Genomic DNA, 1,153,433 nt, shown 5'->3' with positions numbered 1-1,153,433 from the left:
AGAAATGCGCATAAACCACCTCACTAAAGACGAAAAAATGCGCACCTGGATGGGTAAACCTCTGCACGGGCGACATCCCAATGAGGTCAGCCAAGACTATGTCGACAATACAGCGTCGAACTATTGGTTGACATCAGGAAAGATGTTCCCCGAAACGGAGGGTTCATTACTGGCCATTCAGGATCAGGTTATACCAACCAGAAATTACCTGAAATATATCGTCAAAGACCCTCAGGTTCAAAACGACAGATGCCGATATGGATGTCAAGCCCAAGAAACCATCCAACATATTACAGGGGGCTGCCAGGCATTTGCTGCAACTGAATACAAGGAACGGCATGACGCAGTGGGAAAAATCCTTCATCAGGAGATAGCTCTCAAGCTGGGACTTCTCCAAACGGACCATCTCCCGTATTATCAATACGTCCCTGAGAGTATGCTTGAGGATGGCAACTACAAGCTATACTGGGACCGCACTGTGCTCACAGACCAAACAGTGGCACATAATAGACCAGATCTTGTACTAGTTAATAAATTAACTAAACAAACAACACTAATTGATGTGGCGATACCTAACAACAATAATCTACGTAGTAAATTTACTGAAAAGATCGCCAAGTACAGAGATCTGGAAATTCAAATACGAAGGCAATGGAGAATGCAAAGTACCCAGACGATACCGATTATCATGTCTACTACTGGAGTCATTCCGAAGACCCTCCTCGAAAGCATCAAAAAGCTGGGTCTGAATGAACATCTTTATAAGACCATGCAGAAAGCTGTACTACTCGCGACGGCCAGAAGTGTACGAAAATTTTTGGGAGATACGTCTGCATTCCAAGTCACCTAGGGCTCGATAACACGGAAAGAGTCCCACCAGAGCTCAATTCTTTTGATACCGTAGGTATCTGGGATGAGTCAATTTTCCCCTTAGAGGGAGTGTGAGCCGTATGGCTAAATCTGGATATTCCTCAAGTGTAGTGTGCCTCACCATCTTGTATTATCACGAGCCGCCCCTGGCTGCTGTTGGTTGTTGGTGTCATTGTGTACCTCGCCAACCTCTGTAATTTTAAGGAAAGCATTTTAAGGAGACCATTTGCGAACATGTTGAACAGATAATTAATGTCAATAGGTAAAATTCATTTCGCATTTAAAAAGCGTTTCACACCATGAATTTCACATTGACGGTAACAGCGACCGGGACCTCCATCTTCGAAGGCTGCTAGGTCGACACTGGGCAATGCAGCGGGGCGAAACTGGTGTAAGAGAGTAAGAGAGAGAGAGAGAGGGTGGAGAGAGAGAGAGAGACGGGGAGAGAGAGAGAGAGAGAGATAGAGAGAGGGGGGAGAGAGAGAGAGAGAGAGAGAGAGAGAGAGAGAGAGAGAGAGAGAGAGAGAGAGAGAGAGAGAGAGAGAGAGAGAGAGAGAGAGAGAGAGAGAGAGAGAGAGAGAGAGAGAGAGAGAGAGAGAGAGAGAGAGAGAGAGAGAGACGGAGTTTATGTGTGTAAGGCAGTGTTAACACTGAATGGCCCGCGTATATAGTTCGCATACTTAAATTTTATCGGGAGTACTGAGTATCGTCCAACCACAATATATCGTGAAGAGGATCGATTACTCTTACAAACGAATCTGACACCGTGAACTGCTGAATTTCACAATTTCAGCGACGTCTTTATTTCATTATTTTTGAAGTTACACTTCTTTACGATAGAGAGTGAAATTTTATAATGCTGGACGCATGCGCACACAGACAGTATGTATTTCGTTGCTAATCTTTCAAGATATGTATGTATCAGCGCTGTCAGCGCAAATAAGTCATATTATATCATATAAAAGGATATATTAGTGTTCTTAGTAAATGTATTATTTATTATAATTTTTGTGTCTTTGGATTTGTCTTCCTCGGGAATAAGATATTTTATAATAATAGTAATTAGTAAGTATATTTAAAGTATTTTTGTATACTTCACTTTTGGTCTATTAAATTTGTCAGTATGTATGAGAAATCTTGTAACCTGTCAAAGCAAAGGGAATATAGCTCAGTGGTAGAGCGTGTCACCGGAGATCAAGAGGTCCCGGGTTCAAATCCTGGACGATTCATATTATTTTTTTTATATTTTTGGTATCGTTTTAATAAAAAATTTTAAAAGTGGTAGGTAAAGAAAGGTAGTTTAATATTTAAATAAAATACAAATAACCTGTTAAGTATATTAATTTCGTTGAAATCATAATAATAGAAGTATAACTTCTTACGTGCGTACAAAGTACACACACATTTTTTTTATATAGTAGGTATGTCTACTAAGTCTAATTAATCTAATTATAGTATGATTGTTAACACTGAGGAAGACCTAGGTTCAAAAATATAAAAAATAACACACAGTACCTACATAATATTTAGTATTCACCAAATAATTATTATTTAATGAGTTGCTTAATAGAGCAAAACAAGTATATTATTATTAAGTGCTTTGTCACGATGTTAAATAATACTTAAATGAATAAAATAAGTACATAAAATAACATATTTTATAATAATAAATTAAATAGTACCTATTGTATTAATATATTAAAATAAGTAATATTTTATGTACCTATATCTACGTTCTATATCCTTGGATTTTGTTGGACTGTAAAAGATTCTCACTTTGTGGGATATATACCGCAGTTAATAGGGAAAAAAACATGAAAAAATGTTAAGCAGGGTTTTGAAGGTGCTAAACGGTAGATAAGAGATAAATGATGATAATTCCGTGAAGACGTACAGCTAATTTTTCTTCTTCTTTTTTTTAAACAGGTACAAAGAATAACAAACTCAGTTTTTTGACTATAAAACGTTTCTTGTAAATTTTAGAGAAAAATGTTTTAAATAAGTATTGTAGATCTTAAAAAGTTCTTGAATTTGATAGTACTCATATTAATATACATAAACAATTGACCTAGATAATTGCAAACAACTCTCATTTTTGCACTAATTTTTAAATATTAATAACTTTACTTTTTACATAATGATATATCATTTAACTACTTTAAATTATGCCATTTAATGGTTTCTTTAAGTGCACTAAATTTCAACCAGATTAACCAAATAGTTTATAAGTTATTCAATTTGTTTATCCCAGAGAGCAATTGTTTATACAACTGTTCTTGCCCTAACGGTGAATCTAGAGATATTTAGCAAATCGCAATCAATTATCCGAGAGTCTACTTTTAAGATGCATTAAGAAAAAAATAACATTTTATTAAAATTGTTATTAAAAAACTCGTTTGAAAAAGACCCTACTTTCTAGGTTATAAACAATTTGAATAACTTTGACAGTTTTTATGTCACACGCTTGCATGTAGGCTCACTGAAAAGCTGGTGAAAAAATACATATTAAAAAAGAAAAAATAATTTTATATGACAAATAGGAATCAAGTTAGTATTTTTTTTATAAATCAAATTTTGCATTGTTTATAAACATCTATATTTTACGATCCAGTTTATAGATTGCATATGCAGTGAAATAATAAAAACTTATGACCTGTTAAACTGATGGTACTCGTGAAACACCTCCAACGAAAGTGAAGGTGGGAATTGTTCAAGCTTCGCTTCCTTTTTTGGGAAAAAACTGCAATATATTATCACCTTCCATAGCATGCACAACCTTCTTTTTTAACTGGAGTAGCTCAAGAAAATACTAAAAATTGTGTAAATTTCACCTTGCACAATTGGAAAATCCCGTGAAAATCAATTAATTGAATTTTATTATAAAAGTTATTGAACTCTACATTCTACAAGTATTCCTTAAAAATTATTTAAATTATTAATTAAAGTATATTTTTTATATAAATATAAAATAATTATAAATTAGTACAATACATTATTTATTTTTTTTTTATTTGAAATAATTAAAAAGTATTTAAAAGTCCTTAATAGTTTTTAAAAAACTAATTTTTGTTTTATTTTGTTTTTGAATTGTTATGAAATGTTATTTAATTTAATGAAGCTATTAATATTTGTTTAGATAGGCATCTAATAAGTATAAATATGTAATATGTTTGCACTATTATTTAATGATGTATGTTAAGTTCAATAATTAGAATAAAATTCATATATTTGTTTTGATAGTAATATATATATTTTAATAAATTCATATAATTAATTATAAAAATAAAAAAGTAAAACATCGTTTATGAATTTTAATTTGATTATTCTAGTGAACGTCTATAACTTCTAAATCGCTTCTCGGCAAGATACAGTTTATCCTCTACAAAGTCTGACTCGACATCGTCAAGAACCACTGCAGCGCGATTACAACATTTTTTCTCCTCTTCTTCCACTGCACAGTTTGTAAAAAGATCCGTACAGTTTATACCATATTTTTTACAGCCACATCTTGTACTTTTGCAACCCGTTGAACATTTACATGTAATTTGTTTTAATATCTCTTTAGGTATAAACAATCTAAGGTGTAAATAGGTTCAAAACCCGTATCAGTTTTTTTCCATCCATACTGGGTAGCATCCAGTTTTTTACCTAACCAGTGTTAAACGCGAAGTACATGCTGATAACCTGCACCTTCTGTTGGGGGCAAATTTTCCAATTTAAAAGATTTTTTCCCTGTATTTCTTATAAATTGTAAAAAACGTAACTAATTTAATGCCAATATGTTATTATTTTTTTTATATGTAACATCAATTGCAGCAGAATACAAAGCAACAATGATATCACATCCGTTTTTCATGATGTCCTCCTTGTTAGCATTCTCGTCATAAAAAATATTTATCAGATCTACAATTTCTGACGATGCAGTTAATAATTTGAATTTTCCTTGATTAAAAAAGAGGAAGTTGTATCACACTCAGTAAAAATATATAAGAACCCAACGTATTTTCTTAGATGAGAATGTTTAAAACTATTACAACTATAATAGATAGATTTTCCTTTTGCGACTTTTTTTTCAAAATATATGTTATTGTCCGGAGCAGAGAGTTGCGTCAATATTATGAGTATATCAGTATCATTACCAATTATTACAATGGTCTTGTTAGTTTCATATGTATGTTCGTGAAGAGCTGTCTGCACTATTAATACGTCTGCATCTTCATCTGCTACTTTAGTTCTATTCGGTACCCAGATTTGTTGAGCTCTGCACATAAAAGTTGAATCAATTGCTTTTTATTTTTACTAACTGCTAAAAATATTTTTTGTTTTATGGATAAGATCGTGTTTTCAACCAATTTATTTTCTGGGCCTGAGCTAATTATTATTGTATATTTATATAAATAATATTCTTTAATTAGTAAAATATAAGTAATTCTTACGAGAAATTACTGTAAAATTAAAGCAAGTAATAGCAATTAAACTGCAAAATTTTTCAACATGTTTCAAATTGGGATTCCATTCTAAAAAATAAAACGAAGCTATTCTCACCTTCACATTTGTTGGCGGTGTTTCACGAGTACCATCAGTTTAATGAGTCATGACTTTTTATTTTTTTTACTGCATATGAAATCTATAAACTGGATCGTAAAATATAGACTTTCTTAAACAACTTATTCAATTTTCAGCTCTTAATGTTTATAAAAAATGGAAATATGATTTATTGAAAAAAAAATTCTAACTCGATTTCTATTAGTCATATAAAATCCACTTTATTATTTTAATGTGTATATTTTCACCAGCTTTTCAGTGAGCCTACATACGAGCGTGTAACGTAAAAACTGTCAAAGTTATTCTAATTGTTTATACCCTAAAAAGTAGGGTCTTTTTCAGGCGGTTTTTTTAACAACAATTTTGATAAAATCTTAAAACATTTTCAATACATCTTAAAACTAAAGTCTCAAATAATCGATTGCGATTTGTAAAATATCTCTAGAGTCACTGTTAGGGCAAGAACAGTTGTTTAAACAATTGCTGTCTGGGATAAACAAATTGAATAACTTATAAACTATTTGGTCGATCTGGTTGAAATTTAGCTCACTAAAATAACCCATTAATTGGCATAATTTAAAGTAGTTAAATTAAATATCGTTGTGCATAAAATACAGTTATTAATATTTAAAAATTAGTGCAAAAATGAGAGTTTTTTACAATTATCTCGGTCAATTGTTTATATATTGCAATATGTGTCACATCAAATTGAAGAACTTTTTAAGGTCTACAATATTTATTTGAAACATTTTTCTCTAAAATGGATAAGAACCGTTTTATAGTAAAAAAACTTAGTTTTTCATTTTTTATAACTGTTTTAAAAAAAGAAGAAGAAAAATTAGCTGTACGTCTTCACGGAATTATCATCATTTATACCTCATCTATCGCTTAAAACCTTCAAAACCCTGCTTAACATTTTTACGTGAAATCGATGATTTTTTTCCCTATTAACTGGTGTATATAGCTGAAAAGTAAGTTTTGTTAACCATCAAAATTTTAGTTCGATATGCTATTTTTTATGAGGATAGGCATATATTAATTATATAAAATGGGGAGAAGAGTAGATGAGATCAACAAATTATAAATTATTAAAACACAAAAAATTAAGTTAAATAAATATGATAGGTAGTCTTTTAAAAATAAAAAATTAAGTAATTTGAAGCATGTGAGAGTTTCAAAACTAATAATACGGTAAAATAAGTCAGAAAAAACTATAAAAAACAAATCGTGATACTGACATCTAAAATAAGACAAAAATTACAAATAGAAGAATTCACCGTAAAATGAAATCAAGCGACGTATTAGCTTTAAGTTGGTTCAGAGAGCGCCATAAACACCCTTACTAGTTTCACTCTCATTCGAGATCATCAGAGAGTGTATATGTTACCGGCCAAACCCGATTTTAGGACAAACTAGTTTGGCCTAGACCAAACTAGTTTGTCGTTTGTCCTATCGCGCTTAGGCCAAACTAGTTTATCCTGATACAAATACACACACTTCAGGCCAAACTGGTTTATCCTGATATAATAAAGAGGGTCTCGGTAAATTCGTAACTATTTTAATCCCCCATCCTAATTACAGGCCAACTCGTAACTCTGGCGCGCAGGTAATTCTTCGATAACCCACTAACTACCGGTGAATTAGTAACTTCCATTTTTAAGTTATGTTGATAATTTAATACCGGTATTCCAGGTATGTACCTGTAAAAATTACTCTCTTTGAAGGTGGTGTAAAAGGTATTCATCAGTATTTATGTATTGTCTCTTGGAAGAGTTACTAGAGAAAATCCAAATAAATTTTGTGAAAATGACTGAAATTCTTGTAACAGATAACAGATTTCGTAATGAGTGCACATGGGTGTAAGTTATTGGTGGTAAATAATTTTAAATTTCAATTAAAGAAAGTGCTAAAAAGTGGAAAACATTTATGGTACTATTCTGCATCTGGTTGCAAGGCAACCTGTTATACCGACGGAATCATACGGCCTGCTATCATACGGCCCGTATTCTCATTTAAAAAAATCATCGATTGCGTCATCACGCCCAGATGGATGACGTCACTAGTATGATATGTATACCAAAAAATTAGAATTTAAAAATAAAAATCGACCTATTTCGGGATTTATCTCCAGAGACGCCCATTCTCGAAAAAATGAATTTATTCCAACTCAAACGTCCTCACGGTATTTGTTTATAAGCCAAAAAATTGTTTATAACTTTAAAACAATGCTGAAGCCGCTTTGATAATCTGATTTTAATTCTGTAAAGTGTATTAGATAGGTAGAGAGCCTCTTTATATGTGAAAAAATTAGCAAACTTCTATATGGTCTACTTTCTGTTCAGAAAGTTTTTAAAAAATTTGAACTTTTTTAAAAAAATTTAGATTGCAAAATTATTATGCAAAATTTATCAGGTCGATTTTAATAAAATTTGGTGGACGATTTAAGTATGCTATAAGGATTTTCTATGCGAATTACGAAGGTTCTAAGTGCAACTAAAGTTGTTGAAAAACACTGAATAAAAAGAGGCTTATTTTGCCCCCTTATTTTGTATTTATTGCTATTTTGCAGAAAGGGTAATAATTTAATCCATTTTTAACTAGTCGTATATCATAAAAAATTCAATTATCTTTATTTTAATTCCATGCGACTTTGCTCCAAAATGAATCGTTTTAAAGTTATAAGCAAAGAATGTAGAAAAAAATTAATGTTTTTCGAAATTTTTAAATATTTTAATTTTTTTATTAATGTTCCGGGCATATTCGAGAAGGAGCATAAGTCAATTATTATTATTGAAGTTGTCACCTAACTTTATCTGCAAAAATCCGAATGCCACCTCGCACATACACAAATAGACGTTTTTTTACAGATCCGCCCTGGTCTATACATATAATATTGTTTCAATTAAAAGAGACTTCAATTTTTGTTATTTTTTTATAGGTACATATAATACACAACATGTTTTTAAGCAAACCAAGAACCATTCGCTTACATAATAATATGCTATATGCCCCGTGTTGGCTTAAACCGTTACTGTTCAAATTTATTTCTTACCTTTTAACCTAACAACTACCTGGGGTATTAGAATTAAATAATGGTTTCGAATTCACCTGTATAAATTTGCGAGTTGGTCAGGTAGTAGAAAAGTTACGAATTGGCCGGTGTACATTTTGATTTAAAAAAGTTTTGTCATTAAGAGTTACGAGTTGGCGCGTGTCCAATAAAGACTCACACTTCAGGATAAACTAGTGCGGCGTAGTAAGTCTAAACCAATTTAGCCGAGTCGAAAGTAATTTAGCGAACATGTAAGGACTTTTACATGCGGGGATTCCCAAATCACGTCCCAACAGGGATGGCAAAAAAATTTTACATCGATATATTGTATTATAATATGATACATCGAATGAAGATATTGATACATGTTATAATTCAATATATTCTTGTATAATTAAATAATATAAAAAATAATAAATAAAAGGACGAGGTTTACTCCAAAAATTAAAAGAAAAGATACACTTACGAATAAAATCGAGTATAGTACGAATTAATATTGTTTTCACCAATTTTGAAAAAATATGAAAACATTGAATTATCCACGTCCGTCTGTCCGTTTTTCCGTTTGTCTGTCTGTCTGTCCGTGAACTCAACTCATCCGTTATTACACCAGGTAGAATGACAAATGAGGGGTCAAATGAAAGCTTACAATCCAAGGTTGGTATTAAAGGTGAGAAATTTGACCTAGGCTGTCTGTCCGTCCGGCCACGAATATAACTCATCCGTCACTATACCAGGTAGAATGAGAAACTAGGTGTCAAATGAAAGCTTATAATCCAAGGATGGCACTAAAGGTGAGAGATTTGACCTAGGCCGTCCGTCCGTCCGACCGCGAATATAATTCCTCCGTCACTATACCAGATAGAATGAGGTGTCAAATGAAAGCTTATAATCCAAGGATGGTACTAAAGATGAGAGATTTGATCTAGGACTTCCAGTTTAAGGAATGCGACCGGAAGTACTGTTTTAAAGTCACCGGAATATTACAAGTGATATATTATTCGAAGCGACTTGGCAAGACGAGAACAAATATATACTTCAAGTTTCACGACTGTCTGTCCGTCCGTCCGCGAATACAACTCCTCCGTTATTAATACAGATATAATGACAAATTAGGTGTCGAATGAAAGCTTATAACCCAAGGATAGTATTAAATATGAGAAATTTGACATCGGACTTCAGTTTTAGACTCAAGTTTTCAATATATCGTCAGTTTTTTTCGGCTGTTCCAATGACACGATTAAGGTATAAGTCCAAGATACAAATTCATCTGAGATAAAGTTGGGATTAGAGAGGCTCTCTTCACACATCAGTGAAATATATAATCAAATGTGTAATCTTTCCAACAAACTACCTACTATACCAACGAAGAAAGAGATATCGAAGAAAAATATAGTGTATGCTACTTCAAGTACCCAAACTGAAGACACCCAGCATTTCGAAACCAGTACAATTAAAAGAACAAAAATTGCAGAAGATAATTGTCACTTTGTCGTCATTAGCAACTTAACCCCAATATACACACCTATACAAGTAGTTCATTACATTAAAGAGAAGCTAGGTATCAAGGAATATATAAGATGTTACGCCCTCCTTAAAGATGCCAACTTAGAAACTGGCTCCTCATTCAAAATAGATATTGGGTCTAAAACATCTATTGACTTATTATTTTATAAAGAAATTTGGCCACCGGGTGTAAACGTTAAGTGGTCTACAGAATCCTTATACGCCGAACCAACGACTTCATCTGAGACAAATATAAATCCGAAGAACATCAGAAGCACGGTTAATTTGGAAAATCCAATTACCATTCCAAGTAACAAGAATGAAGTTGATAACACAAATATACTGACAGACAAGCAGGCCATTGCAATCTGCAAATCTAAAGATCCTTTCCGTTCTCATATTAATTTCATTAAGAAGGATACTTTAGAACCATCGATAAATCTGGATCCTTTGACCCCACCAAGAGTTAGATTAACCAATTACTCGAATAGTCGATATCTTTTAGCCAGATTAAGGGAACCAGATATCTTGAAGGCCATTAAAATTCATCTTGCTTTTCTACACGACCAACACAAGTGTTAAACTGTTTCTGGCTTCCGAAGGACTTCCGACTAAGAGTGAAGATCTAGGAAAAATTCTTCTAGAATTCAACGATGCTTATGGAATTGGTGCAGATGAGGTAGACGCTAATCATGCTGCTTTTAGGTCTTTTCTCACTTCGGAAAGAATTATTCACCTGCACTAGCTCTCCAAGACGAAATTTTTAAATAATACGACGTGTTCAGAGGAACTAGAAACCTCGAATAATTTTAGTGATGACAACTTTAGTATGGTTCTGATTAATATTCGTTCTATAAGAAATAAAACTGACGAATTATTTTTGTTTCTAGAGGAATTAGGATTTCCCCATATAGTTGCGGTTACATAACACTGGCTTGAAGTCAACGAGCCTTTTTTTTGTAGAGAAATATACCACAATTGCTAGGTATGATCGTCCAAACTCAGCTCATGGAGGCACCCTAATTCTTTCTGCAAACAATTATTTTTCTCTGATAACAAAATATGACTTTCTGTTGAATGAAGCCTTCTTTGAGTTTTCCTTAGTTTTTAATAAAAATGTTAATCTTTACATTATTTGAAATCACATAATATATGTACATCTATAGATTACCTGACTCTTCCGTGGAACTATTTTTTCAGAACCTGCTAAATTTGTTAGATGACTTGCCTCACAAAAGCAGAAAAATTCTATGCGGAGACTTCAACATAAATTATGCTGCTGCTTGTGCTACCCAAATGTTCTTGGTCAACATATTTGAATCATATGGTCTCTTAATGCACGTTAATTCTCCTACAAGGATTACAAAAACTACATCTACCATAATCGATTATATTGTCTCCGATTTCTCACCCCTTGATGTCTGCTTTACAGTTATTAATGCGGAACTATCGGATCATGAAGCAGTATATACGAAATTTAACATCCTCCTCGAAAATCCGACGTTTAGGTAGGATTTTTTACGATCGTAATTTTCATAAATTCCAAAATTTATGTTTAACTTCTGACTGGAATTTTCCTTCTGCGGACGTGGACTATAATTTCAGAGATTTTTAAAAGAAGCTTGTCTGTATCTTCAATAAGGCATTTCCTTTAATTACGATTAAGCCAAAACATCGCAAACCCTGGGCTACCAAAGGTATCCGTATATCAGCCAAAAATATGCGTTTACTACTGTATATCAAGAAATTTACTACCAACGTCTCTGTCACTCAATATATCACCAATTACAGAGTCACCTACCTAAAACTCATCAAATCAGCTAAAAAAGCCTACTATCAAAATCGTTTGGGAACCTCCAAAAGTGTTGCAAAAGAAACTTGGTCCATAATAAACGATCTTCGGAATAAAACCCACGCAGCTCAAACATTTGCCCTTCCAAACCCTGAAAATCTAAACGAATACTTCATCAACGTCAGTGCCGGTTTAACCTAACTTCGGGCCCTGGGCGCTGAATATTTAGGGGCGCCCTTAATTGCTATTCGTTGTCAGTTTTTTAACAAGAAAACCCATGTATTTATTGTAAAATCCATACTTTTTTAAACCAAACAAGTAGAATAGCAAACGTAAAAAATATTCCAAAAAATACATTTAAAAATAAAAAAAAAACAGAAATTTACACAAAACAACACATGACGAACAAAAAAATATATTATAAAAAATACATACTTATGTTGCTCCAGTTGTATTACAATGCAGTTGCTCCAGGGCTTCATTTTCTATACCTAATACAATAGTGACATGCGTCTAGATTTTCTTGACCTTAATTTGGCGTTAAATAAATTTTTATTCTTTTTAAAGCCGAAAAAGACCGCTTGCCTTACGCATTAGAAGCTGGCATCGTGAAATAAACTTGCAGTAAAGGTAAAATATTGGGAATTGTTGCCTTTACAATCTTTACATCCTGGATGACACTAAATTTTATAAATGTTTATTTAACATTTGGCATAATGTTATAGAATGAGTAATTTCATTATGCAAGTTCTCTTTGGTTTCATCAACATCTTCTTTATATTTCACACATAAGTATTAATTGACGTCTTGGCTGCTTCTTTATCTAGCGTAAAAGAACATCTAAAAGCTTATGTTACATCCTTGTAAAATTCAATTCACTTTAAAAGATCTTGAGTAATATTGTGGCCTATAACATTAAATACTTCAGTTCCGAATCTTTCTTGCCCCTTTAATTGTTTCACTTTCACCTGCTTCATCGAAATATGTTTTTCCCTTCTTTGTTCTTTGAAGGTCAGTTGTATAGAATATGTTTAAGATATCGTCGTCTTCGTAAAACATATTTTTGGCTTCTATTAAATTTCGCTTAACATATTTCTTACGTCTCCAACAAATCTCAAAATTGGTGTCATTAATTCTACTCCAATTGACACAAGTCCATAGCTTCATCACGTTCACGTTTTGCTTGTTGCATTAACTCGTTCCAAAGTTTTTGTCCAAATCACTGTCAATGGAGCTGTCTCAAAGGTATCCATTTTATTCTGCAATGTCTTGGCTTCATTTTTAATTGCTAATTTTTCGTCTCTGTTATTGATTAACTGGAAAAATAGGTTTGATGGATCCCTAGAACTCATTGCAAATTTGGTGAGACAAATAGAATCCTTTCATTTATTCGCATTCTGCTGTAAATGCTCAGCTAAGAAGTAGTCAAATTTAGCCTAGTATACAATTGGATCATCGGAAAGCTAGTCCTTGAGAAGCAAGTAATTTAGCAGTGACAACAACTCTTCTTAGGACGTTTATCCAATAGTCAGCTTCGCGTTCTACTTGCTCTTTCAAGGCAGCAGCGTCTATAACTCCAATTATTGATGATCTTGTTATTAATGTAACCATAGAGTTGTAACAAATTTCAAATGAAATTTACTTTCTTCGTGAGATTTGAACAAACTATTTAAATGTTTTCAGTGGGTCAATCCAAAATCACTTAAACTATTTTTTCAATTGAAAATAATTTGCACTGATAACAATAAACAGCTTTAGCACTTGCGTAGTATATTAGCCAATCTCTCTTTTCTTTGCTTCCATTGAGTTTTCCTCTATAAATTTGCTTTCATTTAATCTTCTATAATAAGCTTTGTCTTCTTCTATATACATTTTTTTACAATTTTTTAAGGAATCACTCTTTTAATTTAAAATTTCATGGTTTTTATAAAGTCATCACTCTTAAAATCAGACCATTTCGAAATCGCAGGTATTTCATCGTCGTTTTTTCTATTTTGGAAAATATTCAGATTACTTAGGGGACTTTACTTTTTTATTAATAAAAGAAACGGACCACTCTGGGGCCCGGGCCCCTGGGCGCCCGCCCCAAGCGCCCAGTGCATAAACCGGCACTGATCAACGTGAGTAAAAATATAACATCAACTATTTAGTCTCAACAAGATCCCATTTCCTATCTCCCTAATTCAGGAATTGTCTCGAATTTATTCTTTATAAGACCAATCTATAAATCTGAATTGATCCAAACGATCAATAGTATCAAAAGCAAATCATCTTGTAGTACTGATGGACTATCCATAAAAATCTTCTCAAATCTCACAGATAATGTGTTAGAACTCCTCGTCTCACTAATTTATGATTCCTTTGAAAATGGTAAATTTCCAGAGTGCCTAAAGACAGCCATTATTATTCCTCTTCATAAAGATGGCGAAAAATCTAATGCCTGCAACTATAGACCTATTGCCCTACTACCGGTACTCTCCAAAATTATTGAGACGCTCATAAAAACCCGACTTATGTCCTTTCTTTTTGATAACAATATTTTATCACAAAATCAGTTCGGCTTCTTAACTAATAAATGTACAACTGATGCCATGTTTTCTGTACTTCACGAGGTTTACCAAGCACTAAACAATAATCTTTATACTGCCACTGTTTTCTGTGACTATGCCAAAGCTTTTAATTGTGCAAATCACGACATTTTGATTAAGAAACTAAATTTCTATGGAATTCGAGGTATTTCTTTGAATTGGTTCAAATCCTACTTAGATAATAGGAAACAACTGGTTAGAGCAAATGATACTGACTCTAGTCTCAAAAACATTGTATGTGGAGTACCACAAGGTTCAGTATTGGGTCCTCTACTTTTCCTTATCTTTATAAATGACATCAATAATTTAAAAATCGATGGAAAAATTTTTCTTTTTGCTGATGATACCAGTATCACTTGGAGCAACTCAACTATTGCAACTCTTCATGCCACTATAACTTCTGATCTTCTTACGATAAAAACCTTGTCTGACTCTAATTTATCTCCTTTAACGTGGATAAAACGGTAGCATTATCATATAAAGGAGCTCTTCAACCCCTGCTTATGAATTACAGCCAGATCTCTACCGTTGATTCTGTAAAATTTCATGGTATTCTTTTAGACAGCAACTTCAAATGGTCCCTTCATATCGATTTGTTAAGTAAGAAACTCGCCTAAGCCTGCTATGCCATAAGATCTGTTTCGAAGGAACTCAATTTAGCATCTTCTAAAATAACATATTTTTCTTTGTTCGAATCTCATCTTCGATATGGTCTTCCTTTTTGGGGGTCTAGTACAGCTGCCCAATTTGATTTTATTTTCAAATTTACAAAAAAGATCAATAAGATATCTGTTTGGCCTCAGAAGGACAACCCATTGCAGAAGTTACTTTAAAGATCACGAAATTTTAACCCTTCCGTCTTTGTATATTTTAGAAACTGTTTGCTTAATTCGTAAACACGTGCACGTCTTTCCAGCAAGGCCTCATCATGACTACTCCACCAGAAATTCAACTTTTGATGTCTATTTACCGATCCCGTCTTCTGAGTTAGTAAAGAAATATAATTATATTCCGCAAAAAAACTATACAACCATCTCCCTTTACAACTTAAATCTCCAACATCCTTCCTCAAGTTCCGTAAAATGACAAAAGCTCATTTATCTAAAAGACCATATTATTCAGTAGAAGAGTTTCTTAATGACTAACTAAGAAATTACAGTAATGTACAAGTAACTAAAGTGTATTTATCTATATTTGGGTGTCACATACAGCAGCTTAAACTTATTAGTTCTTTTGTTTGTGTTTTATTATATGTTGTATGTTCAATTTTGCAATTTATAATAATTTTGCAATATATTGGTTTTGTTTTTTTACTTCACTTGTTTAACCTGTTTATATTTTTTTTTATTGACGATTTATCTAATTTCATAAAATTATATTTGTTATTGTTATGTATATCTTTTTTGTGACTCTATGTTAAGCTTTGTCCATAAAATTGTATAATTTTTCAGTGACAATAAAGCATATTTCTATCTATCTATCTATGACTGTAAGTACTGTTTTAAAGTCACTCAAAATATGATATAAATGTAAAAGTAAATAAAGATGACTCAAAACTATTAAAATCGTATATCAATCGTCGCAAAGTTACACGAAGAGTTCAAATTTTTCGATTATTTTGGGTGAAAACCTAGGACTTACGAAGTCAAATTACTTGTTTTTATTTATAAAAACTATCCCTGGATATATTGCATGATGTTTTTGAGACTTTGGAACAAAAATTGTAGTGAGATTATCCTTTTTTGTGCAAACATTTTATTTTACAAAAGATTATTCATACTATGCTGAGATATCGAATAAAAAACAAAATAAAAATAGGAAAGGAAACTCAACACTAGTTTGGCCTAGGCCAAACTAGTTTGTCTATGTATGGTTATCTCTGAACAAACCGAAACAAACCAAGCCTCCTAACACCGAATCACGACAAAATAAGTTGATATGGATGCCGTTGCCACCAGTAGCGTACTGATAGCTGATAGATCAGCGGGCCCTGGTTCCAGTTAGAATTCGGGCCCCTCCCAATAAAAATACACATTGTATATCAAAAGTTTTTAATAAACATTAAATATAAATCAACATATAAAAATTCAAGCTAATTTAAAACAGTAAAATAATATTAATCCTATCGTTTTTCATACTGACATGACTGATCACTTTACTCCAGCCGTTTTTATACCTAAATAATGAAACTCAAAAATTTTTTACATCTAAGGTCTGGATCCCGCGTACCAAAAAAAAGTTTATTAACAGCAAGCTGAAAATTTGTTAATAGCTTAACGGTGTCTATTCGGACAAACTTTGATATATGGGAACACTGGAACAGGATCTCATGTTCCCACAATTAAAACATCCCCTGTTTCAGTGTTCGCGTACATCAAAATTTGTCCGACTAGACACCGTTAGGCTATTAACAAATTTTCAGTTTGCTATTAAAACTTTTTCTAGTTCGCGGGATCCAGACCTGTCCAGTCATAATTAAAAACCTGAATATCGGAAAACAGCTTTTAAAAATGAACATTAGATGCAATTTATATCAACAAAATAGATTCTTAAGTTGCACATATAGTGGAGTCAATGAAGGTTTTCACCTCCGATTTCGTTGAACCTCCATCGATTTACATCAAAATTGGTAAGTATGTAGAGGATACCTCAAGAAACAAAGGTGACATGGTGCCAACTTGCGCTTTTACCCTGGGGGGGGATGCCACCCCTTCTCGGGGGTGGAAATTATTTTATTAAAAATAATACCACTAATCGATAGAGGGACAAATTATAAGTAAAATTTGTTATATAAAGTTATTTCAATACATCAATAGTTTTTGAGTTATTAAAGATCAAATGTTTTGATTTTTCCTGAAAAAAATCCATGTTTTAAAGCAGTTTTTCATAAATAACTCAAAAACCATAAGTTTTTTCAAAAAAGTTGTTATTACCAAAATTGAAGATAATATAAAAATAAATAAGCTCCTTATTCGAAAAATCCTTTATTACATATACAAAGTGAGTTATATGCAATTGCATGTATTTTTTTTTTCCGCGAGTACTCAAATCTTAGTATTCAAGCTTAAATAATAGGAAAACGATGCACTTTGTGAAATATAGATATTAAACATTTTAATAAAGTACTTAAAGGTAACTATCAAAAAGCTATATAAGAAGTCGATAGCATCAAAATTAAGCAAGTTATGATGGAAATAAGAGGACCCTTTCAGATTTTTTAGGGAAGAATGAAAAATGACATATCCATAAAAATTAAAATTTATAGTAACCCATTTAAAACTTTATTTATTTTAACATGAGTAATAACTTCAAAACAATTTTGACCGATTTAGAATGCATATTTTTGAAAAAAAAAATACGATTAAAAAATTAGAACTTTTCAAATTTTCGTGAATTTCATTTTCTTTTGATAATAACTCCAAAAATACTCGATATACTTAAAAATGGTACAGAACAAAATTTTAGTTTTAACTTTATTTAATCTTTTTCTTTTTTTAATATTTTTTACGACAAAAAATAACCGAGATAGAAACATTTAAAACCTAAATTTTACTGCGAGAACCATGTAACCGGGGCCCTTTCACCTTGTATTAAAAAAAAATAAAGGATTTAGAAAATTGTGTTTAATACATTGTTATAGAACTTTTGCTTAGCTTTGTAATGGTTTTTGGATTATTTCAAAAATTTAACGGAGTTATTTTAAAAAAAAAACCAATAACATTTTCTTTGAAAAAATTTTATAGCGGAGATTTTGTATGTATACAGGTTGTGGGAAGTCCAATTAGTCGTTTGTTGTAGGAGATACGAAAAAAGTTTATTTAGGTGAGATTTGGGCATAGATAATATGAGAATTTAAATACATTTCCAAATATACAGGGCCACCCATATTGACAGGGTGAAACAAAATTATCTTTTGTTTAATGGAACACCCTGTATATTTTTACATTTTTGGATTCTCCTCTATGTTTTATTTCTTAAAATATCAGGTTTTGTGATGTTATACGAAGTAGTTTAAAAGATAATTACGTTTTTATTTTTAAATTTCATAGCAATATTCACCCCCTGTATAATTGTGAAAAAAATGGAGAGAAAAATGGTCAAACGTGATCGCGAACATCCATTAGTGGATTGCATAAGAAGAAGAAGAATAATTGTAGTGATTTGACATCAGAAAATCAATTTATGTTTAAGTGATTTTTAATATAATCTATTATTGTTAAAAATTATTAATCTAGCAAAACGTTTAATTTTAGCTAATACAGGGTTGGTCGAAACTGAATGAGTGTTTTCTCAAAGTTTGAGAGTATGAGTTTTCTCAAACGGAGCAGCCTGTAATGCCTGTAATGAGCATTGTAATGAAATGCTATTGTATGGCACTTTATTATTTCCCACCCTGCCAGTGAGAACTGAATTTATTTTTGAAATCCCTAACTTTATGTCTTTAATTATTTTAAATATTGTAAACGATTAAAAAACAATCAAATTAAATTGAAATGAATAACCAGTGTATATCTTAAACATTTACTTCATATTTAACGTAGCCTGTACCATAACATTGCACAGATTATTATCCCTGTATAGCAACGATATACCATGAATGTGAATTCATACTTGAGAAATGTCCTATATCCAGTCTCACAAAAAAAGGGATTCCTCAAACATAATATATATGCAGACAAAATCAGCCAAAGTGATTTGCGATATCTAATTAAAGGCCCTACCAAGTTGGTTTTGTTGAATATAGCATGGAAGCACGACGATACTTTAGTGATAAGCGTATTTTTCGTAGTAGCTATAGTACGTTGTTTTATATTATGTATTACCTATATTAAATTAGTTTTAGTATGTTTCGTTTATCTAAAAAAATGTAAAACAAACAAAAATTCTGTTTTTCTTGTAGTTGTTTTTTCGTATAGATATTGTTTTATATTGTAGTAAATTGAATTTAGTTTTAGTATGTTCCGTTTGTTTGTAGAATTATATTTAATTAGATTTGCTTTAATTACTAAAATAAATAAATTTTCAATTATATTTTATGTATTTGTGGAAAAGGAAACCTAGCATTAGCGGCCACATTTCTATAACGGCCAATTGTTTTCTATTTTTAGTGGCCGTTATTGTCAGGTTTTACTGTACCAATAATATTTTATTAAATTATGAAATATTATTTAAATAAAAAATTTATAAACTTGATAAAAGAAAGTTTGCTTAGAATTTACTCCTCTGTCTAATTATGGGGTTATTTTTAATAAAATAGTGTTCACCCATGAGAAGGGGTAACATCCACCCCCAGGATAAAAGCGCAAGTTGGTACCACATCAATTTTATTTCTTGAGGTATCCTCTAACTACTTACCAATTTTTATGAAAATTGATGGAGGTTCAACGAAATCAGGGGTGAAAACCTTCAGTGACTGCCTTTTTGGAAATATAAAAGATTATTTTTTTTCGTGATTGTCGATTTGCTAATTTTCTGATTTTTGGTTGCTAGAAGGTTTAAAAAATTAATAAAAATTATAAATCATGCATATAAATGTAAAAAAATATTTATTTTACTTAATTAAACGAGATTGCTTGAGCCAGAATGCTGAAATCTGCATTTTTATCATTAAAAAAAAAAGGTGGATTTCACCTCTAAAATGCAGAAAGCGCAACTTGGTGCCATATCACTTTTGTTTTTTGAAGTATCCTCTAACTAATCAACAATTTTCATGAAAATCGATGAAGGTTCAAAGAAATCGTGGGTGAAAACATTCAGTGACTACACTTTCAGAAATATAGAAGAATAAGGTTTTCGTGATTTTCGACTTGTTAATTTTCGGATTTTTGGTTGCTATAAGGTTTGAAAAATTAAAAAAAAATGTAATTCAGGCACATAAATATAAAAAAAATATTTATTTTTCTTAATTAAACGAGATTACTTGCGCCATAATGCGGAAATCTGCATTTTTTACAATTTAAAAAGTAGGGGTGTATTACACCCCTAAAATGCAAAAGCGCAAGTTGATGCTATATATCTTTTATTGCTTGAGGTATACTCTAACTACTTACCGATTTTCATGAAAATCGATGAAGGTTCAACAAAATAGGAAGTGAAAACTTACAGTGACTGCACTTTCAGAAATCTAAAAAATAATTTTTAAAAAAGGGGTGTATTTCACCCCTAAAATGCAAAAAACGCAAGTTGGCACTATGTCACCTTTGTTCCTTGAGGTATTCTTTAACCACTCACCAATTTTTATGAAAATCGATGGAGGTTCAACGAAATCTGAGGTAATAACTCATATCCACCTTCATTGACTCCACTAATAATAATATATCATATTATAATACATTTATAAATAAGTTAAATAATTACAAACAAACCTCTAGGAGTAGGGAGATAAAAGGCTTAAATAAAAAATAGCAAAAATAAAACCTTGGATAACGGTGGGGTCGATATATTTAATCAAACGACGAGATTTTCTTAAAAAAAAATTAATAAAGCAATTTTCGCCAACACTTAGGGATAGGCGCAAATTTCGGCTGCAATGGATTTTAAATGCATTCATTTTTTTCGAATCCTGAGGAAACCAATAGGTATTTTTTTAAATTTAAACGCAGAATGAAAGATTACGTTATTACCGAGGACCGAAAGTCCCTGAAAACTTCTATAGGTAATGTTTATATTAATAAGTTACAGGAGTGAAAATAAAACAGAAAATTTAGTGTGATTTTTAATTGCAAATATTTCGTTTAAAGAAGCTTTTTATATAGGGTAAAGGATCCGAATATGAGACCCTTTTTTTAAACTCTTGGTAATCGTACAGTTTATGGATTCAAGAAGTCTTAAATTAAATACATGTCAGATAATTATGCTATTATATTGCAACAGGTTCAAAATTAATTTTAAACTAACATTTTTTTAACAATAAATTAATTTATTCAAAATGTCAAAACTTCCAATTTAAAAAAAGGTGTCTTAATATGAGACCATGTGGTATCCTAATATGAGACACCACGTTATACATGTTTAAAAAGGTGATACAAATTATTTTAACACATTGTTCTGGATATAAACTGTATTACATGCTGTAGACATGATTCTATTGTTCTGAAGCTGTTTGTTTTTGGTATATTATGCAATTTACTATTTTATTGGAAAATAAGCCACAATTTAAGTTAAAAATAGAAATTGGAAGTATAAACGTCAATAATTTGCTTTTTAACTTAAATTGTGGCTTATTTCCCAATAAAAAAGTAAAAATACATGATGCTATACTCAAAACATTACAGTACCCTATCTCATATTAGGCACACTTGAAGGTCTCATATTAGGAGCAACCACGTGTGAAATTTTAGGCCATATTTTAAGTTTAGGATTAATTTTTACGCCACTATAATTGCGTGTTTCTGTAACCAATTTAAGTAGCTATCAACTAATTACTAAGGTGATTTTTTTCTCTCTCACCTTAAAAATAAAAATTCAGTTTGAGCTACACCGATTAAAAAACTTTTGACTCGCAAAAAACTTAAAAACTTCACTGATTGGTAATACTAAATCACAGACCCTCGATTTGTTCACAGCCTACTAGAAACACTACCATAGCTAAGTTTTTACCCCAGTCACCAGGCTGCAGCACTTACAAGACTCTAGAGACAGGGGTCTCATATTAGGAACGGGTCTCATAATAGGATCCTTAACCCTATTCTAAGGGACTTTCGGCCCTCGGTAATAAGCTGGCGGTAATAAGATAGCCGGTGGTATCCAATAGACGCCGTACAGCGTGTATTGGAGACCACAGCCCTAGATCACGGTCTTACATATTTGAAACTGTAACTGTCCTGATTTAACTTACTAACTACAGTGACTGCTTCCACACATGAAGGGCGAAAGTTCTGATACGTACCTGTAAGTTCGGCTGTCCTCATTTTTGTCTATATTTAGAATTTAATTTCAGTTATTTTATAAGAATTACCTAAAAGTAGGTAAAAGCTGCAGAATGAAGGTGCTATAAATACGAACAAAAGGAGCATCGAGCGTCTAATTTATTGACTTGGGATTATTTTTATAACCCCTCGGATAAAACTTACATTGAATATCTCAATTTCCAAATTTCTACAACTTTGTAGTTTACAACAACTATTCATGAATCGTGCTGATATAAACACAAGTGTTGAAACCAGGGCTTCGGCTTAAGCAGGTAAAAAGAGTACAGATCCTGACAAAAGCGTTCCCTATGTTTATTAATAAATTGTATTTTCAAATTCTTTGATAAATAGGTATTATTCGTTTTTATTTATAATTACCTACACAAAAATAAAAAATTATTAAGCAATTACATTTCCTATTGTGAACTTGTGTAGTTCAAAATGTCCCCATCAAATTATAAAAAAAAGAAACAAAACGCGTATTAGAGCGGGCCCCTGCGGGGTCCGGTCCCTGGTTTCGCGGAACCCTAGGAACCATGTTCAGTACGCCACTGGTTGCCACATCTACCTAAAACAATTCGAAGTTTTATTTCCGGAAAAATAAAAATTCTAATGAGACAAAGTTTCTGGTTTCGCCCTCGTGGTTAATATTTCTTGAAAACCAAACGAATGCTGAATTAAAGAAGACTCGGGGAGGTCTATAATTTGCACCTCGCTTCCTGTCTATTCAGGGTGGAAAAAATTCCAACTAAAGTTCCAACGAAAATTCCAACGAAAAATTAAAACATTAAAATACCAGATGTGTTACTGATTGGTTATTTTTGTAACATATAGAGAAGGTTTATTTGTCATTAATGGTATTAAATTCATAATAGTTAAGCAAGGTTAGGTTACTTTGGATTAAGAAAATACTTAAACAGAAACCAAAAAACAAAAAACTAAACTAATGGCATATAAGACCAAAAAAAAAATAAACTAATGATAGATAAGACATTTATTATTTATTGAACTATATTTAGAATTGATACAAATGATATCTTAATCTGCAAATGAAATACGAGTATAAGAGAAATAATTTATAATAATAATAATAATAATGGAGTTTATTCGTAGCAAATAAATTATACATATAATAAACTCAGTTCCTCACTGAAGTTGTACATACAACTTGTACATGAGGGTTCAATTTTGATTGTCTTAAACAACACTAATTAATTTTAAAATTTACAAAAAGGAATCAAATAAAGTTTTTTTCGTTCATCTGTCTCGAAATTTGGGCTCCTCTTCTCACTAATTCAGTTACTATTACATGTTGTTTTTCGGACCTACGAAAATTTCTCATAAAATTCAAGAAATGATTGCAAAACGTGTCCTATGGGACTCCTCTGGTGAGACTTCGTTTTCTATGATAATTATCATTATTTTTAATGTGTTTTATCTATTTTTACAATAATTTTTACAAATTTAACACTTATAAGTGACATTTCAAAAAATTAAGTTTTGACAATAATAAAATATTTGGTGTAATTTGTGAAAGGGGCCTCTGGAGAAGATGATATAATTTTGAGCTAATAAGTAAATGGAGCATCTAGTGCCAAATCCCACACCTCGAAAAAGGTCAGTCTCACGGAGTCTGGGGGAGACAAGAACAGGCTTATGAAAACTCAACGAAACAAAACCCTAAAACTAAACGTCTGCACATACAATGCAATCATCGAAATAAATCACAAATACAACTATCGAAAATAAAATGGGATATACTGGGCCTTGCAGAAGTAAGAAAAAAAGGTGAAGAGAGAATACAGCTGAAATCAGGAAACATACTCTATTACAAAGGTAACGAAGACAACAACAACAACGGAGTTGGCTTCATGGTGAACAAAAGGATTGGCAAATATGTAAGCACATTTAGAGGAATTTCAGATTTCGTAACATACATGATAATGAAAATGAAAAGAACGTCACTAAAGATAGTACAGATATATGCACCTACCTCAACCTATCGAGAAGAAGATATTGAAGCATTTTACGAAGACGTGACAATTTCCATGGAAGAACGTAAAACGAGAATAACACTAATTATCGGAGATTTTCAATCAAAATTAGGAATCAAGCAGGGTGAAGAAGAAACAAGGATAGGAAATTTCGGATATGGGTCGAGAAATAATAGAGGAGATACCTTAATGAACTACCTGGAAGAGAGGAAACTATATGCTATGAACTCGTTCTTCAATAAGAAACCGCAACGAAAATGGACATGGATCAGTCCTAATGGTCAAGTAAAAAATGAAATGGACTTCATACTTTCATCGGAAAAGTCTGTTGTACAAGACGTAACCGTTCTTAACCATTTTACAACTGGTAGTGACCATAGATTAGTTCGAGCGAACCTAAGCATTAATGGGCAATTTGAAATGAAAAAGAAAACACAAAATTTACAAAATTTAGATATGGAAAAGTTAAGGGAAAATAAACAAGAGTATAAAGAGAAAATAAAAAACATCATGCCCGATAAAAATCAACTCGTAAATAAAGGAGTCGACGAAATCAATAACATTCTAACACAAACATTACTGAAAGCCGGGAAAGAAGTGGCACCCATGAGAAAGAAAAGACAAGAATGGATCTCACATGAAATAAAAACATTCATGAAAAAACGGAGAACACTAGTTCAACAAATCAAGAGATCAACAGCAGAGTATTCGAAGATAAACAAAAGCACCAAGAAAAAGATAAAAGAAGAGAAAAAAAAGAAACAGAAGAACAAGTTGAAAAAGTTATTCAAAAAAACAAGAATATGAAGTGCTTACGACAAAAACTGGGAAAAACAGAAATAAATGCCATCAAAAATACTCAGGGAGAAGAGACCAACGATATACATGAAATATTAGCAATAACACAACAGTATTACTAGACTTATATCAAGAAAAGCTACCACCGACACAAGAAACTCTTCAAAAATTGAAAACTAAAATAAAAGATGCTAACTCTGACCTACAACCAGAGATTAGCAAATCAGAAATAAAGAAAGCCCTGTCAGAAATGAAAAATAATAAATAACCAGGAAGAGACGGCATTACAGTGGAGATGATTAAAAATGGCGGAAAAATTACAAGGGAAGACTTATATATATATATATTATTGAACAAAATACTAAGTACACGAAACATACCCAGTAATTGGAATGAAGCAATCACCCTATTATTGTTTAAAAAAGGAGATAAAAATGATCTGAAAAATTATAGATCGATTACCTTGCTTAATGTTATGTATAAATTGTTAACTAAAATATTAACCAACAGACAAACTCCTAAATTCGACAATTATCAGACCAAAGAACAGGCAGGATTCAGAAAAGGCTACAGTACATGTGACCACCTACTGACAATGAAGTTACTTAGTGAGAAAATAAATGAATACCAAATACCCATATATATGGCATTTATAGATTTTGAAAAGGCATTCGACTCCATAGAACACTGGGCAGTGAAACAATCACTACACAATAGCAGAGTAGATTACAGGTATACAGAACTAATCTCTAATATATACAGTAAGGCCACAACTACGATCCAACTTGAACAGAATACACACCCCATACCTATCAAAAGGGGCGTTAGGGAGATACGATTTTTTCTAGACTAGAAGATATTTTCAAGAGATTACAATGGGAAGAATATGGAATTATCATTAACGGCCAATACTTAAATCACCTAAGATACGCTGACGATATCGTCATTATTGCTACAGACAAGGAACAACTACAAATAATGATACAACAACTAGACCACGAAGCCAGTAAAGTTGGATTAAATATGAATTACAGCAAAACAAAAGTAATAACAAATCAAGAGGATGAGTTAAGAATCGTAGTTAAACAAAACCAAATAGAGGAAGTGAATGAATACATATACTTGGGACAAATAATAAAATTGAATAGAGACAACCAAACAGCAGAAATAAAGAGACGAACGAAGTTAGCGTGGGCCTCGTTTGGTAAGCTCAGCTTCATATTGAAGAATAAAAAATACCCTAAATATCTAAAAACGAAAATCTACGACCAATGTATTCTTCCGGTCCTTACATATGGATGTCAAACATGGACGTTCACAAAAGCGAATATGGACAGAATTGCGAAAACACAAAGAGCAATGGAAAGACAAGTGATCAACGTAAAACTGTCAGATAGAAAAAGGAATTCCTGGTTAAGAAATATCACAAAATTTAAAGATGCTACTCGTCAAACAGCTAAACTAAAATGGAAATTCGCCAGTCATACGATTAGACAAAAAGACGAAAGATGGAATAAAATTATTACAGAGTGGAGACCATGGACATATAAACGAAAGAGAGGAAGACCACAGATGAGATGGGTAGATGACCTAAAACACCAAGCAGGCTCAAAATGTATGCACATGGCTCAGGATAGAGAAAGATGGAGGAGCGAAGGGGAGGCCTATGTCCAATATTGGATTTCGCAAGGCTAATAGAAGTAAATGGATATGATCTGATTATCGTCATCATTAGCTCGATGACAATTTGTGGGTCAGCTTTTTCCATGATTTTCTACCATTTTGATCTGCTCCTTGCTTTGTTTTTCCAGTTTGTAGTCTTTGAAGTTTCCAAATTATGTATATTCTGCGTATTCCATATATCTAAGTTTGGGTCTTCTTTTTGACCTTGTCCGTACCTACTGGCGTCTTCTTAATATTATTTTCTTTGGTATTTCGTTCTCATGCCAATTTCTATTCATGTTACGTAGGCAGTCTCAAAATCAAAGAAAAAATTATGTGTGTATATTAAATTCACTAGTTTCTTCTAGATGAGTTTCTTCTTTCCTCAAGATGGAGATTTGGTTTATTGTGGATTTCTGTCCTTTGACACCTCATTGATATCCTGTCACTTCTCTTAGTTAGTGGCGGGCAGTCCCGTCAGATTTTGTGGTGACTGGAATGGACGTTGGATATTTTATGAGTACATGTGTATAAAATATCTAGCTAGAGGTATTTTGCCACGTTCGGAATAAAATGTCATCTAAAACGAAAAAAAAAAAAGAAAGATGTGGCACTCTCGGGTTGTGTATAGTGGAATTACTAAATAAAAAGCCAAGTAAATCGATCAAAAATAGATTAAAAATTGGATGAAGGAAAGAGAAAATACTCCGAGAAAATACTACACATACTTTTACTCCGTGAATTAATTGGGTAGGCGCAAAATTTGATTGCAATGCTTTTTTAATTCATTTATTTTTTCATATCCTGAGAAAACTAATTAGTATTTTTGAAAAATTTAAACGCAGAATGAAAGATTACATTACTACCGAGAACCGAAAGTCCCTGAAAATCTTTATAATGTTTCTTTGAATAAGTTACAGGAGTGAAAAAAAATTGAGTGTATTTTTTAATTTCAAATATCTTATAAAGAAACCTTTTGTTTATTCCAATGCCTTTTGGCCCTCGGTAATAATGTAATCTTTTTAATCTGCGTTTAAATTTTTCAAAAATGTTTATTAGTTTTTAGGATTCGAAAAAAATGCATAATTTAAAAAGCATTGCAAGCAAATTTTGCGCCTACGCTCTTAAGACAAAAGGAGCCCGATCTTGATTATTTTAAAAATTATTTGAGAATGTCTGCTTTAAATTTTGCTGTAATGCAAAAACTAATCGTCAAAAATACACCGAGTATTTTAACGAGAAGAATTAAAATTATGTATGAGACCGTACCGGTCTTAATTATGTATGTACCGGCTATGAGATAGAACACGTACCGGGTGTCCCAATAAGAATGGCTCTCGGCCATATCTCAGGAACCGTTTGTAGTACAGTTTTGAGAAAAAAAAATATTTATAACAAAAGTTGCCTCGGGAGAAGCCTGGAAATTATTTTCATAATTGTAGGTCCACCGCTAGAGGGCGTAATTGAATATCAAAAATTAAAAAATCAAAATTTTCCTAATGAAAGGGCACTCGAAATGCAATCATCATTTTCTTCATAAAATCCTGCGCATATTTGATTTTACAAGTTTAAGTCTACCTTTGCAAATAAGAGGTGGGGTGAGTGGGAAACTTCCTATAAAAAAATGGCTGTAAGTCCGGTTCTGCTAAATCGAATTTTGCATACTTGGTCTTGTTGAAAACAATTTTTTTTTCGTCAATGTGTCTTATTTTCGAAGTAGCCTAAAAAGTAATATGCAAGCTAGGAGGCGTTATTTAATTATTTTCAGAAATCTAGTTTTCTTTGGAAAATATTAAATACAAGTATGCATTTTTAATCCTGTATTACAAAATTAGACCAAATTAGCAACATAATACCGAAAACCGCATGTCGATATCTTTTTTCTATCTCGAAATATCTTAAGAAATGTGTAAATTTTAAACATAACTGTTACTGTCATCGGTAAACGAGGTTAAGGAAAAGTAGTGTGCAATGGAAAAAACAAATAAACATTTTCCAGATATAAACGTATACAATTAATTAAAACAACAATAAGACAAACAACACTATAAAATAAACCAAAGAAATAAAAGCAACTACTTACTTAGTCTTAGTGACTGCCTAAATGTTCAAATTGTTGCCCATCATTTTCGATGCAAGCATTTATTCTTTCAAGAGTAGATTGGGGGATTTATTTATGGGAACGGATTAAAGACCTTGTTTTTACCGCTGGGCCCACTACTAGAGAAAACATGATCTAGAATCTAGAGAATACGAAACGCCATTCAAAGCATTACGAAAGCAGAAATTGAGACTGCTGTTCAATCTACTCTTGAAGGAGTAAATCATCGAAAATGATGGGCAACAATTTTAACATTTCGGTCGTCACTAAGTAAGTACCTAGTTGTTTTTATTTCTTTGTTATATCAGCCGTTACATAATTTCCAATACCTACGTTTTTTGTTATTATAATGATTTGATTTTCAATAATTTATGGAATATTTAAAAGTTAAAATTATTATATTATATTGTTCCGTTAATTTTCTGTTTAAATTAAAATTGATGATTAGTTAGTTCTAGTTCGTTAATTTTTGGCGTTATCGCCGATTGCATAATAAAAGGAGCTTGAAAGTATATAATATGTACCTACTGTCCAAGAAACCAAACTGCAGACTAAACTTTGAAAAACAGAATGAAGCTACAATATTTGTCGTTACTAGTATTAGTGACTCTTACTGGAACGAAATGTGGTAAGAACTAGACTTATATTTACCTATAGGTATATTTTTTTCATAAAAGTCTCTTATTTGGTTCCTAAAGGCAGTTTCCTTAAGTAGATGGTCTCTAATACACGCTGTACGCAGCCTACGGCGTCTATTGGAGACAACCGGCTAAGTCTGTGGTCACTTCAATTCACTCCGTAACTTGAATTTTTTTTAGAATCACTCTTTTTAACTATTTTCGGTTGTAAGATAGTTTTTGTCCTTCAAAGTTTATTAAATGTAACGAAAATGAACAATTTTATTACGGCGTGATGCTGTACGCATAGCGACTATTGGAGACCACAAACCACCATCTTTAAACCAGGGCGGATCTGTGAAAAAACGTCTATTTCTGGATGTGCGAGGTGGCATTCGGATTTTTTCAGATAAAGTAAGGTAACAACTTCAATAATAATAATTGACTTATGCTCCTTCTCAAATATGCCCGGAACATTAATAAAAAATAAAAAGGAAAAGATTCCTCTCATTGGCTGTATACCATAATAAAAAACTTACTAAGGAAGTAAAACTTCACTTGTAGGTAAATGGTATATAAATTTTTATTAAAATTTTATCTAAAATGATCCAAATTGGATAAAAGTGGGTATATCTATAGTCTAAAAATCACACAAACGTTTTCGGACCAATCAGTCCATCATCAGGTGGTAGAAACCTAAAATAAGCAAACCACTGCATTAAAAAAGGCCAAGATGAAATTTTGACTCTTTGAAAGTTAGGAAAATTAGAACATGTGGTTACTTACTTTAGATCCAAAGTAGTTGGAACTAGCTACATAGATAGGTCAAAAGACCTTAATTTTACAAATAATTATGCCATTTCGGCTACAACAATGTCGATGTTTAAAGGATTTAAAAATGCAGCGTTATTATAATGTGGTCTTCATCTTGGCTTCAAATTGACAGAGTGAAATATGACATTAAACGAAAATTGACAAGACCTTCTAAGTAAGGAATTTGATGTGTATGCAGTTATTTTGTATTTTAGAAACGCAAAAATATTATTACCTAAATAAATGATTTTAATTAGCTATTAAATAAATGAGCGAGAATAAACAATTTGAATTAATAGTAACATAAAATTATTTATGATAATTTAATGACGATTGAAAGCGAAAATTTTGCCAACAAGGTAATGACGTCACTTGTTCGAAAAGAAGAGCAGAATAAAGAAAAATAAAATAAGAAATGTTACGAAATGTAGTTTAAGTTAATAATCAAAGTGTAAAGTTAAGTTAACACTTTGATTATTAACCTAAACTACATTTCTTAACAGCCAAACTCCATATTTATTCACTAATTATTTTACCTAATATTCATCACATAACAAATTTCCTTCTATTTTGTTTATTTTATTTTTCTTTATTCTGCTCTTCTTTTCGAACAAGTGACGTCATTACCTTGTTGGCAAAATTTTCGCTTTCAATCGTCATTAAAATATCATAAATAATTGTATGTTACTATTAATTCAAATTGTTTATTCTCACTCATTTATTTAATAGCTAATTAAATCCACTTATTTAAGTAATAATATTTTTGCGTTTCTAAAATACAAAATAACTGCATACACTTAAAATTCCCTACCTAGAAGGTATTGTCAATTTTCGTTTAATGTCATATTTCAGTCTGTCAGTTTGAAGCCAAGATGAAGACCACATTATAATAACGCTGCATTTTTAAATCCTTTAAACATCGACTTATTGTCGACATTGTTGTAGCCGAAATGGCATAATTATTGTAAAATTACGGTCTTTTGACCTATCTATGTAGTTAGTTCCAACTATTTTGGATCTAAAGTAAGTAACCACATGTTCTAATTTTCCTAACTTTCAGACAGTCAAAATTACATCTTGGCCTTTTTTAATGCAGTGGTTTGCTTATTTTAGGTTTCTACCACCTGATGATGGACTGATTGATCCGAAAACGTTTGTGTGATTTTTGTACTATAGATGTACCCACTTTTATCCAATTTGGATCATTTTAGATAAAATTTTAATAAAAATTTATATACCATTTACCTACAAGTGAAGTTTTACTTCCTTAGTAAGTTGATTTAGTCCTGTCGCCAGGGGGGTACAACGGCCTCGTTAATTCAGATGGACTTACTCAAGTTTTTTTTATGTATTTTGACCCGTAGAACACGAATTTTTTGGGTAACAGTTGATCCGGATGTCGATAAGATTGTTATAGACCAAGAACTTGAGGAATCAAATAACAGCGATTTTTGGCAAAACAAAACAATATTTTGTATTTTTTGGGCCATTTTAAGTAAAAAATATTTCTACAAGTTTTTTCGTAGGATGCACAGTTTTCGAGATAAACGCGGTTGAACTTTAAAAAAATCGAAAAATTGCAATTTTTGAACCCGAATAACTTTTGATTAAAAAATAAAATAGCAAGTCTGCTTACCGCATTTGAAAGTTTAAGTCAAATTATATCGGTTTTGATTATTTGCGTTGGTAAAAATTTATTTTTTTATTGTTTAACAAAGCTATAAACACGTAGGGTTTCCCGTGCTTTTACATGCGTTTTAACGCATGTAACGTAGAAATAGTCTTGATTGCACTAGTACCTATTCTACACCTACTCGTTCGATTTTAAATGAGAAATCATAGAAACATCACTCACGCACTAGTTGTTTGTAGCTTTGTTTAACAATAACACAATAAATTTTTAGCAATGCAAATAATCAAAACCGACATAATTTGACTTGAACTTTCAAAGGCGCTAAGCAGAATTGCTATTTTATTTTTTAATCAAAAGTTATTCGGGTTTAAAAATTGCAGTTTTTCGATTTTTTGAAAGTTCAACCGCGTTTATCTCGAAAACTGTGCATCCTACTAAAAAACTTGTAGAAATATTTTTTGCTTAAAATGACCCAAAAAATACAAAATATTGTTTTGTTTTGCCAAAAATCGCTGTTATTTGATTCCTCAAGTTCTTGGTCTATAACAATCTTATCGACATCCGGATCAACTGTTACCCAAAAAATTCGGGTTCTACGGGTCAAAATACATAAAAAAAACTTGGGTAAGTCCATCTGAATTAACGAGGCCGTTGTACCCCCCCTGGCGACAGGACTAATTAATAAAAAGATTAAAATATTTAAAAATTTCAATAAACATCGATTTTTTTCTACTTTCTTTGCGCATAACTTTAAAACGATTCATTTTGGAACAAAGTCGTAGGGAAATAAAATAAAGATAATTGAATTTTGTATGATAAACGACTGGCTAAAAATGTCTTAAATTATTACCCTTTCTGCAAAATAGCAATAAATACAAAATAGGGGGGCAAAATAAGCCTGTTTTTATTCAACGTTTTTCAACCACCACTTGGTTGCACTTAGAACTTTTGTAATTCGTTTAGAAAATTCCTACAACATACTTAAATCGTTCACCAAATTTCATTAAAATCTACCTGATAGATTTTGCAGAATAATTTTGCAATCTAATTTTTTTCAAGGTTCAAATTTTTTAAAAACTTTCTGAAGAAAAATTAGACCATTGGGAAGTTTGCTAATTTTTTTACATATAAAGAGGTTCTCTGACAACCTCATACCAAAAGAAAGGTTTTAATATTTACTACAAAATGAAATACTAATATTCAGGGTGTTCCATTTAAAAAAAATGAAAAAATTTTGTATTTGCATATAGTGATCACAGTGTATATTTTATGGTTATATGTAAAAGATATTAAATTATGTATTTAAAAATAACACTATACTAGAAAAACTTTGACATGTCATTTAAATTTGGGAACATATTGTTGGTAAGTAAAAAAATTCTTCTAATAATTTATTTAATCTGACTCATTTATATTGGCAATTCAGACGTATATTATACTACTTATTCTACTTTTAAAGTAGAAGACTTTAAAATGATATCGTCAATATTTATGAGTTGCATTCCTGGGACGACTTTACTAAAAGATAGTTCATTCCATTACATGAAATCAATCCCAACTCAAGAATATCCGTCACAAAAAAATCATAGCATGTTCTGTCTTTAAAAAGACAACGAAATGCAACGATGACAGTAAAATTCTCGCGTTAGAGATTCCATAGTAAATCGCGAGGGAAAACCAGGAAAAAATAAATATTGACGATATCATTTTAAAGTCTTCTACTTTAAAATGTATAATATACGTCTGAATTGCCAATATAAATGAGTCAGATTAAATAAATTATTAGAAGAATTTTTTTACTTAGCAACAACATTTTGTTTATTTTAGTAGTATTTTGTATCTTGAGTACATAATCCACAGCTCTATAAATATTACCATTTTTCTCAATAAAAGTGTAAATATTTCGGAAATTATTAACTTTAGACCTATAAGACCTTATAGAAAATCTTCATATTTTAAAAAAATATATTCAAAAAGCATTTAATATATAGGGGGTTCCATTAAAAAAACAAAACTTTGGTTCATACCGTCGTTCTGACCCACCCTGTATAATCGAAAATAATTTTAAATTGTAGACGTCTTCGATACATATTAGTTTTGTTATAAACATTTTTTGTATATCTCATAGTTTAGTCGTAATCAAAGAAAACCAGAGGTTTGGCGCACCCTATATATTAAATTAGAAAACTCGTACACTGGGTTCGATTTCCTTTGTCAGTTGTTCCTTAGAAAGTCCATGTAGTAGTTATGTCATCTTTAATTACTTTAAAAAAACTCTGATTTCTTTCTGCCAGGAGATTTTGGGAAATATTTTCTGGCACCTCTTCTGCTAGTTCATTCAGATTACCCAGTGTGTATACTTGGCATCAAATTATTTTAGAAAATCTTAATCTTAATCCTATTACAAAGTCATTTGTATTTGAATGGCTTCCTCCAGTTTTGAGATTTAACATACTGAATAGCAGGTATAATAATTAAAGGGACAATAGATTAGAATTTATGAATTGCTACCTGTGCCGGAAATTTAATCATACCATTCAAATACAAATGACTTTGTAATAGGATTAAGATTAAGATTTTCTAAAATACTTGATGCCAAGTATACGTGCAGTATTACCCTGCGGACGCGAACTAGATTTACACCCCCTTTAAAAGTATAAAACTATGTATATGAATTAGATATAAGTAAATACAATATACATTTTTAACGATTTTTTATGTCTACTGCTACTAGAGACGGATATAAATTTATTCGACATATTGGAAATATTTTTAAAAAATTTGAAATTAATTTTAAACACAAATTAAACATGTTACATTAATTATTATTATTATTATTCTTCTTCTTCTACGGCACTACAGCCCAAATTGAGCCTTGGCCTCCTTTATTTTTTGCCTTCACCCTTGCCTGTCTGTGGCTGCTCTTCTCCATACACTGGCTCCTAAAAGGGCTTGTGCGTCGCTGTTTACTGTGTCTTCCCAGCGCTTTCGTGGCTTCCCAACCGGTCTCTTTCCTTGCATTCTAGCATTCAGTGCTCGTTTTGGTGGTCTATCCTCTCCCATTCTTATCACATGTCCGGCCCACTGCAATCTTTGTATTCTAATGAAGTCTGACAGGGGCGTTTCCTTATAAAGTTGATAAAGCTCGTTGTTGTATCGACTTCTGAAGATTCCGTTTTCCCTCACAGGTCCTAGTATTCTCCTAAGTACTTTCCTTTCGAATTTGTCGAGTTTGTTTTTGGATATTTCTTTCAGGACCCAGAATTCACTGCCATAGCATGTTATTGGTCGAATTAACGTTTTATAGATTCTCATCTTTGTATTTCGGTGGATACTTTTAGACCGAAATATATGGGAGAGGGCAAAATAAGCTCTGTTTGCCTGCGTTATTCTCTTCCGTATTTTTCCATCTTCTGATCCGTCGGCATATATTTCTACTCCCAGGTATGTAAACTTTTCAACCGTTTCAATGTCATCTTCATGTATAATGTTTTCTGGGACTATATTTCTTCTCGTCTGAGTCATTATCTTTGTTTTTTCTGTGTTAATTTAAGCATTTTTGTTTGCGTTTTTAACTCTGCATATGTTTCCTGTGCTCCTGTTGATGTTCTACTCATAATATTAATATCATCAGCATAAGCGGCCAGTTGAACCGTTCGGTTGGTCAGTAGATTTCCTCGTCCAGTTTGCATTTGCCTAACCGCATACTCCAGTGCCAGGTTAAACAATGTTGGGGCCAGCCCATCTCCCTGCTTTAGTCCCTGCGAAATGTTGAAAAAGTCTGTCCGGTGGTTTTGTATTCGTACAGATGCCTGAGTTTCATCCATTGTGGCTTTAATGAGTCTTATTAGCTTGTGTGTTATTGCCAATTCAGCCAATATATAGTACAGTTTGTTCCTTTTGACTGAGTCGTATGCCTGTTTGAAGTCTACAAACACGTTGTGAACATCAACATCGTGTTCCCATGCTTTGCTCAATATCTGTTTGACGGTAAATATTTGATCCAGTGTCGATCTTCCCCGTCGGAAACCCGTCTGATACTCTCCAATATTATTTTCTGCTAGTGGTTGGAGCCGCTGGTGTATAATATACGTGAGGACTTTATATGCTGTACATAGTAGAGATATTCCACGGTAGTTTTTGCATTGGAGTTTGTCTCCTTTATTATAAATCGGGCATACTATACTTTTCTTCCAGTCGTCGGGTATTTTCTCTTCTTGCCATACGTCTTTGATGAGCGCGTGGATGTGACTTGCTAGGTGGTCGCCACCTACCTTATATAGTTCTGCTGGAATTTCGTCAACTCCCGGAGCTTTACTGTTTTGCTGGGCCTTAATGGCTTCGAGAACTTCCTCTATGGTTGGAGCTTTTACTCCATTCTCTTCTACGTAGATCATACCCATTTCATCTTCCATGTCTACTTGAGTTCCAAGTAGTGTCTGAAAATAATGCTTCCAGGTCTCTGTGACTTTCTGTTGGTCACTGATTATTTGCCCACTTTCATCTTTACATAGACTTGTTTGAGGTTTATACCCACTTTTTATCTTTTTTAGGTATTCGTAAGCCCCTTTAATTCCGTTGTTTTTGAAATTTTCTTCCATTTTTTCTGTTTGTGCATTTTCATAGGCTCTCTTTTTATTCCTACATGTCTTGTCTGCTTTCCGTTTTGTGACTTCAAATAATGTTCGTCTTTCCCGTGTTCTTTTTGTTACATTAATTATTGTATCAAAGTTTTTAATTTTTTGTATGTTTTTGTTTATCACGATTTATTTTTTTAACCAATATAATTTTCAGATTCGGGAGATGATCTCACAACACCAGTAAATTTCAATGATGCCAATTTAAACACAAGTGAAGTTGTGTTCGAGACATACAAAGTATTAGACCGCGGAATGAAGAGTACCGACCGAAAGGGCTCCCATTTTGACTTATACCCCACTAGAATCCTCATACACGGGCACGGCGAAAACGGTCAAAGTTCTTGGGTACTAACGGCAAGGAATGCTTACTTAGGTCTCAGAGAACCTCACAATGTTGTTATTGTAGATTGGGCAACAGGAGCTGCCCCATACGAGACAGCTGCGGCGAATACAAAACCTCTTGGAGAACTTATTGGAAAGTATATTCTCGATAATGAACTTGAGCTAGAAAAGTTGCAACTTATTGGTAAGTGTTTAGTGTGTTTTAATAAGTACCTACCTACTGACTTTTACTCCGTGGCGTTACAACCCTTCGTGGATTTTAGCCGACTCGACAACACGACCCTCCACTCCACTCAACGAAAAACTTACGTAATATCAATAAAAATGCTAATTCAGACAACAAATGCAATACTTAAAATTTGTCCAATTCTTGGTTTTATTGGAACAACAAAGCGATGTTCATCAATTCATTCATTATGTTTATTGAATGGATGAACATTCATTATGTATACCATAATATCACTTTATTGATATTACGAACCGTGTTCACTGAGTCAACGAACACTATACATTGAAACAACAACGTCGTTAATTGACCGACGAAGACTATTCGGTGTGCCAATAACAGTGTTATTTCTCCTAACGTATTTCGTTAATTTCTACAATTATTTCCGTTTATTCTTACAATTAATTCCTTTCATTCCCACAATAAATACGGTTAATCTTACAAGAAATTCTATTCATTCTTACAATCAGTTTCGTTTATTCCTACTATGAACGTATTTTATATTAATAATTACTGAATTCTAGCCCAAGGTATGATATTGATTAATAATAATTTTTTAAATCCCTTTTTTTCTCCTAAACCTAATGGACTTTACACTGTGTGATTTCTCATATGATTTCACTTATACAGTGCGCTGGACTAAGTGTTACACTCCCCCCTTAATAACTTATTTATTTTTAGCACACAAACAAAACGCTCGGACAGGTCGATTTTTAAAATAATCAAAGTATATTAGAACATCAATGTTTCGAACTTTACACGATCCCTCTTCAGGCGACAGGCATAACTTTGATTTTTTTAAATAGGAAAGTACATCATATGACAGCTCATTTAAAAGCGTTTGAAATAGTGACTCCAAAAATGTATAACACTTTAATCCTTTTTAGAGCGCAGGTGCAAAATTTCGATCGAATTCTTTTTAAACGCATTCATTTTTTTTAACCCTGAGAAAACTAATACGTATTTTTCAAAAATTTGAACGCAGAATAAAAGATTACATTATTACCGAGGGCTGAATGTCCCTTAGAATAAACATAAAGTTTCTTTTGAATGGTATATTTGAAATTAAAAATCATATTAAATTTTTTCTTTTTCACCCCTGTGACTTATTAAAATAATCATTATAGAAGTTCTCAGGGACTTCGGACCCTCGATAATACTGTAATATTTTATTCTGCGTTTAAATTTTCAAAAATACTAATTAGTTTTCTCATGATTCGAAAAAATAATTACATTTAAAAAGAATTCGACCGAAATTTCACGATAATAGACACACGAAAACTTCCTTCTACTACGGACTACACTTGGAAACGAAATGAAATTATTATTCGGCACTTCGGCAGAGGTAACAGCATTGTTTAACAAAGAATTCTTTTTTAAACAATGGTAACACAGAGAAGCTAGGGGTATCACTATAAGGAAAAGCCGTTACATTTCAAATGGTCAAGCAAAATATTTATTGTCTCAACAACTACGTTTATTGTCACCATGAACGCATTGATTGTGGTTATTAAACGCAGTAGTAGATTGATTAATGCATTCGTTGTCACAACAATCAGTTTACATCTATACAATAATCATGTATTACTCTATATTAACACCATTTGTACATTGTTTTAATGAAATCTGTACGTTGTCACGATAAACCAAGGTAATTGCTTGTCATCTACGAAATCAAGAAAGTGAGTTGCTGCCAGAATTAACATTATTTATTAAATATACGAAACTAAGTTATTGGCTGAATAAATTGAGTGTTATTGATTAATGTACTCTAGTTATTTTCACAATTATTATTCAATCATTGTGACAATAACCAAATACATTCGTCAACGTCTAAAAGTTCGTTGAAACAAAAAATTAAATTGTTGTTACAACGAAATACTATTTAATAATCACTGTTAATCAATATTACGAACTAAATTTTTTTGAGTGTCTTTTCTGTCTTAAGCAATCTCCATCCAGTTCTCCACGCCCAGAGCTTTCAGGTCTCCTGCTATATTATCTCGCCACCGGAGTCGAGGGTGTCCACGTGGCCATCTTCCAGTTGGGAGTTTTTCCCTTGCCAGCCTTACTGTTCCTTCGTCAGAATGTCTTCTGAGGTGTCCTGCCCATTGAAGTCTTCTGGACTTTATTTTTTTCATTATGTTGGGGTCTGGGTAATTGTATTAGATAATTACCAACCGATGGAACAGGCTGGCTTTCGCAAAGGATATAGTACTATCCGTTGCAAGATAATTCGGATGGAATTCCCTAGATTAAGCGACTGGGCCGATATCAAGCACAAAATGACTGTACTCCCTTAATGCTCTAACGAATAGTAACCCTTATAGACAAGTAAGGATCTGTTTTTAGGTGGATGTGAGAGGTGGCATTCAGATTTTTGCGGATAAAGTTAGGTGATAACTTCGTTAATAATAATTTATTTATGCTCCTTCTCAAATATGCCCGGAACATTAATAAAAAAAATAAAATATTTAAAAATTTCAAAAAATTTCGTTTTTTTTTCTAATTTTTTTGCTTATTACTTAAAAACTATTCATTTTATAACAAAGTCCTATAGGAATAAAACAAAGACAATTAAATTTTCTATCAGAAGGGATTGGTTAAAAATGTCTTAATTTATCACCCTTGCTTCAAAATAGCAATAAATATAAAATAAGGGGGCAAAACAAGCCTGTCTTTATTCAATAATTTTCCATCACTTAGGTTACACTAGGAACCTTCCTAATTCGCTTAGAAAATTTTTGTAATATGCTAAAACCGTACACCAATTTCATTAAAATTGACTTACTAGATTTTGCATAATAATTTTGCAATCTAAACTTTTTTTAAGAAATTAAATTTTTTTAAAAATCTTGCACAACAAAAACTAGAACATACAAAGATTTGTCAATTTTTTTACCTATAAAGAAGCACTCCACCTATCTAATGCTTTTTACAGAATTAAAATCGGATTATTTAAGCAGCCTCAGCAATATTTTAAAGTTATAAACAATTTTTTGGCTTATAAACAAATTAGTGCTGTGGCCAGGAGGGGGTGCTACGGGCTCCTTTATTTAGATGGACTTACCCAAGTTTTTTTTTAAGTATTTTGACCGGTAGAACACGAATTTTTTGGGTAACAGTTGATCCGGATGTCAATAAAATTGTTATAAACAAACAACTTGAGGAATTACATAAAATCGATTTTTTGCAAAATAAAACATTTTTTGTATTTGTTGGGTAATTCTAAGCAAAAAATGATCTTACAAGTTTTTTCGTAGCATGCATAGTTTTCGAGACGCGGTGGAACTTTCAAAAAATCGAGAAATTGCAATTTTTTAACGCGAATAACGTTTGATTAAAAAATAAAATAGCAATTCTGCTGACAGCATTTGAAAGTTTAAGTCAAATTATACCGGTTTAATTATTGGCATTGCTAAAAATTAATTTTTTTATTATTAAACAAAGCTATTTGTTTATAAGCCAAAAAATTATTTATAAATTTAAAACATTGCTGGGGGCCCCTTAAATAATCAGATTTTAATTCTGTAAAGTGTATTAGATAGATAGAGCACCTCTTTATATGTAAAAAAATTATCCAACTTCTAAATGGTCTACTTTTTGTTCAGAAAGATTTTAAAAAATTTAAACTTTTTTAAAAACATTTAGATTGCAAATTTATTATGCAAAATTTATTAGGTCGATTTTAATGAAATTTGGTACACGATTTAGATACGTTACAAAGAATTTCCTAAGTGAATTACTAAGGTTCTAAGTGCCACCAAAGTAGTTAAAAAATCGTGAATTACAACAGACTTATTTGGCCCCCTTATTTTGTATTTATTGCTATATTGCAGAAAATGTAACACCTTAAGACATTTTTTACCAGTCGTATATCACACAAAATTCAATTATCTTTATTTTATTTCTGTATGGCTTTGTTCCAAAACGAATCGTTTTAAAGTTATAAGCAAAGAAATCAGAAAAAAATCGATGTTTTTCGAAATTTTTAAATATTTTAATTTTTTTATTAATGTTCCGGGCATATTTGAGAAGGAGCATAAGTCAATTATTATTATTGAAGGTGTCACCTAACTTTATCTGCAAAAATCCAAATGCCACCTCTTACATCCAAAAATAGACGTTTTTTCGCAGATCCTTACTGGTCTATTAGTCTTTCGTTACATTAGGTCCAATTTTAAATTCTATCCAAAGATTAAAGGTACTTTAATAAATGATAAATCTGATTAAATCGGAAATATCTTGCAACGAATAGTACATCAGACCATCTGCTGACAAAGAGAACATTGATAGAGAAGGCAAATGAATACCAACTACCCGTATTTCTTGCCTTCGTAGACTATGAAAAGGCGTTTGATAGTATCGAGATGTGGGTCACCATAGAACAAGCTATTAATAATTGTTGAATAGATTCGAGATATAGACAATAGACCTGGATCCCGCGTACCCAAAAAAAGTTGATTAATAGCAAGCTGAAAATTTGTTAATAAGCATTTTTGACTCTAGATTATTAAATTATGAGGTATTACTCTTGCTTCAAGTTGGTAAAATACACCGTTTTTTTTTAATTTTTAAAATTTTTTTTTATAAATTCAAAAACGAAAAATTTTCAAATCGGTTTTTCTAGAAAACGGTGCGTCCTACCGACTTAAATCAAGAGTACCTTTTAGTACTAGAATATCACATAATTTAACAATCCAGTATCAAAAATGCTTAAAAGTTAAAGAAAAAAAGTTACGCTATAAAATAACTGTTGCCCTACCCTAAAAGGATGCCTATGACCAGTACTAGAAATTCGCAATGGATGGGATCTATTTATATCTGGAAAATAAATATGCGTACCAATTTTCGTTTTTCAAAAAGAAGCTTTCTGGAGGTATTTAAGAAAAACTAATTACAAGACGCCATCTTCAAAGAGCTCTAGCTCTCTTAGCAAGCATTTTCGGACTAGATGAATTGAGTTAAAATGTCTTAAAATTATCTGAGAAATCTTCTGTCTTCGTTTGTAAGTAGAGTTTCTGGACACCTTGTACTTATCATTTTTCCTTAAAATACATTAGTCATCAATTTTTTTTTGCACTATATCCCGCTTAGTTTGAATGTAATCGACATTTAGCAGTGCTTGTTTTAAAGGTCTTTTTAAGCACTACAAAACGCATTTGCGGCATTATACCCCTAAAATCGACCATTTCTCTGATATGACAACATTTCTCTGACAACGTTTCTTTTTGAGAGCCATCGTACTTGTGTATGAAAATTTCACTTGTGTATGAAAACTGCTATTTAATATGCTTCTTTTCATGAGCATTTTTCAGTGCGTCACAAATGATAGAAAAAAAGGTAAGTCCGTGATAATGTACATTTTAGTGACATGACATTTTAGTTAAATCTGACAGTTGTCACATTTTATTTGCAATTTGGCATAAAATCAAATCAATTGAGTTTATTGCATTTATAAAATGGTATTTTCTTTGATTTGTATAGTCTTATAAATTGTACAGATTATATTTGTAGATATATTATATAATTAGTAAATAATTTTTTTTCGATTATAGCGCCATCTATTGACAACTAGAATGAATGTTATAAATGTCACCGACGAAATGTAATCACCGACGTGCGTTTTTTCTGTCCCATACAATTTAATGCGTTAGAAAGAAATCGAAAAACTGTGACGCACTGAAAGATCCTCATGAGAAAAAGCATAGCAATGTTTTGTGATCACTTTCTAAATCGTCACAAAGCGTTTTAAACAGTCGAATATTCAACGCACTGTTTTAGGTAATTCACTAATTTAATACACAAATTTAAGACAACATTGAGTTTATTTGGAAGGGTTTTTGCTGCCAAGGCTTGTCAATGTATAAAACAATGTATCCCAGTCACATCAGCATTTGTCTCTCTTACTAATTGCACAAAGCCTGAGCGAGAACCAAGCATAGGGCTTTTCATTCACAGTCATTTGTTTCGAGCTTCTGTCATGTGTCACATAATATTAATATATCTACGTCATACGTTATTGGTATTTTACAATGATACAAACCAAAGACGTATGACGTAGATATATTAATATTATGTGACACATGACAGAAGCTCGAAACAAATGACAATCGATGAAAATCCCTATTGAAGGCGCGCCATCTGTACATACACCGATCAGTTTTTGCCAAGAGGGATCATGTTTGTCAAAAAACTTTGACACTGCTTTCATAACAATAGCTTTTGTCGTGGTCTCCAACTCTATAGGAAAGAGGAGCTCGTCTTTCGTTTTCAATATACCGAGCATAAACAATTAACTGAGAACATATCGCTATGTCTGTAAGTCTCGTCTAGCTCAATAGCAAAAAATGGCGATTGTTTGATTGCATCAATTATTTGGTTTTATGTATATGTTTTCGGCCATATCATCAATTCGACGTTTCACAGTGTTGTCAGAAAGAGGTATTTGAGATAACTTTTGATTACTCTGCGTTCCCAGAATAATATCAGCTGCCTTTAACCTTCCGCGACGACCCACGGTTCTTAGACATTACTACGGTTGCCTAAATCGACTAACCAATGAACATTACGGGTGAGATTACGTCACGAGAGTTTACTGTCATTTGAATCGTAATATGATTTTTTTCGAATCCTGAGAAAACCAAGTATTTTAGAAAAATTTAAACGCGGGATGCAAGATTACATTATTACCGAGGGCGGAAAGCCCCTTAGAATAAACAAGCAGATTCTATTGAATGAAATATTTGAAATTAAATATCACACTTCGCTTTTATTTTCAGCCCTGCAACTTATTAAAATAAACATTATAGAAGTTTTCAGGGACTTTCAGCCCTCGGTAATAATGTAGTCTTTCATTCTGAGTTTAAATTTTTCAAAAATATTTATTAGTTTTCTCAGGATTAGAAAAAAATGAATACAATTAAAATACATTGAGAATTTTGACATGCGTCAAAATTTTGCATTAACTCAATGTAAAATTCTGAACTGTTGAATTCCAGCTTCCCTAATAATTATTGTACATCAAAAGACATTAGAAACTATTTGTAGAGGATTGAAATCTGTATTGGAAATAACTGTTAAAATTGGTCTACGTAATTAAACATATTCCAAAATTTTGTAAAAATGTAATACATTTTAGTTTTCAGCCCAAACTTAGGCCACACACAATACAATAATGTTCACATTTTTGAACTGTCAATATTTTTATTTTATCATCTATTGTTTAAAAACAATACAGTTGATAAGATACCCTCAGTTGCGGAGAAAGGATTAATAATAAAGATTTTTTTATTCAGTCAATGGTGTGAGCACTGTCAGTTAAATAATGTGTGGCCTTACTTTTACACGCATACCTATTGTGGCAAATGTATCATATTTTTCAAAATTTTGGAATGCATTTAAATCGTAGAACAATTTTAACTTTTGATTTTAATACAGATTTTAATTCTCTACAAGTATTCTCTCATGACTTTTGATGTAAAATAATTAGGGAAGCAGGAATTCAACAATTCAGAATTTTGCATTGAGTTTCCTATGGCCCTTTTTACGATTCACCACCCGGTATAAGATAAAATGTGTACTATTTGTCTAATTATTTCATAATAACACAAATAATACACATATATACACAATAACACACATTAAATGATCGAAAATCATTTAAAAATATGGGAATGTAAACTCTTGTGACGTAAAGTCAAAAATAAAAGTCTCCCCACCACCGTCGGACAAGACAACCGTAATAAAGTCTAATAACCGTGCCGACGACCAACCTTTTTTTGTTACACGGATGACCAACGGGGGTAAAAAATGTCAAAAATGACAATTGACAAAAAAATGAAGTTGTTTTAAGAAATGTAATAATGTATTCGTAATTTTAATGTTACTATTGTATCAATAAATTATAAATAAACACAGCCTATTTTACTTCAAATCAGGCCCGAGGCACTACACAATTTTCGGGCCCCTAAATATAATTTAATAATAATAATAACTTTTTTAAATGTATTAATTATTTAATAGAAATATAGTTGCACAAGAATATAATATTTTTTATTAACAATAAATAAAATTTATGTTTAAACAATTAAACATTGTTTAAGGGGATATGAGCAAACTTTCGGCTTCAATGCTATTTAAATGCATACGTTTTTTTCGAAGCCTGAGAAAACTAATAAGTATTTTTGAAAAATTTAAACGCAGAATGAAATAAACTGCTCGTCAAAAGTTAGGGATATAGAAAATTTTGCTGATTTTCATAGTTTATTTTTTCTCGAACAGACGGATTCCGCTATTTTTTTTATTTTAGCCTTTTCTTTAGTATTTACACAGTTGTGCAAAGGTTTACTCAAACTTATTTTTTGTACTTATACCGGGTGGAAGAAAAAAATATGTTTTTCTTGTGTTAAGTTTGAGATACCCTGTAGGGAGAACGAGGTACAAATGTGAGTATATCAGAATAATATTGCAGTCTTATATTTTGTGAACATGCTGTTGTTTGAATGTCGCTGATATCTTTAGAAACAAAAATATAGACGGTTTTGTAATTTAACATGTGTTTTAACCGAAACAAAAGTTTGCGACACCTTCTAGGGAGAAAAAGGCATAAAAGTGAGTAAACCCCGATATTATGTTGTAGTCTCATATTTTTTGAATATTTTATTTTTTTAATTTCTCTGATATCTTTAATAACAAATAAACTAGACGGTATTACCCTTTAATATGTTTTTATATGTTTCACATGTGTGATGTGATGCATGTCGTCAGTTAAAACACATTGAAGAGTAATATCGTCTAGTTTCTTTGTTATTAAAGATCTCAGAGAAATTAAAATATAAAATATTCACAAAATATGAGACTACAACAAAATATCGAGGTATACTCACCTTTGTGCCTTTTTCTCCCTACAAGTTGTCTTAAACTTTTGTTTCGGTTAAAACACATGTTAAATTACAAAAACGTCTACTTTTTTTATTTCTAAATATATCAGGGACATTCAAAAAACAAAATGTTCACAAAACATAAGACTACAATACGATTTTGATATATACTCGCATTTGTACCTCGTCCTCCCTACAGGGCGTCTGAAACTTAACATAAGAAAAACATTTCTTTTCTTCCACCCCGTATTAGTACAAAAAAAAAGTTTGAGTAAACTTTTGTATAACTGTGTAAATACTAAAAAAAAAACTAAAATAATACAAAAAAATTAGCGGAATCCGTTAATCTCTTCACGAAAAAATCTACTATAAAAATTCAGCAGAATTTTCTATATCCCTAACTTTTGACGAGCAGTTTATTACGTTACTACCGAGGGCCGAAAGTCCCTGAAATCTTCGATAATGTTTATTTTAATAAGTTACAAAGGTGAAAAAAAGAGAAAATTGAGTGTGATTTTTAATTTTAAATACATATCTTATTCAAAAGAAACTTTTTATTTATTCTAAGGGACATTCGGCCCTCGGTAACAATGTAACTTTCTAATTTTTTAAAAATATTTATTAGTTTTTTGAGGATTCGAAAAAATGAATGCATTTAAAGAGCATTGAAGCCGAAAGTTTGCCCCTATCCACTTAATTATAACTCTTATGGTTATAATTTATCATTGCGTGTTCGTATAATGAAAGAATTTTGAAAATTTATTTTGTTATTGTAATAAACATGTTTTGTTTGGTGATCTTTCCGAGCCCAATTCAAATACGGGCCCGAGGCAGGTGCCTCACGGGCCTAGTGGTAAAATAGGCCCTGTAAATAAACATTAGTAAAATATATTTTTTCGTACTTCCGGGCCTAAAGTGACAACTTCACTCCCTTGTGACAGGTACTAAAGTGTCACATTTAATCCCTCCGGGATTAAATATTGACGAAACTCCCGGAACGATTAAATCACAAACAAACGAATTTAAGGGATATTTTATTGAAAAATATAATTAATTAGAATGGTAATTAACGTTAATATTCAAATTAATATTGTGACAGTTCGTCATATTGACCAGTCTTTCCTGGGTTAATGCAGCAGGTAATTTCCAAATTTACCTTAAGCATTAAATATTTATCATCCGGAGCCTCCCGTAAGAACTGATCTACCTGCTCAGACGTGAGAATTCTTGACTTCTTTGGCTTAAATCCCTCATTTCTTCTCTTCAAAAAAGCTAATAATTTTGGAAATTTACTTATATCAATATCTTCTCTAATGTTAATAACCGATTTCAGCATTGAGTAATGTGCCCAGAGAGTTGAGGCACAAACCGCTTTTGATTTATCATCGAAGTAGACTAACAGCGCATTTTCAGTAGGTTGTCTCACATTTTTTAAGCGGCACCACTTTTTAAAAGCATCGTACTGCTGCTCGTATAGTTTTCTAGATTTCGGTGGTAACAATTCTTCACCTACTTCGGCTGCTCTTTTATCAATATCAGATACACCTTCTTCACTCATGATACCAATAATTATCAATAACAATGTTTCTTTACAATGACACTAGTAATGACAATGTTTCTAAATTATAACTGTCACAACGCAATGTTACTATGGTAACTTATTTTAAAGACAGTTTATTAAATGAGTTGAAGAGAGAAAAAACTGATTGAAATTATTGAAATAATTAATAAAATCATACCGGAAGTACGAAAAGTATCGTATATACCTTGCGACTGAAGTACATTTAATCCTTCAGGTAAATTATGGCCCTCCCTGCGGTCGGGCCATAAACTTTACCTTCAGGATTAAATGTACTACTTCAGTCCCGCGGTATATAATGTACTATTAATTACAACTGAACAAAAACAGGAAGCATCATTCTGAACTTAGAACTAAAGAAATTTTAAAATATACACTAATTACGTCGCCACAGGTTTAACAAATAATTTTTTTTTCATTATTGAAATTTTTCTTACACAAAATTCCACATAATAGACGGTATTTACTTAATATAAATTGGAATATGGAAGGCCAAGGGAGTTCGTCTTTGACCCCAAATTCAGAAATTTTTTTTTCGTAAAATATAGGGAATTTTTTTACTACAAAATATGAGGGTATCTAGAATGATATTAAAGTCAAATAAAAAGGAATGAGTTTAAAATTGAAAATATTTCTGAATTTATTAAATAAAAACCTGAATTGGGGTCCAAATTTACCCCCCTTGGTCATCCGAAGGTTAACAGACACGGTTTAACAAGCGATTAATTACGAATTTTAGAAAGACTACCTAAACTTAATTTAATGTTCAACTTGTCTCGCCCCCCCCTGGCATGTCCTTACCCCCCCCCCCCAGGGTGGGCCCGCCCTCCAGTTTGGGAACCGCTGCCCTAGACTAATAAAAATTTGATCTAAGCATTTTAAATTATTTTTCAGGTGTTGGTATGGGCGCCCACGCTGCCGGACAGGCAGGAAAATATATTACTAGAGTAAGTCTTCACCATATAGGTAGAATAACTGGTCTTGACGTAGCTGGTCCTAAATTTGAATTGGATTCTGTGCCAGCAGAAGGCAAATTACAGAAAACTGATGCTTTTTTCGTAGATACTGTTCATACGAACGTTCAAAAGTTTGGATATAAATGTCCTATTGGGCACGTAGATTGGTACGTTAATGGTGGAAATGTTCAACCGGGATGTCCTGTTTTAGATTCTCCAGATTTGGGTAAGAGACAAAAAAAAAATTAAAAATTTCAGCAAGCAGTTATACACTAAGAGCCGGGATAGGTGAAATTTGCTAATCATTTAGCCACCATAAGTGTCTATAACCTAAATATATATATATATACAATAGCACTAAAGGCCTTAAAGGCCCATGGCTTGAAAAGTTTGTTTTTTCTTCATTTTCACGTTTCTTTATGTGCTGAGCTCTTCTCTGGCTTGATATGTGATTTTCCTCCATTCCTTCCTGTTATTTATTTTTCTTTTTTGGCCCTCTAGTCCCATTCTTTCCAAATTTTTTCGACGTCTTGCTTCCATCTATTTTTCGGCCTTCCTCTTCTCTTTCTTGAAGTTATATTGTAGTTTAGTACCCTTTTAGGAGTCCTCGTGTTTGGCATCCTTTCAATGTGACCTCGCCATCTAAGTCTCTGAGCCTTTATCACTCCTATTTTATTAGGTTGGTTGTAAGTATAATTGCTTTAACTCATCATTTGATCTTTTTATCCATAAACCGTCCCTTATTTTTCCTCCATATATCTTCCTTAGGATTTTCCTTTCCCAGATCTCCAGTAAATTTTGTTCATTTTTTGTCATTGTCCATGTCTCACTGCAGTATGTTACTATTGGCTGTATAATTGTTTTGTATAGCTGTACTTTTGCCCTTCTTGATAGAAACTTGCTTTCAACATTACATTAAGCGCATGTACACTTCTATTGCCTGCCATTATTCTAGCTTGTATTTCTTCTTTAATGATAGGTTTACGTGATATTATTGCTCGTAGGTATGTAAATCTTTCTACCATTTCGAATTCGTATGATGTTCCTTCTTCTGCTTCTACTTTAAACTTTTGTCTATTCCTAATCTGACCATCTGTCCACTCCATACATTTTGTTTTAGTTGCATTTATATACAGTCCCATTTTCTTCGCTGCTTTTACTATTCTCTGTACCATCTCCTGTAGCTCTTTTTTTCCTCTTGCCAGTAACACCACATCATCCGCAAACGCCAAAACTTGGTGTCTTCTTTGATATACGAGTCCTTCTCTATTGATTTTCGCTTCTCGAATTATTTTTTCTAGGCATAAGTTGAAGAGTAAAGATGACAGAGGATCGCCCTGTTTTAATCCTTCGTTTACTATAAATTTTTCTGATGATTGATTGTTTATTTTGACTCTGCTTTCTGTATTCTCCAGAGTAAGATGTATCATGTTACGTAGTTTTCTGCTAACTCCCAATTCCTCAAGCGATTCTTTTAATTTCTTCCTCTTTATTCTATCATATGCTTGTTGGAATTCGATGAATAGTGCTATCGTTGGTAGGTTGTGTTCATAGCTTTCTGCTTGTAATTTTCTGATTACGAATACTTGGTCCGTTGTGCTTCTCCCTCTTCTAAATCCGCACTGATATTCGCCTATTATATTTTCAGCTTCTTTTTCAAGTTTGTCTTTTATGGATTTTTCTAGGATTTTGTATATGGTATTTAGTAATGCTATTCCTCTGTAATTACTACATTCTGTTTTGTCGCCTTTTTTATGTAATGGGCAGATAATTGCTTCCTTCCAGTCCTCTGGTATTCGTTCTTTTAACCATATATCTTTTATGATTTTGTGTATCCAATCATTCAGCAATTTTCCACCATATTTCATCATATCTGCTGTTATGTTATCGCTTCCAGGGCATTTGTTGTTTTTAATATTTTTAATTATTTCCTCGATTTGTTCTTTGCTGGGTGGATTATCTTCTATGTCTTCTAACTGTTCATCTTTTGTCTCTGCTTCTATGGATTCACTTTCGTTTAACTTATTCTTGCCATTTAGTAATTCGTCAAAATACTCTTTTTATCTCTCTACTATTTCTGCTTCACCGCTTATATTATTTCCAGCTTTGTTTTTAACGAATATGGGTTTTTGCTGGTATCCTCTTTTCTCGTTTCTGGCACCTTGATACAGGTTTTTTTATTTCTTTATTTCTGTAGTTCTCTTCTATTTCTTTTAGCTTATTATCTAAGTGTTTTCTCTTCTTTTCTCTCAACAACCTTTTTACTTTTTTTCTTTGTTCTATATATCTATTATGCGTCTCTGTTGTTTCTTTCTTGATCATTTCCATCCTTATTGATTGTCTTAGTTCTATTTCTTTTTGGCACTCTATGTCTAACCACTCCTTCCTCTTTTTAATCTCTTGTTTATTACATTCTTTTGCTGCTTTGTTCATTACTTGCTTTATGATTTCCCAGTTGTTCTCCGTTTGTTCTTCTATTTGTGTCTTTTTGAGTTCTCTTTCCATTGTTTCTCCGTATGTTTCTTGCTCTTTTTTTGTTGCAATCCGAATTGGTTTATTTATACATTTCTTTTCTTTTATTTTGTTTTGGTTTTCTGGTATCAGTTGCTTCATTTTGATACCCACCATGTAATGGTCGGAGTCGACATCTGGTCCTCTGTATGTTCTAATCTTCTTTATACATTGCTGCTCTTCTTTTTCGATCAGCACGTGATCTATTTGGTTTATAACCTAAATAGTAGAACCTAAAAGAAAACGTATGAACGCTATGCCGTCACTTTTTAGTGGCATATACGTGGACAGTGACATCAAACTTTGCTACACAACCTCAAAAAAAGTTTATTTTTTTTTGGAAAAAATTGTACAACTTTTTTTGATAGCTGCAGGTATAATTTTGTTTATTTTGTGTATTTTATCAAACACTATATTTCTAATTTTATTCAATATTTTTCCGTAAGCTTCGCCACCTTCAAAAATCCGACAAACTGGTTTTTAAGGGATAAGGATGGAATAAGCTGTCAAAAGCACGCTTGAAATTAATAGAAACCATGTATAAGGGTATGTTCAATTTAACCGACTGTTACATTATTAGATACTCTCCCAGTATTAATGTGGTCGATCCAGGAGGATTCTGGACTAAAGTCTGTTGGATCAGCTCGAAATTTAACTTTGTTTGTTAATCTTTTCAGCATGATGATCGACAAAAATTTTTATATCGCGATAAGCAATGTCCAATTAACTGAACTTACACTCACAGGATCAGAGAGAATGGAAAAAATCCAAAACTATTTTTCTCAAAACCCTTCCATTGCAAAAATGGACTAAAACAGGATGATGGACTATCGTGTCTCTTATTTAACCTGACATTAGAAAAAATGATTTGAGAGTCCCAAATTAATACGAATGGTACTATCTTTAACAAATCAGTACAAATTGTCGTGACATAGATATCATAGGTAGATCCACAGAAAGTCTGAAGACTGAAGAATTTCGGTCGTTAAGAGCATCTGCACAGAGAATGGGACTAAATATAAATGTTCAAAAGACCAAATATATGTGTTGCACTAGGTCAAGCAACCCGACACCTGCAAGAATAATAATTGACGACCTAGAACTGGAAGGTGTAAGGTAGCGTTACCAGGCGTCCCGATTTGCGCGGGACGTCCCGATTTTCAGGGGTCTGGGGACGCGTACCGATTTGTAACTGATCGGGACACTAAATGTCCCGATTTTCACCCACGAAAACCAATTTCAGGAGGACTTGCAGTGAATTTTATAACTATGTTATAAAAACAAGGCACTCCAAAAAGCGGCAAAATCGAATAAAAAATAAATGATTTACTTAATCTACGATTTTTTTTTGTAATTTCGTCCGATTATTATTATTATGTATAGTAGGATTACATACAGATTATAGAAACACCTTGTAGTCCAGTAAATGAACTGGAAATACGGCGATACCGTGTAATTTTCAGGATCAACTCCGAATTGCATAAAAATTTGGACGGCTTGTGCCGTTGGTTGCTTTTACTCGGGAGGTGACAGTTAACACTTCTTGGCGGTGAAAAACCGCTCGTTTAAAATAAGTCCGGAGATGGATAAATTGACTAATTCTAAGCAATTTTAGTTCTATAGAATTTTAACTTAGTTAATACTTTTCGAGTTATTTACGATTGAAAATGTTTATTTTTCGACAAAAAAATCACGTTTTCAGGCGATTTTCACAAATAATTCAAAAAGTAAGTATTTGATCGAAAAAAATATTCTTAGAAAAAATGTAGCATAATATAAAAATATGAAAAAAATGGTGAACTCATAAAGTCTATAGACCCAGTAAACGCAAACTTGTAGCTCATGAAAAATACGTTCTTATTCATCAAATTCCAAATCAAATATTTCAACGTGAAATAACCAAGAAATGAAGCACTTTTCGGAAAACACCAATTAAAACTTTTTTACTTAATAAAGCTTTATTTTTATGATTTAAAAAAGTTTCTAGCATCAAAACTAAGAGGGTTATGCTCAAAATCAAGTTGCCTTTTTTTTGGTAATAAAATCGTGAAAATCTCCCCCTACTTAGCACTCCAAATGAAATTAATCGTTACCGCTTTACAAAAAATTTACTTTACTTATTTATTTTTTACATGATTGAAAGGGCCTGACCGAGTCACCAATCACGAGTGTATGCAAAATATGAACAGCCATATTTGAACCAATTTTTGTCTAACAGAAAAACAAAATGAATCTATCATATTTATAAAAGCAAAACCTACCTACTTTTTACTCTTTGAGATTTTTAGTATCGCTAATACTTTTTAAGTTATTTTGAGAAAAGGGCATTTTACAATATTTTAGGAAAATTTTTTTACTTAAAACCAATTTTTTTCAAAACTAAGCACTCGCAACCGGTAAACCTTACAGATCGTATAAACAATACACATATAAAGTAAATGGTAAAGCGATAACGATTAATTTTATTTGCGGTGCTAAATAGGGGGAGATTTTCACGATTTTTGTTTTACCAAAAAAAAGGAGTCAACTTTATTTTGAGCGTAACTCGCTTAGTTTTAATGCTGGAGACTTTTATATAAAACAACATTAAAAATTTTTTTAAAAACTAAAAATTTTTCCTCGAAAATTGCTTAATTATTTAGTTATTTTAAGTTGAAAAATTCGATTTGGAATTTGACGAATAAGAACGTATTTTTGATGAGCTACAACTTTGCTTTTACTGGTTTTGTAGACTTTCTGAACATACATTTTTTAAAAGCTACATTTTTGCTAAGAATATTTTTTTCGATAAAATTACTCGAAAAGTATTGACTTCGTTTAAAAATTATATAGAACAAAAGTTTTTTTAGAGTTAGTCAGTTGATCCATTTTTGGGACTTACTTTAAACGCGCGTTTTTTTTTGCCCCCGAGAAGGGGTAACTATAACTGTCATTTCCAAGTAAAAACAACCAACGGTACAAGTTCAACTTTGAAGTAGACAGTAAGTAGAACCTAAAACCAGATTATCATGCAATTCGGACTTGACTTTAAAAATTACACTTCAAAACGGTCATTTACTGGGCTATTGTTATTTATGTCCCGATCTACAACCCTAAATCCCGATTTGTTTTTGCTTATGTACCGATTAAAAACCAATCGGACCTGGCAACTAGTGTAAGGTGTCGACACCTTTATATACTTAGGCTCGCTGCTAACTAAAGATAACAATGTCAGTGAAGAAATTAAAAGAAGAATAGTGCTCGCCAATAAGTGCTACTATGGCTTAAGAAGACAGATGGCCTCAATAATACCTAGAACAATTAAATTGACTGTCTACAAAACACCAATATGACATAAACATAAAGTGGCGTAACGCCACTGATAATAATGATGATGATGATGATGATGATGATAATGATGGTAAGCAAAGTTATTCCTCCCCAATTTTTGAACATTGGGAGTTTGCCCTTTTTTGGAAGCTTTATAATGTTATCTTTTTCCAGCTTGCTGGAATGCGGTTTGTTTCCCACACCTCTAGTATTATGCGGAACAAAAGTTCGGCAGTTAGATGCGAAGTTTTTAGCATTTCGGCAGCAATGTTGTCGATCGATTCCAGGTGACTTGCTGTTTCTTAGATATTTGATAGCTATTATTATCTCCGTTTTGGAAGGGTCTTCACCAGATATATGCAAATCTATATTCTACGGGTTTTCGACAATTTCGTCTGCGTTATCCCTGGGCGTACCTAGAATCTCCTGAAAATGCTCTTTGCATGTCTCTACTTGGTCATCTGTTGTAATAAGTAATTTACTTGTCTTGGATCTTACAATGTTCGAACTGTTGGGCCCATTTTTTGTTGGTCGTTCAGTAATTTGGTAGAGCTCTCTAATTCTGTTATGCTGTACAGCTGTTTCTGCTTTTTTTTCAGTGCTTTAGCCCACATTATTGGGCTAGTTGTATTTAATATAATGTAATAAAAACTTATCAGTAGTAATTGCACAAGAGCTCTGAAATTATTGAATTTTTCCCGAGTGACACTTTGACAGTTTTAAATTATGTCGAAGTGTCACGAGAGCAAAAATTCTATATTAATTTCAGAGGTCGAGTGCAATTTGTTGCGACTATTTCATGAATAAAACTGTTCAAAACCAAAATTTTATTGTAATTTATTTATGTAAATACCATTAAACACTCAGTTTTTATAAATATTTGACGATTGAAAGTCATCACTTTTATAATTTTTAAAACATTAATTGTCACTAATGTCACTGAATGTATTTTTTCGTAGCAACGAAGGGCATCTGACGTAATATACTTAACGACGGGAGATTATCAAAAATTATCGATTTATTTCAGATTTCTGTAGCTTTCTATTGGTCAGAATCTCCTATGAATGACATAATCATTTCTATTTACAGATGTGTGCAGTGAGTTACGCGCCCCCGACCTGTATGTTGAATCAATCACTTATCAGGCACCTTCCTATGAATGTACGGTAACCATCCAGAATGGATCATCTGTAGTGACCAAAGTTCCGTTTGGAAGACAAGTGGTATTTGGAGAAAACGTCAATTTATCCGCTAGAGGAAATTACTCCATAGATACCAATAGCGTTCCTAAATATTTGCCACATTATAATCTAATGGGAGCAGATAAACATAATGGTTGGTCTTTTTAACCCTTTACTTGTGTATTAGAACTTGCTCTAATTTAGCCTGTTAGTGACAAGAGATTTCTAATAATATTATTGTAATGTGTAAATATTTTATTCAATTTAATTAAATTATTTAAATACAGAATTTTGCGCCCACTTTGTTTTCTTTCCCTAATACCAGTTTCTAATTTACTATTTAATTTGGGAATAGGTAAGCCACAATTTAACTTTGAGATTATCAAAAGCAGAAAACATTAAAAAATTAAACAAATTTTGTTTTCTTTTCTTGGTAAAAAAATTCTTCTAATAATTTAATTTTATCTGACTCCCACATATTGACAATTCAGACATAATACACCACTCCAAAAAATTAGCGCAATACCTTAAAACAAGGTCATTTTTGATATCTCGAATTTCCTAAACCTGTTGTCCGATTTAGGTGATTTTTTCAATATGATATAGCCATATTATTTAACAATATCGCTGTAGTAATATTGATGCTAGATAGGTAAATTGTCATTGTATAGTGGGATAGGTATATCGCCAAAAGTGAGGCGATAAACTACCCCAGATAATTGAAACAATATTCGAGAATAATATTTCAATCAACTATGATACCCTAGACTAGCTCAATCTCCCAAGTTGTGAGTCCACCTTGTCCTAATCAAAAACATGAACAATGAAAATCCAGAATGGAGCAAATAAAACAATAATATTTAACTAATCATGTTTATTTTTCATAAAAATATAATAAAAATGTGACTTAGTAAATTGCATTAACAAATATATTCAAATTCTTGCCAAAAACTAACAATTCTGGATTATACTTATGGCTTTTGGTAGCTGATGGCAACTTCTTGATGTCGTATGGTACTGCTGTAGACTTCTTGTAGGCTTGGGCGGATCTTCGGCCCTAGGCCCCTGCTTTGTAGGTGTACCATCACACTGTGTTTTTCTCAAAGTCCGCAACACCCTGTGGAATATTCTAGCATTTATAAAACTAAAATTAAAACCCAACTTTATCAGGTTTTCTTAACATTTTGTTTTTTGATGCATTCACTTATGTTTCATAATAAAAAAGTTAGGTACTTTAACAACTAGCCATGTTTTTCATCAATATATCCTCATTTTCTGCTTAGTTTAACAAACAAGTCAAACATCGGCTATAAGAAAGTAACAATTTGAAAGATGTCAAATTGTTAAGTCAAAAAGTTTTGTGGTTTCTTGTGAAAATTAGTAGATTTATTATTCAAAGTTTCAATTACACCTGTAAATTTTTTTGTTGTTTCGTGAAAATGATGAGTGTGACGATGAGTGTGTTCAAGCAGTGACCTTACATAGCAAAATATTTAGCTACAAATATTTACAAAAGGTAAATCTTTGGACTTTGAATCGGCCACCGCATAGTCCAGATTTTAACCCGATCGAAAATTTGTGGCACATAACTGGCAGAAGACTACGACACCGTTTGCCACCTCCTAGAATCTTACAAGAGGTAGAAACAGTAGTTCTCGGGATTTGGAATGACATTGATCAAGACCAAATATCCTACCTCATTTGTAATAAAAGTACATATATCTCTGTTATTATAAAACATAAGCGAATAAATCTAAAACCAAAATGTTAAGAAAGCCTAAGGCTAAAATTGAGTTTTAAACTAAATATTTTATAAACGCTAAAATATTCCACAGGGTGTTCCTAATTTTGAGAAAAAAACTCAGTATGATTGTCAAACCCGGTATGCAATGATATTTACCTGTCTAGCAACAATATTATTATAGCAATATTCTTAAAGAATAGGGCTATAACATACTAAAAAATCACTCAAATCGGACAACAGGTTTAGGAAATTCGAGACAACAAAAATGCCCCAATTTTCAGATGGCTCGTTTATTTTTTTGGAGAAGTGTATATTATTGTATGTATATTTTAAAGAAAATGACTTTAAAATGATATTACCAATTTATAAGTTTCGTTCCTAGGACGACTTTATGAGATGATAGTTCACTCAATTACATGAAATTAACTTTAACTGAAGAATATCCGTGAGAAAAATCATAGCACGTAATTTGTATTTAAAAAGACGACCACATGCAATGATGACAGTAAAATTCTGGTGTTAGTGATCCTATAGTAAATTATGAAGAAGACACCAGGAAAAAAATTCCGCGATACTACCTTGACATGGTACTCCCAAAATTAACATCAAACTCTGATTTTTATATTATTTTAAAATATGAATGATGTGTCCTCGAGGGGAGCACGAAAGAAGCCTCCACGCACGTGATATTATAAGAACAAAATGTCACTGGCGCTCACTGGAAACACCCCTCGGGCGGCTAATCCTTCCACCACTGGATCGGAACAAACAAACGAGAACCAACGGCTCTTCTCAGAGCCTACATTGACAATGATGACCATAAACATTGAGGGTATTACTTGTAATAAACAGGAAGTTTTGTCTGAACTGTGTAAAATCCACAAATGTGATATATTATGTATACAAGAGACTCACTGTGACATATCAGCACATAGACCTAGCGTTGAGGGAATGCATAATTGAAAATCCAAGTGCAAAACACGGAAGCGCCATCTTCGTGAGGAGGGATATTGATGTAACATCAGCTGAAGAAACATGCTTCAACCACATTGAAATTCTGACCGTCGAAATAGGAGCCTGCAGAGTGGCATCTGTGTATAAACCACCCTGGAGAGACTTTGTTTTCTTCCCTCCAAAAAATTTCGCTTCTCAAAAAACCAGATTTATTTTAGGGCATTTTTTTTGGCATAGACTTTTAGTCATTCAGCAAGACTCAACATGATAGAAATGGTTGTCTGAGTTTATATTAAAATAAATATACAAAACAATAAACAGATAAACAGGGCCACTCCTTTTTCGCCTAGGGGCCTATCAAGGCATTTTTTAGACATACAACACTAGGCCACGGTAAGAAAGGAATTTAACAATTGGGTTAAAAACAAAGGTTACGTTATTAACTAATGCATAATTATTTACATGGTTATTTTACTATCTTTTAAAAACATAACTAAGTAATCATACACTGTCCACGAGTTTAGTGATATATAAGTACTGAAGGTTCCAAGGGGCTAATATATTGTGTTTATGTAAGTTATTTATTATTCTGGATAACTTTACAGTATTTCTGGGGCAACTGAAAAATATATGATCTAGGTTTCCTTCTTCTATACAATATTCACATCGATAATTATCTAAAACCATAAGTTTAAATAAATGTTTGGGATAACAAGCATGTCCAACTCTCAGTCTAATGATCGTGGTAATATATTTTCTAGGTACATTAAAAAACTTATACCAAGGAGTTTTAGGAATATCTGTTTGAAGAAAAGTGTATCTATTTGGGCTAACAATGCAATATTCCTTCCATATATTATCCCACCTTTGGTATAATCTTAATTTTAAGGAAGCCAGGAAATTGCAAGCCGTGATTTTATGCGAAGTTTCTCTACCAGATAAAATACTTTCTTTTGCTGATTGGTCTACATGTTCATTATTTTCCAAACCTATATGTGCTTTAATGCAAACAAACAGTACCTACATGTTTGCCGCTTGTTACTAACTTTTGTTTGATATCCTTAATTTTGTAAATTAATATAAGGGCAACTGTACGTATTTTGGCAATCCCGGTTTCCCAATAGAGCTCAAAACTGATAAAGAATCTGATAATATCACTATATGGTCCGAGTTACTTTGTGTTGCATAAAGTAAGGCCTCATCTCGGGGATTTTAATAGTCATAATGTTCAATGGGCTGAAGAATGTGGAATCTTGGGCTGAACAAAAAGACCTGACACTGCTGCAAGACCCAAAACTACCATTTTCGTTCCAAAGCAAAATATGGAAGAAAGGTTACAACCCGGATCTCACCTTCATCAGCATGTCTTTAGAGGACCGTTGCGTTAGAAAGTTATATAAGCCTATACCAAAGACACAACATAGGCCCTTGGGAATAACCGTATTCAGCGCTATAAAAACTCCCAAAATACCTTTCAAACGAAGGTTTAATTTCAAAAAAAGCGAACTGGGAAAAATATACTGATGAATTGGAAACACAAGTGAAAAACATAGTCCCGATCCCCAAAAACTATGATGCGTTTATCAAACTTGTGAAACGAACCTCATGCAAACACATACAAAGAGGATGTCAGCAACATTATATATCTGGTCTGAACGAGGAAGCAAAATATGTTATGACAAAATACTCAGGAAAATATAGTAAAGACCCATTTAGCGAAGTTATGATACAGATAGGGGAGAGATTGCAGTAAATACTAAGCGCGTCCAGACAAGAACGGTGGAGCGAGACATTACGTAAAATGGATATGACGCACAGGAGTAAGCAGGCTTTGAATATGATTAAAAAACTTAACGGTAATCCCACAGAAATGAAAGAGCCATGTGCAATAATTCCAAATCAGATAGCCCACCAACTGCTTCTGAATGGCAAAGCAAACCATCGTTGCAAAACGCCAAAGATTATAAGAACTCAAGAACAGGAAAGAACTCTCTTGCGAAACCCATTTACCATCGAAGAGTTCAAAAATGGTATGGACTATATGAAAAATGGAAAATCACCTGGGGTGGACGAAATCCTAAAAGAGCAGATAAAACACTTCGGACAAAAAGCGAGACAATGGGTGGTCGATCTATTTAACATCTGTCACTCTACCTACCAGATTCCAAAATTTTGGCGTAAATCAAAAGTAATAGCCCTTCTGACACCTGGGAAAGAACCTGAACTACCGAGTAGCTACCGTCCAATATCTCTCCTATGCCATTTGTATAAATTGTATGAACGCCTCATTTTGAACCGCATCCAGGAAAAGTTAGATGCAAAACTAATCCCACAACAAGCAGGTTTCAGGCCAGGTAAATCATATACAGGCCAAGTTCTGAACCTAACAGAGTACATAGAGGAGGGAATTGAGCAGAAAGAGATAGTGGGAGTGGCCTTGATAGACCTCACAGCGGTCTATGATACGATAAACCACATAACCTTGCTAAGATCTATAACACTGTGCTTGACTATGACGTGGTAAAAATCATTAGATCACTGTTATGTAATAGACGCTTCTACGTTGTGCTAAATGGAAAAAAGAGCAGATGGAGAACCCAAAAAAATGGCCTACCTCAAGGAAGCATTCTAGCGCCGTCCTTATTTAACATCTACACCAACGACCAACCAATGCAGCCCCAGACTGAAAGTTTTGTTTACGCTTACGATCTTGGTATCGCCGTAAAGGGGAAACACTTACACAAGTAGAGTCGACAATGGAAGAGGCTTTAAACATGATGTCAAATTACTACAAACAAAACTCGTTAAAGCCAAACCCTAATAAAACCCAAGTATGTGCATTTTATCTCAACAACCCTCTGGCGAATGTAAAACTGAATGATTTTTGGGTGGGACAACGCTTGGAACATATTGATAGGCCCAAATATCTTGGACTGATACTAGACCGGTCATTCACGTATAAATTCCACTGTCGGAGCACAAGACAAAAGGTTTCTACGAGAAACAACCTTCTCCGAAAACTTGTAGGGAGCAAGTGGGGTGCAAACGCCCAGATCTTAAAGTTAACAGCTGAGGCCTTATGTTTCTCAACAGGCGAATATGCTTTTCTCGTCTGGTGTACTTAGATCTAAATACGCCCAGCAAGTCCCCACGGAGTTAAATGGAACATGTACAATAATTAGCGATTGTATGAAGCCTACCCCTCTGCCCCTACTGTATCGGGCAGCTGGATTCGCATCACTAGACGACTGTAGGAGAATATGTGGAGAAGTTCAGGCAAACTTTCGATGAAAGGCACCAATTATACGGGTTTCACGAACCGCCAGGAACCAATCGACTTAAGGGGCTATCCTAGTGTAAAAGTACAAAATTCATATACAGTCAAACCCGCTTATTAGAATACCTCTTAAAGGAATATCCCGGTTTAAGGAATAGAAATGTGAGGTCCCGAAACGTTTCTACTAGCGACCAATGACCGTTTATTAGAATATCCCGGTTATAGGAATACCTTTGATTGGAACGAAGGCTATTCCAATAAGCGGGTTCGACTGTTTTGGTAATTTCTAAAATAAAAAGTACTGTACCAATTGTTTTGAAAATTTGCAAGAGCATTTATTATGACAAGAAGTACAAGTGAAACAATTTTTATAAAAAAATATTGAAAATTAACCGATTTATGCGCCATCTACTGGCACCGTGAAAATAAAAACATAGCTCCACTGCTGCAGTGATTGGGACTAACAGAGATCTTGAAACACAAAATTTCAAAGTGATTGTTGAAACATAAGTTATTTCCTATACCGTCAATTAGGATTTTTGAAAAATATTAAAATTTGGAGAAATGAGGAAGTGTTGAAAATTTTTTTTAAAATTAGCTAAAATATTTTCAGTTTCAAAAATCGCCAAATTGACATTTTTTATCCAATCAACAAACCCCTAGTTGATGGTATCGAAAATAACTTATATTTCAATAATAATTTTGAAATTTTATGTTTCAGGATCTCTATTAGTCCCAATCACTGCAGCAGTGGAAATATATTTTTTTTATTTTATAGATAGTTTAGTTATAGATAGTTTAATTTTCAATATTTTTTTATGAAAATTGTTTTACATGTACTACTTTTCATAATAGGTGCGTTCGCGGGTGCCTGTCGACGACTAGTCGGCGACAAATTAGCAGCAAAACGCATGCGCACTTTAAAATGATGTAAATAATATCGTTAATAGATAAATATACAAGGTATATTTACCTAGTATAATTTAATAATTAGGTATTAATATAAGTATTAATATAAGTAAATATACCTTGTATATTTATCTATTAACGGTATTGGTATTATTTATATTAAGTGAGGTTAGAAATTGTCGGCGACAATTTGTCAACTGTACCCGCGAACGCACTTAATAAATGCTCATGCAAATTTTCAAAATAATTGGTACAGTACTTTCTATTTTAGAAATTCCCACAATAGTATATGAATTTCGTACTTTTATCAAGGAAAAGGTTTATGAGAAATGTCAGCGTCGAATTACCCGAACTATTCCCCCTTCATCCAGAACGACCTAATGGAATGAACCTGGACTGGAGAACCTGGAGGACACTCAACCGCATACGTACAGGTGTTACCCCTGTAAAACAGCCCCTGATTAAATGGGACATCAAGACAGATAACGACGCACTTTTCGAATGTGGGGAGCAGAACCTGGAGCACCTGAGAGTATGCAGACTTTGCCCATCACAGTGCACCCTCGATGATTTATGGCCCGCAAATACAAAGGGTGTAGACGTAGCCCGATACTGGGCAGAAAAAAACTATAGTCGGATCCAGACACGAAAAAGTAAAGTAAGTCCTCGATATGCTATTAACTTACTAATCGTGGTAATTTCTTCCTATTGATTTCCGTTAATATGGATAACCTCATCTTACTCGAGGAAATTGCGACAAAATTAGTTTCATTTTTTAACCTAACTACGGTCGCTCAACCGTCAGACATAACTATGTATGTGGCGACTATTTTTAATGGTATTTTCCGAATATTTTTTGTTGATTTTGTGTAGTTTTTAGTTGTAGAAGTACTTGAACGACTTTATTTAGTTTTAAGCAGTGAATAAATAAACATGAGTGAATATTTTCGAAAGCTGTTGGTAGACAATACAGATGATGCTATTTAGTAGGTAAAAGCATTTTAATTTCTTCATTAGAGAATAAATTCATTTTCCCTCAAGGAGTCTGAGTTAACCTACAGTAAAGACAGTTTTCCAAGCGTAAGTAACATGGACATAGTTAGTTATTTATCATTTTTATAGGACATTCTATAGAATTTAACCATTGTCTTTGTGTCTCAGATGATAACCTATTTAGTTCAGTTTTATGCTTAAAATGTAGCACTGATGGTAATCGATAAAACTGAACATCACGGTTACTTTGCATTCCACACTTCAATACAGAACAGAAATGAGGTATCTTTCGAATATTATCTTTCTAAAATAATTCTTCCAGTGAAAATGTTAAATTACTCCTTGTACAAAACAAAATTACAAAGAAACGTAACTAAAATGATCTAAAACACATCAAGAACTAACCGAATAACATTTGTGTTTGCCTCCCAGCGTCCATATTGATTTAAATTTGACATCATGTTGGAATGCCCTATTAAAAGCTGTTCACAAGAGCTGGATACCCTAGGTGCAAATTGACTTTATGATGGCTTTGTAGAACAGTCGTTTGTTTTCTAGAGACAACTTGGAGTATCTGCCGATGATCAAGTTTTTTTACTGTGAGAATCATCGTGCCTACTATTTACAAATTCGCCTGACCAACTCTATAGGATTTTACTGACAGTAATATGGAGGTAATCGTAAAACCTCATTCTCATGTTCTTGCATTATTTCGTCTATAACATACTTGACTTTTTGTGGCTTCCTCAGACGACAACAACTTACCTAATAGCCACGTATTGCAAGAATATATGTCAAAATTTACATTTCTTACTTGTTACCATTCTTTTGGTGTGCAGAGTTTGGTTAACTTAGAAAAGGAAGTTTCAGAGAAAAAATCCATAACATCTTGTTTTGGCTGGGTCTCCTGAAAAGTTTTCGATTTTCGGATTATGGCAGTAATGAAGTAAGGGTGCGACAAGTTTTAAAGTATAGGTATAATAGTCGAGAAAATTAAACTGAAAAAATGGCAAAACCTCGCAATTTTTTCGTCCAGCATCGATTTATACAAAAATTTGGGATTAGGTTCATTTCACCCTCTCGTTCATTTTCTATATTGAGCCATTGTACGCTTTTGGTTTGTTAAGGGTGAAAACTACCCCCAATTGTTAAAGTTATAAAATAACATTTTAAACTTTAATATTGTCAACATTTGGTTCCTATTAGTTACATAATGATTGTTTTATGCTTTGAGATATAATATCATAATATTTCAACCCTTACAACCACTATTGTTGGAGCTATATATAAAAAAAGAATGTGTGTGTACTTTGTACGCACGTAAGAAGTTATACTTCTATTATATGATTTCTTAAAAATAAATATACTTTAAACAGTTTGTTTTAATTTTTTTTAAACACCAAACTAATTTTGTGCTTACCGCTTTCAAAAAAAGTATAGGATTGCACTGGATTCGAACTCACGACCTCTCGATCTCTGGCCGAATTAGTCGAGGCATTGAAGCACAAAAATGGCCTTACTCTCGATTTTTGGCGCAGTAGGACGGATTTTAATGCAGTTTGGTGCGATGGATTCGTGAGAATGTCAGGAAATTTTGTGAACTATTGTAATGAATAAGAAATCTGAAATTGCATTTGTGCATAAGAAAAATTCATTTCAAAAGTGCATTTTGAAATAGGCAATTATTATAAATTTGCAACCCGGTTAATAGTTGGGCAACATCCCGATTAATTATTTCAATTATTTTTAATCATTTATAAGTCCATATAATAATAGTCTAAGATGTCAATAACCATTAATAATAAACAAAAACAATTTCCTTATGTGGGAATCGAACCAAGTACTAACGGGTCCGTAGCTAAATACACATACCGCTAATCTACGCAGACACTTGCTAGACAACGGCGATATTAGGTATAAACAAAACAAATTGGTAAGTAAAAATTGTAAAGAAAATTACTACATACTTAAATGTATTATAAAATTAATATATTCCTAAATTTTAGAAGAAACATTTGTAAATAGGTATTATGAATATCTATTAATGTTACTAAATGAAATATAAATATTTTGACGTTTCACAATTTGACAATTCACTTTTAACTGCAGTGCCTTAAAATTTTTAAAGCACCGGTGCTTTAAAGTAGCATTTTTAACGCTCCTATGGAGTGCTATAAATTGCATTTTTAACACGTTTGTAGAAAAATATATTTAAAAACACTAATATATTTTTTCCACGCCTTTTCTGGACTGATAAATACATAAATTAAAACATTTAGTAACGAACTCCATACTGCCTGTGTGCGCAGATTACTAAAATTTCACCCTCAATGAAATCGCGCCTAAAGAAGTATAACTTCAAAAAGGCAGTATAACTATTAACTAACCTTTGTTGTTTCTCTTCCCACAAATTTTAACACGCAACAACCATACATTACATAACCAAATCGTCAACCGTCCACACCACAGCTGTGCTACAGCTGCCATATTGGATAATTTTTGACATGTCATTTGAACATCCAATCAGAACAAAGTTATAATGCGCATGCGCCCGGATCATAGGCTTTAACGTATAAAATCCACCCTCATATCGCGCGTAAAGAAGTATAACTTCAAAAATTGACTTATCCTAATAGAATAATTTCGGCTTGCATCGATTTACATTTTGAGATTAGGATCATCTCACCCTGTACTTCATATTCTATATCATGCTCAAGGGCGTTGATTATTTTAAGGGTGTAAACTACCCCTTATTGTCAAATACTGTAGGTATAAAAACATTGTAAACTTAATTTTTGACATGTCATTTGAACATCCAATCAGAACAAAGTTATAATGCGCATGCGCCCGGATCATAGGCTTTAACATATAAAATCCACCCTCATATCGCGCGTAAAGAAGTATAACTTCAAAAATTGATTTATCCTAATAGAATAATTTCGGCTTGCATCGATTTACATTTTGAGATTAGGATCATCTCACCCTGTACTTCATATTCTATATCATACTCAAGGGCGTTGATTATTTTAAGGGTGTAAACTACCCCTTATTGTCAAATACTGTAGGTACAAAAACATTGTAAACTTTAATATGGGTAAAATTTGGTTTTGATTGGTTAAATAATGATTGTTTTATGCTAAAGGATATACTATCATATTTCAACCCTTAAAAACCACCCTTAAGAACATTGCAATTTTTATAAGTAGATAATTTAATAGATCTATACAGAAAAAAAAGTAGAATTAAAGAATTACAAAAACATCTATTTACAGAAAAATACGAATTTACAAATTTGTACAAATACAAATAGTTTTTTAGTCATCTTCCAGTATACGAACTAGTTCTGTGGTATTACATGGTACATTGAAAATGCTCTATAAGCGGACTATTCGAATTTTTCGAAAAAAAAAAATCGTTTTATAAACATAGCTCCTTTATTTTTAACGATAAAAAGTTTTTTCAAAAATGGTTTTGTAGGATTTTTGAAGAGCTATAAGACTGTAAATTAAAATCCGTAAGATCCCTTAGTTTTTAATTGGGGTGGATTTAAAGAGCTAGATAAGGGGGTGTTTGCTCGTAAATAGAGGTTTTTAATAGCTATATCTCGCTAAGTATTCGCTGTAATGAAAATCTATGCACAGGGAAATTTTAGTTATGAAAAAATTTAGTAGTGTATAATTTTATTCGTATCTCTAGTATTTTTGGAGATATTTTGAGGAAAATGGTGAAAAATACAAAATTGCAAAAAATTAATTTTTCTTTAAACTTCAATTTTTCTAAAATGAGGCCTTTTAAATGGGTGACACTTCTTGGGTGTATTGGTGAAGCACAATTTTTAATTAGGAAGGTAGTTAGGGGGTTGTTTTTTGATCATAAGTCACTTAATTGTTATGCTAGAAACTTCTTGTTTTTTCTGTTGGAAGGTATAATTAAATCCTTGAAAAAAGATTATTTAAGTTTTCCTCTAAAAATGCAAAGTTTCCCGTTATTTAGCTTTGAATATTTCAAATTATGCATTTGACGAAAAAAGCTAACTTTTCACATGCCGTATCTCGGTTTGTATTGGCAGTAAAAATACTACAGAAAAAGAATTTGGTTTGTGTTACTGAAAGACACAATTTCGATTCCTACACTTTTTTTGATCAAATGCATATTTTTCGAGTTATTCTCAAAAAACTCTCTAAAAAAGTGGATTTTTTTCGTCGAAAAACTGTTACTTTCAACCACGAATAACTCGAAAATTAGTTTTACGAAAAAAATGTAAAATATATTTTTTCTTAGAATTACGTTTTACTTCGATTTACATGGTTAAAATTTAATAAAAAGTTCCCACCCCGAGATGGGGTGGCAACCATCCCTTAGGTTTTAGCGTGCGGCGGCATGATATAGAAAATGGTCCTTGGACTATTCCCTACCTTCTGTGAAAATTTCAAGTAAATCCAAGCTGGACGAAAAAATTGCGAGCCAAAATGCTTCATTTCCTCGACTATAAGTGACTTTTCTTAATTTTATCTAGTACTCGTATATCCGTTATTTATTTATTTTTTATTTATCGTATGGCATAGATACAACAAGAACACATAATTTTAAAAAAAAGTATATAAAACACTACATGAAGTATCACAAACGAACATCTAATGTATTAATATACTGTAAAACATTTTCGGTCGCATTCAGGAACTCATCGAAAACTCCAGGGTATCGCCTTCGGGGGCATTCCTCAATAATGTGGCGGATGGTCTGCCGTTGCGCACCACAATCACACTCAGCAGTAAGGGCCTTTCCCCATCTATGCAAGCTGTCAGCACATCTACCGGTCCCTGTCCTTATTCTGTTCAGCGCCGTCCATGTATTGCGGGGCAGTTCAAAGCCTGGCGGTTTCTGATCGATACAGGCCATTTGGTGTGATTCCTGTGGTGAGTCGCTCTCCCATTGTCTTCTCCAAGCGTTGGTGAGGTCGAAATGTTCCTGATGTAGGGAGGTGGCCCTTAACAATGGGGGATATCTGGAGCGCAGTCTTTTCATTTCGATATCAAGCTTATCATGGTGGATGGGTAGTTGATGGTTAGCCTCGATTTTTCGATATTCTCTGAGAAGAGAATGACTTCTTCTTAGTTTAGGCGGTGGAATGTGACTCAGAATGGGAAGCCAATAGTTCGGTGTTGGTCGAATTGTACCTGAGATCATTCGCATTGTCTGGTTTAATTGGGTGTCAATGATCTTCGTGTGTTTGCTATTGAGCCATACCGGCGAAGCATATTCAGCCGCCGAGTATACGAGTCCGAGAGCGGATGATCTGAGTACGGAGGCTGAGGACCCCCATGTGGTGCCAGATAGCTTTTGGATTATATTATTTCGCGTCTTCAGTTTTTCTGCCGTTCTTTGTAGGTGTTCCTTAAAACTTAAGGTTCTGTCAAGAGTCACTCCAAGATATTTTGGTGTTGAGTTATGAGCGAGTAGTCTGTTTTCAAAGTGAACGGAGAGTTTTTTGTTGGCTTGGGCATTATTAAGATGGAAACAGCACACTTCAGTTTTCGTTGCATTGGGCCGTAGCCTCCATTTGCGGAAATATTCACCCATAACAGCAAGTTCATCCGTCAGTATTGTCTCTGTAACATTCATGTTATTATGTCTTGCTGCAATGGCCCAATCGTCAGCGTACCCAAATTTCTGCGAAGTTGTCCTAGGTAGGTCCGCGATGTATAAATTAAAGAGTAAGGGTGCCAAAACAGATCCCTGTGGCAGTCCATTGCTGAGCTTCATTTGGACACTTCTTAAGTTGCCCATTGTGACGTGAAAAGGTCTGTCGGTGAGCATGCTATCAATGAGTTTGGTTACCTTTTGGCACGGGATGGCACGGATCAGTTTGCAGATTAGTCCTTGTCTCCAGACGGTGTCGTATGCAGCTGATAGGTCAATGAAAGCAACGGATGTTTTTTGCTTTCTTTGAAAACCTGCTTCGATATGTGTTGTTAGGGATAGGATCTGATCTGTGCAGCTGCGGTTAGGTCTGAACCCTGCTTGCTCAATAGGTATCACCCCCAATATGGTGTTACTAATTCTGTTGTGGATTAAGCGTTCCAACAGTTTATAGACACAGCTCAGCAGTGCAATCGGTCGGTAGTTTTGGGGTTGATCATTTGCTTTTCCTGGTTTCAATATGGCTATAATGGAGGCCTTTTTAAGGAAATGGGGGATTTCTCCTGATTTTAATATATCTGTGTAGAAATCAGCCAGCCATTTCCTAGCATATTTGCCACAATGGAGTAAAAATTCTGGATGTATTTTATCGGAGCCGGGTGCCTTTCCAGATTTAATTTCTGATATTGCTGAGGTAATTTCTTCTGGAGTAAACTCGTCAGAGTATTCAGATGTAGGCGGGCATGCAGACTTTAATATTTTTAGGTCTTGTTTTACTTTGGTGGTGTGGTCACGATCTCTAGGTGCCCTTGAGTTTGCTACAATGTGGGAGGCCACTCTGTTGGGAACTATTGGTACTTTGTCTCTAGTTGAGTGTCTGCTACTACCAAGTTTTCTAAGTAAGGACCACGCTTTTCTGCTTGATTTACTAAAGTCTAGTTTTTCCACAGTTTCCATCCATTTTTGCCGTCTGGCTGCATCCAAACTGTGCAGCAGTTCGTCCGCAATTTCTCGGTCTTGGCTTTCGTTGTATTCTTGATAAAATTTTTCGCATTTTTCATCCCATCCTGGGACATAATCTCTACGATATCCTCTGGGTATAGTTTTCTTCGCTGTAGATATAACTGCGCCAACAAACCTCATATAGTTTGTACGTGTTGGGGTTATCCATCCGAGACATTTGTCCAATCTCGCAGTAAAAGTCGCCCAGTCTGCTTTTTTAAAGTTCCACCTAGGTCGAGGGAAAGATGTTATTATTGGTATTTTGATGCCAACTTCTATTACAACTGGTCTATGTTGGCTATGTGGAAAATCTGGGAGCACTGTACGTGAAGCTGCCAGGGGTTGATTGTTTTCGTTTGTGGAGACAAAGGATAGGTCTGGGTTGTATTCTCGCCTCCAGGCTGCAGATCGAAAAGTTCCCCTATCTTTAGCGTCAAAGACTAAATACGTGCCAGCCCCTTCGCTACAATTTATCAAAGCCTCGCCGTTTTGATCACTTTGTCTATACTTCCAGAGTTCGTGATGGCTGTTAAAATCTCCAACATACACTGAGGGGTGTGGGTGGGCGTGAATAACATGCGGAGGCCACAGGACTGCCGGTGGTTTATAAATATTGCTGACAGTAATTTCGCCAATTTGTATGGTAACCGTATGAATGTTATTTATGTCTGATGTAGAACATATGTGTGCATTTTCTATTTTGTTTCGTACATAGGTTGCTACTCCATAAGCTGGATGGTAAGTTGCACCCAGTAAATCGTAACCATGAATTTTTCCTCTAGCGAGAATTTGTTCCTCGTTTTCTACATGGGTTTCCTGAATTGCGACTACGTCGATATTATTTTCAATGAGTACCTTTTGAAGGTACTCACATTTACTTCTACTAATACCTTCTATATTTAAATGGCATATTCGGACGCTTGGTCCGAGTCGTTTTGTTGCTTGGTCCTGAGAAGGTCCCTTTAAGTTGTTGGTTGGAGGCATATCTTATTATTTTAATTATTTTAATGTGTTCCTTGCCAGGAGATCTAGAGATTCTAGATTGTCTGGCTGCCTATTGTGCTAGTTCATTTAGCATTACCCAGGGTGCACGTGTAGTATTCTACTACGGACGCGAACTAGCTTTACACCCCCGTATATCCGTTGTTCTCCATTCTCGATAAGTTTTTTCTTCTTGACATAAATGAAGAAGACATTATAAACTGGTATTTGGGAAAGAAAACAAAGACAGTCGCAAAATTCTAAATGCATAATAATTTAATAAAATATTATTTGTACATTATAAGAATTTTTATAAAATAATCTTAAAAAATACGTATTAGATATGACGCACGTGACAGCTAAATGGTAAACAAAAAGGTTGAAGGGTTAAAACCTTAGAGCATGGAAAATTTTTTCTTGGAAAAAGGGTAAAAAATTTTCCATACTCTAAGGTTAAAACTAACCTTCATGTTTATTTACTTCTACTTCCATAAAAGGTTAAAAAGACCAAGTTTTATGATATTCAGCTCTCATAACAGTATAACGTGGCAAATACTTAGGAACGCTATTGGTATCTATTGTGTAACTTCCTCTTTCAGATAATTTCACTTTTTCTCCAAATACTATGTGTCTTCCAGACGGCACTTTGGTTACTGTAGATGTCCCATTCTCGATGGTTACCGTACATTCGTAGGAAGTTGCCTGGTAATTGATTGATTCAACATATAGGTCGCAGACACGTAAGTGACTGCACACATCTGTAAATAGAAATGATTAAATAAAAATGAAAAGTCTTAGATACAGAATCTACCATTATAATAAAATAAATATTCCATGTTGGAAATTCTTTCTGGTACATTCTTAATCTGTGACTTTTACAATTTATAACTTATAAGACAACAGACGACGAATATAGAAACTGAAAATGACTATACCATATGCAGTCACATTCCGTGTTCATTCGTCTAGGAAAAGGTCAGAAAGAAAGGGTACCCCCCGTTAAGATAGGTAAAATGCCCTCACTCTCAGAATTCAATTTTTTTAATTTTTTTACGTTCTCTGCAATTAAAAAATGAGATAACGCGGATTTTTAGCTCGCACCCCCCTTACCTCTCCCCCCACAGCCAAAAACGTAGATTTTTAGATTTAATTTTTTTTAGTTGGGTTGCAATTGATTTAAAAATTTCAAAAAATTCACACGTGTAGTTGAGGCTTTTACAAAACACGTCTATTTTTTATGGATCCTTAGGTCGAGTGTACATAACCTCAAATTTTTTTTTAACTTTTTTAAAACCTATAACTTTTTTTTGGAGGGGGCTGCAGGTCCAACTTTTTTTGCATTTTTTGTATTTTATCAAAAGCTATCTCTCTGATTTTTCTCAGATTTTTCCGTCAGGTGCGCCATCTTGAAAAATCCGGAAAACTGTTTTTTTAGGGGGTTTTTAGGGATTTTCTCCATTTTATAGACTGCAACATAGATCAACTCAAGGTTTTGTTAATAGATTATGTATAACTTGAAATAAATGAGTATTTTAGGATTATGAAAAATTGAGCAAAACACCTTTAAACCCCCCAAAAACCATATTTTTTAAGTTATGTAAGGGTTTTTGCGGGCTCAGTGATTTTTTTGAGATCGATACAGCCTGAATATTTTTTTTTCATTTTTTTACGCGATATGTGATTAAAAAATAAGACTAATCGCATTTTTAGCCCACCACCCCCTCCCCCTGCCCCCACCAAAACGTCAATTTTTTTATTTTTTTTTTGTTTAAAGTTGCAATTAATTTAAAATTTTTATGAGGCTTCTACAAAACATATCTATTTTTTATAGACCCGTGTAGGTCGAGTGTACAATACATATAACCTCAAAATTCCTTTTTTGTTTTTTTAAAACGTATTTTTGACTTCTAATTGATGTTTTTTTAAAACGTCCAATGAATATTGTACATGTACATCTCTCTCTCGCGGACGGCCGCTTCAATACATGCTTAGCGCTCATATTTAATTATTAAAAATAATAGTTAGTAATAAAATAATGACAAAAATTTCTTTAGGCTATTGTATGGGGGGCTTTAAACTCTGAGTTGGTTACTTTATGACTTTAATAATAATAATTTTTAATGAAGTTATTAAGCCTTGAAAATGGCCATTTTCGCGTTTTTCAAATTTGAAATTGCATGTAACTCGACAACAGTCAATTTTATAGAAAAATCACAAGACACCTTTTTTGCTCAGCTTGGTCCAGAGAATCTAAAACAAATTTGTACGAAGTGAAAAAATTGATTTTTTGAATTCGTTTAAAAAAATGTTTAAACAATTTTCCGACCGCGGTACTGCCTGGCACCTTGTGGATTTGTTATAAGGACCTGTTTTTGAGTAAGTTTGTGCAAAAAAATTAATCGGAATAATTTACCTAACTGGACAAGCATACAGCGTGGACTATTTGCATTATGAGCCAAACGTAGATGGTTTGTAAAGTACACAAAACACAAAAAAAAATTAGCAGCCATCGCCAAAAAAAGTTATACGTACCTATTAAAAAACAAAAAAAATGAGGTTTTAATATGTACACTCGACCTTCGGGTCCATAAAAATAGATGTTCTGTAAAAGCTTCAGCTGTGCGTGTGAATTTTTTGTAATTTATAATTTAATAATTACTATTTTAATGCGAAATAAGCCACAATTTAACTAAAAAATGATTTTATTAACGTTTCGACGTCCACTACAGACGTCGTTGTCAAAATACAAAATATTAATAAAACAAAAATGTTGCTTGGTAAAAAAATCTTCTAATAATTTAATTTAATCTGACTTATTTATATAGATTGTCTCAAACTATTTTTTCAGTGCGTCACAGATTATCGAATTCTCTCTATCGCATTACAGATGGGAAATAAAATCATTTTTTAGTTAAATTGTGGCTTATTTCCCATTTAGAATAGTTAATTACAAAAATGCCACAAAGAAATAGCTTCAGAACAACATTTATAATTTAATTGCAAACCAACAAAAAAATAAAATCGAAAAATTGACGTTTTTGTTGGGTCAGGGGGAGGGGGTGGTGGGCTAAAAATGCGATTAGTCTTATTTTTAATCACATATAACGTAAAAAAATGAAAAAAAAAATATTCAGGCTGTATCGATCTCAAAAAAATCATTAAGCCCACAAAAACCCTTACATAACTTAAAAAAATATGGTTTTTGGGGGGTTTAAAGGTGTTTTGCCCAATTTTTCATAATCCTAAAATACTCATTTATTTCAAGTTATACATAATCTATTAACAAAACCTTGAGTTGATTTATGTTGCAGTCTATAAAATGGAGAAAATGCCTAAAAAACCCCCTAAAAAAACAGTTTTCCGGATTTTTCAAGATGGCGCACCTGACGGAAAAATCTGAGAAAAATCAGAGAGATAGCTTTTGATAAAATACACAAAATGCAAAAAAAGTTGGACCTGCAGCCCCCTCCAAAAAAAAGTTATAGGTTTTAAAAAAGTTAAAAAAAATTTGAGGTTATGTACACACGACCTAAGGGTCCATAAAAAATGGACATGTTTTGTAAAAGCCTCAGCTATACGTGTGAATTTTTTGAAATTTTTAAATCAATTGAAACCCAACTAAAAAAAATTAAATCAAAAAATCTACGTTTTTGGCTGTGGGGGGAGGGGTCAGGGAGGTGGCGAGCTAAAAATCCGCGTTATCTCATTTTTTAATTGCACAGAACGTGAAAAAATTAAAAAAAATGAATTCTGAGAGTGAGGGCATTTTGCCTATCTTAACGGGGGGTACCCTTTCCTAATGCTCAAATCTGAGTAAAGATAGAAAAGAAAAAGACGGTTTACGCTTCCTTTCGATTCAGAGAGATGCACAATCCCTAGACAGCTGTTTCTGTCTTACAGACTTCTTCAGTAGAGCTATAGCGTGCACACCTCTGAAGCAAAACAAAGCTAAATCATCTATTTATGTGGAATTTCAAAGATCATTTAAAATCCACTTTGGGACGCAATTAGCGACATCTCTTAAATAAAAATGAAAAGTCTCAGATACAGAATCCACCATTATAATAAAATTAAAATGGTAAATAATGATTTCAATCTGAACACTTTTCTTGTTGTAAATTCTTTCTCGTACATCCTTAAAATGTGACTTTTACAATTTATAAGACAACAAATGACGAATATAGAAAACAAAAAGTCATCTATCATATAGATACCGGGCACCAGGTATCTCTTACCAAAACTCAAAAACCAAGCGAGTATGAAAATTGTGAATTTTTATTTTTTAAAAACTTTGAGATGCACTTTAGAAAATGCATTTTCCATTTCCAACAATGCAATTTTTATTTGTCCCTCATGCCAATTGGTTAAGAATTTTCCTGATGCTCTCTTGAATCGAATGTAAGGTTAGAGGTTTAGGTAATTTTAGTGCTTTATATCCTCGCCTATATGTATAGTCCATCCACTATCATGATCTTTGCCTTTGATATGTTTAATTGCAGACCAAATATTTGACTTTCGTTTTCGACCAGTCGTATAAGATCAATCAGCTCTGTTTGACTATTTGCAAGAAGGGCTGTGTCATCTGCGAAACGGAGGAAACGTCAGGAAAAAAGTCTACTATTCAAAAATGGGTGGAAATGCATAATACCACTGTAAAGTGCATAAAATGCATCCAAAATTGCAAAAATATAAAAATAAAGTCAAAATCAGTATACTAAGGAACAAAATTTATTATTTGGGGGTTTTTGGGGTCACTGAATACGACTACGTCATCAGAACTGATCCCCGGATCACCTGGTGCCCAAGGTCACGGCAAGAGACGTCATCTTCTGGAGTTTCGATGGTTTTCGTCATTAAATCAATGCAAACGTATTACTCACGGGTTTTAGGAGTCGCTAAATACGAATATAATATCAGAATTAACTTCCGGAGTACCTGTTGCCAAGGGTCGCTACTAAGGCACATCATCTTCTGGAGTTTCGAGGGATTTCGGCACTAAATTGATGTAACTGGACTACTCGGAGGGTTTTTAAGGTGGTTAAACACGAAGATGCCATCAGGACAGACCTTAGGACCAGCTGGTGCCCAAAGCCACTGTAAGGGACGTCATCTTCTGGAGTTTAGACGGATTTTGGTATCCCATTGATGTAAACAGATTACTTACGGGTTTTTGAAGTCGCTAAACACGAATATGCCATCAGCACCGACTCCCTGTGCACTTGGAGCCCAAGCTCACTGCAAGGGGCGTCCTCTTCCGGAGTTTGAGAGATTTCTGCATTAAATTATTGATTAAAATGGATTACTCGGGGGGTTTTGAGTCGTTAAACACGTATATGCCATCAGAACAGACCTCTCGATCACTTGGTGCACAAGGTCACTGCAAGGGACGTCATCTTCTGGAGTTTCGAGGGCTTTCGGTATTAAATTGATGCAAACGGATTACTTACGTGTTTTTGGAGTTGCTAAATATGAATATGATATCAGAATTGAACTCCGGAGTATCTGGTAACCAGGATCGCTACTAGCGCACGTCATCTATAGTTTCGAGGGTTTTCGGCATAAAATGGATGCAACTGGATTACTCGGGGGTTTTTGAGATCGCTAGACACGAATATGCCATTAGAACAGACCCACGGAGCACCTGGTGCCCAGGGTCACTGCAAGGTACTTCATCTTCTGGAGTTTCGAGAAATTTCGGCATTAAATTAATGCAAATGGATTACTGAGGGATTCTTGAGGTCGCTAAATACGAATATGCCATCAGAACCGAATCCCGGAGAACCTGGTGCCCAAGGTTATTGCTAGGGTCGTCATCTTCTGGAGCTTCGAGAGTCTTCGGTACTAAATTGATGCAAACGGATTACTCATAGGTTTTTGGGGTCGCTGAACGCGAATACGCCATAAGATCTCACCCTCGGAGCACCTGGTACCTAAGGCAGGTCATCTTCTGAAGTTACGAGGGTTTTCGGTATTCAGTTGATGGAAACGGATTACTTACTAATCGGATTTTGGAGTTGTTAAACACGATTGCGTCATCAGAAAAGACACCCGATCACCTGGTACCTAGGGAACGTCATCTTGTGGAGTTTTGAGGGTTTTCGTTACTTAATTGATGCAAATGGATAACTCATGGGTTTTTGAGGTTTCTGAACATAAATACGCCATCAGAACAGACACCGAAGCACCTGGTGCCTAAGGCACGTTTTCTGTAGTTTGGATACTTTTCGGTATTAAATTAGTGCAATCGGATTACTCTTGAGTTTTTGGGGTTGCTGAACATGAATATGCCATCAGAACTAACCCACGCAGCATCTGGTGCCTAAGGCAGGTCATCTGCTGGAGTTTCGAGTGTTTTCGATGGCGAAAACGCCATCAGAATAGAAACCGAAGCACCTAGCACCTGGTGCCTAAAGCACACGTTATCTTTGGAAGTTTCGAGAGTTTTCGGAACTAAATTAATTAAAAATGAATTACTTTTTGGTTTTGGGGTTGTTGAACACGAATATGGCTTACATGATTAATTCTGGAGTATCTTGTGATTACGATAATCACTAATACCGTCAACGTATAATAACACTCATATAAAATAATAAATAGATCAACATATTAGAGTTCGTATTCCGCAAACCCATGAGCAATTCGTTTGCATCAATTTAGTACCAAAATTTTTCTAAACTCCATAAGATTATATACCTTAGGCACCAGGTAATCCGGTGTTTTTTCTGACGGCGTATTTGTCTTCAGCAATCCTAAAGTAATTTGTCTTCAGCAAACCCATGAGTAATCCGTTTGAATCTATTTAATGCCAAAAACCCTCAAAACTCCAGAGGATAACGAGCCTTAGGTCTAGGTGTTCCGGTGTCTCTTTTGATGGCGAATTTGTGTTTAGCAATCCCAAAAACCCGTGAGTAATCTGTTTGCATCAATTGAGTACCTAAAATTTTCGAAACCCCAGGAGATGACGTGCCTTATGCACCAGGTCCTCCGGGGTTTGTTCTGATGGGGTATTCGTGTTCAGTATCCCCAAAAACCTATAAGTAATATATTTGCATCAATATAGTACCGAAAACCTCGCCTAGCGGATGATGACCTTTGCAGTGACCCTGGGCACCAGGTTCTACGATGGTCTGTTTTGATGGCATGTTAGTGTTTACCGACCTCAAAAACCCCGAGTAATTTATTTTCATCAATTTAATGCCGAAATTCCTTAAAACTTCAGAAGATGACGTCCCTTGTAGTGACCTTGGGCACCAGGTGCACAGGGGGTCGGTTGTGATGGCATATTCGTGTTTAGCGACCTTAAAAAGCCCTCCAGTAATTCATTTGCATCAACTAAATGCCGAAAGCCCTCGAAACCCCAGAAGATGACGTGCCGTAGTAGCGAACCTGGGCACCAGGTATTCCGAAATTCAATTATGATGGCATATTCGTGTTTAGCGACCCCAAACTAGCGACCTCGTGTTTACCCGTAAGTAATCCGTTTGCATTAATTTAATACCGAAATCCCTCGAAACTCCAAAAGATGACGTCCCTTGCAGTGACATTGGGCACCAGGTGATCCGGTGGTCTGTTCTGATGGCATATTCGTGTTTAAATACCTTAAAAACCCCCTAAATAGTCCAGTTGCATCAATTTAGTGCCGAAATCCCACAAAACTCCAGAAGCTGACGTGCCTTAGTAGCGATCGTGGGCACCAGGTACTCCGGAGGTCAATTTTGATGGCATATTAGTACTTAGTGACCCCTAAAACCCGTGAGTAATCCGTTTACATCGATTTAATGCCGAAAACCATCGAAACTCTAGAAGATGACGTCTCTTGCCGTGATCTTGGGCTCCAGGTGATCCGAGGATCAGTTCTGATGGCGTAATCGTATTTAGTGCCCCCAAAACCCCCCAAATAATATTGTTTTTCCTTAGTATACTGATTTTGACTTTATTTTTATATTTATGTAATTTTGGATGCATTTTATGCACTTTACAGTGCAATTATGCATTTCCACCCATTTTTGAATAGTAGACTTTTTTCCTGACGTCATCCTGAACATAATGCAAAACACTGCAAGTCTCTAGGTGCTGTATTTAAAAATTTATTTATTTTGTGCTAAATGCCCTCGTCTATTTTAGTCTCTCATTGATTATGTATAGCACTATCTTCCTAGCATAATATGATATAATAGAAATATTTCTATAATTGTCGCATTTATGGAAGCTGCCTTTTTTTATTCGCTCATCCGGAAGAAAAGTGACATAACTCAAAAAATGCATAAATCGAGTTATCTTGTTAAATTGACTCCAAATATCCTATACTTTTATCAGTAAAAATGTCACATATATGTTTACTTCCAACTTAGAAAGAAGTAAGCAACTTAGAAAAGTTACTTAAAATTAGTCAGTTTACCCATTTCCGGACTTATTTTAGACATATATTTTTTCACGCCCGAGAGGGGGTGAAAGTCATTCCCAGGGCAAAAGCACACATCGGCACAATATCACTTTTTTTCTTTGACATGTAAGCTATACGTATGCCAAATTTCATGTCAATCCAAGCGGTTCTTTAAAATTTAGAGCAAAAACCGTGAAAGAATGGACTATTAAAAAAGTTGAGTGACAAACTTTTTAGTTTATAATTTTAACCAACACAACAATAAAATATAATTCATGAAGAGGTTTTTTGGAAAATTTTAAGTCAAAATATACAATTGGAAAAAAGTTGTGTTACTTCATAAACAAGCGACACACCCCAAAAAACGCTTATATCTCGAGATCCTCACCACGGTTTGGTGAATGGCTAATTTTGATCATACTTTATGATTTTGATAACAAAAATTCGTTTTTTGTTCTTCTTAAGAATTTTGCATTTTTCGGTTGCGTCATTCTTCTTCTGGACCGGCGAATTTGTCCTCAAACAACTTCTTGGGCCTTTTCTATATATGCTTAGGGTTATAAGTTTTATAGTTGGGAGAAAGGTCAAAAACAGATTAATAATAGCATAGAAATGTTAAAATCATAATAAATTGTATGAATAAAAAATATATATAGATAGAAAAGTAAGCCTAACTTTTGTTTTTATTATATCCCTATGAGCATTCGAGAATCTGGTCAAGTTTGGAGCGCTGTAACACCTATATAAATAAATAGAATTAAACAAATTTATAGTGGAAATTGTTCACTGAAGAACCCTCTACAAAATTGCTATAATGTTATTTTCTTTTAAAATGAACTGAAAAAAAAGTTATAACCTCCAAAAGGAATCTTGTTAAAATTTTTTTACATATTTTTGTTTAATCTTTTTTTGTTCGTCACTTGACGATAAAAAGTAATAAAAATAAAATTGTAGAAAATTTAATTTTTCTACAACCACTATTCAAAGTGCACTTTTCTGCACTGTTTTATGTTAGCAAACTTGATATTTTCTCACAGTATAAGATATTTGACATTAGTGTGCAGAAAAGTGACGTTTCTGTGCCGCAAAGTGACGTTTCTGTGCCGCAAAGTTCTTTTCTGCACAGTTGACTACCTCATTCTGAGTAACGTTATTTTCTGTGTACATCCGTGGACTACCGCATTCTGAGTAACGTTATATTCTGTTTACATCCGTGGTTAAACTTTAGGCAAATATATAACATATAAGACAATTATTATATTTAACTATAGCATAGAAACTAAATTATGGATGTTACAACTGTTTTATTTTACAATTTTATTCTTATTAAACATTTTATAATTATCAAATAACCAATAAGGATTTAGCAACCTGTGCAAGAGACGTCGAATGAAGTAGGTTTTGTGTAAATCCGTGACTGCATAAATATAATGTCAATAATGTGTAATAATTGTTTAAATTTAAACAAATTAAGGCAGTGCATTAATTTTTTAACTGATTTCTGTGCAATTTATTTAGGTATAAGGAATTTAAATTGATTAGTAGGTATTAATTAAATACAGTTTAAAATTTATCACATAGGTACCTATTATAATTAATCGTCGTTTGGAAACTGTGATTTTTATTTTTAGGAAAAACTGTGCTTGTAGAAAAAGTATAGTGTGAAACACGTGCAGAAAGGTAATTTCTCACTCGTTTGAATTGCGGCACTCGCTTGCGCTCGTACCGCAACTTTTCAAACTCGTGAGAAATTAGTACCTTTCTGCACTTGTTGCACAATATACTATTGCTGCATTTTATGTTTAATTAGATTTTCCGTAGGGTTGGTAGTATACGAGATATAGCGCAAAACCCCTTTGCACACCATTTCCAAGATGGCGGCCGGAGGACAAAAAAACTTGAACTTAAGCTTCTACTGATCCCCCCTACACATTAAAAAAATAAAATTGACTCCTCTAGCAAATGCAAGGTACGGCTTAAAAAATGTAACATTTTAATGGAGTATTAGAGTAGTGGTTTTTTACTAATTGACATTAGCTCGGATGATGACGTTTATGTCGAAAGCGCTCAGCTAAAGAAATAAATTAGTGACACACTTTGATATACTATTTTTTCACTTCCTTCATTCCTTCAAGTGTGCTTACAAACTTATCATCTTTCAACTTTTTTCTTTTCTTACCTGTTTCTGGCATCATTAAGGTAGGACATCCCGGTTGTTCATTTCCACCGTTAACGTACCAATCTACGTGCCCAATCGGAACCTTATATCCCAACTTTTGAACGTTTGTATGTATAACATCTACGAAAATAGCATCAGTTTTTTGTAATTTGTTTTCTGGTGGCACAGAATCCAATTCAAATTTAGGAGCAGCTGGGTCAAGACCAGTTATTCTACTTACATAATGACCAGTTAAATTAGCAATATATTTTCCTGCCTGCCCTGCAGCGTGGGCGCCTATATCAAATCCTGAAAAATAATTTAAAATAAATCAAATTGTTTTTTGCATACCTTTTTAATCTGGATTTTTTCCAATTAAAGGGATAGACGCAAACTTTCGGCACCAATGCTAGTTATAAGCATTCATTTTATTTAGAATCTTGAGAAAATACGAATAAGTCAGTATTTTTGAAAATTTTAAAAGCAGAATGAAACATTACGTTATTAGAGAGATTTTAGACCAACGAACTGTCAATACGGATGAAATATTCATGAAGAAAATTAATGCCGCCAACATACAAGAGAGAGGTCCTGAGAGAGACAGAAAAAGATCAGGTAAAATTTGACAGGCCGTGTAATTTGAGTTGCCTATTGGCTCCGTGCGTCTCCCCTCTACGTACAGTCACGTGATACGCTGTCAGATTTTGTAAGGACGTTTTAACATTGAGTCTTATGGGATTATTTTGTTAAACTTGAATATTTTATTTTGTAGTGATAATAACCGAATACAATTGTTAGAATTCATTAGTTATTAATTTATACTGTAATTTATAGTGCAACAAAATATTTTCTTTTTCGTTAATAAATATTTATTGACATAAACTGCGATAGTGAGGTTATGCATACAAAATCAAACTGATAATCAATATTGAAAAGTGAAGAATTTATAGTGCGTTTTTATTTTCTGTTTATATTAATACATAATATCACTAGCGTGACACGACATTTTTTTAAATGTCTCATTTAAACATACACAAAGCGTCCTTATAAAATTTCAAAAAACCGCCACCATGAGCAGGTCGGTCGATTTTGCTTTGACACTTTGTTAACGCTCGGAGCGAATAGCAACTTAAATCGGGGAAATGGACCTCATATTTTTTTTAACTTTCAATCAACTTAACTTAATTTTTAAATACTGCCTATCAGCTCTGATACCAACCTAAAAAAATATGAGGTTCATTTCCCCGATTTAAGTTGATACAGGCAACTCAAATTACACGGCCTGTCAAATTTTACCTGATCCTTTTCTGTCTCTCTCAGGACCTCTCTCTTGTATGGTGGGGTCAATCTCGCTTCACTATTTGAATGGGACGGGGCCATTCCATCCGTACATGACAGTTCATTATTTTAGACCAGTGGTGCTCAGACTTACACTGCATGGGATCTACCACATAAACTGCAAGCGTCCAGCGATCGACTGCTAGTAAAAAAAATTAGAAAATATAAAGCTTTATTTCACATTTCTATTTGATAGAACGTTGTAACTACAGATAGTTGTAATTAGAGATGTTTTCATCTTAATTTTACTTGGATGTTAATGCACTTCATGAAGTTCATCGCACTTCATGTCATCCACAAGTTAGCGCAGTCTCCACCTTTTCCATGTGTATTTTTTCCGTGAATCGCGATCGACTTCAAAAACTTTGGCGATCGACCGGTCGATCGCGATCGACCGTTTGAGCACCGCTGTTTTAGACCCTCTACATTTGACGTACGTTAAACGTAAAACGTTATACATGTCATGCGCATTAAGTAGTAAATAAGGGAATCCTTTCAGAAACTACGTACCAAGTCAAGTGTCAGATTTCTCAAATTCTAACAGGGTTGCCAAGCAGGTTATGTTATGTAGTGATAGTTTTAAAGAAAAACAAATTTTGATTACAATTTTATACATCGTTACTGCATCATTACTATATTTTTTATTCTAGTTGGCCTTGGTTCAGCTCATATGACTTTTTTTTAAACTCTCTATTACCGAGGGCCAAAAGTCCCTAAAAACTTCTATAATGTTTATTTTAACAAGTTACAGAGGTGAAAAAAAAAGAGAAAAGTGTGATTTTTAATTTCAAATATCTCATTCAAAAGAAACTTTTTATTTAAGAGGATCGGAACGTATTTTCGGCTGCAATGCTATTCAAATGGGGATTCATTTTTTTCAAATCCTGAGAAAACTAATAAGTATTTTGGAAAAATTTAAACGCAGAATGAAAGATTACGTTATTAGCGAGGGCCGAAAGTCCCTGAGAACTTCTACAATGTTTATTTTAATAAGTTACAGGGGTGAAAAAACTAAGAGAAAATTTAGTGTGATTTTTAAATTCAAATATCTCATTCAAAATAAACTTTTTATTTATTTTAAGGGACTTTCGGCCCTCGGTAATAATTTAGTCTTTCATTCTGCGTTTAAATTTTTCAAAAATATTTATTGGTTTTTTCAGGATTTGAAAAAAATGAACACAATGCCGTGGTAATATTTTCCAAATCTGTCTTTGTCTTACAACGCACTCAACCGAATATAATATTGTCAGCATATATTGTCAGTCAGACACTGACAATCAGTGACAATTTTAAATATTTGACATTGCATCGGGAATATTTTGAGAAATTGATTAAATATTATTGATATATAGTGTATTTGATAAATAATTGATTTAAGACGTGAACTTAATAAAAAGTTATTTATTGTGTATTATTTGTGAAAGATCCAAGCAGAGAATACATCAGATATATCCTGTGATCCAAGTATTTTGTTGTTAGAGATGTTCAAAATTGTAAGCGTTCCAAAATAACAACATATTATTAAAAAATCACTTTAACACTTTTCCTCTTTTCTCGATTGATTATTAGTTTTTGTTGTACAAATAAATTATTACAATCACTGAAAACATAGTTAGTGAAAAAATTATCACATTTATTCACTGAATTAATAATTTGCAATTATAAAAATAACAGTTATCCAAGAACATTCAAAAGCCATCTCTTTAAATTAATTATGACATTTTCAAGTAGAATGACATTCTAGTAATGTTTACATATCCACACCAGTGTGAATTTTACTACACGTAATTTGCCGTGTAAAGACAGAAAAAGTAGGGATACACGTAAAATATTTGCGAATTATGTACCCATAGCCTTAATGTAAATATTCATTTTTTAACTTAATCCAACATTGGACCAAGATTGTACCCCCTTAAGGCACGTATCCACTATGTACGCGCTTATGCAACTGCTCCACATAGTCGATACGTTCACGCTCTAGGATTGGGCAACGGTGCGCGTTCAGTCTTAGCGCTGCAATCGGTGGCGGTTTATTAGAGAAGCGCATGCCGTATCCATTGGAACAGTTGCAGGAAGCGCGGAGAGCAAGAGGTTCGCGAACATAGTGGATACGTGCCTTTGTATGGTTTGGATTCAACATTTTGTGAATTATGTATTATTATTTTAACAACGATGTCAGAAACAAATTCAGAAACAAAAAGATTTTTCTCTATTTTGAAATTGATCAAGTTCAAGAAATACAATTTCAGATGAAAGACTGACTGGTCGTGCTATGTTGTCTATATCGAAAGAACTTTAGCTGGAGAAATTTCTGACTAACGAAAAGTGATGGGAAGGTTCATCTTCGATAAAAGGATTGAGATTCGTTTTAAAAAGATGGTTTTTGATAATTATCTATTGTGCTGACGATCGCAGACGACGAAGATAACTTCAGTTTTATAATCTGAAAACTCTAACAGAAATATAAAAAGAATGGTATAGAAATAGACCTAAAGAAAACTGAATACCTAACAACGGAAAATACAGAAATAAAAGAGCTGGTAAACAAATCAAAAGAACAGACAAGTGCAAGTGTTTATGTTTCATAATATCAAACTAAGAAACAACTGAAGAAGATATACAAAAAGAGACTGCATGTGAAAATTAAACCCCGTACTCTGTATACCCGGTATAAAAACACAAAGGAAAATATATAACACCATGACAAGAAGTATCCTGACTTCTCTCTCCCCCCGGAACCTTTCCAGAAACAATTAATCTCTCCAAACTGTCGTCACCTCTGCGAACCACGTGACCAAAGAATTGCAGAATTCGTTGGAGACATATTGTGGACAGCCTTTTTTTAATATTGAGTTGGTTTAGAATGGAAACGTTGTTTGTCCTATGAACTGTCCAAGGTATGCGCAGCATCCTTCTCCAGCACCACATCTCAAAGGCATCAATTTTTTGGCGCTCGCGTGCGCGAAGAGTCCAAGTCTCTGCTCTGTATAGAAATATTGAGAATGCAAGGGCATTCGTCAGTCTCATCTTGATATTTTGAGAGATAGATCTGTCTTTCCAAACTTTAGTTAGGCAACTCGTCGCATTTTTTGCCATACCAATACGTCTCCGAACTTCTGCTTCACAGTTACCGTCGTTAGTTATACTAGACCCGAGATAGATAAAGGTGTTTACTATCTGGTATTACTGTAACAAGTTAGTCAGTTGAATAGTGTCGAATCTCTCGACCACCATTATTTTTGTCTTAGCTTTATTGATTTTCAGACCAACTTTATTGCTTTCGTACTCAACTCTTCGCAGAAGATCAAACATTTCTTGCTCATTTGCTGCTATAAGTGTAGTGTCATCAGCAAATCTTAAATTAGAGATTTTCCTACCAGCTACTGTTACTCCACCGCCCATCCTTCTAAAACCATCCTCATGACATGTTCACCATAAATGTTAAATAAGCCAGGTGACAACACGCATCCTTGTCTAACACCTCTCTCGGTCTTGAATTGGTTTGAGAACTTCTAATCTAGTCGTACTATCGCTATATTAGACTGGTACAGATTTTTAATAAGTGTCACCAGGTGCATTGGTGCACCCATTTCTATTAAAATTGACCACATAATTATCCAGCTTACACAATCAAATGCCTTTTGCTAGTCAACGAAGCATATAATCATAGGTACTTGAAATTCTCTAGACTTTTCAATGAGTTGTCTCAAGTTCAGGATTTGTTCCCTTGTACCTTTATCCTTTACACACTCCGCTTGTTCCTGAGGTATTTGGTAATGTAGATAGGTTTTTAATCTGTTTTTGATGATATGCAACAAGATTTTACTAGCATGTGTTATTAGTGACAGTGTGCGGTAGTTTTCACATCTGGTAGTAGTTCCTTTTTTGTGTAGTGGGACATAAATTGAGGTACACCAATCAGATGGCCATTTTCCTGAATTCCAAACAGCAACACAGATAGAATGGATGATATGTAATCCTTTGTCACCTAGTAACTGTAGTATTTCACATGGTATTGAATCAATGCCTGGGGATTTATTTCTCTTCAGTGATTTAATTGTATCTTTGACTTCAGCGAGTAAGACAGTAGGTTCTCTAGGGTAGTCAGAAGGCCACTTATTTTCTGCTGATACCTCGTTATTTTTATATAGCTCGCCACAGTAGTTTCGCCATGTTTCCAATATTACATCAGTATCGAGCTTTAAATTACCTTCCTTATCTATTACAGACCACGTTTGAGGTTTAAATTCTCTGGTAAGGAGTTTGATCTTCTGGGATACGTCCCTCGGTTCATTTAGACAGCCATGTTCCTCTGTCTCTCTGCATATTTGAGAGATGTAATCAGCTTTATCTTTGCGGCACTGTTTTCTGATTTCTCTCGATAACGCTCTGTATTTATCGTTTGTTCCGTATCTAGTTTTATGTTCTTTTCTGCGTTGAATCACAATCAACGTATTATCGGATATCCATGGCTTACGCCCAGTGGAAACCGCTGCCGCACAGTCTTTTGCAGCCTCGATTACCTTATCTTTGAGATAGATCCAAGTGCTCTCAGGGTCACTATATACTTGGTCTAAAGTCTAAAGAAAGAGCTTCTTCTAGGTTTTGTTGGAAGTCATTGATTTTTAATGGTATCCTGACTTATGGGTGTGAAAATTGGATAATAAATAAGAAAACCAAAAATATAAGAGCAACAGATATAATTCCTAAGGAGAAGATGCAGAGTAACAAGAAGAAATTGAATAAATAACAACGATCAAGAAATGAATTGGAATGAAATCAGATATAATAGACCACATAGAACAGAAGAGATTAACCTGATACGAACATGTCAGAATAGCAGACAAAAAATAGGTTGGATAAACAGAATAACATAGTGAAGCCCGATAGGAAGAAGAAAGAAAGGCAGATTCTCTTTCAGATTCTCAATGGAAAGAAGAAATCTACAGGAAGGGAACTGGCAAAACAGGGAGTGATTCAAATTTTTCTTTCAATGCTTATTAAAACACAATAGTCTAGTCGCAACATACCCACATAACAATGATATTCGTATCATGTTCTAAGCATATACTACCAACATTCGTCGGAGTATATTCTGTTTAGTATATGCGTAGTACAAGCATAGCATATACCTTAAAAAACATTCTAAATTTCATGTTCTTTACATATACTTTAAAGTATATTCTCGTACCGAATATACTGAGTACATTCGTGTACGTAGTATCTCGGAATATTCGTAAAAGTTTATTCTTAGAATATACCTTTATCGAATATTCTTAGCACATACTTATAAGTACATTCTTAACACATACTTATAAGTAGATACTTTTAAAATATCTTAAAAATAATATGTATGTATGTATAGTATAGGAAGTATGAATAATATTAGCCTTATCAACTTCGTTATATTTTAGAATAATTAATAAAATTTATGTATGTAGGTAGTATTAGACGAATTTCATTTCAAAATTGTTGTATGGTAAAAAAGTTTAAACATTAATTGTATTAACGTTTACATAGATACTATTAAAAATTCGTTTTCATAATTGAAATGACTTTACCATTTCGAGTTTATCATGAATCATGAGTATTTTTATATCCTTGGAATTTGAATTTAGGTACATTCAATTCAAAATGGGCCATTTCGCAGAACCAAAACGTGCCAAACTGCACAACCAAAGCAACCATGAACCAAAGGCTTTGGCGTTGCCAACCGTCGAGTAAGCCTTTTCCGTCAACTTACCTTAAAAATTCCCACTTTTATAAAAAAACTTCCCTCCTGTTTACAAAATCTGAGAAGATATGTTTAATTATTTTCAAATATTTTGATTTTTTCTTAATATTTTACAATTTGGAATGGATAAGTTACCTTTTGAGTTAACTTTTTCCCTTTATCACCTTTTATGTTGAAAATTCCCGCAAAAAGGGAAATTTCTCTCCGTTTCGCAACACTGACCACCGATGTTATTCCACAATATTCATACATTCATATCCCCCATCTGACCATTTCCCATTTCTTACCTGAATGGATCAGGGATAGGAAAAAACCGTAAAATATGAAAAAGAAAACAGGCATTATTTCATTATTTGTATCATCTATGGATCTATGTAGTGTTGAGGATGAAGACGAATGATGTAGTACTAGGACTAAAGAACATACATACAATAGCTTTATTGTAATATCTTTATTTTGTTTGCGGTGCTTCAAAATACATAAAATATAATCTATTTTGGTAACTCATTAAATAGGTAAGTACATATAAGTATTATATAAATTTTAGTTACTTATGCATAGTTTAGTTTAGCTAAATATATAATGATTTATATAAATAACTAAAATTTATAAATATGTACTTACTTTTTAAGTAATATTGTAGAATGTAGGTACTAACTACATTCTCATTTGCAATTAAAATATGTAAATATAATAAGTATTTGGTAGAACCAGTAGAACCTAAGATGAGATTAGGTGATGCTGAAAACATCTAAGCAAAACATGCTAAGCAATATAACACTTTCTTAGAATATTCTTAAAAATATATATTCTTCCCATTCAAAGATGTGCGGTAGTAGGTACGTTCTAAGTATATAAATAGAAGGTTTATAGCACTTCCTTGGAATATTCTAAAAAGTACCTTCTTGGTATAAACTAAAAAGATGTGCGGTAGTATGTTCTAAGTATACACATAGAAGGTTTATAGCACGTCCTTGGAATGTTCTAAAAAGAACATTCTTGGTATATACTGAAAAGAAGTGCGGTAGTACATTCTAAGTATATATGTTACAGTTCAAGTTGATTCTCAGTTAGAGTTGACTCCAACTAGTTGGAGTCAACTCCAACTGAAACGAGCAGTAAATGTTGATTTTAAAAATTTAAATCAACTTTTACTAGTTGGAGTTGACTCTTCCTGGATCGATTCAGTAAATGTTGATTATACGAGAATCTCAAGTGCATTTTTGATGAGTGTGCGTTTCTTTGTTTTGACCGTTTCAACTACTTATTAGTATAGTCTGTAACGTCGCCCCCGTTAGGTAAATTATTCTGATTCGATTTTTTGCACAAACTTACTCAAAGAAATACATCCGTATAACAATCCTTATAACAAATACACAGGGTGTCACGCGGTACCGCGGTCGAAAAATTGTTTAACCAATTTTTGTTAACCAAATTCACAAAAATAATTTTTATCTACTCTATCTCATATTATGTAAAATGTAAAGGTTTTATTGTGTGAAAATTGTAAATATAGATAGCAGTACATAAAGAGTTTAAAGTGTGTCTGAAGTAACAATGTATTTTAAATGGGTTTTACTTTTTCGCACTGTGTTTTAGCACACTTCCATATAATTAAACATCCTTAACTTTCGCCTTCGGGAGGAAATCAGACACGCCCTTGCTTTGCAACTGAAATGCTCACAAAACAGCGACCACGGAAGCAAAGACGGATGACAGAGGAAATATTGGATTTAATGGATAAAAGAAGAAAATGCAAACAGCACAAAGCAATGTACAAAGCATTAAATAGAACCATTAAACAAAAAATAAAAATTGCAAAAGAAAAATGGATAACAGAACAATGTGAAGAAATCGAAAACTTATATAAAAAACATGATGACTTCCATCTGTATAAGAAACTCAAAGAATTCACAGGCACGACATACTCACAAGGACCAAATAATCTAATCAACGCAGAAGGCAAACTGATTTCAAGCCATGAAGAACAAATAAACATGTGGGAAGACTATATAAAGGAACTCTTCTATGACATCAGAGAACCTCCTACATTAAATACCAAAAACGACGAAGGTCTTCCAATACTGAAGTCCGAACTGGAATATGCTCTACGTCAACTAAAAAACAACAAATCTGCAGAAAAAGATGAAATACCAGCTGAGCTATTGAAGTTAATCAACGAGGAAAACTTAGACTTTCTTCTTGGACTATTTAATAATGTTTACAATACAGGGACTATCCCTAAAATATGGCTTGGATCAGTCTTCATACCACTGCCTAAAAAGAAGAACGCCAAATTATGCCAGGACTTTCGCCTTATAAGTATATTAAATAACATTCTGAAGCTTTTCTTGCGTATCATACAGAACAGAATATATTATAAAAAAATGTGATGAAGTCACCGGTCAAGAACAATTTGGCTTCAGGAAAGGTATGGGGACACGAGAAGCAATATTCTGTTTCAAACTCTGGCACAAAGATACAAAGATCAGCAAGCAGACCTTTTTATCTGTTTCATAGATTTTGAGAAAGCGTTCGATAGGGTGAAGCACAAGACCTTGATAGAAAGATTGAACGAATCGGAGTCGACAAAAGAGATCTTAAAATTATAGAGGCTATTTATTGGAATCAGACAGCAATCATAAAGACCAATGGTAATACGTCAAGGCCAATTGAAATACAACGAGGTGTTAGACAGGGTTGTGTGCTATCACCCATACTTTTAACGTCTACTCTGAGGTAATATTTGCGGACTCTTCATTGCACCATTCAGAAGGAATCAGGATAAACGGTCAGAAAGTAAATAACATCCGCTATGCAGATGACACAGTATTAATGACTGATTCGGACCATAGTCTGCAGATACTGTTGGATAGGGTTACTGAGAGTTGTGAAAAATGGGAATGAAGATCAATACTGCGAAAACCAAAGTTATAAGAATATCAAGGAACAAAAATTTACCTCTTCCAATAAATACGTGAAACACCAACAGCTTGAATACGTAAGCCAGTACAAATATTTTGGTTGCTGGTTCAACAATCAACTTGATTATAAACAAGAAGTCAAGAGCGAGAATAGAGGTAGCCCGACAGGGGTTTATCAAAATGAAAAGCTTATTTTGTAATAGTAGCATTAATATCAGCCTTAGATGTCGTTTTCTGCATTGCTATGTGTGGTCAATACTTTTGTATGGAACGGAGGCCTGGACACAACACAACACTGATGAACAAGTTAGACGCCTTTGAACTCTGGCTTTATAGAAGAGACTTGAAAATACCTTGGGTAACCCACACCACCAACGAAATGTTCTGAGGAGAATAGGTACAGATAGGGAACTGCTAAAAATCATTAAAGTCAGAAAAGTTAGCTACCTGGGACACATAATGAGAAACAAAAAGTACCGCCTCGCGCAACTGATCATCCAGGGTGAGATTGAAGGAAAACGGGGTCCCGGTAGGCGCCAGATTTCATGGATTAGAAATATCAGAGACTGGACCGGCCTTGATTCAACATCTTTGTTTAGAGCCGCATTGGACAGAGACAGATTTGCCAGTGTAGTCGCTAACCTCCACTAAAGGAGAAAGCACCACAAGAAGAAGAACTTTCGCCTTGTCATGGTGATGACATGTGAGCAATAAATTACAAAAAAAGTTTTGACACTTTTGTGGTTTGACAGAAGTTTGAATTTTTAAATGTCAAAATGGTGCAATGATGCATCTCACTCGCACTCACATTTATAGCTGCGTCAATACGCTCCTAGCGCTCATTGTTAATAATTAAAAATATGTAACCGCTTAGTAATAAAATAATAACAAAAATTTCTTCAGTATCTTGTAAGGGGGTCGTTAAAATTTTATTTGGTGACTTTCGGACTTTCATAATAATAATTTTTAACTGAGTTATTAAGCCTTGAAAATGGTCATTTTCGTATTTTGCAAATTTTAAATCGCGTATAACTCGAGAACAATACATTTTATAGAAAAATCACAAACCTTTTGCTCCGAATGACCCAAATGATGTAAAGAAAATTTTCGTAAATGAATTTTTTTTGTGAGTCTGTTTAAAAAAATGGTTTAAACAATTTTTCGACCACAGTACCATCTGACACCCTGTGGATATTTTATAAGGACCTCTTTTTGAGTAAGTTTGTGCAAAAAAATCGAACTGGAATAATTTACCAAACGGGGGCGACGATACAGGCTAGACTAATTTGAACATATTCAGTAACATTTAATTTCTAGAATCGGCTGTTTGTGTGAATCAGAATCAACTTTTACTAAATGACATTGGGAAGAGTATACTTTTCCTAGTTGGAGTCTACTTTTACTAGTAAATGTTGAATATAAATCTTCATTTTATATTTATAATCAACTTTTACTGAAACCAGCCGTTAGAGTTGACTCCAACTAGTTGGAGTCAACTCCAACTGGATAATCAACTTGAACTGTAACATATACATAGAACGTTTAAGTGCTGTAATGTAGTATATACTCAGTATGTGTTCTGGACATTCGCAATGGTAATTACGCATATTCTCAGTATATACTTTTTCTGAAAAGTATGTTCTATGAATCTACTAAGAACATGAAATTGTTATGTGGGTAGTGGGTCCGGTGTACACTTTTAGGTCGCCGAAATTTGATGGTGGTATTATAGGTTTTTTGGGTCGCTGAATCCAATGGAAGTGGCCTGGAAGCCCAAATGTGGTGCGTTTAATTGTTATTAACAAATTATGGTAAACTTAGGTATTTTTCAGGAATTATTAGAAGCCCTGTAAATAAATTGATAGTGTTAAGGTCTTTTTTTAAGGTGTATTTTTGGTCGCTGAATCGAATGCGACTAGTTGCGATTACTCAAAATGTGTTCTTATTTTGTTAATAACAAAATAATTGTTTATTCGCCGAAAAGCTCGAAATGCGTTATCTACAGCAAGTTTGTAGTCTTTTTCATAGTATTTTTATGAGCTAAATCGATTGTCCCTAGTCGTGATAGCTTAAACCACGTTCCGACTTTGTTATTAATAAATTATTGCAAAAATATCGGTTTATAGTACGTTTACTCACGGTTTTTGTTCTAATTTTTAAAAAAACCACTTGGAATGACATGAAATTTGACATGTACGTAGCTAACATGTCAAACAAAATAAGTGATATTGTGCCAATGTGTGCTTTTACCCTGGGGTGACTTTCACCCCGTTTCGTGGGTGAAAAAATAAACTTTAAAATAAGTCCGGAATTGGATAAACTGATTAATTCTAAGCAACTTTTGTTCTATACAGTTTTTTCACTGAGTCAATACTTTTTGAGTTATTTACGAGTGAATATGTTCATTTTTCAATAAAAAAAAAAACAAATAACTCGAAAAATATTGACTTAGTGAAAAAACTGTGTAGAACAAGAGTTGCTTAGAATTAATCAATTTATCCACTTCCGGACCTATTTTAAAGGTTTCTTTTTTAACCCCCGAAAAGGGGCGAGACTCACCCCCAGGGAAAAAGCACACATCGGCACAATATCACTTGTTTTGTTTGACATGTTAACTACGTGTACCTATGCCAAATTTCATGTCAATCCAAGTGATTTTTTAAATTTAGGGAAAAAACCGTGAGTGAACGTACTATAAACCGTTATTTTTACAATAATTTATTAATAACAAAGTCGGAACGTTGTTTAAGCTATCACGACTAGTGACAATCAATTTAGCGTATAAAAATACTATGAAAAAGACTACAAACTTGCTGTAGATAGAGCATTTCGAGCTTTTCGGCGAATAAAAAATTATTTTGTTATTAACGAAATAAGAACATATTTTGAGTAATCATGACTAGTCGCATTCGATTCAGCGACCAAAAATACACCAGAGAAGACCTTAACGCTATCAAGTTATTTACAGGGATTTTAATAATTCCTGAAAAATACCTAATTTTACCATAATTTGTTAATAACAATTAAACGCACCACATTTGGGCTTCCAGACCACTTCCATTGGATTCAGCGACCCAAAAAACCTATAATACCACCATCAAAACGCGGCGACCTAAAAGTGTACTCCCTATGTTGCGACTAGACTACAATAAACACTTACCAACAAGTTGTAAATCTTCTAGCTCAATTTCATTGTCGATAATATACTTTCCAATCAGTTCTCCAAGTTTTTTTGTATTCGCCGCAGCTTTCTCGAAGTTGGCAGCACCTTTTGCCCAATCTACAATAACAACATTGTGAGGAACTTTTTTTTCTAAGTAAGCATTTCTTGCCGTTAGTACCCAATAGCTTTGACCGTTTTGGCTGTACCCGTGTATGAAGAATCTAGTGGGGTATATGTCGAAATGCGAGCCCTTTATGCCGTTTTTGTTCGTTCCGCGGTCTAATACTTTGTATGCATCGAACACTACTTCAGTTTCGTTTAAATTGGCATCATCGAAGTTTACTGGTGATGTGATATCTCCCAAAACTGAAAATTATATTAAAAAAAATTGAAGAGAAATCTTCTGCATAAAAGGTATATTTATTTTAAAAAATCTAAAAAGGGCTACAAATACAACAGAACGTTTTCGCTCTAAAGACAGCATCATCAGTGTTCTCCTAAAATAAATATAACCATAATTAGTGAAGACAAAGTTAAAATTTTAAATGTTGACTAACATAAAAAACAAAGTTAGGTTATACTTACAAGCTTTACATACTAAGCCACCAAAAATACATCGGTTAAAATGGTTTAAATGTCGACTAAATGTCTTACATTAGAATGTTAAATGTTAAATCCAAAAATGATGGATGAAATCCCTAAGGATCTACCCTAAGGCATTATATTATAATGCTTAATTAATTGCTTAATAAAAAATTTTTGTAACGCCATCCATTTTCAAGATACAGGGCGTTGAAGAAAACAAAATTTTACACATTTTTTACGATTTTGCCGAAACTACTGGCAACATTGTAATAAAACTTGGCGGGTTTTAAGATGTAGTTATTGTGCATGTTTTGACATACAATTAAGGATTGGATATTCATCCTTGGCGTGCATAGGGGTAATGGTCTGAACTTTTCAAAGAAAAAGAGATAGTACGCCACTGACATATTTCAAATTAGCAATCATTTTTGAATTCCTTGTTCAATTTGCGATAAAAAAACTATCTTCTCATTTTTTCATACGACGCGCCGTTTTGCTGCAAAAAATAAAATATCTTAACGCTTCCAAAGTATTCGAATTTATTATAATGGATGTATGAGTTTATGTAGATGTAGAAACTAATAGAAGTTCGAATACTTTGTAAGGGTTAAGATGTTTTATTTTTTGAATAAAAATGGCGCGCCGTATGAAAAAATAGGAAGATAGATTGATTATCACAAATTGAATGAGGAATTCAAAAACGATTGTTAATTTGAAATATGTCAATGGCGTACTATCTTCTTTCTTTAAAAATTCAGACCATTACCCCTATGCGCTCCAATGATAAATATAAAATATTTAATTGTATGTCAAAAAATGCACAACAACTACCTCTTAAAACTCGGCAAATTTTAATACAATGTTGCCAGTAGTTTCGGCAAAATCGTAAAAAATGTGTAAAATTTTGTTTTCTTCAACGCCCTGTATCTTGAAAATGGATGGCATTACAAAAAATTTTTATTAAACAAACCCCAATTATTTTTTACTTTTTTACATATTCGAGTGACGGTGTTACCTTTTTTGAAAAATATGTATAAAATTGTATCAAAAAACGAAAAAATAACCGAAAAAATGCGGTTTTTTATTTTTAAAGGTGCGTTTCACCGATTGTAAAAATTTGAAAAAATTCAGGGTGAAATATTATGCAAAAATACACGTTACATATTTTTTTCGTGAAAACGAATGTCTTAGTTATTTTTTTATACTTATTTAAAATTTTAAAATGTTCTAAAATTTAAATTTCCCGCAAAAAATTTAAAAAAAAATTTTTCGGACAGAACTTTTTGAAGCTTACAACTTTTTTATTTAAAGTTTTTCGCTAGTTCTCGATGCAGCTGAGATAAAAAATAAAAACCTAAAAACCCTAATTAGGCTCTAGATGGGTCACATGACCACATAGGGGGCTAAAAATTTCAGGCTGTCTGTTTTTTCAATGTGCCTCTAGTAAGTTGTCGTTCCATCGTTTTCGTGGTCTTACCACTGATCGTCTGCCTATTGGGAAACCGTCTCTCGCTGTCCTGACTACTCTGTTGTCATTCGGCTTATGTGGTCATTCCATTCTATTGTTCTGTTTCTTACCCTGTCTTCTGTCGTATATCTGCACTTTTAGCTCTGTCCCATAGAGTCTCACCATCGATTTTTCGAAGGGTTTTCATCTCCGCTGTTTCGAGCAATCTTTTTGTCCTCTCTGTGTCGGGTCGTGTTTCTGCCGCGTATGTCATTATTGTTCTGATGACTGTTTTGTAAATTCTGCCTTTCATATCTTTTCCAATATTTTTATTTCTCCATATTGTGTCATCCAGGCAACCTGAATTCAGGCAAATCTTTCATTATGCGTTTAAATTTCTCAAAAATACTATTAGTTTTCTCAGGATTCCAAAGTTCTACATTCTACAGTGTGGCAAAACCAAATGGAATAGATTCACTATTTCGTAAACCGACGACTAAAAAATCCGGAAACAGGTCGATTTTTATATTTAAATTATGATTTTTTGGCATTTACATACTAGTGACGTTATCCACCTCGAAGCTGAAATAAAAAATATACATGCAGACCAATGTAAAAAAGATCATTTCATTGTTGTCTTCTTACCGGCGTGAGAAATACAAAATAAGATTTACTATTTTATTTGAACATAAGCCACAATTCGAGTTTGAAATCAAGTTTACTTGACGTTTCAACTTTCACTTCGGAAATCGTTATCAATATAAAAAAAAACATTCATAAATTAAAAATTAAACTTTGTTTCTGGTGAAGCAACGAAGTTGGAACCAGCAGAATATTATAATTGTCACCGGAAAGCGAAAAAGGTAACGCACAACTTGAAAGAATTTATATATTTCTAACTTCGTTTCTGGTGAAGCAACGCAGTTGGAACAAGCAGATATATTATAATTGTGTCACCGGAAAGCGAATATGGTAACGCACAACTTGGAAGAACCTATAGTTTTCTAACTTCGTTTCTGGTGAAGCAACGCAGTTGGAACTAGCAGATAATATTATAGCGGAGTCAGCGGAAGGCGAAAAAGGTAGTCCCTGAAAACTATAGGTTCTTCCAAGTTGTGAGTTACCTTTTTCGCTTACCGGTGACACAATTATAATATATCTGCTTGTTCCAACTGCGTTGCTTCAACCGACGCGAAGTTAGAAAACTATAGATTCTTCCAAGTTGTGCGTTACCTTTTTCGCTTTCTGGTGACACAATTATAATATATCTGCTTGTTTCAACTCCGTTGCTTCACCAGAAGCGAAGTTAGAAAACTATAGGCTCTTCCAAGTTGTGAGGTACCTTTTTCGCTTTCCGGTGACACAATTATAATATATCTGTTTGTTCCAACTGCGTTGCTTCACCAGAAACGAAGCTAGAAATCTATAGGTTCTTTCAAGTTGTGCGTTACCTTTTTCGCTTTCCGGTGACAATTATAATATTATATCTGCTTTTTTCAACTGTATTGCTTCACCAGAAACAAAGTTTAATTTTTAATTTATGAATGTTTTTTTTTGATATTTTCAACTCGGGCGCGCCAAAACCAACAAACCACTCGGAAACCCGTCCAAATACGTATTGCGAACCATCAAAGCTTTTGTTGAAAAACCGACAGAAGTTAGATTGTGGTGCGCCGTGTGCGTGCCGTTTGTGCGCCACTTGAAAACACGTACTAATCTGACGAATATGCTGCGCGCGAGCGGCTCGCACACCGAGCAGAGCGCATATGTATACCTGCCTTTACGATGAATTCTCTAACATTTTCTGCGAGTTAGGAAGTACCACGTTTTCAATGAGGAGTTTTCTAAAAAAAAAAAGGAAAATAACTATCTATGCCTGCCAAGTGGGAAAGAACTAAACTCTCGTCTCGCGTAACTACCAGCTTCCACTCTGGTTTAGCACTTCTTTGCTCTTTGCTCGTACTCTTTCTTCGCTCCATTTTGTGCACTTCTTTGCTCTTTTCTCGTGCTCTTTGCTCTTTGCTCGCACTCTTTCTTCGCTCCACTCTGAACGTACGCATAGGGAATGTTGTATACAAATTAAAGTATGGTAATGGTACTTTTTAATAGTGATATAAAATACAGGGTATCCCATTTAAATTTTACTGAAAAAATAATGTACTTGAGTTTTAACTCACCCTTTATTAGATATAAAGTAAATTAGCAATATCAATCATTGTTAAAAATTTTGACAATAAATAAAAAAATATGGCATCAATAAACCATTGCCGTTGTGCTTATTTTTATTTATACAGTGAGTTGAACTTGTTACGATTTTCATATAAAATTGGTTATAACTTTGTAAATACCCTGTATAACATACCCAACCTTTATATTTTGAAAGTAACAGGATCTATTTGTTTAGGATGAAAACTAGTTATAATTCATTGAAGGGTCTAAAAGGGTCTAATGTACACAATGGTCCCCTCTTCAACTTGTTGTGGTCAACTTATCGCAGCGTCTAAACAGCGTTTCAATCTCAACAAATCACAGCAACTTGTCATCACAACTAGTTGCTGTGACTTATCGCTGTGTTTAAACGCTGTGTTTTTAAGGTTCCGAAGAACGGAATAGGAATAGCCGAACTGAACCGACCACAGGACTTGTGCGTAGTCGGTTCAGTTCGGCTATACCTATTCCGTTCCGCGGAACCTTAAGTTCGTTTTACGGCTACTGCTAGTGTAAATTTTTCGCCCGTGGAGCCTTAGCCTAAAGATTCCCGGACTCAACGTACATAATCTCTTTATTTTGTTTACGGTGCTTCAAAATATGATTCATTGTGTAACTCAATATTACTTAAATAGTAGGTAAGTACATATACTTAAGTATATAAATTATAGTTACTTATAGGTTAGTTTAGATAAATAATATATAATATTTATATAAATAATCAAAATTTATATATACTTACTTTTTAAGTAATATTGTAGAAATATTGAATGGGTTGCATATGTGAGTCCATATTAAATATAGTAATGAAACACAGACTTACTCACAATCATTTAATTATACTTTGACGACCGGTTTCGATCTCTACAATATACAGATCATCTTCAGGTCGGCGTTACAAGTAGTTAAATGCTACAATAAGAGAAAACTTGTGTTAGACCAGTGTCTGATTGAAGAGATGTTAATAGAAAGCCAAATTTAAAAATTTTTTATAAAATTTTTTGAAATAAAGGTTTGCAACTGTTGACATTTCAGAATATTGGTATATACAAAGTCAAACCTATGAGTAAAAATGCTCATAGGCATGTATGTGCAAATGGGTGCATACAGTTTGAATTTGTTGAGATTAAAATTTTTAACCATTAAAAAACAAAAACAAAATAAACATAAACTGACTTAAATATGCTTCAAAATTCAAAGTAGTAATAATAAAAGAGATAGTAATATTGTTCTAATCTACTTACATGCCGTTACAAGGATTGCGTTGCAACTTAGTTGTTGTCATATTAGTACGTCCAAATTATGCTAATTGGTTTGTTGGGATAGTGATAGGGTAAACAGACATGTTACGTAGGTTAAAACACAGTAAGATTTCAAATTTGGAATTGATCCTGAAGGAAGATGCGTATGTGAAACGGGTGATGTTTTGTTCGAATGGAGAAAGACAATGCTCCAGGAGTTGCGTATTAATTGTAGCAAAGTATGAAATGTTATTCTAGGATCTTGTACGAATGTGATGGTCTAAGCTCGTAGATGTTATACGATGCGGGCAGAGGTCAAAGTATAGGACATGACAAATAGGAAATTGTTGTCATAAATTAATACAATTTAAGATATGTTGTTCTCAGTAAATTAACTGAGGGATGTCATAAGTATAATAATATCATAATATTATGAAGTAGTAAGTGCCATACACTATGAAACTATGAAGTGTATAGAAATAAAGGGAAACTAGTTAGTTAAATGAAAAAATTATTATCAAAACATCGGTTAAGAAACTGTAAATTAAAAAATTTCAAAAAGGTAAGAAATTGATAAAATTAAAGAATATTTTGTTTGAGCTATTGTATAATGGGATATGTACAAAGAAAAAGAAAGAAACGAAATATTAATGGAAGGGTGTAGGCACTTACTTGAGAATAGTTTTTAACTAAATAAATAAATTAACACATAACACATAGGGTTTAAAAGCACAAAGACATAACAATTATTGGTAAAAGGTTTTTTTAAGGGAGGTAGCACTACATTTCCCCAATTACTATTTAACTTAGTTTTTACTTCCTAAATTGAAGTCTAGTTTTTGTGTTTTCAAGAGGGAATATTGACAGTGTAGACAGATGTAGGTTATCTGAAATGTCAAAACACTTCTTCTCAAATGTTGTACAGTAATTGCCTATTTTACTTAAATCTCTTAGTAACATAAAGTATACAGCATTTTCAAATTTTACAAAAAAGATAGTTGTTAATTTATAGCATTAATAACAAAATCTAAACTATATGTGTAACCACTATTGTGAAAAAATGTTGTAACAATAATAAAAGTACATGATTAAAAGATGACAGATGTATTATTCTACATTAGTATTCAAGTAGAGAAGAATTAAAGTAGAGAAGAAGTGTTGAGTTTAAGTGTAAGTAGGCAGTGCATAATCTAACGTACAAGCATATCACCTGTTGCATAATTGTAGATGAGTAAGATAAATTGATTAGCCTAGTCTATTTAAATTTAGTAAATGAAAACAGATATAAAACGTGAAAGTTATAACAAAGACAAAGAAAAAGAAAAATAAAAGAAAGTTGGTTGGTAGTATTGTTAATATTGCAGTCGTGGCAATGCCACGTCAACGAGGTCAAAGGAAGCGGAATGTTTAATGACAGGTGTGTAGAGGGAGGTAGGGGGGGGGTGTTAATTTAAAAGAGAACCTAAAGTTTGTTTAAATCCTATTTGTATTTAAGTATTGGTGCCAACCAACTTCCTCATGCGCCATAAATGGTAAGTTATAAATTTAAAGTATTTAATAGATTAAAAGGTTTTGATAACTTGTACAAAATGATCATGCACCTCCATATCGGAACTTATTAAATTTATAAAGCTATAATATAAAATGTGTAGTCTTAGTGAATTACAAATAATTTAGGGTGACATTTTTATATTGAGAAACACGTGTTTAATGTTTAAGAATATTGCACTGATCAGACTCCGTATTAAATGTTCAAACGGTCAGGCAACTATGAGATATTAAATGCTGTATACTTTATGTTACTAAGAGATTTAAGTAAAATAGGCAATTACTGTACAACATTTGAGAAGAAGTGTTTTGACATTTCAGATAACCTACATCTGTCTACACTGTCAATATTCCCTCTTGAAAACACAAAAACTAGACTTCAATTTAGGAAGTAAAAACTAAGTTAAATAGTAATTGGGGAAATGTAGTGCTACCTCCCTTAAAAAAACCTTTTACCAATAATTGTTATGTCTTTGTGCTTTTAAACCCTATGTGTTATGTGTTAATTTATTTATTTAGTTAAAAACTATTCTCAAGTAAGTGCCTACACCCTTCCATTAATATTTCGTTTCTTTCTTTTTCTTTGTACATATCCCATTATACAATAGCTCAAACAAAATATTCTTTAATTTTATCAATTTCTTACCTTTTTGAAATTTTTTAATTTACAGTTTCTTAACCGATGTTTTGATAATAATTTTTTCATTTAACTAACTAGTTTCCCTTTATTTCTATACACTTCATAGTTTCATAGTGTATGGCACTTACTACTTCATAATATTATGATATTATTATACTTATGACATCCCTCAGTTAATTTACTGAGAACAACATATCTTAAATTGTATTAATTTATGACAACAATTTCCTATTTGTCATGTCCTATACTTTGACCTCTGCCCGCATCGTATAACATCTACGAGCTTAGACCATCACATTCGTACAAGATCCTAGAATAACATTTCATACTTTGCTACAATTAATACGCAACTCCTGGAGCATTGTCTTTCTCCATTCGAACAAAACATCACCCGTTTCACATACGCATCTTCCTTCAGGATCAATTCCAAATTTGAAATCTTACTGTGTTTTAACCTACGTAACATGTCTGTTTACCCTATCACTATCCCAACAAACCAATTAGCATAATTTGGACGTACTAATATGACAACAACTAAGTTGCAACGCAATCCTTGTAACGGCATGTAAGTAGATTAGAACAATATTACTATCTCTTTTATTATTACTACTTTGAATTTTGAAGCATATTTAAGTCAGTTTATGTTTATTTTGTTTTTGTTTTTTAATGGTTAAAAATTTTAATCTCAACAAATTCAAACTGTATGCACCCATTTGCACATACATGCCTATGAGCATTTTTACTCATAGGTTTGACTTTGTATATACCAATATTCTGAAATGTCAACAGTTGCAAACCTTTATTTCAAAAAATTTTATAAAAAATTTTTAAATTTGGCTTTCTATTAACATCTCTTCAATCAGACACTGGTCTAACACAAGTTTTCTCTTATTGTAGCATTTAACTACTTGTAACGCCGACCTGAAGATGATCTGTATATTGTAGAGATCGAAACCGGTCGTCAAAGTATAATTAAATGATTGTGAGTAAGTCTGTGTTTCATTACTATATTTAATATTGTAGAATGTACTAACTACATTCTCATATGCAATTAGAATATCTAACAACTAGGTACTTGGTAGAACCTAAGATGAGATTAGGTGATGCTGAAAACGTACTTTTGAGTAATATAGCACTTCCTTGAAATATTCTTAAAAGTATATTCTTCTCAGATACTAAAAAGATGTGCGGTAGTACACTTCGCGTCAAAAAAAACTGGTACACTTTTTTTTCCCAATGTAAACCTGTTTTCAGACTGGACACAATGGCTCGTGAATAACGACGTTGTTGCCAACACAGATAATGGAATTGCACTAAATCTAAATACAAAAAATAACGTTCAAAAATCATGGTGGTGAATTGTCAAACGGGCTATAGGTAACTCAATGTAAAATTCTAAACTGTTAAAGTCCTGTTTCCCTAATCATTTTACAACAAAAGTCATGAGAAGCTATTTGTAGAGGATTAAAATCTGTATTAAAAACAAAAGCTAAAATTGTTCTAGGATTTAAACACATTCCAACGTTTTGAAAAATACCTACATTTGCCACAGTAGGTATGTGTGTAAAAGTTAGGCCCACGTTATTATTTACCTGATTGTTCGCACACTATTGACTGAATAAAACATCTATATTATTATTACTTTCTCCTCAACTGAGGCTATTTTATCAATTTTATAATTTTTTAAACAAGAAATGATAAAATAAAAATTTTGACAGTTCAAATTGTCAATATTTATAACTTCACTGTGACCGAATGCAACCGATACACATTGTGGTAATGTGTGTGGCCTAACTTTGGTGTATTTCTGTGAAAAATTATTATATTTTTACAAAATTTTGGAATATGTTTAATTATATTTTGAATATAATTACAATGTAACATTTCAATGGACTAAAATGTCTTCATTTTTTTCGAATACTTAAAAAACTAATACCTAAGTATTTTTGAAAAATTTAAACGCAAAATGAAATATATTATATTACCGAGGGCCGAAAGTCCATTAGAATAAATAAAAAAAATTTTTTGAATGAAATATTTGCAATTAAACATCACTAAATTTTCTCTTTATTTTCCCCCTGTAACTTATTAAAATAAACATAGAAGTTTTCAGGGACTTTCGGCCCTCAGTAATAATGTAGTCTTTCATTCTGCGTTTAAATTTTTCAAAAATATTCGTTATATTTCTCATGAATCGAAAAAAATGAATACATTTAATAAAACACAACTATGTCCCTAATATTTCAGCAGTTTCGAATTTTATTGTAATACAGTGAAACTTGGATAATTCGAATCTCAGGGGACCGTTAAAAAAATTCGAATTATCCGAAAATTCGAATTAAAAAATAAATCTACAAAAACAAGGATTACCTACAAAAACATCTGCAAATCATAAATATCAGTAGTTGATTAGCAAAAAAACAGTAGTTAATCATTTTTATCGCTTGGAGAGGTTTTTGTTCCTATTCTTGCCCGAGTTTTGTCAACCTAAAAAAATTGGCTAACAAAATTCGGCCAAAAATACCAATTAAAACATTTGCAAGCTATAAAAAGGACTGACTTTATTTTTTCCAAAGAGATCCGAAATTTTTAGCTACTTTTTAGAATTTAGCTTCTCAGTAATGACAAAAGATTCTAAGATATTCAGAAAAGGTAGCAGAAAAGTTCGAACTATCCAAAATATAATTCGAATTACTCACGACGTTTTACCATTACTTATATAGGAAATGCTAGGGACCAGAATAAAAATTCGAATTAAAGAAGATTTCGAATTATGGAAGTTCGAATTAAGCAGGTTCCACTGTACATAATATTTAAGTTCCACACTTGTTCACTGTAAAAGTTATTCATTTTGTATTAATTTCAAATTTTAATTTTTCCAGTGTGCTTTATTTATTAGTATCCCACAACTCTAAAAGAGTTTTGTACTACACTTTACGAGAAACCCTTCACACTTCTCGATTTTAAATTAAACACAATAATTTAATGTCAAGTCTAGAGTTGTTATCTGTCATTCATGTCATATCTGTCATAAATTATAATAGAACACGAATTAATTTATGGGTACTTAATTGAGATGATGGAACATTACAAAATTACTAAAATAATTTTTTAGGATGCATGTTTAAATAAATGTGACTGACTAATCGAGAATGCTCGATGTTGTTTTAATTTTTAGTAAACTACTAAAAACTTGCGGTCTGCCGCCCAGTCCTGCTTTTAGCTGGTTTGATATAATATTTTAGTTGAACTGGCAACGTTGCCTAGAAATATGAATAACATATGTTATAAGACCAGTTTACACAACTAGAAAAACACGATTTTCGGTTATAAGACTTGTACCAGTTTTTTTTGACGCCAAGTGTACGTTCTAAGTATATAAATAGAAGGTTTATAGCACCTCCTTGGAATATTGTAAAAAGTATATTCTTGGTATATACTGAAAAGAAGTGCGGTAGTACATTCTAAGTATATACATAGAACGTTTAAATACTTTAACGTACTATATACTCAGTATCTGCTCTGCACATTCGCAATGGTAATTGCGCATATTCTCAGCATATACTTTTTCTGAAAAGTATGTTCTATGAATCTACTAAGAACATGAAATTGTTTTGTGGGAAGTATAACCTAACTTTGTTTTTTATGTTGGTCAACATTTAAAATTTTATTAACTTTGTCTTCACTGATTATGGTTATACTTTTAGGCAAGAACACTGATGATGCTCTCTTTAGAGCGAAAACGTTCTGTTGTATTTGTAGCCCTTTTTAGGATTTTTTAAAATAAATATACCTTTTATGCAGAATATTTTTCTTCAAATTTTTGTAATTAATGGTATACAGCCAGATACAGGAAATTCTTTCTTGTGGATTCTGAAAATTATATTGATTAAAAATATAAATATACTCAACCAAACTTATATGGAATCAATATGTATTTGAAACCTGCAGCTTTTAGAAGCTATAGGTGTAAATATTTTAGTTGAAGCGATAAGAAGAAGAGTTGCCGTACCCAAGGACTATATAGCAGGAGGAAGTTACGGGAACCCGAGTTAACCAGACAGTAAAAGGTTGATCACGTAAATTGGTGTCTTCAACACCAAAACTGGAACTTTGTTGAGCATGTATGTACAAATAATACTGCAGCACTAAAGGTATTGATAGAAAAAACTTTCGAATATAACCGACCACTAGTACTGATATTTGTTAATTTCCAGAAGACCTTCGACATAATAAAAATTGATAAAATAGCGACAGCACTTGCCCATTGTCGAATAGATTACAGGTACACTCGTTTGATTCATCATAATAAATTCAAAATAAATGATTCACTAATAAAGTCAAAATCGAGAGAGGTGTTAGACCAACAAATTTCCGGTTAGCTGATGATATTGTCATAATCGTTGACGGCATCAACGAAGCAAACGAAATGCTCACAAAGCTTGCGAAAGCAGCTGAAGAGGTTGGTTTGCAAATAAATAAAGACAAAACCAAAATAATGACTAACTTAGTGTTGGGAGATAATAACACTCGAAGATAAATCATACAAGAGATAAGTCAATATCGATATCTCAGACACGACATCAAAATTTCTAGAGACAATCAGACCCAAGAGATAGATAGAAGAATTACTACATTAGATTGCTATATATTAGAATTAAATAATTAAAGAATTACCAGATTAAAATGGAGTTTCGCCGGACATATAGCGAGACTGCAGGATGACAGGTGGACAAAAAGACTGTTATAGCGGCTTCCCACGATCGACAATATCACGGACGGACACGGACCAGCTCGCACCACGCACCGTGGGAAGTGGTCATTCGTGGTAGCACAAACACGTCTGGGGTGATCCGTCGAAAATCGGTAAAGATTAAAGTGCGATATGGGGCCGTGCTGTCATGATTTTTTAATACGTTAAACGCCAGTTGTATCATTTACATCTACAGATACAAATAACTTTGATCATTTAGGCCACCTGTATCCAAACGGACACAAAGGAATACTTTCACTTTGGGCTAGCTGAATTCAAAAGAATTCAGCGTTTGTATTTAATTGAATGGGGGACTTATAGCCCGGGAGGTAGTGTCGAATTTGAACGGAGCATTTTAGCTCATCTAAAGTTGGTCCAAAATTTGTTTTTGGCCAACGATTTTTTTACAAGTTGATAAATTTAACAAATTTTGTTAAAAATATAACACATATGTGTATAATTGTTGATTTGCATGGAATGCGCATACTACACATTTCACACCGTATGCTATTAACGAAAACATTGAAAGAGATAAGAAACATGAAAAACGCAATGTAATCAATACCCAAATTAAATTACAAATTAAAAGAGTCACATGAGTGACACCGTCAGCCGTTTCGCTAGCGAGGAATAAAGCTAAATAGTTCAATCTCAATCAAAAACACAGACTGTCGCGGACCATGGGAAGACCTCTGTCCGCGGTGCGTTCTTGTCCGTAGTCGTCGGCTGTGCGTGATGATACGTAGAATCGCAGACCGTGGGAAGGAGCTTTTAGAAGTGAGACCTCGCATAGACAAGAGAAGCAAAGGCAGACCACCAACACGCTGGACAGACGACATAAAAAGAATATAGGGTAGATGGATGCAACAAGAGAAGAAGCTGGATGATGATGATGATGATGATGATGATGATGATGATGATGATGATGATGATGATGATGATGATGATGATGATGATGATGATGACGATGATGATGATGATGGCATGTTGTTGCACTTACAAATATCTGGGACACGAGATCAGAATAAGCACAGACAATGAAACTCATGAAATATAGAGGCGACTATACCTTTCATAGGCAGCATTTGGCAAACTAAGCCATATTCTAAAAAGTTTAATTCCCATAATGTGTCTCAAGTGAAAGGTTAATAACCAATTTGTTTTGCCTGTACAAACTTATGGAGCAGATACTTTAACACTGGCACAAAATCCGGAAATAAACTCAGAGTTACACAACGAGCCATAGAACGTGGAATGCTGAATGTGGGCCTTCGAGACTATATAACAAACCGACAAATCAGTCAAAGATCAGGAGTTCAAGACGTTATCGAAAGAGCTACGACGCTTAAGTGGAACTGGGCAGGGCACTTAGCTAGAACACAAGATGCACGGTGGACACGACGAATCATGGAATAGAGGTCCAGAAACTACAAAAGAAGCCGAGGACGACCACCGACTAAATGGACTGACGACATAAAAAGAGTAGCGGGAAACTGGCTACAAGTGGCCCAGTGTAAAGAACACTGAAAAAACTGAGGGAGGCCTATGTCCAGCAGTGGACGCGATTGATTGATGAAGTAAACGAATAAGAGAATTTTATAAAAAAAATAATGTGTGTGTACTTTGTACGCACGTAAAAAGTTATACTTCTATTATATACTTTCAACTAAATAAATATACTAAACGGTTTATTTGTATTTTATTTAAATATTATATTAATTTTAATACTTACCTACCACTTTCAAATTTTTTTTATTAAAACAATACCAAAAATTAAACAAAAAGAGAATATATCGTCCGGATTCGAACCCGGGACTTTTCGATCAGTGGTCGAATGCTTTACCAACGAAGCCATCATCGCTCTGTGTACGTGACATCTCGGACATAATTAGAAATCACGGTGATAAATAGATCAAGTGAAGTATAAAGATATTATAATAGATACTTATTATCTTACTACCGAGGAAGACAAATCCAAAGACACAAAAATTATAATAAATAATATATTTACTAAAAACACTAATATATTCTTTTAATAACTTATTTGCGCTGATACATACATAACTTGGAAGATTAGCAACGAACTCCATACTGTCTGTGTGCGCATGCGCCCAGAATGATAAACATTCACTCTCAATCGCGCCTAAAGAAGTATAACTTCAAAAATATTACTTACGTCTTTCTGGTAAGTAAGTGGAACAATTTGTTGCCGTAAAAACAGCCACTAATACTAGTAATGACAAATATTGTAGCTTCATTCTGTTTCAAAGTTTAGTCGAAGCTTGGTTGCCGCGACAGTACATATGTATATATACTTTCAAATTTTGTTTATTATGCAATCAGTGATAACGCGAAAACTTAACAGAGTAGAACTAATTATCTTAAATTTTAATTTAAATAGAAAAGCAAATGAACTTCTACTTTTAAATATTCAATAAATTATTATTGAAATACAAATCATTATACCTTACAAGAAAACAATAACAACAAACATCTTCTTCTTTTAGTGCCTATTCGTTTCGAATATTGGCGATCATTCTGGCTATAATTATTTTATTAACTGATGCTTTAAATAGATTAGTTGTTGTTGTTGTTGTGGCGAACCATTTCCTCAGGTTCTTTAACCATGATATTCTTCTTCTCCCAATTCCTCGCTTTCCGAATACTTTACCTTGAAGGATTACCTTCAGTAATCTGTATTTAGAGCCGTTTCACATTATGTGTCCGAGCTATTTTAACTTCCTCCTTTTAATGGTATACACCACCCCTTTTTCTTTGCCCACTCTTCGTAATATGGTCTCGTTGGTTATCTTGTCCGTCCATGATCAACGTCCATGAACAACAAACATACGTATTTAGTCCAGAGAAATAAGATTTTTCTCGTGACACATCCCCCTCCAGGCCGAAACCAAATTTTTTGAGTAGTATGGACATCTATAATAATAACCTATATGTTTCCTGCAGCCGATTTTGATGATATACATAGTTATAAACAAATGAAGTTAGCTGAATATGTCTATCCTTATTGGTTGCTTAGAAAATTGCAAAATAAATCATAAATCAGTTTATGGAAGGAAAACATTAAATACTATTGACTTAATTAAAAAAAATTACAAAAAGTAATTTTAAACAGTGTAAACTTATTTTGCAAAACACGTCGATTTTTTGCTTACTTATAAACAATTAAACTTTTTAACCATTACCCGTAGAAAAATTATTTTTCCATATTTGAAATGATTGAATTTTTATACACATTTAGAAAGAAAAACAATTGTCCTAGGACAATTAGGGACGAAGTTAGCCCCCCATTTTTTTAATTCACGTGATTTTGCAAAATAATTTTGCAGTATTTAGAATTATTTTTTGTCATTTTTTTTTTAATTAAATTAATAGTATAAATCTTCTTCTTCTATAAACTATCCAAAGTATTAGTGTAACTTTATCATTTTCTGACTTATAGTGTTGCAAAAAAATTAATTTGGGAGAAACAAATTAAATGCCTTTAAAACTATTTGACCAATTACTTTGAAATTTGGGGTATGATTTAAGCACTAGAAGTCTCAGCATTCCGTGTAATAGGAACGTTTTAAGTTAATTTTTACATAAGTTATGAATATTTACATAAACTCAAAATTTATGATTTATTTTGCAATTTTCTAAGCAACCAATAAGGATAGACATATTGAAGTTATTTATACGATTTATGAGTTTTTTTCTCTCAAATTTGTTTAAAATGCTTAACTTTTTGGTTATAGACGAAAAAAGCGAAAATTTACCGTTTTTTGATCTTCATTTGTTTATAACTATGTATATCATCAAAATCGGCTGCAGGAAACATATAGGTTATTATTATAGATGTCCATACTACTAAAAAAATTTGGTTTCGGCCTGGAGGGGGTTGTGTCACCAACAGGATATTTTTTTCCTTAGTTCTCTTAGCTAATTGGAAATTATGTAACTGCTGATCTTATGCATATAAATTTTGATAGATTTTGATTATTTAATTCATAGGAGATTCTGACCAATAGAAAGCTACAGAAATAAAAATGAAACTGATTATTTTTTTTTATTTTAACTTCCAATCGTATAGTAAGATATTTGATCACGTGTTTAATTCTGTCCAATCAGATTAAAATTATACTGAGAATTATTTACTGTAGAAAATTACCGATAGAATTTTTTTAAGTAGATTGTTTCTGTTTAATGTCAACCAGTTTCCTAGTTTTGACAACTGTCATATTTAAGAAAATATCTATAATATACGTATTAAAAAATAATTTTACGAATATCACACGACAGTAAGAATAAATAAGAAAATAATGCTTCATTTTTACTCAAATTTGTTGTCATTGGACAATAGCCACTCGAGCCCTGCGGGCTCTCCTGGCTATTTACAGACAACAAATTTTCGAAAAACTGTCGCATTATTTTCAATTTATTCTCACTCTCTTGTGATATTATACCCGATAATTTTTGATAATTTCCTGTCGTCAAGTATATTACGTCAGATGCCCTTCGTTGCTATGAAAAAATACATTCAGTGACATTAATGACAATTAATGTTTTAAAAATTATAAAAGTGATGACTTTCAACCATCAAATATTTATAACAACTCTGTGTTTAATTGTACTAATTTGTACTTACATAAATAAATTAAAATAAAATTTTGGTTTTGAACGGTTTCATTCATGAAATAATCGCAACAGATTCCACTCGATCTCTAAAATTAATATAGAATTTTTGCCCTCGTGACACTTTGACATAATTTCACTCGCCTTCTCCTCGTGAAATTAAAACTGTCAAAGTGTCACTCGGGAAAAAATTAATAATTTTAGAGCGCTTGTGCAATTACTACTGATTATTTCATTCATAGGAGATTCTGACCAATAGAAAGCTACAGACATGCAAATTAAGGTGATAATTTTTGATAATCTCCCGTCGTTAAGTATATTACGTCAGATGCCCTTGGTTGCTACGAAAAAATACATTCAGTGACATTAATGACAAATGTTTTAAAAATTATAAAAGTGATGACTTTCAACCGTCAAATACATATTTATAACAACTGTGTGTTTAATTTCACTAATTGGTACTTACATATATAAATTACAATAAAATTTTGGTTTTGAACAGTTTTATTCATGAAATAATCGCAACAAATTGCACTCGAACTCTAACATTAATATAGAATTTTTGCACTCGTGAAACTTTGACATAATTTCACTCGCCTTCGGCTCGTGAAATTAAAACTGCCAAAGTGACACTCGGGAAAAATTCAATAATTTTAGAGCTCTTGTGCAATTACTACTAATAATTTATTGATGATGAAATATAGTTGGGATTTAATTTTGTTTCAGAGGCCACCATCATCCGCTTACGTACGTTTCCTCCTCTTTTACTCCAAGAAATGAAGCTTAAAATAGGATAAGATTTGTGAAATGTCGAAGACTGTCATGGCTGGGACATGTACAGAGACAGGGCGATGTAAAAACGACAAAGAAAATATTACAATGGAAGCGGATAGGAAGACGAAAAAAAGCAAGGCCCAGAACGAGATGGCTGTATGACATGGAAGACGACCTTGAAACCATGAACATAAGATAATGGAGAAGAAGAGCACACCAGAGAAGGACATAGCGAGCGAGGCAAAGATCCATCCAGGGTTATGATGCCAAAAGAAGAAGAATAATTATATATCTAAGAATACTAAGTTTTCACTCTAATGGCATATAAAACAACATAATGCTATTCTACACCACACCAGAATGAAAACAATGGGAACCTTCTCTGGTTAAAATTGAAAACATGGGAAATTGAAAATGGTTATTCATTTTTAATTATATATCTACTTTGCGTTATTTCATAAATTTTTTAACATAGGTCTTCCTATATTTTTTTGAGTCTTCCTATAGAGTAGGATTTCCTATGGAAATGACACTGCGTTATCTCGAACAGAGGGCGGATTACGTACTGAAAAACAAAGAGGTCATATTAAGTATATTTCTTGATATATTTTATTATTCTGTCGCGATATAGAGGTAACATATAGAGGTACCTTCTACCAAGCCATCACAAGAAAGATTTGTCTAAAAGAAATTGATGAAACAAGCTACAGATGGATAGACTGCATTCTGAGGAGATGTGTGATGTACGCAGCATTACTGGGAGATACAGTGCAAGCAAAGGTAGCAAGGCTGTCAGCAGAGAAGTCATATCTCCTCTCTTATGGAATATGTACAGGAATGGGCTGATAGGTAGCCTCAGCAACGACACATCATGTCCTTAGCTATGAGGATATTTCCTGAGAAGTATCCTCAGATCGACAAAAACTGGATGCAAACAGCACAAAACAGAAATGCATGGAAAAGACTGAGGGAGACCTATATCCAGCAGTGGATAGATCCGAGTGAAATGATGATGATGATGATGATCCCCGGATCCTATCGCGACCCGAATAGTAACAATAATACATACATGAGAAGAAATGCCAGAGTCAAACAGATATAATATAAAAAGTCGTCTAAAAAGTCAGGAAATAAAATTCGAAATTATTTATCCTCTGAGCTTTTTAAGTTGGAAAAATAAAGCATAACAGAGTGGCGAAATACTCGACAAAGGAAATCTAAATTGCATTTCACGTCCTGTCATTCACCGTGATAATAATTTTAGCGAACTATTTCCTTTAATATCCACCAAAGGTGAATAAAGTATAAACTAACAGAAAAGAAAATATGGTTCAGATTTGATTACAGTACAGAACCTCTATTATGTGCTTATACGTATTTCGGAATAACCGTTTCCTTATCGGAGCATATGGGTAGAGGCACTGAACTGAAATGAAATCCTTTCATCCTTTCCGGGTAATTATCAACATAATTACCAAAGATGCTACTAGCACCATCTATGAATCAAAAGTCTAGTTGACTTTTGATTCATAGATTTATTGAATTCCATAGAATTCCAATGGAATTCCAGTGTTAAACAGTCTTTAGCAATTCTCTCAAAAGTCTAGTTGACTTTTGATTCATAGATTTGTCAACTTTTGAAACTCGTGAAAAATTAGTACCTTTCTGCACTTGTTGCACAATATACTATTGTTTTCATTTCTATGCCGAAAAGATGCTAATTTTTACGCACCAATTCAATTAATATCTCGTCATTCATTTTGAAGAATACAGCCGTGGTCTGACAGTGAAAATACAAATGAGGCTATCAGCGCAAAAGTGGTGTAACCCCAGACTACTTACTTAGGAGATAATAAGGAATTAAAATTTGGGTAAACTGATTTTTAATTTAATTTTTTTTGTAAACATTATTTTATTTGTTTTGTTTTTGATTTATAAAAAATACTTTAGAATCTACACTAACTGTATAGTTTTGTGTTAATTAAGCTAATAATTAGAAAAAAAATGTGGGTTACACCACTTCTGCACGTATCATATTTTGGTTGTATGTGAAATAATAAACAGGTTACACCACATGAGCACAAGTTTTATTAGGAAACAATGCAAATAGTACATAGTTATGGTAATTCTTCGTCTGACTCATAATGAAGCACTTAATCCTGGACTCTGTTGGAACTATTAAGGCTATTATAGAAAGTATGATGTACTGGCGGGATGAACTGTAACAATTCAAAAAGGTCTTTTTTATTTTTTTTCAGCAATAGTTGGTTTTTCCAAAGCATCTAGTAGTACTACAGTTTATGACTGCCTTTTCTTCACACTGCCTTCTTCAAAGAGAACTTCTTCATTATTTGAGTATTTGTAGAAGATTGAAAATGGATGAAGTTTATGGAATTTTAACCACTGAATTTTCAACCACTCCACTTTGGTTTTACCAACTGAAATTCTTCGATTAGTTATATTTTTTTCTAGTGATTTGGAAGAGAAAAAATCACTTGCAGTCAGTTGTATAACTTTGAATGTTTTTTTTTCAAGCCGTTTTAATTACTTCAATCTAGTTATATGGTACACATATTTCCTTAAAGAATTTTTTATTTTTTTGTATTAGGCCAAAATCTTGGTCACAGGGTAGGTATGAGTGTCCACTGACCAAAAATTTATGATCTATTTCTTCAATAGTGAACTCCGGATTAGAAACCACATACTGGCAAATTAATGACAACTTAATATTTCTATTTTGCCCCCCACACTGATCGGAGTACATGATTACTTTAACGAGGTTACACCACTCTTGCTCTATAGTTTTGCTTAATATGACTCGTGCAAAAACAGATTTTTTAGCGCCATCCATTGATGGGTATTAAAAGGTGGCTTACACTACTGTTGTATTGAAGATTATAATGTAACGAATGTATTTTACACCAAAACAGCATTTTGCAAAAATGTGGGTTACACCACTTTTGCGCTGATAGCCTCAAATATCGTCGGCGAGAAATCTGTCTATACGGTACGCTCCCGTTGACAACACTGACAATTCTGTCTGACCACTGTGAGTGCCGGGCGTGTGCGAATTGGGCCGTTTATTTTCCCAGAAAAATATTTTTACGTCACCGGTGAAATCACTTCCCATTCACGTCCACGGTACGGTCACGGACGTGTGGGATCGACCTTTAGAGTTTTTGTAGAGCTAAGTGGTTCTGTTGTAAGTAGAATGTTTTGTAATATTTTTTATTTACAGGAAAATAATATTTGATTTATTGCGTATAAACTTTCAGTTAATTTACTTAGCTCGACAGTAAGGTTGAAACTGAGAGCAGAGCAAGGGTGGAGTTAGAACCTAAGTTTCACAGACTACTCTAATGAATATTTTCTGTATAGATCAATTAAATACACATACCAATCGAATATGACAGTTGTAACTTACCCAACGAATTAATTCCAGTAACACTCACTATAAATAGTACTGTAATAGAAACGGTTTCGTTTTAACTTTTAGCGATAACTATGGATTTATTCTTTAATTATGGCGTGTACTTACGTTATTTTGGTACGTTTCGTTAGGTAAAATTGAATAGATAACAATAATAAATGCACATAATTATACACAAGAACTAATAAACTCAATATTGGAAGGGATTTTTCATTGCATTAGTTCAATTTCACATTTTTAATTATATTCTATATCGATTTTCCCTCACTACATATCCCAAACAATATAAATTCCAGTGTTAAACAGTCTTTAGCAATTCTCTCTTTTTGTTGACCATCCATAGTAATTCCTCATTAGTTTTTCTTGCTGTCCTAGGTATCTTTGGCATTCGTCTATAAATCCACATTTTGAAGGATTCAATTCTGTTCATACTTGATACTTTCAGTGTCCACACCTATGCATCATACAAAAGTTCATATCAAATATAGCGCTTATTCCCTCATAACAAACAAAAAAGATATAGATGGGCAGACACAAATATTTATTTACTAATCTCATTGATTTATCAACGTTCTCATCTTGAATTCTCATCTTCTAGCTCTTGTGACGCTGATGTTCTTTGCTATGTTATTTACTAAGGGTAAGTATTAAAGTCTCTGAAACGGGGGTAACTAAAACCAGTAAATAACTAAAGCGGAATACAATTATCCTTCACTATACCATTTTGCACCACAACACAGTTTATAGTAAAAATGGGTGTATCAATTTAGTTATACAACTCTAATATAATAGGAAACTGTAATTAGAAACTATTGATATAGAAACACCACATATAGATATAAGAACCTCAGAAATCACCACCATTAAGAGAAGAAGCAATCTATGCTATCAAAAACATAAAAGATGGTAAAGCTCTGGACCAGATTATGTACCTATCGAATTATTAAAACTCATTGACGAAAATGTTATTATTGATATAGGTAATGTCCTTTATCTAATATTTCAGACTGCATAAATCAAGTGTGTGTGAGACATACTTTCTTTTGCTCAGAATTTTCCCAAAGAACCAGTGATCCTCGGTCTCTCGCAAAATAAAAAATCAAAATAATATTTAAACATTTCTATTTTTTATTTTCGTTTCAAGGTTTTATTAAAAATGGTTTCACAGCATTCGTTTTAATATAATAAACACCCCTTGCAGATTTATCAACATGTTGTCCGAAAACAATTTCTTTTCCATCTAGCTTAGGAGTAACTGTAACAGAAAAGTGTGCATCTTCCATAAATATTGCTTCCCTAGCAATTGCTTTTGTAGCTACAGATTCTATAAAGTAAAGTGTGGATCTGGCATGGCTACAGTTACCTAAAACAAAGAGGTTTTATTATAATATTTTGGATAATATTAGTAACATTTAAAAATAACAGTTATTTTGACTTGCTTCCATAAAGTCATGATGTGAACAAGTCAAATCCCAGGCAACCAAACGACGTTTTTTTAACGTAGATAACACGCCATAAACATGACCAATTGACGTGTTTTTATGACGTAGTACCGACGTTGAAAATCACGTGTATTTGTCTCATCGATTTGACATCAAAAAGGTGACGACTTTTATACGTCGGTAAAATCACGTCTTTAATACTTTCAAAAAGTGACCTCTTTCAGATGTTTCAAAATAGGTAGTATAAAAAATAGGTAACATGAAACCCGTTCTACGTCCCATGTGTCGAAGCTATTATACTAAAATTTGTTTAAGATCATTTGTGCATTAGAAGCAACCTAACATTGATTGTACCAGCCCTTGCATTATAGAATTTTCACTATTTGTATAAGTATACCTACCTACTTACTGTGTCAAAACTGAAACAATATATATAAACTAATAAATAATTTATTAACAAATTATCCAGCATAATTAATGCCTAAATTAAACGCTATCCATTAAATCAAAAAGAATCATGAACAACTCATTTTGGAATACATGTATACCTACAGTAGTATCTGTAGTATCTATTTAATTAAACTCGATAACACATAATTAGTTCATTTACAGAAAATAAACATAACCTCAAACAGTTGTCAAGAATCATATTGCATTCAACTAACTCACTGAGCAAAAACGAATACAAATCTCTTAATTAACACGTTTCTTCAACTAAATATCTAAATGAAAAGTCTTATTTTATTACACAAGACACAAACCACGTACAGAAATTTCTTATGAACATTATTTAACGAAATTGTTTGGAGTAGATAATACAAACAAGCTCCTCCCAATCTTGTGACGTCAGACTTAAACTGTCTGAAATAAAAACGTTTTTTAAACGTATTTTAAACGTCATTAAACTTACGTATTAAAAATCACTTACAAAAGACGTCTATATGACGTAATTTTTAAACACGTGTATATATTCAACCAAAACTGACGTTACCTCGACGTTATATGACGTCACTTGGTTGCCTGGGATACGAGCTCAATGGTACCTAGAGCATATGAAACATTGGATATTTTAAACATCCATGTTTAAATTCACATCTTATTTCTATGTTCCTATGAAGGATTAATTGTACAGGGTTTTTACCCTAATATCTTTTACTTTGGTGGTTAGCATGTTAGATTCAAGCAAACACTGATGATGATCGGTCAACCGATTGAAAACTAGTTCTGTTCTGCGATGTAGCCCTGTATAGGGATTTTAATAAATATACCTTTTATAAAGGATTTTATGGTTTTTGTAATAAATGGTATACAGCCAACTACAGGAAAAATTTTTCCCCGTGGAGTTATTTTGACAGTTTCCACTGATTGTATTTAACCCATATACAGTGAGGAGTGCGATAAGAACCGGTAAAATAACGCAAAAGATGAAAAACATAATACGTTGTGAAATAAAAAGAGATGAAACTAGTAGATCTGTGAAATTATCGATATAAACCTATATATCGATAACCTATCGGAGGAGTTTGGCTACTTCCCCTCTGACAGGAGAATTTTATAAAATTCTCTTGTGACAGTTTGACTCCGATACGTCTAAAGGTGGAAAATTATCGGTATACTGAATTCGCTCTACCGAGATTCACTTTGACACATTCGGAATAGGAAACATACAACACAAAAATTCCTACCTCACATTATTAACTGCTAAAATCAACTTAATCTTTCATTAAAAAAAGAAGAATTATTAGAAATAGTGGGAGTGTCTACTAATCTCATAAAATTTTGTGGAGTTTATTTCTACAAAATATTTTTATTTTGTACAATAAATAATTTTCTCATTTGTTATCAATACATTATAATGGTTTAAATCATGATAATTATTGATTGGCGTAAGGTTTATGTTATTTTTATGTCTGTTTGCTATAGGGCTTTTCATTCACAGTCATTTGTTTCGAGCTTCTGTCATGTGTCACATAATATTAATATATCTACGTCTTACGTTATTGGTATATAACAATTATACAAACCAAAGACGTATGGCGTAGATATGTTAATATTATGTGACACATGACAGAAGCTCGAAACAAATGACAATCGATGAAAAGCCCTATTAATAATATTGGCTATGAGCAGATGCGTTGGTTGTGCAGTAATTTCCAGTCACTTCTGACAACTGAACTTTTAGACTAAGAGCCGCTATACGCTCTGAGCTTCGCTGGTGTCGCTCCTAGCGGTTACTAATTCAACTTTTACCGGTAATTTTTAAATTTACTATTTAATTGTTATCGCTTAATATTTACAACGCAAAAAAGTAATTAAATTGTAATCGATTTTTTTAAGATTTTTCTAATCATTTTGACGTTCTATTGATCTTCTTCTTCTTCTTCTTCTTTTATATAGGCAGTACTGCCTGTTTTTCTTCAACGGTGCCTTTCATTCTGCCCCTAAGTTGTCATTCCATCTTTTCCTTGGGCATCCTATACTTCTCCTGCCTAAAGGTGACTTGTCCCTGGCTATTCTTACTATCCTTGATTCAGACATCCTGCTTGTGTGCTCATTCCACTCTTCTTTTCTGTTCTTTACCCAGGTATTTATATTGTCTACTCCACATATGCGTCTGATTTCCTCACTTCTTACCCTATCCTGTAGTCCTTTTCCAGCAATCCTTCTTAAGATCTTCATTTCGTTGGTTTCCAGATGTCTTCGTGTTTTGCTTGTATCTGGTCTTGTTTCGGCCGTGTAAGTCATAACTGGCCTAATAACTGACTTATATATTCGGGCCTTTGTTTCCAATCTTAGGTGTTTGTTTTTCCAAATTGTGTCGTTTAGGCATCCGGCCGTTCTACTGGCTTTAATTATTTGGTCTTTTACCTCTTCTTCGATATTGTTGTCGGCTGATAGATTAATTCCCAGATATTTCAAAGTCATTACTTGTTGTATAATTTGATTGTCTAACTCCAATTTGCATCTTATTGGTTCTTTGGCAATTACTAAGCTTTTTGTTTTTTGGACTGATATTTTCATATTCATTTCTTTTGCGTTAATGTTGAACTCATGCAATAATCTTTGTAGGTCGTCTTCGCACTCTGCTACTAACACGGTGTCATCAGCGTAACAGAGTATTTTTATCTCTCTATTGCCCATTTTGTACCCTCTTTTTTTCTTCACTTGTTTTATTATTGCATCCAATATTATGTTAAACAGTAGAGGGCTTAGTGAATCTCCTTGCCGGATTCCTGTGTTTGTTTCTATGGGTTCTGTTATTATTCCATTGACTTTCATCTCTATTTTATTTCTTACATATATGTTTTCTATCAGTTTTATGATATCTAGTGGTAAGAAGGTGTATCACATCTTTTAATTCTATTGATAAAATTGATATGTTCTATTGATAAAATATCAATTTCTTACTTCGGATACTTTGACAATAATCGTGTAGATGGCGTAAGATTATAATAGATTATTTATAATTAGATATTACGAAACATTAAAAAAACTTAAATTCAGTATTTAAAACGTAAGTATATTTAAGGTAAAAATATATACCACAGCTTTGACCAACTAATATTGTTTATAATTAATGTTTTTAATTTTAATTTTAAATTAATCACTTTGACATTTATGTCAAATTTCCGGTAAACGTTTACAAACCTTACAAACTTGTCACTACTGGCGTTCGCGAATTTGTAAATATCCCCTCTACGTACGAGCTCACAGCGTATAGGTGAAATTTCTTAATCATTTTAGGCACGATGGGACCCTATATAGGACCCTTTTATAAAACATGCATATTTTTTTATAGACCCATAGGTAGAGTGTACATAACCTCAAAAAATTAAAAAATTTTTTTTTTCAAAAAAGGGTATAACTTTTTTTGAGGAATAGATGCAGGTCTAATTTTTTCTTAATCGTGTGTGTTTTATCAAACACTATATTTTTAATTTTTTCAGATTTTTCCGTAAGTCTCCCCACCTTCAAAAATCCGAAAAACTGTTTTTTGGGGGGTTTTGGGGGGTTTTCCCTATTTTATAGACTTCATAATATATCAAATCAATTTTGTTTTTATAGGTTATATGTAACTTGAAATAACTGAGTTCTTTAGAATATTTAAAAATCAGAAAAACACGTTCAAACCCCCCAAAACCCCATTAAAAAACAGTTTTTTGGATTTTTGAAGGTGACTAACGTTACAGAAAAATCTGAAAAAAATTAGAAATAGGTATAGTGTTTGATAAAATACACAAGACTAAGAAAAAATTAGATCTGCAGCTATCCCCAAAAAAAAAGTTATATACTTTTTTTCAAAAAAAAAATTTAAAATTTTTTTGAGGTTATGTACATTCAACCTACAGGTCTATAAAAAATAGACGTGTTTTATAAAAGCCTTAACTATGCGCGTGAATTTTTTGAAATTTTAAAATTGATTGCATCCCACCAAAAAAAAATAAAATCGAAAAATAAAGTTTTTGATGGTGGGGGCAGGGAGAAGGGGGTGGTGGGTTAAAATTACGATGAATCTTATGTCTTAATCGCATAAAACTTAAAAAAATGAAAAAAATTAAATTATGGTAATGAGGGAGGGTATTTTTTAATTTATGTATCCCGTCCATAAGTGGAAAGTTTGATGCGCCACTGTAGACGCATGTGCCACTGAAAAGTGACGGCACAGTGCTCAAACGTTTTCTTTTAGGTTCTACTATTTAAGTTAGAGGGTCCCGTCGTGCCTAAAATGATTAAGAATTTTCGGCTCTTAGTCTATTTCCCAAAAAGAAATTACTAACGTCAGTGTCAAAGTGAATCTCGATAGAGCGAATTCAGTATAGTAATTACACGAGAGCTCTAAAATTATCGACTTGTATCCCGAGTGACACTTTGACAGTTTTAATTTCACAACCCCAAGGGGAGTGAAATTATGCCAAGGTGTCACGAGGGTAGAACAATCGGTAATTTTTAAGAGTTCGAGTGTAATTCGGTAAGATTATTTCATGAGTAAAACTGCCTTTTAAATTATTTTAACTAATATTTTATAGATATCTTCGCCTGAGTATTTGCTAAACCTGTCCATGGTGTTTTATTGACAAGTTGTTAAACATTAATTATTATTAATGTCGCTGATTATTCATTTTTGCGTAGCAACGAAGTGCATTTGACGTAATACTTGACGGCGCCGGCGGGAAATTATCAAAAACAAGCTGAAACTGCGAGCATTATCATAACGAATACTTTGTTTTTTTAAGAATTTTAATTCATAATATGGAAAATTGCTGTTATGAAAAGTAGTTTAGAATTAATAATTATGTTTTAATGTGCAATTATATAATTCTAATTTAAATGTTATGAACTATAAAGGTAGTTTACTCTTGATCGAAATTCATATTTTTTATATACCTCGTATAAAATTAATAAAATTTTATATATGATGGTTGCATCATAAATCTTAGAACATAAAGAGCTTTTTATGAAAAATAACGTTTCTTGGTCAAATTAAAAATAAAAGAGTTATAAATGAAAATATTGTTGGTATCCATAATTTGAGAAAAATCTTAAAATCTTTTTTTCCATTAGAAGGATGTAATTGCACATATCAGACCATAATTTTTTATATCAAACAATATTATTTTATATACTGTCGGTTCGATAAAACTCAGACACAACTGGCTAGTGATTTTAGTCAATAATTTTGCCAATTGGGCAAAAAAATTATTGATTACTAATTAGTTAATAATTATTAATAATTAGTAATTTTGCCAAAAAATTCGTAGAAAACAAAAAAATTACCTACTAAAATCACTAGCCAGTGTTGTGTCGAGTTTAGCGAACCGACTATATTTTAATTTCATAGCAAATGGAATAGTACATTTATCATAATAGACTAAGAGCCGCTATAGGTGAAATTTCTTAATCATTAAATAGTAGAACCTAAAATAAAACGTTTGAACACTGTGCCGTCACTTTTCAGTGGCACATGCGTCGACAGTGGCGCATCAAACTTTCCACTTATGGACGGGATAAATAAATTAAAAGTTACCCTCCCTTACTAACAGAATTAAATTGTTTTTATTTTTTTAAGTTCTATGTGATTAACACGTAGGATTCAGCGTAATTTTAAACCACCACCCCCTTCCCCCTGCCCCCACCATCAAAAACTTCATTTTTCGTTTTTATTTTTTTTTTGGTGGGATGCAATCAATTTTAAAATTTCAAAAAATTCACACGCATAGCTGAGGCTTTTATAAAACATGCCTATTTTTTATAGATCCATAGGTAGAGTGTACATAACCTCAAAAAATTAAAAGGAATTTTATTTTTCAAAAAAGCGTATAACTTTTTTTGAGGAATAGCTGCAGGTCTAATTTTTTCTTAATCTTGTGTGTTTTATCAAAAACTATATTTTAAATTTTTTTCAGATTTTTCCGTAAGGCTCCCCTTCAAAAATCTGAAAAACTGTTTTTTGGGGGGTTTTGGGGGATTTTTCCTATTTTATAGACTTCATAATAGATCAAATCAATTTTGTTTTTATAGGTTATATGTAACTTGAAGTAACTGAGTCCTTTAGAATATTTTAAAATCAGAAAAACACGTTCAAACCCCCCAAAACCCCCTCAAAAACAGTTTTTTTTTGATTTGTGAAGGTGACCAGCGTTACAGAAAAATCTGAAAAAATTAGAAATATAGTGTTTGATAAAATACACAAGACTAAGAAAAAATTAGATCTGCAGCTATCCCCAAAAAAAAAGTTATATAGGTACTTTTTTCCAAAAAGAAAATTTAAAAATTTTTTTGAGGTTATGTACCTCAACCTACAGGTCTATAAAAAATAGACGTGTTTTATAAAAGTCTTAACTATGCTTGTGAATTTTTTGAAATTTTAAAATTGATTGCATCCCACCAAAAAAAAATAAAATCGAAAAATAAAGTTTTTGATGGTGGGGGCAGGGAGAAGGGGGTGGTAGGTTAAAATTACGATGAATCTTATGTCTTAATCACATTGAACTTAAAAAAATGAAAAAAATTAAATTCTGATAATGCGGGAGGGTATTTTTTAATTTATGTATCCCGTCCATAAGTGGAAAGTTTGATGCGCCACTGTAGACGCATGTGCCACTGAAAAGTGACGGCACAGTGTTCAAACGTTTTCTTTTAGGTTCTACTATTTAAGTTATAGGGTCTCGTCGTGCCTAAAATGATTAAGAAATTTCACCTATAGCGGCTCTTAGTCTATAAAGGGGAGGACGTATAAACTTTTTTTAAAGCTGTTAATAAATTTTTGCTTTTAAAATATACTCAAATTGTATTTTTGAACATCTTATTTATTTTCTATAATAATTAAATTCACTATCAAATGTCATTGATGTTTTATTAATACTTAATTTAAAATTTAGTTTGACATTCACGAAGTGTCAAACTCAAATGTAAATAACCTATGCTTTGCTTAACAAATCGAGATTAAAAAACTAGCCTACGATTTCAGCTGGACGTGTATAGGTCTGGATCCCGCGTATGAAAAAAAGTTGATTAATAGCAAGCTGAAAATTTGTTACTAGCTTAAGGGTGTCTAGTCGGATAATCTTTGATATATGGGAACACTGGAACAGGGGCAGTTTTAATTGAGGAACAGGTTAAAAATTTGGAACGGTCACACCACGAAAACGGCACATTTATTTTGTCCGAAAGAACAGACTTAAACTCTCCGAACAGAGATTAAACTCTCATGCAAAAATCAGACTGCTATTTTGAACCTGTCTTAATTCCTGTCATTTGACATATTCTACGTGTCCCATTTCATTAAAACGCCCATTTGGTGATAAATAGCAGTCTGATTTTTGCATGAGAGTTTAACCTCTGTTCGAAGAGCTTAAGAGCCGGTTGTTCGAACGCTAATCAAGAAGTTGATTATTATCAATCATTTATTGTAATCAATTTTCTTGATGGGAATCAAATCGCGACATGAAAAATACATGTAAAACACTAATCAGTTATTGATTGTAGGTAAAACAGTAATTAAAATATAGCCACAGCTCTTAAATTATTAAAAATTGCTTATTATTATTATTGATTTGTAAGTAAAAACAAGAAATTAACATCAGAAAGAGTTTAGTTATGTTTTATTTTAAATTAAAACCAAAATAATAAAATAAATCAGTCAACATAACCTCAAAATGCGACATCTGTCAGAAGTATGCTTAATCAAATATAATTGTAATTAAATATTTGATAATGATCAGTTTTGATTAGCGTTCGAACAACCGGCCCTAAGTCTGTTCTGTCGGACAAAATACACGTGCCGTTTTCGTGGTCTGGCCGTTCCAAATTTTTAACCTGTTCCACAATTAAAACTTCCCCTGTTCCTGTTTTCGCATATATCACAGTTTGTCCGACTAGACACCATTAAGCTATTAACAAATTTTCAGCTTGCTGTTAATCAACTTTTTTTTTCATACGCGGGATCCAGACCTAGTAGTGTGTCGGCACAAAATAATACGATTGTGACGTCACATTTTAGACTTTGAGGTCGATTATCTCGAAGACGGTTAGAAATATCGAAATGCCGTTTTCAGATTTGGATTCAGAAGAAAAAACTACATAAGAATACATCGATAAATCTGATCTGAGTATTGCAGGAACGGCAACGCAATAACACACACACTTTTGCAAATTTATAAACGAAATGTTTTCGTTGAAAATTCCCGCTGTAATTTTTATTCTTGTAGGTTTCTATTGGTCAGAATCTCTATGAATGAAATAATCAATATAATGTAAATTTATAGGATTCTATTAATAATTTCCCACCTCTACCTCTCCCATAAACTAATTACTATTCTCTCTAAAAAATTTATTGATACCTTGTATGGCGATTGTTTTATCCCTGAATGGCAGGTGTGGTTTTTCATGATACGTACTTTTCAACGCTTCTCATTTGTTTCGAGCTTCTGTCATATGTCCTATATTAATATTATACACGGATTATATGGCATATAACAGAAGCTCGAAACAAATGAGAAGCGTTGAAAAGTACACCATTATCAGATTAAAGAATGTTCGGCTTTTACAGAAATTACTTACTATCTTCTTCTCTAGAAGGACAACCTGGCTGGTGTTTACCTTCATTAGGATAGAAATCTACATGCCCTATAGGTGTGGTCACCCCAGAAAATTGAATATCTGTGTGTATAACATCAACAAAGTCAGCATCGTGATAGCTAAGTCTTTCTCTTTCAGACATATCCTGACGCATCCACATTGGACCTGCTGGATCTAAGGCTGTGATTCTTCCTACCTTTCTACCGCTTAGCTCTTCTACAAATTGACCTATATAACATGATAATTGTGATCCAAGTGAATGACCTAAAAAAGTTGATATTAGAACTATGTACCGGATGTCCCAATAAGAATGGCTCTCGGCCATATCTCAGGAACCGTTTATAGTAGAGCTTTGAGAAAAAAATATTTATAACAAAAGTTGCCTCAGGAAAAGCCTGGAAATTATTTTCATAATTGTGGGTGCACCGCTAGAGGGCGTAATTGAATATCAAAAATAAAAAAATCTAAATTTTACAAAGTTTTCCTAATGAAGGGGCACTGGAAATCCGATTATTGTATTCTTCATCAAATTCTGCGCATATTTGATTTAACAAGTTTAACTCTACCTTTGCAAATAAGAGGTGGGGGTGAGTGGGAACCTTGTTATGAAAAAATGGCTGTAAGTCCGGTTCTGCTAAATGAAATTTTGAAAACTGGGTCTTGTTGAAGACAGATCTTTTTCTTCAATGTAAGCGTGATAATTTTGAACCATCCTAATAAGTAATACGCCAGCTGGGAGGCGTTATTTAATTTTTTTCAGAAATCTAGTTTTCTTTGGAAAATATTAAATACAAGTATGCATTTTAATCATACTTTATAAAATTAGATTAAATTAGCAATAGAATAGCGAAAACCGCATGTCGATACCTTTTTTCTATCTCAAGATATCTCGAGAAACGTGTAAATTTTATACATAACTGTTACTATCACCGGTAAACTAAGTTAATGAAAAGTAGTGTGCTGTGGAAAAAAACAAAATAACATTTTCTAGATGTCAACGTATAAAAATATAATTAATTAAAACAACAATATAAAGAGAAACAATACTATTAAAATTAAATATAACACAGAACAAAAAGAACTACTTAGTGGACGACCTAAATATTCAAATTGTTGCTTATCATACACTACTCTAGAATACATTATCCAGAGAATACTAAACGCCATTCAAAGCATATCGAGAGCAGCAATTGAGACTGCTGTTCAATCTACTCTTGAAAGAGTAAATGTTTGCAACGAAAATGATGGGCAAAAATTTACATTTGTGTCACCACTAAATAGTTGTTTTTATTTCTTTGTAATAGGGCTTTTCAACGCTTCTCATTTGTTTCGAGCCTCTGTCATATGCCGTATAATCCGTGTATAATATTAATATACGAGATATGAACGAGGCTCGAAACAAATGAGAAGCGTTGAAAAGACCTAATATACGTTGACAGCTGGAAAATATTTCTTTGTTGTTTCCATAGCACACTACTTTTAATGAATTATTTCGTTTACCGGTGACAGTAACAGTTATGTTTTTAAATTTACACGTTTTGTAAGATATCTCGAGATAGAAAAAAGGTATTAACATGCGGTTTTCGCTATCCTGTTGCTAATTTTGCCTAATTTTGTAATATGGCATTAAAAATGAATGTTTGTATTTAATATTTTCCAAGGAACACTAGATTTCTGAAAAAAATTAAATAACGCCTTCTAGCTGGCATATTACTCAGTAAGTTGGTTCGAAATCATAACTTTTACATTGACGAAAAAGATCTGTCTTCAACAAGACCAAGTTTTCAAAATTTGATTAAGCAGAACCGGACTCACAGCCAGTTTTTCATAACAAGGTTCCCACTCACCCCCACCTCTTATTTCCAAAGGTAGACCTAAACTTGTCAAATCAAATATGCGTAGAATTTTATGAAGAATACGACGATCGGATTTCCAGTGCCCCTTTATTAGGAAAATTTTGTAAAATTTAGATTTTTTAATTTTTGATATTCAATTACGCCCTCTAGCGGTGGTTCCACAATTATGAAAATAATTTCCAGGCTTTTCCTGAGGCAACTTTTGTTATAAAATTTTTTATTTCAAAGCTCTACTATAAACGGTTCCTGAGATATGGCCGAGAGCCATTCTTATTGGGACACCCGGTACACTTGTACATAAATATCTGAATCGGTGAAGGTCATTTAAGTAGCAAAACAAGAAGAAGGGATTTCAGTTGAATGCGTTGGTTAAAAGAATGAAAAAAATATCCATTTAAAATGCATTTTGCACGAAATCAGTGATTTTGTGACATTGCCAGATAAGTAAAATCGTCAAAAGTTGACACCTGAAAGAGAAGTCGATATAATATAACAAACCCGCACACATTTGCTTCGTAGACCTAACAAAAGAATTAGACAGAGTCAAACTTAGCGATATATTACAGAAAATGAAACAAAAAAGGATACCGGCAAAAATTGTGGAAATCATAAAACAGATGAACAATAATAACACGAGAAAAATTAAAACAAACGACACCACTACGGCCAACATACTAACACCAGGAGAATCAGGCAGGGAGATAGCTTTAGCCCATTTCTATTCAATATGCCGATGGATAAAATGATAGAAGATGTGGAATCGCTACAACTAAAAAAGTTGATAATAAAACTATGTACACTTGTACATAAATATCTGAATCGGCGAAGGTCATTTAAGTAGCAAAACAAGAAGAAGGGATTTCAGTTGAACGCGTTGGTTAAAAGAATGAAAAAATATCCATTTAAAATGAATTTTGCACGAAGTCAGTGATTTTGTGACATTGCTAGATATGTAAAATCGCCAAAAGTTGTGAACCTGAAAGAGAAGTCGATAGAATATAACAAACCCGCATACATTTGCTTCGTAAACCTAACCAAAGAATTTTACACAGCCAGACTTAGCGATATATTACAGAAAATGAAACAAAAAAGGATACTGCCAAACATTGGGAAATCATAAAACAGATGAACAATAATAACACGAGAAAAATTAAAACAAACGACACCACTACGGCCAACATACTAACACCAGGAGAATCAGGCAGCGAGACAGCTTTAGCCCATTTCTATTCAATATGCTGATGGATGAAATGACAGGAGATGTGGAATCGCTACAAGCGATTAGCCCATAGCCGCATACAAGCTCCATAGCCGCATCTAGGCTATGGAACAGATGAACTGCGGCAAATATGCGAGAGAATGGATAGCCCACTTTTTCACGGACATTATGAAGACCGGTATCATACCACAGGAACTCAAACGCTCGAAGGTCATTGCCATATTAAAACCAGGGAAACCAAATGATAACAACCCTAAGAATTACAGACCAATAGCCCTACTATCGGTTACGTTTAAGCTTCTAGAGCGCCTTATCTACAATATAATTAGCACAAAGCTGCTTGACACAATACCGGTTGATCAGGCAGGTTTCCGACCCAAAAGAAGCTGCGCAGATCAGGTTCTTTCACTTACCACATATATTGAGGCAGGGTTCCAGCGAAAACTTAAAACTGCAGCCGCATTCATAGACCTAACAGCGGCCTACGATACAGTCTGGAGAGAAGGCATGATATACAAGCTCCTCCGTACAATCCCCTGTAAATCCACCGCTCGAATAATCAACAGCATGTTAGCCGACCGAACGATTCAAGTGGTCATGGGATCTGACATCAGCACCCCAAGGAAACTGAAGAATGGACTGCCTCAGGGATCTGTCCTGGCTCCTCTTCTCTTTAGCCTGTACATCTCTGATATACCAGAAACCAGATCAAAAAAGTTTGGTTACGCCGATGACTGGGTCCTTGCAACAAGGTGTAAGTCATTTGAAGAAACAGAAGAAATCCTCACGGCGGACTTACACATAGTGGGAAAATATTTCCGTAAATGGAGGCTCCAACCAAACGCTACGAAAACAGAGGTTTCCAGTGTTTCCACCTAAATAACAAGCTTGCAGGAAGAATACTCAATATTCAGTTCGAAAACACCACACTCGCCTACAATAAAACACCAAAGTACCTTGGGGTGACTCTTGACAGAACCCTATCATTCAAGGAACATCTGAAAAAAACAGCCGAAAAACTTAAATCCAGAAACAACATCATCCAGAACCTGTGCGGCACAATTTGGGGAGCATCGGCTTCCACCTTGCGATCATCTGCCTTGGGCCTAGTCTTTTCAACTGCGGAATACTGCTATTCAGCATGGCTTAACACCCCACATATACACAAAGTAGATGCCCAATTGAATAATACAATGAGAATGATTGCTCGAGTTATCAAATCCACCCCTACGCAACGGCTCCCAGTACTGAGCCACATTCCACCACCCAAACTACGACGCGTACACGCACTCACTAGTGAGTACAGAAAGATAGTAGATAACGAGAACCTGCCAATCCATCAAGATATAGATGCCGCCAACGGTAACCGTCTACGCTCCAGACGACCACCAATAAAAACAGCAAAGGTTGCTGTGGAGGGTGAGTTCAATTTAACGACAACATGGACTCGAGAATGGATGGAACAACAAAATAGTAACTTACCCTGCATCACACAAAAACCACCAGGCTTTGACTTACCACGCAACACATGGTCTATGCTGAACCGAATCAGAACCCAACACGGCAGATGTGGTTACATGATGCACAAATGGGGTAAACGACCATCCCCACTCTGTGACTGGACAACCACAAACCATCTATCACATTACAGAACAGTGTCCCACAAGATTATATCATGGAAGGTCAGAGGATTTCCTGATGGCGACTCCAGAGTCGATAGACTGTGTAAATAAGTTAGATGTACGTTTGTGAACCTATGTATTGTCTTATACAAAATATATGTAAATGTAAATGTGTCAGGTGCCATACGCTAAATAAATAAATCGCTACAACTAAAAAAGTTAATAATAAAACTATGTACACTTGTACATAAATATCTGAATCGGCGAAGGTCATTTAAGTAGCAAATCAAGGAGATGGGATTTCAGTTGAATGCGTTGGTTAAAAGAATAAAAAAATATCCATTTAAAATGCATTTTGCACGAAATCAGTGATTTTGTGACATTGCCAGCTATGTAAAATCGTCAAAAGTTGTGACACCTGAAAGAGAAGTCGGTAGAATATAACAAACCCGCATACATTTGCTTCGTAGACCTAACAAAAGAATTTGACAGAGTCAGACTTAGCGATATATTACAGAAAATGAAACGAAAAATGATAACGGCAAACATTGTGGAAATCATAAAACAGATGAACAATAATAACACGAGAAAAATTAAAACAAATGACACCCCTACGGCCAACATACTAACACCAAGAGAATCAGGCAGGGAGACAGCTTTAGCCTATTTCTATTCAATATGCTGATGGATGAAATGATAGAAGATGTGGAATCGCTACAACTAGGTTACAGACTCGGTCACAGTAGAGTCAGTATAGTGTGCTATGCGGGGGATGCAGCCCTGATTGAAGAGGATGAGGATAACCTACAAAGACATCATTATCGATTCTACCAAGCATGTCGACGACACAACATGAACATATTCACGCAGGAAACAACATGCATTACCATTGAGAAATATCCAATTAGATGCAAGCTCGTGATAGAGGGGAAATCCATAGAACAGCTAAACCAGTTCAAATAATAATACACACACCGGCAAAATTAGCCGTACACCTTAAAAATGGGACATGTTTGATGGCTCGAATTTCCTAAACCTGTTGTCCGATTTGAGTGATTATTTTAGTATGTTATAGCCTTATTATTTAAGAATATCGGTGTAATAATATTTTTGCTAGACAGGTAAATGTAATTTTATACCGGGTGTAACAATCATACTGTGTTTTTTTCTTAAAGTTCGGAACACCCTGTGGAATATTATAGCATATATAAAATATTGAAATTAAAACTCAATTATAGCCTTAGGCTTTCTTAACATTTTCTTTTTCGATTCATTTGCTTATGTTGGAAAATAAAAAAGTTATGGGCTTTAACAACTAGCCATGTTTTTCATCAATAAATCCTCATAGTAAGGGAGGAAAGTATGCTAAATTTGCAGTTACTCGAGCGTTATGGGGACCTATAAGATTGTGAAGAGTGGGTGCTAAAACCAAAAAAAGTTAAGATAAGTTTTCCATAAAGTGTGGGACTCTCCATTTTTTAATTTAATTTTCCATTTCCACCAATCGTTTATTCCGATTATAGCGCCATCTATCCATAATTGGAAAAAATGTTGCGAATCAAAGTTGCTTATTTTTACGTCAAGAATCCAAATCTGCAATAAAAATTGGGGGCTCCTATTTAAGATTTTAAAGTAACCCCCACCCCACCTACGTGGGGGGTCGTGTTTGGTGCCATTAGATAGATTTTTGAAAAATATTAAATACGTGTATTTTGCAGTTTTACGATCTGGCGTTCATTTCGCGAAATATCGTATTTAAAATTTTTAATTTACCCCCACCCCTCTCTGTGGGGTAACGTGTTTAGTATTATTCGATAGATTTTTGAAAAATATTGAACACGTATTTTTTAGTTTTTCAATCTGACGTTTATTTCGCGAAATACTCGCTTTATTTGTGAAACTTTGTGACTCACCCATTTACATCGACGAAAAATGAACATCAGATCGAAAAACTGCAAAATAAACATATTCAATATTTTTGAAAAATCTATCGAATGGCACCAAACACGAGCCTCCACGGAGGAGGGGGTGGGGGATTTAATTTAAAATCTTAAATAGGAGCTCCAATTTTTATTGCAGATTTGGATTCTTTACGTAAAAATAAGCAACTTTTATTCGACACATTTTTTCGAATTATGGATAGATCGCGCTATAATCGGAAAAAACCGATTGTTTCAAATGGAAAATTAAATTAAAAAATGAAAAGTCCCCCACTATATGGAAAACTTAACTTAACCTTTTTCTGGTTTTAGCACATACTTTTCACAATCCAATAGGTCCCCATAACGCTCGAGTAACTGCAAATTTAGCATATTTTCCTCCCCTACTATGATGAGGATTTATTGATAAAAAACAAGGATAGTTGTTAACGCACATAACTTTTTTATTATCCCACATAATTAAATGAATCGAAAATTAAAATATTAAGAAGCCTAATTCTACAACAGAGTTTTAATTTTAATATTATACATATGCTAGAATATTCCACAGGGTGTTCCAAACTTTAAGATAAAATCACAGTATGATTGGTACACCCGGTATAAAATGATGTTTACCTGTGTAGCAACAGTATTATCACAACGATATTCTTAAATAATAAGGCTATTACATACTAAAAGAATCACTCAAATCGGACCACTGGTTTAGAAAATTCGAGACATCAAACATGTCCCATTTTTAAGATGTTCGGCTAATTTTGCCGGTGTGTGTATATAGATGTAGATTTATCAAGTTATCATGATCCAGCCAGAGACCTAAGAGGACAAATAAACAAGGCTGCAGTCATATCCGGATGTTTGAGAGATGTGGTCTGGAATAAGCCATTTATGAGAATGGACGGCAAAGTTAGAATTTATAAAACTTACATCAGACCTGTCGTGACCTATGGTATTGAATCAAGAGAAGACACCAATAAAACCAAATGCATGCTACGAACAGCCGAAATGAAGACACTAAGAGCAATTGCAGGGAAGACAAGAAAGGATAGAATACGAAACAACATCATCAGGGAATAGTGTGACTGTGTGACGTGCAAGATGTAGTAAGATGGGGTAGGCAAAGACGAAGAGAATGGTTCAGTCATGTAAAAAGAATGGAGGAGCACATACTACCAAGAATTGCGCTAAAAGGAAAAACAGCCGGCAAGCAACTACCGGGTAGACCACCAAAAAGATGGAGAGATATGGCAGTCTACCTTTCAATAAATACTTCAACGTCGGAATTAACTGTTCGACAGATTTACAACAAATAAAAGAAGAAAAATAAGTCAAAAGTTGTTTATTTAATATACATTTAATGTTTTTAAATAAACATTACTATTACAAGGGCCGTGAAAAATAGGACATACCGTACACAGTCCCGTGAAATTAAACACAGTTTTGTGAAATTTAAGCAGAGCAGAAGAAACTTTTACTGTGAAACAGGTGACAAATAAAAAACCAAAAACCTTTGAAGCTGGATTGATCTGGCAACATCGCGTAACCAAAGTTTTCGACTACTCTGACCTTCGCGGTTTCAGATGTTGCTGTCGACTTGTACCGATACCAAATTCTTTTCTGTACCTATTAGATGCACTTTGCTCAAATTAACTTTTGAAGCAATCAAAAACTGAGCGATGAATTTTCCTACAGGTTTGCAATTGGCACTTGACACTTGGTAAGTGTTATTTCCAGCTTTACTCCAATTTAAAAAAATTATATTATGGGAGCCTTGTTTAAAATATTCATCTCTTAGTGGTCTGTACCATGGTGACGTATCATCTGTAGTCCATCCGTGCATTATTAGTACAGTTGGTATGTCTTTTTCCTTGATTATGGAGTTAGATGTGTCTTTATTTACAATCTGTCCTTCTGTAGGGGAGGAGTTTTTAAATAGGGTGTATATTACATCACTATCTTTAGCATCGGCTTTGAAAAAATTTACTCTTGGTAGAGATCTGTAATAGGCCTTCTTTTTGTCATCTGTAATAAACAAAAATAATATGATATGTAATTTACAAATTGGATAAAATAATAAATAATGAAATAACATTGCAAGGAAATCGTTAAAACGCCCTCGTAGGGCAGCGTCCTATTGATAGGACACTAAAATTTTTATTTTTTTCAACCAGCAGCGGCTTAAATTTAAAAAATATTTACCCTGTATATTTTAGGCTGTAGTAAATTGAATTATACATTTTGTTTGATTATACACCAATTCAATAAAAAATTATAAACCTTAGACAAATTTGTCGACCTTGTCTAGATTTACACATTTGATAATAAAAGTTTCGGCACTTTTTTTATCTTTCAGTGGGTTATTATTGTTACAGTTGAGTCCGCGAGTCTTTACCCGTGCGTCATTAATATCTGGTGAGATAAAACACATACTTTTTATTTAGCATCCTTCTCTTGCACGCATGAAATTAATGACAAACCAGCTGCCGCCTGTTATTTAAGTAAAAACACAAGTTACATGGTACGAAAGTCCGGACCTGGCAGAATCCCAACCAACACCTGCAGCTTACTCTGCAGTTTCCACCAGAAGTTTGTTAGATTGTTTCATTATATTTGCATTGTAAAATTCATTATTATTCTTGGTCTTGTCGAGTTCAGTCATATTTAAAATTGTAGTTTAGAAATAAAAATATTTTTTAAAAACCGATTTCATTTTTCGAAATCCAAAATTGGCGCAGTCAGTAGGATTTGTGCGAGTCGCGAAACTGTGAATTTCGTATTTATCGGAAAACAGAACTTTTCGGGACTTTGGCGTTTTAACACCTTAAGTGCAAATCCAAACGAACATTCCGTTTTGTGGAAAGCAGCCCCAGTGGAAAGCAGCCCTTCAGTGACAGCAGACCTTCATTTGGGTAGACGAATTTGGAGAAGTAGTTGGCAAAGACTATCGAGGTGAGTGCCAAGTTTCCTTCTTGCCTTTCTTATTTATTTTTCATAAATTCGGAAGATAGTTTTGTTAAGACATTGTTTATGAAACGATATTTTAATTTTTATGATTGATGAAGATTCCTTGGTAGAATCTCTTAAGAATTTAAAAGTAAGCTTTAAAAGTAAAAAGAGTAAAGATAAGAAAAATATTAAAATGGCAACTAGTCAAGCTGAACGTCGTCCTATTAATTGGGAATTATTTAAATCAAAAATTTCAAATATTAGACCTTATGATGGCGATACTAATACCTTAAACAAATTTATTTCTCTTTGCGATAATTTAGTTATTACATATAGAGCATATAATGACCAAGAATTAAATAATCACATTTTTGAATGTATTCAAAATAAACTTGTAGGAAAGGCTGAGCTTATGGTAGGAAATAGGGTAGAATTAAATGATTGGACACTTTTAAAAGCCGCGCTTATACAATGTTTTTCTGATAAACGTAACTTAGAATGTTTAACACAAGAACTGACTAGAACTAGGCCACAAAGAAATGAAAATTTAATAGAATTTGGAAATAGATTACAATTATTGAGAAGTAGTATAGTACAAAGAATTAGCAATGATACTAATCTTGATGCAAATCAAAAAGTTGTTTTCATACAATTTTGCGAAAATACAGCACTAAATACTTTTATTGCGGGTTGTACCGGCACATTAAGAAATAATATGCATTTAAAAGCACCAGCTTCTTTAGAACACGCCATAGCTTATGTAAATGAATTCGAGAACTTCGAAAAACTCTATTCCGATATTAATGACAATAAATCACACCAAAATAGAAACAATTTCAGAAAGCAGAATTTCCCTAATCGAAACAGGCAATTTTATAATCCTATGAGCAATCAATATTTTCAACCAAACTCTTCTATTCCCCCAAATCCAAACTTTAATACAAATAATAATTATTTTCAAAATCCCCCATGGCCTCGCCAACCTATTAACGTACAGCCTCAACAGTTACCCCCTAAAAATCTCCCAACGAACTCAGAAGTCTTCGGACCTTCCCGAAATACGAATATTTTCAGACCAAATCAAATTCCCCAGCATCGCCTTCCGAAGCCGGAACCGATGAATATGTCTACAAATTCTAGATTCCCGTCAACGTTCAATAGAAGAACAAATAATTTTAGGAGAAACTATTTTCAAAATAATGGGCAAAAGCCAAATATAATAGCTGAAGAATTATATAATAATGATTACGATGGACAGGAATGCGAACAGACGCATAGCGACGTCGACGCAGATATCCATTCCAGTGAGCAAGTAGATTTAGATTATTTTTCTCAGAATTTTCAGGAAGCCGCCTCAGAAAACCAAATAACTTAATCGAATTGAATTTAACCTCTAATAACCCTTTACCTTATATTACTATTTCTAATCCTCCATTAAAATTATTGGTAGATACCGGTAGTACTAAGTCAATCTTAAAACCAAGTATTGCTGAACAATTTTATTCAGATTGTATATTTCATTCCAACGTTTCAATTTCCACGTCTCTCGGTACGAAAAATATCAAATACCAAGCTGCGATACCAGCGTTTCAAGAATTTAACCGCGACAATATCTTAAATTTCATATTATACGACTTCCACGAATTTTTCGACGGCGTGGTCGGTATAAATGACCTATTATCAATGAGGTTTAATATTGACCTTAATAATAAATGTCTTGTTAGCACTAACGCAATAATCCCTATTAAATTTAGAAAACCATCAGACATAAAGTTTGAAATATCTGTTGGCCCTTATGAAAAGATTTTAAAGGAAGTGCCTGTGACCGTACCAAACGGTGAAATATTAATTGATAAGATAATTTTAGGTGATATGTATGTACCAGAAATGCTAACTGTAGCAAATAATGGTTTAGCTTTAGTAGAATTTGTCAATGAAACAAATAAAAATTTATCTATAACTTTATTAAAACCCCTATACGCTTATCCATATAATTCTAATGTTTATCAATGTTATAAATTTGAATTTTCTAATAGACAAAATAAACATAAAATAGATAAAATGCAAAAATGAAAAAATATTTGATAATAATAGATTTTATGTTACTTTACCCCAAAGAAATATTGAAGAAAGTATTTTTAAATTTGTAAAAGAATATATAGACCCCAAAAAGATTTATGCATTGTATTTTAGAGAAAATATTTTACCAGAAACATTTGTAGTAATAGTTCAGAATTATTTTAAAAATTCTGCTTTTAAATTTGTACATTCCACAAAATTTTTAACTGACATAATAAATACGCAAGAACAAAAAGAAAAATTAGAATATTATCATGTACACAAAAAAGGACATCGTGGTATAAACGAAGTAAAAATGTCTTTAGGATCACGTTACTATTGGCCAAAAATGGCAGAAGATATCGAACAATTTATAAATAATTGCGAAACCTGTCTTAAAAATAAATACGATAGAAATCCTCCAATTATAAAATTTAGTTTAACTCCCACTGCATCAAAACCCTTTGAACATATTCATGTAGATGTCTTTAAAATTTCTAATCAATCATATTTAACGATCATAGATTCATTTTCGAGATATGCCCAAGCATACCCTTTACCTAGTGTCAATGGCACCTCTGTAGTGGAAAATTTACTTCTCTTTGTAAGCCACCATGGTTTACCATATAAAATTACCGCCGATTGTGGCACAGAATTCAAAAATAATGACCTTAAAGATTTTTGTAAACTTCACCATATAGAACTACATTTCACAACTTCTAAAAATAGTAATTCCAACTCTCCCGTAGAAAGGTTTCATTCTACATTAATAGAATGCTTTCGCTGTCTTAGAGAGGAAAATAAAGAATTAACCCCTAATCAATTAATAAAACATGCTATTCTAAGTTATAATAATTCAATTCATTCCATCACTAAATTTACCCCATTTGAAATCATAAAAGGACATATTAATAGTCCAGATCCTTTTGACTTGGACGATAACCTTATATTATCTTACTATGTACAAAATCATAAAAAAGCAAGTAAACAGTTATATGAAATAATAAAAACTAGAAACGAAGAAACAAAAGAAAAAATAATTAATAAATTAAATGAAAATCGAAATGACCCTCCAGATTTTTCTAACCAAGACGTTGCATACGTCAAAACAAAATTGCGCGATAAAAAGGCACCCAAATTTAAAAAGACTGAAATTGTTCAAGATTCAGGTCTTATATTACAAACTAATAAAGGAAATTACCATAAAAATATAATCAGAAAACCCAAAATAAAACCAAAAATATCTTTTCAGGAAAATGAAAATCCGGACAACGTGTTTGCTCCTGATATTCCTGGCACTTCAACATAGATGTGAAGGAGAAGATGTAAAAATTACTCCTATATCGAACCCTTTGTTACCCATATTGTTAGGACCCTGTAAAATTATTTACACTAAGCATACTTTTATACACTATCTAGATTTAAGAGAAGTAACTAAACAGATAACTAGTTTAACTAAACATTTTTATAGCCTTAAGAATAGTCTAATAGTAAGTAATGCTTCTAACCCTATATCTTTTCATAACTTAGCTGAACAAATGACAAAAAGAACCGAATTCTTAATAAAAATTCTTGAAAGAAAATTTGAAAATTTAAATCCACATATTCGCTCTAAAAGAGGTTTAATAGATGGAATAGGCAAAATTAATAAATGGGCTTTTGGAACTTTAGATGCCGACGATGGAGAACGATACGATAAAGCAATCAATATTTTACAACTAAATCAGAAAAATGTAATTCATGAACTTAACCTTCAGTCAACTTTGTACAAAAAGCTTGTTAATCATTATAATCAGTCTTTATCAACCTTGTGGCAAAATCAACAAAAATTGCAAGACAATATTGAAAAATTTAAATATTCATTAGAAACCAAAATAATTACTTTGGGTAACTACATAACTTATCAAAGTATCCTTTACCAAATTAATCTCGATTGCCAAAATTTAATAACATTTATTGACAATATTGAAAATTCGATCGTTTTCTCTAAATTAAATACTCTTCACAATTCAATAATATCTACCCAAGAAATCTCAGAAATGATGTCATATTTATCACATATATACAAAGAAGAACAGATCGCAAAATTTAACAATGTGCTAACATACTATCTCTTTCTCAGTACCCAAGTAACCTTTTATGAATCCAAGCTTATATTCGCTATCCATGTTCCTATATTCAAATCAGAAAATTACGACTTCTTCCATGTTTACCCCGTAATACAAAATCATCAAACATATATTCCTTTATATCCCTACTTGGCAAAAGGAGAAAAATCACTATCGATAAAAGAAGAATGTCCCATCCTCGAAACCAGATACTACTGTCAACAGGACTACACCCAAATAGATACCTGCACCTATAAATTGATTGATGGACGTAATCCAGAGAAATGCTACGCCACTGAAATAAATCTACAAGAACCCATTATTGAACACGTTATGGATAACCAAATCTTGATAATTCCGTCCAGTACTGTCAAATTCATCTCAAAATGTGTGTCCAATTCGTTTTTGGAAATAAAAGAACCTTCGTTAATAGAAATCCCACCAAAATGTGAAATAGAGGTTGGAACCTTAAAATTTTCAAACAACCCACGTATCCAATCTGGAAAAATCATTATATTACCAAAATTAGAACATTTTTCGACTGAAAAGGTAAATTATCAAGTAACCAATTTAAGCAAAATCGATGTGGAAGGACTATACGAAATTAACAGAATCACCAGAAATCTTTCACCTGTAGAAGAAATTGGCTTTCCAACTACACCCATTATCAGCACTGGTTCAGTCATCCTAACTATATTAATACTAATCGTTACAATTTATGTCATTACTAGATGCCGAAAATATTACAAAAATAAGAAGGTTCCTGACGAAATCCCATTGGAAGAAAGATGTCCCCAAAATTTGGAATCCAAAAATACCTCCGTTATTTTTTCCTCTTAAGGACGGAGGAGTTACATGGTACGAAAGTCCGGACCTGGCAGAATCCCAACCAACACCTGCAGCTTACTCTGCAGTTTCCACCAGAAGTTTGTTAGATTGTTTCATTATATTTGCATTGTAAAATTCATTATTATTCTTGGTCTTGTCGAGTTCAGTCATATTTAAAATTGTAGTTTAGAAATAAAAATATTTTTTAAAAACCGATTTCATTTTTCGAAATCCAAAATTCACATGTTATTTTTATGAACGATTAAGACTCAGTGTATTGAAAAGAGATAGGTACAAAGAAAGACGATTGGGGATGTCTTCACATATTTTAAGTATAATTTCTGACGTTTTGGTTTGTTTACTTTTGTGGCTGTCAGTTTGTTGAATTTTTTGCTGTTATTCTGTCGAGTTTTTGCATTTTGAAGTATTTTATAGTATACAAACAGTTGTTTTCACAACTAATTTTATATTGGAGTTAGAAATTTTGTGATAAATTTATGTTATTTTAAGATAAATTTTGACGACGTACAAAGCTAACCTCATTGTTGACACAGTTGAATGCTTGTGTTTTAAGGTTCCGCCAAAGTGAATAAAATATCAAAAAGAAAATATGTTATTGAAATTTTTTATAAATTGTTTATTTATTTATTAATCAATGATAATAAAATAATCTATTAAGCTAGTTAAAATGTAGCTGTAATGATGCACCAAAATTTTAAAGGAAAACTTAAATTTGACATTATATTTATTTGATAACGTCAAATTTTATAATAACCCGTGATCGGAATAATATACATTTGCCGTTGCGTTCAGTAAATTTCCGACTTATTTCGTATGCTTTAAATGATGACGCACGGGTAAAGACTCGCGGACTCAACTGTAAGTAAGGTTCATTATATAATCAATATTCAATCAATATTCATAAATAAATCTCGGAAATGTTCAATGGTTAATCAAAACCGACTCCCGGAGTATAGCCCGATCAAGGAACACAAAATTTTACGAAAACCTCCAAAAAAATAAAGGAAGGATGAAAATTTGCGAATAGGTAGGTAGTTGAAATTGTATATTAATGTATAAGAAAAAGTTAACAATTCTACATCTCCTCCATTTTACAAAAATTGGAAAATACGGGGTGAAAAATTTTTTCTCGGGGGTGAAAAAAACTACGTTCAAAATAAGTCCGGAATTGGATATAATGACTAATTCTAAGCCACTTTTGTTCCATAGAGTTTTTTTGAAAATATTCTGCTTTAGGCGCGATTCGATTGAGGGTAAAATTGTACATAAATCTGCGCGCCTGCGCACACAGACAGTATGTAGTTCCTTGCTAATCTTTCAAGATTGGTATTTATGTATCTGTATCCGTGCAAATAAGTCATTAAAAAATATATTAGTGTTTTTAGTAAATGTGTTATTTATTATAATTCTTGTGTTTTTTGATTTGCGTTTCTCTGTAGTAAAATAATAAAATATTATATAGACATAACATTTTTACACTATTTGTCGCTGTGTTGTGTAATTATATCCGAAACTTACATGCCAATTAGAAGTACATCGCTGGTGTAGTTGCTAGGGCGTTAGCTCCGAGATTGGAATGACGCGGGTTCGAATCCTGGTAGATTCATATTTTTTTTTTATTTTTGGTTATTTTAATATAATTTTTTTGAAAGTGGTAGATAAGAAAGTTACTTTAATTTTTAAATAAAATACAAATAACCTGTTAAGTATATTTACTTCGTTGAAATTACCTATATAATAGAAGAATATCTTCTTACGTGCGTACAAAGTACACACATATTTTTTTTTACAAAGTCAATACTTTTCGAGTTATTTGCTAGTGAATATGTTAATTTTTAACAAAAAAAAAACATGTTTTTGGACTGTTTTTCGGAGATAACTCAAAAAGTAAGTATTGTAGCAAAAAAAAATATTGTATAAATATATAGTAAAAATATAGCTTATAAAAAATTTAAAAAAATTGTGTATGCGTGAGGTCTGCAGACACAGTAGAAGCAGAGTTGCAGCTAATGAAAAGTAGGTTCTTCTTCGTCAAATTCCAAATCGGATATTTCAATGTGAAATAACCAAAAATCGGAGCACTTTTCTTGGAAAATTCATTAAAACTTTGTTTAAAAAAAGGTTTATTTTGTTTTTTTTTAACTTCTAATATTATAAGTAAGTGAGTTCCGCTCAAAATATTGTTGGTCCCTTTTATTTTTTGGTAAAAAAATGGCGAAAATCACCCCCTAATTAGCTTCTCAAATAAAATTAATCGTTTCCACTTCACAAGTTACTTTATTTATGTATTATTTATCTTATCTATAAGTTTCATTGGTTTAAAGTGCTCAGTTTTGAAAAAAAAATGAGGTTTAAAATAAAACATTTTCTTTTACTTTGAAAAAATCGGAATTATTTATGGAATTAACTTAAAAATTATTAGTAATATCAAAAATCTTAAAGAGTAATAAAATGTAGGTACCTTTTGCTTTTCTGAATATTCTTGATTTTTTGTTTTCTTGTTAGACAAAAATTGGTTAGGTTAGGGCTGTTCGAAATTTGCCTAAACTCGTGATTAGTTACTCGCTCAAGCCATTTTAACTACATCTTTTTCAAAAAGAAGCACTTTGAACCGATGAAACTTAGTTACAGATCATAATATAAACAATACATAGACAAAGTAACTTGCGAAGTGGTAATGATAAATTTTATTTGTGATGCTAATTAGGGGGTGATTTTCGTGATTTTTTTACCAAAAAATAAAAGGGACCAACAGTATTTTGAGCCTAACTCACTTACTTTTAATGTTACAAGTTTTTTTTTTAAAACAAAAATAAACCTTTTTTTAAACACTTTAAAAAATTAAAATCAATTTTCTCCGAAAAGTGCTTCGTATTTGGGTTACTTCACATTGAAATATTCGATTTGGAATTTGACGAAGAAGAACCTCCTTTCCATTAGCTGCAACTCTGCTTCTGCTTTGACTACAGACCTCATGTATACACCATTTTTTTCAGTTGTTTATGAGCTATATTTTCGCTAAGAATAATTTTTCGCTAAAATATTTACTTTTTGAGTTATCTCCGAAAAACCGTTAAAAACACGTTTTATTTTGTTAAACATGAACATATTCACTCGCAAATAACTCGAAAAGTATTGACTTGGTGAAAAAACTCTATAGAACAAAAGTTGTTTAGAAATAGTCATTTTATCCAAATTCCGGTCTTATTTTGAATGTATTTTTTTACCTTCAAGAGGGGGGCATTCCCCTCCATTTTTGTAAAATGGAGATGATGTAGAATTGTAAACTGTTTCTTACATAATAATAGACAATTTCAACTACCTATTCCCAAATTTTAATCCTTTCTTTTTTTTGGGTCAGATTGTTCTTTGATCGGGCTAGTACCCAGACTCACTACTAAGGCACGTTATCTTCTGGAGTTGCTAGGGTTTTTGGGCACTAAATTAATGCAAAATTTGGGCACTAAATGTGGTTTCAGGCCTGGTCGATCGACTATTGATCAAATATTTACAATAAGACAAATGCTTGAAAAGTATTGGGAATATAATCAAGACGTTCATCAGATCTTTATAGACTTCAAACAGGCTTATGATTCAATTAATCGTGCAACATTATGGCAGGAAATGATCGAGCTCGGCGTACCAAAGAAACTAGCTGCGGTAACACAAATGTGTGTATGTAACTCCTTTGCACAAGTTAGAATAGGGGGAAAAATATCAAATGCTTTCTGCGTAAATTCTGGACTGAGTCAGGGAGATCCGTTGTCCCCATTGTTGTTTAACCTGGCCTTAGAATATGTCATGCGAAGAATTTATTCAAAAATCAAACCAGACATAACTGCTCGGGGAGCAAAAATCATACTCGTCTTTGCCGATGACGTAGACGTAGTAGCACAATCTACATTAGAAATTAAGGATATTTTCTCGAGCTTTGAAGAAGCTGCATTAAACATCGGTCTCAAAATAAATGAAGACAAAACAAAATACATGGTCGTCTCAAAACATGAACGACGGCGAATAAGGCAAAATATTACTATAAACGATTATAACTTCGAAGTGGTTAAAGAATTTAAATATCTAGGAGCAACAATCACAAATGACAACAAATTAGAGCGAGAAGTTGAAACGCTAAAAATCTCAGGAAACAGATCTTTCTTTGCAATGAAAGATCTAATGAAGTCAAAACTCCTTTCACGAGGTGCAAAAATTCAGATATATAAGACCATAATACGACCAGCAGCCGCGTATGGAAGTGAAACATGGACGCTAACAAAAAGAGAAGTAAATAAATTGCTGGTGTGGGAACGTAAAATCCTTCGAATGATATATGGCCCTTGCAGAGACAACGTGACAAATGAATGGAGGCGCAGATACAATAACGAGCTAGAGTCTGTATTCGTAAAAGAAAATCTAGTCAGAAAATATACAGAGTTGGGATAAAGCATGGAACCAAGCAAATATCTTTGAAACGAAAAGAACAATATTTATGAAACTTTTCATGCAAGTACAGTGACGCAAAAGGCATTTGATGACATATTTTTTGTTACTACTCCACTTCCGGTTGCACTGGAAATATTCTTAACTTATTTAATTTAAATGGGACTCAGGCCCGGACTGGGCCGCCGGCCCACCGGCCCGCGGGCCGGTGCGCCTTTTGCTTTCGTTCATATTCCATTAAAAATTTAAACTCTGAATTTTTTTTTAAAACTTTACACAAAGATTCGTTGAAGCAAAGATCAATTGAGCATAGTGTGGTTGCAAAATACAACTCGTATCAGGTATCAAATAATCAAAGTCTAGCACACATAGCTCGAAAATGGCATCCAGTGTTTTGTGTTAATAGCTTAGATGCGACGCGCGGCGCCCTCGAAGACCTTCGGGCGCCTTTCGCCTTACTACATTATACATACAGGGTTGTTGCGCTCCAGAATCATACATAACGAAGCCAGTGGATACAAAAAAATACAACTCGTATCAGTTATCAGATAATCAAAGGCCAGCACACAGCTTGAAAATGGCATCCTGGTTAATAGTTAATAGCTTAGATACGACGCGGGGCGCCCTCGAAGACCTTCGGGCACCTTTTGTGGGTATCAATACCCGCCGTTTCTGTTATAATAATATAGTACAGTTTTTAGCAAACATAGCTCGAAAATGGCATCCAGGGTTTTGTGTTAATAGCTTAGATGTGACACGCGGCGTCCTTGAAGACCTTCGGGCGCCTTTCGCCTGACTACATTATACATATAGGATTGTTGCGCCCCAGAATCATACATAACGAAGCCAGTGAGTACAACAAAATATAACTCGTATCAGATAATCAAAGAACAGCATACATAGACCGAAAATGAGAGTTTTATGTTAATAGTTTAGAAACGACGCGCGGCGCCCTCGAAGATCTTCGGGCGCCTTTTGTAGGTATCAATATCCGCTATTTATATTATAATATTATGAGACCATGAGAGCCAGAGTGGCCTAACAACTCTGGAACAAGCACTCAAGCTGTGGAAAAATGGCATGGGAATTCATCTCAATGACGAGACCACATTATACACTTTATGTTTCGCTGATGACCAAATTCTGATTGCTCAGGATCATGACGACTTGCGTTACATGACGTAGAAGCTAATAGAAGAATATAACAAATGGGGCCTCGCAATCAACATTAATAAAACTGAAGCCATGTGTATTGGAGGGACAAAGCAGTCCATTACATTAGATGATGGGGTAGAAATTAAACACTGTGATGAATACAAGTATCTGGGCATGAAGATAATTCAAGATGAGATACTCGATGCTGCTATAAATGACAGAAACATATAGGGTAGAAAAGGTATGAACGGTATTCTGTGGGACCAAACAATATCTAAAGCGAACAAACAGATCATATACAATACCATACTTACTTAAAAGTGTAAACAAAAGTCTCCACAAGATGGAGACCTTACGAAAATGGTACTGCCATATACAGAAAATGCCAGATGACAGGATCCATAAACAGATTTTGGCGTGGACACCACAAGGGAGAAGGGATAGAGAAAGGCCGAGAAGAAGCTGGAGGGAGAGAATTGAAAAGAACTACAGGAAAGTCCAGGTATGTGATTAAACAGAGAAGAATGGCGGTTAGGAGTCGGAAGGCGTCGGAGGGCTCTGTACACCGATAGTAGTAGTAGTAGTAGTTTTCAAACTTTTCAACTTTCAAACACACTTTTCAAAAATTTGTTTCGAGTCTCCAGAGAGTACCAAAGAGTGTAACGGATTAAAAGGGATAGGTACCTACTGGGAAACTGAAGCTATATTTTTGTGGCATCTTAATAAGTTTATTCCAAAGTAAACTTAATATAATGAGCAAAATGAACTAAAGCACAGGATATCAAAAGGTAACCGAAAGGTCGACAGTTTAAAAAAAATATTAAAGTCACATATCGAGAAACACGAAAACCAGAATATACAAAACCGTTATAAGAGCAACAGTTACCTACACGGATATGAGACATGGGTGCTAAACAAAACAAGAAGAAATGATAGAGATGTGGGAACGGAAGGTACGAAGAGCTATTTTCGGGGGAAAATACAGAAGACGGTTGGCAAAGAAAAACCAATCAAGAATTAAGGATGCTTTACAATGAACCAAGTATAACAAGATACACAAAGGCACAAAGAATCAGGTGGGCAGGTCATGTCGATAGAATATATTGAGCAAGAATGCCAAAGAAGGTACTGCTAAGTAGACCATTTGGGACAAAGAGACGAGTTAGCCCAAGAAAAAGATGACAAGAAAAGTTTTAGGACGATATATGATCGATGGAAATTATAGACTGGAAAGAGATGGCGAAAAATAGGATACAGTGGAGAACCATAGTGCAGCAATTTTTACATAGAAATTAAATAAAATTAAATATAAGACATTATTTTATACTATCATGTGTCTTATGTAAAATTGTAAAGTTTTAATTGTAAAATTGTAACGCTCTAGGCCTACAAGGCCTGTAGTGCAAATTAAATAAATAAATGAAACTTAATATAACTTAAAAAATTTCCAAGTAATATTGAATGTATTAGGATTTCAAAAAAGTTTAGGAGGCGGGGAGTGGTTGGGCGCCTTAGTTCAGAAATTAGGTTGGCGCCTTTTTTAGAATTTGGGTTGGCGCCTTTTTGATGAGCCAGTCCGGCCCTGGACACCCTGTATATTTTTGCAGATTTTAAAACGACTTGTTATTTTTAATTCATACATACCAAGTTTGGAAGAAAAAACTATTAAAACAAGAAATAAATCTCTTTACAGTTAAAAAATAGGTTAATTTATTTACGTTAGACCAATGATATTAAAAATAAAAAAAATAATTTCAAATGTTGAAAATGCTTGCTGTTCACCTCCTGACAACGTGCAAGCCTATAAATAAATTCGTGAGTCACTTTTTGCAAGATTTCTCCACGTATTAGTTGAGATTCATCAATTATTCTTTGTCTCAAATCCTGCAAGCATGTTGGTCGCCTAACGTAAACACGTGATTTTAAATAACCCCAAAGAGAAAAACCTAACGAGTTGAGGTCCGGAGAACGAGCGGGCCACTCTATGAATCCTCTACGTCCAATCCATCGATTTGGAAAATTCACTTTCAAAAAATGAAAATTCACCATAACCGATTACCATTAATATTTCAATCATTTTTAATACAACTTATTTCTCTCAATTAGTTCAGTAACAGTTTTACCTACTATACTAAATTCAAATAAGTCATGCAGTGCATGTAAACAACAATTTTAGTCTAAAGTCTAAAGTATAGATGGTACTCGTTTATTTCCTACTACGTTGTATTAATACAAAAAATTATCTACAGACACTTTTTAACAAATTTTTTCTACCAAATTTGGTATGTGTGAATTAAAAACAACAAGTTCTTTTAAAATCCGCAAAAATTTACAGCGTGTCCCATTTAAATTAAATAAGTTAAGGGTATTTCCGGTGAAACCGGAAGTGGTGTAGTAACAAAAAATATGGCATCAAATGCCTTTTGCGTCACTGTACTTGCATGCAAAATTTCATAAATATTGTTCTTTTCGTTTCAAAGATATTTGCTTGGATCCATACTTTATCCCAACCCAGTATAAAGGCTAATAGACTCAGATGGGCAGGGCATGTGATACGCAGTAACTACAATCGCCTTATAAACAATGTGTTCTGGAAAAGGCCAGATGGAAAAAGGTCTGTAGGGCAGCCTAGAAAAAGGTGGAAAGATGCAGTCAAAGAAGATCTAGAGAAAATGGGAGTGCGACAATGGGAATTAGTGGCCCAGAACCGACAAACATGGAAGGCAATAGTAAACGCGGCAAAGACTCACGAAGAGTTGTAGCGCCATTGATGATGATGGAATTAATGCAAACATATTACCAGGTGGTTTTGGGGTTGATGAACACTAACACGAATATCACATCAGAACCGACCCTTGGATGGTGTCCGGTGTGATTGCTATGCCCGAGTACTCTGTTTGCATCAGTTTAGTGTAGGAAAGCCTCGTAATTCCATAAGATGATGCGCCTTAACAGTAAGTCTCGACACCAGGTGCTTCGAGCGTCGGTTCTAATGACCTGGTGGTGATTTCGTATTAAGCCATCCCAAATACTCCCGAGTTGTAGTGCCAAAACCTCTCGAAGCCCCAAATGTGCCTTAGCAGCGACTCTGGTCACCAGGGGCTTCTGGGGTCAGTTCTGATAGCTTATTCATGTTCAGCGACCCCGAAAATACCCAGAGTAATAGAGTCTGTCCCTTAATATACTGATTTTGATATGTTTATGTTCTTCTGGATGCATTTTATGCACTGTAAATGCAATTGTGCATTTTCATTTGAGCAACGAAGACCTTTGCTCCGACAATTCGTTGGTTTGCAAATTTTAGAAACCAGAAAGGGGTTACCAGAAGATTGGGCACAATAAGTTTTTATGTTTGATATTATTTTTAATTTTATTAAAATTAAAACTTTCACCGAAAATGGTGCCGAATTACCAAAAGAATGGAAATTATCTATCATGTCAACAATCCACAAAAAGGGCAGCAAGGATCAATGTGAAAATTACAGAGGAATTGCGGTAAACAGCACAATAAGTAGGATGTATGGGAAACTTATTAAAAACAAAATAGAAAATGACTATAGAGATTACGAAGCAGAGGAGCAAGCTGGCTTTAGAGCTGGGAGGTCCACAGTAGACCACCTGTACTCTATTACGCAAGTTATTGAGAAAAAAACAGCTGTCAATAAAGAAGTTCACCTGGTATACGTAGACTTACAAAAAGCATATGACAGTGTGCCCCTCAGCAAACTATGGTCAAGCCTACATCAAACCAACATTAAACATGGTCTTATCAAAGCAGTCCAAAGTCTGTATAATGGAACGACTGCAAAAATTAAAACTGGATCAAGGATGTCTGAGGGATTTAAGGTCACGAAAGGATTGAAGCAGGGTTGTTGTATTTCGCCTACCCTTTTTAAAATTTATCTGGAACAATGACCCATATCCCTCTCAATGACGACACAACACTATACACTTTATGTTTCGCTGATGACCAAATTCTGATTGCTCAAGATCATGACGACTTAAGTTACATGACGCGGAAGCTAATAGAAGAATATAACAAATGGGGCCTCGAAGTCAACATTAAGAAAACTGAAGCCATGTGTATTGGAGGAACAAAGCAGTCCATTACATTAGACGATGGGGTAGAAATTAAACACTGCGATGAATACAAGTACCTGGGCATGAAGATAGCTCAAGATGGAACACTCGATGCTGCTATAAAAGACAGAAACATACAGGGTAGAAAAGCCATATCCATGATGAACGGCATTCTGTGGGACCAGACAATATCTAAAGCGAACAAACAGCTCATATACAATAGCATACTTAAAAGTGTAATCACATATTGCAGTGAAGTTTGGCCACTGAAACAAAGAGCGCAGAAAATGTTACTAGTAACAGAAATGGACTTCTGGAGAAGAGCAGCAGGCAAATCAAGAAGAGATCGGATACCGAACGAGAGAATACGAGAAATGATGGGAGTAACACATACAATAATTGATGACATAAAAACAAAACAACTGGTATGGTACGGCCATTTACAGAGAATGCCAGATGACAGGATCCCTAAACAGATTTTGGCATGGACACCACAAGGGAGAAGAAAAAGAGGAAGGCCGAGAAGAAGCTGGAGGGAGGGAATTGAAAAAGAACTAGAGGAAAGAGAAATCCCTCCAGGTCTATGGTTAAACAGAGAAGAATGGCGGTTAGGAGTCGGAAGGCGTCGGAGAACGCTGTAAACCGATAGTAGTAGTAGTAAAACTTTCACTTGTCTTTAGCAGTTGTCGCTACGACATCCACACCATCAGCAGGTTATTTTGTTGTGAATCAATAGTGGCAGCCCGAATTTTGGCTGTTCAGAGAGAATCAAATATGCACTATATGATGATATCCTAACAAGGACTGAAACCAGTCAGGGTGCTTTTTGCGCTCTCTGAACTAACTGAAATAAGACGGCTCTTGTTTCGTTTTACAAAGAAATTTTTTATATTAGTTTTACTCCTGTTCTGAGTATGGGGGACCAATATTCGTTGAAATTTTACCACGCTGGACATGCGGGAAATGATATGCAACTGTTAGATCTCCCTTGGCCTTCTTTGCTTCGGCAATTCGTTGGTTTGCAAATTTTAGAAACCACGAAAGTGTTATTACCCGACGATTGGTCCCAATAAAACTTTATTTTTGATTTTATTTTTAATTTTATGAAACTTTCACTTGTTTTAAATGAAAATAATTAAAAAAAAAACACAAAGTGATATACTGAAATTGACTTAATCATTTCAGAAATGAGATTATCTTGAAACAAAAAAATTAGAATAAAACCATGACTACCTTTGTTATCACCCAATACACTTGACATTATGCACAAACTGTCTTATCACTTAAACTTAAATTATATTATCAGATATGTCGAACTAACTTAACCCGATCCGTAAGTCGTAAGTACTATCTTAAAATAATCAAATCAACGAATAAATTCCTTAACAATTAAAACAATCAAATAGCTGGAAGAAATATCTACATTGTACATTCATATCTATTAAACAAACACACTAGAATCTAACCGTAGCATTGACAAAAAGTTTTGTTGAGAATCAGATAACAATATAGCTGTTGTAGTTTTAAATTTACTGCATTCTTTAAATGATGATGGAGTTTAATAAATTTTGTTTAATCAATTTTTTATCGATAGGTAAAATTGATAGTATGGGAGATACTGCTGTTTTTTTATAAGAATTTTACATCGTAATGCGGGATAATGCCTGGTTGCACCAACAAATCTTAAGCTCTAGTTTAGCCCAGCTCAGCTTATAGATAGGGCCTCTATAAGTCTCACGTTGCACCATAATTTTTAATTCTTATCATCTCAATCCACGTGTCAGTCCATTGTGACAAACTGAAAATTGATCTAAGACTCAATGGTGCAACTCGTATGTTTCGTAAGCTGAGCTTAAGCCACGTCTTAAACTTAAGATATGTTGGTGCAAGCAGGCATAAACCTTCTCTAAGATGAGTAAATGAAAGTAGGTGAAAAAACTAAAATAAAAAATGGGTACATTAGAACCATTAATTTTCGAAAAATGTAATTGAAGTATTTGAATAATTGTCGCATTATTGTCAATTTCTTCTCACTCTCTCGTGATATTAATGTTGATTATTTCATTCATAGGAGATTCTGACCAATAGAAAGCTACAGAAATCTGAACTAAATCGATAATTTTTGATAATCTCCCGTCGTTAAGTATATTAGGTCAGATGCCCTTCGTTGCTACGAAAAAATACATTCAGTGACATTAATGACAATTAATGTTTTAAAAATTATAAAAGTGATGACTTTCAATCGTCAAATATTTATAAAAACTGTGTGTTTAATGGTACTTACATAAATAAATTACAATAAAATTTTGGTTTTGAACAGTTTTATTCATGAAATAATCGCAACAAATTGCACTCGACCTTTGAAATTAATATAGAATTTTTGCTCTCGTGAAACTTTGACATAATTTCACTCGCCTTCGGCTCGTGAAATTAAAACTGTCAAAGTGTCACTCGGGAAAAATTCAATAATTTCAGAGCTCTTGTGCAATTACTACTGATTATTTCATTCATAGGAGATTCTGACCAATAGAAAGCTACAGAAATCTGAATTAAATCGATAATTTTTGATAATCTCCCGTCGTTAAGTATATTACGTCAGATGCCCTTCGTTGCTACGAAAAAATACATTCAGTGACATTAATGACAATTAATGTTTTAAAAATTATAAAAGTGATGATTATAAAATAAATTTAATTAGCATATTTACCTGTGGGTAAGCTCCAATTAATATTAATTCTTCCTAACACTATAACACACACAATAAGTAGAATCTTCATTTTATGCGGTCAGTCTTGAATACGATCACCACTACAATTAAATAGGTACAACTTAATTTAGTTCCTGTAGTTTTTTTAATTTCTTTTTTATCTTGGACTATTGTCATTCAGCCAGTCTAAATCAACAGTAAATACTTATATTAATGAACTTGTAAATTAGTAAAGCATGGTTATTATAATAATATTACAATTTGCCTGTCACTTAATATGTATTAAATGTTTATCAAGTCGATGACATTACTACATGACCGTAATTATTTGTTAAATTGATATATTCGTGATAGTCTCTTACGAAATTTGTGATAACCAACCACATTATCGGGTTGAATATTATTTATTTCTATCTAAAATAAAATATCGAAATTCTTTCCAATGGCTATATTCGATTCTACACTTGACTACTGTAGTCCAAGGTAATAAGGTTTTTTGCATGGCACTTCAACAGCCAGGGTAGGGGAGAGTTGGATAAAACGGGATAGTTGGATAAAACGGGATACCTAGCCCAGAGACCCAACTAGTGCTGCTATAAATCGGACAACGACGAAAACTTGTTCTCAGTCGTCATCTTAACATTCTCAGTTCGTTTTACCTCGATGCCACTATTTGATGAAAAGTTGTTGTGTTTAGAATGGTTTGGCTCTATTTTTTTGGTACTTTGTACTTTTAAGTGCGTTGTTTTCTACATTATATTGCATACAGATCTAAACATATAATTCCGGTTACTATTACATTTAAGTAAGCACTCATTAACGAATATTCTCATGTGTAGTTTATCTAATTTTACTTTCACGTTTAGGCAGGAGCCATTTTTGTTTTGAAAAATGTCTGAGTTGGACAAAACGGGACACTTATAAGTTGGATAAAATGGGATACAGTTTTTTATGTCCCGTTTTATCCATCTATTTATTTGTTAGCCTATTAATTTTTTAAATAGCGATAAAGCGTGTTTTCATATTGCAGAAAAGAACAACATATTTTTATGTGACTTTTGTTCTGATATACGTACCTAGTCCTAAATAAAATGTCTTATTTCCCATTTTGCAATAAAACATAAAAAAGGCCTATTTTTAAGTTTCTGACTACTGAAGATATTGTTTTTTCAAAAGTAAAGTTTGCTTTGCAGTTTTATATCTACTTAAATAGACTTTTTAGATAATTTTATGCAAAAATTAAATGTTGTGAACCTACCCCGTTTTATCCAACCGTGGTATGCTAAAACGTGATGTGCAGGACTTTAATAAATATTTTTTTTACTATTTTCCAGTCATTAAAAATAGCGAAAATTATGTTTTTTGTGTGCTTCAATAAATATTATACCTATAAAAAATAATTATATGATAATTTCTTTAACATTTTCTCCGTACCTAATAAAAATAAACAAGAATGGTATCCCGTTTTGTCCAACTCTCCCCTACTGAAACGTTTGTTCGACAGGCAAATATAAGAACAAATTGTAACTATTTCCTGCGTAGGATCTGGCGGGCATTTTTATTTATAAACAATTTAGTTTCAGAAAACGGCCTTCTTTCCTTTTTATTCAAATAAATGGAAAACAGTGAAACTTCGTCAATTGAGGGTTCTTTGGTACTTAATATGTGACAAAAATTTTAAAGCGATTTATTTAATTGTTTAAAATTTATTCGATATATTATATACTCGAGGTTCTGACATCTTTATACCTAAATAATTATTGTTAAAGCTAAAAAAATCCGATTTATTTTTATTTATTCACGCTCTGAAGTAAAATAACTTACTGTTACTGTTTTCCACTGTCGAATTTTATAACGAATTTCTATAAAACTCCAGGGGACGACGTAGATACCGAGCATCAGGTCGTGACCAGACACCTCGTAACGCGACAGTTCGTAACCGGACAGTTGGTAACGGACAATTCGTAACAGCGACAGTTCGTAACGGCGACACTTGGTAACGGCGACAATTCGTAACTATACAAATTCGTAACGGACAATTCGTAACGTCCAAATTGAATTATTCTGTTTATTTTTGTTAACATGTTGTTAACAAATAAATTTTGTTAACAAACAAATATTTAAATACATACAAACTTTTAACAATAGGTATTCTTAAAAGTGTATTCCTCTTATAGTTTAAGAGCTGGGAGCGGATTTTGTGCGTGATAAGTAATAAGAAAAAACTATACGGGGATATGTTGAATTAGTTGTGTACATGACTTTCACCATCGGCCGGAAACCAGAGTTGGGGCCGAGGGTAGTTATAAGGGGTCAAAGTCGCGGATTTTATTATTTTTTTTATGACGCTCATGATCGAGATAGTGCACCAAAATTTGGGAATAAGTAGGTCATGACGTACCTAAGTAAAATCTCTAGGGGCTCAACGCTGCGTGACCGACAAAGGGGTAGGGGTAGGGGTGAATATCAAAAATCTAACGGGTTTTTTGCGACGTTCGTAATTGAGATAGTGCACCAAAATTTAAGTATAAGTAGACCATGACATAAATAGTTAAAATCACCAGAGCCGGAAACCAGAGTGGGGAAGGAAGGTAGTTATAAGGGGTCAAAGTTCCGTTTTTTATTATTTTTTTTGTGACGCTCATGATCGAGATAGCTCGCCAAAATTTGGGAATAAGTAGGTCATGACGTAACTAAGTAAAATCTCCAGGAGTGGAACGCTGCGTGGTCGACAAAGGGGTGGGGCAGGGGTGAATATAAAAAATGTAAGGGGTTTTTTGCGACGTTCGTGATTGAAATAGTGCACCAAAATTTGGAAATAAGTAGACCATGTCATAACTAAGTAATATCCCCAGAGACGGAAACCAGAGTGGCGGACGAGGGTAGTTATAAGGGGTAAAAGTCGCGGTTTTTATTATTTTTTTTGTGGCGCTCATGATGGAGATATTGCACCAAAATTTGGAAGTAAGTAGGTTATGACGTAACTAAGTAAAATCTTCAGGGGCGGAACGCTGCTTGGGGTACAAAGGGGTGGTAGGCAGGGGTGAGTATAAAAATATATGGGGGTTTTTTTGCCATTCGTGATCGAGATAGTGCACCAAAATTTGGGAATAAGTAGATCATGACATTACTAAGTAAAATCTCCAGGGGCGGAACGCTGCGTGGGGGACAAATATTGTGCCGGGTCTCAAAAAAAAATATACACTGTGACTTTGACCACTTATAACTACCCTCATCCCCAACTCTGGTTTCCGGCTCTGGGGATTTTACTTACCTAAGTCATGGTCTACTTATTCCCAAATTTTGGTGCACTATCTCAATCTAGCACGTCGTAAAAAATCCCTTACATTTTTTATATTCACACCTACCCCCACCCCTTTATCGGCCACGCAGCGTTCCACCCCTGGAGGTTGTACTTAGTTACCTCATGACCTAGTTATTCCCAAATTTTGGTGCACTATCTCGATCATGAGCGTCACAAAAAAAATAATAAAAACGGCGATTTGGACCCCTTATAACTACCCTCATGCCCAACTCTGATTTCCGGCTCTGAGGATTTTACTTAGTTATGTCTTGGTCTACTTATTCCCAAATTTTGGTGCACTCTGTCAATCACGAACGTCGCAAAAAAACCCCTTATATTTTTTGTATTCACCCCTGCCCCACCCCTTTGTCGGCCAGGCAGAGTGCCACCCCTGGAGATTTTACTTTGATGCACTCTCTCGATCATGAGCGTCACAAAAAAAATAATAAAAACGGCGACTTTGAGCCCTTATAACTACCCTCATCCCCAACTCTGGTTTCCGGCTCTGGGGATTTTACTTAGTAATGTCATGATCTACTTATTCCCAAATTTTGGTCTACTATCTCAATCAAGAACGTCGCAAAAAACCCTTTATATTTTTTATATTCACCCCTACCCCCACCCCTAGAGATTTTACTTAGTTGCGTTCCGCCCCTAGAGATTTTACTTAGTTGCGTCATGACCTACTTATTCCCAAATTTTGGTGCACTATCTCGATCACAAGCGTCATAAAAAAATAATAAAATCCGCGACTTTGTCCCCTTATAACTACCCTCGGCCCCAACTCTGGTTTCCGGCCGTTGGTGAAAGTCATGTACACAACTAATTCAACATATCCCCGTATAGTTTTTCCATATTACTTATCACGCACAAAATCCGCTTCTATCTCTCCGACTATTATTGTTCCTTAAATTTGCATCCATAGACAAAGGTATAATGAAGTACTTAATTCCTGAAATCTTTAATCTGACAACCGTCTTTAGACATTCCAAACTTTTTAAATAAACATTTTGTAAGGAAAAGACAAAAGATTATAATTACCTGTTATTATAATAAATCTTGTGATTGGTAATAGCTTTGGGGCATTCAATCAACGGTTATAGTTGATAAGAGGGATGCCTTGTAATACTTTAATACTTGGTTTAAATACTTTTATTATATTCATATAACACGAAATATGAAATGCCTTAAAAATGTTTATCCTGATACTGATTCGTTAAATTGATAAACATAATTCCATTTATAACTGTAATAACAGTTAGTTTCCACGTTAACAACAATAAACAGAATATTTCAATTTGGACTTTACGAATTGTCCGTTATGAATTTGTATAGTTACGAACTGTCGCCGTTACGAAGTGTCGCCGTTACTAACTGTCGCTGTTACGAATTGTCCGTTACCAACTGTCCAGTTACGAACTGTCGCGTTACGAGATGTCATGGAACCCATCAGGTACCTCATATAACATCCTCGATGCAATATTCGTGTTCAGCGATCTCAAAAATCTCAGGATAACAAGTTTCAACGATTTTTATGATTAATTTCCATAGCACTCCAGGACACGACGTGCATTCCGGGATAAAGGGCACCAGGTACCTCTTACAGCTTCGCCGACCCAATATTACGATTCAGCGACCTTAAAAAACCTCGAGTATGAAAATTGAAATCACTTCCTTAATTATTTTCCCAGTTGTGAATTTTTATTTTTTGAACACTTTGAGATGCACTTTAGAAAATGCATTTTCCGCCTACAAGACTGCAATGTTCATTAATTTGTAACTTACGACAATTGGTCCAAAATTTTCCTGATGCTCTCCCGAATCGAATGCAGAAGGTTTTATAACGATCCGTCTTACTTTAAAGCCAAGCGTCCACAGACCCGGATCGTACGCATCGTACACAACGGATTTTAGTTTGCCTTACAATTATTGTCGATAATGCGATCCGCACGATGCGGATCAGTGGACGCGGTTACATAAGTTTCTGTACTAGGCCAGGAACCGAAGCTTTTCACCTCGCAATTTTTACAGAATGGATCGATTTGCTTGAAAATTTGAGAATAAGTAGTGAATAGTCCAAGGATCAAAATCTATATGATTCCGATGGGCGCTTTTACCATGGGGGTGGTTGCCACCCCATCTCAGGGGTGAAAGCTTTTTATTATATTTTGACCGCAAAAGTTGATAAAATCATTCATTCTAAGCAAAAAATGTTCCATACATTTTTTTGATAAAATTAATAGTTTTCGATTTATTCGCTATCGAAAGTGTTAGTTTTGTATAGAAAAAATCAATGTTTTCCGATATACCTACTCATTTACGATTCACTCAATTTTTGCCGTAGAACAAATTTTTTCAACCATGCGCTCGGGAATTAAATAACCTACAATTTTATATTGAAACATTTCTTCGTATCTCTGATGCTAATCTTTCTATGCTGAAGAAAATGGCATTTTTTACCAAACTACAAAAATTCGTTATTCGCTTTTAACTCCAGTTTTTTAAAAACTAATCATTCTAAGCCAGTCAAACTTCTAGAATCTATTAATAATACATAAATAAATAAGAATGAATAAGGCCAACGACTAAAAACACCGCTAACTTACATTATCATGCTTCCAATTGGATTTCTCCTTTCTTTTTCAAAAAAATATATTGATTTTTTAACCCTAACTTTTTTATTTTTTATCTTTGGAAGTTTGGTAAATAATAAGTTTGTAGGTTTTTACAAGATCTATAAGACTATTAATATTAAATCTTTTTAAAATCCTCAGTCGCAAAAATAGGTGATTTTGAAAGGGTTGGCAAAGGTGGTTTTTGCATGTTATTACAAGTTTTAATTGTCCATAGCTCACTCAATTTTTGCCGTAGAAAAAATTTTTGAAAACCGTTTTCTTGGGAATGAAATGAGCTACAATTTCATATTTAAACATTTTTTCGTATCTCCGACGCTAATCTTGCTATCCTGAAGAAAATGCCATTTTTTTCCAAACTACAAAAATTCGTTATTCGTTTTGAACTCTATTTTTCTTTAAACTAATCGTTCTAAGCCGGTCAAACTTCTAGAACCTATTATTAATACATAAATAAAAAAGTCCAAATAAGGTTAATGACTAATTTTAATTAGGGTGGTTATTATGGGGTTGCTTGCGATCACTTTTTCGCTGAGAAAAATGGGGACTGACATTCTTTTCATTAGAAGTCACTTAATTGTTGAGCTAGTAACTTTTTTTTATTTCTGGAGATAAATATTTTTAAGTACTTTAAATTAGTTTGAACAAGTTGTCCTCGAAAAATGCATAGTTTTCCCGTCTTTTGACTTTGAAACTACAATATTTAGTATTTGACGAAGAAGGGCCAACATATAATAAAGTATAGCTCGATTACTATTGGTCTTAAAGAAAATTTAAAAAAATGGTTTTGTTGATTTTTTTTAAAGGTTCATTTTTCTTAAGGAAAGTTGTTTTGATAAAACGAAAACTTTTGGAGTTATTAGCAGAAAACTTATTAAAAACATGGATTTTTTCGATATAAAACTAACACTTTCGATAGCGAATAAATCGAAAACTGTCAATTTTATCAAAAAATGTTTAGAACGTTTTTTGTTTAGAATGAACGTTTTTATCAACTTTTGTGATTAAAATATAATAAAAATTTCCACCCCAGAGATGGGGTGGCAACCACCCCCATGGTAGAAGCGCCTTTCGGCATGATATAGATTTTGATCCTTGGACTATCCACTACTTATTCTCAAATTTTTAAGCAAATCGATCGATTCTGTAAAAATTGCGAGGTTTTATTTTAATTTAAGCTTCATTACTTAGACTATACAAGGCAAACTAAAATCCGTTGCGTACGATGCGTCCGATGCGTACGATGCGGGTCTGTGGACGCTTGCCTTAAAGGTGTAATGCTTTATTTCCTCGCCAAATAAGGTACGTAAGTTGTGCAATAAATACCAAATGTTTACAATAAATAGGTATTTATTAAAATTAAATTTGGTACAAGTTTATAAATATAAAAGTAGGCACAAAGTCTTATTACAAAAAAGTTATTAAAGTCTCTATATGCCACACCCATTAATATACCCTTCATTGTTTCCCCCACAAAATGCGTCGTATGTCGTCCAAGCTTTAAAACCATTCCCTCTAATCCTCTGCCATTCGTCGAATATTTTTCTTACGCATTGAACATCGTTGTGGATGTCATCGTCTCTTAAACTGTCACAAGATACGTGACAGCCTTGAGGATGGTTTGGCGGATCGCACCTATTAAAAGAAAATATTACTATTATCAAACTAAAAGACAAGAACAATTCTAGAAATATTGATATATTTTTATCTAATATCTGTTATAGTAAGTATATACAGTAACCGCAATGCTACTAGACACACATCTACATTGAGCTAATACAGTCCTGGACCCTTCACGTGTTGCACTGTTTACTTTTATGCCGAGAAGTAAATAGTTAATCCTACATAGAAAAATCCATTGACGTAAAAGAAGTATTAAGTTGGGAGGATATTCGAGATGTCATTGAATAACTTAGAAATTTCTAGTGACGTCTAGAACTCCACAAAAAAGTATATAAACATAGAGAGTTGACAGTTTATGGAACAGTAGTTATAGCCAGGGAGGTAGTGTCAAATTTGACCGGAGCATTTTAGCATGGCTGGTTTCTTATTATTTAGGTAGGTGCTCCAAAGCTTATTAACAAATGATGTGTCAGCTGGCCCAAAACCGGGGATTTTAGTCAAGAAAAGGTAAAACATGAAAGTTGATGGACCAACGCTACAGCTTAAATGTCAAATATTTATATACATTACTCAGAACATTTAATGGACTTGCTTACTTGGCGCCTACCTTTCACTCAGGAAATCGGGGTTCAAATCCTGGCGCGGAAAATTGTTTTTGTTTTTTAAATTGACATTTTATTTTAAAAAATATTTATTTTTCTAATACCACGTTTTTATTATTTATACGAGACAATATAAACAAATCTGTATGTCTTTTATAGAATTATGCATAGAACTTATGAAATAGCATAATATATACATTTGATCATAAATATTATGATTCACCTTAATAAGCAAAATTACTGTACATGAACCCCTGAAGCTTCCTGAGTTAGTACGACCAATCTAAGTGAAAAAGGGGTTGGCCTCCCCACCCCACCCCCCTCCTGACATTTTTTTATCTTTTTAGACAAACTGTTTTTTGCATAATTTTCTGTGATGTAAAACCAAAAAATACATACAACCCTAATTTTTCACTTTTCTATCACCAACCCCTATTTTTAATAGCAATCTAATTATTTCCCTGTTCTCTATAATATATATATAAATGAATGTTTGTCTGTATGTCCCTTATAGAATCGTAAACTATGCATTTAATCATATAATGACCTCAAGCAAAGTTTTTGTACTTACATGAACCCAGGAAGGAGTTAATACGACCAACCTAAGTAATCATTATTTTGTGATGTCTGCGTAAATAAATTATTTACGCAGACACCACAAAACAATAAGTAGTATTGTTTATTAGAAAAAAGTGGACGAAATATTTTTGAGTATTTTTTGGTTTTCTGGTAATTTTTAGGTATTTAACTTTTAAACATTATTTGGTTCTAAGGCGGTACGAAGTTTGCCTGGTCAGCTAGGTAATACTAAAAAAATATTCTTGGACTAGTTTGGCAAAGACTAAAAAGTATAAATCATTAATTTATGAATTTTAGATTGTAAGAAAAAAGCGTCCACATGGAACAAGTGGAAGAAGGTCTGAAAACACTTGAGATTACCAATTGGAGGAACAAAGCAAGGAACAGAACAGAATGGCGGAAAATCTTAGAACAAGTCAGGAGCCAAAAAGGGTTGTCGAGCTACTGATGATGATGATGAAGAAAAAATCGTCAGCTGCATTATGTAGGTACATGGCAAAAAATGTTAGCTGCCCAAGTGAACGTGACAGAAAAATACGGAAATCCCGTATCATTTTTTCTTCATCATCATCATCAGTAGCTCGACAACCCTTTTTGGCTCCTGGCTTGTTCTAAGATTTTCCGCCATTCTGTTCTGTTCCTTGCTTTGTTCCTCCAATTGGTAATCTCAAGTGTTTTCAGACCTTCTTCCACTTGTTCCATGTGAACGCTTTTTTCTTACAATCTAAAATTCATAAATTAATGATTTATACTTTTTAGTCTTTGCCAAAATAGTCCAAGAATATTTTTTTAGTATTACCTAGCTGACCAGGCAAACTTCGTACCGCCTTAGAACCAAATAATGTTTAAAAATTAAATACCTAAAAATTACCAGAAAGCCAAAAAATACTCAAAAATATTGCGTCTACTTTTTTCTAATAAACAATACATACTTATTGTTTTGTGGTGTCTGCGTAAATAATTTATTTACGCAGACATCACAAAATAATGATTACTTAGGTTGGTCGTATTAACTCCTTCCTGGGTTCATGTAAGTACAAAAACTTTGCTTGAGGTCATTATATGATTAAATGCATAGTTTACGATTCTATAAGGGACATACAGACAAAAATTCATTTTTATATATATATAGAGAACAGGGAAATAATTAGATTGCTATTAAAAATGGGGGTTGGTGATAGAAAAGTGAAAAATTAGGGTTGTATGTATTTTTTGGTTTTACATCACATAAAATTATGCAAAAAACAGTTTGTCTAAAAAGATAAAAAAATGTCAGGAGGGGGTGGGGTGAGGAGGCCAACCCCCTTTTTCACTTAGATTGGTCGTACATAGGAACTCAGGAAGCTTCAGGGGTTCATGTACAGTAATTTTGCTTATTAAGGTGAATCATAATATTTATGATCAAATGTATATATTATGCTATTTCATAAGTTCTATGCATAATTCTATAAAAGACATACGGAATTTTTGATATTGTTTCGTATAAATAATAAAAACGGGGTATGATAAAAATAAATATTTTTCAAAATAAAATGTCAATTTAAAAAACAAAAAGAATATTCCGCGCCAGGATTTGAACCCCGATCTCCTGAGTGAAAGGTAGGCGCCATGTAAGCAAGTCCATTAAATGTTCTGAGTAACGTATATAAATATTTGACATTTAAGCTGTAGCGTTGGTCCATCAACTTTCATGTTTTACCTTTTCTTGACTAAAATCCCCGGTTTTGGGCCAGCTGACACATCATTTGTTAATAAGCTTTGGAGCACCTATAGGTCTGGATCCCGCGTATGAAAAAAAAGTTGATTAATAGCAAGCTGAAAATTTGTTAATAGCTTAACGGTGTCTAGTCGGATAAACTTTGATATATGGGAACACTGGAACAGGGGCAGTTTTAATTGTGGAACAGGTTAAAAATTTGGAACGGTCAGACCACGAAAACGGCACATTTATTTTGTCCGACAGAACAGACTTAAACTCTCCGAACAGAGATTAAACTCTCATGCAAAACTCAGACTGCTATTTATCACCTGTCATAGATCCTGTCATTTGACATATTCTACATGTTCCACTCAATAAAACTCCCATTTGGTGATAAATAGCAGTCTGATTTTTGCATGAGAGTTTAATCTCTGTTCGGAGAGTTTAAGTCTGTTCTGTCGGACAAAATAAATGTGCCGTTTTCGTGGTCTGACCGTTCCAAATTTTTAACCTGTTCCACAATTAAAACTGCTCCTGTTCCAGTGTTCCCATATATCAAAGTTTGTCCGACTAGACACCCTTAAGCTATTAACAAATTTTCAGCTTGCTATTAATCAACTTTTTTTCATACGCGGGATCCAGACCTACTACCTAAATAATAAGAAACCAGCCATGCTAAAATGCTCCGGTCAAATTTGACACTACCTCCCTGGCTATTATATTTGAAGTTTATAGTTGTCACTGTTAATCAGATTGTTTATCTGAAGTTTATAATTGTCACTGTAGTTAATCAGATTAGATGTATCCGAGATGAAAATAATAAAATACTAGTTCACGAAAAGGATGTAAAAAAGAGATGGAAAAAGTACTTTGACAGCTTAATTAAATGAAGAATTCGACAGACAGCCTGTAGAGTCAACGGAGACAGTAGCACCAATGGTCACCAAAATAACAAACGAGGAAGTGGTTCAAGCGCTTCAAAAAATAAAGAACTGAAAAGCGGTAGGACCAGATGTTATTCCTGGGGAAGTATGGAGAGCATTGGGAGAGACAGGAACAAGGTGGCTAGCAGGTTTATTTAATAGAATTATGGAAGTTGGACAAATTCCAGACGAATGGAGAAGCAGTATACTAGTACCTGTCTACTAAACAAGGGAGATATACGACAATGTACAAACTACAGGGCTATAAAACTGCTTAGCCACACCATGAAAATATGGGAAAGAGTAATTATTGATAGACGGATACGTGAAGAGACCGAAATATCCGAGAATCAATTTGGCTTTATGCAGGGCAGATCAACAACAGATGCAATTTTCATTATAAGACAGTTGATGGAAAAATACAGGCGTAAAGAAACAAACGCTCATATGGTATTCATTGATCTTGAGAAAGCATATGATAGAGTTCCTCGAGAGATTCTGTGGTGGGCACTTAATAAGAATATGTAAAGATTGTGAGGGATATGTATGAGGGAGTAACGACTATTGTTAGGACAGGTGTGGGAGAGACTGATAAATTTCATGTGAAAGTAGGATTGCACCAAGGCTCGGTGCTTAGTCCGTATTAATTCTCATTAGTTTTGGACCAGATAACAGCGAAACTACAGGGTAACTTTCCATGGTGCTTAATGTATGCTGATGATGTATTAGTAGGAAATAGTGAAAGAGACTTAAAACAAAAACTGTAACAGTGGAGGCAAGCTCTGGAGGAAAAAGGTTTAAAACTTAGTAGGACAAAGACAGAGTATTTGCAATGTTTATCTAAAGATGGAGTTACTACAAATAAAATGGTATCTTTGGATGGTGCACTGATTGTAAAAAGCAATAGTTTTAAGTACCTGGGATCGGTATTACAGAGTAATGAAGAAATAGATGGAGATGCATGCAGTAGAATTAGGGCTGGATGGACAAAGTGGAAGGAAGCGTGTAGTGTGCTGTGTGCTGTGTGACAGGAAAATTCCAATAAAGTTAAAGGGAAAATTCTATAAAACAGCCATAAGACCGGCTATGATGTACGGAACTGAATGATGGACAGTGAAAAAGAAAGAGAAACAACGAATGCATATGGCGGAAATGAGAATGCTTAGATGGATGAGTGGAGTGACAAAAAAGAATAAAATTAAAAATGAGTATATTAGGGGAAGTCTAGGTGTGGCACCAATTGATGCCAAAATGAGAGAGCAGAGGTTGAGATGGTTTGGTCATGTTCAACGTCGAGACGCTATTCACCCAATACGAAGAATAGCTGAAGTGCAGATTCCTGGAAGGAGTCGGAGAGGAAGCCCAAAGAAGACGTGGGGGGAGACGATTAGGCAGGACATGTTGGTAAAGGGGGTTGACATTGATATTACCCAAGATAGAATTGTATGGAGAAATGCAATTAGGGAAGCCGACCACGTATAGGGATAAGGCAAAGAGAATGATGATGAGTTGTCATTGTTATTGTTGTCATGTGCTAAAGTTATCAAAGTTATAAAATACATCACATACATGACATGGCGGTCACATGACATAGTGGTCACATCACATGACAGACATGAAAGATCGGATTAGCTCTTAGCTCATAAGCTTAGCAATTACATAGGTACCCATGTGTCATCTAGCGTGGTGCTTACTGTATATAATAATTCTATAGTACTACAAAATCTGAGTTGTCTGTGTGAGTTTTGTTTTATGGCGCTGGAACTAAGTCAATTAGCCAGAAAATGTGAGAAAAATTCGTTCCATTGCCGATTTCTTTGTTCATAGTTTCCTCTTCCGTTGTCTCTATTTTCGTTTTCCCTCCTCGTTTTCAAAACTCGTTTTTCGCTTTCGTTTTACCTTCAAAATGTCTGGCTATCAGTTCTACTATCTGTTCGGACGAATAATTGTAGTGTAGGTGTTTTGCATTGTTGTATAATAATTCTAGCGCGTATGTTTGTTCTGAAATACCCATTCTATCATGGTATCTCCCATTTTGCAACTCCTTGTTTATTTCTAGCTGTTGTATTTTTCCCCAGAAATAACTCAGGAACTTTTGTTCGAATTTATGCCAATTGTCCAATTCTTCTTCTTTGCTATCAAACCATAAACTCGCCTCATCTTTAAGATGGTTCCTTATCGTTTCTTTGTACGTAAATTTTGACGTTCTATTTTTTTTATTGTGTTGTACGTAATAAATAATAAACCAAGTTTTAGAATAAAGGGACCTGGCGGTGTTCAAACGAAGGTAAAAAAGAAGAAAAGAGAAAATTATTGGCAGAAAAATAGGTCGGATACACATTTTCAAAACTATACGGTCACTAAAACTGGACCCAAAGTAGCAGTAGCTAAATAAGAAGCACATTCAAATCTCTCCGATCAACTTTATATCACAGGGAAGAAGAAACAAACATATGTTAAACAGCCAAACATAGAGCAAATAAAGCAAAAGATTTTTATCCGGTTACGAAAAGGTTGTCAAAAGCAGTATATTAGTACATGTGTAAAAAAACAAGGGAGATATACAATCATGTACAAACCATAGGACCATAAAACTACTTAGTCGCTCCAAGATTATATGGTATAGAGTAATTGATAATTCACGAATCCGTCAAGAAACCGAAATATCCGATGAATCAGTTTGGATATATTCAAGGAACATCAACAACAGATTCAACAAATTTCATTGTAATCCAGTTGATGAAAAAATACAGGAATAAAGAACCAAACGCTCGTATGGTATTCATTGACCTTGAGAATGCATATGATGGAGCTCCTCAAGATTCTGTGGTGCGCACTCAGTAAGAATAAGAAAGGAGCCCCCGGTCAATATGTAAGGAAAGAGAGATGTATGAGGGAGTAACAACTAGTATTAGATCAAGTGTGGGAAAGACTGATAAATTTCATGTGAAAATAGGATTGCACCAAGGCTTGGCACTTAGCTTTTATTTATTCTCATTCGTTTTTGATCAGATAAGAGTGGTACAGGGTAACGTTCCTTGGAACTGAATGTATGCTGACTATGAAGTGTTAGTAGGAAATAGGGAAAGCGACTTAGAACAAAAACTGGAACAGAGGAGACAAGATCTTGGAGAAAAAGATTTTAAATAGATGGAGATGCATGGAGTAGACTAGGGATGAATGAATTGGAAGGAAGGGAGTGATGTATCGTATGACAGAAAAATTCCAATGAAGCTGAAGGGAAAATTCTATAAAACCAGCTATGGGGTACGGAAGAGAATGTTGGGCAGTTGAGAAGAAAAAGAAACAACGAATGAATGGCAGAAATGAAAATGCTTAGGTGAATGACACCTAGAAGACATGAAAGCATAAACTTTTATTTTACAAAACAAGTTTTGAATGTTTTCCTACTTTAAATTAACTTACCAGTATATTTGGGAAATCTGGAACAGGCCATGATCATGAGTTTGGGTATTTATGGCAGCAGTATTGAAATGTGATTCATGTTCGACAATACAAATCCAAGTTGGGATTTGCCAACGAGGGAATTTGTATTGGTGTAGTAATTCACGCGCCAAAGTACATTTGTCGTAGATTCTGCAATATGCAAAAGGAAGAACAACTAATAATAGTAATACTGCTTTGGAGACCATTTTGAAGTACCTAAAAATAAATGCAATATTATTTGAAAGGAAGATTGTATTGAAAAAACTATTTGCAAATAATGATATTGTTAACATATTGTTAATAATATCTCTTATGCCGGATGTGCCAAAAGAAGGTGGATAGCCAAATATTTCGCGAAATTTATATCGAATCAAAAAATTAAAAAACACGTGTTCAATAGTTTTCATAAATCTATCTAATGACACCAAATACGGTATCCAAACCAACGCTCTATGGGTGGGGTAGAGGGCAACTTTGAACTATTAAATAGGAACCCTAATTTATATTACAGATTTGGATTCTGCAAAAAATTCGTAAAAAACTGTAATGACTACCCTGAAAATTAGTTTGCAAACTTCTGCTCTCTATTTGTTTTCTTTGACTAGAGCCCCATCTAGCGAGACTCAAATAAAATATTAAAATAAAAGTTGTTTACTTTTTCACGTAAAATCCCAATATGCAATACAAAAAATGCAATTTGCCATTTAAGATTTCAAAGTTGGTCTCCGCACCAATCCAGATTTTCTTCATGCATACTTGCTTGTTGTATATGAATTCGTGGTCAAAAATAGATGCATCCCAAAAAAAAACCTCCGAAAAGTCCTCAGAAAACTAAAGAAGTGCGATATAAAATGTGCTTCTAGGATATAAGAATTATCATGTTTTCATGAATGCTTTACTTATGCAAAACCAGCAAAGCTCCAGTTCCGCCTTATCTTTAGAATACTACTGAACAGTGGCGGATCTAAGGGAGAATGGGGTAATTCCACTCGTAACATGCTCCAGAATAAAAGAAAAAATTTTTCTTCGTTTAACGAGATGGAGCCGTCAAAACACATTTATAACCAAAGACCTGATGGTGTGAATAAAAGACGTAGGCCCAGAGTAAGATTTAAGGACCAGGTGGAAGACAAGTAACGGATGTTAAGAGTACGAAATTGGAAAACCAAAGCGAAGGATAGGAAGGAATGGAAGTTGATTATTGAACAGTCCGAGGTCCACCAGGGGTTCTAGAGCGAGTGATGATGAACGTTTTATTACAAACTATTGTACAATGGAAGGTGCTACAGCTGAAGTTGCTCAACAATTATTACAGAGGTTATTAATTCCCAGTGTTGTCAAACTAGGGTTGAGACTGATAATCTGATTAGAAGAAATGGTCAACGGGGAAGCCTTCATGATCATCAAAGCCAACTTTCCTGTTTTTGACTTAGAATACCTAAAAGACCTTACGATTGAGATATAGTAAAATAAACTGGCACCGTCTTACGTAGAAGATAAAATAATTAGAGACAATGACGAAGAGTTTCAAATTAATGGGAATATGCATGAACCAGGATTTATAAGAGTCATTTCCTACACAGTTGATGAAGATGAGCCTGCAGAAGAACCGATTAGCGGGTACTACTGTACCTGTCAATCTGGTGCGAGAACTATGGGTACTTGTGCTCATATAACCAGTGTGTTATGGTTTTTAGGCTTTGCAAGATATCAACCCAATATTAAGTATCCTGATAGGTCGTTAGTTAATACGACATAATGATGCATCTAACTGAAGATAGTCCATAGAGCACTCCATAGAGCACTCGACTCCAATAACTTCAGAAGGCTGTAGCTCGAGAACAGTAGTTATTCAGCCTCAGGTTCCATTTACTTTTTTAATCTACACATCGAGAAGTATGATTGACCAAACTTTTGTTAAATTTGACCGGGACCACTTTTCCATAACAAGTGTTGCGGGGTCCTTTCATCAGATACAAAACAGTGCCAGAAAATAACATAATAGGCAGATCAGATGAAAACCCTGAGAAAACAGAATTAGAAGCAGAATTAGAGGAAGCAATAAAAAGGATAAAGACTGGGAAAGTTCGTGAGAGCGATGAAGTTAGTACATAAATGTTGAAATATATATGTAGAGGAAAGCAAAAAAAAATTATTATACATTCTAAGTCTAAAATGGTAGAAAAAAAATTACCTACAGAATAGTCAAAGGCAATAATTGTACCACTGCACAAGAAGGGAAAGCTAAAGACTGTCAGAATTGTAGAGGCATGTCCCTATTAGGTGTATATATTTTATATTATGAAATAATAACAAACACAATAATCAGAATAAAAATAGAACATAAACTAGATACCAACTAGATACTAGATAGAAATTAATAAATAATTTCTATAAAAATATTAAAATAATAAAATAATAAAAAGTAATATATTAAAAATTCTATAAAATTAAAATATTTAATTTTATAATTCCAATAGTGTGAATAATTAATATATTATTTTAAATTAAAATTAAAGTTAATATAAATAATAACATTTTACGTATAAAGAGTATTTAGACAATGGCATGCAAAAGTTCATAGAGAAATCCTTAACAGAACCATAAAACTTACAACCTCGCGGGGAGGGAAATTATAGACTTAAATTAAGAAGTAATGTAGGGGGCTTTTGAGAAGACGGCGCGAATTTTGAATTTAGAACAGGTAATAAATGTTTAATTCTTGGAATGGAAAAAAGAAGACAATTAAAGACATAACAGTAGATGTAAAACCTGAAAGAATTAAATTTGAGTGTTAAAAAAACACATAAATAAAATATTAAAACATATCTGACTATGATCAATTTTTAATGAGGAAGAACCAGAAACCATAAAATAACTGATTTTATTAGAAATATCCTGTGTTATAAACAAATAGACAAAAGTTTTAAAAATTTTTAAAAAATAAAAAAAATTAAATTACAAAAAGTATGAATTGCAGCAACGCAACAATATACCTATATTATTTTATTAAATTATATAAATTTGAATTGAAATAATAATTATATTAAACAAAGAGTTTATGCGCAATTATAATATGTATATACACATACCTTGTTTTGCACTGAAAAAATATTACTGACTATGTGACACAAAGAAACTTTCCTCTTTTTATACTATGGATATCTAAAGATTAGAATCCAAAAAGTTAGAATCCACAACAAAACTGTGGTCTTGAATAAAATATATTGTGCAGTTTACCTTTCGCAGATTACAGAGACGGACGAGCCGTATCAGACCTAAAAGTTTTATAACTGTGTTATAAATGTAAGCGAAGTGTGTTTCACTTTCACTACTCTTTGTAAATATAATTTACCATCCAGAACAAAGTAAAAGTACCTACTGTAGGTCGTACCCTTGTAAATGGCTTATTGTACACCTTGTAGTTATTCCTGTATGGAATCCTGTATCAGTTTGTACAGGTCTAGTAGATGGGTACCATATAGTTTCTTGGAACCACATGTTAATCTCTAAGAAGTGTTTGATGCCTGCAATCTAATGCTCCGCAGTGTTGCACGATATGGTTGATTGTTTTAGGTAGTCTGCCAGAGTCTACACCTTGAGTCTAATCGTATATAAGTACCTCTCGACTGGTGCATGTCCAATAAGGGAGTTGTTATGATTCCAATAATATTCCTGATTGTTTTTCACAGCAAACATCAGTCATCAGTCCTGTTAGCACATATCCGTTCAGTAAATATTTAGCCATATGCTGGACCAGATATACTTTTCCATCATGAGTTTGCATCCAGGTTTTGTCCGATTGCGGACGTAGCTTTTTGGCACTCCTAATATTGAAGTGTTTTTTAATTCATCCTCCTTTGACGAGTTCATCAGCTCTTTCATTACTGTGTGTTTCTTAATAATGTTGTACCCATAGCATTGTGACATTGTTATGTTTCGCCAGTCTGTCAAATTCTTCTCGGCATTCCCATACTAACCTAGAGAACACTTTCGAGCTCTTAAGAGCTCACATAGTCACTTGACTATGTGTGTACATATTGATTCACATAAGTTTAAAAGTGCTCCTGTTATTGCACATTGCAAAAGTATAATATTTTACATTCTTGAAACCATTCTTTCTGCAGCTTTAAACCCGTTTGAATACTTTGCATATATGTGTAACCATGGATATTGGGTTGTATGTTCCCCTTCATCATCTCTCTCGTGGTAGATATTCAACTCTAAGACATATTCTGGTACGATATAGTCAAAATTGATAGTCCATACTATATCTCTAATTTTATTTATGTTTTATATTATCCCTACCATTTGCGCCTACCTCCTTATAACGATGTGCAGAGGGATGGGGTCCATTAGTGCTTCTTTAGCTGCTGCTACTTGCAAAAGATTAGCTATCTTCTAAGCTAAAATTTAAGTTAAATGCTTAAAACAGTGCAACTTGTATTGTGTTTCCCTTTCCCATCCCACTCGTTGACAGATAATACCTTAAAAGGTACTTTAGGTGTGTATATGGGTACGATATTCTCAAAACTCTTAGGCGCATTTATGCTATCCCAAATTTTATTTATTTTTATACTAAGTATATCTTGATCTAACCTCACTCACGTTTTTTACACATAATTCGCTTACCTACTTGTAACAATAATGCAGAGAAAGAAGGTCATTTATTTATTCTTAGGAAATTTTGTATTATTCAATATAGACAAAAATTAATTTTGCATACTTTGTATACTTTCCTACAATAAAAATAGTGGTACTTTTTTCCGGACCACCTCTTTTTAAAATATTTCACACAAATTTTTGCATATATTTTGTTAATATGACACTAAAGAATATTTATGTTTTTTGTTAATATTGTTATCCTGAATTATCACTTTTAAATGGTAAAATTAAGTTTGAATAATAAAGAAACCAATAAAAACCAATTCAATAATAATGTATTTATTATAATAATTAATACAATTTATATTTCTAATATTGATAAAGTATAACCAGGTATGCAATTTTAAAAGTATGCATATTTATTTATTTATTCATTATTTAGAATATTAGGCTCACTTCATCTATATTTATATGTATATTTTTAAGATTTCCTGAGTAGTAAACGTAGTTATGTCACGTCTGATTACGCAGTGTCCTAATACAGAGAGAGTCTGTAAAGTGGAATAAATTCAATATCTCAAATACTAATTGTTTTTTTGGAAAATGCTCAGACCCGTCGATTAGTATTTCAAATTGTCCTTTTTGACATTCAATAATAATGTATACAGGGTGTCCCAATTTAGAGATATGACGTCATCGTCGATTTTCTTAAATGGCAACACTGTCATTTTGATAGCTAATTTGATAGGGTTTGTAAAGTTATACATAACTGCAAAATATCAAATTTTTATTCTCTACCATTTACAAGATAATAGAAAATAACAAAGTTATATCTGTAATTTGGAATATATTCAATAATTAAAATACTAACTGTTTTTTTGAAAAATGCTCAGACCCGTCGATTAGTATATCAAATTGTCCTTTTTGACATATAATAATAATGTATACAGGGTGTCCCAATTTAGAGATATGACGTCATCGTTGATTTTCTTAAATGGCAACACTGTCATTTTGATAGCTGTTTTGATAGGGTGTAAAGTTATACACAACTGCAAAATTTCAAATTTGTATTCTCTACCATTTAGATGATAATAAAAAATAACAAAGTTATGAAAAAGAAGTAATCAACTAATAATTGAATTTAATTATTTCAATAAATTAAGCAAAAACTCATAATGTTGCCCTCAATTATTGTCAAATTGTCAATGGGCAACGTTATGAGCATTTGCTTAATTGAAATAAATAAATTCAATTATTATTTGATTACTTCTTGTTCTTCATAACTTTGTTATTTTTTATTATCTTGTAAATGGTAGGGAATAAAATTTTGAAATTTTTCAGATGTGTATTTACACACGCTATCAAAATAGCTATCAAAATGATAGTGTTGCCATTTAAGAAAATCAACGATGACGTCATATCTCTAAATTGGGACACCCTGTATACATTATTATTATATGTCAAAAATGACAATTTGATATACTAATCGACGGGTCTGAGCATTTTTCAAAAAAACAGTTAGTATTTTAATTATTGAATATATTCCAAATTACAGATATAACTTTGTTATTTTCTATTATCTTGTAAATGGTAGAGAATAAAAATTTGATATTTTGCAGTTATGTATAACTTTACAAACCCTATCAAATTAGCTATCAAAATGACAGTGTTGCCATTTAAGAAAATCGACGATGACGTCATATCTCTAAATTGGGACACCCTGTATACATTTTTATTGAATGTCAAAAAGGACAATTTGAAATACTAATCGACGGGTCTGAGCATTTTCCAAAAAAACAATTAGTATTTGAGATATTGAATTTATTCCACTTTACAGACTCTCTCTGTATATCTGTCCAGCGTATTTCTGTTATTTCTAGAATGCTAATCGATAGTCTTTCCATTTCTTGCAAAGTATTACAGATTTTTACTTTATTTTCCGTTTCTATCTTTATCGTTCTTTGTAAAACTCTTATAGGGATAAACTATTATTTGAAGTGTAATCTGCTTCAGAAGGTTCTGAGGGTGTCTCTTGCTAATGATCTAGAAAGTATCATTGTGTAATGTGAATTTAATATCCTTGTTGGATCTTAACTGATTTTAGCTGAAATAGCTTTTACTAGAAATATTTATAATAAATGCTGAGAAGCATTTTAAGTCTGCAAAATTCTTTAATGGAGTGGTTTTACCTTGCCTTCTGCATTATTATGCTTTAAGATCTGCTTAAGGATTTGAAATTGTACATTTTAAAACTTCTACCTTAGATTATCAAGCAATTTGAAAGTTAGTAATAGCTTGGGACTGTCTTAAGCTACTGCAACTTTGTGCTGTAATGCAGTTACTTATTTTAAAGGTGTGAGATTTTTTATTTTGCTGTATATCCAGAAATTATAAAGTCGATTACTTGTGAAAATAGCGTATTTAAACCTATACGATCAACTTGATACCAGGGCAGTCGAAACGAAGATATATAAAATAGCCAAACAGAGAGCAAAGAAAGCAAAAGATTTTAATCAGATTAGATGTATCCGAGATGAAGATCATAAAATAATTGTTCATGAAGGGGATGTCAAAAAGAGATGAAGAAAATACTTTGACAGCTTATTAAATGAAGAATTTGACAGCCTGTAAAGTCAACGGAGACAGTAGCAGCAATGGTCACCAAAATAACAAACGATGAAGTGGCTCAAGCGCTTCAAAAAATAAAGAAAGGAAAAGCGATAGGACCAGATGATATTCCTGGGGAAGTATGGAGAGCATTGGGAGAGACAGGAACAAGGTGGCTAACAGGTCTATTTAATAGAATTATGGAAGTTGGACAAATGCCAGACGAATGGAAAAGCAGTATACTGGTACCTGTTTACAAAAACAAGGGAGATATACAACAATGTACAAACTACAGGGCTATAAAACTGCTTAGCCACACCATGAAAATATGGGAAAGAGTAATTGATAGACGGATACGTGAAGAGATCGAACTATCCGAGAATCAATTTGGTTTTATGCAGGGCAGATCAACAACAGATGCAATTTTCATTATAAGGCAGTTGATGGAAAAATACAGGAGTAAAGAAACAAACGCTCATATGGTATTCATTGATCTTGAGAAAGCATATGATAGAGTTCCTCGAGAGATTCTGTGGTGGGCACTCAATAAGAAAGGAGTCCCTGGTGAATATGTAAAGATTGTGAGGGATATTTATGAGGGAGTAACGACTAGTGTTAGGACAGGTGTGGGAGAGACTGATAAATTTCATGTGAAAGTAGGATTGCACCAAGGCTCTGTGCTTAGTCCATATTTATTCTCATTAGTTTTGGAACAGATAACAGCGAAACTACAGGGTAACATTCCATGGTACTTAATGTATGCTGATGATGTCGTGTTAGTAGGAAATAGTGAAAGAGACTTAGAACCAAAACTGGAACAATGGAGGCAAGCTCTGGAGGAAAAAGGTTTAAAACTTAGTAGGACAAAGACAGAGGAATGTTCATTTAAAGATGGAGTTACTACAAATAAAATGGTATCTTTGGATGGTGAACTGATTGTAAAAAGCAATAGTTTTAAGTACCCGGGATCGTTATTACAGAGTAATGGAGAAATAGATGGAGATGCATGCAGTATAATTAGGGCTGGATGGATGAAGTGGAAAGAAGCAAGTGGTGTGTTGTGTGACAGAAAAATTCCAATGAAGCTGAAGAGAAAATTCTATAAAACAGCCATAAGACCGGCTATAATGTACCGAACTGAATGTTGGGCAGTGAAGAAGAAAGAGGAACTACGAATGCATGTGGCGAAAATGAGAATGCTTAGATGGATGAGTGGAGTGACAAGGAAGGATAAAATTAGAAATGAGTATATTAGGGGAAGTCCAGGTGTGGGACCAATTGATGCCAAAATGAGAGAGCATAGGTTAAGATGGTTTGGTCATGTTCAACGTCGAGACGTTAATCACCCAATACGAAGAATAAAGTGAAGATTCCTGGAAGGAGTAGGAGAGGAAGACCAAAGAAGACCTGGGGGGAGACGATAAGGTAGGACATGTTCGTAAAGGGGATTAACATTGATATGACCCAAGATAGAATTGTGTGGAGAAAGGGAAGCCGACCCGGCATAGGGATAAGGCAAAGAGAATGATGAATAACGTGTGAAAATAGAAAGAAAAGAAGCTTAGTGGAGTCTACTAGGAAAATGATTTATTCGAAATGTAAAAAATTTAGTTCAAATGTCTACAAGGCCAAAAGACCTCTTTAAAATCTACAGTGTAGAAATTAAAACAAGAGCTATATGTCTTAGGAATCTTAAACAACTATATATTTCAAACGGTCCAGCGTTATTGGTCCACATTCATATTGCAAATAATATATAAATATGTTGTAATGTAACTTGTAATTGTATTAGAGGCATTCGAAATGTGGCGATCTAGGCGTATTCTGAAAATTCCTTGGACTGCAAAAGTCTCAAACTAAGAAGTATTAAGACGAATTGGATATGGCAGAAAGCTTATGAACCAGTGGCGGCTCGTGGCCTTAGAGACAGGGTCGGCAAGGTCTTTTTGTCTCCTCATATAGGTATACCATCTAATTAAAAGGCTTAAATCATCATAGGAGATTTTTTTGTTTGGTTTACTTGGCATTCTCTCTTGTTTCATGGTGTTTCGACAATATGTTTTGATTCTTTTGAGACAAGAGAAATCCCGTTCATTTAAAGCAGAAGTTGGTGGTAATAAGATGATCAGTTTGTTGTAATGAATTGCAGTACTTACTATATAAAATAACACATATTTTCTAACTTATCCAACTTTCTGAAAATATTTGGATTAGCGTAATTTTTAAAAAATTTGTAATAATAAATATCTTAACAATTCTTTGGCGAATTTAACTTTTAAATTTTGAATCGTCAAAGAGGTAAAAAATTTGCAAATCTTCAAAATTCGAAAAACGAGTATCTATTTGCATAATACATAGTAGGTATCCAAAATTTCAAAATATAAGTACTCGTTTTTCGAGATATGTATCATGCCTGTGTCTTTTTGGGTGGTTCGGAAATATCAGGCGAACCCAAAACGTCACTGCGTATATATTGAAAACTACTATCATTACGAAAATCTCTGAGATTTTGCACCAGTTTTCTTATTCTATCTTTGGAATAAATAATGCCAGTTGACTGATTTCGAACAATAATGTATATCAAATCGGTTTGGGCAAACACTTTCTTAAAAATATTTAAAAGAATATTAAAAGAGTAATACATATTTAAGATAGTTCTCAAACCGATTGCTTCACGTATCGAGATATTACATCACAACTTTCAAAATCGTCGCCTTCGATAATAAATTAAAGAAACTTCCAAAAGCTGCTCATGAAAATCTACTACAGTGAAAACTAACCGAGGTTTAAAACTTGATCGCGTCTGACAAACTGTTTGCATTTTTTTTTTTTTTTTCGAAACAAATTGTCCTAAAACAGTAGTCCGAGGGAACTAAACTGGCAAGAAAAGACGATATTCTTTAATTTTTGTACACGCATCCTGCAAAACTAAAGTCATTCTATTCCCATGACAGTGAGTAAATAGAGCTTGTGGTGCAATAGCTTTAACTTTTGCCGAGAGGCCGTTCAATTCACCAGACATCACGGCAGCGCCGTCATAAGTTTGCCCTACCAATTTATTTTTGATATCAAAAAATTTTAATCTGTTATTTAAAATACCAAAAGAATATTCTGCTTTATTGCTTTTACTCACGTCTGTAAAACCTAAAAACCTCTCATTATCACGTAACGCGTATCGGACAACAATTGATAATTATTGTGAATGACATGATAATCAGAAGTTTCATCTACTTCTAGCGAAAAGCAAATTGTTTTCTGAATCTCAGATCCAATAACGTTATTCAAAATGTAACTAATTGATTATATTTTTTATTAGTTCATTCTGTACTGTTTTAGACGTGCCGTAAATATCTTAGAATCAGAAAGTAGCAAATTAGAAAATTCCAAATCGTATTTCATAAACAATTTTATTAGTTATCTATAATTATATCATATATAACTATTATACGATATTATATATTATATATCTATAAATAAATGATATTTCCTGACAACTTAAAAAAATTACAATATCAATTCAACGACGTAAAACGGAGTCGATCGAACATGGATCGAATTATTCAGAAACGCCGCAAACAAATTTAAAATTGCAATGATGATAGCCAACGTCCGCAACAAACAAGGCACATAAAGAAGAAGAAGAAAGACAGAGAAGCGTTTAAAGAAGTGATCGCCAACCTTCGTTAGAAGACGGCACAAGAAGAAGAAGAAGAAGAGAATTTAACTTCTGTAAAAAGTCCATAAATATTTTCCATATTGTGGCAATAGGCACATAAGATTTAAACAGTGGCGGCTTGTACCACTTTAAGAAGGTAGTGCCACAACTCGGGCAGCCGCCAAAATTTTTAGTGACGGATTCACGATATTGTCAAAAAAAGGTATACTGACAACAAAAACTAAAAAAAATATGCGCGGATACTTTTATCTTATGTACATATCTTAAGTTTATTGATCTGAGGTGCCAAGCAATTGCCCAACATTGATCAAAACAGTTCCGTAAATTAATTAATAATAAAAACCTCTTAACCTACCACCAGCATTTACTGCTGATAGTGCTTGAAAATTGTTATTACGATTTAGTCTCTATTTACCAACTTATAAAAATAATACTATTTCATTATTCACACACATGCACAAATTTTTGTAATGTCACTTTTAAAGTTTACGATATATGAAGTTCTCATTCTTCTATTTTTTGGTTGCAAAGTTTTCAATGACTTTATAATTAAAATTATCAATACAATTTACAAAATGCTTTTCTGCAGATAGCATACCTAAAGCACTAGGTTTCGATGTAAACATCGAAAAACAGCGTTCTGCTTCAGATGTTGATATAGGAATGATAACTAAAATACTTAAAAGTTTAATAGTTTCTTCAAATGTGCTTTTTAAACCTTCCCTCTACAATAAAACCGATAGCGAAACAGCCCCAGAGGTAGTACTTAATTCGTCTCGCTTATACAGTACCTACTTCTAATTCAGTTTTAAACCGAGTTTTGCTTAAAAATTAAAATTGTCTCCATGGTTCATTAAGAAATGATTCGGAGAACTGATGCTTATAAGCAGAAAACTTCTCCGACATAAATAAATTAGAAGCAACTAAATGTCCAGAGAAGGTAGACATTTGAAAGATCTGGTACTTTGAATAATATGATCCTTTAACCCTCCGTTACTCGCACACGGTGTGGGAGACCGGGCCTGTAAATAAATTCCTGTAACTCTGCTTGTAGTGGGGATTTTGAATGACTACTTCGTATACTTCTTCAGTGGTCAATCAACTGTGGGTAAAGTCAGTTCGCAGTGTAAAAAATAGTACTGTCCTTTTGTTATTACGCACCACGGTCCCGTACACCGTGTGCGAGTATTTGTGCACCAATTTTTGTGTTTGGATCACACATCGATATTTTTAATTAGTAAGGTAATTTAAGATCTTTTCCTTATTTTCAATGTTTATAGATTAATTTATTTATATTTATATATATAAATATAAATATATAACTTACCCAGAACCATCAGAATGAGGTTTAGGGAGATATGTGGTTTACCAACAGAACAAGTACCAGTCGTAACACCAGGAACTTCAGATCGCTGTGCTGTTTGTGATTGGAAGAAAAATAGAAAAACAAAGTTTTACTGCCAAATATGCTCAAAATATCTGTGTTTGGAACACCATTGTTCCAATGAATGTGACACAATTGTGTATTTCATGTTTTAAAAACGTTAATTAATTTTTATAACTTTTTTTGTTACTACAATTACTCTTTATTTTTAATTTTTTTGTGTATTGAATTAAGATCTAAAGTTCTTAGTAAACAAATTTAACCATATTCAATTTTTCTTTCACTTCCAAAGTTTTTGTATATACATATAAATGGATAACAATGAAAATTATTAAATTTTTGATTAAAATAATATAATGTGAACACAAACGCATATCTACAAAATTATATGATCATATATTCATTAAATAATTTAATCGTACACAATTTTGCAAAAAAAATAATTTTAAAACACTGCTGACCCATATTTTTGGACCCGGTCTCCTGCACCGTGCGCGAGTATCCGATCACAAAAAGTTGGCGCGAGTAACGAAAGGTTAAGTTGTTGTCTAATTCGGCGCTAAAATTGACCAGCTCCTTAAATATGCCTCTATTTTCTGAATTTTCTTTTTCGTCGTGACCTCTTAATCTTCCGTTACTCGCGCCAACTTTTTGTGATCGAATACTCGCGCACGGTGCAGAAGACCGGGTCCAAAAATATGGGTCAGCAATATTTGAAAAAAATTTTTTTTTGCAAAATTGTGTACAATTATATTATTTAATGAATATATGATCATATAATTGTGTAAATATGCGTTTGTGTCAACATTATATTACTTTAACAAAAAGTAATTTTGTTAATCATCATCTTCATACGTTTCCTCGTCAGTCGATACTTCCCCAAATAATTTTAATAAACTTTGCTTCTCCTTCTCGTAATCCATATCTAAATATAAATAAACAAATATATAAACATTAAAAATAAGAAAAAGACCTTAAATTACCTGACTAATTAAAACTTACTACTTTTAATTACCTGACTAATTAATAGGTCTTGCCTAATAATAAAAGTACAATACTCTTTTTTACACTGCACTTGGACTTCACACACAGTTGACTGATGACTGAAGAGGTATATGCAGCAGCAATTGAAAATATGCACTACAATCAGAGTTACAGGCAAGGCCCGGTCTCATACACCGTATGCGAGTAACGGAGGGTTAAAGCTAACTCGAAAGCTCCACAACACCTTATAACATTTGTAGTTTTTTTTTCTAGCGAAAAACCACCAAAAAATTTTTAAAATACTAATCTTTATTGTCAATTAATAAATTAAACTTAAGAAATAATCAAAATACCCACTATCATGATGCACTAAAAGTTTAATTATAAATACAAAAACTTTTTAACAGAAAATATACATAATAAAAGCGACAAACCAGCACGTAAAGAAACTCAAAATAAATAGACCTGGCTTCATACCCTCGTGCCTGGCACAGAGATTCTAATGTTAGGGTATACTAATAGTCCAATATAGCTCTTTCTCTGTCACTTACATATAATGCTCGTAAAATCTTTCTCTCTTTACTCGTGCCAGTACTGACTTCGGCGCGAAGTAGATTCTCCTGTCGAATACTCTCCGCTCTCGGCAGGGATTGTATTGCGCCCATAGTTGCCATATTTTATATAACTTATGAAGATCAAAAGAAATGCACACAAAAAAATTAATGAGAAATAAAAAGTTTTGAATATAAAAAATATGTTTATGGATAGTTAGCAAGGTAGTGCCATGGCTCTATGGCACTACCTCACGGGCCGCCACTGGATTTAAATAAAATAATGAAAGGCTTCTACGCTATTGGTAGTCCTTGTCAAACCATCTGTTGCATTTTGACCATAAATAAAAAAACTCTTCAATAGGTTCACACTGTATAAGTATAGTGTACTAAAAATCGTGATTCTGCTTTCTCCTGTTGTATTTCTCTACAAATTCCAACTCTAGGATTTATTGTTTAGCGAATTCTAATTCCTATTATTCTTTACATAAATCAAATAAATTACTAAAAATCCATCTCTGTATTAAACTGTGGTTGACGTTTTTCCGTATATTTTATTGGTATTGATATGTTTACCTAAACATAATATTTTTTAATAGCGCTATCTACCAATGACCGGGGAAATTTTGGTGACTGTCAACGTGGGAAACCAATATGAGTTAATTACTATTATTTATATACACATGTACATAGTTGCAAATTATATGCAAGCTATAAAATTACACACCTATAAACTTTAAGTATGAATACTTTTGCATCTACTCAGTATTATACAGTTACGATGAATAGGATAATATTATTTATCGCCAACCGATAAAGTAATTCATTATTGTACTCATTTGCCCACATTTGCGGCAGTAAAGTACCACTTTATTGTAGGGGGAGTTGGACAAAACGGGATACCATTCTTGTTTATTTTTACTGCGGAAAATGGGTTAAAGATATTATCATACTATTATTTTTTATAGGGATAACAGTTATTTAAGCACACAAAAAACATATTTTTAGCTATTTTTAGTGACTGGAAAATAGTAAAAAAAATTTATTAAAGTCATACACATCTCGTTTTAGCATACCACCATTGGATAAAAAGGGATAGGTTCACAATATTTAATTTTTTGTCAGAAGGATTTTTTGAAGGGTGTCCTTCTACTTCTTTTTTTGTCAAATAATTTAATTTAATAAAAATTTATTGGACACCCTGTATAAATATTTATGTAAATGTTTATATTACTTGATAGAGAATTGAATAACCTTTCAAATGAGCTAGCAAACAACCCCTATTCTTATTTAAAAAAATTATCGATTACATCATCACGCCCAGATGGATGACGTCACTAGTATACCATATATGCCACAATATCATAACTTAAAAATGAAAATCGACCTGTTTCGCTATTTTTCCTTAAAGTCGCCGGTTTACGAAATAACGAATTTATTCCTTTCATTTGCACCATACTGTCGGTGGAAAATAGTGTCGCGCACGCTTGATTAGCAATTAAAAAACCAAGGAGTTTTGAATACTGTGTTGCAAAAAACTCTTCGGGATTTCATCAATCGGTGTTTAAATAATATCTACCTACCTTGGCAACATTCAAATTTTCAGTTTTTCACATAGTTTTTGGGGGTTAAAAATGGCCGATTTCGAAATTTTTCAATTTGTAATCGCTTATATGTCAAAAACTATCAACTTTAGAGAAAAGTCAGCAAAGACCTTTTCTGTTTGAAATGATCCAAAAAACCTAAAAAAACTTTGTTCCATGCAAAAAAAATAATTTTAGGAAAAAAACAAAAAAAAACGTTTAAAAAATTTTTGACCATCTTTTGGTCCTGGCAACATGCAAATTTGTTAAAAGGAGTCCTTTTTGAGTAAGATTTTGCAAAAAATCCGAATTAGAATATTTTTCCTAGCGGATGCGCAGTGGCTTTCTGGACTAAATCACCTTTAAGTTTAATAATCCCTGAATAAAAAACTGGAAAATGAAGTACTGAAATCTTGACAGCTTGGATTGGATAATGCTAAAATATATTTTATCTACAATTTCACTTTCTACAATAATTTGATGTTGGTTTTAACATTTACTTGCAATTTAAAATTTAAGAACTAAAAATATAAAGGATTTCATGTTTTTTTTTTAATTTAAAAACTATTTAAATTTTAGACGTCATAATAATTTCATGACAGTGCTGACAGATAAATTTTGCAAGATGGCCGCTTTCGATTTTTAATCGATAGTTATCAATATTGAATAATTACCAAATCCGTAAATTTTTAATTTAATTTATATGCATTAATTTACAAAATACTACAGAATTTCACTTTTTTACATAAATTTAATTGATAATAACGCAAATTGTGTACAATATTTTTGATTATTTCATTCATAGGAGATTCTGACCAATAGAAAGCTACAGAAATCTAAATTAGACTGATAATTTTTGATAATTTCCCGTCGTTAAGTATATAACGTCAGATGCCCTTCGTTGCTATGAAAAAATACATTCAGTGACATTAATGACAATTAATGTTTTAAAAATTATAAAAGTGATGACTTTCAACCGTAAAATATTTATAACAACTGTGTGTTTAATTGTACTAATTTGTACTTACATAAATAAATTACAATAAAATTTTGGTTTTGAACAGTTTTATTCATGAAATAATCGCAACAAATTGCACTCGATATCTAAAATTAATATATAATTTTAGAGCTCTTGTGCAATTACTACTGATAATTAAAGTAAATAAATTTTAAGTTCACTCAAATTCTCATTATCTATCTATCTCACTATCTTACATTCAATCTGGGTTAGTTTGATTAATCACGGCAGGTAAAGTAAAATTCTTCTTTCAGTAGGGGAGAGTAGGTAGGATAAAACGGGATAGTCGGATAAAACGGAATACCTAGTCTAGAGACCCAACTATTGCTGTTATCAATCGGAAAACGACAGAAACTTGTTATAAGTCCTCATTTTAACATTCTCAGTTTGTTTTACCTCGATATCACTATTTGATGAAAAGTTGTTAAGTTTAGAATTGTTTGACTATATTTTTTTACTACTTTGTACTTCTAAGAGCGTTGTTTACTTCATTATACTGGCTACATATATACAAATATAATTCCGGTGACTATTACATTTAATTAAGCACTCATTAACGAATATTCTCATGTGTAGTCTATCTAATTTTACTTTCACATTTAGGCACCAGCCATTTTTATTTTGAAAAATGTCTGAGTTGGACAAAACGGGACACTTATAAGTTGGATTAAACGGGATACAGTTTCTTATGTCCTGTTTTACTCACCTATTTATTTGTTTGCCTATTAGTTTTTTAAATAGCGATATGAAGCGTGTTCTCATACCGCAGAAAATAACAATATATTTTTATATGACTTTTGTTGTGATGTACGTACCTAGTCCTAAATAAAAGGTCTTATTTCCCATTTTGCAATAAAACATAAAAAATGCCAACAGTTTTTAAGTTTCTGACTGCTGAAGATATTGTTCTTTCAAGAGTAAATTTTGCGGTCCTATCGCTTTTTATATTCATATTAACTCTAATAATATTAAAAATTAGATGCAAAAATATTCATAATAAAAAATGGAAACTGCAATATTTTTTCATTTGTCATCAAATAACATCATTGGTTTGCACGTTGATAATCATTCAAATTTCCCAGGTCATTGGTAGATAAACATTTTAAATATGTTATATTTAGGTAAAAATACCAGAATTTGATACAAATAAAAGCATGATATCAACCACAACAACAGAGATGGATTGTAGGAAATTAAAATTTATAGTATTTTTTATCATATTAAACCACAATTGATTTTAATGAGGATTAAATTTTACATTTGTTTTGATAAGGTTCTAAAACTGCTTACTTTACTCCAGGGAAATAAGGTTTTTTCGGGACACTTGAGCAAGCCCGTCACAGTTCGGACGAGAATTTTAGTTATTAACAAATAAGGGTCAAAAGTGGCAGTTTTTTTCGTTTAAATCGCTACAGGTAAAAATAGGATAATTAAATATCTTATTTATAGTATTCTTCTTTTTAATAGATGAGCCAATGTTTAAAATGGCAGTTTTTTAATTTTGGTCCAATCATTTGTTGCTTCGAAAATTGCAAAATAAAACTAAAATTTGGAAAATAAAAAATTTGCTATAAATTTCGCGAAAGTGACCTTACGACTTTTATATTTCACAAAAAGTTGAGTCAAAGAGTCCATATACTGCACAAAAAATTTTAAGACCATTCGTCAATTAGTTTAAATTTTATTCAATTTGCTTATCCCAAAGAGCTTTTTTTTGTAATGTTATTGTTCAGAAAATAATAATTATATAGAAATTCTGTGAAAACCACATAAAAGAACAATAGTCTTGTTTTCAAATTATTGAAGAAAATCATTAAAAAGTAATTTTTGTCACTACGAAAACATTTTACTAAGGTCTAGTCATTTTTGGCTTGAAAACAATTGGAATAGCTTTGTTAATATTGACTGTAGAGTAAATTTACCTTGGAATTTCAAAAGCTGGTATTTTTACACAAATTTTTAAAAATAACTTTTAGCCTATGTTAATTACGGTCAAAGTTAGCCACTTTTATTATTTAATTCACAGTTACTTCAATATACATAAAATTCTCCTGTAACAGTTAGTTACCATACTCCTCCGAAACAGCTTGGCCGATTTTTATGAAATTTTACAAGTATATCCTATGGGACTGAGAATAGGTTTTAATCTATTTTTATACCCATAAGATATAAGGGGGGTTGCCCCCCTGACATTATTTTTTATTTTTTTGGACAAAATTGTCTATCTTAATTTTATACGATGTAGGATTAAAAAATACATACAACCCTTAATTTACACTTTTCCATCACCAACCCCTATTTGTTGATACCCATCTATATATTTACATCTATAAAATTCTCCTGTTACAGTGTTAGTTGGCATACTCCTCCGAGACCGCTTGACCGATTTTTATGAAATTATATATGTATATTCGGTAGGTCTTAGATTCGGTTGTAATCTATTTTTCATATCCCTGAGTGATAAGGGGACCAGCCCCTAACATTTTGAAATGTTAGGTGGGGATTTACGTACATAACGTACTCTACAAGATTACGAGTACATACAATTTAAAAAAATTATGATCAAAATCCATCCACAAGCTCTGGAGATATTAATTGCAGCATATGTTTGAAGAATCAGTTTCATTTTTTGAGTGCACGGATTTTAATAATTCATTTCCACCGACCACAAATCGATTTCGTTAGAACGTTACTTTTAAAACTTGATTAACAACTCTGTTGAAGTTTAAAGTTTGCTCAAACTTTTACACATAAATTATATACCTTCAACTTCGAAATGGCGCTAGTTGGGTTGCTTAGTTATTATAAACAAAGTAGCTGTCAATTAAATAAAAAAAAATGGCCAACTTTGACTGTAATTAACCTAGACAAAAAGTGTTTTTTTTTTGGAAATTCGTATAAAAATACCAGCTTTTCAAATCCCAAAGTAGTTTTAATCTACAGATAATATTAACAAAGTTATTCAAATTGTTTATGAACTAAAAATGACCCTACTTTAGTAAAATGATGTAGGAATGATAAAAATGTCTTTTTAATGATTTTTTTAAAACACTTTGAAAACATGACTTTTCTTCTTTCATGTGGCTTTCACAGAATTGCTATTACATTACTATTTTCTGAACAACAATATTGCGAAGAAAAAGCTCATTGGAATAAACAAATTGAATAAAATTTAAACTAATTGACGAATCGTCTTAAAAATTTTTGTTCATTATACGGACTGTTTGTCTCAACTTTTTGTGCAATGTGAAAGTCTTAAGGTCATTTTCACAAAAGTTATAGCAATTTTTTTATTTTCGAAATTTTAGTCTTATTTTGCAATTTCTGAAGCAAAAAATGATCGAACTGGAATTCAAAAACTGCCATTTTAAACCTTGCCTCATCTACTAAAAGAATTACAGTATAAATAAGATATTTAATTACCCTATTTTTACCCGTAGCGATTTAAACGAAAAAACTGCTATTTTTGACACTTATTTGTTAATAACTAAATTTCTCGTACGAACTGTGACGGGCATTTTTGTATTTATAATGTATTAAGTATACAGTACCCAAAAAAATCATTTGCAACCTGGCTGCTCAAGTGTCCCGAACATGGTATATTTTTGCCTTATTTCCCTGGAGTACTTGTGGCATGCCTAATTAAGTACATATTACGTTTATATGGGAGTAGGCCACAATTATTATTGTATTCACTTATTCAATAATTCATTTTGTGATGTATGTGTATGTGTTTTACATACAGTTAATCTATACTAATCCATTATTTTCGATGTGTATCCGCATAGGCGTAACCAAGGGGGTTTGGGGGTTGTAACCACCCTCCATTTGGTTGTACTTCGAGCTCTATTACGCTCAACACTCTTTTTTCTCTCTTTGATCTCTTATAAATTTTGATTCTCCTTACAACTGCATGTGCTTCATTTCTTATTTTATTACGGAATTAATAACACTGCAACCCGGGGTGGGTCTTGGCTGACTGCACATTGCACAACTCGCTTCCATCTCGAACGGTCGTCCATGAGGCCCGGCGCAAATTGAACCTAAAGCCACGGTCTGTTAGAACAGTGAGCGACGCACAACTCACAGTCAGTCGAACGCCGCGCACGTCAGTCCAAATCAAAGGAATGGTTTCTGTATGTTAACGGATTGTTAGGTTCTGCTTAGTTGCGCGCTCTGAAGACCGACAGCAGCGTACGTCGACGGTGTGCGCTGGAATCAACTCAAATTTGATTTGGACGCAAACGTTCAGCTGAACTCACAGTGTACAACATGGTGGTAAACTAATTTTATTCAAATAAAAATAAGTTTAGATGATTTAACATATTTTTAATTGCACAATGTAAATGAAAAAGTCACTTGTATTAAATTGATATTATTAGTATTTAATTGGTATTTAGATTAATTGGTATTATTATTATGATTAAAATTTATTAAACTGAGGCATGCATTATAATAAAACAACGTTGGTACAAAATAAAGTGTATCGTTATTATTCTACACGTGGCACAATTTTGTCTTGCCATATCCTACAGATCACTGATCACTATTAAAGTATGCATTGATTGAATATCTCATTTTTTAATATTATATTTTCGTATTTTTAAATATGTACATAGTTCTCTTAGGTCTGGATCCCGCGTATGAAAGAAAAGTTGATTAATAGCAAGCTGAAAATTTGTTAATAGTTTAAGGGTGTCTAGTCGGAAAAACGTTGATATATGGGAACACTGGAACAGAGGCGGTTTTTATTGTGGAACAGGTTAAAAATTTGGAACGGTCACACCGTGAAAACGGCACATTTATTTTGTCCGACAGAACAGATTTAAAGTCTTCGAACAGAGATTAAACTCTCATGCAAAAATCAGACTGCTATTTATCACCAATTGGGCGTTTTAATGAGTGGAACATGTAGAATATGTCAAATGACAGGAATTGTGACAGGTGATAAATAGCAGTCTGATTTTTGCATGAGTGTTTAATCTCTGTTCGGAGAGTTTAAGTCTGTTCTGTCGGACAAAATAAATGTGCCGTTTTCGTGGTGTGACCGTTCCAAATTTTTAACCTGTTCCACAATTAAAACTTCCCCTGTTCCAGTGTTCCCATATATCAAAGTCTATCACACTAGACACCCTTAAGCTATTAAAAAATTTTCAGCTTGCTATTATTCAACTTTTTTTCATACGGGGGATCCAGACCTATCTGTTAATTGACCTTTTTTCAGGTCAATACTGTGGGTAAATATTCAAAGAGAAAAGCAGGTTGCCTTTAACAAAAGATACTATAAACCTTTCAGTAGTGCCCTTCAAAGACACCATATGCTTCACGGGAACCGAACATCTAATTTCTATTACTATTGTATTAGACGATTTATTACTCCTGGCTCCTGCTGCCAGGAACTAGAAATATACACTTGCTAGTATCTTTACTTCGAAACCATTTTGGTCAATGTAATGGTAATATAAAATATAAATGGTCAATAACTTCCACATAAGAGAAATTTCCAAGAAATTTCTAGCATTTCAGTCTGACAAGGAGTGTCTTAACCGAAAAAAGTCAATGTCTAAAAACAGAAATTTCTCATTAATGAGCGAATTAAAAATGGGACGAGAGGAACGAACCGCTTTGATTGAAAAACTTGTTAAAAAGTCGGAAACATCATCGACATTGGCTCAAAAATCAGGTGATCCTTCTATAGGGCTTTTCATCGATTGTCATTTGTTTCGAGCTTCTGTCAAATGTTGTATAATCTGTATATAATATTAATATACACGGATTATACGACATATGACAGAAGTTCGAAGCAAATGACTGTGAATGAAAAGCCCTATACACATGTTTTTTGAAAGTGTGGCTTCCACAGTATCGAAATTTGTACGATTGAAAAGGCAAGAATAAAAGCTGAACTCATGAATATTGTTTCGCGATATGAAACTAAGTTGGCTGCAAATGAATTAGGTACATGAATTGGTTCCTATTACAACAAATACCTAATTCTTGTGACGAAAATTCTTTGGAACCCAACATAGGATCTCAGAGCGTGCATTCGTTTGTATTTTCGCCAGAATCAATTAATAGCAATGCAGAAATGTAAGATACATTTATGATATACATTTTTGAGAAGTTTTATTTTTTGTTCTTATACACTGTATTTTTATTTTTTCTCTAAATAAAAAAACTTAGGTACTTCAAAGTTATGCTTAATTTTTCTTCTGCAGAAATCGGATGTTGTCTTCTGTTATAGGGTTTTTTAGTAATTTCATCCCTTATAAAATGTAATACAGTTTCACATAAATCCCTGGACAGTCTAAAATATTCTCGAAATTTTTCCTCGTTCTGAAACAATCTTCTTTCGACTGTTAATTTAAATGCACCTTCTGTATTACGACATGAAAACATTTCGTTTACATTTTTATTTCTTTTATTTAAATGTCATTAACTCAATGTCAATGTTATTAACTCTTCTTCCTCCTCCTTTTCTAGGAGTAACAAAATTATTGCTTTCATTTTGTCAGACTTCATTTTTCTACGTATACCCTCCGTGAGAACAAACGTCAAACTGAAACTATTTTGAGAGCGACAGAATAAATATGCTAACAAACCGACCCAGTCAAATCTGCCGTGCGTCGAGTACAACAGATTCTGCTGTACGCGTGCGTCGCTCACTGTTCTAACAAACCATGGCTAAGCGAGACACAACCTGCGCCGGCGGGACGGGTGACCCGTGCATTTATTTTTCTAGCGTGCCGCATATTGAAAACAACCCAACCCAACCGTTGGCTATCGACGTAGCGAATATAGAGACGGGAAAAATCAGTGCGGACATGTAACGGTTACTTTTGATACCGGTTCTCAGTGGTACTGAGTACAAATACTGATTACAAAATACTGATGTATCTGATCCTTGATCCTTGTAGTGAATTGAGTAGGCAACTTAAAATCGGTATTTCCGTACTTGTAACTAGTAACGTTTTAAAAATATCTTACACGTCCCTAGTAGTCGTAGCGGTATGACTTTCGAAAACATCGAATTTGATCATAAGCGGGTGCATAAAAAGATATCTTACATTGAGTATTTTATTTCTGCACATAATAACTACATATTTAAAATAATCTCTCCCCTACTGCTCGGTCATGTCATAACTCATTTTCCTCAATTTACTGCTCGGATCACAATCATTTACAATTACTGCAGGATCGCAATCATTTACAATTACTGCAGGTCATAATTCATAATCCCTCCGCTACTGTTCGGTCATAAAAAATAACACTATCTGCATATTCCGTTTTTAATTTTTAAGCATAACAAATGCAATATGTAATAAACAAAAATGTAATATGCTGACAAGTTGAATTTGAGGGTAATACGATATTTTTATCGATCACGGTTTTAAGTAACATGAATAATTGTTCACCTTATTTTTCGAATAATGTGTTTTTGTAAAGGCATAACTTTGATTATTAATTTCGTATCGCCGCTTATTTAGTCTACCAAAAGTTATCAGAATTTAATGACAAAGACAACGCAGTTTTCACTCGGGGTGTTGACTATGCTAATATTTTTATTTATCATAATAAATTGTACTTAGGTACCATCCGTGTTCATTTCAAATAAGTCCATCTCGCAAACAAAAACAAGTAAAAATAAACATCTGGCGGTAAGTCACGCGTCCCACGGCCCAAGACAACTGTACGCCGATGACAAACGTTTCCAAGCGAGACCTGCGAACGAATGCACTGATAGTAGGATGCGCAAAACTGTCTACGCAGTTAGCCGGTGCAGGTTGTGTCTCGCGTAGGTTGAATCTGCGCCAGGCCTGATAGTTGGATCAGTAGGTATAGTAGCCCCATTGTTCTTAAATCATACCATATATTATGTCTCCATCGCATTCGTGGACGTCCTAAGGCTTCCTGTAGGGGCTTCTTCCCAGATTAACTTGACAAGGCGGTTATTTGGGAGTCTATGGACATGGCCAGCCCAGCTTAGACGTTGAGATTTAATTTCTTGGACTACGTCGCTCGCCCTATACATCTGCTTGACCTCAGCCTTTGTTCTCATTCGGTATTTAGTCCAAGTAATGAAGCTTAAAATAGGACAAAACCTCGCAATTTTTACAGAATGAATCGATTTGCTTGAAAATTTGAGAGTAAGTAGTGGATTGCACAAGGATTAAAATCTATATGATGCGGAAAGGCGCTTTGACCGTGGGGTGGTTGCCACCCCATCACGGGGGTGGAAATTTTTTATTATATTTTGACCACAAAAGTTGGTAAAAACATTCATTCTAAGCAAAAAACGTTCTATACATTTTTTTCATAAAATTAATAGTTTTTTTTTTATTTATTCGCTATCGAAAGTGAAAGTGAAAGTTTTATATCGAAGAAATTAATGTTTTCGGCTAATAACTCAGAGGCGGCTCTAGCCCACGTAGCGCCCGTGTGCAGTCGATACTCTGGCGCCCTTTGGTAGACGCGCAGTCAAAATGGAATAGTCGAATAGGTACCTACTTATTCCTAGTACTAGTACATAGGGTATTAGAGGGTATTAGCTACACTTATATTGTAAACAAAAATCCAGATGTAAATAGTCCAATATTAAATGATGTCGGGAGCCACTAGACATTCACGGCGTCAGAACAACCTGCCCAAAAGAGCTCCCGCAGACTGCAGACTTCTTATCGGCAGAGAGTTTGCCTTCAAACTAATTTGTCGGCCAAATATCGGCCGATAGTTTAATCAGTGTGAGCTATCTAGGACTTGCGCACACACGACGATTGTTTATCGGTCGGTAGTTCAATCCTCTCCTAGTTTTGGTATGTAATACTTGTGCCGTGCGAATATTTCTTTAACATTTTGCGAGAAAATGGCATCGTCTAATTCACAATCGTTAATTGTAGAAACCTGCATGGCCCAATTAGCATGACTAGTTCATTAAAGGTGACTAAGATCATCCGATAAAAGGCGAAAAACTGTTTTGGGTAATCAAGTAATTTAGAATACATTGTGTAGAATTTTCCACCAAATTATCTGTCACTGAGAATTCATCATCAGCATTATCAACAGCTATTCCATCCATCGCCAAAACAAAGCCTTTCTTAGGAGTATACATTCATTTTAGTTTGTTGTTTCTTGCATCCATTCGTGACCAGCCATTCACTTGGTGTCATCAGTCCATCTTCTTTGAAGTCTGCCTCTACTTATTTTGCTAGTCGTTGATCGCCATTTAAGAATTTGCTTCGTCCAACGGTTGTTTTACATTCTTCCTATGTGTCCTGCCAGTTTCATTTTAACATGACAATCTTCTGGATCACGTCTGTTAGGTTTAACCGTCTTATTTCTTTCACTGTAAATTGGATGCACTCAATACTCTCGGAATCTCTTCTTGGATTTCCTGCTCCGTTACATGAGAGCGATAATAACATTTCTGGATAATTTTTTCATTGTGCGACTACTAACTTCAACATTCAAATAAGAACTTTAGTACTAAATCGTTCGAAAATAGTCGGTCGGCTGTTGATAGTGTGCGCCCTCTTCACCAACCCGACTGTTTAGTTGGCTCGGTATGCGCACTAACAGCCCATCCCGAATAAACTATCGGCCGATAAAGAGTCGCAGTATGCGGGGCTCCGCTTATTGCAGTGTTTTATCCTTCCAGCGTTTTAATTTTTGAAGGAACCAAAAAGGTGTCATTATTTTGCTTTACAATTCGAAGCGTTCGTCAAATTTAGTAATTGCGGTATCTAATAGGTAATAGTAAAAGTTTACTTTAAAATGTATTTTCTCGGTCAGTTATTGATTCATCTTCCGCCTCCTATTTAAAAAATGTTCATATTTTATGTTGAAACAAAGTAAAGGACCCGCTCTTTGGTGCTCGGCGCCCCTAACATCCCGGCGCCCGTGTGCACCGCACACCCTGCACAATAGGTAAAGCCGCCTCTGAACTAAAAAAGTTTTCGTTTTATCAAAACAACTTTGCTTAACAAAAATGTACCTTTTGAAAAAATAAACAAAACCGTTTTTCTTTATTTCTTTAGGACCAATAGTAGTCGAGCTATACTTTATTATATGTTATCTCTTCTTCCTCAAATGCTAAGTATTGTAGTTTCAAAGTCAAAAGACGGGAAAACTATGCATTTTTCGAGGATAATTTGTTGAAAATAATTTAAAGTATTTAAATATATCTATCCACAGAAATAAAAAAGTCTTTAGCTCAAAAATTAGGGGACTTAGAGTGGAACCCCGATAAGTCGGCCCCGATAACCCGGAAGTCCGGCTAACCCGGACCGATTTTTATCAGATAAACATTTTGATTTTCAATATTTTGTATTTTTCAATTTATTTGTGGCTTATTTCCCATCAAAATAGTTAATTATCAGACAAACCTTTCAACAATAAAAATGTATGTAATATAATATTTGAGAGATAATGTGTATGTGTGTAATTTGAACTATACGGTATTAAAAATGACTCATAGCACACGCCGCAGAAACAACAGCCACCTGTCTGTAGTATCTATTCCTATTTATTTCAAACTGTCAGCATTGTTTAGGAAAGACTATTTAAAAAATTCTTTTATAAACAATGGTCTTTAGGTTTGACTGTTCTTAAATAATAACATTACATCATTGTGACTGTATTGTGTGTCTTGTATTGTTCGCTTCCATTTGCTTACGTTTGTGTTTGGTGTTTTTTTTTTTGGTAATTTTAATGAGTAGGTACTGTGCATATTTATAAATATATTTCATGTTATTTCAATTCTAACGGAGTTTATCTGTAAGTATACCGTATTTTATTAATTTTTACCATATTCTCCGGCTATTTCGGATTTTCGATAACCCGGATCGGTCGCGGTCCCGATTAATCCGAGTTATCGAGGTTCCACTGTATATTGAAAAGAATGCCAGTCCCTTTTTTTTTCAGCGAAAGTGATCGGAATCAACCCCATAATCACCACTCTAATCAAAATTAGTCATTTACCTTACTTTGTCTTCTTTATTTATGTATTATTAATAGATTCTAGAAGTATGACCGGCTTAGAATTATTAGTTTTAAAAAGAATGGAGTTCAAAGCGAATAACGAATTTTATAGTTTGGTAAAAAATTCATTTTTCTTCCGAATAGAAAGATTAGCATCACCGACACAAAAAATGTTTTAATATCAAATTGTAGCTTATTTATTTCCCAATAACTTGGTTTGCAAAAATTTTTTCTACGACAAAAATTGAGTAAGCTATTGATAATTATAACTTGTAATAATATGCAAAAACTACCTTTACCAACCCTTTCAAAGTCACCTCTTTTTGCGACTGAGGATATTAAATGGATTTAATATCAATAGCCTTATAGATATTGTAAAAACCTACAAAATTCTGTTTTACCAAACATTCAACCCCAACAACAAAATCAACAACCCCAAAACAACCCCAACAACCCCAAAATCCCATGAGTAAATAAATTGTTTGCATCAATTTAATGCCGAAAACCCCGAAACTTAAGAAGATGACCTGCCTTAGGCACCAGGTGCTCCGTGGGTCAGATCTGATGGCGTATTCGCGTTCAGCAACGCATTGAGTAATCCGATTGCATCAATTTACTACCAAAGACTCTCGAAACGCCAGAAGATGACGCCTCTTGCAATATTCCTGAGCACCAGGTTCTCCGTGGGTCTGTTCTAATGGCATATTCGTGTTTAGCGACCTCAAACCCCCGTCCTCCAGTAATCCATTTGTATCGTAATCCATTTGTATCCATTTTATGCCGAAAACCCTCAAAACTCCAGAAGATGACGTACCTTTGTAGCGATCCTGGGCATCAGGTACTCCAGAGTTCAATTTTCATGGCATATTTGTGTTTAGCCACCCCAAAAACCAGTAAGTAACCCATTTACATCAATTTAATACCGAAAGCCCTCGAAACTCCAGAAGATGACGTCCCTTGCAGTGACCTTGAGCACCAGGTTATCCAGAGGTCTGTTCTGATGGCATATTCGAGCTTAACGACCTCAAAAACCCCCCGATTAGTTTAGTTGCATCAATTTAGTGCCGAAATCCTTCGAAACTCCAGAAGATGACGTGCCTTAGTAGCGACCCTGGGCACCAGGTACTTCGGAAGTCAATTCTGATGGCATATTCTTGTTTATCGATCCCAAAAACCCGTGAGTAATCCGTTTGCATCAGTTTAATGCCGAAAACCATCGAAACTCCAGAAGATGACGTCTCTTGCAATGACCTTGGGCACCAGGTAATCCGGAGGTCAGTTCTGATGGCGTAATCGGATTCAGTGTCCCCAAAAGCCACCCGAATAATAAATTTTTGGATGCATTTTATGCACTTTAAAGTGCAATTATACATTTCCACCCATTTTTCAATAGTAGACTTTTTTCCAGACGACATCCTGAAGATAATGCAAAAAACTGCAAGTCTCTAGGTGCTGTATTTAAAAATCGATTTATTCGGGTGCTTTTAGTGCTAAATGCCCTGGTCTATTATTCATTATTCTTTATTTATGTGTTATTAATAGATCCTAGAAGTTTGACTGGCTTAGAATGATTAGTTTTAAAAAAACTGGAGTTTAAAGCGAATAACGAATTATTGTAGTTTGGTAAAAAATGCTATTTTCTTCAGAATAGAAAGATTAGCATTAGGGATACAAAAAATGTTTAAATACTAAATTGTAGGTTATTTAATTCCTAAGAACTTGGTTTGAAAAATTTTTTTCTTTGGTAAAAATTGAGTGAATCGTAAATGAGTAAGTAATCGAAAAACATTGAATTTTTCTATATAAAACTAACACTTTCGATAGCGAATAAATCGAAAACTATTAATTTTAGCAAAAAAATGTATAGAACATTTTTTGCTTAGAATGAATATTTTTATCAACTTTTGCGGTCAAAATATAATAAAAAATTTCCACCCCCGAGATGGGGTGGCAACCACCCCCATGGTAAAAGCGCCTTTCGGCAGCATATAAATTTTGATCCTTGGACTATCCACTACTTATTCTCAAATTTTCAAGCAAATTGATCCATTCAGTAAAAATTTCGAGGTGAAAAGCTTCGGTTCCTGGACTAATTGGTTGCTATTAGGGTCGTGATAAGGTCCAAAGATTCTTCTGAGGATGTTTCTCTCAAAACATCTAAGTTTTCTTTCAACTGCTTTGGTCGGAGTCCACGTCTCGCACCCATACATGAACACTGGTCTAATCACAGTTTTTATATATTCTGATCTTGGATACCCGTGGTAAGATCTTATATATAGTATTGTGGAGCAAACAGATGTATGTATACATCTGTTTGCTGCCTGAATTCTCCCTTTAATCTCTTATGTGATATCGTTATCTGCAGTGATTGTTGCTGTGAGATATTTAAAACTCTCCACTGTTTCAAATTTATATGGGTCTATCGTAACATTTTGAACTATTCTATCTCGTCCCTTTTGTCTGTTGATGCACACGTATTTGGTTTTCTCTTCATTTACCCTTCAACCACTTTCCTTTGCCTCTACCTTCAACTTATTGAAAGTCTCCTTCACATTGGTAACTGTGTTTCCCACAATGTCAATGTCATCAGCGTATGCTAGTAGTAATTTTGGTCCATAATAAGTGTTGGAGAACTGTATTCTCCACCCAAAATAAATTCTATTTCACCAACAACAAATTTCCGCGCCGCCTCTGTAACAACCATAAATAATTTCATTACGCAGTGCCTGAAGAAAACTTCCAAGAATGTTAATCTCCGCCCTCTCTTTTACCCAAAGCACCCAACGGAAATATTTGTTAACGGGATGAAAGAGCGGGGTGCAACAGTCAGTCAACTATCAACACTCATTAAGAACGTACGCAAAACCTCTTTTCATTTATGCTTTTTCGAAGAGAATTCTTCACGCCGCAATTAGCAAAAAGCCGGTACAAAGTGTAAATATATGTGTAGTGGCGTCTTTCACGGATAAGTTGTTAACTCAATTGTTCACATGTAAAATTCTATTTCTTGCCCTTTTCAACTTCATTACAGTCATAGCAAAATAGAAAGTGTTTTATTTACATTAACAATTCAACAGGCCAGAATTACAGCATCTTACGGTTCATTAAAAGTTCTCCTCTTAGCTATCGAAGGCTTAGCGACACATTGAACTTACTGCAAGTTCAAAACGCTGGAAAGAGACATTGGAACTACTCCAAACTCTCCATGGAGGAATGTTGAACATCGGCGTCCCTCCATTTTGTTCCTCCGAGACCGGATTTTATTTCTAAGAGCCGAATTTGGCCCTTAGAGCCACATTTGATCCATCGACCGAACTTTTCTGGCCAAAAAACACTCAATTCAAGTTTCTATCTAATTCTATTATTTTGTTAAAAAACATTTCTGGCTAATGCCAACTCTTTCTAAAAGACATTATAAGTGTAGCGTTTTTCGGATATTCTCGTCGAATAGACAATAATTCCAAGAGACAAAGTGATTGCGTTATTTATTCTACGGACAAATAAACATTCTGTGAACAAAAACAGTGATAATAGTTTACTTCAAGAAGTGGTGTTCAAGGACTAGCTGGTTCCAGGAAAAGCAGCCCACATTCAAGTACCAAGAGCCCAGGGGTGACGTACAAAATAAACTTTTCTATATATGTAAATTCAAAAAGTTAATTTTCAAAGATCTCTTGCGAAATGTTACTCTAATAAAGTTAAACACTATTTAAAGAACTATTCAGGGTTGAATTTTTGGTTTAATATTGCATGCTTGTTAAAATTCAAAAATAAATAATAATTTTATTCAAAAATAAACAAATTAAAGTTATTACAATGAGCAAAAAAGGTTTAAGTAAATTAGTAAACAAAAAGCATTCAATTCTAGATTCTGTTAATAGAATTCAAACGTGGCTAGAAGCAAACCATGACTCGGAAAAAGATGTTTTCTCATTCAAAACAAGAGAAGGTCGCTTACAAGACCTGTTCTCTGATTACAATAACGTACAGGATGAAATTGAATTCCTGGACGATTCTCAAAAATGTGATCGTGCCATATTTGAAGAAAATTATTTTGCGGTTCTGTCAAAAATACAAAGTTCGATTAGAGCATTGGATATTACCAATACAGGGAGCGTCGCTGCCGCTAAGCAAGTGGCCGTAAAGCTCCCGGCAATAAGCATATGCAAATATTCCGGGCAAATAGGGGACTTCGAAAGTTTTTTTGAGCTCTTTGACACACTGATAATACAAAATCAGTCCCTTTCTGACATCCAAAGGTTTCTTTACTTGAAAACTTACCTACAGGGTGATTCTCTTAAGTTGGTGAATTCTTTGAAAGTCACAAATGAAAATTTTTCGATTGCTTTAGATATTCTAAAGAACCGCTATCAGAATAAGGTCACAATCATAAATTCTTACTTAACAGAAATTATAGACATTCCTACACTGAGAAACAGCTCACCGCAAGCCCTCAGAAATTTTCTAACTACCGTAACAAAAAATATGCAATTGCTAAAAAATTTGCAATTTTCAAGTACAGAGCTCATTGATATAATTTTAGTTTTCCTGCTAGAAAGCAAATTAGATTTTTCAACAAGGAGACTTTTTGAAACTGAGCGAAATCATTCAGATGTACCAAAATTGGATGTTCTTCTTAAATTTCTTGAAAAAAGGTGCATTGTTCTGGAAAGCCTGGAAAATACAAATCCTAGGCAAGCCAAAAACGTAAAAGTTTCACATCATGCATCCAGTAATAACACATCAGAGGATTCAGATAAAAATAATATGTCAAATAATTTAGTTTCTGACTTTTATTGCATTTTCTGCAAAAAGCAAGGTCATAAAATTTACAAATGTCACTTTTTCAAAAACATTCAGCATGATGACAAAATAAAATTCGTGAATTCAAAAGGTCTCTGCGTAAATTGCCTAGGTAGGCATAATTCTAAAGATTGTTCATCAAAACATGTATGTACCGTTTGTAAAAGGCGCCATAATACAAATTTGCACATTCTGGCACCAAATAATAATTCGGGTAAACATAATACTTTTTCTACGACCCATAAAAATGAAAGTCCGTCCACTTCTACAAATTCAAACAATTACGAACGCGAACATTCGTCAAATTCAAACTTTCAAGGTCCTTCGTTTCAAGGGCAAGAACCTTTTACAAATTCCTTTTCTGCCTTGTCCGTAAAAAATTTAAACATACTTCTAGCTACGGCCAAAGTAACCATTTTCGACAAAAACGGGAAACCTTTAACGGCCCGATTGTTACTCGATACGGGAAGTCAAAATAGCTTTTGTACCCAGTGTCTCGCTGATAGGCTGGGCTACAAGCCATATGACATATCTCTAAACATTTCTGGCATAGGCCAAAGTAATTCGGTTTCAAAAAAGATGGTCAACATAAAAATGCATTCTAACTATAATAAAAAGTCTTTCAAAATGTCATGTGCCATCTTAGAAAATATTACTTGCAATCTTCCACAGTTCCGCATTCTTACAAAAAAATTACCAATTCCAAGGGACGTTTTTCTCGCCGACGATTCATATCACAAACCTAGTCAGGTAGACATCTTGGTTGGGGCTGATTTGTACTACGACTTAATTCTTCCTGACATAATTCCTCTGGGCCCTAGGCTTCCAGTTTTGCAGGCTTCTCATCTGGGGTACCTAATAGCCGGCGTGATTGCTCCTCACTTGACGGCACCTACAGTAGCAAACAATGCTTCTGGAGATGTTGCTCTACTTTCTACGTGTAGCACGGACGAGCTGCTCACGAAATTCTGGAACATGGAAGAACTTTCTCAAAAACCTATTCTGTCGGAAGCTGACGAGCTGGCCGAACAAATATTTCAAACTACAACAAAGATCCTTGAAAATGGACGCTTTGAAGTAGATATTCCATTAAAAAGTGCACAAGAACACCAATTACTGGGTGATTCATTTTCTATAGCCAAACGGCGTTTTCTTTCACTCGAAAATAAATTCCAAAAAGATAAAAAATTATTTTTCGAGTACAAAAATTTCATTGACACATATATTTCTTTAGGGCATGCTGAATATGTACCTCTTTCGTTCGTAAATGAAAATTCGGACAAAAAATATTTTATTCCACATTTATGTGTCATCAACGAACAAAATAAAAGTACAACTTTGCGTGTCGTCATGGACGCTAGTTGTAAAAGCTCTACAGGAAAAAGTCTGAACGACATTTCATTAAAAGGGTATCAGGTTCAACCCGATTTATTCGACATTCTGGTTCGTTTCAGGCAATACAAATTCATATTTTCCTGTGACATTCAAAAAATGTTTCGACAGACGTGGATCAACAAAGATCAACGCTTTCTACAAAATATTCTATGGAGGGACGATACCCACGATTCTATAAAATGTATTCAATTAAATACTATCACATACGGGACGAATAGCGCCCCGTTTCTTGCGACGAGAGTCTTGCAAGGAATTTCAAATAAAAATAAAGTTCAATTCCCATTGGCCTCGCATTTTCTCGAAAACCAATTCTACGTAGATGATGGTTTATGTGGGTCAAATAATATTCAAGAATTGCTCGAAATACTTCAGCAATTAAATTCTGTTCTAAACCGCCATGGGTTTACTTTACATAAATTCCATTCAAATTCATCCATATTCCTACAACAAATCAACCCAGAACATTCAAAAAATACTACTCAGGAATATGACCTAAATTTCGATTCCACTTCCAGTAAGGTTCTAGGCCTAAAATGGGACCCTGCGGAAGACCAAATAACAATTTCCGTCCCCGAAAATAATTTCTGCCCACCAATAACAAAAAGAAAAATCCTATCTGCGTTAGCGCAATGTTTCGACCCTCTGGGACTCATCAATCCGTTTATTGTTAAAGGCAAAATGCTTATGCAGAAACTCTATCTGCAAAAAATTCACTGGGACACAGAAATTTCGGACAAAACTATTCTAAACGATTGGAACAACTTTCTACAGGACTTGTCACAATTAAAACAATTAAAAATTCCTCGTTTCTATTTTTCTGAAAAAATAATTCTGAAGGTTGAGCTTCATGGATTTGCAGACAGCAGCATGGCAGCTTATGGCGCATGCGTATACCTAAGAACTTTCTATTCGGATGAGACCATCTCTTGTGCATTAGTTTCTTCCAAATCAAGGATAACTCCGTTAAAGACGGTAACACTTCCTAGGCTTGAGCTGTGCGCAATGGTTCTTCTTTCAAAACTTGTTGCAAAAATAATTTCTATCTTTGAAAATCAATCTATAAAATTTCATTCAGTCAGCCTCTGGTCAGACTCCCAAGTAGCTCTGTCGTGGTGTAAAAGTCATCCAAGTCGGTGGTCGGTTTTCGTGGCTCACCGGGTAGCTCTTGTCCAAGAGTTGACTCAAAACTTTACATGGCTTCACATAAAGTCTGCGCAAAATGCCGCAGACCTTCTTTCTCGAGGAATGTCTGGTTCTGAAATTCTCAATAGCGACTTCTGGTGGCAAGGTCCCAAATGCTTGCGAGATAAAAATTTCAATGTTTCCAATCTAGTAAATGACAAAGTTCTCGAAAACCTACCCGAGGAAAGAAAAATAAGCCTCGTGGTAAATTCTAATGTGGAAAATTTCTGGATAAAAATTTTCTCACGTTTCTCAAATATTTCACGCTTAAAACGTACAGTAGCGTACGTATTTCGTTTTATTTCTAATTGTAAAAAACAAAAAATTTCTGAACCTCTTTCTGTTGCGGAGTTAAATTATGCAATGGATTTCATCATCAAGAAAATACAGGGTGATGCATTTTCAAAAGAAATTTCGGCGCTTAAAAATAACAAATTTATTTCGAATAAAAACTTCATGTCACTAAAACCATTTTTAGATTCTTCTAATTTTCTCAGAGTTGGAGGCAGACTTACGAACTGTCCCGACATAGACTATTTGCAAAAACATCCGATACTGCTCCCCTCCAATAATCCTATCGTCAATCTTATCATCAAAAATGAACATCTCAGATTGGGACATGCTGGTGCGCAAACAGTTCTCTCAAATCTTCCTTTGAAATTCTGGGCTCTCAATGGTCTAAAGGAAGCAAAACGAATCATTCGCAACTGCACCATATGTTTCCGATTTTCGTGTGCTCCTGCACAACAGCTTATGGGTAATTTACCTGAAGATAGGTTGTCCATTACAACAAGACCCTTTCAAAAAGTGGGTGTAGATTATGGTGGACCCTTTCTGTTAAAATCTTCTTCACTCCGAAAAGCGCCAAAAATCAAGGCATACATAGCCATTTTCGTGTGCATGGTGACCAAAGCTGTGCACATTGAGGTTGTTTCTGATCTAACAACTTCTTCCTTTCTATTAACACTTAAGAGATTCATTTCCCGACGTGGTAACCCAACCGTCATTTACAGTGACAATGCCACATGTTTTTCTGGTGCAAAAAACCAACTCTATGACTTATACAAATTTTTTCAAAATAAGTCTAATTCTCAAACCATTATGGAATACCTTTCTGAAAATCAAACCTCATGGAAGTTTATCCCCTCTAGATCTCCTCATTGGGCTGGGCTCTGGGAAGCTTCAGTAAAAAGCGCAAAATATCATATGCGTAGGCTAATAGGCTGTTCTTCTTTCACTTTCGAACAGTTTTACACTGTCATGGTTCAAATTGAAGCTGTGATGAATTCAAGGCCTATCTGTTCCATGTCCAGCGACCCTTCAGATTACACCTTTCTCAGTCCTGGGCATTTTATAATTGGCTCCAGCCTGTCAGCGCATCCTGAGCAAAACTTACAAAAAATTCCGGAAAATAAACTATCCATGTTTCAGCAAATTGCAAAAATACAACAAAGTTTCTGGAAAAAGTGGTCTGTTGATTACTTGAACCGGTTACAAAATTCTCCAAAATGGTCCCGACCAAGGGAAAACGTAAAAGTCAATGACTTAGTTCTTCTGAGAGAGGATAATGTACCTCCTCTAAAATGGCCTTTAGCACGGGTAGTTGATACAATGCCCGGGCAAGATGGCAAAGTCAGAGTGGTCAAGTTGAAGACCATCGATGGTCAATTCACAAGGGCAATCTCTAAAATTTCGGTTCTCCCTAATCAAGGTAAAGAAGAGTAGGTTAGACCACAAGGCTCCAACGCCGGGGGGAATGTTGGAGAACTGTATTCTCCACCCAAAATAAATTCTATTTCACCAACAACAAATTTCCGCGCCGCCTCTGTAACAACCATAAATAATTTCATTACGCAGTGCCTGAAGAAAACTTCCAAGAATGTTAATCTCCGCCCTCTCTTTTACCCAAAGCACCCAACGGAAATATTTGTTAACGGGATGAAAGAGCGGGGTGCAACAGTCAGTCAACTATCAACACTCATTAAGAACGTACGCAAAACCTCTGTAGTGGCGTCTTTCACGGATAAGTTGTTAACTCAATTGTTCACATGTAAAATTCTATTTCTTGCCCTTTTCAACTTCATTACAGTCATAGCAAAATAGAAAGTGTTTTATTTACATTAACAATTCAACAGGCCAGAATTACAGCATCTTACGGTTCACTAAAAGTTCTCCTCTTAGCTATCGAAGGCTTAGCGACACATTGAACTTACTGCAAGTGCAAAACGCTGGAAAGAGACATTGGAACTACTCCAAACTCTCCATGGAGGAATGTTGAACATCGGCGTCCCTCCAATAAGTAAATGCATTGTGCGATATATCGATAAATGAGAGTTTATCTAAGTATAACGATTGTGTTCTCAAGAAATGTTATAAATGTATGAAATTCTTAATCCTAATTTGCACTAACGAAAAAGAAGCATTTCCAGGAATATTATTTTATTTTTTCTCGTTGATTATGATATATTAGATTTGTTGCTTGTCTTTATCAAATGCTTAAATTTCATACTTTTAAATAAAACTAAAATTATATCTAAACAATTTTATTCAAAAAAGGTTTAGTTGGATTTGTTGTTAAATAATAGACACCTCTCGAATTTTTATCAACATGTTGTCCAAATAAAACCATTTTTCCATTGATCTTTGGCGTTATTGTCACTATGCCATTCTCATCTTCGTAAAAGAGCCCTTCTTTAGCTAGAACTTTTGTTCCTACTGATTCTATAAAGAATAGGGTCGATCTAGCATGGTTGCAGTTATCTAAAAATAAAGGTTTTTCTTGAAAGATTTTCATAAATTGTTTGTCTATAAAAGAGGAAATAAATTATAATATCCGCCAAAATAAAAAGTTCCTAAATATACAATGCTTAAAAATTGCTTACACAAAGGACCCCGCAGCAACACACCTTATGGAAAAGTGGTCCCGGTCAAAGGCTATAGCGGGATAAGATGGTCAAAAATGCCCCCGCACCAATCAGCCCCGCTACTTATGTTTTCGATAAAGGATATAAAATTATGCCCTCATGCAAATTTTTAGCTTCCCAGAGGTGCTAAATCCTCTTAAATCGAGAAAAGAAAAATTTTTAGGTTTTATTTTTTTCTGAGCGCAATTTTAATTTAAAAAATCTGAAAAAATTCAAGCGGATGTATATTTTTAATACAAAATAGCCTGATTTTTTTCAGATTTTTGTAATAAAAAATAAGCCCAGGAAAATTTTTAGGTTATTTAAGTATGATTTGGCCAACTTTAAAATAGTATTTTTTTGTGTATTTTTGTCGTTCTTTTAAATGGCAGAAGCAGATTTTTTAATATCTGAGCGGAAAGAACGAGAAAATTGAAAAAACCGTTTTTTGCTGTCTTGAGATGCATCTCGGGACAGCCAATTTTAGGATTTAGGATCCTGACTACAACAACTGAAAAAACACTAAAAGTGTGATTTTGTCATAAAATTTGGTATGTGTGCTTATAATAATATTTGGAACAGCTTTTCCAAATAATTTTTTTCGATATCTCTAACGCGAAGCAAATCGAATCGCATATCGAAAATTCACCCTGTTTGTGGATTCACAGTTAGTAGACCGCGTTTAAAATTTAAATTTCAGTTGACTATTTTAAAAATTGTGAACCATCAACCTGTATGACTGTGCCAAATTTCAAATCTGTATATATTTTGATAGCCGAAATATAGGGGTGTCTTCATCTTAAATGCGAAACACTGTATATTATCAATTTGATAATTTATTGCAACTGATATAGTCGTAGTATTTATATTTAGATTCAAAATATACATTCAAAATACTGACTAATTCACTAATTTTATCATACAAAGTTCTAATTGATTGCATTGATATAATATTCTAATATACAGAGTGAGTTTTATGTATACAAACCTTCAATTATCTCGGAAACATCTTGCACGATTTCTATAGGTTTTGGTGGGTAGGGGTTTTCTAATGCAGCCGATATTATAGTGATTATTTCATTCATAGGAGATTCTGACCAATAGAAAGCTACAGAAATCTGAATTAAGCTGATAATTTTTGATAATTTCCCGTCGTCAAAAAATACATTCAGTGACATTAATGACAATTAATGTTTTAAAAATTATAAAAGTGATGACTTTCAACCATCAAATACTTATAACAACTGTGTGTTTAATTGTACTAATTGTTACTCACATAAATAAATTACAATAAAATTTTCGTTTTGAACAGTTTTATTCATGAAATAATCGCAAAAAATTGCACTCGATCTCTAAAATTAATATAGAATTTTGGCCCTCGTGATACTTTGACATAATTTCACTCGCCTTCGGCTCGTGAAATTAAAACTGTCAAAGTGTCACTCGGGAAAATTCAATAATTTTAGAGCTCTTGTGCAATTACTACTGATAATTACATTGTAGTCAGATCTTCCGTTTTTCTGGAAATCTAATGAACTTTTTTATTTCTTTTGCGTTTTGAAGTCCTTAAGAAATACTGATTATTTTTCATGTTATATTCCCTATACCTAAATGCCATAGTTTCGGAGTTATTGCTACATGTATTTAAAAAAAAATTAAGCAAATTATAAAAATAAATTTTTTCGGCCCGTGTAGACATTATATTATTATTTTACATTCTTTGGATCATTGGGAAGAAAAAAGGTCTTTTGTAGTTTTTCTCTAAAGTTAATGGTTTTCGAGCTCTAAACAATTTAAAACTGAAAAAAATCGAATAATGACGATTTTCAAGGTTCAAAAACACAAATACCCAAATTCAAGCTAAGCCCATCTTAAGGGGCTCACTATAAAATTTTTTGGCCCGTTTTATTCTAAAACATTGCTTTTTAATAATTGTTAGTGAAGCGCATATGAGAGGACGGGCGATCGGGCATTAACAACTAAAAAACAATATTTTAGAATGAAACAAGCTTAAATTACTTATTGGTAACTGATAAAATAAAGCATGAACTTGAATTTGTGTACTGGGCAGTTTCAAAAATAATATTTTTGATTTGTTTTTTTGAACCTTGAAAATCGTCACTATTCGATTTCTTTTCAGTTTTAAATTGTTTAAAACTCGAAAACGATTCACTTTAGAGAAAAATTACAAAAGCACTTTTTTGTTCCCAATGGTCAAAAGAACGTAAAATAATGTCTACCTGGGCCGAAAAAATTGATTTTTATTATTTGTTAAAACTTTTTTTATTTTTTATTTTATGTAGCACTAACTCCGAAATTATGACCTTTAGGTACAGGGAATATAACATGAAAAATAATTAGTATTTCTTAAGGACTTCAAAACCCAAAAAATATACAGGGTATACCAATTGAAGGAAAAAAATAATTAGATTTAAAAAAAAAAACGGAATATCTGACAACAATGTAATTATCAGTATAATATCGGCCGCATTAGAAAACCCATACCCACCAAAATTTATAAAAATTGTGCTAACCGTTTCCGAGATAATTGAGGGTAATTGAGATAATATTATTAATATTAATTGGTTCATTATTTCAATGCAATCAATTTGAACTTTTTATGATAAAATTAGTGAATTAAGAATTAGTCAGTATTTTGAATGTATATTTTGAATCTAGGTATAAAAAATACGACTATATCATTTGCACTAAATTATCAAATTGATAATATACAGTGTGTCGCGTTTAAGATGAAGACGCCCATATATTTCGGCCCATATCAAAATATATACCTACCGATTTAAAATTTGGCAGAGTCATACAGGTTGATGGTTCACAGTTTTTAAAATAGTCAACTGAAATTTAAATTTTAAACGCGGTTTACTGCGAATCCACAAACAGGGTGAATTTTCGATATGCGATTCGATTTACTTCGCGTTAGAGATATCGAAAAAAGTTATTTGGAAAAGCTGTTCCAAATATTATTATAAGCCCACATTCCAAATTTTATGACTAAATTCACACTTTAAGTGTTTTTTCAGTTGTTGTAGTCAGGATCCTAAATCCTAAAATTGGCTGTCTCGAGATGCAGCTCGAGACAGCCAAAAACGGTTTTTTCAATTTTTTCGTTCTTTCCGCTTAGATATTAAAAATTCTGCCCTGCCATTCAATAGAACGACAAAAAACACAAAAAATACTATTTAAAAGTTGGCCAAATCATATTTACATAACCTAAAAAAATTTTGAAAATTTCAAAAAAATTTTCTTGGGCTCATTTTTTATTACAAAATCTAAAAAAAAATCAGGCTGTTTTGTACTCAAAATATACATCCTCTTGAATTTTTTCAGATTTTTTGAGTTAAAATTGCGCTCACAAAAAAATAAAACCTAAAAAATCTTCTTTTTTAAGAGGTTTTAGGACCTCTGGGAAGCTAAAAATTTGCATGAGGGCATAATTTTATATCCTTTATCGAAAACATAAGTAACTGGGCTGATCGGTGCGGGGGCATTTTTGACCATTTTATCCCGCTATAGCCTTTAACGAAAGTTTGGTCAATAATACTTCTTGATGTGCTGATTAAAAAAGTCCATGGCACCTGGGTCTGAATAACTATTATTCTCGAGCTACAGCCTTCTGAAGTTATTGGATTCGAGGGCTCGGTTTACGTTAAGTGCACTAATTAACAATCAAGTGAACGAAAATATTTATTGTTGGAAGAAGAAAGACTCATTTTCTTCATGTATACTTGCGTGTTGTATATGAATTCGTGGTCAAAAATAGATTCATCGTATTTTAGTCTTCAGAAAACCTCCGAAATCCGAAAAGTCCTTCTCAGAAAACTAAAGAAGTGCGATATAAAATGTACTGCTGGAGCGATACATAAGAATTATCATGTTGTAATGAATGCTTCACAGTAGTTATGCAATACCTGCAGTTCCGCCTTATCTTTAGAAAACTAGTGAACAGTGGCATATCTAGGGGGGATGGGGGAATTTTCCTCCTAATACGGTCCAGAACTAAAGAAACAATTGTTGAAACATAAAAAAAATAGCTGACATGAAACTTGTCCCGCATATCAGATATAAGTTAAGATAGAAGTTTAACATCTTCAGCAAACCCTCCTCAAAAACCCGACGTTTAGGTAGGATTTTTTCCGCCCAGAATTTTCGTAAATTCCAAAATTTATGCTTAACTTCTGAGTGGCAATTTCCTTCTGTGGACGTGGAATATAATTTCAGTGTTTTTCTGGATAAGCTTCTCCACATCTTCAATAAGGCATTTCCTTTAATTCCTATTAAGCCAAAACATCGGAAACCCTGGGTTACGAAAGGTATTCGCAGATCAGCTAAGAATATGCGTTCACTACTATACATCAAGAAATTTACTACCAATGTTGCTGTCACTGAATATATCTTGAAGTACAGGACAACATATCTAAAACATGTCAGGTCAGCTAAAAAAGCCTATTATCAAAATCGTCTGGGAAGCTCTAAAAGTGTTGCAAAAGAAACTTAGTCTATAATAAACGATCTTCGAAATAAAACTCACACAGCTCAATCATTTTCCCTTCAAAATCCTGAAAGTCTAAACGAGTACTTCGTTAATGTGAGTAAAAATATAACATCAACAATTTTGCCGCAACAAGATCCCATTTTCTATCTTCCTAATTCAAGAAAGGTGTCGAATTCATTCTTTTTACGACCAGTCGATAACTCTGAACTGATCCAAACAATCAATAGTATCAAAAGCAAATCATCCTGTAGTACTGATGGACTATCTATAAAAATTTTCTCTAATCTCACAGAAAATGTGTTGGAAATCCTCCTCTCACTAATTAATGATTCCTTCGAAAAAGGTAAATTTCCAGAGTGCCTAAAGACAGCCATTATTATTCCTCTTCATAAGGGTGGCGAAAAATCTGATGCCTGCAACTATAGACCTATTGCCTTACTACCGGTGCTCTCCAAAATTATTGAGAGACTCATTAAAACTCGACTTATGTCCTTTATCGTTGATAACAACATTTTATCACAAAATAAGTTCGGCTTTTTAACAAATAAATGTACCGCTGATGCCATGTTTTCTGTACTACATGAGGTTTACCAAGCACTAAACAATAATCTTTATACTGCCACTGTTTTCTGCGACTATGCCAAAGCTTTTGATTGTGTAAATCACGACATCTTGATTACAAAACTAAATTTCTATGGAATTCGTGGTATTTCTTTGAATTGGTTCCAATCCTACTTGAATAATAGGAAACAACTAGTTAGAGCAAATGATACTGACTCTAGTCTCAAAAACATTGTATGTGGAGTACCACAAGGTTCAGTATTGGGTCCTCTACTGTTCCTTATCTTTATAAATGACATCACTAATTTAAAAATCAATGTCACTCAATCAGTATCACTTGGAGCAACTCAACTATTGCATCTCTTCATGAAACTATAACTTCGGATCTACTGACGATAAAGACCTGGTCTGAATCTAATTTACTCTCTTTTAACGTAAATAAAACAGTAGCATTATCCTATAAAGGAGCTCTTCAACCTTTGCCTCTTAATAACAGCCAGATCAGTACCGTTGATTCTGTAAAATTTCTTGGTATTTTTTAGACAGCAACCTCAAATGGTCCCTTCATATCGATTCGTTAAGTAATAAACTCGCCTCAGCTTGCAATGCAATAAGATCTGTCTTAAGGGAACTCAATTTAGCATCTTCTAAAATAACATATTTTTCGTTGTTCGAGTCTCATCTTCGATATGGTCTTCCTTTTTGGGGTTCTAGTACAGCTGCTCAATTTGATGTCATTTTTAGATTGCAAAAAAGGGCAATAAGATATCTGTTTGGCCTCAGAAGATCTACACATTGCAGAAGTTACTTCAGAGGTCACGAAATTTTAACACTTCCATCTTTATATATTCTAGAAACGGTTTGTTTAATTCGTAAACACCTTCATGTCTTTCCATCAAGACCCAATCATCTTTTCTTCCCCAGAAATTCAATGTTTGATATTTATTTACCGATTCCATCCACTGAGTTAGTAAAGAAATCTATATTATATTCCGCAAAGAAACTGTACAAGCATCTTCCGTTACAACTTAAATCTGAAACATCTTTCCCTAAGTTCCGTAAAATGACAAAAGCCTATTTATCCGAAAGACCATATTATTCAATAGAAGAATTTCTCAATGATTAACTAAGAAAATTGGGTTTCACACGCAGTAGCATAAGTTTGTCTGTTCCTTATGTTGTACCTATTTTATTTTATTTGTTGTATGTTCAATTTGCAATTTATATAAATTTTGCAATAAATTGTTTTTGTCTTGGCTTTTATATATATATATATATATATATATATATATATATATATATATAATCAAACAGATGAAATAGAGAATGTGGAAAAATCCCCTTACGAACAATTCACACATCCACCACTTCGGGTTGGGAAAAATTTTTTGAATAGAATCAAAGATCCAAACACCAGTTCGTAGAAATGTGTTTCGCCCTCTTCAACCTCTCTGGGCTTATCAATAAAGATGAGAGGTTGAATATCTTTAGACACATTCCAATCAAAAAACAACATTCGAGACCTAGACATAGAAGGTGCGTAAATCTACGGCAAGTCCGACAATGACAGTCTCAAGTTTTAATTCCCTAATTACTTAAAGTAAGTAAAATATATGTTTAAAAAACATGAGATGTAGATCCTTGAAACACACTCAGTGATCAAAAGATCCAAGGTTAATGGTTTGACGACCACTCGTACGAAATCAAACAGATGAAATAGAGAATGTGGAAAAATCCCCTTACGAACAATTCACACATCCACCACTTCGGGTTGGGAAAAATTTTTTGAATAGAATCAAAGATCCAAACACCAGTTCGTAGAAATGTGTTTCGCCCTCTTCAACCTCTCTGGGCTTATCAATAAAGATGAGAGGTTGAATATCTTTAGACACATTCCAATCAAAAAACAACATTCGAGACCTAGACATAGAAGGTGCGTAAATCTACGGCAAGTCCGACAATGACAGTCTCAAGTTTTAATTCCCTAATTACTTAAAGTAAGTAAAATATATGTTTAAAAAACATGAGATGTAGATCCTTGAAACACAAGATGTAGATCCCGAAGTGGTGGATGTGTGAATTGTTCGTAAGGGGATTTTTCCACATTCTCTATTTCATCTGTTTGATTTCGTACGAGTGGTCGTCAAACCATTAACCTTGGATCTTTTGATCACTGAGTGTGTTTCAAGGATCTACATCTCATGTTTTTTAAACATATATTTTACTTACTTTAAGTAATTAGGGAATTAAAACTTGAGACTGTCATTGTCGGACTTGCCGTAGATTTACGCACCTTCTATGTCTAGGTCTCGAATGTTGTTTTTTGATTGGAATGTGTCTAAAGATATTCAACCTCTCATCTTTATTGATAAGCCCAGAGAGGTTGAAGAGGGCGAAACACATTTCTACGAACTGGTGTTTGGATCTTTGATTCTATTCAAAAAAATTTTCCCAACCCGAAGTGGTGGATGTGTGAATTGTTCGTAAGGGGATTTTTCCACATTCTCTATTTCATCTGTTTGATTTCGTACGAGTGGTCGTCAAACCATTAACCTTGGATCTTTTGATCACTGAGTGTGTTTCAAGGATCTACATCTCATGTTTTTTAAACATATATTTTACTTACTTTAAGTAATTAGGGAATTAAAACTTGAGACTGTCATTGTCGGACTTGCCGTAGAGTTACGCACCTTCTATGTCTAGGTCTCGAATGTTGTTTTTTGATTGGAATGTGTCTAAAGATATTCAACCTCTCATCTTTATTGATAAGCCCAGAGAGGTTGAAGAGGGCGAAACACATTTCTACGAACTGGTGTTTGGATCTTTGATTCTATTCAAAAAATTTTTCCCAACCCGAAGTGGTGGATGTGTGAATTGTTCGTAAGGGGATTTTTCCACATTCTCTATTTCATCTGTTTGATTTCGTACGAGTGGTCGTCAAACCATTAACCTTGGATCTTTTGATCACTGAGTGTGTTTCAAGGATCTACATCTCATGTTTTTTAAATATATATATATATATATATATATATATATATATATATATATATATATATTTTTATTTAGCTAATGCCTCGACAACTAATGGCCATTGGCATGGTAGGTACGGTAATTTTGAACAGTTAGGTACCTAGTGTAATATGTAGTGTGTGTGTTGAGTTAGTGTCTTGTTACTTTGCAAAGTCGACGTCATTGTCTTTGCAAAGAGACGCTAATTGTATCTGAACGTCTGCGGTCCCTCCGGTGAGTACCGATCCCACAAGGACAGAAACTATATTCATTCATTAATTTATAATAAATGAAAAATTTCTGACCCTGGTGAGATTCGAACCCACAACCTTTCGGATTTTTTCGATCCAATGGCAGGCGCTCTTACCACTGAGCCACGGAGGGGGGGGGGGGGCTTTTATATTTTATACTGTACATTATTGACGATTTATCTAATTTTAGTAAATTGTAGTTGTTATTTGTTATTTATATTATGTTTTTCTTTTTACTGTATGTAAGCTTTGTCCATAAAATTGTAAAAATTTTCAGTGGCAATAAAGCATATTTCTATTCTATTTTATTCTATAAGAAGTATAGAACATGGACTTGATCTCAATACGAAAAAAAAGCAAAGTACCTGGTAGTCAGCAAACGTTAAATATTAATTACAATAATTGTCTATGGAAAAATCGGGTTTATGTCATCTTCGACTATCTGTACGTTAAGATTTTGCTGATTTCGGCTAGATACATCATATATTTCGTGTTAACTTCCGCCTATCAGGATACTTAACATGGGGTTGATGTCTTGCAAAGCCTAAAAATCATAACACACTGGTTATATGAGCACAAGTACTCACAGATCTCGCACCAGATTAACAGGTACAGTAGTACCCACTTGTCGGTTCTTCTGCAGGCTCATCTTCATCATTCTCTTCATCAACCGTGTAGGAAATGAATATTTGGTGTTTTGTAGCTTGCCAAAACCTAGAAAATATTCTAACTCTTATGAATCCCGGTTCATCCATGTTCTCATCAATTTAAAAGTTTTCGTCATTGTTTCTAATTATTTTATCTTGTATGTAAGACGGTGCCAGTTTAATTTGATATATCCCAATCGTAAGGTCTTTTAGGTATTCTAAGTGGAAAACAGGAAAGTAGTTGGCAAAATCATGATTATGAAGCCTTCTCCATTGACCATTTCTTCTAATCAGATTACACTGGTAAACACACAGTTTGCTGCAGGAAATTTTTTTACTGTTTTTAGGTCATTTTGGTCTGCTGAATCCAAAAATGCCACCAGATTTGTTCCATCAAATCGTTTTCAGAAAATACGACAACAGATCACATTTCTAACATATAGGGTAATTTAACGCAGCACCACCTACATATGTAGTGCTGCTACCCATCAAATAAACTAAATACGAATAAAAAGTAAGATATTTATTGTACAATAATGTACTTACAAAAAGCATCACACATATCTGCCAAAAAACTTAACTTTTCATCTAACCTAACCGGCAGCGTCGCATCAAAAATATGTTATTCGGCGTCACCTAAAAACTTTCTTTTATATTATTTTCTTGCAAAGGCTTTAAAAGGACGGTCCCTTTGAAGACTCCAGCAGTATTCCGCCATCATGTGATAGCCCCATCTTCCTGATACCCCTATTCCATCGTTTTGATATCTTGGTGAAGGTTTTCTGGGAAACGGTTTAAGTGGCTGTGGAGGTAATGAATTTTAATACTCATATGACAACCGTGTTTGTTAAAATTGTTTAGCATTTATTCCACTCTAATGCCCAATTGGTGGTATACTTCCACATTTGTTGCCATTATGTAGAAAGACACACTTTAAACTTTGTTTGGAACTGTCTACAAAAAGACGCCAGTGATCTGGTGTAGACTCCGATACACCCATTTTTTCTAACAGTCCTTTAAAAAACCATATCATCTTGCTGAGAAAAAAAGGAAAAAGATCTTTTATCTCTATTACGGTAGTATATAATTTTGGTGTCTGCGTGAAGAACATTCTATTCTTTTAGTCTGGAGGTAAGCAACTCGGAAGAATCCTTTGGAAGGTTCAAATTTCTGATAAGATCGCTCAGATCTTCCTGAGTAAAGCGCTCAGGACGTGTTGAATCCCCTTCATAATCACTGTCGTCTTCCTTAAATCTATTAGTTTGCAGTTCGTCAAATAACGTTTCGGCATTATCCTCTGGTAACATAGGTAGACTGCTGAATATTGAAATGGGTATCTGCTCAAGCTGATGTGGAATTGGGCTTATTGCTGAATCCAGGTTAGGATATGTTCACGTATGTCGAATGTTATGATTAATGCCCTTTATATTCACAAGACAGAAATAGCAATCGTCAAAATGATTTTTTGGTTCCCTCCATACCATTGGAACACCAAACTTTAAACATTTTCGTTGTCCTTTCGTCCACTGTCGCAAGTTTTTAAGACAAGTTTTGCACACTACATGTGGAGCTCAGGATTTATCTTGATCTAAATGAACACCAAAATAGGCCCTTTTGTTCATTTGCCCATTTGTCTTAGAATTTGTTAAGTTTGTTTTTAAACATATTGCAATTATAGTGGTGGAATATTAGTATGATAGAATTGATTCAAAAAATGACATAACCCAGACATCCAAAGTGAAAGTTATCCTCCAACACCAAATTGTTCTATATGGTCCATATAATGTTCAGAAAAAAGTCACAACTGTTTGAGCGTCGGGTTTGGGGGGGGGGGGGAGATGGGGGAGAAGTCGGTAAAATTCGTAGTTTTTTAGGTTTTTCGTCATTATTTCTAAAACTATGAGGTATAGCATGAACAACCTTCTATACAAAAATGTTCTACATTAAATTTGAAATAAAAAAGGTTCTATACATAATCCTTCTAAAATAAACGGTTCCAAAGTTACGGAGGTAGTATTGTATAATTGGTCCAAAAAAGGCCTAACCCAGACATCCAAAGTAAAAGTTTTCTCCTCCAACACCAAATTGTTCTATATGGTCCACATATTGTTCAGTAAAAAAAAAGTTTTCTTCCCCCCCTCCTCCTCAAACCTAACGCTCAAAATGGTGTGAATTTTTTCTGAACATTAAATGGACCATATAGAACAATTTGGTGTTGGAGGATAACTTTCACTTTGGATGTCTGGGTTTGGATCTAGTTATACCATACTAGATACAGAAATGTAAGAATATTTAAGTATTTGATAAGTATGTTATATCTCGGAAACTAGAGCTGATACAAAGAAAAGGTCTGTATTTTTGTTGTTCGTTATTGTTGTTTGTAAAATCAGTTGACTTTTTTTCGGCAGCAAGACAAATTTTTTTTTGTTGGGCTGTGTTATCAGTCTCAACTCTAGCTTGTAAGACACGAAATGACAAATCATATTTCATTTTTATTTGCTTAAAAAATACAGTGAGTAAAGTTTATTATGATTATAAGTATGAATATTATAGTTATAAAATTAACCCCACAGCATTATTCTCCACAATATTTTGGATTAAAAAGTTCATCATCATTAGCTCTAGAACGCCTGGTGGACCTCAGCCTGTTCGAGAATCAGCTTCCATTCCTTCCTATTCTTCGCCTTAGTTTTCTAATTTCGTACTCTTAACACCTGTAACTCGTCTTCCGTCTGGTCCTTAAATCATATTCTGGGCCTACGTCTCTTCCTCAGACCAACCGGTCTTTGGTTATAAATGTGTTTTGACGGCTCCATCTCGTTCATTCTCGTTAAATGAAAAACAATTTTTTTTCTGGAGCATGTTACGGGTGGAATTACCCCATTCCCCCCTAGATCCGCCAGTGTTCAGTAGTTTTCTAAATATAAGGCGGAATTGCAGCTTTGGTGGTGTTGGATAACTGTGAATCATTCATGAAAACTCTTATATCGCTCTAGTAGCACATTTTATTTCGCAATTCTTTAGTTTTCTGAGGACTTTTCGGAGGTTTTTTATGAAGACTAAAATACGATGCATCTATCTTTTGACCACGAATTCATATACAACACGCAAGTACACATAAAGTAAATAAGTCAGTCTTCTTCCAACAATAAACATTTTCGTTCACTTGATTGTGAATTAGTGCACTTAACGTAAACCAAGCACTCGAATCCAAAAACTTCAGAAGGCTGTAGTTCGAGAATAGTAGTTATTCAGACCCAGGTCCCATGGATTTTTTAATCTACACATGGAGAAGTATTATTAACCAAACTTTCGTTTTTGACCGGGACCACTTTTCCATAAGGAGTGTTGCGGGGTCCTTTCTTTTACTATTTTTTGCATTTTTTGAAGAGACACCGCCTGTATATTAAATAGAACGCTTGGAGGAAAACTACGACGAGTAGGAGAATTAACATGTCTCAGCTCCTAAATGCGGAAAATGGGACACTGGATCGAGAAATTGCCCATATGATATAGGTTGCTTAGTTTAACTGGAAGGGAATGAGCGGAGTACTCTGTAATCGAAAAATCTAGGAAGGGCTGAAAGAAAAGATGTACAAGAATGTGGTGAGACCTGCGTTAGTGTACGGCGGTAAAGTGTGGCCTATAAAGAATATTCAAGAAAAGAAGATGGAAATAGCTGAAGTAAAAATGTTATGGTGGATGCTGGGTAAGACAAGAGTTGATTAGGGAAAGGGTCGGGGTGACTGCAGTCTCAAAAAAATTCAAGAACAAAGTCTGCAATCTTCACGTGGTTTGGCCACGTGAGATATATAAATGAGGACTATGTGGGACAAAGGATAGTAGACCAGGGCGCATCTGTAAAAATATTAGTACATTTGGATGTTGACAGGTGACTAATATTTTTTTGCAGAAATTGCTTGAAAATAATTCATATAATAATATTTGAGTTATCCTCCCACTCAAAAAGGTCCGGAACATTGTTTAAATAATCAAAATGTCAAAAAATGGAGGAAAAATTCGATTTTTCTCTTGGTTTTTTGATTATAACTTTAAAAGTATTCATTTTCGAGAAAAGTTGCACCAACATAAAAGTTACGTAATTCAATTTTCTACAATATAGGATTAACCGAAAATTTTAAAAATTGTCACCCTTGTTGCAAAATAGCAATAATTTCGAAAAAGCCGTAAAAAAACAAGTATTCGCATTTTACGTTTTTCAACCATTTATAATTTATACTACATATTTCAACCAGATAAACTTTATAATACGATAAAACCATACTGTAAATTCCATTAAGATCGGTTTAATATATTTTGCAAAATAAATTTTGCAATCCAGCTTTCGCAAAAAATTCATTTTTTCAAAATATTGCAGCACTGAAAATAATGCAGACAGCAAGTTTAATTTTTTTTACATGTAAAAGAATACTGTACCTTTCATTTTCAATCCGCAAAATAAAAATCGGTTAACTACCACAGCGTCAGGAATTTTTTTAAATAAACATTAATTTTTGGTGCTACGCGCAGAACAGCGGATACGTTCGCTCTGATTGGGCATTCCAATGACCTTTGATAATGATTGATAAATTTTAATTTTTAGTACATTTCGAAATAAATAAATGAATTTGTTTATTGCAAAATAAAAACACATACTCTGTCCTTTGAAATAACACTTTTTTTTAGCAAAAGCTTTCTTTGTTCATAAATTTTAACATTTTGTTACATTTTGTTTAAACAATTTTTCACAAACAATAATCAAATTAGTTTGATTTTTGTGGAATTAAAATATGAATATACAACAAAATATAGAGTAAGAAAATAATATATTAGATAAAGATTGGAAGAAATTTTGGTGGAAATCAACTTGTGTGAATCGAACACCGCTGTTCTGCGCGTAGCACCAAAAATTTATGTTTATTTAAAAAAATTCCTGACGCCGTGGTAGTTAACCGATTTTAATTTTGCAACTTGCAAATGAAAGGTACAGTATTATTCTATTTGTAAAAAATTTTTAACTTGCTATCTGCTTTATTTTCAGTCCTGCAACATTTTGAAAAAATGATTTTTTTTGCGAAAGCTGGATTGCAAAATTTATTTTGCAAAATCTGTTGAACGGATCGTATATAAATTTACAGAATTGTTTTATCATATCACAAAGTTTTTTTGAGTGAAATTTGAAGCTCCTAGGTGTAGCAGAAATGGTTTAAAAACGTAAAATGCGAATACTTGTTTTCTTATGTTTTTTTTTCGCAATTATTGCTATTTTGTAACAAGGGTAACAATTTTAAAAACTTTTAACCAATCTTGTATTGCAGGAAATTTCATTATGCAACTTTTATTTTTGTGCAACTTTTCTCGGTAGTGAATACTTTTAAAGTTATAATCAAAAAACCAAGAAAAAAAATCGAATTTTTCCTTCATTTTTTGACATTTTGATTATTTAAACAATATTCCGGACCTTTTTGAGTGGGAGGATAACTTAATTATTATTATATGAGTTAATTCCAAGCAATTTCTTCAAAAAAATATGTGTCACCTCTCTACGTCCATCTCAAAACAGATCCGCCCTGGACTATAGAGCTGTTCGAAGTTGATGGAAAGAAAGATTGAGGAAAACTGAGGAGAATATTGAAGAATCTGTGGCGGAAGACTTAGGAGATAAAGGTTTAGGTGAAAAAGATACGAGGGATAGAAATGAGTGGTGAAGAAGAGTAAGGAACAGTGACCCCTGAAAAGGAAAAGCCGAGGAGTAGAAAGAAGAAAATAAATTAAAAAATATAAAAAAAAATTTAAGAAACGCTTTCTTTTAGTTACGAGTGACTAAAATTAAAAATATAAAAAATCAACTAAAAAGCAATATATAAAAAAAATTTAAAAAATCCAACACATTCGTCAAAGAACAGCGTCTTCATCGAATAAACGGTTTTCGCCCCACGCTTTTCTTTAACGAATGTGTTAGATTTTTTCAATTATTTTATTTTTCGCCTTTTAGTTGATTTTTTTTATAATATTTTTAATTTTAGTCACTCGTAACTAGAGAAAAGCGTTTCTTAAAAAAAATTTTTTCATATTTTTTTATTTTTTACTTTTTAGTCTTACACTTTTCAAACATTAAAATATATCGTCATGTTTATTAAAATATGTATAAAACATAATATGATGTACTAACATGAAAAGTAGTCGGAATAGGCAAACAATTTGAAACTTTATTGTTTATTTATGAAGCAAAACGTAAACAATTAACGTAAAAAGTGAAATTGTGTATAGTATATATATAGTCTTTTGAGTCCCTTTTACTTTTCAGTGTCGGGACTGGCACATCCTTTCACGTGTGTACAAATGTTGACCATTGTTTCTTATTGTATGCTAATCGGCTTGCTTCTGCTGTTGTTTTCCCCTTCCTTTGGATGATTTTAGCGACTACTGTATCCCAGTCTTCTCTAGGTCTTCCTCTACTTCTTTTCTTTTGTATCCTGGCTTCCCATATTTTCTTCACCGGTATGTTGTCTTTCATTCTTTCCATGTGTCCCCACCAACTTAGTTGTTTTTCTTCAATATACTCAAGTACAGATTTCGTCTTAAGATCTGTGCGTATATCTGTGTTTCTTATTCTGTCTCTCATTCTCACTCCTCTAACTCTTCGTAAATACTTCATTTCTAGGGCTTGTATCTTGCTTTTTAGTTTTCTAGTTAGTATCCATGATTCACAGCCGTATGTAAGCACTGGTCTATATATGGTGTTGAATACAGTTAGTTTGGTTTTTCTTGTGATTTCCTTTTTGTTTAAGAAGCTATTTTGTATTGCATGAAATAGTTTTGATGTTTTACTTATCCTCTCTTTAACATCTTTGTCCTGCCTTCCATTATTTTCGATTGTAACGCCCAAGTATTGGAAATGGTTTACTTGTACTATTGCCTCCTCATTAATTTGCATATTTATTACGACTGGTTCTTGCGATATTACCATGGTCTTCGTCTTATGTGTATTTATCTTCATACCCTGTTTACATAATGCGTGATTCCATGCTTGCAGGTTATTTTGCAGGTCTTCTTCTTTTTCTGAGATAACTACTACATCATCTGCGAATGCACATTCCGAAATGATTACGCTATGGAGATTCCTGTACCCTACATGCAATTTCTTTGCGTTAGTCCTTCAGTTGTTTCGAATTCTGTTGATTTTATGTTTTTATGTATTATCTAGTTCCTAATTATCTTATAAAGACTTTTGATAATTTCAACTAGTTTATCGTCAACCCCTCTTCTTATCAAGCTGTCCCACACAGTTTGTCGTTTCACCCTGTCGATTATGTATAGTTCATATTATAATTAGCTACAATCTGTAAAGTTTCAAGTTTCTTCATTGTAAAAACAAGAGAATTTAAGCATTTTCCGTTAAAATAGTTTTTTATTTAAACAATTATTATTAATAAACATACAAATTATTTTTATTGACTATTCGTGTATTGTAGTCCTGTCGCCAGGGGGGGTACAACGGCCTCGTTAATTCAGATGGACTTACCCAAATTTTTTTTATGTATTTTGACCCGTAGAACACGAATTTTTTGGGTAACAGTTGATCCGGATGTCGATAAGATTGTTATAGACCAAGAACTTGAGGAATCAAATAACAGCGTTTTTTGGCAAAACAAAACAATATTTTGTATTTTTTGGGTCATTTTAAGCAAAAAATATTTCTACAAGTTTTTTAGTAGGATGCACAGTTTTCGAGATAAACGCGGTTGAACTTTCAAAAAATCGAAAAACTGCAATTTTTAAACCCGAATAACTTTTGATTAAAAAATAAAATAGCAATTCTGCTTAGCGCCTTTGAAAGTTCAAGTCAAATTATGTCGGTTTTGATTATTTGCATTGCTAAAAATTTATTGTGTTATTGCTAAACAAAGCTACAAACAACTAGTGCGTGAGTGATGTTTCTATGATTTCTCATTTAAAATCGAACGAGTAGGTAGAATAGGTACTAGTGCAATCAAGACTATTTCTACGTTACATGCGTTAAAACGCATGTAAAAGCACGGGAAACCCTACGTGTTTATAGCTTTGTTAAACAATAAAAAAATAAATTTTTACCAATGCAAATAATCAAAACCGATATAATTTGACTTAAACTTTCAAATGCGGTAAGCAGACTTGCTATTTTATTTTTTAATCAAAAGTTATTCGGGTTCAAAAATTGCAATTTTTCGATTTTTTTAAAGTTCAACCGCGTTTATCTCGAAAACTGTGCATCCTACGAAAAAACTTGTAGAAATATTTTTTACTTAAAATGGCCCAAAAAATACAAAATATTGTTTTGTTTTGCCAAAAATCGCTGTTATTTGATTCCTCAAGTTCTTGGTCTATAACAATCTTATCGACATCCGGATCAACTGTTACCCAAAAAATTCGTGTTCTACGGGTCAAAATACATAAAAAAAACTTGAGTAAGTCCATCTGAATTAACGAGGCCGTTGTACCCCCCCTGGCGACAGGACTATTGTTCCCGCGAATGTATATCTCTGCAAATTTTCAGTCATTTGCATTGAAGAAAAGGCAGACAAATTAACGTCTAAAGATTTGACCCAAACGATTGAGCTAAAAAAAGCGTTTATTAATTAATACGCCAAAACGAATTCTAATGTTAATTGTAGCACAAAACGTCTCTACCGGTGATTTTTATAAGACTGCGATAAAAACACGAATTTTTTGAATTCGAGTTTTGGTTGAAGTTTTATTTCGTATCGTATTGAAATTTGACACGAATAAGCGCCGATTTTTATATAAACAAATATATAAGCGTTTAAAATTTGAAAATTTATTGTTTATTTATGAAGCATAACGTAAACAATTAACGTAAAAAGTGAAATTATGTATAGTTCATATCATTAGCTACAATCCGTAAAAGTTTCAAGTTTTTACATTGTAAAAAAAAAGAGAATGTAAGCATTTTCCATTAAGATCGTTTTTTTTTTATTTAAACAATTAATAAACATAAACATTTATTTTTATTGATTATTCGTGTATTGTTCCCGCGAATGCATATGTCTGCAAATTTTCATTCATTTGCATTAGAGAAAAGGCAGTCAAATTAACGTCTAAAGATTTGGCGCAAACTATTGAACTAAACAAAAGCGTTTAATAAAATATTATATTTTTAAAGCACCAGAAAGTACCCGGAGATAGAAGATACTAGAAGGAAAGTAAATCATAAGATATACATTAGAATAATTCACTTGAAATACTTACAACGTCCTTCTTCGTACAAAGGACACCCCGGTTGATGTTTTGCTTGATTTGGATAAAAGTCAACATGTCCAATAGGTTTCCTAAAACCAAGTAGTTTCATATCCGTGTGTATAACATCGACAAAATCTGCATCGCTCCAAGTAAGTCTTTCAGAGTCGAGCATATCAGTCTCATTCCACTTGGGACTAGCTGGATCTAGTGCTGTGATTCTTCCAATCTTTCCGCCTGTTAGTGCTACTATGGATTTACCAATGAATCCTGTTAGCTGAGCACCAAGAGAGTGACCTAAAAATGTATGTATTTACTACATATACAAGCTTATAAAAAGTCACACTGAAGTAAAAACTTCTTTTGTATATTGGTATAAAAAGTTTTATTAAAAAACATAAAAGTCCTCCAAAAGGATTTGCAAAACGTTTTCAATCTGAATCAGATCATCCTCAGTGCGTTCTGCTTCACAAAAGAAACTAGCAACTTATTTAGAAAGGTTACATCGATATAAATGGTTTACATAACAATTAAGTGATATTTGTAGCGACTCCAAGTCGATGTTACAAGATGAAATGTGCTAGGAGTGCTCAAAGGGCAACATGGTTCCCTGCTCGTTAAGAACTCGTGGTTCTTGCCAGTTCAATGGACACAGACCAACTCACAGGTCAATGGACACAGTCCATTGAACTGGCAAGAACCACGAGTTCTTAACGAGCAGGGAACCATGTTGCCCTTTGAGCACTCCTAGCACATTTCATCTTGTAACATCGACTTGGAGTCGCTACAAATATCACTTAATTGTTATGTAAACCATTTATATCGATGTAACCTTTCTAAATAAGTTGCTAGTTTCTTTTGTGAAGCAGAACGCACTGAGGATGATCTGATTCAGATTGAAAACGTTTTGCAAATCCTTTTGGAGGACTTTTATGTTTTTTAATAAAACTTTTTATACCAATATACAAAAGAAGTTTTTACTTCAGTATGGTTTTTTAACTATGGTATACAGCCAGCTACGGGGACTTTCCCATTGATTTTCTTATAAAAAGTCTTACCAATATGACTCTTAGTCCAGAAAGCCACTGCGCATCTGCTAGAAAAAATATTCCGATTCGAATTTTTTGCACAATCTTACTCAAGACGGACCCCTTTTAACAAATTTGCATGTTGCCAGGACCAAAAATGGGTCAAAAATTATTTAAACCTTTTTTTTTTTGTTTTTTCCTAAAATTATTTTTTTTGCATGGAACATTTTTTTAGATTTTTTGGATCATTTCAAACAGAAAAGGTATTTAGTGATATTTCAGTTGATAGTTTTTGACATATAAGCGATTAAAAATTGAAAAATTGCGAAATCAGCCATTTTTAACCCTCAAAAACTATGTGAAAAACTGAAAATTTAAATGTTGCCAAGATAGGTAGATATTCTTTAAACATCGATTGATGAAATCCCGAAGATTTTTTGCAATACAATATTCAAAACTCCTTTGTTTTTTAATTGCTAATTAAGCGTGCGCGACACTATTTTATACCGACATCGACAGTATGGTGCAAATGAAAGGAATAAATTCGCTATTTCGTAAACCGGCGACTTTATGGAAAAATCCCGAAATAGGTCGATTTTTATTTTTAAGTTGTGACATTGTGGCATATATGGTATACTAGTGACGTCATGCATCTGGGCGTGATGACGTAATCGACGATTTTTTTTAATGAGAATAGGGGTGGTGTGCTAGCTTATTTGAAAGGTTCTTCAATTCTCTATTCAGTAATATAAACATTTACATAATTATTTATACAGTGTGTCCTTCTACTTCTTTTTTTTTCAAATAATTTAATTTAATAAAAATTTTTGGACACCCTGTATAAATAATTATGTAAATGTTTATATTACTGAATAGAGAATTGAAGAAATTTTCAAATGAGCTAGCACACGACCCCTATTTTCATTTAAAAAAATCATCGATTACGTCATCACTCCCAGATGGATAACGTCACTAGTATACAATATATCCCACAATATCGTAACTTAAAAATAAAAATCGACCTGTTTCGGACTTTTTCCTTAAAGTCGCCGGTTTACGAAATTACGAATTTATTCCTTTCATTTGCACCATACTGTATACACATGCAATGGTGGAAAATAGTGTCGCGCACGCTTGAATAGCAATTAAAAATCAGAGGAATTTTGGATATTGTATTGCAAAAAACTCTTCGGGATTTCATCAATTGATTTTTAAAGAATATCTACCTACCTTGGCAACATTCAAATTTTCAGTTTTTCACATAGTTTTTGTGTTTTTGAAGGTTAAAAATGACCGATTTCGCAATTTTTCAATTTTTAATCGCTTATATGTCAAAAACTGTCAACTTTAGAGAAAAGTCACTAAAAACCTTTTCTGTTTGGAATGATCCAAAAAATCAAAGAAATCTTTGTTCCATGCAAGAAAAATAATTTTAAGAAAAAAACAAAAAAAAAAACGTTTAAAAAATTTTTGACCCACTTTTGGTCCTGGCAACATGCAAATTTGTTAAAAGGGGTCCTTTTTGAGTAAGATTGTGCAAAAAATCCGAATCGGAATATTTTTCCTAGCGGATGCGCAGTGGCTTTCTGGACTATAATATTTTACTCGCGCATCGATAATAATAGTTACACAGGGTGTCCAGAAACTCTACCGACAAACGAAGACAGGAGAATCCTCAGATAATTTTAAGACAATTTAATTAAATTCACCTAGTCCGAAAATGCTTCGTAAGGGAGCTAGAGCTGTTTGAAAATGGCGTCTTGTAATTAGTTTTTGTTAAATACCTCCAGAACGCTTCTAGTGATAAAAAACGAAAATCGGTACACATGTTATCTTCCAGAAATAAATCGATTCCATCCATTGCGAATTTCTAGTACCTGTCATAGACGTCCGTTTTGGGTAGGTCAATGGTTATTTTATCGCATAACTTTTTTGTCTTTAATTTTTAAGCATTTTTGACTCTGGATTATTAAATTGTGAGGTATTATAGTACTGAATGGTACTCTTGCTTTAAGTCGGTAGGACACACTGTTTCCTAGAAAAATCGATTTAAAAATTTTTCGTGTCTTGAATTAAAAAAAAATTTTCAAAAAAAAAGGTGTATTTTACCAACTTAATGCAAGAGTAAATTTAAGTACTAGAATACCTCATATTTTAATAATCTAGTGTTTAAAATGCTTAAAAATTAAAGACAAAAAAGTTATGCGATAAAATATCCGTTGACCTACCTAAAACGGACGCATATGACCGGTACTAGAAATTCAAACCGGTTGAAATCAATATTTCAAGTACATCATTTTTTAAGTATGGTAGAATTATTTTATTTTCAAATTAAATAGGCATATTCAGTACAATTATTCATAGATTATTCAAGGAAAAATATTGAAAAATAAGCCAACGGTAGCAAATTTTTAAAGACATCAGACATCAGAACTCATCATTGGCTCCTGGTAAACGAAAAATTCAAAAAGATTTTATTAGCTTATGAGTTTCTCGAGGTAACACTGTCGATTTTTTTAGTTTTATCGACTTTTGACTTTTTGATATCACTCAGAAGCCAAAACAACGAATTTTTTTGCAAAAAAGGGGTAAAAATCAACATATTTATTATTGTTAAACAAAAAATAAGCATATATCTCGACAGTGTTACCCAGGGCCGCCGAGAGGGCGGTACAGCCGGTACATTTTACCGGGGCCCGGAGATGTAAGGGGCCCGGAGATGTAAGCGGCCCGGCGTCGTAAGGGGCCCGGCGCACAGTGGTCCTTTCTGACGATCTATGGTTGCAAAAGTATTACACCACAATTAGTCGGAGAGATAGAAGCGGATTTTGTGCGAGATAAGTAATATGGAAAAACTATACGGCAATATGTTGAATTAGTTGTGTACATGACTTCCCCAACGGCCGGAAACCAGAGTGGGGGACGAGGGTAGTTATAAGGGGTCAAAGTCGCGGTTTTTATTTTTTTTTGTGATGCTCATGATAGAGATAGTGCACCAAAATTTGGGAATAAGTAGGTCATGACGTAACTAAGTAAAATCTCCAGGGGTGAAACGCTGCGTGGCCGACAAAGGGATGGGGGTAGGGGTGAATATAAAAAATATAAAGGGTTTTTTTGCGACGTTCGTGACTGAGATAGTGCACCAAAATTTGGTAATAAGTAGACCATGACATATTTAAGTAAAATCCCCAGAGCCCGAAACTGGAGTGGGGGACGAGGGTAGTTATAAGGGGTCAAAGTCGCGGTTTTTATTATTTTTTTTGTGACGCTCATGATCGAGAAAGTGCACCAAAATATGGTAATAAGTATGTCATGACGTAAGTAAGTACAATCTCCAGGGGCGGAACGTTGCGGGCCGACAAAGGGGTGGGGGCAGGGTTAAATATAAAAATTATAAGGGATTTTTGTGACGTTCGTGATTGAGATAGTAAACCAAAATTTGGGAGTAAGTAGATCATGACGTAACTAAGCAAAATCTCCAGGGGCGGAAACCAGAGTTGGGGATGAGGGTTGTTTGGGGTCAAAGTCACAGTTTGTATTATTTTTTTTGTGACGCATCACAACATTTGCCCGCCACGCAGCGTTCCGCCCCTGGAGATTTTACTTAGTAATGTCATGATCTACTTATTCCCAAATTTTGGTGCACTCATCATGAGCATCACAAAAAAAATAATAAAAACCGCGACGTTGACCCCTTATAACTACCCTCGTCCCCCACTCTGGTTTCCCGCCCTTGGGGAAAGTCATGTACACAACTAATTCAATATACCCCCGTATAGTTTTTCCATATTACTTATCACGCACAAAATCCGCTCCCAGCTCTTAGACTAAATATAAGGGACTGAAAATTCGTATACAGGTAAAACATTGTTGTATATGTAAAATACAAGAACCTACAAAAATTAAAAAAATATATAGAAAGAGCACGTTCGAGCACACAAGAGTAACTTTTTCTGAGAGAAAAATAAATAAAGTAACAATAAAAAACTAGTTTAGCAACAATCCCGAACAATCCCACAAGTTCTACTCTATTAAATTCTTTACAAATTCTTATTTTAGTGCTAATCTATCATCATCTTTACAATCAAATATTTTTTTTATCAACAAAGGTACAACTATTGTTTTATAATATTGTAAATATACCTCTTCGCTCGACTTCCATTTCAAAAAAATATTAAAATAACAGTTTTAGGTACACTTAAATTCACTTTGAAAGGGTGCGAGCGCTGGTAAATTGCCTGAAACTACTGAGCGTAACTAGCGTAAGTTCGGTAAAGAAGTAAATACAAGTTTCGGTTTCAATTGTTCACTTCGAGGTGGGAGTTGAGTTCTAAGAATGATTTATTTTGTTTACCTGATTATCTAGGTATCCAATGAGTGTCATCACAACCGATTATTTGAAGACGAATTTTATACCTTTTGCAACCATAGATTATGAAAAAGGACCACCGTGCGGCGTCGACCAGACCAAAGACGTAATTTTTCCCGTTTTTATTTGCTCTTCACTTTATGCCCATAATACGTTTAATTAATACTCAGCTATATTTAATATTATGACCTTTAATCGATTTTGTTTAAAGTTTTAACAGCAAAAAATCACAGGAGTCAAATACAGTGCAGTCAGATAAAACTATGGTATGGATATGAAGATTAAAAATATATCAGGGCTTCTAGAAGATTTACAAAACATCAGAAGAATCTATGTTGAAGAATCTATATTAGTTACCAGCAATTATGGAATAAATCCAGAATTTACATGACTGTGACTCTATGTTAAGCTTGGTACATAAAATTGTATAATTTTCAGTGACAATAAAGCATATTTCTATTCTATTCTACATCAAATAAACAAAAACGGCGCAAAAAGCTTGTGAGATGTTTTGATGATTTGCCTGGGCCTAGTAGTGATGCGACTGATAATTTTGAGCCCGACGCAATATTTCACTAGGAAATATTTAATATTGTCATAATAAGCAATTTAACCAGAAGATTTAACGACGACTGATTGAATATGTCGACAATATTAAGAAAAAAAAAATGATATAGGTGTGTATTGCGCAAGTTTTATACAGAAGACATCAGTGAAGAATTGATAGATGAAATTTTTCATTTGAGCTATATACAAGGATAATATTGGTGAATCTTAACTTTCTCCAATGTATTTGCTTAATAAAATTAAACATCTCAAATTTGAATCGTTATTGCGTTAGACTATTTTGCACATTACCGGTGACAGTCACAGAAACAGAAAGATACTTTAGTTTTCTTTTTCTCATAAAAAATTCTATGATGTAATGATAGTTACAATGAAACAGGATCGGTTAGCTGCCTATGCTTTTTCTCATGAGGATCTTTCAGTGCGTCACAGTTTTTCGATTTCTTTTTAACGCATTAAATTGTATGTGACAGAAAAAAACGCACGTCGGTGATTACATTTCATCGGTGACATTTATAACATTTATTCTAGTTGTCAATAAACACAATTAATTTGTTTTTATGCCAAATTGCAAATAAAATTTGACAACTGTCAGACTTAACTAAAATGTCATGTCACTAAAATGTATATTATCACGGACTTACCTTTTTTTCTATCATTTGTGACGCACTGAAAAATGCTCATGAAAAGAAGCATATCAACTTTGTGAATTGAGAATGATTTGGCAAAAATATGCGATTTTTCAAAAATTAGAGACATTTTTGCCAATTAGAAAATTTGAAAAGCACCGGTAATATAAATATTTTCACTATTATAAATAAATTTTAAATAAATTTAGTATAATCAAAATTTAATAAAATTTATATTTGAAATGTTTCATATTATTTATTATTAATAATTTGATTTCTATAACAATTAAACAATTTTTTTCGCTCTTCACTTTTTGCCAGGGGCCCGCCCTTCACTTTTTACCGGGGTGCGCTCATCCCTCTCGGCGGCCCTGGTGTCACCTCAAGGAATGTCTAAAGAAAATATATACAAAATTCCAGGTGGGTCGGTCAAGTAGTTTTTGAGTTATAATATCTACAGCCTCTAAAAAAGCAGTTTTGAGGAAAAAGCGTTTAAAGTATTGTCAACTTTTATTTTCAATTTCTTTTTTGTTTGTCAAATGGTAAAATGATGCACACTGGAATATTTTTGAATCGCGGAGTAATTTACAAAAGAGCATGAGATAAGCTGTTGACCGTTGTTCATTACGTTCAAACGTGCTAGTGCGAACTTGCCTTCGACTCGCTTTGCAGCAAGTTCGCTCCAGCGCGCTTGAGCGTAGTGAGAAACGGTCAACAGGTGTTCTCATTTTTTAAATTACCCCGCGATTCAAAAACATATTCCGGTGTGCATCACGTAAACGATTTGACAGACAAAAAAGAAATTTAAAATAAAAGTTGACAATACTTTAAACGCGTTTTTCTCAAAACTGCCTTTTTCAAAGACTCTAGACATTGTAACTCATAAACTACTTGACCAACCTACCTGGAATTTTGGATATATTTTCTTTAGACATTCCTTGAGGTAACGCTGTCGAGATATTTTTTGTGTGATATCAAAAAATTCCATAAAACTAAGAAAACTCCACAGCGTTACCTCGAGAAACTCATAAGCTAATAAAATTTTTTGAATTTTTTTATTATCATGATCCAGTGATGAGTTCTGATGTCCACCGCAAAATTCATTCTTTTTTGAGGTGTCTTTAAAAATTTGCCACCGTTGGCTTATTTTTCAATATTTCTCCTCTTGAGTTTTTTCTTGAATAATTTATGAATTTTGCTGAATATGCCTATTTAATTTAAAAATAAAATAATTTTACCATACTTTAAAAAAATGTGCTTGAAATATTGATTTCAATCCCTATGCCCCCCTTAAGGATAGCTATGACACGATTTTGATAGGCAACCCATGCTAGAAATATGTGTCTATGTATGAAATTTAATACAAAAAATGTTTCATCCGGCAAGCAGATGGGTACAGATCGACCTATATTCGGATCCCGTACTATTAATAATGGTTGGATAAGTGCCAATTTAGGATAAGATACAATGAAAAATATAATAGTATTTTTCGCATGTTAAAAAGTGAACAGTCTTTGCATTAAAAGTGGTGGTTTTAAATTGTATCCAATTCTACTGAAAAATAATATATGTACCGAAAAGATTGGTCATACATTATACCACATATTCTGGGGTCAAAAATATTTCGATTGAACGTAACTTACCTTAGTACAAATGTGCTCATTAAAAAAGTTATAGCCCTTTGAAGTTACAAAATGAAAATCGATTTTTTTTAATATATCGAAAACTATTAGAGATTTTTTATTGAAAATGGACATGTATCACTAATATGGCAGGAACATCTTAAAACAAAATTATAGTGAAGTTTGTTCACCCTATAAAAATTTTATGGGGGTTTTGTTCCCTTAAACCCCCCAAACTTTTGTGTACGTTCCAATTAATTTATTATTGTGGTACCATTAGTTGAACACAACGTTTTAAAACTTTTTTGTCTTCTAGTATTTTTTCGATAAACAAGTTTTTATCGAGATGCGGCTTCTTTTTTTAATATATTTACATAAAACTTTTATGGGGGTTTTGCTCCTTTAAACCCCCCAAATGTTTATCTACGTTCCAATTAAACTATTATTGTGGTACCATTAGTTAAACTCAGTATTTTTAAAACTTTTTTGCCTCTTAGTCTTTTTTTGACAAGGTACTTTTTATCGAGATGTGGCTTCTTTTTCAAAATATACCTAAAAATGTAAATTATCAATAAATTTTCAGATTATTAACAGGTCTCTACTTGGTGGATTCGACAAATATTCAAAATCTTTCGATAAACACTGGCTTATCGAAAAAGTACTAAGAGGCAAAAAAGTTTTAAAACTATTGTGTTTAACTAATGGTACCACAATAATAATTTAATTGGAACGTACAGAAAAATTTGGGGGGGGGGGGGGGGGGGTTTAAAGGAACAAAACCCCCATAAAATTTATATGGGGTGCACAAAATGCACTTTTTTTTTAAATGCTGCCATTTTCAATAAATGTCCATTTTCAATAAAAAATCTCTAAGAGTTTTCCATATATGAAAAAAAAATCGATTTGCATTTTGTAACTTCAAAGGGCTGTAACTTTTTTTGTGTGCACTATTGTATATAGGTAAGTCAGGTCCAATCAACCTATTTTTGACCCCAGAATCTGTGGTATAACTTATGATCAATCTTTTCGGCACACCCTTTATAATGATATATTTAATATATAGGGTGTCCCAAAAGTAGAGGAACGGTCGAATATTTCGCGAACTAAACATCGGATCAAAAAACTGAAAAATACGTGTTCAATAATTTTCAAAAATCTATCCAATGACACCAAACACCAATCCCCACTACACCCCCTGGAGGTGGGGTGGTGGGTAACTTTAAAATCTCAAATGGAAACCTCCAGTTTTTCTTGCAAATTTGGATTCGTTACGTAAAACTTTTATTCAAGACATTTTTTCGAACTGTGGGTAGATGGCGCTATAATTGGGAAAAACGATTTATCCTGATACCATAGGTAAATTATAGAAACGGTCTAATATCTCATGAAATGCACTTTCAAATAAGAAACCAAAAAACAGATTTTTAATGTTTTTCGAAAACCTATCGAATAACACCAAACATGTAACCCACCCCCTGGAGGTGGGGTGGGGGGTAACTTATAAATCTTAAATAGCAACCCCCACTTTTTATTGCAGATTCGGATTCGCCATAAAAAATTAAGCAACATTTATTTTAAACATTTTTTAAAATTTCTGATAGATGGCGCTTATAAATCGTATTTTTCCAATTAAAGCGCCATCTATTAACAATTCTAAAAAATGTTTCAAATAAATGTTGCTTAATTTTTCGTGATGGATCCGAATCTGTAATAAAAAGTGGGGGTTGCTATTTAAGATTTTAAAGTTACCCAAACCCCACCCCCAGGGGGTGGGTTGGAGGGTCACGTTTGGTGTTATTCGAAAGGTTTTCGAAAAAGATTAAAAATCTGTTTTTATTTTCTCATTGGGACATGTATTTCGTGAGATACTAGACCGTTTCTATAATTTACCTATGGTACATATCAGGATAAATCGTTTTTCCCAATTATAGCGCCATCTATCCATAGTTCGAAAAAATGTCTTGAATAAAAGTTGCTTACTTTTACGTAACGAATTAAAATCTGTAAGAAAAACTGGGGATTTCCATTTAAGATTTTAAAGTTACCCCCCACCCCACCTCCAGGGGGTGTAGTGGGGGTTTTTGTTTGGTGTAATTGGATCGATTTTTGAAAATTATTGAACACGTATTTTTCAGTTTTTCGATCCGATGTTTAGTTCGCGAAATATTCGACCGTTCCACTACTTTCGGGACACCTTGTATATTTAAACAGTGGAAACATATTATGTTGACTTACCTACTAAATGGACTTTACATAAGTCTACTTTCGAAGCAATTAAAAACTGAGCGATGAATTTTCCTACAGGCTTGCAATTGGCACATGCAATGTCATAGGTTTGATTTCCAGCCTTGCTCCAGTTTAAATAAATTATATTAATATGAAGTCCTCGTTTAAAGTACTCATCCCTGAGTGGTCTATACCATACCGACGTATCATCTGTAGTCCAACCGTGACATATTAGTATAGTTGGTATATTCTTATCTATAATTAAAGCATCGCTGGTTTCTTCAGTAACTTTGGTTCCTATATCGGGTGAGGAATTGGTGAGAAGGGTATAAATTACATCAGGCTTTTGGGCGTTAGCTAAAGAAAAGTCTACGCTGGGCAAATATCTCCAATAGGCTTCAGTATTTGCTAAAAAAAAAATAAAGTATATTGTTATGCTCTGTATTTTCTCTCTGTTATGAGATTGATCAGCATTTTATTAATTCAATTAATTAATTAATTATTTTAATTGCTCCTCATGGAAACAAAACCAAAATTTAATAAAACTTTCCAATAAAAAATATTCTCAGGGCTAATTGATTTTAATGTATCACCTTTAGTTTGTGGCTTCTAGTATTTCTCGTTGCTTAGTTTATCCAGGACAATACAGCGAAAATAAATATACTCAAATTTATATAAATTTTATAAATATTATTTCTTTTTTTTTTATTTATTTAAATTAACGTGCTTGTGACATCTCTGGTCATTAGCACGAGTTACAGTTTACATGGTAATATTATAAATTACAGATAGTATAGTTAACATTATTTAACATAAGTAAAAGAAAAATCAGTTAACAGTTATATTTTGCTTAACAGTTGATTCTTCTCGAGGAATTTGATAACCTTGTTGATTTGGTCTGTGCTGTTGAGGGCCTCTTTGAAGTTAGGACTGATACCAAGCTGTTGGCGTTCTTTGGCATAAAAAGGACAGTCGATAAGTATGTGTCTGATTCGGAGAGTAGTATTGCAAGTGGAGATGATGTCATCAAATAGCCATGTGTTAGACGGGTATGTCCTATACGCAGTCTCCGTATGATTGCCATATTTTTCCGAGATAAACTAGAGCAGCTAAATAGGTTCACTGAGGGCTTAATTTCATGCAGCGCTGAAGTACTTTTATTCCAGTGAATTTGCCAGGTGGATAGATTGAGCTTCTTCAGTCTGGCTTTTAGATCATTACAGATTTGTATATTCAGCATGGTATCCATCGATGATGCAGCTTTTTTGGCAAGGCAATCGGCTTTTTCGTTACCACTAATTCCAACATGGGATGGTACCCATAATAAAGTGACTTTTGTATTTTGATTTATAAGAAGCTGATAAATGTCGTGAATATCTTGGACAAGAGGATGGTTGGTGATTATAGTATTGATGGAGTGTATAGAAGAAAGTGAATCAGTACATATGGCTATGTGTGTGTTTGGGTATTTTTGAGCATGTTTGAAAGCACACAAGATAGCTAGCAGTTCGCCAGTGTAAATACTACACCAAGGAGAAATTTTACACAGTTCGATAGGCTGTTGAAGAGTAGTTAGAGAATATCCAACTCCACTTTCAGATTTTGACGCGTCGGTGTAAAGAACTATGTTATATTTATTTTTGTTTATAAGTTCTAGGAAGAGATTTCTTAATGTGTTAACACTGACATTTCCCTTGTTAAATTTGGTGAGGGACATATCATGATGAGGGAGTAGGTTGGTCCAGTAGGGATTATTGGAGAATGGTAGGGTTCTGGTTTCAGACAAATTTATATCTTTTAATAACGGCTGTAGAAGATGAGTAAAAGGATGTATAATTAAGTTACAAGGAGCATTGTTATGAGGTTGGTGTGATGATGTAATTAAAGGATACACTGGATTGGAGGGATTGGAAGAAATTGCAGCAGCATAGGAGGAAAGAAGGTATTCCCGTCTAAGCCACAGGGGAGGTTCATTAGCTTCACAAGAAAGACTCTCTGCCGGACTAGAACGAAATGCTCCAAGACATAGGCGGATAGCCGTATTGTGCACTGTATTTAGTGAATTTAGGTTTGACTTAGATGCAGACATATAGATAAAACATCCATAGTCAAGCTTGGAACGGATTAGTGATCTGTAAACTTTCAGTAACGTAGTTTCTTCCGCTCCCCAAAAATATTATTAATTTATATACTATACCATAAATATAAGATTCAAAATGTATGCTAAAACTTTATTCTGTTGTCAAAATTTTCTTGTCTAATAAAATTCTACTATCTCCTTTTTCTTTTAACAAATTTTCATTTAAATGATTCGGTAGACTGTTCTTATTTAAAAAAAAAAACAATATTTAATTTACCTTTTAAATGGATTATTTATCTCTTCTATGAATTTATGAATGAATAAATGAAGCTGTAAAAACTTTTAAATTTACAAAAAACAAATATGGTATGTAATATACAACAACTCTCTCCTTTTCACAAATAATCTGACTAACCTTTTTTTATCTTCTTTACTTCTTCTCATGGATTGTGTTGTCCTCGGCTCTCCCACACGTGCTCCTCGGGTGCTGCTACGGTCTTTCTCTTCCAAACTGTTTCACAAAATAAAAACAGCACTCGCTCGAAATCTCTCCTCTATTTAGTGTCCGACTCGATACAAACAATATCAATCAATATTTTTTCTCTCAGCTCGATATCTTGTGCAAAATTGATACAAACTGGCTACTCGTTCCAGACAGAAACTGGAATCTATTCGGATACGAGGAGATTGTACTTCTCGACTCGATCACGATTTGTCTCAACAGGAATCTGCTTACACGGCCACCAAATTCACCACTTTACACAAAATTACTATTTTTCAAACTGGACTGCTCCTTTCCGATCTTAATTACACAATAAATATTTTTCCTTCATCAATCTGAGACTCAACCACTCTGTTCTCCCTCCATCAATATCTTCGCCAATCACAAGCATTCACTCTACACATTACATCTTTACTTTCATTTCTTAAGAACAAATAGTGTTGTATACAAATTTTCTGTCTTGTTAATTTCCAGGAGATATTAAAATTATTTTTTTTACAGTTTAGAAAAACCCTGTATTCTAAAACTAAACAAAATTGTTTATCGTCGTTTCTTTCTAGGAAACCATTTAGAAACATTCTATTGTCTACTCCAACCGCTAGTACATTCATTTTCTAATCCGACCGTATTTTAGTTCATTGTTTAATTTGTATAAGTCCGTTCGTAGAATCTTTACCACTAAACATTTCCCCTTTCCACGAAACACTGCTTACGGCTAAATCATATTATTTACAAATTTTGGCTATATACAGGGCGATGAAAATTTACGATCTCGTGGTCTTTGTCATAAAATTAATTCTCTAAATTTTCCCCACAAAAATTATTTAACAATATATATAACATCGGTTTATATCGTCCTTGGTCTTCCGGTTCCTATTTTCCAGCCGCGTCGATCTGTCCAATCTCCTGGTCGTAGATCTCTCTTAAACATTGTTTTCTGGATTCTACTTATCCAGGTAGTTTTCGGTCTGCCCCTTTTCCTTTTTTCCAGGGGTTGCCATTCCAGTATCAGCTTTGGGAGTCGATGTTACTTCATTCTTTGTACATGGCCATACCAACAAATCCACAATGCAATACAGGAGATGAAGAGAATGCATATTGAAATCATGAGAATAGCAGAAATGAGATGGCCAGATTCTGGGGAAATACAAGTGGAAAATCACAAGTTATACTACTCGGGAAAAAGTGATGGATCACATTAAGAGGATCGGTACGTATTTTCGGCTGCAATGCTATTCAAATGGGGATTCATTTTTTTCGAATCCTGAAAAAACTAATAAGTATTTTTTAAAAATTTAAACGCAGAATGAAAGATTACGTTATTAGCGAGGGCCGAAAGTCCCTGAGAACTTCTATAATGTTTATTTTAATAAGTTACAGGGGTGAAAAACTAAGAGAAAATGTAGTGTGATTTTTAATTTCAAATATCTCATTCGAAAGAAACTTCTTATATATTCTAAGGGACTTTCGGCCCTCGATAATAATTTAGTCTTTCATTTTGTGTTTAAATTTTTTAAAAATATTTATTAGTTTTTTCAGGATTCGAAAAAAATAGACACCATGTCCGTGGAAATCGAACATTCGCTATATTTGTCATACAACGCACTCATTCGAATATAATGTTATGACAATACTCAAGACAGTGACAAGTAGAGATGTGTCTGACCCGCTATTCTGATATAGCAGTTCATTCTGCTACTGCTTTTTAAAGCTTTTACGATGATAATAAAATCAATCAAAGACTTGTTTATTAAATAGTATTGATAGTGTATTTGAAAAATAATAATTGATTTAAGGCGTACAATTAATAAAAAGTTATTTATTGTTTATATATTATTTATGGAAAATCCAAGTATTTCAAATCATTAAAGTTTAAATAAAACTATTATTTTATAAGAGTTTGTTCCGATAACCGTAAATAGGTACAAGTTTAGCTATAAAGTAAAGTGCCCATGGTGGCATAAAATGGAGTAAATGCTAATGCTTCAAGTACGTACTACATTTTTGAAGATTTCACTACACTTAAAAAGCATTTGCTTTTCTCCGTAGTATTTGCTACTATTTACCAGCCTACATAGAAGAATTTACTACGCTTTTGAAGTATGTGTTTGTTTAGTAGTATTTTGCTTCAGTTTAAGTGAAGTTGGTGGGTGGACGTCTTCGGCGTAGGTATTTTTTTGTTAGAATATGGCAGCATTTATGAATGTGTGTCATAGAAAAATTTACAAACTTAGAAGAATATTCTTAGTTTTTGGGGTCATTCTTTTATCAAATAAAATTTAATAATTGTGAAGAAGATTAACAAATAACAATTGTTCATTTTTATCCTCGCGTAACTCTTTTGTCGCTTCGGATCTGAGTCACTCATTTTTACTCATGTACAATTCTAATAATTTGGTACGTAAAAATGTGAATTTACAAATCACAAGCACATGGAAAACTAATTCCATCACGATTGGTGTAATGCTGACACGGCTGGCGTAAGGCTTTGTAGTAGATGCTTCTGGTCAGTAGTAGGTACTTCTTTTGTGTAGTAATAAATAGTTTAGTCCTTTAAACGAGAATAAAATTTAATGCGAAAATTATTGGTTTACCGATAGATTTTATAGATCAAATTTTTACTATAAATTTAAAATTAATTTGAAAAATACAAAAGTAATTAATTTGATTTATGTTAAAAAAGTACTTACTTCAATTGAGCTAACCGTCTATTTCTTCGCTTTTCAGTAACACATTTCTTATAACAACGTCCCATATTTTAATTTGCGCAAATAAAGAAATAAATAAAGTCTTTATAAATTAAATGAGTAATACTACATTTATACAACCCAGTTCTTCACATGTTCAAACCTTATACAAGCTTTCCATGGTAACAGGACATTATTAAAATAACTTTACAACTTTTTTTCTTTTTCGACTATTTGTATAGTATATAAATAATGGTAACCACTGAATACATAATTAGTGAAAAAATAATCCTATCATTTATACAAGTAAAGGTTATCCAAGAACATTCAAAAACTGAACGAAACCGAAATAGCCATCTCTACCTTTCTAATGACAATGTCACTGTCAACCTAATGTTTACATCTGCAGTTTCCATACCAGTGAGAATTTTACTACACGTAATTTGCCGTGTAAAGGCAGAAAAAGTAGGGATAGCCGTAAAATATTTGCGAATTATGTACCCATAGCCTTAATATGGAGTCCGATTTATCGTATCACCCAAAGTTGCCAAATGCGTTACTAACTTTACGCCAATATCAGAAAGAGTGATGTTACTACAAGTACAAGCCAACCCCGTCAATATAAATATTATCCAAGTTTATGCTCCCACTGCAGACAAAGAAGAGGAAAAAGCTATTGAGTTTTATGAGAATATCAACAGAATTATACAGACTATTTCACTCATCTTAAAATTTTCACATAATCTGACCAATCACAAACCAAAGACAGCTTGTGTTATCGCGAAAACACCAACTGTCTTTCAATTCTGATTGGTCTATCAGCTTCGTGTTTTCAACGACGTAACCATGGATACCGATCGCAAAGCAAAGTTTGACGTTTGCCAAAAAAATTATTGTAGCTGTATACGTCAAAATGAGTCGTTTCGGTGGTACTTCAAACGAAGTTATAAACCAAAACATTGAAGAAAATATACCGAGTAACACAAGAAAATCTAAATCTTATATATGGAGACAATTTATGATGTTCTGTGTGGATCGCAACTACAAATTAGATGCAGAAAATAACAACGAAAGACTAGCATTCATTCTAAAAGACTGGGCCTTCAACTATTTATTGTTATAGTTAAAAAATAATTATAACAAATTATTTATAGTTATAATAAATATTTCGTGATTATGACTACTTGTGAATTATTCAAAAAATGGGTAGATTTGGGTTACCTAGATCAAATGTATTATTATTAAATTCCTTCCTCTCATTCTACTGAATTTTTGACCTATCACTTTGTTCGTGAAATATTCTAATAAAATACCACTCGTGATTTAATTTATCTTATAAGTCTGTCTTTTATTTCTAAACTCAACTGAGTTGCTTAAAGAAAACACCACTCGTCCTACGGACTCGTGGTGTTTTCAAGCAACTCAGTTTCGTTTAGAAGTAAATCGACAGACTTATCGCGAAAATTGAATCACTAGTGGTATTACTATTGAAAATTCTTTAATGGCAAGATTGGAGCTGGAGATAAGACGCAGTACATCGGCGCACATGGACTTGGAGTCAGAAACGACAGAGAAGACCTCCTAGAAAAATTCGCAGAAGACTCAGAACTCGTTGTCACTAACACATTTTTCCAATTACCACCTCGAAAGCTGTACACATGGAAATCCCCTCAAGACAAACCCGGGAGAATTATTAGAAATCAAATAGATTATATTTTAGTAAACAAAAGATTCCGAAACAGCTTTACATCTGTCAAGACTTATTCTGGAGCAGACTTAGAGACGGACCACGTTCCACTGGTGGGAGTATTTCACGTCAAACTCAAAATAGTGCAGAAAAAGAAATCACAATCATACCACCTACGTATGCTAAAAGACCCTGACACGAAAATGAGGGTCCAAGCCACGTTAAACGAGCAAGTGACTGCAATTAGAGACGCGTCGAACGAAGAACAAATGATCAAACAGATGACCGAAATAGTTCAAAATGTAAAGGATAGACACTTAAAGGCAGATAAATTAACCAAAAAGAAATCATGGATGACAGATGAGATCCTGAAACTAATGGACGAAAGAAGAAATGCAAAATATGACCCCGACACATACAAAACAATTAATATATCAATAAGAAGGAAAATTAGAGAAGCGAAAGAAAAAGAAGCAATGGAGAGATGCCAAGAAATTGAGATTCTACAATCAAAGTACCATAGTCACAATGTACATAGGAAAATAAAAGAACTCACAGGTGGACTAAGACGGAGACAGAGAGGAAATCTAACTGATTCTGACGGAAACATCATCTTAGATAAACAGAGTAAAATTAGAACGTGGAAAGAATATCTAGAAAAACTATTTGAAGACCAAAGAGATAACACATTTGAGCTAGAAAAAGAGGTAAATGATGGACCAAGAATATTACAGCAGGAAGTTTATTCTGCCATAACACAGCTAAAGGATGGCAAAGCAGCAGGTCCCGATAATATACAAGCAGAACTACTCAAACTGATGGACAACGAATCAATAGAAATAATCACAAATTAATATATTCAACAACATATACAACTCTGGACAAATACCAACAGAATGGTTGAAGTCTGAGTTTATTGCACTTCCAAAAAAACCAGGAGCCAAACAGTGCGAAGAATACCGTACGATAAGCCTGATGAGTCATCTCCTAAAATTGTCCCTAAAGGTAATCCATACGAGAATTTACAAGCTATGTGAAAGTCAAATTTCGCCCAACCAGTTCGGGTTCATAAATGCTGTTGGTACGAGAGAGGCTTTGTTTTCAATACAAGTCTTATTCCAGAGATGCAGAGACGTAAATCACGACGTATACGCATGTCTGGTTGATTACGAGGAGGCGTTTGATCGAGTACAACACGCCAAGATGATGCAAATACTAAAAGAAGCAGGAATTAACAACCAAGATCTGAAGATAATTAGAAACTTTTACTGGAATCAGACTGCAAACCTCAGAGTTGACGGTGAGCTCTGAGGTTCTTCTGAACAATCTTTCTTGAGGTTCTTCTTCTGAGAACAATCTTTACTCTGAAAAAATATTTATCGAAGCTTTGCACGAAACTGAAAAAAGTATTCTACTAAACGGGTACCGGCTAAATAATATCAGATAGGCAGATGACACCATAGTATTTGCGGACAACCTACAAGACCTACAAGTCCTCATGGACAAAATCACGTATTACAGTCAACAATATGGACTCAATATAAACGTAAAGAAAACAAAGCTTATGATCGGCAGCAAGAAAAAGATAACAGAAGGTCAACTCTATATCAACCAAACCCCTGTGGAAAGAGTGAGGCACTACAACTACCTCGGCACCATAATAAATGAAGAGTGGACCAATAACCAAGAAATAAGAGCTCGCATCGGAAAAGCTAGATCAATCTACAACCGTATGGGGGCGTTTTTCAAGAGCCACAACCTTTCTCTTGGTATAAAAGTAAGAATGCTGAGATGTTACGTCTTCTCTGGCCTTTTTTATGGTGTTGAATCATGGACCTTGAACGAGGATATGTGCCGAAAATTGGAAGCATTTGAGATGTGGCTATATCGGAGAATTCTTAAAATCCCATGGACTGATCGGGTCACAAATGAGGAGGTGCTTAGAAGAATGGGGAAGAACCGAGAAGTACTAACCACCATCAAATCTCGAAAGTTGGAATACTTTGGACACATTATGCGAAATGAATCCAGATATGCCCTCCTACAAGCCATCCTGCAAGGAAAAATATTTGGAAAGCGAGGTCCAGGAAGAAGAAGAACATCCTGGTTAAAGAACCTCAGAACCTGGTTCAACACAAAATCTGTGCAGCTTTTCCGCGTTGCTGCAGATAAAGTGAAGATTGCCATGATGATCGCCAACATTCGTCACGGATAGGCACATCAAGGAAAAGATACCAACAAAGTTGTTTTTCTTGGATTTCTTCTATTAAGTTTGTTTTTCTATTTATAATATCTCGTACTCGTTCATTTATGATGTGTGAGACTCTAGAGACGCAGGCCCATCTTTGCCAGAAGTCCATTTCTAGTGCGAGCAACTTCTGTTCTGTTCACGCTCCTATTACTTTCATTCCTTTCATAATTCTGTCCTCTATTTCGAATTCTGTCCTTCCACTTTGTTGGATTCTCATTCCAAGGTATACATAACTAGAGCTTGGCTCAGTAACCATATCATCCTCTATTTGTAACTCATTTTTCGGACAGCTTAGCTTCAGTGCACCCTATGTAACCCACAGCTGAATCTTATGTTTGTGCGTCACAGTGTTACCATAATGTTTTCTTTATTTCTTTCATAATTTCAATCACAAGAATAATAGAATAATTTTATAAGAATGTTTACTTCTCCGTCATTATACCAGGTAGTGTATTCTTTTATTTATCTTAATTTATTATAATCATTCATCTGTTTGATTTATCTATTTATCTACTTTTTTATTACAATTTAAACTATCTTTGATTTAAAAAGATTTTTACAGTTTATCTTCATTAATCTTTCTTTTAAGTTTTACCAGTTGATTTTTTCTTATAACAATTTTAAGGTAACTTTGATTTAAAATGCATCTTTTGAGCTTTTTGTATTAAAAAACTAAAATAATGGTTTTGCTTGTTTTCGATTCAGAGGGTTGCACACCAGCTAGACAGGCTCTGTTTCTACCATTTCAGGCGTCCTCAGTAGCTTTTATTAGTGTGCCTACCTCTGGACCGAAAAACAGCTCTACCATCATTTTAAAGGGAATCTGAAAAATAATTCAAATTTCCCATCAGACGCGATAAAGCGACATCTACTAACAAATTGAAGAATCTCAGATGAAGAATCCACCAATTTAATAAGAATTAAAATGGTAAATAGTATTTTAAAACTGAGATTTTTCGTGTGGAAAGTTCTTACTGGTACATCCTTAATCTGCGACTTTTTCAATTAATAAGACAGCAGACGACGAATATAGAAAACGAAAGGGAAACGATCACATTCCGCTTTCATTCGTCTAGGAAAAACGGACAGCAGAGGAACTTTCAGTACTCAAATCCGAATAAAGGAAATAAAAATAATGGTTGTGTTTGTTTTCGATTCAGAGGGTTGCACACCAGCTAGACAGGCTCTGTTTCTACCATTTCAGGCGTCCTCAGTAGCTTTCGTTAGTGTGCCTACCTCTGGACCGAAAAACAGCTCCACCATCATTTTAAAGGGAATCTGAAAAATAATTCAAATTTCCCATCAGACGCGATACAGCGACATCTACTAACAAATTGAAGAATCTCAGATGCAGAATCCACCAATTTAATAAGAATTAAAATGGTAAATAGTATTTTAAAACTGAGATTTTTCGTGTTGAAAGTTCTTACTGGTACATCCTTAATCTGCGACTTTTTCAATTAATAAGACAGCAGACGACGAATATAGAAAACGAAAGGGAAACGATCACATTCCGCTTTCATTCGTCTAGGAAAAACGGACAGCAGAGGAACTTTCAGTACTCAAATCCGAGTAAAGGAAATAAAAATAATGGTTTTGCTTGTTTTCGATTCAGAGGGTTGCACACCAGCTAGACAGGCTCTGTTTCTACCATTTCAGGCGTCCTCAGTAGCTTTCGTTTTCTATATTCGTCGTCTGCTGTCTTATTAATTGAAAAAGTCGCAGATTAAGGATGTACCAGTAAGAACTTTCAACACGAAAAATCTCAGTTTTAAAATACTATTTACCATTTTAATTCTTATTAAATTGGTGGATTCTGCATCTGAGATTCTTCAATTTGTTAGTAGATGTCGCTGTATCGCGTCTGATGGGAAATTTGAATTATTTTTCAGATTCCCTTTAAAATGATGGTAGAGCTGGTTTTCGGTCCAGAGGTAGGCACACTAACGAAAGCTACTGAGGACGCCTGAAATGGTCGAAACAGAGCCTGTCTAGCTGGTGTGCAACCCTATGAATCGAAAACAAGCAAAACCATTATTTTTATTTCCTTTACTCGGATTTGAGTACTGAAAGTTCCTCTGCTGTCCGTTTTTCCTAGACGAATGAAAGCGAAATGTGATCGTTTCCCTTTCGTTTGCTATATTCGTCGTCTGCTGTTTTATTAATTGAAAAAGTCGCAGATTGAGGATGTACCAGTAAGAACTTTCAACACGAAAAATCTCAGTTTTAAAATACTATTTACCATTTTAATTCTTATTAAATTGGTGGATTCTGCATCTGAGATTCTTCAATTTGTTAGTAGATGTCGCTGTATCGCGTCTGATGGGAAATTTGAATTATTTTTCAGATTCCCTTTAAAATGATGGTAGAGCTGTTTTTCGGTCCAGAGGTAGGCACACTAACGAAAGCTACTGAGGACGCCTGAAATGGTAGAAACAGAGCCTGTCTAGCTGGTGTGCAACCCTCTGAATCGAAAACAAGCAAAACCATTATTTTTATTTCCTTTACTCGGATTTGAGTACTGAAAGCTCCTCTGCTGTCCGTTTTTCCTAGACGAATGAAAGCGGAATGTGATCGTTTCCCTTTCGTTTTCTATATTCGTCGTCTGCTGTCTTATTAATTGAAAAAGTCGCAGATTAAGGATGTACCAGTAAGAACTTTCAACACGAAAAATCTCAGTTTTAAAATACTATTTACCATTTTCATTCTTATTAAATTGGTGGATTCTGCATCTGAGATTCTTCAATTTGTTAAAAAACTTTACTTTATTGGTGTTTCCAAACTCTTTATTCATTTATTATAATCATTCATCTGTTTGATTTATCTATTTACCTACTTTTTTATATCGATTTAAATTAACTTCGATTTAAAAACATTTTTACAGTTTATCTTCATTGACCTCTTTTATTTATCAGTTAATCTTCTTTTTTCTAACAATTTTAAGGTAACTTTGATTTAAAATGCCTCTTTTGAGATTTTTGTATTAAAAAAACTTTAATTTATTGGTGTTTCAAAACTATTTATTAATTTATTATAATTATTTATCTGCTTTTTATAATTAACATGCCTCTTAAATTAACATTTGTTGACATACAAATAAAAATTTAATATTCACCATTGGCGCGCAAACGGGTATTATGACCGATAATATTACCCGTACCCACGCCAATGGTGAATATACAATTTTTAATTGTATGTTAAAAAACGTGCAATAGATACGTCTTAAAACCCACAACATTTCATTTGCATATCTTTACTGGTTTTAAAACAATAAATAAATCGTCAGTTGGTAAAAAAAATTGAACATCCCGGTATCTCGGAAACGAAGCGACTGCGGACATATGATTATAAAGCAAATTGTCATTATTTTCTCATGTAAAATTACCCCTTACAGTTTGTCGCACTTATTTAGAAAATACCCTGTACTGGTGATGAACATGGCCAGTTGTTAAAGTACCTAACTTTTTTATTATCTAACATAAGCGAATGAATCGAAAGACAAAATGTTAAGAAAACCTGAGGCTATAGATGGGTTTTAATTTCAGTATTTTATAAATGATAGAATAATCCATAGGGTGATGCGAACTTTGAGAAAAAAGCACAGTTTGATTAGTACACCCGGTATACAGTGACAGTTTGACTGTCTAGCAACAATATTATTACAGCGATATTGTCAATGAATAAGGCTATGACATGGTAAAAACTCGCTTAAATCGGACAACAGGTTTAGGAAATTCGAAACATCAAAAATGACCAAATTTTTAGTGGATCGATTTTTTGCACCGCTGTGTATTTGTTAATGCAATTAATAAGTCACATGTTTATTATATTTTTTTTGAACAATAAACATGATTGGTTAAAAATACTGTTTTGTTTGCTTCATTGCGAATTTTCATAGTTCATTTCTAAGGTTAGGACAAGACGAACACACACCTTTAGAGACTGAGCTAAGCTAAGGGTATAGCGATGGCTACTAGCTGGGGGTAGTCCATCGCCTTTTTCGTTTCATTGAAATAAACTCAATCAAATATTCCTGGTTTTCTAGAACAACATAGGAGCGTTAATGGAAAATCAGAGAACTGGGACTAATAGCAAAAAATACATTACTTGGAATGTACAGAATAGAAACAGAATGAAAATAAAAAATAGTAAGCAGGTATACGAAAGCTATAAACAACAATGGATATCTATTGGCAGAACTTTTTGACACACATAACATAAATATTTGAAGTAGCTACATCTTTTATACAGAAATCCAAAAATACACTTGGACACCTAACAGAAAGATAATATATAGGTGAAGCTGGCAACAGTTGTATGTTTTCAAAAAACTTAATTAGACCAGGGCGCATCTGTAAAAATATTAGTACATTTGGACGTTGAGAGGTGACTCAAATTTTTCTGCATAAATTGTTTGAAAATAACTCAAATAATAATATTTGAGTTATCCTCCCTCTCAAAAAGGTCCGGAACATTGTTTAAATAATCAAAATGTCAAAAAATTAGGGAAAAATTCGATTTTTTTTGTTTTTGGATTATAACTTTAAAAGTATTCATTTCCGAAAAAAGTTGTACTGACATAAAAGTTGTATAATTAAATTTTCTACCATATAGAGTTAGTTAAAAATTTAAAAAATAGTCACTTTTGTTGCAAAATAGCAATAATTGCGAAAAAACCATACAAAAACAAGTATTCGCATTTTACGTTTTTTAACCATTTATGCTACACTTAGGACCCTCATATTTCACCCAGAAAAATTTTATGATACAGTTAAACAATACTGTAAATTTCATTAAGATCGGTTCAATAAATTTTGCAAAATAAATTTTGCAATCCAGCTTTCGTAAAAAAAATTCATTTTTTCAAAATGTTACAGGATTGAAAATAAAGCAGATATCAAGTTGAAATTTTTTTGCGCATATAAGTCTACTGTACCTTTCATTTGCAACTTTGCAAAATTAAAATCGATTAACACCACGGCGTCAGGAATTTTTTTAAATAAACATTAATTATTGGTGCTACGCGCAGGACAGCGGATAGTTTGCACTGATTAGGCATTCCAATGACCTTTGATAATGATTGATACATTCTAATTTTTATCAAATTTCGATATAAATAAATAAATTTGTTTATTGCAAAATAAAAACACATACTCTATCGTTTGAAATAGCAAACTCTATACTTTTATTAGCAAAAACTTTCTTTGTTCATATATTTTAACTTAAAAAATAAAAGTTTATTATTTTTAAACATATGCAATTGTTTAAACAATATTTCACAAACAATAATAAAATTAGTTCAATTTTTGTGGAATTAAAATATTAAAATACAATAAAATATATTGTGCGAATCGAACACCGCTGTCCTGCGCGTAGCACCAAAAATTATTGTTTATTTAAAAAATTTCCTGACGCCGTGGTAATTAATCGATTTTAATTTTGCAAATTGCAAATGAAAAGTACAGTACACTTCTATAAGCAAAAAAATTTAAACTTACGATCTGCTTTATTTTCAGTCCTGTAACATTTTGAAAAAATGAATTTGTTTTTGCGAAAGCGGGATTGCAAAATTTATTTTGCAAAATCTATTAAACAGTTCTTAATGAAATTTACAGTATTGTTTTACTGTATCATAAAGTTTTTCTAAATGAAATATGAAGGTCCTATGTGTAGCATAAATGGTTGAAAAACGTAAAATTCGAATACTTGTTTTTGTATGGTTTTTTCGCAATTATTGCTATTTTGCAACTAGGGTGACTATTTTTTAAATTTTTAACTCTAATTTTTATTTCTATATTGTAGGAAATTTAATTACGCAACTTTTATGTTAGTATAACTTTTCTCGAAAATGAATAGTTTTAAAGTTATAATCAAAAAACCAAGAAAAAAATCTAATTTTTCCTTAATTTTTTGACATTTTGATTATTTAAACAATGTTCCGGACCTTTTTGAGAGGGAGGATAACTCAAATATTATTATTTGATTTATTTTCAAGCAATTTCTGCAAAAAAATTTGAGTCACCTCTCAACGTCCATCTCAAAACAAATGCGCCCTGGACTAAATAGTGTGTGAAATTATTTATTAAAATCAACTTGTTATTTTCAGTATTGCACATGCTATCTTCAGAGCTTTGTCTTATAGGAGGATATAAATGCCTCATGGAAGAGCAATTGTCGACACAAAATAATATTCCTGGCTTCACTAGGCCGCCATTGGTATACCAAATTCATTTAAATGTGAATTTTACTACTTTAAAAGAGTTTTCACCCTTATAACAGAGACTTTTTGGTTTTCTAATGTTTTTTTTTACTAAGTTTTGTGTCGACAATTACTCTTCAATCAGTGCCAAATTTACCACTAGGCCGACTAGGTCTCGGCCTAGGGCCGCAAGCAAAAAAGGGCCAGAGCGTTTTGTAAAAAAAACTTTTTTGGTAAAAAAATTTTTACTAATTGAATTGAAATCACTAAACAATGTTTCCAATTAGAGAATGGTATTCTACTAAACACGTGGTACAATATTTTATAACGTTTTGACAAGAGTAGCAAAATATTTGAAAAATCTGCTACAGACTTGAATGTGACTTTCAACATACAAATCTCTAAAGGAGTACGCATTGAGTCTGAGAGACAACTTTGATTCCTATGAAAAAAGACGAAAAGAGTTGTCTAAAAATGAAACCTATATTCTTGAAATAAAAAGACGACCGAAAAGAAAAGCTCTCCCTGGCGAAGACAAAGAAGATGAACCCACTGAACCCCACTTAAATTGCAAAGAAGACCTAAAGATTAATACATTCAATGTTGTAATTGACAGGCTTTATTCAGAATTAAATGAAGGTTCCGAAGTTTATTTCAGTCCTAATGAAGAATTTGGATTTTTAAACAACTTATCGTCAATTTCCAATGAAGAAATTAGGAGAAAAGTTTCTATTTTTGCTAAAAAGTATCGAATCGACATAGATGGTGACTTTGGAGAAGAGTGTGTACAGTTCAAATGCTTGTTGAAGGTATATTTGATGAATAAAGAGAACCTCATGATAACAAGATTACCAAGCCTCTGAGAAATACACTTTTGGAGTATCTGAAACTCGTTCATGAAAAACAGTTAACAACATTATTTCCGAATATGGACACGGCTTTGCGCATTCTACTATGCATGATGACATCTAATGCATCTGGAGAAAGATCATTCAGCATGTTAAAGAAAATCAAAAACTACTTGAGGAACTCGACTTCTGACGAAGATTCTAGATTGTCTAGTTCGGCTAGTTTTGTTTCAAATGCTGAGCTTTTTCAAGCCTTAGACTTTAACGGTTTGATCAAAGATTTTACAGCCAAAAAAGCTAGAAAAGTGAATGTTTGAGTTTAGATATGAGATTTATTATGAGTATGGAGTGGAGTGAATGTTAATATTAATGGCCGCCAGATCCTACGCAGGAAACAGTTAAAATTTGTTACTATAGGTATTACCTGTCGAAAAAACGTTTCAGTACCCTGGCTGCTGAAGTGTCACGAACAGGATATATTTTTGTCTTATTACCCTGGCCTAAATATCATATTAACTTAAACATACCGGTTCACATATAAAGAAACGAGTTTTTTAAACACAACTCAATAATTTCTTACAGATAATTTCTTCAATACGAAGAAATGCATTAATGGTTACATTAAATTTTCTTATCCTAAAGTTTTTGTTTCAAATTTTCAAATTTTGTATTGAAAACTACAAATACGAAGAAATAATTCTTCAGAAATACCCTCTGAAGTAACTGTGGTTATAAAATAAAAACTTTATCATTCATGCCGAAATGTTACTTGCAAAGAAATTTTCTTCCACAAAAGAATTGCGCAGATTACTTAACTATTTATGATTTAATCGTCAGTGTTTGTCAAGATGGCGTGATATTAGTTCATGTTCATATATATGGATTTTGGATTTGTGGGTGTTCTTTAAAAATTAACGGATATTTTGAAGGTACGTACATATATAGGTATTAAATAAAAGTAAATTGAGTAATTTAAGATGTAGTATTAATATTGTTGCGTATCCGAATGGTTATAAAAGAAACATAATAGTATCTTTATTATGTTTTTTAGGTATAATGATGGACAACTCTGAAAGAAAGGAGCTTATTATTCTAACTGGAAAATAGGCCACAATTTAAAGCTGGGACCGAATGATATAATATATAGCTTCAGAACAATATTAAGAAAGAAGCTATTAACCAACTGCGGGGCCTTCCAGAAATGGTAGAATTTTATATACATGTAAGTACCTTTTTAAAAATGTATATATGTACTATGTACTTATGAATCAACTATAATAGGTTTCTTGAATGTATCGTCTTCTATAAAAATATACAATACAACGCTATATCAAACATGGCGGGTGCAACGCTGAGGATGTTTTTGTTCATTTATTTTTGATAAAGAAATCAGTTAGCATAAAAGAAATATTTTAATGGTTAAGACATTTTATTGCCGAAAACTGTGAATTAGTGAATATGTATTAAAAGATTTAAGATGTAAACTAATAATACTTTCCCGTAATAAAGTTTCTTAATGATTAGGTATGCTGTCTCTTTTAGATTATAAAAATAAAGAAAATTACATATTCTGTCTGCTTCAATGTTTTACATTGGTTGTATTTTCCCTCTTGTTATAGCTAAACAATGTTTATTGTGTGACTTAATATTATACAGATAAATAATTAATATTTCATTAACAAAAAGAAAAAAAATAAACAAAGATGTGTAGGTTAAATAATGCCATGTTTGAACTAAATATGATTGCTTATTATTAGTAATAATAGTTCTTATGTAGGGCCGTGTATTTGTTTTTTTTGTATTTCCTAAATTTGTCAAAATAAATATCTATATCTTTATAAAAAAAAATTATTAAAATAAGTTTATTCTTTCTACATAACGATTTTGTTTTAGTGAATTGCTGATATACAAAGTGCTATTAACAAAAGAAGGAAACATTGAGGAAGTTGGATTTGCCTCTCCATCCTTTTATTGTTGTGTAGAAGCCAGTGGTTTAAGAGTGGAAAAAATATTTGTATGTAATAATAACGTTTCATATCTTGTTTTTATTAATAAATAAGTATTTTACCTTAACACAATGATTTATTTCGCCATATGTAATATCACTTTATTTTCAAGAAATATTAACTTAAGTCTAAATATACGATTATATCTGCGAAATATATTTCTTAACATTAAATGCATTAATTATTATTAATAAGATAATTATATTCCTTACTAAGAAATATTATTGCTCAGAAAGAATAGTTTTGTAATGTCCAGAGAATATATTCTTATGACTAATAAAATCAATTAACATCAAGTGTAATTTCTTTCTGATAAATGGGTTTGAAGTTTGCCAGAAAGTGACATTTCAATCATGTTTAAAATATATTCCTTTGGCTATAGTAAAATTTATTTGAAATATTTTAAAAAATTATATATTACGTACAAAGACTTTCTTAAATATAAATAAAGTTTCTTTATGTCAAGAATATTTTTCCCTTGGTGTATGATGAGGTTAAGAGAAAGAAATGTGGATAAACAAATGGTGGTAGTCCCTGAAACTGTTTTTCGTTACAAAATCCATAATTTTATTAAAATAACAAAAACAAACAAAAAAATAGATTAAGATTCATAATTCAGATAATATTTACCTATAGATAAACCGCAGCTATTTCTTACTGCACCTAACACTATCAAATACAAAATTAGTTGAATGTTCATTTTTCTAGCAATTTACTCTTAAATACTATTACACGCACGAGAATAATATGAATTTACTTAGTTTTAAGGAGTTAAAAGCCGACGATATTATGTGTCCGTGACTTTTTAGATGTGTGTTAAATGGATATACATAATTATATTATGTTATATTATTATCTGAGATATCGACTCGTGTTATGAAAATATTTATAGCGATACGCTTTAATTACTATTTTTGCTAATTTTAATTTTAATATTTTTTCTCAAAAACGAAACAAAGTTAGTCATTCGAAATGCACATTCAAATACAAAATGTTAAGAGAGACATGGCTTTACCCTGTCACCATCTGTTTTCCCACCCATTAGTTACCATATCAGACCATTATGTCAACAACTCACTTAATGCATTCGAAATTGTTTTCTTAAAACTGCAAAAGTATATGCCAGACCTAGTGATTTATTGACATCTGGTCAGAGGAAAAGGAACACAAACATATTATCGTTTGTGGCTTTTTTCTTTAGTAACAACTCAGCAGGCAAACGCATCGGACCACACCCAAAACAATCGACCCTTCTTCCGAGCGTCTTAAGCGAAACACATTTTTGTTACAACAATAAAATAAATATTTACCGTTCGTTTGATTACATTCATTTAAATTAATTCCAGCAACACACCTACCGGAATATTGGTGACCCCCGCGAATATTTAAACCGCCGCGAAAATTTAAAAAAGTTATTGTTAATAATATTATACTTTTTCCGGTTTTAACCTTTACCTACACGCGCTGGCGTACTTTGTACGTCAGATATAAGAATTCTACTGGAAATATATTTAAAAATTTAATTTTTGACCTTGCTTATTTTTCTAACCAATCACTGGAATGTGCTTTACAATTTGGTTTTAGTTTCGTTATAATCGGCGTTCTGGAAAGATCGTAATTTACATTTTATTATTTGTTGTTTCGGGTGGTGGACAATATACCCCAGGATTATATTACTATAAGTCGTAATATAAGTACATATTTTAATTGTTTTTTAGTCATTATGGCAAAAAATATATTTTTCCTTATAAACAATACTTTTTCTCCTGTAAAAATCACATTTAAAAAAATTTTTTATTAGTCATTTTATTTATCATGGAATCCAGTTATTCCATGATTCCAGTTATAAATCCCAATTGGCTTACTGAAAAGGAACTCCAAGTATTCATTGATGCCGAATAAGGTTTATAACAAAAAACTGTGTATTTAAAAGAAAATTAAACAAATCCGCTGTTTTTAAGTGTATTTTCTTGTGGCGTACAAAGTACGTCACGCGTGTAGTTATGTTATAACTTGATGCGCGGGTAGTTAAAGGTTAAATACAGTGAACAGAAACAATGACGACCAGTGCCAACAATATTGTTTCAGATCGGATTGCAGTGGCCATCGGGAAATTGACAGCCGAATTGGCTGAAATGAAAATCCAGCTATCTAGCTTGTCAAATGCTCAAGCACAAGCTAACACATACCGTCGAAACCGCAGCAACTCAAGAGGCAGACCTTATCCTAGAGACAGTAGCTACAGTAGAGAACATAATAGTGACATATTATGTTGGTATCACTACCGTTTTGGTGACCAGGCTCAAAAGTGCTCTCCTCCGTGCAAGCACCAGGGAAACGTCGCGGGCAGTCGGTAAATGCGGCATCCGATCGAAGCCCAAAGTCTCGCCGCCTTTTCGTAACAGACTATGATACAAAAAACAGTTTTTAATCGACACCGGAGCCGATCTGTGTGTTTTCCCGCGGAAATATGTACGGGGTGCACGCGAAAAGACTTCATACGAACTATACGCGGCCAATGACACTAAAATCGCGACGTACGGCTATGTGAACTTGACATTAAACATCGGAGCACGGCGTGATTTTACGTGGCGATTCGTAGTGGCGGACATTTCAAAGCCCATTATCGGGGCCGATTTTCTTTCTCATTTCGCTCTCCTAGTGGACATTGCTAACCAGTGCTTAGTAGACAGTACGACAACCCTTCGAACAAAGGGACTCGTTAAAGAGTGTTTCGACGGCAGCGTAAAGACTATCGCGGAAGCGTCGCGTTACCACGAACTGCTGCTACGATTTCCAAAAAATAACGCGACCCGCCGGTATCGTGAAAGACATTCAACATCAAACCAAGCACCACATCGATACAACACCAGGTCCACCCGTTTTTTCGAAGCCTCGACGATTAGCACGTGACAAACTGCAATGGGCTTAAAAAGAGTTCGAAAATCTTCTACGACAAGGCATCATAAGACCATCGAAAAGTAACTGGTCTACTCCACTGCACATCTTCTTCTTCTTCTTCTACGGCACTACAGCCCAAATTGAGCCTTGGCCTCCTTTATTTTTTGCCTCCACCCTTGCCTGTCTGTGGCTGCTCTTCTCCATACACGGACTGCTAAAAGGGCTTGTGCGTCGCTGTTTACTTTGTCTTCCCAGCGCTTTCGTGGCTTCCCAACCGGTCTCTTTCCTTGCATTCTAGCATTCAGTGCTCGTTTTGGTAGCCTATCCTCTCCCATTCTTATCACATGTCCGGCCCATTGCAATCTTTGTAATCTAATGAAGTCTGACAGGGGCGTTTCCTTATAAAGTTGATAAAGCTCGTTGTTGTATCGACTTCTGAAGATTCCGTTTTCCCTCACAGGTCCTAGTATTCTCCTAAGTACTTTCCTTTCGAATGTGTCGAGTTTGTTTTTGGATGTTTCTTTCAGCACCCAGACTTCACTGCCATAGCATGTTATTGGTCGAATTAAGGTTTTATAGATTCTCATCTTTGTATTTCGGTGGACACTTTTTGACCGAAATATATGGGAGAGGGCAAAATAAGCTCTGTTTGCCTGCGTTATTCTCTTCCTTATTTCTCCATCTTCTGATCCGTCGGCATATATTTCTACTCCCAGGTATGTAAACTTTTCAACCGTTTCAATGTCATCGTCATGTATAATGTTTTCTGGGACTATATTTCTTCTCGTCTGAGTCATTATTTTTGTTTTTTCTGTGTTAATTTCCAGACCTAGCATTTTTGTTTGTGTTTTTAACTCTGCATATGTTTCCTGTGCTCCTGTTGATGTTCTACTCATAATATTAATATCATCAGCATAAGCGGCCAGTTAAACCGTTCGGTTGGTCAGTAGATTTCCTCGTCCAGTTTGCATTTGCCTAACCGCATACTCCAGTGCCAGGTTAAAGAATGCTGGGGGCAGCCCATCTCCCTGTTTTAGTCCCTGCGAAATGTTAAAAAAGTCTGTCCGGTGGTTTTGTATTCGTACACATGCCTGAGTTTCATCCATTGTGGCTTTAATGAGTCTTATTAACTTGTGTGGTATTGCCAATTCAGCCAATATATAGTATAGTTTGTTCTATTTGACTGAGTCGTATGCCTGTTTGAACTCCACTGCACATGGTCCCGAAGAAAGGTGAGGAATGGAGACCCTGCGGAGATTATCGACGTATAAACCAAAAAACAGTTCCAGATCGATATCCAATTCCGCACATCGAAGATTTCGGTCAGGCGCTAGCTGGTAAGACAATTTTCTCTACAATAGATTTAGTGAGAGCATACAACCAGATACCAGTAGCCACCGAAGACATACCAAAAACCGCCGTTACCACACCATTTGGGCTGTACGAATACTTATATATGCCTTTTGGTTTACGAAACGCAGGACAGATATTCCAGCGTTTCATAGACGAGATTTTACGTGGTCTAGACTTCGCCTACGCCTACATCGATGACATTCTCATTGCATCAGAATCCGAAGAGCAGCATATATCGCATTTGGAAGAAATTTTCGAAATTCTATTTAAACTTTTCTACTTGGGTTGAGACATCTCTCACTCTTGTTTTGTTACGGATCCATTCATGAAGCAGGCAATGGGATAAGACAGGGGACAGGGGATTCCCTGAGTTCTTTATTGTTTAACCTTATCATGAATGAAATAATAAAAAAGTAAGAACTAGCAAAGGATACCAAATGGGAGAAAACCACTTAAAATAATCTGGTATGCAAACGATGCAATACTAATATTTCAAAGTGAAGATGATTTACAACGTATGCTGCACCAATTTAATACATACCTATAACCGCCAGCAAATTTAACATATTAATTTCCTCAAAAAAGATTAAAGGCGTGATTATAACAGCGCATCCATTAATTTAAACTATTTATTAACATTAGAAAACAATGAATTGGTATACCGACTATTGTATAAACATATTTTAGATATTAAACTTAAATTGTAATTGTAAAATATAGAATAAGTATTTCTTGTAAATTGTTATATATAAAAAAAGAAAAAAAAAATAAAAAGTAAGAAAAAATATATACAAAAAAAATATATAAAAAAAATAATAGAAAAAAAATATAATAAATAAAAAATATGTGGATAAAAATGAGTGACAAACTTGGACAGTAGGGTGTATCGAAAGAGGCGAAAAAAATATTTTTTTTGCGATGGAAAAGTAATACCTCAGAAAAGTTGCCCAATCAACTGTTAAGTATTTTGGTAAAATTTTTTCGAAATTGGAAAATATCTTCTCCCCCCCCCCCAAGACAATTAAAAATTTTGAAAAAATGTTAACAGAGAAAAAAATTTTTATTTCGAAAGGAAAATGTTCACAAAAATTGCCTAACACATTAATTAGTATTTTAGTAAAATTGCGTTGAAATAAAAAAATATTTTCTGCCCCCCGACGGCCACTAAAAATTAGAAAAAATACATTAATATGCGAATTTCTTTTGTAAGGGAAATTTAATACCTTATAGAACGTGAATAAATAAATTCGAATTAAATTGGAAAATATTTTCTGGTTTCACAAGGCAATTAAAAAGTTTACTTAAGAAAAGTATACTAAACATTCTTTTTATAAAAAAATAGCCTAACTTATCCGTCTGCCTGACGTAACTCAAGATTTTTAATACTAAAATAAATATAAAGCAAAGTACAAAATTAGGTACATAAATATTACACAAAAATATGGTAAAAGCATTATATTCGAAGATGTCTTCCGATTTAGCATTAAAGTGAGGCATAGTTTCTCTGGAATCAATTCGAGTTTTTATAAATCTATCCCTCGAATACGCTCCACAAACTGCTAGAGAAGCTTGTGTCACAAGCTTGACACATCGTTCTACACATTGTTTGTGGCAGTGATATTTCTCAATCTCAATGTTAAACGGGTCTAAGTTAGGATTCTTAATAAAATCTCGCAGATTTTCACTCGAAAATCTAGAGAATACAGGTGGTTCTGTAAGGTGATATTCTTGTTAGTTAATTAACTCAAAGTAGTCGTTTGAGTCAAAATTTTTATAGGAGAGAGTTTGAAGACCCTCACGTTTTTTGATTTGGTCACTGGCAAACTTCTTTTGATGTCCAAGGAGTAGATCATTTGAATGTCGCAGACATACAAACCACTGAAGCGGTTTTTTAAGATGTTCTTCTAACAGCCGTATTACATCACCCTTAACGCCAGTATTTACGACTGTTTCGTCACATGCAATAGCTGGATTTGATACTTTCTGATATACCAGACAGCGGATACCCATATCCGAAATATTTGCACCCTGGCTCATGCACAAGTGTTATGTGTTCTTCCACGATCGGTTAACCATAAAACCTCGTACAACGCTCGTACTGTTTTTTACTTGCTAAAGTTTTGTCTTTGCGTCGGTAACTTTCTTCTTTTACCGTTGTTCTCTCTGATTATATTTGTTTGTGTTTTCCCTATCAATCGAGCTTATCACCATTTTTCTGGGACCTCTTTGATTTAATAGAAATTCGCGATCATCCAGAGGCACTTTTTGAGATTTGCTACAAAGACAATTAATCAGTGTGTCACATTTGCATGCTTCAAGATCGAAACGTGTAGTTTTACTTTTGTTCTTAAAGCATTGAACTTTATTTTTGTAAAATTCACTGTTTTGGCTGTTCTTAAATGGTTTCATAAGTTTCATATATTTGTCATGATAGGCTTTTAAAAGCTGAATAATTCTTGTATGTTAAATTATTGGAATTAAAGCCTTTTTCCATATTTCCTCCAATTTAATTGCAACCTGTTCGGCAATACCAGTATTCTGGCTCTTTCTTGCTGAGTTTTTTATCCTCTTGCAACCACAAAACTTCATCGCTTGTTTGTATTTCGGTAAAACATTTTCAGGTATATTTGGTGGTTGCCCAAAAATGGGGGGGGGGGTCCACAGCACATCTTGATTTTATTCCCCATAGTCCTGGTTTATCTATTTTAAAAATCTTTAATTTACAAACAATAATAATAACAAAGTAAGGCATCTCACCAAACATAAGTGAAAATTACACGCACTGACTCACGAAGCGGGACATTTCAAAGGGGTTGGGGAGACTGAAAAAACAAGTAAAATTTTAAATATCGTTTAAACGTGTAATTGACAACATTTTAAGTTTTCTTTAATTGATCTTAGATCGAGTTAGCACATATTTTATTCCAAATAATATAAATTGAAATTTCCATAAAAATCAGATATTTAATAAAATTCAAGGTCGTTGGGGGAGCAGAAAATTTGCTTAGAAAAAAAATTAAAAATACTAATATGCTGAAAAATAACACTAGCAACTTTTTCACACTATTAGATATAACATTTCGAACTTTTATTTTTTCGATGCACCCTATTGGACAGTTCATAGTAAAAAGCTTTCGAATTAAGTAGAGGGCTAAAAAGAATGTTGCCGTTTTTGCTGTGGAACTCTGAGAACATCATTTGAAAAAAAAATAAAAAAAATATATTATAAAAAATTTAAAAAAATACAAAAATAATTATTTATTAGTAGAGTTGTTTATTAGAGATTAATATTAGTATTAGTTTTAGGATTGGCAAATGGATTTAGTGTCCGCAGTCATATAAACCCAAATAAACAACAACAGCGCATCCATTAAGATGTAAATTAGAGCAGAAGGGTGAGGGTACTAGAACAAATGATGAAGTTTAAATATCTAGGCATCGCAATATCGAGCTACGGAAAGCTAGAAACAGAAATGGAAGATCAAGAGAATAAAGCAAACAGAGCCACAGGTTGCCTGGATGACAAAATATGAAGAAATAAATATATCGGAAAAGAAATTAAAGGTAGAATTATTTACAAAACAGTCATTAGACCAATAATGACATACCTACGCGGCAGAAACACGACCTGACACAGCGAGGTCAAAAAGATTGTTCGAAATATCCGAAATGGCAATCCTTCGAAAAATCGATGGTAAAACACTATGGGACAGAGCTGGAAGTTTTTTTTATACGATGGAGATGCAAGGTGGAGAACATTATTAACTGGGTAAGAAACAAAGAATAGAATAGAATTACCACATAAGCCGGATTGCCGGATGACAAGAAATAGACTAGATATAGCCCAATAAATGACCATTTTGGAGTGTAAATTCCAGGGGCAACTCCGAATTGCATGAAAATTTGGATTTAGGTTCTACTTACCCTCCACTTCAAAGTTGAATTTGTGCAGTTGGTTGCTTTTACTTGTGGGGTGACATTTACCCCTTCTCGGAGGGTGAAAAACGCGTGTTTAAAATAAGGCCGGAAATGGATAAATTGACTTATTTTAAGCACCTTTTGTTCTATAAAGTTTTTTACGTAAGTCTGTTCTCTAAAAAACTACGTTTTCAGACTGTTTTTCCCAAATAACTGAAAAAGTAAATATTTTATCGAAAAAAATATTTTTAGCAAAAGTGTAGCCTATAAAAAAACGAAAAAATGGTGTACCAGTTAAGTCTACAAATTGAGTAGAAGCAAAGTTGTAACTCATGAAAAATACGTTCTTATTCGTCTAATTCCAAATCGAATAATTCAACGCGAAATCATCGAAGAAAGAAGCGGTTTTCGGGAAAACCTTATTAACATTTTTAAAGTATCGAAAAAAAGCTTATTATTTGTTTTTCACAAAAGTTTACAGCATCAAAAATAAACGAGTTACACTGAAAAAAAAAAGTTGGCTCCTTTTTTTTGTTAAAAAAATCGTGAAAACCTCCCTCTATTTAGCACCCTAAATGAAATTAATCGTTTGACTTTACCATCTATTTTAACTGTATGTGTATTGTTTATATGATCTGTAAGTTTGATTGGTTTGAAGTGCTTATTTTTGAAAACATTTGGTTTTATAGTAAAAAAAATTTTCTAAAATTTTTTGAAAAATTTCATTTTTTCAAAATAACTTAAAAAGTATTAGTGATAAGAAAAGTCACAAAGAGTAAAAAAATGTAGGTTTTGTTATTATCAATATGCTAGTTTCATTTTCTTTCTCCGTAAGGCAAAAATTTTTTAAGATATGGCTGTTCAAAATTTGCATACACTCTTGATTAGTGACCCATTCAAGCTTTCTCAATTATAACGCTTTCAAAAATAGACACTTTAAACCAGTGAGACTGACAGATCATATAAAAAATAGATAGTTAAGTAAATTGTTTGTAAAGCGGTAGCGATTAATTTCATTTGAGGAGCTGAACACGGCGAGACTTTCATGATTTTTTACAAAAAAAAGAGTGCCAACTTTATTTTGAGCGTAACTCGCTTATTTTTAATGCTAAAACTTTTGTTAACAATTAAAACAAAGCATTTTATAAACACTTTAAAATAGTTTAAATGGGTTTTTCCCGAAAAGTGCTTAATTTTTCGGTGATTTCACCTTGAAATGTTCGATTTGGATTTAGACGAATAAGAACGTATTTTTCATGAGCTACAACTTTGTTTTTATTTGATTGATATACTTTACTGATACACCATTTTTTTGGGTTTATTATAGGCTACACTTTTACTAGGGATATTTTTTTTCGATAAAATATTTATTTTTTGAGTTATTTGCGAAAAACCGTCTGAAAACGTAGTTTTTTTTGTCGAAAAATCAACATTTTCAATGGCAAATAACTCGAAAAGTATTGACTTACGTAAAAAACTATATAGAACAAAAGTTGCTTAAAATCAGTCAATTTATCCATTTCCAGTCTTATCTTGAACGTATGTTTTTTCACCCCCGAGAAGGGGTGACTGTAACCCCGCAAATAAAAGCAACCAACGGCACAATTTCAACTTTGAAGTGGAGGGTAAGTAGAACCTTAACCCAAATTTTCATGCCATTCGGAGTTGCCCCTGAAAATTACACGGTATCGCCGAATTTCCCGTTCATTTACTGGGCTAATAATAATAAAATAGTAAATTACATAAGATGCCTCCAAGAAATAGCTTCAGAACAATATTAAGACTAGTAAGGATGGCGAGAGACGGTTCCCCAATAGGAAAATGAGCAGTAAAGGGCCGGTTCCAGGGTTTTGAGCGCCCCGGGCAAAAGAAAATTTGGCGCCATTTCATAAGAAATATACATAGTGCAAATATAAAAAAAATAGTAAAAAAAGGCAAAAAATCAAAATTTCGTTATAAAGAACTATGTAACAATATATTTAATCAAAAAATAGTACAATAGTCAGTTATTATTTATAGCTAATGCAACATACGGTGTAGCATAACAAGCGCATTTGAAATTCAAGCAACGAAGGAGCGAGACAAAAGATAAAGATAAATGCACATTGCCAACAAACAGAAAACATGTATAAAGTTGTACTTTTACAATACCAAAAAAAGATGTTGATTGTACACTGCAAGCGCACAATCTGCATCCCCAATGACTAAATTGAGGGAGTGGGATCCACATAGCATAAAAAATAAGGAGGATAATCTTTGCAGACACGAGCTTGTACACCTTTATTTCTTCCCTTCATGTTAGAGCCGTTGTCATATCCTTTGCCTCTACAATCATCTAAATTCAATTGAAAATCATGCATTGTTCTATTATACAGGGTGTAACAAAAATACAGGTCATAAATTAAATCACATATTCTGGGACCAAAAACAGTTCGAATGAACCTAACTTACCTTAGTACAAATATGCACATAAAAAAGTTACAGCCCTTTGAAGTTACAAAATGAAAATCTATTTTTGAAGTTATACTTCTTTACCGGCGATATGAGGGTGAATTTTTATATGTTTAAACCTATGATCCCGGCGCATGCGCATTATAACTTTGTTCTGATTGGATGTTCAAATGACATGTCAAAAATTATTCAATATGGCGGCTGTGGCACAGCTGTAGTTAGATTATTTATGGTTGTTGCGTTTTAAAATTTGTGTGAAAAGAAACAACAAACAAAAGTTAGTTAATAGTTATACTGCCTTTTTAAATAGTTTTGATATACCTATATTTTTGGACTTTTGGACTATTTTGGACAAGGAAAACTGATTCTAATTTGGTAAGTAGTTTTTATTATAATCATATTGTAATTATACATTTGGATTAGGTTGAAATACAGTAGAGCGTCGGTTATCCGAACTAATTGGGGGACATAGGTGTTCAATATTGGGGGACAATATATTGATACATATTTATAGTCATAAGTACATATTTATCCACAAGTGAATAAAAGCCATATTTATATACCTACATATTTATTTATATCTTGATAATGACAACTAGCAACTAAACAAAAAAGTGCAGTCTTTGCAACAACATAATTATTTTTGGATACAATATTGAAGAAAATTGAAGATATTTTAAGCGTCAATTACTAACGTTTGCTCGGTATTCGAGTGCGGGACGCGGGAGTCGATAGTTCGAATAAGTGGTCGTTCGGTTGATCGACGTTCGGATAATCGACGCTCTACTGTACATTTATTTTCTCAAGAATGGGGATTTTAGAGAGAAATCCCAAATTAGGTCCGATTTTTATTTTTAAATTATGATTTTTTGGCGTAGATTTATTTATCTAGTAGGTATGTAATGCTTTGATTTACATACTTAATTTGATTACCAACAAAAGTTCTACCAATCTTCATCTAATATATTGTTTTCTTACTGTTTTGTTATATTTTAATATTTTCTTCCACAAAATTTAAACTACATAATTTACTAGTTGACAATTGACCCTATTTTTCCACATGACAAATAATGTGGAATTGGACGAGTGAGTCTAGGCTTCGATTACGAATCAAAGCGCCCCGAAATTTACGGGTTCGATTCCCGATGCAAGTTTTTATTTTTTTATGCATTTTATGATTGTAAGTATATTTGTTATATATCTTTTTTTTCAGAAAATGCGTATTTAAATTTTTTGCCAACAATTATTATCGTTCAGAAATCATTTTTTCTTTGTGGCATTTTTCAATGTGTTTGTGTGCGTTTTATTCTTTTATTTTTTTAAATTTTTGGTATTGTCTTAAAAATCACATAATATGTAGTAGAAGTATAACTTCTTACGTGCGTACAAAGTACACACACATTCTTTTTTTCGAATATATCGAAAACTATCAGAGATTTTTTATCGAGAATTTACATGTGGCATTCTTATGTCAGGAAAATCTGAAAGAAAAATTTTAGTGAAATTTGTGCACCCCATAAAAATTTTATGGGGGTTTTGTTCCCTTAAAGCCCCCCAAACTTTTGTGTACGTCTCAATTAAATTATTATTGTAGTACCATTAGTTAAACTCGATATTTTTAAAACTTTTTTGCCTCTTAGTATTTTTTCGATAAGGCGGTTTTTATCGAGTTGAGGCTTATTTTTTAGTATGTTTACATAAAAATTTTATGGGGCTTTTGTTCCTTTAATCCCCCAAATGTTTGTGTACGTTCCAATTAAAATACTACTGCGGTACCATTAGTTAAACACAGTGTTTTTAAAACTTTTTTGCCTCTTTGTATTTTTTTCGAGAAGGCACATTTTATCGAGATGTGGCTTATTTTTTAATATAGTTCAAAATATACCTAAATACATACATTTTCATATTATTACAAAGTCTCCATAATCGTACTTAACCATAAACAAATATGTGGTGGATTTGACAAATATTCAAAATATCTCGATAAAAACTGACTTTTCCAAAAAGAACTAAGAGGCAAAAAAGTTTTACAAACATTGTGTTTAACTAATGGTACTACAATAATAATTTAATTGGAACGTACACAAAAGTTTGGGGAGGTTTAAAGGAACAAAACCCCCATAAAATTTTTATGGAGTGTCCAAATTTCACTATAATTTTTTCTTAAGATGCTACTGTCATAAGAATGCCACATGTCCATTTTCAATAAAAAATCTCTAATAGTTTTCGATATATTGGAAAAAATCAATTTTTAGTTTATAATTTCAAAGGGTTGTAACTTTTTTTATGTGCACATTTGTACAAAGGTAAGTTAGGTTCAATCAAACTATTTTTGGTCCCAGAATATGTGATTTTTATGACCTGTATTTTTGTTACACCCTGTATAATGAGTAGGCCTATGCCTCGATACCTAGAACTAAGGCTATGGGAAACAATGGAAGACCTCGAAGTTCCACGAATATTAATAAAAACAGTATAAGCACTATACAAGAAGAACAAAGTAGCTATCAAAACGGTCAATAGAATATGCAGTCCATTTAAGACAAAAATGGACTGCTACAGGGCTGTTCCATTTCCGTTTCCTATTTTAAATATTTCTGGAAAAAACCCTGAAACCATGGAGAAGAAAGTGCGAAGGAATGGGTATACCAATAACAAAAGAATAGGCTGGAAATAGACGAAGGTAAGCAAATCAAAGGAACAGACAAGTACTTAGGTTTCATAATATAAAACAAAGGAACAACTGAAGAAGATAATATAAAACAGACTAGGACAAACAAGAGACTGTATATGAAAATTTTGAAAATTAACCCGGTATTGTTGGATAAGAACATCAGTATAAAAACAAGAAGAATATATCACACCATGACAAGAAGTATCCTGACTTATGGGTGTGAAAATTGTATAATAAATAAGAAAACCAAAAACAAAATAAGAGCAACAGAGATGGAATTTCTAAGGAAAAGCTGTGAGTACCAGCTAAAGCTAAGAGCAACGAAAAGAGATCGAATAAATAACAAAGAGATTAAGAAAAGAATGGAAATGAACTCAGATATAATAGACCGCATAGAACAGAAGGAATTAACCTGGTACGAACAAGAAGAAAAGCAGACAAGGAACGTTAGATCAACAGAATAATAGAGCAGCCCGATAGGAAGAAGAAAGAAAGGCAGGCCCGAAGATCTTTCAGAGGTGAAGTGGACGAAGCAATGGAAAGAAGAAATCTGCAGGAAGGGGGCTTGCAAAACAGAAAGAAATGGAGAGAACGGTTGAGTGAAGGAATACACTGAAAACTATGGAAATTAGAAAGGATACAGGGTGTTTCTAAATAAGTGTGACAAACTGAGGAATAATTCTACATGAAAAAATGATGACAGTTTGCTCTATAAACGTATGTTCGCAAATGGTTTGTTTCCGAGAAATGAGGTGTTGTAATTTTTCTAACAAACTGACGATTTAATGATATTTCAAATAAAAAATCATTTTGAAATTCCTCGTTAAATTTGTGGCAAAAAATTTACAGTTTTTTTCGTACCACCCGCCGTTTTTTATGCAAAAAATAAAACATCTTAACGCTTACAAAGTATTCGAAATAGGTTTCTATACATTCATATGATGAAGAACTTGTCATTCCTAATTCATACATACCCAGATTGGTGGAAAAAATTTTTAAAAGAAGAAATAAATCGTTTTACAATGAAAGAATAGGTAAATTTAATTACTAATACCGATGAGAATAATAATTTTAAAAAATCGCTTTAAATGTTCAAAATTCTCGTCCTTTACCTCATGACCTCATGTGCAATAAGTTAATATTATGATTTCCTACCATAAATTTAATTATTCATTTATTTTTTTATTACGTGAATAGCTACTTACCGAAATTTATGTAACGAAAAATAATAAAAATTTATTAACCCCACAACCAATATTTTACAAAACTTTTTTATTCCACTTTAAAGCACAGCGCCAGTGTTAATGCAAATTTAAAGAAAGACAAAATTATTTAACCAAAGAGTTTTACGACATAAACGCCAGTGCCAGTAGGTATATAGTATCACTGACTGACTATTCATAATTTTGTTGATAATTTAAATTTGATCTTCGTCCATTTTTAAAGTAGATTGTTGACATATGTGATACCTACGTGACAAATGACCCAAAGAAAATGAACAACCTTTGTTAGTCCAGAAAGCCACTGCGCATCCGCTAGGAAAAATATTCTAATTCGGATTTTTTGCACAATCTTACTCAAAAAGGACTCCTTTTAATAAATTTGCATGTTGCCAGGACCAAAAGGTGGTCAAAAATTTTTTAAACGTTTTTTTTTTGTTTTTTTCCTAAAATTATTTTTTTTTTGCATGGAAAAAAGTTTTTTTAGGTTTTTTGGATCATTACAAACAGAAAAGGTCTTTAGTGACTTTTCTCTAAAAATGATAGTTTTTGACATATAAGCGATTAAAAATTGAAAAATTGCGAAATCGGCCATTTTTAACCCTCAAAAACTATGTGAAAATCTGAAAATTTTAATGTTGCCAAGGTAGGTAGATATTCTTTAAACATCGATTGATGAAATCCCGAAGAGTTTTTTGCAATACAATGTTCAAAACTCCTTTGTTTTTTAATTGCTAATCAAGCGAGCGCGACACTATTTTCCACCGACAGTATGGTGCAAATGAAAGGAATAAATTCGATATTTCCTAAACCGTAAACCGGCAACTTTAAGGAAAAATCCCGAAACTGGTCGATTTTTATTTTTAAGTTATGATATTGTGGCATATATGGTATACTAGTGACGTCATCCATCTGAACGTGATGAAGTAATCGATGATTTTTTTAAACGAGAATAGGGGTCGTGTGCTAGCTCATTTGAAAGGTTCTTCAATTCTCTATTCTGTAATATAAACATTTACATAATTATTTATACAGGGTGTCCAACAATTTTTTATTAAATTAAATTATTTGACAAAAATAGAAGTAGAAGGACACCCTGTACAAATAATTATGTAAATGTTTACATTACTGAATAGAGAATTGAAGAACCTTTTAAATGAGCTACCACACGACCCCTATTCTCATTTAAAAAAATCATCGATTACGTCATCACGCCCAGACGTATGACGTCACTAGTATACCATATATGCCGCAATATCATAACTTAAAAATAAATAAGTCGCCGGTTTACGAAATAACGAATTTATTCCTTTCATTTGCACCATACTGTCGGTGGAAAATAGTGTCGCGCACGCTTGATTAGCAATTAAAAAACAAAGGAGTTTTAAATATTGTATTGCAAAAAACTCTTCGGGATTTTATCAATCGATATTTAAAGAATATCTACCTGCCTTGGCAACTTTAAAATTTTCAGTTTTTCACATAGTTTTTGAGGGTTAAAAATGGCCGATTTCGCTATTTTTCAATTTTTAATCGCTTATATGTCAAAAACTATCATTTTTAGAGAAAAGTCACTAAAGACCTTTTTTGTTTGTAATGATCCAAAAAACATAAAAAAACTTTTTTCCATGCAAAAAAAATAATTTTAGGAAAAAAACAAAAAAAAACGTTTAAAAAATTTTTGACCACATTTTGGTCCTGGCAACATGCAAATTTATTAAAAGGAGTCCTTTTTGAGTAAGATTGTGCAAAAAATCCGAATTAGAATATTTTTCCTAGCGGATGCGCAGTGGCTTTCTGGACTATGTAGATCGTAAAAAGAATTTGCCTGCATTAATTTTGTATGAGTGATAAAAACCATAACAATTCTTAGGTTGCATTATATTTATTAGTGAGCTTTGGTTTTAGTCTATTAATCTTTTTTTTGAGTTATGGATCCTGATTATAGATAGAAATATTTTTCTTATAAATAATATTAGTATTCAAACTATGTCATAGGAAAAAGGTTCAAAGTTAATATATAAAATAAAAAAAAAATAATGAATGAAAAAATATATTTTTATATCGGCGTCTTTCAAAACTCGGCGCCCCTCAAAATTTGGCGCCCCGGGCGGTTGTCCGGCTCGCCCGCCCCTTTATCCGGAGTAGGAAGACCACGAAAACGATGGAACGGCAACTTACTGCGGGCACATTTAAAACCAGACAGTCATTCCTACACAAAAAGAAGAAGAAGAAGTATAGATTTTTATATGCTTCTGTTTTTACCTACATTTCTTTTCCGCTCCTTATAGAATATGTTCCATCTATTTGTTGGATTGTGTCGAATAGTCTCTTTTTGTTCCTCTTACCATATGCATTGTTGGTAGGTTTTTCTATTGTTTTGTTTCTACAGTATTTCGTTTAAAAAGTTGTAAATATATAAAGATGAAGAGCGTAGGCGCAAAATTTTGCGCCAATAATTTTTAAATGCATTCATTTTTTTTCGAATTCTGATAAAACTAATAATTATTATTGAAAAATGTAAACGCATAATGAAAGAATACATCATTACCAAGGGCCAAAAGTCCCTCAGAATAAACAAAAAGTTTCTTTTGAATGAGATATTTGAAATTAAAAATCACAATTAATTTTCTCTTCGGTTTTACCTCTGTAACTTATTCAAATAAACACTATAGAAGTTTCCAGGGACTTTCGGCCCTCGGTAATAATGTAATCTTTCATTCTGCGTTTAAATTTTTTTAAAATACCTATTAGTTTTCTCAGGATTCGAAAAAATGAATGCATTTAAAAAGCATTTGCTCGAAATTTTGCGCATACGCTCTGAACGGAGTAAAAGAGGAAAGCTATTGACATAAAAGCTGGTTCGTAAAACTTCTTGTATATTTATATTCCAAACGTTTACAATTACAATAATTATAAAATATATTCAGTAAAATTAATTAAAATGTGGCAAAAGCCTACAGTCATAAAATCAGGTAGAATTAAAAGTATCTATATGCCACACCCATTAATATACCCTTCATTGTTTCCCCCACAATATGCGTCGTAGGTTGTCCAAGCTTTAAAACCATTCCCTTTCATTCTCTGCCATTCGTCGAATATTTTTTTTACACATTTAACATCGTCGTGGATGTCATCGTCCCTTAAACTGTCACAAGTCACGCCACAGCCTTGAGGATGTGCTGGGGGATCACACCTAGGAAAAAAACATTTCTATTAAACTGTTACTAAAATATTAATTTATGGCATACTAGATGATCATTAGAGCTCGGTACTCGGGAAATATGCAAAATGCATATTAAGTGCATATTGGCATATTTTGGATAAATTTTATAATAGCCCAGTAAATGAACGGGAAATTCGGCGATACCGTGTAATTTTCAGGGGCAACTCTGAATTGCATGAAAATTTGGAATTAGGTTCTACTTACCCTCCACTTCAAAGTTGAAATTGTGCCTTTGGTTGCTTTTACTTGGGGGGTGACAGTCACCCCTTCTCGGGGGTGAAGAAACACACGTTCAAGATAAGACCGGAAATGGATAAATTGACTGATTTTAAGCAACTTTTGTTCTATAGAGTTTTTTACTTAAGTCAATACTTTTCGAGTTATTTTCCATTGAAAATGTTGATTTTTCGACAAAAAACTACGTTTTCAGACGGTTTTTCGCAAATAACTCAAAAAGTAAATATTTTATCGAAAAACATATCTTTAGCAAAAGTGTAGCTGATAAAAAACCCAAAAAAATGGTGTATCAGCAAAGTCTATCAATCAAACAAAAACAAAGTTGTAGCTCATGAAAAATACGTTCCTATTCGTCTAATTCCAAATCGAATATTTCAAAGTGAAATCACCGAAAGATTAAGCACTTTTTGGGAAAAACCCATATAACTTTTTTAAAGTATTTATAAAAAGTTTTGTTGTAATTGTTAATAAAAGTTTTAGCATTAAAAATAAGCGAGTTACGCTCAAAATAAAGTTGGCCCTCTTTTTTTTTGTAAAAAATCATGAAAATCTCGCCGTGTTTAGCTCCCCAAATGAAATTAATCGCTACCGCTTTACAAACAATTTACTTACCTATCTATTTTTTTATATGATATGTCAGTCTCACCGGTTTAAAGTGTTTATTTTTGAAAGGGTTATAATTGAGAAAGCTTGAATGGGTCCCTAATCACGAGTGTATGCAAATTTTGAACAGCCATATCTTAACCTATTTTTGTCTTTCGGAGAAACAAAATGAAATTAGCATATTTATAAAAGCAAAACCTACATTTTTTTACTCTTTAAGATTTTTCTTATCACTAATACTTTTTAAGTTATTTTGAAAAAATGAAACTTTTCAAAAATTTTTAGAAATTTTTTTTTTTAATTTAAAACCAAATGTTTTCAAAAATAAGCACTTCAAACCAATCAAACTTACAGATTATATAAACAATACACATACAGTTAAAATGGATGGTAAAGCCAAACGATTAATTTCATTTAGGGTGCTAAATAGAGGAAGGTTTTCACGATGTTTTTTGTCAAAAAAAGGAGCCAATTTTTTTTTCAGTGTAACTCGTTTATTTTTAATGCTGTAAACTTTTCTAAAAAACAAATAATAAATTTTTTTCGATACTTTAAAAATGTTAATAAGGTTTTCCCGAAATACGCTTCTTCCTTCGGTGATTTCGCGTTGAATTATTCGATTTGGAATTAGAGGAATAAGAACGTATTTTTCATGAGCTACAACTTTGCTTCTACTCAATTTGTAGACTTTTTTTCGTTTTTTTATAGGCTACACTTTTGCTAAAAATATTTTTTTCTATAAAATATTTACTTTTTGAGTTATTTGGGAAAAACGGTCTGAAAACATAGTTTTTTTGTCGAAAAATCAACATTTCAAAACGCGAATAACTCGAAAAGTATTGACTTACGTAAAAAACTTTATATAACAAAAGGTGCTTAAAATAAGTCAATTTATCTATTTCCGGCCTTATTTTAAACACGCGTTTTTCACCCCCCGAGAAGGGGTAAATGTCACCCCCAAGTTAAAGCAATCAACGGTACAAATTCAACTTTGAAGTGGAGGGTAAGTAGAATCTAAATCCAAATTTTCATGAAATTCGGAGTTGCCCCTGGAAATTACACTCCAGAACGGTCATTTATTGGGCTATAAGTGCAAATGCATTTATTAAAAGTGCATATTTTGAGTTATTTAGGAAAAATCGCTTTAAAACATGCATTTTATCACCAAAAATCAAAATCTTTCATAACTTAAAAAGCATTGATTTATTCTAATAACTTTATATAACAAATTTTCCTTAGAATTTGTCCCTCTATCGATTTATGGGGTTATTTTTAATAAATTAATATTCACCCACGCAAAGGGGGTGCCATTTACCCCCAGGGTAAAAGCGCAAGTTTTCACCAGTTTTCGTAAAAATCGATGGAGGTTTACCGAAATCAAAGATAATAGTTGATTTTTACCTTCAGTGACTGCACTATAGAAAAGAAATTGCAATTTAATAATCGAAATGCTACGCGCATTTTGCAAGCTCATAAATTAGTAAACGCTAAATATGTAGCCGCAAAATAATTAATTTTATTAGTATTAATTACAATTCTCTCTTAAGCCGGGAAGATGGGGAGGTTTCCTTGCGAAGGGGTAGTAGCTCAATAATTGAAATGCGCGTATTTTAAAACTTTATTTGAGGGTTAAGGGAATAAGCTAAAAATCTAAACTATATACCTATATCCCTTCGAAAGCTCATAAATAGCTCGTAATTCCGCGGCAAAAATCGACTAAATATCTCTATTTTTAAGTATAGGACAAAAATATTAAATTCCTGCCCAGTGTAACGAGCCCAAAATTTTTAATCTACGGTATATGAAATATGAAAGCTCATAAATATCTCGTAGTTTTATTTATTTAGCGCTATTTGTATTTTAGTTTCTACAAGATGGGAGGCTAGCTCAACAGGGGTGAAATAGAAAGAAGTTTTTCCGTGTATAAACAATTATTATCAGATAGACGGCACAGTTTTTCTCTAGAAAATTTTGAAAAGCATTTAATAATATATAGTTTTAACTTTAATAATAATAATATAATAAAGAATGATGATGATGAATACATATAAAGAATACATGAATATAATGATGTAGGTGATAGAAATTTAAAGAAATATTTTTGGGAATTTGGCATAAAATAAATTAAATACCTTCAATACAAAGATTGCTGCGTTTTATATTTATATGCATGACATTTATAAGAGCATATTTTAGTGCATAGTTCAACTGTTTTTTGTGCATATTTGCATGCATATTTTAGGGTTTTTTAAGTGCATATTTCCCGAGCTCTAATGATCATTGTAAAGGATTTATTGTAACCAAAAGACTGTAAACAGCCATTATCGCATTTACACCAATATCAGATAGAATTTACACCATATGACTCAAAGGTAAACTGCATAACAGTAACAACGTGACAATGGTTAAAGTATATGCACCGACGAAAGATTCAGATGAAGAAGAGGTTGAAACATTCTGTGGAGAACTACAGGAAGTATGTGATAAAATCCAATTCACCAGGCTGGGGAAAGAAGAAACTTTTCTAAATATATTTGGGAAGCATAGTTTGCATACTAAAACCAGTCAAAATGCACTTAGGGATGCACAATTCTCAGCAGTAAATAATTATGCAGATTTTAGTACTAACTTCCAGAGAAAAGATATCCATAAAGGAACGTGGAAAATACCTCTAACCAACGAAAGTAATCAAATCCGAATGGAACCAGAGAGAGAGGAATGAAGGCAATTAAAAGCAATAAGAACGGAATCTACAGTGGAAACTATCAGAACAGCCAAAATGTGAAGAAATTCGGAATGGTATGATGATGAATGGACATATAAACGAAAGAGAGGAAGACCACAGATGAGATGGGTAGATGACCTAAAACACCAAGCAGGCTCAAAATGGATGCACATGGCTCAGGATAGAGAAATATGGAGGAGCGAAGGGGATGCCTATGTCCAATATTGGATGTCGCAAGGCTAATAGATAGATGATGATGAATGCAGAGCTGCAGTAGAGGAAAAAAGGCAAGCTAAGCTTAACCAACTTCAGAGAAACACAAGAACTAACAGGGAAATTTATAACGAAAAGAGAATACAAACGACTAGAATATGCAGAAGAAAAAAAGAGAGGCTTTAAAAAAACAAGTAAGAGAGAACACAGTGTGATTTAGAACACAGAGAACACAGTGTGATTTAGATTGACGATGTGCAAAGACAAGAATGGAGAACTGCTAACAGAGAAGCAAAAAATGATATTGAGATAATACTAAGAATAATAGGCAAGAAGGAGCCTACTCGGAACTAAAATAAATCAATGCAGGTGTACCACAAGGTAGTGTCATAGGACCAGTCCTGCACATATTATGCACTTTCGATATTTCTAAGTTAGATAATAACACAACAGCTACCTTTACTGGTTATACTGCTGTCTTGGCCGTAGATGAAGATCATGAAAAAGCAGACTAAATGCTGGCGAATTAAATTACAAAATAAAGTCAGATAATACTCAGATAAACCCTAAATATGCCGATACCGAATATATTTGGGTACGCTGGGAGACGCTAGTCTACGCTCGTGGACCCATGTTAAAAAGAAGCTTGACATCAAATATAAAAAAAATGTATTGACTATTGGGAAGATAATCTACTCTGTCAGTCTACAACACAAAACTTTTGTATAAGGTACATTCCATGTCAAATCACTCAGGCAAAAAATTTTGGATCTCCGATTTGTCTGAAAATTGGTATATAGCTTGTAGTGTAGGAAACAAAGGTTGAACCTTGCAAAATGGACACAAGTCCGGTTTTATTTTTTTTCTGGTATATCAAGGGGTGCTTATTATAAGACTAACTTTTTCTGAAAAAATTTCGCCCCGGAACCTCCCTTTTCACCCCTTTAAAGGGGGTAATTTGTGGTTTTTGCGGAACGTAGCCCTTCCTGTAACTTTTACAAAAAATTTCTTTTATAGAAATATGAAGAGGACTATATTTTCTACGATTTATTTCCACACCATCTCTCTATCATCCACCGTTTAGCGGGGGTGGCGCCCTAAAATTGACAAGTTTTTAAAAAAGATGTTTTTAAAAAATATATATTTTTCCCTAACTGTAACGGAAATTAAGAAGAAATCCTGCGGCAATTATTCACAAATAATTGACTGATTTTTTGGTATAGGTTTCACTTAAGGATAATTTCCCTTTTTTTAATTACCGGGTGTTACATTTTAAAAAACCTCTTTTTATACCATCCGAACCGTTTATGCTAGAGTAAAAAGACTTTCAGCGATTACCCATGTACTGGTGCTATTTACAAATTTGTATAATGCACCCCCATTTTTTCCCCGGAACCACCCCAAAAAAGAGAAGAATTAATAAATAAATTGATTTTCTTGGAATCCTTCACACACAATGCCCTTTATTAATATGCTTCATATATAATTTTGTGCAAGTTATTATTACCCATGCATGGACACTAAAAGCGATTTCCTAGTACAACCCCTGTAGCCAAAAACAATAAATAAAATGGGGGGTTGAAATTTTTTTTTGTTTTTTGCTTTTTGATCCATGTGGGCATATGCTTCATCAATAGTGCTTTTCAAAAATATATATGGTTATTGCAACATCCCTGCGCAAACCACCCCTATCCTTGAAAATATACTGCAGAAACTACCCCTATACCTTATCCAGCATGTTTTTACGATTTTCTCATTACCTATTCATTTTTTTTAAACAAAACTTATACAAAGTGAAAGACCACTATTTACTCTAAAAATTAGGTCCTATTCATTTTTTTTCGTTTAAGCAACCGTTACGGCACAGTGGCGCCGTAAACCTCATATATGCTTTGACGGGCTCCAGTTTTTGTTTTCTTTTTTCGTCATCTGTTCGTTTTATTGTTAAAGTACTTATGCAAAATAAAACAACACAGTGTAACCTACAAATTATGACTTATGCACATTTTACATTCTTTGCTCCCCAAAGCCACAGTGGTGGCCCAAAATAAATTTTTGCATATTTTCGCCACCTACACGCATTTTATTGCATTAATGCTACCTTAACAGCACAATATTTACCCTTAGGTGGTCGCTACGCAGTGGCGGATCCAGGGAGGGGTGATGGGGGTGATCACCTCCCCCCCTCTCAAACCAAGTGATATTATATTCAAAAATTATAAAAATATTCATTTATTTTTATAGAAATTTAACCAATTGGCACCCCCTCTTAACGATTCTGGATCCGCCACTGTCGCTAAAGCATAAAAAGTCATTCTTATAAAAATAATATTAATATAAGTATTTCTATAAAAATAAATGAATATTTTTATAATCTTCAAATATAATATCACTTGGTTTGAGAGGGGTGGGGGTGCCATCACCCCCATCACCCCTCCCTGGATCCGCCACTGCTTAGCGACCACTTAGGGGTGAATATTGTGCTATTAAGGTAGCATTAACGCAATAAAATGCGTGTAGGTGGCAAAATATGAAAAAATTTATTTTGGGCCACCACTGTAGCTTTGGGGAGCAAAGAATGTAAAATGTGCATAGATCATGATTTGTAGGTTACACTGTGTTGTTTTATTTTACATAAGACTTTATCAATAAAACAAACAGATGACGAAAAAATAAACAAAAACTGGAGCACGTCAAAGCATATATGAGGTTTACGGCGCCACTGTGCCGTAACGGTTGCTTAAACGAAAAAAATGAATAGGTCCTAATTTTTAGAGTAAATAGTGGTCTTTAACCTTGTATAAGTTTTGTTTAAAAAAAAATGAATAGGTAATGAGAAAATCGTAAAAACATGCTGGATAAGGTATAGGGGTAGTTTCTGCAGTATATTTTCAAGGATAGGGGTGGTTTGCGCAGGGATGTTGCAATAACCATATATATTTTTGAAAAGCACTATTGATGAAGCATATGCCCACATGGATCAAAAAGCAAAAAACAAAAAAAAATTTCAACCCCCCATTTTATTTATTGTTTTTGGCTACAGGGGTTGTACTAGGAAATCGCTTTTAATGTCCATGCATGGGTAATAATAACTTGCACAAAATGATATATGAAGCATAATAATGAAGGGCATTGTCTGTGAAGGATTCCAAGAAAATCACTTTATTTATTAATTCTTCTTTTTTTCTGGGTGGTTCTGGGGAAAAAATGGGGGTGCATTATACAAATTTGTAAATAACACCAGTACATGGGTAATCGCTGAAAGTCTTTTTACTCTAGCATAAACGGTTCAGATGGTATAAAAAGGGGTTTTTTAAAATGTAACACCCTGTAATTAAAAAAAGGGCAATTACCCTTAAGTAAAACCTATACCAAAAAATCAATCATCTATTTGTGAATAATTTCCGCAGCATTTCTTTTTAATTTCCGTTACAGTTAGGGAAAAATATATTTTTTTTTAAAAACATTTTTTTTTAAAACTTGTCAACTTTGGGGCGCCACCCTTGCTAAACGGTGGATGATATAGAGATGCTGTCGGAAATAAATCGTAGAAAATATAGTCCTCTTCAAATTTCTATAAAAGAAATTTTTTGTAAAAGGTACAGGAAGGGCTACGTTCTGCAAAAACCATAAATTACCCCCTTTAAAGGGGTGAAAAGGGGGGTTCCGGGGCGAAATTTTTTCAGAAAAAGTTAGTCTTATAATAAGCACCCCTTGATATGCCAGAAAAAAAATAAAACCGGACTTGTGTCCATTTTGCAAGGTTCAACCTCTGTTTCCTACACTATTGTGCGGGACGTAAAAATAAGATATTTAAGGTCAAAAAATCTTCTTCTTTTTTTCTCAAAATGTCATTTTATGCGATTTTACAGTGATTTGGTGTTTATTTAAACAAATTTGCATTTTCTGTCGTAAAGTATCAATGAAAAACATAATATTTTAATAGAAAGGACTCAAAAATATCATTATATGGCATTATAACAAGTTATTTTTAATCAAAACAAGTTTTTGATCAAATTTTATAGTGTAAAAAACGTTAAAATACCGTTTTTACATTTTCTTCCATTCCCAAAATATATCATCATCGATTTGGCTGAAAATTTGCCCACAGATAGCCAAAAGATAGGACTTTAAGTGGTTAGAAGGATTTGAATTATATTACAATACCAAAAAAGTTACATGCAGTAATATCAGACTCAAAAGTATATATGAGTCCAGTCGGGATATCATTTGACCTTGAATGCCGAGCTACCCAAAATTTTATTTTTCTGATCTTTAGGGGAGTCAATAGTAGCCTAAATTTAAAATCACGAATGAACTCCTCCGTTACGTTAGCCGCCATCTTGATTTTAAAGGTTAATTGGTTATATATAAGGATATAAGGATAAGGATTTTGCTTAATATCTCCGCATTTTTAACTTTTCGACAAAAATGGTAGGAACTGAAATTGTTCCAAATAAACCGTATTTACAATTATTACAATTTATTTTTAACAATTTTTGTCGTGAGGTCGATATTGTCGAGTTAATTTTACTTACAGTAGACGCCTATATTTTTGACTATAATATTGCATGTAACTTTTTTGGTATTGTAATATATTTCAAATCCTTCTCACCACTTAAAGTGCTATGTTTTGTCTATCTGTGAGCAAATTTTCAGACAAATCGATTATGATGTATTTTGGGAATGGGGAAAAATGTAAAAAACGGTATTTTAACGTTTTCTACACTATAAAATTTGATCAAAAGCTTGTTCTGAATCAAAGTAACTGGTTATAATGCCATATAATGACATTTTTGAGTCCCTTCTATTAAAATATTATGTTTTTCATTGATACTTTACGATAGAAAATGCAAATTTGTATAAATAAACACCAAATCACTGTAAAATCGCATAAAATAACATTTTGAGAAAAAAAGAAGAAGAAGATTTTTTGACCTTAAATATCTTATTTTTACGTCCCGCAGAAGCTATATACCAATTTTCAGACAAATCGGAGGTCCAAAGTTTTTTTTGCTCCAAAATTGAGTGATTTGAAATGGAATGACCCATAAACATACTCTAAAACCTATTTGGACATATGACATCCAGCTGTGGGGTTGTACTAGTAAGAGTAATTTAAACATCATAGGAACAGTGACCTACATAAGAACCTCGAACTGGATACTGTTAACAAGACCATTAAAAAATTTACCAAGAGTCACAAACAACGACCTCTTCAATACGTCAAAATTGAGGCTATCCAGCTCCTCGGCAATATGTATCTAGCTAGAAGACTAAAGAGAAAAAAGCCTTCGAGTTAGTTAAATGAATATCAGGGTATAGTGCAAGTGATGGTACAGATTAACATTTGTGCAACAAATTAACAGAACCTAAGGGATACTAGTGAGTTTGTCCTTAGTCTTAAGTTTTTAGTAGAAATTTAGGCTAGAAAAAAGTTGCTTATTGATTATATTGGTGTTTATTACAGTAGCGCGTCATCAATACGGAAAACGCGTTCCAAGATTGCGGCTTTAATTCTGAATATTTTGTAGAGATATTTGGCACACATATTCGTAATATAGTAAAGAATGGCGGTACAGAGCCCAATTTGAGAAATATATTAGTATGTGGAAATTACTCTATAATTAAATAAAATATTAAAAAAACGAGCCTGTACCGCTATTAAGAAGAACAAAAAAATACACTTTCTTCAAATAAACTTTTTTATCCCATGCCTAGATTTTGTGTCATATTGGAACTACTAAAAATGTTTATCTCTAACAAGAAATCAAACATATTGTAACTAAATAACTAATTAGGCAACATAGAGAAATAGTCACTGTCATTTTGACAAACCTGTGTCAGATTTCTAAGTGTAATAGCACGATTCTCTTATCTGAGGTTATCTGTTCTGTTATCATCTGTTATCTGTATCGATATTATGTTCAGTGCAGTAGTGTATTATTTTAAGAATTCGTTAGTGTTGGTCCTTAGGGGGAGTAGTGTTTATTTTATAATTAATTTGTTATATTTTTGTGTAATAGAACTAAGTTTTTGGACTATTTGAAAAAATAGATTATTGTTAATAATTAACAATTATTATGAGTTTTACTTATACATTTGAGTCCACGAGTCTTTACCCGTGCGTCATCATTTAAAGCATACGAAGTAAGTCGATGATAAGTCGGAAATTGAAATTTATTAAACGCAACAGCAAGTGAGAGTAAGTAGCTACTGCTCCTATTACGGGTTAAAATTTGAGTTATCAAATATGTGTTTTATCTCGCCAGGTATTAATGACGCACGGATAAAGACTCGTGTACTCAACTTGTAGGTAAGTGTATTTACGTGAAAATATTTCGAATTCTAATGCGAGGATAGAAAGTATTAGGAGGATTTTTTATTCTAAAAATATTATCAATAGTTTAAAAAAATGGAAAAAGTTCGTTTAAACACTTTAGAATGTACCAGGAAAATAAAAGATGAAAATGTGACATGTGTAAATTGTGGAGAACAGCATCCCGTAAATTACAGAGGGTGTATTATACATAAGCAACTTCAAGAGAAAATGCATCCAAAACTTAGAGAACGAAATGGACAAACATCTAAAGGAAACAGGGCTACAACACAAGGAATGACATATGCACAGGTAACCAATCAAAATAATCAACAAGAAGGTAACACTATATACCAACAAAATAGTATAAGTCAACCCAATGATATCTCTGAACTGAAAGCAATCAAGATCTCATCACGCAAATGGGAACAATAATGAATCTTATCACCGCTCTTGTCTCAAATAGGTCATAATGGTCCAAACACTAAAAATAGCATTATAGAATGCAAACGGCTTAAACCAGCATACTCATGAACTCAAAAGTTTCATAACCAACAATGAAATAGATGTCATGCTAGTTACTGAAACTCACTTCACAAATAAATGTCACCTAGCCCTAGTTAACTACAAAATTTACTTTACCAACCATCCAGATGGGACTGCACATGGAGGCACAGCAATACTAATAGGAAACTCAATAAAACATCACGAACTGGAAAGATATACAGAAAATCACCTACAAGCCACTACCATTGCAATAGAAGGAGTTACTAAAATCACCAACATATCTGCTGTATACTGCCGTCCCAAGCACAACAATAAAAGAGACAACTATGAGATTTTCTTCAAAACACTTGGAAACAAATTTATAGCGGGTGGAGATTACAACGCTAAAAACACAGTATGGGGTGCGAGAGTTACAACTACTAAGGGTCGTGAACTACTAACTGCAATGCATTGCAATAATCTAAACTACCTGTCAACAGGAGAACCCACATATTGGCTTTCGGACCCTTATAAAATACCAGACCTTCTTGATTTCTATATCACAAAAGGAATTGACAGCAAACTAGTCACAGCAACATCCAGCTTAGACATGTCTTCGGATCACACTCCCGTCCTTATGAACATGTACTCCGATATAACTCAGAATCCAAATCCACCCGCTCTGTGCAATAAAAAGACCAATTGAGATACTTTTCAAGAAGTATTAGATGAAGCAATAGATTTAAAAATACCATTAAAAACACCTGCAGATGTTGAATGGGCGATAACTAACCTCATAAAAAACATACAGAAAGCTTCATGGGCAGCAACTCCAAACTACAAACAGTCAACAAGAAAAGAATCCTGCTCTCCAACTATAAAAGAAAAAAATTCAGAGAAAAGAAGGCTAATAATAAATTGGCAACAAAACAGAACAATGAGCAATAAAAATAAATTTAATAAAGCAGCAAGGGAACTAAATAAAATAATACTTGAAGTAAAAAATGATCCTATACAAAGATACTTAGAAGAGCTTACACCAACAGAAGCCACCGACTACTCACTATGGAAAGCCACAAGGAAACTAAAAAGTCCTCAGACACCAGTAACACCAATAAGAAAAAACAATGGCAAATGGGCAAGAAATAACATGGAGAAGGCAGATGCCTTTGGTGGCTATCTCTCACAAGTTTTTCAACCAAACAGCTTGGAATCAACACCTGAAGAATTGGAGGAAATAAATAGAGTACTAAATGAACCTTACCAAATGGAGCTGCCCATACCGAAATTTAAGTACAACGAAGTTAAGGATCTAATAATGAAAGAAATTAATCCTAAAAAAGCTCCTGGTTATGATCTGATAACGGGTAGGATACTACAAAAATTAACAAAGAAAGGAATAACGGCAGTTTTACAAATTTTTAATGCAATAATAAGATTAAATTATTTTCGGCAACAACTGAAAATGGCAGTTATAATTATGATCCCAAAACCAGGACAAAAACTAGAGGAATTAACATCATATAGGCCAATAAGTTTACTGCCTGTGCTTTCCAAAGTGCTGGAAAAATTAATAATGAAAAGCATCAAGCCAATACTAGATAGCAAAAATCTCATACCAGAACATCAGTTTGGGTTTAGACAAGAACATGGAACCATAGAGCAAGTCCATAGATTAGTAAAACATATCAGCAACGACTTTGAAAATAAGCGATATTGCTCAGCAGCGTTTCTTGACATAAGCCAAGCGTTCGATAAAGTCTGGCACAAAGGTCTACTCTATAAACTAAAAAACCTATTGCCTCATCCATATTATGAACTTCTAAAGTCTTACTTATCTGACAGATTCTATTCAGTTAAATACCATTCAGAATATTCAGAATTATACCAAATAAAATCAGGAGTACCGCAAGGCAGCGTGTTAGGACCAATGTTGTACCAGCTTTTTACTGCAGATCTACCAACTTCAAGAACTACAATAACAGCAACCTTCGCAGATGACACTGCAGTACTCGCCTCACATCATGATCCAGTAACTGCCTCAAGAAACTTACAAGCCAGCCTTAATAATATCCAAGCATGGTTAAAAAAATGGAAAATTCGAGTTAATGAGACCAAATCAATCCATGTTACCTTTACACTAAGAAGAGGTATATGTCCAGCAGTGTTATTAAATAACCAAATGATTACTCAGAGAAATGAAGTCAAATATTTAGGTTTACATCTTGACAGAAGATTAACATGGAGAACACATATACTCGTATTTACAAAACGAAAACAATTGGGTCTCAAACTAAAACAACTTTACTGGCTTATTGGCAGGAAATCACAATTAAATCTCGCAAATAAGATCTTAATATATAAAGCCGTACTGAAGCCAATATGGAAGTATGGAATTCAATTATGGGGTTCTGCTAGAAATTCAAACCTAGAAATCCTACAAAGATTCCAGAACAAAGTTCTTCGAATTATAACCAATGTTCGGGTGGTATGTTTCTAACAAAATTATAGAAAAAGCCCTCAATGTTCCATCCATAAAAACTGAAGTCACAAAGTACAGTGAAAAGTACAAAAGCAAAACTAGTGCTCACTCTAATTACTTAGTGCGCGAACTGTTTAATGTCAACGATGAAGTGCGTCGACTACAGCGTTTTAAGCCTACAGACTTAATAAACAGATTTAAATAAAATTATTTAACAGTTACCGCTACATTATTAACTGTGTTTGTTAATTATATGTTAAAGTAAGCCTCTCACTGGAGAGAATTCCTACAAGTCATTTTTTCTTCTAATTATTGTCATAAAATTTACTTATTGTTACGAGTGATTACAGATTGTAAATTAAGTGGAGCTAAATAAAATAAAAAAAAATATGTTTGTGTAATAGAACTAAGTTTTTGGACTATTTGAAAAAATAGATTATTGTTAATAATTAACAATTAAATTTAATTTGAGTTATCAAATGTGTTTTATCTCGCCAGGTATTAATGACGCACGGATAAAGACTCGTGTACTGAACTTTTAGGTAATTATATTTACGTGAAAATATTTCGAATTCTAATGCGAGTATATAAAGTATTAGGAGGATTTTTTATTCTAAAAATATTATCAATAGTTTAAAAAAATGGGAAAAGTTCATTTAAAGTTCTAAAATTGTTTTATTATTATTTCGTGCAAATACCTATGTTAACATAAAATGTTCACCCGTTTTGGTTTATTTTTATAAATATTTATTTACTAATAATAAAAATTGTTTTCTATTACTTCCATTTAGCGCGCCTATGAGTATATTGTCAAAATATTGATCTTAGATAATCTCAATTGCCACTGTTCGAAAAAGATATGATACTATCTTCCGAAGATATATTGATGATGCGCTACTGTAGGCTCTTAAAACAAAAGAAAACTTTATTAATAGACTTACCAAAATAACTGAGAAATTTGAAACAGGCCGTGATCATTAGTTTGAGTATTCCTAGCAGCAGTATTATATCTTGATTCATGCTCGACAATACAAATCCAGGTTGGAATTTGCCAGCGAGGCAAGTGGTATTCGTTAAGTAGTTCACGCGCCAAAGTACATTTGTCGTAGACTCTGCAATATGCAAAAGGAAGAACAACCAATAATAGTAATGTTGCTTTGGAAACCATTTTATAGTAGGTATCTGAAAAATAATGAAAAGTAAAATTCGGAAATAATCATAAATCCTAATATGCCGGACCGTGGAAGTATTTGAGTATGCAAAACCTGAGGACCGGCAACTATGTTCGAATTCTTTTACCTGTGACCTTGAACAATGAAAACTTAATGCTGGAAGGTGCGATGGTGCCTTGTTACCCCCTCCCACCCCCTATGTTACTGGCAGATAAAAAGCGATTTTTTTGTATTTTTTGGATGATTGTAAGCAAAAAACGTTCTTACAAGTTTTTTCGTAAAATACATAGTTTTCTAGATAAACACGGTTAAATTTAAAAAAAATCGAAGAATTGCAATTTTTGAACCCGAATACAGTTAAGTCCGGGAATCTTTGCCCGTGCGTCATCATTTAAAGCAGGGATGGGCTAAAAGCCGGCCCGCGGGCCGGATCCGGCCCTTTCGCTTACTTTATCCGGCCCGTTTGAAAAATCCCACAAGCAATTTTTTTTAAACTCGTAAATGCAATTTTGTTGAAATCGACAGTGTTAGTGCGATAGTGTGCTGTTCATATAAATAATAAAGAATATTATAATTCCGAAGAGCTGTAACCCTACTTTAAAGTATACAACATAGTTTCACAAAGCAAGATTCTACTGACTACATAGAATTGAATGTGCACTTCTCACACTCTTTGAGACAGTGATGTTTTGGTTTCCGCCAGGATATTTGTTGTCTCCAAGGAACACTTTTTCCTTCGATTTTATACTTCACATTCAGCTGTAACAACTCATACTTATTATTTTTAAGTATGTGCCCCAAATATGCTGTCTTTTTCCTTTTAATAGTGGTCAAAAGTAATCTGTCTCTTCCCATTCTGTGCATCACCATTTCGTCCGTAATTCTGTCCATGATATTCTCAAAATTCTCCTAAAAACACTTCTCAAAAGCTTCCAGCTTTCACATTAAGTCAACATTAACAGTCCACGCTTCGGCACCATAAAGAAGAATATATAGTTAACATTTAACATAACAGAGAAGGATAACATTTTACTATCCTATATGTGATTTGCAGATTGAGTGTTTGGTTATACTCAGAAATTTTCTCACCTTCAAAGAAGCTGCTCTTGATTGTCCTATTCTTGATACAATTTCCGATTTCGGATTTAGATCTTCCGTAATCCAGACCTCTACCCTAAGTAAAGTATTTCATTTTGTCCACTTGTTTATATCTTCATTTTTTATCTGGACCATATTTCTTTAAAAATTACGTGACATATTTTACTGGCCACAAATTGTTCGCATGTACACCCAAGTAATACAAATGTTTTCACCCATTTTGAAAAAATGTGAAAACGTTGAATTGTCCACGTCCGTCTGTCTGCCCGTAAACACAACTACTCCGTTATTAGAACAGATAGAACGACAAATGAGGTGTCGAATGAAAGCTTCTAATCCAAGGATGCTATTAAAGGTGAGAAATTTTACCTTGGACTTCCAGTTTTAGAGTTGCAACCGGAAGTACGGTTTTAAAGTCACCTAAATAGTATAAGCGATATATCATTCGACGTGCCTTAGCAAGATGAAAACAAGTGTAAAATTTTGGTTTTTATATCATTTCCGGTTAAAAAGTTCTAACCGGAAATGCCATATTATAGTCACAGAAATAGTACATGTGATACATCAATATACAGGTATTGGACAGTCGACCACTAGACCCGTAAAAGTCTAGAAAAGTCGAGCTTGAATCTTTAGTTCCGGTTTTGACGTCATTTCCTCTAAGCTCCGATAAGTTATGACCGAAAGTTTGTCAAAAATTACTGGAAATTAGTGAAATCGTTTATCAATCGACGCAAAATTATACGAAGAGTTCAAATATCGACTTTTGGTTCTACTTCCGGTCACGTTGGGTAAAAAATTAGGACTTACGAAGTCTAATTACTTGTTTATGATTACTGTTATCTATTACTCACAGTAAAATTTCTTTATCCAAATGCTTTAAAATGATACTTATAGTAGTTTTCTCAAAATAATTTCTTGGATAGGGAAAAACTTTACCAATAACATTCGCGTGTGCACAAGCTTACGTACGCGATATACTATTCCGGCCCGGGAGACATTTTGAAAATTTCATTTTGGCCCGCGCTTAAAAGTATTTGCCCACCCCTGATTTAAAGCATACGAAATAAGTCGATGATAAGTCGGAAATTGAAATTTACTTAACGCAACAGTAAGTCACTTACTTTCACTTGCTGTTGCGTTTAGTAAATTTCAATTTTCGAGTTATCATCAACTTATTTCGTATGCTTTAAATGATGACGCACGGGTAAAAATTCCCGGACTCAACTGTAACTATTGATTAAAAAATAAAATAGCAATTCTAGGCCCAGAGCACGAAAAATAAAATTCTATTTTGCTGACGTCACAAAATAGAATTGCATAATGGGAGAATCGACGGTTGATAGGCAACGTGACGTCACTAAAATAGAATTCTATTTGGCGTCCTCCCGCACCAGCTTGCAGCATTTGAAAATTCATGTCAAGTTTTACCGGTTTTGATTATTTGCATTGCTAAAAATTAATTTTTTATTGGTAAACAAAGCTATAAACAAACAGTGTTTGAGCGTTTTGTCGCATGTCCGCACCGCGCCAAGGAAGTCCTACCTGGTCGGTTTCATGGTCGGTTCCGTTCGGTTTTAATCCTTAATGCAAGGACTGCAAGGTAATAGTTAGGCCGATGCCACATTATGCGTTTTGACCGGATGCGGTGAAAACGCATCCGTTTCCAACGCAACCGGACCGGCCTGTCACACTATGCGTTTAGTCTGGTGAATTTTGTAAGCGCGTACCGATGACTCAAAACGCATCCGTTTCCAACGCAACCGGATCGATCTGTCACACTATGCGTTTTCACCGGATGCGGCGGAAACGCATCCGGTCAAAACGCATAATGTGGCATCGGCCTTAGTGAGACAGTAAGCCAACAACATAAGCTGCTTGTTTTGGACATTGAAATAAAAAGGGAAGCTAAACCAAAATATCGGCGAGGACCATAAAATATCAAGTGGTGGATGCTAAAAGATGAGAAGGAAGGCCTATTCGGGGAAAGAAGAGTAGACAAAATATGTTGGGACATGAAAGGAAGCCTTAATACAATTTGGATAAAAATGGCCAGTAGTATTAGAGAGACTGCTATTGAAATACTTGGGAAAACGTCAGTAAAAAAGTTTGAGGATAAAGAGACTTGGTGGTGGTCAAACGAAGTACAAGGAAAAATAAAAGAGAAGGGAAAATTATATAAAAAGTGGTAAGAAACCAGATCCGACACAGATCTTCAAGACTATATGGTGGCGAAAAAGGAAGCGAAAGTAATAGTAGCAAAAGCCAAAGCAGAAGCGAATTCAAACCTATACGATCAACCAGGGAAGGCGAAACGAAGATATATAAAATAGCCAAACAGATAGCAAAGAAAGCAAAAGATTTTAATCAGATTAGATGTATCCGAGATGAAAATAATAAAATACTAGTTCACAAAAAGGATGTCAAAAAGAGATGGAGAAAATACTTTGACAGCTTATTAAATGAAGAATTTGACAGACAGCCTGTAGAGTCAACGGAGACAGTAGCAGCAATGGTCACCAAAATAACAAACGAGGAAGTGGCTCAAGTCAAAAAATAAAGAAAGAAAAAGCGGTAGGACCAGATGATATTTCTGGGGAAGTATGGAGAGCATTGGGAGAGACAGGAACAAGGCGGCTAGCAGGTTTATTTAATATAATTATGGAAGTTCGACAAATGCCAGACGAATGGAGAAGCAGTATACTAGTACCTGTCTACAAAAACAAGGGAGATTTACAACAATGTACAAACTACAGGGCTTTAAAACTGCTTAGCCACACCATGAAAATATGGGAAAGAGTAATTGATAGACGGATATGTAAAGAGACGGCAGATCAACAACAGATGCGAATTTCATTATAAGGCAGATGATGGAAAAATACAGGAGTAAAGAAAAAAATGCTCATATGGTATTCATTGATCTTGAGAACGCATATGATAATGTTCCTCGAGAGATTATGTGGTGGGTACTCAATAAAAAAGGAGTCCCTGGTGAATATGTAAAGGTTGTGAGGTATATTTATGAGGGAGTAACGACTAGTGTTAGGACAGGTGTGGGAGAGACTTATAAATTTCATTTGAAAGTAAGATTGCACCAAGGCTCGGTACTTAGTCCGTATTTATTCTCATTAGTTTTGGACCAGATAACAGCGAAACTACAGGGTAACATTTCACGGTGCTTAATGTATGCTGATGATGTAGTATTAGTAGGAAATAGTGAAAGAGACTTAAAACAAAACTGGAATAGTGGAGATAAGCTCTGGCGGAAAAAGGTTTAAAACTTAGTAGGACAAAGACAGAGTATTTGAATTGTTCATTTAAAGATGGAGTTACTACAAATAAAATGGTATCTTTGGATGGTGAACTGATTGTAAAAAGCAATAAGTACCTGGGATCGGTATTGCAGAGTAATGGAGAAATAGATGGAGATGCATGCAGTAGAATTAGTGCTGGATGTATGAAGTGGAGGGAAGCGAGTGGTGTGCTGTGTGACAGGAAAATTCCAATAAAGTTGAAGGGAAAATTCTATAAAACAGCCATAAGACCGGCTATGATGTACGAAACTGTATGTTAGGCAGGGAAAAAGAAAGAGAAACAACGAATGCATGTGGCAGAAATGAGAATGCTTAGATGGATGGGTGGAGTGACAAAAATAGATAAAATTAAAAATGAGTATATTAGGGGAAGTCTAGGTGTGGCACCAATTGATGCCAAAATGAGAGAGCATAGGTTGAGACGATTTGGTTATGTTCAACATCGAGACGCTAATCCCCCAATACGAAGAATTGCTGAAGTGCAGATTCATTTAAGGAGTAGGAGAGGAAGACCAAAGAAGACGTGGAGGAGACGATTAGACAGGACATGTGGGTAAAGGGAATTAATATTCATATGACCCAAGATAGAATTGTATGGAGAAATGCAATTAGATAAGCCGAACCCGCATGTACATAAGGCAAAGAAAATGGTGATGATATATGGTACAGTATGGATAAATATAATCGAAGATTACAAACATACAGAAACAGAAGAGCAAAAAGGTTTTAGAACCGAAAGGTCGATGTGGGCCACTCATTATACGTTATGCATCTGATATCGCAAGAAAACCGCTAGGAAACAAGAGGTACATTTACTATACATACATCCACCTTAAAAAAGCATACGATAGTGTCTCCCTTAAGGAACTCTAGGAAGCCTTATAATTAAGCAAGATTAAAGAATATAACATAACATAAAGGAAACTAAACAACCATATAATAATACACCATGTTTGGTCTGCACTTTTGTATGGTGCAGAATTGTGGATACTAAAAGTATGAACCTGAACAGAATTGAAGCATTGGAATTGTGGATTTACATACGGATGCTAAATATATCAAGAAAACCTAATGAGGAAGAAGTACCAAGGGGAGTCAAAAAGATAGAGAACTGTTAAAGTCTGTTAAATACCAGAAAATGTTTTATCTGGGACATATCGTGAGGGGAAATCGATATAGAATAGTATAGGTCTGGATCCCGCATACCAAAAAGAAGTTGATTAATAGCAAGCTGAAAATTTGTTAATAGCTTAAAGGTGTCTAGTCGGACAAACTTTGATATATTGGAACACTGGAACAGAGGAAGTTTTAATTGTGGAACAGGTTAAAAATTTGGGACGTCAGACTACGAAAACGTCAGATGTATTGTGTTCGACAGAACTTCCGATTGATTTGTTAGCCTTTCATTAAACTCTCATGCAAAAATCAGACTGCTATTACTAACCAACAAGATTCCTGTCATTTGACATGTTCTTCGTGTTCCACTCATTAAAATGCCCAGTTGGTGATAAACACCAGTCTGATTTTTGCATGAGAGTTTAATGAAAAAGCAACAAATCATTTGAAATTTCTGTCCGACAAAATACATCTGACGTTTTCGTAATCTGACGCTCCAAATTTTTAACCTGTTCCACCATTAAAACTTCCCCTATCCCAGTGTTCCCATCTATCAAAGTTTGTCCGACTAGACACCGTTAAGCTATTAACAAATTTTCAGCTTGCTATTAATCAACTTTTTTTTCTTATGCGGGATCCAGACCTAGTAGAGTTGATCCTTAAAATCAAAATAAAGAGGCCGTAGAAGTGTAGGAAGAAAACAAGGTTCTTGGTTAAAAAACATTCGTGAATGGACTCAGATATCAAATGCAGGACAATTTTAGTATTCCATGTTGCAAAATATCGAAAAGCCTTCGCAAGGATGATCGCCAACGTCGGATAGTTCTGTTGTGTCAAGTGAAGAAAAAGAATAATAATACATATGCTGAAGGAAAAAAATTGACAATAAACTTTCAAAAGCATCAAGGGAGCCAAAGGCCTAAAACAGCTTTTTACCAACGCTTTTTACGATATACATATCTTTAACAGGTACTAATCATAAAAGTGACAATGGCGAAGATGCTATCAGCAGTAAAAATCAAAACGACTCCTCAACCCCATTTGAAACACATAGGGGGTTAAGGCAGGGAAATGCGCTGGCGTGTCAGCTTTTTAATGTAGCCTTACAAAAAGTCGTACGAGACGCTAATTTAGATACCAGGGGAACAATTTTAATAGATCAGTCCAAATCGTCTGCATATAGCATATGCAAACGATGTGGACATTATAACAAGAACCAGTGCGAGAATTGCGGAAATCCTAACCGAGCTAGCAACAGCAGCAAAATGAATGTAGTCCAGAGAAATAAGATTTTTCTCGTGACACATCCCCCTCCAGGCCGAAACCAAATTTTTTGAGTAGTATGGACATCTATATTAATAACCTTTATGTTTCCTGCAGCCGATTTTGATGATATACATAGTTATAAATAAATGAAAATCAAAAAACGATAAATTTTCGCTTTTTTCGTCTATAACCAAAAAGTTAAGCATTTTAAACAAAATTGAGAGTAAGAAACTCATAAATCGTCTAAAAAATTTCAATATGGAGTTCGCTGAATATGTCTATTCTTATTGGTTGCTTAGAAAATTGCAAAATAAATCATAAATTTTGAGTTTTTATAAATATTCATAACTTATGTAAAAATTAACTTAGAACCTTCTTATTAAACGAATTGCTGAGACTTCTGGTGGTTAAATTATATTTTAAATTTCAAAGCAAGTGGTCAAATAGTTTAAAATTTGTTTATCACAAATTAATTTTTTTGCAACACTATAAGGCAGATAATTATGAGGTTACAGTAAGACTTCTGACAGTTCATGGAAGAAGAACATTTATACTATTGACTTAATTAAAAAGAAAATGACAAAAAGTAATTTTAAACAGTGTAAAATTATTTTGCAAAAACACGTCGATTTTTTGCTTACTTATAAACAATTAGAATAACTTTTTAACCGTTACGGCTAGAAAAATTATTTTTTCGTATTTGGAAAGACTGAATTTTTATTCACATTTACATTTAGAAAGAAAAACAATTGTCCTAGGAAAATTAGGGACGAAGTTAGCCCCCCTTTGTTTAATTCACATGTTTTTGCAAAATAATTTTGCAGTATTTAGAATTATTTTTTGTTTTTTCTTTTATTAAATTAATAGTATAAATTTTCTTCTTTCATAAACTATCCAACGTATTAGTGTAACTTCATCATTTTCTGACATATAGCGTTACAAAGAAAATTAATTTGGGAAAAAGAAATTAAATACCTGTTAAACTATTTGACCAATTGCTTTGAAATTTGGGGTATGATTTAAGCACCAGAAGTCTCAGCATTTCGTGTAATAAGAACGTTCTAAGTTAATTTTTACATAAGTGATGAATATTTATAAAAACTCAAAATTTATTATTTATTTTTCAATTTTCTAAGCAACCAATAAGGACAGACGTATTCAGCGAAAGCCATATTGAAGTTTTTTATACGATTTATGAGTTTCTCGCTCTCAAATTTGTTTAAAATACTTAACTTTTTGGTTATAGACGAAAAAAGCGAAAATTTGCTGTTTTTTGATCTTCATTTGTTTATAACTATGTATATCATGAAAATCGGCTGCAGGAAACATATAGGTTATTAATATAGATTTCCATACTACTCAAAAATTTTGGTTTCGGCCTGGAGGGGGTTGTGTCATTAACAGGATATTTTTTTTCCTTATTTCTCTGAACTAATGGGGTTACATATATCAAAATAAAACCAAATTCATGGCGACTAACATAAACACAAGAGCTGGAAATGTTGATGCAGATCGAATCATCAATGATCAAAACTTCGAAGCGGTCAAAGAGTTGATATATCTCAAGGGCGGATCCAGGGAGGGGGCCATGGGGGCTATGGCCCCCTCCGAGTATTAAAAAAAATAGAAGTTTTTAGTTTCAAACACAATAATGTATTATGTACAAAACAAAACAAATAAATATGTCTTCTTGACTAGAATTGAACAAAACCAGTAACAGAAGCTTCAAGAATGACATAATAATCTTTTGTAATTCAAAATGTTGATAATTTTACAAAGTACCAATTGTTAGAACGACCTTGGCAACCATCAAAATCGTATCAATTTCCATATTCTGTACTCTGTACGCACAAATAATAAAAAATAAATGAAGCGTTACTTGGGTCATCAGTACTTAGAAACTTAGAACAAAGGAGTTGATTAGTACTTTTGTACATTCAAAAGGGATTGTTTTGCAAGTATTGCATTTTATTTTTCTAATAAAAAATATGGTCGCAACAAAGGGATGACAATGACAGCCCAAAGCCTTGTCACGAAACGCTTAACATTTTTCGTCAAACTCATGGACAAAGACGGAGTCATACAAACCCATGAAAAAACATCATACATCAACATATAATAGTAGAGTCTATATAGTTTTCTTAGGTCGATAAAATATTTCTCTAAGAGGCCATCGGGATGATGGCCTTCTGCTTCTGGACGAAGATGCTGGAGCTGGGGAATTGTTGATGTTTAAAATCGCATAAGGAGATAAGGCTCTTAAACAACACCTATCCACAGCATCTTCCCGAGTAACATACATTAGCAGCCTAGTCAAAATCAATTGATAACATGTTGTGGTGAAGAAATAATTGAACAAATAATGAATTAGGTTCAAAGTGCAAATTAATACTCTGTCCTATTTGACGAAACGACCGACGTATCCCACGTGCAACAGCTTTCTCTAAATTTGAGATACATATACATACAATAACAACATTCGTGAAAACTTTGTTAAGTTCATTGACGCTTATGGGAACATAAAAATAAATGAAAATCAAGAAAGAGGGAAAGAACAAGGTCTAACAGGAGAAGCATTGGGAAAAGTAGTATTAAACTTGTTGAAAAAACTGCACTTGGATCCGAAGAAATGTGTAGAAATTGGTACTGGCTTTAATAATACTTTAATAAGGATAAGTTTTGAATGTCTTTATGGCACTCAAAAGTGTATGAAAAGTGCCTGAAAACTCACCATTAACCGTAATTTTTAAAAATTACCCCCAGACCCCTTGATACCCCTCCTCAAGAAAAGTTCATGGTCCCTCCCGAAAATCGGTCCTGGATCCGCCCTTGATATATCTAGGGACATCGGTTTACCCCAATAATAACACATCAGGGGAAATAAAAAGACGAATAATAATTGCAAACAGGTGTTATCATGGTCTATCAAAGTACTTAGCTAACAAACGTCTGTCTCGAAAAACTCATAAAAGGCTGCATAGAACATTGACAGTCCCCGTTCTTCAATAATATGGATCAGAGGCATGGACGCTAACTAAAACAGATGAATCACTCTATCGATTTTTCAAAGAAAGGTGCTAAGATATTCGGAGCGGTCCGTAAGAGCGGAATATCGAGGCGTAGATATAACTTTGAACTGCAGAATATCTACAAGAATACGTTTGGTGGAAAAGATACTACCACTATAATTAAGCGAAACCGCCTGCAGTAGGCAGGACATGTAGCCTGGGCCCCTGCATCGAATACGATAAAAAAGATTCTAAGAACACAACCCGTGGGAATGAGAAGACGGGGTAGACCGAAGTTGAGGTGGATGGACGGGGTAACACAAGATGCCGACAAGCTCTGAGTCGGCAACTGGAAAATCCAAGCAAGGGACAGAATAGAATGGCGTAGAAAGCTTGAGAAGGTCGAGGCCCTCTAAGGGCTGCAGCACTAAGATGATGATGATTTAAAAGGTATTGCAGATATAGAAAAGGAAATGTGGAGGAGTGGGCATTCCACTTAATAACAATAACAATATATATTGTGCTTCGCAAATGAACCGATAGTCATGGCACAAGACCACGAAGATACATGAGAAGGAAGAATAGTATAAATGCACACTAGAAATAAAACGTAAATTAACAGAACCTATGTGCATATGATTGATAAAACGGGGTCTAATATTACAAAGTGTTGAATACATCAGTTCTTGTAAAAACTATAAATATCTAGGTTTACATATTACAAATAATGGCACAATGGACAACGCAATATGATACGGAAACATATAGGATAGGAGAGCAATATCGATACTAAATGAGATCCTCAGAGATCAGACAAACCTGGGATCTGGGATCTGGATCTGGATCTGACATCTGGAATCTGGGATAAAAATATATATAATACTACAATCTGGAGCATTATAAATCATGGAAGTGAAGTCTTAACAAATGAAAACTAGAACAGAGCAAGTAAACTTTTGGCGAATATGTGCTGGAAAGACCAGGAGAAAACGAATAATAAATGACCGTATCAGAAAAATAATGAAAATAGGTCACACAATTTAAATGTAGAAGGTATAAGGACAAACCAGCTTAATATGGTAAGGCCATGTGCATAGGATAGCAGAAGAGATAGCCAAAGCAACTGTTAAATTGGGTACCGGCTGGACCCAGAATACGTGGACGACAAAGAAGCAGGAGAGAATGCTTAGACAGGGAAATTAGAGACAACAACTTGGATGAAGACGTGGAGAGATAGAGATGATAGCGACTGGATATCGAAAGATTAATACCATCAAGAATTTTTCATTAAATGAAACAAAAAAAAATACAAAATTTTACAGTTAATTCACGCTTTACAGTTTTACAGGTACCTATTATTAAGTAAAAAAGTAAAAAAATAAATTTATATAGTTTATAATAATCTTCCGTTAAAATGAGTAGCTTTAAGATAAATGGTTCAAGCAAAAAAAAATTAAAATACAAATTTGATTAAAATTAAGAGTGTATGTTAATTTATAATTTATAATTATGTATAGGTATTACTTACCTCGTATCGTCGTTTAACTTTAACACGGAATATGTGGAAGGCATCAATTTTTGCCTTTTTATACTAATATAATATCAATTAGAATCCAAAAAATTATGAACTGATAGTGGGTCTTGATACAGGTTAACGTTGAAATACAGGGACGGTCAAGCTGTATTAAATAAATGATTTTGAACTTTCTATTAGATACAAATGGTTAAAAATGTTTTAATTTATTACCCTGCAAAATAGCAATAAATAGAGAAAAGGAGGGAAACAAACTTTTTTTTATTCAATGTTTTTCAGCCACTTAGATTTTAGGAGCTTCATAATTCGCCTAGACAAACCTTGTAATTATCGAACAGTCCACCAAAAATTGGCAAATTAAGTTTGCCAACTCTTTTACAAATAAAAAAGTTCTCCAAACAATGTTTTGGCTTATAAACAAATAGAATATTAGTGCACTCACTGAAGGTAAACTATTACAAAACCCCCAACTTTTAAAGAACCTCTTGGATTGACATAAAATTTGGCATACACATAGCTAACGTATCAAGGAAAAAAAAAGAATGTGTGTGTACTTTGTACGCACGTAAGAAGTTATACTTCTATTATATGATTTAAACGAAATTAATATACTTTTTATTTATATTTTATTTAAATATTAAACTAATTTATACTTACTACTTCTCAAACATTTTTATTAAAACAGTGCCAAAAATTAAAATAATAAAAGAATAAAACACACACAAACACATTAAAAATGCCACAAATGATTTCTGACCATTAATTGTCGGAAATTTTTTTAACTAAATACGTATTTTCTGAAAATAAAATTATATAATAAATATACTTACAATCATAAAATGTATAAAAAAATAAAAAAATAAAAGCTTTTATTGGGATTCGAACCAGCTATCAGCGCGGTTGGTATATTGGGGTTCATTCGCCTTAAACGCTTCGCCACGGAGGCAATGTGTCATTATGTGCAAAGATCGACTAACTAAACGTATTAAGCTTTTGACATTTTTGAATTAAATTAAATTAATTTGATTTTGAATTGAAATGATTTAGAATTGAAAAAATACAACAAAACATAGAGTAAGAAAACAATATATTAAGTGAACATTGATAGAAATTTTGATGGTAATCAAATTATGTAAATAAAAGTATTACATACTACGTATTTTGGTAGGATCAAATAGGTAGGTACCTATGATACATTTACAATTATTACGTACCTGTTGCTTTTAAAAACTATTTAAATGTCACTACAATTATAAACTTTTTTGTTTCTGTCCTCACAACAATAAAACTAATATATTATACATTTGTTTACGTTCATATTGAACAATTATTTATTATTGACAGATCATTTCAACACCCAATCAGATCCCGTATAACGACTAATACCATACTGTCGGTGTGCGCATGCGCGCAGATCAATAAAAATTCACCCTTAATCTTAATCGCGCCTAAAGAAGTATAACTTCAAAAATTGATATTGTACCAATATGTGATTTTGCCTGGGGAGTGAGTTTCACCCATAGGCGTAACTAGGATGATCCTAAGGGGGGGTTACAACTACCCGAAAGGGCTACTGGAAGGTCTCTAAGGGCTATTGTGTTAAGCGTATAGAGCTCAAAGTACATTCCAATGGGGGGGGGGTATAACCCCCAAACTCCCTTGGTTACGCCTATGGTTTTACCCCTTCTTGGGAATGGGGTAAAATGACTAATTCTAAGCGCAAATTTGGTCTATACAGCTTTTTCACCATTTCAATACTGTTCGAGTTATTTGTTCGAGTGAATATGTACATCTTTCAACAAAAAAGACACACTTTTAGACGGTTTTCCTCAAATTACTCAAAAAGTAAGTATTTTATCCAAAAAAGTAGCAAAAATCAAGCATATAAAAAAAACAAAAAAAATGGTGTATATTTGAAGTCTGTAGACAAAATATTGTAGAGTTGTAGCTAACAAAAGGTAGGTTCTTATTCATCAAATTCCAAATAAAATATTTCAACGTGAAATATCCAAAACGTCAGGCACTTTTTGGGGAAAACTTATCACAACTTTAAAGTGTTTAAAAAAAGCTTTATTTTTTTTTAAGTTTCTAATAGCAACAGTAAGTAAGTTACGCTCAAAATAATGTTGGTCCCTCTTTTTTTCGGAAAAAAAAATCGTGAAAATCACTCCTAATTAGCATCCCAAATGAAATTAATCGTTACCGATTTACAAGTTACTTTACTTATATTGTATTGTTCATATGATCTGTAAGTTTCATTGGTACAAATTGTTTATTTTTGAAAAGGCTGTAATTAAAAGGGCTTCAACGAGTTACTAATCCCGAGTGTATGCAAATTTTGAACAGCCATATCGTAACTCACAATCTTACAATCACACCTTTAAAGTGTTTAAAAAAAGCTTTATTTTTTTTTAAGTTTCTAATAGCAAAAGTGAGTAAGTTACGCTCAAAATAATGTTGGTCCCTCTTTTTTTCGGAAAAAAAATCGTGAAAATCACTCTTAATTATCATCCCAAATGAAATTAATCGTTACCGATTTACAAGTTACTTTACTTATATTGCATTGTTTATATGATCTGTAAGTTTCATTGGTACAAATTGTTTATTTTTGAAAAGGCTGTAATTAAAGGGCTTCAACAAGTTACTAATCACGAGTGTATGCAAATTTTGAACAGTCATATCGTAACTCACAATCTTACAATCACAACTTTAAAGTGTTTAAAAAAAGCTTTATTTTTTTTAAGTTTCTAATAGCAAAAGTGAGTAAGTTACGCTCAAAATAATGTTGGTCCCCCTTTTTTTCGAAACAAAAAATCGTGAAAATCACTCCTAATTAGCATCCCAAATGAAATTAATCGTTACCGATTTACAAGTTACTTTACTTATATTGTATTGTTTATATGATCTGTAAGTTTCATTGGTACAAATTGTTTATTTTTGAAAAGGCTGTAATTAAAGGGCTTCAACGAGTTACTAATCACGAGTGTATGCAAATTTTGAACAGCCATATCGTAACCAATTTTTGTCTTAGAGTAAAACAAAAAATCCAACATATTCAGAGAACAAAGCCTACATTTTTTTTACTCCTTGAGGTTTTTGGTATCACTAATAAATTTTAAGTTATTTTAAAGAAAGAAACTTTTTCAATCAGCCAAATACGAATATTTTCGGGGGATATCAGGTGTATAATAAAAGTTTTGGTGAAAATATCACGATGGTTGGTTCCAGATCTCACTTCTAGTGGTATTCAAATAACTACTGCTCAAAATTGCACATTTAATATTAATATAAATAATTGCTCAACAATAAATCAAACATAATTTTTAGGATGCAATTATAAAAATACAGTACTAGATCGGTCCGATAATAGGTCTGGATCCCGCGTATGAAAAAAAGTTGATTAATAGCAAGCTGGAAATTTGTTAATAGCTTAAGGGTGTCTAGTCGGACAAACTTTGATATATGGGAACACTGGAACAAAGGAAGTTTTAATTGTGGAACAGGCTAAAAGTTTGGAACGGTAAGACCACGAAAACGGCACATGTATTTTGTCCGACAGAACAGACTGAAACTCTCCGAACAGAGATTAAACTCTCATGCAAAAATCAGACTGCTATTTATCACCAAATGGGCGTTTTAATGAGTGGAACATGAAGAATATGTCAAATGACAGGACTTACGACAGGTGATAAATAGCAGTCTGATTTTTGCATGAGAGTTTAATCTCTGTTCGGAGAGTTTAAGTCTGTTCTGTCGGACAAAATAAATGTGCCGTTTTCGTGGTCTGAACGTTCCAAAATTTTAACCTGTTCCCCAATTAAAACTACCCCTGTTCCAGTGTTCCCATATATCAAAGTTTATCCGACTAGACACCCTTAAGCTATTAACAAATTTTCAGCTTGCTATTAATCAACTTTTTTGAAGTTATACTTCTTTACGCGCGATATGAGGGTGAATTTTTATATGTTAAAACCTATGATCCGGGCGCATGCGCATTATAACTTCGTTCTGATTGGATGTTCAAATGACATGTCAAAAATTATCCAATATGGCAGCTGTAGCACAGCTGTGGTGTGGATGGTTGACGGTTTGGTTATGTAATGTATGGTTGTTGCATGTTAAAATTTGTGGGAAGAGAAACAACAAAGGTTAGTTAATAGTTATACTGCCTTTTTGAAGGTATACTTCTTTAGACGCGATTTCATTGAGGGTGAAATTTTAGTAATCTGCGCACACAGGCAGTATGGAGTTCGTTACTAAATGTTTTAATTTATGTATTTATCAGTCCAGAAAAGGTGTGGAAAGAATATATTAGTGTTTTTAAATATATTTTTCTACAAAAGTGTTAAAATAGTACATTATATACCGCGGGACTGAAGTAGTACATTTAATCCTGAAGGAAAAGTTTATGGCCCGACCGCAGGGAGGGCCATAATTTACCTGAAGGATTAAATGTACTTCAGTCGCAAGGTATATACGATACTTTTCGTACTTCCGGTATGATTTTATTAATTATTTCAATAATTTCAATCAGTTTTTTCTCTCTTCAACTCATTTAATAAACTGTCTTTAAAATAAGTTACCATAGTAACATTGCGTTGTGACAGTTATAATTTAGAAACATTGTCATTACTAGTGTCATTGTAAAGAAACATTGTTATTGATAATTATTGGTATCATGAGTGAAGAAGGTGTATCTGATATTGATAAAAGAGCAGCCGAAGTAGGTGAAGAATTGTTACCACCGAAATCTAGAAAACTATACGAGCAGCAGTACGATGCTTTTAAAAAGTGGTGCCGCTTAAAAAATGTGAGACAACCTACTGAAAATGCGCTGTTAGTCTACTTCGATGATAAATCAAAAGCGGTTTGTGCCTCAACTCTCTGGGCACATTACTCAATGCTGAAATCGGTTATTAACATTAGAGAAGATATTGATATAAGTAAATTTCCAAAATTATTAGCTTTTTTGAAGAGAAGAAATGAGGGATTTAAGCCAAAGAAGTCAAGAATTCTCACGTCTGAGCAGGTAGATCAGTTCTTACGGGAGGCTCCGGATGATAAATATTTAATGCTTAAGGTAAATTTGGAAATTTGTTTATATTCAGAAATTTTAAGAAATCAATTTTTTTGTAGGTTGCACTTATTTTGGGCGTTGCGGGAGCTTGTCGTGGAAAAGAGTTGGTTGATTTAGAAATCGACGATGTGAGAGATTTGGGCGATTCCTTCCTAATTGCGATTAGAAACACCAAAAATAAAATTGACCGAAATTTTGTGATCAAAAATTCAGAAAACAGTGCCATCAGTTTTGTGGCGATATTTCGGAAATATGTGGCATTGCGAAAGACAGGGACAACTCATTCAAAATTTTTTGTTCAATACATCAACAAAGAATGTACTACGCGAGTAGTAGGAAAAAACATGTTTGGTACAATTCCACGGCAAATAGCAGCTTTCTTGAAATTAGAAAATGCGACGTCTTATACGGGACATTGTTTTAGACGCACATCTGCGTCTTTGTTAGCTGATTCGGGAGCAACAATAGACGTGCTGAAGAGACATGGAGGATGGAAATCCTCCAACGTGGCCGAGGGATATATTGAATCGTCTATTAAAAATAAACAAAAAATTTCAGATAAAATATTTGGTCAAGTCGCCGATTCGTCCACTATAGTTATGCCACAGTCCTCATTCTCGCTTCCTGTTTCCGCAGGATCTTCGAAACAAACACCAGTTCAATATGAAAAGGACCTATCTGTTACTCGTCAGTTACCTGCTGCATTAACCCAGGAAAGACTGGTCAATATGACGAACTGTCACAATATTAATTTGAATATTAACGTTAATTACCATTCTAATTAATTATATTTTTCAATAAAATATCCCTTAAATTCGTTTGTTTGTGATTTAATCGTTCCGGGAGTTTCGTCAATATTTAATCCCGGAGGGATTAAATGTGACACTTTAGTACCTGTCACAAGGGAGTGAAGTTGTCACTTTAGGCCCAGAAGTACGAAAATGCAATTTATAGCACTCCATAGGATCGTTAAAAATGCTACTTTAAAGCACCGGTGCTTTAAAAATTTTAAGGCACTGCAGTTAAAAGTGAATTGTCAAATTGTGAAACGTCAAAATATTTATATTTCATTTAGTAACATTAATAGATATTAATAATACCTTTTTACGAATGTTTCTTCTAAAATTTAGGAATATATTAATTTTATAATACATTTAAGTATGTAGTAATTTTCTTTACAATTTTTACTTACCAATTTGTTTTGTTTATACCTAATATCGCCGTTGTATAGCAAGTGTCTGCGTAGATTAGCGGTATGTGTATTTAGCTACGAACCCGTTAGTACTTGGTTCGATTCCCACATAAGGAAATTTTTTTTGTTTATTATTAGTGGTTTTTGACATCTTAGACTATTATTATATGGACTTATAAATGATTAAAAATAATTAAAAATAATTAAAATAATTAATCGGGATGTTGCCCAACTATTTACCGGGTTGCAAATTTATAATAATTGCCTATTTCAAAATGCACTTTTGAAATGAATTTTTCTTATGCACAACTGCAATTTCAGATTTCTTATTCATTACAATAGTTCACAAAATTTCCTGACATTCTCACGAATCCAACGCACCAAACTGCATTAAAATCCGTCTTACGGCGCCAAAAATCGAGAGTAAGGCCTTTTTTTGTGCTTCAATGCCTCGACTAATTCGGCCAGAGATCGAGAAGTCGTGAGTTCGAATCCAGTGCAATCCTATACTTTTTTGATTTTTTTGAAAGCGTGCACAAAATTAGTTTAGTGTTTAAAAAAAAAATAAAACAAACTGTTTAAAGTATATTTATTTTTAAGAAATCATATAATAGAAGTATAACTTCTTACGTGCGTACAAAGTACACACACATTCTTTTTTTTTTTTTTTCATACGCGGAATCCAGACTTATAAGTACTTACCCTTCAAAAGGAAAACGAAATTTTTGGAAAAGTGGCAATTTATTTCTGAACATAGTCTCCTTTTAGCTCGATTCACTTGACCTAGCGATGCTCCACATTCTTAAACCCCTTCTGAAAAATACTTTTTCTCGAGATCTGCAAAGTAGGCTTCCGTGGGGATGATAAACTCTTTATTCGACTTACATTTCTTCCCGGCAAGTGACTTTTTCAAGTTTGAAAACAAAAAGAAGTCGTACAGGCCCAAATGTGAAGAATACGTTAAATATAACATAGTCCAGAGAAATAAGATTTTTCTCGTGACACATCCCCCTCCAGGCCAAAACCAAATTTTTTGAGTAATATGGACATCTATATTAATAACCTATATGTTTCCTGCAGCCGATTTTGATAATATACATATTTATAAACAAATGAAGATCAAAAACGGTAAATTTTCGCTTTTTTCGTCTATTACTAAAAAGTAAAGCATTCCAGTGGCGGCTCGTACCACTTTAAGAAGGTAGTGCCAGAATTCGGACAGCCGCCAAAATTTTTAGTGACGGGTTCAGGATATTGTCAAAAAAGTTATAAAACAGAAATTAAAAAAAAATGGGCGCTGATACTTTTACCTTATGTAGTTTATGTATATTTATGTTAGATGACTTGCCTCATAGAAGCAGAAAAATTCTATGCGGGGACTTCAACATTAATTATGATGCTGCTTGTGCTACCCAAATGTCCTTGGTCAACATATTTGAATCATATGGTCTCTCAATGCACGTTAATTCTCCTACAAGGATTACAAAAACTTCATCTACCATAATTGACTATATTGTCTCAGATTTCTCACCCCTTGATGTCTGCTCTACAATTATTAATGCGGGATTATCAGATCATGAAGCAGTATTTACGAAGTTTAACATCTTCAGCAAACCCTCCTCGAAAACCCGACGTTTAGGTAGGATTTTTTCCGCTGGGAATTTTCATAAATTTCAAAATTTATGCTTAACTTCTGAGTGGCATTTTCCTTCTGCGGACGTGGACTATAATTTCAACGATTTTATAGAAAAGCTTGTCTCTATCTTCAATAAGGCATTTCCTTTAATTTCAATTAAGCCAAAACATCACAAACCCTGGGCTACAAAAGGTATTCGCATATCAGCCAAAAATATGCGCTCACTATTGTATATCAAGAAATTTGCTACCAACGTCTCTGTCACTCAATATATCACCAAGTACACGGTAACCTATCTGAAACTCATCAAATCAGCTAAAAAAGCCTACTATCAAAATCGTATGGAAAGCTCTAAAAGTGTTGCAAAAGAAACTTGGTCCATAATAAACGATCTTCGAAATAGAACTCACGCAGTTCAAACATTTGCCCTTCCAGACCCGGAAAAATTAAACGAATATTTCGTTAATGTGAGTAAAAATATAACTTCTACTATTTTGCCACAAAAAGATCCCATTTCCTATCTCCCCAATTCAGGAGGGTTCTCGAATTCATTCTTTTTAAGACCAATCGATATAACTGAACTGATCCAAACTATCAATAGTATCAAAAGCAAATCATCCTGTAGTACTGATGGACTATCCATAAAAATCTTCTCAAATCTCACAGAAAATGTGTTGGAAAACCTCGTCTCACTAATTAATGATTCCTTTGAAAGAGGCAAATTCCCAGAGTGCCTAAAGATAGCCATTATTATTCCCCTTCATAAGGGTGGTGAGAAATCTAATGCTTGCAACTATAGACCTATTGCCTTACTACCGGTACTTTCAAAAATTATTGAGAGACTCATAAAAACCCGTCTCATGTCCTTTCTCATTGATAACATCTTATCCCAAAATCAGTTCGGCTTTTTAACTAATAAATGTACCACTGATGCCTTGTTTTCTGTGTTTCATGAGGTTTACCAATCACTAAACAATAATCTTTATACTGCCACTGTTTTCTGTGACTATGCCAAAGCTTTTGATTGTGTAAATCACGACATTTTGATTAAAAAACTAAATTTCTATGGGATTCGAGGTATTTCTTTGAATTGGTTCCAATCTTACTTGAATAATAGGAAACAAATAGTTAGAGCAAATGATACTGACTCTAGTCTCAAAAACATTGTATGTGGAGTACCACAAGGTTCAGTATTGGGTCCTCTACTGTTCCTTATCTTTATAGATGACATCACTAACTTAAAAATCGATGGAAAAATTTTTCTTTTTGCTGATGATACCAGTATCACTTGGAGCAACTCAACTATTGCATCTCTTCATGCAACTATAACTTCTGATTTGCTTACGATAAAAACCTGGTCTGACTCTAATTTACTGTCTTTTAACGTGGATAAGACAGTAGCATTATCCTATAAAAGTGCTCTTCAACCCCTGCTTGTTAATAACAGCCAGATCTCTACCGTTGATTCTGTAAAATTTCTTGGTATTTTTTTAGACAGCAACCTCAAATGGTCCCTTCATATCGATGTGTTAAGTAAGAAACTCGCCTCAGCCTGCTATGCTATAAGATCTGTTTCGAAAGAACTCAATTTAGCATCTTCTAAACTAACATATTTTTCTTTGTTCGAGTCTCATCTTCGATATGGTCTTCCTTTTTGGGGTTCTAGTACAGCTGCCCAGTTAGATGTTATTTTCAAATTACAAAAAAGAGCAATAAGGTACCTGTTTGGCCTCAGAAGAACAACACATTGCAGAAGTTACTTCAAAGATCACGGCATTTTAACCCTTACATCTTTATATATTTTAGAAACTGTTTGCTTAATTCGTAAACACATGCATGTCTTTCCAGCAAGGCCTCGTCATGACTACTCCACCAGAAATTCAAATTTTGATGTCTATTTACCGATCCCGTCCTCTGAGTTAGTAAAGAAATCTATATTATATTCCGCAAAAAAACTATACAACCATCTTCCTTTACAACTCAAATCTGCAACATCTTTCCCCAAGTTCCGTAAAATGACAAAAGCTCATCTATCTAAAAGACCATATTATTCAGTAGAAGAGTTTCTGAATGACTAACTAAGAAATTACAGTAATGTACAAGTAACCAAACTTATCTATATTTGGGTGTTACATGCAGCAGCTTAAACTTATTAGTTCCTATGTCTATAAATAGTTTACTTTGTTGTATATTCACTTTGCAATTTCTATAAATTGTTGCAAATATATCGATTTTGTTTTCTTTTCTTTACTTTATTAACTTATATTTTGTATTTATGTATATTTTTTTTATATTGACGATTTATCAAATTTCAGAAAATTGTATTTGTTATTGTTATTGTTAGATATTATTTATTTATTTTTTCTGACTTTAATTAAGCTTTGTCCATAAAATTTGTATTTTCAGTGACAATAAAGCATACTTCTATTCTATTATCTGAGGTGCCAAGAAATTGTTCAAAATTTATCAAAACAGTTCCGTAAATTCATTAACAATAAAAAACTCTCAACTTACAACCATTATTTACTGCTAATATTACTTAGCTTGTATTACGATTTAGTCTCTATTTACAAAATTATAAAAATAATACTATTTCTATTTCATTATTTACACACATGCACAAAGTTGTGTTAATACCACTTTTAAAGTTTACGATACATCCTTCTTGTTTTTTTTGGTTGCAAAGTTTTCAACGACTTTATTATTAAAATTATCAATACCATGTACAAAATGCTTTTCTGCAGATAACATACCTAAGTCGTTCTTCTTTCATTGTATATTTAACTAATGTTTTAATTCGTTTTAACATCGAAAAACAGCGTTCTGCTTCAGATATTGATATAGGAATGGTAATTAAATTGCTTAAAAGTTTAATAGTTTCTTCCAATGTGCTTTTTAAACCTTCCTTATTTAATAAAACTCATAGCGGAATAGCCCCAGAGGTAGTACTTAATTCGTCTCACTAATACAGTAGGTACTTCTAATTCAGTTTTAAAAAGAGTTTTGTTTAAAAATTAAAATTGTTTTCATGTTTGATTAAAAAATGATTCGGGGTACCTACACTTGTAAGCAGAAAACTTCTCCGACATAAATAAATTAGAAGTAACTACATGTCAGGAGACGGTAGGCCTTTAAAAGATCTGGAACTTTAAATATTATGAACCTTTAAGTCGTTGTCTAATTCGGCGCTAAAATTGGCCTGTTCCTTAAATACGCCTCTAATTTTTTTCGTCGTGACCTCTTTAAGCTAACTCGAAAGCTCCACAAAACCTTATAAAATTTGTAAAGAAAAACCACCAAAAGAGTTTTTTAAGATACTATTCTCATTCATTGTCAATTAATAAATTAAACTTCAGAAATAACCAAAATATTATTTATACTACACCCACGATCATGATGAACTAAAAGTTTAATAACAATATTATAAATACAAAAACTTTAACAGAAAATGGACATAACAAAAGCGACACGCCAGCACTTAAAGAAACTCAAAATCTTGTGCCCGGCACGAGATTCCCATTTAAGGTATACTAAATAGTCCAATATAGCTCTTTCTCTGTCACTTATATAGGATGCTCGTAAAATCTTTCTCTTTTCGGCCGTGGCAGTACCAATTTTGGCTCAAGATTCTGCAGCCGAATAATCTCCGCTGTAAGTGGGAGCGATTGTACTACGCGCACAGTTGCCAGATTTTATATAATTTATGAAGATAAAAAGAAATACACACAAAAAATTAACAGGCATTAAAAGATTTTAAAAATAAAAAATATGCTTCTGCATAGTTAGGAAGGTAGTGCCATGGCTCTATGACACTACCTCACGGGCCGCCACTGAAGCATTCTAAACAAATTTTAGAATAAGAAACTCATAAATCATATAAAAAGCTTCAATGTGGCGTTCGCTGAATATGTCTATCCTTATTTGTTGCTTAGAACATTGCAAAATAAGTAATACATTTTGAGATTTTATAAATGTTCATAACTTATATACAAATTAAGTTAGAACCTTTTTATTACACGTAATGCTGAGACTTCTTGTGTTTAAATTATATTTTAAATTTTAAAGTAATTGGTCAAATAGTTTAAAAGTTATTTAATTTGTTTATCCCAAATTCATTTTTTTTGCAGCACTATAAGTCAGAAAAGTATGAGGTTACAGTAACACTTCTGATAGTTTATGAAAGAAGAACATTTATACTATGAACTTAATTAAAAAAAAATGACAAAAAATAATTCTAAATAGTGTAAAATTATTTTACAAAAACATGTCGATTTTTTGCTTACTTATAAACAATTAGAATAACTTTTTAACAGTTATATTACCGTTACCTTAGAGACTAAGTACTTATCGGACCACCGCACCGTAGTGTGGTTATACTTTATACTCTACCTACTTACCTGTTAGTTTAAGGGCCGGTTGTTCGAATGCTAATCAAAAAGTTGATTATAATTAAGTCCCCTTAACAACCATCAATTAACAACACCCCTCATTCATACGCCAATCAGTTGATTGTAATCAATTATGTTAATTATCATTATGATAATTAACATAATTGATTGATTAATTAATTATTAATTAACATAACAATTATTAACATAATTGATTAATATATCTCATAATTGTATCAATTATGTTCAATTGTATCAATTATGTTTTCAGCAACTCAAACAAAGTTGACATTGAGAGTTGTTGATGACAGTAATTAAATATTTGATAATGATCAGTCGATTTCATTTTTGATTAGCGTTCGAGCAACCGGCCCTTAGTTCTCTATTAAATGTTTTTAGTTAGTTACATAAATAAATTATTTAAAAATGCAAAAATTACTTGCTATTTGAGAGAGGTGGAAAAATCATGTACTTATAACATGGGAGTAAAGTGCATTTTCCCTTCTTGAATGATTACTGCCCTTTGCTACGCGTACTAATGTGCAAATTCAAGAAGTGCTTTTTCAACTTCGTTACCTGGAATACAGGTCTTCGTTATTTATTAAAAATTCATCTCTGTTTTAAACTGTAGTTTATATTTCTTCTTATTTCTTATTAAGTGTTGGTAATTTTATGTAATCATAATGTCTTTAAAAGTACATTTTTGAACGACCTGGGAAATTTTTGTGGCTATTATTGCGGAAAATTTATCGCTTAACTTAATATTTCTCACTACCTATTAGTCCAATGAATTATTATTATTATAAATATTATCCAATTACAAGTAATGAAGCTTAAAATAGTACAAAACCTCGCAATTTTTACAGAATGGATCGATTTGCCTGAAAATTTGAGAATGAGTGGTGAATAGTCCAAGGATCAAAATCTATATGATGTCAAAAGGCGCTTTTACCATGGGGGTGGTTGCCACCCCATCTCGGGGGTGTAAATTTTTTATTATATTTTGACCGCAAAAGTTGGTAAAAACATTCATTATAAGCAAAAAACGTTCTATACATTTTTTTGATAAAATTAATAGTTTTCGATTTATTCGTTAGCGAAAGTGTTAGTTTTATATCGAAAAAATCAATGTTTTTAATTAGTTTTCTGCTAATAACTTCAAAAGTTTTTGTTTAATCAAAACAACTTTACTTAACAAAAATGTACCCCTTGAAAAAATAAACAAAACCTTTTTTTTAATTTTCTTTAAGACCAATAGTAATCGAGCTTTACTTATTTATATGTTAGCTCTTCTTCGTCAAATGCTAAATATTGTAGTTTCAAAGTCAAAAGACGGGAAAACTATGCATTGTTCGAGGATAACTTGTTTAATAATTTAAAGTATTTAAAAATATCTATCTCCAGAAATAAAAAAAAGTCTCTAGCTCAAAAATTAAAAGTGACTTATAATGAAAAGAATGTCAGTCCCTATTTTTTTCAGCGAAAAAATTATCGAAAGCAACCTCCTTATCACCATCCTAATTAAAATTAGTCATTGACCTTAGACCCGTTTGCCATTATACTAATTTCAGTACTGATTTCAGTACTAAAAATATTGGTTAGTTGCGCGAGTCGATTTAGTATGAAAAAGTCAGTTTGTGCCAAGTTTGTGTTTGCAACTATCCGAATTGTAATCAGCATATAGGCATGCGCTCTACCTACTAAATTTACATGAGCTTTACTCAAGGTTCATAGATAGGAGCTTTACTAATTGAGATTGCAAGTTGCAAGCCATTAACTTATTAAAGACCGCTTTACAGCTTGCAAGAAAACTTGCTGCAATTTCTTGCATGCAAGACTTTCATGCAAGTCTATTGCATGGTCTTTTACAGCTTGCAACCCGGCTTGCATGCAATTAATGTTTTACCCTTAACCTAACTTATAAACTTTTGTTTTTTTCTAATTACTTTATTGCTGTTTATTTAACTTGGTAAATTTCGAAATGCCAAGACTATCAGAAATAGCCAAATATAAAAGGAAAAAGCCGGTAGCAGCAACTTTAAGTATTATTATTGCTGCAGCCAGCCTTTTAGTCACTAATTTAGAACGCCGAGATCGGAGATGGTGGGTAAGACCTTAGTTGAACAAGAAGAGGGGTAATAATGTATCTCTAACAGAAAAATTTATCCAAGTAGATGATGAAAATGACTCTAACTTTCTAGGAATGAATGTACATTTTATTAAACTCTTGGGAAAAATTGAACAAGTAATCACAAAGAAATCTATATTTCGAGATACTATTTCTGCGAAACACACATTAATTATTATCCTAAGGTACTTAGCTAGAGGAGAGAGCTTCCGTAGCTTAATATACAATTTACAATAATTATAGAATCTTAGAAAGTGCCATTTCATTATTCATTTATTTCCATCGTTGATATATTTCACAGAAAGAAAACAGCTGATCGGTATGTATTCGTGAATCCGCATCAATGACATTTGATATTGTGGAAAAATCAAATTCCCCTAGACTTGCATGAAAACTTGCAGAGAAAATGGCACCAAACCGATTATCGCGCAATTGCAAGAAGTTGCATGCAATAATCAACTGACGACATACTGCGCATACTTTTAGGCAACTTTCTTGCGTCTTGCAGGTAGAATTGCAAGCTGTAAAGCGCCCTTAACAATAAAAGATGGGAAGAAGTATTTTTGCAAAACTGGCAAACTTGGCTTTTATTTCTGCTATTAGAGATATATCCACACCTAGTTTGGCTAATTCTGCCTTTATTTCTTCCAAAACTTTAATTCGTGCGTTCCTATTCTATAGAGAGGGTGCTTTGGCACATACAAACATTGATCATTGATTCGATTTGTAAAACTCTATTAATGTTTCAATCTGCCTTTTTCTCCACATGTTGAAAGTTGAAATCACTATTATTATTATGTACCTATAAAAAAAACAAAAGTACCTAATATACAATACAACCTCACTTTTTAATATTGTGTCAATTTCAGTACAAGAAATTAGAACATGTTTTAATTTTTAGTACTAAATCGGCGCGCGCATCTAATTTGTAGATACAATATTTTTAGTACTAATTTCAGTACTAAATTTAGCATAGTGGCAAGCGGACCTTATTTGGTCGTCTTTATGTATTATTAATAGGTTCTAGAAGTTTGACCGGCTAGAGTGATTAGTTTAAAAAAAATGGAGTTACAAGCGAATAACGAATTTTTGTAGTTTGGAAAAAATGGCCTTTCCTTCAGAATAGAAAGATTAGTGTCAGCGATACGAAAAAATGTTTAAATATGAAATTGTAGCTTATTTAATTTCCAAGAACCTGATTTGCAAAAGTTTTTTTACGGCATAAATTGAGTGAGCTATTGACAATTAAATCTTGTATTAACATGCAAAAACCACCTTTACCAACCTTTTCAAAGTCACCTCTTTTTGTGACTGAGGATTTTAAAAATATTTAATATTAATAGGCTTATAATAGATCTTATAAAAACCTACAAAATTCTTTTTTACCAAACTTTCTAACATAAAAAATAAAAAAGTTACGGTTAAAAAATCAATATATATATATATATATATATATATATATATATATATATATATATATATATATATATATATATATATATATATATATATATATATATATATAAATCCTTTAAATAACAGCTGACTTTTTAGATGAAAATGGGGTTGAAGTTTATTGGGTATCCAGCTGAATAAAAGGAAGATTAGTTCATAATAAAATATTAGCTCCGGAAGATATATCAACTATTGGTCATATCATAAACATATCACAAAAATTAATCTTATAACACAAATGAAAAATAGAATCTTACAAATTGCAGATCAATCATTCCATAACAAAAACTTAAAAATTCTTCATCAGCTTTTTCTAGAAAATTCATACCCAAACACATTACTTACTAAACTACTATTCAATACAACAAATGATACATTATCTGTTACACAAACTAACCCTAATCACACACCACAAAACATTAACCCTATAGTACACACCACTACCAACACCACATTACCCACAATTAAATACTTTAAATTACCATTCATACAAGACTTAACACCTAAACTTACACGAATTTTTAAATCAATTGATGATAATATTAAAATCGCTAATTACACAGTTTTAACAATCGGTTCCATTTTCACCAAAATTAAAGATAAAACACCTAAAGACCAATTATCTAACATAATCTACTGTATTCCTTGTGGAAGTTGTAATAAACAATACATCGGCCAATCGTCTAGACACCTAAAAAGCCGTATAACTTCACACAAAAGTGACAGTAGATTATACCCTGATAGATGTTCCCTTGCAAAGCACGTACATGATGAACAACATATAATGAACTACAACGAAACAAAAATACTTGCAATAGAAAATAATCTTAACAAAAGACTATTCCTCGAGATGGCATTTATCAGTCAAACAAATAATTTAATAAATAAGAAATCAGACGTCGAACATCTAAGTGAAATTTATGCTTATTTATTACAATTAGAAAAATAACATCAAATTTATAACACATTTTTAATATATAATTAACATAATAAAAAATAATATTAAATTTTTTAAACTAAAAGACAACCGATATGTTAAATTTCAATTAAATAAACTTTATGATATTAGCGATATATAACTAAACTATTTTCCTACATAAAACACTTAATACATTCAATATTTAATATGTCTAGTACTTCATCTGATTGACATTAATCAACTTCAAATAAAATTTTCATTCTTGTCAATATAAAACAAATTTCATTTATTCCTATTACATAATTAACTAAATTTAACCCACATTTTATCAAAATTGCAGTATCTCGATGTCATCTAAATATCATCTAAATACCATCAACCTCAATTAGGTAAGATAAAAATTGTAAAAAAACCATACTATAAAATTGTACCATTTTTAAATATTGTAGCTTGCGTCTGATGATGCTGATGAAAATCAGCGAAATATAACGTTTTGTTAAACAGAGTACCACTTGGTTTTATTCAGCTGGATACCAATAAACTCAACCCATTTTTATATATATATATATATATATATATATATATATATATATATATATATATATATATATTTAAGGAGAAACCCAACTGGACGCATAATAATGTAAGTTAGCGGTGTTTTTAGTCATTGGCGTTATTCATTCTTCTTTATTTATGTATTAGTAATAGATTCTAGAAGTTTGACTGGCTTAAAATGATTAGTTTTAAAAAAACGGGTTAAAAACGAATCAGGAATTTTTGTAGTTTAATAAATAATGCCATTTTCTTCAGAATAGAAAGATTAGCATCAGAGATACAAAAAAAAATGTTTAAATATGAAATTTTAGATTATTTAATTCTCAAGAATTTGGTTTGAAAAATTTTTTTCTACGGCAAAAAATTAGTGAATCGTAAATGAGTATATCGAAAAACATTGATTTTTTTTATATAAAACTAACACTTTCGATAGCGAATAAATCGAAAGCTATTAATTTTATCAAAAAAAGTAAAGAACATTTTTTGTTTAGAATGAACGTTTTTATCAACTTTTATGGTCAAAATATATTAAAAATTTCCACCCCCGAGATGGGGCGGCAACCACCCCCATGGTAAAACCGTCTTTCAACATCATATAAATTTTGATCCTTGGTCTATCCACTACTTATTCTCAAATTTTCAATCAAATCGATAACTAATTACAACTAATATACAGGGTGAGGCAAATAAAGGGCCTATTAAAAATATCTCGAGAACTAAAGGCAACAGAATTATGAAAATTTGAATAAAGGGGTTTTGAAGGATGATCTATTAAATGAAAATATTTTCATCTCTTTGCAACTTCCGGTTATACCGGAAGTTGCTTATAACTTCGTTTTTTTTAATGGAATACCCTGTATATTTTCACATTTTTGGATTATCTTCGATGTCTTCCTTCTTAAAATATGAGATTTTGTAATATTATACAGGGTATTTTAAAAGATAATTAAGTTTTTTTATTAATTTCGTAGCAAAATTAACACCCTGTAGAATTGTAGTAGTTTGACATCTAATCCCTCTACTTACGTTCAAATAATTTTTAATATACTCTACTATTGTTAAGAATCATTAGTATACCTAAATTTTTAATTTTAGTATACAGGGTTGGTCGAAACTCGGAATGAGTATTTTCTGAGTTTTCTTAAATGGAACACCCTGTATTTTGGTATTGTAATGAAATGATATTTTATGGTACTTTTTTATTTCTTAAGGATTCCCTATACCTAACTGCTTTAATTTGTGCTTAATTGTTAATCGCACCAACAATCTTAACTACGTAGGTATTTTGATAGCTAAACCATTATTGGTAATTTTAAGGACCAGTCTGGATTAATATGTATTTATTTCTGAAAAATTATTTGGGATTGAGTATTTTCACGGCCAACCTAATAAAATTTTACGTATTTTCTGTTGCAATTAATGTTTAGCTTGAATCACCAATAACTCACAAATTAAAGCAGTTAGGTATAGGGAATGCTTAAGAAATAAAAAAGTACGATAAAATATCAATTCATTACAATACAAAAATACAGGGTGTTCTATTTAAGAAAACTCAGAAAATACTCATTCCGAGTTTCGACCAACCCTGTATACTAAAATTAAAAATTTAGCTAAACTAATGATTCTTAACAATAGTAAAGTATATTAAAAATCATTTGAACGTAAGTAGAGTTTTAGATGTCAAACTACTACAATTCTACAGGGTGTGAATATTGCTACGAAATTAATTAAAAAACGTAATTATCTTTTAAAATACCCTGTATAATATTACAAAGCCTCATATTTTAAGAAAGAAGTCATCGAAAAGAATCCAAAAATGTAAAAATATACAGGGTATCCCATTTAAAAAAACGAAGTTATAAGCAACTTCCGGTATAACCGGAAGATACAAAGAGATGAAAATATTTTCATTTAATAGATCATCCTTTAAAACCCCTTTATTCCAATTTTCATGATTCTGTTGCCTTTAGTTCTCGAGATATTTCTAATAGGCCAGTTATCTGCCTCACCCTATAATATATAGTACAACTAATTATTACAACAACTATTAAACACTTTAAAGTTACTCTCGTGAATTCAACATTAGAAAAATCTACTTATGAATATTAATAACACAATTACTTATAACAATTGTTTACATTGATATTGTTAGGAATATTAACAGAAGTGGTAGTATTGAAATTAGTGTTAGACGTGTCATTACTTTTACTATTTTTTAAGATATTAATTTGGTTGCGGCCATTTTCACACTAATCTTAAATGACAAGCATTGTCATAATAAAATACAAAGTTGATGTTATTGTCAAAGCCGTTACCTAGCTACCCAAAATCGCCCTGAAAGTAAAAAAAGCGTACTAGTCCAGAAAGCCACTGCGCATCCGCTAGGAAAAATATTCTAATTCGGATTTCTTGCGCAATCTTACTCGAAAAGGACTCCTTTTAACAAATTTGCATGTTGCCAGGACCAAAAGGTGGTCAAAAATTTTTTAAACGTTTTTTTTTTGTTTTTTTCCTAAAATTCTTTTTTTTGCATGGAAAAAAGTTTTTTTAGGTTTTTTGGATCATTCCAAACAGAAAAGGTCTTTAGTAACTTTTCTCTAAAAATGATAGTTTTTGACATATAAGCGATTAAAAACTGGAAAATTGCGAAATCGGCCATTTTTAACCCTCAAAAACTATGTGAAAAACTAAAAATTTTAATATTGCCGAGGTAGGTAGATATTCTTTAAACATCGATTGATGAAATCCCGAAGAGTTTTTTGCAATACAATATTCAAAACTTCTTTGTTTTTTAATTGCTAATCAAGCATGCGAGACACTATTTTCCACCGACAGTATGGTGCAAATGAAAGGAATAAATTCGATATTTCGTAAACCGGCGACTTTAAGGAAAAATCCCGAAACAGGTCGATTTTTATTTTTAAATTATGATATTGTGGCATATATGGTATACTAGTGACGTCATCCATCTGGACGTGATGACGTAATCGATGATTTTCTTAAACGAGAATAGGGGTCGTGTGCTAGCTTATTTGAAAGGTTCTTCATTTCTCTATTCAGTAATATAAACATTTACATACTTATTTATACAGGGTGTCCAAAAAACTTTTATTAAATTAAATTATTTTACAAAAAAAGAAGTAGAACGACACCCTGTATAAATAATTATGTAAATGTTTACATTACTGAATAGAGAATTAAAGAACCTTTCAAATGAGTTACAACACGACCCCTATTCTCATTTAAAAAAATCATCGATTACGTCATCACGCCCAAACGGATGACGTCACTAGTATACCATATATGCCACAATATCATAACTTAAAAATAAAAATCGACCTGTTTCGGGATCTTTCCTTAAAGTCGCCGGTTTACGAAATTCGAATTTATTCCTTTCATTTGCACCATACTGTCGGTGGAAAATAGTGTCGCGCACGCTTGATTAACAATTAAAAAACAAAGGAGTTTTGAATATTGTATTGCAAAAAACTCTTCGAGATTTCATCAATCGATGTTTAAAGAATATCTACTTACCTTGGCAACATTAAAATTTTCAGTTTCTCACATAGTTTTTCAGAGTTAAAAATGGCCGATTTCGCAATTTTTCAATTTTTAATCGCTTATATGTCAAAAACTATCATTTTTAGAGAAAAGTCACTAAATACCTTTTCTGTTTGGAATGATCCAAAAAACCTAAAAAAACTTTTTTCCATGCAAAAAAAATATTTTTAGGAAAAAAACAAAAAAAAACGTTTAAAAAATTTTTGACCACCTTTTGGTCCTGGCAACATGCAAATTTGTTAAAAGGAGTCCTTTTTGAATAATATTGTGCAAAAAATCCGAATTAGAATATTTTTCCTAGCGGATGCGCAGTGGCTTTCTGGACTATACCGAAAGTGAAAAAATTAGTCTCGAAAGTAACTACTTTCGGTACGAAATGTGTTTGTGTAAAATGGTACTTTCGATTTAATAAATCATACCGAAAGTTTTATGTTCAGGACGGCTGCAGAAAAAACTATAAAACTAGTAATTAATAATTAAATTGTTTCTGTGAAAAAAACGTCCATTTTTGGATGTGCGAGGTGGCATTCGGATTTTTGCAGATAAAGTTAGGTGACAACTTCAACAATAATAATTGACATATGCTCCTTCTCAAATATGCCCGGAACATTAACAAAAAAATTAAAATATTTAAAAATTTCGAAAAATATCGATTTATTTTGGAACAAAGTCGTAGCGAAATAAAATAAAGATAATTGAATTTTGTATGATAAACGACTGGTTAAAAATGTCTTAAATTATTACCCTTTCTGCAAAATAGCAATAAATACAAAATAAGGGGGCAAAATAAACCTGTTTTTATTCAATGTTTTTCAACCACTTTGGTTGCACTTAGAACTTTCGCAATTCGCTTACAAAATTCTGACAACATACTTAAATCGTTCACCAAATTTCATTAAAATCGTCCTGATAGATTTTGCAGAATAATTTTGCAATCTAAATTTTTTTTAAAAAAGTTCAAATTTTTTAAAACTTTCTGAAGAAAAAGTAGACAATTTAGAAGTTTCTTAATTTTTTTACATATAAAGAGGTGCTCCAACTATCTAATACACTTTAGAGAATTAAAATCGAATTATTTAAGCGGTCTCAGCACTGTTTTAGAGTTATAAACAATGTTTGGCTTATAGACAAATAAGTACAATGAGGACGTTTGAGTTGGCATAAATTCATCTCGAGAATAGGCGTCTCTGGAGATAAATCCCGAAACAGGTCGATTTTTATTTTTGAATTCTAATTTTTTGGTACATTTCAGTACTGTTTATTTTGCCACATACTGTACATAGCATTTGATGATAGAGATTTTGGTACCAAATGGTAAATCGTGACTTCTGAACAGAGACTCTAATTTATTTGGTTTCTTTCTCATTGGTTATGTTTCGTTAGTTTTGTTGCTTGCCTTTATTATACGTTTAACTTTCATACAAAATTTAAATAAAACTAAAATAGATTTAAAAATTTTATTTTATTTTAAAAAAGGTTTATTTGGATTTGTTGTTAAATAGTACACACCTCTCGCATGTTTACTAACATGTTGTCCAAATACTATTATTTTGCCATTTTCCTTTGGCTTTATTGTCACGACTGCATTCTCATCTTCGTAAAAGAGCCCTTCCACAGCTCGAGCTTTTGTTCCTACTGATTCTATAAAGAATAGGGTCGATCTAGCATGGTTGCAGAGGTCTAAAAATTAAAGTTTTAGGTTTAAAGATACCTACCTACGTTGTTAAAAACTATAAAACCTATTACTAAACCTATTAAATAGAAGCAATTTTACTGGTACGGACATATTAATGGAATGAAAACAGAAATAATTACAAGGCAAATATTATAATTGGGAAGTAAAAGGAAAAGGACAAGGTACAGACCCAGAAAGGAGGTGTAAGGAGAATATGAAGGAATAAAGGTAAAAATATTGAAGTAAAAAAGCTAAAAATAGAAATGTACGGAAAAATGGGTGAACGAAGAACCGGAATCTCAATCCGACGCTTGAGGGAGCAAAAGGATATGGGAAAAACAAGAAGGAAGCACTAGAACCTACTAAGCTACTAGTATTAAATAAATTAAAATATTACTAATAGGCCAATCAAGTTAGGTTTTTACTAGACATAACGGAAAAGACGAGGTTTGACAGTTGAAATGTGTAGTATGAGATATTACAAAAAGACTACCATCTTGGGATTCATCATCTTTTTAGTGGAATATTTTTTAAATAAACAATCAAAACGTCAACCATAGTTTTGTGCTCATAACTTACAAACTTGTTTATTTAGAAATTTGACGTCCACAGGTAACTTTTTCAAGAAAAAAAGATACATCGAATGAGATACGCTAAATGAAAATCGGTTAATAAACACAAAAGTTATTGCAAAACGGAAGACAAAATCACTGTTTTTGAATATTGTTAATAACAATTTTATTGTTTATTAGAATATGTTTTAATATAACTAAAATTCAGGGCATTATGGTGTTTGAATGGTGTGCAAAAAATGGTCCAGATCTGTTAAATAGTTTTCGCAAAATTGAATTTGTTTATAAAATTTTTTGAAAAACGAGCTAATTTCTGAGGCTGCTCCAGTTAATATGGCTGAATGTATCTCAATAATGGGGGGTTCATTTCCTTCGTTAAGATGTATGCTAACAGCCTATGAAAAAAAAGTAAAAAAAATTACATATACGTACACAAAATTATTTGTTAATAAATAGCAGTTTTTAAGCTTAAAAACAATTACAATAATTTCGTAGAAATTAGATCAAATTAAATGGCAATAAAAAATACGGAAAGCTGGTTAAAATACACAACTTCCAAAAAGAAATTTTAGGTCCTACGACCCTTGGGGTCTGAGATAGCCCCTTTTTTTTTAAAAATCACTGTTACATTAATTAACAACACTAAGATCTGAAATTAACCAATATTTTATAAGAAAAGTCAAAGTTTTTAACAAAGTTTTTAGCAAGAAAAAATGTTAAAAATTGTTTAAACAGTAGTTTTATAAACTAAAAGTATTTTCCGTTCCGACTAAAGTAAAAAAATAGCGGGCGTAGTCGACTGACTGAATAGTGGGCGCGGTTGGCGACCGGCAGCAACTCTTAAAATTCAACAAAATTCAACAAAAATCAACTTTAAAGTGAATAACAAATTTTCGTCATTCCTTATGTTTTCGAGGTCTCCGAATCCGAATATTAAGTTTATTTTTTTCTAGAATTAGTGGAACATGTTCAAAAATAAAATTTTATGCAAAAATGCGATAAATCAATTTTGATGATTTTTCAATTTTAACTCACTGTATTTTTAGTCGCTGTAAATATTTCCTTTTGAAAATTTTACTGTGTTATCTTTGAAGCATTTAGATAAGAATGAGATTTGTCCAAAATGATTAAACACATTAAAAGAGAAGTTGTTAATTTTTAAACATTTTGTAGTCAGATTTCGTTAGTTTCATGTTTACTTAAAAAAGTTGAGTGACAAACTTTTTAGTTTATAATTTTAACTAACACAGAAATAAAATATAATTCATGAAGAAGTTTTCCAATAAAATTTAATTTAAAATATGCAATAGGAAAAATGTTATGTGACTTTATAGACGAGCGGCACACTGGCACACCCCAAAAAAAGCTTATTTCTCGAGATACTGATACTAATTTTGGTAATACTTTATATTTTTGATGGTGCTGAAAACGAAAATTAGGGTTGTTTTGAATTTTACGTGGGGGAACATTATGAAAATCGCAACTTTACCCTAAAAATAAAAATCACGTTTTTTCCGTTTAACTTGCTACAACTCAGTTCCATTGTAATAATTTTTTCTGAAATTTTTATAGTATATATTTCTCACCATTCTGAAGACAATGGGACCTGCTTCAATATTTCTGTCTTGCTATAAAGAAAGTTATAAATTGTTTGAAATGAAAGGTGCATATTCTTGAATTGCAAAGTTTAATCGCAAAAGTTGAGTGACAAAATTTGAAATTTAGCTGTTTAATTAATTTTATGTTAAAATCTAGAGTACAGAGAACAAAATGTTTTATAGAAAAAAAGTGGTGTAAATTTTAATTTCAAGAAAAACGTGATTTCATTTTTTTTATTTTTAGGGTAAAATTTCGATTTTGACAATGTTTCCCCATCTAAAATTCAAAATAAAACTCATTTTCGTTTTCAGTACCATCAAAAACATAAAGTAAGACCAAAATTAGCCATTCACCACAGTGTGGTTGATATCTCGAGAAATTAGCGTTTTTTTTTTGGGGAGTACCACTCGTCTATAAGGTCGCGTAACTTTTTTTCTATTGCATATTTTGACTTGAAATTTTCCAGAAAACTTCTTCAGGACCTATGTTTTAATTCTGCGTTGATTAAAATTATAAACTAAACAGTTTGTCACCCAGCTTTTATAAGTTAACAGAAAACTAATGAAAAAATTGTTTAAACAATTTTCCGGCCGCGGTAGCTCTTGGTACCCTCTGGATTTGTTAAAAGGAACTTTTTTTGAGTAAGTTTGTGCAAAAAATACGAATCGGAATAATTTACCTAACGGCGTCTACGATACAGCCTGGACTACACACGGTTTCAAAATAGAGAAGAAAAAATGGCCTATACCTACCAATCGGGTTCTACTGTACCAAGTTTACTATTTTTTTTATCTATGGTACCACATTAAAATAATAATGTTTATCTTATTTTCATTGCAAAATTATCCAAAGCAAAGCAGCTAGTGGGATGTACAAACCTTTTTTGAAGTGGTCTTTTTATTGTCATTTTTTAAATTTATTTATTTAAAATATAATTTTACTAAATAAATATGCAACATAATAATATTTTTACCAAAATATATAAGTAATTATTCAAATCCGGTATACTGTCAATGTTAAAAATGGGCTGCAACGGTCTAGCGCTAGCGAATGGTAGTCCGCGAATTTATTCTCATTCGGCTACGCCCATTATTTTTTTTACTTTAGTCGCAACGCAAAATACCTTTTGTTTATAACACTACCGTTTAAACAATTTTTAACATTTTTTCTTGCTAAAAACTTTGTTAAAAACTTTGACTTTTCTTATAAAATATTGGTTAATTTCAGATCTTAGTTTTGTTAATTAACGTAACAGTGATTTTTTCAAAAAAAAAGGGCCATCTCAGACCCCAAGGGTCGTAGGACAGGACCTAAAATTTTTTTTGGAAGTTGTGTATTTTAACCAGCTTTCCGTATTTTTTATTGCCATTTAATTTGATCTAATTTCTACAAAATTATTGTAATTGTTTATAAGCTTAAAAACTGCAATTTATTAACAAATAATTTTGTGTACGTATATGTAATTTTTTTTACTTTTTTTTTTCATAGGCTGTTAGTATACATCTTAACGAAGGAAATGAGCCCCGGATTATTGAGATACATTCAGCCATATTAACTGGACCAGCCTCAGAAATTAGCTCGTTTTTCAAAAAATTTTATAAACAAATTCAATTTTGCGAAAACTATTTAACAGATCTGGCACATTTTTTGCACACCATTCAATCACCATAATGCCCTCAAGTTTAGGTATATTTAAACATATTCTAATAAACAATAAAATTGTTATTAACAATATTCAAAAACAATGATTTGGTCGTCTGTTTTGTAATAACTTTTTTGTTTATTAACCGATTTTCATTTAGCGTATCTCATTCGATGTATCTTTTTGTTCTAAAAAAGTTACCTGTGGACGTAAAATCTCTAAATAAACAAGTTTGTAAGTTATGAGCACAAAACTAAGTTTGACGTTTTGATTGTTTATTTAAAAATTGTTCCACTAAAAAATTGATGAATCCCAAGATGGTAGCCCTTTTGTAATATCTCATACTACACATTTCAACTGTCAAACCTCGTCTTTTCAATTATGTCGAAAAACGGCTTATTTTTTACTAACTTGATTGATCTATAATAGTATTAATACTAGTCCAAATACTTACCTGAAGTATATCCTTCAGAAGGACACCCTGGTTGATGTTTTGAGCGATTGGGATAAAAGTCAACATGCCCAATAGGTTTTTTCAAGCCAAACGTTTGAATAATGTCGACAAAATCTGCGTCTCGCCAAGTAAGTTTTTCAGTGTCGAGCATATCAGGTTTATTCCACATAGGACCTGCTGGATCTAGTGCTGTGATCCTTCCAATCATTGTGCCTGTGAGTTCTACTGTCGATTTACCAATGAAGGCTGTTAGTTGGGAGCCAAGAGAATGACCTAAAACTTACTTATTAGAGTAGTCTGTACAAGAGAAATAACGTGGTTTGAGTTTCTAGCAAATTCTACGGAATAATAATATTGTTATGAGTCACAACGCTGTAATTGCGTTCCTGGAGTAGGAGTAATTCTAGAAGCGCTATTTCATTTTTGTAAATTCTTCCTCGACATCCATGATCTTCGTTGTACGTTTTGTCTAAGTATTTCTTATCTAAACTAAACGAATACTAATCAGCAAGGAATCTACCACATGTAAACTAAAAATTGATGGCATCAGTATTAATAAGTACACAAGTAATGGAAATAAAATACATTGTAAGTACCTATATTGTCTAGTCATAAAGACTTGAAGAGAGAAGTGAAAGATCAAGTAAGTACAAAAAGTAAATAGACTGGCAGAATAACTTAATAATACTACATGGCAAAACCGACAAATTAATATTGAGAAAAGAAACAGAACAGTGAGAAACATGACCCTACATAGTCATAATACAAAGGCTATTGAAATTTTTTTTTGGTACGCGGGATCCAGGACTATTATTGAACAACGAATATTGCGTTTGTGTTGGAGCTGGTTAATGTATACATGATGTATCATTAAGAATATCCAATCTCTGATTTGTAGATTCTAGACCTTAAAATGTTAAGATTTAACCCAAATTACTTTAATAAAATATGGCTAGAGATAGGGTGTTTTATTTAAAAATTTAAAAACTATTTTTACCCAGTACTTAAAAACTATTTGACGTATCCTTGTCATACTTGGCAGAAAGTGTGGCTACTATACATCCTATTAAATTGTCATAAATTAACGTTTCTAGCTACTACTAGAGTCGTACGACAGGGGATAGTGAATGGTTGACCCTTCCCAAATTCTGCGCAATTGGGGGACATTACTATTTTAGCACAATTTTTCGATTTTCCAAAACTTTCTATGTGAATACTATACATATACGTCACCAGTAAAGAATTGGTAAGGGTAAGGCCGTTAGTTTTCGAGATATTTAAGTTAAACATGAAACGGCACATTTTGATTAATTTATGATATGATGCAAATGATTAATATTTACAAACTATTTGTACCCAGTACTTTAAAATTATTTGACGTATCCTTATCATACTTGGTAGAAAGTGTAGGTACCGTACACACTACTAAATTATGTTAAATAATCCTTTCTAACTACTACCAGAGGAGTACGACAGGGGAAATTGACTGGTTGACCCTTCCCATATTCTACGCCACTGACGGAATAGCTATTTTAGTGTATCTTTTAGATTTTACAATACTTTTATGTAAATAATTTATTCCTTATTCGTAACGATAAAATCATTATTTTTCGAGATATTTTAAGTTAAAAATGAAGCCACAAAATACATTAATCAAAATAACTGTGACGTTTCATATTTAACTTCAAATATCTCGAAAACTAATGACTTTATCGTTACCAATCAAGCGTATACTATTTACATAGAAAGTATTGGAGAATCGAAAAATTGCGCTAAATTAGAAATGTAGCCCAGTAGCGTAGAATTTGAAAAGGGTCAACCAATCAGTATCCTCTGTGGTACGCCTCTGGTAGTAGCTAGAAACGTTTATTTATCACAATTTAATAGGGTATGTATATAGTAACCACAGTTTCTTCGAAGTCTGATAAGGATACGTCAAATAGTTTTAAAGTACTGGGTAAAAATAATTTTTTAATTTTTAAATAAATCACCCTGTAACTCAGTAAGGAGCCATATTTTATAATTTGGGTTAAATCTTAATATTTTGGGGTCTAGAACCTACAACTCAAAGATTGGACATTCTTAATGATACAACCTGTATTTAAAAACGGAAAACATATGAGGAGGTTTCAAGCAAAACCGAAAAAAATCCACTTTGTACGAAAATTTTAGTGGCCAATATCGGTTCATTTTGTTAAATTACACCATATATAAAAATATCTAAATATGTGCAAAAACGAATAAATAATACTGAATTTTATTGATGATATTAATGTTTTCATGCAAAACCGAATAAATCCATTTTTTGTTCAAAACCAAATAAATCCAAAAATACGCATTTTTTACTTTATCTTCTTATGCAAATATTTCATTCGACCAATAGATGGTACTAGTGAGTTATTAGAGATGCGACGATGTAATATGGGTGATCAGATATTTTGTCGTTGATTGATTCGCCTCTGCAAAATTACCTTAACAAGATTGTTGGAACCTCAGACTTAAAAAGAATCTGTTTGGAAAAGACACAGATTAAAAAAACTAAAGAAATTAAAATTTTAATTTCATGCTTTTAGCATTATCGATTTGAAGCCCAATCTGAACTTAGGCGCGCAATTTACAAAAAGGGAAAGTCTTTCAAAACATTTTTGCTATGAGAAGTCAACCTGCGAATTGCCATTCCACCAAAAAGTGTTCAAAAACATATGGAAAAACAATTTGGAAAGGAGTGAAAAAGTGATGAAACTTTTTTGTGGTACACGAATCTTTTATGTGAAAAGAATAAAGTTGAACATACTAAGTAAATACCTCAGGAAGAAGAAGGGCTAAGAAATGAGTGTGACTGTCTAGAAGAAGAGTTTGTACTGCATTTTTAAATGCACTATTGGATGTGCTGTTAGTGTACTAAACGCCATATAGGCTTTTGATTAATGTATTAGTAATAAAAATAGTTCTTTTGTTGTTGTTCTGAAGCTATTTCCTTGTGGCATTTTTATAATTAAGTATTTTCTATTGGAAATAAGCCACAATTTTACTAAAAACTGAATGTATTAACGTTTCGAAGCCCAAATCGGGTTTCGTTGTCAAAATACAAAATACTATTAAAATAAACAAAAATGTTGTTGCCAAGTAAAAAAATTCTTCTAATAATTTATTTAATCTGACTCATTTATATTGGCAATTCAGACGTATATTATACATTTTAAAGTAGAAGACTTTAAAATGATATCGCCAATATTTATGAGTTGCGTTCCTGGGACGACTATACTAAAATATAGTTCATTCGATTACATGAAATCACATGCTGTGATTTTTTTGCGACGGATATTCTTGAGTTGGGATTGATTTCATGTAATCGAATGAACTATCTTTTAGTAAAGTCGTCCCAGGAACGCAACTCATAAATATTGGCGATATCATTTTAAAGTTTTCTACTTTAAAATGTATAATATACGTCTGAATTGTCAATATAAATGAGTCAGTTTAAATACATTATTAGAAAATTTTTTTACTTAGCAACAACATTTTTGTTTATTTTAATAGTATTTTGTATTTTGACAACGAAACCCGATTTGGGTTTCGAAACGTTAATACATTCATTTTTTAGTAAAATTGTGGCTTATTTCCCATAGAAAATACTTAAGTATTTTGTTAATTCTTGCTAATAAAGTTGTGAGCAAAATGAAATGAATCCAGTAATTTCATGTAAAACCAAATAAATCCACTTTTGTTTAAATTTTATTTTGTACTAAATATCACTTTTTTAAATTTATATTTTAGGAAAAGTTTTATTATGACTTCTCTAATAGTATTTGCGACCAAGATAAACAAAAACATAATTGATAGATACAAGGCATTATATTTCATTTCGACTCAGAGATCATTACCATCTTTCTATGGACCATTTCGAACTCTCTTTTGTTCTCATCAGGAAAGCACTGTAATGATTAGACTTAGGCAAATATGCAAATAAAAAAGTATGAAATATGCGCATAAATATGCAGTATTTTATCCAAGAATATGCAATATTTTATGCAAAATATGCATATTTATCTAGAAAATATGCATGCATTTTCTATTTACAAAAATACTTACAATAAATATTATAAATACATAACATATACAATTATTTTAACATATAAATATTATTTTGAATTGTGGTAACAATAGATTATCAAATGGTGTTAAAAATTTTCAAATAAATAGAACAACTTCTTTCGACATCAACTGATGTAACTGGGGCATTTTTCAAATTTACTATAATAGTTGGTTCTAAATTAAGTGGTTAGGAAAATGTCCCAGCTAGTACTTGAACCACTTCAGAAAGAACCTGGTAACCACTATTTTTTCCATGGTTACTTTAAATTTTTGAAAAATTTCCTTTGCAATAGTACCTTTAACGTTTTGACATAATAACTCAAATTCTTTTATTAAAACTGTACTCTCTGACAATGATAATTTGGAGGATTCTATTGAGTTATAGTTTTCTGAACAAAATTATAATTTGATTTTATGAATGACAGTTGCTGTTGGTGGATGTTATTTTGGAAGGCTTGCTTAGCTTCCAATAAAGATTGGCAACTATCATCCGTTAAAAGGTTAATTTTTTTTAATCAACAAAATGATCAGCATAGAAATTAGCTGCTTCCAACCATGTTCCCCAACGTGTTAAAATGGGTTGTGCTGGCAGTGGAACAGCAGGAAGCATATCTCTGTAACATTGTATTCTTACAGGTGATTTCAGGAATACCTTTTTGACGCTCTCTATTAAACTGTTAACTAGTGGAAATTTTTTTCTTACTTCCTCCGCAACTCTGTTTATTCCATGCCCTAAACAAGTGACATGTATTAAGTTTGGATAAAATATTTTTAAATTTTGTCCTGCTTTCACCATATATGGTGCGGCATCAGATAAAATAAGCAATAATTTATCATTAGGCACAGCAGCAGGAAGAAAAAAGTTTGCTAATGCTTCTTGTAGAAACCGTGATATTGTTAGAGTATTGGTTTTTTCCACTTGCTTACAGGAAATTAAATACGATTTTGGAAAGGTTTCATCGCTAAGTACACCAATCAATAAGTGCACAATGTATCTTCCTGACAAATCAGTGGTCTCGTCCACACATATATGTAAAAGTAATTATTACCTATTTCGGCTTTTATGTTATGGATAACTGAGGAGTATAACAAATTGACATTATTTCTCTTTAGAGTTCGTTTACTGGGAATGTTTTGTTTGCAATATTTTTTTAAAAAGAACTAAAGTTTTCATTAGATAATTTTGAAAGAAGTATATTAGAAGATACTAATGCACGACACAAGTCTTCGTTAAAAGTTTCTTGTTCGGTTTGTTTTTTGGAACTTGACTGAAAGCACTTGGACACTGAAGGCTGATATTTTTCACCGGATGTAGTTTTTACTTTTTTAGCTAAATGTTTCGCGGTTCTGACATTCTGATTTATTTGAAATTTTTTTTCAGATGAAATCTAAAAAAGAATATAAATATTCTATAGTTGTACCCATTTTTAAAATCTATGATTGTAGAAATAAACAAAAATGAACCGTTTTTGCATAACAACTAAAATATTTAAATTAAATCAAATAAAAATCGGTGTAGTAATCTTGAAAATGTCAAGAAATGACTGTGCAAGAAGGAAGAACCCCCAAATATTTACAAGGGGCTCTTGGTATTTTCTGTTTACATTTAAAGAAAAAATACTGTGAGCATAAATTAAAAGCACTTAATTAATTAATTCCAATATATGATATGTTTTTGTTTTTGGCAAAATTAAAGCAAACTACGCTATTGTTAGAAAAAAAAATGTTAGCGACCTTTCAGTAGACTATTGAATGATTTGAATTTTAAATAGGTATCCTATTTTTTACCGCAAGGAGTTTAAAAAATGCTTGAAAAAAGAAAAAATACATCGATCTATTGCGAACTAGCCTTGTGTCGGTACTTTTCTTAAACATAATTTCCAATTTTAAAATCTTTGTTTGTACCACCGTGTAAAATTTTAAAATAAAATAAAAAATAATACGTATGTACTTACGGTTTTGCCACAACATGAGCAATAAACTTTATCCATATCCATAGATAGCTCTTTGTAAGGTTTTATCTAAGTTGGAACATTGCTTATTTTCGGCATTTTCAAAGCACAATAATTATTTACAATTAGAAATACACGTTGTTTACGCCTCCAATTTTACAACAAAAGTGAAACCAAGTGAAACTGACCGTCAAAATAAAAATTTTTACCTAGAGACATAAACTGGCAAACACAAACCCTTAATTCCAGGACAAAGTGAGGACAAAACGTGACAAAACTATAAGCCGTTGTCTTTTTTTAGTTACTATACCAAGAATTTGAATACCAAGTGATTATAAAACAAAATTAAGTATTTGCATTTTCATGCTATCTGTAACTTTGAATATAACAAATTTTCAAATTATATGCACTTTATGCTCACTTTTATAAAAATATGCAAAATTTAACATTTTTGCATTTTTTATGCATTATATGCAAAATATGCAATTTGCATTTTTGCCTAAGTCTAGTAATGATGCTCTGAATCGAAAAATAAACACCCTTGCCATTCATGCCAATTACAAAATATAATTAACATTAAGACGCGATAGCGCCCTCTTTTAACAAAATGTCGAAACCCAAAAGACTCCATTTTCAAACAAATAAATGTTTAAAAATATTAAAATCTTTGGATTTTTAATTCGGAAACAGATTCTCTCTTATAAACCGGGAGATATTAACAGAAGTTCAACCACGATTTTCTAAGTCCTGTCCTTTGCAATACTGGAAGATTAGAGAAGGTACTTACAATTTGTGGAAAAATCCACTGGTTTCCTGTGACATTTTTCTGTGAAAATTAGATTTTCCATGAAAAAAAATTGGGAGTTGCGATGAATTTATAAGTCCTGCCATATCCATAGAATAACAGGATACTATCTATTTTATGAAGAAAATTTTTTGGGCAGGACGGTTGCAAAAGTACTAAGGGAGTATACAGATATACAAACACGTAATGAAAATAATGAAATTTTCATAATTTTTCCATAAACTTAATAAATTAATCATATTTATTTCAAAATGACCAAAAAAATGTTGGCATGACGTCACCTAATGTTTAACTGCACTTGTTTCTTGGAAAATTCTGTATAAAATTTTCACTCTGGTTCCGTGATTTTCTAAGTCATAAAATAACTTTTGTTATAAAATAAATAATTTTAGTAGACATTATTCAAAATGGCTGGAAGTTTAGTTACACCTTTTTTACTATATATAGTTAAAAAATGTGTAAGAAAATTCGTGGAAAATTACACGATTTTCTAAGTCATGCCATTTCGCACATATCTCAAGAAGTTTAATATAAATCTATTTTCAAAGAGGCAGGATGGTTGTATAGTTATTTCGTATAAAAAAATTAAACTGTGTCTCTGTAAAATTATTTCAGGGTGTTATAAAAACATATTCATATCACCACAAATTTCTGAGTCATGCCATGTCGAGTATGCTTAAAAAACACTAATCCAAAACCGTTTAAAACTTATCAGGATAACCGTAAAGAGGAATAATACAAAAAATTAATTTATATATCATTGAAACAATCGTATCCTATTAAATATTATTTTCCTGAATAATGTCTCGGAATTTTTACACACTTTTCAAATCTAATAGCAAACTGTCACATCTTTATTTTAAGTGATTAGATCATATTTTTATCTAAGTAAACGCAGTAAAATTAAATATAAACAATTTTTACAATTTATTGGTTATAGTAGGGAATTTACCTACCCATTATATTATACAGGGTGTCCAGAAACTCTCATAACAAACGAAAACCGGAGATTCCTCAGATAATTTTAAGAAAATTTAACTCAATTCACCTAGTTCAAAAATGCTTCCGTGGAAAGCTAGAGCTTTTTAAAGATGGCGCCTTGTAATTTATCATCGTCATAATTCAACCCTGATCTATCCACTGCTGGATATAGGTCTCCCTCAGTCTTCTCCATGCATTTCTGTCCTGTGCTGTCTGCATCAAGTTTCTGTCAATCCGTTTGATGTCATCAGACCATCTGGTTGGCGGACGACCTCTACTTCGATATGCTTCGTCTAGAAGAAGCATATCGAAGTCTTGTAATTAGTTTCTTAAAAATAGCTCCAGAACACTTTTATTTTGAAAAACGAAAACTGGTACACTTATTGATCTTCCAGAGGTCAATTGTCAAATGTCAATTATCAATTGTCAATTTTTAGTACCGGTCATAGGGGTTCATTTTGGGCACGGAAACGGATATTTTATCGAATAACTTTTCTGTCTAACTTTTAAGCATTTCTGACACTGGATTATTAAATTCTGGGATAGTTTTGTACTAAAAGATACTTTTGCTTTAACTCAGAAGAATACGCAGTTTTCTAGAAAAATCGATTTGAAAAATTTTTCGTTTTTTGGTTTTTTGATTTTAAAAGAATTTAGAAATATTCTATTTAGGAAAACGAAAACTGCTACGTTTATTTCTCTTCCAGAGATGAATCGATTTTATCAATTGTGAATTTCTAGTACTGGTCATAGGCATCCGTCTTGGATAGATCAACGAATATTTTTTGAGTTGCCTGTCAGCTCTTGTAACATAATGACCTAATTTGTTACCTTTGACCCACTTACAACGTGTGGGAGTCATATGTTTTCCTAGGGCCATATCCTTAGGGATTATATCCATCCTTTGGAATTTGCTATGTTAGCATTTTGATGTGACTTTTAGTCCATTTTTGAAAGGCTTTGACCTTCGTATTTTTTGGTTGGCTCACCATGTTCTTGCAACACTGATGATGCTCTTTTTAGAGCGAAAACGTTCTGTTCGATGTTTGTAGCCCTATAGGGCTTTTTAAAATAATATACCTTTTACCAAGACCAAAATTTTTTATTAAATTTTACGAATATTTTTTATCTCTTAACTTACTGGTCTTTAAATTTTTAGACATTTTCGAGAGTAGAGTATTAAATTATGAGGTATTCTAGTACTAAAGGTTACTCTTGCTTTAAGTCGGTAAATACACTGTTTTTTTTTTTTTAATTTTTTTAAAAAATTTTCAAATTCAACAAACGAAAAATTTTAAAATGGATTTTTCCAGAAAACCTTGCATCCTACTGACTTAAAGCAGGAGTACCTTTTAGTACTAGAATACCTCACAATTTAATAATCTAGTGTCAAAAATACCTAAAAGGGAAAGACAAAAAAGATTCCTATGACCGGTACTAGAGATTCGCAATTGATGGAATACGCGCCATCTGTAAAGAGCTTTAGCTCCCTTATTAGGCAGGCCGCACATCAAATTAACAAAATGTAAATTACGTTTCATGGAAATAAACCACTGCTAAACAAATATACGTCCGGCCATTTATGAGACTCTCCGAAAATAAAAATGTGTTATGAGCATGAATCACACTCGTTTCATTGGTAGGCGGACTTTGAGATTTGTTTAGCAGTGTTTTAGTTTCATGAAACATGTTTTTCGTCTCATGTTTCATGTTTTTCGTTTCATGTTTCTTTGGTGTGCGGCTTGGCTTAGGCAGGCCGCACATCAAAGAAACATGAAACGTAAATCACGTTTCATGGAAACAAAACACTGCTAAACAAATAGACGTCCGGCTATTTATGCGACTCTCCGAAAATAAAAATGTTTTATGATCATGAATCACACTCGTTTCATTGGTAGGCGGACTTTAAGATTTGTTTAGCCGTGTTTTATTTTCATCAAACGTTGTTTTTTGTTATCAATATATTTTTGTTGCATAGCAATTTTATCCCGCCTTCTTGCTTGTTCGAACACAAAATACACACGCATGTAACAGGCGCTAAGTTTTTTTCTCTGATTCTGGCATTGGTTTAGAACTAGAACCTTTAGCCAGGCGCTAAGTTGCCGCACTCAACTGGTTTTCCTGATATTGTAGGATTGTAGATATTGTCCTGATATTGTTTCCTATATTTGATAGCAGAATGTCCTAACACTAACAACACCAGAATAAATCGATTTTTAAATACAGCACCTATCTACTTGCAACTTTTTGCATTGTGTTCAGGATAACATCAGGAAAAGGTGTACAATATAAAAATGGGTGGAAATTGCATTTTAGTGCATAACATGTATCCAAAAGTGCATAAACCTGTCAAAATCAGTGTATTGAGGGCAAAATTTTGTTATTTGGGAGGTTTATGGAGTTACGAATACGCAAGCAGAACCGACCTCCGAATCACCTAGTGCCCAGAGTTGCTGCTAAGGCATGTCATCTGGAGTTTCGTGGGATATCGGCAATAAATTAAAGCAAATAGATTATTCGAGGGTTTTTGGGATGGCCAAACACGAATATGACATTGCAACCGACCCTCGGAGCACCTGGTGCCCAGGGTGACTGATCTCGAATTTAAAGGGGTTTTTGGAGGTCGATTCTGATGGCGTATTCATGTTCAGCAACCACAAAACTCCTCGAGTAATCTACTTGCATCACTTTAGTGTCTGAAAGCCTCGAAATTTAAGAATATACCGTGTATATCAGTCACCCCGAGCACTAGGTAAAGATCTGTTCTAATGTGACATTCTTGTTCAGAAATCCCAAAAACCACCTGAGTAATCTGTCTGTATCAATTTACTGCCGAAATAAGTATATAAATATGGTATAGAAAATGCTTAACAAATAAAAAGGTACCATAAAATATCATTTTATTATAATACTAAAATACAGGGTATCCCATTTAAGAAAACTCAGAAAATACTCATTCCGAGTTTCAACCAACCCCGTATACTAAAATTAAACATTCTGGTATACTACTAATAACTGATAATAGTAGTCTATATTAAAAATCGTTTAAACAAAAATGAATAGAAGTTTGGATATCAAATCACTAACAATATGTATAGGGTGTGAATGTTCCTACAAAATTAACAAAAAAACGTATTATATTTCAAACTACCTCGTATAATATTTCAAAACACTATATTTTATTAAAGAGAACATCGAGTAGAATCCAAAAATGTAAAAATATACAGGGTATTCCATTTAAAAAAACATAAATTTGTGTCACCCTGTCAAAACGGGTAGCCCTGTTTATTAGAAAATACTGTTTAATCATAGTCCTATCTGTGGCCCATGTTTTACCTAAATAACTTTTTTCGTATATCTTACTACAAACGAGTAATTGGACTTTGGCATACTAATGCCTCACCCTGTATACAAAATAACCATAAAACCATCCTGCCTCTTTGTAAATAGACTTATATTAAGATTCTTGAAACATGTGCAAAATGGCATGACTCAGAAAATCGTTGACTTTTTCACGAATTTTCTTACAAATCTAGGTCCTGCCGTCTTACAAGAACCGTTTAACCTTCCTGCCGAGTACCGAAAAGGTATTGATTGTATTTAAGTATTATAACTTTTTAAAGGCGGGACTAAGAAAATCACGGAATCAGGGTGAAACTTTTCCGCAGAATTTTCCAAGGGACAAGTATACCTAAACATTAGGAGACGTCATGCCAATATTTTTTTTGAGCATTTTGAAATAAATATGTTTAGTTTATTTAGTTGGCAGGACCTAGAAAATCATGAAAATTTCATTATTTTCCTTACATGTTTGTATACATATATACTCCGTTACCCCGTTTGCAACCATCCTGCCCAAAAAATTTTCTTCATAAAATCGATAGTATCCTGTCTATCTACGGATATGGCAGGACTTAGAAATTCATCGCAAAACCCTATTTTTATTTTTTGGGAAAATCTAATTTTTACAGGAAAATGTCACAGGAAATTTGTGGATGTTTCCACAGATTGTAAGTACATCGTCTACCTTTCCAGTATTGCAAAAGGCAGGACTTAGAAAATCGTGGCTGAACTTCTGTATATTATCTCCCGGTCTATTATACCTATTCCCATCCTTCTAAAAATTGCAAGGAATAAAGGGTGATGAATGTAGAGACATGGGGAGTCTACATAGTTACACTCCACAACATCTCAATTCACCGAAGTAAAGATCAACAAATCTGTTTCCTAGTACTCAATACGTGAGTAAAAATGCAGGAGATCATTACCATCTTTCTATGGACCATTTCGGACTCTTTTGTTCTCATCAGGAAAGCACTACAATGATGCTCTGAATCGAAAAATAAACACCCTTGCCATTCATGCCAATTACAAACATAATTACTTTTTGCGTCCCAGAAAAATCCTATTTTTCCAAAAATCGTTTTAAGTGGATTTATTCGGTTTTGCTTTAAACCTCCTCATATGTTGACTTACCTACTAAATGGACTTTAGATAAGTCTACTTTCGAAGTAATTAAAAACTCAGCGACGAATCTTCCTACAGGTTTGCAATTTGCGCTTGCAACCTCATAGCTTTTATTTCCAGCTTTGCTCCAGTTTACAAATATTATATTATAAAGTCCTTGTTTGAAGTACTCGTCTCTGAGTGGTCTATACCATGGCGACGTATCATCTGTAGCCCAACCGTGGATTATTAGTATAGTTGGTATATTCTTGTTTTTAATTGAAGCATTGCTAGTTCCTTCAGTAACTGTGGTTCCTATAGTAGGTGAGGAATTCGTGAAGAGGGTGTAACTTACATCAGTCTTTTGAGCGTCAGCTAGAGAAAAGTCTACTCGGGGCAAAGATCTCCAATAGGTTTCAGTATTGGCTAAAAAAAAAATAAAGTCGTTCACATATATCATTAGTATTACGTATAAAATACAGGGTTGCGAAAAAGTCTGGCAACGCGTTATTTTTTCAGAAACCGCTAGAACGATTTTTATAGATTTTGGTGAGTCTTTAAGAAAGTTAGAGACTTATCAACCAAGAGAACAGGCAGGATTCCGAAAAAATTACGGAACAAATGACCATCTACAAAGTATAAAAACCCTGATAGAGAAAGTAGTGGAATACAATAAACCCCTAGTTCTAGTTTTTATCGATTTTCATAACGCCTTTGACACAGTTGAACTTAGCAAAATATTACAGGCGCTTAAAGAATGCAGGCTAGATTATAGGTATACAAAATTATTACACAAAATATACTTACAGGCAACAACCACTGTCAAATTACATACTAACAGTAATCGCATGAAAATAGAACGGGGGGTTAGACAAGGAGACCCAATGTCACCTAAACTTTTTAATACGGTCTTAGAACATGCTTTCAAGAGTTTGGATTGGATGACAAAGGGAATAAAAATAGATGGAGAATACCTAAACAACTTACGTTTCGCCGATGATATAGTCATGGTAGCTGAGGATCTAGGTATGGCAAGAGAGATGGTACAAGAACTCGTTGTAGCTACAGAAAATGTAGGTTTAAATATAAACATCTCAAAAACAAAAATAATGACAAATTTAGTACCCAACCAGAACATCAGTATTGGTGGGAAGGAAATAGAACTCGTAGACAGATATAAATACCTGGGACATGAAATTACGATTGGCAGGGATAATCAGACTCATGAGCTGAAGAGAAGAATCGGTCTTGGGTGGGCAGCATTTGGAAAACTGAGAGAAACTTTTAAAAGTGAGTTACCCACATGTCTAAAGAGAAAGGTCGTCCTCCCAGTCTTGACGTACGGATCAGAAACACTTACCTTAACTAAAGCCTCGGCTACCAAACTAAGAGTCACGCAGAGAAGAATGGAGCGGTCAATGTTAGGAATAACTCTGCGAGACAAAATCAGAAACGAAGAAATCAGGAGAAGAACAAAGGTGACTGACGTCATCGAGAGGATAGCCAGGTTGAAGTGGAGATGGGCAGGACACGTAGCCAGAATGACAGATGGGCGATGGACGAAGAGGTGGTTATTGGAATGGAGGCCAAGAGAAGACAAGAGAAGCGTCGGTCGACCGCCTACAAGATGGACTGACGACTTAAGAAAGGTAAATAAAAACTGGATGAGGGCGGCGTAGGATAGATGGGGTTGGAAACGAGGAGAGGAGGCCTATGTTCAGCAGTGGACTTTTGAGGCTGGATGATGAAGGGTCTTTTAATACGGCCGATATATTACTGGTAATTACATTGTTGTCAAATCTTTCATTTTTCTGGAAATCTAATGAACTTTCTTATTTCAAATGAAACACTCTGTATGTTTTTGGAATCCTTAACCCTCGCAGGACCAACCTTTTAGTAGAATCAGCAAGGACCAAAGAGAGTCAATAAATATCCACACATAAATTAATCAAAAACATGCTTCTTTATTTAAACTAATTTAAAAATATCACTTTTATATTATTCCTAGACGTTAATGGAACAGTTAAAAGATACGAATTTATAATTTACCCGGAGTCTTCGGCTTCAGTGTAATTGGCATCATCGTAGGATACAGAAACATTTTTTACTTCTTGCTGCGCTTACCGCATACATACTTGCATTTTGAACAAACTATGGTTGTTTTTGTCCACTTATTGACCATTTTCCTTTTAGATTTTGCTAATTTGACACATGGATGATATCGTCCCTTTCCATTTTGGGATGGTGTTGAAGGTATTCAAGTGGATTATTTATAGTCCACTGTCAATTTTTTATAAAAGTATGAGGAAACGAATTAAATTATAGACATGCTAATTATGCCTTCTAATAGGACAGTAGTACGCCGACAACTACTGATTAATTATTTGAGATTTTTAGGAATAAAGGTATTTAGAAAATCGGATGTAATGCAATGTTGTGGATACTATTTAACCCTCCTTGCTCCTTCTAGGGTTAAGGGATACTGATTATTTTTCATATGATATTTTCTATACCTAAATGCCATAGTTTCGGAGTTATTGATACATTTATTAAAAAAAAAAGAAATTTAAACAATTTATAAAAATCAATTTTTTCGGTCCGGTTAGACATTATTTTAGGTTATTTGGATCATTGGGAACAAAGAAGGTCTTTTGTCATTTTGCTCTAAAGTTAATAGTTTTCAAGTTATAAACAATTTAGAACAAAAAAAAAGAAAAATGACGATTTTCAAGGTTCAAAAACACAAGTAAAAAAAATAATTTTTGAAATTACAAAGTACCTAAATTCAAGACCAAACCTTCTTCTATCAGATACCTATAAGAATTCTTGACAAGTTTTGTAAAGTATTGTTTTTTTAATTATTAATGAAGCGCATATGAGAGAACGGGCGATCGGGCTGCATTAACAACTAAAAAATAATATTTTAAAATGAAACCAGGCCAAATTGCTTATCGGTAGGTGATAAAATAAAGCTTGAACTTGAATTTATGCACTTCGTAGTTTCAAAAATATTCTTTTTTACTTGGGTTTTTGAACCTAAAAAATCGTCATTTTTCGATTTCTTTTTTCATTTTTAAATTGTTTATAACTCGGAAACTATTAACTTGAGAAGAAAATCACAAAAGACCTTTTTTGTTCACAATGATCCAAGGAACCTAGAATAATATATATCCAGGCCAAAAATAATTGATTTTTATAAACTGTTTAATTTTTTTTAATAAATGTAGTAAATAAAATAACTCAGAAATTATGGCATTTAGGTATATAGGGAATATCATATGAAAAATAATTAGTATCCTTTAGAAATTCGAAAACGCAAAAAACATATAGGGTGTTCCATTTGAAATAAGAAAGTTCATTAGATTTTCAGAAAAAGGGAAGATTTGACAACAATGTAATTACCACTATAATATCGGCCGTATCAAAAGTCCCTTACCCACCAAATTCCATAAAAATCATTTCAACGGTTTCCGAGAAATTACCGTGTTGTCAGACTGTCTCGCAACCCTGTATATTACGTAAAATACGTACAGTGGAAACCCGATAAGTAGGCCCCCGATAACCCGAAAGTCCGGCTGACCCGGACCGATTTTCATCAGACAAACATTTCAACAATTCTAAATAAAAATGTATGCAATATAATATTTGAGAGATAATGTGTATTTGTGTAATTTGAACTATACGATAATAAAAATGACTCATGGCACACGGCGACATGGCAGAGCGACGTGCATTGTCTTGAACTATCGGAAACAACAGGCACCTGTAGTAGTATTCCTTTATTTATTTCAATAAAACTCTCTTAGCATTCAAATATTGAATGGGTTGCATATGTGAGTCCATATTAAATGAAGTAAAGAAACATAGACTTACTCACAATCATGATTGTGAGTAAGTCTGTGTTTCTTTACTTCATTTCATGTCTTAGCATTGTTTAAAAAAGACTAAAAGACTATTTAAAAAAAATTATTTTTTAAACAATGGTCTTAGTCTTCACTGTTCTAAAATAACATAACATCATTCTGATTGGGACTGTATTGTGTGTAGTACAGTTATGTATTTTGTGTGTAGTACAGTCTTGTATTGTTCGCCTCCGTTTGCTTAGCCAAGCCGCACACCAAAGAAACATGAAACGAAAAACATGAAACATGAAACGAAAAACATGTTTCATGAAAAGAAAACACTGCTAAAAACATCTCAAAGTCCGCCTACTAATGAAACGAGTGTGATTCATGCTCATGACACATTTTTATTTTCGGAGAGTCTCATAAATGGCCGGATATATATTTGTTTAGCAGTGGTTTATTTCCATGAAACGTAATTTACGTTTCATGTTTCTTTGATGTGCGGCCGGGCTTAGGTTTGTGTTTACGTGTTTTTAGTAATTTAGATGTGTACTGTGAATATATATTTCATGTTATTTCAATTATAACGGAGTTTATCTGTAAGTATACCGTATTTTATTAATTTTTACCATATTCTCCGGCTAACCCGGATTTTCGATAACCTGGATCGGCCGCGGTCCCGATTAATCCGAGTTATCGAGGTTCTTCTTTATTACGTATTCACATATCATTACTTCTTCTACGCGCTAGTTCTCCATCAAACGCGTCTTTAGGTGGCTGGCAGGAAAATGCTAAGAAAATAAAGTCAATTATGTATTCCTAGCCTTCTAGAAGAGCGGAGGACTAAAACCTTAGAATTTGGATGGATTAGGGCAAAATGGGATGTAAGGGACAGTGACGTGCAACGTATAGCCTCTCGTATCCATATTGTACACCTCACCTATCCGTGAGATGATCTCGATCCTGATCATCTGGTACATCCTACTAGATAACAAACGTTGCTCTGACGTCAGAGTTATTGCCGGTATAAGCAATTCTCCACTGACTAACTAACAGCTTCGGGTGGAAGAGTCAGTAAGTGAAAGAGCATCTTCTTGTTCTAAAAATGGAAAATCATTTTTAAAGACGGATGCAAAATGATCAACAGCATGGAGATGCATAAGGCAACGGGAAACCAATACAGTAAAGGCTCAAAGAGCATCTCTAGTACTCTAGTTAATCATCATGACCAAAAACGTGACCATACATTCTACTTATCGTGAAACTCGGAAAATAAGATCCGACAGGGTGTCTAGTGACGTCCAATGGCTCGAGTCAGGAAAGATTAAAATTAACAATAAAACAATATTACCAGAGAACGGCAGTTTTCGCCAGTGGCGCACAATACCCCTATACACTATATATACACAAAATTTTCGATTTTCTAAATCTGACTGAATTAAAAATTGGGACAAATCCCATCTTAAAGTTTAGGAAAAGACTCGCCCATCCATATGTCAAGTCTCCATTTTGGTTCAAGGGTGTGGATTTTATGGCCCTGTAGGAATTTATATACGAAATATTCATAATATACTTACCTATAGATAAACTCCAGCTGATATTTACTACACCTAACAGTATCAAATACAAAATTAGTTGAATGTTCATTTTGTTAGCTATTCAGTCCCAGTACCTATCACCTGTATCTACCACAATAATATGACTTAACTTCTGACTTGACTTTATGATACTACGACAATAATCGACTCTTGTTATGCAGAATATATTTTTATAAATTTAATTTTTAATTGAATTGTACAGAGAAAGATAAAATTGCAAAATATTTATTCGTAGTTTATATTTACATTTGATTGATATAATTTTTAAGATAGTACATTAAAACAAATAGCTTGGTATCCATAAAAGAAAAAAAGAAAGTGTTTGTCTTTGGATAAACAAGGAAAACAGCCAAAATCGAATACATTGGTCACTAAGAATGGAAAAAACCTACCGGTTATAATATAATCTAAAACCGGTTTTTTTTACTCAGCAAACAATCGGTTTTTCCGGGCAAATAGGCAATAACCGGTGAAAAACCGGAGAAGTTACCTTTGGAAAAAATAATAAATTTAGAGAAAAACTTGGAAGTTTCTTTTATATAATGGGGTCAATATATTAATCCACCCTCAGAAAAACGTCTATAGGCTGATATAAAAGCATCTATAAGCTGTAGACAGTTAGTACATATATGTAAATATGTATATTATATATTGGCTAGATGATATACATGGATTTGACTAATATAGATCGACTGTCAATACACACGCCCCTGTATATTTGAAAATATTTTTAAATTATGGTACTATGTGTGCCACAACTTTTACCTAAATAACTTTTTTTCGTATCTCTTACGACAAACAATAATGGACTTTGTCACACTAATGCCCCACCCATAAGATAAATTAAAAAATGTCGGTCAGATAGCCTGTGACGTTGGGGGTTGCAACGAAGACACTACTCTTACTTTGCGTTTCACTCAATGCTAACGTCGTAGTATACAATTCTAAATAACCTAAGGCTTGGTCTGGAATAAGCTGGTGTCTGATCGGCCTGTGGGGGACCGGTACGGCAAGGGATAAGGACTTGCGGCTCGATGATACTCCTCCATAGATCCCTACCGGAAGGGCGTTAACATCTAAAAATGGTGTATACAGAGTGTTCCAACGAAAATTTGACCCCCACCCAAGTAACTTAGAAACAAAGAGTTTTTTCAGAATTAAAACAAAAAGATGTCAATTTGTATTGAGGGGGGGGGACGAATTTCCATTAAAATTCGTCCCCCTTTCCTTGCCCCGCATCAGCCCCCCAGTTTTATTAAATAGCAAGTGTAGTCGAGTGGCACACCATTTGAAAGGTATTTGATTTCTTTACAGGGCCCTCTATTTTTTTTTTAATTTGCGGAACAATCTTAAAGATAATTTTGGATTTAATCAATTTATAATAAATTTGTTTAAGTCCAAAATTATCTTCAAACTTATTACGTAAATTAAAAAAAAATAGAGCGTCGTTTAGAGAAAAAAAAAATACCTTTCAAATGATGTGCCACTTGACCACACTTGCTATTTTAAAAAAAAGTGGGGGTCGATGCGGGGCAGTAGGGGGTTACATTTAAGGACATGAATTTTGCATGAAAATTCGTCCCCCTTTCATTAAAAATTTACGTGTTTTTTTTTTAATTTTGAAGAAGCTCTTGGTTTCTGAGTTTCTGAGGGGGTCAAATTTTCGTTGGAACAGACTGTATATAATTAAAAAAAATATGTGTATTAATAGTATATTGTACAACAAGAGAGAAAAAAGACATATTTCTCACGAGCGCAGAAGTTTGTTGGCTCGAGCCGAGGTACGAGGCGAGTGCCGGAAATCAAGCGAGGGAGAAATATGTCGTTTTCTCACGTGTTGTACACTGTACTTTTTCTATGGATGCGTTTTTGTCAAGAGTTCAATCTTCAAAATTAAATAATTTAGGTGCTTTTATGTAGATTACATATGCCAAAATTGAAATTAAAATTCATATTATACACATAATACGTAGGTTTTTAATATTCTTAATCTTTATATACTTTTATTTATTTAAAACTAGCTGACCCGGCGAACTTCGTATCGCCTTAGAAATAAGTCAATAATGTGTCAAAGTTGAATAAATAAAAATTAACAGAAAATCAAAAAATACTTAAAAATATACAGGGTTTTTGTTAAAGAATGGGCCATAGTTTAACCTTAGATTCCTGAGCTTAAAATAGGTCGATTCAGGCTAACTTACCTTAGTATGAAAGTTGATAATAAGAGAAATACAGGGTGTCAAGTTAAACTTTTATTTTTATTTATTGTTGAATATTTTCTGACAGGCATGAGATAGCAACACGAAATATGGTAGGCGAGGGTTTTTTGGGATGAGAAATCCAAATTCGCCACCAAAAATAAGGTACCTATTGCCAAGAGGGCGCCACATACGCCTTTCAGCGCTCATTTAATAAGTTTAATTTTTTTTTATCCCTCACTCTATATACTTTTTGAATAAAAACTTTTGTTCTCTTAATATTTTTACTTAAAATAGGTATACTACATTCATCTCGCTAAACTCAAATGTTTTCGAGATAAACTCATTTTAAATCTGCGATACCACATAATTTCTTGCATAATATCATTGTAATTACACCCAAAAAATCAACTTGAAACCATAACAATTATGCCAGTTCTCATATTTATGCCATTGCATCGCAAATTCCATTTTAAGAAATTTGCGAGATATTTTTGGAGATTTTTATGGTTTTAAGTTATTTTTCGGGTGTAACTACATGATATTATACAAAAAATAATGTTGCCCGCAGACTTAAAATGCGTTTATCTCGAAAACGGTTGAGTTTACCGAGATTAATGTAGTATACCTTTTTTAAGTAAAAATATTAAGAAAATAAAAGTTTTGATTCAAAAAGTATGTAGAGTGGGTAATAAAAGAATTGAACCTATTAAATGAGCGCTGAAAGGCACATGTGTCTATAAGGTGCTTACATACATACAAACATTCATTTTTATTTATATAGAAGAGGAAATATTTAGATGACTATTTAAAAATAACGGTTGGTGATAGAAAAGTGAAAATTTAGGGTTGAATGTATATTTTGATTTTACATCACATAAAATTCAAAAAGAATAGTTTGTCCAAAAACTATAAAATAATTATGGGGGGGCAAGCCCCCTTTTTACTTAGGATGGTGGTACCAACTCAGAAACCATCCCGGGCTCATGTATAACAACTTTGATTAAGGTTTGCGAGCCTATAAGGTACATACATACATACAAACATTCATTTTTATTTATATAGATTATAGTTACCAGTTATATTTGAACAGTTTTAAAAGGTAATTCCTGGTAAGTTTTGATTTGACACATTTTATTTGACAAAAATATTTGTGTTCGTATTGTGCATGTTAGCATGGAAATCGCGATTCTACGTATGGAACCCGTGAGAAAAAAATATTTCTCACTGCAATGGCCGACTTTTCTCACATTCTGAGAAATTGTTCGTTTTGAATGTATATAAGTGAAAGAAGTTGCACATTGTATAGCTTCCATAGAAAAAAAATAGTTCTTTATTTAAAAAAAAAACAAAATCAACGACTTTTATTTGTGTGAATCTATTATATTAATGATATAAAAAACTCATTGGTTTTACGGTTCTATATAAGGTTCTACGGAAGAAGTTTTTACGTAGAAGATCCCTCTAGCTGTAGGTGGAGTAGGATATCCCATGGGAAAAAGTTCGCCCTTACAATTTGAAAGAAATGCATCGTCTAACGTCTCACACTTATGGGCTATGAATTGTTGGTCCAGCTTAATACTAAATGCAAATAGTTGCCAACTTCTTGAGTGACTGCAAGAATTCAAAACCTAAAAATATATCGTAATATAGGTACATATATTTCTCCAAATATAGTATAGGATGTTGAGTAAACGAGTAGGTATAGGGAGAATATATATGAAAAATAATAGTATTTCTTAAGGGCTTCAAATTTGTATGGTCAATGCTTTTGTATGGAATGGAGGCCTGGACACTCGATATAACGTTGATGAATAAGTTAAAAACGTTTGAACTCTGGCTTTATAGAAGAATCTCGAAAATGCCTTGGACAACCCACATCACCAACGAAAATGTTCTGTGGAGAATACGTACACATAGGGAGCTACTAAAGATCATCAGATTTAGAAAAGTTAGCTATCTGGTACATATAATCTTCTTCTTCTTCTTCTTTTTATGTAGACATGACTCTGCCTGTTTTTCAATGTGCCTACAGTAAGTTGTCATTCCATATTTTTCGTGGTCTTCCCACTGATCGTCTTCCTATAGGTGAACCGTCTCCCGCCGTCCTTACTACTCTATTTGTTGTCATTCGGCTTATGTGTTCGTTCCATTCTACTCTTCTGTTTTTCACCCAGTTATTAATGTTGTCCACCTTGCACCTCCGTCGTATATCTGCACTTCTAGCTATATCCCACAGTGTCTTGCCATCGATTTTTCTCAGTTTTTTTCATCTCTGCTGTTTCTAGCATTCTTTTTGTCCTTTCTGTATCAGGTCGTGTTTCTGCCGAGTATGTCATTATTAGTCTGATGACTGTTTTGTAAATTCTGCCTTTCACTTTTTTTCCGATGTTTTTATTTATTAAGCGCAACAGGCCTTGTAGGCCTAGGGCTAAAATGTTTACATTTCTGATTACAAAAATAATAGCATAAATAACTTAATATAACTTACATAACTTATAAAACCTATAAATTTTATTTAATTACACTTCAGTCTTTTTATAAACTCCTTCACCACCTCCCTCCATCTCTTTCTGTCCAATGCTAGTTCTTTCCATCTCTCAATGTTACTTTTCTTCAAGTCTTCATACACACTGTTCTTCCATCTTTTCCTTGGCCTGCCTTTACTCCTCTTGTATTGGTCTTCGTGAGAGTACCATTTTTGGCATTCGTTTACTTCCCATTCTCTCGATGTGCCCAAGTATCGTATTCTCGGTGCTTTGATCGTCGTCGTGATCGTTGACTCTTCATATAGTTCTTCCAATTCTTTATTGGTTCTTCTTCTCCACTGACCTTCTATTTTCGCACCTCCATATATTGCTCTTTGCATTTTTCTCTCCCATCTTTCTAAAAGGTCTGTTTCTGACTTGCATGTTTCGCATGTTTCGCATGCGAATGTTACTGTAGGTCTGATAACAGTCTTATAAATTCTTATTTTTGTTTTTCTTGATACGTATTTGGATTTCAATAATGTGCGTAATGCTCCATATTTTTTATTTCCTTTAGCTATTCTTGCCTTTATCTCCCCTTCTTCATGACCATTTTCATCTATTTTGGCTGACAGGTAAATAATTTCTTTGGCTCTTTTGAACGAGTATGTTTTTTCTCCATCTATTTGTACTATGATGTTATTCTCTTTTTTTTTGGATCTCTCCCATTATCATATACTTTGTCTTTTTTCATTTATTTTAAGTCCGAATTTTTTGGCTTCTGTTATTATGCTTTTCATTAACTTTTGTAGTTCTTTTTTGCTTGTTGTTAATAGCGTCAGATCATCTGCAAATGCTATGCAACTATGCATTTGTGGCCGTTTTTAAATATCGTTTCTTGCATGTTTATTCTGCTTTCCCTGATTATTTCTTCCAATGTTAGATTAAATGCCGTCGTTGATAGTGGGTCTCCTTGTCGTAATCCTTCCTTGGTTTCAAAATTTTTGGATGTATACCCTTTCCAAGCTATTTCGTTTGTTGTGTTTTCCATCGTCATCTTTATCATCCTGACAATTTTACTTGATATCCCCAATACTTTCATTAGTTCGTACATCTGCTGTCTGTTTACTGTGTCGTAAGCCTGCTTAAAGTCTATGAACAAAGCATATAGTACGGTTTTATGTTAGTAACATGTAGTCTGTATTTCTTTTAAGGCAAAATATTTGGTCAGTCTTTGATCTGTTGTTTCTAAAACCTGCCTGGTATTCTCCCAGTATTTTTTCCGAATATAGACTTAGCCTTTTTCTTATACTTTGTGCCAAGATTTTGTAAACTATTTCTAATAGTGCGATGCCTCTGTAGTTTTCGCATAGCGTTCTATCACCTTTTTTATGTAGGTATAGGGCATATCCTTGCTATGGTCCACTATTCTGGCATTTTCTTCTACTTCCCATATTCTTTCTATCAGGTCATATATCTCTTTCTGTAGTCTTTTTCCTCCTAATTTTATAATTTCGGTCGATATTTCTGTTATTCCTAAACCTAAACTTTCTGTTATACTATTCAAAACCTAAAAATATATCGTAATATACATATATTTCTGCAAATATAGTATTCGCGGTGTGCAAGTACTTGGAAGGGAAACGAGAAACGACCGTGCGCGAGTCGCGGAGAAATATTGCAACTATCTTAAATAATTCATATTGTCAATTGAAATTGTCAAATTGACGTATATTTCATACCTTTTGTCATTGACGCAGAAAAATTATATATTGCTCCACAATATTGATATGATATGCAATTATTATATAAAGGTAAATTTAATTAATTGTATTTTGCTTGCAGTACTGCATTTTAATAACTAATTTTATTTACTACATACAATTGTTTACGTTTGCTAAACATAACCTGCATCTTATTTTTTCTTCTTATTATTTTTTTGGACTATGGACTTGACAATTATCCAGCAACCAGGACTAATATAATTGGCCAATATAATTAAAAGTGCGAATAAAAGTACAGAGCGTAGAAATAGAGGTCGCTTTGCCGAACTTGCACGGTCCCAATAGGATGTTGAGTAAACGAGTAGGTATAGGAAAAATATATATATGAAAAATAATAGTATGTCTTAAGGACTTCAAATTTGTATGGTCAATGATTTGTATGGAATGGAGGCCTGGACACTCAACATAACGCTGATGAATAAGTTAGAAACGTTTGAACCCTGGCTTTATAGAAGAATCTCGAAAATGCCTTGGACAACCCACACCACCAACGAGAATGTTCTATGGATAATTCGTACAGATAGGGAGCTGCTGAAGGTCATCAAGGTTAGGAAAGTTAGCTATGTGGTACATATAGTCTTCTTCTTCTTTTTATGTAAACTCTGCCTGGTTTTCAATGTGCCTCCAGTAAGTTATCATTCCATCTTTTTCGTGGTCTTCCCACTGATCGTCTTCCTATAGGGGAACCGTCTCCCGCCGTCCTTACTACTCTATTTGTTGTCATTCGACTTATGGGGTCGTTCTATTCTACTCTTCTGTTTTTCACCCAGTTATTAATGTTGTCCACCTTGCATCTCCGTCGTATATCAGCACTTCTAGCTCTATCCCACAGTGTCTTGCCATCGATTTTTCGCAGTTTTTCATCTCTGCTGTTTCTAACATTCTTTTTGTCCTTTCTGTATCAGGTCGTGTTTCTGCCGAGTATGTCATTATTAGTCTGATGACTGTTTTGTAAATTCTGCCTTTCACTTTTTTCCGATGTTTTTATTTCTTCATATTGTTTCATCTAGGCAGCCTGCGGCTCTGTTTGCTCTATTCACCTGATCTTCCACTACTGTTTCGAGCTTTCCGTAGCTAGATACTGGGATGCCTAGATATTTAAACTGCATGACTTGTTCTATTATTTGACCCTCCAGCTCTAATTTACACCTTATTAGATCTGGTACACATAATAAGAAACGAAAAGTACCGCTTCACGCAACTGATCATACAGGGTAAGATTGAAGGAAAACGGGATCACGGTAGGCGCCAGATTTCGTGGCTTAGAAATATCAGAGACTGGACCGGCCTTGATTTAATATAATTATCTTCGTCCGGTCCTACAGCTTTCCCAGTTTTCAGTTTTTTAATGGTGTGTTTTACTTCACTTTCTGTTATTTCTGGTCCAGTATCTTCAACGAAATATTCGTTATCGATTGTGTTTCGGTTGTCGTTAAACAGCTGTTCTATATAGTTTGTCCATACCATCAATTTGTTTTCTGTATCCATTACTATATCTCCCTATTCATCAACTAGTATAGTTTGTTTGTATTCTGGTTTTCTAGTTATTTCTTTTATTTTCCTGTGTACATTAAAGCTGTCATGTTTATGTTGTAGCTTTTCTATTTCATCACATTTTTCTTTTAACCAATTTTCTTTTGCTATTCGAATTTGTCGCCGTATTTCGTTTTGTGTTTGCTTATATAACGATTTATTTTTGTCCTTATATACTCTTCTTTTGTTTATTAAGTTTAGTATTTCTTCTGTCATCCAATATTTTTTTCTTTTCTTTCTTCTTTTGCTGTTTTCTGTATTCTTTTCATTTTAATTTTCATGTGAGCTACTAAGAGATTATAATTAGATGATATATCTGCTCCAGATTGTGTTTTGACTGCTGTAATACTATTCCGATATCTTTCTTTGATCATTATGTAATTTATTTGATTTCTCATTATCTGATGTTCATTATCTCTTGGCGATTTCCACGTGTACAAACGTCTATTAGGTAATTTAAAGAACGTGTTTGTAACAATCATATTACTATGTTGTCAGAATTGTATCAACCTATCTCCTCTTTGATTTCTATCACCCAATCCAAAATTTCCCACTACGTTACTTGTGCTACCCTTTCCAATTTTGACTTTTAGGTCACCCATTATTACTATTACTATAGATTCTAATAAAGAGAGCTTAAGGCCTTTATTATTTTGAATATTTAGAATTTGAAACTCTTCATTAAGAGAATGATTATGATCTAGAAGGTGAAGTGGGTATATAGAAGTGTCTGTTTTTCTATTGTTGAAAGCCCTTTTGTGTTCTGCTATCTGTTTGTCAAAGATTCTGACAGTTTGACCGATGTAAGTTTTCGGACAGTCACCACAAGTTAGTTAACCTCTTCAGTTAAAGACTTTAAAAAGGAAAACCCATAGTAAACTAAATCACTTAAGAAAGGCACTCTGCCGAAACAGCTGTAGTCACATAGTTATAATAGATTTTGTGGAAGTATAGAAAACAAACGTTTTCAGATTTCAGTGTTTTATTGTTAGAATTGATTTAATATGTTTATTTAGAGCTGCATTGGACACAAACATATTTGCCAGTGTATATTCGCTAACCTCCACTAAAGCAGACAGCATCACAAGAAGAAGAGGAAGGACTTTAAAAGGCAAAAAATATACAAGGTGTTCCGTTTAAAATAAGAAAGTTCATAAGATTTGCATAAAAATAGAAGATCTGACAAGAATGTAAATAAAACTACAATACCGGCCACATCACAGGCCCAAAATCTATATAAATCGTATAAGCATAATGGTATGTATGTGTATATTGTTACTTACACTCAAAATACCACATCCAGGTTGTGGGATTGTACCACCGTTGGGATAAAAATCAGCATGTCCTATAGGCTCTAAGACAGCTACAAGTCCTGCAGCTGTGTGAATAATATCTACAAAGTCAGCATCATTCTTATTAATATGCATAATCTGAAAGCCTACCGCAGCTGGGTCTAAACCTAAAAATTGCATCATGTTTAGATATCCAGAAACATTGAATTGAAAATTTACTTCAGCAAATATTGCGTCACCATCAGATTTGTGAAGATTTGAGAACTCAAAAATTTAAAATGAGGGATTCAAATTGTCAAGGCAGGTAGATATTATTTAAACATCGATTGATGAAATCCGGAAGAGTTTTTTGCAATGCAATATCGAAAATCCCTTTGTTTTTTTTTTATTGCTAATCAAGTGGGCGCAACACTATTTTCAACCGTTGCATGTACCGAAAAATATTCTGATTCAATTTTTTTTCACCATCTTGCTTGAAAAGGTTCCCTATTAACAAATTTGCATGTTGCCCGAGTCAAAAATAGGTGAAAAAATTATTTAAACCATTTTTTTTTTAATTTCAAATGTTTTCCGATTACATCTACTTACATGCAACGGTTGAAAATAGTGTCGCGCCAGCTTGATTAACAATTAAAGGGGTTTTCGATATTGTATTGCAAAAAGCTCTTCGGGATTTCATCAACATTTAGAGAAAAGTCACTTAAAATCTTTTCTATTTGGAATGATCCAATAAACCAGCTGTGTGAATAATATCTACAAAGTCAGCATCATTCTTATTAATATGCATAATCTGAAAGCCTACCGCAGCTGGGTCTAAACCTAAAAATTGCATCATGTTTAGATATCCAGAAACATTGAATTGAAAATTTACTTCAGCAAATATTGCGTCACCATCAGATTTGTGAAGATTTGAGAACTCAAAAATTTAAAATGAGGGATTCAAATTGTCAAGGCAGGTAGATATTATTTAAACATCGATTGATGAAATCCGGAAGAGTTTTTTGCAATGCAATATCGAAAATCCCTTTGTTTTTTTTTTATTGCTAATCAAGTGGGCGCAACACTATTTTCAACCGTTGCATGTACCGAAAAATATTCTGATTCAATTTTTTTTCACCATCTTGCTTGAAAAGGTTCCCTATTAACAAATTTGCATGTTGCCCGAGTCAAAAATAGGTGAAAAAATTATTTAAACCATTTTTTTTTTTAATTTCAAATGTTTTCCGATTACATCTACTTACATGCAACGGTTGAAAATAGTGTCGCGCCAGCTTGATTAACAATTAAAGGGGTTTTCGATATTGTATTGCAAAAAGCTCTTCGGGATTTCATCAACATTTAGAGAAAAGTCACTTAAAATCTTTTCTATTTGGAATGATCCAATAAACCTAAAAAAATTGTTCGATGCAAGAAAAGTAGTTTTAGGAAAAAACAAAAAAAAAGTTTAAAAAAATTTTTGACTTCCTTTTGATCCTGACAACATGAAAATTTGTTAAAAGGAGACATTTTCAAGCAAGATGGTGAAAAAAAATTGACTCAGAACATTTTCCGCACATAAATATTGATGTGATCTTGATTTTTGATATGATATAATATTCTTATATGTCACTTAATTTAATCAATGCTTTAATACTAATCTAATTAATTTACCAGATCACATATCAATGTGTTTTCAATCTCAGGGCTTTTTATAAAATTAAGTACTTACATACGTGGCTTCTAAGTATTTCTTAATGGTTCCTAATCGGGATAGGAAAGAAAAGAGTAAAATAATAACACATATGGGTTACAATTGTAATCAAAATATTGTTTATTTTATTTAAATGGCAATCACTGCTTAATATTTGCTATATCTTATTATTCTTAAACATAACATTTACACATGGGAATCTTATTTCCTTTTTGTTTCCAATTGAAAGTTTTTATTAACATTTAACTATTATGATTTATTAGCAACAATTCTATTTAAGTTTGATGAAGCTTTTCTGATATTATTGATTATGTTTCTTCAATTTTAAATGTGGTATTTACTACGAAAAACCCATACATTCATGTCCAAAAATATGAGACTGACCTTTTTCTGGTGCACTGTGAATGTCTTCACACAAGACCCGTTTCCTGCTATCCTTGGCTGCAATCAAAACCTCGTCCTGGCTTCCAGTAATGTTCTCCTCTGAAACTAGCTCGTATAGCTCTCGTTTCCTGCTTCTGTCGTGATGCTGTCTTCTACCTTTTTCGAAACTGCAATCAGCTACCGGGAACTCTTGGCTCAAGGAGGTTCTTTTACTCTCAACCTGGCCTACCTCTCGTTCTACGATAGATACTCCACACTCACGGAACTACACAGGCTTTCTCACTCTCCGTACACTACCGTCTACTCCTCGACTTCACTTCTCGACAGCTCAAAACATTCTGATCTCTATTTGTCATTCATTCCCCTACTTTCTAAATATCCCTTCCAGATTCACAAATCCTACTTCCACCACCAACTCTCATTCGCAGTATTCCTCAAAACCAATTTTTAAACTTTCTAAATATGCTTAATGGATTTCAAAGAAAATAGTTAATTCCCATTCTAAAATTACTTTCTACTATATACAAATTTTAATGACCTATTCTCTATTTCCACTTAGTCTTATTTAGCATCGGCTAATGATCGATCCTTCCGCGAACAACGATAATGACCTATTAACGATTTCACTTGAGTCTTATTTAATCACTTCTTAAAATTAAATATAACAATTTGTTGTATACAGGTTGTTCTAAATTTATATGCCCGTGGTTGAGAAAATTGAAAATATTTTATATTAAATTGAATTTTGTCTATAATTATCAAATTTTTAATTTTCATATCAAATAGAAATATAACAAATCCCCGCCTTGTATTCGATAAAATTTATCTGCATTTTTAAATAAATTTTCTCGAGGCAAAACCAACTCCCTGTATATTTCCTTACTTTAATCTACGTCTTATACCTCTTCTTCTTGTATTACTCTAATTAGTCCCACCTGTAGAGTAATTGTTTCCTTATTTTCAGTGTCCTCATCCTGTGTTAGAGTGTCGGCTATTATGTTGTCTTTCCCTTTTTCCCATATCAATCTTCTGTATTTTTCCTCAGATTTTTCACATACTTTTACCGTGCATTCTGCATCCTCGTTTTCATATGCCTCCTCTTCAAATGCCACTGTTTCGATTATATCTTTTTCGCTTTCATTTGTTAGCCTTATTTCTTCTTCTCCTGAGCTCATCTCTTCTTTTGAGGAATCCCAGTTTTCTTTTGCTTTTGATACTCTCAATTTTTCTTCTTCTGGGCTCAACTCTTCTTTTGAGGAGCCACAGGTTTCATTTTCTTTTGTCTTTTTCTGACTTTTTCTCCCTTTTCTTCTTTGTCCTTGCTTCGTTGCCAAATTCATTTCCACTGTTTGTTCTTTACCTGATTCGTCCGTATTTTGTTTCTCCTGTTCTTTGTCCTGTTCTTCTTCTTTTTCTTCTGTTAGATACATCGTATTATTTTTAAAATCTATCACTACATGTTTTTCTGCCAATTCGTCAACTCCTACTATCATGTCATGTGACATGTTTGGCATTATTACACATTGTAGTGCATACATCTTCTTACCCAGTCGTATTATTACTCGTATGCCTTCATTTATAGTTGCCAATGTCCGTTTGTTTGCGCCCACTAAATTTACCCTAGGTATTTTGTAAATTAAATTTGTTAAGTTAACTTCTTCTATTAGTTTTCTGTTGACCAATGTTATTTCAGATCCAGTGTCTATCATAATTTTAATTGGTTTCTCGTTGATAAATCCATCCACAAATTTTAAATCAACTCCATTTTTCTTTTCGTTGTTTCTTGCCAATTTAATAAACTCCTTGGGGTTACAAAAGATTCCTGTTTGATTTTTGGTTATTAGTGAGCGCCGTCGTGAAAAGACGCCGGTTGCTTATCGTTGTTTATATTTTCGTCATAATGTCTCTCTCCGTCATATTCATCTGTCTGGGTATTATTTACTTCTCTTCTATTTTCTCTTGGTCTGTCGGATCTGTTTCGGTTTTCTCGATATCCCTGTTCATTTTGTCTACCATTATTTCTGTTTTCTTGATTTGCGAGTGTGGTGTTTCTATTCTGGTATTCTCGATTTCTGTCCTCATTCCATTGCCTATTTCTTTTTTCATAATTTCCTCTTCCGTTGTCTCTATTTTCGTTTTCCCTTCTGGGATTAATATCTCGTCTTGTATAGTCCCTCCTATTTTGATTTCTATCTCTGTAATCCTGTGTTTCTCGGGGCCTGTAATCTTCTCGCGACCTTCTTGATTTTCTTTCTCTTAAACGTGATTCTCTTATTTGTAGGAATTGGCATAAACTATCTATGTCTTTGTAGTTTTGCAATGTGATATGGTCTTCCAGCGTTTCTTCGAAATGTCTTGCAATCAGTTCGACTAATTGTTCCGATGAGTAATTATATTGTAAATGTTTTGCGTTATAGTAAATTTGTAATGCATATGTCCTTTCTGATATACCCATCCTATCATTGTATTTCCCATTTTGCAATTCCTTGTTAATTTCCAATTGTTGGACTTTTCCCCAGAAATAATTCAAAAATTTTTGTTCAAATTGTTGCCAACTGTCAAATTCTTCTTCTTTGCAATCGAACCATAGGCTTGCTTCATATTTTAGATGATTTCTGATAGTTTCTTTTGCTGTTTCGAAATTTCCGATGTGCTGTATTTTCTTTTTCAGGCTATTTATGAACGGCACTGGGTGTAATCTTCTTATATCCCCGCCAAACCTTATCTTCACGTCATCTGTGCTATGTATAACCATTTCTCTTCTTTCTCCTACATTTTGTTGAATATTGATTTCCGCAATCTTTCTTTCCATTTCTTCTCTGATTGCTTGAATAGCGTTTTCAAACTTGTTTTCCAAATTTTCTATTTCCTTTTTCTTGCAATTCGTTATTTCCTTTATTTTGATTTTGATTTCTTTAATCTCTAACTCCTGTTTCTCGCTCTTTTCTGCAATCTCTTCTATTTTTTTAACCATTTCCTTCTTAATACTCTCTATATTTCTGTTGTTTTCTTCTATGGCTTGTTTTGTTTCCTGTTGATTGTCATCCATTTTTTTCTCCACTTTATCCATTTTCTTTGATGTTTCTTCCTGATTTTTATCCATTTTTTGTTGTGTTTCATCCATTTTTTGATCCAATTTTTGTTGTGTTTCATCCATTTTTCGTTGTGTTTCCTCCATTTTTTTATCCATTTTTTGTTGGGATTCATCCATTTTCTTTGATGTTTCTTCCTGATTTTTATCCATTTTTTGTTCCATTCTTTGGGACTGGAGTTGCATCATTTGTAATATTTTATCTATTCCTGATAATTCTTGCTGTTCTGATGCCATGATTGTCGTGTCTAAAATGTCTTCTTGGTCTGAATTATTCTCTTGATTTGAATGTTCTTTTTGTTTTTTGTTGTCTTTGCTTTGGCTTCTTGTCACAGACATTTGTTTTCAAGAAGTACTGTCCCCGCCAAATATGAAATTTTACTAGTATGTTACCAAGACGACTTTTTCTCACCCAAATATTATAAATTGTCAATAAATATATCAAATGTAATATCGTAAAAATAAAATATTAAATCAGTTATGTAAAATTTGTACCTAAAGAGATCTAAAATTTTATGTTATCAAATGTAAGTATCTCACTTTTTACCACAGGCATATAAATTTTCAAATACCGGCTTTACTCTTTCTATCCTTCAAATTTGCCACTAGAAATACTTTACAATGCCCCACGTTGGGCGCCAGTTGATGTGATCTTGATTTTTGATATGATATAATATTCTTATATGTCACTTAATTTAATCAATGCTTTAATACTAATCTAATTAATTTACCAGATCACATATCAATGTGTTTTCAATCTCAGGGCTTTTTATAAAATTAAGTACTTACATACGTGGCTTCTAAGTATTTCTTAATGGTTCCTAATCGGGATAGGAAAGAAAAGAGTAAAATAATAACACATATGGGTTACAATTGTAATCAAAATATTGTTTATTTTATTTAAATGGCAATCACTGCTTAATATTTGCTATATCTTATTATTCTTAAACATAACATTTACACATGGGAATCTTATTTCCTTTTTGTTTCCAATTGAAAGTTTTTATTAACATTTAACTATTATGATTTATTAGCAACAATTCTATTTAAGTTTGATGAAGCTTTTCTGATATTATTGATTATGTTTCTTCAATTTTAAATGTGGTATTTACTACGAAAAACCCATACATTCATGTCCAAAAATATGAGACTGACCTTTTTCTGGTGCACTGAGAATGTCTTCACACAAGACCCGTTTCCTGCTATCCTTGGCTGCAATCAAAACCTCGTCCTGGCTTCCAGTAATGTTCTCCTCTGAAACTAGCTCGTATAGCTCTCGTTTCCTGCTTCTGTCGTGATGCTGTCTTCTACCTTTTTCGAAACTGCAATCAGCTACCGGGAACTCTTGGCTCAAGGAGGTTCTTTTACTCTCAACCTGGCCTACCTCTCGTTCTACGATAGATACTCCACACTCACGGAACTACACAGGCTTTCTCACTCTCCGTACACTACCGTCTACTCCTCGACTTCACTTCTCGACAGCTCAAAACATTCTGATCTCTATTTGTCATTCATTCCCCTACTTTCTAAATATCCCTTCCAGATTCACAAATCCTACTTCCACCACCAACTCTCATTCGCAGTATTCCTCAAAACCAATTTTTAAACTTTCTAAATATGCTTAATGGATTTCAAAGAAAATAGTTAATTCCCATTCTAAAATTACTTTCTACTATATACAAATTTTAATGACCTATTCTCTATTTCCACTTAGTCTTATTTAGCATCGGCTAATGATCGATCCTTCCGCGAACAACGATAATGACCTATTAACGATTTCACTTGAGTCTTATTTAATCACTTCTTAAAATTAAATATAACAATTTGTTGTATACAGGTTGTTCTAAATTTATATGCCCGTGGTTGAGAAAATTGAAAATATTTTATATTAAATTGAATTTTGTCTATAATTATCAAATTTTTAATTTTCATATCAAATAGAAATATAACAATATATATACGCATATTACATACATCACATGCAACAACAACGGTTGAAAATAGTGTCGGGCCCGCTTTATTAGCAATTAAAAAACAAAGAGGTTTTCAATATTGTATTGCGAAAAACTCTTCGGGATTTCATCAATCGATGTTTAAAGAATGTCGACCTACCTTGGCAACATTGAAATTTTCAGTTTTGAATATAGTTTTTGAAGGTTAAAAATGGCCGATTTCGAAATATTTACAGTTCATGACCAGTTTTGATATCGTGAATGAGTTCTTTACTACTAGAATAGTTGGTTGGCTATGTGTATAAATGTTGTAATATGTTTTTTTATTTAAGCTGAAAAAGTAGTGGATTTGTATCTGCTGACCAGTAAGCCTTTCTCTTATCCGATTCTGAAAACATCCCAAGAAATATCTTGAGCGTCTGTCCAAATATGCTCCACTGTCAACATTCTAGAATAGACTATTGGGCCTCCATTTCTACGTAACTTTAATGCAGCAACAAGCCTTGACCAGGATCAAAAATTTTAACAGGGACAAATACATTTTACTCCACCCTAAAAAAATCCACCCTAAAAAAATGACTGACTGACTAGAAGCAACTGTAATAATGCAGTGAATAGTGTATAATGCTGGGGCCACAGTAACGTTAACGTCTAACGTCCATTATCGTATTAATGGACCGTGATAGTCGTGACGTCAAATCAATGTTGGCTACTCTGAAATGGTTTCCAAACAAAGCAGAAATTCAAACATGGTAATTGTTTTAGTTTTTATAATTGGAATATATTGCTTGTAGGATGTTTATTTTTACAAAATGGTAATGTGTTGGGTATAATACCCGTAATATTATAATCAATGCTCATAGTATATTTCTCACCACATTTCCAAATAGGACTGGTTAAAAACCTGAAGAAACACAGTAAGTACTATGTAGTGTGTAAATCCTTGATTTTGTCTAAGTACATTTATAAAATTAAAAGCATTATGACTTATATGACTAGCAAACATTGTGTCTTTAAAAAAAATGTGCAGATTATTGTTAAAACAAAATAAAATTAAAAATTATTACACAAATCACGTGTATAATCAATTGACAGTTGCTTTGTTTGGTATTTTTATATCAATATTTGGAAACCATTTTGACGTTTTGACGTCACACTCTCACGGTCCATTAACACAGCAAAAATGATGGAATAAACTGCGCATTAAAGCGACTGGCCACACTTACATATTTTAGCGCGTAGTCAGCAAAAAACGCTCTTTTTAATCCAATAATTTCAAGCTAATTCGAAGTCGAAGGCGAATATGCTACGCTGAACCAAGACTTAAAGAAAATGGTGGATGATGAAAATGCACAGAAAACGAACACGGTAATAACATCAAATGCAAACCAGATTGTTTTATATACCTCATTCGTTCCCATGCCAGATTTTAACGATATTTTATATTTATTTAAATGGGTCCTATAGTATCCCATAAGTGTGTCTTTTTTTCTTTTCAAGTCTTCTACCATCGCTGGAAAAGATAATGATTTCACAATTCGACACCAAGCGTCACCATGAACACCACGATTTTTATATGATTTTTGTCGTGGATCCCATAAATAAGAATAAGTTTCTGTTTCAAATACTGTTAAAAATTAAATTATTTTCTCATTACTCCACTCCATTTTCGTAGAATAATATGTACCTACCTATTTCACAAAAAAATTACTCTGATGGGCTGCAAGCTAGAATTTTATGAAACAGTGCAAGTGTAATCACAACAACGCGGTAAGTAAAAGAGTACCTCCTTTGAAGTGTCGAAAGAAACCGCCTCCCGATCTATCGCCTAACGTTGACCGGCATTAATAATAGTCTGGGCTGATTATCGGAGAATAGGCCATTTTTGGGAAAAGTTATTTACCAGCAATTTTATTGCTGGAATCGAATTATAAGATCCTATATATTAATATTATAGGTATGCAAAGTCCTCAGATAGTGTGCTACTTTTTTTATAAACAAAATGGCGCACGAAAATCGTGTTTTTTTCAATTATTGCTCTATAACTCCGAAGATTTTTACTTTACAACAAAAACACCCGAATAAAAATTCACCGTGATTAAATTTTGCATAGAGACGCGTTTTTTCCGATCTGCTTCGACGAAAATTTTCCTCGGAAAATGCGGGTTTTCCCAACAAAATCTTTAATTTTCAAATAAAGTTTTAGATAAGTAATTATCTAGGTACCAATAATTAAATAATTTGGTGACTTAAAAGCCTTCTTGGTTTAGATTATAGTTCCAGAAGCTGGTGAAAATTAAACGAATATTTTAGCAACAATTCAATTGTAAATTGATAATTTACGGTCGCAATATTAACCAAAATAATTATGATACACTGATCAAGCTTTGAAATCTTATAAAGATGAGATGCCTATTTAATGTTTTGTCGACAAAATATGAATTTTTTATTTTTTTGCATAATCTTTAAATGTTTAAAAAAAATAGTTATAAACAAATTAACGTTTCTCAGAAAGTTTTTATTACATTATATTTAAAAAAATAGCTAAAATGGGCATTTTAAATATCTTTAAAATGAATGCTTTAAAACTTTTTTGCAACCATTTGTAAAAAAGTTATGAAACAGCAAAATAATCATATGATTACTACTGCGTTTATACTTTTTTTTAATTCTTTCAAAGCGTAGAAGTGAGTTTAAAGTACAAGCTAATTATTTACAAAAAAATATCGATTATCAGTTTAATAGTTATATTTTAATTAAAGATTATAAATATATTTTTTTGTAATTTACACGCGCGAAAGTGGAGTAACACAGTACTGTAGATAACATTTTCACTCGGAGCGACGACCGGCCGCGTGATGTACACTTTTAATAAATAATGCATGCTGCGTGTCAGTCGCTTCGAGTGAACATTTTAGCTCCGACTCTGTATCAGGCCTACGTTTGCGCTAAAAATTACAAAAAAAAGTGTTTTAATCTTTGATTAAAATATAACCATTGCAGTAATTTTTGACATTCTTTGTGAGTAATTAGGTTGTACCATAGACTCATTTTTAAGCTTTGAAACAATTAAAACTAATTATAAACAACGGAGATTTCGTATATTTACTTTGCTGTTTCATAACTTTTTTGCAAATGGTTGAAAATTTTTTTTAAAGCATTCATTTTCAAGACCTATGAAATACGCATTTTAAGTATTTTTTTAAATTATAATATAATGAACAATTTCTGAGAAATGTTAATTTGTTTATAACAATTTTTTTTAAACATTTAAAGATTATGCAAAAAAATGAAAAATTTATATTTTGTCGACAAAATATTAAATAGGCATCACACCTTTATAATCTTTCTAAGTTTGATCAATGTCTCATGATTATTTTGGTTGTTATTGCGACTGTAAATTGTTAATTAACAATTGAATTGTTGCTAAAATATTCGTTTCATTTTCACCGGCTTCTGAATTTATAATCTATAACAAGAAAGCTTTTATTTTACCAAGCTATATAATTATTGATAAATAATTACGGGCCCACAAAATTTATTTAAAAATGCGAGATTTTGTTGGGAAAACCAACATTATCCGAGAAAAATTTTCGTCGGAGCAAATCGGGAAAAACATGTCTCTATGTAGAATTAAATTGGGGTGAATTTTTATTTGAGTGTTTTTGGTGTAAAGTTAAAATCTTCGGAGTTATAGAGCAATAATTGAAAAAAATAAGATTTGTCGGCGCCATTTTGTTTATAAAAAAAGTAGCACACTATATGCGGACTTTACATACCTATATTAATAATATATAGGATCTTATAATTCGATTTCAGCAATAAAATTGCTGGTAAATAACCTTTCTTTGTACTTTACTAATTAGACCAGCGTATTATAGCTATTTTTTTTTCAAAATTTAAAGATTATGCAAAAAAAAAAGAAAAATTTATATTTTGTCGATAAAATATTAAATAAGCATCTCATCTTTATAATCTTTATAAGTTTGATCAATGTATCATAATTATTTTGTTTATTATTGCGATCGTAATTTGTTAATTAACAATTGAATTGTTGCTAAAATATTAGTTTAATTTTCACCGGCTTCTGGAATTACAATCTATACCAAGAAAGCTTTGATGTCACTAAGTTATTTAATTATTGATTAATAATTACTTACCTAAAACTTTATTTGAAAATTAGAGTTTTTGTTAGGAAAACCCGCATTTTCCGAGGAAAATTTTCGTCGGAGCAAATCGTGAAAAACATATCTCTATGCAGAATTTATTTGTGGTGAATTTTTATTAAGCTGTTTTGGTTGTAAAGTTAAAATCTTCGGAGTTATAGAGCAATTATTGAAAAAAATACGATTTTTCGGCGCCATTTTGTTTATAAAAAAAGTAGCACACTATCTGCGGACTTTGCATACCTATATTATTAATATATAGGAACTTATAATTCGATTCCAGCAATAAAATTGCTGGTAAATAACTTTTCCATGAATTTTGCTAATTAGCCCAGAGTATAATGGCATTAACAAATTAGCGCGCTAAGTCGTGGCTACACCTAACGCGTTAGTCAAATAACGCGTTAATTAACGGCATTAAATCTTACTGTGGCCCCAGCATAAGAGTAGAAATATAGTGAAGCATCGCACCTAGCCTCGATGCTCGATGTAATGCTCACCACGCACCGCGTCAGGCACATCGCCGCGATACTCAATGCGGTGCGATATGTTCTACCATGGCGAGTATGCAATGTGTGCCGATGCGCATGGCGAGTATCGGGCGGGTGCCTGGCGAGACAAGAATCTACAAGTCGAGCAAGTCTCGTAAATTTCACGATTGCGCGCCACGCTTCACGCAACCGTGTTTGCGTACTTGTGTTTCGAGTTGCGTGGTCGTGCGGAGTTATATTTACCAATTCGCGCAATCGTACTTGAGACGCTGTGTCAGGTGAGGTGTTTGAAAATTACGTAACTTGATTGCTTGATTCTGTGGTGTGAAGGTTAAACTTTTGTTTTATTTTTTTTTTGTTTTGTGTTTTTTGAAGATAACACAGAAAATACAAGAGGGCAGCATACTTTGCAAAACAACTGTTACAATTTGAAATCAACAATTTGTTAAGTTGTTGTCTTGCAGGTAAAAAAAGTGACTTTTTAAAAAAATTATATCTTGGAAACTAAAAATTATTTTTATTTATAATTGAAACATGTAAAAGTATAGTACTCTCAAAAAAATTTTAGCCAAAAATATTCATTTTTGTAGAGTTGACTGCAATTTTTCGACAACAGCCCTTTTTTGCGGTGAGCAGCATAACAAGTCCAGTCTCATCTGAAATCAAATTTTCTTGTAGTTTATACCTCTGGCTAGTGAATGAACAAAGGATTTTTTATTAGATGAGGTCATTTTTGTTTTATAAAAAAAAACTACTTTAAAAATGAGAAAAATTGGGGTCAAAAATGTGTTTAAACTTATGTAAAATCTTCAAATTTCATTTTTTTTTTTAATTCCTTCGTTCATATTCTAGCCAGAGGTATAAACTACAAGAAACTTTTTGATTTCAGATGAGACTGGACTTAGTTATGCTGCCAACGCAAAAAAACTTAAACTCTACAAAAATGAATATTTTTGGCTGAAACTTTTTTTGAGACTACCTTAAGTACTATACTTTTACATGTTCCAATTATAAATAAAAATAAATTTTAGTTTTCGAGATATAATTTTTTTAAAAAGTCACTTTTTTTACCCACAAGACCTATGTAACCCCTTAAAAAAATGTTTGGAAGAATATGTTTGATGGCCAAGATGCATACATATATTTAGAAGGAAAGTTCCTGATTTCTGTAGTATAATACATAATACCGAAGAGGAAGTAGCCCTAAGCGCCGGACTCCACTTGCGATTTGTAGTTGTGAAGATTGAACACATTCTTTCAAATAGAAGTCAATCCATGATTATTTAGTCACAAATGGATTGACTTGTATTTGAAACAATGTGTTCAATCTTCCTGATTACAAATCGCAAGTGGAGTGCGGCGGTAATAACACCAAAATATTCCATAGAAGGTACACAGACATTGAAAAATTCCTGGAATATCCCCGAAAACATGTTCCCTGAACATCCCAGGAAAATCCTGTGTCAGTATTTTAAACATTACCTGAATGTCTTATTGGAACATTCCATGAATGTCCACGAATGTTCTCTGGACATTCAAAATATATTTTGTAGACATTCCCTGGATATACCAGAAATACAGTGATGAGCGCTCTAATAACCGGCAAAATAGCACAAAAGATGTATTAAGTAGTGAGATAAAAAGACATGAAACTAGTCGAGCTCGGAAATTTAGCGATACTAACTTATACATTTAGATTGTATTGATTTTGTACCACCTTCAGATGTATCAGACGAGTTTGGAAACTACCACTGTCACAGTGACAGTTTTAGTTGACATACTCCTCCGATATGTGTAAAGGTGGGATCAATATAACGTAAATTTAAAGGTTAATTTCGCTAAATTTCCCAGCTCGACTAGTTTCATTTCTTTTTATCTCTCAACTAAATATGTTGCCCATATTTTGCCGGTTATTAGGGCACTCATCACTGTACATCCTTGCTGATGTGACAATACCTCCTATCTGTTTTTTCATGAGTTTTGTATGAGAGATGGAAAAACATGTTTTAAGGTCACCTCCTGTATTTATATGTAAGTTTTGACTTGTTTTGTAGTTCATAGATAGTTTAATTTACTACAAAACAAGTCAAAAAATATCATATGAAAACAGGAGGTGACCCTAAGACAAGTTTTTAGTCTCTCTTACAAAACTCATGAAAAAACAGATAGGATGTATTATTACATCACTGACGATATGTGGCCATACCAAATAATACATCCTTGATAAATATAAACATTTTTATTGAACAAAATCTTTCCATACATTTTTTTAATGCAATTTACTGATATTCCTAAATATTTCAAAAAAATGTGTCACATTTGCTTTGTAAACCTTTCTTTTGCCTTTCGTAGCCACATATTCCGTTTCCTTCCTGGTTTTTTTGTAGACCACTTCTCTCAGCTGATTCTAAAAAAAAATAAAATAAATGGTAATTTTTCTATCCTTTACAATTAACAATCAGAAGAAATATTATTTACAGATAATGATATGCATAATAATAATAGGTTTGTTCTAGCATCAGTTTGAAACCATCAGCGAATAGTGGACCAGCACGAGTAGAGGGGATCGCACTGGTGACTGTATTATGTTCTTTTACTGACCAACTGTTTGCTGATGGTTTTTGACAAGTTTGACTGTTTGCTAGAACAAACCTAATAATAATGAATATTTTGTATTTTGACAATGACATCTGATGTGGAAGTCAAAACATTAATAAAATTATTTTTTTAAGTTAACTTTCACATGCGCGTCTTAAAATTGTACTTTTAATACTTATATCATAAATAACTATTAAAACTATCTTAAGAGGAAACAGTATCGATCAACAGGTAGCGAACATGTGTTCCAAGATTGCGGCTGTAATTTTGAATATTTTTTTGAGATATTTGGCACACATATTCGTAATATAATAAAGAATGGCGGTACAGAGCCCAATTTGAAAAATATATTAATATGTGGAAATTACTCTGTAATTAAATACAATATAAAAAAAAAACGAGCTTGTACCGCCATTAAGAAGAACAAAAAAATACACTTTCTTCAAATACATTTTTTATCCGATTTTGTGTTATTTTGGAACTACTAAAATTTTTTATTTCATTAGTAGTTCCAAAATTACACAAAATCTAGGCATCGGATAAAAAAGTTTATTTGAAGAAAGTGTATTTTTTTGTTCTTCTTAATGGCGGTACAGGCTCGCTTTTTAAATATTGTATAATTACAGAGTAATTTCCACATATTAATATATTTTTCAAATTGGGCTCTGTACCGCCATTCTCTATTATTTTACGAATACGTGTGCCAAATGCCTCGAAAAAATATTCAAAATTACAGTGACAATCTTGGAACACGTTTTGGCTACCTGTTTATCGCTACTGTATTACCTTAAAACATTGTAATTTGCTAAACCAGTATATTTTACTCTACTACTACTCTACTAGCTACCTCATTTTCCACTGTTTCTAAAGACTTGTTTACATGGGTAGAGTTTTGAGGAGAGTAGAGTAGCAGTAGTACTGATGCTAGTATAGTGAAACCGATTTTTGTATTTTTAAACACTCTCGATTATAAGTGCACCTTAAATTCTTAATTTTTTGCTTAAGCTCGTTTACTCCAAAGCCCCCTTTGCCATTCTTTCGACGATTTCATCCTCCGCAGCTTGCTGCAAACTTTTATTTCAGTAGTATACACTACCTAAATTCCATAAACACTGGTATTCGCCGTATTATAGCTCTACAAGTTTTAAAGTTTCATCTTCGGTGAACTTCATTTTCACTATTTACACAAAACACAATTCCAGCCAGAATGACAGCGCCCCCATGTACTCTCCTACCTACTCTATTCTGCCATAATTGAGCTTGTTCCATGGGTAGAGTGTGCAGCCGAGTAGACATTTTGGCAGTAGTGGTGGTCATAGAGTAGTTACTTTGCCATAGGTTGCTAGTCACTCTACTTTAACTCCAACTATACACTCTACCAGCTATTCTACTGTGCTGAGCATTTTTACAGGTAGAGTTACTCTACTCTATCAAGTACTTGCATCATTACTCTACCCGTGTAAACAAGTTTTAAATCTACTGAATGAAAATCTATTTAATCTTAATCTACTCTTAATGAAAAATGTCTAAAATCATTTACCCACCTAGTATTATTGTAGAATTTAAGACAGTCCAGTGCCTTATAAATAATTTCAATATGAATATTTTTTCCTTTAATTCTCCTTTGATACCACTCCATTTTAGATATTCTGGAACTTATTTCATTGTGTTAATAGCCCATATTTATTGAAGGAACCCAATCTGGAGATTGTTATTATCGATTAAGTCGGCTGGTTTTCCTATAAGATTAAAATGTTAACATTTTCAAAAATCGTTACTGTTGTAATTGTAACTTACCAGATATAAAATGATTACAGCAGACAGGACAGGAAAATTTTCATTTCGCTAGTAAAACCTGTACATTGTATTGCATTTAACCATTGTTGTCTCTCAGATACCTTATTTAGTTCAGTTTAAAAGTGAACTTTATCTTGACTTTATCACAATTACTTTGCATTTCACACTTCAAAACACAACACCAATGAAGCATATTATCTTTCTAAATTAATACTTCCAGAGAAAATGTTAAATTAATCTTTGTACAACCGTTGATTGAAATATTGATATGGGTCCAATACCCAATATTGATATGGATCCAATATCTCAATCAACGGTACAACACAAACTTACAAAGAAATACAACTAAAATTATCTAAAACTCATTAAGAACAGATAGAATAAGATTTATCTTTTACACCCAGTAGCCATATTGACATATTGATTTAATAGGGCTTTTCATTCACAGTCATTTGTTTCGAGCTTCTGTCATGTGTCATATAATATTAATATATCTACGTCATACGTTATTGGCATATACCAATGATACAGACGAAAGACGTATGACGTAGATATATTAATATTATGTGACACATGACAGAAGCTCGAAACAAATGACAATCGATGAAAAGCCCTATTTTGACATGATGATATATGTATATGATCAGTAGAAACGATTATTAAGGTAAATATAACTCCGCACGACCACGCAACTCGAAACACAAGTACGCAAACACGGTTGCGTGAAGCGTGGCTCGCAATCGTGAAATTTACGAGACTTGCTCGACCTGTAGATTCTTGTCCTGGCGAGGTGCACTTAGTGAATTGATGTAAATATAGTATTTTTACTACAAAAACGTTATTACGTAGGTCAAAATTTTTGACGTAAGAGAACTGTCAAAACATTAGAATGTGACTTTTCATTATTGCTATGTTTATTATAAACACGGCAATAATGAAAAGTCACATTCTAATGTTTTGGCAGTTCTCTTACGTCAAAAATTTTGACCTACGTAATAACGTTTTTGTAGTAAAAATACTATATACGAAAATACGTACCCGTTATTCTGGAAATTTTTTTGTTGACTTTTCGGCCAGCAAATCCTGACACGTGTGCTCCGAGGCTATGCCCTATTAAATGAATATCTTTTGGGTTGACGTTAAATTTTTCTATAAGATCGTTGATAAATTTTGCATATTCTTCTCCAATACAAGGTGCGCCCTGAGCAGGAACAGAATAAAGTATATTGTCTAAAAAAGTTAAATTTTACAGACACCGGCAAACATTGAATTAAATTGAAAAGCCAAATATTCGGTTTTATTTCCTGTATCCAAATGACTATCTAAATAAAGATCCACCACAGATGGGGTCTAAAAAGTGACCTCTTTAGTCACACAGGAAGGGAGGAAATGGGTAGGGTAGCTCTTATTCTGTTGGCAAGAGAACGCCTTCAACACGGCATCATGAGGAAAAACTATCTCCAAACTGAGAGAATTGGGCGTTAGTGAGTATATGGTCTACGTGGTTGATAGGTAATTAACTGATAGATAAATAAGATCAAAAATGAATAACCATGTTCAATTTCGTTACAAAACGAAAATACAGCCGCACCACATTCTAGTCCAATCAGAGAGTGCAGCAAGCATCCCTACCGGTTTCGAAACCGTTTGGTTTCGCTGCCGCAGGTTTGCTGCTCTCTCTGATCCAACCAAAACAAACCCCGGCGTGCAGTCCCGGATTGCAACGAACGAAATGGCATAGATGCCCTAGCGGCAACTGCTAGCAAAAGACTAAGTTTTCACTCTGATGACTCATAAAACAACATAATGTTACTTCTACATCTAGCCCAGTCGGGATAGCATTTGACCTTGCATTTGGAGCTGCCCCAAATTTTATTTTTCTAATCTTTAGGGAGGGTCAATATTAGTGTAAATTTAAAATCTCGACTGAATTCCACCGTTGCGTTAGCCGCCATCTTGATTTTAAACGAGAACCGTTTTTGCTCAATATCTCCGCCATTTTCAATTTTTTGACAAAAAGTGTAGAAACTGAAATTGTTGAAAAAGCGATTTTCTATAATTTAATTTATTATAATTTTTTTCGTGCGGTCGATATTTTCCGAGTTATGAGGGGAAAATAGTGACAGTTGTAACATAATTATTGAATTATTAAATTATCTCGTTTATTATTAGTTTTACAACAAATATATACCTATACAAAAATGAAGAGAAATAAATTTTGTACAATTTTGACGCCGTTCATTTTTTTTGATAAAATCAATATTTAAGGTAGTACGTATGTGGTAAATGTGCGAGCGTAAGACCTGATTGATTTTGTAGCAATTGTTTTTGTTCAATATCTCCGCCATTTTCAACTTTTCGACAAAAAGTGTAAGAACTGAAATTGTTGCAATTACGATTTGCTACAATTTTTCGAGAGAACCAGTGGCGGGTCTGCAAGGGGGGGAAATGGGAAAATTCCCCCCTAACAGGGTCCAAAATTAAAAAAAAAATGTTGAAACATCACGATATTTTAGCTGACATAAAACTTAAAATATCGACAGACAAATTCAACCAATAAAACCCGCTAGTTAATAAAATTAAGTGAACTTAATACATATAATGTCTTTTTATGTCTTTTATATACTTAGTTTGATTGATGTTTCATTGGAAGTTTCAGAAATTGTATAAAATATAATTCTCCTGATTTTTGTTTATGTACAATTATGTCGTAAAGTTAATAATAAATAAGACAATTCAATAATTATGCTTCCCCTCCGCTTCCATTATTGTCCCCCTTAACTCGGAGAATATTGATCGTATAAAAAAATTATGCCAAAGAAATTGTAGGAAATTGCATTTCCAACAATTTTCTCTCCCACTATTTATGTCGAAAAGTTGAAAATGGCGGAGATATTAAGCAACAACAGTTCTCATTTAAAATCAATATGGCGGCTAATGCAACCGCGGAATTCAGTCGAGATTTTAAATTTACACTACCATTTATCTCTCCTAAAGGATATAATTATAAAATTTGGGGCAGCTCGCAAACAAAATTCAATTTAATAATTACGCTCCCCCCACCACTTTTTACTATTTTCCCGTGTAACTCGGAAAATATCAACCGCATGAAAAAAATTGTTAAAAAGAAATTGTAGGAAATTATATTTTGAACAATTTTAGTTGAAAATGGCGTAGATATTGAACAACAACATCTGCTATAAAATCAATCCGGTCTTATGATCGCGCCATTAACGCATACGTACTACCTTAAATATTAATTTTAACAAAAAAATGGAAGAAATCAAAATTGTGTAGAATTTAATTCTCTTAATTTTTGTATAGGTACATAATTGTTGTAAAACTAACAATAAACGAGATAATTCAATAATACAATAATTAATAATAAATGAAATTATAGAAAATCTCATTTCCAATAATTCTCGTTTCTACACTTTTTGTCAAAAAATTGAAAATGGCGGAGATATTGAGCAAAAACGGTTCTAGTTTAAAATCAAGATGGCGGCTAACGCAACGGTGGAATTCAGTCGAGATTTTAAATTTGGACTAATATTGACCCTCCCTAAATATTAGAAAAATAAAATTTGGGGCAGCTCCTAATGCAAGGTTAGGCCTGTTATTCGTCTAATCCGACTGGACTAATCCCACCAGACTGAAAACAATGGGAACCTTCTCTGGTTACACCTCCGAGGCTTCTACAATTTGCAAGCCATACGGATGCTGAGACTAAGGAAGATGAGGGAATTTTACAATTTATAATTCACGTCCCATCTGGTCAGCGCAATAAAGTTCTAACGAGAATGGTTCCCTTCGTACTCCAATCAGAGTAAACATGTAAATCAAAAATGAATAACCATTTTCAATTTCTTTGCAAAACGACAATACAGATGCACCACATTCTAGTCCAATCAGAGAGTGCAGCAAGCACCTCTACCGGTTTCGAAACTTATTAGTCTCTCATCAGGAGGCACAGGAGATAAATAAGAGTCAAAGATATCAATATCAGACTATCGCAGGGTGTACCGCATCTGCTTAGCGCCAGCCTGTGTCTGAATATTCTATATGACGGGATGCTGAGGCTACAGTTGCCGAGGGGTTGCACTCTCAAAGGTAAGTCAGAAAACGGAAATGACTAATAGAGCTAACACAGCCCTGCGTCTCATTAGCAGATGGATCAGTTAAACCGAAAAAATCTGTGAAGTCATAGTCTAGCTCTAGCTGGTATGCATGTGTAAAAAATGGTAGAAAGAGGAACCGAAGTATGGAGGCGATAGTACGCCTAATTTCGAATATTAAAGGTCCAGGTAGTACCAAAACAAGGGTACTAAATGGTGTTTTCCAGTCGGTGGTGTCTTATGGACACCAGTGGCCCTGAGTGGAGTAGCCTGCTGAACATAGTGAAATACTCCCAGCTGCTGAAAACTTCGCAAAAGTGAAAACTTAGAAGAGGAATGGAGAGAGACGGCAGAGAACGATAGAGAACAGAATCAAACGGCAGTAGAATCAAATGACTTTGGCATCAGTAGGAACACTCAGGGATGTGTTGAAAAACAAAAGCGTACCAATAAATCTAAGGGAATTCAACAGTTGTATTCTATTCATTCTACTCACCTATGGAATCGAGACGATGACACTTATAGAGGTATCAGCCAATAGATTGAGAACAACATAGAGTGCGATCGAACGAGCTATGTTACTAGTATCTGAGGGAACATATACGAAATGTGGATGGGCGAAGCAGGACGAAGGTGAAAGATGTAATTGGAAGAATTGCTGAAATGAAATGGCACTGCATAGAACAAGCGGCACCAAAAACCATCGAAAGGTGGACGAGAGGCATTGTGCATTGGAGACCACGCAAACGCAGTCGTAGAAGAGGTAGTCCAGAGTAATAAGGATTTTCTCGAAACACTCAAAGATCCAGGTAGCTGACTACTTTTTTAGTTATTGTAGACCTATAGGAAGAAAACCTACCTGTTTCCTGCCTAGAATTCGCGTCCGTTTTTTAATTATTAACAATTTAGTGCAAAAATGGCGATTTTTTCGATTTTTTGTACCCATTCAAAAGCTAAATAGTTAACATAAAATTACAAAATTTAATTTTTTAGAACATTATAAAACCTTCAAAATGCAGATTTTTGAAAGTTAAAAAGTTAATTTGTTGCTACGCAAACTGCAAAATAAGTGAAAATCGTTATTTGTTAATAACTTTTACTAAAACTACATTAGAACTTTAGTGTTTCACCCAAAGTTGGGTATTGGCGTACTTAACACACCTTTAAAATTTGAGACCGATCCATTAATTAGTTTAAGAGTTATTCTATTTGTTTATATCAGAGACTTCTATTTTGCAATAAGATAAGACAGATAATAATGAAGATAGGGCAATTCTGAGTATCAGTGCCGGATTTAGCATTAGGCCGACTAGGCCGTGGCCTAGGGCCGCAAGCAAAAGGGGGCCGCAGCGTTTTGTAAAAAAAACTTTTTTAGGAGGACACATTTAGTCTGAGAGACAACTTTATTCCTATGAAAAAGGAGGAAAAGAGTTGTCTAAAAATGAAACCTATATTCTTGAAATAAAAAGACGCCCGAAAAGAAAAGCTCTCCCTGGCGAAGACAAAAAAGATGAACCCACTGAATCCCACTTTAATGGCAAAGAAGACTTAAAGATTAATACATTCAATGTTGTAATTGACAGGCTTTATTCAGAAATGGAATGAAAGGTCCGAAGTTTATTTTAGTCTTAATGAAGAATTTGGATTTTTAAACAACTTATCGTCAATTTCCAATGAAGAAATCAGGGGAAAAGTTTCTATTTCGTCTAAAAAGTATCGAATCGTGACTTTGGAGAAGAGTGCGTACAGTTCCAAGGCTTTGTTAAAGGTATATTTGATGAAGAAAGAGAACCTCATGATAACAAGATTACCAAGTCTCCGATGAATACACTTTTGGAGTATCTGAAACTAATTCATGAAAAACAGTTCACAACATTATGTCCGAATATGGACACGGTTTTGCTGATTCTACTATGCATGATGACATCTAATCTAACTACTTGCGGAACTCGATTCTAGATTGTCTAGTTTGGCTAGTTTTGTTTGAAATGCTGAGCTTTTTCAATACTTACACTTTAACGATTTGATTAAAGATTTTGCAGCCAAAAAAGCTAGAAAGGTGAGTGTTTAGAGTTTAGATATGAGATTTATTATGAGTATGGAGTGGAGTGAGTGTTAATGTTAATCACTAATCCAACTTTATCCAAATTAAGAACATGACATTGACCTTTTTCAATATAAGAGAATAATGTGAAAATTGAATGATCTAGAAGTTTATTTGCTGGATTCTTAATATTTTTATTTTTCAGTACCGTAGCCTATTACTAGTACAGTTCGCATTATTGTGCTTGTTCTCTTACTTATAATGTCTGTTCAACTCGGCTTTTTTTAGACTTTTGTTGTCATCTGTACTTTTCCCTCCGAATGAAACCAATTATATTTAATTTTAACAATTAACTGCAACACTAATTTAAAATATAATAATTTTAGCAATATTAATAATTTTACAAATAACTGCTGTGTGCTAACATTTTGAATTATATAATATTTTCTATCTTCTTCTTAAGGTGCCTTCTCCATTACTGAAGGTTGGCTATAACTACAGCAAATTGCTCTCTATCTTGAGCGGTTCTTAGTATCGAATGTGTGTCCATGCCTGTCCAATCTCTTACGATCTTCAGCCAGGAGCATTTTTGTCTTCCTGGACCTCTTCTTCCTTCCGCTTTCCCTTCCATTATTAGTCGTAAAAAGTTATATCTTTCTCATCTGTAAATATGTCCTAAATAACTCGTTTCCCTATTCTTCTCAGCACCTCGACCTCATTGTTGGTCACAGGCTCTGTCCAAGAGATCTTCAACATCCTTCGAAAAACCCACATCTCAAAGTCTTCTATAAATATATAAATCTTTCTATACATTTTCTTTTTAGAAATTTCTATAAATATAGAAATTGTTGTTAGATCTGTTTTGGGGTTTTAGTTAGTCAAATTTGCAAACCAATATTATTTAATTAGTGAATACATTTCAACCTATTTATGAACCGTATTCAAATAGAACATTAGTACCCAAGGCTGTGGGTGAAAAAACGTGATATAATTCAGGAATTTTTGAAACCTATCAGGTGTTGTAAAGGACGATGCCAGGAATAACTTCTACTAAAATGTGACCAAAAATATTGTGAGCTTTTTTTTTAATTGCGATTTTCATTTGTTAAATTTGCGATTTTTAAAGATTTTTAGTTTTGCAAATTAGGATATTGATTATAGAGAAAAACTATTTAATAGAAAGTTGTAGTAAATTAAAAAACCTACAATTTGAGCTATGGTAAGTTTAATTTCGTTTATTGGTTATTGTAAAACAGCATGCGAATGGTCCAAAATGTTTTTTACATTGCGTTATTTATTGCACAAATAAATTTTTTTAAGCTTTAAAATGAAGATCTTTCAATTCCAAACATAAAAAAAATTGCAAGGCCGGATTAACGAATTTGTTGCTTAGATATTATAAATTGTTTATCCCAAGAGGTCAAATGTCGAAGGCTATAACTTTTTGAAGAAAAATCGTAGAGAGTTGTTGTAACATCCAATGTCCTTCTAAAGAGTTATATTTTCATATTCTGATGTAAATAAATGCGTAAAACATTTTTAAACCTCTAATTTTTGGGTTTGAAAATAAGGGGGCAAATTTCGTTATAAACATTTAGATCTGAAGCGGCCCAGTACATCCTATGAGTTTTTAACTTACAGATTATTGTTGCTGAATAGGAAACGAAGATTTATAAAAAAATAAAAAATTACTACGACCAGCTGAAGCCGAGCTAAATGTTGGGTTTGAAAATAAGGGGGCAAATTTCGTTATAAACATTTAGAGCTGAAGCGGCCCTGTACATCCTATGAGTTTCTAACTTAGAGATTATTGTTGCTAAAGACGAAACGAATATTTATAAAAAAATAAAAAAAAATTACAACCAACTGAAGCCGAGATAATTGTTTATTTTTTCTTAAATCGTAGTGCCTTTATAACAATTAAGAAATTATTTTACAGTCATTGACTAAAGAAAGACTTATATTATCTTAAAATAAAAATTATTATTAACTATAATTACATTTAATTATTAAAAATTATTTTTAAAATCGGTGATTTTGCGAGCGGCCGAATTTTGCAAATCGCCCGGCTCGCTTCAAATCAGCGCGCTCGGAAAATTTTTACTTAACTTGTATTAAATTTTGACCAAAAACAATTTAATAATATTACCATTATAATATGCAGTGTATTTACCACTGTATTTGTTTTTCTTGATAAACTTTTATATGTGAAATCTCATTTCTGAAGAAATAATATTACAAAAATGATACATATAACTATATTTTTAATTTTTGCAGTGTTATATAAATATAATAATAATAATGTTACTTTTTATTATACAATATAAAACTTTTTCTTCTTGTAGTGACTATCCGTTTTGGATGTTGGCGACCATCATGGCAATTTGGCAAACCCCATTTGGAAACTGAGAACCAGGAAGGCGAAGGATTCCCTTGCTTCAAAATTTACGTACGTCGTTCAACACAACAACTACAAATCTTTTTAGAGCAGCAGTACCGATTTAGTGTGCAAGTACAGATTGCCATGATGGTCGCCAACATCCAAAACGGATAGTCACTAGAAGAAGAAAAAGTTTTATATTGTATAATAAGAAGTAACATTATTATTATTATATTTATGTAACAATGAACAAATTAAAAATATAGTTATATATTTCATATATATGTATCATTTTTGTAATATTATTTCTTCAGAAATGAGATTTCACATATAAAAGTTTATCAAGAAAAACAAATACAGTGGTAAATAGACTGGTATTATAATGGTAATATTATTAAATTGTTTTCGGTCAAAATTTAATACAAGTTACGTAAAAATTTTCCGAGCGCGCGGATTTGAAGCGAGCCGGGCGATTTGCAAAATTCGGACGCTCGCAAAAGCACCGATTTTAAAAATAATTTTTAATAATTAAATGTAACTATATTTTATAATTATTTTTAATTTAAGATAATATAAGTCTTTCTTTAGTCAATGACTGTAAAATAATTTTTTAATTGTTGTAAATAAAGGCACTACGATTTAAGAAAAAATAAACAATTATCTCGGCTTCAGTTGGTTGTACAAAATTTTTATTTTTTTATAAATCTTCGTTTCGTCTTCAGCAACAATAATCTGTAAGTTAGAAACTCATAGGATGTACAGGGCCTCTTCAGCTCTAAATGTTTTTAACGAAAATTGCCCTCTTATTTTCAAGCCCAACATTTAGCTCGGCTTCAGTTGGTTGTAGAAATTTTTTATTTTTTTATAAATCTTCGTTTCGTCTTTAGCAACAATAATCTGTAAGTTAAAAACTCATAGGATGTACTGGGCTTCAGCTCTAAATGTTTATAACGAAAATTGCCCCCTTATTTTCAAACCCAAAAATTAGAAGTTTAAAAATGTTTTACGCATTTATCTACATCAGAATATGAAAATATAACTCCTTATAAGAAGATTGGATGTTTCACCAACTCTCTACGATTTTTTTTTCAAAAAGTTATAGCCTTCGACATTTGACATCTTGGGATAAACAATTTATAATATCTAAGCAACAAATTCGTTAATCCGGCCTTACAATTTTTTTTATGTTTGGAATTGAAAGATCTTCATTTTAAAGCTTTAAAAAATAAAAAAAATTATTTGTACAATAAATAACGCAATTGTAAAAAACGGCCATTTTGGACCTTTCGCAGGCTGTGTTGCAATAACCAATAAACGGAATTAAACTTACCATAGCTCAAATTGTAAGTTGTTTTTTAATTTACTACAACTTTCTATTAAAAAGTTTTTCCCTAGAATCAATATCCTAAGCTGCAAAATTAAAAATCTTTAAAAATTGCAAATTTAACAAATGAAAATCGCAATAACAAAAAGAGCTCACAATATTTTTGGTCACATTTTAGTAGAAGTTTTTCCTGGCATCGTCCTTTACAACACCTGATAGGTTTCAAAAATTCCTGAATTATATCCTGAAATCGACCTATTTTTCACCCACAGCCTGGAGTATAGTGGCATTCTTATTCATTTATGTTATGCCTTGTATGTTGCACCAGTTTTAAAAAGTAAAATTAAAATAAACGTTATGTATTAATATGAAATGTGCTTTATGCTTTAATTACATAATCGGGGTTCTCGGGGGCCGCTTGGGGTAATTTGGCCTAGGGCCGCAAGTACCCTAAAACCTGCACTGCTGAGTATGCCAAATGAAAGTAGAAGAGCGATAGTATCAAAATGTATTAAAAAAAGATAAAAAAATAATTAATATAGTCAATAATTATAATGTAAAATTTTTGAAATTTTGTAGTTGATAAACATTTAGAATAACTTTAAAAATGTTGTCCGTAGAAACAATATTTTTATATATTCGACAAGATAGTATTTTAACACGAATTTTCAAATACAAAAATTAGAAAGTAAGTTATCAATCGAAGTAGCACAGAAAACGACATTAAATATCGTCTCTTAGGTGAAATACTTTCTTTGGTTACACCTCCTGAGATTTTCAAAATTTATAAATCACACAGGATGCGGAGGAAATTAAGATGAGAGAATTTTAAATAATTCACAACTCATCTGCTCAGCGTGGTAAAAGCTCCAAAAAGAAAGATTCTTTAATACTCAAACAAAAGAGTAAATGAATTAAAAATGTATAAACATTCTCAATTTCTTTGCAACACGAAAATGCAGCAGCTGCATAATCCTATGGTCAAATCTGAGAGTGCAGGAAGAGTATATACCGGTTTCGGGGGTTGTTCTTCTTCTTCTTGTTTTAATAGGACTATGTCTTGTTTCTTCTGTTACCGTCTTTGCTGCGATCAGGAGCTCCAGCTCTCGTACCATCGTTTTATGGGTCTCCCTAAGGGTCGCTTGGTGTTGGGCTTCTGTATCTTCACCCATTTCGCCATACGTTCAGGGTCCATCCGATCTACATGGTCTCTCCACATGCGTCGTCGTACTCTTGTACATCTCACTACGTCTTGAACGCCTAGCTCTCTAAATGTGTCTTCGTTTCGTACTCTATCTCAGAGTGTGATACCTCTTAGGGATCTTAGGGTTTCATCTCTGTTTTTCTCATTATTTGTTTGGTCTTTGTTGTCTCGGCCCTTGTCTCAATTACGTATGTCATCTTTGCTGTGTGTCAACTTTGCTTTCGGTGCTCATATATTTATTCCGCCAGATAATATCCCTCAGGAAACCAGATATTCTCGCTGCTTTCGTTGCCTTCTGTTTTGTTTCTTGCCACAGATGCCTGTCACTAGATATTTCCACACCCAATTATCTACAATCCATTACCTGTTCGATTATATGGTCGTCCACTACTAATTTACATCTAATTGGATTCTTGGATATTACCATCGATTGGGTTTTCTCTGTTGATAGTGTTAGGTTGTGCTTTTCGGCGGTTATTTTAAATTTTTGTGGTAGGCGTTGTAAGTCATCTTCGTTTTCGGCTATTAAAATTGCATCATCTGCGTTGCAGAGTATTCTCATGGTTCGGTTACCCATTTTGTGTCCCTGATTAATTTTGTTAACACTAGCTATGAGTTCATCTTTTTAATATTTAATATTCTAAATGTCAAAAATCATGTTTTTACCGACATAATAACAAACAATTATTTAATAACAACCAGTTAACGAACCTTTCTGTTTACTTTTATTTTCAGACATTTCACTATTATAGGCGTTCTACTAACGTAACTCATTGTTTGATTGCGGTATGAGGAAACGGCGCAGATGGGACCTATTATTAAAAGCATGGTATATAATTTATTACAAATTAAAACCGATTAGTCCAGAAGGCCACTGCGCATCCGCTAGGAAACATATTCTAATTCAAATTTTTTGCACAATCTTACTCAAAAAGGACTTCTTTTAACAAATTTGCATGTTGCCAGGATCAAAAGGTGGTCAAAAAGTTTTTTTTTGTTTTTTTCCTAAAATTATTTTTTTTGCATGGAAAAAGTTTTTTTAGGTTTTTTGGATCATTCCAAACAGAAAAGGTCTTTAGTGACTTTTCTCTAAAAATGATAGTTTTTGACATATAAGCGATTAAAAATTGAAAAATTGCGAAATCGGCCATATTTAACCCTCAAAAACTATGTGAAAAACAGAAAATTTGAATGTTGCCAAGGTAGGTAGATATTCTTTAAACATCGATTGAGGTAATCCCGAAGAGTTTTTTGCAATACAATATTCAAAACTCCTATTTTTTTTAATTGCTAATCAAGCGTGCTCGACACTATTTTCCACCGACAGTATGGTGCAAATAAAAGGAATAAATTCGTTATTTCGTAAACCGGCAACTTTAAGTAAAAAAACCGAAACAGGTCGATTTTATTTTTAAGTTATGATATTGTGGCATTAATGGTATACTAGTGACGTCATCCGTCTGGGCGTGATGACGTAATCGATGATTTTTATAAATGAGAATAGGGATCGTGTGGTACCTCATTTGAAAGGTTTTTCAATTCTCTATTCAGTAATGTAAACATTTACATAATTATTTATACAGGGTGTCCTTCTACTTCTTTTTTTGTCAAATAATTTAATTTAATAAAATTTTTTTGGACACCCTGTATAAATAATTATATAAATGTTTATATTACTGAATAGAGAATTGAAGAACCTTTCAAATGAGCTAGCACACGACCCCTATTCTCATTTAAAAAAATCATCGATTACGTCATCACGTCCAGATGGATGACGTCACTAGTATATCATATATGCCACAATATCATAACTTAAAAATAAAAATCGACCTATTTCGGGATTTTTCCTTAAAGCCGCCGGTTTACGAAATAACGAATTTATTCCTTTCATTTGCACCATACTGTCGCATGTCGGTGGAAAATAGTGTCGCGCACGCTTGATTAGCAATTAAAAAACAAAGAAGTTTTGAATATTGTATTGCAAAAAACTCTTAGGGATTTCATCAATCGATGTTTAGAGAATTTCTACTTACCTTGGCAACATTCAAATTTTCAGTTTTTCACATAGTTTTTGAGGACTAAAAATGGCCGATTTCGCAATTTTTCAATTTTTATTCGCTTATTTGTCAAAAACTATCATTTTTAGAGAAAAGTCACTAAAGACCTTTTCTATTTGGAATGATCCAAAAAACCTAAAAAAACTTTTTTCCATGCAAAAAAAATAATTTTAGGAAAAAAACAAAAAAAAAACGTTTAAAAAATTTTTGACCACCTTTTGGTCCTGGCAACATGCACATTTGTTAAAAGGAGTTCTTTTTGAGTAAGATTGTGCAAAAAATACGAATTAGAATATTTTCCCTAGCGGATGCGCAGTGACTTTCTGGACTAGATGGTGTTACTACAATACGGATTTTGTAAGTCGAAGTAAGTAAACTAGTTAAAATTAGAGCTTAAGTGTTATGTACCTTGCAGAGTAATTACTAAAAAAAGGGATTAAGCAAGTGAGATATTGCAGTACAAAACGTTGTTCCTGGGTAAATACTTCGGTTATCGATTGGGAGCTTTAACTATGAATACACAGCCCAACAATAGAAAATTGCAGGAAGAGTCTATACCGGTTTCGGGGGTTGTTTCCCCCTCATCAGTAGTCCCATATCCTCCTCTCTCAGATTCTTCCACGTACCACACTTTGGGTCTTTCCGAATTGCAAAGAAATGAATGTCACGGATGAATAGGGCCATCTACCGAAAAACAAACTAAGTTATCAATTGAAGTAGCAAAGAAAACGACCATAAATATCGTCTCCATACCACCAGATTGACAACAGGTGGAATAATTTCTTTGGTTACACCTCCTGAGATTTTCAAAATTTATAAATCATACAGGATGCCGAGGAAATTAAGATGAGAGAATTTTAAATAATTCACAACTCATCTGCTCAGCGTGGTAAAAGCGCCAACAAGAAAGATTCCTTAATACTCAAACAAAAGAGTAAATGAATTAAAAATGTATAAACATTCTCAATTTCTTTGCAACACGAAAATGCAGCAGCTGCATAATACTATGGTCAAATCTTAGAGTGCAGGAAGAGTCTATATTAAGGAATCTTTCTTGTTGGAGCTTTTACCACGCTGAGCAGATGAGTTGTGAATTATTTAAAATTCTCTCTTCTTAATTTCCTCGGCATCCTGTATAATTATTAAATTTTGAAAATCTCAGGAGGTGTAACCAAAGAAAGTATTCCACCTGTTGTCAATCTGGTGGTATCGAGACGATATTTATTGTCGTTTTCTGTGCTACTTCGATTGATAACTTACTTTGATTTTCGGTAGATGGCCCTATTCATCCGTGACATTTCTTTCTTTGCAATTCGGAAAGGCCCAAAATGTGGTACGTGGAAGAATCTGAGAGAGGAGGATATGGGACTACTGATGAGGCGGAAACAACCCAATAAACCGGTATAGACTCTTCCTGCACTCTCAGATTTGACCATAGTATTATGCAGCTGCTGCATTTTCGTGTTGCAAAGAAATTGAGAATGTTTATACATTTTTAATTCATTTACTCTTTTGTTTGAGTATTAAGGAATCTTTCTTGTTGGCGCTTTTACCACGCTGAGCAGATGAGTTGTGAATTATTTAAAATTCTCTCATCTTAATTTCCTCGGCATCCTGTATGATTTATAAATTTTGAAAATCTCGGGAGGTTGTAACCAAAGAAAGTATTCCCCCTGTTGTCAATCTGGTGGTATCGAGACGATATTTATTGTCGTTTTCTGTGCTACTTCGATTGATAACTTACTTTGGTTTTCGGTAGATAACTATTTATTTTTTTATCTATTTATTTATTTTTTAGTTTTTACTATTCATCCGTGACATCTCTTTCTTTGCAATTCGGAAAGGCCCAAAGTTTGGTACGTGGAAGAATCTGAGAGAGGAGGATATGGGACTACTGATGAGGGGGAAGCAACCCCCGAAACCGGTATAGACTCTTCCTGCACTCTCAGATTTGACCATAGCATTATGCAGCAGCTGCATTTTCGTGTTGCAGAGAAATTGAGAATGTTTATACATTTTAAAAAAAAAATTAGCCTCATTAGGTTCATTTGGAACAAAGTTAGCCATATGTTTTTTTTAATTCACAGCTAATTTGTTGCCATTGTTAAAATGTCATTTTAAAGAATGGATTTGTATTTTTTTTTAATTTGCACAAACATTGTACCTTCACTGCACCCTCTACGATTTTTCAAAAATGTCGTTCAAACGATTACTAGGGGGAACCTATAAATCCACCGAGTTAAAATACCGAAAAAGCAATTTCAAACGAATATAATTTTCTGTGTCTCCGGATCAACTCAATGGATTTTGATCTTTATCTTTTTAATTTGTATGTAATTTCTACGTGCATTACAAATATGCAATTTGTTTATAAATTTATTAATTAATAAAAAGTCTGATTTGCTGAAGCAATTCTTGAAACAATGTTTTTTTACAAAAATCTATATTTTTAATCATAGTATTATTAATGATCATAGGAAAAGTTAAAGTACAGTTTAATAAATAAATGATTTTTATTAGATAATTATTAATTAAAGATAATTTATTTATTAAAGTATACCTTAACTTTTTCTATGATTAATAACGATAGTATGATTAAAATCATGGATTTTTGGGAAAAAATTATTTTTTCAAAAATTGTTTAAACAAATTAGACTGTTTGTTAATTAATAAATGTCTAGACAAATTGCATATTTGTAATGTACTGAAAAATTATGGTAGGGGAGTAAAGTATGCTAAATGTGCAGTCACTCGAGCGTTATGGGGACCTATTGGGTTGGGAAGAGTAGGTCCTAAAACTAAAAAAAAGTTAAGTAAAGTTTTCCATTTTAGTGGGCGCTTGCCATTTTTTAATTTAATTTTCCATTTTCAACAATCGATTTTTCCGATTATAACGCCACCTATCCATAATTCGAAAAAATGTTTCGAATAAAAGTTACTTATTTTTACGTAAGGAATAAAAATCTGCAATAAAAAATGGGGGCTCCTATTTAAGATTTTAAAGTAACCCCCCACCCCATCCCCGTGGGGGGTCGTGTTTGGTGCCATTCGATAGATTTTTCAAAAATATTGAATACGTGTATTTTACAGTTTTTCGATCTGATGTTCATTTCGCAAAATATCGCGGGATTCGTATTTAAAATATTAAATTTACCCCCCACCCCTCTCCCTGGGAAGTCGTGTTTGGTATCATTCGATAGATTTTTAAAAAATATTGAGCACGTATTTTTTATTTTTTCGATCTGTCATTCATTTCGCGAAATATTCGCTTTTTTCTTGTGAAATTTTGGGACTCACCCATTTCCTTACGCCCGGCTCAAATCGTCAGATTTTTTAAATTTAAACTCTCTTGCATCTACTTAACTTACCTTATCTTAATCTGACAATTTCGAGTTATTTTATGGATAGATTTTTTTTTCGGGCCCCCCTTAACAAACTCCCCTGTGTTAAGAGCCAATATATGGTAGGGGTACATCTGCAGGGTACCAGGTTTCTCCCCATATCCTAATCTGACGCGCTCGAGTAACTGCAAAAATCCCCGCTTGGGCTCCCCTACCATTACATACAAATTAAAAAAAGAATGATGAAATTATATTCAGTAGATCCCGAGATATAGAAAATGATAGTAGTTTTAATTTGCCTTTTTTAGTTTTTGAACTCGTGCATTTGTCGGCTTCCAGCTCCCCCTTCACTTACCACGACTAGTCACCAATTGAACTACATTTTTAAAAATTCGTGTAAAATACCAGCTTTTCTAATATGTAAAATTATTTTTTCTACGGACAATATTTTGAAAGTTATTCTAAATATTTTTAAACTACAAAATTTCACAAATTTGGCATTAGGATTTTTGACTACATTAGATAATTTTTTTATCTTATTTTAGTAAATTTTGAGAGCGTCAGTTTTCTACTTTCATCTGGCATACGCAGAATTGCCCTATCTTCATTATTTTCTGTCTTATGCTATTGCAAATAAAGGTCTCTAGGAAAAACAATTCGAATAGCTCTTTTAAGTGCCACAATACCCAACTTTGGGTAAAACACTAAAGTTCTAAGGTAGTTTTAGTAAAAGTTATTAACAAATAACCATTATCACTTATTTTGCAGTTTACGTAGCAAAAAATTAGCTTTTTAACTTTCAAAAATCGGCATTTTGAAGGTTTTTTGTTGTTCTAAAAAATTAAATTTTGTAATTTTATGTCAACTATTTAGCTTTTGAATGGGGTGCAAAAAACCGAAAAAATCGCGTTTTTGCACTAAATTGTTAATGTGTAATTAAAAAACGGACGCCAACTCTAGGCAGGAAACCGGTAGGTTTTCTTTCTATAGGTCTACAATAACTAAAAAAGTAGTCAGCTACCTGGATCTTTGAGTGTCATGAACATGGTCTATTTCTAGCTAATTACCGTGGAGTAAGGAGGACCATAAAAACGATGGCTAGACGACATCAAGGCAAAAATGGGGAGAAACTGACACCAAATATCATAAAACAGAGAAGATGGGAGAGCTCATGGGGAGGCCTTTGTCTAGGAGTGGACGCAAACAGGCTGAAGAAGAAGAAGAAGAAGATATAGAGAGACCTTTCAACCGAATAAAAAATGTCGATGATATCTCACCCATACTTTAAAACGTTAAAACTAGGTATTAAAATCAAAATAGTGACATATATTACCAGTTATAGAACTCCAATCCACAACAAAAACATTAATGTCATATTTTTCGAGAAAAGCGTTTTTTATTTCGACACATGTTTCTGCTGTTCCTCTAGAGAGCCAACCATGAGTTACAAACTTAATTTCTGTCTTTTTTAAATAATTTGGTAGTTTGTCTGGATCATCAACTAACCAGCCCCCTGGAGAATCTCTAAAATTTAAAAGAGAAATGTATCTTTGATAAAAGCAGTGGAAAAATTCTATACCATCATTCAAGCAAACATAATAATCAACAACAGATTATCCGATAGCTTCATGGTGAATAAGGGACTACGACAGAGATGCAGCTTATGGTCTACACTGTTTAAAATCTATACAGTGCTAGTCAAAAGTCCGTACCCCCCCCCCTCGAAACTTTTGAACGGTTATACCTATAATAGTAAAATTTGGAGGGAGGAAATAAACGGACGTAAGCTTCTTAACTAGTCATGACAGGTGACGTAAAATTGACAGATGACTTTACAGCGCCACTGTGACGGATAATTTTAAATGAGACCTTATGGCAAGTGATACCTCATTTCAAAGGTATTGAAAATGCCTATTCAGTCATACTTGTTTTGTTTGAGTTTAAACTAATTTTGATAAATAAATGAAATAAATATTAAATTGTAGTTTCGCATTTAATTAATAAAAATTAAAAATTCCGCCTATGATTACTTGTCAAAAAGGTTGACGTTGACAAAAACTACTAGAAAATTGAAAAACATCAACTTTTTGACAAAAAAAACCATAGGAGGACATTTAAATTTTTATTAGTTAAATGCGAAACTACAATATTATATTTATTTAATTTATTCACCAAAATCAAAATCAACTTAAACCCAAAAAATTAGTATGACTGAATAGGTATTTTGAATACCTTTCAAACGAGGTATCACTTGCCATAAGGTCCCATTTAAAATTATCGGTCACACTGGCTCTGTAACGTCATCTGTCACTATTACGTCACCTGTCATGACAAGTTAAGAAGCTTACGTCCGTTTATTTCCTCCCTCCAAATTTCACTATTATAGGTATAACCGTTCAAAAGATAAGAGGGGGGGTACGGAGTTTTGACTAGCACTGAATAAGTGAGGTCTTGAATAAATGGCTGAAATCATGTTCTGGCATGAGAATACAGCTAAATGACTTTTCAACACTATACACACAACATTTTGCTGAAGACCAGGTGGTGATTACCCAGGATAAAAATCATCTAATATTTATGACAAATCGGCTGCTTCGAACAGATCAAAATGGGGCCATTACGTCATATGCGTCAATTTAGAGAAAGCCAAATACACACACCCAAACTTATATGGAATCATCTGACATTTCTTACTATTCCGTGCGAATTTAAAAAAACGAACACACGAAGTCAAACAATATTTATTTTAAAGCAATTTAATAACAAATACATAACAATTAAATAAAACAATAAAGTATTTAACAAACAAATTGAAAGTAGTTGTCTTAAAGTAAATAGCATACAAAATTTCAATGTAAAACGAATAATGTTTAAATTGTTTTTATTTTTTTTTGTATTTTGTGGTAGTCTGTGTTATCACCTCTTGTCCTTATGCAAGCTTCAGTTTGCGTGGGCACGCTCCTAATCAAATTATCAACATTTTGTTGTGGTAGGTTGCTCCATCCTTTAAGAGCAGCTTTTATTAGCCGTATGGTGTTTTGTGTATTTTCCTGGCGAGCTCTAATTTTTCATTTAAGCATACCCCACAAATAGTCTATAGGATTAAGCTCGGGTGAGCAAAGGGATACCTTCTGCTGCAATGATGTCTGTAGTCACTCTAATGGTATGTAGAGGTCCATTATCATGCAATAAAATTAAATTTTCTCCTGTTGCATCTCTCCACAGCCTGACTACAGGTTATCAAGATACCTGTGAGCAGTTAAAGTTGATTGGACGAAAATTAAAGGAGTTTTTTTACGGATCACAATTCCTCTCCAGAACATTACACTTCCCCTTGTATATTTGTGAACAGATCTGACAGTTCTCATTCTTGCTTGTCTTCCTAGATCTCTAAGAACACGATTTCGTATGTCATCTGATTTTACACAAATCCTGACTTTTTTGAAAATAGCACATTTTGTCAATTCCCAATGTTCCAGTTTTGGTGGTGAAGACACCAATTTAGGCGATCAATCTTGTGCTGCCTAAATACCTCGGGAACCTATAACTGTCTCTTGCTGTATACTTCTTGGTACGAACTCTTCTTCTTATCGTTTCAACTGAAACAGTTATACCTGTAGCTTCCAAAAGCTGCCTTTGGAGCTGCAGGAGAGAAATGGGTGTCTTCCAGTTGATTGAACAAGTAAACGATCGAGGAGAGCCGTTATTACTTTTGGCTACTTTCCCTTGTTTTATTTTTGAGCTTTCCTAGTTCCTGTTACCTAGCATTGGTTTTGGACAGAACGCCCTATATTACGCAGAGCTCTACAGCTATGTCCCTCTGAGAACATTACTTTCTCCACAAGACCAATAATCTTTCCTCGTTGTAAGTTCTATAACCCCACATGAGGCATATTTTCGTTTTTGGACGCAAAAGTTAGTTTATTTATTTTCGTTCAATTTGCAACTCAAGCAAATAACCTATACCGTACCGAGCTGTACTATCCGATTGTCTTATATATTTGTTTATTTTCAATACAAACCTTTATTCTTCGGAACAATGAAAAGTTTTTTCAAAATAAATAAATATTACTTTGAAATACATAGTGATTCCATATAAGTTTGGGTGTGTGTATATGTGTATAGGAGGACAGAAAATGAGTTACAACTAGAGGATGATATGGTTGTTAAGCCAAATCTGATTATGTATACCTTAGAACGAGAATTCAACAAAGTGGAAGGATAGAATTCGAAATAGAGGAAAGAATTATGAAAGGAAAGAAATTAATAGGAGCTTTGAACTCACTACTTTGGTCAAAAACCATATCAAAAGAAAAGAAAACACAGCTATATAATAGCATCTTTAAAAGAGTAGTAGTGTATGTATGTAAAACCTGGCAACTGAATAAGCGAACAGAACAGATGTTGCTTGCACTGGAAATGGACTTCTGGTGAAGATCGGCCTGCATATCTAAATTCTCACACATAACTAATGAATGAGTTCGAGATATTATGAATAGGATAACAAACATAATAGAAGAAATCCAAGAAAAACAATTTGTTGGTATGGCTACGTACAGAGAATGGAAGAGCATCGAATCCCAAAGCTGTTAATGGAATGGTAACCCCCCGAAAAGAAGGAATAGGGGCAGACCTAAAACTACATGGATAAGAGAAATTCAGAAAGCAATGTCTGAGAGAGATCTACTACCAGGAGATTTGACGGATCGACGCAACTGGAAAATAGGAACCGAAAGGCGCAGGACGCCATAAACCAGTGTTATGGGTGGTGAACTGGAAAACGGGTCATAGGAAACTCAATGTAAAATTCTAAACTGTTGAATTACTGCTTCCCTAATTATTCTACATCAAAAGACATGAGAAACTATTTGTTGAGGATATAAATCTTTATTGAAAACAATTGTTAAAATTGTTAAAATTTAGTAAAATATAATAAATTTTATCAAAGTATTTGCCAAATTTAGGCCACACACAGTGCAAGAATGTATATAGGGTTGCGTTCGATCACAATGAAATTATTATTAGGTTTCACAAGGAAGAATTTCTTGTAGCTGGCTGTATACCATTAATTACAAGTAAAATTTAATAAAAAATTCTGGTCTTGGTAAAAGGTATATTATTTTAAAAAGCCCTATAGGGCTACAAACATCGAACAAAACGATTTCGCTCTAAAAAGAGCATCATCAGTGTTGCAAGAACATGGTGAGCCAACCAAAAAATATGAAGGTCAAAGCCTTTCAAAAATGGACTAAAAGTCACATCAAAATGCTAACATAGCAAATTCCAAAGGATGGATATAATTCCTAAGGATACGGCCCTAGGATATCATATGACTCCCACACGTTGTAAGTGGGTCAAAGGTAACAAATTAGGTCTGAATTAGGTTGCCTGTCACCTCTTGTAACATAATAACCTAATTTGTTACCTTTGACCCACTTACAACGTGTGGGAGTCATATGTTATCCTAGGGCCGTATCCTTAGGAATTATATCCATCCTTTGGAATTTGCTATGTTAGCATTTTGATGTGACTTTTAGTCCATTTTTGAAAGGAATTGACCTTCGTATTTTTTGGTTGGCTCACCATGTTCTTGCAACACTGATGATGCTCTTTTTAGAGCGAAAACGTTTTGTTCGATGTTTGTAGCCCTATAGGGCTTTTTAAAATAATATACCTTTTACCAAGACCAAAATTTTTTATTAAATTTTACTTAATTATTAGGTTTGTTCTAGCATCAGTTTCAAACGGTTGGAAACCATCAGCGAATAGTGGACCAGCGCGAGTAGAGGGGATAGCACTGGTGACTGTATTATGTTCTCTCACTGACCAAGTGTTTGCTGACGGTTTCTGACTAGTTTGACTGTTTGCTAGAACAAACCTATTATTAACAATATTTTGAACTGTCAGTATTTTTATTTTATCATTTATTGTTTAAAAAACAATAAAGTTGAAAATATGTCCTCGAAAGTAGTAATAATAAAGATGTTTTATTCAGTCAATAGTTTACGTTCTCTCAGAAATAGTAACGTGGCCCTACTTTTACGCACTTGTGTACTTACTATGGCAAATATATTATATTTTTCAAAATTTTGGAATGTGTTTAAATCGTAGAACAATTTTAACTTTTGTTTTTAATACAGATTTTAATCCTCTACAAATAGTTTCTCCTGACTTTTGATGTAAAATAATTAGGGAAGCAGGAATTCAACAATTTAGAATTTTACATTGAATTTCCTATGGTCCGTTTTCCAATTCACCACCCGGTATATAAATTTATCTTTGAATGGGTTTCAAACGGGTTATATTAAATGTATAAATTAGTTTAAATTCAATTTGATATTGAGATTTAGATTGAGCAATAAGAGCTAATGGAGAAAAATATAACACTATAATTTATGGTTGCTAATGAAAACATTACCTACCTAGTAAATAGTGTAAAAGTCATCAAACCACTGCAATCAAGTAATGGTCCTATTTCTGCTTCATCTATAATGGATGTGTTACGTTCTTCAGGTTTTTGATCAGTATAATATCCAAAGGCACTATTTGCAAGGTAAAGAAGAAACTCATTATCAAATTCTGAATATATTTCTTGAAGATGATGTCTATTGTACTTGGCGGTCCAAACCATACCTGTAACACACACATTTGGATTTTATAGTCCATTTACTCACGGTTTTTGATCAATATTTTAAAGAACCGCTTGGATTGACATAAACTGTGGTATACTCGTAGCTAATTTATGTGAAAGAAAAAAGTGATAGGTATTAACTATTAACAATATTTTACCGTGATTGAATGGACTAGGTATTAATACAAATATTACTACATACTAATTCTATAAATACTATAAGCTTATTTAGTACATTCTTTCGCGGTTTTTGCTCTAAATTTTAAAGAACCCCTTGGATTGACATGAAATTTGGCATACGTATAGCTTACATGTCAAAGAAAAAAAGTGATATTGTGCCGATGTGTACTTTTGCCCTGGGGGTGACTTTCACCCCCTCTTGTGGGAGAAAAAATATATCTCCAAAATAAGTCCAGAAATGGGTAAACTGACTAATTCTAAGTAACTTTTGTTCTATAGAGCTTTTTCGCCAAGTCAACACTTTTCGAGTTATTTGCGAGTGAATATGTTCATTTTTCAACAAAATAACCACATTTTTAGACGGTTTTTCCCAAATAACTCAAAAAGTAAGTATTTTGTCGAAAAAAACGTTCTTAGCAAAAATATAGCCTACAAAAAAATAAAAAAAAAGTGTGTACGTTAGGTCTCGTGATTTCGTAGAACCAGAGTTATAGCCAATGAAATATAGATTCATATTCACCAAATTTTAAATAGAATATTTTGACCTGAAATATCCTAAAAATTAAGCACTTTTTGGGGAAAACCCATTATAAATTTTATAAGGTTTTTTAAGAAAAGGTTTATTTCTGTTTTTACAAAAAGTTTCTAGCATTAAATTTAAGCAAGTTACGCTCAAAATAAAGTTGGTCCCTTTTGTTTTGGCAAAAAAAAAATCGGAAAGACCACCCCCTAATTAGTAACTTAAATGAAATTAATCGTTACCGCTTCACAAGTTATTTTACTTATGTTGTGTTTATATGAGCTGTAAGTTTCATCGATTAAAAGTGCTTACTTTTGAAAAAATTTGGTCTCAAAATAAAATTTTTAAAAATTTTAATTTTGAAAAATAAGCTTTTTTTTCAAAATAAATTTAAAAATTGTTAGGGATACCAAAAATCTCAGAAAACAAAAAAAATTAGCATTGCTTTTCTGAATATCATGTATTTTTTTGTTTTCCTGTTAGACAAAAATTGATTAAGATTTGGTGTTTCTAAATTTGCATACATTCGTGATCAGTGACTCGTTTAACCCATTTTAACTACAGCCCTTTCAATAATAAGGACTTTGAACCGATGAAACTTACAGATCATATAAACAATACATACACGAGTCAAGAAACTTGTGAAGTCGTAACGATTAAATTCATTTAAGATACTAATTAGGGAGTGATTTTCTCGATTTTTTTACCAAAACAAAAAGGGACTAACTTTATTTTGAGCGTAGCTTGTTTACTTTTAATGCTAGAAATTTTTTTTATAAAACAAAAATGAAGCTTTTTTTAAACACTTTAAATAAGTTAAAATGAGTTTTCCCTGAAATGTGCTTCATTTTTGGTTATTTCACGTTAAAATATTACATTTGGAATTTGATGAATATGAACCTATTTTTCCTTAGCTATAACTCTGCTTCTACTATGTATAGAGACGTGATATATACATAATTCTTTTAAATTTTTTACAGGCTATATTTTTGCTAAGAATGTTTTTTCGACAAAATACTTACTATTTGAGTTATTTGCGAAAAACCGTCGAAAAACGTTATTTTGTTGAAAAAATGAACATATTGTTCACTGCCAAATAACTCGAAAAGTATTGACTTAGTGAAAAAATTGTATAGAACAAAAGTTACTTAAAATTAGCCAGTTTATCCGTTTCCGGACTTACTTTGGACGAATATTTTTTCACCCCCAAAAGGGGGTGAAAACCTTCCCCAGGGCAAAAGCACATATCGGCACAATATCACTTTTTTTCTTTGACTTGTTAGCTATGTGTATGCCAAATTTCATGTCAATCCAAGCGGTTCTTTAAAATTAAAAGGTTTTGCAATATTTTACCGTTAAAGAACGGACTAATTGACAGTAACGGGCAGATAGTAACAGACAACGAAATAAAAATACCAACATGGAAAAAATATATAGAAGGTATCTCTATAGGTATAAGACTCAGTGCTGCAGTATCAGAAGAACCGTAGAGCGGACCAATAATAATAAATGAAGAGGTACGTTATGCTCTCAAGTAAATAAAGAACGTAAAGGCTTCTGGTCTGGACTACGCCGTCAGAACCAACCTTCGAACCACCTGGTGTCCAGGGTCACTGCTAAGTCACGTCATCTAGAGGTTCAAGGGTTATCGGCACTAAATTTATGCTAACGGATTACTTGTATTTCGAGTCGCTGAACACGAATACGCCATCAGAACTCATCAGAACCCCCCGGAGCACCTGGTGACCAATGTTTCTGCTAGGGCCCGCCATTTTCTGGAGTTTCGAAGGCTTTCGACATTAACTTGATGCAAATAGATTACTGCAAATAAATGAAAATAGATGAAAATGGATAACTTGATACATCAGAAGCAACACCCGAGCACCTGGTGTCTAGGGTCACGTCATCTTCTGGAGTTTCGTCGGATTTCGACACCAGATTGATGCAAAGAGATTACACGAAGGGTTTTGGGGTAACTGAATACGAATATGCCATCAGAACTGACTCTAGAGTACCTAGTACCCACGGTCACTCCTAAAGCACTTCATGTCCTGGAGGTTTGAAGGTTTTCGGCCTTGAATACGTGAAAACATATTACAAGGAGGTTTTTGGGGTCTCTGAATACAAATACGAAAATCAGAACCGAGCCCCGGACCATATGGTGCCAACGTCACTGCTAATGCATATTATCTTCTGGAGTTTGAAGGGTTTTTGGACACCAGGAGCACAGGGGGTCGGTTCTGATAGTGTATTCTTGTTCAAGGACCCCAAAAACAGTTCCCAAAAACAGATTAGTGTCTGCATTCATTTAGTGCTGAAAATCTTCAAATGTTCAGATATCTGGGACACATAATTGGGGGAACAGCGATATGAATTGCTAAGACTGTTAATACAGGGAAAGATAAGAAGAGGAATGAGTATTGGAAGAACAAGAGTGTCCTGGTTGAAGAATTTAAGGCAGTTTAAAATGTAATCCTGTTTAAATGCAGTTCTATATAACTCTTTAGAGCAGCGCTAGATAGAGTAAAGATAGTGATGATAATATCCAACCTCCGATTAGGAGACGGCACTTAAAGAAGGAGAAATATCTTATTAACATTAAACTATTATTTTTTTTATAAATATGTGATATCTGTGCTTTTGAAAATTAGGTGCCTACTTAACTAAAATGGACACAATATTAAGAGGACTTACGAATGTTAAGAGTACGAAATTGGAAAACCAAGGCGAGGCAAAGGATGGAAAGAATGGAAGCTGCTAGAACAGATCAAGACTCGCCAAAGGTTGTAGAGCTAATGATGATGATGACGATGGGCACAATATTACTGTTAAATAACTATCTCAGTGATTTATTAAAACTAAATTACAATGTTTATCAAAAAGGTTTATCAAAATGAAAAGTTTATTTTGTAACAGTAGCATTAATATCAGCATTATACGTCGTATTCTTAGTCACAAATTGCTATGTGTGGTCAATACTTTTGTATGGAACGGATTCCTGGACACTCAACATAACACTGATGAATAGTTTGAAGCCTTTGAACTCTGGTTTTACAGAAGAACCTTATAAATAGCCTTGGACAACCCACACCACCAACGAAAATGTTCTGATGAGAATAGGTACAGATAGAGCTAGTACAGATAGCTAAAAATCATCAAAGTCAGAAAAGTTACCTACCTAGGACACATAATGAGAAACAAAAAGTATCGCCTTGCGCAACTGAGCATCCAGGGAGAGATTTAAGGAAAACGGAGTCCCTGTAGGAGTCAGACTTCATGGCTTAGAAATATCAGAAACTGGACCGGCGTTGATTCAACATCCTTGTTTAGAGCCGCATTGAACAAAGACATATTTTCCAGTGTAGTCGCTAACCTCAACTAAAAGAGAAAGTAATTGATGGGCCTACATACACCTAGCCATACCTAGTCATAAACCTACCCATACGGAGACACCACTATACACAATTCATCATCCCATCCTCCACAACACAAATTGACTGATAGAAATTCCCATGTCAAAAAATAACTTCGAAATAGAACTGAACATCATTAAACAAATAGCAGTAAACAATGGCTATAACGAACAAACAATTAATAAAATTTTAAACCACAAACTCCATAAGATAGCCCTGAAATTAGTATATCCACCACCACAGAAAGAACCCAGTACCTTCTGCTCTATCACATATACTGGCAAGATAACAACAAAAATAGCCAGATACATAAAAAAGAAAGGAATAACACCAGCTTTCAGAACTAACCACAACTTAAGCAAATATATTAAGAACAATAAGAGCCGAAAGAGAAAACAACTACAGAGTGGTGTCTACAAACTAACTTGTGGTGACTGTCTGAAAACTTACGTCGGTCAAACTGTCAGAACCTTTGACAAACGGATAGCAGAACAAAAAAGGGCTTTCAACAATAGAAAAACAGACACTTCTACATACGCACTTCACCTTCTAGATCATAATCATTCTTTTAATAAAGAGTTTCAAATTCTGTATATTCAAAATATAGGCCTTAAGCTATCTTTATTAGAATCCATATAAATTAAAAAATACAGATATAATTCTGAATGACCAACTCGAGACAAACAGCTCCCCACTCCTCAACGTCCTCAGTTAAAGACTTTAAAAAGGCAAACAAATAGTAAACTAAATCACTTGAAAAAGGCACTCTGCCGAAACAACTGTAGTCACATAGTTATAATAAATTTTGTGGAAGTTACATACGTTAAATAGAAAACAAACGTTTTCAATGTTTTATTGTTAGATAAAGGAGAAAGCACCACAAGAAGAAGAAGAAGAAATTACAATGTGAAAATTTTTCTTGGGGATCTAATGAATTGGTACGCCCCTCAGATGGTATGGTTCTTCTTCTTCTTCAGGTGCCATCTCCGCTACGGAGGTTAGCAATCATCATAGCTAGTCTAATTTTTGAGGCAGTAGCTCTACTTAGTTGTTTTGAGCTGCATCCAAATAATTCTCTCAGGTTCTTCAGCCATGAAATTCGTTTTCTTCCAATGCTTCTTCTGCCATCTATCTTTCCTTGCATTATGAGTCGCAGGATGCCATACTTCTCGCCCCGCATCACATGTCCGAGATACTGTAGCTTTCTTTCTTTAATTGTATGTTCAACTTCCTTCTCTTTACCTATTCTTCTCAGTACTTCATTGTTCGTAACTCTATCTACCCAGGAAACCCTCATAAATCGTCTATAGGTCCACATTTCAAAGGCGTTACGTCGCCTACGTTGCGTCGTCTCATTGTCTCTACATTTAACGTCCATGATTCTACTCCATAGTATAGTACACTGTATACGTAACATTTTGTTAGGCGTACTTTAAGAGCTAATGTTAAATCTTTGCTACATAGGACCTTTTTCATTTTTATAAAATTAGAACGTGCTTTTTCGATTCAGACTTTGATTTCTGCAGTAGCTCTCAACAGTTGTTTTGAGCTGCATCCAATCCATTTTCTCAGGTTCTTCAGCCGTGAAATTCGTCTTCTTCCGATGCCACTTCTGCCATCTATCTTTCCTTGTATTATGAGTTGCAGGATGCCATACTTCACATGTCCGAGGTACTGTGGCTTTCCTTCTCTTTAATTGTAAGTTCAACTTCCTTCTTTTTACCTATTCTTCTCAGTACTTCATGTTTCGTAACTCTATATACCCAGGAAACCCTCATAATTCTTCTATAGGTCCACATTTCAAAGGCGTTAAGTCGTCTTATTGTCGGTATGGTTACGCCACTGATTTATGAAGAAATTTTATTCATGTTTATTTCCGAGTGTCGAACTTTTTAGACTATTTTTACTGAATTAAAAGAAATAATATACCTAGGTAGGTACCTACTTACCTATTACTAAAATAACAGTCACTGAAATCTGAAACTCTCCTATAATATTCATAATGTTTAAAATATTAATTAATTTTTAATGAAAATTTAACAAACTTTCTTGATTTCACGTGTAATAAAATCGCGTTTTTATTTTTTTACTATTTTAATTTAATCGTAATAAAAACTGTTACAGAAAAAATTTTTATTACTATTCCACCAACACAATTAACAGATTTGTACAAATTCTTACCTGCCTAAATCTTTACCTATTACCCGTCTACCGAACAGACGGAGTAATCAAGTGAATAAATCATAATATTTCTTCAAAATACCTTAACTCACGGCCTTGTACACAATGCCGATAACACCAATTACCGAATACCTTGTTATCGGTATTGTGTAGAAAACCGTGCGTTAAGGTATTTATTGGAAATATTGTGATTTATTCACGTGATTACTCCGTCTGTTGGGTAGACGGAGATAGTTCAATGAAAGGTGATCATTTTTTGTGCATAAATTCTTTATTATCTTATCCTAAAAGTAAAGTAAATGGAAGCAAAAACACGTTTTATTCTAAAATACCTACTTAAAAGTGTTTAAAATAAATCAGTTTTAATTTACTAGTTCGGGTATTATTAGCTAGGAAAAATGATATTCTCATTCCATATTTTTGCAAATACAGTAGAGCGTCGATTATCCGAACGTCGATCAACCGAACGACCGGTTATCCGAACTCCCGACTCCCGCGCCCCACACTCGAGTACTGAGCAAGCGTTAGTAATTAACGCTTAAAATATCTTCAATTTTCTTCAATTGTGTATCCAAAAATATGTTGTTGCAAAGAATGCACTTTTTTGTTTAATTGCTATTTGTCATTATCAAGGTATAAACAAATATACAGTTATATAAATATGGTTTTTATTCACTTGTGGATAAATAGGTATGACAATCTCGATATAGTTCGATTATCCGAACAAATCGGTTTTCCGAACACCCATGTCCCCCAATTAGTTCGGATAATCGACGCTCTACTGTAGTCTTATAACAAAAGTGCATGTTATGTACCTGTTACAAAAAAAAATGATGGTCAACAATAAAAATGTAAACAACTTTTCTAAACAAAATAAAATTTAAAACTAAATTCTTTTGTCGGGTAAGTTTTTAAGGTTAACTGGCTTCATCATCATCATTGGCTCTATATCTACAACCTATGGTGGGTCTTGGTCTATTCCAGAATCAGCTTCCATGCCACCCTACCCTTTGCCTTGGTTTTTCAATTTCGTACTCTTAACACTCATAAGTCGTCTTCCGTCTAGTCCCTAACTCAGTGATACTCAACCGGCGGCCCGCGGGCCGCATGCGGCCCTCTAGCGTTTTTTATGCGGCCCGAAGGCTAACTAAAGGGCCCTGTGATCAAATTATCTGTCAAATTTCACGTGTTTTTCAAATTATTTGATAGTGTGCCGATGTGTTTGATGCGTGTTTGGGCGTGTGGCAGACAATTTAATGACTTTAATTTTAAATTATATTGAAATTTGTAAGAACTCTGATTAAAAAGCAGGGTATTATTAACTGTTAATAATAAATTATTAAAGTTAATGAACAAATACTCATTTTAAAAATAATCAATATCTATTTACTACATTGCAACGACCCATTTATTAATCACAAGAAAAATTTAGATCCGGATTAACAAAAAAAATTAAAATAATGGTGACCATGAAACAACACCTTGTATATTAAAATTTTCAAAATTCGTCTGCACATTTGAAAATAGCACAAAAAATAAGTTTAATTGCTCGCTTCAATTTTTTGCGCAGATAATTTAATGACATTAATTTTGAAATTATATCGAAATTTTTGTTTTGAAAGTTCGAGTTCTTAAGTCATTGAATTGTCTGCGCAAAAATGGAAGCTCCATTAAAGCTCTTTTCAAATATGCAAACGGGTTTTGAAAATTTCAATATACAGGATGTTGTTTCAAGGTCACAATGGATTTATAATTTTATTTAATCCGGACCTGGATTTTTCTTGTAATTAGTAGTTGGGTGGTTTGGGTTCTAAATGTGACATATGTGTACCAAATATCAAAAAAATATACAAGGTGGTTCTACGTTCCAGAAATAAATGGGCAAAATTGATAAATCACCTTGTAACTCGGTTATAAACTCGGTGGAGCAATAAATTTAGTATGTCTAGAACCGCATCATTTACCTCTATTCACCATTCAAGTATTTCCGTTTCTCAATGAAACACCCTGTATACTACTTCATCTTGATTGCGGCCCGCAAGCTGTGGCTATAGCTACTATGTGGCCCAGGAAAGAAAAAGGTTGAGTATCGCTGCCCTAACTCGTGCTCTGGGCCTGCCTCTTCTCCTAACTTCATCCGGTCTTTGGTTATAACCGTGACCTCTCATAAGGAATGATATGGTTCGATGGCTCCATCTTATTCATTCTCCATGAGGAAAATAAACTTCCTGTAGCTGGCTGTATACCATAAATCACAAAAATACTAGATTTGTTGTCAAAGGTATATTAAAAATACCCTAAATAAGGGTCACAATAAGACAAAACGTTTTCGGATTAATAAATCTATCATCAGTGTTCTAAAAGTCCTAAAATTAAGTATAACCTAATTAATTGAGAAAAAGTTAAAAAATTGACAGAGGTTTTAAAAAACAAGAGGCGATACTTACAAAAAATAGCATGACTGAGCCACCAAAATGTATTGGGTAAAAACCCTTTAAATGTAAACGATTAAGTTATGTTACATATTTATATAAAATTTAAATGATGTTCTAGATATGCCTGGATGTTACCCAGATCAACACAGGACTCTTCCTACGTGGTGAGAATTTTTTTTTTTGAGAAAACCTCACATATTGGATTTCAATGGCCAAATGACAACTGAATTCAAGAGCAACCCAGAATGACGTTAAGAACTGTCAATATAACCTAGTTGTATTATTATTTCAGCCACAATGTTGAAAGATTATTTTAATATTTGAGATAAAAAACAGTATCAAATTTACATATGTTGGTACTAAAGTTATTCGAAAATAGATGAAAAAATTCTTAAAATAATCCATTAATTAAGTAATCAAATAGGAAAATAAAATGTTTACGTTACCAGAAGTTATGCAGTCAACAATACCAATAGTTGTTGTATTAGGGGAGCATTCAAGTATTACGTAACGCACTTTTTGAAGATTTTTGACCCCCCTCCCCCCATGTAACGCACCGTAACGTTTTTCTGTACCCCCCTCCCCCTACCTAAACGTAACATTCAAGTGACCATTTTTGAACCTAAATGGAAAACTAGGTTGCGAAAAGTACCGGAAACTCGGTAAAAGAACTTTGTTATTTTGGTTTTAATTTTCATATATAAAAATGTGTGCTTTTTAAACAGGGCTTAAAATGTACTTAAAATTTAAATGTACAGGGTGATTCATGCAAGCTTACCGTAGTCCATAAGTTTTATTTTTAATAGAACACCCTCTATATTTTTATATTTTTAAAAGCTGCTTAACAATCTGAGTTCATGGTCTTTATGAATAATACAGATCATTTAAAATTATAATGTATCGAAACCACTTATGGAATAAAATTGTTGTGTCATGAGTCATTATTTTAGAAAATTATAAAAACGCTAGAATACGTCAACTTTTAAATTCAACTATGGACTATTTATACATAAATTTGAATATACAGGGTGATTCACTCAAGTCTAGCATAGTCCATTATCTTTAATTTTAATTAAACACCCTGTATATTTTTGTTTTTAGAAGCTGCTTAACAACCTCATCTCAAAAATGTGTATTATGTAGGGTATTATGAATAATGCAAGGTGAAATTTTAAAGTTATGTATAATTTTTGTCAAGATATTAATCACATAAAACTTTGAAATTAATAATTCAGGAATCACGCTTTAAATAAGGGTATTATTTTTTACAATATCTATCAATTTTCTAAACTAAGTATCAATATAGTGGATTTTGTATTTAATGCTTTTTATTTAAAGATATTTTTAAATAATTTGAAAATTTGCGTATTTATAACATTAATGAATACCTACTGCAGAAAACGATACTGCATGTTATTGACTTCAGAAAACATACATGATTTATGAACATGTAGTACCAGGCCCGGCCCTAGGGATTTTGCCGCCCTGGGCAAGATTGGCGACCGCCGCCCCCTCCCCCTTGGTAGATCCATGACTCACCACCTTCCTTCAGCGTTCGCCAACTTAAACCGCGATTGTATTTTTATTGATGTGTGCTTTGTGCTAAATTATTTAATACGCCATTTCCACTTTATTTGAACGATACACGCATAAAAACACATCTATTTGCAATATTTTCATGAAATGTTACATTACTATAAATTAACATCTTTTAATATCCAAAAATTCACTATCCATATCCAGAATTACACACTTACTTTTTTAAGTAAGTATAACTCTTCATTCCTTGGCACGGGAAGAAAATTATTTAATAATTCTCCAAGATCCAAGGACTCAGCTATTTCGTGTCGTTAGATATTGTCTCTAGAACACTTAAACGTTCCTGGGACAAAGTTGATCTTAAGTAATTTTTTTATTAGTTTTATTTTTGAAAAGCTTTTCTCTCCAGAGGCTACTGTCACTGGTAGGGCTAATAAAATTCTCAAAGCAACACTAACGTTAAGTGCGAAATCAAAATCAAAATCTCTAATCATTTTCAGAGTCTCTAGAGGTGTACTCTTGGGCTTCACAATCGTGGAAAGTACTTTAAGTTCATCTTTTAGATCAGCATAATTTAGATCATTCGACTCATCAAAAGTTAAAGCCTCACATATTCATCACATCAATAATAACATTGTTACCTGTGACAGTAGTCGTGTCATCAGTAGCTGACCTAGATGCTGATCATTGTCTCAAATGACTCTCGTTGGACTGAGAGGGAGTGGAAGCAGACGTGTATGCTGATGATTGTCCTAGCTAGATGACTGTCGTTAGACTGAGAGCGGGCGGCATCAGACGTTGATGCTGATGATGTCCTAGGTGACTGTCGTTGGACTGGGAGCGGCGGCAGCAGACGTGGATGCAGATGATAGGACTAGGTCTGGGTGAATATTGACAGACTCAAAAGGAGCGGCAACTGCTGCATGTTCTCTAGGTTGAGCAATATTGTCAGAATCAGTGTGTAACGGCTTTAAAAATTTACCTATAAAAATTTTAAGCCTTTTTGTTTCAATCTCCTTCTCTGGTTCTCTGCCCTCTTTTTCCTGTACTGACTACCAAAAAGACGTTTTCTATCATCCATTACTGCACGTACACAATTATTTTTAATAACACTAAACACTTAATAATATCCTGAGAGGGGTAGTTCTGAACCCACAATTCTTATGCGAGGAAGAAGAAGGCGGTGTTGTCGATTTCCCGTCGAATGAACCTTGCAATTGTTATTTTTTGACTTATTTAATTCTCGTTTTTACAGTTGCATTTTTGCCGCTCATGTTCATAATATTGATTTTTTATACTATTAAAAACATAATTTATTATTTCTTAATTCAAAAAATTAAAATGTGCCGCCCCTAAATTTGCCGCCTTCGCCCACCCCTGAGGCCGGGCCTGTGTAGTACCCTCTGCAACCTCTTAATCCCATCTGTATCTTTTCATCTTTTGTTGTGCAGAAAGGTCCAGCTAATCATTGCAAACACATGTTACTACTGTGCACATAATACAATTCAGGGGCGATGTAAAACATAAAAGAAATTCTGTAGTTTTTTTTATTTAAGTTAAAAAATAATGTTACGTAACGCGCTGTTCGAACCCCCTCCCCCATGTAACGCGCCGTAACGTTTTACAAGACCCCCCTCCCCCCAAGCTGCGTTACATAATACTTGAACGCTCCCTAGTATGATATCAATACAATTAGACAAATAATGGGAAAAGGCCTTATATGTATAGACGTCTAGGAACACAAAATTGTATGTAATGTGTACATATGTGTACAAATCTAAGAGTATTAATTAAAGGATAAATGTTTGATGACTGATAACTTGCTTAGAAGTGTAAAATGTAACTGGACATAACATAAATTGGATAAAGATGGAATATGTAATATGAAAATTAAAGAAATACTGTTTTTTGAAAAATATTACTTACTTACAAAAAATAAGATACTCATTTAAGTTTGACAATCTATAACTTTATTATTTGTACTCCGATTTTCAAGATAATTACATCAGTTTGTAGGTATGTATTGATGTCGTTTGATATTATTCCTGTAACAATTTTTTTCCTTAGATGGCATAATACGGGGGTGAATCGAAGCGTTGTATTTTCTCCTAACTTTAAAAAATTCTGTGGAATAATTGGAGGGCTGATTTTGTTTCATACTCCTTTCGTATTATCCGGGAGGTATCACTAAGGTTTTGTTTTTTGAATTATCCGATTCTCTCTTTCCTTGTAAGAGCTGTAAATAAAAACACTGCTTTAATGATTTTTTAATTAAAAATATCAAACGCACTAAAATTAACAAAACAAAATAAAATTAACAACAAAAGAAAACAATTCAATAGTGGGTATGTCCACCTCTTGCAGCAACGACTGCTCGCAATGTGTTTGGCATCGAATAAAGATGTGTTATCCTTGGCTCGGGAATAGTCCGATATCCCTCTAACAGGGCCATAACTGTACCAAATTTTCTGGAGGCCTAGGATGACAACGAATAGCTTTTTTTAATTCATCCCATAAATGCTCAATAGGATTGAGATCTGGGCTGCAGGCGGGCCATTCTAATCTTATTAATCCAACCTCTATTTTATGAGTCCATCAGTGTTTTTATTTACAAAAAATGGTACAGCTCTTACAAGAAAATAGATATTCGGATAATACAAAACACAAAATTTCAGCGATGCCTCCGGGATAATATGACAGGACTATGAAACAAAATCAGCTCTTCCATTTTTCCACAGAATTTTTTAAATTTAGGAGGAAATACAACGTTTCCATTCACCCCTGTATAATGCCATGCAAGCAAAATTTTTGTTTTACCGTAATAATACCAAACGATGTCAATACATGTACCTACAAACTGGTGCAAGAATCTTAAAAATCGGAGCACAAATAATAAAGTTATAAATTGTCAAACTTAATCAAAAATTTTGGGTGGCGGAATTTTGTGTCGGTGAGTGTATAAGTAACATAGATTATTTGCTTTTACATTATAGTAATAAAGGGGGCGCCAGTGGACCATTTGCCCAGGGCGCCAGTCACCTAAGCCCGGAGCCTGATATAATATATATTATCATGTCACATGAATAGTGTTTCAATATTGTATTATTAACTTGATGAATAACATCAGAAAACATATTGGTTAATTTATTAAAAGAGAGAACTATAAAATTAACTACAGTTTCATTTTTTCCCATATTTCTAGGGTTGGCATGGCGGTTTTTGACAAAAGTTTTTTTCGGTTATAGCGGTTTTTTTACTTACGGCTTAACATGGCGGTCATAACCGGTCCAAAAATCCGGTTATTCCAAAAACCGGTGTTCAGTTTTTTTAATCAATAGCCAATACTCAATAAGGTACAATGTTACATTTGCATTGCATTTTAGTTTGCGATACTCCACTCTAATCGATATCAATATTTTCGATATCGACACTATCAACCGAATATATCGATACCTACCAAGATAATCAATGTCAATCGATATATAAACAGTGTCAGCGTGTATTGGATACTGTGTAGTGAATAGGGAAGGGGGAACTGGAAGTTAGAACTAACCAATTAGTCATTAGTGTCGGAAAATCGGTTTCTTCTTCTTTTTTTTTTAAGTACCGTGGCCAAATTTTATGCGTGGGTAGCTTCCATAACAGTTGGCCGATATAGTTCTCGATCTTGTGCGGCATGTAATAGTTGATCTGCTGGTAAGCCAGTCCATTGACGAAGGTTTCGAAGCCATGAATATTTCTTCCCACCAATTCCTCTTTTTCCCTCGATTTTTCCGTTGAGTATTAACTGCAGCATCCTGTATCTGCTACCTCTCATTATATGCCCGAGATTTTAAAGTTTTCTCTTTTTTATCATCTTGATTAAGTCAACTTCGCCTTTACCTACTCTGTTAAAGACTTCTCTGTTTGAAATGCGTTGAACCCAAGATATTCCGAGCATTCTACGATATGACCACATCTCAAAGGCTTCTAATTTGTTCATCATGTTAACCTTCATGATCCAGGTTTCACATCCATACAGTAATACAAGATACACATAACGTTTTAGGAACTTGATTCTTAGTTGTAAATTCAGCTGAGAGTTGCTCAGAACAGATTTAAATTTCATAAATGCTCCTCTTGCAATTTCTATACGAATTTTAATTTCTTCATCCGGATTTAGTGTCTCGTTTATCCAACATCCTAGGTATTTAAAATTGTTAACTTTTGCCAAAGGTTCATTATTGACAATTAGTTGCATAGGGCCGACGTTCGGTCAGCTTAAAATATCTCCGCACGCAGAGGCGAAAAATTTCTCCATTTTTTCTCTGAATTCATTATTTTTTCCAGATGAAACTTATCCGATTGTTCGCCGTTTATTACTCTAAAAAAGAAAAAACGTTTCTATCCATGACAAAAAAACAACCGGAAAAACCGATAATTGCGGAGTAAAAAAAACTTATTTTAGGTTGCAACTGGTAAGTTTTTGCCACCCCTACATACCTACTTCTTTATTTTTCTTAAAAATCTCAAAAATAAAAAAACATTTTCTTTATTCTACTTTATTTTTATCTACAAAATCAAACGGTTTTATATAAGGCTCCTCAGATGTGGTTTCTATGTAGAAAATACCTCTAGCTGTAGGTGGAGTGGGATATCCCATGGGAATGTTCTTACCCACACATTTTAAGTTAGCTAAACTGGCAAGATTTGGACACCTACTGGCTGCGTATTCTTGGTCTAGTTTAATACTATTCGCAAACAGTTTCCAACTTCTACCATGACTGCAAGCTTCTACAAACTAAAAATTTATTTATTATTTAAAGCCAACATTTGGAAATTATATTCTTAACATATTATGTCTAAAACTACGTAAACAGAGACATCGAGTTTTGTTACTTTTGCAAGGCCGATTTGCTTTCTAGACTGCCCTCGGAAATTTTATGAAAATCTTTAAAAATCGCCTAGAAGACGAATGAAAAAAAAAACAGAAGTATATCTGGAAATAGAAGGAAATGGACCGCCTGGCGCCCTCGTGATGTGAGAAAGGCATCCAACCTAGCCAACTAAGGTGACATCATCATAGTCCTTAAAAAAGCAGATGTGTCAGAATATTTGACTCAATATAATTAAGGACGACCCCAATAAGAGGTAAGTGGCAAAACTAAAAGGCATAAAAACATCAGCAGGTATATCAAGGAATCCATACTAGTACCAATGCTCTGGAATGTTTTAAATAATAAAATACTAGAAATCGACTATGGAGCAGAGACCAAAGCTATTTCATAGGCAGAAAATTTAGTTACTTATTTAGCATACTCATTTAATGTAACAACAACTTGGAGTTAGAGATGCTACTCAGCAGAAGCTAAATAAAAGTCAACAGATGGATGGTAAAACAAGATATAGAGTTGGTAACAGAAACATTTGATCTTGAAAGGTCCTACAACCCGTCCATATCAGACTTTTGTAATTGATAGTAGCCTGTGCTAAATATCTATCCAACTAAACATAGTTCTTAGATTTATAAAGCGCCTGATGAAAGTAGTCCAGAAAAGAAAGAATCTCAGCATTAATAAAAATTCAAAATTCCATGCCAAATGCCAAGATGCCAAACATCGGTGGTATAAGTCCCCCCAAAAGAAAAATGTTCCTTCAGATTGTATAGTCTACCATTTATGGATTACGAAGCCTTGAGACTGGCTAACTATAAAAAATTCTGAATCAGAAAAAAACTGCGATAGATGCTTCGACTACATTCTACAAATGGGATAAAGTTCCATCGGATTTCTATGATTGTGGCGCTGCGAAGCAGACGATCAAGTACATACAAACAAGACTGCCTCGCAGAATATACACATAGGACCCTAAAGACTTCTTAATGGCAACTGAAGAGTCAATAGGATATATAAAAAACTAGATATGTAAAATACTGAATATCATAAACCATACGCTAAATACATTAAGTGCGATGAAAAGGTACAATAGGTTTTCACACAAAGAGGGTATCCCCAAAATAAAATTGATTGAATAATAGAGGAATAAAAACTATCAACTAAATCCATATTTCCCTATTTTTTAAAATGTACTCTAATCCAAACGAATACGGTATAACGTATTATTAATATAGTTACTTACTTTTAATATAGTGCATCCAGGCTGTGGGGGAGCCCCACCATTGGGATAAAAGTCAACGTGTCCTATAGGATCTCTTATACCTAAAAATCCAGCACATGTGTGGATAATGTCTACAAAATCCGCGTCTTTTCTATTCAGGCGGTCACCTTTGACAAGATTAATATCAAAACCTGGTAAAGCTGGATCTAAACCTACAAAGTATATTACAAGTTAGAAATACATCTGTTATTATTATTAGGTCTAACATTTCGCCTTAGGTGTTACTTTTCCATAAAAGGATGAAAAATCTTACAAGGGGACAAGATAAGCAATACTGAATATAATATGTACATATAACGAATATGGCATAAAGCACAAAAAGATTCTGGGGGCCAATTTAGAGGAACAGATACCTGGAAAAATATTAATATTACCAATAAGAAGTTTAAGGGTATTATTTTATTAGAAGAAAATATACAGGGTGAGTTTTTAGTGCGGGATCGGTCGATAATTCCATTACGGTATAGAATATCGAAAAAAGTTATTTAGAAAAAATGTAGGCAATGATATTCTCCACGCTTGGAAAATATGTCCATTTCTACAGGGTGATCAATAGCAGCGTGGTATATCAAACATATAATTTTTTAAATGGGACACCCTATATATTTTTTCATATTTATATTCCCCTCATAATTCTTGTTCATATAATATAGGGTTTTGCATTATTATACAGAGTATTTAAAAAGTTATGACCATTTTTATTTCGAAATCCCTATGAGATTAACACCCTGTATATAAAGAAGTAATTCATAGACAATAATTTGTTTTATGTAGTAAGATAAACAATATTCTGTAGTTTTTAAATTAAGTCCAATTGAAATCATTGACCAATGTTTGTATACAGGGTGAACTACAAAACCAAATTACGATTTTCTCTATTTTTTTAAATGGATCACCCTATATTTTATTTTTCAAAAATATTGTATTTATTATACTCTTTCATTTTTATATGCATTCCCTATATCTAAACTTATTACTTTCGGAGATATTTTTAGTTTTCTTCAACTTTCGGGAATACATTCAATTTTTCTAGTAGAAATAAGTTGGTATTGAAATTAAACAAAATTATTTTTATTCAATAAATAACTAACACAAAATATAAACCATAGCAATAGGCAATGAATGTATCAATAGATGCGATATTAAGGAATTATCATATTTCCCTAATATTCAAGAATCATACAATTCCTACAAAAAAATATACCTAGGTATCTTGTGTATAATAAAATTACAAGATTATTTTTATTTAATAAACAACTCACACAAATATAAATCAAAACAATATACAACTAATTTAATAGTTTTTAGATTATTATATCAACAGCATTCTAAGCCAAGAAGTTTTTAGTAACACATTCCTAATTGCAGATTGTGACCCGCAGTTATTAATAATATAATTTTCATATTAAATTTCATTAATATGCATCAAGAAATCCCTACTAACACTCAAATTAGGTGATCTATAAATGTTTAAGGTGATATTGTTAGAGATTATGTGATTGGTCCACATATTTTGACGGTTCAGGTTTTTATACGACGGTGCTCCAGTTCTTCCAAAATTGATTTTTTTCAAGTGGGGCTATATAAAAAACCTGGTATACCAGAAGCATCCAACAACGCTTGATTATATGAAAAATAGAATAAAAGAAGCTTTTAATAATATTGACTTACAAAAATGTTAGAAATGTGGCTCGGTCATTTGAATATCGGTTACAAAATTGCATAGACGTTGAAAGTGGTTATTTTCAACATTTACTTTAGACTTATATCCTTAACATCACATTAATTGGTACATTCATTAAATTTTGTTATGGTTTATTATTTTTTGTTAGTTATTTATTGAATGAAAATATTTGTTATATTATTGCATAATACTTATTTGTTAAGTTATTATTATATTTATAAGAATTGAATGTATTCCCGGCAAATGAAGAAAACTAAAAATATCTCAGAAACTAATAAGTTTAGGTATAGGAGATGCTATATAAAAATGAAAGAGTATCATAAATACAATATTTCAAAAAAAATATAGGGTGATCTATTAAAAAAAATTGAGAAAATCGTAATTTGGTTTTGTAGTTTAAAAGTGCTTATAAAAATGAATGTTCTACTAAAAAATTCTTGGCTTAGAATGCTGTTGATATACCAATCTAAAAACTCTTACATCAGTGCTATATTGTTTTGATTTATGTTTCATGTAAGTTATTTATTTAATAAAAATTATCTTGTTATATTATTATATACAATAGAAAGTTTTTTTTGTAGGAATTTTACGATTCTTTTATATTACGGAAATATGATAATTTCTTAATATCACATTTATTAGTATATTCACTGCATATTGCTATGGTTTATATTTTGTGTTAGTTATTTATCTAATAAAAATAAGTTTGTTTAATTATCACTCAATACTAACTTATTTCTACTAGAAAAAATTGAATGTATTCCCGAAATTTGAAGAAAACTAAAAATATCTCGGAAAGTAATAAGTTTAGATATAGGGAATGCTATATAAAAATGAAAGAGTATATTAAATACAATAATGTTTAAAAATAAAATATAGGGTGATCCATTTAAAAAAATAGAGAAAATCGTAATTTGGTTTTGTATTTCACCCTGTATACAAATATTCGTCAATGATGTGAATTGGACTTAATTTAAAAACTACAGTATATTTTTTATCTTATTACATAAAACAAATTATTGTGTACGAATTACTTCTTTATATACAGGGTGCTAATCTCATAGTGATTTCGAAATAAAAATGGTCATAACTTGTTAAATACTCTGTATAGTAATGCAAAACCACATATTATATGAACAAGAATTATGAGGGGAATATAAATATGAAAAAATATATAGGGTGTCCATTTAAAAAAATATATGTTTGATATACCACGCAGTTACTGATCACCCTGTAGAAATGGACATATTTTCCAAGCGTGGAGAATATCATTGCCTACATTTTTTTTAAATAACTTTTCTCGATATTTTATACTATAATAGAGTTATCGACCGATCCCGCACTAAAAACTCACCCTGTATGATAAATATCCTCAAAAGATCCTTTGGTGGGCGTCCAATTAGAAAGAAGTACCCGGTGGGTATGTGCGTAAGTCCATTTCCTAGTTACTATTTTACCTACAGAACATTTCCCCTCCCATTATTCGTGCCGAGGTTGAGTACGCTACAAAAGTAGCAAAGCTGAGCAAGGCTTCTGGACCGGATGGCACTACTAAGGAAGCCATAAAACTGTCGAAAGATGAAAACATCGACAAGTTGGCAACAGTTGTCAATACCATATATTATGTAGGTATAACGTATAACCCCTGCCATATTTCAACGGATTTGCTTTATTGAACATTTATAATGATCCCTATATTACAAAGGTCAACAAAATACAAAGATCAAGGAACTAATACATTGGATACCTGGGCCGTGTCCTGAAAGGGAAAAGATATGCAATCCTTTAACTAATTTATTCAAGGAGAGATTGAGATCAAGAGGGAAGTAGATCGCAAACGAATGTCATGGCTACATAATATAAAAAACTGGAAAGACATGAGACACTGGCGAGCTCTATCATGCTAAGAAGGATAGAAATCTGGTCGTAAGATAACTCATCAACCGACTGTAGGTGCTCTTCTTCTTCTTCAGATGCAAATCCATTAATGGATATTAGCGATCACATTTTCCATTAACTCTCTGTTTCTTGCAATGTGTATCAGAGATTGTATGTCGTTAATCCCTGTCCATTTCCTTATGTTTCAGAGCCAAGACATTTTCTTGCGTCCTATTCCTCTCTTGCCTTAAATTTTACCCTGGATTATAAGTTGAAGGAACTGGTATTTTTTGTTTCACATGATGTGACCTAAATACGCGTTTTTCTTTTCTTGATATTTTCGAAAAGCTGGCGTTCTTGGTTGATTTTTTTAATGACATCTACATTTGTGACTTTCGCCGTCCATGGTATCTTTCGGATACGGCGATAAAGCCTCATTTTGAAAGCTTCTAATCTGTTTATATCCCCTAGTTTTGAGTATCCAGCCCTCTATACCATATAGCAGCACCGACCACACGTAGCATTTAGTAAACCTTAGTCTCAGTGTAAGATCGAACTCTGAACAGATCAGTACCTTCCTTAATTTTACGAGAGCTTCTCGAGCTTGCTCAATGCCACATTTTACTTCCATGTCCGATGCCCAGTCCTCAAAAAGCCACGTTCCCAGGTATTTAAATTTGCTCACTCCTTCAATGGACTTAGCATTCAGTGTTATGGTGGAGTTTTCAAATGCAAGTTTCTGGAGATGATCATGAATTTGGTCTTTTTGGTATTAATCTCTAATTCCATTCGCTTACTGTATTCTCCGATTATAGTGACAAGTTTTTGAAGGTCTGCTGTGTTGCCACAAATTAAGACAGCATCATCAGCATATCGTATGTTGTTGATCAAAACCCCATTCACTTTGATTCCCATCTCTGCATCTTCCAAAGACTCTAGGTGCAATGCACTTTAAAACCAGAGGAACCATAATAAAATTTAATTGTTGTTTTCAGTATTCCAAAAGTCTTAATGGAGGATGAACATTGATTTTTCCGATCAGATTGAAGTATTATAAGACGAATATTAGTAGACTATTTTATTTTTATAAAAATCTGTAGTCACATACCAGTTATTCTGGAAACTCTTCCCTTGGTGCGTCTACCAGCAAATCCAGAAATATGTGCCCCAAGACTGTGACCTATTAAGTGAATATCTTTCGGATTCACGTTCATTTTTCCTATCAGAATGTTGATAAATTTTGCATATTCCTGTCCAATATGTGGCGTGGCTTCCATAGGAACAGGATAGAATGGGTTTCCTGAAATATGAGAATATAAAATATACATTGTATACGGAATAGTGTTAAAATATCAGGAATGTGGTTTGCAGCTTTAATTAAAACTAGATTTATTTCATAAAGTATTAATTTTCGCTGAGTATTAATTTTTTCAATTTCACTAGATGGCGCTTGATGTTTTTCATAAAATATCTAAGAACGCTCGACCTGTGGAAATAATTGGCAACTTCTACTTTGAAGGAAGTATAAAATAATCTGCAGATAATACATATACGAATACGAATTTTCACATCATGTATTGTGTATATTTCACTCTTATAAGATCATCGGATAGCATTATTAATTTGTAGTTTACACAAAATGATAAACATTCGTATATTGTTGGTCTCCTTTTGTTCTGTTCCAGAAAAATGAAATGTTTAAAAACAAATTATATAAAACATTCAATGTATGTGTATATTACTCACTTATGAGACATAAATCCAGTACCTTGTCTCTCTTCGTTTTTATTCTTCTTCATCACGTGCCTTGCCCGTTCCGAACGTTGGCGATTAACATGGCTATTGAATATATGCAAATATTGAATGGCTATATATCTAAATAGTTCGGCAGATGACAATCCAAACCATTGCCGCAAGGCAATCTCCACCTCTCTGGACCACTTCTGCTGTCTATTTTCCCTTGGATAATTAGCTGAAGTGCTATATATTTATTTAGTAGCTTTAGTATTCCAACTTTCTTTTCTTTACAGTTATTGGTACCTACCTCTTTCTCCTTACCTATCCGGCGTTGTAGTACCTCCTCGTTGGTTACGTGCTTGGTCCAGGATATACGTAATATATGTCGGTAGGCCTACATTTAAGTAGGCCTACCGAGTTATGGACGCTAGAACAGCACTCCATAGAGGGCAACTGGAGTAAATTCCAAACAGCAGTAATGACAGCAGCAGTGTCCACCCTGGGAAACAAGAAAAATGAGAGAAGAGGAGCATGGTTTGATGACGAGTGCAGACAAGCAATAGAGGAAAGAAATGAAGCACACAAAATGTACATAACAAGAAGAACACGAGAAAGACGAACATTATTTGAAGTCGCAAGACCGAAAGCAGACAAGATATGTAAAAATTAAAAGAGAGCCTATGAGAATGGACAAATAGAAAAAATGGAAGAGAATTTAAAAAAACAACGAAATTAGAAGGGCTTGCGAATACCTAAAAAAGATAAAAAGTGGGTATAAACCTCAAACAAGCCTATGTAAAGATGAAAGTGGGCAAATAATCAGTGAGCAACAGAAAGTCACAGAAACCTGGAAGCATTATTTTCACAGAACCTACTTGGAAAATAAGTAGATATGGAAGATGAAATGGGTACGAATTACGTAGATGAGAATGAAGTAGAGAGTGGAGTAGAAGCTCCAACCATAGAAGAAGTTCTCGAAGCTATTAAGGCCCAGAAAAACAATAAAAGCTCCAGGAGTCGACGAAATACCAGCAGAACTCTATAAGGTAGGTGGCGACCACCTAGTAAGTCACATCCACGCGCTCATCAAAGACATATGCCAAGAAGAAAAAATACCCCACGACTGGAAGAAAAGTATAGTATGCCCGATCTATAAAAAAGGAGACAAACTCCAGTGCAAAAACTACCGTAGAATCTCTCTACTATGTACAGCATATAAAGTCCTCACGTAATATTGTAAACCAGCGGCTAGCAGAAAATATTATTGGAGAATATCAGACGGGTTTCCGACAGGAAAGATCGACACTGGATCAAATATTTACAGTCAAACAGATCTTGTGCAAATCATGGGAATACGATATTGATGCTCACAACGTGTTTTTAGACTTCAAACAGGCATACGACTCAGTCAAAAGGAACAAATTATATTATATGTATATTGGCTGAATTGGCAATACCACACAAGCTAATAAGACTCATTAAGGCCACAATGGACGAAACTCAGGCATGTGTACGAATACAAAACCACCGGACAGACTTTTTCAAAATTTCGCAGGAGCTAAAGCAGGGAGATGGGCTGGCCCCAACATTGTTTAACCTGGCACTGGAGTATGCGGTTAGGCAAATGCAAACTGGACGAGGAAACCTACTGACGAACCGAACGGTTCAATTGGCCGCTTATGCCGATGATATTAATATTATGAGTAGAACATCAACAGGAGCACAGGAAACATACGCAGAGTTAAAAACACAAACAAAAATGCTAGGTCGGGAAATTAACACAGAAAAAACAAAAATAATGACTCAGACGAGAAGAAAAATATAGCCTCACAAAACATTATACATGAATATGACATTGAAACGGTTGGAAAGTTTACATACCTGGGAGTAGAAATATATACCGACGGATCAGAAGATGGGGAAATACGGAAGAGAATAACGTAGGCACACAGAGCTTATTTTGCTTTCTCCCATATATTTCGGTCTAAAAGTGTCCACCGAAATACAAAGATGAGAATCTATAAAACCTTAACTCGACCAATAACATGCTATGGCAGTGAAGCCTGGGTCCTGAAAGAAACATCCAAAAGTAAACTCGACACATTCGAAAGGAGGGTACTGAGGAGAATACTAGGACCTGAGAGGGAAACGGAATCTTCAGAAGTCGATACAACAACGAGCTTTATCAACTCTATAAGGAAACACCCCGGTCAGACTTCATTAGAATACAAAGATTGCAATGGGCCGGGCATGTGTTAAGAATGGAAAGGATAGGCTACCAAAAAGAGCACTGAATGCTAGAATGCAGGGAAAGAGACTGGTTGGAAAGCCAAGAAAGCGCTGGGAAGACATAGTAAACAGCGACGCACAAGCCCTTTTAGGAGTCCGTATGGAGAAGAGCAGCCACAGACAAGCAAGGGTGGAGGCAAAAAATAAAGGAGGCCAAGGCTCACTTTGGGCTCTAGTGCCGTAGAAGAAGAAGAAGAAGAAGAAGAAGGCCTACATTTCGCAGGCCTCTACTTTCTTCATTAATGTTGCGGTCATTGTCCATGCCACAATTCCATATAACAAAACCGAAAATACATAACATTTGGAAAGTCAGATTTTGGAAGGTAGACTGAGGCTGTTAGAAGTAAAAATTTGTTTCATGCTATTGAACGACGCTCTTGCTTGTCCTATTCTTATACCTATCGCCTTCGCTTGATCCCAACTTGAATTATCTGTCGTTCCTAAGCAAGTGTTTTTGCGTGATCCTCAGCATCCTAAGCATTTGGTTTTGTGATGTTCAGTTTAAGCCCGTATTGTTGTCTTGTTCTTTGTATCTTACACGTACTAGTCACGAGAATGCTCCCTCCATGTTACTTGCGAGAATCACAGTGTCATCAGCATACCTCATGTTATTAATTATTTCTCCGCTAATCCTTATGCCCTCTGTGCTTTTCTCTAGCGCTGAATAAATATCTACTTAAACACTTATACTTCGTTTTTCCTAAATAAAAAATTTGAAAAAGAAAATTGTCTGGTACAAAATTTATTTCATTATAGAAATAGTATTGGTATAATTTACATTTTACCAACATATAAAAATTGTACCGTTCTCTTTTTTTTATATTTTAGTGGTTGAGCATCTTTTTAATGTTGGACCTGATGATGGGCTGCATTTTTAGAGCAAAAAACTGGTCGTCTCAGTTAAAATAAAACTAATTTTAAGTAAGATTTTGTCCTTTCTTCTATTTATCTTTTTAGTAAATAAACTATCGGTTAAACTAAAGGGTGATTCAGTGAAATGGTACGATTTGACAACGCTGCTGACAATAAAATAGAGGAGCCTCGGGCTTGCGACGTAAACGCTGTTGAATCTAATGAGTGGGAAGTTTAGTTATCATGGAGGCATGGTCTTGTGAACAACGCGGATTTGCTGTGAGAGCTTATTACAAAAATGGTGAAAGTTTTGTGCGTGTACAACGAGCATTTCGTTTAAACCACACTACCATTTGCCGCCTTGTTCACAAGATCAAGTTACAAGACTTGGGTTAGGAAATTTGAAAGTAGTGGTTCAACATCACAAAAAAGAGCTGGAAGTGTCAGAAATGCTCGCACACCACAGAATATTGAAGCGGTGCCAAATTCATTATACGCGAGTGCTCGAAGATCCCTGTGACGACTCACATGTAATGAAATTGGCACCGCTTCAATATTCTGTGATGTGCGAGCAGTTATGACACTGCCACTCTTTTCTGTGATATTGAACCACTACTTTCAAAGTTCCTAAACCAAGTCTTAATAGCCATGTTAGACGGAACTGCAGCTCGGGGCGGCAAATGGTAGTGTAAACGAAATGCTCGTTGTACACTCACAAAACAGCAAATGCGCGTTGTTCACAAGACCACTCCTCCATGATAACTAAACTTCCCAATTTCTAGATTCACAACGTTTACGTCGCAAGCCCGCGGCTCCTCTATTTTATCGTCAGCAGCGTTGTCAAATCGTACTATTTCACTGAATCACCTTGTACATACTATATGTATAACTCACCGGAAACAGAGCTCCAGTCCATAATGAAAACATTAAAATCGTGCTTTTCGAGAAAAGCGTCCTTAATTTTGACACAGTTATCTGCTGTGCCTTTCGACATCCAGCCATGAGTTATAAACTTAACTTGTGTGTTATTTATTAAATAATTTGGTAGTTTGTCCGGATCGTCGACCAACCAGCCATAAGGGGCATCTCTAAAATTTTAAGAAAAAATGTAGTTTTTTAATATATCAGGAAGTATATAAATAAGCTTGTAAACAATCCCTTAAGAAGCTGGCGGAATGCAACAAAGTAACTTGATGTGGGTGCCAGGTCACAAGGGAATTGCAGGAAATGAGTAAGCTGATAGTCTCCCAAAATAAGGGGCCAATACCCCATTTCAAGGTCCAGAACCCTTCTGTGGACTACCGAAAAGCCACATCAGAGAGAAACTCCGGACCTGGGAACTCAATCAACTACAACTATACTGGTCCAACACACCAGGAAAAAGGCAAGCTAAAAGGTTCATAAGAGTGTCGCCTACTGCAACAAACCGCCTTCTCGAAATGAGTAAAAAAGATATAAAATTGGTAACTGGCCTTCTCACTGGTCACTGCCCTCTGAGATATCATCTCAAAAAACTGGGCAAATCAGATAGTGAGAACTCTCGTTTCTGTGACAACAAAAAAGAAACGGCAGAACACATTGCGTAACAATTGCGTAACACTGTTCTGCAAACGACTAAAATTCCTAGAAGATGTCACCCTAACGCCCTCTGACATAGGAAGCAAGTCACCTAGGATGCTACTCAATTTCATTAGAAGTATTGGCGTCCTAAAGTTTAACTAGATTAAGGTATGCACAAAAGATCTTTAGAGGTCGAAGTGCTGAGAGGCTCCATAGCTTTAACGACCTCACATAATCTAATCTAATATAAATAAGCTCTGGGGGAACTGTAACCTCTACAGAGCGTGTCCCCAAGTGACAGATAAGGGAGTTCCTGATCAGATTTACCGAGGGTAGAAGGGAAATAATACACCCCTAATGAAATGTCGAACATCGAGATTGGACCGGGTTAGAAATGAGGAAGTAAAGCAAAGAATGAATTTACAGGAAACGGTTGTAGAATGCATTGAGGAGAAACAATTAACTGCAATGATAGAAGATATTGGCAACAAGGCATCGGACAACGTCGGAGGACGTTTTGAACCCGAATTTATATATATATATATATATATATATATATATATATATATATATATATATATATATATAGATAGTAAACACCTTTGTCTATCTCGGGTCTAGTATAACTAACGATGGTAACTGTGAAGCAGAAGTTCGGAGACGTATTGGTATGGCAAAAAATGCGATGAGTCGCCTAACTAAAGTTTGGAAAGACAGATATATCTCTCAAAATATCAAGATGAGACTGGTGAATGCCCTTGTATTCTCAATATTTCTATACGGAGCAGAGACTTGGACTCTTCGCGCATGCGAGCGCCAAAAAATTGATGCCTTTGAGATGTGGTGCTGGAGAAGAATGCTGCGCATACCTTGGATAGCTCATAGGACAAACGTTTCCATTCTAAACCAACTCAATATTAAAAAAAGGCTGTCCACAATATGTCTGCAACGAATTCTGCAATTCTTTGGTCACGTAGTTCGCAGAGGTGACGACAGTTTGGAGAGATTAATTGTTTCTGGAAACCAGAAATTGGTCTGACCAAATAAAGCATTCAGCTGGAAACTCATTCTGCGCAGCTCTTAGAGCAGCTGAAGATAGAGACCAATGGAGAAACATTGTTAGGAATATTGGAAGAAATCACGATCCTCAGTAATGGGGAAACGACAGGAGAGAGATATATATATATATATATATATATATATATATATATATATATATGTCTTCATATCAAGGCGAGATCCGTTTGTATCATAAGCTATACAAGATGAGATCCGTTTTGCAAGGCGAGATCCGATTTTGGATCTCACCTTGTATTCACGTGTATATAGTGACATCTCGATGTAACAATGGTTAGGGTACAAGGAAATCGATTTTTGTCTGGACCTCATTTTGCATCCCTTTTGGTGAATTTTATATTGCAGTGGTTCCACTAAATCCGCTGTAGAGGGCAGCGCGCGCGATCCGTTGTGTATATGGTAAATATATATTTTGCAGACAATCCGAGATCCGGTAAATTTGGAAACATCGCAAATGAATTTCACGGTCAGCTCTCTCACTCGGCTTATGTCTAGCTTGAATAAGAATGTTTACATTATTTAAGGGCTCTGTCCAGAAAGGCGATTGTCAAATATCTCGAGAACTAGACGGCATATCGAAAAAACTTTGGAATGCTTTTTGAATGGTTTTTCAAAATCTATATACTTATGCAATAGCAGGGTTCTTATTCTGCCTGCGAAAGCGGTGGGTGTAGCAACTTTTAATTTTCAACTGAAACACTTTATTTTTAATTAAATAGTTGAAATTTAGAATTAAAAATACACAACTTTTGTTTGAATCGATAATAGCTTCTTTAATCCAGTCGGAAGAGCTTCAAAATCGTCGTTTTGATGACATTTTTAGGGTTTAGGGGTACCTCAGGTAGTTAGCTTAAAACGTAAGAAATAAATTTGAATAGTTAATGTTTATTGATAAACAAAGCTCCAATTCTATTTTACTTCAACTCATTTTAAGGCTATTTCAATAAACTAATCGGTTCTTTTTTCAGTTTTTTGGTAAAACATTGTAACTTATAGACGAAAATTCTTAAAATCGGCTATTTTTCATTTAAATTGTCAATAAATAATTAAATTGAGAAAAAATTGGTCAGATTTACATAAATTTTGTTATTCCGTCCATATAGAAACTAAAACAATTGTTACGTAGTTACACTGAGTGTCATAAAAACCGTGTATTTTTACTCATTTCTTTGAGCTATTTCACGTAATATCGAGATATAAGTTGTATTTTTTACATAAGTTATATTAACGTTAAACTGACTTAATTTATAGTTTTATAAGCAATAATTAAGTATAGCGAAATTTATAAAACCTTGTTTAAATTGTTTTACATGCTCTATAATGCGGTTATCTTAAATTTTGTTTTGAATGTTTTTCTTCTTACTGGTAGACAAAAAATGGCAAAATGTGCATTTTTTACATAAAATTGTTGATAACCAACATAGTTACTACTCAAAATATTAAAAAAACTAACCGTCGGTATAACAAGTTGCCTGGAAACCAGATGGAGAACAGTACCATAAATGTTTTAGACTTTTTAGCACTTTCTTTAAGCGAAATTTAAAATCATTTACCACCCATGTACACTCATTACGGAATCTGTTACAAGAATTTCAGCGATTTCAGCCATTTTTTCAAAATTTATTTGGATTTTCTCTAGTAATCCTTCCAAAAGACAATACATAAATGGTGAATACCTTTTACACCAACTTCAAGGAGGGTAATTTATACAGGTACATACCTGGAATTATTATATGGACCGTTCACTCTTGTTAGAGTATAGTTTGCTCAAATATGAGCTCTTTTAATCCATTTCACGCGGTAAATTAGTCCGCTTTTCCTTTAGGTCTTAGGTCATAGGTTGTGATGTTTTTTTGCCCTATCTACTATCTTCTTCCACTCTCTCCGGTCCTAAATATTTTCTCTCCAGTTTGCAATTTCCATCTTTGATATATCGTCTAGCAGTTGATCTTCCCATCTAATTTTTGGTCTTCCTCTTGGTCTATTTTTTACTGGTTTCCAGTTCATTATCTTCCTGATCAGTTCTTCTACCCCTCTTCTTTGTGTGTGCCCAAACCATCTGAGGCTTTGTGCTTTAATGAATTTTACTATATCTTCTCCTTTATTTATATTTATTATTTCATGGTTCATCAGCTTTCAATATTCCCCTGTTTCTGTCTTTACTGGGCCATGTATCCTTATAATTTTTCTCTCAATTATTTTTAACTTTTCTTCGTCTTTTTTCGTAAGGCACATTACTTCTGCTCCATAGGCTATCACTGATCTGATTGCTGCTGTGTATATTTTTGATTTTGTTTTTTTTGCTCAGGTTTTTGTCCTTGAGTAGTTGGTGATATTTCCAATATACTCTATTACCTGCTTTAATTCTGTCGTTTATCTCTATACTCCTTCCGTTTTTGCCGTCCACCATCACCCCCAGGTATTTGAAGCAATCTACTCTCTGGAATGTATTTTCACCTATCTTTATTTCTGCTATTCTGTTTACATTGTCTCGTGTGCTTATAAGATATTTTGTTTTATTCTGATTGATTATTAGTCCTCTCGTCTTTGCTTCTCTTACCAGGGTTAAAAGTGCCTCTTCTAGTCTTTTTTTATCTCGTGCTACCAGTCCCAGTTCATCTGCATATCCTATGATCTGTGTTGAGCTTTGAATAATTGTCTTTTTCAGCCCTGTGTCCCTAATTACTCCTTCTAGAGCGATATTAAATAGTGTCGTTTGTCGTTGACAGACTGTCTCCTTGTCTTACTTCAAGTTCTATTTTGATGTCATTTGTATCGCCCTCATTTGTTTTAACTTTTGCTGTTGAGTATTTTATTGTCATTCTAGTTAGTCTTATTAATTTTGCCGGTATCTCCATCTTTTTCATTTCTTTTAATAATTGTTGTCTGTATATGCTGTTGAAGACCTGTTGGAAGTCGATGAATAGTATGTGTAATTCTATGTCATGTTCATAGCTTTTTTCAATTGTTTGTGTCAGTACGTGTATTGCATCTATTGTTGATCTTCCTTTGATCTATTGTTCTAAAACCCTATTGTGTATTGATTTAGTCGGTTTCTTATAATTGTGGTCAATATCTTATACGTTGTATTTAGTAGCATAATTGGTCTGTAGTTGCAGCACTTAGTTGGATCTCCTTTCTTAAAGATTGGTGCGATGTGCCCGTTTTTCCATTCTATGGGCATGCTTTCGTCCTTCCAAATTGTAACCATTATCTTGTGCATTCACTTCGTGAGCTCCTCTCCGCCGTTGATGATCAGTTCGTTGTTGATTTCATCTGGCCCTGGCGTTTTGTTTACTTTTAGTTGTTTTAATACCTCCATGAATTCCTAATAAGTAGGTGCGACTTCCTCTTCATCTCTGTTATTTCTTATATCCTCATCCTCTGAATATGCCTTATTGTCGTTTTTGTATAGGTCCGTGAAATGTTTTTCCCAATCTTTTTTGTTTATTTTTGTGACAGATTTTTTGGTAATGTGTTGTTGTTTTATCTATTCGAACAATTTCTTGTTGTCTTTATTATTCGTTTCTAATTCTTGCATTTGTTCAGAGATCCATGTGTTCTTCTTTCTTCTATAGAGTTTCAATGCTTCTTGTTTTTCTTTTCTATATTGGTCCATTTGTTCCTGTTCGGCACTTTGTAGCCATTTGTTTCTTGCGAGGTGCTTCAGTTGACTTTTTTGGTGACATTCCTCATCAAACCATTCTTTCGATTCTTTGTTTTTTTGGAATCCTATTATTTGTTCTGCTGTCTCTATTATGCTGTTCTTTATGTTTTTCCATTCTCCTTCTATTTCTATGTGCTCGTACTGACCCAATTTCTGTTCCAGTTGTTCTGTATATTGTTGCTTTGTTTCTTGCGTTTTCAGATTGGCTATATTCCATTTCCTCCTTTTTCCTTCCTTATGATTATTTGCTTTGATTATTTTCATCTTAAGTTTTGCTATCAACAATATGTAGTCAGTGCCTCCATTTGCCCCTCTATATGACCTTACGTCTTGTACTATTTGTGTCCACTTTTTCGAAATTAGAGTATGATTTATTTGGTTTCCATCCATTCTTCCTGGTATCATCCATGTTATTTTGTTTTCTTTTTTATGTTTATGCCCAGTACTAACTATATATGTATTTGTTGCTGCTGCTAGGTTGCAGATTTCTCCTCCATTATCATTCGTAGTTTCATGAATGATTTCTTTGCCAGCTACATTACGATTATAGTCCTCCTTTCCGATCTTTGCATTGAAATCACCCAATATTATTAATATGTCATTCCTCGGAATATTTTTACAGGTTTCTTCCAGGATGTCTTAGAATTCTGTTTTATCTTCTTGGTTTGCTTCTTCGGTGGGTGCATAGCAATTGACTATCGAGATGTGGGCTTGTTTATTTTCTTATGTAAGATATCCTTTCATTAACTGCTTTGAATTGTATCAGTTTTTCCCTCATTTTTTTGTTCACCATAAATGCCGTACCATTCGTTCCCTGTTTGTTTTTTCCCGAATAATACATGCTAAAGTTTTTCTTCTCAATTTTTCCTTCTTTCTGCCATCGTATTTCCTGTACGGCTAGGATTTATAGTTGGTATTTTTTCATTTCAAGAGCTATTTCTTGGATCTTACCTGCTGCCAGCATGGTTCTAATATTCCAAGAGCCCATTCTAATGGGTTTTGTTCTTTTCTTCTTATTGAGATTCTTTCTTTATTTTGTGTGCGTTATTTTGTTTTCGTTAACCGTTTCCATTTCCGAGTCTTTTTTTGCCATGTCAATATCATATTTCAGCCGCTGTTCTTCGTTTATTAGTTTTTTGAATTTTCTATCAGCTGTTCTTTCTCTTCGTCCCATATCTAGATTTTGCCATTCACTATTAATTTCTTGTAGCCGATTTTCGTTTGCTTACCTTTGCTTATTTCGTCCTTTGCTATTTTAGTTATTTCCTTTTGTATTTCTTTTTCTTTCGATGTCCAATCGTTGTTTATATAGATACGATGTTTATGCTGTTTTAGTTTACGTTTCTTGTTTGGGATTTCCATTTTATCCGTGAGGGCTTCTGTTTCTATTGCGCATACTCTTTCTCCTATTTTTTTTTGCACTTCTTAGTTTTATTTGTATTTGCAACTCTTGGGCTCTGAAATTTTCCATTTCTTCTTTTAATTTCTTATAATCATTTGTTTCTACTTTCAACCCAGTTACGATCAAGCTTTTCTTTTTGCTAAATTTCTCCAGTTGCTCCATTCATTCATGTAGCTGTTTTACTTCTTTTTTTAGTTTTTGTTTCTCTGCTTTTACACCCATTAACTCTTTATTGGTTTGTTGTTATTCTTTCCTTATTGGTTTTATTTCCTGAAGCATTTCATCGTTTTTATTCATTAGCTCTTTCATTATTGTAATCATAACATTTTCCATGTCTTCCTTGTTTTCGTTGCCTGCTTTGCTTGGTGACCGTTTTTTAATTTTACTTCTATTAAAACAATCATCCAAGTTTTCTCTTTTGCGTTTCGTTTCATCATCGGTTTCACTTCCTGTGATATTTTTTCCATTTTCTAGGAGTGCAGCGCTAAATACCTGGAATACCGATATTAGATTATCAACAATACTTAAAAAATGAAAGTTACCAATTCACCGGTAGTTAATGCGTTATTTAAAAATTACCTGCGCACCAGAGTTGCCAGTTGGTCTGTAATTAGGATGGGGATTAAAATAGATACGAATTCACCGGGACCCGGAAATATGCACACCCTGATATTCTAGTTACGTAAGCTCGTCCGATTGGCGCATGACGTTAACAACAGAGTAAAGCATAGTCCCGTCTATGCGTTCGTAATACGAACGCGAATGAAATTTGAGAATAGTACAAATGAATGAATTATGACTAAAAGAAACTAAGTGATTTTTATAGTTTAGAGGAAAATTATTAAACTAAGGTAAGTGTACCTAATTTGGGCACTGCACCTATAATGGGCACCCCGTGAATATATTGATAAAATAACGTTACTGTGCTTTTAGTCACAAAAAAAAGTAGTGCGGGAAGTAACCTTGAATCTTGGCTTGCCATTCATCTAAATACCGCCCTCAGTTTGACTGTGAATTTTGCCGTGTGTGGTTTGTTGTAAGCGGTTGTGAATTTACGCGCCAAAATAACCTCAAATTATTCGATTTACTAAGAGGTAAGTTTTTTTAATACTTATTTTTCATCAAACTTTATTTAGTTTTGCATTGCGGTATTGGCTTTGTTTGTATACTTAATGTATAAAATTATTAAACACGTCTCCAAGAATATAAAAAACATTATCTTATTGGTTTTGAACATGGGTGCCCAAATTAGGAACACAAATTTTATCAATGTACCAATAATGGGCAGTGTGCCCAACTTGAGAAATGTGGTATAAGGTGGGATTGTGCTTGTATGTAAAAGTCCACTGGATATAAAATACATAGATACGGTCGTCAGTATCACATAAAAACTGGTTCCAATAATGGGCACCCATGCCCAATATAGGGACATTGCCAGTGCCCATCATAGGAACTCCAAATCATATTTTTATTTGTCTTGCAACTTGTCTTATTTTGTTTCAGGATCACTATGTCGTACAAGAAGTACTCTGAAGATGTAATCAAATTAGCCATACAAGAAGTAAGGGAAGGAAATTCGATAAAATCAACGGCCAAGAAACATAATATATCACGTCCCATACTTCAACGGAGGTTAAGGACAGATGTTTTTGTGGCAACACGCATGGGTCCCCCCACTGTTTTTTCTCTCGATCAGGAGCTAGTTTTTGTTCGCTGGATCAAGGAGATGGCTAACAAAGGTTTCCCAGTGACAAAAGACACATTTATGTTTAGCGTTGCTAAAACTGCAAAAGAATTAAATATCATTTTTGGAGATGGAAGCAGTGACCCTGGAAGGAAGTGGTATGAAGGGTTTATGAAGCGCCACCCTGACGTTTCCACTCGTACCAGTCAAAACTTAACAGTTCAGAGACGAGCAGCAACTCAGGCAGAAATAGAAAAATGGTTTCAGGAGGTTCAACAATATGTAAGTGACAATAATTTGAGAGAAGCATTGGAAGATCCAAAAAGAGTTTTCAATTGTGACGAAACTGCATTTTATCTCAATCCGAAGCCTGGAAAGGTTCTGGCCGCAAAGGGCTCTAAATCTGTATACACGGCATCCGGTGGCGATGAAAAATTAAATTTAACTGTGCTCCTTACAGCCAACGCAGCTGGAGAACTTGCTCCACCGATGATTGTGTATAGGTATGTAAGATTACCGCAATTAATCGTTTCAGCCATGCCCCCCGAATGACCCATTGGTAGGTCAGAAAATGGATGGATGACCCATGAGACATTCTATGAATACATAGTAAATTTTTTTCATCCTTGGCTGACAAATAACAACATCGCACGGCCCGTTTTACTTTTTATGGATGGTCACAAGTCCCACATCTCGATGCCATTGGCTACCTTTTGTGCAGCCAACGAAATTGAACTTATATCACTTTTACCAAATGCGACCCATGTACTACAACCTATGGACGTTGCTGTTTTCCATTCAATTAAGTTGGAGACTTTTGGAGACAGGAAGTTGCTGATTGGCGCATGGCAAATGAAGGTCGGCAAGTAGAAAAGCATAATTTTCCGATTATTTTAAATAACATATTACAAAAACTTGCACCCACAATCATTCAAAATGGTTTTAAGACATGCGGTTTAGTACCTTGGGATCTAACGGTAGTTAAAATACCAGAAGTGTCAAAACATAAGGCCCAGCATCCATTTCAACAGTTGCAGTCTGTTGGTGTCCCTCATGATACTTTCCTTAAAACACTTGAGAAAAAAATAGGACTAGCTAAAATGCAAGAATTTGAAAAAAATGTAGGAGACTGGCGAGGTGATATAAGGGATTTTTCTTTATACCACTTGTGGCTTAATGAAAAACAATCTAACATTCAGAAATCTAGAGAATGTATGATGGTTCAAAATCCAGAACAGCAGGAGGAACTAAGGGGTCTTAGTGTTTCCCCAACTCAAGATGATCAGTTAGCGGGCCCTTCTACAGCACCAGATTATGCACCAGATGCTTTGATTGATGCTGGTATGACTCCGTCAACTCCTCCACCCATTGGTCATTCATCTGGATCCAAAGTAGACCCAATGGTACCTTCTCCATTTAAAAGAACTCTGTTTTGGCCTGGTGAGACTTCAGAAGATAAAAAAAAACGAGCAAAAAAAGAAAAGCTGCCAGCGGTAGTTACTTCTCCTCAAATGCTTGCCTATTTTGCAAAAAAGGATGAAGCTAAAAAAAGGTTAGAGGACGAGAAGCAAAGAAGAAAATTAATACGTGAAACCAAAAAGAAAGAAGCAGAAGAAAAGCGCAAATTAAAACAAAAGGTTGTAGTACATTCATCTCCATCTAGTTCTTCTTCTGAATCAATCATTTATGAAGAGTCGGGGATGTCTTCTTTTGATTCAGAAAGTAGTGAGGACGAAAATACTGAATTAGTCAGCCAGAGTACAATTAAGGAAGGAGACTTTATAATTGGCCAGTTTTTAATGGGTAAGAGGGGAACAACTGTATACCAGTACTTATGCATAGTACAACAAAAAGGGCCTGAACCAGGAGAGTTTGTTGTCCAAGGCTTAAGGTCTGTGGACGAAACAAAAAAACTTTTTAAGGTTGTGGACAAAGACATTTCCTCGATTAATATTAATCAAATTATTAGAGTAATCTCTGCTCCTGCTATTATTCATAAAGATAGTCATTTAATTTATAGTTTTAAGAAAAAAATAAGTGTATTGGAAAAATAACAAAATACTTAAATACCTTAAAATAAGTTTTGTTTTTATTATGTATTGTTTTTATTGTTATTTAACAATATTAAGTATGTAATTACTTAAATACTTACGAAGAAGTTAAAAATAAATCATTGTTCGACTATTAGGTTATTCATATTTGTGTTTTAATACTTTATTTTCCTTGGTATTGATAAAATATAAAATCATTTCCACCTTAAATTACATTTTATAGGTGCCCAATATAGGGGTGCCCAACATAGGGTGGTGTGAAAAATTGTGTGCCCATTACTGGGGCAATGAGGGCACCATATATACTTTTTTTTCTAAAATATATCAGACAATATTTTACCACCATAGTCACATAATACTTTAAAGTAAACATAATATAATAAATAAATAAAACAATCGAGACCTCAATATTACCTAGAGGCGAGAAAAACAAGTTTGTTTGCTTAAGGTGCCCATTATTGGTACACTTACCTTATTTACTTTTATTTAAATTGATTTTCAGTTATTTGTAAAGTTCCCAGTTTCTTGATTATATTGGTATCCGGAAAATAAAAATATTCATATAATCGATATCTACTAAAACTATTATATTTCGTTAGTTGGAAAAAATTGATTAGTGTCCTACACATTAGTAAATATAATTTTTACCAAGGGGAAGAAAAGCCCCAAAATAAAACCATAAATTTAATGGATTGATAAAAAACAAAATTTTTTACTTTTTAAATAATGTATTTCATCAGATTTAAGTAAGAGGCTTGGAAAAGACAAAAATAAGTTTTACAGTTTTCATGCCATGCACTTTATTTAAATTTTGTGCATGTGAAATAGACGTACATACAGCAACTATGTAGCAGTTTTTATAATTTTTCTTTTACGCAATGTCAGGTTGTTAAGAGACTTGTTTAATTCTTTAATTCGGAAGTACATCCGAGACCTAAAAAATAACTTGTTCGCTTTGTTAGAACAGTCTACAGTTACACTTTTGGACATAAGGTTTTCTAAATAATTTTTAGTTACCAAAATGGAATCACCATTCATGTGGAAGGAAAAATTGTCTCCAGGTACTTAATATATGACAAGAGAGTGTCTGATGGTTTACATAAACCACACTTACTCAAATGATCAACCCACGTGTACGTTGAAACATCTTCGGATTGAATACTGGAGTCCTTCAATTTATGGCAGATATAACCAGCCAAATTCTCCAAACCATCATACTCGAGGTCACTAATGTTTTTTCATTCTAACTCTCATTGAAAACTTGAAAATCCACAACTGTTTCGTTGTTAGAATCCAGCCTTTGGATCAATTGTCCAGAAATTGGTAAATCTGGGATGTCGTCTGTTTAAACGTTCGAAAATTCGTTCCGTTGTCTCTCCTACCCGTATATAACTTTTATAAAATAAAATAAAGCTTTTTGTTAACACTAAAAAAATTTTAATGGGTTTTCCCCGAAAAGAGCTTCATTTTTTGGTACTATGTATCACGTTAAAATATTTGATTTGGAATTTGAAGGATAAGATCGTCTTTTTTATGAGCTACAAATTTACTTTTACTGGTTCTATAGACTAAGAATATACCATTTTTTCGTTTTTTTTATATGCTACATTTTTTCCAAGAATATTTTTTCGATATAATACTTACTTTTTGAGTATTTGCGAAAAACCGCCGAAAAACGTGTTTTTTTTTGTTGAAAAGTAAATATTTTTAGTCGCAAGTGACTCTAGTACCTACTACTAAATTAACCTAGTACCTAAGTTAAAAAAACTCTATAGAACAAAAGTTGCTTAAACTTAGTCAGATCTGTTTCCGGACTTATTTTAAACGTATATTTTTTCACCCTCCAAGTAAAAGCAATCAACGGCACAAATTCAACTTTGAAGTGGGGGATGGGTAGAATCTAAATCCAAATTTTCATGCAATTAGGAGTTGACCCTGAAAATTATGTGTGTTTCTTTTTATCTTTTAAATCATTTTACTTAAAATCATTTTTTAACTATTAAATAATAATTACATATTGAGTTATTTTATTTTTTAAACTTTAATAATATTTATAAAAAATTTTACTTTCTTGTAATGTATTTTTAAAACAAGCAATCATTTAAATAATTATTTTGTAACAATTTGTATTATTTAAGAATATAATAATTACATTTTGGTTTCGTAGTAAGTGTTTTTTAAGAATATTAATGTATAGTTTTAAAATATTGTATTGCAAATAATTATCATTATTAAATGGTTATTATTTGTCAAGTATTCTTTTTCTTTTTTCACACCCTTATGTATGTAATAAAACTAAGGGACTTTCTGAAAGGTCAATCGTAGACTTTAAAGACACAAAAGAAGCGATACTTAAAAGTTACGCCCATTATATATCTTTATATCGTGGGAAATATACAATACAACACGAGCTCCAACCGCTCGACTAATACTCTTTAGAGCTGGCATCAGTGTGTGATCTCGCGTTGAACGGTAAATATCTAAAATTTCGTATATAAGTCCCCCCCTTTACTTTTCAGCCACGGATCTCGTTTCGCTGTAAATTTATCAGAAAAATTTAAGTACAGAAATCTTTTCCCCTCTAAGTGTGCCATGATTAATATGTTAATTATAAAGATACTTATGAACAATATACTCCAATAATTAATTTCCTATTGGTGGATCTCGGGTTGTCCTCGATTTAGTCGGATCTCGCCTTGATATGAAGACGTATATATATATATATATATATATATATATATATATATATATATATATATATATATGAAATGTCGAATATCCGAAACTAATTACCTCAGGCGAGTAGAGATAGTGCCTCAGAATCTTGCTCTGAAACTTCAGGCAGTCTCATGGATTCTGAGGGGGTGGGAGCGGAAATTTGATAAGAAATAAGAGAAGCAGACACATAAAACATTTACAAAAATATCACAAAATTGAGAGGTTTATAGATACATTCAATTTATGCACACTAGGTGTGGAAGAAAGCTGTTATAATTAGAAGAAGAAATTAAGAAAATAAAGTAAACAGTGATAGGACTGACAAAAGTACGACGAAACGAAGAGCAATCTATCGAGCTAAAAAGTGGCTACCATCTATTCTACAATGGAAATGAAAATCAAGAAGTAGACCGAGTAAACTAACTTATGACTAAGAAAGTGACATCCAAGATGACAAACAAAGCAAAGTATGTAATATTAAGGGGCGATTTCAACGCAGAAAATAGGGAAAGAAGAAAACCAAAATGAAATTTTAAGAGGACCCCATGGATCAGTGGGAAAAAATAATAGAGAATAAATATTAGTAAATTATGCAAAAAATAACCTATATGTATAATTATAACCAATATGGTCCTTAAAAATTTAGAAAAGAGAAATTGGGCATGCTAATATTAGATACATTAGTGTTAAATATATCCCTGAAGTGATATCCCTGAAGATTGGTTAAAGTCCGAATTCATAACCCTACCAAAAAAACAACGTCCGAAAAACTGTAGCGACTATAGAATGATAAGCCTTATGAGCCACACCTTGAAAATCTTTCTACGTATCATCCACAGTAGAATCAGAGATAAATGTGAAGAAGACCAGGATGAAACACAATTTGGCTTCAGAAATGGACTGGGAACCCGGGACGCACTCTTTGCACTAAATGTGTTATTGCAGAAATGCCGAGATCAAAGGAAAGACGTCTTTGCTGTATTTATTGACTATGAGAAGGCCTTTGATCGAGTACAACATCACAAATTAATTAAAATACTAAAGGATAAAGGAGTTGATAGTCAAGATGTACGAATCATAGAAAAATTATACTGGCGTCAAACAGCGACAGCTTGCATAAATGGAAAATCAACAGAAATATGCAAAATACAAAGAGGCGTCAGACAGGGTTGTATACTGTCCCCACTGTTGTTCAATTTGTATTCAGATAGAATATTTAAGGAAGCGCTGCATAGTTTGGAATGGGGTGTGAAGGTTAATGGAATTCTGATAAATACAATCAGATATGCAGACGATACAGTTATTTTAAGTGATGATATGAATGGATTACAACACCTTTTAAATGCCATTGACAGAGTGGGAAGAGAGTTTGGCCTAAATATAAACTGTTCAAAAACAAAGTACATGGTATTTAGCCGTTTGGCCCATCAAGATTCACGGTTATATGTTGATGGTCATATGATTCAAAGAGTACCCAGTTTTAAATATCTTGGTTGCCATATTACTGAACAACTAGATCCAGATAAAGAGATAAAATGTAGAATCGAGATAGCCCGCACGACATTTTTAAAAATGAGGTCATTCTTCTGTAATGATACCTTGCAACTTCAACTTCGAAAGCGCATGATTAAATGCTACATTTGGTCAGTCCTCTTGTATGGTGTCGAAGCATGGACATTAAAAATATCCACCATTAACCGTTTGGAGGCCTTTGAAATGTGGCTGCACAGACGTATTCTAAAAATACCATGGACGGCTATGCTGACAAATGTGGCAGTCCTTAAGAGAGCAAATGCTACCCGCGAGCTGCTTGATAACATCAAATATAGAAAGATGGCCTATTTTGGACACGTAGTAAGGGGAGACCGGTATAATATTCTTCAACTTATTATGATGGGTAAAATCGAAGGACGCAGAGGAGTTGGTAGAAAGCAGGCCTCTTGGTTGAAGTATATCCGGGAGTGGACAGGAATAAAGAAAGCAGAACACCTATTTAGAATAGCTCGAGACAGAGACAGTTTCGCCATGTTAATCGCCAACGTCAAGGGGACTTGATAGGGCACGTTAAGAAGAAGAAGTGTTAAATACGATAAGCACAGGTAGCGATCACAGAATGTTAAGAACACGAATAAGAATTAACACCAAGGCAGAAAGAGGAAAACTTAAAAAGGACAGGCAAAAACAATAAATATAGACTAGCTTAAATACAGAAAAATCGAATACGAACAAAAACTGACAGAACGTACCAAAGATTCAAACCTTGAAATCCTTAATCAACATTGAACCTATAATATAATATCCAGACGACACTGCAATTGCTGCAAAACACATGAACCTAGATATAGCTGTAAGAAATCTACAGACGGCATTGGATACAATAGAAGAATGGAGTATCCAATGGAAAATAGCAATAAATCCAGATAAGACCCAAGCGGTTACCTTCAAAAAGAGAAGAGATAACCCAGAACAACAGCTAACATTGCAAGACAGACCCATCGAATGGCAAAACAAAGCTAAATATTTAGGAGTCACAATGGACCAAGGTCTAACATTCACATCACATGTCAACGCAACAGTCCAGAAAACAGCAGCGGCCAGAGCGGCAATAAGAGGACTCACAGGAAGAAGAAGCAAATTAGCTATGAAAACAAAATTAAGACTTATAAATAGCATTATACTGCCAATAATTACATACGCATCTTTTGCATGGGGTCACACGAGTCAAAGTAACAAAAAGAAGATACAAGCGGCACACAACAACTGCCTCAGAGAAGCTGCAAACGTGCCCAGATATGTCGCCGAACGGTTCTTATTTAGAGACCTAAAACAAATAAGAGTACTGGATATTATGGAGGAAAAAGCCAGAACAAAATTTGCTGAGCTAGAAGACCACCCAAACCGGATCCTGCAAGAGATATTAAGGTATGATGTGTACCATAGATGGAAACACAGGAGACCCAAACAGCAAATATTAGTTAATATATAATAAAGGCTAGATAATCGTAGCTCTATCAAAAGAAAACAACTTGCTCACCTTTGGCATCTCATTATATTTATTAATGTTGATTTTTATACGTTTCAGACATCCCTCAAAAAAAATATACAAAAACTTCGAAACGGCTTCAGCCACTAAACAAATCAATAAAATATTAACAATAGGCGAAAGCCACAAAAAAATATTAGTAACAAAACCCAAAAAACGGGCATGAGGGGCCCACATCTTCGAGCGCCGAGTCACCGAACTGGACATAGCCCAGAGTGGGGACTCGGCGCCCGAGCAAGCAAAACAGATCGAAGACAGAGAACAAGGACCCACTGTGGTCCTTGTTCTCTGTCGAAGATAAGTCACTAGAGATAGCGGGAATAGAGCGCCTCACGCTGGCCTGCATTGATCGGGGTAGGATTTCATATGGGAGTCCGTGTACCCAAGACTCCCATATGATAAGCACTTTGCTGATTGAGAGCCCCTATAGCGCATCAGAGTGCTATCGGGGGGTAAGTGGATGGTCTGGAGCATTGAAGCGGGGTGGAGTGATTCCTGCTAACGGGAGTTAATCCTCCTCGCCCCAATGAATTGTATCACCCGAATGTCATTCTCTAGGGGTGAGCAAGTCTCTCAGGCTGGGTTAAATCACTATGCTTGCTTGCTTGCTTATAATATAATATCAAATCAACATCAAAATAATTTTCCCATAATAAATTAGATAAAAATCCACAAGGAAAAAGTTTTCTAAATTAGATAAAGTTCAAAAACTCACCAAGGAAACATAAGCTCTAATAAAAAAGAGAAAACAACTTGTGCAAGGCGCAAGAACACCATAGGCGTAACCAGGGAGGGTTTTGGGGGTTATCACCCTCCCATTGGGATGTATTTTGAGTTCTATACGCTTAAGACCATACCCCCAGAGACTTTCCAGTAGTTGTAACCCCCCCCCCCCTTAGGATCATCCTAGTTACGTCGTTGAAGAACACTTAATAAAATAGAAATCAACAAAATAGCTGAAACAATGTATAGGGAAGATATAAGGAAATACAAAATATAACACAGCTGAACGAAATACTACAAGAAAAGAAAGGCATACGAGATTGGAAGATTAAAACCAGCGAAGGTAGAAATATAATTACAAAACTAATTAACGATAAAAGCGAGGAAATTATACAAATGATTTATAGAAATACAGTAAACTAACGCTCTCTTCCAATACAATACGATACAAGTTAAAACAATACAATATAATAAAATTCAATACAATACAATACTTCTTTCAAAAATGAATAACCATTTTCAATTTCGTTGCAACACGAAACTACAGCCACATCATTATTCCAGTTCAATCAGAAAGTGCAGCAAGCACCTCTACCGGTTTCGAAACTTATTAGTCTCTCATCAGGAGGCACATATGCTGCTCTCTCTGACCCAACTAGGACAAACCCCGGCGTGCAGTCACGGATTGCAACAAACGAAATGGCAGGGATGCCCTAGCGGCAACTGCTAGCAAAAAACTAAGTTTTCAATATAATAGCACATAAAACAACATCCAAAAATGTTACTCTACATCATACCAGATTGAAGACAATGGGAACCTTCTCTTGTAACACCTCCAAGGCTTCTACAATTTGCAAGCCATAACTGATGCTAAGACTAAGGAATATGAAGGAATTTTACAATTTATAATTCACGTCCAATATGCTCAGCGCGGTAAAGTTCCAACGAGAATGGTTCCCTTCGTACTCCAATCAGAGTAAACATGTAAATCAAAAATGAATAACCATTTTCCATTTCGTTGCAACACGAAACTACAGCCGCATCATTATTCCAGTTCAATCAGAGAGTGTAGCAAGCACCTCTACCGGTTTCGAAACTTATTAGTCTCTCATCAGGAGGCACATATGCTGCTCTCTCTGACCCAACTAGGACAAACCCCGGCGTGCAGTCACGGATTACAACGAACGAAATGGCAGGGATGCCCTAGCGGCAACTGCTAGCAAAAAAATCTAAGTTTTCAATCTAATAGCACAAAAACAACATCCAAAAATGTTACTCTACATCCTATCAGATTAAAAACAATGGGAACCTTTTCTGGTAACACCCCCGAGGCTTCTTTAATTTGCAAGCCATAACGGATGCTGAGACTGGATGGTGTTTTTTTAATACTTCTTTCGTTAACTATCCTATTTGCTAGAAATACTTTTAACATCTTTAACAATTTAAAAATGGTGACGATTTAGCAAGTCACTATAGAAGAAAGTGGTATCCAAAATTCTATTAGGTAGAAACTGAAAAGGTTTAAAAGCTAAAATTTCTAATAGCACATTGCAAATTATGAATTTAAACTTTACCTAGTAAATAATGTAAAATTAATGGAATTACTGAAATCATAGTCTAAAAACGGCAGATCAAATATGTCTATTCCAAATCTTGTCTGTCTTTTATCGTTGTAATATCCATAGACATCTTCTCCATTTTCCCCAGGAAAAATAATATAATCCGTACCAAATCCCGGATATTTTTTCTGTAATAATTTTCTGCTGTAATTATTACCACAAGCCATACCTGAAAATATACAGTTCTAAAATAGACCAGAACCAAACCTCTAAAATGATAAAAATTTAAAAAAAATAGTAACATGTGGAATCAGAAAAAAATATAATAAAAATTAATAGGGGATTAGATTTTTACTTAGGAAAAAATCAAACAAGATAGAACTTTTTGTAATTTCATTAAGAAATGTTTAATAAACAACATATCAAAAAGTTCTACTCGAGAAGAGGGTGCTTCATTTTTCATTAAACAAATGAACTACGAAAATAGATTTTTTTTAAATAACTCCGAAAATATAAATTTTAGAAAAAAATTGACTTGACCATTGAAAAATTCAGAAAATTTTACAAAAAAAAACTTTATATAAAGAATTCTCTAAAATTAAATCTGTATCTTCTATAATTTGTTATTTATAACGCTAAAGTCACCCTTCTCACAAACATTGGCGCACTGTAAATTAGCGTACGGCGAAGTGCAAGGTTGAGTTATTTTAATGTAATTCTTTAACTAACATATCAAATGAAATTTTACAAATTGAACATGAAAGTAAAATAATTAAGCTATCTTATGGTTATAATAAAAAGAAATAAAATGTATGGGCATAAGTACGGTGGGGGCGGAAAGTGAGTCTTACATGAATTTTGTTTAAAAATGATATAAAAATGTGTAACCAATACAAATTTTCTTATAAAACCCTCAATTTTGCACAACTTACCTTTCAAGCATCTTACTAAATGATGTTTCATTCAAAAAAATCTCAAAAATTTAATTCAAATGATGTGACGTCTCAAGGAATGTAATTTTTGAAATCTTCGTAGTTTTATAGAATTACCACCAATTTAAAAAGTAATTACCACCACGTAAAAGTGATAATAAAATAGTTATCATAATTGAAATAAAATAATGATGAGTATCCGTAATTTGAGAAAAAATTGAATTTTTTTTTCGATTAGAATGATGTACCTAATTGTATATTTAAACATAGTTTTTAATTTTAAACAACTTTTTATAATAGCATTTTTTGATATTCTGGAATATAAAGGTACTTTACTCTTTAACGAAATTCATATTTTTGACATAACTCGTATAAAATTGATAAAATTTAATATCTGATGGTTTAGTTTTAGATTTTTGACTATTTTGACTTTATGAAGAATAATTTGTTTTCGTAAAATTGATAATAAAAAAGTTTTCCATGTGGTTCCTAGCTACGGAGACATATTGTATAAGAGCTTCTGTATAAGAATTTTCAAATTGCAATGCCATATTCGGATTCAGCATAATCAAAAACAAAATAGAAACATATGTGGTCAAAGTAAAATGATGAATTTAACGATGTTTTTAAAATTAGTTATACAAAACAATTGTTATTGTTTAAAGAATTAATAAACAATTAGCGGCCAAATCTGCGAGTAGAACTTTTTACTTTAACATGTATATAAACTAACAAAAAAAGTTTTAGGAAAATATAAGCTTGTTTGAATTTTTCCGAAACAATGCATGTTTTCTTTCTAATTGCACTCGCCTATAAAGGGAATAGTAATTTTTCTACAACCACTATTCAAAGTGCACTTTTCTGCACGGTTTTATGTTAGCAAACTTGATATTTTCTCACAGTATAAGATATTTGACATTAGTGTGCAGAAAAGTGACGTTTCTGTGCCGCAAAGTGACGTTTCTGTGCCGCAAAGTTCTTTTCTGCACAGTTGACTACCTCATTCTGAGTAACGTTATATTCTGTTTACATCCGTGGACTACCGCATTCTGAGTAACGTCGTTATATTCTGTTTACATCCGTGGTTAAACTTTAGACAAATATATAACCTATAAGACAATTATTATATTTAACTATAGCATAGAAACTAAATTATGGATGTTACAACTGATTTATTTTACAATTTTATTCTTATTAAACATTTTATAATTACGTGTGCAAGAGACGTCGAATGAAGTAGGTTTTGTGTAAATCCGTGACTGCATAAATATAATGTCTATAATGTGTAATAATTGTTTAAATTTAAACAAATTAAGGCAGTGCATTAATTTTTTAACTGATTTCTGTGCAATTTATTTAGGTATAAGGAATTTAAATTGATTAGTAGGTATTAATTAAATACAGTTTAAAATTTATCACATAGGTACCTATTATAATTAATCGTCGTTTGGAAATTGTGATTTTTATTTTTAGGAAAAACTGTGCTTGTAGAAAATGTATAGTGTGAAACACGTGCAGAAAGGTAATTTCTCACTCGTTTGAATTGCGGCACTCGCTTGCGCTCGTACCGCAACTTTTCAAACTCGTGAGAAATTAGTACCTTTCTGCACTTGTTGCACAATATACTATTGCCTAACAAGTGCAGAAAGTCATACTTTTCCGCACGCGACTGCAGTTTGCCGAACGACGCGAAGCGGGAGTTCGGCAAGCAGTCGAGTGCGGAAAAGAGACTTTCTGCAAGAGTTAGAAACAATATTTTTTCTACGGGTCTTTAAAAAATGACCAAATCTTAATCAATTAATTTAATTAATATGAAAATACATACACAAATTAATTCTTTGACAAGGTTGTCAAAACCAAACTTTCAATATAATTAGTTAGCATGACGACGATCTTGGTTTCCATGTCGATGATTCAAAACGACTGTTATTGTCTACCTATTTGACTTTCGAATATTATGTCAAAATAATTTTATTTCATCGAATTGTCGCGTTAATTTCATTAAAATAGGAACACAATAAGATACATTTAAAATAAAATAGTAAATAATCTAAATATTAGTTTATTGCATGTATTATAATTATTTTAAGGCCATATTAAAATATCTACACACGTGCGGAAAAGTAAAACGCGTGCGGAAAAGTAAAACTTTCTAAACTAAAACGCGTGCGCGAAAGTAGACATTTTTGCACGCTCGTAGAAAAAATACTTTACGGCGATCTGTGGTCGGGATAAAGGGGGTAAGTTGTTAAGGGTAAAAATCAACCGTTTATCACAATTTTCCCCAAAACCAAAAAACCGTGAAAAATTTAAAAAAGTTAAACGGCAAAGTTGTAAGTAATAAAGACACAAAACACATCTTTACATAACTTCAAAATGTATGCCAAAAGTTCAAACAACTTAGATTCGGTTTTTTGTTTATTCTCCACAACAAAAATTCACGAAATTTGGTCCAAACTTACCTTTCTATGTCCCAAATACACTGTTATTCTTTGGTTTTAAAATATTTATGTTCTCCATATTTTTATACTAGTCTAAATATGTAGTAACTAACATTACTATTTAGAATTTTTTAAGAAAGTGCAAAAAAAAAAGAAAAAAAAACTAGATTTCAAACATTTTTTATTTAATCGTTATGTAAAATTTTGAGCTGTTTATTAAAATTTACAATATAATTACTTAAGAAACAATAAACGAAAACATTGCAAACCTATGAAATAGAAAATTGCAAAAAACATGGACACTAAGTATAGTTGATTTTCTAAAAATATTAAATTAATAGAACAAACAGAGCCCCAGATTTCTTGAATGAAATATGTACTAAGGAAACATCCATAAACTACGTCGTAAAAATTTTGGAGTTTTTAATACCCTCCCCCTCTTCCGTCGTAAAGCGTCGTTTACAGTTGACTACCCCCTCATACCGACGTCGCAATTGCAACTCATGACCCCCCTTTCTAGTGATTTTTTTTAAATTTCATGTTATTCCTAGATTTTTAAAAGTTAGCTCTCAAAGTTTATTTACGAATGTATCCAAATCAGTATTACTATGTAGCTCATTAATATCCACGTACTCTCTCAATTCACTGTACAACTAATAATCGTCTAATAGTCGCCTAGTTTCAAAACCCGACAAATCCACTTTTTATGAATATTGAGTTATTCATGTCAACATATTTGTAATCTTACCCTCTACAAGTTTATACCGATGCAAATCCCTCCAAATCTAATCTTAATTTGCATTTGAACTATTGGGTTGGTTTCAAAATCCAGCAAATCCAATGAATACCCATAAGCTTAACTTTCATACCAAAACACTTTTTTTGAATTTCCCAACAATTGACCTCAGAGGATTTGTCATCATATAAATCTTGATATTTATTTTGTTTCGATTTCAATGCCATTTCTTTTGTTAAGTATAAATATTTACAATGTACTAACTAAATAGAATAGTATATTTTATTTCTATTCATTCTTTTAGAATTTTTTCACACAGAATATTCAGTAAATAAGTGAACAGTTTAATATTTATTGCTTCCAGATATTGTTCTGAAAAGAAACGTTTGTTTAAAGACATAGGATAATGTTTTACTGTTTGTTATTCTGTATAAAACTGCCAGCAATATTATTAAGGCGATAAAAAGGAAATGAAAAGTATACGACAAAAGTAATATACAAATTCTTTTTCATTATAAAATAGGGTATATTTTTTATACTCGTGAACTTCAAACGACGTCGGATGTGCACTTGTGGCCCCCACCCCCTGTCGTATACCGTAGTAATAAGCAAAGCCCCCCTCCCCCTATTCATCGACGTAATTTATGGATGCTCCCTAGGAGAAATAAAAATAACGGGAAAGAAATGATAAGAAAAATTTACAAAACAGTCATCAGACCAATAATAACACAAGCGGAGGAAATATGACCTGAGACAGAGATGAGGAAAAGAATGCTATAAATAGCAGGAATGAGAGCTCTTTGAAAAATCACTCCTAAGAGACTACAGGATATAGTAAGAAGTGAAGATATATAACAGAGATGTAGGGTGAAGGGCATTCTTGGTAAGGAACGGAAGAGTAGAATGGATCGATTACCATAAGCCGAATGACCACAAATATAGTAAGTGGTAAAGACCGAAGGTCTTTGAGAGAAAAATCCTCAGAAGAAACTTTGTATCTTATCACGACCCTAATAGCAACCAATAGCGAATGAGAACAAATGCTGAGGTCAGGCAGATGTATAGAGCGAGTGAAGTAGTCCAAGAAATTAAATCTCAGCGTCTAAGATGGGCTGGCAATGTCCATAGACTCCCTAATAACCGCCTTGCTAAGCTGCACAGAAAGAAGGCCCTTAGGACACCCACGAATGCGATGGAGAGACAATATATGGTCAGATTTAAAAACAATGGGGCTACCCTTTGACCCAACTAACGTTCGAGATGGACGACCGTTCGAGATGGAAGCGAGTTGTGCAATCAGCCAAGACCCAAGGTTCATAGATAGGGGGTAGGTTGTCTCGTAACTATGTGGGCGGAAGCGTGGGGGAGGGGAATATCTACGGCACTCGTACGACAAAGTCTAATTTGTGGTTGTATTTCCGGATATGTGGTTGTATTTCCGTATATTTTTGTGGAATTTTCGTTTATTTGTTTAATATTTGTTAAGTTTTTAACTATATAAGGACAATATTACCTATTACTATAAATACTAATTCAGGTCCTATACAAAGGCAGTAATGACATGTGAAGTGTGTTTTCGTAGCCGTGATATAAAGGTTAGTTTAACAATAATTAGGTATGTAACATATTATGTAGTTTTGTACAATAATGAAATGTTTTTAGATGAGTGGCGGTAACTCCAAAATTCCTGAACCAGATGGAAACAAAATAATGGTTTTTTACATTTCCCAAATACCTTAACATTATCAAACAATGGATAATAAAATGTTGCCATAAAGATGAATGGGCCTCTAAACATAAGAAAATATGTAGCAAACACTTCCTCGTGTCTGAATTTGTTAATATTATGTTGTGTTTTTTGTATTTTAATCTAATAATAAATAATTATTTATATTATTAGTTCTTTTGTTGTTGCATACCACTAAAAATGATAAAAATGCTGCACATTCCACGAAAAACGTAATAAATAAGTAACCTACATATTAGTATTTTTGCTTTTAAACTTTTTCTTTTATTTTTTTTTTTGGGGTTTTGTGCGAATTATACTCTTTTGTCCATTTGAAACACACATAATAAGTGTTAAATCAATTCTAGTCTTTTGTCAGCAGACTATTGATTTTTAAGGGGAAAATGGATATAATTACCAATATAAGAACCACTTATACCCAAGAAAATCCCAAAATATATTGCAAAACTTAAGAGGAAACAGTAGCGATCAACAGGTAGCGAAAACGCGTTCCAAGATTGCGGCTGCAATTTTGAATATTTTCTCGAGATATTTGGCACACGTATTCGTAATATAATAAAGAATGGCGGTACAGAGCCCAATTTGAAAAATATATTAATATGTGGAAATTACTCTGTAATTAAATACAATATTAAAAAAACGAGCCTGTACCGCCATTAAGAAGAACAAAAAAAATACACTTTCGTCAAATAAACTTTCTTATCCGATGCCTAGATTTTGTGTCATTTTGGAACTACTAAATTTTTTTATTTCATTAGTAGTCCCAAAATGACACAAAATCTAGGCATCGGATAAAAAAGTTTATTTGAAGAAAGTGTATTTTTTTTGTTCTTCTTAATGGCGGTGCAGGCTCGTTTTTTTAATATTGTATTTAATTACAGAGTAATTTCCACATATTAATATATTTTTCAAATTGGGCTCTGTACCGCCATTCTTTATTATATTACGAATACGTGTGCCAAATATCTCGAAAAAATATTAAAAATTACAGCCGCAATCTTGGAACGCGTTTTGGCTACCTGTTGATCGCTACTGTATCACCTTAAGTTTTTGAACTATTTATATTAGCATGGAAACGTATGACAGTTTTAAAATTGTCGTACGGGTGACGTATTCCCGCCTTTAGAAAGCGAACATTTGATTGGTCTAAAGTTACGAGACAACCTACGCAATAATCTATTAACCTTGGCCAATACCTACCCCGGGTTGTAGTGCTACCAGAAGAAGAAGAAGAAGAAGAAGAAGAAGAAGAAAAGAAGAAGAAGAAGAAGAAGAAGAAAGACGGCGAGAGACGGTTCTCCAATCTCCCAGGAAGACGGTCAGTGGGAAGACTACGAAAACGATGGAACGACAACTTACTTATTGCAGGCACATTGAAAAAACAGACATAGTCATATCAACAGAAAAAGAATAAGAAGAAAAGGTTATCTTCTTCACCTCCCTTTATTTTCCAACATATATTTTTATATTTTCTGTATTGTTTATCATTATGTTGTCTGCATTATATCGGTCATCAACTCCTCTTCATAATGCCAGTTTGTTTATCTGTATCCGCCCATCAGACTGAAATGGTTAGGAATAATAACAAAAAAATTAAATTAAACAAAAGAGAGTGTGCAAATTAAAATTACCCTTAAGAGAAAACAGTAGCGATCAACAGGTAGCAACAAACGCGTTCCAAGATTGCGGCTCTAATTTTGAATATTTTGTCGAGATATTTGGCACACATATTCGTAATATAATAAAGAATGGCGGTACAGAGCCCAATTTCAGAAATATGTTAGTATGTGGATATTACTCTATAACTAAATAAAATATTGAAAAAAGGAGCCTGTACCACCATTAAAAAGACAAAAAAATACACTTTCTTCAAATAAACTTTCTTATCCCGTGCCTAGATTTTGTGTCACATTGGAACTACTAAAAATCGATTTTTTTATAACAAGAAATCGAACGTCACTGACTTGGCAACATTTCGCGCCTATGTGTATAAAAATTATTTTATCTACTCTATGTCATATATTACGTGTAAGTTTTTAGTTTTAGTATGGTATAACTAGATCCAAACCCAGACATCCAAAGTGAACGTTATCCTCCAACACCAAATTGTTCTATATGGTCCACATAATGTTCAAAAAAAAGTCACACCATTTTGAGCGTCGGGTTTGGTGGGGAGAGGGGGGAGAAATCGGTAAATACGTAGTTTTTTAAGTTTTTCGTCAATATTTCCAAAACTATGCGGTTTAGCATAAACAACCTTCTATAGAAAAATGTTGTACATTAAATTTGAAATAAAAAAGACCCTATACATAATCCTTCTAAAATGAACGGTTCCAAAGTTACGGAGGTAGTATAATATATAATTGGTCCAAAAAAGGCCTAACCCAGACATCCAAAGTAAAAGTTTTCCTCCAGCACCAAATTGTTCTATATGGTCCAGATATAGTTCAGTAAAAAGTTACACCATTTTGACCGTCCGGTTTGGGGGGGAGATGGGGGAGAAATCGGTAAATTAATAGTTTTTTTATGTTTTTCATCAATATTTCTAAAAATATGCTTTAGCGTAAACAATGTTCTATACAAAAATGTTCTACGTCAAATTTAAAACAAAAAAGATCCGATACATAATTGTTATAAAATCAACGATTCCCGAGATACGGAGGATGAAAGGTGGAGGTTTTCGATACTTTTTATATTTTTTGAGCAATTTATAATATTTTTACTGATTGAAAGAAATTTTCTTTAACAGGATTTGCTATTTCAGTGGCCGATGGCATGTTAGTGATAAGCCTATGAAGAAAGGTCAACCTCACCACCCAAATCATCACCAATTATCCAAAAAATTTAAAAAGTATTGAAAACCTCCACATTTCACCCTCCGTAACTCTGGAACTGTTGATTTTATAACAATTATGGATAGAACCATTTTTGTTTTAAATTTTATGTAGAACGTTTTTGTGTAGAACATTGTTTACGCTTAAACATAGTTTTAGAAATATTGACGAAAAACGTAAAGAAAGTAATAATTTACCGACTTTTCCCCATCTCCCCCCCAAACCGGACGCTCAAAATGGTGTAACTTTTTACTGAACAATGTGTGTACCATATAGAACAATTTGGTGTTGGAGGAAAACTTTTACTTTGGATGTCTGGGTTAGGCCTTTTTTTGGACCAATTATATACTATACTAAAATACCTCCGTAACTTTGGAACCGTTCATTTTAGAAGGATTATGTGTAGAGCCTTTTTTATTTCAAATTTAATGTAGAGCATTTTTTGCATAAAGGCTTGTTCATGCTAAACCTCATAGTTTTAGAAATATTGACGAAAAACCTAAAAACTACGAATTTACCGACTTCTTCCCCCTCTCCCCCCAAACCCGACGCTCAAAAAGGTGTGACTTTTTTCTGAATTTCTGAACATTATATGTAGAACAATTTGGTGGTGGAGGATAACTTTCACTTTGGATGTCTGGGATATGTCATTTTTTGAATCAATTCTATCATACTATTTGTGAAAACTGTCATTATAGATAGCAGTGCGTGAAGTATTTAAAGTGTGCGTGAAGAAACAATGTATTTTAAATGGGACTTACTTTTTCGCACTGTTTTTGACACACTTTCATATAATCAAATATCCTTAACTTTCGCGTTGTCATGGTGATGACATAATGAGCAATAAATTACGACAAAAGTTTTGACAGTTTTGTGGTTTGAAAGAAGCTAGAATTTTTAAATGTCAAAGTTCTAAATTTGTAGAATAGAAATAAATTCCAGTGACGACGAAGAGTTACAGTTTTTTTATTTGTTCATCATAGATAAAATATTGTATGAGACTGTGCGTGAAGTACTTTTTGCGAACTTACGCGATGTATAGCACTCGCTCCGTCGTCGCTCGTGCTCGAATAATCGCGTGTGTTCGCAAAAAGCTTACTTCACGAACTGTTTCATAAATAACTATTTTCTACAAGCGTGATAAAAATGCAATTTTTAGCACTCCATAGGAGCGTTAAAAATGATAGTTTATAGCACTATAGTTCTTTAAAAATTTTAAGGCACTGCAGTTAAAAGTGAATTGTCAAATTGTGAAACTTCAAAATATTTATATTTCATTTATTACCATTAATATTAATAGTAGGTACAACTTGCGCAATTTGAAAAAGCTGGTTTAAAAGGTTTTTTAAAATTTAAATTAAACTGTATTATTGCATTTTTAACACGTTTGTAGAAAAAAAAAACTATTAAAATTTGTTAGAATATACAACAATAAAAGTAAGATGTTATTCTATAGTTATATAGACAGTTTTGGTATAATGTCAAGAAAAATATAAAAATGGAATATCAGTCAAGTTCAAGTAAAAGTTTTTGTAGATATTGTCCTGTAATTGAGAATGAATAAATTATAATTGTTTATATATAAGACGTTTGTAGAAAAATATTGTGATATGATATACGTGTTAAAAAGTACATTTTTAATGCACTCATGTGAATTGCAGGATTCGCTTCGCTCATTCTGCAACCTTTCACATGCGTGCCTCAAGCGTGTACTTTTAACACTTATATCATGAATAACTAGTATGATAATATACGTGTTAAAAAGTACATTTTTAAGGCACTAATGTGAATTCCAGAATTCGCTTTTTGCTGCAAACTTTCACATGCGTGTCTTAAAATTGTACTTTTAACACATATCATAAATAATTAGTATTTGATAGTATAAACGTTACTGTCAGTGTCGAATTACCGACGCACTGTTGCCTCACTTTTGAAAGTTCGCAGAACTTCCGCAATCTTGGACCGCATTTGTCGCTACCTGTTGATCGCTACTGTGTGCTCTTAAATAAGTATAGTCCAGTCGGGTTAGACGAATAACAGGCCTAACCGTGCATTAGGAGCTGCCCCAAATTTTATTTTTCTAATCTTTAGGGAGGGTCAATATTAGTATAAATTTAAAATCTCGACTGAATTCCACCGTTGCGTTAGCCGCCATCTTGATTTTAAACGAGAACCGTTTTTGCTGAATATCTCCGCCATTTTCATTTTTTTGACAATAAGTGTACAAAATGAAATTGTTTAGAATGCGATTTTCTATAATTTCATCAATTATAATTTTTTTCGTGCGGTCGATATTTTCCGAGTTATGAGGGGAAAATAGTGAGAGTTGGAGCATAATTATTGAATTATTGAATTATCTCGTTTACTATTAGTTTTACAACAAATATGTACCTATACAAAAATAAAGAGAATTAAATTCTACACAATTTTAATCTCTTTCATTTTTTTGCTAAAATTAATATTTAAGGTAGTACGTATGCGGTAATGGCGCGAGCGTAAGACCGGATTGCTTTTATAGCAATTGTGTTTGTTCAATGTCTACGCCATTTTCAACTAATATTGTTCAAAATAAAATTTCCTACAATTTCTTTTTAACATTTTTTTTTCATGCGGTTGATATTTTCCGAGTTACATGGGAAAATATTAAAAAGTGGTGGGGGAAGCATAATTATTGAATTGAATTTTGTTTCGAGCTGCCCCAAATTTTATAATTCTATCCTTTAGCAGAGATCAATAGTAGTGTAAATTTAAAATCTCGACTGAATTCGGCGGTTGCATTAGCCGCCATATTGATTTTAAATGAGAACTGTTGTTGCTTAATATCTCCGCCATTTTCAACTTTTCAACCTAAATGGTGGGAAAGAAAATTGTTGGAAATGCAATTTCCTACAATTTCTTTGGCACAATTTTTTTATACGATCAATATTCTCCGAGTTAAGGGGGAAAATAATGGAAGCGGAGGGGAAGCATAATTATTGAATTGTCTCATTTATTATTAACTTTACGACATAATTGTACATAAACAAAAATAAAGAGAATTATATTTTATACAATTTTTGAAACTTCCAATGAAACATCAACCAAACTAAGTATATAAAAGACATAAAAAGACATTATATGCATTAAGTTCACTTAATTTTATTAACTAGCGGGTTTAATTGGTAGAATTTTTCTATCGATATTTTAAGTTTTATGTCAGCTAATATATCGTGATGTTTCAACAATTTTTTTTTTTAATTTTGGACCCTGTTGGGGGAAATTTTCCCATTTCCCCCCTTGTAGACCCGCCTCTGGTTCTCTCGAAAAATTGTAGTAAATCGTAATTGCAACAATTTCAGTTCATACACTTTTTGTCGAAAAGTTGAAAATGGCGGAGATAGTGAACAAAAACAATGCTACAAAATCAATCAGGTCTTACGCTCGCACTTTTACCACATACGTACTACCTTAAATATTGATTTTATCTAAAAAATGTACGGCATCAAAATTGTACAAAATTTAATTCTCTTCATTTTTGTATAGATATATATTTGTTGTAAAACTAATAATAAACGAGATAATTCAATAATTCAATAATTATGCTACCACTGTCACTATTTTCCCCTCAGAACTCGGAAAATATCGACCGCACAAAAAAATTATATAAACGAAACTATAGAAAATCGTATTTTCAACAATTTCAGTTCCTACACTTTTTGTCAAAAAATTGAAAATGGCGGAGATATTGAGCAAAAACGGTTCTCGTTTAAAATCAAGATGGCGGCTAACGCAACGGCGGAATGCTGTCGAAATTTTAAATTTGTACTAATATTGACCCTTCCTAAAGATTAGAAAAATAAAATTTGGGGCAGCTTCTAATGCAAGGTCAAATGCTATCCCGACTGGGCTAGTACAGTTAAATGAATAATGTTCTTACCTGCTAAAATAAAAATCACTGATATCTGAAATTGTAGAGTAATTACATGCATTGTACCTAAATAAATTCGATTCTTCAAATTCTAATGAAAATTTAGCAAACTTTCCCTTTCGTTTGCAACAAACAGTCTTGTTCGAACCTTCGAACTGTTCACATGTAATTCAGAATCAATTTGTCTATTTATCATCTTATCATAGTCTAATTAGTAAAATCCATCGCTATCAAGAAACCAAAAAAGAATATCCGAAAAAAGTTTGTGTTTAATGTTAAATTAATTATCCAGTAAGTCATTTTTACAAACCCAATTATACTTCGTCCAATTTACTTACCGTTGCACGTCATCCGCGTCATAGCTTGTAACATGATACCAACACGAAATATTTAGGCGGTAGGTGTGTTATTTTTTAGAATCATCATTATTCTAAAAAAGAACACACCTACCGCCTAAATATTTCGTGTTGGTATCATGTTACAAGCTATGACGCGGATGACGTGCAACGGTAAGTAAATTAGATGGAGTATACTAAGTTTATCAACATAAATATACCTAAATATAAAAAAATAGGCCAGTATATTATCAAAATATGTCGGAATGTTTTAAAAATTCCTAGCTATAACTAGAGGAAAACTATGAGTTATCAATATGACAACCAGGAACAATCTACTAGTTATCCATGCACAGGTCTGCTTTATCCATTAGGCAATGTAGGCAGTTGCCTAGGGCGGCAAATTATGAGAGGGCGGCAAAAATACTGTACAAAAGATATTTGTACAGTGAAACCTCGATAACTCGGATTAATCGGGACCGCGGCCATTCCGGGTTATCGAAAATCCGAGTTAGCCGGAGAATATGGTAAAAATTAATAAAATACGGTATACTTACAGATAAACTCCGTTATAATTGAAATAACGTGAAATATAATGCACAGTACCTACACATCTAAATTATTAAAAACACGCAACCACAAACCTAAGCAAACAGAAACAAACAATACAAGACTGTACTACACACAATACAGTCCCAATCGGAACGATGTTATGAACAGTGAAAACTAAGACCATTGTTTAAAAAAGAATTTTTTAATTAGTCTTTTAGTCTTTTGTAAACAATCCTAAGACAGTTTGAAATAAATAAAGGAATAACAGGTGCCTGTTGTTTCCGATAAATCCGAGACAATGACCGTCGCTCTGCCGCCGTCGCCGTGTGCCATGAGTCATTTTTACTATCGTATACATAGTTCAAATTACACAAATACACATTATTTCTCAAATATTATATTACATACTATCTCTTGCAAGATAATTCGGATGGAATTCCCTAGGTTAAGTGACTGGGCCGATATCAAGCACAAAATAATCTGGGGAATTCCATCCGAATTATCTTGCAAGGTATAGTACATTTGTATTGTTGAAATGTTTGTCTGATGAAAATCGGTCCGGGTTAGCCGGACTTCCGGGTTATCGGGGGCCGACTTATCGGGGTTCCACTGTATATAAAAATTAAAATCGAATCGAAATTTAAGTACATCCGTCAATGAAATAGAAGTGGGCAGTAATTTCTAGAAAACATCCCTAACAACAAATGTACAAATAAACAGATCTCTAACAAGTAATCATTTTTCAAGCGCAACCGACTTCTTTCACTTCTTCTTAAAGTGCCTATACGTTCCGGATGTCGGCGATCATCATGGCTATCTTGACTTTGTTTACCGCAGCGCGGAACAGTTCAGGGAGTCAATTCTCGAGAACGATCGTTCGCTGAACGTATACGTTCGTGACGTAATGAGCGAACGTTTCTAAAAAATACAATTCTGGAGGAATGAATCTTGAACGATTCGTTCGAAATCATCGCTTAAAGTGATCGTTCGACAACGAGTGGTCTTCATCATACGTTCGATAATAGTAACGGCGTTCTTCTTAACCTCAACTCTGTTTTTTGTTGTAAATAAGATTTTGGGAAAATGAATGTGGAAGATTTGATATTAGAAAATATGATGAGTGTTGTGAGGAAAGCTGAAATTTTAGTGGAAGAAAGTTTTAGTGGCCGCGAAAGACATTTTTATGATAGATTTAGGTTAGATTCTTGGTAATTTTACATTCTTTCAAAAATTGATTGGTACAGTAAATAAGTTATTTTTAGATATATGTAGTAATTATAAGATAATGAATGTAAATACACGTTATCCAGGCGCTACACATGATGAACTTATTTGGAATCAATACAACTACCAAAATGTGCCACAAGATCAAGGTCATTTTACCTATTAGGTCAGAATTTATTTATAATATACCACAAGGTATGACCTGAGAATTGACCCTGAATTAGTAGAATTAGATTTAATTAGTACTGTTATATTATTATTATGAATTATTTTCACTATTATAGAAATAAATTGAAAATTTACTGACTTTTCCTAATTATTAAACTGAAATCATTTTCCATTTTCATAAATGTAGATAATATATTTCAATATTGGTGAATGAATGTGACAAATCAGGTTTTAAATAAACACCGAAACAGTTTTATCACATGGAACACAAACTTTTCAATAATATTTACCACGATGCCAAATCTGTAGATCTGTTAAAATGAGCGAATACGTTCATCGGAGCGTGTAGTTAAAAATATCCTCGAGAATTAACATTGCGGGAACTGTACGTTCAATTTCATTCGTTCGTGAGCGTGTACGCTCAGGGAACGATCATTCTCGAGAATTGACTCCCAGTGGTAGTGGTGTTGTACCACTTTCGTAAATTTTGAAGCCAGGAAGTGCGTCTTCTTCCCGGTCCTCTTTTACCATTTACCTTCCCTTGGAGAATCAGTTGGAGAAGGCCGTAACGTTCTTGATTTCTCATTACATGTCCTAGATATTCTAGTTTTTTTGTTTTGATGGTTATGAGAATTTCACACTCTTTCCCCATTCTACGCAGGACTTCCACATTAGTAATTCGGTCAGCCCAGGATATACGTAAGATGCGCCTATAACACCACATTTCGAAAGCTTCGAGCCGATTCATAGATGCAACAGTTAGTGTCCACGCTTCCATTCCGTAGAGCAGAACTGTGAATATGTAGCATTTCAACAGACGGTATTTTGTTTTTAATGATATGTCTCGACTGTTGAAAATGGGTCTCATTCTAACGTATGCTGCTTTCGCTTTTATTATTCGCTGTTTAATTTCTGTCGAGTGGTCCCGTTGGCTATTTAAATTCGTACCCAGATATGTATATTGCTCAACTCTTTCGATATTCTGTTGGTTGACTGTAAGTTGAGCGTGGACTACAGGTTTCAATGGAAGAATGCTGGCGTCAGATTAAAACAATATGAAGATTCAAATAAGGACCATACGGCAAATGTCTTGAGTTTATTCAATCGAGATATATTAAAAAACAGAATAGACTGTTCCATAACAAGTACATTCAGAAGCGAAATACAATACTGGCGCAACGTTTTACAACGTGTTGTTGCAACAGTAATTACACTGGCACACTGGCCACAAGGGCACTTGCCATTAGAGGAGATGATTCAGTTATAGGATCAGTTCAAAACGGTAACTTTTTAGGTTGCTTAGTACTCACAGCAGAATTTGATACTTTTTTACGCGAGCACCTTACTAAATTTGGAAATATTGGTCAAGGGAACTGTAATTGTCTGTTAAACACTATATGCGAGAAACTAATAGTTTTGATGGGAAGAAAAGTAAGAAGAACGATTGTTGGCGAATTAAAGCAAGAAAAATAAGTTGATTCGACACCAGACGTGTCTCATGGTGATCAGCTAGCATTTTTAGTTCGCTATGTTTCTGTTGTGGTGATGGTATACCGACTGAAATTTTTTTTAAATATATTCCAAATATATTCCATCTGAATGAATACTTCCATCATACTTTCCATACATATATATCATCTATATATATACCAATAATGACACAAGCGGTGAAAACATGACCTGAGATAGAGAGGAGAAAAATAATGCTATAAATAGCAGGAATGAAAACACTTCGAAAAATCGCTCCTAAGCGACTACAGGATATAGTTAAAAGTGAAGATATATAACAGAGATGCAGGGTGAAGGACATTCTTGGTAAGGAACGGAAAAGTAGAATGGATCGATTACCATAAGCCGAATGACCACAAATATAGTAAGTAGTAAAGACCGAAGATTTTTGAGAGAAAAATCCTCAGAAAAATATTTGTACCTTATCACGACCCTAATAGCAACCAATACCGAAGGAGAACAAATGCTGATGTCAAGCAGATGTATAGAGCGAGCGACGTAATCCAAGAAATTAAATCTCAGCGTCTAAGATGGTCTGGCTATCTCTATAGACTCCCTAATAACCGTTTTGCCAAGTCTCACAGGAAGAAGGCCCTTACGACACCAACGAATGCGACGGAGAGACAATATATGGTCAGATTTAAGAACAATGGGGCTACCCACTGACCCAACTAACATGGACGACCGTTCGAGATGGAAACGAGTCGTGCAATTAGCCAAGACCCACCTCGGGTTGTAGTGCTACCAGAAGAAGAAGAAGAAGAAGAAGACGAAGAAGAAGAAGAAGAAGAAGAAGAAAGAAGAAGAAAGCCGGCGAGAGACGGTTCTTCAATCTCCCAGGAAGACAATCAGTGGGAAGACTACGAAAACGATGGAACGACAACTTACCTACTACAGGCACATTGAAAAAACAGACATAGTCATGTCTACAGAAAAAGAAAATAAGAAGAAAAGGATATCTTCTTCGCCTCCCTTCAATTTTTCAACATATTATTATATATTTCTATATTTTCTATATTGTTTAACACTATTTTATTTTAGCAATATTTTGGTCAACTCCTTTTCTAATACCAGTCTGTTTATTTTTATCCATTCATCAGACTTAAATGAATATTAATAATAATACAAAAATTAAATTAAACAAAATAGAGTGTGTTACTGAAAAATTTCCTTAAGTGAGTAGGTGCAAAATTTGCTTGCAATACTTTTTAAATGGATTAATTTTTTTCGAATCCTGAGAAAACTAATTAAGTATTTTTGAAAAACTGTTAAAGCATAATGAAATATTACATTATTATTGAAAGCAGAAAGTTCCTAAAAACCTCTATAACGTTTATTTGAGTAAGTTACAGGGGAGAAAGAAAAAGAGAAAATTTAGTGTGATTTTTAATTTCAAATATCGCATTAAAAAGAAATCTTATTGCTTATTATAAGGGACTTTCAGCCCTCGCTAATAATGTAACCTTATATTTTACGTTTAAATTTTTCAAAAATGATTATTATTTTGTTCAGGTTTCGAAAAAAATTAATGCATTTAAAATGCATTGCAAACAAATTTTGCGCCTATGCTCTTAATAATGGACCAATTTCAATGTTTTTATTTTTTAATTTGGGGTAGTATAAAATTAGCATCTGCATGACCCTATTTGCAATAAATATTCCTTATGTTAACAAAAAACTTTTTCTCTAATATTGTGATAATTAAAAATATAACCAACAACCCGTATTATAAAACAAATTTTTATATTAAAAAATACACAAAATATTACTGAATTAATATTTAATAATTATTTATGATATAAGTGTTAAAAGTAAAATTTTAAGGCAAGCATGCGAAAGTTTCACATGAGTGCCTTAAAAATGTACTTTTTAACACGTATATCATACAATATTTTTTCTACAAACGTCTTATATATCAACAATTATAATTTATCTACAAAAACTTTTATTTGAACTTGACTGATATTCCATTTTTATATTTTTCTTGACATTACATCAAAACTGCCTATACTGTCAATACGTAAATCATAACAACTATAGAATAACATCTTACTTTTATTGTTGTATATTCTAACAAATTTTAATAGTTTTTTTCTACAAACGTGTTAAAAATTCAATAATAGGTACAGTTAAAATTAAATTTTTAAAAACCTTTTAAACCACCTTCTTCAAATTGCGAAAGTTGTACTATTAATATTAATGTTAATAAATGAAATATAAATATTTTGACGTTTCACAATTCGATAATTCACTTTTAACTGCAGTGCCTTAAAAATTTTAAAGCACTAGTGCTTTAAAGTAGCATTTTTAACGCTCCTATGGAGTGCTAAAAATTGCATTTTTAACGCGGTTGTAGTAAACATTTGTTAAAGAAACATAAAAACTTTTTTCTTCGTACAATAATAGGTATAATATATTTTTTCTACAAACGTGTTAAAAATGCAATTTTAAGCACTCCATAGGAGCCTTAAAAATGTCACTTTAAAGCACTGGGTGCCTTAAAATTTTTAAGGCACTGCACATGTCACTCTAAGGCACTGGGTGCTTTAAAAATTTTAAGGCACTGCAGTTAAAAGAAAAAGGTCAAATTTTGAAAGTAAACGTCAAAATATTTATATTTCATGTATTAACATTAATATTAATAGTACAATTTGCGCAATTTGAAAAATAATTTTCTTGCATTGCAGTTTTACCATTTGTAGAAAAAATATTGTATGATATACGTGTTAAAAGTGCATTTTTAAGGCACTCATGTGAAAAACCTTCATGTGTAAACCTTCATGAGTAAACCTTCACATGCGTGACTTAAAATTGTACTTTTAACACTTATATCATAAACAACTATTACATGAAATTTTATAAGCTTTATAAGCGGTAGGTTCAGTAATAATTGTGTATACATAAAATAATATTTTATTTTGTTTTCACATAAACTTTGATATTAAATTTGTTTCAACCTGTATTGATTTTTTGTTTTGATTTTATTTATACATTTTGATTTTTTTTATCAGGCTATTATTTCAGCATTATTTTTGATCATTAACAACTCTTTTATAATTTTGATCATGACAATCTATTTTTCTTTATGCATCGATCATATTTAGATCGATAAATAATAATAAAATATTTAAATCTACCAAAATATAGAAAATAATTAAAAATTCCTTTAAATAAATATTGTATTAATGAACACTGTTCTTACCTGCTAAAATAAAAATCACTGATATCTGAATCTGCAGAGTGATTACATGCATTGTGCATAAATCCGTTTCCTTCGAATTCTAATGAAAATTTAGCAAGCTTTCCCTTTCGTTCGCAACAAATACCTTTTCCTGGAAATTTTTTACACCGTCTAATCTAAATAATATTTTAATGAACGTGTCAAAAGTTTCAATAATTCCCTAGTGGCTTTAATTGTCTAAATACCTAGTATGTAAATTTTAACCCTATTCCAATTTTTATACAATCTTTTCGTGTCATGTCCTATCAATCGCAGATATCCAAAGAATTATAACGACGAATGTAGACACGAGCATATCATGTTTATTTAATTTGTACTATTTATTTGTACTGTCGAAACATTTTTTAATAATTAATAGTCATTTGAAAATTTTGTCAGTGTTAATTTGACTTATCAATCCCTTTCTCACATATAAATATTCATGGCATGTATTTGCAAAAGTTTATTATGCAAAATTATACTTCATTCAGAGAAAAGTGCATTGCAAAAAACAACGGTTCGTTGTTTATTGCTGTTTAATTTTTTATGTCTTTAAGGTGTCCAATTCCGAAGTGGTTTAGGTATGTTTTATAAATGATTATTGCATGATTCATTCTTATTTAATTAGTTCAGAGAGGAAAAAAATCCTGTTGGTAACACAACCCCCTCCAGGCCAAAAACAAATTCTTTGGGTATTATGGACTATGTACATCTATAATAATAACCTATATGTTTATTATTAATAACTTATTATATAATATTAATATTAATATAACTTATTAATAATCGGTGCAGCCGATTTTGATAATATATAGTTATAAACAAATGAAGATCGACAAACGGTAAATTTTCACTTTTTTCGTCTATTACCAAAAAAGCATTTTAAACAAATTTGAGAGTAAGAAACTCATAAATCGTATAATAAACTTCAATATGGCGTTCACTGAATATGTCTATCCTTATTGGTTGCTTACAAAATTGCAAAATAAATCATAAATTTTTGAGTTTATATAAATATTCATAACTTATGTAAAAATTAACTTAGAACCTTATTATTAAACGGAATGCTGAGACTTCTGGTGCTTAAATCATACCCTAAATTTTAAAGCAATTGGTCAAATAGTTTAAAAGTTACTTAATTTGTTTATCCCAAATTAATTTTTTTTGCAACACTATAAGTCAGAAAATGATGAAGTTACAGTAATACTTTGGATAGTTTATAAAAGAAGAAGATTTACACTATTAATTTAATTTAAAAAAATGTCAAAAAATAATTCTACCTATTGCAAAATTATTTTGCAAGAACATGTGAATTGAAAAGGGAGGAGGGGGCTAATTTCGTCCTTAATTGTCCTAGGACATTTGTTTTTCTTTCTAAATGTGTATAAAAATTCAGTCTTTCTAAATATGAAAAAATAATTTTTCTACGGGTAACGGTTAAAAAGTTATTCTAATTGTTTATAAGTAAGCTAGAAATCGACATGTTTTTGTAAAATAATTTTACACTATTTAAAATTACTTTTTGTCATTTTTTGTTAAATTAAGTATAAATGTTCTTCTTTCATAAAATGTCCGAAGTGTTACTGTAACCTCATAATTTTTTGACTTATAGTGTTGCAAAAAGCACAAGAAGAAAGCATTTAAGCACAAGAAGTTCAGCATTCCGTGTAATAAGAAGGTTCTAACTTAATTTTTACATAAGTTATGAACATTTATAAAATCTCAAAATTTATGACTTATTTTGCATTGTTCTAAGACAAATAAGGATAGACATATTCATCGAACGCCATATTGAAGCTCTTTAAAGGATTTATGAGTTTCTTATTCTCAAATTTGTTTATAATGCTTTACTTTTTAGTAATAGACAAAAAAAGCGAAAATTTACCGTTTTTTGATTTTCATTTGTTTATAACTCCGTATATCATCAAAATCGGCTGCAGGAAACATATAGGTTATAATATAGATGTCCATACTACTCAAAAAGTTTGGTTTCGGCCTGGAGGGGGATGTGTCACGAGAAAAATCTTATTTCTCTGGACTACATATAAAGATTTCATCATCATCATCATTGGCTCTACAACCCCTGGTGGGTCTTGGTCTGCTCTAGAATCAGCTTCCATTTATTCCTATTTCTCCCCTTGGTTTTCCCATTTCGCACTCTTAACACTCGCAAGTCGTCTTCCACCTGGTCCTATCGTGCTATGGCCTGCTTCTTCTTCTTCTCTTCTCCTAAGTGGCCTAGCCTCCACGTCCGCAGCCCAGTGTATACTTCCTGTTTTTACATATGGCTTCCAAGTTTGGACACTTACAAAGGAGACTATCGATAAAGTGGTAAAAGCGCAAAGATCGATGGAAAGACAGATGCTGCAAATAAAACTTAAAGATCGCAAAATAAACGTCTGGATTAGAGGAGTAACCAAAGTGAAGGACGTTAAGGAACAGGCGGCAAAACTCAAATGGAAATTTGCAGGTCACACCATCCCACAAGCAGATTAAAGATGGAACAAGCAAATAATCTACTGGCGACCAAGGGAACATAAGAGAGGAAGAGGAAGGCCTCAGATGAGATGGAACAAACATGCCGGACCTCAAAAACATGCCGGATCCAGATGGATGACCACAGCGCTGTACAAAAACCAGTGGAAAGCAGAAGGGGAGGCCTATGTCCAAAGATGGATAGATTAGGGCTCGAAGATAAAAGATAGATAGATAATAATAATAATAATAATTTATTCAACAACAATAATAGGTACAATCTTTTTAGATATTTACATATAAATTGAATAAATTAACCCGAAGGTCTCCGAGAGGAGACCTGTTTCGGTAAATAGGATATAAAATAATAAATAATAACACATTAACATAAATAACATAAATAACATAAATAGCAACATAATACAATATAATATAATACAATAAATAGATAGGTACGTTTTTTTAGTTGTAAATACACAGTTATGTTTTAGTAAATACGATACGTAGAATAAATAATATAATGAAAACAATAAAATAAATACTTAGTTTAACAATAAAGCACGAATAATTAATTTTTTTTTAAACAATTATGTATGGCTCAATTAGTTAGTAATATTTTTGAAGAATGGTGTATATACGCATGTTTTATTAAATATGATAAAAATAATAAGCAAAATAAATCAGTTTAAAACAATATAAAATTTGAAATATAGGTATAAAAATTGGTAGTGACTCTAGAGTTTCATTTATTTTTTTTTGTTTTTTAATATATGTAAATTTAACCTACTATAATGATGTCACAAAAATTTCTTGTTTGTTCCATCAGAAATGATTTTAATTTCTTTTTAAATAGAAGAACATTCTTAGTATTTTTGGTATCACTGGGGATATGATTATATATTTTTCTTTTTTTTCAGAAATCTTCTTTGTATGATTTCCAGTGGGAGAATGTGTGTTTTCAGGGCGCTTCCCCAAGCCAGTATACCATAACGGAGATGACTTTCTACTAATCCGTAATATAGTGTGCGAAGGTATATATTAAGTATGTGTTTTTTAAGATGTTTTTATACAGGATAAACTGTAGCTTCTTAATGATATATTTAATGTAAAAGTCCCATTTTAGATGTGTATCTATAAAAACTCCTAGATATTTAACATTTGTTACGGGTTTAATATAAAAATTTTGTTTATTATGTGATATTTGAAGGGGTTTGAAAAGATCAGTGGTCAAGTTAGAGTTAAATATTGGTAGATAAACAGTTTTCTTAAAATTGATTGTTAGTATTTTGTAGGCAAACCATTGTTTTATTAGTTGTAGATCACATTCTGCTTTTGTTTTTAATTCATACCAATTCTCAGCATCATAAATAATAGCAGTATCATCAGCAAACCCAATTATATGCCCTGTACTCTGTAATGAAAATAATCCATTTACATATAGATTAAACAGGACAGGACCTAATACTGTTCCCTGTGGCACTCCATATGTTATGGTTCTTTGTCTGCTTATTACTTCGGAGACCCTTACTACCTGTTGTCTCTCAGAGAGGTAACTTCTAAATAATTGTAAACAGTTGTCTCTTATACCAATTTTCTCTAAGGTTTGTAAGAGGTTATTGTGACTAACAGTGTCAAAAGCTTTGGCCAAATCAAGAAATACGCAAATAAGCAAACTTTATTTTTGTTAAGTGTTTCATATGCTTTAGATGTTAAATTCAAAAAAAGATAGATAGATATTGATGATAAATACATATGTATCGTAAATTATAACCCTATTCCAATTTTGATACAACTGTTCCGTGGTGGTTCACGGAAACAATTAAATGAAATTAGAATAAAACTCTAACAACTGTCAATAATATATTTATTTATTTTTGGTAAAAAAACGTGTTTTGCTTATATCTCGTAAGGGTTTGTTGTTGTTTTGTCCAGCGAAGGTTTTATGACCGACCGACGCCTGCTGGGATGTGTGAACCGACTGGAGGCTGTGAATCGACTGGACAAGACCACAAAAACTAATCTGTCATTATGTATGTGGTTCTACCATATGGCCAGAAAGGCGATAAATTATTAGATCTGGCGTTTTAAAAGCTGAGAAGACATTTTGTCTTAATAGGGATATATTTCGTTTCTTAAAACTTAACAGGCCCTTCTATGCGTATGGTTTGTATATTAAATGTGAATTTAAAATGGGACGTATTATTTCATTTTGAAAAAGTTATTAAAAATTAAAATGAAAATTAAAATTAGCATTTAAAAAAAAGTAAAATAGTAATTGAAAAGTGTCGCCACACAACCTTTTCGTGTCATGTAATATCAATCGGCGATATCGAAATAATAATAGCAAAGCATATCATGTTTATTTGATTTCTACTACTTGAAACATTTTTAATAATTATTAGTCATTTGAAAATTTTGTTAGTGTTAATTTGACTTATCCATCTATTTCACACATATAAATATTCATAGCATTTATTTCCAAATGTTTTTATTGCAAAATTATACTTCAATCAGAGAAAAGTTTACTTGTGTATTGTTAATTGCTATTTTACTATTTTTTCTGTATTCTAGGTCAGGGGTCACCAATTAGCGGACCGCGGTCCGCATCCGGGCCGTGAGCTAGTTTTGTGCGGACCGTCAATAAATTCAGAATATACCTAGTGTTTGGCAATTTTGAAAATGTTTGGCCATGAAACTGTGTACTATGTTTGGCTCAACTTATGTGTGCGAAGCCGCTTTATCAAGAATGAACTTTATTAAAAATCGGTAGAGATCTCACTTAACAGATGAATATCTCAACTCCCTAATGAGACTCAGTTGCACTAAACTCACTCCAAATCTGAGACAGGTTGTACATAAAAAAATGTCGTTTTTCACTCTGATAATTTAATTTTGTAAAGAGTTTTCCCCCTTATTGTTATACTTACTAATCATTCATTTTGAAATTAAGTAAGCTGTAATATAAAATTGTCATGTGCATTTTTATATTCATTTCCTCTCTACTATATTTGTTAAGTAGGAGTACTTTTCAGATGTGCATTTAATGAAAATAATTTTCAGATTTAATAAGTTTGCAACAAATACCTTGCATTGAAACTAATGTAGAAAAGATAACATGTTAATAATTAGCATTTGGTATTATGATTATTTATTTTAAATTCCTCAGTTTCCTTTCTACAGAACTGAAGATGTATAAAAACTTCATTAGCATTCAAAATGTAAATTCCTAATTTTTAAAATATTCTTAGTAACAATTTGCAATACTGGTGTTTCCAAAATATACTGATAATAACATCAAAACAATACAAAATGAATTTATATTTCATTTATTGTACCAGGAAAACTTACAGAAAAGTATACAGTAACCAAAAAACAATCAGATATTATTAGTTTTCCTTTCCATATTAGTCCATGTGTGAGGCCACTTTCGTATGGAATATGTTTCTGACTCGATTTCTTTGCGGAATCCTGTTCAAAAATGTCCCCTTTAAACAAATCAGAAGGGTGCAGGGTGAAACAATTTTTTAAATTCAAAATTACTTGTTTGCCTCGAAAAATGCATTTTTAGGTTTCTTGGGTAATTATAAACAATCAAGTTCTCTTGTCATATTTCTGAAAAGTTGATAGTTTTCGAGTTATAAGCGATTTAAAATCTGAAAAATGCGAAAATATGCATTTGCGATGCTTGAAAACCCTTAAGTTTTAATAAAATGACAGATCTTTTTTATTATATAACAGGGGTGGTCAAACTGTGGCTCGCGAGCCACATGTGGCTCTTTAAGGATCATTTGTGGCTCTCAATAAATGTACCTGAATTACTTTTAATTTTTGTATTTCAAAATGACTTAAATTACTGACAACAAATTTAATAACAAAGACAAATTGCAACATCAGGACTCAGACAAAGAGACCCCTTATTACCTATTCAAGTTAGCCTTAGAATATGTAATAAGTAAAATATCATCTGAGAATACCGGGGATTTGTGAGTAGAGGATCAAAACTATGGTTGGCTTTTGGTGATGATCTAGGTGCAGTCATTCATTCTAAAAAAGACGTGAGAGAGGTGTTTTCACAAATCGAGGAAGAAACAGGTAGTTTGGGCCTTCAAATAAATGAATAGAAGACGAAATACATGCTAGTAACCAAAAAGTCAAGACCAGGAGTTAGCAGAGCATAACTATTAATGGCCACAACTTTGAAGTAGTAAAAAAATTTAAATATTTGTGGTAATCACAGATGACAAATGACAACCACATATAAAAAGAGGTCTCAGCATGGATAGCTGCTTAGAATAGAGCATTATACTCCCTATTATCATTATTAAGATATAAGAAAGATGCTAAAAAGACAATCTAAATTAAGACTGTAGGTATATGCCAATTATTCGGTCAATAATTAAATGGAAGTAAAACATGGACTCTTCATCGGCGGGAAATAAATATGCTGCTGGTTTTTGAAAGGAAAGTGCTCTTATTTGGGCCTCAAAGAGATAATTGACAGGAGAGTGAAGAAGGCGCCGAACAGCTGAGTTGGTGACTGTATGGCACTGAAAATATCGTCAGACATAATATATAAAAACTAAGATAAGATGGGAAGGTTATGTGGTAAGATCAGAGGAAGACAGAGGACAGAGTGTTAAATACAGTGTTTTTTGGGAGACGGTAGATCAGTAGGCCGTCCCAGAAATAAATGGAAGGATGATAAATATGTAGAATCGAAGAATCCTGAATTAGTAAAAACTGCTTGTAGAATTATTTACATATTTGAAACAACGATGTGAACCATTTTATTTCAAAATTCGTGAATCCAAACAGTGAGATAAAAATTGAATACCTTTTTTTACACTTTTTAAATAATTGTTATTGCGGCTCGCGAAAAATTTCAAATTTTTTAAAATGGCTCGGACTATCAAGGAGCTTGGCCACCCCTGTTATATAAGATGACCCAAAAATGCTAAAAAAATATTTTCGCGGGCAAAAAAGGTGATGTTTTGAATTTGTTAAAAAATATATTAAACAATTTCTGCCCAAAAATTTCGCCTGGCACCCTTCTCATTTGTTTAGAGGGGATATTTTTTAACAAGAATCCACAAAGAAACCGAATCAGAACAGTCAGACAGGCAGCATAAATCCGGACCCCGGAAGTGTCATAGGTTTTCGAAACGGACCCTCAGGGAAACTAATTGCTGACCCCTGTTCTAGATGACCAATTCAGAACAGATTTAGACCGATCCCTCGGACAGATATTCACCATCATATTCATCAGATAACCTGGACGTTCTCTCTCTTCCATTGCTGTAAACAGCTAATTCGACTACAGCGAATTGAATGCATTCCTAACATCAAATAGCATCAAATAGCAGCAAAGCCGTCCAGCGATATTCATCTCCACTGCTGCGTTTTTCATCGAATACACTCACGATTGCATTAATTGTGCTCCTTCCTTTATAAAATCCCCATTGCCCCGGGGATAAGCCTCTCGATCTCTCCATCATGCCATCGATGCAACCTTGCAACATCATCTTGTACAGTTTTCACTACACTACAATATGCAGATACACCGTAGATATGTCGATACTTCATCCTGGTTTTGGAGAGCAGCACCAGCGTTAATGTCCTGGAAGGCCAGCACATTTGTGCACCCCATCTTCTTCTTCTTCAGCCTTCAGTAATCCAACTTTGGACATAGGCCTTCTCCAATTCAATCCAGTGTTGTCTATTTTGCGCCACCTGTTTCCAGTTGTGTCCTCCAAACTTCTTTATGTCATCGGCCCATCTCATTTGTGGCCTTCCTCTACTTTTTCTTCCTAACCACGGTCTCCATTGCTGTATTTCGTGATTCCATATTTTATCCTTCAGTCGGGCATTGTGTCCTGCGAGGCTCCATTTTAATTTGGCAGCATGTTCTCCTGCGTCTTTTACTTTGGTTTTGCTTCTAATCCATGTATTTGTTTTTTGTCTATGAGCCTTACTCCGAGCATTGATCTTTCCATCGCTCTCTGTGCCTTTTCTATTTTATCCATATTGGCCTTGGTGAGTGTCCACGTCTGTGAACCATACGTAAGTATAGGGAGGATACACTGATCGTAAACTCTGGTTCTCAAATATTGTTCTACTTTAGTGTTAGTTGTGCACCCCATACCGCATTTATATACTCCAAAAGCGATGCAGGGTCTGCACATCATGACTTTTCACCGCTTTAGACGGTATCTGATTCAGTGCGGGGATTCTATGCATCTTGATTGCATCCAATGCCTCGACTAGTCTATCCATGGTAAAGGAAATAGCTGGCTTAGCTCCCTTGTTCCTCAATATATCATGCAATCTGCCGAACTGAAAGACCTCTTGTGTTACCTCGAAATGCTGCAGTGGCATTTCGTATTGGGAGTACGCATGAAACTGATTCATAGCGATCATGTATTCCTGATTTTAGATATCCTCATCTAGCATTTTCCACATTCTATTTTCTGCGTTTATCTGTCTGTGTATATCTCAGCGGCTTACCCACCCTTCATCGCTTCATTCATTACTGGCTGCAGGTTTTCCACGATAAGTTCGAATGGTGAAATGTTTGTGAAAGATAATGGTTTTAAGTACCAAGGATCGGTATTACAGGGGAATGGGCAAATAGATGAAGACGCATGCAGTAAATTAGGGTTGGATGGATGAAAAGGAAGGAAGCAAGTGATCTGTTGTGTGACAGAAAGATGTCAATGAAACTGAAGGGAAAATTCTATAAAACTACCATAATACTAGCTGTGATGTTCGGAACTGAATGTTGGACAGTTAAAAAAAAAGGAACAGCGAATTTATGTGGCAGGGATAAAATTTATGAAGAAAAGTCTAGGGCGTACCTACACCATTTGATACCAAAATAAAGTTAAGTTGGTAAGGAGTGGCAAAAAAAGACCAAAGAAGATCTGGGAGCAGACGCTTGAAAATGAGAAAGAACATGAAGAAAATATTTTCTATCCATAATTGCTGAATATTCTTAACAGATGAGCACAACATTTCAGCGAACATCTAAATATAAACGATATTGAAGGAGGTTACAACATAGGAAATCAACAAAATCTACATCATCAACTAGACAGTGAAGACCCAACAAGAGAAGAAGTGTCAAATGCCATCCTAAAACTCAGAGACAATAAAGCCCCAGGAATCGACGAAATCTGGTCGGAAATGTTTAAAAAAGGTGGTGATCAACTTTTTGCAGCAATCCATAAACTGATAGTTCTTATATGGCAGAATGAGTTGGTACCAGAAGAGTGGCTAAAGGGAGTAATACGTCCGTTGCATAAAAAAGGTGATCAACTGGATTGTAAGAACTATAGAGGCAGAGGAATTACTTTGTTAGCATCTGCATATAAAATCTTCGGCAATGTATTTTTACAAAGGATATTGTAGGTCAATACCAATGCTGATTTACTGCTTGAAAGTCAACTATACATCAAATTCAAGCACATAGGCAGATTCTAGAAAAGTCACTAGAATATAACATAGATACCCACCATGTCTTCGTCGACTTCAAATCACCCTATGACAGTGTTAAAAGAAGCGCATTATATAATGCAATGATAGACTTTGGGATCCCACCTAAGTTAGTTAAGTTGACCCAACTAACAATGCAAAACGTAAGCTCGTGCGTTAGAATTCAAGGAGAAAACTCTATGTTCTTTGACGTTAATAATGGTCTAAGACAGGAAGATGCGCTGGCGTGTCTCCTCTTTAATATTGCCTTGGAAAAGGCAGTCAGAAAATGAAATATTAGAATGAATGGAACTATTTTTAATAGATCGACGCAAATTCTCGCATTCGCTGACGATATAGTTATAGTGAGCAGAAGTTTGGGAGACATGGTGCAGTGTTTTACAAGGCTTGCGGACGCGGCAAGTGAATTAGGACTTGTGGTAAACGAGGAAAAAACCAAATATATGTTGGTTTCTAAAAATTCCCGAAATATCCAACAGAGAATTCAAATTAACAATCACACTGTTGATCAAGTCAAGGAATTTACATATCTTGGATCGCTAGTAAACTCAATAAATACAACAAACGATGAAATGAAAAGACGCATAGCATTAGCAAACAGAACTCTTCACGGTCTCCATAAACATTTAAAAAATAAAAATATAAAACGTGCAGTAAAGCTCAATATATACAAGACCTTAATAAGACCGGTTTTGATATATGGAGCTGAAACGTGGACCCTATCTCAAAGTAATGAAAGACTTCTTGGTATTTTTGAGAGAAAAATTCTTAGAAAGATTTTTGGGGCAGTAAATGAAAATGGGCTATGGCGTCGAAGATACAACTTTGAACCGTATCAGTTATCCACCGATCCCGATATTGTGAAATTCGTTAAAGTGCAGAGACTTAGATGGGCTGGACACATTGCTAGGATGTCAGAACACGAATACACTAAGAGATTAACATTTTCAAAACCAGAGGGCACAAGAAGTAGAGGACGACCACGAAGAAGATGGATTGATGATGTGAAAGAAGACCTAAAGATTGTAGGGGTCAGAAGATGGAGGGAAGTTGCCAGGAATCGACAGGAGTGGCGACTTCTTTGTAAGCAGGCCAAGATACACAACGGATTGTCGAGCCACTTATGATGAATTGCCGAATAGGTCATAAAACTGGAACCGCTGTTTTCATTAAAAAAAATTATCAAAATATAAGTAAAAAAATAATTTATTTATCATTTACACTTATTAAGGTATTACACTTATTAAGTCGGCATTATGATCATTTAGTACTACTTCGTAAAGATCGTTATCCAGTTGTGTCTTAATATTTTCCGGATAATACAGTTGCTCCAACAACTCATCCTCATACACATATCCCACCACATAATTCTTGTATTTGTTCAGAATTTGTAACCTTTGAGTTTCATAATTTTTCAGGATTTCCACGCTGGGTCCATCGTATTTTCCGACTGCAAATGGAGAGACCGATTCTGTGATAACCAGATGAACACCAAATGCTGATATTTTGACGTACTCGCCCATTAGAATTTGCGGGTCAACTGGAGGACATCGACCCAACAGGTAGTCGAAATATGATGGGCAAGGCCAACCGAAGAAACCCTTTTTGGTGTTGATGGATTCTGCGTAGTACAAAGGAGCTCGGTGGTGGTTACAAGCAAAAAATCCTAAAAAAAGAAAAACTATGTTTTGATGCATTCTTTATAGACTACTGGTCAGAAAAATCCAGACCCTTGCATTTTGTAAGTTTTGTAAATTTTGTCAGTTTAGGTATAGTGGCTTTAATGGGGAGGAAGTAAACATTAATAATAAAAAAAGAATGTGTGTGTGTACTTTGTACGCACGTAAGAAGTTATACTTCTATTATAATATAATTTCAACGAAATAAATATACCTACTTAACAGTTACAATACAAAAAATTAACAATAATTGCCAAAAATGAACCAAAACTTAACAATGCCAAGTATTAAAAAAAAAAGAAAAAAGTATGAATCGTCCGGGATTTGAACCCGCAATCTCGCGATTTTTTGATCTCTGGTCCAATGCTCTACCAACAAGGCCATCAAGCCGCATGCAACTTACCTTTCAGATATACATAATTATACATCACGGTGACAAGTGAAATATAAAAATACACTCACCGGCAGAAAAAACGGGCACCCCAAAAAATGGGTCATTTTTAATGTCTTGTATTTCCTAAACCTGATGTCCGATTTAAGTAATTTTTTTAATATGTTATAGCCTTATTTTTTATCAATATCGCTGTAATAATATTGTTGCTAGACAGGTACATTGTCATTGTATACAGGGTGTACGAATCAAACTGTGTTTTTTTCTCAAACTTTGGAACACCCTGTGGAATGTTCTAGCTTTTATAAAATACTAAAATTAAAACCCAACTATAGCCACAGATTTTCTTAACATTCTGTTTTTTTATTCATTCGCTTATGTTGGATAATAAAAAAGTTAGGCAATTTAACAACTACCCCTGTTTTTCGTCAATACAGGGTGTTTTTCAATAAGTACGGCAAGCTTTAAGGGGTAATTCTGCATGGTAAAATAATGACAGTTTGCTTTATAAACTTATGCCCGCAAATACTTCGTTTCTGAGATAGGGGTGTTGAAATTGTTCTTACAAACTGACGATTTATTTATTGCTCTAAAACGGTTTGTGATATGCAAATGAAATTTGGTAGATTTTAAGAGCTAGTTATTGCGCATTTTTTTGGCATACAATTGAGAATTTTATATTCACCATTGGCGTGCATACGGGATATATCTAAAATATTTATATCCGTTTTAACATATTAAAAAAATTACTTAAATCGGACATCAGGTTTAGGAAATACAAGACATTAAAAATGGCCCATTTTTTGGGGTGCCCGTTTGCTCTGCCGGTGAGTGTAGATGAGATGTTTTATTATTTTACGCCCAAGGAAGACAAATCCAAAGACACACAATTATAATAAAAACCTTTTAAGCCACCTTTTTCAAATTGAGCAAGTTGTATTATTAATATTAATGTTAATAAATGAAATATAAATATTTTGACGTTTCGCAATTTGACAATTAACTTTTAACTGCAGTGCCTTAAAAATTTTAAAGCACTAGGCCTTAAAGTAGCATTTTTAACGCTCCTATGGGGTCCTAAAAATTGCATTTTTAACACGTTTGTAGAAAAATATATTTAAAAACACTAATATAGTCTTTCCACGCCTTTTCTGGACTGATACATACATAAATTAAAACATTTTGAAGTATAACTTCAAAAATATAATATGAAAACTATTTAAAAAGGCAGTATAACTATTAACTAACCGTTGTTGTTTCTCTTCCCACAAATTTCAAAATGCAACAACCATACATAACCAAACCGTCAACCGTCCAAACCACAGCTGCGCTACAGCTGCCATATTGGATAATTTTTGACATGTCATTTGAACATCCAATCAGAACAAAGTTATAATGCGCATGCGCCGGGATCATAGGTTTTAACATATAAAAATTCACCCTCATATCGCGCGTAAAGAAATATAACTTCAAAAACGTTCATTTATAACAATAATAGTACATTGTTTACCGGGTAGGAAAAGCTTAACATTCCTGGACGACTGTGAAGATTGCTAAGTCGAGGCGCAAGCCGAGACTTAGCAACACGGAGTCCAGGAATGTGGCTTTTCCTACGAGGTAAACATACTATTTTTCCGCAAATCGTTTAAAATTCGACAGATATTGATTGATTTAAAAAAAAACGCGATAATTTTATTCCCAAATAAATGGTGCTTTGAAATTCCTAATAAAATTACTTGGGTTACTATGGAAACGTATTGAGGTTGAATTGTCAAACTTGACGCTTATAAATAGAACACTAACAACTGTACGGAAATATCATTTCCTTACAGTAAGGAAATGACATTTCTTTACAGTAAGGAAGTCCTGACTTTTTCTTCAAGAAATTTTGACAGGAATGTCAAAATTTCCTGGCGATTTGCGGAAAAAACGGTTCTTTTCATGTTTTTAAATGATCGCGTCATGACAGGAACAACATTTTGACATTTGGCAAGAAATATTACTTTATCTTGTTTACTAGCAACAGATTTTTTGCATTTTTTTATTGTATATGTTACGGACAATGACGTAAATCCGACCAGTAACGTTATTGGCCGGCCAATATCGACAATGGCTGGTTGAATTGGTCATTGTCGACAATGGCCGGATAATAACGTTATTGTCCATAGAAACTGGATATTGATGATAATTTTAAATTCTTGATAACATTTCTATCATTGCCCGGCCAATGTTGACAATGCCCGTTGTTAATCAGTCAATGTTGAAATTTTGACTAAAAGATAGGTTATGTGTAGGTTTACTATTGTTTAATCCATGTGTGTATATTGTGTATTGTTTTCGTTCTGAAATAAGAAGTGTGCATGTCGTGCAAACAATAAAATTTGTATAAACATTCTCAATTTCTTTGCAACACGAAAATGCAGCAGCTGCATAATACTATGGTCAAATCTGGGAGTACAGGAAGAGTCTATACCGGTTTCGGGGATTGTCTGCCCCTCATCAGTAGTCCCATATCCTCCTCTCTCAGATTCTTCCACGTACCACACTTTGGGCCTTTCCGAATTGCAAAGAAAGAAATGTCACGGATGAACTAGGGCCATCTACCGAAAAACAAAGTAAGTTATCAATCGAAGTAGCACAGAAAACGACAATAAATATCGTCTCCATACCACCAGATTGACAAAAGGTGGAATCATTTCTTTGGTTACACCTCCTCAGATTTTCAAAATTTATAAATCATACAGGATGCCGAGGAAATTAAGATGAGAGAATTTTAAATAATTCACAACTCATCTGCTCAGCTTGGTAAAAGCTCCAACAAGAAAGATTCCTTAATACTCAAACAAAAGAGTAAATGAATTAAAAATGTATAAACATTCTCAATTTCTTTGCAACACGAAAATTCAGCAGCTGCATAATACTATTGTCAAATCTGAGAGTGCAGGAAGAGTCTATACCGGTTGCGGGGGTTGTTTCCCCCTCATCAGTAGTCCCATATCCTCCTCTAAAATTATCCTCCTCAATAAAATTTGTAATTCAAAACGCAATGGTTCACTATCTTGTCAAAATAAAAATTATTAGTCTTTAAAAGTTGTTTTAAATAAAAAATAATACATCATGGATAATTTTATTTATTTATCAACATTGCCCGTTTGCTTCTGGCCACTGTCGTTATTGACGGGTTATTGATGAAAAATCTAATTTTACTATTTTACGTTAAGTTTTTAAAACATTAACTAAGGTTATTGTCGTTAAAGGCCGGGCATCGTCGTTAATAAACAAGGAAAATGGACATTCACGACAATGCCCGGCCATTAACGTCAATGTCCAATTTACATCATTGACCGTAACATATAAATATACGACAAGTTTCACATTTATTTTGATAAATTCAGATCACTGTTCATTCGTGTTTTCAAATCATGTTACTATGACTCTGAAAATAATGCAAAAGTGCCATTATATGAAGATGGTCTCAGTATACGTTATATTTCAAATCATTTGAATAATACCAAAAGTACCGTCCATGAGGTTCTTACGAAGTATCGTCCAGTGGCGGATCCAGAAGTTTTGTTTGGGGGGGGGGGGGGTCATGGGTCTTGAGGGTGCATCTCTGATGCAAGGTGACTTAGTCTTACCAACCTTAGGATACGTGGGTTTACAATTATGGGGGGGAGTCATGACCCCCATGACACCCCCCTGTATCCGCCAGTGGTATCGTCAGATTGAAGTATACACTGGAAGACCAGGATCAGGCACGAAAAGGTGCAGAGATCAGCGTTATGAATATGAACGTTTTTTAAAGATTTTTAAAGAGAGTCCCGTTTTTGCTTTCGATCTCCAGACAGAGCGAACGTGTATTGAGGAGACCCGGAGAACGATTTGTACCTTGCTGTATTTCACGCAGAACGCCGTTTGGTAGCAGAGGTGTTATGGTATGGGCGGGTATTTCTTTCAATGGACGCATCGAATTAATTTTTATCGAACATGGAACTCTAACAGCAGACAGATACATACGACAGTGTCTGGAGGACAACGTTGTCCCCTACGAACTTTTTTTTGGGGAGAATTTCTTATTTATACAAGATAATGCGCGTCCACGTACTGCGCGAATCGTCATGGACTACTTAAATACTACCGGAATTCCTCTTTTAGATCGACCTGCTTGTAGTCCTGACATTAATCCATTAGAACATTATTTATGTTTAGGGTACAAGACTAGAAAAAGAGACAACCATTTCCAGAAACGATCCAAAAGCTGGAAATAGCGTTGGATGAAGAATAGAAACATATACTGCAAGAACAGATTCATCAACTTATTGCAAGTTGAGTTGCAATACTACTAGGCATATTGAAATCCTCTTCAGATGTAGGGGAGACAATACCCTAAAGCTAAAGAACAGCCAACTATGGACAATTAATTAAATTTTATTTTTCTTTTGTTTAATTGTTTAATTTTTCAAGCAATATTAATTTTTAGCGTTACTTATTACTTTATTTTGGGATACTTATTTTTCATATTATTATTTTATTAGTGTTTTAAATAAACGATATCTATTATTAATATTTGCTTCCTCCGTATTTAAATCATTTAACACCGACAGAACTAAAAAAAACTGCAAAATGCAAGTTTTCGGATTTTTTTGACCATGAGAGTGTATTTAAAAGGCAATAGTTTAGCAAAAATAAGGAGATTATTATTAGTGATGTTGAAAAAGTGGCCGCATATGAAATGCCTCCCGAAATAGGATTTCTTACCTGTCGCTAAAATGGTCACATACGAATTGCCTCCCAAGCTTTAAATAAATTACATGCTTCTAATCTTCATGTGAAGGTGAGACGTTGCCGCTTCGTCCCTTGGTAAATTTTTGGCAAAATTGGTATATTGTTATTTAATTTATTTTATGTTCAACCTTTATGTATTAAACATTATTGACAATAGGCGGTATTTATAAATTTTAACTAACTTATACATATATAATTAGTTTTATAACCATTATAATATATATTTTATAATAACCATTATTTGTTATTATTAATAATTTAACAAAACATACAAAAATATATTAAGTATTTATAAGATTTATTAACAATAACATCACAAAAAAACTTATTTGGAAAATATTACAAAATGTGTATAGAAATATAAAATTACAAAATATTTTTCCTAAATTTATATGATACTACTTTGACAAATTCTAATCTATTTCTTTTACAGTTTCTTAATTCTAAAATTTTTTCATTTAGAAAATTTATTTTTGCTGTACTTTTCGCAACAATTTTTTTTTTTTGGTGTTGATCGGTATCAACAAGATGTTGGTGGTATCAACAAGATAATCACAAAACTGGGTGACTCTTTCATCGACTGGTTTAATTTCTGCCAAATCTGTAGCAAAAAAATCGCTAACATCTTTAGGATGTAAGAATGAAAGACCAAAAATATAAATAAGAAAATGCGTAATTTCGGTTGAGTCAACACCTTTTTTTCTGGTATTCTGGAGCTAATCCCAGTGTTTGAACCTTTCTATACCATGCCTGACCCAAATGAAAAGGACATTCATGAAGATCTGCTTCAGGAAATGCCATACGAATACCATTATGAATGGAAATTTCAAAGTCTGAAGTTATTACTTTGGGGGATACAGATTAATTTTAAACCATTCTTCTATGATATATTTAAAAGCGAGATAATATGAAGATGACTTTTTATCTTGAAGTAAACAAAAGACAAGGGAAATATAATGTCCATTTTTCAAGCCATATATAGCCATGTTTTCAAGCCATGTATTTTTCAAGCCTAAACAATTGAGTGAAAAAACGAGGACAGTATTCAAAAGTTCCGTCAACATACCAATTGTAAACAGTCGAAGAAAACGAAGTTTTGAAAAACATGTTAATATAACAATATGATTATCTTTGTTATTTTTAATTATAAAATTTTCATTTCTATTTGTAATAATAGCTTTATGAAATTCAGATATTATTATATTTTTGGGAAGTTTAATTAAAGAATTTATGTTTCTAGCATAATATAAATTTTGTCTCACCCTATTGATATCATTGATAGTAAATGTCTCTATATTTGTCTTCTTAAGTTCTTTACAGATCAGCTTCATTGGTTTTTCGCTGAAATCTTCCACGGCTGCTCTTTTTATTGAATTGGTTACGGCTTTTCTATTGTAAACTTCGGCAGACAACTTCTCGTAGTTATGATCTAATATTGATTCAATTATCGTATTTTCACATCCCTGTGTTTTAACAAATGCTTTGCAGGTTTTTTTAGTACATGTCCACCGTTTTACTGTATCTTTGGCCAACATTTTTTGAAAACCGAATGTAAAACCATCAATTATTAATAGTAAAGGTTTATCCTTTTGACTGACACTTATTGTTGATTCCATTATTTCGGATGTTGTGACTTAAACACAATTTGATCTTGAAATCGACGAACTGACAAGCTTGAAATAGACAAACTAACTGATGCAGGAACTAATAAACTTTCAAGTATTTATACATTTAGCCCATTAGCACAATTTACAAAAGACAATATAAACAAACAAAAAGATTATGGTAAAAGTACCTATTCATGGAATCGTTAAGAAGAGATTAGAATCGGAATTGGAATTACTCAGAAAATACCCAGAGAATATAAACAAACAAAAAGATTAAGGTAAAAGTACCTATTTATGGAATTATAAATATGGAAGAGATTAGAATCGGAATTTGAATTACCCAGAAAAGTTGGATATTAGATTCACTTTGACACATTCGGAATAGGAAACATACAACATAAAAATTTCTACCTCACACTATTAAATGCTAAAATAAGCTAAAATCAACTTAATATTTCATTAAAAAAAGAAGAATTATTAGAAATAGTGGGAGTGTCTACTAATCTCATAAAATTTTGTGGAGTTTATGTCTAGAAAATATTTTTATTTTGTACAATAAATAATTTTCTCATTTGTTATCAATACATTATAATGGTGTAAATAAATAATTATTGATTGGCGTAAGGTTTATGTTATTTTTATGTCTGTTTACTATTAATAATATTGGATATAAGCAGGTGCGTTGGTTGTGTAGTAATTTCCAGTCACTTCTGACAACTGAACTTTTCAAAAAAGAAATTACTAACGTCAGTGTCAAAGTGAATCTCGATAGAGCGAATTCAGTATAACAACTTTCTTTTCTAAAAAGAAATATGTATGTCGTATTGTGAAATATTTATGTGAAACAAATTTTATGTACACTGCATTAAGAATTAGAAAATTCAAAATAAATAGATACTACCTATTTAAATTATGATTTGGCAACATTGTGTCATTATACACAGATTAAACAGACAAAATATCAGCCTAAATTATTAACGAAACGGAGGCATTTCGATTGTACCTGGGAGGCATTGCGTGTATGAAAATATTTACCTGAAAAAGTGGGAGGCATTTCGATAACGCCGGAAAAAGTAACTATTCGTTACAAAGTACTCGTTACTTACGGATACCGAAAGTAACGATTACGATACAGAGAGGTAAATCGTTACTTTGATTACTTTGGTTACTTTGATTACTCTGATTACTTCGTACCAATCGTATTAGAGCGAGTACCTATTTTGATTTTGAGTATTGTATCTACTCGGTTGATATCGGAGTCGGACCGGTATTTCACGAGTGTTCGGTATCAGCACAGTTAACTTAAATTTTATCTATGAAGGGCGAAGGCTATGAAGAGTTTTACAGGATTACATGGCGCTGACAAGTAGCTAAAACAGAGGGAGGTATATCATTGAACAAAGCATGCACCCAGAAACAGATGTCTATACGATTGGTCCAGGTAGATAATTCACAGAATTTCACAGATGTTAGTTCTTTTGAAAATAAAAATGCAACACATGAGATTTTGATAATAAATACACATTATTCTTATCAGGGCTAGAAAAAAATAGCTTAGATTGACCGGAAAATATGTAGAAACGATAATATTTCTAGACAATGATTATCAACTTTAATTTTACATGTAGGTATGGCATTGTTTTTATTAGACCAGGGCATTTAACACTAAAATCACACGAATAAATATATTTTTCAAGATAATAGGTATAGCTGGTTCCTAAAAAAACTGATACGACTCTTAGTAAGATTTGATTATTTTGAGCAGTGTATTTGATTGGTCTGACATTATATTATATTTATTATGACAGACTGCCAAAGTCAGTTAAAATAAACAAACAACTGATTACATAAATATGTTATTTTAATAAATTTTTGTAATAATTATTAAGGTCTAAATTTTTATATTATTTTGAATTTCTGCATTTTATAAAGAGTATATTATAAATGATAGTTTTTACATAAAATAGGGTTGTTGTTATCATTTTTATTATTATTAACACGTTGACGGACACAACGTCTATAGACGTCTAATTTCCATTGATGTAATGTGACACAACGTCTATAGACGTTTCATTCTTCCCTATTCTACTTTGCAAAATACAAATAGTGTCACAACACTTGCTTATACATTTGACGCACTGTCCGTCAACGTGTTAAGGAACAAAACAAACGACTTAACTCAACAATATGTATATTAAAGCAAGAATTGCAACCAAATTAAAAGATAACTGGGCACTATCAGAGGCAGCAAAACATTTTAACATAAGCAGAACCACAGTTTTTCTATTATAAAAAATGGAGGGAACAAGAAACTCTCGAATGAAAGCGAAGGTCTGGAAGACCAAAACTATACTAAATTTAGGTATGTAAAAATAAAATTAATATTTTGTAATATCTCCATTAGCAGTGATAACAGCTTGTAGTCTTCGGTCCATCTGCGTGAAAGGAACTATGGAATTGTCTTCTTCAGAGAGCTCTTCCCAAACCTTGCTTTCTTTCGAGAGTTTCTTGTTCTCTTCATCTTTTATTAATATTAAAAACGGTTGTTCTGCTTACGTTAAAATGGTTCACTACGGCAGATAGTGACCAACCATCTTCTAATTTCGTTACAATTCTTGATTTTACTTCTTTGCCAGCATGTGGAGCCATTTTTTGAGGTTGAATAGAATAAGTTATCTGACAAATTTTAAGATTTGACAGTGGCAGTGACAGTATGTAAATAATAAGTATTTATCCTTTAAAATGCACTGCTTTATTTTCTACAAAATACGCTTTAAGAGTCGTATCAGTTTTTTTTTGGAACCAGCTGTACATAGAGACTTGCAGCGTTTTGCATTGTATTTAGGATTAGGATGATGTCTGGAAAAAAGTCTACAATACAATAAAAAAATATGAAAAATAGTTATTTAGGATATAAGTGGTTAAAGTACACGTTTAAGGCACGCATGTGAAAGTTTGCAGAATGAGCGATAGCGAGTTCTGCAATTCACATGAGTGCCTTAAAAATGTACTTTTTAACACGTATATCATACAATATTTTTTCTACAAACGTAATTACAGGACAATATCTACAAAAACTTTTACTTGGACGCGACTGACATTCCATTTTTATATTTTTTTGACATTACATCAAAATTGTCTATACGGTCAATACGAACTGCAGTGCCTTAAAAATATTTTTTCTACAACCACTATTCAAAGTGCACTTTTCTGCACGGTTTTATGTTAGCAAACTTGATATTTTCTCACAGTATAAGATATTTGACATTAGTGTGCAGAAAAGTGACGTTTCTGTGCCGCAAAGTGACGTTTCTGTGCCGCAAAGTTCTTTTCTGCACAGTTGACTACCTCATTCTGAGTAACGTTATATTCTGTTTACATCCGTGGACTACCGCATTCTGAGTAACGTTATATTCTGTTTACATCCGTGGTTAAACTTTAGACAAATATATAACCTATAAGACAATTATTATATTTAACTAATAGAAATTAAATTATGGATGTTACAACTGTTTTATTTTACAATTTTATTCTTATTAAACATTTTATAATTATCAAATAACCAATAAGGATTTAGCAACCTGTGCAAGAGACGTCGAATGAAGTAGGTTTTGTGTAAATCTGTGACTGCATAAATATAATGTCAATAATGTGTAATAATTGTTTAAATTTAAACAAATTAAGGCAGTGCATTAATTTTTTAACTGATTTCTGTGTAATTTATTTAGGTATAAGGAATTTAAATTGATTAGTAGGTATTAATTAAATACAGTTTAAAATTTATCACATAGGTACCTATTATAATTAATCGTCGTTTGGAAATTGTGATTTTTATTTTTAGGAAAAACTGTGCTTGTAGAAAAAGTATAGTGTGAAACACGTGCAGAAAGATAATTTCTCACTCGTTTGAATTGCGGCAGTCGCTTGCGCTCGTACCGCCACTTTTCAAACTCGTGAGAAATTAGTATCTTTCTGCACTTGTTGCACAATATACTATTAAAGCACTAGTGCCTTAAAGTAGCATTTTTAATGCTCGTATGGAGTGCTAAAAATTTCATTTTTAACACGGTTGTAGAAAAATATTTTTAAGAAACGCTTTTCTTTAGTTACGAGTGACTAAAATTAAACATCTTATGAAAAAATCAACTAAAAAGCAAAAAATTAAAAAAAAAATGAAAAAAATCTAACACATTCGCCAAAGAAAAGCGTAGCGCGTCTTCATCGAATAAACGGGTTTCGCACCACGCTTTTCTTTAACAAATGTGTTGGATTTTTCAATTTTTTTTTATTTTTTGCTTTTTAGTTGATTTTTTCATAATATGTTTAATTTTAGTCACTCGTAACTAAAGAAAAGCGTTTCTTAAAAATATTTTTTTCATATTTTTTTATTTTTTATTTTTTAGTCTTACACTTTTCAAAAATTAAAATATATCGTCATGTTTATTAAAATATGTATAAAACATATGATGTACAAACATAAATAGTAGTCTGAATCGGCAAAAAATTTGAAACTTTATTGTTTATTTATGAAGCATAACGTAAACAATTAACGTAAAAAGTGAAATTTAGTATAGTTCATATAATTAGCTACAATCTGTAAAAGTTTCAAGTTTCTTCATTGTAAAAATCAAGAGAATTTAAGCATTTTCCGTTAAAGTCGTTTTTTATTTAAAGAATTAATAAAGAAAAAAAAATTTTATTGACTATTCGTGTATTGTTCCCGCGAATGCATATGTCTGCAAATTTTTAGTCATTTGCATTGAAGAAAAGGCAGTCGAATTAACGTCCAAAGATTTGACCCAAACGATTGAACTAATGAAAAGAACGTTTAATTAATTAATACGACAAAACGAATTCTAATGTTAATTGTAGCACAAAACATCTCTACCGGTGGTTTTTCTAAGACTACGATAAAAACACGAATTTTTTTAATTCGAGTTTTGGTTGAAGTTTTGTTTCGTATCGTATTGAAATTTGACACGAATAAACGCCGATTTATATATAAACAAATATATGAGCGTTCAAAATTTGAAACTTTATTGTTTATTTGTGAAGCATAACGTAAACAATTAACGTAAAAAGTGAAATTATGTATAGTTCATATCATTAGCTACAATCCGTAAAAGTTTCAAGTTTCTACATTGTAAAAAACAAGAGAATTTAAGCATTTTCCATTAAAATGGTTTTTTTTATTTAAACAATTAATAAACATAAAAAAAAATTAATGACTATTCGTGTATTGTTCCCGCGAATGCATATGTCTGCAAATTTTCATTCATTTGCATTGAATAAAAGTCAGTCAAATTAACGTCTAAATATTTGATGCAAACTATTGAAGTAAAGAAAACCATTTAAAAATAGGTGTAAATGCATTATTACATTTTAAAGTGTATAAAACGCATCGAAAAATGCATAAACATGTTAAAATCAGTATATTATGGGTCAGATTTTCTTATTTCGGGGTATTTGGGGTCACTGAACACGAATTTGCAATCATAACCGACCTCCGAAACACCTGGGTGCCCAGGGTTACTGCTAAGGTACGTCATTGAGAGTTTCGAGGGTTTGTTTTTGGCACTTACTTGATGCAAACAGATTACTCGAGATTACTGATTTTGTGGATCAATGACAGAACAATTACATATCATTTAATTTCTATCCATTAAATAGATCGGTGAAGGTCGTTATATCGGATCTTATACTTATACGAAATACTGAGAAATGCGATTCTCGATATGATTACCGGTACTCAAATACAGGAGTAATCATAGTAATCAAAGTATCCTACTGATACTAATACAAAATATGTACTGAGAAATGCGATTCTCGATATGATTACCGATACTCAAATACAAAAGTAACAAAAGTAATCAAAGTAATCAAAGTACCGAATAATTTAAATGATTTACTTTATACAAAAGTAACGATTTGTAACAAATACTCGAAAGTACCTATAATCAACATCACTAATTATTATAGATCTTACTTGTTTGTGCCCAACATCCAGGCTGGATTACTCCACCATTAATGTAAAAGTCGACATGTCCACTCTCTTCTACTTTTCCCTGAATGAAAGCATTTGTGTGATATACATCGACGAAGTCTGCATCTGTTTTGTCGAGTTTTGAATCTAAATCCCATGTAATGAATCCGGGCATGGCAGGATCTAGCCCAGTTATTCGCGGCAGCCGATAAGGTCGAAGGGCTACAGCCATATAATTAGTTATGTGAGCTCCTGCAATACCGAAAAGAAATATAAGTATTACTTTATAGATATTAAAAGGTAGATATATACACAATCAACTCTATATGGAATCACCATGTAAACTGCTCGACAAAAGTTAAGGATATTGGTATTTTTCAAATAAAATTTTGCTATCGAAAACACGTGGTTATTTTTAAAACAATAGGAAGTAAAGTAAAGGGGTGTAAGGGATGGTGACGCGCAACACACAGCCTCTCCTATCCAAAGGTCAACCTCACCCACAGATCACCTACCTCCTCTAGATGTTTCACGATAACGCTTTGGTTAAATATGAAAAACAGCGCTCCATGCCGCTTGTATCGGAACTAATGCAAGCGGGAATTTCAAAATGTAATTTTGGTGAGAAGAAAATGTTAGGTTAAAATATTCGCTGTGAGTAGGTACACGCTAACGTGTACGCAAATAAAAAAGTTAGGTACACGCTTAAACGTCATCAAGTCAGTGACGTCACTATTTAGCGTGCACTTTGACTGGGTCTTGTGGTATACGCTAATTTGAGCCGAGTGTATGCTATGGTAAGTATCTGTAACTATCGTAAGTGTCAGGGTGTGGTTAGAATTTTTCTAATCGCGTTATGTTTACACTTTAATATTGATTAGTAAAGAGTTTTCTTATTTTTTATTTGTTAAGTATTTTCTTTTTAAATTAACTATGGAGTGTGGACAATTGTTTAGTTCTTTTTAATGAGTTTAACAAAATTCTAAAACAGTATGAAAAAGATAAGAGACAAAAATTCGTAATTAAGGGTAGCCGAAGTATTAAGATAAAATATACAGGCGATTGATTAATGTGATAAAGCTCTATAGTAATAGATAGCAATAAAAGTTAGTAACAAAAATTGTAGCAAACTTTGAGCTTCATATTACAAAATTAGTTAGAATGTTACAGGGCGTTCCATAACATAGTAGCAGACCAAACTTGTTTTTTAAACGGAACACCCTATATTTTATTTTATGTTCGAAATCTTCTTAACTTCCCTATCACAAAAATATAAAGGTTTATTATGTTATACAGGGTATTTAAAAGTTATAATCAATTTTCTATTAAAATCGTAACAAATTAAGTTTGAAACATCTGAATAGTTCTGCTTCCCTTCCCCTAATAACAAATTTAATATTTTTCTATCAAACACTAAACATATCAAAATAGCGTGTACCAAAATAGACAGTCACTGCGCACGCTAAATAATGACGCCACTGGCTTGATGAAGTTCTATTCGCGTGTACCTAACTTTTTTATTTGCGTACACGTTAGCGTGTACCTAGACACAGCGTAAAATATTTGTATAGTTGAAAAAAAAATAATTTGGTTTTAAAATATGCAAATTATTTTTAATTTCAAATATACAAAATACCATTTGGGAAAAAATAAGACATGACAACGTATTTTTATTTATTTATTTAATACCAGCAAAACCACTTTGTATATACTTTTTTACAAATCGAATCTTTACAAATGAAATTATTAATAGTTATCTTCCAAATTGAGTTCCAAATACTTCTACAAAAGGGTATCTCAAATGATTGAAACATGTGTGCATCTCTACTTGTTGAAAGACTTTCAACTAAAACAAAAAATTAATATAATTGATTTGATAATGACCATATTTATTTCACGTAAAATAATTTTTATTAATTATATATTTTCAGTAGGGGTTACTTACTTGGTGTTACAGTCGTTTGCTTCCCTACACCACTAACTGTGTTACTTGTTCTCTAATAACAAATACTTGTTGAACTCACCATGCAAATGTAAGCTAGGAATTGGAAGCTGATCTTCCTAGGGATCTTCAAATCACATTCGTTTTGTTTAAAAAACTGTATTTGAATCCATTTTATCTAAATCAGGATTTTTTATTATTGCTAACAATCAGATAAACATTTACTGACATAAAGATAAAGGCATACTGACAATGATGACAATTGACAAATTATAATGACACTCAGACTCAGTGATATAGAAGAAATCTTCACTCCAGGTGCATGGCGACATCTCAAAAAACGTATCATTACTAAAAATGACATTAGTTTAGGATGACCTTGAGATACCTGCGTGAAACATCTAAAGAGAGTTAAGTGATTTGTGACCTCACCTGCCCGTGTGATGATTTTGATCTTGATCATCCGGTGCACCCTGCTAGATAACTGACGAGGCTCTGGCGACCGAGTGACTGCCGGAATAAGCAGTCCCCACTTGTTGACCAACTTCGGTTGGTATGCAAGTGAAAGGGCACTCTTTTGTCCTGGGGTCAAGAAATTGGCACTAAAGGCGGAAGAACTATTTACTAGTCAACGGCATAAGGATATAGAAGGCAAGGAGAAACCACTACATTAAAGATCCATCATGGATAAATCTAGTACGATCATCATGACTGTACAACAAAAAGCCAACTCAACCACTGATCATGGGAATCGGAGACCAGGATCCGGCATGTGAGGTATATCACAAGAAGAACACAGGGCCTCCCGGGTCGTCAACCAGCAAAATCCCAGTAAAGTAATAAATACCACTCTTAAAGAAAATAGAAAAACATCCAAGAGAGTATTAAAAATTGGTACATGAAATGTTAGGAGTATGTATGATCCAGGTAAAATGCATAATATAATACAAGAAATGCAAAGATTAAATGTCGACATTCTAGGCATTAGTGAGGCAAGGTGGCCAAATTCTGGCAGTTTTTCGACAACAAATGGCATAGCATATTACTCCGGAAACAGTAGTACTCAACACAGACACGGCGTAGCAGTTTTCGTATCTAAGTCTATGATGCAGTCGGTCATTAATTTTACTCCAGTATCAGATCGGCTCTTATTTCTCCAACTACAAACAAACACAAGTAAACTAAATATCATACAAATTTATGCACCTACTGCAGATAAATCCGAGGACGAAATTGAACAATTCTACGAAGAAATCAATCAAGTATTAAAATCGACGAAACCACGAGACATTAGCGTAATTCTAGGTGATTTTAACTCAAAAATTGGTAAAGGAAAAAGCTTCAATCCTGTCAGGAGAATAACATGATTGTATCTAATACATTCTTCAACTTACCAAAGAAAAGACTTTATACGTGGAAATCACCCCAGGACAATGGCCAAAGAATAATTCAAAACCAGATTGATTTTTACTGATAAACGAACGATACAGAAACTCCTTAAAATCCGTTAAGGCTTATGTCTATTCAGACCATAACCCTCCAATAGTGCAAATGAGTATTAAACTAAAAAGATTGGAGCAGAAAAGAAGAGCAAACCAGATAGACGTCAGTCATTTATGTAACCTGGAGGTAAAGGAGGAACTGCAAAGATGTATTAATAATAATTTGAAAATACTTCATGAAAAAGAAACATCTCAGCCAACGAACATAATATATAAAAAAATGGCAAAACGTAAAAATGGCGATAACAAGTCATGCGAAGAAAATTCTGACTAAAGAAAAACCAAAAATAAAGCAAAGATGGATGACTGATAAAAGCATTCTTTCATGGACAATCGGAGAATAATGAAAGGAAAAACGAACAAAAGTATAAAGAAATACAGAAAGAAATCAAAAAAGAAATCAGAATTGCAAAGGAAGATTTTTATAAAAGAAAATGTAAAGAAATATAGCAATTGCAGGCAAAACATGATATTTTTAATGTACATAAAAAAGTGAAAGAACTTGCAGGTACACAAAAACGTAAGCAGCTAAATATCCTCTATAATGACAACGGAAACATAATAACAGAACTAGAAGAACAGTTGAAGACATGGAAAAACTATGTTGAAGAACTCTTTGCAGATGATAGACAATAATCTGAAGTAAGTAACATACAAGGAGACGAAGGTCCAGAAATAACGGAAGAGGAAGTAATGTACGCACTAAAAAGAATGAAAAACGGTAAAGCCCCAGGTCTAGATGAAGTACCAACGGAAATCCTTAAACTGATAGAAGAAGACTCGATCAACATTTTAGTTGAACTTATCAATAGCATTTACACATCAGGAAAAATACCATAAGAATGGCTTTTATCCACCTTTGTTATTATACCAAAAAAAGATGAATGCCAAACAATGTAATGATTACCGTACAATCAGTTTGATGAGCCATATACTGAAAATATTCCTGAAAATTATACACACTAGAGTACACAGAAAACTGGAAATGGACATCAATGATACCCAGTTTGGATTCCGAAATGGACTCGGAACAAGAGAGGCGTTGTTTGCACTGAACGTTATGTCTCAAAGATGTCTTGACATAAATCAAGATGTATTCATGTGTTTCATAGATTATAACAAGGCATTTGATAAAGTGCGGCATGGCATCTAATCAGACTTCTGGCAGAAAAGAATTTAGATAAAAGAGACATCCGACTAATAGCAAATATGTAATACAATCAGAAAGCAGTAGTGAGAGTAGAGAATAATACCACTGAAGAAATCGAAATAAAGCGAGGTGTGAGACAAGGGTGTATACTGTCACCAACCCTGTTTAATCTCTATTCCGAAGACGTAATGAATAGAACACTCTCTGAGCAATCCATAGGTATTAAAATAAATGGTGTTAGATTAAACAATCTGAGATTTGCCGACGACACCGTTCTGATCGCAGAACCCTTGAAGTGCTACAGGCATTGGTGAATAAGATAGCAAACTGCAGCGAAGAATATGGACTATCTTTGAACATAAAGAAAACTAATTTATGGTAATATCGAAATCAACACGAGATGTCCAAAATTTATATTTACACAATGAAATTATCGATCGAGTTAGCAAATACAAATATTTAGGCACTTTATTAAATGAAGACAACGATAGCTCAGCAGAAATTAAAATAAGAATAGAAAAAGCCAGATCCATATTCACTAAAATGAAGAGAGTGTTATGTAGAAGAGATTTGTGACTTGATATGAAACTTCGCCTGATGAGATGTTACGTACTTTCTGTGCTGTTCTACGGAATGGAGTCATGGACGCTGAAAAAGATTGATACCAAAAAATTAGAGGCATTTGAACTGTGGATGTATCGCAGAATCTTGAGAATATCATGGACGGAGAAAGTCACAAACGTCGAGGTCTTGAGAAGAATGAATAAAAAAAAGGAAGTCATATTTACGATCAAAAAACGAAAACTGCAATGCTAGGGACACATTACAAGAGGCGAAAGATATGAACTGCTTCGAATAATTATGCAGGGGAAGATAGCAGGAAAAAGGTCCATAGGAAGAAGACGAAAGTCCTGGCTAAAGAATCTACGGGAATGGTATAGCTGTAGCAACAACGAATTGTTTCGGTCAGCAGTTTCGAAAATACGTATAGCCCTGATGATCGCCAACTTTCGGAACGAAGATGGCACTTGAAGAAGAAGAAGGAAGTAAACAGTTCCATTAAATCCCTTTTTATTCACAAAAAATTATCAGTACATTGTTATAACAATAATTTAGAAGGCATGAATTACCATGTGTTCAGTCTGTTTCTGATCTGTATAGAATTCTAAATAATCCTTAGCATTTCGAAGTGCTTCAGTGTCGCTCTTCAATCCTGACCCCCAGAGGGACTGTAGTAGTCGACGTGATGTCGTGTATTGTCAGTCTTCAAAGATCTCTGTCTCTGGTCATTTCTTATAACTCATGCATAGGTCTTTTGCATATTTCTGTAATTTGATCGATCCATCTTGTTGGGATCTTCCTCGTGATCTTCGTCCTTCCACCTTTCCTTGTATAATGAGTCTTTCCATGTTTTCTGTGTTTGTGACTTTACTGGAGAGTCGTTGGCTAATTTTTAGCTCTCTTAAAATTGAATTATTTGTTCTATGGTCGGTCCAAGGAATTCGTAGCATTCGTCTCCAACAAAACATTTCAGTGGCGTCTATCTTTCTTCTTTCCGAATTTCTCAGGGTCCAAGATTCACATCCGTAGGTCAGTATTGGGAATATTAAACAGTTGATCAACCTCATCTTTAACGCTCTTAAAATTTGACAGTCCTTCGATGTTTTGGTCAATTTTGGTCGATTTGATCCCTGTGTTTGTGATCATTGATCCCAGATATAAGTAGGAGCTCACAAACCGATCAATTGTGGTTATGTGTGGATGATTGTTATGTAGCCTATCCACTATCATCATCTTTGTCTTTGATATATTTCATTGCCGACCAAATATTTGACTTTTTTATGGACCAGTCGTATAAGATCAGTCAGCTCTGCTTGACTAGTTGCAAGAAGGGCTTGGCTGTATCATCTGCGAAACGTAGGTTGTTTATTTTATGACCATTTATTGAGATGCCCTTTACCAATCCTTTAAGTGCTTTTCTCATAATATGCTCCCCATATATATGGAATAGTTGTGGAGATACATCCTTGTCTGACACCTGGTTGTAGATGAAATTCATTTGAAAGTGTATTAAGTACTTTAACTGATCCAGTAGTGTGTTCGTATAGTTCAGTTAAAAGAGAAATTAGGTATTGTGGTACGCCTATTTTTTTAGTATTTCGCCATAAGTGTCTCCACTTGACCCTGTCGAAAGTTTTACGATAATCTGTAAAACATGTATGTATGTATGTATAGTGGTGTATTGAATTCCTAGATTTTTCGATTATCTATCTTGTAATAGACAAACTTTTAACACTTACCTAAACTGAAACCAATGACATGAATATCGGTATTTCCTAAATCTAGAAGTCTTTGAACTAACTGAGCTGAACAGGTTCCAACATGGCGGATGTTCATAAGAGCCCCCAAGTAACAAGGTGCTTGATTTAGTGGACTCCAGTCCACGGCAAAAATATTGTAGTCTTTTGTACTCAAGTATTCTAAAAGTAAATAAATATATCAATTTGAAATGGATTAATATAATTATTGCTGTTAATACGTAAAACCTTCATACCGTAGACTACTAAGGCTTTACTTTCGAAGTAGTAGTATTGATAGGCAAAAGTTCATTTCAAAATTTCAAAACCAGTATTTGTTGATTACGAGAAAGTTTTTGATTCTGTAGAATTTGAAACAGTACTGGAAGTAGTAAAGCAAAGTACAATAGATTACATGTATACATCACTAATCAAAAACATGTATGAGAATGCTACATCATGTATTCGACTAAACGAAGACACCGAATATTCAGCTTAGGTAGAGGAGTAGAAGAAGTTCACCAAAATTATTCACGGCAGCTCTAGAGACAGAATTTAAGAACACTCAGCCCCAACATATGGGCAATGGGCACCTATACAGGGTGTTTCATTAATAATTGTCCATATAGTAACTGGAGAAACCTTAGCACAAAATACGAAGATTTAACATAAAACAGTTAAATAAAATGTGGTTCCTTACTGAGTTACAGGGTGTTTTATCTAAAAATTTAAAAACTATTTTTGCTCAGCATTTTAAAATTGTTCGACGTATCTTGTTCATACTTGGCAGAAAGTGCGTCTTTTATACACCCTACTAAATTATGATAAACAAACGTTTCTAGCTACTACCAGAGGCGTACGACAGGGTATAGTGAATGGTTGACCCTTCTCAAATTCTACTCCACTGGAGAAATTACTATTTTAGTGTTATTTTTAGATTCTCTAATACCTTCTACGTAAATAATACACCCTTCATTGGTAACGATAAAGTCATTAGTTTTCGAGATATTTGAAGTTAAATATTAAACGGCACAGCTATTTTGATTAATTTACGATATGATTCATATGATTAAAATTTAAAAATTATTTGTACCCAATACTTTGGCGTATCCTTATTATACTTGGAAAGTGTAGGTACTTTACCCCTACTAAGTTAAGATAAATAAACGTTTCTAGCTAGTACCAGAGGCGTACGACGGGGGATAGTGGCTGGTTGACCCTTCCCAAATTCTACGCCACTGACGAAATTGCTATTTTAATGTAATTTTTTGATTTTCCAATACTTTTTATGTAAATAATATACTCTTCATTCGTAACGATAAAATGATTAGTTTTCGAGATAGTTGAAATTAAAAATGAAGCGACACAATACATTAATCAAAATACCCGTGTAGTGCAGTCACTGAAGGTTTTCACCTCCGATTTCGTTGAACCTCCATCGATTTTCATGAAAATTGGTAAGTAATTAGAGGATATATCAAGGAACAAAGGTGACATGATGCCAACTTGCGCTTTTACCGTGGGGGTGGGTGCCACCCCTTCTGGGGGGAGAAAATTATTTTATTAAAAATAATATTATAAGTCGATAGAGGGACAAATTATAAGCAAAATTTGTTATATAAAGTTATTAAAATAAATCAACACTTTTTGAGTTATTAAAGACCAAAGATTTTATTTTTTCTTAAAAAAATGCATGTTTTAAATCGGTTTTTCACGTATAAATCAAAAACTATAAGCTTTTACAAAAAAGGTGTTATTACTGAAATTGAAGATAAAAAATTGAATACATTCCTTATATAAAGAACTAAACTAATGTTAGTTCAAAGTGAGTTATTGTCAATTAAATGTGTATTTTTTTCGACGAGTACTCAAATATAAGTATTCAAGCTTAAATAACGGGAAAACGATGCAATGTATAAAATATTCCTTCTAAACATTTGTCAAAGTACTTCGGAATACCTATCAAATGAGCTTCAGAACAAGGTACTAGCGTCAAAATTAAGTAAGTTATAATGAAAATAAAAGAACCGTTTCGAATTTTTTAGGAAAAAGTTAAAAATGAAACATACACCATTTCCACAAAAATTAAAATTTATAGTAATCCTTACAAGAACTTCTTTATATTAGCATAAGTAATGTTTTCGATAATTTTGACCGGTTTAGAATGCATATTTTTGAAAAAAGATATAAATTAAAAAATCCTAATTTTTAAAATTATTGTAATTCTCATATTCTTTTGATAATACTCCAAAAATACTCAATATACGTAAAAAAATATATAGGTATATAACCAAATTTTAGTTTTTTCTGTGCCAAATATTTCACCTGTTTTACTATTTCTATAGGGTAAAAAATAACCGAGATAGAAACGTTTAAATCTTAAATTTTTCTGTGGAAACCATGCAACCGGGGCCATTTAAGCTTTTATTTTTAAAAAAGTAAGGGATTTAAAAGATTAGGTTCAACGTGCTTAAATGGAACTTGGAATTAACTTTCAAACAGTTTTTAGATGAATCTGACATCGTAAACACGAACGGAGTTATTAAAAAAAAATAACATTTTTTGGAAAAAATTTTAAAAGATAAATTTTGAAAAAATTTTGGAGCATAAATTTTAATGCTATCAACATGTTTGGGTGCTCATTTGATAGATATTTTTAAGTACTTTGACAAATCTTTAACAAGTGTATGTTACAAAATGCATCAATGTCCCGTTATTTCAGCTTAATACTTAGAGTTTGTTACTCGCCGAAAAAAATATACATTCAATTACCTATAACTCACTTTTAGTTAACATTAAAAAGTTTTTCTTGTAAGAGGTTTATTCCATCTTTCATTAGCTTCAATTTTGATAATAATAACTTTTTTGTAAAAACTTACACTTTTTGAGTTATTGATTAAAAATTGGATAAAAACATGCATTTTCCTCAAGAAAAATTAAAATTTTTGATCTTTAATAACTTAAAAAGTTTTGATTTATTTTAATAACTTTATATAACAAATTTAGCTTGAAATTTGTCCCTCTATCGAATTATGGGGTTATTTTTAAGAAAATAATTTTCACCACCGAGAAGGGGTGGCATCCACCCCCAGGGTAAAAGCGCAAGTTGGCACCATGTCACCTTTATTCCTTGAGATATCCTCTAACCACTCACCAATTTTCATGCAAATCGATGGAGGTTCAACGAAATCGGAGGTAATAACTCATATCCACCTTCAGTGACTCCACTAGTGTCGTTTCCTTTTTAACTTCAAAGATCTCGAAAAATAATTACTTTATCGTTACGAATGAAGAGTATATTATTTTCATAGAAAGTATTGTAGAATCCAAAAATTGAACTAAAATGGCAATTCCGCTAGTGGCCTAGGATTTGGAAAGGGTCAACCATTCACTATCCCCCGTCATACGCCTCTGGTAATAGGCAGAAACGTTAGTTTAACATAATTAAGTAGTTTGTATAGTACCTATACTTCTTGCCAAGTATGAAAAGAATACGTCGAATAATTTTAAAATGCTGAGCAAAAATAGTTTTTAAATTTTTACATAAAACAACCTGTCACTCAGTAAGGAACCACATTCTATTTAAGTGTTTTAGGTTAAATTTTCATATTTTGTGCTAAGGTTTGCACCCTGTATAGATTGAGAAAGATTAAATCATATGAGCTTTGTAAATGACGTTTTGTTAATTGCAGACAACTTACAAGACAGGTACAGATACAAGAGATATGCAGATGATACTGTGTTGCTTGTGAGTTCTGCGGAAGAAGTTATTAATGCGAATAATACGGCTTAAAACCTAATACTTTGAAAACTAAATATATGGTAGTCAGGAAAACACTGGAGAACGACTACATATTTACAGCAAATGGTATTGAAATAGAAAAAAACCTAGAACATCGCTTATATTGGTTTAAATATAAATATATTGGTAAAGAGATAAAAATCCGCATTGAAAAGACCAGAATAACCTGAAAATCAGACTCCTAAAAAGGTTACTCGTCAGATCTTCTTGACAGTATTGTATGGAGTTGAAAGTTGGACGCTCATTAAATGTCTATTAAATAAATTTCAAGCTTTCGAAATATGAAGTTAACAAAAGCTGCTACGCTTGGTTGACAACTGAACAGTTGACTTGGTTGACAATGTCTAAAAAAAACAACCGGAAGCAAGTAGAAAGCAAATTTAGGATAGCCATTGTGATCACCAACATCCGTAAATAATGGGCACCATAAAAGGGAGAAGTTAATATACACACGTTTATTATACTGGTACTTTACCTTTTCTGATTTCTACCAATGCACTAATGTTCATGTTGGAGTTGTATCCATGTATAATAATTTTTGTGGGTTTCTTGGGATCAAAATACGTAGTATTTAAATTGGTATTTAGCCTCTGTGAGCCAACTAATATCGGAACTGGATACTCAGGTTTTTCTTTCGTAAACAGGAAAAATGTTACATCGGGATCTGGACACACGCTAAAAATAAACAAAGATGCTTTAAATTGTTGTGTATATGGTACTAGGCGAGGCAATGAAGCAATGGACCAACCATTTTCTTGCAGTTGGATTGTTCTCAATAAAACTTATTGAATTCGATTCGTAAGAGCGTTAGGAAATTTTGTGAACTAAAGTGATGATATCAAAATAAAAATTACATAAACCTCTGACCTCTGACCTTACATAATATTTCCGAATTACAAATTTATATTTTTCACCACTTTGAAATACACTTTGGAAAATGCATTTTGACATATGACATCACATAAGTTCACTGCAACGGCAAAAAACTGAAAGATTTGAGCTTTTTAGAACGTTTTAGAGTATCTGAAATATCAAAATGGGTTGATGAAGGTATACATGCATATCGCACCCCGACTTCGTTACTGCCATAACCTTGAAATCGCAAACTTTTCAAGAAAGCAAAAACAAGGTTTTATGTGGACTCTTCATTTTTTCTAGTTAACCAAAGACTTCAAGTTAAAAAAATTCTGCACTCATGCTGATTACGTGTGTATCTATCTAATCCTAGTATTTATTTTTTATTATATATTTTATTTTATTTATTTAAGTACGACGAAGATCTAATAGAAAATTGTATGTCTAAACAGCAAAATAACAATAGATATAATAGATGTTAGAGTATTTTCCAAATCTTTGCTCTCAGTACCTATTAGTCTGTATTAAAACATTTAGGAGAACGTATAGTTTGTTATACCTACGGATTGTAAACTATTCTGCAGCTGCCAATGTTGAATGCCTGGCGGATTTGGGAGTTGCCCATCTGATTTATTATAAAAGTAGGAATTGGAAAAGTCTCATATTCATTCTGGTCAGGAATAATCTGCGGAAATGTACCTAAAAATTAATGAATTGGTATTAAATGCGGTACAGGTAAATGCATAATTTCATTAGTATAATTTCATTATAGTTAGTACCAACGGAGAAAACAGTAAAATATGTATTTGTACAAACTTTTCAGGCAAAAATATGAAATGGTATGATAATAATCCACTTGCGTACAAATATTTTTTGTGTTCTCTTTTCCTTTTCTTCGTAAAGCTTCCCATGTATGTAACTTTGTATTTAATATATGTAAAGTGCTGTATTAGATGTAATACTCAGAGTGAATTGTAACTATACAATGCCTCAAATATCTCGGAAACTTCTTGCAGAATTTTTATAGAAGCCTTGGCAAAAAGTTGGTAAAAGATATAAATTGTGGTATGTAGGTAAAATTAACACTAGGAAAGAAGTCGCTACAAACACTGATAGAAACATGAAAGATAATGAGGTAATAGTTGTAAGGAGTTATATAATAATGATAGTGAAATTTTTACTTGGTAGAAAAGTGTTGAATGTTGTTGTGTATAGTCCGTCAGCTATAACTTTTCCCATGCGGTACGATTCATTTTCAATCAAATTAAGTCAAAACATAAATTGAAACGAACGTCGATGTGTATATACATTTTGTATACTGTATGCTATATACTACACACATCGGCGTACGTTTCACTTTCTGTTTTGACTTAATTTGATTGAAAATGAATCGTACCGCATGGGAAAAGTTATATCGGACGGACTATATGTGTGCTCCTCAAATCAGTCTTGTTCTGAAGCACAATTTAACTTGAAAAATGATTTTATTAGCGTTTCGATTTCCACATCGGACGTCGTTGTGAAAATACAAAATATTAATAAATTAAACAAAAATGTTGCTGCTTAGTAAAAAAATTCTTCTAATAATTTAATTTAATCTGACTCATTCATATCGGCAATTCAGGCATATATTATACATTTTAAAGTAGAAGACTTTAAAATGATATTGCCAATATTTATGAGTTGCGTTCCTGGGACGACTTTATTGAAAGATAGTTCATTCGTTTACACGAAATCAACTTTAACTCAAGAATATCCGTCACAAAAAAGTCATAAGTATGTAATCTGTCTTTAAAAAGACAACCACATGCAACGATTAACAGTAAAACTGATCACATAGTAAATCACCAGGAAAAACCAGTAAGTACTTGGTCTTACATTCAGTTTACTCTCAAAGTATATGTATATGAGTTTAAATTATAAATAATATTAATAATACAAAGATATATAAATACTAAAATATAAATTATAAATAAAAGTCAAATAAGTCTGGGTTAGAGTGAAAGAAAAGCTTTATATGCTCAATGAGGGGACGTACTGAGTGTTATTCTATCGCAAGAATCATAATAGGAGCTATTTCAATACACACGTGTACCAGTCCAAGGGAGAATACATAGGAATTCATGGAGGAATAGGCTTTAGAACTAAAAATGACGCTGGAGATAATATGATTGAATTAGATACAGTATTATGGTGATTGAGTCTTTCAAAAGAAAGAAAGTCGAATTGTTACATAAAAAAGTGAACAAAATGACTTCCAAATAGATTCTTTTATGACAAGAGGAGAAGTTATACGTGAATATAATGATTGCAAAGTAATAGTTAGTTAGATTGTGAGACAATAACATACATTACTAATTTGAAAAAAAGCGAAACGAAGCCAAAATATTAGAGCGAACTACAAAAGATCAAGTGATGTATGTTAAAAGGTGAGAAAATTGTTGTATTCAGTTTGAAAATGGTAGAAAAAAATGTATTGGAACATAAAAGAATGTAAGTACTAATACAATTTGTTGCAAAATGGTCAGTACTATTAGAGATTCTGCTATTGAAATTGAAATACTTGGAAAAGTTAAAGAAAATATATTAATATATAAATTTAAGGAGATATATTTTACTTTGATAGGTATTTAGTAATATATTTGAAGTCAAAACATATTTTAAACTGTTTAATAACTTTCGTATTTACTAGAAACTAATAAACAGAATAAATGACCCAGAAATAATGACTGTATAAGAAAAGTGCCACCTTGTTGAACAATATGACATGCTGCATTACGTTAAAACTTTTTTATGCATATTGTGCAAATTTAACAATTAATTACCTTGATTTTTGGAAATAATAATACATTTTGGAGTTATGTTTTAGATAATCTAGTAGGTACAAGGAGTAAAATAAGATAATGTTACTGAAGATATTAAAGATAAAATAAGATACTGAAGAAAGAAACTAGTAGGTACTAAGAAACATACCATTCAAGAAACAAAAATCATAATAAAAGTATAATTATTATGTCTAAATTACTTAAAATGAATCAGTAATCGACTTTATAGAACACTGTAAAGAAAACTAGATGACAAATACATGGTTGAGATGTCCATCTGCAGATAAATTTTAAAAAATTACACACGGATTACCCTTTTTACTTGATTAAGTGTAAACACCGATCGGCCGATCATATTGGGAAGAGATACAGAACTTTGACTTTTTTATCTATGACAAAACATACACGATTTCGAGTTTGAAGTTAGTGGCTAAAGGTGTTATGTAAACAAAAGTCTAGTTCACAAAATCTTTCTGTTGTTTTACATTATAATTAATAAAAGATAATAGAAAAAGTATCTATTTTTTAAAGTCTCACTCATTGGAATCAAAAACAAAATAAAAATGTTTCAATACAAAACGCGATTTGTTAATTTGCTCAAAACTTTAAAAATGCGACGTAACACCTTTATCCACCTATGTTTTTAATTACAAAAGAAAATATATTTAGAAAAGCCATCCACTTAATATTTATTGACTTACAGAAACCATTGAATTATCTAAAGAAAACTGAGAAGGCATTTTAAAACTAAATTCAATTATAAAAGGCAAAATAGTTAACTAATCTGTGGATTATAAGACTTGCAGAGCCTTTTGATGACTTTAAGTAAGTAGAAATTTTTTAAAAACAGTTTGCGATCTGGGAGCCCAAATGTCTAAGCAAGGAATGAGGCGCTCAGAGCAACAGTATTTTACTAAAACGCTTTTATTACGTTAAAGTTATCCCTTATTTAAGTAATCTCAGATGCAGAGTAGCTCAAGCAACCATTATTTGAGCCACTCTGCATCAAATACTTAAATAAGGAATAACTTTATTTTAATAAAAGCTTTTTGGTAAAATTCTGGATTGTGGGTAAGGCCACTGTTGCTCTGAGCACCTCAAATATGCTCACGATAGGTAAAATACATTAATTTAATCTCTTTTCATGTTTAAAAGTTTGACTAGTCTGTATTATGTATATTATGATCTACTTACGCACAAACAAGCCAGCAAATAAGATGGTCCACCCCCACATCATCACGATATACGCAATTTACATAATTTAAACATAAAATTCTCTTAAAGGAAACCCTCACAAATTAAACTGAACGAAAAAAAATTTCAGTCGGAAGAACGGTTCATCTTCGTTTAGGTTCCAAGTCGCGTATACATTAATTTATTATTCCCTGAATGTCGTCTTGTCGGCACTGTGGTACTGTTAAATTCTTTGCACTTGGCAAGAACTGGCTTTCTGGAGGACAAACGCAAGAATCAAGTCCACGGAAAATAAACAATTAAAGCTGTTGCGATTTGGGTGAAAAAATCGCTATGGCAATCTGAGAAGTGTGTAATTTGCGTAACTATCTTTGAGTAATCAAAGAGATTTCAGACACAAGCCAAAGCATTGAAGCATGTCTATTGGTTATATTTCGCTCTTATACACTTAGAAAAATGAACTATCCATAGTGTGTTCAATACGTAAATGTGCATATCATACATATCTACTAATATTCATGTGTACTATTCAATACAATTTGAAAAAAGGAAAAAATTAAAAAAATATGAAGAAAATATTTTTAAGAAACGCTTTTCTTTAGTTACGAGTGACTAAAATTAAACATATTATAAAAAAATCAACTAAAAAGCAAAAAATAAAAAAAATTGAAAAAATCTAACATATTCGTCAAAGAACAGCGTGGCGCGTCTTCATAGAATAAACCGTTTTCGCACCACGCTTTTCTTTAACGAATGTGTTAGATTTTTTCATTTTTTTTTATTTTTTGCTTTTTGGTTGATTTTTTTATAACATGTTTAATTTTAGTCACTTGTAACTAAAGAAAAGCGTTTCTTAAAAATATTTTTTTCATATTTTTTTTATTTTTTACTTTTTGGTCTTACACTTTTCAAACATTAAAATATATCGTCATGTTTATTATAATATGTATAAAACATAATATGATGTACAAACATGAAAAGTAGTCGGAATCGCCAAAAAATTTGGAACTTTATTGTTTATTTATAAAGCATAACGTAAACAATTAACGTAAACAGTAAAATTATGTATAGTTCATATAATTAGCTACAATCTGTAAAAGTTTCAAGTTTCTTCATTGTAAAAAACAAGAGAATTTCAGCATTTTCCGTTAAGATCGTTTTTTTTTATTTAAACAATTAATAAACAAAAATTTTTTTATTGATTATTTATGTATTGTTCCCGCGAATTCATATGTCTGCAAATGTTTTGTCATTTGCATTGAAGAAAAGGCATAAAGATTTGACCCAAACGATTGAACTAAAAAAAGCGTTTAATTAATTAATACGACAAAACGAATTCTAATGTTAATTGTAGCACAAAACGTCTCTACCGGTGGTTTTTCTAAGACTACGATAAAAACACGAATTTTTTTAATTCGAGTTTTTGTTGAAGTTTTGTTTCGTATCGTATTGAAATTTGACACGAATAAACGCCGATTTTTATATAAACAAATATATGAGAGTGCAAAATTTTAAACTATTTTTTATTTATGAATCATAACGTAAACAATTAACGTAAAAAGTGAAATTATGTATGGTTCATATCATTACCTACAATCCGTAAAAGTTTCAAGTAATAATAATAATAATATCGTATGGCATTTTTGCCGGGGAGATCCTTTCGGATAGTTCCGGCGCCATTTACATCTTTAACCCTGTTTTAAGTAACTAGTGCCGATGTACACTAGCCCAGGGGGACCGACGGCTTTACGTGCTCTCCGAGGCACGGTGAGACGGCTCGTGTCATTATTGGAAATGAAAATGGTTTGTCTTTGGCAGGGCTTGAACCCACGTCTACTGGCGTATGAGGCCAGCGTTTATGCCGTTACTCCACGGCCGCTCACAAAGTTTCAAGTTTCTACATTGTAAAAAACAAGATAATTTAAGCATTTTCCATTAAAATCGTTTTTTTATTTAAACAATTAATAAACAAAAAAAAATTTTATTGACTATTCGTGTATTTTTCTCGCGAATGCATATGTCTGCAAATTTTCATTCACTTTAGGTCTGGATCCCGCGTATGAAAAAAAGTTGATTAATAGCAAGCTGAAAATTTGTTAATAGCTTAAGGGTGTCTAGTCGGATAAACTTTGATATATGGGAACACTGTAACAGGCGCAGTTTTAATTGTGAAACAGGTTAAAAATTTGAAACGGTCAGAACACGAAAACGGCACATTTATTTTGTCCGACAGAACATACTTAAACTCTTCGAACAGAGATTAAACTCTCATGCAAAAATCAGACTGCTATTTATCACCTGTCATAATTCCTGTCATTTGACATATTCTAATGTTCCACTCATTAAAACGCCCATTTGGTGATAAATAGCAGTCTGATTTTTGCATGAGAATTTAATCTCTGTTCGGAGAGTTTAAGTCTGTTCTGTCGGACAAAATACATGTGCCGTTTTCGTGTTCTGACCGTTCCAAATTTTTAACCTGTTTCACAATTAAAACTGCCCCTGTTCCAGTGTTCCCATATATCCAAGTTTGTCCGACTAGACACCCTTAAGCTATTAACAAATTTTGAGCTTGCTATTAAACAACTTTTTTTTCATACGCGGGATCCAGACCTATTTGCATTGAAGAAAAGTTAGTCAAATTAACGTCTAAAGATTTGATGCAAACTATTGACGTAAATAAAGCGTTTAAAAAATAGAACTTAAATAGGATAAAAGGCTACAATTTTCGTGCGCATCGACCAATACGCATATCTTGGAACAATGATCAACTCCACATGTGATTACTTCCAGCAAATCAAAATCAGAATAGAAAAGGCTAGAGCAAATTTTAACAATAAAATCAGAAAAGTGCTCTGCCCAAGAGATTTGAAGTTGGAGCTAGGTTGGCTACGTGCTACGTTTTTTCGACGTTGTTTTATGGAATGGAAGCTTGGACCTTGAATGCCACATCAATTAAAAAACTAGAATCATTCGAGCTGTATAGGTGTACAGAAGAATTCTGAGAACATCGTGGACAGAACACGTCACAAACAAAGAGGTTCTGAGAAAGATGAATAAAGAAATGGAAATCTTAAATACCATCAAAACAAGAAAATTAGAATATCTCGGACATATTACACGTGGAGAGAGATACAGCTTGCTTCAGTTGATTATGCAGGGAAAGATTCAAGGAAAAAGAAGCAAAGGGAGACGCAGAATATGGTGGCTGCTGAACCTGTATGGATGCACATCAAATGAACTTTTCAGAGCAGCCGTCTCTAAAGTCCAAATAGCTATAATGATTGCCAACCTCCGTCGAGGAGATGGCACTTAAAGAAGAAGATAGTCTTATAAAGATGTTCACTAAGAACCAACTCTTTTATGTTTTATAGGAGGTTCTCCGGAATGACTCAAGTAGTAGAGAGAATAATAAGTAGCGCACCTGGGTACTTTCTATTCTCCATTTTCTCTTTATTTTTATCTTAAGATCTCTGTACTTGGTTATCTTCCCTTTATATTTAGCATGCAGGTTATTGTTTTTCGGTATCATCACATCCATTAGTGTGGTTTTATTTAGTTAGATAATTAACTACATAAAATCTCATCTGTTATATTATGCTACTGGTTGGTCAATGTGTCCCCACTAAAACTAGTATTAGTTGTAGTTTTCAAGAAATCTGTAAGGAACATATTTATATTGATAATAAGGAAGATGATCAGTTTAAAAAAGCCCCAGTTTGTTTTAGTTCTTGGTGAAAATCTTTCCTGCTAATTCATGGTGTTCTTTATATTCGGTTTCAACAAACGGCTGACAGTCACTGATAAGATATTGGTTAGTTTCTTGGGCTTAATATCCATCTCTGCATTTATCGTTTTGGACTTTAGGATCTTTGACAATAAATTTGAGGTAATTTTTGGTTAGAAAAACCTGATCCTAAATGACAAGTACGAAACCCTCTGTCTCAGGAAATATCATCTCTGATGTAAGGCAATAGTTATAGTCCATGTGGTGAGACCGCTCCCGTCTGAAAAAATTTCTGATTCGGTTTCTTTGTGAATTCCTATTCAAAAATGTCCCCTTTAAACAAATCTGAAGGGTGCCGGGCGGAATTTTTGGGCAGAAATTGTTTAAAACAATTTTTTTAAACAAATACAAAAGGTATCTTGTAATTTTTCTCAGAAATTGGTAGTTTTGGAGTTATAGGCGTTTTAAAATCTGAAAAATGCGAAAATACGCATTTTCGAGGCTTAAAAACTCATATTTAAATTAGTATTTTTGAAGTTGTCAGATACTTAATTAAAACTATTAACTTTTGAGAAAAATGTCAGGATACTTATTTTATTTAGAATGTCCCAAAGAATCTAGAAAACATATTTGTCGGAGGAAAATAGGAGATTTTTGAAACAGAGCCCTCACCGGCAAAAAAATTGGATAAACACGCATATTTAATCATTCATTAAAAAACAACGGTATAAATTAAAGTTAGACACGATCACTCTTCAGAATCTTGAAGCTGAATATTTAGTCTTCAATTTAAGTATCTGGCAACCTCAAAAATACTAATTTTAATATGAGTTTTTAAGCCTCGAAAATGCGTATTTTCGCATTTTTCAGATTTTAAATTGCCTATAACTCGAAAACTATCAATTTCTGAGAAAATTTACAAGATAGCTTTCTTGTTCAGAATGACCCACAAAACTTAAAAATATATGTTCCGGAGTAAAAAAAAACGTGATCTTTTATATATGTGTAAAAAAATTGTTTAAACAATTTCTGCCCAAAAATTCCGGCCGGCACCCTTCAGATTTGTTTAACGGGGACATTTTTGAATAGGAATCCACAAATAAACCGAATCAGAAATTTTTCCAGACGGGAGCGGTCTCACCACATGGAGTATTAGACCGTTGTTCTCGACATAGGCTGAATTTATTGATATGTGGCTCATCCAAAAGATTTACCCATCTAGTTGCGCAGTTTTTCTTGCTTAGGAAGATAGTATAAACGCATTTCTGGTTCCCTCAGCTTAAGCGGTGTTGTGTCATCTACTACGCAAATTGCGCGATTCAAAGTAGAGCTTACATTTAAAAATAAGTTTGCGTTAATAAGTTAAAAATAAGTACCTGTTTTTCCAATGGCTCGCCAATATCCATAAGTTCTCTTCCTCTTAGATACCACGGTAATGTAGTTCTCGTTACTAAATTTAGTTGCTGATGTTTTTTGCCCTTTGATGCCTTTAATGTTTTACAATTAAGGCTGCACCAACATTGGATCCGTATTAGAGATTGCAATTGCTGGATCTAGCATCCAGCAATCTAGCTGGATCCAGCTCTTTTTTTTACATGCTGGATCCAGCAAACCATGCTGCATCCAGCAGCGCAGATCCCCAAACGTGTCAAATTCGAAATAGGTCACTTAATGTCTTCACTAGCCTCTTTATTCAAAGCCGTGAGTCGGCAACTTGCCATTCTATCGCGCTAGCAGTAGCTCAGTATGCTGGAAAGTTTCTACAGCCTAAAAGTTTGTATCGATAAAGCGTTGATAAACATTGATTCTGCGATAATATTCTCTGCTGGCGAGTGGTCAATGAATCAATGAGTTGATCGCCACTCTTTAACTGGTGAAACTGTCTGTAGAAGCTCTTTGCAGAAGAGAGTCCACTTTGATAACGGCCGACACAACCATGAAATTTGTCTTAGAGAAACTAAATAGCCAGGCCTCTAGCTTTAGTGCCAATCCGTCGGAAGCATTACGCAACAGAATCGCGGAACGGCGCCTCTCTGAAATTACAGGTACATTAGAGAACTTACAAAATCAAAAAAGTGTGACGAAGGACTAAACAATCCTGTTTTTCCCCATGCCGAAAAAGAATGCAATGCGTCAAGAGATGAAAAATTTGTTGAGTAGTATAAATAAACAAGTGATTGTGGAAACAGTGCAAGAGGACGTAATGGAAGAAGATGGGTCAACTAATCTAGAGCTTTAACTTGGGATTGAATTGAATCGAGAATGAGAAAACTTTTATAACCAAAGAAAAACTGGTTTTCTAAAAGATTACGAAAAGATTTTGGAAAAGGAAATGGCCGTTTATGAGACAGATGGAGTGAAAGGCGATCATTTGTCCATGGTCTATGACTATTTGATAACCTTAAAACCGACCAGCATACAGGCCGAACGGCTTTCTCCGCAACCGGTTACATGTACAGTTCTGTGCGAATTAGTTTAGACCAGGGCTTCCCAAACTTATTCGTATTGCGACGCCCTTGGTACTTTGCTATTTTTTGCGACGCCCCTCAACCCAACCTCCACTAATACTTACAAATTTTAGTATATACTAGCACTAGCCTAGTAAAATAACAGGTTATATTTAAGTATAACAAAAACACTATTTGAACATTTATAATTTTTCTTAGAAATTAAGAACGAAATCAAAACATAGGCACAAAAATAAAAAGGGATATTTATTTATATAACTGGCTGGTTAATGTGAGGGATGTGATTGCTTTTTTGAGCACAGCTTATGAAACCAGGGCTTCAGTTTGGAAATTGCTACTCATTTCTTTTTCTACGTTTATGTTTGACCTGTACTTGTTTTTAATTACTACTGCAACTGCAGAAAAGCCCGTTTCGCACAGGTACGAAGTCGCAAATGATAATAAAACCTTTAATGCAGAAGCACTGATGGCATCATATTCATGAGAAACTGAGCTCCAAAAGCTTTAGGCTAGAATCACAGGACAATTCTGTCAGTTGTTCTTCTTCCTCTGTTGAAAGTGTCGATTGTGTGGATGACTGGAAAGGGTTTCTAACCCAGTCATATTGTTCCAGATATTCGGGAAAATGTTTCTCAAAGTATTCGCTCAATGATGACATGATGATGATGTGTTGCGTAAACATATTTTTTAAACAGGGATCGAGGATTTCTATCGATTTTTCTTGTAGAATACCTTGTAAGCAGGGAAACAGTCAATTTCTTGATATTCTAATTTTCTCTTCCATTAGAGCAACTTCTTCTAAAACCCAGTAATTTTATCTGCCAATTACAGGATATGAGTATTGTTTCCCTGCAAAGACTTATTAAGATCATTTAATTTATATATAAACTCTGAATTAATAAATTTCGCGCAATATTATGCGATTCTGTATGTAGATACATACGTGTAAAATTCATTTCTTAATTCGTATACATGTGCGAGTACGTTGCCTTTGGACAGCCAACGAGAGTTGTATTAATAAATTAAAGGCATTTCTTCACAAAGTTCTTGAAAAGTCTTGATTTCACGGATAGTGTGTAGTTTACCACTTTAATAATGGTATCCATCACAACACTTAATTCAGGTGTAATTTCTTTGCTGCTAAGGCCCCTCTATGTGTGACAAATGTGTCCATTTTAGTCTTGGAGCCTTGGTTTTGATGAGAGCCTGTAGTCCTCCATGCTGTGCAGGCATCCCTGTGCAGTTATCCCAGTTAATATTATTTTAAGTCACATATCAGTTTAAAATATTGAATAAAAGTCAGCGCTGACACGCGACGCCCCTGGAACAAAGCCGCGACGCCCCAGGGCGTCACGACGCACAGTTTGGGAAGCCCTGGTTTAGACGATAGATAAAATATGTTGTTTAGAAATTTAGAATACAGACAAAAAAAACATTAAAATCGTGTTTTTATTTTGATTCCATAATTTGCTGGATCCGCGCTGGATCCAGCTGGATTTAGGCCAATCTTGCAAAAATCCAGCTGGATTGAAAATGCTGCTTGCCCTAATCCGTATTTCTCCGATCCGATATCGGGCGATTGATAGGAGAAGCTACAGCAGAGAAGAGAGAAGCAGTTCGACGTCGGTCGATATCGGATCGGATCAGATCGGACCGGATCGGAGAAATACGGATCCAATGTAGGTGCGCAGACATTTAGCTCTTCGCACTAATTCGGGGCGTAAGGGTTCGGAAACACGAAGCGTTAATAACCGCTATGAATTCCAAGATTTTATTGGTTAGAACTACCCACGTGATATCTGTGTTCGTATTGGTCAAATGATTAAGAATGACAGAGCGGGATATTTAAATACATACCAATATTGTATGCAAAGTGTCGTTTCAAGAAAACAAGTCTGCTGACCGAGGATAACGGATAAATATTTCTTGTTTATCTTACAATTGACAATTTTTGTGATAGAAATAAAAGTGTGGTAGAAAATCAATATTGAAAAACAGTATTGATTAAAAAAACACTATTTATTCGTTTCTACTAGTCTGCTTTCTAGACTGTACCTAGTCTCATAAAATATTTCTTTTATCTCATAAAAAATATAAACAATTATTATTGTATAGTAATAATATTATTTTAATTTATTTCAGTTGTTCAATACAAACACAGCAGCACTAGAATAGATCTTATAAATTAAATTATAAATGCATGAAAATTAAAAACAGATAATTTACATAAAAGTAAATATACTGGATATGGGGAAAAGTAATTTAGGGGAAATTATGTTATATTATATAATTATGATTTTCTTCGGCATTTTGTGAAATATAGGGCATGTTGTGTCTTGTGTCCTTTTAAAATGTCTGAAATTTCATATTTCATTTACATTTGGATTTTTAAACGTATGTATCACTTATTAATATGTTGCTACGATTTTTGTTTTTTTGTGGAGAAAATCCGTTTCTGCGGTTCAATGTTTTTACATATTGAAACTTTTAAAACACTTCAATTTTTTTTATGCAAATTTTGATTCAATTTTTTGTTGCATGTAGGTATATTTGACAAGACAATCTAAAAATTTCTGTCACTTAAATTATCTAAATCGGGTGTATGTATAGGGTTTTTCATTCACAGTCATTTGTTTCGAGCTTCGGTCATATGTCGTATAATCCGTATATATTAATATTATACACAGATTATACAACATATGACAGAAGCTCGAAACAAATGATAATCGATGAAAAGCCCTATTTACAAGCATCGTCAAATCTTCATGATCTTTTTTATTGCAAATTAAATTGATGTTACTTAAATCCTTAAAGTCGTGGTTTCACTATCAAATAATTTGATCACAGTTTGAGCAAACTCAGGAAGTGACGCCACAACTGCAGTTTGTTCAAATTATAAAAATCTAGTGGTCACACTATCAGTTTAGTTTGATCAAATTTTGTATTGAGAGTTGTTGTAGTATGTACATATATCAAAACCCACAAGCATTCCAACACTTTAACGAATAATAAGCCCCAAACTCTCTCTCTATTGGAGAAGGGAGACAGTAACTAACCAAAAAGAAATCAAGTCCTGATTAGGAAAAATCTAGAAAACAAACAAGAGTAACTATTGGCTACAAAAGCTGCTGTACAAAAATCAGTGTGAACGCTGAAGAAAGCAAAGCAGGGAATGATCAACGAAACAATTTTAATGTGTAGCTAGGCCACGATTGATAAACATATACAGGGGCTTACAGCTTAAATAATGCAGTCGCTACTCAATAAAGCTAGCTTGTGTCAGTGGCTCAATATTTATTAGAAAAAACTTACATACTGAAAGTAGGTAAATTAGTATGAGTCTTCTAAAATAGCATAAGCTATGTTTTGGGTTTCAAATATGCAATAATTAACACTCCCAGCGCCAGTGTATTCTTTTAGATACACACTATATATCCTCAACACTGTGTACCGAAAAAGATACACATGGCTTGTTGTGTTCGATCTGTTGTGTCACCTAAAAGGACAAACTTTCTTAAGTTTTTATATGTAGAGAATAATGCTATGGCCTGAGACAATTTCCTGGTATAACTGGGTTTGGCCTTACGACATGAAAAGATAGGTTGTATGTAACTAGAAATTCGTATGAAAAATGTTGCCATGTATGGGCCAACACAATTTGCTCCAACTCATTATGCAGGGAAATATTCAAGGAAAATGAAGCATAGGGAGATGCTATACGCTGTACGGATGTACATCAAACGAACTTTTCAGAGCAGCCGTCTCCAAAGTCCTAATAGCTATAGTTCGTCTGCTACAACTTTTCCCATGTGTCACGATTCATTTTCAAACAAATTAAGCCAAAACATAAAGTGAAACGTACGCCGATGTGTGTAGTATATAGTATACAGTATACAAAATGTATAAATATACACATCAACATTCGTTTCACCTTAATGTTTTGACTTATTTTGCTTGAAAATGAATCGTGACGCATGGGAAAAGTTATAACGGACGAACAATAAGATGTATTGTCAGAGAAATAGCAAATAATCCCAAAAAAGTGCACCAAAATTGAGAGATGAGGTGGAAAGACAGTTTGAAAAAAGATGTAACCCTGAAACAATTAGACAGATATTACAAAATAATAATCGACAGAGCTGAACTTCAAGAAATAAATCTATCAGCCAAAGAAATAAGCAACAAGGAGTTTTGTTTTCTTTATTAATTTTAGCTGATATCAAAATCATACACAAAATAATTAAAGGATTATTGTTATTTAAGTATGGTATATCTGAAACCCAAAACATAGCTTATGCTATTTTAGAGGACTTATAGTTAGTAACTTACTTTCAGTATGTAATTTTTTTCTAATATTGAGTCACTGACACAAGCTACAGTTTTATTGAGTAGCGACTGTATCATTTCAGAATTGAGGCTGTGAGTTACTGTAGGTGCAGTGCAATACAATAATTTTGCTTATACAAATTATCAGTAATAAATATTTATTTACATCAAAATAAAAATTCCATCACATTATAATGATGTCTAACAGCTGATTGTCACCAATTGTCACTCTGACCAATACGAACACAGATATCACGTGGGTAGTTCTAACCAATAAAATCGTGGAATTCATAGCGGTATTTAACGGCTCGTTTCGGAAACAATTTCATTTGTTTATAGTCAATTTTTCGCGCTTGCTTTACTCCGAGATATTTATACATCGCTTATAGTCTCGATGTTTTGGCTATTATCCCAGCTAACAGTGTTCGTATATATAACGTCAAACAAACGTCAACATTTTGGGAGAAGTTACGACAAAAGTTACATCAAATTTTACCTAAAATATACGTATAAAAGTCACAGCGATGTTACGTAACAATTTTACGTTATTTCTACGTAACCTTTTTAACGTCACAAAAACGTCACTTTTTAGGAGAATTTTCGATATAAATGATATTTATAAATAGGACTTAAAATTATTGTGTAAATAAAACCACATACATGATGCTGACACATTTATTAAATATTTGAAATAAACATTTATTATACATTTGACTTTTATGTGAGAGAAAGAGACAAAATTATTAATAGCTACTTTATATTACAATACTAGTCTAAGAGCTAGTGAACCCTCCGACTAACGGTCGTCCTGTAAGGCTAGAAATTTTTCTAGTGATAATTCATAGCACACCAAGGCTAAAAGCCATGACCTGGCAGGCCTCAGCGGTGCACGTGTATCTACCAGGTGAATCGAAAAGTGCAAATTTAGGGGGTAAAATAAACTTTCTCCTGTAAGGTTTAAATTTAAGCATGTGTTTGAGTAAGTCATTTAGAAAAAATGTGTACAATGACAGGCGATTCTGAAGAGCATAAGACCTTGCCAGGCGAGGGGAAAGATTAGGGGTTTTTCCTAAATTTATTTTTTTGCATCGAACAAATTTTTAAGTTTTTTGAATCATTCTAAACAGAAAAGGTCTTTAGTGATTTTGCTCTTAAGTTAATAGTTTTTGTTATATAAGCGATTGAAAATTTTGAAAATTGCGAAATCGACCATTTTTAACCCTAAATAGGACATTTATCTAAAAATTTCAAAGTTGCCAAGGTAGGTAGATATTCTTTAAACATTGATTGATGAAATCCCAAAGAGTTTTTTGCAATACAATATCGAAAACCCCTTTGTTTTTTAATTGCTAATCAAGCGGGCGCGACACTGTAGTATAAGTGAGGACGTTTGAGTTGGCATAAATTCATTATCTCAAGAATGGGCAAATTTCAAGAGAAATCCTCAGACAGGTCGATTTTTATTTTTAAATTAGGACTTTTTGGCATATATATAATACTAGTGACGTCATCCATCTGAGCGTGATGACGTAATCGATGATTTTTTTAAATGAGAGTAGTGGTTGTGTGATAGCTCATTTGAAAGGTTATTTAATTCTCTATTCACTAATATAAACATTAACATAATTATTTATACAGGGTGTACAAAAAAAATTTTTTTATTAAATTAACTTTGATTAAATTTGACAAATAGAAGAAAATTTTTTTGTACACCCTGTATAAATAATTATGTTATTGTTTATATTACTGAATATAGAATTAAATAACCTTTCAAATGAGCTATCACACAACCCCTACTATTATTTAAAAAAATCATCGATTACGTCATCAAGCCCAGATGGATGACGTCATTATTATTATATATATACCAAAAAGTCCTAATTCAAAAAAAAAATCGACTTGTCTAAGGATTTCTCTTGAAATTTGCCCATTCTCGGGATAATGAATTTATGCAAACTCAAACGTCCTCACTTATAGTAAAGTGTCGCGCCCGCTTGATTAGCAATTAAAAAAACAAAGGGGTTTTCGATATTTTATTGCAAGAAACTCTTCGGAATTTCATCAATTAATGTTTAAAGAATATCTACGTATCTTGGCAACATTGAAATTTTTAGATAAATGTCCGATTTAATGTTAAAAATGGCAAATTTCGCAATTTTCAAAATTTTCAATCGCTTATATATAACAAAAACTATTAACTTAAGAGAAAAATCACTAAAGATCTTTTCTGTTTGGAATGATTCAAAAAACCTAAAAAAAATTTGTTCGATGCAAAAAGAATAATTTTAGGAAAAACCCCTAATCTTTCCCCTCGCCTGGCAAGGTCTTATGCTCTTCAGAATCGCCTGTCATTGTACACATTTCTTCTAAATGACTTACTCAAACACATACTTAAATTTAAATCTTACAGGAGAAAGTTTATTTTACCCCCTAAATTTGCACTTTTCGGTTCAGCTGGTAGATACACGTGCACCGCTGAGGCCTGCCAGGTCATGGTTTTTAGCCTTGGTGTGCTATGAATTATCACTAGACAAATTTCTAGCCTTACAGGACGACCGTTAGTCGGAGGGTTCACTAGCTCTTAGACTATACATAAACACACCCTTGAAGTAATCTTCATTCGTAAACTGCACACTCTCATATAAGGACTAGGCTGCTTCCTCATTTTTAGAAGATATTTCCATACATTTCGATTTTCAACTAAACTGTCATTGAATAGAATTCTATTTGGTTTATCCTATTTAGGGAAAGAATGAAACGATAAATTACTATTAGGTACGCTTTATCCAAGAATCACATTGAGGCACGGCACACAACAATAATAATTCGATTTTTTTGACATAACTCCATACTCCATAAAAACAAACACGATTTTAATCACGGAAATGTAAGGTTAAATTTCGTATCAGTAACGTCATTTTTTGATAGATGTTACGTAACAATACAAAAAACCTAAATTTAACGTTAATGTAACGTTATCTTGCTAGCTGGGATGCTTATTAAAACCTCCGTGCTCCGTGCTGAAACTATCCACTGACTATTGGCTCCGTGCGTCTCCCCTCTACTTACAGTCACATGACACGCTGTCAGATTTTGTAAGGACGTTTTAACATTGAGTCTTATGGGATTATTTTGTTAAACTTGAATATTTTATTTTGTAGTGATAATAACCGAATACAATTGTTAGAATTCATTAGTTATGTATACAAAATCAAACTGATAATCAATATTGGAAAGTGAAGAATTTATATCAGATTAAGTGCGTTTTTATTTTCTGTTTATATTAATACATAGTATCACTAGCGTGACACGGCATTTTTTTAAATATCTCATTTAAACATACACAAAGCGTCCTTATAAAATTTCAAAAAACCGCCACCATGAGCAGGTCGGTCGATTATGCTTTGACACTTTGTTAACGCTCGGAGCGAATACTTAGAACACGGCACACGGTCAAATGCAAAGTACATACTGATATTATTCGAGGAAGTTTCGACAATTTTTAGCCTCTAACCTAGGTGGATTCGGGTGGATGCCATTAATTTCAAATCATCCATATACAACAGATGATTAAGTTTCTCCACGACAATATTTTTATTTTTGGTGCTATAACTTGAGTCAGTAGAGTTCAGTAGCTGAGATGGTGTGTTCATAGCTACACAGAACCACAGTGGACTCAAGGAGTCCCCTTAGAAAATGTCCCTGTTAATTGCGATATTTTCAGTTTCGATATTGTTTCTCACCAGATATTTAAAGGTGAATTTTAGTCCTCCCCATCCGTCATTGTATGCTTTAAAAAGGTCACTATTATCCTAGATTTCATATATTTTCAGTATATCTATTAGCCATTCATGCGGCATGGAAACAAAGGCCTTGTTACAATCAATTAAATCAGTAAGAATGTTAGATTTTTCAGTGTTTCTTCTTAGTTTTATCTCCTATTGGAAGTTGGATATCATATTGGCTATTGACACTTTGTTGGCTGCTGCTCTGAATAGTTGTCATGAACTATAGTTAAACTAATCTCTAAGGTTTCTCAGCCAGGAGATGCGTGTTCTTCTTACGCTTCTTTTTCCTTGGATACTTCCTTGCATAATAATTCTCAGCAACTCATATTTTTCTACTTTGGTTATGTGACCCAAATATTTCAGTGTATGGCTAGTTGGAAATGACTGAATTGACTATAAGTTGTTCTTTGCAGTCCTTGGCGCATTCTTTCTGTTGTGCCTATATGATATTATTACAAGCAAAATTTGTAGAAAGTTGGAAGGCAAATAATTGGGAGATACTTTGCTGGATCTTGGGAGTTATTTTGATCATTTGCTAATAAATAAGTGGTTCCCTTTGTAAGGAATGGGTACTTCATGGAAATTATAAATAACATGATTAATAACTAATATTGATAAATTCCCACGAACATAATAGTAATGATTTTTTTTCATTTATCACTAATATATAAATACTACTAAGAACGAGATCGAAAATACCTTTTTATGTAATCACATTGTGCTTTAATAGTTTAGTTAAATTTAAGTTAATTTGTAAAAATTTAAGTTGATTTGTAAAAATGGCAAGTCCGTAAATAAACATTACATTACATTACATTACATTACATTACATTACATTACATTACATTACATTACATTACATTACATTACATTACATTACATTACATTACATTACATTACATTACATTACATTACATTACATTACATTACATTACATTACATTACATTACATTACATTACATTACATTACAACTACAACGCTCTTTAAACAGCAAGTTTAGACAAAACTCCGTCTGTTTCAGAAGATTTCCAGTTATGAACCACGTTGATATTGTTAGAGACTTCCGCAGTGGTGATGTGTTCGTAAGGAAAATTCTTGTAGTGTTGAGAGTTGTTCGTCGTATTTTCAATCCATTCAGCAGTGGTGTAAGAGTAGCTTGCGTTGAAAATTGATTTCACCAAAACTCACGAATTTTTTGTTGGCTTGGATACGGTTTATTTTCATTTTCTACAGTGGAACTAAGTTTCCTATAGATCGCCTTCTCTGAATGCCCAAAAAATTCATTGTGGCATTTCCACTTGTTACTAACTTTTTATCTCTGTAAGAGGCCTGAATGAACGGAGAGTTTTTGTTTTAATGTGTGCAGATATTGTTAAACTGTGCTATTTTCAGGGTCATGTTGTGAGTGTCTTGTAGTGTTCAGCATTATTTTTTCAACTCTTTTGATTAGTAAAAGATGGTTTTGCTTGCTCGGTTTGTTTCAGTTTGTCTTTTGATTACTTTTTTACTTACCACTCCTCGAATGTATTCCGTATGGTCTATGTCCATAACATTAGCAATTGCTGTTGCTTCATAGTAAGACAGCATATATGAAAATATTCCTATGTATCATCTTCTACCTACGACATAATTAGGTAGTACTGTGTTTTGGTTTCCAATTTAATTTTTTTTACTTCTTCTATTAGGTTTCTGATCTCTTTGTTTACAAAATCTTCGGTTATTTGCTAACAGTTCGCATAAACATTGTCTATGAAGACACTTTTATGAGTGTATCTCTAACTGTTTAATCGGTTTCTGGTGTTTCGTTTAAATTTAATACATTATTATTTATTGCACTAAGATCCATTAATTGTTTACAGATGTTCGAAATTTATCGGTTTATAACCGAATAAATTTTGCCTTACATGTATATTAAGTATTCATTAAAGGATATAAAATTAATATATTACCAATTTTAATCGTATTTGTAAATGACCAAACGACCGTTTAGATCTGAAATTAATTGGAAAATTCCCTCCCATCCAATAAATAAGTATAACAACCTGTTTTCGGTTGGGTAGAATAAAACGAGTTGACACTAACGAACAAAAGTACCTATAAATAGTCGATTAAAAAAAATGTAAGTTAATAATAAGCAATTATTCAACAATTTGTCTTCTAAAAATAAATTTAAAAATGCTGAAAAATAAGGCACTATAAAAAAACCCAGCAACATGGGTTTTTGATAAAAGGGAATACATTTTTCGGTACTTTCAATTATTTTACTTTAATCCCTAAGCCAGTGTAAGAGTCACCCCAACATTTTTAAAAATTAATAAAAGTCAATATACATACCTATCGTTTTAAAGCTCTTGCAATTCCCTATAGATTAGTATTTAAATTTTTAAATTCAGTCTAGTACTTTATTTTACTTATATATTTTAAGTTTTAAATTGTCTTTTCTCGGTTAATAGTTTTTTAAGTACACCAATGGTTTAGATTTTAATTTGTTTCCGTGTATTTCTTTTAGTTTTTTGTCACATTTGTCACATTAAGTAGGTAAATGATATGATACGAGCTTAAAAATAACGTAAAATTGTGTAATTCCCTTGTTAATGTAGATATCCTGAATGATTTTAAGATAAATGTCAGTAGGAATATGTTAGTAATAAAAGTTGAGTATATTGTATCTGGAATCTACCAAACTAGAGTCCAAGCCATTTTGAAAAAGAACAAATTCCACCCATAGAAAATACTACACTTAGTGTACGAACCTAATCTGGATTTTATGACCGCCCGGCGCCATCTACAGTCCTTTGAAATAATAGGTGGACCATCAGTGACCGATCAACAGTTTATCTTAATACTTGTTTCTCCGATGAATGCATTTTTTTAATAAATAGAACTATAAATCGTCACAATTAACAATATTGGTCTGATCCAATATTGTTAGTTGGTCTGATCCAAACGGGAAACTGATAAATAATCTCCGATATGCAGACGACACTGTACTGATTGCCAGTAGTGATACCGAATTACAATATCTATTGGATTCTGTGGTAGCACAGTGCAGTAATTATGGTCTCCACCTTAATATCAAAAAAAAAACAAAATATATGGTCGTCAGTAAGGATAATGTCATCGATGCTGGAATTCACGTGAATGATGTACAACTTAAGAGAGTTGAAGCTATAACATACTTGGGAAGCAGAATCTCTGATAATTGGGATCCATCCACCGAAATACGTTGCAGAATTGCTCAAGCCAAATCAGCATTTTTCTGTTACAAGAAAATTCTATACGGTCGTGACATAAATTTGAATCTTAGGACAAAAATTTTAAAGTGTTACGTGTTTTCCGTTCTTCTCTACGGAGTTGAGTCATGGACCATAACAGGAAGAATGCTTAAGATGGTTGAATCCTTTGAATTATGGTGCTATCGAAGAATGCTGAGAGTAAGCTGGATGGACAGGGTGCGTAATGATATTATTCTGAGCAGGATGAAGAAAGGCAGAGAACTGGTAAAAATGATAAAGTCTAGAAAACTCTAGTATTTTGCGCATGTTTGTAGACATCCGGAAAAATATAGAATTCTACATCTAATTATGCAGGGTAAAATATTAGGCAGAAGAAGTCAAGGAAGAAGAAGAACATCTTGGTTAAGAAATTTGAGGCAATGGTTTGGTCACACCTCGAAATCGCTCTTCAGATCTGCTGCGAATAAAGTTATGATAGCCAACATGATCGCCAACGTTCGATAAACGGACATAGCACCCGAAGAAGAAGGTCTGATCCAAACTCCAGGATTTTCTACGCGGGGCATAAACAGTCACCGGAAAAATTAAAGATCTGGGATAGTATTTTTGATAATCCTGGAGTCCTCCGATTTGTATCCTCAGAATGTAATTTTGTGGGAACACCTAAAATGTAAAATATATAGAACATCACAAGCATTTTTAAAAAAGATTTTTCTCAACGAATTTTCAACGAAAATTTTGGACGGAGGCGATGATCTTCTCATTCGACTTAAATTTGCCTATCATTGATGCATTATCATGGTAGATGTAGATGGCAGAAGAGCACTTTTACTTCGCCAAATGAGGCCGGTTTTCTGCAATTTTCCAGTTCCCTGTGATCGTTTTGCCCTTCTCCATGTGGTGGATGTTGATCACACCTTGTGAATCCCAGAAAACGGTGGCCATCATCTTTTCGGCCCCTAGGACAGTCTTTACTCTCCTTTCATTCATCATCAAACTATGCCACGTTCCTGATTCCTGTCCTTTATTTTTTACTAATATCACCTTTTATCAGTTACCTCCATATATCGTCTCTTGTATCTCACTACGCATTCTAGTTCTTCTAGTTTATAGATTCCCTTATTTTTCCTTTATCACTGTTTACCATTTTTCCTTACGGAAAAGCACTGGCACCATATATTGATACTAATTATGGTAGTTTTCACGTTCGTTAGGTATGTACTGTTATGCTCTACTTTTGCTATTTATTTAGATTGATTAGCAAATTCTTAATTTAATTATATATATAATGGATTTCTACGGCTGTCGCCGCCTCTCCATACCCAGCTTCCAATTTTTTCTATCGTAACACATATCTTCATCTAATTGCCTCGAATCCATTGCCTCCTGAATATTGTCCCTCCAGCTTCTCCGTGGTCGTCCTCTTCTTCTTCTCTCCGGTGGGACCCACTCTAATATTTTTCTCGGCCAGCGAGTCTCATTCATTCTTTTAACGTAACCGAACCATGTCAGCTGTCTCTTTTCAATATCGTCTATTATAGTTTTTTCCACCTTCATACGATCTCTAATTGTTTCATTTCTTACATGTTCTAATCTCGAAACCTGACAACTTCTCCTCAAAAAGTCCATTATTTCTATACTAAGTAGCTTCTTTTTATTTCTTGCACTTATGTCCCAAACTTCTTCACCGTAGATTGTAGCGCTCTTCATTATACTTTCATATATTCTTCTTTTTGTTTCCTTCCTGATATCTTTGTCCCATAAAACTGAATTGAGGGATCTAGTGATGCTTCTACCTTTATTGATTCTGTGTTGTATTTCATCTGCACTATTTCCTCGTTTGTTAAATATAGCTCCCAAATATTTGCATTGTTTCACACCAACAATGTGTCCTTGTTCCAATGGTAGGTTTTCAATGTCTTCGTTTCCCACTATGAAGTATTCTGACTTATCCATATTTATTACTAATCCTGCCTGTTGGTAATGCTCATTTAGCTTCTGTATCATATAGCTTAAGTCATCTTGATCTTGGGCTATAACAACTTGGTCGGCCGCAAAGTATAATGTAAATAGGGAGTCGTCTCCCACTTTCAGTCCCATCGGGTTTACTGCTTTTGTTTACCTCTGTAAGAATTGGTCAAAGTATATTTTAAAGAGAGTGGGAGATAGACAACATCCTTGTCGGAGGCCTTTTGAAGTATTAAATGCCTCAGTGAAATTTTTGCCGTTTTTGATTCTGGTGTTAGTGGTCTCATACAACATTCTAGTTGCTTGTATGAGTTTTCCATCGATACCGATGTCTTTCATTGAATTCCATAGTTCTATTATGGGGACACTATCATATGCTTTTTCTATGTCAATAAGAGCGATGTGGGTTTCCTGATTTCTTTGTATTCTTTTTTCTAGTGCTATTTTTAAAGTGAAGAGATTGTCTACCGTTGAACGGCCCCCACGAAAACCAGCTTGTTCTTCAGCTTGCTTTCCTTGAATTTCTTGTTCTATTTCATTTCTTAATAGCCTGGAGTATAATCTTCCAATGGTGCTGATGACGGAGATTCCCCTATAGTTTTTGGGGTTATTTTTAGGTCCCTTCTTATGTATGGGAGTAATATGCGATGTTAGCCATTCATCTGGTACTTTTTCTCCATTCAGGCATCTTTCGAAAAGATTTTTAAGCATATCCCATAGTTTGGATGGTGCATATTTTATTAATTCAGGATTAATTCCTCCAGCTCCGGGTGCTTTCCGGGATTTCATAGTTTTAATAGCTTCTTTCACTTGGGTTTTATCTAGTTCTATTTCGTGTTCACTCATTTCGTGTATATCATTTTCTTTTTCTTGTATTCTTGTTATGTATTGTGGTCGTTGTTCTACCAATAATTCCTTAAAGTGTTGTTCCCACTCGGCATCAGATATACTCTTAATTGTGTGCCCACCTTTATGTGATGTTCTGACATTCCTTATCATCTTCCACGCTTCTGAACTCCTAGTTCCTCCTAATTGTTGATCTATGTATTCACATTTTTTGATTCAGGTTGCGTTTTTTCTTTTAATCACTTCTCTTTTTACTTCTCTATTTAGGTCCCTGTATTGTTGTTGAATCTCAACGTTTTCCTGATTTTGTAGACGTTGTAGGTGAAGTTGTTTTTTCTTCTCTATTTTCTTCTCGATATCTTTATCCCGCCATTCTTTCCGTTTCTTTCCATTTTCTAAGTTTCCTAGTGCTTCTTGTGCTGCTTGTTTTATGCATGTTTTATGTGATTATATTCTTCTTCGGTTGTGCTTTGTTCTTGACTTAGTTTCTGTTCAAGTCTGTTACGGTACAGATATTGTGTACTTTCATGTTGTAAGCTGTTAATATTATATTTTTCTATTTCTGGATCATGTGAATTCCTTTTGTGTTCTTTTTCTTCGGAGTTATTTTGTTTTGGTATAAATGGAACATAAATTTTACCGATTACTAAGCAGTACTAACATCCTGGATGCTAAATTTTGCATTTTGTCTCGAGATTAGATAGTCAATGATTGACTTAAGTCCACGTGTATGTTGGTACAAAGTAAATTTATGGATATCCTTATGTTCAAAGAATGTGTTGTATATTTTAAGTTCATACTCCTCGCATAGATTGATCAACCTTATCCCATTGTCGTTAATTCTTTCTTCTCCATATTTTCCCACTACATTACTGTGGTCTTGTTTGCCTACTCTGGCATTTACATCTCCTGCTATAATCAATTCGTGCGTATTCGGAACCTGTTATATTTGATCTTTTGATATTTCTTCAAAATTGTCATTTACTGCTATCTGGGCATCGTCATTGGGAGCATATATGCCTAGGATTGTAATCGTTCTTCCTCTAATTGAGAGGGTAAGTTTTATTATTCTTTCGTTTATAGCTTCCCATGATTGTATTTGGTTTTTCCATCGTTTGTTAACCATTACTGATATCCCTGCTTTCGCTCTTTCACTTTTTAATACTCCCGTGTAGCAGTGTATATAATTCTTAAGATCTTCACCTTCTTCTTTGTTTCCGAGTGGATAATCAGGTCCAAGTTTCTTTTTTCTACTTCCATAAGAATTTCTCTTTGTTTATTTCTAATTCCTTGTATATTCCAAAAACCAATATTCAATGTCTATTTTCGTTGCCATGTTCGTCTTTGATTAAAACTGTCCCGTTTCCGAGGCCAATTTCTGGGTGTTCTAGCTTTTGTTTATTTTTTACGGGTGTAGGGTTGCTGGCCCTACGACCTAACCCTCCTCCTTTTTCCGGGCTTGGGACCGGCAAGAAAGACCGTCAAGCTACTCGATCCACCCAACAGTCATTACAGGCGGAGTTTCTTAATTTAATTGATTATTCAATTATTTTATTTACTGCCTATGTAAAAACAAAACTAAATTGAAATTAACTTTTCCAATCAATTTTATTCTCACGGCTAATTTTGTATTTGATACAATACCTGTGATCTGTTGCTTCTAGTATTTCTAGTTGCTTACTTCTTCCAGGGTGGAAACAGGGAAATTGAAAACACTCAAAATCATATAAAAGTAATCTATTGTTTTTATCAAATAAGCCGTGTACTGTTATATTTCTATTTGATATGAAAATTAAATTTTGATAATTATAAACAAAATTCAATTTAATATAAAATATTTTCAATTTTCTCAACCACGGGCATATAAATTTAGAACAACCTGTATACAACAAATTGTTATGTTTAATTTTAAGAAGTGATTAGAAGAAGCTTACGAAACTCGGGACAATGCGCCGAGAATAAACAAAGTGAATGGCGCGTACCATTATCATTGTTCGCGGAAGGTTCGATCATTAGCCTATGCTAAATAAGACTCAGTTGAAATAGATAATAGGCCATTATCGTTGTTCGCGGAAGGTTCGATCATTAGCCTATGCTAAATAAGACTCAGTTGAAGTAGATAATAGGTCATTAAATTTTGTAAATAGTAGAAAGTAATTTTAGAATGGGAATTAACTATTTTTTTTGACATCCATTAAGCATATTTAGAAAGATTAAAAATTGGTTTTGAGGAATACTGCGAATGAGAGTTGGTGGTGGAAGGTTGATTTGTGAATCTGGAAGAGATATTTAGAAAGTAGGTGAATGACTGAAAATAGAGATCAGAATGTTTTGAGCTGTCGAGAAGTGAAGTCCAGTAGTAGACGGTAGTGTACGGAGAGTGAGAAAGCCGGTGTAGTTCCGTGAGTGTGGAGTATCTATCGTGGAACGAGAGGTAGGCCAGGTTGAGAGTAAAAGAACCTCCTTGAGCCAAGAGTGTCCCGGTAGCTGATTGCAGTTTCGAAAAAGGTAGAATACAGCATCACGACAGAAGCAGGAACGAGAGCTATACGAGCTAGTTTTCAAAGGAGAACATTACTGAAAGCCAGGACGAGGTTTTGATCGCAGCCAAGGATAGCAGGAAACGGGTCTTGTGTGAAGACATTCTCAGTTCACCAGAAAAAGGTCAGTCTCATTTGTTTGGACATGAATGTATGGGTTTTTCGTATTAAATACCACATTATAAATTGAATAACATAATCAATAATATCAGAAAAGCTTCATCAAACTTAAATAGAATTGTTGCTAATAAATCCTAATAGTTAAATGTTAATAAAAACTTTCAATTGGAAACCAAAAGGAAATAAGATTCCCATTTGTAAATGTTATGTTTAAGAAAAATAAGATCTAGCAAATATTAAGCAGTGATTGCCATTTAAATAAAATAAACAATATTTTGATTATAATTGTAACCCATATGTGTGTATTATTTTACTCTTTTCTTTCCTATCCCGATTAGGAACCATTGAGAAATACTTAGAAGCCACGAGAGTAAGTAATTAATTTTATAATTCGCCCTGAGATTGAGAACATATTGATATGTGATCTGGTAAATTAATTAGATTATGATTAATGCATTGATTAAATTAAATGACATATAAGAATATTATCTCATATCAATAATCAAGATCACATCAACTGTCGTCCAACGTGGAAAGCATTGAAAAGTATTTCTAGTGGCAAATTTGAAGGATAGAAAGAGTAAAGCCGGTATTTGAAAATTTATATGCCTGTGGTAAAAAGTGAGATACTTACATTTGATAACATAAAATTTTAGATCTCTTTAGGTACAAATTTTACATAACTGATTTAATATTTTATTTTTACGATATTTACATTTGATATATTTATTGACAATTTATAATATTTGGGTGAGAAAAAGTCGTCTTGGTAACATACTAGTAAAATTTCATATTTGGCGGGGACAGTACTTCTTGAAAACAAATGTCTGTGACAAGAAGCCAAAGCAAAGACAACAAAAAACAAAAAGAACATTCAAATCAAGAGGATAATTCAGACCAAGAAGATATTTTAGACACAACAATCATGGAAACAGGAAAAAAAGAATTGTCAGAATTAGAAAAGATATTACAACTTATGCAACTCCAGTCACAAAAAATGGATGAAGCAAAACGAACAATGGATAAAAATCAGGAAGAAACATCAAAGAAAATGGATGAATCAAATCAAAAAATGGATGAAACATCAAAGAAAATGGATAAAGTGGATCAAAAAATGGATGAAACACAACAAAAAATGGATGAAACACAACAAAAACTGGATGACAATCAAAGAGAAACAAAACAAGCAATGGATGAAGCATCAAAGAAAATGGATAAAGTGGATCAAAAACTGGATAAAACACAACAAAAATTGGATCAAAAAATGAATGAAACACAACAAAAAATGAAACAAGCAATAGAAGAGAACAACAAGAAAATGGAGGAACGCATAGGAAAGTATGAAAAGGAAGTAAAAGGATGTTTGACAATAATCAAGAACGATATGGGACAACAAGAGACAGAGATTAAAGAAATCAAAAGCAAAATAAAGGAAATAACGAATTGCCAGAAAAAGGAAATAGAAAGTTTGGAAAACAAGTTGCAAAACGCTATTCAAGCAGACATAGAAGAAGTGGAAAGAAAGATTGCGGAAATCAATACCCAACAGAATGTCGGAGAAAGAAGAGAAATGGTTATACATAGCACAGATGACGTGAAGATAAGGTTTGGCGGGGATATAAGAAGATTACACCCAGTGCCGTTCATAAATAGCCTAAAAAAGAAAATACAGCACATCGGAAATTTCGAAACAGCAAAAGAAACTATCAGAAACCATCTCAAATATGAAGCAAGCCTATGGTTCGATTGCAAAGAAGAAGAATTTGACAGTTGGCAACAATTTGAACAAAAATTTTTGAATTATTTCTGGGGAAAAGTCCAACAATTGGAAATTAACAAGGAATTGCAAAATGGGAAATACAATGATAGGATGGGTATATCAGAAAGGACATATGCATTACAAATTTACTATAACGCAAAACATTTACAATATAATTACTCATCGGAACAATTAGTCGAACTGATTGCAAGACATTTCGAAGAAACGCTGGAAGACCATATCACATTGCAAAACTACAAAGACATAGATAGTTTATGCCAATTCCTACAAATAAGAGAATCACGTTTAAGAGAAAGAAAATCAAGAAGGTCGCGAGAAGATTACAGGCCCCGAGAAACACAGGATTACAGAGATAGAAATCAAAATAGGAGGGACTATACAAGACGAGATTTTAATCCCAGAAGGGAAAACGAAAATAGAGACAACGGAAGAGGAAATTATAAACAAAGAAATAGGCAATGGAATGAGGACAGAAATCGAGAATACCAGAGTAGAAACATCACACGCTCAAATCAAGAAAACAGAAATAATGGTAGACAAAATGAACAGGGATATCGAGAAAACCGAAACAGATCCGACAGACCAAGAGAAAATAGAAGAGAAGTAAATAATACCCAGACAGATGAATATGACGGAGAGAGACATTATGACGAAAATATAAACAACGAGGAGCAACCGGCGTCTTTTCACGACGGCGCTCACTAAAAACCAAAAATCAAACAGGAATCTTTTGTCACCCCAAGGAGTTTAGTAAATTGGCAGGAAACAACGAAAAGAAAAATGGAGTTAATTTAAAATTTGTGGATGGATTTATCAACGAGAAACCAATTAAAATTATAATAGACACTGGATCTGAAATAACATTGGTCAACAGAAAACTAATAGAAGAAGTTAACTTAACAAATTTAATTTACAAAATACCTAGGGTAAATTTAGTGGGCGCAAACAAACGGACATTGGCAACGATAAATGAAGGCATACGAGTAATGGTACGACTGGGTAAGAAGATGTATGCACTACAATGTGTAATAATGCCAAACATGTCACATGACATGATAGTAGGAGTTGACGAATTGGCAGAAAAACATGGGTCTAGGACATTTCGGCGTCGCCGTTTCGGCGTGGCCATTTCGGCGTGGCCGTTTGGGCGTAGAGCCGTTTCGGCGTAGGCCGTTTCGGCGTCGGCCATTTCGGCGTCAGAGATTTTATTTTAGTTGACTAAATACCTACATTGGAGTCTATTAGTAAGACATTATTTTGAAAAAAATCTTTTAATATAGTTATTTAAATAGATACATTGGAGTCCATTGATCACAAAATTTTAATATTAATGGTAGATTTGTATATGTCAATTTTATACTTATGTGTGTGTGCTTGTTATTTAGCTCATAGTTAATGTAATATCTGTAATTGGCTTCTAGCTGTAGATATTATATATAAATAAATGAATAAACAAGATTTTGGAAAAATGAATATTTTATTTTAGTTATTATTTACATGTTATAATTAGATATGTGCTAGTCCAATTAAAAATCCTGAAACATTTATATTTACATACAAAACATTTATATTTAACCTACAAAACTTATTCACGAAATATTAATTAAAATAAAGTATTTACATCTAATTAGCTCTGGGACAATTAAGAGAACAGCAATTATTATTAATATGCATTAATAAAAAATCCAATATAGGTATTTGCAGAATAAAATATAACAAAATGTTTATAAAAGAAATATATTTAGTTTATTTTTCTACTTGACCATTAATGTTAAAATTGTGTGACCAATGAACTCCAATGTATTTAAATAACTATATTAAAAGATTTTTTTCCAAAAAATTGCCTGACCAATAAACCTCAATGTAGGTATTTAGTCAACTAAAATAAAATTTCTGACGCCGAAATGGCCGACGCCGAAACGGCCTACGCCGAAACGGCCTACGCCGAAACGGCTCTACGCCCAAACGGCCACGCCGAAATGGCCACGCCGAAACGGCGACGCCGAAACGTCCCATTCCGGAAAAACATGTAGTGATAAATTTGAAAAATAATACGATGACTCTAACAGAAGAAAAAGAAGAAGAACAGGACAAGGAACAGAAGAAACAAAATACGGACGAATCAGGTAAAGAACAAACAGTGGAAATGAATTTGGCAACGAAGCAAGGACAAAGAAGAAAAGGGAGAAAAAGTCAGAAAAAACAAAAGAAAATGAAACCTGTGGCTCCTCAAAAGAAGAGTTGAGCCCAGAAGAAGAAAAATTGAGAGTATCAAAAGCAAAAGACAACTGGGATTCCTCAAAAGAAGAGATGAGCTCAGGAGAAGAAGAAATAAAGCTAACAAATGAAAGCGAAAAAGATATGATCGAAACAGTGGCATTTGAAGAGGAGGCATATGAAAACGAGGATGCAGAATGCACGGTAAAAGTATGTGAAAAATCTGAGGAAAAAGACAGAAGATTGATATGGGAAAAAGGGAAAGACAACATAATAGCCGACACTCTAACACAGGATGAGGACACTGAAAATAAGGAAACAATTACTCTACAGGTGGGACTAATTAGAGTAATACAAGAAGAAGGGGTATAAGACGTAGATTAAAGTAAGGAAATATACAGGGAGTTGGTTTTGCCTCGAGAAAATTTATTTAAAAATGCAGATAAATTTTATCGAATACAAGGCGGGGATTTGTTATATTTCTATTTGATATGAAAATTAAATTTTGATAATTATAAACAAAATTCAATTTAATATAAAATATTTTCAATTTTCTCAACCACGGGCATATAAATTTAGAACAACCTGTATACAACAAATTGTTATGTTTAATTTTAAGAAGTGATTAGAAGAAGCTTACGAAACTCGGGACAATGCGCCGAGAATAAACAAAGTGAATGGCGCGTACCATTATCGTTGTTCGCGAAAGGTTCGATCATTAGCCTATGCTAAATAAGACTCAGTTGAAATAGATAATAGGTCATTATCGTTGTTCGCGGAAGGTTCGATCATTAGCCTATGCTAAATAAGACTCAGTTGAAGTAGATAATAGGTCATTAAATTTTGTAAATAGTAGAAAGTAATTTTAGAATGGGAATTAACTATTTTTTTTGAAATCCATTAAGCATATTTAGAAAGATTAAAAATTGGTTTTGAGGAATACTGCGAATGAGAGTTGGTGGTGGAAGGTTGATTTGTGAATCTGGAAGGGATATTTAGAAAGTAGGTGAATGACTGAAAATAGAGATCAGAATGTTTTGAGCTGTCGAGAAGTGAAGTCCAGTAGTAGACGGTAGTGTACGGAGAGTGAGAAAGCCGGTGTAGTTCCGTGAGTGTGGAGTATCTATCGTGGAACGAGAGGTAGGCCAGGTTGAGAGTAAAAGAACCTCCTTGAACCAAGAGTGTCCCGGTAGCTGATTGCAGTTTCGAAAAAGGTAGAATACAGCATCACGACAGAAGCAGGAACGAGAGCTATACGAGCTAGTTTTCAAAGGAGAACATTACTGAAAGCCAGGACGAGGTTTTGATCGCAGCCAAGGATAGCAGGAAACGGGTCTTGTGTGAAGACATTCTCAGTTCACCAGAAAAAGGTCAGTCTCATTTGTTTGGACATGAATGTATGGGTTTTTCGTATTAAATACCACATTATAAATTGAAGAACATAATCAATAATATCAGAAAAGCTTCATCAAACTTAAATAGAATTGTTGCTAATAAATCCTAATAGTTAAATGTTAATAAAAACTTTCAATTGGAAACCAAAAGGAAATAAGATTCCCATTTGTAAATGTTATGTTTAAGAAAAATAAGATCTAGCAAATATTAAGCAGTGATTGCCATTTAAATAAAATAAACAATATTTTGATTATAATTGTAACCCATATGTGTGTATTATTTTACTCTTTTCTTTCCTATCCCGATTAGGAACCATTGAGAAATACTTAAAAGCCACGAGAGTAAGTAATTAATTTTATAATTCGCCCTGAGATTGAAAACATATTGATATGTGATCTGGTAAATTAATTAGATTATGATTAATGCATTGATTAAATTAAATGACATATAAGAATATTATCTCATATCAATAATCAAGATCACATCAGTACATATGATTCAAAAAATACTAAAATTTAACTTTGTTGCAACAATTTTTAACTTAATAAATTAAACTCTAACTATAATATCTCCTTGTTTTGACAAAAAAAATTATTTAATTAATTTATTATTTACTCATACTAAATTTAATGAATTTTACTTTTCTTCTTTTGCACTGATTTCTCAAATTTGAAATGACTAACTGCATTCAATAAAAAATGTTCAATAAACAAATAAACAAATATGGTTTTGATATAAACAAATTTTCTCCATTCCGACAAATGTTTTGACTAACCTTTTTGTTTCTTCACTCCCTCGATTTCTGGATTGCGCCGTCCTTGATTCTCCCAACACGTACTCTCTGGATGTTGCGAAAACGTCCCTCACGTCCAAACTGCTTCCAAGATAAACACACAGGACTTGCTCGAATTCTACTACTCAGTTTTCGTTGCTCGATATCTTGTGCACAAAAGGATAATAATCAGCTACTTGTTCTAGACAAAACAAAGGAATCTTCCTCGGACCAGGAAAATTAACTCTTCAACCGGTGGACAATTTGGTTTCAACTTTATTCGGCTCGCAAAGGCTGATCACACCACTCTACACTGATTACACACGTTTGAAAACTCTACTGCCTTCTATCGATGTTCATTGCACAGTGGCGCTTATTTCTCTTTCCAATCCAGACTCCAAAATTCATTATCCCTTCTCCCGATATTTTCCATCAAATCAACAACAACCTCTCTTAAACCATTTATTTCTTAAGAAACCGAATATTCTTCCACATAACTTTTCCAATTTGTCAAATTTCAAGAAATATCATAATTAGTTCTTTTCTACTTTCTACTTTTACATCTAAAAACTAATACAATTTGTTTACCAAATTAAAAACCTTCCCGGAAAGATCTTAAAACGTCATTGTTCCCGTCAACGCTCTGTCCACTTTCTAATCACCGAATTGTTTGTTAATGTCCCGTCCATTTAGTCGAATCATTATCACTAATCGTTTTCATTTTTCCGAAACACTTGTTTAATAGCAAAATTAAATTCTATACAATTTTGGTCACATACAGGGTGATGAAAAACTATGGTCTTATGGTCTATTGATGTAAATTTAATTTTTTTTAATTTTTTTAAAAAAACAATTCTACAACAGTACATTATGAAAAATGCTTTCTTGACACTAAGTTGTAATCAAACTAATGCACTACACTAGTTCCGGGCCCTTTCTAGGTTACTGTAAATATTTTTATTCTCAAAAATGTAAGTTTTATCTTTTATCACCAGTCTATAACCTCTCTGTAAGTAGTTGTTCAAGAAGACAATAATAATTATAGAGTAGAGAAAGACATAATTCATAACATTTTTCATCCATTACATTTAGGCTTTGTTAAGTATTGACCTGCAACTGGTCATCAAAGAATAAATGGTTCCATAGAAAGCCTAATAACTGATTTACAAGAAAAGAATTATCGTATTTTTAAACCGGTTGAAAACGTTGAATGAGATCGATTTAACATGGTAGCTGCTGATGATAAAGGGAATTCCTTTTAGTTAAAATTATGATCAAAACATCGAACCATTGTGTAACAAACTCAGTGATAGTGTCTGATAGTTTAGTGATTTACGGTGATACTAAGGAATTTTTGTAATGTTATTGAACTGTTTTATGTTAATTTTATTATTTGAAATGTTTAATATTTTTCTTTCATGGGCTCTTTGTTAACAATATTCGATATAGTTACATGTTTCACGAGTATACTCCGTTATTTCTATCGATATATCTTTGGTATTTGGTACCACTGTTGGATAGTTGTGTCCGAGCGTTGTTTTAAATACACCCCCATTTTTTACCGAATTTATTCCGTTTTGCTGCCCTTATAAAGAAGCGTATCCTAGGGATGTGCAAATTTTCAACAATTTCTTCTTTTTTCTTATCTTTTTTCTTTTACTTTTAAGCTCCATCGTAATAATTTGGTGATGAATTTTTAATTATTATAAAAAGCGCCTGCTTTGAAGTTCTTAGAACAGATTAAATTGTCTTGATTGATTTACTTGCTTTAGTGCAGTAACTGAAGGCTTTCACCTCCGATTTCGTTGAACCTTCATCGATTTTTATGAAAATTGGTGAGTAGTTAGAAAATACCTCAACTTGCGCTTTTACCCTGGGGGTGGATGCCACCCCTTCTCGGGGGTGAAAATTATTTTATTAACAATAATATCATGAATCGATAGAAGGACAAATTATAAGCAAAATTTGTTATATAAAGTTGTTAATTTAAATTAATACTTTTTGAGTTATTAAAGATCAAAGATTTTATTTTTTCGTAAGAAAACGCATGTTTTAAAGCTGTTTTTCACGTATAACTCAAAAACTATCAGCTTTTACAAAAAAGTTCTTATTACCAAAATTGAAGATAATGAAAAACTGAATACACTGCTCACTTAATGAACTAAACTATTGTTAATTCAAAGTGAGTTATGGGTAATTGAATGTATATTTTTTTCGACGAATACTCAAATGTAAAACAATGCATTTTATAAAATATGTCTGCTAAACTCTGCCAAAGTACTTCAGAGTACCTATCAAATGAGCTCCAGTCTTTATCAAAGGTTTTGATAAAAATAAGGAGACCCTTTCAAATTTTTTAGGAAAAAGTAAAAAATAAAACATAGGCCATTTCCTCAAAAATTAACATTTATTGTAATTCTTACAAGGGTTTCTTTATATTAGCATAAGTAATTATTTCAATAATTTTGACCAGTTTAGAAGGCATATTTTTTTTAAAAAAGATATAATTAAAAAAATCAGAATTTTTAAAATTATTGCAGTTTTCATTTTCTTTTGATAATAACTCCAAAAATATTCAACATACCTAAAAATGACATATTATAAACAAATTTTAGTTTTTTCTGTATCAAATAGTTTACCTTTTTTACTATTTATGTAGGGTAAAAAATAACCGAGATAGAAACGTTAAAAGCTAAAATTTTGCTGCGATAACCATGTAACCGGGGTCGTTTAACATTTTAGTTTTAAAAAAGTAGGCGGTTTAAAAGACTAAGTTCAACGTGGCTTAATAGCCTTTGGAATTAACTTTCAAATGGTTTTTACGTGAATCTGATATCGTAAAAATTAACGGAATTATTTAAGAGAAAATAATAACATTTTTTGGAAAAATTTTTAAAAGATGAATTTTGAAAAAAATTTAAAGCATAAATTTGAATGCTTCGAGAAATGTTTAATAAGTTTACGTTCTAAAATGCATCATTTTCCCGTTATGTAAGCTTGAATAATTAGATTGGGTAGTGGCCGAAAAATATATACATTTAATCACCTATAACTCACTTAAAGTTAACATTGAAAGGTTTTTCTAGTAAGCAGTTTATTTCGTTTTTTATAAGCTTCAATTTTGGTAATTATATATTTTTTGTAAAAACTTATAGTTTTTGAGTTATTTATGAAACATCGGTTAAAAACATGCATTTTTCTCACGAAAAATTAAAATGTTTGATCTTTAATAACTCAAAAAGTATTCATTTAAATTAAAAACTTTGTATGACAAATTTTGCTTAGAATTTGTCCCTCTATCAAATTGGGGGGTTATTTTTAATAAAATAATTTTTACCCCCGAGAGGTGGTGGCATCCACGAGTGTGTGGTATCCACGAGGGGGTGGCATCCACCCCCAGGGTAAAAGCGCAAGTTGGCACCGTGTCACCTTTGTTCTTTGAGATATCCTCTAACCACTCACCAATTTTTATGCAAATCGATGGAGGTTCAACGAAATTTTTTCCAGCATAATCCATTGGAGTAAGTTGTATCTCTGTAAAAAGTGTAATATGTCTGAGATATTCCATTTTTCTTGTTTGGATGGTATCCATTTAAGATTTCCATTTCTTTATTCATCTTTCTCAAAACCTCTTTGTTTGTGACGTGTTCTGTCCACGATATTTTCATAATTTTTCCGTATACTCTTAGATCTCCACTTCTTCACATTAGATATACATACCCTCAGTGCAGACAATATCTATGTCAAGGTTATTATCAATTTAATAGCTTGTCAGAACACTCCTAGGTTAGTTATCCCAATTTTAGCCAACATATTATATGCGTGATACAAATATCAATCACTAAACGTAATTTTATAAAAATTTATTAAACCACCTTAGTTGAGTAATTGTATTGCCCAAAATTGTATGTAGAATGTAGAATATACAATGCGTCTATCTTGATATTTTGGTTTGTATTCAGAAACAATTCGCCGAAAGATTTAAACTATAACATGGACTGAATACACTTAAAATGTCAGACATGGATCCAGCCCAGCTACGAAAGGATTTCATTAATAGTCTGGGCTCTTTATCGGAGAATAGGCCATTTTTGGGAAAAGTTATTTACCAGCAATTTTATTGCTGGAATGGAATTATAAGATCCTATATATTAATAATATAGGTATGCATAGTCCTCAGATAGTGTGCTACTTTTTTTATAAACAAAAGGGCGCCGACAAATCGTATTTTTTTCAATTATTGCTCTATAACTCCGAAGATTTTAACTTTACAACAAAAACACCCAAATAAAAATTCACCGTGATTAAATTCTGTACAGAGACGTGTTTTTTCCGATCTGCTTTGACGAAAATTTTCCTCGGAAAATGCGGGTTTTCACAACAAAATCTTTAATTTTCAAAGAAAATTTTAGGTAAGTAATTATCTACCAATAATTAAATAATTTGGTGACTTAAAAGCCTTTTTGGTTTAGATTATAGTTCCAGAAGCTGGTGAAAATTAAACTAATATTTTAGCAACAATTCAATTGTTAATTAATAATTTACGGTCGCAATAATAACCAAAATAATTATGATACACTGATCAAACTTTGAAATCTTATAAAGATGATATGCCTGTTTAACATTTTGTCGACAAAAAATAAATTTTTTTATTTTTTTGCAAAATATTTAAATGTAAAAAAAATAGTTATAAACAAATTAACGTTTCTCAGAAAGTTTTTATTATATTATAATTTTAAAAAATAGCTAAAATGCGCATTTCAAATATTTTGATAATGAATGCTTTAAAACTTTTTTGCAACCATTTGCAAAAAAGTTATGAAACAGCAAAATAAACATACGATTACTACGGTGTTTATATATTTTTTTTAATTCTTTCAAAGCGTAGAAGTTAGTTTAAAGTACAAGCTAATTATTTACAAGAAAATATCGATTATCAGTATAATGGTTATATTTTAATTAAAGATTAAAAATATATTTTTTTGTAATTTACACGCGTGAAAGTAGACTAATACAGTACTGTAGCTAAAATTTTCACTCGGAGCGACGACCGGCCGCGCAACGTACACTTTTAATAAATAACGTATGCTGCGTGTCAGTCGCTTCGAGTGAACATTTCAGCTCCGACTCTGTATCAGGCCTACTTTTGGGCTAAAAATTTATTTGAAAATTAGAGATTTTGTTGGGAAAACCCACATTTTCCGAGAAAAATTTTCGTCGGAGCAAATAGGGAAAAACTTGCCTCTATGTAGAATTAAATTGGGGTGAATTTTTATTTGAGTGTTTTTGGTGTAAAGCTAAAATCTTCGGAGTTATAGAGCAATAATTGAAAAAAATACGATTTGTCGGCGCCATTTTTTTATAAAAAAAGTAGCACACTATCTGCGGACTTTGCTTACCTATATTAATAATATATAGGATCTTATAATTCGATTCCAGCAATGAAATTGCTGGTAAATAACCTTTCTTTGTACTTTACTAATTAGACCAGCGTATTATAACTATTTTTTTTTTCAAAATTTAAAGATTATGCAAAAAAAAAGAAAAATTTATAATTTGTCGATAAAATATTAAATAAGCATCTCATCTTTATAATCTTTATAAGTTTGATCAATGTATCATTATTATTTTGGTTATTACTGCGATCGTAAATTGTTAATTAACAATTGAATTGTTGCTAAAATATTCGTTTAATTTTCACCGGCTTCTGGAATTACAATCTATACCAAGAAAGCTTTGATGTCACTAAATTATTTAATTATTCATTAATAATTACTTACCTAAAACTTTATTTGAAAATTAGAGTTTTTGTTAGGAAAACCCGCATTTTTCGAGGAAAATTTTCGTCGGAGCAAATCGTGAAAAACAGATCTCGATGCAAAATTTAATTGCGGTGAATTTGTATGTGAGTGTTTTTTTGTAAAGTTAAAATCTTCGGAGTTATAGAGCAATAATTGAAAAAAGTACGATTTGTCGGCGCCATTTTGTTTATAAAAAAAGTAGCACACTATCTGCGGACTTTGCATACCTATATTATTAATATATAGGATCTTATAATTCGATTCCAGCAATAAAATTGCTGGTAAATAACTTTTCCATGAATTTTGCTAATTAGCCCAGAGTATAATGAATTTCTATATTTTGTCTAATACAATTTAATATTTAACCCCCTCTGTGGCTCAGTGGTAAGAGCGCCTACATTTGGATCGAAAGGTCCGAATGGTCGTGAGTTCGAATCTCACCAGGGTCAGGGATTTTTCGTTTATTATAAATTCATAAATGAAAATAGTTTCTGTCCTTGTGGGATCGGTACTCACCGGAGGGACCGCAGACGTTCGGATACAATAGGGCTTTTCATCGATTGTCATTTGTTTCGAGTTTCTGTCAAATGTTGTATAATCTGTGTATAATATTTATATACACGGATTATAAGACATATGACAGAAGCTCGAAACAAATGACTGTGAATGAAAAGCCCTATTAGCGTCTCCTTGCAAAGACAATGACGTCGATCTTGCTAAGTAATAAGACACTTACTCAACACACATGACACTAGGTACCAAACTGCAAAAATTTACCGTACCTACCATGCCAATGGCCATTAGTTATCGAGGTATTAGCTAAATAAAAAAAAAATTAACTCTACGTGATTATATATTGTAAAATCCGGAGATATGGGATGCAGCCAGAAAGCAGTTTATTAACGAAAAGTCTTAGATTTAAAATATTGTTTATTATATTTTTATTTCAATTATTCTAATTGTTTAAAAAGTAGTAAACTTTGTATCTGGGGCTTTTCGTTGTTTTCCTCGTAATACGAGAGATGTCGCTGTATTGCGTCTCAAAAGGTGGGTTCATTGCATCGCGATGGTTTGCCTTAAAAGAGGCAGAATGTTTGTATTCCCTTCAGAGTTGTGACTGCATAAACTTCATTGATGATGCATAAGGATGCTGAAATAGTTGCTATATGGAGATGGTACTCCAACTCTGAATCGAATATAAACAGAACCTGCCTTGAACCCTTTTTAAAAAAATTAATATTTATATTGGAAATAACCACAATTTTACTTTAAAATAACTTTATTTTCAATTTCCACTCAAATCTTCTTCTAAAGTTGCTTATCTTCTAGAGAAGTTTGCGACCACATTAACTCATCTTATTCTATTCACAGCAGCTCGTAAAGATTAAAAATGGATCATTCAGACAGGTATCCAGTCCAGCCAAGAATTGATTTCGTTAATCAATTTCTGTATTAGGTTCAATAATAAGAAATCAATATACGACGCTTGTTCAATTGAAACACATATTTGGCCCAGAAACAATTTATTGGTAAATATACCTACCAATACAATATCTACCAGTACAATGAAGATCCCATTGTTTCACTAACCGCTGTATACCCTGCTTAGAATTCTTGTGGCTGTTGCTTTCAGAATTCTTTTACGACATCTTTTACTTTTTTGTCCGACTGAAACTTTTTAAAGCTGAAACCGATTACCTTTTAGAGTCTTTTTCAGTGGCCCAAGATCTGAAAATTAAAATAAATCGGGCGATAAATCTGGACTACAGGGTGGATGCTCTAATATCCTCTATCTCTTTCGTTGTAGATTTCTTTCCTCAATTTGGCAACATGAAGCCGGGCATTGTCGTGCAGAAGAATGACACCATGTGAGAGCTTACCTGGACGTTTTCGTCTTATTGTTTGGCGACAAGATCCTCCTCCTCTATCTGTTCTCCTTCGTAAGGATGTAGTGGCGTCACGTAAGTCGTTTGACTATTTTTGTCCAGTTCTCTCTCTCCTGTGCGTGTTGTTTTGCTTCAGAGAATGAGTAACCCGTCATGTCCTTTATTTGGTCCGACCATCGTAATGGAGATCTTCCTCTGGATCTTCTGCCCTGTACGTTGCCTTCAACTATCATTCGTTCCATGCCTTCTCTTCTTCTAGTTATATGTCCAAAATATCTCAGTATATTTTGGTTGATAGTTGTGCTGAGTCTAGTTTTTATGTTAAGTTCAGCTAATATTGAATTATTTGTGCGATGTGCGGTCCATGGTATGCGCAACATTCTCCGGTAGACCCACATTTCAAATGCCATTATACGTTTTCAATCTGCTTTTTTGATGGTCCAAGTCTCTGAAGCGTAGGTGGCGATAGGAAATATTAACGCTCGGACAAGGCGTAATTTTGTGTTTTTTGTAATGTCAGTATTCTTCCATATTTTTGTGAGTTTGGCTGTTGCCGATCTGGCCATTATGATGCGCCTACGAATTTCGTCTTCGCATCCTTCACTGTTAGTAATAACGGAGCCTAAGTAATTAAATTGTCTGACCACTTCGTAACCTGCCAAGTCTCTTATCTCTGGTTGGTTGTTTCTGATTATATCGATGATCATTACTTTGGTTTTCTGTATATTTATTTTCAAACCATATTCCGTACTCACCGTTCCTAGCCTATTCATAATTTCTTCCAGTTCTTCTGGTGAAGACGCCAATATAACAGTGTCATCAGCATAACGTAGGTTTTTATTTTTCTTCCTCCTATCGTTGCTCCACCTTGCCATTCCTCAAAAACTTGACTCATAATGTGTTCACTATATATATTGAATAGAATGGGGGATATTATACATCCCCCATATCTACATGGCATATGGGGCATATTATACATGGGCGACAAGATATAAGATAATAATGGCCCCTAGATTCGTCGCCAGAAATTATTGACGAAAGAAAGTCATTACCGATTTGAAAATATATATTTTCAGCTTAATTACATAAAAAAAATTTGGTCTAGCAATGGTCTCTAATTTATTAATCATTAGCGATTATATTTATGTGTGTGTTTTTTGTTTTATTGGCACTGGTTTTCACAACCAACTGGCCAGTCAATTTCATAATGATATTTTAGACTATAACTTATCACTAACTCAGGGGATTAATGTGTAGTGTGTGTTGAGTGAGTAAGTGTCTTGTTACTTTGCAAAGTCGACGTCATTGTCTTTGCAAAGAGACGCTAATTGTATCCGAACGTCTGCGGTCCCTTCCCACAAGGACAGAAACTATTTTTCGTTTATTAATTTATAATAAGTGAAAAATTTATAACCCTGGTGAGATTTAAACTCACGACCATACGGACCTTTCGATCCAAAGGTAGGCGCTCCTACCACTGAGCCACAGAGGGGGTAATTATATTTATGAAAGGCTTCGAAACAAATGTTATTTCTGGTTTTTTTATTTATCTGGATTTATAGATTTATCTCGAGCGATTCTCACTATTCTTCTTTCTTGCATTCTAGTAATATGTTCATTCCACTCTTTTTCCTGTTTAGCACTCAACGGTTAATATCGTCTACTCCACATATATTTCTTATATTGTTTTTACTTGTTTCTCTTTCTCTTGTTAGCCTTTCCAGCTAAGCTACGTAGTACCCTCATTTCTGTTGTTTTCAGTTTATGGATAGGTTGAACGGTCGAGGAATTGTGTCATATATCTGCCGACCGAGAAACATTTCATCAGCTTGTTAATATAACGATAGCCACCTCTTGAAAACGAGCGCGGCACACAAAGAAGAAGAAGTACCAAAATTAAATGTACACAATTACTGGAAGATGAATCCTGCCTTGACTGATATTATTGAAAACGGCCAACATTAAAACGACAATCATTTGACTTTTCAGTAAGAAGGTGCTCCTCCCCACTATGCTTTAATTGTTCGTCAATATTTTTAAAGATTTCCACGGCATCAGCTTGGGGGAAGAGGCAGCATCGAATGGCCTTCTTGGTGACCAGATTTATCTCCACTGGATTTTTTTGCACATTCTGAAGAGAACGGTCTGGCCAAAGAGATACTGAGGGTGGACAACGGGAGGAGAGCAGCCAGAGACAGAGATACTGGAGGCGGATGCTGGAGAAGGCCAGGACCCGACTTATGCTGTAGCGCTATAGGAAATAGAGGGATTTCTTTTTGTGGATCACCTAAAAAGTAAAATCTATAGAACACCACCCGCACTTTTAGAATATTTACGTCAACTAATAATATTAAACGAAGTCCGACTAATCACTCAGTAAATGTTTCTGAATTCGGAAAAGAGAACTATTCGAAAACAACCTGTATTATTGTATGGACATCGGAGATCATCAGTTTCAACATTTGGTCAACTACAAAATAAGTAACCAGCTAAAAATAGTTACTTTAACCCATTAGCGCCCACGATATCTGATTTTAAGAATTAGTATATTTTACATTAGTTATTTATTGGTAATATTATTTGTAACAAAACTTCAAATGTAACTATATCTGAAAAATTAGAATTACTTAGATATATATGTACCCAAATGAGTACACTGGGCACTACAGCGCCTTAACAAATAATTTAACAGAAAAAATTAATTTAAATAAAAAGTTTTAAAACAGTCTCTATTAATTCAGAGAGTTACATTACAATTTTGACAACTCCATCTGGCTCTTTGATGATACTGAGCACACCTTAATTATTGTCTAATAAGTTTTTTTGGAAAGTGTAATTCTTCAAGTTTCCTAACGGTAGGCAAAATATTTCCGGAAGATCTTGATTTCGTAAATATTGATTTGGCATTATAGTCTAAATAAACTTTATTTAAGTCTTGTCATTCATGTTTAATGATTTCAAACTTCTCATTCCACCCTGATGTTCCTACCATACTATTATTTGTACAAGTTTTTGTCCATTGCGGCCTAAACAATTTTGTTCTTTAGGTATACTTATTTTGTTTGTTAAGCGCAGTGTCAAAGGTACGTCGTCGTTAGTCTACGTCTTCATCTGGGCCCTGATTCTAAATCAAATTTCGACACTAAACAAGTCGCTTTCAATATGGCGACGGTTGAAATGCGATTGTGCGAGCCTTGTGGATTTTAGTTGAACTAACGAAGTGACGTCATGAAATAGCGACTATCGAAATTAATAGCGACTTTAAAAAGGGTGTTGATATTATAATTTCGACTGTCGAAATTATTTGACACGGAGATGAATGATTGGCCAAAAGCGAGGTTAGGTTTAGTTTAGATGTGTTTTGTTTATTTCTTGCAAGGAAAACTAAAGCAAAAGGTATTATAATATAGCTGGGTTTAATTGAAATTTGCTTGTTTTGAGGAATTAGATAGAATAGTATTAAATTAGAAATATAATAATTGAGAATGTCCACAACATGAATCATCAACTCAATGAAAGATGTAAGGTAATAATCTGGGAAAATTAGTAAAAAACAAGAAAAATTAATTACCAGCTATTTTATTGCTGGACATGCTGAAATCAAATCTTAAGACTTCCTATATTAGTAATATAGCTGTGCAAGGTCCACAGAAAGTGTGCTATTTTGTTTATAAACAAATTAGCGCTCCGAAATCTTTTTTTATTATTGCTCTATAACTCCGAAAATTTTAACTTTAAACCAAAACACTCACATAAAAATTGACAGTAATTCTGCACATTGATAATTTATTCCAGTTTCCTTCGACGGAAATTTTCCTCGGAAAATTCGGGTTTTCCAAACAAAATCTTTAATTTTCAACTAAAATTTGAGGGAAGTAATTATTTATCAATAATTAAATAATTTGGTGACAGTGACATAAATCTTTTTTGTTATAAGTGTCTTGAAGATATGAAAATTTGTATGTACAAAGAGGACCGGAATTAAAAGGTATCTAATGGTTCAAAGATTAAAATCCTGTTGTTTATAACTCTGTCACAAATGCCGGTCAGATTTGACCGGTTATACCTGGAATCACTCCTCGCAATTCAATTTGTTTTTCTTCGAAAAGGACACAGAAGCCGTGCCCTTTTCAACAGCGTTAACTTAATTTAATTAAATCTAATATTTTCTGAGGGGTTCTATTTGTTTATAAGCCAAAAAATTGTTTCTTTATAACATTCCTGAGACCGCTCAAATGGTCCAATTTCAATCCTGTAAGGAACGTTGAATAGGTATAGTGCTTTTTTATACGAAAATCATAGTTATTCTGGTGTATCATAATCTTTCTGGTTATTATTTCGACCGAAATTTTTTAATTAACATTTTAATTATTGCTAAACTATTGGTTAGATTGTCGCCGGTCTCCTGATATACAGAGGGGGGCTAAATTATGGAATAAATTCATTTTCTCTAAAATTTTTTACGATTTTAGAGAAAAATCCCGAAACAGGTCGATTTTTATTTTTAAATTAAATTTCTTGGCATATATTTCAAACTAGTGACGTCATCCATCTGAGCGTGATGACGTAATCGATTATTTTTTTAAATAGGAATAGGGGTTCGTGTTGTAGCTCATTTACAAAGGCGTTCAATTCTCTATTCAGTATTATAAACATTAATATCATTATTTATACAGGGAGGCCAAAAAAATTTTTGAATTAAATTAATTGACGCAAGAAGAAGAATGCATGTAATTTATTTAACTCAAAATACATTCTATTGCTGTCAGAAAATAGAAAAAAATGTTTGTTTTGCAAATAAACATTGCTTTTAGCTTAAATTAAATGTTCAAACTGCCAATAGGTAGGAGGGAGGCTGTTTGTGATTTAATTTAAGCGAAAAGAAATGCTTATTTGTGAAATAAACCTTTTCTTCTATTTTCTGACAGCAGTACAATGTATTTTGAGTTAAATAAATTAAAATTCAAAAATTTTTTTTGGCAACCCTGTATAAATACCTAATGATAATAATGTTTATATTACTGAATAGAGAATTGAACGCCCTTTCAAATGACCTACCACACGACCCCTATTCCCATTAACAAAATTATCGATTACGTCATCACGCTCAGATGGATGACGTCACTAGTAAGAAATATATGCCAAAAAATTGTAATTTAAAAATAAAAATCGACCTCTTTCGGGATTTTGCTCCAAAATCCTCCGTTTTAAAGAAATGAATTTATTCCATAATTTAGCCCCTCTGTATAATCTACTATAATAAATCTTTCATGTCATTAATTATTTAATTATTGATAAATAATTAGGTACTTCCCTAAAATTTTAATTGAAAATTGCAGATTTTTTGGGAAAACTCGGATTTTCTGAGTAAAATTTTTGTTGAAGGAAATCGGAAAAAAATAACTTTGTGCAGAACTAAATTACGGTGAATTTTTATTTGAGTGTTTTTGGCTCAAAGGAAAAATTTTAGGAGTTACAGACCACTAATTGAAAAATAAAGAAGATTTAGAAGTGCTAATTTGTTTATAAATAAAATAACACACTTTCTGCGGACTTGTCATACCCCATATTACTAATAAAGTAACGCATAAATTCGTTATTTCGTAAACTGGTTACTTTAAGGAAAATTCCCGAAACACGTCGATTTTTATTTTTAAATTACGGTTTTTTGGCATATATATCATACTAGTGAAGTCATCCATCTGGGCGTGATGACGTAATCGATGATTTTTTTAAATGAGAATAGGGGTCATATGATAGCGCATTTAAAAGGGTATTCAATTCTCTATCCAAGAATATAAACATTAACATAATTATTTATACAGTGTGTTCAAAAAACATTTTTTAATTAAAATAAGTGAGACAAAAAGAAGAATATAATGTAATTATTTAATTCAAAATACATTTTACTACTGTTAGTAAACAGAAAAAAATTTTATTTGACAAATAAACATTGATTTTCGCTTAAACGAAATGTTCAAACTGCCAAGCGACAGGTGGGTGGCAGCTTTAACATTGAATTTAAGCAAAAAACAATATTTATTTCTCAAATAAACATTTTTTCCTGTTTTCTGACAACAGTAAAACGTATTTTGAATTAAATAAATTACGTACATTCTTCTTTTTGTTTCAATTATTTTAATTAAAAAAATGTTTTTTGAACACCTTGTATAAATAATTAGGTAAATGTTTATATTAGTGAATAGAGAATTGAATACCCTTTCAAATGAGCCATCACATGACCATTCTCATTTAAAAAAATCATCGATTACGTCATCGCGCCCAGATGGATGACGTCACTAGTATGATATATATGCCAAAAAATCTGAATCTAAAAATAAAAATCGACCCGTTTCAGGATTTTTCATTAATGTCGCTGGTTTACGAAATAATGAATTTATGCGTTACTTTATGGACGCACTGTATATGCAATCTTAAGATTCGATTTTAGCAATAAAATAGCTGGTAAATAATTTTTCCCAAAAATGGCATTTTTTCGATAATTTTCCCAGACTATCAACAAGTTCCAATAAACGGGAGCGCCAACCCAAATTCTGAGCAGTCTCAACATGATAAGATTAATATCCCCAGTTGTAACTAATATCGAAATGAATAAGAATCGCTATATTCTGCGGCTGTCATGGCGGTGTCGAAATGAAATTGCGACTGTCGAAATGAATTAGAATCAGGGCCCTGAAGAGCAATGGAATTCAATTTCTTCTTTAGGTAGTGTCAAGTTCCCTTCTATAAGGTTACCATCCTCAATGCCTTCCTTATCAGTTAGCTTATTTGAGTATGAAGAAATAATAATAATATCCACCTCAAACTGCGAATTAGAAGCAAAAAAATATATTCCAAAGCTGAAGTTAAACCTTCGTATTTATTTTCATAAAAATTTCGAACACTAATATTCTCAAAATCATGTTCAGATGCCATATGCAAAAATATCAAAAATACTCCCATATGCCCATTTTACTCACGATACACTCAACCAGCATTGTACTCGTATGAATACACCTCAATTTAACAACAAATAAATCACGTTATAATTAAAATTCTGAAATATTAATCACTTAAGCCCTTTACTAAACTTATTATAAATTAACGTAAATCATTTGATGGCGAAAAGGAGTAAATGAGAGAAATTTACAAAGTCGATGTCAAGGAAATAAAAAACGCACGTGTTGACATCATAAACAATAAATCAAAACTATCAAACCAGCTGAATCATTCAACGAAATCTGTTAAGGTTGTCTTCTTAAGGGTATTTAGTTTCCTGTACTTAATTACTAGAATTGCAACTATTTTTTTGTATGTGGCACTAGTATGTCAAAATAGCAGCTGTACTTAAATGAGTGCAGTGGGCGCTAATGGGTTCAAATGTATTTCTTTTTAAATAAATAAAATAAAGTAAGTATAAGATCCAATTTAAAAGTTTAAAGAATAATGTAATAGGCAATTTCAAGGGCTTCTGTTTCATTATCCGACCACTCTCATTGTCGACTTGTTCAATCAATCAATCAATAATCTAATAATTATTGATTCAAATATTGGCCATTAATGTTCTTGAATTTAGTTTCTTTTATATTCTGTATAATACGTCCCTGAAGAAGTCACCTCCTACCAATTTTTAACCCGAAAAAAATTGCATAACGAATATATTATGACCACCACATGTAGGTACATACAATAAAATAATCATTATTATTATAATGTCAATTGAATTAATTTCACAATAGCCCCGATTTAAAACACACAAGAGGCGGCTAACCCTTTTGGAATGTTTAACACGTCGTGACAGTGACAAAACGTAGTTTGATCAAACTTATTCCAAATACAAAGATTTCTTTCGTGTTAACATTGTGTTAAAATCAAAACAAACTTGGGTTTCGATGAAGAATTCCTAAAAGTATGCGTGAAGATTAAAAATTTGAGTTTCAAATTAGTGACTGTTAAAAAATAACCGTTAATCGAAATAAAGTGTTTTGGTGACTTTTGCGCGCAACGGTGTATTTGTGATGCTTAGTACGGAATCATGAGGAAAAAATTGGATACAGTTTTTTTATGGATATTAACTTTTACTATAAGTAAGTTAATTAGACACTTAGCTATATGTTTCGTTATTAAATAACTTATATATTGTATAGTAGGCCGGGCCGAAAAAGGGCAAAAAAAATTTTTGGGAAATTTTAAACGGGCTAGTAAAAAAAAGTTGTGTATGGTAGTCCTAATACTGTGTACCAAACATAGGCCGAATTAAAATATTTTTGACCGGGCCCCCGGGGGCCTAAAAAAATTATTTTTTTTGCCTTATTTTTGGGGCGGGCTAGTGTCCAAAATATTAATATCGATGCTACTATCTCATTAAAAAATTTTCATCATGATTTAAAAAAATTTAACCAGCCCCCAGGACTAAAAATATAAAAGAGGGGTAAACAATTCATATTTATTTACTATTTTTCCGCTGTAAACTGTGCTGCTCTTTGATTTAGGGATTGAAATTGATTTAGGGATTTGGGATACTATGAAAACGCAATTTTTATACCAGCCTTCCTATATTTTAAAATTTTTTTGACAGCAACCTCTCTAATACGTTAACGTGAATCTGTTAACATACAAATTTGAATGACTTCCGGGTGTGCAAATTAAGCATTGTCTTGAATAACTTTATTGATAATTGATGAGACATTACTCGGAAAATCTCTCGAGGTCTGTATTAATTTCCATAGATGCCTGGGACCATATTTTAATCTTGGCTAAGTTCTTATCTCAAACCTCATACGAGAATATACTTGTCTTGTAATACAAACTCAGCTAAAATCTTTAAGCTTTCACAAAGGATCAGTTGTAGCTACATAAACTCTAATGCGGTTCGCTGTCATGAACCAACGTGTTTGTGCCATCCTGGACTTCTCTCTGCCAAACTTTGAGAACATATTCCATCTCAAATTATTATTATTATAATAATTGGAGAAAACTATATAATTATATAGTTTGAATAAATACTGTTGATCTGGACTTAGATCATTTTCGTTTACAAGAGGCAGGATAGCTTCTATGGGTTTAAATTTAATAAAAGGCATTTTTTCGCAATTGGAAAGAGGGGATATAATCAGCTCAGAATATGAATAGGGACCTTTTGTGTGCGCATCTAGTTTTTGCAGAAAATATCGCAAGGCAAGTTCAGTAGCGTGCAACGGGCATACATTCCGCTGTAATGGTTTATGCACTCGCCTTTCTATAATTCCAATGAATCCACCTTCCAGCCGTATTGACATTTGTACCATCACATCCCATAACACTTAAACTGCTTAGATCTACATATATTATGGCTTTGTAAATAATAATAGATATTCCTTCGACAATATCTATGACACGAGAATGGCTAAGAGCTAAGTACCCAAAATATAAATTACCGGGTCCTTCGATTAAAGCTATTGGTCTTCAGTTTTCATAATTCGTCTCGCGTTTCCGAAGACCATGGTTTGATATTTTCTTTCATGACAGTATAGCCCTTTACTTGACTTGTTTAAATTTTTATTCTCGCGCTGGAGTTGCCGTCTGTTTTCCTTAGCTCCTCTCCAAATTTTATTTTTGTCGATGACCAGTGTTGTATTATCTTTGAAAATTTAGTTTAGATCTTCTAAAACGGCATTTAAAAGCTTAAGTATTTTTTCCTGTCGACTGTATTATCTTTATTTCGCTTAACAATATACTTAATATGACAACAGAAGATTTTTTAATAGCCCCTAGCATTTTGTTTAACAAAATAAAAATTCTTTAAGGGCCGGGGGGCCCGGTTATTTACTTTTTAAACCGGCCCAAATTTGATATAGGATTATATAAATATTAGTTCCAACTTTTAGCCACTAGCCTTGTACAAGAATTTGAAAAAAAAAATTTTGACCCAAAAAAAAATTTTAAGGGCCAGACGGCCCGGCTAATTACTTTTTAAACCGGCCCAAATTTGGTATAGGATTATATAAATACTAGTCACAACTTTTGGCAACTAGCCGTATAGAAAAAGCAGAAAAAAATTTTTTCGGCCCGCCCTATTGTATAGTATTCAAAACCTCTCTTTCTTCATCTAGACTTTGTAAAACTGCTTGACTCTTCACTCTATCCACCCACGACATCCTTAACGTTCTGCGAAAAATGCACATCGTGAAAGCCTCAATTCTTTTACACAATATTTCAGTAAGATACTTCCTCTTGCTCCATTGTGAGTCAGATGCTTACAAAAAAGGCTTCCTTGGTTGAGTGTCACACGGAGGCCCTAAGAACCACCCCTAAGATTCGTTAGAAGTGTTGCTAAACTTACTACTATTGCAAATATTTATACAAGGTAAGGTCAGGTCAACTTCACACAGACTAATATAGGGTCAAGCTCCTAGTAAAAATTGGGAAACCTATCCGCCAGTAATGGCAAAATTAAGTTGGTATAAAGACACTTTAAATCCAATGAAGGTACAAGGGCAGGTATATATAACACAAAACCAAAGACAGCAATCCGGTTAAGCCTGGGCATAAGGCATATGACGATGACCATATAATATTGTATATGGAGCTAATATATGGGCATGTGTAGAATGGCCTTAATCGTGATCTACCTCGATAGTCAAGCCACTACTTCTATGCAGGTGATTTTAAAATTTGTGTGGGATTGTCTGGGTGATCTCTCTCAGATTGGAAGTCCGAATAGAATGACACTAGTCTGGGATTCAGGGCACAAATGCTACGTAGGTAATGAGAAGATTGATCAACTGACCAAGAAGGCGTTTGTGCGCCATTAATTGGCTTGGGATTGAGAACACACACAAAACAACAGACATTGATAAATGGCTGCAAGAAAAATCTTTGGAATGGTGGAAAAATGCACCAGAAGAAAGACTTACTGACTCAAAATCAAAAGACTGTCAGGGTAATCATGGGGCTGTTAATTGAACACTGTAGGCTCCATAAATATTTGAGTCGTATGAGCTTGACGGATGAGGATACTTGTCGGTTCTGTCTAGAAGATTAGGTAACCGCTCTTCATATCTTATGTCGGTGTGAGGGCCCCACAAGGCTGCTGTCTAGAACTCCGAGAGGAAAAACCAAAGGCATGAGTCTGATGTTATTGGTGTTGGTCCTCTGTATGAAAGGACGCCTCGCTCAATGCAACGGAAGCTCATTACGGAAATAGGGCTGAATGAGGAGCTTTAAGTGACAAAGATAAGCACAATGGACCTGTAAATACCGCATTTTGTCAGGCCAAGGGCCGCCCTAATTGTAATTTGTAACATGTAATCTGTAAATATACTTCCATTTCATAGAATAGAATTTTGAAATGATAACAGCGAAGTGAACCTATTCTTAATGCTGGGGCCACACTAACGTCTAATGTCGTTAATTATTGCATTATTTGCATTACACAGATAGCAAATAATGCGTTCATTAACGGCATTAGACGTTAATGTGGCCCCAGCATAAGGAACTTTTTAACGTTATATTGGTTAGCATGTTTTGCATCTTCTTAAATTGTGTGCTGACTTGCTCTATTCTGCTTTTGATTTCTTGAAGTAAGTTCCATCTCTTGTTTACCTACTTCTTCCTAAAGTCCGTCTCCTATCGGAGGTTGGAAATCATAATAGCTGTTTACTGGCGGCCGCCCTAAATAGGTCGATGGAACTGCAGCCGAATTATTCCCTCAGATTTCTTAACCAAGATATTCTGCGCCTACTGATACTTCTCTTACCCCTGATTTTACCTTGGATGATCAGTCTCAGCAGCGAGTATTTGTCACCTCTCATAACATGGCCAAAGTATTCAAGCTTTCTTCTTTTAACAGTAAGTACAACTTCATATCCTTTTCCGATCCGACATAAAATTTCGGCATTCGTCAGATGATCCACCCAAGATACACGTAGCATTCTACGGTAAGACCACATCTCAAAAGCTTCAATATTTTTAATGCTGCCCAGCTTCATGGTCCATGACTCAACTCCATATAATAAAGTGGAGAAGATATAACACCGCAGCATACGCACTCTCAGATCAAGATTTATGTCACGACTACAGAGAAATATTTTCATCTTGTTAAATGCTGATCTAGCTATTTCTATTCTTGCTCTTATTTCTTTGGTTTGATCGCATGTATGATCCAGGCAAGATCCAAGGTATTTATAGGAGGATACCCTTTCTATAACGGTGTTGTTGACAACCAAATCCTTCCTGGCGTATGGATCTTTTGTTATTACCATCCATTTAGTTTTTCTGAGGTTTAATGTAAGTCCGTAGCTGTTGCAGTAGTGGTTAATGCGTTCCATCAGTCGTTGCAGATCTGCAAGATTGTCTGCTAATATCACTGTGTCGTCAGCGTATCTCACATTATTGATTGTATTTCCGTTGATCATTACACCACAACTAACCTCCGACAGAGCTTCTTTAAATATGACTTCGCTATAAAAATTAAATAAAAGAGGAGACAGAATACACCCCTGTCTTACTCCTCTACATATTTTGATCTCCTCAGTCATTTCATCATCGATCTTGACTTGTGCTGTTTGATTCCAATACAAATTAGTTATTATTCTAATATATTTTTCATCAATGTTCATTTCGATTAGAAGTTGTCTCAGTCGGTCGTGTCGGACTCTATGAAGGCCTTCTCAAAGTCTATAAAGCAGGCGTATACATCCTGATTGATATCCAAACACCGCTGAAATAGTACGCCCACGCCAAAGAGCTGTTCCCTCGTACCAAGGCCGTTCCTGAAGCCCATTTGTGTTTCACTTATATCTTCTTCAAGTTTGAGGAAAATTCTATTATGAATGATTTTTAGAAAAACTTTAAGCATATGACTCATCAAGGCATCGTTCTGTAATCCGAGCACTCTTTTCATTTGATTTTTTAGGTATTAAAATGAATGTGGACCTTAACCAGTCTTGTTATTCCAGTATCATATATGTTGTTAAATAACTCGAGTATCATGTTCATCACTTCTTCATCAATAAGTTTTAATACTTCAACCGGTATTTCATCAGGCCCTGGTGTCTTACGATCCTTGGTGTTTTTTAAAGCATATTCCAGTTCTTGTTTAAGTATCCTTAAACCCTTGATTCCTTCTCGTTTCACTGTTATTAATTCTCTTTCGTCGTCAAAAAGTTCTTTTACGTATTCTTTCCATCTTGTGAGTTTTTGTTTGAAATCTATTATAATCTTGCCTTCTGAATCATTCACTATTCCACTATGAGGCTTCTTCTTTGTACCAGTCATTTCTCTGATCTTCTTATGCATGCCGAAACTATCGTACCTTCTCTCACATTCCTCAATATCCTTGCATTGTTCTGACAGCCATTTTTCTTTTTCCTCTTTAATCATTCTCTTTATGGTTCGTTTTATTGCATCATATTGTTGTTTGTTTTTGTTCTTATAGTTTACCTACCCAACATCCCAAATATTTGTGTGATTATTTTCAATGCTATTTTCCTATCTCTCCTAATGTCAATTAATTTGATGGTATGTTTAAAACCTAGATGTTTAAAACCTAGATGTTTAAAACCTAAAAATTAAGAATTCTAACAAAATTGTGTCATCAGCATATCTTTAGTTGTTGATGATTATTCTGTTGACTATTATAGTTTCTGTTCTGTATTCTACAGTTTCTTCGAAAATCTTTGCTGCACATAAATTAGATAACAGCGGAGAGGTCACAAAATTTTATCGAACTGCCTTTATTATAGGAATTTCCTCCTATCTAACATTTCTTTCTATTTCTTCTAACCTTTAATTCTAATGTCAGCTCTCCAGTCAGGTTCCAGTACAAATCGGCTATAATCCGAATGTCTATCTAGAACCCAGTCTACCCAGTCCTAGCAATCAACATGACAAATAATTTCTCGTTTAAACAGTGTCAGTGGCTTCCTCGTAATTAGCAAAGCAGGCATATACATCAACATTTATATCTCGACATATAAGACCCATATAAGACTGAGAAAAGAGGACATAGAACCAATTCTAGCCCTACACTGAGAAACAATCAAGGTCATATGATAATCGACGATAAAGAACTAACTGAAGAATGGAAAGGTTATTTCAGGGACCTTCTAAACATCATACAGGAAAAACAACACAAAGAAGAGATCTATATCACAGCGGACATACCCGTCAAAAATCCCTCTTTTGAATAAACTCAAAAGGCCTTAAATAACCTGAAAAATCACAAAGCGCCGGGTACGGACGAGATATCAGCAGAATTTCTGAAATATGGTGGAGACGCTCTACATGGCCAAATCAACCAACTAATAATACAAATATGGTTAGAAGAAAGGATACTAACAAGTTGGAAGGAAAACATCATAGTGCCCAGTGCCCATCCACAAAAAAGGCGTCAAAACAAAATGCGTGAATTATAGAGGAATTTCACTCCTAAACACGCGATATATTTAATCCTCTTATTATTAGTAGACTATCAAGACAGTTTTAGGACAAACAGATCAACAATAGATCCACTATTCATGCTGAGACAGCTTCTATAAAAGGGATTGGAGTATAATAGACCCATACACAATCTCATTATAGTAGACTTTCGACAGGCATATGAGAGCCTAGAAAGAAGCCAAGTATGCAATGGCATGGCGGAGTTGTCAATACCAAAGAAACTCATTCGGATGACCAAAGTCTGTATGGAGGGTGGAATATTCAAAGTACGTGTAAATAATAAATTGTCTGGAAGCTTTGAAATAAACAGTGGACTCAAACAGGGTGATGCGTTATCTCCACTACTTTTTAACCTTGTATTAGATAAAGCCATGAGGTGGGCCGAAATAAAAGCAGAACTGATATCGGTTCAAGGTACCTAGCTATAACTAGCATACGCAGATGACATTGATCTCCTTAGAGACTCCATCCTATCCATAAAAGACATTTTCAACAAGGTGGAAGGAGCAACAAGTGAAGTAGGGCTGAAGATTATTGAAGAGAAGACGAAATATATGTGTATAAATAGAAGGACACGAAGAGACAGGATAGGACGAAATGTGATGGTCAACACCTTCAATTTCGAAAAAGTACAACGTTTTACGTATCGGGGCCGTAATCACAACTGACAACGATGTTACTGAAGAAATAAAAGATAGAATCCAATTGGCAAATGGCTCTTTATTCGCACTGGATAAGCTTATAAAATCAAAAAATCTTGCAAGAAGTTCCATGATCAAAATCTATAAATCCATCATCAGACCTGTACTAATATATGAATACGAAACGTGGACCATGACCAACGCAAACGAATAAAAGCTCAGACGTTTTGAGCGAAAAATACTTAGAAATATTTTGGGACCAGTATCGAATTAATAGCACTCGACAATGACATCGATATTGTCCAAGACATTAAATCACAGCAACTAAGATGGGCAGGCCACGTGCACAGACTTCATAACGAGAGACTTGTAAGACTGGTATGGGAGGAGATTCCTACAGGCAAAAGACTACTCGGACGTCCCAGAATGCGATGGAGAGATAACATCCAAGCAGACCTCCGGAAATTGAACATTCCATTTGATTCTAGGTTGATGGAAGACTGAACAAATTGGAAAGAAGTTCTACAGTCAGCCACGACCCACCCAAGGTTGTAGCGCTACGTGATGATAATGATATAAGACCCTGGATATTAAAATAAAGCCTCTTCTGTACCAAAATCACTTTCTAACCTAAACTGAGGTTTTCCAATATTTTCAGACATATCTTTACTATATGGCTTATTAAACTAATTATTATGTACTATTTGCAATGCTCTTTTATTTTCGTTCTATTCCTGTCAGTATATACATAGATGTTAGGTCTTCCCCTTCTTCTTATACTTGTTGTAAATCTGTCGATCTGTTAATTCCGACGTTGAAGTATTTCTTAAGAGGTAGACTGCCAGCTATCTCTCCATCTTTTTGGTGGTCTCCCCGGTGGACGCTTGTCTGCTGGTTTTCCTTCTAGGTAGTCCTTCTTGGACTACCTTCTTGGTAGTCTGCGCTCCTCCATTCTTTTTACATGACTGAACCATTCTCTTCGTCTTTCCCTGCCCCATCTGACTACATCTTGTACGCCACATTGTTCCCTGATGGTGTTGTTTCGTATTCTATATCTTCTTGTCTTCCCTTCTATTGCTCTTAGTGTCTTCATTTCGGCTGTTCGTAGCATGCTTTTCGTTTTATTGGTATCTTCTCTTGATTCAATGCCCTAGGTCATGACAGGTCTGATGCAAGTTTTATAAATTCTAACTTTGCTATTCATTTTCATATATGGGTTATTCCAGACCACATCTCTCAAACACCCGGACAAGACAGAGGCCTTGCTAATTTGTCCTCTTAGGTCTCTGGCTGGGTCATGATAACTTGATAACGCTACACCTAGATATTTGAACTGATTTAGCTGTTCTACGGGTTTCCCCTCTACCACGAGCTTGCATCTAATTAGGTCTTTCGCAATGGTGATGCATTTTGTTTTCTGCGTAGATATGTTCATGTTGAGTCGTCGACGTCGACATGCTTGATTGAATCGATAAAGTTGTCTTTGTAGGTCATCCTCGTCCTTTGAAATCAGGGCTGCACCATCCGCATAGCACACTATACTGATTCTGCTGTGGCCGAGTCTGTATCCTAGTTGAAGCGATTCCACATCTATTATTTCATCCATTAGCATATTGAATAGAAATGGACTGAGGCTGTCTCCCTGTCTGATTGCTCCTGGTGTTGGTATGTTGGCAAGATGTTAGGTAATTATTCTAAATTCTTTGGTGATCTCTGCAGTTTTTATACTTTAACTATTTGTAATACAGTACCTATACAAATAACTTATCCTAATAGTGTCCATTATTACATTACTACGTACATTTTCATTTTTGGTAAAAAAATTAAATACCTTGAGTAGCGACTGTAATATAGCAGTAATAATTCGATTTGCATATTTGGATTAGACTTGACATAGAAATGAATACATATTGATATTCAATGTCATGTGCTACGTGTGTGTGCATCCTTTTTACTATTTTCTGCACGTATTTTCTCACCTTAAGATTTCCATTTGAAACAGGGCCATTAGACGTTTATAAATTTCTAGAGCAAGTCTATTAAATTGTGTTATAAGTTATTTTTATTTTCTGTTATTATATTATTTAATATTATGTAATCTTTAAATGGAACGAAATTATTTAAAACAAAACTCGTTGGAACTTTACTACGCTAAGCAGATGGGACGTGAATTATAAATTGTAAAATTCCCTCATCCTTAGTCTCAGCATCCGTTATGGCTTGCAAATTGTAGAAGCCTCGGAGCTGTTACCTGAGAAGGTTTCCATTGTTTTAAGTTTGATAGGATGTAGAATAACATTTTTGGATGTTGTTTTATGTGCTATTAGAATGAAAACTTAGCTTTTTGCTAGCAGTTGCCACTAGGGCATCCCTGCCATTTCGTTCGTTGCAATCCGTGACTGCACGCCGGGGTTTGTCCTAGTTGGGTCAGAGAGAGCAGCATATGTGCCTCATGATGAGAGACTAATAAGTTTCGAAACCGGTAGAGGTGCTTGCTGCACTCTCTGATTGAACTGGAATAATGATGCGGCTGTAGTTTCGTGTTGCAACGAAATTCAAATGGTTATTCATTTTTGATTTACATGTTTACTCTGATTGGAGTACGAAGGGAACCATTCTAGTTGGAACTTTTTACCACGCTGAGCAGATGGGACGTGAATTATAAATTGTAAAATTCCCATTGTTTTCAGTCTGGTAGGATATATAATAACCTTTTTGGATGTCGTTTCATGTGCTATTAGATTTAAAACTTAGTTATTTGCTAGCAGTTACCTCTAGGGCATCACTACCATTATCGTTCGTTGCAATCCGTGACTGCACGCCGGGGTTTGCCCTAGTTGGGTCAGAGAGAGCAGCATATGTGCCTCCTGATGAGAGACTAATAAGTTTCGAAACCGGTAGAGGTGCTTGCTGCACTCTCTGATTGAACTAAAATAATGATACGGTTGTAGTTTCGTGTTGCAACGAAATTGAAAATGGTTATTCATTTTTGAAATTATTTTACTTTATAAATGAAAGAAACAATTTCTTTTTGAAAAAATTAAGAAAAATAACAAAAATATAATACAAAAACTGAAAATTACCAGCTAAATAATGTTTATACAAAGTGATCAAAACTTTTTTCTGTAAAACTTACCTAAACTACATTTAATAATAAGTTTCAACAATGTAGTTCAGAGAAATAAGGAAAAAAATATCTTGTTGGTGACACAACCCCCACCAGGACGAAACCAACTTTTTTGAGTAGTATGGACATCTGTATTAATAACCTATATGTTTCCTGCAGCCGATTTTGATGATATACATAGTTATAAACAAATGAAAATCAAAAAATGGTAAATTTTCGCTTTTTTCGTCTATAACCAAAAAGTTAATCATTCTAAACAAATTTGAGAGTGAGAAACTCATAAATCGTATAAAAAATTTCAATATGGCGTTCGCTGAATATGTCTATCCTTATTGGTTGCTTAGAAAATTGCAAAATTAATCATAAATTTTGAGTTTTTATAAATATTCATAACTTATGTAAAAATTAACTTAGAACGTTCTTATTACACGGAATGCTGAGAGTTCTGGTGCTTAAATCATACCGTAAATTTTAAAGTAATTGGTCAAATAGTTTGAAAAGTATTTAATTTGTTTTTCCCAAATTAATTTTTTTTGCTACTCTATGTTTATGAAAGAAGAAGTTTATACTATTAATTTAATAAAAAAAAATGACAAAAAATAATTCTAAATACTGCAAAATTATTTTGCAAAAACATGTGAATTAAGAAAAGGGGAGGCTAACTTCGTCCCTAATTGTCCTAGGACAATTGTTTTTCTTTCTAAATATGTATAAAAATTCAGTCTTTCCAAATATGAAAAAATAATTTTTCTACGGGCAACGATTAAAAAGTTATTCTAATTGTTTTTAAGTAAGCAAAAAATCGACGTGTTTTTTCAAAATAATTTTACTGTTTAAAATTACTTTTTGTCATTTTTTTTAATTAAGTCAATAGTATAAATGTTCTTCTTCCATCAACTGTCAGAAGTCTTACTGAAACCTCATAATTTTCTGACTTATAGTGTTGCAAAAAAAATGAATTTGGGATAAACAAATTAAATAACTTTTAAACTATTTGACCAATTGCTTTGAAATTTAAAATATAATTTAAGCACCAGAAGTCTCCGCAATTCGTGTAATAAGAAGGTTCTAAGTTAACTTTTACATAAGTTATGAATATTTATAAAAACTCAAAATTTGTGATTTATTTTGCGATTTTCTAAGCAACCAATAAGGATATACATATTCAGCGAACGCCATATTGAAATTTTTTAGACGGTTTATGAGTTTCGTACTCTCAAATTTGATTAAAAGGCTCAACTTTTTGGTTATAAACGAAAAAAAAAACGAAAATTTACCGTTTTTTATCTTCATTTGTTTATAACTATGTATATCATCAAAATCGGCTGCAGGAAACATAAAGGTTATTAATATAGATGTCCATACTACACAAAAAATTTAGTTTCGGCCTGGAGGGAGATGTGTCACGAGAAAAATCTTATTTCTCTGGACTAATAATAAATGTTCAACAAAAAAACTTTTTTTAGCTCATACAGTATGTCTACGTAACTTGGAACCTATTGATAACTTTTATATTATCAGTTTTACGAAAAAAAGGTATTCTTTATAAAATACTCTGCATCGTATAGAATTAAGATGCAATCATCAGATATCAAATTTTATTAATTTTATACGAGGTATGTCAACAAATATGAATTTCACTCAAGAGTAAAGCACCTTTATATTTCACAATATCGAAAATTGTTATCTAGAAAAGTTGTTGGAATTAAAAACTATTTTTCAATATTTAATAATATCCTTCTAATTGAAATATTGTGAAATATAAAAGAAGTTAACTGTTAAGTGAAATTAATATTTTTACATACCTCGTATAAAATTGAAAAAGTTTGATATCTGATGGTTGTATCTTAGATTTTAGACCAGCTAGAGCATTTTATGAGGAACAACTTTTTTTCGTAAAATTGATAATAAAATAGTTATCAAAATATACATATTATAGTAATTTATGAAAAAATTCAAAAAAAAATTTCAATTAGAAGGATGTAATTATATATTAAAACATAGTTTTTAATTCCAAACAACTTTTCATAATAACAATTTTTGATATTTGGAATATACATAAAGGTACTTTAGTCTTTAACGAAATTCATATTTTTGACATATCTTTTATAAAATTAGGACCCCGCAGAAACCTTATGGGAAATGGCCCTTTGTGAAATGCTCTGAAATTTTGGATTCTGGTAGTCCTTGATGTGTAGAACAAAAGACTCCATGGACGCGTAGCTCCAAAAAAAAATAGTTCTAGGATATAAGCCTCTGAAGTTATAGGTACAGTGAGGACGTTTGAGTTGGAATAAATTCATTTTCTCGAGAATGGGAGACTCTGGAGATAAATTACAAATCAGCTCGATTTGTATTTTTAAATTATAATTTTTTGGCATATATATCACACTAGTGACGTAATCCATCTGGGCGTGATGACGCAATCGATGATTTTTTTAAATAGGAATAGGGATCGTGTGATAGTTCATTTGAAAGGTAATTTAATTCTCTATTCACTAATATAAACATTAATAAAATTATTTATACAGGGTGGCCAAAATTTTTTAAATTAAATTAATTGAGACAAGGTGAAGAATGTATATAATTTATTTAATTCAAAATACATTTTACTGCTGTCAGAAAACAGAAAGAAATGTTAATTTGTCAACCCCCTCCCTTCCACTTCCCCCACCCCTTATTTTTAAATAAGGAATAGGGGTCGCGTGATAGCTCATTTGAAAGGTAATTTATTCACTAATATATACATTAACATAATTATTTATACAGGGTGGCCAAAAGTTCTTTTAAATTAAATTAATTGAGACAAAAAGAAGAATTTATATAATTTATTTAATTCGAAATACATTTTACTGCTGTCAGAAAACAGAAAAAAATATTAATTTGAAAAATAAACATTGCTTTTCGCTTAAATTAAATGTTCAAACTGCTAAGAGGCACGTGGGTGGCAGCTTTAATATTGAATTTAAGCGAAAAACAATATTTATTTATCAAATAAACATTTTTTTCTGTTTTATGACAGCAGTTAAATGTATTTCGAATTAAATAAATTATATACATTCTTCTTTTTGTCTCAATTAATTTATTTAAAAAAAATTTTGGGCACCCTGTATAAATGATTATGTTAATGTTTATATTAGTGAAGAGATAATTAAATAACCTTTCAAATGAGCTATCACACGACCCCTATTCCTATTTAAAAAAAATCATTGATTGCGTCATCACGCCCAGATGGATGACGTCCAGTGACAATGTTAGAGGCAACCACTCAGCAATGAATTAGCAAAATTGGGTATATAATGGAAGAAGAAAAAGTAGTATTTGAAAACAGTAGTATCATAGGTTTTTGGCTATCTCTCCAGTAATGTTCTCCAGGTAAACTACAGTAGTATGTTCACTTTTAATTTATCTACGATTAGGTTCTTATTCTATTATATCTTTTACAGATGGTTTTGATGCATTGAAGCTAGACTTTGGCAACTGTCCCATATATTTCGAAGAACCATGCAGTCCATACGCTACAAAATTTATTCTATCCATAGGCAAAGGTGAGAATGTAACTTACCATGATCTGGATCCTTACGAACCCGTGATTCCAAAAGAATTTAACCATCTTTTGCCGTTTAAAGTTGTTATTCACGGTTATGGAGGACTCAAAGTAGACACTGCCATTACGAATGTCACAGTAGCTTACCAAAGCGTTGGATACAATGTTGTTATAGGTAGGTTTTACTTTAATTTTTCAAAAATCTAACTTTATAGGGCTATGGTGTTTTATTTATTTACATTAGTATTTTTTTGAGATTTTCGAGAATAACAAACGAGATGATCAAAATAGGTGGAGAAATAGGATCAAAAAAATGGAATAATCAGGGTCGTAAAATAGTAAATAACCAATAACTGCCTGGTAGAAGAAGTGTCGGCCAAGTATGCAAGAGATGTTGTGACAATCTTCCATACAGGCAACAACCCGTCAATGAACAAGCAAATTAATAAAAGAACAAGTTATAGTCCAATAAAGCAAAAAGAAGAATAAATAGGCAAGACATGTGGCAAGAGACAGAGAAGAGAAGTGAACAAGGAGACTAATACATAATAAAGCAACCAAGAGCATACAAACGAGGTATCAGAGGACCACAAAAAAGGTGGATCCACGGGATTAAAGAAAATGCAGGGAGAATCTGGCTTCTTCTTCTTGCAGTACCGTCTTCCTATCGGAGGTTGGCTACCATCACAGCAATCTTAACTTTGTTGGCTGCAACTCTGAACAACTGTATTGAACTGCACCCATACCACTCCCTTAAATTTCGCAACCAGGAAATACTCCTACGTCCCGCATTTCTCTTTCCCGAGATTTTTCCTTGGATTATGAGTCTTAGTATAGAGTACTTTTCTTCTCTCATTATGTGGCCTAGATATTCCAGCTTTTTCGTTTGTGTGGTTTTTATGACTTCGCATTTCTTCCCCATCTTCAGCAAAACATCTTGATTTGTTACTCTTTCTGTCCATGGTATTTTCCACATTATCCTGTAACACCACATCTCGAATGCCTCAATATTTTTGATGTTTATCTTTTTCAGTGTCCAAGTTTCCATGCCGTACAGCAGAATGGAGAAAACATAGCACCTTAACATTCTCGTTCTTAAGTTTATATTTATGTCCCGGCTGCAAAGGAACTTTTTCATTTTGACAAACGATTGTCTATTCGCCTCTTGATTTCTCTTGTCTGGTCATTAGTATCATTGAAGCAAACCCCTAAATATTTGTAGGACGTAACTCTTTCAGCTGGCTGATTATTTATGGTTAAATTCACATTGGTATATAGCTTCTTTGTTAGTCATGAATTTAGTCTTTTTGATGTTCAGTTTTAGACCATACTTACTGGTATGAGTGTTTATGTTTTCCATCAAATACTGTAAATTTGCCAGGTTATCTGTTACTATTAGCGTGTCATCAGCGTATCGTATTGGGACCGTGCAAGTTCGGCAAAGCGACACCTATTTCTACGCTCTGCAATTTTATTCGCACTTTTAATTATATTGGCCAATTATATTAGTCCTGGTTACAGGATAATTGTCAAGGCCATAGTCCAAAAAAATAATAAGAAGAAAAAATAAGATTCGGGTTATGTTATTAAAACGTAAACAATTGTATGTAGTAAATAAAATTAGTTATTAAATTGCAGTACTGCAAGCAAAATACAATTAATTAAATTTACCTTTATATAAAAATTGCATATCATATCAATATTGTGGAGCAACATATAATTTTTCTTCTTCAATGACAGTAGATATGAAATGTACGTCAATTTGACAATTTCAATTGACAATATGAATTATTTAAGGAAGTTGCAATATTTCTTCGCTATTCGTGCACGATCGTTTCTCAATTGCCTTCTAAGTACTTGCACATAGCGAATATTGTTAATTAACTCTCCGTTAATGTTCATACCAATGTTTTGTAGAGGAGAGCCATTTCTTTGGTATGATGCCTGTTCTATAAATTGTGAAAGGTAGTAGAAACTTTAGAAGACCAAAAATAAGCATTTCTTCAAGATTTTTTTTCTCAGAACCTTTATTAGAAATGGAGATAAAACTTTTTACATATTAATATCTAACTCTTAGAGAATATAAAAACTAGATCTTTTTTAATTTATGCACGTACACTAATATTGTAGAGGGCGCCAAAGTCGAGGCCTCAAAAAAAGTAGCTCCGATGGCGGACAGTTAATCTCAGGATTGGGATATCTGAAACAAAAAAATCGTACAGCATTTAAAAAAGGAAGGTTTCTTATGTGACAATTTACCACCGTTAGTGAAAAATTCGGCAAAAAAAAAGATTTCACTGAAATTTGAAAAAATTTAGTGAAAAAATTAGTTTTTCTTCAGTTTTTCATGGTTAAAAAATATTTATTTTTTATTTTTTGGTCAAATTCTGGTAAATTGTCACATAAGAAACCTTCCTTTTTCAAATGCAGTACGATTTTTTTTTCAGATATCCCAATCCTGAGATTAACTGTCCGCCATCATTTTTCGAGGCCTCGACTTTTGCGCCTTCTACACTATTAGTGTACGTGCATAAATGAAAAAAGATATATTTTTTGTACTCTCTAAGAGTTAGATATTAATATGTAAAAAGTTTTATGGTCATTTCTAATAAAGATTCTGAGAAAAAAATTCTTGAAAAAAAATGATTGTTTTTGGTCTTCTAAAGTGTACTAGTACCTTAGAGGTTCACCATTATTTCAAGTGTGTCGTCGTCTATAAGTTTCAACAATTCTACAGGAATTTTATCTGGTCCTGCAGCTTTACCCTATTTTGTGTTTTTTTATAGCATATTCTATCTCGCTTTTTAGGATTTCAGGCCCTGTTGTGTCGTCTGTAGGTTCTGCCACTGCTATTTCTGGTCTTTCGTCTGCAAAAAGTTCTTCAATGTATTCTGTCCATCTTGCCAGTTTTTCATTTAAATCTGTAATTATTTTATCTTTTTTGTCCGTTACGATGGATGCTTGTTTCACTTTTTACCTGTTATTTCCTTGATCTTTTTATGCATGTTATAGCTATCGTACTTTCTTTCATATTCTTCTATTTCCTTGCAGTTTTCCAGAACCCACTTCTCTTTGGCTTCTCTAATTTTTCTCTTAATCTCACGGTTCACCTCTTTGTATTTTGTCTTGTTGGTTTTATTTCTTCGCCTTTCCTCCATAAGGTACAAAATTTCGTTTGTCATTCATTCCTTTTTCTTAATTTTGCTTGGAGCTGTCATAAGGGCCTTTTGTATCTCCATCCATTTGTCCTCTACATTGCCTGTGTTTTTTTTGCAGCGAGGTTTCTAAGATTATTGTTTACCTGTTCTCTTGTCCTTTCCAGTATAGGTGGGTCTTTCAGTTGCTTAACGTCTATCTTTATTATTATTACAGCCACCACGGGATTGTGATCCGATTCTATATCAGTGCCTGGATAGGTTTTTGTAGACGTGATGGAGTTTTTAACCCGCTTCTGATTAGTATATAAATCGATTTGATTCCTGAGGATGTTGTCTGCATTATCCCTTGGTGATGTCCACGTGTACAATCTACGGTTTGGTAATCCGAACAGTGTTCATTACTACAAATTCTTTTTCTTGGCAGAATTGTACGAGACGTTCACCTCGGTCGTTTCGTTGTCCAAGTCCAAATTCACCAGTGCATCCATCAGTTTTCACCTTACCAACTTTAGCGTTGAAATCGCCCATGATTACGGTGACCTCTTCTTTTTTGGTCGATTCCAGAATATATTTTAGTTGCTTGTAGAATTCTTCTATTTCCTCATCCTCTTTCTCTGCTGTCGGTGCATAGACTTGAATAATGTTAATTTTTCCTTTGTTCGGCTTTAGTTGGATTGCTATGATTCGTTCTGAATATGGGGTAAAACTTAGTACCGATTTGTTGACTTCCCTTTCGACTATTATTCCGAGAATCTGGCACTCGACAGCTAAAGACAGGTGAAAATTGATAACACACGGGGACGTTTATGTTCAGATGTGGACAAAAGGAGGCTGCTAAAGAAGAAAAGAACGCTGTGGAAGAGACAGAGACTCGTTGAGTAAGTCTTGGTTGTTAGTAAGTAGGTTAGTAAGTAGGTTAAGTAGGATGTGTTGCTGGAATTTAGTCAGAGAACAGGATTTGGTAGATATGTCTCATGACTAAGTACCTGGAAAATATGAAGATCGAATGGAAAAAGTACTAGAAGAACATCTGTCTGTGATAAATTATATCGTTGTCCTGATTTTTGTCTTGCTCATTATTTTATTGCATGGTAAATCTTCATATCATTTCCCATAATTAAATAATCTTCACGTAGGTGGTATTTTTTCAGTGGATTGGGAACCTATTTCCTCCATCCCGTGTTACATCACATCATATTTAAACACATGGCATGTGGGGCAGTGCTTGGCAATTCTTGCCATGAACCTTTTTCCATACGGCATCAGTCCTCTCTTGACGCACATTGTGGGATTCAGTTTGGGAGCTCACATAGCTGGTTTTGCTGGAAGCAATATTAGAAACACCATGGGGCTTTCATTTATGAGAATTACAGGTGAGTTTTTTCTTCAGTTCGATGATTATATTAGCTGTTTTTGAGTAGTTAGTGCTGAATTTTTACTGATGACTTGAAGTTCTGGAAGGTTATTGGTGATTTTAGAGATCAATTTTCTTTAGAAACTGATTTTGATCGTTTATAAAATTGGAGTAGTAGCAACAGTCTTCATTTAAATGTTAATAAGTGTATCAGTTTTAGCCGAAAGTTGAACAGGATTTGTTTAACTTATTTCATTGACAGACAGCCTCTTAGGTATGCTTCTTCCATAAAAGACTTAGAAGTTACTTTAGATGAAAGGCTTTCCTTGATGGAGCATATCAACTTAATCTCCATAAAAGCTTCGGATTTACTTGGGTTTGTCACAAGAAATTGCACCTAAGTATTTTTCTATTAATGAAACTAGATTAATTAATTGTTGCCTTGTAAAATTCATCTTGGAATATTGTTGTGTAGTTTGGTCACCCTATTATCAATGTATTTATATTAGTAATATAGAATGTACTTACCTATGAAATAAATGAAATGTCTTCTAATACTGGTCTTCTTTCGCCATCGTTTAACTTTAGGTATTATAAATTATTCCTGTTCTTTTTCTTATTTCTTCATTTGGGATGTGATAAAGTCTTGATATCCGATACGCCCTTCTTAGGTAGTCCATTTCAACTACTATCAGTTTTTCTTTTCTTTCATTTCATTTGCCAACATTCAGATTCGTAGGTAGTAGGTACGTCAGTACCTACCAGGTAGATAGTCCTTTTTGTTGGTAAACTAATTTTAGGAGACCAAAGTAACGAGTTTAGTGTTTTACCATATTTCGGTCCTGTTGTATTTTCTGTTGAATGCCCCGTTTCGATGTTCCTTCCTTCGCTATTATTGTCCGTAGGTATTTATACTCTTCGAATTTTTTTATATCTCTAATCGAGAGCCCTGGGTCACTTTCTTTGTCCTTTGTAACATATTTGTAGGTTTACGTTATATTACGATATAGATATAAATACGTTAAATTCCTGTCCTGAATACAAAAGGAACAGGTTTTTTTATCAATAATGGAGACCGTCATTTTTTTTAAATCTTTTATTCAGTAATATAAAAGCTAAAACTTAATCATTGATGTAAAAATACATTTTAATAGAGACAATAATATACAATACACTATACAAAGTAGGTATAATGAGATAATAAACATTTGAGGTAGAAAAAATATTACATTTACACCTTTATACAAAATAAATAGGTACATATTCTCATTTAAATGCGTATTAAAATATTTCAAAATTCTGGAAGAGCAAAAAGATCTTTATAAGAACAAACGTATCTAGTACATATATAGGTAACATAGTCAACAGTTTTTTTTTTTAATTTTAAACGTTTTCTTTCGTTAACTAGTAAGAAACATACGATAATGAAAAAATTTAGTTACACAATAAATATAAAGATATAAAAAATTATATAAGGCAAATATGAAATTTGGCAACATATAAGTACGAAATGGCAAATAGAAAGTAGAGTTAAACAAAGATGTATTCTGTCACCATAACTGTTTAATTTATATTATGATAAAATATTTAAGGAAGCCCTAGAAGGAGACCAAGCATGTACAATAAAAGTAAACAGGGAACTGGTGTATGAAAATATTAAAATAAATATTTTTAACTTTTGATTAATATATCCCCACAAAAAGATCCAGTGGAGTAAAGTCTGGCGACCTAGCTGGCCATTTAATAAAACTCCTACAATTGATTGATTTGGAATTATTTTGTTCAAATAATTACGAACGATCACATCATAATCAGTGGCGTAGCGTAGTGGGGGCGGCAGGTGCGGCCCGCCCCGGGCGGCACTTGTTAGGGAGCGGCAAAATTTACCAATAAATAATAAAAATATTTTGTAAATATTTGAACCATTTTATATTTTTATCGCAACTACAAATTCGGACCGATTGAAAGGAGCACGGAATTTTTCATTCCTAATTTGTGACGAATTCGGGGAATTCCTTTGCTTTGAATGATATTTTGTAGCGACTGGCAACGTCTATATGACTTGTGGGAATTCCTCGTTTGTGACTAACAATCATCACAACTTTTTTCGGCACTTTAGAACGTTGCTATTCTTTTTTTTTCCCTCATCGACACATCGTTGGGAAGTTCTGATAGCAGCTACAGGCAAAAGAAGGATTCCAGACACGCGGTGGAGTGCAAGAGGCGATGCCGTAAATGTGACATGGCATCATTACAAAGACATTCTCGCCACTTTGGAAAAACTGACAGAGGCAAGTGAAAACTTAAATACTAGGACAGATGCAGGTGCTTTACTAGTTTCGATGCAGTCATTTTCCTTTCTTTGTTTTTTGGGTCTGTGGCAACTGGTGCTACATGAAGTGAATGATGCACAAAAATATTTACAAACGAGGGGACTTGACATATAAGATTGTGCGCTCATAAGATATTGACAGAGAAAAGAGAGGAATGGGCAAATGGCGCTGTAGGTTATGCAAAAATATGTGTAAATAACTTGAAATTTCCATAAATCCTCGAAGGCGCATAACAAGAAAGCATATTTTTGATGTCGGAACTAAAGGTGCTAACTTTTCTTATGAAAATGAGTTGAGACGAAAGCTGTTTTTTTCGTTAGATAGAGTTGTTGTAGAAATTCGTGAGCGGTTTCAACAGCTACAGAATTTAACGGATAAGTTTGTTTATCTAACGTCGGCTATATTATTAGATCCAGACAACACTGAATGTAGAAATGTAGAATGTAGACTACGCATCTGACGAAATTGACGAGCAGGGTTTCAAGCTATAAAAACTAACGACTGCGGATTTTCGTTGCTGCTACAGGCAACGAAATTGATTAATGCAGACTCATTTGATTTATTTAAATTTATTGTTAAATCCAAGCTGGAAGATACTCTGCCCAATATTTTAATAATATTCCGAATATTGTTCACAGTTGCTATAAGCAATGCCAGCTGTAAGAGGAGTTTTTCAAAATTGAAATTGATTAAAAAATATTTAACATCGACAATGAGTACTCTAAGACTAACTAATTTGGTTATTTTGTCTATTGAGAAAGAGGTGTGTGATGCGATAGACATTGACGGTGCAATAAAAGACTTTGCTCTTAAAAAAAGTAGACGTATAAATTTTTAATTGAAGACGGAAGTTTTGTTTTTAATTCTAACAAATACTCATATTACTTTTCAATAAAGTTAAAAATATAACATTATATAGTATCGTTTCTAGTTCTAATTAAAAATTGATTTTATTTAATTTTGTCGATCGTCAAGGTGTACCTAATCTTAAGTGATAGGTACTAAGCTATATCAATGTATCTAATTGGTTAAAGTAAAAGAATTTTTGTAAATAAACGTGATTGTAAAACTTAGATAAACTTTTCTCACCGAAAAGTTCTCTACAATTAATGTATGTAATGTATAGTATACAATAAATTAAAATACCTAAATAAGAGGGCGGCAAAATTGTCTTCCGCCCTGGGCGGCCGACACTCACGCTACGCCACTGATCATAATTGGGAGTACTTATTGATGCCACAAAGGGAACTGGCTTGTTAATACCAAAAAGCGTCATTTGACATGTTCGGGTTGTTATCACTAGTAAATAGCGCAAGTAATTCTGATACTATTTGCTGTGTATTTTAAGATTTTAAGACTTTTCCTTGCAATATAAACTGCAATAAATTATAGCGCTGTTGATTTCTCACTATGTGATTCAGGTATTCTAACTTATCTTCTCATAATTTCGCTGTTTATACAAACTTTGTTTACACACAGATTTTAAACAATTTTGTAGAAAAATAGTAGTCAAAGATGTCTAACATCTTCATAGTTTAAGCGTTGTTTAAGCTACTGCTTAAGCGGTCAGTTCTGCTTATCTCCCCACGGTCACCTGCGATGCGAATACAATAGCAGTTTACCCAGTTAAATTAAAATTAGAAGAAACAAGAATTTATTTTGTTTTCTATTAGATATATGCAACATAGCACATCCTGTTCAAAAATGTCATATTTGTATTTATTTCACCAACAAAATGCGTTATGCATAATCTGTTTTCTCAGAAAACTGTAATATCGCAACCTTAAAAATATTTCAATAGATGGAGCGAAACGATATGTCACAATTAAAAATCAAAGCTCATGGTCCGGTAAAAGTAGTAATATCATTCGAATTTGTGACAAGAGTTTCTTGTCTCTAGTTTCCTGTGAAAAAAATATTAAAGAAGTATTAATTTAAAAAACGACCATATTATTATAACACCAATGTGTTTTCGGCTCTTTCGAGAAAAAGTGTCGTAAATCAAATGTAACAAGGTTGTATGTGCAAAGAAGATATTTTTTGAATTTTTTAGTAGATGGCAGCACATATAGTAATGTCACAAAAGTCAATTAAACATAATTGTATGTCAACAAAAGTTTATAATTCAGTATCATAGGTAATACATGTATTCACATACAACCTTCTTTTAAATATAATATAAAATGTACACTGTAACAAAGTTGTATGTTTGAAACATAGAACTTTGTTGCACTTTGAACTTAAATATAAAATCGCACATGTAGCAAAGCCACAGGCAACTACTTTCACTGGTAACTTAAAAAACAATAAAACCACAAAATCTAAGGAGACCGAAAATAAGATAGCACATCCCAGCATCTCCAAAACCAGTTACAAAAATAACAAAGATAGAAGCGATTCAATCTATGTATCGATGGATACGATAATCTACCAAGGCAGACAAAAACTACTATACCTACCTATGACAATTTTGTAGAAACTAGGATCTCTTTTCGATTATGTTTGAATATCTTATAGCCATACTAGTAATAAGAGAATTATTTTTTTTTTGTTTCAAGCAATTAAGAAATTTATATTTCAAATATAAATTCTATGAATAAGCTCATTTTATTTATATATGTACCTATCCAAGTGATAATAGTCTGTTTTTTGTATCACTTGGATTACTTTTCTTGCAGTGATGCAAAAAATATATAAATGCATAGTTGCATGTGTTATTGAAAAAAATCAATAAAGCATCTTTGACGTATCAAAGTTGTATGTTATTTTTGTATCCCTATTTTTATACCAAAAACTAGAACCTTCAATCATTTTAAAAAAATTTTGTTAGATATTAATGTGTACTGAACCGTTTGGTTAAAAAAAAACGTTAATATTGAGTATCCAAATACCAGAAAAATTATCAAATATTTTAGTTATTTTTCTCCGTACATACAAAATGTTACATAGAACCTTGTAATAATGAGCCAGCGAAATATTTTTCCTATGTTACTCTAGTCCAGTTGTAACTAATACCCCAGGCTGTGGGTGAAAAAACGTGATATAATTCAGGAATTTTTGAAACCTATCAGGTGTTGTAAAGGACGATGCCAGGAATAACTTCTACTAAAATGTAACCAAAAATATTGTGCGCTTTTTTTTTAATTGCGATTTTCATTTGTTAAATTTGCAATTTTTATTGATTTTTAATTTTGTAGCTTAGGATATTGATTTTAGACAAAAACTTTTTAATATAAAGTTGTAGTAAATTAAAAAACCTACAATTTGAGGTACGGTAAGTTTAATTTGGTTAATTGGTTATTGCAAAACAGCCTGCGAAAAGTCCAAAATGGCCGTTTTTTACAATTGCATTATTTATTGTACAAATAATTTTTTTTATTTTTTAAAGCTTTACAATGAAGATCTTTGGATTCCAAACATAAAAAAAAATTTTAAAGCCAGATTAACGAATTTGTTGCTAAGATATTATAAATTGTTTATCCCAGGAGGTCAAATGTCGAAGGCTATAACTTTTTGAAAAAAAAATCGTAGAAAGTTGGTGAAACATCCAATCTCCTTCGAAAGAGTTATATTTTCATATTCTGATGTAAATAAATGCGTAAAACATTTTTAAACGTCTAATTTTTGGATTTGAAAATAAGGGGGCAAATTTCGTTATAAACATTTAGAGCTGAAGCGGCCCTGTACATCCTGAGTTTTTAACTTACATATTATTGTTGCTGAAGATGAAACGAAGATTTATAAAACAATTAAAAATTTCTATGACCAACTGAAGCCGAGATAACTTTTGGGATTGAAAATAAGGGTGCAAATTTCGTTATAAACATTTAGAGCTGAGGCGGCCCTGTATATCCTACGAGTTTCTAACTTACAGATTATTGTTGCTAAAGACGAAACGAAGATTTATAAAAAAAGTAAAATTTTCTACAACCAACTGAAGCCGAGATAATTGTTTTTTTTTTTTCTTAAATCATAGTGCCTTTATTTATAACAATTAAGAATTTATTATACCGTCATTGACTAAAGAAAGACTTATATTATCTTAAAATGAAAATTATTATAAAATAGAATTACATTTAATTATTAAAATTTTTTTTTTTAAATCGGTGCTTTTGCAAGCGGCCGAATTTTGCAAATCGCCCGGCTTGCTTTAAATCCGCGCGCTCGGAAATTTTTTACGTAACTTGTATTAAATTTTGACAGAAAACAACTTAATAATATTACTATTATAATATACAGTCTATTTACCACTGTATTTGTTTTTCTTGATAATCTTTTATATGTGAAATCCAAAAAGAATAGTCACTACAAGAAGAAAAAGTTTTATATTGTATATTATAGTAAGAAGGAACATTATTATTATTATTATATTTATATAACAATGAAAAAATTAAAATATAGTTATATATTTCATATATATGTATCATTTTTGTAATATTATTTCTTCAGAAATCATATTTCACATATAAAAGTTTATCAAGAAAAACAAATACAGTGGTAAATAGACTGTATATTATAATGGTAATATTATTAAATTGTTTTCTCTCAAAATTTAATAAAAGTTACGTAAAAATTTTTCGACAGCGCGGATTTGAAGCGAGCCGGGCGATTTGCAAAATACGGCCGCCCGCAAAAGCACTGATTTTAAAAATAATTTTTAATAATTAAATGTAATTATATTTTATAATAATTTTTATTTTAAGATAATATAAGTCTTTCTTTAGTCAATGACTGTAAAATAATTTCTTAATTGTTATAAATAAAGGCACTACGACTTAAGAAAAAAAAAACAATTATCTTGGCTTCAGTTGGTTGTAAAAAATTTTTATTTTTTTATAAATCTTCGTTTTGTCTTCAGAAACAATAATCAGTAAGTTAGAAACTCATAGGATGTACAGGGCCGCTTCAGCTCTAAATGTTTATAACGAAATATGCCCCCCTATTTTCAAACCCAAAAATTATCTCGGCTTCAGTTGGTCGTAGAAATTTTTCATGTTTTTATAAATCTTTGTTTCATCTTTAGCAACAATAATCTGTTAGTTAAAAACTCATAGGATGTACAGGGCCGCTTCAGCTCTAAATGTTTATAACGAAATTTGCCCCCTTATTTTCAAACCCAAAAATTAGAGGTTTAAAAATGTTTTACGCATTTATTTACATCAGAATATGAAAATATAACTCTTTAGAAGCAGATTAGATGTTTCACCAACTCTCTACGATTTTTTTTCAAAAAGTTATATCCTTCGACATTTGACCTCTTGGGATAAACAATTTATAATATCTAAGCAACAAATTCGTTAATCTGGCTTTACAATTTTTTTTTGATGTTTGGAATTGAAAGATCTTCATTTTAAAGCTTTAAAAAATAATAAAAATTATTTGTACAATAAATAATGCAATTGTAAAAAACGGGCATTTTGGACCTTTCGCAGGCTGTTTTGCAATAACCAATTAACCAAATTAAACTTACCGTACCTCAAATTGTAGGTTTTTTAATTTACTACAACTTTCTATTAAAAAGTTTTTCTCTAAAATCAATATCCTAAGCTGCAAAATTAAAAATCTTTAAAAATTGCAAATTTAACAAATGAAAATCGCAATAGAAAAAAAAGCGCACAATATTTTTGGCTACATTTTAGTAGAAGTTATTCCCGGCATCGTCCTTTACAACACCTGATAGGTTTCAAAAATTCCTGAATTATATCCTGAAATCGACCTATTTTTCACCCACAGCCTGGGGTATAACAGATAAAATTATAATGATAAAAAATTAAATGTATACTACGTAAGATAAGAAATATAGGTACTAGGAAATAATCAAAGCAAATATTTTCTTTCCGTATTCTGTAAAATTTTAATATTTTGAGTTGTTACGGTTTAGGACGGGATGTGAGATATTTACATACGACAAACGATTGTGTGGTTTATAATGATAGCATCGAAGGGAAGAGTAAAAAATCACATACCCCAGTGATAAAAAAGTCAAATACTTCTGCGCTATAAAAATATCGAACACAAATACATCAGGTACAAGTCAAAAAAGGTCGGAAACTATAGTCCGCCTAGAAAGTATCCTGAATTTTATATTTTTCCTAATTTTAATAGATCTTCTTTTTGTAACATTTTAAGACAAAAGTAATGCATCAAGTAGATTGTGCCGATAGTAGATTATGGACAAAATCGTATGACAACACCATCTGTCAAATATTGTTGTTTGTAAACAGACTTAAGATTTGTGAAATAATGTCGCAAGTAGAAAAAAGAAAAGTGGTGGAATATTTGTATAGAAAGGGTGTCCGAAACGTTAAAAAATTAGTGCAATTGACTGAACTCGGAAAAAGTGCAGTGTATGAGACAGTAAAGAGGATAAAAATGACATAGATATGAGACATAGACTAGTTTCGAGTAGACCGCGTAAGATTCGCGGAAACAATTTAAATGCTTTAGTCTTTCGTGGCTTTAGGACGACAAAATCCGCGGCTAGGGTTTCGAAAATTAGCGAACAAATTTGGAAATCAACGAAGAATAAAAGTGTGCCCAGAAACTGTCCGCATGTCGCTGAAGAAGCAAGGCTACAGATCAAGGAATCCAAAAAAAATCCCTACAATGACACCTGTGCAACGAAGAATAGATTTTTGTCAACGTTTTCGAGAAGATAATTTTAATAACGTCTTTATATCTGATGAAAGTTGTTTCCAGCTTGGTGCAAATCATCTAAAAGTCCTATCAAGAGAAAATGTTACCGTTCAAATTTCAAAATTTCCCACTAAAATAATGGTTTGGGGAGCAATATCTCAGCGTGGTGTTACACCTCTCTGTATAGTTAATGGTACTGTTGATAGTGGGAAATATTGTGACATCCTAAATGGTTTTCTTCTTGAAACGGCTCATGTTTTATATTCAGAGGGGTGGCGTTTTCAGCAAGATAATGCAAGATGCCATACTTCTGCTTATACTCAATCTTGGATGCAAGAACACGAATTGGCAACAATTCCGTGGCCAGCAGTATCTCCAGATCTTAGCCCCATTGAAAACATATGGGGACTGATAAAGATTGAAGTGGAACCAGCAGCGCCACGAGAGAGAGAAGGTTTTATTCGGTCAGTTTTACAGGCCTGGAACACCATTACCGAAAATTATGGCCTTGACCTAGTTTCGGGTGTACCTGGACGTTTAGTTAAGTGTTTAGATTTAAATGGAGGTTGTATAAGTAAATGAGATAAATTATTTGTTGAAATTTTATATTTCAAGTGATAGAAATAAATACCGTAAAATTATAATTCTGCTTTCTTTTTTCCGGATACTTTCTAGACGGACTATAACATTCGGATTATTATCCTTTGCGCTTTTTAAGATATAAATATGAAGCAGAACATAGTGATGATGTGATGAATTAATCAATAAGGGAATCTCTAATTATTGCATTCACGACTTGTCGTTCACCGTGATAATAATCTTTGGCGAACTAGTTCCTTTTTTGACTTATGGTTCATAGATGGTACTAGTAGCATCTTTTGTAATTATTTTAATAATTACACCAAAAGATGAGAAAGATTTGATTCCAGTTCATTGCTTCCACGAAGGTGCTCTGAGGAGATTTATGAAATCGAAATGCGCATAAGCACATAGTGGAAGCCCTATTCTGAAATCAAATTTCAGTTATCTTTTATTTTACATCAGGTAAAGTTTCTTTATTCAAGCCTTCGACCACATCGCCAAATAAAAAAATTATTCACAAAATTGTAATAGACGAACGGGTGGGTTGTGATTGCGCGCAGCGGTCAAATACCTCCTGGGGTACTGAAATTTACCTTTAAGAGGGTTGCTGTGATTGCGCGCAACGGAAGGATTAAGGCAGGTAAACAAAACGGTATATTGTGATTGCGCGCTCTACACTCTAATACCCGAAAGTTAGGTTTGGACCGAAGGGTTAGGTCTTCCTCCTTTGAAATTGTACTGTATAATATACAGGGTGTGCCGAAAAGAATGGTCATAAATTATACCACACATTCTGGGGTCAAAAATAGTTCGATTGAACCTAACTTACCTTAGTACAAATGTGCTCACAAAAAAAGTTACAGCCCTTTGAAGTTACAAAATGAAAATCGATTTTTTTCAATATATCGAAAACTATTAGAGATTTTTTATTGAAAATGGACATGTATAATTCTTATGTCAGGAACATCTTAAAACAAAATTATAGTGAAATTTGTCCACCCCATAAAAAATTTATGGGGATTTTGTTCCCTTAAACCCCCCCAAACTTTTGTGTACGTTCCAATTAATTCATTATTGTGGTACCATTAGTTAAACACAACGTATTTAAAACTTTTTTGCCTCTTAGTATTTTTTCGATAAGCCAGTTTTTATTGAGATGCGGCTTCTTTTTCAATATATTTACGTAAAAATTTTATGGGGGTTTTGTTCCTTTAAACCCCCCTAATGTTTGTGTACGTTCCAATTAAACTATTATTGTGGTACCATTAGTTAAACACAGTGTTTTTAAAACTTTTGTCTCTTAGTCTTTTGTTCATAAGTCACCTTTTATCGAGATGTAGCTTCTTTTTCAAAATATACCTAAAAATGTAAATTATAAATAAATTTTCAGATTATTAACAGGTCTCTATAACCGTACTTAACCATATACAAATATGTGGTGGATTCGACAAATATTCAAAATATCTCGATAAACACTGGCTTATCTAAAAAGTACTAAGAGGCAAAAAAGTTTTAAAAATAATGTGTTTAACTAATAGTGCCACAATAATAATTTAATTGGAACGTACACAAAAGTTTGGGGGGGTTTTACGCCACGTGTCAATTTTAAATAAAAAATATCTGAGAGTTTTCGATATATGAAAAAAAATCGATTTTCATTTTGTAAATTCAAAGGGCTGTAACTTTTTTTGTGTGCACTATTGTATATAGGTAAGTGAGGTTCAATCAACCTATTTTTGACCCCAGAATCTGTGGTATAATTTACGACCAATCTTTTCGGGACACCCTGTATAATATATATATAATATATTAATTTTTTAATTAATTAATCAATATTATAATAGGGTATCCTCGTCTAATAAAGATTTCATAGATATACCTATGTTATTTTATTCATTCATTCAAGTACCTACACCTAATACATTTACATTACATTGGTTATTTTTGTATCACAAATAAAATAAATATTTAACTTTAAAGAGACACACAGTATTTAATAATGTATACATATGTACATTATTTAATACAATAAATATTAATTATAAAAGAAACACTATTTAGTTTTTTTATCACAACTATTTCAATGTAGTATTCACTTGTTATTATCTTAATTTTTTAAAATTAGCAAAATTTCCGTTCAAAACGAATAAGAAGTAAATAAAACTTCCGTTTACTATAATTTACGACTTTGCGCGCAATCACAGCATACCTTTTTAAAGACGTGCGCGCAATTGCACCATTGGCTTAGACACCCTGTTGAGAACCCTGACCGCTGCCTGCGCGCAATTGCAGTCTGCCCAGACGAACCATTGAAGATTGCAGATGCAGGGTAAATCATCAACAAATTCGTTGGATAGACCAGTCATGTAACCCAGTCTAGTGATCTAAATGACACATAAATAGAGGGAAATAAAATATGAGTTTAACGTGTGACTAATACTCTCTCAATATTCTTGTCTCTCAATACTCTTGTTGGGATCAACAGTCGAAATACATGGTGTGATGGAAACATATATGTTGTGCTATTGTAATAATTATAATACTACATCAAACATATAAACTTTAAAAAATTGTAGTACCAAGCATTTATAAAATACTTAGTACCAGTTTCCACCAATGAGGTACATTTTTATAATCTCAAAATTCATCCTTTAATGCACTAATTACTCTTGGACAATGCTTTTTGGCATAATATAAATACGGTGCCTTGGAATCTAACCGAAGCTTCGTCTTTTTGCTTAAGTTGTTCCACATGTGAATGGCATAAGCCTTGTTGGTATGTGAAATGATGTAGTTCAATTTGGATTCATCGAAATAAAAATCCCAGTCTTCATATCGCACTGGGTAGAAGACTTCCGGCTCGAAAACAGTGAATCCTCCACAGTGCTTGTTTAACATTTTTGAAGCTATGTCCATTTTTTTTCTATGATTTTTTATGTTGCACAAATCGATCAGCAATCTGAAATACAAAAAAAAATTAAAACTTTTTTGACATCTTATAACAGACAAATAGAAGGAACAGTACATTACATATTACAAGGAGAGTATATGTAGATAGTGGTAGTGAAGCAGTAAATAATTGTACTATATCCCTCGTTTTACACGCTAAGAATTTGAACGTGCAATAGTGGCTTGAGTATCCTATGGAACCTTTCTCATTACACAACGGTTGAAACGTTCGATGGTGAAGTCGCCGTGTACTGAGAAAGGTACCATAGGATAGTCAAGCCACTATTGGAATGTCATCGTGCGTTCCAATCATGGCACGTTCAAATTATTAGTGTGTGAAACGAGAGTAACAATGTTATTCAGTTTAAGGATATTAAATACACTGACCCGCAAAAATAACCGGACACTAATGTACATTTCTTCAAGAAATTAACGCAAAAATTTTCTATATCTGTTGTCCCATTTGAGTGACTTTTTTAATATGTTATAGCCTCAATGATACAATAACTCTGAAGGAGCAACAACAATGAGCACTAAGCGTGTATTGAGGCGGCCGTCAATGTGAGTGCGAGTGAGATTCACCATTGGACGACCGGAATGGTGCATCTCTTTAGCACTCACCATTGACGGCCGCCTAATACGCACTTAGCGCTCATTGTTAATAATGAAAGATAAAGCTTAGTAATAAAATACAGTTCTCTCTCTCTATAACGATATGCAAGGGACCGGGAATTTTCATCGTTATAAGGAGAGATCGTTATACAGAGAGATAGAGAAAAAAATCGTTATTGTAATAGTAATCATACTGTACTAAACTTGTGTTAATTTTCTCTATTGCCCGAGTTATCGATAACTTTTCTTTAACCGAGAGTACTCTACGCTTTTTCGAAAACATCTTGACTGTTCACAGACCGAGATACAACCGAAATTGAAACTTAGAAGTCGTCAATAGTCAATAGAGGACAACATCTGTGTGAAAACAGTTAAGGCACACCGCCCGAACGATAAAAGCGTGTACTCAACTTTCTGCATATCGGATTGAAATTTGAACCACCAAATTTTTGCTAAATTAGAGCCACAAAATGAATCACTCACTAATCACTTTTTATCAAGTTACACATACGCAAGAGCTTTTTCAGTTATTCCCTGTGTTTCAATTAAGTGTTATCTTTAATTGGTAAAATTCTCACGGTTTGTGACTGCATAAACTTCACTGATGATGCATCAGGATGCTGAAATAGCTATATGGAGATGGTGGTCCAACTCTGAATCAAATATAAACAAAACCTGCCTTGACCTTTTTTATCTTTCTCACGGTTTAGTTATCTTAGTTATTGCCAAACGCAAATGGTTATCAGTTGTTTCTTGAAAAGTGAGGTCGTCGAATATTGAAAAGTTATCGTTATAAAGAGAGAACGATATCGGTATAGAGAAAAAAATTTATACATTGTCCTTATGACGAACCAAACAATGTTTAGTATTTTGATCGTCATAGAGGAATTATCGTTATATAGGGAATCGTTATAAACAGAGACTACTGTAGTGACAAAAATTTCTGCTGGATCTTGTAGAGGGGGCTATAAACTTTGATTTGGTCACTTTCTGACTTTCATAATAATGGATTTTAACAGAGTTATTAAGCCTTGAACATGGCTATTTTCGCATTTTTCAAATTTTAAATCGCGTATAACTCGACAACAATCAATTTTAGAGAAAAATCACAAAATACCTTTTTCTGCTCAGACTAACCCAAATGATCTAAAAAAAAATTGTTCGAAGTGAAAAAATTATTTTTGTCAATTTGTCTAAAAAAATTGTTAAAACAATTTTTTCTACAAGCGTGCAAAAATGTCTACTTTCGCGCACGCATTTTAGTTTAGAAAGTTTCACTTTTCCGCACGCGTGTTACTTTTCCGCACGCGTGTTACTTTTCCGCACGCGGTTTTTACTTTTCCGCACGCGTGTTAATTTAGATATGTTAATATGGCCTTAAAGTAATTATAATACATGCAGTTAACTAATATTTAGATATTATTTACTAATTTATTTCAAATATATCTTATTGTGTTCCTGTTTTAATGAAATTAACGCGACAATTCGATTAAATAAAATTATTTTGACATAATATTCGAAAGTCAAATGTAGACAATAACAGTCGTTTTGAATCATCTTCATGGAAACCAAGATCGTCGGCATGCTAAGTAATTATATTGAAAATTTGGTTTTGACAACCTTGTCAAAGAATTAATTTGTGTATGTATTTTCATATTAATTGAATTAATTGATTAAGATTTGGTAATTTTTTAAAGACTCTTAGAAAAAATATTGTTCCTAACTCTTGCAGAAAGTCTCTTTTCCGCACTCGACTGCTTGCCGAACTCCCGCTTCTCGTCGTTCGGCAAACTGCAGTCGCGTGCGGAAAAGAATGACTTTCTGCACTTGTTAGGAAAATAACTATATCGATCAAGGTACTGCCTGGCACCCAGTAGATTTGTTATAAGGACCTCTTTTTGAGTAAGTTTGTGTAAAAAGTTCGAATCGGAGTAATTTACCTAACGGGGGCGACGATACAGCCTAGACTAATTTGAACATATTCAGTAACATTTAATTTCTAGAATCGGCTGTTTGTGTGAATCAGAATCAACTTTTACTAAATGGCATTGGGAAGAGTATACTTTTCCTAGTTGGAGTATACTTTTACTAGTAAATGTTGAATATAAATCTTCATTTTATATTTATAATCAACTTTTACTGAAACCAGCCGTTAGAGTCGACTCCAACTGGATAATCAACTTGAACTGTAACATATACACCAATGATACAAACCAAATACGTATGACGTAGATATATTAATATTATGTGACACATGACACAAGCTCGAAACAAATGACAATCGACGAAAAGATACGTGATACATCTTGTGGCAAATTCTCGTTATTGTAGCTTTATTAGGAGCGCGGGAAATATGCTGTTTAAACCATCGAATATGAACATTTTTCCATTTGGTTGACTGCAAACTGACGAAAATGGTATATTCGATACTTTTGTTTTGTATAAATATAACTAAAGGTATATTTTTGTACAACGCTAAATGTCGAATGTGTCACATTCGTTAGTTTGTGTTGTAATTTATAACAGTTATTCAATAATTATAATCTGTAAACTGTCGAAAATGCTAAACTGCCGAGAAGAACAAAATGCACGTGTTTATAATTTGTACGAATTTTGTTTCAGTATTGCTTCCAAGAAAATCTTGTGAGGCAGTTTATGATTTCATTTTAACGAATTTTCATTATTTTTATATAACGCTGATTTAGGAGTCTCTAAAAAAGAGTTATTTTGCTCTCCTGAAAAGTACCACTTTTCACATTCGATAGTTGGATATGGCAGGGACGACATTTTAACAGCGACGATTATGAAACGTAATCTAAAACATGAGCTGCTTCGATATTCTCCTAAATATTTTCGATGCCTTAAAAAATAAGCTATTCCATCCCAAAATTTAGCCAAAGCAGGAAAAGGCAAAGTGGCAAAAAATTTAAAAAATAGTGAAATGAATTATTTATAAGTAAATCTGTGTTTTAATTAAAATACCTTTTCGTCCCAAATTTTTATTGAATAAATTAAATGCCTCGGTGTTTCCTTAATATTAAGCTAAATGTATATGTAGATAGAAATATTATATTCATCATTAGATTTGAATAGTCATTATATCCATTAGATATATTTGAATATCCTTTAGGAGTTGTGATCATAAATAATATAATTAATGAATAAGAGATCTTAAAGTGATAAAATATAACTGATAGGCTTCATAACTTTTTATCATTTAACATGGGCTTTAACTTTTTTATCATTTAACACATTACAATTTTATTGTTACCTTTATTTCATTTAAGTATATTATGTATTATACAGTATAATGAGACGTATCTTGCCTTATAATCAAAAAATCATGTTTGTAATTGATTTCTATTATTAGATTAGGTTCTCAATAATTATATTTAATCATACTAAACAAAACAGCACTTCTAGAAAATTTCACAACTGATATTAAATGCTAAAATCCCCAAATCATACAGATCTACTCACAACGTGACGTCATGCGCGACCTGAACGAAATGAGGAACGCTGCGTGTCGTATCTTGGGTTATTGTATCATGTTATAGTCTTATCCTCTAAAAATGTCGCTGTAATAATGTTGTTACCAGAAAGGTAAATTGTCTTTTTATACCGAGTTTGCCGAGTCATTTTATACCAACTATAGCCTTAAGTTTCCCTAACATTTTGTTTTTTGATTCATTCGCTTATGTTGGATAATAAAATAATTAGGTATTAGGTACTTTAACCATTAGATGTTTTTAATAATATCTTCATTTTCTACTTAGTTTATTAAACAAGCCTAAAGTAGACTATGAGAAATTAACAATTTGATAAATGTCAAATTGTTAACAGTCAAAAAGTGTCTGGTTTGTTATTAAAATTAGTAGATTTATTATTTAAAGTTTCAATTAAGTCCCTAATTTTTTTTCGTTGTTTGGTGGAAATGGAACGCGCTACAAGGAATTTGACCCGCGCCGCGATGAGTGTGTTCAAGCTGTGGACGCGAAGTGTGTGCGAAGGACTTAGCTATCATGCTATCGGTCGGAGGTTGGGAGTTTCACATATATCAATTTCCCGTATTGTTTACCGCTTTAGAGAAATTAACGACTACAACAGACGTCCCGGACAAGGTATACCTCGAGTTACTATGGCGGTCCAAGACCATAGGCGTAACATAGTCCGTGATAATACACATTTATGATATTTATTCTAACATGACATTTTAGTTAAATCTGACAGTTGTCACATTTTATTTTCAATTTGGAATAAAAACAAATCAAATGTGTTTCTTGCATTTATAAAATGGTATTTTCTTTTATTTGTATAGTCTTATAAATTATACAGATTATATTTGCAATATTATTATCTAATTAAAAAAAAATATTTTTTTTATTATGGAGCCATCTATCGACAACTAGAATAACTAGAATAAATGTTGTAAATGTCTGTAATCACGGACGTGCCTTTTTTCTGTCACATACAATTTAATGAGTTAGAAAGAAATCGAAAAACTGTGACGCACTGAAAGATGATCATGAGAAAAAGAATAGCTACTACCTATATTGTCATATTTTGACGTTTATTTGTGTCAGTCGAAATGAGTTATCAATTTTGAGGTTAATGTCCCTTAATGCTAACAACCATATTCTCATCGAGAGAGCTCAGTTGCCACAATTATCTCAATATAATAAAATGTGTGTATTTATGTATCTAAATATACAGGGTGAGGTAGATAAAGGGCCTATTAGAAATATCTCGAGAACTAAAGATAAGAAAACCATGAAAATTGGAATAGAGGGGTTTTGAACTGTGAACTATTTAATAAAAATATTTTGGTCTTTGCTACTTCCGGTTATACCGGAAGTTGATTGTAACTTCGTTTTTTTAAATGGTACACCCTATATATTTTTACATTTTTGGATTTTCCTTGATTTCTTCTTTCTTTAAATATAAGGTTTTGTAATATTATACAGGGTAAGTTAAAAGATAATTGCGTTTTCTTATTAATTTCGTAGCAACTTTCACACCCTGTAGGATTGTAGTAGTTTGACATAATAAACTCTATTTATGTTCAAATGATTTTTAATATAGTCTACTATTGTTAGAAATTATTGGTATAGTTAAATTTTTCATTTTTAGTGTACAGGGTTGGTTGAAACTCGGAATGAGTATTTTCTGAGTTGTCTTAAATGGAACACCCTGTATTTTAGTATTGTAATGAAATGTTATTTTATGGTACTTTTTAATTTCTTAAGCATTCCCTATACCTAACTGCTTTAATTTGTAAGTTATTGGTGATTCAAGCCAAACCTTAATTGCACCACAAAATATGTGAAATTGTATTAGGTTGGCCGTGAAAATATTCAATCACAAAAAATTTTTTGGAAATAAATACATATTAATCTAGACTGATACTTAAAGTTGCCAATAATGGTTGAGATATCAAAATACCATCGAAGATAAGAATGTTGGTGCGATTGACAATTAAGCACAAATTAAAGCAGTTAGGTATAGGGAATGCTTAAGAAATAAAAAAGTACCGTGAAATATCATTTCATTTCAATACTAAAATATAGGGTATTCCATTTAAGAAAACTCAGAAAATACTCATTCCGAGTTTCGACCCACCCTGTATACTAAAATTAAAGTTTAGCTATACCAATAATTGTTAACAATAGTAGACTATATTAAAAATCATTTAAACATAAATAGAGTTTATTATGTCAAACTACTACAATCCTACAGGGTGTGAATATTGCTACGAAATTAATAAGAAAACGTAATTATCTTTTAACCTACCCTGTATAATGTTACAAAATCTTATATTTTAAGAAAAAATAAATCGAGGAGAATCAAAAAATGTAAAAATAAATAGGGTGTACCATTTAAAAAAACGAAGTTATAAGCAACTTCCGGTATAATCGGAAGTACCCAGTAGATGAAAATATTTTCATTAAATAGATCAGTCTTCAAAACCCCCTTGTTCCAATTTTCATAATTCAGTTGCCTTTAGTTCTGGAGATATTTCTAATAGGCCCTTTATCTGCCTCACCCTATATACAATGTATGTTCCCTATGTCCAGCTGAACGATTTACGTACTGTATAATGGTTTGGACAGAAATTTTATTTAATAGCACGGACAGATCTTGTTCCTTTACGTGACAGTTCTTTAAGCAGTGAAAGGTACATAATCGATATTTGAGAATTTAATAAAGTGACTTAGTCCAGCATGGGTGGATAGCTACTGAACGGAGGAACGCCACGATGCTAAGATTGCCGCGCTACCCCGCCCCTAGCGTCTACTGATCAAAGCGTAAGGAAAAATCTGGATAACCTGCGTATAAATTGATATATAAAGAATTACTACCTTGTAATAACTCCTGGTCCGTTGTTTCCCCAATTATTTCCATTAAAATTTCTTTTGAGATCATTTAGACATTTTCCTGCCATTAGGTGGCCTATGCTGTCGGCATCAAAACTTACTACACCTGCGGCAACGTCAAAACGAGATTGCAGTCCAGCATAATTGGGTTTCAGATCTTCTAAAGATTTTATAACAATTACATCTAAATCTAAGTAAATGCCACCGTATTTCCACAGTGTGAGGTATCTAAAACAAAAAAAGCACTAAATTAAATGGGGCAAATTATTGTTATTCAAATGTTTACAAATTAAGGATGACTGCCACACTTCATGTAGTCTGTGAGGATGCAGATGAGCAATTTTGTTACGTTGATTTTGAAAAAGCATTTGATAAAGTCAGACATGAAAAATTAGTCCAAATTCTAAAGACAAAAAACATAGACAACAGGGACTCACGAATAATAACAAACTTTTACTGGAATCAAAGAGCACAAATTGTACTAGATAACGAACCCAGGCAAGAAATTGAAATCAGGAGCGGAGTTAGGAAGGGATGTAGTATGTCTCCATTACTCTTTAATGCATATAGTGAAGCCATTTTTGAAAAAGCGTTACTAGCTCAAAGGAAAGGAATAAGAATTAACGGAAAATCTATTAATAACATAAGATATGCATATGACGCCGTGATTATGGCCTCTGCCGAATAACTCCAATTACTACTAAACAAATCAAATAGTTTCTGTGAAGAATAAGAATATGGACTAAAAATGAATATAAAAAAGACCAAATACATGATAATAACTAAGAAAACAAACATATAAACAAGCATACATTTGGGAAATGTACCGATAGAAAGAATTCATAAATACAAATGCATACCAAGGAACCTGCATTTCAGAGAAAAATGATCAAACAACAGAAATAAGGACCAGGAAAGAAATAGCAAGAAATGTGTTTGTAAAACTGAAAGCAATTCTCTGCAACAAAGACTTTAGATTAGAACTGAGAATAAGAGAGCTTTCAGATGCTACGTGTTCTCGATACTGCAGTATGGACTTGAAAGCTGGACATTGAAGCAAGAACACATAAATAAGCTACAGTCATTTGAAATGTGGTGTTACAGAAGGATGCTTAGAATAGCATATACACAGAAGAAAACGAACACGGAAGTATTGGGAGAAATGGGAAAATAATGCGAAATAATAAACACAATAAAAATAAGAACGTTACAATATCTGTGACACGTAATGAGGGGACAGCGATATGAAATGCTAAGACTGATAATACAGGGAAAGATAAGAGGCGGGAGAAGTATAGGAAAAAGTAGAGTGTCATGGTTGAAGGATTTAAGGGACTGGTTTAAATGCAGTTCTACAGAACTCTTCAGAGCAGCGGTAGATAGAGTAATGATAGTGATGATGATATCCAATATCCGATTAGGATACAGCACTTAAAGAAGACGCCATACTTCAAACCGTACAAAGAAAAAAAATGTTAGTACTATCGGTTTACAGCGTTCTCCGAAGCATTTCGGCTCCTAACCGTCATTCTTTTCTGTTTAACCATAGAACTGAAGGAATTTCTCTTTCCTCTAGTTCTTCTTCAATTCCCTCCCTTCAGCTTCTTCTCGGCTTTCGTCTTTTCTTTCTCCCTTGTGGTGTCCACGTCAAAATCTGTTTAGTGATCCTGTCATCTGGAATTCTCTGTACATGGCCGTACCATATTAGTTGTTTTTGTCCTCAATAAAGTTTCTCTTCTTGGTTGTCGTCTAACAGGGAATTGCTGATGATAAATTCTTATTACTAATAGTACATTTTTGTTATAATCTCCTAGAACGAACAAAAACTACTACTTTAGATATACTACAACATTCATACTCTTACTCACCTATGTATATCGCTATCGTGACTAACCACAAATTTGGATCCGTCTATCCGGCCAGATGTATACAATTCTTCTACGGGTGTACCGTTCGTATACTTAAAATGCATAATTTTAACATTTTTATAACTCATTAAAGGTTTGAGAATCTCATCTGCTTCGTCTGCTTCGAGTTACACAAAGTCTCATGGAAAAATATCGATTTTCTTTTTCTGGGTGTTACCGTTGAAATATCAGGGAGGCAGTCCATATCCTGCAGTCCACACTGCAGCCACTTGGCTTATTGTACATCTTCCTTTCCTTTATGAAACTCATTCTAGAATTCTGGAACCCTGTACCAGGTTATACAGGTCTAATGGGTGGGTGCCATATGTATTTTGAGTCACTTCGATGTCTCCGAAAAAAGTTTGCCGTCTTCGATCCAATGCCTCGCAGTCATGCAAGTTATGGTTGACTCTTTCAGGTTCTCTGTTACAGAGTTTGCAGATCAAGTCTCCATGAAACAGCCCCATTGTATACAGGTGACCCTTAACTGGCGCATGCCCGGTGAGGAAATCTGTTATGACTCTGAGCTGATTCCTGCTTGTTTTCAGCAGTAATTCAGTCCTACTAGCACACGTCCGTCCGATACATCTTGCCACATGTTTGACCGGGTATACTCTCCCAGTGTGAGTTGTGTTGGCTTCGGCTCCAGGCTTTTTTACGTTCGCGGACGGTGCTTTTTGGCCCTCCCACGGCCGGCTCTGGACCCTGGTATCTTGTAGCTGATGCTCTCCTGGCAAGTGCATCACTTCTTTCGTTGCCGTATATGCCCCGATGACCTGGAACCCATACCAGTATAACACTGTTATGTTGCTCCAGCCTGTCAAGTTCTTATCGATATTCCCACACTAGCCTAGCGTTCACCTTAGGGGATATTTAAAACATTGTTTTTACACAAAGACAGAGTACTTAGGTACCGCTTATATAATATAATAGTACTAGTTTGGTCAGGGTTTTTTTTGCCGATTATGACGATATGAATTTCATGCTTTTATGTTTATTTAATGTTTTTACGTTTTTACATAGTGCGTTAAATTGTTTAAATTTGTTAGTACCTGTTTGTATATCTTTTCATTATAATTTATAATATTTATCTTTTAAATTTTGTCCAAGATTTATAATGTACGTACTCTTTTGACTTGTCAAAAACAAAAGAAATTTTGTATATTTGATTCAATAAATTCTATTCTATTCTATTCTATAAGAGCCCCAATGGCTGCTTGGCTATCTGTGCATATGTTAACCGCTGCAGTTCGAAGGCCCTTAAGTTGGTTTCTCTTGCACACTGCAAGATTGCAAAAATCTCTGCCTGAAATACATAGGTATAATCTCCCAGTGAAATATAAATATTAAAATTTCCACCACTACAGATTATTCCTGCGCCCGAACCTTCTGCAGTTTTAGACCCGTCCGTAAACCAGGTGTAATCCTACAGTCTGGGTCGAGAATTTCCTCTGTCCCATTCCTCTCGTGAGCAAATGTCCACTTGAAAAGGTAGGTACTAAGGTACTACAGGCTTGTATCTGTATGTCATACGGTCAGAAATCATTTGAGCCACATACTTCGAAAAGATACATACGATACATGCTACACGTCAGCGTGGAAGCAAGAGTAGAAGGAAGAATGTGTTTGGGAAGAAAGAAGGAATCTGAGAACAATTATGTATAAGTAAAATTTTAAAATTTGAAAAAAAGTTGAGGAGTGTTAGTGGGTTAATATAGTATAACAAGCTAGGCTGCTCTCTACAACATGTCTTATTTACACATTATTATTATCTATTACTCACCTAAGTACATCGCTAGCGTGACTAACCACAAATTTGGATCCTTCTAGCCTACCAGATTTATACAATTCCTCTACGGGCGTACCATTCGTATACTTCTCATAGTCTAAATGCATAATTTTAACATTTTTATAACTCATTAAAGCTTTAAGAATCTCATCTGATTCGTCTCCTTCAAATCTGAACACACCTGGTGAGGTATAAAGTAAGTAAACATCAAAATTCGGATTTGCCTTCGCTGCACTCTCAACAGCACATCCCTCACGTGCCGTGATAAGGATTTTCTCTTTGGCTGCTGAGTTACACGAAGTCTCGTGGAAAAATATCGATTTTCCTTTTCTGGGTTCTACCGTCGAAATATCAGGGAGGGACTCCATATCTTTGCGACGGTAGCAGCTGATGTTATCTCTTGGTTGGGACATAAGTTTTAATAGTATTACAATCAGGGCTGCTACAGCAAAATATCTCCAATACTTCGTCCATCTTTTAATAAACATTTAGATAGTAACTCTTTCTTCTAAGTAATTTTGGCCAAATGGAAGATCAATCTGAAAACAAAGATAAAAAATTCTCACTTAATTATACATTTTACTATTCTAACTTTGTTAATATCGAGTGATTTACTTATAACGATACGCTTCATTTATATTATTTTTTTAATTGCTAATTTTAAATATTAACTTTCTTTTCTAAACGAAAATAATATGGGTCATTTAAAATTCACATGTGTTTCGCTCCTAAAATATAAAACCAGAGTGTATAAAATTATTGTTTCTTTTTTCTGGGAAACATATTCCCCATTAAATAGTTATCTTATCAGACCTTAATAAAACACTTTTGAAATGTATTCGAAGACGCTTCTAAAGAGGAAAACTGACAGAGCGTGTTGCGACATTATGAGTGAAATAAAAAAATGTAACAGAAAAAGATAAAAACTGAAGACGGGATTCAACCCAACGTAAAAAAGATTAAACTCAAGACGAGATAGAGAAATTTCTGTCAAAATTTGGTATTTATGACCCTTAAAATAACACCAAATGCTAAAATTTATTAGCCTGTGGATAGTGTGGATGTCTCGTCAGCCGAGGGTACGATCAGTGGCGTGGTAATTTTATGGTCAAACTACGTTTTGTTCTAATTTTTATCATTGTGAGAATTAAAAAAACCAACTAATATTTTTATCTCCACCACTGAGGGCGGTCAACTTTTTGGTTGCCTGTATTCTTCGGGACATATTCGGGACATTTTATCACAAAGTAAATATTACTAATTTTACCGTCTTGTAGGGTATCTGCGTTCTCTTTCTTTTCCACTATTATACAGGGTGAGTCATAACTATAGGGACATAGACTAAGGACAAGTTATTTGGACCAAAATATGGCTATTGGGCTAAATATGCCTTAATAAAATGTTGCTGAGAAAAAAGATACAGGGTGTTAAAATTAATTTTTGTTTTTCGTTTTTTGCTAATAGTTTCCCTGTATATTTATAAATTGCTATCAAAATTGGCACAGAGGCATAATCTTAGACAAGAAATAGTATTTTATCTACAATTTTACGTTTTGTCATAGAGGGCGCCACGTGGATCATTCCTGATGATCAAATTGAGTCTAAACTTTTTCTGATGAAACTGTTTAGTAATTTTTATTAGAAAATATGACGTAAACATCATTTTTACGTAAAATTGGTACTCTTGTTTAAACATGATAATTTCAACCGTTTTCGGTAAAAACGCAGTCGAACTGCTTAGAGTCTTAAAAAAGGATTTCAAATATTATTTCATTTATGAAAAGTATGCTTTGGACTGTCAGATAATTGTTGGTAAATGTCATTTGTTCAGAGTAAATTATTTTTGATGTGACAGTGTAGTGTAGTGTTGCATTTTTTAAAAGTAATCATTACTTTTTTGATTGAAATGCTTCGTCACAATCATTTCAGTTGCAACTTTGTTTATTAGTTTGGTATTTGATATCCCCTTCTGAGTTCCTGAAATCTTCAATTGCGTTTTTATCGAAAACGGTTGAAATTATCATGTTTAAACAAGAGTACCAATTTTACGTAAAAATGATGTATACGTCATATTTTCTAATAAAAATTACTAAAAAGTTTCATCAGAAAAAGTTTAGACTCAATTTGATCATCAGGAAAGATCCACGTGGCGCCCTCTATGACAAAACGTAAAATTGTAGATAAAATACTATTTCTTGTCTAAGATTATGCCTCTGTGCTAATTTTGATAGCAATTTATAAATATACAGGGAAACTATTAGCAAAAAACGAAAAACAAAAATTAACTTTAACACCCTGTATCTTTTTTCTCAGCAAAATTTTATTAAGGCATATTTGGCCCAATAGCCATATTTTGGTCCAAATAACCTGTCCTTAGTCTATGTCCCTATAGTTATGACTCACCCTGTATATATTATATCTCTCTTTGCCGACGTTTAAATTAGGACCCACTTGAAGCTCGCTTCAACACGCGCCTCGACCTCGTTGTGAGAATTCCTCATAAAGGGCCAGCGTCTTTATGTCAATAAATTAGTCTTTAACTTAAAAACCACAGACATGTGTTTTCAGTTCAGTCGATTCACAACCTCCCTTCGGTAGTCACACCCCAGCGGGCGTAGGGATAGGTCAACAACACACCCTTACGAGATAAACGAAGCACGCTTGTTTACCCAAAATAAATAAATATATTACTTTTCGTTGTTTTACACTTATTTTAAATGAAGTTAATTGTTTCCGTTAACCACCAACGGAACATACTCATACGAGTACAACTCAGAGTACAATATCATACAAAAACAGAGAAATAAGGTAAAAAAGTAAAATTTTGACCAGGTTTTGTTTTGAGTTTATGGACCTCCATAGGTTTGGTGGACCTGCAGTAGGTTTAGTGAACTTTTTAAATTGTTAACAATTTAAAGTAAAAATGCACTAAGCAGTTTTGTCTACCAGTAAAGAATTTTTAACGAATTTGAGGTAATGATTTGATAAAACACGTTTAAAGCTTTAAAATGACGATTGTTGAATGTTGATTTACTAAATTTGTTGCTTAAAAAATTGTAAGAAAACCTTCAAATTCTGAATTTTTAATAAATTTTAATAACTATTGTAAAAAATGAACTTACAACCTTGATATTCCGAGAATTGGGTCTTATACTAAAAATAAGGATACAGTTTCAGATATACTCATCTATTAGCTTTAAAAGTCATTCAATTTGTTTATCCCAAATAACTTTTTGAATCACTTTTTTCCTTTTTTGCTATACCCGGGGAAAAATATGTTTTATATTTTTAAAAAACTGACAAGTTTAAAAAAATTGTGATTACTCTGACACAGTTAGTCTTTTGTGGGAATCGGCGGTATCAAAAAATGAAACATGAACTTCAAACTCGAGCTATAAAATATCTCCGGTTCTTGGTGAAGGATTTTGACGTTTCTTTTTATAATTTATATATACTCTTTACGTAGGTACATTACAAATATGCCATTTGTTAATATATTTAATGATAAATCAACTTTGTAAATTCTTTAAACAATGTTTGGACAAAAATTTACAATATTTTTACGACAATTTTTGTTGACAAAACATAGGAACATATCCTTAACTGTTAAATTTTCAATAACGTGGCAAACGTAATTTGATAAATATTTACAGTTGTAGGTAATTAATTAAATTTAATAAAATAAAAAATTAGTCCAAATTCTAAAGACAAAAAACATAGACAAAAGGGACTTACGAATAATAACAAACCTTTACTGGAAACAAAAAGCACAAATTGTAATGGATAAAGGACCAGTCCAGAAATTGTGTCTCCATTACTATTTAATATATAGTGAAGCCACTTTTGACGAAGCATTACTATCTCAAAAGTGAAGGAATAATAATTAATGGAAGATCTATTAACAACATAAGATATGCAGATGACACCGTGATTATTTCAAGCTCTGTTGAACAACTCCAATTTTCTACTAAACAAAACAAACAGTTTCTGTGAAAAATATGGACTAAAGATTAATATAAAAAAGTCCAAATACATGATAATAACTAAGAAAACAAATATACAAACAAACATACATTTGGGAAATCTACTGATAGAAAGGGTTGATAAATACAAATAGCTAGGAACATTGATTTTAGAAAATAATGATCAAACATAAATAAGGGCGAGGATAGAAATAAAAAGAAATGTCTGAAATAAAACAATAAACAATATTTTAAATCCAAGACTTTTTTTTCGTCGAAAGAAACTGCTTTCTGGTTACATCCTGAATCTCCGGCTTTATAAGCACGGAGATGACGAATATAGAAGAAAGTAGAAAGGACAACGGTCACGTATCTACTCCCTTTTCGTCTAGGAAAAAGTGCCGAAAGACGGTTTCGAGTACTCAAAAATCTGAGTAAAGAAGAACAAGGGGGAAAGGCAGTTTTGTTTTAATTTGATTCAGAGCTAGACCACCATCTACAGATAGCTATTTCTGCATCTTATGCTTCATCAGTGTAGCTATGCAGTCCCAACTCTGAAACAAAAATCAACAATCCTGCCTTTTAAGGGAAATCACCGCGATGCAGTAATTCCACCTTTGAGACGTAAAACAGCGACATCTCTAGTAAAACTAGTAAGACGACGAAAAGACCCAGATGCAAAGTTTACTGTAATAAAACAATTAAAATAATTGAAATAAAACAATAAACAATCCAATTTTAAATCCAAGACTTTTCGTCGACAGAAACTGCTTTCTGGTTACATCCTGAATCTCCTGCTTTATAAGCACGGAGACGACGAATATAGAAGAAAGTAGAAAGGACAGCGGTCACGCATCTACTCCCCTTTCGTCTAGGAAAAAGTGCCGAAAGACAGTTTCGAGTATTCAAAAATCTGAGTAAAGAAGAACAAGGGGGAAAGGCAGTTTTGTTTTAATTTGATTCAGAGCTGGACCACCATTTACAGATAGCTATTTCTGCATCTTATACTTCATCAGTGTAGCTATGCAGTCCCAACTCAGAAACAAAAACAAATAAAAGGCAGGATTGTTGATTAGAAAGCCGGAGATTCAGGATGTAACCAGAAAGCAGTTTCTTTCGACGAAAAGTCTTGGATTTAAAATATTGTTTATTGTTTTATTTCAATTGTTTTAATTGTTTTATTACAGTAAACTTTGCATCTGGATCTTTTCGTCGTCTTACTAGTTTTACTAGAGATGTCACTGTTTTGCGTCTCAGAGGTGGAATTACTGCATCGCGGTGATTTCCCTTAAAAGGCAGAATTATTGATTTTTGTTTCAGAGTTGGAACTGCATAGCTACACTGATGAAGCATAAGATGCAGAAATCTGTCTGTAGAAAGCTATCTGTAGATGGTGGTCCAGCTCTGAATCAAATTAAAACAAAACTTGTTCTTGCGTTTTCGCAAGACCAAGACCAAGACCGCCTAATTTTAGCAATACCAAGACCAAGACTTACCGTGCAAGACTTGAGCAAGAACAAGACTAAGCCTGCGAGCCTCTTGCGTCTTGCAGTTAGAACTGAGGGTCGTTTTAGGGGGTATATAAGTTCGGCTATATTCTTAGATACCTACTCTATGAGAAACAAAAAAAATTGTAAAAAAAATTTGAAAATTGGATTTATGCGCATTACGAGCAATACCATAAACATACATAGCGAATCAAAATATCCATTAAAAAAACACTTGACACATTTGACATGTACTCAGAGGTCATTATTATAATGTAAAAATAAAATATTTTGTACATTCTTTTCCAGCAGCCGACTTCTTCGCTCTGAAATTAATTGTCCAGGTTTTGAGAATATTCGTCTTTTAATCATAACATAACAGTCATGCGTTGCGACGCCTACAGTAATATCGAATATCGTATAGAAACTTTTTAAAAATGTGTCACCTTAGCTAATAGAAAATATACTTAATAAGTATATGAGTAATTAATTTTTTTCATTATTAATTTTCAAGGAATTTAAACACCAGAAATCTTATCGGTATACATAGTTATTATAGTAAGACTATTATGTATTGTTTATGCTAACTGTGCTATGTCACTCAGCTAAACAAAATTTGCTGAAACAGCGCGGTTATTTTTAAAAGTATCATAATATAATGATATGAGACAAAAGTACAGATAATGCCGGATATCATGTAAACAAAATACCGAAATATTATTTTAACCATATACACTTCTCCAAGAAATTAACGCACCATCTTAAAAACGGGTCATTTTTAATGTCTCAAATTTCCTAAGCCTGTTGTCCGATTTAAGTGATTTTTTTAATATGTTGTCTTATTCATTATAAATATTGCTGTAATAGTATCCGGGTCATTGTATACCGGGTATACCAATCAAACTGTGTTTTATCACTCTGTGGAATATTCTATTAGCATTATGCTAACTTATTATTCAAGCATGCAATAGCATACTGAAATTAAAACCCAACTATACTAACTATAGCCTCATATTTTCTTAGCATTATGTTTGTTTATTCATTCATATATTGGATAATAAAAAAGTTCGGTACTCTTTTAACTAGCCATGTTTTTCATCAATACAGGGTGTTTTAAATAAGTATGGCAAACTTTAATGGGTAATTCTGCACGAAAAAGTAATGACAGTTTGCTTCATAAACGTTTACTTTATAAATGCTTCGTTTCTCAAATAGGGGGTGTTGAAATTTTTCTTACAAACTAAGGATTTATTTATTGATCTAAAACCAGTTGAGATATGCAAATGAAATTTTGTGGGTTTTAAGACGTAGTTTTAACTTTAGTTAGTTAGAACATAGGCAGGTATCACTTAGATCGTGGGTTCAAACCCAACCGGTGTCAGTTGTTTACATGTTTATTAATTTGACTAGTCTTTACTATGGCTATGATATTCAAGCTTAAAATATACCTCTCTGTTACGTTGTTCTAAGATATGCAATAGGCTAGGCTAATGGGCAACTGCGAGACTTGCAAGACTCTTGCTGCAAGACCAAGACCGGGAGCGCAATACCAAGACCAAGACCAGGTGTACTGACGCAAGACCAAGACCAAGACTGTCTAAGTCTCGTCTTCGTTTTGCATTTGGGCAACACTACGAGAAAGGGGTAAAGAATTCGAAATAATAAACACAATAAATATAAGAACGTTACAGTTTCTGCGACACGCAATGAGGGGACAGCGATATGAAATGCTAAGACTGATAATACAGGGAAAGATAAGAGGAGGAAGGAGTATAGGAAGAAGGCGAGTGTTATGGTTGAAGAATAAGGGACTGGTTTAAATGCAGTTCTACAGAACTCTTCAGAGCAGCGGTAGATAGAGTAAAGATAGTGATGATGGTATCCAACCTCCGATTGGGAGAAGGAACTTAAAGAAAAAGGTAAATAATACTGTGACACAATTATGTAACCTTACTGTTTTCAGCTCCCGGACTAACAGGCACCGAAAGTGTTTACCAAGAACCTTTTTTTATACAATGATTTATGTGGTTGATTGATTTATGAGGGATTCTAATTTAAAGAAAGATTTCGGCAGTTGTTTACATACATTTTTCTAATAATTGTATTTTTGTTATTATACTAGAAAATTCGATTTTACGTGCTTTGAGTTATTATGTAAATACTCGTTTATTCTGGATCATTCTTTTACATTCGAGATTATTAAGCATTGTATAAATAAGAGGAATTTGGAAATTAGCAGTTGTGAATTTGAATACGTCGGTGTATTTTGATATGTATCGGGCGCGGATAAATTTGTAATTATGTAGATATCGTAGTTTGTAAAATAAAAGATATAAATTCAGTGTCTTTCATTTGTTTAGAAGTAAGTTATTAAAAATAAATAAAGTCGACTAAAATTAAGCTTAGTGCCTAAAAACATAAATAATGAAATAGTAAAGTCAACCGCGTAAAGTCAGTTTTGTAACAATGCCATGTGGGGAAAAATTTATAATTTTATCAATCATTTACAACAATTTACATATAGTAAATTAATTGTAAGTGATCTATTCTTATATTTTCCAATAAAAATAGTTTTAACAACAATACTGTTTTTTGTCGAAATTTCTTAAAACAATTTTCACGGTTAATTTAATAAATTTATGAGCAAAAGGCAAATTTTGTTATAAACAAACAAGCTATGAGTTAAAAAAAGTGACTAACTTCGTCCTTAATAATTTTCGTAGGAGAACTTTTTTTAATAGTAAAGAAATGCCAGCTTTTCGAATATGAACAACTAGATGTTTCCTGGGCAATCGTGAAAAAGTTATTCTAAATGTTTATAAGCAAAAAATTGCAATGGTTTTGCACAAAGTCTTGCAATGTTGGAAACTTTTTTTAGATTATTTTGATATAATAATTCTTCCTCCTGCTAATGCTAACCATAGAATTATTGTAAGTTTATTATCCTCAGACTTGAAAATTGTATTGCAAAAAAAGTTGTTTGGTATAAACAGATTCCATATATAACTTTAAAACTAATCTAAAGTATTAAAATAAAGTAAATACAGAATAAATAGTGTATATAAATAGAATCATGCTCAGTAAATAAGTGCCGGTACTGATTGATTGATTTATAAGCAGGCAATAAGAAAAAAAAATTAAAAAAAGCGATAACAAAATAATAGGTGATAATGGAAGGAGTAAACAGATAAAAACGCAAATATATCAGGTAGAAAAAAAAATTAATGTAACATTGTATGTATTCACGTGTTAAGTTCAGCAAACAGAAAACCACATATTTCAATGAAAATTATGCAATAAAATGATAAGATTTATTTTCATTTCGCTTTTGACCTCTGTCAAAAAACCTATTGTTTCATAAATACTGCTTTTTTCACACTGAATTTCTGTGAGTACTGTGAGCGGTTTAAAAACAAAGAGACATATCTAGAGTCTAGGCGCTAAATAGACCGTGGCCTTTTCAATTCTGATGGGCAAAAAAATCACATGGGGAGACACCTTGTACCCTGTAAATGTACCCTTACCATACGGACGCTTAATACAGGAGCGTGCGTTGGAGGCAATCCGTAAAAATAATCTATCCTTAGAAAAACTCGAAAACGTCAGATTAAGACAAGGTAAGTACATCACGAACAGTGTATATTTCAAAAATCTGATGATTTGAGCAGGGCGTAAGGAAATGGGCGAATCTCAAAGTTTTACAAAAAAAGAATGTGTGTGTACTTTGTACGCACGTAAGAAGTTATACTTCTATTATATGATTTCTTAAAAATAAATATACTTTAAACAGTTTGTTTTAATTTTTTTAAACACCAAACTAATTTTGTGCTTACCGCTTTCAAAAAAATAAAAAAAAAAGTATAGGATTGCTCCGGATTCGAACTCAAGACCTTTCGATCTCTGGCCGAATGGTATACCAAATACGCTACGAGGACTGTGTCTGTATCGGTTAGGACGTATGTACCTAATGACAATTCACGGTAACAAACAGACAAGGTAAAGTATAATAAATATACAATAAAATGTTTTAATAATACTCATCTTACTCCTGAGGAAGACAAATCCAAAGACACAAAAATTATAATAAATATATTTACTAAAAACACTAATATATTCTTTTCACGCCTTTTCTTGCACTGATATATTTATATACTTCGTCTAATTTACTAACCGTTTCACGTCATCCGCGTCATGGCCTGTGACGTCGCATGATACCAACACGAAATATTTGGAGGTAGGTGTGTTCTTTTTTAGAATCATTTTGCCGAGTGCACTGGAATTACAGCCACTAGACATATTTTATTACATACGAGTAGAAATAATATTTGAAGATTTCTATTAATGTTAATCTAAAGAAATACACAATAATATGTTTCATTTAATTTGTATAAATGGATTATAAAGCGTTTTTATGAAGCACATTTGTTCGGAACACACTGTAACTGTAATCGAATGAAGATGACATTTTAGAATAAATTGGTAACATTTATTTGACAGTTGCGGTGATGACACTTTATATTTGTTTATATTCTTTACTATAAGTATCTGTTCTATTATATTCTTAGATCCTTAATAGATCTTAAAAAAGAAAAGATCCTTATAATTTTATCACGACTTGGAATAATTGAGGTATCTGACAACTTTTTTAGTTGTTATTGTAGACATATACAAAGAAACCTATCGGCTTCTCCCAAGAGTTCGGAGCCGTTTTTTAATAATTAAACAATGCAGTGCAAAAACGCTTGCACTGCAAATCTTAAATGATTATAACTTAATTCTTGTTCTCTATTTCTTAAGTTTTTATTTATTTACATTGAATATTAATTTGCTTTGTTGTATAATCCACGTTTACAATAATTATGTGACCTATTTGATTTAAAATGGATTCAGGATTTTTTTATACTTTGGCAACTATGTCAACTTAGATCTCTGGCACTCTGGCGTAGATAATGACGTGCAACGGTAAGTAAATTAGACGGACTGTACATAACTTGGAAGATTTAGCAACTAAACGCCATACTGTCTGTGTGCGCATGCGCGCAGAATTATGAAATTTTACTCTCAATCGCGCCTAAAGAAGTATAACTTCAAAAAGCGAATATTTCGCGAAATTAACATGAAATCGGAAAAATGAAAAATGCATGTTCAATATTTTAAAAAAATATATCGAATGACATAAAACACGACCACCCTAGGAGGTGGGGTGGGGGTTACTTCAAAATCTTGAATAGGAGCCCCATTTTTTATTGCAGATTTGGATTCCTTACGTAAAAATAAATCACTTTTATTCGAGATATTTTTTCGAATTATGGATAGATGGCGCTATAATCGGAAAAAACGATTGTTGGAAATGGAAAATTAAGTTAAAAATTTATAAGTCCCCACTAAAATTGAAAACTTTACTTAACTTTTTTTGGTTTTAGGACCTAATCTTCACAACCCAATAGATCCCCATAATGCTCGAGTAACTGCAAATTTAGGAAACTTGCCTTCTCTACTATTAGGCCTGGATCCCGCGTATCAAAAAAAGTTTATTAATAGGAAGCTGAAAATTTGTTAATAGCTTAACGGTGTCTAGTCGGACAAACTTTGATGTATGGGAACACTGGAATATGGGAAGTTTTAATTGTGGAACGTGATTTTAATTGTGGAACGTGTCATCCTGACAAGTTTATGATTGTGAAAACTGCAGATTGTTTTTAAGTTTATTCAATAGCAAACTTGATATAATGTATGAAAAAATGTTTGTCCGACAAATGTTGGGCATATTAATAAGTCCGACACGTACCTAGAACATGTCAAATGACAGAAATTATGTTGGAGGTAAAAAACAGTCTAATTTTTGCACGAGAGTTTAATGGAAGGGTAACAAATCAATTGGAAGTTCTGTCCGACAAAATACATGGGCAGTTTTCGTAGCCTGACTTTAGAAACCTGCAACCTGTTCCACAATTAAAACTTCCTCTGTTCCAGTGTTCCCGTACATCAAAGTTTGTCTTACTAGACACCGTTAAGCTATTAACAAATTTTAAGCTTGCTATTAATAAACTTTCTTTTGGTACGCGGGATCCAGGCCTATATTAATATGGGATGACTATGAACAGCAAAATTTTACTTTAATCATTTTATGTGGTTCTCTTTTTAGAGCCAAATCAAATGCTATGATTTTTCGGACATCTTGGGTATTCGTGCACCCTATGTAAGGCACAGCTGAATCTTATGTTTGTGCGTCACAGTGTTGCCGTGCCATTTCTTTCATAATTTCAATCAATGTTAAATGTACCTACAAGAATAAGAACGTTTAATTCTCCGTCATTATACTAGGTAGAATGACAAATGAGGTGTCAAATAAAAGCTTATAATCCAAGGATAGTACTAAGGGTGAGAAATTAGACCTAGATTGTCTGTCCCTCAAAAAATAAGCGTTATATTGGGGATTTCTAATGTTGACATTAAAAGTTGCACTATTTTTTTTTATAAAACATTTTGATCTAAAACTTACCAGAAAACTTCTTTGTACTCTCTACTTTCAAATAAACGTTATTAAGAAGCTCAATTTTAAACTTCGTCACACAACTTTTGCGATTAAACTTTGCAATGCACAAATCCGCACCTTTTTCTTTGAAAAATTCATAACCTTTATCATGATAAGAATAAAAACTTGAAGCAGGTACCTTTGTCTTCAGAATTGTTAGAGCTATATACTGTAAAAATTTTAGAAAAAAATATTAAAATGCAACAGAGTTGTAGCAAGGTAAACGCAAAAAACGTGATTTCATTTTTTTTATTTTTAGATTAAAATTGCGATTTTGACAATGTTCCCCCACATAAAATTCAAAATAAACCTTATTTTCGTTTTCAGCACCCTCGAAAATATAAAGTATGAATAAAATTAGCCATTCACCCCTCTGTGGTTAGTATCTCGAAAACTAAGCACTTTTTTGAGGGTGTCCCGCTCGTGTATAATATCACAAAAGATTGTAACGTGATAGTATGAAAAAATAAAGGATACGGCAACGGTGTTACAAGTGATGGTCGGATCCAATGCCAAAATCTACACAGAGATATTAGGGTGCACTAATAACCAAGATGTCCGATTTTTCTGATGGGTATTCCTAAGTTAACTTAAAGTTGATTGCAAGTAATCGAATGAACTATCTTCCAATTAAATCGTCCCAGAGAACGTGTACAATATGAACACAAATACATACGTTTTACCTATCCACTTTATAAAATATTTTATTTATTAGGATTTTCTCTATAGTATACAGTAAGGACGTTTAGGTTGGAATAAATTCATTTTCTCGAGAATGGAAAATTTTGGAGAAAAATTCCGAAACAGGTCGATTTGTAATTTTTAAATTACGATTTTTTGGCATATATATCATACTTCATTTGAACGTGATGACGTAATTGATGATTTTTTTAAATGAGAATAGGGGTCGTGTGATAGCTCATTTGAAAGGTTATTCAATTCTCTGTTCAGTAATATAAACAATTACATAATTTTTGTATATAGGGTGTCCAAAAAGAATTTTTTTTAATTAATTTAATTGATACAAAAAGAAGAATGTATGTAATTTATTTAATTCAAAATACATTTTACTGCTGTCATAAAACAGAAAAAGAAATGTTTATTTGAAAAAGAAACATTGCTTTTCACTTGAATTAAATTTTAAAACTGCCAGAGGCAGGTGGGTGGCAGCTTTAACTTGAGTTTAAGCGAAAAACAATAAAACTTTTTTTTTGTTTTCTGACAATTCTTTTTTTTGTATAAATTAATTTAATTAAAAAAATGTTTGGACATCCTGTATGTATACATAATTATGTTAATGTTTACATTACTGTATAGAGTTATAGATAATTAATTAAATAACCTTTCAAATGAGCTACCACATGACCCTTATTCTCATTTAAAAAAAATCATCGACTACGTCATCACGCTCAGATGGATGACGTCACTAGTATGATATACATGTTAAAAAATCGTAATTTAAAAATAAAAATCATTTTATGAAGAAAATTTCATTCTCAAAAAAATGAAATTATTCCAACCTAAACGTCCTCACTGCATATTGCAGTATTTCTATATAATCCAGTAATGCAAATAATCAAATAATCCTGCAAACTCTGGTTTGTTGAATTATTTGATTAATGGGTGCCTAGTGCCGGATTAATGAGATTCTACTATCTTTTAAAAATGTTTCTGCTTGATTAGTTTTGAAAGATCGTTGTAATCTTGTGCAATGAAAACTGTGCTATCATACATTATCGTAATATATCACTACGACGAATCTTTGAGTGTGAAATTCCTGGAATAGGAGTGGCCGGATAAGACGTAATAGGAGAGAGTTAAATAGACCAGACATGTCTGTACTGTAAAGGGAATTAATATAAATTGCACATATTCTGGGAACAAAAATAGTTCAATTAAACCTAACTTAGTACAAATGTGCACATAAAAGAAATTACAGCCCTTTGAAGCTGAAAAATGAAAATCGATTTTTTTCAACATATCGAAAACTATTAAAATTTTTTTATTGAAAATGGACATGTAATTATTGTTATATTCTTTTCCTCATGATCATTTTTCAGTGCGTCACAGTTTTTCGATTTCTTTCTAACGCATTAAATTGTATGTGATAGAAAAAAAGGCACGTCCGTGATTACAGACATTTACAACATTTATTCTAGTTGTCGATAGATGGCGCCATAATAAAAAAAAATTTCTTTAATTAGATAATAATATTACAAATATCATCTGTATAATTTATAAGACTATACAAATCAAAGAAAATACCATTTTTTGACACAAAATTGACCAACACATTTGATTTGTTTTTACTCCAAATTAAAAATAAAATGTGACAACTGTCAGATTTAACTAAAATGTCATGTTAGAATAAATGTCATAAATGTGTATTATCACGGACTTACCCTTTTTCCTACCATTTGTTACGCACTGAAAAATGCTCATGAAAAGGATAATAGTAGGAACATCTTAAAAAAAATAACAGTGAAACTTGTGCACCTTATAAACATTGTATGAGGGTTTTGTTCCTTTAAACCTCCCCAAATATTTGTCTACGGTCCAATTAAATTATTATTGTGGTGCCATTAGTTAAAAACAATATTCTTAAAACTATTTTGCCTCTTAGTACTTTTTCGAGATATTCTGTATATTATAAACCAGTTTTTATCGAGATATTTTGAACATTTGTAAAATCTACCATATATTTTTAAACGGTTAAGTAAGATTATACAGACCTGGCCCTTATTATGATAGATTGGGTAATGAGAAAAGTAATTGACGATCGAACAGGTATCAGGTGTAACCTATTCAAACAGTTAGAAGATCTCGAATTTGCAGATGACATCTGCCTGTTAAGTGAACACCGAAATCATATGCAAGCAAAAATTGACAAATTGGCACAGTACTCCGACACGATCGGCCTCCAGATTAACACTCAGCGAAAACCAATACTTTTAAAAAACAACAACCATCCAAATAATAAAATAATGATAAACGGTAAAGAAGTAGAAGAGGTAGACAAATTCACATATCTGGGATCAGTTATGGAAAGGAACGGAGAGTGGGTGTAATAAGAATATACAGACCAAAATAATAAAGGCTCAACACGCATTCAACGCTTTAAATAGAATTTGGCAAACAAACGAAATATCGGAAACAACAAAAATTAAAATCTTTAATAGTTGCATTAAAAGTATACTATTCTACGGAGCAGAAACATGGAAACAGGACGAAAATACAATTAAAAAACTGCAAACTTTTGTAAACAAATCTCTAAGAAAAATCCTGTAAGTATACTGGCAAAACAGAATAACTAATAAAGAACTATGGGAAAGAACAAGGCAAACTAACGTACCTACTACAGTCAAGGAAAAAAATGGAAATTGATTGGCCACACTTTGAGGAAAGACCAAAGAAACATAGCAAGACAAACACTTGAATACCAACCAGAGGGGAAAAGAAAGAGAGGAAGACCAGACAACAGCTGGAAAAGAACAACGACGAGAGAACACGAAAAAATTGGACCAAGATGGGGTGAAGTCAAAAAGAAAGCAAAAAATAGAAGAGAATAGAGGGAACTAGTACACAGTTTATCCACAGAATAAAAACAAAAGAAGATGCGCTGTCCCGACCAGACAGCAATCTTACACTTTTGGCCAAGAAACGCATAAGGGCCCAATACTCCACAAGAAGGGATAAAAGTAGGGAGATAGAGACCTGGTAATAATATTGTGAAAATATATTCTGTTTGCTCATAAAATTCTATTCTTATATTCTTATTCTCATAAAATTATTTATTAAAACCAGCTGATGCCGTTGTGTCGCCATTATTTAACAATCACATTAAATATGAATTTTACTATTTTAAAGGGTCTTCACCCCAATAACAGAGGCTTTCTCCCTGTAATTTAATTTTAATATGTTGTATGCCGACAATAATTATTCTTCTATAAGGCATTATCATATCAAGATCAACATGCCAAACTATCTGGAAAACAAGACCTTCGACAAATGTGTGCTTCCAGTCATGACTTACGGCACCGAAACACTATCGTTAACCCAGGCCACAGCAAGCAAACTTAAGAGTTGCCCAGAGAAGAATGGAATGGTCACTACTTGGACCTTAGACAAGGAAAAAAGAGAGGACGGGTAACACTCATTTAACACACACGTTCCAAAAGTGAAGCCAGTTTTTGGTTTGTTTGTCACCAAAAACATGGCGGTCACGTCAAAAATAACAATGGGTTGCCAGTGGTGGGTGTTCGTTGAAGGTTAAAATTTCATAAAAAATAAAGTAAATCATCATCTAAAATTCGTAATAAAAACATATGTATGTATTGAAACATATGTACGTAATATGAGCAACTTAATAAAACATTTACCGTACACAAATTCTTCATTTTAAATAAATTTCATGTTTTCATTTTAAATATTCAATGCATAACATTACCCCAAAGATACGTCGATGATCAAAATCTCTGGTGTCGGTTTGGCTTCACTTTTGGTCATAGGATTACTCATCCTCTCTCTTTCCTTGTCTAAGACTTGGACTGACTCTCAGACACAGGGTTAGAAACGAGTAAGTAAATTAGAAGAAGAACAGGTGTCACGGATGCCATAGAGCGAATAGCATGGCTAAAGTCGAATTGGGCGGGCCACGTAGCCAGAATGAAGGACGAGAAGGTGGACCCAAAAAATTACAATGTGGATCTCGAGCAGATAGAAGAAGTAGAAGTAGACCACTTGACGGACGACGTCAAAATGGTTGCTGTGAATTGGTTGCAGGAAGCCCAACATCGACAGAACTGGAATAAATTAGGGGAGGCCTATGTTCAACTTTAGATGCAGAAGGCTGGGTGATGAAGATGAGGCATTTAAAACCTATACGACGAAGCTGTGAAGATGGCATCTGGCATGCCACAAGCACTTTTAAAGCTGATTTTAATAAATAATTTTACACACTATTAAAGTTATTTGAGAAAATACACATGCTGTCAGTTTGACTTTTTTTGAAACGATTTTGCCAAATTTTAGAAATATGTACAAGTCATACAGTCTTTTTCAACATATCTATAAATTTTTTATATAAATGACAATGTTTGTTTGTTTCAAAAAGTCAATCAGTATCTACTAATTATTAAATATAAATATATACTTAGTTCAGAGAAATAAGGGAAAAAAATATCGTGTTGATGACACAACCCCCTCCAGGCCGAAACCAAATTTTTCGAGTAATATGGTCATCTACAATAATAACCTATATGTTTCCTGCAGCCGATTTTGATGATATACATAGTTATAAACAAATGAAGATCAAAAAACGGTAAATTTTCGCTTTTTTCGTCTATTACTGAAAAATTGGGCATTTTAAACAAACTTGAGAGTAATAAACTCATAAATCGTATAAAAAGCTTCAATATGGCGTTCGCTGAATATGTCTATCCTTATTGGTTGCTTAGAAAATTGCCAAATAAATCATAAATTTTGAGTTTTTATAAATATTCATAACTTATGTAAAAATTAACTTAGAACCTTCTTATTACACGAAATGCTGAGACTTATGGTGCTTAAATCGTAACCTAAATTTCAAAGCAATTGGTCAAATAGTTTAAAAGTTATTTAATTTGTTTATCCAAAATTAATTTTTTTTTTGCAACACTGTAAGTCAGAAAACGATGAAGTTACAGTAATATTTTGGATAGTTTATGAAAGAAGAAAATTTACAGTATTTATTTGATTTAAAAAAAAATGACAAAAAATAATTATAAATATTGCAAAATAATTTTGCAACAACATGTGAATTAAAAAATGGGGGGGGCTAACTTTGTCCCTAAATGTCCTAGAACAGTTGTTTTTCTTTCTAAATGTGTATAAAACTTCAGTCTTTCTAAATGTGAAAAAAAAATTTTTTCTACGGGTAACGGTTAAAAAGTTATTCTAATTGTTTATAAGTAAGCAAAAAATCGACATGTTTTTGCAAAATAATTTTACACTGTTTAAAATTATTTTTTGTCATTTATTTTTAATTAAGGTAATAGTATAAATGTTCTTCTTTCATAAACTGTCTGAAGTATTATTGTAACCTCGTAATTTTCTGACTTATAGTGTTGCAAAAAAAATGAATTTGGGATAAACAAATTAAATAACTTTTAAACTATTTGACCAATTGCTTTGAAATTTAAAATATAATTTAAGTACAAGAAGTCTCGGCATTCCTTGTAATAAGAAGATTCTAAGTTAATTTTTACCTAAGTTATGAATATTTATAAAAACTCAAAATTTATGATTTATTTTGCAATTTTCTAAGCAACCAATAAGGATGGACATATTCAGCGAATGCCATATTGAAATTTTTTATACGATTTATGAGTTTCTTACTCTCAAATTTGTTTAAAGTGCTTAACTTTTTGGCAATAGACGAAAAAAGCGATAATTTACCGTTTTTCGATCTTCATTTGTTTATAACTATGTATATCATCAAAATCGGCTGCAGGAAACATATAGGTTAATAATATAGATGTCCATACTACTCAAAAAATTTGGTTTCGGCCTGGAGGGGGATGTGTCACGAGAAAAATCTTATTTCTCTGGACTAATACTAATTTCGAAACACACTTATAGGCGTAAAAAGCCAAAAACCTAGGAATTTTGTGCAGTAAGATGAATCGTCATGCAACTTTTTTGCATTCGATTCGAGAGAGTGTCAGGCAGCTTTGTGAACTAAATTGATCTCCCACAAAAAATTGTGTGCATAAGAAAATGCATTTCCAAAGTGCATCTCGAAGAGATGGAAAATGAAAAATTTAGAGCTCAGGAAATATTGGCGGAAATAAGTTCAATTTTTATACTTAGGGGTTTTGCAGGTCACTGAACACGAATTTCATGACGGCGATAGTCTTCGAGGTATCTGGTGTCTAGGGTGGAACTCGTCGTCCAGGACGATCGAATAAATCGCAAGACAATCGAATAATTCACAAAATGAAGTTTGGAAAGAAAAACTGAAAAACATACGTGTTTAATATTTTTCAAAAATCTATCAAATAACCCTAAATACGACCCTCCCACTCCACTCCCTGGAGGTAAGGTGGGGGCAACTTTAAAGACTTAAATGGAAACCCCCATTCGTTATTGCAGATTTAGATTGACTACTTAAAAATAAGCAACTTATATTCAAGACATTTTTTTAAATTGTAAATAGATAGCGCTATAATCGAAAAAAAAAAACGATTTATCGTGATACCATAGGTAAATTATAGAAACGGTCTAATATCTCGAGAAATAAACTTCCAAATAAAAAACCAAAAAATACGTGTTTAATATTTTTCAAAAACCTATCGAATAACAACAAACACGACCCTAAGCTCCACCCCCTGGAGGTGAAGTGGGGGGTAACATTAAAATCAAATAGGAATCCCCATGTTTTATTGCAGATTTGGATTCCTCATGAAAAAATAAGTAACATTTTTTAGAATTGTTGATAGATGGCGCTAATAAATACTGTTTTCCGATTAAAGCGCCATCTATCCATAATTCGAAAAAAATGTCTCGAATAAAGGTTACTTATTTTTACGTAGGGAATACAAATCTGTAATAAAAATGCACCTATTTAAGATATTAAAGTTACCCCCACCTCACCTCCTAGGGGGTGGAGTGAAGAGTAGTGTTTGATTTTATTCGATATTTTCTTAAAAAATATTAAACACGTATTTTTTGGTTTTTTATTTGGAAGTGTGTTTCTCGAGATATTGACCGTTTCTATAATTTACCCATGTATGGTATCACGATAAAGCGTTTTTTCTGATTATAGCGCTAATTATTCACAATTTGAAAAAATGTCTTGAATATAAGTTGCTTATTTTTACGTAAGCCATCCAAATCTGCAATAACGAATGGGGGTTTCCATTTAAGATTTTAAAGTTACCCCCACCCTACCTCCAGGTGGTGGAGTGGGAGGGTCGTGTTTAGTGTCATTCGATAGATTTTTGAAAAATATTAAACACTTATTTTTCAGTTTTTCTTTCCCATTTTCATTTTGTGAATTATTCGATTGTCCCGCGATTTAGTAGATCGTCCCAGGCGACGAGTTCCACCTTGGGCACCAGGTACCTAGAAGACTATCACCGTCATGAAATTCGTGTTCAGTGACCTACAAAACCCCGAAGTATAAAAATTGAACTCATCTCCGTCAATATTTCCTGAGTTCTAAATTTTTCATTTTCCATCTCTTCGAGATGCACTTTGAAAATGCATTTTCTTATGCACAAAATTTTTTGCCGGAGATCAATGTAGTTCACAAAATTGCCTGACACTCTCTCGAATCGAATGCAAAAAGTTGCATGACGGTTCATCTTACTGCACAAAATTCCTAGGTTTAATGCTTCATTGCCTCGCCTATTATTCTTCTTGTTGTAGGTTGTAATTTATTTGTTCTATATGTTATAGTCAAAGTCCGAATTCCAGGCACTCCTAGGTTTGACTAGGCAAGCCTCAGGTCTGACTGACGTTCTTAGTCAATGCTCGAAATAAATTGCAGTTTCGGCCTTTGACTAGTCAAACCTAGGAGACACTAAGTTGGTCAGGCACAGGTCGAAATTTAATTTTATTAAATCGGGGTTTGACTAGTCAAATCTTGAAATCAATGAATCAATTTCTTGAAAAAAGTGTGTTTATTGTTCCGTATTTTATACCAGTCTTACGCCAATAAATAATTATAATTTATTTACACCATAACTAATGAGAAAATTATTTAACATTAAATATTTATATTATTAAATTTTTTACACAGAATAAAAATATTTTGAGGAAATAAATTTCACAGAATTGTATGAGTCATTTCCAATAATTCTTCTTTTTTTAATGAAACTTTATTTGAGCTGTTAATATTGTGAGGTAGGAAATTTTGTGTTTTACGTTTCACGTTTCCTACTCTGAATCTGTCAAAATGCGTCTGAGTTGAGCGAACGGAGTTTGATTATTATTTACACGTAATTTGGTTTGACTAAGTAGGTACTTATATAAATTTGATTTTACCACAAACAAAAGGGGAAGATAATTGTCAAAAAATTTAGATTACTTCTTCAGATGTAGTTTGTTGTATTTGCCAAAAAGAGAGCTCTGACGCACATACGTGCATAATTTGTAATCAGGTGGTACATGTTGTGTGTGCTGACAGCACCCTTGGTTGGTGCATACTATGAAGGTTTTGCAAGAAAAGTTACATGCATGCGTTGTGCACAGACAGAAAAGATTAAAATAAATAAAGGAAAGGCGATTGAAGGTCTTCAGGCTTAGGCTAATGCTATGAAACAATTAAGTGAAAAAAAATGTCTTCCAATTTCGATCGGAAAAACTGTAACAATACCTATCCCAGCTTTGATAGAGAAAAAGGAGATACTTAAAATATTTTGGGTATCATACAAGATAAAACAATTGACAGTTTTTATAGGGTTGGTACGAAAAGCAGAACAATAAACACACTTTTTTCAAGAAATCAAATAACAGAATGCAAAGAGAATTTTCTTAATTTCGAAGATGTTCCAGACGTTAAGCTGTCTCAAGAGAAATTAGTACAAAAGATTCTAAATTTGTATGGCAAGACTTTATAAAATGCTACTACAATAAGAAATGCTCTTCAAAATTATTTAAGTGTAAAAGGTCTAACGTATTGTGCAACTCTAAATGCCATACTCTTTTTTTTATTTTAATTACGCCAATATAAAAATAATAAACATTAAAATTAAAAAATGACGTTTTATTCAACATAATCTAACAAATTACATTTTATTATACTCTGGGCTAATTAGCAAAATTCATGGAAAAGTTATTTACCAGCAATTTTATTGCTGGAATCGAATTGTAAGACCCTATATATTAATAATATAGGTATGCAAAGTCCGCAGATAGTGTGCTACTTTTTTTATAAACAAAATGACGCCAACAAATCGTATTTTTTCAATTATTGCTCTATAACTCCGAAGATTTTAACTTTACAACACAAACACCCAAATAAAAATTCACCGCAATTAAATTCTGCATAGAGATATGTTTTTCACGATTTGCTCTGACGAAAATTTTCCTCGGAAAATGCGGGTTTTCCTAACAAAAACTCTAATTTTCAAATAAAGTTTTAGGTAACTAATAATCAATAATTAAATAACTTAGTGACATAAAAGCTTTCTTGGTATAGATTGTAATTCCAGAAGCCGGTGAAAATTAAACGAATATTTTAGCAACAATTAAATTGTTAATTAACAATTTATGATCGCAATAATAGCCAGAATAATCATGATACATTGATCAAACTTATAAAGATTATACAGATGAGATGCTTATTTAATATTTTATCGACAAAATATAAATTTTTCTTTTTTTTGCATAATCTTTAAATTTTACAAAAAAAATTGTTATAATACGCTGGTCTAATTAGTAAAGTACAAAGAGAGGTTATTTACCAGCAATTTTATTGCTGGAATTAAATTATAAGATCATATATATTATTAATATAGGTATGCAAAGTTCGCAGATAGTGTGCTACTTTTTTTATAAACAAAATGGCGCCGACAAATCGTATTTTTTTCAATTATTGCTCTATAACTCAGAAGATTTTAACTTTTCACCAAAAACACTCAAATAAAAATTCACCCCAATTTAATTCTACATAGAGGCATGTTTTTCCCGATTTGCTCCGACGTATAATTTTCCTCGGAAAATGTGGGTTTTCCCAACAAAATCTCGAATTTTCAAATAATTTTTTTGGGCCAGTAATTATTTATCAATAATTACATAGCTTGGTGAAATAAAAGCTTTCTTGGTAGAGATTATAAATTTAGAAGCCGGTGAAAATGAAACGAATACTTTAGCAACAATTCAATTGTTAATTAACAATTTACAGTCGCAGTAACAACCAAAATAATCATGAGACATTGATCAAACTTAAAAAGATTATAAAGGTGTGATGCCTATTTAATATTTTGTCGACAAAATATAAATTTTTCATTTTTTTGCATAATCTTTAAATGTTTAAAAAAAATTGTTATAAACAAATTAACATTAATTATTTATATGGGAAATAAGCCACAATTAAAATTAAAAAAATAATTTTATTAACGTTTCGACGCCCAAATCGGGTGCCGTTGTCAAAATACAAAATGCCACAAGGAAATAGCTTCAGAACAAATTAACATTTCTCAGAAATTGTTTATTATATTCTAATTTTAAAAATACTTAAAATGCGTATTTAATAGGTCTTGAAAATGAATGCTTTAAAAAAATTTTCAAACCATTTGCAAAAAAGTTATGAAACAGCAAAGTAAATATACGATTGCTCCGTTGTTTATAATTTGTTTTAATTGTTTCAAAGCTTAAAAGTGAGTCTATGGTACAATCTAATTACTCACAAAGAATGTCAAAAAATTTTATAAAAAAAGTATTTTTAATCAAAGATTAAAAATACTTTTTTTGTAATTTTTAGCGCAAAAGTAGGCCTGATACAGAGTCGGAGCTAAAATGTTCACTCGAAGCGACTGACACGCAGCATACATTATTTATTAAAAGTTTACGTCGCGCGGCCGCCGGTCGTCGCTCCGAGTGAAAATTTTAGCTACAGTACTGTATTATTCTACTTTCGCGCGTGTAAATTACAAAAAAATATATTTATAATCTTTAATTAAAATATAACCATTAAACTTATAATCGATATTTTTTTGTAAATAATTAACTTGTACTTTAAACTCACTTCTACGCTTTGAAAGAATTAAAAAAAAATTATAAACACCGTAGTAATCTATGTTTATTTTGCTGTTTCATAACTTTTTTGCAAATGGTTGCAAAAAAGTTTTAAAGCATTCATTTTCAAGATATTTGAAATGCGCATTTTAGCTATTTTTTAAAATTATAATATAATAAAAACTTTCTGATAAACGTTAATTTGTTTATAACTATTTTTTTTAAACATTTAAAGATTATGCAAAAAAAAATTATATTTTGTCGACAAAATGTTAAATAGGCATCTCATCTTTATAAGATTTCAAAGTTTAATCAGTGTATCATAATTATTTTGGTTATTATTGCGACCATAAAATATTAATTAACAATTGAATTGTGGCTAGAATATTCGTTTAATTTTCACCAGCTTCTGGAACTATAATCTAAACCAAGAAGGCTTTTAAGTCACCAAATTATTTAATTATTGGTAGATAATTACTTATCTAAAACTTTATTTGAAAATTAAAGATTTTGTTGGGAAAATCCGCATTTTCCGACGAAAATTTTCGTCGGAGCAGATCTGGAAAAACACGTCTCTATGCAAAATTTAATCACGGTGAATTTTTATTCAAGTGTTTTTGTTGTAAAGTTAAAATCTTCGGAGTTATAGAGCAATAATTGAAAAAAACGATTTTCGTGCGCCATTTTGTTTATAAAAAAAGTAGCACACTATCTGAGGACTTTGTATACCTATATTATTAATATATAGGATCTTATAATTCGATTCCAGCAATAAAATTGCTGGTAAATAACTTTTCCCAAAAATGGCCTTTTCTCCGATAATCAGCCCAGACTATTAGCAGATCGGGGTTGACTAGCCAAACCCCGATTTCATAAAATTAAATTTCGACCTTCGCCTGCCCAACTTAGTCTCTCCTAGGTTTGACTAGTCAAAGGCCGAATTTGTTTCGGGCTTTGACTAAGACCGTCAGTCAGACCTGAGGATTGCCTAGTCAAATCTAGGAGTGCCTGAAATTCGGGCTTTGACTATAATATATATATCTCTCGTTATTTTTGCTTTCCAAGAAAATATGATTCAAATCTCGACTATAAAAACATTATATTCGCATATACAGGGTGTCCAGAAACTCTAACGACAAACGAAGATAGGAGATTCTTCAGATAATTTTAAGATAATTTAACCCAATTCACTTAGTCCGAAAATGGAGCTAGAGCTCTTTGGAGATGGCGTCTTGTAATTAGTTTTTCTTAAATACCTCCAGAATGCTTCTATTCAGAACAACAAAAATTGGTACGCGTATTTATCTTCCAGAGATAAATCTAATCCATCCATTGCAAATTTCTAGTACCGATCATATGCGTGCCGATCATAGGATAAAAAAAAACTGTTTAGAAAGACGAAAACTGGTACATTTATTTATCTTCCAGAGATAAATCGATTTCATTAATTGCGAATTTCTAGTACTGGTCATAGGCGTCCGTTTTGGGTAGGTCAACAGTTATTTTATAGCATAACTTTTTTGTCTTGAGTTTTCGAGCATTTTTGACACTAGATTATTAAATTATGAGGTATTCGAGTACTAAAAGTTACTCTTACTTTATGTTGGTAAAATACTTCGTTTTTTGTTGAAAAGTTCTTTCAATTTTTTTTTCAAATTCCAAAAATTAAAAACTTTCAAATCGATTTTTCTAGAAAACGGTGTGTTCTACCGACTTAAAGCAAGAGTACCTTTTAGTACTAGAATACCTCACAATTTAATAATCCGGTGTCAAAAATGCATAAAAGTTAAGGACAAAAAGTTATGCGATAAAATACCCGTTGCTCTACCCAAAACGGACGCCTATGACCGCTACTAGAAATTTGCAATGGATGGAATCGATTTATCTCTGAAAAGTAAATATGCATACCAATTTTCGTTTTTCTAAATAGAAGCCTTCTGGAGGTATTTAAGAAAAACTAATTTCATGACGCCATCTTCAAAGAGCTCTAGCTCCCTTAAGAAGCATTTTCGAACTAGGTGAATTGGGTTAAATTGTCTTAAAATTATCTGAGGAATCTCCTGTCTTCGTTTGTCGGTAGAGTTTCTGGACACCCTGTATAAACACATACATTTTTATTTAAGAAGATTGCAAGTACTTACAAAGGTAACGTTAGGTATAGCACGTGTGTTCACTAAAGAAGTAAATACGTTACTGCTTTGACACTTGAATATCTGTGTAAACGGGGTAGATAACAACCAGGAATTGTGATAAGATAAAAATCTCATTAACTTGGACCGTACAATAGGATATTTTATTACCGCATCAAACAAACAAATAGGGTTATTATGGTACTAATTTACTATTTTTTCGGTTTAACGTTGTAAATTAAAAAAACTTTAGTTTATTGTAAAACATTAGAAGTATTCGAAAAACATAAAAGTTATTTATGTATCAAGTGCGTAAAATAGGAGTTTATGGACCGCGACGTGTAAGTAAAGGAAGATTCATATTTATCCGTTGGGGCACGTAGCAGGGCCGTAACTACGATGTTGGCGGCCCCGGAGCAAACGTGATCTGGGGCCCCCTACCGGGAGGTCTGGGGAATGTACCCCCCAGCGGCAGGGGGGGTTCGGAAAAATGTTTTATATTTAACCTATTAAAAACGCATTTTTCCTCCTGTGTGAACACCACACTCTCTTCTTTCTTTTGTTTTCAGCATGTCCTGCAATAACTATAAAATTAACAGCGCTAATGATTACATCTTCATCTGTATCTGACATTGCGGACGGATCATCAACGAATGCGTTCGTTCGCTACAATGTAAATGGTCTTACTTTGTAGCGAACGAATAACCAAGCGAACGTAAATACACCTTAAGGTGCATTAAGCAACTGCAGTGTGAGCCAAACACACTCTGTGAAGCTGGTCAGTGTACTGGTGGGTCTGATCCTAATGTGCTGATTCTATCTTACCCTTTTCTTTCTTTTCAAGTAGTACCATGTGGTTCCTTTCACGTACCAAAATGGGGTCTGGAGTAAATTGGTTAAGACAGAGTAGCTGGGACCTGATGCCCCTATTCCGGTTGCATTTTAGTTTTTATTTCGCCAAAATAACTAATTTCCTCAGTAACAATTTATATCTTTATGAAAGGTCTCGGAGGCCCCAGCTCAGCGCCCCCTCTTCCAATGGCATTTTAGGTTTTCTTACGCCGAAATAACTAATTTCCTAAGTAATAATTTAAATTTTTATGTTAGGGTATCGGGGCCCCAGCTTAGCTCAGGCCTCAGGGGCCCCTGTTCTATTCCAATTGCATTTTAGTCGAAAAGACTAATTTCCCCAGTGAAAAATTAAAATCTTATGTTGCGTTATTTTTAAAAGGCCTTTTTAAAATTGTGTCATTTGACAATATTTTGTTGGGATCGGCTTTCAAAATACATATTTTTATTTTCCTCGTTAAAATCTATGTCAATCTCTGTCAATCAATGTAATATCTCGGCCAATCAAAGGGGACTCCTGCAGTGTCCCCCTTGGCACTGCCCCGGTTGCCCCAGTGGTAATTACGGCCCTGGCACGTAGCGTTTCGTTCCCGAAAAATATTGATTTTATGGTTTTAAATATGAACAATTCATACTGTCCGGAGCGTTTAGTGACTATTTTTTAATTCTTGTTTTTCTTTCCACCTTTTGCGAGCAATTTATTATAAATACCGTTTCAAAAGTTGCATGAATTTTATAGCTCAATTTATTAAAACTCATCCTGTATAACAATTCAGCGAATCATTTGTGTTGGTTAGTTAATAAAAAATGTCATATTGAAAGAAATATGTGTAAGAAAAAATAATATGATACTTAGAACAGTAATCTCTATAGCAGGGGTGGGAAAAGTGGCCGCATGCGGCCCTTTAGACATTTTTTGCGGCCCTCGGAAAAAAGTGAATTATTTTCATTTCAAGATTTTTTTTGTTTAATTATCGCTAATATTAATAATTATATAGATAATGCAGCTATTAATTAACACTTTCGCAGCGGGTGATTTTTCCGCGAAGTTTCCCGTAATTAACCCATAACTACCTAGTAAGTGTAACAATTGACGGAGCACCAAATTTGAGAGGAGCAAATATTGTAATGTTGAGAAAACTACTTAAAGATTACGTTTATGAACAATTTCCAGAACATTTATTACCTACTTTTTCAGTGCATAATCCATCAGCAGGAGCAGGTATTGTTCAAAAATGTTTTGCAAGTAGACAACGTCATTTCAATTTCAACTAATGTTGTTAATTTTATTCGTTCAGGAGGATTAAATCATCGTGCATTCATAGCATATTTGGAAGAGTTAGAAACAAAACATACTGATTTCTTATAGATACCACAGTCATATTAAGTATAGAAAAGGTTCTTAAAAGGTGCTGTGAGTTAGGGGAGGAAATTGCTATATTTTTCGATATGAAAAATGCGACACATTTGCTAAATTTGTAAGTTTTGAACGCAAAATTATACTTTTAAAATGAAACTCAAACTATTCAAAACTATTCATTGATCATATAAAAAAGAAAGAATTAGTTCAATAATTTCTCTAATTAAAATCATTAAATAATGTACCAGAAAATAAGTTTAAAATTTATAAAGAAAAGCTTTGTAATTTGTTGACAGAATTTGAAAACCGTTTCAAAGATTTTGAAGATATATAATTTTCCTTATCACTTCTAAGAAATAATTTTTTAGTTCAAATTGATTCCGTACCAGTCTACAATGAACTAGAAATTATAGATTAATTTGTATATTTTTGCAATACAAGCCATTAAGCCAAATTTCGGACCAATGCTGCACGATACGGCTACCGCCACGGCACACGTTTCGTGTTATTTTGTTGTGAATCGGTACTAGCAGTCGGATTTGTTTTAGTTCATTCAGATACTAGTTATTTATGTACCAAGTCAGTAAAGTTACTCTTTATCGAACGAGTCTGATATTATGAGCAGAGCCAGGCGAATAACAGACGAGTTCGATAAAGAGTCTTTACTGACATGGTGCATACAAAATTTTATCGCCAGCAATTTGATATTGGTTTTAATACTAACTTACAATTTACAATTTAAGAATTTTTTAAAATTTTAGACGTAATAAAAATTTCATGACAGTGATGACAGGTGCCTTCTGCATGATGGCCGCTTTCGATTTTTAATCGAATAAGTAAATAAATTGTAAGTTAACTCAAATAAATAATCGATTACTGCCATTACCACTTACATTCAATTCTGATTAATCGCGGCAGGTAAAGTAAAATTCTTCTTTCAGTACAATAAAGTGTTACTTTACTGCCGCAAATGAGGGCAAATGAGTACAATAATGAATGACTTTAGTGACGGTTGGCGATAAAGTCATTTATATGCTCTCTGATAATAGCTTAGGAGCTTGAAACCGGGTAGGGTGTTTATGACACTATCTGATTAAATTGAAATATAAGACGTTTCTAGTTTTCGTTTTAGAACAAAACTATTATTTTTGAAAGTACATAACTTCAAGACTACTGTCTAAAAATTTCAGTATGACCGGAGTAAAATTACCGGAAATATTGCATTCTTAATATCCCCACCTTCGACTCGCTTTGCAGCAGCTTGAGCGTAGTGAGAAACATTCAACAGTTGCTCCCTTCTCATTTGTAAATTATTCCGCGGTTCAAAAACATTTTCCGGTGTGCATCACTTTACGATTTGATAGACAAAAAAGTTCTAGTTTGTCTCAAAACTGCTTTTCACACTAAAACCAATTCAACTAAAAATCTAACTGAAAAGCTACTTGACAGATCCACCTGAAATTTATCATATATTTTCTTTAGACATTTCATGAGGTAAAGCTTTGTTTTCTGCTTATTTTTGGTTTAACAATACTAAATATGTTGATTTGCACACTTTTTTACAAAAAAATTTAAATTAAAATACAATAAAACATATAGTAAGAAAATAATATATTAGATGAATATTGGTAGAAATTTTGTTGGTAATCAAATTATGTAAATCAAAGCATTACCTACTAGGTAGGTACATTTAAACATTTTACATTTTCGAAATAGGTAGGTACCTATGTAATTTTTTATTACAATACTGAGACATTTACAATTACGTACCTGTTGCTTTTAAAAACTATTTAAAAAGTCACTACAATTATAAACTTGCTTTTATCTGTGTCCTCACAACAATAAAAACTAATATACCTACACATTTGTTTACCTCTAACCATTGACGTATTAATAAAATAACCGACATATTGAACAATTGTTGACAGGTCATTGTAATTACCCAATCAGAGCACGTATAACGTTTCAGCTGCGCCCAGGACCAAGACATTTGATGAATTCGCGCACATATAAATTTACTCCCAAACGCGCCCAAAGAAGTATAACTTCAAAAAGACGATTTTCCATTTTAATCGGTAATTTTAAAGTTATGTTCAAAATGTTATGTAACAAATACATCTTTTTGTATTTGAAATTTATTGGTACATTGTCAAGTATTTCGCGAGAAATTAAAACAAATCTTTTTACAACCCCTTTAAACCCCACACCCGTCCCAGCATCATTGTTTGCAGTGGCGTGCTGGCTATATAAATGAATCGGTCCGAGAGGCCGCGGCCTCTTGAGGCCGGTCAAATAGGTTTTTTTCACAAAAATTTTTAGATGTAACCAAAAAAATATTTTTAATTTTTAATCGAATGTTAATTTTGTTAATGTTAATTTTTTAATTGTAAAATATAGTTAAGTAAATGAATAAGACTATACAGGGTGTCCCGAAAATAATGGTCATAAATTATACCACACATTCTGGGGTCAAAAATAGTTCGATTGAACCTAACTTACCTTAGTACAAATGTGCTCACAAAAAAAAAGTTACAGCCCTTTGAAGTTACAAAATGAAAATCGATTTTTTTCAATATATCGAAAACTATTAGAGATTTTTTATTGACGATGGACATGTATAATTCTTATGTCAGGAACATCTTAAAACAAAATTATAGTGAAATTTGTCCACCCCATAAAAAATTTATGGGGATTTTGTTCCCTTAAACCCCCCCAAACTTTTGTGTACGTTCCAATTAATTCATTATTGTGGTACCATTAGTTAAACACAACGTTTTTAAAACTTTTTTGCCTCTTAGTATTTTTTCGATAAGCCATTTTTTATTGAGATGCGGCTTCTTTTTCAATATATTTACGTAAAAATTTTATGGGGGTTTTGTTCCTTTAAACCCCCCTAATGTTTGTGTCCGTTCCAATTAAACTATTATTGTGGTACCATTAGTTAAACACAGTGTTTTTAAAACTTTTGTCTCTTAGTCTTTTGTTCATAAGTCACCTTTTATCGAGATGTAGCTTCTTTTTCAAAATATACCTAAAAATGTAAATTATAAATAAATTTTCAGATTATTAACAGGTCTCTATAACCGTACTTAACCATATACAAATATGTGGTGGATTCGACAAGTATTCAAAATATCTCGATAAACACTGGCTTATCGAAAAAGTACTAAGAGGCAAAAAAAATTAAAAATAATGTGTTTAACTAATAGTGCCACAATAATAATTTAATTGGAACGTACACAAAAGTTTGGGGGGGTTTAAGGGAACAAAGCCCCCATAAAATTTGTATGGGGTGCACAAATTTTACTTAATTTTTTTTTAAGATATTGCTGTCGTAAAAATACCACATGTCAATTTTCAATAATAAATCTCTGAGAGTTTTCGATATATGAAAAAAAATCGATTTTCATTTTGTAACTTCAAAGGGCTGTAACTTTTTTTGTGTGCACTATTGTATATAGGTAAGTGAGGTTCAATCAACCTATTTTTTACCCCAGAATCTGTGGTATAATTTATGACCAATCTTTTCGGGACACCCTGTATAATACATAAATAATATATTGCGACATATAATATTTATTTTAATACATACAAGTATATTTATGGTTTTCCAATTTCCTTCAAACATGTATGTACTCTGCAGAATAAAAAATGGAAAAACGTCTTGCACAATTTTGACCGAATTATTGGAAGTATCGAAAAACGATTTGATCAATAGAAATTGTTTTATGATGATTTAAGCACTCTACATCCTAGAAATTTTGATACAATAAAAAATGGTATACCTTTACTTACTTACTTACTTAGTCCTAAGCCTTTCTACCTTTAGGTGTAAGGCTGGTATACCTTTAACGGCATTTAAATCATTTACTGAAAAATTAAGAAACTTTTATCCGACCATATCTGCGATTGCCATAACCGATACCATTATCGATACCCTAAAGTAACGTTTACACGTATCCAGTAACTGGCGCCAGTCTCACTGGAATGCCAGTGGCATGAAAAATAGACCACCTTTCTATTCTAGACAGCGCTGGCAGACAGCGCTGGACTGGCACAAAAAAGTGTTTACATGATGCCATTTCCATGCCAGCGCTGTCGTGTCAGTGCGACTGGCGCCAGTTACTGGATACGTATAAACGCGCCTTAACTGCAGTTAGAGAAGAACTAGTGGATTTTGCTGATAAATGTGTGTTAAAAAGTAGGATTTTGCAAAATACTGCAATTATAGAAGATCGAGTTAATGATGAGTATGTTCAGTCTACAGAAAGTATGAAGGATGATATTATTAATCTAAGTGAATGAACATGATGTAACAAATGACAATGTTGTTGATATCGTGAAAACTTCACTTCCATGTGGTACTAAAAAATGTAAAGATTGTATAGCTTGCTGTGATGCTTTTTTGCATAAGTACAACTTATATCTGTGTGCTTATCCAAATAGTATACAAGCATTTATTAACTCTTTCAGTCACACAAGTTTCTTGCGATAGAAGCTTTTCAACGTTGAAATACATAAAAAATCGGTTAATAAGTACTTTAACACAAGATCACTTGGAAACATTTATGCTAATGGCTATAGAAAAGGAAGTTTTGTATGAGCTTAAAAATGATGAAATAATTGACGAATTTGCTCAAAAAGTTAGTTTAATGCGGAATTTATTGATCGAGAGTTAAATAATTATTTTATAAAATAATTGCAAAAGAATGTTTAGATTATTGCGTTGTATTAACATTTTAAATATTGTTAAATTAAAGTATTTGCATTGTACTGGTATTTCTACTCTCTTGTATAATTGATTTACTAAAATTTAACTTAATACATAATTGAAAAATTCTCAAAATTTTATTTTACTTTTATCTTAATTACATCAAATTCATATTATATTTATTCAGGAAGTTATGGTTTCTGCCTTACTACATACAATATTGTCATACATGTCATACTACATACAATATTGTCATACATTATTTTGTGACACTGCTTAATTCTTAAATAAAAAAATAGAGCAAATTAAAAAAATCATTGAATTCAAAGTTTTATGTTTGATTTAAAAATAATATATATTTTTGTTTTTTTTTTTATTTTATAAATAACGAATAAAACATCCTGATTATAGAAGGTAAAATGAGGATGGGGGGCCGCTTTTCTATAAAATCACCGGGCCGCTTGAAAAGTTCCAGCACGCCACTGATTGTTTGTAGCTTTTTTGATGTTATTCATGAATCAACCCTTAAAATTTGTTTAAATTGAAAGATTTTCGATATTTTTTGCTTTAGTTAACTAAATTATAATATTATATTATAATACTTGTAGATACTATAATTTCATTTCAATAAAAAATAAATAATATCGGAAAATTTGCCGACTGCGTTTAAATTTACACATTTATTTACAAAAAAGTTTAAGATTAAGATTAATCTTGCTGAGTAATGTTTATTTTAAACTATATTCATAAATAAATCTCGGAAATATAAATTGTTGAATCGTCACTATCAAGTATGAATTGTCACTATCAAGTCGTATTTTACTGATACTGATCTATAAATAGAATACTGGTACTTAGGGTTATGAAAATGTGCAGCATTTTAGATTTTACTATTTAGTTGAATGTGAATATGTGCACAATCACAAGTCGTTGTATTTTTTTTTTCATTTGTTTATTGCAATTTGCATAAAAAGTTTTATATTTTACCATATTTGGGAGAATTTTTTCCGTAACTAATATTTTACCGATTATTTCATTCATATGAGATTCTGACCAATGGAAAGGTACAGAAATAAAAATTAAAGTGATTATTTTTTGATGATTTTAACTTCCAATCCTATAGTAAGATATTTGATCACGTGTTTAATTCTGTCCAATCAGATTAAAATTATACTGAGAATTATCTACTGTAGAAAATTACCGATAGAATGTTTTTAAGTGGATTGTTTCTGTTTAATGGCAACCAGTTTCCTAGTTTTGACAACTGTCACATTTAAGAAAATATCCATAATATACGTATTAAAAAATAATCTTACGAATATCACACGACAGTAAGAATAAATAAGAAAATAGTGCTTCATTTTTACTCAAATTTGTTGTCATTGGGCAATAGCCACTCGAGCCCTGCTATAATATCACAACAGAGTGAGAATATATTGAAAATAATGCGACAGTTTTGCAGGGCTCAAGTGGCTATTGCCAGACAACAAATTTTCGAAAAACTGCCGCATTATTTTCAATTTATTCTCACTCTCGTGATATTATACCCGATAATTTTTGATAATATCCCGTCGTCATGTATATTACGTCAGATACCCTTCGTTGCTACGAAAAAATACATTCAGTGACATTAATGACAATTAATGTTTTAAAAATTATAAAAGTGACGACTTTCAACCGTCAAATATTTATAACAACTGTGTGTTTAATTGTACTAATTTGTACTTACATAAATAAATTACAATAAAATTTTGGTCTTGAACATTTTTATTCATGAAATAATCGCAGCAAATTGCACTCGGTCTCCAAAATTATTATCGAATTTTTCCCTCGTGACACTTTGACATTGACAAAACTATCAAAGTGTCACTCGGAAAAAATTCGATAATTTTAGAGCTCTTGTGCAATTACTACTGAATATTATTTTGGATACTAAGTATAAAAATAAAGTAAATCATTGCGAAATAATAGAGTCATAACTCATTAAAACTATTTATGCGTAGCTTTGAGATTTTTTTTTAAATAACAGTTACATAATAGACAGGGTAACGATAAAGTATGGAAACACGGTAATTTGTCGAAAACCGCTAAAACGATTGTTATAGATTTTGGTGGGTAAGGATCTTCTAATGCGGCCGATATTATAGCGGTAATTACATTGTTGTCAAATCTTCCGTTTTTCTGGAAATCTAATGAACTTTCTTATTTCAAATGGAACACCCTGTATATTTTTTGCGTTTTAAAGTTCTTAAAAAATACTGATTATTTATTATGTTATATTCCCTATATCTACATGCCATAATTTCGTAGTTATTGCTACATTTATTAAAAAAAAATTAAGCAAATTATAATAAAAATCAATTTTTTCTGCCCGAGTAAACATTATTTTAGATTGTTTGGATTATTGGGAACAAAATAGGTCTTTTGTAATTTTCCAATAAAGTTAATCTTTTCCGAGTTATACACAATTTAAAACTGAAAAAAAAATCGAAAAATGGCAATTTTTAAGATTCAAACACAAAGTCAAAAGAATAATTTTTGAAATTACGAAGTACATACCTAAATTCAAGCTCAACCTTCTTCTATCAGTTCCCTATAAGAATTTTTGGCACGTTTTATTATAAAATATTGTGATCTTTAATTGATAATGAAGCGCATATGAGAGTAGGATTGGTCGGGCTACAGTAACAACTAAAAAACAATGTTTCAAAATAAAATGAGACCAAATTACTTAACTCTATCTGATGAAATGGGGTTTGAACTTGAATTTAAGTACTTCGTAGTTTCAAAAATATTTTTTTTAATAACTTTAGAGGAAAATTATAAAAGACCTTTTTTGTTCCCAATGATCCAAAAAACCTAAAATAATTTTTACCCGGGCCGAATAAATTTATTTTTATAATTTGTTTAAAAACTTTTTTCTTAATAAATTTAGCAATAACTTCGAAATTAAAGCATTTAAGTATAGGGAATAAAACATGAAAAATAATCAGTATTTCTTAAGGACTTTAAAACGTAAAAAAATATATACAGGGTATTCAATTTTAAATAGAAAAGTTTATTAGATTTCCAGAAAAATGGAAGATTTGATGTAATTAATAATAATAATAATATAATAATACATTTATTATCCACAATAACATAGTACATGCTTACAATACATTACATACATTGAGTTAGTGGATAAAAGGCTACAACTGGTTCAGTCATGGACCAGTTACCCAGTCCACTTCTGTTCTTCCACCAGTTCCTACCATATTAAAACACGTATTTAGTGAAACGAGAGCATAGCTTACAATAAATATAATAATTATTAAAACGATAATCAAAAAGATATTAGGAATTGTGGAAAGGTAGCAGGAAGAAAGGAACAAAGAACGAAGGGACAAAGGAAAGGAGAGTAGTTCGTTTAAAACTTTACGCAAAAGTTGTTCATATATTTTGTAAATTTAACAGATGCTTCTTATATCGATTTTTAAATGATGATGCTGATAGAAATATGCTTTATTGTCATGAAAAATTTAACAATTTTATAGACAAAGCTTACAAGAATCATAAATAAAAACAATAACAAATACAATTTACTAAAATTATACAAATCGTCAATATAAATAAAACATAATAAAGTCAAATAAAAATCAGTAACAATCTATTGCAAAATTAAAAAAAATTGCAAATTGCGTAATCTACCTTAAGAAATTTAATAAGTAATTTATTAAGTTATGCTGCTGCATATGACACTCAAATATAGATTAAGATTCTACTTATACATAACAATACTGTAATTTCTTAGTTATTGGTTAAGAAACTCTGCTATTGAATAATATGGTCTTTCAGATAAATAGGCTTTAGTCATTTTACGGAACTTGGGGAAAGATGTTGCAGATTTAAGTTGTAGAGGGAGATGGTTGTATAATTTTTTTGCAGAATATAATATAGATTTCTTTACTAACTCACTGGACGGGATCGGTAAATAGATGTCAAAAGTAGAATTTCTGGTGGAATAGTCATGTCTAGGTCTTTCTGGAAAAACATGTAGATGTTTACGAATTAAGCAAACAGTTTCTAAAATATATAAAGAAGGTAATGTTAGAATTCTGTGATCTTTGAAGTAGCTTCTGCAATGTGTTGTTCTTCTGAGGCCAAACAGATATCTGATTGCTCTTTTTTGCAATTTAAAAATAACATCGGATTGGGCAGCTGTACCAAAACCCCAAAAAGGCAGACCATATCGAAGATGGGACTCGAACAATGAAAAGTATGTTATTTTGGAAGAGGCTAAATCCATTTCCTTAGAGACAGATCTTATTGCAAAGCAAGCTGAGGATAGTTTCTTGCTTAACACATCGATATGAAGGGACCATTTAAGGTTGCTATCTAAAAAAATACCAAGAAACTTTACAGAATCAACGATACTGATCTGGCTGTTATGAAGAGGTAAGGGTTGAACAGTTCCTTTATAGGGTAATGCTACTGTTTTATCTACGTTAAAAGAGAGTAAATTAGAATCTGACCACGATTTTATTGTGAGTAGATCAGAAGTTATAGTAGCATGAAGAGTTGCGATATTTGAGTTGCTCCAAGTGATACTGGTATCGTCAGCAAAAAGAAAAACTTTTCCATCGATTTTTAAACTAGAGTGATGTCATTAATAAAGATAAGGAAAAGTAGAGGACCCAATACTGAACCTTGCGGTACCCCACATACAATATTTTTGAGACTAGAGTCTGTATCATTTGCTCTAACCAGTTGTTTCCTATTTTCCAAGTAAGATTGAAACCAGTTCAAAGAAATACCTCGAATTCCATAGAAATCTAGTTTTTTTTATCAAAATGTCGTGATCTACACAATCAAAAGCTTTGGCATAATCACAAAAAACAGTGGCAGTGTGGAGATTATTGTTTAATGCTTGATAAACCTCATGTAGTACAGAAAACATGGCATCGGTGGTACATTTATTATTTAAAGATCCAAACTGATTTTGTGATAAAATCTTGTTATCAACGAGAAAGGACATAAGTCGGGCTTTTAGGAGTCTTTCAATAATTTTGGAGAGTACCGGTAGTAATGCAATAGGTCTATAATTGCAGGCAATAGATTTTTCACCACCCTTATGAAGAGGAATAATGATGGCCGTCTTTAAGCACTCTGGAAATTTACCTTTCTCAAAAGAATAATTTATTAGAGAGATGAGGACTCCCAACACATTGTCTGGGAGATTTGAGAAAATTTTTATGGATAGTCCATCGGTACTACAGGAAGATTTGCTTTTGATACTATTGATTGTTTGGATCAGTTCAGATTTACCAACCGGTCTTATAAAGAATGAATTCGAAACCTTTCCTGAATTAGGGAGATAGGAAATGGGATCTTGTTGTGACACAATAGTTGATGTTATATTTTTAGTCACATTAACAAAATATTCATTTAGATTTTCTGGGTCTGGAAGGGAAAATGTTTGAGCTGTGTGAGTTTTATTTCGAAGATCGTTTATTATGGACCAAGTTTCTTTTGCAACACTTTTGGAGCTTCTGAGACGATTTTGATAATACAATTTTTTAGCCGATTTTATAAGTTTTAAATAGATTGCCCTGTACTTGGTGATATATTCAGTAACAGAGACGTTGGTAGTAAATTTCTTGATATACAGTAGTGAACGCATGTTTTTGGCTGATATGCGGACACCTTTGGTAATCCAGGGTTTGCGATGTTTTTGCTTAATTGTGATTAAAGGAAATGCTTTATTGAAGATACAGACCAGTTTATTCAAAAAATCACTGAAATTATAATCGACGTCCATGGAAGGAAAGTGCCACTCAGAGGTTAAGCATAAATTTTGGAATTTACGAAAGTTCCGACCGGAAAAAATCCTGCCTAAACGTCGAGTTTTCGAGGAGGACTTGCTAAAGATGTTAAACTTCGTATAAACCGCTTCATGATCAGATAGTCCCGCATTAACAGTTGTAGCGCAGACATCAAGGGGTGAGAAATCTGAGACAATATAATCAATTATGGTAGATGAAGTTTTTGTAATCCTTGTAGGAGAATCAATGTGCACTGATAGACCATATGATTCAAATATGTTGACCAGGGATATTTGTGTAGCACAAGCAGAAGCATAATTAATGTTGAAGTCCCCGCATAAAATTTTTCTGCTTTTATGGGGCAGGTCATCTAACAAATTAAGCAGGTTCTGAAAAAATAGTTCCACGGAAGAGTCAGGTGATCTATAAATGCAAATAATATAAAGATTAAGGTTCTTACTGTAAACTAAGGAAAACTCAAAGAATGCTTCACTTAACAAAAAGTCATATTTTGTTACCAGAGAAAAATCATTATTTGTAGAAAGAATTAGGGTGCCTCCATGAGCTGAACTTGGACGGTCATACCTAGCAATACTGGAATATTTTTCTACAAAAAAAGGCTCGTTGACTTCAAGCCAGTGCTCAGTAACCGCAACTATCGGTGGAAACCCTAATTCCTCTAGAAACAGAAATAATTCATCAGTTTTATATCTTATAGAACGAATATTAATCAGAATCATGCTAAAGTTGTTATCACTAAAATAATTTGAGGATTCTAGTCCCTCAGAACACGTCGTGATGTTTAAAAATTTCGTCTTGGAGAGGCAGCGGAATAGTAGTTTCGGTGGCATTCCCTTGATTTTTGCAGGTGAATAATTCTTTCCGAAGTTAGAAAAGACCTAAAAGCAGCAAGATCAGCGTGTATCTCATCTGCACCAATTCCATAAGCATCATTAAAATCTAGAAGAATTTTTCGTAGATCTTCACTCTTTGTAGGAAATCCTTCGGAAGCCAGAAACAATTTAACACTTGTGTTGGTATACCCATCATAAAATACTGATGCAGGTTGGTCGTGTAAATAAGCAAGATGAAGTTTAATGGCCTTTAAGATATCCGGTTCCCTTAATTTGGCTAAAAGATATCGATTATTAGAGTTATTGGTTAATCTAACTCTTGGTGGGGTCAATGGATCGAGATTAGTCGATGGTTCTATAGTATCTTTCTTAATGAAATTAATATGGGTATGGAACGGATTCTTAGTTTTGCAAATTTCGATGGCCTGTTTGTCTGTTTGTATGTTTGTGCTCTGAACTTCATTTTTGTTGTTGCATAAACTGCTATTTGAATTTTCCAGGCTAATAGGACTTCTGATATTCTTCAGATTCTTATGTGACTCAGATGAAAGCGTTGGTTCGGAATATGAAGATTCGATAGACCATTTAATGTTTACACCAGGTGGCCAAATGCCCTTATTAAATAATAGGTTAATAGATGTTCTAGATTTTATACCTATTTTGAATGAAGAACCAGTTGTTGTGTCGGCATCTTTAAGGAGGGCATAACATCTTATATATTCCTTGATACCTAGCTTCTCTTTAATATAGTGAACCACTTGTATAGGGGTGTATATTGGGCTCAAGTTACTAATAACTACAAAGTGACACTTATCTTCTGTAATTTTTGACTTTTGCTCTGCATTTGCTTCGAAATGTTGAGGCTCTTCAGTCTGGGTACTTGAGGTGCTGGTACTCTTTTTTCGTTGGTATGGTAGATAGACTTTTGGTAAGATTGCTCATTTGATTCGATATTTCATTGATGTTTGAAGAGAGCCTATCTAATCCCAACTTAATATCAGTTGAATTTGATTCTTGGATTTGAACCTTAACAGTCTCATCTGAACCCCCGAAAAAAACTGACGATATATTAAAAATATCATGTTCCATCTGCCTAACAGATTTTAAAACCTTTTCAGGATTCAGCAGGTTATTTAGTTTATGGATCTCATCAATTTTTTTCGTAAGATAGTCCAGTTTGTCGTCATTTTTGGTCAACAAATCGTAAGTCTCAATGAAAACAGGCAAATTATCAGTAAGTTTCTTAGTAACTTGAGTTAAAGCTTCAAAGTTCTCTAGTGGTATTTGATTTTTTGATAAGTTGGTTATTTTCTCGTTTAAATATCTTGAGCTAGGCGAGTCACATACCGTACAAAAGAATCTTAGATGGGGAAATTTTTGTTCCAATAGGGCCTTAGTGGTGGACTTATTTAATTTTGTGCATCGCATACAGAAATTTCTGCGGCAATCTCCATCGCAGCGCAATCGATAATAAACCTGAATCTAATTTAAATAAGTTGTTAATGAAAACTGCGACATTGTAGGAAAAACCTCTCTGAAATAATACCTTGTTATGTCTAGGAAAACGAAGAATAGTATTGCGTCTGATATTTAAATTGTGTATATCCGTTCTGGAGGTTAACCTGTTGTGTAAATAGGGTGGGATTTTTTAAATATACCTTATGACATAAACAACTAAAATGTAATTGCCGTCTGTTGTACATATTTAACCAGTTTAATTGTTTGAATTTACTCGAGATCCTGCCAAATTTTCTAATACCGCAAATCAGACGCGCACACGAGTTTTGCAGTTTTTGAACCCTTCGTGAATCAGTATTGTCTTAACACGGTCCATATACAACGTCGCAGTGATTAAAGTGTGATAAAACTAATGAATCACATAAAAGCTTTTTGACGTCCTGTGATAAACAATGTCTTTGTGCATAAATCATTTTTAAAGTTGCATAAGCTGCCTTCAATTTAAGAGATATATGTTCTTTAAACCTTAGTCTCGAATCCAATAAAAGGCCTAAGTTTTTAGAATTTAATTTTATAGGAATATTTGTACCATTCATTTCAAGTGAAACGTTAGCCAAAATGGATTCACGTATATTCTCATTGCAAAACAATAATGCTACAGATTTTGATGGGTTAATTTTAAGTGCATGGTCAGTAGCCGTTTTGTAAATATTGAACAAATCAGTTTTTAGGCGTTCAACAGCTTCTAATACATTAGAATGTTCAAATGACAAATAAATTTGCGTATCATCCGCGTATAAGTGATAGTTGCAGTAGTTAAGACATTTAGGAAATGTTGAAGTATACAAACTAAATAATAATGGACCGAAAATACTTCCCTGAGGTACACCTGATTTTATTTCACTAGACGAGGAAGTCATTTCATCAATCTGAACAATTTGTTTACGCTTATGTAAGTAAGAGGTAAGAAGATTCCTGGAACTGACACTAAATTTATAAAACTGTAATATTGCTAATAAATAATATATCATGATTAATTAAGTCAAAGGCTTTAGTAAAGTCTAAAAGAACAAGAAGAGTAACCTTGTTCAAATCTAAAGATATAATAACATCATCAACAACATCAACAAGTGCAGTTGCACACCCATGATTACGTCTAAAACCCGATTGGTTTTCTGGCAAAATTTTATTAGTGCTTAAAAACTCTCTAATCTGGCTTTCCATAATTCATTCAAAAATTTTTGAAAATGTAGGTAAAATACTAATTGATCTAAGATCATTGTACTCTTTAGGTGAGGTGATTTTCGGCAAAGGTATAACTTTTGCAAATTTCCAGTCTAAAGGAAACTTTTTTCAATGCAAACATTTATTATGTGAGTTAGAATAGGAATAATCACAGGACAGCACAACTGAACAATTGTAATATTTAAGTGGTCATTGCCAAAAGCTTTAGATTTTAACGAAAAAATGATATCCTTAATAAGCTCTTCAGAAACATACGAAAAACTGAAGTTATCATTAATACCCTCTTTTACGTTATGAATATAATAGTTAAGTAATTCTTTACTACCTGGCATTATATTTATATTATTAGTAAAAAAATTATTTATATCCTCTACTGATTTTAAATGCCTAGGTAATTCATTTTTTTTTTCTGTTTGGATATATTAAGTTTTTTTAATTCGGCCCATTTTTCCTTTGAGTTCGAGGTAAGCCCTTTTTTCCGCTTTAATAGCAGTAGTTGTATAATTTCGAAATTGTTTGTAGTACAACCAATGTTCCGGTAATTGTGTTCTTCTAAATCTATTTAATGCATTGTCACGTAACTTTTGCAAATGTTTAATATTACCAGTAATCCACGGAGAGTATGGCTTTATATTACTGACTAAAATTGATTTTAAAGGCGCTTGTACATCAAGAACTGACAGAATATAAATTTGTAAATGCGATACTTTAACATCAATATCATCTGTTCGAAATATAGTATGCCACGCTATTAACTGAAGATCATTCAAAAAATTATTATAATTCATATTTTTAATATCTCGATAGTTAACCCTTTTTTTAATACGAGATTCGGTACCTTCGACATTAAATTTACAAAAAACTGTCGCATGATCCGCAATCATGTCTATATCGACATATTCATTACATTTTTTAATATCAATATTTGTGATGATAAGATCTAATAAGGAGATGCCTCTTGTTGGTTCTTTAATGAGTTGCTTTAAATCAAAAGTATCCAAAATATCATAAAATTTCACAGTATGATTATCTTCTAGGTCAAGAACATTATTGTTAAAATCACCAACACATCACCGCACCAGCTCTTGCTGGTCTGTCTTGTCGAGCAAAAGAATAGCCATCAATACTTACCATTATATCATTAATTCCATCGTGTAACCATGTCTCAGTGACGCCCACAATATCACAATCAGCATTAACAACCAAATTTTTAAATTCATGAAAATGAGGTACAAGTGAACGAACATTAACGTGTCCTACGTTAAATATCATCTGTAATGTAGTAAATTATAACTAATTTGAAACAAAACAAGCAAAAAGAAAGAGGAAGTGATGGAGGCTAGAAAAATTAGGGATAAAATAAGAGGAAGAAAGGATATTAACTATAATTAGTTTTATAATCGAAAAAGATACAAACATAAGTCATGTTAGCAATCAATCCGTCATTAAATAGAAAATAAAAATTTTGAATGTATTTTATAAGGCAATTTCTGATGGGAAAAAAATACATGTTTTAATGCAGTGGCGAAATAAGCAAATATACATAAAAAAAACCCTAAGTTAAGAAACGGCAATTTTATAACAATTTGGTGATTATAATTATGTACCTATATTAAATCATGGACTACAATGTACATTTATCACAATGAATGCTGTAAACACTGAAAAGAAAAAAAATCTAAGGAAATAATATATACAACCAATGATATCATACAGTAAATAGTAGTTGTTTGTATGTACACTATAACATATCAGGATTGCAAAAGCACATTACTTCATTTATGTAATAAAAACTGAAAAATATTGCTATGGAATTATAGTTAAATACATATAAACCAAATTATCGTTCTCAAGGTTCAATATAATTATTAGGAATATGCAACCTAATTTCGAGCCAGTGTAATTTTATCCCAAAGATTTATTTTATTTAATATATTTTGGTCACACATTCCTTTAAGGTGAAAATAAAACATTATAAACTACAGTACAACCTGCCATATCCGGACCTGTCATATCCGGACCTCCCCATATCCGGACGGTTCTGCGCCGTTCGGATCTACCGAAATCTGCCGAGAAAGGCAGTCCTGCTGTTGGATAACGCACTAAAAGAAGAACTAAAAGATGGCGAAATAATGTATTATAGAATATATAAAACGTGTCTATCGACGAAAGTTATTGACGGCGTTGATTACTGGAATGTATGAAGGAGAAAACGTTTCAGAGACTGTAAAAGAAGTAGTGGTCTTGATATCCGGATTTTTTCATATCCGGATCGGTCTGTCGCCACATTGATCCGGATATGACAGGTTTGACTGTACTTACCTAGGTAATTGCGCTATCTACTAATTGCAACAAAAAAGAAATATATGCCTTGATCCGTACGTCTATAATCTATAAAATTGAACTTTTGCAAATAAATACTAGTATTTAATTTAAAACGAAATAAAAATGAAACTTGACTGTAGTATGCATCAAAATTAATTTCTCACATCTGTCTATTGAGAACGTGACACTAGTATGTAAACATAATAATTGATGTTAAATATGAAAAATTAACCCCGATGAAAAGTGAAATTGAAAACTGAAAAAGAATATTCTTTGTCGAAAAACAAATGATTCGCATGTAAATGTAAAATGACTCTTATTCAGACTGGGTATATAAGACGAGTAATATTATTATACTTGTTTATATGGGAATTTAACAAAAATCAACCGCATTGTTCAATTTTTATTTTTTAAAAATTTGCGAACTAAATCCCAGCAAGTAATTATTGTATATCTGAGAGACTCTTAATGCGGTGAATGGAATTATCATATCTAACATAAATATTACCGTATTTCGACCACACATCTTTTTTTGAAAATGTTTCAATACACTTTTTAAAAAGACATAACCTTGTTTTAGTAAGGTCTTCCTGAATGTAAATACCTGTTGACCTCAGCAGTTTTCTGTTCATTAAAATTTTTTCTCTAACAGCAGTTGTAGTTCTCACCAAAACAGCTGGGGGTAGGGTTTTCTCGATCATTGTTTTTATTTAACACACGATAACATTTTTTCCAATCACCAACACCAATGTTTTTTAATTTCATATCATTATTAAGCACGTGTAAAATAACTTCATTGATATTTTCGTTTGAATTTAGGGTGCGTCCAAAGAATCTTAAGTTTTTGTTTCTACCTTGTTGCTCCAAGTTGTCCATATTTAATTGGAGGTCAGCATTTTCCATTTTCAAACTAGCTACTTGATTTTCTAGTGCTGAAATAGTTTCAGCATAATTTGTTTTTAATATTTTTGTAACTTTATCTGAAAAATTATTTATATATTCTTCACTCAGTAATTGTTTCATTTTATTTTCCACAATTGAAGAAATTTCCTCCAGGTCACGCTTTGTAAGCCCCATGATGAAAAAAAAAACACAAAAAACAGAATAACACACTACTTTTTTCGTTTTTCAAACCACACAATATCGAATGTCTATCAAGTTAGCCCCCGAAAATTAAAAAACATTGTTTTGCTTATGTTTTTAAATTGTGCTAATGTTGTGCTAATTTGTGCCGATATTATTTTAATTTGTGCTGATACGAAAACTCAATTACACTATGATTAAAATTCGGGGGCCAACTTGACTCTCAGCCCCCGGTTTTTTTTTAAGAATATGAATTTATTTTCATGTTACGCAATTGTGCTCGATGTATCTTAAATTGTGCCGTTGGAATTTTTGAAAATGCTTCAATGTTACGCATTTTATTTAACATTTAAAGCTCGGGGGCCAACTTGACTCTCAGCCCCCGGGTTTTTTTAAGAATATGAATTTATTTTCATGATACGCAATTGTGCTCGATGTATCTTAAATTGTGTCGTTGGAATTTTTGAAAATGCTTCAACGTTAAGCATTTTATTTAACATTTAAAGCTCGGGGGCCAACTTGACTCTCAGCCCTCGGTTTTTTTTTAATATGAATTTATTTTCATGATAAGCAATTGTGCTCGATGTGTGTTAAATTGTGCCATTGGAATTTTTGAAAATGCTTCAATGTTACGTATTTTATTTAACATTTAAAGCTCGGGGGCTAACTTGACTCTCAGCCCCCGGGTTTTTTTAAGAATGTGAATCCACTTTTGTGTTACACAATTGTGCTCGATGTATGTTGAATTCTGCCGTGGGAGGTTTTGAAAATGCTTCAACGTTACGCATTTTATTTAACATTTAAAGCTCGGGGGCCAACTTGACTCTCAGCCCCCGGGTTTTTTTTTAAATATGAATTTATTTTCATGTTACACAATTGTGCTCGATGTATGTTAAATTGTGCCATTGGAATTTTTGAAAATGCTTCAATGTTACGTATTTTATTTAACATTTAAAGCACGGGGGCTAACTTGACTCTCAGCCCCCGGGTTTTTTTAAGAATGTGAATCCACTTTTGTGTTACACAATTGTGCTCGATGTATGTTGAACTGTACCGTTGGAGGTTTTGAAAATGCTTCAACGTTACGCAATTTATTTTACAATAAAAATTGCCGTAACAGCTATAATTAGCGTTACCAGGTGTCCCGATTTGCGCGGGACGTCCCGATTTTCAGGAGTCTGGGGACGCGTACCGATTTGTACCTGATCGGGACACTAAATGTCCCGATTTTCACCCACGAAAACCAATTTCAGGAGGACTTGCAGTGAATTTTATAACTATGTTATAAAAACAAGGCACTCCTAAAAGCGGTAAAATCGAATGAAAAATATAATTTTAATAAAAAATAAATAATTTACTTAATCTACGATTTTTTTTTGTAATTTCGTCTGATTATTATTATTATTATGTAGGATTAAATACAGATTATAGAAACACCTTGTAGTCCAGTAAATAAACGGGAAATACGGCGATACCGTGTAATTTTCAGGATCAACTCCGAATTGTATTATATGAAAATTTGGACGGCTTGTGCCGTTAGTTGCTTTTACTCGGGGGGTGACAGTCACCCCTAGCTTGGGGTGAAAAACCGCGCGTTTAAAATAAGTCCGGAGATGCATAAATTGACTAAATTCTAAGCAATTTTAGTTCTATAGAATTTTAACTTAGTTAATACTTTTCGAGTTATTTACGATTGAAAATGTTTATTTTTCGACAAAAAAAAATCACGTTTTCAGTCGATTTTCACAAATAACTCAAAAAGTAAATATTTTATCGAAAAAACTATTTTTTAGCAAAAATGTAGCTTAGAAAAAACAAAGAGAGCTGTGTATTCGTACAGTCTATAGACCCAGCAAAAGCAAATTTGTAGCTAATGAGAAATACGTTCCCATTCATCAAATTCCAAATCAAATATTTCAACGTGAAATAACCAAGAAATGAAGCACTTTTTCGGGAAAAACCCATTAAAACTTTTTTAATCAAGCTTTATTTTATTGTTTTAAAAAAGTTTCTAGCATCAAAACTAAGTGAGTTATGCTCAAAATCAAGTTGACTCTTTTTTGGTAAAAAAATTGTGAAAATCTCCCTCTACTTAGCACCCCAAATGAAATTAATCGTTACCGCTTTACAAACAATTTACTTTTCCTATGTATTTTTGACATGATTAAAAGGGCCTGAACGAGTCACTAATCACGAGTGTGTGCAAAATATGAACAGCCATATTTGAACCAATTTTTGAAAACCTACCTACTTTTTACTCCTTGAGATTTTTAGTATCCCTAATACTTTTTAAGTAATTTTTGAAAAAAGGGCATTTCAAATATTTTAGAATTTCTTTTTTTACTATAAAACCAATTTTTTTCAAAACTAAGCACTCCCAAGAGGCAAACCTTACAGATCGTATAAATTATAATCATATAAAATAAATAGTAAAGCGGTAACGATTAATTTTATTTACGGTGCTAAATAGGGGGGGATTTTCACCATTTTTTTTTACTAAAAAAAGGAGCCAACTTTATTTTGAGCGTAACTCGCTTAGTTTTAATGTTAGAGACTTTTATATAAAACAAAATTAAAGATTTTTTTAAACACTTTAAAAACTTTTAATATGTTTTGCCCGAAAATTGCTTAATTTTTTGGTTATTTCAAGTTCAAAAATTAGATTTGGAATTTGACGAATAAGAACGTATTTTTGATGAGCTACAACTTTGCTTATACTGGTTTTATAGACTTTCTGAAGATACAATTTTTTTGCTTTTTTAAAAGCTACATTTTTGTTAAGAATATTTTTCGATAAAATTATTCGAAAGTATTGACTTAGTTTAAAAATTATATAGAACAAAAGTTTTTTAGAGTTAGTCAGTTGATCCATTTTGGGACTTACCTTAAACGCCCTTTTTTTCACCCCCGAGAAGGGGTAACTGTAACTGTCACCCCCCAAGTAAAAGCAACCAACGGTACAAGTTCATCTTTGAAGTAGACAGTAAGTAGAACCTAAAACCCGAGTTAGGGTTGTCCCGATCTACAACCCGATTTGTTTTTGCTTATGTATCGATTAAAAACAAATCGGACCTGGCAACACTAGCTACAATTCAAAATTCCAACGGCATAATTCAAGATACATCGAGCACAATTGCGTAACATGAAAATAAATTCATATTCTTAAAAAAAACCCGGAGGCTGAGGGTCAAGTTGGCCCCCGAGTTTTAAATGTTAAATAAAATGCGTAACGTTGAAGCATTTTCAAAAATTCCAATGGCACAATTTAACATACATCGAGCACAATTGGGTAACACAAAAATAAATTCACATTTAAAAAAAAAACCCAGTGACTGAGAGTCAAGTTGTCCCCCGAGCTTTAAATGTTAAATAAAATGCGTAACGTTGAAGCATTTTCAAAAATTCCAACGGCACAATTCAAGATACATCGAGCACAATTGCGTACCATTAAAATAAATTTATATTCTTAAAAAAAACCGGGGGCTGAGGGTCAAGTTGGCCCCCGAGCTTTAAATGTTAAATAAAATGCGTAACGTTGAAGCATTTTCAAAAATTCCAATGGCACAATTTAACATACATCGAGCACAATGGGGTAACACAAAAATAAATTCACATTTAAAAAAAACCGGGGGCTGAGAGTCAAGTTGGCCCCCGAGATTTAAATGTTAAATAAAATGCGTAACGTTGAAGCATTTTCAAAAATTCCAACGGCACAATTCAAGATACATCGAGCACAATTGCGTACCATTAAAATAAATTTATATTCTTAAAAAAACCCGGGGGCTGAGGGTCAAGTTGGCCCCCGAGCTTTAAATGTTAAATAAAATGCGTAACGTTGAAGCATTTTCAAAAATTCCAACGGCACAATTCAAGATACATCGAGCACAATTGCGTACCATTAAAATAAATTTATATTCTTAAAAAAACCCGGGGGCTGAGAGTCAAGTTGGCCCCCGAATGTTAATCATAGTGTAATTGAGTTTTCGTATCAGCACAAATTAAAATAATATCTGCACAAATTAGCACAACATTAGCACAATTTAAAAACATAAGCAAAACAATGTTTTTTTATTTTCGGGGGCTAACTTGATAGACATCAATATCGACGTTTGGTATAGTTAAAAGTTTAATGGAATATTAATTGCCGTTAAACAATATCATTGTCCCTCGAAATTTATATGAGCGGAGGGACTGCGTACACACAACCTACCTGCTCGACATCTCAACTACAAAGTCACATATCGGCCGCATTAGAAGACCCTTTTTCCCACCAAAATCTACAAAAATCGTTTTAGCGGTTTCCGAGAAATTTTCGTGTTTCCATACTTTCTCGCTACCCTGTATAGAAAATAAAAACACAGTTAAAAAATAAGTCGGTAAAAACTAAAAACCATGACATGACCAACTAAAACAATGTCATTTATTTGAACATGTTATGTGCAATGTGCACAACTTCATTCAAAATACTCGTAACATTCGCTTCCCGCCAAAACTTTAAACTCGGACGCATTTCTTGGTATAAAAAATAAAACATACTCACACCCACACCAACATGTAAGACAACGTACGAATACCAGAGAAACAGGCCATTTTAAAACACACAATTTTAACAATGATATTCGCTTTCGGTAGTACATTTTTATTTATATTTAAATTTTTTTAACCACTGATCACTGATACCGACTTCGGTAAACGATTTCGTATTTTACCTGAACAGTGAACAGTGCCCGTACTGCCGTACTGCCCATCAAGCCAGCAGGCAGCAGGCACAACTCGTGGACCGTGGTTGCCGTGGTAGCGTGGTACTCGAAGCACTTGACCTTGCCCATTTCCTGAGGTACGGGTACGGAGTACGAGTCAATGACAGGCGCGTGCCCTGGTGCGTGCGGTGACACAAAATTCGTTGTTAGCGAAAAAAGCAGATAAAAAAAGCAGTTTCGAATTTGTGTTTGTAGCGCCAAAAAATAAGTGGATTGTTTTGGATAGTGAATAATACTCCCCAAGGGAGCATCCATAAACTACGTCGTAAAAAATTTGAACTTTTTAATACCCTCCCCCCTCCGTCGTAATTCGTCGTTTAGAGACGACCCCCCATGTCGACGTCGTCGTTGCAACTCATGACCCCCCTTTTATTGATTTAAAAAAAAATCAATATTATTTCTGTTTTTTTTTAATCAAATATGACGCTTGGTCCAATGCTATTTAAATGCATTAATTTTTTTCGAATCCTGAGAAAACTAATAAATATATTTGAAAAATTTAAACGCAGAATAAAAGATTACATTATTACCGAGGGTTGAAAGTCCCTTAGAATAAACAAAAGGTTTCTTCTGAATGAAATATTTGAAATTGAAAATCAAACAAAATTTTCTTTTTTTTTTCACCCCTGTAACTTATTAAAATAAACATAGATGTTTTCAGGAACTTTTGGCCCTCGGCAATAATGCAGTCTTTCAATCTGCGTTTAAATTTTTCAAAAATCTTTAATAGTTTTCTTAGTATTCGAAAAAAAAATGAATGCATTTAAGTAGCATTGGACCAAGATTTTGCGGGATATGCTTTCTTAACTGCATCATATAAATCTTTATATTTATTTTGTTTTGATTTCGATGCCATTTCTTCTAAAGTATAAATATGACTTACTAACTAAATAGAAAACAATATTTTATTTCTATTCGTTCTTTCAGAACTGTTGTTTCACACACAGTAGGCAGCACATAAATGAACTAACAATTTAATATGTTTTGGCTTCCAGACGTTGTTCTGTATATCGCACACCTAGTTCAATTGTGCCACAATATTGTTTTGGATAAGTATAAAGTAAATTACTTCGGTATTTCACTGTAGGGTTTTTGGAGGTTTTGAAAATGCAATACGGAAGTAACTGGGAGATGTGGCGATAATCTACACTGCCACAATACAACCGGTATAATTCAATACGGCCACAACTGCAAAAATCAATTGATTTTTTCATTATATTGCCGCCGTATCTCCTAAGTATTGTTTTATAAATGACTTTCTTCACAATGCAATATCGCCATAACTATCAAAACAATAATAACGTTTTATTTTTAATAAATTGTAATAAGATCCAGCCAATAAGTGTATAATTTACTACCTAAATTGTAATTGTGAAGCCAGTCACTCTCAAAATAAATTATTTACAGGGCATAACGCATTTACTACAGAACGTTTTGCTCATTTCTCGAGAATATTGTGTTTTGCACTTGTGGCACTATTGAACTACGTGTGCGATATAGAAGCGATTGTTTAAACCCAAAGAATAATGTCTTATTGTTTGTTGTCCTGTACAAAAGTGCTACCTAATATTATTTTAACGCCGTGACTGATAAAAACGAAATGAAAAGTATGCGATAAAAGTATCTATAATAGAATTATTTTAATTTTAACAAAGATATATTTATTCGTAAATGTTTTGTTTTATTTTCAATTTTATATCAAAAACTATAAGTTTTTATATGAATATCTGATACTTTAATGCTGGTAGAAGCTAGTAAAAAATTATTTTTATAGACACAATAGCGACAAATTTAAATATACCAATATATTAAACGACGTCGAATGGGCACTCATACCCCCTCCCCCTGTCGTACTCCGTCGTAATAAGCAAGCCCCCCCTCCCTCTTCTCAACGACGTAGTTTATGGATGACCCCCAACAGGCTTACAGAATGTAGTAGGAAAAATACCGGCAATATTGTGCAGTGGTATCATGGTGCGGGAGCGCCGTTTCGGCACTGGTTAAGAAAAGAAAAAAAAATAAAGAATTTAGGTTTTGTAAATAAATCATGGATTATAGAAAACGCTCTCTATATTTCGATACAGTACAACGATTCACTCCACCCTCCGTGAGTCGTTGTACTAGGCCTACTACTGCCTAGTGTACGAAAACCAGAGTGTACGGCCACGGCGCGAAAACTAGACTTTACTTCTACGAAACTCTCTCACCCCATCCAAGTAGCAATTTTACGACCTGCAACCAATTTTGTCCTAATGGGACGTTAAATTTAAGGACAAAATTGGTTCACAATAAGCCTTAACCAAGGACAACGTCTGTTTTTCCTATGGACCAACGTTGCTGCTAATAAGTAATATAATCTGATGACCAACCGACATCGGGAATAACGACGTCAATTATTAGGATAAGGTTTGACGTTAAGCTGACGTCGGTCTTAACCTATCTGTAGTATAAATGCAATTAAGTGGCATACATCAACGACTACTCAACGTCGGGAATTACAACGTATTTTTTAGGATAGATGCCAACCTTCAGAGGACGTTGGTGTTTTATCGAGTATGGTAGACGTATTTTTCGGGAAGACGACAACGACAATCCACCGTTGAGAATACCAACGTTAATTATTAGGTTAAGGTTTAACGTTAAGCTTGCGTCGGGTATAATCTCTATACTACAATGTAATTTACTGGAAGACATTTAACGACTGCTCAACGCCGGGGATTACAGAGTATTTATTAGTATCGAACCCAACGTTCAGGAGACTTCGGGTGTTTTCTCAGTAGGTATATGGTAGATTGCTGCGTGTACTTGCGGGAAGGTGAGAACGACAATACAACGTAGGTAATAACAACGTAGTACCATTGTAGTACTTAAGTAAAGTTCACGACGACGACCGCCACGACCGGTCGTCGAGAGTCTGTCGTCAAGACCAGGTTGTTTGCGCTTACTTTAGGACGTATTAGGTATACCAATAGGTAAATTCGAGGTGTGCAAGGTAAAAATAGGTTATACTAAAGGTCGGCAGGGGGTGTCCTTGTCCAAATCAGTTAAAATGTAGTGCAATTTAGGTCGCGAGTCAAATCCGCCATTAATGAAAGATCGCCATGGTTCAGCCATTTTTTGAAACATAATGTTTGGAAATTTTTTTGCTAGATTTTAATGAATATTTGATTTTAATTAACGAATTTTGTTTATATGTAAATCAAGGATAATTTTGTATGGGTCTAGACATAATAATATGTTTTTTTAATTACGATGGTTATTTCTATTTTTATTGTTTTATTCGATTTAACCTGTAAATTTCTGAGGCGCTTTCAGTTTTTAGCAATTTTTATACCTAGTTTAACAGTACACTTCCTTGCGTTTGTAAATTTTCGACCGCATTATGCAATGAGGCAGATGATTAGTAAAATAATTATACAAGTCACTTAGGTTATATTCTGAATAGAGTAGGAAACTACTTAAATAAGTATCAACAGGCCGTCATGCATCTTAGTTTCTGAGGATTTAATATCCTCCAAGATTATTAACCTATTTGGTAAAAATGAAGTGTGTCGGCCGTACTTCTGTGGTAGAGAATTTTATACTATTACTTTACAAGACCAAAGTCCTAAAAACTAACGTAATTTGACGATAAAATATCTCGAGCTGAGAAGTCGAGAAGGGGACGTCGAGGCAACCCGTATTTCTATTCCCCACTTAGGTGTAAATAGCGGTTTTCTGACCGTCGTCGCAACGTCGCGTATTAACGTTGGGACATTTAATCCAACGTTAAGACGTCGTAATATTACGTCCAATTGCTTCTTGGGCACTTTGTCCGAACACGGCCGTTCTCCTCTGTGGTGTTCGGTTCACCTGGTATTGTGATGAAGTTGGGGCCGTAAATCATTTTCAAATATTTATGGATAAAATATACTCCACTTACAGTAAGTCACCGAAAAACCAGCGTGAACTCTCCGAGTGTGCCTCAAAGCTGGAACAACAACTCCAAAAAATAGGAAAAGTTTTAGGGACTCGATGGGTTGCAAGTTCTTATCGTGCAGTTTCGGCTGTGTGGTATGGTTACTCTGCCATTTACAACCACTTTGAAAAGGCGAAGACAGACAAGAACAGAAGTTCTACTGAAAGATCTATGTACTGTGGCCTATCAAGGCAATTATCATCATTACAGTTTCTGTTAATTAGCCATTATGTATGACATTTTGGCGGAACTTTCGATGCTTTCAGAGGCTTTGCAAAACAGAGAAACTACTGTTGTTTATGCTGATAAATTGATCAGAAGAAGCATTGGATTTTTTTAAACTCTGAAAGAAAAGCCTGGAACCAAGAGCCTTGAGGCTTACATTGCTGAGAAGGACGGTAATTTCAACAATGTCCCCATTACAAACAATCCAAAAATTGCGACCATCAACCACAAACAAGTGTAATAAACAATTTAACTAGAAGAATTTTTACTACTAAATTCATGAGTTGTCATGAGTCAACATCAAGCGCCTCTTCAAACTGTAAGCAAATAAAACTCTTCTATCTGATTTAAAAGTACTGGAAACTGATCAGTACCCAACTGGCAAATCAGTAGGAAGAATAAATTCAAAACCTCTTCAAAAGGTTTAAGCTTAACAAAACCAAAATAACAAACTGCTTTCGAGATTATATCGAGGCCAATTCACCTTCTAGAACAGTGATTCCCAACCGGGGGGCGATTTAAGATTTTCAGGGGGCGACAGAGCGAAAGGGGCGATATGGGGGGCGATAGAGAGAAGGGGGCGATAAGGGGGCGTTTAGAATCCGGGAAACGAGAAATGGGTAGTTGAGAAAAAAATACCATTCTTCCGATCGGATATCCATAGGATAATAAAAAATGAATATGTATACCCGTGCAGGTAATATGGTAATAATAACACAAGCATCTCGTCTAGTAACAGAGGGCTATGAATCATGACACAATTTAATTCGATAGGTATAGTCGCCTCGCAAATGGACTAGAAAATTTAAACCGATTATAACAAAATTCAGTTTGGCGACATTGTGTAAATACTAAGTCTTCTCAGATATCGACAGAACCATAATTGAATCCAGACAAATTAAAATATATATTTACCAAAAAACTGAGATGTTTTAACCAAATAATGTTTCAAATGGTAGGGGAGCTCAAGCGGGGATTTTTCAGTTACTCGAGCGCGTCAGAAAATCACAGGGGGAAAACCCTGTACCCTGTAAATGTACCTCTACCATAAATATATTGGCTCTTCATACAGGGGAGTTCGTTCAGGAAAAAGGTTCGAAAAAGGTCCGGGTCGAAGGGTCTGAAAAAAAAAATCTATCCTAAGCGCCGGACTCCACTTGCGATTTGTAGTCGCGCGATTTTTTTGTCGCGAATATTGAACACATTGTTTCAAATACAAGTCAATCCATTTGCGACTAAATAATCGTGGATTGACTTGTATTTGAAACAATGTATTCAATCTTTGCGACAAAACAATCGCGTGACTAGAAAATCGCAAGTGGAGTCCGACGCTTAGAAAAACTCGAAATCTTCAGATTAAGATAAGGTAAGTTAAGTACATGCAAAACAGTGTTTATTTCAAAAATCTAACGATTTGAGCGGGGTGTAACGAAATGGGCGAGTCACAAAGTTTCACAAGAAAAAAGCGAATATTTCGATAAATTAACATCACATCGAAAAACTAAAAAATACGTGTTCAATATTTTTCAATAATCTATCGAATCATACCAAACACGACACCCTACGGAGAGGCATGGGTTCAAATTTAAGATTTTAAATACGAACCTCGCAATATTTCGCGAAATGAACATCAGATCGAAAAGCTGAAAAATGCAGGTATTCAATATTTTTGAAAAATCTATCGAATGACACCAAACACGACTCCCCATGGAGGTGGGGTGGGAAGTTACGTTAAAATATTAAATTGGAGCCCTCATATTTTTACTGCAGATTTGGATTTCTTACGTAAAAATAAGTAACTTTTTTTCGATAATTTTTTTCGAATTATGGAGAGATGGAGCTAGAATCGGAAAAACGATTGTTGGAAATGAAAAATTAAATTAAAAAATGGAAAGTCCCCCACTTATGAAAAACTTAACTCAACTTTTTTTGGTTTTAGGATCTACTCTTCACAACCCAATAGTTTTCCATAACGCTCGAGTAACTGCAAATTTAGCACACTTTCCTCCCCTACTAAAATTTGATGTGAAAAATAATTTTTAATTCGATTCGCTAATTAATTTGCTTTTTTGTCCTTAAAAGTAGAAAAAACGTTCAATTTCTCTTGCGTACTAGTTATAGTGTAATTATTTTAACTGTACTATGCGAATAATTAACTGTCCTGCAACTACAAGGGAAGAACATAAATATGTATGGCCAAAGCGAAGGGAGTAGTCGGAGTATTCAGTGACAAATTATCTATTTTTAAACAAAATATGAAGAGAAGTGATCTGACCAAATTCCCCAACAAGAAATCCTCTTGTGGTTGGGTGATTCTGAGGATCTTCAAACATATTGCCTCCACCTTCAAATATTGAAAGAAATCTGCAGCCCCGATTCCAAGATTTGACTAGTCTGAAAGTGCCAACTTGGTTTATCAATCCTTTTAGCGTGGAAGTTTCAACGGCATGTCCTTATCTTCAAGAAAGCTTGATTGATTTGAAACATGATGTTGAAATTGAAAGTCTGTTTCAGGAGTGTTGCTATGAAAGATTTTGACCGCAGATAAAAGAAGTGTATCCAATCTTGTGGAATGCAATCAAGTTACGATTATCAGCATTCCCCACAATATATTTAGTGGAGAAAGGTTTTAGTTCTGTATGCATATTGAAAAACAAACAAAGAAATAGGCTGGACATAATTTAAAGAGGGGATTTGAGGTTGCTATTAACCAACATTAAGCCAGACATAAAGAAATTATGTTAGAGACACCAGGCCCAAGGAAGCCATTACATATAATCATTTATCATTTTACGAAATATAATAATAAATAAATACGGATACGTACCTTTTTAGACAAGACGAAAACGGCGGGTTCGTTGGAAAAAATATTCCCATAAGATTTTTTTCCATAATCACATTCGTGAGACATCCCAGAATAAGGTTCAAGAAGTCGCCCACGTAAAAAGTGGTCCAAATTTTTTTTAACAATTTTTTTAATCAAATTGTAAAAAACAATATTTTTGGACCAGAGAAATTTTTTTTAGTTTTTTTGGACTATTCGGGACAAAAAAGTTCTGTATAATTTTTCTCTAAAGTTGATTGTTTTCGAGTTATAAGTAATTTAAAATGGAAAAAAAAACGAAAAATGGCGATTTTTAAGGCTTAACAACTAGGTTAAAAGTTATTATTCTGAAAGTCAAAAAATGACTAAATCAAAGTTTAAAGCCCTCCCTACAGGATCCTGAAGAAATTTTTGTCATTATTTTATTACTAAGTTATTATTATTTAATAATAATAATGAGCGCCATGCACGTGTTAGGCGGCCGTCAATGCTGAGTGCGAGAGAGATGTCATTCCGGCAGTCCAATTGTGCATCTTACTCGCACTCACATTTACAGCCGCGTCAATACGATCTAACCGCTCATTGTTATTAATTAGAAATAATAGCATAGTAATAAATTAATGACACAGATTTCTTCAGGATCATATGTAGTGGGGGCTTTAAACTTTGTTTTAGTCACTTTCTGACTTTCATAATAATAATTTTTAACCGACTTATTAAGTCTTAAAAATGGCAATTTTCGCGTTTTTCAAATTTTAAATTGCTTATAACTCGAAAAAGATCAACTTTAAAGAAGAATTATAAGAGCCCTTTTTAGTCTAGAATGGTCCAAAAAACCTAAAAAAAAATTGTCCGGGCCAAAAATACTGATTTTTGCAATTTGATTAAAAAAAAATTGTTAAAAAAAATTTGGACCACTTTTCACGTGGGCGACTTCTTGAACCTTATTCTGGGATGTCTCACGAATATGATTATGCAAAAAAATCTCATGGGAATATTTTTCCCAACGAACCCGCCATTTTCGCCCTGTCTATTTGTACTGATTATTATTTGTTTCAATTTAATTTGAGGGGGGGGGCGATTGTAGTATTCATAACTGACGAAACATGTCTAAGGGGGCGATCATCGGAAAAAGGTTGGGAACCACTGTTCTAGAATACCAAAAGATCTCATCCAGTTGTTGAACTGCACTAAACTGATTCCATGTATTTCGTCAGAATGTGAACGAGGTTTTAGTCTCATGCTCATGAACCAGATAATGACTGATTTGCGAACTAGACTCTTAACCAAACATGTTTCAAGCCTTATGTTTTTAAAACAACATGGACCAAGTATAAACGAGTGGAATGTGGAGCCCTATGTGAACACCTGGTTGAGGAGACACCGCACAGCAGACGACACTAGGACACGCACGGCAAAACCTTCTCCGGAAGAAGAAAATCCATTTGTTCAGTTTTTTGTAATTTTGATTGAATGTGAAACACTTTCCTTTGTATATGTTAAACACACACCACCTTTCGTTCCTATGTTACCTTGTCATGTAAATAATAAAACTGGTTTATAATAATTGTGTGGTTTAATTTTACAAATAAATGGTTACATTTATGTCTCCAAAACATTTAAATTAGGCTATGTTGTCTTCTTTTCTCACAATTAAAATAAAATAAAAAAAACAACAATTCCAGAATTTAAATATTTTTGAAGCAAATGCATACACATTTTAAAATATGCAGACGTAACTTGTATTAAAAAAAAACATAGAGTAATATTTTACTCCTAAAAAAGTTAAGGAAAGTGAGTTCCTGCACTGGTAATTTTGCCATGACACCACTGATATTGTGCGAATTAATATAAACATAAGCGAAGATTTGACATGACATAATAGTCCAGAAAGCCACTGCGCATCCGCTAGGAAAAATATTCTAATTCGGATTCTTTGCACAATCTTACTCAAAATCACAATCCTTTTAACAAATTTGCATGTTGCCAGGACCAAAAAGTGGTCAAAAATTTTTTAAACGTTTTTTTTTTTGTTTTTTTCCTAAAATTATTTTTTTTGCACGGAAAAAAGTTTTTTTAGGTTTTTTGGATCATTCCAAAGAGAAAAGGTCTTTAGTGACTTTTCTCTAAAAATGATAGTTTTTGACATATAAGCGATTAAAAATTGAAAAAATGCGAAATCGGCCATTTTTAACCCTAAAAAACTATGTGAAAAGCTGAAAATTTGAATATTGCCAAGGTAGGTAGATATTCTTTAAACATCGATTGATGAAATCCCGAAGAGTTTTTTGCAATACAATATTTAAAACTCCTTTGTTTTTTAATTGCTAATCAAGCGTGCACGACACTATTTTCCACCGACAGTATGGTGCAAATGAAAGGAATAAATTCGTTATTTCGTAAACCGGCGACTTTAAGGAAAAATCCCGAAACAGGTCGATTTTTATTTTTTTATGATATTGTGGCATATATGGTATGCTAGTGACGTCATCCATCTGGACGTGATGACGTAATCGATGATTTTTTTAATGAGAATAGGGGTGGTGTGCTAGCTCATTTGAAAGGTTCTTCAATTCTCTATTCAGTAATATAAACATTTACATAATTATTTATACAGGGTGTCCAAAAAAATTTTATTAAATTAAATTATTTGACAAAAAAAGAAGTAGAAGGACACCCTGTATAAAAAATTATGTAAATGTACATTACTTGATGGAGAATTGAAGAACCTTTCAAATGAGCTACCACACGACCCCTATTCTCATTTAAAAAAATCATCGATTACGTCATCACGCCCAGACGGATGACGTCACTAGTATACCATATATGCCACAATATCATAACTTAAAAATAAAAATCGACCTGTTTCGGGATTTTTCCTTAAAGTCGCCGATTTTCGAAATAACGAATTTATTCCTTTCATTTGCACCATACTGTCGGTGGAAAATAGTGTCGCGCACGCTTGATTCGCAATTAAAAAACAAAGGAGTTTTGAATATTGTATTGCAAAAAACTCTTCGGGATTTCATCAATCGATGTTTAAAGAATATCTACCTACCTTGGCAACATTCAAATTTTCAGTTTTTCACATAGTCTTTGAGGGTTAAAAATGGCCGATTTCGCAATTTTTCAATTTTTAATCGCTTATATGTCAAAAACTATCATTTTTAGAAAAAAGTCACTAAAGACCTTTTCTGTTTGGAATGATCCAAAAAACCTAAAAAAACTTTTTTCCATGCAATAAAAATAATTTTAGGAAAAAACAAAAAAAAAACGTTTAAAAAATTTTTGACCACCTTTTGGTGCTGGCAACATGGAAATTTGTTAAAAGGAGTCCTTTTTGAGTAAGATTGTGCAAAAAATCCGAATTAGAATATTTTTCCTAGCGGATGCGCAGTGGCTTTCTGGACTATAAATAATAAACATTAGTTATAAACGAATAGACACAGAACAGTGCCTGTCATACGTGAGAGATGAGAAAAACCAAATTTGGACAACAATGTCAAGACAAGTTTCTCAGTTTCATGTGAACACTTAAAGATGCAGACTATTAATTTTTCCATTGATGACAGTGGCGGATAATAGGGAGAATAGGGGAAATTCCCTCTTCCCCCAATAAAAATATATTAAAGCTGACGTGAAATTTAACCAAATACATTAGACTATAATACATACAACTCTTGACATTCCCCATGAATTTTGTGGAAGCAAACAAAATAGCTATATCTAGTGGTATGAGTTCAAACCACAAACAATGCATTTAAAAGAAAGGTATTTTTATAGGATTAAATCAATATACAAATTTAGTTGTGAGATATTTTCTTTAATTTTATATTCTTACTTTTTAATTTACATAACTTTTCTTTTTTACTATCGTTAATTTTATTTACATACGCTTTTATTAAAAGATCAAAATATTTATCTATAAAAGTTTTGTGACAATTTGTAGGTAGGTACATACATTTTGGAGAGAATTATATTTAACATTTTCAACACTCTCTTGTCTATAATTATGATTATTTCATTCATAGAAGATTCTGACCAATAGAAAGCTACAGAAATCTGAATTAAATCGATAATTTTTGATAATCTCCCGTCGTTAAGTATATTACGTCAGATGCCCTTCGTTGCTACGAAAAAATACATTCAGTGACATTAATGACAATTAATGTTTTAAAAATTATAAAAGTGATGACTTTCAATCGTCAAATATTTATAAAAACTGTGTGCTTAATGGTACTTACATAAATAAATTACAATAAAATTTTGGTTTTGAACAGTTTTATTCATGAAATAATCGCAACAAATTGCACTCGACCTCTGAAATTAATATAGAATTTTTGCTCTCGTGACACTTTGACACTTCGGCTCGTGAAATTAAAACTGTCAAAGTGTCACTCGGGAAAAATTCAATAATTTCGGAGCTCTTGTGCAATTACTACTGATTATTTCATTCTTAGGAGATTCTGACCAATAGAAAGCTACTGAAATAAAAATTAAACTGATAATTTTTGATAATGTCCCGTCGTCAAGCATATTAGGTCAGATGCCCTTCGTTGCTACGAAAAAATACATTCAGTGACATTAATAACAATTAATGCTTTAAAAATTATAAAAGTGATGACTTTCAACCGTCAAATATTTATAACAACTGTGTATTTAATTGTACTAATTTGTACTTACATAAATAAATTACAATAAAATTTTGGTTTTGAACAGTTTTATTCATAAAATAATCGCAACAAATTGCACTCGATCTCTAAAATTAATATCGAATTTTTGCCCTCGTGACACTTTGACATAATTTCACTCCCCTTCGGGTCGTGAAATTAAAACTGTCAAAGTGTCACTCAGGAAAAATTCAATAATTTTAGAGCTCTTGTGCAATTACTACTGAAAATACCTTTTAAATATATCATTAATTTTATGTGAAGTTCCCTTCAAATTTCACACTATCAGGTGTATTATTATTAAAACCCTTAGCCCTAATAATAGAAAATAAATTTTCTATACAGTCTGGGGTTAGCCTTCTTGTAAAAAGAAATTGCAGCTAAATACCCTCTCATCGGGGTGAATGGAGGCAAAGTAATACACTTTTTAGTTAATTTTGTTGCCATCCTAGGTATTTGCTGATAATCCATTTTACCGAACCTATTTTATAAGACATTTTGTGTAAAAATACAAACACAATTTACCAAGATTAGCTAATTAATTATCCAAAAATTAACAAAATTAAATTTGTATTGTCTACGTTGAAAAAACGTAGTTCAACTCAAGCCGGCAGAGGCGCTAGTGGCAACGTAGTCCAGAGTAATAAGGATTTTTTTTGGGACACTCAAAGATCCAGGTAGCTGACTACTATTTTAGTTATTGTAGACCTATAGGAAGAAAACCTACCTGTTTCCTGCCTAGAGTTCGCGTCCGTTTTTTAATTATTAACAATTTAGTGCAATAATCGCGATTTTTTCGATTTTTTGCACTTCATTCAAAAACTAAATAGTTGACATAAAATTACAAAATTCAGTTTTTTAGAACATTGAAAAACCTTCAAAATGCCGATTTTTGAAAGTTAAAAAGTTAATTTGTTGCTAAGCAAATTGCAAAATAAGTGAAAATCGTTATTTGTTAATAACTTACTACTTAATAACTACTATTAATTTGTTAATAACTGTTAACTACCTTAGAACTTTAGTGTTTCACCCAAAGTTGGATATTGGGGTACTTAAAAAATCCTCAAAATTTGAGACTGCTCCATTAATTAGTTTAAGAGGATCGGTACGTATTTTCGCCTGCAATGCTATTCAAATGGGGATTCATTTTTTTCGAATCCTGAGAAAACTAATAAGTATTTTTGAAAAATTTAAACGCAGAATGAAAGATCACGTTATTAACGAGGGCCGAAAGTCCCTGAGAACTTCTATAATGTTTATTTTAATAAGTTACAGGGGTGAAAAACTAAGAGAAAATTTAGTGTGATTTTTAATTTCAAATATATCATTCAAAATAAACTTTTTATTTATTCTAAGGGACTTTCGGCCCTCGGTAATAATTTAGTCTTTCATTCTGCGTTTAAATTTTTCAAAAATATTTATTGGTTTTTTCAGGATTCGAAAAAAATAAACACAATGCCGTGGTAATATTTTCCAAATCTATCTTTGTCTTACAACGCACTCAGCCGAATATAATATTGTCAGCATAATATTGTCAGTCAGACACTGACAATCAGTGACAATTTTAAATATTTGACATTGCATCGGGAATATGTTGAGTTATTGATTAAATATTATTGAAATTTAGTGTATTTGATAAATAATTGATTTAAGACGTGAACTTAATAAATAGTTATTTATTGTGTATTATTTGTGGAAGATCCAAGCAGAGAATACATCAGGATAATATTATATTCTGTGATCCAAGTATTTTGTTGTTAAATCAGTATTTTGTTGTTAAAGATGTTCAAAATTGTAAGCGTTCCATAACAATATATTGTTAAAAAATCACTTTATCACTTTTCCTCTTTTCTAGATTGAGTATTAGTCTTTGTTGTACAAATAAATTATTACAATCAGTGAATACATAGTTAGCAGTGGTGTCATGGTGTGGGAACGCGTGGGAACGCCGTTCCCGCACTGGTTAAGAAAAGAAAAAAAAATAATAGAGAATTTAGGTTTTGTAAACAAAAATTAGCAGTGCGTTCCGGCACTGCGTTCCCACACTGCTAATTTTGCCATGACACCACTGATAGTTAGTGAAAAAATTATCACATTTATGAACTGAATTAATAATTTCCAATTATAAAAATAACAGTTATCCAAGAACATTCAAAACCCATCTCTTTAAATTAATGATGACATTTTCAAGTAGAATGACATTCTAGTAATGTTTACAAATCCATACCAGTGTGAATTTTACTACACGTAATTTGCCGTGTAATGACAGAAAAAGTAGGGATACACGTAAAATATTTGCGAATTATGTACCCATAGCCTTAAGAGTTATTCTATTTGTTTATCCCAGAGACCAAAATAATGAAGATAGAGCAATTCTGAGTATGCCAAATGAAAGTAGAAGAGCGAGTAGTATCAAAATGTATTAAAAAAAGATAAAAAAATAATTAACATAGTTAAAAATCCTAATGCAAAATTTTTAAAATTTTGTAGTTTATAAACATTAAGAATAACTTTAAAAATGTTGTCCGTAGCAACAAACTTTTTATATATGCGAAAAGATAGTATTTTAACACGAATTTTCAAATAAAAAAAAATAGCCTGGGCTCATTTGGGACAAAGTTAGCCATATGTGTTTTTGTTTTAATTCACAGCTAATTTGTTTATCATAATTAAGGAATCTCATTAATGCCATTTTAAAGAATGGGATTTGTATTTTTTCTTAAAAAATTTGCACAAACATTATACCTTCACAGCATCCTCTACGATTTTTTAAAAATGTAGTGCAAACGATTACTAGGGGAGAACCTACAAACCCAGCGAGTTAAAATACCGAAATAGTTATTTTCCTAACTAGTGCGGAAAGTGATACTTTCATGCACGAGACTGCCGTTGACCCGAGCAAGCAGTCGAGTGCGGAGAAGACACTTTCCGCATGAGTTAGGAACAATATTTTTCTAGTGCCGTACGTTTGGAAAAAAGCCTCAAAATATTAAATTAATTATTTGATGAGTTTGTCAAAACGAAACTTTCAATATAATTGGTTACCATTACGACGATATTGGTTTCCATGACGGCGACTTAAAAGCATTGTTATTGTCTACCGATTTGACTTTTGAATATTATGTCAAAATAGTTATATTTCTAAAACATGAACAAAATAAGATAAATTTGAAATACATTAGTAAATAATATCTAAATATTAGTTTATTTTATGTAGTATAATATATTATAATGCCATATTACAAGGTATTCTACTTTCCCGCACGCCGTGCGGGAAAGTGCAACTTTCGGAAACAAAATGCATGCGGGAAAGTGCCTGTTTTAGCACGGCCGTAGAAAAAAGCAATTTCAAACGAATATAATTTCAACTCAATGGATTTTGATCTTTCTTGTTTTAATTTGTATGTAATTTCTATGTAGGTACATTGCAATTTGTATTCTATGCAATTTGTTTATAAATTTATTAATAAATAATAAACAGTCTAATTTGTTTAAACCATTCTTGAAAAAATATTTTTTTACAAAAATCTATTTTTTAAATCATAGTATCATTAATGATCACAGAAAAAGTTAAAGTACACTTTAATAAATAAATAATTTTTATTAGATAATTATTTATTGAAGATAATTTATTTATTAAAGTATACCTTAACTTTTTCTATGATTAATAGGGATAGTATAATTAAAATCATGGATTTTTGGGGAAAAATAATTTTTTCAAAAATTGTTTAAACAAATTAGACTGTTTATTAATTAATAAATGTCTAGATAAATTACATATTTGTAATGTACAGAAAAATTACATACAAATTAAAAAAAGAACGATCAAAATATATTCAGTAGATCACGAGATATAGAAAATGATGAGTTTTAAGTTGCTTTTTTTAGTTTTGGAACTCGTGCATTTGTCGGCTCCCAGCTCCCCCTTCACTTACCACGACTAGGCACCAATTGAACTACATTTTTAAAAATTCGTGTAAAATACCAACTTTTCTAATATGTAACATTACTTTTTCTACGGACAATATTTTTAAAGTTATTCTAAATGTTTTTAAACTACAAAATTTCAGAAATTTGGCATTAGGATTTTTGACTATATTAGATAATTTTTTTTATCGTTTTTTAGTACATTATGATAGTATCAGTTTTCTACTTTCATTTGGCATACGCAGAATTGCCCTACCTTCATTATTTTCTGTCTTATGTTATTGCAAAATAAAGGTCTCTGGGATAAACAATTAGAATAACTCTTAAACTAATTAATGGATCGGTCTCAAATTTTGAGAGTTTGTTAAGTACCCCAATACCCAACTTTGGGTGAAACCAGGCCCGGACTGGCCCGCCGGCCCACCGGCCCTCGGGCCGGTGCGCCTTTTGCCTTCGTTAGTATCTATCCATAAAAAAAAGCTGAAAATTTTTTTTTAACCTTTACACAAAGATGATGCAGCTACCATTCCTCCAAAAAAATATTTTTACTTGCCTCTGATTTCGCCGTTTAGCACCGAGGGCGCACCAGAAACCTACATAATGAAGCTAGTCGGTACAACAAAATACAACTTTTATCAGGCATCAGATAACCAAATAGCTTAGATATGACGGACGGCGCCCTCGAAGACTATTTTTACGATTCAGGCGCCTTTCGTAGGTATCAATATCCGCGGTTTCTTTTATAATAAATAGCTTGGATGCAATGAGCGGCGCCCTCGATGACAATTTTTATGATTGGGCGCCTTTCGTAAGTATCAATGTCCGCTGTGTCTATTATAATAAATAGCTTAGACGCGGCGCCCTCGAAGACAATTTTTTCGATTCATGCACCTTTCGTAGGTATCAATTTCCACTGATTCTATTATAATAAATAGCTTAGATACGACGCACGGCGCCCTCGAAGACCATCATTTTTACGATTTGGGCGCCTTTCGTAGGTATTAATTTCCGCTGTTTCTAATATAATACAAATAGCGGATATTTATATTAACGAAAGGCGCCCAAATTGTAAAAATGGTCCTCGAGGACACTGCGCCTCTCATCTAAGCTATTTTATTATCTATCTAATATCTGATATAAAGAGTGTTAGGTATATCTCACAATTGGCCTAAATTATACAGGTGTATTTTTCTGCGCTCCATAACTACATTATACATACTGGATTGTTGCGATCCAGAATCCTAAATAATGAAGCCAGACAATGAAAAAGATACAACTTGTCAACTTGTATCAGGTATTAGATAATAAAATAGCTTAGATGCGATGCGTGCCGCCCTCGAAGACCATTTTTGCGTATCAGGAGCCTTTCGTAGGTATCAATACCCGCTGTTTCTATTATAATAAAAACCTTAGACGCAGGGCTCTCAAAGAAAATTTTTTCGATTCAGGCGCCTTTCGTAGGTATCAATTTCCGCTGATTCTATTATAATAGCTTAGATACGACGCACGGCGCCCTCGAAGACCATAATTTTTACGATTCGAGCGCCTTTCGTAGGTATTAATTTCCGCTGTTTCTAATATAATACAAATAGCGGATATTTATACATACGAAAGGCGCCCAAATTGTAAAAATTATGGTCTTCGAGGGCAATGCACCTCGCACCTAAGCTATTTGAGTATCTGTTATCTGATATAAAGAGTGTTACATCCAACAATTGGCCTAAATTATACAGGTGTATTTCTCTGCGCTCCATAACTACATTATACATACTAGATTGTTGCGCCCCAGAATCCTAAATAATGAAGCCAGACAATGAACAAAATATAACTTGTCAACTTGTTATCAGGTATCAGATAATCAAATAGCGTAGATGCCATGCGCGCCGCCCTCGAAGACGATTTTTGCGATTCAGGCGCCTTTCGTAGGTATCAATATCCGCTGTTTCTATTATAATATAAGAGTGTTACCTCTCACAACTGGCCTAAAATAAAATATATGAATGCAGTTTTCTGCGCTCCATAACTACATTTTACATATAGGATTATTGCGACCAAAAGTCCTACGTAATGAAGCCAGTGAGTATAACAAAATTCAACTCGCAGGTATCAGATAATCAAAGGCTTTCTTTGATTATATGATACCTGATACGAGTTATGTTTTGTTGTACCCTTCTTACTCTTATACAATTTGTCCTCATATTATATTCATGCCGCTCATTCCACCAGTATGGTTGTTTCTTTCATACCTCCCATTTTACTTCAAACAAGCCAACTGCGATGCCGCACTCAGACCCTCGATCAACTCACTTACATCCTCGCATCTCGGACCAATCAAACCAAAAGCATCCATAAAAACCTCCTCATTTAAAAGTCTCGTTAGATTGATATCTCTATCTTTCTGTTTCTTCCTTTTGCTCGTTATTTCAAAACTCACATAGTTATGTAAGCTGAGCGATTCTTCTTCCAAAACAGTCTAGCTTATGACCCAGGACTGACGTTGAAACCAGTGAGATGTCCAGAAAGGATTCACTTTTACCTCTCACGAACGTAGGTGCCTCCCGTCATTTAGCAAAGTAAGCCCTATAGCGTGGATATATGCTGATAGGGTTTTTCCTGTCCCATCAGATCTCCTATCTTTAATGATTCTTTGTCGAGAGACCAACTTTACATTGGGCTCCTGAAAGAGGATCACGTCATAACTTTCCCTTCGTGCAAGTGTTTCTGCAACGTCGTGAGCGGCCCTCGCCCTTTCCACATTTATTTGAAGGAACTTAGTATTAGATGGTTTTTATCTCTCTAACTTAGCCGTACGATGTCTGATTCCTGGTCCTAGGTGCTTTCATCCACTCTGGTAAGTTTCTCCATTGCTCTTACCATAGCCATATGTCGGAGCTCTCCACCTTCTGTCTACATCTTTTTTCCTCAAGTGAGGACCTCCTTTGCAATGTTGCCTCACCTGGAAGATTCGTCTTGCTCAGGTCACTACCCATGACCGGAGATTGTCCAATCAAAGACCCTCTTCTTCCGAAGATTACAGTCTCCTCTTTCCTCTTTTCCTCTGCGCTGAGTACTTGCCCATTGTTCTCGTCACTACTGATGTAGATGTAGTTGCTGATGTTCCATATCATCTCATTCATAGTTTGTTCCAGCTGCACCACCATTGGTGACTCGTTCCAATGTCTCCGGACTAAACGGGATACTGGGAAACTGAAGTTATATTTTTGTAGCATCTTAATATAATTTACTATTCCCAATAAAAATAGTAAATTAGGTACTTCATGGATTTAAATTAAAATTAAACTTAAAAAAATTCACAAGTAATATTGATTTACTTTTGCATAAAAAGTATGATGTTAAAGCTTAGGAGGGGGGTCTGGCGCCTTTGTTTAGAGATTAGGTAGGCGCCTTTTTTAGAATTTGGGTTGGCGCCTTTTTCATGAGCCAGTCCGGCCCTGGGTGAAACACTAAAGTTCTAAGGTAGTTTTGGTAAAAGTTAGCAATAAACATGCTTTGGTAAGGTAGCAATAAACATGCTAGTTAGGAAAACTAGGAGAGCTTAATGCATAATTTATTATTTACAATGTATGTCTTTTATGTAGTTTATAAGTTTATCTTTTTATGTTCCTTAATTATTGGTGCTTCATTATATAAAATCACATCCAAAACGAGTAATCAAAGTAAAATCTGTCTTACAGGTCGAAAGCCTTTTGCGTTTTTGTATTTTCTCCAAATTACAGAATTGTCGGTATTTGTATCTATTTTTGTAGAACACATAACGGATTAAAAATCGATTCAATTATAAACCAAACCACACCAAACTCCCACTATAGCACTTACTTTCTATTTTAAGCTCCCATGGCAAATGGCAATAAACACTAAAAAGTAACACTTTGAAACACATAAACGACAATTTTATCATCATATAGTCACAGCAGACCGACTACTATCACATTAAATATTAAAAATTACGCAAAGCTACTAAAATTTACTCATCACGAAACTGTTAACTGTTGCGGGTATTTTTGTATTTCGAACCGTGAACTCTGGAGTGGTAGAACAAAAGGTGGATAATTGACGATAACATTGTTCGTAAACAGTAGTTATTTCTAACAAGCAAAATTTTACTATAATAGTGGAATCTGCTGAATATGTACGATATCAGTTAAATTATGTAATGTAATGTATTATTTATTTTCGGTTTCGGTCTTGCCATATTTTTTACATTTTCACCTTAAGGGCGTAGGCGCAAAATTTTGCGGCAATGTGTTTTAAATAGATTGTTTTTTTTCGAATCCTGAGAAAACTAATAAGTATTTTTGAAAAATTTAAACGCAGAATGAAATAATACATTATTATCGAGGGCCGAAAGTCCCTTAGAATAACCAAAAAGTTTCTTATGAATGAGATATTTGAAATTAAAAATCACACTAAATTTTCTCTTTTTTTTCACCCCTGTAACTTGTTAAAAGAAACATTAAATAAGTTTTCAGGGACTTTCGGCCCTCGGTAATAATATAATATTTCACTTGGCGTTTAAATTTTTCAAAAATACTTATTTTTCTCAGAATTAAAAAAAAATCAATGCATTGGTGCGAAATTTTACGCCTACGCCCTTAAATTTAACTTAAAAGTATGGCAACATATAGTTTCAATCTTATTCTTAATAGTACTTATTTATCTCACAGTGGTAGGGTGGAAGTCTAAGGACTGTGATGTTTCGCCTTTCCGCCATTTTGTCAACTACATATTTCTTGTGCTTAGATTTGTGTTGCCGGGCAATTTTTAAAAGTTCTGCTTTAACCATTCCATCTTCGTAAGGCAGAGACTTATTCCGCAGGCAGTCAAGGACATCTTGTTTCTTCCACGCAGTCGTTGGAAGTCTTTCTACTAGTCTTGAATGATAAGGTGCATTGTCTAATACTATAATTGAATTTGGTGGTATATGTTCAATCACCTGCTCAAAATACTCTTCGAAAACATCAGCTGTCATCTCCTCGTGATAGTCTTTTGTGCTTTTGGATTGAAATTCCAACAAACCATCCCTAAGAAATCTTTTTTCACTGCCAATGTGAGAAATTATTAATCTACTACCTTTACCAGAGGGTGGGGAAATACCAGTAGACCAACCTTCTATAAACGCTTGCCTGGAGCTTAATATATTTTTATCTGACCAAATTTTTGTTAGAGTATGACCTGCATTTGCCCAAGTTTCGTCCTGATAGTAGATTGGCCTTCCTTCAGCCCGGAATGTTCGTATGGATCTTAGATAATGTCTTCTCCAACATATTATCTCTTCGCGGTCAAGCAAAACTGATTTTCGGTCTGATTTCTCCCACCGGAAATTTAATTCTTTTAAAACTTCTCACAATTTGGTTCGTCCAATATTAGGCAAATCCGGATCGTCTTTAACTTCTTGTAAAATTTTGTTAAGGTCGGGTATTTTTTTTTTGAAAAAAAAATCCGTGAATTTTCCTTCGAATAATATTTTTGGCAAATTCATTAATTTCAACAGGCTTTTTTCCCGTCTTCAATGTTCATTTGTGTTTAGGTTAGCTATACCTTGTTTTTTTCTTTCTGATAGGAACCTATACAGGGTGTTTCATTAATAATTGTCCATATAGTAACTGGAGAAACCTTAGCACAAAATACGAAGATTTAACCTAAATAACTTAAATAAAATGTGGTTCCTTACCGAGTTACAGGGTGTTTTATCTAAAAATTTAAACACTATTTTTGCTCAGCATTTTAAAACTATTCGACGTATCACTACCATACTTGGCATAAAGTGCGACTACTAGACACCCTACTAAATTATGATAAACAAACTTTTCTAGCTACTACCAGAGGCGTACGACAGGGGATGGTGAATGGTTGACCCTTCTCAAATTGTACGCCACTGGAGGAATTACTATTTTAATGCCATTTTTAGATTCTCCAATATTTTCTACGTAAATAATATACTCTTCAGTGGTAACGATAAAGTCATTAGTTTTCGAGATATTTGAAGTTAAATATGAAACAACACAGTTATTTTGATTATTTTATGATATGATTCATACGATTAAAATATAAAAATTATTTGTACCCAGTACTTTAAAACTATTTGGCGTATCCTTATCATACTTGGCAGAAAGTACAGGTACTGTGAATCGTACTAAATTAAGATAAATTACCGTTTCTAGCTACTACCAGAGGCGTACGACAAGGGATAGTGGCTGGTTGACCCTTCCCAAATTCTACGCCACTGACGAAATTGCTATTTTAGTGTAATTTTACTTTTTATGAAAATAATGTACTCTTCATTCGTAACGATAAAATGATTAGTTTTCGACATATTTGAAATTAAAAATGAAGCGACAAAATACATTAATCAAAATAACCGTGTCGTTTCATTTTTAACTTCAAAAATCTCGAAAACTAATGACTTAATCATTAGGAATGAAGAGTATATTATTTGCATAGAAAGTATTGGAGAATACAAAAATTGAACTAAAATAGCAATTTTGCCAGTGGCGTAGAATTTGGAAAGGGTCAACCATTCACTTTCCCCCGTCGTACGCCTCTGGTAATAGCCAGAAACGTTTGTTTAACATAATTTAGTAGTTTGTACAGTATCTATACTACCTGCCAAGTATGAAAAGTATACGTCGAATAGTTTTAAAATGCTGAACAAAAATAATTTTTAAATTTTTAGATAAAACACCCTGTAACTCAGTAAGGAACCACATTTTATTTAAGTGTTTTAGGTTAAATCTTCGTATTTTGTGCTAAAGTTTCTCCAGTTATTATATGGACAATTGTTAATGAAACACCATGTATATTGTTGACTCTGCTTCGAGCGTCGTGTTGACACAACTCTCGATTATGTTCCGAACAGTGTTTGTGGGATTCTGAAAAACCAGATCATCGTGAACGTTCAGGACAATAGTCTTCTCTCTTGGTGAATAGACAGACTTACTGACTGTACGCAATAGCACCGGTGTAAAACTTGATGACGTTGATGATGATGAAGCCATCGCAAGCAATAACAAAAACAAGCACGAACGAAAGGTAAGTATATGTTTGTAGGAATATGGAAAAAAAGAATGTGTGTGTACTTTGTACGTACGTATTATATAATTTCAACGAAATAAATAATATACTTAACAGGTTAGTTGTATTTTATTTAAGTATTAAACTAACTTTCTTACCTACCACTTTCAAAAATTATTTATTAAAACAACCAAAAATTAAAAAAAAATATGAATCATCCGGGACCTCTCGATCTCTGGTCCAACGCTCTACGAACCAAGCTATCGAGCCCCTTGTAAGTAACGAGTAACGTCTCGGATATAATTACACAACACGGTGACAAATAGATCAAGTGAAGTATAAAAATGTTATACCTAGATATTTTATTATCTTACTACCGACGAAGACAAATCCAAAGACACAAAAATTATAATAAATAATACATTTACTAAAAACACTAATATATTCTTTTAATGACTTATTTGCGCTGATATATACATACCTATCTTGAAAGATTAGCAACGAACTACATACTGAATTAAAAAATTAAACTCACGATCGTAAAGAAGTATAACTTCAAAAACACTACTCACGCACTGCACAAAATTCGCAAAAGAAATTAATATTCGATTAAATGCGGTCAAAAACGTACTAAACAAAAAAATTGTTTTCGTTCCTAATAACACCCTTTCAATTCAAGTTTCGAAACTAGAGGCCAAAGCGCCAAAGACGGTATCTCTATACCTACCTTCAGCTTCAGGTATGAATTCCAGGTATTGCATATTAAGGTTGCATATTCCAGGTACTTGTACAGAAGTCAAAATTTTAAGTTTCTTCATAAGTCACGTCTTAACATTAAATAATGTAATATGCAAAGAGATCTCTAAAGATAATCTTATTTACAAAATTTTTAACGGTTAAATTATCAAACATTAGCCGTGAACGTTTTAATTCTTTTTTGCTAAGTAAATAATTATTAAAAACGTTATTTTATTCAAAATAGAATATTGATAAACATTTTGGAAAGGAAACTAAATGTAAATCCACATTAATCTTAATGAATAAATACCTCAGGAACCTCTGCCTATGATTTTACGACACTTACCGCCGTTTTATGACTTTGACCCTCATTTGGTGCTCTATTAAAAAAGAAGCATTAGGTACTGTACAAACCTAATGAATAATAGAAAGAAAAAACTTGGTTTTAGAAATAAACACTCCACTATAGATATACAGTCGAAAAAATTAAAGAATACCCATGAACGATCGCATCAATCACTTATTTTGTATTTGCTATCTTTTTCTATAACAAACGTTTGTTATTTATAGAAAAAGACAGCAAATACAAAATAAGTGATTGATGTGATCGTTCATGGATATTCTTTCATTTTTCCAACTGTAGATCAATTTCACAGAATAACGAATATGAATAGAAAACTCATACGAATACGAATTTAAAACAAATTTTAATTTTATAATATTTTTATATACTTGTTATGTTAAAAAAATCTATTTCTCACAATTTTAAAGCTAATTGATTCTCACCAAAGCCATAAATTCCATAAAAAAAATTAAAAAATTAAAAAAAATAAACCGTGGCACTTACGAGTGGAAAGTTATGTTGCAAAATTTGTCATCAAGTTATTACGGAAAAAGATAAAATGTTAGATTTTTTCTAACGGTGCGACTGCTCCCGGGTTAAGGGAGATCAAAGCTGACGTGCCACAAGGGAGCGTAGGGAGCGTATTAGGTCTGATCCTGTACCTATTTTATACGTGTTACATTCCAGAGCTAAAATAGAACACTATTGCCACCTTTACGGATGATATATTATTACCAAAATTAAAGCTAATAAAAAATGAAATAAACTCCTTACTAGAAAAAAACCTTTTATTGGTAACTAAAAGTGAGTTAGATATAGGTAATTAAATGTATATTTTTTTCGGCGAGCATCCAAATCTAAGTATTCAAGCTTAAATAATGGGAAAATGATGCATTTTATAACATAAACTTAGTAAACATTTCTCAAAGTACTTAAAAATATCTATCAAATGAGCTCCCGAGCAAGTTGATAGCATTAAAATTTATGTTCCAAAAATTTTTCAAAATTTATCTTTTAAAAATTTTTCCAAAAAATGTTATTGTTTTTTTAATAACTTCGTTAATTTTTACGATATCAGGTTCACCTAAAAACCGTTTGAAAGTTAATTCCGAGAGCTATTAGACCACGTTGAATTTAATCTTTTAAACCTCATACTTTTTTAAAAATAGAAGGGTAAATGGCGCTAGTCACATAGTTTTCGCAGCAAAATTTAAGCTTTACACGTTTCTATCTCGGTTATTTTTTACCCTACGTAAATAGTAAAACAGATAAAATAGTTAATACAGAAAAAACTAAAATTTTGTCATATATCATTTTTTACGTATATCGAGTATTTTTGGAGTTATTATGAACAGAATACGAAAATTTCGATAATTTTAAAAATTCTGATTTTTTTATTAAATTATATCTTTTTTTTTTCAGAAATATGTATTCTAAACCGGTCAAAATTGTTGAAATCAAAACATATGCTAATATAAAGAAATTTTTGTAAGGATTACCATAAATTTTAATTTTTGTGGAAATGGCGTATGTTTTATTTTTCACTTTTTCGTAAAAAAATCGAAACGGTACTCTTATTTTCATCATAAATTGCTTAATTTTGATGCTATTAAATTCTTCTGGAGCTCATTTGATAGGTTTTCGAAGTTTTTTGACAAGTGTTTAGCAGGTATATTTTATAAAATGCACCGTTTCCTCGTTATTTAAGCTTGACTATTTAGTTTTGAGTACTCGTCGGAAAAAATATACATTCAATTACCCATAACTCACTTTGAATTAACATTAGTTTAGTCCTTTAAGCGAGGTGTGTATTCAATTTTTTTATTATCTTCAATTTTGGTAATAATAACTTTTTTGTAAAAACTTATAGTTATTGAGTTATACGTGAAAAACAGCTTTAAAACATGCATTTTTTTACGAAAAAATAAAATCTTTGATCTTTAATAACTCAAAAAGTATTGATTTATATTAATAACTTTATATAACAAATTTTGCTTAGAATTTGTCCCGCCATCGAGTTATGGTATTATTTTTAATAAAATAATTTTCACCTCCAAAAAGGGGTGGCATTCACCCCCAGGTTAAAAGCGGAAGTTTGCATCATGTCTACTTTGTTTCTTGAGTTATCCTCTAACTACTCACCAATTTTCATGAAAATCCATGGAGGTTCAACGAAAGCGGAGGTGAAAACCTTCAGTGTCTGCACTATAATCACAACATATTTGCGAGTACATATTTTTATATTACATATTTTAGAACCGTAAACTCGGGAGTTAAGTAGTAGAACAAAAAGTAAATAATTGACGATAACATTGTTCGTTAAACAGTTATTTCTAACAAGGAAAATTTTACTATAGTGGAATGTGTTGAATATGTAAGTTTTCAGTTGAATTATATTATGTAAATACATAGGAAACTATGTATTTTTATCAGTATCGTTACGTATAATTTTATTTAAGATTCTGTTATTTTTGTAAACTTATTATTCATTGTTTGTTTTGTAAACACTTTAGAAATAAGAACATGTATAGTGTATAGTACATTCCACGAATTTACGACTATTTTGGATTAGGGATGAAAGCGTTGACTTAAACGGTTCGCTGTGTTGAGAAAGTTAATAGCAAATTTTCCTAATATTTAAAGAACTGTCGAAGGCAAGCAAAAATACGGTTTTAACTGATAATGCATTTTACATTCATTAAGACCATCGGTACATAATTCGCAAATATTTTACGGCTATCCCTACTTTTTCTGTCTTAACACGGCAAATTACGTGTAGTAAAATTCACACTGGTATGTATATGTACAGGGTAGCGAGAAAGTATGGAAACACGGTGATTTCTCGGAAACCGCTCGAACGATTTTTATCAATTTTGGTGAGTAGGAATGTCCTAATGCGGCCGATATTATAGTGATAATTACATTGTTGTCAAATCTTCCGTTTTTCTGGAAATCTCATGAACTTTCTTATTTTAAATAGAACAACCTGTATATTTTTTGCGTTTTAAAGTTCTTAAGAAATACTGATTATTTTTCATGTTATGTTCCCTATACCTAAATGCCATAATTTCGGAGTTATTGCTACATTTATTAAAAAAAAAAAAAATTTAACAAATTATATAAATTTATTTTTTTGGGCCGGGTAGATATTATTTCAAGTTCTTTGGGAACAAAAAAGGTCTTTTGTAATTTTCCTCAAAAGTTAATTTTTTCCGAGTTATAAACAATTTAAAACTGAAAAAAATCGAAAAATTACGATTTTCACGGTTCAAAAACACAAGTGAAAATTTTTAATATTACGAAGTACCTAAATTCAAGCTCAAACCTTTTTGTATCAGATCTCTATAAGAATTTTTTGGCATATTTTATAGGGAATATTTCAAATCCAAATCACTTATCAGCATCTGATAAAATAAGGCTTGAGTTTAGGCACTTCATAGTTTCAAAAATAATATTTTTTACTTTTGTTTTGGAACCCAGAAAATCGTCATTTTTCGATTTTTTTCAGTTTTAAATTGTTTATAACTCGGAAACGATTAACTTTTGAGGAAAATTACAAAAGACCTTTTTTGTTCCCAATGACACAAATAAACTAAAATAATATCTACCTGGTCCAAAAAAATAAATTTGTATAATTTGTTAAAACATTTTTTTTAATAAATGGTTTAATAATCAGTATTTCTTAAGGACTTCAAAACGCAAAAAATATACAGGGTGTTCTATTTAAAATAAGAAAGTTCATTAGATTTCCAGAAAAACAGAAGATTTGACAACACTGTAATTATCACTATAATATCGGCCGTATTAGAATGCCCTTACCCACCAAAATTTATAACAATCGTTCAAGCGGTTTCCGAGAAATTACCGTGTTTCCATACTTTCTCGCTACCCTGAATGTGAACATTACTAGAATGTCATTCTACTTGAAATGTTATTAACTTAAAGATATGGCTTTTGAATCTTATTGGATAATTGTTATTTGTATAATTGCAAATTATTAATTCAGTTAATAAATGTGATAATTTTTTCACTAACCATGTGTTCAGTGATTGTAATAATTTATATGTACAACAAAAACTAATACTCAATCGAGAAAAGAGGAAAAGTGTTAAAGTGATCTTTTAATAATATATTGTTACTATGGAACGCTTACAATTTTGAACATCTTTAACAACAAAATACTTGGATCACAGAATATATTATCCTGATGTATTCTCTGCTTGGATCTTCCGCAAATAATTCACAATAAATAAATGTTTATTAAGTTCACGTCCTAAATCAATTATTTATCAAATACACTATAATATATCAATATTATTTAATCAACAACTTAAAATATTCCTGATGCCATGTCAAATATCTAAAATTGTCACCGATTGTCAGTGTCTGACGTGGTCTGACTGACAATATTCTATTCGACTGAGTGCGTTGCAAGACAAAGATAGATTTGGAAAATATTACCACGGACATTACGTTCATTTTTTTCGAATCCTGAAAAAACCAATAAATATTTTTGAAAAATTTAAACGCAGAATGAAAGACTAAATTATTACCGAGGACCGAAAGTCTTTTAGAATAAGTAAAAAGTTTATTTTGAATGAGATATTTGAAATTAAAAATCACACTAAATTTTCTTTCAGTTTTTCACCCCTGTAACTTATTAAAATAAACATTATAGAAGTTCTCAGGGACTTTCGGCCCTCGCTAATAACGTAATCTTTCATTCTGCGTTTAAATTTTTCAAAAATATTTATTAGTTTTCTCAGGATTCGAAAAAAATGAATCCCCATTTGAATAGCATTGCAGCCGAAAATATGTACCCATCCCTTTAACTTAAATTCACAATTTAAACATAAATATTTTTGGTATTTCATTCCTTTTGGCTAACTGGAGGAATTCTAGCTTGAAAGAATCCTGAGGCCTGATGAAATGAAATATTTGCATTTGTTAACCGTTCTTTTTATTTCATATACTTATAACTATAATAAGCTATTATAAGCTTATAACCATTTCGACAGAAGCGGTCGTAGAAGATAGAGATTTGAGAATCATGTTATGTACTACTACTACTACTATCGGTTTACAGCGCACATACATTGATTTTCAATAATTAGCCGGCCAAAAGTCAAATTTCAAAACTGACGTTAAAAATTCAAGACACATCCCAGAGACACTTTTTGTCTAAAAAAAACTTACCATCCCCACTCCAGAACTATTCACTACGCACGTGTGAACGTGCGAATGCACGCGCATGTAATTGTTGTGAATTTTTGTTCTATTAGCTTAGTATTCAACTTTTTAAAAATTGTGATATTTTTTAATATTCTCCTTATGTTTCAAAGTGATTGTGATCGAATCGAATAATTCAGGTAAGAATCAATATTTCTGGAAATATTAATAGAAAGTTTACTGTTATAAGACATTTAGTGTCAATTTTAAAACAATTAGCGTCTCTTTGCAAAGACAATGACGTCGACTTTGCAAAGTAACAAGACACTTACTCAACACACACACTACACATCACTCCCCTGACTTAGTGATAAGTTATACAATTACGTGGCTAAAGGTTCTAGTTCTAAACCAAAGCCAGAATCAGAGAAAAAAAAAAGACATTTAGTAGTATTATCGCTTCCGATCGAGCAATACTATTTATTTTATAGCATATATTTGGCTAATTAATGGTGTAAAATTTAGCTGCGGATGCCCGAAATACAGGGGTTTTAATTTTGCTAGAAAGGATGACGTCACAAAAATAAAAGTACCTACTTATGTGTTTTCTTTTCTTTTTGAAAAAGGTATTATCAGTAGTAATTGCACAAGAGCTATGAAATTATTGAATTTTTCCCGAGTGACACTTTGACAGTTTTAATTTCACGAGCCGAAGGCGAGTGAAATTATGTCAAAGTGTCACGAGAGCAAAAATTCTATATTAATTTCAGAGGTCGAGTGCAATTTGTTGCGATTATTTCATGAATAAAACTGTTCAAAACCAAAATTTTATTGTAATTTATTTATGTAAGTACCATTAAACACACAGTTTTTATAAATATTTGACGATTGAAAGTCATCACTTTTATAATTTTTAAAACATTAATTGTCATTAATGTCACTGAATGTATTTTTTCGTAGCAACGAAGGGCATCTGACGTAATATACTTAACGACGGGAGATTATCAAAAATTATCGATTTAATTCAGATTTCTGTAGCCTTCTATTGGTCAGAATCTCCTATGAATGAAATAATCACTATAATTAAGCGAAACCGCCTGCAGTGGGGGGACATGTAGCCCGGGCCCCTGAATCAAACATGATAAACAAGATTCTAACAGCGCAACCCGTGGGAATGAGAAGACGAGGTAGACCAAAGCTGAGGTGGATGGACTGGTAACACAAGATGTCGAGAAGGTGGGAGTCGGCAACTGGAAAATGGAAGCAAGGGACAGAACAGAATGGCGTAGAAAGCTTGAGAAGGTCGAGGCCCTCTAAGGGCTGTAGCACCAAGATGATGATGATGACATCTGGTGCCTTTGATCTGGCGTAAAAATAGTGATCCATAAATATCTGCGACCAAATGGAGCTATAAGATTTTCCTAATCTAGAGGACAAATTAGAATATTTAGTAATTAACTTATTGACCGCTTATATCTGATAATTTGATCACACACATTACAGATTTGTGGAAAAAGGAATGCTTCAAAAATACTAAAAGAGATCTCAGAAATTCCAGCTAGTACAGCAGGGAAATACAGAGTTGCATAGAGAAAATTAAACTTCTTTTAACTGACCCACTATTAACAATTTTAAGCAGTAAGAAACGTGTACAGAAAAATGTCAAACCAGGGTAATTTTTCTCTCTGAAACAATTCACATGCTGTTACCTACCGGGTGACCCAAATACTGAGTCCGAATATGTCAGATACCGACTGAGGTATAAGTAAAAACCCGCATGTTTTGTATTCATTTTAAATTTTGATTGTTTTCTATGAAAAATACAAGTAAATTTTTAAAAAACAGTATTTTTCTTTGATTTGTACCAATTTTAGTAGAAATATGCCGTACAATAATTTTGGCCGCGTAAATCCATTAAACGACGTATTTGCAGCGTTCTCCAACGCCTTCCGACTCCTAACCGCCATTCTCTGTTTCACCATAGACCTGGAGGGACTTCTCTTTAGTTCTTTTTCAATTCCCTCCCTCCAGCTTCTTATTGGCCTTCCTTTTTTTCTTCGCCCTTGTGGTGTCCATGCCAAAATCTGCTTAGAGATCCTCTCATCTGGCATTCTCTGTACATGGCCGTACCATAATACTAGTTGTTTTGTTTTTATGTCATCAATTATTGTATGTGTGACTCCCATTATTTCTCGCATTCTCTCATTTGGTATCCGATCTTTTCTTGATTTGCCTGCTTATCTTCTCCAGAAGTCCATTTCAGTTACTAGTAACATTTTCTCCGTTCTTTGTTTCAGTGGCCAAACTTCACTGCCATATGTGATTATACTTTAAGTATGCTATTGTATATGAGCTGTTTGTTCGCTTTAAATATTGTCTGGTCTCACAGAATGCCGTTCATCATGGATATGGCTTTTCTACCCTGTATCTTCTTCTTCATGTACCATGTCCTTTCAGAAGGTTATTTACCATCATAGCTATCTTAATTTTATTCACTGCCACCCTAAATAGCATGCTTGTATCAACACCGTACCAATATCGCAAGTTCTTCAACCATGAGGTTCTTCTTCGTCCTATTCGCCTGCTATTTTTCCTTGCATGATATTTTGTAGCAACCTATATTTGGGACCTCTCATTACATGTCCCAAGTACTGCAGCTTTCTCTGCTTGATGCTTTTTATGATCTCAGTAAGTAGTCTTGCTGAGACGTTCTAGTATTGTGGAGTTTCGAATCTTCTCCACCCAGGAAACTTTTACAATTCTTCTATAGCACCACATTTCGAAGACCTCAAAGCGATTTTGAACGATTTTATTCACAGTCCAGGACTCGACACCATAAAGTGACACCGAGACCTGTATGTTTCTGTCTTTTATAGCAGCATCCAGTGTTCCATCTTGAGTTATACACTTTTAAGTATGCTATTGTGTATGAGCTGTTTGTTCGCTTTAGATATTGTCTGGTCCCACAGAATGCCGTTCATCATGGATATGGCTTTTCTACCCTGTATGTTTCTGTCTTTTATAGCAGCATCGAGTGTTCCATCTTGAGCTATCTTCATGCCCAGGTACTTGTATTCATCGCAGTGTTTAATTTCTACCCCATCGTCTAATGTAATGGACTGCTTTGTTCCTTCAATACACATTGCTTCAGTTTTCTTAATGTTGACTTCGAGACCCCATTTGTTATATTCTTCTATTTCTGAATCTAAACTGAGAATCATGTGTAACTTATTTTAAAAGCAAACTGACAACATTAAAGAGGATGACCAGTTGACATAAGCAATTGATCTTCCTAGATAAAGGATTAAGACAAGGATGCATTCTGTTCCGGGTATTATTTAACATTTACTCTGAACATATCTTTGTGCAAGTACTGGTACAACTACAGGAAGGCCTGTTGGAGCCCGTTCACATGAGAGGAGCTTAAGGCGCGTTTTGATAACGAGCGTTTGCAACTACATACATTTTACTTGAAACCGTTCACATGCTAACATGAGTTTTAGGTCATTAAAACGCGCGTTAGCATGTGAACCGTCTCAAGTAAAATGTATGTAGTTGTAATCGCGCGTTATTAAAACGCGCGTCAAGCACCTCTCGTGAGAACAGGCCTTAGTCAACGGAGAGCGACTAAACATTAGATATGCCAACGACGCAGTAGTTTTGCAGATATCTTGAATGTTTTACAAACAATAATATCGCGCATATCAGATATATGTAATTAGAGCATATGGACTTAATCTCTATACGAAAAAAAAAAGAACATGGTAGTCAGTAAGCGCGAACTATTACATACACGGCTTTTGGTTAACCCTCTTTCATTGTCGACGAAATATGCCTACCCCCACCTGGGTGCTAACTCGATTTTTAGCTGCATTTCAATTGTAGTGTTTTGGTCGTGATGGCCCTGAAATTGCTTCATCCATAATATGAATCTAAACTGATCTTATAAAAACACTTTTATCTACGTACTCAATAGAAAGACAACTCGTTTCAGTCAAAGTAAAACAAATACTAACCTCTAAACCTAAACGATTGTTATGCATATCTGCACATGACGCCTGACAGTAGAACGGTATGATGTCTTTAGGCGTCATCAGCATTCAACGGGTTAACCAGCAGCCAATTGATAGGGTAAACAACTATCTGTTGTATCGGTAACTACTGTTTGTATCTTTTTTATTTTGTATGATGATGCTCTTATATTTTTTACTAATTCTGCTATAACTGCATCTTATTCCGTAGATTATTGTGATTACAAAATCTATTTTGTTTAGTATTAGAACCAACCACATATTGAACTAGATAAGCAATCAATATCTAGGTCTTCCTATCTCCTTTTTTCATTCTTTCAGATTCTTCAATTCTTTCAGATACGCTAAGCAGATAGCGTATCTGAAATGTACAAAAGCGATACCTACATGATTATTTCTCAAAGAAAATCAACAGATCGTTTTTCATTCACCCAGAAGCCGTCCCAGGAGCGGCCCTAGGGATTTTGCCGCACTGGGCAAGATCGGTGACCGCCGACCTCTCCTTACTTGGTAGACTCTTGGTACACAAAAATTGGGAGTCATCTATAATTTGCCGCCCCAAAAAATTAACCGCCCTGGGCAGGCGCCCAGTTCCTAACCAATCGAATCCTACGAACTAACATCTGCAGGGCGATCCCAGGATCATTTTTTATGGCATCTAACGCTAATATTTTGTGCTTTTGTCTTGTGAACAGAAGCTGGAGACACATTACGAATAGACGTTGAGCCAAAGTGCGTTTAAAATTTATTGTAGATGAGGGAGGTACTTTATTTATAGACCATATGTTTTAATGCTCTGAAGGCTTAGGTGTGTCACCGCTGACTTTGAGAATATCTAATATCGAATAATATCTAATATCATCTAATATGTTGTTCTGAAGCTATTTCCTTGTGGCATTTTTATAATTAACTATTTAGATGGGAAATAAGCCACAATTAAATTGAAAAAATAATTTTATTAACCTTTCGACGCCCAAATCGGGTGTCGTTGTCAAAATACAAAATACTACTAAATTAAACAAAAATGTTGTTGCTAAGTAAAAAATTCTTCTAATAATTTATTTATTCTGACTCATTAATATCTGCAATTCAGACATATATTATAAAGTAGAAGACTTTAAAATGGTATTGCCAATATTTATGAGTTGCGTTCCTGGGATGACTTTACTGAAAGATAGTTCATTCGATTACATGAAATCAACCCCAACTCAAGAATATCCGCCACAAAAAAAATCATAGCATGTGATCTGTCTTTAAAAATTTGGTATTAGTTTTGAGAATAAACTAAATGTACGACCAAATACTTACGATGTCGGGATAGTATCACGAGGCTTTCTTCCTGGTTTTCCCTCGTGATTTACTATGGAATCTCTAACGCGAGAATTTTACTGTCACCGTTGCATTTGGTTGTCTTTTTAAAGACAGATCACATGCTATGATTTTTTTGTGGCGGATATTCTTGAGTTGGGGTTGATTCATGTAGTCGAATGAACTATTTTTCAGTAAAGTCGTCCCAGGAACGCAACTCATAAATATTGGCAATATGATTTTAAAGTGTTCTCCTTTAAAATGTATAATATATGTCTGAATTGCCGATATAAATGAGTCAGATTAAATAAATTATTAGAAGAATTTTTTACTAAGCAACAAGATTTTTGTTTAATTTAGTAGTATTTTGTATTTTGACAACGACACCCGATTTGGGCGTCGAAACGTTAATAAAATTGTTTTTTCAATTTAATTGTGGCTTATTTCCCATCTAATCTAATATTTCTATACAGTCTGTTCCAACGAAAATTTGACCACCCCCCTCCCCCCAGAAACACAGAAACCAACAGCTTCTTCAAAATTAAAAAAAGCACGTCAATTTTTAATGGGAGGGGGACTAATTTTCATGTAAAATTCATGCCCTCAAATGTAACCCCCTACTGCCCCGCATCGACCAACACTTTTTTTAAATAGCAAGTGCGGTCTTGTGGCACAACATTTTTGACAGATTATTTTTTTCTCTAAAGGGCGCTCTATTTTTTTTTAATTTACGTAATAAGTTTGAAGGTAATTTTGGACTTAACAAATCTATTATAAATTAGTTAAATCCAAAATTATCTTTAAAGTTATTCCGCAAATTAAACAAAAAAATTAGAGGGTTCTGTAGACACAAAAAATACCTTTCAAATGATGTGCCACTCGACCACACTTGCTATTTAAAAAAACCCGGGTTGATGCGGGGCAGAGAAACGGGGACGAATTTTACATGAAAATTCGTCCCCCTTTCAATATAAATTGACATGTTTTTTTTTCAATTCTGAAGAAACTCTTGGTTTCCGAGTTACTGGGGGTGGGGTCAAATTTTCGTTGGAACACTATGTATAAAATTATTACTATTTATGTACTAAAAATTTTTGCCGAATACCGAGTACCAATTTGCAAAATTTTGGAATGTGTTTAATTCGTAGAACAATTAAGATTTTAGTCTTCTATAAATTATTCTTGCAAAACAAGGTAAACAATATGCCCTAGTTTTCAAATTACGTTTAAAAGAAATGATTGACAAATATTCGTATGCAGGGTGAACTACAAACTAAAGTTACGATTTTCTCATATTTTTTAAATGTACAAACCTGTATTTTATTTTATTTTTTTCAGAAGCCTAAGAGTCTTGTTATTTAAAATGAATATTTATTTATTTATTCCTTGTTCTTTATGTATAGCGTCTTTGAGTTTTATATCTAGTCCGTTCTTTAACGGTAAAATATTGCAAAACCTCTAAATTTTAAAGAAGCGCTTGGATTCACATGAAATTTGGCAAACTCATAGCTAACAAGTCAAAGAAAAAAAGTGATATTGTACCGATTGTGCTTTTGCCCTAGGGGTGAGTTTCACCCCCTTTTGGGGGTGAAAAATAGATGTTCAAAATTAGTCTGAAAATTGATAAAATGACTAATTCTAGCAACTTTTGTTCTATAATATTTTTTCACAAAGTTAATACTTTTCGAGTTATTTGCGAGTGAAAATGTTAATTTTTTACAAAATAACCACGCTTTCAGACGGTTTTTCGCAAATAACTCAAAAAGTAAGTATTCGGTCGAAAAAAAATTCTTAACAAAAACATAGCACGTAAAAAAGTGAAAAACATGGTGTATATATTAGGTCACTATACCTAGTAGAAGCAGAGTTACAGCTAATGAAAAATAGGTTCATATTCGTCAAATTCCAAAACGAATATTTTAACGTGCCATAACAAAAAAACGAAGCACTTATTTGGGGAAAACTCATTTTAACTTTTTTAAAGTGTTTAAAAAAATGTTAATTTTTGTTTTTTAAAAAAGTTTTTTAGCATCAAAAGTAAACAAGTTACGCTCAAAATAAAGTTGGTCCTTTTTTTTGGTAAGAAATCACCCTCTAATTAGCATTTCAAATTAACTTAATTGTTACCACTTCACAAGTTTTTTACTCGCGTATGTATTGATCATATGATCTGTAAGTTTCATCGGTTCAAAGTCCTTATTTTTGAAAGAGCTGTAATTAAAAGGGCTTGAACGAGTCACTTATCACGAGTGTATGCAAATTTAGAAACACCGAATCTTAACCAACTTTTGTTTTACAGAAAAACAAAAAAATACAAAATATTCAGAAAAGTAAAGCCGACTTATTTTATTTTATAAGATTTTTGGTATCTCTAACAATTTTTAAGTTATTTTGAAAAAAAAAAGCATTTTTTTCAAAATTAAAATTTTTAAAAATTTTGCTTTAAAACCAATTTTTTTCAAAAATAAGCACTTTGAATCGATGAAACTTACAGATCATATAAACACAACATAAGTAAAGTAACTTGTGAAGCGGTAACGATTAATTTCATTTAAGTTGCTAATTTGGGGGTGATCTTCCTGATTTTTTTTTGTCAAAACAAAAGGGACCAACTTTATTTTGAGCGTAACTTGCTTACATTTGATGCTAGAAATTTTTTTATAAAAACAGAAATAAAGCTTTTTTTAAACACTTTGAAAAAGTTATAACGTGTTTTCCCCAAGAATGCTTCGTTATTTGGATATTTCACATTGAATTATTCTATTTGGAATTTTTCGAATATGAACCTATTTTTCATTAGCTATAACTCTGCTTTTGCTAGGTATATAGACCTAATGTATTCATCGTTTTTTTCACTTTTTTTGCTAAGAATATTTTTTTCGACAAAATGCTTACGTTTTGAGTTATTTGCGAAAAACCGTCTAAGAACGTGGTTATTTTGTTGAAAAATGTACAAATTCACTTGCAAATAACTCGAAAAGTATTGATTTGGTGAAAAAACTCTATAGAACAAAAGTTGCTTAAAATTAGTCAGTTTATCCATTTCGGTACTTATCTTCGACATATATTTTTTCACCCCCGAGACGGGGTGAAAGTCACCCCAGAGCAAAAGCACACATCGGCACCATATCACTTTTTTTCTTTGACATGTTAGCTATGCGTATGTGTAATTTTATGTCAATCCAAGCGGTTCTTTAAAATTTACAGCAAAAACCGTGAAAGAATGTACTAATCGACTAAAAACAAGAAATGATAAAAAATGTGGAGCTTTCTTTTGTAGCGATGTATTCGACTGACATTCTATTTTTAAAATTTAACGCGAAAAAATAAAGCGATCAAGTACATTTTGCCACTGGCTCCTTTAATGTATGTATGTAGTAGTATGTAGTAGTTCCATAACTCTGATCCAGTATAAATATAATAAATGTTTAATAAAAATTGATTCGTTGTCTAAAGTACAAGTTTGCAGAAATTACTTAATACAAGATATTTCGGCAGATAGTCGGCAAGTTGGCGTGAATGTAGCTTTAGCAAGGGCTCACTCTGAATTTTGCAACAGGGAGTTGTATCAACATTTGCGTTAGCGAAAAGAGTTCGATTTTAGAATTGCACTTAAAAATAGAAGAAAATTTGTTAATATATTTTGAAACCCGATTGAAACACCCTCTGAAACACACCCTCTTGAAAAAATAATTCAGATCGGTATAACTTTTACACACACATACCCACATACATACATACAAACCTTTTCTCCTTTTTAAATAGAAATTGAGTCACATTTATGAGCTCGGTAACTTTTGAATGGAATACCGATTTTCACAAAATTAGACATGCATTGGAAAGGTAACGATCAATGTTATCAGAAGCCGTAGAGATCGCACTTACTTTTCGAAATTTTTGGGAGTTTTCGGGACGAGAACGAAAAACAGACCCCAAATGGGGAGGGCCGCAAAATCCACACCCTTGGACCAAAATGGATGGTTGACATATGAATGGGCGAGTCTTTTCCTAAACGTTAAGATGGGATTTGGTCCATTTTTCAATTCAGTCAGATTTAGAAAATCGAAAATTTCGTGTACATAGTGTCACATGTAGGGGGTTGTGCGCCACTGGCAAGAACTGCCGTTCTCTGGGATAATAAAACTACTTCAACTTATATAAAATCTGTTTTCAAAATAAATAGTTTCCACATATATAACAGCCTTAAAATACTTCATCACAAGCATCAACAACTTTAGGACAAAACTTTTTAGCAAAATATAAATAAGGTACATTTGCCGTTAGAGGTATTTTGGTTTCTTCACTGAGTTTGTTCCACGCGTGAATAGCGAAGCTATTTTGCGTCATGTTCATTACAGCTTCAAAGGATTCTTCTTCGAAGTACATCTTCCATTTTTGCCAAGGCACTGGGTAAAAAGTGTGCGAAGGGTAGGGGGTAAATCCCTCGCAATCGTTATTTAGCATATCTTCTGTTTTATTTGCCTTGCATAGAGATTCCAGTAACCTAAAAATAAAGTTTATTTATCAGTGGAAATAATATTTTTGGCTTAACGAGTACGAGATTTTCTATTAGGGTTATCCTAACACCATAAACACGATATGTAAATATTAATTACGATTATCTATATATAAGATAATAGGTCTGTATCCCGCGTACCAAAAAAAAGTTGATTAATAGCAAGCTTAAAATTTGTTAATAGCTTAACGGTGTCTAGTCGGACAAACTTCGATGTACGGGGACACTGGAACAGCGGAAGTTTTAATTGTGGAACAGTTTAAAAATTTGAAAGATTACGAAAACGTCCCATGTATTTTGTCGGACGAAACATCCAATTGATTTGTTACCCTTTTATTAAACTCTCATGCAAAAATCAGACTGCTATTACTAACCAACATGATTACTGTCATTTGACATGTTCTTCGTGTTCCACTCATTAAAATGCCCAGTTGGTGATACACACCAGTCCGATTTTTGCATGAGAGTTTAATGAAATGGTAACAAATCAATTGGAAGTTCTGTCCGACAAAATACATGGAACGTTTTAGTAGTCTGGCGTTCCAAATTTTTAACCTGTTCCAGTGTTCAAATACATCAAAGTTTGTCCGACTAGACACCGATAAGCTATTAACAAATTTTCAGCTTGCTATTAATCAACTTTTTTTGATACGCGGGATCCAGGTCTATAAAGTAATGTACATGAATTGTAGCAGGTCATTAGAATATCATAATATATTAAAAATAAAACAACAATTTCAATGTTCTTCATGACTATACGAAAAATAAATTCAAAGTATACTTTGAACAGAAAAAGTTAAAATACACAGCCATGTGTATTCGTAATAAATAATAAATAATACCTTATTCTTAAGTTGTAAAAAAAAATATTTTTATTAATTCGAAAATAAGCGTCATATTTTCATATGTCGCCAATTATTCAAAAAAAAAAACACTTAGGTCCAATCTCTTCTCTATAATCGTTTTAATATTTTCATACTGTATCGTGTCAAAAAAAGCCTTTTATATATTAAATAAAACATATCTGTAGTAAAACCAAATTATATGGTTTCTAGTATCTCCGTAGCATCATAATTCTCTTTGTCCTTATATCGGAAGAATTCCTTCTAACTAAAGAATTGCAGCATGGATATTCTTTTTCTCTGGTTCTGTTTAATATAGATTATATAAACTAAGCCCTAAGAAGATAGAGAAGATGCTGCTCTGGAATAGGCGTACAATTGACTAAGGATAATACTTTGTACGCCCTTCATTTCGTTGATGATGGATGGCTATAGCCCAGGACAAAAATGAGCTAGAATTTATGGTTGAAAGGTTATTAAAGGATGGGGTCTGTCTATACGAGAATCTGTCAAAACACTATGCCTGTGCATTGGGAATCCAACAGGAAACCTTATCATAGATGGGGTACACTGATTAATGCTTTTAGGGAGTACATATATTAAGGTACAGCAAATAAACCATAGTGGAAGGACTGAAAAGTATATAGAAAAAAAGGATAGTAAAAAGGGAAAAGGTTAGAGAACCTCCAAATTCAATAATGTAGTCCAAAGATATATCTCGAGAAACAAAACATCTCAGCACAAAACACAAAGAAATATTCCAGCTCGCTTCTCTTTATGATATTGACCAGTTGTGTTTTATTGACTATAATATAAAGCATTCGACAATGTATGACATGAACAATTATTAATGCATGTCCTGGAACCAAAGAAGCTGGACTACAATGACCTCAGGATTATATCGAATTTATACTATAAGCAACGAGCTAAAGTACGTGTTAACGACCAACTATCAGAGGAAATTGAAATCAGACGTGGAGTGAGACAGGAATGCGTGTTGTCGCCAATTCTTTTTAATGTCTACTCGGAAGAGATCTTGAAAAAAGCTCTTGAGGGTGAAAGAGCTGGAATAAAGGTAAAAGACAAAGTTTATGAGAATATCGAAAACTCAAAGAAATAACGAAAATCTCTTCATAAACGGATCCAATATCGAACGAGTCGACCAATATGCATACCTTGGAACAATGATCAACTCCACAGGAGATTACTTACAGGAAATCAAAATCAGAATAGAAAAGGCTATACCAAATTTTAATAAAATGAGAAAAGTGCTCTGCACAAGAGATTTGAAGTTGGAGCTAAGAGTTAGGTTGGCTAGGTGCTACGTTTTCTCGACTTTGTTTTATAGAACGGAAGCTTGGACCTTGAATGCTGCATCAATGAAAAAACTAGAATCATTCGAGCTGTGGGTGTACAGAAGAATTCTGAAAATATCGTGGACAGAACACGTCACAAACAAAGAGGTTCTGAGAAAGATGAATAAAGAAATGGAAATCCTAAATACCATCAAAACAAGAAAATTGTAATATCCCAGACATATTACACGTGGAGAGAGATACAGCTTGCTCCATGGAAAGATTCAAGGAAAGAGAAGCATAGGGAGACGCAGAATATCGTGGCTGCACAACCTGAGAGAGTGGTACGGATGTACATCACATGAACTTTTCAGAGCAGCCATCTCTAAAATACGAATAGCTATGATGATTCCCGACCTCCGCCGCAGAGATGGCACTTAAAGAAGAAGAAGTTGTGTTATTCGGTTCAGCCGTCTAAGGATTTCTTCACTTCTCATTCTGTCGGTCCAACTTATACTTAAAAGTCATCTATATACCCACATCTCAAAAGCTTCCAAGCCTTTAGGCATAGCCTCACTTAAGAATTCACGCTTCCACTTCATAGAATAGCACTGGAAAGATATACGCTCTAAGCTTCGCTGGTGGCGCTCCTAGCGGATTACTAATTCAACTTTCACCGGTAATTTTTAAATTTATTATTTAATTGTTATCGCTTAATATTTACAACGCAAAAAAGTAATTAAATTGTAATCGATTTTTTTAAGATTTTGCTAATCATTTTGACGTTCTACTGATAGTATTTAAAACGTAAGTATATTAAAGGAAAAATATATACCACAGCTTTGACCAACTAATATTTTTTATAATTAATGTTTTTAATTTTAATTTTAAATTAATCACTTTGACATTTATGTCAAATTTCCGGTAAAAGTTTACAGACTTGCCACTACTGGCGCTCGCGAATTTGTAAATATCCCCTCTACGTAGGAGCTCACAGCGTATAGCAATATGGCTTTTGAACGCGAAGGTGAATACTAAGATAGTGGCTGAAATAAGTAGTATGGGCTAGTTCTATTCGGCTTTTAATTTCTACCGTTAAATCTCAGCTCTCATTGATATTAGAGATATTTTGCACCTCTTAAAATAACCGCTGATTTTGGCTCCGCTATGGTGAACTTTATTAAGCATAACGATTACGGCAACGTTAAAAAGCAGAGTTTTTGCAGCCTCTCAAGTAGGTTTTTCGTGTCATCGTTATCGTTTAAACATAACCTCACTTCACAACGTTATTGTAATTTTAAGCATATACTTGAACAGTTTTTGATATTTTAATTTATAGGTAATCAAAATTAGAATCTATGTAAATGTAATTTTACTGATTTTTTTACATTCTGGCAACAAAGCAATTTAACCATTACTATAACGATAACGATAAGCACTACTTTAAACCTCCGTAAATTACGGAATCCCTTATGTTTAATAACGATAACGGATCATATATTCGCTACTGCGCAGACGTAGTATAACGATAACCATAACGGAATTGCAAAATAAGAGGTGCAAAATCTCTCTATTACTACCGAGATACACGAGTTTCTCTACCCTGTCCCGTACGGCATTTCCGACTTTTATACCACCATTCTGTATATAATTTTGCTTGCTAGTTCCATCATATATTTAGTTTTCTTCTTAAGAGGAAACAGTAGCGATCAACAGGTAGCAAAAACGCGTTCCAAGATTGCGGCTGTAATTTTGAATATTTTTTCGAGATATTTGGCACACGTATTCGTAATAGAATAAAGAATGGCGGTACAGAGCCCAATTTGAAAAATATATTAATATGTGGAAATTACTCTGTAATTAAATACAATATTAAAAAATGAGCCTGTACCGCCAATGGATAAGAAGAACAAAAAATACACTTTCTTCAAATAAACTTTTTTATCCGATGACTAGATTTTGTGTCATTTCGTAACTACTAAAATTTTTTATTTCATCAGTAGTATGGTTTAAATATGTTATTTTTAGAAAACATGGTGACTACAAGTCCATGTTATTAGATATATTAGAACACATGCCCTAAGGGCAACATGGTTCCCTGCTCGAAAATGCTAGGTACTTGCCAGTATAATGGGCACAGACCAACTGAGAAATTAGGAAATGGAAATGACAAGAGTGACATGACATAACAAGATAAAGCCAATTTTTGGTTAAAGCTTACAAAGTGTCGTTTGGTTTTGAATTTGTAGTAAAATGTAAAAGTTGTTGTTAAATATCTGAAAATGCGATTTAAATTATTTAAATATTATAATCTATTGTAAAGTCTCAATTAGCAACTCTCTATGCCAGAAAAACTTATGGATTTTATAGATTTAATGTGGGTATAATTTCATGTTACAAAATGTGACGTCATCGAATGTGAAATGACAAGATGAAAGTTAAATTTAGTTAAATGAAATGAAATAGACTACAAACTAAACAATTAATGTACTGACGTGAAAGAATAGGAAGCTAAACGAACCAAAAATCGTAGTTTTAAGAGATTTTAATTAAAGTACTGTTGGTTGCCTAACAAGATGGTAGTGATTGGAGTATTTAAAGATAGCAGTAGGTATATGCATAAAACAACTATTTTAGATTTTAGTGTGTTAAATTTATTAGCATACTATTGTAAGATAATTGCCGGCAACTGAGTTGCCGTAAAGACATCGAAATGTAAACAACTCAATTTTTTGTATCCCACATGTTGGGAAGTTAAATACCTTACCTTAGGGCATTATTCCTGTTGCCATTTGCCCATCACAAGGCATTTTATGTAAATATGCATCTATAAAGCATAAATTTTATATTTGAAGGGTTATTACCCCGATATTTCTTTGGTGGCTCAGCTAGCATCCAGACTGTCTTACACTGATGATGTTTGTAATAAAATCGAAAACGTTTTGTTCTGATGTAGCCCTTTAGGGATTTTAATAAAATTGTATACCTTTTACAAAGGATTTATTCCAATTTTTGCGACTATAATAACTTGTACAAGTACATGAAAAATATTTTATTTATACATTTGAAAGAGACACTCAAATACTATTCTTCTACATAATCTCCCAGGCACTTATCATAGCGGTGAACTAGCTTTGAAATACCAGCATCATAACATTCTGCTTCCTGAGACTTCAACCAGGTGACGCTGTTCCGTAGCTTCGCATCATCATCAAAGCTCTGCGTTACAAGCCAGGTCTTTATTGCTCGAAACAGGTTGTAGTTGCTAGGTGCAAGATCCGAAGTATACGACGGTTGAGGAAATACCTCACACTTGAATTCTTAATGATTTTTCCAGTACGATTGCCGTGTGTGATCGGGTCATGCAAAAACAAAATTTTTGAGCTCAGCTTTCCTCTGCGTTTGTTTTGTATCGCTCTTCGTAGCTTTTCCAATGTTTCACAATATCTCGCCGAGTTAATTGTTGGGCCACGTTCCAGGAAGTCGACAGCAAGAAGTCCTTCCCTGCCTTTTCCAAGAAACAGTTGCCATAATCTTCCTTTCAGACAGTTTTTGCGTGTATTTTCCTGGTTATTTAGGGGAATGTATGTGTACCCAATCAATAGACTGCAATTTGGTTTCACAATAACTGACATGTTTTACCCATATTTCATCTCCAGTAACAATTCGATCAAGTAGTGAATTACCATTTTTTTCCTAAGAATCCAAAAACGTTACTGAAGCAGCCATACGCAGATTTTTATGGATTTCTGCCGAGAGTTTTGGTAACCACCTTGCACAAAATTTGTGATGACCTAACTTTTGTGAAACAATGTCATGCAACAAACTCCTTAAAATTTGTGAAAAAATTACTGAGAACTGAGTTATTGTTAATCGCCGGTTTTCTTCAATTTCCTCCTCGATTTTAGAGACAAGTTCATCAGTCACAATGCTTGGCCGTCCACTTCGTTCTTCATCGTGCACATTGGTTCGACTATTTTTGAATTTAATGCACCACTGACTCACTCTATTTTCAATTATCACATTGTTCCCATAAACAGCACGAATTTCGAGATAAATTTCAATTAGTTTGTTGTTTTTAGCCAACAAGAACCATAAAGGCGGGTTGACATTACTAGTGAACAACGAACGTGGCTCACGTTTACGTATTTTGCCCGTGCTATTGTTATATATTTTATTATCTATTTTCAAACTCGAGTAGTACATTTGTATTTATACAATGCATAGATACAAATGTACTGCTCGAGTTTGAAAATAGATAATAAAATATCTAACAATAGCACGGGCAAAATCCGTAAGCGTGAGCCACCTTCGTTATTCACTAGTAATGTCAACCCGCCTTAATACCGATCGCGCCTCACAACTAGCCCGGCTCCTAGCGAGTACAGATCAAAACGTAACCAAATTTCTGGATAGCCTGCGTACATATGAAACAAAACATTCAAAAATTTCACCGAAGTTTAATTTACTAAAGTAACTAATGGTGGTTTAAGGTTGGTAAGGGGTATTGGAGGCAAAGGAGGTTGTCGATAATCCTTTTGCAATAAAACTCTGAGAAATGCCCACTGATTCCCGACTTTAGTTGCGGGTTCTAGGAATAGAACTCAGCTCTGCCAACAAATCCTACTCTCACGTCCACGAAGACATTTATGTCGCGTAACCACTGGGTGCATAGCGTACAATGGGTGTACGGTATGTAGCAGAGGAGAGAGGGTGATAGGCGAGTTTCTGGCGCCATAAAACTGGAACATATCGGCTAAGGGTAGAAGGCCCCTACAGAAATCTTCCGGGTCCTCCTAGAATGGGGGTTGGAGCGATGGGTTTGCTCCTCATTCTCCGGAAAAATTATAGTTGCAAAAAATTCGAACAAGCCTCGGATATGGACTGAAACAAACTTACAACGAACACGGCAAAGAAAAAGGTACATGAATTTAGGTTGTTGGAACGTACAAGGAATTCGAACAAAAGATACTGAAGTTTTCAAAGAACTATCAACATACAACATGAATATCGTAGTCCTCAGTGAAATAAAGAAGAAAGGAGAAGGTAACGAAATAAAAGGAGATTATGTACATTTCTACAGAGGAGTCAAAAAAGAAAAACGAGCAAAAGCGGGCGTTTCCATAGCAATCAAGAAACGATAATTAAAAAATATTAAGAACTGGTCTGCCATCAACGAAAGAATAATCACAATGGAACTAAAACTACGAGGACAAGACCTAATAATAGTAGGTATACACGCCCAAACGATGACGCAACTGCTGACGCGAAAGAAAATTTCTTTGAAGAACTAAGTGAATTAATAAGCAGTTTTGGAAATCGGAAAGATATATTCCTACTAGGGGACTTTAATGGACGAGTTGGAAGGAAAAAACATAGTGCAGTGATAGGAGACTACGGAGAAGATATGCTAAATGACAATGGCACACGTCTTATAGAACTGTGTCAACAACATTCATTAAAAATACAAAATGGATATTTTAGACATAAGGACATCCACAAATTCACGTGGGAACAAAGAACAAGGGGGTTAAAATCTATCATTGACTACTGTATAACCAGGCAACAATCACAAACAAAAATCATTGAAGTCATTGTGAAACAAGGTGCAGTCTGTGGATCAGACCACTACTTACTCAAAACAGTAACCTTCATAAAATACAAACATATAACGCAAAAAAAAAGAAAAATCAAGACCTGAGTTTCCATCTAGACAACCTATATACAACCTAGATAGTTTTTACAACGACTCCACAGTCTTCTTGTATAGAATAAGACTAGCCGAAAAGATGAAAAACGAACCTAAAGCATCGCCTGAAGAAATGTATAACACTCTTAAAACGTATCTAAACGAAGTGGCAAATGAGGCAGTAGGAGAAAAATCATTAGTAGAAATACGGAAAAACTACTGGTGGAACGAGGAACTAGAGGATCTTATAAAACAAAAGAAAGAACTTTGTAATAAATGGCTAGCCTCACAAGACCTAGAAGATAGACAAATGTACAAAAGGTACTGCTATATTATGGTCAAGAAGCAAGTAGCGAAAACAAAAAACGAATTCTGGGACAGAAAATGCCATAAGATCGACAGATTATTAGGGAGCTCAAAATCTAGAGAACCTTGGAAAACTGTAAGAACCCTCAAAACTAATAGAAACAAAAAAGTAACGATAGACCCAATTGGACAAGAAACGTGGAAAAACTATTATGTAGACTTATTAACTGAGAAAAGAGAGAAATTTAAGAATGTTAATTACGACTTCCAAATAACTCAGAATAACTGTGATCCATTTACACTGAAGGAAATAAAACAAGCATTATCGAAAATGAAAAACAATAAAGCTCCCGGGCCCGGAGGTATACCTGTGGAACTCTTTAAATTTTCCCCGGATGTAGTATTGGAAAACTTGACGATAATATTTAATAAATGCTTGAATGGAGGAAAGATACCATCAGAATGGAAAACTGCAAGCATAAGCTCCATACACAAGAAAGGGAGTAAACATGACTGCACAAACTACAGAGCACTCAGTGTTACTGCTTCCGCAGGTAGACTGTTTGTACGGCAGAATACTATGAGATAGAATAGAAAGTCAATATGAGGACTGGGAGGAGCAGAGTGGTTTTAGAGCAGGAATATCGTGTATTGATAAACTGTTTTGCATAAAACAATTAATTGAAAAATCACTAGCATATGGGAGTCAGCTACATCTAGTATTTACAGATTTGAGGAAAGCCTATGACAGTGTACCGGTAAATAGAATTTGGGAATCTCTAATAGAGAACAATGTACACCCACAGTACATTAATGCGGTGAAAAGTTTTTACCAAGGAAACAGTAGTTATATAAAAACGAGAGATGGACACTCAGAATACTTTCAGGTTAACAAGGGTCTAAGACAGGGATGCTGCCTGTTCCCTACCCTCTTCAAAATTTATATAAACACGGCTCTGAAGAAATGGTTCAGAAAATGTAAGAAAATGGGAGTACACATAGAAGAGGGTAATCTGACTACTTTGTTATTTGCTGACGATCATGTGGTTCTAGCGGAGGATACAGAGGACGCTGCTTATATGTTTCGAAAACTGATAGAGAAGTATGGAGATTGGGGTCTGGAAATAAATACAAACAAAACAGAATATATGACAATAGGCTGCACAGGCGAAGACCTAGACTTAGAAGGAAAAATAATAAAAAAACACTAAAGAATATAGATACCTGGGAGTTACATTGACGGAAGATGGAAACGACGAAACAGATATACAACAAAAATTAGGTAGAGGAAGAGCCATCACAAGTCAGATAAACTCATTACTATGGAGTAAAGATATACGAGAAAGTACAAAAAAACAACTACCTATATAAAACATTTATTGAAAGTACAGTTACATATGGCTCAGAAATCTGGACAATAAATAAGAAAATGCAGAACCGAATAAACGCAGTAGAGAACAATTTTTGGCGACGATGCTGTAGATTAGCATTACACGATCATGTAAGAACAGATAGAATAAAAGAAATGATGAAGGTGGAAACAACATTAACGGATAAGATAGAGAGAAAACAAATATTCTGGTACGGACACATGAGAAGAATGAATGATGAGAGATTACCGATTAAATCCTGGCGGTGGATCCCAAAAAGAAGAAGGAAAAAAGGAAGAGCAAAAAAGTCTTGGGAAAAAGGGATCAATATAGCCATGAACAGAAGAAATATAGAAATAGATTCATGGCAAAACAGAAAACAATGGCGTTCAAATTGCGATAAACGGCCTATGATGCTGTAAAACAGTCGCTATATATACAGGGTGTAACAAAAATACAGGTCATAAATTAAATCACATATTCTGGGACCAAAAATAGTTCGATTAAACCTAACTTACCTTAGTAGAAATATGCACACAAAAAAAGTTACAGCCCTTTGAAGTTACAAAATGAAAATCGATTTTTTCCGATAAATCGAAAACTAGGTTTTTTAATGAAAATGGATAATGTGGCATTCTTATGGCATGAACATCCTAAAAAGAAATTATATTGAAATTTGTACAGCCCAAAAAAATTTTATGGAGGTTTTGTTCCCTTAAACCCCCCCAAACTTTTATGTGCATCCCAATTAAATTATTTTTATAGTACCATTAGTTAAACACAATGTTTTTAAAACTTTTTTGTCTCCTAGTACTTTTTCGATAAACCAGTTTTAATCGAGATGCGGCTTCTTTTTTAATATGTTTACATAAAAATTTTATGGGGGTTTTGTGCCTTTAAACCCTCCAAATGTTTGTGTACGTTCCAATTAAACTATTATTGCTGTACCATTAGGTAAACACAGTGTTTTTAAAACTTTTTTGCCTCTTAGTATTTTTCAGATAAGGCACCTTTTATCGAGATGTGGCTTCTTTTTTAATATGGTTCAAAGTATACCTTAAACTGTAATTTATAAATAAATTTTCATATTATTACCAAGTCTCTAAAATCGTACTTAACATTACACAAATATGTGGTGGATTTGACAAAATATTCAAAATATCTCAAAAAAAACTAACTTTTCGAAAAAGTACTAAGAGGCAAAAAAAGTTTTAAAAATATTGTGTTTAACTAATTGTGCCACAATGATAATTTAATTGGAGCGTACACAAAAGTTTGGGGGGGATTAAGGGAACAAAACCCCCATAAAATTTTTATGGGGTACACAAATTTCACTATAATATTTTTTCAGATGTTCCTATTATAAGAATGTCACATGTCCGTTTTCAATAAGAAACCTCAAACAGTGTTCGATCTATTGAAAAAAAATCGATTTTTATTTTGTAACTTCAAAGGGCTGTAACTTGTTTTAGGTGCACATTTGTACTAAGGTAAGTTAGGTTCAATCGAACTATTTTTGGTCCCAGAATATGTGATTTAATTTATGACCTGTATTTTTGTTACACCCTGTATAACTAATGTTGCACTATTTTTTAAAATAATTGCACTAAGTTTACAGCACACCAAGAAAAAAATCAAATTGACATACCTGGTTATAACTCCAGGTCCATTCTTCGACCACACATGGCCATCAAAATTTTCTTTGAGGTCCATCAAACATCGCTCTACGAGTTTGTGTCCCTCTCCAGCCGCGTCGAAATTTAAAACTCCTGATGCTACAACAGAGCTAGATTCTATGCCAGCATAGTTATCTTCTAGATCGTCCACCGGTTTAAGAGCAATGACATCCAAATCCATGTATAATCCCCCATATTTCCAGAGAGTTAGGTATCTAAAACAATATAACTGATTATGATCTAATTTTCACGAGTAAAACTGTTGGCGTTGATTTAGTTGAGGTAAGATATATTAAATAGTTTTTTAATGCCTGGTCGCACCAACAAATCTTAAGTCAGCTTAGCCCAACTAAGCTTATAGATAAGTCTTTAAGTCTGACTTACGTTGCACCATAATTTTCAATTGCTATCAAAGCACGTCTTAACTGAGACGAAATTTAAGATACAATCCACGTGGCAAACCATTGTGGCAAGATGAAAATTGATCTAAGACCTATGCCTGGTTGCACCAATAAATCTTAAGCTCCAGCTTAGCCCAGCTCAATTTATAGATAGGGTCGCTTTAAGTCTCACTTTCGTTGCACCATAATATTCGATTCTTATCTCACGTTGGCACGTGACAGTGACAATCCATTGTGGCGAGCTGAAAATTGATGTAAGACTCAATGGTGGAACGCGTACGTTTTATAAGCTGAGCTTAAGGCACGTCTTAAGTTTAAGATATGTTTGTGCAACGCATAATATGTTTCGTAAGCTGAGCTTAAGGCACGTCTTAAGGTTAAAATATGTTGTTGCAACTAGGCATAAGAATCTTTGGAACTAGGGAAACTTCGTATTTCTACATCTTCTGGTATACTTACAGGATTTGCATTTTGTTGACCAAATCTATCTATTATCTGTTTTGTATAACTTGCTTGACTTAACATTGCATCAGTCTCTAAGTTTATTGTAATTTCTAGTCCGACGAAATAGTTCCTAACCGTCACGGTCACTTCAAAAGAGTCTTTGAACGTGCACAAAACTGTCTCTATTGCTAACTTTTTCTCAGAAAATAACAAACCGTCATCAACGTAAATGATTAAGATCACTTTAATATTGTCTACATATCCAGTATAAACACACTGATCAGCTGTTAATTTTTGAAAACCGTTGTTAGCCAAGAACGAGTGGAATTTTCGATTCCAACACCGTGGTGATTGTTTTATACTGTACAACGACTTAGCTAACTTGCACACTAGTCCGGGTTCACACTTTAACCCCTGAGGTGGTGACATAAAAATGTCTTCTTTAAGATGTCCATATAAAAATGCAGTTTTTATATCGAACTGCATGTCTGACTTCTTAACCATAGTCCATATTTCATTTTTCACTAACGCATCAAACTCTTCATTTATGGCAGTTTTCCATTTTTCTTTGTCACTACTTGACACTGCTTCTTCATATCTCTGTGGTATATCAATTTCAGTAAAATTTACCTCAAAATCATTTAATCTAGCTGGTAAACGTCTCTTTAGTTATGGTCTCAAGTTGGGTATATTGTCAACAACTTGTAAAACTTCTATTTCATTATTAACGTTTATTTGTTCTTCTTGTCTCTCTTATTAACGTTTATTAGTTCTTCTTGTCTCTCTTCAAGTTCATTTTCTTGTATTTCAAAAATTGTCACATCATCTTCTGCTGCTATCTTGATCACATTGTCTTTCTTTGCACTGTACATTTTCTCATTGAAAAACACATTTCTAGATATCACTATTTTCTGTGTTGTTGGGTTGAATAATTTATAATTTGTAGAGTTTTTGTCATATCCAACAAATATAACCTTCCCACTCTTTGCATCTAGTTTCCTTCTTTTCTGGTCAGGAATATGTACATATGCATCACACCCAAACACTTTCATGTGCTCAAATACAGGTTTCTGCCCTGTCCACTGTTCATAAGCTGTAAAACCTGGTGTCTGTTTGCTTGTAATTCTGATGTACGATAGTACATGATTCCATCCTCTCCCTTAACCAATCCCAAACCACACACTCACACTCTTCACACCAGTTATACAACGACACGTCTGAATTACATACATTTATCAAAATTAAAGTCATCATCGAGATCTCAACAGTGTTGAGACTGCCACAGAACAGCGCTGTAAGAACGCCGCCGCCCACTCCAGTACGAAACGCCAGGACAATATGGAAACAACACCAGGAAACGATACAGACGTTAGTGCTAGTGCATTAAAGGTTATTCGTGAGTTTAATTTTCAGAAAGACGTTTTTTTTTTCTCTTTTGTTATAGTTATAAGTCGTAGTTAAGTAGCTAAAATTTTGTTCCAAATTTTTTTTTAGGAGAGGGGGTTGTGAGAATAATATAATTTTATCGTCTAGAGTACGCCAATGAATTAAGTAAAACACGTTTTTGTACTGATTCAAACGATATAGAAATCGGATCGAAAAACCTAGTTGATTATTATTCTTGGAGCGTTGATCGAAGAATAATAGACAACAGCGAGGTACAAGAGGTGAGTTTATGTAAATAGTATTTCCTGATTATTTTCCGCTGTCGTTTTGGCGTGCTGAGCGAATCAGACAGTTTTCTTCTTACCTATCCTTTTACCTATCCTTATATGAGCGGTGATCATATATAATTTATATGTCTTTCCAATTAGGCGAGGTGAGCGGGATCTCCTTTCTCCCCTATCCTTATACATTCATGTCGTATTAATAAAAGCAATTCCTATTTCGCGCGATCGTCAGAATCATTCATTCATGTACAAAAATATCGTCACATCGGCCCGAACAATAAGCATCTATGCGTAGAAATTATAAATATATTTTATTAACGAACTTAATGAGTAATTAAGGCTAATTATCGTATCTTCTGTTTATTTTGATTCCGAATAAAAATGTTTTAAAAAGCGAACTCTTTTTCTTCGACTGGTAGTTACCTGGAGCAACGAAACTCAACGACCGCGTTACAAAATGTAGATGACAGTATTAACTGCCTCTGCCCATAGTCTCTTATCTACTCCAGATTAGTATAACATACATCGAACCATTTCTACAATTAATCTGTTATCTCGCTCAGACCTGCCATTTTGCTTTTTTAGTGTATGGTGGTGTGGTTTCTGACTCTATACCTTCTTGTTCTAAATACTCTTTGAAAACATTATTTGTATACTCAGTACCATTATCTGTATGCAGTTTTTCAACAGAGTAGCCATACTTTGCCTTTAGTTTGCTATTATATACTTTGAAGCAATCTAGTACATCTGCTTTATGTCGAATAAAATATGCTACGCTATACCCTGTGTACTCATCTTTGAATGTTACAAAGTAACGTGCTCCTTGCATAGATTCAGTTCGTACAGGTCCACAAACATCACTGAATATTCTTTTTTCAGGAGGTAACTTAGTGTGTGGTCTCTCTTTAAAAGTCTTCTTATGTTGTTTTCCCACCAAACAACCTTCACACACAAAATTTTGTTACTTTTCTGTAACACCTTTGATTAAGTTTATTTTTACCATTTCTTCTAAATATTTCTCATTAACATGTCCCAATCTTTCATGCCATATCTTGAAATCATCTAGTGTAGTCACACATGCATTATATATTATTGTGCGAAACATCATTTTATAATTATGTGTTGTTTCTATCCTTTATAGCAACTGCTATTAGATTCTCATTTTCATATACTTTGGCTTCATTGTTAATCTTAATTACACTCATACCTTTGTTTGTCAAAACACCTTCTGAAAATAAATTCTTTTTTAACTGTGGGATATATAGCACATCATTTATAGTGGATTTAAACCATTGTCCATTGATCAACTTCTTTATTTTAATAGTTCCCTTACCTTGCACTGGTAGTGTTTGATTATTGCCAAGTGATATCTGTGATGTAAAAGTTCTGTCAATATTGAAAAAATTTTCTTCCCTGTAACTCATATGTGCTGATGCACCACTGTCCATAATCCAATCATCACTTGTATCCACTTTTTCTAGCTGTTTTTCTTCTACGTTGAATGCACTCTCATTATTAACATTATAATATGTGCTACTCGAAGAACCCTCATGCTGATTTTCTGTAGAGTTGCCAGCTTGTGCTCTGTCATTCTTTTTGTAACCTTTTCTGTAGTTACTAAAGCCACCTCTGCCTCGACTATGACTTCTATATGACCTGCTACCACTATTTTCTTGTTCATTTTTTTTTCTCTTTGCAAAATTTGGCAATAGGCCCTCGCTTTCTACATGAAAAACACATTACACCCCTTTCTTGACCTTTCTGATCATATTTGCCTTTGAATGACATTGTTGCCAGTGCTTGTTCTGTCTCTTCATATGCAGTTAAGTTCATTTCTTCATCTAAGAGTCTTGCAGTGAGGTAACCTATAGTTTGTTTAGCACTGTCTACGGACAACTATGCCTGTCTAACATTTCTGTACTGTTGGGGCAATGTACTCAGTATTTTTGTCATAATAGCAATATCACTCACATCGTCACCTGCTTCTTTAATTTGCTTGGCAAGATTCTGCACTTTTGCTATGTGTTGAGCGATAGTATCTAGACTACTCATCTTATATTGATGAAACCGTTCATGGAACATCATTTTATTTGATTCTGATGTCTGCTCATAAATAGACTCAAGGGTCTCCATAATCTCTTTAGCAGTAGTACAACTTTCAATCAAAGTAATCTGATTTAAACTCACTGCAGATGTTAAAGTGAACATAGTCTGTGCAACTGTGCATCCTTTTTAAACCATGCCTGTAATTCGTCTCCTGCTGCTTATGGTTTCATTAACGAGCCATCAATAACTCCATAAATATTACTACTACTGCTAACTGGATATATCTATTTTGTCATCCATTTTTTAGTTTCAAATTTCACGGCGACACACGCCACTCTAGTTCTTTCTTTCACTGGGACAAACCCTTATACTTCGGACACACCGGAAAAGTCTATAAATATACTTTCTTGTTTTTCGGACACACCAATACATTTAAACTAAATATACGCAGTAGTTAAGTATGATCTGGGCTCATAACCTATTAGATTTTATATGTTTAATTTAAGAAAGAACTAGAGATTTGACTTTTCATAAAAACTACTTTTTATTTATTTAACTACTACTTTCATATTTTATGAACAACAACCTACTTAATTTTTTTATGTAAACATTCTAAAGCTTGGTTTATATGAACAACATTACAAAAATATATATTCCAATACATACTCTAAGGCAAGATCAAAATAATATCACCAGAGAGGCACTCGAATACCAACCAGACGGAAGAAGAGGAAGACCCGATAATAGCTGGAGAAGAACTGTAACAAGAGACCACGAAAGAATTGGCCTGAGATGGAGAGAGGTCAAACAGAGAGCGAGAAATAGACAAGAATGGAACACACTTGTAGATAAAATTTCGAAAGAATAAAACAGAAGGGGATGCGCTGATCCAGCCAATCTTTAACTTTTGGCTAAGAACGCAAGATCGCCCAATATTCCACAAGGAGGGATGGAAATAGAGAGAAGATTCGTACCCTTTATTGAGCAATTGTGATTTTGTTCAAATCATCGGTAAACAATTAATAAAACATAAAGCTAGTCTTTAACTTACCGTAATACATCACTAGCATGCGCCACCACATGCCGAGAACTTTCAATTTTTCCAGATCTGTAAAGGTCTTCCACTGGAGATCCTCTGGTATAATTCTCATAATCTAAATGCAAAATTTTCACATTGGGGTAACTCAAAATCACCTTCAAAAACCTATCAGATTCATCTCCTTCAAACTTAAAATCCATAGGTGACGTATAGAGCAGATAAACCTCTTTATTGGGATTTAACTTTGCCACACTCTCCACAGCGCAAGCTTGCCTCGAGCTTATCCAGATCTTTCCTCTGTAAAACGATCGACAAGAAGTCTCATGAAAAAATATCGATTTCCCCGGTTGCGGGTTGAAATTTGCTATGCTAGGAAGAGATTTTTCAGTCTTTATGCGGTAACATTGTATGGTGTTTTTTTCGGTTATGAGGCTATGAATTAGGACGATTGTAATCACCGCTAAGGTAAAATATATCAGGAATGTCATCCATCTTCGTCTGTACTTGAAGTAAAATTTCATCATTCTGGGAGGAGATCCGTCTTGTCCGTTTTACAACCATTCGAGATGTCTGGAAAAGAGAACATTAGTAATAAGTTAAATAACAAATAATATGTTGGCATAAAGCATAGAGATTTGTTATACTACAGTTCTAGTAACAAACATAGTCGTCACTCAAGGTTAAGGTATGTGTCAAACGAAAGTCCTCAAATTAAATGTAAGTCAAAAAACCGTAAAAAAATTGACCGGGCCGAAAAAATTAATTTGACGGGAAGAACCCGAGCTTTTTGCCTCATCTAGCGAAGCTAATTGAGTTGACTAATTTTCTCCATCTACTCGTAAAAACAACTACGCATAACTACTGACCAACACAAAACAAGCGAAAAAAATTCTGAAACTTAGATGTATTGCGCGGTATTCGTTAATACGTCTCAAATTCAAAAATCCTTTATGGATGGTACGTTAGTCAACTTTTTTTCTCAGTTTTTTGTTAAATTCTCAAAGTAAATATAATAAAGCATAACATATAAAAAAACGTGATAGAGGTATTTTCCAAAACAAGAGAAAAAAATTCTGAAACTTAGATGTATTGCGGGCTATTCGGTAATACGTCTCAAATTCAAAAATCCTTTATGGATGGATCGTTAGTCAACTTTTTTTCTCAGTTTTTTGTTAAATTCTCAAAGTAAATATAATAAAGCATAACATATAAAAAAATCGTGATGGAGGTATTTTTCAAAACAAGCGAAAAAAATTCTGAAACTTAGATGTATTGCGCGCTATTCGTTAATACGTCTCAAATTCAAAAATCCTTTATGGATGTTACGTTAGTCAACTTTTTTTCTCAGTTTTTTGTTAAATTCTCAAAGTAAATATAATAAAGCATAACATATAAAAAAATCGTGATGGAGGTATTTTCCAAAACAAGCGAAAAAAATTCTGAAACTTAGATGTATTGCGCGGTATTCGTTAATACGTCTCAAATTCAAAGATCCTTTATGGATGGTACGTTAGTCAACTTTTTTTCTCAGTTTTTTGTTAAATTCTCAAAGGAAATATAATAAAGCATAACATATAAAAAAACGTGATGGAGGTATTTTCCAAAACAAGAGAAAATAATTCTGAAACCTAGATGTATTGCGGGCTATTCGGTAATACGTCTCAAATTCAAAAATCCTTTATGGATGGTACGTTAGTCAACTTTTTTTCTCAGTTTTTTGTTAAATTCTCAAAGTAAATATAATAAAGCATAACATCTGAGAAATAAAGTTGACTAACGTACCATCCATAAAGGATTTTTGAATTTGAGACGTATTACCGAATAGCCCGCAATACATTTAAGTTTCAGAATTTTTTTCTCTTGTTTTGGAAAATACCTCCATCACGTTTTTTTTATATGTTATGCTTTGTTATATTTACTTTGAGAATTTAACAAAAAACTGAGAAAAAAAGTTGACTAACGTACCATCCATAAAGGATTTTTGAATGTGAGACGTATTAACGAATAGCGCGCAATACATCCAAGTTTCAGAATTTTTTTCGCTTGTTTTGGAAAATACCTCCATCACGATTTTTTTATATGTTATGCTTAATTATATTTACTTTGAGAATTTAACAAAAAACTGAGAAAAAAAGTTGACTAACGATCCATCCATAAAGGATTTTTGAATTTGAGACGTATTACCGAATAGCCCGCAATACATCTAAGTTTCAGAATTTTTTTCTCTTGTTTTGGAAAATACCTCCATCACGTTTTTTTTATATGTTATGCTTTATTATATTTACTTTGAGAATTTAACAAAAAACTGAGAAAAAAAGTTGACTAACGATCCATCCATAAAGGATTTTTGAATTTGAGACGTATTAACGAGTACCGCGCAATACATCTAAGTTTCAGAATTTTTTTCGCTTGTTTTGAAAAATACCTCCATCACGATTTTTTTATATGTTATGCTTTATTATATTTACTTTGAGAATTTAACAAAAAACTGAGAAAAAAAGTTGACTAACGTACCATCCATAAAGGATTTTTGAATTTGAGACGTATTAACGAATAGCGCGCAATACATCTAAGTTTCAGAATTTTTTTCGCTTGTTTTGGAAAATACCTCCATCACGATTTTCTTTATATGTTATGCTTTATTATATTTACTTTGAGAATTTAACAAGAAATTGAGAAAAAAAGTTGACTAACGTACCATCCATAAAGGATTTTTGAATTTGAGACGTATTACCGAATAGCCCGCAATACATCTAAGTTTCAGAATTTTTTTCTCTTGTTTTGGAAAATACCTCCATCACGTTTTTTTTATATGTTATGCTTTATTATATTTACTTTGAGAATTTAACAAAAAACTGAGAAAAAAAGTTGACTAACGTATCATCCTTAAAGGATTTTTGAATTTGAGACGTATTAACGAATACCGCGCAATACATCTAAGTTTCAGAATTTTTTTCTCTTGTTTTGGAAAATACCTCCATCACGTTATTTTTATATGTTATGCTTTATTATATTTACTTTGAGAATTTAACAAAAAACTGAAAAAAAAAGTTGACTAACGTACCATCCATAAAGGATTTTTGAATTTGAGACGTATTAACGAATAGCGCGCAATACATTTAAGTTTCAGAATTTTTTTCGCTTGTTTTGGAAAATACCTCCATCACGATTTTTGTATATGTTATGCTTTATTATATTTACTTTGAGAATTTAACAAAAAACTGAGAAAAAAAGTTGACTAACGTACCATCCATAAAGGATTTTTGAATTTGAGTGGCATTATCTACTCACCGTCAATACATCGCCCGTTTAAATTTTTTTTTCCAAACATATATAACATTTTTCTTGTCAATATTATCTGTTTTATTCATTTTTGATAAATTTATACCAAATTTTTGTGACAATATAAAAAAAAAATTTATGGATGAAATTTATGGCTAAGGTAACACCGGTACATTTTTTTACTCTTTAAGATTTTTCTTATCACTAATACTTTTTAAGTTATTTTGAAAAAATGAAATTTTTCAAAAATTATTTGAAAATTTTTTTTTACTATAAAACCAAATGTTTTCGAAACTAAGCACTTCAAACAAATCAAACTTACAGATAATATAAACAATGCACATACAGTTAAAATAGATGGTAAAGCCAAACGATTAATTTCATTTATGTTGCTAAATAGATTTCACTATTTTTTTTACCAAAAAAAAGGGGCCCACTTTTTTTTTCAGTGTAACTCGTTTATTTTTGATGCTGTAAACTTTTGTAAAAAACAAATAATAAACTTTTTTTCGATACTTTAAAAATGTTAATAAGATTTTCCCGAAAAACGCTTCTTTCTTCGGTGATTTCGCGTTGAATTATTCGATTTGGAATTAGACGAATAAGAACGTATTTTTCATGAGCTACAACTTTGCTTCCACTCAATTTGTAGACTTTACTGGTACACCAGTTTTTTTTGTTTTTTTATAAGCTACACTTTTGCTAAAATATTTTTTTCGATAAAATACCTATTTACTTTTTGAGTTATTTGGAAAAAACTGTCTGAAAACGTAGCTTTTTTGTCGAAAAATCAACATTTTAAATCGCGAATAACTCGAAAAGTATTGACTTACGTAGAAAACTTTATAGAGCAAAAGGTGCTTAAAATAAGTCAATTTATCCATTTTCGGCCTTATTTTAAACACGCGTTTTTCACCCCCCGAGAAGGGGTAAATGTCACCCCCCAAGTAAAAGCAACCAACGGCACAAATTCAACTTTGAAGTGGAGGGTAAGTAGAACCTAAATCCAAATTTTCATGCAATTCGGAGTTGCCCCTGGAAATTACACTCCAAAACGGTCATTTATTGGGCTAAAAACCCGCCTGTTCTATGTGCTGATACATTTGCAACTTATTTTCTAATCGTCTCGTAATTATTTTTGTAAATTTGTATTTTATCAATATGGGAAAGTACATTTATGTACCTGTAGTTTCTGAAGTCGGAAGCATCGCCTTTTTATAAAACTTAATAAAAACGGATAATTATATTTACCTTGAATGAACTCGACGTAATAGAACTTATATTAACAAAGAAAACAAACACACAATCTTCCGAAACTAAACTCGAACTTGAGTACTTACTAACTGTTCTCAAACATCAAACATGAAACGATTAATGAATAGTTTGTGGGCACTAATTGCCGCTTGAAATACTTGAAAATTAAGAGCATTTATGATTCGTACTACTCATAAATTAAACAAATAATTTTCTGTTAAGAAGAATCAACAAACCATAAAAGCTAAATCTTCGAGATTCGAGATAAAGAACAACTAACAGTGGTAACATACTTATTCCTAACCTTTTGGTAATTTAAATATAATAAAAAATGTTTTTTTTAGGTATATTAAATTAATGTTCTGGTCTGAACAAGACCTTGGCGTCCTGGTATTGCTATCAATAATTCGTTTCTATTTTGACATCCCCAATTTAATTAAAATTATTGCTTTCAAATCGATACTAAATAGTCTATGTGGTGAGACCGCTCGCGTCTGGAAAAATTTTAGTCCAGGGCCCATCTGTTTTGAGATGGACGTTGAGAGGTGACTCAAATTTTTTTGCAGAAATTGCTTAAAAATAATTCAAATAATAATATTTGAGTTATCCTCCCTCTCAAAAAGGTCCGGAACATTGTTTAAATAATTAAAATGTCAAAAAATGAAGGAAAAATTCGAATTTGTTCTTCGTTTTTTGATTATAACTTTAAAAATATTCATTTCCGAGAAAAGATGTACTAACATAAAAGTTGCGTAATTAAATTTGCCACAATATAGAAGTATTTAAAAATTTAAAAAATAATCACCCTTGTTGCAAAATAGCAATAATTGCGAAAAAAACATACAAAAACAAGTATTTGCATTTTACGTTTTTCAACCATTTATGCTACACTTAGGAAATTCATATTTCACCCAGAAAAAGTTTATGATACAGTAAAATAATACGGTAAATTTCATTAAGATCGGTTCAATATATTTTGCAAAATAAATTTTGCAATCCAGCTTTCTCAAAAAAAATTCATTGTTTCAAAATGTTACAGGACTGAAAATAAAGTAGAGAGCAAGTTGAATTTTTTTTGCATATAGAAGTGTACTGTACCTTTCATTTGCAATTTGTAAAATTTAAATTGATTAACTACCACGGCGTCAGGAATTTTTTTAAATAAACATTAATTATTGGTGCTACGCGCAGGACAGCGGTGTTGGATTCACACAAGTTGATTTCCACCAAAATTTTTTCCAAACTTTATCTAATATATTATTTTCTTACTCTATATTTTGTTGTATTTTAATATTTTAATTCCACAAAAATCAAACTAATTTTATTATTGTTTGTGAAATATTGTTTGTAACAATTGCATATATATAAAAATAATAAACTTTTATTCTCTAAGTTAAAATATATGAACAAAGAAAGTTTTTGCTAAAAAAAGTGTTATTTCAAAGGATAGAGAATGTTTTTTTATTTTGCAATAAACAAATTTATTTATTTATATCGAAATGTAATGAAAATTAAAATGTATCAATTATTATCAAAGGTCATTGGAATGCCCAATCAGAGCAAACTATCCGCTGTCCTGCGCGCAGCACCAATAATTAATGTTTATTTAAAAAAAATCCTGACGCCGTGGTAGTTAACTGATTTTAATTTTACAAATTGCAAATGAAAGGTACAGTACAGTTCTATACGCAAAAAAAAATTTCAACTTGCTATCTGCTTTATTTTCAGTCCTGTAACATTTTGAAAATATGAATCTTTTTTGCGAAAGCTGGATTGCAAAATTTATTATGCAGAATCTATTGAACCTATCTTAATGAAATTTACAATATTGTTTTACTGTATTATATAGTTTTTCTGTCTGAAACATGAAGGTCCTAAATGTAGCATAAATGGTTGAAAAACGTAAAATACGAATACTTGTTTTTGTATGGTTTTTTGGTAATTATTGCTATTTTGCAACAAGGGTGACTATTTTTTAAATATTTTACCAATTCTATGTTATAGGAAATTTAATTACGCAACTTTTATGTAAATACAACTTTTCTCGGAAATTAATACTTTTAAAGTTATAATCAAAAAACCAAGAAAAAATCGAATTTTTCCTTCATTTTTTGATATTTTGATTATTTAAACAATGTTCCGGACCTTTTTGAGAGGGAGGATAAGTCAAATATTATTATTTGAATTATTTTCAAGCAATTTCTGCAAAAAAAATTGAGTCACCTCTCAACGTCCAAATGTACTAATATTTTTACAGATGCGCCCTGGTCTATTTCTGATTCTAGTCCGTTCTTTAACGGTAAAATATTGCAAAACCTCTAAATTTTAAAGAACCGCTTGAATTGACATGAAATTTGGCATACACATAGCTAATAAGTCAAAGAAAAAAAAGTGATATGGTGCCGATATGTGCTTTTGTCCTGGGGGTGGTTTTCACCCCATCTTGGGGGTGAAAAAATATTCGTCCCAAGAAAGTCAGGAAATTGATAAACTGGCTAATTTTAAGTAACTTTTGTTCTATAGAGTTTTTTCACTAAGTCAATACTTTTCGAGTTATTTGGCAGTGAATATGTTCATTTTTTCAACATAATAACCACGCTTTTAGACGGTTTTTGGCAAATAACTCAAATAGTAAGTATTTTGTCGAAAAAAGATTCTTAGCAAAAATATAGCCTGTAAAAAATTTAAAAAAATGGTGTATATATTACGTCTCTACACCTAGTAGAAGCAGAGTTATAGCTATTGAAAAATAGTTTCATATTCGTCAAATTCCAAATGGAATATTTTAACGTGAAATAACCCAAAAATGAAGCACATTTCGGGGAAAACTCATTACAACTTATTTAAAGTGTTTAAAAAAAGCTTCATTTTTGTCTTATAAAAAAAATTCTAGCATCAAAATTAAACAAGTTACGCTCAAAATAAAGTTAGTCCCTTTTGGTTTTGGTAAAAAAATCGAGAAAATCACCCCCTAATTATTATCTTAAATGAACTTAATCGTTACGACTTCACAAATTTATTGACTCGTGTATATATTGTTTATATGATATGATCTGTAAGTTTCATCGGTTCAAAGTCTTTATTATTGAAAGGGCTGTAGTTAAAAGAGGTTAAACGAGTCACTGATCACGAATGTATGCAAATTTAGAAACACCAAATCTCAATCAATTTTTGTCTAACAGAAAAAAAAAAAGATACGTAATATTCAGAAAAGCAAATCTGACTTTTTTTGTTTTTCGAGATTTTTGGTATCTCTAACAATTTTCAAGTTATTTTGAAAAAAAGCATATTTTTCAAAATTTAAATTTTTAAAAATTTTACTTTGAAACCAAATTTTTTCAAAATTAAGCACTTTGAATCAATGAAACTTATAAATCATATAAACACAACATAAGTAAAATAATTTGTGGAGCGACGATTAATTTCATTTAAGTTGCTAATTAGGGGGTGGTCTTCCCGATTTTTTTTGCAAAAACAAAATGGACCAACTTTATTTTGAGCGTAACATGCTTAAATTTAATGCTAGAAACTTTTTGTAAAAACAGAAATAAAGCTATTTTTAAATACTTTAAAAAAGTTATATTGGGTTTTTCCCAAAAAGTGCTTAATTTTTTGGATATTTCACGTCGAAATATTCTATTTGAAATTTGGTGAATATGAATCTATTTTTCATTGGCTATAACTGTGGTTCTACGAGATCCAGAGACCTAAAGTGTACACCATTTTTTTTTTACTTTTTTATAGGCTATATTTTTGCTAAGAACGTTTTTTTCGACAAAATACTTACTTTTTGAGTTATTTGCGAAAAACCGTCAAATAATGTGGTTATTTTGTTGAAAAATGAACATATTCACTCGCAAATAACTCGAAAAGTGTTGACTTAGCGAAAAAGCTCTATAGAACAAAAGGTACTTAAAATTAGTCAGTTTACCCATTTCCGGACTTATTTTGGACATATATTTTTTCACCCCCAGGGCAAAAGCACACATCGCCACAATATCACTTTTTTTCTTTGACATGTAAGCTGTACGTATGCCCAATTTCATGTCAATCCAAGCGGTTCTTTAAAATTCAGAGCAAAAACCGTGACAGAATGGACTATTCGATTTCTTTGTGGATTCCTATTCAAAAATGTCCCCTTTAAACAAATATGAAGGGTGCCGGGCGGAATTTTTGGGCAGAAATTGTTTAAACAATTTTATCTACTCTGTCATATTATGTATAAGTTTTTAGTTTGTGAAAACTGTCATTATAGATAGCAGTGCGTGAAGGGTTTAAAGTGTGCGTGAAGTAACAATGTATTTTAAATGGGATTTACTTTTTCGCACACTTTCAATGGGTTTTTTGGCACACTTTCATATAATCAAATATCCTTAACTTTCGCGTTGTCATGGTGATGACAATATGAGCAATGACTTACGACAAAATGTTTGACAGTTTTGTGGTTTGAAAGGATTTTTAAATGTCAAAGTTCTAAAAATTGTAGAATAGAAATGAATTCCAGTGACGAAGGGTTACAGTTTTTTTATTTGTATATCGTAAATAAAATATTGTATGAAACTGTACGTGAAGTACTTTTTGCGAACTTACGCGATGTATAGCACTCGCTCCGTTGTCGCTCGTGCTCTAAAAATCGCGTGCGTTCGCAAAAAGCATACTTCACGAACTGTTTCATAAATAACTATTTTTAAACAAATACAAAAGATCACGTTTTTTTGCTCCATAACATATATTTTTAAGTTTCGTGTGTCATTCTAAACAAGAAAGGTAACTTGTAAATGTTCTCAAAAATGGATAGTTTTCGAGTTATAAGCGATTTAAAATCTGAAAAATGCGAAAATACTCATTTTCGAGGCTTAAAAACTCATATTTAAATTAGTATTTTTGAGGTTGCCATATACTGAAATTGAAGTTTAAACATTCAGCTTCAAGGTTCTGAAGAGTGATCACGTCTAACCTTAATTTAAATCGTTGTTTTTTAATTGTTAAATATGCATGTCCATCCGATCTTTATGCCGGTGCGGCGCGCTCTATTCCAAAAATCTCCTGTTTTCCTCCGAAAATTTTTTTAAGATTCTTTGGGACATTCTAAATAAAAAAAAGTTTCTTAACATTTTTCTCAAAAGTTAATAGTTTTAAAGTTATAAGCGATTTAAAAACCGAAAATACGTTTTTTTGTCATTTTTCGGATTTTAAATCGCTTATAACTTTAAAAATATTAACTTTTGAGAAGAATGTCAATAAACTTATTTTATTTAGAATATCCCAAAGAATCTAGAAAAAATATTTTTCAGAGGAAAATATGAGATTTTTGAAATAGAGCGCGCCGCACCGGCAAAAAAAATCGGATAAACATGCATTATTTAACAATTAAAAAACAACGCTATAAATTAAAGTTAGACGCGATCACTCTTCAGAATCTTGAAGCTGAATGTGTATCCTTTAAATTAAGTATCTGTCAATCTCAAAAATATTAATTTAAATATGAGTTTTTAAGCCACGAAAATGCACATTTTCGCATTTTTCAGATTTTAAATCGCTTATAACCTTTCTTTTATTATTTGGTATTAAATCTGGCTTATACCTTTCTTGTTTAGAATAACCCAAAAAGCCTAAAAATATACAGGGTGTAACAAAAATACAGGTCATAAATTAAATCACATATTCTGTGACCAAAAATAGTTCGATTGAACCTAACTTACCTTAGTACAAATGTGCACCTAAAAAAAGTTACAGCCCTTTGAAGTTACAAAATAAAAATCGATTTTTTTCAATAGATCGAGCACTGTTTGAGGTTTCTTATTGAGAACGGACATGTGACATTCTTATGACAGGAATATCTGAAAACAAAATTATAGTGAAATTTGTGTACCCCATAAAAATTTTATGGGGGTTTTGTTCCCTTAAACCCCCCCCCCCCCAAACTTTTGTGTACGTTCCAATTAAATTATCATTGTGGCAAAATTAGTTAAACACAATATTTTTAAAACTTTTTTGCCTCTTAGTACTTTTTCGAAAAGTTAGTTTTTTTGAGATATTTTGAGTATTTTGTCAAATCCACCACATATTTTATTTGTGTACTGTTTATTTATTTATTTTATACTGTTTATTTGTGTACTATTTATTTATTTGTGTACTGTTAAGTACGATTTTAGAGACTTGGTAATAATATGAAAATTTATTTATAAATTACAGTTTGAGGTATACTTTGAACCATATTAAAAAAGAAGCCGCATCTCGATAAAAGGTGCCTTATCGGAAAAATACTAAGAGGCAAAAAAGTTTTAAAAACACTGTGTTTAACTAATGGTACAGCAATAATAGTTTAATTGGAACGTACACTCCATTTAAAGGCACAAAACCCCCATAAAATTTTTATGTAAAATATTAAAAACAAGCCGCATCTTGATTAAAACTGGTTTATAGAAAAAGTACTAAGAGGCAAAAAAGTTTTAAAAACATTGTGTTTAATTAATGGTACTACAAAAATAATTTAATTGGGACGCACATAAAAGTTTGGGGGGGTTTAAGGGAACAAAACCCCCATAAAATTTTTATGGGCTGCACACATTTCAATATAACTTCTTTTTAGGATGTTCATGCCATAAGAATACCACATGTCCTTTTTCATTAAAAAACCTCTAATAGTTTTCGATATATCGGAAAAAATCGATTTTCATTTTGTAACTTCAAAGGGCTGTAACTTTTTTTGTGTGCATATTTGTACTAAGGTAAGTTAGGTTCAATCGAACTATTTTTGGTCCCAGAATCTGTAATTTAATTTATGACCTGTATTTTTGTTACACCCTGTATATTTCAGAGCAAAAAACGTGATCTTTTGTATTTGTTTAAAAAAAATTTTTAAACAATATCTGCCCAAAAATTCCCCCGGCACCCTTCAGATTTGTTTAAAGGGGACATTTTTGAATAGGAATCCACAAAGAAACCGAATCAGAAATTTTTTCAGATGGGAGCGGTCTCACCACATGGACTAAAATAAATTTGGGAAAATCTAACAATTGATATTCATAGGTGGGCGAAAAACTGACGGGAGTACTAGTTTTTTTTATTTTTTACCACCGAAGAAATGATAAAATTTATCATTGTATTATTTAATAATACCCTAATTTTGTTTCATTTTTATCACCAAGGCAGTCAGTCTTCTTCTTCAGGCGTCGTGTCCGTATTCAGACGTTGGCCGTCATCAGGTTTACAATTTCCTGAAATCTTTCTCTATTGGCTGATGCGCGAAATAATTCTTCTACTGTGGAACCACACCATTATCTAATACGAAGCCATAAAAATTTCTTGCAACCAATCGATCTCTTTCCTTCCACTTTCATTCAAAATTTCAAAATTAAATAATTGTCGCTTATTTCTGAGTAAAATAGTAAATTGTAGTATTAAAGCGGATAAAACTACTCAGAACAGTTTAAAGTCGATAAAGGACTTCACTGGCGAAGCGTCCATGTAACCACTGTTACCATTGGTAACAGTTAAAAATCTTGCAAATAAATATTTTATGTCTAATGTGAAATAATTCCATTTACCTATATTTTTACCAATAGAAATATATTATTATATTATGTGTTAATAGTACCTAATTCAGTAAATAGCCAACTACTCGTAGACACACGAAAATATTGGCGAGTTTATGTGAATTATACTTTATTACCAGTTTAATTTGTGGTTACAATGGTTATATCCTCGCTGTCGCTCGGGACCGGCTAGTGTCTGAACATTTTGAAGGAGCGACGGCGTGAGCGCGCTGTGTATATCAGTAGCCCTGTTACCAGATTTGTATTTGGTTACAGTACCTATACAAAGTGTGCGTGCAGTACCTATAAAAACCATGGATGAGTGTCGCTGAGAAATCGATCAACTACTTGAAAAGTAATTCTCCCTGTAACAATTTAAAAAAGGAATCAAAAAAAGTAGTTCGATATTTTAAATTTAGTTGGTACAGTGAAAATCCTTGGTTATGTGGTTGCAAGAACAAGAACAATATACTGTATTGTTGGCCATGTCTTCTGGTTTCTACAGAAAAAATGGGTGGACCAGGTTCACGATTTAAATAGTTTTAGAGTTTTAAAAAGGAGACATGAAATTTCTCCGTTACCTACATGTAAAGAGGAAAACTGACAGAGCGTGTTGCGACATTATGAGTGAAATAAAAAAATGTAACAGAAAAAGATAAAAACTGAAGACGGGATTCAACCCAACGTGAAAAAGATTAAACGCAAGAAGAGATAGAGAAATTTCTGTCAAAATTTGGTATTTATGACCCTTAAAATAACACCAAAATGCTAAAATTTATTAGCCTGTGGATAGTGTGGATGTCTCGTCAGCCGAGGGTACGATCAGTGGCGTGGTAATTTTATGGTCAAACTACGTTTTGTTCTAATTTTTATCATTGTGAGAATTAAAAAAACCAACTAATATTTTTATCTCCACTACTGAGGACGGTCAACTTTTTGGTTGCCTGTATTCTTCGGGACATATTCGGGACATTTTATCACAAAGTAAATATTACTAATTTTACCGTCTTGTAGGGTATCTGCGTTCTCTTTCTTTTCCACTATTATATATATTACATCTCTCTTTGCCGACGTTTAAATTAGGACCCACTTGAAGCTCGCTTCAACACGCGCCTCAACCTCGTCGTGAGAATTCCCCATAAGATGTATACCCAATTTTATTCAAAAAAGAATCGGAAGTTCTGTTAACCAAGCTTTTAAAGCAAATGTTGCTAAGCATAATGAGTTTGTTAAAAAATAGATAGGTATATCCTTAGCACACTTATAATAGATACCGTATGTTTTTGGCCAAACAAGAATTAGCGTTTCGTGGTCATTTTGAGGGCGACGACTCTTGACAATCTAGGCAATTATTGGGAATTGTTAACATTAATTGCCAAAAAAGATCAAAAAGTTTGCCAAAGTCTAGAAACATCTGTTTTTCGAGAGTTTCAAGTGATATACAAAATGATATTATTGAAGCTATGTATACATTTAGCCATATCTTCATTTTTTTCAATAAGATTTTTTGCATCTGGTTTTGGTAACACTTTAGAAAAAGTCATGTGTCGCCACTGAAGGACTTCCATAAGGATGCTGCCTGTCACCGATCTCATTTAAACTTCATATAGATAAATCACAGTGGATTTCGTGCAGGAATATCGTACACTGATAATTATAATATATTCGTACTGCAGCAGGTAATAGAAAAACGGAAGGCAAGGAATCTATCTACCCACCTATTGTTTGTAGATTTAGAGAAGGCGTACGATACGGTACCTTTGAAAAAACTGTTTCAAACATTGACGAAAGTAGGTCTCAGTAGAGAGTATGTGGGTGCTATCGCAAATATATACAAAAATGCAAGAAGTTTCGTTAAAAAACGATTTATATCTAAATCATTGCCAATAACAAAGGGGCTTAAACAAGGATGTTGTCTGTCTCCGACTTTATTTAAAATATAATATATTCAATCATCGCTAGAGCAGTGGAGGAAACAAGTATCCGGAATGGGAATAGACATAGGCTCTGGTAAATATCTAACAACTTTGTTTTTAGCAGATGATCAGGTAGTCGTAGCGAATGATGAGGAAGACATGGACTACATGTTTAGAAAACTAAAGAAAGAATATGAAAAATAGGGCCTCAATATCAATATGTCAAAGACAGATTATCTGAAAATAGGGAATAATGAAGATCCAGATTTAGAAGTTAGAACCGCGAAAACATATAAAAAATATAAGTATCTCGGATCTATAATATCTAAAGAAGGCACTACCAAAAGAGACATCGAAAACAGAACGCAGCAGGGCAAAAAAGCGGTAAACATTCTAAGCTCTCTACTATGGTCTAAAGATATAAGACAAAAAACAAAATTGGCAATCTATCGTACCTTGGTTGAGCCTATGACTTATGGGGCAGAAGTTTGGCAGATCGCGAAAAAAGATAGAAAAAGAATAGAAGTAGTAGACATGGATTATCTAAGGAGAGCGTGTGGTATATCCAAAAAAGATCACATCAGAAATGAAGATATTAGAAGGACAAATACTGTATATTCCAGTGTAGATAGAATTGAAACGAGACAACTAGTGTGGTATGGTCACGTGAAACGAATGAATGAAGATGGAAATGCTTTAAATAGAAAAACGAAAGCTTTAAATTACATACCACAACAAAGAAGAAGAAGGGGAAGGCCTTCCGTTGCCTGGGAAGAAAATGTACGGCAAATCGTGAGAGATAGAGCCATCAAAGAAGACGAATGAATGGACAGAAAAAGATGGTGGTCAAAATACGAGAAGCGTCAGAGGCTGTAGGTAGGAACCGCGTCTATAGATAGATAAATCACTAATGCCCGATTGCACCAACAGATCTTAAGCTTAAGTCGAGAATATCATAAGAATTAATATAATATAATTATAATATACATATTATTACAATAAGAATACCATAACATAATAATAGATATAATTGATAATAAGGTAAGAATCTAAAATTATGGTTCAACGTAAGTGATACTCAAGGAGGCCTTATCTATAAGTAGAGCTTAGCTAAACTGGTGCTTAAGATCTGTTGGTGCAACCAGGCATAAAAAACTGAAACAAAAAGTTTGGACAAATGGGAGTAAAAATTGACAACTATGTATACTCTTAGCCTTTTGTTTGTCGATGATAAAATTTTAGCAGAAGACGAAGACAACAATTGACAAGTAAATTAATGACCTACGAAAATACAGTTTACGTTATACGGCATGACAAGAATTTGCTATAATTACATTCAATTGGTCGTTCAGTAATGTGGAAAAAACTTAGAAAAAAAGCAAAAAATTAAATGATAACAGTGCGTTTACGATTTAATTTATTATGTCAATTAGTACCATAAAAAATAATCTTTTATTTACTAAAGACGTAACTGATGTGCAAATGTTTGTTATAGGTAAGACTTGTCCTTGTCCTATTAAACATAATTTTAGATAATATTGTGTGGATAAATCGTTGATCTTTTTAATAAATTAACAGACCGTCGAAGTTCTAGCAAAGCTCCTCCATTTTATACAATATTTAGTTAAATGCAACCAACAATGCTTTTTAAATATTGTGTTCTATTATTTTTTGTCGTAAGTGGTAAGTCTACACTTAGTGTATAACTGGTTGCATATGAGTGAATAGTCGGGAAGTCACAACTTGGTCACAGTCACAACCAACGCTTAACAAATCAATCAAAAATCAGACTTGCTGTAATCAGCAACAAGTTTTAGTCCAGTTAGTCCAGGGTAATAAGATTTTTTCCATGACACTTGAACAGCCAGGGTACTGAAGCGTTTTTTCGATAGGTAATACCTATAAGAACAAATTTTATTGTAACAATTTCCTGCGTAGGATCTGGCGGCCATTTTTATTTATAAACAATTTAGTGTCAAAAAACCGCCTTTTTCCTTATTTTTCAAATTAATGGAAAACAGGAAAACTTATGGTTTTTTTAGTACAAATATCTTCGAGATTATGGAAAAGCTTTAAAATGACGTTTTACAAAGTTTGATATACTCATTTATTGTTAATGTAATTGCGAAAAAAGGTCGGAATTGGAAAAAAAATTATTTTCGCAATAACTGTTGTAAAAATTAGTGTACAGCTTTGAAATTTTTGTCAAATAAGGGTTCTTTGGTGCTTAATATGTGATAAAACTTTCAAAGCGATTCATTCAATTGTTTCAATTTTATTCAAATTGTTTATCCCAGAGAGCATTTTTTGTGTCAAATGAAAGAGCATGAGCTATATTTTTAACTTGGTTTAAAAAAGTGAATAATAAATGCATTTATTAGTAATAAATAATTATGCAAAAGTATCGTAAATCTTTCCTTATAAACTTTTTATTTTGTTATATAAGAAATTATACATATTTATTACAATTTTTTATCAATTATGATATAGATAACATTACTTGGTAGTTGTGCACTTAAATCAGGGTAAAAAAGTTAATTTTTTTGGAAAAAGTTATCCAAAAATTTTATAAAGAAAAATTGACGATACTTTTGTATAATTATTTATTACTAATAAATGCATTTTTTATTCACTTTTTTAAACCGTGTTGAAAACGTAGCTCATGCTCTTTCATTCGACACCTGTGGAATGGTTCTAAGGTCATTTTTTTCTGACATGTTATTGCAAAAAAATGCTCTCTGGGATAAACAATTTAAATAAAATTTAAACAATTGAATGAATCGCTTTGAAATTTTTATCACATATTAAGCACCAAAAAACCCTCATTTGACAAAAATTTCAAAGCTGTACACTAATTTTTACAACAGTTATTGAGAAAATATTTTTTTTTGCAATTCTGACCTTTTTTCGCAATTATATTAACAATAAATGCGTATATCAAACGTTGTAATACGTCATTTTAAAGATTTTTCCATAATCTCGAAGATATTTGTACTAAAAAAATCATAAGCTTCACTGTTTTCAGTTGATTTGAAAAAAAAAGGGGAAAATGCCATTTTTTGACAGTTAATTGTTTATAAATAAAAATGGCCGCCAGATCCTACGCAGGAAATAGTTATAATTTGTTCCTATAGGTATTACCTGTCGAAAAAACGCTTCAGTACCCTGGCTGCTGAAGTGTCACGAACAGGGTATATTTTTGTCTTATTACCCTGGCCTAAGTCAGGTTAGACGAATAACAGGCCTAACCTTGCATTAGGAGCTGCCCCAAATTTTATTTTTTTAATCTTTAGGGGGAGTCAATAGTAGTGCAAATTTAAAATCTCGACTGAATTCCGCCATTGCGTTAGCCGCAATCTTGATTTTAAACGAGAACCGTTTTTGCTCAATATCTCCGCCATTTTCAACTTTTCGACAAAAAGTATAACAACCAAAATTGTTGAAAATGTAATTTTCTATCATTTCTATTTTTACAATTTTTTGGTGCCGTCGATATTTTCCGAGTTATAGCGGAAAATAGTGACAGTTATATATTAATAGAGCATAATTATTGAATTTTCTCGTTTATTGTAGTTTTACGACCAAAATATTCCCATACAAAAATAGAGAGAATTGAATTCTACACAATTTTAGTTTCTTTCATTTTTTTGCCAAAGTTAATATTTAAGGTAGTATGTATGCGATAATGGCGCGAGCGTAAGACCCGATTGATTTTGTAGCAATTGTTTTTGTTCAATATCTACGCCATTTTCAACTTAAATTGTTTCAAATATGATTTCCTACAATTTCTTTTTACAATTTCTTTTAACAATTTTTTTCATGCGGTTGATATTTTCCGAGTTAAGTGGGAAAGTAGTAAAAAGTGGTGGGGGGAGCATAATTACTGAATTGAATCTTTTTCCGAGCTGCCCCAAATTTTATAATTCTATCCCTTGGGGGAGATCAATAGTAGTGTAAATTTAAAATCTAGACTGAATTCCGCGGTTGCATTAGCCGCCATATTGATTTTAAAGGAGAACCGTTGTTGCCTAATATCTCCGCCATTTTCAACTTTTCGACAAAAACGGTAGGAACTAAAATTGTTGGAAACGCAATTTCCTACAATTTTCTTTCAACAATTTTTTTATGCGATCAATATTCTCCGAGTTAAAAAGGAAAATAGTGGAAGCGGAGGGGAAGCATAATTATTGAATTGTCTCATTTATTATTAACTTTACCGGCATAATTATACATAAACAAAAATAAATATGTTATACAATTTTTGAAACTTCCAATGAAACATCAACCAAACTAAGTACATAAAAGACATAAATAATAACTTATATGCATTAAGTTCATTTAATTTTATTAACTAGCGGGTTTTATTGGTTGAATTTGTCTGTCGATAATTAAGTTTCATGTCAGCTAACATATTTTAATATTTCAACAATTTTTTTTAAATTTTGGACCCCGTTGGGTGAATTTTCCCATCCCCCCCTCTTAGACCTGCCACTAAAAATTATAGTATATCGTAATTGCAACAATTTCAGTCCTTACACTTTTTGTCGAAAAGTTGAAAATGGGGAAGATATTGAACAAAAACAATTGCTTTAAAATCAATCGGGTCTTACGCTCGCGCCTTTACCGCATACGTACTACCTTAAATATTGATTTTATCAAAAAAAATGAAAGAGATCAAAATTGTACGAAATTTAATTCTCCTCATTTTTGTATAGGTTAAAATTTGTTGTAGAAGTAATAATAAACGAGATAATTCAATAAATCAATAATTATGCTTTAACTGTCACTGTTTTTCCCCATAACTTGGAAAATATGGACCGCGCGAAAAAAATTATAATAAAAGAAATTATAGAAAATCGCATTTTCAACAATTTCAGTTTGTATATTTTTGTCGAAAAGTTGAAAATGGCGGAGATATTGAGCAAAAACGGTTCTCGTTTAAAATCAAGATGGCGGCTAACGCAACGGTCAAATTCAGTCGAGATTTTAAATTTATACTACTATTGACCCCCACTAAAGATTAGAAAAATAAAATTTGGGGCAGCCCCTAATGCAAGGTCAAATGGTATCCCGACTGGGCTATTTTAAAATAACGCCAATTGGACTTTATTCGTTGGTTTGACAATATGAGATTAAATTTCGATTTACAGATTAGGTACGTTGAATTATTTTGATATTAGTTTGTCCTGCAAGTTTAGAATAATTGTATCTAGGTAACATATCCATAAAAGCGAAACTGCAGGAGATTACAATGAAAAGCCTTATGGAACTGATTAGAAATTTTAGTAAGAATCCTATAGTTATCTATAGTTAGAAAGTTAGAAGCCTATAGAAAATTGAGGCTTTCGAAATCGAAATGTGCCTCTATCGTCGAATCCTGAAGATATCTTATACCGACCACGTTACTAATCAGGGTGTTTGGGTGAGAATCCAAAAAGAAAAAGAGCTGTTGACCACAATAGAAACAGCCAAAATCGAATACCTCGGTCATATCATGATGTACAGCGAGAGATATGGACTGCTGCAACTAATCTGGCAGGGAAAAGTAGAAGGAAAACGTGTACCAAGAAGACGAAGGATTTCCTGGCTGAAAAATCTTTTTAGAGCAGCAGTGTGCAAAGTACAGATTGCCATGATAGTCGCCAACATCCGAAAAGGATAGGCACTACAAGAAGAACTTATAGTTCATTAGTAGTAACTTTAAATACCTAATAGCAGCGATAGATACTAATAATATGCTGTGGAATGTTCCACACGAACTCTTTGTAAAGGTAAAATATCTGTTCGCCCTGAAGTAATCCTCTATCTACCTGAACCGGGGTAGATAGCATGCTTACAACATGCTTTTTGAAGATATTCTTCTTTAGCGGCGAATCGATTGAGGGTAAAATTTGATTGATCCCCGCGCATGCGCACAGCGACAGTATGGTATTAGTGGTTATAGGGGCTCTGATTGAATGTTGAAATTTTGAAATGATCTGTCAATAATTGTTCAATATGGAGATTATCGGTAAACAAAAATATTGTATAATATTAGTTTTTATTGTTGTGTGGACAGAAATAAAATCAAATTTATAATTATAGTGACTTTTTAAATAGTTTTGAAAAGCCGCAGGTACGTAATTCTAAATGTTTCGGTTGGAAATACCTAATAGTTTCAATACCTATCTATTTGGAAAATGTAAACAAAATAATGTAGTTACCTATTAGTAGGCAATGCTTTAATTTACATAATCTGATTACGAACAAACTTTCTACAAATCTTCATCTCATATATTGTTTTCTAACTCTATATTTTGTTTGTATTTTATTTCGACAAAAATCAAACTAATAATTTTATTAAATTCATATAAATTTATGGTGTAAACGTTTAGTTTGTGTATATTCCCACATGACGTACACGCGAATGTGGTCTAGTTTAAAATGCCGTCAGCTTTCGTACGTCGCGGTAGACGTGAAGTGGGTTCGAGCCCCAAGCAAGTTATTATTTTTTTTTTTATAGATTTTATGATTGTAAGTATATTAATATATAATTTTTGAAGATATTCTTCTTTTTTGAAAGTGGTAGATAAGAAAGTTAGTTTGATTTTTAAACAAAATAAGTACAAATAACCTTTTAAGTATATTTACTTCGTTTAAATTACCTATTATATAATAGAAGAATATCTTCTTACGTGCGTACAAAGTACACACACATTCTTTTTTTATCTATGTTTTCATCTTTATGATGAAATGAATTAATTAACCTTTATCCCTATCCATATAGTCCAAGTAATGAAGCTTAAAATAGGACAAAACCTCGCAATTTTTACAGAATGGATCGATTTGCTTGAAAATTTGAGAATAAATAGTGGATAGTCCAAGGATCAAAATCTATATGATGCCGAAAAGGGCTTTTACCATGGGGGTGGTTGCGATTTCATCTCAGGGATGGAAATTTTTTATTATATTTTGACAGAAAAGTTGGTAAAAACATTCATTTTAAGTAAAAAACGTTCTATACATTTTTTTGATAAAATTAATAGTTTTCGATTTATTCGCTATCGAAAGTGTTAGTTTTATATCGAAAAAATCAATGTTTTTATTCAGTTTTCTGCTACTAACTCCAAAAGTTTTCGTTTTATCAAAACAACTTTACTTAACGAAAATGTACCTTTTAAAAAAATAAACAAAAACGTTTTTTTTTTTATTTTCTTTAAGACCAATAGTAATCGAGCTATACTTTATTATATGTTAGCTCTTCTTCGTCAAATGCTAAATATTGTAGTTTCAAAGTCAAAAGAAGGGAAAACTAATTTAAAGTATGTATTTAAAAATATCTATTTCGAGAATTAAAAATGTCTCTAGCTTAAAAATTAAGTGACATAATGAAAAGAATGTCAGTCCTTATTTTTTTCAGCGAAAAAGTGATCGGAAGCAACCTACTAATTACCACCCTAATTAAAATTAGGGTTAATTAATAATTTATTTATCTATTATTAATAGGTTCTAGAAGTTTGACCGGCTTAGAATGATTAGTTTTAAAAAAATGGATTTAAAAGCGAATAACGAACTTTTGTAGTTTGGAAAAAATGGCCTTTTCTTCAGAATAGAAAGATTATCATAAGAGATACGAAAAAACGTTTAAATAATATGTAATTGTAGCTTATTTAATTCCCAAGAACCTGGTTTGCAAAAAATTTTTCTACGGCAAAAATTAAGTGAGCTATTGACAATTAAAACTTATAACAACATGCAGAAACCACCTTTACCAACCCTTTCAAAGTCACCCCTTTTTGCGACTGAGGATTTTAAAAAGATTAATATTAATAAAAATTAAAAAAGTTACAATTAAAAAATCAATAGTTAAAAGCGAATAACGAATTTTTGTACTTTGATAAAAAAATGCCATTTTCTTCAAATTGAAAGATATATCAGAGATACGAAAAAATGTTTAAATATGAAATTGTAGGATATTTAATTTCCAAGAACTACAAAAGAATTCTACACGACTCCAGGGCAGAACAGATAACCAGCTGAATAAGAACCTCTATAAGAGCTGAATATAAAAGACAAGCTATGAAAAAAAAAATGAACTGAGCATATTTCAATTACTTCGGCCACATAGCCAGAAGACCTAGGACCCTGAAACTATTGGTAGTAGAAGGAAGGAAAAGTAGACCGAAAGACCGAAGACCAAGGACCAAGAAGAAGATCTCCAGCACGATCGACAGACCAAATAAAGTCCCTGGTAGAAAAATCCCTACATGAAGTCCATCATCTAGCAGAGGATCACAACCAATGGTTAGCAGCAACCTAATAATACTTACAGTGCCAGCACGACCTGACAAGGGCTCGAGAAATGAGGAGGGTCTGCTTTATTCTGACATCATTAGTCTGACTTCAATCTATGTTTCGACGATTCCCTGTATCCCTACGAACACTAACTTCCTATTTTCCCGTAATGTCTCTAGATTTTGAGGTGTAATGTCTTCTCGGTTCAGTCTAAAAGTTGTCTTCAATTTAATTTTCTTTAGAAAGAAGAAAATATAAAGATTCTTCGCTTCAGCATCCATCTGGCTTGCAAATTTTAGAAGCCTTGGAGGTGTTACCAAGAAAATGGACCAATAAGTTTTCAATTTAAAAATATTTTAGTAATATTTTAATATTTTTAAATATTATTAATATTGCTATTAGGATTGAAAACTACTTCATCATTATAAAGATTTCTTTAATCATTTTTTCCTCCTTATCAGAAGTTGGTGCACAAATCTGTATTAACCTTTAACTACGGGCTACGGTGTACACAGTACACCATGCGTCATGCGTGTTAAGTTGATCGCCGTTTCTTAAAACTATTTTCTGCGTATACGGCGCTCGACGTAACCTATCACCCTATCAGTATAGTATCAACCATTGTCTGTTACAGTCGATACGTGATTTTTGATCGAATAGTTGAGTTGTGATAAAAAATATCAAAGTGAGTTCCCGAACGGTGCCTTCAGTACACCACGCACATAGTAAGTAAATTTAACGAATGTTAAACTTTAAATTACCTGCAAACGAGTTATTTTCTGTGTAGTAAATGTTACATTGTACTTTTTATACAAAAATGTGAAATGGAAACTTAGGAGAAATATTTTTTATAGGGATCGAGTGCGTGTTAGAAACCCTAAAAGTCTCACACAAGATGAGCTTAGAGCTATGGCTGAAGCATTGTTCGAAGAAGAACCTGAGCAAGAAGTTAGAGGAGAAGAGGATGCTAGTTCGTCAGAAGAAGAGGAAGAAATTACGGAAGACAACGATTATAACACTGAGTCGGAGATAGAACTAAATGATAAAGAGTTTTCTGATTCAGATAACGAGAGCGATGGTGAGAGTTTAGAAAGCGATGAAGATGAGTATTTTATAGCGAAAGATAAACAAACAAAGTGGTATAAAAATTCAGTGGTGAGCAAATTTAACAAAACTTCCAGCAAAAATATTGTAAAAATACTTCCTGGGCCAAAGCTGAGTGCTAGAGATATTACCAATGAGAGAAGTGCTTTCGAAAAAATTTTTAGTGACGACATTATTGAAAATATAGTTGAGTGTACAAACTTGAAAATTGCAAATATGCGAATAAAGTATAACCGGCCGAGACGGGCTAAAGACACAACAAAAACATAAATTATGGCATTTATCTGACTACTACTTCTTGCTGGAACTAAAAAAGCAAAACCATACACATTTTCTTGAATTGTGGACTAAAGACGGAACCGGCTCAGAAATATTTAGAGCGTGCATGAGTGCTGATCGATTTTTATTTTTGCTTGCTGCTCTAAGATTTGATGACAAAAATAGTAGAGGGATACGCAAAGAAACTGATAAGCTTGCTGCTATTCGAGTTACACTGGATCGTTTTGTGGAGAACGGCAACAATAACTACTGTTTAGGAGAAGAAGTAACAATTGACGAAATGTTAATAAATTTCAGAGGTAGATGCAGTTTTATTCAATATATCCCGTCCAAGCCTGCAAAGTATGGGTTAAAAGTATTTGTATTGTGTGATGCCCAGACATTTTATGTTACAAATTTAGAGGTGTATTGTGGTAATCAGACACAAGGACCTTACAACAAATCAAATAAACCTGCTGATATTGTACATCGTTTACTTCAAGACTGGAAAGGGAAAAACCGGAACTTGACATGTGATAATTGGTACACAAGTTACTCATTGGCCAATGATCTTTTGAAAGATAAAGTAAAAATGGTTGGCACACTAAAGAAAAATAAACGGGAGCTGCCGTTGGAGTTCCTACCACATAAAGAAAGAGAAGTTGTATCGTCCCTTTTCGGATTTCAAAAAGAGGTAACTATAGTGTGCATAGTGCGCATAGTGTATATATGTCCCTGCAAAAAATAAAGCTGTGCCTTTGATATCAACCATGCATAAAGATTCTGCAGTAGATCCGGAGAAAAAAAAGCCAAATATAATTTTAGATTATAATTCTCACAAAGGAGGTGTCGACACAGTAGATAAAATGTGCAGTACATACTCGGTATCAAGGAGAACGCAAAGGTGGCCGATGGTTATATTTTTTCAGCTCCTAAACATCGCAGGAATTAACAGCCAAATCCTGTATAATGCTGCAAATATAAACAATCCTCAAAAATATAGAAGAATATTTTTAAAGGAATGATCTTTATCTTTGTTGAGACCACACCTTTCAGAACGAGCTGAAATACAGAGTTTGCCCTTAGATTTAAAACTATTCCTAAAGAAATATAAAGCTACTGTAGTGGAACAAGAAGAAGAAGAACCACCAGCAAAAATACGAGGAAGGTGCTATTGCTGCGGAAGGCGTAAAAATAGAGTGACAACCATTTCGTGTCAGACATGCAGGAGAATGGTTTGCAAAGAACATTCCACCATTATTTGTCCTAAGTGTATTAACTCAAATAACCAGGAAGAAGACGAAAGTGAATAAAGACTCGTATGTGTTTATTTTTCTACCTAGTTAAAAATTTAAAAATTTTCGCATATTTTTTTAGGTTGGTGTTTCAATATTTAATAAATTACTGTTTTCGTTTTTTCTCACTGGTTTACCATTTTGAATTATTTTTTAGTTTTATTTTTTATTATATAATAACTAATTATTGATTAAACACAAGTTGTGCAATTTAATATAGTTCTAATTATTAAAGAAATTTTGTTTCTGTAGCTATTTGTAACTGGTGTATAGAGTACACCGCGCCCGTATTTGAGATTCATGGTTGGGCGCCCGTAGTTAAATGTTAAATTTAATTTACCATGCGTTGTTGTCAATTGCAGCAATATAATTCTTTCCGATATCGCAATGAAGAACGATAGTCTTAATATTACTTATTTTGTTATCTTTTCACTAACTACTGTAATGACGACTGCATAATATTATTTTTATTACGCAATTGATTATGAAAAGAAAGTTTATAATATGCATTCCATGCTGATAGCGTATGGTAACGGAATATAATATTAGACCAGTAAGGATCTGTTTTTAGGTGGATGTGAGAGGTGGCATTCAAATCGGATAAAGTTAGGTGATAACTTCGTTAATGATAATTGATTTATGCTCCTTCTCAAATATGCCCGGAACATTAATAAAAAAAAATATTTAAAAATTTCGTTTTTTTTTCTACTTTTTTTGCTTATAACTTAAAAACTATTCATTTTAGAACAAACTCCTATAGGAATAAAACAAAGATAATTAAATTTTCTCAGATGCGATTGGTTAAAAATGTCTTAATTTATCACCCTTGCTTCAAAATAGCAATAAATATAAAATAAGGGGGCAAAACAAGCCTGTCCTTATTCAATGACTTTCTATCACTTAGGTTACACTTGAAACCTTCCTAATTCACTTAGAAAATTTTTGTAATGTGCTAAAACCATCCACCAAATTTCATTAAAATTGACTTACTAGATTTTGCATAACAATCTTGCAATCTAAACTTTTTTAAAAAATTAAATTTTTTTAAAATCTTGCACAACAAAAACTAGAACATACAAAGATTTATCAATTTTTTTACATATAAAGAAGTACTCCACCTATCTAATGCACTTTACAGAATTAAAAGCGGATTATTTAAGCAGCCTCAGCAATGTTTTAAAGTTATAAACAATTTTTTGGCTTATAAACAAATTAGTGCTGTGGTCAGGAGGGGGTGTTACGGGCTCCTTTATTTAGATGGACTTACTTAAGTTTTTTATGTATTTTGACCCGTAGAACACGAATTTTTGGGTAACAGTTGATCCGGATGTCGATAAGGTTGTTATAAACAAAGAACTTGAGGAATTATATAAAATCAATTTTTCGCAAAATAAAACATTTTTTTTGTATTTCTTGGGTAATTCTAAGCAAAAAATGTTCTTACAAGTTTTTTTCGTAGGATGCATAGTTTTCGAGATAAACGCGGTGGAACTTTCAAAAAATCGAGAAATTGCAATTTTTGAACGCGAATAACGTTTGATTAAAAAATAAAATAGCAATTCTGCTGACAGTATTTGAAAGTTTAAGTCAAATTATACCGGTTTTAATTATTCATTGCTAACAATTAAGTTTTTTATTATTAAACAAAGCTATTTGTTTATAAGCCAAAAAATTGTTTATAAATTTAAAACATTGCTGGGGCCCCTTAAATAATCCGATTTTAATTCTGTAAAGTGTATTAGATAGGTAGAGCACCTCTTTATATGTAAAAAAATTAGCCAACTTCTAAATGGTCTACTTTTTGTTCAGAAAGATTTTAAAAAATTTGAACTTTTTTAAAAACATTTAGATTGCAAATTTATTATGCAAAATTTATTAGGTCGATTTTAATGAAATTTGGTACACGATTTAAGTATGTTACAAAGAATTTCCTAAGCGAATTACTAAGGTTCTAAGTGCCACCAAAGTGGTTAAAAAATATTGAATAACAACAGACTTATTTTGCCCCCTTATTTTGTATTTATTGCTATATTGCAGAAAAGGTAATACCTTAAGACATTTTTTACCAGTCGTATACCATACAAAATTCAATTATCTTTATTTATTTCTGTACGACTTTGTTCCAAAACGAATCGTTTTAAAGTTATAAGCAAAGAAAGCAGAAAAAATCGATATTTTTCGAAATTTTTAAATATTTTAATTTTTTTATTAATGTTCCGGGCATATTTGAGAAGGAGCATAAGTCAATTATTATGACTGAAGGTGTCACCTAACTTTATCTGCAAAAATCCGAATGCCACCTCTCACATCCAAAAATAGACGTTTTTTCGCAGATACTTACTGGTCTATAAATATGTAGTGAGGCTGTCGTTAGTTTTAGGTTTTTTCATTGATGATCAATCCTGATCAAATTGTTATTTTAATAAACATTATAGTTGTTGCTATAATAAAAACAGCTGTATTTGATTATTTTAGTTTTTGTTTAATTATTCGAAAATGTGTGTTATTAGTTATAGACTGGGAGATATTTATACAGAAGTTCAGCCACGATTTTCTGAGTCCTGCCTTTTGCAATAGTGGAAGGATAGACGAGCTACTTACAATTTGTGGAAATATCCACAAATTTCCTGTGACATTTTCCTGTCAAAATTAGATTTTCCCAAAAAATAAAAATAGGGTTTTGCGTATAATTTCTGAGTCCTGCCATATCCGTAGAATAACAGGATACTATGGATTTTATGAACAAAATTTTTTGGGCAGGAGGGTTGCAAACGGGCTAACGGAGTATAATATATCTCTACAAACATGTAAGGGAAATAATGAAATTTTCATGATTTTCTGGATCCTGCCAACTAAATAAATTAAACATATTTATTTCAAAATGATCAAAAAAAATGTTAACATGACGTCTCCTACTGTTTAAATATAGGAAAATGATCTCCTACCTCTCCCTTGGAAAATTCTGCGGAAAATTTTCTGCCTCTAAAAGAGGAGTCCTTCCTCTAAAAAGTTATACTTAATACTCAAATGCAGTCAATACTTTTTCGGTACTCGGCAGGAAGGTTAAACGGTTCTTGTAAGACGGCAGGAGTCCTAGATTTGTAAGAAAATTCGTGAAATATTCCACGATGTTCTGAGTCATGCCATTTTGCATATGTTTCAAGAATCTTAATATAAGTCTATTTACAAAGAGGCAAGATGGTTTTATAGTTATTTTGTATACAGGGTGGGGCATTAGTGTGACAAAGTCCAATTACTCGTTTGTCGTAAGAGATACGAAAAAAAGTTATTTAGGTAAAACGTGGGGCAAAGATGGGATCATAATTTAAAAATATTTTCTAATATACAGGGCTACCCGTATTGACAGGGTGACACAAACTTATGTTTTTTTAATGGAACACCCTGTATACAGCTAGAGCTCTTTGAAGATGGCGCCTTGTAATTAGTTTTTTATATCTCTAGAACGCTTCCATTTCGATAGACAAAAACTGGTCCGCCCTTTTATCTTCCAGAGATAAATCGATTCCATCAATTGCGAATCTCTAGTACCGGTCATAGGGAGTCCGTTTTGGGTAGGGCAACGGTTATTATATCGCATAACTTTTTTGTCTTTAAGTATTTTTTATAATATATTATTAAATTGTGAGGTATTCTAGTACTAAAAGGTACTTTTGCTTTAAGTCGGTAGCATGTACCGTTTTCTAGAAAAATCAATTTTAAAATTTTTCGTACGAAATCAAACAGATGAAATAGAGAATGTGGAAAAATCCCCTTACGAACAATTCACACATCCACCATTTCGGGCTGGGAAAATTTTTTGGAATAGAATCAAAGATCCAAACACCAGTTCTTAGAAATGTGTTTCGCCCTCTTCAACCAATTTTGATCACTGAGTGTGTTTCAAAGATCTACATCTTATGTTTTTAAAAAATTTTCGTATTTTGAATTTAAGAAAAATTTGAAAAAAACAATAAAAAAAACGGTGTATTTACCGACTTAAAGCAAAAGTAAATTTTAGTATGTACTAGAATACCTCATAATTTAATACTCTACTGTCTAAAATGCTTAAAAATTAAAGCAAGTTATGAGATTTCGTTGATCTACCCAAGACGGACGCCTATGACCGATACTATAAATTCACAATTGATAAAATCGATTCATCTCTGGAAGAGAAATAAACGTACCAGTTTTCGTTTTTCTAAATAGTTTTTTTTTATTTTTTTTTTTTAATTCAAAAACCTAAAAATTTTTCAAATCGAAAGATTTTTCTAGAACACGGCGTATCCTACCGACTTAAAGCCAGAGTACCTTTTAGGACAAGAATACCCCATAGTAGTTTAATAATCCAGTGTCAAAAATGCTTAAAAGTTAAACACAGAAAAGTTATGCGATAAAATATCCGTTTCCCTACCCTAAACGGACGCCTATGACCGGTACTTAAAATTGATAATTGATGGAATCGATTTATCTCTGGAAGACAAATAGGTGTACCAGTTTTCGTTTTTCTAAATAGAAGTGTTCTGGAGCTATTTTAAAAAAACTAATTACAATACGCCATCTTTAAAGAGCTCTAGCCTCTTTAAGAAGCATTTTCGGACTAGGTGAATTGAGTTAAATTTTCTTAAAAGTATCTGAGGAATCTCCGTGCTTCGTTTGTTAGAAGAGTTTCTGGACACACTGTATAATAGGTACAATCCCTACTATAACCAATTACTTGTAAAATTATTGATTTTCTTCCTATTACTTTTATTACGTTTACCTACTTAGATACAAATATAATCTAATCGCTTAAAATAAAGATGTTAGAAAAATATATTAGAAAAGAAAACTTCTCTACCTAAACCACAGATACTCCAATCTCAGAGAAGAATATGCCACTAAATCTTTTAAAAATTATACAAAAGCGCTGAATTTTGCTGAGAATATCAATTTCGGTTCATCAAAAAGAAGCAAAACTAAACCAAAACCAAAAAGAAGCTGAGAGATCGAAAGAGGAGCGAGAATAGGAGAAAATTTAACGTACAGTGTAGAAACGAATGGACACTACCCCCAGACATCCCACCAAAACCTTCGGAAGGGGGGAGGGGGTAGTTGCCGAGCGATATTAATTGAAGTTATACTACTTTAGGCGCGATTGAGATTGAGGGTGAATTTATATTGATCTGCGCGCATGCGCACACCGACAGTTTGGTATTAGTCTTTATACGGGCTCTGATTGGGTGTTGAAATGATCTGTCAATAATTGTTCAATATGGAGGTTATCGGTAAACAAAAATGTTGTATAATATATTAGTTTTTATTGTTGTGAGGACAGAAATAAAATCAAATTTATAATTATAGTGACTTTTTAAATGGTTTTGAAAAGCCACAGGTACGTAATTCTAAATGTTTCAGTTGTATTCCAATAAAAAATTATCTTCATACCTATTTGGAAAATGTAAAAAAAATAATGTACTTACCTAGTACTTGCTATGCTATACCCCTAGTAGGCAATGCTTTAATTTACATAATCTGATTACGAACAAACTTTCTACAAATTTTCATCTAATGTATCGTTTTCTTACTCTATATATTGTTGTATTTTAATTCGACAAAAATCAAACTAATAAAAATTCATATAAACAAAATGTCAAAAAGTTGTTCAGTTTGTGTATATTCCCACATGACGTATACGCGAAGGTGGTGCAGTTTGAAATCGCTTCGACTCTCGTACGGCGGGATACACGGGAAGTAGGTTCAAGCCCAATGCAAGTTATATCATTTTTTTATTTTTTTTTATAGATTTTATGATTGTAAGTATATTATTATATAATTTTTTTCAGAAAATACGTATTTAATTAAAATTTTTGGCAACAATTATTGTTCAGAAAACATTTCTGGCATGTTTGTGTGTGTTTGTGTGTGTTTTATTCTTTTATTTTTTTAATTTTTGGTATTGTTTTAATAAAAATTTTTGGAAAGTAGTAGAGAAACTGTTTAAAGTATATTGATTTCGTTGAAATCATATAATAGAAGTATAACTTCTTACGTGCGTACAAAGTACACACATTCTTTTTTTTAAATAAAATAATATGTATCAACCCGACGGTAAAAATTTGAAGATATTCGAATTCGTAAATATCGAAGGTCGACCTTCGATAATTTTTTAGCGACAAGTGTGTATGCGACGCGCAGTCGTTCCAAATGCTGAAAATGTGGTCATGAGGCGAAGAAAAAAGTCCCTATCTAGGAATTTTCATGTTTACAGTTGTTTTCCCATACTCTTGTGGAGTTGTAATACGCAGCTAATGGGAAAGATGAAGTAACAATCTACCGTGCAGATATCAATCCGCCAATGAACAAGCAGAATTGCTTATAAAGAGGAAGAAGAAAGTAACAATAAGGTTTGTCACTCCTACCCCCAGACATCCCACCAAAACCCTCGGAAGGGAGGGAGGGGTAGTTGCCGCGCGAGCGATATTAATTTTTTAAATAAAATAATATGTATCAACCCCACGGTAAAAATTTGAAGATATTCGAATTCGTAAATATCGAAGGTCGACCTTTGATAATTCTTTAGCGACAAGAGTGTATCTTCTAATCTTCTTCTTTACGTGCCATCTCCGCGACGAAGGTTGGCAATCATCATTGCTATTCTCACTTTTGATATTACAGCCCGAAAGAGTTCAGTTGAGCTGCATCCAAACCATTCTCTGAGATTTCTCAGCCAGGACATTTTTCTCCTACCTATGCTGCGCCTTCCTTGAATCTTTCCCTGCATAATTAATTTTAGGAGTTCATATCTGTCATCACGTGTTATATGACCCAAATATTGAAGTTTTCTTATTTTGATGGAATCCAGTATCTTCCTGCTGTTCTGTATTCTCCTTAGTACTTCCTCATTGGTTATTCTATCTGTCCAGGAGATTCTCAGCATTCTTCGATACGTCCACATTTTAAATGCTTCCAATCTATTGAGGATTTGTTTATTGAGAGTCCATGTCTCCAAACCATACATAACATTTTAGTGCTCGCTTTCTAAGATATAGGCTGAGGTCTCTACTACATAATATTTGTTTCATATTAGTGAATACACTTCTAGCCTTTTCTATTCTAATTCGGATTTCTTTGGTATAATCGTTTGTTTCGCTAATGTTTGTCCCTAAATAGTTATAATTCTTAACTCGTTCTATCGTCGTATTATTTACGTGTAGATTTATGTTTCCAATATTTTTCTTTGATATAACCATGAATTTCGTTTTCTTTATCTTTAGTAACAGACCAAATTCTTCACTCGTTGCAACAACCTTATCTAAAATTCTTTGTAGATCTGTAATAGTTTCTGCTATTAGTATTGTGTCATCGGCGTATCTAATTTCACATATGTGTAGGCCATTTATTTTTATGCCTGCTACTTCATCTTCTAATGCTTTTTTGAATATTTCTTCTGAGTATGCATTAAACAGTGATGGCGACAAGACACAGCCCTGTCTAACGCCTCTTTTGATTTTTATTTTATTGGTGTTTAAATTATGTATTCTTATGATAGCTTCTTGTTCATAATACAGATTATTTATTATTCTTATATCCCGTGTGTCGATGTTCTCTGTTCTCAGTAGTTTTATTAACGGATTGTGTTTTACCGTATCAAATGCCTTGTTATAATTTAGGAAGCAGACATAGATGTTCTGGTTTATATGTAAACATCTCTGTATTAGCACATTTACTGCAAATAATGCTTCTGTTGTTCCTTGAGCATTTCTAAATTCGAATTGAGTTTGTCCAATGTCTTGTTCTAACTTTTTGTATATTCTACGATGAATAATCTTTAGAAATACTTTGTGTATGTGGCACGTTAGACTGATGGTACGGTGTTCGTAAGAGTATATGCGACGTTTCAAATCATAGTAGAAATTATTTTTGATCAATAATTTCATTTTCTTCCTCTACTTCTTCCTCTTTATAAACAATTCTGCTTCTTCATTGGCGGATTGATACCTCTATGAAAGGTTGTCTTTTGTCACTCCATCTTTTGCGCGGTCGGCCGATACTTCTTCTACCGATTGGTGATTTATCTCTTGCTATTTTGACCACACGTGTCTCACCCATTCTGATTATTTGGTTATTCCATTCTTTTTTCTATTTAGTGTCCATTCGTTTATACACTGCACATTATATTGTCTTCTAATGTCTTCACTCTTCTTTCGATGTCTCAAGCCTTGGTTTCCTCGAAAGCGGCACCGACAAACTGCGACCGTAACACTGCGATGAATGACGTCATAAAAAACTGTACCACGCAAAATAATAGCAGTGGTTTCCAAGGATGCGTTGGAAGCCACCGCTTGCTAAGTTTACACATTTCATTGCCGCAGTGAAGAACCTTGAATTTTTCACCATAATCTGACGTCATTCATCGCAGTGTTGCGGTCGCAGTTTGTCGATGCCGCTTTCGGGGAAACCCAGGCTTCAGCGTATTTCCTGTAATTCTTCTCAGTACTCTCATTTCTGCCTTCTATAGTAGTGTTTCTACTAAATCGACCTTGATTCTCAAAATTCCACGAGAAAATGGCTGTTGATTGAACTATATTATATTTACGGTGACCATAATATGTACTTATTAAAGTAGGACAGTACTTATTTTTAAATATTGTCCTAATGTACTTTAAAACCTTTCTAAGGACACGCAAATGTACTTATTTTTTTTTAAATAAATATTTTTTATCTTTTACTACTTTTAAACAAATTTCTTTGTATACTGCTCCAGGTATTGCAGATTTTGTGTTTTGATGGTTTCCAATATTTCCATACTTTTGTTGACTCTTCTCATGACTTCGTTGTTTGTTATAGGCTCGGTCCATGCTATCTTCAGGTACCTTCACCCACAGTTTAAATGCTTCCAAATTTTTAGTAGTCGACGCGTTAATTGACCATGCTTCTATCCCGTAAAGCAGAGTCGAGAAAATATAACACCTTGCCAACCTAACTCTCAAGTCTTAATTATTTCAGTTCTCTTGCACAAACTACCTTTCTCATTTTATTGAAGTTTGTTCTTGTCTTCTCTATTCGAACTTTGATTTCTTTGGAGTAATCGTTTGTGTGATTAATTATTGTGCCAAGATAGTTGTAGTTTTCAACTTGTTCTAAAGTTTTACCTTTAATTGTCAGGCTTTTATCATTACTTTGGGTTTTTGATATCCTCATAAATTTAGTTTTCTTGATGTTTACTGATAATCCATATTCTTCTCCATACTCAACTATCTTGTTCATTAGCTTTTGGAGGTCTTGGAGGTTGTCCGCTATTATGATGATCCGCTAGTATGTGTGCCTGGTGTTTATACGTATTATAGATTTGTTATAATTCAAAGGTCATTGTATTGTAATTGTTTTGCTTTGAGGACGTCCATTAGCTCTTTGTGGCGGACTTTATCGAAAGCCTTGTTGTAATCTATGAAACAGACGTACATATCCTGGTTCACATCCAAGCATCTCTGGATTAGTAGGTTGAATGCAAACAGAGCTTCACGGGTACCTACGCCTCTACGGAATCCAAAGTGGGTTTCTTCAATATCCATATCAAGTGTTTGGTAAATGTGTTTATGAATGATCTTTAAAAATATTTTAAGTGTGTGAGACATCAGGCTTATGGTACAGTGGTCGTGCACAAAACTTCACTGCACAAGTTAAACATTTTTACACAAAATGTGTAACCTACCTATAAAACTGGAGTACAAATGTTCATGAATTTAAACTATTCAAAAGGATAGATCTAAGAAGTGAAATAACATGAAACGATGTTTGTTATTCTCTCGAAGCTTTTAAATTGTATATCAAGGCAACCATGTTAAATGAAGATTAACTCTTTGACGAACTGGGAATTTTGAAAGACGTGGCTACAAGTGAAAAAATTGCTGAGTCGAACAGAGAAGAAAAAAATAGTCAGGATCGATGGCTTGAAGTTTTTAAGTGTGTAGATCATGGACGTATAAATAAAGATCTTTATAATTAAAAATCTTTATTTATACGTCCATGGTGTAGATCAATTCAAACTGAAAAAAAATATTATGCGAATTTATTTTTTGTCTTCCGGGTACTGGTGCGGCTATCGTGCGTTTATTTTCTGTAATAAATAATTATTGGACGTCGTAAAAGTCACAAATGTCCATATCCACTCTCAAGGCAGCGATGCTGGCGTACGCAAATTTTGATGAGACTTGTATGAAATGTTTCATTTACTTCAGTCGAAGCCGGACCTTCTTAAATTATAAGTTCAGAAAAATATGAATGATGCAGAAAACCAGAAGATGATGCTATTCCAGGTCACTCATCTAAAAACTCTTAATTACAGGCTTGTAACTTTTTCAAAGTTAATATAATGTGTTATGTTTAGTTTAATTAATATAATTTTTTATGGTTAGCTACATAGTTTATTTATTTTTAATGCCAAAAAGTTATATTTGTCCAATAACAAGATACATTTTGCGTTTTTAATACATTTTTGTTTTTTGTACTTATTTTTCTTTAAAAAGATATGGCCACCGTAATTATATTTCGATTTCGAAGGACATCCTATAGCTCTCTTTCTAAAGACTTTCTAAAGAGAATAATTTATTCTTTTCGGATAGCTTGCGTGTATGTTGTGGCCAAAAGCTAGTTGCGAATGTGTGTTTGTCTGTGCTATCGATTGAACTTTTTATTAATAGAACGTGGGCAAACGTGGGTGTGAGACCGAGACGTAATTTACTAAATTACATATCAAAGGGGTTCAAATTACGATTTATAGGGTGGATAAACGTCTGGATAATGATGAATAAAATTCGTGAGCAACAACTTGTGGATGTTATTATTTATTTATAGACTTTTGTTGGGCGTTGGTAAAACCACAATTACCAGTAGATTATGGTTTACTATTTATAAATCAAAACAAAGAACTACACAAAATGATTAAAGGCTTGAATATTAAATCCAGAAAGTAGGATTCAAGTTAATCTGCCATAAAAATAACTACTACTGGCATATCCTTTAATCTATTGAATTCTTCATTTGTATCGTTTTTTTAGATAGTCTGTAATTCTCGATTTAGCCTGTGTCGTTTCAGTCTTTTGTATGTACATATATATTATGAATGTTGGGATTTTTCGGGATTTTTTATTTTAGAAAAACTGATTTGACTACTTATGTCATTTTCATTAATATCACCTCTATCATTACTATTATGAGTATTACAGAAAAAAATATATTATTTAAATATTGGAATCTAAACATATTTTGATCCTACTTCTACTACTTGGTTGGTTACTACCATATTTTTGGTCATAAAAAGTTTTAGCATTTAAAAGCTGTCCGAATTCTTAAATGAGTATCATGAATAAAAGGAAGATGTACAGTCAGCCATTATGGTACGACTGGTTTTGACAGGCGACCGAAAAAAAATTTTAAATGCTAAAACTTTTTTTTAACCCTGTACAGAATTGTACAGCTCTAGTGGATTGATACAAAAAGTGAAACAGTTCCACTAGAGGAAGGTGTCCCTTGACTTTTACCTTATAATTGTCAAAAATCGCACTAAATTTTAGCACAAGGATTAAAAGAAAGGTAATCGAATACATTAGAAGTCTATATCAACAAGGACAACTATCTAGAAAACTATTTGGTCTATCCGAGATTTATAGACCAAATATCCAAGTACAGTGAAACCCCGATAAGTCGGCCCCGATAACCCGGAAGTCCGGCTAACCCGGACCGATTTTCATCAGACATTTTAACAATAAAAATGTATGTAATATAATATTTGAGAGATAATGGGTATTTGTGTAATTTGAACTATACGATAGTAAAAATGACTCATGGCACAGGGCGGCAGAGCGACGTTCATTGTCTCGGATTATCGGAAACAACAGGGACGTGTTATTCCTTTATTTATTTCAAACTGTTTTAGCATTGTTTATAAAAGAATAAAAGATTATTTAAAAAATTAAAAAAAAATAAAAAGGAAAAGATTCCTCTCATTGGCTGTATACCATAATAAAAAACTTACTAATGAAGTAAAAACCTCACGTGTAGGTAGATGGTATATAATTTATTAAAAAATTTTTTCTAAAATGATCCAAAATGGATAAAATCATACAAACGTTTTCGGACCAATCAGTCTATCATCAGGTGGTAGAAACCTAAAATAAGCAAACCACTGCATTAAAAAAGGCCAAGATGAAATTTTGACTGTCTGAAAGTTACGAAAATTACAACATGTGGTTACTTATTTTAGATCCAAAGTAGTTGGAACTAGCTACATATTTAGGTCAAAAGACCTTAATATTATAATAATTATGCCATTTCGGCTACAAAAATGTCGACAATAAGTCGATGTCACAAAAAATTAAAATGCAGCGGTATTATAGAGTGGTCTTCATCTTGGCTTCAAACTGACAGACTGAAATATGACATTAAACGGATATTGACAAGACCTTCTAGGTAGGGAATTTTATGTGTCTGTAGTTATATTGTATTTTAGAAATGCAAAAAATATTTTTACTTAACTGAATGAATTTAATTAGATATTAAATGAATGAGTGAGAATAAACAATTTAAATTAATAGTCACATAAAATTATTTATGATAATTTCATGACGGTGAAAGCGAAAATTTTGCCAACAAGGTAATGACGTCACTTGGTAAAAAAGAAGAACAAAATGAAAAAAATAAACTGAAGAAAATTAAAAATAAAAAGAAATTTATTAGATGATAAGTATGAGGTAAAAGAATTAGTGAATAAATCTGGAGTTTGGCTATTATGAAATGTAATTTAGTTAAAAATCATAGTGTAACAGTATAACTGGTTGTCTAAATTCAAGTAGATATAATAGGGTGAATAAAACAAAACTAAGTAAAATACTATGGTTTAACGGAATTGAGATTAAAGTACTAAATGGATGTATTATTTAAGTGAAAGTACTGTGAACTGTAAATAAAACAACGATAAGAGAAAGTTAATATGGTGTGAAGTAAATAATAATAAGATGCCAAAATTATTGTATGAAATTATGTGAAAATAAAATTAAAATTAAAAATTAAATAAAAATATAGAGGGAATAAAGCGAGGGTGAAAATAAAGGTAGAAATGTTGCATTATAAAATAAAACAAAAATTGTAGGCCTTGAATTAATGGTTGTCTAACTTGAAGAGAGATTGAAAATAAAAATTAGGAAAAGAAAATAAATTAAAGTTAAAAAGAAAATGAACATTTTATGTGGTCACTGGACCAACAGAGACATGAAAACCTAAGCCTACCTCCACAAAGGATAGGAGGCACGCAAAGGTACACACAGGTAAGTAACCACATGTTGTAATTTTCCTAACTTTCAGACAGTCAAAATTTCATCTTGGCCTTTTTTAATGCAGTGGTTTGCTTATTTTAGGTTTCTACCACCTGATGATGGACTGATTGGTCCGAAAACGTTTGTGTGATTTTATCCATTTTTGATCATTTTAGAAAAAATTTTTTAATAAATTATATACCATCTACCTACACGTGAGGTTTTTACTTCATTAGTAAGTTATTTAAAAAATTCTTTTTTTAACAATGGTCTTAGTCTCCACTGTTCTTAAATAACATAACATCGTTCCGATTGTGACCGTATTGTGTGTATACTAAATTTACAATCAAGATGCAGTAGAAATAAACAAACAGTGTCTAGCTTGTAATCCATATTGTGGTATCGAAAACACGTAACATCTGGGAGCTCTTTCTCTCAGTTCTAATTCAAGATCTTTATTGCAGAGAACTGTTTTCATTTTTACAAACGCATTCCTTGCCATTTCTATCCTGACCCTTATTTCTGTTATTTGATCATTATTTTTTCAAATCCAGGTCCCCAGGTATTTGTATTTTTCAACCCTTTCTATCAGTACATATTCCAAATGTATGTTTGTTTGTATATTTGTTTTCTTCGTTGATATCATATACATATTCAGATTTTTTTTATACTAATTTTTGGTCCATATTTTTCACAGAAACTGCTTGTCGTGTTTACTATGAGTTGGAGTTGTTCAGCAGAGCTTGCCATAATCAGGGTGTCATCTGCATATTTTTATGTTGTTAATAGTTCTTCCGTTAATTATTATTTCTTCACTTTTATATATGTAGTAATGCTTCTTCAAGTTCGTTATCTGTTACAATTTATACTCTTTGATTCTAATAACGGGTTGTTATTATTGTTAAGTCCTATTTGTCTATGATTTTGTCTTTAGAATTTGAATTAATTTTTTATATCTTACTTTGTCACAAGGTTTTTCAAAAAAAAAACGTAACAAACATGCACATGCACATTTATATCCATGAATCTTTGAACTATCACATTAAAAGCAAATAACGCTTCTCTGGTTACTAGGACGTTTCTCTGAATCCAAATTGACTAAATATCCCTTCTTCCAGTTTTTATTTATACGACCATGTATTATTTCCAAGAATAAATTGAGAGCATGAGTTATTAATGATATTGTTCTGTATTCACTGCAGCCTTTAGCTGTTGTGTATTTAGGGATAGCACATAGCACCTGTTTTTAGGAATGTGTCCTGTTTTCTACAATGTGTTAAACAAGTGTACTATAATGAGTAAGGTTTCATCATTTATGCATTTTAAGCTTCCTCCGGGGATTTGGTCTGGACCTACTCCTTTTTGCTGTTTTTAAGGCCGTTTTAATTCCCTCTTTTAATATCACTAAAACCACACGCAGAGTAATGGGAAAAAGGAGACGTGCATGTTGAAAGGTAGTTATAGACCAGGGCGCATCTGTAAAAATATTAGTACATTTGGACGTTGAGAGGTGACTCAAATTTTTTTGCAGAAATTGCTTGAAAATAACTCAAATAATAATACATATTTGAGTTATCCTCCCTCTCAAAAAGGTCCGGAACGTTGTTTAAATAATCAAAATGTCAAAAAATGAAGGCAAAATTCGATTTTTTTCTTCGTTTTTTGATTATAACTTTAAAAGTATTCATTTCCGCGAAAAGTTGTACTGACATAAAAGTTGCATAATTAAATTTCCTACAATATAGAATTGGTTAGAAATTTAAAAAATAGTCACACTTGTTGCAAAATAGCAATAATTGCGAAAAAACATACAAAAACAAGTATTCGCATTTTACGTTTTTCAACAATTTATGCTACACTTAGGACCTTCATATTTCACCCAGAAACACTTTATGATACAGTAAAACAATACTGTAAATTTCATTAAGATCGGTTCAATAGATTTTGCAAAATAAATTTTGCAATCCAGCTTTCGCAAAAAAATTCATTTTTTCAAAATGTTACAGGACTGAAAATAAAGCAGACAGATAGCAAGTTGAATTTTTTTTGCGTATAGAAGTGTACTGTACCTTTCATTTGCAATTTGAAAAATTAAAATCGATTAACTACTAAGGTGTCAGGAATTTTTTAAATAAACATTAATTATTGGTGCTACGCGCAGGACAGCGGATAGTTTGCTCTGATTGGGCATTCCAATGACCTTTGATAATGATTGATACATTTTAATTTTTATTACATTTCGATATAAATAAATAAATTTTTTTATTGCAAAATAAAAACACATACTCTATCCTTTGAAATAACACTTTTTTTAGCAAAAACTTTCTTTGTTCATATATTTTAACTTAGAGAATAAAAGTTTATTATTTTTAAACATATGCAATTGTTTAAACAATATTTCACAAACAATAATGAAATTAGTTTGATTTTTGTGGAATTTAAAATATTAAAATACAACAAAATATAGAGTAAGAAAATAATATATTAGATAAAGATTGGAAGAAATTTTGGTGGAAATCAACTTGTGTGATCGAACACCGCTGTCCTGAGCGTAGCTCCAAAAATTAATGTTTATTTAAAAAATTACTGACGCCGTGGTAATTAATCGATTGTAATTTTGCAAATTGCAAATGAAAGGTACAGTACACTTCTATAAGCAAAAAAAAATCAACTTGCTATCTGCTTTATTTTCAGTCCTGCAACATTTAAAAAAAAATGAATTTTTTGTGCGAAAGCTAGATTGCAAAATTTATTTTGCAAAATCTATTAAACCTGTTTTAATGAAATTTACAGTGTTGTTTTACTATATCATAAAGTTTTTCTGGGTAAAATATGAAGGTCCTAAGTGTAGCATAAATGATTGAAAAACGTAAAATGCGAATACTTGTTTTTGTATGGTTTTTTTCGCAATTATTGCTATTTTGCAACAAGGGTGACTATTTTTTTAAATTTCTTACTAATTCTATATTGTAGGAAATTTATTTACGCAACTTTTATGTTAGTACAACTTTTCTCAGAAATGAATAGTTTTAAAGCTATAATCAAAAAACCAATAAAAAAAATCGAATTTTTCCTTCATATTTTGACATTTTGATTATTTAAACAATGTTCCGGACCATTTTGAGTGGGAGGATAACTCATATTATTATTTGAGTTATTTTTAAGCAATTTCTGCAAAAAAAATTGAGTCACCTCTCAACGTCCATCTCAAAACAGATGCGCCCTTAGACCGGGAGATATTATACAGAAGTTCAGCCACGATTTTCTAAGTCCTGCCTTTTGCAATACTGAAAGGGTAGACGATGTACTTACAATCTGTGGAAACATCCACAAATTTCCTGTTACATTTTCCTGTAAAAATTAGATTTTCCCAAAAAATAAAAACAGGGTTTTGCGATGAATTTCTAAGTCCTGCCATATCCGTAGATAGACAGGATACTATCGATTTTATGAAGAAAATTTTTTGGGCAGGAGGGTTGCAAACGGGGTAACGGAGTATATATGTATACAAACATCTAAGGAAAATAATAAAATTTTCATGATTTTCTAGGCCCTGCCAACTAAATAAACTAAACATATTTATTTCAAAATGATCAAAAAAATATTGGTATGACGTCTCCTAATGTTTAAGTATACTTGTCCCTTGGAAAATTCTGCGGAAAATTTTCACCCTGATTCCGTGATTTTTTTAGTCCTGCCTTTAAAAAGTTATAATACTCAAATACAATCAATACCTTTTCGGTACTCGACAGGAAGGTTAAACGGTTCTTGTAAGATGGCAGGAGTCCTAGATTTGTAAGAAAATTCGTGAAAAAGTCAACGATTTTCTGAGTCATGCCATTTTGCACATGTTTCAAGAATCTTAATATAAGTCTATTTACAAAGAGGCAGGATGGTTTTATGGTTATTTTGTATACAGGGTGGGGCATTAGTGTGACAAAGTCCAATTACTCGTTTGTCGTAAGATATACGAAAAAAGTTATTTAGGTAAAACATGGGACACAGATAGGACTATGATTTAACAGTATTTTCTAATATACAGGGCTACCCGTTTTCACAGGGTGACACAAATTTATGTTTTTTTAAATGGAATACCCTGTATATTTTTACATTTTTGGATTCTACTCGATGTTCTCTTTAATAAAATATAGTGTTTTGAAATATTATACGAGGTAGTTTAAAATATAATTACGTTTTTTTGTTAATTTTGTAGGAACATTCACACCCTATACATATTGTTAGTGATTTGATATCCAAACTTCTATTAATTTATGTTTAAAAGATTTTTAATATAGTCTACTATTGTCAGTTATTAATAGTATACCAAAATGTTTAATTTTAGTATACGGGGTTGGTTGAAACTCGGAATGAATATTTTCTGAGTTTTCTTAAATGGGACACCCTGTATTTTAGTATTATAATAAAATGATATTTTATGGTACCTTTTTATTTGTTAAGCATTTTCTATACCATATTTATATATTAATTTCGGCAGTAAATTGATACAGACAGATTACTCAGGTGGTTTTTGGGGTTTCTGAACAAGAATGTCACATTAGAACAGATCTCTTTACCTAGTGCTCGGGGTGACTAATATACACGCCATATTCTTAAATTTCGAGGCTTTCAGACACTAAAGTGATGCAATTAGATTACTCGAGGAGTTTTGTGGTTGATGAACATGAATATGCCATCAGAATCGACCTCCAAAAACTCTGTAAATTCGAGATCCGTCACCCTCGGCACCAGGTGCTCCGAGGGTCGGTTGTAATGTCATATTCGTGTTCGGCCATCCCAAAAACCCTCGAATAATCTGTTTTCTTTAATTTATTGCCGATATCCCACGAAACTCCAGATGACGTGCCTTAGCAGCAACGATGGGCACTAGGTGATTCGGAGGTCGGTTCTGCTTGCGTATTCGTAAACCTCCCAAATAACAAAATTTTGCCCTTAGTATACTGATTTTGACAGGTTTATGCACTTTTGGATGCATGTTATGCACTAAAATGCAATTTCCACCCATTTTTATATTGTACACCTTTTCCTGATGTTATCCTGAACACACTTGCAACGTGAGTTGCAAGTAGATAGATGCTGTATTTAAAAATCGATTTATTCTGGTGTTGTTAGTGTTAGCACATTTTGCTATTAAATATAGGAAACAATATCAGGACAATATCTACAATCCTACAATATCAGGAAAACCAGTTGAGTGCGGCAACTTAGCGCCTGTTACATGCGTGTGTATTTTGTGTTCGAACAAGCAAGAAGGCGGGATAAAATTGCCCGACACGTCTATTTGTTTAACAGTGCTTTATTTCCATGAAACGTGATTTACGTTTCATGTTTCTTTGATGTGCGGCCTGCCTAAGGGAGCTAAAGCTCTTTACAGATGGCGCGTTGTAATTAGTTTTTATATCTCCAGAACGCTTCCAATTCGAAAGACAAAAACTGGTCCGTCTTTTTTCTTCCAGAGATAAATCGATTCCATAAATTGCGAATCTCTAGTACCGGTCATAGGAATCGTTTTTGTCTTTCCCTTTTAGGTATTTTTGACACTAGATTATTAATTGTGAGGTATTCTAGTATTCTAGTACTAAAAGGTACTCCTGGTTTAAGTCAGTAGGATGCACGGTTTTCTGGAAAAATCCATTTTAAAATTTTTCGTGTGTTGAATTTGAAAAAAATTAAAAAAAAATTTAAAAAAAACGGTGTATTTGCCGACTTAAAGCAAGAGTAACTTTTAGTACTAGAATACCTCATAATTTAATACTCTACTCTCAAAAATGTCTAAAAATTTAAAGACCAATAAGTTCTGAGATAAAATATCCGTTGATCTACCCAAGACGGATGCCTATGACCAGTACTAGAAATTCACAATTGATAAAATAGATTCATCTCTGGTAGAGAAATAAACGTAGCAGTTTTCGTTTTCCTAAATAGAATTTTTCTAAATTATTTTAAACTCAAAAAACCAAAAAAAAGAAAAATTTTTCAAATCGATTTTTCTAGAACATTGCGTATTCTTCTGAGTTAAAGCAAAAGTACCTTTTTGGTACAAAACTATCCCAGAATTTAATAATCCAGTGTCAGAAATGCTTAAAAGTTAGTCAACTATTTTTAATGAGAATAAGCCACAATTTTACCAAAAAAATGATTTTATTAACGTTTAGAAGCCCAAATCATTTCGTTGTCAAAATACAAAATTTGTACTTTGACAACGAAACCCGATTTGGGCTTCGAAACGTTAATAAAATCATTTTTTTGGTAAAATTGTGGCTTATTCCCATTAAAAATAGTTGACTATAAAAATGCCACAAGGAAATAGCTCCAGAACAACAGCTTAAAAGTTAGACAGAAAAGTTATTCGATAAAATATCCGTTTCCGTACCCAAAACGGACCCCTATGACCGGTACTAAAAATTGACAATTGATAATTGACCTCTGGAAGATAAATAAGTGTACCAGTTTTCGTTTTTCCAAATAAATGCGTTCTGGAGCTATTTTAAAGAAACTAATTACAAGACTTCGATATGTTTCTTCTAACGAATCATATCGAAGTAGAGGTCGTCCGCCAACCAGATGGTCTGATGACATCAAACGGATCGACAGAAACTTGATGCAGACAGCACAGGACAGAAATGCATGGAGAAGACTGAGGGAGACCTATATCCAGAAGTGGATAGATCCGGGTTGAATTATGACGATGATGAATTACAAGACGCCATCTTTAATGAGCTCTAGCTTTCCACGGAAGCATTTTTGAACTAGGTGAATTGAGTTAAATTTTCTTAAAATTATCTAAGGAATCTCCGGTTTTCGTTTGTTATGAGAGCTTCTGGACACCCTGTATAATATAATAGGTAGGTACATTCCCTACTATAACCAATAAATTGTAAAAAAATTTTATTTACTTTTTTGCACGATTGATCATTTTTGACTGTTTACCGTGACAGATTTTACGTCAGTAGGTGACATTTACTAGCAACTCGCTTACCGTCGAGTTAAAAAATATCTTAATTTTAATTTATTTTTTGAAAGAATAAAGAAAACTAACGAATTATTTATTAATATTGAAACTTATGGTACAATTTGTTAAATTATTTAATGAACTCCCACTTGTTTGGGCTGTGGTTTCACTTCTAACAGAAACTCCTGCAGAATCGCATACATTAGTAGTATTACTAGTATTGCACAATATTTTTTCGGCAAAATCTATTTTATTTTGAAGAGAATCTTCTACATAGCTTTCTGCCACTATCGATGAACGCCAACCTCCATGACGCTTTAATCCGAGGACATCAACACCTTTATTAGCCAAAAGCGTTGCTGATGTCCTCCTGAACGAATGGCCAGTATAGTTCTCGGGATTAGGCAAATTTAAGAATTTGGCAATTTGAGAAGGCCAGCCCCCGATTGTCCCTTTCCCTATTACTTGAGCACAACATTTTCCTTTGGCGTATCTTAAGAACAAATGATTTGATTTTACTTGTAATGGACGAAGTTTTATATACTTTTTATAATCTATAATGGTATCAATCGTGCAAAAAACGTTATAAGCATGTCGAACGTTAAGGGTAACCGATCTCAGACAATAATTGGAGTCGTCGCTCCGCTCCTCCTCCAAACAATTGTCTTCGATCGGTATAAAACCCTTACCGTTCTACATACTTAATATACTATTATTGCGTTTACTTAGATAAAAATATTATCTAATCACTTAAAATAAAGATGTTACAGTTTGCTATTAAATTTGAAAAGTGTGTAAAAATTCCGAGACATTATTCAGGCAAATAATATTTAATAGGATACGATTGTTTTAATGACATACAAATAAATTTTTTGTATTATTCATCTTTGTGGTTATCCTGCCAAATTGTAAACGGTTTTAGATTAGTGTTTTTTAAGCATACTCGACATGGTATGACTCAGAAAATTGTGGTGATATGAATATGTTTGTATAACACCCTGAAATAATTTTACAGACATACAATTTAATTTTTTTATGCGAAATAACTATACAACCATCCTGCCTCTTTGAAAATAGATTTATATTAACCTTCTTGAGATATGTGTGAAATGGCATGACTCAGAAAATCGTTGACTTTTTCACGAATTTTCTTACAAATTTTTTAACTATATATAGTAAAAAAGGTGTAACTAAACATCCTGCCATTTTGAATAATGTCTACTGAAATTATTTATTTTATAACAAAATTTATTTTATGACTTAGAAAATCACGGAACCAGAGTGAAAATTCTATACAGAATTTTCCAAGAAACAAGTGCAGTTAAACATTAGGTGACGTCATGCCAACATTTTTTTTGGTCATTTTGAAATGAATATGATTAATTTATTAAGTTGGCAGGACTTACAAAATTATGAAAATTTCATTATTTTCATTACATGTTTGTATATCTGTCTACTCCCTTAGTCCTTTTGCAACCGTCCTGCCCAAAAAATTTTCTTCATAAAATAGATAGTATCCTGTTATTCTATGGATATGGCAGGACTTAAAAATTCATCGCAACTCCCAATTTTTTTTTCATGGAAAATCTAATTTTTACAGGAAAATGTCACAGGAAACCCGTGGATTTTTCCACAAATTGTAAGTACCTTCTCTAACCTTCCAGTATTGCAAAGGGCAGGACTTAGAAAATCGTGGTTGAACTTCTGTTAGTATCTCCCGGTTTACCTGGACTATTAATGGACAATGTAATGTAGTACTGAAAAATTTGTAGCAAATAATATTCGTAATACACATAATAATTAATATTATATCATATATTTCAAATCTGATAGAATTGTAAAAAAAAATAAATTGAAAAAAGAAAATATCAAAGAACAGAGGAAAAGAAAAATATAGTGAGAAATGAGAATAATATTATAACGGAAGGTAAATATACTCCAAAATAACATACTCGAAGACGTTATAGTTACTTCTTAAACGAGGCTTAAAAATATTAATGATAAACATTCAAGTAGTTTGTGGCTATATGCTATATGCGTGGCTACTTCATATTTATCAATTTATGACCTACGATATCTGGCAACTTCCGGTATGTACGGCGGAGTAGTGAAACCGCGATCTGCAACGCAACCACGCAATGTCACGGTATTTACAACATCCGGTTCCGTTGATTTATCATTATCAAACTCTTGTCTTCGTATTGAAAATTACATAAACTTTAAAAGGCGTAAAAATATTTTGTATCTGCTTAGTCCAGAAAGCCACTGCGCATCCGCTAGGAAAAATATTCTAATTCGGATTTTTTGCACAATCTTACTCAAAAAGGACTCCTTTTAACAAATTTTCATGTTGCCAGGACCAACAGGTGGTCAATTTAAACGTTTTTTTTTGTTTTTATCCTAAAATTATTTTTTTTACATGGAAAAAAGTTTTTTTGGGTTTTTTGGATCATTCCAAACAGAAAAGGTCTTTAGTGACTTTTCTCTAAAAATGATAGTTTTTGACATATAAGCGATTAAAAATTGAAAAAATGCGAAATCGGCCATTTTTAACCCTCAAAAACTATGTGAAAAACTGAAAATTTGAATGTTGCCAAGGTAGGTAGATATTCTTTAAACATCGATTGATGAAATCCCGAAGAGTTTTTTGCAATACAATATTCAAAACTCCTTTGTTTTTTAATTGCTAATCAAGTGTGCGCGACACTATTTTCCACCGACAGTATGGTGCAAATGAAAGGAATAAATCCGTTATTTCGTAAACCGGCGACTTTAAGAAAAAATCCCGAAACAGGTCGATTTTTATTTTTAAGTTATGATATTGCGGCATATATGGTATACTAGTGACGTCATCCATCTCGACGTGATGACGTAATCGATGATTTTTTTAAATGAGAATAGGGGTCATGTGCAGTTCATTTGAAAGGTTCTTCAATTCTCTATTCCGTAATATAAACATTTACATAATTATTTATACAGGGTGTCCAAAAAATTTTTATTAAATTAAATTATTTGACAAAAAAGAAGTAGAAGGACACCCTGTATAAATAATTATGTAAATGTTTACATTACTGAATAGAGAATTGAAGAACCTTTCAAATGAGCTACCACACGACCCCTATTCTCATTTAAAAAAATCATCGATTACGTCATCACGCCCAGACGGATGACGTCACTAGTATACCATATATGCCACAATATCATAACTTAAAAATAAAAATCGACCTGTTTCGGGATTTTTCCTTAAAGTCGCCAGTTTACGAAATAACGAATTTATTCCGTTCACTTGCACCATACTGTCGGTGGAAAATAGTGTTGCGCACGCTTGATTAGCAATTAAAAAACAAAGGAGTTTTGAATATTGTATTGCAAAAAACTCTTCGAGATTTCATCAATCGATGTTTAAAGAATCTCTACCTACCTTGGCAACATTCAAATTTTCAGTTTTTCACATAGTTTTTGAGGGTTAAAAATGGCCGATTTCGCAATTTTTCAATTTTTAATCGCTTATATGTCAAAAACTATCAACTTTAGAGAAAAGTCACTAAAGACCTTTTCTGTTTGGAATGATCCAAAAAACCTAAAAAAATTTTGTTCCATGCAAAAAAAATAATTTTAGGAAAAAAACAAAAAAAAACGTTTAAAACATTTTTGACCAACTTTTGGTCCTGGCAACATGCAAATTTGTTAAAAGGGGTCCTTTTTGAGGAAGATTGTGCAACAATTCCGAATTAGAATATTTTTCCTAGCGGATGCGCAGTGGCTTTCTGGACTAGCTAGAAATTTCAGAAATTCAATAGTATTCATACAATGGAATACAGAGTACATACACACACTCAATAGTGCGGCAGATTCGTGCAAATATTATAAGAATTGTGCATTTAATGATAAAAGCATATAATTTGGACCACATATACTACACATATAAAGGTTCAAAATTAGATAAAAGGCCATCTCAGATTTTGCCTTTTACAAAAATCGCGGGGATTCAAAATGGCGACTATACATATGTGACTAATAGCACGATAACTTTTGAACGAGACTTCAGATTTCAACCAAATTTGGTATATAGATTATTTTTTTGATGTATAAGATCGAGGTCTTGAACCGGAAGAATCGGTTTACCAGAAGTTGTGTTTTTCCTGGTTTTTATGTAAAAATATGTTGTTGTTTTTTTCAATTATTTCACCCTGTATGTATTAATTTTTCAAATAGTCAATACGGCCATTAAAAAGAGCGTAAAAATATTTTTTAGAGAATATTTATGTTAATTACCATTTATTAAGTGCAAAACGTATCTTCACATGTACCTATATGCGGCAGATTCGTGCAAATATAAGAATTATCGTGCATTTAAAGGTAGAAGCATATAATTTGGACCACATATACTACACATATAAAGGTTCAAATTTAGATACGAGGCCATCTCAGTTTTTGTTCCTTTTACAAAAATGGCGGGCATTCAAAGTGGCGACTGTACATATGTGACTAATAGCACGATAACTTTTGAACGAGATGTCAGATTTTAACTACATTTGGTATATAGGTTCCTTTTTGATGAATAATATCGAGGTCTTGAACCGGAAGAATCGGTTTCCCAGAATGTGTGTTTTTACTTTTTTTTTATGTAAAAATATGTTGTTCCTTTTTCAATTCTTTCAACCTGTATATATTAATTTTTCAAAAAGGTGATACCGGCGTTGAAAAGAGCGTAAAAATATTTTTTAGGAAATATTTTGAACTCTTTAGTTATATTAATTACCATTTAATACATGCATAACGTATCTTCACATGTAGGTCCCTATGTGCGGTAGATTCGTGCAAATAATAATAAAAGAATTATTGTGCATTTAATGGTAGAAGCATATAATTTGGACCACACATACTACACATACAAAGATTCAAATTTAGATATGAGGCCATCTCAGATTTAGTCTTTTACACAAATGGCGGGCAATCAAATTGAATCTGCCGCCCATAGGTACATGTGAACATACGTTATGCATTTATTAAATCGTAATTAACACGACTGAAAAGTTCAAAATATTTCCTAAAAAATATATTTACACTCTTTTCAACGGCGTTATTACCTTTTTGAAAAATTTATATATACAGGGTGAAAGAATTGAAAAAGAAGCAGCATGTAAGGAAAGTTGAAGGGTTGGTATACAATTAACCCTTATAGTCCTTATTTAAATAATTACTGCTTCATCTGCTACAACATACTTTATTTACAAGTCTTTGAAGTGTATTATAAACAATATCATTATATCAGCCAAACCATTTCGCAATTCTACGTACAATAATATAATTCATTCTCTCGTGTTTTGTCGTCTATTTTATATTTTATTCTTAACTCAAAACAACACGTCTTATGGGTTCACCTGAGTTCAATGTCACTTCACTAATACATATCTTATAAGGTTATTTAAAATTAACTTAAAACATATTATTCTATATAGATTGTCCTAATGATATTACAAGCATATTATTACATAAAAAACAGTAAAAACACAAATTTTGGTAAGCCGATTCTTCCGGTTCAATACCTCGATATTATTCATAAAAAAAGTACCTATATACCAAATTTGGTTGAAATCTGACGTTTCGTGCAAAAGTTATCGTGCTATTAGTCACAAATGTATAGTCGCTATTTTGAATGCCCGCCATTTTTGTAAAAGGAACAAAAACTGAGATGGCCTCGTATCTAAATTTGAACCTTTATATGTGTAGTATATGTGATCCAAATTATATGCTTCTACCATTAAATGCACAATAATTCTTATAATATTTGCACGAATCTGCCGCATATAGGTACATGTGAAGATACGTTTTGCATTTATTAAAAAATGGTAATTAACATAACTAAAAAGTTAGAAATATTTCCTAAAAAATATTTTTACGCTCTTTTCAATGGCGGTGTTAACTTTTTAAAAAAATAATACATACAGGGTGAAAAAATTGAAAAAAAAAACAGCATATTTTTACATAAAAACCAGGAAAAACACAACTTCTGGTAAACCGATTCTTCCAGTTCAAGACCTCGATCTTATACATCAAAAAAAGAACCTATATACCAAATTTGGTTGAATTCTGAAGTCTTGTTCAAAAGTTATCGTGCTATTAGTCACAATGTATAGTCGCCATTTTGAATCCTCGCCATTTTTGTAAAAGGCAAAATCTGAGATGGCCTCATATCTAAATTTGAACCTTTATATGTGCAGTGTATGTGGTCCAAATTATATACTTCTATCATTAAATGCACAATTGTTTCACATATCGGCTGCACTACAAACTTATATGGAATCACCATGTTTTTCAAAGTACTTAATATTTGAAAAAACTTGTTATTGTTGCGAAGAATAAAAGTTTTTATTGAAAATAAACAAATATATAAGACAATCGGATAGTACAGGTACGGTATAGGTTATTTGCTTGGGTTGCAAATTGAACGAAAATAAATAAACTAACTTTTGCGTCCAAAAACGAAAATATGCCTCATGTGGGGTTATAGAACTTACAACGAGGAAAGATTAATAGTCTTGTGGAGAAAGTAATGTTCTCAGGGGGACATAGCTGTAGAGCTAGGCGTAATACAGGGCATTCTGTCCAAAACCTATGCTAGGTAACAGGGACTAGGAAATCTCAAAAATAAAGCAAGGGAAAGTCGCCAAAAGTAATAACGGCTCTCCACTATCGTTTAATTGTCCAATCAGCTGGAAGACACACAACTATTTCTCACCTACAGCTCCAAAGGCAGCTTTTGGAAGCTACAGATGTAACTGTTTCAGTTGAAGCGATAAGAAGAAGAGTTTGTACCAAGAAGTATACAGCAGGAAACAGTTATGGGTTCCCGATTTATCCAGTCAGCACAAGATTGATCGCCTAAATTGGTGTCTTCACCACCAAAACTGGAACATTGGGAATTGACAAAATGTGCTATTTTCAAAAAATGTCAGGATTTGTGTAAAATCAGATGACTCACGAAATCGTATACTTAGAGGTCGAGGAAGACAAGCAAGAACGAAAACTGACAGATCTGTTCACAAATATACAAGGGGAAGTGTAATGTTCTGGAGAGGAGTTGTGATCAGTAAAAAAAACTCCTTTAATTTTCATCCAATCAACTGTAACTGCTCACAGGTATGTTAGTAACCTGTAGTCAGGCTCTGGAGAGGTGCAACAGGAGAAAATTTAATTTTATTGCATGATAATGGACCTCTACATACCATTAGAGTGACTACAGACATCATTGAAGCAGAAGGTATCCCTTGTTTGGAGTGGCTTGCTTGTTCACCCGAGCTTAATCCTATAGAGTATTTGTTGGATATGCTTATAAGAAAAATTAGAGCTCGCCGAGATAATCCACAAAACACCGCACGGCTAGTACAAACTGCTCTTAAAGGATGGAGCAACCTACCACAACAAAATGTTGATAATTTGATTAGGAGCGTGCCCACGCAAACTGAAGCTTACATACGGACTAGAGGTGATAACACTGACTAGCAAAAAATACAAAAAAAAATAAATAAAAACAATTTAAACATTATTCGTTTTCCATTGAAATTTTGTATGCTACTGACTTTAAAATAACTACTTTCAATTTGTTTGTTAAATACTTTATTATTTTATTTAATTGTTATGTATTTGTTACTAAATTGCTTTAAAATAAATATTGTTTGACTTCGTGTGTTCTTTTTTTTTAAACTCGCACGAAATAATAAGAAATATCAGGTGATTCCATATAAGTTTGGGGGTGTGTATGTATGCCCGGCTGAAATAAATTCACGAAGATATTTTGAAATGGATGATCGTTTGACTAATGAAAATGAGAAAATGTAAAGGAGGAAATTCTGAGAATATATGCCTAATAAAAAATAAAAATGTGTAGTTCATTTTAATCGTGGTGTGACGCCATATTTAAATGGAGAAAAAGGTAGATAAGACAGAAACATCACTGGAAAAATTTGGTTTAGAATAAGAATTTATATAACCAAAAAATGTCTGTAAATACAAGCATTAATGGAAGAGAGGAGGAAGATGACAAGTAATAGAAGCAAAGAACATCATGAACTTGAGATAAGCAAAAAAATACAATAATCTATTAGTACAGAGAACCGAAAACATAAAAGTGAAGAAATTCAACAAACGATTGAAGATCACAAGAGCCTCATCTGAGCAAAATCTGAGGAAAAAATTAAAAAATAGCAAAAAATAAACATAAATTTAAGGAAGACCAAGATAATAAACGACCAAATTAAATATAAATATGGAAATATCATCACCAACAGAGATGAATTACTAAGGGTAGTAGAAGATTTCTATACAAATAAGGCCTTTCGCACACACAGCTACTAAAAAGAAACTAAACTAGTTGGTAATCAGAGTTATCAACGGGTTATCAACTATGGCTCGCACATTACGCTATCGAAAATTAATAAAACGATTCACTTCTTGACTGTACTTTGTACTGAGTAGCTTTGTTAGGCGGTGTTTAAGTTTATATATTATGTTGTCCTGAATCTATTTTCTTGTGAAATTTTTGTAATTAACTAGTTTTTGATGGGAAAGAAGCCACAATTTTACTAAAAAATAATTTTATTAATATTTCGACGTCCAAATCGGATGCCGTGGTCAAAGTACAAAAAATATTAATGAATTAAACAAAAATGTTGTTGCTTAGTAAAAAATTCTTCAAATAATTTATTTAATCTGACTCATTTATATCGGAAATTTAGACATATATTATACATTTTAACGTAGAAGATTTTAAAATCATATTGTTGTTATTATTTATTGTCACCGTTGCATGTAGTTGTATTTTTAAAAACAGATCACATGCCATGATTTTTTGTGACGGATATTCTTGAGTTGGGGTTGATTTCATGTAATCGAATAAACTATCTTTCAGTAGAGTCGTCCCAGAAACGCAATTCATAAATATTAGCAATATCACTTTAAAGTCTTCTACTTTAAAATGTATAATATATGTCTGAATTGTCGATATAAATGAGCCAGATTAAAAAAAAATACATAGAAGAATTTTTTACTAAGCAACAACATTTTTGTTTAATTCATTAATATTTTTTGTATTTTGACAACGGCATCCGATTTGGACTACGAAACGTTAATAAAATCATTTTTTTTTTAGTAAAATTGTGGATTATTTCCCATCAATAGGTACTAGTTAATTAAGTTTATATAGGCACGGATGTTTTCCACTTCTTGCACTAATTTTATATTAAACGATTCCGCTGATTTTGCGTGTTAAACTTTAACAAAATATGACACTTTTTTCTCTGAGATAGGTAATAAGTTTTACTGCAAATAAGAAATTATATCGTTAAGAGCCTTTATAATTTTACTGTATAAGAGCAATAATTCACACAAAATAATTTGGCTTAGCTTAATTTACTGCAAAATACTAGCTTTGAAATATCTACTAATAAAAAATTTTACACGCATAATCCAAACAAACCATGTTCATATCTTAAGCTTATTTAATATATCAAAAATAACCATCTTTTATTTTTAATGTAAACAACAATAGAACATGTAAACCAATTCCCACTATTTCTTTACCTATATCCGTAATAAATACCTACCTCTCGCTGAGCACCAAAGTTCGACCCATTCAATCCTTTATTCATTTTCCAAATGTTTACGAACTAGTCCCCCAGCGACCTGCATGTCCAGTCCGCTGTCGACTGATCATTCTCGCATTATAGACCGGCTGCTAACTAGTAGTGCTGTGTGAGGACGCTCATTAAAATATATGGACAGTGACTACTAAGTAACTGATTGGTAACTAAAATTACCAACTGGTTTCTTTTTAGCAGCTGTGTGTGCGAATGGCCTAAGTCAACAAAACCATGTTGAGCAACTAACATGAAATTTGTAAAACTAAAAAAAATATTATTTAACCAAAGATCGGAATTTAAGCCTAATAATTATAACCACAGATTAAAAAATAAGGAACGCACTGAAGAAAATGAAAAGAAATAATTACACTTTTATAAAAAAAACTTTTTTATAATAAAACGTTTTTATTATTTATAAGAGGGAATATAAAATAATTTGACGATATAAAATGCTTAAAATTCCAAAAATTACACTACATATAATACAAAAGTAGTTTTTATAATAACATGGTTTTGTTATATACAGTACACAACATGTTTAGAAAGAATAAAATAGGAATTTTTAGTAGGTGTATTAACTGTTAAAATTATGATTATAAAAATTACACTAGTATAAAATAGTTATTTATGAAACAGTTCATGAAGTATGCTTTTTGCGAATGCACGCGATGTTTAGAGCACGAGCAACAACTGAGCGAGTGCTATACATCGCGTAAGTTCGCAAAAAGTACTTCACGCACAGTTTCATACAATATTTTATCTACGATAAACAAATAAAAAAAACTGTAACTCTTCGTCACTGGAATTCATTTCTATTCTACAATTTTTAGAACCTTGACATTTAAAAATTTCAACTTCCTTCAAACCACAAAACTGTCAAAACTTTTGTTGTGATTATTGCTCACATGTCATCACCATGACAACGCGAAAGTTAAGGATATTTGGTTATATGACAGTGTGTCAAACAACAGTGCGAAAAAGTAAATCCCATTTAAAATACATTGCTACTTCACGCACACTTTAAATCCTTCACGCACTGCTATCTATAATGACAATTTTCACAAATTAAAAACTTATACATAATACGAGATAATGTAGATAAAAGTACTTTTTATAATACCACGATTGTTTAAAATGGTATATATAATATTTATATACAGGGTGATTGATTAGTAGGGTAAAGCTCAATAGCTCCGCTATAGTAATAGATAGCAATAAAAGTTAATAACAAAAATTTTGAGCTTCATATTACAAAATTAGTTAGAATGTTACAGGGTGTTCGATAACACAGTGGCAGACCTAACTTATGTTTTTTTAAATGGAACACCCTATATTTTATTTTATATTCAAAATCCTGTTAACTTCTCCATCACAAAAATATAAAGGTTTGTAATGTTATACAGGGTATTTACAAAGTTATAACCAATTTTGTATGAAAATCGTAACAAGTTCAACTCCCTGTATAAATAAAAATAAGCACAACAGCAATGGTTTATTAATGCCATATTTTTTATTTATTGTCAAAATTTTTTAAGAATTATTGATATTGCTAATTTTCTTTATATCAAATACAGGGTGAGTCAAAACGCAAGTACATTATTTTCTCAGTAATGTTAAATGGAACACCCTGTATTTTATATCATTATTGAAAAGTAACATTAACGTACTTTAATTTTTATATAATATTCCCTATGCCCAAATTTATTAGTTTTCGAGATATTTTCATTTTTCAAAGCAAATTATTTTAGGTGTTTAAATTTATCTAAATTTTAAGTAAGCCATGACTGAACTGACAATTGAAGATTACCGATTATCAATTCGGTAATCAATGTAACACTGTAGCCAATAAATAAATAAAAATAATTTATTAGTAATACATTTTACAAACAAAAACACAACCACTACATGCAACATTTTTGAAATAATTAAAAACTGTCTTTTTATGTGAATGCAACAAATAAACAAAGAAAATTAGTAATAAATTTTACAAAAAACACACAAACACAAAATATAATATTTTGTGAAGACAATTAAACACTACTTTTGTATGTAAATGTAACAATGTAACAAATAATGAACGAAACATAATTTATCAGTAAAACATTTTGCAAAAAAACATGTTTGAAAAAATTAGAAGCTACTTTTAATAAAATATTTTTGATATTTAATTACATTAGGTGTTCAAAATTATCTCCTAACACATTTATGTACGCCTAAAAACGATCATTGAATGAGCTACTTACTCTACGGATCATTTGTAAATTAACACATCGAAATACACTTTGTATTCTGTTTTATCTCATCCCTTGTTGTTGGAGGTATTTTATAAACTTCATTATTAACGTAACCCCAAAAAAATCAGTCCAGTTTATTAAATTCTGGTGATTTGGATGGACACGCTACTGAAAAATGAAAATATCTCGAAAACTAATAAATTTAGACATAGGGAATGTTATCTAAAAATTAAAGTACGGTAATGGTACTTTTCAATAGTGATATAAAATACAGGGTGTTCCATTTAAAATTACTGAGAAAATAATGTACTTGCGTTTTGACTCACCCTGTATTTGATATAAAGAAAATTAGCAATTAGACCATTCTTGAAAATTTTGACAATACGTTAAAAAATATGGCATTAATAAACCATTGTTGTTTTGCTTTTTTTTATTTATACAGGGAGTTGAACTTGTTACGATTTTCATATAAAATTGGTTATAACTTTGTACATACCCTGTATAACATAACAAACCTTTATATTTTTGTGATGGAGAAGTTAACAGGATTTCGAATTTAAAATAAAATATAGGGTGTTCCATTTAAAAAAACATAAGTTTGGTCTGCCACTCTGTTATCGAACACCCTGTAACATTCTAACTAATTTTGTAATGTGAAGCTCAAAGGTGGCTAAAATTTTTGATATTAACTTTTATTGCTATCTATTACTATAGCGGAGCTATAGAGCTTTACCCTACTAATCAATCACCCTGTATATGTAATGATTAACATAAAATATGAATTTTAAGTATATCAACTTTTAATTATTTATTTAAAAAAATAAAAAAAAGATACGCAACAGCCGTGTTCGAACTAGGGAACTCTCGATCTGCAGTCTAATGCCACTGACCCACCATTAATTTGTAGATATCGATTTATTAACGTAAATATCATTGCATTAGTCACATTTATAAAATATGTAGTTTGAAATAAAAAAAATCGATTTATCCATACAGGGTGATTGATTAGTGAAGTAAAGCTCCGTAGATCCGTTATAGTAATAGATAGCAATAAAAGAATTGTAGCCAACTTTGATTACAGATTGATAATCAGTAATCGTAAATTGTCAGTTTTAGACAATTCAGTCATGGATTACCTAAAATTTTGATTAGATTTTATTTAGACTCATAATTAATAATTTGCTCTGAAAAATGAAAATATCTCGAAAACTAATAAATTTAGCCATAGGGAATGTCATATAAAAATTAAAGTACGGTAATGGTACTTTTCGATAGTGATATAAAATACAAGGTGTTTCATTTAAAATTACTGAGAAAATAATGTACTTGCGTTTTGACTCAATCTGTATTCAATATATAGAAAATTAGCTATATCGACAATTCATGAAAATTTTGACAATAATTAAAAAAATATGGTATCAATAAACCATTGCCGTTGTGCTTATTTTTATTTATACAGGGAGTTAAACTTGTTACGATTTTCATATAAAATTGGTTTTAACTTTGTAAATACCCTATATAACATACTAAACCTTTATATTTTTGTAATCGAGAAGTTAAGAAGATTTCGAATATAAAATAAAATACAGGGTGTTCCATTTAAAAAAAAAACAACTTTGATCTGACACTATGTTATCAAACACCCTGTAACATTCTAACTAATTTTGTAATGTGAAGCTCAAAGTTGGCTATAATTTTTGTTATTAACTTTTATCGCTATCCATTACTATAACGGATCTACGGAGCTTTACCCCACTAATCCATCACCCTGTATAATAGCAGTTAAATATTGCATTGTTGGCTAGTTCTAAGCTATTCTAAAAATTCCAGGTGCCTAGGTAGCCTAGAACTATTTTTAAAATGGATTACAAAATTTGCGGAGACCGTGACAACAACCAAGCCAAGTATATAAAAACGTTTTAACCCGGCACCTGCCACGTGGCTTTGCAAGGCGCCAACTGCCACGTGGGGTGCTCACAGCACCCCTTAAAAATTTTCTGTGTTCTACTTGTTTAAAAAACAAAATAATGTGTTGAGTAACACAAGAATATAAAAAAAACATGTTTTATTAACTTATTAGGCACTAATATGTTATAAAAGTTAAAAAATAAAATGAAAAAGATGTTATAAGCAAATTAGCAAGTACCAAGCCATAATAAATGAAGTCAAGTAAAATATCTAAAAAAATTAAGATTTAGTGAGTATATAGTCTATATTAATAATTTAAATAAGTTATTTCAATAAAAAATGTAAATTTGAGCTGTTTCTCAAAAATACAAAAAAAAATTAAAACTTAAAGTACCAGATGATGACACCCCAATTCGACTTTAGAGCTACAAGTTCAGAATGACACTAAATAACCACTTCAAACACTAACACATCTGTGCTATATAATATTATAGAAAGCTACTATGACGCACAGCTTGGTTACCAAACTTGAAATACTAAATATTTAATAAAAATGTGTTATGGGGTGCTGCTAGCACCCCACGTGGCAGGTGCCGGGTTAATAAAGCTCGGGGAGAATATATAATAGCATTATAAAAGCCGCAAATATTGAAGGATACAGACTTTTAGTGAATATAAAAGAACGTCAGAACGACGTCATCAGAAAGAACGACAACTTCAAAAGAATTGCTGGGAATTGGCTGCAGGAACCTCTTAGGAAAGGCCCCTGTCCAGCTTTGGACGCAAAAGCCTGGATAATGATGATAATGATACGAACTGCTCCATACAAATTAATGTTGCAAGAAGTTTGTTACGAAGAGGAATCTCGAAAAAGAAACTTTAAAATCTAACTAGACTTGTTCAACGTCATAAATATATTACCAGAGAATGAACATAATGATCGCCATGTTTTGAATTAAAATGTACGACAAAAGAACAAAGATTTTAAACAGACTTACCTATACATGTTTACACTCTGCTACGATTTGTTCCTTATTAAACACCTTTGTATCTTTTTATGCCGCAAACACATAGCAATACGATGTTATTTTGAATCTAATCAATTTCCACTTTTTATAATACGCCCCTTTATGTTATAAAAGCTTTATATTCGCTTTGAATACCAAATTGGTAAGCTCTATTATATTTTCATACAATAAGAAATACTAATCAATATGATGAAAATTAACACCAGGTCTTTTTTTGATATCACATGCGTAGATACATTAACATAAACAATTAGGCTAAAAGGGACATTATTAATGATCCTTTACACTAGACCAGAATATTTAGGAAAAAATTAATCGATTTTTAAACGCCGCACCTATTGGAACTATATGCATTTCATTCGGGATGACATGACGTCAGGAAAAAAGTCTACAATAGAAAAATGGGTGGAAATGCATTAATTGCATTTACAGTGCATAAAATGCATCCAAAAGTGCATAAACATGTCAAAATCAGTATAGTAAGGGTCAGATTTTGTTACTCGGAGGATTTTGGTGTCGTGGAACTATATGCATAACCCATATGGAACCTATTGGAACTATATGCATTATATTCGGGATGACATGCCGTCAGGAAAAAAGTCTACAATAGAAAAATGGGTGGAAATGCATTAATTGCATTTACAGTGCACAAAATACATCCAAAAGTGCATAAATATGTCAAAATCAGTATATTAAGGGTCAGATTTTGTTACTCGGGGGATTTTGGTGTCGTTGAACATCAATACGTCATCAGAACCGTCTCCCAGAGCACGTAGTTTCCAGAATTACTGCTAAGGCGCATCAGCTGGTCTTTCGAGGGTTTTTGGCACTACATCAATACAAACAGATCACTTGAGGATTTTTGGGGTTGCTGAACTAATTGTAAGTTATGAGAACTGGCCCCCATAGCACCTGATGTCCAGGGTCACTACTGAGGCACGTTATCTTCTAGAGTTTCTAGGGTTTCGGGCACTAAATTGATGCACACAGATTACTCGGTGATTTTTGGGGTTGCTGTAACGAAAATGACGTCAGAACCGACCATCGGAGCAACTAGTACCCGGGGGTCGGTTCTGATAGTGTATTAGTATTCAGCGACCACAAAAAACCCCGAGTAATTTGTTTGAATTAATTTAGTACCGAAAACCATCGAACCCTCAGAAGATGACATGCCTGATATGTTGGTTGTACATAATGTTATATAATAATATTATACAAATTTATTTTTATACAGGGTGTCCAGAAACTCTACCGACAAACGAAGACAGGAGATTCTTCAGATAATTTTAAGATATTTTAACCCAATTCACCTAGTCCGAAAATGCTTCCTAAGGAAGCTAGAGCTCTTTGAAGATGGCGTCTTGTAATTACATAGTTTTTCTTAAATAACTCCAGAACGTTTCTATTGAGAAAAACGAAAATTTGTACACATATTTATCTTCCAGAGATAAATCGATTCCATGCATTGAAAATTTCTAATACCGGTCATAGGCGTCCGTTTTGAATACCTTTTACAACAGTTATTTTATCGCATAACTTTTTTATCTTCAATTTTGAAGCATTTTTTACTCTGGATTATTAAATTGTGAGGTATTCTACAACTAAAAGGTACTCTTGTTTTAAGTCCATAGAATACACCGCTTTCTAGAAAAATCGATTTGAAAATGTTTCTTTTTTTGAATTTCCAAAAAAAAAAAAATTTAAAAAAAAACTATTGAGAAATCCGAAAACTGGTACGTTTATTTATAGTTCAGAGATGAATCGATTTCATTAATTGCGAATTTCTAGTAAGGGTCATATGCGTCCGTTTTGGGTAGGTCAACGGTTACTTTATCGCGTAACATTTTTGTCTTTAATATATAAGCATTTTGACTAGATTTTTAAATTATAAGGTATTACAGTACTAAGGTATTTCAGTAAAATTGTGGCTTATTTCCCATAGAAAATACTTAGTTTATATGATGTATTATGATAATAATATGTATATTCAGGTTGATCAGGAAGATCAATTTAGCACAAATTTACACGTGTTTAAATTGTTTAAACGTCAACTGTTGAAGATAAATTAAAGAGACACAAAAAAAAGATAAACAACATACATTAAATGTAAATACATACAAAAAACACTACAATATAAATAATACACATGCAACATCTAAAAGATCTATAGAAAGAAGTGTAATAATCTGTTATCGACTCACCTTCCCGGGCCATATCCACCAACTATTTCTTTTGATTTTTTAACTCACATTAAAACTCACAGTCCAATGAAAACTCATATCACGCTAGTAGGAAAACTTTTTGTGTTAAACAAAAGCCTCACCTTGGGACCCCACCTATGGACTGTGTTCATCCTAATGAACTGTGGGTTCGCCGCAAAAATAAAAGAAAACTCATTTTTACAGGGATGACCGCTTATGTAGGTCTGCATTATAATGAAGTTTCCAATACTTGTCACAATATTATTTACATAACAATTCCATTACATCCGGCCACGCATTTAATTTATCAGATATCAAAATTTTAGATACAGAAAATAATTATCAGAAACGATTATTTCCCGAAATGTACCACATAAATAAAACTAAGAATTAGTGCAGCCGATATGTGAAACAATTGTGCATTTAATGATAGAAGTATATTTATAATTTGGACCACATATACCACACATATAATGGTTCAAATTTAGATATGAGGCCATCCCAGATTTTGCCTTTTACAAAAATGGCGAGCATTCAAAATGGCGACTATACATAATATGTGACTAATAGCACGATAACTTTTAAACGAGACGTCAGATTTCAACCAAATCTGGTATATAGGTTCTCTTTTTGATGTATAAGATCGAGGTCTTAAACCGGAAGAATCGGCTTACCAAAAGTTGTGCTTTTTCTGGTTTTTATGTAAAATGTTGTTTTTAAAGTTATACTTTTTTAGGCACGAGGGTAAATTTTTACATTCCCTGGCGAATGCGCACACCGACAGTATGGTATTAGTCGCTACATCTTTTAAGTTATGTAGCGCAAATAAGGTGTGCGTGAAAAGAATAGATGTATATTATTAGTGTTTTTAGTAAATATATTTATTATAATTTTTATGTCTGTGGATTTGTCTTCCTCCTTATAAAGTATTATTGAAAATGTTTATTTTCAATTAATGTATCTGTCACCGTGATTGTAATTATGTCCGAGAAATGATCGACTGAATACAAAAGCGGTGGTAGCTGATCGGTAGAGCATTCGCTTAGGGATCGAGAGGTCCCCTGTTCGAATCCTGACAAAGTCATATCTTTTTTTTATCTCATATCTTCAAATATACCCCTCATAGTCTCTTAAGGTAAGCGTCCACAGGCCCGTATCGCACGCATCGGACGGATCGCATCAAACGGAGATCAATTTTTCATGTTGCGTCCACTGTAATCGGCAGCGATCGGATTTGCCGACGCGAGTATTAGCAATCAGATTAATGATGCCACTTCATTCGGATTTTTTAGTGATTGTACCTGAAAAAGTGTGTTGCAAGATTACTTATAGCAGCCTTGTCCAGGTAGAAAAGGTTCTAGAACAAGAAGTCGTGGTAAAATGGCATAATATATTTCTGGAGAGCCTTTTGAACGACTATCAGTGAATATTTTTGGCCCACTTCCGATAACAAAAAGAGGAAATAAGTACTTACCTAATGGCCTAAAATGACCTAAAATTGCACCTCTTCCTAATCAAGAAGCGACTACAGTAATAGAAGCATTCATAGCACAAGTCGTATCAAGAGATGGAGTTTATAATAATAATAATAATAATAATAATAACAATACCGGGTAATTATAAGAAACAACCTTATCCCAGAGACTAGACGCAATACCATCAGAAGCGAAGTCGAACGGGAGATTCATAACGATGTAGTAATTGAAGATCAAGTCCCTGTTGAAGGTCATGAGCAGATTCCTGAGCTTGCCATACAAGAAACTCAACCTGACAATGCAGAGCAGGAAAACAACGAGTTACGTGATAACCTAGTAAGCGAAATGGCACGTGCAGTACAGGAGTTTAATGGAACAAACCCACTTAGCAGACCACCGCTACCACGAATAAACTCTTGTAAGAAACTAGGGACGCTGTTACAAATTGTGAACACTGAAGTCCTACCCAATTATGTCGTAGAAGCCCACACATTAGAATATTTGCACATGCTTATCTACTGTGCAGCAACATCAATTGCTAATGTAATGGGCGTTAAGATCAAAACAAGACGGGGTACTAACAACGGAAGGACTGGTAACAGAATTGCACCCTGGGAAAAAAGACTGCTCGGAAAGATTGAATTACTGCGCAGGGATATTGGTCAAATCACAGAATATATACGAGGTGTAAGAAGTAGAAAAGTTATCAGGAGAGCTGAAGAAATAATACTGAGTACTGCAAGACACTCAAGATATGATCCAGAAAACAACACAGCCCAACAGTGTCTGGATACATTAAAACAAAAACTCTCCGTTTATTCAGGACGACTAAGAAGGTACAAAGTGAGTAACAACCGAAAATCCGACAATGCCCTTTTTGAGACTGCTGAGAAGGCCTTCTATCGAAAACTCAACTCCACCGTAGAAAATCTTGATAAGTCTTATCCAAGCCAAGAAGAAATTCATGAGTTTTGGGGAAATCAACTTTCCACACCAGCTGCTCTTAACAACAACGCTGGATGGATAGAAGATACGTCACAGAAGTGCCAACACTACACTACTACTCTCTACGAGCCCTTCACCACTGAAGAAGTCTCAAATATCATCAAAGAGCTTCATAACTGGAAATCTCCTGGACCAGACGGAGTTCAAAACTTCTGGCTTAAGAAGTTTTGGAGTGTTCATGATTGCTTATCAACACTAATTAATAATGTTATTTCTAATCCGCAGGAAACACCATTATTTCTAACTCAGGGAACCACTTATTTAATACCGAAGGATCAAAATAACACCCAAGATCCAGCCAAATACCGCCCAATTACTTGTCTTCCAACTTTGTATAAATTGGTCACATCCTGTGTAGCCCGGCGTATCTACCAACACTGTGCACTGAACAATATCATAGAGCCTCAACAGAAAGGATGCGCTAAGGGTTCCATGGGTTGCAAAGAACAACTTATCATCGACTCAGTCATTTCTAATCAAGCATATTCCAAAAAGAGGAACCTATTTACTGCCTTCATTGATTACAAGAAGGCCTTTGATTCAGTGCCGCATGAATGGCTTATAGATATATTGAGAATATATAAAGTCGATGATAATATAGTGACCTTTTTACAGCATATAATGACAGAGTGGAAGACTAGAATTCACCTTCAAATACCTGGTGAAAATAACATCGAAACTGAAAATATCGCAATCAGCCGGGGCCTTTTCCAAGGAGATTCGTTAAGTCCACTATGGTTCTGTCTAGCTATGAACCCACTGTCCCAGCTATTGAACTCCACTGACGCAGGTTTTAGCATCAAAAATAACAACAATGTGGTGGCGAAGCTTAATCATCTGTTGTATATGGATGATTTGAAATTAATGGCTTCCACTCGAAACCAACTAGATGAGATGCTAAGAACTGTAGAATCCTTTTCAAATGACATTAGTATGCACTTCGGACTAGACAAGTGCCGTGTTTTAAATATAGTCAAAGGAAAAGTACAGCCCGGAGGATTCGATATGCAAAATGGCCAGAACATCGAGGCCATGGGCGAAAACGATATGTACAAATATCTTGGAGTAAAGCAGGCGCGGAAAATTGACCATAAGCAAGTGAAAACTGAGATAACTACTGAGTTTATACGAAGGGTAAAACAGCTGCTTCGTTCACACCTTAACAGTAGAAATTTCTTTAAGGCACTAAACACCTACGCATGTTCCGCGCTTAGCTATTCGTTTGGCATTGTTAAGTGGACAAAAACGGACATAGAGAATCTTCAGCGGAAAGTAAGAACACACCTCACAAAGGCACAAAAACACCATCCTAAAAGTGCAGTAGAAAGAACAACATTACCACGGAATCTAGGAGGAAGAGGACTTATGGATATAGGTGAGCAATTAGATAAACAAATTGCTAATTTAAGAAATTATTTTCAGTTGCAAGCTGAGACATCTACTCTACATCGCGCTATTTGCGCAGTAGATGACACAACACCGATCAAACTGAGGGAACCAGAAATGCGCATAAACCACCTCACTAAAAACGAAAAAATGCGCACCTGGATGGGTAAACCTCTGCATGGGCGACATCCCAATGAGGTCAGCCAAGAATATGTCGACAATACAGCGTCGAACTATTGGTTGACATCAGGAAAGATGTTCCCTGAAACGGAGGGTTCATTACTGGCCATTCAGGATCAGGTTATACCAACCAGAAATTACCTGAAATATATCATCAAAGACCCTCAGGTTCAAAACGACAGATGCCGATATGGATGTCAAGCCCAAGAAACCATCCAACATCTTACAGGGGGCTGCCAGGCATTTGCTGCAACTGAATACAAGGAACGGCATGACGCAGTGGGAAAAATCCTTCATCAAGAGATAGCTATCAAGCTGGGACTTCTCCAAACGGTCCATCTCCCGTATTATCAATACGTCCCTGAGAGTATGCTTGAGGATGGCAACTACAAGCTATACTGGGACCGCACTGTGCTCACAGACCAAACAGTGGCACATAATAGACCAGATCTCGTACTAGTTAATAAATTAACAAGACAAACAACACTAATTGATGTGGCGATACCCAACAACAATAATCTACGTAGTAAATTTACTGAAAAGATCGCCAAGTACAGAGATCTGGAAATTCAAATACGAAGGCAATGGAGAATGCAAAGTACCCAGACGATACCGATTATTATGTCTACTACTGGAGTCATTCCGAAGACCCTCCTCGAAAGCATCAAAAAGCTGGGTCTGAATGAAAATATTTATAAGACCATGCAGAAAGCGGTACTACTCGCGACGACCAGAAGTGTACGAAAATTTTTGGGAGATACACCTGCATACCAAGTCACCTAGGGCTCGATAACACGGAAAGAGTCCCACCAGAGCTCAATCCTTTTGATACCGTAGGTATCTGGGATGAGTCAATTTTCCCCTTAGAGGGAGTATGAGCCGTATGGCTGAATCTGGTATAATAATAATAATAATAGCGTTTATTGTCCAACAGAATCCATTTACAGGACAAAATATTACACAAATAAAAAATTAAATAAAATATTAGTAATTCATAGGTATTGATAATATAACAAAAATTTTACAAAACTAAATTTGAACCTAAAGAAATAAATTATTAATCACCTAGGTAGATCTTGGCCATAGAAATCAGTTGCTTTAAACTGCAGTTAAATATATCGCAGTAAATACTTACGGCATTATAATAGCTGCACATGACGAATAGAGGAGAATTTAACATAAGGTTAGTTCTAGCTTGTGTATTTCTGAACGTAATCGAATTTCTTACTGGATAAGACGGAACGTTAAAATTTATTTGTCGAAGGATATCAGGGCTGTCAATGAGATTATGTAGTAGCTTGTACAGGAATACCAGGGAGGCATTAATTCGTCTAGATTCTAATGAAATTACGTCCAAACCGCTACATAACTCATTATTGCTGATACCCCTCGTAGGATATATACCATTAATTTTATAAGACAAAAATTTTAAAAATTTACGCTGAACCCGTTCTATAATTTGGATGTGTACATCATAAAACGGTGACCAAATGATAGAGGCATATTCCAGTTTACAGCGTACAAAAGTGTAAAACAGTAATTTAATGGCCTTAGTATTAGTGAGATTTCGACTATTTCTAATTATAAATCCATAAGATTTAAGTGCTTCTCTAACCTTTATATTAACATGTTCAACAAAAGTGAGTTTGTGATCAAATATAACTCCAAGGTCTTTAATTTTAGTCAAACGTTCCAGTTCATTGCCATCAATAAGGTTTATGAAGAATTATGGAGAATTATGGCAATAGTTAATGAAAATCTTGGGTAAGAAAACTCGCACTACGCCTTTCCATCCTCAATAAATGACATAATATAACTGTTTGTCAATACCTTTCAATATTCGTCCCAAAAAAATATTGGGATACCGTAATTCCCTATTCTTGCTAGCTTATAGAAGTTCCGATGATTGCCTCCCTACGAAGCAGAATTTTTATTTCCGACGTAGATACCTACACAGAAAATTTGAAAAAAAAAATTGAAAAAGTCTACCAATTTACTCGTAAAAGTTTGAAGCTTCAAAGTGATAGAGCCAAGGCCAGGCTCGATATGCATGCTACCGGAACAACTTTCGAAAGAGGTCCTGCAGAAAGTACTCTATCTAATCTATCGCATCTAGTTTTCGGCTATAAGGTAGCTCATAAACTTTCACTCAATAACAACAAATAGTTGATGATGAAAAACAACTTGAAAAGGTATCATTATCTCCGAATATTTAAATATTTAAGTTTCATGTTCATTTTGTGTTAATTAAATTGATGTACTTAGGAATACATATCTAACCGTTTTTGATACATGCATATATAATATAATTATAATAATTTGTATACCATTCTCAACTGTTAATAATGATCGAAACTTGATAAGGAGAGTACAACATGATGTAAAAAATAATGTGGGTAATTACTCTTAAAATAAATATGGCATTCACAATTAACACGGTAGGTACAATATTATTAATAAACATCTTTAAAGTAACTAACCATATAAGGATTCGAAATGTGACTGTCAATAATTATTATGGTCCGGTATATTTTTGTTGTGACTTTTAATTAATTGCAATTCATGTATCATGTTATCATGTATATAACTTTATTGGAACTAAGAAGAAGATGCCAGGATTGAATGCTTAGTAGTAAATAGTAAAGTGAGATAACGATATTATCTACTGTAATAGTCTATTTCATCCTTCTTGGAACGTATATGAAGAGTACAGGGGAAAAACAAGGAATCTCACATTTTATACAACATATTGAGATAAACACCAATAAAGTTTTAATTATTATGATATCTAAAAACTATTAGGAGATTCTTGCCAGAATTCTAGCAATTATTAGTCTATAATCTTAATATAATATTAATCTATGTTAACTTATTAATTTAATAATGCACCAAAAAACTGCTAACATTCCTTATTTTTGTCCAGTGGCGTGCGGACAATCCTGGTCCTTCGTCTAGATACAAATTCTTAAAAAAATTATATAGACTGAACTTTCTGGTTATTGTTCTGAATCGATAGTCTAGTCGATAGTACTCAGTTTTTGCTACCACATGGCGAGAAAAGCCAAAATTAATGAAAAAGTGACATTCCTTGTTTTTCCCCTGTACCTACTCATCATATCATTTATACAGAAAATAGCATAGCGGTACGCTTTAATTACTATTTTTGCTAATTTTATTTTCTTAATTTTTAATAACTTTTCTCAAAACGAAATAATATGGGTCATATAAATTCACATGTAAAATACAAACCAGATGCTAAGAGGGACACAGTTTTACAAAACGGAATGTATCCTTAACCATATAGTCCAAGTAATGAAGCTTAAAATACGACAAAACCTCGCAATTTTTACAGAATGGATCGATTTGCTTGAAAATTTGAGAATAAGTAGTGGATACTCCAAGGATCAAAATCTATATGAGACCGAAAGGCGCTTTTACCATGGAGGTGGTTGCCACCCCATCTCGGGGGTGGAAATTTTTTATTTTAATTTGACGGCAAAAGTTGGTAAACACATTCATTCTAAGCAAAAAACGTTTTTTTTTTATAAAGGTAATAGTTTTCGATTTATTCGCTATCGAAACTGTTGGTTTAAATCGAAAAAATCATTGTTTTTATTCAGTTTTCTGCTAATAACTCAAAAAGTTTTCGTTCTATCAAAACAAGTTTGCTTAACAAAGATGTACCTTTAGAAAAAATAAACAAAACCGTTTTTTATAATTTGCTTTAACATCAATAGTAATCGAGCTATACTTTATTATATGTTAGCTCTTATTCGTAAAATGCTAAATATTGTTGTTTCAAAGTCAAAAGACGGGAAAACTGTGCATTTTTCGAGGATAACTTGTTCAAGCTAATTTAAAGTATTTAAAAATATCTATCTCCAGAAATAAAAAAATAGTCCCTAGCTCAAAAATTAAGTGAGTTATAGTAAAAAGAATGTCAGTCCCTATTTTTTTCAGCGAAAAAGTGATTGGAAACTTCCCCCTACTCTCCACCCTAATTAAAATTGGTTATTTACCTTATTTGGTCTTCTTAATTTATGTCTTATAAATAGGTTCTAGAGGTTTAACCTGCTTAGAATGATTAGTTTTTAAAAAGAATTGAGTTAAAAGCGAATAACGAATTTTTGTAGTTTGGTAAAAAATACCTTTTCTTCAGAATAGAAAGATTAGCATCAGAGTTACGAAAAAATATTTAAATATAAAATTGTAGCTTATTTAATTCCCAAGAACTTGGATTGCAAAAACTTTTTTCTACGGCAAAAATTGAGTGAGATATTGAAAATTAAAACTTGTAATAACATGCAAAAACCACCTTTACCAAGCCTTTCAAAGTCACCTCTTTTTGCGAATGAGGATTTTAAAAGGATTTAAATATTGATAGCATTATAGGTCCTGTAAAAACCTACAAAATTCTTTTTTAACAAACTTTCTAGGATAAAAAATAAAAAAGTTAGTGTTAAAAAATTAATATATTTTTTTGAAAAAAAAGGAGTTATTTAATTGGAAGCATAATAATGTAAGTTAGCGGTGTTCTTAGTCATCGGCCTTATTCATTCTTCTTTATTTATGTATTAATAAGATATTCCAGAAGTTTGACTGACTTAGAATGATTATTTAAAAAAAATGGAGTTAAAAACGAATAACGAATTTTTGTAGTTTGGTAAAAAATGCCCTTTTCTTCAGAATAGAAAAATTAGCATCAGAGATACAAAAAAATATTTAAATATAAAATCGTAGCTTATTTAATTCCCAAGAATTTGGATTGGAAAACTTTTTTCTACGGCAAAAATTGAGTGAAGAGTAAATGAGTATAATACCGAAAACCATTGATTTTTCGATATAAAACTAACACTTTCGATAGCGAATAAATCGAAAACTATTATTTTCATCAAAAAAATGTATAGAACATTTTTTGCTTAGTATGAATGTTTTTATTAACTTTTGCAGTCAAAATACACTCGCGATCATAAAAAGCGGGTCACTCGATGAGTTATTCAAGTTAGATTTCTGGAATTTTCTAGACCTGTTGTTCGATTTGAGTGATTTTTTTAGTATGTTATAGCCTTATTCTTTAGCAATATCTTTATAATAATATTGTTGCTAGACCGGTATATTGTCATTGTATACCGGGTATAACCATCATACTGTGTTTATTCCTAAAAGTTCGGAACACCCTGTGGCATGTTTTAGCATAGATAAAATATTGAAATTAAAACTAAATTGTAGCCTTAGGCTCTCTTAACATTTTCTTTTGTGATTTGTTTGTTTATGTTGGATAATAAAAAAGTTAAGCACGTTAATAACTAGCCATGTTCTTCATCAATACAGGGTGTTTCTAAATAATAAGTGTGACAAACTTTAAGGGGTAATTCTGTATGAAAAAATAATGACAGTTTGCTTTATAAACATATGTCCGCAAATGCTTCGTTTCCGAGATACGGGATGTTGAAATTTTTCTTACAAACTGACGATTTATTTATTGTTCTAAAACCAATAGAGATATGCAAATGAAATTTGGTAGGTTTGAAGATACAGTTATTGTGGATTTATTGACAATCAATTAATAATTCTATATTCACCATTGGCGTGCATACGGGTATAAACATTTTAGATACATCCCGTATGCACGCCAATGGTGAATATAAAATTCTTAATTGTATGTCAGAAATGCGCCATAACTACTTCTTAACATCTACCAAATTTTATTTGCATATCTCGACCGGTTTTCGAGCAATAAATAAATCGTCAGTTTGTAAGAAAAAATTCAACATCCCGTATCTCGAAACCCAAGAATTTGCGGTCATACGTTTATAAAGCAAACGGTCATTATTTTTTCATGCAGAATTGCCACTTAAAGTTTGTCGCACTTATTTATAAACACCCTGTATTGATGAAGAACATGGTTAGTTGTTAAGGTGCCTAACGTTTTTATTATCCAACATAAACACATAAATCAAAAAAGAAAATGTTAAGAAAGCCTAAGGCTACAATCGAGTTTTAATTTCAATATTTTATCTATGCTAAAACATTCCACGGGGTGTTTCGAACTTTGAGGATAAAACACCAGTATGATTGTTACACCCGGTATACAATGACAATTTACCTGTCTAGCAACAATATTGTTATGGCGATATTGTTAAAGAATAAGGCTATAACACATTAAAAAATCACTCAAATCGGACAACAGGTTTAGAAAATTCGAGAAATCTAACTTGAATAACTCATCGAGTGACCCGCTTTTTATGATCGCGAGTGTATAATAAAAAATTTCCAGCCCCGAGATGGGGTGGAAACCACCCCCATGGTAAAAGCGCCTTTTCGCATCATATAGATTTTGATCCTTGGACCATCCACTACTTATTCTCAAATTTTCAAGCAAATCGATCCATTCTGTAAAAATTGCGAGGTGAAAAGCTTCGGTTCCTAGACTAATATGTTTTTGGTGTGTTCAGTTTAACAAACTGAATTCCCCATAAATTAATTACCTTATCAGCCCTTATGTCAATAACTCACAATTGGACATGCATTCGAAAACGTAAAACTGCAGCAATGTTTCGACCTTTAAACGCCAGATCTAAATAATTTATTGCCCATCTGGTTAGATGGTAAAACACAAACAGATTAGCGTCTGTGGTTTCTTTTCAGCCACTCAGTCAGTCGGTCACAACACCCCAGAGACATCGGCCGCTCGCTGGGCCGAAAACAATAGCAAACCCTCTTACGAGATGTATAGGCAAAACACTTTTTGTTACCCAAATAAATAAATATATTACTAGATGAAGTTTTCGATCCTAATAGCATTATTAATAATATTTAGAAAATATTAAAATATTACTAAAAGATTTTTAAATCGAAAACTTATTGGTCCATTTCCTTGGTAACACCTCCAAGGCTTCTAAAATTTGCAAGCCAAATGGATGCTGAAGCAAAGAAGACAAGAGAGAATTCAAAAAACTTACAATTCAATTGACGACCCCGTCTGTTCAGCCGGTAAATTCCAACAGAAAATGGACCCAGTTACTCGAAGGAGTAAAGACCAATATAAAAATAAAATTTTTATTTTTAATTCAGTTGCAATGCGAAGGCAAAACAATCTTACTTTTCAATAAGAATACGGAGCGCAGTCCAGTCCCTTGAATCGCGATTTTCGGCTATTATTGGAGCCTCATCGGAAAGAACGTAGGCTTGTTCTCCATGTCTCCTTCAGTGGCGTAGCGAGCCCCACAGGGGCCCCATATCAAAGTTTGTCGCGAGGCCCTTTTTCACCCATTATATAGCATAGTGCTAAAAAAAATTTCAACAAAAAAAGCAAAAACGCTTGAATAGAATAGAATAGAATAGAATAGAAATATGCTTTATAGTCACTGAAAGTTTTACAATTTTATGGACAAAGCTTACAAAGATTAGGAAAAAAACAATAACAAATACAGTTTACTGAAATTACAAAAGTCTTCAATATTATTACAAAATAAAAGATAATGAAATAAAACAAAACAATGTAGGGTGTTTCATTAATAATTGGAAATATTTTAACTGTAGATTCCTGGGCTGAAAATATTTAGGATTAACCCAAATCATCTACTTCGAAAATGCTTCCTAGCTTGAGTTCTTTGAAGATGGTGACTTTTAATCAGATTTTTTAAATACATACCTCTAGAACACCTCTATTTAGAAAAACGAAAACTGGTGCGTCTATTTATCTTCTAGATATAAATCGATTTCATAAATTGTGAATTTCTACTACCGGTCATATGCGTCCTCTTTGGGTAGGGCAACGGTTATTTTATCGCATAACTTTTTGTCTTTGACTTTTAAGCATTTTTGACACTGGATTGTTAAATCGTGAGGTATTCTAGTACTAAAAGTTACTCTTACTTTAAGTCGGTAGAATACGCCGTCTTCTAGAAAAATTGATTTAAAAATGAAAATTTAAAAAAAAAAAAGGTGTATTTTACCGACCTAAAACAAGAGTAACTGTTCGTACTAGAATACCTCATAATTTAATAATCTAGTGTCAAAAATGTTTCAAAATTAAACACACAAAAAATAATGCGATAAAATATCCGTTGACCTTTCCAAAACGAACATGATCATGATGATGATCATATGATCATGATGATGATCATGTCCGTATATGATCATGATCGGTACCAGAAATTTGCAATTGATGAAATCGATTCATCCCTGGAATAAACCTACCAGTTTTTGTTTTTTGTTTTTGGGTTAAATTTTAATATTTTGAGCCCAGGAATCTACAGTTAAATTATTTCCAATTATTAATGAAACAAACATATTGCAAAAGTTAAATAAATTGCAAATTGCATAATACAACCTTAGAAACTAATAAGTTCTGCGTATAATACCCAAATATAGATAATAATAATAAACCTAATAATAAACCTAATGAGGGAGTGTGAGCCGTATGGCTAAATCTGAACCTAATAATCTCTAATAAACTAAAGTCGAAAAATAAATTTGAATTATTGAGACTCATTGTTTTAAAACAGATTCAGTTTTTTTAAGCCAAGGATAAATGTACATGAAATGTACAGAAAATGAACGTAAACAAAGAAGTTCTGTACTTTAACGGCGAGCGACCGGCAAATACATAGATATACTTAAATACAATTTATAGATAAAGAACAGATTACACGAAACAATACGCAAACAATACACAGTGTTTCAATGTTTCAAATATTCAAAGGTAAAGCGATTACAAATATTACAATTTGGCATTATAAACATTATATAATGTCTCACATACAACCAACGGTGAATAGACAATAAAAAGTAGCTTGAAAACAAAAAAGCTCTGTAGTTATAGAAAGGAGAGAGGCAGAAAATAGATAGGTACCTGTACTGTACATAAATATAGTTTATGTAAGTATAGATATCTAAAGTATCCATTTCACGAAAATGTCGATATCCAAACAATATACACTGTTCAAAGCGTTTTAATAGTAAAATAATTGTAGAATATTTTGTTTAATTTTTTTAATGGAATTTTGTGTCGACATGCGGCGCTGGGGCCCCTGAATGTCGGGGGCCCCGTATAATTGATACGGCTGATACGGCGGTAGCTACGCCTCTGGTCTCCTTGTTCTCCATGGAGAACAAACCTACGTTCTTTCCGATGAGGCTCCAATAAGAGCCGAAAATCGCGATTCAAGGGACTGGACTGCGCTCCGTATTCTAATTGAAAAGTAAGATTGTTTTGCATTGCAACTGAATTAAAAATAAAAATTTTATTTTATATTTAAATATATTACTGTTCGTTGTTACACATATTTTTTATTAATTCCGTCAACCACACCACCGGAATAATAGTAACAGCGTCAAAGTATAAGGGTGGATGTGATGTAGTCAATGTTTTTTATTATTTATCAATGAATATTCAAGGGTCATCGCCTGGTAAGCAGGCTAGATTCACATAATTATATACGTCACAAAGCTCGTCGATATAGCTCTCTCATGCCACAGTATGACTTATAATTTTTGAAAGTCGCGGAGGTAGTAACCAGAGAGGTTCCATCTGGTGGTATGAGAACGATATTTATTGTCGTTTTCTGTACTACTGGATTGAGAACTTGAACTGAGTTTGTTTCTTAGCAGATATCGCTACGATATCCGTGACATTTCTTTCTTTGCAATCTGGGAAGGCACAGATCGAGGTACCTGGTTGAATTAGAGAGAAGAGGATATGGGACTACTGATGAGGGAAAAAATTCCCGAAACCGGTATAGGCTCTTCCTGCACTCTCCGATTTAACTAGAGTATAATGATGCTGCATTTTCAGGTTGCAAAGAAATTGAACATGTTTATACATTTTTAATCAATTTACTCTTTTGGGGAGTATTTAGGAAACCTTCCCGTTGGAACTTTACCACGCTGAGCAGATGGGACGTGAATTATTTAAAATTCCCTCATCTTAAGTGGGTATTACATTATCCTAAAGTCAGGACCGATATTCATGATACGATTTAGGACACTAAATTCAGTCACCGAAGCTCGCGATTACACTCATCCTAAATTTAGGATCGTAAATTATAAACAAGTGTTGAAACGACAGGGCTTGGGTTTAAGTAGGTAAAACTTTAAAAAGCAGGTAAAAATAGAGCGCGCTGTATCGTCGCCCCCGTTAGCGAAATTATTCCGATTCGATTTTTTTGCACAAACTTACTCAAAAAGAGGTCCTTATAAAAAATCCGCAGGGTGCCAGGCGGTGCCGTGGTCGAAAAATTGTTTAAACAATTTTTTTTAACAAATTCACAAAAATAATTTTTTCATTTCGAACAATTTTTTAGATAATTTGGGTCATTCTAAGCAAAAAGGTGATTTTTCTCTAAAATTGATTGTTGTCGAGTTATACGCGATTTAAAATTTGAAAAATGCGAAAATGGCTATTTTCAAGGCTTAATAACAACTAAGCGTATCGCGTATAACTCGGCAACAATGAATTTTAAAGAAAAATCAACAGACCTTTTTTGCTCATAATGACCCAAATTATCTGAAAAAAATTTGTTCGAAGTGAAAATTTTTTGTGAATTTGTAAGAAAAATTGTTTAAATAATTTTTCGACCACGGCACCGCCTGGCACCCTGTGAATTTGTTATAAGGACCTCTTTTGAGTAACTTTGAGCAAAAAAATCTAATCGAAATAATTTCGCTAAGGGGGGCGACGATGCAGTCTGGACTACAGCGCTAATTGTTAATAAAAATAACAGCTTTGTATTAAAATAAAGACAAAAATTCAGGATCTTAAAGGAGGAATTTTAAACTTTGATTTGATTGCTCTCTGACTTTCATAATATAATTTTTAATCGAGTTATTAAGCCTTGAAAATAGCCATTTTCGCATTTTTCAAATTTTAAATCGCGTATAACTCGACAATGATTAATTTTAGAGAAAAATCACAAGAGACCTTTTTTGCTCAAAATGACTCACGTTATCTAACAAAAATTGTTAGAAATGAAAAAAAAATTGTGAATTTGTTTAAAAAAATTGTTCAAACAATTCGACAACGGCACCCTGTGAATTTGTTATAAGGGCATCTTTTTGAGTAAGTTTGTGCAAAAAAATCGAATCGGAATATGTAATTTCGCTAACGGGGGCGACGATACAGAGCGGTCTAAACCTTAAAAACAATAGATGGCATATGTGTGCCATTAATTATGAATGACACCTAGTTATCAGCATCCAGTGACATTTTTATTGTTTTGGGTACATAGAAAATGGTACAGAATTGTACACATGTATACCCATCCGATTTAGCCATTTAGGATGGCGGAAACCGTCCTGCTAACCATCCTAAATGCGATTACACTATTATCCTAAATTCAGGACATCCTAAATATCGGATGCTAAATTTAGGAAGATGTAATAGCCTCTTTAATGTTCGTCTCGGCACCCATACTTATGACTTATAATTTTTGAAAGTCGCGGAGGTAGTAACCAGGGTGTTTCCATCTGTTGTCAATCTGGTGGTATGAGAACAATATTTATTGTCGTTTTCTATACTACTGGATTGAGAACTTAGTTAATTTTTTTTTATTTTTGGTAAACTGTAACTTCTTCTAAGTTTAAAAACTAATACTATTTTTAGTATTTGGACACAATAATGACTAGAGTCCGGATTTCTAAGCATAATGCTTATGGTAAATAATACAAGCAGGACTATTTTCTTTTTAAATACGAACGAAATAGGTAAAAATAAGTCATTTTGACAGCACTTTTTTATGCTTTTTTCCTTTTTTTCAATTTGTATGCCTTTTTGAATTTTTGTGCTTATTTGGTGCTTTTTTATATATTATTATCATTTTTATACAAATCTAATTCACTGTACATGTTTAGCACACGGCCTGAATCGCGTTGCTGAGATTATATGCTTTTATCAAAATCAACTTTTGTTTTGTGAGTGAAACAATAAAATATTTGGAGAAACAGCAAATGTCAGTTGAGTCGATCCAAAAAATAAACAGTTTTGAAAAAAGATGGAAGGTATCACTGGAAAAATTGGTCAGATAGTATTAACAACAAAGTAAAAGATGTATTAACAAAAAAAGGAAGGATTTAAAAAGATAAAGAAAATATTTTCAGTTTTAAATGGAGAACACGTTGAAGATATAAATGTGGATACGGCAGTAGTGGTAAAGTATAATATTATGCACCGATAAACATGTGGACGTTGAAAGAAGCTTTTCGATATACAAAAATGTTTTGAGGGACAGGTGCCGAAATTTTGCGATGGAACATTTAAATAAGTATTTAGTTATTTCATGCTTTAAACAAAAATGACATATTTTCAATCATGTAAAGCGTGTCGATAAAAATTAGGTTAAAGCATTTTTGTTTCAGTTATCTATTTTTTTTTTTTTTTTTTTGTTTATTCTATCTTATTAATTTTTAAATTCATAATAGGTACTTCCTAGTTCTTAAGCTAAGCTTAGGAATAATTATAAATATTTTATTTTTATTTTCGTAAAAAAATGGTTTGTCCAATTTTATATGCTTATTTTCATGCTTTTTTTCATAAAATCGTTATGCTTTTTAAGCGCTTTTTTGCGTTTCTTTATGCTTTTAAATCCGAACTCTAACAATGACATTGTTATTGTTAGTAGGTACATGTCTAGTATATAGTAGAAACAATTTCTTGTATAATCTCGATTATATAAATTTTAAATATTGCAGTCTGACTGTACTTTACCGATTGTATATAGTTATTGTCCTAACAAGTGCAGAAAGTCATTCTTTTCCGCACGCAACTGCAGTTTGCCGAACGACGCGAAGCGGGAGTTCGGCAAGCAGTCGAGTGCGGAAAAGAGACTTTCTGCAAGAGTTAGGAACAATATTTTTTCTAAGAGTCTTACCAAATCTTAATCAATTAATTTAATTAATATGAAAATACAGACACAAATTAATTCTTTGACAAGGTTGTCAAAACCAAACTTTCAATATAATTAGTTAGCATGACGACGATCTTGGTTTCCATGACGATGATTCCAAACGACTGTTATTGTCTACCGATTTGACTTTCGAATAGTATGTCAAAATAATTTTACTTCATCGAATTGTCAGTAGTAATTGCACAAGAGCCCTAAAATTATTGAATTTTTCCCGAGCGACACTTTGACAGTTTTAATTTCACGAGCCGAAGGCGAGTGAAATTATCTCAAAGTGTCACGAGGGCAAAAATTCTATATTAATTTTAGAGATCGAGTGCAATTTGTTGCGATTATTTCATGAATAAAGTTCAACACCAAAATTTTATTGTAATTTATTTATGTAAGTACAAATTAGTACAATTAAACACACAGTTGTTATAAATATTAATTTGACGGTTGAAAGTCATCACTTTTATAATTTTTAAAACATTAATTGTCATTAATGTCACTGAATGTAATTTTTCGTAGCAACGAAGGGCATCTGACGTACTATACTTGACGACGAGAAATTATCAAAAATTATCGATTTAATTTAGATTTATGTAGCTTTCTATTGGTCAGAATCTCCTATGAATGAAATAATCGCGTTCAATTTCATTAAAACAGGAACACAATAAGATATATTTGAAATAAATTAGTAAATAATATCTAAATATTAGTTTATTGCATGTATTATAATTACTTTAAGGCCATATTAATATTAACATATCTAAATTAACACGCGTGCGGAAAAGTAAAAACCGCGTGCGGAAAAGTAACACGCGTGCGGAAAAGTGAAACTTTCTAAACTAAAATGCGTGGGCGAAAGCAGACATTTTTGCACGCTCGTAGAAAAAAAAATTTTCACTTTGCGTATTAATAGTTAATTCAAATTGTTATGATGTATATTAAAAAATCTTATGTAACACAGAAATCATTAATAACTCTAGGTTTTTTATACCTACCATTTGTTTGTATCCGGATGCAAGTTGAACACCTAATATAAACAAATCCTTGAACACTAACAGTCTGTACTAATCAAACAGTTCCTGAGACTGGAAACTACTACGACGTCTTTCTCTATAGAAAGATCATTTTAACTATTAGAGCACAGAGCACAGCATCACTGCAGAAATATCTTAGTATTACCCCACTAGCACACCAGACCTTTTAAAATATACAAAACTGACGCAATAACGAAAAAAAGTATTTTCCATAATAATATGTTACTTGATAAAAACGTTAATTGATAAAAACAATTAGGTCAAGTTAGGTTACTCCTACAAGAGATAGTATGAATAGTTGTTGCGGAACTAACAACCTTGATTTGACTTAACATTGCGGTATAAACCATCTTAACAATATAGTGTGCTTCTGGAGGAAAATGTGTTTATTATCGTGTAACGCGTTTTTAAGTGGGCGTAGTATAAACATTATACCAACAAAATCTTAATAAGCACTAAAAGTTATCACATGTTGCACATTTGTATCAAGTTCCCCATAAACTTTTTTGAAAGACTGAACTGAAATAAAAATAGTCTGAAGTCGGAGAGATACGATTTTGTATATAGGAATAGAAATACACAGGATCGTACTTAACGACGTTCTACACCTTCGGCAAAGAATTAGGATTTGCATGAAATTTTGGTATGTTATAGTTTACTTCAAAAAACTAAGACTTGATTTTTTTAAAAATTGTTTTACCGTGCCGTTTAATTACTATTAAGGTTCAAAATTAAGTTTTAACATGGGCGCTTATGGGAATTCTTAAAAATTTAATAACTTTTGACTCAAATTTACGATTTTTAATTATTTGTGCTTAAATTAAAGGTTTTTTTGTAAGGAATAACATATTAAAAAATGAGGATTGGTTACCGTACCATTTATTTTTATTTTGTTTATTATAATTAATTCCGCAATTTATTCCGCAATTTCCGTAATTTATTATAATTTATTTTTATAAAGTATCCAATACTGAAACATATGATTTGAGTATTCTGCTTTAAATGCATTGTTACCAACTTTCGCTTGCAGATAAATTCCCCCCCCCCCCCCTTCCTCTGAGAGGCATACCCCGCAACGAAGGTGTAGAACGTCGTTAAACATGTGGCAATAATTAAAATCTGGCATTAGGAGAAAATATGTTACTTCTACTAACTCTAAGCGCTTCTGTAATTCAAGTTATTAATAGGGAAATATAAATATTAATATTAGGAGCTGACAAAATGCAATTGCCCTTGTAGTAGGGTGACCAAACGTCAAGTAAAAATGGGATTGTCCCGTTTTTTAACAATCGTAGCAAGGGTCCCGAAAAATTCTCCCGGGACGTCTAAATGTCCCGATTTACGTTGGGTTGATGATACACTTTGATTATGCACAAAAGCTCCAAACATTTTGTTAACATTTTTTAATAATCCTTTAGCTTTAGCCGTAGCATACCTATGGTTTGTTCATAGCCTTTTTAATTCCTTGCTGAAAAATATTGAAGAAAGTACAGAAAGTGTTATGGAAGTTGCCGTTTCTCTATCTACTTTCTCAAAGTTTAAATGGATGCTTTTGAAGAAGATCCCCAGTTGGGAACAAATTGAAGAAACTATTTGTTACATCAGTGAAAAAAGCATTGACATAAATGATACTTTTCTATTTGATCATGCACCATTAGTGGATTTTGTTAAGTGAGAAAATTAAAGAATAGACTGATGAAGATACAAAACCACCTCAGCGTCACGACAAATGGGTTAACAAGATTACGTCTAGATGGAGACCCCTCTTTAACTGGAGAGTATCACCCCCAAACCCTCCTTGGATGTGTCCCGCTTTTTTCTAGTTTATGATTTGGTCACCCTACCTTATAGAAAAAGCTGAAAATTCCTATCTTCAATAAATAATTTTGAAAGTAAACACTTATAGTGTTAGTGATAGTGACTCTCACACTTATAAGTACCTACATCTGTATCATAATTTTGTAAATAAACAATAATTATTTAATAAATCTTTCATAATATGCTTCTATTTCTTCAATTTTGTATGTTTTGTACCTAACTTTGTTTTATAAAATTTTCTAATTATTTTTTAACTCTTATTTTCTATGTAAAGCGGGATATCTCATATTTTAATTTGTACGGTCCTTGTGCTTAATAGCACGACCTTTTTAAAATTCAAAGCTAGAGCTTTTTACCTCTTGCCAAAATTTATCAATAAGCAAGGTACGGTATTCGTAAATGTACCTGACAAATCAGCATCTTTATTATCATAATTATGAAAACATCGAAAAACAAAATACTGTTACGTGGCCTGTTTTTTTTAGTTTTGCACATAGCCGCTTAGAGGGCGCCACCAATAAAACCTTCCGACACAAACGCAACCTCAATATTTTGTTGACATAAATCGAGATCTTCATTGCGATACAACAAGTCACAGTGAATTTTTGAAACTAGCAAGTCAGTCGAAAAATGGATATAAGTCGAGAACATTTTCGAGTAACAATTTTTTATGTAAATTTTCGAGTAACAATTTTTTACATCTAGCAAGAATTAAAGTTTTTGATTCAAATCTTTGTACAGAATGTCAGAAGGTTGGTGACTTAAATCATACTTTCTTTGAGTGCGCAAAATATATTCCATGCACATATAATTTAATCCAAGATTTAATAAAATGTAATGTTTTTCCACCTTTCAATGTATCCTATCTATTGTCTCTGAACAGCAAGAACATATATGACTGTTTAATGAAATTTATCTGTGAAACTAAAATTAACGTCTAAACTTATTAATCTTGATAATTTGGTATATTATGTACATATGAAAAAAGAAGAAGATACATAATGGAAAATGTGGTGAGCAACTTGGACAGTCCATAGCGGCCAGCTTTTGAACTGAGTAGAGAGCTGTAGAAGAGTTTGCTATGGAACTCTAAGGACCTCATTGCCTTCCTTATGTATGAACAGAAAACAAAAAAAGTTGTGACTGGCTAAATGACACCCAAGTCTATGCCATAAAAAAAATTTTTTTTTTAATTTTCAGAGGGGATTATCCCAACACCAATGTCACGCTGAAATGGTTTCTGTGTTTGGGAATGAAGCATCACACCAGTCAACTATTTCCCGTTGGTATTACGAATTTCAACGTGGTGGCTCTAGTGTCAGCGACGAATCCAGGCCAGTCCACCAAAAAAGCAAAAACCAACAAAAGTGATCCATTCTCGAAGTGTGTCAAAGAAAATGGTCGCAACTTTTGTGTCAAAATCTGGTCATGTGGCAACAATTGGTTTAGAAGATCGAAGAACGGTTACTTCTGATTGGTATATAACTGATTATCAGAAGTTATCGGGAAAATCTGACAAAGCAATACACAACGGCGAATCATCCTACATCATGACAATTCAAGTGCTCACATTGCCCAAAAGACAATGGAGTTTTTGGAGATTCAAAACATGGAATTGGTAAACGATCCACCGTATAGCCCCGACCTAAGTCCCAACGACTTCTTCACGTTTCCAAAGATCAAGAATTCAATGCGTAGGCGGCGATTCCAGTCGCCAGAAGAAACCATCGATACCTTTACAACAGCGATTTAGCAGGTGACAACTGAAGACTGGAATAACTGTTTTACCAACTGGTTTGAACGTATGCAAAAGTGTATCGATCTTGATGGGACATATTTTGAAAAGCAATAAAGTACTTGTCTACATATTTTTTGTGTTTATGACTGTATGCAAAATTAAAAAGACAATCTATCGTAGCAATAAATACAAAAAAGAACCTACTGAAACATTTAAAAAATGGACAATTACTAAAAACAATAAATACGTAGTGATAAAGAAACTAGAACTAGAAATAGCATTGGAAAAATCCTAATTTAATGTTGGGATGTAGTTAAGAAATAACATGGTTTACTAGATATTCATATTTTTGGGGGCTAAAAAGTAAGCACCTATAGTAAGAAACAAAATAAAGTAAAACTTACAGGTAAGATCGATTTAACGCACTCGATATGAAAAGATCAAAAGATGATTATAACTAGTATTTGAAAGCAGAATAGATAAATAAGTCCAGACATGCAACATACAAATAAAAACAATTATTGTTCATCACTTACCTAAACGGTTTTCACACAGCGCCATAATATGTCTTTAACGTATCCGCGGTTTTCCCCACAATCACTTCCTATTAACACAAGCATGCTCCACAAATCTACACCACACTTCGTGCGCAACACTTCTTTATTAAAAGTTATTGGTTTCGATTATTCAATCAATTGCTCTGATGTAGGGCCTGAATATTTGAGATGATTAAGAATTAAAAATGAGTCAAGCAATAATAATTGTTTTAAAAAGATGTCTCTGAAGTTTATTTCAACACGTAACGCATACAAATACATGCATAAGCAGAAAAATATTGCTTATTCCTAGCAGTACTGTAATGGTCAAATGAAAATGATCTAAAAATTAGCGCGAAGTCTTATTAAAATAAAGTATGGACATATATAAAATGACATGGTAAAAAAGTATGCCACGTTTTTTACCATGGTCAAAACATGCTAAGTTTTGGCATGGACACCACAAGGGAGAAAAAAAAGAGGAAGGTCGAGAAGATGCTGGAAGGAGGGAATTGAAAAAGAACTAGAGGAAAGAAAAATCCCTCCAGGTCTATGGTTAAACAGAGAAGAATGGCGGTTAGGAGTCGGAGGGCGTCGGAGAACGCTATAAACCGATAGTAGTAGTAGTAAAAAAAGTATGCCTTGAGATACTGTCCAACAATCGAAATAACTGGGAACAATAATTGGACACACACCAGATTGGCAGATGACGCAGAAATTGACTTAAATACCACTGCAAAAAAGAATTGACGTTAAAACTGCATACTTCTTTAGGAGCCGTCTCTAATTGAGGTTGGCGATGACTTCTGAAAATTCGCCTCTATCCTGTGTCTTTATTAAGGGGGGCGGTATGGTGGTTTGAAATATTTTTTTTTATTATTTTAAATAAAAGTGAATACTTTCAAGAATACTCTCTGAAAATTTCAAAATAATCGGAATAAAATTACCAGAGATACAGCGTGTTGAATATCTTTACCTTCGACTCACTTTGCCGCGACTTCGCGCCAGCACGCTTGAGCGTAATGAGAAACGATAAACAATTGTTCGCCTTCTCTTTTGTAGATTACTCCTCGATTCAAAAAACATTCCAATGTGCATCACTTTACGATTTGGCAGACAAATAAGAAGATGAAGATGCAGTTGTCAAAACTTTAAACGCATTGTTCTCAAAACTGCTTTTTCAAATGCGGTGGACATTGTAACTGAAAAACTACTAGGCCGATCTACTTGATATTTTGCACAGATTTTCTTGAGACATTTCATGAGGTAACAACGTCGAGATATTTTTCTTTTTTTGTTCATTTTTTGTTTAACAGTAATAAATCTGTTGATTTTTACAAAATTTTTACCAAACATTTTATTTTTTTTTATTTATGAGTGATACCAAAAATTCAAAAATTATTAAAAATAAAAAAACTCGACGTTGTGACCTCGTGAAACTCATAAGCTAATTAAATCTTTTTGAAGTTTTTGTTTCGTATGATCTAGTGACGAGTTCTGATGTCCACCGAAAATCCATTTGTTTGTGAGCTGCCTGTCAAAATTTGTCACCAATGGCTTACTTTTCAATATTTTGGATTGAATTTTTTTCTAAATATTCTTTTAATTGTACTTAATATGCTTATTTAATTTAAAAATAAAATAATTGTACCATAGCTTCGAAAAAAATTCACAAAAATGTGCTTGATATGTTGATTTTAAACCATACCTCCCCTTAAAGATTTGGTTTAGGCAGGTTTAGGTTTAACGTTTCGAATTGCATTTTGCTTCGTTAAAAAAATTCCTTAATACTATTAACAGAGTTGATTATTCTATTCAGCTATGTTCTCGACAATGAGCTTTTTGTCGTAGTCGAAACTATTTTTTTGGTGCCATTTTTATGGTAATTGCTATATTTTTTAAAAATTTTCATGTGTTTTACGTATGTAGAAGTTATAATAGAGAGTTTTTTTAAGATACCTTTGGTTGTTTCTCAGGAACTAGAATCGGTCTACATAACCATATCATCGTATCTATAATATTTAAAATAAATAGTTTTTGTCAAGTTTTCTTTTTTTTAACTGTTTTACTTTAATGGCTATTAATTCTCAAGGGGATGTGCAAGCAAATCTAATATTGCTATCATCCCAAGGAGCCAGTCAAAAATACTACGCATGATCACAAATGCACCTTGGTTCCTGGTTCGTGTCGAATTTCACACTGTTTATGAAGATCTGAAGGTCCCATTCATCACAGATGTCATTAAAGATAGGTACAACAAACGCCACGAAAAAATGGAAACACACCCTAACGCAGTCTTACAGCCGCTAGTACAACTACCAATTGCCAAAAGGTTAAAGAGACTACGAACAGCTGACATAAAGACAACCTAGGCTTCCTTCACTGGAAAGAATCCCTTCCAGTGTGAAGCTCAGCTCCCAAGTAAACACTTTAACTCATAGATTGTATATATAATATTCTGATTGTTAAATAAAGTATGATTAAAAAAATAATTCTCATTAACCCAAACATGATCTACTGTTTTCTCCTAGCTTCATTTTCCGAATTATTTTTTTCATATAAACTTAACCTTATAACATTATACCCGGTGGCGCCCAAAATCCCGACAGCCAAAATCCCGACGGCGAAAACACCGACACGCCAGAATCCCGACACGCCAGAATCCCGACAGGCCAAAATCCCGACATGCAACAATCCTCGCATAAGCAAAAATCCTGACCACTACATTTTGAATATTTATTGTTTCCTTTTCAAATGCAATACCAAATCATATTATACAGTATTGAAATTGAAAAATTAATTACTTACTAATAAGCACGGGTACTAATTATTATGTTTTTTAAAAGAAAAAATCATTAAACACTTCATTATTTATAATATACTTAAATGCTATACTTACTGAAATGGAAGGTTGTAAGTAGTGTTGCCAGGTCCGATTTATTTTTAATCGGTACATAAGCAAAAACAAATCTAGTTTTAGGGTTGTAGATCGGGACAAATAAACAACAATAGCCCAGTAAATGACCGTTTTGGAGAGTAATTTTCAGAGTCAACTCCGAATTGCATGAAAATCTAGTTTTAGGTTCTACTTACTGTCTACTTCAAAGTTGAACTTGTACCGTTGGTTGCTTTTACTTGGGGGGTAACAGTTACAGTTACCCCTTCTCGGGGGTAAAAAAAACGCGCTTTTAAAGTAAGTCCCAAAATGGATCAACTGACTAACTCTATAAAATTTTTGTTCTATATAATTTTTAAACTAAGTCAATACTTTTCAAGTAATTTTACCGAAAAAAATATTCTTAGCAAAAATGTAGCTCTTAAAAAAGCAAAAAAAAATTGTTTGTTCAGAAAGTCTATAAAACCAGTAAACGCAAAGTTGTAGCTCATCAAAAATACCTTCTTGTTCGTCAAATTCCAAATCGAATTTTTCAACTTGAAATATCCAAAAAATTAAGCAAAAACTTTTTAAAGTGTTTAAAAAAATCTTTAATTTTGTTTTATATAAAAGTCTCTAGCATTAAAACTAAGCGAGTACGCTCAAAATAAAATTGGCTCCTTTTTTGGTAAAAAGAAAATCGTGAAAATCTCCCCCTATTAAGCACCGTAAATAAAATTAAACGTTACCGCTTTACCATTTACTTTATATGTGTATTGTTTATACGATCTGTAAGGTTTACCGGTTATGAGTGCTTGGTTTTGAAAAAAAATTGGTTTTATAATAAAAAAAAAATTTCCTAAAATATTGGAAAATGCCCTTTTTTCAAAATAACTTAAAAAGTATTAGGGATACTGAAAATCTCAAGGAGTAAAAAGTAGGTAGGTTTTACTTTTATAAATATGATATGATTCATTTTGTTTTCCTGTTAGACCAAAATTGGTTCAAATATGGCTGTTCATATTTTGCATACACTCGTGATTAGTGACTCGTTCAGGCCCTTTCAATCATGAAAAAATACATAAGTAAATTAAATTGTTTGTAAAGTGGTAACGATTAATTTCATTTGGGTGCTAAGTAGGGTGAGATTTTCACGATTTTTTTACCAAAAAAAAGGAGTCAACTTGGTTTTGAGCATAACCCTCTTAGTTTTGATGCAAGATACTTTTTTAAAACATAAAAATAAAGCTTTAATAAAAAAGTTTTAATTGGGTTTTCCCGAAAAGTGCTTCATTTCTTGGTTATTTCACGTTGAAATATTTGATTTGGAATTTGACGAATAAGAATGTATTTTTCATGAGCTACAACTTTGCATTTGCTGGGTCTATAGACTTTACGAGTTCACAATTTTTTTAATTTTTTTATATTATGCTACATTTTTGCTAAGAATATTTTTTTCAATCAAATATTTACTTTTTGAGTTATTTGTGAAAATCGCCTGAAAACGTGATTTTTTGTCGAAAAATAAACATTTTCAATCGTAAATAACTCGAAAAGTATTAACTAAGTTAAAATTCTATAGAACTAAAATTGCTTAGAATTAGTCAATTTATCCGTTTTCCGTTTTTCACCCCCCAAGTAGGGGGTGACTGTCACCTCCCGAGTAAAAGCAGGCAACGGCATAAGCCGTCCAAATTTTTATGCAATTCGGAATTGATCCTGAAAATTACACGGTATCGCCGTATTTCCAGTTCATTTACTGGACTACAAGGTGTTTCTATAATCTGTATTTAATCCTACATAATAATAATAATTAGACAAAATTACAAAAAAAAAATCGTAGATTAAGTAAATTATTTATTTTTTATTAAAATTATATTTTTCATTCGATTTTGCCGCTTTTTTGAGTGAATTGTTTTTATAACATAGTTATAAAATTCATTGTAAGTCCTCCTGAAATTGGTTTTCGTGGGTGAAAATCGGGACATTTAGTGTCCCGATCAGGTACAAATCGGTACGCGTCTCCAGACCTCTTAAAATCGGGACGTCCCGCGCAAATCGGGACACCTGGTAACACTAGTTGTAAGTGACATGATAATATCTATTAAGTATATTATGAAAGTAAACTTGAATTCAGGATTTGATTATACATATATTATTGGACTATATTGGCAAAAAAAATAATTTAATTCATATACCCATGTTAGAAATTTTATTTAGAAAATTAGTTAATTTTAAATGGTAAATACTATTGTTTAGTAACAAAAAATAAAACACAGATAGCCATAAACAAAAAACCAAAAATAAATGTAACTATATGTTAAAAAGAAATTTATCAAAGGTGTCGGGATTCTGGCCTGTCGGGATTTTGGCCTGTCGGGATTCTGGCGTGTCGGGATTTTGGCCGTCGGGATTGTGGTTGTCGGGATTTTGGCAGTCGGGACTTTGGGGTAGACCCCATTATACCACTTAAGATTTTTGTGGTTTAAGTAGTTAAAAATTTTTTAATACATTTTTTAAATAATAATATATTTTTATCAACTATAACCGTTGCAATTGACTTGCTTTACATATGTTACTTCACAATCGTTAGAAGTGAAGAAGTACAAAAATACTGCAAAAAGCGTTTTGTATTAAAATATTGAAATAGTATTTTCATTTTTTTATTTGTCCTTGGTACACAGTAACGACAATCGCCTTATAAACAATGTGTTTTCTGAAAGGTCAGATGGCAGAAGGTCTGTTGGACGCCCTAGAAAAATGTGGAAAGGTGCAGTCAGAAAAGATCTGGAGAAAATGAGAGTGAGACAATGGGAAATAGTGGCACAGCATAGGACCGACAAACATGGGAGATAATAGTGAACGCGGCAAAGACTCACGAAACATTACAACGAACGACATTGATGATGATGATAATATATTTGGTATATTTTCTATAAAAGGTCGACTATTATTGTATACAGGTTATCAGTGTTATTGGTCAAAGTTTAAAGATTCGCCTATTACATGTAATACCTTGACGCTTGACGGTACATCAATCGTAACTATTAAGTAAATACATACATCCAAATTAAACACAAACAGGGTTCATACCAATAACAGAGTATTTAAACACAGAAGTTTGTTCAGCTAAAAGATTAATCTTGTTATATTAGTAGTAGTAGTCATTACAATTAAAAATATTCCCATCTCGGACATCATTCGATGATGTAATATTTACTTAAAACAGACAAAAATACATAAACAATAATTGTAACTAATTATTCAATGATATTAATTATTGTTTAGTAGGGGATATGTAGCCCAACTAATTAATCCTTAATTATACCATGTGTTATTAGCACGCTATAAATTTCACAAGAAACAACGAGTCCCTAAATTATATTAATCAGGACATTACTCAATGAACAATTTACTTAGTGGTCACATATAATGGTCACATTTTAAATGGTCATATTTTACTCTGATCCGTAAACAAGAGTTTTAATGTTTTCATGTTTTAATGGCAATAGGGGTCAATCTTTAACCGAAGAAATTGAGATTCGTCGAGGTGTGCGTCAGGGTTGTGTGCTTTCTCCACTACTATTCAATATATATAGCGAAACAATATGGCAGGAAGCACTCCTAGAGCAAAATATTGGTATGAACATTAACGGAGAGTTAATTAACAATATACGATACGCTGATGACACGCTAATAGTAACAGATAATCTAGCAAATTTACAGTATTTGATGGAAAACATAAATACTCATACCAATAAATGTGGTCTAAAACTGAACATCAAAAAGACTAAATTCATGATTGTAACGAAGAAACTATACACCAATGTGAATTTAACAATAAATAATCAGCCAGTTGAAAGAGCTACGTCCTACAAATATTTAGGGGTTTGCTTCACTGATACTAATGACCAGACAAGAGAAATCAAGAGGCGAATAGAGATAGCGAGACAATCGTTTGTCAAAATGAAAAAGTTCCTATGCAGCCGGGACATAAATATAAACTTAAGAACAAGAATATTGAGGTGCTATGTTTTCTCCGTTCTGCTGTACGTAATGGAAGCTTGGACGCTGAAAAAGATAGACATCGAAAACATTGAGGCATTCGAGATGTGGTGTTACAGGAGAATGTGGAAAATACCATGGACAGAAAGAGTAACAAATCAAGATGTTCTGCTGAAGATGGGGAAGGAATGCGAAGTCATAAAAATCATACAAACGAAAAAACTGGAATATCTAGGCCACATAATGAGAGGAGAAAAGTACTCTCTGCTAAGACTCATCATCCAAGGAAAAATCTCGGGAAAGAGAAATGTGGGACGTAGGAGGATTTCCTGGTTGCGAAATTTAAGAGAGTGGTATGGGTGCAGTTCAATACAGTTGTTCAGAGCTGCAGCCAACAAAGTTAAAATTGCTGTGATGGTAGCCAACCTCCGATAGGAGACGGTACTGCAAGAAGAAGAAGAAGATATATTTTTTTCCCTTCCAGTTTTCTGTACATTAGTCTTTAAATTTTTAAATTCAGTCCAACACCTTATTTATATAATATGTATAATGTATATGTATAATTTCGGTTTATAACGTCCTGCGACGTTGTCAGATGCCTAAGCGCCAGTTCCCTCGGTTGTTCCAGTTCTTATCGGATAATCCCCTTTCGCTTATAGATATCCGTATACCAAAAATCCAAGATTTTTTCAGTCTTCCTCTTTTTCGTTTTTTTCTTGGTACCGATCTCATTGTTATTTTAGGGAGTCGTTCCTCGCTCATCCTTTGAACGTGCCCGTACCAGGTTAATTGTTTCTCCGCTATGCAGTCAGTAATTGTTTTTGTTACACCCATTCTTTCTTTTATTATTTCATTTCGAATCCTCTCCAACTTTGATGTTCTGTTTGATCGTCTTATTGCGTGCATCTCCGTAGCCTCTAGTTTTCTCTTTTGATGTTCTTTAATCCTCCTCGTTTCAGAACCGTACATCAACGTGCTTTTTATCAACGTATTATAAATTGTTACTTTGCGTTGTTCTCCTATGTCTTTACTCCACAATATTCCATTTAACGATTTAATCATTCTTCTGGCTTTATTTATTCTGTTTGTAATGCCATCATCATATGTTCTTTCTTTGTTGAATAGTACTCCCAAGTAGTTATAACTTCCGCATGTTATTATTGTTTTATTGTTCCCCATAATCAAATCGGTTGTTTCTTCACCAATACTTAAAGATTGGGTTTTGTCCATATTCATGTGTAGACCCCATTTTTCATATTCCTCCTTTAGTTTGCGCTCCATATATTCCAAGTCCTTGTTATCATTTGCACAAATTACTTGGTCGTATTATAAATTGTTACTTTTTGTTGTTCTCCAATGTCTTTACTCCACAATATTCCATTTAACGATTTAATTATTCTTCTGGCTTTATTTATTCTGTTTGTAATGTCATCATCATCTGTTCCTTCTTTGTTGAACAGTACTCCTAATAAGTAGTTATAACTTCCTCATGTTTTTATTGTTTTATTATTCTCCATAATCAAATCGGTTGTTTCTTCGCCAATACTTAAAGATTGTGTTTTGTCCATATTCATGTGTAGACCCCATTTTTCATATTCCTCCTTTAGTTTGCGCTCCATATATTCCAAGTCCTTCTTATCATTTGCACAAATTACTTGGTCGTATTATAAATTGTTACTTTTCGTTGTTCTCCTATGTCTTTACTCCACAATATTCTATTTAACGATTTAATTATATTATTCTTCTGGCTTTATTTATTCTGTTTGTAATGTCATCATCATCTGATCCTTCTTTGTTGAACAGTACTCCTAATAAGTAGTTATAACTTCATCATGTTTTTATTGTTTTATTATTCTCCATAATCAAATCGATTGTTTCTTCACCAATACTTAAAGATTGTGTTTTGTCCATATTCATGTGTAGACCCCATTTTTCATATTCCTCCTTTAGTTTGCGCTCCATATATTCCAAGTCCTTCTTATCATTTGCAAAAATTACTTGGTCGTCTGCGAACTGAAGGGTATAATATGAACAAGTATCTCCATCAATTACACCTTATTTTATTTATTTAAAAAGGCATTTAAACTTTCGAGTTCCATTTACCTACTTAATTAGTTGATTTAGGGGTGTATTCCGTAACACTTCCGCTAAATTTTAGAGCCCTCTAAAATTTTAGCCCCCGCTAAAAATATTTTGGTATTCTGTAAATCATACATCCGTTAAAATCATAACCTAAACCGTTAAAACTCCCTCTAAATAAAAATATTTTAGAGGATGTCAAAACGTACCCGCTAAATTTTTAGCAGTCCGTTAAATGTGGTTTAATTATTTTTGTTGGGTTATGTTTGTATGAATAGTAGTTTATTCTTGTATTATACTGGAGATAAATATTTAAAAATGGCAAATGGCTTTCTATAATGTATTTGGTGAAGAAGTACTTAATAAATAATAATGAAAGGTAAGTCTCATTTTACTTTACAATCGACACAGTACACCTATAAGCAACAAAATTCAAATTTTTGTTTCTTTTTGTAGAGCTGATTTTAGATTACAACAAAAACAAAAAGTAATTGACCTGAAAGTAACTACAATTACCATTTCAAAGGAAGTACATAGGTACCTATCTACCTAGAAATGTGATTGAAAAAGTGCTGGAAGTCAAAGATGTTTGTCAAAGCAATTAAATCCTATTAATGCAGGTAAAATTATTTAAAGTTAATTGTGGAACATTACAAAACGTACCAAATGTTTATAAAGGTGAAGTTTCAGAATGTTTATATAACCAGGTAGAGATTAATAAGATGACCTTACTGTTATTGCAAATAGACCATTTGACCAAAATTAGTGTCGAAGGGGAGAAGAAATAAGATATGCAATTTTTCAGCAATATTTTAATGTAGGTATAACTTTATAAATAAAAATGTTTAATTGGAAAATATGAGTTTTACTAAAAAATAATTAAATCAAAAATCCAATAAATATTATTTTCTAGGAAACTGTCAATTTCTTCTTCTTCTTAAGGTTTTTGGCCTCTGACAGTCAGTTTTCGGTCAATTTCTAGGTTGAAAGTAGTTCAAAAACGATCAACGTGCAACGTTGCCGTATTTGTTCCAAAACCTTTTAGAGGATTCCTCTAAAAAAATATTATTTTAGCGGTCCTCTATAATATGTGTTTACAGAATGTCAATCTAACCCAAAAGTTTTAGAGGACCGTTAAAAGTTAAATTTTAGAGGCCTCTTAAATTTAATGGAAATGTTACAGAATACACCCCTTAGTACGCCAATGGTTTACATTTAATCTCTTTCTTCGCCCAGCTTTTTTTTGTCATATTTGCCAAACTAAATAAATTATATGACAGAAACACACAAAAGAATATGAAAGTGAATATCATATGTAAGCATTAATTTGTAGTCATTGAAAACTTATTACCACGGTTTATTCCATTCCGGAAAGGTCGTAGATAGCGTTTCGTTGTATTTTATGAACAATAAATGGGTCAATATGATAGCTCACCAAGTTAATGAACGTCATCAGGATAAACGCGACAGTAGGAAGTATGTAATTGGAACTGGGATGTAGATAATAAAAGACGAGAAACTGAAGGGCCTGTAGTTAATCAACTTTCTGAAATTGCAGTATTAGGACATGTTTACCTAAATTCTGTTATGTACGAGCCAAGTAGCAGCTGTGTCTGGAGTCAACCGAACTAGCATCCAAGCCATTTTGAAGAAGAAAAACCGAATTTGGAACTCCAGTGATTACCGAGGAGGAGAAGCTTAGCTTTCTTCTATCTACGTACGGAGCGATAGTTTTTAATTTAATTGAATTTATTTTATGTTATTTAAGGGACTGCGTTTACCACTCTTAAATTTCTTGTAGTAAGTCAGAAAAATCAGCCTATTTCTAGTTGTTTGCTTGTACTTATATACAAATAGTTTTAATATTATATTACGGTTATGGACTAGGACTAGGACGATTTGCGATAGATCCTCGCGGTGTTGCTTCTGCAAGCAAGCAAGCAATTTGATTCAACCCGACCTGTGGGAGATGTCCACCCTATCGAAAAAGTACATTCGGGTGTAACAATTCATTGGGGCGAGGTGTTTTGACCCGAGTTCAAACATGGATCACCCCACCTCGCTCCAATGCCCCAGGCCATCCCTTCCCCCCCCCCCCGATAGCACGCTGATGCGCGATGAGGGCACAACTATCGAAGCCAAATGCTCTTCACAATGGAATCCTGGGTAATAAGATTCCATGTGGTACCCTAATCGAATGCAAAATTATTAGGCTCAGCGTGATGCGCTCTATGCCTTTATCCTCTTACTTACTTAACCGCGGAACTAAAAATTGCTTGCTTGGGCCCCCAGCCATTGTACCAAGCCCAACTGAGCTCGGTCCAATGGCTCGGAACTCAAGATTTTTTGTTTTTGTGTGATTTTTTTGTTGGCTTACGCCTTTTTTTTTTGTTTTTTCGGTGTTGCTTCTATCCATGTTCTTTGAAGAGTCGATACCAAATACCAATCACCCTGAGTTGTGAATGCGCGAAAATACCCTCGGGCCCCCAATACCAGTGGATACAGTCACGACACTGTTTGTTTACATTGATCGTTTTTGTCACGTACATTGCAAAATAAAGTCGGAAGTGGCAATGAATAGTGTCAATAATAATATATTAAAAATGTATTTATGCGTCTGCGTCTTGATTAATTAGGAATTAAACAATGGGTTAGGTCTCTAATGGATCGGTTATAGTCCAGAGATATAAGATTTTTCTCGTGACATATCCTCCTCCAGGCCGAAATAAAATTGTTTGAGTAGTATGGACATCTATAGGTTTGTTCGTAGTACGATCCAAACGATCAGAAACCGTTGCCAACCATCAGACGCATGCGCAGTTAACAGTTGGCGTTGCGCAGTTAACGGTTAGAGTTCGTAGACTACGAACGCGCATGCGTCTGATGGTTGGCAACGGTTGCTGATCGTTCTACGAACAAACCGTATATTAATAATCTTTATGGTTCCTGCAGCCGATTTTGATGATATACATAGTTATAAACAAATGAAGATCAAAAAACGGTAAATTTTCGCTTTTTTCGTCTATAATAAAAAAGATAAGCATTTTAAACAAATTTGAGAGTAAGAAACTCATAAATCGTCTAAAAAATTTCAATATGGCGATCGCTGAATATGTCTATTCTTATTGGTTGCTTAGAAAATTGCAAAATAAATCATAAATTTTGAGTTTTTATAAATATTCATATATTTTCAAAAAACCTTTTTACCACATAGTGGTGTAAGGCTATAAATATTCATAACTTATGTAAAAACGAACTTAGAACCTTCTTATTACAAGAATTGCTGAGACTTCTGGTACTTAAATTATATGTTAAATTTCAAAGCAATTGGTCAAATAGTTTAAAAGGTATTTAATTTGTTTATCCCAAATTATTTTTTTTTGCAACACTATAAGTCAGAAAATTATGAGGTTGTAACACTTTGGACAGTTTATGAAAGAAGAACATTTATTCTATTACCTTAATTAAAAAAATGACAAAAAGTAATTGTAAACAGTCACGGTTCCCGGGAAGGGGGGTTATCGTGGGAGGTCTTGTCACTGGGAATTTTCCGGCGTCAACTTATTTATTAATGATTCTTTAGTAAAAATTCACTGAGAGCGAAATCGCAGAACGTTCTTTTTTTAACTAAGCGCGAATTGCATTTTTTCTGCACAAAGCTCTACTATTCCGTAAGCATTTTACACCGTTTGAAATTCATATTGTATTACCAATATTTTTTTTCTATCAAAAACTCTCAGAAGTAGTTTTGGTGACATTAATACATTAGCCTGAATTTTTTCAGATTTTTCTGACTACTCTAAGACCACTTTTTGAGGCTTTGAAAATGATTTTTTCACTTTTTTAACAGTTTTAAACGCTTTTGAGATAGTGCTCTTTTTCCGGGTGTGAATATATAAATATACTTTATTCAATTTAATGATATTATTATTAGTATATATTATATAAAGACAAAATACAAGCTTATATTATGCGCCAATTTAAAAAATTAACAATAAGAGAGGTGTGTATTTTTGCACTACAAGTGTTACAGGTAGAAATTCAATAACCATGCCGAATTCGACAAAAAATTAGTGCCGTACAAAGGTATAATGGAACGCATATTTAAAATGGCATTATAATGTCATAATAATATTATTATTTAAAAAAAAATGTTTTCTTTTTCAGTACAAAAAATGTAACACTTTGCCAATTTATTATACATCTAAATATCTCTAATAATTGTTAATATTTTGCGGTCAACATATATCTGCATATTTATTTATAAAATAAGTAAATAATATATTATAATTATGTATGTTGGAGTTCGGTCCTGGCAGGTATACTAGTTGGTGCGTATTTGTCAGCTCCAAACAAAATAGTTATTTAGATAGTAGCTAATGAGTAAAAAAATTTTATTTTCGCATATATAAGTGTATTATAGTGCGTTCAATTATTGTACGTAAGTACTCTTTAAAATTATATAAAGCCAAGTTATTTCACTGGAATTTATTATTTATCAGAAGTCGGTTTGATACAAAAAACCCTAAACACGTTTATTCGTTATCTATAACGACATGATAAAATCACCTGTTGTAAGACAGGTCCGTATTTCAGGATTTACTTAGTTTTGAATAATAAATAAAATATGTCAAATCCGACTGCCGGGACTTCTGACTACAGGAGCGCCCAAATGGAAAACACTACTAAAACTTATTCTACTGCTTTGATTGAACAACAATTTCCAACAAAAGAACAAGCCATTGTATTCCCATCCATTGAAAACCTTAAACTTCAAGATTATCTGATTTCACTAGGAAAGTTGATCGAGCCCAAAAATATCCTATTTTCCTCAAGGCTTTCTAACAACAGAGTGTGTATGTACCTTGCAAACAAAAATGTCGTTGAAAATTTCATGAATAACTATGGAGGATCCATAGAAATTAATAACCAAAAAGTCCAAGCACGCAAACTAATCACTCCATCACAAAGGCTAATTCTGTCAAACGCTTGTCCCTCCATACCGCATGCTGTATTAATTCAAGAAATTGAAAAATTGGGCCTTCAACCCATGTCTCCCATGTCATTTCTCAAGATAAGCGCCGGTTTGCCGGAATTCAACCACATTTATAGTTTTAGACGACAAATCTTTATCACACCACCGCTTGCCCCAATACCTGAATCCATATTAATGAATTATGATAACACCAACTATAGAATTTATTTTGCACAAGATTCCTTGATCTGTTTTTCATGTAAAAGGCCAGGCCACACTGCAGCAAATTGCAAAACAATCCAAGAATCAGTTTCTGAAAATTATAACCAAAACCCCCACTCCCAATCATCTTCGCAACCCATACCTTCCGAAATACTTTCAACCAACCCCTCAAAAACTCCAACCTCACAACCAATTATCAATATAGATACAACCCAGTCCACACAAAATAGCTCAAAACGCAGTTTGGATGACATTGTTACACCTCCTCTAGCGCAAGATGCTAATTCAGAAAACCAAAGTCTTGAACCATTTGTTAAACCTAATGTTGCTCCAGCTAAAAAACCAAAGAAAAGTAAGGGAAAGACTCCAACTCACGTACTCATGGAACCGACCAAGGCATTCATCTCAGAGCAAAACCCTTCATTTGTTCTTGATTTTGATCAAATATCCGATCTATTTGAAAATGTTTATGGTGCACAGGACCCAGTCAGCATCATAAAAAACTACACTAGCGAATTTGAAGCTTTAGTGAAAATGCTAACAGCAATATACCCGTATTTCAAACAAAGATCGATTAAAGCTAGATGTACAAAAATTAGAAAGAAACTATTGAAGCATTTACAGATGGCTTACTCGGATACTGAGGCATCAGAGACTGAAAGTGAGTTTTCTCAAGAATAGAGTCATGAACTTCTGTGACAATCCCAAATTTCAGTTTTATTTATTATAAATGGGCTTCTCATCAATTTTGCAGTGGAACATTAACGGTTTCTATAATAACCTTCCAATGCTCCAAATAATTCTGTCCAGACACAATCCAGATATAATTTGTCTTCAGGAGACTAATTTCAAAAATGAAAACATACAAGCTTTAAAAAAATTTAAAAATTACTGCAAAAACAGAACTAACCAAGATAAAGCCAGTGGTGGAGTAGCTATCTTTGTAAAAAAGTCAATTGAAACTACAGTAGTTCCTCTCCAAACTAATCTAGAAGCAATTTGCATTAAAGTTAACTCGAGTCCAAATATCTACGTTTGTAACTTATACTTACCTTCATCAACGCAAGTAGACTCAGAAGCATTAACTGAACTCTTACAACAAATTCCCCAACCCAGGCTTATTTTGGGCGATTTTAATGCTCACAACTTTTCATGGGGCTCTTCTACTATAAATACCAGAGGAAGATTGCTGGAAGAGATATTTGAACAGTCCAACCTTTCAGTCTTAAACGACGGCAGACCCACTAGATTTAATATACAGAACGGTGAATCTTCATGTATAGACCTTACGATATGCGAACCAGGTCTGACCCCACAGCTCACCTGGGATAGGCTGGATTTCTTGTATAACAGTGATCACTACCCAATTTTTATTCATAACAACAAAAACCAACGTGGACGGACATTTACCCCAAAATGGAATTTAAAAAATCCTAACTGGAATCTTTTTTCAAATTTAGTCGAAAGCAGTATGACCACATTTAAAAGCACCTCAAACATAGACGAGACCCTTAAGAACATTGTTACCATTATCACAGAAGCAGCAGAAAGAGCAATAGGAAAAACTTCATACATAAAACAACGCAACCCCGTCCCATGGTGGAACCATGAATGCAAAACAGCAGTTGAATCTAGCAAAAGAGCTTTTAACAAATACAAGCGCTACAAGACTCTCGAGAATAAAATTGAATATACAAAACAACGTGCAATAGCCAAGAAGACAACTAGAAATGCCAAACGCCAGTCATGGACTCAATATGTATCAACGTTAAATGCAAACACTCCCATGACTGAAGTATGGAACAAAGTCAGAAGAATATCTGGATTAAACAGCAATCAGAATATCAAAAGCCTCGAGAGAAATGGAAAGGCAGTTACTAGTAATACTGAGATTGCTAAAATCCTTGCTAACACATACAAAAACCGATCCAGTAATATTAATTATAAAAAATCTTTCATTAATTACAAACAACATGAAGAAAATAAGAAAATTAGCATTACTCCTAACACAGATGAACCGTTAAATTTACCCATTTCTCAATTAGAGTATACGGAAGCATTATCAAATATTAAAGAAACTAGCGCTGGCCCGGACGATATTCCTAGTATTTTTATTAAACACCTTCCAGCGAGCGCTCACAAACAACTTCTAGATCTGTTTAACATTATTTGGCTTCAACACAAATTTCCTGAAAAATGGCATGAATCCATAGTAATACCTATACAAAAACCTAATAGTATTAAGACAAGTCCCGAGTCATACAGACCGATATCTTTAACATGCGCCATGTGTAAGTTACTAGAAAAGATTATTAACAATAGACTAAGATGGCACTTGGAGAGACAAGATTTGATTATTCCAGAACAAAGTGGTTTTAGAGACCAAAGGTCAACTATAGATAATATCATAGATTTGGAGAGTGACATTTCTGAAGCATTCGCACTAGGGGGTAAATGTCTAGCGGTTTTCTTTGACATATCAAGAGCTTTCGATACAGCCTGGCACGACTATATAATAAAAAAATTACATAGTTGGAACATTCAAGGTCACAGCCTATTCTTTATTAAAAATTTCCTTCAAAATAGAACTTTCAGAGTTAGGACAAATAACATAACATCAGATATAATGTATCCAGAAAATGGTATCCCTCAAGGCTCGGTTATAAGTCCTACTCTCTTCATAGTGGCAATCAATGATATCCTCAAAAACCTAAAATCGCCTGTAAAGGCACGAGTCTACGCAGATGATCTTGTAGTTTTCTGCAAAGGTAAAAATATACAAAATATATTTCGTCATACACAGAACTTTATACAAGACTTAGAAATCTGGTCACAAAAAACAGGTTTCTGTTTTTCCGCTGAAAAAACTCGCTTCATCTTGTTTTCAAAGAGAAACGTCACAAATATCCCCAACCTAAGACTATGTGATGAAAACCTAAAGCGTGCAACGTCAATTAAGTTCTTGGGCATGACATTCGAAGAAACCTTAAGCTGGAAACTTCATATAACAAATCTGATGTTATCTTGTCACAAGCGACTAAATCTTCTAAAAACTCTGGCCAATAAAGAATGGGGTGCGGATCGCCAAACACTTTTAATGTTATACAGAACATTAATCAGATCAAAATTAGATTATGGGTCTACTGTGTATTCTACAGCGGCTAAGACGCTGCTGAAAAAACTTGACAGTCTTCACAATCTCGCTTTACGTATAATATCTGGAGCTTTTCGCACAACACCAATCGAAAGTCTGTATTGTGAAGTTGGAGAACCCTCCTTAGAAGACAGAAGAGTTTATTTAAGTGTAGCATACGCCGCAAAAATCAGGTGTAACTCAAAAAACCCTACTATACAAAATTGTTTTACAGAAAAGTTCCCAAATCTCTTCATAAATAAACCAAGAACGGCCAAACCCTTCTACGCAAGAATTAGAAGCTACTTAAATCAAATAAACTATGCGTTCCCAGAATGCTTTCCTTCCAAACTGTCCTCAATTCCTCCGTGGCAAATAAAGAACCCTCAGTGCCTAACAGACCTCATTTCTTTCGATAAACATTCAACAAACCCACAGTTAATCAAATCCGCCTTCAATGATATACTCCGCAATTACAAGGAGTATACACAAGTATACACCGATGCATCTAAATCAAATGAAGGCACTGGTGCTGCAGTCATAACCCCAACATCAACAAATAAATACAAACTCCCTTCAGAGTACTCTATTTACTCTGCTGAATTATACGCTCTATACCAGGCCACCCTTGCTGTCAATGCGTCCAGTAATACCAAATATATCATACTCACAGACTCTCTAAGTTCGGTACAGTCAATCCAATATGTCTACCCATCTAATCCTTTGGTTATCAAAATAAAACAAGAAGTTCATACCGCTCAACTGAATGGAAAAATTATCATATTCCTCTGGATACCATCCCATATTGGAATTCAAGGAAATGAAGAGGCAGACAACGCTGCAAAAGAAGCTGCAACTAGTGATAGTGCGGAGTGTACGGAAACATTTACGAGTGCGGATGTGAAAGCGGCGGTCAAACGTAAAGTGCGGTATATGTGGGAAGAAAAGTGGAAAGTGTCATCGGCCAAGCTACGCGAAATTAAAAAATCGATAAAACCCTGGCCAACATTACCAACAAGCCGGAGAGACCAGGTAATATTAACGCGACTCCGATTGGGTCATACGCGATTAACTAATAGTCATGTTTTTTCCTACAAACAAGAACCAAGATGTGACAACTGTGAAGAAAAGTTAACAATCAAACATTTATTGGAGAATTGCGCAGCATTAACGCCAAAGCGCATATTGTACAATATACCAAACAAACTGAGTGACATTTTAGGCCTACAGTGCAATATGTCAAATTTAAAGAGGTTCCTAAGTGCAATTAACATTTTATACAATATATAAAAACACAAATGTATTAAAAATTATTGTTCACCACTATTGTTTCGCTAATAGCCAATTTGGCTGATGCGATTTTTGTTAATAAAAAAAAAAAAAAAAAAAAAATTATGTATGTTATCGAATTTCTACCTGTAACATCTACATATAGTGCAAAAATACGTATCTCACTTATATACTCTCGGACAAAAATATTGCATATGCATGTAGAATGAAATTTTTTGTGCTGCTATCCTTAGCCCTCCTGTATCATAGGAATAGGATTTATTTTCCGAATGCCATTTTTTAAAGTATCACATAAATACTATAATCGGATTTAAATCTGATCTGGGCTATATACTGGCCAATATAATTTTTAAATTGAATCTCATCAAGATAAGTATTCACCATGCTACCGACAAGAAGAAGTGCATTAGCACCAATATGTCATATCCAATATGGCTTTCAAATAGCAAAACATGATATTCTAAAATGTTTTCAATGTACATATCAGTTGGCATTCGCCTAATCACCTTCACGTGTTCGGTATGTCCTTTCAAAGCAATACCGTTCCATAGCACTATGTCGCCAGCACCAAAACTAACGTTCTGTATGAGGTTACAACTAACAGACTGTTCGCCAACTCTTCTGTAGACGAAGTCTTGTAAATCTTGCTTCCATATGGTGAACGGTATGCCAGATGTAACCACATGCAGAGGGTTAATTTTGATGGTGGCAGCATAGTGCTATGGAGTGGTATTTCTTGGTAAGGAGATACTGAATTTGTGGAGGAGATTGGGTGAATGACAGCTGATATGTACATTAAAAACATTTTAGAAGATCAAGTTTTGCCATTTACCAGCCATATTGGATAACAAATTCGTGTACCATGACGCAGGTCTTAATGTCGGTAGAATAGTGAATACTTACCTTGATGAGATTCAATTTAAAAATTATATTGGCCACTATATAGCCCACATTAAATTTAAATCCGATTATAAAATTTATATGAAACATTAAAACATCGGATTCTGAAAAGAAATCCTATTTCTATGACACTGGGGGCAGCACAATTTTTTTTTGTTTCACACGTTAATTTCAAATTATGCAAAATTTTTGTCCGTGAGTGTATATTAGTTTATTTTTCAAATTGGCGCCTAATTTAAGCTTGTATTTTGTGTTTTTATATGTATACTAATAATATCATTTAATGGAATAAAGTAAATTTATATACTCACCCTGAAAAAGAGAACTATCTCAAAAGCGTTTAAAAGTGTCAAAAAAGTGAAAAAAATCATTTTCCAAGCCTCAAAAAGTGGTCTTAGAGCAGTCAGAAAAATCTGAAAAAAATTCAGGCTAATGTATTAATATTAATGTCCCCAAAACTACTTCTGATAGTTTGCGAAAGAAAAAAATATTGGAAATACAATATGAATTTCAAACGATGTAAAATACTTACGGAATAGTCGAGCTTTGTGCAGAAAAAATGCATTTCGCGCTTAGTTAAAAAAAGAACGTGCTGCGATTTCGCTCTCAGTAAATTTTGACTAAAGAATCATTAAGAAATAAGTTGACGTCGGAAAATTCCCAGTGACAAGACCTCCCACGATAACCCCCCTTCCCGGGAACCGTGCAGTGTAAAATTATTTTGCAAAAACACGTCGATTTTTTGCTTATTTATAAACAATTAGAATAACTTTTTAACCGTTACCCGTAGAAAAATTATTTTTTCATATTTGGAAAGACTAAATTTTTATACACATTTAGAAAGAAAACAATTGTCCTAGGACAATTGCCCCCCTTTTTTTTATTCACATGTTTTTGCAAAATAATTTTGCAGTATTTAGAATTATTTTTTGTCATTTTTTTTTAATTAAATTAATAGTATAAATCTTCTTCTTTCATAAACTATCCAAAGTATTACTGTAACTTCATCATTTTCTGACTTATAGCGTTGCAAAAAAATTAAACCTTTTAAACTATTTGACCAATTGCTTTGAAATTTAGGGTATGATTTAAGTACGAGAAGTCTCAGCATTCCGTGTAATAAGAACGTTCTAAGTTAATTTTTACATAAGTTATGAATATTTATAAAAACTCAAAATTTATTATTTATTTTGCAATTCTCTAAGCAACTAATAAGGAGAGACATATTCAGCGAACGCCATATTGAAGTTTTTTATACGATTTATGAGTTTCTCACTCTCAAATTTGTTTAAAATACTTAACTTTTTGTAGACGAAAAAAGCAAAAATGTACCGTTTTTTGATCTTCATTTGTTTATAAATATGTATATCATCAAAATCGGCTGCAGGAAACTTACAGGTTATTATTATAGATATCCATACTACTCAAAAAATTTAGTTTCGGCCTAAAGGGGGTTGTGTCACCGGTACCCCGTCAAAATAGCCCCGTCAAAAAAGCTCCAACAAAATAGCCCCGACGTAATATCCCGCACACAAAATAGCTCCGACAAAATAGCCTGCAGACAAAATAGCCGCGGAATAATAGCCCGCCGACAAAATAGCCCCGACCAAATAGCCCCGACAAAAAAGCTCCCTTTAGAATTCATCATTAAATAATCCCTTAAAAATAATTTTTTTCGGAAATGGTATTTATCCTCTATTCACATCTTAACTAAATTTTAACCACATTAAATAAAAATGGTCTTTTCAGAGAACTCGAGTCCTGTCTTCTCTGCCTCTTGGCAGTTTGAACATTTAATTTAAGCGAAAATCAATGTTTATTTGTGATATAAACATTTTTTTCTGTTTTAGGGCAACAGTAAAATGCATTTTAAATTAAATAAATTACATACATTCTTCTTTTTTTGTCAAATAATTTAAATTAAAAAAAAATTTTGGACACCTTGTAAAAATAATTATGTAATTGTTTATATGTATTACTAAATAGAGAATTAAATAACCTTTCAAATGAGCTAGCACACGACCTCTATTCTCATTTAAAAAAATCATCGATTACATCATCACTCCCAGATGGATGACGTCACTAGTATGACATATATAACAGAATATCGTAATTTAAAAATAAAAATCGATCTATTTCAGGATTTTTCCTTAACGTCACGGGTTTACGAAATAACGAATTTATTCCTTCCATTTGCACCATACTGTACGTCTGAATGGCCGATATGAATGAGTCAGATTAAATTAAATTATTAGAAGAATTTTTTACTGAGCAACAACATTTTTGTTTAATTTATTAATATATTGTATTTTGACAACGACGTCCGAAGTGGAAGTCGAAACGTAAATAAAATAATTTTTATAAGTAAATTGTGGCATATTTCCCAATTAGAATATTAATTTAAAATAAATGGTAAGTACTCCGTTAAAAGGTAAAACTTTTTATTGGGGTGTTTTCTAAGAGGCTGTTTTAGCCGGGGCTATTTAAGCCGGGGCTGTTTTGACCGGGGCTATTTTGTGTCCGATCTATTTTGTCGGGGCTATTTTGTTTGCGGGCTATTTTGTCGAGGCTATTTTGTGTCCGGCCTATTTTGACGGAGCTGTTTTGAATGGGCTATTTTGACGGGTCACGTGTGCCACCAACATGATATTTTTTTCTTATTTGTCTGAACTATTAGTCTTTTAATGTCCTTATGTTCGTTAATTGGTTAGTTCTTTAACGGCAACGATTAAAGTGACTGAACGGAAAGCATAAAAACAATTTTTGCTATAGTCTTTTAATATGTAGTTAAAAGTAAGTTCATGTAATTAAAGAATTAATTCAATTATAATTAAAACTTTCAATCCCATGAAAATTTATAACTAGTTTAATATAATAGTAGTAGAGTAACTAGTTTTATACATTAATTTTAAAAAGTTTTAAAATTAGAGACGTGTACAATTGGAGAGTGCAGGAAGAGTCTATACCGGTTTCGGGGCTTTCTTGCCCCATCATCAGTAGTCCCATATCCTCTTCTCTCCGATTCAACCAGATATCTCGATGTGTTCCTTCCCAGATTGCATAGAAAGAAATGCCACGGATGTCGTAGCGACATCTGCTAAGAAACAAACTAAGTTCTCAATCCAGTAGCATAGAAACCGACAATAAATACTATCGTTCTCCATACCACTAGACTGAAAACAGATGGAAACTCACTGGTTACTACCTCCGCGGCTTTCAAAAATTATAAGCCATACGGGTGCCGAGACGAACATTAATAGCCAGAGAGGTAGTGTCAAATTTAACCGGAGCATTTTAGCATGGCTGTTTTCTTTTTATTTAGTTAGGTGTTCCAAAGCTTATTAACAAATTGCTGATTGAGGTCATCATATTATGATCAAATGCATAGTTTACGATTCGATAAGGGGCATACAGACAAACATTCATTTTTATATATTATAGAGAGCAAGGAAATATTTAGATTAATAAGGGGTTGGTGATAGAAAAGTGAAAAATTAGGGTCCAAAAAAGAACGTATACGGGGGAGGGGGCAACCCCCTTTTTCACTTAGATTGGTCGTACTAACTCAGGAAGCTTCAGGGGATTATGTACAATAACTTTGTTTATTAAGGAGGTCAATCATAATGATATTATGATAAATATTATCATATTATGATCAAAAATTCATAGTTTACGATTCTATAAAAGACATAGATACTTTTTTAAATTGGGTCGTATAAATAATAAAAACTTGGTATTATCAAAAAATAATTATTTTTCAAATCAAAATGTCAATTTTAAAAACAAAAAAGATTTTCAGGGCCAGGAATTGAGCCCGAGTTGTCTGGGTGAAAGCCAGTAGCTAGGTATTCTTGGCTATTATACACGTAAGTCGCGGAGATAAATATCTGACATATAAGTTGTAGCGTTTTTTCATCAAGTTTCACATTTTACCTTTTCTTGCCTAAAATCCACGGTTTTGGGCCAGCTGACACATCATTTGTTAATAAGCTTTGGAACACCTAACTAGATAAAAAGAAAACAGCCATGCTAAAATGCTCCGGTTAAATTTGACCTACCTCCCGGGCGGAATATTAAATAATTCACGTCCCATCTGCTCAGCGTGGTAAAGTTCCAACGAGAAGATGTCCTAAGTACTCCACAAAAGAGTAAATAAATTAAAAATGTATAAACATTTTCAATTCCGTTGCAACCTGAAAATGCAGCAGCACTATATCCTAGTCCAATCGGAGAGTGCAGTAAGAGTCTATACGGGTTTCGGGGCTTTTTTGCCCCATCATCAGTAGTCCCATATCCTCTTCTCTCAGATTCAACCATATATCTCGATGTGTGCCTTCCTGTGTGTGTGATATTTATTGTCGGTTTCTATGCTACTGGATTGAGAACTTAGTTTGAAAAATGAAAAAGTATGGATGGCCAATGAATTCCTACAGCTGATGAAAGATAGAAAACTACAAAAAGATAACATAGATGGATATAACATTACACACTACTCCAAGAAATTAACGCACCACCTTAAAAATGGGTTATTTTGGGTGTCTCGAATTTCGAAACCTGTTGTCTTTTTTGTTGATGTTAAGAAATGATGTTAAGAAAACCTGAGGGTATAGTTGGGTTTTCATTTCAGTATTTTATACATGCTAGAATATTCCACAGGGTGTGGTGAACTTTCGGAAAAAAACACAGTTTAATTGGTACACCCGGTATAAAATGACAATATACCTGTCTAACAACAAAAGATGGAGAAAAAACATACTGGTTCAAAAGAGCCAAAGAAATGATTTACCTGGGAGCCAAAATAGATAAAAATGGTCATGAAGCAGGGGAGATAAAGGCAAGGATAGCTAAACGAAATAAAAAATATGGAGCATTACGCACACTATTGAAATCCAAATACGTATCAAGAAAAACAAAAATAAGAATTTATAAGACTGTTATCAGACCTACAGTAACATACGCATGCGAAACATGAGTGCTCAAAAAGTCAGAAACAGACCTTTTAGAAAGATGGGAAAGAAAAATGCAAAGAGCAATATATGGAGGTGTGAAAATAGAAGGTCAGTGGAGAAGAAGAACCAAAAAAGAATTGGAAGAACTATATCAAGAGCCAACGATCACGACGATGATCAAAGCACACAGAATACGATATTTGGGGCACACCGAGAGAATGGGAAGTAAACGAATGCCAAAAATGGTACTCTCACGAAGACCAATACAAAAGAGGAGGAAAGGCAGGCCAAATAAAAGATCGAAGGACAGTGTGTACGAAGACTTAAAGAAACGTAACATTGAGAGATGGAAAGAATTAGCATTGGACAGAAGGAGATGGAGGGAGGTAGTGAAGGAGTGTATAAAAAGACTGAAGTGTAATTAAATAAAATTTATAAGTTATGTAAGTTATATTAAGTTATTTATTATTTATGCAATCAGAAATGTAAACATTTTAGCCCTAGGCCTACAGGCCTGTTGCGCTTAATAAATAAATAACAACAATATTTTTACAGCGATATTGTTAAAGAATAGGCTATAACATATTAAAAAATCACTGAAATCACCAACAGGTTTAGGAAATTCGAAACGTCAAAAATTACCCATTTTTAAGGTGATGCGTTAATTTCTTGGGTTGGAGTAGTGTATAATAAACAACAAATTCATTAAAAGACAAGTAAAAGAAGTCATAGAAAAATGGGTAAATAAACAGTGCAGACATAGAAACACGTGAAAGAATTCACAATAGTGTTATTCTACCTCAGAAGAGATAACACATATTATGTACTTATAATATTATAAGACACATAATATAAAACATCCTCAAAATTTATCGACAAGAACAACCGATTTATACTAGATAAACAGAAAGAAGCAGAAATATGGAAAATCTACATATCCGAATCTTTTGCTGATGATCGAGACTCAATAGAACAATCAGATGGTGAGTTAGACAGGCCTGGCATACTTAAAGAAGAATTATGTAAAGCTTTAACCTTCGGATAACCAAGGGGGTAAATTTGGACCCCAGCGTATGTTTTTCATTAATAAATTCAAAAGTATTTTCAATTTTTAACTCATTATTTTTTTATTTGACTTTAATATCATTCTAGATATCCTCATATTTTGAAATAAAAAAAATTCACTATATTTTACGAATAAAAAATATAATATTCTGAAGTTGATGTTTAGTAAAATACCGTCTATTATGTGGAATTCCAAGTAGTTTTACACTGCGCGTTATCAAAATCTATTTTTAGACTGTGGTGCCTGTTATGTACGAATCATGACATTCCTGTCTGCTACAGTTAGTCATTATTATTATTTCCTGGCGTATATTATTATAGTTTCTTAGTATTTTGTGTACATAAAAGATATGGCCCGCAAATATCTTACTGAGACTGGGTTACAGGAAATTGTTACTGCCAGCGATTTTTATGATGATATAGAAGATGAAATGTAGCAGAAAACGAGGATGTATTGTTAGATGAAGATTTAAATGCTGAAAACATTCATTCCAGGTCATTTTGACCTGGGGTCATTTTTTACCTCCGTTGGTCATCCGTGTAACAAAAAAGGTTGGTCATCGGAAGGTTAAACAGCAAATTCAGAGGGTCAGATTTAATAGAACAAGGGATGCGAGTTCAAATATGTCTGTCTAGCTACGGAAAGGCCGAAACAGAAGTGGAAGATCAAGTGAATATCAAATATCAAGTGCAAGATCAAACAGAGACGCAGGTTGCCTGAATGAAACAATATGGAGAAATAAAAATATCGGGAAAAAATAATGACATACGCGGCAGAAACACGATCTGACAGACAGAACAAAAATAATGCTAGAAACAGTAGACATGAAAATCCTTCGAAAAATCGATGATAAGACACTATGGGAAAGAGCTACAAGTCAGATGTGCAATGAAGATGCAAGGTGGAGAACGTGAATAACTGGGTTAGAAGCAGAAGAGTAGAATGGAACGACCACGTAAGCAGAATGACAACAAATAGGGTAGTAAGGTCGGAGAGAGACGGTTTAGGACGACGATCAGTGGGAAGACCACGAAAACGATGAAACGAAAACTTTTTGGAGGCACATTCAAAAAACAGACAGTCATCTACATAGAAAGAAGGAGAAGAAGAAGCAAAATTTGCAGAACACTGGGCATAATAAAAGATTTGTTACCTGCGTAATATTTATTATTTTTACTTTTTGTCATAGTTAGTTAACACTAACTAAATAAAAATACTAATTCTTCCATACAGCATAATAATGTATCATTGTTTATTTTGAATTTTTGGCCTCTTGCTGGTATTATATCGCTCTTTTTTGTTAAATAGTATATTAAAAATTATGATCTTTCATGTATCTTTACGTTCATAAATATTACCATTTGGTTAGTGTTTCATGACCATCCTCTACATTCTACATTTATTCAACAATTCAACAAACTTTATAGAAATATGATAGGATTGTTTTATGATATTCGAAAAAGCATTAACATCTAAATACGGCCCTGAAAACTACACGTGAGAATTTGGAGGTTAGATTTTTGAACCTCAAAAATTCCTATTTACACTATTAACAGCAAACAAAAAGGGTCTTGAGAGGTAGAAAACAATAACATAGTCTACAGTTCATTCACTTGCATTAAAGAAAATAAAACTAAGGAATAGAGAGAAAATTCGACTCACCTATTTCACATTTCCAATGGAAAAACTGAAAAATAAACAGTCAAAGCGCGCACTGAACTATCATTTTAGTAACTGACCGTTGACTTGACCGTTTTGTATCGCAACATTATCAAAATGGTAATAGCCCGGAAATGGCTACAAATCCTTGGGAATTTTAAACATGTATCTACTGACTGATTGCGGTGGCCGGCCGACTGGATGTATGAAATAATAAGAAAAGGAGGGTTGGTGTTAGTGCTGTTGGTGGCGATGAAAGACAGCGAGGACAGATTGTTAGGCCAGGGAGCAGGTTTTCTGGCGCCGCGCCACCGGGATGAAAGTGGTGATTTGATTTGAATAGATAGCAAGCAAAGGAAGGGGTTGATCTATTTCGTGATAATTGTGAATAAATTTGTTTTATAATAAATTATTATCGACGGTTGAAATAGGCTATTGATATTCAAAATAAGATAGCTAAAAGAAACTACAACGTTAACGGGGTTTTATTATTTCATATGGTCAACGGACATCTATATATGAAAAAACCGCGGCGTGCTACCATTTAAAGGGGTGCGTTTTTGAGAAATGGGTGAATTAGTCCCTGGGCACAGATTACATTAGTGTGAGTTCTATGCACTTTTGGTACAAACATATCTACATAAAAATTGTTCCTGGTTAAATTTTCTATCTAAATATCACTTTTTATAGTCAATGATACTCTTTTTTACAAAAATATAGGTATTCAAAAGAAAAAGCACAAAGAAACCCAAAAGAAAGAAATTTTGTTTTTTGTCCCATAACTTTTGTCCACGAGGATATAGGTATAGACATTGCTTTACAGAAAAAAAACCTACATATTTCTTCTTTAAAATGTTGTTTAGTAAAGGTAATTAGGATTTATACTTTTCGAAATATGATTTTTCAAAGTTCGCCACTCACAGCAATTTTGGGCAATTTTATTCCTTGTTATTTCGCAAATATTGTTCTATATCTATAACTTTTTTCTACGTAACATACACGTAATAGGAATAGAAATCAATTACCTTTAAAATAATCTACTGTATAACGTTGTACGATTTTTTTTTAAAGTTTATGGTTTTTCAAGGTTTTATACTTTTAACGATTTTTTATAATATAATATAAAAATAAAATAATATTATGATATAATATATTATATAATATTATACTATATATAGTATAGGGTAGGTGGGGGCAAAGGTACGCACGGGGCAAAGGTACGCACTTACATTTTTCAGTAACTTCTTATATGTTGGCGACAGCATCTTGTTGCATATGTGTGTACTACTCAGTAGCATTGGATGAGAAACTTTGGCGCAATCAGGGCGAATATAACAACAAAAATGAGGTAAAAATGATTTTTGTACCTTTTGATCTAATTTTTCTTAAAAATTGATTGAGTCCAATTCTTAATCTTTCAAACTCAGATTATTATTGGTTAGGCATGTTGAAAGTTTATTGTTAGAAGACTTCTTCCACATGACAGTTTGAAGTTCACATGTGCATAGTTTGATATTGAGGTTAGATATATTATTGGTTGCCGGATGGGGCAAAAGTACTCCCACAAAATGCACACAAACGGGGCAAACGTCCGCAGTGCGTACCTTTGCCCCCAGTGAGGTAGACTTGGCAAATGCATGTTTCAAGTCAATCTTCAAAATGAATATCAAGTTGAGCTTGATAATCTATCAGCTACTTTTATCTTAATTGCAAAATGTCCCAAATCCGCAAAAGTACGCACATGCGTACTTTTGCCCCATTGAGTGGGGCAAAGGTACGCATTTACATTTTTTTTTCAAAAAGTTATCAACACTACAAAAATGATATTGAAGAATTTCCACTTGCCTAATATGATTACAAAATGTATCAATTTCACTTTCATCTATACTCCGTGCCAATTCAAGCATTAGGAGATTCACTAGAGATGAAAATTTAGAAAATGCGTACCTTTGCCCCCACCTACCCTATATAATATAATATTACATAATACCTTATATAAAAAAATATTATTTTATATATTTTTTACGATTATTTTTGAAATTTCTCATTATAACTTTTTTTTTCTTGTACATGAATGGGTGTAACGAAAATACAGGTCATAAATTTAATCACATATTCTGGGACCAAAAATAGTTTGATTGAACCTAACTTACCTTAGTACAAATATGCACATAAAAAAAGTTATAGCCTTTTGAAGTTACAAAATGAAAATCGATTTTTTCGAATATATCGAAAACTGTTAGAGATTTTTCATTGAAAATGGATATGTGGCATTCATATTTCAGTAGCCTCTTAACCCTTAAACGCCCAACCTTTTATAGGTTCCATGTACGCCCAAGGGTGGGTAAAAAATGTCCACCTCGAAAATAGCTACTATATTTATTGAGAGTTGTTGGAAATGGATTAGACTTAAGAATCTTATACTTAATAAACACAGCATCTTTTAAAATATTAATATAAACAGTTTGCAAACCTTACAACAAAATTACAATGTACATCCAAATTAACATACCAGTAAAAGCCATTATTTCAGATTTGTCGATTTTCTCCACATTCTTCCTTTCAGCCTCCTCATTGGCAGATAATTATGTTGATAATGTAATTATACGTCGATAATTATATGGATTATGTTCCTACCAACGAGAAATTATAGAGAAACCTTTAGTATCAAGTTTTACCAAGGGTGTACTTTTCATGCCCATCCATATTTAACTCAAGATATTACTTTTATTTTCAAAAATATCGGTGAAACCAAATTAACATTCGATAAAGGGCTGTATTTTTAACAATAAATAATTTTTGAAAAAATTTTAAACACGTAATAAATATGTTACAAGGGAATACGCATTAGGTGGACATTTTTTACCCACCCTTGGGCGTTTAAGGGTTAAAGAAAAACTATTGTGAAATTTGTGCACCCCATTAAAATTTTATGGGGGTTTTGTTCCCTTAAACCCCCCCAAACTTTTGTGTACGTCTCAATTAAATTATTGTTGCTCTGAAGCTATTTTCTTGTGGCATTTTTTGGTTATTTATGGCTTATTTCCCATTATAAATAGTTAAAATTAAATTATTATTGTGGTACCATTAGTTAAATTTAATATTCTTAAAACTTTTTTGCCTCTTAGTATTTTTTCTATAAGGCAGTTTTTATCGAGTTAAGGGTTAAGACTTATTTTTTAATATGTTTACATAAAAATTTTATGGGGGTTTTGTTCTTTTAAACCCCCCAAATGTTTGTGTCCGTTCCAATTAATATATTGCTGCGGTACCATTAGTTAAACACAGTGTTTTTAAAACTTTTTTGCCTCTTTGTATTTTTTCGAGAAAGCACCTTTTATCGAGATATGGCTTCTTTTTTAATACGGTTCAAAATATACCTAAAAATGTAAATCATACATAAATTTTCATATTATTACGAGTCTCCATAATCGTACTTAACCATATACAAATATGTGGTGGATTTGACAAATATTCAAAATATCTCGATAAAAACTGACTTTTAGAAAAAGTACAAAGAGCCAAAAAAGTTTTAAAAATAATGTGTTTAAGTAATGGTACTACAATAATAATTTAATTGGAACGTACACAAAAGTTTGGGGGGTTTAAAGGAACTAAACCCCCATAAAATTTTTATAGGGTGTCCAAATTTCACTATAATTTTTTTTAATATGCTACTGTCATAAGAGTGACACATATTCATTTTCAATAAAAAATCTTTAATAGTTTTCGATATATTGGAAAAAATCGGTTTTCATTTTGTAATTTCAAAGGGTTGTTACTTTTTTTATATGCACATTTGTACTAAGGTAAGTTAGGTTCAATCAAACTATTTTTGGTCCCAGAATATGTGATTAAATTTATGACCTGTATTTTCGTTACACCCTCTACTATATGTTGCTTAATAAAGAGGGCTTACTTTCTGTTCTTTAAAATAGTCTCCCGTTTTATACCACTGTGGCTTTGGGAGTATAGCAGGGTAGTCTGCTATATCTAGGGCCTACGGTATACAAGGAAGGTAACAGGGCCAGTGCTACGCTTCAACGGCCTATTATTACCCCTGGTTTTACCCATGGTACTCATTTTATTCAGGCTGAGTCGACCTGGGGCCTATAAACATTTTTAAAAATGTCTAGTTGTTCTTGCCAGCGCGGCGGTAGGATTTGAACTCCGGACCACCGGCACGCGAGCCAAGCACACTACCACTTCGCTACGCCGGCCCTACAGTTTATTTATATTTTATTTAAATATTAAACTAATTTATACTTACTATTTCTCAAAAATTTTTATTAAAGCAGTGCCAAAAATGAAAATAATGAAAGAATAAAACACACACAAACACATTGAAAAATGCCACAAATGATTTCTGAACAATAATTGTCGGAGAAAATTTTAACTAAATACGTATTTTCTGAAAATAAAATTATATAATAAATATACTTACAATCATAAAATGTATAAAAAAAAATGTAAATAAAAGTTTCTATTGGGGTTCGAACCCGCTTATCAGCGCAGTTAGTATTGAAATTCATTCACCTTAAACGTTTACCCACGGAGACCATGCGTCATCATGTGCGAAGATCAACTAACTAAACGGATTAAACTTTTGACAGTTCTGAATTAAATCAAATTATTTAGAATTGAAATATTAAAATATGTACAATAAAACATAGAGTAAGAAAACAATATATTAGGTGAATATTGATCGAAATTTTGATGGTAATCAAATTATGTAAATCAAAGCATTACATACTATGTATTTTGGTAGGTTCTTTTTAAATTTTCCAATGGAAGGTACCTATGAAATTTTTTATTAGGATACTGAAACATTTACAATTATTACTTACCTGTCGCTTTTAAAAACTTTTTAAAAAGTCACTACAATTATAAACTTTTTTTTCTGCCATCACAACAATAAAAACTAATATGAATATACACAACATTAATTTATTTATCCAAAATCTCCATATTGATCAATTATTGACCAGTGCCGGATTAACCATTAGGCGGACTAGGCGGCCGCCTAGGGCCCGGGCACTTGATGGGGCCCGCATCCCACACAAATGCATTAATTAATATTGAATTATTTAAGCAGTAATTAAAAAAAAATTAAAATGTTAAAAAAATCAAATAGGGAGACAAAAAAAAAAGAGAATGGTTAATTTATGATTTCCAATCAAACTCAGTTTTTTGTTTTGTCTTCTGTCAAACATCAGGAAAATACAACCGACTTCAAGACAAATTAAGCAGTTATCTTCAAATGCATTTTTATATTCCATGTTCTAATCATTCCCTCAATTTGGTAATCAATTTTGCAAGAAAATTTGGCTTAGAAGCTGGTAATTATTTTGGTATGGTACGTTTTTTTTTTAATTTCTACCCACCGATGGGCCTTATAGTCCATTCACTCACGGTAAAATATTGCAAAACCTCCGGATTTTAAAGAACCTTTGGATTTGAAACAAGAGCCGTTTGACATGAAATTTGGTATAAGCACATGTGAAAGAAAAAAGTGATATTGTGCCAATGTGTGTTTTTACTCTACGGTACCAAAAAGTAATTTATCGAAAAAATATTCTTAGCAAAAATATAGCTTTTATAAAATTGAAAAAATTGTGTGTAACATGTAGACCCAGTAGAAGCAGAGTTGTAGCTAATAAAAAGTAGGTTCTTATTCGTCAAATTCCAAATCGAATATTTCAACGTGAAATAATAAAAAAATGAAGCACTTTTCTTGAAAAACTTATCATATGGTCGGTTTGCTAAACTCTGACACAATTGGCTATTTATTTTAATAAGTAATTTTGCCAATTTGATAAAATTGACAAAAAAAATTACTAATTAGTTAATAATTACTAAATAGTTAGAAATTTTGGCAAAATTGGTCAAAAACAAAAAAATTACCTACTTAAATCACTAGCCAGTTGTGTCTGAGTTTAGCGAACCGACTTATAACTTGTTTTAATGTTTAAAAAAGCATTATTCTTGTTTTTAAAGAAATTTTTAGCATAAAAAGTAAGCAAGATACGCTCAGAATAAAGTTGATCGCATTTTTTGGGTAAAAGAAACTGGTGAAAATAACTCCCTAATTAGCATCCCAAATAAAATTAATCCTTACCGCTTCACAAGCTACTTTACTTATGTATTGTTTATATGCTCTGTGAGTTTTATCGGTATAAAGTGCTTACATATTTATAAAAGGGCTGTAGTAGAAAGGGCTTGAACAAGTCACTAATCACGAGTGTATGCAATTTTTTTTATTTGGCTTAATGCCTCGACAACAACTAATGGTCATTGGCATGGTTCAGTGGATTTTTCCAATCAGGTACCTAGTGTAATGGGTAGTGTGTGTGTTGAGTAAATGTCTTGTTACTTAGCTAAGTCGTACTCCGTTGTGTCGGTGAGTACCGATCCCACAAGGATAGAAACTATTTTCATTTATTAATTTTTAATAAATGAAAAATTCTCCACCCAGGGTATGCAAATTTTGAACAGTCATATCTTAAACCAATTTTTATCTCCCAAAAAAGCCAAAATCTGAAATATTCAGAAAAACAAAACCTACATTTTTTTACTGTTTAAGATTTTTGTTACCACTAATAATTTTTAAGTTATTATGAAAAAAAAAAGACATTTTTTTTCAAAATTTCAAAAAAATTGTTTTACTTTAAATCCAGTTTTGAAATATAAGCACTGTGGACCGGTGAAACTTACAGATCATATAAATAATATAGGTACTTATGTTTATTCAAGATTTTCATAAACTTTCAAGATTTTTTTACCAAAAAAAGAAATCAACATTATTTTAAGCTTTACTTGCTTAATTTTGATACTTGAAACTTGTTAAAAAAACAAAAATAAAACTTTTTTTAACACTTTAAAAAAGTTGTGATAATTTTTCACCGAAAAGTGCTTTATTTTTTGGTTATTTACATTGAAATATTTGATTTGGAATTTGTCGAATAAGAATTTACTTTTCATTGGCTCCAGTTCTGCTTATACTGGGTCTACAAACTTCATACATACACCATTTTTTTAAATTTTGTATACGCTATATATTTTCTAAGAATATTTTTTCGATAAAATACTTAATTTTGGAGTTATTTGCGAAAAACTGTCTAAAAATGTGTTTTTTTTTTGTTAAAAAATGAACATATTCACTCGCAAATAAGTCAAAAATTATTGATTTAGTGAAAAAACTCGATAGAACAAAAGTTACTTAGAATTAATCAGTTTATCCATTTCCGTACTTATTTTGAATGTATGTTTTTTCACACCCGAAGGGGTGGCACTCATACCCAGGGCAAAATCACATATCGACACAATATCCCTTTTTTCTTTGGTATATTAGCTATGGACTATTAATGAGAAGTTGTTGCGAAATGTAAATAAAAAGAAAAATGATCTTTTTTACATTGTCGTAATTTATTTTTGGAGTAACTACTTCCCAAAACAACGTAAATATCTGTATAAGTAAATGGTCGCTATAAAGGGGCCTACTTCTTATGGCCGCCTAGGGCCCCATGATGCCTTAAACCGTCACTGTTATTGACAGATGATTTTAACACCCAATCAGATCCCGTATAACGTTTATGCCATACTGTCGGTGTGCGCATGCGCCCAGTAAAATCAAAATTTTTACCCTCGTGCCTAAAGAAGTATAACTTCAAAAACTTTGGAGAGACAATCCGTTACGTCGCACAACCCTGAATCTTTGTGACACCGTTGATTGAGGTGACCCCCAATACCTCAATCAACGGTGACACACAAATTCATCGTTGAAAAACTAACTCCTTCTACTGGCCTATTAAGAAAGAAAAGGTTGTTTTGAACCCATCCTGGCCACGGATCGCTGGCGCCCTTTTCGCTACGCACTGACTAAAATAACGCCAGACGTCGTAGGCGTGACGCAAATTAATTTCCTTTTAATGGTTTCCAAATATCAGTATATACGGGCACAGTGACCCTCATATGCGCGCTAAAATGGTGTCAAATCGACTTTTAGTTTTAAAACGAGCGGAAACAAAACATTGCTTATCAATAAACAGCGAGGTACAGGTTAGGCATATATACAGGGTGAGGGTGTCAAATAGATTGGTCGCAAATTACCAGTTCCCAGAATTATGGTCTTCAATGAGAGAGAAAACAAGATAATATGGTCGAAGCCAAGATCGGTGGGATATGTGCATTTTATCAAAGAAATTCGGTATTTTTAAGATATTCCAGAAGCCGCTATAGATAAAATGTTTTATTAACCTATTAATCATTCAGAATTACTCGACGGATATTAGTACAGTTAAAATAATTAAGACGATAACCGGACAATAATGATTTAATGAGTGAAATTTGAAGTTTTTTTACTTTAATGACAAAAAGAGCAAGCCCATTAGCAGAACCCATATAAAAATTATTTTGAACATCATATTTGAAACATTATTTGGTGGAAAAATCTCATTTTTGTTGGCAAAAAAAATATATTAATTTGTTTGGACTAAATTACAGTTGTGTTTATCTTAAAAAGGATATGTTACTATCAACATTTACACAGTGTTGCCAAACTGAATTTTGTTATTTTGGGTGTAAATTTTTTCCACGGATCTCCGAGGGTCCTTCTTACTGTATAGCGGGCTCCACACTCTCCGCCCGGCGCGAAGTTACTTCGCCAAAGTTGACCGAAGTTCGAAGTGCCTCTATACACACTCGTTGTACTTCGCGAGGAACACATTCAAGTGGTGCGATACCGACAAAGATACTCGATTCTAGATCCTGACCCATTACTTAGCGGCGTGTAATTTGTGTTGCCTATATAAACTTGAATCGCGAAATGGGCCTGTTTATTACTCAAAAAATATTACAAATGTATAGTCCGTCCGCTATAACTTTTCCCATGCGGTACGGTTCATTTTCAATCAAAATAAGTCAAAACATAAATTGAAACGAACGTCGATGTGTATATACATTTTGTATACTGTATACTATATATATACTACACACATCGGCATACGTTTCACTTTCTGTTTTGACTTAATTTGATTGAAAATGAATCGTACCGCATGGGAAAAGTTATAGCGGACGGACTATATAGGGTGAGGCAGATAACTAGCCTATTATAAATATCTCGAGAACTAAAGGCAACAGAATCATGAAAATTGGAATAAAGGGGTTTTGAAGGATGATCTACTAAATGAAAATATTTTCATCTCTTTGCAACTTCCGGTTATACCGGAAGTTGCTTATAACTTCGTTTTTTTAAATGGGATACCCTGTATATTTTTACATTTTTAAATTCTCTTCGATGTCTTATTTCTTAAAATATAAGGTTTTGTAATATTATACAGGGTATTTTAAAAGATAATTACGTTTTTTTATTAATTTCGTAGCAACATTCACACCCTGTAGAATTGTAGTAGTTTTACATCTAAAACTATACTTACGTTCAAATGATTTTTAATATACTCTACTATTGTTAAGAATCATTAGTATAGCTAAATTTTTAATTTTAGTATACAGGGTTGGTCGAAACTCGGAATGAGTATTTTCTGAGTTTTCTTAAATGGAACACCCTGTATTTTTGTATTGTAGTGAAATGATATTTTATAGTACTTTTTTATTTCTTAAGCATTCCCTATACCTAACTGCTTTAATTTGTGATTGGTGATTCAAGCTAAACATTAATTGCAACAAAAAATACGTAAAATTTTATTAGGTTGGCCGTGAAAATACTCAATCCCAAATAATTTTTCAGAAATAAATACATATTAATCCAGACTGGCCCTTAAAATTACCAATAATGGTTTAGCTATCGAAATACCTACTTAGTTAAGATTGTTGGTGCGATTAACAATTAAGCACAAATTAAAGCAGTTAGGTATAGGGAATGCTTAAGAAATAAAAAAGTACCATAAAATATCATTTCATTACAATACTAAAATACAGGGTGTTCCATTTAAGAAAACTCAGAAAATACTCATTCCGAATTTCGACCAACCCTGTATACTAAAATTAAAAATTTAGCTATACTAATGATTCTTAACAATAGTAGAGTATATTAAAAATCATTTGAACGTAAGTAGAGTTTTAGATGTCAAACTACTACAATTCTACAGGGTGTTAATTTTGCTACGAAATCAATAAAAAAACGTAATTATCTTTTAAAATACCCTGTATAATATTACAAAACCTCATATTTTAAGAAAGAAGACATCGAAGAGAATCCAAAAATGTAAAAATATACAGGGTATCCCATTTAAAAAAACGAAGTTATAAGCAACTTCCGGTATAACCGGAAGTTGCAAAGAGATGAAAATATTTTCATTTAATAGATCATCCTTCAAAACCCCTTTATTCCAATTTTCATGTTTCTGTTGCCTTTAGTTCTCGAGATATTTCTAATAGGCCCTTTATTTGCCTCACCCTGTATATACAAATCAATGTAGCTACTACCTAATAATTATAATAGCATTTAAAAAATATACATCACTTTAATACAATTTGTGTTTTTTTTCTGGTTCACTGAACTAAATAAGTATTTTAAAGTTCATCTAATTCTTCATTTAATAAATAATGTTCATATTGCTGCGGTGTGCAATGTAAATACTAGGTACCTACATATTTCGAAAACTTCTGAGAAATGGGAAATTATTGATTTATAAATATCACAAAGAAAAGGTACCTAACAACGTTTTTGAGCAAGTATGCTGCATGAAAGAATTTTATAAATAATAAAATTTTGCTATATAGGTATGTACCTAACCACTTTAAAAATTCACATTGTAAGGCATGAATGACACAAATATTTTTTGAATATATATTTTGAATTTTGAGTCTATACCTAAATACTTGTTATTTAAATACTTTTTAACATTGGTATTTGTATTTATGATATGTACTTTCCCAAATAAAATTTGTGATTTTTTATATCTATTATCTTATCGTTGTTTTATTTAAGTCAAGCATAGCCACAGATCAATCTTTATACCAGTACTTTTCAGTAAGTACATCTAAAAAGGTACTACCTACATAATTTAAATTATTCATGCCTTACAATGTGAATTTTTAAAGTGGTTAGGTAATATAGCAAAATTTTATTATTTATAAAATTATTTCATACAGCATGGCTTGCTCGAAAACCATTTAGATACATTTTCTTTGTAATATCTATAAATTAATTTTTCCACTTCTATTTTATTCCAATTGCTATTTGTATGTAATATTTTTTAAATAACTCAAAAGGCCCATTTCGCCGATTCAAGATTATATAGGCAACCCAAATTACACGGCGCTAAGTAATGGGTCAGGATTTAGACAGAATCGACAAAGATCCCTTTGACTCGGACGCGACAGACCGACAGAGAACGGAAGTAGAACGAAGCGAGGCAAAGTTGCACAAGGTGACCGTCTACACTCTCGTACTTGTTGAACCTCGATCGACTTCGGCGAGAGTGTGGAGCTTACATATGGATTTTAATGAATTTTTTTAGAATAGCCTCTACTGATCTATTATGTAATTCAAAGTCTAGTTGAAAGACTGATAGATTTGTACACACTTGAACAGAGCCTATTTTACTTCAAATCAGGCCCGAGGCACTACACAATTTTCGGGACCCTAAATATAATTTAATAACAATAATAATAATAATAACATTTTCAGGTAACAGGTAACTTTTTTTTAATATTATCCGACTTATAGAGTAGAGAATTTTCTCTTATAGAGAGATATAGTTGCACTAGGACTTACAATTACACATTGTTTAATTGTTTATATAAATTATTAAACATGAGTAAAATTGAATAGGTATATAGTACATTACTGATACATTATAAGTAACAAAAAAAATTTAATTAACATATACAAAAATATATACAGAAATTACCTGCAACTAAAATATAATAAAAACACTGTCTCTATACTTATTATACAGTGAGGACGTTTGAGTTGGAATAAATTCATTTTCTCGAGAATGGGTGAATTTGGAGAGAAATCCTGAGACAGGTCGATTTTTATTTTTAAATTATGACTTTTTGGCATATATGTATATCATACTAGTGACGTCTTCCATCTGGGCGTGATGACATAATCAATGATTTTTTTAAAATGAGAATAGGGGTTGTGTGATAGCTTATTTGAAAGGATATTCAATTATCTATTCAGTAATATAAACAATAACCTAATTATTTATACAGGGTGACCAAAAACTATTTTTTTTTTCATTAAATAATTGACAGAAAAAGAAGAATGTAAGCAATTTATTTGAATCAAAATACATTTTACTGCTGTCAGAAAACAGGTAAAAATATTTATTTCACAAATAAACATTGCTCTTCGCTTTAACATTGACATGAATTTAAGCGAAAATAATATTTATTTGTCAAATAAACATTTCTTTCTATTTTCTGACAGCAGTAAAATGTATTTTGAATTAGCTTACATTCTTCTTTTGTGTCAATTAATTAAGTAAAAAAAACTGTTTGGCCACCTTGTTTAAAAAATTTAGGTTATTGTTTATATTACTGAATAGAGAATTGAATAACCTTTCAAATGAGCTATCACACAACCCCTACCCTCATTTTCAAAAAAATCATCGATTACGTCATCACGCCCAGATGGATGACGTCACTAGTATGATATATATGTCAAAAAGTCATAATTTAAAAATAAAAATCGACCTGTCTCAGGTTTTCTCTCCAAATTGGCCCATTCTCGAGATAATGAATTTATTCCAACTCAAACGTCCTCACTGTATATTTAAAATAGCCAAAGAAAGCAGACTTTGTTGATTTGGAGAATTTATTAAATACGACTTTACTCTTTTCTGTACTTTCCCCTGAAGTGTTGCTAATGGGAATAATGGGTTAAATAAATTATTTTAAGCAACGTTTCTACGTCGATATGGTGTTATTTTCAATCAACAAAGTCATGATACTTTGCGGATTTTGTAAGATAATAGATGTGCTGTAAAGTTGTTTAAAATGTAGATTCCACTCATCAACACCAGCATCATGTAATAAAAAAATATTTACAATATTTTTTTTACAAAATAATTTACAATATCTTCACATGTTATATTAATTATGGATGTGTGTATTTGACAAACTAAGTTTGTGTAATTAAATATTGAAGTATTTTAACAAATAATATTATTTAGAATTTTGGTAACAATAAATTATCAAATGCTGTTCAAAATTTTCTAACAAAAACTTAATAAATAGAAGATTTTTCGACATCAACTGTTGTAACTGGGGCATTTTTCAAATTTACGATAATAGTTGGTTCTAAATTAAGTGGTTCGGAAAATGTCCACCTAGTACTTGAATCATTTCAGAAAGAACCTGGTAACCACTGTTTGTTTTTCATGGATGCTTCAAATTTTTGGAAAATTTCTTTTTAAATATTACCTTTAACGTTTCGACACAATGATTTAAATTATTTTATTAAAACTGCACTATCTACGTACTATGATAATTTGGAGGATTCTAGTTGGGTATATAGTTTTCTGAACAAAACTATAGTTTGATTTTATGAGTGACAGTTGCTGTTAAAGAATGTTATTTTGGAATGCTTGCTTAGCTTCCAATAGAGATTGGCAACTATCTTCCGTTAAAAGGTTAATTAATATTTTCAAATTACCAAAATTATCAACATAGCAATTAGCTGCTTCCAACTTCCAACCATGTTCCCCATTGTGTTAAAATGGGTTGCGGTGGCAGTGTAACAGCAGGAAGCATATAACATTGTATTCCTACAGGTGATTTCAGGAATATCTTTTGACGCTTGTTATTAAACTGTTAACTAGTGAAAATTTTTTTCTTATTTCCTCTGTAACTCTGTATATTCCATACGCTAAACATGTAACATTGTTTGGATAAAATAGTATAATAGTAATATAAAACAGTGGCAACTGTTGCCATATAGAGTCCATCGATAGAGGTTCTATCATCCTCTGGAAACTGCAACCCACAGGAGCAAAGTTATATGTTGCCTCAGGAAAATTTTAAACATCCTGTTAACAACAAGAATTTAATTTCCTCGTGGAAATTTTATTAAAAAATATTCTCAATTTTTAAAGTCTTTGTTTGTACCACCGTGTAAATATTTAAAATAAAATAACAAATAATAGGTATGTACTTATGGTTTTGTCACAAAATGAGCAATAAACTTTATCCACATCCACAGATGGCTCTTTGAAAGAAGGTTGTATCAAAGTTGAAACACAGTTGTTTATTTTCGGCATTTTCAAAGCACGGTACTTATTCACAAAGACACGTGTTTTCACGGCTTTAATTTTACAATAGCAAAATTGACCCTCTAAATAAAAAATTTTACCTACTGTATAAACTGCAGATATTGGAGAACCTTTATATTCAAGGAAAAAACGTGACAAAACTTAAGCCGCTATCAGGTAGGTACTACATTCTGTGTACAAACTATTTATGTATTTTAAAATTTTCATGTCCTTTTAAAAAAATTGATAAGAACCGTTTATGGTTTAGGAGTATAACTCTTATTGTATCATATATCATTTCCTGTTCGTAAAATGCAAGAATTTTGAAAATTTATGCTGTTATTGCAATTAATTTTTTTTTGTTATCTTTCCGGGCCCCATTAAAATGCGGGCCCGAGGCAGGTGCCTCGCGGGCCTAGTGGTAAAATAGGCCCTGCACTTGAATGAATGAAGGAAGTGAAAGAAGTATATTAAAGTGTGCAAATTGTATTTATTTCCTTAGCTAAGCGCTTTCGACTGAAAAGTCGTCTTCAGAGCTAATGGTCAAGGTATAAAAAGTACCGGCTACTTCGGTTTGCATGTGTTTGCATCTCATTAAGAAATTTGGAAAATTTGGTCAGTTGTGCACCTCCGGATGATGAAAATTAGTTTAATTTTTAATAGTACTTGTAAAACAGTAAAATCAATCACTGAGACGTTACAAACATATAAAATTTGGTCATGGTAAGGTATCACCCAACCATTTTTAAGTGATGCGAGCTGCCGACTGACTCAATTCAAAGTCTGCCGTATGCCGATCTGCCGTATGCTTTTATTTTGGGGGTGGTTCTAACCTTCTCGGGGTGGAAAATTTTTTGGTCAAAATAAGTATAGAAGTGGCTAGAGAACCTAATTCTAAGCAAAAACTGACCTATAATTTTTTTGAAAACTCAATACTTTTTGAGTTATTCTTCTTCTTCTTCCTGCTTCCTTAATAGGCTCGCGCCTGTTCGATCTTCGGATCAGTGGCGCACCCAGGGGGGTTTTGGGGGTTAACTTGTCATTCACAAACAATACAAAAAAAATTCTGTGCCCAAGCAAACCCCCAGATCAAAATTCTAGGTGCGCCACTGCTTCGGATGTCTCCTCATCAGATATCCAGGTTGTCACTCCACCTCTTCCTTGGCGTTCCTATACTCCTTTGGCCGTTTGGTGATATATCTCGTGCTATCTTTACGAGTCTGTCTTCTGCCATTCTGCTTATATGGCTATACCATTCATTTTTTCCACAAGGAAATAGTTTTCCTGTAGTTGGCTGTATACCATGTAATACAAAAAAAAAACAGTAAAATCCTTTATAAAAGGTATATATTTAAAATCCCTAAAAAGGGCTACATTACAATCACATAACTAGTTTTCGACTGGTTTACCAGTTATCATCAGTGCTTACCTAAAATGAATATAACCTGGTAATATAATGCAAAGATTTTGAAATTTTGACTACGGTTAAGAAAAGTTGTAGGTTATACTCACGTGAAGTTTACATGCTAACCACCAAGATATAATATAACAAATATATGAGGGTCAAAGCCCTGTATAAGTAATCCATCAAGGAAACATGGGTTGAAAATGCTAACCTAAGCGTGTATGTTTGAAATATTTTTACTAATATGCCCCAGGTAACATCTGAGCTGTGATTTGACTTGTTGACATGCTGGAAGTGTGGCAGCAAGTGACAACGAAATGGATAGAAACCTCCGAACGATGACAAGACAGAAATGACAGTTCCACAGGAAGTTGAAAAATTAACCTGTCACAATTAAAGACTATGGTGTACAGCTTGTTAAAATTAGAAATGATGTAACAACACACTCCATTGTGAAAATTATCATTTAAAATTCAGTAAACTAGATGTTGTAGTTAAAAATGTATTCACATATGCTGTCAGTGGAGGTGGTTAGGCAAACCACAAATGTTAGTATTCGAGAACTAAAGTCAGTAAACAAATATTGTTGTCAAGAGACCTAAGATTTAAAAGAGCAAATTTTGTGTTGATTTAAAGTTATCGAATTTATTTAACTTATTGGTAGCTGTTGGAATTTGTGTAAGTTTAAAAAGAAAAAGAAATCACAATGGGGGTGACTGAGGTGTAAAAATGTCTTAAATAATAGGGGGATGTACCATTAAGAACGCACAAGCTCAAACTTAGGCGACTAATTCCTAAAGACCTCGCAGGCTACCCGGATCCATAAGGGTCCAAAAACCAAAACCGTCATAAGATGATTACAGTAGGGTCTGGGGGCTATGAAATGTCTGTGAGGAAATTAATGGGAAAGGAACATGAACGGGCCCAGAAAGAAAATTAGACTTTTGATTTGGTTTTACTATAGATGAGTGTTATATGTTGGTAATGACAGATTGAATAGGTAGGGTGAGAATAGTCATATGTAGAAATATGGTGGTGGGTTGTATGTAGATGAAAATTTATATAATGTGGATGTGTGTGGATAATGATATCAGTAATTTATATGTATGTTATGGATAGACAAAAGTGGTTTGATGGCTGAAGATGAAAAAAGGATTATTGTAGCTTGTATCAGATAAATTATAAGTGTGAATGTGAACGAAGCCGTATAGGGGTGGGGTGAAAAGTAATATTGTAAATGTGTTAAGAAAAAAGTTGTCGATGGAGTGGTTGGAAGTCCCGATTCAACGAAACATGGCGATTGACACAATTCGGACTTTTTTGTTTTTCTTTGATTATTTCTAGGTCCTCGTACAAGTCTAATTTTAAGAAGTCTTTCTGTGGGATGTTGTGAAGTAGAGCGACATCATCTGGGATATTCAAAGTATGATATGTTGAGAAAAGGTAGAGGTGTTCTCTCTTTTGGTGTGTTCAACAGAGCGAGAAGCAAGTGATCTACAAGTTCTTCCTATTAATTTTTTATTTCCTGTGTCCAGTCATGTATATTCTCTATTCTCTATATTACAGCTTTGCCTGAAGTCTGTGCTACGTTGTCTATTATGCCATAATGATTTTCCTGTGATATCTCGGACTATTTTCATTTCACACGTTTCCATCAGTTTTTTTGTCCTTGTGGTGTCGGGTCTTGTTTCCGCATTGTAAGTCATAATTGGCCTAACTACTGTCCTATAGATCTTCAGCTTTGTTTCTGTCCGTAGATGTATGTTGCGCCAGATAGTGTGTTTAAGACATCCTGCTATTCTGTTGGCTTTGTTTACTTGTTGGGCAACTTCCGCTTCTGTGTCTCCATAACTGTGCATTAGTACTCATCCCAGGTAGCTGATACTTCTTTCTTGCTGGATTATTTTGCTGTCCACTTCCAGTTTGCACCTTATTGGACCTTTAGAGATTACTTTTTGTTTAATTTGATGATATTATCATGTTGAACTTTCTTGCTGTTATATTATATTGATATAAAAGTCTCCGAAGGTCATCTTCACTCTCTGCAATAAGTATGGCATCATCTGCATAGCATACTAGTATAGAGATAATTTCTTCACCCATTCTGTACCCTATACTCAGGTTTTTGACTTTATAAATAATTTCATCCATGATGAGGTTAAACAGCAGCGGGCTCAATGAGTCTCCTTGACGTATGCCTCTTTCCACTGGTATCGGCTGTGTTAGTTTATTATTAATTCTGGCCTGTATGTTATCCCTGCTGTATATGTTTTCGATAGTCTTGATAATATCTGACGCTATGTTTCGTTTTTACAGGGTGTTTCATTGGGAAACGGAAATATTTTAATGGTGAATAGAGGTCACCGAGCCGGTTCTAGATATAGTACATTTTTTGCCCTACCGACTTTTATAACCGAGTAACAGGGTGTTTTATCGATTTTGTCCATTTCTTTCCTAAGCCATAACTTTAGAACCACCCTGTATATTTTTTTTTGATATTTGGTATACATATGTTTCATTCAAATTCCAAACGACCGACATACTAACCGTAAGAAAAATCCAGGTCCGGATTAATAAAAAATTATAAAGTAATTGTGACCTTAAAACAACACCCTGTATATTGAAATTTTGAAAATCTGTTTTCATATTTGAAAAGAGCACAAAAAAGTAAGTTTAATGGTTCGCTTCAATTTTTCGGCTCGACAATTTTATGACTTTAATTTTGAAATTATATTGAATTTTTTAAAAACTTTGACATTAAAAAGCAGATATTATTAACTTTTATGATTAATTATTTATATGGGAAATAAGCCACAATTAAAATGAAAAAAATAATTTTATTAACGTTTCGACGCCCAAATCGGGTGCCGTTGTCAAAATACAAAATATTACTAAAATAAACTAAAGTGTTGTTGCTAAGCAAAAAAATTCTTCTAATAATTTATTTAATCTCACTCATTTATATTGGCAATTCAGACATATATTATACATTTTAAAGTAGAAGACTTTAAAATGATATTGCCAATATTTATGAGTTGCGTTCCTGGGACGACTTACTGAAAGATAGTTCATTCGATTACATGAAATTAACCCCAACTCAAGAATATCCGTCATAAAAAATTATAGTATGTGATATGTCTTTAAAAAGACAACCAAATGCAACGACAGTAAAATTCTCGCGTTAGAGACTTCATAGTAAATCACAAGGGAAAACCAGGAAAAACCCTGTGATACTATCCCGACATCGTAAGTATTTGGTCTTACATTAATTTACTCTCAAAAAATAATACCAAATTCTGACTTGTAACATGTTTAAATTATAAATAATATTAATAATACTAGATATATAAGTAATACTGAATATAATAATGAAAGAGGAAGTCAATAGAAAGAAAATACCAAGATTAGTAAGTCAATAATATCGAGCTAGTACATATTTAATATTACTTATATATCTAGTATTATTAATATTATTTATAATTTAAACATGTTACAAGTCAGAATTTGGTATTATTTTTTGAGAGTAAATTAATGTAAGACCAAATACTTACGATGTCGGGATAGTATCACAGGGTTTTTCCTGATTTTCCCTTGTGATTTACTATGAAGTCTCTAACGCGAGAATTTTACTGTCGTTGCATTTGGTTGTCTTTTTAAAGACATATCACATGCTATAATTTTTTATGACGGATATTCTTGAGTTGGGGTTAATTTCATGTAATCGAATGAACTATCTTTCAGTAAGTCGTCCCAGGAACGCAACTCATAAATATTGGCAATATCATTTTAAAGTCTTCTACTTTAAAATGTATAATATATGTCTGAATTGCCAATATAAATGAGTGAGATTAAATAAATTATTAGAAGAATTTTTTTGCTTAGCAACAACACTTTAGTTTATTTTAGTAATATTTTGTATTTTGACAACGGCACCCGATTTGGGCGTCGAAACGTTAATAAAATTATTTTTTTCATTTTAATTGTGGCTTATTTCCCATATAAATAATTAATCATAAAAATGCCACAAGGAAATAGCTTCAGAACAATATTAACTTTTAGTTATAAATTATTAAAGTTAATGAATAAATACTTATTTTAAAAATAATCAATACTTAATTACCACATTGGAACGACCCAATTACTAATGACAAGAAAAATCCAGGTCCGGATTAAGAAAAAAATTCAAAGTAATTGTGACCTTGAACCAACACCCTGTATATTGAAATTTTAAAAATTTGTCTGCGCATTTTAAAAGAGTATAAAAAACTGTGATTAAAGGCTTATTTTAATTTTTTCGCCGTTGATTTAATTACATCAATTTGAAATTAAATTGAAATTTTAAAGAACTCTGAGATTAAAAACCAGGTATTGTTAACTTTTAATAATAATTTAATGTTAATGAATCAATACTTATTTTAAAAATACTTAATACTTATTTACTACGCTGACTTCATATATTCTCTGGATTTGTAGATGCACATCATTAAAAATTAGAATTGCGAGAATTGGGATATTTTAATGATTTAGTAAAGAATTAAAAAAAAATGCCACATCTAATAAAACAAAAATTCGTTACAATTCAACAATTTAACATAAATTAAAAATATTTGAACTATAACAGTTGCTCAAAATGTCCGCCATTTTGTTCGATGCATTTCCTTGCTCGTTTTAAAATATTTCGAATCGATTTTCATTGTACATTGGGATTGTTCTTCATTTTTCTGGTAGCTTCTTGTGACTTTGACAGAATTAATCAATATGATTTCAAAATGGCCGTAATTAAATTATCTGCGCAAAAATTTGACATGCACCTTTTAACGCAGTTTTTATGCTCCTTTAAAATACACAAACAAATTTTCAAAATTTCAATATACAGGGTGTTGTTTCAAGGTCACAATTACTTTATATTTTTTTCATAATCCGCACCTGGATTTTTCTTGTCATTAGTAATTGGGTCGTTCCAATGTGGTAAATTGTACCATACCAAGTATTGATTATTTTTAAAATGAGTATTTATTCATTAACTTTAATAATTTATAACTAAAAGTTAATAATATCTGCTTTTTAATGTCAAAAGTTCTTAAAAAATTCAATATAATTTCAAAATAAAAGTCATAAAATTGCCTGGCCGAAAAATTGAAGCGAACCATTAAACTTACTTTTTTGTGCTCTTTTCAAATATGCAAACAGATTTTCAAAATTTCAATGTACAGGGTGTTGTTATAAGGTCACAATTACTTTATAATTTGTTGTTAATCCGGACCTGGATTTTTCTTATGTATGTCGGTCGTTTGGGTTTTGAATGAGACATATGTGTACCAAATATCAAAAAAATATACAGGGTGGTTCTAAAGTTATGGCTTAGGAAAGAAATGGGCAAAATCGATAAAACACCCTGTAACTCGGTTATAAAGGTCGGTAGGGCAAAAAATGTACTATATCTAGAACCGGCTCGGTGACCTCTATTCACCATTAAAGTATTTCCGTTTCCCAATGAAGCACCCTGTATAACAGGTGAATTACGTCATTCAGCTCTACACGGTCGAATGCCTTTTGCAGATTTATGAAGCAGCAGTAAGCCGGGACGTTGTATTCTAGTGATTTTTCCATGACTTGTCTGACGACAAAAACTGCATCGTTACAGGATCGTACGGATCTAAAGCCTTGTTGTTCATGTGCTAGATCTATTTCGTTGGTGATTTTCGTGGTTATGACTTTTGTGTGTGGTCAATTTCAGAGCGGTACTAAGCAGGTTTATTCCTCTGTAGTTTTCGTGTACCGTTTTATCACCCTTTTTAAACATTACCATGGTTGTGCTAGTACGTCAGCTGTTAGGTATTGTATGTTCCGAAAGAATTTTTTGTACAAGTATCCTTAGTTCTTCAGTTAATGTTTTTCCACCGTATTTCTTATGGAATCTTGTCCGGTCCTGGAGATTTGCGGTTTTTCAGTTTTTCTAATGCATTAGTAATAGTAGGGGAGCAAGGTATGCTAATTATGCAGTCACTCGAGAGCTTTGGGGACCTATTGGGTTGTGAAGAGTAGGTCCTAAAACCAAAAAAAGTTAAGTAAAATTTTTCCAACAATCGTTTTTTCAGATTATAGCGCCATCTATGAATAATTCGAAAATATGTTTCGATTAAAAGTTGCTTATTTTTACGTAAAGAATCCAAATATGGAATAAAAATTTGGGACTCCTATTTAAGATTTTAAAGTAACCCCACACCCCACCTCCGTGGGGGGTCGTGTTTGATAGCAATCGATAGATTTTTCAAAAATATTGATTAATAGGTCTGGATCCCGCGTATGAAAAAAAAGTTAATTAATAGCAAGCTGAAAATTTGTTAATAGCTTAAGGGTGTCTAGTCGGACAAACTTTGATATATGGGAACACTGTAACAGGGGCAGTTTTAATTGTGGAACACGCAAGACCACGAAAACGGCACATTTATTTTGTTTGACAGAACAGACTTAAACTCTCCGAACAGAGATTAAACTCTCATGCAAAAATCAGACTGCTATTTATCACCTGTCATAATTCCTGTCATTTCACATATTCTACATGTTCCACTCATTAAAACGCCCATTTGGTGATAAAAGCAGTCTGATTTTTGCATGAGAGTTTAATCTCTGTTCGGAGAGTTTAAGTCTGTTCTGTCGGACAAAATACATGTGCCGTTTTCGTGGTCTGACCGTTCCAAATTTTTAACCTGTTCCACAATTAAAACTTCCCCTGTTCCAGTGTTCCCATATATCAAAGTTTGTCCGACTAGACACCCTTAAGCTATTAACAAATTTTCAGCTTGCTGTTAATCAACTTTTTTTTCATACGCGGGATCCAGACCTATAAGTGTATTTTGGAGTTTTTCGATCTAATGTTTATTTTGCGAAATATCGCAGGATTTGTATTTAAAATTTTAAATTTACCCCTCACCCCTCTCATTGGGGGGTCATGTTTGATATCATTCGATAGATTTTTGAAAAATATTGAAAAAGTATTTTTTAGTTTTTCGATCTAACGTTCATTTCGCGAATTATTCGCTTTTTTGTTGTGAAACTTTTTAACTCACCCATTTCCTTACGCCCTGCTCAAATCGTCAGATTTTTGAAATATACAATCTTTTGCATGTACTTAACTTACCTTATCTTAATCTGACAATTTCGAGTATTTTTAAGGATAGATTTTTTTTCGTTTCTCCCTTAACGAACTCCCCTGTGTTAAGAGCAATATATGGTAGAGGTACACCTGCAGGGCACCAGGTTTCTCCCCATATGATAATCTGACGCGCTCGAGTAACTGCAAAAATCCCCGCTTGGGCTCCCCTACCATAATTTACTCCGTTGTGACGATTAGGTACATTTTCGGTTGTTATTTCTGGAGTTTCTGGTAAGGTCTGGTCTTCGCCTAATACAAATGAGTGAGATAAGCGGTGCGGTCCAGGTATCGACATCTACACACTAAGCACCAAAATTAACGCACCACCTTAAAAATGGGACATTTTTGATGCCTTGTATTTCCTAAACCTGTTGCTCGATTTTAGTGATTTTTTTAATATGTTGTAGCTTTATTCTTTAAGAATACCGATGTAATAATATTGTTGCTAAACAGATAAGTGTCATTGTATACCGGGTGTAACAATGATAGTGTGTTTTTTCCTCAAAGTTTGGAGCACTCTGTGGAACATTCTGGCGTATATAAAATATTGAAATTAAAACTCATTGTAGCCTTATGCTTTCCTAACATTATGCTTTTTGATTCATTAGCTTATGTTGGATAATAAAAAAGTTAGGTACTTCAACAACTAGCAACGTTCTTCATCAATACAGGATGTTTCTAAATAAGTGCGACAAACTTTAAGGAGTAATTCCGCATGAAAAAATAATGACCGTTTGCTTTATAAACATATGTCCGCAAATGCTTCGTTTCCTAGATAGGGTATTTCTGTATTTTTTCTTACAAACTGACGATTTATTTATTGCTCTAAAACCGGTTGCGATATGCAAATGAAATTTGGTAGGTTTTAAGAGGTAGTTATTGCGCATTTTTTGGCATACAATTAAGAATTTTCTATTCACCATTGGCGTGCATACGGGTAATATGACCGGGTAATATGACCCGTATGCACGCCAATGGTGAATATAAAATTCTTAATTGTATGCCAAAAAATGCGCAATAACTACCTCTTAAAATCTACCAAATTTAATTTGCATATCTCATCCGGTTTTAGAGCAATAAATAAATCGTCAGTTTGTAAGAAAAAATTCAACATCCCGTATCTCGGAAACGAAGCATTTGCGGACATATGTTTAAAAAGCAAATGGTCATTATTATAGAGAGCCAAGGACATATAGTTCTACAAATAACGAATATACTACAAAGAATCACAAAAAAACCCCTACCACTATTTTTTGTGGACTTAAAAATGCAAGATAATAATAAAGAAATTTATAAGATGGAATATTTACTCAACGCAAAAATTGATATCGAAGCCCCAAGGCTAAAAAGAGAATTAGTACAATGTACCAGATGTCAAAGATATGGTCACACAAAAAATTTCTGCTATCATCAATACAGGTGTGTAAAATGTGCTCTAAATCACAAAACAGCTGATTGCCCTAACAAAATTAGATCTGATCTAGTAAAGTGTGTACTTTGCGGTAATAACCACCCAGCGAATTACAGAGGATGCAGTGTACATAAACAACTGCAAGAAGCAAGATTTCCAACCTTAAGAAAGAAAGAGTCACCGAATCAACTACAAAACCAACAGCTACCAGTGGCTACAACAAATATAAGTACAACACAAAGACCTACATATGCTCAAATGGTAAATACCAACCAACAAGATATTACAATGGTCACTCAGGCAAATGACATGCAGGAGTTAAAGAATATGATGAAAGGGCTTATGGAACAAATGAGCACCATGCTAAACTTATTAACAACACTTGTCTCAAAAATGAACTAATGGCTAATACACTAAAATTTGCCATATGGAATGCTAATGGCTTGACACAACACAAACATGAGTTGTATGCATTTATAGCTAATCACCAATTAGACATAATACTGATTTCAGAAACACACTTCACGAAAAAAAGTTTCATAAAATTTCACAACTATAAAATATATCACACAACACATCCAGATGGAACTGCACATGGTGGGACAGCAATCATTATAAGAAACAACATCAAACATTACCAGACAACTCACTATCAAAAAGCACATATTCAGGCCACAAATGTAGTTGTAGAAGACTGGACAGGACCTATAACTTTTTCAGCTATATATTGTCCACCAAAACATTCAATTAAACAACCAGAATTTAAAACCTTTTTTGATACACTTGGACTTAGGTTTATTTGTGGCGGAGACTACAATTCAAAACATCTAATGTGGGGATCTAGACTTATTAATACCAAAGGCCGTGAACTACAAAAAGAAATACTAATAGATAATCTGAACATAGTAACCACAAGGGGGCCAACATACTGGCCTACAGACCCTGCGAAAATTCCAGATCTCCTCGATTTTGTTATAGTGAGAGGAATAAATGAAAAATACTTTAAACCAAAGTCTTGTTACGATTTATCCTCTGACCATTCACCTGTTATCATAACTGTAAGCAAAAACATAACAAAAATAGAAAGGAGCTGTATATTACACAACAACAAAACAAATTGGAGTTATTTTAGATATCAAGTAAATAATCAAATCAATTTAGACATCCCACTAAAGACCGATAAACAAATCGAACAAGCAGTAGAACATTTTAACACAGTTTTACAGGAAGCAGCATGGAACTCAACACCATTACCTACAAATCGACATATGAACAAACACTGTTCCAATACAATACATGAAAAAATATTTGAGAAAAGAAGACTCAGAAAACAATGGCAATTATCAAGATCACCTCAAAGTAAAACAAACCTCAATAAAGCACAAAAAGACCTAAAAAAATTGATAATAGCAGAAAAAAATGCAAGCTTTCAGGAATACCTACAAAAACTAGATGCAACTCAAGCTACTGACTACTCGTTATGGAAGGCTACAAGGACTCTACGAAGGCAGAACTATACAGTCCCACCACTAAGAACACAAACAGGACAATGGGCGAGAAGTCCTCTAGAAAAGGCCGAAACATTTGCGACACACCTTAAAAAAGTCTTTACATCAAATGAGGGAAGTTACTCACTACAAACTGAAGAAGAAATTATTTCGATACTTACAAAACCTTATCAACTAGAACTTCCTGAAAAAAGATTCACAAAAAATGAGGTAAAAAATATTATACAACACAACATCGATCCAAAAAAGGCTCCAGGATACGACCTGATTACAGGAAAAACTCTTCAGCAACTCCCAGAGAAAGGCTTCCAATTTCTGACACAGTTATTTAACTCTATAATGAGACTAGGTCATTTCCCATCACAGTGGAAACTAGCACAAATAACAATGATACCAAAGCCAGGAAAAGAACCAGAAAATGTACAGTCCTACCGTCCTATTAGTCTTCTTCCCGTGGTATCCAAAGTTTTTGAAAAGCTGACACTTACTAAGCTAATGCCTATACTAGAAAACAAAAAACTAATACCACCACACCAATTTGGGTTTATAAAACAACATTCAACAATACAACAGGTACATAGAATTGTAGAGAGAATCAACGAGGACTTTGAAAATAATAGGTACTGCTCGGCGGTATTTCTGGACGTAAGTCAGGCATTTGATAAAGTCTGGCATAAAGGCCTATTATGTAAACTAAAACAGAATTTACCTACAAATTACTATATACTCTTAAAGTCATATATCACCAACAGAAACTTCCAGGTAAAGTATGAGAATGAATACACAAACATACAACAAATTCTCGCTGGGGTGCCCCAAGGAAGTGTACTAGGACCTATATTATACCTTATATTCACTGCTGACTTACCGACAGATACACATATCACTACAGCCACATTTGCGGATGATACGGCAATACTATCATCGAACAAAAATCCCAAAATAGCCTCAGAAATCTTACAAAATAATCTAAATAAAATTCAACAATGGATGACAAAATGGAGAGTCAAAATTAATGAAAACAAATCGCTACACCTAACATTTACGACGCGTAGGGAAACATGTCCGGCTGTATACTTAAACGATAAAGGAATCCCACAAGGGGATGAAGTCAAATATCTAGGTATGTACTTGGACAGAAGATTAAACTGGAGGAAGCATATATTTACTAAGCGAAAACAACTGGGTCATAAGTTAAGAACCATATATTGGCTGTTGGGCAAAAAATCAAAACTATCAACTGAAAATAAAATATTAATCTACAAATCCATCCTAAAACCAGTGTGGACTTATGGGATAGAATTATGGGGAACCGCCGCACATTCCAACATTGAAATCATACAAAGATTTCAGTCCAAAATATTGAGATCAATACTAGGAGTTCCATGGTTCATAACCAATGAAGCCATCCATCGGGACGCCGGACTACCATACGTCAAAGATGACATCAAAAAGTGCGCGAAAAAACATACAGAAAAACTTAAAGTGCATCCAAACGTGTTAGCAAAAAATTTAGTGAATAAACCGCGTACTGTTCGTAGGTTAAAACGAAAAGTTCCGTTAGAGTTAAGTGAACAATAGGTACTAAATTAATGTGTATAAGTTTATGTCAGAAATAGTCAGTGTTGTAGGCTAAGTTTTAAAAAAGGGGTGCATCACTGGATGCCTCCCTACATGTCATTCCTAATTATTGTCAGTCCTATTACTTATTGTCTGTTATCTACCTAAACATTTAGGTTTAGATTGTATAGATAGATTGTAATAAATGTGGGGTTAAAATAAAAAAAAAAAAAAAAAAGTTTGTAAGAAAAAATTCAACATCCCGTATCTCGGAAACGAAGCATTTGCGGACATATGTTTAAAAAGCAAATGGTCATTATTTTTTTATGCAGAATTACCCCTTAAAGTTTGTCGCACTTATTTAGAAACACCCTGTATTGATGAAGAACATGGCTAGTTGTTAAATACCTAACTTTTTTATTATCCAACAAAAGCTAATGAATCAAAAGCATAATGTTAAGAAAGCATAAGGCTACAGTTGAGTTTTAATTTCAATATTTTATATACGCCAGAATATTCCACAGGGTGTTCCAAACTTTGAGGAAGAAACACTCAATCATTGTTACATCCGGTATACAATGACACTTATCTGTTTAGCAACAATATTATTACATCAATATTCTTGAAGAATAAAGCTATAACATATTAAAAAATCACTAAAATCGTACAACAGGTTTAGGAAATACAAGACATCAAAAATGTCCTATTTTTAAGGTGGTGCGTTAATTTTGGTGCTTAGTGTATTTTGTTGGTTTCTGTTAATTCGCTTATTTCTTTTCTCTGCGTTCTAATAAATCTCCATACTTGCCTTTGCAGTCCGTAATAGTCGGCTTCCATTCTTGATGAGAAAACCCGCCAGTATTCGTCTTTGGTATTCTACTAATGCTTTAGTCTCGTTTCTTATTCTTTTGTAGTTATTGTAAGCTTCTGGTGCTTGTTGTGATCTGTACTTTAAGTGGGCTTGTCGTTTTTATTTTCATTTTGTTTTGATTTTTTATCGGAACCAGGGCGGTTTGTTAGGTTTCGTGAGCTTTATGTTTACTGTTCTGGTTCCCAACGCTTCACATGCTGCTGAATTCCGATTATCTTCTGGATTATCTTTCAGATTATATTCTCTATTCGTGATTGACAATTTGCTATTTTCATTGAAAAATGTCGCCTTTTCGGACGGTTTTTTTTGGAATACCTTAAAAATTATGCATCTGACGAAAAAAACTATATACTTAACCCTCTACCAGGCAAAACTGAAATAATAGAGATAGAAAGTTGGGAATTTTTCTCTAGGCAATTATTGGTAAAAGAAACTAAAAAAAAGCAATAAAACAGGTAAAAAAGTTTATTGGCTCACTTTCTTGGTAAAAAAAGGTGAAGCGTTCTTTAAAGAACACTTGCCGGATTAAGAAAAAAAAAGTTGGTTTCAGTAATAATATATTTTTTATTATATAGGCAAGCGTTCTTCAAAGAACGCTTCACTTTGTCAAACATTTTTTACAACTGTTTTTTTCTGTAATCAAACTAATAATCCCTTTCTAAAATAAAAAAAAAAAACAAAAATAAGTTCACTATTTTTTTTTCCTTGAACCGGCAAGCGTTCTTCAAAGAACGCTTCACTTTATCAAACATTTTTTACAACTGTTTTTTTCTGTAATCCAACTAGTAATTTTTATTGATAAAAGACATTTATGTTACTTACTAAAAAAATTCCCAAGTCGATTGGATATTCAGAATACAAATTATATTTGATACAACACGTGGTCGTTTCGACAAATAATTATCGATGCGTCTACACTGCCTTTGAACAATATTGAAAGCAGCGTGCAAACCAAATTTTGGATTGCATTAATCTTTTCAGCAAATGTTAAACACCTGTTGACGGACGGAACGACACAGGTTTAAACGATAATAATATTCAGGTATAGGTTTTTCAGATTTCCAAAAACGAGTTCTTTAAAGAACGCTTGCCGGTTAGAGGGTTAAACCATTTTTGTAGCTCATGAAAATCAAAGAGATTCGTTTCTTTCTAAATTTTCTAGTTATAATACAAAAAGAGATATGGTAGGTGAAAAGAGATTTTTTTTGGTGCATGCTCAAATTGGTGCGTTCAACTTAAAATAACAGAGAAATGGTCGATTTTAAAGGTATAATTCTAAAAATATCTTTTGTAGTGCTTGAAAAGATCTTTAAAACGAGCACTGCTTTCACAGCTTTCATCCCTAATCCAAAGTAGTTGCAAATTCGTGAAATATACTATGCAAGCTTAAACGCGTATGCATTGTTGTATCAAAACCAGGATATGTATTTAATTGTTACAAATTAAACGGAATCAATTAAGCTGATTTGATACTATGTGGTTTTGCCAATTAATCAACAATATCTAATACTGTTATCAACTACACTAATTATAAAATAAACAAAAAGAAAACGAAAGTGTCTGGCGCAACTTAATTGGATCATTACCCCCCAACCTATGATAAATATTTATTTATCCAATAAAAACTGTTGTATAATTTTATCTGGGAATTTTATTATCAAGAGTGCGTTGAAGAAAGAATATAATATTAATATAATATGACGTTAGTTGAGTAATTTAATTTAGTTACTTGTCAAAATTAAAAATTTCTAATGATTTACGAAATTCCATTGTAGCGACCCATAACAAAGGACTTTCTGGGCGTAAAATTGCTCAAAATTTAATAATAATTACTTCTCATAGAGCTGTGTGAAATATAGTAGGAGGTATACCTAACTATTAAACAAAACGGGAAATGTTAAAACAAACATTAAAACTTGTCGTACTTCAAAGGTTACCGAAAGAGATGAACGTGCTCTTCGGACATTTATTGTGGTGCGTCTAAGGGTCGATTTCTCATACCTGCGTTAATCTATGGTTCAGTTGAACCGGGCTCACGGGTGATCTCCGGTTCTGTTTGGAATGCATTTCTCATTGCGCGTTCATGTCAGTGCTCGTTCTACAGCTTTCGAGAAATGCCAATAGATGGCAAAAGGTAAAATCTGTCACCATTTTGAACTACCTTTTTTATGCTGTTTTTGAATAAAGTTAAATTTAAGTATTTATAGTCAAATAGTCATTTTAATAATTATAAATAAATATTATAAAAACACAAATAATGTTATCGTTTATCGTTAGGCTTAATATATTAAAATAGGATATATTTATATTATGACAGCGTTTCGTGTTAATACAACGCATGCGTAGTCCATGAAATCATCTGAACTGAGTTCTGAAATCTTTGAACGGCCGAATTCCACCGTTCAAGCATCGTTCAAGTTTAAACTGCCATCGGTTGAACGGGAATTGAGAAAGACGATTTTGACTTTAAACTGACGTTTACTAGAAGTTCAGGTTAAACTGGAGTTGAACTCGATATGAGAAATTGGCCCTAAGGTGCGCCGAGTCTGTGTGCGAATAACTATTTGTATTCAGTTGTCAGCGCGCAGGCGCACCTGCGAAACACCATCGTGCACCTTGGACGGGACAAAACCTATACTATTTCAGTCATGGGCACGACTGAATTCGAGTAGGTTTTGTATGCAGAATATTAGTTACATATCCTATGATGCTATTTCGGTCCAGAAATGAACTGTATGTGGATTTATTATTATATTATATCCCTGTAAGTTGGAACCATATTAAAAACTTTTTTATTATTGATTTTACGAAAAAAAAAAGATATTCTTCATAAAAAGTTCTGCATGGTCTAAAACCGAAGATGCAATCATCTGATATCGAGTTTTATCAATAGTATACGAGGGATGTCAAAAAATATGAATTTGTCTCAAGAGTAAAGTACCTTTACCTATATATTTCACAAGATTGAAAATTGGTATTACAAAAATTTGTTTGGACTTAAAAATAATTTTCTAATATGAAACTACATTCTTCTAGTTGAAAAAAAAATGATAGAATGCACGCCGAATTTAAAAGACTTTCAGATATATTCAAAAAAGATCAATGTCCCTCGAATACCACAGTACTGAAAGAATTGTGACAACATTGGAAAAAGTGAAAACTCCGTCACAAATAGTATCTATGTTTTCTCACACAACTCGATTTGCCAGGAACCGAAAAATTCGAGTACAACCTACCGCTATAGCTCGAAGAAAGGATAGGGGACTAAAAGGTCAGAATCGCATACAGTCTGGAAGACCAACCACTCCGGGAAAAAAGAAAAAGAAGAAACCTCACAACATTAGTTTAAGCATAGAAAAAAACGAGTCTAGTGCAAAAAAAAACACCGACTTAACTCTGTTCAATAATTTAGTAAGTATCTAATATTAGTAAATACCCATGTTAGATATTTTTTAATTCTTATACAATATGTCCCACTAAGTTTAAACCTTATGGAAAACTTGTTTATTATTACTTTTACGAAAAAAAGTTGTTCTTTATAAAAAGTTTTGCATGGTCGAAAACCTAAGATACAATCATCAGATATCAAATGTAATTAAAAGTATACGAGGTATGTCAAAACATATGATTTTCTCTCAAGAGTAAAGCACCTTTATATTCCACAATATTGAAAATTGTTATTATCGAAAGTTGTTTGGAATTAAAAATTATGTTATAATGCCTGTTATAAAAATTATGTTATAAAATAAAAATTATGTCCTTCTAATTGAAAAAAAAATTGAAGATACCTAACATCATTTTTATTTTTAACTCCGAAATTATTAATTTTACCAAAAAAAGTTATTCTTTATAAAAAGTTTTGCACGTTCTACAAAATAAGATGCAATAATAATATTTCACATTTTATCAATTTTATACGGGGTATGTCAAAAAATAATATGAATTTCGCTAAAGAGTAAAGTATCTTTATTTTGCACAATATTGAAAAATGTTATTATAATAAGTTGTTCAGAATTCAAAAACATGTATGAGTATACAATTACATCTTTTTAATTGAAATATTGTGAACTATAGCGCTGACTCTGAAAACCAGCGTGCACCTTGGACGTACCATTTGGGTACTCGGCGATATTAAATGCGTTCGCGGGTACCTGAAATTTTGTCAGAAAATTGGATAAATTGTCAGAAAACGCATGCGCACTTTAAAGTAATATAAATAAATATACACAAGGTATATTTACCTATTATAATTTAGTAATTAGTTATTAATATTAATTAAAAGTAAATATACCTTGTATATTTATCTATTAACGGTATTATTTATATTAAGTGAGGTTAGAAATTGTCGGCGACAATTTGTTCACTGTACCCGCGAACGCAACTAATATCGCCGAGTACTCAATGGGTACGTCCAAGGTGCAGCCTGGTTTTGGAGTCAAACCGCTGGCGCCGAGACGGTGTACAAATAATCCTTTGTATTTAAATGGGCCTGCCCAAAGTTCACCAGCGTGCTGACAACTTATTACAAAGGGTTATTCGCACACAGTTTCGGCGCTGGGTGTCTGACTTCGAAACCAGCGTGCACCTTGGACGTACCCTTACAACGTACACACGTACAAAATGCGCATAAACGCACCACAATATAAATTCACATACACAAGATTCTAGTGCTATAAATTACATAATATATTTTAAATTCTTGTTTTATACCTGGATCATTATCACCAGTTCTAATTAAAAGGAACTGGTGAGAATAATAGATCGATAAAATAAAATTACAATACATGTAAATCAAAATGTAATTCCGTACAGGTTTTTTATCAAAGTTTAGGTCAAATCAAAAGATATTTTCAAGAAAGTATATGATTCATAAGAGGGGATCATTGTTTAAATAATTAAAAATGGGCAATTTTTGCTCAAAATTTACTTTTTTAACTGCTGCGCTAATTCATGTTTTTATTAAGGTTTTAACAATTTTTTTCTGCAAAGCTGAAGAAGCAATATTTTATATAAAACTTACAAAATTAAATTTGACCCATAATTTATTTAAATATCTATTTGTAAATTAAAATTCCAAAAAAATATTATTTGTATTATAAATAAGCACTATAAAACATTTTGATTTGCAGAAAAAGTGGCGCTATGGTACCAGTATAAACTGAAAAAAAGTTGGTTGATAAATATTGAGTAGTTTATGAGATATTTAATTTGTTTATAAAAAATAAACATTTCTTCAACTGCAAAAACGCGGTTGTTGTCGATAGAGTACACAAGTTTTTAAGGTCTCATGTTTTTTACTTTTATGTATATTTTTGATAAATGTATTGACAAATTAAGATTTCTATTAAACACTCCTCCAAAATGGCGTCTGAAAATTGGTATAATTTGTTTAAAACTTGTTATTTAATAATGCCGAGATTAAATATTTTGAAATTATTTTTAGATATTCGTGTTCCTGGTAGTTTTTGACACATTCACAAAAGAAAAAAAATTAGAACCATCTTTTGCCGAGACAGCTTTTTCAAGTTCAAAAATTAATAATTTGTTTATTTATCAATATTAACATTTAAAAGTGCGTGAGTACATCTAATAACCTTACTAGTTAACAATGCCGTTTATACACATGATGAAAACTGTATATTTTGAAAAATAATGATTTTCATAGCACCTTAAATGAAAACATTTTGCCTGAAAATTGGCGGAGGAGTGGTTTGCAATAATAGTGGTTTTTTTTTAATTTGCGGTAGCATATAAAAATAGTAACATCTGCATTACCCTTTTTGCAATAAATATTCACTAATTTGTTATAAACAATACTTTATTCAAAACTATTTTTTTTTCTAATATTGTGATAAATAAAAGTTGACAACAAAGATAACCACAAAACAGTATTAAAACAAATTTTTATTTGAAAAATTTAACAAAGTAAAATTTTTTAAAAGAAACATAAAAACTTTTTTCTTTGTAAAAATCATTTTGGCAAAATCTCGCAAAGTTAATGTGAATTCAAAATAATATATATAAAATAAATGGCGGACAACCTCTATATAAATATATGTGTATATAATGTATACAGAGAGAGTCTGTAATTTGGAATAAATTCAATATCTCAAATACTAATTGTTTTTTTGAAAAATGCTCAGACCCGTCGATTAGTATTTCAAATTGTCCTTTTTGACATACAATAATAATGTATACAGGGTGTCCCAATTTAGAGATATGACGTCATCGTTGATTTTCTTAAATGGCAACACTGTCATTTTGATAGCTATTTTGATAGGGTGTGTAAAGTTATACATAACTGCAAAATATCAAATTTTTATTCCCTACCATTTACAAGATAATAGAAAATAACCAAGTTATGTCTGTAATTTGCGGAATGGGACGTTTCGATGCCGCCGGTTCATCGCCGGCCGTTTCGATGCCGCCGGTTCATCGCCAGTCCATTTGATCGCCGTCATATCTCGCATTTCCTAGAATTCCTAATTAATACTAAAAATAACTAATAATTGTAACTGTCGAAAATTCGGAAATATATCAGATAGCCACTAATTTACTGGCGATGAATCGGCCGGCATCGGCATCGAACTGGCGGCATCGAAACGGCGGCGATGAAACGTCCTAGACCCGTAATTTGAAATAAATTCAATAATTAAAATACTAATTGTTTTTTTGAAAAATGCTCAGACCCGTCGATTAGTATTTCAAATTGTCATTTTTGGCATACAATAATAATGTACACAGGGTGTCCTAATTTAGAGATATAACGTCATCGTTAAGTTCTTAAATGACAACACTGTCATTTTGATAGTTATTTTGATAGGGTGTGTAAAGTTACACACAACTGCAAAATTTTAAAATTTTTGTTCCCTATCATTTACATTATAATAAAAAATAACAAAGTTATGAAAAACAAGTACCTAATCAAATAATAATTTAATTTAATTATTTCAAATAAGCAAATGCTCATAACGTTGCCCATTGACAATTTGACAATAATTGAGGGCCAACATTATGAGTATTTGCTTAATTGGAATAATTAAATTCAATTATTATTTGATTACTTGTTTTTCATAACTTTGTTTTTTTTATTTTCTTTTAAATGATAGGGAATAAAAGTTGAAATTTTGCAGTTGTGTATAACTTTACACATCATATCAAAATAACTATCAAAATGACAGTATTGCCATTTAAGAAAATCAACGATGACGTCATATCTCTAAATTGGGACACCCTGTATACATTATTATTGTATGTCAAAAATGACAGTTTAAAATACTAATCGACGGGTCTGAGCATTTTTCAAAAAAACAATTATTATTTTAATTATTGAATTTATTCCAAATTATAGATATAACTTTATTATTTTCTATTATCTTGTAAATGGTAGAGAATAAAAATTTGATATTTTGCAGTTGTGTATAACTTTACACACCCTATCAAAATAGCTATCAAAATGACAATGTTGCCATTTAAGAAAATCAACGATGACGTCATATCTCTAAATTGGGACACCCTGTACACATTATAATTGCATGTCAAAAAGGACAATTTGAAATACTAATCGAAGGGTCTGAGCATTTTTCAAAAAAACAATTAGTATTTGAGATATTGAATTTATTCCAAATTACAGACTCTCTCTGTATAAGTGAATTAAAATTAATAGTTATTTATGATATAAGTGTTAAAAGTACACGTTTAAGGCAAGCATTTGAAAGTTTGGAGAAAGAGCGAAACGAGGTGTGCAATTCACATGAGTGCCTTATAAATGTACTTTTTAACACGCATATCATACAATATTTTTTCTACAAATGTAATTACAGGACAATATCTACAAAAACTTTTACTTGAACTTGACTGACATTCCATTTTTATATTTTTTTGACATTACATCCGGTCAATACGAACTGCAGTGCCATAAAAATTTAAAGCACTAGTGCCTTAAAGTAGCGTTTTTAATGCTCGTATGGAGTACTAAAAATTGCATTTTTAACACGGTTGTAGAAAAAAATTATTATATACACAACTTTTGATGTTCTACCTGTTAGATTATAAAATTAAATTCAAAATACATATATATATTTTAATATTGTACAAAGAAAAAAGGCTTTACCAACTTTTTAATGCAGATTCAGTATTATTTTGTTAATTTTTTTTATAAAAAATCTTTTGTGTCAATTTTTATTTATTACATCTAGGGAAAAAAAAATTTGAAAAAAAAATTGTTTATAACAAGTTGACGAATACTTATTATAAAAAGTGTCATTTAGATGTTATTATTTTTATATGCTACCCTAAACTAAAGAAAACATTGAAATTGGTTCATTATTAACGAAGATATTGCAAAGTACTACTGCACCACTCTTCATGCAAAAATAGTTTTCATTTAAGGTCGCTACGAAAATCATTATTTTTTAAAATATTCTAAAATTTTAACTCTATGTTTAAATGACATTGTTAAGTAGTAGGTTTAATAGATGTACTTAAGCACTTTATGTTGATAAATAAAAAAATTATGACTTTTTAAACTTGGAAAAGCTGTCTCGGCAAAAAATGCATCTAGAAATTGTTTTGTCTTTTGTAAGTGTGTCAAAAACTACCAGGAGCACGAATATCTAAAAATAATTTCAAAATATTTAATACCGGCGATTTTATTAAAAAAACAAATTTTAAACAAATAACACCAATTTGCAAACGCCATTTTGGAGGAGTATTTAATTGAAATTTTAATTTGTCAATACATTTATCAAAAATATACATAAAAGCAAAAAAAAATGAGACCTTAAAAACTTGCATACTCTATCGGCAACAACCGCATTTTTGCAATTGAAAAAATGGTAATATTTTATAAATAAATTAAATACCTCATAAAGTACTTAATATTTATCAACCAATTTTTTTCAGTTTATACTGGTACCAGAGCGCAACTTTTTCTGCAAAACAAAATGTTTTAAGGCTGTATGACACTATGCATTTTCTTGTATCATTTCTAATATCGTTTCTGATATCGTTTCTTGTATACATTTTCTTGTATCATTTCTTGTACGTACATTTGTGCCCTGTATGACACTATGCAAGTTCTTGTATCGAAAATTGTATGAAATTCGGCACGTGATTGGTCGAAATTTTGTTTGTCACCCTGTGTCACGTTATGGTAGTACTGCATCTACAGACACAGCTGATTTTAAATATTTTATAAAATTTATAAACTTTTATATAATTAACATTTTAATGTTAACCAGAATTTTACGTTGACTGAAGTTGATTATTTGTGTTTTTATTTTGTTTTGATATTTGTGCTAAAATATTTGCATTAGAATTATCTTCAGTTTGATCCAAATTAGGAACTATTGTATTTTCGTCTATTAACAAATTATGCACCATGAAACCTAAATTTATAGTTTGAACTTTACTAGGAGCTAAATATATGGTTATTAGTAGAACAGAGTCCATACCAAACGGTATATTTTGGTATATTAAGTATCAATAAAAGATTTATAAATAATACCTACAAAAACACAAATAAATTCATCAATACATTATCCCATTTTCATTTCACCCGCCATTATGAGTAAGTAAATATTATGACATTTTAGATGTTTTCCCAGCAGGTTTTACGTTTTTGCTCTTTGCGCAGAAATTGGCGCAGTTCTTGTATGAGAATCTGTGTCTGACTCAAATTCTTGTATCGTTTCTGATATCGTTTCTTGTATCTGTGTATGACACTATGCATTTTTTTGACATATCAGAAACGATATTAGAAATGATATAAGAAAATGTATAGTGTCATACAGCCTTTATAGTGCTCATTTATAATGCAAATAATTTTTTTTGTAAATTTGTTTTTCAATTTTGATTTACAATTATTTAAATAAATTAAAGGTCAAATTTAATTTAGTAAATCTTATATAAAAATTTTTTTTCAGCTTTGCAGGAAAAAATTGTAAAAACCTTAATAAAAACATGAATTACCACAGCAATTAAAAAAGTAAATTTTGTGCAAAAATTGCCCATTTTTAATTATTTAAACAATGATCCCCTCTTACGAATCATATACTGTCTTAAAAATATCTTTTGTTTGGACCTAATCTTTGATAAAAAATATATTCCAACCTGTACGGAATTACATTTTGATTTTATTTTATTTTATTGGGCTATAATACATGCAGAACAAGTGCATGCGAAATGTGGAAGAAACTGTTTTGTTTGTTTTGCTATTAAACAACAATACAAGTTATGTAGGTACTATATTACTATCATTGTCCTATCATTGTACTATCAATGAGACATTGAATTTACATATTATTAAAAAACGTACTAGTAAATACATGTGACACCACTTAATGGGTTAGAACACGTGCATACTTACCATGGTTGATAAATATTTTTTATAATATATTTTACAACAAAATAATTCACAACTTTATGAATGCCTTTTCCTTATATCTTTTGCACGAATTAAATTTGGTACCAAACCACTTAATATATTATTATGTTCATACACTTCAAACTACATTTTAAAATCATCTTTAAATCACTTTCCCGCACTTTGCACATACTGACACACCTTTCGAAATATTATCTTATTTGTAGCATTGACTACAATCTCTAAACTGCATTTATGGAGGCTGTATTGATTGGTAGGAATTTTTGAACTTTTGCCAACTAGATGCTTACAGCAGTGGATATTTCTTTTTATTGTAGTGTAAGCTTGTGATTATTATCCTGGTATGATCCTGGCATATTATACAGGGTGTTAGTAAATAAGTACTATAAATTTCAGGGATCTGACGTCCTGAATTAAAAAAATAACGACAGTACGTTATATGAGCGTATGTCCACAAATGCTTCTTTTGCGAGATATGTACAATGGTATTGAAATTTTCTTTCCAACTGGGGATTTATTAATTGCACTAAAATCGGTTGAGACATGCAAATGAAATTTTTTGGGATTTAAGATGTGGTTATTGCGAATATTTTGACATATAATCAAATATTTTATGTTCAACACTAGCTCGCATAGGAGTTAGTAATGGTCTGAAGTTTTTTAAAGAAAAAAAAAATAGTACGCCACTGAGATATTTCAATTAAAAAATATTTTTTCAATTTCCCGTTCAATTTATGACAAAAAATATTTCTTAGCTATTATTTATAATATGAGGCGCCATTTTTATAAAATAAAACAAGAATAAAAAACCGCTAAACGCCGTAAAAATGAGTGGCGCATACAATATTCCAGCTACAAAAGATCTGATATGAATATTACGTGGCGCGAAAATGTATTTTCATTTTGATGCAAAACAAAATTCTAGTTTTATTTTAAAATATTTTTTCATCATATTTGCCCAATTTGAAGTAAAACGTGCCACAAAAGAGTAACTTTGATACAGTTTGAATTTTGAAACTCTTTTGTGGCGCGTTTACTTCAAATTTAGCAAATATTATGAAAAAATCTTTTAAAATAAAACTAGAATTTTGTTTTGCATCAAAATGAAAATACATTTTCGCGCCACGTAATATTCATATCAGATCTTTTGTAGCTGGAATATTGTATGCGCCACTCATTTTTAGGGCGTTTAGCGGTTTTTTATTCTTGTATCAGGAGTTATTCAAAGTTATTTATAAATTAAATGTATAAAGTTGAATGCAATGTTTCTCGATTACACCTTAAGCTTTATAAATGGTCGCATTTTTGGCATTATCTCCCAAATGACCTAGTGTCCATCGAATGTACACTAGATTTTTTTTCTATTCGAAATAGATTGAAAAAATATTGGGATGGCCGGTAAATGAACTCGGATTGCCCGTTGCCAGATCAAATTAGCGTCGTAATCACTACAACTACATAAACCATTTAGGGCATAATCATTAATTGGATTATACTTTTGTAGCTTAATAACTTCTAAATGGCATAACCGATTTTGTTCACTAAACATGAGTTTGAAACGTATTGACAAGTAGTATCTTATGCATCTAAGGTCAAGTATGATAACTGAAGCTATTACAGGAATTATTCAGCTTGAAAAACCGTTTTTCCCATAAGCAATAGATTTGATTATACTTATGAAGCCTATAACTTAAAAATTCGAATTTTTTCGGATATAAGGTATACACCGTTAGATTTGACTAGAGTTCTTCTACAAACGCTCAGTTATTGGCGTAATTCGTAGGTTGAAATTTTGAGTAATTGTCTCAAAATTTTCAAAGTTTAGTTTTTCAGTTTTTCGGCTATACTGAGCCGTGTGTATGTCTGATCCTGACAGCTTAGACACCATTTGAAAGCTTAACTCAACTCTATTGATTTGGTGTATTTACTGTTCTCCTGTCTCTTCTTAAACCGAAGATATATACCGCCAAAAAATATGCCGTTTTGTACCTACCAAGTCCTATAGCTGGCTTATGGGTAGTCAAAACTCACAAACTACACCGGTTCTAAATCGGTCCTGACCCCCTCTTCAAACACAGAAAAAAAATCGGCTTAACTTTTCCAAACACATACATACATAATATCCACAAACATTTTCCCTTTTTTAAATAAAAATTGACTCATATTTCTGAGCTCGGTAACTTTTGAACGGTATAACCGATTTTCAAAATTAGACATGCGTTGGAAAGGTAATGATCGCTTCTATTAGAAGCCGCAAAGGTCGGAGTTCAATTTTCGAAGTTTTTGGGAGTTTTGGGGACGAGAACGAAAAACAGACCCTAAATAGGAAGGGCCGTAAAATCCACACCCTTGGACCAAAACGGATGGTTGACATATTGAATGGGTGAGACTTTTCCTGAACTTTAAGATGGGAGTTGGCCCAATTTTCAATTCAGTCAGATTTAGAAAATCGAAAATTTCGTGTATATAGTGTCGCGTGTAGGTGGTGTAGGTGTGCGCCACTGGCGAGAACTGCCGTTCTCTGGTAATAGTCCAAGTAGTGAAGCTTAAAGTAGGACAAAACCTCGTAATTTTTACAGAATAGATCGATTTGCTTGAAAATTTAAAAATAAGTAGTGGATAGTCTAAGGATCAAAATCATGCCGAAAGGCGCTTTTACCATGGGGGTGGTTGCCACCACATCTCGAGGGTGGAATACCAAAAGTTGGTAAAAACGTTCATTCTAAGTAAAAAACGTTCTATACATTTTTTTGGTAAAATTGATAGTTTTCGATTTATTCGCTATCGAAAGTGTTAGTTTTATATCGAAAAAATAAATGTACCTATTTATTAAGTTTTCGGCTAATAACTCCAAAAGTTTTCGTTTTATCAAAACAACTTTACTTAACAAAGATGTACCTTTTGAGAAAATAAAAAAACCGTATTTTTAATTTTTCTTTAAGGCCAATAGTAAGCGAGCTATACTTTAGATATTATATGTTGGCTCTTCTTCGTCAAATGCTAAATATTGTAGTTTCAAAGTCAAAAGACGTGAAAACTATGCATTTTTCGAGGACAACTTGTTAAAACTAATTTAAAGTACTTAAAAATATCTATCTCCAAAATTAAAAAAAGTCTCTAGCTCAAAAATTAAGTGACATAATGAATGCCAGTCCCTATTTTTTTCAGCGAAAAAGTGACCGCAAGCAACCCCCTAATCACCACCCTAATTAAAATTGGTCATTGACCTTATTTGGTGTTTTTTATTTTTGACCGGCTTAGATTGATTAGTTTTACAAAAAAAAATGGAGTTAAAAGCGAATAGCGAATTTTTGTAGTTTGGAAAAAAGGCCTTTTCTTCAGAATAGCAAGATTCGCATCAGAGATACGAAAAAATGTTTAAATATGAAATTATAGGTAATTTAATTGCCAATTAGAAAAATTGAGTGAGCTATTGACAATTAAAACTTGTAATATCATGCAAAAACCACATTTACCAACCCTTTCAAAATCGCCCCTTTTTGCGACTGAGAATTTTAAAAAGATTTAATATTAATCGGCTTATAGATCTTGTAAAAACCTACAAAACTATTTTTACCAAATTTTCTAAGATAAAAAATAAAAAAGTTACGGTTAAAAAATCAATATATTTTTTTGAAAAAAAAAAGAGAAATCCAATTGGAAGCACAATAATGTCAGTTAGCAGTGGTTTTAGTCATTGGCCTTCTTCATTCTTATTTATTTATGTATTATTAATAGATTCTAGAAGTTTAATTGGCGAATGATTAGTTTTAAAATAACTGGAGTTAATAGCGAATAACGAATTTTTGTAGTTTGGTAAAAAATGCCATTTTCTTCAAAATAAAAAGATTAGCATCAGAGATGCGAAAAAATGTTTCAATATAAAATTGTAGGATATAATATAATTCCAAAGAACCTGGTTTAAAAAAATTTTTTCTACGGCAAAAATTGAGTGAATCGTAAATGGGTATATCAAAAAACATTGATTTTTTTTATACAAAACTAACACTTTCGATAGCGAATAAATCGAAAATTATTAATTTTATCAAAAAAATGTATGGAAAATTTTTTGCTTACAATGAATGCTTTTATTCATTTTTGCGGTCAAAATATAATAAAAAATTTCCACCCCCGAGATGGGGTGGCAATCACCCCCATGGTAAAAGCACCTTTTGGCATCATATAGATTTTGATCCTTGGACTATTCACTACTTAATCTCAAATTGTCAAGCAAATCGATCCATTCTGTAAAAATTGCGAGGTGAAAAGCTTCGGTTCCTGGCCTAACTATTTTTTATTTAAAAAAAATCAGTCCATTACACGGATGATATACTTTTTCTCCCCTAAATAAGTAGGTACAGTAGATCGTTATATTTCATCAGTTTATTACCATATTTTTATTACCATTTAAAGGTTTTGCTCGCAAATAAATTTGTTTTTAAAACTATCACTTTGAAAATGAATTGGCATATCTTAGATCTTAACAATCCTAGAGAATTTGAAGTAGATCCATCAATATAAATGACGAGCGCAAATAGGATCCAATAACTTTTTAGGTCACATGTCTAAGATGACAAATTGATAAACTTTCCACAAGAAGGATATACAAAAGGAAAATAAAGAATCGAGTGACGTAGGACCTTAATAGGCGCCCTCCGTAGAGGCGCCGGTGACTGAACAGGAAGGACGACGCGGACAACATGCAGGAGCGGTCTAAGATTAATTTACAAAACACGAATAGATAAAAAATAAGTAAAAATCCACAAGGAAAAAGTTTTCCTGTAGTTGGCTGTATACCATGTAATACAAAAAATAGTAAAATCCTTTATAAAAGATATATATTTAAAATCCTTTGTAAAAGGTATGCATACAATGCATACGTGAAAGACTGAACGAATACATGGAGGATACTGTGGGAGAGTACCAGGCAGGATTTCGATCCAACCGTTCGGTAACAGACCAGATTTTCACGCTAAAAGAATTACAAGCAAATTGCTATGAGTACAAAACGACCTTATATGCGCTGTTCGTAGATTTCAAACAGGCATATGATCGTATAAATAGAAAAGAAATGTACCGTGCTCTGAAACAACTACAAATCCCCAAAAAATTCATTAGCTTGATTGAAATGACGTTGGCAAAAACGAAAAACGAAGTAGTGTGGAAAGACATCTCAGAGGACTTCGAAATCAAACAAGGACTCAGGCAGGGTGACCCGATGTCAACCACGTTGTTTAATCTTGTTCTTGAAGTAATAATGAGGAATTGCAGCATAAAAATGGAAGAAACCATATTTAAAAACGAACATCAATGTATTGCTTTTGCGGATGATCTAACAATATTAGCAAAATCAAAGAAAGAATTGAAAAGAATTGTGAAAAAGATAGAAAAAGAAGCGAATAGGTTTGGTCTAAAGATAAATGAAAAGAAAACTAAATACATGATAATGGGAATGGGTGATACACAGCAAGACAATGAAGAGTTTATAAAAATACAAGGGGAGAAAGATTACATATACAGTTTTGACAGAGTGGAAGAGTTTACTTACCTTGGCGTGAAAGTAAAGGAAAATGGACATGAAGATAAAGAAATAGAATCCAGGATTACAAAAGGCAACCAGAAATACGGAATGCTGAGATTCTTAATGAAGTCGAAGTTTGTTTCAAGAAAAACAAAAGAAAGAATTTACAAGACAGTGGGTTTTAAGAAAGGCAGATGAAGAAAGATTAGAAAGATGGGAGAGGAAAATTCTCCGATCAATTTACGGCGGCATAAATGCACAAATGGGATGGAGAAGAAGGACAAATAAAGAGTTGGAAGAGCTGTATACGGAACCAAAAATCACCGCAATAATAAAGGCGCATAGAATAAGATGGCTGGGACATGTGCAAAGATTGGAAAACCATAGAATGACCAGGATGATATTGAACAGGAAGCCAGTAGGGAAAAAAAGGAAAGGAAGACCCCGTAAAAGATGGTTTGACAGCGTCCAAGCAGATTTAAGAGAATTAAAAATAGATAACTGGAGAAACAAGGTATTAGACAGAAAAGAATGGAGAGGAGTGGTAAGAAGAGCGCAAGAGAAATTGTAACAGAAGAATGTGCCATGAATTGTAAAATGAGAGCTATATATATGTACCTATATATTTATATGATGTATTTTTTAAATAGACAAATTAATATTGTATATTGTAGATCTGTATAGTAAAAAAAATGTAATTGAGTTTTTCACGCCCAGGGCCTACATGGCCTGTTGAGCAAAATAAATAAATATATTTAAAATCCCTAAAAAGGGCTACATCACAATCACATAACTAGTTTTCGACTGGTTTACCAGTCATCATCATTGCTTACGTGAAGTTTACATGCTAACCACCAAGATATAATATAACAAAAATATGAGGGTCAAAGCCCTGTATAAGTAATCCATCAAGGAAACATAGGGTGAAAATGCTAATTTAAGCGTGGATGTTTGAAATATTTTTGGGTCATTCCATTTCAAATCACTCAATTTTGGAGCAAAAAAAATTTTGGACCTCCGATTTGTCTGAAAATTGGTATATAGCTTCTGCGGGACGTACAAATAAGATATTTAAGGTCAAAAAATCTTCTTCTTCTTTTTTTCTCAAAATGTTATTTTATGCGATTTTACAGTGATTTGGTGTTTATTTATACAAATTTGCATTTTCTATCGTAAAGTATCAATGAAAAACATAATATTTTAATAGAAAGGACTCAAAAATGTTATTATATGGCATTATAACAAGGTACTTTGATTCAAAACAAGCTTTTGATCAAATTTTATAGTGTAGAAAATGTTAAAATACCGTTTTTTACATTTTTCTCCATTCCCAAAATACATCATAATCGATTTGGCTGAAAATTTGCCCACAGAAAGACAAAACATAGGACTTTAAGTGGTGAGAAGGATTTGAATTATATTACAATACCAAAAAAGTTACATGCAATATTATAGTCAAAAATATAGGCGTCTACTGTAAGTAAAATTAACTCAAAAAAATCGACCTCACGACAAAAATTGTTAAAAAGAAATTGTAATAATTGTAAATACGATTTATTTGGAACAATTTCAGTTCCTACCATTTTTGTCGAAAAGTTAAAAATGGCGGAGATATTGAGACAAACAGGTTCTCCTTTAAAATCAAGATGGCGGCTAACGTAACGGAGGAATTCATTCGTGATTTTAAATTTAGGCTACTATTGACTCCCTTAAAGATCAGAAAAATAAAATTTTGGGCAGCTCGGCATTCAAGGTCAAATGCTATCAGCTTTTGAGTCTGATATTACTGCATGTAACTTTTTTAGTATTGTAATATAATTCAAATCCTTCTAACCACTTAAAGTTCTATCTTTTGGATATCTGTGGGGAAATTTTCAGCCAAATCGATGATGATGTATTTTGGGAATGGAGGAAAATGTAAAAAACGGTATTTTAACGTTTTTACACTATAAAATTTGATTAAAAACTTGTTTTGATTCAAAATAACTTGTTATAATGCCATATAATGACATTTTTGAGTCCTTTCTATTAAAATATTATGTTTTTCATTGATACTTTACGATAGAAAATGCAAATTTGTATAAATAAACACCAAATCACTGTAAAATCGCATAAAATCACATGTTGAGAAAAAAAGAAGAAGAAGATTTTTTGACCTTAAATATCTTATTTTTACGTCCCGCAGAAGCTATATACCAATTTTCAGACAACTCGGAGATCCAAAATTTTTTGCCTGAGTGATTTGACATGGAATGTACCTTTTACTAATATGCCCCAGGTAACATCTGAGCTGTGATTTGACTTGTTCACATGGTGGAAGTGTGGCAACAAAAAATAAGTATACTCTCTCTATAACGAATACGGGTATTACGAGGTTTTGCTTATAACAAGATACACTAGGCATCCTATGAAATTCTTATTGAACTATCTTCTTCTTCTACGGCACTACAGCCCAAATTGAGCCTTGGCCTCCTTTATTTTTTGCCTCCACCCTTGCCTGTCTGTGGCTGCTCTTCTCCATACACGAACTCCTAAAAGGGCTTGTGCGTCGCTGTTTACTGTGTCTTCCCAGCGCTTTCGTGGCTTCCCAACCGGTCTCTTTCCTTGCATTCTAGCATTCAGTGCTCGTTTTGGTAGGCTATCCTCTCCCATTCTTATCACATGTCCGGCCCATTGCAACCTTTGTAATCTAATGAAGTCTGACAGGGGCGTTTCCTTATAAAGTTGATAAAGCTCGTTGTTGTATCGACTTCTGAAGATTCCATTTTCCCTCACAGGTCCTAGTATTCTCTTAAGTACTTTCCTTTCGAATGTGTAGAGTTTGTTTTTGGATGTTTCTTTCAGCACCCAGACTTCACTGCCATAGCATGTTATTGGTCGAATTAAGGTTTTATAGATTCTCATCTTTGTATTTCGGTGGACACTTTTTGACCGAAATATATGGGAGAGGGCAAAATAAGCTCTGTTTGCCTGCGTTATTCTCTTCCTTATTTCTCCATCTTCTGATCCGTCGGCATATATTTCTACTCCCAGGTATGTAAACTTTTCAACCGTTTCAATGTCATCTTCATGTATAATGTTTTCTGGGACTATAGTTCTTCTCGTCTGAGTCATTATTTTTGTTTTTTCTGTGTTAATTTCCAGACCTAGCATTTTTGTTTGTGTTTTTAACTCTGGATATGTTTCCTGTGCTCCTGTTGATGTTCTACTCATAATATTAATATCATCAGCATAAGCGGCCAGTTGAACCGTTCGGTTGGTCAGTAGATTTCCTCGTCCAGTTTGCATTTGCCTAACCGCATACTCCAGTGCCAGGTTAAACAATGTTGGGCCCAGCCCATCTCCCTGTTTTAGTCCCTGCGAAATGTTAAAAAAGTCTGTCCGGTGGTTTTGTATTCGTACACATGCCTGAGTTTCATCCATTGTGGCTTTAATGAGTCTTATTAACTTGTGTGGTATTGCCAATTCAGCCAATATATAGTATAGTTTGTTCCTTTTGACTGAGTCGTATGCCTGTTTGAAGTCTACAAACACGTTGTGAACATCAATATCGTGTTCCCATGCTTTGCTCAAGATCTGTTTTACTGTGAATATTTGATCCAGTGTCGATCTTCCCCGTCGGAAGCCCGTCTGATACTTTCCAATAATATTTTCTGCTAGTGGTTGGAGCCGCTGGTTTATAATATACGTGAGGACTTTATATGCTGTACATAGTAGAGAGATTCCACGGTAGTTTTTGCACTGGAGTTTGTCTCCTTTTTTATAGATCGGGCATACTATACTTTTCTTCCAGTCGTCGGGTATTTTCTCTTCTTGCCATACGTCTCTGATGAGCGCGTGGATGTGACTTGCTAGGTGGTCGCCACCTACCTTATGTAGTTCTGCTGGTATTTCATCAACTCCCGGAGCTTTATTGTTTTTCTGGGCCTTAATGGCTTCGAAAACTTCCTCTATGGTTGGAGCTTCTACTCCATTCTCTTCTACGTAGATCATACCCATTTCATCTTCCATGTCTACTTGAGTTCCAAGTAGTGTCTGAAAATAATGCTTCCAGGTTTCTGTGACTTTCTGTTGGTCACTGATTGTTTGCCCACTTTCATCTTTACATAGACTTGTTTGAGGTTTATACCCACTTTTTATCTTTTTTAGGTATTCGTAAGCCCCTCCAATTTCGTTGTTTTTGAAATGTTCTTCCATTTTTTCTATTTGTCCATTTTCATAGGCTCTTTTTTATTTCTACATGTCTTGTCTGCTTTCCGTCTTGCGACTTCAAATAATGTTCGTCTTTCCCGTATTCTTCTTGTTATGTACATTTTGTGTGCTTCATTTCTTTCCTCGATTGCTTGTCTGCACTCGTCATCAAACCATGCTGCTCTTCTCTCCTTTTTCTTGTTTCCCAGGGTGGACGCTGCTGCTGTCAGTACTGCTGTTTTGATATTAGTCCATTTGCCCTCTATGGAGTGCAGTTCTAGCGTTCTTAACTCATTTGCGACTTCTTGTTCGAACTTCTCTTTACATTCCTGAATCTTCAGTTTTTCCAGGTCCAGTTTGTTTGTTCTTTGTTGTCTTTCGTTTCTTTTGCTGTTAACTCTGCATCTAAATTTGGTTTGTACTAAAAGATGGTCTGAACCACAGCATGCTCCTCGTCGTGTTCTCACATCGGAGATACTACTGGCTGCCCTTTTGTCTATCAGCACATGGTCAATTTGATTGGTTGTGGTTCCATCTGGTGAAATCCATGTCATTTTGTGTATGCCTTTATGTGGGAAGCATGTGGAACTTATAACCATGTTTTTACTGGTGGCAAAATTTATCAAAAACTCCCCATTCTCGCTTGTTTCATTGTGCAGAGAGTGTTTTCCTATTGTGCCATAGAACTGCGGTTCCTTGCCTATTTTAGCATTCATATCACCCATTATAATCTTGATGTCATTTTTTGGCGCATTATCATATACTATCTCCAGCTGTTGGTAAAAGCTTTCCTTTGTATGTTGCTCTTGATCTTCTGTTGGACAGTGAATGTTTATCATTGTTAGGTTGAAGAAGTGGGTGCGAATTCTCAACTTACATATCCTTTCATTGACTGCCTGGAAGTCGATGATTTTTGACTTAAAATCATTATCCACCACAAATGCGACTCCACATTCTTTGCTTCCTTGTTCCTTCCCACTATATAGAATTGTGTGCGTTTTAGTGTCCCTGACACCTTTCCCCAGCCATCTTGTCTCCTGAAGAGCAGTAATCATGATCTTATATCTTTTTAGTTCTTGCAGAAGTGCGGTTTGAGCTCCTGGTCTATTTAGCGTCCTCACATTCCAGTTTCCAAATGCATAGTCCATGTTTCGTAGCTTGAGTCGTTTCCGAAAGTTCCGTCCTGTATTCCGAGGCAAATGTTCAGGTTTCGTAACAGTGTGTTTTTTTCCGGGAGTGGCTTGTCAGCCCACTGCCCAACCTTCCTCCTTTATCATGGCTTAGGATCGGCAGTGGTGACTCCTGAGCCACTCGATTCACCCATTTGTCACCACAGGCGGAACTATAACCCTGTATAATGAATGAGTCATATTTAGTTATAACGAGGGAAAATGAGATCGAAAAGCATGTTTCTTTGCCTGTTTTTAGCGCGGTGATGGCTGTAAATACAGCTGCCTGTATACAGAAATGCCTAAAATATGTGTGCTTATCGAGCAGGCTCTCTCTTGTCGTTTTCCCATTACTGAGGATTGTGATTTCTTCCAATATTTCGTAATATTATCAAGAACCACATACTTCAGTGAGATATTAAATTAATAATTTAAATGTTAAAATAAAAGCTTATCGCAATTTTTACTATATCTACAGGCTACAAGCAAGTAATTAAAACAAAATTATCCATGTTTCTATATGTGTTTCTATAATGAGAATTATAAAAAATAGGCATTGAAATCTAAAAGCCGTGATTTTTTAGCATTATAAAGTGAGTACAAAGACATACATAAGATTTTTTTGTGTTTCCACCTTCCAATTGCTGTGCACATCATCTAGACTATATCCATTTTTTATAGTTTTATGATTTTTTAAAACTAATTTTACTAGCCTAACCTTTACCTGATCGTTATGGTAGAATAAAATTAAACGTCGATTACAAGAGAGCGCAAAACGGTCGATATAAGAAAATAATTAGCTATACATCTCCATTAAGAAACTGTTAGAGCGCAAACCGGCCGATTTCAGGTAAGAGCGCAAAACGGTCGAGCGCATACCGGCCGACACCACTATTTGGGAGCTTTTAAAACGAGAAATTTTCGATGAGCAGGTCACTAACGAAATTGTTTTGATTAAAGAACTAATATATCGTTGAAACCACAATAACAAATTGAAGAGAAAAAATTTTAACTGCATTCAAAGTATGCCACCACGGGTACTAGCGATAATCAAAGTTAGAGGGGGCTCAGCAAAATATTAAAAAAATACAAATATGTGATATTTTCAAATGGTTTATTGCTGTTTCTTATTAAATGTATTATATTTAATAATAAACACCAATAAATCATTTAAAAATATCACATATTTTTATTTTTCCAATATTTTGTTGAGCCACCTTTAACTTTGATTAGCGCTTGTATCCGTCTTGCCATACTTGGAATGCAGTTAAATTTTTTTTTCTTTAATTTGTCATCGTGGTTTCAATGATATATTTATTAGTCCTTTAATCAAAACAATTTCGTTAGTTACCTTTTCATAGGAAATTTATCGTTTTAAAAGCTCCCAAATAATTTCCATCTGATTAAGGTCAAAGTTCAACAAATTATTAAAAAGTAAATAAACATGTAATATTGTCAAATGTTTTATTGGTGTTTATTATTAAATATAATATAGTTAATGTACAACATTAACATTACATAACAAAATTAAATTTAAAAATCATATTTTAAACAAAACGTACCTAGTGGAATAGTTGATTAGTGGAATAGTTGATTTTTATAAAAATTCAGAGGTGGTCATAATAATATGGCCAGGGACTGTATACTACACATATAAAAGTTCAAAATTAGTTATAAGGCCATCTCAGATTTTACCTTTTACACAAATGGCGGGCATTCAAAATGGCGACGATACATATGTGACTAATAGCACGATAACTTTTGAACGAAAACTCCGACTTCAACTAAATTTGGTAAATGGGTTCTTTTTGTGGAGTATAAGATCCAGCTCTTGAACATTTTTTATTTTACATTTTTTTCTAATTCTGTAAATAAAGCAGTTTACAGGGGGGTCAAAATATAGTGAATAACCCTGTACCTATGTACGGCAGATTCGTGCAAAGATTATAAGAATTATTGTGCATTTAATGGTAGAAGCACATAATTTGGACCACATATACTACCTATACAAACGTTCAAATTTAGATATGAGGCCATCTCAGATTTTGCCTTTTACAAAAATGGCGGGCATTCAAAATGGCGACTAAACATATGTGACTAATAGCACGATAACTTTTGAACGAAAAGTCCGATTTCAACCAAATTTGGTATATAGCTTATACTTTTGGTAAAAACACAACTTCTGGTAAACCTATTCTTCCTGTTCAAGACCTCTATCTTATTCATCAAAAAAAGCACCTTGATGCCAAATTTGACTGAAATCGGACTTTTCGTTCAAAAGTTATCGTGTTATTAGCCACATCGTCAATTAGCAGCCAAAGCGAACGGTTGTCTATGTACGAAAAATCTGTGATAAAACAAACCCGGTTTCGCTAATGAGTTATTCGAGACAACAAAACAAAACAATTATTTTATTGTGTCTAAAAATTCGTGAATGTATTTAAAGTTTTTAAACAAAGAAATTAGTTATTGCGGATTTTACGAAGGTTCTTATTTTTTTAATAACATTTTAATCTTTAACGTAATAACTAAAAGAACATTCGCTCATTGAAAGCTGTTAGCAGGGAGTTATCGTCAGCAATAATGTTAGAGATTCCAGTGGCGTATCAACCGAGCAGGTAACATGAGCAACTTTTCAACAGGCTTTTATTCCCAACCAAATTATGAACAAAATGTAAAAACCATGGCTCCAATGATCCAAAATCCTATACAAATTCCCACTTGTTCCCAACAACCTAATGATTCACTACAAATAAACCAAACAAATGAACAAACAGCCAGTATTGAAGAACAGCAATGGAATGAGGTTACCGGAAAAAGATTAAGAAGCAGTCCAGAAATGCCTAGAAGTAACAAAAGACAAACAAAACTTGGTGAGTACTGGTTAAGTAAACCTATAACAACACAAAATCAATTTGAAGCACTAAGTTCAGTAGTTGAAAGTGACAATTTGGAGGACACAGTTAAAAATACAGATGCAAAACCAAAACCACCTCCAATATTTGTATCAGGCGTGCAGATCTGCAAGCCTCTTATCGATCTATTGCAACAAGTAGCAGAAAATGATTTTATCACTAAAGCAATCAACAGCGAACAAATAAAAATTCAACCAAAATCAGACAAAGCATACACCGCCATAATAAATGCTCTAAAAACAAAAAACACGGATTTCCACACTTATAAACCTAAAAGTGAAAGACACTACCAAGTGGTTCTTAAAGGCATGCACCCCACGACAAATTTAGAAGAGATAAAAGAAGACCTTAAAACCAAAAACCATAATGTTATAAATATATGGAATATACTACACAACCAAACAAAAAAATCGTTGCCTATGTTCTACATTGATCTAGAAACAAAAGATAATAACAAAGACATCTATAACATTAAACAAGTAATGCATTCTATAGTAGAATTCGAAGCACCGCATGTCAAGAGAATAATTCCGCAATGTAGTAGATATCAAAAATACAACCACACAAAAAACTTCTGCAATAAACAACCGTGCTGTGTCAAATGCGCAGAACCTCATTACACTAAAGAATGTCCAAGGAAAACCAGAGACAATAATGTTAAATGTGCTAACTGTGGTGAAAATCACCCCGCAAATTATAGAGGGTGTGAAGTTCTCAAACAATTACAAAAACTTAAATTCCCTAACCTGAGACGACATAACGCGAGGACAAACCAAGATAGAACTACAACAGTCAACTATGTGCAACCTGGAATAACATATGCACAAGCAACGCAAGCAGTTAACCAGCAAGCCTCCAACCAAACTACTACACAACATATTATACCAAATCAAACTAATAACCACACAGACATGTCAGAACTGAAAGACATGTTAACAAAACTAACGGAACAAATGAGCACTATGCTCAACTTCCTAACCATGATTCTCAACCAGAAATGAATCAGATACTAAAGCTAGTATTATGGAACGCCAATGGCTTAAGTTAACGTGTAGAAGAATTAAAACTATTTATTAACACACAAAAAATTGACATAATGCTGATTACAGAAACTCATTTTACATCCAAAAACCACATTAATATTCCACGATTTACAACTTATCATACGCAACATCCCAACGAAAAAGCACATGGAGGCACTGCAATAATAGTTAGTAATAAACTAAAGCACTACGAAATACAAAAACATGAATGCGACAATCTAGAGGCCACCAGAATTGTTGTGGAAGATCAACTAGGCCCACTAACAGTATCAGCTATATACTGTCCGCCAAAGCACAATAACAAAACGGAACAGTTTGAAAATTTCTTTAAAACATTAGGAAATAGATTTATAGCAGGAGGAGATTTTAATTCTAAGCATACTACCTGGGGATCCAGAATTATTACCACAAAAGGCAGAGAACTTCTTAAAGCTATAAACGCGACCAATGCAAATTATCTCACCACAAGGGAACCAACTTACTGGCCTACCGACAATGCAAAAATACCTGATCTACTCGACTTCTATATTGTTAAAGGAATTAATGTTAAATGTTCAAAAGTAGAATCTTGTTACGATCTACTCTCTGACCACTCTAGCGTAATCGCGACATGGTATGCACAAATAACAAACAGTATAAACAACCATCACTATACAGTAACAGAACAGACTGGATCATTTTCAAGACTAAACTAGATGAACTAATTGACATAAACATCCCATTGAAAACAAAAAGTGACATCTACGCAGCAGTAGAAAATCTTCAGAAATCTATACAAGAAGCTGCTTGGTATGCTACCCCTGACTGCTACCAAACAGAATTTAAAGAGCATTGCCCAACTGTAATAAAGGAGGAGTGGCGAAGAAAAAGAACACCTGAGAACAAGACAAAATTAAATAAAATCACCAAGGAAATTAAACTACAATTGCATAATATCAAAAATGATAAAATACAAGAATATCTTACAGGTTTATCAGCAAACGCAGATAGTGAATATTCCCTTTGGAAGGCCAAGAAAAAAATCAAACACCCTAAACAACAAATACCACCAATACGGAACCAAGAGGGAAACTGGTGTAGAAATAATAAAGAAAAAGCCGAAGAATTTGCAAATCACCTCACAAATGTATTCCAGCCACATCCCATGGAATATGGTGACACAGAGGAAGAAATAAATGACTTCCTGGAATCGCCCTGCCAGATGGACTTACCTATACAAAAAATCACCACTAAAGAAGTTAGAAATATTATCCAGCATGAAATCAGTCCAAAAGAAACTCCAGGGTATGACCTGATCAACGGGAAAGTACTGCAGATTGACATGCAAAGGTCTGAAAATGATAACGCAAGTATTTAATGCAATATTTAGGCTAGGATACTACCCAGAACAATGGAAAGTTGCTCAAATTATTCTCATACCCAAGCCAGGGAAAAATAAAACTCAGGTGACTTCATACAGACCAATAAGCCTGCTACCTGTTCTATCAAAAATCTTGGAAAAACTTCTCCTTAAACAATTATCCCCAGTTATAGAAGAAAGGAAACTAATTCTCCAACACCAATTTGGGTTCAGAACACAACACGGAACGATAGAACAGGTACATAGACTGATAAAACATATCAGAAGTGATTTAGAAAATAAAAGGTATTGTTCTGCTGCATTCCTGGACATTGGTCAGGCCTTCGACAAGGTATGGCCTGCTGGTATGCTCTTTAAACTAAAGAAAAATCTTCCCCATCCTTTTTATCAAATCCTAAAAAGCTATATTTCCAACCGACATTTCCTAGTCAAGCAGGATAATGAATACACAAGCCTAAGACCAATAAAAGCCGGAGTACCACAAGGAAGTGTCTTGGGACCGATATTGTACTTGCTCTACACTGCTGACCTACCCACAAGTAACAGAACAACGTGTGCAATTTTTGCTGATGACACTGCTGTACTAGCCTCTCACCATGATCCAAATACAGCATCCGTAATCCTTCAGAAAGACCTTAATAATATACAAAGATGGCTTAAAAAATGGAAGATAAAGGCAAATGAGAGTAAATCGATCCATGTAACCTTCACCATGAAAAGACAAACATGTCCATCTGTAACACTAAATGAAACGCAACTCCCACAAACCGATACTGTCAAGTACCTAGGAATCCATCTTGATAGGAGATTAACTTGGCAAAAGCACATTTTTACAAAAAGAAAACAACTAGGAATAAAATTCCGAGAAATTTACTGGATCATCGGTCGTAAATCTCAACTATCTCTTGAAAACAAACTGCTGATATATAAATCTATATTAAAACCAGTGTGGACCTATGGTATCCAACTTTGGGGGACAGCCAGTCAAACTAACCTAGAAATACTGCAGAGATTCCAGAACAAAGTCCTTAGAACAATGCTGAATGCCCCTTGGTACGTGCCAAACTATGTGATAGAGCAAGACCTCAATGTGCGATCCATAAAAACAGTAATAACAGAATATTACAAAAAATATTCCAAGAGACTAGAATCTCATCCAAACGAGTTAGCCAGCAACCTCACTGATGACCACAATGATGTACGACGCCTGAAGAGATTCAAAGTAGTGGACCTAGCAAGAAGATTCGAATAATCTGTGATAACGAAACTTTTAACTTGTTTTAATTTAATTTATGTAAAGAGGGTGATTACTGGATCTCCCTCTACAGGTCAAATTTTCAATTTTTGTCAAAGAATTTACCTATTGTTCTTAGTTAAGGACAGATTGTAAATATTACAATAAAAAAAAATTAGTCACATATGTATAGTCGCCATTTTGAATGCCCGCCATTTTTGTAAAAGGCAAAATCTGAGATGGCCTACTATCTAAATTTGAATCTTTATATGTGTAGTATATGTGGTCCAAATTTTATGCTTCTATCATTAAATGCACAATTGTTTCACATATCGGCTGCACTAAAGTTTATACATTGTAAATCGTGCTACGGGAGTGCTCCTCGTAGCATTTATCGTATCTTGGTTTGTTTATTTCTAGTGCACGTTGATTGTGATTTTAGTATAGTATCTACAGTAAGTGTTAGCCTGTCGATTTTTCTATTATTTGTCTCATATTCAGAAGGGGTTCTCGAGTACCTCTACCTTTGGTAAAACCAGTTTGATCTTGCAGTATTTCTCTTTGTAGGACAGTTGTCAGTTTCTCATTGATTATTTTTGTATCTTACTGGTATGCGAGATATAAGAGATGTTTCTATAGTTATGGTCGCATAAATGGTCGCATATATTGAAGCTGCCTTTTTTATGTATTGTCGTCATTATTGTATTGTCTAGTCGTCAGGACATTGCTTGGAAATCCATACTTTATTACAGAGCACGTGAAGTAATTTTATTCCAGTTTCTTCTCTGTCTTTGAGCCTACTACTTTATTACAGAGTATGTGAAGTAATTTTATTCCAGTTTCTTCTCTGTCTTTGAGCCTACTACTTTATTACAGAGTACGTGAAGTAATTTTGTTCCAGTTTCTTCTCTGTCTTTGAGCCTATTAGCTATTTTTTACTAATTCTTCTTCTTTGAGTGCCTCTCCTATCGGAGATTGGATATCATTAGGGCGATTCTAATTTTATTTACTGCTGTTTTGAACAATTCGTTAGTGGTACAGCCAAACCACTCTCTCAAATTTCTCATCCAGGACATTCTTCTACGGCCTGGATTTCTTCGTCCTTGGATTTTTCCTTGCATTATGTTTTGTAGGAATGTGTACTTTTGTCCCCTCATCAGGTGGCCTAAGTATTCAAGTTTTCTCTTTTTTATATTCAGTAGAACTTCTGGCTTGTTATTTATTCTGCGTATTACTTCTTCATTTGTAATTTTATCCACCCAACTTATTCTTAGTATACGGCGGTAGCACCACATCTCAAAGCTTTCAAGATTTTTAATATTCCTCTGTTTAAGAGTCCATGACTCAACACCGTAGAGCAAAGTACTGAATACATAGCATTTTAACATTCTAGTTCGTAGATGAATACTAATATCACGATTACAAAATAATTTTTTCATTTTTATAAAAGTAGACCTGGCAATTTCAATACGTCTTTTTATCTCGTGATTTTGGTCACCTGTTTCATTGATAAGGGTTCCCAAGTATTTGTATTCGTTTACTTTTTTTAGTTGGGTACCGTTTATTGTGATACTAGTGTCATTTATTGGATTCTTACTGAAGGTCATATATTTGGTTTTTTTGACGTTCATCCTTATGCCGTAGTTATTACATATCTCATTCATACTTTCAACTAGATGTTGTAGATCTTCCGCTGTTCTTGCCATTATCACAGTATCGTCAGCATATCGAATGTTATTGATAACTTCTCCATTGACTATTATCCCTTCGTTTGCATATGAGAGAGCTTCTTGGCATATTTGTTCGCTGTAGATATTAAACAAGAGTGGTGACAATATACAACCCTGTCGTACCCCTCTACGTATTTCTATTTCGTCCGATGTTTGGTCTTCTATTTTTAAATTAGCTCGCTGATTCCAGTACAGATTTAATATTATTTGTATGTCTCTGGTGTCAATGTTCTTACTCTCCAGGATTTCTTTGAGTTTACTGTGGCGTACTTTGTCAAAGGCCTTTTCAAAGTCTATAAAGCAGGCGTGTACCTCTTGGTTAACATCTAGGCATCTCTGTGTTAGAACGTTCAGGGCAAAGAGAGCATCCCTTGTACCTAATCCTTTTCTGAATCCCATCTGTGTATCGTTAATATCGATGTCTAGTTTTTGATAGATTCAGTTGTGGATGACTCTAAGAAATATTTTAAGCAGGTGACTCATCAAGGAGATTGTTCGATGATCTGAACATTGCACTGCCTTAGTTTTCTTCGGTATGGTGACAAACGTAGACAGCAACCATTCTTGTGGTATTATACCAGTACTGTATATTGTATTGAATATATGCAATATTATGGTTACGGATTGAACATTCAAAAGCTTCAGCAGTTCTGTAGGGATTTCATCAGGTCCGTTTGCTTTTCCATTTTTAGCGTTTCTTATTGCGTATTCTACTTCTTCTTTCAATATGTCTGGCCCAGTTGCATTGATTATCTGAGTTAAGTTGTTTCTATCGCCTTCAAATAATTCATTCAGGTATTCTGTCCATCTTTTTATTTTATTCTCTAGATCTACAATAAGGTTTCCATCTTTGTCTTTAAGTTTACCTATTTGGCATTTCTTTATGCTTCCTGTTATCTCTTTTACTTTTTTGTGCATATTGAACGCATCGTACTTTTTCTCATAGGTTTCCATTTCTTCACACTGTTCTTTAATCCACGCCTCTTTGGCTTCTTTTATTCTCTTTTTTATGTGTTTGTTTATTTCTTTGTATTTGTCTAGGTAATTCTTCATATTTCTTCTTTGTTCCATCAAGTCTAGTATGTCCTGTGTCATCCACCCCTTGTTCTTTGTTGTCGTTTTTGTCAGATGTTTCTTTCCTGCTGTTTGTATAGCTGTATTTATGTACTTTAATTTTTGGTTAACGTTATCTGTATCGTTAATTTGTTGTTGCACTGAACTGAGGTTTTCATTTATTTCTTCTCCTGTTTCTTGTTGTATATTTTTGTTTCTAAGTTTAACTAAATCTAGTGTCTTTCTTTGTGGTCTCCTTATCTTTTTTGGTCTCGCCTCTATCACAGTAACTACCGGATTATGATCTGAGCCTATATCAGCTCCTGGGTACGTCTTAGTACATTTAACAGCATTACGATACCTCCTTGCTATCAGAATGTAGTCTATTTGATTTCTCACTATTTTTTCTTTGGTATGTTGTGGAGATGTCCATGTATATAATCACCGAGGAGGTAATTTAAAAAGGGTGTTTGTTATTACGAAGTCTTCGCTCTGGCAAAATTGAATCAATCGATCTCCTCTGTCGTTTCTGTTTCCAAGTCCATAGTTTCCTACATGTTCTCCTACCTTACCTTGACCGACCTTGGCATTAAGATCGCCCATTATTATGTTAATGTGTTGCTTTTTTTATTGCTTTCAGCATTTCTTCTAAGTCGTTGTAGAATTGTTCTATTTCATCGTCATCTTTATCTGCTGTTGGTGCATAGGCTTGAATAAGATTTATTAAGTTATGTCTTTCTTTAATTTGTATTAATATTAAGCGTTCTGAGTAAGAAGTACAGGTAATCAGAGAATTTTTCCATTTCATTGAAATGATGATTCCAACTCCGTACCGATGGGTGTTGTTGTCGATTCCGGAGTAATAAAATACGCCATCATTTCGTGTTGAACATTTCCCGGATCCTGGCCATTGTGTATCGCTGATTCCTAAAACATCGATGTTTAGTCTATTCATTTCTTGTTCAACATTATCCAGTTTTCCTGCAGAGAACAAACTTCTCACATTTCACGTTGCAACTCTTAAAGTTGTTGGTTTCTGCATTTTTGTACAAGGATTTTGCAGGTTTACGACCGAGTGAGCCTTGTAGTCTTGTGCTTTTCTCTCTCTGCCGGATCTTGGTATCCGATTCCCATGATCAGTAGAGTTTCCACTATTTTTGGTGTACACCGTAATGACTTAACTAGGGGTACTCTATGAGTCTTTAATACAGTGGTTCCCCGTTGCCTTCTGCATCCTTCCACCGTTGACCATCCTTGGTTCATCCGCCTTCGAGACCGATTTCTCGATCTCAGGACAAAAGAGTGCCCTTCCACATACTAGCTCATCCGCCCGAAGCCGTTGGCCAGTAAGTGGTGGGATTGCATATACCGGCAATTATTCGGTAGATTTCACCATATCTGGTTACCCTCACTTAGTTTAGCCTGCAGGTCAATGCAGTTGCCCGGAATGTGGCACGAGGAGCCATAAATGAGAGTTGGATGTCTTATGGGGACCAGTTATCAAGAACCATCTCCCGTCCATGACGCTCGATGTGGCCGTTCCGATAGAAAGGTACTACCCCTATAATACATCTCATACATTTTTACTAATAACCGACCTTTAAAACTCAAACACTGATAATATCAAAAATATTTATTACAAGCTGCAAAAATCTTTGTACAATACTTTTTAGCAAAAATATAAGGTAAATTCGATTTGACTGATATCTTGTGTAAAAATCGAGCTGCAAAGCTCAAGCACAACCTGAAAACATCAAAAATATTGGTTACAAGCTGCAACAACCTTCGTGCAATACCTCCTGGCAAAATATAAATAAGGAACGTCTGTTTTCACCGATATCTTGTGCCCTTCACTTAACTTATTCCACGCATGAAAGATATAGCTATCTTTGGTTTGATCCTTAACTAGTGGTAAGAAGTTCTTGTCGAAAAATAACTCGTTGCTTTGGTATGGAATTGCAAAAAACGTAGAAGCGGGGTAAATGGTTACACCTACACATTTTTTATCTACCCAGTCGCTTGCTTGTGTTACGTTACAGTGCTTCTTTAATACCCTGAAAAATATTAGTTTATTAATATAATATACTAGTCGGGCCGGCGTAGCCGAGTGGTAGTGTGCTAGGCTAGCGTGCCGGTGGTCTGGAGTTCAAATCCTACCGCCGGCAAGAACAACTAGACATTTTTAAAATGTTTATAGGCCCCAGGTCGACTCAGCCTGAATAAAATGAGTACCTTGGGTAAAACCAGGGGTAATAATAGGCGGTTGAAGCGTAGCACTGGCCCTGTTACCTTCCTTGTATACCGTAGGCCCTAGATATAGCAGACTATCCTGCTATACTCCCAAAGCCACGTGAGCGGTATAAAACGGGAGACTATTATTATTATAATATACTAGTATGACCATGTGCTGATAGACAAAAAGGCAGCCAGTAGTATATTCGAAGTGAGAACACGACGAGGAGCATGCTGTGGATCAGACCATCTTTTACTAGAAACCAAATTTAGATGCAGAGTTAACAGGGAAAGAAACGAAAGACAACAAAGGACAAACAAACTGGACCTGGAAAAACTGAAGATCCAGGAATGTAAAGAGAAGTTCGAACAAGAAGTCGCAAATGAGTTAAGGACGCTAGAACTGCACTCCATAGAGGGCAAATGGAGTAATATCAAAACAGCAGTACTGACAGCAGCAGCGTCCACCATGGGAAACAAGAAAAAGGAGAGAAGAGGAGCATGGTTTGATGACGAGTGCAGACAAGCAATAGAGGAAAGAAATGAAGCACACAAAAAAATGTACATAACAAGAAGAACACGGGAAAGACGAACATTATTTGAAATCGCAAGACGGAAAGCAGACAAGATATGTAGAAAGAAAAAGAGAGCCTATGAAAATAGACAAATAGAGAAAATTGAAGAAAATTTCAAAAACAATGAAATTAGAGGGGCTTACGAATACCTAAAAAAGATAAGAAGTGGGTATAAACCTCAAACAAGTCTATGTAAAGATAAAAGTGGGCAAATAATCAGTGACCAACAGAAAGTCACAGAATCCTGGAAGCATTATTTTCAGACCCTACTTGGAACACAAGTAGACATGGAAGATGAAATGGGTATGAACTACGTAGAAGAGAATGAAGTAGGTAATGGAGTAGAAGCTCCAATTATAGAGGAAGTTCTCGAAGCTATTAAGGCCCAGAAAAACAATAAAGCTCCGGGAGTTGACGAAATACCAACAGAACTGTATAAGGTAGTTGGCGACCACCTAGCAAGTCACATCCACGCGCTCATCAAAGACATATTCAAGAAGAGAAAATACCCGACGACTGGAAGAAAAGTATAGTATGCCCGATCTATAAAAAAGAAGACAAACTTCAGTGCAAAATCTACCGTGGAATCTCTCTACTATGTGCAGCATATAAAGTCCTCACGTATATTATAAACCAGCGGCTCCAACCACTAGCGGAAAATATTATTGGAGAGTATCAGACGGGCTTCCGACGGGGAAGATCGACACTGGATCAAATATTTACAGTCAAACAGATCTTGAGCAAATCATGGGAACACGATATTGATGTTCACAACGTGTTTGTAGACTTCAAACAGGCAGACGACTCAGTCAAAAGGAACAAACTATACTGTACAGGGTGTCCCGAAAAGATTGGTCATAAATTATACCACACATTCTGGGGTCAAAAATAGTTCTTCGGGTCAAGTTAGTTCGGGTCAAAAATAGTTCTTTTTCAAAATATACCTAAAAATTCAAATTATAAATAAATTTTCAGATTATTAATAGGTCTCTATAATCGTACTTAACCATACACAAATATGTGGTGGATTCGAAAAATATTCAAGATATGTCGATAAAAACTGGCTTATCGAAAAAGTACTAGGAGGCAAAAAAGTTTTAAAAACATTGTGTTTAACTAATGGTGCCACAATAATAATTTAATTGGAACGTACACAAAAGTTTGGGGGGTTTAAAACCCCCATAAAGTTTTTATGGGGTGCACAAATTTCACTTTAATTTTTTTTTAAGATGTTGCTGCCAGAAGAATGCCACATGTCAATTTTCAATAAAAAATCTCTAAGAGTTTTCGATATATGAAAAAAAATCGATTTTCATTTTGTAACCTCAAAGGGCTGTAACTTTTTTAGTGTGCACTATTGTATATAGGTAAGTGAGGTTCAATCAACCTATTTTGACCGCAAAATCTGTGGTATAATTTACGACCAATCTTTTCGGGACAACCTGTATATTGGCTGAATTGACAATATCACACAAGCTAATAAGACTTATTAAAGCCACAATGGATGAAACTCAGGCATGTGTACGAATACAAAACCACCGGACAGACTTTTTCAAAATTTCGCAGGGACTAAAGCAGGGAGATGGGCTGGCCACAACATTGTTTAACCTGGCACTGGAGTATGCAGTTAGGCAAAGGCAAACTGGACGAGGAAATCTACTGATCAACAGAACGGTTCAACTGGCCGCTTATGCCGATATTAATATTATGAGTAAAACATCAACAGGAGCACAGGAAACATACGCAGAAGTAAAAACACAAACAAAAATGCTAGGTCTGGAAACTAACACAGAAAAAACAAAACTAATGACTCAGACGAGAAGAAATATAGTCCCACAAATCATTATATATGAAGATGACATTGAAACGGTTGGAAAGTTTGCATACCTGGGAGTAGAAATATATGCCGACGGATCAGAAGAGAATAACACAGGCAAACAGAGCTTATTTTGCCTTCTCCCATATATTTCAGTCTAAAAGTGTCCACCGAAATACAAAGATGAGAATCTATAAACCTTTAATTCGACCAGTAACATGCTATGGCAGTGAAGCCTGGGTCCTGAAAGAAATATCCAAAAACAAACTCGACACATTCGAAAGGAAAGTACTGAGGAGAATACTAGGACCTGTGAGGGAAAACGGAACCTTCAGAAGTCGATACAACAACGAACTTTATCAACTTTATAAGGAAGCACCCCTGTCAGACTTCATTAGAATACAAAGATTGCAATGGACTGGACATGTGATAAGAATGGGAGAGGATAGGCTACCAAAAAGAGCACTGAATGCTAGAAGGCAGGGAAAGAGACCGGTTGGAAAGCCAAGAAAACGCTGGGAAGACACAGTAAACAGCGAAGCACAAGCCAAGGAATCCGTGTATGGAGAAAAGCAGCAACAGAGAAGCAAGGGTGGAGGCAAAAAATAAAGGAGGCCAAGGCTCAATTTGGGCTGTAGTGCCGTAGAAGAAGAAGTAGTATGAGTTTGGTTAATAAAATAAGGTTCTTAGGACTTTCCAACTTTCAACAACTTACATCGGCCAAACTGGCAGAACATTTAACAAATGTATAGCAGAACACAAAAGTGCTTTCAATAATAGAAAAGCAGATTCAACGTACGCACTTCGTCTTCTAGATCATAATCGTTCTTTTACTGATCAGTTTCGAATTCACCATATTCAAAATAAAGGCCTTAAGCTGTTCTTGAATTAGAATCTATGGAAATTAATAAATTTAAAAATGTAGAATGTGACCAACTTAAGACAAACAGCTCCCTCCTCCTGAACTTATTCAGTTAAAGACTATAAAGTATACATAGATCCACAGTAAAAACACATCGCATTTTGGTAGAGGCAATGAGCGAGAAATCATTGTGGAAAAATGGCAAGCTAAGAAGAATAGTGACTGATCTTTAGAGGTAGGAATTTAGAACCGAGATACATGTGAGTGTAGTTCCTCAGTTTTAAAATAGTTTAAATGGAATCAAAGATACAATAGAAGAACGCTGAAGTATACTATACTTAGTCCTATGTTCTTATGTATTTATCATCATTGTTGGCATCACAGTTCGTTATGAGCCAAAGCCTTCTTCAGAACAATCCTCAGTTTTAAAATAGTTTAAATGGAATCAAAGTTACAATAGAAGAACGCTGAAGTATACTATACTTAGTCCTATGTTCTTATGTATTTATCATCATTGTTGGCATCACAGTTCGTTATGAGCCAAAGCCTTCTTCAGAACAATCCTCAGTTTTAAAATAGTTTAAATGGAATCAAAGATACAATAGAAGAACGCTGAAGTATACTATACTTAGTCCTATGTTCTTATGTATTTATCATCATTGTTGGCATCACAGTTCGTTATGAGCCAAAGCCTTCTTCAGAACAATCCTCAGTTTTAAAATAGTTTAAATGGAATCAAAGATACAATAGAAGAACGCTGAAGTATACTATACTTAGTCCTATGTTCTTATGTATTTATCATCATTGTTGGCATCACAGTTCGTTATGAGCCAAAGCCTTCTTCAGAACAATCCTCAGTTTTAAAATAGTTTAAATGGAATCAAAGATACAATAGAAGAACGCTGAAGTATACTATACTTAGTCCTATGTTCTTATGTATTTATCATCATTGTTGGCATCACAGTTCGTTATGAGCCACAGCCTTCTTCAGAACAATCCTCAGTTTTAAAATAGTTTAAATGGAATCAAAGATACAATAGAAGAACGCTGAAGTATACTATACTTAGTCCTATGTTCTTATGTATTTATCATCATTGTTGGCATCACAGTTCGTTATGAGCCAAAGCCTTCTTCAGAACAATCCTCAGTTTTAAAATAGTTTAAATGGAATCAAAGATACAATAGAAGAACGCTGAAGTATACTATACTTATTCCTATGTTCTTATGTATTTATCATCATTGTTGGCATCACAGTTCGTTATGAGCCAAAGCATTCTTCAGAACAATCCTCAGTTTTAAAATAGTTTAAATGGAATCAAAGATACAATAGAAAAACGCTGAAGTATACTATACTTAGTCCTATGTTCTTATGTATTTATCATCATTGTTGGCATCACAGTTCGTTATGAGCCAAAGCCTTCTTCAGAACAATCCTCAGTTTTAAAATAGTTTAAATGGAATCAAAGTTACAATAGAAGAACGCTGAAGTATACTATACTTAGTCCTATGTTCTTATGTATTTATCATCATTGTTGGCATCACAGTTCGTTATGAGCCAAAGCCTTCTTCAGAACAATCCTCAGTTTTAAAATAGTTTAAATGGAATCAAAGATACAATAGAAGAACGCTGAAGTATACTATACTTAGTCCTATGTTCTTATGTATTTATCATCATTGTTGGCATCACAGTTCGTTATGAGCCAAAGCCTTCTTCAGAACAATCCTCAGTTTTAAAATAGTTTAAATGGAATCAAAGATACAATAGAAGAACGCTGAAGTATACTATACTTAGTCCTATGTTCTTATGTATTTATCATCATTGTTGGCATCACAGTTCGTTATGAGCCAAAGCCTTCTTCAGAACAATCCTCAGTTTTAAAATAGTTTAAATGGAATCAAAGATACAATAGAAGAACGCTGAAGTATACTATACTTAGTCCTATGTTCTTATGTATTTATCATCATTGTTGGCATCACAGTTCGTTATGAGCCACAGCCTTCTTCAGAACAATCCTCAGTTTTAAAATAGTTTAAATGGAATCAAAGATACAATAGAAGAACGCTGAAGTATACTATACTTAGTCCTATGTTCTTATGTATTTATCATCATTGTTGGCATCACAGTTCGTTATGAGCCAAAGCCATCTTCAGAACAATCCTCAGTTTTAAAATAGTTTAAATGGAATCAAAGATACAATAGAAGAACGCTGAAGTATACTATACTTAGTCCTATGTTCTTATGTATTTATCATCATTGTTGGCATCACAGTTCGTTATGAGCCAAAGCCTTCTTCAGAACAATCCTCAGTTTTAAAATAGTTTAAATGGAATCAAAGATACAATAGAAAAACGCTGAAGTATACTATACTTAGTCCTATGTTCTTATGTATTTATCATCATTGTTGGCATCACAGTTCGTTATGAGCCAAAGCCTTCTTCAGAACAATCCTCAGTTTTAAAATAGTTTAAATGGAATCAAAGATACAATAGAAAAACGCTGAAGTATACTATACTTAGTCCTATGTTCTTATGTATTTATCATCATTGTTGGCATCACAGTTCGTTATGAGCCAAAGCCTTCTTCAGAACAATCCTCAGTTTTAAAATAGTTTAAATGGAATCAAAGATACAATAGAAGAACGCTGAAGTATACTATACTTAGTCCTATGTTCTTATGTATTTATCATCATTGTTGGCATCACAGTTCGTTATGAGCCAAAGCCTTCTTCAGAACAATCCTCAGTTTTAAAATAGTTTAAATGGAATCAAAGATACAATAGAAGAACGCTGAAGTATACTATACTTAGTCCTATGTTCTTATGTATTTATCATCATTGTTGGCATCACAGTTCGTTATGAGCCAAAGCCTTCTTCAGAACAATCCTCAGTTTTAAAATAGTTTAAATGGAATCAAAGATACAATAGAAGAACGCTGAAGTATACTATACTTAGTCCTATGTTCTTATGTATTTATCATCATTGTTGGCATCACAGTTCGTTATGAGCCAAAGCCTTCTTCAGAACAATCCGCAGTTTTAAAATAGTTTAAATGGAATCAAAGATACAATAGAAAAACGCTGAAGTATACTATACTTAGTCCTATGTTCTTATGTATTTATCATCATTGTTGGCATCACAGTTCGTTATGAGCCAAAGCCTTCTTCAGAACAATCCTCAGTTTTAAAATAGTTTAAATGGAATCAAAGATACAATAGAAAAACGCTGAAGTATACTATACTTAGTCCTATGTTCTTATGTATTTATCATCATTGTTGGCATCACAGTTCGTTATGAGCCAAAGCCTTCTTCAGAACAATCCTCAGTTTTAAAATAGTTTAAATGGAATCAAAGATACAATAGAAGAACGCTGAAGTATACTATACTTAGTCCTATGTTCTTATGTATTTATCATCATTGTTGGCATCACAGTTCGTTATGAGCCAAAGCCTTCTTCAGAACAATCCTCAGTTTTAAAATAGTTTAAATGGAATCAAAGATACAATAGAAGAACGCTGAAGTATACTATACTTAGTCCTATGTTCTTATGTATTTATCATCATTGTTGGCATCACAGTTCGTTATGAGCCAAAGCCTTCTTCAGAACAATCCTCAGTTTTAAAATAGTTTAAATGGAATCAAAGATACAATAGAAGAACGCTGAAGTATACTATACTTAGCCCTATGTTCTTATGTATTTATCATCATTGTTGGCATCACAGTTCGTTATGAGCCAAAGCCTTCTTCAGAACAATCCTCAGTTTTAAAATAGTTTAAATGGAATCAAAGATACAATAGAAGAACGCTGAAGTATACTATACTTAGTCCTATGTTCTTATGTATTTATCATCATTGTTGGCATCACAGTTCGTTATGAGCCAAAGCCTTCTTCAGAACAATCCTCAGTTTTAAAATAGTTTAAATGGAATCAAAGATACAATAGAAGAACGCTGAAGTATACTATACTTAGTCCTATGTTCTTATGTATTTATCATCATTGTTGGCATCACAGTTCGTTATGAGCCAAAGCCTTCTTCAGAACAATCCTCAGTTTTAAAATAGTTGAAATGGAATCAAAGATACAATAGAAGAACGCTGAAGTATACTATACTTAGCCCTATGTTCTTATGTATTTATCATCATTGTTGGCATCACAGTTCGTTATGAGCCAAAGCCTTCTTCAGAACAATCCTCAGTTTTAAAATAGTTTAAATGGAATCAAAGATACAATAGAAGAACGCTGAAGTATACTATACTTAGTCCTATGTTCTTATGTATTTATCATCATTGTTGGCATCACAGTTCGTTATGAGCCAAAGCCTTCTTCAGAACAATCCTCAGTTTTAAAATAGTTTAAATGGAATCAAAGATACAATAGAAGAACGCTGAAGTATACTATACTTAGTCCTATGTTCTTATGTATTTATCATCATTGTTGGCATCACAGTTCGTTATGAGCCAAAGCCTTCTTCAGAACAATCCTCAGTTTTAAAATAGTTTAAATGGAATCAAAGATACAATAGAAGAACGCTGAAGTATACTATACTTAGCCCTATGTTCTTATGTATTTATCATCATTGTTGGCATCACAGTTCGTTATGAGCCAAAGCCTTCTTCAGAACAATCCTCAGTTTTAAAATAGTTTAAATGGAATCAAAGATACAATAGAAGAACGCTGAAGTATACTATACTTAGTCCTATGTTCTTATGTATTTATCATCATTGTTGGCATCACAGTTCGTTATGAGCCAAAGCCTTCTTCAGAACAATCCTCAGTTTTAAAATAGTTTAAATGGAATCAAAGATACAATAGAAGAACGCTGAAGTATACTATACTTAGTCCTATGTTCTTATGTATTTATCATCATTGTTGGCATCACAGTTCGTTATGAGCCAAAGCCTTCTTCAGAACAATCCTCAGTTTTAAAATAGTTTAAATGGAATCAAAGATACAATAGAAGAACGCTGAAGTATACTATACTTAGTCCTATGTTCTTATGTATTTATCATCATTGTTGGCATCACAGTTCGTTATGAGCCAAAGCCTTCTTCAGAACAATCCTCAGTTTTAAAATAGTTTAAATGGAATCAAAGATACAATAGAAGAACGCTGAAGTATACTATACTTAGTCCTATGTTCTTATGTATTTATCATCATTGTTGGCATCACAGTTCGTTATGAGCCAAAGCCTTCTTCAGAACAATCCTCAGTTTTAAAATAGTTTAAATGGAATCAAAGATACAATAGAAGAACGCTGAAGTATACTATACTTAGCCCTATGTTCTTATGTATTTATCATCATTGTTGGCATCACAGTTCGTTATGAGCCAAAGCCTTCTTCAGAACAATCCTCAGTTTTAAAATAGTTTAAATGGAATCAAAGATACAATAGAAGAACGCTGAAGTATACTATACTTAGTCCTATGTTCTTATGTATTTATCATCATTGTTGGCATCACAGTTCGTTATGAGCCAAAGCCTTCTTCAGAACAATCCTCAGTTTTAAAATAGTTTAAATGGAATCAAAGATACAATAGAAGAACGCTGAAGTATACTATACTTAGTCCTATGTTCTTATGTATTTATCATCATTGTTGGCATCACAGTTCGTTATGAGCCAAAGCCTTCTTCAGAACAATCCTCAGTTTTAAAATAGTTTAAATGGAATCAAAGATACAATAGAAGAACGCTAAAGTATACTATACTTAGTCCTATGTTCTTATGTATTTATCATCATTGTTGGCATCACAGTTCGTTATGAGCCAAAGCCTTCTTCAGAACAATCCTCAGTTTTAAAATAGTTTAAATGGAATCAAAGATACAATAGAAGAACGCTGAAGTATACTATACTTAGTCCTATGTTCTTATGTATTTATCATCATTGTTGGCATCACAGTTCGTTATGAGCCAAAGCCTTCTTCAGAACAATCCTCAGTTTTAAAATAGTTTAAATGGAATCAAAGATACAATAGAAGAACGCTGAAGTATACTATACTTAGTCCTATGTTCTTATGTATTTATCATCATTGTTGGCATCACAGTTCGTTATGAGCCAAAGCCTTCTTCAGAACAATCCTCAGTTTTAAAATAGTTTAAATGGAATCAAAGATACAATAGAAGAACGCTGAAGTATACTATACTTAGCCCTATGTTCTTATGTATTTATCATCATTGTTGGCATCACAGTTCGTTATGAGCCAAAGCCTTCTTCAGAACAATCCTCAGTTTTAAAATAGTTTAAATGGAATCAAAGATACAATAGAAGAACGCTGAAGTATACTATACTTAGTCCTATGTTCTTATGTATTTATCATCATTGTTGGCATCACAGTTCGTTATGAGCCAAAGCCTTCTTCAGAACAATCCTCAGTTTTAAAATAGTTTAAATGGAATCAAAGATACAATAGAAGAACGCTGAAGTATACTATACTTAGTCCTATGTTCTTATGTATTTATCATCATTGTTGGCATCACAGTTCGTTATGAGCCAAAGCCTTCTTCAGAACAATCCTCAGTTTTAAAATAGTTTAAATGGAATCAAAGATACAATAGAAGAACGCTGAAGTATACTATACTTAGCCCTATGTTGTTATGTATTTATCATCATTGTTGGCATCACATATGAGCCAAAGCCTTCTTCAGAACAATCCTCAGTTTTAAAATAGTTTAAATGGAATCAAAGATACAATAGAAGAACGCTGAAGTATACTATACTTAGTCCTATGTTCTTATGTATTTATCATCATTGTTGGCATCACAGTTCGTTATGAGCCAAAGCCTTCTTCAGAACAATCCTCAGTTTTAAAATAGTTTAAATGGAATCAAAGATACAATAGAAGAACGCTGAAGTATACTATACTTAGTCCTATGTTCTTATGTATTTATCATCATTGTTGGCATCACAGTTCGTTATGAGCCAAAGCCTTCTTCAGAACAATCCTCAGTTTTAAAATAGTTTAAATGGAATCAAAGATACAATAGAAGAACGCTGAAGTATACTATACTTAGTCCTATGTTCTTATGTATTTATCATCATTGTTGGCATCACAGTTCGTTATGAGCCAAAGCCTTCTTCAGAACAATCCTCAGTTTTAAAATAGTTTAAATGGAATCAAAGATACAATAGAAGAAGGCTGAAGTATACTATACTTAGTCCTATGTTCTTATGTATTTATCATCATTGTTGGCATCACAGTTCGTTATGAGCCAAAGCCTTCTTCAGAACAATCCTCAGTTTTAAAATAGTTTAAATGGAATCAAAGATACAATAGAAGAACGCTGAAGTATACTATACTTAGCCCTATGTTCTTATGTATTTATCATCATTGTTGACATCACAGTTCGTTATGAGCCAAAGCCTTCTTCAGAACAATCCTCAGTTTTAAAATAGTTTAAATGGAATCAAAGATACAATAGAAGAACGCTGAAGTATACTATACTTAGTCCTATGTTCTTATGTATTTATCATCATTGTTGGCATCACAGTTCGTTATGAGCCAAAGCCTTCTTCAGAACAATCCTCAGTTTTAAAATAGTTTAAATGGAATCAAAGATACAATAGAAGAACGCTGAAGTATACTATACTTAGTCCTATGTTCTTATGTATTTATCATCATTGTTGGCATCACAGTTCGTTATGAGCCAAAGCCTTCTTCAGAACAATCCTCAGTTTTAAAATAGTTTAAATGGAATCAAAGATACAATAGAAGAACGCTGAAGTATACTATACTTAGCCCTATGTTCTTATGTATTTATCATCATTGTTGGCATCACAGTTCGTTATGAGCCAAAGCCTTCTTCAGAACAATCCTCAGTTTTAAAATAGTTTAAATGGAATCAAAGATACAATAGAAGAACGCTGAAGTATACTATACTTAGTCCTATGTTCTTATGTATTTATCATCATTGTTGGCATCACAGTTCGTTATGAGCCAAAGCCTTCTTCAGAACAATCCTCAGTTTTAAAATAGTTTAAATGGAATCAAAGATACAATAGAAGAACGCTGAAGTATACTATACTTAGTCCTATGTTCTTATGTATTTATCATCATTGTTGGCATCACAGTTCGTTATGAGCCAAAGCCTTCTTCAGAACAATCCTCAGTTTTAAAATAGTTTAAATGGAATCAAAGATACAATAGAAGAACGCTGAAGTATACTATACTTAGCCCTATGTTCTTATGTATTTATCATCATTGTTGGCATCACAGTTCGTTATGAGCCAAAGCCTTCTTCAGAACAATCCTCAGTTTTAAAATAGTTTAAATGGAATCAAAGATACAATAGAAGAACGCTGAAGTATACTATACTTAGTCCTATGTTCTTATGTATTTATCATCATTGTTGGCATCACAGTTCGTTATGAGCCAAAGCCTTCTTCAGAACAATCCTCAGTTTTAAAATAGTTTAAATGGAATCAAAGATACAATAGAAGAACGCTGAAGTATACTATACTTAGTCCTATGTTCTTATGTATTTATCATCATTGTTGGCATCACAGTTCGTTATGAGCCAAAGCCTTCTTCAGAACAATCCTCAGTTTTAAAATAGTTTAAATGGAATCAAAGATACAATAGAAGAACGCCGAAGTATACTATACTTAGTCCTATGTTCTTATGTATTTATCATCATTGTTGGCATCACAGTTCGTTATGAGCCAAAGCCTTCTTCAGAACAATCCTCAGTTTTAAAATAGTTTAAATGGAATCAAAGATACAATAGAAGAACGCTGAAGTATACTATACTTAGTCCTATGTTCTTATGTATTTATCATCATTGTTGGCATCACAGTTCGTTATGAGCCAAAGCCTTCTTCAGAACAATCCTCAGTTTTAAAATAGTTTAAATGGAATCAAAGATACAATAGAAGAACGCTGAAGTATACTATACTTAGTCCTATGTTCTTATGTATTTATCATCATTGTTGGCATCACAGTTCGTTATGAGCCAAAGCCTTCTTCAGAACAATCCTCAGTTTTAAAATAGTTTAAATGGAATCAAAGATACAATAGAAGAACGCTGAAGTATACTATACTTAGCCCTATGTTCTTATGTATTTATCATCATTGTTGGCATCACAGTTCGTTATGAGCCAAAGCCTTCTTCAGAACAATCCTCAGTTTTAAAATAGTTTAAATGGAATCAAAGATACAATAGAAGAACGCTGAAGTATACTATACTTAGTCCTATGTTCTTATGTATTTATCATCATTGTTGGCATCACAGTTCGTTATGAGCCAAAGCCTTCTTCAGAACAATCCTCAGTTTTAAAATAGTTTAAATGGAATCAAAGATACAATAGAAGAACGCTGAAGTATACTATACTTAGCCCTATGTTCTTATGTATTTATCATCATTGTTGGCATCACAGTTCGTTATGAGCCAAAGCCTTCTTCAGAACAATCCTCAGTTTTAAAATAGTTTAAATGGAATCAAAGATACAATAGAAGAACGCTGAAGTATACTATACTTAGTCCTATGTTCTTATGTATTTATCATCATTGTTGGCATCACAGTTCGTTATGAGCCAAAGCCTTCTTCAGAACAATCCTCAGTTTTAAAATAGTTTAAATGGAATCAAAGATACAATAGAAGAACGCTGAAGTATACTATACTTAGTCCTATGTTCTTATGTATTTATCATCATTGTTGGCATCACAGTTCGTTATGAGCCAAAGCCTTCTTCAGAACAATCCTCAGTTTTAAAATAGTTTAAATGGAATCAAAGATACAATAGAAGAACGCTGAAGTATACTATACTTAGCCCTATGTTCTTATGTATTTATCATCATTGTTGGCATCACAGTTCGTTATGAGCCAAAGCCTTCTTCAGAACAATCCTCAGTTTTAAAATAGTTTAAATGGAATCAAAGATACAATAGAAGAACGCTGAAGTATACTATACTTAGTCCTATGTTCTTATGTATTTATCATCATTGTTGGCATCACAGTTCGTTATGAGCCAAAGCCTTCTTCAGAACAATCCTCAGTTTTAAAATAGTTTAAATGGAATCAAAGATACAATAGAAGAACGCTGAAGTATACTATACTTAGTCCTATGTTCTTATGTATTTATCATCATTGTTGGCATCACAGTTCGTTATGAGCCAAAGCCTTCTTCAGAACAATCCTCAGTTTTAAAATAGTTTAAATGGAATCAAAGATACAATAGAAGAACGCTGAAGTATACTATACTTAGTCCTATGTTCTTATGTATTTATCATCATTGTTGGCATCACAGTTCGTTATGAGCCAAAGCCTTCTTCAGAACAATCCTCAGTTTTAAAATAGTTTAAATGGAATCAAAGATACAATAGAAGAACGCTGAAGTATACTATACTTAGTCCTATGTTCTTATGTATTTATCATCATTGTTGGCATCACAGTTCGTTATGAGCCAAAGCCTTCTTCAGAACAATCCTCAGTTTTAAAATAGTTTAAATGGAATCAAAGATACAATAGAAGAACGCTGAAGTATACTATACTTAGTCCTATGTTCTTATGTATTTATCATCATTGTTGGCATCACAGTTCGTTATGAGCCAAAGCCTTCTTCAGAACAATCCTCAGTTTTAAAATAGTTTAAATGGAATCAAAGATACAATAGAAGAACGCTGAAGTATACTATACTTAGTCCTATGTTCTTATGTATTTATCATCATTGTTGGCATCACAGTTCGTTATGAGCCAAAGCCTTCTTCAGAACAATCCTCAGTTTTAAAATAGTTTAAATGGAATCAAAGATACAATAGAAGAACGCTGAAGTATACTATACTTAGCCCTATGTTCTTATGTATTTATCATCATTGTTGGCATCACAGTTCGTTATGAGCCAAAGCCTTCTTCAGAACAATCCTCAGTTTTAAAATAGTTTAAATGGAATCAAAGATACAATAGAAGAACGCTGAAGTATACTATACTTAGTCCTATGTTCTTATGTATTTATCATCATTGTTGGCATCACAGTTCGTTATGAGCCAAAGCCTTCTTCAGAACAATCCTCAGTTTTAAAATAGTTTAAATGGAATTAAAGATACAATAGAAGAACGCTGAAGTATACTATACTTAGTCCTATGTTCTTATGTATTTATCATCATTGTTGGCATCACAGTTCGTTATGAGCCAAAGCCTTCTTCAGAACAATCCTCAGTTTTAAAATAGTTTAAATGGAATCAAAGATACAATAGAAGAACGCTGAAGTATACTATACTTAGCCCTATGTTCTTATGTATTTATCATCATTGTTGGCATCACAGTTCGTTATGAGCCAAAGCCTTCTTCAGAACAATCCTCAGTTTTAAAATAGTTTAAATGGAATCAAAGGTACAATAGAAGAACGCTGAAGTATACTATACTTAGTCCTATGTTCTTATGTATTTATCATCATTGTTGGCATCACAGTTCGTTATGAGCCAAAGCCTTCTTCAGAACAATCCTCAGTTTTAAAATAGTTTAAATGGAATCAAAGATACAATAGAAGAACGCTGAAGTATACTATACTTAGTCCTATGTTCTTATGTATTTATCATCATTGTTGGCATCACAGTTCGTTATGAGCCAAAGCCTTCTTCAGAACAATCCTCAGTTTTAAAATAGTTTAAATGGAATCAAAGATACAATAGAAGAACGCTGAAGTATACTATACTTAGTCCTATGTTCTTATGTATTTATCATCATTGTTGGCATCACAGTTCGTTATGAGCCAAAGCCTTCTTCAGAACAATCCTCAGTTTTAAAATAGTTTAAATGGAATCAAAGATACAATAGAAGAACGCTGAAGTATACTATACTTAGTCCTATGTTCTTATGTATTTATCATCATTGTTGGCATCACAGTTCGTTATGAGCCAAAGCCTTCTTCAGAACAATCCTCAGTTTTAAAATAGTTTAAATGGAATCAAAGATACAATAGAAGAACGCTGAAGTATACTATACTTAGTCCTATGTTCTTATGTATTTATCATCATTGTTGGCATCACAGTTCGTTATGAGCCAAAGCCTTCTTCAGAACAATCCTCAGTTTTAAAATAGTTTAAATGGAATCAAAGATACAATAGAAGAACGCTGAAGTATACTATACTTAGCCCTATGTTCTTATGTATTTATCATCATTGTTGGCATCACAGTTCGTTATGAGCCAAAGCCTTCTTCAGAACAATCCTCAGTTTTAAAATAGTTTAAATGGAATCAAAGATACAATAGAAGAACGCTGAAGTATACTATACTTAGTCCTATGTTCTTATGTATTTATCATCATTGTTGGCATCACAGTTCGTTATGAGCCAAAGCCTTCTTCAGAACAATCCTCAGTTTTAAAATAGTTTAAATGGAATCAAAGATACAATAGAAGAACGCTGAAGTATACTATACTTAGTCCTATGTTCTTATGTATTTATCATCATTGTTGGCATCACAGTTCGTTATGAGCCACAGCCTTCTTCAGAACAATCCTCAGTTTTAAAATAGTTTAAATGGAATCAAAGATACAATAGAAGAACGCTGAAGTATACTATACTTAGCCCTATGTTCTTATGTATTTATCATCATTGTTGGCATCACAGTTCGTTATGAGCCAAAGCCTTCTTCAGAACAATCCTCAGTTTTAAAATAGTTTAAATGGAATCAAAGATACAATAGAAGAACGCTGAAGTATACTATACTTAGTCCTATGTTCTTATGTATTTATCATCATTGTTGGCATCACAGTTCGTTATGAGCCAAAGCCTTCTTCAGAACAATCCTCAGTTTTAAAATAGTTTAAATGGAATCAAAGATACAATAGAAGAACGCTGAAGTATACTATACTTAGTCCTATGTTCTTATGTATTTATCATCATTGTTGGCATCACAGTTCGTTATGAGCCAAAGCCTTCTTCAGAACAATCCTCAGTTTTAAAATAGTTTAAATGGAATCAAAGATACAATAGAAGAACGCTGAAGTATACTATACTTAGTCCTATGTTCTTATGTATTTATCATCATTGTTGGCATCACAGTTCGTTATGAGCCAAAGCCTTCTTCAGAACAATCCTCAGTTTTAAAATAGTTTAAATGGAATCAAAGATACAATAGAAGAACGCTGAAGTATACTATACTTAGTCCTATGTTCTTATGTATTTATCATCATTGTTGGCATCACAGTTCGTTATGAGCCAAAGCCTTCTTCAGAACAATCCTCAGTTTTAAAATAGTTTAAATGGAATCAAAGATACAATAGAAGAACGCTGAAGTATACTATACTTAGTCCTATGTTCTTATGTATTTATCATCATTGTTGGCATCACAGTTCGTTATGAGCCACAGCCTTCTTCAGAACAATCCTCAGTTTTAAAATAGTTTAAATGGAATCAAAGATACAATAGAAGAACGCTGAAGTATACTATACTTAGTCCTATGTTCTTATGTATTTATCATCATTGTTGGCATCACAGTTCGTTATGAGCCAAAGCCTTCTTCAGAACAATCCTCAGTTTTAAAATAGTTTAAATGGAATCAAAGATACAATAGAAGAACGCTGAAGTATACTATACTTAGCCCTATGTTCTTATGTATTTATCATCATTGTTGGCATCACAGTTCGTTATGAGCCAAAGCCTTCTTCAGAACAATCCTCAGTTTTAAAATAGTTTAAATGGAATCAAAGATACAATAGAAGAACGCTGAAGTATACTATACTTAGTCCTATGTTCTTATGTATTTATCATCATTGTTGGCATCACAGTTCGTTATGAGCCAAAGCCTTCTTCAGAACAATCCTCAGTTTTAAAATAGTTTAAATGGAATCAAAGATACAATAGAAGAACGCTGAAGTATACTATACTTAGTCCTATGTTCTTATGTATTTATCATCATTGTTGGCATCACAGTTCGTTATGAGCCAAAGCCTTCTTCAGAACAATCCTCAGTTTTAAAATAGTTTAAATGGAATCAAAGATACAATAGAAGAACGCTGAAGTATACTATACTTAGTCCTATGTTCTTATGTATTTATCATCATTGTTGGCATCACAGTTCGTTATGAGCCAAAGCCTTCTTCAGAACAATCCTCAGTTTTAAAATAGTTTAAATGGAATCAAAGATACAATAGAAGAACGCTGAAGTATACTATACTTAGCCCTATGTTCTTATGTATTTATCATCATTGTTGGCATCACAGTTCGTTATGAGCCAAAGCCTTCTTCAGAACAATCCTCAGTTTTAAAATAGTTTAAATGGAATCAAAGATACAATAGAAGAACGCTGAAGTATACTATACTTAGTCCTATGTTCTTATGTATTTATCATCATTGTTGGCATCACAGTTCGTTATGAGCCAAAGCCTTCTTCAGAACAATCCTCAGTTTTAAAATAGTTTAAATGGAATCAAAGATACAATAGAAGAACGCTGAAGTATACTATACTTAGTCCTATGTTCTTATGTATTTATCATCATTGTTGGCATCACAGTTCGTTATGAGCCACAGCCTTCTTCAGAACAATCCTCAGTTTTAAAATAGTTTAAATGGAATCAAAGATACAATAGAAGAACGCTGAAGTATACTATACTTAGCCCTATGTTCTTATGTATTTATCATCATTGTTGGCATCACAGTTCGTTATGAGCCAAAGCCTTCTTCAGAACAATCCTCAGTTTTAAAATAGTTTAAATGGAATCAAAGATACAATAGAAGAACGCTGAAGTATACTATACTTAGTCCTATGTTCTTATGTATTTATCATCATTGTTGGCATCACAGTTCGTTATGAGCCAAAGCCTTCTTCAGAACAATCCTCAGTTTTAAAATAGTTTAAATGGAATCAAAGATACAATAGAAGAACGCTGAAGTATACTATACTTAGTCCTATGTTCTTATGTATTTATCATCATTGTTGGCATCACAGTTCGTTATGAGCCAAAGCCTTCTTCAGAACAATCCTCAGTTTTAAAATAGTTTAAATGGAATCAAAGATACAATAGAAGAACGCTGAAGTATACTATACTTAGTCCTATGTTCTTATGTATTTATCATCATTGTTGGCATCACAGTTCGTTATGAGCCAAAGCCTTCTTCAGAACAATCCTCAGTTTTAAAATAGTTTAAATGGAATCAAAGATACAATAGAAGAACGCTGAAGTATACTATACTTAGTCCTATGTTCTTATGTATTTATCATCATTGTTGGCATCACAGTTCGTTATGAGCCAAAGCCTTCTTCAGAACAATCCTCAGTTTTAAAATAGTTTAAATGGAATCAAAGATACAATAGAAGAACGCTGAAGTATACTATACTTAGTCCTATGTTCTTATGTATTTATCATCATTGTTGGCATCACAGTTCGTTATGAGCCACAGCCTTCTTCAGAACAATCCTCAGTTTTAAAATAGTTTAAATGGAATCAAAGATACAATAGAAGAACGCTGAAGTATACTATACTTAGTCCTATGTTCTTATGTATTTATCATCATTGTTGGCATCACAGTTCGTTATGAGCCAAAGCCTTCTTCAGAACAATCCTCAGTTTTAAAATAGTTTAAATGGAATCAAAGATACAATAGAAGAACGCTGAAGTATACTATACTTAGTCCTATGTTCTTATGTATTTATCATCATTGTTGGCATCACAGTTCGTTATGAGCCAAAGCCTTCTTCAGAACAATCCTCAGTTTTAAAATAGTTTAAATGGAATCAAAGATACAATAGAAGAACGCTGAAGTATACTATACTTAGTCCTATGTTCTTATGTATTTATCATCATTGTTGGCATCACAGTTCGTTATGAGCCAAAGCCTTCTTCAGAACAATCCTCAGTTTTAAAATAGTTTAAATGGAATCAAAGATACAATAGAAGAACGCTGAAGTATACTATACTTAGTCCTATGTTCTTATGTATTTATCATCATTGTTGGCATCACAGTTCGTTATGAGCCAAAGCCTTCTTCAGAACAATCCTCAGTTTTAAAATAGTTTAAATGGAATCAAAGATACAATAGAAGAACGCTGAAGTATACTATACTTAGCCCTATGTTCTTATGTATTTATCATCATTGTTGGCATCACAGTTCGTTATGAGCCAAAGCCTTCTTCAGAACAATCCTCAGTTTTAAAATAGTTTAAATGGAATCAAAGATACAATAGAAGAACGCTGAAGTATACTATACTTAGTCCTATGTTCTTATGTATTTATCATCATTGTTGGCATCACAGTTCGTTATGAGCCAAAGCCTTCTTCAGAACAATCCTCAGCTTTAAAATAGTTTAAATGGAATCAAAGATACAATAGAAGAACGCTGAAGTATACTATACTTAGTCCTATGTTCTTATGTATTTATCATCATTGTTGGCATCACAGTTCGTTATGAGCCAAAGCCTTCTTCAGAACAATCCTCAGTTTTAAAATAGTTTAAATGGAATCAAAGATACAATAGAAGAACGCTGAAGTATACTATACTTAGTCCTATGTTCTTATGTATTTATCATCATTGTTGGCATCACAGTTCGTTATGAGCCAAAGCCTTCTTCAGAACAATCCTCAGTTTTAAAATAGTTTAAATGGAATCAAAGATACAATAGAAGAACGCTGAAGTATACTATACTTAGTCCTATGTTCTTATGTATTTATCATCATTGTTGGCATCACAGTTCGTTATGAGCCAAAGCCTTCTTCAGAACAATCCTCAGTTTTAAAATAGTTTAAATGGAATCAAAGATACAATAGAAGAACGCTGAAGTATACTATACTTAGCCCTATGTTCTTATGTATTTATCATCATTGTTGGCATCACAGTTCGTTATGAGCCAAAGCCTTCTTCAGAACAATCCTCAGTTTTAAAATAGTTTAAATGGAATCAAAGATACAATAGAAGAACGCTGAAGTATACTATACTTAGTCCTATGTTCTTATGTATTTATCATCATTGTTGGCATCACAGTTCGTTATGAGCCAAAGCCTTCTTCAGAACAATCCTCAGTTTTAAAATAGTTTAAATGGAATCAAAGATACAATAGAAGAACGCTGAAGTATACTATACTTAGTCCTATGTTCTTATGTATTTATCATCATTGTTGGCATCACAGTTCGTTATGAGCCAAAGCCTTCTTCAGAACAATCCTCAGTTTTAAAATAGTTTAAATGGAATCAAAGATACAATAGAAGAACGCTGAAGTATACTATACTTAGTCCTATGTTCTTATGTATTTATCATCATTGTTGGCATCACAGTTCGTTATGAGCCAAAGCCTTCTTCAGAACAATCCTCAGTTTTAAAATAGTTTAAATGGAATCAAAGATACAATAGAAGAACGCTGAAGTATACTATACTTAGCCCTATGTTCTTATGTATTTATCATCATTGTTGGCATCACAGTTCGTTATGAGCCAAAGCCTTCTTCAGAACAATCCTCAGTTTTAAAATAGTTTAAATGGAATCAAAGATACAATAGAAGAACGCTGAAGTATACTATACTTAGTCCTATGTTCTTATGTATTTATCATCATTGTTGGCATCACAGTTCGTTATGAGCCAAAGCCTTCTTCAGAACAATCCTCAGTTTTAAAATAGTTTAAATGGAATCAAAGATACAATAGAAGAACGCTGAAGTATACTATACTTAGTCCTATGTTCTTATGTATTTATCATCATTGTTGGCATCACAGTTCGTTATGAGCCACAGCCTTCTTCAGAACAATCCTCAGTTTTAAAATAGTTTAAATGGAATCAAAGATACAATAGAAGAACGCTGAAGTATACTATACTTAGCCCTATGTTCTTATGTATTTATCATCATTGTTGGCATCACAGTTCGTTATGAGCCAAAGCCTTCTTCAGAACAATCCTCAGTTTTAAAATAGTTTAAATGGAATCAAAGATACAATAGAAGAACGCTGAAGTATACTATACTTAGTCCTATGTTCTTATGTATTTATCATCATTGTTGGCATCACAGTTCGTTATGAGCCAAAGCCTTCTTCAGAACAATCCTCAGTTTTAAAATAGTTTAAATGGAATCAAAGATACAATAGAAGAACGCTGAAGTATACTATACTTAGTCCTATGTTCTTATGTATTTATCATCATTGTTGGCATCACAGTTCGTTATGAGCCAAAGCCTTCTTCAGAACAATCCTCAGTTTTAAAATAGTTTAAATGGAATCAAAGATACAATAGAAGAACGCTGAAGTATACTATACTTAGTCCTATGTTCTTATGTATTTATCATCATTGTTGGCATCACAGTTCGTTATGAGCCAAAGCCTTCTTCAGAACAATCCTCAGTTTTAAAATAGTTTAAATGGAATCAAAGATACAATAGAAGAACGCTGAAGTATACTATACTTAGTCCTATGTTCTTATGTATTTATCATCATTGTTGGCATCACAGTTCGTTATGAGCCAAAGCCTTCTTCAGAACAATCCTCAGTTTTAAAATAGTTTAAATGGAATCAAAGATACAATAGAAGAACGCTGAAGTATACTATACTTAGTCCTATGTTCTTATGTATTTATCATCATTGTTGGCATCACAGTTCGTTATGAGCCACAGCCTTCTTCAGAACAATCCTCAGTTTTAAAATAGTTTAAATGGAATCAAAGATACAATAGAAGAACGCTGAAGTATACTATACTTAGTCCTATGTTCTTATGTATTTATCATCATTGTTGGCATCACAGTTCGTTATGAGCCAAAGCCTTCTTCAGAACAATCCTCAGTTTTAAAATAGTTTAAATGGAATCAAAGATACAATAGAAGAACGCTGAAGTATACTATACTTAGTCCTATGTTCTTATGTATTTATCATCATTGTTGGCATCACAGTTCGTTATGAGCCAAAGCCTTCTTCAGAACAATCCTCAGTTTTAAAATAGTTTAAATGGAATCAAAGATACAATAGAAGAACGCTGAAGTATACTATACTTAGTCCTATGTTCTTATGTATTTATCATCATTGTTGGCATCACAGTTCGTTATGAGCCAAAGCCTTCTTCAGAACAATCCTCAGTTTTAAAATAGTTTAAATGGAATCAAAGATACAATAGAAGAACGCTGAAGTATACTATACTTAGTCCTATGTTCTTATGTATTTATCATCATTGTTGGCATCACAGTTCGTTATGAGCCACAGCCTTCTTCAGAACAATCCTCAGTTTTAAAATAGTTTAAATGGAATCAAAGATACAATAGAAGAACGCTGAAGTATACTATATTTAGTCCTATGTTCTTATGTATTTATCATCATTGTTGGCATCACAGTTCGTTATGAGCCAAAGCCTTCTTCAGAACAATCCTCAGTTTTAAAATAGTTTAAATGGAATCAAAGATACAATAGAAGAACGCTGAAGTATACTATACTTAGTCCTATGTTCTTATGTATTTATCATCATTGTTGGCATCACAGTTCGTTATGAGCCAAAGCCTTCTTCAGAACAATCCTCAGTTTTAAAATAGTTTAAATGGAATCAAAGATACAATAGAAGAACGCTGAAGTATACTATACTTAGTCCTATGTTCTTATGTATTTATCATCATTGTTGGCATCACAGTTCGTTATGAGCCAAAGCCTTCTTCAGAACAATCCTCAGTTTTAAAATAGTTTAAATGGAATCAAAGATACAATAGAAGAACGCTGAAATATACTATACTTAGTCCTATGTTCTTATGTATTTATCATCATTGTTGGCATCACAGTTCGTTATGAGCCAAAGCCTTCTTCAGAACAATCCTCAGTTTTAAAATAGTTTAAATGGAATCAAAGATACAATAGAAGAACGCTGAAGTATACTATACTTAGCCCTATGTTCTTATGTATTTATCATCATTGTTGGCATCACAGTTCGTTATGAGCCAAAGCCTTCTTCAGAACAATCCTCAGTTTTAAAATAGTTTAAATGGAATCAAAGATACAATAGAAGAACGCTGAAGTATACTATACTTAGTCCTATGTTCTTATGTATTTATCATCATTGTTGGCATCACAGTTCGTTATGAGCCAAAGCCTTCTTCAGAACAATCCTCAGTTTTAAAATAGTTTAAATGGAATCAAAGATACAATAGAAGAACGCTGAAGTATACTATACTTAGTCCTATGTTCTTATGTATTTATCATCATTGTTGGCATCACAGTTCGTTATGAGCCAAAGCCTTCTTCAGAACAATCCTCAGTTTTAAAATAGTTTAAATGGAATCAAAGATACAATAGAAGAACGCTGAAGTATACTATACTTAGTCCTATGTTCTTATGTATTTATCATCATTGTTGGCATCACAGTTCGTTATGAGCCAAAGCCTTCTTCAGAACAATCCTCAGTTTTAAAATAGTTTAAATGGAATCAAAGATACAATAGAAGAACGCTGAAGTATACTATACTTAGTCCTATGTTCTTATGTATTTATCATCATTGTTGGCATCACAGTTCGTTATGAGCCAAAGCCTTCTTCAGAACAATCCTCAGTTTTAAAATAGTTTAAATGGAATCAAAGATACAATAGAATAACGCTGAAGTATACTATACTTAGCCCTATGTTCTTATGTATTTATCATCATTGTTGGCATCACAGTTCGTTATGAGCCAAAGCCTTCTTCAGAACAATCCTCAGTTTTAAAATAGTTTAAATGGAATCAAAGATACAATAGAAGAACGCTGAAGTATACTATACTTAGTCCTATGTTCTTATGTATTTATCATCATTGTTGGCATCACAGTTCGTTATGAGCCAAAGCCTTCTTCAGAACAATCCTCAGTTTTAAAATAGTTTAAATGGAATCAAAGATACAATAGAAGAACGCTGAAGTATACTATACTTAGTCCTATGTTCTTATGTATTTATCATCATTGTTGGCATCACAGTTCGTTATGAGCCAAAGCCTTCTTCAGAACAATCCTCAGTTTTAAAATAGTTTAAATGGAATCAAAGATACAATAGAAGAACGCTGAAGTATACTATACTTAGTCCTATGTTCTTATGTATTTATCATCATTGTTGGCATCACAGTTCGTTATGAGCCAAAGCCTTCTTCAGAACAATCCTCAGTTTTAAAATAGTTTAAATGGAATCAAAGATACAATAGAAGAACGCTGAAGTATACTATACTTAGCCCTATGTTCTTATGTATTTATCATCATTGTTGGCATCACAGTTCGTTATGAGCCAAAGCCTTCTTCAGAACAATCCTCAGTTTTAAAATAGTTTAAATGGAATCAAAGATACAATAGAAGAACGCTGAAGTATACTATACTTAGTCCTATGTTCTTATGTATTTATCATCATTGTTGGCATCACAGTTCGTTATGAGCCAAAGCCTTCTTCAGAACAATCCTCAGTTTTAAAATAGTTTAAATGGAATCAAAGATACAATAGAAGAACGCTGAAGTATACTATACTTAGTCCTATGTTCTTATGTATTTATCATCATTGTTGGCATCACAGTTCGTTATGAGCCACAGCCTTCTTCAGAACAATCCTCAGTTTTAAAATAGTTTAAATGGAATCAAAGATACAATAGAAGAACGCTGAAGTATACTATACTTAGTCCTATGTTCTTATGTATTTATCATCATTGTTGGCATCACAGTTCGTTATGAGCCAAAGCCTTCTTCAGAACAATCCTCAGTTTTAAAATAGTTTAAATGGAATCAAAGATACAATAGAAGAACGCTGAAGTATACTATACTTAGTCCTATGTTCTTATGTATTTATCATCATTGTTGGCATCACAGTTCGTTATGAGCCAAAGCCTTCTTCAGAACAATCCTCAGTTTTAAAATAGTTTAAATGGAATCAAAGATACAATAGAAGAACGCTGAAGTATACTATACTTAGTCCTATGTTCTTATGTATTTATCATCATTGTTGGCATCACAGTTCGTTATGAGCCAAAGCCTTCTTCAGAACAATCCTCAGTTTTAAAATAGTTTAAATGGAATCAAAGATACAATAGAAGAAGGCTGAAGTATACTATACTTAGTCCTATGTTCTTATGTATTTATCATCATTGTTGGCATCACAGTTCGTTATGAGCCAAAGCCTTCTTCAGAACAATCCTCAGTTTTAAAATAGTTTAAATGGAATCAAAGATACAATAGAAGAACGCTGAAGTATACTATACTTAGCCCTATGTTCTTATGTATTTATCATCATTGTTGGCATCACAGTTCGTTATGAGCCAAAGCCTTCTTCAGAACAATCCTCAGTTTTAAAATAGTTTAAATGGAATCAAAGATACAATAGAAGAACGCTGAAGTATACTATACTTAGTCCTATGTTCTTATGTATTTATCATCATTGTTGGCATCACAGTTCGTTATGAGCCACAGCCTTCTTCAGAACAATCCTCAGTTTTAAAATAGTTTAAATGGAATCAAAGATACAATAGAAGAACGCTGAAGTATACTATACTTAGTCCTATGTTCTTATGTATTTATCATCATTGTTGGCATCACAGTTCGTTATGAGCCAAAGCCTTCTTCAGAACAATCCTCAGTTTTAAAATAGTTTAAATGGAATCAAAGATACAATAGAAGAACGCTGAAGTATACTATACTTAGCCCTATGTTCTTATGTATTTATCATCATTGTTGGCATCACAGTTCGTTATGAGCCAAAGCCTTCTTCAGAACAATCCTCAGTTTTAAAATAGTTTAAATGGAATCAAAGATACAATAGAAGAACGCTGAAGTATACGATACTTAGTCCTATGTTCTTATGTATTTATCATCATTGTTGGCATCACAGTTCGTTATGAGCCAAAGCCTTCTTCAGAACAATCCTCAGTTTTAAAATAGTTTAAATGGAATCAAAGATACAATAGAAGAACGCTGAAGTATACTATACTTAGTCCTATGTTCTTATGTATTTATCATCATTGTTGGCATCACAGTTCGTTATGAGCCACAGCCTTCTTCAGAACAATCCTCAGTTTTAAAATAGTTTAAATGGAATCAAAGATACAATAGAAGAACGCTGAAGTATACTATACTTAGCCCTATGTTCTTATGTATTTATCATCATTGTTGGCATCACAGTTCGTTATGAGCCAAAGCCTTCTTCAGAACAATCCTCAGTTTTAAAATAGTTTAAATGGAATCAAAGATACAATAGAAGAACGCTGAAGTATACTATACTTAGTCCTATGTTCTTATGTATTTATCATCATTGTTGGCATCACAGTTCGTTATGAGCCAAAGCCTTCTTCAGAACAATCCTCAGTTTTAAAATAGTTTAAATGGAATCAAAGATACAATAGAAGAACGCTGAAGTATACTATACTTAGTCCTATGTTCTTATGTATTTATCATCATTGTTGGCATCACAGTTCGTTATGAGCCAAAGCCTTCTTCAGAACAATCCTCAGTTTTAAAATAGTTTAAATGGAATCAAAGATACAATAGAAGAACGCTGAAGTATACTATACTTAGTCCTATGTTCTTATGTATTTATCATCATTGTTGGCATCACAGTTCGTTATGAGCCAAAGCCTTCTTCAGAACAATCCTCAGTTTTAAAATAGTTTAAATGGAATCAAAGATACAATAGAAGAACGCTGAAGTATACTATACTTAGTCCTATGTTCTTATGTATTTATCATCATTGTTGGCATCACAGTTCGTTATGAGCCAAAGCCTTCTTCAGAACAATCCTCAGTTTTAAAATAGTTTAAATGGAATCAAAGATACAATAGAAGAACGCTGAAGTATACTATACTTAGTCCTATGTTCTTATGTATTTATCATCATTGTTGGCATCACAGTTCGTTATGAGCCACAGCCTTCTTCAGAACAATCCTCAGTTTTAAAATAGTTTAAATGGAATCAAAGATACAATAGAAGAACGCTGAAGTATACTATACTTAGTCCTATGTTCTTATGTATTTATCATCATTGTTGGCATCACAGTTCGTTATGAGCCAAAGCCTTCTTCAGAACAATCCTCAGTTTTAAAATAGTTTAAATGGAATCAAAGATACAATAGAAGAACGCTGAAGTATACTATACTTAGTCCTATGTTCTTATGTATTTATCATCATTGTTGGCATCACAGTTCGTTATGAGCCAAAGCCTTCTTCAGAACAATCCTCAGTTTTAAAATAGTTTAAATGGAATCAAAGATACAATAGAAGAACGCTGAAGTATACTATACTTAGTCCTATGTTCTTATGTATTTATCATCATTGTTGGCATCACAGTTCGTTATGAGCCAAAGCCTTCTTCAGAACAATCCTCAGTTTTAAAATAGTTTAAATGGAATCAAAGATACAATAGAAGAACGCTGAAGTATACTATACTTAGTCCTATGTTCTTATGTATTTATCATCATTGTTGGCATCACAGTTCGTTATGAGCCACAGCCTTCTTCAGAACAATCCTCAGTTTTAAAATAGTTTAAATGGAATCAAAGATACAATAGAAGAACGCTGAAGTATACTATACTTAGTCCTATGTTCTTATGTATTTATCATCATTGTTGGCATCACAGTTCGTTATGAGCCAAAGCCTTCTTCAGAACAATCCTCAGTTTTAAAATAGTTTAAATGGAATCAAAGATACAATAGAAGAACGCTGAAGTATACTATACTTAGTCCTATGTTCTTATGTATTTATCATCATTGTTGGCATCACAGTTCGTTATGAGCCAAAGCCTTCTTCAGAACAATCCTCAGTTTTAAAATAGTTTAAATGGAATCAAAGATACAATAGAAGAACGCTGAAGTATACTATACTTAGTCCTATGTTCTTATGTATTTATCATCATTGTTGGCATCACAGTTCGTTATGAGCCAAAGCCTTCTTCAGAACAATCCTCAGTTTTAAAATAGTTTAAATGGAATCAAAGATACAATAGAAGAACGCTGAAGTATACTATACTTAGTCCTATGTTCTTATGTATTTATCATCATTGTTGGCATCACAGTTCGTTATGAGCCAAAGCCTTCTTCAGAACAATCCTCAGTTTTAAAATAGTTTAAATGGAATCAAAGATACAATAGAAGAACGCTGAAGTATACTATACTTAGCCCTATGTTCTTATGTATTTATCATCATTGTTGGCATCACAGTTCGTTATGAGCCAAAGCCTTCTTCAGAACAATCCTCAGTTTTAAAATAGTTTAAATGGAATCAAAGATACAATAGAAGAACGCTGAAGTATACTATACTTAGTCCTATGTTCTTATGTATTTATCATCATTGTTGGCATCACAGTTCGTTATGAGCCAAAGCCTTCTTCAGAACAATCCTCAGTTTTAAAATAGTTTAAATGGAATCAAAGATACAATAGAAGAACGCTGAAGTATACTATACTTAGTCCTATGTTCTTATGTATTTATCATCATTGTTGGCATCACAGTTCGTTATGAGCCAAAGCCTTCTTCAGAACAATCCTCAGTTTTAAAATAGTTTAAATGGAATCAAAGATACAATAGAAGAACGCTGAAGTATACTATACTTAGTCCTATGTTCTTATGTATTTATCATCATTGTTGGCATCACAGTTCGTTATGAGCCAAAGCCTTCTTCAGAACAATCCTCAGTTTTAAAATAGTTTAAATGGAATCAAAGATACAATAGAAGAACGCTGAAGTATACTATACTTAGTCCTATGTTCTTATGTATTTATCATCATTGTTGGCATCACAGTTCGTTATGAGCCAAAGCCTTCTTCAGAACAATCCTCAGTTTTAAAATAGTTTAAATGGAATCAAAGATACAATAGAAGAACGCTGAAGTATACTATACTTAGCCCTATGTTCTTATGTATTTATCATCATTGTTGGCATCACAGTTCGTTATGAGCCAAAGCCTTCTTCAGAACAATCCTCAGTTTTAAAATAGTTTAAATGGAATCAAAGATACAATAGAAGAACGCTGAAGTATACTATACTTAGTCCTATGTTCTTATGTATTTATCATCATTGTTGGCATCACAGTTCGTTATGAGCCAAAGCCTTCTTCAGAACAATCCTCAGTTTTAAAATAGTTTAAATGGAATCAAAGATACAATAGAAGAACGCTGAAGTATACTATACTTAGTCCTATGTTCTTATGTATTTATCATCATTGTTGGCATCACAGTTCGTTATGAGCCAAAGCCTTCTTCAGAACAATCCTCAGTTTTAAAATAGTTTAAATGGAATCAAAGATACAATAGAAGAACGCTGAAGTATACTATACTTAGTCCTATGTTCTTATGTATTTATCATCATTGTTGGCATCACAGTTCGTTATGAGCCAAAGCCTTCTTCAGAACAATCCTCAGTTTTAAAATAGTTTAAATGGAATCAAAGATACAATAGAAGAACGCTGAAGTATACTATACTTAGCCCTATGTTCTTATGTATTTATCATCATTGTTGGCATCACAGTTCGTTATGAGCCAAAGCCTTCTTCAGAACAATCCTCAGTTTTAAAATAGTTTAAATGGAATCAAAGATACAATAGAAGAACGCTGAAGTATACTATACTTAGTCCTATGTTCTTATGTATTTATCATCATTGTTGGCATCACAGTTCGTTATGAGCCAAAGCCTTCTTCAGAACAATCCTCAGTTTTAAAATAGTTTAAATGGAATCAAAGATACAATAGAAGAACGCTGAAGTATACTATACTTAGTCCTATGTTCTTATGTATTTATCATCATTGTTGGCATCACAGTTCGTTATGAGCCACAGCCTTCTTCAGAACAATCCTCAGTTTTAAAATAGTTTAAATGGAATCAAAGATACAATAGAAGAACGCTGAAGTATACTATACTTAGTCCTATGTTCTTATGTATTTATCATCATTGTTGGCATCACAGTTCGTTATGAGCCAAAGCCTTCTTCAGAACAATCCTCAGTTTTAAAATAGTTTAAATGGAATCAAAGATACAATAGAAGAACGCTGAAGTATACTATACTTAGTCCTATGTTCTTATGTATTTATCATCATTGTTGGCATCACAGTTCGTTATGAGCCAAAGCCTTCTTCAGAACAATCCTCAGTTTTAAAATAGTTTAAATGGAATCAAAGATACAATAGAAGAACGCTGAAGTATACTATACTTAGTCCTATGTTCTTATGTATTTATCATCATTGTTGGCATCACAGTTCGTTATGAGCCAAAGCCTTCTTCAGAACAATCCTCAGTTTTAAAATAGTTTAAATGGAATCAAAGATACAATAGAAGAAGGCTGAAGTATACTATACTTAGTCCTATGTTCTTATGTATTTATCATCATTGTTGGCATCACAGTTCGTTATGAGCCAAAGCCTTCTTCAGAACAATCCTCAGTTTTAAAATAGTTTAAATGGAATCAAAGATACAATAGAAGAACGCTGAAGTATACTATACTTAGCCCTATGTTCTTATGTATTTATCATCATTGTTGGCATCACAGTTCGTTATGAGCCAAAGCCTTCTTCAGAACAATCCTCAGTTTTAAAATAGTTTAAATGGAATCAAAGATACAATAGAAGAACGCTGAAGTATACTATACTTAGTCCTATGTTCTTATGTATTTATCATCATTGTTGGCATCACAGTTCGTTATGAGCCACAGCCTTCTTCAGAACAATCCTCAGTTTTAAAATAGTTTAAATGGAATCAAAGATACAATAGAAGAACGCTGAAGTATACTATACTTAGTCCTATGTTCTTATGTATTTATCATCATTGTTGGCATCACAGTTCGTTATGAGCCAAAGCCTTCTTCAGAACAATCCTCAGTTTTAAAATAGTTTAAATGGAATCAAAGATACAATAGAAGAACGCTGAAGTATACTATACTTAGTCCTATGTTCTTATGTATTTATCATCATTGTTGGCATCACAGTTCGTTATGAGCCAAAGCCTTCTTCAGAACAATCCTCAGTTTTAAAATAGTTTAAATGGAATCAAAGATACAATAGAAGAACGCTGAAGTATACTATACTTAGTCCTATGTTCTTATGTATTTATCATCATTGTTGGCATCACAGTTCGTTATGAGCCAAAGCCTTCTTCAGAACAATCCTCAGTTTTAAAATAGTTTAAATGGAATCAAAGATACAATAGAAAAACGCTGAAGTATACTATACTTAGTCCTATGTTCTTATGTATTTATCATCATTGTTGGCATGACAGTTCGTTATGAGCCAAAGCCTTCTTCAGAACAATCCTCAGTTTTAAAATAGTTTAAATGGAATCAAAGATACAATAGAAGAACGCTGAAGTATACTATACTTAGTCCTATGTTCTTATGTATTTATCATCATTGTTGGCATCACAGTTCGTTATGAGCCAAAGCCTTCTTCAGAACAATCCTCAGTTTTAAAATAGTTTAAATGGAATCAAAGATACAATAGAAGAACGCTGAAGTATACTATACTTAGTCCTATGTTCTTATGTATTTATCATCATTGTTGGCATCACAGTTCGTTATGAGCCAAAGCCTTCTTCAGAACAATCCTCAGTTTTAAAATAGTTTAAATGGAATGAAAGATACAATAGAAGAACGCTGAAGTATACTATACTTAGTCCTATGTTCTTATGTATTTATCATCATTGTTGGCATCACAGTTCGTTATGAGCCACAGCCTTCTTCAGAACAATCCTCAGTTTTAAAATAGTTTAAATGGAATCAAAGATACAATAGAAGAACGCTGAAGTATACTATACTTAGTCCTATGTTCTTATGTATTTATCATCATTGTTGGCATCACAGTTCGTTATGAGCCACAGCCTTCTTCAGAACAATCCTCAGTTTTAAAATAGTTTAAATGGAATCAAAGATACAATAGAAGAACGCTGAAGTATACTATACTTAGTCCTATGTTCTTATGTATTTATCATCATTGTTGGCATCACAGTTCGTTATGAGCCAAAGCCTTCTTCAGAACAATCCTCAGTTTTAAAATAGTTTAAATGGAATCAAAGATACAATAGAAGAACGCTGAAGTATACTATACTTAGTCCTATGTTCTTATGTATTTATCATCATTGTTGGCATCACAGTTCGTTATGAGCCAAAGCCTTCTTCAGAACAATCCTCAGTTTTAAAATAGTTTAAATGGAATCAAAGATACAATAGAAGAACGCTGAAGTATACTATACTTAGTCCTATGTTCTTATGTATTTATCATCATTGTTGGCATCACAGTTCGTTATGAGCCACAGCCTTCTTCAGAACAATCCTCAGTTTTAAAATAGTTTAAATGGAATCAAAGATACAATAGAAGAACGCTGAAGTATACTATACTTAGTCCTATGTTCTTATGTATTTATCATCATTGTTGGCATCACAGTTCGTTATGAGCCACAGCCTTCTTCAGAACAATCCTCAGTTTTAAAATAGTTTAAATGGAATCAAAGATACAATAGAAGAACGCTGAAGTATACTATACTTAGTCCTATGTTCTTATGTATTTATCATCATTGTTGGCATCACAGTTCGTTATGAGCCAAAGCCTTCTTCAGAACAATCCTCAGTTTTAAAATAGTTTAAATGGAATCAAAGATACAATAGAAGAACGCTGAAGTATACTATACTTAGTCCTATGTTCTTATGTATTTATCATCATTGTTGGCATCACAGTTCGTTATGAGCCAAAGCCTTCTTCAGAACAATCCTCAGTTTTAAAATAGTTTAAATGGAATCAAAGATACAATAGAAGAACGCTGAAGTATACTATACTTAGTCCTATGTTCTTATGTATTTATCATCATTGTTGGCATCACAGTTCGTTATGAGCCAAAGCCTTCTTCAGAACAATCCTCAGTTTTAAAATAGTTTAAATGGAATCAAAGATACAATAGAAGAACGCTGAAGTATACTATACTTAGTCCTATGTTCTTATGTATTTATCATCATTGTTGGCATCACAGTTCGTTATGAGCCACAGCCTTCTTCAGAACAATCCTCAGTTTTAAAATAGTTTAAATGGAATCAAAGATACAATAGAAGAACGCTGAAGTATACTATACTTAGTCCTATGTTCTTATGTATTTATCATCATTGTTGGCATCACAGTTCGTTATGAGCCACAGCCTTCTTCAGAACAATCCTCAGTTTTAAAATAGTTTAAATGGAATCAAAGATACAATAGAAGAACGCTGAAGTATACTATACTTAGTCCTATGTTCTTATGTATTTATCATCATTGTTGGCATCACAGTTCGTTATGAGCCAAAGCCTTCTTCAGAACAATCCTCCATTGATCCCTTTCTCTGGCAACTCGTCTCCATGCTCTAATTTCAATAGATGATGTAAGTTGTCCTCTAGATTGTCTTGATACCAATTCTCGGTCTTCGGTCAAAAACTTTTCTGACATTGAACTTTCCTCTCTCCGAATTTCGTGCCCTATCCGACTAAGGCGTCCTACCTTAATGAATTTTACAAAGACAGGTTCCCCGTAACCTCTATACAATTCAAAGTTATAACGCCTGCTCAAACCTTGCTCTTTTCTTCTTCTTTAAGTACCGTGCCCAAATTTTAAGCGTGAAATCTTCCATGACAATTTGCCTGTAGCGTTCTAGATCCTGCGCGGCATGTAATGTTTGATCTGCTGATAAGCCAGTTCATTGACGAAGGTTTCGGAGCCATGAATATTTTTTCCTACCAATTCCTTCTTTTTCCGTCGATCTTTCCATTGAGTATTAACTGCAGTATCCTGTATCTGCTACTTCTCATTATATGCTCCAATTGAAGTATTCACTTTTTTATCATCTTCATTAAGTCTGTCTTCTTCTTTACGTGCCATCTCCGCGACGAAGGTTGGCAATCATCATCGCTATTCTCACTTTCGACACTACAGCCCGAAAGAGTTCAGTTGAGCTGCATCCAAACCATTCTCTGAGATTTCTCAACCAGGACATTTTTCTCCTTCCTATGCTGCGCCTTCCTTGAATCTTTCCTTGCATAATTAATTTTAGGAGTTCATATCTGTCACCACGTGTTATATGACCCAAGTATTGAAGTTTTCTTATTTTGATGGAATCCAGTATCTCCCTGCTGTTCTGTATTCTCCTTAGTACTTTCATCCATCCAATGGCACTACAGCCCAAATCGAGCCTTGGCCTCCTTCAACAAGCTTCTCCAATCATTTCGATTTACCGCTGTTCTTTTCCATGAACGCGTTCCCAGGAAGTTCCTGGCATCCTCATCGACTTCGTCTTCCCATCTCTTTTTAGGTCTTCCAACAGGTCTTCTTCCCTGCATTCTTGCATTCAGCAATTTTCTGGGGATTCTATTCTCATGCATCCGGACCACGTGCCATGCCCACCGTAATATCTGCAGTTTAGTATATTGTGCTAGAGTTGGTTCGCTATATTGCTCGTATATTTCTCTATTATACCTAATTCGCCAGTTGTTATTTTCACTTATTGGGCCCAGTATCCTACGTAACACTTTTCTTTCAAACACATCTAATGCATTGGCAGATTTCTGTGTCACCACCCATGTTTCGCAGCCATAACTTACTATGGGCCTGATTATTGTTTTATATACCCGGAGTTTTGTCTTCCGGTGTACGTCTCGCGATTTGAATATGTGGCCCATCGCGAAATAGGTTTTATTTGCCAGCACAAGCCTTCTATTTATTTCCGGTTCTTCTTCATTGCTTGCAACCAGATCCATTCCTAGGTACGTGAATCTATTCACATGTTCTATATCGTCAATAAAGTGTTGTTGCGCCGGTCTATTTGATCTGGTTTGTATCAGTAGTTTTGTTTTATTTGTATTTAATGCTAGCTCTACTGCTTCTGCACTCTGTTTCAACTCAACGTAGGTTTCTTCCGCTGCATTCATTGTTCTGCTCATTATGTTTATATCATCTGCGTATGCTGCTAATTGGGTAGATTTGTTTGTAAGTATGTTATTTCCGCTCACCGTCAACCGTCTAATTACATATTCAAGAACAAGATTAAAAAGCGTTGGAGCCATCCGTCGCCTTGTTTCAGTCCTTGCGTTATCGTAAACGCATCAGTGATCTGTCCTAGAATACATACCTGTGCTTCTGTTTCTGTCATTGTCATTTGCACTATTCGTATTAATTTTGATGGTATGCCAAATTCTTCCAATATATTAGGTAGAATTGTTCTATCTATTGAATCATAGGCTTGTTTAAAATCTACAAAGAGATTGTAAACGTCCATGTCATATTCCCATGCTTTGGCTAGTATTTGTTTAACTGTAAATAGTTGGTCAATGGTAGATCTATTTTGCCTAAACCCTGCTTGATATTCCCCGATGATTTTTTCCGTGAGAGGTTGAAGTCTTCGATTAAGGATGTTTGTGAATATTTTGTATCCCGAACAAAGTAAAGAGATGCCTCTATAATTCTGACACAACAGTTTGTCCCCTTTTTTATGAATAGGGCAGATTATACTTTTCTTCCATTGTTGGGGGATTTCTTCTTCTATCCATATCTCTCGTATTAGCTGGTACATCTGTTGTGTCAAATTCCTTCCTCCTTGCTTGAGTAGTTCTGCCGGTATTTGATCTATTCCCGGTGCTTTATGGCTTTTTTGTATGGTCTGTATGCTTTTTTGGGGGTCTAGTTAATTCATTTTCTTCTCCATCTTCCCCCAGCTCTTGTTGTTGTACCTCCTGCCGTGCCTGCTGCTGCCTCTGCTGTTGTAATGGTGGTTGTGCCCCTTTGTTCAATACTTCCTTAAAATATGTCATCCAGGTTATCTTAATTTCGTCCATATCGCTAATGATTTCACCCTTCTTATTTTTGCAGAGGCTAGTCTTCGGTTTGTATCCCTGTCTTAAATGTTTAATAAGTTGGTATGCACTACGTGTTTCGTTTTCTTTAAACTCCCTCTCTATGTTTAGTATCCGTTGGTTTTCGTACTTTCTCATTTTCTGCCTGCACAGTTTATCTGCTCTTCGTCTTTTGTTCTCAAATTCTGTTTTTCTCTCTCTAGTACGTCTGAGTATGTAATTCTTATGTGCTTCATTTCTTTCCTGTATAGCTTGTTTGCATTCTTCATCGAACCATGTTTCTTCTCTCCGTTGTGTCTTTGTTCCTAGGACTTCTTTCGCTGTGTTTAGTATGATACTGCTTATGGTGTTCCATTGATTTTCTATTGTGGAGTCTGCTCTATTTTCTTCTAGTAATTTTTCATCCACTGTTCTCTCAAATCTTTCTTGTACCTCAGGGACTTTTAGGTTATCTAAGTTTAGTTTTTCTTATTTTGGATATTTTTCCTTTACCTGTCGACTGATTTTGCATCTAAACCGTGTCTGCACTAGTAGATGGTCTGAGTCACAGCTTGCGCCACGTCTGCTCCTTAGTACTTCCTCATTGGTTATTCTGTCTGTCCAGGAGATTCTCAGCATTCTTCGATACGTCCACATCTCAAATGCTTCCAATCTATTGAGGCATTGTTTATTGAGAGTCCATGTCTCCACACCATACTGTGACGATAGTCTGTGATGATAATATAATTTTATCGTCTAGAGTACGCCAATGAATTAAGTAAAACGTGTTTTTGTACCGTCTTGGACGATATAAAAGTCGTCGGATAGAAAAGCCTAGTTGATGATTATTCTTGGAGCGTTGATCGAAGAATAATAAACAACAGCGAGGTATAAGAGGTGAGTTTATGTAGGTAGTATTTCCCGACCATTTTCCGCTGTCGTTTTGGCGAGCTGAGCGAATCCGACAGTTTTCCTCGTACCTATCCTTTTACCTATTATTATACGAGCGGTGATCGTATATCCCTAATATGTCTTTTCATCTGTCGAGCTGAGCGAGATTCCCTTTCTTCCCTTTCCTTATACATTTGTGTCGTATTAATAAAAGCAATTCCTATTTCACGCGATCGTCAAAATCATTCATTCATGTACAAAATATCGTCACATCGGCCCGAACAGAAAGCTCGATGCGTAGATTATAAATATATTTTATTAAAGAAATTAACGAGTAATTAAGGCTAATTATCTTATCTTTTGTATGTTTTGATTCCAAATAAAAATTTCTTAAAGAGCGAACTCTTTTCTTCGACTGATTTAGTTACCTGGAGCAACAACGCAACGACCTCGGTACGAGTCACCTTCGCATTGACCTACTCTGTTTAAAACTTCTCTATTTGAAATGCGTTGAACCAACATAGGCGTAACCAGGATGATCCTAAGGGGGGAGGTTACAACTACTGGAAGGTCTATTAGGGCTATGGTGTTAAGCGTATAGAGCTCAAAGTACATACCAATGGGGGGGGAGGGGGCTTACAACCCCCAAAACCCCCCCTGGTTACGCCTATGTGAACCAACGATATTCTGAGCATCATGTTAACCTTCATGATCCAGTTTCACATCCAGTATGTAGTAATACAGGATATTCTGTATTAGATTGCTCTGATAGATTGCTCTTTTATTTCTTCATATATTTTTCTTTGGATTTTGCGCTCAAAAAAAGTAGTTCTTGATCCTTCTGTGTAATGGACCAAGTTTCTGCTCCTCCATATGTTGTTGAAAAATACAAATAGTAAAAAAATATTAAGAAAAAAACAGCTTTACCTCGTAATTACACCAGGACCATTAGTGGCCCATGCATTTCCATCAAAAGACTGTCTCAAATCTTCAAGGCACTGTTCAGCCAGTTCGTGTCCAATTCCATCCGGGGAAAAACTTAAAGCTGCAGAACCCAAATCAACATCAGCTTCGACTCCAGCAAAACTAAGTGGAAGATCTTGAATGGGTTTTAAATGTACTACATCGAGATCGAAATAATATCCACCATATTTCCAGAGAGATAGAAATCTGTAAAATAAAAATTATATACAGAGTGTCCCAAAAGTAGTGGAACGGTCGAATATTTTGCGAAATAAACATCGGATCGAAAAACTGAAAAATACGTGTTCAATCATTTTCAAAAATCTATCCAATGACACCAAACACCAACCCCCACTACACCCCCTGGAGGTGGGGTGGGGGGTAACTTTAAAATCTCAAATGGAAACCCCTAGTTTTTCGTGCAGATTTGGATTCGTTACGTAAAAGTAAGCAACTTTTATTCAAGACATTTTTTTGAACTGTGGATAGATGGCGCTATAATTGGGAAAAACGATTTATCCTGATACCATAGGTAAATTATACAAACGGTCCAATATCTCGAGAAATACACTTCCAAATGAGAAACCGAAAAAAAAAAGTTTTTAATACTTTTCGAAAACCTATCGAATAACACTAAACATGACCCTCCAACCTACCCCCTGGAGGTGGGGTGGGGGGTAACTTTAAAATCTTAAATAGCAACCCCCACTTTTTATTACAGATTCGGATTCGTAATGAAAAATTAAGCAACATTTATTCGAAACATTTTTTAGAATTGTTGATAGATGGCGCTTTAATTGGAAAAATATAATTTATCAGCGCCATCTATCAGCAATTTTAAAAAATGTTTCGAATAAATGTTGTTTAATTTTTCACGACGAATTCGAATCTGCAATAAAAAGTGGGGGTTGCTATTTAAGATTTTAAATTTACCCCCCACCCCATTTCCAGGGGGTGGGTTAGAGGGTCATGTTTGGTGTTTATCGATAGGTTTTCAAAAACTATTAAAAACCTCTTTTTTGGTTTCTCATTTGGAAGTGTATTTCTCGAGATATTAGACCGTTTCTATAATTTACCTATGGTATCAGGAAAAATCGTTTTTTCCAATTGAAGCGCCATCTATCCACAGTTCGAAAAAATGTCTTGAATAAAAGTTGTTTACTTTTACGTAACGAATCCAAATCTGCAAGAAAAACTAGGGGTTTCCATTTGAGATTTTAAAGTTACCCCCCACCCCACCTTCAGGGGGTGTAGTGGGGGTTGGTGTTTGGTGTCATTGGATAGATTTTTGAAAATGATTAAACACATATTTTTCAGTTTTTCGATCCGATGTTTAGTTCGCGAAATATTCGACCGTTCCACTACTTTTGGGACACCCTATATAATAGGGAACTTGCACATTTTTTTTTGATTAGATAATAATGTTCAGTTTTGTTTAAAAATGAGATTTCCAAAATTTCACGCTTCAAAAACTCGTAATAACTTAGAAATACATATTTAAAGTCTTCAGCGGTATAAAATAGTTCAAACGGCACGTGACGTCACATAGTTTTGCATTAGTTTTTATTATGGTTATATTTCGCTGTGTCTAGGTACACGATAACGTGTACGCAAATAAAAAAGTTAGGTAGACGCGAATTAAACTTCATCAAGCCAGTGACGTCATTATTTAGCTTGCGCAGTGACTATATATTTTGGTACATGCTATTTTGATATGTTTAGTGTTTGTTTGATAGAAACATATTTGTTAAGAGAAGGGAAGCAGAACTATTCAGATGTTTCAAACTTAATTGTAATAAATCAATGTATAATATAAAAGTATATATTTAGGTTAGCAAAATAATTATATGTATTTAGTTTACATGACATGTAGGTACAAAATATTGTTAAAATAATTTTTATACGTAAGTGAATTATTATAATCAACTATTCTAAATGCAAAATAAGCCACAATTTAACTAAAAAAAAAATATTTTATTAACGTTTAGACGTCCAAATCGGATGTCATTGTCAAAATACAAAAATTAGTCAGATTAAATAAATTATTAGAAAAAATTTTTTACTAAGCAACAACATTTTTGTTTAATTTAATAATATTTTGTATTTTGACAACGACATCCGGTTTAGAAGTCGAAACGTTAATAAAATCAATTTTTTAGTTAAATTGTGGCTTAGTTCTCATTTAGAATAGTTGATTACAAAAATGCCACAAGGATAATAGCTTCAGAACAAGTTAATTATTATTGTGAAAGCTTTAGGTCTTCCTTATATTTTAATCTTTTACGGTAATACTATTTCATTTATAACTAAAAAAAATATATATTATTTTATAGTCTCTTATCTTTTTCGTACTGTTTTAAAATGTTCTTAAACTCATCAAAAGAACTAAATAATTGTCCACACTCCGTAGTTAATTTAAAAACAAACACTAAACAAATAAAAAATAAGAAATCACTGACACTAACTTTTTTATTTGCGTACACGTTAGCGTATACCTAGACACAACCTTATATTTAGGTATATTCTTCTTCTCCTTCTTTAGTTTATTGGCCTCCACCTACTTGGGTATTTGGCAAGCTCATCGTCGTGGAATACGTCAAAAATATTTATATTCTAATGATATTTATCATTGTAATAATATATACCAGTTTGTTAAAATTGTAGTTTTATACTGTTTTTGAAGGAAAGGAACGAAGGTTTACTATTGAAAATAAAACCATTTTGTAAAAGTACAAATTTTCTATGAATAGGTCTAACGATCAAAAACACTTGTAACGCCACATAAATGTATTTTCTACTGACGTTTATAACGTCTAATTTAAAATTCTGTTTACTTTATTGGAAAAATGTACATGTAAAGCCAAGTGACGTCACGACGCATTTTGGACCACCTGTTTGAATTTGAATTTTTAATCGTCTTTAGGGGCCAAACGAAAGACAAACAAAACTTTTTTATCTTTGATACATGTTTTAAATTATGTTCTGTTGTGATTTATAACATTTTTTTCGAATTTAAAAATTTATGCAAGTTCCCTATTGTTAGGAGTACAATTCACTAAATTATTGTTTATAAATATACAGAGAGTCTGTAATTTGGAATAAATTCAATATCTCAAATATTAATTGTTTTTTTTTGAAAAATGCTCAGACCCGTCGATTAATATTTCAAATTGTCCTTTTTGACATACAATAATAATGTATACAGGGTGTCCCAATTTAGAGATATGACGTCATCGTTGATTTTCTTAAATGGCAACACTGTCATTTTGATAGCTATTTTGATAGGGTGTGTAAAGTTATACACAACTGCAAAATATCAAATTTTTATTCTGTACGATTTACAAGATAATAGAAAATAACAAAGTAATGTCTGTAATTTGGAATAAATTCAATAATTAAAATACTAATTGTTTTTTTGAAAAATGCTCAGACTCGTCGATTAGTATTTCAAATTGTCATTTTTGACATACAACAATAATGTATACAGGGTGTCCCAATTTAGAGATATGACGTCATCGTTGATTTTCTTAAATGGCAACACCGTCATTTTGATAGCTATTTTGATAGGGTGTGTAAAGTTATACACAAATGCAAAATTTCAAATTTTTATTCCCTACCATTTACAAGATAATAAAAAATATCAAAGTTATGAAAAACAAGCAATCAAATAATAATTGAATTAAATTATTTCAAATAAGCAAATGCTCATAACGTTGCCCATTGACAATTTGACAATAATTGAGGGCAACATTATGAGTATTTGCTTAATTATTGAAATAATTAAATTCAATTATTATTTGATTACTTGTTTTTCATAACTTTGTCATTTTTTATTATCTTGTAAATGGTAGGGAATAAAAATTTTAAATTTTGCAGTTGTGTATAACTTTAGACACCCTATCAAAATAGCTATCAAAATGACAGTGTTGCCATTTAAGAAAATCAACGATGACGTAATATCTCTAAATTGGGATACCCTGTATACATTATTATTGTATGTCAAAAATGACAATTTGAAATACTAATCGACGGGTCTGAGCATTTTTCAAAAAAAAATCAGCTAAGTAGTATTATAATTATTGAATTTATTCCAAATTACAGATATAACTTGGTTATTTTCTATTATCTTGTAAATGGTAGAGAATAAAAATTTGATATTTTGCAGTTGTGTATAACTTTACACACCCTATCAAAATAGCTATCAAAATTACAGTGTTGCCATTTAAGAAAATCAACGATGATGTAATATCTCTAAATTGGGATACCTTGTATACATTATTATTGTATGTCAAAAATGACAATTTGAAATACTAATCGATGGGTCTGAGCATTTTTCAAAAAAAAAAAATCAGCTAAGTAGTATTATAATTATTGAATTTATTCCAAATTACAGATATAACTTGGTTATTTTCTATTATCTTGTAAATGGTAGAGAATAAAAATTTGATATTTTGCAGTTGTGTATAACTTTACACACCCTATCAAAATAGCTATCAAAATGATAGTGTTGCCATTTAAGAAAATCAACGATGACGTAATATCTCTAAATTGGGATACCTTGTATTATTGTATGTCAAAAATGACGATTTGAAATACTAATCGACGGGTCTGAGCATTTTTCAAAAAAAATCAGCTAAGTAGTATTATAACTATTGAATTTATTCCAAATTACAGATATAACTTGGTTATTTTCTATTATCTTGTAAATGGTAGAGAATAAAAATTTGATATTTTGCAGTTGTGTATAACTTTACACACCCTATCAAAATAGCTATCAAAATGACAGTGTTGCCATTTAAGAAAATCAACGATGACGTCATATCTCTAAACTGGGACACCCTGTATACATTATTATTGTATGTCAGTAAGGACAATTTGAAATACTAATCGACAGGTCTGAGCATTTTTCAAAAAAACAATTAGTATTTGAGATATTGAATTTATTCCAAATTACAGATATAACTTGGTTATTTTCTATTATCTTGTAAATGGTAGAGAATAAAAATTTGATATTTTGCAGTTGTGTATAACTTTAGACACCCTATCAAAATAGCTATCAAAATGACAGTGTTGCGATTTAAGAAAATCAACGATGACGTAATATCTCTAAATTGGGATACCTTGTATACATTATTATTCTATGTCAAAAATGACGATTTGAAATACTAATCGACGGGTCTGAGCATTTTTCAAAAAAAAATCAGCTAAGTAGTATTATAATTATTGAATTTATTCCAAATTACAGATATAACTTGGTTATTTTCTATTATCTTGTAAATGGTAGAGAATAAAAATTTGATATTTTGCAGTTGTGTATAACTTTACACACCCTATCAAAATAGCTATCAAAATGACAGTGTTGCCATTTAAGAAAATCAACGATGACGTCATATCTCTAAACTGGGACACCCTGTATACATTATTATTGTATGTCAGTAAGGACAATTTGAAATACTAATCGACGGGTCTGAGCATTTTTCAAAAAAACAATTAGTTTTTGAGATATTGAATTTATTCCAAATTACAGACTCTCTCTGTATATAGTCCACAGTACATCGTCCCTTTTTGGAAGATGATTACAAAAGTCTTAAAAATTGTCTTAACTGCTTCGTTTGAGCGTTTGAGCGAGTCTACCACTTTCTGAAAAATTTTAGAGTGCAGGTTGGACGCATTTCCGCGTCCCGCGTCATTAACATATTTAGGCTGTCGGACTATCGAAACGCGGCTGTAAATTTATCGGACAAGAGATCGACAATCTTGATTAATTAAATTTAAGTACTTTTAATTGAAAATTAAGAGTTTTGTAATAACAAAATTACCGCGCTAGAGTGATATCTTGCGGGTGTCGGACTCCACGATTTTGTTATTACAAAACTCTTAATTTTTCATTTAAAGTACTTAAATTTAATTAATCAAGATTGTCGATCTCTTGTCCTACAAATTTACAGCCCCGTTTCGTTAGTCTGACAACGTAAATATGTTAATGACGCGGGACGCGGAAACGCGTCCAACCTGCACTCTGAAATTTTTTCAGAAACTCGCTCAAACGAAGCAGTTAAGACCATTTTTAAGACTTTTGCAATTATCTTCCAAAAAGGACGATGTACTGTGGACTAATAGTTTCAAAAGTTATGCATTAGCTATAGCTATGCTCATTTTCATAGTTGATTTATTCGTGAACAGATTAACCGATTCCATTATTTTTTGTATTATTTTAGATTTTTTTGGTATTTACACAGTTGGGAAAAGGCTTACCCAAACTTATTTTTTGAACTTATACCGGGTGAAACAAAAGATGCGTTTTTCTGGTGTTAAGTTTGAGACACCCTGTAGGGATGACAAGGTATAAGTGTGGGTATACATCGAAATCATATTGTAGTCTTAAATTTGTGAACATTTTGTATTTTGAATCTCCTTGATATCGTTAGAAATAAATCAAATATATGCGGATTTATTATTTAACAGGACGTTGTTTTAACTTAAACAAAACTAAATTAATAAAAAATAACAGTTAACTATTAACTAACCTTTAAAAAAAACAGAAAGGTACATAACGTTAACAATTCTGGTCGGCGCCTTAAGAGTTATTTGTCGATCAAGTGAGAGGTATGCAGAGCACAACATAAGAGAGACGAGATTGTTTAATGGAGGCTCTGTGAATTTGGGGGTGGAATATCCTTGAGGTTAAGTAAGTCCATCGATTTTTAAGCTAGTGATGTCATTAATAAAGATAAGGAAAAGTAGAGGACCCAATACTGAACCTTGTGGTACCCCACATACAACATTTTTGAGACTAGAGTCTGTATCATTTGCTCTAACCAGTTGTTTTCTATTATCCAAGTAAGATTGAAACCAGTTCGAGGAAATACCTCGAATTCCATAGAAATCTAGTTTTTTTTTTATCAAAATGTAGTGATTTACACAATCAAAAGCTTTGGCATAATCACAAAGTGGCAGTGTGCTGATTATTGTTTAATGCTTGATAAACCTCATGTAGTACAGAAAACATGGCATCTGTGGTACATTTATTATTTAAAAAGCCAAACTGATTTTGTGATAATATATTGTTATCAACGATAAAGGACATAAGTTGGGCTTTTATGAGTCTCTCAATAATTTTGGAGAGTACCGGTAGTAATGCACTAGGTCTATAATTGCAGGCATTGGATTTTTCACCACCCTTATTAAGAGGAATAATGATGGTCGTCTTTAGGCACTCTGGAAATTTACCTTTCTCAAAAGAATCATTCATTAGAGAGATGAGAACTCCCAACACACTGTCTGTGAGATTTGAGAAAAGTTTTATGGATAGTCCATCGGTACTACAGGAAGATTTGCTTTTCATACTATTGATTGTTTGGATCAGTTCAGATTTATTAACCGGTCTTATAAAAAATGAATTCGAGAACTTTCTTGAATTAGGGAGATAGAAAATGGGATCTTGTTGTGACACAATAGTTGATGTTATATTTTTACTCACATTAACAAAGTATTCATTTAGATTTTCTGGGTCTGGAAGGGAAAATGTTTGAGCTGTGTGAGTTTTATTTCGAAGATCGTTTATTACGCACCAAGTTTCTCTTGCAACACTTTTAGAGCTTCTCAGACGAATTTGATAGTACAATTTTTTAGCTGATTTTATAAGTTTTAAATAGATTGCCCTGTACTTGGTGATGTATTCAGTAACAGAGAAGTTGGTAGTAAATTTCTTGATGTACAGTAGTGAACGCATATTTTTGGCTGATATGCGGACGCCTTTGGTAGTCCAGGGTTTGTGATGTTTTGGCTTAATTGTGATTAAAGTCAATGCTTTATTGAAGATACAGACAAGCTTATTCAAAAAGTCAATGAAATTATTATCGACGCAGTGCCCGTTTAACCTAACTTAGGGCCCTGGGCGCTGAATATTTAGGGGCCCCCTTAATTGCTATTCGTTTTCAGTTTTTTAACAAGAAAACATATATATTTATTGTAAAATCCATCCTTTTTTTTAACCAAACAAGAAGAATAGCAAACGTAAAAAATATTCCAAAAAATACATTTAAAAATATATACAAAAAAAAAACAGAAATTTACACAAAACAACACGACATGAACAAAAAAATATATTCCAAAAAATACATACTTATGACAAAAATTAGATCACTTTTTTTCTTGACTAGGCATTAGCAATCTGTCATAAAATACTATCGCAATTCAGTTGCTCCAGGTCTTCATTTTCTATAATACAATAGTGATATGCGTCTATATTTTCTTGACCCTAATTTGGCGTTAAATATATTTTTATTCATTTTAAAGCCGAAAAAGACCACTTGACTGACGCATTCGAAGCTGGTATCGTGAAATAAACTTGCAGTAAAGGTAAAATATTGGGAATTGTTGCCTTTACAATCTTTACATCCTGGATGACACCAAATTTTATAAATGTTTATTTAACTTTTGGCATAATGTTATAGAATGAGTAGTTTCATTATGCAAGTTCTCTTTGGTTTCATCAATATCTTTATTATATTTCAAACATAAAGTATTCATTGATGTCTTGACTGCTTCTTTATCTAGCGTAGAAAAACATCTAACAGCTGATGTAACATTTTTGTAGCATTTAATTCTCTTTAAATGTTAATTTCCCCAAAAAAGACAAAATGCATGGTTATAACAGCAAATTCAATTAGATGTAAATTGGAGCTAGAGGGACAATTGGACAATCCTCGACACCTAATGGTAAAAGAGGCAACCGATTATGTATGTATGTATGGAGCTAGAGGGTCAGATAATAGAACAAGTGATGGAGATTAAGTATCTAGGCATCACACTATCTAGCTACGGACGGCTCGAAACATAAGTGGAAGATCAAGTGAATAGAGCAAACAAAGCCGCAGGTTGCCCGAATGACACAATATGGAGAAATAAACATATCAGAAAATAAATGAAAGGCAGAAATTACAAAACAGTCATCAGATCAATAATGACATACGCGGCAGAAACACGACCCGACACAGAGTGGACAAAAAGATTGCTCGAAATAGCCGAGATGAAAACCCTCCGAAAAATCTATGGTAAGAGGTAATCTATGGGACAGAGCTAAAAGTACAGATATACGACGGAAGTGCAAGGTGGACAACATTAATAACTGGGAAAGAAACAGAAGAATAGAATGGAATGACCACATAAGCCGAATGACAAGAAATAGAGTAGTAAGGACAGCGAGGGTCGGTTCCCCAATAGGAAGACGATCTGTGGGAAGACCACGAAAACGATGGAACGACAACTTACTAGAGGCACATTGAAAAAACAGGCAGTCATGTCTATATAAAGAGAAAAAGAAGAAGAAGAATTCTCTTTAAAAGATCTTGAATCTTGAGTAATATTGGGCCTATAGGTAACTGGCTTTTAATTGTTTCACTTTCACCTGCTTCATCAAAACATGTTTTCCCTTCTTTGTTCTTTGAAGGTCAGTTTTATAGAATATGTTTGAGATATCGTCGTCTTCGTAAAAAATATTTTTGGCTTCTATTCAATTTCGCTTAACATATTTCTTACGTCTCCAACAAATCTCAAAATAGGTGTCATTAATTCTATTCCAATTGACACAAGTCCACAGTTTCTTCACGTTCACGTTTTGCTTGTTGCATTAACTCGTTCCAAAGTTTTTGTCCAAATCACTGTCAATGGAGCTATCTCCAAGGTATCCATTTTATTCTGCAATGTCTTGGCTTCATTTTTAATTGCTAATTTTTCGTCTCTGTTATTGCTTAACTGGAACACATAGGTTCGATGGATCCCTACTTTTTAACTAAAGCGTTTACAGCGTAAGAAGTTTCTACAAGTTTTGATTTTATTACTTCCAAGAACTCATTGCAAATTTGGTGAGACACAGAGCTAACTAAACCCTTTCATTTATTCGCATTCCGTTGTAAATGTTCATTTAAGAAGTAGTCAAATTTAGCCTAATATACAATTTCCTTTATGACGACTCGTTAAATTGTCATTGGATCAACGGAAAGCTAGTCCTTGAGAAGAAATTAATTTAGCAGTGACAACAACTCTTCTTAGGACGTTTATCCAATAGTTAGTTTCGCGTTCTACTTGCGCTTTCAAGGCAGCGTCTATAACTCCAATTATTGATGATCTTGTTATTAATGTAACCATAGAGTTCAGATGAAATTTACTTTCTTACTTTCTTCGTGTGCTTTTAGAAAAATATTCAAATGTTTCCAGTGGATCCATCCAAAATCAAATAAATTATTATTTCAATTGAAAATAATTTGCACGGGTAACAATAAACAGCTTTAGCACTTGCGTCGTATATTAAATCTCTCTTTTCTTTGCCTCCATTCTATTTTTTCATTGAGTTTTCCTCTATAAAAGTTGCTTCCATTTAATCTTCTACAATAAGCTTTGTCTCCATCTTGATACATTTTTTTACAATTTTCTAAGGAATCGCTCTTTGGTTTAAAAGTTTATAGTTTTTATAAAGTCATCAGTCTTAAAATCAGACCATTTCGAAACCGCAGGTATTTCGTCGTCGTTTTTTCTAGTTTGGTAAATATGTAGATTATTTAGAGGACTTTTTATTAATAAAAGGAACCGGTCCCTACGGGCCCCTCCGGGGCCCGGGCCCCTGGGCGCCCGCCCCAAGCGCCCAGTGCATAAACCGGCACTGTATCGACGTTCATAGAAGAAAAGGGCCACTCAGAGGTTAAGCATAAATTTTGGAATTTACGAAAGTTCCGAGCGGAAAAAATCCTGCCTAAACGTTGAGTTTTCGAAGAGGGCTTGCTAAAGATGTTAAACTTCGTATAAACCGCTTCATGATCAGATAGTCCCGCATTAACAGTTGTGGCGCAGACTTCACGGGGTGAGAAATCTGAGACAATATAATCAATTATGGTAGATGAAGTTTTTGTAATCCTTGTAGGAGAATCAATGTGCATTGTTAGACCATACGATTCAAATATGTTGACCAGGGATATTTGTGTAGCACAAGCAGCAGCATAATTAATGTTAAAATCCCCACACAAAATGTTTCTGCTTTTATAGGACAGGTCGTCTAACAAATTAAGCAGGTTCTGAAAAAATAGTTCCGCGGAAGAGTCAGGTGATCTATAAATGCAAATAATATAAAGATTAAGATTCTTACTGTAAACTAAGGAAAACTCGAAGAATGCTTCGCTTAATAGAAAATCATATTTTGTTACCACAGAAAAATCATTATTTGTAGAAAGAATCAGGGTGCCTCCATGCGTTGAATTTGAACGATCGTACCTAGCAATAGTCAAATATTTTTCTACAAAAAATACTTGTTGACTTCAAGCCAGTGCTCAGTAACCGCAACTATCGAAGGAAACCCTAATTCCTCTAGAAATAGAAATAATTAATCGGTAACATTCTTAATCTCTGCCTTTTATAATGTATAAGGCAAGGAGATGAAAGGGACTCTACAATATGCAGTACCATTCCGTCTATTCGTCTAAGGCCGTCCGCACATGGGGCGACGCTCCAACTACTCGACTCGATTCCAGTCGCGTAGGTCTCTCCCCGCCAGTCAAGTTCCTTCGTTATGACATTGAGCTCCGTACACGGAGTTTAGTTTATTTTATTTGTTTCCTTCGTTTTTTGTTGTTTTTTGCGCTTAATTAAATTTTAGTTTAATTTAAACATCGGTGCAGGTTATGTTCGTTGATTGTACTCGTAGTACCTACTAGTTTTGTGGAAATTGTTTGTAATATAAAATTCTGAAGACATTGAACTTATGTCTCTAGGTGTTTAATATAAAATTCGTTGGGGAAGTATGTCCTCAGTATAATGCTCATTGTATTCAAATTATACTAAAAATGTAACAATACCGTACTTTTCACAGGTCGAAATAGTCGTTTTGGTTGATGTATAAAAAATGCGTTCTTCCTGGTTGAAAGATGTGAGCAAACTGAATCGACTAGTGTGCAGAGAACAATCCCTTGTGCCGCAGGGTTCATACAAGACGAGCAAGACGCGCGAACTTCGAGACGTGTCTTCGATCGACCCATGTGCGGACGGCTTAAGAAAAATTCCAACGAAAGTTGATTCCGTGCACTCAAAATATGAGTAAACTGAAAAATTATGTTTCACTTCAGTTCAGTTCAGCTTATGTTTCATTTCAGTTCAGAGATGATCCACTATCCCCATAGGAGAGGTGTTCATGTAGCTCCACTGAAGAGGTCTCCAGAGACAGAAACGTACAATTCGCGTCAAAAAAAACTGGTACAAGTCTTATAACCGAAAATCGTGTTTTTCTAGTTGTGTAAATTGGTCTTTTCACATATGTCATTCTTATTTCTAGGCAACGTTGCCAGTTCAACTAAAATATTGCCAGACCGCAAGTTTTTAGTATTTTTACTAAAAATTAAAACAACATCGAGCATTCTCGATTAGTCAGTCACATCTATTTAAACATGCATCGTAAAAAATTCTCTTATTAATTTTGTAATGTTACATCATCTCAATTAAGTACCCATAAATTAATTCGTGATCTATTATAATTTATGACAGATATGATATGAATGACAGATAATAACTCTAGACATGACATTAAATTATTATGTTTAATTTAAAATCGAGAAACGTGAAGGGTTTCTCGTAAAGTTGTGGGATACTAATAAATAAAACACACTGGAAAAATTAAAATTTGAAATTAATACAAAATGAATAACTTTTACAGTGAACAATTGTAAAACTTAAATATTATGTATTACGATAAAATTCGAAACTGCTGAAATATTAAGCACATAGGTGGAAACTGTCGCCTGTCAAAATGTTCAATGTGTTTTATTAAATGTATTAATTTTTTTTTCGAATCATGAGAAATATAATAAGAATTTTTCACAGAAATACGCCAAAGTAAGGCCACACACATTACCATAATGTGTATCGGTTGCGTTCCGTCACAGTGAAGTTATTATAAATATTGACAATTTGAACTGTCAAAATTTTTATTTTATCATTTCTTGTTTAAAAAAATAATAAAATTGATAAGATAGCCTCAGTTGAGGAGAAAGTAATAATAATAAAGATGTTTTATTCAGTCAATAGTGTGCGAACAATAAGGTAAATAATAACGTGGGCCTAACTTTTACACACATGCCTACTGTGGCAAATGTAGGTATTTTTCAAAATGTTGGAATGTGTTTAAATCCTAGAACAATTTTAGCTTTTGTTTTTAATACAGATTTTAATCCCATACAAATAGCTTCTCATGATTTTTGTTGTAAAATGATTAGGGAAGCAGGAATTTAACAGTTTAGAATTTTACATTAAGTTACCTATGGCCCGTTTTACGATTCACCACCATGATTTTTGAACGTTATTTTTTGTATTTAGATTTAGTGCAATTCCATTATCTGTGCTGGCAACAACGCCGTGATTCACGAGCCATTGTGTTCAGTCTAAACACAGGTTTACATTGGGAAAAAAAAGTGTACCAGTTTTTTTTTGACGCGAAGTGTAGGTACGTATGGGGATGGTGGATCATTTCTGAACGGAAACGAAACAGAAGCTGTTTTTTAACCAACGCAAAAAGTTTAGAATAATTTATTGCTCTTACCTTAAAACATCACTTGCGTGTGACACAACGTACTGGGACTTTTCTATCTTTCCAGAGCTGTACAGTTCCTCCACAGGAGTTCCTTTGGTATATTTCCCATAGTCCAAGTGCATTATTTTCACATTCTTGTAACTCTGTAATGCATTTAGAAACTTATCAGACTCGTCTCCTTCGGATTTGATAAGACCTGGAGAGGAGTATAACACATAAATATCTAAATCGGGATTAAGTCTTGCTGCACTTTCCACTGCGCACGCTTGCCTTGAATTGATGGTAATTTTGCCTTTGTTGAAGGATTTACAGGAAGTTTCGTGGAAGAAAATTGACTTCCCTGGTCTAGGGCTTATTTCAGAAATATCGGGAAGGGAAGCTAAACTTGTTTCTCTGTAGCAGTGTATATCGGCACTAGGAGTAGTACTAATGGAAGTAGCAGTAGCAGTATTAGTAGTTGTAGAAGTACTAGTAGCAGTCGTCTTAGTCGTATTATTTATGGTATATGATATAATGGCATGTTTCTCTTTTATTTCACTATTTGTCTTAATACTTATTTCTGTTACGTGATCGTCTGAGAACATAAATATAATAGTTACACTTAATATCACAAATATAAACAAGTTGATCCACGCTCGTTTATTTATTTTGATGAACATTTTTGACGAAAGGGTTGAATGTTAATGTTGATGAATACCGTTTGGTATATTGAGAACCTGAAAATAAAGATAAATATATTAGTTTTCATATATCATGATTTTTTTTTCTTTTTCTTTATTTATTTATTTTTTCTAATGTTGTTCTGAAGCTATTTTCTTGTGGCATTTTTATAATCAAGTATATTCAAATGGGAAATAAGCCACAATTTTACCTAAAAATGATTTTATTAACGTTTCGACGCCCAAGTCGGGTGTCGTTGTCAAAATACAAAATATACTAAATAAACAAAAATGTTGTTGCTTAGTAAAATATTCTTCTAATAATTTATTTAATCTGACTCATTTATATCGGCAATTCAGACACGTATTATACATTTTAAAGTAGACGACTTTAAAATGTTATATTATACGCAACTCATCAATATTGGCAATATCATTTTAAAGTCGTCTACTTTAAAATGTATAATACGTGTCTGAATTGCCGATATAAATGAGTCAGATTAAATAAATTATTAGAAGAATATTTTACTAAGCAACAACATTTTTGTTTATTTAGTATATTTTGTATTTTGACAACGACACCCGACTTGGGCGTCGAAACGTTAATAAAATAATTTTTAGGTAAAATTGTGGCTTATTTCCCATTTGAATATACTTGATTATTTTTTCTATACTTGATGATTAATATATCGATGCCTCAGCCTCAGAAGCCAATCGGTGTAAGTCAGTAAATCTTTAAAATGAGATAATAAGATGTTTGTGAAAATAGTTGCAGAAAAATAAGGAGTCATTATAGTCCAAGTAATGAAGCTTAAAATAGGACAAAACCTCGCAATTTTTACAGAATGGATAGATTTGCTTGAAAATTTGAGAATAAGTAGTGGATAGTCCAAGGATCAAAATCTATATGATGCCGTAAGGCGCTTTTACCATGGGGGTGGTTGCCACCCCATCACGGGGGTGGAAATTTTTTATTATATTTTGACCGCAAAAGTTGGTAAGAACATTCATTCTAAGCAAAAAACGTTTAATACATTTTTTTGATAAAATTAATAGTTTTTGATTTATTCGCTATCGAAAATGTTAGTTTTATATCGAAAAAATCAAAGTTTTTAGTCAGTTTTCTGCTAATAACTCAAAAAATTTTCGTTTTATCAAAACAACTTTGCTTAACAAAAATGTACCTTTTGAAAAAATAAACAAAACCGTAGTTTCTAATTTTCTTTAAAGTCAACAGTAATCGAGCTATACTTTATTATATTGTAGCTCTTCTTCGTCAAATGCTAAATATTGTAGTTTCAAACTCAAAAGACGGGAAAACTATGCATTTTTCGAGGATAACTTGTTTAAACTAATTTAAAGTATTTAAAAAAATCTATCTCCAGAAATAAAAAAAGTCTCTAGTTTAAAAATTAAGTGACTTATAATGAAAAGAATGTCAGTCCCTATTTTTTTCAGGGAAACAGAGATCCGACACAAACCCCTAATCACCACCCTAATTTAAATTAGTCATTGGCCTTATTTGGCCTTCTTTATTTATGTATTATTAACAGGTTCTAGAAGTTTGACCGGCTTAGAATGATTAGTTTTAAAAAAATGGAGTTAATAGCGAATAACGAATTTTTGTAGTTTGGCAAAAAATGCTCTTTTCTTCAGAATAAAACGATTAGCATCAGAGATACGAAAAAATGTATAAATCTGAAATTGTAGCTTATTTAGTGCCCAAGAAGTTGGTTTGCAAAAATTTTTTTTAAGGTAAAAAGTCAGTGAGCTATTGGCAATTAAAACTTGTAATAACATGCAAAAACCACCTTTAAAACCCTTTCAAAGTTACCTCTTTTTGCGGCTGAGGATTTTAAAAAGATTTAATACTAATAGCCTTATAGACCTTGTAAAAACCTACAAAATCCTTTTTTAACAAATTTTTTAAGATAAAAAATAAAAAAGTTACGGTTAAAAAATCAATATATTTTTTTGAAAAAAAAAAATGAGAGATATTATTGGAAGCATAATAATGTAAGTTATCGGTGTTTTTAGTCATCAGTCTTATTCATGCTTCTTTATTTATGTATTATTAATAGATTCTAGAAGTTTGACTGGCTTAAAATGATTAGTTTTAAAAAAACTGGAGTCAAAAGCGAATAACGAATTTTTGTAGTTTGGTAAAAAATGCCATTTTTTTCAGAATATAAAGATTGGCATCAGAGATACGAAAAAATGTTTAAATATGAAATTGTAGGTTATTTATTCCGAAAAACATGGTTTGAAAAAAAATTTTCTACGGCAAAGATTGAGTGAATCGTAAATGAGTATACTATCGCAAAACGTTGATTTTTTCGATATAAAACTAACACTTTCGATAGCGAATAAATCGAAAACTGTTAATTTTATCAAAAACATGTATACAACATTTTTTGCTTAGAATGAATGTTTTTATCAACTTTTGCAGTCAAAATATAATAACAAATTTCGACTCCCGAGATGGGGTGGCAACCACCCCCATGGTAAAAGCGCCTTACGGCATCATATAGATTTTGATCCTTGGACTATCCACTACTTATTCTCAAATTTTCAAGCAAATCGATCCATTCTGTAAAAATTGCGAGGTGAAAATCTTTAGTTCCTGTACTATTAGAAATAAATAAACCGTCTTTATTTATGATAATATAATTACTATATTTATAAATACAAACAAGGAAACTAAAAAACTTTCATTATTTTTGAAAAATAACCACTTTTCACCAAAAATATTGACTTACGTGAAATGTCCACCGAAAATAAAAAACAATTAAATATTCTTATGACTTAACTTAAACAGCTACACGAAATAGAACAACAACTGAGTACATATTGTTTAATCAATGTATTCTTCAGCATCTGATAATAATTCTGAATCGTTTTCCCTTGCTGAGGCAGCTCTCGTTTGGTTTATTGTCGGCAACTTTCTGTAGAATGAGTGATAATGTGGTGGAATAAATTTCAAGACATCAAACATGTGTTTCTTTTTAATTTGCTTCACTGGCATACGCTCAGGATACAAAAGATCTTGAACTATATTAGACAAAATTTGAGGCCTTCCATTTGATGCTAAAGTAACTGATTGTAAAAATTAATAGTTTTAAGTACCTGGGATCGGTATTACAGAGTAATGGATAAATAGATGGAGATGTATGAAGTAAAATTAGGGCTGGATGGATGAAGTGGAAGGAAGCGAGTAGTGTGCTGTGTGACAGGAAAATTCCAATAAAGTTGAAGGGAAAATTCTATAAAACAAAGACCGGCTATGATGTACGCAACTGAATGTTGGGCAGTGAAAAAGAAACAGGAACAGCGAATGCATGTGGTGGAAATGAGAATGATTAGATGGATGAGTGGAGTGACAAAAAAGGATAAAATTAAAAATGAGTATATTAGGGGAAGTCTAGGTGTGGCACCAATTGATGCCAAAATTAGAGAGCATAGGTTGAGATGGTTTGGTCATGTTCAACGTCGAGACGCTAATCACCCAATACGAAGAATTGCGGAAGTGCAGATTCCTGGAAGGAGTAGGAGAGGAAGACCAAAGAGGACGTGGGGGGGGGGGAGACGATTAGGCAGGACATGTTGGTAAAGGGGATTAATATTGATATGACTCAAAATAGAATTGTATGGAGAAATGCAATTAGGGAAGCCGACCCCGCATAGGGATAAGGCAAAGAGAATGATGACTATTTTAGTAAATCCCAAAATGATCTACAGAATCCAATACCAGAGCCAGCACTTAGTCTGAAAAAAGAAGATAACGAATTTGATTTAGATATTACTTACCTATTTAAGAACGCTGACAATGATAACTTACAATCTTGGAAGTATGAAATTGAAAAATACATAAATAAGCCTAGGTCAGAATATACTGGTCTGAGAATATACTTGATTGGTGGAGAAGACACGAAAATATCTAACCGTCATTATGGAAAATGGCCAAGGATTTTCTCGGAACGCCAGCAACATCTGTACCTGCGGAAATGCTATTTTCAAGAGCAGCTTTAAAAATAACAAAGCCAAGAAATCTGCTAGGCGTTGACTCCATGAGAAGTGTTCTCTGGAGATCATCTGCCTTAATTCATGGCTTATCAATTCCGTTTTAACAATGTGCTAAATTTGTTATTTAAAATAAAATCTAGTTTGCAATTTTATTTTCAACAGGATTAGGTAGGTAAGTATCATTAATTAATATTTTTAGTTTACATTTTTGTAAATCGTTTTAGCAAAAAAATTGTCCAATAAATTAAAATATGTTATGTTATGTTAAAATAATGTTATCTTTTTCACAAATAAACACGTTTTAGAGTTTTCATTATTAGTCAAGAAATTTCAAGATTTCTTGTTTTCTTGACAAGAAATCTTGGTATTGATATAAAATTTCTTGTCTTGTCTTGAAATCTAAGATTATTTCTTGTTTTAATCTTGTTTTGAAATCAAGACAAGATCTTGAAATTTTCAAGAAGTTGGCTACCCCTATTTGATGCCCGTTTTGAAATATCAATTTCATCGAATTCAACCCATTCCTGCAATGTTTGCTTATAGAATATAGAGTTTGGTTTATTTTTGCTGAACCGTAACCATTTTATTTGTAACCAGTTCACTTTTTGACCATTTATATCAATTTTTCTGTTGGTAATACGATCCTCCAATTTTTTTGTCGATAAAAACTCTTCTCTCTTCATTTCAGTGACCAGAAACGCACTTTTGTTTTTATAATTTTTTACAATATCCACCCAGTCACTTGGAGCATAAATAAATTCTTTCCTTTTTGCTTTTTTTCAATCATACCAAAATCAGCATCATTTGGAAGATAGCTGTGTCCTGACACAAGAAATTTGTGATCAATATGATCAACTTTCATATCAGGGTCTTGCACAAGTTTGTGGAGAGCTAAGGATAAATTTATATTTCGACTCTGCCCTGTACAACAATCGGAATACATGATTGTGTTTATGTTTAGAAGCATTTTGCTTAAGGTGCTTTACGAGGCATGCTGCTATTTCCTGGGACCCTCTAGAGCCCTCAGTTTCATTCCACATGTACATAAAACCCTTATTGGTATTAAAACGCCCAGGTTGTAAACATACATGTTCAGTTTGTAATAAGCCACTGACACACTCAATTTTGGAAAAGGAAGTGCCTTTTCCAGATCAAACGTAAAAACATAATTTTCTTCACTTGCCTTCAATTTTTATAATGACTTACTATACTTACAATTATTATAATGACTTATAGTCCAGAAAGCCACTGCGCATCCGCTAGGAAAAATATTCTAATTCGGATCTTTTGCACAATCTTACTCAAAATGGACTCCTTTTAACAAATTTGCATGTGGCCAGGACCAAAAGGTGGTCAAAAATTTTTTAAACGTTTTTTTGTTGTTTTCCTAAAAAATTTTTTTTTGCGTGGAAAAAAGTTTTTTTAGGTTTTTTGGATCATTCCAAACAGAAAAGGTCTTTAGTGACTTTTCTCTAAAAATGTTAGTTTTTGACATAATATGTCAAATGGCTTATATTATAAGCGATTAAAAATTGAAAAATTGCGAAATCGGCCATTTTTAACCCTCAAAAACTATGTGAAAAACTGTAATGTGAATGTTGCCAAGGTAGGTAGATATTCTTTAAACATCGATTGATGAAATCCCAAAGAGTTTTTTGCAATACAATATTAAAAACTCCTTTGTTTTTTAATTGCCAATCAAGCGTGCGCGACACTATTTTCCACCGGCAGTATGGTGCAAATGAAAGGAATAAATTCGTTATTGCGTAAACCGGCGACTTTAAGGAAAAATCCCGAAATAGGTCGATCTTTATTTTTAATTTATGATATTGTGGCATATATGGTAGACTAGTGACGTCATCCATCTGGACGTGATGACGTAATCGATAATTTTTTTTAAATGAGAATAGGGGTCGTGTGCTAGTTCGTTTGAAAGGTTCTTCAATTCTCTATTCAGTAATATAAACATTTACATAATTATTTATACAGGATGTCCAAAAAATTTTTATTAATTTAAATTATTTGACAAAAAAAGAAGTAGAAGGACACCCTGTATAAATAATGATGTAAATGTTTACATTACTGAATAGAGAATTGAAGAACCTTTCAAATGAGCTAGCACACGACCCCTATTCTAATTTAAAAAAATCATCGATTACGCCATCACGTCCAGATGGATGACGTCACTAGTATACCAGATATGCCACAATATCACAACTTAAAAATAAAAATCGACCTGTTTCGGGATTTTTCCTTAAAGTCGCCGGTTTACGAAATAACGAATTTATTCCTTTCATTTGCACCATACTGTCGGTAGAAAATATTGTCGGGCACGCTTGATTAACAATTAAAAAACAGAGGAGTTTTGAATATTGTATTGCAAAAAACTCTTCGGGATTTCATCAATGGATGTTTAAAGAATATCTACCTACCTTGACAACATTCAAATTTTCAGTTTTTCACATAGTTTTTGAGGGTTAAAAATGGCCGATTTCGCAATTTTTCAATTTTTAATCGCTTACATGTCAAAAACTATCATTTTTTAGAGAAAAGTCACTAAAGACCTTTTCTGTTTGGAATGATTCAAAAAACCTAAAAAAACTTTTTTCCATGCAAAAAAAATAATTTTAGGAAAAAACAAAAAAAAGTTTAAAAAATTTTTGACCACCTCTTGGTCCTGGCAACATGCAAATTTGTTAAAAGGAGTCCTTTTTGACTTTTTTGAGTAAGATTGTGCAAAAAATCCGAATCAGAATATTTTTCCTAGCGGATGCGCAGTGGCTTTCTGGACTATTACTTAATCTGACTTCTGAAAATATTAGAAAATTAATTTAATAATTATATCATAATGACAATGACTTACTTAATCTGACTTCTGAAAATATTAGAAAATTAATTTAAAGGCGGATCATATACCGCCATCTATCAAAGAAAATCTAAATTAGTGACGTATGTGTATGAACAACTAAACCATTTGACCATTTTATTTATGCGTTGATTGAGGTATTGGTGGTACACCAATACCTCAATCAACGATTTATGTTACGTCTCCTAACTCATTTTTAGGGAGAATGTGGCTTAACCCTTTGACTTCTGAAGCATCCAATTATCTAGTATTTAGTAAGACTATTTTATTTCGTTAAATATTCCATAGGTATGTCCGGAAATACTTCAAACATTTCAAATCTGCAACTTTCCAATATCTTGATACATGCCAATGCTGCCTTAAACATTTTAGAGCTCTTGCAAATTATTATTTACTATAAGATATTCCAATTCCAGATCTGTATAAACCTGCCCTTGTCCAGATGTCTTTATTTCCTTCAAAAAAAAAAAAAAAATATGACAGTATCGCAGAGTCATACTCATGGTTTGCAGAGATGGCTCTGTGCTCTGTAGCTTCAATTAAAGGAGTATAATATGATGAATTTCAATTATAAATCATGAGCATGTTAGATTGACCCTGTACATTTGGGTATTGGGACCGTGCAAGTTCGGCAAAGGTGCACCTATTTCTATTTCTGCTCTGCAACTTTATTCGCACTTTTAATTATATTGGCCAATTTTATTAGTCCTGGTTACTGGATAATTGTCAAGGCCATAGTCCAAAAAATTATAAGAAGAAAAAATAAGATTCAGGTTATGTTATTAAAACGTAAACAATTGTATGTAGTAAATAAAATTAGTTATTAAAATGCAGTACTGCAAGCAAAATACAATTAATTAAATTTACCTTTATATAATAATTGCATATCGTATCAATATTGTGGAGCAACATATAATTTTTCTTCTTCAATGACAGTAGATATGAAATGTACGCCAATTTGACAATTTCAATTGACAATATGAGTTATTTAAGAAAGTTGCAATATTTCTCCGCTATTCGCGCACGATCGTTTCTCAATTCCCTTCCAAGTACTTGCACACCGCGAATAATGTCGTGTTTTTAACCGGGCGCACACCGCACACAGGCAGAGTCAGGCGTTCCAAGTTCTGTGTTCTCTGTAATACAGTCGAACCCGCTTATTGGAATAGCCTTCGTGCCAAGCATAAATATTCTTATAACCGGGATATTCTAATAACCGATCATTGGTGGCTAGCCGAAATAAGTGTACCGAATATGTATATGTATATGGTTTTAGTCCTTTTTATGTCAATAATACAGTAGTGTCACTATATTATTAACAAACACAAATAATTACAGTATATTATGTGGATGCATACAGGTAATTAATAAGAAATGTATGCAATATAATATAGATTGATATTAAATATTTTCTTATTATTTTGTCTTGAAAAATAATATCGGTAAATATTGTAGCTCGTCTTGTTTTGTTACATAAAATACTACGGTTCATTTTTTAAATAGGAGGAGTAAACTTAACAGACAGATTCACACTCAATAATGTCACTAGAAAAATAACCAGTTCCATCTTCTTTTTTGGTTGATCATATCGGCCTTCGACGGTAATCCATAAATATTATATAATACGTCGCTAAACATTTCTAAAAACAACTGTTTTTTTTATATAAGTGCAGACTAAATATATAAAAATTAAAGAAATATTGCAGAAAACACAAAAAATCACCGATATACCTTAATTAACCTATTAATTTTAAATGTTTTACAAGCAAGCATTGCGGAGCGGTAAATTTGAATTAGGTACTCCTATACTAAATTCGCTCTCCCGAGATTCACTTGAAGGCTATGGGTACATAATTCGCAAATATTTTACGTGTATCTCTACTTTTTCTGTCTTTACACGGCAAATTACGTCTAGTAAAATTCACACTGGTATGGATATGTAAACATTACTAGAATGTCATTCTACCTGAAAATGTCATCATTAATTTAAAGAGATGGGTTTTGAATGTTCTTGGATAACTGTTATTTTTATAATTGCAAATTATTAATTCAGTTAATAAATGTGATAATTTTTTCATTAACTATGTATTCACTGATTGTAATAATTTATTTGTACAATAAAGACTAATACTCAATCGAGAAAAGAGGAAAAGTGTTAAAGTGATTTTTTAATAATATATTGTTATGGAACGCTTAAAATTTTGAACATCTTTAACAACAAAATACTTGGATCACAGAATATATTATCCTGATGTATTCTCTGCTTGGATCTTCCACAAATAATACACAATAAATAACTTTTTATTAAGTTCACGTCTTAAATCAATGATTTATCAAATACACTATACGCTCTGAGCTTCGCTGGTGTCGCTCCTAGTGGATTATAATTCAACTTTTACCGGTAATTTTTAAATTTATTATTAAATTGATATCGCTTAATATTTACAACGCTAAAAAGTAATTAAATTGTAAAAGATTTTTTTAAGATTTTGCTAATAATTTTGACGTTCTATTGATGAAATATTAATTTCTTACTTCGGATACTTTCACAATTATCGTGTAGATGGCGCTAAGATTAATTTATAATTACATATTACGGAACATTAAAAAACGTAAATTGAGTATTTAAAACGTAAGTATATTTAAGGTAAAAATATATACCACAGCTTTGACCAACTAATATTTTTTATAATTAATGTTTTTAGTTATATTTTTAAATTAATCACTTTGACATTTATGTCAAATTTCCAGTAAACGTTTACAGACTTGTCACTACTGGCGCTCCCGAATTTATAAATATCCCCTCTACGTACAAGCTCACAGCGTATAACCATAGAGGTATATATTAACATAGAGGGAGTCTACCTTCCGCGCTTCCTGACGACAAGATCTCATGCACTGGTTTGCTGCATCTCTTTCTAACACATTGTAGCGAAAATCTATGATGACATTCAGTGTGAATATAGGCACGGAAGAGGAGGATAACTGTAGCAGCTTTACTATGCGTAAGAGTGAAACAGCACTAATCCAAATAAAAAAGATGGTGTCGTCACTTCGCTCTGAATGACACTCTCTCTATGCTAATATTTAACTCTATGCGTATAACTCAATATATTCCCGATGCAATGTCAAATATTTAAAATTGTCACTGCTTGTCAGTGTCTGACTGACAATATATTTATGCTGACAATATTATATTCGGCTGAGTGCGTGGTAAGACAAAGATAGATTTGGAAAATATTACCACGGCATTGTGTTCATTTTTTTTCGAATCCTGAAAAAACCAATAAATATTTTTGAAAAATTTAAACGCAGAATGAAAGACTAAATTATTACCGAGGGCCGAAAGTCCCTTAGAATAAATAAAAAGTTTATTTTGAATGATATATTTGAAATTAAAAATCACACTAGATTTTCTCACTTAAAATAAACATTATAGAAGTTCTCAGGGACTTTCGGCCCTCGCTAATAACGTAATCTTTCATTCTGCGTTTAAATTTTTCAAAAACACTTATTAGTTTTCTCAGGATTCGAAAAAAATGAATCCCCATTTGAATAGCATTGCAGCCGAAAATACGTACCGATCCTCTTAACACATTCGGAATAGGAAACATACAACACAAAAATTCCTACCTCACACTATTAACTGCTCAAAACAACTTAATCTTTCATTAAAAAAAGAAGAAATATTAGAAATAGTGGGAGTGTATATTAATCTCATAAAATTTTGTGGAGTTTATTTCTACAAAATATTTTTATTGTGTACAATAAATAATTTTCTCATTTGTTATCAATACATTATAATGGTGTAAATAAATAATTATTGATTGGCGTAAGGTTTATGTTATTTATGTCTGTTTACTTTTAATAAGTTATAAGCAGGTATGTTTGGTTGTGTAGTAATTTCCAGCCAAGCCTAGCAACTGAAATTCTCAAAAAAGAAATTACTAACGTCACTCGACAGTTGTGTCTCAGAAAAGCGAATCGACTATATTTAAAAAATGAAAAAAGTCATTTGCTGCTCTGAATTTTAAAAATTAAAAAAATTTAAATTGGATTGGCCCTCCATAAAACTTGCTATTAACATTATAAACGGTTACGATGGCCGACTGTTTCTAAAACTTTTATAACAAGCAAATGGGTGAAAATATGTTGAATAGAAATTTGTAGACAAATAATATGAAATGATTTTACGACCTGTGAAATACACTGCACGCCGACTTTTGTCGGCGAAGTATTGGATTGGTACTCATAAACAGTAGTAATAAATAATTATTACTACAAACCCTAATAATTTACAAAACAGCACTACAGACATCATTTTTAGGAAATTGTAGTTAAAAATTTATTCATCGACTTGAAAATATTCCATTAAGCGGTATTATTTTATTAAAACGTATTACTATAAACACGGATAAATTTATTAAGGAATAAATGAAAACGTTTCGGGACCTCGAATTTATATTCTATAAACCGGGATATTCTTATAACTGGTACTCTAATAAGCGCGTTCGACTGTACTTACATACTATTCTTCAGAAGAATTTTTTATCAACCAACAAAAACAAAATTAGTTTTATTAATGTTTTAAACTTACATTATATCCATTGTTTCCTAAGTTTTTTTACCGTTAACAGTTTGTTAGTTGTATTTTCCAAACTTTTTGTTGTAGATTTTGTGTAGCTTGTAACATGTATGTATAAAATGTATGTATAAAACAGAGGATAAATATGTCTTCTGGACTAGAACTGAACAAAAGCAGCAACGGAAGATTCAAGAATGACGTAGAATGTTTTGTAAATTAAAATGTTAATAATGTTACAGAGTGCCGATTGTTAGAACGATCTTGGCAGCCATTTAAATCGTAGAAAGGACATCGCACACATCTTATGGAACATATAATGTCACTCAAATTCAATAAAATTTATACGAATAGATTCGTTTTAAATTAACTGTCAATTCTTATCATTGCGCCAACTCTTAATTATGAATAATTACGGCGCAAATTGAAATTAAAGTTTATCGAAATCACATTTTTGGAGTCTATAAACGTGTCAGTTATAATCACTATTGCTCTGGGTGCTATTCAAAACAGCTTAAACCCCGCTGGGCCTAAGCGGATTAGTGAAACTATTATAATAAGATGCTTAAGAGCTCGAGAAGATTTATGAACTAACTATAATTTGGGTATTTTAAAATATTTTTTCTCTCTCTAACTTATGTACCTACCCATTTGATTTCAGATTGATTTATATCAATTTCTGCTCTTATTATTGAAAATTAAGAGTTGTCGCAATGATAAGAATTGATCGTTAAATTGAAACGAATTTATTCATATAAATTTTATTGAATTTGAGTGACATTATATTTTCCATAAGATGTGTGCGATGTCCTTTCCACATTCTGTACACATATAGAATAAAAAAGAAATGAAGCGTTACTTGGGTCACCAGCACTGAGAACAAAGAAGTTTACTGGTACTTTCGCACATTCAAAAGGGATTGTCTTGAAGGTATTGCGTTTTATTTTTCTAATGAAAAATATGGTCACAATAAAGGGATGACAGCCCAAAGCTTTGTCACCAAACCTTTATCATCTTTTGCCAATCTCATGGGCAAAGACGGAGGCATACAAACCCATGAAAAAACATCATACCACAAGGAGTTCGTTCAGGTTGGGCTGGATTTTCTACAAAGTTATCGCAACCCGCAAAAGTTATTAACCAGATAGACTCTCAGAGGTCTAAAGAGATACAAGAAAATTGAGAAAGACTACGACCAATAGTAGAGTCTGTAGGGTTCTTAGGTCGACAAAATATTCCTCTAAGAAGTCATCGTGATACTGGCCTTCTGCTTCTGAACGAAGATGCTGGACCTAGCAATGAAGGGAATTGTTAAGGTTTAAAATCGCATCAGGAGATAAGACTCTTAAATAACACCTATCCATAGCATCTTCCTGGGCAACATACATTAGTAGCACCATTCAAAATAAATTGATAACAGGTTGTGAAAAAATAATTGAACAAATAATGAATTAGGTTCAAAAATATTACTCTGTCATGTTTGACGAAACGACCGACGTATCCCACATAGAACAGCTTTCTCTAAATTTGAGATACCTACATAAACAATAACAACATTCGTGAAGACTATATCAAGTTCATTGACGCTTATAAGAACATAAAAATAATTAGTGAAAATCAAGAAAGAGGGGAAAAAGAAGGACTGATAGGAGAAGCATTGGAAAAAAATAGTATTACACTTATTGAAAGAACTGCACTTGGATCCGAAGAAATATGTAGGAATCGGTACTGACTTTATTAATACGTTATTAATGTTAAGTTTTGAATGTCTTTCTGGCCCTCATAAGTGCGTGAAAAGTGTCTTAAAACTCGCCATTGTAACTCTAATTTTTAAAAATTACCCCCAGACCCCTTGGTACTCCTCCCCAAAAAAAGTCATGGCCCCTCCCGAAAATCGGTCCTGGATCCGCCCTTGGATACGGGTCATGTGATAGTTCATTTGAAAGGTTATTCAATTCTCTATTCACTTATATAAACATTAACGTAATTATTTATACAAGGTGTTCAAAAAAACATTTTATAAATTAAATTAGTTTTTATTGTTATCAGAAAACAGGAAAAAAAAATGTTTTCCGCAAATCGCCAGGAAATTTTGACATTCCTGTCAAAATTTCTTGAAGAAAAAGTCAGGACTTCCTTACTGTAAGGAAATGTCATTTCCTTACTGTAAGGAAATGATATTTCCGTACAGTTGTTAGTGTTCTACATAAATGATAGAAAACACATTGCTATTAAAACCTTGTAAATTACTTTAATCATTAAATTTTCTTTATCTGGAGCTTCCTGGATAAATTTTTCAATTTCTTCCTTGGTTAAAATCTTAGATTTCTTTGCCCTATAACCTTGAGCTTGCCGTTTCAATAAAGAACGAAGTTTTGAGTATGTAGATATACCTACATTGTGTTTAAGTGCAAGGGTTGACTTCAGCATTGAATAATTGGCCCATAATGTTGAAGATTTCATCTTTAAACAAAGGTCTAGGAAGTATGCCATTACAACATTTTCTGAGAAAGAACTCGTATTTTTACTCATGCGATAATCCATAAAACGTCTGTATGCATTTTCGTACTTTTCTCTTGATTTCTTTGGCAATAATTCTAATGAAGCAGTATTCACTGCCTCAACCAGCTCTGGAGGAGTCCCAGGAATGGAAATTTCATCATCACTTATCATTTTACTTTCGAGAACACCAGCAATTAAATTTATAAGCGTCAAGTTTGACAATTCAACCTCAATACGTTTCCATAGTAACCCAAGTAATTTTATTAGGAATTTCAAAGCACCATTTATTTGGGAATAAAATTATCGCGTTTTTTTTAAATCAATCAATATCTGTCGAATTTTAAACGATTTGCGGAAAAATAGTATGTTTACCTCGTAGGAAAAGCCACATTCCTGGACTCTGTGTTGCTAAGTCTCGGCTTGCGCCTCGACTTAGCAATCTTCACAGTCGTCCAGGAATGTTAAGCTTTTCCTACCCGGTAAACAATGTACTATTATTTGACATATAAATATTTTTTTTTGCTTAAATTTAATGTTAAAGCTGCCACCCACCTACTTCTTGGCAGTTTGAACATTTCGTTTAAGCGAAAATCAATTTTTATTTGTCAAATAAATTTTTTTATGTTTTTTGACAGTACATAGTAATATGTATTTTGAATTAAATAAATTATATACATTCTTTTTTTTGTCTCAATTATTTTAATTAAAAAAATGGTTTTTGAATACCCTGTATAAATAATTATGTTTATGTTTATATTAGTGAATAGAGAATTGAATACCCTTTCAAATGAGCTATCACATGACCCCTATTCTCATTAAAAAGATCATTGATTACGTCATCACGCTCAGGTGGATGACGTCACTAGTATGATATATATGCCAAAAAATCGTAATTTAAAAATGAAAATCGACCTGTTTCAATATTTTTCCTTAAAGTCGCCGGTTTACGAAATAACGAATTTATGCGTTACTTTATGGACGCACTGTATATTTCACGAATTAAAACTAAATAAAGTCACAAGCTACACAAAATCTACAGCAAAAAGTTTGGAAAATACAACTAACAAACTGTTAACGGTAAAAAACTTAGGAAACAATGGATAGAATGTAAGTTCAAAATATTAAAAAAACTAATTTTGTTTTTGTTGGTTGGTAAAAAATTCTTCTGAAGAATAGTATGTAAGTACAGTCGAACCCGCTTACCGGTTGAATTCGGTTCCTCTTATTTCTCTTTCTTCGACGATAACGTAACCACACCATATAATATAACTATACCTTTTATTCTACGAAATTATAGTTAGTTTTATAGGGTAAACGACTTGGTGAAGACTGGAGTAGGGCGGCCGTCACGTCTTGTGTCATATTATCTAAAAACAACATTTAAAACGAGGAGAACAACATTTAAAAATGAGTGGATGACGGAGGGTCTTTTAAATTCTGTACATGAAAAACATAGATTGTAATGTTGTTCTGAAGCTATTTCCTTGTTGCATTTTTGTAATAAACTATTCTAAATGAAAAAAAAGCCACAATTTAACTAAAAAAAAAAGATTTTATTAACGTTTCGACGCCCAAATCGGATGTCGAAACGTTAATAGAATCATTTTTTTAGTTACATTGTGGCTTATTTTCCATTTAGAATAGTTTATTACATAGATTGTATGAGCTAATTAGATGAGCTAATCCAAGATCCCACAAATATTTTAGTAGAACAACGGTTATAAAAACAAATTAAGACTTTTAATTAAGAACATAAGAAATAATAACTGACAAAATAGAAATTGCAAATGAATTAAATACGCATTACAGTACATTAGGACAAAAAATACCCATTTGTAATGATACATCGTAATGATACATATCAGACATCGTATCATGTACCTACCTCACCCACAAAGTGTAAATAAAAATAATATACCAAACAACACTGCAAAATATCTTCGTGCGACTCAATTCTTATTGTGTGAAAAGGACAAGTGCGTCAAAACTACCGCACGAGAAAACCCTCGCAAGTTTAAAATTCTTATAGTGTGAAACAGCTCATAGAATAACATTAACGCTTTGGCCACACGGGCCAAATCATTTCATCTAAAATTGGTATAGAGAAGGTAGTCAAACCAATGGGCGCCGTAAATTATCGCGCCGTAAAAAATCGCCCGTGTGGAAACATGTTTCCCTTCACAAGTCTTATGTCATGCACTGTTATCCTAAATGGCAATTACGGTTCATTCTCTTTAATTCTTGACTAAACTGGAAAGGTGGCGCCACTTAAGACTTTTCCAAATGCGCATGTCATCGCATCTGCAGAATCTGCAACAGCGTTGCCACATTTAGTAGATTTCTACTTTTTTGGTAGATTTTTGATATTGTTTAAAAAATTCTAGTATTTTTTAGTAAATTTTTGGTATATTTCAACATTTCGTTATAGCTGAAATAAAATTTGCTTTTTATAGTATTTACCCCATTTCTAAATTAGTTTTCAGACATTTTGTTACAATTTCCCAATGTCATTACCGAAAATAAGATTCAGGACGTAGATGATGAATTTTACAGAGAAATGAAACTGGATTCTGGTGCAGTTTCAACAAACTTGCAGATTTCAAGTAGCAGTGCAAGCAGTATATCAGGTGTTATTGAAGAGTTATGGCATTCGGTGAGCCTATTAGAAGCTAACGATGGAAAACTAAAATATCTAAGCATATGTAACTTTGCAAAACAAAAAATGTTGTGTTTACGTGTTTCCAATGTAAAACGCGAAAGAATTGTGTGAAGAATTTGATCCTGACATGCAGAAATCAGTGGATGACAAAATATTATATACAAATATTAAATATGAAACTGATAAAAATTAATTATAGTTTTTCCCAGTTAAAATCTAAAAAAGTTTGGTTTTTTTACAAATATTCATATTATATTAATTTCTAGTTAGTCTGTTGTTTTTATTATAAAAAGTCCTAAATTATATACAAATACGTTAATAAAGTTTTATAGTATATTTTAGTTTTTGATTTAGTAGATTTTAGCTAAACTTACAGACTTACAGTAGATTTTCTAAATAAAATGTGGCAACGCTGTGCAGAAATGTCATTTTATTTTGTCTTGTCAATGGCATCTGATGACATCGTTGTTTGTTTACATACGTGGTTGGATTTATTTTATTAAATTGTTTTTTTACTTTTTACTTATAGATTAGCTATATATAACAAAGACTTTTGTTCTCTTACTATAAAGTAAAATATTCAGTTTGTGTGCAAATTTTTGAATCAGTGGTGTTTAAATGCTGTGTACCAAACAGGACTGAGAAGTAAGGAATATTCTTTTGGGTTACTTTGCATCCATGTAATTTAAAAATTTTGTGTTAATTTCGGCGCTGCCTTAATGTCAGGATTGATGTGTTTATAAACTCAGCAATGTTACAAAAAGATACTGGAAATATTTTAATTTTATTATGAGCTTTAATTTTGGTACTTTCCTGTAAATTGTGCCGTGAATTTTTTAAATAAATATTTTAATTTTTGAATTTTGTTTTTCTACCTTTCCTATTGTATGAACTATTTATAATTGTCGATTATTTTTATAATTTGCATTATGTTATAGAATTTTGTTTTACTACAATAATTAGCAACAAAGCTTATTTGAACGTTTAAAATTCCCGCCATTGTCCATTTAGTTCATGACTAAACCGGACAGAGGGCGCTGTATACATTGCAATTTTACGTATTAAAGAGTTGCCTATCTATTCTACTTAGATATACCTTATCTATGTCTTATGTTTCCCTCCTAGCCGCCTACTGGGCCTGGATTCCGTGCACTGTAGATATCTACACGTCGCTTTCTATAGATGTCAATTTTCGTAAATATATTTGAATTTTTAGCTTTAATTGAATTATTTTCTATTTTTGCTAGGTTATATTCTAATTGATGCTGAAGTGACACTTAGTAAAACAAGAAAATATTTGAATTAAAACTAAAAATTCAAATATATTGACATTGATAGAAAGCGATCGGTGCGATGTCAATATATTTTAAGTTTTAGTTTTAATTCAAATATTTTCTTGTTTTACTAAGTGTCACTTCAGCATCAATTAGAGTATAACCTAGCAAAACTAGAAAATAATTCAATTAAAGCTAAAAATTCAAATATTTTTACGAAAATTGACACCGATAGAAAGCGACATGTAGATATCTACGGTGCACGGAATCCAGGCCCTGACCTCCGCGTGTGTGACCTTGGAACTCCAAAAAAGAACGCAGAACTCCGAACTCAGAACGCCTGACCGCTGTCTATGTGTGCCCGGGCCTAGGCATTTGGTTATTTATTTGAATATTCAAACTTATTCAAAGATGACCCTGTATGATATTATTATAGATATAGAGTGTAGAGCAATACATACCGTTGTTCGTATCCATTCCAAAATAAAGTCTGTAAATTATTCGCCGAATCGTTTTTCCGTTGTCCAATCCGAATCAATCTCTTAATGACGAATAGTTTTAACACTAAAATTGTTAAGGCACTTTTTTCGCCACCTGTTTATCGTACAATAGTCAAATGAGAACTATTAAAGAAACGTTGGACAGATCGAAATTTCAGGGGTGTGGCGGAACTTCCTTCAAACAGGGAGAAACGAATAGTTATTTTTAGTTATATCGATTTCTTAGGCTGGGTAAACAGTGCTCTATTATTTTCTGCTAAGGCCATAAAAAAGTGTAATCTAGATTATCGTTATATACAGTGGTTTATTTGAAACACTGAGCAACAAATTAGTGCTCAAATGGACACTTAAAAGTGTTATCGTATTGGGATTGAGGTTGGAATGACTAGGGGAGCCAAAGCGGGGATTTTTGCAGTTACTCGAGCGCGTCAGATTAGCATATGGGGAGAAACCTGGTACCCTGCAGATGTACCTCTACCATATGTTGGCTCTTAATACGGGGGAGTTCGTTAAGGGGGATCCGAAAAAAAATCTATCCTTAAAAAAAAACTAGAAATTGTCAGATTAAGATAAGGTAAGTTAAGTAGTGTATATTTCAAAAATCTGACGATTTGAGCCGGGCGTAAGGAAATGGGTGAGTCCCAAAGTTTCACAAGAAAAAAGCGAATATTTCGCGAAATGAATGATAGATCGAAAAACTAAAAAATATGTGCTCAATATTTTTTAAAAATCTTAAAAATTGAATACATATTTCAAATACGGATCCCGCGATATTTCGCGAAATGAACATCAGATCGAAAAACTGTAAAATACACTTATTCAATATTTTTGAAAAATCTATCGAATGACACCAAACACGACCCACCACGGAGGTTGGGTGGGGGCTTACTTTAAAATTTTAAATAAGAGCCCCCATTTTTTATTGCAGATTTGGATTTCTTACGTAAGTATAAGTAACTTTTATTCGAAACATTTTTTCGAATAGGGAACTTGCATAAATTTTTAAATATTAAAATGATATTAAAAAACATAAGGTAACATGATCTTAAAACGCTTGCATGCGAAAAAATCAAATATTTTTAACCCGTACGTTAATTACGACACTTTGAAAATGCTATAAAATTCAAATATCTTAGGAGGCTCTTGAACGTCCTTCTATTGGTTCGACGTCACGGGCCACGGGCCTAGCAGTCGGAAACAACGCGATTAGGGTAGGTATCACGGGTATATTACATTTTAATCGTCTTTAATGGAAAATTCCTAGGTATTATTTATGTTCATCTTATATATTGTAATAAGTAGTTCCCCAATCAGCTTAGTTTTAAACTGAAATTGATAAAGTTGAGTGCTACTTTGTAAAGAGTTTAAAACGCATAATATGACGGACGAGGGTTTTTCAAAAGGTCAATCTGACTAACTTACCTACCGTTGATGTCTTCATGGTGGCAACTTTTATAAAAAGTAGTGAAAGCTATTCTATTGGAGAAATGCGAGGTGTCAAAGCAAATAAGTAAGAGTTATTAATAAGCATGTTTAAACCGTTTATAACAATAGTTTGGTACCATTATATTATAAAATACGGTTTACCCCGTGGGTTTGATCTACCTACCTCTAATCGAAGGATTTCGTATATCCTGGAAAAGATTACGGTGTAATTTGCATTATAATAAAGATTATATTTTATTGTAATGTTTATTAGTACCTACTGGAGCCTTTCATTATTGTGTTCAAAGCCTTCTGAAAAAAGATTATGGTGATTAGCAGACGTACCGATAGAAAGTGTACATAGCCAACAAAATCCTTCTTTACAAAGTTAATAATCCGCATAAATAAGAAGAATCATTATTGTAATTTTACAAGTTAATATCTTTATCATCTCAGCTTATACTTACACCGCGGTCTTACACCGCGGTAGACCGCAAGCTATAGTAGAAACCCGACTGTAGACCGCATACTATAGTAGCACCAATACTTTTTAGTTACTCTTACTTTTATTACTAAAAGTTTTGTTTATTTTTAAGTTACTTGTTTCTTCTTTGTTTTTCAACACAAGAAACGACAAAAGTAATTTCATAAAAAAGAACTTTTTGATACATGTCAACAGAGATAAAATGTTAATATTTTGCCTGTCACAGAAAAAATCATTTTTGCCACAGAGTAAAACAAGATATTTCAACTATATTATTATTTATCTATGTGCAAACTGCATCAAATTGCATTAAATGCAATATCCCACCGAACGGGCAAAGATAAGAGTGGCCTGTGACGTCAGAGCCCAGCTCTCGCTTTTGAAGTTGTTTGAAACGGAAATTTTAGGCGCGGAACTTTGACCATATGTTGTACGTACACTATTCATTGTTAAGACGTAATATTTTGAATATAACATTTTAAAACATAAATTAACAATTTTATGCAAAAAAATTTTTTAGTGCAAGTTCCCTATTATGGATAGATGACGTTATAATCGAAAAAAATGATTGTTGGAAATGGAAAATTAAATTAAAAAATGGCAAGCGTCCACTAAAATGGAAAACTTTATTTAACTTTTTTTGGTTTTAGGACCTACTCTTCACAACCTAATCGGTCCCCATAACACTCGAGTGACTGCACATTTAGCATACTTTGCTCCCCTACTATAACGCAACTTCCCACTTTATACTATAGTATAAAACTCAAAACAAACACACCAATAAAGTGGAAATTGGAGAATTTTCAATGGTGGACAATTTATATTTTGAAGACCATTACACTGAGGAACGCATCTTATACCTCCTTCCCACGGACTGCGATTCTACGGATCATCAAGCACAGCCGACGACTACGGACGACAACGCACCGCAGACAGAACTCTTCACATGGTCCGTGATAGTCTGTGTAGGTCCGTCTGTGTAGTATTTGATTTAGCGATTTATCTCGCTTCTTTTTTAAACTCTTTAATCTAAGCAGTACTAGGTACTATCCTTTAATTGTTTCTTTATACGGTTCCATGTATCGTATCTAAAACATTGCATACTAGAACCTTGTAAAGATATACTAAAGACTTCCACAAGGAGAAAAGAGGAATGGATGAACGACGAGATACTGAATATGATGGAACAACGGAGACAATATAAGAACAAAGATGACAATAAATACAGGGAGATTAACCACGAGATAAGGAAGATGATAAAGCAGGCAAAAGAAAAACACTTTGAAGAGAAATGCAAAGAGATCGAGGACGTCTAAAAAAGATACGATCTATTTAACCTACATAAAAAAGTCAAAGAAATGGCTGGACTAAGAAAGCAAAATCTCACTGGTGCACTTCTGGATAGACACGGAGCTGCTATAACAGAGACCGATGAAAAAGTACAACGTTGAGCAGAATACATCGATGAACTGTTCGATGATGAAAGAGGGTACCTGGGACACATAGAACTTACTTCGGGAGAAATAGGTCCAGATATTACATAGGAAGAAATAATACATGCGTTAAAAACAATAAAGAACAGGAAAAGCCCAGGACCTGACATGCTTCCTATCGACCTTTTAAAATTATAGATGAGCAGCATATTGATGTTTTAGTGGTACTCTTGAACAAAATTTATATCTCAGGCACATTACCTAAAGAATGGTTGACGTCGATCTTTATTTGCCTACCTAAAAAGAAAACCGAAAGAGAATGCGGCGACTACCGCACCATTAGTTTGATGTCCCATGTGCTAAACTTGCTACTGAAAGTCATCCATAACCGAATATATCATAAACTGGACATAGGCATTAATAATACGCAGTTTGGGTTTAGAACATCAACCGAACTATTCAGAGCAGCAGCATCTAAGATCAGAATAGCCATGATGATTGCCAACCTCCGTCGCGGAGATGGCACGTGAAGAAGAAGAAGTTTGGGTTTCGCAAAGGCCTGGGAACTCGTGAAGCTCTTTTTTAACTTAACATACTTATACAAAGGTGCCTGGACGTCAATCAAGATATATATGCGTGTTTTATTGACTATAATAAAGCATTCGACAAAGTACGACATGAACAATTAATGCATGTCCTGGAGTCAAAGAAGTTGGACTACAATGACCTCAGGATTATATCGAATTTATACTATAAACAACGAGCAAAAGTACGTGTTAACGACCAGCCGTCAGAGGCAATTGAAATCAGACGTGGAGTGAGGCAGGGATGAGTGTTGTCGCCAATTCTTTTTAATGCCTACTCGGAAGAGATCTTAAAAGCTCTTGAGGGTGAAACAGCTGGAAAAAAGGTAAATGGAGTTTCTTTAACAACATTAGATATGCGGATGACACTGCCATCTTAGCTGAAAATATTGGGGATCTTCAGAGGTGGTGACCAGAATAGCAGAGTTTGGACAACAATACGGGCTAACAATGAATTTCAAGAAGACAAAGTTTATGAGAATATCGAAAACTCAAAGAAATAACGAAAATCTCTTCATAAACGGATCCAATATCGAACGAGTCGACCAATATGCATACCTTGGAACAATAATCAACTCCACAGGAGATTACTTACAGGATATCAAAATCAGAATAGAAAAGGCTAGATCAAATTTTAACAAAATGAGAAAATTGCTCTGCACAAGAGATTTGAAGTTGGAGCTAAGAGTTAGGTTGCCTAGGTGCTACGTTTTCTCAACTTTGTTTTATGGAATGGAAGCTTGGACCTTGAATGCTGCATCAATGAAAAAACTAGAATCATTCGAGCTGTGGGTGTACAGAAGAATTCTGAAAATATCGTGGACAGAACACGTCACAAACAAAGAGGTTCTGAGAAAGATGAATAAAGAAATGGAAATCCTAAATACCATCAAAACAAGAAAATTGGAATATCTCGGACATATTACACGTGGAGAGAGATACAGCTTGCTCCAATTGATTATACAAGGAAAGATTCAAGGAAAGAGAAGCATAGGGAGACGCAGAATATCGTGGCTGCGCAACCTGAGAGAGTGGTACGGATGTACATCAAATTAACCTTTTAGACCAGCCGTCTCTAAAATACGAATAGCTATGATGATTGCCGACCTCCGCCGCGGAGATTGCACTTAAAGAAGAAGAAGATGTATCGTATATATCGTTCCTGTTCTTATGCTATGGCGTTGTAGAATTCCATTTGGTTCCAAGTTCCATTTTGATACAGATTTAAAAAAATCAAAAATAAGTTCGTTTGTCCATTCCATGAGCAAAAAACTTCTAAAAACAGCTGCAACAAACTTTAGCAACACCACAGACAATTACTCGTGTCAGCGAATGAACAACTTCTGACTTACCTTCTGTTAAAACACGGACGCGCTTGGACCCCTTCTCACGGGCCCATTGATCTTATCGACTCTCGATGGATACCACGCACCAGCACAGACGTGTCTGTGCTACCCATAGATATATAATACTCTAGTGCGCCCTGCCATCTTAAAATGGGTGACAATTGCGACAGAGATAAATGAGCCTATTTGGTCGGTAGTATAATTCAAGGGGAGTATCGACTACGTCACTATCCTACTCCCCTACATCCTAAAGTATTATTACTTAAGTGTTTTGACAGTTCAAGCGGGTGGCGACGAGAAATGGTCTTTGGTCTTTGGACGTGGTTAATGGGGGTTCGAATCCCATACCAATCTTTACTTTTTATATTTTTAATTTAATCAATATTGCGTTTATTAGATATTATTACATCTCTAAAGTAAATCTATGCAAAGAAATATTTAGCAAATAAGAAAAACTGGGTAGGTACCTATAGATTTTTCTATCTCTATCTATCTATAAGCGAGGTTCCTACAGCCTCTGCCGCTTCTCGCATTTCGACCGCCATCGTTTTCTGTCCATCCATTCGTCTTCTTTGATGGCTCTATCTTTCATGATGTGCCGTACATTTTCTTCCCAGGCAACTGAAGGTCTTCCCCTTCTTCTTCTTTGGTGTGGTATGTAATTCAAAGCTTTCTTTGCCCATCTATCTTTACTCATTCGTTTCACGTGACCATACCACACTAGTTGTCTAGTTTCAATTCTATCTGCACTGGAATATACAGTATGTGACCTATAGATTTTTGAAAATATAAAAGCCAATGTTATTTTTTTAATAAGTTAATGGTAGAATATATAAAGTAATTGTTTAATATTCGTACAAATTACCAATAATTAATATTAATATAATGTACCATCGATTTATTATAATTAGACATTATTTTTATTTATTGAAACTATTGTTACAATTTAAAAAAAAAGGTAGAAGCAAAACAAACATCATTCACATGATTCGAATAAGGCCGAATTTATATTAACAGCGAACGACTTTTATTTTACTATGCAGTTCACAAATAGGGCTTTTCATTCACAGTCATTTGTTTCGAGCTTCTGTCATGTGTCACATAATATTAATATATCTACGTCATACGTTATTGGTATATAACAATGATACAAACCAAAGACGTATGGCGTAGATATATTAATATTATGTGACACATGACAGAAGCTCGAAACAAATGACAATCGATGAAAAGCCCTATTAATATAACCTATAAGACAATTATTATATTTAACTATAGCATAGAAACTAAATTATGGATGTTACAACTGTTTTATTTTACAATTTTATTCTTATTAAACATTTTATAATTATCAAATAACCAATAAGGATTTAGCAACCTGTGCAAGAGACGTCGAATGAAGTAGGTTTTGTGTAAATCCGTGACTGCATAAATATAATGTCAATAATGTGTAATAATTGTTTAAATTTAAACAAATTAAGGCAGTGCATTAATTTTTTAACTGATTTCTGTGTAATTTATTTAGATATAAGGAATTTAAATTGATTAGTAGGTATTAATTAAATACAGTTTAAAATTTATCACATAGGTACCTATTATAATTAATCGTCGTTTGGAAATTGTGATTTTTATTTTTAGGAAAAACTGTGCTTGTAGAAAAAGTATAGTGTGAAACACGTACAGAAAGATAATTTCTCACTCGTTTGAATTGCGGCACTCGCTTGCGCTCGTACCGCAACTTTTCAAACTCGTGAGAAATTAGTATCTTTCTGCACTTGTTGCACAATATACTATTTTCTACGGCTGTGCCTAAACAGCCACTTTCCCGCACGCATTTTGTTTCCGAAAGTTGCACTTTCCCGCACTAGTGCGGGAAAGTAGAATACCTTGTAATATGGCATTATAATATATTATAATATATGCAATAAACTAATATTTAGATATTATTTACTAATTTATTTCAAATTTATCTTATTGTGTTCATGTTTTAATGAAATTAACGCCAAAATTCTTTGAAATGGAATTATTTTGACATAATATTCATAAGTCAAATCAGTGGACAATCACAATGGTTTTGAATATCGTCGTCATTGAAACCATTATCGTAGTCATAGTAACCAATTTTATTGAAAGTTTGATTTTGACAACCTTGTCAAACAACGTATGCATTTGTGTGTTTTCGCTGCAATTTTTAAAAAATTACATGGATTCATCGGACGAAGAGATCCCGGAAGCTGTCTTGATAGTCGCCGCGGAAGCAAATTTAAATTTGTTGCCTGCCAAATCCAAAGAGAGGTATCAAAAACAATTTGTCCATTTGTGAACTCTTGCGAATCCATGAAAGTAAGGAGCTATAAGGAGGAAGTATTTTTGGCATACTTTTTAGAATTGAGCAAAGTGCTTAAATCAAACACACTTATGGTCACCCTATTCCATGATTAAAAGTTTAATGAAAATAAAGCCCAATATTGATATAAGTAAGTTTTATAAACTAACAACTTATTGAAAAAACAAAATATTTGTCTTCGAACACAAAAAACAAAAATTTTTAGTAAAGAAGATATAGCCAAATTTGTGTTAGACGCACCAAACGAGATATATCTTATGATAAAAGTAGTTACCATTTTTGGTTTATCTGGGGCTTATCGTAGAGCAGAACTTACGAAAATCAGTTTCGACGATATTGAAGACAAAGGGAATCTAATAATCGTCAAAATTACGGACTCGAAAAACAACTCTGTGAGGTCATTTCTTGTCTCAGAAGAAAAAAACAATGGAATAAACGATGGAGAAACGTCTAGGAGGTTGGAAAACAACTTCTGTAGCCGAAGGTTACCTAGAAGACTCCGAAAAGCAAAAAAGCGATGTGTGTAACAAAATTTTAAGTATCGATTCTTTAGAACCATCTACATCTACGTCGAGTGATCACAGCGAGCACAGGTCGAGGGAGAATACACAGTGCCAATTCAAGGATCAGCTTGCGTCCGTTATAAATTTGCAGAATGCTGCGAATTGCTCATTTATCTTTAATATTACGAAGCAATAAATAGACGTTCTTCTTTTTCCACTAAATATTTTGTTGTATTTACTAGTAAATAAAAATTGATATAACTCTATTTGTTGTGACTTTTTTCCAAACATACGGCCGTAGAAAAAATATTGTTCCTAACTCATGCGGAAAGTGTCTTTCCCGCACTCGATTGCTTGCCCGAACTCCGCTATCGCGTCGTTCGGGTCAACGGCAGTCGCGTGCGGGAAAGTATCACTTTCCGCACTAGTTAGGAAAATAACTATTTTTCGGTGAGAAATATCTAAATGTTGTAATGTTTATATAATTTTTGTGTTTTCATTTTATTTGTCCGTAGAAAGAATGACTTGTCCTATTCGCGGTGTGCAAGTACTTGGAAAGGGAAACGAGAAACGACCGTGCGCGAGTCGCGGAGAAATATTGCAACTATCTTAAATAATTCACATTGTCAATTGAAATTGTCAAATTGACGTATATTTCATACCTTCTGTCATTGACGCAGAAAAATTATATATTGCTCCACAATATTGATATGATATGCAATTATTATATAAAGGTAAATTTAATTAATTGTATTTTGCTTGCAGTACTGCATTTTAATAACTGATTTTATTTACTACATACAATTGTTTACGTTTGCTAAACATAACCTGCATCTTATTTTTTCTTCTTATTATTTTTTTGGACTATGGTCTTGACAATTATCAAGCAACCAGGACTAATATAATTGGCCAATATAATTAAAAGTGCGAATAAAAGTACAGAGCGTAGAAATAGAGGTCGCTTTGCCGAACTTGCACGGTCCCAATACGTTGTATAATATGTCTCAAAGGATGAACGAGTAGGTGCCTACTTAAATATTTTTTGTATTATTTTTATTACAAAAGAAATAAAAGTACCATTCTACTGTTAACGTATTTTGTTTACAGTAGAAAGTTTTTAATAATTATTAATGTGCGGATAATACTAAATCGAAACCACAAAAAAATTACCATTTGTTCAATTGCAAAAACGCGATTGTTGCCGATAGAGTATACAAGTTTTCAAGATCTTATTTCTTTTGGTTTTATACAGGGTGTCCCGAAAAGATTGGTCATAAATTATACCACACATTCTGCGGTCAAAAATAGTTCGATTGAACCTAACTTACCTTAGTACAAATATGCTCATAAAAAAAGTTACAGCCCTTTGAAGTTACAAAATGAAAATCGATTTTTTTCAATATATCGAAAACTATTAGAGATGTTTTATTGAAAATTGACATGTATCATTTTTATGGCAGTAGGATCTTAAAACAAAATTATAGTGAAGTTTTTCCACCCCATAAAAATTTTATGGGGGTTTTGTTCCCTTAAACCCCCCCATACTTTTGTATACGTTCCAATTAATTCATTATTGTGGTATCATTAGTTAAACACAACGTTTTTAAAACTTTTTTGACTCTTACTATTTTTTCAATAAGCCAGTTTTTATCGAGATGCGGCTTCTTTTTTAATATATTTACATAAAATTTTTATGGGGGTTTTGTTCCTTTAAACCCCCCAAATGTTTGTGTACGTTCCAATTACACTATTATTGTGGTACCATTAGTTAAACACAGTGTTTTTAAAACTTTTTTGCCTCTTTGTCTTTTTTTGACAAATCACCTTTTATCGAGATATGGCTTCTTTTTCAAAATATACCTAAAAATGTAAATTATAAATACATTTTCAGATTATTAACAGGTCTCTATAATCGTACTTAACGATATACAAATATGTGGTGGATTCGACAAATATTCAAAATAGCTCGATAAACATTGGCTTATCAAAAAAGTACTAAGAGGCAAAAAAGGTTTAGAAACATTTGTTTAACTAATGGCGTCACAATAATAATTTAATTGGAACGTACAATAAAGTTTGGGGGGGTTTAAAGGAACCAAACCCCCTTAAAATTTTTATGGGGTGTACAAATTTCACTTTAATTTTCTTTTAAGATGTTGCTGCCATAATAATGCCACATGTCCATTTTTAATGAAAAATCTCGAAGGGTTTTCGATATATGAAAAAAAATCGATTTTCATTTTGTAACTTCAAAGGGCTGTAACTTTTTTTGTGTGCACTATTGTATATAGGTAAGTGAGGTTCAATCAACATATTTTTGATCCCAGAATCTGTGGTATAATTTATGACCATTCTTTTCGGGACACCCTGTATATATTTTCGATAAATGTATTGACAAATCAAAATTTAAATTAAACACCCCTCCAAAATGGCGTTTTAAAATTGGTGTAATTTGTTTAAAATTTGTTTTTTTAATAAAATCGCCAGTTCGTGTTCCTGGTAGTTTTTGACATATCCACAAAAGGACAAAAAATTTCTAGAAACATTTTTTGCCGAGATAGCTTTTCCACGTTTAAAAATTCATAATTTGTTTATTTATCAATATCAACATTTGAAAGTACGTGAGTACATCTATTAACCCTATTACTTCACAATGCCATTTATACACATAATAAAAATTGCAGAATATTTTGAAAAATGATGATTTTCTTAGCACCTTAAATGAAAACTTTTTGTCTGAAAATTGGCGGAGGAGTAGTTTGTATATCTACGTTAGTAATGGGCAAATTTCAATGTTTTTTTTTTAATTTGAGACAGCATTTAAAAATAATAGCATGTTACCCTTTTTGCAATAAATGTTCATTCATTTGTTATCAACAATTTTTTTTTCAAAAATGTTTTTGCTCTAGTTTTGTAATAAATAAAATTTGTCACAAAAGAGTATTAAAACAAATTTTTATTTTAAAAATTTAACAAAATAGTAAAATTTTGTTAAAGAAACATAAAAACTTTTTTCTTTGTACAAATCATTGCCAAAATCTCGCAAAGTTAATGTGAATACAAAACAAAATATTTAAAAAAATGGAGGACAACCTCTATATAAATATATGTATATAAGTGAATAAAAATTAACAAATATATATGTATACAATTTTTAGTGTACTACCTGTTATAAAGATTATAAAATTAAATCTAAAATACATATATATTTTAATATTGTACAAAAAAAAAGTCTAAAAAATTTTTGATGTCAATTCAGTATTATTTTGTTATTTTTTTTATAAAATCTTTTTTGTCAATTTTTATTTACCTATCTACAGAAAAAAAAATTTTGAAAAAAAAATTTTTATAACAAATTGACGAATATTTTATATGCTACCCTAAACTAAAAAGAAAAACATTGAAATTGGTCCATTATTAACGAAGATAGTGTAAAGTACTACTGCAAAACTCTTCATGCAAATATTTTTCATTTAAGGTCGCTACGCAAATCATTATTTTTTAAAATATGAATTGTAAAATTTTAACTCTATGTATAAACTACATTGTTAAGTAGTAGTGTTAATGGATATACTCACGCACTTTAAAATGTTAATATTGATAAATAAACAAATTATGAATTTTTAAACTTTGAAAAGCTATCTCGGCAAAAAATGGTTCTAGAAAATATTTTCCTTTTGTGGATATGTCAAAAACTACCAGGAACACGAATATCGGAAAATACTTTCAAAATTTTTAATACCGGCGATGTTATTAAAAAAACAAGTTTTAAACAAATTACACCAATTTTCAAAAGCCATTTTGGAGGGGTGTTTAATTGAAAAATATATATAAAACCAAAAGAATAAGATCTTAAAAACTTGTATACTCTATCGGCAACAACCGCGTTTTTGCAATTGAAAAAATGGTAATTTTTTATAAACAAATTAAATATCCCATAAACCACTCAATATTTATCAACCAATTTTTTTCAGTTTATACTGGTACCATAGCGCAACTTATTCTGCAAAAGACAATGTTTTATATTGCTTATTTATATTACAAATAATATTTTCTTGGAAACTTGTTTTTCAATTTTGATTTACAATTATTGAAATAAAGTAATGGTCAAATTTAATTTAGTAAGTCTTATATAAAAGATTGATTCTTCAGCGTTGCAGCAAAAAATTGAAAAAACCCTTAACAAAAACATGAATTACCGCAGCAGTTAAAAAAATAAATTTTGTAAAAAATTAACCCATTTTTAATCATTTAAACAATGATCCCCTCATATAAATCATATACTTTCTTGAAAATATCTTTTGTTTTGACCTAAACTTTGATAAAAAATTTATTTCAACCTGTACGGAATTACAAGAATGTACATTGAATTCTAGATATAACCACTGTTTGGTTTTAGGACTATTTTGCAAGTACATACATGAGTTCACTGATGATGGACTGATAAGTCCGAAAACGTTCATTCTGAACAAATTTATGTAATCCATTTGAATTTTTAAGATTTTTAATTAAATTATAACTACTAATAAGGAGTTATTTACTTCGATGTTGGAGTTTTTTAAAAGCAATTCGCTCCCAAAATGAAAAACTCTGTGGTTCTGTAGGAAGGTGAAAGAAAAAAGCTTACCTGAAGTACACGTGGAACAAGACACAACAAGCGTACGAACATAACAAGAGAATAAGAAATGAAAAACATGCTCTTGTAAGAAGAACTAAAAACGACCGCTGGAAACTCTTCTCAAAAGAGGAGAGGTTAACTTTAAGCCACGTCCTTACTGGTAAATGTTTACTTGCGTATTGAATTAATGGTTCGTCGCAAGATTTTGCGTGCAGATTTAACTACTCGACCATCGAAAATATGTTTATCGTTCGTTGTGTCTGCTCAGGTTGTGTGGAGTAAATGAAGCAGTGTCCACACTGCAAACTGTATGCGACACGAATTCTTTGATCTTCGCTCAAAAACCGACAACTGATAGAGCGTGTGCGTTGTGTGTGTGTCGAAAATTCTTGCGTCCGATTTATGCGCGAACACGTCCACATTAGCACAATTTACTTCTAGCACGCAAAAATTTTGTGACGAACAGCTAGTTCGTCATCAGTGAGGGCGCTGCCTTATAAGAAAACGTGACATTTTTGACGAAAAAGACTACTTGCTTTGCCATATCAGACGCTGCGGCTTAATCCTGCGGTATATACCCAGTTTTTGGTAGTTCTGACGTATTTAATTGCCATGGTGGCTACGTTTATCAGATAGAATAGTTCCTGTCCAACGAGTTTATCTTTGGAATAAATTATGATATTTATATTGCGGCAGATTTGGCATATTCATCAAAATACAGGGTGTTTTATTAATAATTGTCCATATAGTAACTGGAGAAACCTTGGCACAAAATACGAAGATTTAACCTAAAACTTTTAAATAAAATGTGGTTCCTTACTGAGTTACAGGGTGTTTTATCTAAAAATTTAAAAATTTTTTTTGCTCAGCATTTTAAAACTATTCGACGTATCCCTTTCATACTTGGCTGAAAGTGCGACTACTATCATCATCATCCAACCAATTCACGTCCACTGCTGGACATAGGTCTCCCTCAATTGTTTCCACACTTCACGGTTTTGTGCTGATTTTTGCCAGTTTTTACTAATCCGCCTGATATCATCTGCCCATCGTGTAGGCGGCCTTCCTCTACTTCGTTTATCTTCTCTTGGTCTCCACTCCATCAGCTTTCGTGCCCATCTTGAATCTTTCAGCCTCGCGACGTGTCCTGCCCAGTTCCATTTGAGCCTGGTGATACGTTCTACAACATCTGCGAACGCCAACGAATGCCTGCGAACATCTGCCAACATCTACAACATCTAACCAAACAACCGGTATCGCAGATGTTGCGACTACTATACAACTTACTAAATTATGATAAACAAACGTTTCTAGCTACTACCAGAGGCGTACGTTAGGGGATAGTGAATGGTTGACCATTCCCAAATTCTACGCCACTGGAGGAATTACTATTTTAGTGCCACTTTTAGATTCTCCAATACTTTTTACGTAAATAATATACTCCCCATTGGTAACCATAAAGTCATTAGTTTTCGAGATATTTAAAGTTAAATATGAAACGGTACAGTTATTTTGATTAATTTATGATATATGATTCATATTATGATTAAAATTTAAAAATTATTTGTACCCAGTACTTTAAAACTATTTGGCGTATCCTTACTTGGCTGAAAGTGTAGGTACTGTACACCCTACTAAATTAAGATAAATAAACGTTTCTAGCTACTACCAGAAGCATACGACATGGGATAGTGGCTAGTTGACCCTTCCCAAATTCTACGCCACTGACGAGATTGCTATTTTCGTGTATTTTTTGTTATTTTCAATACTTTTTATGTAAATAATATACTCTTCATTCGTAACGATAAAATGATTAGTTTTGAAAATATTTAAAATTAAAAATGAAGCGACACAATACATTAATCAAAATAACCGTGTCGTTTCATTTTTAACTTCAAAGATCTTGAAAACTAATATTATATGTTATATATATAATATAGTATATTATTTTCATAAAAAGTATTGAAGGATCCAAAAATTTAACTAAAATAGCAATTCCGTCAGTGGCGTAGTTTTTTGCAAAGGGACAACCATTCACTTCCCCCTTCGTACGCCTCTGGTAATAGACAGAAACGTTTGTTTAACACAATTTAGTAGTTTGTACAGTACCTATACTTCCTGCCAAGTATGAAAAGGATACGTCGAATAGTTTTAAAATTCTGAGCAAAAATAGTTTTTAAATTTTTAGATAAAACACCCTGTAACTCTGTAAGGAACCACATTTTATTTATGTCTTTTAGGTTAAATCTTCGTATTTTGTGCTAAGGTTTCTCCAGTTACTATATGGACAATTATTAATGAAACACCCTGTGTCTCGAAAAGATTGGTCATAAATTATACCACACATTCTCGGGTCAAAAATAGTTCGATTGAACTTAACTTACCTTACTACAAAGGTGCTCATAAAAAAAGTTACAGCCCTTTGAAGTTACAAAACGAAAATCGATTTTTTTCCATATATCGAAAACTATTAGAGATTTTTTATTGAAAATGGACATGTATCATTCATATGGCAGGATCATCTTAAAACAAAATTATAGTGAAGTTTTTCCACCCCATAAAAATTTTATGGTGGTTCTGTTCCCTTAACCCCCCCCCCCCCCAAACATTTGCGTACGTTCCAATTAATTCATTATTGTGGTACCATTAGTTAAACACAACGTTTTTAAAACTTTTTTGCCTCCTAGTATTTTTTCGATAAGCCAGTTTTTATTGAGACGCGGCTTCTTTTTTAATATATTTACATAAAAATTTTATGGGGGTTTTGTTCCTATAAACCCCCCAAATGTTTGTGTACGTTCCAATTAAACTATTATTGTGATATCATTAGTTAAACACAGTGTTTTTAAAACTTTTTTGCCTCTTAGTCTTTTTTGACAAGTCACCTTTTATCGAGATGTGGCTTCTTTTTCAAAATATACGTAAAAATGTAAATTATAAATAATAAATTTTCAGATTATTAACAGGTCTCTATAATCGTTCTAAACCATATACAAATATGTGGTGGATTCGATAAATATTTAAAATTTATCGATAAACACTGGCTTATCGAAAAAGTACTAAGAGGCAAAAATGTTTTAAAACATTGTGTTTAATTAATGGTGCTACAATAATAATTTAATTGGAACGTACACAAAATTTTGGGGGGGTTTAAAGGAACAAAACCCACATAAAATTTTTATGGGGTGCACAAATTTCACTTACTTTAATCTTTTTTTAAGATTTTGCTGCCATAAGAATGACACATGTCCATTTTAGCCAGGGAGGTAGTGTCAAATTTGACCGGAGCATTTTAGCATGGCTGTTTTCTTTTTATTTAGGTAGGTGTTCCAAAGCTTATTAACAAATGATGTGTCAGCTGGCCCAAAACCGGGGATCTTAGACAAGAAAAGGTAAAATGTGAAAATTGATGGACAAACACTACAACTGAAATGTCAAATATTTATATACGTTACTCAGAACATTTGATATACTTGCTTACTTGGCTCCTACCTTTCACTCAGGAGATCGGGGTTCAAATCCTGGCGCGGAAAATTCCTTTTGTTTTTTAAATTGACATTTTATTTTGAAAAATAGTTATTTTTATAATATCACGGCATGTCCACTTGGCCAGCTAACATTTTTTGCAACGTACATGATGCAGCTGACGCTTTTTTATTACAATCTAAAATTCATAAATTATTGATTTATAATTTTTAATCTTTGCCACACTAGTCCAAGAATATTTTTTTATTATTAACTAGCTCACCCGGCAAACTTCGTACCGCCTTAAAACTAAATAATGTTTGAAAGTTTAATACCTAAAAATTACCAGAAAGCCAAAAAATACTAAAAAATATTGCGTACGTATACTTTTTTCTACCAAATGCATAGTTTACGATTCCATAAGGGACATAGGTACAGACAAACATTCATTTTTATGTATTAGAGAGAATAGGGAAATATTTAGATTGCTATTAAAAAATGGGGGTTGGTGAGAGAAAAGTGAAAATTTAGGGTTGTATCTTTCGGTTCTACAACATATAAAATTAAGAAAAAACAGTTTGTCCAAAAAAATAACAAATAATATCTCCCTTTCCACTTAAATTGTTGGTCTTACCAACTCAGGAACCTTCAGAAGTTCATGTACAACAAATTTGCTTATTAAGATCAATCATAATATTATGAACAAAAATGCATAGTTTGCGATTCTATAAAAGACAAACAGATTTTTTTATATTGTCTCGTATAAATAATAAAAACGTGGTATTATAAAAATAACTATTTTTCAAAATAAAATGTCAATTTAAAAACAAAAAGAATTTTCCGCGTCAGGATTTGAACCTGGATCTTTTGAGTGAAAGGTAGGAGCCAAGTAAGCAAAGCTATCAAATGTATTGAATAACGTATATAAATATTTGACATTTAAGCTGTAGCTTTTGTCCATCAACTTTCATATTTTACCTTTTCTTGTCTAAAATCCCCGGTTTTGGGCCAGCTGACACATCATTTGTTAATAAGCTTTGGAACACCTACCTAAATAAAAAGAAACCAGCCATGCTAAAATGCTCCAGTCAAATTTGACGCTACCTCCCGGGCTATTTTCAATAAAAAATCTCTAATCGATTTTCATTTTGTAACTTCAAAGGGCTGTAACTTTTTGTGTGTATATAGGTAAGTGAGGTTCAATCAACCTATTGTTGACCCCAGAATCTGTGGTATAATTTATGACCAATCTTTTCGGGACACCCTGTATACTGTTTATCGCTCCAACAATATTGAATTAGGTGAATTGTTCGTGTGAAAATTTTATTCAGTAGAAACACTTTTGGTCTTCGAAAATTTAAATAAATGCTCTATCAGAATGAAAGAAGAATAAAAGCAAGTCTCTTCTAAATCGAAAATTCAAAAAACGAACTAGTCCAGTCGGGTTAGACGAATAACAGGCCTAACCTTGCATTAGGAGCTGCCCCAAATTTTATTTTTCTAATCTTTAGAGGTCGTTAATAGTAGTGTATATTTAAATACTCGACTGAATTCCGCCATTGCGTTAGCCGCCATCTTGATTTTAAACGAGAACCGTTTTTGCTCAATATCTCCGCCATTTTCAACTTTTCGACAAAAAGTATAACAACCAAAATTGTTGAAAATGTAATTTTCTATCATTTCTATTTTTACAATTTTCTCGTGTCATCGATATTTTCTGAGTTATAGCGGGAAATAGTGACAGTTATATATAAATAGAGCATAATTATTGAATTATCTCGTTTATTGTTAGTTTTACGACAAAAATGTTCCTATACAAAAATAGAGAAAATTGAATTCTACACAATTTTAGTTTCTTTCATTTTTTTGATAAAGTTAATATTTAAGGTAGTATGTATGTGATAATGGCGTAAGACCTGATTGATTTTGTAGCAATTGTTTTTATTCAATATCTACGCCATTTTCAACTTAAATTGTTTTAAATATGATTTTCTACAATTTCTTTTTAACAATTTTATTTCATGCCGTTTATATTTTCCGAGTTAAGTGGTAAAATAGTAAAAAGTGGTGGGGGGAGCATAATTACCGAATTGAATCTTTTTTCCGAGCTGCCGCAAATTGTATAATTACATCCTTTAGGGGAGATCAATGGTAGTGTAAATTTAAAATCTCGACTAAATTCCGCGGTTGCATTAGCCGCCATATTGATTTTAAAGGAGAACCGTTGTTGCTTAATATCTCCGCCATTTTCAACTTTTCGACAAAAACGGTAGGTACTAAAATTGTTGGAAACGCAATTTCCTACAATCTCCTTTCCACAATTTGTTTATGCGATCAATATTCTCCGAGTTAAGGAGGAAAATAGTGGAAGCGGAGGGGAAGCATAATTATTGAATTGTATCATTTATTATTATTAACTTAACGACATAATTATTTATACATAAACAAAAATAAAGAGATTTATATTTTATAAAATTTTTGAAACTTCCAATGAAACACCAACCAAACTAAGTACATAAAAGACATAAATAATAACTCATATGCACTAAGTTCACTTAATTTTATTAACTAGCGCGTTTTATTGGTTGAATTTGTCTGTCGATAATTAAGTTTCATGTCAGCTAACATATTTTAATATTTCAACAATTTTTTTTTAAATTTTGGACCCCGTTGGGGGAATTGTCCCATTCCCCCCTCTTAGACTTGCCACTGGTTCTCTTCAAAAATTGTATTAAATCGTAATTGCAACAATTTCAGTCCTTACACTTTTGGTCGAAAAGTTGAAAATGGGGAAGATATTGAACAAAAACAATTGCTTTAAAATCAATCGGGTCTTACGCTCGCGTCTTTACCGCATACGTACTACCTTAAATATTGATTTTATAAAAAAAAATGAAAAAATGAAAATTGTACAAAGTTTAATTCTCTTCATTTTTGTATACGTTAAAATTTGTTGTAAAAGTAATAATAAACGAGATAATTCAATAAATCAATAATTATGCTTTAACTGTCACTGTTTTTCCCCATAACTCGGAAAATGTGGACCGCACGAAAAAATATAATTAACGAAATTATAGAAAATCACATTTTTAACAATTTCAGTCTATATATTTTTTGCCGAAAAGTTGAAAATGGCGGAGATATTAAGCAAAAACGGTTCTCGTTTAAAATCAAGATGGCGGCTAACGCAAAGGTCCAATTCAGTCGAGATTTTGAATTTGTACTACTATTGACCCCCCCCCTAAAGATTAGAAAAATAAAATTTGGTGCAGCTCCTAATGAAAGGTCAAATGGTATCCCGATTGGGCTAAACAAAGTTTTTGTAATAGATGTTTTCGAGATGTGGCTTTACAGAAGATTCCTAAAAATATCTTACGTAGACAGAGTCGCCAATGAAGAAGGTTTAAGAAGACTTTCAAAAGAACCAGAATTAAATAATGAAATAAAGATACGAGAAACGAGAACTACAGTAGATTTGGCCAATGGCCATGTCTTGACAGAAACAAAATACTAGCTTCTACAGAAAATCATGCAGGAAAAGACTTTAGGAAAACGTATCATTGGAAGACGATGAATGTCATGGCTCCGCAATCTCAGAGAGTGGTTTTATTGTTCGTCTAACTACTAACTAGCTTTTTAGAGTAGCAATGATCAGAATAAAAGTAGTCATTATGATCGCTAACCTTCGAAAGGAGACAACACCTTAAGAAGAATGGACGTATGCGATAAGATACGAAGTATGGAAAAGTGAAAGGTGAAATAGTAATTATGAGAGACCTAAAGTGTCAATTATTGCAAAAGAAAACTCTTAATATGGGAAATATATGAATGGAGAAGGAAGCAAGACAAATAGAAAGGTCAATAATGGCTATTTTTAAAAAAATATATATAAAAATCGGAAACGGATATAATATATCAATGTGCAGAATGGCGGGAATGAAGAAAAAAAAAAGAAGCTAACATAATATGAACCAGGAGAAATAAAAGAAATATGAAGGAAATATTTTTATTTAATCCTAAGAAAACTAGAAAATGAGGACTAAATCAGCCAAAGTGAAGAGAACAAATAGAAGGAGGAAATGAGGAACAAAAAGAAGAAGAAAACTTAAGTAGACTTTGTAAAGCAAATAATGACAATAATCCTATACTCCGTCCCACCTTGACTTTACAGTATTGGGATCGTGCAAGTTCGGAAAAGTGACACCTGGTTTCATAGCTCAGCAACTTTTTTCGCACTTTTAATTATATTGGCCAATCATATTGGTCTTGGTTGCTGGATAATTGTCAAGGCCGTAGCGAGAAAAAATTATAAGAAGAAGGTAAGATTTAGGTTATGATATTAAAAGGTAAACAATTGTATGTAGTAAATAAAATTAATTATTAAAATGCAGTACTGTAAGCAAAATACAATTAATTAAATATACTTTTATATAATACATAATTGCATATATCATATCAATATTGTGAGCAACATATAATTTTTCTTCTTCAATGACAGTAGGTATACGCCAATTTGACAATTTCAATTGACAATATGAATTATTTAAGAAAGTTGCAAGATTTCTCAGCTATTCGCGCACAATCGTTTCTCGTATCCCCTCCAAGTACTTGCACACCGCGAATAGGAACATAGGAAATGCAGTCCTTATGAGAGATTTTAGCGCGGTGATACCGATTTTATCAAAAAGAATTCGTAATCGAACATTAGAGAGATTAAATTAAAACTGTTTTAGAAAGCGGCGGGTTCGTTGGAAAAAATATTCCCATGAGATTTTTTTGCATAATCGCATTCGTGAAACCAGGGCCTCCATAAGGGCGAAGAGGGGCGGTGCCCCCCGGCGCCGTATTGAAAAGGCGCCGGTAGGTGCCGAAAATTTTTTTTATCTACTCTATGTCATATTATGTATAAGTTTTGTTTGTGAAAACTGTCATTGTAGATAGCAGTGCGTGAAGTGTTTAAAGTGTGCGTGAAGTAACAATGTATTTTAAATGGGACTTACTTTTTCGCACTGTTTTTGACACACTTTCATATAATAAATAACCTTAAGTGTTGTATGAAACTGTGCGTGAAGTACTTTTTGCGAACTTATGCGATGTATAGCACTCGCTCCGTTGTCGTTCGTGCTCTAAACATTGCGTTCGTTAGCAAAAAGTATACTTCACGAATAGTCCATTGAAATGTTACATTTAGTGTGCATTTCTTAGAGGAGTCAATTTTATTTTTTTAATGTGTATGGGGTTCAGTAGAAGCTTAAGTTCAAGTTTTTGGGGTTGAGGCCCTTGTCCCCCGCCGCCATCTTGGAAAAAGAGATGCAAAGGGCTTTCCCGCTGTATCTCGTAAACTCTTACCCTAGCTACCCTACAGAAAATTTAATTTCACGTAAAATGAAGCAAGTTAAATTTTCTACAATTTTATATCTATTACTTTTTATCGTAAAGTGACCAACAAAAAAGTTATAAACAAAAATAAGAGAAAATTTTGTAAGAAATTTCCTTTTGGAGGTTATAACTTTTTTTACGTTCATTTCACAATAAAATAACATCATAGCGATTTTGTAGAGGATTTTTCAATAAACAATTTTCACTATAAAGTTGTTTAATTTTATTTATTATCTAGGTTTTACAGCGCTCCAAACTTGACCAGATTCTCGAATTCTCGTAGAAAAATAATAGGTCTGGATCCCGCGTATGAAAAAAAGTTGATTAATAGCAAGCTGAAAATTTGTTAATAGCTTAAGGGTGTCTAGTCGAACAAACTTTGATATATGGGAACACTGCAACAGGGGAAGTTTTAATTGTGGAACTGGTTAAAAATTTGGAACGGTCAGACCACGAAAACGGCACATGTATTTTGTCCGACAGAACAGACTTAAACTCTCCGAACAGAGATTAAACTCTCATGCAAAAATCAGACTGCTATTTATCACCAAATGGGCGTTTTAATGAGTGGAACATGTAGAATATGTCAAATGACAGGAATTATGACAGATGATAAATAGCAGTCTGATTTTTGCATAAGAGTTTAATCTCTGTTCGGAGAGTTTAAGTCTATTCTGTCGGACAAAATACATGTGCCGTTTTCGTGGTCTGACCGTTCCAAATTTTTAACCTGTTCTACAATTAAAACTGCCCCTGTTTCAGTATTCCCATATATCAAAGTTTATCCGACTAGACACCCTTAAGCTATTAACAAATTTTCAGCTTGCTATTAATCAACTTTTTTTTTCATACACGGGATCCAGACCTATAATGCTTTTCTATCTATACATTAGACGAGCGGCATTAACCGTTATGTCAATCACGAAAATAAAATTTAAGGTGAATGATCAATTTTGGTCTATTTTTATGTTTTCGAGGTCGCTGAATCCAAATATAAAGTTTATTTTTATCTAGAGTTGGTGGAACATGTTAAAAAAATAAATTTTATAAAAAATTGCCAAAATCAGTTTTGATGATTTTTCAAATTTACCTCGCTGTATCTTTGGTCGCTGTAAATATTTCCTTTTAAAAATTTTACTGTGTCATCTTTGAAGTATGTAGATAACAATGAAATTTGTCCAAAATGTTTAAACACATTAAAAAAGGAGTTGTTAATTTATTAACATTTCGTCATCATATTTGGTTAGTTTCATGTTTACTTAAAAAAGTTGAGTGACAAACTTTTTAGTTTATAATTTTAACCAACACAACAATAAAACATAGTTCATGAAGAAGTTTTTTGGAAAATTTTAAGTCAAAATATTTAATAGGAAAAAAGCTATGTTACTTCATATACAAGCGGCACACCCCAAAAAACGCTTATATCTCGAGATCCTGACCACGTGTGGTGAATGGCTAATTTTTATCATACTTTATGATTTTGATATCAAAAATCGTTTTTTTGCTTTGCTTAAGAATTTTGCATTTTGCGGTTGCGTCATTCTTCTTCTTAAGCGGCGAATTTGTCCTCAAACAACTTCTTGGGCCTTTTCTATATATGCTTAGAGTTATAAGTTTTATAGTGGGAAGAAAGGTCAAAAACAGATTATTAATAGCATAGGAATGTTAAAATTATAATAAATTGTATGAATAAAAAATATATATATAGATAGAAAATTAAGCCTAACTTTTGTTTTTATTGTATCCCTATGAGCATTCGAGAATCTGGTCAAGTTTGGAGCGCTGTAAAACCTATATAAATAAATAGAATTAAACAACTTTATAGTGGAAATTGTTCGCTGAAAATCCCTCTACAAAATTGCTATAATGTTATTTTATTTTAAAATGAACTGAAAAAAAATTATAAGATCCAAAAGAAACTTGTTAAAGAAAATTTACATATTTTTGGTTATATCTTTTTTGTTGGTCACGTGACGATAAAAAGTAATAGAAATAAAATTGTGGAAAATTTAATTTGCTACATTTTATGTTTAATTAGATTTTGCGTAGGGTTAGTAGTTTACGAGATATAGCGCGAAACCCCTTTGCACCCCATTTCCAAGATGGCGACCGTAGGACAAGGATGGCGACCCCAAAAACTTGAACTTAAGCTTCTACTGATCCCCCCTACACATTAAAAAAATAAAATTTACTCCTCTAAGAAATGCAAGGTACGGCCTAAAAAATGTAACATTTTAATGGACTAGAACTGTTTCATAAATAACTATTTTGACAATACCGAAATTACCAGAAATGTTGACTGAAATACTGACTAGAGATCTCGGACCGTGTATCCGAGTCTGTCACCTTAACATCGAGGGCATAAGAAAGGCCAAATTCCAAGTGTTGCAAAGAATCCTACACGATAACGACATTGACCTGGTTTCCATACAAGAGACCCATACTGAAGACAAAGTCCAGCTTGATTTAAGGGGAAAGATACCTGGCTACGATTTACTGGGAGCCACTTATGATAAACATTACTGAGTCGCAACCTACATTCGCTGCAATATAGAAAATCGTGTCCTGCTTTCTGCTTCCAATGAAAATAATATACATGAAGTGGTCACCAAAGTTGGAGAGATTACCGTAGTTAACATATACAAACCTCCAGCCACTACATGGAACGCAGAAGTGCTCAAGACTCATCCACATCCTACTATATACATCGGCGATTTCAACAGCCACCACGAAATGTGGAAGTACACCACGAATGATGATGAAAAGCCTATGTTTTGTCTCAAAAGATACCAATGACAGACCACTAACAACTGCGAGAAGTGTCCTTGTAGACTTCCCACATACTCAACATTGTCCTGTCCTTATCACCATCGGAATATCAATTCCAATAATTAGATCATAAACGCGACCCAGGTGGAATTTTAGAAAAGCAAACTGGAAAAAGTTCTCTGAACAACTAGACCGGACCTTGAACTGGGTCCCTCCAACCAGCAAACAGTACGAGAGGTTTGTGGGTGCAGTAATAAGCGCTGCCAAGGAAACCATCCCTAGGGGGTATCGCAAAGAATATGTGCCCGGATGGACTAAAACATATAGCCGACGAGCTTTTACACAACATCGATACAGGTAGACGCCAAAAATGGATAAAGACTGTCGAAAAAATTGACTTCAAAAAATCAAGCCGCCAGGCATGATCCCTGTTGCGGAAAATTGGAGGAGCTAACCAGCTGGAATCCAGAGTCTAAAATGTCTCCTAACAAGGTTGCCTCCCATATAGTATCTCTATCCAGAGCTCCCCGAGATCGAACACATACTACCAACGTGAAAAGAGACTTAAGGGCATTAAAACAAACGAACAGAACGAACTCAGAATATTCAGCAAGAATACTTATTTCTCAAATCACACATGCGCTGAAAGAAATGAAATCAGGTAAAGCACCTGGGTTTTATGGTATCCATCCTGAGTTCTTGATACACAGTGGTGCATACACGAAACAGTGGCTTGCAATGTTCTTTAATGATATACTTCACTCAGGTAACATTCCTTTCTCATTTAAGCGAACAAAGATAATTGCAATTCCGAAACCGGGCAAATCAAAGGATAAGCCAGAAAACTACCGCCCCATAGCTCTACTCAGCATGGTATATAAACTATTAGAAAAACTTCTCCTCAACAGAATTAGTCACAGGATACTAGAAAATGTCCCCATTGAACAAGCTGGCTCTCGCCCTCATCGAAGCAGTACGGACCAAGTGCTGTCATTAAAAACTTTTATAGAAGCTAGTTTTCAAAGGAAACAAAAGACAGCAACAGTATTTATAGATCTAACAGCAGCATATGGTACTGTTTGGAGACAGGGATTAATATATAAACTGACCCGTATTATCCCCTGCAGAAAGATAATTAACCTCATTGACAACATGCTGACAAACAGAGCCATCCAGGTTATAATGGGAAAGGAGACGACTAGACAGATGAAACTTAACAATGGCCTTCCACAGGGTTCTGTCCTTGCCCATTTACTTTTCAGCCTCTATATTGCTTACATGCCTGAAACCGAATCCCGAAAGTTTAGATATGCTGACGACTGGACCCTTGCAACAAGCCACCAATCTTTAGAAACTGAAACTACAGAAATCTCTCTCACGAATAACTTATCCATTCTCAGCGAATACCTTAAGAAATGAAGACTACAGCCAAGTACTACAAACACTGAAGTATCAGCTTTTCATCTCAACAACAAGCTGGCAGACAGAGAATTGCGAGTGTATTTTAATAACAAGCTGTTAAAACACAATAAATACCCGAAATACCTTGGGGTTACTCTAGACAGAACGCTCACATTCAGAGAACACCTGACGAAAACAGCAGCAAAATTAAAAACACGCAACAATATAATACAAAAACTCTGCGGCACTACATGGGGGTCCACAGCATCAGCTTTATCCGGGGTGATATATCCGGTGGCAGAATACTGTGCACCAGTGTGGAGTGTGGCTAAATAGCGGGCATACTCACCTGGTCGACACCCAACTAAACAGTGCTATGCGTATGATAACAGGCACAATTAAGTCCACCCCTACAATGTGGCTACCTACCCTTAGTAATATAGCACCACCCAACCTACGCTGCGAACATGCATTGGTTAAAAAATATAACAAAATAATGGACAGTTGCCAGCTTCTAGTCCACAACGACATCCCAGATATTCTTGGAAACCATCTCCGATCCAGGTTACCCCCTCAACAATCTGCTGAAGCGCTGCAGCAATCCAACTTTGACTTAAATACCTGATGAAGAGAAGATTGGGAAAGTAAGACAGATCCGCATTACCATAGTCTACCGGACATCATAGGAAAACCTGGCGAATTTGAACGTCCCCGTAAGATTTGGGCAGCCCTTAATCGAATTCGAACAAACTGTGGAAGATGCGCCGACTCCCTATACAGATGGGGTAAACTGAGTGCCTACGCAGAGCATACACAGGCGACCCTAAATATTTTGTAATGGCAACCGAAGGGTCAATCGAATATATAAAAAAACTGGACATCTGTTTGTTATGCATTGTATAATGCATAAATCTAAATATATTAATATATTCTGTGATGTACTTAAGCCACACGCTAAGTAAAAAAAATTAATCAAAAGTGAATAACCATTTTCAATTTTGTTGCAAAACGAAAATACAGCCGCATCATAATGTTCTAGTCCAATCAGAGAGTGCAGCAAGCACCTCTACCGGTTTCGAAACTTATTAGTCTCTCATCAGGAGGCACATAAGCTGCTCTCTCTGATCCAACTTAAACAAACCCTGGCGTGCAGTCACGGATTGCAACGAACGAAATGGTATAGATGCCCTAGCGGCAACTGCTAGCAAAAGACTAAGTTTTCAATCCAATGGCATATAAAACAACATAATGTTAATGACTAAGTTTTCAATCCAATGGCACATAAAAAAAATTAACCCAAAATGTTTTTTATTACCAGAAACAATAAACAAAAGTAATGGCGTTGACCAAGAACAAGAAGGATTTTACCCATTGGTAAAATCAAACCCAAAATATTAGCAATATTTTATTGTAAAATTGAAAACTTACCAATCGTAGGTAAATAAAAGTAGCAACTAGTATTACGTTGATCACAAAGTGTACGAAACCTTATTTATCTCATTAATCTGAACTATATGTTTGTTTTCTGATAGTGCAATCAGTAGAGCTTCGGAAATATGCACTTCAAAAACTTTGCTTTGCTAAAAAAATGCTTGTATGCATTTAATGTATACAGTGCTAGTCAAAAGTCCGTACCCCCCCCTCTTATCTTTTGAACGGTTATACTTATAATAGTGAAATTTGGAGGGAGGAAATAAACGGACGTAAGCTTCTTAACTAGTCATGACAGGTGACGTAATAGTGACAGATGACGTTACAGAGCCTCTGTGACCGATAATTTTTAAATGGGACCCTATGGCAAGTGATGCCTCGTTTGAAAGGTATTCAAAATACCTATTCAATCGTACTAATTTTTTTGAGTTTAAGCTGATTCTAATTTTGGTGAATAAATTAAATAAATATAATATTGTAGTTTCGCATTTAATTGATAAAAATTCAAATGTCCGCCTATGGTTTTTTTGTCAAAAAAGTTGACGTTTTTCAATTCTCTAATAGTTTTTACGTCAACGTCAACCTTTTTGACAAGTAATCATAGGCGGAAATTTGGATTTGTATTAATTAAATGCGAAACTATAATTTTATATTTATTTCATTTATTCATCAAAATTAGCTTAAATTCAAACAATATTAGTATAACTGAATAGGTATTTTCAATACCTTTCAAACGAGGTATCACTTGCCATAGGGTCCCATTTAAAATTATCTGTCACAGTGGCGCTGTAAGGTCATCTGTCACCATTACGTCACCTGTCATGACTAGTTAAGAAGCTTACATCCGTTTATTTCCTCCCTCCAAATTTCACTATTACATTTATAACCGTTGAAAAGATACAAGGGGGGTACGGACTTTTGACTAGCACTGTATACATAAATAAAAAACGCAGTAATCCTTGTCTTGAAGGTATTTAATTTATTTTATACCAAAGTCAGAAAAAATATTTAATGAAATTTCTATTACCTTAATGTATATATTCATTTATTCTTATATACCTATATGTATATATTCATTATATTCATTTATTCTTTATATTCATCATCATCATTCTTTATTATATTATTATTACAGTTAAAACTATATACAGTGAGCACGTAAAGGTTGGAATAAATTCATTTTCTCGAGAATCGACGATTTTTGAAAAAAATTCCGAAACAGGTCAATTTTTATTTTTAAATTATGACTTTTTGGCATATATATCATACTAATGACGTCACCCATCTGGGCGTGATGACGTCATCGATGATTTTTTTAAGTAGGAATAGGGGTCGTGTGATAGCTCATTCGAAAGGTAATTTAATTCTTGATTCAGTAATATAAACATTTACATAATTATTTATACAAGGTGTCTAAGAAATTTTTTTTAATTAAATTTATTGACAAAAAGAAGAATGCGTGTAATTTATTTAGTCCAAAATACATTATACTGCTCTCAAAAAACAGAAAAAAATGTTTATTTGTGGGTGGCGGCTTTAATATTGAATTTAAGCAACAAAACGATATTTATTTGTCAAATAAACATTATTTCCTGTTTTCTGATAGCAGTAAAATGTATTTTGAGTTAAATAAATTACACACATTCTTCTTTTAATGTCAATAAATTTAATTTAAAAAAAAATTTTTTGGACACCTTATATAAATATTTATGTTAATGTTTATATTACTGAATAGAGAATTGAATTACCTTTCAAATGAGGTATCACACGACCCCTTTTCTCATTTAAAAAAATTGTAGATGACGTCATCACGCCCATATGGGTGTCGTCACTAGTATGATACATAGGTCAAAAAGTCTCAATTTAAAAATTGACCCGTTTCGGTATTTCTTTTTCCAAAATGGCCCATTCTCGAGAAAATGAATTTATTTCAGCTTTTACGTGCTCACTGTATATTATTAATGTTTTTTTTCAAATTTCCTAGAAAAAAAACTGTGCTGTCTATCTGATAATAATTGTTTATACGCGGAAAAACTTCTTTCTACTTCACATGAAGTTAAAGGACCAAACTTAAAATATTGTATAGTTGAATATTCTACCGGTAAAATTAAATTATTTTCACGATTCCCCATATTAATACTATTATTTATTTGAATTATTTTTTGATATCCCTCATTTTTCTTTAACACTTATCTTTAACAAAATTATACGTTATAAGATTTAAAGATAACTAGTTCCCCATCTAGTTATCACAGGTTCAGATGGTAAAGGCATATTAGGTAAGCGATTTTTATACTCGCAGGGAGATTTTTTTTTATTTAATACAAGGATATTGACGATTGGAAATTATGTCCTTATAGTTTCTGCTACTCTATTTAAAGCGTGTGCTAAACAAGTAACGTGTATCAAAGGACATCGCACACATCTTATGGAAAATATAATGTCACTCAAATTCAATAAAATTTATATGAATATATTCGTTTCAATTTAACGATCAATTCTTATCATTGCGCCAACTCTTAATTTTCAATAATCAGAGCAGAAATTGATATAAATCAATCTGAAATCAAATGGGTAAGTACATAAGTTAGAGAGAGAAAAAATATTTTAAAATACCCAAATTATAGTTAGTTCATAAATCTTCTCGAGCTCTTAAGCATCTTATTATAATAGTTTCACTAATCCGCTTAGGCCCAGCGGGGTTTAAGCTGTTTTGAATAGCACCCAGAGCAATAGTGATTTTAACTGACACGTTTATAGACTCCAAAAATGTGATTTCGATAAACTTTAATTGCAATTTGCGCCGTAATTAATCATAATTAAGAGTTGGCGCAATGATAAGAATTGACAGTTAATTTAAAACGAATCTATTCGTATAAATTTTATTGAATTTGAGTGACATTATATTTTCCATAAGATGTGTGCGATGTCCTTTGAAAAAAATATTTTTAAATGTTGTCCAGATTTGATCATAATGTGGTGCAGCATCACTTAACAATAAATAATTTTTTTCTTTTGGTATCGGCTGAGGTAAAAAAAGTTACTCAGAGATTCATTTACAAATCTACAAATAGTTACATTGTTCGTTTTTTGCAACTCCTTAACGGAAACTAAAAAATATCCGGTGCTACACTCTAGTGATGTTGAAAAAGTAACTATTCGTTACAAAGTACTCGTTACTTACGAATACCGAAAGTAACGATTACTATACAGAGAGGCAAATCGTTACTTTCATTATTCTGATTACTTCGTTACTTCGTACCAATCGTATCAGAGCGAGTAACGACTATTGTATCTAGTAACGACTATTGTATCTACTTTGATTACTTCGTACCAATCGTATTAGAGCGAGTAACGGCTATAGTATATACTTTGATTACTTTGATACTCTGATTACTTCGTACCAATCGTATCAGAGCGAGTAACGACTATTGTATCTGCAACCAGTACACTTGATTACTTTCTAGACTGACCGGAAAAATGTGGAAATGATAATGTTTCTACAGTATGATCAACAACTTTAATTTTGTATGTATTGTATTGGTTTTATTAGAATTAGACTAGGACATTTAGGGGGGGGGGGCATACAAAATACCTACCTACTGAGAAATACGATTTTCGATATGATTACCGGTACTGAAATACAAAAGTAATCATAGTAATCAAAGTAACGAATACTGTAAATGATTACTTGTTATATCGGAATACCTATACAAAATACCTAACTACCGAGAATTACGATTTTCGATAATATAATGATTACCTCATATTATGACTACCGGTACTCAAATACAAAAGTAATCACAGTAATCAAAGTAACGAATACTGTAAATGATTACTTTATACAAAAGTAACGATTTGTAACGAATACTCGAAAGTAACTATAAATTAATTTGTAATTATGCCGTCCTTTAATATCAGTCGTCTCGAACACAGATATCCATATTGGATTATGTATTTCCAATTGCAGTTTTAATCGCTTCAACAGTAAATGGCATGCTGGAATCAACATATTTTTTTCGTACAGTCGTAGCAGAAGAAACAAGGAACTTGTACATCATTATTGCAGTATTTTTTTTTTGTTGGAATAATGGATTATCCAATTTTGCAATTGGAATATTGTAGCCAATCTTCAAATTGCATTACTATCCATTGGGGTCTATTGTCATATTATCCTAACACCAATAAGAGGTATTTCCGAGGAATATTTTTACCTACCTCGCTAAACTGCATTACTTGTGTCCTCAGATGTTTGTCCATATTGTGATATATCTGAAAATATGCACTTTTAATAGAAGTATATTATGCACTTATACAATTTATCCAAAATATGCAAATATGCACTTTGCATATTTCCCGAGCTCTAGAATCAGTGTAATCGTGGTTTTTTGTAAATAACGAAGAAGTGAAGTCAAGCACTTCAAAAATAAAGAAAGGAAAAGCAGTTGGAAAAGACTATATTTCTGGGGAAGTGTGGAGAGCATTACGAGAGGCAGGAACAAGGTGGCAAGGTGGCTAACAAGTTTCATCATCATCATCATTTGCTCGACAGCCCTTTCTGGGTCTTGGCCTGTTCCAGGATTCTTCTCCACTCTGATCTGTTTCGTGCTTTTTTTCTCCAGTTTTTTATTTTTAAGATTTTTATATCATTTTCTATTTGCTCTAAATATCTCAGCTTCGGTCTTCCTCTTGTTCTTTTTCCTACTGGCATCTGTTTGAATATTTTGTTTGGTATTTCGCCTTCTTCCATTCTTTCTACATGTCCCATCCAACGCAGCCGTCCTATTTTAATGAATGTTATGATATCTGGATCCTGGTATATTTCGTATAGTTCAAAGTTGTACCTTCTTCGCCAAATTCCATTTTCTTTTGTGCCCTTATATATGTGTCGCAAGATTTTTCTTTCAAAGGTGGCTAGCAATGTTTCCTCTCTTTTAGTGAGTGTCCAGGTTTCTGAGCCGTATGTGAGTACCGGTCTTATTAGGGTTTTGTATATTTGGCATTTTTTTTTCCTTGCGACGTTGTCTGATCTTAGTTGCCGAATTAAGCCATGATAACTTTTATTGGCAATAAATATTCGCCTCTTCACTTCCTCTGCTACGTTATTATCAGATGTGACTAGGGATCCCAAGTATGTAAAGTTTTTTACCCCCTCAATATTGTATTCTCCTATTGTTATATTTTGTGGCTGCCTTATTTCTCTGTTTTTACTTACCTGCATATATTTTGTTTTGTTCTGGTTGATTTTCAGGCCACTATTTTGTGCAGCTCGTTCTATTTGATTGAATGCCTCTATCATTTCTCTTCTTGATCTTGCGATTATGTCAACATCATCTGCAAATGCTAGTATTTGCACGCTTTTATTAATTATTGTTCCTCGAGTATTGACTGTTGTGTCCCTCATTATTTTCTCGAGTACAATGTTGAACAAGATGCATGATAGAGCGTCTCCCTGGCGTAGTCCCTTTTTCACATCTATTGTTAATTTATTTAGTGGCTAACAGGTTTATTTAATATAATTATGCAAGTTGGACAAATTCCAGATAAATGGAGAAGCAGTATATTAGTACCTGTTTACAAAAACATGGGAGATACAACAATGTACAAACTACAGGGCCATAAAACTACAATGTACAAACTGCAGGGCCATAAAACTACTTAGTCACACTATGAAAATATGGGGGAGAGTAATTGATAGACGGATACGTGCAGAAACCGAAATATGCGATACTCAATTTAGGTTTATGCAGGGCAGATCAACAACAGATGCAATTTTCATTATAAGGCAGCTGATGGAAAAATACAGGAATAAAGAAACAAACGCGTATATGCTAAATCTTCAGAAAGCATATTTATGATGATAGAATTCCTCGAAAGATTCTGTGATGGGCACTCAATAACAAAGGAGTTCCGTATGTATGAGGGAGCAACAACTAGTGTTAGGGCAGGTGCGGAAGAGACTGATAAATTTCATGTGAAAGTAGGATTGCACGTGTACCAAGACTCAGTGCTTAGTATTTATTTATTCCTATTAGTTTTTGATCAGATAACAGCGACAACATTCCCTGGTTCTTAATGTATGCTGTTGATGTTGTGTTACTGTATTAGTATGAAATAGTAAAAGCGACTTAGAACAAAAACTGGAACGTAGAGACAAGCTCTTGAGGAAAAGGGTTTAAAACTTTTTGAAAAGTAATAGTTTTAGCTACCTACGATCGGTATTACAGAGAAATGGGGAAATAGATGGAGATGCATGTAGTGGAATGAGAGTTGGATGGATGATGGATGAAGTGGAATGAAGCGAGTGGTTTGTTACGTGACAGAAAAATTCCAATGAAGCTGAAGGGAAAATTCTATAAACCGGCTATAAGGCCAGCTGTGATCTACGGAACTGAATGTTGGACAGTTAAAAAGAAAGAAGAACAACGAATGCATGTGGCGGAAATGAGAATGCTTACATGGATGACTGGAGTGACAAAGATGGATAAGATTGAAATGAGTATATTAGGGGAAGTCTAGGGGTGACACCAATAGATGCCAAAATGAGAGAGCATAGGTTAAGATGGCTTGGTCATGTTCAACGTCGAGACGCCAGTCATCCAATACGAAGAATTCTTGAACTGCAGGTTTCTGGAAGGAGTAAGAAAGGAAGACCAAAGAAGACCTGGGTTGAGACGCTTGGGCAGGACATGTCGGTAAAGGGGATTAATATAGATATGATCTAAGACAGAAACTTATGGAGAAATGCAATTAGGGAAGCTGACCCGCATAGAGATAAAGGCAAAGAGAATGATGATAAAACAAATAGTTTGTAGGTTTTCGCCTTGTCCATGACTGACGCGATATCACCTAGCGCCTTCATCTGACATTTTTGGATCTCACAATTTGACGTTAAGCATATGAAAAAGTTATTTACCATTTTTGACAAAAATTTTTATACAAACAATGACAATCACATTACAAAGATAGCTCCAATATTGTCATATTTCGCCACTACTCCCGTTGGCATCGTTTCAAGGTAACCCCACCATAGTCACGCACGGAGCGAATACGGTATACCGATTCACTAAGTTGCAAAAAACTACTTACAACTGAAGGAGGAAAGGGGCGCCAAAAATTTCTTGCCCCGGGGCCCCGGGGTGCTTGAAAGTCTTGGCGCGGCCCTGCGTGAGACATCCCAGAATAAGGTTCAAGAAGTCGCCCACGTGAAAAGTGGTCCAAATGTTTTTTAACAATTTTTTTTAATCTAATTGCAAAAATCAATATTTTCGGCCCGGACAAATTTTTTTAAGGTTTTTTTTGTACCATTCGGGATAAAAAGGTCTCTTATAATTTTTCTCTTATATTTTTCGTGTTTACGCAATTTAAAATTGAAAAAACGAAAAATGGCCATTTTCAATCCTTAATAACTCGGTTAAAAGTTATTATATGACAGTTAGAAAGTGACTAAATCACAGTTTAAAGTCCCCCCCCCCCCACAAGATCCTGAAGAAATTTATGTCATTATTTTATTACTAAGCTGTTATTTTTAAGTAATAATACTGAGCGCCATGCACGTATTAGGCGGCCGTCAAAGGTGAGTGCGAGAGAGATACCATTCCGGCAGTCAATGGTGCATCTTACTCGCACTCACATATGAGTCACACATGAGCCGCGTCAATACGATGTTACCGCTCATTGTTAATAATTAAAAATAACAGTTTAATAATAAATTAATGACACAAATTTCTTTAGGGTCACGTAAGGGGGGCTTTAAACTTTGACTTCGTCACTTTCTGACTTTCATAATAATTTTTAACCGAGTTATTAAGTCTTAAAAATGGCAATATTCGCGTTTTCAAATTTTAAATTGCTTATAACTCGAAAACGATAAATTTTAGAGAAAACTTACAAGATACCTTTTTTGTCCAGAACGGTCCAAAAAACCTAAAAAAAGTTTGTCCGGAATAAAAATATTGATTTCTTGCAATTTGATTAAAAAAAAATTGTTAAAAAAAATTTGGACCACTTTTCGTGTGGGTGATTTCTTGAACCTTATTCTGGGGTGTTTCACGAATGTGATTATGCAAAAAAATCTCATGGGGATATTTTTTTCAACGAACCCGCCGCTTTCGTCTTGTCTATATGCGTTTAAGTTTACTTGATATACTATAGTTATTTCGCATATGACTTTAATCACTGTAATGTTCGATTACAAATTATTTTTGATAAAATCGGCATCACCGTGCTAAAAACTCTCATAAGGACTGCATTGACTATGTTTCCTATACCTACTGCAAAGTCAAGGTGGGATGGACTATGGAATCCGTTATTACTTCATGCGGAGAAATAAAATTAAAAAGAAACAAACAAAAAGAAAAAAGAACGAACGTATATAACCCAGTAAATGGAGGGGAAATACGGCGATACCGTGTAATTTTCAGGGGCAACTCCGAATTGCATGAAAACTTGGATTTATTTTCTACTTACCCTCTACTTAACTCGTAACTCGTTTATTTTTGATGCTAGAAACTTTTATAAAAAATTAAAATAAAGCTTTTTTTAAACACTTTAAAAAATGCCCCGTTTTAAAAAATCAGATTTTCCCGAAAATTGTTTAATTTTTCGGTGATTTCACATTGAAATATTTGATTTGGAATTAGACGAATACGAACGTATTTTTTATGAGCTAGAACTATGCTTTTATTCGGTTTATAGACTTTACTGATACACCATTTTTTTAGTTTTTTTATAAGCTATACTTTTGCTAAGATATTTTTTTTTGATAAAATATTTACTTTTTGAGTTATTTGCGAAAAACCGTCTGAAAACGTAGTTTTTTTGTCGAAAAATAAACATTTTCAATCGCAAATAACTCTAAAAGTATTAACTTAAATAAAAAAAAACTCTATAGAACGAAAGTTACTTATAAATCAATCAATTTATCCATTTCGTGGCTTATTTTAAGCACGCGTTTTTTCACCCTCGAGAAGAGGTGACTGTCACCCCCCAAGTAAAAGCAACCAACGACACAAATTCAACTTTGAAGTGAAGGGTAAGTAGAACCTAAATCCATATTTTCATGCAATTCGGAGTTGCCCCTGAAAATTACACTCCAAAACGGTCATTTACTGGGCTATTAGTTGATTTAGTTTAAAATAAAGACATGACTCTTTACACTTACCTCCATTCCACTATTATGTAAATCCTACTGAAATTCTATGGCCACGGTTAAAAAAATTTACCATTTTTTAAAATCAACTCCAAATGCAGTTTTCGATTCAAAAATAACTCGCACACACTGACTTGTATAATATGTAATTACAAATGTAAAGAACATTGATAAATAATTATCTTGGGCTATTCCATCTAATATTTTTATGATACACGATACACGGCAATTGCGTCAATATCCGCCGTGATAGTGACTTCATTTTATTGTTGGTAAACAATTATTTGGAATACTTTCATTTGCCAGATGTATTTACTTACTGTATGATACTATACAGGGCGAGGCAGATAAAGGGCCTATTAGAAATATCTCGATAACTAAACTTAAGAGAATCATGAAAATTTGAATACAGGGGTTTTGAGGTATGAACTGTTATGAAAATATTTTGGTCTCTTTGCTACTTCCGGTTATACCGGAAGTTGACTGTAACTTCGTTTTTTTTAAAGGGACACCCTGTATATTTTTACATTTTTGGATTCTCCTCGATTTCTTCTTTCTTAAAATATGAGGTTTTGTAATAGGGTATTATATTTTTTAATAGGGTAATACAGGGTAGTTTAAGAGATAATTTTACGGTTTTTTATAAATTTTGTAGCAAACTTGACACCCTGTAGAATTGTAGTGATTTGATATCAAAAACTCTATTTATGTTCCAGTGTTCTTTAATATAGTCTACTATTATTAAAAATTATTATTATTAATTTTAGTATACAGGGTTGGTTGATACTCGGAATGAGTATTTTCTGAGCTTTCTTAAATGGAACACCCTGTATTTTATTATTGTAATGCAATGACATTTTATCAGACTATTTTATTTCTTAAGAATTCACTATACCTAACCGCTTTAACTTGTGAGTTATTCGTAATTCTTTTAGCCAAAGATTAATTGCAACAAAAATTACGTGAAATTTTATTAGGTTTGCCGTGAAAATATTCAATCGAACATAATTTTTCGAAAATAAGCACATATTAATCTCGAGTGACCCTTAATTTATTAATACCGGTTGATATATCAAAATACCTACGTAGTTAAGATTATTGTTGCGTTCAATTTTAAAAAACATACAATATTTTATCTAGTTGGCTATGACTTCGACACTAAATATGTTTTAACATTTGCTTTTCTTAAACATTCTACTATTTTTGTAGTTCCAGTTGCTTTGCTACCATTACTTATATGAATTTTTCTAATGAAAAACTGATTTAGATGTTTTTTTTTGTTAGGAGGGGAGAGTATAACAAAAATGTGCTACTAGCAATAAGAATGTATCATCAGAAATTCCATGAGAGATAGATGACAGCCAAAAAGAGAAACTTTTCAAAATTTACTAGAGCGGTTTCAACGGACTGGTCTCTTAGATTACTGTCCATATCGTACAAAAGCTATTGTAAATGATTAAAATGGATTAAATGTAATCGCTAGTATCACTGATAATGTGCATATTAGTACGAACATTCTCGTAATCTAAGTCTCTATTACGTCGAAACTATTCTAGTAAACTATTCTAGTAAACTGAAAAGTTTCTCTTCTTGGTTGTCGTCTATCAAGGAATTGCAGATGATAACTTATTGCTAGTAGTACATTTTTGTTATACTCCCTAGAAGAAAAACCATACTAACCAGTTCCCCATTAGAAAAATTTATATTATTAATGGTAACAAAGCAACTAGAACTATAAAAATAGTATAATGGCATAATGTTTAAGCAAGTTTAGTATCAAAGTCATAGCCAACTAGGTAGAATATGGTATGTGTTTATTATTATTTTATGCACCAACAATCTTAACAACGTAGGCATTTTGGTATCTCATCCAATATTAATAAATTAAGGATCATTATAGATTAACATATATTTATTTTCAAAAAATTATTATTTATTGAATATTTTCACCACCAACCTAAAAAAATTTCATGTAATTTTTATTGTAATTAATGTTTGGCTTAAAGAATTACGAATATCTCAAAAATTAAAGCAGTTAGGTATAGGATAGGGAATGCTTAAGAAATAAAAAAGTACCATAAAATATCATTTCATTACAATACTAAAATACAGGGTGTTCCATTTAAGAAATCTCAGAAAATACTCATTCCGAGTAACGACCAACCCTGTATACTAAAATTAAACATTTCGCTATAATAATAATTTTTACTAATATTAGACTATATTAAAAAACACTTGAACATAAATAGAGTTTTTGATATCAAATTAGTACAATTCTACAGGGTGAGAAGTTTGCTACAGAATTTATAAAAAATCGTAATTATCTTTTAAACTACCCTGTATAATATTACAACTTACAAATACCTGGGAAGTATCATTACTAACGACGGAAAAAATAGACTGGGAAATAACAAATAGAGCAAAAAAAATCAAATAAGTTATACTATACCTTAGCCCCAATACTGGGGAAAAGAGTACTTGCATGAGAGACAAAAATAAACATATATAACACAATAGTGATACCGACTGTGCTTTACGTAAGTGAAAACTGGACAATTCTGGAAAAACATAGGAGCAGAATAAATGCAATGGAGATGAGACATTTAAGAAGGATAGTTGGAAAGACAAAATGGGATAGATTAAGCAACGAGACTATTAGGAGAATGACCAACCAAGAACCAATAATGAATAAACTAAAAAAGAGACAAATGAATTGGTATGGACATTTGATGAGGATGCAACCCAACAGAATTACGAGAAGAGTCCACGAAGTAAGAAACATTGCAAAAAGAAAAAGAGGCAGACCAAGAAAAAACTGGATACAGCAAATAGTAGAGGCGAGAAATGTTAAAGGAAAATCACTCGAGGAATTAAAAATAATGGCGGAAAACAGAAAAGAATGGAAGAGATGGGTGAATGTAATTAAAATAACGATCCCAAATCCGACGCCCTCATAGGCTACAAGGAAGGGGAGAAAGAAAGAAAGAAAGAAAGTATTAATATTACAAATCCTCATATTTTAAGAAAGAAGACATCGATGTGAATCCAAAAATGTAAAAATATATAGGGTGTCCCATTAAAAAAAAACGAATTTACAATCAACTTCTGGTATAACTGGAAGTAGCAAAGAGACCAAAATATTTTCTGAAGCTATTTCCTTGTGGCATTTTTATAATTATGTATTTTTTATGGGAAATAAGCCACAATTTTACTAAAAAATGAATTTATTAACGTTTCGAAGCCCAAATCGGGTTTCGTTGTCAAAATACAAAATACTATTAAAATAAAACAAACATGTTGTTGCTAAGTAAAAAAATTCTTCTAATAATTTATTTAATCTGACTCATTTATATTGGCAATTCAGACGTATATTATACATTTTAAAGTAGAAGACTTTAAAATGATATCGCCAATATTTATGAGTTGCGTTCCTGGGACGACTTTACTAAAAGATAATTCATTCGATTACATGAAATCAATCCCAACTCAAGAATATCCGTCGCAAAAAAATCATAGCATGTGATCTGTCTTTAAAAAGACAACCAAATGCAACGATGACAGTAAAATTCTCGCGTTAGAGATTCCATAGTAAATCACGAGGGAAAACCAGGAAAAAACCTCGTGATACTATCCCGACATCGTAAGTATTTGGTCTTACATTTAATCTACCTTCAAAAAACTAATATTTTTTAGTAAAATTGTGGCTTATTTCCCATAAAAAATACATAGTTACAAAATATTTTCATTAAATAGTTCACACCTAAAAACCCCTGTATTCAAATTTTCATGATTCTCTTACCTTTAGTTCTCGAGATAATTCTAATAGGCAATTTATCCGTCTCACCCTGTATAGCGTGTAATATTTACTATGTGTTATTTTGTGTCTTCTTTTATTTTTATTTATTCTATATAAAGGAAACAAAAATTACACAAAAAGAAATTTAAAAATTACAGGGGTAGGTATATTAACAAAATGTACAGAGGGATGCATTATAAATATACAGGGGTATTATCGTTATTAGCTAATTGGGGAGATTCTACGGTGGATTGATGAAAGATGGGCAGGCCACGTGCACAAACTTCATAACGAGAGACTTGTAAGACTAGTAGTATGGAAGGAGATTTCCACAGGCAAAAGACCACTCGGACATTAGTGATGTTGATTATAGTTACTTTCGAGTATTCGTTACAAATCGTTACTTTTTTATAAAGTAATTATTTACAGTATTCTTTACTTTAATTACTATGATTACTTTTGTTACTTTTGTATTTGATTACCGGTAATCATATTGAGAATCGTATTTCTCAGTAGGTAGGTATTTTGTATAGGTATTCCGATATAACAACTACCTTCACCGATCTGTTTTTACTCGCTGGGATACGATTGGTAGAAAGTAATCAAGTGTACTGGTTGTAGATACAATAGTCGTTACTCGCTCTGATACGATTGGTACGAAGTAACGAAGTAATCGAAGTAGATACAATAGTCGTTACTCGCTCTGATACGATTGGTACGAAGTAACGAAGTAATCAAAGTAATCAAAGTAGATACAATAGGGCATTTCATCGATTGTCATTTGTTTCGAGCCTCTGTCAAATGTCGTATAATCCTTGTATAATATTAATATACACGGATTATACAACATATTATGACAGAAGCTGGAAACAAATGACTGTGAATGAAAAGCCCTATAGTCGTTGCTCGCTCTGATACGATTGGTACGAAGTAATCAGAGTAATCAAAGTAGATACAATAGTTCTTACTCGCTCTGATACGATTGGTAAGAAGTAAAGAAGTAATCAGAGTAATCAAAGTAGATACAATAGTCGTTACTCGCTCTGATACGATTGGTACGAAGTAACGAAGTAATCAGAGTAATCAAACACTCAAAAAAATTTAGTTCGTAATATTGATTAACAGTGATTACTGAATAGTATTTCGTTGTCACAACAATTTAATTTGTTGTTTCAACGAACTTTTAGACATTGACGAATGTATTTGGTTATTGTCAGAATTATTGAATAATAATTGTGAGAATAACTAGAGTACATTAATCAATAACACTCAATTTATTCAGCCAATAACTTAGTTTCGTATATTTAATAAATACTGTTAATTCTGGCAGCAACTCACGTTCTTGATTTCGTAGATGACAAGCAATTACCTTAGTTTATCGTGACAACATACAGATTTCATTAAAACAATGTACAAATGTTGTTAATATAGAGTAATATATGATTATTGAATAGATGTAAATTGATTGTTGTGACAACGAATGCATTAATCAATCTACTACTGCATTTAATACCCACAATCAATGCGTGCATTGTGACAATAATCGTAGTTGTTGAGACAATAAATGTTTTGCTTGACCATTTGAAAGTTAACGGCTTTTCCTTATCGTGATACCCCTAGCTTCTCTGTGTTACCGAAGTGCCGAATAATAATTGCATTTCGTTTTCAAGTGTAGTCCGTAGTAGAAGGAAGTTTTTGTGTGTCTATTATCGTGAAATTTCGGTCGAATTCTTTTTAAATGTATAAATTTTTTTCGAATCCTGAAAAAACTTATTATTATTTTTGAAAATTTAAATGCAAAATAAAATATTACAGTATTATCGAGGGTCTGAAGTCCCTGGGAACCTCTATAATGATTATTTTAATAAGTCACAGGGGTGAAAAAGAGAAAATTTAGTATGATTTTTAATTTCAAATAGGCAAACCATTCAACAGAAACTTTTTGTTTATTCTAAGGGACTTTCTGCCCTCGGTAATAATGTAATATTTTATTCTGCGTTTAAATTTTTCAAAAATACTTATTAGTTTTCTCAGAATTCCAAAAAAAATGAATGCGTTTAAAAAGAATTCGATCGAAATTTTGCACCTGCGCTCTCAAAAAGGATTAAAGTGTTATACATTTTTGGAATCACTATTTCAAACGCTTTTAAATAAGCTGTCACATGACGTACTTTCCCATTAAAAAAAATCAAAGTTACGCCGCGCCTGTCACCTGAAGAGGGATCGTGTAAAGTTCGAAACATTGATGTTATAATATACTTTGATTATTTTAAAAATCTATCCTTAAAAAAACTCGAAATTGTCAGATTAAGATAAGGTAAGTTAAGTACATGCAAAAGAAAGTATATTTCAAAAATCTGACGATTTGAGCCGGGCGTAAGGAAATGGGCGAGTCCCAAAATTTCACAAGAATAAAGCGAATATTTCGCGAAATGAATGACAGATCGAAAAACTAAAAAGTATGTGCTCAATATTTTTTTAAAATCTATCAAATGATACCAAACACGACTTCCCACGGAGAGGGGTGGGGGGTAAATTTAATATTTTAAATACGAATCCCGCGATATTTCGCGAAATGAACATCAGATCGAAAAACTGTAAAATACACTTATTTAATATTTTTAAAAAATCTATCGAATGGCACCAAACACGATCCCCCACGGAGGTGGGGTGGGGGGTTACTTTAAAATCTTAAATAGGAGTCCCCATTTTTTATTGCAGATTTGGATTCCTTACGAAAAAATAAGTAACTTTTATTCGAAACATTTTTTCGAATTATGCATAGATGGCGTTATAATCGGAAAAAACGATTGTTGGAAATGGAAAATTAAATTAAAAAATGGCAAGCGCCCACTAAAATGGAAAATGTTACGTAACTTTTTTTGGTTTTAGGACCTACTCTTCACAACTCAATAGGTCTCCAAAGCGCTCGAGTGACTGCACATTTAGCATACTTTGCTCCCCTACCATAATTAAAACCATTGTAAAATAAATATTTTCAAATAATCGCGCCTTTACAATATATTTCTTAAACACGTTCAGTATTGAAGCGATACAAATACTACGTTCAATAAAATGGCGACCGCTTCGTCAACACGTTGAAGTTTAGCCTAAATTGACATGACGTTCACCCGAAAAATCTTAAACAGTTTCAAAGCGCTGACGTAGCGCACTGGTCTGGTGAACGCACCCATTGATAAAAGAGCAAATCGAAAACCAATATGAGGAAACTGAAAATTAGATTGGATTTGGTGCTAGCAGATCTTCTGTTAATAATATACACTCACCGGCACAATTAACCGCCCACATTGTATTTCTTTCAGATTGCAGACATCGTCAATCTTGGAAACCATTTTATGAAAGATACGGTGAAAACTACCTTTGAAGAAAAGAAAACAATAAAGTTATTGAAAAAAGGGCGTTTATCAAGGGATGCTTAGCAAAAATCCAATGTTTAAAAATCTTCGAACAAAAATTTAAACAAACATAATTTTAAAAATCATAGTCTTCTTTTTCTTCTTCTTCTTCTTTTTCTTCTTCTTCTTCTTCTCCTCCTTCTTCTTCTTCTTCTTCTTCTTATGTTAGGCCTCTAGGCCTGTTCTTAACCAATTTTGAGCTTGTATTCTTAGGTGTGATGTTGACTGCCAGCTATCTCGCCACTTTTTACGGCCGGTTTCACAAAGTAAAGTTAACTTGTGGTTAAGAGAAAAACTCAAAATTACCCCAAAATATGCGTTTCAGTTTCATAATTGTTACCCTTCTGGGTATAGCCATAAGGGTAACCCACTCCAACCTCTGGTTAAAAATTCTGTGTGTTAACCATACTTCGCCGTTGACCTGAAACTAAAACGCATATTTTGACGTAACTTCTGGTTATCTCTTAACCACAAGTTAACTTTACTTTGTGAAACCGGCCGTTAAAAGGCCTTCCTATTGGACTCTTGCCTGTTGGCTTTGAATCTCTGGCTATACGGGCTATTCTCTCGCTGTCCATTCTCGTTACATGCTGATTCCACTCTCGTCGTTTCTGTCTTCACCACCGTATTATATCTTGTATGTTACAGAGATCTCTTATTCTGTCGTTCGGTATTCTGTCTCAGTGTTTTCCCAGTTATTGACCTCAACGTTCTCATTTCTGATGTTCTCAGTATTCTCTTGGTTTCTGCTGTATCTTGTTTCCATCACGTACGTCATGATCGGTCGGTCTTCCAGCCTCATATCTTTGTTTCTCCAGATGACATCACTCAGACATCCTGACACGTAATTGGCTTTATTTGCTTGCTTTCGGACGCTCTCTTTAGCATCTCCATAACTACATATTTCGACTCCCATATATTCTAATCTCGAGACTTGTTCAAATAGTTAGTTGTTAATTACTAATTTGCATCTTATGGGTTCCAGGGCCCCCGTAAGGGGTACTAGCGCCTGTGTGCAAAAAAGGATTTTGGCGCCCCTTAAGGCATTTTGGATCATGTTTTTTATTTATTTTTTGAAGGTAGGTAGGTGCTTGAAATAAACCAGAAAACTGAACTGTAGAATGTGAGTTTCACCCCTTCTCGGGGGTGAAAAAACATACATTCACAAAAGTCCGGAATTGGATAAAATGACTAATTTTAAATAACTTTTCTTCTATAAAGTCTGTCAATACTTTTCAATGGTTTTCGATAAGTAGTTTCGTTTTCAATAGTTATTTGCGAGTAAATTTATGTTCATTTTTCAACAAAAAAAAAACAAGATTTTAGGCGGATTTTCGCAAATAACTCAAAAAGTAAGTATTTTATCAAAAAAATATAGCTTATAAAAAAGTGAAAAAAATGATGTAAGTACCTATATATGAAGTATGCAGACCCAGTAGAAGCAGAGTTGTAGCTGATGAAAAGGAGGTTCTTATTCGTCAAATTACAAATCAAATAACGTAAACTACCTACGTAAATTTCAACGTAAAATAACTAAAACTCAAGCACTTATCAGGGAAAACTCATTACAACTTTTTTAAAGTATTTAAAAGAAAGCATTCCATATTAGCATCCCAAATGAAATTAATCGTTACCGCTTCACCACAAGTTACTTTACTTATGTATTGTTTATATGATCTGAAGCTTCATCGGTTCAAAGTGCTTATTTTTGAAAAGGCTGTATTTAAAAGGGCGAAAGGGCTGAACGAGTCACTAATCATGAGTGTATGCAAAATTTGAAAAGGGATTTGATATGGAACCGTATCTTCCAATTTTTGTCTTACAGGAAAACAAAACATCCAAAATATTCAGAAAAGCATAATTGCATAATCTACATTTTTTACTGCTTAAAGTTATTTGGAAAAAGAAATTTTTTCAAGATTGAAAAAAAATTACTTTAAAACCAAATTTTTTCAAAAATGAGCACTTTACTTTACTAAAAATGAGAACTTACAGATCATATAAATAAAGCTTTTCTTAAACATTTTAAAGAAGTTGTAATGAGTTTTCCCCGAAAAGTGCTTAATTTTTTGGTTATTTTACGTTGAAATATTCCATTTGGAATTTGACGAACAAGAACCTGCTTTTCATTAGCTACAACTCTGCTTTCTACTGGGTTTTGCAGACTTCATATATAAATTATTTTTTTCACTTTCTTGTAAGCTATATTTTTGCTAAGAGTATTTTTTCGATAAATTAATTAGTTTTTAATTGCGAAAAACGGGGTTTTTTGTTGAAAAATGAACATACTCACTCGCAAATAACTCAAAAAGAATTGACTTAGTGAAAATCTCTATTGGGACCGTGCAAATTCGGAAAAGCGACACCTGGTTTCTTCGCTCTGCACTTTTATTCGCACTTTTAATTATATTGGCCAATCATATGGTCCTGGTTACTGAATAATTGTCAAGGCCATACTCCAAAAAAAAATAATAAGAAGAAAAAATAAGACTTAGGTTATGTTATTAAAACGTAAACAATTGTATGTAGTAAATAAAATTAGTTATTAAAATGCAGTACTGCAAGCAAAATACAATTATTTATTTATACCTTAAACCTTTATATAGGGTGTCCCAAAAGTAGTGGAACGGTCGAATATTTCGCGAACTAAACATCAGATCGAAAAACTGATAAATACGTGTTCAATCATTTTCAAAAATCTATCCAATGACACCAAACACCAATCCACACTACACCCCCTGGAGGTGGGGTAGGGGGTAACTTTAAAATCTCAAATGGAAACCCCTAGTTTTTCTTGCAGATTTGGATTCGTTACGTAAAAGTAAGCAACTTTTATTCAAGACATTTTTTCGAACTGTGGATAGATGGCGCTATAATTGGGAAAAACGATTTATCCCGATACCATAGGTAAATTATAGAAACGGTCTAATATCTCGAGAAATACACTTTCAAATGAGAAACTAAAAAACAGGTTTTTAATATTTTTCGAAAACCTATCAACAAACACCAAAAATGACCCTCCAACCCACCCCCTGGAGACGGGGTAGGGGGTAAATTTAAAATCTTAAATAGCAACCCTCACTTTTTATTGCAGATTCGAATTCGTCATCAAAAATTAAGCAACATTTATTCGAAACATTTTTTAAAATTGCTGATAGATGGCGCTAGTAAATCGTATTTTTTCAATTAAAGCGCCATCTATCAACAATTCTAAAAAATGTTTCGAATAAGTGTTGCTTAATTTTTCATGACGAATCCGAATCTGTAATAAAAAGTGGGGGTTGCTATTTAAGATTTTAAAGTTACCCCCCACCCCACCTCCAGGGGGTGGGTTGGAGTGTCATGTTTAGTGTTATTCGATAGGTTTTCGAAAAGTAATAAAAACCTTCTTTTTGGTTTCTCATTTGGAATTGTATTTCTCGAGATATTAGACCGTTTCTATAATTTACCTATGGTATCAGGATAAATCGTTTTTCCCAATTCTAGCGCCATCTATCCACAGTTCGAAAAAATGTCTTGAATAAAAGTTGCTTTCTTTTACGTAACGAATCCAAATCTGCAAGAAAAACTAGGGGTTTCCATTTGAGATTTTAAAGTTACCCTCCACCCCACTTCCAGGGGGTGTAGTGGGGGTTGGTGTTTGGTGTCATTGGATAGATATTTGAAAATGATTGAACACCTATTTTTCATTTTTTCGATCCGATATTTAGTTCGTGAAATATTCGACCGTTCCACTACTTTTGGGACACCCTGTATAATAATTGCATATCATATCAATATTGTGAAGCAATATATAATTTTTCTTCTTAAATGACAATAGGTACGAAATGTACGTCAATTTGACAATTTCAATTGACAATATGAATTATTTAAGAAAGTTGCAAGATTTCTCCGCTATTCGCGTACGATCGTTTCGCGTATCCCTTCCGAGTACTTGCACACCGCGAATATAACAAAAGTTGCTTAGAATTAGTCAATTTATCCAATTCCGGACTTATTTTGAACGAATGTTTTCTCACCCCAGAGAATACCCCCAGGTATTCTCGGGCGCATTCCCCTGAGAATACCCCTTTTGCCCCCATAGTAAAAGCACACATCGGCACAGTAGGTATCACTTATTTTCTTGTTAGCTATGTGTATGACAAATTGTATGTCAATCCAAGCGGTTCTTTAAAATTTACAACAAAAACCGTGAGTAAATGGACTATTATTAGTACGCTAAATATCAAAATGAAACAAACATAATAAAAGCATAACAAAATAAATTAAAATGCCTGACTTCTGACATGTTCTCGCAAATGGGAATGGCAGTAACTGGATGATATACTAATCAAATTTAGTGTGTGTTTTCACCTCACAAATTTCACTCAACATTTATTTTAAAATTAATTTTTGTTTTTTGGTTCTTTGCTTTTTTTGCAATTTTTGACCCCGGGTTTTGGCGCCCCTAAAGGATTACGCCCGTGTGCATTGAACACTTTGCACATATCGTAGCGGGGTCCCTGATGGGTTCCCTTGACACTACCAGGGATTTTGTCTTAGCTGTTGATATTTTCATGTTCATGTTGTAGTTTTTCGGCACTTTATTAAAAAATTTTGCTATTCGCTGTAGGTTATCCTCGTTATCGGAGATTATGATTGCGTCGTCAGCATAATAGAGGATTTTTTTTGTTTTTCTGCCATCTCATATCTTTTTCCAGTACCTTTAATGTTTTCTATGATTTTGTCCATCACTAAATTAAAAAGCAATGGGCTCAAGCTATCCCCTTGTCTAATTCCCGAGTTGATTTCTACTTCCGATGTTAGTTCATTCTCGACTTTTATTCTGGTTTTGTTCTTCGTATTAATGTCTTTAATTATCCTTATCATCCTGTTGGGTTGATTTTTCTCCTTTAGCAATCTTAGTACATCTTCCAATCTTACACAATCGAAGGCCTTAGTCAGATCTATAAAGCACATAAATGCAGGTTTATTATATTTCAGTGCTTTCTCAGCAATTTGTCTGGCTATGAATATGGCGTCTATTGTGGACCTATTTTTCCGAAAACCTTGTTGTTCCTCACTAATTGTGTATTCTTCATTTATTTTATTGGCAAGTATTTATGTTAAAAGTTTAAGAGTTGTGCTCAGCAAGGTGATGGTACGGTAGTTGCTAGGGTCTTTGCTGTTTCCTCTCTTGTTTATAGGTATTGTTATACTCGTCTTCCACTGGCCTGGTAGACGCTGGCTACATATTTATTATTTCTTGAAAGAGGATCTCTAAGTTTTCGATTAAGGTTTCTCCTCCGTATTTAAGGAGTTCATTTGGTATCCCATGGGCATGTCCTGGGGCTTTTTTTGTTTTTTAAGTTAAGTATGTTATCCTTATTTCTTCTTTTGTGATTTCTAGTGCTGTGTCTATGTCGGATCCGTCTTCATAGTCTAATTAAAATAAATCATTATGAGTATTAGGACTTCTTAGAGCCGGTTCGGCAATCCATTCATGATATCCGGAATATCGGATTGGGAAATATTGCATTCCTCCAACGCGGCCGTCTTGAACTCTCCGAAGGATGTAGGGGCTGGTACTCTTGCACTTACCCGTTTTTTGAGGTTGTCCCAAATGTGTTCAATTGGGTTAAAATCGGGACTGCGTGCCATCCATTGTAAAACTTAAATCCCTACCTAATTAACTCGAGTGCTTAGCTCATGGGTGAATCTTGTGGTATGGCAACGTGCATTGACACGTTGGTCAATGGACGGTACAAAAGGCATGACATGGTCTTGGAGAACTTCTTCCACTTATCTTTGAGCATTCACACTTCCTCTATCGAACACAACAAGTTCAGTATGAGCTTCATAAGAGATACCACCCCAAATCATTATTGATCTGGTACTAAATACCAAACGGAGGACGGAGGATTGTATAAACATATTTGGAGTAGCGGAAATTTTCTCTTTAGAATATTAATAGTCCAAAAAAATAAGGTTGTTGTCGGGACACTTGAGCAGCCAGGTTGCAAATGGGTTTTTTTTGGGTTCTATATACCTAATACATTATAAATACAAAAATTCCCGTCACAGTTCGCACGAGAATTTTAGTTATTAACAAATAAATGTCAAAAATGGCAGTTTTTTCGTTTAAATCGCTACAGGGAAAAAATAGGGTAACTAATGCCTGGTTGCACCAACAGATCTTAAGCTTAAGACGTGCTTTAAGCTTAGCTTACGAAACATACGCGTTGAACTATTGAGTCTAAATGCACGTATCCATTACGTTGGTGTTCCGTGTAACTGCTCCAATAAATACGGCATGCGCTCCTCTACATATAAACCGTCACCGATTGGATCGCCGTGGGTGAGAGCCGAGCGGGAGCACCAACGTATCCACTATGTGGAGCAGCTACACGGAGCATGGAGCGCCAACGTAATTGATAAATTTTCAGCTTACCAAGCAAGCAAGCAATTTGATTCAACCCGACCCATGAGACTTGTTCACCCCTAAGGAAGTACGTTCGGGTGTAACAATTCATTGGAGCGAGGTGTATTAACCCGAGTCTAAGACAGGAGTCACTCCACCGCGCTCCAATGCTCCGGGCCATCCCTTTCCCCCCTATAGCACGCTGATGCGCGATAGGGGCACAACTATCAGCCAAATGCTTTTCACGTGGGAATCTTGGGTAATAAAATACCAACGTGGTGCCCTAATCGATTTGCAAATCAGGCCAGCGTGAAGCGCTATATGCCTGTTATCTTCTTGTGACTTGTCCGCGGTACTAAAATTGCTTGCTTGGGCCCCAGCTCTCTGAACCGAGTTAAGCTCTGTTCAGAGACCTGGTGCTCAAGGGTTGGGCCCTACTTGCCCGGGTTTTTGTGTTTTTTTTTAGCATTTTTTTTTTGTTGGCTTGCGCCGGTCTTAGTAATTTATTTTCGATTATTTTGGGTTTTTTTATTTTTTTTTTGTAGGATGTCCTGAAAATAGAATCTTAATTAGTAAAAATTAGCGAGTATGGGGCCCACACTAATTGCTTTGTCGTTGTTGATGGAGCCACGTATTGTCCACTTTTATTTCATTTCTTATTTTATATCTTATTTACTGTCATTTTATTTATTTCTTTTTTTATCTCTGATGTTTATTTTCTTTAATCCACTATTTGTTGTTTGGATGTTTGTGCTTCCATCGGTGGAAGCCGTCGCGTCGTATCGCATTATCTCTCGCAGTATGGGACTTGGATGATTTTCCAGCTCTGGGAATTTTGTCCTGGCGCTTTCCGTCATTATGTCGGTCACTCCGATTTATTGGAGTTCTCTGAATAGGTGTCTTTCCGCCACGTATCTTGGGACGTTCGCTGCTTCCCTTAGGCTGCTGTTGTGTGCCGCTTGGATCTTCTTTTTTGTTGTTTTGCATACGTGTCCCCCCCACGCGAGAGATGCATATGTCAAAATTGGTATTATTCTGCTATTGATTAATCTTATCTTCGTTTTAGTTCTTAATTTACTTTTTCTACCTGCGAGTCCTCTTAGTGATGCTTTGGCCATATTGGCTTTTCTAAGTGTGGCTTCTACGTGGTTTTGAAATGTTAAGCCTTTGTCCTTCTAGATATTTCGCGTGATCTTTCCACTCGATGGGGTTGTTTTGCACCGTCAGTTGTTCTTCTGGGCTTTGTCTTTTCTTTTTGAACAGCACCGCTTCGGTTTTTTCTGAGTTTATGGCTATTTTCCATTTAATACACCATTCTTCAACGTCGTCTAGCGCTGTTTGTAGACTGTTCACTGCTACATCTATGTCTCGGTGTTTGGCCGCTATCGCTGTGTCATCGGCATAAATGCTTAATAGTGTTCCGGGTGTTCTTGGAACGTCGGCGGTGTATATTGAGTACAGTAGTGGCGACAGGACCGCTCCTTGTGGTAGTCCAGCTTCCGGAGTCCCGAGCCCGGACAGGACTTGTCCTCTGCGAACTTTAAAACTCCGGCCTCTAAAGTACGAAGAGATTAATCTTGTCATTGCTACGCTCTATCCATAGCCTCTCATTTTGTATATTAGTCCTTTATGCCAGACTCTATCGAAGGCTTTGCTTACATCCAGAAAGGCTGCGCTGGTATATTGTTTGTCATTAAATCCTGCTGCTACGTATTCTGTTAGTCTGAGTACTTGTAGCTCACTGGAATGTTCTGCTCTAAAGCCAAACTGGGCTTTGGGGATTATTTCTAGTCTGTTTGTCTCGGCTTGTAGTCGGCTTAGAATGACTCTTTCTGCTATTTTGCTTGTTGCTGGAAGTAAGCTCATCAGCCTGTAATTTTGCGGAAAAGTGCTATTTTTGCCGGGTTTTGGTATCATAATGACATGGGCCAATTTCCATCGATTCGGGAATTTTCTGTATCTTAGTATTCCATTTATATGGTTGGTTAGGAATACTATGGCTCTTGCCGGTAGGAATTATAAGGCTCTGTTTGTTATCTGGTCTGGCCCTGGGGCTTTTTTGGGTGAGCTATTTTTGATAAGTTCGTTGATCTCTTCTGGTGATGTTGGGGGGATGTTCTCGTCTGGGTTTTCAGGCCTTTCTCTTTGTTCTTCGACTTCTTCTATGAAGTCTATGTCTTCGTCCGGATGATTGTTTAGTAAACTCTCTCTCTCTAGTGTGGACATCATCACTTCTGCCTTTTCCTCAACTGTGTGGACTATGCCGTTCTCTCCGTGTAGAGGTGGGATGGGTTTTCTGTCGCTTCTGAGTATCGTTTGTAGCTTCCAGATGTTCTGCATATTTGGACCTTGTTCTTCCATCTCTTGGACATGGTCGTTCCAGCTTTCACTACGGTGTTGTTGTAGTGCTGCTTTGACTTCTCTATTTAGTCGATTTGCCCTGTTTTTGTCTGCCTGATTTCTTGTTCTTCTGGCTATCTGTTTCGCTCTGTTCTTTTCCCGAATCATGTCTTTTGTCTCTTGTGTAATGTTTCTAAACAACGGATTGCCACGTGGATTGCTTAGATACGAATCGAAAATTATGGTATAACGTATGTGAGACTTAAAGCGGCCTTATCTATAAGCTGAGCTGGGCTAAGCTGGAGCTTAAAATTTGTTGGTGCAATCAGGCATAAATATCTTATTTAGAGTATTCGTTGTTTAGTATCTTTTTAGTATTTTAGTAGATGAGCAAAGGTTCAAAATGGCAGTTTTTGAATTTTGGTTCATTTGTTGGATCATTTGTTGCTTCGCTAATTGCAAAATAAAACTAAAATTTCGAAAATAAAAAATTTGCTACAACTTTTGCGAAAATGAACTTAAGACTTTGATATTGCATGAAAAGTTGAGACAGTACGTATCATGCAAAAAATTTCAACACGATTCGTTAATTAGTTTAAATTTTATTCAATTTGTTTATCCCAAAGAGCTTTTTTGCAATGTTATTGTTGAGAAAATAATAACGATACAGCAATTGTGTGAAAACCACACGAAAGAAAAACACTTGTGTTTTCAAAGCGTTTAAAAAAATTATTAAAAATTCATTTTTATCATTCCGAAAACATTTTACTCAAATAGAGTCGTTTTTTGGCTTAAAACAATTTAAATAGCTTTGTTAATATAGACTGTAGAGTAAATCTACTATTTCAAAAGCTGGTATTTTTACAACAATTTTCAAAAAAAACTTTTTGCCGAGGTTAATTGCGGTCAAAGTTAGCCACTTTTATTATTTAATTCACAGTTACTTCTATATACATAAAATTCTCATATACCAGTGTTAGTTACCATACTCCTCCGAAACGGCTTGACCGATTTTTATGAAATTTTACACGTATATCCTGTAGGACTGAGAATAGGTTTTAATCTATTTTTCATACCCATAAATTATAAGGGGGGTAGCCCCCTGATATTTTTTTATTCTTTTGGACAAAATTATCTATCTTAATTTTATATGGTGTAGAATTACAAAATACATAAAACCCTTAATTTTCACTCTTCTATCACCAACCCCTATTTTTTAATAGCCATCTATATATTTACATCTATAAAATTCTCCTGTGACAGTGTTAGTTGCAATACTCCTCCGAGACCACTTGACCGATTTTTATGAAATTATTTATGTATATTCGGTAGGTCTTAGAATAGGTCGTAATCTATTTTTCATATCCCTGAGTGATAAGGGGGGTTCCCCCTACATTTTGTAATCTTAGGTGGGGATATGTGTACATAACGTACTCTACAAGACTACGAGTTGCTACAAAAAAAAATGATAGTCAAAATCCATCAACAAGCTCCGGTGATATTAATCTCAGCATATGTTTGAAGAATCAATTTCATTTTTTGATTGCACGCATTTTAATAATTCCCCTACACCGACCACGAATCGATTTCGTTAGGACGTTATTTTTAAAGCTTTATTAACCGCTTTGTTGAAGTTCAAAGTTTACTCAAACTTTACACATAAATTATATACCTTGAACTTCAAAGTGGCGCTAGTTAGGTTGCTTAACTGTTATAAACAATGTAGCTGTGAACTAAAAAAAAGATGTGGCTAACTTTGACTGTAATTAACCTAGGTGAAAAGTTGTTTTTTGAAAATTCGTGCAAAAATACCAGCTTTTTAAATCCCAAAGTAGTTTTAGTCTAGAGTCAATATTAACAAAGTTATTCAAATTGTTTATAAGAGTTGTTAAATGAGTTTTTAATGATTTTTTTTATAAATTATGAAAACATAAATATTCTTCTTTCATGCGGTTTCCACAGAATTACTATATCGTTATTATTTTCTGAACAATAACATTGCAAAAAAAAGCTCTTTGGGTTAAAAAATTGAATAAAATTTAAACTAATTGACGAATCGTCTTAAAATTTTTTGTGCATTCTATGGGCTGCTTGTCTCAACTTTTTGTATAATATGAAAGTCTTAAAATCATTTTCGAAAAAGTTATAGCAAATTTTTATTTTCGAAATTTTAGTTTTATTTTGAAATTTATGAAGCAACAAATGATCAGACCAAAATTCAAAAATTGCCATTTTAAACTTTTGCTAATCTACTAAAAGAGGGATACTATAAATAAAATTTCTAATTACCCTATTTTTACCTGTGTCGATTTAAACGAAAAAACTGCCATTTTTGACATTTATTTGTTAATAACTAAAATTCTCGTCCTAACTGTGACGGGCTTTTTTGGATTTATAATTTATTAGGTATATAGTAGGTACCCAAAAAACTCATTTGCAACCTGGCTGCTCAAGTGTCCCAAACATGGTATATTTTTACCTTATTTCCCTGATGGCGTATAAATACAGTTTAATACTATACTATATGAAGTTCAAGGATTTGTGATAAAAATTTAAATATACAATTATTATAAATGTTTACTTTTATAATATAGAAAGACACGTCATTAAAAAATGAAAATTAATATAATTTTATCTAGGTATTTGCATTTGCATTTGCATTTGTATATTATATTATAATCAGTACCTTATGGTATCGGGGACTATTTGAATTTGTAAGGCAAGTATTTTTAAAAATGTTTGAGTATGTAAATAAAAAATAACTTGCAAATAACGATAATTAAAACAAATAGAATACCTCCATTATCGGCTACCTTATAAAAGCAGTCACCTCTAATATACACCATTTTCAGAAGGCTTTAGAAAAAGCAAATAATGGAAATACCGGTACTTCTGATCAGTGGCGGATCCAGGTGGTGTCACTGGGATCATGACTCCCCCCTAGACGATCAATTTAATAATCCTAAAAAAAGAGAGACCATCCCAAAAATAATTGAAAACCCACTTGTCTTAGGGGTGGTAAGACTAAGTGACCTTGCATCAGAGAAAAGTAATAAAATCACCATCACCCCCCCCCCCCATCTGGATCCGCCACTACTTTTGACCCACTTATTATTATCGGTATCAGAAAACGGTCGGTGCCATTTTTAGTATGATACAATTGATCCAAAAGATGGCATAACCCAGACGTCCAAAGTGAAAGTTATCCTCCAACACCAAATTGTTCTATATGGTCCACATAATGTTCAGAAAAAAGTCGCACCATTTTGGCGTCGGGTTTGTGGGTGGGAAGGGGGGGGGGGAGAAATAGGTAAATTAGTAGTTTTTACGTTTTACGTCAATATTTCTAAAACTATGCGGTTTAGCATGAACAACCTTCTATACAAAAATGTTCTACATTAAATGTGAAATAAAAAGGGCCCTATGCATAATCCTTCTAAAATGAACGGTTCCAAAGTTATGGAGGTAGTATAGTATAATTAGTCCAAAAAAAGGCCTAACCCAGACATCCAAAGTAAAAGTTTTCCTCCAACACCAAATTGTTCTATATGGTTGACATATTGTTCAGTAAAAAGTTACAAAATTTTGAGCGTCCGGTTTGGGGGGGGGGGGAAGAAGTCGGTAAATTAGTAGTTTTTTAGGTTTTACGTCAATATTTCTAACACTATGCTTTAGCGTAAACAATGTTCCATACAAAAATGTTCTACATAAAATTTAAAACAAAAAAGATACTATATATAATTGTTATAAAATCAACGGTTCTAGAGTTACGGAGGGTGAAAAGTGGAGGTTTTCGATACTTTTTATATTCTTTGGGCAATTGATGATGATTTTGGGTGGTGAGGTTGACGTTTCTTCCAGGGCTTATAACTAACATACCATCGGCCACTGAAATAGCAAATTTTATTTACAAAACACAATCCTGTTAAAGAAAATTTCTTTCATCAGTAATAATATTACAAGTTGCCCAAAAAATATAAAAAGTATCGAAAACCTCCACTTTTCACCCCCCGTAACTCTGGAACCGTTGATTTTATAACAATTATGTTAAAAGTTGTTTTAAATTTTATGTAGAACATTTTTGTATAGAACATTGTTTACGCTAAAGCATAGTTTTAGAAATATTGACGAAAAACCTAAAAAAACTACTAATTTACTATTTACACGTGATTTAATAGTTTATTCTTAGAGTATATAAGCTATAGGAATTATATCCGCAATACGATATATTTTAAGTTTTCTCAGCATTTTTCTCTTAAGTTAAATCAATTAAAGGGTTGTTTGGGGGTGAAGGGGATGAGCTCAAAATCGAAACTATATAATTTCAAGAGCGCATAAATAGCTCGTAATTCTGCCGCAAAAACCGATTCAATATTCCTATTTTTAAGTAGTGGGGGGGGGGCTGACCACCACTAAAGTATTAAATTCCTGCTCAGTGGAACGAGCTCAAAATTTTTAGTTTGCGGAATATGAAAGCTCATAAATAGCTCATAAATCAGGGCTATTTGTTTTTTAATTTTTGCAAGTGGGCGGGGGGGCAGCTCAACACGGGTAATAAATTTATCATCTGCAAAAATGGCATATTTATCATTGTTTAAGTATCATCTTCGATATGGGCATAATTTTGGAGTTCTAGTACAGCTGCCCAATTTGATACTACTTTTAAATTACAAAAAAGAGCAATTCGTTATCTATTTGATAGACTTTCCTCTTTATATATTTTAGAAACTGTTTGTTGGATTCACAAGCATCTAAACATTTTTCCTGAAAGACCTGATCATGGCTACTCTTTTTAATTTTACTAATTTAATATTGTTTTGTTCTGTTGGTTTATATTTTTATATTATTTCACTTTTTTGTTAGCTTTGTCCATAAAATTGTACAATTTTCAGTGACAATAGTGATTACAGTGTTAATTTAAGTTAGAATATAAGCCCTCCGTTTGTTGGTTTGTTACTGTAATAATAATAAAATTAATAACACATATAAGTTGTGGACTCAGCTAGAAAAGTATCGAATTAAAAGTGTTTTTTATACTTTAAACAATATTGTAATTCGTAATGATTGATTTACGACTCCCTGTATTCGTTTTTTATTGCTGGTATAGATACTGAGTACATACCCGTATTTTCTCTTAATCTGCTATGTACTACACATTGTTAATTATTAAAACACTAGATTTTAAAAATTAAAAATATTGACTACTTATTCCTATGCATTTCTAACATTTGTATGAAAAATAAATATTATTACTAGCAAGTTTAACTTATTTATTTCATACCTTCCTTTTTAAATTTTAATTTAGTTAAAATTTCTCTTATTTGAACAATTTTAAAAAGAGATTCATGCATTTTATTTAAAATATTCCGTTATGAAACGGACCACCCATTCTCCGTCGTAGGACTACCTAAAGGTGGATTTTCACAGATCCGATGTCCGACGATACGATGATACGATAGAAATTTCAGAGAATTTCATTGGCTAAAAAGTGACAGTTGGGTATTCGTACGAAATTAAAAAGTCATCGGAAGAAGTTAAAATTATTTTAACTTTTGCACGAAAATCGGATGAATTTTGACATGACATTCTATCATGAAAGTCTTGATAACCTTACTTTTGTGAAGTGTTTATGTTTTTGATATATTGAAATGGAACAACAAAATCGTAATTATAAATGGATGTTGTTCTGAAACTATTTTCTTGTGGCATTTTTGTAATTAACTATTCTTAATGAGAAATAAGCCAAAATTTTAATAAAAAAAATGATTTTATTTTTTAGTAAAATTGTATTTCCCATTAAAAACAGTTAATTATAAATGGATGTGATGGTACTTCTAACAATAACTCACATTTTTATCCTCTTCAAACAGATAATTTGACGAATCCATGATGATCCAAACAATAATAAGAATAAAATCGAAATAAAACTATCTATACATATGTTCCTGTTCAATATCCAACAGCAAACATTTGTATCAAATATCAATCCATGGAATAATCTGACATATTACACAAATGTCAAAAAATTTCGGACACGACAATCAAATATAATCGTACGAAAAAATTTCGTATTTCGTGTCTTCGGATATCGGATCTGTGAAAATTAGCCTTATATGTTGCGACGTTGCCTTTTTTACTTCATGGCTTGTAACTGTAGGAGGCTGTGACAATGCGGATTCGTAACAGAAAAAGGAACGCTTGAGCAGATACATAGCCACCTTTACTTTACAAGCCATGAAGAGAAAAAGGCAACGTCGCAATTGATGACGTCGGTAGTCTGACTTTCGGACTACCGTTTTCGAAACTACAATTTTAAAGTACAAATTCTGGTAAAATTTATAGTATTTTTTGAGTCGAACAAGAAAATATTATTAATTAGAAGTTTTTACAAAATAATATTAAAAGTAATTCCTTGTAAGTAACGTTTATTATACAATAAAAAACCAATAACAAGAATATAAACGGGATTCATTTTTTTCGAATCCTAAGAAAACTAATAAGTATTTTTCAAAAATTTAAACGCAAAGTGAAAGATTACGTTAGGACCGAGGGCCCAAAGACCCTGAAAACTTCTATGTTTATTTTAATAAGTTACAGGGGTGAAAAACTAAGAAAATTTAGTGTGATTTTTAGTTTCAAATATGTCAAAAAAAACTTTATTCATTCTAAGGGACTTTCGGCCCTCAGTAATAAAGTAGTCTTTTATTCTGCGTTTAAATTTTTCAAAAATACTTATTAGTTTTCTCAGAATTTGAAAAAAATGATTACATTTAAAATACAGGCGTCAAAATTTTACATTTTGTTCCTTTCCCGTTAAAGTTTGTCGCACTTATTTAGAAACACCCTGAATTGATAAATAACAAATATAGTTGTTAAATATAAGCGAATTAAGAAAAAAACAGAATGTTAAGAAAACTGGAGTCTATAGTTGGGTTTTAATTTCAGTATTTTATAAATGCCCTATACACCATAAAAATTTAACTGGTTAGCAACAATATTATTACAGGGTTATTGTTAAAGAATTAGGCTATAACATATTAAAAAAATCACTTAAATCTTCCAACAAGTTTAGGAAATATAAGACATTAAAAATGACAAAATTTTTAAGTGGACGGATTTCTATATGCACGTAAGTTTATATAAAAATATATTATATTGAACTAAAATCATCTTAATAACATACCTTTTAATGTTCTTTATAATTTGGAGCACGAAATATTGTAAAATATTTCAGTTTCTCTGTAAATACAGTGAAAATTATTAAAAAAAAAAAATGAGAACTGTCAGAATTAATCGGTCTACCAATAGATGTTGCCAAGTTTCAACTTCATGGCTTGTTAAGTAAAGGTGGCTATGGCAGATATTAAACACCAGACAGATAACAGAACAAGCGAGGGAACACAATACAGGGTGATTGATTAATGGGGTACCTAAAGCTCAATAGATCCGCTATAGTAATAGATATCAATAAAAGTTAAAAACAAAATTGTAGCCAGCTTTGAGCTTCACATTACAAAAATAGTTAGAATGTTACAGGGTGTTCGATAACACAGTGGCAGACCAAACTTATGTTTTTTAAATGGAACATATATATTTTATTTTAAATTCAAAATCCTGTTAACTTCTCCATCACAAAAATATAAAGGTTTGTTATGTTATACAGGGTATTTACAAAGTTATAACCAATTTTATATGAAATCGTAAAAAGTTCAACTCCCTGTATAAATAAAAATAATCAAAACAGCAATGGTTTATTAATGCCATATTTTTTACGTATTGTCAAAATTTTCAAGAATCATTGACATCGCTAAATTTCTTTATATCAAATACAGGGTGAGTCAAAACGCAAGTACATTATTTTCTCAGTAATTTTAAATGGAACACCCTGTATTTTACATCACAGTTAAAAAGTACCATTACCGTACTTTAATTTTTAGATAACATTCCCTATGTCTAAATTTATTAGTTTTCGAGATATTTTCATTTCTCAATGGACCACTAGCGTGGCCACTCAAATCACCAGAATTTAATAAACTGGACTGATTTTTTTTGGGGTTACGTTAATAATGAAGTTTATAAAATACCTCCAACAACAAGGGATGAGATGAAAAATAGAATCCAAAGTGTATTTCGATGTGTTAATTTACAAATGCTTCGTAGAGTAAGTAGCTCATTCAATGATCGTTTTGGTAATTTTTAACACCTTATGTAATTAAATATTAAAAAATATTTTAATAAAAGTAGCTTCTAATTTTTTCAAATATGTTTTTTTTTTGCAAAATGTATTACTGATAAATTATTTTTCGTTCTTTATTTGTTACATTGTTACATTTACATACAAAAGTAGTGTTAAATTGTTTTCACAAAATGCTGTATTTTGTGCTTGTGTGTTTTTTTGTAAAATTTATTACTAATTTTCTTTCTTTATTTGTTACATATACATAAAATAGTAGTTTTTAATTGTTTCAAAAATGTTGCATGTTGTGGTTGTGTTTTTTTTTTGTAAAATTTATTACTAATATAGTTATTTTCCTAACAAGTGCAGAAAGTCATACTTTTCCGCACGCGACTGCAGTTTTCCGAATGACGCGAAGCGGGAGTTCGGCAAGCAGTCGAGTGCGCAAAAAAGACTTTCTGCAAGAGTTAGGAACAATATTTTTTCTACGAGTCTTTAAAAAATGACCAAATCTTAATCAATTAATTTAATTAATATGAAAATACATACACAAATTAATTCTTTGACAAGGTGGTCAAAACCAAACTTTCAATATAATTAGTTAGCATGACGACGATCTTGGTTTCCATGACGATGATTCAAAAAGACTGGTATTGTCTACCGATTTGACTTTCGAATTTTATGTCAAAATAATTTTATTTCATCGAATTCTCGCGTTAATTTCATTAAAACAGGAACACAATAAGATACATTTTAAATAAAATAGTAAATACTATCTAAATATTAGTTTATTGCATTATTATAATTATTTTAAGGCAATATTAAAATATCTAAACGCGTGCGGAAAAGTAAAACGCGTGTGGAAAAGTAAAACGCGTGCGCAAAAGTAAAACTTTCTAAACTAAAACGCGTGCGCGAAAGTAGACATTTTTGCACGCTCGTAGAAAAAATTATTATTTTTTCTTCATTTGCTACATTGTTACATTGATTACCGGATTGATAATCAGTAATCGTCAATTATCAATCCAGTCATGGCTTATTTAAAATTTAGATAAAAAACACCTAAAATAATTTGCTCGGAAAAATGAAAATATTTCGAAAACTAATAAATTTAGGCATAAGGGATATTATATAACCATTAAATTACGGTAATTTTACTTTTCAATAATGATATAAAATACAGGGTGTTCCATTTAACCTTACTGAGAAAATAATGTACTTGCATCTTGACTCACCCTGTATTTGACATAAAGAAAATTAGCAATGTCAATAATTCTTGAAAATTTTAACAATAAACAAAAAAATATGGCATTAATAAACCATTGCTGTTGTGCTTATTTTTATTTATACTGGGAGTTGAACTTGTTACGATTTTCATACAAAATTGGTTATAACTTTGTAAATACCCTGTATAAAATAACAAACCTTTATATTTTTGTGATGGAAAAGTTAACAGGATTTCGAATATAAAATAAAATACAGTGTGTTCCATTAAAAAAAAAACATAAGTTTGGTCTGCCACTGTGTTATCGAACAACCTGTAGCATTCTAACTAATTTTGTAATGTGAAGCTCAAAGTTGGCTACAATTTTTGTTATTAACTTTTATTGCTCTCTATTACTATAGCGGATCTATTGAGCTTTACTCCACTAATAAATCACCCTGTAAACCAATGCTGCTCTATTTCGTAGATTACACAAAGGCTTTCAATTCAATAAAATGGGAATCACTACATAGCACTACTACAAGATTGACAGTAGAAGGCTGAAGACCAAGAGGAAGATCTCCATCACGATCACGATGGACATACCAAATGAAGATTGATGCGAAAACCCATACATGAAGAATCGCAGCCATACTCCAGGGAAATAAGGCAATAATGCTTGAGCAGCCAGGTTGCAAATGGGTTTTTTGGGTACTATATACCTAATACATTATACATACAAAAATGCCCGTCACAGTTCGGACGAGAAATTTAGTTATTAACAAATAAGTGTCAAAAATGGCAGTTTTTTCGTTTAAATCGCTACGGCTAAAAATGGGGTAATTAAATATCTTATTTATACTATTATTCGTTTAGTAGATGAGCCAAGGTTTAAAATGGCAGTTTTTGAATTTCGGTTCAATCATTCGTTGCTTCAGAAATTTCTAAATAAGACTAAAATTTTGAAAATAAAAAAATTGCTATAACTTTTGTGAAAATGACCTTAAGACTTTCATATTGCACGAAAAGTTGAGACAAATAGTCCGTATAATGCACAAAAATTTTTAAGACGATTCGTCAATTATTTTAAATTTTATTCAATTTGTTTTTCACAATGAGCTTTTTTTTCGCAATATTATTGTTCAGAAAATAGTAATATAATAGCAATTCTGTGAAAACCATATGAGAGAAGAAAAGTCATGATTTCAAAGTGCTTTAAAAAAATCATTAAAAAGTCATTTTTATCATTCCGAAAACATTTTACTAAAGTAGGGTCATTTTTAGTTCATAAACAATTTGAATAACTTTGTTAATATTGACTGTAGAATAAAACTACTTTAGGATTTGAAAAGCTGGTATTTTTATTCGAATTTTCAGAAAAACTCTTTTTGCCTAGGTTAATTACAGTCAAAGTTAGCCACTTTTTTTATTTAATTGACAGCTACTTTGTTTATAACAATTAGGCAACCCAACTAGCGCCATTTCGAAGTTGAAGGTATATAGTTTATGTGTAAAAGTTTGAGTAAACTTTAAACTTCAACAGAGTTGTTAATAAAGCTTTAAAAATAATGTTCTAACGAAATCGATTTGTGGTCGGTGAAAATGAATTATTAAAATCCGTGCACTCAAAAAATGAAACTGATTCTTCAAACATATGCTGCGAATAATATCTCCAGAGTTTGTTGACGGATTTTGATCATAATTTTTTTAAATTGTATGTACTCGTAGTCTTGTAGAGTACGTTATATACGTAAATCCCCACCTAACATTTCAAAATGTTAGGGGGAGTTCCCCTTATCACTCAGGGATATGAAAATAGCTTACGACCGATTCTAAGACCTACCGAATATACATATATAATTTCATAAAAATCGGTCAAGCGGTCTCGGAGGAGTATGACAACTAACACTGTGACAGGAGAATTTTATAGATGTAAATATATAGATGGGTATTAACAAATAGGGGTTGTTGATGGAAAAGTGTAAATTAAGGGTTGTATGTATTTTATAATCCTACATCATATAAAATTAAGATAGACAATTTTGTCCAAAAAAATAAAAAAAAATGTCAGGGGGGCAACCCCCCTTATAACTTATGGGTATGAAAAATAGATTAAAACCTATTCTCAGTCCCTGTATACACTTGTAAAATTTCATAAAAATCGGCCAAGCCGTTTCGGAGTAGTATGGTAACTAACACTGTTACAGGAGAATTTTATATATATTGAAGTAACTGTGAATTAAATAATAAAAGTGGCTAACTTTGATCGTAATTAACATAGGCGAAAAGTTTTTTTTGAAAATTTGTTTAAAAATACCAGCTTTTGAAATTCCAAGGTAAATTTACTCTACAGTCAATATTAACAAAGCTATTCAAATTGTTTTCAAGTCAAAAATGACTCTACTTTAGTAAAATGTTTTCGTAGTGACAAAAATTACTTTTTAATGATTTTCTTCAATAATTTGAAAACAAGACTATTGTTCTTTCATGTGGTTTTCACAGAATTTTTATATAATTATTATTTTCTGAACAATAACATTACAAAAAAAGCTCTTTGGGATAAACAAATTGAATAAAATTTAAACTAATTGACGAATCGTCTTATAATTTTTTGTGCAGTATATGGACTCTTTGACTCAACTTTTTGTGAAATAAAAAGTCGTAAGATCACTTTCGCCAAAGTTTTAGCAAATTTTTTATTTTAGAAATTTTAGTTTTATTTTGCAATTTTCGACGCAACAAATGATCGGACCAAAATTAAAAACTGCCGTTTTAAACATTGACTCATCTACTAAAAGAAGAATACTATAAATAAGATATTTAATTATCCTGTTTTTACCTGTAGCGATTTAAACGAAAAAATTGCCAATTTTGACCCTTATTTGTTAATAACTAAAATTCTCGTCCGAACTGTGACGGATATTTTTGTATGTATAATGTATTAGGTATATAGTACCTAAAAAACCAATTTGCAACCTGGCTGCTCAAGTGTCCCGACAAAAACCTTATTTCCCTGGAGTACCAATGAAGACAGTACACCAACAATATTTTTAGAGTGTCACCAGGTCGTGGAATGAGGAGTTCAATGACTGAAAATGTGGTGTATCTGTTAGCTGTTAGTACGGGATCCGAATAGGAGGTCGAAATGTACCCGTCTGATTGCGGAATGAAACATCTTTTTTATTAAATTTCATACATACACAAACACGACCAGCATGGGTTGCCTATCAAAATCGTGTCAGAGCTATCCTTAAGGGGGGCCGTAGTGGTTGAAATCAACATTTTAAGCACATTTCTGTGAATTTATTTTTTTTTGAAAGTATGAGAGAATAATTTTATTTTTAAATTAAATAAGCATATTATGTATAATTCAAAGAATATTCAAAACAAAATTCAAGAAAAAATATTGAAAAATAAGCCAACGGTGGCAAATTTTTAAAGCCACCTCAAAAAACAATGAATTTTGAGGTGGACATCAGAATTTATCATTGGATCATGGTAGACAAAAAATTCAAAAAGATTTTATTAGCTTATGAGTTTCTCGAGGTAACGCTGTCAAGTTTCTTTTAGTTTAATCTTTGACTTTTTAGTATCACTCAGAAGTCAAAATAACTAAATTTTTTACAAAGAAAAAGGTGAAAATCAGTGGCGTAACAAACTCCGTCGGCCCCCCCCTCCCGCAGAATTGAAAATGGGGCCCTCTTTAAAAAGTTACTAAATACGACTTGTGTAACAAAAACGTATATGTAATAGCCTAGTAAATGACCGTGAAATACGGAGATTCCGTGTAATTTTCAGTGTCACCACCGAAGTTATCAAGTCAATACTTTTTAAATTATTTGCTAGTGAAAATGTTTATTGTTCAACAAGAAAACCAAGTTTTCAAGCTTGGTTTTCTTGGTCAAGTGATTTTTCGCAAATAACTCAAAAAGAATTTGATCTAAGAAATATTCTTAGCAAAAATGTAGCTTATAAAAAAATTATGTCTATCAACCCAGTAAAAACAAAGTTGTGACTTACGAAAAATTCTTCTTATTCTTCAAATTCCAAATCGAATATTTCAACGTGAAATAACCAAAAAATGAAGCACTTTTCGGGAAAAAACTCATTGAAATTTTTTTAAAAAAAGCTTTATCTTTATTTTTTATAAAAGTTTCGAGCATCAAAACTAAGCAAGTTACATTCAAAATAAAGTTAACCCCTTGGTTTGGTAAAGAATCGTGAAAGTCTCCCCCTATTTAGCACCCCAAATTAAACTAATCATTACCGCTTTACAAATTACTTAACTTTTTTTATATGATCTGTAAGTTTCACTGGTCCAAAGACCTCATTTTTGAACGAGTCACTATTCACGACTGTATGCAAATTTTGAACAGCGATATCTTAACCAATTTTTGTGTTAATAACAAAATAAAACCATAATATTTATAAAAGCAAAACCTACATTTCTTTACTATTTGAGATTTTTTGTATTACGAATACTTTTTAAGTTATTTTGAAAAAGGGCATTTTTCCAAAATAAAAAACCCTTTCCTACTAAAAACCAATTTTTTTCAAAAATAAAAACTTTGAACCGGTCAAACAGATCATATAAACAATACATATATAAAGTAATTGGTAAAGCGCTAACTATTAATTTTATTTGAGGTGCTAAACAGGTGGAAATTTACACGATTTTTTTTTCCAAAAAGTGGGCCAACTTTATTTTGAGCTTAACTCGATTAGTTTTGATCCTAGATACTTTTATAAAAAATGTTTACCCATTCAAAAAAATTTTATTAAGTTTTCCCCAGAAAGTGCTTTATTTTGGTTATTTTACGTTGAAATATTCGATTTGGAATTGGACGAATAAGAACAATTTTTATTGAGCTTTAACTTTGCTTTTACTGTGTTGATTGACTTCATGAATAGACCATTTTTTTGTTTTTTATAAGCTACATTTTGGCTAAAAATATTCTTTTGATAACTTAGGTACTTACTTACTTTCTAACAGCTTTCTTCGTGTACTACTATCAGCGAATATATCTACAGTGTTATTAATACATATAGTCCGTCCGCTATAACTTTTGCCATGCGGTATGATTCATTTTCAATCAAATTAAGCCAAAACATAAATTGAAACGAACGTCGATGTGCATATACATTTTGTGTACCGTATACCATATACTACACACATCGGCGTACGTTTCACTTTCTGTTTCGACTTAATTTGATTGAAAATGAATCGTACCGCATGGGAAAAGTTATAGCGGACGGACTATATCTATCTGATGTACAACTTTATTTTCAATACTACGCTGCTTAAAAAAGGTTGCGTATGTACCTATGCCTATAATAATATAAAAATCACACATTTTTAGACGACAAGATGGAGCCCCTGCCATATTGGGTCCCCCGCAAGCTTCAAGATTCAAACATGTAATTCATCTTCTGTATAATAGAGAAGTTCCTGTAGAATAGATGGACAACTTACAGAATCTATAGACATAGGCAACGGAATAAGGAAAGAATGTTTTTGAATCGCGGGATAATTTACAAAAGAAACTGAGAAAACGAGTCGAAGGTAGGGAGATAATGTTGAATATAGCTATCTTCGATTCGCATTGCAGCAGGTTCGCGTCAGCACGCTTGAACGTAATGAACAACGGTCAACAACTACTGTTCTCATTTTCTTTTGTAAATTATTCCGCTATTCAAAAAGATATTCCGGTGTGCATCATTTTACGATTTGACAGACAAAAAAGAAATTGAAAATAAAAGTTGACAATACTTTAAACGCTTTTTCCTCAAAACTGCTTTTTCAAAGGCTGTAGACATTGTAACTCAAAAACTACTTGACCGACCCACCTGGAATTTTCTATCTATTTTCTTTAGGTATTTCTTGAGGTAACACTGTCGATATATTTTTTGTCTTATGCTTATTTTTTATTTAACAATAATAAATATGTTGATTTTCGCTCTTTTTTGTGCAAAAAAAATCGTTGTTTTGATTTCTGAGTGATACCAAACAGTCAAAAATCGTTATAACTAAAACAATTCGACAGAGTAATCTCGATAAACATATTGGGACCGTGTAAGTTCGGCAAAGCGACCTCTATTTCTACGCTCTGTACTTTTATTCGCACTTTTAATTATATTGGCCAATTATATTAGTCCTGGTTGCTGGATAATTGTCAAGGCCATAGTCCAAAAAAATAATAAGAAGAAAAAATAAGATGCAGGTTATGTTATGCAAAATTAAACAATTGTATGTAGTAAATAAAATTAGTTATTAAAATGCAGTACTGCAAGCAAAATACAATTAATTAAATTTACCTTTATATAATAATTGCATACCATATCAATATTGTGGAGCAATATATAATTTTTCTGCTTCAATGACAGAAGGTATGAAATATACGTAAATTTGACAATTTGAATTATTTAAGGCTATGGGTACATAATTCGCAAATATTTTACGTGTATCCCTACTTTTTCTGTCTTTACACGGCAAATTACGTGTAGTAAAATTCACACTGGTATGTATATGTAAACATTACTAGAATGTCATTCTACTTGAAAATGTCATCATTAATTTAAAGAGATGGCTTTTGAATGTTCTTGAATAACTGTTATTTTTATAATTGCAAATTATTAATTCAGTTAATAAATGTGATAATTTTTTCACTAACTATGTATTCATTGATTGTAATAATTTATTTGTACAACAAAAACTAATACTCAATCGAGAAAAGAGAAAAAGTGTTAAAGTGATTTTTTAATAATATATTGTTCTTATGGAACGCTTACAATTTTAAACATCTTTAACAACAAAATACTTGGATCACAGAATATATTATCCTGATGTTTCTCTGCTTGGATCTTCCACAAATAATACACAATAAATAACTTTTTATTAAGTTCACGTCTTATATCAATTATTTATCAAATACACTATATATCAATAATATTTAATCAATAACTCAAAATATTCCCGATGCAATGTCAAATATTTAAAATTGTCACTGATTGTCAGTGTCTGACTGACAATATGCTGATAATATTATATTCGGCTGAGTGCGTTGTAAGACAAAGATAGATTTGTAAAATATTACCACGGCATTGTGTTCATTTTTTTCGAATCCTGAAAAAACCAATAAATATTTTTGAAAAATTTAAACGCAGAATGAAAGACTAAATTATTACCAAGGGCTGAAAGTCCCTTAGAATAAATAAATAGTTTATTTTGAATGAGATATTTGAAATTAAAAATCACACTAAATTTTCTCTTAGTTTTTCACCCCTGTAACTTATTAAAATAAACATTATAGAAGTTCTCAGGGACTTTCGGCCCTCGCTAATAACGTAATCTTTTATTCTGCGTTTAAATTTTTCAAAAATACTTATTAGTTTTCTCAGGATTCGAAAAAAATGAATCCCCATTTGAATAGCATTGCAGCCGAAAATACGTACCGATCCTCTTAAGATAGTTGCAATATTTCTGCGCGACTCGCTTTTCTCGGTCGTTTCTCGTTTCCCTTCCAAGTACTTGCACACCGCGAATATTGTTTACCATGATCCAATGGTAAGTTCGGATGTCCATCGCAAAATCTATTTTTTTTTTCGAGGTGTCTTTAAAAATTTGTCACCATTGGCTTATTTTTCAATATTTTCCTTGATTTTTTTTTAGTATTGTTTGAATTATACTGAATACGGTTATTTAATTTTAAAAATAAAATAATTTTATCATACTTTCAAAAAAAAATTCACAAAAATATGCTTTAAATGTTGATTTCAACCCCTACGGTCCCCCTTTAAGGATAGCTATGACACGATTTTGATAGGCAACCCATGCTGGTCGTGTTGGTCTATGTATGCAATTTAAAAAAAATGTTTCATCCGGCAAGCAGATGGGTACATTTCGACCTCCTATTCGGATCTTAGACTATGTGGTGCGTATCTTAAATATACAGGAAAAAGTTGATTGACGTGTATAATATTTTGTGATATTCTTGTTCTCATGATCATTTTTCAGTGCGTCACAGTTTTTCGATTTCTCTCTAATGCATTAAGTTAGATGAGACGGAAAAAGCGGAGCTCCGTGATTAAACACAAAAATAATGCAGCATTACAATGGTTATATACATAAGATGTCTATTCCTAACCTACGTTTGATTCGTTGATATTTAGTATGCGCGTTTTTTCTAGCCAATCAAATACACGTATTACGAACATTTGACGAAAACTTCGTTCATTTTGGCCATTTTTTAGAAGTGTCAAAGAGTCAAGTGACGTTTATTATTCAGGTCAGTATTTTGTGTACCTGTCATTTTGAAATTTCGAATTCGACTTCCCTTGTGTTTCACAACGTCTTTGTGCATTTTTTTGTGTTTTGGTTTAGAATTTAGTTCGTTAAAAGTTAGTCATTGGCGTGAGGAGACTAGAGACATTTGAGATGTACCGCAGAGTGCTAAATATCTCATGAGTAGATAGAATAGCCAACGTGGAGGTAATGAGACTTACGCATAAGGAACGAGAAGAACTAACAAATAAGAAGAAAACTGAGATATATGAGACATGTGATGAGAGATGTATATCTAATACTCCAGGTCATTATGCAAGAAAAAGATCTATAGTAAGGAGACGTAACTCATGGCTGAAGAACCTTAGGAACTGGTTTGGATGTAACAACAATGAATTATTTAGAGCCGCGGTTTCAGAAATAAAGATCGCTCTGATGACTGCCAACTTTTGAAGCGGAGACAGCACCTAGAGAAGATAACAACAACACCAGATAAAAACACAATTAATGGATAGTTTTGTGTCATTTTTTAATGTTTCCATATTTATAAATTTAATTAACAATATTGTTTACTTTTTAATTTTATTCCCCTTTATAAAAAATACCTACATGTTAACATATTGTGTAAAAATCAAATAAAAGGTGATACAGTAGCGATCAACAGGTAGCCAAAACGCGTTCCAAGATTGCGGCTGTAATTTTGAATATTTTTTCGAGATATTTGGCACACGTATTCGTAATATAATAAAGAATGGCGGTACAGAGCCCAATTTGAAAAATATATTAATATGTGGAAATTACTCTGTAATTAAATACAATATTAAAAAAACGAGCCTGTACCGCCATTAAGAAGAACAAAAAAATACACTTTCTTCAAATAAACTTTTTTATCCAATTCCTAGATTTTGTGTCATTTTGGAACTACTAATGAAATAAAAAATTTTAGTAGTTCCAAAATGACACCAAATCTAGGCATCGGATAAAAAAGTTTATTTGAAGAAAGTGTATTTTTTTGTTATTCTTAATGGCGGTACAGGTTCGTTTTTTAATATTGTATTTAATTACAGAGTAATTTCCACATATTAATATTTTTTCAAATTGGGCTCTGTACCGCCATTCTTTATTATATTACGAATACGTGTGCCAAATATCTCGAAAAAATATTCAAAATTACAGCCGCAATCTTGGAACGCGTTTTGGCTACCTGTTGATCGCTACTGTTTCCTCTTATTCCACCAGCTTTTCACCTATGGCTAAGTACGATTCTAGCATCTGTCAGATTCGTCAATAATTACATGAAATAAGTCTCGACACACCCAATACAGTATATGACGTCATAATTAATGACGCACTGAAAAGTGATCATGAGAACAAGAATACAATAATATTTGAGTTGAGTTTGTTATTGAGTATAGGGGCAAATAAAAATACTATACACAATATGTTTTTATCCAAAATTTGCAGTTTGTTTGTTCTGTGAATATTTTATAGGCTAATAACATAAAGTAAATTATTTATTTTTTAAACTAAAATACTAATGCTATAAATATCTATAGTATCTAAATATTATTGAAATAACATTTGTCAAAGCAATTACAACTAAGTTTATTATCAATAAGTTTCAGAAGAACAAGGACAAAAACAAAACAAGATATCAACGATAGTTGATAGAATATATTATCATTATCTATACCAAAAGATAAAGGATCACAAAAGAAAGAAACAAAAAGAACAAATGGAGTAACGCATCTTATTCTTCGAATGAATTGAGAGGATTAGATGCTAAGGGATGAAAGTGATAAAATGGTTTAATTGAGAAAAACGAAGTCAAAGTTAAATTTACATAGTAAATTCTACAGCGAATTAATCACTTATGGACTTATTTTGAATTAATTTTGCACCTTTTCTTTATCTAATTGTAAAAAGCTTTTGTAAAGTTAGTACTTATTTTCACTCAAAATATTTGAAATTTAAAAAAAAATTCGGGGTCCCGGTGAATTCGTAACTATTTTAATCCCCCATCCTAATTACAGGCCAATTGGTAACTCTGGCCCTCAAGTAATTTTTCGGTAACCAATCAACTACCGGTGAATTCTTAACTAAATAAAGGTATAATCTTTTAGACTTGAAATAAACATATGAAAATCTCTTTGCTTTTAAATTATCAGATGGATTTAAATAATTTATCATTGCTAAACATCTAAATATTGAATTTACAATTACTTGATAAAAACCAAGCTTGTGTAGAGCTATACTTGATGGAAATAATATTTATAATACGTGTTAATGAAACACTATAATATTGTTTCAATTGTTTTATTAAGATATTTCAATTTTTGCTATTCTTTATAGGTACATATAAATACAAATATAATGTTTTTAAGCAAACCAAGAAACATTCGGTTTAGATTTAAGGTATTAGATTTAATCAATGGTTTCGAATTCACCTGAAGAAAGTTCGAGTTGGCAGGTCAGGTAATAGAAAAGTTACGAATTGGCCGGTGTACCTACATTTTGATTTGAAAATTTTTGTCATTAAAAGTTACGACTTGGCGCGTGTCCAAAATTCGCACTTGTACCCCTCTGCTTCAAATTTTGCACTTCTTTCTCTTTGCCACTTAAGTACCTTACGAGTTTCTTAAATTCTTAATCTAGAATAAAAGCAAAATTACGTAGAAATTAAACGTTTTTATTTTTGAAAAATTGCTTGGTACATTTTGTGTTTATTATTTCACTTATTTTGAATACTTTTTTAAGGGCTTGATTTGCAAAGATACTAAACCATTCACCAAAAATAATATCCAACACCTTATAGGCAAAGGGATACAAGTGAAGTTATACCTGTTTGCCGCAAACTGATTTTAAATATTTCGTAATTAGTCAAACCTGCGATATAGTAGAACCTGCGATATTTCGCCACCAGTAGTATAATTCACCTGTATCTATTTGCCACTAAATTTTTAGTACTATCTAGTATTATTTTGTGCACTTAACTCAGTTTACAATATTTTGTCACTTGTACCCCTTAGCATCTAGTCCCCTCAATTATTATATTCAGGACCGGTAACAATTTTAGCAAATTGTCCTCTATCTTGAGCCTTCCGCAGCAAATTGTTTGAGCTAGGAATGGGAAAAACCTACCGGTTTAAACCTAAAACCGGTTTTTTTACTTCGCAATAACCGGTTTTAGCGGTTGTTTTTTTGTCCCGGTTATAACCGGTTTTTTCTTTTTAAAGTAAAAACCGGTTATTAGGTTTTTACGGTAATTAGGATTATGTTAGGTATTATCTTGGATCCCAATCATAATTATTATTCTCAAGTAATTATTCTCAATCTCAATCTTACATCAGCCAGAAACAATTATTAAGTTTTATTATATTTCCTTGAAAAGATATTTTTAATCATAATATTTACATAAGAAGTGATCTGGTTGAATTAGACGCAAACATCATTTATTTTTCACACTTAACTCTTGACATTGAAAGTGGGTGAATGACTTTTTCTGATTACCAGAAATAATGCTCTGACTATGAATATCGAATTACTGATTACGAATACGAATCCCCAGGAATTTCGCTAGGTTTTCAAAACGATACACTCATACAGGAAGTATTAAATGAGATAAAATGTACCTATTCTACAAATATACAAACGTGTTAAAAATAATACATGTTCTTTCGATAGTACTAATTTTGATCATATTGATATCGAGTCGAATGGAGTATCGCAAACTAAAGTGTATTATAAATGTAACTTTGTAACCCATTGGATTAAAAAACCGAAAACCGGTTTTTCCAAATAACCGCCAGGTTAAACCGTAAGCAAAAAAGCCGGTATAACCGAAAACCGGTGTTTTGTCAAAAACCGCTATCCCTAGTTTGAGCCCAAGCGTGTTCAATATCTTGTGTTTACGTCCAGAAGTTTTCGTCCATTTTCGATCTTTATTTTCAGGATTCTTGCAGTTTCATTAGGCTGAGGCCACACGGGCGATAATTTACGGCGCCGTAAGAGCAGTAAACCTGACGAGGCATTGGTTGACTAACTCATATTTCATCTACAATTGGGGGACGAGTTAGTCAACCAATGGGCTTATTGCTCTTACGGCGCCGTAAATTATCGCCGGTGTGGCCTTTCGCTTTTTTAGAGCTGGTGTATCGGACTCTATCATACAGTGCGGTGGAATAAGTGTTGCCCCCCCCCCCCTGTTAACTTGTTTATTTTAAGAATATAAACAAAACGCTCGGACTGGTCGATTTTTAAACTAACCATAGTATAAAAATCCACAAGGACAGAGGCGACTCTAGCCCATGTAGCGCCCGTGTGCAGTCGATGCCCTGGCGCCCTTTGGTAGACTCGCAGTCAAAATGGAATAGTTGAATAGGTACCTACCTAGTGCTTGTACATATGGTATTAGGTACTCTTATAATGCAAACAAAAATTAAGATGCAAATAGTGCAATATTAAATGATGTCGGGAGCCAATAAATATCCACAGCGTCAGAACAGCCTACCCAAATTTGTTAAAAATATTTAATTAAAAATGACCTTTTTATCTATTAGGCAAGGTTGAAAATTGGTTGAGGTTGATAAAATGATGAACTACATACTACTTATTTTCAGTAGTACTTAAAAAACTAACAACAAATTGTTAATATGGATAATTTTTGAGGAGCTCTGACTCCGCTGAGAGTCTCAATAATTGTGGTAGTCTTCTTCTTAGGGTGCCTGTCCGTTCCGAACGTTGGCGATCATTCTGGCTATGATGACTTTGTTGGTTGCTATACGGAATAGTTGTGTTGGGATCTTTCTATACCATGCTGTCAGGTTAGCAAGCCAGGATATTCTTCTTCGTCCTGGGGCCCTTTTTCCTTCAATTTTACCTTGTAAAATGCATTGGAGTAGCTCGTATCTGCCTCGATTTTTCATTATATGTCCCAAGTATTGCAGCTTACGGGCCTTCACGATGTTGACTAAATCTGCGGTTGTGTCCATCCTCCGTAGTACTTCTTCATTGGTGAATTTGTCTGTCCATGGTATCTTCAGGATCCTTCTGTACAACCATAGCTCGCAAGCCTGAAGTTTCGATAGAGTTTCTGCCTTCAATGTCCACGTTTCTACTCCATATAGACACACTGAGTACACGTAACATTTAAGGAGCCTTATTTTTGTTTTTAGGATGAGGTCATGGCTCTTGAACACAGAGCTCATAGTCAAGAATGCACTTTTTTCCTTTCCGATGCGACATCTAATCTCTTGAGTATTGTCCCATGACTCATTGATTATAGTTCCCAAGTAGTTGTATTGTGAGACACGTTGAATTCTCATTTGGTTCACATACAGATTTGCTCCAGTTATTTCCACTTCCAGATTTGCTTGCTGATGATCATTAGCTTGGACTTGCTGGTGTTTATATCTAGTCCATATATTCTACTTGTTTCCGTTATTTTGTTCATTAAGTTTTGCAGGTTACTGAGCTTGATTCCATTTTTATTGAGATGCCTTCATCAGTATCTTTTAGAGTTTAGAGCATCTTCAAAAATATGCTTTGAGTACAGATCATCAGCGGTGAAATTATGCATCCCTGTATCACTCCCCTTAAGATTTTGACCTGATATGTATATTCTCCATCTATTCGGAGCACTGCTGATTGATTCCAATATATTATTTTCAGGTCGCTTCCGTCAATCCCTGTCCTCTTCAGCTCTTCCATCATTTGTTCATATATGACTCTATCGAAAGCCTTCTTGTAGTCAATAAGGCATGCAAAATAATCACAGCTGACATCTCTACATTTTTGAAACAACACCTGCACGCTAAATAAAGCCTCCCTCGTACCAACAGCGTTCACAAATCCAAACTGATTGGGCGCAATTTGTTCTTAGTATTTTCAGTAAAGTGTGGTAGTAATAAAAGAAAATCTTCCTTTTAAATAATTTTAATCAAATGAAAAGCCGCTTTACTTTATATTTACATGTTAACTTAAATACAATACTTAATCCATTCCGTCAAAGCTTATTTCGCAAAATTATCCCGCGACACCTGTACAAACTCTTTTGAAAATGCCCGACAAGTCCCACGCAATTTGACCTTTATAGGTTCCACACCAGATTTCGGAACCATTGTCCGTATGTCTTCAAACGAATCAAAAGATCGCCGTCCGTCTGTTGGACGGACAGCCGGGCGGGCGGCAATCTATAAATTGCGCTTAAGTGCCAATGTAATTTTTCATTAATCGTTTTAAAGCATATTTTATGTTGAAACAAAGTAAAGAACTCGCTCTTTGGCGATCGGCGCCCCCAACATCCCGACGCCCGTGTGCACCGCACACCCTGCACAATAGGTAAAGCCGCCTCTGCACAAGGAAAAAGTTTTCCTGTAGTTGACTGTATACCATGTGATACAAAAAACAATAAATCCTATATAAAAGGTATATTTAAAAAAAACCCTCAAAAGGGCCACATCAAATTCACATAACTAGTTTTCGACTGGTTTACCAGTCATCATCAGTGCTTACCAGTCATCATCAGTGCTTACCTAAAATGAATATAACCTGATAAAAAAGGCAAAGATCTTGAAATTTTGACTAGGGTTAAAAAAATATTAGGTTATACTCACGTGCAATGTACATGCTTCTTGGTGGTTAATCAATTTTTACAAAAATAGGGGTTTCTATTTAAGATTTTAAAGTAACCCCACCCCTCCGTGGGGGGTCGTGTTTGGTGTAATTCGATAGATTTTTGAAAAATATTAAACACGTATTTTTCAGTTTTTCGTTCTGATATTTCTTTCGCAAACTATCGCGAAAGATTGGAAGTGACCGTTATCTAGTCAAAATGAGCTTTAGAATAATAAAAGACATACAAAATGGCAAAAAGAGAAAAATATTAAAAGAAAAAATCAGAAGCTACAAACTGAAAGAAATAGAAGTTAAGAAGAGATACCAGAAATGCCTAGAGGAACATCGGAAAAGAGAAAATAAGTACCAAAATATAGAAGAAAGATGGAAAAATTATAAACATAGTCTATTAGTAGCTGCAAAAGGGAACGAGGGAAGCCCTGTTCGCTGTAAATGTACTTGTGCAAAGGTGCATGGATGTTAATCAGCCAGTATATATGTGTTTCTTGGATTACAACAAAGCCTTCGATAAGGTCAGACATAACCGCCTTATCGAATTACTTGAAAAGAAAAACTTAGATATGAGGGACATCAGGATCATTAGTGCTATCTATTATAATCAGATCGCTGTGGTAAAAGAGAACAACGCCTTTTCAAATGAAATACGTATTGAGAGGGGCGTCAGACAGGGCTGTGTCCTGTCTCCTACTTTGTTCAATTTGTATTCAGAGGAAATAATCCAGGAAGCACTAGAAGACCTAACCACGGGAATAAAAGTAAATGGGCGACCAATCAATAATATACGGTTTGCCGACGACACTATTTTATTAGCCGAATGTCTTGAGGATTTACAACAAATGGTTGACAGAGTGGTAGAAGTCAGCCAAGAAAACAGACTGTCCCTAAACACAAAAAAGACACAATTTATGGTAATCACAAAAGTTCAACAGCGCCAAGAAAGCATAACAATACATGGAGAACAAATTAAAAAGGTTGAAAAATATAAATATTTGGGTACAATAATTAATGAAACTAATGAGTACACAGAAGAGATTAAAGCAAGAATAGGACAGGCAAGAAATGCTTTCAACAAACTAAAAAAAGTACTCTGTAGCAGGGACATTACAATTTCTTTAAAGATAAGACTTCTGAGATGCTACGTGTTCTCCGTATTATTCTATGGGTTGGAGGCTTGGACATTAAAGAAGGATGTTTCGGACAGATTAGAAGCCTTCGAGTTATGGGCCTACAGAAGAATATTAAGAATAAGTTGGGTGGATAGAGTCACGAATATCGAGGTGTTGAGAAGAATGGGGAAAGATAAAGAGATTTTAAATACAATTAAAGTCAGAAAACTGCAATATCTGGGACATGTTATGAGGGGCGAGCGTTATAACTTGTTACAATTGATAATGCAAGGAAGAATACAGGGTAGAAGGAGTCGCGGAAGAAGACGGATCTCCTGGTTAAACAATTTGAGAGCTTGGTTTAATTGCACTTCTGCTGATCTCTTTAGAGCAGCGGTATCGAAAGTGCGAATTGCCGTGATGGTTGCCAACCTTCTTAGAGGAGATGGCACATGAAGAAGAAGAAGCTGCAAAAGAGAGTTGTGGAGTAACAAGAATAAGTAATAACCCCAAAAAACGTACAGCATGGTGGACAAAAGACTTAGAAAAAATAGTACAAGAAAAGAAACAACTGTGGAAAAAATACTTAACAGATAGAAAGCAAGAAAGCTATGACAAGTACAAAGAGAAAAGAACAGAAGTTAAACAGATGGTTAAACATAACAAAGACAGAAAATTGGTAGAATTTGGAAATAAATTAACAGAAACATTCGGTGAAAACCAGAAATTGTTCTATAACACACTTAAGAGCATGAGAAAACCAAAACCAAAGTTACATTTAACATTTACGTTTAAGTTTACAAGTTTACATTTAAAAACGTGAAGGATAAGAATGGAACCACACTTACAGAAGAGAATGAGATTATGGAGAGGTGGAGAGAATACTTTGAAGAACTCTTGAAAGTGGAACAAGTAGAAGGAAATAAGATAGAACAAAACAAACATCAACACACCCCACAAGAGCAACATGAACAGATAGGAAATATAACACAAAAAGAATTAGCAAATGCAATCAACAAAATCAAGATGGGAAAAGCACCAGGACATGACGATATAACTGCAGAAATGGTCAAATACATGAATGAAGAAAGACAACTAGAATTACTAAACATCATGAACCAAGCTAAGAGAGAAAAGAAAGTACCACTAGACTGGCAGATAGGCATTATAACACCATTGTATAAAAAAGGAGATAGCAAAGAATGCTCAAACTATAGATGAATAACACTTGGAAGCACAGTAGGAAAACTTTATGTTAGTATATTAGAAAACAGGCTACGAGAAAAACTAGAAAATACCTTTGAGGAGAGCCAGAGTGGTTTCGGGAAAGAAAGAGGGACGAACGATCAGATTTTCATAATGAGACAAATAGCAGAAGAAGTTATTAAAACAGAAAAATAAATACATGCATGTTTCATAGATATGGAAAAAGCTTTCGACAGAATTAAAAGAGAAGATGTTTGGAAAATTCTAGAGAAAAAAAACAAAAAGCTATGTAAGGACAAGAAATGAAAAATCAAAAATGTTCGACAGCAACATTGGATTAAAACAGGGTTGTGTCATAAGCCCACTACTCTTTAACCTAGTACCTACTAGATGACGTAATAAAAGAATGCAAACACAAATGAAGAAAATATAATGTAGGATATTGGAAGTTGAGAATGGTACAAATAACAGAACTATGCTACGCAGACGACCTGCTAATCATTGGGGAGTCCGAAAAACAATTACAAGAAAATATAAATATACTGTATAAAGAGCTAAAAATCAGAAACGTGAAAATAAACAGAGAAAATCAAAAACAGTGATAATTGAAAGACAAAAAGGAAAACATAATATAGAAATAGACGGCAAGTAACTTGAACAGGTAGACAGATATAAGTATTTGGGGGTAATCATAAGCCGGGATGGAAAATTAGAAGATGAGATAAATGAAAGAATTGCAAAGACTGGTAAGCTGTACAATATTATTAAGAGTAACTTTTTAAAAAAGAAAGAAATACCTAAGAATATAAAAACGGAAAGAGTAAAAAATATTGTGAAACCCACTCTAACCTATGCCTGTGAATCTTGGGCATTAACAAAAAGGCAAAAGAATAGACTAATAAGCACAGAAATGAGATTTTTGAGAACAATAGAGGGAAAAACAAGGAAAGATAAAATTAGAAATCAAACCTTTAGAGAAAATCTGAAAATGCACCCAGTTACAACAACAATCGAACAAGGACAACTTAGATGGCTCGGACATGTACTGAGAAGAGGAGAAGAAAAAATAGTAAGACAGATATATGAAGCGAGAGATATAAGAAAGATATAGATAGAAGAAAGAAGAGAGGAAGGCGAAGAAAGACGTGGACAGAAGAAGTGAGGGAAGCGGCCGACAAAAGAGGAATAAAATGGGAGGAAACAAAAGCATTGGCCATGGATAGAAGGAAATGGAAGGAAATATGAAAGAAAACGACGGAGCTAACTCCGTAATAACTTAGACCGAAAGGTAGACGAGTTCTGGATTAAGTAAGTAAGTATAACAATCGCGAAGTTTCTATTTAAAATTAACCTAGCTCTGTGGGGGTCGTGTTTGGTATCATTCGATAGATTTTTGATTGAACACGTATTTTCCAGGTTTTCGATTGATTGAATATTGAACACGTATTTTTCAGGTTTTCGATGTAGTGTCAATTTTGCGAAATATTCGCTTTTTTTGTGAAACGTTGTGACTGACCCATTTTCTTACGCCCCGCTCAAATCGGCAGCTTTTTTAAATCTCTTCATGTACTTAACTTACCTTGTCTTAATTTGACATTTTCGAGTTTTGTTTAAGGATAGATTTTTTACGCACTGCCCCCAACGCACGCCCCTGTAAGAAGAGTCCATATATGGTAAGGGTACATTTACAGGGTACAAGATTTCTGACGCGCTTGAGTAACTGCAAAAATCCACGCTTGGGCTCTCCTACCATAAGCTGAAGTACATTGATATATTATGAGAAACGAAAAAGAGTATGGGTTAGTCCAGGTAATTATTCAAAAAAACGATATTTTCCGAAAGACCTGCAGTGTCTACAAGATATATGGTAGGTAATTTCTTGGAGAGGACAGCGGAAATGCAATGCAATATGAATGAACTACAGAAAAATCAAATTTCTTTCCATAACAAAAGTTATGGAATAAAACAATCATTTTTTCTCACTCCACTCTTCCACTCAAATACAGAAATTATACTTACAACTAGGTTTTATCACATGATTTAAATTTTTTCTAACAAAAGAAACATATTTATTCATACTTAGTTATTAACTAAATGTTATTAATTACCATTTGAAAAAATTTACATTACCATCCGTCTTATCTTTTCACCTTATCTACAAAAAACAAACTGGGATTAGTCTTTCGTTTGACTTAAACTACATTATTTATATACTTTGTCGTATCGTGCCAATTTTGTTGGATATAAAAAGGGAACAACTGCAATTTTTAGGATATAATTACGCATTTTCAGGTTCTTTTCGTAAACCAAATCAAGATGCTGTGTCCGACTGATATGATTTTATCGATTTTTGAAATTCTCTCAATATTTAAATGGGAAATATTAGGTTTGTTCTAGCATCAGTTTCAAACGGTTTGAAACCATCAGCGAATAGTCGACCAGCGCGAGTAGAGGGGATAGCACTGGTGACTGTATTATGTTCTCTCAGTGACCAAATGTTTGCTGACGGTTTCTGACTAGTTTGACTGTTTGCTAGAACAAACCTATTATCTCAATTTGGGCCAACTGGTTGTATTGGTAGCTTTAGCCCAATCAGGGAACGCAAAATTTTACGAAAACCTCCAAAAAAATAAAGGAAGGATGAAAATTTGGGAATAGGTAGTTGAAATTGTCTATTATTATATAAGGAAAAGTTTACAATTCTACGTCCTCTCCATTTTACAAAAATTGGAAAATACGGGGTGAAAAATTTTTTCTCGGGGTGAAAAAATATACGTTAAAAATAAGTCCGGAATTGGATAAAAAACTAATTATAAGTAACTTTTCTTCTATAGAGTTTTTTTACTAAGTCAATACTTTTCGAGTTATTTGCGAGCGAATGTGTTCTCATTTTTAACCAAAAAAAAATGTTTTTAGACGGTTTTTCGGAGATAACTTAAAAAGTAAGTATTTTAGCGAAAAAAATATTCTTAGTAAAAATATACCTTATAAAAAATTGAAAAAAATGGAGTATGCGTGAGGTCTGCAGACCCAGTAGAAGCAGAGTTGCAGCTAATGAAATGTAGGTTCTTCTTCGTCAAATTCCAAATCGAATATTTCAATGTAAAATAACCAAACAACGGAGAACTTTTCGGGGAAAATTCATTAAAACTTTTTTAAAGTGTTTAAAAAAAGGTTTATTTTTGTTTTTTAAAAACTTTCCGGTCTTAATTTGAATGTATTTTTTTCATCTTCGAGAGGGGGGTATTCCCCTCCATTTTTGTAAAATGGAGGGGATGTAGAATTGTAAACTTTTTCTTATATAATAATAGGCAATTTCAATTACCTATTCCCAAATTTTCATCCTTCCTTTATTTTTTTGGGGTCAGACTGTTCTTTGATCACTTTGGCTTATCACAAAATAACATTTAGCACAACAAAAATAAATGTTTAAATACAGCACTTAGAAACTTGCAACTTCTTGCTTTTGTGTTTAGGATTATGTCAGGAAAAAAGTCTACTATAGAAAAATTGGCAGAAACGCATAGTTGCATTTCAAAGTGCATAAAATGAATCAAAAAGTGCATAAACACGTCATAATAAGTGTATTAAGGACCAGATCTTGTTACTCGGAGGTTTTTGGGGTCGCTGAAGAAAGGGGAAAACGTCATCAGAACCAACCACCTGAGCATCCGGTGCCAAAAGGCACGTCATTAGAAGTTTCGAGGGTTTCGGCACTAAATTGATGCTAACAGATTAGGTACTCGTTGGTTTTTGGTGTCGCTCAACAAGAATACGCAATCATAAACCCCTCCAAACTCCTGAAAATAACATGTCTCAGCAGTGACCTTGGGCACCAGGTGGTCCGGGGTCGGTTCTGATGGCGTATTCGTATTCAGCGACCCCAAAAACCGCCTAGTAAGCTATTTGCATGTATTCAAGGCCGAAAACCTTCGAAACTTCTAAAAATGACCATGAGCACCAGGCGCCCCGGGAATCAGTTCTGATGAGGTATTCATGTTTAGTAACCACTTAAAGTCCTCGTGTAATCGGTTTGCTTCAATTTAGTGCCAAACGCTCGAAACTTCAGAAGATGACGTGACCCTAGACATCAGGTGCTCCAGGTATTGGTTTTGATGGCGTATTCGTTTTCAGCAATCCCTTAGCAGTGACACTGGGCACCAGGTGCTCTGTGTGTCGGTTTCTGATGGCGTATTCGTTTTCAGCATCCTTAAAAACCTCCAAGTAATCTGTTTTTATCAATTTAGTACCGATAATTAATCCTCCAACCTCCAGATGACGTGCCTTAGCAGTGACCTTAGACACCCGGTGCTCCGGAGGTTGGTTCTGATGGCAAAGTCGTGCTCAGCGACCCCAAAACCCCCGAGTAACAAAATCTGATCCTTAATAAGCTTATTTTGATATGTTTATGCACTTATACAGTGATTAGCGCGCTAATAACAAAATAACGAAAAAGATAGAGAACGTAATGCGTTGTGAAATAAAAACAGAGATGAAACTAGTACAGATGGGAAATTATCGGAGTACAATAGCTGAGCTGAATATTAATGACTCTCTTAGTTTGCTTGCCCAACTATAAACTAGATGATAGATACATATAATAGTCTAAGAGCTAGTGAACCCTCCGAGTAACGGTCTTCCTCTAAGGCTAGAAATTTGTAGTGATAATTCATAGCACACCATAGCAAACCATGACCTGACAGGCATCAGCCCTGCACGTGTATCTACCGGGTGAATCGAAAAGTGCATAGTTTATGGGAAAAAATAAACTTTCTCCTATAAAGTTTAAATTTAAGTATGTGTTTTAGTAAGTCATTTAGAAGAAATGTGTACAATGACAGGCAATTCTGAACAGCATAAGATCTTGCCAGGCGAGGGGAAAGATTGGGGTTTTTCCCTAAAATTATTTTTTTTGCATCGAACAAAGTTTTTTTTAGATTTTTTGGATCATTTCTAACAGAAAAGGTCGTTGGTGAGATTTCTCTTAGGTTAATAGTTTTTGACATATAAGCTATTAAAAATTTAAAATTTGCGAAATCGGCCATTATTAACCCTGAAAATTTCAATGTTACCAAGGTAGGTAAATATTCTTTAAAAATCGATTGATGAAATCCCGAAGAGTTTTTTGCAATACAATATCGAAAACTCATTTGTTTTTTTAATTGCTAATCAGGCGGGCGCGACACTGTAGTATGAGACGTTTGAGGTTTTTTGCAAACTTTGCTTTGTTCGATGCAAAAAAAAATAGGAAAAAACCCTAATCTTTCCCCACGCCTGGCAAGGTCTTATGCTGCTCAGAATCGCCTGTCATTTTACACATGTCTTCTAAATGACTTACTCAAACACATACTTAAATTTAAACCTTACAGGAGAAAGTTTATTTTATCTCCTAAACTATGCACTTTTCGATTGACCTGGTAGATACACGTGCATGGATGATGCCTGCTAGGTCATGGTTTTTAGCCTTGGTGTGCTATCAATTATCACTAAACAAATTTCGGACATCTTTGATATTAGTGCACCCTAATATGTCTGTGTAGATTTTGGCATTGAATCCGACCATCACTTGTAACACCGTTGCCGTATCCTCTATTTTTTCATACTATCACGTTACAATTTTTTGTGATATACACGAGCGGGACACCCTCAAAAAAGCGCCTAGTTTTCGAGATACTGACCACGGAGGGGTGAATGGCTAATTTTATTCATACTTTATATTTTCGAGGATGCTGAAAACGAAAATGAGGTTTATTTTGAATTTTATGTAGGGGAACATTGTCAAAATCGCAATTTTAACCTAAAAATAAAAAAAAATGAAATCACGTTTTTTGAGTTTATATCGCTACAACTCTGTTCCATTTTAATATTTTTTTCTGAAATTTTTACAGTATATAGCTCTAACATTTCTGAAGACAAGGGTACCTGCTTTAAGTTTTTATTCTTATCATGATAAAGGTTATGAATTTTTCAAAGAAAAAGGTGCGGATTTGTGCATTGCAAAGTTTAATCGCAAAAGTTGTGTGACGAAATTTAAAATTTAGCTTCTTAATCACATTTATTTGAAAGTAGAGAGTACAAAGAAGTTTTCTGGTAAGTTTTAGATCAAAATGTTTTATAGAAAAAAAAATAGTGCAACTTTTAATGTCGACATTAGAAATCCCCAATATAACGCTTATTTTTTTAGGGACAGACAATCTAAGTCTAATTTCTCACCTTTAGTACTATCCTTGGATTATAAGCTTTCATTTGACACCTCATTTGTCATTCTACCTAGTTTAATGAAGGAGAAGTAAACGTTCTTATTCTATTATTCTTGTAGGTACATTTAACATTGATTGAAATTATGAAAGAAATGGCATGGCAACACTGTGACGTACAAACATAAGATTCAGCTGTGCGTTGCATAGGGTGCACTAATATCCAAGATGTCCCAAATTTCTAGCCTTACAAGAAGACCGTTACTCGGATGGTTCACTAGCTCTTAGACTATAATACTTATAAAGCGTACCTCGTATACGGCCCTTTCAAAAAAACTCTAATTTTTCATTAAGAAAGCATTTCACTACATTTATCTGGAATATATTAAACCTAAACAAAATACGAAACCTCACTCACTGACACTCTCGTAAATGGAAAATCGCTCAATATACATTATTATCGTTTGTAGCATAATATGAATAATTTTAACGAATTTTTATAAAAACGTTTCGTTGTTAAGGAAAGCATTCACTCACTTAACATATCTTATCCATAATAATAAGTACATTTAAAAGGCACGCTAAATATTTTTTATTAGCTTAATACTTGGGCTACTTATTTATTCTATTTAGACTAAGAGCCGGTATAGGTGAAATTTTCTAATCATTTTAGCCACGATGGGAGTCTAGGATAATAATAGTCTAGGCAGATTATCGGAGAATAGTCCATTTGTGGGAAAAGTTATTTACCAGCAATTTTATTGTTGAAATCGAATCTTATGATTGTATATAATAATAATATAGGTATGCAAAGTCCGCAGATAGTGTGCTACTTTTTTTATAAACAAAATGGCGCCCGAAATTCGTGTTTTTTTCAATTTTTGCTCTATTAATCCAAAGATTTTAACTTTACACCAAAAACACCCAAATAACAATTCACCGTAATTAAATTCTGCATAGAGACGTGTTTTTCCCGATTTACTTCGACGAAAATTTTCCCCAGAAAACGCGGGTATATCCAAAAAAATCTTTAATTTTCAACTAAAATTTTATGTAATTGTTTATCAGTAATTGAATATCTTGGTAATATAGAAGCCCTTTTCATATAGATAATAATTCCAGAAGCCGATGGAAATTAAATGAACAGTTTAGCAACAATTGAATTGTAAATTAAAAATTTATGGTCGCTATAATAACCACAATAATTATAATACATAAATATAACTATTATTTTTGTATAAAAAGACACTGTACCTATCCAGTGCACTTTACAGAATTGAAATTGGACTATTTAAGCGGCCTCAGGAATATTTTAAAGTTATAAACAATTTTTTGGCTTATAAACAAATAGAATATGTCGGGAAATATTAAATTAAATTAAATCATGAAAAGGGTGTTGGAAAAAAAGCGCAGGACGCTTCTTTTAAAAGAAAAAAACGTTTAATTGTGATAAACGGTTCCTGAGATACAACCGGTTAAAGTTGACCGGCATTTACGGCAAAGATATAAACAATTGGATCATAGTTTTGAACCATCACCTTTTTATTTTTATCCTCTTTCCCCGCACCAATTTTCATGTCTTTAAAATACTCATAACATATATTATTTTAATGAAAACTATCTTTATTACGAGTGAAAATTGCCAAAAATAGCAAAATTCCAATCAAAAATTAGGTTGGAGAAAATGTAATCTCAAAGTTCAAAATCGGTATACGTTAAAAAAATGTATTTTCTCGGCTTCCCATGGAGCAATTTTCTTCATTCTTTTTTTGTTCCCAAGTAACTCGCGTAGAGCCATCTAACTGATGCATTATTAAATGTCAAACTTGCTTTTGTTTTGTTATAATAAATTAATTTATGTATTATAACAAAAATTTTTAATTTGTTTAAATACAGATTGTTTAAATAATTATGCAGCTTTCAAATAGAATATTTGTGTTTTTAACCTTAAAAGGTACACTTGTAGTAGGTTTATCTAAAAAAAGTCTACAACTGGAAAAAATGTATAGTTTCCTTTTCTTATAAATATATTTCTTATAAGAAAAAGGAATAAATATTCCTTTTTCTTATTAGAAACAAGTTTTTCTTATATTTCTTATAAATAATTATATAATTCTTATATAATTTTCTTATAATTAATGTATTATAACAAAACAAAAGCAAGTTTGTAGATGGCTCTAATCGAGTTACTTGGGAAGAAAAAAAGAATGAAGAAAATTGCTCCATGAGAAGCCCAGAAAATGCATTTTTTTAAAGTATACCGATTTTAAACTTAGATTACATTTTCTCCAACCTAATTTTTGATTAGAATTTTGCTATTTTTGGCAATTTTCACTCTTAATAACAGTTTTCATTAAAATAATATATGTTATGAGTATTTTAAAGATATGGAAATTGGTGCGGAGGAAGAGGATAAAAATAAAAAGGTGATGGTTTAAAAATTATGATGCTATTGTTTATATCTTTGCCGTAAATGCCGGTCAACTTTGACCGGTTGTATCCCAGGAACCGCTCATCACAATTAAACGTTTTTTCTTTTAAAAGAAGCGTCCTGTCGCTTTTTTCCAATACCATTTTAATGATTTAAGTTAATTTAATATTTCTCGACATATTCTATTTGTTTATAAGCCAAAAAATTGTTTATAATTTTAAAATATTCCTGAAGTCGCTTAAATAGTCCAATTTCAATTCTGTAAAGTACATTAGATAGGTACAGTGTCTTTTTATAGAAAAATCATAGTTATTCTTATGTATCATAATTATTGTGGTTATTATAGCGATTGTAAATTTTTAATTAACAATTCAATTGTTGCTAAACTGTTTATTTAATTTCCATCGGCTTTTGCAATTATAATCTATACGAAAAGAGCTTTTATATTACAAAGATATTTAATTATTGAAAAACAATTACTTATATAAAATTTTAGTTGAAAATTAAAGATTTTGTTGGATAAACCCGCATTTTCCGGGGAAAATGTTCGTCGAAGTAATTAAGGAAAAACACTTCTCTATGCAGAATTTAATTACGGTGAATTGTTTTTTGGGTGTGTTTGGTGTAAAGTTAAAATCTTTGGAGTTATAGAGCAAAAATTGAAAAAAAAACTCGATTTTCTGGCGCCATTTTGTTTATAAAAAAAGTAGCACACTATCTGCGAACTTTGCATACCTATATTATTATTATATACAATCATAATATTTGATTCCAACAATAAAATTGCTAGTAAATGACTTTTCCTTGTATTTTGCTAATTAGCCCAGAGTATAAGTAGAACCTAAAAGAAAACGTATGAATATTTAGCCCATTGAAATGTTACATTTTGGGTTGCATTTTTTAAAGGACGCAACTTTATTTTTTTAATTTGTAGGGGGTCAGTAGAAGCTTAACACGTTGACGGACGGAACGTCTATAGACGTCTAATTTCCATTGATGTAATGTGACACAACGTCTATAGACGTTGTATTTTCCCTATTCTACTTTGCAAAATACATATAGTGTCACAGCACTTGCTTATACATTTGACGCACTGTTCGTCAACGTGTTAAGTTAGTTTGTGCGGTCACCACTCTTGTCTCCCGGCTGCCATCTTGGAAAAAGGGGTGCAAAAGGTTTTCGCGCTGTATCTCGTAAACTAGCGACCCTTCAGAAAATTTAATGAAACATAAAATGTAGCAAATTAGATGTTCTACAATTTTTATAGTCAAGTGGCCAACAAATACGTTATAAACAAAAATAAGTGACAATTTTGTAACAAGTTTCCTTTTGGAGGTTATAACTTTGTTTCATTTCATTTTACAATAGAATGACGTCACATCAATTTTGTAGAGAATTTGTCAACGAACAATTTCCACTATAAAGTTGTTTAATTTAAAAAAAAAAGACAAAGTTTTCAATCTAATAGCACAAAAAATAACACTAAAAATGTTACTCCACATCCTACCAAATTGAAAACAATGGTAACATTCTCTGGTTACACCTCCGAGGCTTCTAAAATTTGCAAGCCATAACGGATGCTGAGACTGAAGAAGATGAGGGAATTTTACAATTTATAATTCACGTCCCATCTGACGTACTCCAATTAGAGTAAATATGTAAATCAAAAATGAATAACCATTTTCAATTTAAAATATAAAGGAAAAGATTCCTCTCATTGGCTGTATACCATAATAAAAAACTTACTAAGGAAGTAAAACTTCACTTGTAGGTAAATGGTATATAAATTTATTAAAATTTTTATCTAAAATGATCCAAATTGGATTGAAGTGGGTACATCTATAGTACAAAAATCACACAAACGTTTTCGGACCAATCAGTCCATCATCAGGTAGAAAACTTTAAATCCAAAGTAGTTGGAACTAGCTACATAGTTAGGTCAAAAGACCTTAAAATTACAATAATTAGGCCATTTCGGCTACAGCAATGTCGACAATAAGTCGATGTTTAAAGAATTTAGAAATGTAGTGGTACTACAATGTGGTCTTCATCTTGGCTTCAAACTGACAGACTTTTAATAAATTTATATACCATTTACCTACAAGTGAACTTTTACTTCCTTAGTAAGTTCCATTTTCAATTTCGTCGCAACACGAAACTACAGCCGCATGATATTCCAGTTCAATCAAAGAATACTGCAAGCAACTCCACCGGTTTCGAAACTTATTAGTCTCTCATCAGGAGGCACATATGCTGCACTCTCTGACCCAACAAGGACAAACCCCGGCGTGCAGTGACGAACGAAATGGCAGGGATGCCCTAGCGGCAACTACTAGCAAAAGACTAAGTTTTCAATCTAGTAGCACATAAAATAACACTAAAAATATTACTCCATTGATGAATGTTCCCATTGTTTTCAATCTGGTAGGATGTGGAGTAACATTTTTAGTGTTATTTTATGTGCTATTAGATTGAAAACTTAGTCTATTGCTAGCAGTTGCCGCTAGGGCATCCCTGCCATTTCGCTCGTTGCAATTCGTAACTGCACGCCGGGGTTTGTCCTGGTTGGGTCAGAGAGAGCAGCACATGAGCCTCCTGATGAGAGACTAATAAGTTTCGAAACCGGTAGAGGTGCTTGCAGCACTCTCTGATTGAACTAGAATATGATGAGGCTGTAGTTTCGTGTTGCGACGAAATTGAAAATGGTTATTCATTTTTGTTTAATTTTATTTGTTTATCTAGGTTTTACAGCGCTCCAAACTTGACCAGATTCTTGTATGCTCATAGGGATACAAAAAAAAAACAAAACGTTAGCCTACTTTTCTATTTATATATTTTTTATTCAAACAATTTATTATGATCTTAAGGCCCTGGGTACATAATTCGCAAATATTTTACGGCTATCCCTACTTTTTCTGTTTTTACACGGCAAATTACGTGTAGTAAATTTCACACTGGTATGGATATGTAAACATTACTAGAATGTCATTCTACTTGAAAATGTCATCATTAACTTAAAGAGATGGCTTTTGAATGTTCTTGGATAACTGTTATTTGTATAATTCCAAATTATTAATTCAGTCAATAAATGTGATAATTTTTTCACTAACTATGTATTCAATGATTGTAATAATTTATATGTACAACAAAAACTCGTGGGCGTACTGGAAAAATCCACTAACTCACAAAAGTAAAGTTTTGAGAAAAACGCATTTAAACATTAGGTTTGTTCGTAGTACCATCCAAACGATCAGCAACCGTTGCCAACCATCAGACACATGCGCAGTTAACAGTTAGCGTTGCGCAGTTAACAGTTAGCGTTCGTAGACTATGAACGCGCATGCGTCTGATGGTTGGCAACGGTTGCTGATCGTTCTACGAATAAACCTATTATTATACCTTATGGCTTACCTCTTAAAAATCGGGTACACTGGCTGTTTAAGCTTTGGTACCTGGATATGATTTTAAAGGATGTTAACCACAGGTGGTGTGCACATACATGTCCATAAAAATATTTGAAAAAACATTATTTTATTCATGAAAACTTGGATGAAAAAAGATGGAGTTTGTTGATTTTCTTTGTCATTGAATGTACCTATGTAAGCACGGTGGATGACGAATTTGGAGATATACGGTTTTTCCTGTTAACATATTAATGTTTGTGGATATAATGAGATTAAAATGTCAAAATTGAAAAAATGAAATTAGTGGATTTTTCCAGTACGCCCACGAACTAATACTCAATCGGGAAAAGAGGAAAAGTGTTAAAGTGATTTTTTAATAATATATTGTTACTATGAAACGCTTACAATTGTGAACATCTATAACAACAAAATACTTGGATCACAGAATATATTATCCTGATGTATTCTATTCTCTGCTTGGATCTTCCACAAATAATACACAATAAATAACTTTTTATTAAGTTCACGTCTTAAATCAATTATTTATCAAATACACTACCTATATATCAATAGTATTTAATCACCAACTCAAAATATTCCCGATGCCATGTCAAATATTTAAAATTGTCACTGATTGTCAATGTCTGACAAAAAATAATGACTGACAAAATGCTGACAATATTCTATTCGATTGAGTGCGTTGTAAGACAAAGATAGACTTGGAAAATATTACCACGGACATGGTGTCCATTTTTTCGAATCCTGAAAAAACTAATATATGCTTTTAAAAAATTTAAACGCAGAATAAAAGACTAAATTATTACCGAGGGCCAAAAGTCCCTTAGAATAAAAAATAAAAATTTATTTTGAATGAGATATTTGAAATTAAAAATCACACTAAATTTTCTCTTAGTTTTTCACTTCTGTAACTTATTAAAATAAACATTATAGAAGTTCTCAGGGACTTTCGGCCCTCACTAATAACGTAATCTTTCATTCTGCGTTTAAATTTTTCAAAAATACTTATTAGTTTTCTTAGGATTCGAAAAAAATGAATCCCCATTTGAATAGCATTGCAGCCGAAAATACGTACCCATCCTCTTGAGTCCTATACTTTTATTAAACTATTTTTGATCTTTCTCCCAACTACAAATCTTCTTCTTCTTCTTCGTCTAGCCATTCACGTCCACATCTGAACATAAGCCTCTTCAAGTCTTCCTTTCCATTGTTTTTTGTTGTACGCTACTTGTAGCCAATTTTTCCCGGCAGTTCGTTTCAGATCATCTGTCCATCTCATAGGAGGTCTGCCTCTGGGTCTTTTGTGTTCGTATGGTCTCCAGGTTAGAATTGTTCTGTGCCATTTGTTAAGATCACTCCTAGCTACATGTCCAGCGTATTCCCATTTCAATTTTAGTGATTTTTGTATCACATCGGTGACTTTGGTTTCTGTCTTATCCATGTGTTTGTTTTTCTGTCCTTAAGTGATATGCCAAGCATTGCTCTTTCCATCGCGTGTTGAGTGACTGAGTATGTTCATATTATTTTTTGTGATTGTCCATGTTTGTGCCCCATATGTTAATATCGGAATAATGCATGCATCAAAAACTTTAGATCTAAGATGTAGTTGAATTTGCTGATTTCTGAGTATATAGTTCAGTTTGCCAAATACTGCCCATGCTAACTTTCTTCGTCTTTTTATTTCTTCCGTTTAAATTTCCCTATTTAGTATTATTTTTTGTCCTAAGTATATATATTCTTCAACTTTTTCTATAACTTTGTTGTTTATTATTGTCATCGTTTCTTCAGAGTGCATGACTTTTGTTTTGTTTAAATTCATTTTCAGTCCTACTTTAGAAGATTCTGTGTGTAGTTCTGAAAGCATGGTTTGCAGTTCTTGTAGGTCAGTAGCTATCAGGATTATGTCATCCGCAAATCGTAGATTACTGAGGTAGCGGCCATTGATGTTTATTCCCTTATATTTCCAATTTAGATTTTTAAAAGCGTCCTCCAAAACTAAGGTGAACAGTTTGGGTGATAGAGTGTCTCCCTGTTTGACTCCCCTGTTTAATGGTACAGGGTTCGTGTATTCATTTTCATTTAGGTAGTATGTAGCTGTAGCTTGGTTCATAGTTTCTTTTATTAAGTTAATATATCTGCTGTCTCTTCTACAATTTTGCATTGCGTTTATTACGGCCGTGTGTTCTATAGTGTCGAAAGCTTTTTCGTAGTCTACAAATGCTATAAAAACTGGAAACTTGTGTTCGTTACATTTTTCTATTAATATTTTTGTGGTTAACAGGTGATCGGAAGTTGAATAGCCTTTTCTAAAACCTGCCTGTTCATATGGTTGGTATTCATCTAATTTTCTTGTTAGTCGGGTAGTTATGACTTTGGTGAGTATTTTAAATAGGTGTGACAATAAACTGATGGGCCTGTAGTTTTCCAACTTTCGATTATCACCTTTCTTCTGTAATAAGATTACTTTGTGTATAAGGGATTCTGCCCTGGTGTAAACAACTGTCTATATAGACTAAGAGCCGCAATAGGTGAAAATTCTTAATCATTTTAGGCACGACGGGACCCTATAACTTAAATAGTAGAACCTAAAAGAAAACGTTTGAGCACTGTGCCGACACTTTTCAGTGGCACATGCGTCTACAGTGGCGCATCAAACTTTCCACTTATGGACGGGATACATAAATTAAAAAATACCCTCCCTCATTAAAAGAATTTAATTTTTTTCATTTTTTTAAGTTTTATGTGATTAAGACATAAGATTCATCGTAATTTTAACCCACCACCCCCTTCTCCCTGCCCCCACCATCAAAAACTTTATTTTTTGATTTTATTTTTTTTTTGGTGGGATGCAATCAATTTTAAAATTTCAAAAAATTTACACGCATAGTTAAGGCCTTTATAAAACACTTCTATTTTTTATAGACCTGTACTGCCGTGCTAGGCCCAAAGGCGGTAACTAACATTTGAAAAAATGGTGGCAAAATCGATTTCAAAATTGAATGCTACAATTTTGGCCCGTTAGGGATTTATGTACTAGCTAATAGATTTAATACATCGATATATGCCCCAGTTTATTAAGGGAACCATTAATTATATTTTAAAACAAAGTTTTATATAAAAAGAGGTAGATACCGCTGAAACGTTTTATCAAAACTTACTATAATACTAAGCCTAATAGCGGTATGTGGTTTACAGTTGTGATTGATATGAAATAAAAAGCTTTTCTGTGTATTAAAGTTTATTAAATTGAAAGAATTAAAGTACTATTAAATGTTATTATTTTGTTGAGCCACGATATGACAACAACAAATTGACAATATTTAGTTGTCGTTATATCTGTTTTCTTTCAAGAGTCAATAAATACATATTGGTTCATTAATAATAATGTTCCATTTGTGATTCAATATAGACAATTAAATAGACAACCGAACAACATACCTTGTGTCTGGTACATACCAAAAAACCTATTTAGTATTACAATGGTATTACCTCATAATTAACATTTTTTATAAAATCTTTTATAGTGCGTCTAATAATTTGGGCGAAACTGTACTTAAAAAGGGGTAGTTCCCTGGGTTGGCTGTATACCTTATAGTTAAACAAACTGGAACATGAAGTAAAAACCACTTCTATGTAAAAGGTATATTTACTAAAAATTTTTTAAATCTCAATGGATTCAATAAAATGAGTTCATCAGAACGTTTTCAAACCTATCGGTCCATCATCAGTGAATTTGAATACTTGCAAAATAGCCCCAGAACCAAACAATGGTTGTGATTATAAATAAATCTAGTCATCGTTGACCGAAGATGGTTGATTGGGTCCTCGGGTAGAATTTCACCATGTTCCCAGAGGTTTAATCCCTGAACATCGGCGTCTAGCCATTTTAAATTGATTTTAACATAATATAGATTTATTTATAATCACAACCATTGTTTGGTTCTGGGGCTATTTTGCAAGTATTCAAATTCACTGATGATGGACCGATAGGTTTGAAAACGTTCTGATGAACTCATTTTATTGAATCCATTGGGATTCTAAAAATTTTTAGTAAATATAACTTTTACATAGAAGTGGTTTTTACTTCATGTTCCAGTTTGTTTAAACTGTACTTATACTAGGAAAAAAACAGAATCCCTTCAGATTGTTATAGATGTTTAAACATCTGCGTTTTAAAGAATTCTTTAACTGTGATTGTGATTGTAAACCATACTTTTCACTTTCTATTCTCGGCTATTATATTATTAGCGACAAAGGTTCGCTATTTTACGACATCTTTTTATAGAGCTTTACCTACCCCAATATTATTATGCATTGTTATATTATTGGGTATTTCACAATATCATATTGGGTATTAAAATATCATTACTTAATGTAATTAGGGCAAATTTTAACATTTTATTAGTTGTATTTTACAAAATATTTATATGTTATGATTAAAATATGATCACATTGTCTTTTCACAACTCTTACTCGACTCTACTTGATTTTCTAAAAAAACAAAATATTTTAATCTAAAAATGCTTGTGGACAGCGTGTGGATATATTATTAAGTTTTTAAAACCTAATTAAAAAAAAAAGGAATATTTTTAAATATGGTTAGGACAACATAATTGGTTAATTCTTGAAACACTATAAACAAAAATGAAAATACATTTCAATAGATATAATAATCTCGAAAAGTTCTTATCATCCTCGCTAATTATTTCTTTTACTAACACAACTGTTTTAACTAACACAATAATTTAACCTTGTAAAGTTAGGCCGAATTTACTTCGTAATACTAAGGCGATTTGGCGGTTTCTAAATGTAGGCGTAGCATTCTTTAAAGTAGATTAGCAGTAAGTGCAATATGCTAAGGTAAATGGACGGCAACTGTAGCAGATACCGTCAAAACGCCATAGTATTTAACATTTACCGCCAAATGGCTTAGTATTTTAACTGAAAAGTGTAGATACCGCTAACAAAATTGCAATTTTATTTAAAATATAATGCTTCTACAACTCCCAAGACTTTGTAAATATATACTAAACACCCTATTCTACCTAAAAATACAAAAATCTCATTTTCGATAAAAAATCAGTTACCGCCTTTGGGCTTAGCACGGCAGTGTAGGTTGAATGTACATAACCTCAAAAAAATTTTAAAATTTTTTTTTGAAAAAAAGTATATAACTTTTTTTTGGGGATTGCTGCAGATCTAATTTTTTCTTAGTCTTGTGTATTTTATCAAACACTATCTATATTTCTAATTTTTTTCAGATTTTTCTGTAACGTTAGTCACCTTCAAAAATCAAAAAAACTGTTTTTTAAGGGGGTTTTGGGGGGTTTGAACGTGTTTTTCTGATTTTTAAATATTCTAAAGAACTCAGTTACTTCAAGTTACATATAACCTATAAAAACAAAATTGATTTGATATATTATGAAGTCTATAAAATAGGGAAAATCTCCCAAAACCCCCCAAAAAACAGTTTTTCGGATTTTTGAAGGTGGGGAGACTTACGGAAAAATCTGAAAAAAATTAAAAATATAGTGTTTTGATAAAACACACAAGATTAAGAAAAAATTAGACCTGCAGCTATTCCTCAAAAAAAGTTATAAGCTTTTTTGAAAAAAAAATTCCTTTTAATTTTTTGAGGTTATGTACACTCTACCTATGGGTCTATAAAAAATAGGCATGTTTTATAAAAGCCTCAACTATGCGTGTGAATTTTTTGAAATTTTAAAATTGATTGTATCCCACCAAAAAAAATAAAAACGAAAAATGAAGTTTTTGATGGTGGGGGCAGGGGGAAGGGGGTGGTGGGTTAAAATCACGATGAATCCTATGTGTTAATCACATAGAACTTAAAAAAATAAAAAAAAATAAATTCTGTTAGTAAGTTCTGTTAACTTTTAATTTATTTATCCCGTCCATAAGTGGAAAGTTTGATGCGCCATGTCGACGCATGTGCCACTGAAAAGTGACGGCACAGTTTTCAAACGTTTTCTTTTAGGTTCTACTATTTAAGTTATAGGGTCCCATCGTGCCTAATATGATTAAGAAATTTCACCTATAGCGGCTCTTAGTCTAATAAGCTTAGTTACAATTGCAATGAGTTCCTTACCTCCTTCTAATATCATATCTGTAGTAATACTATCTTCTCCTGCAGCTTTATTTCTCTTCCTGTTTCCCAATGCTGTAGTTACCTCTGAAATTGTTACTTTTGGCATTATTTCCGATCCAACATTTTTTATTAATTTCCGTGCTGGTCTCATTTCATCGTCTTGTTGATGTGTTCTGTAGAGTTCCGTGTAAAATTCTTCTATTCGTTTCAGTATGCTTTCTCTAGTTGTGATTTCATTTTCGTCTTTTCCCATTAATGATATTATCTGACGTCGTCCTAGTGTCGGTCTGAGGCATTTCATACTCTTATTTTTTTCAATAGTTGTTGTTATTAATTTTTCTTCTTCTTTTCTTTTTTGTTTTCTGATTCCTTTTCTAATCTGCCTATTATGTTCTCTATATTCTGCGGTTCCCTTTTTGTTAGATTTATTTAAGATCTTCCTTTTTTCTATTTGTTGTAGTATTTCTTTATCTAATTCATTGTGTGTTGTTTTTGGTTTTTTCAGTTGGAGAATGCTTTTGTTCACTGTTCCGGTTATAAGGTTACTCAAATCATCAATATCATTGGAGTTTATCTGCTGCATGTTAACTTGATTTAATGCATGCATTATCTTTTTATTAAATTTAAATTCTACTACAAATCTTAGAACCTTAAATATTAGACGGAGAGGCAGCACTGAAAAATCTATTTGAATTTACTAAAGCTAGATTTTTCACAGTTGATTACTGTTAGTGTGTAGAGAAACATACTGCGGTCGGCCAAGCGAAACGTAGAACAAGGGTTGCTGAGGGGGTATCAAAGTTGCTTTCCTTCGAAGGTAATTATTTCGCTAAAACCTTGGGGGTGGTTGCCACCCCATCTCGGGGGTGAGAATTTTTTATTACATTTTAACCATGTAATTCGATGGGAAAAGTGATTCTAAGAAAAGAATGTTTTTTACATTTTCTTCGTAAAACTAATATTTTTCGAGTTATTCGCGCTCGAAATTAACAGTTTTTCGACGAAAAAATCGACTTTTTCGGGTTTTTTGAAAATACTTCGAAAAATATGCATTTAATCAAAAAAACTGTAGCTATTAAAATTATATCTTTTAGTAACACAAATCAAATTCTTTTACAATAATATCTTTAAGATCAATACAAACCGAGATACGGCATGTTAAAGGTAAGCTTTTTTCGTCAAATGCATAATTTGAAATATTCAAAGCCAAATAATGGGAAAAATTTGCATTTTCCGAGGAAAACTTAAATAATCTTTTTTCAAGTATACAATTAGACCTTTAAAAAAAAAATAATAAAAAGTTTCTAGCATGAAAATTAAGCGACCTATAATCAAAAAAATGTCGATACCTGCTTTTCTCTACGAAAAAATCAGTGAAAACAACCCCCTAACTACCTTCCTAATTCAAAATTGGTCTTCACCTGCTTTCTGTAGTTCCTTTCATATTTATATTATCAACACACTCAAGGAGTTTGACCTATTTAAAATGCCTAATTTTGGAAAAATATTATATCTCACTGTGTACTGATTTTCAGCCTTAGTAAATGAATTTAATTGCCTTCGTAGAAAAGCAACTTTGATACCCTCTCAGTAATGAGACCCCTCAAAAAAGATTTTGTAGGATTTTTAAAGAGCTATAAGACTGTGCAAATTAAATTCCGTAAGATGTCTTAGTTTTTAATTGGGGCGGGTTTAAAGGGCTCGATTAAGGGGGTGTTTGCTGGTAAATAGAGGTTTTAAACAGTTATATCTGGCTAACTATTCACTGTAATGAAAATCTATACACAGGGTAATTTTATTCATTAAAAAAGCTACAATTTAGTAGTTTATAATTTTTTTCATATCTTCAGTATTTTCGGAGATATTTTGAAGTAAATGGTGAAAAATACCAAATTGCAAAAAATCAATTTTTCTTGTAAACTCCAATTTTTCCAAAAATTGGGCATTTTAAATAGGTCAAACACCTTAAGTGTATTGATAATATAAATTTAAAAGGAAATACAGAAAGGTGAAGACTAATTTTGAATTAGGAATGTAGTTAGGGGGTTGTTTTTACTGGTTTTTGCGTAGAGAAAAGCAGGTACAGACATTTTTTTTTGTAAGTCGCTTAATTTTCATGCTAGAAACTTTTTATTATTTTTTTGAAAGGTCTAATTGTATACTTGAAAAAAGATTATTTAAGTTTTCCTCGAAAAATCCAAATTTTTCCCATTATTTGGCTTTGAATATTTGAAATTATGCATTTGACGAAAAAAGCTAACGTTTAACATGCCGTATCTCGGTTTGTATTGGTCTTAAAGATATTATAGGAAAAGAATTTGATTTTTGTTACTAAAAGATACAATTTCGATATCTACAGTTTTTTTGATTAAATGCATATTTTTCAAGGTATTCTCAAAAAACCCTCTAAAAAAGTTGATTTTTTCGTCGAAAAACTGTTATTTTCAAGAGCGAATAACTCGAAAAATATTAGTTTTACTAAGAAAATGTAAAAAACATTTTTTTCTTAGAATAACTTTTTCCATCGAATTACATGGTTAAAATGTAATAAAAAATTCCCACCCCCGAGATGGGGTGGCAACCACCCCCAAGGTTTTAGCGTATGATAGCGGCATGATATATAAAATGATCCTTGGACTATTCCCTACCTTTTGTGAAAATTCCAAGTAAATCCATGCTGGACGAAAAAATTGCGAGCCAAAATGCTTCATTTCCTCAATCGAATATTGGGGCTGACCGACCGGCTCTGTCCCGTCATACAGCTGACCGACTATAATAACTTTTATTTATATTTAATTTAGAATGTGTGTACTGATTTTCAGCCTTAGTAAATGGAAATAATTACCTTCGTAGGAAAGCAACTTTGATACCCTCTCAGTAACCCCTGTTCTACGTTTCGCTTGACCGACCGCAGTATGTTTCTCTACACACTCACAGTAATCAACTGTGAAAAATCTAGCTTTAGTAAATTCAAATATATTTTTCAGCGCTGCCTCTTGGTCTGTATGTAGAAAAGGCCCAAGTAGTTGTTTGAGGGCAATTCGCCGGTCCAAAATAAGAATGACGCATCTGCAAAATTCTTCAGAGGAGCAAAAAACGATTTTTAAATATTTAAAATAGGGAATAAATGAGGAGTAATCGTCCAGGAGCATCGGTATGGCGTTTATTCTTACAAAGATGGCGTTTATTTGCATCGATATTTCAATTTTCAACCCTATCTGCAGTTGTGTCATTGTTAGTGATGTAAAATTTCCGGGAAGATTCGAACGCTGGAAGTTTCCGGAAACTTTCCGGGAATATTGGAAACTTTCGGAAACTTATGGAAATATTGCATTTTTATTAAAATTGTTATAATGAATTATACAAATCAGTAGTTAGCTTTACTTTGTTTTGGTATTACGACTACAGAAAAAATCTGTTAAAAATTAAATGCCCAAAAATACATTTAAAATGTATTTAACCTAATTAAAAAAAGAATGTGTGTGTACTTTGTACGCACATAAGAAGATATTCTTCTAGTATATAATAGGTAATTTAAACGAAGTAAACATACTTAAAAGGTTATTTGTACTTATTTTATTTAAAAATCAAACTAACTTTCTTATCTACCACTTTCAAAAAAAGAGAATATCTTCAAAAATTATATAATAATATACTTACAATCATAAAATCTATAAAAAAAAATAAAAAAATAACTTGCTTGGGGCTTGAACCCATTTCACGTCTACCGCGCCGTACGAAAGTTGACGCCATTTCAAACTGCACCAAACTCTCGTATACGTCATGTGGGAATATACACAAACTAAACGTTTACACCATAAATTTATATGAATTTAATAAAAATATTAGTTTGATTTTTGTCGAAATAAAATACAACAAAATATAGAGTAAGAAAACGATATATGAGATGAAGATTTGTAGAAAGTTTGTTCGTAATCAGATTATGTAAATTAAAGCATTGCCTACTAATAGGTAACTACATTATTTTGTTTACATTTTCCAAATAGATAGGTATTGAAACTATTAGGTATTTCCAACTGAAACATAAACATTTAGAATTACGTACCTGCGGCTTTTCAAAACTATTTAAAAAGTCACTATAATTATAAATTTGATTTTATTTCTGTCCACACATCAATAAAAACTAATATTATACAATATTTTTGTTTACCGATAACCTCCATATTGAACAATTATTTCAAAATTTCAACACCCAATCAGAGCCCGTATAACAACTAATACCATACTGTCGGTGTACGCATGCGCGCGGATCAATCAAATTTTACCCTCAATCGATTCGCCGCTAAAGAAGAATATCTTCAAAAATACTCTGAATATTTGTTATTAGTCATTATAATTAAAACTAAACAAGTTATTTTATTTTAAAAAAATATTAAAATAAAAAAGATAACATACAATAAACAAACCAAAATTGATTATAGGAACTTACTTCAGGTAATCTGTATTCCTATATAGTAATAAAGCAGGAACTTTTTTCTTAACTAATAATAACAAAAGACACTACAAAATTCTTAGGAAATATAATTATAAAATATATATAAATAAGTAAGAGTCTATTCTTATGAGTCAGAGAAATTTTCTTTACACAAGCTGGACTGTATTATGAAGAGAATATAATGAAGAGTCTCTCTCCGTCTCGCTTAATCTTTTATTTTCTGATATGGATTTAGAGTCTTGCCCTGGTTCCAACAGATGAGTTATAGAAAAGACTCTCATCATGTACCATTTTCCAAAGAGTATGTGCTATAACTACGCTCTGTTTCAGCATAGGAAGCTGGTAACCCCATTATGGTAATTGCCAAATCTTTTAAAGTTTTGGTGCACATTCCTCGTCACCAGCTTATACAATACAATCTACTGATCGTGCTGAAAGCCAAATAAAATCCATTGACCAAAGATCTGCTTTTGCACAGAACTTTGTTATTTCTGTAAAAATGTTTTCTTTTTTGTCAATAAACTTGGGATAATTGGTTAATATCTTGTCTATACATTGCATAGCTGATATATGCTCTTCACTAATGAGGCTTTGTTATGTTTTTAGATAAGCACTCCTTTTCCTCAGACTTGCTGATTGGAAGTAGTGGAATATTCTTGGTAAAAATATTTTCTGTATCCTTAAATGCTTTGACAACCTGGGATATTTTAAACATATGTAGGTACTTCCAATAAAGTACCTAATCCATTTCACAATAGGGAACTTGCACTAAAAAATTTTTTTGCATAAAATTGTTAATTTCTGTTTTAAAATGTTATATTCAAAATATTACGTCTTAACAATGAATAGTGTACGTACAACATCTGATCAAAGTTCCGCGCCTAAAATTTCCGTTTCAAACAACTTCAAAAGCGAGAGCTGGGGTCTGACGTCATAGGCCACTCGTATCGTTTGCCCGTTCGGTGGGCTATTGCATTTAATGCAGTTTGCCCATAGATAAATAATATAGTTGAAATATCTTGTTTTACTCTGTGGCAAAAATGATTTTTTCTGTGACAGGCAAAGTATTAACATTTTATCTCTGTTGACATGTATCAACAAGTTTTTTTTTATGAAATTACTTTGTCGTTTCTTGTGTTGAAAAACAAAGAAGAAACAAGTAACTTAAAAATAAACAAAACTTTTAGTAATGAAAGTAAGAGTAACTAAAAAGTATTAGTGCTACTATAGTATGCGGTCTACAGTCGGGTTTCTACTATAGCTTGCGGTCTACCGAGGGATGCGGTGTAAGTATAAGCTGAGATGATAAAGATATTAACTTGTAAAATTACAATAATGATTCTTCTTATTTATGCGTATTATTAACTTTGTAAAGAAGGATTTTGTTGGCTATGTACATGTTCTATCGGTACGTCTGCTAATCACCATAATCTTTTCTCAGAAGGCTTTGAACACAATAATGAAAGGCTCCAGTATGTACTAATAAACATTACAATAAAATATAATCTTTATTATAATGCAAATTACACCGTAACCTTTTCCAGGATATACGAAATCCTTCGATTAGAGGTAGGTAGATCAAACCCACGGGGTAAACCGTATACTATAATATAATGGTACCAAATTATTGTCATAAACGGTTTAAACATGCTTATTAATAACTCTTACTTATTTGCCTTGACACCTCGTATTTCTCCAATAGAATAGCTTTCACTACTTTTTATAAAAGTTGCCACCATGAAGACATCAACGGTAGGTAAGTTGTCAGAATTACCCTCGTCCGTCATATTATGCGTTTTAAACTCTTTACAAAGTAGCACTCAACTTTATCAATTTCAGTTTAAAACTAAGCTGATTGGGGAACTACTTATTACAATATATAAGATGAACATAAATAATACCTAGGAATTTTCCATTAAAGACGATTAAAATGTAATATACCCGTGATACCTACCCTAATCACGTTGTTTCCGACTGCTAGCCCGTGTCCCGTGACGTCGGACCAATAGAAGGACGTTCAAGAGCCTCCTAAGATATTTGAATTATATAGCATTTTCAAAGCGTCGTAATTAGCGTACGGGTTAAAAATATTTGTTTTTTCGCATGCATGCGTTTTAAGATCATGTTACCTTATATTTTTTAATATCGTTTTAATATTTAAAAATTTATGCAAGTTCCCTATTGGTGTTAGCACAACTGCTACTTTTTGCAACTTTATTCCAAAATATATCATCATCCAGACAGTTCTGTTTAAAATTCCGTGAAAATTTTAAATTTTCTCCCTCTATGATCACAAGCATCGGTAAAGCACTTTTAGACGCAATAATGTTATTTAAATGTACAATTAAAGATTGAACCACATAATATAGTTTCTACAGGAAGTTTTAATGATATAACTACAGTAGACTCGCGATTATCCGAGTCTCGGTCATCCGAGCCCCTCGGTTAATCGAGGCAAAAATCAGAACAGGCGAGTTACAATTTTCAACCATGCCGCAACATCGCCGCCTCAAAATCAAAAAGAGGAGCAAAGCTTATGCAAAATCAAATACTTTTTTAAACAGTAATATTTATAAGGTAAATGTTTTTATATTTTATAGACAGTACTGTATTAATTTTGTCATTAAAATATCCACAGTTATGATTATTCACGTGTTTTTCTATCAATATAACCAATGTCAGTGTTAACCGAGTCTTTCCGTATCCGAGGTAGTCACGGTCCCAGTTACCTCGGATAATCGCGAGTCTACTTATTGTAGTTTTGAATTTTTTCTTTTTATTTATTATTTCTCTTTTGAAATATTCCCATGCATTATATCTATACTACAATCACAATAAAAATGCACTAGAAATAAACAAACCAAGACACATTGAATGTTCGAGGAGGACTCAAAAATCATGATTTGCAAAGTTTATACATTGTAAATCATGATTCGGGAGAACTCCTCGTAACATTCAACGTGTCTTAGTTTGTTTATTTATTTTGTTTGTTTGTTATTAATAGTACATCTTTATTGTGATTTTAGTATAGCTTTGTTCCTTTTGTACTTGGCAGTGGTATAGGTTCGTCGGCCGTGTGAATTAAATAGCGCTACTTTGTAGCGTTTGAAAAAACTCCAACATTAATTTGATATCCAATTCCCAAAAAGTACATCTATTTTTCTAATTTGTTAATGTTATATCCCACATAAAATATTTTAAAGCCGTCCCTGTTTGAAGATTTCCAAAAGTTAGGAGATATTACATAAGTTGAGATTTTTACCCCTACTCCCCTTCAAAAAATGATTGAACTCGTCCAAAATGCTAACCCCCCTTTGAAAAAATGGTTTAGTCCAACTGAAAGTAACTGAGTGTTTGTCAAGTAGGCATCCCTAAGGATCAAAATCGCTCGGTACTTACGTCGTACTTTTCCTGTTTGTGGCTTCAGAGCGAAGCGCAATTGAGTCCAGTTTTAAGATCTGTTGGAGTAACATCTGCTCCTATGCTGTGACTCGCTTGAAAAGGGCGTAGTCCCTTGCCCCTTAGCCGGTAATGTGTAGAAGGTCGTTTTGTGAAACTATGAAGATCTAAATCTATAGTGAGTGCTCTAGGAAGATTTTTTTACACATGATAATGGATATTTATATGGAAAATCGACTACTCCTATGAGTTAATGACGCAGTTTTAGAAGCCGGTTGTCTTTTGTTTCCTGTCTTATGTATGATGGTTAAGCCCTGATTTCACAGAAGAAATGTGAACCGCCACTCCTCGTGTCGAAAGGACACTGATGTTTTCGTTTCCCGTTCCAGTTCCCAGAGCCCTTTGAATCGAAATAATGAAGAACCCCTTTTCCCGTGTAGTTTATGACCTGTGACGATGGATTTTGTTAAAATAATTAAGGTATACATTTTTAAATTTTGTAAGGATTCCAAAAGGATATAAAGTTTGTTGGTAAAGAATTTTAAAATATAATAATAATTTGCAGTTTGCTTTCATAATGGTAATAAATGACAGTGACTTTGACATTTGACAGCTGCGTCAAATCTTGTGTTGACGTACACTGTTAACCAAAGTTGTTGTATTTAATTTTGATAGAAAAATAATGTAAAGTTGAAGTTTTTTTGGAAGATGTTTGGAAATATAGATTTTTTTGTTTAAAGGAGAAATAAAGTCTCTAAAGGTTTAAAATAATTAAAATAAACATAGTAAAATGTACCTTCTTTTATTTGTTTTCTGTAACCCCTATTTTGGAAAAATTTTAACTAAATTCTAATACGAATGATGTAAGTTGTAGAGTAGAAGAAAGAAATGGCATAGAAGCCAACATAATGAGATAAAGTAGTCCAGTTTAACCCCATAGAGGAATCGATGATGATTGTCCCCCCATTTGGTACCCGTAAGTAAAAAAAATGTCCTGTAAGTACCCATATGTGAACCAGAGGATTTATTTCGAACGGCGTCCTTTTTGTTAAATAGTAGAAAGATCCTCTAGTCTGAGTAAGTACCCTTTTGTATTTGGTTATAGTAGTTTAGTCATCTTAACACTCTCTCCCCCTCCCTAACGAATCTACGACCCAGCCAACGCATAAAAAATGAGCTGTCGTTCGCATGAAGGTTTGCGTGTCTGTTCCTTCTACTAGCCCCATTTCTACCCCCCAGTATTTTTATATTTAGTTCTTTCCTTGTCCCCATATGAGCAGACATGTAAAACGCTTTAACTTCCATGTAAATTCAAATTACGTCACTGAATCTTATGTTCCAAAGGCTCTTGGAAATATGCTCAAATGTTCTCGGAAATATTATGGAAAGTTCACGGAAACGTTCTTGAAACGTTTCCACTGAAAGTTTCCGGGAATATTCGCGGTCAGGAGAATATTTCCATTTTTATAGGCGAATATTCTCGGAAACTTTCCAATGTTCGCGAATATTCGCTTGGAAATATTCTCGACTCACATCACTAGTCATCGTTCATCTTAAAATTTTTCTGTACGAAAAAACGATTTTTAAATAATTTGGTAGGGGAGCCCAAGCGGGGATTTTTGCAGTTACTCGAGCGCGTCAGATTAGCATATTGGAGAAACCTGGTACCCTGCAGATGTACCTCTACCGTATATTGGCTCTTAACACAGGGGAGTTCGTTAAGGGGGGCCCGAAAAAAAAATCTATCCTTAAAAAAACTCGAAATTGTCAGATTAAGATAAGGTAAGTACATGCAAAAGAGTGTATATTTCAAAAATCTGACGATTTGAGCCGGGCGTAAGGAAATGGGTGAGTCCCAAAGTTTCACAAGAAAAAAGCGAATATTTCGCGAAATGAATGACAGATCGAAAAACTAAAAAATATGTGCCCAATATTTTTTAAAAATCTATCGAATGATACCAAACACGACTTCCCACGGAGAGGGGTGGGGGTAAATTTAATATTTTAAATACGAATCCCGCGATATTTCGCGAAATGAACATCAGATCGAAAAACTGTAAAATACACTTATTCAATATTTTTGAAAAATCTATCGAATGGTACCAAACACGACCCCCATGGATGTGGGGTGGGGGGTTACTTTAAAATCTTAAATAGGAGCCCCCATTTTTTATTGCAGATTTGGATTCCTTACGTAAAAATAAGTAACTTTTATTCGAAACATTTTTTCGAATTATGGATAGATGACGTTATAATCGGAAAAAACGATTGTTGGAAATGGAAAATTAAATTAAAAAATGGCAAGCGCCCACTAAAATGGAAAACTTTACTTAACTTTTTTTGGTTTTAGGACCTACTCTTCACAACCCAATAGGTCCCCAAAGCGCTCGAGTGACTGCACATTTAGCATACTTTGCTCCCCTACCATTTAGTACGGTGTTTATTCTTACAACAGTGGTTTCAAGCGCGGCTCCTCCTTAGGGTCAATTGGTCAATGACCCCCCTAAAATAATCTCATAAAAATACCAATTTTATTAAAAATATCTTTTATCTAAAACTTCACTCTGAAATATAAAATTCTCTCTCAGCAGTCTGCATTGGCAAAACAAATATAATAGATATAATAACGTCGCGCCTCGCGCTATACACAAGCCCGTGGCTGGGCCGTATTTTAAATTGTCTATATACAGTTCTTATGGCTTATGGACAAATGCATGTAAAATAGAAAAGAGACGGCAGATAGCAATTTCGTGGGCGAGAGTGGGAGTGACCTTTCCGTCGTATACCTCTAGTAGAGTCGACGGCCTCACGTTTAGTTAGTTACCGTCTGCTGACCGCACTTCACGGCAGGTCTATATCGATCGCGGCGTATTTGCGTAATTTATTTTGTTTTGTTGGATTTTTTTGTGATTGTAACAAAAACAAGATGAGTGTTGTTGACGAAATAATTGCCTTAAAATCTGCTGGAACACTAAATTATGAACGGCGGCTTGAGAAAAAAGAAAGTGGTCGACCAAAACCAAACATGAATTTAAAACAAACAACAAAGGATAGGGGTAAGGACATTCAAAGATATTTTAAAGAATCAATGTACAATTTGTGTGATTGGATTTGTGGCTGCAGTGTGAGAAATGCATTTTTTTGCTATCCGTGTTTACTGTTTTCGAATGACGCTGTATGGGCGAAAAATGGAGTAACTGACATTAAGCATTTAAAAGTGAAAATTACAAAACATGCCTCTTCAACTACTCATATAAATTCATCAATGAGTTACGCAAGTTTAGGACGTGTTAACATAAGACAGCAACTTGATAGTGTATATCGTAAATCTGTGCATGACTTTAATGAATTGGTATCTAAAAATAGGTATATTTTAAACAAACTAATCGACTGTGTAAAATTTTGTGGAGTTTTCGAAATTGCATTGCGCGGTCATGACGAAAGTGACAGCTCCAATAATCGTGGAATTTTTCTGGGCCTTATCGATTTTGTTTCTGAACTGGATTTAATGTTTAAAGAACACATTGAAAAAAGTACAGTATTTAAAGGAACATCGAAAACAATTCAGAACGATATTTTAGAATCAATGTTAGCCATTGTGCATACTCATATCATGAAGGAGATTGGCCAGACAAATTTTGTGGCCATTCAAGTAGATGAGACCACAGACAGCTCCAATAAAACGCAGATGATTATCATATTGCGATATGTATTAACTGGTATTGTACATGAAAGATTTTGGAAATTTGTTAACCCCCTAGGTACTACAGCACAACATTTAACTAATGTAATATTGGAAGAACTTCAATTATTAAAAATTAATGAAGCACCTGAAAAATTGATTGCCCAAAGTTACGATGGTGCATCAGTCATGAGCGGTAAACTGGGAGGAGTACAAACAAAAATTAAAGAAATATACCCAAATGCACACTTCATTCACTGCTATGCCCATCAATTTAATCTTATCCTCCAAAAAGCGGCGAGTCAACACAAACCGATAAAAATATTTTTTGCAAATTTACACGGATTTTCGTCCTTTTTCGGCCGATCTCCAAAACGTACGATGGTTCTGGATAGAGTGGTTAAAGTAAGGCTACCTAAAGCTGCGCCTACTCGATGGGCTTTCAATACAAAATGTGTTGAAATTGTATACACTTATAAAGATGATTTAAAATCTTGCTTAGAGGAAATTATTGATGAGGAGCAAGATGGTAACAATATAAATCAAGCAACTGGTTTAAAAAGACATTTGGAAGATGAGCATTTTTTATTTTGGTTAAATTTTTTCCATAAAATAATGCCCCATGTTGATATATTGTTTAAACAATTGCAAATGCGAGACATTGATGTTATATCTGTCAAAAATTGTATCCTGTCTTTTAACAACAATATCCAAATAATTAGAAATACTATTTTGGAATCAGAAGTACCAAGCACATCAACAGCAAAAAAAAGAAAAACTACTGCAGAGGATCCAAAGCGACGAACTGCACTTGAAATTTGTGATATTATTATATCTGAAATAAATCACAGGTTTAGTTTCAATGATCATCTCATGATTTCACAGTTATTCTACATAGAGAAATTTGAAGCATACACTACCAACTTTCCGCAAAATATTTTAAAAATGGTGACGGCTAATTATCCCACAGTGAATATTTCCAAACTAAAATCGGAACTTGAAGTCTTATATTGTCGTGAGGATTTTCGCAATAGTGCTGGTGCAGTAGCCATACTTCAGCTTTTTATTAACATGAATTTGTCTGAAACATTTTCTGAAGCAGTGAAGTTATTAAATATTTTGTGCACACTCCCTATGACAACCGTGGAAAGTGAGAGATGTTTTTCTACTTTAAAAAGAGTAAAAACATTCCTGCGTAATACGATGGGACAACCTAGACTTAGTGCCTTGTCTATGCTGAGCATCGAGAAAACGCTTGTCAAGAGCATTCCAAATTTCAATGAGAAGGTCATAGACTATTTTGCAGAACTAAAGGATAGAAGAATTGACTTAAAATATAAAAATATTTAAAGTAAGTTTCGTTTTAATAAATTTACAATTTATTATACTATAAATATTCCTATCTATATATCAGTCAATAACCTGTTCATACCATTTTTCCTATATTTTTTAAAAGATTTACTCTAAAAAAAGACAAATTTAATTTTCGGAAAACTAGGGTAAATAGTATTGAGTTTTATCTAAGTCTGTATTTTTTATCTAAAATATAAATGCTAAAAGATCTTTTAAATACTTTAAAAAATCAACAGTTTGAAGTTTTCAAACCAAAATGACCCCCCTGAAGATTGACCCACGAGCCGCCGCTGAGTGGTTTATATTTTCATCCCCATTAGTTCGAATTTCGTTATCTTAATTTAATCCCCCCATTTTCAACCTTATCTACAATTGCGTCAGTATGTATCTGATCTGAAACAACGCAACTACCCTATAGTGTCTTAGCACATAGTTACAGTTTTGTCGTTTTTGTATCATCTGTCCATAGTATCTTAGAAGTTAATTACGCAATAAACAAGAATTGACAAAATTTGTAGTTACGTTATTCTTCTTCCAGACCGGACTGAACATCTACCTGCTATTCCTGTTATTATTATTATTTATCCTAGGTGGCACAGGAAAAAAAATGAAAAAAATTAGACATCCAGCTATCTCCCAAAAAAGTTATACGCTTTTTTTCAAAAAATTTTTTTGAGGTTATGTACACTCAATCTACGGGTCTCTAAAAAATAGATACTTATGTTTTGTAAATGCCTCAACAACCCAGGCAACCAAGTGACGTCAATAACGTCGAGGAAACGTCAGCTTTTGGTTGAATATATACACGTGTTTGTGCATTACGTCGCATAAACGTCATTTGTAGGTGATTTTAAATACGTAAGATTAATGACGTTAAAATACGTTTAAAAATACGTTTTCATTTCAGAGTATTTCAGCTAGCCCAAGTCTGACATCACAAAAATGGGAGGAGTTTAACGGGTTAATGCTTATAATGTATTATTTTGTATATTGACGTTTATAAGCCTTAAGCCTTAAATTGTCATAAGAAATTTTTCATTTATTGTTTACGTGCTTTGTGTGGTATTGTGGTAGATATTTAGTTGAAGAAACGTATTAATTAAGAGATTTTTATTCGTCAAAGTGAGTTGTGAGTTAGTTTAATGCAATAGTTCTTGTGATAGTTCTTCTTGAAAACGGTTTGAGGTTATGTGTTTTGTTTTGGTGAATATTTTCTGTTAATGAACTACAGTCGGTTCGTATATTCTTGAGAGCACAAAATTTGCCTCAAAGTCATAAAACGGTCGTAAAAGTAGTAAAATCATAGGCGGAGGTTCCGGAAGTGTTTATTCATTAAAATTAATGGAGATTTACATTTATCTTCCTTTCCAAAACGTTTATTGATATTCTATTTTGAATAAAATACGGCAGTAATTAGCGTCTCGAATATTTTTTTTGCGAATTTTGTGTAGTGCGGGAGTAGATTTTTTTCCATATTCCTACGAACATGTACGCACATCAACATCATCAATTTTTACACCGGTACTGTTGCGTACAGTCAGTAAGTCAAGTCTGTATATTCACCAAGAGAGAAGACAGAACGTTTACCATGCTCTTCTTCTTCTTATGGTGCCTATCCGTTACAGATGTTGGACACTAACATGGCTATTCTGACTTTGTTGACTGCTGCCCTGAAAAGTCCGGTAGTGGTTAAGTTAACCATTTTCGCAGGTTATGCAGCCAGGATCTTCTTCTTCGTCCTGGACCTCTTTTCCCATGCACTTTACCTTGAAGTATGGTCCGAAGTAGGTCATATCGTTGTTCATTGCGCATTATATGGCCCATGTATTCCAGTTTGCGACGTTTTATGGTTACGACTAGTTCGCGCTCTTTACCCATTCTATGTAGAACTTCTTCGTTGCTAACTGTCTATTCAGGATATCCTCAACATGCGTCTATAGCACCACATTTCAAATGCTTCGAGTCTATTCAGTGATGCTTCAGTTAAGGTCCATGATTCCACACCATATAAAAGAACGGAGAATGCCATGCTCTAGTTTCTCAGAATCCCAGAAACACTGTTCGGAACATAATCGAAAGTTGTGCCAACATGACGGGCGTAGGGGAGTAAACAATGTAGTTACAGGTTCCTATCAGAAAGAAAAAAGCAAAGTACCCAAATAAAAACGAACAATTAAAGAGAAGAAAAAGCCAATTAAAATTGATGAATTTGTCAAAAAGAGTATTCGAAGGAAAATTCACGGATTTTTTTTTCAAAAAAGAAATACTTACCCAACTTAAACAAAATTAACAACTTAAACAAGATGTTATAGACGACTCGGATTTGCCTCATATCGGACGAACCAAATCAGACCAAAAATCACTTTTGATCGACCTGGAAGAGATAATATGTTGGACAAGAAATTATCAAGATTCATACGAAAATTCTGGGATAAAGGAAGGCCAATCTACTATCAGGAAGAAACGTGGGTAAACTCAGGTCATAGTCTAACAAAAATGTGTTCAGATAAAAATATATCAAGCTCCAGGCAAGCCTCTATGGAAGGTTGGTCTACTGGTATTTCCCCGCCTTCTGGTAAAGATAAAAGATTAATAGTTTCTCACATTAGTAGTGAAAAAGGATTTGTTAAGCATGGTTTGTTGGAATTTCAATCCAAAAGCACAAAAGACTCGCGAGGAAATGACAACTGATGTTTTCGAAGAGTATTTTGAGTAGACGATTGAACATAAAGCACCAAATTAAATTATATTATTAGATAATGCACCTTATCATTCACGACTACTAGAAAGACTTCCAACGACTGCGTGGAAGGAACAGGATATCCTTGACTGGCTGCGGTATACGCCTCTGTCTTGCGAAGATGGAATGGTTAAAGCAGAACTTTAAAAATTGCCTGGCACCACAAATCTTAGTTCAAGAAATACGTAGTTGACAAAATGGTGAAATGGCGAAACATCATAGTTCTTAGACTTCCACCCTACTACTGCAAATTAAATCCAATTGAACTCATTTGGGATCAAATGAAAAGTTCTGTGAGTAGAAAAAATACGTTATATAAAATACAAGCTGTTCGTGAATTGTTGAGTCTTTTCAACATATTACAGAACAAAACTAGAGAGATGCAGAATACATATAATAGAAGAAGAACTAAAAATAATGTGGGATTTTGATAACGTAATTTACACGACGGTAGAGACACACCCGCTAATTATTAACCTGCAAGACGACTCAGATTCCGAAGATGATTTTGTTTATTTTGAATTTGACTAGTTTTGTAATCGTAATTTGTATAATTTAAAAATAGGTATTAATCATAGACTTATATATTTATTATCATAGACATATTGTCATTCAGAGCGAAGTGACGACACCATCTTTTTTATTTGGCTCAGTGCTGTTTCACTTTTACGGATAGTAAACCTGCGAAGGTAGTCCTCCGTTTCCGTGCCTATAATCACACCTAATGTCATTTTAATTTCTCGATACAATGTGCTAGAAAGAGATAGCACCAAACCAGTCCATGAGATCTTGTCATGAAGCGCGGAGCGTAGGCTCACTCTATGTTCATATATACCTACCTCTATGGTAATAATTAAATAAATGTATCTTTTACAAATTGCAAGTAACTTTTGATTTTTGAATAAAATAAAGAAATTTTATTAAAACAAGAATACAATTTACATTAAATACAGTTTAAAAATATTAATATATTATTTATTTAGTTCAAATAAATGTCTTAATCATATACTCTACGACACTGGTTGGTAATTTTTACCCAAAATCGGATTATCAGCTTTACAACTCTATTGTATTCCTTCAGATACAAGGTGGGTTAGTCGAAAACATCTTAAACTGCGAGTCTTAGGTTGGCTTTTGTTATCATATCATATTACTTATCCTCTCTGTATTTTAGTTCCCTAATGAGGGTCAAACTTGTAGTAAGCTCTTAAGAAATTGCGAACAGACCATAATTATGTGTTATCGAGTTTAATTAAATTAATTTGTTAATAAATTATTTATTAGTTTATATGTTCAGTTTTGTTTATATGTTCAGTTTCAGTTTTGACACAGTAAGTATACCTTAGCCTATAAGCTAAATTTAAAACAGTTAAATGAAAAATTGCAATACCAACAATACCCATACGAATAATTATTATTGTGTATTTTTAAAACCATAAAATGAAAAATGATCTAAAAAAACGACATAAAAACTACGTTTTTTATATCACCTATTTAAAACGTAATAAAAATGACGTCAGTTATGGTGGGACATATTCACGTGACTTTCGACGTCGAAAAAACGTGACAAGTGGTTTGGTGATAATTATGACGTTTTTTCAACGTTTTGTAAACGTTATTTGGTTGCCTGGGAAACTATGTTTGTGAATTTTTTGAAATTTTAAAATTGATTGCATCCCACCTAAAAAAATAAAAATGAACTTTTGATGATGGGGAAGTTGGAAGGGGGTGGTGGGTTAATATTACGCTGAATCTTATTTTTTAATCACATAGAACTTTAAAAAATGAAAGAAATTGAATTCTGCCCAGGCAACCAAATAACGTCTACAAAACGTTGAAAAAACGTCATAATTATCAGCAAACGACGTCATTTTATCACGTTGTTTAGACGACGAAAATCACGCGAATATGTCCCACCATAAATCACGTCATTTTTATCACGTTTTAAATACGTGATATGAAAAACGTAGATTTTACGTCGATTTTGCGTCGTTTTTTAGATTTATTTTTCATTTTATGGTTTAGAAATATACAATAATTAAATGGGCCCGCCGAATAACGTTGTAAACGCCACATGGTTTGTTTTTGAGAAGTCAAAGAAAAAGTTTTAATATTGTGATAATGTTGAGTTTATACATTTTAAAGGTGAGTAATACAGCTTGTATTTCGTATTTAAAAACTGTATTACTAACACTTAAAATGTATAAACTCACCATTATCACAATATTAAAACTTTTTCTTTGACTTCTCAAAAACAAACCATGTGGCGCTTACAAGGTTTTTCTTTATTCTACAGACCCATTCAATTATTCCTATGGGCATTGTTGGTATTGCAATTTTTTCATTTAAGTAAAACCAAATGGAAAGCTCGTTAAAATGCATAGAATTACAATATCCTCAATGCAACATATATAACATACATAGAATTTTCACTTTTTATATTATATTTACTGTGTCAAAGCTGAAACAACATATAAACTAATAAATGATTTATTAACAAATTAAAAGTCACAATTTAATAACAAACTTAAGTTTAAACTATTTAAGTTATATAATATATATAATTATTATAATTATACCACACACTTTAAAGGTACGATTCAGACAACGAGTGCAGACGGCAGTTACAGTTGTCACCATGACAGACGTCATTATTTTACACTATTAATTTGTATAATGATTAGCAACTGATGTTCTGCCGGACAGCGGTTGCAGTCAGATGTCGGAATCAGTCTCATACAAATAAAGAGTGCAAAATAGTAACGTCCGTAACACTGACAACTGCAACTGATGTTTGCAGTTGACGTCTGCAGTCTTGTCGGAATCGTACCTTTAGTCAGAAATGAATACATACAAATAAGACCCAATATATTGAATTTCAATGAAAACTATCTGCTTTATATTTATAAATTTTAAGGAACAGGATTGAATGATAAAAAATAGGACAAAACTATAATAGTCTGTATTCTCACATATATTTCCATACTCTTATAATCATCGAATTGATTTCAAATAATTATTACACATTTTTGCATACAAAAAGATCTACAGACACCTGAAAAATATATTTTTTGATTAAGGGACTGTAATGACCAAATTAAAATGATAAAAAGAATTTACACCTGATATCTGATAATACACACTTAAAAGACTGATACATAAATACTCATGATAAAGAAGTACATTATAATTAAAAATGAATAACCATTTTCATATCGCTGCAACATGAAGCCAAAGCCGTCTTATCAGTTCGTTTAGAGAGTGCAACAAGCACTCTGACTGAACAGTTTCAAAACTCATTAGTTTTTCATCAGAGAATGTACATAGCTGTAATATCTGTACATGCATTGGGTTCTTTTTCTTCTGTCTTGCTGTGGGCATACTCAGCTGCAAATAAGATTGCTGCAAACTTCACTATTACCGGCCAGACACATACAATGTGCATTTGCTATGCCATTGGAACTGGCTATCACCCAAGCACCTAGTGGTTAAGCATTAGCTTTTTGGGAATGCTTCACCTAAAAAAAATATTTTATCTTTGTGGGAATGCTTCAACTACCAAAATTTATTTTTATTAGAGTATTTGATTTCTTTACAATGATTGAGAATATTTTAAAATCAGACATTCATATAATATAATTTTAGAAAAAACAACCATGACTGTTTATTATTCTCTTTTCTATCATAGCAACTACATGTCGTTGACCTAATCTGTAAACTGCGCAACTCCATTTATCCAAATTTTACAGGAGACACAAAAAACTATTTCTCTAAATATGGCTAATGTGAATACTATGTATCTCCCATTTTAAAAGATAGGATGCTAAAATGGAATATTTTATAGATAGGTACACATATTACTTACATTTGTACCTATATTGTTTAATGAGTATTTAATATTATTTACCACCAACTTTTTCTTGAAAATATCACTTTCTAAACAGTGAGGTCATTTGTGTGGTATGACAAACTGGGGATTTACATATTTTTCAAACTAAATTTGTCGCAAGGGAGATATGGTGTATACGAAGAGGTCACTATTTACTCTTCTGGTAAAATATGCATGTGCATCCTTTTTTAAACGAGTAGGGATTTTTTCAAATAAATGGCAGTAATACCTCATTTTCAGAGAAATATAGAGTTACACAGTTTACAAATTAGGATGACAAATGTCTGGTTTCATACAGATATATAAACGTAAATAAATCTAATATTTAAAACCAATTTATCCAAAAGACACTAATACTGTTATCCATATATTTCTTAATGGTGAATAAATAAAATAAAGACATACATGTCCAACAATAATATAGAAATCATTAACAATTTTTACTCCTTTTAAAACAAATCCAGTTGTGAAGGCTTTTATGTGCCTGAAGGCTTTTGTATGCTTTCATCTGCTGCTTAAAGTAGTAACTGTGAGACTCTACCAGATAATATGTATAAATATTTATCTATAATAGCATTATAATAGTAATTGGTGGAATATGCACTTTACTGTAAAATCCAATTCTGATTGACTAAATTGTATATGGATCTAAATCTCCAATTATTTTCAGCTTCAATGAATATCTAAAACAATAAAAGAAATAATGTTATTGCTTGCAAAATTCATCATTATTGATAAATATCGGGGAAAATGAACAGTAAATAAAAATTGTTTGGCCTACCTTTATCTCCAACATTTGGAGTTTCCTTAAATAATCACTTTGAATTGTGATAAATTTATAAAATTCACAAATTACAAACTAAAGTTTTAAAAAATACACAAAAAACAGCCAACAAAATCCAAATGAATCCAAAATATGAAATGAAACGACGATACAAACATAACCTATAACCTTTGTTTTGTAACTTTTAAGCTTCTCCCAATTTCGTGACGTCAGCCGTCAGACTTCGGCTGTCTGAAATGAAAACGTCTTTTAAACGTATTTTAGCGTCATTAATTTTACGTATTTAAAATCACCTACAAAAGACGTCGGTATGACGTCATGTTCAACCACGTGTGTATATTCAACCAAAAACTGACGTTTCCTCGACGTTATTGACGTCTCTTGGTTGCCTGGGTGGTAGTGAGGGAGCCTTTTAATTTATTTATCCCGTCCATAAGTGAAAAGTTAGATGCGCCACTGTGTTCATACGATTTCTTTTAGGTTCTACTATTTAAGTCATAGGCTCTTATCGTGCATGACATGATTAGCAAATTTCACCTATACCGGCTCTTAGACTAATAGGGTCATAAAATTATTTGTCGATACCATGAAAATATTACTACGTATAAAAAACTTAAACGAAGAACAGATTCATTAATATTCCTTAAGGTACAATTTCGACAACAACTGCAGACGGCAGACGGCAACTGCGAACGGCAGACATCATTACTTTCTTCTTCTTCTTCTTTTTCTTCTTCTTCTTCTTCTTCTTGTGTGCCTCCAGTAAGTTGTCGTTCCATCGTTTTCGTGGTCTTCCCACTGATTTTCTTTCTATTGGGGTACCGTTTCTCACCAGTGCCGGATTAACTAATAGGCAAAGTAGGCAGTTGCCTAGGGGCCTCGGCCCCAAAGGGGGCCTCGCAGGGCCCAAAATGAAAAAATAATAATTAGAATTAAATAAAAATTATAAATCTTGTTATGTTAAAAAATTCAAATATCGCGCAATAGGGCTTGTCTTTCACAGTCATTTGTTTCGAGCTTCTGTCATATGTTGTATAATCTGTGTACAATATTAATATACACGGATTATACGACATATGACAGAAGCTCGAAACAAATGACAATCGATGAAAAGCCCTATACCATAAAAGTGAGCAATTAATAAAGGGCATTGTGTGTGAAGGATTCCAAGAAAATCACTTTATTTATTAATTCTTCTTTTTTCTGGGGTGGTTCCGGGGAAAAAATGGGGGTACATTATACAAATTTGTAAATAGCACTAGTACGTGGGTAATCGCTGAAAGTCTTTTTACTCTAGCATAAACGGTTCAGATGGTATAAAAAGGGGTTTTTTAAAATGTAACACCCTGTTATTAAAAAAAGGGCAATTACTTTTAAGTGAAACCTATACCAAAAAATCAATCAATTATTTTTGAATAATTGCCGCTACAGTTAGGGAAAAATATATATTTTTTTTAAAAACATCTTTTTTAAAAACTTGGCAACTTTGGGAAACCACCAAATAAATCGTAAAAAATATAGTCCTCTTTATATTTCTGTAAAAGAAAATTTTTGTAAAAGGTACAGGAAGGGCTACGTTCCGAAAAAACCACAAATTACCCCCTTTAAAGGGGTGAAAAGGGGGGTTCCGGGGCGAAATTTTTTCAGAAAAAGTTAGTCTTATAATAAGCACCCCTTAATATACCAGAAAAAAAAAATAAAACCGGATTTGTGTCCATTTTGCAAGGTTCAACCTTTGTTTCTTACACTATATTATTCATCGAGCATGTAATGATGGGTATTACTCACGATGAAGAAGTTTGCAACACGAGCCGAAGGTGAGTGTCGTTATTCATCAGAGTGAGTAATAGCCGTTACATGTGAGTAGAATACTATACTTTTTCTACGACTTTCTTTTTTTTTTCATTATAAGAAAATTTATTATACTTTAAAATGAATCATTCGTTTATTGATAACGGTATCAAAAAGATCTAAAATAATTTTTTATCGAAAAATTATATAAAAGAACAATTGCTTGACTATTTTTTGTTTTATTTCTTCCAGCAACACGTTTTACAAAATGAAACAAAAATTTAAGTTTAAATCTACAAAGTGTCCATTATTAAGGTGGGTGAGCCAAAGGTGGCCCATGCTCCTAAGGTGGCCACTTTTAATTTTGTCCTAGTAGTTGACCTAATAACTGCCAGGTACCAGCACATACTTGAAGATATATGCCATCTAGCGCTGTTATCAGTAAATGATGACGCAGAGACGAACGGCGGTCATTTCGTGCCTTACAGTATATCGTTACGTTTGAGGTTAGAGGGACGCTATTATATTCCGGTAAGTAAACTTCTCTTCATTATTACAACTAATTAGGCGTAATCTACAAGTAACATATATGGATATTACATACATTTCATCACCTGTCATAATATGTATGTAGTTTTTCATCTAACGGTACGGTTCAAGAGTAGTTATGAAGAAAACAAAACAAAACACGGTTTTGGTAGTGGTTCCCAACATGGCCATGGTGGGCCACCTAAGGAACACTATATGTTTAAACTCTTTTATTCGCTTATAACGATGTTATAACTCCCATTATGGTTTGTTTTACTTTTAAAATGTATTATAATACTTTCTATAAGTTTTTTTGTTTGTTGGTTTCAGATAAAGATGGCTCGACAACTTGGGCGGTCATGGATGGAAAAATACCTAGCAAACGCGATTAATTCTCTTCTCAATGACAACATGGCTATTAGAAAAGCTGCCGAGACGTTTGGTATTCCAAGAAGAACTCTTCGGAACCATCTAACTTCAGGTAGTTTTAAGAAAATAACAGGTCGTCAGTCTATTTTGACCTTTGAACAAGAGCTGGAATTGTGCGGGAGAATTAATCGTTTAGCTGATGTTGGAATGCCCATCACACCAAAATTGGTGAAACTGACTGTTTACACTTTTTGTCAAATCAACAAAATAAAAAATCCATCCAATGATGAGTTAGGCTCTGCAGGGAGAAAGTGGTTTAAATTGTTTATGCAGAGACACCCTGACATCAGCAAAAGAAAATCTCAAAATCTCAACCCAGCCAGAGCTCAAAAGCTTAACAGATTCATTGTGGGTGACTATTTTGATAAGCTAAGAGATGTCATGATCGAAATGAACGTCATGCAAAAACCTCAATCAATTTACAACGTTGATGAGAAAGGTAACCGTTTGTGTTTGCATAAAGCTACGACAGCTTTAGCTCGCAAAGGGACGTGTGCATAACATTGCTTCTGAACACGGCGAGAATGTTACAATTGTTTCTTGTGGCAATGCTCTTGGCTAAGTTATTCCTCCAGTCATTCATTTTAAAGGAGAAAGGTTGCGTCCAGAATGGGCCGAAGATTTACCACCTGGCAGCAGTGTTTTTATGACACCCAAGGGCTCCATGAATACCCAAACATTTATCAAGTGGATTGATCACTTCGCCAAATACAAAACACCAGGACCGGTTCTTCTGATCTTTGACGGCGTTTCTTCCCATTTGGATGCTAACATTGTGGAGGCTGCAGATGCTCATGAAATAACGTTGTTTTTTTTACCAAGCAATACCACTCATAAACTGCAGCCAATGGACAAAAGCGTGTTTCGTGCTTATGAAGCTTATTGGGATGATGAAGTGATGCTACTTTGGACTCAGCATGCTTAAAAAGGTGATTCTGTCGTAGAAGTAAGCGCTGGTCGCGTCATTACAAAGAGCAAGTTTGGGAAAGTTTTTTCACGGGCTTGGGTCAAAGCTGCATCTCCTTCCAATGTTATTTCCGGTTTTAGGGCGACTGGGATTTTTCCTTTCGACCCTACTGCAATCAAAGATGAAGCCTTTGCTCCTAGTGACCTTACAAACAGACTAATTTCAACCGAAGAGAATGATGTACTTTCATCTGAAAAGCCGGCCTGTTCTGAGTCAAGGAAACGAAACCCTAAATCAAAGAAGAAAAAAGCTCCTTTGAAAACCAGTAAGAGTGCAAAGAAAAGACCAGTGGAAGGAAGTGACTCTTCGTTATCTGACAGTGACTACTCAGTGCACAATTCATCTGCAAGTGATATAAATTGTGAATCTGACTCGGAAATGCTTGAGAACTAACCAAAAGAAAGATCTTTCAATGAAATTTTGAAAACATCGGAAGCTCCAGCCAAGAAATGTTTAAAGCCCAGGAAGAAAGCACTCAAATATCATGCTCAAAAGATTGTGGTTAATTTATTTGAAGCAAAAGAAGAAGATCAAGTAAAAAATACCCATCAAAAACAAAACATTTTAATGAACCAAAATGCACTGGAGATAAAAAAGACAAGAGTAAACTTAAAAGTGAAGAAGATGCTCAACCTGGAACTAGCGGAACAAACAAATTCATTAAGAGCAACAGAGTAGAAGGCTGGTATTGTCACCTTTGTAATACTGATCGTGTAACGGACATGAGGCTTTGTAATCAGTGTTACCGTTATGTACACGAAGAATGTAAAGGGCTCATAAAGCTCAAAGGGACAAAATTCCCTTTTTCCAGTGTTCGTCTTGTTTGGACTTGCAAAGACGTTGTTAGTGGGTTTCCAAAAGTTAAATACCTACAACTTCATAAAATTATTACTTCCTTTTATAATGTAAGTTTACAATTTTTATAATGTTGGTGAATATTAAATTTCATAATTTTGTAACATATTAATTCTGTTTTTCCTTTTAATGTGTTTATCTATCAGTACCTCACTAGGCCCTCTAAAAAGGCAAAACTTATGCGTGGGCCACCTTAGGCTCTACTCATGGGCCAGTTTTGGAACACCCTGTTCCTAAGATGGCCCACATGTAACTACTTAGTTTTTTAATTATTTTATGATCATTAATATTTAAAAACGAACTTAAGTAAGGATATTATTTTGGCTAACAGTACTGCCAACTTATTAACAAAGCAGCAAAATAAAAAACAATTGTTTACATATTTTAATAGTTACTTTTCACTTAACTATGGCCACCTGTGGTGCACCTAGCTTATATCAAAGGAATACCTCTCGGAGATGGAGGGGTTATCCGAGGTTTTGGAGGGAAAAGAAAAAGTTTCTTAAGGGCCTCCTAGCTTGGGTTGCCTAGGGGCCTTAAGATTCTTAATCCGGGACTGTCTCTCACTGTCTTTAATACTACTACCATTTGTTGGCATTCGGCTTATATGATGGTTCCATTCTACTCTTGTATTTTTAAGCCAGTCTTTGATGTTCTCCATCTTGCATCTTCGTTAGTATATTTGTAAGTTGTTCTAGCTCTGTTTTATAGCGCCTTACCATCTATTTCATTAGGTGTAGTTTGTTCCACGTACAGTTTGTCCCAAACCCTTTTTTCAGTGCGTCATAGTTTGTTAGTCAATATTTTTCTGCGAAATATACAAGGACGATGTGGTAATAAATAACACTAATTTTTAGTAACAATAACCGACTTTCTTCTTCAAGTGCCTTCTTCGTTCCGAATGTTGGTGATCATCAGGGCTATACTAGTGATGTAACGAATATTCGTATTCGCATTCGCATTCTCGAATATTCGCATGTTTTTGCATATTCGCATTCGCATCCGCATTCGCGAAATTTGTGCGAATGTTTTGCGAATATGAAAACCAGAAAAACAATAATTTTAAGATAATATTAGGTAACTACTAAGATAATTAAGAAAAGGTAACTTAACCTCAAACATGCAGCTACTCTCAAATGGAAATATGCAGGACACAACAGCAGACAAAGAGGAACAACAAAGACGGAAGATGGAAGGAAGCGATAACTCACTGGAGACCTTGGGACTACAAAAGAGGAAGGGGCAGACCACAGACGAGATGGTCGAATGACCTAAAGAGATACGCAGCGACCAGATCGACAGCATTAGCACTGAACTGAGAAGAGTGGAAAAGTGAGGGGGAGGCCTACGTTCAACTTTGGACAAATGAAGGGCAATAGATAGATAGAACTTAACTTTGTATAATCACATTATCAGCCTTCACTTTTTTTTTATTATTTGGTATTATGTAATAAAGCTTAAGATTCAGATTAATTTACACTAAATATCAATTAACTTTTCATTAAAAATTTAGGAAACATTACAAAAATAGAAACAAATTAAAAAAACTGGACATTCGGATTTGCATCCGCATTCGCGAATGTCAGTAGCAGATATTCGCATTCGCATTTGTATTCGCTAATGTTGACCGAAACTGCTGACCGAAACAATTCGTTGTTGCTACAGCTATACCATTCCCGTAGACTTTAGCCAGGAGTTTCGTCTTCTTCCTATGGACCTTTTTCCTGCTATCTTCCCCTGCATAATTATTCGAAGCAGTTCATATCTTTCACCTCTTGTAATGTGTCCCAAGTATTGCAGTTTTCGTTTTTTGATCGTAAATATGACTTCCTTTTCTTTATTCATTCTTCTCAAGACCTCGACGTTTGTGACTCTCTCCGTCCATGATATTCTCAAGATTCTGCGATACATCCACAGTTCAAATGCCTCTAATTTTTTGGTATCAATCATTTTCAGCGTCCATGACTCCATTCCGTAGAACAGCACAGAAAGTACGTAACATCTCATCAGGCGAAGTTTCATTTCAAGGCTCAAATCTCTTCCACAGAACACTCTCTTCATTTTAGTGAATATGGATCTGGCTTTTTCTATTCTTATTTTGATTTCTGCTGAACTATCGTTGTCTTCATTTATAAAAGTGTATAAATATTTTTGTATTTGCTAACTCGATCAATAACTTCATTGTGTAAATATAAATTTTGGACATTTCGTGTTGATTTCGATATTACCATAAATTTAGTTTTCTTTATGTTCAAAGATAGTCCATATTCTTCGCTGCAGTATGCTATCTTATTCACCAATGTCTGTAGCTCTTCAAGTGTTTCTGCGATCAGAACGGTGTCGTCGGCAAATCTCAGATTGTTTAATCTGAAATTGTTAAACACAATTTATTTTAATACCTATTGATTGCTCAGAGAGTGTTCTATTCATCACGTCTTCAGAATAGAGATTAAACAGGGTTGATGACAGTATACACCCTTGTCTCACACCTCGCTTTATTTCAATTTCTTCAGTGGTATTATTCTCTACTCTCACTACTGCTTTCTGATTGTAGTACATATTTGCTATTAGTCGGATGCCTCGTTTATCTAAATTCTTTTCTGTCAGGAGTCTGATTAGATGATCATGCCGCACTTTATCAAAGACCTTGTTATAATCTATGAAACACATGAATACATCTTGATTTATGTCGACATCTTTGAGACATAACGTTCAGTGCAAACAAAACGCCTCTCTTGTTCCGAGTCCATTTCGAAATCCAAACTGGGTATCATTGATGTCCATTTTCAGTTTTCTGTGTACTTTAGTGTGTATAATTTCCAGGAATATTTTCAGTACATGACTCATCAAACTGATTGTACGGTAATCACTACATTGTTTGGCATTCATCTTTTTTTGGTATAATAACAAAGGTGAATAAAAGCCATTCTTGTGGTATTTTTCCTGATTTATAAATGCTATTGAAAAGTTCAACTAAAATGTGGATCGAATCTTCTTCTATCAGTTTAAGGATTTCCGTTGGTATTTCATCTGTACCTGGGGCTTTACCATTTTTCATTCTTTTTAGTGCGTACATTACTTTCTCTTCCGTTATTTCTGGATCTTCGTCTCCTTGTATGTTACTTAGTTCAGATTGTTGTTTATCTTCTGCAAAGAGTTCTTCAACATAGTTTTTCCATGTCTTCAACTGTTATTCTAGTTCTGTTATTATGTTTCCATTGACATTATACAGGGTATTTGGCTGCTTACGTTTTTGTGTACCTGCAAATTCTTTCACTTTTTTATGTACATTAAAAATATCATGTTTTGCCTGCAATTGCTATATTTCTTCACATTTTCTTTTATAAAAATCTTCCTTTGCTATTCTGATTTCTTTTTTGATTTCTTTCTGTATTTGTTTATACCTTTGTTCGTTTTTTCCTTTCATTATTCTCCGATTGTCCATGAGAAGAAGGGTTTTATTAGTCATCCATCTTTGCTTTATTTTTGGTTTTTCTTTAGTCAGAATTTTCTTCGCAGGACTTGTTATCGCCATTTTTACGTTTTGCCATTTTTTATCTATGTTGTTCGTTGGCTGAGATGTTTTTTTTTCATGAAGTATTTTCAAATTATTATTTACATCCTTGCAGTTCCTCCTTTACCTCCAGGTTACATAAATGACTGACGTCTATCTGGTTTGCTCTTCTTTTCTGCTCCAATCTTTTTAGTTTAATACTCATTTGCGCTATATTAGAGGGTTATGGTCTGAATATACATCTGCGCCTGGGTAAGCCTTAACGGATTTTAGGGAGTTTCTGTATCGTTCGTTTATCAGTAAAAAATCAATCTGGTTTCGAATTATTCTTTGGCCATTGTCCTGAGGTGATTTCCACGTATAAAGTCTTCTCTTTGGTAAGTTTAAGAATGTATTAGATACAATCATGTTATTCTCCTGACAGAATTGAAGCAGTCTGTCACCTCGTTCAATTCTTTTACCGAGTCCGTATTCTCCTACATGTTTGCCACTTTTTCCTTTAGCAATTTTTGAGTTAAAATCACCTAGAATTACGGTGATTTCTCGTGGTTCCGTCGATTTTAATACTTGATTGATTTCTTCGTAGAATTGTTCAATTTCGTCCTCGGATTTATCTGCAGTAGGTGCATAGATATGTATGATATTTAGTTTAACCGACCGGTAAAGCTCAAACACTGATAATATCAAAAATATTTATTACGAGCTGCAAAAATCTTTGTACAATACTTTCGAGCAAAATATAGACGTATACGGTAAATTTGATTTGACCCATATCTTCTCTAATAACCGAGCTGCGAAGCTCACAACACAACCTGAAAAAATCAAAAATATTGATTACAAGCTGCAACAACTTTCGTGCAATACTCCCTGGCAAAATTTAAGTAAGGTACACTTGTATTAACCGAGATTTTGCACCCTACACTTAACTTGTTCCATGCGTGAAAGATATAGCTATCTTTAGTTTTATTTTCTACTAATGATAAGGAATTTTCGTCGAAAAAAAGCCCATGACTTGGAAATGGAATTGCAAAAAACGTGGAAGGTGGGTAAATGGTTACACCTTCACATTTTTTATCTATCCAATCTTCTGGTTGCATCACGTTACAGTGCTTCATTAATACCCTAAAAAATATTATTTTATTATTACACAATTCCCGTTTAGATAAAAAAAATTAACAAGTATTGTAAGTAGTTTACTTATTTCTAGGTTTACCCTGATGATGATCAGATAAGACCGAAAACGTTTGTGATGTACTTTTAGTCGAACTTGGATCTTTTTTAAGAAAAATTTTAATAAAAATTAATATAGCATCTAAAAGGAAGTCTCTTTACTTTTTATTACTATAGTATATAGCAGGGGTGTGCAAACTTTTTTTAGTAAGGGCCACAAAATGCTTTTGGTCTATTACCGAGGGCCACAATATTTGTTACCTTAACATGATCGAATTTTCAACTTTTTATTAATTTTGTATTAGGGGGGGGGGCGCTATGGTTTAAAATCAATATTTTAAGCATATTTTGTGAATTTTATTTTATTGGTGTTTTTTTTATGACGATTTTTGAGTTTTTGATATCACTCAGAAGCCAAAATAACAAAAATTTTTGTAAAAATGTGTGCAAATCAACATATTTAGTATTGTTAAACAAAAAATAAGCATAAAACAAAAAATATCTCGACAGCGTTACCTCACGAAATGTCTAAAGAAAATATAAAATAAATTTCAGGTGGATCTGTCAAGTAGCTTTTCAGTTAGATTTTTAGTTGAATTGGTTTGAGTCTGGAAAGCAGTTTTGAGAAAAACTGGAACTTTTTTGTCTGTCAAGTCGTAAAGTGATGCACACCGAAAAATGTTTTTGAATCGCGTAATAACTTACAAATGAGAAGGGAACAACTGTTGAATGTTTCTCACCACGCTCAAGCTGCTGCAAAGCGAGTCGAAGGTGGGGATATTAAAAAGGCAGTATTTCCGGAATTTTACTCCGGTCAAACTGAAATTTTTGACAATAGTCTTAAAGTTATGTACTTTCAAAAATAATAGTTTTGTTGTAAAACGAAAACTAGAAACTCTTATATTTTCAATTCAATCAGAGAGTATCATAAACACACTACCCGGTTTCAAGATCCTAAGCTATCATCAGAGAGCGTACAAATGACTTTAATGAATGAACTAAAACAAATCCTACTGCTAATACCGATTCACAACAAAATAACACGAAACGGGTGTCGTGGCGGCACCCGTATCGTGTCGCATTGGTCAGAAATTTGGCTTAATAACTTGTATTGCAAAAATATACAAATTAATCTATAATTTCTAGTTTAATGTAGACTGGTACGGAATCAATTCGAACTAAAAAATTATTTCTTAGAAGTGATAAGGAAAATTACATCTTCAAAATCTTTGAAACGATTTTCAAATTCTGTCAGCAAATTACACAGCTTTTCTTTATAAATTTTAAACTTATTTTCTGGTACATTATTTAATGATTTTAATAGGGGAAATAATTGAACTAATTCTTTCTTTTTTATATGATCAATGAATAGTTTTGAATAGTCTGAGTTTCATTTTAAAAGTTTCATTTTGCGTTCAAAACTTATAAATTGAGCAAATTTGTCGCAATTTTTCATGTCTGAAAATATAGCAATTTCCTCTCCTAACTCACAGCACCTTTTAAGAACCTTTTCTAGACTTAATGACTGTGGTCTTATAGGTTCCGGTCTTGTCTCTATGTCTTCCAAATATGCTATGGATGCACGATAATAATAAAATTAACAATATTAGTTGTAATTATTGAAATGACGTTGACTACTTGCAAAACATTTTTGAACAATACCTGCTGATAGATTATGCAATAAAAAAGTATTAAATCATGTTCTGGAATTTGTTCATAAACGTAATCTTTAAGTTTTCTCAACATTACAATATTTGCTCCTCTTAAATTTGGTATTCCGTCAGTTGTTACACTTACTAGGTAGTTACGGGTTAATTACGGGAAATCTTTAAATGAAAATAATTCACTTTTTTCCGAGGGCCGCAAAAAATGTCTAAAGGGCCGCAGGCGGCCCGCGGGCCGCACTTTGCCCACCCCTGGTATATAGCCAATTAGTGGGATCCCCCCTTTTTATGATAAGTGGAAACGTTACAATAGGATGATAAAGAACACATTATCTACAGGAAATAATGAACGACATAATGAACACGCACAGTGAAAATACCATAGGATTGGAAAACAGACATTATACTTATATAAGTTGGTAGTATAACCACAGCTGAGTTGGTAGTATAACCACAGTATATAAATATACTATACCTATAAATATTATTATTAGTAGTAGTATGCTAAATTTGCAGTCACTCGAGCGTAATGGGTACCTATTTGGTTGTGATTATTAGGTCCTAAAACCAAAAAAAGTTCAGTAAAGTTTTCCATCTTAGTGGGGACTTTCCATTTTTTAATTTAATTTTTCATTTCCAATAATCGTTTTTTACGATTATAGCTCCATCTATCCATAATTCGAAAAGATGTCTTGAATAAACTTTGCTAATTTTTACGTAAAGAATCCAAATCTGCAATAAACATTTGATAAGATTTTAAACATTTAAGATTTTAAAGTAACCACCCACCCTACCTCCGTGGGGGTCGCGTTTGGTACCATCCGATAGATTTTTCAAAAATATTGAATAAATGTATTTTGCACTTTTTCGATCTGATGTTCTTTTCGCGAAATATCGCGGGGTTCTTATCTAAAATTTTAAATTTATTCCCCATCCCTCTCCGTGGGGGTCGTGTTTGGTATCATTCGATAGATTTTTGAAAAATATTGAACAAGTATTTTTTAGTTTTTCGATCTGACGTTCATTTCGCGAAATATTCGCCTTTTTTTGTGAAACTTTTAGACTCACCCATTTTCTTACGCCCCGCTCAAATCGTCAGCTTTTTAAAGTATACACTCTTTTGCATGTACTTAACTTACCTTATCTTAATCTGACAATTTCGAGTTTTTCTAAGGATATATTTTTTTTCGGACTCCCTTTAACGAACTCCCCTGTGTTAAGAGCCAATAAATGGTAGAGGTACATCTGCAGGGTACCAGGTTTCTGCCCATATGATAATCTGACGCGCTCGAGTAACTGCAAAAATCCCCGCTTGGTCTCCCTACCATATGCATTTTGTGAATAAATTTAAGCACCTAACGGTAAAGGTGCGTAGAAAATGATACAAGTACTGAACAGATACAAAAAATAAGCTTAACCTCGTAATTACTCCAGGACCATTGGTTGCCCAATCATTTCCATTAAAGGATTGTCTCAGATCTTCAAGGCATTGTCCAGCCAGCTCGTGTCCAATTCCATCTGGAGCAAAACTTAAAGCTGCAGAACCCAAATCCATATCACCTTGTACTCCAGCGAAACTAAGTGGAAGGTCTTGAATAGGTTTTAAATGTAGCACATCTAGATCGAAATAATATCCACCATATTTCCAGAGAGATAGAAATCTGCAAAATAAAAATATAGAACTGATACGCCCAAGAAGAAATATTCACCATTGGTACGCATAAGGGTAATATGACCCTTATGTGCGCCAATGGTGAACATAAAATTCTTTATTGTATGTCAAAAAATAAACAACACACTAACAACCTCTTAAAACCCACTAAATTTCATTTGCATATCTCAACCGGCTTTAGAGCAATAAATAAATCGTCAGTTTATAAGAAGAATTTCAACACCCCCTATCTCGGAAACGAAGCATTTGCGGACATATGTTTATAAAGCAAACAGTCATTATTTTTTCATACAGAACTACCTCTTAAAGTTTGCCGTACTGATTTAAAAACACCATGTGTTGATAAAAAACAAGGCTAATTGTTAAAGTACCTAACTTTTTTATTATCCAACAAAAGCTGGCAACCCACAAATAATTTTTCCCCAGGATAACAAACAAAAACATTATCTGCATGCGAAAATCGCCAAACCTAACTAGAGAATTATTGGTTCAATATCAAGGTAATAATTATTAATAATACCTTGATATTAAATCAGCAATTCTCCATTTAGGTCTAACGACTTTCGCATGCAGTGAGTGTTTTTTTACTCTCCTTTAAAAAAACCCATTTGTAGGTTTTGAGCTTTTGCATCTTAAGCGACAATAAGCGAATGAATAAAAAAACAGAATGTTAAGAAAACATTAGGCTCTAGTTGGGTTTTAATTTTTGGTATTTTATAAATGCTAGAATCTTCCATAGGGTCACGAGAACTTTGAGAAAAAAATCACAGTTTGATTGGTACACTTCGGCCAAGGACAATGATATATGGGGGTGTTGAAAATACCTTTAAAACAAGCACTGTTAAATGTCGATTACATTCAAACTAAGAGAAGAGAGATATGCTGTAAATAAGATTGATGATTAATGTATAGATATTAAAAAAATGAGAAGTATATTTAACCTCTCATCCACCAGAATTTAAATTCATCGTTTTCCTTATACCATATCTTTTATTTTAATGTTATTTCTATGTTCAAAAAGTTGGACGAGTTTAAAATGAATGGCTTTTAAAAAATATGAGCAAATTATACACAGCATATTTTATGTTCGTAAAATAGTTATTTTCCTACCTAGTGCGGAAAGTGATACTTTCACGCACGAGACTGCCGTTGACCCGAACGACGCGATAGCGGAGTTCGGGCAAGCAGTCGAGTGCGGGGAAGACACTTTCCGTATGAGTTAGGAACAATATTTTTCTAGGGCCATACGTTTGAAAAAAAAGCCACAAAAAATAGAGTTATATCAATTTTTATTTAGGAGTGAAAATAAACAAATTAATTCTTTGACAAGGTTGTCAAAACGAAGCTTTCAATATAATGGCTTACCACGACGCCGATATTGGTTTCCATGACGACGATTCAAAACCATTGTAATTGTCTACTGATCTGACTTTTAAATATTATGTCGGACTGTCAAACTAACGTCAGAACGTGTATGTATCGATCTGTAAATTTTTGCCGAAATTTGCAATTATTACTGTAAATACTAGTTATTAAAATTAGTTTTCGCTCAAATAGTGACTAATAACAATTGTGTTACGTGTTAATCATCAAGAACAAGCTGTAACTTCAGTCAGCAAGAGATGTTTTACTTAATAATCTTCCAATTTAAACCCATTCAGTGTCAAACTGTCAATAGTTTTTCACTGTTGCTATCCCGTCTCAACGGACGCCAACGGTTAGGCAACCAGTATTGCAGTGATGTATCCAAGGTTATCACTTATTTCCAGACATCCAAAGCATTAATATAAACAAATTCAAGTTACTTTTGACTACATGAGTAACAATTTAAATCAATGTTCCCCCACTGTTAGCAACACCATGTCTGGACCCAATTCTTCCAGTAATCTTACTAGTTCATATGCAACTGCTACTATGACTAAACAACGTCCGAAGTATCCCAAGAAGACCGAAGCAATTTTATAATTAGTTGTACGTCTCTATAGTATCCAATGATTGTATATCCAATTTTTTTTCTTCATAATTTTTACCTAATGTTATTTAAGATTTAGAAATTAACTGTTATAATAATTAGTTTTAAGTCCTTATTGTAATTAACTATTGTATAACCAATATTGTTTGTGTCAATGGCCATTGCTGCCGAGACACATAAATTTAATAGAGGAAATAAAAAATGTAGTATATCAAAGTGTGTAAATAATTTATTTCTTTAGCTGAGCGCTTTCGACATAAATGTCATCATCGGAGCTAATGCTAAAATAAAAAAAAGAGGTCTTGTAAGAAAAAGAAGTACAAAACTCTTTTTTTACTTACGTTAATTGTTAAAAAAGTACCGCTACAAAATTGAGGTGTTAACATTTGCATCTTGTGAAAATAAATTTTGGTTGGATATGCTATGTCCTCCGTACAAGCCCAAACAGTAAAAACAGAAAAACGGCCACATTACACGTTACACAAACACAAAAAAACTTTTTTCATGGTATAGGTATCACCCATCCATTGTTGGCCTAGTAGAAACAGCTGACTGACAAAGTCGGATATTTAAATCTGCTTTTATCTGTTCTGCGTTGACGTATGACAGCTGACATTAAATTCTGAATATTTTTAACATTTTTGAAAGAAAAATTAAAAATTTTTAAAAAATTTAAATTGATAAGGAAATGTACCTTAGATGTGTGTACTAATCATTGATTACTAATTACATTGTTTGTACTAATTGATTAGTACAAACATCTAAGGTACATTTCCTTATCAATTTAAATTTTTTAAAAATTTTTAATTTTTCTTTCAAAAATGTTAAAAATATTCAGAATTTAATGTCAGCTGTCATACGTCAACGCAGAACAGATAAAAGCAGATTTGAATATCCGACTTTGTCAGTCAGCTGTTTCTACTAGGCCAACAATGGATGGGTGATACCTATACCATGAAAAAAGTTTTTTTGTGTTTGTGTAACGTGTAATGTGACCGTTTTTCTGTTTTTACTGTTTGGGGTTGTACGGAGGACATAGCATATCCAACCAAAATTTATTTTCACAAGATGCAAATGTTAACACCTCAATTTTGTAGCGGTACTTTTTTAACAATTGACGTAAGTAAAAAAAGAGTTTTGTACTTCTTTTTCTTACAAGACCTCTTTTTTTTATTTTAGCATTAGCTCCGATGATGACATTTATGTCGAAAGCGCTCAGCCAAAGAAATAAATTATTTACGCACTTTGATATACTACATTTTTTATTTCCTCTATTCATTCAAGTGTGTACAAACTTATCAGTCTTTCAACTATTTTTTACATAAATTTAAATAAAACAAAAATATTATGTCAAAATAATTTTATTTCATCGAATTATCGCGCTAATTTCATTAAAACATGAATACAATAAGATAAATTTGAAATAAATTAGTAAATAATATCTAAATATTAGTTTATTGTATGTATTATAATATATTATAATGCCATATCACAAGGTATTTTACATTCCCGCACGCCGTGCGGGAAAATTTACTTTCACGCACGCCGTGCGGGAAACTGCAACTTTCGGAAAAGAAATGCGTGCGGGATAGTGACTCATTTAGCACGGCCGTAGAAAAATGTTATTTTTCTCCATGTAACTCGAAAATGACAAGATACACGAAAAAGAGATACAGTACAAAAATGTACTATTTTAGATAAAACATTTTATTTTTCTCATTACTGTATCTCTTATCATTTTCGAGTTATGTACATGGAGAAAAAGGAAGATTTTTATTAAAATTTAAAATTGCGCTTTATAATTAAATTTTATTTTTTTCAAAAACCATGCATTTTAAACCCGTCCACCTTTTTGAATATAGAAATATATACTATAATAAAAGGTATTGTAGAAGTAAAACAATATATTAAACGGTATATAAAACAATATGTTCTGATGGATGATGGGTTAAATATATTTCGCATTTTTTCTTGAAATAAATTAACCATCATTTGAATGTAATCGAAATTTAACAGTGTTCTGTTTAATGATCTTTTTAAGCACTACAAAAGGTATTGGTAGCATTGTACCCCTAAAATCGACCATTTCTCTGTTATTTGAATACACCGATATGAGCATGCACCAAAAAAATCTCTTTTTACCTACCACATGTCTTTTTGTGTTATAACTAGAAGATTTATGAAGAAGAAGAAACAAATCTCTTTGATTTTTCATAAGCTACAAAAATGTTTTATATAGTTTTTTTCGTTAGATGCATAATGTTTAAGCCATTCACAAAAAACCGTCCGAAAAGATATAAAGTCATATTTTTCAATGAAAATGGCAAATTTTCAACCACGAATAACTCAAAAAGTATTGAGTTTTCAAAAAAATATATAGAACAGCTATTACTTAGAATTATTAGTTTCTCTAGTCATTTCCGTAGTTACTTTCACCAGAAAGTTTTCCACCCCCGAGCAGGGGTGGAGACCAAACCCAAGATGAAAGCGGCATAGTATATAGGGTAGACTTTGAATTAGGAGATAAGTAGAGGCTATTCCCAAAATTTCATTAAAATCCATGCAGTATAGAAGGATAGAATTCGGAGGTCAGAGGTAATATCCTGTTTTTGCCCTCATTTACTGGCGTAATAATAGATCACTCTACCCGTGTTGAGCTGCCCCCCCCCCCACTTGCAAAAATTAAAAAACAAATAGCCCTGATTTATGAGCTACTTATGAGCTCTCATATTCCGCAAATTAAAAATTTTGAGCTCGTTCCACTGAGCAGGATTTTAATATTTTAGTGGCTTAAAAATAGGAATATTGAATCAGTTTTTGCGGCAGAATTACGAGCTATTTATGAGCTTTTGAAATTATATAGTTTCGATTTTTGAGCTCATCCCCTTCACCCCCAAACAACCCTTTAATTGATTTAACTTAAGAGAAAAATGCTGAGAAAACTTAAAAAATATCGTATTGCGGATATAATTCCTATAGCTTATATATTCTAAGAATAAACAATTAAATCACGTGCATTTCGATTATTGAGCTACAACTCCTTCGCAAGAAAACTACCCCATCTTCCCGGCTTAAGAGAGAGTTGTACTTAAAATGCATTACAGTAATTATTTGGCGACTACATATCATTTAATAATTTATGACCTCCCAAATTACGCGCATTTAGATCAGTAAATTGCAATTTATTTTGTATAGTGCAGTCACTGAAGGTAAAAATCAACGATTACCTTCAATTTCGGTGAACCTTCATCGATTTTTACGAAAATTGGTCAGTGGTTAGAGGATACCTCAAGAAACAAAGGTGACATGGTGCCACCTTGCGCCTTTACCCTAAGGGTGGATACCGAGCCTTCTCGGGGGTGAAAATTATTTTATAAAAATAACGGCACAAATCAATAAAAGGTCAAATTATAAGCAACATTTGTTATATAACGTTATTAAAATAAGTCAATACTTTTTGAGTTAATAAAGTTCAAAAATTTTAATTATTCGTGAAAAAAATGCATGTTTTAAAGTGGTTTTTCGTTAATCACTAAAAAACTGTAAGTTTTTTACAAAAAAGTTAATAGTAGTTTAATTCGTATAGCTTATATTCTAAGAATAAACTCTTAAATCACGCGCATTTCGACTATTGAGCTACAACCCATTCGCAAGAAAACCATCCCATATTCCCGGCTTAAGAGAGAGTTGTACTTAAAGTAAAGTATTGTTTGAGTTATTATTTTAAATATGATTTAAAAAATCAAAATTTTTCAAATTTTCGTAAATTATTTGCTTTTGATAATATCTCCAACAATACTCGATACACGTAAAAATGATTGATAACGAAATTTGAGTTTTTTTTATTAGCAAAGATTTTACTTGTCTTTTGATTTCTGTATGAATCAAAATAACGAAGATAGAAACGTTTAAGCCTAAATTTTACTACGAGAACAATGTAACAGGAGCCCTTTACTATTATCCTAAAAAAAAAAATTATTTGAAAGATTAAATGTAATACAGTTTCATAGCTCTTGAAATTACCTTTCAAATAGTTGGATGTGCCTGATATCATAATAATTAAAAGTTATTCAAAAGATAATTCATAAGTAATTATTTTTAAGTAATATAAGCAATTTATTATATGTTTATTAGCTTCAATTTTAGTGATAAAAACTTTTTTGTAAAAACTTACAGTTTTTGAGTTATTTATGAAAAATTGCTTTAAAGCATGCATTTCCTTTCACAAAAATTAAAATATTTGATCTTTCATAACTCAAAAAGTATTGATTTATTTTAATTACATTGTATAACAAATTTTGCTTAGAATTTGTTCCTCTCTCGATTTGTGGGGTTATTTTTAATAAAGTAATTTTAACCCCCGAGAAGGGCTGACATATACCACAGGCTAAAACCGCAAGTTGTTATTATTAATTTTGTTTCTTGAGGTATCCTCTATCCGTTCACCAATTTTCGTGAAAATGAATGGAGATTTACCGAAATCGAAGGTCATAGTTGATTTTTACCTTCAGTGACTGCACTATAGAAAGAAAATTGCAATTCAATAATTGAGATGCGTATATTTAGCTAGCTCATAAATTATTAAACGATATGTAGTTGCCAAATAATTAGTTTAAATTTTTTTAAGTACAACTCTCTCTTAAGCCGGGAATATGGGATGGTTTTCTTGCGAAGGGGTTGTAGCTCAATAGTCGAAATGCGCGTGATTTAAGAGTTTATTCTTAGAATATAATCTATACGAATTAAACTACTATTAACTTTTTTGTAAAAACTTACAGTTTTTCAGTGATTTACGAAAAACCGCTTCAAAACATGCATTTTTTTCACGAATAATTAAAATCTTTGATCTTTAATAACTTAAAAAGTATTGACTTATTTTAATAACTTTATATAACAAATGTTGCTTATAATTTCTCCTTTTATTGATTTATGCAGTTATTTTTTATAAAATAATTTTCACCACCGAGAAGGGCGGTATCCACCCTCAGAGTAAAGGCGCAAGGTGGCACCATGTCACCTTTGTTTCTTGAGATATCCTCTAACCACTGACCAATTAATTTTCGTGAAAAGCGATGAAGGTTCACCGAAATTGAAGGTAATCGTTGATTTTTACCTTCAGTGACAGCACTATACAAAATAAATTGCAATTTACTGATCTAAATGCGCGTAATTTGGTAGCTCATAAATTATTAAATGATATGTAGTCGCCAAATAATTAATTTAATGTATTTTAAGTACAACTCTCTCTTAAGCCGGGAAGATAGGGTAGTTTTCTTGCGAAGGGGTTGTAGCTCAATAATCGCAATGCACGTGATTTAATAGTTTATTCTTAGAATATATAAGCTATAGGAATTATATCCACAATACGATATATTTAAAGTTTTCTCAGCATTTTTCTCTTAAGTTAAATCAATTAAAGGGTCGTTTGGGGGTGAAGGGGATGAACTCAAAAATCGAAACTATATAATTTCAAGAGCTCATAAATAGCTCGTAATTCTGCCGCAAAAACCGATTCAATATTACTATTTTTAAGTAGTGAAGGGGGGGCTGACTCAGCCCCACTAAAATATTAAATTCCTGCTCAGTGGAACGAGCTCAAAATTTTTAATTTGCGGAATATGAGAGCTCATAAATAGCTCATAAATCAGGGCTATTTGTTTTTTAATTTTTGTAAGTGGGGGGGGGTGCAGCTCAACACGGGTGATCACTCTTACCTTAAAACGTCACTTGCGTGTGACACAGCGTACTGTGAGTTTTCTATCTTTCCAGAGCTGTACAGTTCCTCCATAGGGGTTCCTTTAGTATATTTCCCATAGTCCAAGTGCATTATTTTCACATTCTTGTAACTCTGTAGTACACTTAGAAACTTATCAGACTCATCTCCTTCCGATTTAATAAGGCCTGGCGAGGAGTATAACACATAAATATCTAAATCGGGATTAAGTCTTGCTGCACTTTCCACTGCGCACGCTTGCCTTGAATTGATGGTAATTTTGCCTTTGTTGAAGGATTTACAGGAAGTTTCGTGGAAGAACATCGACTTCCCTGATCTAGGACTTATTTCAGAAATATCGGGAAGGGAAGCTAAACTTGTTTCTCTGTAACAGTGTATATCGTCAAGATCGGCTTTCTTTTCACAAATATTTTTTTCGTTATTGCTTAAGAACATAAATACAATGGTTGTGCTTAATACGGCAAATATGAAGAAGTTGATGCATAGTCGTTTATTTATTCTGAATGACATCTTTGGCGATAGTGTTTAAGATTAGTTATGGTGAATACCTATCGGTATATTGAGAACCGAAAATAAAAATAAACATAATATTTTTCATATTTTATGATTAATATATTATATTTCAAAACGAGTGAAGAATTTGGTCTGTCACTAACAGTGGCGGCTCGTGATTTTTACAATAGGGGAGGCTATACCTAACTGTAAAATATCTAGACAAATTTGCACTAGCAAAAAAATGCGCTAAAAAATGTCTTAATTCATAATTTCATGATATCATACTATTTTAAAAATAGTCTAATTGTAAAAGTTTAATACCAAAGTTTGTGTCGTTTATTTGTTAACAATTCCATCTATGTATTTGTAAATAGATACCTCGCATATCAAAATAAATACAGATTTGAAGTTTTGCAGTCCATACATAATGAAGCTTCAAATTTTTTAAGATACTCAACTGAATTTTTTTAATTCTAAACGCGGCCTACTGCGAATTCAAAAACACCATAAATTACCGATATTTTGCTTTGAGTTAGAGATATCGGAAAAAGTTATTTGAGCAAGTTGTTCCAAATATTATTATAACCCCACATACCAAATTTCATAACAAAATTCGCACTTTTAGATTTTTGCGTCCCGAGACGCACGCAACCACGCAACGGAGCCGAGAAGCTACTCTGCCTCCCTTGGTATATCTCCGGGCAGCGTGTGATGGCACCGTAGATGCCACTGTTACGAGACCGGGTCTCCTTAATCGCCTGCTGCGCTGCACGGAGCATTAGCAACGGAGACTGCTGGGCTTCTCGGCTCCGTGCTCCTTTCATGCATCTCGGGATAACCCAGGGTCCTGCCTACAATAATATGTAATAAAACTGAGACGCGATCATGCGTTCTAATGCTAATGCTCCGTACGTATGGATAATTAGTGATAATATGGAATTTACACGTTGTATAATAGTGAGAGTGATTGTTGTTTTCGCGATTCATGATAAACAAAACAGTGTAGAGTGTGTAAAAAATTTATGGGGAGGCTGTGCCTCCCTTGCCTCCTCTGACGAGCCGCCACTGGTCACTAAACGTAAAGAAAACAAAATTCATGGTTATATCTAAGAAAAATATTAGAAACATCAATCTACACGTAAATAATAAGACGATAGAACGAGTTCAGAATTATAACTAGGGACAAACATTAGTGACAGTGGCGTACTGAGCATGGTTCCGCGGGTTCCGCGGAACCAGGGCCCGGGCCCCCAGGGGACCGCTTTAATGCGCTTTTTTGCTTCTTTTGTTTCTAATTTGATGGGGTACATTTTGAACTACACAAGTACACACATAGAAAATGTAACTGCTTAATAGATTTTAATTTTTGTGTAGATACTTATAATAAATAAAAACGAAGGATGCCTATTCTCAAAAAATTTGAAAACAAAATTTATTGAAATACAGGGAACCCTGTTTTAAGGTTACTTACACGTTTTATACCTGCTTTCCAAAGCAATTGTTTCAACATTTGTAAAGACTAAAGTAACCGACAGGGCCTGCCTACACGTGATAACTCAAACACTTGTATATTAGCAAGATTCATGAATACGATGTAGGTAAACTGCAAAGTTGTAAATATGCATTACAAGTTTTATACGGCCATAAAAATACCAATACAATAGGCTCGATACTCGTGTTTATTGAACCTTCATCAGTCAGCCTGTACTTTTATAGAGGTAGGTAATTCTTAAAAATTGAAATTAAATTCTAAATATAGAAAATAGTGGTAAGGATAACAAGACACTATATATATAGACACTAATTTCTTTTTAAGAAAATCTCGTCGTTTGTTAAAAGATATCAACCCCACCGTTATCCAGGGTTTTTTTGATGTATTTTTTAAGCGTTTTATCTCCCTAGAGGTTTGTATGTAATTGTTTGACTTATTTATACATAAATGTATCATATTATGCAATTTCAGAATCTATTTTGTTGATATAAATTTTATTCCAATGTTCATTTTTTAAAAGCTGTGTTGGTTTTCCGATATTAATGAGGTTTTTAATTAAGACTGGAATTTTGGATGTAGAAAATTTTTGAGTTTCATTGTTTATAAAAACGGCAGGCGTAAAGTGATCAATCATGTGAGGATGAAAAACGATAGGATAAATATTAATTTACTGTTTTAATAGTTTATTGTTTCTTTTAAGTTTCATCAAAAGTAAGTAAATTTCGATCAAAATAATGTTGGTATCTTTTTTTGTTTGTTAAAAAGTCGTGAAAATTTGTTTCTAATTAGCATCCGAAATGATATTAAAGCTTCACAAATTACTTTACTTATTGTTTATAAGATATATGTAAGATTCGTTGGTTCAAAGTGCCTATTTTTGAAAAGGCTGTAGTCAAATGGGCTTAAACGAGTAGGTAACTAATCACGAGAGTATGCAAAACTTGAACAGACATATCCTATAACCAATTTTTGTCTTCAGGAAAACAAAAAGTCCAAAATATTCACAATAGCAAGACCTATATTTTTTTATACTAGTTAATATTTTTGGTATCACCAATAATAATTAATAAAGTTTTTTTGAAAAACACAATTTTTTCATAATTATATTTTTTTTAATTTAAAACCAAATTTTTTTCAAAAATGAGCACTTTGAAGCGGTAAAACTTACAGATCATATATAAGCAATAGATACATGTCAAGTAACTTGTGAAGAGGTAACGATTAATTTCATTTGGGATGCTAATTAGGGGGTGATTTTTACGATTTGTTTACCAAAAAAAGTGTCCAACTTTATTTTGAGCGTTACATAGTTAATATTGATGCTAGAATCTAAAAAATGACAAAAATATATTAAAAAAGTTGTGATGAGTTTTTCTCGAAAATTGATTCATTTTTAGTTATTTCACGTTGAAATATTGATTTGGAATTTGACGAATAAGAACCTATATTTCATGACCTACTGGGTTTAAAGAATTCGTATATCACCATATTTTTCACTTTTTTCATAAGCTATATTTTTACTAAGAATATTTTTTTCGATAACATACTTACTTTTTCCGTCTCATAACCGTCTCAAAACGTGTTTTTTTTTTTGAAAAATGAACACATTTACTCACAAATAATTCTGTAATTAAGTATTGACTTGGTAAGAAAACTCTATAGAACTTAAAGGTTGCTTAGAGTTAGCCAGTTTATCCAATTCCGAACTTATATTGAACGTATGTTTTTCACCCGAGAAGGGGTAAAACATACCTAGCGCAGAAGCGCACATCGGCACAATAGGTATCACTTTTTTGTTTTCCATGTTAGCTATGTGTATGCCAAATTTCATCTCAATCCGAGCAGTTCTTTAAAATGTACAGCAAAAACCGTGAGTAAATGGACTATAAATTAACTTAAGTTTTTATGATATATTTTGTGATATATGATGATTTATATTTAATGTTTTGGGCGGGGGCCCGCATCCCAACTGGAACCAGAGCCCGCTGATCTATCAGTACGCTACTGATTAGTGAAACAAACGATTATACCAAAGAAATCAGAATTAGAATAGAAAAGGCTAGAATTGCATTCACTAATATGAAACAAATATTATGTAGTAGAGACCTCAGCCTAAATCTTAGAAAGCGAGTACTAAAATGTTATGTATTTTCTGTTCTTTTGTATGGCGTGGAGACATGGACTCTTAATAAACAATGTCTCAATAGAATGGAAGCATTTGAAATGCGGACCTATCGAAGAATGCTGAAAATGTCCTGGACAGACAGAATAACCAATGAGGAAGTACTAACAAGAATACAGAACAGCAGGGAGATACTGGATTCCATCAAAATAAGAAAACTTCAATACTTGGGTCATATAACATATGGTGACAGATAGGAACTCCTAAAATTAGTTATACAAGGAAAGATTCAAGGAAGCCGTAGCATAGGAAGGAGAAAAATGTCCTGGTTGGGAAATCTCAGAGAATGGTTTGGATGCAGCTCAAGTGAACTCTTTCGGGCTGTAGTGACATAAAGTGTAGTGTAATAAATTAATTTATTCCATAATTTTTAATCTCTCTATATAATTTATATCCCCGTGTTGTACCAAATACTTACAGTTACTAATTGCAGTATTGATCCAGTTTCTAAATTTTCTTAAAGTAACTCATCATATTAAAAATAATCCAAATCGTACATGTAAATTTCAAACTAAACGAAATCACTCACTACACATATTTTATATCCACAGAGAACGGCAGTTCTCACCAGTGGCGCACAACACCCCTACATGCGACACTATATATTCACGAAATTTTCGATTTTCTAAACCTGACTGAATTGAAAATTGGGACAAATTCCATCTTAAAGTTTAGGAAAAGATCGTCCATTCATATGTCAACCATCAATTTTGGTCCAAGGGTGTGGATTTTACGGCCCTTCCCATTTAAAGCCTGTTTTTCGTTCTCGTCCCCAAAACTCCCAAAAATTTCAAAAATTTAAGCCCGACCTTTGCGGCTCCTGATAGCACAGATAATTACCTTTCCAACGCATGTTAAATTTTGAAAATCGGTTATACCATTCAAAAGATATCGAGCTCAGAAATATGACTCAATTTTTATTAAAAAAATGGAAAATGTTTGTGGATATGTATGTATGTATGTATGTATGTGTGTGGAAAAGTTACACCGATCTGAATGTTTTCTTCTGTGTTTCAAGAAGGTGTGAGGGCCGATTCAGAACCGGTCTAATTTTTGACTTCTGACTACCCTTAAGCCAGCTAGAGGGCTGGGTAGATACAAAATAGCATATTTTTTGGGCGTATATATCTTAGGTTTAAGGAAAGACAGGAAATTCGCAAATACACCTAATTAATAGAGTTGAGTTAAGCTTTCAAATGGCGCCTAAGCGATCAAGCTAAGACATACACACTGCTCACTATAGCCAAAAAACTGAAAAATTAAACTTTGAAAATTTTGGTTTTTCGACAATTACTCAAAATTTCAACCTACGAATTGCGCCAATAACTGAGCGTTTGTAGAAGGACTCAGGACGCGTCTAACGGTGTATACCTCATATCTGGGAAAATTCGAATTTTTAAGTTATAGGCTTCATAAATATGATCAAATCTATTTCTTATGGGAAAAACGGTTCTTCAAGCTCAATAATTCCTGTAATACGTTCAGTTATCACACTCGATCTTGGATGCATCAGATACTACTTGTCAATACGTTTCAAATTCATGTTTAGTGATCAACATCAGGTAAGCCGTTCAGAAGTTATAGAGCTCCAAATTTATAATTAGTCCAGGAACTGAAATTTTTCACTTCGCAATTTTTACAGAATGGATAGATTTGCTTGAAAATTTGACAATAAGTAGTGGATAGTCCAAGGATAAAAATCTATATGATGCAGAAATACGCTTTTACCATGGGGTGGTTGCCACCTCATTTCGAGGGTGGAAATTTTTTATTATATTTTGACCGCAAATGCTGGTAAAAATATTAATTATAAGCAAAAAATGTTTATTATACATTTTTTTGATAAAATTAATAGTTTTCGATTTAGTGGTTATCGAAGCTGTTAGTTTTATATCGAAAAAATTACCAGAGAACGGCAGTTCTCGCCAGTGGCGCAGAAATACACCCCCCTATACGCGACACTATTATATGCACGAAATTTTCAATTTTCTAAATCTGACTGAATTGAAAATTGTGCCAACTCCCATCTTCAAGTTCAGAAAAAGACTTACCCATTCATATGTCAACCATCCATTTTGGTCCAAGGCTGTCGATTTTACGGCCCTTCCTAATTAGGGTCTGTTTTTCGTTCTGGTCCCCAAAACTCCACAAAAACTTCGAAAATGTAAGTTCGACCTTTGCGGCTTCTAACAATACTGATCATTACCTCTCCAACTCATGTCTAATTTTGAACATTACCAGAGAACGGCAGTTCTCGCCAGTGGCGCACACCCACACCCCCCTACACGCGACACTATATAATCACGAAATTTTTGATTTTCTAAATCTGACTGAATTGAAAATTGGGCCAACTCCCATCTTAAAGTTCAGAAAAATACTCACCGATTTATATGTTAACCATCGATTTTGGTCCAAGGGTGTAGATTTTACGGCCCTTCCTATTTAGGGTCTGTTTTTCGTTCTCGTCCCCAAAACTCCCAAAAACTTTAAAAATTAAGTCCAACCTTTACGGCTTCTAATAGAACTGATCATTACCTTTCCAATGCATGTCTAATTTTGAAAATCGGTTATACCGTTCAAAAGTTATAGAGCTTAGAAATGTGACTCAATTTTTATTTAAAAAAGGGAAAATGTTTGTGGATATGTATGTATGTGTGTTTGAAAGTTAAACAGATTTGATATTTTTTCTCTGTGTTTGAAGAGGGGGTCAGGGCTGATTTAGAACCGGTGTAGTTTGTGACTTTTGACCACCCATAAGCCAGCTATAGGACTTGGTAAGTACAAAACGGCATATATTTTGGGGGTATATATATTCGGACCAAGACGAGGCAGGAGAACTGCAAATACATCAAATCAATAGTGTTGACCTAAGCTTTCAAATGGTGTTTAAGCCGTCAGGATTAGACATACACACAGCTCAGTATAGCCGAAAAACTGAAAAACTAAACTTTGAAAATTTTGGTTTTTCGACAATTACTCAACATTTCAACCTACGAATTGCGCCAATAACTTAGCGTTTGTGGAAGGACTCAAGACGAATCTAATGGTGTATACCTTATATCCGATAATATTCGAATTTTTAGGTTATAGGCTTCATACATATTATAAAATCTATTTCCTGTGGGAAAAACGGTTTCTCAAGCTCAATAATTCCTGTAATAGCTTCAGTTATCATACTTGACCTTAGATCCATCAGATACTGCTAGTCAATACGTTTCAAACTCATGTTTACTGATCAAAATCGGTTAAACCGTTTAGAAGTTATTAAGCTACAAAAGTATAATCCATTTAACGATTATTCCCGAAATGGTTTATGTAGTTGTAGTGGTTACGACGCTAAATTTCATCTGGCAACGGGCAATCCGACTTCATTTACCGGCCATCTCAATATTTTTGTTTCAATCTATTTCGAATAGAAAAAAATCTAATGTACATTCGATATTACATTCGATAATACATTTGGGATATAATGCAACAAAGGTGACCATTTATAAAGCTAGACGTGTAATAGGGGAACATTGCATTCAACTTCATACATTTAATTTATAAATAACTTTGAAAAACTCCTGATACAAGAATAAAAAACCGCTAAACGCCGTAAAAATGAGTGGCGCATAAAATATTCCAGCTACAAAAGATCTGATATGAATATAACGTGGCGCGAAAATGGATTTTCATTTGATGCAAAACAAAATTCTAGTTTTATTTTAAAAGATTTTTCCATAATATTTGCTAAATTTGAAGTAAACGCGTCACAAAAGAGTTTCAAAATTCAAACTGTAACAAAGTTACTCTTTTGTGGCGCGTTTACTTCAAACTTAGCAAATATTATGGAAAAATCTTTTAAAATAAAACTAGAATTTTGTTTTGCATCAAATGAAAATCCATTTTCGCGCCACGTTATATTCATATCAGATCTTTTGTAGCTGGAATATTTTATGCGCCACTCATTTTTACGGCGTTTAGCGGTTTTTTATTCTTGTAAAAAATTATACGCAAACAATTACAAAAATACCAAATAAAAATAAAAGGTACTTATCTCTTTGTACAACAGATAAAAAAAATCATAATACGATAAAAATGTATTGGCCACATCTATACTGTAACTTTTATCTTAAAAAATCAATTATTATACAAATAGTAGCATAAATAAAATATGGCTTGTCCCAGAATATATTGTCTGGCTTTCCCGGCGTTAAAGGATTAGTGATGTTATTGCCAATTTTTTATATATATTATGGGATCAATATATTATATTAATCCACCCTATTTACAGAGAAACGTCTATCAGCTGAAATAACAGCATCTATAAGATAGACAGATATGTAGTGCATATATTATTCTTTAAACCTAATAAAAAGTCTGGATCCCGCGCCGCGTACCAAAAAAAGTTTATTAATAGCAAGCTGAAAATTTGTTAATGGCCTAACGGTGTCTAGTCGGACAAACTTCGAGGTACGGGAACCCTGGAACAGGGGAAGTTTTAATTTTGGAACGTGATTTTAATTTTGGAACGTGTCATCCTGACAAGTTTATGATTATGAAAACTAGAAGGTTGTTTTTAAGTTTATTCAATAACGAACTTTATATAATTATTATGAAAAACTGTTTTCCCTCTGTCCAACAAAATACATGGGACGTTTTCGTAGTTTAACGTTCGAAACAGTGACGGTTTAAGGCATCATGGGGCCCTAGGCAGCCGTAAGAAGTAGGCCCCTTTATAGCGACCATTTACTTAAAACAAATTTACAGATATTTATGTTGTTTTGGAAAGTAGTTACTCCAAAAATAAATTACGACAATGTAAAAGAGATCATTTTTCTTTTTTTTTACATTTCGCAACAACTTCTCATTAATGGTCCATAGCTAATATGCCAAAGAAAAAAAGGAATATTGTGTCGATATGTGATTTTGCCCTGGATATGAGTGCCACCCCTTCGGGGGTGAAAAAACATACATTCAAAATAAGTGCGGAAATGGATAAACTGATTAATTCTAAGTAACTTTTGTTCTATCGAGTTTTTTCACTAAATCAATATTATACTTTTTGAGTTATTTGCGAGTAAATATGTTCATTTTTCAACAAAAAAAAAACACGTTTTTAGACGGTTTTCGCAAATAACTCCAAAATTAAGTATTTTATGGAAAAAATATAGCGTATACACAATTTTAAAAAATGGTGTATGTATGAAGTATGTAGACCCAGTATAAGTAGACAAGTTAGCTAATGAAAAGTAGATTCTTATTCGACAAATCCCAAATAAAATATTTCAACGTAAAATGAAGCACTTTTCGGTGAAAAATCATCACAACTTTTTTAAAGTGTTATAAAAGTTTTATTTTTGTTTTTTTTTAACAAGTTTCAAGTATCAAAATTAAGCAAGTAAAGCTTAAAATAATGCTGTTACCTTTTTTTGGCAAAAATTTTTTGAAAATTTATGAAAATCTTGAAAAAACTTATAAGTTTATTGTTTTTATATAATCTGCAAGTTTCACCGGTTCATAGTGCTTATATTTCAAAACATTAGGATTTAAAGTAAAACAAATTTTTTGAAATTTTGAAAAAAAAATGTCTTTTTTTTCAAAATAACTTAAAAATTATTAGTGGTACAAAAATCTTAAAGAGTAAAAAATGTAGGTTTTGCTTTTCTGAATATTTCAGATTTTTACCTTTTTGGAAGATAAAAATTGGTTAAGATATGACTGTTTAAAATTTGCATTTAGAGAATTTTTCATTTATTAAAAATTAATAAATGAAAATAGTTTCTATCCTTGTGGGATCGGTACTCACCGGAGGGACCGCAGAAATTCGGATACAATTAGCGTCTCTATGCAAAAACAATGACGAATTTGCTAAGTAACAAGACCTTTACTCAAACACACACACACACACACACACACTACCCATTACATTAGGTACCTACCTGATTGGAAAAATCCACTGTACCATGCCAATGGCCATTAGCTGTCGAGGCATTAAGCCAATAAAAAAAATTGCATAGAGTCGTGATTAGTGACTTGTTCAAGCCCTTTCTACTACAGCCCTTTTATAAATACGCACTTTATACCGATAAATCTTACAGAGCATATAAACAATACATAAGTAAAATAGCTTGTAAAGCGGAAAGGATTTATTTCATTTGGGATTCTAATTAGAGGGTTATTTTCCCCAGTTTTTCACCCAAAAAATGGGATTAACTTTTTTCTGAGCGTATCTTGCTTACTTTTTATGCTAGAGTTTTTTTAAACAAGAATAATGCTTTTTTAAACAGCTAAACAAGTCGTGATGAGTTTTCCATGAAAAGTACTTCATTTTTTGGTTATTTGAAATATTACGTTGAAATATTCGATTTGGAATTTGACGAATAAGAACCTAGTTTTCATTAGCTACAACTCTGCTTCTACTGGGTCTACAGACTGCACACATAAACCATTTTTTTCAATTTTTGAAAAGCTATATTTTTGCTAAGAATATTTTTTCGATAAAATACTTACTTTTTGAGTTATTTTCGAAAAACTGACTAAAAACGTGTTATTTTTTGTTGAAAAATGAAGATATTCACTTGCAAATAACTCAAAATGTATTGACTTGATGAAAAAACTCTATTGAACAAAAGTTGCTTACAATTAGTCAGTTTATCTACTTCCGGACGTATTTTGACGGTATATTTTTTCACCACCGAGAAGGGGTGGACTCAACCGTAGAACAAAAACACACATTGGCACAATATCACTTTTTTCTTTGACATGTTAGCTATGCTTATATCAAATTTCATGTCCATCCAAGCTCTTCTTTCAAATCCAAAGGTTCTTTAAAATCCGGAGGTTTTGCAATATTTTACCGTGAGTGAATGGACTATAAGGCCCATCGGTCGGTAGAAATTGAAAAAAAAACGTACCATACCAAAATAATTACCAGCTTCTAAGCAAAATTTGCTTGCAAAATTGATTACCAAATTGAGGGAATGATTAAAACATGAAATATAAATATGCCTTTGAAGATAACTGCTTTTATCTTGCAGTCGGTTGTATTTTCCTGATATTTGACAGAAGACAAAGCAAAAAACTGAGTTTGATTGAAAAACATAAATTAACCATTCTCTTTTTTTTTTTGTCTGTTAGCCCTATTTGATTTTTTTAACATTTTAATTTTTTTTTAAATTACTGCTTAAATAATTCAATATTAATTAATGCATTTGTGTGGGATGCGGGCCCCATCAAGTGTCCAGGCCCTAGGCGGCCGCCTAGTCCACCTAATGGTTAATCCGACACTGGTTCGAAACCTGTAACATGTTCCACAATTAAAACTACCCCTGTTCCAGGGTTCCCGTACATCAAAGTTTGTCCGTTTATCCTAGACACCGTTAAGCTATTCACAAATTTTCAGCTTGCTATTAATTAATTTTTTTTGGACGCGGGATCCAGGCCTAGCTCGCCTATTCCTAGGTATTAACTAGTGACACTCATAAAAAAAAATTTCAGGTCTAGATCCTGCTCTACCATTTTTTGCAACGTTTAACAATGACTGGAAGTTGGATTCTAGTGATGCCTCATTCGTAGACGTAATTCACACCAGTGCAGGCACGTTTGGGAAACTGGAAGCGCTGGGGGACGCAGATTTTTACTTAAACGGAGGATCTTTGCAGCCGTTTTGTCACTCTGCAAAGTGTGAGTATAACTTTATCAATTTATAATACTGTCTTTTTAGTTTTGCATATAGCCACATAGAGGGCGCTACCAATAACACCTTTCAACACAAGTGTAACCTCAATATTTTGTTCACATAAATCCAGAGTTTCATTGCGATACAACAAGTCGTGTAGACACAGCGAATTTTTAAAATTAGCAAGTCGGTCAAAAACTGGATCTTAGCTGAGATCATTTTCGAGCAATATTTTTTTTTACAATTTTCGGAGAGGATTATCCCAGCAGCAATGTCACGCTGAAATGGTTTCTTTGTTTGGGAATGAAGCATCACACCAGTCAACTATTTCCCGCTGGTATTGCGAATTTAAACGTGGTCACTCCAGTCTCAGCGACGAATCCAGACCAGGTCCACCCAAAACATCAGTCACACAGCAAAACATTGATGCGGTTCGTCAGCTAATTAAAGATGACCACCGTGCAACATACCGGAAGGTAGAGGCATCTTTGGGCATTTCAAAGACCTCGATAGAAAAGATCCTACATGAAGAACTGATTGTTAGGAAGTTGGATTACCATTGAATCTCTCATTTGCTTCCAGAAGAGCAGAAAGCAATTCGGGTCAATTAGTGTCGAAAAATATTGGAACGGTTTAACAAACGAAGCTTGAAAAACATTTATAGTATTATTAGTGGCGATGAATCTTGCATTTACTCCTACCAACAGGAAAATAAACGTCAATCTGCTGTGTGTGTGTTTCACGATGAGGAAAAACCAACAAAAGTGGTCCGTTCTCGAAGTGTGTCAAAGAAAATGGTCGCAACTTTTTTGTCAAAATCTGGTCATGTGGCAACAATTGCTTTAGAAGATCGAGGAACGGTTACTTGTTTGTTTACCAGAAGTTATCGCGAGACTCTGACAAAGTAACACACAACGGCGAATCATCATACATCATGACAATGCAAGTGCTCACACTGCCCAAAAGACAATAGAGTTTTTGGAGCTTCAAAACATCGAATTGTTAAACCATCCACCGTATAGCCCCGACCTAAGTCCCAACGACTTCCTCTCGTTTCCAAAGATCAAGAATTCAATGCGTGGGCGGCGATTCCAGTCGCCAGAAGAAGCCATCGATGCCTTTAAAACAGCGATTTTTGGATGAGTCAACTGAAGACTGGAATAACTGTTTTACCAACTGGTTTGAACGTATGCAGTATGTCATCAAGCAAGTGTATCATCGATCTTGGTGGGACATATTTTGAAAAGCAATAAAGTGCTTTAAGTCTATATATTTTTTGTTTTTATGGCTATATGCAAAACTAAAAGGACAATCTATCGCATACAGGGTGTTTGGTAATGAATGGGCCATAGCCTAACCTTAGATTTCTGAGCTTAAAATAGGTCTATTTAAGCTAACTTATCGAAAAATTGTACTAGAATAGCAATTCCGCCAGTGGTGTAGAATTTGGGAAGGGTCAACCATTCACTTCACCCCCGTCGTACGCCACTAGTAGTAGCTAGAAATGTTTATTCAACATAATTTAGTAGGGTGTACACGTGTACAGTACCTACTCTTGCTGTCAAGTATGACAAGGATATGTTAAATGGTCTTCAGTAGCTACAATGAAATCAGTAATCAGTAATTCAGTAGCTACATCGTACATTTAAAGTACGTTTATCTCGAAAACGGTTGAGTTTACTGAGATCTTTTTTAAGTAAAAATAATAGGGGATAAAAGTTTTGATCTCAAAATTATGTGTGAGGGATAAAAAAAAATTGAACGTATTAAATGAGCGCTGAAAGGCATATGTGGCGCCCTCTGGGCAATATATAATTTTTGGTATGAAATTTAGATTTCTCGTCCCAAATAAACCCCTACTTACCAAATTTCGTGTGGTTATCCCATGACTGTCAAGAAATATTAAAAAATAAATAAAACAAAAGTTTAACTTTGACAATGTATTTCGGTTATTATCAACTTTCGTACTAAGGTAATTTAGCCTAAATCGACCTATTTTAACCTCAGAAATCTACGGTTAAGCTATGGATCATTCGTTACCAAAAACTCTGTACAGTGCTAGCCAAAAGTCCCCTGGCCCCTCGTATTTTTTGATCTGTTATACAGGGTGTCCCGAAAAGATTGATCATAAATTACACCACAGATTTTGGGGTCAAAAATAGGTTGATTGAACCTCACTTACCTATATACAATAGTGCACACAAAAAAAGTTACAGCCCTTTGAAGTTACAAAATGAAAATAGATTTTTTTTCATATATCGAAAACTCTTAACGATTTTTTGTTGAAAATGGACATGGGTCATTCTTATGGCAGCAACATCTTAAAAAAATTAAAGTGCAATTTGTGCATCCCATCATAATTTTATGGGGGTTTTGTTCCTTTAAACCCCCCAAACTTTTGTGTACGTTGCAACGAAATTATTATTGTGGCACCATTAGTTAAACTCAATGTTTTTAAAACTTTTTTGCCTCTTAGTACTTTTTCGATAAGCCAGTGTTTATCGAGATATTTTGAATATTTGTCGAATCCACCACGCTTAAGTACGATTATAAGAGACCTGTTAATAATCTGAAAATTTATTTATTTACATTTTTAAATATATTTTGAAAAAGAAGCCAAATCTCGATAAAATGGGACTTATCAAAAAAAGACTAAGGGGCAAAAAAGTTTTAAAAACACTGTGTTTAACTAACGGTACCACAATAGTAGTTTAATTGGAACGTACACAAACATTTGGGGGGTTTAAAGGAACAAAACCCCCATAAAATTTTTATGTAAATATATTAAAAACGAAGCCGCATTTCGATAAAAACTGGCTTATAGAAAAAATACTAAGAGGCAAAAAAGTTTTAAAAACGTTGTGTTTAACTAGTGGAACCACAATAATGAATTAATTGGAACGTACACAAAAGTTTGGGGGGGGGGGGTTTAAGAGAACAAAACCCCCATAAAATTTTTATGAGGTGGACAAATTTTACTACAATTTTGTTTTAAGATGTTCCTGTCATAAGAATGATACATGTCCATTTTCAATAAAAAATCTCTAATAGTTTTCGATATATTGAAAGAAATCGATTTTAATTTTGTAACTTCAAAGGGCTGTAACTTTTTTTATGAGCACATTTGTACTAAGGTAAGTTAGGTTCAATCGAACTATTTTGACCCCAGAATGTATGGTATAATTTATGACCAATCTTTTCGGGACACCCTGTATGTATTACTCCCCAGGACACCGTCCTTTTTTGAAAATGAATACAACAGTCTTAAAATTGTTTTAACTGCTTCCTTTGAGCGAGTCTACCACTTTCTGAAAAATTTCAGAGTAATGGTTGGACGCGTTTCCGCACGCACAACACCTAAACATGTATGATTTTTAATTTTAATAAAAAATTATACATTAAAATAAAATAAATCATTTTTGTCGGACAAAAAAGAAGAAGCGATCGTCGAGTCCGATACCCGCAAGATGTCACTCTAGCGCTGTACAGTTTTGTTATTACAAAACTCTTAATTGTCAATTAAAAGTACTTGTATAAGTTGTACTTATTGTATGTATATTAACATTATGTAAGTAGCTTCATTGCACCCCACATAAAAAAATAGAAAAAAAAAAACTATGTTTTTATGAACGTAAAAAATGAAAAAATTTAATTCTGGGAAATGGGGACATTTGGCTTGGCGTATCTTAACGGAGGGTACCTTCAATGTGTGTTTTATTTACACTGAATAATATTTTTAGATCCACCAATATGCAGTCACATATTAGCAGGAGTGTACTTTGCTGAGACTATTCGAAACCCAGGATCTCTTTTTATCGGCACAAAATGTGACAACCTTGCAAGTTACTATCTTGGATTCTGTAGATCTGGAGAAGTTGCCTTAATGGGAGAATATACTCATATTTCGTAAGTAGTGTTGTGAAAACAACTTTTAAATTGGTTTTGATTAGTTGAATTTTTGTAAATTTTGCTTTTAAATCTGTTGGGACAATCTGTACCAGTTCGTAAGCGAAGAGTTCGTGTGTGTTTGTTCTCCCGTTCGCAATAAGTTTAAGCGCTAACACAGACGGGGCGGCGTACGTCGACTGAACCCCCGTTGAGATGTCGAAAGCGACACATCCCTTACTATACTTTGATGCAGTGACACACACCAGGTGCTCTTAAAATTTTCGTTGCAGCGGCGTTACTGCGACCCATCCTAGAAACCATATGTCGCCCTAATGTCGCCAATCGGTTTTACGACTTCGACGGCATACGGCATATCATAAATGCGTGTATCGTGGTACAACACAGACGTTTGAACTGTTTTCTAGCAAATTTTGTTGTGAATGTTACCAAAACTTGTTTAATGATGGAAATTACAGACTTGAACTATATTTTGACTTGAATTTTTTACTCCCATATCAAATTATTTTTATATGGAACTCATTGTATTTTTAATTTTTTTATCTCGTAGCTTAAGGGGCTACTTAATTAGGTAGGTACATTTCTATCTGGAAAAAAGTAATCTACTAAATAAATTATTTTTCAAACTCTTTGAAACTAATTTCACAGACATTCAAACAGAATTTTCAAATCTGTAACCATTGATCAGTTTGACTTGACTTGAGTTATTTGTCAAAAGGATTGACTTTAATAAAAGTAAAATTATTGAGTCCATAAATATAAAGATAATAAACAGTTATCTTACCTTATTTATTATTTTATTTATTATGCTCTACAGGCCTTGTATTTACAATTTTACATAATACAGTTTATCCTAATAACTTATATATAATTTTATTTGATGTCTATGTATGTAAAAATTGCTGAACTATGGTTCTCCACTATATCCTATTTTTCGCCTTCTCTTTCCAGTGTGCAATTTTCATCGATACTATTATATTCCTGAAACTTTCTTGCAGTCTTTTCCTTGGTCTACCTCGTCTCCTGGTCCCAACTGGCCTTCTTAGCAGTACCATCTTTGGCATTCTTTCCTTATCCATCCCCTCAACATGACCTGCCCACCTAATTCTTTATGACTTTGTGTATCTTGTTATACTTGGTTCCTTGTAAAGCGTCCTTAATTCTTGATTGATGCTTCTATGCCAACCGTCTTCTGTATCTATATTCTTTTCCCTGAAAATAGCGCTCAGTATGTTCCGTTCGCAACTATCTATCATATCTTCTTCTGTTTTATTTAGCACCCATGTCTCACATCCGTAGGTGACTGTTGCTCTTATTACGGTTTTGTATATTCTGGTTTTCGTGTTTCTCGATACGTACTTTGGCTTTAATTTGAATAATTTTTTTGTTTATATTAATTTGTGAACATCACTATTTCCCAAAAAATAAGGTATGATAGAGGGGCATCAATTTAACACATGTATTTGCTCAGTGGCGCACCATAGAATGGACAGCCTCTTAGCGTTATAAATAGTTTTTCTTGGGTGATATGCTTTCCCTCATAACGGTGTTATTTCTGGAACATGGCTCTTTAATACTTACTACTAACTCCTGAAATGATTTTTTAAACATTCTTGTAAAATTAAACAACTTCTCTGGGCCTTTATTATATTAATTTCGTTATATAATGTGTAAAAAATTCCTTATACTTTAGTTCCTTTATGATAGAATGTATCCAATATCTGCGTTTCTCTTTTTTCTTTAATCTAAGGTAAAGTAAACTTGCATTTATTACAAAAGACAAATCGTCATAACTTTCAGACATCGTATCATACAGCAGCCAACACGCGACTAAATTTGGCAACAACGAAATACAAATACTTTAAATCGTAGCATAGCTGCCGCTGTTACACCGCGCCACGTGTTTTAAGCTGCCTCGACGTCGACTCGACGCGCGCCGCCTGGTGTGTCCTTGCTCTTATTAAAGACTCTCTCTGTTTCGCTAATAAAGACAATTTAATCGTTAAATCTCGTATTTGTTAAGTTCGTTGTATTTTTTAATAAATTTTTGTCGCTTAATATTTTTAATTTCTTTCTCTTCTCATGCACAACCCTTTATTCGTGTTTAATAGTAATTTTAAACCAATATCAAATAAATCGCAGAACTAGTTGCCTTAAAGTTCGCTATTTATTCATATCGAACGACAGCTCTTTTCTCTCGTACGTCGTGTGTGGTCCTAAAATATTCACCGATGTTCAATTAGACAAAAGGGAATAATTAATTAACCCCTTTTCGCCACGGTGGAATGATATTTACAGTAAAAACCTCCCCAAGTTGTAACGGGTAGTTCTTTCAAGGACGACCGACTCAGTAAAACACAGGTTAAAAATAAAGTAAATATATTTAAGATAATTATATACAGTTTAAAACAAATAAAATAAAATACAATTCCATCTTCTGCAAAGGAAAAACAATATTAAACTTTATTACAATCACCCGATCATAATAGCAACATTAAAATAATACGATAAATAATATATACAATAACAATCTCGCTACGTTAAATCAACGTATCCTGGAGACCCCGCATTCCACTGCGATGCAGTCGTTCCAGTCGTTCCTCGCTACTACCGCGCGTACTGCACGCCTACTGCGATAACGACCATGGTAAGACTCCACGTCACTACTGTGGCGTCCGCCTAGGCATAGTTCCACCTCAATATACGGTGCATCTTTGCCAAGTCAGCTAATGCTAGTTCAACACGCTAGCAGCAGCTATCGAGCCATTGCTAGTTTAATTCGCTAGCAACGACCGATTTTCTCATCCTTCTGGCTCGCCTAAATATGCTCTCGCTGACACTACTCCTTCGATTTCCCCCAGCGGTGCTATGCGCCAACACGGATGCTCCTCCGGTCGTCTCTGGTAGAACAGCTCATCGCTTGTCATTGGCATCATATCGTTACAAAGTAGTAATATCATATCGTAAACTGTGTTGATATCCTTTATTCTTTTTATTATTATTAAATAGTTATTTATCAAAGGAAAAAAATAGCAGATTGTTAATTAGCTAAGCAATAATATTTTTTTGTTTCAGAACAAATGGGATTTACTTCGTGAAAACATCAAACAAGCCGCCATTTGCCTTAAGTATATTACAGTTATTATAATAAATATATTTGTATATAATATTATTTTCAAAATAATAAAAATATTATTTTCGATTTTAGTTATGAATTTACCCCTCTTGAGCAGCTGCCCCCCTCCCTCCACTTTCAGAAATTAAAAAAAATTGCGCTGATTTATGAGCTATTTATGAAGTTTCATGTCCTGCAAATTAAAAATTTTGAGCACGTTATACTGGGCAGAAATTTAATATTTTACTGTGGGCTGACTCGGTCCCAATACTTAAAAATGGAAATATTGAATCGATCTTTGCGGCAGAATAACAAGCTATTTATAAGCTTTCAAAGTGATATACATAGTTTCGATTTTTGAGCTCATCCCTTTCACCCATAACCAACGTTTTAATTGATTCAACTTAAGAGAAAAATGCTGAGAAAAATTAAAATATTATTAACTTTAATAAAATATTAATAATGTTGCTATTCGGATTGAAAACTTTACCTTTCAATTGCCAGATGACGCTAGTCACCTAATCCATACACGCCAGTTGCAATGTGGGGATAAACTTTCATGGTTTGGTCACTTCGAGTAGAGAGCAGCAGGCCTAGTCCTCTCCGATGATGACTCCAATAAGAGTCGAAAATCGTCGATTCAGAGTGCTGGACTGCGCTCCCTGCTCTAAGTGAAAAATAAGATTGTTTTGCCTTCGCATTGCAACTGAATAAAAATGGTATACATTTTTATTTTATATTAGTATTACTCCTATCATATAGAGTAACTAGGTCCATTTTCCGTTGGCGGAAAATGGACCAAGCTGCAGACGGCGGTTGTGAACTGCAACTTTTTAGAATTCCCTCCCTTTGTCTTCACTGCAGCGTCCATCTGGCACTGGCTTGCAAATTTTAGAAGCCTTGGAGGTGTTACCAGGGAAATGGACCAATAAGTTTTCAATTTAAAAATCTTTTAGTAATATTTTTAATATTTTTCAATATTATTAATGTTGCTATTAGGATTGAAAAGTTTACCTTCCAATTACCAGATGACGCTAGTCACCTAATCCATACACGTCAGTTGCAATGTGGGGATAAACTTGGTCATGGTTTGGTCACTTCGAGCAGAGAGCAGCAGGCCTACGACTCTCCGATGATGACTCCAATAAGAGTCGAAAATCGTCGATTCAAAGTGCTGGACTACGCTCCCTGTGCTAAGTGAAAAATAAGATTGTTTTGCCTTCGCATTGCAACTGAATAAAAATGGTATACATTTTCATTTTATTAATAATTTTATATAACAAATTTTGCTTAGAATTTGTCCCTCGATCGATTTGTGTGGTTCTTTGAGAAGGGGTGGAATCCACTTTCGGGCTAAGAGCACAAGTTGACACATTCTCACGTTTGTATCTTAAGGTATCCTCAAACCACTCACCAATTTTCGTGAAAATCGATGGAGGTTCACCGAAGTCGAAGGTAATAGTTGTTGTTTTTTACCTTCAGTGATTTGCAAAATTTAAAAGTTTTAAAAATTACTTATTTTGCAATTTGCAATTTGTATTATGCACTAATTTTACAATATCTTGACTTCTAATTGTTGGATTTAGGGTTAGTTAACGCCATTTTCTTTGTTTTTATTAAGGAACAAATTTTATTTGAAACAATTTTTATTTATTTTTGTTTATGAGCTAGAGCCTTATAAACAATTTATAAACAATTAAATTGTTTATAACAATTTTTTGACCACTCGGATCAAAATCCACCCTTAAAATTCGTGATCAGCAGCTAAAAATCCATAAGAAACCGTTGAGTTTGTCCATCAGAATTAAAGAGGCCACGGTGACCTCTGTTTGGCGCCTACACTTATTACATGTAATTTATTTAGTAAAACAGTAAAATTTCAAACGGATTACTATTTTTCAAAACGTTTTCAGGCCTATCAGACCATCATCAGTGAACTTAAAAGTACTTGCTTATTATCCCATTTACAAAATACATAGTAAATAATATCTTGAAACTACAATCTAAATATTATTTAAAATTGTAAAGTATAGCTAGGGTTACCATACATCCGGATTTCGTCCGGAAAGTCCGGATTTGAAAGACATGTCCGGATTGGCGTCCGGATATGAGTAATGTCCGGATTTTTTTCTTTACTAAAAAAATATAAAATTACTCGAAGATCTCAAAGATGCAAATTTTATTACGATTACAATAATTGATAGTTCAAACAGAAACGAAATCAAACTGACTCCGGTATGTGTTCATTATTTTAAGCAAAATGAAGGTGTCAACGTGAAACTTTTATTTTTTGATGAACTTCCGGGTGAAACATCTGATCTTTTAGTAGAACATGTTTTAAAATGTATTAAAAAATACTCTATTGATTCAAAAGTAGTTTGCCTTTGTGCTGATAATACTAATACTAACTTTGGGGGTGTCAAAAAGCAAGGGAAAGTATATGTTTTTTTCCTTGGACTACCCCTGTCCGGATTTGGCCTTAATAAATTATGGTAACCCTAAGTATAGCGCGATACAGTATCAATGTTAAAATAATTACTTTAAGAGAACAAATGGTCCCTATTCGAAACTAGACCCGCATTTGGGTTTTGCAAGTGGCACCGGGCAACAAATTTGTAATAATTTTTTTAGTTATTTTTCTTATTCTTCTTCTTCTTCAAGTGCCCTGTCCATTGCGAACGTTGGCTATTAGCATGTCAATTCTGATCTTGCTTACGGCACTTCTGAATAGTTCGACCGATGTGAGCCCGAACCAATTCCGCAGATTTTGGAGCCACGAGTGTCTTCTCCTGCCTGGCCCACGCTTACTCTCTATTTTGCCCTGGATAATCAATTGATAGTTCAAACGAATTGATAGTTCAATTGATAGGTATGGCAAGAGAGATGGTACAAGAACTCGTTGTAGCTACAGAAAATGTTGGTTTAAATATAAACATCTCAAAAACAAAAATAATGACAAATTTGGTACCCAACCAGAACATCAGTATTGGTGGGAAGGAAATAGAACTCGTAGATAGATATAAATACCTGGGACATGAAATTACGATTGGCAGGGATAACCAGACTCATGAGCTGAAGAGAAGAATCGGTCTTGGGTGGGCAGCATTTGGAAAACTGAGAGAAACTTTTAAAAGTGAGTTACCCACATGTCTAAAGAGAAAGGTATTCGATCAGTGCGTCCTCCCAGTCTTGACGTACGGATCAGAAACACTTACCTTAACTAAAGCCTCGGCTACCAAACTAAGAGTCACGCAGAGAAGAATGGAGCGGTCAATGTTAGGAATAACTCTGCGAGACAAAATCAGAAACGAAGAAATCAGGAGAAGAACAAAGGTGACTGACGTCATCGAGAGAATAGCCAGGTTGAAGTGGAGATGGGCAGGACACGTAGCCAGAATGACAGATGGGCGATGGACGAAGAGGTTATTGGAATGGAGGCCAAGAGAAGACAAGAGAAGCGTCGGTCGACCGCCTACAAGATGGACTGACGACTTAAGAAAGGTAAATAAAAACTGGATGAGGGCGGCGCAGGATAGATGGGGTTGGAAACGAGGGGAGGAGGCCTATGTTCAGCAGTGGACTTTTGAGGCTGGATGATGAATCAATTGTAGTGCAAGTGCAGTGCAAGAATCGAAAAACCGAACAGTATTTCATCGAGAAGGACCAAACTTACTACTGGCATTTGCAGACGATATCGATCTAATAGGAAACACACGATTAAGGATAAAGGAGACTTTCGTGAGGTTGGAGAAGGAAGCAGAGAAGATGGTTCTCCAAATCAACGAAAACAAGACGAAATATATGTATATGAGCCGCATTAACCAAAGCAGAGACAGAATCGGTCAGAACATCACCATCGATGACTCTTTGAGCGCGTTCGAGAATTCAAGTATCTTGGAACAACAATAACTGAAGACAAAAACGGATCACAAGAAATAAACAACAGGATTCAGGCCGGCAACAGATCTCTTTTTGCCCTCCAAAACCTTATAAAATCGAAACAACTAACAAGACGTGATGTATGGAAACGAAACACCCAGGCGCGCCAACATCATAAAAGACTCCAATGGGCAGGACACCTCAGAAGACATTCTTACCAAAGAACAGTAAGACTGGTATGGGAGGAAGTCTCAATTGGAAGGAGACCACGCGGACGCCCTCAACTCCGGTGGCGAGATAATATAGCAGGAGACCTAAGCATTATGGGCGTGGAGAATTGGATGGAGGATACTCAAGACAGAAAACAGTGGAGGCATATTGTCGTGTTGCCACGGAGTAAGTAAGTAAGTAATCAATTGCAGTAGACTAGTAGATAATCAATTGCTTACCAAATTTCGTGTTATTATCCAATGCCTGTCAGGAAATAATCACGAGTAAATAAAATAAAAGTTTAACTTTGACACCCTGTATTTCGGTTATTATCACTAAGCTCAGTTAGCCTTAAATCGATATATTTTAAGCTCAGGTATCTAAGGTTAAGCTATGGCCCATTCTTTACCAAACAACCTGTATAATGAGATCGGAAAGTTTTAGTGGAAGAGACAAATCCTTGCTTATGAGGAGCTTTTTCTTATTGTTAAATGCTGCTCTAGCTAGTTCTATTCTCGCTTTAATTTCTGTGGCCTCTTCCCATTTTGCATTTACGTTGTTACCAAGGCTCAACATGGTCATGGTCAATTCTATAAGATCTACATAGGTCATAAGATTCTACATGGTCAATTAATAGGTTGTAAATTACGCCAGGGAAATAAGGCAAAATTATATCATGTTCGGGACACTTGAGCAGCCAGGTTGCAAATGGGTTTTTTGGGTACTATATACCCAATACATTATAAATACAAAAATGCCCGTCACAGTTCGGACGAGAATTTTAGTTATTAACAAATAAGCGTCAAAAATGGCAGTTTTTTCGTTTAAATCGCTACAGGTAAAAATGGGGTAATTAGTTATGTTATTTATAGTATCCTTCTTTTAGTAGATGAGCAAAGGTTTAAAATGGCAGTTTTTTAATTTTAGTTGGATCCTTTGTTGCTTCGGAAATTTCAAAATAAAATTAAAATTTCGAAAAAAAATTGCTATAACTTTTGCGAAAATGACCTTAAGTCTTTCATATTGCATGAAAAGTTGAGTCAAACAGTCCGTATAATGCACAAAAATTTTTAAGACGATTCGTCAAGTAGTTTAAATATTATTCAATTTGTTTATCCCAAAGAGCTTTTTTGCAATGTTATTCGGTGGAGGGGAATAATTATTAAAATCCGTGCACTCAAAAAATGAAAGTAATTATTCAAACATATGCTGCAATTAATATCTCCGGAGCTTGTTGATGGATTTTGATCATATTTTTTTTTAATTTGTATGTACTCGTAGTCTTGTAGAGTATGTAGAGTACGTTATGTACACATAACATATCCCCACCCAACATTACAAAATGTTAGGGGGAACCCCTCTTCTCACTCAGATATATGAAAAATAGATTACGACCGATTCTAAGACCTACCGAATATACATACATAATTTCATAACAATCGGTATTGCAACTAACAGTGTGACAGGAGAATTTTATAGATGCAAATATATAGATGGCTATTAAAAAATAGGGGTTGGTGACACAAGAGTGGAAGTTAAGGGTTGTATGTATTTTTTAATTCTACACCATAGAAAGTAGACAATTTTGTCCAAAAAAATAAAAAAAATGTCAAGGGTGCAACCCTCTTTATAATTTATGGGCATGAAAAATAGATTAGAACCTATTCTCAGTCCTACAGGATAAAGGTACGTATAAAATTTCATAAAAATCGGTCAAGCCGTTTCGGAGGAGGGTAACTAACACTTTTACAGGAGAATGTTATGTATATAGAAGTAACTGTGAATTAAATAATAAAAGTGGCTAACTTTGACCCCAATTAACCTAGGCGAAAAGTTTTTTCTGAAAATTCGTGTAAAAATACCATCTTTTGAAATCCCAAAGTAGATTTACTCTACAGTCAATATTAACAAAGCTTTTCAAATTGTTTTTAAGCCAAAAATGACTCTACTTTAGTAAAATGTTTTTGGAATGATAAAAATGACTTTATATAGATTTTTTTAAATGCTTCGAAAATATAAGTGTTTTTCTTTCATGTGCTTTCCACAGAATTGCTGTACCATTATTATTTTCTGAACAATAACAATGCAAAAAAGCTCTTTTGGATAAACAAATTGAATAAAATTTAAACTAATTGACGAATCGTCTTGAAATTTTTTGTGCATGATATGTACTGGTTGTCTCAACTTTTCATGCAATATCAAAGTTTTAAGTTAATTTTCGCAAAAGTTATAGCAAATTTTTTATTCTCGAAATGATAGTCTTATTTTGCAATTAGCGAAGCAACAAATTAATGATGGGACCAAAATTCAAAAACTGCCATTTTGAACCCTTGCCCATCTACTAAAAGATGAATACTCTAAATAAGATATTTAATTACCCTATTTTTACTTTTAGCGATTTAAACGAAAAAACTGCCATTTTTGACACTTATTTGTTAATAACTAAAATTCTCGTCCGAACTGTGACGGGCATGTTTGTATTTATAATGTATTCGCTCTATCGAGATTCACTTTGACACTGACGTTAGTAATTTCTTTTTTGGGAAGTTCAGTTGTCAGAAGTGATTGGAAGTTACTACACAACCAACGCACCTGCTCATAGGCAATATTATTAATAGTAAACACAAAATAAAAATATTTTGTAGAAATAAACTCCACAAAATTTTACGAGATTAGTAGACACTCCCACTATTTCTAATAATTCTTCTTTTTTTAATGAAAGTGATTTTAGCAGTTAATAGTGTGAGGTAGGAATTTTTGTGTTGTATGTTTGCTATTCCGAATGTGTCAAAGTGAATCTCGGTAGAGCGAATTCAGTATATATAGTACCCAAAAAATCCATTTGCAACCTGGCTGCTCAAGTGTCCCGACAAAAACCTTATTTATCTGGACTAAATACGTAACTGACCAGCAGGTTGTTGCATTTTGTCTTCTTGAAGTTGAGGCTCAGGCCGTATTCATCTCTAGCTGAATTAACCCTTTCCATTGCCTATTGTAATTCATCTATGCTACTGGCAAAGATCACTGTGTCATTCTAGTCTAAATTATACGTAAAAATTCTCTCTTAAATAGGAAATATTTAAAAGAAAATAATAGGAGACATCCAAATAAAAATACAAAAATATATATTATATAAAAAAACTCATATAAATCAATAAAAACGATTAAAAGAAATCTGTGCAAACTTCAATCACTTTTGGACAATACTTCTTGGCAAAATACAAATAAGGCGCTTTTGAATCTACTGGTAGCTTTCTGTTGGCACTATTGTTGTTCCAAATATGGAGGACATAACTAGAACTAGTTTTTTTCAGTACTTCGTTTAGATAAGTCTCGTTAAAATACATCTCCCAAGACGGTCCTGATATTGGATAAAACGCTGATTCTGAGAATAGTCTAAATCCTTGACAAGTATTCGCTTGTATTGCTTGACGTTTTTCCACTCCACATATAGATCTTATTAATCTGAAAATTAAACGAAAATATTACCAATAATGTTCTAGCTTACAAGATGATGAAAGCATCAAAGGAACTGCAGATGCCAAAGAAATTAAGGAAACACAGAAATAATACTTCTTCTTCTTGTTTTTATATACACATGACTCTGTCTCTTTTTCAAAGTGCCTCCACTAAGTTGTCATTCCATCGTTTTCGTGGTCTTCCCAGTGATCGTCTTCCTATTGGGAAACCGTCTCTCGCCGTCTTTACTATTCCATTTGTTGTCATTCGGCGTATGTGGTCGTTCCATTCTACTCTTCTGTTTTTTACCCAGTTACTAGTCTTGTCCACCTTGCATCTCTCTCGTATATCTGCACTTCTAGCTCTATCCCATAGTGTCTGCCACTCTGCTGTTTCTAGCATTCCTTTGTCCTTTGTGTATCAGGTCGTGTTTCTGCAGAATATGTTATTATTGCTCTGATGACTGTTTTGTAAATTCTGCCTTTCACTTCTTTTCCGATATTTTTATTTTTCCATATTGTTTCATTCAGGCAACCCAGCTCTATTTGCTTTATTCACTTGATCTTTCACTTCTGTTTCGAGATTTCCTAGATATTGTGACGCCTAAATATTCAAACTCCATGACAGTCTTTTATCTGACTCTCCACATCTTATTAGATTGGCTGTTATAACCATGCATTTGGTCTTTTTGGGGAAATTAACATGTTTAATTTCAGATAATATTAAATTGGTGCAGTATACGTTGTTAATCATCTTTACTTTGAGAGATTAGTATTGCGTCGTCTGCATAGCATAGATTATTTTAAGTTGGTTTTCCCATTTGATACGCTTTCTTAGTTCTTATAAATATAATCAAATTCCCTTCTGCCATATTGGTGTCGGGAAAAGTTCTTTAGTTTTTACTTTTTTTATTATTTCATCAATGATCAGATTGAGTAATAGAGGACACAGTGAGTTTCCCTGTTTTACCACATTGCCAGCTTCAATTGGGTAAGTTAGTTTGTCTCTTCTCCTAATGTTACTTTTAATGTGTAGTTCTGGTACATATTTTCAATTGCTTTATTTATTCCTGGAGGTCCTTTATGTCAAATTTCTACTTAAGGTCCAGGATTGCCGGTTTGTTTTATTCTTATGACTTCTCTTGAACCTGCTTTATTATAAATATAGCTTCGATGCATGATTTTTCCGACCTAGAACCTTGTTTTTCTTCTGCTAGTATTATAATTTTATCGAGTTTATTTGTTATTATCACTTTGGTTGTTAATTTTAATGTTGTGTTTAATAAATTAATTCCTTTATAATTCTTTAATAGGTAAAACAGCTACCAGACTTGTCAACACGAGATCTATACCAGAGAAGACTGCAAAAAGTACTGAATTAAAACTACATTACACCGGATGAGGACATAGAAGAAAGTTGGAGGAAGATCAGAGATAATATCAAAATGGCAGCAACGGAAGCACTTGGAGAACGTAAGATAAGTAAAGATATACGAAAGAAAAGGAGAACTCCGTGGTTCTGTGAAGAAATAAAAATAAAATGCCAAGAAAAAAAGAAAATCTACCTAGAATACAAGTCCAAAAGAACGAGACAAACATATGAAGAATATAAAAGAGTACGAAATGAATTAAACTCAATAGTAAGAAGGACGAAAACAGAACATTGGGAAGCATTTTCAAAAGAGATGGAGCACGACTTTTATGGAATGCAAAAGGAAATGTGGAAAATGATAAGAGGTCAAAGAGCAGAGATGAAGGAATTGATAGAAGTAAAACATATTGATACAAATACATGGACAACTTACCTAAAATACCTCTATCAAACAGCTGATCACAAAAAACTGGAAACACCAGGATTAGAATCGGATGAGAAAACAGAAATTAAAGAGGAAGATATAAAGAACGCCTTAAAAAAGATGAAAAATCGAAAAGCTCCTAGGAAAGATGGAATAGCTAATGAACTTTTAAAATACGGACGAGATAGACTTCACAAAGAACTGAATATCCTTATAAGTAAAATAATAAATACAGGAAGAATTCCAGAAGAATGGAGAGCCACTCAAATGATAGCGTTATTTAAGAAAGGTGATAGGGCAGACCCCAGTAACTATAGAGGGATAAATTTACTGAGCACTATACTGAAACTCACAACAAAAATACTTATGGAGAAAATAATTGCGTGCATAAATATATCGGATGAACAACAAGGATTTAGAAGTGGAAGATCATGTAACGATGCAGTTTTTGTGATAAGGCAAATAGCGGAGAAATCATTAGAATATAACAAACCAGCCTTTTTCTGTTTCATAGACCTAGAGAAAGCGTTTGATAGAATCCAACTAAAAGATGTGATACACCTACTATATGAGAAAAATTTACCACTGGATATCATAAAACTGATAGAAAACATATATGTAAGAAATAAAATAGAAATGAAAGTCAATGGAATAATAACAGAACACATAGAAACAAACACAGGAATCAGGCAAGGAGATTCACTAAGCCCTCTATTGTTTAACATAATATTGGATGCAATAATAAAACAAGTGAAGAAAAAAACAGAGTACAAAATGGGCAATAGAGAGATAAAAATACTCTGTTACGCTGATGACACCGTGTTAGTAGCAAAGTGCGAAGACGACCTACAAAGATTATTGCATGAGTTCAACATTAACGCAAAAGAAATGAATATGAAAATATCAACCCAAAAAAACAAAAAGCTTAGTAATTGCCAAAGAACCAATAAGATGCAAATTGGAGTTAGACAATCAAATTATACAAGTAATGACTTTCAAATATCTGGGAATTAATCTATCAGCCGACAACAATATCGAAGAAGAGGTAAAAGACCAAATAATTAAAGCCAGTAGAACGGCCGGATGCCTAAACGACACAATTTGGAAAAACAAACACCTAAGATTGGAAACAAAGGCCCGAATATATAAGTCAGTTATTAGGCCAGTTATGACTTACACGACCGAAACAAGACCAGATACAAGCAAACACGAAGACATCTGGAAACCAACGAAATGAAGATCTTAAGAAGGATTGCTGGAAAAGGACTACAGGATAGGGTAAGAAGTGAGGAAATCAGACGCATAAGTGGGGTATACAATATAAATACATGGGTAAAGAACAGAAAAGAAGAGTGGAATGAGCACATAAGAAGGATGTCTGAATCAAGGATAGTAAGAATAGCCAGAGACAAGTCAACGTTAGGCAGGAGAAGTATAGGACGCCCAAGGAAAAGATGGAATGACAACTTAGGGGCAGAATGAAAGGCACCGTTGAAGAAAAACGGGCAGTACTGTCTATATAAAAGAAGAAGAAGAAGAAGATAATTCTCTAGGTTTTCTCCCTTTTTGAAGAGGAGTATTAGTATGCTTGATCTCCATTCTTGTGGTATTCTGTTTTGTTTTATTATATTTTGGGTTAGTTTTAATAGTTGTTTGGCCAAATCTTGTCCACCATACCTTAGGAGTCTATAATCTGTCTTCGTCTGATGATTTTCTATTTTTTAATTTTCTTAATGCTTCCTTTGTCTTTGCTTCTTCAACGTTCATTTCTTCGTTTGTTGTCACTTCAGGTGTTGGTGATTCATTATCATCACCTTTAGCAAGTAGAGATCGAAAGTAGTCTACCCAAGTGTTCTTCTGAATATGTTTCGTTTCTGTTAGTTCGTTCATCTCTTTTCTTTTATCCTCTGGTGATTCTCCTTATTTCCTTTTGTGTTCCGTAGAAGTCATGTTCCATCTGTTTTCAGAAGCTCTTCCAGTATTCCCTTTTTATTTTTCTGACTAAAGTGTTCGTTTCGTTTCTGATTCGTTTATAGTTGTTGTGTTTGTTTTGTTCTGTAGGTATTTTAAAAAGGCTTGCTTCTTTTCTTCGCACTTTTATCTTCACTTCTTTTTAAACCATGGGTTTTTTATATATCAGTAGAAATTACGTATACTAAGAGAAACAAGTGTAATTGTAAGTTTCGAAGAGAAATAATAACAGAGAAGTTTAACATAGATAAATGAGTAAAGCAGGGAGACTATATATATCTCGCGAGATTTGGCTTCGAGTGAACCGATTTACTTTATTTTCGGGACAAGCACTGCTGAAACATTTGGATTCATCGACTTCCACAAATATTACTTAAATATAAATATACAATATTTGTTTCAATATCTTTTATTTTGCACTTTACCCAATACGATAAATATTCCAACATACCTGGTTATTACACCAGGGCCATTATTAGCCCATAACCGTCCATTGAAATTCCTCTTCAAATCCATAATACACTTTTCTGCCAGAACATGTCCATAGTCACTTGAATTAAAACTTAAAATTGCGCTATTAACGCTTACATTAGTTTCAAGGCCAGCAAAATTAAGTGGTAGGCCGTCCAAAGTTTTTATAGAGATTGTGTCAAGGTCTAAATAAATGCCGCCATATTTCCATAAAGAAAGGAACCTAAAACATTAAAAATATATTATATTATTAAATCTTCGATCTAAACGTATATAACCTGTACACTCGAGTTAATTCGAGCGCGCTAAACTGGCCAAACTGTGCACAAACGAGATAATTCGAGCGGCGTTTTACTTTATGTTGCTATAATTTTTAACACTCGAATGCAATCGAGAATTGAAAAATAACTATGTAAAAGCAAACATAATCAATCGTTTTATTGATATTATTTATCATTTACATGGGATTGTAAGCTAAACCACTTAGTTATTCAAGTATAAAATTATATCCTTTGTTTACTGATACGCGAGAAAATTAAGAATAAACCTACCAAATTTGTGAAGTTGGATGAATATTAATGATTTTATTTTTTAATGATCTTAACTTCCAATCGTGTAGTAAGATTTTTTATCACGTGTTTAATTTTATCCAATTAGATTATTATTACAGCGGTAATTTTCTACTCTAGATTATTACAGTGGGAATAATTTTAGGTAGATTGTTTCTGTTTATATCGGTTTTTGATCTTCAAAGATTAACATACTTCAATACAACAGATTATCTTTAATGCAACAGCTAAGAAATACAATATGATAATATCAGCAGAAAAAACCAAATGTATGACAACATCTAAATACCCAACTACGATGTAAAATCGAAATTGATGGGAAAATAATAAAGCAGGAAGCAAGGTTTAGATATTCAGAAATAGATATAACTAGTTACGAAGATGTTGAAGAAGTACGACAACAAAGCTCAAAAGCAATTAAAGCGGCGGGATCTCTTAATGACACAATCTGGAAGAACAATCACCTAAGACCAGATACAAAAGCAAGAATCTATAAAGCAGCAATTACACCTATATTGATATACACGGCGGAGACAAGACCTGACACATCTAAAACGAGACGACTACTAGAAACAACAGAGATGAAAATACTTCAACGAATATTAGGGAAAATTCTGTTGGATAAGGAGAGAAGCGAAAACATAAGAAGAGCATGGCAATGTAGAAGACATAAATGGATAGGTGACAAAACGGAAACAGAAGTGGAACGAACACAAAATGGCAGATGATAGGAGAGTACAATAGTACGAGATAAGTCACCAAATGGACGAAGAAGTACTGGCAGACCAAGAAAAAGACGGTGCGATAATTTAAACAATTTAGGAGGCTAATATTGAAGAAGAAACACGCTTTAAAGCCTACATACAAGAAGTAAGAAGAAGTTTCTGTTTAATTGCAACCAGTTTGCTAGTTTTGACAACTGTCAAATTTAAGAAAATATTCATAATAAACTTTTAGTTCTGCATCTAATATCAAAATGTTACGAGGAGAACACAGATCAGCAAATTTAAGCGCTCAAATTAATTGGGATCAATGTCACTGAATATTTTTATACAATCACTTTTTATGTAAGTATTTATATTTTTTCATATTAAAAAATAATCTGTCGAATATCACACAATAGTGAGAATAAATAAGAAAATAATGATCAATTTTTTTTCTTAAACTTGTTTCTAGCCACTCTAGCCCTCCTAGTCTAGGCGCCAAATAGAGGTCACCGTGTCCTTTTCAATTCTGATGGAAAAACTCAACGGTTTCTTATGGATTTTTGGCTGCTGATTACGAATTTCGAGGGTGGAATTCGATCTGAGTGGTCAAAAAATTGTTATAAACAATTTAATTGTTTATAAATTGTTTATAAGCCTCTGGCTCCTAAACTAAAAGGGATAAAAAATAATGTTTCAAATAAAATTGGTTCGTTAATAAAAAACAAAGAAAAACCTTTACTAAACTTAAATCCAATAATTAGAACTGAAGATATTGTAAAATTAGTGCACAATGCAAGTTGCAAATTGCAAAATAAGTATTTTTCGAAGCTTTATCGATCGTAACTCGGCTTCTGCGCATCCAAATAAGCCTTAGAAGGTCTTATTTTAAAGATTAATGACTATGATTCCAAACAAAGTTTATTAAATTACTTTGTCTTCATTTGTTTTAAAGTTATATCCGCTTGAATTAAAATTTTCTTAAAAAATTAAAATTTTTTCAAATTTCGAAAAAAAAGTCTATTTTTCAAAATAACTTAAAAATTCATAGTGATACCAAAATTCTTAGAGTAAAAAAATATAGGTTTTGCTTTTCTAAATATGTTGAATTTTTTTCTTTATTGTAAGACAAACATTGGTTAAGATATGGCTGTTTACAATTTGCATGCACTCGTGATTAGTGACTTGTTCAAGCCCTTTCTACTACAGCCCTTTTATAAATAAGCACTTTATATCGACAAAACTTACAGAGCATATAAACAATGCATAAGTAAAATAGCATGTGAAGCGGTAACGTTTAATTTCATTTGGGATGCTAATTAGGAGGTGATTTTCACCAGTTCTTTTATCCAAAAAAGGGATCAACTTTATTTTGAGCGTATCTTGCTTACTTTTAATGCTAGAAACTTTTTAAGAATACAAAAATAAAGCTTTTTCTAACACTTCAAAATTGCTTCATTTTTTCGTTATTCACGTTGAAATATTCGATTTGGATTTTTACGAATAAATACCTACTTTTCATTAGCTACAACCTGCTTCTACTGGGTCTACAGACTTCACACATGTACCATTTCTTTCACTTTTTTATAAGCTATATTTTTATTATGAATATTTTTTTCGATAAAACATTTACTTTTGAGTTGTTTGCGTGAAACCGTCTAAAAACTTTTTTTTTTTCGTTGAAAAATGAAGGTATTGACTCGAAAAGTATTGACTTAGTGAAAAAACTCTATTGAAGAAAAGTTGTTTAAAATTAGTCAGTTTATCTACTTCCGGACGTATTTTGACCGTATATTTTTGCATCCCCGAGAAGTCGTGAACTTAACCTCAGAGCAAAAGCACACATCGGCACAATATCACTTTTTTTCTTTAACATGTTAGCTATGCGTATGCGAAATTCCATGTCAATCCAAGCTATTCTTTAAAATCTAAAGGTTCTTTAAAATCCGGAGGTTTTGCAATATTTTACCGTGAGTGAATTGACTATAAGACCCATTGGTGGGAAGAAATTGAAAAAATAATGTGTGTGTACGTTGTACGCACGTAAGAAGTTATACTTATAACAGAATAAAACACACACAAACACATTGAAAAATGCCACAAATTATTTCTGAACAATAATTGTTGGAAAAATTTTAATTAAATACGTATTTTCTTAAAGAAATATATATGTGAGTCCGCGAGTCTTTACCCGTGCGTCATTAATACCTAGCGAGATAAAACACATACTTTTTATCTAGCATCATTCTCTTCCACGCATGAAACTCATGACAAACCCGCTGCCGTTTGTTATTAAGTAAAAACATGTTATTTTTATGAACCGTCTAGACTCAGTGCATTGAAAAGAGATAGATACAAAAAAAAAACGATTCGGTATGTTTTCATATTTTAAGCACAATTTGTTTGACGTTACTGCTTTGTTTACTTTTGTGGCTGTCAGTCAGTTAAATTTTTTGCGGTTTTTGTCGAATTTTTGCGTTTTGAAGTTTCTTTATATTACAGAAACAGTTGTTTTCACAACTAATTTTATATTGGGCTTTGAAATTTTAAGGTAAATAATTATATTTTGGCAATTAATATTTAAAACATACAAAGCTAACGTAATTAAAATATAAAATAAAAATAGTTATTTGAAAATCATATCACAATGAATTTAAAGAAGGGAATATGGAAAAATCCAGACCCTTTGAAAAGAGGATTCCCTTCCAGTTAGTCTAAATACGAGGACTGGCCAAGTACCTAAGAGGTGGAGGCCATGAAACTACAAGAAGAAGACAAAGCTAACGTCATTCACACAGTAAAGAAACGATTGTGTTTAGATTTCCGTCAAAGTGAATAAAATAACAAAAATAAAATATGTTATTGAATTTTTTTATAAATTGTTTATTTATTTATTAATCAATAATAATAAACTTACTACTAAATAATAAATTCTGCACAAAAATTTTGAAGCAAAACTTACATTTGAAACACACATATATATATATATATATATATATATATATATATATATATATATATATATATATATATATATATATATATATATGTATATATTTGATAACGTCAAATTTTATAATAAAACCCGTAATCGGAACAGTAGCCACTTTCTGTCAGTTGTTGTTGCGTGAAATAGATTTCCGACTACATATTTCGTATGCTTTAAATGATGACGCACAGGTAAAAACTCGCGGACTCAACTGTAATAATATACTTACAATCATAAAATGTATAAAAAAAAATTAAAAAAATAAAAGTTTGTATTGGGGATTAAACCCACGTGCATGGTGTTCAAGTTCCAGCACCTTTGGATATCGGCTGCGGGGACATGTGCACTATACTGGAAGATAGAGCAACTGAACAACTTGACACTTCCGAATTTAACCACATGAGTTTGATGTCTACCGAATTCAAATATTACAACACCACAAAACAGAGCAAGAAAACAATATTAGATGAATATTTTTAGAAATTTTGTTGGTTAGGTAGGTAGGTTTATTTTACATACATACTAGATAGGTTTATTTTACATTTTCCAAATAGGTTATGTAATTTTTTATTGCGATACTGAAACATTTACAATTATTATTACGTACCTGTTGCTTTCAAAACTATTTAAAAAGTCACTACAATTATAAACTTTTTCGTTTCTGTCCTCACAACAATAAAACTAATATATTATACATTTTTTTACCTCCATATTGAACAATTATTATTAACAGATCATTTCAACACCCAATCAGAGCCCGTATAACGACTATTCGTGGTGTGCAAGTACTTGGAAGGGAAACGAGAAACGACCGTGCGCGAGTCGCGGAGAAATATTGCAACTATCCTAAATAATTCATATTGTCAATTGCAATTGTCAAATTGACGTATATTTCATACCTTCTGTCATTGAAGCAGAAAAATTATATATTGCTCCACAATATTGATATGATATGCAATTATTATATAAAGGTAAATTTAATTAATTGTATTTTGCTTGCAGTACTGCATTTTAATAACTAATTTTATTTACTACATACAATTGTTTACGTTTTGATACATAACCTGAATCTTATTTTTTCTTCTTATTATTTTTTGGGCTATGGCCTTGACAATTATCCAGTAACCAGGACTAATATAATTGGACAATATAATTAAAAGTGCGAATAAAGTTGCAGAGCGTAGAAATAGGGGTCGCTTTGCCGAACTTGCACGGTCCCAATTACCATACTGTCGGTGTGCGCATGCGCGCAGATTAATAATAAATAATCACCCTCAATCGCGCCTAAAGAAGTATAACTTAAAAAAAACGAGTAGTTCTTGAAGCATAACTAAAACAATTAACAACTTCTAAACAAAATTTGCTTGCAAAATTCATTACCAAATTGAGGGAATGATTAGAACATGGAATATAAAATTACGTTGGAGATAACTGCTTAATTTTGCCTTGAAGTCGATTGTGTTTTCTTGACATATTTGAAAGAAGACAAAACAAGAAACTGAGTTGGAGACCGGCCCTGGCAAGGCATGGTATATATCCTGGCAAGGAGTATATTGTACTGATATTGTGCTCCTAGTTTTTACTAAAAACAAGTGGTAATATTAAATAGTTTTTAAAATTAAAGTGTTTATCTACTAGATACTACTACGTAAGTCATCTATACGTAATTATTACTTTATTATTGTGAAAAGAAAACGTTAAATAATAAATATACACCACCGTACAATCATTTTGTGAGGTTAGCTAGCATGCGGTTGGTTTGTCACTTACCAGAGCCGGACTGTAGCTTTCGCCACCGCAGCTTAAGATGACTTCACATAATGTAAACACACTTTCCGATCTAACCAGTCCAGTAAATCAACGTTCGAATATCACAAACAGTTATGCATCAGCCGCTTCACATTCTTTTCCGAGTAAGACCCAAGCAATTGTATTTAGTTGTATCGATAATGCTAAACTGCAGGATTATTTAATTCCGTTGGGCACAATAATCAACCCAAAAAATATCATTTTTTCCTCTAGATTATCTCATAATAGAATCTGCATGTATTTGGCAAACAAAACCGTAGTAGATAATTTCATGACACAACATGGCTCTATAGAAGTACTCGGCGAAGTTGTAACAGCACGGAGACTTGTCTCTCCAGCAGAAAGACTAGTCTTGTCTGGTGTCTGCCCGTCAATTCCTCATCAAGTATTAGTTGAAGAATTACAGAATATCGGTTTAAAGCTTATTTCACCAATAACATTTCTGAAAATTAGCTCGAATCTTCCGGAATATAGTCACATATTGAGCTTTCGGAGGCAAGTTCATGTAAGCCCTATAACATCATCAATTCCAGATTCTATTCTAATAAATTTCGACCAAACACCTTACCGCATATTTTTGTCACAAGGTACAGTCACCTGCTTTATTTGCAAAAATACAGGACACATATCATCCCAATGCAATAACAGTTCAGTAACGGAATCAACTCTTATTGATTCAAACAATGAAGTACCAAATCAAACAGCTCCAACAAGTATATTACACAAGGTACCAAACACTCAGCAGTCATCAAGTGATGCATTATCAAATCCGAGCATATCACCTACACCTACAAATCTCCATGACCAAGAAATTACTAATACTCCTACTCATAGCAACACTTTCAATCAACCACATTCAGCGGCAATACCGTTTCCACAAACTTCGGAAGCAATATCCTCCAATCTATCAGCACCTCTTCCATTAGATATAACTGCAGAAAACTCTAATAAAACTGATACATCACCACAATTTTCTGAAACAACCATTTCAACCAATCTTACAAACAAAACTTCAAGCTCGACTTCTGTCACTACCAATGAGTCTGCTCCAGTACTTCCAAATGTAATAAAGCCACAACATCTAAGTGAAAACTCTAATAGCACTTGCGAAAACGCAAGTTCTTCCATGAAACGCAGTATTGGTGAGGTTGATACGCCTCCTTCAGACTCAGCAACTTCATCACAAAATCTGTTTGCAAAACCCAAATCCTCTAAACCAAAAAAACCGCGCTCATCTAAAGTCCCATCTACACGGGAAACTCTTGAAAATTTTATTGATAATCATACCCCACCATTCGTTTTAAATTACCACCAATTGTCCTTACTGATTGATAATGTCCAAGGCTCCCCCGACACTATTAGCGTCGTTAAAGAATTTACAACTGATATGGCTGGTTTACTCAATCTTTTACAAAGCAGCTATCAATATGCAAATGGTAGATCTACAAAAACCAAGTTTACAAAGCTTCAAAAGAAACTAATCAACCATTTAGGGAAAGAGATTTCTGACTTAGACAGTGACTCTTCTGTAGACAATTGTTCAGTATCATCTAACTCCGAATCTGTTAACGATATTTAACTCGATACCTCAATGGAACCTTGATGAATTTTTCCATCGTCTCCCTATGCTACAGCTTCTTTTATCTGAATATTCTCTAGATATTATTTGTCTACAGGAGACAAACTCAAAGACCAATCAGTTGTACAATTCAAAATATTTCACTTGCTTCCGCAAAGACCGTACAGATGCAAGTCGTGCAAGCGGTGGTGTAGCAATAGCAATCGTTTTTTCAGAAAACAGTCTTCTTCTCCGTTTAACCCCAGAATGTTTAACCCCATATTCAGCTGAACTCTACTCCATATACCGTGCTGTGAAACTTCTTAACGAGCTTACACTCACAAAAGCCCTGATCATAACAGATCCTCTTAGCTCTCTAAACACATTAAAACACATTTTTCCGAAACATCCTTTTGAAAAGTTGCCAAAATACCAGCTGTCCCAAGCTCATGAACATGGAAGAAGCGTCCAATTTTTATGGGTTCCCTCACACGTCGGAATAACAGGAAATAAAGAAGCTGACAGGACTGCACGAGAGGCAATTTTAAGTGATTTTTCGGAACCGATAGGCAAGTGTGTTTCCAGTGACTTAAAAGCTTATTTTAAAAATGAAGTGTTGTGTTTGTGGCGAAATGAGTGGTCTCAAAATAATTCTAAGCTGAATAAAATCAAAAATAATGTGTCTCAGTGGATTCCACCGTCGCAGAATAGACGAGAACAATTTGTGGTTGCGCGTTTACGTCTAGTACCTACCAGGTTAACGCACTCTTACCTGTCAACAAAGAAAAACCTACCTATATGTGATCAGTGTAACGTTCGATTAACAGTCGAACACTTTTTAACAAGTTGTAGTAAATATGACCAAGAAAGACAGCGCAACAATATTCCAAACGCTCTACCAGAGGCTCTAGGTCAAAACTGTTCCTATGACAATATAGTTAATTATCTAAGATTCATAAACACTTTGTACAATCTGTAGTTGTTTACTTTTGTTATTTATATTTTGTTCCGTCGCTAATAACCTTTTGGTGGATGCGACTTCTTTTTCTAATAAAAAAAAAAGAAACTGACTTTGATTGCAAATCATAAATTAATTATTCTCTTTTTTCTTTGTCTCCGTTAGCCCTATTGGATTTATTTAACATTTTACATTTTTTTAAATTACTGCTTAAATAAATCAATATTAATCAATGCATTTGAGTGACACGCGGGCCCCATCAAGTGCGCGGGCCCTTAGCGGCCGCCTAGTCCGCCTAATGGTTAATCCGGCGCTGCGGCGGTGGTCTTCGAGGCACCTGGTGCTCAGGACCTGCCACGTCTCCTGGAGTTTTATGAAAATTATATACAAAATCAATGTGCAAAGTCGTTAATCGACGGGTTTTTGGGGTCGCTGATCACGAATATCATGACGGCGATGGTCTGCGATGCACGTGGTGTCCAGGACAGGCTCGTCTCCTGGGGTTTTATATAAATTCGATTCCAAATGAGTGCAAGCTCGTTACTAGGATTTTAGAAAATGCATTCTTTTTTGTTTAACAAATTTTGACGAAATGACACAAAGGGGATGCGCTAATCTAGCCAATCAGTAACATTTCATTATTGGCTAAAGAAGCGCAGAAGTGCGTTCATCAGAAGGGACGGCATTACATACCTATGATTATTGGTCTTAGGGAACTTGCATAAAATTTTAAAGTCGAAAAAAATTTTTAAAATCACAACAGAACATAATTTAAACATGTATCAAAGATAAAAAAAGTTTTGTTTGTCTTTCGTTTGGCCCCTAAAGACGATTCTAAATTCAAATTATTGCAGCTAGCCCAAAACACGTCGTGACGTCATAATATGGTTGTGTGTTTACATTCTGCAGCAACAAAGTAAACAAAATTGTATATAATTTTAAATTAGACACCATAAACGTCAGTAGAAAATACGTTTGATCGTTTGAACTATTTTAATTACTTAGAAAACTTGTACTTTTACAAAATGGCACTATACAACACTTATAGTGTTTTCTTTTATTTTCCATAGAAAACCTTCTTTCCTTTCCTTCAAAAACTGTATGAAACTCCAATCTCAACAAACTGGTATATATTATTACAATGACATAGGATAAATGTCTTTAGAATATAAATATGTTTCCCTTATTCCGCGACAATGAGCTGGCCAAATACGCAAGTAGGTATACTTAAAGGAACTAAAGAATAAGAAGAAGAATATACCTAAACATAACCATAAATATAAATATAACCATAAAGTTCAACTATGTGACGTCACTGGTCGTTTGAACTATTTTAAATCATAGAAGACTCTAAATTTGTACTTCTAAGTTATTATGAGTTTTTGAAGCGTGAAATTTTTCAAATCTTATTTTTAAACAAAACTGAACATTATTATGTAATAGGGGAGTGCAATTAGAACGAAAACATGCATTGTTTCGGAATAATTCAAACAAGCTTATATTTTTCTAAAACTTTTTTTGTTAGTTTATATACATGTTAAAGTAAAAAGTTCTACTCGCAGATTTGGCAGCTAGTTGTTTATTAATTGTTTAAACAATAACAATTGTTTTGTATAAATAATTTAAAAATATCGTTCAATTCATCATTTTACTTTGATAAAATATCCATAAGTAAAATTTCCTGTAACTGGCAAAAACAGTTTCTAGTCGATTTATATAATATTATCGATAAAAGTATGAGGTGTATGATATTGGTGAGTATGAGGTGAGTATGTCTGATATTTTAATATTGATATGGAGGATGAATTAATGTAACTGAAATTCAGTACTTTAATACACTTAATACAACCCCATTGACAATTGGTTTTTTAAATAACGTTATTTTCACTCCGTATATTATCCTTGGTAGCTTAATAGTGAATACTTGTAATCCCAGCACATGATGTTTGTTGTTATTATCGTATTTTACCACAAATAAAATTTTTAAAACTATTGGCTAGTGTACAACTATGGGCCATTCCACGAACATACGCCTGTTTTGGATTACTTCGACAACGAATATTTTACTGTGAAACATAAGAAGTACGAAAGTAAATGGCGCTAATAATTATTCCAATAAACAACAATGTAATTTGCAATTTACTTTCGTTCTTCTTATTTTGCACAGTAAAATATTCGTTGTCGAAGTAATCCAAAACAGGCGTAGGTTCGTGGAATAGGGATACATATCAGTTCACACAACTTCATGTTGGACCGTCTGTCTCGTGCTGTCATCAGTCAGAAACGCTTTCTTACCTGTCACCTGTAATCAGTTGGCTTTTACCTTTCTCTTTGTGAAGACAGAGAAATCAACTCAACCACCCACATACTCTTGTCTTCACTAATTATGGTTGTACTTATTTTAGACTTAGAACACTGATGATGCTCTCTTTAGAGCGAAAACGTTCTGTCTTTTAATGTAGCACTTTATTGGGGTTTTAAAGAAATATACCTTTTACACAGAAGATTTTCTTCAATTTCTGATCAAATATGTTTCTATTTTGTTTTTGGTTATGCTGAATCCGAATATGACACTAAAATTTAAAAATTCTTATACAGAAGCTCTTATACAGTATGTTTGCGTAGCTAGGAACCACATGGAAAACTTTTTTATTATCAATTTTACGAAAAAAAGTTATTCTTCATAATATACTCTGGATAGTCAAAAATCTAAAACTCAACCACCAGATATCAAATTTTATCAAGTTTATAGGGGTTATGTCAAAAATAATATGAATTTCTTTAAAGAGTAAAGTACCTTTTTATATTCCAGAATATCAAAAAATGCTATTATGAAAAGTTGTTTGAAATTAAAAACTATGTTTTAATATACAATAACATTATCCTAATCGAAAAAAAAATCAATTGTTTCTCAAATTACGGATACCCATCATGATTTTATTACAATATTTGTAACTATTTTATCATCAATTTTACGAAAAAAAAGTTATTCTTCATGAAGTACTCTACCTGGTCTAAAATCTATGACACAACCATCAGATATCAAACTTTTTCAGTTTTATACGAGGTATGTAAAAAATATGAATTTTTCTTAAGAGTCAAGTGCCTTTATTATTCACAATATTTTAATTAGAAGGATGCAGTTTAACACTGAAACATATTTTTTAATTCCAAATAACTTTTCTTTATAACAATTTTCGATATTGTGAAATATAAAGGTACTTTACTCTTGAGTGAAATTCATATTTTTGACATACCTCGTATAAAATTAATAAAATTTTATATTTGATGGATGAATCTTAGATTATATACGATGCAGAGTATTTTATAAAGAATACCTTTTTTCGTAAGACTGATAATAAAAAAGTTATCAATAGGTTCCAAGTTACGCAGACAAACTGTATAAGAGCTGAAAAAAATTTTTTTTGTTGAATTTTTATTATTGTTGAAGCTTATTATTAAATGTATTTTAGATAAGTTTTACAGCAAAAAGTTTTGATCACTTTGTATAAACATTTTTTAACTGGTAATTTTCGGTTTTTATATTACATTTTTGTTATCTTTCTTAATTTTCTCAAAAAGAAATATTGCATTTCATTTCTAAAGTAAAATAATTTAGTGCATTTTAAAGACTACATCCTGAGTTCTAAAAAAACACCTATAAAACTGTAATAGATCTGTTGAAAATTGCGTAATACCGTCTTAAATTGGTGTTAATTCCGTAAAACTATGAAGTTTTCAAAAATTACATTTTTTGAGACGTCGTATCATTTGAATTAAATTTTTTGATTTTTTTTTGAATGAAACATCATTTAGTAAGATGACTAAAAGGTAATTTGTGCAAAATTGAGAGTTTTATAAGAAAAATTGTATTAGTTACACATTTTTAAATCATTTTTAAACAAAATTCATGTAAGTCTCACTTTAAGCCCACACCGTACTTATGCTCATACATTTTGTTTCTTTTTATTATAACTTTAAGATAGCTTAATTATCCTTCTTTCATGTTCAATTTGTAAAATTTCATTTGATCGATTAGTTCAATAATTACATTTAAATAACTCAACTGTGCACTTCGCCGTAGGCTCGTTTACAGTGCGCCAATGTTTGTGGGAAGGGTGACTTTAACGTTATAAATAAAAAATTATAGAAGCTACAGATTTAATTTTAGAAAAATCTTTATATAAGCTTTTTTTGTAAAATTTTCTGAATTTTTCATTGGCTAAGTCAGTTTTTTTCAAAAAAAAAAACATCTATTTTCGCAGTTCATTTGTTTAATAAAAAATGAAGCACCCACTTCTCGAGTAGAACTTTTTGATATGTTGTTTATTAAACATTTCTTAATGAAATTAAAAAAGTTCGATCTTGTTTGATTTTTTCCGAAGTGAAAATCTATATGCACTCCCCTTTAATAAAAAAATGTGCAAGTTCCCAATTATAAATGTATGACACATTTATCAGTTATATCGCATTTATGCCTGGTTGCACCAATAAATAGTAAGCTTCAGCTTAGCCCAGCTCAGCTTATAGATAGGACTGCTTTAAGCCTCACTTTCTTTGCACCATAATTTTCAATTCTTATCGATCCAATTCACGTGGCAATCCATTGTGACAAGTTGAAAATTGATCTAAGACTAAATGGTGTAACTTATATGTTTAGTAAGCTGAGCTTAAGGCACGTCTTAAGCTAAAATCTATTGGTGCAACCAGGCATCAGATGATTTTTAAAATCATTTATACTGCAGAATTACTGATAACATCCTATATTATGTAAAGTTAGGTACTAAGTATAAAGATTCAACATCTTACCTTAATATATCACTAGCGTGCGAAATCGCATAGTTTGACTGCTCTATCTTTCCATTTTTATAAAGACTTTCCAATGGCGTGCCTTCAATATATCTTTCAAAATCAACATGCATCACATGGATATTTTCGTAACTAAGAATAGCTTCCAGTAGATCATCTGACTCGTGCCCATCGTATTTAAATATTCCTAAAAGCATATATGTAGATTATTATAAAACATATAGGTTTATATACTTTCACGTCCTATATTTTTTTATCATTATTGCAAGAAATGTCATCGAGAAGCGACCAACAAAATGAAAAAAAATTGTGCAAAAATACCAAACTTGAATTATGTTTAAAACGCTGATTTCAAAAATGTCTTCTATTATTTTTTCGTCGCTCTATAGTCCAGAAAGCCACTGCACATCCGCTAGGAAAAATATTCTGATTCGGATTTTTTGCACAATCTTACTCAAAAAGGACTCCTTTTAACAAATTTGCATGTTGCCAGGACCAAAAGGTGATCAAAAATTTTTTAAACGTTTTTTTTTTGTTTTTTTCCTAAAATTATTTTTTTTGCATGGAAAAAAGTTTTTTTAGGTTTTTTGGATCATTCCAAACAGAAAAGGTCTTTAGTGACATTTCTCTAAAAATGATAGTTTTCGACATATAAGCGATTAAAAATTGAAAAATCGGCCATTTTTAACCCTCAAAAACTATGTGAAAAACTGAAAATTTGAATGTTGCCAAGGTAGATAGATATTCTTTAAACATCGATTGATGAAATTCCGAAGAGTTTTTTGCGATACAATATTCAAAACTCCTTTGTTTTTTAATTGCTAATCAAGCGTGCGCGACACTATTTTCCACCGACAGTATAGTGCAAATGAAAGGAATAAATTCGTTATTTCGTAAACCGGCGACTTTAAGGAAAAATCCCGAATCATGTCGATTTTTATTTTTAAGTTATGATATTGTGGTATATATGGTATACTAGTGACGTCATCCGTCTGGGCGTGATGACGTAATCACGGATGACGTAATCTATGATTTTTTTTAAATAAGAATAGGGGTCGTGTGCTAGCTCATTTGAAAGGTTCTCCAATTATCTATGCAGTAATATAAACATTTACATAATTATTTATACAGGGTGTCCAAAAAAATTTTATTAAATTAAATTATTTGACAAAAAAGAAGTAGAAGGACACCCTGTATAAATAATTATGTAAATGTTTACATTACTGAATAGAGAATTGAAGAACCTTTCAAATGAGCTACCACACGACCCCTATTCTCATTTAAAAAAATCATCGATTACGTCATCACGCCAAGACGGATGACGTCACTAGTATACCATATATGCCACAATATCATAACTTAAAAATAAAAATCGAACTGTCTCGGGATTTTTCCTTAAGTCGCCGGTTTACGAAATAACGAATTTATTCCTTTCATTTGCACCATACTGTCGGTGGAAAATAGTGTCGCGCACGCTTGATTAGCAATTAAAAAACAAAGGAGTTTTGAATATTGTATCGCAAAAAGCTCTTCGCGATTTCATCAATCGATGTTTAAAGAATATTTACTTACCTTGGCAACATTCAAATTTTCAGTTTTTCACATAGTTTTTGAGGCTTAAAAATGCCGATTTCGCAATTTTTCAATTTTTAATCGCTTATATGTCAAAAACTATCATTTTTAGAGAAAAGTCACTGCAGACCTTTTCTGTTTGAAATGATTCAAAAAACCTAAAAAAACTTTTTTCCATGCAAAAAAAATAATTTTAGGAAAAAACAAAAAAAAACGTTTAAAAAATTTTTGACCACCTTTTGGTCCTGGCAACATGCAAATTTGTTAAAAGGAGTCCTTTTTGAGTAAGATTGTGCAAAAAATCCGAATCAGAATATTTTTCCTAGCGGATGCGCAGTGGCTTTCTAGACTACTAGTTTTTGTGGAATCAATTATTGTATAGTTTTAATAAAAGGTAAAAATAAAAAAATATAAAGATTGCGTAATTGGGTGGAATTTGATATAATCTCAATATCTCAATTTCAATAATATTTGAAATCACCTATTTGAGACTATCAGTGTGGGTTTAGAAAAAATCGATCAACAATGTATGAGAAAGCATACAATAAGGAACGACTTGTGTCGACTTGAAAGTTTTCAAGTGACGGTTGGTTTGCATCAAGGAACTTCACTGAGTTCCTATCTGTTTAATCTTGTTAGAGATCTGTTTAATCTTGACAGAGAAGGTAAGGGAGCAGGCTCATTGGTCAATGCTCCTTGCTGATGATATCATGTTAGTAGAGGAAAGCAAATAAATGGAGGAAAAGTCGGTGGGAGAGAGAAGAGCTATTGAAAAGGAACGACTTAAAGTAAGTCGGCGAAAATGTGGTTGGGAGAAACAAGAATGGTTGGGACATCGAATTACTTGGAGAAAAACTAGAAAGAGTGAGAAAATTTAAATACCTTGGCTTCTACATAACGGAAAATGGGACACTGGATCAATAAATTGCCCACAGGATCCAGGCTGGTTGACTGAAAGCAAATGAGTACTCTATGATTGGAAGGGACAGTACCAAGAATGACTTGATCGGAAAATCGAAGATAAGATGGAAGGACTATGTGCCAGAGGTGTTGAGGGAGAAAGATTTGCGTGAAGAAAACATGATAGATAGAAATGAGTGACGAAAAAAGTCAGCAACAGCCACCTAGAAAAGGGAAACCTTTTGTAAAAAGCCAAATAAATGTTGGAACTACAACAAAACATTACACCAGCTCTGTATATCTCTTCTTAATTTCTGCTTTCCTAATGTTTGGGTTCGAGATGAACTTCCACATCCTAACTAAAGTCAGATACCAAAATTCCAAAACGTTGGCTTAGAAGATATCCCAGATAGTACAACAGAGGAAATAAAAACAGCTCTCTCGAAGACGAACAATCATAAATCACCTAGAGAAGATGGGACAGTCATAGAACAAATTAAAGAAGGAGGAGAAACGTTAATAAATGTGTTGAAAAATATGTTAAAAATATGTCTAATGTTTGTTAGACAAGACTCAGATACGATGCGTAACCTCTCACAATGGCATAATGCAATAATAACCATAATGGTGACAAAAAGGTGACAATTCAGACCTCAAGAACTACAAACTTGGCAATTGTAGTTCTGGAAACTAGCACATGAAAATTTTCTGCATATGATTTCTCCCATACATATAGTTTATTCATAAAGATAATTAAACGGCTTGTGAACAAACTGGATAGTTACCAAACTTGCGAACAAGCTGTTTTTGTTCCGCTCCAGATACGGAACAAATGATCATCTACAAGTTATTAAAACACTATAATAGAAAAGTGCCCAAAATACAACAAGCATACCTTCCTTATATTCGTAGACTATGAAAAGGCGTTTTATGCTATAGATAGATCATCATAAAATACTAATAAATGTTGAATGGGTTGCATGTGAGAGTTCATTTTGAATGAAGTAAAAAAACAGACGTACTCTCAATTATTTATTGTAACTTCCGAACCGGTTTCGCTCTCTAAAGTATGCAGAGCATCTTCAGGTCAAGTGTTACAAGTCACTAAATGCTACAAATAAAAACCAGAGTTAGAAAAATGTCTGGTTGTAAAAGATGCTAAAGATCCATAAGATCAAGCTAATATTGAACAACAAACATAAAAGTAGTTAAGACAGCAGACAAATACATATGCATGTACAATAGGGGGCGGTAACAAACGTCCCCAAGCTCACAAACACATGCAGATATATGCCGTCTGTAATCATGCAATGATAACGTGTCGTACTTACATTCGGTTACAAGGAGCTACTTGCTGAGTATTCATTAACATGATATCTTGCTTAAGTTATGCTAACGAGATATGGTGGAATAGCGGAGAGTGTTGTAAAGGTTACCAAGTTTATGGAAATTGGAAATTCTTGAGCGTGATGAGATAGTTGGTGAAAGACAAACAACAAATCTGTGCCAGTTATTTTGTTTGTGAAGTAGACTAAAGTGAATGCCATATATACAATTTTCATATGTGATGGTTTTAAAGATTTTTTTCTACAACCGTGTTAAAAATGCAATTTTTAGCACTCCATAGGAGCGTTAAAAATGCTACTTTAAGGCACTAGTGCTTTAGAATTTTTAAGGCACTGCAGTTAAAAGTGAATTGTCAAATTGTAAAACGTCAAAATATTTATATTTCATTTATTAACATTAATATTAATAGTACAAGTTGCGCAATTTGAAAAAGGTGGTTTAAAAGGTTTTTTAAAATTTAATTTAAACTGTATTATTGCATTTTTAATACACAAGTTTATGTAACGGTATAATATTTTCGCTAAGAATTTTTAGACATTCCCCTCGAGTGTAGACAATCAGTTCTACCTTTTACGGGTAATAGGTTTCATGGTTTCAGCAATTAACAAAAATATTGTATTTTATAAATTTATAACGTTTGTAGAAAAAATATTGTATGATATACGTGTTAAAAAGTACATTTTTAAGGCACCCATGTGAATTGCAGAATTCGCTTCGATCATTCTGCACACTTTCACATGCGTGCCTTAAAATTGTACTTTTAACACTTATATCATAAATAACTATTATTTTTATTTATTAAAAGATTTTTATCTATATTTATTAAAAGACTTCTATTTATTAATGTATGTGTTAGTGTAAGTGTAAGTGTAAGTGTAAGGTGTAAGGTGTAAGGTGTAAGGGTAAGTGTAAGGTTAGTTACACTAACACATACATTAATAAATAGAAGTCTTTTAATAAATAGAAATAAAAATCTTTAAAACTATCACATATTAAAATTGTATATATGACATTCACTTTAGTCTACTTCACAAACAAAATATCTGGCACAGATTTGTTGTTTTTCTTTCACCACCTATCTCATCACCCTCAAAAATTTCCAATTTCCATAAACTTGTTAACCTTTACAACACTCTCCGTCTATTCCACCATATCCCGTTAGCATAACTTAAGCAAGATATCATGTTAATGAATACTCAGGAAGTAGCTCCTTGTAACCGAATGTAAGTACGACACGTTATCATTGCATGATTACAGACGGCATACATCTGCATGTGTTTGTGAGCTTGGGGACGTTTGTTACCGCCCCCGATTGTACATGCATATGTATTTGTCTGCTGTCTTAATTACTTTTATGTATGTTGTTCAATATTGGCTTGATCCTATGGATCTTTAGTATCTTTGACAACCAGCCATTGTTCTAACTCTGGTTTTTATTTGTAGCATTTAGTGACTTGTAACACTTGACCCGAAGATGCTCTGCATACTTTAGAAAGCGAAACCGGTCCTCGGAAGTTACAATAAATGATTGAGAGTACGTCTGTTTTTTACTTCATTCAAAATACTAATATTTCGAGCATCGGGTGACTGCCGCATTGACTACCGATTTATTGCCTCGATTAATAGCTTTAAAACGGGGACAGATTGTGTTCAATTAAAAAAGCTACCAAAAAGTTCCAAATAGAACGTGGAATTATGCAGACAGGGGTGTGATACTCAGAGGCGGCTCTAGCCCATGTAGCGCCCGTGTGCAATCGATGCCCTGGCGCCCTTTGGTAGACGCGCAGTCAAAATGGAATAGTCGAATATCTAGATACCTACCTAGTACTAGTACATAGGGTATTAGAGGGTATTAGGTACGCTTATAACGTAAACAAAAATCCAGATGCAAATAGTGCAATATTAAATGATGTCGGGAGCCAATTGGGACCGTGCAAGTTCGGAAGAGCGACACCTAGTGTCATAGGTCAGCAACATTTGTAGCACTTTTAATTATATTGGCCAATTATATTGGTCCTGGTTCGTGCAAGTTCGGAAGAGCGATGAAGCAACATTTGTAGCACTTTTAATTATATTGGCCAATTATATTAGTCCTGGTTACTGAATAATTCTCAAGACCACAGCAAAAAAATAGAATAAGAAGAAAAAGTAAGATTGAAGTTATGTTATTAAAAGGTAATAGGTTTTACAACCAATTTCGAAATCCTTGTCGGTATGTCTTCAAACGAACCAAAAGATTGTCGCCCGTCCGTTGGACGGCCAGCCTGGTGGGCGGCAATCTATAAATAGCGCTTAAGTGCCAATGTAATTTTTCATTAATCGTTTTAAAGCATATTTTATGTTGAAACATCATGTCGCCCCCAACATCCCGGCGCCCGTGTGCACCGCACACCTTGTACAATAGGTAAAGCCGCCTCTGGTGATACTCTCTCGCTGGAATTGTTTACAGATGTACTCGAATACATATATGTTCAAGCGAATGGAACGAGAGGATAATTAAATATGGGAATTAATATAAATGGAGAAGATCTGAACCATCTAAGATTTGCCGATCACATCTTTTTAATATGTGATAGAATTTATAAAGCTACAAAAATGATAGAAACGCTCTATCAAGCTTCAAAAACAATCGCTCTTAAAATTAACACCTCAAACACAAAATTTTCAGCGATAAAATTCAAATTGAAAGCCATAGCAAGTGATAGTTTACAAATATCTAGGGCATGAGACTCGCTTATACCGAGATAATCAGATAACTGAAATACAAAGAAGGATAGGTCTCACATGGGCTGCCTTTGATAGATTGAACATTTTCAAGTCTCGTATTCCAGTTTGTTTAAAAAGGAAGGTGTTTAATCAATGTGTTTTACGATTTCTTACATATGGTGCATAAACACTAACTCTGACAGAAGGAATAATAAACTAAATAAGAGTTACACAGTACGCTATGGAAATATCAATGTTGGTTATAACAATCAAAGTACCAAACATAGAGATAGGAAGAAGAACAGGAGTCACGGATGCAGTTGAAAGAATAGCCATGGCTAAAAGGGCTTGGGCCGGACATGTTGCCAGATTGACGGATGATAGATGGACCAGTAAGATTCTGAAATGGCTGTTACAATATACAACGTTAAAAGTAGATGTTACTCTATAGTTGTACATACTCCATGTAATGACAGTTTAGAAATTGTAATGTAATGTCAAGAAAATAAGAAAATATAATGTCAGTTATGTTCAAGTAAAATGTTTTCCTATTGTCCTGTAATTGAGTGAATTATAATCGTTGTTGGTCATTTAGTCAGCTCACCTAACTCAATTTATAACAGGTTACGGGCCCAACTCACGTGTGAACTGTAAACAGGTGAATAAATATGACCTAACCCCTCTGTGGCGCAGTGGTAAGAGCGCCTACCTTTGAAACGAAAGGTCGGGAGTTCGAATCCTACCAGGGGCAGAAATTTTTCATTTATTATAAATTAATAAATGAAAAATAGTTTCTGCCTTGTGGGATCGGTACTCACCGGAGGGACCGCAGACGTTCGGAAACAATTAGCGTCTCTTTGCAAAGACAATGACGTCGACTTTGCAAAGTAACAAGACACTTACTCAACACACACACTACACATTACTCCCCTGACTTAGTGATAAGTTATACAATTACGTGGCTAAAGGTTCTAGTTATAAACCAAAGCCAGAATCAGAGAAAAAAAAATAAATATGACGAACAGCAATGAAGATTATAAAATTCAAGTCGACAAACTTGACGGTCCTGAAGACTGGGCAAAGTGGAAATGGCACGTTCCGATGTTATTACGAGCGTATACACTTGAAGACATTGTGAATGGTATGAGTAAGTGTCCCGAACTTGGTGAAAATTCAACTTCATTGGAAGTAGAGAAGCATCAACAATTGTTAAAAGGCGATACAAAAGCGGCAAGTTTGTTAGCAGGTGCGCTAGGAAAAACTGTTGCCGAGCTCGTGTTGACATGTACTCACGCTAGTGAAATATGGGATAAATTACGTGCGCGATTTGAGCCTTTTTTGGAGTCCAACGTGATGAAAAAGAAGATATTAGCACACATGTTGCGAAGTTGCAGAAACTGAAGATAATTTCAAAGATTTGTGGGACACGATACCATCAAAGAATCAAATTTGAATTTATTGATTGAGAAATTGTGTGCCATTGAATTATGTGACCAAACTACCACAGAATCTTTTGCGTTTGTTGCACGCAATAGCCCGACAGAAAAATACAAACAGAGCCAAAGTATAACTACTACGAAGTCAAAGAGAAATGTACATCGTGCAAAAGAGAAATTTCCATGTCACAAATGCAAGAAATTAGGCCATTGGGCGAGAGAGTGTCCATTGAAAAAATCTGCTGAGAATTTAGATAAGAAGAAAAGTAATGATACTGCTTTTTTGTCCGTTGTTTTAAGTGCCTCATCTAACAATTGTGTTGAAGATGGAAAATGGTATTGTGACAGTGGGGCCACAAATCATATCACTACAAATAAGCAATATTTCTCATCTTATACAGAATTTTCTGAACCCGAAAAGATATCACTTGGTAAGAAGGGTGTATGTATGTCAGCCCAAGGACAAGGAATGGTGAAAATTCAAACGCGTCTGAATAATAAATGGAAAGATGCTGAATTGAAGAATGTTTTTTATGTTCCTGAAGCAAGCGCTCATTTGTTTTCTGTGAAAGCTGCTGCGCAAAGGGGGTTCATTACAGTACTCGACGAAAAAGGTGTAAATCTACATGATAAAAATACTCTTGAATCTGTAATGACTGGGTACTTCAGTAATGGCCTGTATGCACTTGATATACGTGTTATGAAACCGACCAATCCCACTCAAGCAAACTTAGTAGAGTCAACAGATATGTTACAAGTGTATCATGAAAGATTTGGTCATCAGCATAAGCAAGACGTAAAGAAGGTCTTGAAGAAAATGAATATAGACATTGATGGGTGCAATTAAAGCTTTTGCGATGGATGTGCAATTGGAAAAATGCATAGATTGCCATTTAAAACTAGGATCAATCGGCCACAAGTCACTGATGAGCAGTTCCATGCAGATGTGAATGAACCCATGTCTATAGAATCACTAGGAAGAGCACGTTATTACGTATGTTTTAAAGATGACTTTAGTAAGTTTCGGAAAGTTTTCTTTATGAAACACAAAAGTGAAGTATGTACCTACTTAGAAAAATTTTTGAATGAAGCAAACACAAATGGTAAAGCAACTGAGATGTGATGGAGGGAGAGAGTTTGACAACAGAAAGGTATCTGAACTTCTTGCGAGTAGAGGTATAGAGCATTTTATCACTCCACCCTATACACCTCAGAAAACCGTACCATTGCACAGTGGCGGCTGGTTCTAAGGGGCCACAGAGCCATGGCACTGGCTCTGAAAAATATACTTACAGGAAAACAGATTGAACAATAAAAATAATATTATTTTTACTATGCTTTTTTTAATATCAATGCATTATCTACATACATTATTTATCATTATGTAATTTAATATCCACGAAAAAACAAATAATTCCTATGAGTTACTCTGTGCCGGAGCACCATTCCGTATGGCTCGAGATTTGACTTCAAAAGCATAGGAAAAGGTAGACGCGGTCAGCTTACAACGGACGCCGGGGCTTATGAGATTCCGAGCCAGAAAAACTTTGGCTCGAGTGTGTTTTAGAATGTGACTTTTCTAGTGTTAGAATGTGTGTTAGAATGGTTTTTGCTTATCTATTAGCGTTGATTTGAAATTTCATCTATCTCTTCAAATTTTGAAGGCTGTGCAAAGATTTTAAATAAATATATATTCAAAATATTGCCGGATTTGTGGATGTGATAAAAAAAATGCATTTTTCTGTTTCTTGTGTGTTTTGTTTGGGAGCGATTCTACATGGGCAAGACATGGTATCATTGATTTAGTGCATATTTACGATAAAATAAATATTATGCCTTGCCTTATTTTCATAATTCTTTATCCATTCGATCATCTAATTATACATAAATATCAATTTTCAAGATACTGTGTCAAAAAACGAAAAAAAGTCCTTTTTCATCCAGTACCCGGTAAATTTACGTATTAAGTTGTGTTAAGGGTAAATTTACCTATGGTAAATTTATCTATTTGTGCACCGCCTTTTTTAGTAATCACGAGCCACCACTGCCATTGTAGAGTGTGCTCGTTCCATGTTAAACCCATGCAAGTGGTCCAAAGAATTGTGTTCAGAATCATGCAATACTGCAGTGTATCTACTGAGTCGCACAGGAAAGTCATCAATTGAGAATAAAAGTACCTATGAATTGTGGTATGGAAAGCCAGTTGGGAGTTTGAAACAATTAAGAATATTTGGCACTGAATGTTATGTTCACGTAAACAAAAATTTTCGCAGTAAAGATGACAAGGCGATACATGGTTATTTAGTTGGTTACGTGAATGACAGGGATGGTTTTAGAATATGGAGTCCATCTGAAAAGAAGAATCGTATCGAGCCACGACGTACGATTTAAACCTGAGGTTACATGCAATTTGCGAATTTTTGAAGTTGCCGAATCAATGAACCAGAATCAGTCGGAATGTTTTAGTGTACATGAAAACTCCGAAGAAGTGAAAACTTGTATAAATGAAATTGTGAAATCTAAGAATATGAAAAGTGCAGAAAGTACGAGTGAAAATCAAGAAGTGAATAGAGAAGAAAGAAGCGATGATGGTGTTCAAGAATCTAAGCGTTACAATGTGCGTGTTAGAAAGAAACCAAAATTGTTTGGCTGATCTACTTTTCACTTTGAGGGAGAGTGTTACAATATACAACGTTAAAAGTAGACGTTGCTCTATAGTTGTACATACTCTATGTAATGACAGTTTAGAAGTTGTAATGTAATGTCAAGAAAATAAGAAAATAAGAAAATATAATGTCAGTTATGTTCAAGTAAAATGTTTTCCTATTTACTCTGCGCTAATTAGCAAAATACAAGGAAAAGTTATTTACCAGCAATTTTATTGCTGGAATCGAATCTTATTATTGTATGTATTAATAATATAGGTATGCAAAGTTCGCAGATAGTGTGCTACTTTTTTTATAAACAAAATACGGGGAAAACATTCCCCGTAAAAAGCGGGTTTTTCCAACAAAATCTTTAATTTTCAACTAAAATTTTAGATAAGTAATTGTTAATTAATATTTAAATAACTTGGTAATGTAAAAACCCTTTTTATATAGATTATAATTCCAGAAGCCGATGGAAATTGAATGAACAGTTTAGCAACAATTGATTTGTTAATTAAAAATTTACGGTCGCTATAATAACGACAATAATAATGATGCATAAGAATAACTATGGTTTTTTCATAAAAAGACACAATACCTATCTAATGTACTTTACGTAATTGAAATCGGACTATTTATGCGGCCTCAGGAATATTTTAAAATTATAAACAATTTTTTGGCTTATAAACAAATATAATATCTCGGGAAATATTAAACTAAATTAAATGATAAAAACGGCGTTCGAAAAACAGCGGCAGGGAGCTTCTTTAAAACAAAAAATGTTTAATTATAATGAGTAGTTCCTGAGATACAACCGGTCAAAGTTGACCAGAATTTACGGCAAAGATATAAACAATAGGATCATAATTTTAAAACCATCACCTTTTTATTTCTGTCCTCTTTCTCCACACCAATTTTCATATCCTTAAAATACTCATAACATATATTATTATAATAAAAACTATCGATAGTACGTGTGAAAATTGTCAAAAATAGCGAAATTCTAATCAAAAATTAGGTTGGAGAAACTGTAACCCTCAAAGTTCAAAATCGGTATACGTTAAAAAAATGCATTTTCTCGGCTTCCCATGGAGAAATTTCCTTCATTCTTTTTTTGTTCCCAAGTAACTCGAGTAGAGCCATCGAACTAACGCATTATTAAATGTCAGACTTGCTTCTGTTTTGTTATAATATATTAATTTATTTATAAGAACAGAAAACTACATATTTTTTCCAGTTGTAGGCTTTTTTTACATAAACGTACTACAAGTGTACCTTTTAAAGTTAAAAACATAAATATTCTCATTTGAAAGCTGTATAATTATTTAAACAATTTTCATTTAAACAAATTAAAATTTTGTGTTATAATAAATTAATTAATTAATTATAACAAAACAAAAGAAAGTCTGACATTTAATAATGAGTTAGTTCGATGGCTCTACTCGAGTTACTTGGGAACAAAAAAAGAATGAAGGAAATTGCTCTATGGGAAACCGAGAAAATGCATTTTTTTAACGTATACCGATTTTGAACTTTGAGGGTTACATTTTCTCCAACCTAATTTTTGATTGGAAATTTGCTATTTTTGGCAATTTTCACACGTATTATCGATAGTTTTTATTATAATAATATATGTTATTTTTGTATGTATATATATTTTAAGGTATATATATGTATATATATTTTAAGGATATGAAAATTGGTGTGGAGAAAGAGGAAAAAAACAAAAAGGTGATGGTTTAAAAATTATGATCCTATTGTTTATATATTTGCCGTAAATTCCGGTCAACTTTGACCGGTGGTATCTCAGGAACTACTCATCATAATTAAACATTTTTTCTTTTAAAAGAAGCTCCCTGTCGCTGTTTTTCGAATGCCGTTTTTACAATTTAATTTAGTTTAATATTTCCCGAGATATTATATTTCTTTATAAGACAAAAAATTGTTTATAATTTTAAAATATTCCTGAGGCCGCATAAATAGTCCAATTTCAATTCTGTAAAGTACATTAGATAGTTATTGTGTCTTTTTATGAAAAAATCATAGTCATTCCTATGCATCATAATTATTGTCGTTATCATAGCGACCGTAAATTTTTAATTAACAATTTAATTGTTGCTAAACTGTTCATTTAATTTCCATCGGCTCCTGGAATTATAATCTATACAAAAAGGGCTTTTATATTGCCAAGTTATTTAATTATTGATTAACAATTACTTATCTAAAATTTTAGTTGAAAATTAAAGATTTTGTTGGAAAACCCCGCTTTTTACGGGGAAAGTTTTCGTCGAAGTGATTCGGGAAAAACACGTCTCTATGGAGAATTTAATTGCGGTGAATTTTTATTTGAGTGTTTTTGGTGTAAAGTTAAAATCTTTGGAGTTATAGAGCAATAATTAAAAAAAACACGATTTTCGGGCGCCATTTTGTCTATAAAAAAAGTAGCACACTATCTGAGGACTTTGCATACCTATATTATTAATATATAGGATCTTATAATTCGATGCCAGCAATAAAATTGCTGGTAAATAACTTTTCCCAAAAATGGCCTATTCTCCGATAATCAGCCCAGACTAATTGTCCTGTAATTGATTGAATTATAATCGTTGTTGGTCATTTAGTCAGTTCACCTAACTCAATTAATAACAATGGCGACCAAGATAAGAGGCATATCGAAGCAGAGAACGACCACAGCGAACGAACAAACACATCACCACAAATTGGGTGCAAGAAACTCAAGGTAGAAATAGCAGTGCAGAAATATAGGCTAATTGATGATGAGGAATATTTGGGTCTGTCACTATCATAACTTCAACTAGAAATATGATAATCAAAAATAAAAATGTCTTAAAATAAATACCTGGTGAAGAATATAGTAAGTAAACATCCAAATTAGGATTTAATGTTGCAGCGCTCTCCACAGCACAAGCTTGTCTTGCGTTAATAAAAATCTTGTTATTATAGTACGACTTGCACGAACTTTCATGGAAGAAGATGGATTTATCCTTTCGTGGATGCGAATCTGATATATCAGGGATACTTTCAATCTTGGAACGGTAACATTGTATACTATTCCTTAAGATTGGCTTTGTGGATTGTTCCTGCTCCTGCTCCTGTATTTCTCTTTTTTGAAATATATTATGCTTGTCAGTTAATAAAACTAAAGAAATAATTAAACATGCAGCTGTAGTAACCACAGCAGTCAATATTGCGACTTTAACCACTCGTCTTCTCATTGAATAAAAATTCATCTTCCTATTTTCCAAAATTGTTACCTAAAATAATAAGTAAATATATAGAGCTGAAAAAAAGTTGTGTCTATCATTGGAGAGTACTGAATGGTATGGGATTCAACAATAAGAAATCACAGTCTAGTTGTACTGAATTTCAATTCAGAGTACTCTGTATGATAGCGAATGCTCTTTGACTTAATATACACCAACATATTATCACCATACTAATTTAGGTGATGCCATGGGCAGTCCGATAAGTACTTAGCCTACAAAAGAAAAAGGAAAATATTGGAAAAGTGGCAATTTATTTCTGTACATAGTCTCATTTTAGCTCGATACACTTGACCCAGCGATGCTCCAACTTCTTTAACCCGTCTGAAAAATACCTTTTCTCGAGGTCTGCAAAATAGGCTTCCTTGGCGGCGATGACCTCCTCATTCGACTTAAATTTCTGCCCAGCGAGTGTCTTTTTCAAGTTTAGAAACAAATAGTAGTCGCACGGAGCCAAATCTGGATAATACGGTGGATGAGGCAACAGTTCGTAGCCCAATTCGATCAATTTGGCCATGGCGACGGCGGAAGTGTGAGCCGGTGCGTTGTCATGGTGGAAGAGCACCTTTTTCTTTCAAAAATGGGGTCGTTTTTTCTTCAATTTGGCGTCGAATCGGCCCAATAATTCGGCGTAATAGGGCCCTGTGATCGTTTAGCCCTTCTCCAAGTAGTCGATGTAGATCACACCTTGTGATTCCCAGAAAATGCTGGCCATCACCTTTCCAGACGATTGGACAGTCTTCGCCTTCTTCGGAGCACGTTCGCCAGGTGCTGTCTACTCATAACGTTTATTTTTCGAGATACTGACCATGGGCGGTGAATGGCTAATTTTGGTCTTATTTTATGCTTTCGATGGTGCTGACAATGAAAAAGAGGTTTAATTTGAATTTTATGTGAGGGAACATTGTCAAAATCGCAATTTTAACCTAAAAATAAAAAAAGTGAAGTCACGAATTTTTACCTTAAATTTCGCTACAACTCTGTTGCATTTTAATATTTTTTTTTTCTAAAATGTCTACGGCATATTGTTCTCACCTTTGTGAAGACTATGAAAGCAACTGTAGTCTTTCAGTCTTTTCTTCATAAAAGTTATGAATTTTTAAAAATCAAAGCTGCAGAATCGTGAATTGGTTTTAAATTTATTGCTGAAAGTTAAATCGCAAAAATTAAGTGACAAAATTTAAAATTTATCTATTTGATTACGTTTATGTTAAACCATAGAGTTCAAAGAAGTTTTATGGGGAGCTTTAGGTCTAGATGTGTTATAGAAAAAATATGGTGTAACTATTAATTTTAAGAAAAACGTGGTTTAATTTTTTTTATTTTTAGGGCAAAATTGCGATTTTGACAATTTTCTCCCACCTAAAATTCAAAATAAATTTGATTTTCGTTTTCAGCACCATCAAAAACATTACAAAATAAGACCAAAATTAGCCATTCGCCACTAATGATCATTATCTCCAAAAATTAGCGTTATTTTGGGGATTTATAACGTATTTAATGGGAGCAAAGTATGCTAAATGTGCAGTTACTCGAGCGCTTTGGGGACCTATTGGGTTGTGAAGAGTAGGTTCTAAAACCAAAAAAAGTTAAGTAAAGTTTTCCATATTAGTGGGCGCTTGGCATTTTTTGATTTAATTTTCCATTTCCAATAATCGTTTTTTGCGATTATAACGCCATCACGGCGTGATGGTAGCTCCTTGTAGCCGAATCATTTAGTGACTTGTAACCGTTGACCTGAAGATGCTCTACATACTGTAGAGAGCGAAACCGGTCGTCGCAAGTTACAATAAATGATTGAGAGTAGGTCTGTTTTTTACTTCATATAAACATATATTTGGTTGTAAAGACGTAGTATCTCTTATAAAAATAGGAAGACTAAGATGGGCATCTAAGATAGGACATCTAGCAAGATCACAGCAGAACAACCCTCCTAGAAGAATCCTTATGTCACAACCTGTGGGAAGTAGAAATAGGGGTAGGCCAGAACTCAGATGGAAGGATGGTATGGTGTAGATGAGGATGGGAGAAAAATAGGCGCAGCAAACTGGAAACGCAGTTGGCAATGGACTGGCTGGCGTAATAGACTTGGGAAGGTCGAGGCTTTTTATAGGGCTGTAGCACCATTGATGATGATGATGATGCGGGAGGGGGTACGAAAACCATCGCGCATCGGTTTCTCAATAATCGCTATAACTGGGAATAGCTGAGATAAATTTGAACAGAAATTTTTACTAGCACTTTTGTGTAGAATGAACCGTTATCTGAGAAATAATGTTTGAAGCCACTGGAAACCAGATATGCGTGCAATAAATTTTTTAATGGTAAAATTTTTTAACATGGATGAATTTTATTAATATTGTGTGAAATTATTTTTTGCGTAAATTTGCTCACTCCCACGTCGGATTATTCATTTAATTAAAACAATCATTATTCCTCATCCTTATCTTAATTAAACTTTTCAGTTTATGAAATTTATGAACTAGAATGGTATATAATATACCTGGTTTCAATTTCAGTGTTATATTTCAAAAATAAAAAATTCAAATATGAAATTTATTTTTTTATTGTTTTTGGTTGCCGCTGTGAGTGTGAATGGAGACCACTGTACATTGAAAAACATTGATGGTAATTTTTTTATAATAATATATAAAAAATTTTGGTTCTGCAATTTTTAAATTTAAAACTATTTTAAAACTATATTTTAAAAATGTTTCATAATAAATGCAATTTTTAATCATACTCATCTACTACAAGATTGACTATATCTGTAACTCCAATTTATTATGTTATCAATTTTCATTCACATTTAAATAAAAATATTTCTCTTCAATATATACAACCACCAATAGAAAGTCCAAATAAAATTTTGCCTAGATTTTAATTTTCTGCATAATATATTTCTGTATACCAACTCAAAATTTAAATTTCTTCTCTCTCATCACCACCTATTTTATCTTTATCATTATTACCAATCAGTTCACATTCTTCTTTTCAATTAATTTGATCAGTGTAATTTTATAGTCAATTTTTAGTTAAAAGTTAAATACAAATAATTTTAAATTCTAAATTTTGTAAAACACATTTGTCTTTTTCTCTTTTAAAAACAATTGATTTAAATAACATCAGATATTAAAATATTCACATATTAAAATCTCTATCACATCATTGTTTTGGATCATGACGTTATGTTGAAACTTTTGAAAATCGACTACCTTTTCCTTAACTGTCACTGTCACGACAAGTAGTTCCTTACCAGTGATGTGGGAGGGAGGGGATGCGGCATACGGTGAAGTAGATGGGCTCGGTTTCACTCGCAAAAACGCTCCATCCAATATGGCGGAACAACTCTTAGGTAGTATATTTTGCTCTATATAAAATATATGACTATAAAATTATATTATATTATATAAATATATAAATAATTTTAATAACTAATTAATAACATATTCCATATATAACGTATAAAAACCTGCCCGTCGCCATATTGGATGTAGCACAAAAGTGTCAAATCAAGTGGTCCCATTTACTAAATACAAAATCATCCCTTATGTCGTATCCCCTCTCTCCTATATCACTGTTCCTTACAAACTTTTGACACTTGGCAGACCTCGTTGGCCCAAGATGGTTGTTATAGTTCTCGTTTAGAGTCTCATCATATTCCCAGAGGTATTCTTTTAACATCGGCGTTTAGCCTTTCCAATTTCACAACACTATAATGAAGATTTAATTACAAGTACAACCATTGTTTGGTTCTGGGGCTAGTTAGCAAGTATATATGAATTCACTGATGATGGAATGATAGGTCCGAAAACGTTCTGAATGAACCTATTTTATTTAATCCATTGGGATTTTTAAAATTTTATTAAATATACCTTTTACATTGAAGTGGTTTTACTTCATGTTAGAGTTTTTAACTATTGGGACCGTGCAAGTTCGGCAAAGCGACACCTGGTTTCTACGCTCAGCAACATTATTCGAACTTTTAATTATATTGGCCAATTATATTAGTCCTGGTTACTGTTTAATTGTCAAGGCCATAGTCCAAAAAAATAATAAGAAAAAAATAAGGTTCAGGTTATGTTATTAAAACGTAAACAATTGTATGTAGTAAATAAAATTAGTTATTAAAATGCAGTACTGCAAGCAAAATACAATTAATTAAATTTAACTTTATATAATAATTGCATATCATATCAATATTGTGGAGCATAGCCTGTCCTCTCATAAGCACTTCATTAACAATTAAAAAACAATATTTTATAGAATAAATCATGCCAAAAATTATTATAGGGATCTAATAGAAGAAGGTTTTAACTTAATTTAAGAGGATGGGTACGTATTTTCGGCTGCAATGCTATTCAAATGGTACGATATTAGTGAGGGCCGAAATTCCCTGAGAACTTCTATAATGTTTAGTTTAATAAGTTACAGAAGTGAAAAACTAAGAGAAAATTTAGTGCGATTTTTAATTTCAAATATCTCATTCAAAATCAACTTTTTATTTATTCTAAGGGACTTTCGGCCCTCGGTAATAATTTAATCTTTCATTCTGCTTTTAAATTTTTTAAAAGTATTTATTAGTTTTTTCAGGATTCGAAAAAAATGGACACCATGTCCGTGGTAATATTTTCCAAATCTATTTTTGTCTAACAACGCACTAAATCGAATAGAATATTGTCAGCTCGTTCCACTGAGCAGGAATTTAATACTTTAGTGGGGGGGCTGAGTCAGCCCCCCCACTAAATTAAAAATAAGAAAATTAAAAAATTAAATTAAAAATAGGAATATTGAATCGGTTTTTGCGGCAGAATTACGAGCTATTTATGAGCTCTTGAAATTATATAGTTTTGATTTTTGAGCTCATCCCCTTCACCCCCAAACAACCCTTTAATTGATTTAACTTAAGAGAAAAATGCTGAGAAAACTTAAAATATATCGTATTGCGGATATAATTCCTATAGCTTATATACTCTAAGAATAAACTATTAAATCACGTGCATTTCGATTATTGAGCTACAACCCCTTCGCAAGAAAACCACCCTATCTTCCCGGCTTAAGAGAAAGTTGTACTTAAAATGCATTAAATTAATTATTTGACGACTACATATCATTTAATAATTTATAAGCTCCCAAATTACCCTCATTTAGATCAGTAACTTGCAATTTATTTTGTATAGTGCAGTCACTGAAGGTAAAAATCAACGATTAGCTTCAATTTTGGTGAACCTTCATCGATTTTCACGAAAATTGGTCAGTGGTTAGAGGATACCTCAAGAAACAAAGGTGACATGGTACCACCTTCCGCCTTTACCCTGAGGGTGGATACCGCCCCTTCTCGGGGGTGAAAATTATTTTATAAAAAATAACTGCACAAATCTATAAAAGAACAAATTATAAGCAAAATTTATTATATAAAGTTATTAAAATAAGTCAATGCATTTTAAGTTATTAAACATCAAAAATTTTAATTATTCGTGAAAAAAATGGATGTTTTGAAGCGGTTTTTCGTAAATCGCTGAAGCGGTTTTTCGTAAATCGCTGAAAAACTGTAAGTTTTTACAAAAAAATTAAGAGTAGTTTAATTCGTATAGCTTATATTCTAAGAATAAACTCTTAAATCACGCGCCTTTCGATTATTGAGCTACAACCCCTTCGCAAGAAAACCATCCCATATTCCCGGCTTAAGAGAGAGAGTTGTACTTAAAATAATTTAAATTAATTATTTGGCGACTAGATATCGTTTAATAATTTATGAGCTCGCAAAATATACGCATCTCAATTATTGAATTGCCATTTTCTTTCTATAGTGCAGTCACTGAAGGTAAAAATCTACTATGACTTTCGATTTCGGTAAATCTCCATTCATTTTCACGAAAATTGGTGAGCGGATAGAGGATACGTCAAGAAAGAAAATTAACAATAACAACTTAGCCGGGGGTATATGTCACCCCTTCTCGGGGATGAAAATTACTTTATTAAAAATAACCCCACAAATCAAGAGAGGGACAAATTCTAAGCAAAATTGGTTATATAATAATTTTTGAGTTATTAAAGATCAAATATTTTAATTTTTGTGAAAGAAAATGCATGCTTTAAAGCAATTTTTCATAAATAACTTAAAAACTGTAAGTTTTTACAAAAAAGTTTTCATCACTAAAATTGAAGCTAATAAAAAATATAATAAATTGCTGACTTGAAAAACCATTTAATGTAAATTTAAAGTAAGTTATAGGTAATTAAATGTATAGTTTTTTCTGCGACTATTCAAATCTAAGGATTCAAGCTTAAATAACGGGAAAGAGATGCATTTTATAACACTTACTAAATACTTGTCAAAGTACTTAGAAATACCTATCAAATGAGCTCCAGAAAAAGTTGATAGCATCAAAATTTATACTCCAAAAATTTTTTCAAAAAAAATTAATTTTTTTTAATCACTCTGTTAATTTTTATGATATCAGGCACATCCAACTATTTGAAAGGTAATTTCAAGAGCTATAAAACTGTATTACATTTAGGCCCGATACTTTATGTCTCGGTTAACAGCCGGTTAGTTCACCGGGATTTAATCGTGACCTCTTTAGGGTCTCTAGCGTTGTAATAAATGCAATTATAAGTATTATTATTATTCTTATTTATAATCATAATAATACTTGTAATTGCATTTATTACAACGCAAGAGACTCTAAAGAGGTCCCGATTAAACTCCGGTTAACTAACCGGCTGTCAACTGAGACATAAAGTACCGGCTTAATCTTTTAAATACTTTATTTTTTAGGATAATAGGTTAAAGGGCTCCAGTTACATTGCTCTCGTAGTAAAATTTAGGCCTGGTGACACGAAGTAAAAAAGTTTTTCAATTAAATATCTTCTAAAAATATTTTTAAATATTTTTATTAGGTTGAAAAACTGACTTTAAAATCTTATTCTTTAAAGGTTAGCTCCTATTGAGATAGACAAAATGTCTCCCAGAATTTAATTTTTTATATTTTTTACGTTCTGTGATTAAAAAATAAGGCTTAGAGCAATTTTAACCAGCGGTCCTCGGTCTCCCTTCCTGTACTCTCAAAAACGTAATTTTTTCATTTTTTAGGTAAGATGGAATCAACTTAAAAATTCCAAAAAATTTACAGGCATAGTTCAGGCTTTTATAAAAATGTCATATTTTTTATATACACCCTTAGATTGGAAATACAAAACATAACCTCAAAATACCTTTTCTTAAAAGACTCCTAACTGTTCGTGGAGATGGAAATAGGTCTATTTTTTATTTTGTTTATTTAAAAAAACTATATTTTTAATTTTTTTTTTCATATTTTTCCGTAAGGTGTGCCACTTTCAAAACCCCAAAAAACTGGTTTTTGAAGATTTTTGGGGATTGTTTTCATTTTATAGACTTCAAAATAGATATAGGTAATCATGTTTTTTGTTATATATAATTTCAAGTAACAGTCATTTAGGACATTCACAAATTATGCAAAACACGTAAAAAGACTCATAAAAATCCCACCATGCTGTTAGGGGTTTGAAAAGGTTTCTCCCATTTTTGAATGACCTAAAGGACTTAGTTACTACACATTATTTACTTACACCCTATAAAGCAGTGGTTCTCAACCTGGGGGCGCGCCCCCTGGGGGGGCGTGAGAGAATTTCAGGGGAGGCGTGAGGGTACAAAGAAAAAAAAATAAAAAATATATATTTTGTTAAAAAACAAAGTATTTTGTATTACGTATTTTTATTTTGTTTAAAAATATTTCTTTATTTAAACGTGATTAAAATCGTTTTACTCAAACATACAACCTGAGTTAAACACGACAATCTTGTGTATGGCAACATCGTAGGAGCGTAAAGTATATTTACCAACACTGTATTGCAAGCACTCCTGGCTCCAGTTCAGTGACTTCGTCTCGCGCGTCAGTCTCAGTTAGTCCTGTCGCCAGGGGGGGTACAACGGCCTCCTTAATTCAGATGGACTTGCCCAAGTTTTTTTATGTATTTTGACCTGTAGAACACGAATTTTTTGGGTAACAGTTGATCCGGATGTCGATAAGTTTGTTATAAACAAAGAACTTGAGGAATTACATAACAGCGATTTTTCGCAAAACAAAACATTTTTTTGTATTTTTTGGGTGATTCTCAGCAAAAAATGATCTTACAAGTTTTTTCGTAGGATGCATAGTTTTAGAGATAAACGCGGTTAAACTTTCAAAAAATCGAAAAAGTGCAATTTTTGAACCCAAATAACTTTTGATTAAAAAATAAAATAGCAATTCTGCTTACTGCATTTGAAAGTTAAGTCAAATTCTATCGGTTTTGATTATATGCATTGCTAAAAATTAAGTTTTTATTTGTTAAACAAAGCCATAAACACATAGTGTTTCACGTGCCCAATGCATGCGTTTTAATGTACGTAATCTACGTAGAAATTGTGTGTACGCGCGCCTACTCGTTCGATTTCAAATGGGAAATGCATTGAAAACATCATTCAATCACTATGTGTTTATAGCTTGGTTTAACAATAAAAATATTAATTTTTAGCAATGAAAGTAATTAAAACCGATAGAATTTGACTTGATCTTTCAAATGCGTTAAGCAGAATTGCTATTTTATTTTTCAATCAAAAGTTATTCGGGTTCAAAAAATGCAATTTTTCGATTTTTTGAAAGTTCAACCGCGCTTATGTCGAAAACTATGCATCCTACGAAAAAACTTGTAAAAACATTTTTTGCTTAGAATGACCCAAAAAATACAAAACAGTGTTTTGTTTTGCGAAAAATCGCTGTTATGTGATTCCTCAAGTTCTTTGTTTATAACAATCTTATCGACATCCGGATCGACTGTTACCCAAAAAATTCGTGTTCTACGGGTCAAAATACATAAGAAAAACTTGGGTAAGTCCATCTGAATTAAGGAGGCCGTTGTACCTTCCCTGGCGACAGGACTAAGTCGACAGCGTCTGTGTGCTGTTTGTTGCAATCAGTGTAATCGTTATTTAATAACAAAGTACAGAGTGATTGTTTGTGAATTATTTAATAGTGTTGTGTAACAGCTTTGAAAATGGCTAAGTCACTTCCAAAGAAAAGATTGTATTCAGACGATTATATCAAGTATGGTTTTACCTTTAGGGAGAAAAATGGCAGTCATTTACCTCAGTGTGTCAACTGCCATGCTGTTCTTAGTAATGATGCAATGCGCCCCGGATGTTTGGAATGGCATCTAATTACAAACCATTCTTCTTTGAAAGATAAAGGCCCAGAATTTTTTATTGCCAAAAAAAGCAGCCTAAAACGTATGAAACTTGACTCTACTGCAAATTTTCGTGTTGAAAATGAGAAAGCTGTGGAAGCATCATACAAAATAGCACTTTTGATATTTAAAGACAAGAAACCACATACTATTGGTGAGTTACTAATTAAACCTTGTAGTACCGTACTTAGTGAAGACAGTTGTAAGAAAGTAGAAAAAATTTCTCTCTCAAACGACACAGTAAAACGTAGAATTGATGACATGGCTCTGGATTTGAAAAATCAACTATTGCAAAAATTAAATGGTTCACCGTTTTTTTCTTTGCAGTGTGACGAAACAACTGATATTTCAAAGCATGCACAGTTATTGTTCTACTGTCGATTTATTGACAGAAAACGGTTCCTGGAGGAAATATTTTTTTTCAACATCTCTTGAAACAACAACTAAAGCCATTGACATATTTTTTGCTCTTAGGCTTTTGTTCTGACCTATCTGACCTAACTCTAGGATAATTGGTTCTCACTGCATTATTCACAGACAAGCTTTAGCTAATCAGACTTTAACTGAACCTCTCAACGTCACATTAAACTTAGCAATTAAATTAGTTAACCACATCAAATCCAGCATATTAAACACTAGGCTCTTTTAGGCACTATGTCAAGAACTGAATAGTGATCAGGAAACCCTCCTGTTTCACACAGAAGTCCGGTGGTTATCCAAAGGAAATATGCTTGCAAGATTATTCAATTTAAAGTCAGAAGTTGAAATTTTGTTAATGACTTCAAAACAAGAAGATCTTCACAGAAGACTTACAGATGATAAAAATATATTTTACTTGGCTTATTTGTCTGACTTTTTTGAGACACTTAATGTCCTGAATCTGAAGCTTCAAGGCCGTAAAAACCTCTTAAACACTTATGATGCAATTAAGGGGTTTATAGAAAAAATATCGCTTTGGCAACGCCGCCTTCACAGTTCTAAGCCAAACTTTTCTTCTTTTCCTAAACTGAACGACCTTCTCGATGATATTCAAACCCTTCCACTACATCTAGTTTCTAATTTGAAAGACGTCATATCACGGCATTTAGAAGAACTGAAAAATCAAATTCGAAAGTACTTTCCAGATGTTAGCTCGGAAAACTGGGAATTTAAGTTGACAAGAGATCCTTTTCATATCGAAGTTGACATTCTTCCAGTTAACCTTCAAGAGCAGGCAATTGACCTAAAATGTGATTCACAAGCAAAAGCAGATTTTGCAAACATGGACTTGGAAGAATTTTGGTTAACCTTCTTTCCTGTTTACCCAGAAGTGGCTTTAGTATCTGCGAAGTTATTAGTCCAGTTTTCATCCACATATCTTTGCGAATCTGGTTTTTCTGCATTGGCGTATATAAAATCAAAATACCGTTCAAGGCTGGCCGTTGAAAGTGACTTGAGGTGTGCTCTGACACAGTTTCAACCGAATATCGAAAAACTTGTCAAGAACAGACAATGCCAACCCTCTCATTGAAAGTGCAAAAACACTCATATAAGACTTTCAACTTTATATGCGTATTTGATTTTTTGATTATTCTTTTTCTCAAATAAATAAACAATGTTAAGTTTAATGGGACATCAAATAAACTTTCGTATTTAAATATATATCTGGATTTTTATTTTGCATCCCAGCTTTTGCTAACGTAGAGTTAGCATCGTCAGTTTCACAATTTCACTGTTCTAACTTGAACCAACCAATTATTGACTGGAGGGGAGGCGTGAGCTATCTTCAGTGTTCAAAGGGGGCTCCAGTGCTAAAAGGTTGAGAACCGCTGCTATAAAGAATCTATAAAATGGGGAAAATCTTCAAAAAAACCCAAAACCCAGTTTTTCTGTGTTTTAAAGGTGTCGCACCATACGCAAAAATCTGAAAAAAAAATAAAAATATAGGTTTTGATAAAATACACAAAATAAAAAAAATAGACCTAGAGCCTTTAAAAAAAAAGATACGGATTTTTCGAAAAAAAAAATGCATTTTGAGATTATTATATACACTCAATCTACTGGTCTATAAACATTGACATATTTTGTAGAAGCCTTAACTATGCGTGTGAATTCTTTCAAATTTTTAAATTGATTTCATTTCATCGAAACAGCCATAACGGCAGCGAAAACATAGTTTTTGGATATTCTTGAACAATCTTTACTTGCATAATCGCTTAAATTATTCATTAATTTAATTAATAGGATTATTTTTCCACTAACTATGTATTGAGTGATTACAATAATTTATATGCTATGCAATAAATACTAATAATAATCGAGAAAAGAAAAAAACTGATAAATTGATTTTAATAACATACTGCTACTATCGGAACGAGTAGATAAATTGTGAACATTTTTAACAAATTAAAATACAATGTACGTACAGTACAGCAATGTTGCCGATTTTAGCGGCAACATTTAATGTCTAAAATAAGAATATTTTCTTTTTTGTTACAGACTGTTATCTACCCTACCAGATTTGCCGTGAAATGCCTAAAGCTAATCAATATGGTGATCATGATGGTTGGACAGTGAACTTGTCGTATGAAAATTGTTATCCAGTAAGAACCAATGCTAATTGCACTACCACCAAGAATTTCTTTGGCAGCTATGCCGAGTGTTATAAATGCGGAGTGCATATGGGTTGTGTAATGGAAAGATAATGTATCGATTTTTCTAATTTTGCGTTATGTTTAACTTTTTGACTTCCATTACAGGAATGTTTCGTCAAATAAAAATTAACCAAACTATTGTGTTTCATTATTTCAGTTTAATACCCGCCATAGATTTGTTACCCGTTTTAAACAGATTTGTTATCAGTAGCGACCATAGAATGGTTCGGGGTAAAATAGAAATAAGCTTAAAGAATAAGAGGTATAAGATTGATTAAAAAGAAGATCAAATCAAAACCATGGATGAAACCATCAGATGTAGATAGTTTTCAGCAATATATTTCCGACATACTTAGTAGTCCTAAAGCATAAACTAATATCATCATCATCAGCAATGGTGCTACAGCCCTATGAAAGAGCCTCGATCTTCCAAAGTATATTACGCCAGTCAGTCATATCCATTGACAACCGTTGCCAGTTTGCTGCTCCTATTTTTCTCCCATCCTCATCTACACCATCGTCCCATCTAAGTTTTGGCCTACCCCTATTTCTATTTCCCACAGGTTGTGACATAAGGATTCTTCTAGGAGGGTTGTTATGCTGTGATCTTGCTAGATGTCCTGCCCATCTTAGTCTTCCTATTCTTATAAGAGATACTACGTCTTTACCACCAAATATATGTTTATATCTGTGGTATACCCCGTAGTTGTACCTCCTCCACCAAATACCATTTTCACAGATACCACCGAATATTCCTCTCAGGATCCTTCGTTCAAATATAAGCAGAAGGTTTTCATCTGCCTTGGAGATGGTCCCTGTCTCCGATCCATATGTCAGCACTGGTTGTATAAGGATTTTGTATATGGTTATTTTTGTTTTTTGACTTAAGATTCTGCTTCTCATATTTATGTCTACTCAGTCCAAAATAGCATTTGTTCGCTAGGATTATCCTTCACTTGATTTCTTCCGTCATGACGTTCTCCTTGGTGATCAGGGAGCCTAAGTATGTGAATTTGTCCACCACTTTAAAGGTAGAGTTATCAACAGTGAATTGGTTTCTGGCGGTATTGTTGGGTGTTGATATCATCATCTTAGTTTTCTCCTCGTTTACTTTCAGGCTCATACTTTTTGAGGCATTTGAGAAGGTGGTATACATTTCTTCTAGTTTGGGATGATTTATTAAAAATATTTCCTCTGTTGTCTATTCGGACATCTCTGACCGCCTTTTCCAGAGCTATGTTAAAGATGAGACACGCCAGCGCATTTCCCTGTCGCAGCCCAACATTCGTTTCAAACGCTTGTGTTTGTTCGCCCTGTATTTCGACTTTGCAAACGACTTTACGCATTGTAGCCCCAATATGATCAGTTTATCAGGGATGTGGAATTCATCTATGGCTTCATACGATTTATTCCTTAGGACACTATCATAGGCCGATTTAAAATCTACGAAAAGATGGTATGTGTCGATATCGAATTCATTGGTTTTTTCCAGTATTTGCCTTAGCACAAAGATCTGGTCTTTTGTTGATCGATCAGACCTAAAACCACTTTGATATTCTCCAAAAAGCTCCTCTGAATGTGCACTTAGGCGACCATATAAGAAAGTAATATAAACGACTTAAATAATAAATAAACAAATGCCTTATTGGAAAGTCAAAATAAATTTTGTCCTAGAACTCAAAAAGAAAAAAGATCAGCCAAAATACCAGGCAACTAATGCAGAAAAGAAGAGAAATGGCAAGTGAGACGGAAACTAAAGCTGACGAACTACAAAAATTAAATAAAGAAATATCCAAAGCTGTTAGACAAGACACTCGAAAATACAACCAAGAACAAATTGCTGTAGGTACACAAGCCAACACAAAGTAAATAGCAAAGAAAATCAAGTACCAGAAAACAAGGAAAAAAGCATTGTCAACCAAGGATCAGAACTATTACCGGAAATCACAATAGACGAAATAAAACTAACTCTAAGAAAATATAAGAATATCATATCTCCTGGCAAAGATTCTGTAGTTACTGATGCAATCAAAATCGTAGGCACTTGCGTACTTAAGAAAATAAAAAACCTTTTTAATATGTTCCTTTTCTACAGTAATATACCCGACAAATGCCACAATGCTGAGGTAATTCTAATGTACAAAAAAGGAGGTTTCCATGAATTAGAAAACTACAGACCTATAAGTCTTCTTAGTCACCTATACAAACTCCTTACAAGAATAATAACGAATCGTCTTGAGAAAAAACTTGATTTCTGCCAGCCAATAAAGAAAGCGGGATTTCGTACCGGATTTGGAACAGATGGTCATCTACAAGCCTACAGAGCATTAAAACGGTAATAGAAAAGACTATCGAATACAATCGACCACTAGTTCTGGCTTTTGTAGATTTCCATAAAGCCTTTGACAGGGTCAAATTTGACAAAATCCTGGAAGCACTACAAACATGCCGCATTAACTACCGATCTTCTTCTTGATGTGCCTATCCGTGACGAATGTTGGCAATCCTCATGGCAATCTTCACTTTATCTGCAGCAAAGCGGAAAAGCTGCACAGATGTCGTGTTGCACCAGGTTCTGAGGTTCTTTATCCAGGAAGTTCTTCTTCCTCCTGGACCTCGCTTTCCAAATATTTTCCTTGCAGGGTGGCTTGTAGGAAGGCATATCTGGATTCATTTCGCCTAATGTGTCCAAAGTATTCCAACCTTCGAGATTTGATGGTGGTTAGTACCTCTCGGTTCTTCCCCATTCTTCTAAGGACCTCTTCAATTGTGACCCGATCAGTCCATAGGATTTTAAGAATTTTCCGATATGCACATCTCAAATGCTTCCAATTTTCGGCACATATTTTCGTTCAAGGTCCATGATTCAACACCATAAAAAGGGCAGAGAAGACGTAGCATCTCAACATTCTTACTTTTACACGAAGAGAAAAGTTGTGGCTCTTAAAAAAGGCCCCCATACGGTTGAAGGTTGATCTAGCTTTTCCGATGATGATAAGATTTTCCGCTCTTATCTCTTGGTTGTTGGTCAATGGTCCATGGACAAAATTCATAACAAACCTCGTACCTAGCGGAAATATCAATATTGAAGGCAACGTAGTAGAGCTAGTGGAAAAATACATATAGCTTGGACACGAAATAAAGATCACAAGAGACAACCAAATATGCGATATCTTGGTACCAAAATATAGTGACAATATAAATATAAATAGAAAGATTATTCACTCAATATTATCAGAATTCGACAACTCCGTCGTTATATATACCGATGCTTCCAAATCATCAAACGGCACTGGATGCGCTTTTTTTGTCCCGTTGGAACGAATAGAACACATATATTTAAGTTGAACTCCCAGACCTCTATTTTTACAGCAGAAGCTCTTGGAATATATGAGGCCTTACTTTATGCAACAGAAAGTAACTCGAACCATATCACTATATTATAGTGATATTATCAAATTCTTTATCAGTTTTGACCTCGATTGGGAAACCGGGATTGCCAAATAGGTACAGTTGCCCTTATATTTACAAAATTAAGGATATCAAACAAAAGTTAGTAACAAGGGGCAAAAATGTACTCTTTGTTTGGATTAAAGCACATATAGGTTTGGAAAATAATGAACATGTAGACCAATTAGCAAAAGAAAGTATTTTGTCTGGAAAGAAACTTCGTATAAAATCACGGCTTGCGAGTTTCTGGCTTCCTTCAAATTAAGATTATACCAGTTTTTTAATGTACCTAGAAAATATGTTACCACGATCATTAGACTGAGATTTGGACATGCTTGTTACCCCAAACATGTATTTAAACTTAAGGTTTTAGCTAATGATCGATGTGAATTTTGTACAGAAGAAGGAAACCTAGATCATATATTTTTCAGTTGCCCCAGAAATACTATAATTTCATCCAGATTAATAAATAACTTACATAAACACAATATATCAGCCCCTTGGGACCTTCACTACTTATTATCACTAAACTCGAGAATAGTGTATGATTCCTTAGATATGTTTTTAAAAGATAGTAAAATAACCATGTAAATAATTATGTATTAATTAATAATGTACCCTTTGTTTCTAACCCAATTGTTAAATTCCTTCCTTACCGCTGCCTAGTGTTGTATGTCTTAAAAAAATGCCTTGATCGGCCACTAGACTCAGTTGTACACAGTTGTACAAAGAAACAAAATTATGTTCAATATAACCATTGATTAAAAGCTACCCAGGTTATTAATCAATGATATATCGAAAAAACTTCTACTCCAGGGAAATAAGGTTTTTGTCGGGACACTTGAGCAGCCAGGTTGCAAATGGATTTTTGGGTACTATATACCTAATACATTATACATACAAAAATGCCCGTCACAGTTGAGGATGAGAAACTTAGTTATTAACAAATAAGGGTCAAAAATGGCAGTTTTTTCGTTTAAATCGCTGCAGGTAAAAATAGGGTAATTATATATATTATTTAGAGTAATCGTATTTTAGTAAATCAGCCAAGGTTTAAAATGGCACTTTTTGAATTTTGGTCCGATCATTTTTTGCTTCGGAAATTGCAATATAAGTCTAAAATTTCAAAAATAAAAAATGTGCTATAACTTTTGCGAAAATGGCCTTAATACTTTCGTATTGCAAGAAAGGTTGAGTCAAACATTCTGTATAACGCACACAAAATTTTAAGACGATTCGTCAATTAGTTTAAATTTTATTCAATTTGTTTATCCCAAAGAGCTTTTTTTCGCATTGTTATTGTTCAGAAAATAATAATGATATAACAATTCTGTGTAAGGCACATGCAAGAAGAATAGTTATATTTTCAACGTCTTGAAAAAAAATCATTAAAAAAGTCGTTTTTATCACTCCGAAAAAAGTTTAGTAAAATATAGTCATTTTTCGCTTATAAACAATTTGAATAGCTTTGTTAATATTGACTATAGAGTAAATCTACCTTAGGATTTTAAACGCTGGTATTTTTACACGAATTTTCAGAAAAAATCTTTTTGCCTAGGTTAATTAGGCTCAAAGTTAGCCACCTTTATTATTTAATTCGCAGTTACTTCTATTTACATCAAATTCTCCTGTAGCAGTGTTAGTTACTTAGGTCAACTTAGATTAATGAAAACACCGAGATGTAACATGGTTCATTGCGCAGCGTGCCAAATTCTTCTTTATCCCTACCTGCGCCATTCCACCAATTGGAGTGGACATTAGCATCGTATCGTGACGAGAACCGCCGATAATGTTCGAAGCTCATATTTTGTTTCGTGCCGTTGAAGGTTAACGCAAGCAATTAAATTGTGAATATCAAAATAGTTTCTGTGTTTTTTGTGATTTTAGTGTCAAAATGAGTCGATGTATTGTAAAACAATGTGTATACAACAAATCTAAAGTATGCCGACGTGATAAAAGAAGTATTCATTTGTTTACGTAAGTATTGAACAGTATTTAAATTCAAATGCCGCGCCGGTTTGTTTACATTCGACACCAGGGCCAGGGTGGTATTAGGCCCGATTGTTTGTAATTGTAAAAAGTACCGAGTTACTTATTTTAGCATTGTATTGCTTTGTTTATTTTTTTTTATATATGTATATGCTCAAGATGTCGTAGTCTGTTAGTTGTTTATTCTAAATATATATTAATGCAATGTAATATAACTTAAAAAAATATTACAAAAATTTAGACACCATATTTCATCAAACTTCTCACATAATCATTATACAGGGTGATAAAGTAAATAAAGCATGTAAACATAAGTTAGTCATTATTACTGATTAATACAGTTACTTTTGATACATTACTTTAATTTGATGGTGTATAATCAAGAGTGTGTGATATTATGGATATGTAGATTATGGAGTTGACTTACAAACGGATTGTCATTCAATTGCCAAGGAAGCAATAGTATTTATGTTACAGTATTTCTCATGATCATCTTTCAGTGCGTCACAGTTTTTCGATTTCTTTCTAACGCATTAAATTGTATGTGACAGAAAAAAGGCACGTCGGTGATTACATTTCGTCGGTGACATTTTTATAACATTTATTCTAGTTATTCTGGTTGTCGATAGATGGCGCCATAATAAAAAAATAATTTTTTTTAATTAGATAATAATATTACAAATATAATCTGTATAATTTATGACTATACAAATCAAAGAAAATACCATTTTATAAATGCAAGAAACGCATTTGATTTGTTTTTATTCCAAATTGAAAATAAAATGTGACAACTGTCAGATTTAACTAAAATGTCATGTTAGAATAAATGTCATAAATGTGTATTATCACGGACTTACCCTTTTTCCTATCATTTGTTACGCACTGAAAAATGATCATGAAAAGGACAATAGTATGTATTAATAGCTCTTGGAAACTTCCCGTAGGGTATTTCTTAATTGATTTATTAACTGGCAAACAAAAACAAAATTTAATATTACAATGCTTAAATTTGGTAAATCAATCTGGTGTAGAAGTGATATCACTGATATCAGTAACTTTTGATGGTGCATAAAATAATGTGACAATGGTAAAGGAGTTAGGGTGTAGTTTTCAATTAAATTCATTAAAATCTACATTTACTTTACAAAATTCAAATAAAGAAATTGCAGTTCTGTTCGACCCGTGTCATATGATAAAATTATTAAGAAACACACTAGGAGATAAACTAATTTTAGTTGATGATAATGGTGAAACTGTAGAGTGGAAATATATTAAGGAATTAAATAAACTCCAAGCGGAAGAGGGGGTTCATTTACGAAATAAACTTAAAAAATCTCATATTAATTATAAAAAACAAAAAATGAAAGTAATGTTGGCAACACAATTATTTAGTAACTCTGTGGTACATGCTATTGAATATTCAACACAAGTTTTACAGTTACAACAATTTAGTAACTCTGCTGCTACGGTCAATTTTATTCGTATCTTAAATAATTTGTTTGATGTTTTTAATTCTAGAAATATGTCACAAAAAGATTATAAAAAGCCTTTAAATACAGAGAATTATATCAAAATAATGACTTTTTAACCGAAACTGCTGAATATTTCAAATCATTAACTTTAGTTAACGGGGTAAAGATTTGCGAAAGCAAGAGAAAAATGGGAGTTTTGGGATTTCTATTTTGTATTAATAGTCTTCAACATTTGTACAAACAATTAGTGGAAACAAATTTATTAGTGTATATTCCAACCTATAAATTAAGTCAAGATCAGAACATTTTTTGGGTTAATTAGATCAATGGGGGGTTATAACAATAATCCAACTGCTAAACAGTTTAAGGCAGCTTATAAAAAAATGTTAAAACATTTAGAACTAAGGGATAGTTTTAAAGGAAATTGTATTCCTTTAGAACTGATTACAGTTATGGCTCCTGAAAAAATAATTAATAAGTCTTGTGGCAGAGAACGAATTGTTGAAGACGAATGTGTTGATGAAAACGATGACATATCCAATACGAATTTTATATCACTTCAATTAAGGAACTTATCATTTACACATTACAAGAGAGAAGTTATTATATACATTTCAGGATATGTCGTTTATAAAATATCAAAAATTTTGAAATGCGAAGACTGTGTAAACGCATTTATAGGAGACCGAGCAGACTTGTTGACATCATTCATCAACCAAAGAGATACATTAAATTTAACTTATCCATCCAACGATGTTGTTATTATTTGCTCTACTGCCGAAAAAGTGCTACAGTGCCACATAAACATTAATAAAAGTATTAATGTTAATATTGTTAATGTCCAAATATTAAAAGAATTAAGAGAACAATTATTATTTAAGAACTTAAACAACCATTTCAAACATTATTCCTTTTTAGAGTCACAATATTCCAATTTATTAAAATTAATAATTTTCACCTACATTAACGTCCGAATTCATCATTATAATAAAACAATTATAGATACTAGTAAAAGTAAAAGAATTTTTCATAATAAAATGACATTATTCTCTGGACAATGAAAATATTTTTTAGTTTTTGATCATTGATTATTTTTATTGTAAAACTTTATGTTGTTTTTTGTGATTAGTCAATACGATTAGTGTAATTAGTTAAATAAGTGTATATTAATTTGTGTTATATTCGGAACTAATTCAATAAATATTATTAATTATTCTGAATCCAACTCTGTTTCATTTATGTAGAAGCTCCCCACCCCTGCAATTCTGTTTAGAAACAAGGCAACATTCGCGCAGCTATCTAAATAGGTTCATGTTACATCTCGGGCTTCTTAAATCTATGGTTAGTTACCATACTACTCCGAAACGGCTTGGCCGATTTTTATAAAATTTTACACGTCTATCCTATAGGATGAAGAAGAGGTTCTTATCTATTTTTTATACCCATAAGTTATAAGGAGGGTTGCCCCCCTGACATTTTTTTTTTATTTTTTCAGACAAAATTATCTACCTTAATTTTATATGATGTAGAATTAAAAAATACATACAGCTCTTAATTTTCACTCTTTTATCACCAACCCCCATTTGTTAACAGCCATCTATATATTTACATCTATAAAATTCTCCTGTCATAGTGTTACTTTGCATACTCCTCCGAGACCGCTGGACAGATTTTTAATAAATTATATATGTATATTCGGTAGGTCTTAAAATCGGTAGTAATCTATTTTTCATATCTCTGAGTGATAAGAGGAGTTCCCCCCAACATTTTGTAATGTTAGGTGGGGATGTGTGTACATAACATACTCTATAAGACTACGAGTACACACAAATTTAAAAAATTATGATCGAAATCCATCAACAAGATCCGGCGATATTATTTGCAGCATATGTTTGCAGAATCAATTTTATTTTTTTAGTGCACGGATTTTAATAATTCCCCTCCACCGACCACGAATTAATTCCGTTCGGACGCCATTTTTAAAAGTTTATTAACCACTCTGTTGAGGGTCAAAGTTTACTCAAACTTTTACACATAAACTATATATCTTCAACTTCAAAATAGCTCTAGTTGGGCTGCTTAATTGTTATAAACAAAGTAGCCGCCAATTAAATAAAAAAAAAGTAGCTAACTCTGACCATAATTAACCTAGGCGAAAAGTTTTTCTTTGAAAATTCGTATAAAAATACCAGTTTTTTAAATCCCATTGTAGTTTTAGCCTACAGTCAATATTAATACAGTTATTCAAATTGTTTATAAGCCAAAAATGACTCTATTTTAGTAAAATGTTTTCTAAGTGATAAAAATGACTTTTTAATAATTTTTTTAAATACTTTGAAAATATGACTATTCTACTTTCACGTCGTTTTCACAGAATTGCTATATCATTATTATTTTCTGAACAATAATATTGCGAAGAAAAAGCTCTTTGCGATAAACAAATTGAATAAAATTTAAACTAATTGACTAATCGTCTTAAAATTTTTTGTGCATTGTGTGGACTATTTGGCTCAACTTTTCGTGCAATATAAAAATCTTAAATTCACTTTCGCGAAAGTTATAGCAAATTTTTTATTTTCGAAATTTTAGTTTTATTTTGCAATTTTCGAAGCAACAAATGATCGGACCAAAATTAAAAAACTGCCGTTTTAAACCTTGGCTCATCTACTAAAAGAAAAATATTATAAATAAGATATTTAATTATCCTATTTTCACCAGTAGCGATTTAAACTAAAAAAGTTCCATTTTTGACCCATATTTGTTAATAACTAAATTTCTCGTCCGAACTGTGACGGGCATTTTTGTATGTATAATGTATTAGGTATATAGTACCATAAAAAACCCATTTGCAACCTGGCTGCTCAAGTGTCCCGAACATGGTATATTTTTGCCTTATTTCCCTGGTGTATTCGGAGTATTATTAGTACATAGTATTAAAAATAAAACTTACCTTTACTTTGTTTCTTACTCACACACCAAGCTTTACGATATTGTTTGCAAATAGAATATAAGACATTATCTTTTTTTTTAATTTGTATTTTGTTTATAGAAGTTAATTACTTCACATATTAATTAGTATTTAAAAAATATACTTACTATAGCCATTAGCGTCTCATTAGGTTCGAACGGTTAATAATTAATTTAATATAGGAGAAACCGAGAATGGTTTGGACACTTTTTGGGTTTTATTTTAGTTTCTTTATCTAAATATTTTACCATTTTTGTTGTTAGGCTAATGTTTAGAACAGTTCTTTAGATTTATTTATTCATAACATAAAAAAAGACTAAGTTTTTAATCTAAGAGCACATAAAACAACACCAAAAAATGTTACTCTAGCTAGATCCTACCAGACCGAAAACAATGGTAACCTTCTCTGGTTACACCTCCGAAGCGTCTACAATTTGCAAGCCATACGGATGCTAAGACTAAAGAAGATGAGAGACTAATAAGTTTCAAAACCGGTAGGGGTGCTTGCTGCACTCTCTGATTGTACTGCAATGATGATGCGGCTGTAGTTTCGTGTTGCAACGAAATTGAAAATGGTTATTCATTTTTTATTTACATTTTTACTCCGATTTGAGTACGAAGGAAATCATTCTCGTTGGAACTTTACCGCGCTGAGCAGATGGGACGTGAATTATAAATTGTAAAATTCCCTCATCTTCTTTACTCTCAGCATCCGTATGGCTTGCAAACTGTAGAAACCTCGGAGGTGTTACCAGAGAAGGTTCCCATTGTTTTCGGTCTGGTAGGATGTAGAGTAACATATTTTGGTGTTGCTTTATGTGCTATTAGATTGAAAACTTAGTTTTTTGCTAGCAATTGCCGCTAGGGCATCCCTGCCATTTCGTTCGTTGCAATCCGTGACTGCACGCCGGGGTTTGTCCTAGTTGGGTCAGCGAGAGCAGCATCGGTCTAATAAGCACATTGCCTAAGTCCATTTTTCCCAAAAATTGTTTTTTGGTGTCATCTAGTAGTAGACGGTAGAAGCTACCGCCTGACAATTCCCACAATAAGCCCCATTATTATTTTATTTCGCGCCAATTTCGCTAAACGAATTTTGCTGAAGTCCAAACGTTCTTTGCCATTCATACGAATATTGCCTATGTCAGTGTTTCTGAAGTTGTTTTGATTGAAAACGTTAGAAAATGTAAGTAAATAAATATATTTTGATTATTATTATTAATATGGACATAGTATTCATAAGTACAAGTAGAAAGTTTGTGTAAATATTTTGTTGAATTAATTTTGGTCAATTATGTATTGCATGGAGTTAGGCAATTTTCTCTTTTTTTACTTTTGTTCAAAAGTTTTTGTCGCTCCTGTCAAATTTTCTATTTGTGACTTAGGCAATTTGCTTATTAGACCGACAATATGTGCCTCCTGATGAGAGAGTAATAAGTTTCGAAACCGGTAGGATTGGTTGCTGCACTCTCTGATTGGACTGGAATGATGATGCGGCTGTAGTTTCGTGTTGCAACGAAATTGAAAATGGTTATTGATTTTTGAGTCATAAAATAAACTACATATTTAGGGTTCATATTTTCCAAAAAAAAATGCCCGGAAATTAGAAGCACTGCATCTGTTCCAACTATTCCCATGTACGAGAATACTTTGGACAACACCTGGTAATGGTATGGTAAACACTTATGAACACAAAAATAATTTTTTTAATTCATGTATTCGCTAAATATAAAAGTAGAAAAACATCTATATCACAATAAGCCACTGAAAGCAGAATCCTAGTTCAGTGTTCAACTATGGCGTCCCAGATGTTTTTAAATCTGGGACGCTTATCGTCTACCACTTTCGACAAGATGAAAATCACTATATATGACTACTAAATATTCACGTATGAAGTTTCTTTATATGTAGATTTAAAGCGATTACACCGAAGCAACTAGTTTATTTTCGGATTTCTGCCTTCATTTCGGATTTCAGTGTTAAAGCCTAAACTGTCAGTGTTAAACTCATAGTTACACAACGAGCCATGCAACGTGCAATGCTGAACGTGAGCCTTCGAGACCACATAACAAACCAACAAATCAGGCAAAGATCAGAAGTTCAAGACGTCATCGAAAGAGCTATAACGCCGACGCTTAAGTGACACTGGGCAGGGCACCTAGCTAGAACACAAGATGGACGGTGGATACGACGAATCATGGAATGGAGGCCCAGAAACTATAAAAGAAGGACGACCACCGACTAGATCAACCGACGACATAAAAAGAGTAGTGATAAACTGGCTACAAGCGGCCCAGTGTAGAGAACACTAGAATAAACTGAGGGAGATCTATGTCCAGTAGTGGACGCGATTGGCTGATTGATGATAATGATGGGATGGAAGCAATCGATTGTCTACTTCAAGTCCGTCTCTTAACTTAATTTCTACTTTTGCCACAAAATTCATTACAAAGTCTTTTTTACGGAATTTTTACAATTATGAGGTCGCCTTCAACGGCATCGTTGTCACCTTTAAGCTACTCGTCACTTTCTTTTTCCTCTTTCCACTCAGATGAAGAATCCTTCATAATAACTTCTTCCAGGCCTTCATCGAAAGAATGTTCTTCGAAAACAGTCTTCTTTTCTGTAAAATACTTTCTTCGCCACAACCTTGACTTTTTTGCCACCTTAATTCTCTTGTTTTCTTCGACTTTTTCTTCTCAAGTGCGTATGTGGCGATTGCACTCTTCCTACGCTTTCGGCCACCCTTAGCCAATTTCCGTGGCTTAGCTTTTGAGAACGGAGTCAGTGGGAGAAAGGAAAAACGTTGGTTGCGTCTATGTATAAGAAATTGGTGTAGGAAACTGACGACTCGATGTAGAAGTTGGTATCTGAGTTACTGAACAGCTGATTGTGATAAAAGGATCCACAGCAGCAGTGTTTCTGCCCACCTCTTCAGCTGTTAATTCCAAGGAAGTACTGGGCACAAGAAAGTCCGAAGAGGTATAATGACGATCTGAGACCGCGGAGCAGAGAATCCTGGTCTTGAAAAATGTTTCTATCAAATGGTGAGGTACCATATTTCAGAAATACTGATCCTAATTTCAGGAGATGCAGCCCGATCCCAAGCTTAGGAAGATAGTTCAGGAACTGCGTAGATTGAGTTTCATTGGGATGAGCCAAAATCTTCCTTTTTGTGGACGGGACACGTCTTCCAGAGTTAATAGCAGTCTCTCTTACATACTTCGTTTTCCGGTGATTTATGGCTCAACACTTTTCATAGAACCAATCGCAGTTCTGCTAATCCTATTAGATACGTAGGGGGTAGGGGAGCCCAAGTGAGGATTTTGCGCGTTAGAAAATCACATGGGGAGAAACCTTGTACGTACCCTGTAATTGTACACCTGCCATATCCTTAATACAGGAACGTACGAGAGAGATCTGTAAAAAACTATCCTTAGAAAAACTCAAAAACGTCAGATTAAGACAAGTTAAGTACATGAAGAACAGTATATATTCCAAAAATCTGATGATTTGAGCGGGGCAAAGGAAATGGTCGTGTCACAAAGTTTTACAAAAAAAAAGCGAATAGTTCGCAAAAATCAACATCAGATGGAAAAACTGAAAAATACGTGTTCAAAATTTTTTAAAAATCTATCGAATGACATCAAACCGGACCTCCCACGAAGGGGAGGTTTAAAATTTTTAATAGTTTTTTTTATTACAGATTTGGATTCCTTACGTAAAAATAAGTAACTTGTATTCGAGACATTTTTCGAATTAGGGATAGATGGCGCTTTAATCGGAAAAAACGATTTTTGAAAATGGAAAATTAAATTAAAAAGTGGAAAATCACCACTAAAACGGAAAACTGAATTGAACTTTTTTTGGTTTTAGGATCTAATCAGTCTAATCTTCACAACCCAATAGGTATCCATGACGCTTTAGTAACCGCAAATTTAGCATGCAAGGCTCCCCTATTATATTTAGTATGTTAATTTTTTTAATGGTGAATAGATGAACCGTTTTCGGATTTTTGTCTTTAATGTTATGTTATTGAAAAAAATGTAAAATAGGAATTTAACTGCGATCATGATCTGCATATTCTAGGGACACTGCAATCTTTTGTAGTTGACCCAAAAGAGTAAAAGGACATCGGCGAGTAGGTGATAAATATGTTTTGATAAAAAATTTAAACTACCGTATCGTTCAATGTAAACAATACAAAAATCTAAATGGGTAACTGGGTAATTAATCACGCAAATTTGGCATACTTATCATTAGTTGTCGCCTTGACATTAAACTTCGACTCAAGATTAAAAATCATCTGGTAATTTTTATGCAATACTATTGTATTTTTATTACTACACTTGATAGTACGGAATCCGAATCTGTACGGTATCTTTACGGGATCCGAATCCGTACCTATACCCATCTGCTTTCCGGATGAAACATGCTTTTTGTTAAAATTCGTACATAGGCAAATACGACTTCTTAGGCTGCCTATCAAAATCGTGTCATAGCTATCCTTAAGGGGGGCCGTAGGGGTTGAAATCAACATTTCAGGCACATTTTTTTTTAAAGAATGGTAGAATTATTTTATTTTTAAATTAAATAAGCATATTCAGTAGATACAATTCAGAGATTATTATTCAAGAAAAATTAAGGGAAAAATATTGAAAAGTAAGTCAACGGTAGCAAGTTTTTAAAGACACCTCAAAAAACATTGAATTTTGCGGTGGACATCAAAACTCATTATTGGATCAGGGTAAACAAAAAAGTCAAAAAGATTTTATTAGCTTATGAGTTTCTCGAGGAAACGCTGTCGAGTCTTTTAGTTTTATCGATTTCTGACTTTTTGATATCACTCAGAAATCAAAACAACGAATTTTTTTGCAAAAAAGGGTGAAAATCAGCATAGTTATTATTGAAACACAAAATAAGCATAAAACAAAAAATATCTCGAAAGCGTTACCTCAAAGAATGTCTAAGGAGAATATATACAAAATTTCAGGTAGGTCGGTTAAGTAGTTTTTGAGTTATAATGTCTACTAGTCCAGAGCGCATCTGTTGAGATGGACGTTGAGAGGTGACTCAAAATTTTTTTGCAGAAATTGCTTTAAAATAAGTCAAATGATATTATTTGAGTTATCCTCCCACTCAAAATGGTCCGGAACATTGTTTAAATAATCAAAATGTCAAAATATGAAGGAAAAATTCGATTTTTTTTATTGGTTTTTTGATTATAACTTTAAAACTATTCATTTCTGAGAAAAGTTATACTAACATAAAAGTTGCGTAATTGAATTTTATAGAATATAGAATTGGTTAAAAATTTTAAAAATAGTCACCCTTGTTGCAAAATAGCAATAATTGCGAAAAAACCATACAAAAACAAGTATTTGCATTTTACGTTTTTCAACCATTTATGCTACACTTAGGGCCTTCATATTTTACCCAGAAAAACTTTATGATATATTAAAACAACACTGTAAATTTCATTAAGATCGGTTGAATAGATTTTGCAAAATAAATTTTGCAATCCAGCTTTCGCAAAAAAAATTCATTTTTTTTAATGTTGCAGAACTAAAAATAAAGTAGATAGCAAGTTAAATTTTTTTGCTTATAGAAGTGTACTGTACCTTTCATTTGCAATTTGCCAAATTAAAATCGATTAATTACCACGGTGTCAGGAAATGTTTTAAATAAACATTAATTTTTGGTGCTACGCGCAGGGCAGCGGTGTTTGATTCGCACAAGTTGATTTCCACCAAAATTTCTTCGAATCTTTATCTAATATATTATTTTCTTGCTCTATATTTTGTTGAAGGTATTTTAATATTTTAATTCCACAAAAATCAAACTAATTTTATTATTGTTTGTGTAATATTGTTTAAACAATTGCTTAATTGTTGTAACAATTGTTTAAACATATATTTAAAAATAATAAACTTTTATTCTCTAAGTTAAAATATATGAACAAAGAAAGTTTTTGCTAAAAAAAGTGTTATTTCAAGGGATAGAGTATGTAAAACTGTATAAACATTCTCAATTTCTTTGCAAGACGAAAATGCAGTAGCTGCATAATACTCTGGTTGAATCGGAGAGTGCAGGAAGAGTCTATACCGGTTTCGGAAATCTTTTTCCCCTCATCAGTAAATCCATATCCTCTTCTCTCTGCTTTAACCATTTACCATAGCTTGGGCCTTCCCGAATTGCAAAGAAAGAAATGTCACGAATGAACTAGGGCCATCTACCCAAAAGCAAACTAAGTTATCAATCGATGTAGCACAGAAAACGACAATAAATATCGCCTCCGTACCACCACTATTTATTGTCGTTTTCTGTGCTACTTCGATTGATAACTTAGTTTGTTTTTCGGTAGATGGCCCTAGTTCATCCATGACATTTCTTTCTTTGTAATTCGGGAATGCCCAAGCTATGGTAAATGGTCAAAGCGGAGAGAAGAGGATATGGGTTTACTGATAAGGGGAAAAAGATCTCCGAAACCGGTATAGACTCTTCCTGCACTCTCCTATTTAACCAGAGTATTATGCAGCTGCTGCATTTTCGTTTTGCAAAGAAATTGAGAAAGTTTATACATTTTTAATTCATTTACTCTTTTGTTTGAGTATTAAGGAATCTTTCTTGTTGGAGCTTTACCACGCTGAGTAGATGAGTTATGAATTATTTAAAATTCTTTCATCTTAATTTCCTCGGCACCCTGTATGATTTATAAATTTTGAAAATCTCAGGAGGTGTAACCAAAAAAAGTATTCCACTTGTTGTCAATCTGGTGGTATCGAGACGACATTTATTGTCGTTTTCTGTGCTACTTCGATTGATACCTTAGTTTGATAGAGTATGTGTTTTTATTTTGCAATAAACAAATTTATTTATTTATATCGAAATGTAATAAAAATTAAAATGTATCAATCATTATCAAAGGTCATTGGAATGCCCAATCAGACCAAACTATCCGCTGTCCTGCGCGTAGCACCAATAATTAATGTTTATTTAAAAAAATTCCTGACGCCGTGGTGGTCAATCGATTTTAGTTTTGCAAATTGCAAATGAAAGGTACAGTACACTTCTATAAGCAAAAAAATAATTTAACTTGCTACCTGCTTTATTTTCAGTCCTGTAACATTTTGAAAAAATGATTTTTATCGCGAAAGCTGGATTGCAAAATTTATTTTGCAAAATCTGTTGAACCGATCTTAATGAAATTTGCAGTATTGTTTTACTGTATCATAAAATTTTTCTGGGTGAAATATGAAGGTCCTAAGTATATCATAAATGGTTGAAAAACGTATAATGCGAATACTTGTTTTTGTATGGTTTTTTCGAAATTATTGCTATTTTTCAACAAGGGTGACTATTTTTTAAATTTTTAACCAATTCTATATTATAGGAAATTTAATTACGCAACTTTTATGTCAGTACAACGTTTCTCGGAAATGAATATTTTTAAAGTTATATTCAAAAAACGAAAAAAATCGAATTTTTCCTTCATTTTTTGAAATTTTGATTATTTAAACAATGTTCCGGACCTTTTTGAGAGGGAGGATAACACAAATATTATTATTTGAGTTATTTTCAATCAATTTCTGCAAAAAAATTTGAGTCACCTCTCAACGTCCAAATGTACTAATATTTTTACAGATGCGCCCTGGTCTATACAGCCTTTGAAAAAAGCAGTTTTGAGAAAAGCGCGTTTAAAGTATTGACAACTTTTATTTTGAATTTCTTTTTTGTCTGTCAAGTCGTAAAGTGATGCACACCGGAATATGTTTTTGATTCGCGGAGTAATTTACAAAAGAAAATTAGAACAGCTTTGACCGTTTTTCACCACGCTCAAGCGCGCTGGCGGGAACTTGTTGAAAAGCGACGAAGGTATGGATATTCAGCACTATCTCCCTACCTCCCTATGAATCTCCTTGCCTGATGCCTGTGTTTGCTTATATGGGTTTCTTTTATTATTCCATTGACTTTCATTTCTATTTTGTGTCTTACATAGGTCTTACCTATATGTTGTCTAT

At 33.0% G+C, this 1,153,433-nt stretch overlaps 17 protein-coding genes and 1 long non-coding RNA gene across 36 annotated transcripts; 5 read left to right on the top strand and 13 right to left on the bottom strand.

The window, feature by feature from the left end:
• Positions 1–29,328: 29,328 nt before the first annotated feature.
• LOC114337797 (phospholipase A1-like) lies at positions 29,329–55,805 on the top strand. Its single transcript, XM_028288332.2, has 4 exons — positions 29,329–29,446; positions 36,676–37,047; positions 48,445–48,732; positions 55,416–55,805. The coding sequence occupies exons 1-4, from the start codon at positions 29,389–29,391 to the stop codon at positions 55,673–55,675; spliced, it is 978 nt and encodes a 325-aa protein (XP_028144133.2). The 5' UTR covers positions 29,329–29,388; the 3' UTR covers positions 55,676–55,805.
• Positions 55,806–71,260: 15,455 nt separating this feature from the next.
• Positions 71,261–109,424, bottom strand: LOC114337794 (lipase member H-A). 3 transcript variants are annotated; one of them, XM_050646058.1, is made up of 5 exons: positions 109,306–109,424; positions 94,705–95,073; positions 81,570–81,857; positions 71,468–71,765; positions 71,261–71,401 (listed from the first exon to the last, which is right to left on the bottom strand). In XM_050646058.1, the coding sequence occupies exons 1-4, from the start codon at positions 109,385–109,387 to the stop codon at positions 71,506–71,508; spliced, it is 999 nt and encodes a 332-aa protein (XP_050502015.1). In that variant the 5' UTR covers positions 109,388–109,424; the 3' UTR covers positions 71,261–71,401; positions 71,468–71,505. The 3 variants fall into 3 exon arrangements, with proteins under 3 accessions (XP_050502015.1, XP_028144127.2, XP_028144128.2); XM_028288326.2 differs by having other exon boundaries at positions 71,261–71,765; XM_028288327.2 differs by having other exon boundaries at positions 71,261–71,765; positions 94,705–94,824; positions 109,306–109,423.
• On the top strand, positions 103,273–113,009 carry LOC126881668 (uncharacterized). 2 transcript variants are annotated; one of them, XR_007696957.1, is made up of 2 exons: positions 103,273–103,358; positions 112,488–113,009. It is a non-coding gene; the product is annotated as an uncharacterized LOC126881668 (long non-coding RNA). The 2 variants fall into 2 exon arrangements; XR_007696956.1 differs by having other exon boundaries at positions 103,273–103,362.
• Positions 113,010–117,070: 4,061 nt separating this feature from the next.
• On the bottom strand, positions 117,071–153,835 carry LOC114337795 (lipase member H-A-like). 2 transcript variants are annotated; one of them, XM_028288329.2, is made up of 4 exons: positions 153,460–153,835; positions 134,743–135,141; positions 126,468–126,749; positions 117,071–117,328 (listed from the first exon to the last, which is right to left on the bottom strand). In XM_028288329.2, exons 1-4 carry the CDS (start codon positions 153,527–153,529, stop codon positions 117,105–117,107), a joined length of 975 nt encoding a protein of 324 aa, XP_028144130.2. In that variant the 5' UTR covers positions 153,530–153,835; the 3' UTR covers positions 117,071–117,104. The 2 variants fall into 2 exon arrangements, with proteins under 2 accessions (XP_028144130.2, XP_028144131.2); XM_028288330.2 differs by lacking the exon at positions 153,460–153,835 and adding an exon at positions 151,986–152,205.
• A 6,893-nt stretch (positions 153,836–160,728) lies between these two features.
• On the bottom strand, positions 160,729–171,493 carry LOC126881666 (alpha-lactalbumin-like). Its single transcript, XM_050646054.1, has 3 exons — positions 171,362–171,493; positions 168,249–168,485; positions 160,729–161,031 (listed from the first exon to the last, which is right to left on the bottom strand). The coding sequence occupies exons 2-3, from the start codon at positions 168,473–168,475 to the stop codon at positions 160,827–160,829; spliced, it is 432 nt and encodes a 143-aa protein (XP_050502011.1). The 5' UTR covers positions 168,476–168,485; positions 171,362–171,493; the 3' UTR covers positions 160,729–160,826.
• A 34,068-nt stretch (positions 171,494–205,561) lies between these two features.
• LOC126881661 (hepatic triacylglycerol lipase-like) lies at positions 205,562–253,646 on the bottom strand. Its single transcript, XM_050646048.1, has 4 exons — positions 253,487–253,646; positions 234,606–235,004; positions 224,168–224,452; positions 205,562–205,794 (listed from the first exon to the last, which is right to left on the bottom strand). Exons 1-4 carry the CDS (start codon positions 253,554–253,556, stop codon positions 205,568–205,570), a joined length of 981 nt encoding a protein of 326 aa, XP_050502005.1. The 5' UTR covers positions 253,557–253,646; the 3' UTR covers positions 205,562–205,567.
• A 16,589-nt stretch (positions 253,647–270,235) lies between these two features.
• LOC126881664 (alpha-lactalbumin-like) lies at positions 270,236–296,308 on the bottom strand. Its single transcript, XM_050646053.1, has 3 exons — positions 296,167–296,308; positions 284,606–284,846; positions 270,236–270,569 (listed from the first exon to the last, which is right to left on the bottom strand). The coding sequence occupies exons 2-3, from the start codon at positions 284,830–284,832 to the stop codon at positions 270,365–270,367; spliced, it is 432 nt and encodes a 143-aa protein (XP_050502010.1). The 5' UTR covers positions 284,833–284,846; positions 296,167–296,308; the 3' UTR covers positions 270,236–270,364.
• A 22,220-nt stretch (positions 296,309–318,528) lies between these two features.
• LOC114334357 (lipase member H-A-like) lies at positions 318,529–340,879 on the bottom strand. The gene is made up of 4 exons (XM_028284391.2): positions 340,727–340,879; positions 335,335–335,730; positions 323,026–323,298; positions 318,529–318,763 (listed from the first exon to the last, which is right to left on the bottom strand). The coding sequence occupies exons 1-4, from the start codon at positions 340,794–340,796 to the stop codon at positions 318,546–318,548; spliced, it is 957 nt and encodes a 318-aa protein (XP_028140192.2). The 5' UTR covers positions 340,797–340,879; the 3' UTR covers positions 318,529–318,545.
• Positions 340,880–344,267: 3,388 nt separating this feature from the next.
• Positions 344,268–395,726, bottom strand: LOC114334358 (phospholipase A1-like). The gene is made up of 6 exons (XM_028284394.2): positions 395,582–395,726; positions 389,079–389,289; positions 383,990–384,180; positions 367,230–367,421; positions 350,014–350,189; positions 344,268–344,576 (listed from the first exon to the last, which is right to left on the bottom strand). The coding sequence occupies exons 2-6, from the start codon at positions 389,285–389,287 to the stop codon at positions 344,358–344,360; spliced, it is 987 nt and encodes a 328-aa protein (XP_028140195.2). The 5' UTR covers positions 389,288–389,289; positions 395,582–395,726; the 3' UTR covers positions 344,268–344,357.
• Positions 395,727–404,068: 8,342 nt separating this feature from the next.
• LOC114334353 (phospholipase A1-like) lies at positions 404,069–453,288 on the bottom strand. 4 transcript variants are annotated; one of them, XM_050646044.1, is made up of 6 exons: positions 453,223–453,288; positions 433,651–433,864; positions 415,046–415,239; positions 410,382–410,573; positions 405,673–405,863; positions 404,069–404,335 (listed from the first exon to the last, which is right to left on the bottom strand). In XM_050646044.1, the coding sequence occupies exons 1-6, from the start codon at positions 453,272–453,274 to the stop codon at positions 404,087–404,089; spliced, it is 1,092 nt and encodes a 363-aa protein (XP_050502001.1). In that variant the 5' UTR covers positions 453,275–453,288; the 3' UTR covers positions 404,069–404,086. The 4 variants fall into 4 exon arrangements, with proteins under 4 accessions (XP_050502001.1, XP_050502000.1, XP_028140190.2 ...); XM_050646043.1 differs by lacking the exon at positions 453,223–453,288 and adding an exon at positions 446,242–446,427; XM_028284389.2 differs by lacking the exon at positions 453,223–453,288 and adding an exon at positions 440,851–441,016.
• LOC126881662 (tigger transposable element-derived protein 1-like) lies at positions 422,748–424,093 on the top strand. The gene is made up of 2 exons (XM_050646051.1): positions 422,748–422,951; positions 423,361–424,093. The coding sequence occupies exon 2, from the start codon at positions 423,368–423,370 to the stop codon at positions 424,091–424,093; it is 726 nt and encodes a 241-aa protein (XP_050502008.1). The 5' UTR covers positions 422,748–422,951; positions 423,361–423,367.
• Positions 453,289–464,394: 11,106 nt separating the features above from the next.
• Positions 464,395–493,594, bottom strand: LOC114334354 (phospholipase A1-like). The gene is made up of 6 exons (XM_050646039.1): positions 493,219–493,594; positions 489,763–489,898; positions 488,820–489,019; positions 484,546–484,725; positions 477,655–477,903; positions 464,395–464,872 (listed from the first exon to the last, which is right to left on the bottom strand). The coding sequence occupies exons 1-6, from the start codon at positions 493,259–493,261 to the stop codon at positions 464,433–464,435; spliced, it is 1,248 nt and encodes a 415-aa protein (XP_050501996.1). The 5' UTR covers positions 493,262–493,594; the 3' UTR covers positions 464,395–464,432.
• LOC114335305 (pancreatic lipase-related protein 3-like) lies at positions 491,498–1,084,637 on the top strand. Of its 2 annotated transcripts, XM_050646050.1 has the most exons (7): positions 491,498–491,628; positions 492,728–492,849; positions 551,725–552,000; positions 556,135–556,356; positions 1,077,379–1,077,564; positions 1,081,300–1,081,465; positions 1,084,541–1,084,637. In XM_050646050.1, the coding sequence occupies exons 2-7, from the start codon at positions 492,840–492,842 to the stop codon at positions 1,084,611–1,084,613; spliced, it is 933 nt and encodes a 310-aa protein (XP_050502007.1). In that variant the 5' UTR covers positions 491,498–491,628; positions 492,728–492,839; the 3' UTR covers positions 1,084,614–1,084,637. The 2 variants fall into 2 exon arrangements, with proteins under 2 accessions (XP_050502007.1, XP_050502006.1); XM_050646049.1 differs by lacking the exons at positions 491,498–491,628; positions 492,728–492,849 and adding an exon at positions 537,866–538,176.
• LOC114334359 (lactosylceramide 4-alpha-galactosyltransferase) lies at positions 567,695–649,461 on the bottom strand. 2 transcript variants are annotated; one of them, XM_028284396.2, is made up of 4 exons: positions 649,244–649,461; positions 579,514–580,058; positions 575,809–576,051; positions 567,695–568,847 (listed from the first exon to the last, which is right to left on the bottom strand). In XM_028284396.2, the coding sequence occupies exons 2-4, from the start codon at positions 580,005–580,007 to the stop codon at positions 568,526–568,528; spliced, it is 1,059 nt and encodes a 352-aa protein (XP_028140197.1). In that variant the 5' UTR covers positions 580,008–580,058; positions 649,244–649,461; the 3' UTR covers positions 567,695–568,525. The 2 variants fall into 2 exon arrangements, with proteins under 2 accessions (XP_028140197.1, XP_028140196.1); XM_028284395.2 differs by lacking the exon at positions 649,244–649,461 and adding an exon at positions 605,366–605,425.
• Positions 668,181–796,928, bottom strand: LOC114334360 (lactosylceramide 4-alpha-galactosyltransferase). Of its 4 annotated transcripts, none has more exons than XM_050646047.1 (4): positions 796,735–796,928; positions 685,334–685,891; positions 679,694–679,936; positions 668,181–668,531 (listed from the first exon to the last, which is right to left on the bottom strand). In XM_050646047.1, exons 2-4 carry the CDS (start codon positions 685,843–685,845, stop codon positions 668,231–668,233), a joined length of 1,056 nt encoding a protein of 351 aa, XP_050502004.1. In that variant the 5' UTR covers positions 685,846–685,891; positions 796,735–796,928; the 3' UTR covers positions 668,181–668,230. The 4 variants fall into 4 exon arrangements, with proteins under 4 accessions (XP_050502004.1, XP_050502003.1, XP_028140199.1 ...); XM_050646046.1 differs by lacking the exon at positions 796,735–796,928 and adding an exon at positions 765,448–765,961; XM_028284398.2 differs by lacking the exon at positions 796,735–796,928 and adding an exon at positions 689,855–690,060.
• LOC126881663 (uncharacterized) lies at positions 782,844–788,272 on the top strand. The gene is made up of 2 exons (XM_050646052.1): positions 782,844–782,943; positions 787,477–788,272. Exons 1-2 carry the CDS (start codon positions 782,917–782,919, stop codon positions 788,155–788,157), a joined length of 708 nt encoding a protein of 235 aa, XP_050502009.1. The 5' UTR covers positions 782,844–782,916; the 3' UTR covers positions 788,158–788,272.
• LOC114335297 (lactosylceramide 4-alpha-galactosyltransferase) lies at positions 857,086–1,009,127 on the bottom strand. 7 transcript variants are annotated; one of them, XM_050646041.1, is made up of 4 exons: positions 1,009,103–1,009,127; positions 909,020–909,726; positions 895,405–895,647; positions 857,086–857,521 (listed from the first exon to the last, which is right to left on the bottom strand). In XM_050646041.1, exons 2-4 carry the CDS (start codon positions 909,667–909,669, stop codon positions 857,221–857,223), a joined length of 1,194 nt encoding a protein of 397 aa, XP_050501998.1. In that variant the 5' UTR covers positions 909,670–909,726; positions 1,009,103–1,009,127; the 3' UTR covers positions 857,086–857,220. The 7 variants fall into 7 exon arrangements, with proteins under 7 accessions (XP_050501998.1, XP_050501997.1, XP_028141313.2 ...); XM_050646040.1 differs by having other exon boundaries at positions 1,009,081–1,009,104; XM_028285512.2 differs by lacking the exon at positions 1,009,103–1,009,127 and adding an exon at positions 1,008,992–1,009,075.
• Positions 1,084,638–1,091,783: 7,146 nt separating the features above from the next.
• LOC114335298 (lactosylceramide 4-alpha-galactosyltransferase-like) lies at positions 1,091,784–1,145,473 on the bottom strand. The gene is made up of 5 exons (XM_050646038.1): positions 1,145,398–1,145,473; positions 1,123,231–1,123,645; positions 1,109,762–1,109,948; positions 1,096,346–1,096,588; positions 1,091,784–1,092,134 (listed from the first exon to the last, which is right to left on the bottom strand). Exons 2-5 carry the CDS (start codon positions 1,123,619–1,123,621, stop codon positions 1,091,834–1,091,836), a joined length of 1,122 nt encoding a protein of 373 aa, XP_050501995.1. The 5' UTR covers positions 1,123,622–1,123,645; positions 1,145,398–1,145,473; the 3' UTR covers positions 1,091,784–1,091,833.
• Between the last annotated feature and the right edge of the window lie 7,960 nt (positions 1,145,474–1,153,433).

This window comes from Diabrotica virgifera, chromosome 3 (genome assembly GCF_917563875.1).
Source record: "Diabrotica virgifera virgifera chromosome 3, PGI_DIABVI_V3a".
NCBI classification, from domain to species: Eukaryota; Metazoa; Arthropoda; class Insecta; order Coleoptera; family Chrysomelidae; genus Diabrotica; species Diabrotica virgifera.
The sequence above is the reverse complement of the archived record's forward strand: the minus strand, read 5'-3'. Positions and strand labels throughout refer to the sequence as shown.

Coding starts and splice junctions, on each gene's coding strand:
- LOC114335298 (XM_050646038.1), bottom strand. CDS start 1,123,621: ATGAATTTTTATTCAATGAGAAGACGAGTGGTTAAAGTCGCAATATTG. Junction 1,096,589..1,109,761: donor CACGCTAGTGATATATTAAG/GTAAGATGTTGA, acceptor TTAATGTTTTAG/GTTCCTTTCTTTATGGAAAT. Junction 1,092,135..1,096,345: donor GGCCCTGGTGTAATAACCAG/GTATGTTGGAAT, acceptor TTTAATTTTCAG/ATTAATAAGATCTATATGTG.
- LOC126881666 (XM_050646054.1), bottom strand. CDS start 168,475: ATGGTCTCCAAAGCAGTATTACTATTATTAGTTGTTCTTCCTTTTGCA. Junction 161,032..168,248: donor CAGATTTCCCAAATATACTG/GTAAGTTAATTT, acceptor TTCTTTTAATAG/GTGCGATCCGCCAAACCATC.
- LOC114335305 (XM_050646049.1), top strand. CDS start 538,125: ATGAGGAAAAAATTGGATACAGTTTTTTTATGGATATTAACTTTTACT. Junction 1,077,565..1,081,299: donor GTTTTGTCACTCTGCAAAGT/GTGAGTATAACT, acceptor TAATATTTTTAG/ATCCACCAATATGCAGTCAC. Junction 1,081,466..1,084,540: donor GGAGAATATACTCATATTTC/GTAAGTAGTGTT, acceptor TTTTTGTTTCAG/AACAAATGGGATTTACTTCG.
- LOC126881662 (XM_050646051.1), top strand. CDS start 423,368: ATGTCGTACAAGAAGTACTCTGAAGATGTAATCAAATTAGCCATACAA.
- LOC126881664 (XM_050646053.1), bottom strand. CDS start 284,832: ATGGTTTCCAAAGCAACATTACTATTATTGGTTGTTCTTCCTTTTGCA. Junction 270,570..284,605: donor CAAATTTCTCAGTTATTTTG/GTAAGTCTATTA, acceptor TTTTTTTCCTAG/GTGTGATCCCCCAGCACATC.
- LOC114334354 (XM_050646039.1), bottom strand. CDS start 493,261: ATGATGTGGGGGTGGACCATCTTATTTGCTGGCTTGTTTGTGC. Junction 489,020..489,762: donor TGCAGAATAGTTTACAATCC/GTAGGTATAACA, acceptor GTTTATTTTTAG/CGTGTGTCCAGATCCCGATG. Junction 484,726..488,819: donor ATTGGTAGAAATCAGAAAAG/GTAAAGTACCAG, acceptor ATTTACTTTTAG/AATACTTGAGTACAAAAGAC.
- LOC114334358 (XM_028284394.2), bottom strand. CDS start 389,287: ATGGTTTGGACCGCCAAGTACAATAGACATCATCTTCAAGAAATATAT. Junction 367,422..383,989: donor GGATTGGAGTTCTATAACTG/GTAATATATGTC, acceptor TAACTTTTTTAG/ACAATATACTTTATTCTGTT. Junction 350,190..367,229: donor AAAAATTTCCAGAATAACGG/GTACGTATTTTC, acceptor TGCAATTTTTAG/GTTTAGACCCAGCTGCGGTA.
- LOC126881661 (XM_050646048.1), bottom strand. CDS start 253,556: ATGAACATTCAACTAATTTTGTATTTGATAGTGTTAGGTGCAGTAAGA. Junction 224,453..234,605: donor ATGTAAAGTCCATTTAGTAG/GTAAGTCAACAT, acceptor ATACATTTTTAG/GTCACTCTCTTGGTGCTCAG. Junction 205,795..224,167: donor TTTGTACGAAGAAGGACGTT/GTAAGTATTTCA, acceptor CTTTATTTTTAG/ATAACTGCAACCATGCTAGA.
- LOC114334360 (XM_050646047.1), bottom strand. CDS start 685,845: ATGATGAAATTTTACTTCAAGTACAGACGAAGATGGATGACATTCCTG. Junction 679,937..685,333: donor CATGCTAGTGATGTATTACG/GTAAGTTAAAGA, acceptor ATATTGTTTTAG/ATACCTAACTCTCTGGAAAT. Junction 668,532..679,693: donor GGACCTGGAGTTATAACCAG/GTATGTCAATTT, acceptor CTTTATTTTTAG/GTTACTGGAATCTCTATGCA.
- LOC114334357 (XM_028284391.2), bottom strand. CDS start 340,796: ATGAACATTCAACTAATTTTGTATTTGATACTGTTAGGTGTAGTAAAT. Junction 335,731..340,726: donor CAGCTGGAGTTTATCTATAG/GTAAGTATATTA, acceptor TTTTTTTTTTAG/CCAATACTGAAACCTATTGG. Junction 323,299..335,334: donor ATCTAAAGTCCATTTAGTAG/GTAAGTCAACAT, acceptor AGTAAGTTTTAG/GTCATTCTCTTGGCTCCCAA.
- LOC114335297 (XM_050646041.1), bottom strand. CDS start 909,669: ATGTTCATCAAAATAAATAAACGAGCGTGGATCAACTTGTTTATATTT. Junction 895,648..909,019: donor CACGCAAGTGATGTTTTAAG/GTAAGAGCAATA, acceptor TTTATTTTACAG/ATTTCTATCTCTCTGGAAAT. Junction 857,522..895,404: donor GGTCCTGGTGTAATTACGAG/GTAAAGCTGTTT, acceptor AATATTTTTCAG/GGTATTAAAGAAGCACTGTA.
- LOC114337797 (XM_028288332.2), top strand. CDS start 29,389: ATGAAGCTACAATATTTGTCGTTACTAGTATTAGTGACTCTTACTGGA. Junction 29,447..36,675: donor TCTTACTGGAACGAAATGTG/GTAAGAACTAGA, acceptor TATAATTTTCAG/ATTCGGGAGATGATCTCACA. Junction 37,048..48,444: donor AGAAAAGTTGCAACTTATTG/GTAAGTGTTTAG, acceptor ATTATTTTTCAG/GTGTTGGTATGGGCGCCCAC.
- LOC114337795 (XM_028288329.2), bottom strand. CDS start 153,529: ATGAAGATTCTACTTATTGTGTGTGTTATAGTGTTAGGAAGAATTAAT. Junction 135,142..153,459: donor TAATTGGAGCTTACCCACAG/GTAAATATGCTA, acceptor TGTTTATTACAG/ATGACAAAAAGAAGGCCTAT. Junction 117,329..126,467: donor TCCTTCTAGAGAAGAAGATA/GTAAGTAATTTC, acceptor TCTTTGTTTTAG/GTAACTGTAGCCATGCCAGA.
- LOC114337794 (XM_028288326.2), bottom strand. CDS start 109,387: ATGAAGCTACAATATTTGTCATTACTAGTATTAGTGGCTGTTTTTACG. Junction 81,858..94,704: donor AGAAGATTTACAACTTGTTG/GTAAGTGTTTAT, acceptor ATTATTTTTCAG/GATTTGATATAGGCGCCCAC. Junction 71,766..81,569: donor CTTAATGATGCCAGAAACAG/GTAAGAAAAGAA, acceptor TTCTATTTACAG/ATGTGTGCAGTCACTTACGT.
- LOC126881663 (XM_050646052.1), top strand. CDS start 782,917: ATGAGTAAAAAAATTTTATTTTCGCAT. Junction 782,944..787,476: donor AAAAAATTTTATTTTCGCAT/ATATAAGTGTAT, acceptor GCTGAATTATAC/GCTCTATACCAGGCCACCCT.
- LOC114334353 (XM_050646044.1), bottom strand. CDS start 453,274: ATGCATGTAATCACTCTGCAGATTCAGATATCAGTGATTTTTATTTTA. Junction 410,574..415,045: donor GGACTGGAGCTCTGTTTCCG/GTGAGTTATACA, acceptor CTCATATTTCAG/GAAACCCATTCTATCCTGTT. Junction 404,336..405,672: donor CTGGATGCACTATATTAAAA/GTAAGTAACTAT, acceptor ATAAATTTTTAG/TTTGTAGAAGCTTGCAGTCA.
- LOC114334359 (XM_028284396.2), bottom strand. CDS start 580,007: ATGTTTATTAAAAGATGGACGAAGTATTGGAGATATTTTGCTGTAGCA. Junction 576,052..579,513: donor CACGCTAGCGATGTACTTAG/GTGAGTAATAGA, acceptor TTTTTGTTTTAG/ATACCTCACACTGTGGAAAT. Junction 568,848..575,808: donor GGACCAGGAGTTATTACAAG/GTAGTAATTCTT, acceptor TTTGTATTTCAG/ATTGCTGATCGATTTGTGCA.